The 980,000-nt window shown below is 36.3% G+C and overlaps 2 protein-coding genes and 1 non-coding gene across 6 annotated transcripts in view; 1 reads left to right on the plus strand and 2 right to left on the minus strand.

The window, feature by feature from the left end:
• The first annotated feature begins 261,193 nt into the window (after positions 1-261,193).
• On the plus strand, positions 261,194-817,758 carry Lama2 (laminin subunit alpha 2). The gene is made up of 66 exons (XM_042696100.1): positions 261,194-261,329; positions 262,070-262,267; positions 397,849-398,019; positions 400,935-401,047; positions 434,625-434,867; positions 475,531-475,710; positions 478,873-478,962; positions 480,331-480,448; positions 483,233-483,411; positions 488,069-488,168; positions 490,726-490,886; positions 509,302-509,442; positions 514,305-514,478; positions 571,484-571,585; positions 573,210-573,421; positions 586,958-587,069; positions 591,124-591,237; positions 596,442-596,569; positions 605,554-605,640; positions 617,666-617,877; positions 621,534-621,640; positions 627,746-627,926; positions 630,745-630,881; positions 635,178-635,414; positions 636,947-637,090; positions 638,033-638,212; positions 638,316-638,504; positions 638,587-638,720; positions 643,027-643,144; positions 651,005-651,139; positions 663,325-663,449; positions 667,814-667,900; positions 672,317-672,510; positions 682,659-682,801; positions 686,444-686,542; positions 702,873-702,984; positions 709,755-709,917; positions 710,816-711,026; positions 719,392-719,508; positions 720,202-720,365; positions 722,811-722,949; positions 739,916-740,018; positions 750,731-750,847; positions 753,084-753,266; positions 754,138-754,143; positions 757,524-757,678; positions 764,009-764,152; positions 764,879-765,012; positions 768,020-768,179; positions 771,966-772,090; positions 775,479-775,641; positions 776,326-776,470; positions 779,915-780,053; positions 781,224-781,235; positions 784,592-784,712; positions 786,954-787,130; positions 790,857-791,005; positions 797,221-797,397; positions 797,880-798,027; positions 806,255-806,367; positions 806,604-806,793; positions 808,837-808,992; positions 809,319-809,472; positions 813,275-813,405; positions 815,279-815,501; positions 817,385-817,758. Exons 1-66 carry the CDS (start codon positions 261,194-261,196, stop codon positions 817,540-817,542), a joined length of 9,570 nt encoding a protein of 3,189 aa, XP_042552034.1. The 3' UTR covers positions 817,543-817,758.
• Positions 288,261-288,387, minus strand: LOC122103550. The gene has a single exon (XR_006146779.1). It is a non-coding gene; the product is annotated as a small nucleolar RNA SNORA40 (small nucleolar RNA).
• Positions 817,759-861,290: 43,532 nt separating the features above from the next.
• Positions 861,291-980,000, minus strand: part of Arhgap18 (Rho GTPase activating protein 18) — a 131,919-nt gene continuing 13,209 nt past the window's right edge. Inside the window, exons 1-15 of one of the 4 annotated variants that reach the window (XM_042682916.1) lie at positions 967,472-967,497; positions 921,683-921,885; positions 918,336-918,571; positions 913,987-914,050; positions 908,229-908,407; positions 899,249-899,414; positions 897,119-897,210; positions 891,418-891,495; positions 888,139-888,298; positions 886,170-886,252; positions 882,007-882,210; positions 879,007-879,147; positions 867,810-867,934; positions 863,849-863,913; positions 861,291-862,823 (exon numbers count right to left, since the gene is read on the minus strand). In XM_042682916.1, coding sequence (XP_042538850.1) covers positions 862,732-862,823; positions 863,849-863,913; positions 867,810-867,934; positions 879,007-879,147; positions 882,007-882,210; positions 886,170-886,252; positions 888,139-888,298; positions 891,418-891,495; positions 897,119-897,210; positions 899,249-899,414; positions 908,229-908,407; positions 913,987-914,050; positions 918,336-918,571; positions 921,683-921,885; positions 967,472-967,482 — 1,899 coding nt within the window. In that variant the 5' untranslated portion in view covers positions 967,483-967,497 and the 3' untranslated portion in view covers positions 861,291-862,731. Of the gene's footprint in view, positions 862,824-863,848; positions 863,914-867,809; positions 867,935-879,006; positions 879,148-882,006; positions 882,211-886,169; positions 886,253-888,138; positions 888,299-891,417; positions 891,496-897,118; positions 897,211-899,248; positions 899,415-908,228; positions 908,408-913,986; positions 914,051-918,335; positions 918,572-921,682; positions 921,886-932,273; positions 932,344-967,471; positions 967,498-980,000 lie in introns of those variants that run through there. The other 3 variants (XM_042683065.1, XM_042683001.1, XM_042682835.1) reach the window with 3 other exon arrangements.

A 980,000-nucleotide genomic window follows, 5' to 3' on the forward strand; every position in this document is an offset into this window, starting at 1 on the left:
GAGAGAAAGAGAAAGAGAGAGAGAGAAAGAGAGAGAGGTAAGTGAGTGGGGGAAAAGCAATGCAATAATGCAATTATCACAATTAAAGAAACTCTCCTCTTTTCTGGGCAAGAAAAGTGAATGATTTTATACTTACTAGGTACCACAGAAGGATGATTTCCTATGATGCTCATTAAGAAAGAATTTTATCTGATTTTTAAACGTTGATTTATACCTAATGCATGGTAAATGAAATGTCCATCAACTGCTGCTTTATAGAACTTCATGTTCTTATGGTACTTTTAATTTGAAAAATCTTTAAAAATTTAAACTTTATAGATTATTTTCATTTACCTGAAATCTAATTATTTTTGCTTATCAATACTTGTGAAGATCTGCTATAAAGCAATAAATAATGAGACATTCAGATAAATATTATTTTTAGGCATATCATGTTTTTGTGTATAATTGGGTAACTAAGGGACAGATTTGTAACTATAAACTATAATTGGGTAATTTGTAACTATAAACTATAATTGGGTAACCAAGGGACAGATTTGTAACTATAAAATACAATCTAAAATAAAAGGTTTACACATTTTTTGTTTTTGTTTTAAAAAGTCCAAAATAATACTCTTTCAGAGTATACAGGGAGTGTGGGATTTTTTAATCAGTATTAATATTTTAAAACATTATTGGCCTAATAATATTTGACAGATGCAGCATATTATGAAAACCTGGAAATTTAGAAATACTTACTTTTGCTTATTTTCATATTTTCTAGGCTTTACAAGCAGGATAATAACTTGGCACAATAAACAGAAATCTTCAAAGAGAAAAACAAAAAGGTAAAATAAAATAAATATTCTCTATTAACTCTATCTTTTTTCCCTCTTTTCTCAGTCTCTCATTCTTTTATTTCTCTCTTTCTCTGTATCTCTCTCTCCCTGCCATTTAATTTCCTTTCCTCTTTACAGAATGGTAAACACAGCAAATTTAGTTCACAGCTATTTAAGATTGGATAAGATAGCTTTATTCATCACTTAGGTTAGATTACATATCTGTTCTTTAAAGCCTCAAATTGTTGCAAAAGGGTATAGGAAAAATTAAACTGCCTTTGAGGATAGATAATACATTTTTTGTAGTTTTCTTGAATATAAGTACAAATCAAAATGCAGTACAACCAGCAAAAGTAAAGAGAGTAAGAATGTGAAAAAAAGTTGACAGAGAGAAAACATACGAATTGCTTTTTGTTTACAATTACAAGAGGACAATTATCCAATGTCCAAGTGTTGTAGCCAAAAAATGAAACTGGCATAAGAGAATTTGTTTTTATTTTCCTCAAAAAACTGGAACTCTAAAAAAGGGAAAATGCAACATGAATCTTACCATTCTACTCACTACTTCCCATAGATGATGTTCTCCTCTAAAACATTCTTTGGACAATTACCAGTTAGAGATTCATCAACTACAGTCAAACAGATCATTGAATAATAGGTTCAAATAATTTTAAGAGCTAGAAGTCTTAGAAACAATAAGTTAACTTTTTTACACTTGGGCTGTTTGTCCTGGTCCTTGCTTTTTTCTTTTTTGTCTCTGACTTATTAAAAACCAGCATTGGCTTGAAATATAACTTGTAAATATAAGGAAACCCTAAATACCAAGGGAGCAAAACAGATCAGCCACAGTAGGTCATGTAGTAAAGAGAATTGAGGAAGAAGAATAGAAACTGAACTAGATTGGACACAAATATAAGATTATTACATTAAGAAAAGAAAATAAACATTGGAAAGGAAGCAGGAGAAAGAAAGAATCAGAAGCATATTAGTGCCCTGGAAAACTAGGAGAGATTGAAACAACATTGGAGACAAAATATAAATAAGTAAATAAGTAATAGCTGTAAATGGCAGATAAGAGCAATATTTTTAATGCTACGTAAAATGATCATTTCACAAAGATGTTTGTGGTAATTCCCCATACCCTTCCCCTTCCCCCACCCATCACATCATTTTTCCACTTCTTTGGTCACACAGATTCATGAGTTTTCTGACTGTGTTTGTCTACTGTTCCCTTTTTCATTCATCTGTCACTTCCCACTAGCCCCCCTTATCCAACACATGTTTTGTCTTCCTGTTATTTATTTTGTTAAGCTGTTAATTGTTCGAAGGGTCTGTATCATGGAGTTTCATGTACTATACATTAGCCAGTTTTGTTCTATATAGAGACATATGCCCCTCAGTGAGTTTACATGAGACGTTGTTGTATTTTGAGTTTAGGATCCACATAAAGAGAAAACATTCTGCCGCTTATTTTTGTATTATTGGTTTTTATTAGCTTTGTTAGAACTATGAAGAAAAACAGCTGTTGAAAGGCCACAGTACTGTTATTAAATTAACATTCTACATGCTTGTTGAATCGTATCAGGACTGGTAAGTCTGCTGTTGTTTTCCTTTAGATATTGTTGATAGGTGTTCTGTGACATATAATTAATTAGTGTTTGTAAAATATTCAATCATTTTAACAATAAGTGATAGAAGACAGCATATGCTACTGTCACAATTTGTATACGTTTGTGTGTATATGTGTATGTTTGTACATGTGATAGTATCCACCAATAAGAAATATAATACATTTTTCTTCCAAAGGCCTCATCTTCTCAAATAATGTTCATCGTCAATCATGTTATCAGAACAAATTCATCTGTTTCTATGAACAGATAAGAGGCACAAAGTATGCAAAAAATATAGAGTAGAAGAGACACTTCATAATTTATCAAGATCTACCATCAGCAAGTTATTAAAAATCACAAATATTATTATAAAGCCTTTGGATCCCTGTTTACTTTTCTATTATCTATGTTATTTTCTCTGTTGTTTGAATTATTTTCCATTCTCTACATTTTGTTACCATAGTCCTCAAAATTATTAGATCTCTAAAACAAGCTATTAGCATGGACAAATGTATATATTCACCACACAGATTGACTTATATTATCTCATTCTCTTCTTTTATTCATTGCTTCTTTTCTTCTCCATTGTTTGAACTATTATGTCAAATTTCTCCTTGCTATTATAATTCCGCAATCAATAAATGAGGGATGAGGAATGATGAGGGATGATGAATATTTGGTTTAATTTAATTTTACTCAAATTCTTATAGGCTGTGTGGATGCCAAATATTGCTTTGAGTTGGCAGCTCATGTGTGCACACACATGCACATACACACACATTTTTCTTTACAGAATACACATAAAATTTAAAATGTACATCTATGTGCATAATGGAAGGTGGAGCCTTTGATATTTCTAATTTTTCCCAATTCTTCTGGTATTAGAAGCTTTTGTGTTGTTTCTAAAAGGGATGTTTTTTAAAATTTAAGTATAAAACACAATCTACTCCCAATTCATACTTTAAAAGATATTATCTATGAACACCAACCCAATCATAAACCTTGAGAAGTAGATACAGCCTAGGAATATAAAGAACCTAGAAGGTTAGGCTGATAGGGAAAAAGATGGGGCAGAGGAAATCAATTGTCTTATTTTGATCACCCTGCCAACCAAAAATGTCGCAGGTCCCATCATCTGAATGTGTTTCACAGCTTTTAAATATTCAGCACGTAATTCTCACTACCTGCTGCAATCTGAGTTTCCATACAATAGATCTGAGAACACAGGCAAGAGGCCCTGTTCGATATCATCTTAGGATAGCTTTCTCTGAGACTATGGAGAGCATATTTGCTCAGGTGTATTAAATAATTTTGCTAACTGGAAATGCAATTTGAAAAATTTGTCAAGAAGGTTTGTGGCTTTGTCACTGGGTACTGGATGAGGCGTTCCTTCAGCTTTCTCGTTTCTATGCAAAAAACACAGGTCCTTGAGATCCTCCCATGAAAAGCATTTCAGGGTGTCCCATAACAAGAAGATCTCACAAGAAGCTAGTTTTAGCTAGAATTTATTTTAGTGTAAAGGACAAAATAGAAGGAAATGGGAAACGAGAGAAACCATTCTGCTCCCCCATGCATCTAACAGGAAATATGAGTTGAAGACTCAGAACTAGGGGGTCCCTACCTGTAGCCATTTTCTAAGCTGAGCGAATACAACTCCCAATGCAACGATTTGGGATGGGTAAGATGGATGCAAGTAACCGTCGGGACTTCGTTTAGTCAGAAATGCCTGCCCTCCTTTCTGTTTCAAACCATTCAGGAAGAGTTTGGAGTTTTTTCGCATCTCAAAGGAGAAAGCATGTGAACATAGGCCCTCTTATTTCTCCTATTCTTGTAATTTAAGAAATTTAACATCCAGAAATAAATGTGCTGGGAAAAGAACTCAGTTGCCGGTTCCTTACCTTGCCTTCTGCTTTCAATCCCATAGTCTGGCTTTCTGATACTCTTTTAAAACAATGGACCCATGTCTCCTCATCTATTTGTCCTGTCTCATCCTCCTTTCAGGTTTTATTGGGCATTGCATTCTCGAAAAGATTTGCTTCTTTTTCTGTTTGCCAATTCTGCGGCACAACCATGTATTCTTTCCTGTTAGTGTAACTTGCATACAATGACTTTAATTTCACTAAGCTATTGTTCGATTACTTGTTTCCTCTTCCTGGATAAATCCATATGCTTTCCATCCTTCTGTGGGATGTTCAAAGTTAATGCCAATCAATAACCAAAGCTTTGCTCATTCTGTGTCTCTCTCTTTCAAGCTTCCTATAATCCATTCTGCCTTCCTTTCCTTATTGCACTCAAATCTGTCCTTTGCTCTCCCTTGATTGTTAAGAGCTGCGTCTCTTTTGCACTCTGCCTGCAACTCCTTTAACTTTCTCTTCTTTTTTTCTAATCCATTTACTTCCCACTCTCTAAATGATTTTGTTCTCTCTTAGATGGTTGCATTTTTGAAATTCACTTCTATATGATTTAAAGAAAAAAAGTAGCCTTTTCAAGATCTTTCAAGTTAAACCACCACAAGTTGTATTTTCCTTTAAATGTACATAGTATTGTTTTGGTAATTAATGATGTGTGCAAGTTTTTGCTTTTGAAACATGATCAGTCCAAAAAACAACTGGCAAAATCCACAACTATCAAGTGTTAAATTGGGAACAGAATTCAGAATGGCACCAACATATGTACTGAAAATGTCTGCTCATTCAATAGCAGCTAGGTCTGGAAAAGATGCATTGGTGAAATTGCAAGTGTTGGGAATCTGATTAGCTTTAGTCTCATGTGAATGAGAATAAAAATCTTGTTTATTCATATAAATTCAAGCCTTTATTCAAGTTTTTGCTATATAACTGAATATGTTCCTATGAAGTATGAAAATCAAAAATACACTTGAGAAATAGTGCATACCTTGTAGGAACAAATAAATTAATAAGTACTTGTTATTTGGCAGTGCTTTCTTTGAGTTTGAAATAAATTATTACCTAACCCAGGGCTAAAGAACTACAGTTTGAGGTACAACATTTCATTGTTCCACAGAACCTATGGATTATTTCTTCTAAATATTTTTCATCTGTCCTCTTCTTCTATTTCATTCATAATATTTCAGTTTAGGGCATCTTTAATAATTAAAAAATTATAGTAGCCCCCAAATGTTTTTCTGCCTCCTAGTTTCTGTTTCTTTCTTTCCACCTATCTGTTTACCCATTTGTTTACTGTCTATTATTTATTATAATTTTGACTATTCTCTGGTAATACTATGCTGATACCAGGATATTTATTTCCTTTTTATAAGGGGCTAATGCATTGAACCTTGTATTTCTCTTTTTAAAAACCTTTAACATCTACCAGTGACTTTTAAGATGAAGTTCAAATTTATTTGGGCTCACAAAATTCTTCATATTGTGGCACAATATTGTATTGCTTGAGGGCTGGGGCAAGCGTCGGTGTTTACTGATATCCTAGAGTGTACATAGAAGTTGTATATAACATAGAAGTTTCCCACAACATGTCCAAGGAGATGAAAATTTCAGCGGAACCCAGATCCTGTTCTTACTAATGTGCAAAGATTTCAGTGTATATAGTTTTCCAGAATTATTTTCAATATGTATAGACTTAAACTAAGACACTAAACTAGGCCAACCATTGAATATTGCTTTTAATTTCAAGTTTCCAGAATACAGAATAGGAAAATTAGAACTTGAAGATATTCTATTATTCTCTGGGAAATTTGAGAACTTGAGGACACTCTATTGTCCTCTGAGCCTTTTGGGAGATACTTCGTATTTGACTCTGTGTGTGTGTGTGTATATGTGTGTGTGTGTGTGTGTGTGTGTGTGTGTGTGTGTGTGTGTGTGTCTGTGTGCGTGTGTGTGTGTGTGAGAGAGAGAGAAAGGTTTCAATTGGGATTAGATGCAGTACAATAGGGTATCAGCAAAGTAAGAAAGTACAGTTGGAGTCAACTTTTGCTCTAGCTTTCATGAATACTTGCATTCTTTTATTTCCCTATGCCCATACAAAATGAGTACACATCCCCCTATTTATCACAAATTATACCTTATTCATTTCATGTAGGTACAAGCATCTGCCCATTCCATATATCTTGTGATGTTTTTACATCAAATCTTTACATGTTGAAATGTAAATTACTTTAAGGAATTTTTTCCCTATTAATGGCTCTGTAACTTTATAGTTTAGGCTATTATTTCTCTTTCCCTTTCCTTCTTCCCTTTTTTCCTTTATTCGTTTTTGGCTTTTTGAAAGTACTTATTTGAGAATAATAAAGGGAATATAACAAAATAATTATAACTAAAATAGGAGTATTTGATATATTAAAATTGAGAGCCATTGTATTAGGAGCAGGATGTTGTTTCCTTGGACTATAGCAGAAACCTCTTCAAGACTAAATGAACCACTCTGTCAAAAACAAAACAATCCACCCATCCCCCAGCAGCAAACTTCTGTACAAGCTTCTGTACTTTGAATATTTAGGCAAATCTGGAGTTACTGTCAGTAGAGGTATTGTCCTTAGGATGTAAGTTAATTATTTCAGTTTTGATATAAATCTCTGCTACAGAATGAAATATACCTCATAAAATATATAATATAGTTGTTAAAGTTTCTTCAAAGAAGTAGTGAACTATGAGTGTTATGGGAGAAATATGTCAATGATGATTATTTCCTTCGGAAGGCATGTGTGCCTGGAGAGATATTTGCCTACAAGAAGCTGAAAATCGGGCTGGGAAGGTGGCTCAGTGGTAGAGCGCTTGCCTTGCATGCTTGAGGCCCTGGATTCGATTCCTCAGCACCACATAAGCAGAAAGAAAAAAGCCGGAAGTGGCGCTGTGGCTCAAGTGGTAGCTTGCTAGCCTTGAGCTGAAGAGCTGAGGGACAGCACCCAGGCTCAGAGTTCAGGCCCCACGACCGGACCAAAAAAAAAAAAAAAAAAGAAGCTGAAAATCAACAACTCGATGTCTCTACTTTCCATACACAAGTCAAAATGAGTATCTGGTCGGCATGAAGAACATGAGAAAAGTGTAATTAATGGTCTGTACTTGCACTATTTCATTTAATGCTTTATATCCCTATACACTACCATTATTTTAGAAATAAAGAAAATCACATTGACAGAAGGAAATAACTCTCAATGTTATACAACAAATAAAATGACAAGACTCTCACATGAACTATGTTATGTCTAACTAGTTTGTATTATTCACTCATTTAGTTAAAATACCTCATTTGGAGAAGGGAAGGGGAATCACAGAAATGGTGGGCCAATGGGCCAACCAATTAAAAGTCATACTCACTAGACAGTATGCTGGGAATAAACTTCACAACTTGTAGGGAGAGGAGTTGTGGGAGGTGAGTGGGAGAAAATGAGGGAGAGGTTAATACTGTTCAAAAAGAAATGTACTTGTTACCTTACTTACAGAACTGTAACTCCTCTGCACATTGACTTTACAATGAAATTTAAGTTAACAAATAAAAAGTGAAAAAAATCAGTACTTAATATGTGTCAAAGAGTCAGCTTGGCATTGAGATGCATTGATCAAGAAGACAGGGGGGCACTTTCAGTCTATTGATTATTGTTTACTGAGGGAAAAATGAATGGCAGAAAACAGGGAAAAATGAATGGCAGAAAACAGATCAAATAGTTATAGCTTGCAATATATACATAGTAAATATATACTATAATAAATATTTTAAGTTTATATTTAATATAAATAAATATTTTTTTCTGTAGGAGTCACTTAAAAGGCCCAAGTAGGAAAGAAAGCTAATCCAAAAAGAAAGTTGGGAAGGTCTGTCTTTCTGAGTAGGGACGATTTAACCTAAACTTTTAGACCAAGAATGGCATCTGGAAAGATGGTAGGGACAAGAACATTTCAGGCAAGCAAATAAACCAGTGTGGAGGAGAATGAACTATCTACAGTTTGAATAATACAGGAGGTACTGTAAAGCTGAAACACTTTTTGGACTATGTCTGGCAATATCCACCTACATCTTAACTATATTTTAATTTGCTTGGATGCAGTTCTTACTTTCCTTATAGGATCTAAAAGAATCTTCCATATGTGAGCCAAGCTCTATGAAATCAAGCAAATCCTTCCCTTTCCTAAAGGTCAGAAGAGTATGAGATCCTGGTTTGTAGTTGCTGTTCTTTTCCTACCATTGGGTTATAATGTTCTATTTTAGACATTTTTCCTACTCAGCAGGCTATCACTAATAGAGATCTTTCCTGGAATAGTAATAGGAAAATAATGTTAGCAAAGCTGACACACCACACGCTGGGCTGTATTGAAGGTGCAATCATAACTTTAGATTTTAAAAAAAGTTTTATTTTGGTAAATAATAGCTTTCCAGCTGTCCTAACAGATGCCAATAAGAATTATCCTCTCAGGATAGGCTGGTGGTGGGAAGCCATTCCAGGTTACCCCCACTCTCTGCCACCCTAAATGCCCTGGGCAGGAAATCGCAGTGCACTCCACTTGTTAGCATCAATATTGCAGTGACACCAGTCAAACCTGCTCTGAGCACTGCACCAACTGAGGTTGTTCTATTTGTGCTTTTGTTTTCTTGTAATTCACGTTTGCATTTCTGTTTCTCAAGTCTGGAAGCAGCAGAACTTTTCCTAAGGTGTTTTTAGTTGTTTTCTTGTTTCAGTAATGAGGTGACTTGGTACTATAGGTTAAGACCTGGCAAATTTCCATTTATAGCTGTGGCAGGTCTCAGCATTCTGGCAAAAGGGAGGGTGCAGCCAATTATCCAGGCAGCTCCGGCAAAAAGGTAAAAACAAAGAGAGAGGATGATGTCATGTTTTCCCATATCCTGTTCTGTTATTGAGGTACCAACCACAATGTTCTAGTTAAATCTGGTTAGGTCAACCTGAGCCACTAACTGAGGTGGCTTGTAATGAGAAAGCCAATCCTTTCTCCCTTCCTTTTACTATTTATTACTTATAAATCTCTAGCTATTGCGATACATATTAGAAAGCCAAATACAATTCAAAATAAGCTCATAGTATAGTTATTGAAGAAAACATAAATAATCATAACGTTTTGAGAGGTGTTAAAATGTTTGGAAAGCTGTTGAAAACAATGCAAGGTGACACTAAAACACTCATACACAGAGAAAATACACACAAACCAATAACCAACAACCAAACAACCTCCCCACAAGAAAAAACAGATAACAAAGATTCCTGGAAAGAAACCTCTGAATATTGACAAAGATATTCATCAATACAACTTAATTTTTTTAGGTCTGCAGGGAGTAAACCTGATATATAATTATTAATTGCCTAAAAATACTGACTGATTAAATGAAATACTTTTTTTGTTGTTGTTGGTTGTGGGGCCTGAACTCTGGCCAGGGTGCTTTCCCTCAGCTATCCAGTTCAAGGCTAGTGCTCTACCATTTGAACCACAGCGCTACTTCCGGCTTTTTCTGCTTATGTGCTGCTGAGGAATCGAACCCAGGGCCTCATGCCTGCAAGGCAAGCACTCTACACTGAGCCACCTTCCCAGACCCATGAAATCTGGTTTTAAAATGAGGTTTAATCTCCCTTTCTCAGTGAATCACAAACCTCATTTCAGTATGAGATATGACTAATTTTTTGAATTATCTTTATTTCCTGACACATAATAGATGCTTAATTAAAATATTTGGATACAAAAAGAAGTAAATAGAGATTATTTGTGGGATATCTTAGGCATGGCTCTGTGTTCAGTAAGGACAGTACTGGATATAATTTACTATGTCCTTGAAAACTTAGTCATTATGAGTTAAACTTTAGTATGAATGTGGAAAAGATGTGGGAAATGTATAGAGTCAAAGTGTATCAAAATTGTCTTTGTTAAAAAGATGAACACATTGTGGATTAACAGATTTTTTTCTTTCTCACATATATGGAAGACAGCACACATTGTTTAGCTTTGAGAGAAATATAATTTCCCAATGTAGATTATGGAATAAAAGGACACAATCTTGTCTTCAGTTACTTACTTGTCCTCCAAAATGCCTATCTCTTATCAGTGGGATTGTAGGCTAGACCCAGCACAATCATTTATAGGACTCCATCTCAGTAGAAAAGGCTAGGAGCAGATGGCTCATGCTGCCTGTAATCCTACCTCCTCAGGAGGCTACCATCTGAGGACTGAGTTCAAAGCCAACCTAGGCAGGAAAGTCTATGAGAATCCTATCTCCAGTTAACCACCAGAAACTGGAAGTAGAGCTGTGACTCAAAGTGGTAGAATGCTAGCCTTGAGTGAAAATGTTTAGAAAGAGTGCCCAGGTCCTGAGTTCAAGACACATGGCCGAAAAGGCTAGGGGTAGTGGCAAATGCTTGTCCTCTTTACTACAGCAGGGAACTTTAAATAGGAAGACTGAGGTTCAGACCAACCTGTACAAAAAGTAATACCTTATCTCAACAATAACCAGAACACAAAGAGCTGGAAGTGTGGTTCAAGCGATAAAATATCCACCTAGCCACACACACACACACACACACACACACACACACACACATTTAACTTCCTATTAAGTTAACTTTCCCCATAACTTTATATATTCTGAGTATATACCAAAAGGTAGTTTAAGTAGTATGAGGACAATGGTAGGCAGAAAAATTACAAAACTCTTTCCAATACATTCTGCTTTGAGAATTCTACAATTTTCTTAAGTGAACCTATCACTCAAGAAAGGCTCTTTTAAAAGTACATTGCAGGTGGCAAAATAAGGTTAAAATAACTAGAAAAACAAAACAAAACAGAACTTTAACCACCCACCTATTAACACACACCTTGTAAATATACAGCTAGAAATGAGCATTATTTTTGATGGGTTGAATTTCTAGTGGCGAATGTTTTATTATATAAAAAGACAGCAGGAGGTGTGTATGCAAAGGCTGTAAAGGTACACTTTTTCTTCTTAAACTCAGCACTTTGAGATGATTGCTGTTTGGCAAGCAGGAGTAAATTGGACCATAATTTTGGCAGCTTTGTAGAAGTATTCCAGGAGACAATGTTGATAAGTGAGTTCTAAAATGCCATGTACTTTTCTTCCACCTTCATTGTCTGATGATTTACTTTCCAAGGACAATTAAACCCTTAGGTTTCATGCCCCAAAGCCAGATGTGAATGTTGCTTGTCAGAAATCAACTGGTGGTTCAAGTAGCACAGAGTTTCTTCCATCTGGAGCTGGGGGAAGCTGAGTTAGAGCACTTGTTTAGGCCCTGGTTGAGGCCTTGGTTCAATCCTGTTCAAAGTAAACAAAGATCCCCACAAAACCACAGCCCATCTCACTTTTTGCTAAGAGGAATGTAATCACTTTCTATAAATCGCTATCATCTTTCTGTATATATCTGAACATTGTCTTGGATATTATTGTGTTTTCTTTGGGCAGTAGATTCACCTTGTGAAAGATGTCTTTGTCTTATATTGATTGGGGTTCTCAGAAGAAGATGACCTTTCCAATATAGGATTGCCTGTGAAGTTCATTTGTTTAGTAGCACTGACTGCCCAACTTCATGAGAAACCTAAGCTAGATATAGCTAGCTTGTGCTTTGTTTCATAGGGCTATTGAGGTATTTAGGAAAAGGTAGAGATCCTGTAGTATTGTGCAGCCATTAATGCACCATGAGATGCTTTCTATGTGCTATCTTATTTAATTTTCATATGCATAAAATCTTTTAAAGTAACATATTATACCTAGTTTACAGATAATTAGTTTGATATTCAGGAAAGTTCACTTATGTAAAGTCAGAAAGCAGAGGTGGCATTGCAAACTCAGCTTTTTCTCATTCCCTAGATAATTTTCTTTCTATCTACCACTTCTTTACTGGGCTTCTTTATCTTTATACCATGTGACAGTGAAAGAATTTCTCTTCTCACAAACTGGGAAACCAAGTAGACATTTTCCTTGAGGAGCCTTTACTTTCCATGGCTACATTTTGTGTGTGTTTCTTTCCTTCTGTTAAGCACAAAGCATATCTATTCAAAGGAGTATAGTTGAAATAAGATTTTCCAACTTGGAAGGAAATGAGACTCTTTAAGAGGATTTTGTTTACTCTTTGCCCCAAATCTAACTGAATTCGATTGGGTCTACTCAGCCCAGATAGCTGCATTTGACAATAGATTAGGTAGGCCATTTTATGAAATTAACCAAAAGACTTACTAAGAATGACTAATTGGACTCAGGAATGAGGGTTACAGTCATGCTTTTTTTGTTTTCTCTTTTTTGTCTTAGCATCAATTATTTATACAGGCAATGTTACTTTGACATGCTCAGGTGTATATACAATGTAACTTAGTGAGACTTACCCCTCCCATCACTCTTCCTCATTCCTCCTCCTTCAATAAAGAGTCTTTCAATAAGGTTCCTTGTTCTCTTTTCCTACATCTCCAAAATGTTTTTGACCATATTAATCCTCTTTACCCTCCCAACTACCCTCCTCCCTTCTATTAGTACCAGACAAGATTTGCTTTGCATTGTTGCCATTCATTTATAAAGAGTGTGTTAAATGTTAAAAGGAGTTTCACTGTGATATATCACAAATGCATCCTCTACACTTTAATCATATTGACCCCCTTGCTTGCTCTTATTTCTTCATGCCTATTGGCTCTTATTAGTCAACAGCTTTTGGAAAGTTTTGTTTTGCCATCTTCAGTCATTTTAATATTAATTTTCATATTAGTATTTCCTTTCCCTACCTCCCTTTTAATCGCTTCAAACAGTCTTATAACTACAAATGTGGGTATGTGATCCTCTGAGTACAGCATATACTATTTCTTAGGATTAGCAAATGGGAGAAAACATGACCTTTGTCATTTTGAACCTGGGTTATTTGCTTTACATGATGATTTCCAGATCTACCCATTTCCCTGAAAATGACATACATGTTTTCTTCTTCATGTCTAAACAATACTCCCTTGTATATGTGTGCCACATTTTCTTGATCAGTTCAGCAGTTGTAGAACATCTGGACAGTTTCCGTAGTTTGGCTATTGTGAATAATGTTGCAGTCCACATGGGTGTGTAAGTGCTTCAATTGTATCCTGACTTACATTTCTCTCGATAAATGACTAAGAATGTTATCCTAGGATCATAGAGTAGTTCTTTTTAGTTTTGAGGGAACCTCCATATTGACTTCATAGAGGTTGTACATATTTATGTACCAGCCAATAGCATATGAGGATTTTGTTTACCCTGTATACTTGCCAGTATCTATTGTTGTTAGTGTTTTTGTTTAATGATCATTTTGGATTGAAAAGAAATCGCTACATACATTATTATAGAAAATTAAGGACTAGCTAGGGAAAAGCTTGTAATTGTTCTTGATGCTCTGCATCCTCAGATACTTAAGTCCTTTGGTCCTTTTGGTAGTTTATCCTGGCTCTAACAAATGGAATTTCTTAAAGCGTTTCTTTAACAATGCTTATTTACAAAATTTTGATCCTGGCATTACAAATAGCCTAAATTCACTTCAAAAATTTCATCAATAGACTTCTATGCATCCTTTTAATTTAATTAATATACTTGCTGCTTAATTTCATTATTAACTCTAATTTCTTAGCTTTCTATCTGCTTATGAAAGAGGCCTTTTTCTTTTTAAATTTATCTGCTTATTTTGGTTGAAATAAGAGTGAGCTCAACTCAAGCTGACTTACAACCAAAAGGTGATTGATCAATTTATACAACTGAGTTTTTTTTTGTGGTAATGTGTTCTATAGGTTCTGACTAATGAAGCATCTTGTTGAATTTCTCCACCATTTCCTTGGATATTGTGTCTGAAAATTGATCTTACCACTAAATTTGGCTTGCTTTATGTCTATAAAATGGCTGGAACAACTTAGAGTGACCTATTTATCTACTGTGGTTTTTGGAAGAGAATGAGAACATTGTTTCCCAGTGGTCTGGAGGTGTCAATCAGGTAGAACACTTGCCAACCTGGCTTGAGGTTCAGTTCCGAGTACGGGAAGAAAAATAAGAAAATAAAGAAAGGAGAAGAAGAGAGAGTGTAGAAGTTTAAAATCCATGCTTCCAAAACTATGAAACTAACATTTTTCCTCACATTATCTCTTAGGACTCCTAGTATAAATAAGATTAACCTATTAAGATTAACCTTCAGATATGATTAACCTATTAATCTATTCTAATCAATTGCCCACCAATGCATGGTTTTAATAGAATGCACAATGACAAATACTTGGTACACAATCTAAATTCCAAACACAGTCAGCAATCAAAACATTACATTTGTCATTTTTGTGTCATAGTCTCTTTTGTAACTAGCATTGAAGCAAAGAAGGTTGGAGGTGTGCTACTGGCATCTCCAGAAGCATAGATGAGCTAGTCACATTCCTTTCGTGTAACCTTGTTGAAAAAAGGTTTTCTTCTTTGTGAAATATTGGGGCACGATGTTATAAAAGCTTCCTGCAGTAGTGGGTCTAACAAATGCCCTGTCCTCCGCCCAGAGGCATTGGTATCTCCTGAGGAAATTGGAAAATGCAAATACAGAAAAAGAACCTGGAAGTCAGGCAAATCTGAAATTTAACATACAACAACAATTGGCTCTGCTCATACTAAAATTTGAGAACTAGTAGTCTAAGAAACATGGCAATTGTCACTGTCTTATGGTTTGCCTGTGTACTTAAATGGCTCAATTTCTTTATTTGTACTTGAGGCCCACGCGAATTATTTTCTTGTTATATTTGGTACATACCAGTAATATCTTGGCTTAACCAAATTATGCAGCTAGTTTTGTTGCAATGATTGTTCTTGTAAAATGATGTGAACGTGTTCCCTTACAATTGATAGAGTGGGAAACATGTTCAGCATAAGAGAAAGTGTGCACTTACATGAGCATTATTTTATCTGCTAGCCAAACAAGGTGAATGCAAAAAAACACACACAGGTTTTGCAGGAATTCACAGAGCTTAAACTTATGCTTCACAGGTTGAGTGTTGTCCATAGCCAGTGTTACGTTTTGTTGATTTTAGAAGGTGTTCCTTCTACACTTCACAATAATTTATAATTGGCAACCCTTCTACAGGTCAACTTCAGGTCCTTTCCAACATCAAGGCTATATTTGCTATAAACATTTAACAAATATATATTATCCATAATATAGATATATGCATAATATATACATATATATGAGTGATATCTTTTAAAAATATTTCTGGTGCCATACATTTTTGTGTTGTTTCTGAATATCAATGATTTTTCTATGTTCTTAGCCAGAGGTTGGTGGCTTGTGTCCATAATCCTAGCTACTCAGGAGTCTGAGATCTGAGGTTCTTGGCTTTAAGCCACCCCTGGAAGGAAAATTTGTGAACCTCTTATCTCCAATTAATTATCAAAAAGCCAGAATAAGAGCTGTGGTTCAAGTGACAAGAGTACTGGCTTTGACCAAAAAATGCTCAAAAAGAGTGCACAGGCCTTGAGTTTAAGTCTTAGAACCAGCAAGAAAGAGAGAATTTTTTAGAAACTTACGCTGCATTGAAGCTAAACTAAGGATAATTTGCACAAAATTTAGCAGCTGATAGTCCCTAAACTTTCTTTATATACTTAAAATTATATTTTTCCTCATCAGTAACAGAAAAATAAATTTAAAATGCAAAAGAATTTAAAATAGTTTGCAGCCTTTAAATATTCGTTTTCATATGGCATATTTTGTTTAAATTTACCATTCCAGGCTTTAGCTACAAATATAAGTCTGTTTCCAAAAGCATTTGAAAAAATAGTTGCATTTCTCCTTAGTGTACTTTTTCTTTGATAACCAATTAGCACAGTAAAATACAGGTACCTGAAAATTGCTCTAATTGTCCTCCTTTGCTTAGAATCAAGTTTGTTGATATGTGCCAAGATAATTTTTCAAAATCACAGTAAGTTTGACATCTCCATAGGAAAATTTTAAAGTGAAGGCTGTTTTCTTATCACTATTGCTATTATTGTTTGCCTGTAATATATATTCTTTGTATTGTTTCCATTTTTCACAAAGATTCCACATACAAGTAAATCAATTAATCAATCAATAAATTACTCTAAAGAGTGCCACAGAAGGGATAAAAGCTAAAGAAATATAAATATTCTTATTGCATGACAGAGGAAAAATTCTTCTGTAATTAGCTGTACCATCATTGCCATGACAATAATTGGCTTAGATCAGGAAGGCTAGCTATTATTGGGAGGTGCATGGGACTTTAGGCCCAGAGTATTTCTTGCCACCACAAACATGAGGATTTTGTAAAAAAAAAACATTCTTAGAGAAATATATGATTTTATGATTGAGTCTCCAAGTGTTTGCTTCATGACTAATGAACCTGGGCATCAGAAGTCAGTATGTTTTGGATTACAAAGTAAATAGAAAGCATCTTATATCAGGACCCATTTACATTCAGCTTCCTGTTTGCAGTCTGAGGTCCTCTTTATCACAGGAGCTCTGGGTTTATATTTCTAGACTCAACTTGTACTCTGAATATTTCTAAACTCAATAGATGTCTTTTTAAAAATATTTGTTTGCCTGTGTCCTGTCGAGTTTTTCATGGCTAGAGCATTTATGAGAATGAAGCTATAAGGATTAGAGTGCCTTTTGTGATGAAATCAATGGGAACTGGATTTTCTCTTATTAATGAAATTTAAAAGGCTGTACCAATGCTCTGATATGAAATACAGAAAAGAAGGAAGAGCTGCAGTTAAAGAAGCATCCAATGACAATATAGAAAGTATATTAGAGTTTGAACTACAATTTATTCCTGCCATCAAAGATATAAGTTTATCATAGTATTTTTTTTCATGCTGACTTATACTGTCATACCAATGATGTTCAATGGTATATGTTTTAAAAAATATCTTTAGAAAATGTTGTCTATTTCTACATCTGTAAAGTTGAATGAAGTAACTACTTTTTGGACCCCTCTTCTTTCTGGAATTATGATCCCATAAACTGAGTACTCTGGCAAGTGGGTCTGTTTTACCTGGAATGCTTTGCTTTTAAACAAAGAGTGTGACAGTATGCTATGCATGTACAAGACTTTCCTGACCAAAAAGATTGGTATAAAAAAAGTGTAAGTATTTTTTTGTAATTAAAAGAACAATCTGTTCAAGTGATGTGCAGCAGTGACTGTTGGGAGTTATTTGTTTTTTCACTATATTCCCCCATATCCTTACACCTGTTTGCCTCATGATACACTGGTGGGCAGTTATGAACACTAAAGTAATGAAGGCTTGCTGAGGAAATCATAGCAATGGTGGCCCTTTAAAGCATTTAGCAATCAAAGGTGACTTGTCCAAAATGCATTTATCTTTGAACTAAACTACAGTGAAACTATGAAGTTTTATCACTATAATTATTCACTACTGACTATTTTGTTGTTTGTGTTCCCTCCAAGCTTTCCACATCACTGTTATCTGTCTTAGATTATGATCTGTCTTGCCGTAGACTCTTGTTTTCTAAATTGCTCTGTGCAATTAAATGCTTTGTGATCATGATAAAAAGCATCATTATAACTGTTAGATTACAGGTCCACATACAAAGCTGGATCCCATGGAAAGCAGCTACTGCCATTGAACAATGGCCAAGCCTGCTTTATGGAAGGGAGGAAGAAATGCTTATTCAGTTTAAAATAAATACGTAGGCATATCTTTCCATATAAAAAACAAAGCTAGTGTGTGTACCTGCATGTGTGTTCCTGTGTGTGTGTGTGTGTGTGTGTGTGTGTGTGTGTGTGAGAGAGAGAGAGAGAGAGAGAGAGAGAGAGAGAGAGATTCACTGCTTGATTTAAAATAGAAGACACCAATCAAATGGAATTATACAGGAAGATTAATTAATGTACTTGTTAATTGAGATCCTTTGATGAACTTTGATGACCTTCTATGGCTTGATCTCTTAAATCAGTAAATGGTAAGACATTTGAATAAATATGTTGAAGATAAACTTTATTCTTTGTAGCAATAAAAAAAAGTTTCGGGTCATGATATTAATAAATGAAGTTTCATTAATATTTTCTTCCTGTCTGAATAAAATCAGTGGTCAGAGAGAAGATTTTCCATAGAAGAGTATTTTCTAACCAAATACTCTTTTCCATGATCAACATTTTTGCTAAGACATTGATATTAAACACACACAGGTGCACACACGCATACAGATTCATGCACAGATACAGAAGTACACATACAAATCAAGTCAGTATGCTTGATTCAGCTGATAGAAATATATATTTTGTATTTTTCTCTAAATAGTCTATAATAACATTTATAAACCTATGAATAATTATTAAAGTTTCCTCTTCCAAATTGACTTTTTAGTCTCATTCTTGGTACCAAAAATCAAGTTTGGACTCTAAAAAAGGAAAAGAAAAATAACGCTAGTGATAAATATTCTATTAATCTTTGTAAACTTCAGAGACTGAATAATAAACAATATCCTAAGTATTTGATAAATGAGTATCCTGAATGCTAAATGAATTTTCAGGTGATATATAAACTGACAAGCATGTCTATATTTCTAAACCAAACTCCAAGTTGTTTTTTTTCATGCTGCATAAAACCCTTAAGTTGTCAAAAGAGAGTATTTTATATTGGAAAAATCCTGAATTTGGCAATAAAAGCAAATATTTCAGAGTGCTGGTAAGAAAATAATCTACTAAAGACTGCTTCTGTAAACATAAACTCCTGGAAAAAATAAGAATTTAAAAAGACAATAAAAGCCTTCTTACTTTTCAGTGGCATGTAGTGTTGTGCGTATGTAATAATGAAAGTCTTTGTTTTTTAGTTCTGATAGCTCTATGAACTTCATAACTGACCTGCCCAAGGTCAATTAATGTCTTAGGACCTTTTTCCTCATCTGTCAAAGGGATTTGTTGGTAAAATGTTTGAAAGTCTTTCTGCTGGTAAATATTATTAATTTGTCATTCAGCTACCATAGTAGGATTTTAAAAATCATTTAAACACTTTCAGAAAATAATACTTTGAATATATACTGCATTCTGAACTGCTATGTTGAAATTCCCAGAGGTATCCCTTAAATGGACTAATGCTCCAATAATCAACTTCCACAAGAAAAATGTAAAATTTCTTTCTTAAAATTTGTGCATTTATAGAATCAGAGGGAAACAGGAAAATATACAACAGAGAGGCCCATCAGCTGCACTGGACATTGATGAAAACAAAGTAAGCAACTCAAGGGGAGTGATGGGAGAGAGGGAAAGAGGGAACAGCTGACACTAAGCAAAAGGAAAGAAATGTACATATCACCTGATATGGAAGAAATAGTTGCATTATCAAAGCTTATATAATCCACAGACATTATAGACTATGACAATTTGTCTTGCGAAGGTTAAAATGTGTTTGCGATGAGTATCCCTATTTTACAACACTGTGAAATTTGTGAAATTTGTGTAATCAACTCAATAAAAATATTTTAAAAAATTTGTACTTTTGGCTGGGCACCATTGGCTAAAGCTGGTAATCCTAGCTACCCACAAGGATGAAATCTGAGGATTGTGGTTCGAAACCAGCCTTGCAGAAAAGCTTGTGATACTCATAATTAACCAAATTAACCGCCAAAAATCTGGAAGTAGAACAGTGGCTCAATTGAACAAAATTTCAGGGATAACACAGAGGCCCTAAGTTCAAGCCCCAGGAATGGCACACACACACATACACACACACACATACATATAAATACCTAAAATTAAAATTAAATAAAATAAAAAATAAAATAAAATTGAGGTATCATACTGATGGAAAACTCTATATGAATATATTATAATAAAAACAGAAAATTATATATATATATACTTATAATACATCTGTAGCATTATTATCAACATAAGATTTGTTAAGCTTAATGACCTCTTGTATTCATCTAATTGCCTCATTTGTATATGTATGTTTATCTTGAGTAAAGTTTATTTCACTTATCAGCACCCTGAGTTAGACAGAAAAGGTCAAAGCTCTTACATTAAGTCCAATGTATGTCAGGTAAAATTCTCAGATCTAATGTAATTTCTGGTTAGAATCTTTCAATTGCAGGGTACAAGAGGAGAGAAATATCAGAAGGCAGGTTTTTTTTTTTTTTTCCAGCAGCTCATTTAGAGAGTGTTAGACTAGGAAACCATTAACTCAATATAAACAGTGCAAATGCATAATTTCTTGTTTGTTTTCATGTTGCCTGCACCCTGGCAATGAATGGGAAAATACTATATCTGTAGGAGCAGATCATCCTGTGTCTCTGAATTTCTTAGACCTGAAATAATTGGCAGCGTGAATCTGAAATGCAGACACAGAAAGGCACTCCTGGTTTGATGTCTTTTTAATATTTGGCTATTCACATTTCTATTTGGTACACTCATACACTCCTTCCATATCAAATATTTCTTTAGTTAAAAAAAAAAAAACAAGAGGGGAAAATTACAAGAGGGAAAACAGCTCATTACCACTCTAGTCTGTGAGATTGGGCTCCTGTGATTGGTGCATTTGATGTGTTCTGTCATTTCACAGTAGACATCAATACTAGCAAATGAAAAGGAAAAATCCTCAAGTGTGAGACTAAGCACCAATTATTTAGGTATGTGCATACTTGAAGGCTGAACTTCTAACTATTGATCTTTAGGTAAGTGTCTAGGCTGAAATAGATTTAACTGGGTAGCTAGTGTGCTGTAATTTTACATTTGTTGTAATTAACGTCTAGAAAAGCATGAAGGAAAAGACAAATTGTTCCCCTTATTATTTTCTCCATTTGTCTTTGCAAAAGTAGAAAGAGAATGAAAACTTTCCATCTGAATAAAACAGGCATTTAAACAATAGTGAGTTTTAAAAAATCCTGAGATATATTCCCACAAAGGTCTTCTTTTTTAGTGAAATTGATATGAATCAAAAACTTATATTAAAAAGTGGCAGTGCCATTGTAGAGTTAAACAGAATGATTTCTTAGGTCAAGCAATCTGTTAACTATTTTCTTCTAGACCATAAGAATAAAATATCAGGCCAGATTCTTTTTCTGTGAAGCATTGTTATTTTTGGTATCTTATAGAATACTATGACAGTCATAGACAAACCTTTCTAAGGCTTTGCTTCAACAACAACAACAACAGTAACAAAAACCTGACTGGATATTATAGTAAAACATAATTCCTAAGCAAAATACAGCTGTAAAAATGAAAATGCAGTTTGAATACATTTAAAATGAGTCTTCAGTGCTTTCTCCATTAAATAAAAGGATTCTAAATTAAAAGTACTCAAAAATTGTAGTTGACATTCAAAAACTCATTAGCTTCATTCTTCTTCAAAATCACCACAGCAATTAGTCTAAACTTTAATTGGTCAAAATTGCTTGTCATTAAAACTCTGACTTTTTAAAAGACTATATCTTATTCAATTCCTTAGACTCATATTTTTTTCTGCATCTTAAATCTTTCTACCAGTTCCTGAAGGGAAAAAGCACATTTGTCCCATGTTTACTTGCCCAGAGAAGATATTCCTTCTCTTTATCTGTCCTATTTCTGGCCTACACTACTTGGTCAAATTTCTATGAGGATTATTATAGATTTCCTCTTAGTCTGTATTTCTTTAAAAAGTAGAAATATAGAAAAATTCAGAGGGTCTAATTTACATTTAGAAATTCCAGTACAAATTTTGTTGTTTCTTAATCTATGTTTATGAAATACTGTAATTTTCATCCCAATTCAATTTCTTCACTTTAAAATATTGTTTATGTATCAAAATAGGTATTGTCTTGAAATTAATGACAAGCAATACTAGGTAATTTGCAATGGGTCGTAATATGAAGGAGCCTTAATATTCCTTCCTTCTGTCATGTGTTCAGTAAACCAGTGACTTGTTAATTCAGTGTCTTCCAGTGCAATTACTGCAGTAAAGATACAGGCTAAAGAGAGGAAAGAAATGTGTTCTATGATATAAAATGCTTATGAAAGTCAGGTGAACCAACAAGTACATTTAAATGTTACTGGAACTAAGGCAGTAGAATATACAGGACACGCTAGAGGCCCAAGGGAAGGGATTATTATTACTATATGGATGGGGTATGTGTGTAATGAAACAGAAGGCTTACACTGAGCATTTTAAAAGGTGTTGCTGCCAGATGGTCAATGGATGAAGGTGCTTTCCCTATAGAAGTAAGACCAGAAGAAAAACATAGGGGAGGAAATTGCAAGATAAATTCAGGAAAAATAACATGTAGTGTAGTCTTGTTAATGCAGGATGAGAAGCTACATTACTGAGACAGAGATCAATGACCAGATGATGACAAGGCAGCAGACAATATATACATATATTCACATATATATGTATTTATGTATATGTGTATATTTATATACATATACACATATATGTATAGATATATGTGTATATATGCACATACAGCTATACACATGTGTATGTACATATATACACATATAGTATATATTATTTACATATGATATATACACACATATATGTGTAATGCATATATTTATGTATTTATGTATATATACATGCATATCTATGTGTATATATTATATACTATATATTATTTCAATTAATGTTTCTTTCTCTGAATATATATATATGAAAATATACTGAATACTTGAAAAAAATGGAGATATTTTAAACTCTGATTTTTGCTGATCATTAACAAAATTTTCACTAACATGGAATAAAAGTAGAATTATGTGCCAGAGGGACAGTGATGGCTCTTCTTCATGAAAAGACTTCAGAATCCTGGAAATACAGAAACCTAAGATCAGGTTGTAACCTTCTTGATTTCACCAAATGCTTGGGTGAAATGGTGAAATACAAAAATTTCACTCAATAAAAACACATGCAATGAGAAGGCATGTGACTTGGTAGATTAGAAGCATCCATGTATCTGACTCCATGGAGATGAGTCTGGTAACATAGAAGAGACTACATTCTGGAGTGATGAAGAGAAAAACAGCCAAAGCCACAAAGATATAGAAGCTAAAAACAACAACAACAACAACAAAGCAGTGAGAAGTTCCAAGACTGTTTTTGGCTTCCCAGGACAGATGGAAGCTGAAGACTCCATTGTGAGATTAAACAGATGACCAGCAATTTTAGCTGCAAGGTGAATCCAGGCCTCTGACAAGTCTTCAACCCAGTGTGGGGATTTGTGACACAGTGACAACTCTGGTGTGGGAAGCGATCACTAGTGAAGAAGGCCATTCTCTCACTCTTCTTATCTTGGAAAGGGGGGTGGCAGCAATCTGTCACCTTGAGAGGGAGCTTATTTAGTTCTAAAATACACCAGCAGTTGGCAAAAGAGAAAAGCATGGCCCAGGGAGTTTTGGGTATCTTGCCACAGAGGAGGAGGAGGAGGAAGAGGAAGAGGAGGAGGAAGAAGGGAGGAGGAGGAGGAAGAGGAGGAGGAGGAGGGGTCAGAGGCATCTGGCAGTGGTTGTGAGTGATACAGGGTCTTGCTTTTTGTTTTTGTTTTTTTCTTAAAAGCTTTTACAAAGAAAAGTAATATAACCTAGGATATAGAAGATTGAAAAATCTGGTGAAGAGTAGAAATAACATTTGGGCATTGTAGCTGAGGGAACTAGAAGGAAGACAGAGTAGAATTTCCAGGCAGTATTGAGTGCGGAGATGAACTTGATGTTTTAGAGGCCCTACCCACCAACTCTTTTCCTTCAAGTTCCTTCAGCAAACGAATGATGCACCATGATGTAGGGTACATTCAGAATGAGGACTGATTATTGCAAAGAAGTACTGGTGGCAAACAACTAATCAGGAAGGAGGAAGGAAAGGTTTTCCTGGAAGGGGCATGGGCCCTTTACCAGCTTTTGGTGGGGAGTATGACTGACTTAGAGCTTCTTAGTCTCCCCTTGCATTCTTGGCCATGATGTTTCTTGGATGAATGGAATTAGCACCACCTAAAACTACCCATGGGTGACCAAGTGTCTACTATAAAGTTGGCCTCCTCTGGGTTTTCACTTTGACACCCACTTAATACCTGAGTCCTTTCCAGCAAGCTGTTTTGTGTATTTCTGTTTTGATTTCCTCTGCATTTCCCTGATAGTTGTCTTGGTGCACAGCTTCTGCTGCAGAAGGCTTTTATTTTTAGGCTTCCCTATTCAGAAGGCACAGTCTCTGTATGGGGATTTCACTGTCATCCTAAGCTTTCCACCGAGCTACAACCCTGAAGCTTTTTTTCCCCCTCAAAATCAAGTCACTGGGGAGGCCTTTTGAAATGCATGCTGAAAAGCAAGACAACATATTGTACAAAGGGAAAAAAGCAACCCAGAAAAGTGATTCCAAAACCAAGTAGATACCAGGAAAAAAGAAAGAAAATTCAGAAAAGGGAAGACAGTGACAGGAACCAAAAGGACAAAAGACAATATGTCAAATCCTTAGTAAGCCAGCCAGAAGCACTTACATCAAGGGCAATAACTAACTTGTAGCTAGAAGTCGATACACAGGGAAGGCAGTCTGTCTTCATAATTCTAGCCTGCATACCCCCAAGTCACTACATGTAATTCGAATACTTCCTCTTATAAATATAAGGAAATTATTTTTGGCACACATTATTAGTGATCTGGTTAATTTTTGAAAGCTCAAACTTGAATCTCACTCAGGTATGGATTTTCAAAGGGGTAAGTACATTGTTTGAGAGCAACCACCTTAGGTTAAACCTACATTCTACAAAAGGCATACTATAGTTAAGTAGATTCATGCCTGGAATTGAATAGGTATTTATTTAAGCATTGCCATGTTTTATAAAGGGTGTTAGCTTCCCCTTTCCCAATATTTAGCAATCCCAGCTATGAGGCAATGTAGACTAACAGATAAGCCACAACATAATTGTAATCAAATATAAAGGTACAATTCAGGGCATGTATAACGTGCTTGCCACAGAAAAGCCTGACTCAACCTGCAGTTCATGTGATGCCAGATATGTCACCTTTGGGTCTGTTTGAAAAGAATGAACCTAGCTGTGAGAGGATCCAAGAAGCAGATAGACACAGTGGGGAAAAGGGTAGGGGGGAAATTCTAGAAAGTTCTCAAGCTTATAGCTTATTATAAGACTTTATTTTTCTGGTCTTCAATGTTTTAGAGCTGATTTTTGAGGCATGTATTTTGATGAAAAAATGGTATTTTCATCTAAAATACCCTAGTCACTCAAGGTTAACTTTTACAAACACTGCAAGTTACCTTTATCCCCCAGAACTATTTCGTTGAAGTCAGCAGTAGCATCGCCTGCTGCCACTGGAGATCCAGTCCTAGTTGCTGCTTTGAACTTTAAGGCTGAGTGGTACCCTGCCCAGCCACTTTATCTCAGCAGAGTGGCATGGAACTCAAAAAGCAGGGCAGCAGAGAAACCCCCATCTGTCCTTCTGTAGGTTAGACAACTCCTGCCTCATCTCCTCTCCACTTTCTGAGTTTCTTTGACTCTTCCAACCATTTCTTATGACTTGCCTCCAGCTATGTGCAAGGGCTTTCAAAACTCCTGATTTGCACTTCTTATGTCCAGCCTCTTGACATTTGCACATGTGTTTCTCCCAAGTTTTAGCTGTTCTCCTGACCTCCCCTCTGCCCTGCTGCCACATCTTCTGTTATACTTAAAATTGAATGAAAGAAGCTACGCAGCTGATATTAGAAATTTATCAGATCTTTGAAGCAAGTAAAGAACTTGCATTTCTCCATAATGTTTTCCTGTGGATGACTATGATTCATTACACACAGGAATCGGTGGTGGTGGTATTTTTTGTTCTAGGATTCATATGAAGATCCTGGGTTAAGCTGTGCATTGAGATTGAATGAGTCCTTAGTATTTGCTGTGAACTTATTAACTGCCTTATTAACAGACACAAGCAAGCATTTGGGAGAGAGTCATAGTTACTAGAAGGGCTGGCGTTGAAAAGCTTTGAGGTTGGGATCTCAGCCAAGCTCGGCCTCAGGATAAGTCTGTTGAGATTCCGAAAGCAAAATCTAAAGGTGAGAGAACAAAGTTCTCTCTGACCTCTCCCATCCTATCTCACACTCTTCCTTCTATTATGCGGCAAGGCATTGGCAGTAGAATTCACTTTCTCGAAGGTGGGATCATAGGAACTGGAATCCCGTTTGCCCCTAAAACCTGTCACACAATATCAGAACACTAATTGAACTTTCCCTTCCTTTCTGGCTAAGAAATAGCCATAAGAAAATTTTCTGATCTACTTCATTTTGAAAAAAATAGTTTGTATTAACATGTGTTAACTGCACAGGGGTGTCATTTTGACATTTCAAATATGGAGATGCCAAATGTTGTATACAACAATGAACCTCATGAAAGTGATTCTCCCCACCCCCCTCCATGGCCCCTCTTACCACTTTAAAAAATTAACTCCAACAGATTTCATTGTTCTAGTTTCATGAATGCTTATGAGCAGTATGAAATCTCTATCCCCTCTGTCGACTCTTCCCTTTCCACTGGCTCCTGTCTCCCTGACAGACTGCTTTTACATTCTTGTTATTTTGTAGTGTATACTTATTGTACAAACGAGTCTCTCCTTTCATTGTAGAATGAGTCCTGTCTGTTAGAGTCATAGGCAGAAGCCAGAAAAGAATCTGAACAGCTAAAGGTTGCTGGATTTCCACCCTTTGTCCATTTCAATGAGATCATATCCTTTTAGTCTAATCCTATTTCTGTATAGATTTCCATGTTTCACCAGACATAGCCATAAAAATGGATAGATCACTGGGTTGGGTCTCAGTGACTTCAAGTTGCAAGCTTCCATGTCACACAACACTGTGACCCTATAAATTTGTTATAGCTTTTCTCCTATCAACTGATTGTCAGTCTGTTTTGTTAGCAGGCTCAAATATTAAATCATCAGAAGAAAAGCTTGAACTTCCCTACACAATAAATCACATGACTCTGCCACTCCCATCTTAGCACTGGATTTGGGTACATAGGAATGTCCCTCCTAAGGTTAAGCTGACATGTCTCCTTGGTTCATAATTTCTGTCTAGTCAATGCTAACTTTCTGCCCTTTGACAGATTCCCCCAAAGGTATGCCTTCTAAAGTTCACAGGTCAACCTTAGGAACCACTTGGAAATCTTTCCTTCTTAATATGACTTAATATCTCTTGGCTAAGTCATTCATAGCTCATTACCAAAGACCATTAGGAAACAAGGTCAATAGGAAAATGATACTCACCTCCTCTGTTACCATTGTATTTTCCTGATTATGACAAACCTCCTAATTATTAGGTTAGGATAATTTGCTTGGTGTTATGGTCACCTTCTAGCACTTGCCACTTGTGATTATGGTTGGTTGTTTTAGCTTGTCTCCTCTTCAAACTCCAAGCTGTGTGGTGCACACACCCTTTGAATCTTGTGATCTCTCCCGTTCTAAGCCCTGGGACTGGCATTAGACTTGTGGTCTAGATCTAGGCAGCCTGCTTCAATTTACAATTCCACTCCTTCCTGCCTATAAAAATTTTGGCAAGTATTTAGGTTACTTCTACTTTGGTTTACTTGTCTGAAAATAGGTATTTTAATAATAGTGCTCACCTCTTATAGAAGACTTAATAAATTAATCTTCGTAAGCAATTAGAATGATGGGACAGAACAAATAGCTATTAAAGTGGGTGCTCAAGAAATATTTGATGGATTGAGAAATGTCATCGTAGGTCCAACCATCAGTGCTCTGCTAAAATCATTTAATTAATTTGAATAGTTTAGCTGCTTTGAGAGTTTAATGATTAAAATAAAAAGTTAAATGTACTGTCTCTCAGGCTTTATTGTATTTTTGTCAAGACTACTTATCTAACCAGTTAAAAGAAAAACACCGTTACATTATTTAAAAAATCATTATATTTGGCTGTATGGATTTTTAAATGTCATTTACAAGAACTTAATTGTCCTGTTCACAGTTTTAATCTTGTGCTGAGATATGCTCATTTAATAGATATGTAGCGATGTGGTAAAACAGGGTATTGGGTCAGTAGCTATGTTCTTGCTTGCCTGGTTGTGTATATTTGTGTGTGTGTGTGTGTGTGTGTGTGTGTGTGTGTGTGTGTGTGGTATAACTGGAAGTGACAAAGATGATGAAATTAAGATGAATCTGTCTCATGGAATCTTAAAATTTAATAAAAGAGATGATCACGCAAATAAGTAGCTAACTGGCAAGTCACAAGCCTGCAAGTATGTGTGTCCTGCTCTGGGAAAGTGCAGTAATTTCTCTTTGTGTCAATAATTTTACCCAGACTGGCATCAGAGTCAGATTTCAGGCTCCTAATGTTTCACTTTATCAGTTTGTCCAATGTCCCACATCTCTGTGCATGAAAAATAAAATGCTGCTATTAGCTCAATGTGAAAAAAAATATGTTTTCCCCCTGAAGGGACAAAGTGGTATCATGAAGCTAAAGAACAAGGTAAATCTCATTTTTTTTTAAAAAAGAGTTTTTTTTCCTTAAAAGAATTTCCTAAAGAATATTTTATGGTATGTAACAAACAAACAAACAAAGTGGAGTTTAAGCCTGTGTGCGCATTCCGTATTCTCTTATCCTGGTTGTTTTGACCTTTGCTGAATCGTTCCTTTGGGTTATTTTTTTTCCTAGCCTCACTCTGTCATAACACGAAGAGAATTCCCAGAGGGGAGACTACAGAAGTCTGTCAGCAGCAGGAATGCTATGCTTTAAAAGGAGGAAGAAATGAATTTTGTTTCCCCCGTCACTCTTTCTCTCTCTCTCTAGTTCAATATTTTTTCTCTCAGAATATTGGCTAAATTCCTCCCTATTTCCTCCCAAATGTCAGGGTTAGTTTGCTCCACTCTCAGACAGCTCTCTTCATTATGATTATCAGTGTTAATGCCATGTCATTAATCCTCATGGGCATCCAGAGTCTTCACACTGAATGAATGGAGAAGGTCACCATGGAAACATTTGTCTCCATTGCTGACTCATTGCAACCCCTAACTGATGAACCACATCCTGCCTCCCAAGCACATGAATGAAGCCACAAATTTGGTGTGTCCTAGAGGACTATATTCTTTACTAAAAAGCTATTTTAAAAACACTGATGCCATTGAGAAATGTTGCTCAGATTTATAGGACTAATATGTGTGATCCTTTAATTGGGTGATACTATGAAATTAGTTGTTGACAACGTTCAGTGAAGGACACAGTATACACTATGGGTGGTTTTTAAGCTTCTGTTTTCTGGTGTTGTCTCTGGTGACAGGTAATGTAAGTGGCCATGTAAAAGTAAGCAAAATCTGCACTCATATTTCAAGAGTGATCCTCCTCAGGGGCTAGTGTCATCCATCAACCTGTGTGCAGTGAAGTAAGGAAGAATAAAAAGGCCTTTGCAGTGTTCTTTTTTTTAAAATGGTGGGGAGAAGGCTTCTATTTTATTACTATTTGGGCAATACTGGGGATTGGACTCAAAGCCTCTTGTTTGCTAGGTAGGTATTCTACTACTTGAGCCCTTCTTCCAAGTCAGGGATGAAAATGCATCTTCAATGAAAAACAAGTAAATAAAAAAGCAATGAAGTCAATCCAAGTAGAAGAATTACATTGGAGGACTGCAGTCTTTTTGCTTACCTACATGAGAAGACAGTAAACATTTACATTTCTTAGATAGGAAATGAGGTCTAATTGGAAGATATCGGGGTCACAGAAGAATTACAATGTAAGTTCCAGTCTCCACAGTGCAGCTAAACTGAGTAATCTGTTTAAGTGGCTGTGTTCACAGCCGGCCATGCTGGAGAAGCAAGCATGGGAGTGAAACATGGGTAAACAATTTCCCAAGCTGACTTCCTTCACTGATCTTCACACAGGCAAGACCTCAATGGCTTGTTTACACCTTGGATCCTAAGTGCGCAACTTACACACAAGTGGTAAAAACTGGACACTAATATAGCCCTTGACCAAACATACATGCCACACTGTTTATATATTACTCTAATTGGCTCTGTAAATGGTCATCTAATGAGTGAGCATTCTTTATGTCATTTGAGAGATTAAAAAACTGAGGCAGAGAGAGAGAGAAAGAGAGAAAGAGAGAGAAAGAGAGATTATGCTTATTGCCACAAAGCCTTTACATGGATCAGCTGGAACATAAAGTCAGGTGGCTTTCATCTATTATTTAAACATTCAGCCATGTATTTGCCTTTTTATAGTATCATATTAACCACCCTCTCTCCTGTCCTTTTTTCCAATCTTTATTATCTCTTCCTCTCTGTCCCTCCCTAGTCTCTCTCCTCTTTTGCCTCCTTCCTATTATTCTCCCTATATGCCTTCCCTTCTTCCCCCAGACCCATAGTAGTAAAATCAATGTACTATTAATATACCCATGCCTGTCTTTCAACTTTCTTCTCCCTGCTTCCCTCCTGTCACTGGAGCAACACTGACTAGTCCCAGTAGCAGGAAGTAGGGATTCTCCCAAACTACCTTCTACTTGCAGAACAGGAAAAACTAGTCTTCACTTGTAGATCTCCAGAAGCAACCAGCTCTTCTTTGTTTCCTGTCACCTTTCTTTGTCACAGGCTTCCATTTCTCTTGCATTGTTTCCCCTTAGGAAAGAAGGACTTGTGTTAAAGTCATAATACAAGGAATTCCATCTCTTCACTTATGGCACCCCATTTCCACTTTATAAACATTCACTTTGAATGTGACTGAAGTATACTGTAGGTTATAGGTAGAAGTATCTTATTTCCTACATGCAGTTCATAATGAAACCCTACTCCACAGTAGTTGGAGACAGGGTCTTTAAAGAGGCATAAGTTTAAAGAAGGCTCTGTAACATAGGATCCTACTACAATATAACTGATATCCTAATAAAACAAGTAAAGACACGAAGGAAGAGTCTGCACCTACAGAAAAAATTACCATGCAACCTCATACTAAGAGACCTCAGAAGTCAAACCTTCTTCCACCTTCTAGGATGGAGAAGAAAACAAACCATTGAGGGATAGGGAAGAACGATGAAAGGTGCTATATCAATCAAGATGTATTGTACTTATACTCTGATGTGTTCGATGATAGCTCCTTCGTACAACTATTTTAGCATTTTATGCCTATATTTATGCCTACATGCCGAGATGTTTGCTTGGGTTTCCTTTTGTATGAAAGATGGATCTGCTCCTCTGAGTGCCCTCAGAACCAGTATCACGAAGAGCAGACTCTGGGATGAGGACTAGCAAGACCACAGGGCTAATATTTTGAAGGAATATTTCTCAAGTCTTTATATGTGACAAGAGGACATTACCTTTATCTGAATTCTGGATACATTTCTCAATTGTTTCTGAATGGAATGAAAGAGAAGAGTTCGTCTTAGTCCGTTCTCTGCTACTAGAACAAAATGTTGGTAACTGAATGATTTATAAAAGAGAGAAGTCACTCAGCTCTTGATTCCAGTCAACAGCAGGCTGCTGACCTCTACTTGATGATGTCATCATTCTCTTCAATGTCTGGCAGAGAACCAAAGGGGATGCAGGTGCATGTGAAAGAATGAACACATACAAGCAAAGTGCTCACTGTGGAACAACCTGCTCTCCAGGTAACTAAACCAGGTTCGTGAGAGTGAGAGAGAACTCACTACAAGAACCCAGTTCCGGGCTGGGAAGGTGGCTCAGTGGTAGAGCACTTGCCTTGCATGCATGAGGCCCTGGGTTCGATTCCTCAGCACCACATAAGCAAAAAGAAAAAAGCCGGAAGTGGCGTTGTGGCTCAAGTGGTAGAGCGCTAGCCTTGAGCTGAAGAGCTGAGGGACAGCACCCAGGCCCAGAGTTCAGGCCCCACGACCGGACAGCACCCCCCCCCCCCAAAAAAAAAAAAGAACCCAGTTCTTCCAGCAAGGCATTAATCCAGACAGCAGGGCTGTGTTTCTGTGACCTAAACACTTTCTACTGGGCAACACTTCTTCATGAGGAAAGTGAGGCCCTCAGCTGTGGAAAATACACTTAGATCATCCCAAGTATTAAAGTCTAAATAGATGTGGGTGTTTAGAAAGTAAAAAAAAAAATAGCTGTTTTTGTTATAAATCTTTTCAGAGATTAAAAAATATATACTAGTATAAATAATTTACCACCTTATTTAAATACATCAAGACAATTTACCACATTTGCCTTCATAAATGAAAGTAATAAGTCAGTTTCTCTGATTATTTTTGAAGTCTCAAGGATTTAAGTATGACATGCCTTCTAAAACATACCTTAAAAAAATCAAAGAGGCCAGGTGCTTGTGGTGTCTATTTATAATCATGGCTATTCATGAGGATTCTAGTTTGAGGCCAGCTGGGGCAAAAAATGTGCTAGCCCATCTCAACAGAAACAACCAGGAAATGTGGTTCTCATCTGTCATCTTACTATGCTATGAAGAATAAACCAGACGGTGGCAATTAAGTCTGAGCCTGGAAAAAAGCAAGACCCTATCTCAAAAAATACTCTGTGTGAAAAGGTCTGGAGTGATAGAGTATCTGCCTAATAAATGTGAAGCCCTCAGTTCAAACCCAAAAATCTCCCTCCTGTCTCACCCCCCCCAAAAAAAATCAAGTAAAATTTCATAGTGGTTAAATCCATTTTATCTATGGAATTTCATCAAATAAATTAATACATTGATCTAATATACTTCCCAGCAGGTTGCTTATCTTTTGTTAACCTAACAAAATCCACAAAGGCTCAAACTGGTAAATTAAAAATTTCTCTCCCTATGTAATATGTAATGGAAAAGTCCATCTTAATTTGGGTTGGACCTTTGAAGAAAGCATGGATCCATGGGAAGTTTAGGCAGATTGGGACTGCTCTATTCCACTAATTTTTTTTGTCTGCATTCCTAGCCTACTTGAAAAAATAGAAGTATATTAATTTGCACTTGGAATATATTGAGTTGCCCTCTCCAACAAGCCACACATAAGGAGTGGGTGGTAAGTCACACCTGGAACTCATTGTCTCCATGAGCATATCCCAGGGGTCCAAACAGCACGCTTGATAAACAAATGGCCATGCCTGAGTAAGGAGATATTGGGAGAAATCGAGAGATTAGAGACAAGGAAAATGGCAAGCCGATGAGTTACAGGAAACCAGCAAAAGAGAATCTGTGCTGTAGTAGAGAAAAACATGAGATCAATTCGGTAGGAGGCTAATCTGATAAAGAGTGCACATCTTGCTTGTCTTGTATGACCATCTTTTTAACTTTTTGGATTTGTGATTGTGAATGAGCACCCACAGGCTCTCCAGTTAACAAGAAGCAAAACAAATCAAAACAGGCTGTAACTGCTGAAGGACTCTAGAACTCATCCAGGTGGGAGTGAGATGCCTCTTCGAAGACTTAGCAGTAATGTGGAGGAACTTCCTCTTTATGCCTCTACATGACTGACCACCTTTTCTTGAGAGAAGAAAAGACTCTCCTCACTGGTGAGTTTGGGAGTTGCTAAAATATAAAGCACTATCTTTCTTTTTCTCAAAGGAATTTGGGAGTAGATAAAATAGAATCAGTAAAGCATGACCTTCCTTCTTTTCCTGGGCTCTGGCCTTCAGGAGGAGCAGTGTACTCATGTCTGTTTTTTTCCATTTGCAAAAGACCCTAGCCTAGTGCAGTGGGCCTGCAGCTTCCTGGCCATACCTGTGATGAGCTGTGATTGGGTAAATTCATCCCTCTAGAGGGCTAAAGCTTAACAAGCTCAACCTGCCTCAAATTTCCAATAGCCTTGTTTAGGAAGAATGATTTTTTTTAATTTTAATTTTTTGTGAACATACTGTACAGAGGGGTTACAATTACATGGGCAAGATCATGAGTACATTTCTTATCAAGCATTGCAGCCTCCTCCATTGAGGAAGAATGATTTCTACAGGTTATGCATTCCAGATTTGCATATGGATGAAAGAATGCTATAGAATATTTTCAGCAATATTCTGCATTATTCCACAAATGATAGAATTAAATTTGTAATGATAATATTCTCAACACATCAGTAAAATATATGAATCAGGTTTATCACACCTTGCTTTTTTTTTTTTTTTTTACAAGTTTTATAGCTGAGAAATGGCAATTTGTTTTCTTTTACGTTTATATTATAAGAAAATCTGAGCAATTTCTCTTTTGTTAATTGTTTGCTATTGCTCTTACTGTTTTATGTATTAAATTGGCTGTGTTGGCAGAGCCTGGCATAAAAGTTAGTTGAAGATCCAAAATTGTTCTCCAGTTTTTTTAATATTAATAAGTTTTTTATTGTGAAAATTCAGTACAGAGGGTTACAATTACATGAGCAAGGTAATGAGTGCATTTCTTATCAAGCATTGTTGCCTCCTCCTTGGTTTCCCCTTCCCATCCCTGCCCTCCCCTGCCCCCAAAGTTGTAAAGTTTGTTTTTCAACACAACGTCTTGTTTATCTCATTGTTGCAATGCGTCCACCTTGTTTTTGTTCCTGGGGCTTGAACTCTGGGACTGGGCACTGTCCCTCAGCTCTTCAGCTCAAGGCTAGCATGCTACCACTTAAGCCACAGCGCCACTTCCAGTTTTCTGGTGGTTTATTGGACTTTCCTGCCCAGGCTGGCTTTGAACCATAATCCTCAGATCTCAGCCTCCTGAGTAACTAGGATTACAGGTGTGAGCCACCAGCTTGTTTTCATCAAGAATTATCTGCTACCAGTTCCTCTTCTACTTCGGCCTTCCCCACACAAGATGTTATAAATAGGGCGATGGTCACCTGCTCAATCAGACCTTATAAGCAATATATTTTATAATGGTTTAGGTAGGAGCACTATCAGCAAATTAATTCATTTGTGCAGCAATATAAAATAAATCTGTCTACTTAATGTGCACTGCTTCAGACACCCAGCCTACCAATGTTTACTTAGGAGAACTCTCTTAACTACAAGGAACAGAATTCCACTGTAAACTAGTTTCCAAAACAAGAATGCATGGCCTCCAGAAACCATGTCAAGCATTTTCTAGGTGCCAGGCATGGTTAGTATTGTGAGGCCAAACAATATCAGAAATTTCTCTTTTCTTCACTCCAGCCATCAGGCCTGTTTGTCTCTGCATTAACTTTTACCCTTGGTGAGGCTTTTACCACTTGACTATCAAGAGATCATTACAGTGTATTGGTCAGCTTTAAATTCACATCATTATTATTTTTAGCTGTGTATCTCAGAAAATAGGACATGATCTTCCTTTCCTACATTCAAGCATTTTAATTTTAATTCCCAAATAAAATTGTATACACTTATAAGGTACAATGTGATATTTATATAACATAATGATAAAGCAAGATAATTAACATATATATTATCTCACAGGCTTATGTTTTTTTGGTGGTGGTGTATTTAAAATTGACTCTTGGCAATTTGAAATATATATATTATACTATTAGTGATAGTCACCATGCTGTTCAGTAGATTTCCAGTCTAAGTGAAACATGGCACTCTCAGCTTAAGCTCTCTTCATTTCTCCACATTCACTCTGTAATCATCATTCTACCACTGCACACTAATAACCTATTATTTGTCATTAAGTCCTTCCTGGTGGCTACACTCCTATCTTGTGATGGGATAGGCTGGGCCCTGTGATTGGTTGCCTAAATACAAACTCTGGAATGGAAAACAGGCTGACCTCAAAGGAAAGGAAAGAAAGGAGGAAGTAATGCTGGTCACACCTTCATTGCAGATGTTTCTACCCATGGAAATTAAACGATCTGCCTTGGTCTAAAGCATCATCAGGCATTTATTATCTATGATCAATTTTGTATCGAAGGCATTAATTTCCATATTAAAAGTTGGAATGGCAGCGTCGTTCACATTCATATCTTAATTTGGATTCAAATCCACCCACTTTCTACTAAGTGAGCTTCACAAGTTATTTGTTTCTGTTTCCTCATCTTTAAGTTGAAGATAATGATAGTACTTCTAGTATGAGATTGCTATAAGTTAATTGGTAGAAGATTCTTACAACACCTAATGTAGTATAGAAGAGCTAGATGCTTCTTCTAATGGTTCCATGACATCTACTACTAGTGGGTTTTTTAAAAAAAAATTTGGTTGTTGTTGTTTTTATGTTTGGGTTATCTTACTTTTTAAATGTAAACCATTCTGAAAATCGTCTATCTTTGGACCTTATCTTGACAGGAAAATGAATGTGGTGGATATGGAAATTTCCAAGTATGTCCTTCAGCAGATTACAGAAAACAGAGGCAAAACTAGCCTTGCCAGATTCCAAATACCTCAAGGCAGACTATGTTTATAAACTTTAGGTGCTGGTGTGATAAACAAAATGAAGGTGTTCACTTTGGAATTCTGATTCTTTATCTAAGGGACATAGGTCAGAACAGTAGAAATTAATAGAAGAATCTTGTGTGAGGCAGTTATTAGGGTTTGAAGTGATGGTCTCTTCTTAGACATGGACTTACTATTTGATTCATAGCCCTAGCCCTTGTGTTTTTGTTGTTATTGTTGTTTTTTAAAAAAACTTTTTCCAAATTATATTAAGTGAAGTAAGCCAGGCCCAAAGAAACATAGGTCCCATGGTTTCCCTTATTTGCAATATCTAGTATAGGTATGAGTCAAGCGGAAAAAGTCAGAGAATGTGATGTTAGGAAAACGAACCCTCAAATATGTATTTTAATGTTTTTGTTTCTTTCATGCATGTGTTTCTAACGCATTTATAAAATTATTTCTTTGTTGCTTTGTATGTCCCTCCCCCACAGTGTAACCCCCGCTTTCACTATATTTGATGTCAGTATAACATGTGGAGGAGACGGGGACAAACAAGTCGTTTAAGGATTCAGGTGGACCTGTTGCAACAATGAGAAGTACAAAATGTCATGTCAAAACCAGCTTTACAATGTTGGTGTTGGGGGGGGGGAGGGGGGGTTTGATTGGGTGGGGGGGAGGGGGGAGGGTGGGAAGGGAGGTGAAGGGTAAACAAAGGAGGAGGCTGCAATGCTTGGTAAGAAATGTATGCATTATCCTGCCCATGTAATTGTAACCCCTCTGTACAGTATGTTCTCAAATAAAATAAAATAAAATTAAAAAAAAAAAAAAAAAAAAAAACTTTTTCCAGATAGGCTCTTATGTGCTTCCCTGAACCTAGCATTTTTTCTTGCTATGTTCATGCTTTACTACTTGAATCATGATCCCAGCCTTGCTTTTTGAGGATTAGTTTGGAGATAGAACCTAGTGACCCTTTCAACTATGCTGGCCTTGAACTATGATCCTCAAAATCTCTGCATTGGCTAGGATTACAGACATGGGCAACAGGCGCCTGGATTCTTTCTCCTCCTACTTTAAACTACACTTAATGCTATCGCACGGGTCTCTTAAACTTTCTTTCTGTTGCTCAGATTTGATCATTTTCTTTGTACTATTTTCAATTTCACTATTTCTTTCCTCTGCCATATTTTTTGAATACTTTCAGTGAATTATCCCCTTTATGTTTCTTTTCAACTTCAGAATTTCTTTTTGACTTATTTTTAGTATCTTTAAGTAGATGTACAAAGGAGGTATCATTTAACAAAGCACCTTATGAATACAATGCATCTTTATCAGTGACTTCTTTTTAGGCTCTTTAGACTGATATTTCTGTTGTTCATGCATTACTTTCTTGGCTTTCTCCACATATTTCTTTAGTTCTTTTTTTCAGAATAATTTTTCAGAATATGCTGTTTTTCTCTTTTCAACAAATCAGTCTTTTCTCTTTCTTATCTCTGTTTATCTCTTTCTCTCGTGAACACCTAATGATCCTTTAATGCTAATAATGTTATTACACTGGAAGTCAGATCCTATTTTCCATTTTCTTGGATTTTTGCTTTTGTATTTGCGTATTTATTTTACTATTACAGGCTGTTTGTGATTCAGTCTGATATATAAGCTGGAAGTCATTTAAGTTCTATTTTAGATCCTGTGCCTTTTGTGTTCAATTGCTTTCTTTTTTTATTTATATTTGTGGCTGTTGTTGAACACCCTTATTTTAAAAATCTGGCTTTCAGTAAGGGAATAAAAAAATGGGAGGAGTCACCAACCTTTTACCAGATGTAGGAATCACCCAGGAGATGATGGCTTAAAGAAATGAGGAAGTTAAAAAAAAAGGCTACCTGTACCTTTGAACCTCTGAACCTGAAGCAGACATCACTGATGAGAGCACAGTCTGCTTCCCCCAGCTGCAAGTAAGCTTCTCCAGTAACATCTGCATGGTTGCCAAAGCAGTAGCCCCTGCTTTGGTAGTAGAACCTCCACCCTGTTTAGTATCTGTATAACGTTGGTAGATGTTCTTGTGCTAAAACATGAAACTGATCAAACCGCAGAATTTCGGTGTACAAAACTTCTGGAAATTACCAAAGTTCCATAGAATTCACCAAAATAGTTGGAAATCTAACAGACAGATTCACACAGTGCAGTCATTGTCTAGGAGAAAAATCTTCCTGCTTTTCCTAGTGTTTGTTACTGCCATCTGTCCAGAATTCTCTTCAAATTAAATGTAAGGGAAGGAATTCATACAAGAAATAATCCTCGTAGTTATGGATGACTAGATTTGTTTTGGGTACATGCAGTTCTCATTTTAGAAAACATTAGGTGGACAAAATCACATATTTACAGAGTCATCGCAGGTAGCTTTTTTTCCCCTTTTCACTCCTTTTCTTAAATTGCTACTATAAAGGTGATGTACAGAGGGATCACAGCTACATAAGTCAGATAAAGAATACATTTCTTTTTGGACTATGTCAACCCTTCCCTCCCTCTCTCCCAGTTTTCCCTCACCAACATATAGAGTTCATTTCCAACATAATTTCTAGTGAGTTCCTTTGAGCCTTTGTTTATCCTTTTTCCACCATTTCTGCATCTCCCTTTACCTTCCCAAAGACAAATAAACTGACAAGACAAAAGGAAAAGAAACAAAACAGCAGCAACAACACAAAACCTTCTTGTTTCCATTTCTTGGAGTTCGTTTTGACAAAGATTATTTTAATATGATCAGATGTAAATAATTTCCACATCTATGTGATCTTTTCCTAAGAAGATCCACAGGCAGGTTCTAATATGCAGAGTAAAGAATGGTACTAGATACCCTTTCAAGTACAAATGCAATTGAAAATTTATGCCTTATTATTTGTATTTTTATCTGTGCCAAGTATGATGGTAGTTTGTACAAATTAACACCCACAGTAGGAGTATTTTAGTACTATTGAATAATAACAGTGTGTAATTTGAAAGGTAATTCCATTATGGCAAGCTTCCTAGGAAAATCAAGTGGCCTGACTGTTAGAAAATTTGGACTCATTGTTATAAATTGCAAGTTTATTGACTAGTAAATACAGTTGTCACATGGCATATACAATGAACTTTTCAAGTGGTGATAAAAAAGAGGTAGTTTTATAGAATTTCTTTTATTACTTGTCTCTTTTTTTTCTAAATTTCAAACCTTGATTTGGAAGTTGAAGTGACTTGTGAAGGAAGTGAAAGGGTAATTACTGTTCAAGTCATAGATAATAACTCTTATTTTTTTCTAAGCATTTTCCTTTGTTCCAGAGCAAATAAGGTATTTTCAAGGCATATATTTGATCATAAGGAGTGATGGTTAGAATCACAGAGAAGAGAAAATGACTTTATAATACAGGATTTTTTTCCATAAAGTGGTTAGTAGAAGCGGATCATGGGCAGATAGATTATGAAAATCCAATACAAACCTATGTGGATATTATTGTTATATAGAACCTTATTTTGTCTTCATAGTAAATCCCATTAATTTGGACTGATCATTATTTAGAATATATCCAAGTAAATTTAAATAGTGAAAAGGAAAATTTTTAAATGGTCAAAATTGATTTTAATATTTGGAGGAATTAAAAACAGACATCTCTGTTCATGGAGTTAATACCAATTGTAATGAAATCAGATACTTATTAAATGCAGTGAATTCTTGGTTCATTGATACTATGGTTTTGATACGGAATGCCCTCAAAAAGTCCATCTGTGAAATGTTTGGCCCTCAATATGGTTCTTTTGGGAGGAGTATAGCCCTTTGTAGAGGTAAAAGCATATAGGGTCTAAGGTCCTCAGATCATGGTAGGTTTTTCCTGGTAGGAATTAGAGGTCCTAGCCCTTCCCCTCTCTCTCCATCACTGTCTGTTTCTTGGTTATAAGGCAAGCTCTCTTTTTCATGTACACTTATACTAGGACTTGCATTTAGGGTATTTTGCTCTTGCTTGGCTTGTTAGCAAGGCGGATGTTTTACCAATTGTGTCACATATTCATTTCCAGGATTTTTCTGATCAAATGGAGTTAGAGTCTCCCAGACTTATCTGAGTAAAGGAAAAGGTAGAAGGATCATCTAGTCCCAGACTAGCTCTGGCAAAATGTAAGAGTATGTTTGAACAATAACTAAAACAAAAAGGCTGAAGCCATACCAATTGGGCATCAGAAGAAAGTAAGAGATAGTGTAAATGATGCTAAGTTCAAGCCTCATCACCAGAACAAAGAAAAAAAAATGGATGCATGTATCTTGGATAAAAAAATATTTGTATGATTATGTTAGACATGGGTTATATGCTGCACTTAAAGAAAATAATTTAGAAAACAATGTCTTCAAATCATAACTGTTAGATTTCCTTGTTCTTGTAGAGAAAGTCTGTAAGAGAATATAAGGGTAATAATCTGTATGGGGTCTTTTGGACTTCCTGGACCTACATCTTGGTATCTTGCCCCAAATTTAAAAATGTTTCAGCCTTCTTCAATTAACTTCAGTATCACTGATGGAAATTCTGTGACTTTTTTTATCTGCCCTCAGAGCTTTAGCAACAGGGAAGCTCTGGAAACAGCAATGGTGTTGGAAACCACTAAATGAATCTCCAGCAGCACTAAAAGGAGCCAATTAGCCAGGCTTTGGTGATGACAGTCATGGGCTAAAGATAGAAGTTCCTTGTTGCATATGAGACATATTGGTTCTAATTATTGTTTTATGAGGTCTTAAGCTCATAGGCTCCATCATAGTTTAAGTTTTTCTGTTTCTTTTTATTATTATTGACCTGCACTTGAAATCCTCATAGATACTGATCCTTATTTCTGGAGTCACTTCTATTAGTCCACAATAGAGACACCAATTTCTTTATTTCTTTCAAAGCACTAAGATTCTCCTCAATACTTAATATTTTACTTCTACATCCATACACTGCTTACAAGTTTTGAATCTGGATGTTTAGATATGTTTTTGGAGATTAATTAGTAGAATCCTTCTATAGATGAGTTCATAAATTTGGATAGAAAAGTAGAACAATGTAGGCTAACAGACATTGTGGACCATCTTGGGTATGAGTCTGTGTATTTTTTGTAAAATATGTTCATCTGAATTGGGAAAGGGAAGGGGAACAACAGAATGGTGAGACAAAGGACAAAGGGGGAACCAATGCAGTGGTGATGCTCACAAGACAGTATGTTAGAAATGAACTTTATAACTTGGGGGGAGACAAAGTGGGAGAAAAATGAACAACGTTCGACAAGAAATGCACTTGCTACCATATGTATATAACTGTAACCCCTCTGTACATCACCTTGACAATAAAATTAAACTTAAAAAAAGCAGTTCCTCTTACCTTTGTTTTCTCTTTATGTGGTATTATCTATAATTAAGTATGGTTTGAAAATCTCAAATGGTATCAGAGTTCAAGCCCCACAACCGACCAAAAAAAAAGAGAAATTATCAAATGGAAAATTCCAGAAATAAATAATGAATTGGTCTTAAATTTCATCCTATTCTTAGCATGACAAAAATCTCTTGCCGCCTTCCTCTATACTGTTTGTGACATGGATCATCCTTGTTCCAGCATATCCATGCTGCATCTGCTACCTGCGTATGTTTATACATGTACATATGTACAGATGTGTACATCTGTACATATGTACATGCATATACAGCTTGGTTAACAAGGTTCACTATCCACCTAGGTTGAGAGATAGTTTCTGTCAAAGAATCATGGGGCTTGTGTTCAATTAATTAACTTGATAATGGCCTCAGAATGATATTAATGATGCTGGGAATGTTATCATAGAAGTCATGGTGCCAAAGGACAATTTTCAGCTAGCAAAAGGATCATGCATATGATGGTAGGCTCATGAGATTAGAATGGAGTTGAAATATTCTGCTGCTTTGCAATCTTATCACTACTGAGCATCTTACTCATGTGTTAGGGGCAATGCTGGCATAAACAAGCCTACTGCATTGCCAGCCCATAATAGACTAGCACACACCTTGTTTACATAGAGCTTGAAAATGATAATAAATGACTTTGTGATTGGCTTAGGTGTTTGTTATACTGTGGATCATTTTTCTACTTCTAAACAAAGTTTATTGTAAATAATATGCTATATTTGCTGGCAGCAGCCTCACAAAACTCATGTTTATTGTATCTTTTATCTGTGCCTGATTGTTTTTATTCATCATAGTCCCAGGAGTAATAGGCTACACCATGTATCCCATTTGCAGAAGTGTCATAGGCTATATCATCTTGGGTTATTAGTTACATTTTAGCAAGTTCATACAATAATAAAATCACCTAATGACAAATTTCTCAGAATATAATTCTGTCAGAAGTAACATATATTATGTTATATATGTATATATATGATATGCATCATGTATGTATACATGAATATATTATTATATGATAATATAATATAATTGTTCCATTTTATCATTACTTCTTGTTAATAGCATCTTATTTTACCTAATTTATAAATTAAACTTTTAAAAAAGTGCATATTTATAAAAAATAATGTATATATAGGGTCTGGTACTAATTGAGATTTTAGACATTTCCTGGTGGTCTTTTGTTGTACCTTGAAAAATAAAATAAACAACAGAAAGAAGCTGGGAAAATTGAGACTCAGCTTTGTTCAAGGTCACAAACATTTATAAGCAGTTAGAATGAGTCACAGGATCTGCTTTTTGTCTGGTGCTGTCCACTCTGATTTCAATGGATGTGCTCCTGTTCATGCTTTTCTATATTAATTTTAGAAATCTGCCAGAATGGAAGGAATATAAAGAAAATGGTCCACTGCCTTCTTTGGAATGCACTTGATCTTGTGAGGATTTATGGCAAGCAGGGTTTGAGAACAGTGTCTGCATGCAATTCTTGCAGCATCTCTGCGGCTGTATATCATCCACTTTCTTAGTTACCACACTGTAAATCAGCTTTGCAAATAGCCAACCACACAGGAAGTAGATTACCCTGCAGAGTGGATAGACCAGTACTTTCCTGTCTCCTCTATGGGTTAGTAAGCCGTATTTGCTGCATGTCACATTTTCTTCCCCAATCAGTGTCATTTCCTAACCATAATGAATATTAACTGGCTAGTACCCATGAAGATAGCAGTTCAAAAAGTGTTTTGGCAAAGAAACCTTAGTTGGATGGAATGTATGTGGATAATTAGCAATTTAAGAATATGTGTGTATTGGTTTCTATTCTATGGGGTTAAGGTAGGAGACTATCAGGAGCTGGTAAAAAAAAACAAAAAATACCAGTGATGCCGTAAATAAGAGGTTGCTGAGCAGAGCCAAAAACAGAAGGCAGAAAGTGCATATCTGAAGTTTTGTGGGTATTTTTTTTCACTAAAAGTTTTAGGCAAATCCAACTGAGGGCAAAGTAGAGCTGTCTGCACAGGTAAGATTCTGCAGAAAACATTGATGTGTGTGTGTTTATGGGTTTCAAAACCAGAACTAGCTACTTGTGCCCACGGCTTTCTTCAGGTGGGTGGGAACAAGCATGAATCACTGAGGTAGGCAAGGAGTGTCCAGAGGCATTCCAGTTCTGGCTGAAGAGCTGACCTCACCTCATGCCTGGGGCTGAAAAGCTGCAATCTGCTTAGATCAAGGACATGGGGGAGATAGGGACTAAGCTGGGGGCTTGATCTGGAGCATCTGAATGGATGTCAAGGAAGCCAGACAGATAAGTCAGACACAAGCAAGCATAGCTAGAGCTCCATGAACTTGACTTTGAGAGTAGGTGTCTGGCTTTTTTCTTTTTTTTTTTTCTGGCCAAGGGCTGTTTTGTTCTTTGCCTTTCTTGCTCCCCCATGGTGTAGAATTGGCCATTCTAAAAAGTTTCAAGTTTGTACAAGCCCTATTACCTGGAAATAATATCGTATCATTAGTTCCCTAGGAAAAGTCTTCATGTTCTGAATTAATACTGATCCTTGACCTTCCTGGCAAAATCATTTTCTGCCAACAGGGAAAGGAGATTTTTCTTTTCTTTTCTTGGTTGTTTTGAGACAGGGTCCCTCTTTGTAAGTTAGTGGGACCCCGAATTTGCTGTATAGTTGAGGTTGGCTCCAAACTCCAGATTCCATTGCCTTTGCCTCTGAAGTGCAGGGATTGAGTTCATGCACCAGCAGCACCACATGAAAGAGGCTTCTTAAAGCTAAGTATGCACCTGTCCCAAGTAGTAAAATCCTAACCCAAGAGGATCTATAAAACCTGCAGTTCTCTCTACTTTGCCCTTGCCTCTGCAGTTCCCTTTCTTAAAAAAAAAAAAAAAAAGGATATTAAGATAGGTTCCCCAGAGTATGCACCCTTCTCCAACCTGCCTGTGGGTTGACAGTTTATGTAACATTAACTCTGACTGTGTAGAACTGACAGTTGTCAGATTAATATTTATATAGAATTTGCTTCGTATGCAAACCCAGTCAGGTTCAAGTTTTAAGCAATAGACACTGTTTTCGCAGTTTCTGATGCTTTAAATACCGTTCTGGTATGACCGAATCTCACTTTGCTTGGCATAGGAATGTGGTAATACAAGTGAATGTGAGGCCACTTCTAGTGAATAGTAATTATCTCCTGCAAGATGACTTTATTATTATCCCGCAGAACAACCGTGAGACTTTAAAAATGATTCTTCCTCTTCTTTCCCATCTAGCTGTAATCACACATTCTCACAGAAAGGAGTCTTAACCAAGTTTTCATTATCATATATATATATATATATATATATATATATATATAATTATTAGAGCTTTGGTGTTTGGAATAGGCCCAAAAGTTTCCTTTGGCCACTCAATAACCAAGATATTCTTTCACATTAGAAAAATGGACAATACTATGATTTCATTTCACTTGTTGCACAGCTTAAAATGGAGATGTAGTAAAAAGTAAATATGTATGTAAATACATAGAAAAATATAGATACGTCCGAGAAACATTTCTGCAGATAGTTGGAATATAATTATTCTTTTCACTTTTAAATTTTCTTTAGTTTTGTTATCCTTAAGAAATTGAACACAGAGATTTTAATTCGACTCGTCAGTTTGCGAATGCAATACATATTGATTAGTTTCACCGCTTCATTATTCTCTCTCATCTCTCTGAACTCCACTCACCCCTCAACTTACCTAGTTCCATTTTACACATGTGCTTTGAATATTCTGACAGCATTTGCCCACCTTCCTCTAGAAGATGATTAGTCTCCCAACACAATGCAGTGGCAGTTCCACCATCAGTCACTGTATGATGTTTGGAGAATAAAGCTTTTATTAACGGGCAATTTCTGAGAAAAGAAATAAATGGAACTAAAAAGAGTTAAGAGAGAGGATGTAAAAAACAAAAGAGGAAATCTTTTGCCACTTCTCCATTAGACATCTTTATCATCCTATGCATTTTCCTATATGTGAAGTTCAGAAGTATACGTATTTAAGCAAGTCTCTGAATGATATCCCTCCCTCAGAAATAACCCTCCAACAATCTACACAATCCACAGACTTTTTTGTACTACTCTCAAATCCCTCGCATGTTTACAAGAGGTAGAGAGGTTGCATTACATCATTATTCAGAATAGTTTTTAGGTTGAGATGTGGCTTAGAGGTAGAGTGCTTATGTAGCATGTATGAAGTCCTGGGTTCGATTCCTCAGTACTACATAAACAGGGGAAAAAAAGCTGGAAGTGGTATTGTGGCTCAAGTGGTAGAGTGCTAGCTTTGAGCAAAAAGAAATTCAGGGACAGTGCCCATACCCTGAAGTCAAGCCCCAGGACTGGCCAAAAAAAAGTGATGAACACACAAAGTATTTTTAAAATAATAAATGAAGGAATTTTTTTGGGGGGGATCCGGTCGTGGGGCCTGAACTCTGGGCCTGGGCGCTGTCCCTCAGCTCTTCAGCTCAAGGCTAGCGCACTACCACTTGAGCCACAGCACCGCTTCTGGGTTTTTTCTTTTTGCGTATGTGGTGCTGAGGAATCGAACCCAGGGCCTCATACATGCCAGGCAAGCGCTCTACCACTGAGCTACCTTCCCCGCCCAAAATGAAGGAATTTTTTAAAAATAAATGAAATAAAATATAAGCAACTAGTGAGTATAGCAGATAACCACGGCATTAGATAGTCAAAGTAGAAAGCTGAAGGATGCCGTAAAGAGTCAGAATTGACATTGATGGATAAACTACTGGGAACCAGTGGTCTTACGTGCCCAGGTGTTGACCATGGAGAGGATGCATTGCAAGACCTGAAAGTGACTCATTTCTCTCATTGTGCTGGGAGCAGTGAGTTATTATCTTACCCTGGATTCAGATTGTATTCAGTAATTATGTAGCAAGTTAGGTATGCATTAAGCAAATATTGTTTTCATTTCTTTAGCCACCTGTGTAATTCTTTAGCATAAGAGAGGATAAGTAATACTGACAGACAGTCCAACACTCTAAATATATTTTTAGGGTTGTTATGGATATATCGTGTTGCAATTCCTCAAAGTTCATGGTATCTTTTAATTACATGTTCAGTAAGAACAAATCTAAGTTTACCTGTCTGACTAGTTGGGTAATAATTAATACACATAATAAAAACAATAAAAGGCAATATTAGCTAAAAATAGCAAGTTTATCTTTCTTAATTGTTTTTTGTTTCCAAAATAATTTCAAACTAAATTATTCAGGCTAGTTTACATTTGCCAAATTTTCTTTACAAGCTGTCTACAACAAGTAATTTGTCTCAGTTTCTTAATGGGGTTATAAATTTGAGTTTTAAAGCCAATTAAAGAAAAGATCAGCACATAACTCAGCCTAATTTATTTAACTAACTGCTTTTACAAAATACAAATATATGGAATGTTGTGTCTTGTTTTATTGTTAATGACTTCCATTCTATTACCTAAGACTTGAATACCCATTATATAATCTTTAGACTAAGGTTAGTAATTTCACAGCTATTTTTTTTAATGTGAGAGAGGTGTTACATTTAAACCATGAGTTCCTTTGAGAATATCAAATTATAAAAATATCAGAGCAAGTCTGCATTAAGGAATTTGTTTTTAACTTCTTACTTACTAAAACATTGAAAAATGTCTCAAAGTATTTTGAAAACATTTATTGAACTACCATGCTAGATATTCATGATACAGGGAGGAAAATCTGAATTGTGTCCTCAAGAGGTTCACTGTAAATTGGGAATAAGAATAAAGCAAGCACTCATTACTATTTGATAAAGAATATAATTGAAGAATCCACACAATATATAAAAATGCAAACAGAAAATGTAACACATTATGTAACCTCAAAATTTACTTTACTGTAAATATTTTCAAAAGCAACTACACATGATGAGCTTTTTTTTAGGAAAAGAAGTCTGAGTCAAGCAGAAAAGGTCAGATAAGGCGATGTTAGGGAAATGAACCCTAAGATATGTATTCAAATGTTTTTTTTCTTTCTTGCGATTGTTCCTAACACATTTATAAGATTATTTCTTTGTTGCTTTGTATATCCCTCCCCCACAGTATAACCCCTGCTTTCACTGTATTTGATGTCGGTATAATTTGTGGAGGGGAAGGGGAAAAACAAGTCGTTTAAATAGGGATACAGGTGGACCCATTGCAACAATGAGAAGTACAAGTTGTCATGTCGAAAACGAACTTTACAACTTTGTTGCGGGGACGGGGGGGGGGGGGGGGGGGGGCGGGGGGGGGGGGAGCGGGGAGGATTGGGTGGGGGAGGGGCGGGGGAGGATGGGAAGGGGAAACAAAGGAGGAGGCTACAATACTTGATAAGAAATGTACTCATGATCTTGCCCATGTAATTGTATCCCCTCTGTACAGTATTTTCACAATAAATTAAAAAAAAAGAAGAGACCAGCCAGAAGTAAGTGTGTGAGTGTGTGTGTGTGTGTGTGTGTGTGTGTGTGTGTTGGGGATTTGGTAGACAAGGATGGGAATGTAGTTTGGTATTTCAATTATGTGCAGAGGATAAAAAGACATTAAGGCATCAAATAGCAGTTTTTCTCATGCATTTAATTCTATATATCATTTGTGTTTGGTAACCATTGATGACAGTTGGCAGGGGAGACAAATAGATGCCTTATTATGAAGAAACCATAACTAAGACAAACATTAGAATCTTGCAAGATGATGAAGAAAATAATTTAAGATAGAAGAAATAAGATTAGTTCAACTTGAGAGTATAGAAAGCAATATAAGTGAAATTTGAATCTGGTGACAAGGAAGATAGGAAAAGAAGAGGAGAATTCAAAGACTTCCTTCTATTACTTAGCAGAATCACTGTAAACAATAGTTCAAGTTTTATTTCAAAGTAGATGTTATAAAAGCTCAAAATAGCTGTGGGCAACACAGGAGAACAGAGAAAGCACTGAACAGAATGCCAAAGATAAAAATCCCATGAGAGAAGATGAATGTTAAAAATGGCAGGAAAAACATTTTGGGTTTAGGGAAAGAATGGGATAATTCCTAGGATTTTCCTATGTCTTAAAACAGAATTAAAATAAATTATGTTTCATAGATGTATACCATCAGCAATGCAAATAACTGGAATTATGGAGGTGTTAAGCAGATTACTTTTTCCATTTTAGATTAATGCAAATATTTTTGAATAAATGGATTATCTCTTCAATTAACTAAGGAAAATTCCAGAAAATCCAGGGCTTTCCTAAGTCAAGGTATCCTTGGTGAATAAGTTGCTAGGTTCTTATTTCTTTGATGTTGTTCAGTTAAAGGCCAGAGACAACATTGATGAAACGGGATTCAATTCTCTCATAGAGTTAATTGAAGCCCTTAGCCTTCAGAATGTCAGCAGAGCAATGACGTTCTCTGATCCAGACTGAGAGAGAAGAGAAATCTCTCTCTCTCCAGAATTTCTAAGAGGTCCTCTTGACATTGTAGAAAGTTACATACACAAAATTTCCAGAAGTCTCCCATAGAGCTGCATCTGGTAGTTGTAGTTGCTTTCTAATTGATTTAAAATTTTCTCAGTTGGGAAACCAATTAAAAAATTTAACCTAATATTTCAATAATGTGGCACTCAAGACATCTTTGAAAATTACTGTATGTATCTCTATGAATAGATGGACTTGAGATTTAACGTACAACAAGACTCAAGAAAACTTTTCAAGTCTTCCTACTTAGGTCTTTAGCATAATTCCTGCCTTTCTTGACATGGGTAAATAATTCCTAAAAGACCAGAACAAAAGTGCTTCAGAAAAGAGACGTAATTCACTAGGAAGGAAATAGACTAAACAATAGCCAGAGTTCTGACTTGGAAGAGGTGATTGTTCTAGTTTCTTTGATCTTGACACACGTCATAGGAATGGCTATTTATTCCATTAAACCATTTCCAGTTTGAAATAGATAAGCATTGCTGGGAACAAATTTCTTAGTAAATAAAATGGCTACCAGAGGCCTTGAGGCAGCCTCTTGCTTCTCAAATCTTGAATCTTGGCCACAGTAGAGTGACATCTTTCTGAGGTTCAACCAGAAGGCTAACGCTCCAAGATACTCAATGATTATGTAATTAGCTAGCAAATGAAGACAAAAATCTTACATGTTTTCAGGTTTTTCTGAAATGTCATCTCCTACATAAGCCTTCTCTGAATCTTTTCAACTGAATGTAACCTTTCCTCTTTTTGACCTCACAAAACATTTCACCCTTCACCTTGTGACATTTATTTAATCATTTCATTGGAAATGCTATTTTGTAAATATTCAAGGCACAAGTTTACTTCCTTGGATTTATATTTTCTGTCTCTGAAACCATATTACCTAGATGATAGATGGGTAAATTAGAGATAGATAAGCCAAATTGATACTTGAAATTTAATTGTAATTGAATTAAATGACAGAGGAAAAGCAGGAAGGCATGAGTACTTTTAACAAACAGAGGAGACACACTGGTCAAAACTATTTTGATAAAAACATATTAATGGGCCAGTGATTGGAGGCTCTATGCCAGTTTATGGAGGGCTATTTGTGTGTGTGTGTGTGTGTGTGTGTGTGTGTATGTTTACATGTTTTACTCTTGCATAATGACTTTATTATATTTTTACCTTCACTCACTGTCTCTTTTTGTTGGGTTCTACAATATATATGGTTAGTACAAAGGACATTGATACCCATAGATACTCATTGATATGTATTATGATTTCAAGTTCGTCTATCTCTGCACTTCTCTTCAGCCATTTTTTGCATCTTGATATTTGATTATTATGGAATTCCAACTCTTCAAAATCACTTTTCTTCTCCCTTTGGACTCCATTGTAGAACTTATAGCTCTGTGAGCCTGGGTTTTATATAGGACTTGGCTCTCCAGTCATTCCTCTCACAATCATAGCACTGCCTATTCTAGGATTTCTTTTTAAATTTATTTTGGATTACAGAGAAAGATGAATATGGGAATGAAAAAGTACTACCTCTTTATGTACAAACCTATTTATGAATTATAGCTGTGGCTCTTTAGTTTATTTGTTTGTTATTGTTTATTAGTTTATTTGTTAGAGTCCTTCTGATTCTGAAATGATCTCTATAGATTAAGTGCATTCTAGAAGGTTTGAACCTAGGTTTTAATCTTCTTGATTACTAATTTACTCTTGATTCCAATATCCAAACAGTTAACTGAGGGCCAAATTAAAAGTATTTAATTGATTAAATCTGAAAGACATGCACATTTATTTCCATGAAATTTCAAAGTCAAAGGAGATGTAATTGCAAAAACGTAATATTGTGGTCCTTGAGTTGTCTGATTTTATTTGTTTTTAAAAAGATATTATAAAACTTGTTACTTTCTAGAATGTCTATGTGTTTGTTTTGTGTACAAATAAAAGAGTAAAAGAGTTCCAAAGTATGTACATGGATGAGAGCAAATTAAACATTTAGAAAACAGTGTAGTAAAAATATCTGCTCTCGGGGGCTGGGAAGGAAGCTCAGTGGTAGAGCGCTTGCCTTGCATGCCTGAGGTCCTGGATTCGATTCCTCAGCACCACATAAGCAAAAAGAAAAAAGCTGGAAGTGGCATTGTGGCTCAAGTGGTAGAGTGCTAGCCTTGAGCTGAAGATCTGAGGGAGAGCACCCAGGCCCAGAGTTCAGGCCCCACGACCGGACCAAATAAATAAATAAAAATAAAATAAAATAAAATAAAATAAAAAAGACTTTAAAAAATATCTGCTCTCTAATTCTAGCTCTCAGGATGCTAGTGGTAGGAGAATTGTGGAATTAGGGTCAGCTTGGACTTGTCACAAAAAACCACTGGCGTTTGGAGATTTTACTCAGGAGTAGACTCTTTACCATGTGCAGGTTGTAGGCTCCATTGCCAATACCACAAAGTAAACTACAACTGTAACAACAATGTGTTCAACCTATTAATTTATTTGGAAGTTTGAATAAGTAAAGAAAATAATTTAGAAATAACTCTTTTTTATAATTCTACTTTTATAATTTTAGATTCAATTCTAAAATGAATTATATTCTCTAAAGTTTCATTTATCAGAAATACTCCAATTTTATTTTTCTCTAAATGTATTATAAAATAGTCTCATGGTTTCAGATCCTGATTGATTTCATTTTCTATGCCACTAAAATTTGCTTGTAATTCCTGATAAGAGTACATAACAAGACAACTTCCACTTATTTATCCGAATTCCCAATACTTCTTGGCAGTCTACTCAATATAGTATCCTGCTTTTACTCTTGATAAATTTAGCTTTGGAAGAACAGGAGAGACAAACTGAACTCACAATTTAGAAAAAGGTAATCATTGCTTTGCAGTAATTATAATGTTTCCAATAATTGAGGTTACATAGATATTGATATTGAAAACCACATAAAGAAATATCAATAGACGAAGGATTCTTTAGTGAAAAGAAAATATATTGCTTCAAAGACATATTTAAATATAAAAGTACGTAATTTGAAGAGGACAGGTATAATTTTAAAACATACTGTTTTAAAGTACTCATCTCCTTTACAGCAATTTTATTTTTATCTATGTTTGTCTCTTCTCACCACAAGCCTTTTTTAATGGCTTGAATTATGGCTATTTATCTTTGATCTCTAAGTTTAAAAAAATTGGCACTGAATTTGTACATAAGTACTAAAATGTACTGAGTAAATAAATGAATACCTGCAAAAAAAATACATAAAAAGGCAATCTAATTTTTACTCAGTACTTGAGTTGCAAACACTGTCGGAAAATGTATATAGCTAGCCTTTTAGGTTACTGTTTTTCTTTTTATGCATATATAATTGATTTAAAGCATTGTAGTGCATTCATGTGTTAGAATGTAAAACCAATGCATGACTATTAAGCATATTATAATTTGAAGCATAAAATACCTATTAAAATAAATTTAAAATTTTATAAGTGTATGTATTCATTTTAAAAAGTGAAAATCTTTTTCATTAAATCATTATAAATAGAAGAATTCAGATTTAAAATATAAAGTTTTATTTTATTACTATTATCTCAGATAGACTACCTAAGTGTAAAATAAGATTTCAAATACTTTTGGCATCTGTGTATGTATGTTTGTATGAGAGGCAGAGAGAGAGAGAGAGAGAGAGTATGTTTGTATGAGAGAGAGAGAGGCAGGAGAGAGGGAGCAAGGGAGAGAGGTGGGTATAGTGAGCCTGAGTTCACCCTTTGCCATTCTTAATATTTATAATGTTGTATGTGATTTTTTTGTTTCTTTTGTATGTTCTTCCCCCATGGTATAACCCCTGTTTTCATTGTATTTGATTCTGGTGCCCTGCATCTTGTATATACACTTTTCTAATTTGGAGAGGGGAAGGGAAAAAACAAAATGCTGAAATAAGGATACAGGTTGACCCACTGTAGCAATGAAATGTACAAGACACTACCTTGAACGAACTTTACAACTTCCAGGGCACGGGGGGTGGGGAGGAAGGAGTTCAGGGGGTGGGAAGGGAAGGGATGGTAGGGGAAAAACAAAGGTTGGGGTAACAATGCTCGATAGGAAATGTTCTCATTACCTTGCTCATATAACTGTAACCCCTCTGTACAGTATCTTTACAATAAAAACTATATACTAAAAAAGCTATCTTCCTGCCAATTATTATTTGTACAGCTATGAAAGCCATTTCTAAATTGAACTTAAGAATACTTCTTGGGTTTTACTGGCTGCTATTGAAGGAGTTTATAATTATTTATAGTTGCTTTCAGAACAGTTAGCTATGTAGTGCCTCAGGAAAGCTGAGTATAGATTCTTCTGGAATAGCTGGGCCAGCTCCGGTGATTCTGAGGTTGACATTTAGCACAAAGGCATTTGTTTCTTTCTGTTTAAATGACAACGTTAACCAAGGTCCAGTTGAGAAAATTTCAAACTTAATCTATGGTCCATAAAGAAGACAGTGGGAAAACAAAACAAAACAAAACAGAAATCCATTGGAAGTAATTGGGACTGGAGATCTAGCAATTTGTAAGGTGTATGACAGAGCCAGTATCAACAAGAAAAGAAAATAAAACAAGGGGATGAAGTCAAGGTCTGTATGGCAAAGGTCATGAATCAGCACAATCAGAGTACCAAAGTTTAAGGATAGATTGACCAGAAGCAGGTGAGGGAGGGACCTAAGGAAGATGGTGAGCATGGCTATCCCTATGCCCCTCCCCTTCCAAAGGCTCTGTGTCAATCACACACCATTCATCTGTTGTTGTTGTTGTTGTTTTTTGACTCTTAGGAAGACATTCTCTTACCAGAGCCACCTATTAGTTTCTCCCTTTAATGCAAGCATCTTTCCTCCTTCCTTTCTTAACCTCATCTGTCCGATTTTGCTTCCATCATACTCTTTTATTTTCTAAGTCTTTCCTTTTACTCTTTCTGCTTCCATTTCTCTCTCTCTCTCTCTCTCTTTTTTTGTTTGGTCGGTCATGGGGATTGAACTCTTGGCCTGGACACTATCCTTCAGCTCTTCAGCTCAAGGCGAGTGCTCTACCACTTGAGCCACAGCGCCACTTCCAGCTTTTTGCTGAGGGATCGAACCCAGGGACTCATACATGCGAGGCAAGCAATCTACCACTGAGCCACCTTCCCAGCCCCCATTTTTCTCTTCCCTTAACTTCCTTTGCTTATTTTTACTCTTTTATTAATAATCTCAGCCTGCCCTTTCCATTTTCTGGTGGTTAACTGGAGTTTAGAGTCTCATGGGCTTTCCTGCCCAGGCTGGCTTTGAACCGCGATCCTCAGAGCTCAGCCTCCTGAGAAGCTAGGATTACAGGCGTGAGCCACCAGCTCCCAGTTGTTGTTGTTTTCAATGTACTATGTGATTTTTTGTTTCTTTTGTATGTTCTTCCTTCTATGGCATATCCTCTGTTGACATAGTATTTGATTTTGGTATCCTGGTATTGTATATATGTTTATTTGTGTTAGGGAAGGGAAGGGGAAGAACAGAATGGTGAGACAAAGGGCAAGCAGACAATCAATGCAACAGCGTTATACAAGATAATATGTTGGAAATGATTTGTACAAAGTGGGAGTGGGGTGGGGGGAGGGAAAGTAGAAGAAAAATAAGGGAAGGGGTAATGAGTTTGATAAGAAATGTACTTATTACCTTGCTTATGTAACTGTAACCACTGTGTACATCACCTTGACAATAAAAAAAAAGATGGGGAAAAACAAAGGAGAGGGTAACTGCTCAATAGGAAATGGATTCACTACCTTGCTCATGTAACTGTAAACCCTCTGTACAATATCTTTACAATAAAATATATATTAAAAAGAAAAAAAATAATCTCAGCCTGGTACTGGTGGCTTGTGCCTGTTAACCTAGCTACTTGGGAGGCTGAGATCTGAGGATCATCATTTGACAGGGCAGGGCAGGGCAGGGCAGGAAAATCTATGAGACTTTTATCTCCAATAAACTACTCAGAAAAAGCCAGAAGTGGTGCTGTGCTCCAGATGTTAGAGTACTAGCCTTGAGCAAAAGAAGCACAGGAACAGTGCACAGGCCCTGTATTCAAGCCCCAAGACCAGCACAAAAAAAAATAAATTAAAACTAAAAAAATATCAACCACAGGCACCAGCATTTATTATAATGATGAACAAGAAATTTTTTTTCTACTTAGAGTTCTCAGGCTATGTGTGTTGAGATCATTGGTTAATATTTATCTCTACTAATATATCTTGAGTATTCATCTGCAGCATTTTAGTTGTTCACAATCTAAAATATGAATCTCATGTTGAATACATGGTTCATGCTGTAGACAAGGGCTTGGGGCAGAAATCCCACCTCTGACCTTGAAGCTGAAATGAATGTTCTAATCAGTGTAATGTGTACAGCTAATGATTTTACACAGAAGAGTTCACTTGCAACACCAATGCTCAGAGATTAGGATAATGGCCACATGTAGATTTGCAGTTAAAACATGAGGCATTTATGTTGAAATTTCAAGTATGAGAAATAATTTTTCTTGTAGGACAAATGAATCTTTGCCATGATATCAAAGGCCTAGACGTGGGCAGAATAAAAGCGTAGGCTTAAAATATATTTTATTTCAAGTTGAACTTCATGACAGCTGAATAAGGGATATGATATTGCCTTTTAATGAGCTAATTTCTTCCCAATTTTAATAGTGACCAAAGGTCAGCCCTTTTAGATTGCGTAGCACACATTGCTAAAGAACCCTTATAAATCATCCTCGTGTTCAAGTGCAAGGCAAGTCTAACCTAAATCCATGCATTAAATCAAAAGTGCCTTTCAAAATATGGGAGGGAGAAGTAAATGTTAACACTGTCAGTATGGTGAGTGCTTTATGAAATAGAGAATTAACCTTGATATCTTTTCAGTGGACAATGCTTAGATAAAGTTGAATGTTATTCCTTAGAGTATATCAAACTGTGTGGAATAATTCTCATTTTCATGTCTATGGATGTGCCATCTGTTCATTTCTCTACATTTCAGAAAATGTATTGTTGAAACATTGGAACATTTTGAAGGTTTATTCATAGTAATTGAGACGTAATAAATGCCACACTCCCCCCTGAGGCCAGCAGAGAACCTGAAAGTAGGTAGTCAGTGTAGGTAGATAGTCAAATTTGGGACTCATCCCCTAAACATCAAAAGGGATCCGGAGAAATATTTCAAGTTAAAGGATACTTAAAGGAATATGAAAATGAGAATATTGATTGTATGGTATTTTTGAGGGCAAATTATTATTAAGAATTATCATTAACTTAGTACTGTCTATATGTCAGAAATGATACCATTACTTATATCAAGTATTAAATGTGTTGAGATTCTTAGAAGTGTTAATTTTCTAGGAAATCATAGGAATTATCAATGATTCATATAAAGAATTATGTAATCAATCATTTGTCCCAGAACTAATTCTGTAGCATAAAATTTGAAACAAGTGTCTAACAATAAAGATCACTGAGGTAAAGTTACACAATACTTATGCAAAGTTATACTATGCACTCATTGAAGTCATACGTGCAAAGAATGTCTAAAAAATATAAAATTTAACCTCATGCAAGTTTAAGTGAAAAATAATTAGAGATGACAATAATATATATGACTATATGATTACTTTAAAATTACCATGAATCATAAACAGATAATTTTATCAGAAAAACAGTGACAATACACAAAATGTTTAATATGTCATTTTATCTAGGTCATGAGGATTACAAATTATTTCAGTCTTTTAATGTACACCTTCCAAATTTTCTATGGTAAGCATTAAGTTTATTGTTAAACATATAAAGTTTAATTTTTTTTTCTGGCTCAATGTAATTTCTGGCTTCTCTACAGGATAATTTCCTTCCCATGGTTCCCTGCCCAGCTAGCTTGTCAATGAGAACGTTGCTCATGGGAAGGCTCCTTTCTGCCAGTTTTTGTACCTCCAGGCTAGAGAGGTTTTTTTCGTCTGGACTTTGACGCATTAGGCTCCTCCCTCTTTGAATACCAATCCTTCCTGCCCCTGGCATAGTTACCTATTGATTGTGACCCTTCTCATTGGTGAAGAAATCCTCAGGCATTTCATTTTTACCTTAATTGCTCACAGGTACGCTGGATGGCCTTAGGTTTTACTCCCGTAATACACTGAGGGTCCCCAAAAGTCCGTGAGATTTGGCATAGCAAAGAGGTTTTGTTCAACAGACTTCAGCTTTTAGAGGATTGGATACAACTCATTCCGTGCCCACTTATCTATGTTAGGGACTTAATGGGCAACATAGGATACAAGGATACCTTCATAGAAGTCCATAGACTCCTGGGTATAATAAGAAATTCAGGAATTAAAAGTCAGCTGATTTCAGAGATCCTGAAGAGTTATTGAGATTCAAGGAATAGTTAATGAGGTAAAGAATACTGGATATATAATAGTTACTTTTATTAATCAAAAGAATAGACAGGGGCTGGGAAGGTGGCTCAGTTGTAGAGAACTTGCCTTGCATGCATGAGGCCCTGCATTAGATTCCTCAGAACAACAGAAGCAGAAAAGGCCAGAAGTGGTGCTGTGGCTCAAGAGGTAGAGCACTAGCCTTGACCTGAAGAGCTGAGGGACAGCGCCCAGGCCCAGAGTTCAGGTCCCACAACCAACCAAAAAGAAAAGAATAGAAAAAAGAAAAAAAAAGAATAGACAGTTTTTGCTTTGTTTTGTTTTTTAGGGAGCAGGTAGAAGATGAGGCAGACATAAAAAGGTATTAAGGAATCCTTCTGAAGCAGAGAAATCTCAAGTATAAGTAGCTCACCTTAGGATAAATATTCAGGGTTAATAAATAGAACAGGACAGTTTGGTGGAACATGATAATATATGGACATATAGATACTTGATATCATTCCACAAAAAGAGAAACTTGTAAATTGTTCTTTCTTAGAACTCAAAGAGGCAAAAAATTTAAGGCCTAGTCTAAGTTTGACAGTAACAGGTTGAATAATTACCACATACAAAAAAATATCTCAAGTACCAGTTTCTGGAATTTGTACATATTACTTTAGTTAGAAAAAAAAGAGTCTGAAGACAGGACTAAATTAAAAATTTAAGATTAATTACAATGATTTACACAAGTGTGCTTTAAACATTACTATAAGTATTCTTATAGATTACAGTAGAGGGGAGAGCCCACACAGACAAATTGAGAAGAGAGGCAGTGAGGAGATGGCTATATGAAGACAAGGCCAAAGACTGGAGTGATTTAACCATGAGCCAAGTAGCAGAAGTAGGAGGAAGGAAGGAAGGAAGGAAGGGAGGAAGGAAGGAAGGAAGGAAGGAAGGAAGGAAAGTAGAGCCTTTAGAAGGAGCACAGTTCTTTGATTCAGATTTCTAGCTTCTATAACTGTGAGGAAATCTTACTATTGCTTTAGGTCATTACGTTTTTGGTAATTTGTTATCAGAGCCTTAGAAAGTGAGTATAGTGTGTAAAGTACTATTTGCATTGGAGACGATGCTCTTTCCAATTGGTTGGGAGGATGTAGTTCTAAATTGTGCCTGTAAGATGGTGAGAGGTGAAATAAATTATGAAGAGAAGGATGGCAGTGTTAGTAGATGCTTCAGAGTTGAAGGCAACATTGTCAATGCTTATTGTAAGACCTTTGGGGAGTGATGGGTTTGGAGGGCTCTACTTTTTGATTATTCCATTCTGTCCTTCAGTCATATCGGAACTAGCCACCCAAAGGAGAGGAATTTTTATGGTTACAATACTGGCTATAGGCTGCAGTAAGTTTTATGTAATATTTACTCAAATTCTGAATCATTCTTCAAACATCACACGATTGGACTTGTGTGATAGTTCCTCAACATGGAAACCAATAGAAACAAAATTGTCTGAATTCTCTAGATTTGAAGAATAGTCCATTTTAAATGAACAGCTTAAATTATTGGTTTATAAAAATAACCGAAACCCTGCTGCTTCAAAACTCAAAAGAAACTACCTGGGAAAGCATTCTTTTCTCAGAGTTTAACCTGTGGTTGCCAGATCTAGTAAATTTACATCTAACAGACCAGTAAGAAACTTTTTCACCTTATACAAAAGCAACATTATCATCTAGTCACCAGCTCCACTGATGCACAGAGATGTGGGGCAGATGAAGATAATTTAGGGAATTTAGCAGCAAGGACAATCTCAGGGAGTCCTCTCTCAGTCAGTTGAAATCCCAAACCCTTATCACAAGAGCGAGAGAAACTTGATAATGACCTGGCAATGCTCACCAGCCTCGTTCTTGCTGGAACAAGAAAAAGATTGACATATTCTAAACATGATCAAAGGGGAAATGCAATAGGCCCCTTTTTTTCCCCCAAAAGCTCAAGTTGTGCTGAGTTTGGTCAGATAGTGTGAGAAGCCTAGTGAAGTCCCTTGTTAGAGTACATGAACTAAAGTTGAAAAAGAAAAGATTGTAAAGATGGGGTATTTATTTACTAAAAGGACCAATGAAACTGATCCCCTCTGTGAAAGGGAAAGGATTGTGTGCCAGGTATTTAAAATGGGTAGACAGAAGATTATTTCTAGAAGATGCCTAGTGGATAGTTACTACAATGGGTAACAAAGGTAACAAAATTCAGTTGTGTCAGTTACCACAGGATAATGGGCCAAACAAATGGGTATTAATATTTTTTTGTTTACAGAAGTGATACAGGTTCATCATTAAATAATAATAAAACATGGAAGGTAACAGTTGTCTGGATACCTAGCTTCTTGAATTCAGCCAGAACTAACAGCTTAAATTTGTAGATGTCATCGGCTTCAATTATCTTACTTTAGAGTGGTAGAAAATAAAAAGCACACCAGGCTATTGAGTTGCTGGTTTATACAGCTAATTAGACAATGGTCCTGGTTTTCTTTCCTATCACAGACAGACATAGACACCTTTATTCACCTTTGTTTTTCATTTTGAGTTACCAGGGAAACTCATCCTAGATACTCTGAATCTACTACTAGGATTACTGAAACAGGGCACAGAAGCCATTTTCATCTGCCAAAGGTGAACAGATAAGTTTATGATTGAATTGTTAGCTGGAATGTAATGAACAAGATTCCATTTTTACTTCTGAACTCGAAGTAGAAGCTCAATAACAACAATATTTACCAATTTCTGGAACTTTCTTTGTTGACTACATGAGTATATTTTTAGCTCTTTAACTAGAAAATCAATCTATACTTTACCATTTGACCAGTTTCTATATGCTCTGTTTATTCCTTCAGAGTACACCCAAAGGCTGTTCACTTTATGGCAAATAGTATCAAAGAATTATTGATTTTTCTGAGATAAGCAGAGTTTCCTTACACACGGATGCTTTTCCCTCGAAGAGAATCCTTGCAAAAGTCTTCTTCATGTCTATCTTGTAACAACTGTCTTTAATATTTACCTTGTTAAGGGAGCTTGTTTTAATAGTATAAGAAATCCAGAAAGTGACTAGAAACATTCTACATGGTTTAAACCTATGTTAGGACTTATTTCCCCTTAGACATACCTCTGTTATTCTTATGATTTTGCTGTCTTCAACATTTTAAGTGCATTAGTGAGTAAGTAGGGGAATAGTCAGCATCGTTGCCCCCCCCCCCCCCCCCCCCGGCCCCTTTTAGGGCTGTGTAGTCACTTTTGTATCTTAAGGCTGCCTGTGAATGATACTCATCAATCTGGATAGTCTAGGCTCATGTGGTTTTTTGTATGTATGTATACAGTGTTATCTTTTAGGTTCTCAAGTCTGTGAGAGGTTGGGCTTTAAACCAAGTAGTGTTGGGGTCAAATGTTGACTCTTTTTGCTAGCTCTGGGAATTTGGACAAGTCCTTTAGCTTCTGAATCATAGTTTCTTCATTTATAAAATAAAGTTAATAATAACTCCCTTCAATGGTGGTCAAAAAGATTTAATAAGACGAAGGAGTTCAAAAAGCCCAGGAGAATATCTGGTATAACATAAGTGGCAATACATGGCATGATTATTATTATTTTCCTATAATCATATATTTTCAAAAGACTATGAATAATATTACCAGAGATATTCAGCATTTGTCTCTTTCGTTTCAGTTTCTGTCCTTTATAAAATGATTGTTCTTGAAGATCATTTGCTCATTGTAACTGTTTGTTTTCAGTCTTTTTCCTTGACTCTGTCTCTCAGAGGTATCGCTGCTTTGCTATGATCACTTTCTGGCTTTTCTTCTCCTTCATGCGTTGCTCTGGGCTGGATTATAACATGTTCTAAGGCGGGTTCAGGTATCCTGTCTTTTCTGCAGTTGTAGAGTCAATTCTTCTCACAGTTGGTTGTCGCTGGTTGCGTTTTTATCAGTTGGCTGCCATGCCTCTGTATATCTGTAGTTAAAAACTTTCTACTGGACACTTTCTCTTGTCACTTGCTGTTAAGTAGAACATGTCAACTGTGAAACATATCTGGAAGCTGAGTATTACGCAACTGATAGACTTAGGTGTCATACTATATAGTAGATAGTAGACAATGGTGTTGCTTGATAGAACATTGTCTGACTTGGTGCCAAGAGACACAATGAGTTCACTTAGCTGTGAACTAGCACTTTCCATATCAGTATGTCATTTGCTAACATGCTAAGAATGTAACAACAGGCCAGGATTATTTTTAGTTGAAAAGCTTAGTTTACTTCTTATACGCAAAATAGATCTTTAATAAATAATTTCTTTAATTTAGTCTTGTTTTTAGTACATAGAGGGGGAATGATTTAAATGATGGGTTTTCTTGTAACAATGAGATATTTAAATGCTCTTATGAGGAGCATTAATTGACCATAGCATTTCTTTTTGACACCACAAATGTTTTCTGTTAAGTGAGAGCAATCTTTCCTTTCCCTATTAAGTGAGGGTAATTTTTTAAAAAGCAAAATATAAAATCAGAAACATAGACAATTTTCATTTAGAACTTCTAGTACTCAGAAATGAACCTTTATTCAGATTGTCCTTAATTATGGCATACATAAGAATGTCTTCTAAGAATTAATTTTATGATTAATTTTGAAGAAGAAACCTAAATTACAGTTGCTGGCACAAAATTTTTCTTGGAGCCATAAATGGAATTATTTTCTTTTCCTACTAATCCATTCAGCACTTAGCTGATACAAAATGCCCTAGCTTCTATAAGGTGATAGATGACTCATTAACTATTGTTAGGATATCAAATATAGTAAATTAATGTAGTAATTCAGGACTAAGATCAGCAATATTCATGTATGGAGGTTAACTGTGGGATCCAGGCGAGAGATTTGGGTGTTGAGGATTTTCTTACTTGGTAAGCATTGTGAAGGAGTTTATTCATTTGATTAATGCTTTGAATTCAGGCTCCATGGTCAACTATATTTTCTTCCTTTTCTAGCAGAAAAGTCTAGAGACTAGCAGTTTAAAATACTTTCTTTGAGTAAATTAAGCATTCAACACATGAGCTTCTGGAGAGCATTTCATATTTAAACAATGACAAGAGATCATCTGAACTGGCCTTGCTTCGTCTGTCCTCCCAAATTTGTTGTTCATCGTAGCAAACTTAGAATTCCACTCCTTGTACTTGACTCATCAGAATTTCTAATAATTCTTGTAAAATTTTAAATATGACTTTCTCTCCTTTGCTGAGATACCATTCATGTACATTCCTCTCATTAATTTAAATATATAGTTTCCTGCCCTTTTAAACATGTTTCAACAGCTGATATTATGACAATTTGCTCTAAGTCTAGTATTTGGATTTCCTTAGAAATAGGGAAAAGGTCACAGAGATATAAGAGCCATGTCCTGCTCTTGGTTTTTATTGTAAAGGCAAGGGACAAAATATCCCTGTACAACTAATGTATGCTAATTTTAAAAGATGCTAAAAAAAAGATTTGTGATTTTACAGGCTGTGCTAGGGATGATGAGTATTGGTGGGAGCAGAGAGGTTGAATAAAGAGAATGAATATGGTTAAAATACTTTATATGCAAGTAGAATAATAGAATAATGTAATCTGTAGGTATCATTTTACAAACTGGGGGAGGGAATAAAGGAGAGTAAAAGGGGAGCTTATGGGGTACATTCTATGCATGTATGTAAATGTCACAATGACATACCACTTGTGTGGTATGCTAGTAAAGATTTTAAAAATGGGACAAAAGTCTTTCCATTTTTCATGTGTATAAGACTTGAGAAACGCTCTTCCGCTGCTTTCAGTGCTTCACCAAAACTGACACTGACATAGTTTCAGTTATTATTTTTCTTTTTTATATTGTTAGAAATATGAATCATTCACTCTTTGTCCATTTCAAACTTAAATATTTTCCTGAATTGGTAGATTTCAGGCAAGCCATTCTGGAGCCATTCTGAACACAGACTTAGAAAGAGATTTGATGCAGAAATAGGTGTAGTCAGTTGACCTAGAGAGGATTTCAAGGTCATTTGAATGCTGCTGTAAATCTCCAGAATCATCTGCTGTGTAAGTACACTATAGTACAGACTTGGAAACTCCCTCACGAAGAATCTCATGTCTGCCTGTGGATTTTTTTTGTTGCCAAAAGAGATGTGTTGTTTTTTCTTTGTTCCTTCTGTATTATAATGCTTCTTAGTCATTTTTGGACTAATCTGTAGTCATCCATGGAAAGGGTCTTTGGGTAAAAGAATTTCAGGTTTCTCTCCTTTTAACAAGATGAAAAACTAAAGCAGAGACATTATAATCTTAATAGGAGCAGAAATCTGACAAGCTCAACATCTCTGTACACTATTATGTATTTATTTATGTATTTATTTAGTTTTCTGTTTGGTGCTGCTGCTAAGGTTTGACTTTAGGGCCTTAGATTTGCCAAGTAAGTACTCTCCCACTTGAATGTGCCATCATATCTTTTTTGCTTTAATTATTTTTCAGATAGAGTCTCATGTTTTTGGTCAGGGTAGACTTAGATTGAATGATCTGCCTGCTTATGGTCTCTTTTATATGTAACAGGCATGTGTGATCATACCCAGCTTGTTTAGTTGGGATGAGGCCTTGCTAACTTTTGCCTGGCTGGTCCCAAATGACAATCCTCCCAGTATCTGTATTGAGTAGCTAGGATAATAGACATGTGCCACTGTTCCTAGCCTACCAGTATTCCTCTGTTCCTTTTAGTACTTCACAAATAACAAAACTTAACTTCAGGGTGCCACATAATCTGTATCTTATTCAAATATGGTATACCATCTCCCAGAAGGGTGAATGTAACTTCTCTGAATCATTGTACTTGCCTCTGGGTGATGACTGTGCTTTTGCCAGCTTAATTCCAATCCCTCCTTCCTATCTTCTAACCTAACTCATGAACTAGTAGGCTAATCTCTACTGATACTGTGTTAGACAGAGGAGGAGAAAGGTTGGTAAAAATCATTTTTGATGTATTCAAATATTTATATTATAAAGCAGGAAAAGAAATGTGCTTAGCTTTTACATGCCTAAGGTTTGCAAATGAATAAGAGCTCATAATTGCTGCTTTTAATTTTCTTTTCTCATTACCTCTTCCATTTGTCTTCAGTAAGCACCTTGTCTGGTCATGATTCTTTGCCTGATGAGGTAATGTAAAACTATTTTTAAAAGTGTTGTTAGTCGTCTTGCTTTTACTGCATTGCTCTACTTCTTTCTTAGCCTCCTACATTGAATATATGAGCACCAACAGGCAACTCAAGAATTTGTTCAATCATCTTTGTCTAACTGTGTAGCAGTGACTTTACTTCCATAACAATTAACATCAGCCTTCCCACTTACTACAGTAAATTCTAGGCTGGGTGACTTAACTTGTATGAAGACTCCATAGGGATGTGACAGAGCTTAAATTACAACTTCTATGAAATCATGATTAAGTTTTCTTTTAGAAATATTTGGTTTTAAGAAATTGAATCCTTTAAATTTGCAGAGCTGAAAGATGTGAAATAGGAAGAAAACACTTTTTCAATCAGATCTTTAAGGATAGTACAGAGAGACTCCTTCTAGTCCCACTTCTTGTTTTCTTGATCCATGTATTCTGGCTATGGGAAAAGATAACTTATTGGTTACTGCTTTAGTAAACAACAGACCTCTTTGTACAACTACTTAAGGATAATGAAATAATAAAAATAATAAAATACAAAAAGCAAATATAGTCTTGTAGGTCAGCAGTACATCCCAAACAAGATGCTATTACTTAGCCTGCACAGTAACTAGGTTTTTAATAGGGAATTCCACAGCTCTCTTAGGCAAGCCATCCTAAGGTGATGTGCTACATGATAAGAGCAATAAATTGCAGGGGTGTGACCCTTTCCCTCGTTCCTTCCTGGCAAATATGTTCTTTGTCTGGAAGCAAAGTTGTGTGGGTATCATTATAGAGAGCTGAGCATTCCTTTAGTGCATAGGTAGTTGTTATTACAAAAGTGGGCCACGTACGGAAGACCTGATATATCTGTTGTGCTTATTCTGGTGAAGCATGTTGTTCCTTCTTTGATGATGAAAATAATCAACTTGGGGAGGGAGCCACAAAAAGGAATCATATCAAGCTGATGGCATGTTAGGTATTTAGCAATAGTGATAGCTAGAAGACACTTGTTTAAGAGAAGGCTATGTTTTGGGAAGACATATAAAGCTTCTATAACTGACTTTTTTTCATGACTTCGTTGATCAAAGTAGAGTGACTGGAGAAAAAGAGAAGTTAATATCTAGCAAAAGTGTTATCTCTACTTTATTAATGTACTTCAGATAATGTGTGTCTGTGAGCACTAACTTTGAGAAACAAATAATTTCAATTTTTCATCCAGTTTCAGAAATTTATAACTTCTTTTTTTAAAATTTAGTTTAATTTAATTTTTTTATTGTGAGAATACCATACAGAGGAGTTGCAATTACATGGGCAAGATAAGGAGTACATTTCTTATCAAGCATTGTTGCCTCCTCTTTGTTTCCCCTTCCCATCCCTTCCCATACTCTCCCCCACCTCCTCCCACCCGATCCTCCCCCCACCTCCCACCAAAGTTGTAAAGTTCGTTTTTCGACATAAAGACTTGTACATCTCATTGTTGCAATGGGTCCACCTGTATCCCTAGTTAAATGATTTGTTTTTTCCCTTCCCCTCCACAAATTATACCAACTTCAAATACAGTGAAAGCATGGGTTATACTGTGAGGGAGGGAATAGAAAGCAATATAGAAGTCATCTTATAAATATGTTAAAAACAATTGCATGAAAGAAAAAAAAACATTTGAATACTTATCTTGGGGTTCATTCCCCTAACATCATCTTATTTGACCTTTTCTGCTTGACTCAGACATATACTAGTTATTGAAAATAAGGATAACCATGGGACCTATGTTATTCCAACCTTCTTATCAATTTCTTCCTAAGCTTCTTTCAAAATTTCAAGGAATGGCAAATCTCTTATTTATTGTTCATTATATGGATCTCTTTTAAGAAAAAGAAAAAAAATGAAGCTCTGCCCAGTAGGAAAAGTTTCTTTCTCAGCATCTATAACAGTCATTATTACATCAGGGGATTGAAACATTGCAAGGTAGTACAAGATTACTGCATGGAAATAAATGTATTCCTGGATTGACTTTTTTTTTAACTTAAGTTATTTGATCATGAGCATCTCTTGGCTTATAATACAGTTGTTAACACAAACTTTTATTGTCAAATGTTTGAAATCAGGTGTCAGTTCAAGCTATCAAATGTCCCATTTGCTACTTTGACAAAAAGGGTAATGATTGCCAAGCATGTGAGTTTTCTGAAATTTTCTCTTTAACACAAATTACCTGTGCTTCAGGGGCTAATTGTGCTCAGTTTCATATATGCCAATTGGTGGTTTAGCTAGGAAGTATCCTGCAAATGTCATATGTGTTGAAAGATTGACTTCCAGCCACTAGTATTATTGAGAGGTTGATTTGATCATGAAAGGGTGATGTTTTCAATGGATTAATCCATTGATGACATCATAGCAGAATAGAACATTAGGAAATTGAGCCTCGTAGGGGTAGGCCTTTGAAAAGTAGACCTTTCTTTATAATAATTTTCTGTTTCTTGGCTACCATGAGGTTAGCTGCTCTGTTCTACCTCACTCTTCTGCCATGATGCTCTGCTTTACCAAAGGCCCCCAAATGTGGTCAGGAACCATAGACTGAAATCTGTGAAGCTATAAGATGAAATAAATATTTTCTGCCTTTAAGGTTTTTTTCCTCAGGTATTTTTTTTTGTCACAATGATTTAAAAAATAAATACTAGTTATGTTTCTTAATGAGGAGGTGCTATGTGCTCTCTCAAAAAAACCCTCAGATCAATGTTATTCACAATTTATGCAGAGAAATACATCCAATTCAGGTAAATAACTTGGTTTTGACAAATGTACTCACTAGGTATGACATTTCTCTCCACAAAAAGCAGTAAATCAAGCATTTTCTTCATTTTAAAAGTATTCTGTTCCATTTCAGTTAATACCATCACTTTTTCTTGATTCTGATCTGCTTTATAGTAGAGAATTGTGTGTGTGTGTGTGTGTGTGTGTGTGTATAATAAAGCTTGAACTGAGGGTCTGGTCACTGTCTCTTAGCTTTTTCATTCAAGGCTAGTACCCTACAATTATAGCTTTTTGGTAGTTAATGAGAGATAAGAGTCTCCTGGCTTCAAATTGTGAAACTAAGAGTTCAGTTTCCTGAGTAGCTAGGATTATAGACATGAGCCACTGGCACCTTGCTAGGGATTGTTTCCACCTGTTCTTGAATTTTATATAGATAGAACCATATATTATATGATCTTCTGTCTTGGTTTCATTGCATGTTTCTAAGGTTTACCCATGCTATTGCATTAATCAGTATTTGGTTCTGTTTCATACATGTGTAATATTCCATTGTATGAATATGTTTGTTTACTCAGTGCAGGGTGGATATACTTTACAAATCTTTCTGTGAACATTACTAATTCTCTTGAGTAACTAGGAGTAAAACATAGTAAAAACATTAAATACATATTTTACTTTATAAGGAGTTCCACAGTGTTTTCCAAAGATGGTAGAATTTTCTATTCTCATCAAGAATATTTGAGTTCCCATTGCTTCTCATTGTTGCAAATGTTTTGTGATGTCGAACTTTTTTTTCTTGTGCTTTCATTCAGAGCTTCATTCTCTTAAATTGGAGATGATTAATTGGAGAGGGAGTCTAATAAGATTTTTCTGTGGCTGGTTTCAAAGTATGATCCTCCAGGTCCCAGCCTCCTAACTAGGTAGATTATATGTGTAAGTCACAAGCACCTGGTTTCAAAGTTAATTTTTATGTATGATGTGAAATATGTGCAGAGGCTTATTATTACAGCGTGTTTAGTTTGATTTAGGTATTTTTCCTATCAGCAACATCTCTATTTAATATTTTCTATCTTTTCTCCTGCTTTTTGGACACTTGGATACTGTTGTGTTAATTGTTTTATTGTCCTCATTTATATATTCTATCATCTCTGCAATTTCTGGGTCAGTATTGATTAATTTATTTTTTCTTCCCATTAGGAGTCTTATTTCCTTTTCATATTCACATGACAGAGTTATAAAATTAATATTGGGCACTGGATGTTCCTGTATAATTATAATTGTTTCTGAGATTTCCTCTGAAACATAATTAAGCTATCTGGAAACAGACTGGTTCTTTCAGGTCTCAAATGATATCTTGGTTTTGAGGGATCCATGCACCAAATTATGTTACACTACTGAACAAAAACCATTGTGTGTATTCCACCCAAGGCCTTATTTTCCACAGTAGAACATAAGGTCTTCTGAAACATTGTGAGACTTACCTTCGAATACCCAGAGTGTCCTCACAGAAATGGATGGATCAGTTCTTATTCCAAGACTAGAAGAAGAGGCATCCTGTGCAAATTTCGGATCCTTTCTGTGTCCAGTTCTTTTTACATTGATACTCAGATTAACAAAATCAAGCCTTCTTCCAAAAACAATTGAGCTTTCTTTTTTTTGTCAGTAGTGGGTCTTGAACTCTGAGTCTGGGTGCTTGAGCTCTTCAGCTCAAGGCTAGTGCTCTACCACTTGAGCCAAAGCACCACTTCCTGTTTTCTGTGTGGGTTTTTATTAGAGATAAGAGTCTCACGGACTTTCCTGCCCGGGCTGGCTTTGAACTGGATCCTCAGATTTCAGCTTCCTGAGTAGCTAGGATTACAGGTGTGAGCCACTGGTGCCTAGCCAATTGTGCATTTTATCAGGAAATAGATTAACTGGATCTCAAATGATAATATCCATCTGGGAAATGAAGTGTAGTGGTGATATTAGTCAATTTGGGAGCAGGATTTCCTCCTTGGTAGAAAGATTTCTCATGACATCAAGAAAGCTCTTGCACCTAATTAAGAATATTTATCCTGTCAATGCTGGAGATTCCTTTGCATCTGACCTTCTTCACCTCCTTGTCCTTTGCTACTGTGCTTTTGCTAGTGAAAAATGCTTTTTTTTTTTTTAGTACTGAAACCATTACTATCTTTCTTAATTAGTCATCTGACTTGGGTTTCTAAAGCTATTCACAAACATTGATAGTCACATGATTCATTCTCCTAAGATCTCCAAAGAGTTTCTGGCATTTCCCCTCTTACAAGTAGCCCAATTTGAGGGTAAGAAATGGATGAGGGATTACATTCATGCTTTGGTAAAAGCTAGCACTGGGCAAAGCCTTCTGAGCCCTTACCACTTGATGAATTCCTATAGACTGAGCTGTTGGAAATTCATTAGGCCAATCAGCAACTACCACCCCTCCTTCACCATTGGAGCAGGACTTCAAGTCCTAAAGAGTAGGGCTCAGAGGCAAGCACAAGGCTCTGTGAGATCTAACACTTGATAGAAACTTATATATACAGCTCTATAAAGGTCAGGGCTGACAAACAGAGCCAGTAGACTTCCTGGGTATCAAGCAGAGACCTGCGTGCCCTCAGGACAGACTCATGTTTTGGCCTGCATTGCACCCAGTCTTGGAGATAGCTTGTTCTCTGCTCACAACTGTTCAGTCCCCTGCAGCTAAGAAACTTAGAAATACCCTAGCTTGATAACCTGATAATGGCTTTTGTAGCTAAAGGACTGCTTTTACCCAGACTACCCAGCTACTCGCAGCAGGGGGACCTGTAAGAATACATTTACAAGGGATGGAGCTGCTAGTAAACAAAAGTATTTGCCCCAGAACTTAGGTCTGCTGGTGAAACCTGACACTGAGTAGATCCTTAAGATCTCCACTTTAAGGCCTGTGTATGGATGGAGACCTTCAAGCTCCTGTCCTGGGAAAAGGTCCATGGTCTAGTCTATTATAGCTTTATGGCAGCTAGAATGACGTGTTGCTGGTTTTTGTTGTCTTGAGTCGTAAGTTTACTTTAGCAAAAGTTAATCCAAATTGGTGAAGGTTCTGTTGGTATTGAAAAATTGTACTAGTCTTAGTAGGCTATGGGCTGAGTATGACAGCTCAGTGGCATTGTAGCCACAGGTATAACTCAGGTGGTGATCCATCCATGGTGAATTTGGCCAGAGCTAGGCAGAATCCTTCAATGTTTAGTCATAGGCAGGTATATGGTAACAAAGCAGCTGGAACTACCCTGGCCCTAAGCAAAGACTTGGGATCGATTTAACTTTCTAAGTGTTTTAATAATTCATTCTAAACAACATGCCAATAGTTTATTTAGGACAAACTTAGACTTGTATTTTCCTCTAGAATTAAAACAGTGCTAATGCACCAACAGCAGGCTCCCAGTCAATCTGAATCTGGGTGCTGTTCAGTGTTGAAATGGTATAAATGTCTCCAAGCTCAGAGATAATAAGCAAAAAGTTAAAAAATTTCTTAAAGACAGGCACCAACAAAGCTTGGCTAGGAAGACTGGCATTAAGACTTAATCCTTCAATGCCTAGATGATGTCAATCACCAAAAATGCAGCAGGAACTTTTAGGAAACCAAGAACTCACATTGTGAAGTGCTAGACAGATGAAATAGTACTCAGCCCTGGAGAACTCTCAGAGTTCTCTATTTTAACACAGCTGTTTTAGGACTCAGTCATTTTGAAGAAAACACAGACTGTTTCAGTACTCTTAACCCAGAAGTTTTAACAAAGAGGTGGAAACAATTTAAAAAAAATTAGATTATTCTTGAGCTGAAAATACAAAATCGAGGATTAAAATTAAGAATGTAGTAGCAAGGGAAGATCAAATAGAAGGAATAATTTTTTTCTCTCCTCTTTCCTCCCCAAACACCTCAAGAAGGAATAATTTGTAAGCTTGAAGACAGGATGTTTCAAAATACACAATTGAAAAGTAAAGAAGAAAGAATAAAAAGCAATAAAGAATTAGTATTCAGATTATTGGAGTTGAAGAAAACTTTGAGAATACCAAGGAAATAGAAAGCATATTCAAACACACAGTAACAGAAAGCTTCTACAATATAAACAAAGTTAAAAATATTTAGGTACAGGATAGTCAAAAATCACCATTTACCTTAAGTTCAATTATTTATCCAGATATCTTATAATCAGCCTTTCAAAGACAAAGATTGAGAGGCTGCAAGACAAAGAAATAAATAACACATAAAGATGTTCTAATTTGCCTGACAGCGGACTTTTGCAGAAATTTTACAGGCCAGGTGAGAAGTATGAGAATTTCAGTTTTCAAAGGGGAGAAAAACCTGTCATCTGAGAGAATACTGTGTGTACCCAGCAAAGCTATCCTTTAGAAATAAAGGAAAGATAAAAATATTTCCAGACAAACAAAAGTTCAGAGACTCTATCTTCACCAAACCTGTTCTGCAAGAAATGCTAAAGGAAGTTCTTCAAGTAGAAAGGAACATCCAGTAAGAAGAAAACAGGAAGGCATAAAATTCACTGATAAGAATCATTGAGCAAACAACTTCACAGTACCATAAAACTATAAGCAGGGTGTTTAATGCATTTACATCTTTAAGTCTTTCTACTAAAAGACTAAACATAGCTAAATATAAATAACTAAGTAAAAATAACTACAAATAAAAATATATTAGTGTGTTAAGAAACAGCCACTTAACCCCAAACATGGGTTGTCCATTTCTAGCCCCGTTACTGACCAAAAGAAAGAAGAAGAATAGCAACTTATGATGTCAAATAGGATATAAAAATTGGGGCAGGAAGAGTGCAAATGGAAAATTTTTTATTAGTATATTTTCTGTTTTTCTTTTGTTTTTGTTCTTGTTTTTATGATTCTTAAGTTGCTATCATTATAAAATAGCTGCTTATAAACAATACACGTTTTTCTAAGCCTCATGGTAACCATAAAATTAAATTTTAAATGTATAAATTAAATATAATAAATATATAATATATAAAAAACTGTTATCATAAATCGCCCAGTCACAAAGAAAGATTGTGAGAAATAGTTTAAAAAAAGAAGATAGGAAGCTACAACAAAATGAGATAACAAGTTATTAAATGGTGGAGATAATGCCTCACCTAGCAACAATTATCTTGAGCATAAATGAACTAAACTCTCCAACTGAAAAACATAGAGTAACTGAATTATATGAAACTAAGAGATCCAACTAACCCAACTACATATTGTTTATAAGAAAGTTGAAAAAATTGAAAGGTTCCGTAACATACGCCTGTAATTCCCTGTAATTCCAGATAGGCAGAAGGCAGAGGTAGATGGAATGTAGTCTGATGCAAACCTAGGTCAAAAGCATGAAACCCTCTCTTAAAAGTAAACTAAAGCAAAAGGACTAGAGGCATTGCTTAAGTGGCAGAATGCTCGCCTAGCAAGTACAAAGCTTGGAGTTCAAACTCCTTGTCACATACATATGCACAAAGACATTAGTAACAAGAAAAACTTTGCTAACCATATAAATGCATAGAAATTAAACAATTTGTCTTTTAGAAAAAATAATGAGTCAAGTGAGAAAATTCAAAAAGAAAATTAAAAAATCCTTAAAACAAGTGAAAATGGAGACAAGATACTCAAAGCCATAGAATACAGAAAATGTAGCAGTAAGAGAGATGTTTCCAACACTCAATAAAGAAGAAAGATTATATCAATAAAGGAGATATGAAATAAATGATCTAGCAGTGCATAACATGGAAACAGGAAAGAACAAACCAAATGAAAAGTTATTAGAAAGAAAATGAATATATGAGCAAGAATAAATGAAATGAAGATGAAAGCAATACAAAATCTCAACAAAACAATTTATTTGAAAAGAAAAACATAATGAACAAAACTTAAACCAATAAAAAGCAAAAGAATACAAATAAAATTAGAGATGAAAAGGGAAACCTTTCAACTAACACCGTAGAAATACAAAAAGATCATTATGAAAAAATTATGAAGAAAAATTAGTAACTGACTTGATAACACAGAAGAAATGGATACATTCCTGGAAATATACCTTTGCAATACTGACTCATGATGAAGAAGAAGAAAACTTTGAGGAAACCAGTTTTTAAAAAAAGATTGAATCAGTAATAAAAGAATCCCATCAAAGACAAGTCAAGGACATCTTGGCTTCACATGATTTTTGACTAAAGGCGAATTCATCTCAATTCTCCCCAAGTTATTCCAAAGACCATAAGAGGAGGGAATTCTCTCAAACACATCCTATGAGCAGATTATCTTAGTACAAACCAAATAAAAATGCACTAAAAAAATTACAGGCCAGGGCTAGGAAGGTGGCTCAGTGGAAGAGTGCTTGCCTCACATGCATGAGGCCCTGGGTTTGATTCCTCAGCACCACATAAGCAGAAAAAAAAAGCTGGAAGTGGCACTGTGGCTCAAGTGGTAGAGCACTAGTCTTGAGCTGAAGAGCTGAGGGACAGCGCCCAGGCCCAGAGTTCTGGCCCCACAACTGGACCCTCCCCCCAAAAAAATTACAGGTCAATAAACGATGAATATAGACACAAAAATCCAAAAATAGTAGAATATTGAATCCAATAACACATTAGAAATATTATTCACTAAACGGATTTCATCCTGGGGACACAAAGATAGTTAAAATATGCAAATAAGTGTGATCTACCTTATCAACAGAATAAAGGATAAAAACCATATACTCAGATCAATCGACATGTAAGAAGTGTTTGACCAAATTCTGCATCCTTTGTGATAAAAGTGCTGACAAAATTTTACATAAAAAGAATGTACCTCAACATGATACAGACCTCTTATAATAAATGAACAGAGAAAAATAAGAGTAAATAAGGTAAATGCCAAAAGTTTTTTCCTAAGACCTGCAGCAAGACAAGGATGCTCACTTCACTTCTTACACTCAATACTGTTCTGGGATGCCTGGGCAGAAAAATCAGACAAAAAAAATACAGGGCATCCAAATTGGAGAATGAATCAAATTGTCTTGTTTATAGATGATATTCTATTATAGTAGAAACCACCCTGCATTCCACCTAAAACTATTAGAAGTAATAAATGCATTCAGAAAACTTGAAAGACAAAAAAAAAATATCAAAGTACAAAAATCCATAGCTATACTAAATGCCAGCACTGAATCATCTGAAATAATGAGAAAGAATCCTACACTAAAAATTGCAAACACTTGCTAAAACAAAAAACAACAAAACTAGAGAGGATCCACACAAGTGGAAAAGCATCCACTTCCATCATGGTTTGGAAAAAAGAATCAACATTGACCCTTGTCCATACTAACCAAGTGATTTACAGGTGGAACACATCCCTATCAAAGTATCAGTGACTTTTTTCACAGAACTAGTGAAAACAATTATAAATTGTGTATGAACACACGGAAACATAAAGCCAAAGACATTTGAGTAAAGGAATAGGAGGCATTAGGCATAGGGACCAGTCTATACCATTATCTCTCACCAGTTCCAAAAAACCAACCCAAGATGGATCAAAGGTTTGAAAATATGACTTGAAGATATAAAATTGCTAGGAGAAAACATAAAGGAATTGTATCAGAAAAAAGAATGAGTAAGGGATTTTTAGACCTGACCACAAAAAACACAAGAAGCAAGAATAAAAAGAGACTACATCAAACTAAAGACTTCCACATAGTAAAGGAAACAGTAGAACACAAAGAAAATGCTGGCAAAAGATACATCTGACAAGTCTGTTATTCAGAATTCACAAGACTTCCAAAAACTCAATAACAAAATAAGAAAAACCCTCCACAAATGACCTGACTGAAATTTTTCAATAAGTGTGAATAGACATTTCTCAAAGAAGAAATATAAATGTCCGAAAGGCTCATGGGGAAATTCTCAACATCACTAACTATAAGGAAAATGTCAGCCAAAGCTACAATGAAACATCACCTCATATCAGTAAAATGGCTATGACCCCAAACAAAAGGTAACAAGTTCTACTGAGAATATGGAGAAAAGGAATCCTGTATACTCTTATGGGAATGTAAGTTAATACAGATGTTATAGGAACTGATATGAATGTTCCTTAACAAATTAAATTTGGAACTAGCATAAAACCCAACAATTCCACTACTGAGTATACATATATACATATACACACACGTGTGTATATATCTCATATATATAGAAATATGAAACACGTTAAAAAGACATCTGCACTTCAATGTTCATGCAAAAATAACCACAATAGGCAAGAAATGCAAAAAATGGAAATAATTTAAGTGTACCTCACTGATGAATAGATAATGACACTATTCATAAAAAAGATATACTGTCATTTGTGGCAGCACTATGGAATTATAAATCATCATGATGAGTGGCCAAAGATGGATACAGAAAGAAGAGTCCTCCATGATTTCATTCTCCTGTGGAATTCAAACAATGTGATTTCCTAGAAGATAAAAGTAAAATAGTGCCTGCTAAAGTCTGAGGAGAATGCAGAGAGGGTGGAGTAAAGTTGAGCAATAGATATGAAGTTGCAGTTAGGATCCAGAAATTCTGAGGTGCTATTATTGCACAATAGGTAACTATAGAAACAACCACATGTACTATGTATTTTAAGAAGCCTGAAGATAGGTTTTAAAGTTTGCAACATAAAGAAATGATAAATATTTTCAGAGATGTATATGGCTACCATAATTTAAACACTATGAAATGTATATATATGTATGTATCAACACATTGCATGAGGTCCCACTAATATTTTTAATGTATCTCTTCATCAGTCAATATTAAAAAATAACTAAATTATAAAAAGGGAAGAGAGGAGAGTTGGGAGGTACTGAAATAGTCTAATTCTATGATTTAGAAACAACCAACCAACAAACTATTCCCTTCCTTCCTAACTGCTCCATTGAATAATATAGTTCCTATGTGTGATATTAAGTACCCCTTTATTTATATCTTTAGAAAAATCATTTAGGTTTGAATCCAAGGAAATGACGGCTCTGGGAGATAAGAAATGATCTTTGAGAAAAGAGAATTACAGTATCTTAAAAATATATTTTCTAGAGAAGGTATTTAAGGTATCTGACTTGTTTTGTTTCAGTATTTTATAGATATATTTAAAAGGAAGAAACCAGTTCACAAATACTTGTAACAAAATGTGGCAGAAACATAAAAGAATTTAAATTTCTGAGTTCTTTACTTTCTACACTAATTTTCTTTTTGAAATATGTGTTAGTCTTGTGATTTTTAAAATGCAAAGAACATTATTCACTGTTGAACTTTGTCAGAAAAATGCAAGGAATTATCCTGATGGAGAAATAAATTGTTCTCAGTGGGATTGCTTTAACTACAGTAAATGAAGCAGTGAGATACATTTCCTTACATCATCAGGCTTTCCTTCTCTTTGCTGCTTCACTCCTATAGCTCAGACTTTCCTTCAAACCTTTATGCACAAGGGAGAAATGGAAGTTATGAGAGCTCAGAGGGTTTTAAGCAGGGAATATGCATCTAGTCCTATAAGAAGTGCTCTGTTCCTTTCTTGTTCTTAGTAATCCATGTTTTCTTTCTTTCTGTTTTGCCCCATATCCATTTCTTACATCTTATTCTTAAAATAGGAAAGCTTTTCTTTCTTTCTTTGTTATTTCTTCAAATCAAGGGCATGTAAATCTGGAGTTATTATTGCATGGACTGCTGGGTATGTATGAAGAGACAGAAATCATATGCATAATTAGGTGTGTGATTTCAGGGATGGGACTCAGGAGAAAGTGAGTTTATTATATTTTTCCAGTTTTAAAAGGAAACAGTTATGTCAAGTGTTAGGTAACTCTGTGTGAAATTACTCTTATAAACTCTAGCCCCATATTGATCTCATTCAGGGAGCAGTGCTGAAATGCAGAAGGACTTAAACATTAACAGGTTGGCACTGAAACTTACTATTTTGAGAAATGGTAGTCTTCTCTTACAGATCAAGTTTATTTTAAATGTCCTTAGTCTCCAGTTTTGGACACTAGGGTTCAATCTTAAAAGGTAATCCAATAATTCTAGCTAATGAGGATCATAAATCATTGTTCCTTAAGATCATTGAATCGAGATTTTTTTAGTTGACATATTCATATGCCATTATATAGTTCTCAATTTCTATAATTTATAGCTGGATTTGACTGTTCTACATCGAAAAATTTCAATTTGCCAACACAATAATGCAGAAACATATTTAACGTAACAAACCCTATTCATAGTTCATTGTTCATTTCCTACTTTGTGTTATTAAAATCAGATGGATTTAGTACATTAATACTGTCTACTCAACATGAAATAGACAAAGCAATTGCCTTCCAGGTATCCACTTTCTAAAGCTGAGTTGGTGAATAAGTTTTGTTGGAATAGCTTTATGGCAAGGGGCAGTGTGATTATGGGTGGAAATTATAATAATAATTTGGCTTTAAGGGAAGTAGAGCTGGCTCAAAGTGTTAGAGTGCAAGCCTTAAGCACCAAAGCTCAGGGGCAGCTCTGAGCTCCATGATAAAAAAAACAACAACAGTAAAATGACTTAAAGGAAGATAATCCTGATGACTAGGATGGGTGCATTCACAAAGATCCTGAAATATAGGAAAGAGGTGGAGGTCAGCATCAGTGTTGCAATGGGAGAGACTCTCCCATCTAATTCTATCAATGCCTATGCAGATGTTTGTGGCCTTGAGCATCTGTCAAAGGAAAGAAAACAGATTTTTCCTCCAAAGTCCTATGGTCTCCTGGCTTCTACCTCCATGAGACCATTTTGAATTTACTGTCTTTGAAGTTGTGAGATCATATGCTTATGATGTTTTAAGCCACTGAATTTCTAGCATCTGTTATGATAGTATAAGAAAATTTAATGCATATAAACAGCTAAGATTTACTTTTGATTACTTTTACTGTAATCTATTTACTTTGATTGTACTCTATTGCTTGGGTAATGCCTCCAGCTCATTTTGCTGTTTATTTATTTGTTTGTTTTTGATAGGGTCTCACTTTTTATCCAGGCTGCCTGGACTACATTTCTATTTACATTTCCCACTGTAGCTGAGAAGACAGCTGAGCTGTGTTACACCATACCTGTATTTTTCTATTTTGATGGGGTCTCGTGAACTTTTTTTGCTTAGGCTCTCTTGGGACCACAATATAGCAAGAATTGCAGGCACATACTACCAAACACAGCTATTAGTTGAACAGGGTCTTGTGAACTTTTATACTTGGTCTGGTCTAGAATCATGATTCTCACAATTTTTATCTCTTGAGTATCTGATACTAAAGTCATGAGCCAACCACAGCTGGCTTAAGTTAAATACTTTACATATATTAAAAAATTATATTTGACTCTAGAATACATGGTCGTTGTTAATGTGTACATAACCTGCTCTACCAATCGTTGTATGATTGCTTGAAGTTATAATACCAAGTAAGAACACGTATAGGACACATATAAAATACTCAGCTAGTGCATATAAATAGCTCATTTTATGACTGCAACCTAATTTTGTTAGAAATCAATTCATAATTTTCTGAGGAGCAGCATTTTTGTCAATAGAAATATTCAGGAGGCCAGAGTTATTCTACCTTCCTGGTTAGACATGTCAATGTTTAGAACAACATTGAAGTTAAGTCTTCATATTTTACTGTATATTGCATTCATCATGTTAGAAGTCTTCAAGCCTTTGAGATTTCATTTCTTCTAATTTTGAAAATAAGAAGATAAATGAGCAAAGTAGTACACCCTGGTGAATTACTGAATCAGGGAGTTTCCCTACAGGTTTTCCAAACAGATTATTTTTTGTAGTATGAGAAAGTGGAAGTATATCAAACCCAAAGTCAAGTTATACATTCCCTGAAGGTAAGCATCATATAAAACAAACGATCCATTTTTTCTTCAACTTTCCAAACTTGTTTTCAGCCATTTTTAATGTTTTCTCTCTTGCTCTATAAGTATGCTATGTGTAGTGCCTGATTCTCCCAATGGTATTTGCTTTCCATTAACTTCCTATTGATTTTCAGTTATGTGTGCTCAGTACTGCAGGAATATAAACCATGAACTCTGGGCTTAAAGGAGTTCTGAGCTATAACAGTTTTTATCTTAGTGACAGTGTACTATGATATGCATATTATCTGTAGTCTCTTTAACAAATGCATTTAAAGGTAATTGTGACAAGTAGGGTCAGGTCTGAGTGATGATGCTTATAAATTACAATGAGAAGATATTTGGCATCTGGGATGAAGGATGCTCAAACAGAAAACAACATGGAACGACTAGAAATGAGCTCTCTGTAAATATGGCATTACTGAAGTTAAAACAAAGTGAAAACCGTTTGAAAAAAAAAGAGGCATGAGAAGCCAAAAAAATTAGGAAGACTGGTAAAGGAGTAACACATTAACAGATTGATAATAACACCTAATGGAGATACAGTATTTGAAGCAGGTGGAAAAAATGTTATTGCATCTTACTGTGATTAATATTGCCCCTCACATTGAAAAACATTCATATATTTATTATTTTGCTTTAGAATCTCAAACAGTAGCACTTTGGAATCTGAGTGACTTGTGATATATGCTGGGCAAAAATATTTAACTCACTAGCTTCAGTTTGTTATCTGTAAATAGAGAAAATAAACATGAAAGCACAGAATTATTACATGGCTTAAAAATGCACAAAACTACAGAGTGGCTTAATAAAATGTCTATATAGTTTTCATTTTTTTAACAGGAAGAAATATAACCAATATTCTTATTTAGATTGAAGATTATTGAAATGAATAATAGCTAATTACAGGAAAAAAGGCTAGTGATAAATTGAGTAATAGAATCAAACAAGAGACATAAGTTTTTATATTTTTGAACTTTATAGCTTTTGATAGAAGTCTCTGAAATTGATTGTGTGTACATCTCCATTAATAGACATTAATCATGCAGAAAGAATAAATAAGTTGATTAGTAACAAAAAGGAGATGGTGATGATGATGATGATGATTGTGCATGTGTTTATTAGGTTTTGGTAGTAGGCTGATTTTCACTTGGTGAAAGCCATTTCTTTTTCTTTATTTTATTTTATTGTAAAAATACCATACAGAGGGGTTACAATTACATGGGCAAGGTAATGAGTACATTTCTTATCAAGCCTTGTTGCCTCCTCCTTTGTTTCCCCTTACCATCCCTTCCCATCTCTCCCCCCCAACATTGTAAAGTTTGTTTTTTTGTTTGTTTTTATTGTGAAAGTACCATACAAAGGGGTTACAATTACATGGGCAATGAGTGCATTTCTATTTTATTGAGGAGTGTGAAAGTCATTGATGCTAGTTCTTTTTTAAAAGCTTGATAAAATTCATAAGGGAAGTTTGTGGGTCCTGGGCTTTTCTTTGTGGAGAGCCTTTGATTGGTCTGTTTAGGTTCCCCTAGATCAAATTTCATAGGTCATTTGTAGGTGGTGAACTTATCCATCTCTTCTATATATAAACACTTATTGAAATGAAATGTCTTCAATTTAGGATCAGATATTCAGGAACTTGATTAGCTGGACAGGTACACACCATAGTGTTTGGGAGTTACAGACAAGGATATCATTGTATAATAGGAACACAGCTGCTACAAGAATTGGACACATCTCATGTTTGGCCTGTCACCTTCTTCCTAAACAGATCATGGGTAAATACTTCCAGTACTTATCTTTGAGTAAATTCTTTTTCTTCCAGTATTTATCTTTGAGACAATTATTTTTCTCCTATTACAATTCTGGTTATCCTCATCTCTATGTATTAAAGTTTTGATATATTAATACTCTCAGTAAAATGACTATCAACACTGGACAATTTATTGTTATTCTCTTTTTTGTAATTTCTATTGTTTTGCCTAAATCAGGTACGTATTGGTTTGTGTTTTTTTTCAAGTTGGTTTTAAAAAAAATCTTGATGAAGCATCTTGCTACTATACCATATAACACTCCCAATATTTACACACTAACAATTAAATATGAGTTCCATGCATAAAATATATCATTGTGAATCCATTCTCTGGTAAAATGGCTGCAATCATACTCAGGATCAAAATTAGAATCATTTATTAATTCACCAATCTCCTTAAAATATTTCATATTTTTTAATGGATCCTATCTTATAAGTTATGTCACAGAATACAGACTAAGTAAAGTATTTACCCTTAAAGTATTGACAGGACAGTTGCAAAATCAAGTTTAGAATTAAAATATTGCTGATGACCCATAGAGGAGATAGTAGAGTTTTAGGAGAAGAAGCACGTATATAAGTATATAAGATATCAGACTTTCATAATTACAAGCAATATCATTTCAATTAAAACTACAAATTATTCATAGATAAGTTAGAAAATATTATTTAATTATAAATAATCATATGACCTTTGCTGACCTATGACTTTTTTAACCAAGTCTTTTCAAATGAAAGGACAAAATATAACTTATCTAGAGGTGTTCCCTGCAGACCCAAAGGAAAAAAACTAAATCCAGAATGATCCAAATATAAGAAATAGAAAATCAATCAAGAATAAGGCAAGTTATTATATTGTAACTTTGAAAAGTGAAAGTAGAAACATAGAAATCAATAGAAGTATGGAAGGAATAACAGATATAAAAAATTTAATCCCCCAGGAGAAAAAAGAAAATATAGATCTTCATAATATAGAGCTTTTTAAAAAAAGGTATTGTTGGAAAACCACACAACCCCCCTCAAAGCTTAGAATGTTCAGATCCCTAAAGAAATGAAAATACCATCATACAGATTTTATGGAAGCATTTTCTTTTCCAACAGTTGATACCGTGAACATATTCTTTTTTTCCCAAAGAGAATCTACCATATAACAAATAGTAAAATGGCAAAACAACAGGTAAAATTGGATAAAGGACTCCATCTTCTAGCAATCTAGGAATTTACTCTGTAATTTATCTTTTATTTTATTTTTTTTACTTAACCCATCCTAACTGTCTCACATAACAATTGGCTTGTAGATTATTCCATCATTGAGTGGTTTGACTGTCTGAATCACAGGCCAACAAAGCTTACAGAAAGTCTCCTTCCCTGATTCCAGCCCAAGAGTATTCATCAATTTTTTTTTCTGGTTTCTAAAGACCTTTTGTGAGGATTAGGCCACCATCTTCCCTCTATAAATCTGAATGGAAAGCGTCAAATTGGCAGGATATTCTTAGATATAGTATAAACGATTATGTGTTTTCCAAGTCTCCTAGCAAAGAATTGTCACACAAAGCCAACAGTCCCTATTATTATCATGGTAGTACTTTAGTACTTCTTTGGAAAGAGGAAAATGAACTATTCCTTTGAAATGATACATAGATTTCCATTTGTAATCTCATCTAGGATAGGCTTCTACTCAGATTATGACTTTTACTTCTTTCTTTTGTCCTTAACACTGTCTTGGCATTAGATACAGGGTTTAGAAGAAACAAGTAGGAGGAATGATCATTGAAGAGTAGTAGAATTAAAGTTGAATTTGGAATTTAATGTGGATGAGAGAGAAAGTGCTTCAGAGATAGCTGACAATACAGGAGATTGTCTTTAGAGACAACTTCTTGGAGAAAAGGATTCATGTCTTTGTCAGTCACAGGTCAGGTCACATCAGCTGGGAACATTAATCTTCATTGGTTTAAGACTTTCATCATAGCTGTGAGTGCCTAAGTTATAAATTGGTATATTACTATTTTTTATTGTGCTTTGAAAGTTGACATTGTATCTGAGTATATTCCTGTGGTTATATTTGCTACTGGATATCTGCTACCTTTGCCTAGAAACAATGATCTCTGTTTTTTGTTTTGTTTTGTTTTTTGCCAGTCCTGGTGCTTGAACTTAGGGCCTGGACACTGTCCCTGAGCTTCTTTTTCTCGAGGCTAGCACTCTACTACTTGAGCCACAATGCCACTTCCAACTTTTTCTGCTTATGTGGAACTGAGGAATTGAACCTAGGGCTTCATGCATGCTAGGCAAGCATTCTGCCACTAAGCCACATTCCAAGCCTTTGCTCTGTTTCAATCCTCTTCTCTGCTTTCCTTTCTGGAAAATATCTTCATTCTCAATTTAGAAATTTTATTTTGGAAAGGCACACCAGCGACCTAGATCTAAATGAACCTATGATCCAGACCAACAAATTCACTCAATTCCTACACTTACAAAGCATGGTTTAGAGCAAGGGAATATCGTAAAAAAAAAAAAAAAAAAGTAGAAATCCTAAGGTTGAACTTTTGAACAGAAGAGTTCTTTCTATTTCGGTTACTGACGGCAGAGAAGATGGCCTGGAGCTGTCAGCAGCCATCTTGCCACTCTCTGAGATAAGACAGAATGAGTGATGAGCATCACACAGAGAGAAGCTGCAACTGAGAGAAGGTGTGTTTATGTAGGTACAATTGGATCTACTCCATTTATTGCTGTCTGGGTGCTCAATTTCTTGAGCTTATAGGTTAGTCCACTTACTTTTACTCCCCACAAAGCACTGTGACTTGAGTTTTTTTTGTTATAACCCAAACCAACACTAGGTAACAAAATACATTTATTTTGTTTCCATATTTATCAGGGGTGTGGAAACAGCAATATTTCAAGGCCGAGGATTCTACACAGAATTCCCATCCCTGTTGTATTGCTTTCTGATCTCAGGAGAAGACCAACGCTGGTTATAGAAGGACTGCCAGCCAGGAGACTACAGAAATAATAAGTACTTCCTTTTTTTTGATAAGGAGCAAGGTGTATTTATTTTAGACTATCGTTTGTCCTCAGTGGAGAGCAGGGTAAAATTAGTATTATTTTCAAGGACAGATTGCCATGAACACACATTAGTAGAGTTCCAGACACTGCAAACAACATGGTGCTCCCACTTTCAAAGCTCCTTTGTAGAATCTTGTTGTAGATGTTGCTCCGCTACAACCTTATTATTCCTATCAGGCAATTCGAGCATCAGAGAGGATCCCAGATGCTAATTACTCTTCTTGCTAATCTTGAAGAGGTGGATAAAAGAAATCAACAGTCCCTCAGTGAAAAGATAAGATCTGTGATACGTGAAGTTGAATGCTTTCCCTGGAAGAGAATGTTATTATCAGACATTGGATATTAGAATACGATTCTGGTAGTGTATGGAAAAATAGATACACAAAACCAGGCATTAATTATAGTACAGGACATAATCATTCATAGGAGAGGAAACAAAATCATATTTTCTTGATTGGATCCTACTTAGTGTTCAACATAAAAGTCATTTTAGGTACAGGCAGCAAAGATGCTAAGTTACGTAAGCTCTGTGTCATTGGACACTAGCAAATGTCAGATTTTTCAAATGACAACAGATTTTAATTATTTATCAACAATATTTTTTAAAGATGTAATTTCAAATTAAAAAGTGCTAAACCTATATGGAAAACAATAATTTCTTATTTGAGATGAGTCTATCAGTGTAAGAAACAAACAAATTAAGGAACATAAAATGGCTAGCTCCTGAAAATTCTCCACTCTGTACTGTCTATCCACTTTCCAATAAAGGTTATCTAACTCTAGATAAGTGTTACAGTGATTTTTGAAGAGTGAAGTGCCTATTTAAATGCAAGGGAAATTCCATCTTACTTACTTACTTAATTAATTCATTTATTTATACAACAATAATTTCCTCTAACCCAAACACAAATCCAGTCATACCTCCCACACATTCTGGGTAGTGTTTTGTTTGTATTACTCTATAAAGAACATAGGTAATAAGAGACTGGCCTGGGTGGTCTGGGTCAAGTTGGTACCTCTTACAGTAATTAGGAAAAAGGGCTAAGAGGAAAGCAGCCCAATTGTTCTTTCCTCCCTCCTCCCACCTGCTCCTTAATTACCATGGCTTTTCTTTAAAGAAAGTAAAAGAAATAAAAGTGGTATGTAAAAGGCTTCATTTTAAGTTCTTGTTTCACTTTTAAACCCTCCTTGATCTTCTTGATTTCTCCTTTAAGGAGTACAAATCTCTTCTGGTGTGCTGTGCTTTCCTTCTAAGAAACCAAAATCGAACACAAGCCAACAGGTTAAAAGATAGTCCAAGAGCATCATAGTGCTGTCTGTGCTCTCCATCATCTCATGGCTGTTTGCACAGAGAATACTGAATAATAAACAAAATCTACTAAAAGTGCGGTTGAGTCCTACCGAAGCTAATATGTACTATATCTCCTGCTGGGATATTGGTAGAGATAAGCATTCAAAAATATTTGGTTCACAATTGGATGCCTAGTATTATACAGATACTTGTAACATTAAGCTAATCAGAATTAAGAGAATCTGCTGTAAACGTATTTTGTTCTTTTCATTGAACAATAATCTTAGTAACACCAACAATGAAAAGTTATAGATTTAGCAGTTTCCGGAGGCATCCTTGTAATTGGGTTTGAAATGGATATTACACTGTTAAGAACTCTCTAAATATCTGAATACATTGTGTCATGAATTATATTATTATGTGGAGTACATTTGGAAGAAATACTTGCAACATGTTATATTAGCTCCTTATCATTTTAAGTTTTTTTTAATTGTAAAAATACTGTACAGAGGGTTACAGTTACATGAGCAAGGTAATGAGCACATTTCCTGTCAAGCATTGTTGCCTCTTACTTTGTCTTTCCCCTCCCATTCCTTCCCTCCCATCTCCTTATCATTCTTCATATTGCACAGTTTTTGTTTTTGTTTTATTTTTGCAATAAACAGTTATTGACAACCTTTGAGAGAGTGATTTTTAAAGGTTTAGCAAAGAAGTTCTGTACCCCTACTGGCTTGATATTCTCTTCCATAAAGATATCCTGGGTTTGTATGTTGGTTCCATGTCATCTTTCCCATAAATATGATAAGGAATGGCACATCAGTATGAGAGAGAGCAATGGTTTTAAGAGAGAAATAAGCAGTTTAGACCAACAGCAAATGATGCATATGTATGCATGCATGTGCTTATGCACTAAATATAAAACAAAGTAGAAATGTTGAAATTGGACCAGTGATGGAGAGTTTAAAATAGTAACTATCAGACAAACTTGCATTTCATAAGTATGGAATAAAAAATAAAAACACCTTAAATTCCTAATAGAAGATTAGAGTATAAATTGTGTAGGTAACAAGACATGTTATTTCTTTTGTTGTGACCAGAAACTCCTTTAATAAGCAGTGAAAAGTTTCATATTCTTAGATAGATGTAAACTGAAATAGCTTTCAGGCTTTAAGGAGAAAAATCTTACTCAACATTGTACATATTTAAATTTGCATGAAATTGCCCATGGGCGGTGGAATGAGTCAGTCAAACAAATGTTAAAGAAACTGCAAAACCTCTTGTACTTGTGTATAATGACAGTGGTTCAGTGTCCTATGAACTATGACCAATCCATCTTCCTCAAAGCCTGAGAGTACTGCTACCTTACAGGGCTTTAGATTATACCAGCTATATCTGTGACTGTATCAAAAGTTAGAGTGGAAAATATCAAAGGTTAGAATGATAAAACAAGATTGACAGCTGTATCTATATAATCACATATGTGTGTATTTTATATACCTAACTTTATATATAAATACATATGGATATATACTCTACATTAAATATAAGCTATACACATGTACATGCACATTAACCGGGTTTTAAATATTTTTTATGTCAAGATTTTGAACACTTTATATCAGTTTATTAGATTTTCTGATAGGAATCCAAGTTTTTGTAAATCTCTCCTTGAGTAAGATCTGTTTTTTAATATATAGGTTATGCTGGGTGCTCTGGTGGCTCATGCCTATAATCTTCAAAAGGCTGAGATCTGAGAATCAGGACCCAAAGTCAGCATGGGCAGGAAAGCCTGGGAGACTCTTAGCTCCAATTGACCACCAAGGAATTGAGAGCAGCTTTGAGCACAATTGACCACCAAGGAATTGAGAGCAGCTTTGAGCACAATAGCTCAGGTTCTGAAGCCAGCCCCTAAGTTCAAGCTTCAGGACCATCACACACACACACACACACACACACACACACACACACACACACACACACACACACACACACACACACACACACACACACACACACACACACACACACACACACACACACACACACACACACACACACACACACACACACACACACACACTGTGTATATATATGTATTTATGCTATTATCTTGTTTTCTTTTTTTTTTTTTTTTTTTTTTTTAATTTAATTTTATTTTATTTGTGAACATACTGTACAGAGGAGTTACAGTTACATGGGCAGGATAATGTGTACATTTCTTACCAAGCATTGCAGCCTCCTCCTTTGTTTATCCTTCACATCCCTTCCCAGCCTCCCCCCTCCCCCCCTAATCCCAATCCTTCTCCTTCTATCTTGTTTTCTTTTGATTCTGTTTTTAACAATTATCTCTAACAATATTAATGGTTGGTTGTACTCATGTGCATTGCTGTTAGCATGTTTGCACTCAGATGTAGATGATGTATCTTGATCTCTGGCCATGTCATTATGCTGTCATACTCAGAGTTGTTACTGAGCACAAGATGTGCAATTGTTTTCTGATTCTTAAAGTCTTCCTAGTTTAGTTACCCCTTGGACACAATCTCTATAAATAGTTTTGATTCTGAACACTAGGATGGACAGATAGCATATGAAGAAATATTAACCAATCTCAGACAAGTATATAATAGGTCCACATATAGTACAAAGAGAACTATGTGCTTCTTTGGTCAGCATGACATTTTGCTCACAAATATCTGATGATTCAAAATTAAACATTAAAAAAAGCAAGGGAAGTAAAGCTTTAGAAGTATCTTTATTTTACTGTTTAGGAGCAAATGAGAGTTTGGTGATCATCCCATTTGGCATCTTTGGGTTATTTTAATGGCACATGTCCCAGATGGATATTAGCATATTGGTGGGACATGGAACTAAAAATTAAAAAAAAGCAACAGCAATTGAATTGGCTTAAACATTTTCCTTAAAATGGCAGATTAGTTTTATGAGTAGTGTTTTTAATACAGCTTTGCAGCAAAGCAGATTTATGCAGTTTGGCTACCTACTATAAACATCAATTTCAATCAATCACATATCTTTGCCAATGTAGTTTATCAGCAGTAAGTGTTTGGAGATTTTTGAAATAAATTTAATGATAAAATGAAACAGCCATCTGGAATCATATTATATGTTTTACCTAAATGGTTCTCTAGTCATAAATTTGAAATTAAATAATATGTACACACATATACACAAACAATACACATATACATTACACACATACAAGTATTCATCTACTTTGTGTCTACATGTTCATTTGTAATATCATGAATAATATGGAAAATTTGCCTATCTAAAATGTTCTCTAAACAGGCATGTTAAAAATATGTTTATCCTCCATGGTCTAGACCTCTGTATTCAGATTATGAATCCAGATGGTCTACACTAGGCATCTTAATAATTATGATATAATCTCAGTAGGTTTTTAGTAAGTGTAAAATTATTGCAAAACATCTGTTTCCTGGTATTAATTTTGAATAATATTGTTTAATAATGTGTTTCTTATCCAAAGATAATTCATGGAAAATATACCATGTGTAGGCATATTTTCCCACGACAGACTAAAAATTCCCCAAAATGTTCAGGGATGATATGTACAAAGAATTTAGACAAAGGTTGCATTAAAATCAATCTGTGAAAACAAATATCTTGAAAACCAACATTAGTAGCAATTTCTGCATCTGACCTCTTAATCTATTTATTCCAGGAACATGGCTTATTTTATATTTTATATTTATTGATTTATCCATTACTAGTGGTAGGTAATGTGGGGGTTGATTTTTATCTCCTTTGTTTTATCCTCATTTTTACACCTCTTTTATGGCTCATTTTAACATACCACCTATGAAACCTTCTCTTTGAAATTATTCTTCTAGCTAGGAAGGTATTTTACTAGTTTTATAATTTAGCTCTGTGCCTTTTATTCAAAGTTACAGGTTTTAAAAAGACTTTATTCAAAAATTAAAAAACTAAAATATTAAAATGAACAAAATGTTTATCAAAGGATTAAGATTAAAGACTTATTCTTAGCACTTACATAAAATAAACTATTGTAGGACCATTAAAGATGACACAATATATTTATATTTATATTAAAAATAGAAAATATAATTTTTATTGTGTGTGTGCTGGTTCTGGGACTTGAACTTGGGGCCTGGATGTGTTTCCCAGCTTTTTTTTTGGTTCAAAACAACAGCTTCACATATAGCTTTGTGATAGTTAATTGAGATAAAAGTCTCTTGGACTTTCCAGCCCAGGCTGGCTTTGAATCACAATCCTCAGATCTCAAATCTTTAGCCTCCTGAGTAGCTAGGACCATAGGTGTCAACCATTGGTGCTGGCATGAATACATAAGCTTTATAGAGATTTTTAAGAGATTTTTTTCTGAGCATGGAAATAATTGAGAAATATAACTCACCCATAAATTATTTCCCTTAAAATTAAAATAATATATAAATTTGAAGTATATCTTTAGGTTATCACTTCACATAGTAAGATTCATTCATTAAACAGAACACATATCACAGGCTAGCATTTATATATCCATTACCTAATATAAAAACTCTGTGAGGTACCTAATGGCTGACTCTAGATGTTCAGTTATCATCAATAATTCTTATGTAAATAATACTTGTGAGCCAACTTGATACATGGTATAATAATTATGAATAGTGTCTATTTGGAATACAGAAGAGGAAGTAACAAACTTTCTAGAGGTATATAGGGATTTTACAAAGGAATCAATATTTGTCCTGGATTCATCAAGATTCTCAACTGAAGTAAAACACACACACACACACACACACACACACACACACACACACACACACACATAATTAATGAGGGGATTTATTAGATTAGTTTATTTTAGGTTGGATAGTGTCATACTCCCATCTGTAAGCCCGAAAGACCAAAATGCCAATAGCTGCTCAATCTGAGAACCTGAAATCCTTAGATCAAAAGGCAAAATTATGTAGCCCCAGCCTGAGAAAGTTAGAAGTCACCGGATAATAATTAGAACAAGTCCACATTAAGAGGTTGACAAACTGGACATCCACAGGTTACAGCAGCAGCAGAAACTGCACTAATTCAAGAAGGCACGTATGTGAAGGATTGCTCCCTGCTGGCAGGAGCACAGAGAGAGACTGTGTCATGAGGGTTAGTGGATGATTCCATTGATGGGTGCATAGCTGAACTAGAAGTCTAGCAGGTAAGTCCTAGCAGGAGAAAATGGACTACTGGGGAAGGACTCTGAAGGATTTGTCTCCTTCCTAGCCCTTTCTCACTGTCTTTGCTTCCTGGTTACCACAAAGTAGAAAAACTCCATCCACATGTTCTTGTTTTAACAGTGGCCCAGAGGAAAGGAGCAAGCCAAAGGTGGACTGAAACCTCTGCAACATGTGCCAAAACATTCCTCTTTTACAATGGTTTGCTCAGATACTTGTTGCAATGACAAGAAATGACTAGCACAAGGAGTATGAGAACGAAGGTGTTGAACCAATATGAAGATGATCACACAGGGGACAAATTCTACTCTCCTAGGAATTATGTCTCCCAGTGGCACCTGAGAGTTGGGGGCTTTATTTTAAGAGGAAAAAGAACAAAGGAAGTGATTATGGCAAACCAGTCATAATTGAACTGATTACAAGAAGATCACAAGCTTTTGACTGGTGATCAGGCATTTCTGTTACACATTTCAGATATGACTTGCTATTCTATGAAAGAAGGCCATTCCTGAGGTTATTTATGGCATAGGGGGTCTAAATGGCTGTTGTCATTATGCATATGTTTCTCAGCTAAAGAATTGTGTAGCTTTATTTCAGTTTTCAGTGTGTGTGTATGTGTGTGTGTGATTTGAAGGTCATTTCTTTCTTTTTATTTTTTGCCAGTCCTGGGCCTTGAATTCAGGGCCTGGGTACCATCCCTGAGCTTCTTTTGCTCAAGGCTAATGTTCTACCACTCGAGCCATAGTGCCACTTCCTACTTTTTCTGTTTATGTGGCACTAGGGAATCAAACCCAGCCTTCATGCATGATAGGCAAACATTCTACCACTAAGCCACATTCCCAGCCCCGTTTCAAATATTTCTTAACATTATATACAAACTTTCCAGGCAGAGATGAAAGGTGAAGTGATCCCAGCAGAAGGGAGGCAGAGTACAGTCATTAAAGAAATTAGGCTTGGAAGTTGAAGTCAATAGGATTGGAAAAGTGAAGAAGATGGTGGCAAAAGGACTTATCCTTTGTCCAATGGGAGGCTTAACAGGTTCTATAGACATGGTACCAAGATATTCTGCATATGTGTAGAACAGGTCAATATTTTGAAGCAGATGAAATGATGGGAGTTCAAGAGTAGATTGTACAGTGATACTGAGGAGTTTGTTCCAACTTGAAACAGTTTAGTTTTCAGTAAACAATTAGTTTTTTGGTGAACAATCATTTTAACAAAAATAACTAGCTTTACTTCTAGACTATAGGAAAATGTGTGCAGGGTAAAACACTGCTTATATCTGAAGTTTTAAATTTAAAAATGTTTAACACAAATCTTATCATGCTATGATGATTATGAGTCTTTTTATACTTAATATGATTTTCTTTGGGTGTCCAATTTATTTATGCTACTGAGGTATCCATGAGGTTGACAAAAATAACCCCACTATAGTCTCTAAAAGTTATTGCTAAAAACAAATATATAGGGCCAGGCATGGTTGCATGTGTCAGTAATACCCTCATTGGAGGTTGGGGAAGGTGGATTTTGTGTTATAGGCCAACTTGGACACCTAAGGAGTTCAAGACTTGCCTGGAAAACAAACAACCACAAACAAACAACCAAACACATGAATAAAATTTTATTCAACTAACATTTTATAGCTATTTAAAATTAAATTCATCTGGGTGCTAGTAGCTCATCATGCCTGTAATCCTAACTTTTAGGAAGTTGAGGTCTGAGGATTACACTTCGAAGCCACCCTGAGCAGGAAAGTTTTGACACTCTTATTTCCAATTAACTGCCAAAAAGCCAGAAGTGGAGTTGTGGCTCAAGTGGTAGAGCTCTAGCCCTGTTCAAAGAAGCTCAGGAAGTGTACCCAGGCTTTGAGTTCAAGTGCTGGGACTGGCACCCCCCCAAAAAAATATGTGTGTGTGTGAGTGTGTGTGTGTATAAATGCAGTTTGTTTGTGTCTTACTTTCTTTATATGAAATTTAAAAATAAATAGAAAATATAAATTATTAGGACAATACCTAAAAGATGGCTATCTGGAGAGGAAAATGCAAAGGAAGGATGTGAATAAGGAACATACCAAAAGATAATTGAACTCTTGTAAAATCAAAAGCAGACAAAATGTCATGAGGCTTGGCAAGTGGAGACTCATTATAAAGATTATTATTACTGGCCTTTGCCTATACCGTATGTTTATTTTCTTACTCAATTGTTTCACTAATCCTGTAGAAAATCCCTACTGTAACAAGTTATACAACAGAGTATTCTCATGCAAAGCATTATTTGTCCATGTCAATTATTATTTGATGGTTTTGACTTGATTTGATGGCTCAGGTCAATCAAAACAATCAAACAAGCCTCTATACCAAATTCAGTCTAATTATACTGTCAAAGCTTAGATGTTTATAATGATAAAGCATATTAGTTATTTGCTGCAAGGAGTTTAGACTCCTTACTTGCCCTCCTATGATATAAAATGTTGTTCTCTTTGGTGAATATGTTAAGGTATGGTTGGATTAAATTTTGAGCAAAGCAATTTATTTCTGTAGTTAATGCAAGACTAGTACTAATGATTCTTGTAACAATTGTCATAAAGATGATTCATATTTTTCTGTGTGGCTTTATAAATGCACCATCTAGCATAAGATAGAAGATTCTAGTTTAATTGCTAACATTTATCTTTTTGGGTCTCATTTTCCCCCTGGAGTAACATTTCCAGAAATGATAAAAAATAAATCATTACTTAAAAGATTGGGCTTTAAAAATGAAACTCAAAGTTATTAGATAAAAGTTTTATGGAGAGAGTGCTTGTATTACCTTATATATTATTTTGTCTCTTGGGGGATTGATTCAATTAAAGGGTTAATTGTTCATATTATTTTTTGAGGTAAAAATTTAAATTAAATAAAACAATTGCAATATGCTATATTTTAATGGTAAGAACAGGAGAGGATTAAAGTTATTCTTTAAAACAATATCTTCTAATGAGTAACTTTTTCTTTGTTATTTTCCATCTCTTGCTTTCTGTCTACCGCAACCTTCATTACTTACTCTTTGCTTCCATTCCTTTCACATATATTTTTAGATCAAGGATAAAATGTGACAACATACTGACAACTTGTGCATACAAAATAATGCAAAGATTTTTGGATTAAAGGCTTCTGGTCAGCAAAGGATACAGTAAAAAGACAGCTTATAGAATGTAACAAAATATTTTCTAGCTATACATCTGTTAAGGATCTAATAATTAGATATATAAGTAGTTCAAGCAAATGAAATTACCACAGAAATCAATAACCCAATAAATAGATATGTAAAAGACTTAAACAGACTCTTCTCAGAAGAAGTACAAATGGCCAGTAAATACACAAAGAAATGCTAAATACCTGGTCATAAAGGAAATACCAATGAAAACAACATTGAGATTCCATCTCACTCCAGTCAAAATGGCCATCATCAAGACAACAAAGAAGAAATGTTAACCAAAAACACAGAGAAAAATGAATCTTATTACAACATTGGCATACATATTAATTAGTGCAACAGCTATGAAATACTCAGTTTGAATGCTCATCAAAAAACTAAAAATAAAACTACACTATGACCAAGGGATTACAAGTCAGGATATAATAAAAGCATCTGTACACTCCTGTCTATTTCAGTACTATTCACACTAGCCAAATATGGAAATAGCCGAGATACCTGCGGCGAACGCCTTCTCGGCCAGCGAGGAAGAACGACCACCACACCAGGAGTCTTCCCAGATCACACTTTACTGGAGAGCCTTTTAGTTGAAGGGAGAGCTTGAGCGCAAGAGAGCGAGCAAGGAAATGCAGCCGCTTATATAGGGTTTGGAACACGGGTCGCTTCAGGATTGGCTGTCCGCCTTCTACCGTCACCAGGTGCCACGGGATTGGCTCAGGATTTACAATGATGGCGCATGCGCAAAGCTAGGGACCCGCAGTCCCGCCAAGCACTGCCTAATGTGGAGTTGTTTACCTCTAAGCAGAAAGGACGTGGGCGCCATCTTGTAATGGCGTTTGTCCCGGCTCCCTGCAGTTCCCCCTTTTTGTTTTGGTAACAGGTAAGAGTAGAGGTCGGGCCTCTGTCTCAAAGAGAGGACCTTGCACTGGCCTTCGCCTGGGGGGCGCCTTCCCCAGTGACGACCAGGCCCGTCCGATGCCTTTTTTGCAGAGGTGGGATCTTGGGCATCAACCCACTTGCAGCCCAACGTGCTCTTCTTGAGAGGAAAATTCTTCTCAAGTGCAGTGCATTTGCCTTACACCCTGTTCCAAGTTATCAGTCACATACCCGTCCCGGTGCAATGGGATCCCCAGATCCCTCGGGGTGCTAGGGCTATGCGAAATGATAAGGCTTAATGACCTCTCAGGGCCGACTGCCAAATTTGGGGTGAGGATCCACTCTCCAAGGCGGCTAATGCTTGCGAAATAACAACTTTGTCCCTACTGGCTTGGGCTCGAAGGCGACAGACCAACCATAGGCAGACCACGCATCCGCCCAAGCAGCAGGCTAAAAACATTCCAACTCCCACCCACTCCTTAAACCAGGAAACAGCGGAGGAAATCCAGGACTGGAGCCCCTCCACAAATCCGGGATCCATTCGCGTTGAATTAACAATCACAATGGCAATCCGCAGCTGCTCCAGCATCTCATCAAACTCGCCAGTCCAATTACCTAAAAGATAACTTGACAATTGTTTAGACAAATTTGCAGCTCGGGTAAAATTATCATATTGAATGATTAAGCTTGAGCCTTGTCATGAACAATAGATCGAAAATCAAGAAATTGCCCATGGTTAAGGCAGGTGCGGGCCACCTCGAACCAGTCCGTAGGCGTCATAGCATTAACAGTCAGTCTTCGGAGTAAGGCTATGGTATAATTAGCCGTCACTCCATAAGTCCGGACTGCCTCAACTAAATCCTTAAGCTGGGAGTAGGAAACCGGCTCAAAATTTCTTTCATTAGTAATTGGATTTTCAAAAACTGGAAAGGCGGCCGCCAGCCGCGACCAGGTGCTCCCTTTTATAAAGTGACTCCGCCCCGCCGGCGGGTACGGCGGGGGAGGGGTCGACGGGTGAGGGCCAGGTCCTTTCCTCCTTTCTGGCTGCTGCGGTACTCTTATCGTTTGGGGACGCTGCCCCCCATATCTGTCTGCCTCATACTCAGCCGCAGCCTCTTCTAAGTCTTCATTATCAGCTGGATCGAGCTGCTCTCCCTCCTCCTCTAACATTTCTTCCTCTGAGTCACTCACAGGATCACTGCGTTCTTGGTCCTGCCCTTCCACATGTAGGGCTGAGAACCGGTTTGAAAATTCCTTCAAAGAAGGGTACAGGGGTCTCCTTGAGACCCCCTCTTTGTGGTCATCCCCACAACGCAGACAGGCACAGAGAACCACCAGAAAGACAAACCACAAAGGAAGCAGCAATGCAAACAACCAATAGTCCATAGTAGAAAACAACATACCTAGGGATACTTACCGACGTCTCCTCTCCGTGTGTTGAGTTCTGGCTCCTGTTCGACCTCTTGCGCAGGTCCCGGGTTTCGGCACCACTTGCGGCGAACGCCTTCTCGGCCAGCGAGGAAGAACGACCACCACACCAGGAGTCTTCCCAGATCACACTTTACTGGAGAGTCTTTTAGTTGAAGGGAGAGCTTGAGCGCAAGAGAGCGAGCAAGGAAATGCAGCCGCTTATATAGGGTTTGGAACACGGGTCGCTTCAGGATTGGCTGTCCGCCTTCTACCGTCACCAGGTGCCACGGGATTGGCTCAGGATTTACAATGATGGCGCATGCGCAAAGCTAGGGACCCGCAGTCCCGCCAAGCACTGCCTAATGTGGAGTTGTTTACCTCTAAGCAGAAAGGACGTGGGCGCCATCTTGTAATGGCGTTTGTCCCGGCTCCCTGCAGATACCCAACAACTGATGAATAGATCAAGAATGAGTAATGTTTACAATATATTATAATTTATGTATATATCACATACTGTACACACTCAAGAAATTGAAACCTTTTCATCCATTAGAAGAATAATTTCCCATTTGCAGGGAAATGGATGGACCTGAAAAAAATGATGTTGAATGAAGTAATGCTAGGCTTGGAGAGAGGCAATGGATACAATTTCTTTCAAATGTGTTCGAGCTAAAATATCAACAAATATGAAAATACATACAGGGCTATCTGCATATATACATAATTAAATTGACTGAAGTACGCAACAACTTAGACTGATAGACAGTTATTAAAATGAATTCCAGGAAACTGAAACATGTCTTGACTATAGGGGCTGAAAGTTTGGGGGCAGAGATGAAAGGAAGAGGAATGGAAAAGGAATGGTGGATCAATACAGTCATAATACTCAACTTACATAATGTGACATAGAGCTAGGAAACTTGGGAAATGGGGTATGGGTTAAATGCTAGAGGAACAATGATGGAAGATGTGACCAATTAATAAGTTTTGTACATAAAAATAGACATTCTAGCCTGGTGCTGAAGGACCACCCTTGTAATTCTATCTACTCTGGAGGCTAACAGGATCATAATCCAAAACTAGTCTGAGCAGAAATGTCTGTGAGATTATCTCCAAATAACAACAACCTGGAAATGGAGCTGTGACACAAGTGGTAGACTGTTAATCCTGAGCCAAGAAACTCAGGGAAAATACCCAGGCTCTGAGTTCAAGCCCTAGAACGGGCACACACACACACACACACACACACACACACACACACACACACACACACGTAAACATGTTAAATTGAATTTCCTTTGTACACCTATTTAAGGGAATAAAAAGTAGGTGAAAACAATGTGAAGATTTGTCAAGGGCAATATTTAAAGAAGGAAAAGCTATCATACTACTGGAGGAGATTATGAGTACACAGTGGTTACCCTAGGGCAATCTTTGCCATTTAGCACCAATTGCAAAAGTCTGATCAGGTAGCTCTGATATGGAGGAGGTCCCATTTTAGCTATCAGAGAGGGAATTTCCATTAGACAATGACTCAACTAAGGAAATATTAAATGAATTGACCATTTGTATGAATTTTTATCTTTTTTTTTTGTCGGTCCTGGGGCCTGATCTCTGGGGCTAGGTGCTGTCCTTCAGCTCTTCAGCTCAACCACTTGAGCTGTAGTGCCACTTCCAGCTTTTACTGCTTATGTGGTGCTGAGGAATTGAACCCAGGGCCTCATGCATGCAAGGCAAACATCTACCACTGAGCCACCTTCTCAGCCCCTGTATGAATTTTTAGCAAACCTTATAAGAAAAAAATACATAGTGCAGAAAAGAGGCATGGATAAGGGAGAAGAGCAAAGCACAAGTGACAGCTTCAGGTGCCAAAGAGGATGGATTCATTAGACAAGTAAATATGTCACTTAATTTGCATCCAAGCTGGGCGCCAGTGGCTCACAGCTGTAATCCTAGCTACTCAGGAGGCTGAGATCTGAGGATCACTGTTCAAAGCCAGCCCAGGCAGGAAAGTCCATGAGACTCTTATCTCCAGTAAACTATTCAGAAAAGGCTGTGAGTGCTACTGTGGCTCAACTGGTAGAGTGCTGCTTTGGGTACAAAGAGGCTCAGTGACAGCACCCAGGGAGGCTCAGTGACAGCACCCAGGTGCTGAGTGCTAGCCCTACGAATGCCCAAAACAAAAACAAACCAAAAAACAAAACAAAAGAAAAAAGAAAAACAAAATCCCGAACCAAACAAAAACAAAAAGCCCTCAGATGGGTTGTTGAGCTGTTTTAGCTTTGTTGTTGTTACTCTTTGAATGTGAGAATATAGCTATCAATCATGGAATCAAAATGACTTAAGGAGAATAATTTCAAGGATCAAAGTAATTAAGAACATCTAGGATGTGACTTCATGCAAGTTATTTAACCTCTTTGTTGTGCTTTAGTGTTATTATCTTTAAAATGGGGAAAGTAATCATGTATACATGATAAGACTACCATATAATTAGCTAAGATAATATTTTTAAGGCATTTAGAAAATAACTACTCAAGAGTAAAATTTATTCAATATATAAGGGAAAACATTATAAATATGTATATATGTATATATATATATATGTACATATATATATAGATATATATGTAGCTCATGGTAGAAGTGATAACTACCGTCACACAGGGAAAAAAGGAGCACATATGAAGTAAGTGGGTTTAAACTAATATCAGGTCTTTCTGTTTAAAATGGGAATAGATTTCTTTTCTTTCACTGTTCCTGAGCTCTTCAGCTCAAGGCAAGTGCTGTACCACTTGAGCCACAGCGCCACTTCCCGTTTTCTGGTAGTTTATTGGAGATAAGAGTCTAATGGGACTGTGTGCCTGGGCTGCTGAGTAGCTAGGAGTACAGGCATAAACCACGGGGGCCAGGCTTTAGCCTAGATTTTGTTATGGTGGGCTCCTCAGTAGATGAACGGATCAAGAAAATGTGGTATATAAAAACAATGGAATTTTATGTTTTCATCAGAAAGAATGACATTGACTCATTGGTATGGAAATGGGAAGACCTGGAAAAAATTATATTAAGCAAAGTAAGCCAGGTCCAAAGAAATGTTTTCCCTCATTTGTAATAACTAGATTATGTCTATGATATTCTTAGCAGAGGATCTCAATAGCCCAATCACTAGGTTTACATGATCATACATAATGATGCATATCACAATGAACTCCAAGAATTGGAAGCAAGAGATTCTTTTATTATGTACTGTTTGCAGTTACTTCTATTTGTTTTGTTTTGTTTTAGTTTTCTGTATCCTCTGCCTTGTATATATAAGTTTATCTGATCCATGGAAGGGAAAGGGAATCACAGAAACAGCATGACAAAGGCTGAACTAATGCAACAATGATACTCAGTGGACACTATAGTGGAGATTGAATTTTACAACTTGGGAGGAAGGAGAAAGTAAGGGGAAAATAAGAGAAAATGAAGGAGGGGGTAACAGTGTTCAAAAAGAAATGTACTTATTACCTCACTTATGTAACTGTAAACTTCCTGTCCATCACCTTTACAATAATAATTTAAAAAATTCCCAGTTCCTACTTGAAGAGACAAGGGATATTGAGATGCTTAACAAAAATTCAGACCAAATTTCTCTTTCCAGACCTCTTAAGAATATCCGGAGCCAGAAAAATTCTAAAACGAGTACACCCCTACACAGTTATCTTATGTCCCCCAAACTCTAAACAAGCTGAAACACCACAGCTGAAAGAGTTTGGAAGCCACAAACCATTAAATATGTTTGCCTTATTAATGAATAGCTGGCCCTTGTGATGTGTATAATTTTTACGAGTAGCTCTGGGACTTTGGACATGTGAAAATATCACTGGTCTTTTTTTTTATAACTTTAATTTTCATTTTGTTCCAAATGAAATACAGCTAGAATCAATGTGAAATCCTAAGGCATTCAAAAACTTTACACAAAATTTTAAACAAAGCTTTGTCACTTTGAAGTAATAATTACAATATTTGTAGTTACAGGTTTTCAGATACACAACTTTCTTACTTTTTTAATGCAGCAATGAGGTGTACAAAGAGTTTCATTTTGCCATGTGCACTGATGTATTCAATGCATCTTGATCAGGGCCCCCTCTTCCCTCCCTCTCCCCCAATCCCCCTCTCCACTTCCTAATCATTATGTCTTTAATTCCATGGTATATCCACTTGGAGAGTTGTCAAAATGTGCAGATATTTCATAGAAATTCAAGAAAGCTGCAGGTGAAGAAATGGTTAATTTTCTTTTTGAGGGGTAGATTCATATTCTTGATTTTCTAAAGGGAGAACTCTATAGATGAAAGAAAAATGTGCATTTCTTTCCATGTCACTTTATTCAGTCTTGGGGGAACAACAAAGGATTCTTTTTTTATAGTATGTTTTCCTAAGGATTTGTCCAAACTAATTTTATATTCCAGAGTCACATTTTGCTCTTGGGTATTTCTCTCCACATTCTGCCCCCTCCCTAGTGGATTATTTATTCTTTTAACAAAATGATGAATGGTTCTTTGTATATTCTAAATGTGTTTATGTCCTCTGGAGAGTGAGTGAAACAAGTATGTTCTTGCAGGAAGAATCCTAATTTGGTTACCTATTCCTTGAAAATTGGTTGCAACTTTGAAACTAAAAATTCTCTACAAATTGAATGCTATATATTGAAAAGCTACAATTTTCATATTTTTAATAGGAGAGATAAAATTGTGGAAACAAGTTTAAATAGACAAGGGATCTTAGTTTCTTCTGAAGAGGAATATTTCATAACATAAAAAAATCTATTCAGGGATATTTTTGTGTACATGCTACCATGAAACTTAGATTTATGAAATTACTTCTCTTCCACTGGAGATTACCAGCTCCTTCTCTTCTCTGTCTTCTACCTCTACCATTAGTATACCTTGGTTCTTACACATTTAACTATAGTTTGGGCATATAAGAGGTAGCTGTTCGTTTTATGTAATAATATACAATGTTTGATTTAATATTATGCATAGATTATTTTAGAGAAACAAGAATAAGACCAAGAAAAACTATAAGGGCAGTAAAGTCACAAACTTGTCCAGAGGCAGACTCGCTCACTCCCAATCTTCCTATGTAGAGTATTAGCAAAAATTATATTTAAGTTTGGAGAATTTCTCACATTTGAATAGTAGTAACCACACTTGGAGAATTTTTAAAAACATAGTTGTCAATGTATCAAAAGATATTATGCAGAAAGCTTTATATACAAGCTTAACTAGCAATAATCCTATTGAAAATTGTTTATAAAATGGATTCCAATAAACTATAGATTCATGGAATTATCAAGGAATATATATATATATATATATATATATGTAAGCTCATATTCTTCAGAGATTTGGATACCATAATGATATAAGCCATTTTGAATGACCTAGATTTTCCTGTAGGTCAGGATAATAAGGTATATTTGATTCTGTAGAAATATACTGGAAAGATATGCCTGTGTCTGGAGTGGAGATTCATTATTCTATGAGTTTTTCTACAAACCTTAAAAATTATTGGTTAAAGAGCTCTTTAAACAACCAAAATGGTCTCTTGGGCAAATAAGATAAGCTTTGAACTAAAAGTTTTTTTTAATGATGCCAATGAGTGAAAACGCATACATAGAATAGTAGTATGAATGGATTGTATAAGGTGCAAAAGTATGGCTTAAATTTATTCAGAGATAATTACAAGTTGAATTAGAACTGATTTATGTTTGGTCAAATATAGCTGGCTTTGGATTCTAAGTAAGATAATTATCAGAATAACAGTGTCTAAAAGCTTTTGAAAGCTGAAAATTTTATGTGTAAAATAGATTGGGTGAAGTTAAGATATTAGGTTGATGTTATTTATTATTTTGATTATTATACAGTTTATACAAAGTATATGTGAGCTTTAATAGAGAAAGGAAAAGGAGAAATAATGATAAGAGAAAATGACCAGAAAAAGGAAAAAAAATCTTATCAAATAGATGAGAATTTATAGAAGTTACAAATCCCATAATTCATTCCAACAAAAATAATTGCATATTTGTATTTTGAGCCAGCCGTTAGTGTAGAGGATTGAATTAATTATGTCAATAAAGAAAACAAAGTTACCAGTCCTGTGGTGTTTACATTTTGTGAAGGGTACAATTACTAGTTTTGAAAGAGAAACTGACACAAAATTATAAAGATATTTATATCTTTTCCAGCACAACAATAGGCAAGAAATTTGCTTACCATGCTCTTGAAGAGATTATATAATTTGTCATTGATATTCTGCTTAACTAATCAATGGCTTAATGGAAAAAGAAAAGAAAATGAGAGGGTGAAAAGAAATAGAAGAGAGATCAAATAGTTGGACAACCAGAAAGTAGCATTGTGTTGACTAGGCACTAAACATTATATGAAACACAGCTTTTCATAGATGGCAATTTCCAACTGTATTTCTTTTAAAAATATTTTTATTATCTCTAAGTAGTTCTTCAAAGGGAGTTACGATTCAACAAAAGAGTTGATGAATACAGTGTGTCTTGATTCCTGCTGCCCCTTTCAGCATTCTCTCCTACCCCCTCCCAATCTACCACCTCCCTCAGTTTTCTTAATTTTTAAGTTATGTATTTTTTGCCATTTAACAAAGCAGTTTATGCATACAATACATCTTGATTTTCAACATCTCCACCCCCGTCAACCCACCCTTTTCATTATTTTTTTCAATTCTGTAGTACATACACTAAATTCTTGCCTGCATTTCCCCTCATTCTTAACTTCAACCCACCATCCGTGCTTGCAAGTACCCATTTCCAGGCACTTATTTTGTTGGCATTGACTCCTTTCCTTCCTTCCTTCCTACCTTCCTTCATTCCTTCCTTCCTTCCTTTCTTCCTTCCTTCCACCCTCCCTTCCTCCCTCTCCCTTTCTTTCTTTCTTTCTTTCTTTCTTTCTTTCTTTCTTTCTTTCTTTCTTTCTTTCTTTCTTTCTTTCTTTCTTTCTTTCTTTCTTTCCTTCTTTCTTTCTTTTCTCTCGCTCTCTCTTTCTTTTTTTCTGTTTTTGGTTGTGGGGCTTGAACTCACCTTCAGGGCTGGGGTACTGTCTCTGAGCTCTTTTACTCAAGGCTAGCACTGTACCACTGCCATAGCTCCACTTTTGGTTTTCTGTTGATTATTTGAAAATAAGACTCTCACAGGTTTTCCTGCTGGGGCTGGCTGGCATTGAAAGGTGATCCATCAGATCTTAGCATCCTGAGTAGCTAGGGTTAGAGACATGAGCCACCAACATCAGACTAGACTTGGTTTTTCTAAAGAATTATTCAATTTGACCTCTCCATAGAGCTCAGTTAATTCATTTGCAGCCATTTATATATCACCTAATGTGTTTATCTAAAGATACATAGGCACATTCTAGCTATCACAAATGAGAAAAGCCATGCAACTTGTATGTCTCTGGGTCTGGCTTACTTCCCTTAATATAATTTTCTCTATGTATTTCCATTTCCTTACAAATGGTACAATAGTATTCTTTCTGCTGGATGAATAGAATTCCACATTTTCTCCATCTGTTTGCCAATTGAAGGTCATCTGGGCTGATTCCATACCTTGGTGCTGGTAAATAATGCTGCTGAATGAACATGGTTATGCTGGTGGCTTTAGTGTAGACATGTTTGTGCTCTATTGGATAAATTCCTAGGAGGGGAATTTCTTAGTCATAGGTAATTCTATGCTTAGTTTTTTGAGGACCTTCCATACTGTTTTCCACAGTGGTTGAATAAGCTTACATTGCCACTGACAGTGTAACAGAGTTCTCTTTTGGCCACATCCTCCAGAATTTGTTATTGTTAGTTTTCTTGATAAAGGCCATTCAAAATGGGTTGAGGTACAGTTGTTTTGATTTGTATTTCCTTGATGGCTAGAGATGTAGATGTTGAGCATTTCTTGTGATCAGTATCCAATTTCAACTCTATTACAAAGCCATATAATTAACGCAGCTCAATACTGGCAAAAGAATATACCTGAAGGCAAATGGAACAGAATAGAAGACCCAAAAATGAACCCACAGACCTATAGCCATCTAATATTTGATAAAGGAGTAAAAACCATAGGCTGAAAGACACTATCTTCAATAAATGGTGCTAGCAAGCAAAATTGGCTATCCACATGCAGAAAACTGAAACTAAATCCTTATATATCAGCATTGATTAAAAATGGATCAAAGACCACAATGCAAGATCAGAAACCATGAAACTATTACAGGAAGGGGCTTAGGAAAACTAGAGCTTCTAGGCACATGTCAAAATGTTTTAAGTGAAGATCCAGAAACACAACAAATCAAAGAAAGACTTGATAGATTGTATTGCATCAAACGTAAAAGTTTCTGCATGGGAAATGACATGGCTACCAAATGAAACAGAAAGCCCACAGAATGGAGAGGATTTCTATCAACTTTACATCAGACAAGGATCTAATATCCAAAATATACTTGAAGCTCAAAAAACTAAACCCTCAAAAAACAAACCCTCAAAAAACAACAACCCAATTAATAACTGGATAATGTATTCTTATTATAATGTGATATTATATAATAATATGGTAGCAAATTCCCTCTAGAGTATTACTAGGAAGAAGGCCAAGGAAGTTTAGGAGACACCAAGAGAGAATTGAAAGTAAGATGCTACAGTTGCTACAGTTCACTAAGGACACCAGACCTATAATAAATTAGAAACTTACGCTGCTAGGTGTATGTTTATGTGCAATTTGAATTTTGTTTGATTTGTGTGTGTGTGTGTGTGTGTGTGTGTGTGTGTGTGTGTGTGTGTGTGTGTTTTGATCCTGGGACTTGAACTCAGGGCCTGGGTTCTGTCCCTGACCTTTTTGTGTGCTAAAGGCTAGCATCTACCACTTGAGCCACAGCTCCACATCCAGTTTTCCAGTGATTTTTGTGTCAAGGCTGCCTTTGAACCTTGATCCTCAGATCTTAGCTTCTTGAGTAGGTAGGATTATAGGTATGAGCCACTGGTGCCCAATTACAATTTGAAATTTTAATCAACAAATCTTTATTGAGTACATTCTATATTAAAGGGGATAAAAAAAGTAATGGCAATTACTTTTTTTTAGAAAGAATAAAGAGCAGAATCTATCAAGAAGCTTACCATTCAAGTAAGGAAACAAGTATAATAAAAAAAATTGAAGCTATATTTAAATATGCCCAAAAAGCTTAGACAAGAATGTGACTAATTCTGTTTTGGAGATACCTGCAATATATCTGCAAGAATCTCAGTTAAATTCAGAAGATAGAATAGATAGGACAAAGAAGTAACTGCCTATAATAAAGAAGACAAAGCTAAGAAAAATACAAACAGAATGGAAGAGTTGTGAAAATCATGACCCTGGAGTGTAGCAACGAATCACTCTTAAAAGGTCTTGTAGTTTTGTCCATGTTAAAAAAATCTGCAGTGGAATTTGAGTGCTGAAATATATAAAAAAAATGCTGTCATTATATTCTCTAAACATAGTATATCAAGTAGTAACACAAATCCTTGGAGAGTTGTGAAAAAGGTTGGTGCAGTCTAACATGAAATAGTGGTCATTTTTTTTTCCAGAATGAATCTAGATTTCCTATGGTGAATGAAAGTCAAATCATAAATAGATACAGAGGTTCAGTGAACCTCTGGTAGGCAATCTTTATCTAGTCAGCAGGTGAGGGCAAGTAAGGAAAAGTATAATACAAAGTGATTAATTTATTCAATAAGTAATTATTAACTATCCATAATATGCCATTGTGGGAAATTCAAGTCTTGCTCTTCAGTTTCTAAGTTACCACAAATATCACATTCTTCCAGTCTGAAGAACTAAAGCAATAGACTCAGCTTTTACATGTTGTGACATAATTCTGTCCCCCTAGGTATCTTGAGTGAATTATACTGCTGTTCTTCAAAGAGTAGGAAGGTTAATGGACAATTGCGTTTTTAAATGTGCTTGTAAGTGCTTCTTTTGTGAACTGAATGTTAGCCCTATTTATAAAACATGCCACAAAGTGGTCTAATGGGAACTCTTTAAGCTGGAACTACAATCTTGAGGTTGTGAAAAATAAAGAAATAAGTCAGTATTTTCAGTAGACTATAATGAAATTAGGAGAAAAAAGGGAAAATAGGATGTGCAAAACAGAACTAGTTTAGCGACTAAGTCGGACAGTATTGTTTGGTGGCCTATAAAGTGCATTGATTTTATTCAAGGTTGGACTTTGAACATTAGGAAGATTTCACTTCCTCCTCAACTCCAGGGTAAAGCTTGATTTGTCAAAGCCAATTATGGTTATTGTAGACCATTACCCCTTTATTCATTCTAACATGATATGTGACAGAACTGTAATAAGTGAGATATGATGGAGAACTATTTGGATAACTTCTAGGACAATTTTATCCATTTGTATTTTGGGATTCAGGGAAGAGAGTATGCTCACCATCCATTCTGGCTTTTGGACAGTGTTAGGTGAGGGGACAATATCTGAATTTGCTGCGGACATCTTGCTGTTGTGAATGGATATGCCTGAGGGCATGGACTTACGTTCTCATGGTGGTAAGATGGAAGAGGTGGGAATAACTGAAGTCTTTCATGCAATTAATGGACTAATAATGGTAATCAACCTATTAACCTGCCCTAACTTGCTACAGCTCTGATATGCTATATAACGCAGAAAGTATATTTACTAAAGCTAAATTTGTTTTAATTACTTTTCTATTTCTTGCAGCCAAACAATCCTTTATTATTTTAGATTCAATATCGGGGTTCTTGCAATTAAACTGAAAAGAGACAAATGAATGGGAAAAAGGCACATGTTTCTTTTCTTTCTATAACCATTTTATCAAGGTATAATTGCTATTCTAAAAGTTGTACACATTTAGTGTATACAACGTGATGAGTATTGGGGATAACAATATAGTCATGAAGTCATTGCTATACAATCTTACACAAACTTGTCCATAAGAGGCATACAGTTCTAATCAACTTCTTCTTATATTATTATTGAGGGTGATAAGATCTACTCTCAGTGTATTTTCAAGTATAGATAGTTTAATGCTAGGTACTATATTCAACTGTTGAGTTTTAGAATTTACTTACATTGGGCTCTATGACATCTCCAACTTTCACCTTCTCATACCCTGAAGGTGACCATTTCACTCGCTGCCTCTAAGATTTGACTATTTTAGTTTCATTGTATAAGAGATATCATCATGCATGATAAATCATGTAGTATATATCTTTCTATATGCTGTAATTCACTAGTATGATGTTCTTTAGGTTCATCCTCTTGTCAAAAATAACAGGAAGTTTTCTTTTTTGAAGCTAAATACTATTCTTCTACATATATGTTTGTGTATATATAACATATATATCATAACACATTAAATGCTATCTTGTAATATATAATACAATACATAATATAGTATAATATATTTATACATGTTATCTTAAATATCGACTATACAATATATTAATACATGCACTTACATCTATCTGTCTATTTCTATATCTATCTAGCTATCTCATATTTTCTTTTTCCATTTTAAGTGACACTGTAATTGGTATGTGGTTTTCCTGAAGTTCTTCATTTCATTTCTTGGGATATACATCCAGAAATGGGATTGCTAGATGACGTAGTAGTTCCAGTTTACTTTTATGAGGAATATCTAAATGGTTTTCCGTAGTGCTTGCACTAATCTATCTTCTTACCAACAATGTTACAGTTTCTCCACATCCTTGCAGCTCTTGTTACCCTCTTTTTTGTTGTTGTTTTGAAAATATTCACCCTAACAAATGAGAAGTGAAATGTATTTGATATGCATTTCCCTGATGATTAGTGATATTGGGTGTCTTTCCATATACCTGTTGGGCACTTGTAGATCTTTATTTGAGAATATCTACTCAGATTCTATGGCCATTTTTAATAGAATTAATGGTGAAGGTTACTTTTTGGTTGCTTGCTATTAAATTGTATAGCAAGTTTATAAATATCTAATATTGTTTAATGTTAATTCTTCAAGTGATACTTTACAGATATTTTGGTACAGTTTAGTGTACCTTTGCTATGAAGAAGTATTTTCGTTTTGGATAGTCCTACTTAGTTATTTTTTGCATTTGTTGCCTATGACTTTGATGTCATATCCAGGAAATTATTGTTGAGACATATGTCAGAGAATTTTTCTCAATTTCCCCCCTAGAATGTTACTGTTTCCAGTTTCAGGTTTACATCTTTAATCAGTGTGTTGACTTTTTTGCATGTGATGTAAGATAATGATCCAATTTTCTTGTCTTGCGTATGGATATTGAGTTTTCATGTGGTGGCATGAAAGAAGTTATTCTTTCCCAATTTTATATTCTTGTTATCATTGCTAATCTCTGATGCTGGTTACATTATATCTTACTTATATATTCTTGTTTAATTGACTCATTTAGAATTATCTAATGACATTGTATCTGCCAGTTTTTTAATTTTTCTCTTTTGTTTTATATAAGTCTTGCTCTTCCTTTAGTTACTACTTACATGGAATACGTATTTCTATCCTTTTACCGTCATTGTGTTTGTATTTCATATGTGTTTAATATAAGTGTGGCCTCTATTAGACAGCATACAGTTGAGCATTTTAAAAACTCATTTCTTCTTCCTGTGTCTTTTAAATTTTAAATCATTTATATATAACATAAACGTTAGAATTAAAAATTTACTGATGCCTTCTTGATTTTCCTTCTTTCTGTGTATGTTGAAGTCCTTTGTTCTGCTCTCCCTCTCTTTTCTTTTTCTTTTAAAGATCACTGTAAATTACTGGACTTACCATGAGGCTCAATAAAACTACCCCTGGTTATAAGCCCCTCTTTTGAGCTCATGGCAACTTAACTTCAATGTTTTTTAAGTTCCATGTAAAATAACAGTTTATATAATAACAGTTTATTACTATTACCATAGCATATTGTTCTATATTTATGTATGTATGACATATAAGTTATGTGTAGACATATACATGTCTGGCACAAGAAATCATATAAAAAATTAAATCTCAACAGTAAATACAGACATGTATGTACATATATGTATACATATTTGTATGTATATGTAAGATATGGATATTGAATTTTCATGTGATGGCATGAAAAAAGTTATTCTCCAATTCTATATTCTTGGTAACATTGATAATTTCTGATGCTAGTTATATTGTGTTTTAGTTATATATTCTTGTTGAATTTGTATATTTATACCTTTATATATATTTATATATGCTTGTATTTACTGTTAAGATGTAAAATTTTATATGACTCCTTGTGATTTTTACTAGGTATATGGCTTTAAAAAGTAACTAAAAAACACTTGAAAAGTCTTTACTTTTCAAATAGTAAACCTCCCTTTAACATTTTTTGATATTTTAAATGTAGTGTTGATGAACTTTGCTTGTGTTTATCTCTTTCATTTTGAAAGGAAAACTACCCCATGGGCAGTATTTTGGGCTGAGAGTTTTGTCCCTTATCATTTGAATATAATATTCTTACAGCCTGCGAGGTTTCTGCAACAAAATCTGCAGAGTATCATGTGGGTAGCTTCTATGTAATGATTTTCACTTCTCTTGTTCAAAACTCTTGATTTTACTTTTGATAATTTTATTATAATAAGTCTTGTGTGACCTCTTCAGGTTCTACCTACTTGAAATCTTTAAGATTTCATAAATCTGGATGTTCATTTCTTTCCCCAAGTTGGGAAAATTTTCATCTTTTTTCTTTCCTTCCACCCTTCCTTCCTTCCTTCCTTCTTTCTTTCCTTCCTTTCATTGTCCTCTTGTTCTTGTTCTTCTTCTTCTCCTCCTCCTCCTTTGCTATTTTGTTTGTACAGTATTTGATCTTAGGGCTTCATGTTTGTCATACATGTATTCTATTGCGTGAGGCACATTTTTAGCCTTTTATGTTTTGGTTATTTTTGAGATATTGTCTTGTAGTTGTGTATTTGTATGGATAGTGATTATCCTATTCACAATTCTGCATAGCAGGGTGACAGTACCGTTATGCCTAGTTTTTACTATTGAGATGAAATTTAGTGAAGTTTTTGTCCTTCCTTCCTTCCTTCTTTCCTTTCTTCCTTCCTTCCTTCCTTCCTTCCTTCCTTCCTTCCTTCCTTCCTTCCTTCCTTCCTTCCTTCCTTCCTTCCTTCCTTCCTTCCTTCCTTTCTTTCTTTCTTTCTTTCTTTCTTCCTTCCTTCCTTCCTTCCTTCCTTTCTTTCTTCCTTCTTTCCCTTTCTTTTACTTCCCTTCCCTTTCCTTTTTTTCATGAGGATGGTCCTGAAATTGTAATATTCCTGATATCAGCCCCTTACATATCTGAGGAGGCTTTATTATAATAAAGCTGACGGTGAAGGTTTGAGATGTGATTCATGCTTACCATATGAAAAATCCTTGGGTCAAATTCTAGGGAATTAATAATAATAATAACTGATTGTAGTATATGAACTGATAATTTTTAAATGGTAATATTAAAACATGTAAGTTTAAGATTTACTTTTAAATAAGTTTATACTAAGACACAGTAATTTCCACTATGACACTTTTTAATTTTTATGAATTTTAAGGATAAAATCATAAATACCTATTGCAAGTGCTCATAAAACTAGTAGTGAATTGGCTAGACAGCTATTTTTCAGTGTATAAAAACAAATATGTGCCAAATTTAAAGGGACTAGGTGGTCCTTAGCTTTTCCTTAATATAGCTATATAAGGGAGATTTTTAACCCTTAATAAATTAAGACTGGACATAAGAAAATGCAGAAATATGAGCCATATAACTAATATATCTCTTTTTATATCACTATTGATATCCTTTGTGTAGGGGTTTGAATGACATTTAAGAAACTCTTGGCTATATGAAATTGAATTTCAGTGAAACCAGGCTGTTATTTTGTGAAGTATCTGACTTAGCATTTTTTCTTTAGGAAGATATGGTTTTAATTAGTGCATTTAAAGGTTGAGAGGATAGAGTCATCCTTTCAATAGTGATTTTTTTTTCACAGACTAGTTCTCTGTCATATATTACTGACCTTTAGAGTGTCTCTGAAATACTGCTGTTTTTCCTTCCTAAATTTGGAGAACTTTATTCCTGATTGAGAAGCAAGAAATAAAATGTCACTTTTCCCTTTGAGGTTTGGAGGAAATCTTTTCGAAATGTTCAGTCTTTTAGTTTTGTAATGTGTAACATGCAGAATGTTAGGTCAAAACTTTTACTAAAGGCATTTCTCAGATCCAGTTGTAAGGCCTAGTTGCCATGTAAATACAAGAAACAGACACAGAAAAGTCACCTGCTTCAGTGAATGTGGTATACAGTTTAGGGCAATTGCAGAAAATGCTATTCAATTTTCTAGGGTCAAATCTTGTTTCTTCTGCAGAAGAGAAGCAATAACTGAACTACTGTAGCAAGGAGATAGGACTTTTATTTAGTGACCAAGAAAGGACAGGAAACTCTCCTATCAGACTTGCACTGTTTCACACCATTAAATAAAAGAAATTACATGACATACCTTCTTAGTATGGGTGGATTACCTGGATTAATTAGTGGTCATACTAGTTAATGCCTTTCCAAGGAGGTATCAGGATTATCTCCAAGAATTGTGTGTTCCCCTTCTGCTTGACCATGTTTGACCATCCCCATGGCTTATGGAAGGAACTATCCAGGTCTTGGTTGGTAGAAAATTTACCGTGAGAATTATGACAAGACACTAATGAAACAAGCAGACAAACAGTGGTCAAGATGGTGGTCATGTTGGTTTAAACAAGCCTGACTCTACTGTATCTAATGTTCTGCTTTTCACAGAAATTCACCATTCTGAATTAACAGGCATTTTTTGTACATTTTTTTAAATTGTACAAATGCTGTACAGAGGAGTTACAGTTACATGAGCAAGGTAATGAGTACATTTCCTATTAAGCATTGTTTTCCCCCTGCCCATCCATCCCTTCCCTCCCACCTCCATAACTACCCTTGCCCCCAGCCAAACCCTCACTGAAGCTGTGAAGTTCGTTTTCAACTTAGTGTCTTGTACATCTCATTGTTACAATGGGTCAACCTGTATCCTTATTTCAGCATTTTTTTTCCTGCCCCTCCCTGAATTAGAGAAGTGTATATACAAGATGCAGGGCACTCTTAATGCACTCTTAGATCATGAAGGGGGCTTGGATCATCCTCAGGAAAGGGCAGCAAAGGAGAAAAGAAGATGGAAAAAACGGGGAGGAGGTGAATTGCCTGAAAGGGAACAGGTAACAGAAGAGTTAAAATATTGTCAAGAATGTCAGAGTTCAGGTGGCTCATCTGTGTTTATGTTTTCCTTTGCCTATTCTGTGATTCTGGCTTAAGAAGGTTCTCTTTTATAAAGAAAAGAATTGTGAAAATACTGTACAGAGGGGTTACAATTACATGGGCAAGATAATGAGTACATTTCTTTTCAAGCATTGTAACCTCCTCCTTTGTTTCCCTTTCCCATCCCTTCCCACCCTCCCCCTGCTCCTTCAACCAATCCTCCTCGCTCCCCCTACCTCCCCCCCCAACCCCGCACCAAAGTTGTAAAGTTCGTTTTCCATATAATGACTTGTACATCTCATTGTTGCAGTGGGTCCACCTGTATCCCTATTTCAACGATTTGGGGGAGGAGGATTGGGTAGGGGAGCTGGGGGGCGGGGTGGGAATGGATGGAAAGGGGAAACAAAAGAGGAGGCTAAATGCTTGATAAGAAATGTACTCATTATCTTGCCCACATAATTGTAACCCCTCTGTACACTATTTTCACAATAAAAAACGAAAATGTGGTATATATACACAATGGAATTCTATGCCTCCATCAGAAAGAATGACGTTGCCCCATTTGTTAGGAAATGGGAAGACTTGGAAAAAATTATATTAAGTGAAGTAAGCCAGGCCCAAAGAAACATAGGTCCCATGGTTTCCCTTATTTGCAATAACTAGTATATGTCTGAGACAAGCAGAAAAGGTCAGATAAGTTGATGTTAGGCGAAATGAACCCCAAGATAAGGACTCAAATGCTTTTTCTTTCTTGCGATTGTTTCTAACATATTTGTAAGATGATTTTTTTGTTGCTTTGTATGTCCCTCCCCCATGGTATAACCCCTGCTTTCACTGTATTTGATGTTGGTATAATTTGTGGAGGGGAAGGGAAAAAAACAAATTGTTTAAATAGGGATACAGGTGGACCCATTGTAACAATGAGATGTACAAGACGTTATGTTAAAAAACAAACTTTACAACTTTGGGGGGGGGGTCGGGGGCGGGTTATGGGGGGCACGGGGGAGGGAGATGGGGAAGGAGAAACAAAAGGAGGAGGCTACAATGCTTGAGAAGAAATGTACTCATTACCTTGCTCATGTAATTGTAATCCCTCTGTACAGTATTTTCACAATAAAAAATACTTTTTCAAAAAAAAAAAAAAAAGAAAAGAATGACAGGCTGGGCACCCGTGGCTGTAATCCTAGCTACTCAAGAAACTGATCTGAGGATGTTGGTTCAAAGCCAGCCTGGGCAGAAAGTCCATGAGATTCTTATCTCCAATAAACCACCAGAAAACTGGAAGTGGTGCTGTGGCTCTAGTGGTGGAGCACTTGCTTTGAGCTGAAGACTTGAGGGACAGCGCCCAGGCCCAGAGTTCAAGACCCACAACTGGCAAAAACAAACAAATGAACAAACCAGATGACTTCCCAAAAAAACAGATGACTTCACATGACATGGATTTAAAGATAAGGTGTGGTTTTACTGTTCTTACATCTGTCATCTTCTTATCAAGTAAACATTATTTTACTCATTTATGAAATGTCTTAGATATAGGACTTGATGATCTGAAAACTCATTTAAAGGTTGATTGTGTGGATGAATTGTCCCCAAAAGTGACAGAACTTTAAGAATCATTTTAACTGGGCTAAAGGGAAAATACTAATTTCTCCAGGTATTTATTTAGGGATACCACAGAATATGGGCCTTAGCTTCTTTTGGAAGGAAGAGGCTGCTAGGGATGGAACTCAGATGCTCCAGAATATGCAACAGGTATTCTTCTACTGAACAACACTCCAAACTCCTGTACTGGGTTCTTGACAGTTATATATAGTTAATAATCTAGTCTACTGGGATGAAATAGATATATTAATGTGGAGATAGTGAAGTGTAAAATTAGTTCATAACATAGTGAGGTAAAATTAGCTTCAGGTGATATTGTTGAGGTACAATTACAGTTGAATTACAAGGGACAGAGGTTAAATACCATTTCATGCCCTGCATCTTGTGTATACATTTTTTTTCTAATTTGGGGAGGGGAAGGGAAATATCAAAATACTGAAATAATGATACAGGTTGACCCATTTTAACAATGAGATGTACAAGACACTACATTGATAACCAACTTCACAACTTGGGGGGAGGGAGGAATTGGGGAGGTCGGGAGGGAAGGCATGGTAGGGAAAAAAACAAAGCAGGAAGTAACAATGCTCGATAGGAAATGTACTCATTACCTTACTCATGTAACTGTAACCCCTCTATACAGTATTTTTACAATAAAAACATATAAAACATACCATTTCATGAAAAGAAAACCATCCATCTTTCACGCAACAACTATCCATCTCTAGTACGTGAGGGACTACACTTTGTACAGAATTTATGGTATACAAAATAGATAATATGGTCTTATTCTTATATTTAATTATAAACCACAATAAATAGTGTTGAAGTAAATGGAAGACAGCATATACAAAGAACTTAGGATTCATATTTTCTTAATGTACTGAAAGACTTGAATTCTGTACTTAGTTTTAAGTGTGTGATCTTTCTAGCTTCATTTTCTTCATTTTCAAAACAACAAAAAAAACCATTTATCTCATCTCAGAGAGAAAATGAACATAAATTAGGGAGCCTTGGAAAATAAGAAAACATTATGACTTCTTACAAATGGCTGAGGACTAGTATTACAGGAAAACAGTCAAAAGTATTGAAGCAAGGAATAGCATTGTAAAACAGATTATTTGTTAACCAAATTAATGGTGGAAAGTCCAATATATGTAATGTAATCTTTTTGGTGGGGTCCGGTCGTGGGGCCTGAACTCTGGGCCTGGGCGCTGTCCCTCAGCTCTTCAGCTCAAGGTTAACGCTCTACCACTTGAGCCACAGCACCACTTCTAGCTTTTTTCTTTTTTCTTATGTGGTGCTGAGGAATTGAACCCAGGGCCTCATGTATACAAGGCAAGCACTCTACCACTGAGCCACCTTCCCAGCCCCCAATATATGTAATTTTTGTTGCAGTTATTTTATTTTATTTTTTATTTATTTATTTTTTTTTTGGGATTTTTTTGTGTGTGTATTTTTTTTTTTAATTTTTATTTTATTTTATTTGAGAACATACTGTACAGAGGGGTTACAATTACATGGTCAGGATAATGCATACATTTCTTACCAAGCATTGCAGCCTCCTCCTTTGTTTACCCTTCACCTCCCTTCCCAGCCTCCCCCCTCCCCCCCACCCAATCATACCCCCCCTCCCCCCCCCCCGACATTGTAAAGCTGGTTTTGACATGACATTTTGTACTTCTCATTGTTGTTGCAGTTATTTTATAAAAACATTTCATAGTAGGTCATCAATGACTTTTGAGAATATTCAATTGGATGGAGAATGTATGTGCAGTAGTTTCAGGAAACAATTGGAATGGCCAGATGTGGAAGTTTTAATTCAGGTCCTTTGCAGAGATATAAGCTAACGGAAATAGCTCCTTTTCTTTTTCAGTACTGGCATTTTAACTTGGGAGTAATGTGTCAGTGTGTTTGCTAAGTAGGTGCTCTACTACTTGAATCAGTACTGCCAGGTGCTACTGGCTCATGCCTGTAATCAGGAAGCCGAGATCTGAGAATTGAGGTTCAAAGCCAGCCAGGGCAGAAAAGTCCATGAGACTCATCTCCATTTAACCACCAAAAAACTGGAGGTAGGCCTATGGCTCAAAGTAGTAGAGCGCTAGCCTTGAGCAGCCCCTTCATTTTTGCATCGATTTAGCTTTAGGCCTGAGCTTGCCTGAACTATGATCCTCCTATTTGTACTTCCCAGCATTGCTGTACATCCCAGTGTTTCTGAGAGGCAGGGTTGCATCATTGTCCTTACTTACTGGTCAGGATGGAGTCTTATGAGCTCCCAACTATTTAGGAGGACAGGCTTGGGCAAATGCACCTGTTCTAATGTGTTTCCTAAGGTTAAAATCCTTCTCTCTGCCTCCTTGACTAGTTTTCCATGCACTTCTGGCTAGAAATGTCTTCTTCTAGTAGGTACTTGTGATTTCCCTGCAATCTAAATAGGGAAAAGATCTCCTAAGGACCTCAGCTTGGCAGTCCTTATTGGTTTAGCTCATACCTAAGTCTGATTATTAGTTTTCTTGCAAACAAAATAAACTGGTTACCCTTTCAGTTTTGTCTGAAATTTTTTTTAAAGAATTATATTGTCTGTGTATTGTTCTTCTGAAAGTAATCCTTTAATGATTAAATTCAGTAAAACTTGAGCTTTCTTCAGAATGACAGCAGATTTGATACAGCATATTTGCAACTTCCTCTAGATAATCATCAAAGCACCTAATAGAAAACTCATAACACATCAGTAGAAAAGATAGCCTGTGACTTTTTGCTACTCTCAAACCACTCAAAGGCACAATTTATTTCAGTGAAGAAATAAATAGAGTTTCCTATCTTCCTTAATGTCAATAAATTCCCTCTCTGGCATTGTAGTATTTAAGGAATGTATCATACAGAGTTGCTAAATTCTTTTGGTGGAACTACCAACTCTGATATTTATTTCACAGTTCCATGTTTTTTCTTAGCAGGTGAAAAATCACTATATTGTGAACCTCTAACTTATTTCTTTAATATCTGTATGTTAGCCGCAGTATATCTCCTGAAAAGCAACACTTTAATTTAATAATGTGGCCATAGGGTGATTTGACATTGACATCTGTCAGTCAATTGATCTCTAAGGAACACTGGGCTGGATTAATAGGTTTCCTGGTTATCTCTTTCCTACTGCTCCATTTGTGTCTTTTATTGAGTTGCAATCTTGAACAAATTCAGGATGCCTTTCAAAAGAAGAGTGTTCATCAAAGGCAGGAAAATCTGGTACACAAATGTCAAAGCAGTTAAGTTCTGATTTCAAAATATAAAATACCATTGGTGATAAGTCAAGCTTCACTGATCTTTCTATATTCAGGCATTTGGTGACAATCTACTCTGCGCCAGACATTCTAAGGGTGGAGGTTACATTATGAGGAGGTGTGGGATGAATGTGGGGTGAAAACCTGAACATGAATTTAAGAGCAGAAACACAAAGAAAGTACTTTCAGGCCTGTAGTTTTGTATTACTCCCCCAAATTTCTATAAAAATAAATAATTTTCTAAAATGGAGGAGTGGTCTTCGCCAAATTTAACAAGGTTATTTTCTCCTTTGTACTTGCGACAATTTTTTTCTGTAGTTTATATTATCCTTGCACTCCACGTTTGTTTCCCCTGACTTTTTTTTAAATATTTTCATGACCTTTTTTTCTTTTTTCAGGAAAACAAAATTAAAGAAGGATAAAGCTCATATTATTTTGTGTTCTTTGTGAAATCCCATCATTTTGTCTCTTTTCTCCACTACTCTAAAATAATTGCTTTTCCTTTCTTATGGATACCTTCTTTACTTCTCCATTTTCTTTCTTTAGTTAATATTGCAATGTAGTAAGAGTCTCACTGTATTTGTGTAGCTTCTTTTCATTTTTTTGTCATCTCAAATTCTGCATGTTTTTAATGCGTTTTCTGCCTTGGCTGCTAGAATAAATATCATGACTATTTTTGCACAGATGGTTCAGTTTGAACAGGACTGAATCCTTGAACTTTTCGCCTCCAAACATGTTACATTATTATGATTCACATTTAAGTTTTCCCAAACTGACTTTAGAGCACTATCTATTTACTACAACTTTCTTTGAGTAAGGAATTGTTATTAGTTCTTTCAGAGTAGGAATACCCTAGAAATCTAATTACTCACATTTCAACTGCAAAAAAAAGAAGCAGTAACAAGAATGGATATTTGGATTTCTGGAGAAGAAATCTTATCAAAAGATTATGGTGCCAGATAATGTTTTATATATTGTGCCTCATTTCATACAAAGTTAGAGAGAAGTGTAAAAAATGAGAGTACCTGAGAAAATGACAAGATGATAAATCTCAATACTATGTAAGAAGTGAGACAAGGGGTAGGAAAGTGGCTCAGTAGTAGAGCGCTTGTCTTGCCTGCCTGAGGCCCTGGGTTCGATTCCTCAGCACCACATAAGCAACAAGAAAAAAGCCGGAAGTGGTGCTGTGGCTCAAGTGGTAGAGCGCTAGCCTTGAGCTAAAGAGCTGAGGGACAGCGCCCAGGCCCAGAGTTCAGGCCCCACAACCGGACCCCCCCCCCAAAAAAAAGTGAGACAATCAAATCTTTTGTTAAAAAAAAAGAAAAAGAAAATTGAATTTTGCATTATTAGAAATTTCTACACAAGGTTCCGGGAAGATGACGGAGGAGAAGGTGGAATCTGAACAAGCTCTTGCATAGAAAACAGTTTCAGAGTTCCAGTGAACAGTCCCAAGCCAGAGAATCACACCAAGTGTGCCACCACAGGACAGAGAGTTAGTCAAGAGAGGGGAAGCCAAGCAGACACATCTGAGCGTCTGCCAGCAGCTGCTGCTGCGGCGGCAGGGTCGCAGCGGCGACCTCAGCTGCGGCCATACCTGAGCGCTCACACAGAGAGTCCGGGACGAAGGAGCCAGACGCAGCGGGCGAGCGGATTCTACTCAACACTAGCAAGAACCGACAAGGAGCGGACAACTTCATCCTGCACTTTGCAGACCAGAGATGACCCAGGATCCAAGACTCGGCGTGAGTAGAAGCCCCACTTCCTCACTCCTTCCCAGGGAGCAGAGGAGGGAAGGCCACCCCTCCCCCCACCCAGCACCGGTGATCTCCATCTTGGATACCGACAAAGCTCGGAGGAGCGGCTAGCTCCAGCTCAGGCCTTGGAATAAAACGAGTCATTTAGCAGGTCACAAGAACTTAACGGCGAAGTGACCTCACAGACTCAGTTCCATCCAGGGAAAAGTCACCCAGCTCAGGCGCCAGCCATTGGAGTGGCTCTCCTCACCGGGTAACCAGAGCCAGAGGCTGCCCCTCCCTCTAGCAGCCACCACAATCAATTGAAAAACAGAAACCCTGAGAATGGCTCCAGGCTGGGTGCTGTGAGTTTTTTTCACAAAATAGCCCCAGGGAAAAGCTACTGTTTGTTGAAAGGCCTCAACTCTACCCAGAACCTAGCCTCATCACTGCATCCCCCTCTTTTGTGATTCTCAAAGCAGATCACCCTCCCAGTAAACTAACCTGGGAGGGGGATCTCAAAATCTTGGGTAAAGCAGAGCATTTTTCTGCCTGTTCCAACAAACTGACTTAAGAAACCAATCAAGCCACAGAACCTCAAGCTGACCAGAGACTCCAACCACACTCTGGTTACAGACAAAAGGGAGATACAGGACTCTTCCCACCCCTCCCCCCCCCAAAAAAAAATCAAAGACCTTTTTCTTTTTTCTTCTTTTCTTTTTTTCTTTTTTTTTGTTTTGTTTTTTTTTTCGTTTTTTGTTACCTTATATATATAAAAAAATTTTTTTTGCTTTTCTAAAACTTTTATTAATCTTTAATTTTTGCCTCTTCTGAAAAAATAATTGTTTTCCAGTAACTTTTTTTTTTTTCTTTTCCCCTCTTATAATTTTTATTTTAGGAATACGTGAATGCGTGTTTTCCTTTCTTTTCTTGTCTTCTTTCTCTTTTTCTTTCATTCTTAATTATCTTTTTGTTTTTTGTCTAGCTCTACTGAACTTCTGATCTTTTCTTCTCACTTTCCTATCCTTTCCATCTTTTCCTCTTTGTTCTTCTTTATGTGGCTTAACTCTTGTCCTGCACATGCTCAGATAAACCCGTAGTTAACCAGTAGACCCTACGCCCCATTGTGTACACACTTAATCCACAAACTTATTACTCAATTCAAAACCTCTGAGACTTAAATTCATTAATAGCAGTACTACCTCTTTATACCTATATAATATTTTAAGCATTTTTTTAAAGTTTTTCACATCTCCTCTATGTCCCTCCCTTTCTTTCAACATATTCATATTCCTCTATAAATAGATGGTCTTTTAATCTCTAAAATAACATTAATTTTTACGTTTCTATTTTTTTTCTGGTCTCTTTTCATTCCCCTTTCCCTTTCTTCTTTTTCTCTCTCTCTCTACTTGCATCCTACCCAACCTATTTCCTGCACTGTGATTAGGACATAGTTAACTCTCCCTGTGCCTCCCCACACCAATCTATTCCTATTTTTTACCCACATCTCTCCCTAACCCTAATAATTTCTGGTTTTCCAAATTCTTCTCTGCGGTTCGAAGTCCTTTAACATAAAGTTGTTTGATGTTGAATAGATGTATCTGTTGAACTAGATTGTATCTGTAGACTATTGACTGTACAAATGCAAACTTTGGTTGATGGTTGCCTTAAGATAGTGTTCTAGCACAAAACTGGTGCTATCTTCATCTCAAATGGGCAGAGTAAGCCGGAAAAACACAAGAAAAATGGCAAATTCGGGTATCTCAATTCCCAATCTTGATAATCAGGGGTTAGAACAGATAATGAATAATCCAGAGGAGAGTTCCCAAACAGCTCTACAAACACTGCTGGCAAACATGATAAATGAAAAGTTTGACAATGTACAAAGGACTCTATATGAGCGTGACAGGGAGAGAGAGGAGGCATCCCAGAAGTTTATACAGGAATATCATAAGCGTGAGGAAGCTACTCAAAAACTGATACAGGATTTGCGTGAACAACTTGAGAATACTCAAAGAGAAAGGGAGCAATGGCGTGAGCAGGCTGAGAACACTCAAAGAGATCTGCAGGAATCCCACGAACGGGAGGAAGCTAATCAAAGAGTAATACAGGAATTGAGAGACCAGGTAGAGAACACACAAAGATCACTAAAGGCATTCATGGAATCCATTAACAAAGAGCTGAAGGAAGTCAGGGAGACCACAAAGGGAATGCTGAATGGAACCCAACAGAAGGAATGGGAGCCCAAAGAAACCATAACCAATCAACTAAGTGATTTGAGGACAAACACTGAACACCAAATTAAGGAAGTAAAGAAATTCATACAAGACCTAAAACAGAGCTTCAACAAAGAACTTGAAGCCATCAAAGCTGACCAACTAGAAGGAAAAGAGTTAAAAAACAAAGTAGAGAGTCTTGACAGCAGGTTAGACCATGCAGAAGATCGAATCTCAGGGATTGAAGACAGCCTAGATATTATAGAGAAAGAACATACAACCATCCAAGACAAGTCCAAGAAATATGATAGATCTATCCAACACCTGGAAGACACCATCAGAAGGCCTAATCTAAGGATAATGGGTGTAGAGGAGCACCTAGAAACAGAAGTTAATGGTCTAGGAAATTTGTTTAACAGGATCCTAGCAGAGAACTTCCCAAACATGCAAAAAGATAGGCCTGTCCAGATACAAGAAGCCTTTAGAACCCCAAATAGACCAGACCAGAATAGGACATCCCACCGCCACATTATAATCCACACAGGATCAACTCAGACCAAGGAAAAGATCCTTAAAGCTGTCAGAGAGAAAAGGGTAATCACTTATAAAGGGAAACCAATTAGAATCACCTCAGATTTCTCAGCAGAGACAATCAAAGCAAGAAGAGCCTGGAACGATGTATGCCATGCCCTAAAAACAAACAACTATCAACCAAGAATACTGTACCCAGCTAAACTCTCCTTCATAACCGAAGGCCAAATAAAAACCTTCCATAGCAAAGAAAAATTGAAACAATACATCTCCACCAAACCAGCCCTACAAAAGATTCTTAAAGATGTCCTACACATAGAAAACCAACAAGACCGCAATAAAGGCCAAGAAACTGCACCCAAACTGAGAATCCAAGAACCATAGGAAGAACCCAGTTTTCGCAGCCCCCAAGAAGGTAGATAACATGGCAGGAACTCCCAAATACCTCTCAGTCCTATCTCTTAATGTTAACGGACTGAACTCTCCAATTAAGCGACATAGACTGTCTAGTTGGATTAAAAAACAAGACCCTTGTATCTGCTGCCTGCAGGAGTCACATCTTGCCCGTAAAAACAAACACATTTTCAATGTTAAAGGCTGGAACAAAATCTACCAAGCAAACGGACCGCATAAACAGGCGGGAGTTGCAACCCTAATATCAGATAAAATAGACTTCAAATTAAAATTCGTGAAAAGAGATAAAGAAGGTCACTACATACTAATTAAAGGATCTCTCCTTCAGGAGGATATTACAATTCTAAATATCTATTCGCCAAACAATGGAGCACCCAAATTTATCAAAGAAACACTACTTTCCCTCAAATCCCATATAGATCCAAAGACATTAATTGTTGGGGATTTTAACACACCACTCTCCCCACTAGATAGATCAACTCGGCAAAAACTCAACAGAGAAACCACAGATCTAAACAGCTGCATAGATCAATTAGACTTAACAGACATTTACCGAACATTTCACCCAGCAGCATCAGAATACACGTTTTTTTTAGCAGCACATGGAACGTTTTCTAAAATAGACCACATTTTAGGCCACAAAGCAAACTTGTCTAAATTCAGAAACATTGAAGTTATACCTTGCATTCTCTTTGACCACAAGGGAATAAAATTAGAACTCAACACCAAAAGCCACCAAAGAAAGTCCGGTATCACATGGAGGCTGAACAACACACTGCTGAATCATGAGTGGGTCATGGAAGAGATTAGAAAGGAAATTCAAATGTTCATGCTATTCAACAAAAATGAACACACAAAATACCAGCTCCTCTGGGACACAGCAAAGGCAGTACTCAGAGGCAAGTTTATAGCTCTGAGCTCCTACATCAACAAATTGGAGAGATCTGAAACTAACAATTTAATGACACATCTAAACCTCCTTGAAAAAGAGCAGCAAGATAAACCCCAATCCAGTAGACGGAAAGAAATAATCAAAATTCAATCAGAATTAAATGAATTAGAATCCAAAAAAACTATAGAAAGAATCAACAAAACAAAGAGTTGGTTCTTCAAAAAACTTAACAAAATTGACAGACCCTTAGCAAATCTTATCAGAAAAAGAAGAGAACACACCCAAATTAATAAACTCAGAGATGAGAATGGAAACATCACCAGGGAAACAACCAAGATTCAGAACATTATAAGGGAATACTTCTCAAAACTGTATGCTAATAAGTTTGAGAACTTGACAGAAATGGACCTCTTCCTAGCAAATATTGACATGCCAAAACTAAACCAAGATGAGTTAAACCATCTTAACAGGCCCATATCAAGTATTGAAATAGAAACAGCAATAAGAGACCTCCCAGCTAAGAAAAGTCCAGGACCAGATGGTTTTACAGCGGAATTTTACAAGGCCTTCAAAGCAGAGCTCACACCAATTCTCCTCCAACTCTTCAATGAAATTGAAAGAGAAAGCTCACTACCGAACACATTCTATGAAGCCATCATAACCCTCATCCCAAAACCAGGCAGGGACTCATCAAAGAAAGAGAACTATAGACCCATTTCTTTGATGAACATTGATGTAAAACTTCTCAACAAAATTTTGGCCAACCGACTTCAACAATTCATCCAAAAAATCATACACCACGATCAAACAGGATTCATTTCAGGGATGCAAAGCTGGTTTAATATACGCAAATCAATTAATATTTTTCATCACATCAACAGGAGCAAGAATAAGAACCACATGGTTATCTCAATAGACGCAGAAAAAGCATTCGACAAGATCCAACACCCCTTCCTGATGAAGGTTTTGGAAAAATTAGGAATCCATGGAACATTCCTCAATACAATAAAGGCTGTATATGACAAACCTACAGACAGCATTATACTCAATGGTGAAAAACTAAAGCCATTTCCTCTTAACTCAGGAACAAGACAAGGATGCCCACTCTCTCCACTTCTCTTCAGTCTAGTATTAGAATGCCTAGCTACAGCAATAAGACAAGATGCAGACATAAAGGGGATCCAAAAAGGGAAAGAAGAAATAAAACTCTCCCTCTTTGCAGATGACATGATCTTGTATTTAAAGAACCCCATAGACTCCACTCCCAAATTACTCAAGCTGATTCAAAACTTTGGCAAAGTAGCAGGTTATAAATTTAACCCCCCAAAATCCATGGCTTTTCTGTATGCCAACAATGAGAAAAGTGTGGCTGAAATTAGGAAAGCAACTCCATTTGTAATAGCCTCACAAAAAATAAAATACCTAGGAATTAACTTAACTAAAGAAGTGAAGGACCTCTATGATGAAAACTTTAAAATCTTGAAAAAGGAAATCAACACAGAACTTAATAAATGGCAAAACCTCCCATGCTCCTGGATTGGAAAGATTAACATCGTGAAAATGGCAATACTTCCCAAAGCTATCTACAAATTCAACGCAATACCTATCAAAATTCCACCCTCATTCTTCAAGGAAATAGAAGAGGCAATCCAAAAATTCATATGGAACAATAAAAGACCCCGAATAGCAAAAACGCTCCTGAATGGAAAGAACACTGCTGGAGGAATATCAGTACCAAATTTCAAACTCTACTATAAAGCCATAGTAATCAAAACAGCTTGGTATTGGCATAAGAACAGACCTCAGGACCAATGGAATAGAATTGAAAACCCAGAAATGAACCTACAGACCTATAGCCATCTAATCTTCGATAAGGGAGCTAAAACAATAGAATGGAAGACAGACAGCCTCTTCAGTAAATGGTGCTGGCAAAACTGGTTAACTACATGTAGAAAACTAAAGCTAGATCCTTATATATCACCCTGCACCAGAATCAACTCCAAATGGATCAAAGACCTTGAACTCAAAGCAGACACTCTGAAAACATTACAGGATGGAATAGGAGAAACCCTGGGTCTCCTCGGCTCAGGCCGAAATTTTCTGAATAGAGACCCGGAAACACAACAAATCAAAGAAAGGTTGGACAAATGGGATTGTATAAGGTTGCAGAGCTTCTGCAGGGCAAATGACATAGCTAGCAAGATCAATAGAAAGCCCACGGATTGGGAGAAGATCTTTACTAGCCATACAACGGACAAGGGTCTCATATCTAAAATATACTTGGAACTCAAAAAATTAAACCACCCAACAAAAAATCCTCAAAGAAACAACTGCCCAATAAGTAAGTGGGCGAAAGACCTAAAGAGAAGCTTCTCTGAAGAAGAAAGAAGGATGGCCAATAGACACATGAAGAAATGTTCAACATCCCTAGCCATAAAAGAAATGCAAATCAAAACAACATTGAGATATCACCTCACTCCAGTTAGAACAGCAAAAATCAAGAACTCTAACAATAGATGCTGGAGGGGATGTGGACAGAAAGGAACCTTACTTCATTGTTGGTGGGAATGTAAACTTGTTCAACCACCTTGGAAAGCAGTATGGAGGTTCCTCAAAAGACTCCATATAGAGCTCCCCAATGACCCAGCAATCCCACTTTTGGGCATTTACCCAAATGACCACAAACAAGGCCACACTAAAGCTACCAGCACAACTATGTTTATTGCAGCATTATTTACCATAGCTAAGATATGGAACCAACCCAGATGCCCCTCAGTAGATGAATGGATCAAGAAGATGTGGTATATATACACAATGGAATTCTATGCCTCCATCAGAAAGAATGACATTGCCCCATTTGTTAGGAAATGGAAAGGCTTGGAAAAAATTATATTAAGTGAAGTAAGCCAGGCCCAAAGAAACATAGGTCCCATGGTTTCCCTTATTTGCAATATCTAGTATAGGTATGAGTCAAGTGGAAAAAGTCAGAGAATGTGATGTTAGGAAAACGAACCCTCAAATATGTATTTTAATGTTTTTGTTTCTTTCATGCATGTGTTTCTAACGCATTTATAAGATTATTTCTTTGTTGCTTTGTATGTCCCTCCCCCACAGTGTAACCCCCGCTTTCACTATATTTGATGTCAGTATAACATGTGGAGGAGACGGGGACAAACAAGTCGTTTAAGGATTCAGGTGGACCTGTTGCAACAATGAGAAGTACAAAATGTCATGTCAAAACCAGCTTTACAATGTCGGTGGGGGGGGGGGTATGATTGGGTGGTGGAAGGGGGGAGGCTGGGAAGGGAGGTGAAGGGTAAACAAAGGAGGAGGCTGCAATGCTTGGTAAGAAATGTATGCATTTTCCTGCCCACGTAATTTTAACCCCTCTGTACAGTATGTTCTCAATTAAAATAAAATAAAAAAAAAAGAAAGAAATTTCTACACAAGGGTCTGGGAATGTGGCTTAGTGACAGAGTACTTGCCTTGCATGCAGGAAGCCCTGGATTTGAGTCTTTAGTACCACATACACAGAAAAAGCTGGAAGTGGTACTGTGCTCAAATGGTAGAGTGCTAGCCTTGAGCAAAAGAAGTCCAGGGTCAATGCCCATGCCCAGAGTTCCAGCCCCAGGACTGGCAAAAAAAGGGAGAAATTTCTACACAGGGAATGGGAAAATCTAATGTCAACTTTAAACTCTTTACTTGAAAGAGCTTAATATTGTACATTAATCTTAATGTAATAGTAATAATATGCATTTACCTTAACATCATCACCATCATTCCATAGTACTCATCAACATTATTACTGACCATTCACTCCATATAAAATACCTTTACATGTTTATAGTTTAAACTGATTAAACAATAATAAAGTGCAACAATTCTGTAACTACAGACTGAACACCAATAATCATTTTTTTAAAAAAACCTGCAAAATTTGAAATGTTTCCAACATCTGAAATTTTATGAGCACCGACCTGATGCCATAGGTGGAAATTTTCACGCCATGAAACTTTGCTCTATGCTTAATAAAAATAATGCCCCAAATCACTGTTGAGCTATGTGTGTATAAGGTTTGTGTTAGCGAACTTACCATAGCTATAATATCTGTGATTATGAACTTAAAAAGAAAAGAGTCTCCTTTGGTTTCAGAGGTTTTATTCTATTGACTCCATTGTTTGGGTCAGTTGTGGCACATCATGGCAGGAGCAGGTGGTAGGGAAACACTATTTACTTCATGGCCAGGAACCAAGAAAAGAAGAGGATCTCGAGTCCCATTAACTTCTTTGACAGTATTCCATAGTGAGCCCACAATCTTCCACTAGGTACCACATTTTAAAGGCTCTATAGCCTCTCAAAGAGTTATTCTGGGAAATATGTCTTGAAACTATAGCAATATATGAGTCATAAGCAAATTAGTTAGTTAGACTAGAGTCCTATCCTTCAGTTATCTTGTGCATATGCCAATATTCCAAATCCAGAAAGAGTTCAAAATCTGAAATTCTTCCTCTCAATCATTTCAGATAAAGGGTCTCTAGCATGCAATCATGAAGATAAGTGTACATGGCAATGAAGGATGTTTGGTTGTCCCTACATTAGGTAACCATTAAACTTAGTTGAAAAGTTAACAGAATTTCTTTTCTTGACTATGATTTTTCTCTTTCATGTTATTATATAAAGTAATTCCTCTCAACTTCACAGTTTAATTAACATCAGACTTTAAGCCAGTTTTTTCAAAGAATGGCTACTATTCTAAACATGATTTGTCCTCTTTAAGAAACTGATCTGCTATGAACTATATTTGTCACACTAGAGAATATGATAAATCTTTAAATTATTTATGTCTGTTTTTATTAATCAAGGTCACTAATGCTACTGGAGCATATTTCATAGGCTTCACATAGTGTCTGATATGGTTCGGATGGGGAATTTTTTTGGATGGCATACCTCTAAGCTATGACTACTATGTATTCTCCTTCAATCCTGTGTCTCTGCTCTTGTTCTCTGTCACTTCCTGTCTCAATGGCTGATAGAACTTTAAAGAATATGTCAACTTTGTCTATTATCCATTGACATGAATTTAGGCTTGTAGAATTTAGTTAAGAATTTAGTTTCAGGCTGGGAATGTAGCTTAGTGGTAGAGTGCTTGCTGTCATGCATGAAGCCCTGGATTTGATTCCTCAGTACCACATAATCATAGAAACCTGGAAATGGCATTGTGGCTCAAGTGGTAGAGTGCTGGCCTTGGGCAAAAAAAGCTCAGGGACAGTTCCAGGCCCTGAGTTCCAGCCCCGGGACAGAGAGAGAGAGAGAGAGAGAGAGAGAGATCCAGAGCAGCAACAGTCTCATCGAGAGGCTGGGGGCAAGAGGATCTGGAGTTCCAGGCCAGCCTGGAACTGCGAAGCAAGACACTATCTCAAAAAACAAAACAAAACAAAACAAACAAAACAACCCAAGAAGAAAATGAGGTTGGGGGGCAGGGAGAAATAAAAAGAATTTAGTCTTATAGAGCTGGAAAAAATTATATTAAGTGATGCAAGCCAGGCAGGACCCCCAAAAACGTAGGTTGCATGATTTTCCTCATTTGTGATAACTATGTCTATGATATTCTTAGCAGAGTCATAGTCACCCAATTGCTAGGTGCATATCACAATAAACTCAAGAATTTGAAACAAGAGGTTCTTATTATTTCCTGTATGCAGTCATTTCTTCTTTTTCTTTCCTTCCTTCCTTCCTTCCTTCCTTCCTTCCTTCCTTCCTTCCTTCCTTCCTTCCTTCCTTCCTTCCTTCCTTCCTTTCTTTCTTTCTTTCTTTCTTTCTTTCTTTCTTTCTTTCTTTCTTTCTTTCTTTCTTTCCTTCCTTCCTTCCTTCTTTCTTTCTTTCCTTTTCTTTCTCTTTCTTTCCTTCTTTCTGTTTTCTGTACTCTCTGTCATATATATATATATATATATATATATATATATATATATATATATATATATATGTATATATATGTATGTTTATCTGATTCATGGAAGGGAAAGGGAATCACAGAAACAGAAGGGCAAAGAATGAACTAATGCACTAGACATTATGTTGGAAATGTCCTTTACAACTTGGGAGGGGTGAAGGAAGTGGGGAGGAGAAAGTGGAAGAAAATGAGGGAGAGGGTAACTGTTCAAAAAATGTTCTATTACCTTACTTATGTACTGTAACCCTTCTGTTCATCACCTTTACAATAAGCAATAATTTAGTCTTGTAGCCAGGTGCTGGTGGCTCACACCGGTAGTCATAGCAACTCAGGAGGCTGAAATATGAGGATTGTTATTCAAACCTAGCCAGGACAGGAAAGTCCATGAGACTCTTATCTCCAATTAACCACCAGAAAACTGGAAGTGGTGCTGTGGCTCAAAATGCTAGAGCACTAGCCTTGAGCTGAGGAGCTCAGGGACAGGGCCTAGTCCCAGAGTTCAAGCCCGAGGACCGACAAAACAAAACAAAACAAAACAAAATTTAGTCATATCATTAAGTTAATAACAAGGGTGGTTGGGAAATAAAGTTTTCCTTTCTGTGTGCCTTTACCCTGCCTCTCCCCGCCCCCCCAAAAAACAAAGAGAACAGGTTTAGTTAGTATCTAGCATTTTCTCTAACATACTATTACCATACTATTAAATATCCAAGTAGAGGTGAAAATAGGCATTTGGCAATTAGGACAGAGGACTAAATGGTAATTATTTTCTTGGATGACTAGACAATGATATGGGTTGATATTTTGGATGTGGATAATAGAAAAGCCATCATCAAAAGAAAGAACATGGCAAATGATTTAAAAGAAGACAGAATTGATCTGAACACTAAAGGACAAAGATGGAACTCTGGTGTGGTACAGACATAAATTGCCACCTTAATACCCATTTTTCTTTAATCCTTGTAATGAAACTCTTGATTATTGCCTAATTAAGACAGTTTTCTACACTTCTTAGTAGCTGGTTATAATTTTATCACTAATTTCTTTCCAATTATGTACAAATGGAAATGTGATAGGAGATATCTACGTAATCTTTAAAAATACCAGTTGTGTTCTTTGCCTCCCTTTCTGCTCTGAAACTTGGAGCTGTTCTTAAAATGGAGAACTAGCCCTGGGACAGTTCCATAAGGAGGCAGAAGCCAGACTCTCTGACTCCCTTCCTCCAGAAGTCTTGTCTGTGAAAGAAAATTATACTATAGTTTTGTTCCAGTCACTATTAATTTTTGCTTTCCATTTCATGCAGCTGTTTTACTTCTTAAAGAGTACACCAGGGTAAACCAATATTTAATACACATAACTCTGTGGCACACTGAATCTACATGGGTTAGTTCATATTTCTGGTTCTTTCCTAATGGATATCAGAGTTTCATGACAACAAAAGCATCAAAAATCAATAGCAGAAATAACTTCAGAGTTTATGTTATCTCAAACCACTAAAAAGGAAAAATAAAAATATCCAGTGTTCCCTTTTATCATTCTTTCTGTAAGATTAGCAACTCTGACTTTTTAGGTTTTTAAGAAACTAATACCTTTGCGTTGTGTGTGTGTGCGGGGGGGGGGGGGGGGTTTGAGGACGGGGAGGGAATCACCAATTCAAAACCATAAAAAGGATCTATTTTTAGGATTTTTTTTTGTTAAATGAAATATCTAGATCCTATGGAAAGCAAAATGAAAAGGTTTTATGATCACAGTAATTTTATTTTGGTAAACAATTTCTATCAATAAATTTATATAACATTATCTTGGAAAACTTAGCAATAGAATCAATGAATGGTAACATGGTTCTATAAAGGATAAAGCATGTTGAAACTGACAGCTACATATAGAATGACAAGCTTTAAATATAGATGAAAGACATTATATGTAATATGTAGCTTTTAGGATTTAATAAACTATTAAAAGTAGATGAGGAAACATGTGAAAAATTAATTTGAATTGGCACTGTCACTTTCACTGAGAAATGAGTGGCAATAAATGAATTGAAAACTGTCCAATGAGTGATGAATATACAGCAAGATTAATGACATTGCATTGCATTGAATTTTGCAAAGCTGTCCAAAAGGAAGTCAGGGTAATGATCTTGTCTTTCCTTCCTTCCCTTTAAAGATCCATGAGTATAAATGTGATCCGTTATATAGATTATAAATGAGAAGAAAGTTGATCTATGAGATAGATTTAGTTTTACAATTGGTTATCATTTTAATTGGTGATCAAAGCAGCATAATACTATTCAGCATAAATTATTATTCAATAAATTCAGTATATTGATTTATAGGCATGAAGTAACGAGGAACTGATGAAGCACATGTTTAAAAATAAAGGCTCAAACCTTAAAGAGTAAATTAAATTTTCTTCCTGTGTTCTTTCTTACACTGATATAACCTTCAAGCTCTTCCTCTTTATCCTTCCAAAATGTCAGTTGTGTGGTTTAGTAAAGATGAAAGTATTCTGAAGCAAAAGTAAATTTTTACTAGATTTCTGAAGTATATTTTGTTAAATTCTTATTCCACCTGAGAATTTTAGATCAATCTCTAAAAAAACAAGAAACAAAAAACAAAGAAGCAGCAAAATGTTTTCACTGAGTGTTTTAAGTTGGCAGGTATTTGTTGGACCAAGGAAAAATGTAATATCTCAGAACTACCTGTCTGTTTTACTATTGCTTTCATTCACTTGCTCCATTCTAATCAATTTCCTCATAGGGCCATGCAGTATTATGTCTCATGTTGTAGAAATGATAAAAAAAAAAGGAGATTGTTTGGGGCACCCTCATGCCAGAGTCCATAGCCCCAAATACAGTCCCCAATACTGAACAATTTCCTTCGTGAAGAAATGATAATGTTGAAAAAATTGTCCTTTGTTATGGTACAAAGCGATTGAACTTTCTGCCATGCTATTTCCTCTCCCCCACCTTCCTTTACATTTAGTGAGTAACTTTATTAGGGAACATTTCTCAATACAATAAAGGCTGAATATGACAAACTTACAGCCAGCCTTATACTTAATGGTGAAAAACTAAAGCCATTTCCTCTTAACTCAGGAACAAGACAAGGATGTCCACTCTCTCCACTTCTCTTCAATCTAGTATTAGAATGTTTAGCTACAGCAATAAGACAAGATGCAAGCATAAAGAGGATGCAAATAGGGAAAGATGAACTTTCCCTCTTTGCAGATGACATGATCTTGTATTTAAAGAATTCCATGGACTCCACTCCCAAATTACTTGAGCTGATTCAAAACTTTGGCAAAGTAGCAGGGTATAAAATTAACCCTCAAAAATCAATGGCTCTTTTGTATGCCAACAATGAGAAAAGCATGGGTGAAATTAGGAAAGCAACTCCATGCCCCACAAAAAATAAAATACATAAGAATTAAATTAACCAAAGAAGTGAAGGACCTCTATGATGAAAACGTTAAAAACCTGAAAAAGGAAATCAGAACAGAACTTAGAAAGTGGCAAAACCTCCCATTATCATGAAAATGGCAATACCTCCCAAGGCTATCTACAAATTCAATGCGATACCTACCAATATTCCATCCTCATTCTTCAAGGAAATAGAAGAGGCAATCCAAAAATTCATATGGGAACATAAAAGACCCCAAATAGCAAAAACGATCCTTAACAGAAAGAACAGTGCTGGAGGATTATCAATACCAAACTTCAAACTCTACTACAAAGCCATAATAATCAATGCAGGTTGGTGCTGGCACAAGAACAGACCTCAGGACCAATGGAATAGAATTGAAAACCCAGAAATGAACCTAAATACCTATAGCCATCTAATCTTCGATAAGGGAGCTAAAAAAATAGAATGGAAGAAAGACAGCCTATTTAGTAAATGGTGCTGGCAAAACTTATTAACTACTTGTAGAAAACTAAAGCTAGATCCTTATATATCACCTTGCACCAGAATCAGTTCCAAATGGATCAAAGACCTTGGAGTTAAAATAGACACTCTGAAAACATTACAAGATGGAATAGGAGAAACCCTAGGTCTCCTTGGCTCAGGTGGAAATTTTCTTAATAGAGACCCAGAAACACAACAAATCAAAGAAAGATTGGACAAATGAAATTGCATGAAATTGCAGAGTTTCTGTATGGCAAAGGACATAGCTAGCAAGATCAATAGAAAGTCCATGGATTGGGAGAAGATCTTCACTAGCCATACAACGGACAAGGGTCTCATATCTAAAATATACCTTGAACTCAAAAAATTAAATCCCCCAACAACAAATCTTCAAAGAAACAACTGCCCAATAAATAAATGGGCTAAAGACTTAAAAGAGAAACTTCTCTGAAGAGGAAAGAAGGATAGCCAATAGACACATGAAGAAATGCTCAACCTCTCTAGCCGTAAAAGAAATGCAAATCAAAACAACATTGAGATACCACCTCACCCCAGTTAGAATGGCTATAATCAAGAACTCTAATTACAACAGATGCTGGAGGGGATGTGGACAGAAGGGAACCTTACTGCATTGTTGGTGGGAATGTAAACTTGTTCAACTACTCTGGAAAGCAGTATGGAGGTTTCTCAAAAGAGCTCCCCTATGACCCAGCAACCCCACTTTTGGGCATTTACCCAAATGATCACAAACAAGACCATACTAAAGCTACCAGCACAGCTATGTTTATTGCAGCATTATTTACCATAGCTAAGATACGGAACCAACCCAGATGCCCCTCAGTAGATGAATGGATCAAGAAAATGTGGTATATATACACAATGGAATTCTATGCCTCCATCAGAAAGAATGACATTGCCCCATTTGTTAGGAAATGAAAAACTTGGAAAAAATTATATTAAGTGAAGTAAGCCAGGCTCAAAGAAACATAGATCCCAGGCTTTCCCTTATTTGTAGTATCTAGTATATGTCTGAGTCAAGTAGAAAAGGTCAGCTATGTTGATGTTAGGCGAAATGAACCCCAAGATAAGTTTTCAAATGTTTTCTCCTTTCATGCAATTGTTTCTAACATATTTATAAGATGATTTCTTTGTTGCTTTGTATGTCCCTCCTCTAGGATATAACCCATGCTTTCACTGTATTTGATGTTGGTATAATTTGTGGGATGGGAGGGGAAGGGAAAAAACAAATCGTTTAACTAGGGATACAGTTGGATCCATTGCAACAATGAGATGTACAAGTCGTTATGTTGAAAAATGAACTTTACAACTTTGGCCAGGGCAGGGGTAAGGTGGGGGGGGAGATGGGTGATGGGAGGGCAGGATATGGGAAGGGATAGGAAGGGGAAACAAAGGAGGGAGCAACAATGCTTGATAAGAAATGTACTCATTATCTTGCCCATGTAATTGTAACTCCTCTGTACGGTATTTTTATGATAAAAAAATAAAAAAAAGGCTAACCGAGTTGCTTTCACCATCTGCTAATCTTTGCTTCCTTCCTCTGATGCTTCCTTCCTTAAAAATTCTTAAAATATTCTTAAAATGCTTTCTGCTTTATAATACTTTGCAGAACATGGTGAAATTGTTTGTGTTTTCTTATAGAATAAACCTGTTTTATTGTGGCTTGAGCTATTATTTAGAAATACATAGTCTGTAGAAAGCAAATTGGGATGGTAGAAATTGGGTATTTTGTGGTTATATATATATGTATATATCATAAAGGTGATATACAGAGAGGTTGCAGTTACGTAAATCAGGTAATGAGTCCATTTCATTTTGAGCCGTGTCATCCCTCCCCTCGCTCTCTCCCAGTTTTTCCCTCCTGTCCCCACCCACAGATTGTATAGCTCATTTTCAACATTGTGTATAGTGAGTACCAGAGCTGCATTGTTTTAACCTTTTCCCCAACCATTCTGTGCCATTCCTTACCTTCCCCAAACAGATAAACTTAAAAATAAGAATACAAAGGTGCAGAAAACAAAAACAACAATGAAAGAAAAAAACACTTGTTTCCATTTCTTGGAATTCATTTTGATAAATATAACTTAATATGATTATGTGAACCTAGCTATTGAGCCTTTGTGATCCTATGCTAAGAATAAGTATCTTCCTTTGGTCTTATTCTGTGTGAATGTACAGAGACCTGTACAATTTATCATGTCCATGTGTACTTTTTGTTTTTACCACCCAGTGTGTTTATGTGTAGATTTACAGACACATTCTAGTTACCACAAATGAGGAAAACAATGCAACCTATGTTTACTTGGGTCTGGCCTACTTTGCTTAATATAATTTTTCCAGGTCTTTCCATGTCCTTATGAATGGCATAATATCATTCTTTCTAATGGAGGAATACAGTCCACATATTCTTGATCCATTCATCCACAGAGAGCCATTTGGGCTGATTACATATCTTGGCTATAGTAAACAGTGCTTTAGTGATCACAGTTGTGCTGGTATCATTCGTGTAGCCTTGTTTGTGGTCTATTGGATAAATGCCCAAGAGTGGAATTGTTGGGTCATAGAGAAGCTCTATGTGTAGTCTTTTGAAGAACTTCCCTACTGCTTTCCACAGTAGACAAATGAATTTACATTCCCATCTACATTGTAATGGCATTCCCTTTGTCCACATCCCCATCAGCTGTTATTTTTATTATTATTTGATAATGGTCAATTTCATTGGAATGAGGTGGAATCTCAATATTGTTTTGATTTGCATTTCCTTATGGTCAGAGATGTTGAACATTTTTTCATGTGCCACTCTTACTGTTCTAAGAAGTCTCTCTTTAAGTTTTCAGTACATTTATTAACTGGGCTGTTGTTTCTTTAAGGTTCTTTATTTGGGGAAGGGAAGTGTTAATTTTTTGAGCTCTACATATGAATCTGGATATTTAGTAAAAAGTTTATACTTAAATAACCAATTGAGAAAAAGGCATAAAAGTGTCCGGCACTTCTAAGAATACTCCCATTAAGTGGAGTGTGTTGGACCAGATATTTTGAATATCTATATTTTACATTTTTGTTACAAAAACAAACACAAATACTCATGTAGGAAGAAGGCAGGAAATTTGTTTTCACAAATCTTATATCTATAATTTGTCAGAAACAGCAAATTCACAAACAAAATTGACAAAATATGCAAAACTTAAAATTGACAAAATGTGCAAAACTTTCCCCACATTTCACGTCTGAAAATATTAAAAAATATGTAGCAAATTTCTTGTCATTTTATTTTGAAAGAGAAGTGCTAGATTGTAAATCCTAAAGTATCACCAACTATGTTTTGAAATTATTTTTTAGCTAGAATTTAAGAGTACATATTTTATTTCACAAAACATTCATTCAAAGATTAATAATGATGTTAAAGGAATGGAAATGTGAATCTGGAAATCACTTACTACTTTTTAAAGTTTTATAGTTCATGAACTGGGATACTGAAGATTGAAGTTTGATTTAATATTGGTGGAAATAGGAGAGTTTATTATTTATAGCTCTGATATTAGAAATTATTTGAGGTTTCTGCTACCAGACTTTATAAAATATATTTCATAAAAATGACTCTTAAATCAGATTATACAATGAAAAACAAAAAGAAAGAGCCTGTTTACATTAGATCTTTAATATTGTGGCTGACCTAAATAAATTGGAGAAAGTTCCTAAACAATTTTGTTTCATTTTCCCATCAATAAATGGAGTGATAATAATACTTAATTATTTATTGCTCAGGAGTCTTGCAATAATTAATTAATGTTTTAAAGCACTTTGAAGATGAAAACAACTTTATAGACCTCATTATGAAAGGTAACATCTCATCATAAACATCCACCAGCCAAACTTATGCATTTGGTCTCTTCACTGTATTTTTAAAACTTCAGCTGGATGTCTATATTAACTAGAAAATTTTAAGACAACACTTATGAAAAGGATGTGAAGCCTTACTTTAAATCTTAATGATTTAAACCAGGAAGCCTTGCTCATATCCCAGCAAGCATGCACATATTGCTTTCAGCTCAGTAGTAGAAAAAGAGGCTCCCTATGCTTGAGCTTCTAAGATTTATCTTTTCTCTGCAGCTTTTAACTGCTAAGTGAAAGGTCACTATATGATGGAAATTCTGAGTAGGAAAAACAAAGTTACTCATTTCTGTAAGCAACTATTGAGTGTATGCTATAGCCTGTGGAAAAGGCAGTGCCATGTTCATGCAGGAATGCAAAGATTTTTACATTCTTATATAATTTTCATTCAGAGGAAGAGTTCAAATAATGGAACTCAAGGTGGAAAGTGATAGGTATTATATAAATGCTTAATCATTAATACTTCAAAGGTTCAGCCAAGAAAGACATTACATATAGTTTCCAAAAGATAATATCATGGAGTGCTTTTGTATTTAATAGACAAGAGAGGGACAATCTAGAACTACATTACACCCATCATAACCTTGGGATATTTAACATTATCTTGACACCTTCTATTTGTCACATCTTGGAAAGAGCTACTCATATCCAGAGGGAAGGTGCTAGATATACACAAGAAAGAATCGTATAGTTCCAAGTTACCACACGGACAAGCTTGACTACTTTTGTTTCTGATGGAGAACCTAGACAAGCTAGTGATAGAATCGATCAAAAGTATGTCAAGGATAATTTGGCAGGAGGAGAGAAACAGAGGAGGCAGAACTGAAAATGTTAATGTTATCAGGAGACTATTATTTGAGTATTATACTACAGAACTGAGACATTTTTATTCATTCAATGACTCAATGACACATTTATCCAGTCAATAAATAGTTACAACTCAGCTAATATGGAGTTAGGCTCATGTGACGCCCATGTAATTGTAACCCCTCTGTACGGTATTTTCAGAATTAAAAAAAAAGAGAGCTTACCTAGCATGTGCAAGAACTTGGGTTCAATTTTTAAAAAGAAGCGAATGGGAACAAAGAATGAAAGTTGCAGTGCCTGCTACCAAGTGTACAGTGATTTTGGAGCCAGTCAATTATACTAATGACAATATCTAGAGCATTTTGACCATAGTAGTATTTGTGACTTTTCAGTCTTATATATCTTTTTTAAAAAAGTTCAAACAATGTTCAATACGAAATGTACTCATTACCTTGCTCATGTAACTATAACCCCTCTGTACAGCATTTTTACAATAAAAAACATACAAAAAAGAGTTCAAATAAAAGTAAGTTTTTGAAAATAGTATATACTAACAGTAATAGTGATGGAACTTGAATGTAAACAACAGAATGGAGAATGAGGAAAAGAGAGAAACTGAAAGGTGATTAAGATGGAAGTATATATATATATAAATATATGATTAAGATGGAAATATATACATATTTATACTTCCATCTTAATCACCTTTATATATATATATATATATATATATATATTTGTGTGTGTTCACATGTATATTAAGACAGCATAAAGAACCACATTGAATGCTGTTTAAAACAGTGAGGATCAGAGCAGGGAGAAGAGTGAGAATATAGTGAATGAAATAAAGTTGTTCAAATATACTGTGTGCCTGTATGGAAATAACCACAATAACCCCTCATACCACACGTGTATGATAATTCAAAATTAAAATAATTTAGAATAATATAAACTAATTCCTTCTTCACAGATTAACACTTTATCTCTCTCTCTCTCTCTCTCTCTCTCTCTCTCTCTCTCTCTCTCACACACACACACACACACACACACACACTCCTCCCACCTTAGTTCCTAATTACTCGGAACTGGAAATAAATGTATGCCACCTTCACAGGGCCTTCTGTCTGTCCTGCCCATCTTCCCTTCGACTAGGGATGGTCATGCTCCTCCACTCATGTGAGCCTCCTGCTGCTGCGGTACTCCTCTTTATGAAACTGCCTGCATATTTGTAAAAAAATCATTTATTAAATGTTCTTAAAATACCTATTCAGTACTCTCATATCATATATGAAGCACATCACTAGGGAAATGCTTATATGGAAAACTGCTGATGGAAAATGTTTGCATGGAAAATGTTTGCATAAAAAATTGTAGAAAACTTTAAATTGCATGTTATGACCCATGAAGAACTTTAAAATAACTTACTCGTTAGCTCATGTATTGGGTGTTTGTTTTTAAATGGAGCACACCTCAGAGGTTTTGTTGTTTCACAGGACCATTTTGATAGTCTCTGTATAATTCCTCTTTAGGTGTGCTTGATTGCAGAGAAAATGTAAGGTTTTGGAAAAGCAACGTTGCTTCAGAAAGGTCCTGCTTCATTCTGGCAAATGGATTGCAAGCGGGGGAAGAATGAGCCAAAGACAGCCACAGCAATAAACATTTGATACTTGATAATTGTATCTTTCTGCACATGTCTTCCAATTGTAAAAAATCAAGACAACACTTTAAAATCAAGTAAGGCAGAGAGTTCTGACATGGAAAGCAGTGGGAAAGAGACTGTGTGAGCATCATTGACAGTGCCTGAAAGGTCACTGGATCATGACAGTATGGAACAGTAATACAGTATGAGACAAACGAAAAGATGGAAATGATATTCAAAACACAATGCCACTTCTTCTTCCCTATTTTTAAAGCCATCAATGATGTCTACTGCCAATGAATTTCAGAGTTTATGTTGTGATTAAATAGTGTATATATACATATGTATACATGTGTGTATATATATTTATTACTTTTTAGATAAATGGAGATGTAATGGGAAGGTAGCTCCTGTGTCAATTAACAAAAAAACAGAGGAGATAAACTATAAAGATAGACTTTAAATAGATTGGATCAGGGACTTTTTTTCTTTCATGGGATCTTTGAAGTTTTATATTCAGAGGGATGTACAGTGGTATACTATACATATACTCTATGTCCATATACTATATAGATATACTACACATACTATATATACATATACTATTCATAGATGTGCCAGTGTTCTACATAAGTGAAACTGGCCAATACTGCCTAGAGAAAGAATATATATATATAATATTTAATTTCCTGCCATTTACTTAATTTTTTTGCAGTTTGCACCAAGGATTTTCCCTATGGTATTTCAGATATGCAGAATTATTTTTTGTTAGGATGACCTTCTCGTTTCCTGCCTCCCAACCTCAACATATTTCATTGAAATTTCTCATGTTGTCTTCAAACACATTTACAATACATTTTGAAATTATTCATCTTCCATCTCTTTCCCTCTTCCCTTCCCTTGCGCTCCCTAATGGTACCATAGTTAGTCTTGTTCTATGTAGGTATTTATCTATAATCTATACACACATATCCTATCTGATAGATTATTATAATTATTCTATCTAGATTATTATTATCTATCAGATAGATTATATGTCACAAATCATAAAATTTCTGTGAATGACTTTCCATTTGCAAAGGAGGTGAAGACATCTCAGGGAGACATCTCTTGAAATACAAGGAAATGTCAAGGTCTAGGTCTAGAGAACCGAATACAAATGACAATGCACTTCATCAGAGAAAAATATCACAGCATCAAGGGCAGAATTCTAAGGGGAAGGAAAGCAAATGTACAGGAAAATGGTCATTTATATTGAAGAATGATAAAGTCCTGAAAAAGAAGTATTAACAACAAAAATGGACTAAAGCTGGGTGTCAGTGACTCACACCTGCAATCCTAGTTACTCAGGAAGTTGAGATCTGAGGATTATCATTCAAAGCTAGCCAGGACAGGAAACTTCCTGAGATTCTGAACTGCAATTAATTACCAAAAAATCCAGTAGTGGAGCTATGACTTAAGTGGTAGATGCTAGCCTTGTGAAAAAAGTAAATTATAGGAACAGTACCCAGGCTCTGAGTTCAAGCCTCACAACCAGTGCGAACACACACACACACACAAACACAAATTTGACTAAAGAAATGTAAAGATGATTACTATGAATTGTTTCATTTTTCAGTGGGATAATTATGTAACCTGTAAGTTTATGCAGCAGAGAGTATGTATTCTTCCTGACATAATTTACACAATACTTGCTTTCTTTACTTAATGACAACAGTCGAAGGCAACGAGAATATGTCTCCTACGTAGCCCATGTACCCAACTATGTCCTCTTAAATATTCTGTGAGAAGCTTTATTTATGGTAATACTATTTTATTTTAGTGCAAGATTGACAACAGAGGTAAAATATACATTATGATTTGAAGTCTGTAGTTTTCTATTTATGTTTTTTCATATGACTTGTATGTAATTTGCAGAGAAAAATTATGTGAGAGAAACACCAGCATTAACACATGTTAGACTCAGCTGCCCCCCTTGTACTTGTAGAAACAAGTTTGCTCTTGAACTATTTTCTTTAGGTGTGATCTGTTGTTACAACTGGAGTTGCATTAGTGTCTGAGCCTGTTACATCACTTAGACAAGGAACAGTGAGCACAATTGGTAGGAAGCTAAGATAAAATAAGTTTAACTTCAGGTTTTAATAATTTAAACTTTTACTATGGGTTATTTACGTACCGTATCATATGTTTTCATTTGACATTTCTTACAATGACATTTCTTTTTTTTATTGTGAAGGGCAATATACATCATTCAAAACCAGAGACTGATTGAATGCTGGAAGATTTCACCACTTTCTTTTAGAATTTGGATTTTGATTTTCACTCTCTGTAGCAAGATAACTTTGAGACATGTGTGAGAAATATAAAATAGATGGCGAAATAGAATGCTTGAATGTGAAGTAAAATTTGATTAGAAAAATAACTGATTCAGAGATTTTTGTGGAGCAGATGAAACCAACATTTTTTTTGTCTCCAACATCACAAACTAATTACATTTCTTTTCTGATTTCCTTAGAGACACATGTGGAATGAAATGTAATAAATACTGTACTTGTGTGTTTACTTACCAGAATGTTCTCCTCAGAAAAAGTAATGATACCCTTTCATTGACATCATCCAATGATAGTATGCTTTTGTTTCTGTCATTGAAGTAATAATAACCTTTCAACCACATCACTGTGCTGTGTTCTTCTCTTTTATTGTACATAATGCACAAAAATAAAAAAGGCTATATTCTTTTGTAAGGAAGAAGGTTGTTATTTAAATAAACTCACAGACTTCAGAAAACTGCAGTTGCTTAGTAATATGGACTGAAATTTCTATAGATATTTGTACTTTCGCATAAAAATTTAATTTTAATATTCTTTAAATTGTCACATTATACTTAACTACAGATTTCTGCTACTTCAAACCTCAAAAAACAGAGCAAAAACCAGTTACAGTTGTTCATACCACAATGATATGAGTTGTATTTGTTTTTGCCAGTTCCTACTCAGGCTAGGTTTTAAAGCCCAATTGGTATAAACTAGTATAAGCACAAAAAAAGTTTGCAAATGAAGAACAAATACGTCCAATTTCATATGGATGAGTTTATGTAATAGAATTTAGAAGAAGGTGACATTAGTATGACAACCTTTTTCTCTCAAATACTTCAATACTGTAAGTGAACGTGGAGCTTCAAAGTAAAACATTGATATGTATTTAGTATATTTAATGAATTGCTTTCTGCCATCGTAAATGGGATACAGCACAAAAGAAATTGTGCCTTTGATCTTGTCACTTAATATCTGTTAAGATTAAAGATTGTAAGTCCCTTCTGTTTTGTTGATGGTGATTTAGTTCATCATAAATTATAATATTATGACTTATGCTAGATGATTGAAATAAGTGATGTTCTATGGTCTATAAAGTATATTTAAGATAGTATAAAATTTATCAAATATACTACATGCTTTATAGATGCTATAACTAAATGGTACTCTTTTTATAAAAATGATATTCTATAATATACTGAATATTCCAATAAAGAACTAACTTAATATACTCTTAATATAATCTTAATATAGAGAGGGACTTCTTAGGAAATAGGCCTAAGGGGGGTATATAACAACTCATTACAAAATTCTACAGGCTTTATATCAGTGTTTATTACATTATATGTGCTAGTTTCTGGTCTTGTTTCTTGCCACAAAGGACTTTAATTAGATGAATAATCTTGCTTTGAAGGTACATTTGCAAATTGAGGGCAGAAATGTTACCACCAGTTCCAGATCTGTTATTGCAAATTCCAGATCTAAATCAGAACCTAAATTGCTAAGGGACTTTTATTGGGACAGGGAAGCGCTGTTTTCAAAATATGTATTTAGTCAACAAAAGAAAACTTTATGACTTATGGTTATTCTTTTTTTTTTTTTTTGGTCTGGTCGTGGGGCCTGAACTCTGGGCCTGGGCGCTGTCCCTCAGCTCTTCAGCTCAAGGCTAGCGCTCTACCACTTGAGCCACAGCGTCACTTCCCAACTTTTTTTCTTTTTGCTTATGTGGTGCTGAGGAATCAAACTCAGGGCCTCATGCATGCAAGGCAAGTGCTCTACCACTGAGCCACCTTCCCAGCCCAACTTATGGTTATTCTTAACGCCACCTTTTGGTTTTATTGTTGGAAAGAGGGATCGCTCACCAAATCATTACTAATGCAAGAATGAAATGTCTTGGTTATTTAATTGATTTGTCTTAGCAATGGGCCCATTCCTGTCAGTATTAAATCTGCTGTATTATTCTCAGCTGAGATTGTCCTAATAATTTTTCATGACATTTTTTGAGGTATAATTAATAATTAATATATTACATACTTTTACGCATTTACAAAAGATGACTAAAATTGTTTCACATTCAGAGGTTTATTCAATTAATTTCAGAACATTTTGATCATCTCCCCAAAGAAATTTCATCGCCATTAGCAGTCACAATTTCATATCCTGCTAAATCACACTCAATACCATCTTTGAGCCTTTGGTAACCACTTGTGGATTTTTTGTCTCCACAGTCTTGCCTGTTCTGGACATTTCATATTGTTAGAATAATCCTGAGGTTGGAAGTGGGCTTCTTAGATTTAGCATACTGTTTCCAAGGTTTATCTCTTGTTGAAGCACATATCATATAACATGATTTTTGTTGGCAAATAATATTCTATTGTATCTATATACTGAGTAGTAGTAGATAAATGTGTTGTTTTTAATCTTTTGATGTTATGAATACTGCTGCTGCAAGACATTTATTTGTAAGTTTTTGAGGGAACATATATTATCATCTATTATCATCTTTGTTTACCATGTGAATAGGACTGGAACTGATGAATCAAATTCTGTAAGCATTTAAGGAGGACTGGGGTTGCCTCTTTAGTTACCCAAAAGTATTGAATGGATGAGCCAGCTTCTCCATATCCTTACCAATGTTTGTTATTATTCCTGTTTAGTTATATTCATAACATGTTATTATGCTTTTGATTTACATTTCACAAATGATGTTGACATCCTTAGGGGGTTTCTTTCCCATTTGTGTATCTTCTATGAGAAATGTCTTTTCAATCCTTTAACCTCTCTACTTCAATTATGCTCTTTGTTGTGGTTATGAGAATTCCTTCCATATTTGATTTACTAAATTTTCTTGTTGCAATTTACTGAAATAAAAGCTTTCAATGTATGATAAATGAATCTAATTATTAGCAAAAGTTAGTAAAGCAATCGAACATAGTCTTTGGTTGACCTGACATAGGAAAACAAATTTGACTTAACTTTTTCCCCTCACATTTTTTTAGAGTATAAATTACCTAGTACACACCTTTTAAACTAATATGATTTTATAATTAGATATTGTTATTGGAGAAGTTTTTTGTTGTTTGTCATTAGAAAGATTCCTCCTTTGGGAAAGATAAATCAATCAATAAATTAACTTTTTATAGATATATATGTTTATATATTTAAATTGTGTTTATAACCAACATGTGTTACTTGTATAAATCAATGTGAATCAATGATATAGTAACATATGCATGGAGCAAGAACTGTATAAATACTCCCTGTATTTATCTACCCTGCCCTTCCAAATTGCTAGCAATAATCACGTTACGTTGAAATCAAATTTAAAAATATTTTCACAAATGAAAGAAAGAAAATATTTCATGTTTCACATTGTCTTTCAGTTCTCTCCATTTTTGCTGTGATCTTTGCAAGACTTTCATTCTCCTTTATGGAGAATGTGCATATGTCCCATTTTCATTATCCAGTCATCTTTGATGGACACGGAGGGTGATGTCTTATCTTGGTTATTGTTGTATGTGTGGGCATTCAGGAATCTCTGTGACATGCTGGTTTCATTTGCTTTACACATATACTCAGAAATGAGTGTATAAGGGGATCATATGGTAGAACTATTTTTAGTTTTTTTGAGGTACTTCTATAAATATTCTCTATGATGACTGTATTCACATTTTCACCAACTGTGTATGAAAGTGTTTATTACCCCACAGATTCTCACTTGTATTTGTCTTTTAGTTACTTATTGTTCAAGTAGAATAACTGATAGCTAGTCTAAGTGAATGGAGATGATAGCTCAATTTGGATTTGTACTTCTCTAATGCCTGAGATTGTGAATATAATTGTGTTGGACATTTATACTTCTTCTTTTGAAACATGTTTCTCCAGACAATTTTAAAACTCAATTACTAGATTTTTGTTAATTTTTTGAGTTTCTTATATATAATTCTTTGTTAGATGAATAGTTCACATTTTATCCCATTCTATAGACTGCTCCTTGACTCTGTCGATTTTTTTTTCCCTGAGATACATAGAAGCTTTTTAGTTTGATATATCCTTTTTTTGTCCATTTTTGTTTTGTTTCTTGTGTTTGGGGGGAGTCATATAAAAAAGTCAATATCTTTATGAATGGGCCTATATTTTCTAAAGGGCCTAAAACTTCACAAATAATAGTTATACACATTTATGGAGTCTAGTTGATAGATTGATGCATGAAGGTATAATTTGTAACAATCAAATCAAAGTAACTAGCATTTCTTTTTTTTTGTCAGTCATGGGGCTTGAACTCTGGGCCTGGGCGCTGTCCCTCAGCTCTTCAGCTCAAGGCGAGCGCTCTACCACTTGAGCTACAGCGCCACTTCCAATAACTAGCATTTCTATTTCTTCATACATTTATTGCTTTGTCCAGGCATGGTGCTCGTTCTTGCAATGTCAGCTTGGGAGGCAGAAGCCAGGAGAATCACAGTTCCAGGGAACTTTAAGCTAAAGTTAGTCACTTCCACTCCCCACTGTTACTTTTACTTGAAAAGGAAAAGAAAATGTTAAAAAAAATTCCTGGCACTTGTTCAACCACTTTGGAGAGTAGTATGGAGTTTCCTCAAAAGACTCCACATAGAGCTCCCCTATGACCCAGCAATCCCACTTTTGGGCATTTACCCAAATGATCACAAACAAGACCACACTAAAGCTACCAGCACAACTATGTTTATTGCAGCATTATTTACCATAGCTAAGATATGGAACCAACCCAAATGCCCCTCAGTAGATGAATGGATCAAGAAAATGTGGTATATATATATACACAATGGAATTCTGTGCTTCCATCAGAAAGAATGACATTGCCCTATTTGTTAGGAAATGGAAAGACTTGGAAAAAAGTATATTAAGTGAAGTAAGCCAGGCCCAAAGAACATAGGTCCCATGGTTTCTCTTATTTGCAATAACTAGTATATGTCTGAGACAAGCAGAAAAGGTCAGATAAGTTGATGTTAGGTGAAATGAACCCCAAGATAAGTATTCAAATGTTTTTGCTTTCATGCAATCGTTTCTAACATATTTATAAGATGATTTCTTTGTTGCTTTGTATGTCCTTTCACCCACGGTATAACCCCAGCTTTCACTGTATTTGATGTTGGTATAATTTGTGGGGGGGGGAAGGGAAAAAACAAATTGTTTAAATAAGGATACAGGTGGAACCATTGCAACAATGAGCTGTACAAATCGTTATGTCGAAAAATGAAATTTACAACTTTGGGGGAGGGGAGATGGGAAGGATGGGAAGGGGAAACAAAGAACAAAGGAGGAGGCAACAATGCTTGATAAGAAATGTACTCATTATCTTGCCCATGTAATTGTAACCCCTCTGTATGGTATTTTCACAATAAAAAAAAAGAAAAAGAAAAAAAATCCTGGCTTCCATTGTATTGCTGGTCTGATCCTTTGTACAAGCACAACATGTCAACTTGAAGCTTGACTGGAAGATCACTTTGCGACAATAAATTATCAAATGATAGTATAGTTCTGTTGTGTAACCAGAGGAAACAGATAAGGCAGCGGAGTGTTTATGAGGAGGCATTTGAAAGCCACAGATGGTGATGGTCTTTCTTCTGGTCTGCTTCTAAGTAAGGATGTGATGTGCAAGTTGCCTTAGCTACACTGGCCAGACAGAATGTGTGCAGGTCACACACAAATTCTCTCTTTTCTGAGAAAAGAGAATTCTTGGGATGGGGCTGGGAAGGTGTCTCAGTGGTAGAGCGCTTACCTTGCATGCCTGAGGCCCTGGGTTCGATTCCTCAGCACCACATAAGCAAAAAGAAAAAAGCTGGAAGTGGCGCTGTGGCTTAAGTGGTAGAGTGCTAGCCTTGAGCTGAAGAACTGAGGGACAGCGCCCAGGCCCCGAGTTCAGGCCCCACAACCGGACCCCCCCCCCAAAAAAAAGGCAAAAAAAGAGTTTAAAGAGAATTCTTGGGAGGCATGACTACAAATTGTCATCTCTAGCTGCATGCTATTTGTGTGCACTTGTAATTTTAATTTAGGAGGCTGAGACCTAGAGAATTACAGTTTTAAGCCAGCCCAGGCCAAAAAAAAGTTCATGAGATGCCATATCTGATGAAATAGTCAAAACTTAGGCTACAGATATGGTTCAGGTGGTAGAACACCAGCCATGAGCAAGAAAGCCTAACGAAAGGACAAGGTCCAGAGTTTAAGCCTTGATACTAGTGCGTGAGCATACACACACACACACACACACACACATACACACACACAGTATTATCTCAAGTTAAAAACTCATTGGAAAATGTGAGCTTTGCTTAGGACTCCTCATATATTTTCATCAGACAATAAGTCACCATGAAAACATAAAGCAAATGATCTAGAAAACTGAACAATCTATAAAGTAGAAAGTTTGGTTTCATACAGAAAACTAGCATTTAAAATATTATCTCTAATGACTTTAAAATAAGGCAAAGGATGAATTTGTGGCACATCATTAAAATAAATTCAAAGATATAGACCTGCAATCTTCACATTTCTATATTCGTGTATATACATATGTGTGTGTGTGTGTGTGTGTGTGAGTATAAATGTAGTACTTGATCATAAAGTCAATGGGAAAAATATTCAAAATTTTCTACTAATGAGTTGTATAATGTTGTTCATGATCTCAAATTTGGACACAGAGATAACTGGAGTTTTGATTGAGTCATAGCACTATCATCAGATTTCAGCAGCATCTCCTTCTTTACTATAGCCGTAGATGAGAGATTGGAATATTACATTTAACAACCAAGGCCCAAAGCAAGGGTACAAAGCAGAAAGAGTTTAGTAATATGAATGTAGAAAAAATTTCCACATAGAAGGAAAGCAAAATAGGGAAAGAAAGAATAAGATAAAACCTCCAGGGTGAGATTCTTCTTTCCTTAACTCTAGCACTTGCATGTGGGTGGCTGCATTCTGTGGTTGTAGTAAATCATGGCTGATTGGCTGTATGTTTAAAGCTATGAAATGAAGTTACCAAGAGCCAACCAAAATTTATCTCCATAAAAAATGTAAAAATAACACAAAACAATGAAAATTTAATGCTGTTATGATTAAAAACATATATCAACAGCTTAAAGGCAATCCAACTTCATAATCAAAGAGTAGCCTAGTAATAATAAAAACAGGCTTTATTGTCATTTCTGGTGCAGAGTTAATTTCTTATTTTTTTAAAGCTGAAAATGATAGGTGCTGATTTGTTTATTCATATTGAAAGCTACATCTGATGCAGTGAATAGCCATTTAAATGTAAGGCTTAGGGTTTTGCCTAAAGCTTTTTACTTTTACATCATTTGCTAATAAGCTAGTTATCTGGAAGCTATTAAATTAGAATATTTGATTTTGCTGAGATTAAAAAGAAATATTGGACTTGTACTTAATATTTTGTGCAGAAAGCTTCTATTACATTTGCAAAATTTTATAAATTGAATATAGTAATCATTTTTTTTTGCTTGTACTATTTTGCTTGTACTATTCTGTTATATATGAAAAACATAAAATCCAAAGGAAAAAATGTTATATATTATGGTATACACAGCTTCAAACTAAGACTAGTTTTAAAATTTTCACAGTGAATGTTTGTGCTGTGTGAAATAACTGTTTTCATACATGTGCTAAATTCTGGATACATCTGAAGGATAATTATAACTAACGTAATTTTTCTCTGACTCAAATAGGAAGGTTGGTAAAGTATTGACATATGTAAGAATATTAGTCAACTGTATGGCAATAAACTCAATTTGAGAAAGAAAGAATAACTGAAAATAGGAGAATGTTACCCTACACTGTATTTAGGCTTAAAGGTATAGTTGATGAGTATTAAAAACTTCTTAGATTGCAATATTTTACATTTGGTTTTCCCTCAATTCTTTCTTTTTATCCTTTAATCCTTTTCCATTTCATTTGTTTCCTGTTTCTCATGTTTTCTACCAAAATCATTTTCAGGCACAAATAAAACATGGCTCACTCTGTTGAACTTTTAGTATTAGTATGTAAGTACTGAAAGATCACATTATATTTCCATGTATTATTTGTGTATAATATATGATAAGTTTGCCAGGCACCAGTGGCTCAGGCCTGTAATCCTAGCTACTCAGGAGGCTGAGATCTGAGGATCATGGTTCAAAGTCAGCCTGGGCAGGAAAGTTGATGAGACTCTTATCTTCAATAAACCAGTAGAAAACCGGAAGTGGTGCTGTGGCTGAAGTGGTAGAGCGCTAGCCTTGAGCTGAAGTGCTGAGGAATACTGTCCAAGTGCATAGTTAAAGCCCCATGACCACCACCACCACCAATATATATATATATATGTGTGTATGTATATATATGAGAAATTTTTATTCTCGGGAATTTTAAAATGTAAATTTGCATTTGCTTTATTATTATTATTTTTATTTTTTATTGTGAAAATACAGTATAGAGGGGATACAATTACATGAGCAAGGTAATGAGTACATTTCTTATAAAGCATTGTTGCCTCTGTTTTTTCCCCTTCCCATCCCTTCCCGTCTCCCCCTCCCCCCCCAAGCAAGGTTGTAAAGTTCGTTTTTTGAGATAACGTCTTGTACATTTCATTGCATAGCATAGCATTTAAAAAATTCTGCACAATTTTGGAAACCAATTGTGGTACATAATACATGTAGTACATGGTCCTTGTAATCCACTCTTTTCTTTTTTTTTTTTTTTTCCACTCTTTTCTTAAAATGTCTTAATAGAAAATTGACCTTAGAACTGGTTTATTTCTCGGGTAAACAAAGGAGGAGGCTGCAATGCTTGATAAGAAATGTACGCATTATCCTGCCCATGTAATTGTAACCCCTCTGTACAGTATGTTCACAAAAAAAAATTAAATTTAAAAAAAAGAACTGGTTTATTTCTCTCATAATGAGGCTAAAAGGTGGAAATATAGAATTTAATTTCAACATATTCTTTCCAGAGGGAAGGGGAACCCTCTTAACTTTCTGATTTACTGGATATTTGCCTTTCTGTTATTTTTATCTCTGGCTGTACAACTGCATACAGAACTTATTCACAACAATTTCATGCTTTTAAAAAACAGATAAACAACAACAAAAATGGAAATCTCCTATTTGTATTCCTCTTTCAGTCAGAAAATATCCAACATAGTGGCCACCATGGAAATTCTATTTCCATATTCCCTTCCTCTTCAAGTTCACCCTTAAATTCTCATCAAATAATTATTCTGCTAACTTATTTGAGAAGATTTAAGATACCTTCTCTGTTTCTCAGCTTGTTAAACTGTGATATTTTTTCAATTACAGAGAGTTAATTTTTATTATCAGAATAGCCTGTCTCTTTGTCTTTAACCCAGATATTCCTGTCTCATTTGGACAGTAGTCTTATATTCTTTTTTAATCTTCATTTTTATTTTCATATTCTTCCTTATTTCTCCTTTCCCTTTACAGACAAACATCTCCAATGTCCCTTTCAGCTATATTAGCCTTGTCTTAAATGCATTTATTTTTTTGATCAGTTCTAATAATCATGCATTTAATCATTCTACTTAATTCTTTCCTTAAAGTTACTTTCCCTTTGACTTGTGGGAAAGTAAATTAAATTAATCTGCAATATTAAGATTATTTTCTTCATACCTTCCAAACAATCATTTTCAAAATTCATTTTCACTACTCTGTCATTGTCTTTGCTAACTACTAAAGCTCAGAGGGTTCACCTCAGAATTGTAGCTCTCCTGTCTGTGTAAGCAATCATAAAAAATAATGATTTCCCATCTTCAAAGAGCTTTTGCTTGCATAACCACATTTATGTCCATAGGACTCTGAGAGATAGATATTATTACTATGCTAGCACAAAGCTTCTTAAATGTATACTTCCAGTTTGTGATTCTCTGGCTACTTTCCAGTCAGAGATATATTGCACTTAGACATGCAATATAATGTAGAAATATGTTCATGATTACATTTTGAACATTTCCTACCCATCCACTATTCCTTCTCAACTTTCCTATTAATATTTAATTATACATCTCTAGCTAATTGTGTTCAGATTTTAACTGTTTGATTTAAATGGTAGATGAGCTTCTCAGCAGATTAGTATTAACCATTTCTATTGCCTGTCAATTTATCTGTAAAATCCCATTGAAACAAATATGGAAACTTGAATATTAACTGTTCAAATTAATGAATATGGGATATCTTTCAATTTCCTTTATTTCTTCCTATCTTCCTTCATTCCCTCCTTTCTAACTTCCTTCCTTCTTCCTTCTCCTTTTCTCTCTCCCTCTCCCTTTCTCTCTCTCTTTCTTTCTTTCCTTCCTTCCTTCCTCCCTCCCTCCCCCTCCCTCCCTCCCTTCTTTCTTTCTTTTTTGCTTCCTTCCTTCCTTCCTTCCTTTGTTCCTTCCCTCCCTCTCTCCTCCCTCCCTTTCTCTTTTTTCTCTCTTTCTCTCTCCTTCCTTCCTTCCTCCCCCCTCCCTCCCTCCCTTCTTTCTTTCTTTTTTCCTTCCTTCCTTCCTTCCTTCCTTCCTTCCTTCCTTCCTTCCTCCCTTCTTTCCTTCCTTCCTTCCTTCCTTCCTTCCTTCCTTCCTTTCTCTTTCTTTCTTTCTTTCTTTCTTTCTTTCTTTCTTTCTTTCTTTCTTTCTTTCTTTCTTTCTTTCTTTCTTTCTTTCTTTCTTTCTTTCTTTCTTTCTTTCTTTCTTTCTTTCTTTCTTTCTTTCTTTCTTTCTTTCTTTCTTTCTTGTTGTTCTCACTATGTAGCCCAAGCTAGCCTAATCCTTGTGACCCTCTTGCTTTGCTTGTATAGTATCATGTTTACAAGTGTGCACCATTGTGTCAATCTTCTTCAGTTTCTTTTTCAAACTTCTACTCCAGGAACAGATCTTTCAACTTGTTCATTAAATTTATTCTTAAGTGTTTTAGTTTTGTAACTAACATTGAATTTTTTTCCAGAAAATGCCTTTCTATCAGATGGAAATATATCTTTACTACATGGGTTGATTTTGCATCCTCAAATTTGCCATCTTTGTCAATTCTCATAGATTTTTGTTGCAGTCTGTAAGGCTTATATACATTAGATGTTGTTCATTCTTTCCTTGTGTTGAATAGGCATGGTAAGAGTGAAGATCTTGCCTTGTTCCAGATTTAAAAAGTTAACACTCTCTCACTGGGCTCTCATCTGATTACAGCATTTTTAGAAATGGCCCCCAACTTTGGTTTTTGGCCCCCTTCTGAGACTGCTGTTTGGTATGGACTTCTAAGTTCTAGGGTCAGACAGGCTTGTATACTTACACTTTTGTTGCCACTTAAAGATCATTGTAAATTATCTGTTAATATCTGCATGTTGATATGTTAAGTGCTTAAAAAGATCAAATGAGATAATGATATTTGTAACTGGGACATAACTAGTTCTACCTTTTGAAGCTTAATATTGTAAATATATTGTTTTAAAATCTGGTTCCTTGGTTTAGTCCTCTTAACCTTATAATGCTGTGACCTGGCCATGATCCCTAAACTCAGAGTGCCCTTGTCATCTCTGCTCTATACCAGGATGAGTTTTCATATGAGTATTTATACACAAGATGAAAAATGATTCTGTAAATATCTTCACAGACAAATGTAAACAGTGATATTAGACATTCCAATGGAAGAATCAAGTTTGCTTACCTTGGCATTTTGTATATGCATAAGCCACCACAGCTCAGATTAAATACAAAAAATGAAAAAGATCATTTGCTGGTTGAATTTATTCTGACACTGTGTTAGTCATGTTAGTCATCTTACTACCATTATAACAAAATACTTAATTCTTTACAAAGACAAAAGTATTTATTTTGGCCAATAGTTTTATAGGTGCAAGATTTGGTGAACCTATTTGTCTAGATCTTTGATGACTGAATGGCACAGGAAACTTATCACCTCACTGGTCAGAAGGGGTCAAAGTAGAACATTTCACTTCTAGGGCACATCTCTAACTACCTCCTATGAAGTCCCACATCCCAAAGGTGGGTGGAATCCTTTCTTGTGGGAGTATTGAAGTAGTATATCCTATTCCTATATATAATCACCAAGGTGCTAAGCCAGAGACAATTGGAAATGCTGATGTTGTTGATAAAGCAAATGCCTAATGATTAGGTAACAAATCATCTTACAAATCAGAGGACTTTTACTATTGAATTAAAGAAAATTTAGAGGGTACCTAATCAAATTTTTGTCTATTTTTTGGTTAAAATATTATTTAAAGGCATACCTCTTAGTCACTTTTGTTTTATGTCCAATAATGAGCTTAATTATGTGAGTTGAATGAGTTAAATTACATGGGCTGGGAATTTGGCTTAGTGGTAGAGTGCTTGCCTAGCATGCGTGAAGCCCAGAGTTTGATTCCACATACACAGAAAAACAAAACAAAACAAAACAAAACAGGAAGTGGTACTAAGTGGTAGAATGCAAGCCTTGAGCAAAAGGAGCTCACAGACAGTGCCCAGGTCCTGGCTGGCAAAAAAAAAAAAAAAAAAGTTAAATTGCACTGCTGTATCAAAGCTCTCTCTAAGACTTGTTATTAATTTGCATGGATGAGTTTGCTTAGCGCTTATACTCTGAAAATGAAAATCAGGGTAAGATGGATGTTGAGATCTATCTCAGTGAAGAAGGATATCATTCTTCAGTAAGTATCTGGGTTAACAATGAAATGTGTGAGAAATCAAACAGCTTCAGTCCCATTCATTTTATTAAGAAAAGCATTTCCAATTAAATTTTATATTTTCCAGACAGAAAATTGCCAAAAACTTTAACATTTATCCTGTATATCAAATATATAGCCAAATAAATACTATAATAATTAAATCCAGGAGGAAAACAAAATAATTCAACACTTAGAAATTTATAATTGGGGATGCTTAAACATTAAATTTATATAGAGTTTTCTTATACAAATACATTAAAATGTAATCAATAAAAGACACCCAAATGTAAAGATATATATTCACTCATTATCATAAGTTTTATGAAGGGAACTGAGAGAAAAATAAGGAAAAAATAAAAGAAGCAGAGTGACATATGTACAATAAACAGAAGGTTATCATTTCATATTCACATAAATTCATAATTTACACTGAAATTTTTCATAATGAAAAGATCTTGTTTCTCACCTTAAAAAATCTTTATGGTGACGCATAAGAAAATGAATTCCTCTGCAGTAGAAACATGTACTTGTGAAGCCAAGACTAGAGAGGTCTCACAGAGAATACCCATAGGTTAGGTTTGCAACTAGAACTGTAAAAGAAAGATACCTACGAGTAGCCTATAGATTAAAAACAAAGTCTTTGAATTTGAACACTCTTTAGGCTACTTGCTGCCTGTACGGTATCATCAGCCAAGAAAGACATGGGTTTATGCCTCAATGTCTTCATCTGAACAATGGGGAAAATGGAGGACATGCACCAAAGGTTATTGCAAGAATTAAGTTAACTAGTGCCTGACATGGAGTAGACACCCAAAATACTGGTATTGCTACTATGAAAATCGGTTCTAATTAAGAGTCTGAGAAATAGGGAGGCACTGGAGAATTTTAAACAAGTGTAAAATAAAATAACATAAATGACAATGGTCACTGATTTTAACTTGTATAAGGAAAAAGAAATATCTGATCAGAGTAACAACTAAAGGGTAAACCAATGCAACAGCCATAAGCACAAAACACTATGTTGGAAATGAACTTTACAACTTGGGGAGTGGAGTGGAGGAATGGAAGGTGGGAGAAAAACCAGGGATATATAACAATGTTCAACCAGAAATGTACTCATTACCCAATGGGTGTAACTGTAACTCCTCTGTACATCACCTTTACAATAAAATTAATTACAAAAGGCAAAAAATCACAATTATAGATGAATCCAGTACATAAGAAAGATTCCAGATTTAGATGGCTTTGTGACTAAGGTTATCTAAACTTTCAAGAAGGGGAAATTCTTAGGTGATTGGTGGTGTGTATGTGTGTGTACGTATGTATACGTACACGTACTTATACTGGAGTTTGACCCTTACCATTTTCACTCAGGGGTAGTGCTTGACCACTTGAGGTGAAGCATCATTTCTGGTTTGTTGTTATTGTTGTTCATTGTACATAAGAATTGGACAGACTTTCTTGCTCTGGCTGGGTTTGAATGTGATCCTTGGATCTCAGCCTGCTGAGTACCTCAGATTACAGTCACAAGCCACCAGTACCTGGCTATGAAGAACTGTTGCTGATAACAGGACCAGATGGAGATTTTATAGTCACATTGACTTTAGTTTTGCACTGAAAGTGAAGCCCACCAAATAAAGGAATCTCACACACACACACACACACACAATACAAAGTTTCATTTTTAAAAGTAGGATTAGAAAAATCAAAGCTGACTGCAGGAATACAACTATGCTGAAGTATTAGAGGGAGTATTGCAGTATTGTTAGAGTGGATGACAAACAAGAATTAACAAATGCGTACTAAGTTACATAACATATTAAAAGTTGCTGACCTGAAAAATGCAGATACACAGGATGTTCTTTTCTTGGTGTATGTGTGGGGGAAGGGATTGAGTATGTACAACTATCATCACTCTTGGAATGAATCTTTAAATTGAGCGTTATTCAAATAAAAACTTTAATAGAATATTGATTCTCAGTTTTAATGGAATCACGTTTATCAATCTGAGCAAAGAAGTGACATGCTCTGCCATGCTTCATAGGAAAGGTATTTGCTGCATTATTTCCACAGGTTAGCATGCTATAATATATCTAGGTGAATAAAGTACGTATCATTTGATCTTGCAGTGCAGTGAAGTAAATATTATTGATTAGTGGTCGTATTAACAAGAGAAGACAACAAGTTAAAAAAAAAACCCTCGCTACATGAAAGGCTGAGATAAAGAAGATTAAAGTTCTAGGCCTGCCCAGGCAAAAGTTCATGAGAACTGATTTGAACAGAAAACCTGAGCCCAGCATTCTAGCTGCAATGAGGAGCATGAATATGAGACCAAAAAATGAGACTCTATCTTAAAAGTATCTAGAGAAAATAAAAGGCTAAAAGCATAGTTCAAATGGTAGAGTATCTACCTGAAAAAAATATTTCAAATATGATTTCATTTCACTAAATATCATATATTTAGATGCATTTATTGATGAAGATATCTCAAAGCATACACAACTAAATGCTAAGTTCTGATGCATTAGGGATGTTTTTACTATTTATTATACAGGAATTTGCAATGTGTTCATTTTCTTTAACAACATGAACACAGAATTTCATAATTAACTTACAAATTATGTCATGGGAAAATCATAAAGTTGGAGAAGCATATGTCTCTTAACTTGAGTTATAGTGAAAGAGATCTAGGCTAATGAGAAGAAGTCAGGCTCAGAGAAAGTATGTTCTTAAAAATTCCTCCGTAGTAAGCAGTGGTGTAGTTAGGTTGGATTCTTTCTCATACCAGTTATACCAAACTGTCTCTTTTGACCAGATTAATGACATAGACTTATTTCTCCAAGGTACATTCTAGGCCTCTTCTTTTGCCAAATCCAGATGTTTTAGGGACTTTGAATCCTCCAGATGATAAAATTTCTTCTTCATTTCAAGGCACAATACATATTTATCTAAAATTTGATTAACTATATTCATTGCAGAGAACAAAGATTCCATATATGTAAGTCTTTGCATAATTTGCTTGTTTCAGGGATATAGATGTGAAGTGCAAAGGAGATTTTTCTGAAAAGGTTGTGGCACAGATAGTTATTTATCCCGATTCCAGATAGTTATTTATCCCGATCTCTTGTATTTCAGTCACATCGCCCACCTGGAAACATGGCATGCTCTCTCTCTCTCTTCTCCAGTTCTTCTCCAGACAGCTCTCAAATGAAATTCTCACTATGCACCTATGGCATTTCGAAAATGTTTCCATCTATGTATTTATTTATTTATTTTTCCATCTATGTATTTATTAACCTTTCTTGTTTATTTTTTTCTGTACAGACAACTGTCTTTGATTTTTCACAGGGAGGAAAAATATATGTATAATTATTTTAACAAATTTTTGTATCATTTCTCACCAAAGAATCAAAATCTGAAAAGAGAATTTGACTTCAAACCTTCCCTTAGACTTATGTCAGACAAAAGAATACAATCTCTTTAAACCCAAAGACGTGAGAAAATGGTCGGAAGCTCGTCAGCAAATGTGAAATGTCTCTATTTTATATTCTAAGCACCATTAAAGTACTATGTATTAGCCCTATAATTCAAGCATTGTTGAAGTCTGCTTTACCGTACATTTCTTTTCATATCAAATTGTAGTTTCAAGTATGAAATAACAAGAAACCTTTATTTCATCAAATATTTAATAAAATTATTTCTCCAAGATACATTGTGTCAGCCAGGCTTCCTTGCATACCACTTCCTCCTGGTGAAATACTTGCTAGTTAACTCCCTTGCATTTTTGTCAGTGGTTGTGGTGAATGTGTGTGTGTGTGTGTGTGTGTGTGTGTGTGTGTGTGTGGCGGGGGTGGGAGGGGGCTGGTAGGGTATTATTTTGTGAGGAGAGATTTCTTTGGCAATGTTTCTTAGCTACCTGCTATGCTTACTTGCCTGAGTCTCATAATGTATGCAAAAGCTCTTTTCTGGGATTTCTAGGCACTTTGAAAGCTGAATTTCAAAGAGGCCATTTCAGTGTCTTATGAAATTAGTCACTGGAAAGAACTGCTGCAGGTTTCACAAGAAGCAGAAGTTCCAAGAGAGTACAAATGCCTTCCTCCAATGAGCATCACTGGGCAGGTAAATCAGTCATACAAAATGAAATTATGTATACATCTAGTAAAGATACCCTTCTAAATAAATGAACCCCCTTCTTATGATGAACATATTGATAACAATGAAAGTCTTTGATTGCAGCAGAAACTTCAGGCAACCTGTTTGAATGAATTCTTATAATGAATTGGAAGTATAGATTTAAATGGGTATTTTTGCTTCCTCCCAAATGTTTAAACTCAAAGGAAAAAATGTAAAATAAATCTTTAATGTTAAATAATCTTAAAGTGTAAAATCTATTTTTTGTTCATATAAATATTCATTTGGAGTATCAGTTAAATAATGTGAATGTATGATCTAAATAATGTACACTCACAAATTAGATCACAAACAAACAAACAAAAAAGGATACTGGATAAAGGGGAGAGGAACCTACAGGACAAAATTCATGTTTCAGGAGTAAAATGGCAAGGGAAATGACTTACAGTCAAATCCGGGAAGGCTTTGAAAGATTCAAGCACTTATAGAAATTGGTACAACTGGGACTTAGAAGAGAACTTCAAAGGGCACTGCTGGCAAAACAAAACAAAACAAAAAACAACAACAAAGCACTTTCTTTCCACGAAAACATCAGAGCAAAGCAAGGAAGTTCCTGTAGATTGTAAGAATAAGTCCTATGTGAGTGACAGGTGATGTGTCTGTGTTTGGTGTTAACGGCAGAGGACCCATTGTCCTGGAAGTTCTACTTCCGATGTGGAATCAGCAATTTTATCACCATATACAATTTCCTTCTCGTTCTTAATTTGTCCCACCATTCTGTATGTTTTCTTGTTGTGTCTGGGCGAGTAAAAGGAAGTTACAGAACGTTCCTCAGCACTAACTTTGCCTAATCAACTCTTAATGTCACTTTGGCACCTGAAACTCAAAGAAAAGTTATAAATGTCTAATTATTGTTCTGTTCTGAATTAGTGTCAAGCCAACTTCTGTCAAGATCTTTAGTAATATTGGCAATAAAGCTTACCAGGAAAGAACTTCAGGGCTTTCTTACATTATCTATATCAATATCTAATATAAGATATATACATAAATATAATGCCATATATATATCTATATTCAGGAAGAATTTTCTTCAATTATGAGATTTCCCTCTCCCAGCATGTCTTCTGTCTGTCAGCGTCTCCTCTTGAGTGACAATGAGTTCAAATGATGCAGGAAGTCACTTTTGACCTTCCATTTCATTTTGTCACAAGTGACAGGTGTTTAAGGAGGACTATTTTCCCTTTTCTGCAGAACTCATGACCTTGAGCCTTTGAAGGTGAAAGTTTCAATGAAAAAACTAGCAAGGAAGTAAATGAGTCTCTCAAGAGTTTCTTGCTGAATACATGTAAGTCTACTGCTGGGATTGAAATAAAAACTATCTTCAGTGCCATGTGGGAGTGATTTAAACATTATTTCCCCCCCTTGGCTAGCTTTCTTGTTGCTCATTCAAGCAAATCGTACGCCTTTTCCTTTTGTTTTGTTCTCTTTTGATTCATATACTTGCTGTGAACAAGTCACTGTGTAACTGTTGTAATTTGAACGATTCCCTTAAGTCGTTTAATAACATATTTTCAGTACTATTTTTGCCTTAAGATAATTAAATTAATTTGGAATCCTGACTTGTTTTGTAAGACATCCTCCTGAATTGTGATTTTGGAGCTTCCTATGAATTTGGTTTCTAAAGGCCAACACCAGGGGTCGCCCTTCCTTATTTTAAAGTGTTAGGCAATGCCCAGATCCATGGACAGACAGTCCATTAATCTCAAGAGAGAGTAAGCAAGTTTGTAAAAGAAAGTAAAGGACTTTTGGCTTGAAGCGTGTTAGTAATTTTTCAGGTTGTCCTTGCCCTGTCTGGTAGCCCAAATTTGTAGTAGAATCTTATAAATAAAATTCTGTTGAGTTTCTTGGGCAAAAAATACTTTCAGGATAAAAGTTAACTTGATTTTAAGCAGAGCTCTTAATGCAAAAAATATTTTAGCATATTGAATATAGAATGTGAATTGAGTTAATTAAGTGTAAGTGATTTTGACTTACTAATTATAACTGTAGTTTTATACATAATTATATACATATAACACTTATATCCATAAATCTAGTAAATATAACAATATTTTTATATTTACAAGTTATAAATATAAATACTTATAATAATTATTTTACTTAATAAAATAGTAAAATATAGTCAGAAAATGAAAGGGGTGGAAGTAGATGATGATTGATTTTGCATTTTGTAACTGAATTTCTAAGTTATTTGAGAATATAATCATAAATTATGCTGAACCATACAATATCTGTCTGTGGTTTATTATGGGATATTTATGTGTGTGCATGTTTGAAAAAATATTTATATTTGTGATAGTTGAAAGAATCTGTGGAATATCATTAACTAAACTTAGATTTGCTCCACAGTTCAATCTTGAATGTAAATCTTACTGGATTTATTAGAAAGTATACAGCTCTCTGTTCTTATTGCTTTAAGGTGGATTATTTCAAATGTATGGTAGCTCTGAAAAAGATCTCAAGTCTGTTCAACCATCTTTAACATTTCTCCTTCTTGGAAAAGTCTTGCCTTTTTCCTTCTTCTCTGGTATACAATTTTCCCTTATTCTGAGTATGTTTCCATTAATCTTTTGTTCATATTTATACTTTTATTCATATATCTTTTATTCATATTTATGAAGCATTAACTTCAGTTATTAAATGTGAAACACTAAGTCTCCTCAATGTCTTTATTTTAACAACAAAGAAATTGATGTGCAATTGGTGGACAGTGCTAGTGGCTGGATTGAAACCTGTCCTAGTGCATTTGGGAATTTTCTAAGCTCTAGGCTAGAATAAGATGTTCTGCTGACCACACAATTATATACCAGTTACATAACACACATCCCAAGGGAACACATTCAAACATTAGGTGATAGCTTCCTAATTACTAGGAAGCTTTCTGAAGACAGCAGTGTAATTTCAAGGAAGTCATTTTAATAGTGGCATATTGACATAGTAGTGGAATCAAGTAGGGCAGGAAATCAAGAATAGCAGGAAATAGACAAGCTAATTTTTTTCTGCACACACACACACACACACACACACACACACACACACACACACACACACACACACACATGAGAATCATAGCAAATTTGAAAAGAAGAGCATCATTCAGTGGCCTCTATTGCAAACGCCCCTACTCCTCTTTCAGAATACACATTAATTTGATTTTAAGCAGAACTCTATGGCAATAAATATTTAGCATATTAAATATAGAATGTGAATTGAGATAATTTGTGTTGAAAAGACAGAGAGTGGTCAAATGGGGTCTCATGACATTTAATAGTTTCTTTGATTTTTTTTCCTCCCCTCTGTTTGCAGCTTTTCCTAAATACAGGACAATAAATTCCTCTTTTCTCTGTGTTACTGCAGTAATTTGTTTCTATATTATTACTGTGATCTCATTAGCTCATAATTATATCCCTAGGTTCTTTCACTGAGACAATGATTGTGTGTGTGTGTGTGTGTGTGTGTGTGTGTGTGTGTGTGTGTGATATTGCCAGCAGGAATTGCAATATCAGATATGTGTGAAATGGAAAAGGTGTTTGTGAAGAAATGCGTTCTCCATGTTAAGGGCCTCTTTGCAGTGCTCTGCCATATGAGATTAAAATATTGCTCAACACTAATAAGGTAGGAATTGCGACTGCCACATTTGACAGACACAGCCCGTTAAACTCTTTTTTTTTTTTTAACAGAAAGGAAGTCAGACATAGCTCTAGGTAATCTTGCAGATAAGAAAAGGAAGAGAAGGGGATGGAATGAGGACTATCCTATTTCTGGAACAAGATAGCTTTTCTGTGTGAATTCCCAGGTGGCAGTCTATACACTGTACTACAAAGGTTAAAATAATATTGTGCCCACCCGTGTTGGGTGCAGGTAATTAAATCTTCCTTGGTTCATCTTCAGAGCTCAGTCTGGAGGCTGAGGAACTGTCTCCTTGTAATCTAGACTGCTACTTTCCCGCTGCATCCTCACACACTGCCTCTGTGTATGTTGCATCCGTGTGGGTTTGAACTTGGCCGGTTTCACATGTTGACTGACCATGTTTCTTTCCACCACTCGTACTCAGTGTTTTTGGAGGTTAGAAATGCTGAGATTTATGAAGTTCTGGAGAGCAGTTCATGCCCGTTTTTTCTCATTTATTTAATTTTTGTATTAGAGGTGATATCCAGTGGGGTTACCTTAACATAGGTCAGGCTGCATAGTGTATGTGTTCCCTCATTCTCTCAATTCCATCTTTCCCTTTGCCACCCACCATAGTTCATTTTCATCAATGTCCAGTGCAGTCAGTGAGCTCCACTGATGCCTTTTTCACCCTTTTCCCTCAGATTCTGTGCCCTCCCCCCACCCTCCCACAGATGTGTACGTGAATACACCATATATAAGTTAAAGAATATAGTCATCAGAAAAAAGTTAAGAAAAAGTCCTTTGTTTCCATATCTTTGGAGCTCATTTCAGTATGCGTATTATTTTATATACATATGAAGAGGTGCTTGGGTATTGCATTTTTGTGATTCTCTCCTAAGACTGCCCTCTTTTGGCACACTGTATGTGAGTATCTAGAATTCTGTGTAATTTTTCATATCTACATGTCAGGGGAACATGCACTGTTTAGACAAACAATCTGATCTTGGCTTACCTTATGTAAGATGATTTGTTCTAGTTCCATCCATTTCTCTGCAAATGACACTTCTTCTTTCTAATGGTTGTGTAAAATTCCATTGGATCCAATTATTGTGGGGCATCTGGGCTGTTTCCATAGCTTGGTTATTGTGAATAGTGCAGCAGTGAACATGGACATGCAGGTGTCCTTATCATATCCTGGCTCAGTTCTATATTGGCTTTCCTCTGTATTTTTAACCTATGTCATTCTGCTCTCCTCTTAAAGTCATCTCTCCTTCCCTCATACATCCTTGGCTGTAGGTGATAAGAAAAGACCAGAAATGACCAGGAAAGTTCTGACAGGATGGCTGCTTTCGTGTGCTGGCATAGCGGTTCAAGCTACCTTTTCTCATAAGGAGATTTTTTTTTGGCTCCAATGCAAACCTATCATTTCCCCCTCACGTTGTGGATGGTTTTGTATCTAGAATTCTCTTGAGAGGGAAGTTTCCTTCCCATTCACTGCTGTTGTAATTAGGCTTGTAGCACTCTCTAAATGGTTTCTTTAAAAAGTTCTCTGCTGGAACTAAAAACAAACAAACAAAAATCCCCAATATTCTTTCCCTTAGGTAGGAATGATTTAAAAGTTTCCAAAGGGATATGGTAATTGTCCACTCACATTTTAGAAAAGAAGTTTCAATCATATAGGATTATTAATAATCAAAAGAAATCCAAATAACATTCACAGGAGATACCATTGTTGTCTTTCAAATTGGTTTTTAAAAAGCTAAGGAAAAAAACATAGAGGGGATGAATTTCATTTAAATACATTATACATGAAATCCCTCTCTACAATTAATCCGCGCTAATAAAAAATACAACATGTAGCACCATAGGCAGGAATACATGGGTGTTCTACTACTATCCCCGCTTCTAGAGGACAGTAATTTGTCAAGGTCCGAAATGACTGTTAGGAAGCTTGTGGCTTGAGCCAGTGCTGCTCCCTAGAGCTCACCATCATTCTTTGTGATACAACTGCTCTGACTTCCATGGGAGCTGGAATACTCTCTGTTACAGTTTGGATGCCAGTCCATGACTAGGGCATTGTTTGACATTTCCATAAACCAACAAGTGGTGTATCCCAATCTTGCCTTTGTAATCTAAGACATAGGACAGGACTGTGTCAGGAAGCAATTGTGTCTTTAGGAGTCTTGTTCGTGAGAGAGCAAGGTTTGTGAAGCAAAAAACTTCCTTGTTACCTGTCAAGGGGAAAGAAAGCCCCATCTTTGAGTGGCAGAAGCTTTGTGTGGGAAGCAAAGGGGCTGAAGAAGCCTGCAAGGTCTGAGGACAGTCCAGCAGGAAGCTATGACGCTGTCAAATGTTTCCTGTTCCTCTAGCCCAGGAGGAATTATTCAGAATGAAATTGGACAACAGTAAATTCCCTTCAACTTTGTGTTATCACACTGCATTTCCATTTTTATCCACCAGCAAGGAGGCTAGTGACAATCTATCCGGGACCTCAGAGCTTATCTGTTCCCCCACTTCATCCTAACGAGAAATACTTGGTGTGGTCACAGACTTATGCACATGAATGGTTATTGAAAATAGTAGAAATAGTCTAAGGTCCACTAATAAGGATTTTCTGAAATATATATTTATGATTTTATCATATGATTGGATACCAAGGAGCCTTGAAATACCTTCACGGTGGATTTGAAAGGGATGGGAGAGAATTGCGAAAAGGGTGACATTGATCAAAATTCATTATATATAAATACAACTGCTTTCTTGGATAGCAACTCCTTTGTACAACTACTTAAAGATAAGTTACAAAATAACTCCCCAAGAGTAATTTCTGATGGTAGTTAGAAAATGCTAAAGTATTTTAAGTGTAAAGTAAGTCTCCAACCCATATATGCCTATTTTTAATAAAAATATAAAATGTGTACATATGCATGTATGTCTATATTTGACTGTGTTTAAATAGATGTATGCTTGTATGTATTCTTGATAGGCAAGATTTTTTAAATTGCTTTTTTAAATTATCTTTAAGTAGTTTGACCAAAGACTTGCCCTTTAACAAAGCAATTTATAAATACAAGACATCTTGATCAGTGTCACTCTTTCCACATTCTTACCCATCCCCACCCCGCAACTCCTTCCCTTACTTCTTAATTTTGTAGGATATAAATGGGGCTCTTGACTTCATTCTCCCCTTCTCCTCTTCATTTGTCCATCTCTTTCCTCCTGGTCCTACCCCGCCCCTTTCAACTACCCGCTTCCTGGTGGGCATTTTGTTGAATTTTGACTTAGCTTTTCTAAGAAATTACACTATTTGGGTTCTCCCTGGAATCTACCATGTTTCAGTTGATATATTTATGTACACTTGCATACTACCCAACATATTTACTTTTAAGCAAGATTTTGTAAGTGTATTAGTTTTATCATTGGCAAATATTTAACCTAGAGAAGTGTCTCTTTCCTTGAAGTTATAATTCAAGTTCTTGCTCTAGGTAACTATCCTATAGATGGCTTATTACTTGGTTAAGAATCAATGATGTTTAGATAGCTAAATATTTCCTTCCTTCCTTCCTTCCTTCCTTCCTTATTTCCTTCCATCCTTCCTTTCCTCCTCCTCCTCCTCCTCCTCCTCCTCCTTTTCTTCTTTTTTGATATAGGTACTGGGCTTGAATTTAGTGTCTTTGTGAAAAAGCCTTCAGTTATTTTACTCAAACTAGCATTCTATTACTTTGGCTATGCCTCTACTTCTGGTGGTTAACTGGAGATGAAAGTCTCATGGACTTTCTTATCTGGGTTGGCTTTGAACTATGTTCCTCAAATCTCAGAGCCTACTGAAGAATTGAATTACAGGTATGAGCCACCAGCACCTGCCATTCATCTTATTATTCAATCAAAAAGAGCATGACAATATCATAAAGGTTTTCTCACAAAAAAGATTTCAGTTATTTAAACAAAGGGGGAAGGTGTATATAGTGTGGGAGCTATCTTACTCTATAAAATTCAGCTATATCTTTGCCTAACATAAACTGTCATTGACAACTAAAGGAAATTGGTTCTGGCAAAAAGCCTCACAAAATGCCAGGCACACAGTCCATAGTCTTCATTGCTATTATCAGCAGCAGGCATTATTATGTTGTTGTTTTTCCTTTGATTCCATAGTTGAGCAGTGACCTTATTATGCGTGGAAGAAAACATGTCACTTCTGATGGCTTGGTAGGCGCTGTGAGTAATATATCCACTATTCAACAATGTTTATTTCTTATCTTTCTGAGAAAAAAAATTCTTAAAATTTCAATAACCACATAGATCAAACCTGTTGTCAAAATACATATGAATATGGTATTAACTTAGGATTGGCTCTCTCCTTGTCTTCTTTTAATCAGTAGTGGGAGGAAAGCATTATCTTCTTTGCAAAACATTCTAAGGTCTATTGATTTTTATTCTGAGCTGGCATCTTGACATAATCAAATTCCACTCAAATTCATCTACTAAGTAAATGAGCAGAAAGCAATTCTGCATGACCCTGCATTGTACTCACATTCTTGCTGTGGATAATATCAGACACAGACCAGTTAAGGAACTTAAAGGAAAGATGAGCAAATACAAAAGGCACGAGCAACTGCTTCAGATGTGTAGTTAATATCTCACATTCACACCCCACTCAGAAACTCAGAGGGAGTCTGGGGTTCACAATGGCTTAAGATGTCTGTCCACCTTTCAAAGTAACACCCTGATAGGATCGTTGTCAATTTCTCTGACTTAGAAAAATTATACATATATGCACATATATACATATGTATGCATATAAAAACATATATCACCACTCAACAAATCAATCTACAAGTAGAACACCTCGTGACTGATCTCTCCCATTTCATCATTCTTCCCCATTCCTCCCAATCGAAACCCTCCACTCAATTTTCTTAGTTTCTCAGGATATGCATAGACTATCATGAATGCATCCCCTGCCCCCACCTACCCTTCCTGGAGTTTTAACTTGTTAGGCGGGCACGCTACTTCTTAATTCAAGTCTCCAGCTCATTTTTCTCTATTTATTTTAGAGAGAAGTTTTCATATTTTTACAAAACCCACCTGGTTCACAATTCTTCCATTTGTGTTTCCCACATAGCTGTAATGATAGACATGTGCTATCGTACTCAGATTTTTCTGTTGAGATGGGGTTTCATGAACTTGTTTTGCCTGGGCCCATCTGGAATCATTATCTTTTCAATTTCAGTCTCTCATGTCACTGTGATGACAGGTGTGAGCCACAATGCCCAGCTATGAATGGAGATAGTGTTTCACAAGTTCCAAACCTGATTCTCTCAGTCTCTGCCTTCTGAGCAACTGGAATTGTATGTGAGAGCTAACAAGCTCAGACCCCCATGATAATAAATACAAATGCTTGAAATAAACATTATAATTAGCAAAAAATTCACTACAGTGAAATTAGAGTAACAACCAAACCAACACTCTCTTTATAAAATATACTTTTTATAAAGGTACATTTTTACCAAGACATAAAGTTAAAAGGGTAAGGAAACAGTAGACTATGAAAATATTAAATCAAACACAGCTATATCAGTATCTGACAATACAGGCTTTACAACCAAAAGCATTGTTACATGTAAAAAGTTATCGAATTTGCTGATGAAAGATTTAAAAAAACAATAAATGACCAAATCTGCTTAGGATTCAAAATACGTGTTTCTCAGGAAATTCTTGCTCAGGGAGACAAAATTAACAGTGAACCTACAGAAAGTGGAGGTGTTGACATAATGCGCAGAGTGATGCTGGTGCAGAATCCTCATGAACTCCATTTGGTTGAACTCGAGGTTAGATGGTTCATAATTTCCTTGTGATCTACATTACCTTGTCATGCGTGTTTTCCATATATGTGAAGAACCAACTCTTATCATCACATCTCTGTTTGTGCCTACATTATCATCAGATCAGTGTAGTTGTTGTCGTTTTTAAGTAAATACAATGGTAGGATTGTATCACCATCTTGCTCTTCTCCAAACTTTTTTTTGCCTCTTGATGTTGTTCCATATGAATTGCAGAAACTGAAGGTCAGGTTCCACAAAGATCTGTTAGGATTTCATTTGGAACCACATTAAAACTATACATTATTTTGGCTACAGTTGCAATTAGATTTTACTTTCTTCTTCTTTTTTTTTTTAGATTTCTGGCATATAGGAATACTATTTCTTTACATTGCCTCTTGTTAGTCTAACAATATGACATTAGATTAGCCTTAAGTTTTCTAATAAAACATGTTTTCTGAAAGTGTGATCAATTTTGATCATGTTCATATAACTCATTACATTTTTGTGTCACTAAAATGGTTGACACCTATAGCCTAAGGTACAATAGGCCATCGATAGCAGACATACTTGTTCTTTCTGAATTCAATGTCAATATCTTTAATTTTCCTTTGAGTTTTATAGAATATGTTTTTCATGATATAGTAATTTATTTCTCATTATATTTTTTAGTTTTTCTTTAGTAATGGATTTTCTCTTTAAAAGATAAATAAGTTAATATGAAGAAAAATTAAATGGGTAACTGCTTCTATATAGTTAAGAATTATCCTAACTAGGTCCATGAAACTTCCTCTCATCTTCTTTGTTTTGCACAAAGCTATGTTGGAAGATTTTTAATCTTTCCCTTATAATTTGGGAAGGTTTTGCATTTTTATATTGCATACTTAAGTTGATTACAATTTCATTTTTTTATTCTTAGATGATTGCTTCTTTTGTAATTTCATAGCAACCTTCCTTATTCCACTTTTGTGCATACAATTTTGTTTTCTCTGCTGTCACAATCAGTATTGCTTCCGTATCTTCATTACTATTATGATTTGCATACCTAATACTTTTCAATATCTTTCTGCTTGGTTTTATTTGAGACTCAGTGCTTACAAGTAGAAAACTGGCTGAATACTGCTATTGAATTCACTCTTTCCCTGTAGATTTCAAAAGAAATAGTGTCTGTTTACTCCTAAATTGATATAATTAAGTAAATACAACTGTAAATTCATATTTACATAGCTTTTAGTATTTCTATTTCTGGCCACATAATAAAGATCTCAACATGGTTTACTATTGAATAATTGACAAGACTTCCTTACCTTTTAATTTTTGCCAAGAATTTAGATTTCCCCATTTTTTTGGAACTCAAAGACATTATTTTAAAAATATAACTTATATAGACAGACAGACAGACAGACAGAGAGATAGATAGATAGATAGATAGATAGATAGATAGATAGACAGACAGATAGATAGATAGATAGATAGATAGATAGATAGATAGATAGATAGATAGATAGATAGATAGTTTTGTCTTTAATTCAGGGCTTGGGAACTGGCTCTGTGCTCTTTCATTCAAGGCTAGCACTCTACAACTAAGATCCACAGTGACATTTCTGGTTTTCTGATGGTTAAGTAGAGATAAGAGTCTCACAAACTTTCTTGCTCAGGCTGGCTTTGAACTGCGATTCTCTGATTTCAGCCTCCTGGATAGCTAAGATTGCATGTATGAGCCACAGACACCTGGGTATTACAGTACTTTAACAAATTTAATATTCAACTTAATTTCCCTCATTTCTCTATGTGATGGTTAATTTTATGTGTCAAGTAGACTGGGTTAAGAGATACTGATAGTTGGTAAAATGGTTATGTCTCTAATGGTGTTTGAAGAGATAAGCTTTTTTTTGTTTTGTTTTGTTTTTGTCAGTCATGGGTCTTGAACTTGGGGCCTGGGTGCTGTCGCTGAGCTCTTCAGCTCAAGGTTAGGGCTCTACCACTTAAGCCACAGCACTACTTCTGGTTTTCTGGTGGTCAATTGGAGATAAGAGTCTCATGGACTTTCCTGCCCAGGCTGGCTATGAACTAGGATCCTCAGATCTCAGCCTCCTGCATAGCTAGGATTACAGGTATGAGCCACAGGCACCCAGCAGAGATGAGCTTTGGAACGGAAAGAAAACAAAGTTTTGAATAAGAAAGATCTGATCTATCCAGGGAGGAAAATCATCAAGTCAGCCAAAGGCTGGCATGGCTAGATAAAAAGGCAGAGGGAAGAAGTGCTCTTACATTCCTTCCTGAGCTGGAACTCCCAAGTTCCCTTGGTCATGGGGTTCCTGGTTCCTTTAGGACTTTGCTGGACTTAGCAGTTCTCCTTCAGCCCCTACATTGGTCTCACATTGGAAGTGTTCCATTAGTTACCCTGTCTCACACCTTGAACTAGGACTGTATTATACTATTAACTCTTCCCTTTCTGTAGCCTGAAAATGGCACATCATAGCATTTCTGGGCTTCCATAATCATGAGAGCTCATTTTTGCAGTAAGTCTCCTGTAGTATGTGATCACATACATATTGTATATTTCCTACTGTGTATGTCTCACTGGACAACACTAATATTTGTTGTTTGCTATGCTGGCTATGGAACCCAGGGTTTAGCTAACCAGCATCCTACTAGTGTGCCATAATATCCTTAACTCCTTGGTCCTTTGATAAAATAAGTAGCAAAAGTTTCTTTTGGGGAATGATTATTGGGTAAGTGATCTTATATATTATATATCTGGGACTTTTGTTTTGTTTGTCCTCTTGCATATTTTAGTATGAATTCTGCACGGATAGTTGTTCCACCGCCGCCACCTCTCCTCCTCCTCTTCCTCCCTCCTCCTCCTCCTCCTCCTCCTCCTTCTCCTCCTTTTCCTCCCTCCTCCTCCTCTTCCTCTCTCCCTCCCTCCCCCTCCCCCTCCTCCTCCTCCTCCTCCTCCTCCTCCTCCTCCTCCTTCTTTCTTCTAATTCTTCTTCTTTCTTCTAATTCTTCTTCTTTCTTCTAATTCTTCTTCTAGTACTGGGGGTTGAACTCAAAGTCTGGGTGTTGCTTCTTAGCTTTCTACGCTCAAAGCTAGTGGTTTATCATTTGAGTTACACTCCCATTTCTGGATTTTCACTGGTCAATTTGCAATAAGAATCTCAGATACTTTTATGCCTGGGTTGGTTTTTTAGCTACAATCTCCAGATCTCAGCCTCTTGAGTCGGTAGGATTATAGATGTGAGCCAACAGCACTCATTTTGAACTGATAGTTTTACTTTCCCTACTAATCTGTGCTTTGATGTAAACTTCTTAAACACATTATTGCCAGTGAGAAAGTTCCAGCATTTTCAGGTCCACTATAGCATCAATCAGCCTATTGTATATATTATGGGAATTCGTAAGAAAATTACAGTATACTCTTGACTTAGATGTTCTAGCTGAAGAATTCTGGATGCATCTCAAGCAGTTGTCCCTTCAAATATCATCTAGTAGTCTGTCTTATTAGGTAAGTATTTTAGTCTTTCACTTCATCCTCTGTTTCCTTACTGATTCTAGCTTCTGCCTACTATATTCTAAATTATTTCCTTTCTTATCTGTCATCCTGATCTTTTTGCAATAACTCCTTCTTTTATATTTTTATTATCTATACTTATATGAGGACATTTAAATTATCATTTTATTTTCTCAAATTGTTAAAGAATTTCTAAATATTGTGAGTTGTTAAATTTAAGTGGAACTACACTTCATTGTTCCCTTGAAAATCATCAATGTATTTATTTTAAAACCTTTACTCTAAAAAAATAAGTATGAATTAAGTAGAATGAATTCACATTCTAATTGTTGGTTTCTTTGGGCATATTTTAATATTGCATTTCTTATAGTATTTTATAATTTTTACTACCTTTCCCTCTTCTGTACTTCTCTCGTCTTTTGCTTGGTCTATCATTCTCTACCATCCCTTCCCAATTACCATGTCACATTTGCTTGTAATGGGCCCTTTGATTTTCCAATTCAAAGCTAGATCAAATAAACACAGCCAATACTCACAGGCTGGTAGCAATTTCGGAGATATCAGAAATAGTCACAAAATCAGTGACTGGTTTGCCTCCACTACTTGTCACAATGGTGTATGCATTTTTGTCTGTTTTGTAGTTCTAAAACTTCAATGTCTTACGATGTGTTTCGATGAGATATTTACTTTGAATTTGAATGTGACAAGAAATTTGATCAAAGGGTGCTTTCTGTAATACATAGACATCTGTTTATTCCTGTTTTATAAATTTTGTTTTTGTTTTCAATTTTTAGCCTGGTCTGGTTCCCATGATCTTCTTCTTCTCTCAAGAATGTACCACCTAAATTTGTCTAGTATTTTTCTTTACCTAAATACACCCTCATATTTGAATTTCAAAGCATGGCCTTAGCCACCATACTAGAGAACTATGTCATAAATGATGTGTGCATATTAATATGTTATGAATATACCTATGTTATGAATATGCTCTTGTGGTCTAGCAATTTAGCCTTGTCAGATCACAGGTACTTGTCTGATCAGATCATATTCATATAAGGTAAGTATTAACTACTTCCAATCAGATTGTCACCATGAGCCTTTTTTTTTCTGGCTTGAAACAACCAGCATAAGAGGTGTGGAACACTCTAAACCCAATCATTTTGGTTGGGAAGGCTACCTGATTCTATAAGCTTTTTTCTTTGTTAAGTACATTTTGGGAAATTTGTCTGTTTATCTTTTCATCATGTGTCTGTTTTTTATGTGTGCTGAGTTATTTGTGTGCTCCCAAAGAGATGATCTTTTAATTTTGCAGAAGCTCATACTATTCTAGGGATGCCACTTAAGTTCTCTCGTATCAATACATAGTCTATATTCTTTTAGTTCTTTCTTTCATCTCTTTCAAAATATTAAAGCAAGCAGGACATAAAATAGCCTGGTGTATAATATTATCTATATAAATAAGCATAGCTTGGAGCAGAAATTGGTGAGCCATTAACTATTTTTCCAAATAGGTGCTATACACTGGCTCATTTTACAACAACAAAGGCGCAATTACATAGTCTGTTTTAGGGGATAGAAAGATAGATCTGTTTGCTGGACTTGAGAATTTAAGAATTGTAAATCAGGGCTGGGATGCAGCTCAGTGGCAAAGCGCTTGCCTAGCAAGTGCAACGTCCTGGGTTCGATCCCCAGTAACAAAAAAGAAAAGACAAAAAAAAAAGAATTGTAGATCATATGGTTGAAAGCCTCAGGCTCCATGGATCAGATGAAGTACTATCTCATAGTACAACTCTTTCTTTTGTATAAGTACATAACCATTCTCTTGGTAAAAAGGTAAATCATTGTAAATGTATTCTGGACGTACAAGTATTATAATGGTATATATAGCAAGAATTCCTTATTACGTGTTTGTTTGTCTCTGTTATTTCCACTGTTTTTCATAAGGAAAGCCATATTGATTTCTGTTAGAGAAAGTAGGCTACAATCTGCCACAAATTGTTCTATAGCGCAATTTAATCTCTACAGTAAACTAGATGAATAGATATAATTCAGAAGCAAAGACCCCACCATGCAAATTTAAGAACATTTAAGCCCAATTTATTTTTTAATCTCTCCCCGGTTGACAGCAGGCAAATATTGATATTGTGCAGTAGGATCTGTAAAGTGAAAGGAGAATGATTTTCATGGCTATTAACAAAGCCACTGGAGTCACTTTGCCTGTTGTTGTTTCTTTTTATCTCTTTGAATTGGCTTATTGTTTCAGGCTTTGTCTCTCACTTAAGGCAATTTATACAAAAAAGAGATTTTTATTTGCATATTCCGTAGAATTGAAAGCATGTTTCCTTGGAAACTTTGATTGTCTGAAATAGTCATTTCTATAAACAATGTTTTCATCAAAGCTAATGCTTCCAAAGGAAGAAGGATATTAATAGTATATCTGAAATCAAGACTGAATTAAGATTAAAATATTTTAGCCTGAGAGTCATTGAAATTAGCAATACTCAGTGACTTTCATGAAATAATATTTAAAACTAACTTTGGTAATAACATTAGGCAATGTATTCTCTACATTTATACGACTATTCCTTCTATATAATTCAGAACTAGTACATGGAAAGTTTATTAAGTAGTTGATTAAAGTGGACTATCAGAAGAAGAAAAAAAGGTAGTGTAAGCCAGACAGGAGTGGCTCCAGCCCACTGCCTACTCAGGAAGCTGAAACCTATAGGATCATGGTTCAAAGCTAACTTGGGCAAAAAAAGTCTGTGAGATTTCAACTGCAGTTAACCAGCAAAAATGCTGGATTGGATGCACGGCTCTAGTTGTACAGCACCAGCCTTGAAGGGAAAAGCTGAGTGAGACTGTGTGGCCCTGCGTTCAAGCCTGGGTACCATCACACAACAAAAGAAAAAGAAAGTGTACAGAAAAATATCCATGACCCTTTATCAGACAGAGTACAGTAATAACTGAAGTAGGGTCTTGCGGTAGGAGAAAGAAACTAGACCCAACACTGACTTCAGCAAGAACTAGAAGAGATGTGTAATGAGGAATAGTGTTGGAGGTTATGGTCATTTGATAAGTCACTAACATCAAGGACAAGGCGTTTCTGACTAAGCTCATTTGCTTGGTGAGGTAACTGCTAAAAGTAAAAGATACTGAAGGTAGTCAAATGTCAAGTATTATGGATTTTTACTCAACTGACTTCTTGAGATTCTTGCTCAAGAAGTCATGTCCGTCATGTAGAAGGACTGACAGGAGGCCCAGGGCTCGACCTGGTCAAGGAAACAACTCAGTGGAGTCAAGCTACAGTTTTGGTCAAAGGAAAGAATCTTTGTCAATACACATTTCAACACTTTATTTGAAATTAAAGCAAGTGAATCTGCACTCATTTACCAATCCTTTGTAGAATTCCAAGACTATTACTTCAATATCTGCTGAGAAAAGGTCTCTATTTTCTTTCTTATATAAACATATCCATAAAACACTTTATTATTTTTAGTTTCAGCCTCTCTAAATTTAGTATGAAATTTATGTACTTAGAAGAAAAATTAATGTAACTTTCTCCTAGATTTTTATTCAAGCCCCCTTTGATTTTTTGTTTTGTTTTTTTCTCCCTCCTTACCCCTCAAACAAAAGAGACTCATGTTTGTGAAATCTTTGAAAGCATTTGACTTAGTTTACATGGTAAACCCATCATCAAGCACATTCCATCAGTCTGCATAGCATTTAATTACATAATTGTAGTAAGAAGTACAGCTTCTTTAGCATCAGTGATCAGTGACACCTTGGTGAGCTCACAGCTTCACTGGTAGTAGCACATCCACTGTAAAAACAATGAAATCCCTAGAGTGTTTGGGTATATCTTTTTAAACCAAAACTCAGGAGACAAAGGGATCTCAAAGAAAACCTTTCAGCTTTTCCCTTCCTTCCCCTTCCTCCTTTTTTCTCCCCCTCCCCTCATGTCTCCATCTGTCCCCTTTTCTCTATTTCCTTTTCTCCCTTCTCCTCCTGTAAAGAAAGGACCAAGTTCTGGGACAAGTTCCCACAACAGAAATTTTCTTATATTAACCAAAATCTATGCTTTTAACCTGACTCTTAGGACAGAGGTCCCTCTGGGATGGATTGGGGTTGTGGATTTCAATGTGTCAAGCCCAGCCACTTGCTCCAACATGTAAATGCAAGTTCAGAGTACTAGTGAATATCAGATAAAAGAGCCAGTGGCCTGTGTGCAGGAAAAGGGGATATCAATATGACTAGGTTTAAAGAGGAGAAAAAAAAAATTGGGGTAAGGAGTAAGATGTTCGCACAAGTAAGCAGCCCTGGTTGATCTAAGTTCTGGTTTTGCTAGTAGTTCCAGAGAAGTTGTGCTCATTATAACTATGTAAGGGGAACAATCTGGTTTCCATAAAGGATTGCCTTCACTTGTGGTGTGTATGTGTATGTGTGTGTGTGTGTGTGTGTGTGTGTGTGTGTGTGTGTGTGTGTGTGTGTATTTGTTAGTAGAGAAACATAACCTTGTTTATGACAAATCAGGAATGTAGTCGACCTGAATAGCTTCTCATATTCACAGTATATGTATGATGCCTGGTCTGCTGTGGGTCTCTGAAGTTACAGTTAAAAGCTATCACTGTGGACCTTCTCTCACTAAATAGATGCAAAGAGCTTTTCTTCACGATTTGCTCTCCACGGTTAGAAAGACATTTTTCCTTCATTTTTTCTACTCAACCTTGACTTTTCTGACTCTGAAAAGTTAGAAAATACTTTCTGAATATGAAAATTCAGCAGATTTTTCTCCAGTACGAGCTCTACAACAGAAGTGTAGTTGACAGGTTTGGGGATGCAGAAGTTAGTAGGCAGTGTTTTACTGGTAAGGATGCAGAGAATTGCTTAACATTATTTGGCCAGTGAAGTCAGAAAGATTTTTCTTATATATTTGTGGTGAAGTTTGAGTGAATACGAACACAAATGGCATGTTCTACCATTACTATTTTTTTGCATCCAACACACTGAAAACATTTTGTTTCATACTATAGATGCAACTGTGTTTACCCTAGTTAATATTGTCATATGGGAATTCAATTGTGAGATACAGAGCCGCTACACTTTGAGAGATCGATTGGGGGTTTTTATTAGAAAACCAGCGACTGTCTGTGGTCATGTGTCCCCCCAAAACTTGCAGCCTCAAATATATTTAACACTGTTGGAAAATCCTAGTCATGAGGGTAGTAAAGCAAAGAAACAGAAGGTAAACAATCTCAACATGCTTGGTCAACTCGAATGGAGGACTGAAGAGGACATCATGCTGACTTTAGGGCAGTCAGGAGACACTACACATGGAGCAAAACAGTGGCTGAACCATTCATGGGACGGAAGTAGGCCATGGTTAAGGTTCAGGGTTACAGGGAGCTGGTGAGTCTCATGAGTTTATGGCACAGGACTGGAAGGTCCAGTAATCTAGTTTTCAAGTCCCCACCCCTAACCTCTAGGATATCAGGCATGCCTATTACCTGGGGGGGGGGGGGGGGGCTTTATCGTCATCCACCAAGTAGACAAGATGGTGCCAATTAGGCTCAATTCCCTATTATTCACTATTTTGCCAAGATGATGCCCAATATGGGGCCAGTATTCTTATTTCAATGAAGTATTTTTTTCTCTAAAAAGACTATTTTTTCTCTAAAAGTACATGTTTTCTTTAATTTATTTTTTGTATATATTTTTATTGTAAAGATACCGTGCAGAGGGGTTATAGTTACATGAGTAGGGTAATGAGTACGTTCTTATCAAGCATTGTTGCCTCCTCCTTTGTTTTTCTCCTACCATCCCTCCCTGCCCCACCTTCCCAACTCCTCCCCCACGCAAAGTTGTGAAGTTCCTTTTCAACAGTGTCTTGTACATATCATTGTTATAATGGGACAACCTATGTTTTCCTAACCACCACTTCTGTTAATACTAACCCCAACCTTTATTTTAATACATTTTTTATTGTAAAAATACCATACAGAGGGGTTACAGTTACATGAGCAAGGTAAAGAGTACATTTCCTATCAAGCACTGTTACCTCCTCTTTTGCTTTTCCCCTTCCCTCCCATCCCTCCCACCTCCACAACTACACTCCCCCCTAAATTGTAAAGTTCCTTTTTCAACATAGAGTCTTGTACATTGTTATAATGGGTCTACTTGTATCTCTACTGAAGCATTCTGTTTTTTCCCTTCCCTTCCCCAAGCTAGAGAAGTGTATACAGTGAAAAGAGGGGTTATACCATGGGGGAGGAACATACAAAGAAACAAAAAAAATCACATGCTACATCAGGAACAATAGCAAGAAAGAAAATTAAATCCTCCAAAACAAATCCTCAAAGAAACAAATGGGCTAAAGGCTTAAAGAGAAACTTCTCTGAAGAGGAAAGAAAGATGGCAAATAGACACATGAAGAAATGCTCAACCTCTCTAGCCATAAAAGAAATGCAAATCAAATCAACATTGAGATACCATCTCACTCCAGTTAGAATGATATTATCAAGAACTTTAACAACAGATGCTGGAGGGGATGTGAACAAAAGGGAACCTTACTGCATTGTTGGTGGGAGTGTAAACTTGTTCAACCACTTTGGAAAGTAGTATGGAGGTTCCTCAAAAAACTCCACATAGAGCTCCCCTATGACCCAGCAATCCCACTTTTGGGCATTTACCCAAATGATCACAAACAAGATCATATGAAAGCTACAAGCACAACTATGTTTATTGTAGCATTATTTAACATAGCTAAGATATGAAACCAACCCAGATGCCCATCAATAGATGAATAGATGAAGAAAATGTGATATATATATATACATATATACATATATGTATGAATTCTATGCCTCCATCAAGAATAACATTGCCCTATTTGTTAAGAAATGGAAAGACACGGAAAAAAAATTATATTAAGTGAAGTAAGCCAGGCCTAAAGAAACATAGGTCCTATGGTTTTCCTTATTTGCAATAAGTAGTATATGTCTGGGACAAGCAGAAAAGGTCAAAAGCTACGTACATATGACCAGATAAGATGATATTAAGCAAAATGAACCCCAAGATAAACCAACTTTTTAAAACAAAAAAATCAATAACCCATTAAAAAATATTCTATGAGCTTTTTGTTTATTTTTGAGTGGTTCCTGGGATTTGAACGCAGGACCTAGGCTCTGTCCCTGAGTTTTTACTATTAAGGCTAGCATTCCTCCACAACTCCCATCTTATCTTGGAGATAAGAGTTTCAAGGCCTTTCCTGCCAAAGCTGATTTTGATTCATGATCCACAGATCTCAGCCTCCTGAGTAGCTAGGATTACAGGTCTGAACACTGGTGCCTGATTTTATTCTGTTTTTTTTTTTTAATAAAATTTTACATCATAATATTATGAAAATAAGTCATAAAGAAATTTTGAGAAAATTTCATGTTTGGTTTATTTTGTAAAGAAGAGGACTATGGTTCTTTTAAAATAAACACAAATGCTTGCCATATGCATTGTTATAATACATCCATTAAAGCGCTCATATCACTATTTAATTTTTCCCTTTTGCTTCTTCCTATTTATTTATAAAAACAAAAATTACTGAATTGTCATTTTCCTTTTGTTGCTATTGTGATTTTAAATATGACAATTTTAGGCAATTTAGAGGCATTCTTATGTATGGGAAATAAATGGTGGGTGAGCTTGGAATATAAAAGAAAAAGATCTAATGTACTGTATGATGTCTGTGAAACATCCTGCCTGGACCTGCACATTCTTCAGTTCCCACTCCATATCCACTCCAGTTCTCATGAAGCAGCTAGAACAGAGGCTTTATTCCATGAAGATGCAATGAACGGTTGCTAATGTGAAATGTAATAGTAAAGGCAGATACCATATTTATACTTTGTATGTGAAAGCATAGGACAGTGTCTAGAAGAGCCAATTTATTAAGTTGATTATTTGGGGATGTAAGGTGATAAGCTAGACTGGAGGTTTTTTTGTTTTTGTTTTTCTATTTTAGTCCTCTCCTAATCTTTTCTCAAACATGTGTCCAGTTCTTTCTCTACTCTTTAAGGATCCATCCTTCTCACATGCTATTTTCTATAAACCCTAATTCTTCTCATCATATTCATATGAATTAACTTTCAGAAAAAGTCATTTATCTGGAAAGCAAATGCAGCTACCAGCCCAGGAAGTGAAGATCCTAGTTTTCCTTCAGGAAGAAGGGAGCTGGTAGCTCTGGGGATACCTCCCAGCAGAGAGATTTACTGCCCATTGTTTCACTGTCAACTTTTTGTCCCATAAAAATCCGAAGCTCTCCGAGATGGAGATTTTTAGATGGAAAATTATCCTTGAACTTCCACAGAGCCAACTCTGACTACATGTTTCCTTCCACGAATCTCCGTTTCCTAGATTGTTGGTAGATGTGAATAATAGGAACTTTAGATTTTGGTAACATTTTGACCTTACAAAATGATACTGTCTTTTTGTAAAATCCATCTTGCTTTTCAGAAAATATTTCTGTTAATATATTCATTAAGGATGGCATTGAATGCATTCAGTAAACACTGGTGTCTAGAACAATTCTAAACATTTGAGAATGTATCTGTATGGTATCTCAAACAAAACACCTAAGACAATAGCCCTCTTCCAGCTTGCCTTAGGACTGATAAGACAAATGATAGTGAAGTAAGGATAGTGGGTTTAATTGGCACCATCTTGGCTATGTGGTGATGGATATTGGGTGTAACTGGTGCCATCTTGTCTTCATGGTGGAGGAAGGTGAAGGCCAATCCTCCAGGTGATGGGCATGCCTGAATTCCTAGAGGCAGGAGCAGTAGATTACTGGACCTGCCTGGCTTGGGTCATAAGCACTAAAGCTCCCTGTGATCCTGCCCTTGACTAGGACCCTATTTCACCATAGACCACCTCAGGCACCATTACGCCATACCACATGTCTCCTGGCTTTCCTCGGATCACCATGGCGTCCCACTGCAGCTCTCCATTGGAGGTGGTCTGGTTTGTTGGTATTGTTTTTTCTGCTCTTTCTTTCCTTTCCTATTCTGGTGACTCATTTTTTTTTTTTTTAACGGTGTTGTGTATTCGAGGGGCTGTAGGTCTTTGAGACAGGAGGCCACCTGTAGTCTCTGACTCTTCAATGAAGACTCCCAACTGGACCTCTCAAAATGTGGCTTCTCTGTTTCCTGCGTTCCTGTACAATAGTAATGGACAAGTAAATACTGTAGGTGATGTGCACTATGAGGATGGAAGCTGAAGAGAATAAAGAATTGAGGGTATTCAAGGGAATTGTTGATAAAGAGTGAGTCCAATTTGGAAACAAAGTAGTTTGGGAAAGAAAAAAAGCGTCTTTTTTTTTCTTTTTTGCATTTTCGTTTTCATTTCTTTTTGTCTTGTTTGTTTGTCCATATGTCTTTGAGAATTAAAGGGAAGACATAGAAATGGAGGACGAAGGATAACCAAATATAGCAATGGCAATCCCCGGACACTATGTTGAAAATGAACTATACAAATTCTGGGTGGGATGGGAAAACGAGATGAGAGTGAGAGAAGGGGTGACATTGTCCAGAGGGAAATGTGCTCTGCCTGATTGTTAGAACTGGAACTCCTCAACTTTAGCATTTTTAAACAGAAATACTAATATAGAATGTATTATTGGGTTAGCAACCTCAAATACAGAGTGAGTTAGGTAGGAACACTCAAGACAGAAAATAGCTTTAATTTTTTTTTTCCAGGGCTGAGGACGGAACCAAGGGGGGGGGGGGTGCCCTTCTGCTGGGTTAAACCCCAAGCCCCCACAATACCTTTAATTTTTAAGGGAAGAAAGGTTTTTCCTTAGATTTTTAGAAATTCTCTTACCATCACAGGGCAGAAAAAAATAGTTATGAAAAGCTATAAAAAAGTTATATAGACATGGCAGCATTATTACTTTTTCTTTTTTTTTTGTGGTACCTTGGATTGAACTCATGGCTCTATACCTGCTTTTTGGGCACTCTCCCACTTGAGCCACACCTCCAATCCTACATTCTGCTTTTTTGATAGCATAGAAATTACATACTAAGATCATACCTAGGGAAGATTTTACGATTGCTTTGTCAGGATTTTAAATATAATTTACTTATTTTTATTACTTTCTTAACCATAAAAATGAAAATCTTGTTTTTAGTATGGTGATAAAAATTGAAGATATGTATCACAGATAATAAATGAATTAGTTTTTAAGTTAATGTTGGTTCTCCTATGCTATATGATTTTTCATTTCCTGGACTTTAACTGTGTCTATTAATAGACACAGTTCAATTTTTTCAAGTCCATTTCTTCTTCAAAATTATTTTCAAAATAAATCATATAATTAAGATACAAATATATATGTATCTATAATGTTGTATATATATATATTTGTATATGATATATACAAATGGGGACTCACAGACTAATATACACCCATTTCTCAACTTTTATTACCTTAATATTTGAAATGGAAAGACTGGCACTGTGAAATGTTCTAAGATATATGCCTACAATGCTTCCTCTTTTCTTTAAATGCCAGTTCTGTTCACAAATAAGAAAAAAATCAAGTATCACTAACCTATTTAACATTGTTGTCAAAATGATTGAACTTCTGATATAACAGTTCTTCAGAGATGTGTGTGTGTGTGTGTGTGTGTGTGTGTGAGGTACTAATATTTGGGATCTTTGACTGTTTATGACAACAAATATGTTGATTTCGTTTTTATTCTTTTTTTCTTAATCTGTTTTTGGGTAGCCTATCTATTTTCTAAGAACTGAAAGCTAGGTCCTGACTAACTAATTGTTTTACTAATGAAATGAAGTTATATTGAACAATTTTAACTTATGAGAAGTGAGGTGCTGATCAAACAAACAGACTCAAAAACGATTGTTGTGAGTGTGATGTAGAGAGTGGGTGTACCATGGTGATGGACTCCGTGATCTTACCAGGTAGATATCTGAACCTTCTGAACATCTTTTACACCAGCCTGAAGATATGGTCCAGATATAGTCATTTCTTTTTGCCAAATCAATAGTTATCTCAGCTTTTCATGGACAACCTAGATTTGAAGGAGAAAAACATAATTTGTCAATAAATACATTCTCAATTTGGTTCTAGCACATCAGGATTCTTCATGCTTTGTTTAGATCAATGTCGGTTGTTAAATGCCATTCTCAAATTTCACTCTCTAGCCTGAGATTTCCCCTGAAAGTCAGGATTGCATATTTGCCTACAGATGAGTGAACCCCATGTTAAATGTGCAGCACCTTTTGAATTCTGTAAAAGAATCTCTATCTTAGTTAATAGTGCTTAATTCTTTCAAGTGCTCTGGCCAAAGATATGAGTTCATCCTTAATTCCCACTTTTCTCTCTTATCTCCTATCTCTTATTTCATAGTCATCAGAAAATACTGTTTTCTCTAATGTCAAAGTATTTATAGCACCTAACCTTTTCTATTTGGACTACCAGCTCCAGATAGTATAAACATCTAAGTAGTCTTCCCACCTCTTGTATTATTTTCTTTATAGAATATCCAAGCAGTCCAGTGAACCTGTTAAAACATAATTCATTTTCATCATACTTCAATCATACTTCACTGTTGGAAGCCTCACCTAAGCCCTATCACAGATGGAATAAAACACAAAGTTCTCAAAATGGTCTACAAGCCCATACGACTAGGCCTAATATTTCTCTTACAAAATCTTGGTGAACACATCTGGATGTCAGATGAAAACTGAGAAGTAAACAAAGGAGGAGGCAACAATGCTTTATAAGAAATGTACTCATCTGGTTCCGGGAAGATGGAGGAGGAGAAGCTGGAATCTGAACAAGCTCTTGCATAGAAAGCAGTTTCAGAGTTCCAGTGAACAGTCCCAAGCCAGAGAATCACACCAAGTGTGCCATCACAGGACAGAGAGTTAGTCAAGAGAGGGGAAGCCAAGCAGACACATCTGAGCGATTGCCAGCAGCTGCCGCTGCGGCGGCAGGGTCACGGCGGCGACCACCGCCGCGGGGTCATACCTGAGACACAGTCCGGGACCAAGGAGCCAGACGCAGTGGATTCTACTCAACACCAGCAAGAACCAACAAGGAGCAGACAACTTCCTCCTGCACTTTGCAGACCAGAGACGACCCAGGATCCAAGACTCGGCATGAGTAGAAGCCCGATGTCCTCACTCCTTCTCAGGGAGCAGAGGAGGGAAGGCCACCCCTCCCCCCAGCACCGGTGATCTCCATCTTGGATACCGACAAAGCTCGGAGGAGCGGCTAGCTCCAGCTCAGGCCTTGGAATAAAACGAGTCATTTAGCAGGTCACAAGAACTTAACAGCGAAGTGACCTCACAGACTCAGTTCCATCCAGGGAAAAGTCACCCAGCTCAGGCGCCAGCCATTGGAGTGGCTCTCCTCACCGGGTAACCAGAGCCAGAGGCTGCCCCTCCCTCTAGCAGCCACCACAATCAATTGAAAAACAGAAACCCTGAGAATGGCTCCAGGCTGGGTGCTGTGAGTTTTTTTCACAAAATAGCCCCAGGGAAAAGCTACTGTTTGTTGAAAGGCCTCAGCTCTACCCAGAACCTAGCCTCATCACTGCATCCCCCTCTTTTGTGATTCTCAAAGCAGATCACCCTCCCAGTAAACTAACCTGGGAGGGGGATCTCAAAATCTTGGGTAAAGCAGAGCATTTTTCTGCCTGCTCCAACAAACTGACTTAAGAAACCAATCAAGCCACAGGACTTCAAGCTGACCAGAGACTCCAACAAGACTCTGGTTACAGACAAAAGGGAGATACAGGATTCTTCCCACCCCTCCCCCCCAAAAAAAAATCAAAGAACTTTTTTTTTTCTTCTTCCTCTTTTTTTTTGTTTTTTGTTTTTTGTTACCTTATATATATAAAAAAATATTTTTCCTTTCCTAACCTTTTATTAACCTTTAATTTTTGCCTCTTCTGAAAAAATAATTGTTTTCCAGTAATTTTTTTTTTTCTCCTCTTATAATTTTTATTTTAGGAATACGTGAATGTGTGTTTTCCTTTCTTTTCTTGTCTTCTTTCTCTTTTTCTTTCATTCTTAATTATCTTTTTGTTTTTTGTCTAGCTCTACTGAACTTCTGATCTTTTCTTCTCCCTTTCCTATCCTTTCCACCTTTTCCTCTCTTTTGTTCTTCTTTATGTGACTTAACTCTTGTCCTGCACATCCTCAGATAAACCCGTAGTTAACTAGTAGACCCTATCCCCCATTGTGTACACACTTAATCCACAAACTTATTACTCAATTCAAAACCTCTGAGACTTAAATTCATTAATAGCAGTACTACCTCTTTATACCAATATAATATTTTAAGCATTTTTTAAAAGTTTTTCACATCTCCTCTATGTCCCTCCCTTTCTCTCAACATATTCACATTCCTCTCTAAATAGATGGTCTTTTAATCTATATAATAACATTAATTTTTACGTTTCTATTTTTTTCTGGTCTCTTTTCATTCCCCTTTCCCATTCTTCTTTTTCTCTCTCTCACTACTTGCATCCTACCCAACCTATTTCCTGCATTGTGATTAGGACATAGTTAACTCTCCCTGTGCCTCCCCACACCAATCTATTCCTATTTTTTACCCACATCTCCTCCTAACCCTAATAATTTCTGGTTTTCCAAATTCTTCTCTGTGGTTCGCAGTCCTTTAACATATAGTTGTTTGATGTTGAATAGATGTATCTGTTGAACTAGATTGTATCTGTAGACTATTGACTGTACAAATGCAAACTTTGGTTGATGGTTGCCTTAAGATAGTGTTCTAGCACAAAACTGGTGCTATCTTCATCTCAAATGGGCAGAGTAAGCCGGAAAAACACAAGAAAAATGGCAAATTCGGGTATCTCAATTCCCAATCTTGATAATCAGGGGTTAGAACAGATAATGAATAATCCAGAGGAGAGTTCCCAAATAGCTCTACAAACACTGCTGGCAAACATGATAAATGAGAAGTTTGACAACGTACAAAGGACTCTGTATGAGTGTGATAGGGAGAGAGAGGAGGCATCCCAGAAGTTTATACAGGAATATCATAAGCATGAGGAAGCTACTCAAAAACTGATACAGGATTTGCGTGAACAACTTGAGAATACTCAAAGAGAAAGGGAGGAATGGCGTGAGCAGGCTGAGAACACTCAAAGAGATCTGCAGGAATCCCACGAACGGGAGGAAGCTAATCAAAGAGTAATACAGGAATTGAGAGACCAGGTAGAGAACACACAAAGATCACTAAAGGCATTCATGGAATCCATTAACAAAGAGCTGAAGGAAGTCAGGGAGACCACAAAGGGAATGCTGAATGGAACCCAACAGAAGGAATGGGAGCCCAAAGAAACCATAACCAATCAACTAAGTGATTTGAGGACAAACACTGAACACCAAATTAAGGAAGTAAAGAAATTCATACAAGACCTAAAACAGAGCTTCAACAAAGAACTTAAAGCCATCAAAGCTGACCAATTAGAAGGAAAAGAGTTAAAAAACAAAGTAGAGAGTCTTGACAGCAGGTTAGACCATGCAGAAGATCGAATCTCAGGGATTGAAGACAGCCTAGATATTATAGAGAAAGAACATACAACCATCCAAGACAAGTCCAAGAAATATGATAGATCTATCCAACACCTGGAAGACACCATCAGAAGGCCTAATCTAAGGATAATGGGTGTAGAGGAGCACCTAGAAACAGAAGTTAATGGTCTAGGAAATTTGTTTAACAGGATCCTAGCAGAGAACTTCCCAAACATGCAAAAAGATAGGCCTGTCCAGATACAAGAAGCCTTTAGAACCCCAAATAGACCAGACCAGAATAGGACATCCCACCGCCACATTATAATCCACACAGGATCAACTCAGAACAAGGAAAAGATCCTTAAAGCTGTCAAGGAGAAAAGGGTAATCACCTATAAAGGGAAACCAATTAGAATCACCTCAGATTTCTCAGCAAAGACAATCAAAGCAAGAAGAGCCTGGAATGATGTATGCCATGCCCTAAAAACAAACAACTATCAACCAAGAATACTGTACCCAGCTAAACTCTCCTTCATAACTGAATAAAAACCTTCCATAGCAAAGAAAAATTGAAACAATACATCTCCACCAAACCAGCCCTACAAAAGATTCTTAAAGATGTCCTACACATAGAAAACCAACAAGACCGCAATAAAGGCCAAGAAACTGCACCCAAACTGAGAATCCAAGAACCATAGGAAGAACCCAGTTTTCGCAGCCCCCAAGAAGGTAGATAACATGGCAGGAACTCCCAAATACCTCTCAGTCCTATCTCTTAATGTTAACGGACTGAACTCTCCAATTAAGCGACATAGACTGTCTAGTTGGATTAAAAAACAAGACCCTTCTATCTGCTGCCTGCAGGAGTCACATCTTGCCCGTAAAAACAAACACATTTTCAATGTTAAAGGCTGGAACAAAATCTACCAAGCAAACGGACCCCATAAACAGGCAGGAGTTGCAATACTAATATCAGATAAAATAGACTTCAAATTAAAATTCGTGAGAAGAGATAAAGAAGGTCGCTACATACTAATTAAAGGATCTCTCCTTCAGGAAGATATTACAATTCTAAATATCTATTCAACAAACAATGGAGCACCCAAATTTATCAAAGAAACACTACTTTCCCTCAAATCCCATATAGATCCAAAGACATTAATTGTTGGGGATTTTAACACACCACTCTCCCCACTAGATAGATCAACTCGGCAAAAACTCAACAGAGAAACCGCAGATCTAAACAGCTGCATAGATCAACTAGACTTAACAGACATCTACCGAACATTTCACCCAGCAGCATCAGAATACACATTTTTCTCAGCAGCACATGGAACGTTTTCTAAAATAGACCACATTTTAGGCCACAAAGCAAACTTGTCTAAATTCAGAAACATTGAAGTTATACCTTGCATTCTCTCTGACCACAAGGGAATAAAATTAGAACTCAACACCAAAAGCCACCAAAGAAAGTCCGGTATCACATGGAGGCTGAACAACACACTGCTGAATCAAGAGTGGGTCATGGAAGAGATTAGAAAGGAAATTCAAATGTTCATGCTATTCAACAAAAATGAACACACAAATTACCAGCTCCTCTGGGACACAGCAAAGGCAGTACTCAGAGGCAAGTTTATAGCTCTGAGCTCCTACATCAACAAATTGGAGAGATCTGAAACTAACAATTTAATGACACATCTAAACCTCCTTGAAAAAGAGCAGCAAGATAAACCCCAATCCAGTAGACTGAACGAAATAATCAAAATTAAATCAGAATTAAATGAATTAGAATCCAAAAAAACTATAGAAAGAATCAACAAAACAAAGAGTTGGTTCTTCAAAAAACTTAACAAAATTGACAGACCCTTAGCAAATCTTATCAGAAAAAGAAGAGAACACACCCAAATTAATAAACTCAGAGATGAGAATGGAAACATCACCAGGGAAACAACCAAGATTCAGAACATTATAAGGGAATACTTCTCAAAACTTTATGCTAATAAGTTTGAGAACTTGACAGAAATGGACCTCTTCCTAGCAAATATTGACATGCCAAAACTAAACCAAGATGAGGTAAAATATCTTAACAGGCCCATATCAAGCATTGAAATAGAAACAGCAATAAGAGACCTCCCAGCTAAGAAAAGTCCAGGACCAGATGGTTTTACGGCGGAATTTTACAAGGCCTTCAAAGCAGAGCTCACACCAATTCTCCTCCAACTCTTCAATGAAATTGAAAGAGAAAGCTCACTACTGAACACATTCTATGAAGCCATCATAACCCTCATCCCAAAACCAGGCAGGGATTCATCAAAGAAAGAGAACTATAGACCCATTTCTTTGATGAATATTGATGCAAAACTTCTCAACAAAATTTTGGCCAACCGACTTCAACAATTCATCCAAAAAATCATACACCATGATCAAACAGGATTCATTTCAGGGATGCAAAGCTGGTTCAATATACGCAAATCAAATAATATTATTCATCACATCAACAGGAGCAAGAATAAGAACCACATGGTTATCTCAATAGACGCAGAAAAAGCATTCGACAAGATCCAACACCCCTTTATGATGAAGGTTTTGGAAAAATTAGGAATCCATGGAACATTCCTCAATACAATAAAGGCTGTATATGACAAACCTACAGCCAGCATTATACTCAATGGTGAAAAACTAAAGCCATTTCCTCTTAACTCAGGAACAAGACAAGGATGTCCACTCTCTCCACTTCTCTTCAATCTAGTATTAGAATGCCTAGCTACAGCAATAAGACAAGATACAGACATAAAGGGGATCCAAATAGGGAAAGAAGAAATAAAACTCTCCCTCTTTGCAGATGACATGATCTTGTATTTAAAGAATCCCGTAGACTCCACTCCCAAATTACTCAAGCTGATTCAAAACTTTGGCAAAGTAGCAGGTTATAAAATTAACCCCCCCAAAATCAATGGCTTTTCTTTATGCCAACAATGAGAAAAGTGTGGCTGAAATTAGGAAAGCAACTCCATTTGTAATAGCCCCACAAAAAATAAAATACCTAGGAATTAACTTAACTAAAGAAGTGAAGGACCTCTATGATGAAAACTTTAAAATCTTGAAAAAGGAAATCAACACAGAACTTAAAAAATGGCAAAACCTCCCATGCTCCTGGATTGGAAAGATTAACATTGTGAAAGTGGCAATACTTCCCAAGGCTATCTACAAATTCAACGCAATAACTAACAAAATTCCACCCTCATTCTTCAAGGAAATAAAAGAGGCAATCCAAAAATTCATATGGAACAACAAAAGACCCCGAATAGCAAAAACGCTCCTCAACGGAAAGAACACTGCTGGAGGAATATCAGTACCAAATTTCAAACTCTACTATAAAGCCATAGTAATCAAAACAGCTTGGTATTGGCATAAGAACAGACCTCAGGACCAATGGAATAGAATTGAAAACCCAGAAATGAACCTACAGACCTATAGCCATCTAATCTTCAATAAGGGAGCTAAAACAATAGAATGGAAGACAGACAGCCTCTTCAGTAAATGGTGCTGGCAAAACTGGTTAACTACATGTAGAAAACTAAAGCTAGATCCTTATATATCACCCTGCACCAGAATCAACTCCAAATGGATCAAAGACCTTGAACTCAAAGCAGACACTCTGAAAACATTACAGGATGGAATAGGAGAAACCCTAGGTCTCCTTGGCTCAGGCCGAAATTTTCTGAATAGAGACCCGGAAACACAACAAATCAAAGAAAGGTTGGACAAATATGATTGCATAAGGTTGCAGAGCTTCTGCAGGGCAAATGACATAGCTAGCAAGATCAATAGAAAGCCCACGGATTGGGAGAAGATCTTTACTAGCCATACAACGGACAAGGGTCTCATATCTAAAATATACTTGGAACTCAAAAAATTAAACCACCCAACAACAAATCCTCAAAGAAACAACTGCCCAATAAGTAAGTGGGCGAAAGACTTAAAGAGAAGCTTCTCTGAAGAAGAAAGAAGGATGGCCAATAGACACATGAAGAAATGTTCAACATCCCTAGCCATAAAAGAAATGCAAATCAAAACAACATTGAGATATCACCTCACTCCAGTTAGAACAGCAAAAATCATGAACTCTAACAACAACAGATGCTGGAGGGGATGTGGACAGAAAGGAACCTTACTTCATTGTTGGTGGGAATGTAAACTTGTTCAACCACTTTGGAAAGCAGTATGGAGGTTCCTCAAAAGACTTCACATAGAACTCCCCTATGACCCAGCAATCCCATTTTTGGGCATTTACCCTAATGTTTACAAAAAAGACCACACTAAAGCTACCAGCACAACTATGTTTATTGCAGCATTATTTACTATAGCTAAGATATGGAACCAACCCAGATGCCCCTCAGTAGATGAATGGATCAAGAAAATGTGGTATATATACACAATGGAATTCTATGCCTCCATCAGAAAGAATGGCATTGCCCCATTTGTTAGGAAATGGAAAGGCTTGGAAAAAATTATATTAAGTGAAGTAAGCCAGGCCCAAAGAAACATAGGTCCCATGGTTTCCCTTATTTGCAATATCTAGTATAGGTATGAGTCAAGCGGAAAAAGTCAGAGAATGTGATGTTAGGAAAACGAACCCTCAAATATGTATTTTAATGTTTTTGTTTCTTTCATGTATGTGTTTCTAACGCATTTATAAGATTATTTCTTTGTTGCTTTGTATGTCCCTCCCCCACAGTGTAACCCCTGCTTTCACTATATTTGATGTCAGTATAACATGTGGAGGAGATGGGGACAAACAAGTCGTTTAAGGATTCAGGTGGACCTGTTGCAACAATGAGAAGTACAAAATGTCATGTCAAAACCAGCTTTACAATGTCGGTGGGGGGGGGGGTGCGGGGGGTATGATTGGGTGGCGGGGAGGGGGGAGGCTGGGAAGGGAGGTGAAGGGTAAACAAAGGAGGAGGCTGCAATGCTTGGTAAGAAATGTATGCATTATCCTGCCCATGTAATTGTAACCCCTCTGTACAGTATGTTCTCAAATAAAATAAAATAAAATTAAAAAAAAAATAAGAAATGTACTCATTACCTTGCCCATGTCATTGTAACCCCTCTGTATGGTATTTTCACAATAAAAAATAGAAAAAAAAAAGAAAACTGAGACGTTATTATGGAAATGAATAAAACCTTGGGTGGGGGTGGGGACAAAACTGTAATCCAGACTATTTAGCTTAGTCTCTGATTAAACAAAATGAATATCTACTTTTCTGAATTCTACAGGTCAAGAAAGGGTAGTTGGGAAAGAACTCATCTTGTCTGGAGGAAATCAAGACTTTATACACAGCTCTATATCCCTAGACATGTTATAAGATCATATGCTTAGAAATAAGAGGAAAAAACAGAATATAAGCATATTGACAAGTGACCAGTTACTAGATTAAGCAAATGAGCAGATAAACATAATTCCATAATCAATATGCTTAAGAAAATAGAATATATAGAAAAAATGAAATATAACAAAACACTACCATAAATTTTGCAAAAAAATCACATATATGGCTGAAATTAAGAACCCTATGAAAGTTAGAAGCAGATAACTAAGTTCAATAGAAAATATCATACCTGGGACTGGGAAGGTGACTCAGTGGTAGAGTGCTTGCCTTGCATGCATGAGGCCCTGGGTTTGATTCCTCAGCACCACATAAACAGAAAAAGCCAGAAGTGGTGCTGTGGCTCAAGTGATAGAGTGCTAGCCTCCTTGAGCTGAAGAATTGAGGAACAGTGCCCAGGCCCAGAGTTCAGGCCGCTTGACTGATGCAAAAAACAAAACAAAAAAAAAAAAAACAAAGAAAATATCTTACCTGAATTATCATAAGAGAAAGATTATGAACAACATGTAGCATTTATGATTATGCTCTGGGGTTGTAGAGAAAGAAAATGCAGCAGAGAAAATATTTAAATTGATAATAGCAAAAATTTTCTAAACGGGCAGAAGGTGCAGTAGAACAATTGAAACAAAGACTGTGAGAAAATCTCTAGCAGTAAAAATACAAAGAAATAATACTTGAGTATATCATAGCAAAACTTTGAAAAGTAAAGACAGATAGTAAATCTTTAGAGCATCAAAACTAAAATAGATACTTTATCTTCAATCTCTGACAGTTAATTACTCAGTCGACATGATGGAAGCCAGAAATCAATAGAATGACATCTTAAAAATGCTTGAGAAAAGAAATACCTACCTGAATTCTATATTAAGCAAAATGATCCAAAACTATAGGCAAAATAATTAATAGCATTCTCAAACAAAAGTGAAAAGGCATCATTATCAGATATAATAAAAAAATACTGAAGGAGTTCCTCTGGCAGAAGTCAAATAATTTGAAATAAAAGCATGGAAATTCAAGAGGTAAAGTAAGTATGTGGATAAATCCAAACATAAATTTCCCCAAAACTATCATTCTTGCAAAAATTTTTTTTTAAATTTTATTTTATTTTATTTGAGAACATACTGTACAGAGGGGTTACAATTACATGGGCAGGAAAATGCTTGCAAAGATTTATTGTTTCTAAAATATGTAAAGAATTAAAATATGTGATAGTACAAAATGGGTGAGGCAATATCAATTTTTCCTCTCCATCCTTCCCTCCCTCCCTCCCTCCCTGCCTCCCTCTCTTTCTTTCTTCTTTTCTCTCTCTTTCTTTCTTTCTTTTCTTTCTTTCTTTCTTTCTTTCTTTCTTTCTTTCTTTCTTTCTTTCTTTCTTTCTTTCTTTCTTTCTTTCTTTCTTTCTTTCTTTCTTTCTTTCTTTCTTTCTTCCTTCCTTCCTTCCTTCCTTCCTTGCTTGCTTGCTTGCTTGCTTGCTTGCTTCCTTCCTTCCTTCTTTCCTTCCTTCCTTCCTTCCTGTCTTTCTGGTGTCTGTCTCTCTTCTTCTCTCTCTTCTTTTATGTATTCTCCATTCTAACTGGAGTGAGGTGGAATCCAAATGTTATTTTGATTTGCATTTCATTTATGTCAAAGAATGTTGATCATTCTCTCCTTGGCCCAAGGTTTATTCAAGAGTAAATTGTTCAGTCTCTATGTGTTTGTATAGTCTCTGTTGTTTCTCTTGTTCTATTGTGTCTTCAATTTGACCCAGTCTATTGGACAGACTTAAGTGAGCTTTTACTGAACTTTTAACTTCCAAAATTTTAATTTAATTCTTCCAGAATTTCAATACCTGTATCGAGTTCCTTTTTCATGTCTTCCATTCTCTTCCTTATTCATTCAGCACTTTGCATGCTCTTGGATTTTACTTAGGCATTTATTTCTGTCCCCTTTAATTCTGTTGATCATATTTATCACTGTTTTTTTGAGATCTTTCCTTGGGATTTTTATCACGTGACAATAAGTTTGTCCTTTGGTGTGATGTTGTTGAATGTTTAGGGAATTTTGTTGTTGTTGTTGTTTTCCAATGACATTGGGTGGGAGTACTTGGTAGTACTTCATCGGTAGTACTTCAGATGAATTATTCTCAATGTTCATGAAGGCCTGTGTAATGACAGGGTGGCGCTGATTCTCACTGATTTGGGATAGGCTCAGTAGCCAGAACCTTGCATTATGTCACCATTTCTTTTTTGTTTTAGTTATTTTTCACATAGTGTTGTGATATTTTTGCCCAGGCATTTTTGCATTTCTCATACTTATGATTTCTCCATGGCCCAGATTACAAGCATCAACAACAATGCCCACATTTTTCTGTTGAGATTGGCATCTCATTCAATTTTAATTTCTTCTCCTTTTTATATTTTGGCCTAGACTGGCTTCAAATCACAACTGTCCCAATATCTGGCTCCTTAATATCTGGAACTATAGGTGTTCTCTTTGTTCTTGGTCTTGCTTTAAATCAGTTGACAGAGAACAAAATAGAATCATTGCAATCTTTTGTAACTTATTGAAACTTGTTTTATAGCCCCATTTACAGCTTACGGTATGTGTACATACATACATACATACATACATACATAAGAATATATGATTCTTACGTTCTTATGATCATTGTGTACATGGTATATCCTTTTCTACTTTTAGTAGCAATTTGCCTGGTTCTTTATATTTGTATGTGCCTTTTATAAATGAACATATAGTTTGATATTAAAAAACCGGCCCAATTCTGTGTCTTTTCTTAGGAGTTTTCATACATTTGCATTACTTATAGAGTTAGATGACAAACTAACCTCTTGCTTTTTATTCTGTTTGTTCTTTGTCTCCTTGTCTTACTTTCTTACTCTCTTTTGAATTAATCTCCTTTATTACTTTTAATTGTAGTTCTTGGTCTTTTATTTTTAGTTTTTTTTCTTTAGAGAATACATCATGTGTTCCCTTAATTTACCCAGTTTATATCAACATTTTGCTATGTACCATAGTACAGATTAATTTCAGATGCTTTATTTTCATTGTGCTATTATTCTTATATAATTCACTTCCACCTATATAATAAATAGCACAATATTTCATCAATTTTGTTCTAAATAGTTCATTTCCTCTTAAACAAAATTTAAGAAGTGTTTTATTTTTTACAAGATTCTGACAATCCTTATGATCTTTAATCTTTCCTGTTATACTTATTCCTGTCATTTTTCTTCACAGTTTGACAATAGTCAATTTGTTATCATGATGGCTTTGATAATGAATTACCTTAGTTTTATAATACAAAATTTTATTTCAGTTTTATTTTCAAAGAATATTGTCAGCAGTTATGGAATTCTGAGCAGACAGTTCTTACCACAGCTCTTGGGTGTATAATTTCATTTTCCTTGTTATGAGGAGAGGTCAGCCATTAATTTCCATCAATGTTCTTTTGTTCTCATAGGCTTTTAGGATTTTCCTCATTATCTTTGTTTTTCAGATGTTTGAGTTTAAGTAATTATGTGTGTTTTTTAAAAAAAAATTGTCATGCCATTTGTGATTTGCTGAAAGTTATGCATTTTTGTAAGCTGTATGTTATGTGGCAATTTTCTATGTGTTTTCAACTCTTTCTGCTCATGCTTATACACACGAGGAATTAACCAACTCCCATCATTAACCACAGCAATGGTTCCCTGAAGGGCGGATACTCAATATCATGTTGAAGGATGTGAAATTATAGTGAGGCATTAGTAGTTTAATTAAGTCCTGATTTCAGAAATAATTCTTATATCCTTTTATTTCTTTAGTAATCTAATCTAGACCCCCCATTTTTTGGTGCTAATACTGGCACTTGAACTGAGGGCATCAGTACTGTTCTTTAGCTTTCTTGCTCAAGGTTGTCATTCTGCTTCTTGAGCCACAGTTCTACTTTCAGATTTCTAGTGGTTAATTGGAGATAAGAGTCTCATGAACTTTCCTGGCAGGTTTGGCTTCAAACTGCAGTCCTGAGATCTGAGCCTCCTGAGAAGGTAGGATTACAGGCATAAACCATCAGCATTCCGGATAAGCCATTTGTTTAATGAAGCAATTGGGAATATGTTTTTCCTAACTTTGGATTTGGGTACTATGTTTTTCACTTTCAAATGCAATGCTCTTTCTAATGAACCGCATTTACTGCACAGCACATAAACTTACCTTAGTGACAGCCATGACTTTTTACTTCAGTTGACAAATGTGTCTAGATTCTTTGATCCCTTCACACTTAAAAAAAAGCATATTTTTCTTGGTTGCAAAAGAGAAAGTTTATTGGGGAGAAACATTAAGTATGAATGAACATATTCCTTGTTTGATGCTTTCTGGCAAAAATTAGAAAAATCAATGCAATTTTAGTCATCTTGAAGCAGATCTTGTCTTCTTTTATTATTTAGATTTGGGGACACATTGCTAGAATGTTTTATGAAAACAGTGGATATAAAAAATGTCAGAGCTTTTGTCCTAATGACTAACGCTGATGGACTCATCGAGCTATTATGGTTTGCACATTTCCATACTGTGATCTCACTAATTTCTTAAATTTATACAATAGTATACCTTGGAAGACAATCTTAGCAGACAGCAGATACTAATGTGCATATCCCTCTTTCTCATACTAAAGTGAAGTTTTTCACATGGTGGTGTTACTCAATTGGGATCTGTCAGTGCTGTAGAGACTCATTTATTACAAATGAATTATTTGAGTTCCCTCTATTTGTTTATTGTGAAAATACTGAACAGAGGGGTTACAATTACATGAGCAAGATAATGAGTACATTTCTTATCAAGCATTGTAGCCTCCTCCTTTGTTTCCCCTTCCTATCCCTTCCCATCCTCCCCCCCCCCCCCGCCCCTCCCACCCCATCAAAGTTGTAAAGTTCATTTTCAACATAACGACTTGTACATCTCATTGTTGCAATGGGTCCACCTGTATCCCTATTTAAATGATTTATTTTTACCAAAGATGTCCTAGGACATGGGACATTGCGGTCAGGAAAACAAAGTAAGAATTTATGTTCTAATTAGAAACTGAACTTTTACAGCCTCATTGGTAATGATTTTAGACACACATTTATATCCACATGCATACATAAAAACATGTACTTACATATAATGTAGATGTATATGTGTTGTGGTAAGTTATAACAAAAAAATCAAGTAAAGGGCAGAGAATTTTACAGGGAAGGAAATGAGGAAATGCATTTATATGTCACATATAAATACATGCTTAGACTAAGAAAAGAATGATCCAAGGCGATATTAGAGCAAAGGACATTTGAAAACTACAGAGGAGATAGCCTTGTTTGATTATAGAATGGCAAAAATGACTTGGTTGGAGTGCTGTAAGAGACTAGGGAGAGCAGGTGAGGTCTGAAAGTTATCAGAAACCAGCTCATTCTGGTTTAGAATATTAAATATTTTGCATTTTACTGTCTATAAAATAGGCATACCATGGAAGAATTTCCTCAAGGAAGGGCATGATCTACTTTGTTTAAAAAATATGTATGCAGTTTACCTTTACCAGTGTAAAATTGACATATGGGAGATTCACATTTGTAACCTAGGGGAAGAGTACAAGAAGAAGTGGTTGGGCTAGGTCCAAGAAGTTGTCAGATTCTCAGTAAGTTTCACATAGAACCAGCAGTATTTCTGCATATTTTGGGTATGGAAGTTGAGAATAAGAAGCTAAGATGATCCCATGAGTTTTGTTTTGAGAAATTAGAAAGAATAGGCATTGTCACTTGAGTAAGAAGGTGAAATATTAATAATGAGAACATATAATATTTGTACAAGAATGTCGACATTTCCATATATACATATAATGTACTTTGACCACACCTTTTATCTCTTTTCCTGATTTATCTCTTTTCCTTCCCCCTGTCTTAAAACAATTTCAAGTCAGGCATTGGTGGCCCCTTTCTATAATCTTAGCTACTCAGGAGGTTGAGATCTAAGGATTGTGATTTAAAGTTAGTTTAGGTAGATAAGCCTGTTAACCTCTTTTCACGAGTTAACGACTAAGAAGCCAGAAGCAGAGCTGTGGCTCAAGTGGTAGAGTGCCGGAAGTGATTAAACAAGTTAAGAGACAGCACATCAGGCCCATCTCTCTCTCTCTCTCTCTCCTCTCTCTCTCTTTTCTCTCTCTCTTTCTCTCTCTGTCTCTCTGTCTCTCTGTCTCTCTCTCTCTCACACACACAATTCTGTTTTCATTCATGTATATAAAGAACTTTAACCCTATCCCCTATCACTCCCCCATTCTCCCTGGCACCTCCTGCTGTACCTCGACATAACATAGTACATAGCCCACTTTGCTTTATTGAGATTCATTTCCAGTATCTTCTCTAGCTGTGTAATAGTTCTCATTGGATATAAGTAAAAACTCCTCCAAACGATTGAACTAGTCTAATATCGCTTTATGTTGCTTCTCGAACATTTTTCACACTTGTTAATGAAAGCTCAAGTTGGCAGCAGAGATAAAAATGATTGGTAGAGCTATTAGGGAAATACTCAGAGAGGCTAACAACTCTCTTGCTTGACAGGCAGAAACAATGACTACTTAAATAGATTTAAGGAGTAAGAGGGCCTCCCCTCCTTCAGACAAATTCAGTTTAAAGTAATGCACCTAGATTCCTGACTTCCCTCTCTTCTTGCTACCACCAAAGTCCTAGAAGAGTTTTGCCTTTAGCTGAGAATTAAGTCAATACTAAATGCCGAAATGGCAAACTTTAAATTAAATTTTCCTTTTTAAATCAAAAAGATACTGTTTGTTTATTCAGTACGTTAGGAGTAAAAAGGAGAAATCTAGGAGCACTTATGATACCGATACTTCTCATACTGACAGAAAAATAATTGAACTAAAAGCATGTTTGGAAATGATGCATAAAGAAATTTTAAGGTAACATGTAAGAATAATTTTCAATACATAGAATAAGCTATTTTTCGGAAATGGCACTTTTGGTTTTTATGTGTGGATTTTATATAATCTAGGACATATTGTTGCAAGGGAAAACCGTACTTTAAAAAAAAAAAAAGAACACTTAAGTAGTAATTTAGAAAATACAAATAGTGCAGCAAAATGCAAACATTCTCAGTAATGATACCAAATTTTGTGTACTAAATTCATATTCTATACGCTAGCTCCTACAAGTCTATTTTTTCTAAAGAATGGTGTCATCACCTCAAATATTTCGAAGCAAATCTCCTTCTTAGTCTAAGAAAATAGGCTACAAAATGCAAAACTTTTCAGTTCCAAAGAGAAAGCATTCTATAAAGTTCCAAGATTTTAGACTCATCTCACATGAGCATCAGAACCCAGGGCTGTTTTCTTTCTTTTACATACCATGATTCCCCTAACTGTTTCCCAACCTTTACAGTGACTCCAACTCATCTTCCTCATTTCTTTCATCAACAGGCTTTTCCATTTTTCCTTTCCCTTCAGTAAAGTTTTACCAGGGAATTTGTTTTTCTCCTTCACACCATGTTCCTGGTATTAGTCTTGATGTCTGCAACATACACATGGGTGATTTGTTCAGCTTTCAAAGTGTAGTTCTCAGAAGTTTTGTCTCTACTCATTTTTATTCCCTCAGTTACGTTGTCACGTACTAGAAAATTTTATTTCCCAGGGCTTATCTAGAATATTCAGTTCAAATTATTTCTGTCCACACAGTCTCTTCTCAGGCCAACTTTGCAATTTAGTTCTTTTCGGCATGTATTTTCTCTGCCCTCATGAGAATCGCCAAAATGGAAACCTTTAAATTTCTCCTTCACCTGTCCCTACCTTATTGTGCTTTGTTATACAGTATTGATACGACTCTTTATTACATACCTTCACACTCACATCAAGCTCTTCTTCCCATATTACTTTACTAGAAAGCTTTCTTTTTGGTTATCCTGAAAGAATGCCATTACTAGTTCCACAATAATTTTCTTGGAAACCACCTGTAAAATAGTCTTAGCAATATCTTAGTTTTCCTTACAGTAACAAATTATCTGAGGTAATCACCTTACTAAAAGTTTTATTTTGCTCACAGTTTTGGGTATCTGAGTCCCGTTGCTTTGGGACCACGGCAACACTGTATACCACAGAGGGAATTTGTGGGAATGGGGACTCATGTACCTTCCTATAGCTGAGTTCAAAGGAGAGGGAGAAATAAAGAGAGAGGAGGGGAGGGAGGGGAAGGGAGCAAAAAAAGAAGAGAGAGGAAGGAGAGGGGAGGGGAGGGGAAGTGAGAAGAGGCAAGGGAAGGGAAGAGAAGGGAACCAAGTTCCACTGTGCTATGATTTCATATTCCAATGACCCGAACCCTCAATTAGACCCTTCTTCTTAATGATGGCACTTAATTGAGGACCAAGCCTTTAACAAATATGCCTGTAGGTGATAATCCATATTCAAACTATGGCAATCAGTTTACAATTCTAAAAGCTAGCTGAATATTCTGTTTTGGAAAGGATTAGGGCTCCAAGCCTAGTTTATTTGGATGGACATGAGAGCCTTTCAGACAGTCAGAAACAATTCCTCTTCTTGGTTCTGAAGAGATTATCTTCTGCGTTCTTGAACTGTTTCTGTATTCTGATATAAGGCAGCCCCTTGGTGGTGAGACATTTAATCTCCCCACCCTGTATGGTTCTCTTATTTGCTACCATAAAACATGGTGGTGTAGTAAAGCTCAAATATGTCCAGGTTACAAGTTTGCATTGATATCAATGAGCTAAAATCACTTCACTGCATTTCCATTTGGAAATTCTAGGAAACAATCCATTTTCTTGACCTTACTAGCTTCTAGAGGCTACTAGCATTTCCTGGCTGTGGTTCTCTTCCTATAACTTCAGAAAAAGCTATGGGAGATGGGAAAATCAAGTTCTGTTTATATCCTATTATACTAACAATCCTTTCCCTCCCATCCTCCTCCAAGTTTATTTATTTATGGGATAAGTTCTCCTTAGGTAACCCAGGCTGGCTGCATATTTATAATCCTTCTGCTTTTGCCTCTCTGTGTTTGGATTATAGCCAAAGTCTCTCTACTTTTAGGGACATTGAACGCATAGGAACAATCCAGAGCAGTTATTTGGGGATCCTCATTGTATCTGCAAAATCTGTTTTGTCATGGAGGATAGCATATCAACCAATTCTGTCATTTAGGACATGGTTATCATAGGTTGGGTGTTAATATTTTTCTACTATAAACCTCACACAACTTTGTTTACTGGAATCATTACTCTGATCTTTGATCAGCATTCCCCAGAATAATCAGTACAAAGTCTGAAAAAAAAAAAGACAGAAACAAAGGAGCCAAAATCTTCATATCTGCTGCCGATGGCTGAGGAGTAGATAAAGTATACACTAAAGTTCTTAGGCCAGGGAGGACAGAATATATATTAGACCAAGTTTTTGAAATGACTATAATTACCAGATCTTTTAGAATTTATATGTTAACATATGCGGCTGGAAATAGCTTCAATAATTTGTCAGTGATTGAAACTTTGATTGAAAGAAGTTGATATGCTAAAGCTTCCCGAGGGTAATGTGAATGGAGGAATCCAAAGGCTTAAGGAAATGGGAAGTTGGAAAGTTTACCATGTGTGACCTCCATACTTCCTATTCTATTGTATATACCAAGGACACCTAGAGGATCCTCATGAAACTAAACTTTGCGCTCCTGTTCTTGAAAGTGCTGGACATTACCTTCTCTGGGTCAGAGAGCCTCAAGAGATCCTCCTTCACTTCAGTGGGGATGAAAGGGAATGAAAGAAAAACAGAAGGCTTGTAACCATGTGTGAATATGATCAAAGACAAGATAGATACATTTACCATAACAAGCACAAAAATCTTTGAAGAACATTCTCAAAAGTGGAAATATACCAAAAATGTATTTAACTAATTACAGGTGGATCTAACTGGATGGTAAATCAGATATTTTTGGGGGGTGGGAGAGGGAAGAGGAACTAGTATAAAGATAACTTTATAATAAGGGAGAGAATTTAGGTTCAAATCCCTATAAGGCACACTCATTTCATATCTATGGGACAAAATTAATTTGCACTGCTATCAGTTTTCTAAACTTCTCCTTATGCAGTTGTAATATGCTATAATCAAGAGTATATCTTCCTTCAGGTTAATAATCCTTTTTAGATAAGCTTCTTAGACAAGACCCTGGAATGACTTTGAGGGGACATTCACCATTTGCTTGTCTTAAAATTTTGTCTTTTCTTCCTTTGTCTTAACACTCTGCCCCTTGTAGACACATGCAAATGTTCTTTATTGCTTTCTGTTTTTTATCCATCAGTGGCAGACAACCACTGATACTTTATGTCACCAGAAATTAAGTCAGTCCCTTTATCAGAAACAGAATCATGCAGAATGTATTTTTTGAGGCTGAATCTTATTCCTTGCATAATCTAGTTGAGATGAATGCATTTTTGTTCTATCAGTAGTGAATTTATTGTTGTTGAGTTATATTCTATCACATGGTTATACCAAAGTTTATTTTTTGTACACACCATTTCAAGAAGTTTTTTATCTGTTTTGTATGAAGGATATTGTTAAATCTTTTCAAGTATATATATATATATATATATGTGTATGTATATATATGTAGATGCATATGTATGGATGTATATATTTGCTTATACACATTTACACATCTATGTTATATGTGAACAAATTATATGGACATCTGTTTTCATTTTAATGTGTGAATAACAGGGGAATCAATGTATTGTATGGACATATGTATTTACCTTTGTAACACATTGCAAATGATTTGAGGGGATGGGTGAGATTGGGGTAGACATAGTAGGAGAATTAAAGAAGGGCTGATATTGAGCAAGATACATTGTTCACATAAATTGCCATGTTGGATTATACATCTAGTTAATTATTATTACAAATAAGTATATTAAAGTAGTATATGTTTGTGTGTTAACACCAAGGCTTGTACGAAGGGTTTGTGTGCTGTCCTTGAGCATTTTTGCTTAAAGCTAGTGGTCTTTCTGTCCAGCCATCATTCTACCTCCGACGTTTTAGTGGTGAATTGGAAATAAGAGTCTCATAGGCTTTCCTCTCTGGATAGCTTTGACCTACAACCCTTAGATCTCAGTCTCCTGGGTAGTTAGGATTATAGGCATGAGCTATGGGCACTTGACTTTAAGTAATTCTTTATAATTTTAATAAAGTTTATTAATTTTTCTTCCTGGGATGGGCTAGAATTGGCGATAATCCTAATCTCAGCCTCCCAAGAATTTAGGATGACAGTTGCATGTCATAATTTTTCAATAATGTGTTAAACAGGGTTCTCATAATCTTCTTCACTTGTGTTGGCCTTAAACTATGATCCTATGATTCGTAACTTCCCAAGTAATTAAGACTGTAGACATAAGTAAGCCACTAGTGTCTGGCTTTCCTTTACTCCTTTAAGTATCCATTTATAATATTTTCATATGTCATTTATTCCCTTCCTCCTTTCTTCTTTTTGTCTTTCCCTTTCTTTCTTCTTCTCCAAATATTTCTTCATTTCCTATCATGCTCATTTGTCCAGATACAATTTTGCTTGTTTTTCATAGTGTGTTAATTTGACCACATGAAATCATTTAGGTGGTGTATTACCAGCATTTTATTTTTTAAAAAGTATTTGATAGAATTCAATAGTAAATACTTTTTTATTCTGGAATTTTTTTGTAGCAAAATGAGCTGAATATAAATTAAATGTCCTTAGTTAATGTAGGACTATTTGGGTTTTCTATTTTTTCTTGAATAAACTTTGCTTATTTTTTACCTGGCAAGGTAAATTGTCAAGTTTATACCATAGAGTAAATCCTTCTCCCTTTTAATGGAAATTTCTTGACTTCTCTTTCATTGCTGAGATTTCTATGGCAACATTAAAAGAAATTTGGATCATACTATCAGCCACGACCCTTTGAAGCAAAAACCAACTTTGGAGAGAAATTAGGATGGACAGTAGATAAGGGAGTGATTGAGTGTCATATACATGAGATTATTATTAGATCTATTTTCCCCAATAAATGCTCTTTTCTCTACAGAAATAGAACTTTATTAAGTCTCTTCAGAGACTCCATTAAGTTTTTGTCCCCAACTCTGTGTAGAGATAATGTATAAATGTATGTCATGGTTTAAAATGGACCACTCTGATTCATACCTGTAGGAGTATGGCTGATTCATGATTCTGGATGTTGTTTTCTGAATGATCCCATATGTTCATACAGTCAACTCATTTTGTATGATGTCCTCAGCTAATGAGTGAGAACATCAGGAAACGAATGAAGGACCATTCCGGTAACATCTAGGATGGTTAAGGCAGTTGATTTTGGCTCAAACAAGTGGAATTCTTAAAAAAATAGATTATGACATAAGAATTCAACTTATTTCCTTTTTGAATAAGGATTTAACTTATTTAGTGAATCAAATTATAACTGTACTGTAAAAGCTTTATATATTGATTTGAAATATTAGCTTTATTTTAAGGAAAATTCTTAAGTATTCTTACACCTATTTCCAAAGTTACTGTTTACTTTCATTCATATGTTTGCTTATATTTGAGGAAGTTTCTGATAGTATAATTGCAAGTTAAAGTATTTTTGAAGCTGCTAATGCAATGCTCCTTAATTATGATTTTTTGGTAATTATGTCTATTTCTATTTTCAATGTGACATTCATCTACAAGGTTTCTTTCTCCATTTAAATATATATTCTAGCTATTTAGTTTGGTAAACTATATAGTGTTTTGAGTTTAGTTGTTTAGTAATTTTTCCATGATATTGAAAGACAAAAATGATAGAAATAATTCCATAATAGAAGTTTTATTTCTCTCTATGCTATGTTGTAGAGGAGTGGGAAGACTTGTATTTCAGATCTATTGGAAAGATAATTAGTATAAATTCAAAGTAATAATCAAATCAAACATTTTTCAATTCATAAAATCAGATGTAATACTAATCATTAAAAATAATCTACATAATGTTATTTTTAAATAATACTGGGAAATTTTCTTAGAATCTACAACCTGCTTGTTCTCTTTATGTGGAAGATTTTGTAGTGTTTAAAAACCATTAAAGGTTTGATTGCCCAGTATAAGATCATTAAATGCCTACTTAACACATAAAAAACAAAAAAAAACATAAAAATTAAGAGTTTTATTTGATTCAGCAGTAATAAAAATATATTTTTTGAGATTGAGAAATGTATTGAAGTGATTGAGTTGAACTAAGAAAGTAAGTTCCAATAACAATATAAATTTTTTAAAAAATTATTTATTTTTATTGTGAAAATACCCTACAGAGGGGTTACAATTACATGGGCAAGATAATGAGTACATTTCTTATCAAGCATTGTTGCCTCCACAATATAAATTTTTATAGTCATGTATCACTCAGGAAGATGAAAAGTTAGTATATGGAAGTTATAATTGAAATTGTTTTAGTAAAATAAGAAGAAATTACTCATTTTACTTTGGATTTATTTAACTGTGACTTCATTAATTTATTAATTCTACAAACGTTTATTAATACCTGAAAAATAGCATATTGTTATTCATTAAGGAGAGAAAGTTATGTAAGATGTTCTTTTTTTTTTTTTTTTCTTTTGGTTCCAGTCGTGGGGCCTGAAGTCTGGGCCTAGGCGCTGTCCCTCAGCTCTTCAGCTCAAGACTAGCGCTCTACCACTTGAGCCACCTTCCCAGCCCTGTAAGATGTTCTTTAACTTTAGTGAAATTCTCAAAAGGTCAGAATTTATTTTGATAGAATGTTGAAAATGGAATTATGGATATATACTATATATCAATGAATAAGTTAATTCTCAATTTTATAAATTCATAAATTTATGCTAATAATATCTGTGCTATTATATTGTTTCCCTAAAATCAATATTAATCAGACTTAAAAATAGTATTTTATTACAATTACATATTTTATTTGCACATAAACTAATTTAATTCTCTGTATTGTGAATAGTATCTCTCAAGTTTTCTAGTCTTACAGCTTGGGGAACTGAAGTTTTCATTATCAGAACAATGATCTTCTTCCAAATAGTCTGTAGTCAGGTGTTATAAACATATGGGAGGCTCAAAGGAAAGCAAAGATATGTAAATGAAGCATGATGAATTTGTCTGATGGGTAGTTTCTAGGCACAATCGACCCATGCTTGTATTCTTTCTTCATAAACATCAAAATCCTGGCACATTAATGGAGTGGAGCATATTTCTAATATATAGATAGATAGATAGATAGATAGATAGATAGATAGATAGATAGATAGAAGTAGATGGAAATTAAACATCCCTACAACTTTTGAACCACAGGCTACTCAGGCTTGGTTATACTGAATATTATTAAAATAAATCCCTAGAAACTGAGATATCATCGTGACAATCAAAAATGGGTGTAATATACTCTCTCTCTCTCCTTTTCTTCTGTTTTTATTGGGTTTTAGTATCAGTGTAGTGATACTAGCTTCAGAAACTTGGTTCGGTCCTATTGCTTCTTTCTTTTTTCCTTTTTGTATTTTGTAGAATACTTTAGGGTGTGTTGTTCATTAAGACAGACTCCTGCTATATAGCCTAGACTGGTCTCAAACTAAAACTCCTCCTGCTTCTTGAGGTTCTGTAATGTGTCACAAGTTTTGAGGTTTGCTAGTCTGGCAAACAAGAATCAGTTCTATTTTTGGTCCTAGGTGATTATTACATATTGGATCATCAAATAATTCTTTCTTTGACCTTGCTCACATAAAATAGAGATAAAACATCATTCTTTGAGGATTTTTCCTCTTTGGAGCTTTTTTCTTTCATTTGTAATCATTTCTGTAACTCGGGCCACCTTGGCTTTTCTGCATTTTCTATTGTTTACTTCATCCAGGAAGTCTACCTGTTGCTTTTGTTTTGTTTTGTTTTTCTATACAGACTCTTGGAAACTTTTCAAGGCAGCAAGTTTACGCAGTAGTAGGATTTATATCCTTCATGTCCTGTTGGTCAGCTATTTCTCCTCTCCTCTCTTCTCTTCTCTCTTTTCCTTCCTTCCTTCCTTCCTTCCTTCCTTCCTTCTCTCTCTCTCTCTCTCTCCCTCCCTCCTTCCCTCCCTCCCTCCCTCCCTCCCTCTTTCTTTCTTTCTTTCTCTCTTCCTTTCTCTCTCCCTTTCTCTCCTTTCTTTCTTTCTTTCTTTCTTTCTTTCTTTCTTTCTTTCTTTCTTTCTTTCTTTCTTTCTTTCTTTCTCTTTCTCTCTTTCTCCCTTTCTCCCTCCCTCCCTCCCTCCCTCCCTCCCTCCCTCCCTCCCTTTCTCCCTCCCTACCTTCCTTCCTTTATTTCTTTCCTCTTTCTGTCCGGGGACTTGAACTCAGGGCCTGGGTGCTGTTCCTGAGCTTCATATTCTCAAGGCTAGTGCTCTACCACTGGAGCCACAGCTCCACTTCTAGCTTTTTTGGTAATGTATTGGAAATGAGAATTTCATGGACTTTCCTGTCTGGGTTGGCTTTGAACCATGATCCTCAAATGTCAGACTCCTGAGTAAGTCGGGTTACAGGTGTGAGCCATTGGTGCATGGCTTCTGTCAAGTATTTCTATTTATCTAATGCATTCAAGATTTGTTTCATATGTTTTACATGATATTTTTAGTTATTTTAAGGAAAAAGTTAAAGTGTACCAGCACTTTCCTTATTACCAGTTGAAACGAATCTCATCATTTTGCTTTACATTGACATTTTTTCCCTGGTCCTGGGGCTTGAACTCTGGGCTTTGGACACTGTCTCTGAGCTTCTTTTTTGTGCAAAGCTAGTACTCTACATTGGAGCACCACTTCTGGCATTTTTTCTATGTAGTTTATTGGCAATAAGAGTCTCACTTTCTTGGTCTATCTAGATTTGAACAGTAATCCTCAGATTTCAGCCTCCTGAATAGCTAGGATTACGAGTGTGAGCCACCGGTGCCTGGCTTACTTGGACATTTTAAGTATTTATTTTTCCTCCCAGCTATACTCCTTTGTAGTGAATTCTCTTTGTTTCAATCAGAGTGATTCTATTGTGATACATAGTTGGTCAAAAAGAACACTGTTTAGAAAATTTCATTGTTTTCCATAGAATTTCATTATGTTCCATATAATTTAGCCTTAGAGAGAAAATCTAGTAAATGATTACCATGATTAGAAGGCTCTATCTTAATATGATATTAGCTCCAACCCCAAAATCTTCCAATTCTGCTGTTTGTTTCATTCCCTTCCTACTCCAGCCACATTGAACATAGAATTCTTCAAACATAGCAAGACATTTTTTACAATGATAGGCATTCAGATAGCCTGTCCTTATTTTTTTAGTTACTTCAGATTCAATAATTACCACCTCTTCTTCCTTAAGCAGAGGACATTTTAAACTATAATCCTTCTAGTTTTAACTCAATAGCTCTCAATATACCCTATAGATAACATAGGTTTTATTTCCATTATTATGCTCTGGAATTGGAAGGAAGAGATTGAGCTCAAATTAAGGAGACTAACCCTTCATACTTGGAACATTTTAGAAATGAAATAAATCCTAAATAAGCATGATGTGATACATGCCTTTCTTAAGATCATTTTTCCCCTGCACTAGTTATGTTCGTTTTTAACAACTCAAATTTTCTGTAGAGTTTCTCCACCTGCTCTCTAATTTTCCATCACTTCTACGAAGTCATCTGGCCTTTCTACAGGACTTCCATTTAGTGCCAGATTTTACCCAATTCAAGGTTGGCATAATCATTCAACTGTGTTCCAGGACAGGCCCTTCTACTCCTCACCAGGCCAGCTGGCAACTTGGAAAAATCCTTTCCAATACTCAAGGGCTGTCTCATGTTCCAGGTCCTCTTGCCTTGGCTTTTTCTCTCATAACACCAGATTCTCTAATGAGGCAAAGGCTATTTGTCTTGACTGCTGATGGGCAAAATTCCTAGTTCTATTACAAATCACCAAGCAGAAATTATTTAACTGGGACCTATGTTTCTTTGGGCCTGGCTTACTTCACTTAATATATTTTTTTCCAAGTCTTTCCATTTCCTAACAAATGGGTCAATTTCATTCTTTCTGATGGAGGCATAGAATTCCATTGTGTATATATACCACATTTTCTTGATCCATTCATCTACTGAGGGGCATCTGGGTTGGTTCCATATCTTAGCTGTGGTAAATAATGCTGCAATAAACATAGTCGTGCTGGTAGCTTTAGTGTGGCCTTGTTTGTGATCATTTGGGTAAATGCCCAAAAGTGGGATTGCTGGGTCATAGGGGAGCTCTATGTGGAGTCTTTTGAGTAACCTCCATACTGCTTTCCAAAGTGGTTGAACAAGTTTACATTCCCACCAACAATGAAGTAAGGTTCCCTCTGTCCACATCCCCTCCAGCATCTGTTGTTATTAGAGTTCTTGATTATAGCCATTCTAACTGGGGTGAGGTGTTATCTCAATGTGAGACAAGCAGAAACGGTCAGATAAATTGATGTTAGGTGAAATGAATCCAAGATAAGGACGCAAATGTTTTTTCTTTCCTGCGATTGTTTCTAGCATGTTTATAAGATGATTTCTTTGTTGCTTTGTATGTTCCTCCCCCACAGTATAACCCCTGTTTTCACTGTATGTGATGTTGATATAATTAGTGGAGGGGAAGGGAAAAAAATGTTTAAATAGGGATACAGGTGAACCCATTGCAACAATGAGATGTACAAGACGTTATGTTGAAAAACGAACTTTACAACTTTGGCAGGAGGGGCACGGGGTTGGGAAGGGTAAACAAAGGAGGAGGCTACAATGCTTGATAGGAAATGTACTCATTACCTTGCCCATGTAATTGTAACCCCTCTGTACTGTATTTTCACGATAAAAAAAAGAAATTATTTAACTGGTAAGACACAAAGGCATTTACATTAAAAAAAGAATAAATGCTAAAAATAAATGGCAAAATCTGCATTTAATGTGGTGGTTCCCAATAGTCTCACAGAAAACAATAACATTTTAATTATTAGAATAAAACTACACTTTGAAATATGGTTCAAAGAAATTATATGCATGGAAATACTTTTCAAAATTTCTTTCTTTTTTTTTCTTCTGTTTTTGGTGATGAGAATAGAACCCAAGGCCTCACACATGCAACACACATTCTACTACTGAGCAGAGCAACAACACCTCCCTACAAGAAAGCTGTTTGTTTTTCCGTTACTTCTTTTCATTTTTATGATTAAGTAGTTGTACAAAAGGATTTCAATTCGACATGTCAGTTTATTGAGTACAATGCCTTGGCTTTGTGAAAAAGCTTCTGCATTAGCGTTTTGAATAAGCATTGTATACAAGAAACATTCCTTTGGAAAAAAAATAGTCGTTTTCTTTGTTTTTAATTTTTGGAGGGTTTTTTTTGAACATAGACTTTTGCTATATATCCCCTTGTCATAAAGTATTTATTGAGCATAATGTTTGATTTTGCAGTAGCATAATAGTCAACAATGGGTATTTGGTATTACTTCTATACCTGTATAGGGACTAGGTTCCTAAATGTAATTTATTAGTTATGAGAAAAACTAAAAGAAATATTAGAGTCTTTACATTGTCTACCTATATGATATAATTACTACTTTTTGTAATTTCCATAGTCATATATTGATTAAACTTTTCTTTCTGTTTATAATTTCTTTGTACTCAATGTCATAAAATTGGATGAATATTTGTTTTGACATATAATTACCAGTGGTTAAGGTGGACTTTTTAAATTAATGCTTTTGGTTATAAGGAATTTGACAACTACTAGTTAAAAACTGACCCTTGGTTTAGAAAGTAGGCATAGAGTCACTTGATTTATCTTCTGTGTCTAATTTCTTATCATCTTCCTGTCACACGGATATTACCTTGCTTTTAAAAATAAGACCTAGTCGGACACTGGTGGCTCAAGCCTGTAATCCTAGCTACTCAGGAGGCTGAGATCTGAGGATCGTGGTTCAAAGCCAGCCCAGGCAGGAAAGTCTATGAGGCTTTTACCTCCAATAAACCACCAGAAAACCGGAAGTGGTACTGTGGCTCAAGTGGTAGAGTGCTAGCCTTAAGCTGAAGAGCTTAGAGACAGCATCCAGGCCCAGAGTTCAAGCCCCATGACCGACCTAAAAAAAAAAAAAGACTTGGCCAAGAACCAGTGGTTCACACCTATAATCCTAGCTACTTAGGAGGCTGAGAACTTGAGTATGGTTGTTTGAAGCCAGCCATGGCAGAAAAGTCTATGAGACTCAGTCTCCAAAATAATCAGCAAAAAACTGGTCTGGAAGCATGGCTCATGTGGTAGAGCACGTGGGCAAGAAAGACTGAGGAAGAGTGGGAGTTCCTGAGTTCAAGCCCTGATACCAGTGCACGCATGTGTGCACGCACACACACGTACACCCACACGCACATGAACACATGCATGCACACCAAATCCTAACTTAATGTCATTTACCACTAAAAAGTATGTTTTTCTCTGTCTTATTTTTATGTTTTTCTCTGCTTTATGAAAATATATTTTGCAGTATTGTAAACTTTCTTATGAGTGTTTTTTCAAAGGTCAATGAAATAGTCCTTTTTACAAATAAACAGCCATGCTTCTACCTGAGTGTATCAGTTGGTATGAGAAAAATCTAAATAGATGTTAGAATATTCCTTTATTAATTTTAGTTAAAATAACACAAACAAATCAGAGTTATGAACAGAGACTACACATTGGGAGAGAACAGAAAACATTGTCCAAATACCATTTTCCCATTTAATGGAGCATGGCAGTTTGAACAGGCAATTTGGTGAGAATAAGTTCAGGGGTGTGCCTTTAATATGTTAGTATTCAACATACCTTTCAGTGTTTTTTCAAAACTTATTTTGAGATCACTTTTGTCTTAAAGCCCTCTTATTTATTTGTGTTGCATCATTTTTAAAATTAAAAAACACTATTTTTTTTCTCCAGTCAGACTGGGTAATAGTTGATACTTCCAGAAGATAACAGATGGATATTACTTGCTTCTTGTAGAACTGGCTTTATGCTCATAAATATTTGTCTTGATGTTACATTTGCAGTTTATTATTTTACCACAAGGGTGCACTACAAAGCCCTCATAAAAAGAATCAGCTACTTAATTTACTGTAACTTATTTGACCAGTGCAATATGATCTATTTAATGGATTCAATTGAACATGTTCCTACTCAAACAACTTTTCTAGGTTGTTAGACTGTATATATTGGTAAAAATTTATTCTCCTTACAAATAAAATGTGTTTCTTTTCAATAATTAATTATTATCTTTAAAAAGAGTTGTATAGATTGAGGCATGACAACTAAATAAGACTGAAATTAAAAAATTCTTTGGTATTTAAAATGGCTTTCAATTGAAAAAGGTTTTTAATTATTTGGGAGAATCAGTTATATAATTTTATCATATATTCCAATTATGAATTATAAAACTATGTGTTGTTACCATTATTTCATTTTTGTCTTCATCACATGAATTGTTAAATAAACTTGTATATTGGGCAATGAACTTCATAAATCATAAATGAGCATAAACCAACAGCTGCTCAAAATATGTCATACACCAATCTGGATTATTGGAAGTGGGCAGATTAGTTTTCACAAAGCAAACAACTAAAACCTGCCAACAATAGGCTCCGAACTTAATTACATCTCTGAATTACAATCACATTGACTCTGTCATCTTGTTGATGAGAAATGGCAATCATTGGGCTTTCAGATGTAACTTACGACATGTAGATCTGTCATATTTTTATTGTCTAGTGAGCATTCATTAATAGCCTATTTTATGGTATTTATTTATTTTTATTGTAAAGGTGATACACAGAGCGGTTGCAGTTACGTAAGTCAGGTAACAAGTACATTTCTTTTTGAACAGTGTCACCTCTTCCCTCATTTTCTCCCAGGTCTTTCCCCTCCTGACCTCCCTCCCCTACGAGTTGTTTAATTCATTTTCAACATAGTGTCTAGTGAGTATCACTGCTGCATTTGTTTACCCTTTGCCCCACCATTTCTGTGCTCTGCTTATCTTCCCCAAGCAGATAAACTTGCATACAAGACAAAAGGCACAGAAATCAACAACTGACAAAGGAGAAGACAAAAAACAGAAACAGAGTTAAGTAAAAAAGTTCTTTTTTCCTTTTTTTATTTTGATAAACATCATTTCCTATGATCAACATAGCCATTGAGCCTTTGTGATTCTCTCCTAAATTAATAATCCCTTGTATACCAAGAATTATGATACATCCTCCAGAATCAAAATGAATAAGAAAAATAATCTTTTGGGGGAAGGGGACTATAGTATCTTTTAAAACAGCAGTAGAAATGGAGCTATTAGAAAGGAGTTTGAAGGGTCAAAGTTTTCTACAGTATTCATCAAGGGGTTTGCATTTGGGAACTGGTTTTGTTTGTGAGGAAGGCTCTCTCTGATGTATTTAGCTTGGTAGTGGGAAAAGCATCAGATTGTGAGGCCAAGTTTGGGGTTTTAGTTTAGCTTAGTCAATAATACCTCAGAACTTCAAAAGAGCCTGTTTCCTCACAAATAAAATACAAGAGTTAGAGCAAGTGACCTTTCAGTTTTCTTTGAGCTGTAATATGCTATGATTTCACTTGTGTTACTGTATAATTAAGAGATTTGCTCGACTAAGATGTAAAAGAAATTAGATGCAAATGGAACATTTTTTGTCACAGACAATAAATATATTGTGAGCTTTTAATTTTGAACATAAAGACATTATTCATTTTATAGCCCGTTCAGCAGTGGGCATCTGGCCAATATGATAGGCACAAAATGACCAGTCACATAGAAAAAAATTCTTTGAATGCCACAACATTCCAGACTACTGCTATTCATCACTGTGAAGTGCTCAGTGGGATAAAAGACTTGATGATGACAAAATATAGAATGAAAGTCCAAGAAATTATATTTAGTGTTGAAAATTGAATGCTCTGGGTTTACACGAGAAAGTCCTTGTTTCCCATCTCATTTCTCTTTATTTTGCATTCCAATACTTTTCAAAAATTATAGAAAAGATAGCTGACATGTAAAAATGAGAGAGAATTATGTGATAAATTTGTTTGTATTTGAGAGAGAATTATGTGATAAATTTGTATTTATCATAGTTTTAACAATGCCCATGATATATATCCCTCCTTCATTATTCTATACCACCCATTCCTATAGTGTGACCTGTAAATACAATCGGAAAGCAACTCAACCCACTGGTAAATCCCTTAGTTGTTTATATCTACCTTCCTCCTTCCACAACCAACAGTGTGCCCTGATTGAACGGCCCTGAACAAGCATGCCATGTGATAAGGAATTTTGGAATACCTGATCACATGTCTTTTTAATGTGCTAAAATCATGCTTGGGGATTAATGAAAGTACTATTTTTATTATGGGATGGATTGCTATTGGATCCGCCCAATTTCCTGACCTAATAGACTCACTATAACACAGCATTTGATGTTTTGCTCAGATCCACAGTCAAGTCTTTTATCTTTATTAGAGCTCAATAACCTACCATAGGCAAAGACAATGTAGATCCAACAAGTGGTCCTCAAAAATCTCTGACACCCAAAGTTGTAAAGTTCGTTTTCGACCTAACGACTTGTACATCTTATTATTGCAATGGATCCACCTGTATCCCTATTTAAACGATTTGGTTTTTGGTGCGGGGGAGGGGGGGCGGGGCGGGGGCGGGGGCGGGGAGGATTGGGGGGGCAAGGGGAGGATGGGAAGGGACGGGAAGGGGAAACAAAGGAGGAGCCTACAGTGCTTGATAAGAAATGTGCTCATTATCTTGCCCATATAATTGTAACCCCCTCTGTACAGTATTTTCACAATAAAAAAAATCTCTGACGCCCAGACACTTGAGACCTCAGAAAATGGCCATAAATACTATCCTTGTGGAGATGACTGGGAGAGTTATTTTTACATGACAAGTGCTGCCTTGTCATGGTGTAGCAATATCTTCTTGTGAGATTCATTTGAGCATTCTTATAGATTTAGTATTGGGTCTAGAAATCTAATTGTTTGGTCAAATGATAAATGCATGGCAGGCTCTGTTCTGTTCTGTTCCTTTTCCACTGCACCATGTGAGAACCTGTTTCTCTCTAGTTTCCTTAGAAGTCTGTGAATGAATTTGGATGTTTTGCTAATTTTATACATGAAAATTATCTCAGTGTAACTTCAGTTTACATTTTTCTATATGCTATATCTATGATACTGTTTTGTGAGGGAAATTGGAAATATGTTTCCTATTTGGCTATTTGGTATTTTGCTGTTTAATGTGGTAAAAATCTTTCAAGAAATTTTCTTTTAGGTTTCACAGTCTGATCACAGCAGGAAAGTATTCTTTTTTTTTTTTAACCTGTGGGCAAGTTCAGAGGAGTGGGTTTTTTTAAAATACTTTTTTATTGTAAAAATACTGTGCAGAAGGGTTATAGTTACATGAGCAAGGTAATGACTACATTTCCTATCAAGCATTGTTACCTCTTCCTTTGTTTTTTCCCCTGCCATCCCTTCCCTCCAACGTTCACAACTACACTCCCGACGGCGTCCCCCCCCCCCCCCCCCCCCCCCCCCCCCCCCCCCGCCCGCTCTAGCCTAAATTTTTAACATCCCCCCTCCCCCCCCTCCCCGCCCGCTCTAGCCTAAATTTTAAAGTTAATTTTTCAGCATAGTGTCTTGTACATCTCATGGAAAGTTTTCTTACTCCAAGTTACATGGCAATTTAGCCATGGTCAGTTGCTAGCTTGCTTACTTACTTTCTTTCTCTTTCCTTCTTTTCTTCTTCCTTTTTTCCTTTCTTTCTTTCCTTCTTTGTTTCTTTCCTTCTTTCCTTCTTGCTTGTGCTAAGGTTTGAACTTAGGGCCAAGGCACCATTACTGAAGTTTTGTTTTGTTTTTTGTTTTCTCTCTACCACTTGGGTCACACCTTCACTTCCTTCTTTTGGTAGTTAATTGGAGCTAAGATTTATGACCTCCTGTGAGGGAAGGCAACCTCTTGGTTAGCTAGAATTACAGGTATCAGCCACTGGCACCCAGACTTTAGTTTCATCTATAAATTTCTTTATTGAAGTCATATGCAACCCGTTTCCATTTTCCATAGATTGCTCCTCTAAAATGCTGATCCACTTGGAATTTGTCTTGCATATGGAATGAAACTGTTACATTTATCCTCTATAAGATTATCCCAATAACACTTCTTTAAAAGTTCAATTTCCTTGACTGGAATTCATTGTACACTAAATTTTCATAAGCAAATAAATACATATATATTTTAATTTTGTACCTCTGACCTGTCTGCTTATTTGAGCATTAACATTGCAATTATAGTCTTTGCTATATTGGATCCAATATATTATCCAATATATTAAATTAATCTTTTTCCCTAGGATTTTTCTATCTATTCTCACTAATACTCAAATGAATATTATAATAATAGTCTTATGTATCTCAAAAAATCCTTAATGACATTTCTAAGTTTACATTATGTTTATAAATTAACTGAGTAATGATTTCTTTATGGCATTCACTCTTCTTGTTCAAGTTTACTTTTATATCTTTAGTAATTTCAATGTGTAGATTTGTATATTTCCTAGTAACTTCCTGCTATGTGCAAGGTTTATGTTTATGACTATATATAATTTTTAATCAGTATGTGCATATTTACTACCAAAGATTGTGTTTTAGTTTGCATATTGGCAAAGTATTATTTTATATTAATTTTATAACTGCAACTTCATCAAATTATCTGATATTTGTGGTAGTTTATTAACTTATTGAAATTTCCAGATATGAAATTATTTCATTTGTAGAGAAAATACTTATCTCTCTCTTTCCAAACACTGTTCTTTAATTGCTTCTTTTGGTTTAGTCTCTCTGGCTGACTTCTCCAATAAAAATGTTAAATAGCACTGGATTAAATGGGCATTTTAATGGGTTTTATTCCTGCTAATGGAATTTATTTATTTATCTGTTTTTAATACTGGAGTTTGAACTCAGGGCTTTGTGTTTTTAGGTAGGCACTATATTGTTTGAACCATACTTTTAGTCCTTTTTGCTATTTTCCCCCTAATTTGACTTTTAAAAATAATCTTCAAATAGTAAAAAGGGAATTCAACTCAATGTGTTGATTTATGTGTATAAAGCATCCTGATCAGATTCCTCTTCCATCACTCTCTTCTCCTCCCATTCATCCCAACCTCACACACACCCTCAATTCCCAAGTTCCATTTTCACGTTTCACATTGGATATTATGAGCTTTTGCCCACCATTTTTCTTTCTGCACATCTGTCCCCCCTCTCCTTAATACCCATCATTCCCCTGCTCAGACAAGTAATGGTTCAACTTTCTGGTATTTGTTTTGTTAAACTGCTAATTGTTCAAAGGTTTTGAAGTACGGTCTTGCTTCTTTTACCTGGGTTAGCCTGGGCCTTATTCTTCTGTTTTATGCTTCCCATGTAGTTGAGATAGCAGGTATGAAATTCGGTATTAAGGTTTGAATCGCTGGTACTCAATGAATAATTATTCCTTGAGATGAGGCCTTGCTAACTGTTTGCCCAATTGGCCTCAGTTTGTCATCCTCTCAATCTCTACCTCCTCCTATGCAGATAGGATTTCAGGCATCAACTACCATGCCTGGCTAAAGTGTTGGCTATTTGACTTAGATGGATGTATTTTATTATAAGCAAATATTAACAAGTTGTTTTTACTTATTCATGTTGATAAGCCATTGAGTTGAATGTATAAAATATTTTTTTCCTCGGAGATGGACATGAGTTTGTAACTTACATCCTTAGCATGTGATCTGTAAGTAATGTATAGATTTTCCTATAGTGAAACTTGAACTAAACGTCACACCCTCATTCTGTATTCCTTTTTTATGTGTGGATTATATTTTTAATTAGTATTTTAGTAAATTCTTTTTCAGTATTTGTGGGTGAGATTGAATTGTAGTGCTTTGATTTGTAATTTTTGTCAGTTATGGAAATCAATTTAATTCTTCTTTCTTCAAATGAATTTGTGAAAGTTCTACTTTTCTGTCTTCTGCAGTCCCTACACTGGAGAAGTCTTAAGTTGTAGTGTTGCTGTATTTTTTGCTCCAGAATTACTTTTACTATTCAAAGTCTTTTGTACTTTAATATAACTTTTAGGATTGATTTTCTATTTCTGTGAAGAATAACATTGAGATCATGAAGTGTATTGCATTGGATCTTTGGACTGATTTCATTAGTATGGCCATTTTCATAAGATTAATTCTTCCAATTCACAAACATGAGACAGACAGATTGTAAAAGTAAGTCCTAATTGTCATTATGTGAGGTAAGGATTTGGGCCATAATCATGTGATATACTAAAATGAAATAGCAAAAATATATTGTACCATATACATTTTTTAGTTGGCCAAAAAAATACAAAGTGATATTGGCCATGTTGTCCCAGAAAAATAATGTCCTAAAATCCCTGTCTCTACATTTTTTGGCATAACGGATTTGGCTCCCACCTGTGTAGGAGAAAAGGTCATAAGCAGAAGCTGCTATCATCCCTGTGGAACATTTTAGACTCAGTAGCTGAAAGTAACAACCTAAGTTGGAGAAAATTGATGGAGGTACCATAGGATAAATAAAAGTCATTTTATTTTCAAAGTTAGAGTATATGCACTAAAAGAGGGAAGTTTTATGCACTAAAAGAGGGAAGCTTGCCTAAAAATTCAAACCTACTGGAGAAGTAAGTACAAATTGATGGCTTCAAGTGACAAAGAGGAAGAATGTATAAAGAGATTACTGATGGTCACCTCCTAATTTCCACAATTAAAAGAAATGTATATTATGAAATTGTATCAGCAAATAAAAATCCACTAACACTTCCAAAAATCATTTCTCATATGGGAATATGCTCATGCACTGCAGACATAGGATACATCAGAAATGGTCTCCTATGATTATAATGGAGCTGAAAATTCCCTACCAAGCTGCCAACTGTGTGAAAGCATAGTACATATAGCCAAGTACCATAGAAATGATATTTGATAGTGAGAACAAATGACTTACTGGTTTATAGGTTTATAACAGTTCGATTTTATTGTTATTATAGACTTTACTTCTAGTTACTAAACAAATAATGCCAAGTAGGGCCAAGTGCAGAGTTCTAATACTTGAAATCCTAGCTATTCAGGGGGCTGAGATCTGAAAAATCTCAGTTTGAAACCAGCCTCAGTAGAAAAGACCCTTATGTCCAATTAACCAGCATAAGGCCAGAAGTGGAACTGTAGCTCAAGTAGTAGAGCACCAGCCTTGAACAACAAATGAGACCATGATACCCTGATTGCAAGCCCCAATATGGCACAAAAATACAATAAAATAAAAATATATAAGGCAGAATTCCATGTCATGATGATTCAAGACTTAACACCTATTGAACACACTTTATTGTGTTCAATTGCACCCTTTTCTCTTGTGTTTGATTTTCTCTTATCTTCCCATTTCTCTCTCTCTTTCTCTCTCTCTCTCTCTCCACACATTTATATATGTATATACCCATACGTATATACGTATATGTATGTATGTATGTGTATGTAATAGTTTGGGATCATAGCAGGTGGCTATGCTATCTAGGTGGTTTAACTATGACATTCTTTCAACAATGAAATTGTCTAAAAGTCTAATTTTTGTAGTGTGTCCTATTGTTAAATGTGAGTATATATTATGGAAAAATTAAGATAGGCAGTTTTGAAATAAATTAATAATAATTGATTTAGCTAAAGATTCATGATGTTTATTGAATTTATATAGTATCTTCAGAGGGAAATATCCTTAGAAGTAAAGGAATAAAACCTTCAGGGTTAGGTTTGTTTTGTTTTCTTCCTTCTTTCTTTCCTTCCTTCCTTCCTCCCTTCTTCCTTCCGTCCCTTCCTTCCTTTCTTTCTTTTTTCTTCCTTCCTTTACTTTTTTTACTATTCTTAGAAGATGTATTGTCATTAAAATAATAGTAATAGAAATCATAACATTAAAACATTTAATGGGGAAAGTCTATTTATTTCATATGAGGATATAACATTGTTCTTAGGTGTTGAATAATATCCATGACTTGGGCACTTGGTTAAACTCCAGACCACCCCGTCACCATCACCATATCTGCTATGTAATCACTTATAGGAATGGGTAGAATGTTTCTAATCTGAATATCCCAAATCCAAAATGCTTCAAAGTCTAAAATGTCCTAGTGTCAACATGGCACCACCCATGAAAAATTCTACATATGACCTCCTCAAAACACATGAACAAAAATATTACATAAATTTACCTTCAGACTATGTATATAAGGTGTATGTGAAGCATAAACACATTTCATGTCTGGGCATGTATTCTATTCCCAAGATATCTTGTTATGCAGATACAGACATTCCAAAGTTTGAAAAATAACCGAGTGTGTTACTTCTGGCTCCAAGCATTTCAGATGAAGAATGCTTCACCTGGAGTAAGAAGGGGACATGAAAGAAATATCAGTGTACTGCCTCATACTTTTGGAGAAGTTAGAATTGTACTCATATGAAATATTGATGAAAGAAGTCATGTTTCAAAGTGTCAGAACAGATTGTCAATTAGCAGAGCAAAGAGAGACGTTACATGTTTTGTTCAGTTCTTCCTTTTGGTTATTGCCATAGTGACTGGCGCTTAGAGTATTCAAAAATTTTTGTAAAGCATAAAAAAGTAAGTTAAATCTGCTTTGGGGATTATGCTAAATTTCTCTGTAGAGGTGAAAGTTAGTAAAGCCATGTATCAGCATTCAGTGGTCAACCTGGTTCTCTGGTCAATGGTTAGAGGGCCAGTATGGCTGCCAAACATTTGGAGGAGCTGGAATCTCTAGAGACTTAGGAGCCTCGACAAGTGGGTAAGGATGACCATTTTAGGTGGGTTACAAGGAGGGGAACATTGAAAAATTGATATGAAAGTATCACATAGGCAACTGAGATGATGGAAGTGAAGCACTTAGGTTCAGTTTTCTTCTTGGAGGTAGTGAGTGTAGACACATTGGTTTGACAGCGTTGGAATGAGTATCACAACCAAGACAGGGTAAGCTCAGACATTCAGAAATATTAGAAGTGTTTCTAGAGATGACGTTTGGATTGCTTCTGGACATGAGGGACACAAGCCAGGAGACGTTCCCAGTGATGGACTGTTAGAGTTGGAGTCATTTATTGCTAGAGAACTTTCATCCGTTATCTCATAGTGGGGAGAGTAGTGTCCAAAAGCAGCCAGCCAGCCTGTTCTTAAGTGACTGTGGGATATTAAGATCATCCACAGGAATACTTTTGGATCTGATCTGATACCATTGAAGCCTTATATAGTTGTGGTTTGGACAGATATGTTGCCACATTGCTTAGGCATAGAAGGACTCCTTTGCCCTGTATCCTAAATGTCTCATCATCACAAGGGCTTCTTACTAGTCTGAACCAGAAAACACCTGATTTATTATCTCTTCTTATATTTTCTTTGCAGATGACTTCTTCTCTTTCCTGTACTTAAAATGCTTGCCCAGATTCTCTCCAGCTGCTCATGCCAATGAACACCATTGCAATTTGATGATTATCTTTTTTTTTTTTTGGTCGGTTGTGGGGCTTGAACTCTGGGCCTGGGCGCTGTCCCTCAGCTCTTCAGCTCAAGGCTAGCACTCTACCACTTGAGCTACAGTGCCACTTCCAGTTTTCTGGTGGTTTATTGGAGATAAGAGTTTCACGAACTTTCCTGCGGGCTGGCTTTGAAATGAGATCCTCAGATCTCAGTCTCCTGAATAGCTAGGATTACAGGCATGAGCCGCCGGCCGGGCTGATATTTATCTTTGTCAGAATACCTAACATCAACCTAATCCTATATATTCATTTCCTATGCTGGAAATGATTTTTTCCCATCTTTTCAATTCTTAGCCAATAATGGGATATTTTTAGCCCTATTGTGTTTGTTCAGACTTACATTGTTACTGTGCCTTTAGCATTACTCAATTAAGTTTTAATGATTTTAAGTGTTAAGGTCACAGATTTGTGAGCTGATTTTAAGCCCGTTGACCACAAGGCATTATGTGGATGTGTTTCCCTGACAGTACTAAATCCAAGGTTTAACGTGTCACTGATGCTCACAAACTACCTATTGACTTTAAAGAGAGTAATGCACAGGTAAAGGATTATTACATCTCTATACAACTGTACTAAGTGATGTCTCTTTGTTACCCTTTTCTGCAGACACTATCATACCTTTCTTTTGTCAGCCCACTATTTTTTCTATCGCCCCGCAATAATTTTTCTCAGCTGTGTATCTATTTTGTGATTATGAAATAACATGAGGTAAGCATGGAAAGAATTTGTTGCTTATCACTGAATTAGAGTTGTTACTCATCACGAAGAAATGTGATATGGTAAATCCCTAATCATTGGAATGTTCTGGGCATATTCTTAAATGGAACATATTCAAAAATGGAACAGTTACACCATGCACACATGACTTTACAAATTTATTCTCAGAATTCGTGAAGTAGTAATCATAAATAGCTACTCTTATTTTTATACATGTAAGAACTAAATGTAGATTTATCTCCAGTGTCTGGTTTAGTCAGCACTGTCTGGTTTGGTAGATATCTGGTGGCTAGTTTGTGTCACAGGAATAACATAAAATGATGCTTAGTTGTGCTTTAATGACCCATATAGGTAGAAACAAGTATATTGTAACATTTGTAAACAATCCTTGAACTCAAATATCTATACAGAAAGTTGGACTGTTAATATGATACTTTCATCCCTCTGAATAATTTCATATACTTGTGAAATATATGATTTGGATATATAATTTTTGTATACATAATTCTTATGTTATTTTAAATAACAAATGGAATCATGTGCCCATTAATTAGCAATTTAGCAATTGCACTAGAGTAAAATCTTTCTGAATGTGACAAAATATTAGGGAAGAGAACTGATGTAGTTTCTATGTTTGTTCTGAAAGCAGTGCAGAAACAAAAATTTACTCCCTGAATTGTGACATGCCATGGAAGAAATTCATTTTTCTTCAAGGATATCTGTGGTTGTTAGTCCCAAGAGAAATTGCCTAAAGGACCTCTTCTCTAGTTATAAGCATTTTCAAAGACAAAAAAACAATCTCTCAAAAACTGTGGAGAGCTGTAAGCAAACTAAATCTTTCCCCATGGGCTTTCCCCAAGCATTTTAAATCTAATGGTTCAGCTCTGCTTCCTCAGGGTCTTTCAGCTGGTTCTTGTTTTGAAATTTCATAGCGTTAGGAATTCTTGATGCTAGAATGACTAGAAGTACTCATCACATCAATCGAAGATTGATCGAAGAACATATATATGTTTTTGAAATGCTATTTAAAGTTCATTAAAAATGATAAAGATGAAACCCCAGAGATAAAAGCTAGTACAGTTATGCATTTATAGTCTTGTTTGTGACTGTTGGTTATTTTTCATTTGTTTGTTTTGTTTTTCAGTTTTCACAATGTGTGATGAAGTGGGCTTTGTGTGTAGGTTTTTTGGTGTGCATTTACTTTGTTTTGTTACTATCAAGAGAAGGTAACTTCAGTTAGTTCTGGACTGATTCTTGAAGTACAATAATCATTCTTTCTAAATATTTGTCCTTGTGTTTGATTAAGCCAGAAAAGAGCATTTTGGACTGAGAACTCCGGTGTGTTGGCAAAAATGCTGGTGCTCGAAACTGCTAGGACTTCGTAGTAGCAGTTAGGACTGTCTTTCACAGTGGGTTTTTAATAGTTGGTTTTCACCAGCCTGGAGCACAAATGTTATGTAGCGAGGTACAGAGGGGTCAGATGCTCCACTATTCGGAGCAGCAGTAGAGTAACTCCACAATACTTCAGTGTCTTATAGACTTCAGACTTCCTCTGAAAGGGCAGGCCATTTCCTGTGGGAATTGCTACCCCCCGCTTCTGTTGTGGAGCTGCGGTAGGACCATCAAACTCATTTTTGTCAACAGTGTTCATGTTTTCCCTCTCATCTCTAAACACAACTGCAGAATACTATGACGTCTGCATATTTGGCAGATTTTTTTTTTGGTGCACTTCGTCTGAGTGATCGATAATGTGTATTTCTCATTGATCACTGAAGGATCCCTCACATCCATCCCAGCAGACCACGCAGAGGCAGGCAGGCAGGCACAGGAGAAAGATGATTACAAGGTTTATGAGAGGAGCCAAATTTCCCCCAAGAGGGCGCACGTGGCAGCCTTCACTATCCAGGTAGCAGGAGGGGCCTGGGGGTAGGAAGTGAGTGGATGGGAGCTCAGGTGGGTGTGGGGGGAGAGAGGGAGGGGCCAGCTGTATGTGGGAGCTCCAGGGCTGGGGGGAGCTCAGGTCTGGGTGGAGCTGGGACCTGCATCATCTTCAGCTTTATGGCCCTTTTCACCGAGGTTACAAAGATGAGAAGCAAGAAGATACAAGAATTAAGAAATATATCCTGATACTTTATTTTGGGAGTCATAGATGTTCTCTTCCATCCAAGGATGAACGTGCATTACCTGCAATTAGTGCATCAAGCTGATAACCCACAGCACCAGAAGCCCTCAGTCTCTGTCCCAGCTTTTGATTCATGCTTTGCTGAGACAGTCTCTATGGATCTGCTCTCAAGCAGGACTTTGCCGGTAAACAATCCTTGTGTGAAAATCCTGTTCCAGAAGGTCCCTGTGGGGTTCACTTGGATACCATCTCTGTTACTACTGGATAAACTCTTGGCTCAATCCTTTTTATAGCTCTTTTTGCCAGAGTTCAGATTTCTTTTTTAAAATTAAATATATATTTTTGTTGTAAAGATACTGTACAGAGGGGTTACATTTACCTGAGTAAGGTAATGAGTACATTTCCTATCGAGCATTGTTACCCCCTCCTTTGTTTTTCCCCTACCATCTCTTCCCTCCCCACCTCTAATTCCTCCCCCACTCTCAAGCTGAGATTTCTATAGTGAGATCAAGCTGTCTTTTCAGAGAGTGTAACTTTTAAAAAATCTTTCACTGATATTCCTATTCAATAAACTCTCCACCTCCCATGTTTATCTCAGAATCAGATTCCCAACAACCCCAACTGACTTGGTATGTTCACTGTTTAAAGATTTTACTGCAATTTGTAATCTAATTTACCTTGCAGTCTCTTTATTAAGCTCTCTCTAAGAAGCAAACCTTCAGATGGGTCTTATGTCTAGTCAGTTTATTTTTTATGTCATTCCCAGGAACAGCAGTAGGTACTAGACTGCATGAAACATGGTTTTAATCATTGTGAGATACTGGGGTTCAGTTCTGTTAGAGACCTGGTGAAGAGTTTGTTTAAACCCTTTTCAGAGTTGTTCACTGGAGAAATGGGAATGAGAATCATTTTATTCAGCCACTAGGAGAAAGATGAAACACTGAAACAAGACGCTCTTGTTTCCCTGTATATAACTATTAAAGCTTTTGCTTTAATAGTTTGAATGAAAACCTGGAAGAGGATGTGAGGTGTGTCCTGAGAGTTGGCCTCTGTGCTCTTTTCAGAAGCTTCGTTATCGATTAAGTTAGGGCAAATTTCTCTCAAATTAAGAGTTGCAAGGTTTTTTATTCTTTTTTTTTTTAATGTTAAGCCTCTACTTATTATGAAATTGGGAAATAAATAACAATAAAGAATGGTATGATAGAACTTCATGCACTCATTTTAAACTACTGTTCTTATTTTATCAAATGAATTCTTCTCTTATTTTATCTTATACTCTACTGCTCTTATTTTATCAAATGGATTCTCATTTTTCTCCTGAAACATCTGTAAAGAAAATCTAGTGTAATGTTAATTTTTATCAACAAGAACACTACACTTGTATTAAATAAGAATTTTAAATCTTAATCACAATGCTTTTATTACTTCCAGAAATATAAATTTAATCTATTCCTAAGACCATGTTTCTAACATATACAACTCACACACACACACAGACACACACACAGACACACACAGATTTTTTGTGTTGTGTTGTTCTACATTTTTCTTTTAACTGATTACTTCATAGTATTATATAAAACTTTTCTCCAAACACAGAGTTCTTATTTTCCTTTTCTTTTCTTCCCTGCCCTCTCTCTCTTTCTCTCCTTCCCTCTCTTTCTTTCTGTCTCTGTCTCTGTCTCTCTGTCTCTCTGTCTCTGTCTTTCTCTGTCTCTCTCTCTCTCTCTCCCCCTCTCTCTCTTCTAGCCAAGTGTTCTACTACTTGAGCAAGACAGACTTACACCAGAATTCTTGACTGAAGTTTCCATGAAATGTGGAATTTAGGTAGCTTGTTAACATGGATGGAAAAAATAGAAAATAGTTGGGCCTATTTCTCTGTTTTGAGCTCTAATATAATTTTTGCATTTCATGTTGAAGGCAGCAAATTGCAGAAATTTTAGCTTTACAGAATTTTTTAATGCTTGAATTATGCTAAAGTTGTTGTAGATACTTTGAAATATCATTTACCTTCCTGATTATTTTCCACCAAAAATTTATTTTAGTTTGTAGTTGTTCTAGTAGACTGCAAATAATCACAATCTTGTTATCCACACGTCTGACTGGCCAATCTGGGTCAAATGTTATGGGAGACAAATGATTATTCAACTAAGACACAGTGACTTAGGTGTTCTCAATGGGACTCATGACATTTTCCTGTTCTTGGGTTTGTGTTTCAAAAAGCAATAGTCTTTTGCTAACTTTAATGGTTTCACAGGTTATGAGTATAAATCTCAAAATTTCAAATAAGTTATCACTGGAGTAAATGCAATGTTTACGCTTCTATAAACTTTGCTATTCTCTAACATGAGGGTAGGGATGGAAGAGGGAACCTGGAGGAAGATAAAAAAGGAGCAATATTGACCACGCAGTATTATATCCATAACCTGACTTATAGAATTGTAACCCATTTGTACTACTTAATAATAATAATAATAATATGTATGTACTAAAATGTTAACTGTAAAACCCAACTGCAAAGAACTGTTTACATATTTAAGAATTCTTGAAAGGACATGTGTTGAGGTGCATTCTGGTGTAATTTGTTTGATAACCAAAAATCATTGCTTCCAGTCTGTGGTACTTAGAAACAGAAAAAAATAAAAATGAAGAAAATCTTGTTAGAAGAAAAATATTTTTGCTATTTCATTTGAAGCTTTATACAAGTTCTTAAGTTGTTGAGCCTCATTTATCAAACTACAGGAGGCAAGAAAACATTTGGAATTTATATCATATTTAAAAATTATTCTTATATCTACAAGTCAATTTTTTAAAAATAGAGGTGGAAATCTGTTGCCTATATAAGAAGGCGTAGGCTCAGGTGATCCACTCATGTGACACTTCCAAGCAGCTTGGACTAACTCTAGGTAAATAATTTTAAATGAAGTAGTTCTGTTATTAACATCGACAAATACTGCTAAGAGTACATTGCCTATGTATGACCTGGCATAATTTCTGAAAGACTGCCTTAAATAGTTTAAATGTCAATTTAAAAATTAGATTACTAAGAAATTATAATTTATTAATAGGCTATTAATATTTATGTACTACACTATTAAGGAGTGGTTGTTTATGACATTGCAAGATCTAGAATCAAAATGATAATTAATGAAGCAATTTCCATTTTAATATTAGCTGTTACTAAAATAATGCCTGGAGGAAATAATTCAGTTTACAAGATTAGGAGCACTTTCACGATGCATGCTTTTTCACAGTCACTCACTGAAATGGGTGGGTTGACAGCAATACCCAAGCACTGGAATGCTATTCATTCTGATTGCTAAATCCTAGAGATTTTGATTTAAAAAAATCTGGACTGGGATTTGGAAGGGAACCTTTTCTAAGAAGTTCCCAGAGTCACACTTTGAGATTCCCTGCTGTAAAATATACTATGAATTCATTCATTCACCAATTCAACCATTCTTTAAAAAATTATAATATGGCCGGGCGCTCGTGGCTCACGCCTGTAATCCTAGCTACTCAGGAGGCTGAGATCTGAGGATCGCAGTTCAAAGGCAGCCCGCGCAGGAAAGTCCATGAAACTTTTATCTCCAATAAACCACCAAAAAACCGGAAGTGGTGCTGTAGCTCAAGTGGTAGAGTGCTCGCCTTGAGCTGAAAAGCTGAGGGACGTGCTCAGGCCCAGAGTTCAAGCCCCAAGACCGACAAATAAATAAATAAATAAATAAAATATGAGTGCTTGGAAATACAATTAGGGAGACTACAGTTTCTTACAGGGGTTGATTATTCTGAATAAAGTGATTATTCTGAATAAGATTCAGTTTATAGTATAATAATTGTCAGTGTTTAGATTCTAGCTAATCCTGTGTTTCCACATCATAATTGCATCATGCATTTCGTTCCCATATATTATACATCAATATTTTAATTATTAAGTCAAGAATAGTAGGCTTAAGATTTGATGGAGACAATGAAAAGCCACTTCATTAAATATAAAAAGTGATTTGGTTACTTAATTTTTAACAGTACTTGCTAGGGCTGCCTTGGAGAAATACCAAAGTACTGATTTCCTTACTCATGTAACTATAACCTCTCTGTACAGCATCTTTACAATAAAATAAAATTTAAAAAATACCACACAGGACATCTTAAGCACAGAAATTTGTTTTTCATGATTTTGGGGAATCGAAAATGAAGGCTTGGCAAGACTGGTTTCTGGGAAGCCATTAGTCTTGGTTCACAGATGGCTGTCTCACTATGTCCTCATATGGCTTTTTTTTCCCTATTTAAATGTGTGTGCTGTGTGTTCTCTTGGATCTATTTGTCATCTTTTAACTCCTGTTGGATTAGGACCACTGATTCATGACCACACGGTCTTGTTCAGACATAGTTCAGTCCAGAAGCCAAACAGCATTTGTGACTGTGACTGTAGGGTGGGCAGAGAAAAGAGAACAACATGAAGGCTGTGTTAGTACAAGCACAAGGGAAGAACCAGCAAAGAAAAGGCAGGAGGCTGAACTTACACGCACAGCAGCCGCGTGGACCCATTATTTATAGAAAGAGCATTTGTATGCCAGGCATTGTTTTCATGAAATAAGATTTCTATGCTTCTGCCTCTGAAATCAAATCATGAAGAAATAGTATATGCAGAAAAAATAGTCAAATGAAGGCTGATATGTCATGAAATAATCTACCCAAAGTAGAGACCTAATTAGAGACTGAAACTAGGGCTCCACATTCATGGTAAATTCATGACGAATATAAGATATTTTCCCCAATCTTTCTAGAAAATTGGCACTGCATATCCTAATTCTCGGAGGAGACTTTGCCAGTTAACTCTTGACAGACACCCTTCTTAGGGTGAAAAAGACTTGCTGTCTTTGACAAAAATTGCCCAATTTCAGAAAGTGATAACAATGTAGTTGGTTTGATACTCTATAATTCCATAGATGGTTCTATACAATTGGATAGCATTTGGGGGATATTTTATCATCATGAATTATAATTGGTGAGAAGTTAACTTAATCGTGGTCGAATAATAGGAAGTCACTAAATATATGTGAACAGTAACCAATAAAATTTAGAAATAGCTTTATAATATATCTTTACCTCACTTACTATAATAGTTAGAATAATTCTGGCTAAAAAAAGGTACAATCTGATCAGCTTATCATTATCTCTGCAGTTTCTTGGCTTTCTAAAAATACATCATATATGATCAATAAGGAAAACTAATTTTTACTGGGCACTGGTGGCTCATGCTTGTAATCCTAGCTACTCAGGAGGCTGAGATCTGAGGATCATGGTTCAAAGCCAGCCTGGGCAGGAAAGTCTTTGAGACTCTGATGTCCAATAAATCACTAGAAAACGGGAAGTGGCACTGTGGTTCAAGCAGTAGAGCACTCACCTTGAGCTGAAGAGCATACGGACAGCGCCCAAGCCCAGAGTTCAAGCCCCACGACTACTGCCCCCCCCCCCAAAAAAAAGGAAAAGGAAAACTAATTTTTAAATAGCTTCAAGAATTCCATCTTCTCCAAACAGCAGGGTTTTTTTTGTTTTTTGTTTTGTCAGTTGTGGGACCTGAATTCTGGGCCTGGGTGCTGTCCCTCATCTCTTCAGCCCAAAGCTAGTGCTCTATCACATGAGCCACAGCGCTACTTCCAGCTTTTACTGCTTATGTGGTGCTGAGGAATCGAACCTAAGGCCTCATGTATGCAAGGCAAGCACTCTATCACTGAGCCACCTTCCAAGCCCTCCAAACAGTATTTTAAACCCCAATGTATCTGTACGTCTCCTTAGTGTATCATTGCTCAAAATATACATTTTTAATTAAAATAATTAGCTTATTTAATTGCAAGATTTATTTCTACTCATATGATTGCCTGTTACTTATCTCTTCAAATAATTATCTCATTCCTATTTTGCTAAATTTTAAATTAGAAAGGGATTGAAGGATACAAAAAATATTTATGTTGTTATGGGAAGAGTCAGGAAGTGACTAATTATGTAGACTTGTAATCAGATTCTAAGGAATTGAAAAGGACAAGAATCCCTCACCTTACTACCAATTAACCCGGAGCAAATTCTTGAACGACTATGAACTTTCTTTAGTTCTAAAACAATGAAGAATAACAATATCCCTCTGCAAGAATTATAATGAGGAATGTTGGTAAAGGTATTCTTTTTTTTCTTCTTAAAAAGATTGTACCCCCAAAGAAACATAGGTACCATGGTTTCCCTTATTTGCAATATCTAGTATATGTCTGAATCAAGCAGAAAAGGTCAGAGAAGTTGATGTTAGGGAAATGAACCCTAAGATATGCATTCAAATGTTTTTTTCTTTCATGCGATTGTTTCTAACACATTTATAAGATTATTTCTTTGTTGCTTTTTATGTCCCTCCCCCATGGTATAACCCCTGCTTTCACTGTATTTGATGTCGGTATAATTTGTGGAGGGGAAGGGAAAAAACAAATTGTTTAAATAGGGATACAGGTGGACCCATTGCAACAATGAGATATACAAGTCATTATGTTGAAAACGAACTTTACAACTTTGGTGGGGGAAGGGAGGGAGGAGGCTTGGGTGGGGGGGCGAGGGGTGGATGGGAAGGGATGGGAAGGGGAAACAAAGGAGGAGGCTACAATGCTTGATAAGAAATGTACTCATGATCTTGCCCATGTAACTGTAACCTCTCTGTACAGTATTTTCACAATAAAAAGAAGAGGAGGCTGCAATGCTTGGTAAGAAATGTATGCATTATCCTGCCCATGTAATTGTAACCCCTCTGTACAGTATGTTCTCAAATAAAATAAAATAAAATTAAAAAAAAAAAAAGAAAAAGATTGTACCACTCTTGATACTTGCATTCAGGGCCTGGGTGCTTTCCCTGAGTGTTTTCATTCAAGGCTAGCACTCTGCCACTTGAGTCACAGCTCCACTTCTGACTTTTTGTTGGTTAATTGGAGATAGGAATCTCACAAACTTTTCTACCCAGGCTGGTTTGTATCCCAATCCTTAGATCTCAGCCTACAGAGTAGCAAGGATAACAGGCATGAACCATCAACATCCAGTGAAAGAATTCTTGATTGATCAGTGCTGTGTGTGTGTGTGTGTGTTTGAGTTTGTGTGTATGTGCTGAAATGAGAGCAGTATAGCTTTAATTTAGTACCTTGCACTTTCACTTGAATTGTTTGCTTATGACTGGTGATTAAGCCACTTCTCTAGTCTTGTGCTGACTAATGGGAGCTAGAGGCTCACAGACTTATCTTCCTGGGTTGGTTTTAAATTGTGTTCTTTGAGTTCACTCTCCTGAGTAGCTAGGATTCCAAACATGAGACAATGACACCCGGCTTTGTCAGTGATTTATTATTTTAAATATTAAACTATTGCTATAGCGATTAGTATATCTAGCTCATGTTATAGGGAACAAGTAAACATTGATAAATGGTTGTCACCAGATATCACATAACACAATTCAGTCACATAGCAAACAACACTCTCATGATTCAGGCTGTGAAATAAGTAACTTGAGCATCTGGATTCCTGAAAATAACAAGAAACTTTTAATTTTATTTTATTTTTCTAGTTTATTGTTATTTTGGAGGTGGTATACAATGGCGTTATCTTTACATACGTCAGGTAATAAGTGCATTTCCTTTCTCATGATATCATCTGTTCCCTCATTCTCTCCCATTCCTTCCCTCCTTCTCATCTCTACTATGAGTTTCACTTTCATCAGTGTCCAGTGTGGCCAGGGGGCTCCATTGCTGCACTTTTCACCCTTTTTCCTCGGATTTTGTGCCCTCCCCACCTGTTTTCCTGCAGATGTGCATGTGAATCCACCATAGAGAAGAGAGGATATGATAAGGACATTGCACATCCACGTTCATTGCCGCACAATTCACAATAGCCAAAATATGGAAACAGCCCAGATGCCCCACAATAGATGGGTGGATCAAAAAATATGTGGTACCAATATACAATGGAAATTTACACAGCCTTAGAAAGAATAAAATAATGTCATTTGCAGTGAAATGTATGGAACTAGAATAAATTGAGTTGAGGCAATCCAAAATCAGAGACACAGTAAACGTTTTAATGACTTGTCTTCTGTTTGGAAATCATTCCTTGTTAAGAATAGTTTATTACTAGTGACTTCTGAAAAATAATATTTTGAAATTAAAGAGTTTACCTCCTTATAACCATTTGCACAAATTGGATGATATTTCATACAAAAAATTCATCCTTAAATATTATGGGTTGTTTTCTAGCCAAACTCTAAGGAACTCTAAAATATCTACATGTTAATGTGAGCATTGAGGCAAGTGGTATGTGTAATTGCCAAGGTGAAGTAAAAACCAGGTGCACTTTCTAAAATACTAATAGGAGCCTATAAAAGATGATTTCTAGTTCTATTCAAAATGGAAAATAAGTATAATAATAGATACTTTAATTTTTCAATCCCTTTCCTCCAATGACAGAGAACTTGTACAATTTTTTCAGCAGCAATGTTTTAAAATGTAAAGTCTCTGTGGACAGATTTCTGAGATCAGAAGTTCACATCACTAACATGCATTGGCTCTTCACATTATACAGTGCTCTTTAGGTTGCATATAAAGATAATGTAAGAAAAAAGGGCTTAAACATTAAAAGAGGATTTATGGGTTTTCCTGAGTATATAAATGTGAGCCACATTAAGTTTCTGATTTGGCTTTGATACCCTAATTCATTGTTAGTATTATTATCATATTATTGATATTTTTCCCTCTTCTCTGCATCATCAACTTTATATTAGTGCTTTCCTCATGATAACAAAGTAGCTGCATCATTTCCAGGCTTTGTAGCCACACATCATTCAGATATAGGATTGTTTCTCTCCCAGAATTCCAAGACACAGTCCTACATTCATTCTTCAAAATTAAACTTCTGATGGGATCAGGCAAAACCACTTCCCTATACTTAAATCCATCACTGTGCAAGGAAATGGAAATGTGCTGATCAGTATGTCAATTGGCAGCCTTACTGTTAAATTTAATTTCTCCTAGAATATGGGGATAGTATAGTGGAACAGTAGATATGTATATGAAACAATGCTTTTAGGAAGGAGAAGGAAGCCAATTCATGCGATCTAAGAAAATTTCTGCTACAAGAACTGAGGATCAGAGAAGTCATGGAAAGAAATCTTAAAGATTTTGTAAATATAACTGTGCTTCTTTAAGTATATCTAAAAATAACACCTGAGTGCATATAAAGAACATATCTATATGGACTGCATTAACCAATTTTAATCAATTTTTGCTTGTCTATTTTCCTTTAGCTATTCATTTTTTAGAAGTGAATGGATCTGGAGGTGCAAAAATCTTAAATGACTGATAAAAATTGCATTGATAATGTGTCCAGCAGACTATATTATTGTTAACGGACTTGGGTACTTGTTAAGAATACATCTCAAGAAATAAATGCTTAAATAAACCTGTTAAAATATAGCTTCTCAGCATCTGACTAAGCCTATCTTATGAATCAGTCATGCTCATTTTTGACACCGTTTGGTTGGGAAGTATGTTAATCCTAGAGTTGTAGATCTGGCTAGATGATGGATGGCAGATGGTGCTAAAGTAGAGTGTAGATCAAGACTGTAGACAATGTCATCTCTCCCCTTCCCTGAGATCATCTTTCAAATCAAAATTTAGGACTGACCACTGAATCTAAAGTAGGATGGAAGAGTTAATCTTCATCTTTTGTGTTTTCAGTTTTAACAGAGCCACTCTCAATGAATTGAGGCAAAACTCCAGTTTCAATACACTTGAAAATAAAGCTAATATGCAGTAGGTATTAGTCATAATTCTCAAGAGAGAGCCAGCTGGACCAGGAAAGTCTGTTAGACTTTTATCTCCAATTAACACCAGAAAACAGGAAGTGGTACTATGATTCAAAGTGTTAGAGTGCTAGCCTTGAGTGAAAGAGCACAGTAACCAGGTAACAGTAACCAGACCTTGAATTCAAGCCCCATGACCAACAAAACCAAAAGACAGAAACCATCTGATTCCAATCTTTTAAGGCCTTCAGCTTTTAATACATTTTGTATCGATATATAATGACTGACACTGGATGAATAAACAGATTTGCATGATTATTTTGGAGAAAGGTTTGAAGAGGTGGTCAGTATGGTTTCTGCCCTAGAAAAGAGTTCCAGGATGTTCAACCACTTTGGAAAGTAGCATGGAGGTTCCTCAAAAGACTCCACATAGAACTTCCCTATGATCCAGCAATCCCACTTTTGGGCATTTACCCAAATGTTTACAAACAAGACCACACTAAAGCTACCAGCACAACTATGTTTATTGCAGCATTATTTACTATAGCTAAGATATGGAACCAACCCAGATGCCCCTCAGTAGATGAATGGATCAAGAAAATGTGGTATATATACACAATGGAATTCTATGCCTCCATCAGAAAGAATGACATTGCCCCATTTGTTAGGAAATGGAAAGGCTTGGAAAAAATTATATTAAGTGAAGTAAGCCAAGCCCAAAGAAACATAGGTCCAATGGTTTCCCTTATTTGCAATATCTAGTATATGTCTGAGACAAGCAGAAAAGGTCAGATAAGGTGATGTTAGGAAAATGAACCCTAAGATATGTATTCAAATGTTTTTTTTTCTTTCATGCGATTGTTTCTAACGCATTTATAAGATTATCTCTTTGTTGCTTTGTATGTCCCTCCCCCACAGTATAACCCATGCTTTCACTGCATTTGATGTTAGTATAATTTGTGGAGGGGAAGGGGAAAAACAAGTCGTTTAAATAAGGATATGGGTGGACCTGTTGCAACAATGAGAAGTACAAGTCGTTATGTCGAAAACGAACTTTACAACTTGGGGGGGTCGGGGAGGATTGGGTTGGGGGGGAAGGGGAGGATAGGAAGAGATGGGAAGGGGAAACAAAGGAGGAGGCTACAATGCTTGATAAGAAATTATCTTGCCCATGTAATTGTAACCCCTCTGTACAGGATTGTCACAATAAAAAATAAATAAAAATAAAAAAAAGAGTTCCAGGAAGTATGAGTCGTTGATGTATTTATGTTCAGAAAAACGTATGCTTAGAACTTTACAGAAAGATTGTGATACTTTCATTTTTTTGTTATTAGAATTATTTATTGGGGTTTAAATATATTTTTTAATAAAGATACTGTACAGAGGGGTTACAGTTACACGAGCAAGGTAATGAGTCCATTTCCCATCATGCATTGTTAACCCTTCTTTGTTTTTTCCCTACCATCCCCTTCCTCCCCACCCCCCCCCCACCGCAAAGTTGTAAAGTTCATTTTCAACATAGTATCTTGTACATCTCATTGTTAAACTGGGTCAACCTGTATCCTTATTTTAGCATTTTGTTATTTCCTTCCCCTCCCCAAATTAGAAAAATGTATATATAAAGTTCAGGACACTGGAATCAAATACAGTGACAACAGGGGTTATACCATGAGGAAAGAACATACAAAGAAACAAAAAAAAATCACATAGTACATTATAAGTACATTAACCAGAAGAGCAAGGATAAAATCTCTTGTGTCCCTATCTTGGGGTTCATTTTGCTTAGCATCAGCTTATATGGTCATATTGGTACTAACTTTTCTTAAAATCCTCCAGAAGACTCAGCTCTGACGCTTCAACAAGCTTCAGTACTCAGCAGTGTAGCATATTCGATGTAAAAGAGGTGACTGTGAACTTACAGCCTGTACACATTGATTTTTGTAGGAAGAGGAAGGTTTGAAGGTGCTTTGTGGTTGGTTGTGACAAGGAGGGGTAGGGAGAAAGACCTCAGAATGACACTGTCAAGTGATGGCCTTTAAGTGAAAGGACTCCAAGAAACAAGAGAGGGTCCAGCAATGTTGGTTCAGTGCTCTGCTCTGAAATGTGTCCATGCAGAGTAAGAGGCTCATTCTACATGTTTATTTTTTCTAAGCAACACAGCATGACACAGAAATAGTGAAGATTGAAGGAAATTCAATGTCACTTTGTTCCCTAGTGAGTTGTAGCTTTGTAAGCAAGATGAGAGGTCACCCTTATCTGGAAATAATATTCTGATGGTGATCATAGCAGCATCTTTGTGAATGGCCACCTGCTGAGGGCTTTAGGAGTCAGTAACTTTTACAAGATACTGGAACAAGAAGACAGAACTGTTTGTAAGTTTATGTAAGGCAATAGAACAGTAGATGAAAGACTGCATAGAAGTACTGAGCAATTTTTATAAAGATATGGACTCAAAATCCAGTGATGTTGGAGTAGGTGCTCTTCATGAGATTATTTCATGTTGATAAAGAATGTAACCAATAGCCTAGCCTGTTTCTTAGTTCTGTGACCTTAAAGTACTATACAAACAAGTAAAGAACATCAAGGGTAAGAGGCAATATCTTCAAGTCAGATTCCTATTAATGTTAATTGAGTTTCAAGAAAAAAACCCACTTGTTTCCTTTTTATGGTCTTTTAACATCCGTTCTACTTTGGATTGCTTACTTATTTCAATTTAGAAGCTAGTTTGGTCACCTGGTTCTTGTCGAATTAAATGAATGGGAAAACATGGATAATGCGGTAATTATCCATGTGGTAACGTGGAAATTGTGATAATGATAATGTGGTAAGATAGTATTACATATTGAAACTGTTCAAGGATAATTTCTCAGATTGCTTAAGGTCACTAGATTTCAAAAGAAGCAAAAGAATGACAGCCATGTTCTCTTATTCTAAGTTTTTCTTTTCTTTAAGTAGTAGGGGATTCAATTCAGCATACCAATTTAGGAGTGCAATGTAACTTGCAAGTTTAAAGCTACATTCAAATTCACTTTAGCTTCTGGTTCAAAATGACCAATTTCATCTAGTGACAGTTCTTGGACTGTTCAACCAAGTATGTCATCCTGCTAGTTGAATGAATTCAAGTTACAAAAGAGTTGAGATAAACAGACAAAAACCTGAAATGCTTTCAACTCAACATCCACTTTAGAAGCAGCCTCTAATTCTTCACTGAAATATTAACTCATGGGCTGTTATTGGGGGAGTTCAATATAAATCTGTGTTCACTTTTCTGTAGCACTTTATACAAGTTCTCTCAGGAGATTTGATTAAAGAATTATTATTTGTTCTTAACTACTGGATAAGAACAGATAACAAATGAATCTGGAACTTGAGGTGCTCAATCAAAGGGCCAAAATTCATTCGTTTCTTCATTTCCATGATCTTGGGCCAGACTTGGTCTATGAAAAAGATTTTAATACACTGGTTATAAAAAATGAACCAGAATTTACTGTTGCTTCATTTTAATATCTTAATGATCCTTTTTCCGCTTCATACTCTTCTAGCATTTCAGTGCATTTGTCCTTGCCTTAATATTGATCTTCTCCTGCAGGGACTAGAATTTTGTTCTTGATGTCTAAATTTATTATTTTCCCACTCCTATTTTTCCTTATTTTGATTTTCTGGTTGATCTTCCTAAAAAAAATACAAATGAACAAGAGAACGACAAAATAGTTAATGGACTAAGAAAGAAAGGAAAGATGAAGATGTATAAGATATGTGTGTGTGTGAGAGAGAGAGAAAGAGAGAGAGAGAAAGAGAAAATGACAAGGAAAAAGTAAAATGCAAAGGTGCTGAGAATTATACAGTCTTCAATTTTTCAGTAGTATTGGAGAAGAATGAAAGATACAAATGGCTGGGGAGGATAAAAAAAAGTTTTGGAAGAGTGGATGAAAAATAACCAGCGAATAGCCATAGAACTGAGCTTCAATTAGCAAAAAATTACAATTATAGAGCACCTATTATTCATCATGAGTAATGTTGAAGATGACTGAATCCACTCTATCATGACACATAATCCCAGTATACTACTTCTTATTTTATCAGCCTTCTCATTCTAAATGTGTGGAGAAGTTATTTCATAATATGTATAAATAAATCCATTAACTGAAATACAAAAACACTCATTAAAAACCAAAGACTTTAAGACATTCCCTAAGTCTGGAAAGTAAGCATTTCTTTATAACCTAGAACTTCTATGAATGTCAGAAACTATTATTTGCTATTTTGTTGTTCTATAAAGAGAAAACTACCTCTGGCAAAATCACATTCATTATTATCTTTGTGATCTACCTGGAGAGTCAGATATTGAGTCATTGTCTTAAAGCAGAAAAAAAAGTCCCTTCTGAGATCTGCCCAAAGGTTTACAATATTTTCTAAAGTAAAGTGTAATTTTATGACTAGAGCCTTTTGACCCAGTTTTACAATTCTAAGAACTTGCAGGCCTTTGGCAAAAGTCTTAATCTAATAATTCAGGTTTTAAATTCAATCAGAATCTTACATTTTTCTCTCATATGGCATTTCCTTAGCACTTATCAGTTTTCCCCTAGGAATAAAGCAATATTTTATGTCAAAATTACTATGTACTTTCAACCCTGTGAGAAGTTAATTATGCAATTATAAACAGTATGTGTAATAGGTAAGAGGGCAGATTTGACATGTGACCAATGGAACTAAAGTTATTTTCCTATCTCTTATTATTTGTGATCTCAGAGAGGCTCCATAACTTCAATTATCATTTCTGCTGCAGAAATTAAAGAATGGAGCAATGTAAGAACTAAAGGAGTTAATTGATAATAAATAAATAAATAAATAAATAAATAAATAAATAAACCACCACTACTACCAACAACAAAAACTCATAAAGACCAGCTGGGTGACAGGAAGAACTTAGTAATTGTGAATAATCTGTATTGAATAGTTACAGTTTGATTAGTATGTTTTAAGCTGTTTATTATATGAACTGTTTTTCTATATACAGGGACTTCTTGACCTAAGAACTTTAGACAGGGAGAAATATCTATTTTCCTTAGAAACTTAATTGCACATATTTAAGATACTTCTTGAGAATGAGCTTGAGAGAATGCTCTAAGGAAACCCACAGAGAAGAATCATGGTGTTAAACAAAGACACCTGTAACAATGATGAACAATTTTTCAGGAGAAGCAAGCACTAATGTTCAGCAGTGGCATTGTGAAATTTTTCAGTTGTGTTTCCTTTGCATTTGAACCTATTTCAGCAAGGGCGAGCTGTTTCAGACTAATGAAGAGTAGTAGCTAGCTCATAGAGTTTGATTCTTTTTACTCTTCTGGCACTGAGCCTTCTAAAATTGGATTGCAATCTCATTGGCATTTTTTTCAACACATTCTTTTATTTTAAACCAACCAATGTCAGCCTTTGTCCTTTTGCATGCATAACTCTGATTAGTATAAAATCAAGACCAGAAATGTTTACAAATAGTAAACATAAGGGGAAATTGATAGTGAGTGGCACATGGGGTTTGAGAAGTCTGGGATTGGTTAAATAGTTTGAGGCAGAAAAATCCCAATGAATATTAAAGGACCAAACTTTGGTAGTCAATGACATGTAGTACCCAACCCACTAATTAAATTACTCCGTGTGGTCATCTACTGTGAAATAACCACTCAAAGAAGAGCTCTGACAGACCAGTAGCTGTTACAGAGTTGTATGAAAGACAATCTTCCCCCCCCAAAAATAAATAAATGTACATATTAAGAAAAGAAGACTGTGAGCTCAAATTCCAAAATTCGTGGCTTAAGGCAGACTTTAAATAAGATGATTTCTATGTCCATGTTGAAAAGTCAGAAAAAAATTCCTATCATTTTTTTGCTTGCATAGATCCAAGATACTGAAAAAAGGTATAAGTTTGAATTGGTGTTTCTGAATTATATTGGGTGAATTCATTCAGTACTTTCTGACTTTTTCTTTACCATTCCTTTCTTTTTCTTCTTTACTTATCAGTTTTTTTAAAAAAATAGTTCATACTTTCATTAGTCCATGGACTGCAAATGTAAAACATCATCCAGAAATAAAGGTAAATTAAATAGGTCTTTTTTCAACACAAAGCCTTAAACATAGTTTGTAATCAGGATGAATAACATGTTCATTAGGATTATATTTGCTTTTAAGTAACAAAAATCCAACTAGTGTGCTTTTAATAAGCAAGCACTCATACTGTATTTTTCCTATGAATTCTGGAGGTCCTTAGAGTATATGATGCCATGAGTTTTATTTTTTTTTAATTTTCTGCCATTTTCCCCGCTGTTTTTCTTTTTTATTGTCAAAGTGATGTATAGAGGGGTTACAGTTACATACGTAAGATAATGAGTACATTTCTTGTCAAACTTGTTACCCCTTCCCTCATTTTTCTTCTACTGTACCTCTTCCTCCCACCGCCCCCTGCCAAGTTGTACAGATCTTTTCCAACATATTGTCTTGTGTATATCATGTTGCATTGGTTCCCCTTTGTCCTTTGTTTCATCATTCTGTTGTTCCCCTTCTCTTCCCTAATTCAAATAAATGTATGTACAATACCAAGGTACCAAAATCAAGATATACCATAGGGGGAAGAACATACAAGAGAAACAAAAAAAAATTCACATAGTGTATTAAAAACAACAATAACAAAGAAACACCTTTGGTGTCCATGTCTTGGAGTTCATTTTGCTTAGCATCATCTTGTATGGTCATATGTACATAGCCACTGAGCTATTCTGTTCATCTGCTAGGATTATCCTAGACATATACTAATTATTGCAAATAAGGGAAACCATTGGACCTATGTTTCTTTGGGTCTGGCTTACTTCACTTAATATGATTTTTTTCTCCCAAATCTTTCCATTTCCTAACAAATGGGTCAGTGTCATTCATTTTGATGGAGGCATAGAATTCCATTGTGTATATATACCACATTTTCTTGGTCCATTCATCTACTGAGGGGCATCTGGGTTGGTTCCATATGTTAGCTATGGTGAATAATGCTGTGATAAACATAGTTGTGTTTGTAGCTTTAGTATGACCTTGTGTGTGATCATTTGGATAAATTCCCAGAAGTGGGATTGCTGGGTCATAGAGAAGCTTTATGTGGAGTCCTTTGAGGAACCTCCATACTGCTTTCCAGAGTGGTTGAAGATGCAGAAAAAGCATTTGACAAGATCCAACACCCCTTTATAATGAAAGCTCTGGAGAAACTAGAAATCCATGGAACATTCCTCAATATAATAAAGGCTGTGAATGACAAACCTACAACTAGCATTATACTTAATGGAGGAAAGTTAAAGCCATTTCCTCTAACTCAGGTACAGGACAAGGATGCAGAAGCTCTGCAGTTTCATGCAATCCCATTTGTCCAACCTTTGATTTGTTGTTTCTGGGTGTTTATTAAGAAAATTTTGGCCTGTGCCAAGGAGCCCTAGAGTTTTCCTATTCCTTCCTGTAATACTTTCAGGGTGTCTGCTTTTATTTCGAGATCTGATTCGTTTGGAGTTGATTGTGGTGCAGGGTAATACAGAAGGATCTAACTTTAATTTTCTACAGGTGTTTAACTAATTTTGCCAGCACCATTTACTGAAGAGGCTGTCTTTCTTCCATTCTGTTTTTGGCTCTCTTATCAAGGACTAAGTGGCCATAGGTCTGAGTGTTTATTTCTGGGTCTTCAGTTCTATTCCATTGGTCCTCAGGTCTGTTCTTGTGCCAGTACCAAGCTCTCAGCCCATGGACTGAGAGATCTTCACTAACCATACAACAGTCAAAGGCCTCATCTCTAAAATAAACTTAGAACTAAAAACATTAAATCCTCCAAAAACAAATCCTCAAAGAAACAACTTCCCCATTAATAAATGGGCTTAAAACTTAAAGAGAAACTTTGAAGAGAAAATAAGAATGGCTAATGGACATGCGTAGAAATGCTCAACTTCTCTGGCCATAGAAGAAATGTAAATCAAAACAACATTGAGATTCCACCTCACCCCAGTTAGAATGGCTGTAATCAAGAACTCTAATAACAACAGATGCTGGAGGGGACGTGGACAGAAGGGAAGGAGTGTAAACTTGTTCTTTCTGCCATTCTATCACACCAGAGGGAGGCCATTACAAGTCTTCCTTCTGTATTCAAATTCAAAGCAGGATGAAGTGAAAGGAAAAAGACTAAAATCTGTAGCCAGAAAGTAACACTTAATACCTTAAGTCTGTCAAAATACCTTAAGTCTGTCAAACTTCTACTAAGGTACTATTTCTAGGACTGAGTCATGTAAGTGTTTCCACTGGCAGCAAGAAAGTATGGGGAAACATTAGAGAAAGTTTATCATGAAGGATCTCCCCAGGGCTGGACACATTGCTCTATGAATTAAAATGTGGATGGTAGCAAGGATAAGGTGAAGAATGAATCTTAAATTGTCAAGCTCTTCCACAAAATCCATACTTATGGCTGTATTATGAGTGTATTTATTAACTAGTAGTACCTGAATTCACTCATTGGAACCCTAGGACAGAAGTTTCTATGAGAGAAAGAACCAAAGACAATTTATGGAGTTTTTTTCCCAACAAGATAATGGACTGAAGCCAATATACTATCTCTGGAGAAATTAGTTCCAATAACAAAGACTTGGAAGAAACCAAAGTGGTCCACCAAATTCCCTTTTCCCCAAGCCATCTCATTTCCTTTTTAGGGTTAAGAACAACAATTTGGCTTTTCTCTTGGAAGACATAGACTAGCTCGATCAAGCCCACTCGAAATTTCACTGATAAGGTAAACCCCTGAATTTTCCATAGAGCATATTTCTCCCTTCTCAAATTTATTTATCTTACCAAATCTTCCATACCTTTCAGCATGATGTCATTGATAAATAAGGAGTATTATGCTGTCCATGTGCTTCAGACCTCCTCTAGCTCTATAAGGAAAGAGTTAACAGAAGCAATGGGCAGGGTTTCAAGTGGGTATGCTAAGAGGGAATAGAATCTATGCTTTAGGTTTCAAACCATGGTGAGTCAGTGTGTGTGTGTATGTGTGTGTGTGTGTGTGTGTGTGTGTGTGTGTGTTTGCAAAGACAATGTATATGTTGTAGTTGGTTACTTAAGTTTTGAATATTCATGCCAAAACAAAAATCTATTGCATTCTTATTTTTATTTTTTTTAATATTTTTTTATTGTAAAGATACTACATGGAGGAGTGATAGTTCCATGAGTAAGGTGATGAGTACATTTCCTATCAAGCAGGCTGATGGCTAGGCAACTCACACTGGCTGGCTTTGTTCTATTAGACTTTAGATACAGTTATGTTTACATTAGACTTTAGATACAGTTATGTTTATATTAATAAAGTGCTTTGAGTCTTGTAGAAAGGAAGCCACAGAATATAGTTGAAGGTTTTGTTTTTTTTCTCTATCTTGAGGAAAACTAAAACAAAACCTTTACTATTTGGGGTAGACTTCCCTTTCACATCTACTTCCTTGCCTAGGATTTATGTTTTAATCATGTAATGGGAAGTGTAGCACCAACAACTTCCCAAGCTTGGTTACTAACCACTTCCACCTGCTACCTCAACTCTCTCTGCTTCTAAGCTTGAAATGACTTGCAAGATTTCACATTTCCTTTGGAGGTGATTTATTTTATTTTTTTATTTCATTTTTTGATGACACAGCTTGCCTTCAGAGGATGGAGTGGGTAAAGGGAAATGGTTCCATTGTGAGTGTTATCTGTGCACTGGATTTTAGTGAAATAAGGCTGGTTAATATAATCATTGCCTTCTTGTTAAATAGTACTTTTATCAAAGCCTGGCAGTCATTGACACTAGGAGTAGAGCACTGGGGAGCAGCAAGAGAAAAGCATAGAACATAGGAGAGAGGGCTGTCCAGCGCGTAGCTCGCCATCTTGGTGGTCCTCCCATTGTTCCTTCTCCCCACCCAGTTATATTTAGACACTTCAATCTGAGTAATTTACTGACTCAAATTTTCATCTCATTTTGTTTGAGGAAAGTTTTTTTATATTATTATTGCTTACTAACATTTGAGAGGTATTAAGTAAGAGGATATTTGATAGCCATTCCAAACCTAAACTTTAATGACTTGTTAAAACTCACCACTGGTAAAACTTAATCAATTTATTGAAATGTGATGAATTTGAGAGAAGTAAATTTGTTTCTGTTTGATTACAAATAAAAAATTTAAAGTTTATACAGGTAAGTCCATCCCCCCTCCCATCACACACACACACACACACACACACACACACACACAAATCCCCTCGATACCTCAGGCTCATTTTTTAAAAAATTGGTAATGAATCCCTTTCTGCCATTTCCTGGTAATGTGAACTGGAAAATTATTTTAAGCCTCTTTATTCTTTAATTTTCTCATCTGTAAAATGGAGATGATAATAGCATCCATTTGGCAGGGATGAAAAAAATTGTAAGACATTTAAAAGCCATGGGAAAGTGACTGGAATCTAGTAAGCACTCTATATAAATTGTAATTTTTATATTGCTTACTGTGAAATGATCAAATACATATTGCATGCATAACCTGTCCAACTTTGAGATAGATAATGTATGCAATTGCAAAAAAGGTAGAGAAACAAAAACAAAAGAAAAAAGAAGTAGTAGGGCATGTAGACTAGCTTGAAGTAGAAATGCAAAAAGGAAAACAGATGGATAATATCCAGAAAGAAAATTTTGCTCAGTAGTGTCCATCTGCTTCTCTCTTCCTGCATCCTCTGCAGTAATATAAATTTTCAAACAGCCAAGTAATAGAATCCTCAATCCAGTTTAATTTGTATTTGCACTTCATTGGCTACTGGCAAGGGAATGGTGAAATTCAGATTTGATGATAATGCCACATAGTCCTCATGTTTATCCCCTAAGAGGCAAAGCTGTATAAAAGATTAAAATTAGTAGGAGGCAATTATTCTCCTTATTAATCAATTCTGGACACATTTGGCAGCTTTCTCTTGCAACAGAAGTACTATTCAAATCAAGGTGGTAGAGACTTTTCAAAAATGTTATTTTAATTGAAAGTATTGCGCTCTTCTTACTTAGTAAGCCATGACCTTCTTTGCCTAAGAATGTGTCAAGATTAGTGTTTTTCATTTGAAAATTAAATAGTTTTCTAAATGCATCATCATTTTTCATTCTCTTATTAATTTAAGCCATGCTTATTCAAAGAAATTAAATAGAAATTTCTTTGGTTCAGGAATTAAACACTGCAGTGTTTTACTCCTAATTGAAAGAAGTTACCATTATTTTGATTTATTTTTAATAAATGGGCAGAAAAATCAAAAGGTAATTTTAAAGGCAAGACTAAAATGAAGGATATTTATTTAACAAGTAGTTACCAGTTTTTACAGAAATAAAGACAATTTATGATTAAATCTAGAGATTACTCCACTGGTCATTTTCTTTTCTTAGTCAATATTGGGAACTACATAGGAATGAAAAAAAACCAAAAAACAAAAACGAGTTATTTTCTCTCTGCTTACTTTTAATAGGCCAAAGTCTATTTGTATCTTTTCTTCTGGATGGTTCATAATAGGTGTACTACAGAAGCTCTTCTGCAGTCCGAACTCTTAAGGCGTTGTAGAACAAATGTTTAGATCTTAATGTCACATGATGAGACTAGGGGTGGGGGGCGGTAGAACTGCTGTCCCATCACAGTGGGGGAAACACAGTGGGAAGCGCAAGCACGTGGCAAGTACTACATTCCACATTCATCCCCTAATCTAGTTGCAAAGCAAGTGCAAATTGGAAATAGTGGAAACTGTAATCTCTCCATGGATAGGGCCAGTGAATGTCTTTCAGCACTCATCATAGATGTAGCTGTGATTGGTGACAGTATAGCCCAGGCAGAGGTAGCTGCAAGAATATGCCTCAAAAATAAATACATAGACAAGAATTTTGGTTGTGCTAGTTTGGATATTTCTTCTTCTGTGGGAAGAGGGAGAACAGAATCCTTAAAAAGTAAAAAAGCATCCAAGTGCCTGTGGCTCACACTTGTAATCCTTGCTGTTGAGGATCCTGAGATTTGAGCACCTTGCTTTGAAGCTATCTTAATCAGGAAAGCCTACAAGACTCTTATTTACAATTAACCACTAAAAAGCTAGAAGTGGAGAGCTGTGGCTCAAGTGGTAGAGCACTGGCCTCACTAGCCTTGAGCAAAAAAAATTATATGTGTATATATATATATATATATATATATATATATATATATATATATATATATATCTCCAGGATATCACCCAGGCCCTGAATTCAAGCCCTACAACTGGTACAAAAAAGACAGTTAGAATTCAAAATTGACCTTCTTCAGATTATCAGACATTCAGGTTACTTAATCATATGTGTGTAATTTGTTTGCTGATTTAAAATTGTGTCTGTCAAATTAAATTCTTTCTTTGTATCTCTTTTGAAGTAAGTGGCTTTTTTCTCAGTTGAAGATTGGATCTATAAGTACTTTGTAGTTCTTTCTGTACTCTTTTTTCATAATGTTTACTTTTACACGTGGATATATTTTGATCTTCATTACATTGTGATATGATGTCAGGTAAAATTAAATAAATTCAAATATCTCACCATCTTATATATGATGTCAGGTTAAAATAAGATAGTGAGATATTTGGATCTTTAATTTTTATATAATTTCAATTTTTTATTGTAAAGGTGCTGTACAGAGGGGTTACGGTAACATATTTGCATTTTAAAGAATATTAGTTGACACTTGAAATGCTAACTCAAGGAATCATTTCATTTCTTAGACCCCTAAGTAAAGATTTAATGATGCACTTTGTATTTCTTATACAATTTGTGTGGCTTTGTAAAAAGTAAATATGTGAAAGCAACAAATTTTCTTTGAAATAGTAAGAGCTGTTTTCTGGTATATTTTTTCCAATTATATTAATAATCATTAATTCATTAATCATTGAGATGTTGTTATCATTAGGGTGACTCCCCCAAAGACAAATTTGAATCTCTACTTTCTGCCTGAGTGGTTCCCTTCTTCCCTTTCTGCTCTCCTGACTGTCTGTGCACCACGCGAAGAGGGTTGAATGCTCTCATTAGCAAAATAGGAAGTGAGAATTGGACATGTGAAGGGGTGGCTATTTTTAACATTTGCCTTTTTGCTCAGGTCTTCCATTCCATAAATAAGTTTTATAAGGGTGGGGCTCTGTGGATTGACTGCAAATGGATGAATAAGCATTTAACTCTAGGTTTGGTTCTGAGATGCTCTGCTCACAATACAGCTACCTTCTCCAATCATGTTGATGCTTTTACCTCGACCTCAGTCACTCACTTGAAATCAGGCATGAAGCCTTCAAACTTTCATCTTCTATTCTTCCTCTTACTGGCTCCACCCTTCATTCACCATTACAGGTTAAATGCTGTTCTATCCAGTTACCCTCTTATTTCATGGCAGAATGATGAATTGGAGGTATTGGGTGTAAACTTGGACATTCTGTTTTCATACAAGTCCACATATTTTTCTTTTCTTTTTAAAATATGTTTTTATTGTAAAAATACTGTACAGAGCATTGCAGTTACATGAGCAAGGTAATGAGTACATTTCATATCAAGCATTGTTACCTCCTTCTTTGTTTTTCCCATACCATCCCTTCCCTCCCACCTCCACAACTACACTTCCCCCCCCCCCACCTAAATTGTTCATTTTTCAACATAGTGTCTTGTCCATCTCATTGTTACAATGGGTTAACCTGTATCCCTATTTAAACACTTTGTTTTTTCCCTTTCCTTCCCCAAATTAGGGAAGTGTATATACAAGATGCAGGGCACTGACATTAAATACAGTGAAAACAGGGGTTATACCATGGGGGAAGAACATACAAAGAAACAAAAAATCACATGGTATATTATAAATACATTAGAAACAATAGCAAGCAAGAAAAAAAATCACTTGTGTCCCTATCTTGGGGTTAATTTTGCTTAACATAATCTTTTTTTTAATTTTAATTTTTATTGTGAAAATACTGTACAGAGGGGTTACAATTACATGGGCAAGATAATGAGTATATTTCTTATCAAGCATTGTAGCCTCCTCCTTTGTTTCCCCTTCCCATCCCTTCCCATCCTCCCCCCGGCCCCCCACCTAATCCTCCCCGCTTACCCCCCCACCAAAGTTGTAAAGTTCATTTTTCAACATAACGACTTGTACATTTTATTGTTGCAATGGGTCCACCTGTATCCCTAATTAACGATTTGTTTTTCCCCTTCCCCTCCACTGGTCATATGTACATAGCTTTGACCTTTTCTCCTTGTCCCAGACATATACTAGTTATTGCAAATATGGGAAACCATGGGACCTATGTTTCTTTGGGCCTGGCTTACTTTACTTAACATAATTTTTTTCAACTCTTTCCATTTCCTAACAAATGTGGTGATGTCATTCTTTCTGATAGAGGCATAGAATTCCCTTGTATGTATATACCACATGGACAAATGGGATTGCATGAAGCTGTGGAGCTTCTGAATGGCAAAGGACATAGCTAGCAAGATCAAGAGAAAGCCCACAGATTGGGAGAAGATCTTCACTAGCCATACAACGGACAAGGGTCTCATATCTAAAATATACTTGGAACTCAAATCCCCCAACAACAAATCCTCAAAGAAACAACTGCCCAATAAACAAGTGGGCTAAAGACTTAAAGAGAAACTTCTGTGAAGAGGAAATAAGAATGGCCAATAGACACATGAAGATATGCTCAACTTCTTTAGCCATGAAAGAAATGAAAATCAAAAAGCGTTGTGGTTCTACCTCACCCCAGTTAGAATAGCTATAATCAAGAACTCTAATAATAACAGATGCTGGAGGAGATGTGGCCAGGGAACCCTACTGCATTGTTGGTGGGAGTGTAAACTTGTTCAACCACTCTGGAAAGCAGTATGGAGGTTTCTCAAAGGACTCCACATAGAGCTTTCCTATGACCCAGCAATCTCACTTTTGATCACAAACAAGACCATACTAAACCCAAATGATCACAAACAAGACCATACTAAAGCTACCAGCACAACTATGTTTATTGTAGCATTATTTATCATAGCTAAGATACAGAACCAACCCAGATGCCCCACAGTAGATGAATGGATCAAGTCCACATATTTTTTCAAGTGTTCCCAAGTATCAATTATATAGGGTGGTTTTGTTTTTCAAATTTATGTTTATCTTTTCATTTTATCTTTAATATTTGAAAAACATAAAAGTTTGAAATTTACTGATAAAGAATATTGATCTTATAAATGTGTTATATACCACATTTTCTCGACCCATTCATCTACTGAGGGGCATCTGGGTTGGTTCCATATCTTAGCTATAGTAAATAATGCTGCAATAAACATAGTCATGCTGGTAGCTTTAGTATGGTCTTGTTTGTGAACATTTGGGTAAATGCCCAAAAGTGGGATTGCTGGGTCACGGTATAACCCCTGCTTTCACTGTATTTGATATTGGTATAATTTGTGGAGGGGAAGGGAAAAAACAAATCATTTAAATAGGGATACAGGTGGACCCATTGTAACAATGAGATGTACAAGTCATTATGTTGAAAACGAACTTTACAATTTTGGTGGGGCCGGAGGGGGGAGGAGGATTGGGTGGGGGGAGCCTGGGGAGGATGGGAAGGGGAAACAAAGGAGGAGGCTACAATGCTTGATAAGAAATGTACTCATTATCTTGCCCATGTAATTGTAACCCCTCTGTACAGTATTTTCACAATAAAAAAGGAAAATCACCAAAAAAATTAAAAAAAGAATATTAATCTTTATCCTTCATCATCTCTGTCTTCCTGCTTTTCAGAGTCAATATTTCTTGGTTGTTTTTTTTTACAGTTTGAAATTAAAGCAAATTATTCAAAAATCACTACAGGAATACATTCACATTGTTTTGAGAAGTTTTAAATTGAGCCAGGTGCAGGTGGCTCATACCTGTTATTCTAGTTACCCAGGAAGCTGAGACCTGAATAGTTATGACTTGAAGCAAACCAAAGCTTCACCTCCAAATAACAAATTAAAAGCTGAGGTGGAGGCACAGCTCAATTGGTAGAGTTCCAGCCATGAGCTAACTCACCGAGCAAGAGCTGAGGCCCTGGATTCAGTCCCTGGTACCAATCATCTTAAATTGCGTGGAAGCATATTTGTTATTTCTCGTTAGCAATATTTCCATCTTTCCATATAACCATTAGAATTAATTTAGTAATGCAAATTTAGTATATAGTTCTAATTTTAATGTAAAATGTATATTGTTGGTAGCTTCAAAAAACCAATATATTTTGATGAAAATATCTGCATAGAGATATAACTCCTTTTATAATGTAGACAGGACAGATTATAATTTATTTAGCCATTCCAAAATCTGTGCACTCTGTTCCCAGGTATTTATTATTGCCAACATTTCTGCCATAATCAGCCTTATACTCCTATCCCTTTCTCCCTTTTACAATTATGGGCTTCCTTTTTTTGTACTCTTTATAAAGAGTCATGTTCTTTAAAATAGTGCAATTAGGATAACAGGCATAAAATAGGTTAGAGGAAGCCCATTCACATCTGAGCACCTTTGAAACTACAGCACCAACAAAAATGGAAATTGGTACCTGAGGGGATAATGTGGACAACCTAGGCCATGGATGTTAAAAAAACATATGAAATCACCAAATGGAAATGCTGGTAAGAGTAGGGTTGGTGATGCTGAATGAGGGAATCATTGAAGTGGAGCTGTGAGTTGGGTTGATGTCATTCTTGTGGGTGTAGACAGCAATGAAAATTGCTGTAAGATGAGAGGTAATAAGGCCAAGGGAGAAAAGCCTCTATTGTTTGTGATTTACATATAACATTTGCATATATTTAAGAGGTATGATATGATATTTGATGTATGTATACATTAAATGGGCACTGATTCTTTTTTTTTTTAATTTTATTTGAGAACATACTGTACAGAGGGGTTACAATTACATGGGCAGGATAATGCATACATTTCTTACCAAGCATTGCAGCCTTCTCCTTTGTTTACCCTTCACCTCCCTTCCCAGCCTCCCCCCTCGCCCCCCCCACCGACATTGTAAAGCTGGTTTTGACATGACATTTTGTACTTCTCATTGTTGCAACAGATCCACCTGAATCCTTAAACGACTTGTTTGTCCTCGTCTCCTCCACATGTTATACTGACATCAAATATAGTGAAAGCGGGGGTTACACTGTGGGGGAGGGACATACAAAGCAACAAAGAAATAATCTTATAAATGCGTTAGAAACACATGCATGATAGAAACAAAAACATTAAAATACATATTTGAGGGTTCGTTTTCCTAACATCACATTCTCTGACTTTTTCCGCTTGACTCATACCTATACTAGATATTTCAAATAAGGGAAACCATGGGACCTATGTTTCTTTGGGCCTGGCTTACTTCACTTAATATAATTTTTTCCAAGCCTTTCCATTTCCTAACAAATGGGAAAATGTCATTCTTTCTGATGGAGGCATAGAATTCCATTGTGTATATATACCACATCTTCTTGATCCATTCATCTACTGAGGGGCATCTGGGTTGGTTCCATATCTTAGCTATGGTAAATAATGCTGCAATAAACATAGTTGTGCTGGTAGCTTTAGTGTGGTCTTGTTTGTATACATTAGGGTAAATGCCCAAAAGTGGGATTGCTGGGTCATAGGGGAGCTCTATGTGAAGTCTTTTGAGGAACCTCCATACTGCTTTCCAAAGTGGTTGAACAAGTTTACATTCCCACCAACAATGAAGTAAGGTTCCTTTCTGTCCACATCCCCTCCAGCATCTGTTGTTGTTAGAGTTCTTGATTTTTGCTGTTCTAGCTGGAGTGAGGTGATATCTCAATGTTGTTTTGATTTGCATTTCTTTTATGGCTAGGGATGTTGAACATTTCTTCATGTGTCTATTGGCCATCCTTCTTTCTTCTTCAGAGAAGCTTCTCTTTAAGTCTTTCGCCCACTTACTTATTGGGCAGTTGTTTCTTTGAGGATTTGTTGTTGGGTGGTTTAATTTTTTGAGTTCCAAGTATATTTTAGATATGAGACCCTTGTCCGTTGTATGGTTAGTAAAGATCTTCTCCCAATCCGTGGGCTTTCTATTGATCTTGCTAGCTATGTCATTTGCCCTGCAGAAGCTCTGCAACCTTATGCAATCCCATTTGTCCAACCTTTCTTTGATTTGTTGTGTTTCCGGGTCTCTATTCAGAAAATTTCGGCCTGAGCCAAGGAGACTCAGGGTTTCTCCTATTCCATCCTGTAATGTTTTCAGAGTGTCTGCTTTGAGTTCAAGGTCTTTGATCCATTTGGAGTTGATTCTGGTGCAGGGTGATATATAAGGATCTAGCTTTAGTTTTCTACATGTAGTTAACCAGTTTTTGGGCACTGATTCTTAACAGAATTCTTATTTGATTGCATACACTTGCTTTTCCTTTTTGTGCTAAAGATTGTATTTCTATTCATATTCCCCTATGTTTTTTGTTTGAAAAAAAAGTCCTACACAAACTTACACAACTTCTGTGTGCTATTTGTGTCCATCTCCCAATTTATGAATCAAGTATGCATAATTCATATTAGATAAATATGAACTGAGATTAAAAAGACTGTGTTGGTGGAACAAATGTTAATATGACAGAATAATTGGTTCAGAGGCAATCAATATAGTACAGAAGAGATGAATATCTATGTTGTTGAGTCTGTAACATTTTCTCCAAAATGATGTGGTAATTTATAACTACAGGGTTTGAGATTGTCTATGTTTCTATATTTTCATCAATAATAGGTAGTACTATGTTTTTTCTTGATTAATTTACTCTTGTTTTCATTTATGTGGTTATATCAACATTTGGCCAAGTAAAGGGTCACTCTGTGTTGGGTTTGTAAGGTTATAATGCTTGAAAATATCTCATTGTTTCTTGAGGTTTGAGTGAATTGAGAAAGCTGCCTCAATTTACAGACAGTTTCTAAAAAAGTTTACTAGAAAATTATTTTCCATCTTTGAACATGCAGCCAAATGTTGATCAATTTTGAGAATCATTGATACATTTATTATTTGATCCTTCCTTCAGGTAATATTATCTCTATCTTTACTCCCAAAATTTTGAGGTGTATTGTTGTCTTTTTAAAATTCCTCCCCTTGAAGATTGTTACATTTTAAGATGTGTGTATACAAACATATACATTTGTAATTTGAAACTTTAATACTTTCTGAATATTTTAAAACATGTCATTTAACTATTTGAATTTCTTTACATGTATTTATTTAAAGAATTTGATCAATAAATCTTTAAAAAATTTTTAGTCAGTGTTGGCCTTCTTTAATTAGAAAGAATAAAACAAAATTTAAAATGTATGATTCACAAAAATCAAATATGTATATAGGAAAGTTAAGCATCAACTTTTAATATTTTGAGAGTAGTTTGTAGAATTTAGGAAAAGAAGACTTCTAAGTAGAAAGTGAGGGAAATTTTTAATGGGGTTTTATCCTGAAAATATCATTACAAAAATAAGCATTTCTCTTATTTTATCAAAATAGCACACAACATCTTATATTTTTGGCATATTAAAAGAATGAATTGAGACTATGTCACTGTGGATTCTTCAGACCAAGGCATATTGGAAAATGGTGTGACATTGTTTCATTTATGGTTGTTTTTGACAATAGGGTCCTAAAATATTTTCCTAAAATATACGTGTTATACTTTCTCCGTTTGTCCCCTCTCTTTGTCTCTCACCCCTCCTCTCTCTATTTCTCTCTTCTCTCTCCCCTCTCTCCTCTCCCCACCTCTCTTTTCCTTACGAAGGGGAGGGGGGTTGAATTCAGGCCCTTGACCACGGAGCCATGCCTTCAGCTTTAGTTCTATTCCCTGGTTATATTTAGAATAGGGTCTCACTCCTTGCCTAGGAGGGCACCTGCACCATCATCCACTTACTTTTAGATTTCTTATGTTGGTAGGATCACAGGCATGCACCACCACAGTCAGTTCACTCCATGGAGACAGAGAATTGCAGACTTTTCTTCCCCAGGCTGGCTTTGGAACTGTGATCTTCTCAATGTTAGCCTTTCAAGTAGCTTGTGTTGAAAAGGGCATGTTACTACACCCAGCTCTGGATTGGAAAGGTAAATTGCAAAATTATCTCCCCAGACTAGCCTCAAACTATCATCCTTCCATGCTCAGTCTTTCAAGAAGCTAGGACTATAGGCGTGAGCCACTGGCACTGGGCAGCAAATTTTGTTTTCTAAAACTGCAATCCTACCGAAGTCTTCAACCTGTTACTATGTGTCTTCATATTTTTTCTTCTTTACTTGATAACTAGATTGATTTCTAGTAATCTGTCCCGTGCTTTATCCATTTTCCAAGCTCACTTTCATTGTCTTCTTTTAGTATTATGGGTTTTTTTTCCCATGATTTTCATTTTCATAATGTAATTGACATGCTTTGTATTTTCATTATACCACTAGAAGTGATGCCTGATAATCAATTAGAAACTGATTTAGTGTGACACATAGTTTTTTTTTCCCACATATGTTTGAGAACTCATTTTAAAATTGAGCTCTTAGATTATTTTAAGTAGGGATGTTTCTCTCTATATTTTAACAATTAATAACTCAAGACTCAGAAATGTTTTACTTAGGTAATCATCATATCATTTATTATAAAAATATTACATTGTTCCGTGTCAGGACCTATGGACAGACTTTATTCCTTTTCCCAATACTTTATCAGATTATCTAGACATTTATAGGGAGAAATTTAGGAGAGTAATGAATTTCTTATACTTATAAGGAAAACCATACTTAGGTATTCTTAATGACAGGAGAAAATTTCTCTAGAAAAGAGAAGACTTGATGAATATTTCTCTAGAAGAGCGGACTTGCTGAAGTAAAATGAGAGATATTTCACATAAGAGTATTTGGTCAGTTTGTGCTCCTTGATATACTGCCAAATCATACACCATCACAGATTATAAATGAATACCTATTGGTACTTTGCCCAACTCTTGAGTGCCTCAATATTAATTTTACTTAATGAATAAAAACTGGCATTTAAATTATTTTGAGTTTTTTCATCTAACTGACAAGATTGACTATGCTCTTCGCTTTGCCTCCTAGCTGAATAGTCCTTACCTATTTTCCTGTTGAGTGGCTTGCTTTATTCTTTCTGGTCTATAAGAATCAATTTTTTCACTAAGAGTAATTGATGTATAGAATATACAAAACTTTTATCTCTTAAATACATTGTATACTTTTTCTACCTCAGTGTTGTTTTTCTGTCAATTTCATTTATTGAAATATTGATATTGTTTATGATGTCTGAATTTCAGGTAGTTAACTCAGCTTCCCTATCTTGGATTATATTTACTTCTAATGGATTTAGTATTCTTATTTTTAACAGTTCTACCACATAGCTTCTATGTTCATGAAAAGTTTCATTTTACAAAAAGCATGAAGAAGGAGACCCCCTGGACTCTGACTATGACACACGTGGAGATCTTGCCACTTCCCTCCATCTCTGTAGCTCCTCTAGCCACTCTGGATTTGTATCTGCTATCTGATTGTCTTACTTCTTCCCTTGCTCTCTGTGGGCTGTTTCAACACAGCTGACAGACACAGCTTTTAAAAGTGTAAAGTGGCAACAGTTGCCATTTTTAGAGAGTAAAAAATAATGTGTGACCTTTTCCTTCCATCTCTTACCATTTACTCCTCCCTTTCAACATTACTTACTGTCCTCAAGTCTGCATTAATTTCACCTTACACCTCAGGTTTCTACGTGTACTAGAATGGAAGACAGCTTGCTTTGTCCTAAAGTTTGTTGCTGTGGTGGTAGATGCTGCTTTACATAGGTAGGCTTGGTCTTACTCTGTTCCTAGCACCTCTGTTTTGCCTACAGCTTTGGGCCTCATGCTCCCATTGCATTTCAAGACATGACTTCGCTTTATCATTTTACTTAGTGTCCAGATATGTGCAACTCCAAAGTGTAAAGGGCTGATTTCCTATAGAGTGAACTTTGACAAAAGAAATGCAGGATTTATTTAATAAATTCATTTTCCTTCTCTCTCCTTGTAGTCTCATGTAGCTCCTCTGGAAATGTCTTATATGGACAAATCAGCTTGCTATACATTGTCAGAAATATGGAGTGAAATATGAATTTCAGGCAAATGGATTTCAGCAGAAAATATCACCAAAGATAAAAGAGCATTTTCTTATTGTATTAAGATATCAGAATCTGAAAAAGAATACTAATGTGTAGACACTAATAATACCCTTTCATTCTTACCAGAGATTAAAAATCCTTTTATGTTGATCTATCTCCTTGGATTTTATACCCAAATGAAATGTTGGCACTGATGTGATTTCTTTAGAGTCAGGTTTCAATAGAATCAGACGTAAGACAGGTGTTTGTTCAAATGTCATATTTGACATCACTCCTAGCTCTTACCTCAGAGGTTCTTGATCTAGATAATTTATTTAATTATTGCGATATTTATTTATTTGTTTGCTTTTGTGGGGGTAGTCAGGGTCTTGAGCTTTTGCTTAGCTTTTTCCCACATAACTAGTGCTCTATCACTGGAGCCACACCTCCAACTGTGATTCGTAACTTATGCCTGTCCTGTTTCAGAAGAAGAAAAGCTTAATGTTATAGAGATATTTGTCTATTTTGTTGAAAGCAGTTTTCCAGTACACAAATTTTTGGCACATTGTAGGCTCTTAATAACTCTCAATTGAATGAACGGAAAAAAATAAGTTTCAACATTGAGGCTGTTACATGTTGATACCTTCCTCACCACAACAAACTTGAACCTGTCTTTGCTTCATTAGAGTTCAAGTTGTAAGCTTGAAGGTCTGCTTGGGCAATACTGGTTGGCAATACTGTCCTCTTAGCTTGTGAGAAATTTGTCTTTCTTCCATAGTAGGAAAGCTCTTTCTCTTTATTTGTATTCAAATGAAGGTCTCCAAAGAAGGAAAAACCAGAAAAATAAATGACAACATTGTAGTAGGTACAAAATTATTTCCAAGAAACTCTTTAAAATATTGAATATTCTTGTCTTAGAATATAGAGTTAGCCTCTAGTGAAGTCATCTAATGTGTGTTTGGGGGAAATATTGTTTTACAGATTAGGCATGCATTAGTTATATTTATTTCTGGTTAGTATAAGTACTCTCACATTTTCTAATTATTTTTAGGGTATTCCACAAATATTACTTACTTGTTTGTATGGTATTTATTTTTATATGTTGTTTGTATTGTAACACATATATATGTACTATGCAGTATATCCCTGTTTATATATAGTATATGCATATGTATCCATATAGACACATTTATACACAGTATATTATATGTATAGCATTTATTTTCATATATTTACTTGTATAATAACTTTGTTTTCTGTATTCACTTATTGTTTACAATAAGCTATCATTTTTGCATTTAATTGGAATTTTAAAACTTTAAAACACATTTTTAAATTCATTTTACAATTGTACCTACAATTAACTCAATTTTGTATTTCTAATTGCTGTTAGCTGTGCTTTTACAATCGTACAATTGATACTATTTTTTCCTTATTAAATGCAAAAATGATAGCTTATTGTAAACAATAACATATATTTTTTCTCTAGGCCCGTTGTATTTTCCAATTATTATTCTACCTCTGTTCTTCAACTGCATTGGGAAATCTGTTTCCTTGACTGTATATTCTATTCCTAAATAACTATGAAATGTTTTCATGAGAAGTAAAAATAACTATCTAGCTATCTCCAAGTGTAATTATCTCCACATATCCTGCTCATTCCTGGCAGTCTTCCTGTGTTTCCTACCTCAGTTACTCATACTACCAGACAGCCAGTCCGCTGCAGGCAAAAACTTTCGGATGATCCTTAAATCCTCATATCCGGTTGGTGAATAAATTCTCTCTCCCAAACATGGCTGAGCTATTCACTCCTCTGTGCTGACACCACATTCATGAGAATCCTGTCCTGTCAGATCTCATCTTAAATGTCATCTTCTCCAGGAGAGTTTCCTGACACACTATTTTAAGAAGTCTTCATCTTGTAATTACTACTAAATCCCCTTGTAAAGGTTATAATCGTTTGTGATGATTCATTTAAAATTTTTTCACAAAGAAATGATGCATTTCCATCCTAGCCAGTTTATTGGTTTGCATGTCCACTTCTCTTTTTTCAGACAACTGCATGGTGACTGATTGTTTTTCAAAACCAGAGATCTGAGCTCACAACTTCCCATGTCTTCTTCATAAAATGCAGAGACTTCTAGAAAGCACAAGTGTATATCATCCATTATTTCATATAATGCCCCGATGATACCTGTAAGGAAGTGAAACCATATGATAACTTTCAATGTTACCTGAATAATTAACAGTTAAATGAAAACACCTTAAGCTCCAAATTTATATACTATATTAAAATGTGTTGAAATGAACTTTAAATTTTCCTACAAGGGTAACAGTGATTTCCTTTTACGAAAATCTTATTAAAACCCGAAGAGCTTTAATGATTCCTTGTTAAATAATGATTGAAGTATTTATGAATTTTTGTAATTAAAAAACATTGTTCAAACTGAAGACTGCTTTCTTCAACTTAGGAAAGTGGTAGAACGTTTGGTTAAAATCTACTTTAGGTGACTAAAACTGACAATAGCATTTTAGTGGCTATAAGCCATGTGAGTTCATTTATAGAATATTTATTCTTTATTCAAAAGTGTTTCCAATTTTCTTTTTCAATACACTAAATTCTATTAAATTAAATTCAATTCTTTATTTTTGTCAGGCATGGGGGTTGAACTCTGGGCCTGGGCACTGTACCTCAGCTCTTCAGCTTAAGGCTAGCACCCTACCACTTGAGCCACAGTGCCACTTCTGTCTTTTTTTCTGCTATGTAGTGCTGAGGAATCAAACCCAGGGCCTCATGCATGCAAGGCAAAAACTCTACTACTGAGCCAACTTCGTAGCCCTATTATTTAATTTTATTACACTATTTTTGTTTGCTTTAGTACGTTTTTATGGTGATACTGGAGTTTGAACTCGGAGCATTGTACTTGGGCTTGCTTGCTCATTTAGTCTTCTACCACTTGATCTAAGCCTCCAGCCCTGCTTTTCTTTGTTCGTTATTTTGGGGGAATAAATCTAGTAGACTTTGCTGCTCAAGATGGCCTGGAACCCGCATCCTTTGGATCTTTATACCTAAGGATTACAGGCATGAGTTATTTGCTTGCTTTTTATCTGTATTTTTCGTTTCTATTAATCTTTTCTACAATTTTAAACTTTATCAGGCGAACAGTATTCTTTGGTGGTACATTAATAGAAATTCTGAAGAAAATTATTTTAATTTTAATTTATCATTAACTTTTGAGCTTGATTTCTTTATGCTATTTTGTTCTCATATCATGTATGATAGCTCCTTCAGACACATGAGGAATAGCCTTTTTCACATACTGTCTATATTGTACACATGTGAATCTTTAACAGCTAAACTATGGCTAGAAGATTGAGGCCCTTGATTTTTATTTCTTTTACTTTATTTCAACTTAACCATATGTGGCTAAGAGTTACTGCTATAAGAAGGTGAAAATGATCAATCTGTTTGCACACAGAAGTCTTGACAGGCGAAATCAAAGCATCAACCATTACAGTTGGAGATATCAGCATTCATCTCTTAGACTGTTAAGACCAGTAACAAATAGATGATTATGAATATAACTTTATCCACCAATTTGACTTCACCTTTATTTACCATGCCACCCCCACTGAAAAGTCAATGTTGCTATTTGCAAGTGGCATTCAGAAAATGTAGACCAGATGTTAGAATTAAAACCAACAGCTTTTTAAAATAGTTAATTAACAATAAAAATTTCAGCCTCATCAATAAATGAAAGGTATTTTATGTAATATACAAAAGAACAGAACATTTCAAAGCATTGTATTTTATAATACTGCTGTAAAACTTAGATGACCTAGCTCAGATTTACCATAAAGCTACAGAAGGAGATTGTGATGGGGACATATATGTGTAGGGATCAATGGAGACTCCACAAATGGACTCGCACATTACTATTTTGTTTTTAAGATAAAAACAAATAACATAATCAGATGAAGAAATGATATAGACTTCAACAAATGGTACCAAAAATGAATGAACACCTGCATTCAAAAAATACCTAAGCTTCACAGAGAACATCAAAATAAATCAGTGTTACAAAAGTAGAAGCTGCTGGCACCGGTGTAATCCTAGCTACTACTGAGTTCTGAGGATCACAGTTCAAAACGAGCCTGGGCAAGAAAGTGTGTGAGACTCTTATCTCCAATTAACCACCAGAAAACCAGAAGTGGTGGTGTGGCATAAAGCAGTAGAGTGCTTGCCTTGAGCATAAAAAGCTCAGGGAAATTGCTCAGGGCCTGAGTTTAAGCCTCATGACTGAAAAAAAAAATAAATGTGGAAGCTAAGATTGTACAGTCTCCAGGATGGATAATATTGAAGCACCGATGTTGGCCAGGGATTCTCAACCAGTCCTATTAGGAACAATACCCTCTTATTTTACTGAAAAGATATTCATAGATGGTATTCTAACTTCAACATATTGTCTTTAAAAATAACATATCTTTTAAAAGCAATATAAAACACAAAAGGAAACAAGCCATCTATATAAAACACTAAGCAAGTTTAGCATGCAGAATGAAACATGTCTTCTAATCAGCTTAATTGATGGGATCTTGATATTGCCAGGAAAACCCGAATACCATTGAAATGGTTGCTATGCCGAATAGTTTCCTGAAATGGTATAGGAACCTGAGTGGAATCCAAAAACACAAAATATGGGATTTCCTTAACTTATGTAGTAGATACATTGTAGAACAAAAAACAAAAAAAAAACGTATGCCAACAGACTTCGACTATATATTATTTTAATCGACATGAATAACCAGTGGAGCAATCAGTATGAAGGACAGTTTGTGCAGTACAATCATCCTGTCCACGGAGGGACAACTGTTACCCCTCAGTACAGTAATGCCAGCGGTGTCCACCTAACCCCTGAGCTGAGAACATCCTGTAAAGTCATAAAACACATCAGAGGGGCTGTCTCAAGCTAATGATGTAGATCATAACAAACACCAATAACAAAACTAGTGAAGTATTACCATCCAAGCCAGAGTGACAGGGGAAAATGGAGTTCGGTTGGGTTAAAAGTAGAATGGGAACTTGAGGAGATGGAATCGAGAAAATCACTGCGGGGAAAAAAAAAAATAAAGAAAGTGTTTACCTCTCCTTTAAATAAATGTCCCCTGACTGAACAGACAATCAGAATTCCAACGATTATATTGGTGAGACATTTTCTGTAGAATGGAGGGTAGGCAGTTCTCTGACTTTGCTACCTTGCCAGGAATCTCCCCTGGAGCAAGTCTCCTGGCCTGACGGTGGCCAGGTGAACAGAGTAAATCACACACCAGGACGCACCTGACTGCAGAGTCTCACCAGGACTTCCCCAGGAGCTCAAGTTCCTAGCTGTACAGATTTCCCAGAAATAATGTTTTCCATGTGTAGGGATTTTTACACATCCCGAAGTGTTTTCCTCTCAGCGACTTGCTTAGTTTAGAAGTTTAGACCACGGGCCAAGCAAAGGGATGATCCAGTTTCTGAGGATGGCACGCTGAGCTGTAGCAAAGATCTTTGGACTGAGGACCCTTTAAAGGCCCGGGGCCGGGGAAGGGGAGGGGAGGAGTGTCCTCTTTCTCTCCCCCCACCCTGCTGAGCCCAGACTAAGGCGGGGAGGGCCGTCTCCTCCCCTTTAGCAGCTGCTGCTGCTCACTCTGCTCTCAAGCCAGGCCCTAGGATCCGGAGGCTCAGGAGAAGGGGATCGGCTCCCAGCTCCACCAAGATGCCAGGAGCGGCTGGAGTCCTGCTTCTCCTCCTCCTCCTGGGGGACCACGGAGGCGGCCGGGCACAGGGGACCTCACAGCGGCGGCAGTCGCAGGCACACCCGCAAAGAGGTACAGTCAAGGCACCAGCTGCTGATTGCAGCTTCTCCCCTGAAACCAGGGCTCTGGCTGGTTCCCCTCTAGCTGGGAACTTCGCATTGTCTTTGGGCCTGGGGGACCAAACTTGATGCCAGTTCAGGGTCAACTCCCTTAAAGAATGATGTAGGGTGAACGGGGAGCGCTTTTTAGTCTTCTTGCTTTGCTATAAACTCATTTATGATACCTCCCCCAAAGTTTCCGGGGTAAACTTTTTCCCCCCCCCCCCAATCCCTGCGTTAAAAGTTCTCTCCCCAATTGCAAGTTCGTCTTGGAACTTTATGAAAAGCAACTCATGCGTCTTTTTTTAAAATTTTCTTTTTAATTTTAGGCGACGTTGTTTCTAATTATCTGAATGGATTTGTAAAATAGTTGGATATGTGAGTGTTTTCTTTCGTGGCAAAACGACTTGAGCTTCTATTTTTTTTTTCATACTCACATCCTATCTCTGTCTTCTATCTTATCATAGTGAACTCTGTCCTCTTGTTCTAATTCAGAGAAGACTTCCAAGTCGTGTGTATTATAAGACCACGATGACCAGATACACTTTTCAGGGGCTTTGTAAATCTTGGTATTAGTGTGACTTAAATCATTCTCATCAGAGCATTTTAATATTTATATGCATAGCCTTCCTAAAACTCCTGGGAGTCTTTGAAGAGTTACTTTATCATGCATTTTAAAAGAAGCACATTGCAGCACTTGAATTATAACTCATGACACATTATTTTAGCATTTATGTAAGCTGGAAAACCTGAATTAAGTAGATAAGTAGTTTAGAAATATTAGATTTGTTATCTTACTAAGTAAGAATACAACATCTAGAGATATAGACCATTGGAATGTTTTGACGTACATTTGCCCATTTTCTAACAGTTTTGATGTTTCTCCTATCATCTTTTTCAGTATGTTTCTTTTTTAAATAAATGAAACACTACTTAAGCTCCTTGCTATAATAATAACTCTCTGACTATAATTCCTGGAATAAAAAAATGACCTTGAGTTCTCTATATAACTTTTTCATCTGCCTTTGCAGAGGTAAAGCAGGGTCAACATAGTTTAAATAGCAGAATTCTTGAGAGTATGATTTTGAGAACATCTTTGGCAGTTGAAAAATCAACTCTTAACTATTAAGTTAAAATAGTTCAGTTGTATGGTATGTTTTTTTTGAACTTTTTAAAAATGTTTTTTATTGTAAAAATACTGTATGGAGGGGTTATAGTTACGTGAGTAAGGTAATGAGTACATTTCCTGTCAAGCATTGTTGTCTCCTCCTTTGTTTTAAATGGTATGTTTTAACCATACACGTTACGATTAATATATTTAAGTGGTGGGAATAAAGCAAGGGCTGGGATAGCAATTTTTTCCATCAAACTGGGCAGAAATATGCAGAAATAAGCAAAATAGTTCCTTAATATTTTCCTTGGTGCACACATGTTCCCTCCTTTTCCTTCCCATTGATTCTCTCTCTTAATTGAAGTAAACTTAACTGCATTCTTTATGATTCAGGCATGAGGTGAGTGAATTCAGAAGGAAAGATTTAGAGTCAATCTATTGAGAGAGCACATAGAGACTGTAGAATAAGACATCTTCACCAAACTATAACATAGCTACTCTACACTGTCATAATCTGTATTCTACTACTTTTATTGTCTTTATTCATAGCCACTTGAAATATATTTGAAGGTAGGGGTTGACTCTGATATAGTGGTTGAAATTTGTTAATAATAAAAACACATATCAAATATATTTTATGACACCTTACATTTGTGTAGGGTTTTATAATTTAAAAATGCTTATAAGCAAGATCTCTTCTCATCTTCAGCTATTATTACTCCCACAGAATAATTTTAAAACTGAAGTTTAGAAAATAACAATGATAATAACAATCAAATATACTTCCAGTATTGTTCATGCTGAAATACTCTTTTTTATGGTTTCAAAGTTTCTTTCCTTTTACTTTTGGAGGCTATATTTCCTTTTCAATGTTTCTTGGTTGAAGCAACCTCTTAGTGAGGATCATTGGAGAAAAGTTTGTGAAGAAGTATTTTCTTGGCAATCCTCAAATTTTCTGTTTTTGATTATTATTTTCTTTTTGATTTCCTGGTCAAGTACTTATTATTAAGGAGTTCTGTGTTCTCATATAGTAAGTGCCATTTTATTAAGCATGTTGATATGAAGGAATCATTTTAACTGTTGTAGTTAGAAATTTAACCAATTTTTGTTTATTTTCTCTTTAAAAGCATTCATGATCCTTATAGCATAGAGAATTGTATTATGGGTAACATTGTTTTGGCAAGTTTGATTTCCCAAGGAAAATTAATTGGCTAGATTCAAGGCCAACAAAATAAGAGAATATTGTTAACATCATTCTACATTTCAATAAGGCAGTGGAACAATATGCTTTAAGTTTCTCTATGGAAATGAAAGAATGATGATAAGTATCTTGAAACAGAGTGAAACACAGTTTCCAAAGAACAGTGAATAGTAGATCAAAATGATTCTCAAAGTCTCAAGTGGTATGATAGAAATTTCTATGTGTACCTATCCTGGTAATGGCTTTATGGAAAGCATAAAAATCTAATCTTGTAAAAACTTCAGGTAGCCCCAAATTGATTGAGGTGGCTAAGCTTATGAATAACTGGTTTAGCAATATTAGGTCTATATAGTCTGTAGACTACTAACAGAGCCCATATGTTAAGTGGCTTTACAATTCAAATCCTAATACTAAACATTTCCCTCTGCTGTCTCCTAGAAATGAATGAGCCAAAGATAGGATGAGGCAAGGCAGTCTGAGTTGCAGAAATTCCAATATAAATGTGTAGTGTGGCCTGGTGACAGAAAAGTAATTTAAAGAAGCAAACAGAGCTGGTACTCCATTGACAAACAAGGAAAGGGAAAAGGGAACTGGTAGGAAAGGAAATAGGACAGAAGGGAAAGGAAAGATCAGCATGCTTAGGAGTTTGAAAATATTTTGCCGGGCACTGGTGGGCTCACACCTGTAATCCTAGCTACTCAGGGTGCTGAGATCTGAGTATCACAGTTCGAAGTCAGCCCGGGCAAGAAAGACCTTTAGAAAACCGGAAGTGGCACTGTGTCTCAAGTGGTAGAGCACTAGCCTTGAACTGAAGAGCTGAGGGACAGTGCCCAGGTCCAGAGTTCAAGCCCCACGACCAACCAAAAAAAAAAAAAAGAAAGAAAGAAAGAAAGAAAAAGAAAAGAAAATATTTTCATAGGAGAAATGTTCCAAGTAAAATCTTTGATTTGATATAGAAAGATCTAGGGAGAGAAAATCATAACAGCTATTTGCAAATTTTTACAAAGATTGTTATAAAAATGAGGGGACTAAATGTTCTTTCTAATGGGTGAGTTGGGAACCATGGAAGAATATGAAAGCTAGGAAGATTTGAGTTTGATAAAAGGGAGAAACCTGCTCCTTCTTCTCCATATCAACTCATGACCTTTTTGAGAACTTTGGAAATAACTGGATTGTTTGGGGACTCCTTGTCTCTAGAAACATCCACATGGTGATGAGATGCCCAAGTGGCTGGCACCCCATTAAAAAGGGATACGTCTGCTGAGAAAAAATAAAGGTGCATGAAGTTTCTAGTCATTGTTCAATCCCAAGATGCGGATACTATAATCTATTCTTTTTGTAGTGCATACTTGTCTTTAAAAGTCTGAAAAAAAAAGTCTGAAAAATTTCAGAATGTCAACAAAATGTGAAGTGTATTTTAATGTGTATTTAGATGTCTTTTGGAATTTCAAATAGAAAACATATTTTAGACAATCCTCACACATTTTTGGCAAGAACACTTAAAATGTTCTTTTTTTTTTTTTTTTTTTTTTTTTTTTTTTTTTTTTTTGGTCCGGTTGTGGGGCCTGAACTCTGGGCCTGGGCGCTGTCCCTCAGCTCTTCAGCTCAAGGCTAGCGCTCTACCACTTGAGCCACAGCGTCACTTCCGGCTTTTTTCTTTTTGCTTATGTGGTGCTGAGGAATCGAACCCAGGGCCTCATGCATGCAAGGCAAGCGCTCTACCACTGAGCCACCTTCCCAGCCCCACTTAAAATGTTCTGTAAGGATTTTCCACATCATCACCAATTGCATGACTCTAAAACATCTTACATTATAAAGTACAGAAAAATAATTATAAATAATCTAAGAAAATTTCAGGGTCCTCATTGTGGACACACACCTGCAATTTTTATTTTTACATTTTTGTTCCATATGGAACTTGTTTTATTCACTATCTACTGACTTAATAGTTTAGCAAAATTAATTAATAATAGATAAAATATCTGTCTGAGAATAAGAACATAGTCAACATTTACTATCAGTTACAATAAAATTAATAAAAGAAATTGATGAATAGTTTTTGGGCTTGGGCCTATATAGATTAGAATGTGAATCAAAGCTGTTCAAAATGTTTGCCCTTGTAGAGCTAATGTTTAGTTGGGGGTAGAGATGGGAAGATAAGAGAACACACAATAAGGAAGTAATATGGCAATAAACTACATACAGTATATTAAGTGACAAACCAACAATTACAGCAGGCAACCGGAAGTTCTGAGTGGAGAGTGTACTATTATGAATAAATTGATAAAGGACTCAGTAAGGTGATCATACTTGAAGGAATACTTGCAGATAGTGCAGGAAAGAAGACAGGTAGAAGATTAATCTTCATTCAGGGAACAGACTTGTAAGGGTGTCAGTATAATGAGGAGAGTCAGAGAAATAATGAGATGCTAGACTACATAGCACATTGACTATAGCAATGATTTTGCTCCAGAGTCTCAGTGTAATGTGTAGGTATTAGGAAGTTTTGAGCAGTGTTAAATGAATTAATGAAATCTCATCAGTCTTCATTGTAGAACTGATGTCTTCTGATGCATCTTTTCTTCCCTTGGTCATCTCTCAGTATACTCTATGATTCAAAGTATGTCTTTGCTTCACAAAGAACTTGAGTGAGAGGAATTGCCAGAGCTCCTTTTATTGTTCCCAAGAATGTTTAAAAAAGACATAGGATTTTTAGAGTGATCTTTAACTGTTGTGATTATTTTTTTCCTTATTTTTGTCGGTCGTGGGGCCTGAACTCTGGGTCTGGGCACTGTCCCTCAGCTCTTCAGCTCAAGGCTAATGCTCTACCACTTGAGCCACAGCACCAAGTTCAGCCTTTTCTGCTTATGTGGTGCTGAGGAATGCAGGGCCTCATGCATGCAAGTCAAGCACTCTACCACTGAGCCACCTTCCCAGCCCCCTGTTGTGAATTTTTAACTGAAAGGAAATCACTTACAATCCCATAGGGATGTATATCTTGGAACCCTTCTCCCCCTTACCCACTTTTTTTTTACTGTCCATTTTAACATCAAAGCTAAAGTTTAGACACTATTGTTAAAAATGACACAGTGATGTATTGATCCAGTGACTTCTTTTATGGATTGAGCTTTGAAATTTTACCTATTTTTGCAATCAGAAACTTATTCTGTGCTCTGTTTCGATCTTTATAACTACTTTAAGGATCACTGTAAGTCTTGCAGTAACCTTTGGACTAAAGTAATGCAATTTGGTCTTACTTAATTCTAGCATTTAGATGGAAAGTTACATGAAGAAAATTGCTTAGCTTTTCCTTTTTCTTTTAGTTTCTGCTTCTAAATAAGATATAGCAATACAACTGTAACTTTTAAGAAATATGTACACCAAAGCTTCACATAAATCTTCTAAAAAGTGACTGGTGATTACTATCATAAGAGAGTTTTGAGACAGAGACTAAGTTTACATGATGAATATATTGTTAATGATGCATACAATGGATTGAAATGGTTTCCCTTCAGTCATCTGGTATGTACATTTTACTACGATAGTTACTATTAATGGTTATTTTCCAATCCTAAAATGCTAGGCACTGACAATCAGGGCCACAGAAATGTAAGTCAGAATTCTGTCACTGAGCTATACTCTAGCCCTTGGATTTAATTTTTAATATGAGAATTTTACGTTGTTTTGTTTGGACATGTGGCATGTAGGAAAAGATCATGGAGTTTAGTCTATTTGTGCTCATAATAGCAGCCTTCTTTAATCTATTCAAATAGCCCATTAATCCGTGCAAATTCCTTATGATGATGGACTGAGGAGCTGTGTGGTACCGGGAACTGGGGAAGACATCCTGTGTCTTGTGCAGTGCTATGCCTTTTCCTTCATAAATGCTTCTCCCAGCTGACCAAGCTGTTGAGCCGCCTCCCAAGGTTCTTCCTCCAACTGGTCTTGAGTACCAAATGGTTAAAACTTCCTTACCTAGCAGGGCTATGTAGTAAGTTAATATAACTACCCTCTTTTGTAAAATAAAAATGAAAAGATATCCAGCCACATGACAAGGACTAATGAACATTCCAATGCTCATTTTAGATTTATAAAGTTCAATACAGTGGCCTGCCAAATTTAGCTGAGGCCATTTGTGAAGGAATTCAGTTCTGTGCTGGAAGGCACAAGTGTGTTAATTCAGTTTTAATAAAAATTTCTACTGTAGTGTTCTGAACTTCCTCACGTAAACAACAATAACCACACATATTACCATGTTCCCCTGTACAGACATTCTTCTGCTTTGAAGGTAACTTTAAGTAGCAGAAAAGGCATGGATGTGGGAGATGGATGAATGGAATCTGTAGCCCAATTACTGCTCACGTAGGAGCAAAAGTTTAGTCAATAGAATTTGTGTTTCCTTTTAGCAAAATAGAATTGAATTAGAAAATACTTGGCATCTAATTAATGCATATTATGTCTTTCTCTCCTTTTTCCTTTATTACTTGAATATAAAGCTCAGCAGTGACAAGTTTCAGTGTATATGACATGTCCTGTTTTTGATGTTGGTATAATTTGTGGAGGGGAAGGGAAAAAACAAATTGTTTAAATAGAGATACAGGTAAACCCACTGCAACAATGAGATGTACAAGACGTTGTGTTGAAAAATGAACTTTACAACTTTGGCGGGGTGGGGGGCGGGTAAAGGGAGGGCAGGGATGGTAAGGGAAAACAAAGGAGGAGGTAACAATATTCATTACCTTGCTCATGTAATTTTAACCCCTCTGTATGGTATTTTCACAATTAAAAAAAACTTATTCAAAAAAAAGATCAATATATTCTAAAAGTGGCCTAAAGAATATAGATGGCAAACTATTTATTTCATTGTAGAGAGGCTGAAGAATTCTTTCAGGGTTACACAGGTCAGTAACAGATAAGAAATACTAGTTTCTATAATTAACTGGCAGTTGTGCTAGTAGTTCAGCGTGAGAACTGATTTAAAACAGACACCACTGGAACATTTGGCAATATTTTCTGGCTATTTATGTTTTAAAAAAATGAGGTAACTGGGATGCTTTTCTAAGCATCTCTCATTTTCAGACATCCATTTATTAAGTATCAATAAATGATATTTTATAATCATTGTTTTTGTGCCAGTACAGGGACTTGAACTCTTGCTTAGTTTTCCTTTCTCAAATGGGTGCTCCATCATTGGAGTCACAGCCCCACTTGTTTTTGTTTTTTTTTTTTTTGTTTGTTTGTTTTTGTTTTTTTAACTGACTCATTGGAGTTAAGAGTCTCCTAGTTTGGTCTGTCTGGCCTGGCTTCAAACTGGAATCCTTAGATATCATCCTCTTGACTAGTTAGGATTAGGTGCTTGGCTAAATCAGAACCTTTGGTAAGTTTAGCAAAATATATGGTGCATACATAGTGTCTGATGAGCCATTTTCCCTATTCAGTATGCTATTCTACTCATGTCCTCATCGACACCTACTTTGGTAGAAATGATAGTTTAGCCCACTGAGAACTACTCATAAGTTAATACACAATACAGGGGTTGGGAGTGGCTCAGTGGTAGAGTGCTTGCCTCACATGCATGAGGCTCTGGGTTTGATTCCTCAGCACCACATAAACAGAAAAAGCTGGAAGTGGCACTGTGACTCAAGTGGTAGAGCGCTAGCCTTGAGCTGAAGAGCTGAGGGACAGTGCCCAGGCCCAGAGTTTAAGCCCCATGACCATCTAAAAACAAAACCAACCAAACAAAAAGTTAATACACAATATAGTTGGCAAGTTCAATTGTAGTTTTGAAAATCTCTCAAAATAGGTTTTTTTTTTTTTTATGTTGACACTTCTTAATCACTTTGCTGAAAAAGTAGTCTTGAAATGTATTATTTAATACCAACCAGGATAGGAAAACAAATTAGTGTAACAACCTATTTATAAATCTATGGCCAATGCTAAAACAAAAAAAAACCCCTCAAAACAGAAACTACTTCAGAAAATCATAAACCCCAAAAGATTTCCAGGAAAATTGCTTTCCTAAACTTTAAAACACTGGATTTTCAAACCATTTTAAACAAACCAGTTACTATAGCCCCTGTACTTTCAAAATCTTTAATCCTGCCTCCCATGTAAGCCACAATTATTCAAATTTTTGCTCTGATAAATTAGAAAAATATGCTTCTGGATTTGTAATTAGAACTGTAGAACATAATTTTGCCCTCAGCCATTCCAAAAGGAATCCAATGGATTAGTCATTTTGCTGTTTTGAAACATAATTCCCCATGAAAAAATGACAATAGAAGGCTTGAATCTATCTCATGAGCTTGCTGTAATGGTTAAACGACATGTTCCATACAAATAAGATGATTAATAACATTGTTTGTTATTGTAATAGATGATAGGGTTGGCTTTAGGCATTGCTGGTCCATGAAGCTTTGCTTCACTCCCTTTCTTTGAGTTTGCCCTCATTTATTTTTATTCCTACTTCTGTATTTTCAAGGACAAATAGCACAGTTTTTTTTATTCATCCCACAAATTAGCTATATAGTAAACATATCAAACATGCAGTACTAGTAAGAATGAGAACTGATGTCTGAAAAAGTATAGCAATATCCTGTGGTTAAATAGCAAATCTTAAGTAGTCAGTAAAATTATTAAAAGTAATCATAAAAATGTGCCAGGAATTCTCAAATTTCTGGTGTCGATTTTTTTTTTTATGTTTTTAAAGATAATTGAAATTTTGACATACTGCTTTTTAATGTCTTTTGTATTAGAAATTAAACATGTAAAAAATTTAAATGTTTATTCATTAGTTGCAGCATCAAAATAGGTACATGCTCACTAAAATGGCTTTGTGAAAAAATTTATATTTAAAACTAAGCTGGGCGGTGGTAACTCATGCCTGTAATCCTACCTACTCAGGAGGCTGAGATCTGAGGATCACGGTTCAAAACCAGCCCAGGCAGGGAAGTCCATGAGACTCTTATCTCCAGTTAACCACCAGAAAACCAGAAGTACACTGTGGGCTCAACTGGTAGAGTGTTCACTTACAGCTGAAGAGCTCAGGCCCTGAGTTCAAGCCCCAAGCCCCAAAAATCACACACAGACACACACTGACACACATAGACACACAGACAGACAGACAGAGAAACAGAGACACACACACACACAAAACACCCAAATCTCTAATGTCTACTTAGTAGAAAAGAGGCAAGGTCCCATTTCTGTCTCTGAATTTAAATTATTATTATTATTTTGTCAGTTGTGGGCCTTGAACTCTGGGCTTGGGCGCTATCCCTCAGCTCTTCAGCTCAAGGCGAAAGCTCTACCGCTTGAGCCACAGTGCCACTTCTGTTTTTTTTCTAGTGATTTACTGGAGATAGGAGTCTCATGGACTTTCCTGCCTGGGCTGGTTTTGAACCGTGATCCTCAACTCTCAGCCTCTTGAGTAGCTAGGATTACAGGCATGAGCCACCACCGGCGCCTGGCTTAAAATATATGTTGACTTAGTTAAGTATATAAAATAGTAGAGTAACAGACATATATGTATAATAAATGTATATAATATACATGCCTATGCAGACATAAATGCATGTATATAATAAATACACTGATATACTGAAACTTCATCAGTGATAGTTTTGTACTTTATGAAAACTCACTGTTCTGTCTTACATTTGGAAATTTTTATCCAAATGTGATATTACAACATTATTCATTGATTATTTAGAAATGATTGGTCCATAGAGTTAGGCAAATCAAACAAAAGTTAACTGAATCATTTGAATCACTTTTTCATATAACTATTGAGCTCATCAGAAATATCTTTAAACATAAGAAGAAACATCTCAAAGGTTATTTTCAAGAAACTATCAAATATGTTTTAGACCTCATAATCTTTCAGGTATTTTTTAGACAAAGAAATTTCATGAAAAGCAAAGTCTATTTTTGCTTTTTTCCAAACAACTTAAATAATCTAGTACACCATTCAAACCAAGAAGATACACCAAAGGATGAAATGTCACATATATGATCTTTGTTCTTGTTACAGCAAGAACTTTCTTCTGAGGGTTACTGATGGAAAGTAGCATGACCATGGGTAAGCACTGTGTTGCTCTGCCTTAATTTGTTTAATGGGTCATCAGCATTTAATGATAAATACTTTGCACCAGAGGGGCAAATGTTTGCACAAGAGAAAGATAAAGATTGACTATTGTTATTGAAACTTTTGGACTTTGTGTGTCCCTAGAGAAGGCCTGAGGACTCATGGGAGCATTCTGCACGTTCTGTACCTTGGGATTTCAGTAGAATTTTTCATTGCCTTTAGGGACTATAATCACAGAATGGTAAACTTTGGAATCAGAGCCAAAACCACATTAGATTTCACACCAGGGCTGACATATTATTTCCTCCCAAGCAAACAGAAGTTTAGATAGAGCCCCTTCAGTAAGTAAAGTAGGGTAAGTACAAAGCCAGACAGACACATGTATAGAAGGAAAAGGAAATCTCTTCCATATTGTCAGCCTTGCTTATTTTCCATTTCTTGCATTTGTCCAAACCAGAAATAGCATATTATTCCTAACAGATTTAAAAAGTACACCTGTGAAAAAAATTATATTAAGTAAAGTAAGCCAGAACCAAAGAAACATAGGTCTCGTGGTTTCTCTTATTTGCAATAACTAGTATACATCTAGGATAATCTTACCAGACAAGCAGAAAAGGCAAAAAGCTGTTGTACATATGACGATATAAGATGATGCTAAGTGAAATGAACCCAAAGATAGGGACACGAGAGGATTTTTTTGGTTGGTGCTGTTGTTTTTAATGTGATCTTTTTGTTTCTTTTGTATGATCTTCTCCTATGGTATAACACCTGTTGTCACTATTTGATCCCAGTGCCCAGTATCTTGTATATACATTTTTCTAATTTGGGGAGGGGAAGGGAAATTAAAAAAATGCTGAAACAAGGATATAGGTTGACCCATTGTAACAATGAGATGTATAAGATACTATACTGAAAATGGACTTTACAATTTTGGGGGGATTGGGGAGGAGTTGTGGGGGTGGGGATGGAAGGGATGGCAGGGGAATGGGCAACAATGCTCAATACAAAATGTACTCATTACCTTACTCATGTAACTGTAACCCTTCTGTACAGTATGTTTACAATAAAAAGAGAGAGAGAGAAAAGAAGAAAACAAGTACACCTGTGAAAATTTTTGTGTATTTATTTATTTTTAGTTTCAATTTTGTTTTGTTGTTACAACCTTATCCCCAGTGTAAGGAACTTTTAACCCAAGGAAAGCATGCTGTTATTCCAAATTCTGGGTATTAACAGAGCAAGTATTTGTTGAATTCACATCAGGAAGTGTTCTCCATGTTTTTCATGAAATGAATCCTTATAAAAGAGCTGTGCCTCTTTCTTGGGTTATGGGATTTCCTTCTTTAGTTTCTGACCTTTAAAGATTCTGTAACTCCCAAAGCCTTTGAAAGACTTTCCAGATTTTGACATAAGACATGTCCTTAGTCCATGACCCTCTCATCAGATACCATTATGTGTGTGTCAAGTGATCAATCATGTATTTTTGTTTTCATTTGATCAGAGTTATTGTTCATAGACTCAATGTGCCATCTTTTGATCAAATTTTTCGCTGCTCAAGGACAGTCTTAAACAGATGGGACTGTGTTTCCAGCATATACCTGGAATAACAGTTGTACACCATCATGTCCAGTTTATTGGTTAAAATGATATCTCACTAACTTTTACCTTCAAACGGCTAGCTGATATTATGGGTGAGATCCAGGCCTGAGAATCAATTTAAACTAACTTTTGCTAGGCTTATATATTTCCATACCAGTGTTCTATTTCCAGTTAAAACATGTCTTTGCTAACTATCCTAGTTTCTTAAATGTCAGAGTTTATATCAAACTAATTTTTTAAAAGAAATATACAATATTAAAATGAAAAAATAATTGTGAAATCTCTGTCCTATTGAGTAGAATGGTCTCATTTCCTCCCACTTTATATTTTTTAATTTAATTAAATTTATTAGTCATTTATTTCTATACACATCTAGTAACAGAAAGTTTGATTGGCATGGGAAGAAACTTCATTGTTTTACTCAGACTGGAGTTTGAGCACAAGGCCTCACACTTGATTAGCTGATGCTTTACCACATGAGCCACTCCACCGGTCATGGGGCCTGAACTCTGGGCCTGGGCGCTTTCCCTCAGCTCTTCAGCTCAAGGCTAGCGCTCTACCATTGAGCCACAGCGCCACTTCCAGCTTTTTTCTTTTTGCTTATGTGGTGCTGAGGAATCAAACCCAGGGCCTCAGGCATGCAAGACAAGCGCTCTACCACTGATCCACCTTCTCAGCCCCTGTGTTGGTTATTTTTATGATAGGATTACTTTATGCTTGAGGAAGCCTTGGACTGCAATGTACTAGGATGATAGGAGTATGCCACATATACAGTCCTTGATTGAGATAGGGTCTCAGTTGCTTCCCAATTGCTCTTTCTATTTTCCTTTGCTCATTTTCCAATCCGTTTTCCACATAAGGTCCAGCATGCACTCAGAGAACAGTAAAAGAGTATATATATATATATATATATATATATATATATATATATATATATATTTATACATTTATCATGATACATATCATGGTATATGTATATATACATCATTTTTATATATATATATATATATATATATATGTATGTATGTGATCTGCTTCTTCTTCAAACTCTTAAGTGCATTTTGTTTCAAAAGGAGCCTCAAATACCATAGTTTGCAAGGGTGTTTGTGAATGAGCTCATATTTTTCTATGATGTCAAACTGATCCTTTTTTCTGTTATTTTCTAGCAACAATGAATACTTCTTCCATTCCAACAGTACTACCTTCTCTGAAGTCCAGTTTCTCCTCCTGGAAAGGCTTAGGAGGTAGCTCTTACTTGTCTACTCATTGCCCTGCCCTTAATGTTCATTTAGAATAATTTTATATATTTAATACTTTGTTTTCTTTCTCCTTCCACCATTGCAATATAAACTCGATTTTGAAGGAGCTGTCATCTCCAGAGTATACGATATACTGTATATACATATTTCTCACCTTAAATTAGTCTGTGCTGTGTTCAGGCTGTTGTGAACATAATTCCACGTGTTAGGTCAATATTGAATTTGTGTATGTAATGAATCGGTCTTGTTTATGGTTTTATTTTTAGTGATGTAATGACTTAGATAAACAAACCATTTGTATTTCATGTTAAACTTCCAGAACAATTGCTCTTGCAGAAATCTATAAGTGCCTATAATTAACAAATTCTTCCTCTTGAAGTTTCAGCTCTTTAACAATTATTAATTAACAAAGTTCGTTTTATAGCAATTGTTAATTAACAAGGCATATTTTATAATGAGATATTTTAACCCTTTATTTTACTGCTATGTTTCAGTCAAGTTTATAGTCTCACATACGACGGCACCTAAAAGGGAAAAGAAAGGAAATACCTAAATGAAGAAACCATAGTAAGTTTGGTTTCCTTTTTTTTTTTTTTGGCATATACTTTTTCCCCTAGTGATTTTATAGTTTGGATACTTTTATTTATTTATTTTTTTTTATTTTTTTTTTTAAATTTAATTTAATTTTATTTGTGAACATACTGTACAGAGGAGTTACAGTTACATGGGCAGGATAATGCGTACATTTCTTACCAAGCATTGCAGCCTCCTCCTTTGTTTATCCTTCACATCCCTTCCCAGCCTCCCCCCTCCCCCCCTAATCCCAATCCTTCTCAGCACTCTGGACTCTGGATACTTTTAATAAGATAAAAATTTCTGCAAGTACTGAAACATATTATAGACAGATACAAAAAGATTATTTTCAGTACCACAACCTGATAAATATTCTAGGAAGTGAGGCTACCTTCAATGACTTTGCTTCTTGATATAAGCTCCCTCTTCCCCAGCCCATTTGAGTAAAAGCTGAAAAACTCTTAAGCTTTGTGTAAGAAACTCATTTTTGTTCGCTTATCCAAAACTTTCTGTATGTAAAGCCTTTTTGGATGAGAATTATGTTACATGATATCAAAATGTAAATTCTAGGTACTTACATGGGTTGATTTGATTGGAACCTGTTTCCATTTTCATTTACTTCTTAGTTATCATCAGTGCTTTCTTTTCCTAAATAGAAAAACTACTCCAAGGCCTTCAGAATGAATCAAATAATGTATATACTATACCTTTACACATAGTCTCTTCATGGAGTTATTAAAAACCAAAATGGTGGCACACTTAGAATTAATAAAAGAGAATTGTTGATCAAGAGGTGTGATACCTCTGTTTTTCTCCTTGTTTGGAGAATGGAAATTTCATGCAGAGCAAGACAGGACTGGCCATTCAGCAACTGAGGAATTTTTATTTTTCTTGGAATGAAAGAGTGAATTTGAGAGGAAGGGTATCAGGGTTTGAGCCCTGAGAGAGGGAACCAGGTCTGTTTTGTTACTCTTGGACCCTCACTTGGTGAGAGGCTGGCATGGATGGTCACAAGAAGTACTGAATGATACAGTAGGAAAACAGGAAGTTCTAATTCTTAGGCAGGGGGAAACTGACACCATGGTCTTTGGTATTAAAAGAGACATAAAGAGCCAGGCACTGGGGGGAGGCGGGAAGAGGAGGTAAAGATGAGAAAGAGGGATAAAAAATGACTAAGATTATGATACTCTGAGTGACAATCACTTCCAAAGACATTAGCTAAAATAAATGCTCAGATCACTCTGAGTAGTATAGACTCCATAAGGTAAATGTCTAATGATTTCCATCCTATCTGATGTTACTCTTGTTTTCACTTTAAAACTTTGTTATAAACAAATAATGGAAAATAATAAATTTTTAATGTATTCAACTTAATCCTTAAAAAAAAAATAAGGTCCTTCCATTTCTACCCCTTCTTCAACAGAGTCTATTTTTTTTTTTTTTTTTGTTCTCACAACCATTTACTAAAAAGTAGCTTTCATTGACTTTCTTCTTGGGTTTTTCATATATAGTTGCAATGTATTCCAGAATTACTCATCTTCTAGTTTTTCTCTTTCTGATCCTTTGCTTTTTCATTATATTCTTAATTGTAGTCTCTATGTATTACCAGCATCTTCATGACACTTTTGTAGGTCTATCAAAAAGGGGGCCTTGTTGTTTTTATCCTCACCAAAGCTTTTGAGTTTTTTGGATATAAAAGTAGGATATCTAAAAGTTTGGACTTTTAGAGTAAAAGAAGATTAATGCTAAACATGAATGACTTAGATTGATTAAAAAAAAAAAATAAAAGCATAGTCATACAAGCCAATGCTTCCTAAATCCTGGAGTGTATTTTCTTTAGAAAATTTTCCTTTCCAAAATGGAAAGAAGTACCTTTTTTGGAGAGAAGAAAGTTATATGAAAATTATAGCACGATAACAAAATTTGAAGTGAGAGGGTTGAGATTTTAGAAAAATGACTTCTGTAGTTAAGCTAAAACATGGGATTTAAAAAAATGTAGTCAAAATAAATTGGTTTCTCCTGTTTTCCAGAGGGAAACATCTTTTCATTTTGCCATTTGCTGAAAATAACTGTTGTTTCTTTTTTGTTTTCAGTTGTTTAGTTCATTTTTATATTCTGTCCATAAATACATTAGAAGCAATTTAGAATATAGTCTTTTTATGTAAATATATATATCTGCCCTTTCATGATAGATGTGTATATAATCTTATGTATTAATATGTTGGATTTATTATACTTCACTTTGGAACATATTTATGTGTATATGTTCATGTGAAGGATGTGGGAGATTACAATGAAATCAGCATTTCACCAAGATTTCCAAAATATCCTCTGTTACTGGAATCAGGCTTTGTGCATTACATTCCATTGACGCAATTAAGCTTCCACTCTGTTTCACTATAAATGGAATTTCATTATATCTGCCTTTTACAATAAGTGGGTTCTAGTATCGTTGACATTTAGTAGAATTACCGATCTTAATATCTTTGTATATTCTGCATTAAAATGTATTATATGCACTTTCAATTCTGCTCTAAAGAAACTACCACTGAGTTACATAGTTGTTACACAGAAGAGCTCTGTTTAAACTCCATTGCCAGATTTCATGGTGGCATGTATTTGTTTTGTTTTGTTTTCCCAAAAGCATTTGGAAGTATTTCTTGGTGTACTTGTAATTATTGGATAAAACCATGTAAAATTTATAGATTATAAGTGTGTTTCAAAAGCCTTTGTGGGCACAGTGCTGGTGGCTCATACCTATAATCCTAGCTACTCAGGAGGCTGAGATCTGAGAATCATGGTTCAAAGCCAGCCTGGGAAGGGAAGTCCATGAGATTCTTATCTCCAATTAACCACCAGAAAACCAGAAGTGGAACTGTGGTTCAAGTGGTAGAGTGCTCATCTTGAGCTGAAGAGCTCAAGGACAGTGCCCAGGCCCAGAGTTCAAGCTGCATGGCTGACCAAAACAAAACAAAACAAAAATCTTTGTGGGATCTTAAAAATGAAATTGTAGGGGCTGGGAAGGTGGCTCAGTGGTAGAGCATGCCTTGCATGCCTGAGGCCCTGGGTTCGATTCCTCAGCACCACATAAGCAAAAAGAAAAAAGCTGGAAGTGGCATTGTGGCTCAAGTGGTAGAGTGCTAGCCTTGAGCTGAAGAGCTGAGGGACAGCGCCCAGGCCCAGAGTTCAGGCCCCACGACCGGACCCAAAAAAGAAATTGTAGCTAGTTTTCTTTTACAGCTGTCTTTATTTCTACACTTATTTTTTTTCTAAAAAAAAAAAGTTTTGTAGAAAAGAATTTTTTGTAATGTTTAGAATGTCTGTCTCTTTCACAGAATAAAACTGCAATACATTTTTGTCTCAAGCTTAGTGTGGAATCTTTCCTAGATTGCATGCTTCTGGGAATTGATGGTCAGGTGGAGCTTCTGCTGGGGTGGGGGAGGGAGGGGTGGTGAAGGAGACAAAGAAAAAAAAAGCTGAGGTCTAGGGCTGAGAGCTTATCCATTCTTAGAAGACCACATCAGTATGCATTTGGTCTGGAAATCTGAATGTTTGAGTTCAAAGGTGTCTCTTAGAGTGCTACCCAGAAAAGTAATTTCCTTGGCATCATGTTAATGTTATCAGTTCTGGTACCACCATTTCCTCAATGTCCTGAAACTCAGGGACAAAAGTTCAGGACACAACCGTCTACTCAGTCTTTTGAGTAGAAAGCACTGTAGATTCATTAAGGACAGGATTGCCCACAAGTTTGCACTTAAACTGTACCATACACATGCATACCTCCTCTTCCCCTTTCCTATAGATGGAAAGGGATCACAAATTAGCCACCTCCAAAGATAATCCTGTTTCATCTGTATACCACCTATGTTCTTTGTTCTTCAACTTGGTTTGAGGACTTCTTATTTATAACTTCCAGCAACAGACTTAACATAGGCATGCCCTTAACAGCAGTTGTAATGGGCAGTCTTAATTTCACAATAAAACAAAAGAATCATTTTCTTTAGTTTATAGCTTACTAGATAGGTATGTGTGGAGGATGGATTTCCTGCTGATTTTCTCAGGATTATTGCCAAGTTAGAATTTAGGTATATTAACATGAGCATGTTGTTCTGTATCCAGAAGCTTCAACATAATAAGCACTGCTAATTTAGTTAAAGAAAAAAAACAGCTGTTTACAATTAGTCTTCTTGTCTATGTGTGGGAGTTGACAGAATAATGTCTCCCTAATTGTGTAGTTTCCTTTTGTTTATATGAAAACTTTAATAGCTGGTGGAATTAATAAACTAAATGAAATAATAAACCATTTTGTAGGAAACTAGTTGATCAGTACTCACAGGGGCGATCAAATAAAGTTCTAGAAACAAGGCCACTTCCATACTACGGGTTATATTGTGCATCATGGTAACGGGTAGCGTAACTGCGAAGCCACATGAAGATATTCTACCTTCAAAATGAACTATTTTGGTAATCAATATTTAATATCCTGGCCTAATTAATGACTTATAAGTAAACCACTTTTGTTTTCTGAAATGTATTTTGATAATTATTTCCATTACACATTTTATGCAGATAGGTACAATGAGTCTCCTTTGGACAATACAGTTTTTGCATTTGAGTTTCAACCTCTGATCTGCATTTGGCTTGCATGAGTGTGGATTGTTTTTCTGCTTTATGGAAGAGACAACACCAATTACACGTCAGATACTTTATTCACTTTGTTTTGACTCGAGATTCTCTGGGGATTCTAACTATTGTAGCTGCGATTCTGTGATTGTAAGATAAACATGTCATAAAACACAATCACTGTTCTAAAAAATGGTTTAAAAAACTTTTTGAGGCATAATTTGCGTACAATAAAACTCACACTTAGGTATATAGGTAGATAACTTTTGATAGTCATATAAGTAGCAACCCAATTATGAAATGGAACAATTTTGTTTTTCCAGAAAGTTCTCTGTGGCTCTTTATCTCCTCCATATTCTCTAAGCCCGTATTGGATAAGTTTCATATGTCCTATCAAGGACAGGATTATTTTAGCATCTACCTTCTTTTGCCTAATGTTACATCTTAAAAATCATTCATATTTTTGTGTTCACCAATATTTGGTCTTCTAATTGCCAAAAGTTGCAATGTATGACTGTATCATCTATTTAGTTGATTGGTCTATTGGTAACATTTAGATGGTTTCCAATTTTTATTAATATGAATAAAGTTGATATGCACAAATTATATATAAGTCATTTCAAGGCTATTAGTTTATTTCTCATACTTATCAAGGAATGAAATTCATAAGTTGCATGGATAATATAGTTATTTTTCATAAAAATTAGCTATTTTCCAAAACCAAGGCATGATCTTATTAGTGATGATTACTTGCATCTAACAGCATAACTGTTAATGAATAATGAATGGTAATATAACTGAATAGTAGATAGATTAACTGATTAATGAATGATAGTATCATTGAATTTTTTCAATTTCTTTCTTCCTTTCTCTTTCTCTCTCTCTCTCCCTCTCACTCTCCCTCCCCCTTTCCTTCCTTCCTCCTTCCTTCCTTCCATCTTTCCTTCCTTCCTTCCTTCTTTCTTTCTTTCTTCCTTTCTCTTTCACTCTTTCTCTTTCTTTCTTTCTTTCTTTCTTTCTTTCTTTCTTTCTTTCTTTCTTTCTTTCTTTCTTTCTTTCTTTCTTTCTTTCTTTCTTTCTTTCTTTCTTTCTCTCTCTTTGTTTCTCTCTTTCTTTCTTTCTTTCTCTCTTTCTTTCTTTCTCTCTGTCTCTTTCTTTCTTTCTTTCTTTCGTTCCTTCTTTCTCTCTTTCTCTCCCTCTCTTTCTTTTTTTCTTTCTTTCTTCCTTGTGCCTGTCATGGGGCTTGAACTCAGGGCCTGAGCAGTATTCCTGAGCTTTGTTGCTCAAGGCTAACAGTCCATCACTTAAGGCACGCATCACTTCTGGTTTTTTTTTTTTTTTTTTTTTTTTGCTGCTTAATTGGAGATAAGAGTTCCATGGACTTTCCTGCCTGGGCTGGCTTCAAATTGTGATCCTCAAAGATCTCAGCTTCCTGAGTAGCTATGACTACAGGCATCAGCCACAGGCTCCTGGCTCTTAATTTCCATTTTTATAGAATTTTCAAAAAAGGATAAAAAATGTGTTATATCTGGAAAGGTTATATCTTTAAAAAGCCTACCAATTTGAAGATTTCTGTATCGTTGTAAAAAGATGTATAACAGAATAGATATATTTTGTTCAACTTCTACAACAGATTACTAATTACTTGTTAGCTGTTTTATATGATTATGCTCCTAAGAAATGGTACCAAGGAAGAAAAGAAAAACACCCAAATATGCATAAAAGAAGAATATACTGAGCACATACTATGAACAACAGAATGGCATACTGCCCTGTAGATAAAACATGAGCAAAGTACTGTTTGAGTAGGAGAAAAACTAAAGGTATTTATAAAATGAGATTAATATGGGCTGACTATCAATGAAAATGGTATTATAAAGTTATTAAAATGATTTTAGGTTCCAAAGAATCAGATGAATTGATGTGCCAGGAAGGACAAGATAACAAAGGAGGTAGGTTTGGACTGAGTCTAAGAGAGGAGATTTTTTTTTGATGGGCAGGCCAGGAAGAGATAGGCCAGGAGAGTTCAGGGAAAAGAAATGGAGGGTTGTGGGATATGCTAGGAAGGGGCTGGGAAGGGAAGCTCAAAATTGAGTTATTTTGTTTCTGATTAACAAACTTCAGTGTTTGTACAATGGACACTGACCAAATTCTTTTTTGCCCTTTTGCAGCCCACCTCAAAACCTGTATTATCACCCAATTCTACATTCAAGTCGACCTTTTGGAGGTTTCACTTATTAGGAAAAATATAAGGTGTTTGTGCTTCTATGTCCAGTCTATATGACTTAACAGGTTATGAAAGGCAAAGGAAGGATCTATTTATGAGTTATTGATATGGGACTTGGCAACAGTTACTAACCAAGATGAAGTCTAGAAGATAAGAAAAGCCATTTTAAGATTCTATATTTTCAATAACTTTTCAAATTTGGCAAATTCAGCCCAAGAAACTGTTGCCTCACAATTGATCATTACAATGATATATTTGACTAGTGTATTTTTCCCTAAATTACAATACTTATGAAAAGAGATCAGTTTCATTAATGACCTAGAATTCTTATTACTCTTCATAAATGAAAAATACCACTATGCATTTAAGCTTTTTTATTTCCTGTTTAGATGTCATTCATAATATGGTTTTACTTATTATTAGCTAGAGATTTCTTTTAAGGATGATGTACTTGTAGTTTATTGCAACATAGTAACTAAAGCTGCTAGATTTCTACTTCCCGATTTGATTTGTGGGTATTGTCTCTCTTAAATTCACAACTGTAGCAGTAAAACAACCAGTGTTAAACTCTCAAAGCAAGTTAGATAGTGCTTATTAACAATAAAATATAGTCAGAATATACCAGACATCAACACATTTTTGTGTAATGGAATTACCTTGGCACATAGTTAATCTAAATTAAATGAGTTTATAATTGAGGTTTGTTTGCAAGGGAAAAGAAAACTCATCTGTTATAAAGACTGTATGTGTATATTCAAATTCACAGCCAAAATTTCATCTAGATATCTTTGAGAGTATGTGTGGGTGTCATTAAATGCAGCTGTTTTCCTCTGCTGTATGGACTAGGATAATTCAGAGTAAAATTAGCAGCGGGGAGAATATTATGGGAACGTGGAAGAGGAAAATTTATATCCCCATACCTTTATTGTCCTCAAAGTGGTTAACTGAAATAATTTCCAATGTAAATACTTATTAAATAAAAAGATTGCATTTTCATCTTATAAATAGGTCTATATAGCTCACAGTTTGATTTTGTTGTTTTATGGTCACAGCTTCCAAAAAGCCATGGTCTGGGGGTGTTGTATTAATGTGATATTTCAAACCTTGGCTAAATGCAATTTAAATAGTATTGAGGGGTATTTGATTTTGCATTTTAGCAAATGTGTGGATGCATGCTTATTAGACAAGTGAAAGATAAAATCAGCAAGCAATGAAACACTACTTAGCATGAGGGCTGACCTGTATAATTTAAGAGTATAATCCTCTATAATATATGCATTATATATATATATATATATGTATATATATTCAAGTTCAACATAGCTCCTGGGCTCAGGGCTGCTGAGAGACTAGACTAAGCAGCTTCCCAATCTCAAGCATAGCTAATTTTAAAATAACCATATTCATTTCAAAAGAAGAACTTGCTGCAGTTGCATTTTAATTTTGGGGCTTAAGGTTTGAAGGTGTACGTCCTAGGTAGATAATGAACGCAACTTTCTTGGACATCTATGTTTAGAAGAGTCTTATAAGCAGTGTGTGTGTGTGTAGGTGTGTGTGTGTGTGATACTTGACACATACATGTGCCAATCAGATGATTCTTTGACTTGTGTCTTAAGATGAAGATAGCAAATTCTCTAAAAAGACTGACAAGCAAAACTGAGTGGGTTAATCATAACAGCATTTGCGGTTATGGAACCTATGCATGTCTTCATTTATGGTTATGGAACCTATGCATGTCTTCTTTTTCTTTATTTTTTTTTTTATTGATTGTGAGGCTTGAACTCAGGGCCTAGGTGCTGTTCCTGAGCCTCTTTATACTTAAAGCAAATGCTTTACCACTTGAGCCACAACCCCACTTTCAGTTTTTGAGTGGTTAATTGGAGAGAAGAGTCTCACAAGGACTTTTCTGCCCACTCTGACTTTGAACAATGATCCTTAGTTCTCAGCCTTCTGAGTAGCTAGACACCAGTGCCCAGTTGTATGTTTCCTTTATAGCATCCAATTTTTTAATTTATCACCAATAAAAATTGTTTTCCCCCAAATATTTTTATACTTAGTGCACATTACTAATCTTAAGGACATGCCATAGTACTTAAAACAATTAGGTAGACCTGTTTATAAGTAGCTCTGCATGGAGTAGTTTGTTGTAAGACCTATTAGATGAAAAAGATTAGGTTGAATGGGAGAATAGCTTTTCTAACCTGAAATACTTGAGCTTCACATGGACTTTTGCTTGAGTATAATAGTTATCTATTCAATTTTGGCCAAGTGCTGAAAGCCACATGTATTTGCCTTTGTCAAAACATTTAACCATCATGTATACATACTCCAAAACATTAGGCTTTACAGAATAAATACCTACAATTTTGTCTGTCAGTTAAAAAACATAAAGAAAGCAAGAAAAAGAAACCATGTTGTAAACATTTCACTCAAACACATGAATAAAGACAGAAGGCAAATAGAAAAGCATCATTACTTTCCTTAAAACACACACACATACACACATATTTCCACTTGTTTTAATTGCTAATGTGCTTTGTAGATTGGCCTGTGGTTGTCTTTGAAGTTAGGAGAGTACAAAACAATATTTAAGGATGGAATTCTCCCCAGAGCGCTTCAAATTCTCTTAGTATTTTGTGGACCAGCATGAAAGATGTCTTCCAATTGTGCTGGACTAGCGCAGCCCCTGAATAGTGGTGCTTAACAGCAGTTTACCAGAAGCCAGTTATAATGTCAAAAACATCGGAACCTTTTCTTTTCTGCTAAATTTGAATAATGATAAATGCCATCCCGCTGGGTGAGAACTATTGAAGTGTGTCTCTCGGCAGGTAAACTTGGCAAATGTCTTGTATAACTCCACTCCATGAAGTATTACTTAAACAGTGAGAAATACATTGTCTGACAAGAATTGTATCACAATTTGGCATGTTGTTTATGTAAGTAGATAGTCTACCAGCTATTTTATAGCTTAAAAATGGACCTCTGAGGCCACAATATAAAAACCAAGTCTTTAAGTGGGTATTTGTAGTGAACACTATAATTGTTCCTTGTGGAAAGATCTCAATTAGAGAATGGGATCAAGAATAAACTCAATAATTTGGCCCTAGTCCATCAAGTACGGATGATGAGAGAGTTTGTCTTCTTTTTAATTCCAAAATAAGATGAATGTTATAATTAAATAGTCACTATTGTGAAAAAAATTAAGTATGATTTTCATTGAAATTCGGGTATTTAATTGCACCTGTGCCTGATGCTGTGTTATTGACAGGTTGGCTGGTATTGTGTTATCTAACTGCTGTATCATTCTTCTTTGCAGCTAGTTTGACTCCTGTGGGGATTGTCTTGCTTACCATGTCAAGTTTCCATAGTGCTTTCATGGCCCTCCTTGGGCAGATAATAGCCAAGTGACAAAATTTCCAGTGGCCATGGTGGGTATAAGGATGGAGATCAGAAATTTTGATCCATAGCCATTTTTTTTCTTTTTAAACTTAAATTCTATTGATTTATAGACCCATTCTTTGGCTTTGTATGCACTCTAGAGAAAATGTAATTCATAGAATGTTAACTATAAATTCTAATTTTAGCAACTGAAACAATTGATAGTTGAAATATTATGCTTCTAATATGTGCCTACCTAACCGGGTATTGGCTCTTTGTGAAATGGTAGAAATGCTCTTGTAATTGGTCATGCCAGTTGAATACTACTTTTGTAAAATAATTACTACTTCAAGTTTTTCTTTTGTTACAATTGCATTGTCCTAATCCAGTGACTATGTTTTATGCTAGAATCTGGCTGTGCAGAACCTTGAGGTCTTTTTCTTTAGGGAACTAATTCTTGAATAATGAAGACATGGAGAAATTCAGAGGCATCCCACAGCTCAGACAAGCTTTTAGTGTCATTGCACTGCTGACTATGAAGTAAACCCATGATTCATAGCTAGGAATGAACCAGAATATACCCACATAGCTTCTCTTCCATTTAAGCATTCAACTGAACAGTCATTTAATCTAAAACCAATTGTTTCTCAAGCTGTATCTGTTCTTTGTTTTCGTGAGAATGATTTATGTAAGTTACAATGCAAATGGTAAGATCTTTAAGACTGAATCTGTTGGCATGAGGTATAGAGAATGAAAACATTCAAGCATTAGGTTTAGGATAAGGGAGAAGTATTAACTTTTTTTAAAAGAATGTAATCTTTATATTTGATTTTAGGATTTCCCCCTTATATATAGCTCAGTCCACCTGAATCTTATTTAGTCTTCATAGTCATTTTTATTATATTTATTTTTCTTCTCTTCAATATATCTTACTATCCTTCCTATTTTTAGAACATGAAATTGAAACCTGTGACTGGGAAGGTAGAGAGAACCAGTGTACGTACACGTATGTGTGTGTGAATGTGAAAAAAGGCCAACAAAAATGTCTTAATAATACGTAAATAAAGCATATGTAAACAAGAGATAAAGAAGAATTTTCTATCAGTCCACCCTAGAATTTAATAAAGTTTATTTTATGTAGAATTGATTCTCTTTGATTTTTGCTGTGTAGAAGTTTGTTCTGTATTTTCAGCTTACAACTGAAAGTCATTTACTTTTTCATTTTACTTTCTTTTTTCTGTCCATTATGCCACAAAACCTAAATTAAAGTAATATCTTTATCCATTGCTTCTGAACCTCTGTGGAAAAATGTTCCCCTTGCTTGCTTTGGGGCTCACAGATTGTATATGGAACCATAGGAAGGTGAAATGAGAACACAGACTAACATGTGCACACTTCTTCTCCAGAAAATTTGAGTTTCCTGCAACTCCTTTTCTGTGTGCAAATTTAAGTGTTATTCTAATTTTTACATCTATTTTTCTTTTTCTTTTCTGCTAATTCCCTTTAAATGACTTTTTACAGGACTGATAGGATAATATAGTCACAATACTCAATGTACATATATTAAAATGGAAATAGGGAACTTTAAAGGATAGGTAGGGTTTGGACAGATAGGGAGAGAAGGATAGAATGGGCAATTTAGATCAAGAAACATTGTGCACATAGATCGTCATGTTGAGTTGAAACCCCCTTGTACATCTAAAGATAATAAAATAAAATAAATCTTCCTATTCTCCAGTTTCTCTTGGTTGTCTTTACTTTATACTTATTGTTATAGAGTGGTATTGGTAAGCAGAATGTGATGAGAAAATGTAGCTTTTGTTTTATACTTTTTTTTGACTTTTAAGTCAACTTTATTCTCAAGAGCAACCTGTGTGTTAACAAACCCTAACAATGCCAAATGTTGTAGAAATCATATTTCTTCTTCCATGTACCAAAATTTCATACCAGCAATGAGTTCTGGGTTGCAAAGAGGATTTACTGTTTGTACCTGTCTGTAAGGTTTTGTTACAAATTAAAACACACACACACACACACACACACACACACACACACACACACACACACACACACACATACACACACATACACACAAACACAAGTGCTCCTTGTTTTGTACTTTTTGATTTTAAGAGTATGCTTGTAGATGAAATTTCCAGAAGTAAGGAAAGGTAATTATTTTTAATAATATAATGATGTTTACCCAAACACTACCATTGTTACTGTAAGTTTTCTAAATTTATAATTTAACAGTGAAGTAGGACTTCTGTTCTTGATCAAAAATATTTGAAAAAATTTAGTACAGAGATTAAGGTAAAATTTCCCATAATGAACATATTTTTTTTACACCAGTAAGGGTTGTGTTTAGCTGAAAGTTTTTTTAAAATATATCTGTGGTCAGTAAAAAAGAAACTGAAAAATTGAAATGATAATTTATCACATGTCAAACAACTTATTATCTTCTACTTCAATTCAGTTCTCCTCCAATGTACATTACCTAGAAATCAGTCACCCACATCTTTGTCCAGCCAGAAACCAAAGAATTTTCTTCATCATCATCCCTATTGTACCTAACAAGTCATACTATTCACAGTGTTGTGACAAAGTTGTACTTAAAAATTCTTAGTTTAGAATTTAATCTACAACTCTGAGCCTCAAGTTTCCTTAGGGTATGCAACTTCATCTAGATTCTTTCAGTTAACTTCATCCCAATAAAGTAGCTTTTTTTTTTTGGCAACTTTGCTATTTAAAATCAAATTAGTTCAAAGTGAATCTTCCCGTTCATTCTCCTGAGATGGAATTTGCATGCAAGAGTGAACATGTGTAACACCAGGATATCAGAACAGGGTGGTATGCATTTTGGATCTTGACCAGATTTATTAACATAGGCAGTGTACTCTGAGTGTGTCAAATAGTGGAGATCAGGCGTCTGCTGGCATAGATTCACTTCCTCCAGAATAAACTCAGCATTAACTTTAACCATGCATTCTACTTGATCCATAGTGTCTTCCCTATGTCCATCACTTTGATCTGTTTGGGTGATATCTCACAACTGAACTGACTACTTTGTTTGGTCAGATGGCCAAATGACTTAGTTTTTCTGCATCTTTCTCCTTTGTGAACCCCAAGGAATTCACATAAATTGTTTTCTGGGGGAATGATTCTCTACCTGTGCTATTTATGCATGATCCAGATATGATCGCTTATTCTCTTGATATCTCTAGAGATAGTGATTTTGAGTGCTTCGTGTTTGGAATTCTAATGTACAGCTTTGTTGATCTGGATAATGACAATATGCAGTAATCATCATTATTGTCATTATCACCATATTGCTACCATCTAATATAATATTGTGTTCAATATTTTGATCAATCAGTTTTCTTTAAAAAATCAGTTCTTTGAGGTTGCAAAATTGCCATTTTTGTAGGTTCAAAATGGTGAATTGTAGCAATTTTGTGTGGTTAAATTAATATTACTTCATCAATTTTCTTACAGTTTCCTAGCTGTTACCACGATTCAGATCGTCACGATCTCAATGATTAAAAATCACCACAATGTCTTTTAATGGGCCTTCTTGCTTCTGATTTAGCCTTGTTCACTTGTTTGCAATATGTGGAGTGGGCTGAACCTCTTAAGATAATATTGAGCCTTTCCTCTTTATAAAATATGGTATTGACACCTGATTGACCTTAGTATAAAATCCAAGCTCTATCAATGTGATTAATTTAAGGCTGACAGCACTGGCTTATACCTGTTGCTCAGCTTCATGAATAATAGTGCCTTCTTTTTATTCTTAGAAGGGCTTGTTTGGGAGATGAATTATATAAATACCTTATTTATAAGGTTCATGAACCTTTCTTTCCAGCCTTATAGCTCACCACATTTTTGATAATCTAATCTAAAGCCATTCTGATTTCCTTTGGATTTGAGATGTGTCATAGTCTCTCAGTGCTGAGCCCGAGGCCACTGCATTTCTACTACCTGAAACACCCTTATGTAAACCTGAATAATGCACACAATTGTTACGATTACATGAAACATGTGCTAATCTCCAAACCACTTTGAACTTCTCTATTTTCTGTCCCCAAGTTTACTCTAATTAAATCCTTCTCCCAGCTGTCTGTGTATTCTAACATTGTGTTCCCCTTAAAAATGTAAATTGTGGCAAGAGAAGACAGTCAATTTACTCACCAAGGTATCCTAAGGACTTCATGAGTATTGATTATATAGATATCGTTAACTTGTGTGTATTCAAGTGCATGCTTTGTGAGTTGAGGCAAAAGTCTTCAGAGTGCTTGTACACTGTCTCATCTGCTTTTGATTTTTTATATCAGCAAAGGTGTCAAAGGACTATGAAGCACTGAAATAATAAAGAGGAAAGGAGAGAAAGACCAGAAATGTACCATGTCTTGAATGTCAAGAGAGGAAACTAGTAAGAGAAAAACCCTAAGAGGCCTTGAACTGACAATTTGGATGGAGACCTACATTCCATTTCTGACCATCTGAGCTTGTCTTCATACTGTTGCTTGCACTTATCTTGGCAGGGGCACAGAAATGCCTGAAAACGATTGTATTTTGCCTGCAGTGTGCAAACTTATTAGAACATCTTTTATAGTAACATAATTTTCAGTAAGTGCAGAAAATAATTATCTTTGAATTTGAAGTGTTGGTCTAAAATTATGTTTTTCTTTTTTAAAAAATTGGTAACAGTTACAGTAAATGAAACAAAACCATTTCTAAAAGGGTGACTAAAAGTAAGGGCTGTTTAAATTCAATTTATAACATTTACTTCCAGAAGATAAAGGTGGGAAACTGAAGTGACATTTTATTTGTAAGCTGGTTTTGAGTGTTGAATTGTGTCTCCCCAAAGGACATTTTGAACATCAAGCCCTCAGTACTTCTGAATGTGGCCTTCTTTGCCAAGAAGAACCTTGTAACATAATCAAATTAAGGGCTTACCCCAGTATGCCTGGGATTCTTAGTTATTAGAAGAAAAGCAATACAAAGATACAGGGAGAGAGAGCAGTGATACATCGGTAAGCCAAAGGATGACAGGGATTACTGGTCATCACCAGAAATTTTAAAAAAGGAGCGGGGGGAGGCACTTGAAAGGTTATTTATTACAGTGTCGATATGGAACCTAATCTTACTGAAAGTTTGATTTTGGACTTCTGGCATCTAGAAATGCAAGAGAATTAATTCAAACCACTCAGTTTGTAGTAATTTACTTTGATAACTCATATAGTTGTTATAAAGGAGAAAATATAACCAACATGTTTGTATGGAGAAAATGGAGACTGAAATAGTAGAAGGATTAAAGGAATAAGGATTCAGGATTTGAATTTCATAATGTCTTCTGAACATTCTCAAGGTCACTGATTATTTTTTTACTGCTATTTTTTTTTAATAACACAATCATTCAGCTGCTCATCTATGGTCATTGTCTGATCAATACCAAGCTATGCTGCAGAAACAAATAAGCCCTAAAACCTCAAAAAAAAAGTATTATAGGCCAGTAGTACCCATGGATTTATGATTCTAAGGACACTATTGTTAAGGAAAAACCATGAATGCCTAGAATGTATAGAGTTCAGCATTGTGCTATGTTCGCTTGCTTTATTTTCTCATAAATATGACACCACTTCCACTAAAGATGTGCTACCTTTCAACAAATCTAAACTTTTCACTTTATCACTTAAATGAAGCACATTTTCACCCTTCTTTTGGCCACCATTTACTTTGGAAGAGATTTTGACAGAATTAAGAGCAGGAAAACACTTAGATCTTCCAATGATTTCAACGCAATGGGTGATAACAAGGAACTGGCTGAGAACTTCTGTCTATCAACCAAGCTGCAACATGTGAAATTAAAGGAAAAATATTTAGAAATTTTTATTGATCAATTTAGTTTTGACTTGCTTGGTCAAAAACACATATAATATATCTAGGAATTAGGTGGGCTGACTGCATAGTTGTCCATTTTTCAATCATACAGTGATGAGTGCAGGTCCCAGTTTTCCTTGTTATATTGCTAATTGAACAAATGTCTTTCATGTTTAATGACAGAGAAGAAAGGAGGGGAGCTACACTCCAGGTGTTCAGAGGTCACATAAACACATATCTGTGGAAATAGTTGCAAGGGAAATGAAAAGTGTAGGGACGTGGCATATTTGGTTAGAACTACTATCTTTGCTTATATATCATGCTAAAAGAGACTATAGGGAAACCCAACCATGTATCAATGCTTCTACATGCTTCTTTTATTAGATTTATTTTTTAAATAAATAATACACATAGTTCCCTTCACACATACATAGTCTTCCATTGTACAAGTTAATCCATTAACAAAAATACTTTATTAATGCAAATTTTGTTCCATATGTCCAACAATGTGTAAATCCTGCTACAAAAATAGGTAGAAAGAAACTAAGGATGGAGGAGGGATACTTTCTGGGGCCAAACAAGACTTGGGCTTTTGTGTCTTTCTCTGCCATATTCTTTCTGACTTAATTCTCATTGAGCTGACATTCTCTATCAGTCCTTCCACAATGAGCCATTCTGGTGGAATTTTCTTTTTTTATGACCCACCAAATTTAGGATTTCCACCCAATAGCTTTACTATTTCCTTAATGTTTTACCCAAAAGTTACTGGTTCTACTTGAACGTGTGTGTCTTCCGGTTTTCTAGTGGTTTATTGGAGATAGGAGTCTCACAGTCTTTCCTGCCCGGGCTGGCTTTGAACCACGATCCTCAGATCTCAGTCTCCTGAACAGCTGGGATTACAGGCGTGAGCCACGGGCACCTGGCGTACTTCTTTTCTTTAGAAATGGTCAGTTTACCATTTCAAGGATCAGAATACATTATGGTATGAATTTGTAATCCCAGCGATGGTCATGTATTTGCATTCTTTAGTAACAATCAGATTCATTTTTAGTATTTAGGGTGAACCCAAGATAAAAATTTCTGAGGAAAAGTTTTGACATTTATTTTATAATTAATTTACTTTATTGTTATGGAAGAGGTGATGTACAGAGGGATCACAATTACATGAGTCAGGTAATGAATACATTTCCTTTTGTACAGTGTCTTATTTCCTCTCTTTCTCCCAGTCCCTCCCTCCTGTCTCCACCCATGAGTTGTATAATTCACTCTCATCAGTGTCCAGTGAGCTCCACGGATGCACGTTTTCACCCTTTTCCCTTCAAGTTCCCTCACGTTCTCTACCCTCCCTTCCACCCTCCGGGTGATATACACATGGCTACATCACACATAAAGAAAAGAAGACAACCATCAAGAAATAAAAATAAAAAATATAAAAAGAGGTCTTTTCTTCCTATATTTTGGAGTTAATTTTTATATATATATCTATAATTTTATATAACTATAAGGAGGCATGTCGGCATTGCACCTTTGTGTTCCTCTTCTAAGAGTGTTCTCTTTTGGTCTCACTGTGGGTGAGTAGCTAGAATCCTATATAATTTATCATATCCCAGTGTATTTTAAATCTAATTTCTATAGATCAGAGAGAATAAGTACCATTTGTATCTCTGGTCTTGGCTTACCTCACTTAATGTGATTTTTTTCTAGTTCTATCCATTTCCCTGCAAATGACATTATTTTTCTAATGGCTGTGTAAAATTACATTGTGTATAGGAACCACATATTTTGGATCCACTCATTATTTTGGGGCATCTGGGCTGTTTCTATACCTTGGCTCTGTGGCAATGAACATGAATGTGCAGTTGTCTTTATCATATCCTTGCTCTTAATGTTCAGGACAGATACCCCAAGGTTTTGACCTGCTAATTTCTTATTTCAACCCAGAGAAATCCAAAATAAACGTTACTCAGTTCTTAATCTTATTAAATTATATTTAATATAATGTAAATTATATTTACAGGTATATGTTTATATATTATATATTTATAATTACATTATATACCTATATGCTATATAGGTATATATAGGCATATGTAAAATATATAGATGTATATATATCTATAGTTATATATAGATATACATAATATATTATATAGTATATAGGCATATATAATATATATTTATATGTTAATTATATTAATATGATATAGATTATATCCATATTATCGACCATATGGTGAATATTTTCACTGCTTGTTACTTTTTATAATCTTTTTGATGTTAATTTTTTTCCAGAATTTCTCTATGCTATTGAAAAAAGCCTACTTTTTGAAATATTCAGTGTGGTTCTGAAGCTAAGATTAAAAAATATTTTGGTATTCATCAGATGCAATGTTGTGGTATTATTGCTAAAACTGTAGAACAAATCCCAGTACACTTAAGCATGGTGAGCAAAGACACAATAGAAAATGAAGGAGGTAGATTATGAATCTGATTAAAGTTGACAGGCAGTTTGAAAACATTTGTCCTCTGGTATAGAAATCCTCAAAAGCAAAATGGTGAGTTGGAGAGCAGGTGGACCTAGAATAGTCAGCTTTGAATGATGGTAACAAAACACCTGACACAAACTTTATATAAAGCAAAAGACGTTTATCTAAATTCATAATACCAGAGAGATTGGCACAGATTCAGGCCAAGGCCTTCTCCATTATATCACATCACGTGGAGGACACAGATAGTTTCTTTCCCTCTCCTTATTAGCTGCTAGGAATCAGTTCAGGGGTTTCTATCCAAAAGAAATGATCTAATATAATCACTTCCCAGACGCTCAGCCTCAGAACACCAAAGTCAGGTTAAGTATCTACACTCTTAAAATCATTAACATGAAATTTGGGAGATTAAACTTCTGCATAAGCTCATGGAAATCGTTCATATTCAGATCACAGCAGGATACAAAGACCTGGTGGGCTTTGTTGGATGGAGAATGATGTGTAGCTACTGAAATTGAGCATGGAGAGGAATCCCTAATTGACATTGGTCTTTTATTAAATGGCCAAATCATACCTTGGTCATTATGCCAGTCATCCTTCTCTTGCCATGCTTTTCTAGAACTGTAGCCTTCAGACATATTTCTTGGTGGGAAATAAATTTAAATTGTGACTATGTGTCTCTATTCCAAGCACACAGCCACACAAAGAGATAAAAATAACAATGTCATAAATTATCTTGAATAAATACTTAGAATTATTACATTCAGTCTTCTCTGGTATTTCTATTTTATATTCTTTGCCTTATTACTGATTTTGACCTACTAAATTGATTTCAAGATCCACAAACAGATGGTAATAATGATTTGAAAAATACTCCCCGGATGGTTTCATTTCATATACTTGACTTCATTAGGAGAATAATTGAATGCATGTGGGTTGAGTAATGAATCATTCCGCATTTACCTGCATAGATAGGAAAGATGATTCTGTGAACTGAAATTTTGCTCAGGAAATTTGCCTGTGTATCTTCATGAAAAGAATTTCTCTTGATTGTTTATTAAAAGTTCATGTTTGTATATGCTGAGGCCAAAGGAAAGGAAAGGTCTTTCTTAATTAAAAAAAGAAAAAAAACTGTTATAAACATTTTGAATCAGATCATCATTAAAGTTCATTCTTTTTAATTATCTCAGTGGAGGTCAAATAACTTGCTTGTATTTACATGGTGAACTTCTAGGAGAGTGGCATAAAAACTGTGAAATTACATTAACATGAGACTCCTGAACTGAACGATTCAAAATGCTCTCACTGATTTCAATTCTTAAAAACAGTAGTGTTCCTTCTTCCTGGAAAAAAAATCTTCCAAATTCCTCTCAACATTATTTTTATAATTCATGGTTTATATTTTTTCCAGGAATATGAGACCAGTATGATACAATAACTTTCTATTGGCTCAATAATGCAGTAAGAGCCTGGCGTGGTGGCTCATGCCTGTAACCTTAGAAACTCAAGAGGGTGAGATCTGAGGATGATGGTTTGAAGCCAGCTTGGGCAGGAAACTTGGTGAGACTTTTATCTCCAATTAACTATCAAAAAAAAAAAAAAAAGCTGGAAATGGAGCTGTGGCTCAAATGGTAGGGTGCTAGCCTTGAGCATAAAAAAACCTCAGGGACAGTATCCAGCTTATGTCTAGGACACACACACACACACACACACACACACACACACACACACACACACACACACACACACACACACACACACACACACACACTCTTAGTTCTATGATTATGGGGAAAGAAGTGATCCCATTTGTGAACTCTGTCTCCTAATTTTGAATTATGCTTTGGTTATCCTTACTTATACATCCCTTCTAGGACTTAAAACAATTTACAATTGACTACTGAACGTTTTCTCTCTGAAGCAACTCTGTCTGTCCACAGGCTGCCCCTTTCTTTCTTTCTTTCCTTCCTTCCTTCCTTCCTTCCTTCCTTCCTTCCTTCCTTCCTTCCTTCCTTCCTTCCTTCCTCTGTCCCTCCCTCCACCTCTGCTTCTCTCTTCTCTCTTCTCTCTCTCTTTCTTTCTTTCCTTCCTTTCTCTCTCTCTCTCTCTCTCTCTTTCTTTCTTTCATTGTCTTTCTGTGTCTTCTTTATCACACAGTATTGGTAAGTTGCATCTAGGTATTTATCAATTTTGTTTGTATTAGCCAACTAGTCACAGTATAATTGTTCACCATGGTCCTCTGTGATCTTTTGTGTTTCTTTTAAAATATTTTCTCTTTGGTTTATAAGTTTTCTTTTTGAGGGTTTTTTTCTATGAAATCAAGCTAAGATTTGACCATTTTATTTTTTCACAAAAGAAAAAAGTATGGCTCTTCTCTGTTATCTTTTTGTCTCTGTTTTAGTTATTTGTGCTCTGATTTTGTATTATTTTCTTCCTTTTGCTAACATTGCTTTGTCCTTTATTCCTTGAGGTATAATTGTTGGGTTGTTTATTTGAGATCTTTATTGTTTCATTGATGTAGGATTTCTTCACTATGAGCTTCACTCAGAACTGCTTTTTATGCATCTCAGAAGTTTTGGTATGCTGTGTTTTCATTTTGTTTGTCTCAGGATAATTTTTGATTTCCCCTCTGATTTCTTCTTTGACCCATTGGTCATTTGGGATAACGTTGTTTAATTTCCACATATTTGTGCTGGGGTTAAGATTTCTGCCTGTATATCCAGGCCACCTGTGTTCTAATTACAGCCTTGTCACTTAGCAATATATAAAGAGAAAGCTTACACAAGTCACTTCAATGCTCTCAGCCTGTTTCCTCATCTATATAAATGGGGAAATAAGTGATCATTCTAGTGAGAGTAACCTCATTCATTAACTGGTCTCTAGGGATAAATGAAATAGTATGTAGGAGTTACTATAATTCACAGTATTAGAACTAGTGTTTCATGAGTTCTTTTGAGTCCTAAATACTGATTACATGGATTAATTCATTTAATCTATACCACAGTCTTGTAAAGAATGACTTATTGCTTTAAGTTGCAAATGAAGAACCACTTTCAGTCACTCCTTAGAATGTGGTGATCCAGAGAAAAACAAGATTATTTGTCCCTTATAGCTTAATAACTTGACCATTTTGCCATGTCTGCCATCCTACATAGGTTCCGTGCCTGAATTTCATAGAAGTAGGGAATGGTTTAAGATACTGGGCTTTAGAGTTTTCAACTTAGACTCTTCAGAGGATCATCTTAGAAATAGTCTTTCTCCTTCTTTTCTTTTGATTAGAAATAGTTGACAATTCATTGTTGCCAGCATTTTTTTTTTTTTAAATTTTATTTTATTTTATTTGAGAACATACTGTACAGAGGGGTTACAATTACATGGGCAGGATAATGCATACATTTCTTACCAAGCATTGCATCCTCCTCCTTTGTTTACCCTTCACCTCCCTTCCCAGCCTCCCCCCTCCCTCCCACCCAATCATACCCCCCCTCCCCCCCCCCCCACCGACATTGTAAAGCTGGTTTTGACATGACATTTTGTACTTCTCATTGTTGCAACAGGTCCACCTGAATCCTTAAACGACTTGTTTGTCCCCGTCTCCTCCACATGTTATACTGACATCAAATATAGTGAAAGCAGGGGTTACACTGTGGGGGAGGGACACACAAAGCAACAAAGAAATAATCTTATAAATGCATTAGAAACACATGCATGAAAGAAACAAAAACATTAAAATACATATTTGAGGGTTCGTTTTCCTAACATCACATTATCTGACTTTTTCCGCTTGACTCATACCTATACTAGATATTGCAAATAAGGGAAACCATGGGACCTATGTTTCTTTGGGCCTGGCTTACTTCACTTAATATAATTTTTTCCAAGCCTTTCCATTTCCTAACAAATGGGGCATGTATACCACAAGTGAAGAAGGGGCAGTCCTGGTTCTATCGGCATTTTTAAATTTTATTTTATTATAAAGATGCTGTACAGAGGGGTTGCAGTTACATGAGTAAGATAATGAGTACATTCCTTGTCCAGCATTGTTGCCCCCTCCAGAATCAACAACAAGAGCATTGCTTTCTATGTTGGTGGTCAATCTCCAGTAATCACCTCGGGTGCCTGACCCAACACCCCAGTGAACTCATTCATCTCTCTACCTGAATTGCTTGTTACCTCATCATAGACCAGGTTCCAGTAATTTTTACTTGTGCTTTTTCTGTCTTTAATCCATTTTCTTGCTGCTAACCTCTTCTTTATATAATCTCACCTGTCCTACATCCAGCATTATTTTTACAGAATCAAAGATTCCAAAATTTTTAGTTTTCATCATCTTGCACTTATATTTCTCACATGTTCATCGTCTAGCATAGAAAAGCTTTCCTCCACAATTTTGTTTGGCAAAAGCTTGAGGTGTTTTTCATGCATGAAAAACCTCTTTATATAATTGATATTAATAGTGTTTTGTTCTTGTTCCTGCAATAACCCTTATCACAATGTATTATCTTTGTCTTCCTCCAGCAGAGATAAGCACTGGGAGACCAACAATTTTCTTCTTTATAGTTGTTAATACCTGTGCTTACTACATGATAGTTGTTCAATAAATATACATTGTGTTACAGAATGCCCTGTAATATCATATGATTTATTTAATTTAGAATTCATAAAGAGTGCATCTTTTTTTATATTATCTATTTCCTTTGGACTTACCAGAGTATTAGATACAAAATACTGTATGTACTGTATGAATAAAGCAAAGCATAGGTATTTCAGAAAGAAGCAGAAAAGATTTTAGTATCAAAGAAATCCATTGAAAGTTCACAGACAGATGGGTGGCTTCTGGAAAGGAAGCAGAGTCCAAAATGTAGGGTCATTGCCAAAGGCAGAGAGGAGGGTCAACAAAAAAGAAGTTACCAAGGAGCCTGGGTAGAGAATAGATGAGCAATTCCTACATTATCTTATCTGCCAACTTCTTGTAAAAAAAAATTAGAAAGATGGGCAGAGTGCCTTTCTTAGTTTCTCATGTGTGCTCTGAGCAAGCTCCCTTGTTACCCTCTTGAAAAACTTTTCTTTCCATTCCTCCACACTCTAATCTGTTATCTTCACTCCATTCAGAGATGTTTACCACTCCTCTATGTTGAAGTTAAAAAGCTCCTATCTCTGAGCCTTCTTACTGCTTTAAAAGGTCACCTCTATCCAGCCTATTCATTTCTCAAACTTAAGTTCAAATGCCATTTCCTTTGTGAGTTCACATCAGACTGTCTCCTGCACCTCAAGTATATCACATTCCTTTATGAGGGCTACTAGTATTTTCTAGGCCTTTCCCTTTATCATTCGTCATTGATGAGAATTAATGATCTATTGAACGAGTTGATTAATGTCTCTTCCTTCTCTGTGGCAAGGTCTCTTTAACTGGGCAAAGACTATTTTTGTTTCCTTTACCATCATTCTTTCTTTAACCTTTAGATGTTGTCTGGAACACTGTAGACAACTAATATTTGTTGGAAGGACTGAATATTTGGTGAAGTAATAAATAGATAATTCATTCACAATGAGTAAACAACATATAGCATTCTACAATAACTATTTGGTTACCTCCGCAGGTAAAACAAAAAGAATTCCATAATCTGAAGACATGGAATGAAAGGTTCCATGTGCAGAATATTGTCTTAAAGTCTCAATAAGATATTTATGGTATTTGCATGTGCATAGAACCACACGTGCCATAACGGAAGACATCAAGATCAATAGCATCGAAAAAGCATGGACTTTTAGGATATCTTTCCTGGAAAGAGAATTTTCTCTGGGCAGTAGTGGAGGAAAAAGCTTTTTTGGGTGGAGAAAGGGAACTGAAAGTCATGAGTCAAAAAGAGAAATTTAAGCCAATTGAATTTCCTTCAAACTTTCAACAAGCACTGACTGAAAGTCCAGTAGTTCTGAGTCACATAATCTCCGTAGGTACTAGGAAAACACAGGTAAACAGAATAAAGTAGGACAAAACCATTGTGATGTTTTGAAAATTTAATACATAATCAAAGACTATTGAGGAAGCTAAATCAGAAAACTTATGTTTTTAAAAAGTATCTGGAATAAGGAAGGAAGTTTGAGCTACTCAATTACATCAGGTCCATGCTTTTTGGAAATATTTTGTATATCGTCACTTAGTTTATTTCCCCTAACTATTAAACCTGGATTTGTATTTTATTATATCTTTACCTTTAGTAAAGAGATTTTAAAATGTGATTTTTCAAGTTTCAAAAACAAAACAGAAAATGATGTGCTGTAAATAAAATGAGCTTAGATCTGAAAGCATCACGGAGATGGTAAATGAAGTGAGAAATGTGATAATTGATTCATTAACAAGAGATAGCCTGAATATGAGCATATTCTCATGTAGTATATGGTTGCATTTTTCTCTGTACCCAGTGTGTCTTAGCTGCTTACAGTGATTTTTCAAATGCCTTCTGCAGCTAGTCAGTCCACCACCCCTATACACCTCTGTCACTGAGGAGTTCAGAGGTAAATGATGAAGGAGAATGGTGTTGCCCTCCGTTAATCTTGGCGTGAAAAGAGCATCTCTAGAGAACACTGTCTAAATTTAGTTCTGTTCAAAATGCACTACCACTAAAGAGCAGCAGAAAGCAACGTCATTAAAACAGGCTCAGAAAAAAATGCCAAAGTATATAATTAAGAGTAAACCAAACAAGACCTTCTCATGATTTCTGCTTTTATCACTCTGCTTGTTCTGGAGAACCAGTCCTATCTTAGACATTAAGCTTTATCCACTTTTCTGGTCACTCACTCATCCCATCTATTATTTCTGGGAATTTTTTTATTTCGGAGGGCTTGCCTTGCAGCTTGATCTCAGACCCTGGGCCCTGTCCCTGAGCTTCTGCTCAAGGCTAGCACTCTACCACTTGAGCCACAAAGCATTTTCCAGCATTTTCTGAGTAGTTTATTGGAGATGAAGAGTCTCACCATTGTCCTGCCTGAGGATGACCTTGAACCCCAATCCGCAGATCTCAGCCTCCTGAGTTGCTAGGATTCCAGGCGTGAGCCACCGCCACGTGGCTCTCTGGGATTTTTTTTTTTTAATTGAGTTATTTTTTAGGAGACATTTGAAAAACATCCTTGAAAATCAAAGTGCACTCAAATTCTTTATAATAATATGCTTACAATATCATTTAAAAGAATCTGTTCTTTTGTTATTTAACATATTATTCATTGAAATTTTATTGAGGATTAGAGAAACAGTTTTTCTTGTAGTCATCTTAAAAGGAAAAGCAAATAAGAGGGATAGAGCTAAAAATGCAGAATAAATTAATATTTTTAATTTAATTTTAAAAACTATGAATTGGCTTATTTAGATGAGTTCTAAGAGTTTTTGAATGTGTGTGTCTGATAATGTTGTCATGGAGATTCTTTTTTCATACAGTCACACTGAGATAGCTGCTTTCTTCATTTAATGCTTCTGAACATTAAAAATGTCAAGTTTAGCTAGGAAAGTTAGAATTTAATGGAAATGTTAATATGTTGTATTGCTTTGGATATTTTCAAATCTTGTAATAATTTTCATTTGCGCATTGTGGAACATATTGAACAAGTTTTTATTCCATTGATCACTACCTTGGTTAGAGTTAAGCCTGAGATTTTACCACAGGAAACCTACTGGATTAACAGGATTTGCCGCAAAGAGTGGGAGCAGAGAAATGTTGGCGATATCAGTGGGTGGTTTGTTTCTCTGTCCAGAGAAACACACACAGTGCAAGATATCTACAGTGTGTCCTGTAATTGTGTTCATTGTCATTCAATGACATGTCTACTGCCACTTGTTAAATGCAAACTATATGTGTGTGTATATACACACATTATATGTATGTATATAGTACATATACGTGTACTATATATATATATACGTAGATATATACATATACTATTTACGTATATATACATACTATATATATACTATATAGTATATATATATATATATATATATACTATATACTATATATGTATGTATATCTATCTATATATATATAGTACAAGACCCCCTCCCCACACACATATTTCCAAATGAGTAAGGAGCAATGAGATTTTCACAAGTTTTTTTTCTACACTAATCAGGGAGAAATAGTAAAAATATTGTTAAAAATATCACCAAATGAGTACATATGCATACATAGACTAAGAAGATAAAAAGGAAAATTCCATTGAGTGAGAGTCACTGTAGGTAAAACCAGAGTCTCTGTAAAGAGGAGGCAGTTTGTGGAAGTCTACATTTTCCCAGACTTCTTACATGCACCCTTGAGTTTTCAAACTTCTTTTCTGGAATCTGAAAGCTGACGAGCCTGTGCTATCTTTTTTTAAAAAAATAAGTTTACTAAGCAAAATCTTTACAAACTAATCTCATATAGCAAAGGAAAAGAGGAAAGCGCACTACTTTTGGAGGAAAGAATGGATGTGACAATGAGAATTTGTACCATGACGTCATTTGTGATCATGAGTATTTATCACACAGAAGAGCAGTCTCAGAAAAGATATGTCAGTTGTCTTTAAATATCTGAGAAAATAGGATATATACATATATATATATATATATATGTGTGTGTGTGTGTGTGTGTGCATCACTTGTACAGAAGTGTGGATTAAAAGTGCATTTCATGTATTGAATTATGCCTTTTTCCTCCAGTGACCATCTATTGGAATTTTTGTAAAGCTCCACCTATGGCAAAGAAAACTTGCCAATGAGACACATTTGTTACACACACTTCTCCATTCCGCACTTTTTAATCAGCATCATTGCCATTACACTGACCAAGAAGCTTGCCTGCTCATCCATCGGATCCCTGTCACACTAATACCACAGGGAGCTGGGAGAGCTGCCCTGTTATTTCATTTTCCTCCTGTCTGTCTTGCTATCCAGGTACCAATAACCCAGGACAAGCATTTTACCAGAGCAGTTGTTAGAGTAACTTGAGCTTATATCTCAACTTATTTTCTACACAACAATACACTTTCCTGTAAATGTTAGTAGTGTCTCATAGATTAAATATTTGGGCTTAGTGACTTATTCATTCTTGTTGTTGAAAGACAAGCTGGTACATGCATATTGTACTGATTGGTTATAGAATGTGTCAGGAAGATACTGAAGTCCCCAGTATCCTCATAATTCACCCCAAAGAGGTAGGTATTGTGACTGTCCTAGTTTATAGACAAGAAAAAAGATTATGCTGCTTGATTGAGGTCATACAGCTAACAAGAGGCCCAGGAACTTCCTGAAGCCACATCTGGACAGCTGTTCTTGACATGTCAGTAAGCTGGCAACACTTGGAAACCTAAAAACTTTCCACAAAATGTTCAATACAACAAATTGTAAGTAAAGCAGACTATAGCTTAGATGGAGAAATATTTGATTCCAATAAGCAAGTTTCAGTCACTAGCTCTGCCTGGATCTTTACACATTGTTTCCATCCAAACTGTATGTTCCTGTTTCCTGTGTCCTTAGAGATAAATTGCTTCAGTATGTTTTTTGTTTGTCTGTGTGAAGTTTTCCCGAAGGTCATTTTCAAAGATCCAGTAGAAATCATCCATCTTGAAATTAGATAGATGAACATGAAGTATAGTTTTGCTATCTACTAGGTGTTTGGCCCGGTACAGATGACTTTAACTCTATTTTAATCTAGAAAATGGTCATATATTTTTCTTTTCAAATTATGTCAGGAGGATTAAATATATTAATAGGTATAAGTGATTGGTCAAGAGTTTGGCCTAAGTAAGTGTCAATAGTAGGTGTTATGAGTGAACATTAGAAGAGAGATGATACAGGCTGGGGTCTGGCTCCAGTGGTAGAGCATAGACTGAGAAAGCCTAACGTCTCGAATTAAAACTCTAGTGCTGGAAGAAAAGAAGTGATACCATCCTAAATAAAAGTCCTGTATCAATGTTGAGGATGGGTGGGAGGGCTCATTCTTTAAAAATAAATCTTCTAGTATAATGTTCGAAATTATAATATTTTTAATTTATAATGCAAAATATGGAGCTATTATGAATCATATTATTGAAGAAAATACACTGAGCTATAGATTGGGGCCTGAGATAAATTAATCTCTGCTATAGACAGGGAGTGATATAATCTTTGAAACTGGTCAGTAAGTGAGGCAAGTGCTCTACCACTTGAGTGATGTCCTCAGCCCTGGTCTTTTCCATCTAAGTTAGCTCTCCTTTGCAGAAGGAAACACTGTTTTTGTCCCCAAAGCTGCTGATATTGACTTTACCTTACTTTGTTAAAAACAATGCTAATCTATAAGCCTTTCGACTTGTGAATTTTTCAACATACTTATTTCAAAAAATTCCATATTTCATAAATAATAAAAACTTTTAAAACTAAAAAAAAATTTCAAGTTCTAAACAGTTCATTTTCCGAATTGCAAGAAATGACAGTCTTCATGTATATGGAAAACAATTGTTTTTTCTATAGTGCATTCTATTTTAAGAGCTCTTGAAAATTTAGTTAAATAGCCTTGTGGTAATGTGGATGGGAGTCAACAGGAAAAAGACATTAATTCCATACATTATCAACATGAACACTTTTTGAGTAGTAACTAATACATATAAGGCCAGAGATCTAAATCTGGTAAGATAAAATTTCAGTTTTTAAGAATCTCAGATATTAGATGCTGGAGGGGATGTGGACAGAAGGGAATCTTACTTCATTGTTGGTGGGAATGTAAACTTGTTCAACCACTTTGGAAAGCAGTATGGAGGTTCCTCAAAAGACTTCACATAGAGCTCCCCTATGACCCAGCAATCCCACTTTTGGGCATTTACCCAAATGTTTACAAACAAGACCACACTAAAGCTACCAGCACAACTATGTTTATTGCAGCATTATTTACCATAGCTAAGATATGGAACCAACCCAGATGCCCCTCAGTAGATGAATGGATCAAGAAAATGTGGTATATATACACAATGGAATTCTATGCCTCCATCAGAAAGAATGACATTGCCCCATTTGTTAGGAAATGGAAAAACTTGGAAAAAATTAAGTGAAGTAAGCCAGGCCCAAAGAAACATAGGTCCCATGGTTTCCCTTATTTGCAATATCTAGTATATGTATGAGTCAAGCGGAAAAGGTCAGATAATGTGATGTTAGGAAAATGAACCCTTAGATATGTATTTTAATGTGTTTTTCTTTCATGCATTTGTTTCTAACGCATTTATAAGATTATCTCTTTGTTGTTTTGTATGTCCTTCCCCCACAGTATAACCCCTGCTTTCACTGTATTTGATGTCAGTATAACTTGTGGAGGAGATGGGGAAAAACAAGTCATTTAAGGATACAGGTGGACCTGTTGCAACAATGAGAAGTACAAGTTGTCATGTCGAAAACGAGCTTTACAATGTTGGTGCAGGGGGTGGGGGGGGTGGGCGGGGGAGGCTGGGAAGGGAGGTGAAGGGTAAACAAAGGAGGAGGCTGCAATGCTTGATAAGAAATGTACACATTATCCTGCCCATGTAATTGTAACCCCTCTGTACGATATGTTCACAAAAAAAAATTAAATAAAATAAAAAAAGAATCTCAGATATATAGGCATCATAACAAATAAATACTGTTGAATTTAACAAAATTAAAGTTGGACTGTTCTGAAGGCATCTACGTTTATGGTATTAAATTTTACACTGTAAAACCCGGATACCCTTTCCATAATAAAGTTACAGCCATAATAATAATAATAATAGTTACAGCAATAGTAACTACAAACATGTTAGATACCTGTCCTCAATTAACTTAATTGACTTTATGTGAGTTTCCAGTTGCAGATGATTGAAATGAAAGTTTAGCCTCTGGTGACTGCTCTGCTCATCTGTCCAGTGAAATGCCAAAGAAATCTGATAACTGTCTTTGCTCCAGGGATCAAGTCAAATCATTGGCATCATCCATTGTAGTATCTTCCTGTTTTCCTTTTTATTGTCTTTATTTCATGAGGACTTTCTACGTAAGGCACTGTTAGTTGACAGCAATTTGTTAAGTCACTGAAATCTCAGGAGAAAGGTTTCTTACTCCTGAAATCCTCATTCATCTCTGATGGCCTGGCATGGATCATGTGCTCAGTCATGTGCTTGCACATGGTGTGGTGAAGTTACATTCCTAAGAATTTCAGGGATGTGAATCTGCCTGACATGTATTCCACAACGGGGAAGTGCTAGCTAGGACTAGACTCAGTGCTCCTTCTGAATGACCACCCTATCTCATCTTGAAGCACTTTCCAATTGAGACTACTTGACTTGTTTCTTTAATTTTGTGGGAGAAAACTATTGTTGGTTTTAAACCTAAGCAATAAAAGATGCCCTCTGAAAACTTCTTGCGAAGAAGGAGGCTTTTACATATAAATTCACTGTATTTGGTAATTAATGTCTCATGGATTCTAGCAGAATTGACAGCCTGTGTGATCCACTTGCCTTCTCCAGTCATGCTTATTAAGGAAATCAGAACAAGACCTGTTTGTGTGCAGGCTGTGTTTGTATTGGGACTCTGGGTGTGTATGTGTGACTGTGTGTCTGTGTGCATGGTGTTTGTGTGAGGGAGAGAAAAAAGTTAGCCATTAGCTGGGTACTAGAGCTCATGCCTATAATCCTAGCTATTCAGAAGGCTGAGTTCTGCGGATAGTAGTTCAAACCCAGCCTGACTAGAAAAATCATGAGATTCTTATCTCAAATTAAACACACAAAAGAAGGAAGTGGAGATGTAGCTCAAGTGGTAGAGTGCTAGCTTTGAACAAACAAAATCTCAGGGATAGTGTGTAGGCCCAGAATTCAACCCCTATTGGCACGCACACCGTATGATGTTAGCTTTTCAATATGCTATGGTAATTTTGTTGAATAGGAATAATTATTTTTCCTCTTTCAACTTTGTAAAAAGGACAACTTGAAGTGTACTGTATAAAGTAGATGAGCTTTATTTCTAGAGATAACTAAGAAAGGAACTAATTTCTCAGCTATTTCTAAATATTTCTGGTGTTTAGAATTTTAGATATTAGAACCATTTAAAATATTAAAATACAATATTAGATATTAAAATTCAATATTGCTACTTTTTAGAAATATTTCAAATTATTTCTAAATAAAGTATTTCCGTATGTACATTTGCATATTCCCAGGTATATGTTTATTGGGCTGATTCTTGAAATGATGAAAGTCAAATGTTTTATCTTCTGAGAGTTCAGAGAACAGATTTTATTTTGCAGATGTTTTTGGTTTTTGTTAAATTTCATTGCTGCTCCTTCCTTAGTTCTGTAGGGATTTTGAGTTGAGATTGTTTGAGGTAAGCTTTGAATCTCAGTTTATAACTTCAACCAGTGGATTATTTATCAATTAAAAATGCAGCCATGCATCCTGAAGACAACGTTTATTTTGAATGTTGATGTGTTGTCATTATCAGTATCAGAGACCATGTTTTAAGGAAAATACGAACTTCATAATGATGCCTTGTGATATTACTCTTGAAGATGGCTATCATTTTAGCTGCTATAAAACAGGAAGAAACATCACAAAGCATTAAAATATAATATCTACAGTCACGGTAGCATACCATTAAATAAAATGAAGGCATGAATATTTAAATTAGAATTTGTTTTCATACCCCTATTATGTCAGGAGGAAATTGCAAGCTCTGGAAATCCTTTGTGTCTTATTGAAGAGGGATTCTGATTTTTATGGTTCTTTTAAAGAACTATATGCATCAGCAGAAGATAGCTAACAGTCATCATATTTGATTTTGTTCAACATTTCTTAAACACATTGCTGTTTCCATGCGGGTGTAGAGTGTCGGCATTTTTACATTACTAGCTCTTTGATTTAATTTTTATTCTTGGAGCTGACCTGTCATAAGGGATAAATCTACTACACAGGAAAGCTCTACTGTGCTTAAAATACAGAGACAGATATAATGTATTTGAAGGAAAACCTTACAAAAATCTTAAGAGATCTATTTAGGAGAGTTTGAAAAAATTCCTTTGGTTTAAGGCAGAGATATATTTGATCACCATACTCTAGTTTATGTGAGATGAACCTGCTCAAGTTTCAACTTAATGTCTGCCTTCTCCTCTCCTCCTCTTCATTTTTTCTTCCCTCTTCTCTCTTCCTCTCTCTTCCTCTCTCCCTTCCCCTCTCCCCTGTCTTCTCCTCACTCCTTCCTTGCTTCTCCTCCTCTTGCCAGAGATTGAATTTAGAATTCAAAGTTCACCGGTGTTAATGGATGTTCTTTAGTTTTTCAGAAGATTATAATTTAGGAGTATCATAAACCTACAATACACAAGCATGAGCAATGAAAATATTGAGAATAAAATTCACTCCACAAGAAAACACTGTAACAATGAAATCATTATTGAAAAACCACACATATTTTCCAACAGTAATAGGAGCTATCTTTAGAAAATGTTCAATGCAACAGTTGCTGGAATTATTCTACTAAAATATTGGGATTATTCTTTTAAATGATTCTATTAATTGTCCTAGTAAATGGATTTCTATTGCTTTGTGTGGAATTCATGAAACAAACAAAGGAAAGGATTGTGTAATGTTTATTATATACCAACAAATATTTGGACTTGATCTATAATTTGTTGATTTTCTCAAGGATGTTATAATACAAAATGATGGCTATTCCCAGTTTAGAAAGATACACTGGTAGAGGTTCACTAAGTTTTCTGTAGCTACACAGTGTGCAAGAGACAGAGCCAGGATTTGGGCACATATAAAGCATTAATGTAAGAGGCTGCCAAGAGAGTTATTGAAAGATGAAATTTTGGGTTCTAGCTTCCCCCATCAGGACTTGAAAGTTAAAGGTCAAAATATATGGAAGTATGCAACACTGTGTTAATCTTTTAAATAGAATAAAATGTATTTTAAAAACATGCTTAAGAGGTTTATACTTCCCTGCTACAGCACTTGGATACATAAACTTATAATATTATTATTTGTTTTCCCTCTCTTTATCTCCTCTTCTTTTCTGAAGGCCCCAAATTGGAGCTACCTATATTTGAAAAAAACTGAACATTGAAAAGTTTTACATTAAATAGAGCCATTAGGTATTAAAAAAAACATTTTAAGTGATTTTATTTCTTAAATAGGAACTACCTAGGGTGGTAAGTATGGAGGTTTTTGGTTTCTTTTAGCTTACTTACTGTTATTATAAAGGTAATGTACCGAGGGGTTATGGTAAAGAGTACACTTCTCTTTGAACAATCTCACCCCATCCCTTGTTCTCTCCCAGTTTTTCCCTCCCATCTCTATCCATGAGTTGGATAAACCATTCTTAACTGTCTAATGAGTACCACTGCTGTATTTGTTTTTGTTTTTTGTTTTTATGTCGGTCGTGGGGATTGAACTCTGGGCTTGGGTGCTGTCCCTGCACTCTTCAGCTCAAGGCAAGCGCTCTACCTCTTGAGCCACAGCGCCACTTACGGTTTTCTAGTGGTTTATTGGAGATAAGAGTCTCACGGACTTTTCTGCCTGGGCTGGCTTTGAACCATGATCCTCAAATTTCAGCCTCCTCAGTAGCTAGGATTACAGGCATGAGCCACCGGTGCCTGGCTCCACTGCTGTATTTGTTCACCCTTTGTCCCATTATTTCTGTGCTTCCCTTTACCCTCCCAAAGACAGATAGTGATGGTTGAATACTGGTTTTAAATGGACAACCAAATATCAGGCAATTCAGTAGAAGTATGCTTTGAGCGGAAAGGAAAAAATAAACTGATAAAAAGATGCATTGTTTTGATTCAAAACATATTGAAATTTTCACTACTCTGTGTGTGTGTGTGTGTGTGTGTGTGTGTGTGTGTGTGTGTGTGTGTGTGTGTGTGTGTGTATGTGTTTGTGCCAGTCCTGGGGCTTGAACTCAGGACCTGGGCACTGTCCCTGAACTTTTCTTGTTCAAGTTTAACACTTTACCACTTAAGCAATAGCTTCCTCCTCTCCTTCCTCTTCCCTCTTTCTCTCTCCTCTTCTTCTTCTTCCTCCTCCTCCTCTTCCTCTTCCTCCTCCTCTTCCTCCTCCTCTTCCTCCTCCTCCTCCTCCTCCTCCTCTTCCTCCTCTTCCTCCTCCTCCTCTTCCTCTTCCTCCTCCTCATCCTCTTCCTCCTCTTCCTATCCCTCCAAATCCTTCTCCTCCTTTCTCTTTCCTTCTCCCCCCCTCTCTTTTTCTTCTCTAGTTATTTTGAGGTAAGAGTCTCATGGACTTTCCTGCTCAGGCTTGCTTTGAACTGTGATGCTCAGATCTCAGTTTCTAGGGTAGCTAGGCTTACAGGTGTGATCCACGGCCATCACTCGGCTTCATTGTCACCTTTATAGCAATTACATGAGATATAAATAGTGATAGCCCTAGAATGTGGAAATCCACAGCAGGAACGTGTCAGATTTTTTTCAGACCCTCAGTTTTGCTCAAGGGAAATTTTAAGCAATATTTTAATATTAAAAATAAAACTTATTATGCAGTAGAATAAAATATTTGCATTTTAAAAGTTATCCAGCCTGACTCTTCAAAGAAACTTCAGAGTGATATTTGTTAAGTTGGAAATTGGAACAATGCCACCAGACCCCAGGGTGTATCTATTTTTATTCTTAACTACCTTAGGAAATTTTTTTTTAAGTTTGAAATATTTCTGAGACAATGCAACTTCCCATATATTTTTCTATTTTAGGTGGATAGTACATTTTTGGCACTTAATAGGAGCTCAGGAGTGTAGTTGAAATGGGGAGGGATAGTTTTGGAGAGTCTTACAATGTATTAGTCTGTTGATCAAATAAAATAGATTAATAATATTCTTATAAGTGAAAAAATAAGATATTAATAAATAATATACAGGAAAGTTAATGATTGTTATTACTTTGAGTACTGTTATGGGGCTTGAATTTAGGTCTTCACACTTATCATTATTAATTATTATTATTATTTACTCAAGTTTACCACTCTGCCACTTAAGCTACAGCTCCACTTCCAACTTTTTGCTTTTTAAGTGTAGTCCTAAGATTCTCTTGGTTGTATCGGCCTGTGCTGGCTTTGAACCATAATCCTCAGGTGTCAGGCTCCTGAGTAGCTAGGATCACAGGTGTGAGCTCTTTTTTCCTGAAGAAGTTCAAGATATTTTGCACAGTATAAGACTATTTTTAACTTGTCAATTATTGCTTTCTTCAAATGATTTTTTTTTTACTCCTCTCTGCTTGGTCTAAGCATGATTGTCTACAGCTTCTATTTTATTTGCCATGTCAAAAATTCATGGTTACTTCTCAAATAATACTGCTTTAGATGGCACAAAGAAGTACCAATATAAACCACAGACCCCAGATGGCAGCCTCCCAAGTAGCTAAGATTATAAGTCAATAGCACCTCACTATAATTTATTTTTAAATGTTAGACATGATCTATTTCTTCCATAGATGACAGACAAAAAACAATCTCTCTGATGCAATCTTCATTACATTTCATGCTGTATCATCCAACATACATAAAAATATTTCATGTAATAAAAGTATAAACAGCAGAGCTCTGTGCTGCGCTGTGCACAGCACTACTTTTTGTACACTTTTGACTAGTATTAGAAATCCCCTTGTAATAAACAGATATTCTTAGCTTTCTCTAAATACATTTCTAATTCAGAAATATCCTTGGACAGACATGTCCAATTCTTCACTCCTGGACATTTATCAGGTGAAGTTTTAGTTTGGGGAATTGTTACTTACAAAAAAAAATTCTAGATTTCTTTATCGCCATAATTTGAATAACATAAAAATGAATAGCATAAAAGTGAATAACATGTAAATATTTTTTCATGGGTTATATGGCCAAAAATGTCTTACTATTCCTCTCTTTTAAAGAAGCATAGACAGGTTATAAGATGAAATGTTTCGAGTTGTAATATCCTTACATTTCTGCTTTCTGCCTCTCTCTGCCCTGCATTCAGCCATGCTGGCTGCTTCAGTGCTCCTGAACACATGACACATGTTTCTAGTCCTTTTCACTGGCTTGTCTTCTGCCTGAAATTCTTCTCTGCAAGTTACCTTCAGGCCTCATTATCTTCCCATCTATTAAAATTACTAATCTGGAGCATTCTCAATTATTCTACCCTTATCCATTTATTTATTTTTGCAAATGGACACTGTCATCATCTCTCCTGGTCTCTCGAAACAAATCCATCTATTTCTTTCTTTAGTTTTATTACTTTCCAATATATTACAAAGATGGCTTACGTATGGGCCAGTGTATAATTTCTTCTCTATATACCACCACTTTACAAGATGGTTTGTATTTTGTATGGCATTATTATTTTTGTTTATAATTTATATACCTATATCCACATAACTCCTAACAGCTAACAAAATATCTCACAGATCTGAGCTTACAGCTTAGAGGCAGAATACTTACCTCTCATCTGTGAGGCCTTGAGCTCAGTCTTCATTATCAGCACACATACTTATGATAGGAATTAAAAGAATATAAATAAATACTTTTCTGATTTCACGTCTTATCAGGGTTTTCCTGGCCCATATGGGTCATTTGATTTTTGCTTCTGTACACCTTTAAGTGTCTTCACTTGATCCCTGGTATTCTGGAGTTTCATGATAAAATGCACACACTGTGCCTTGAATTTTTTTACTGATTAGCTTTTATATTTAGTTCATAATTAATATGTTATTTATCTGTAGAGTAATTCTCAGTTTGCTGTTGATTTCATGGATTGACTTTATAGCTCTTCTATTCTTTTAATTTAACTTGCATTGTGAAGGTAATATACAGAGGGGTCACTGTTACATAAATCAGGTAATGAGTACATTCCTTTCTGCACATCGTCACCTCCTCCCCCATTTCCTCTCAGGTTTTCCCCTCTTGATCCCTCTTCCCCACTCCCCCCCTGCCAAGTTGTATAGTTTATTTTCAACATAGTGTCTCCTGGGTTTCACTGCTCAATTGGTTCATCCTTTGTCCCACCCTTTCTATGTTTCCCCTTCCCCTCCCCAAATCAGATAAATTTACATACATGACAAAGGATACAGAAATCAAAAGCAATATTGCTCTTTTACATTTCTCAAAGGTTCTTATTTTCCTTTTTAAGAATTGCACTGATTTCCACTCTTCATCTTTGTCTTATAACATTTTTTGTTGCTGTGATATTTTAAGAACTCTCCTTTGCTTTGATACCTTTCAAAATTAATATATCATCCTGTTATTGTGTCAGCATTCCACTTATTTTGCTAGTTCTATGAGATTATGGAATAGTTTCAATGTTTTTAATCTTACCTTTGTCTTAAGTTTCTAAAAGAGAATTTGATTATATGTTTTATTTTCTGTCTTACATAGTTTTTATAAAATGTTTGAAGAAAATTGTCTGCCTAGTTATTTTAGCAGAGACAATAAAATTGTTAGATCAATGCTTGTCATAAAAGCATATTAATTAGCACATAATCAAGCTGCCCTTTAACGGGAGACTTTCAAATATCTAGGGGTCTATATTAATGGATATATATTTTCCAATCGTTTGTATTCTAGCCTTTGGAGTAATGGCTAATGAACAGAATGAGCCTCACTCTTCTCAATATATGGATTTCCACTCTTTGTGTTCAATCTGGAATTTTGCCCTTCTTCCCATTGTGCACTGCATGAGGTCTAGACACTTTGAGTCAATTTCTCTAGAGAATAAATCCCTGTCTCCTTACAACACGGGATTTAGAAGGTATATTTTATGGGATTGGCAAAGGGACCTAACTCTGATTTTGTAACACCAGCTCTGACTGCTATCTTAATCAATCATTTGGTGCCTCAGATTTCGGAGATTTTTTTTTTTTTAGGACTCAGCAGCAAAAATTGAATTTCTTACCGTGGTTTGCTTCTTTGTTGAGATATATCATCCTGTCCCCCTTTTTTTGCCATGGGCTTATATCACTGACTGCATTCACTCTCTTTCCTTTCTCCATGAATTTGTTGACATTTTTATCTGTTGTCCTCATCTGTCCAGATAACTAGTATCTATATATCATTTTATTAATTAAATATCACTTTAGAAAATTTTATATTAGGGTTTAATGTGTTTGTTCATGGCCATCTTTAGCCAAAGTTATAGGTGTTAGTATTTTAATGTAAAATATAAGTAGAATACATTACTTCTATCCATCTACTTGAGTCTGATCTATGCTATGGTCACATTACAGTTAATAGCAAAAAAACTATTTGATTTTATATATATTTATATATGATGACTTAAGATATATGATAGCTCCATTATTATTGTGATGAAGGTACTTATGAGTTATTTTTTCATTTTTATGGGACTAAGAACAATGAAAATATAGAATGTCTACATGAAAAGCCCTGCTAGACATTGGATCGTGATCTTTAGTTACTAAACAACATTGTAATAATATTTCCATTGAGGCATAAAGAAGAGTTCTAAAATATTTAGTCTGAGGCTATGTAATCCATGTGATATGGCTTTCTGGTTCTTAGAGATTAATAAACCCCAATCATGGATGGAATTAACTGTAAAAATTATATGGGCTTATTTACTTGATAATGGGTTGAATTAATTAAAACTAAGTTCAAGGTCAATGACCTTATGATCCTTAAACTAACAACAGAATATTCTTCAAAGCAAAGTTAACATTTTTAGTCATATCTCTTATTAATGAAAGGACAAAACATACTCACATTTCTCCTCTTCTTGAAAAACCTATTGGGAGACATTAAGCAAATTATTTGTCTTTTTTTTGGAGGTTATGGAGCTTGAACTAGGGTCTGGGCACTCTCTTTGAGCTTTCTCATTCAATGCTAGCCTTTTAACTCTTGATGTACATCTCCACTTCCCATTTTCTGGTCAATTGGAGATAAGAGTTTCATGGGCTGGCTTTCAACTGAGATCTTCAGATCTCAGCCTTTTGAATAGCTAGGATTACAGGCATGAGCCACCAGTGCCTGGCTTTTATCTTTTAAATATTACCTTTTTAGAGCAATTACAATGACAGCAATAACAAAATGGCACTAGGAGAATGTTAACCTTAGAGAACTAAAGGGTCTTGTTCTGGCATATCCTTTTTTTTACAAAATGGTGGAGTCCTTCTACTTTAGGAATCGTAGGTAGGCAAGGAGAATCTTGTCCAGTTGGGTCATACCCTTAGAGGGTTTTGTTGTTGTTGTTGTTTTCTGGTTATTTATTTATTTTTAGTGTTACTGCAAAGGTGATGTACAGAGGGGTAGGTACTCATTGCATTGGGAAACGAGTACATTTCTGTTTGCATAGTGTCATTGTTTCCCTTGCTTTTTCAGTTTTTCCCTCCTCCCCAACCACCCCCAAGTTGTAAAATTCATTTTCAACATTGAGTCTAGTGAGTATCCCTTTACTCTGTGGCTCCTCCGCTAGTACTGGTGGCAGGTGACAGGTGACAGTGAGCAGCAACAGTTGGTGCCCTCTAGTGTTGCAGCTTTGGAGTATGCCCTGCGTGTTGGCAGTCTTAGCCCCAACCCAACAGCCATCAGTTACAACCCTTTGCTGTGGGCATCCATCCTGCTTACGCAGTGACTGTAACTTGGATATCAAAATCCGCGGTGTCTTAACAGCCTGTGGCAAGTGCTACTTGACAACATTGCATGCTGCAAAGGCTCTTATACCTTAAGGTTTGGGCCTGTTTACTTCTTTAATGTTAAGTTGGGACACTGGTTGTCTGTGCCAGTTGTGGTATTCCTCTTATGCAATTAAGGTTTCCCCTCTGAAATCGGAAGAAATGACTGCAGCGTCACCTTGACTTCACTCAGGCTTATGATGTGTACTTCCTTCACAAGCTCAAGCTGTTCAGTCTTGATACTGAGACATGAGATTTGCTTTCAATGGATTTACCTTGTACAAGTGCAAAATGGTGCTAGAAATGGGAGCCAAATGACTAGTAAACACTGTGAAGTTTTATTACTATATGCGGTCTTATTACTACATACATTCTAATTACTATAGATGATCTTATCACTATGTATATTACTGAAAGGAAAAGGGATATAGAAAATGCTGTGGTGATAATTGAGAATTTTCCTAATTATCTAATTATCTTGTTACTTAGACAGCACGCCCAGACATGGAAATGTACTTGAAGTAGTGTCTTTTATGATTGAAAGCTTCCCATCTGGCTATCTTCAGGCTCTGTGTTATGTAAAATTCTCTTGAGTATTTTCCACTCTGTGTTCTGTTTACTGTTTAAAAAAACTTAAAATGTTACATCAAAGAATTGTCATCAAAAGGATCTCAGAAAAACCTCAAAAAATGCAATGATTGTACTCAGCTATTTAAATCATTAGCAAGGATAGCACTGTTACCCCAGCTTCTGAGCTAACTAGACCCATCATGTTGCCCCCTTCATGAATGCTTTCCCATGCCTAAAATGTCTGCAAGTTACTAATAAATACTGGCAAAGAAAGAGGCTACAAACAGGCAAACCACTGCATTCTAGCTGACAAAATTCATTGAAATGCTATATGTGTGAAGCACCTCAAAATTCATCATTTGAATAGTCTAAATTATATTTCACAAAGAATGCAGTGCACTTGGGGTATGCTCTTGCAACATTCTTTTAGGTTAATTTAATGCAACATGCAGATTTTTCATATGTTTCACGGGTGGAATCCCAGAAGATCATGTTTTATCTTGTGAGCTTTGATTGTGTGATTACCTTTCATAAACAGTGGTCTTCCATGCACTGGGGTAAAAAAGTCATGTTTTGCTTTGGAAGTAAGTGGATGGAGAGAGAAATCATTAAATACTGAACTGTAGAATTGCTGTGGGTTGCAAGAGTATTGAGTGAGTTGAATGACTTGTATTTTAAGAATGAGAGTGATCTCTATCATTACTTAAAAAAATATTTTTCTATGATACCTGACACAGAGGAGGAATGCTTGATGAGTAGCCAATGATGTTGAACTTGTATTTTCCAATTGACTTGTTTTTCTCATGAAGGCAGCATTTTAGTGAAATTGTGTTTGTTTTTCTTTCTGATAGGTTCTAATTGAAGTTTGAAGGTTCATTACACAGTGCCTGGGAATATGTTGTCAAACACAATTCACCTCTCTCATAGTGAATGTTGGCATAATGTTGTACCACAGAGGCTTCAGAGCACTCAGCTGTTATGATATTTGGCCCCCTATTTCATTTATCATGAACAAAATTTCTCCACTGCTTTGAGTTTCTATTTTCAAATGTCAATACACTGAAGAAATAATAAAGAATAGGTATGAAGGCAAACAGATAACTGTTAGCATTCAAAATACACGTTGTAGGCTAATCTTCTGACTCCTTCAATTATATTGAAATGATGCAACTTTATGTTTCACAGCTGTATCATCTGAAATGAAAAAAACAGGCCATGCTATTTTGTCAAAGTCATCTTCATTTAAGCTTCATATGAAAAGTGAAAATATAAAATGCTTGCTCTGATTACATACAGTCATTTCACATGGCAGGACATTCCTGACTTTATTTGGAAGATTGAATACATGTCAGAATGGTTTGACGTTGCTCAGTAAATGAGTCTACTTCAGAGTGAGGACTGTTTTTATTAACAGATTTTATAAACTAGGTTGCTCGTTTCCACTTCCACAGTAAGAACAATCTATCATCATAAACCTGTAACATAAACGTACAGGATGCATTCTTGTTTCAAAGTCTGTAAGAGGAGTCCCCTCATGAACAATTTATATGAGAGGGTCGTAAAATGAGGTTTGGTACAGCACAAGCAAACACAGTGAATGTTGTGTTGTTCAGGTACTTTTTATCATGAAAGAAGATACTTTCAATGATTTATTAATCTTACCCTAATATATATATTTGTAAATACAAATATACATATATGCAGATATATATATATATATGTATTTGGTATATAGCAATTGGAAGGAAAGGTTTATATTGTTCTTAAGTTCTGAGCTCACCAATATCTTTGAAAACCCAAGCAGAAAGATGATCTCTGTTCTACTTGGAATGTTTTGCTCTCTTTGATATCTGTGTAATATTTTTCTCTTACATAAATTTGGTAAAATTCTTTAAATATTCATGTATTTTAGAAAACACAAACTGTATTTTATTAGAGGAGGAAGAACATTGGTCTGAGAATACAAATTAGTTTTTATAACATGGTCATCAACTTACTAGTTCTATTTATTTCATTACTCCCAGGGGGTAGCAACATGAAGTATTTGGAATATTTTTTTTCTTTTATTTCCATTGTTTCTTGCTTATTTGAATCATTCTTTTTTATTCTTTCTGTTCAAAATCTCTACACACTCAAAAGAAAATGAGATACAATTTAAAAAGATGAAATTTTGGAGTGAAACTTTTTGTAAACAATTAAAGAGAAAAATAACTATCGATGGCACTATTCCTGTATTTAAACAGTTAAATATTGCTTGGTGAGTTATATCTACTTTATAATGTCAATAAATCATCTTTAATCAATCTCCTAGTGTTACTCACCCTCCCGATAACAAAATTTGAATCTTTCTTTAGACATCTTTTATTCATTTTCTCCTTAAGTGTAGAAGCTATAAATTAAAAATATGTAAGAAAAATTTATTTTGGTCCATAGTTTCTCTTTTTGTTGAATTATAACTTGTTCTTTTGACAATTAGCGTGGAAAGCATGCTAATATAATCTGTTCATCTTTAGAGCCATCTGACTATTCTAAATCACTTCTTCTAATGTTATTAGTTGTCAATAAGGAATATTGGATTCACAGATAAACATAAGAAACAAAGTCTTTTTGAGTTAATATCTAATATGTAAACCTTCACAGATCAGAATTAGATTTAAAATAACACAGATTTAAAAAATAACATTTTATTTTATTATTTCTGGGACTGGACCTTGAGTTTGACCTTGTACCAGAAGGACAAGTTTACTGATTGCCCTTTCTGGTACACAATTCCCTAAAAAAAGGTTCATATATTTTAAAATATTGTGACTGTCCTTATATGCTGTGCACATACAAATGTAATGATTTAGCTCTGGTTTATGAGCTTGACTATTTGAGATGAATTCATTTTAGGGAACACAGATTTCTTTAAATTGTACGTTCAGTGATCAAGTTTCTTGAGGATCCTTCTTTGGCTCTCAGCTCATACACAGATCCTTTAAACAGAAATAAAATAAAACAATACATATAGACAAAGACTAGAAACAAAAGAAAAATAATTTGAACTCCTGGGATTTTCCATTGTTTTCTCAATGCTAAATATTCATAAAAAGTAGCTATTCATTCACATAATCCCTCTGAAAATGAGTTAAGAAAAAGTAGGTCATCGTACTGAGAAATGAGCTTTTGCTTTACCAAATGGTTAATTTTGTGTTCTTTAAAAGAGCAAAGATCAGCTCAGCAAATAAAGTACTGGTAATAATGAAATTCCTACATAGAAGAAAATGGTCTTTTTGATTAATTAAATTTCATTGTATGTGTGTTACATAAAACCGATTTCAAGGGTACAATTCTTTCTCATTATATATTAGTGAAGGTCCAAATTTCGATGAGCGACTCAAATGTAGGTGAGAACGAGTGGCCATATACTTCAAGTAGATTGCTAGAAAATCTGACTTGAATTTGTGACAGGCCAGGCCCTCATCCCTTGGATTTGTCTATGTCTGACAGAATCTCTATGTCATTATAAAATACATGGAATCTAAAACAATTTTAAAAAGAACTATGCATGAGATATATTTTAATATGAAATGAAAGAACAGTTGTTGCTTTGTCTGTCCCTCCCCCACGGTATAACCCCTGTTTTCACTGTATTTGATGTTGGTATAATTTGGACAGGGGAAGGGAAAAAACAAATTGTTTAAACAGGGATACAGGTTGACCCATTCCAACAATAAGATGTACAAGACGCTATGTTGAAAAACAAACTTTACAATTTAGGTGGGGCAGGGGGGTGTAGTTGTGGAGATGGGAGGGAAGCGATGGTAGGGGAAAAACAAGAAATGTACTCATTACCTTGCTCATGTCCAAGGAAGCACAGATTTTAGTATGCAGTGGGTGGTGAAAGTTTGACTTTGAATTGTGCATCTTGGGTTATTTCTAACTTACCCAGTCTCTAAAGATCACAAGATTCCAAGCTACAGGGCTGTGGCTGTTCGAGGATAAGATTCTTGACCCATTCCGTACCTGCATTATTTCCCTCTAGTCTAGACTCTGAGAGCCAGTTTAACTCATTATAGACTTGCATTAAACAAATCAATCACTCTAGTTACTTTCTAAGGTTGTTAATAGGTTCATTCAATCAACCAAAGGAAATCTATAAGATATGACAATTAAGGAAAGCAGTGGCTATGCTGGCTGTATTCAGGGAGGCCTTTATAAAATGTCAGAATATAAAACTGTAGTCAAAGCCAGGCACCTGTAATCCTAGCTACTCAGGAGGCTGAAATCTGAGTTTCATGGTTCAAAACCAGCCTGGGCGAGAAAGTCTGTGAAACTCTTATCTCCAATTAACTATCATAAAACTGGAAGTGGCACTGTGACTCAAGTAGTAGAGTTCTAGCCTTGAGTTGAAGAGCTCAGGGACAGCACCCAGGCCCAGAGTTCAAGCCCCATGACCAACAACAACAACAAAAAATACTGTAACCACTACTAATGAATTTAGTGTAGCTATGTGCTCTGGGGAAAAGGACTTAGTAAACATATTGAGATCTGAAGCAGATTAATTTCATTAATTCACTCTAGCATACTTATATATGCTACTCCTTATTCGAAACAATGGGAAAACAGGAGAGAAAAACACTGTTCACAAGATGTTTGTATTTTGGAAGAACTGGTGACCAGAAGAAAAAACAAACAAGGAGAAAAATGAACAAGATGCTTTCATCTAATGATAAAGGGTAGGAGGAAAATGAAAGAGGAGTTGTGATAGGTCAAATCCTGGGAGTTCATTTGACAGAGTGATCAGAAGACTAAACAAATGATGTGTTAGTTGAAGGGCCAACTGAAGCACAGGCCAGATCACACAGGACTTTGTGTTACTTGAATTTTATTTTAACTGCATGGAAACTATGAGGCGTTTTTGAAAATACTTGCCTAATACTTTGACACTGTGTCATGTATTTGGAAAATACATCACCAACATATAAGAGCTGGAAGCAAGTCAGGCGCCAGTGACTCATGCTTGTAATTCTAGCTACTCAGGAGACTGAGATCTGAGGATTGTGGTTCAAAGCTAGCCTAGGAAGAAAAGTCCCCATGAGACTTTTATCTCCAATAAACTCTCAAAAAAAACAAAACAAAACAAAAAACAGAAGTGACACTGTGGTTCAAGTGTTAAGCACTAGCCTTGAGTACAGAGAGGCCCAGGGACAGCACTCAAGCCCTGAGTTCAAGCCCCAGGATCGGGGAGAAAAAAAAAAAGAGCTGGAAGCAGACAATCCTTCTAATCAGATGCAATAGATACTTTACCAACTTTATTATCTGCAATCTCCATTCTCTGGAAGAAGGCAAAAGTCCTTCTATGAAGAGCAGAGCTGTTCTTATTGGTTGTGGACCCCAAAACCTAAGCAGATACAAGTTGACACCCATTACAGTGTTAGCTCTGGCTGAAGATATAGCTAACGGGAAAGGATTAATGTCAAGGAACAGAAGATGACAGGAAAAAAAAAACATTTTTTCTCTTCTTTTTGTAGTATAAATAATGATAATAGGAAGTTATAATGATCACATTTATGAAATTTTCCAGAAATATCTTGAAATCCTAGTTTATTACTTTATGATTTTTCAGTTTCTTGAAATCTTAGTTTATTCCTTTTTGATTTTTCAGTTTCTAAAGACGTCCCAGGTGCCATTAATTTCCACAACTCTTCTCAGAATTTTTATATTACAACTTTCAGTGTCATTTGTTTTCTTTTTTCCCTTCCTCCCTTTTTCCTTCCTCCCTTTTTCCTTCCTCCCTTCCTCCCTCCTTCCTTCCTTCCTTCCTTGCTTCCTTCCTTCCTTCCTTCCTTTCCTTCTTCCTTCCTTCCTTCCTTTCCTTCTTTCTTTCTTTCTTTCTTCCTTCCTTCCTTCCTTTCTTTCTTCCTTCCTTCCTTCCTTTCTTTCTTTCTTTCTTTCTCTTCTTTCTTTCTTTCTTTCTTTCTTTCTTTCTTTCTTTCTTCCTTTCTTCCTTTCTTTCTTCCTTTCTTTCTTTCTTTCATTTTCTTTCTTTCTTTCTTTTCTTTCTTTCTTTCTTTCTTTCTTTCTTTCTTTCTTTCTTTCTTTCTTTCTTTCTTTCTTTCTTTCTTTCTTTCTTTCTTGCTTTCTTTCTGTCTTCCTTTCTTTCTTTCTTTCATTTTCTTTCTTTCTTTCTTTCTTTCTTTCTTTCTTTCTTTCTTGCTTTCTTTCTTTCTTTCTTTCTTTCATTTTCTTTCTTTCTTTCTTTTTGAGATAGAGCCTCACTATAGAGGCTAGATTGACTTTAAACTCTGAACCTTCTCTCCACTTCTCATGTATTGAGATTACAAATTTGCATCACTGTGCCCAGTTTCTGTTTATATTCCCTTTGACTTTAAAGAACATAAAAAGTTTTCATGGCAAATATATAACAGCAGTACTATTTGTGTAAACAAGTAAAAGTAAAAGTGCTCTCTCCTTAGAAGATATTTATTTGCTTAGAAATCACAGGTGGGTGTGCACGGAACAAGTATTGTGTGAATATCAATACAGTACAAGTACAGCTGCTGTCACAGTTATATTGAGGGATAAAAACAGATAACATATAAACACATACACTAGAAGATGGAGACTTGATTTCCAAATTAAATAGATTCAATAACATGAAAAAAATCTCGCTCTTAGGAGAAAAACCTTCTTAACATTTTTTTGAGGGGCTGGGAAATTGGCTTAGTGGTAGAGTGCTTGCCCCTCATGCATGAGGCCCTGGGTTCAATTCCTCAGTACCGCATAAGAAGAAAAAAGCCGGAAGTGGCGCTGTGGCTCAAGTGGTAGAGCGCTAGCCTTGAGCTGAAGAGCTGAGGGACAGTGCCCAGACCCAGAGTTCAGGCCCCACAACTGACAAAGAAAAAAATCTTTGAAAATGCATTGCTTATAAATTACACATTGTGCCTTTATTATATTTAGTCTAATTTCTATAAAAGTTGGAATGATATTACTTTACATCATATTTTAGCCAGATATCTTTTCCAATTTGTTTAATCGATAAGTTTTGCAAGAAAGTTGTTATGATAACTTTTATTCTATAAACTATTTTAAAGTTTGTTCTTGGATAAAATAGAGTTACAAAAAAAGCAGAAATGCTTTTCACTATTGAAAGCAAACATTCTATTATTTTCAATAGTTTTCTTTGTTCTATAATTAACAGGATTGAGAGTCTGAAAAAGTTTTTTAAGCTATATTAGATTTTCCCAGAACCTCAGAAATACAGTTGAGATGACTTTGGGAGGATCTATGACTGAAATTTAATATGTTGAAAATTTCAAAAGAGGTATGCTTTATCTTTAAATATAATATATATTTATAAAATGTTCAAGCAACTTTTCTTTAAAATTCATTACTGAATAGCAAAAAATTAACTTTCCTAACAATAGAAACTTCAATTGTGAAAAATTATAATACTCCATTCTATTCAGGCAGTGTATTTCTTTTATCTAGTCAGGAAGCTTTTCCTTACAGTGTGTTTGCCTTTTAGTAAAGTGGTCATCACTAAGTTGTTCTTTGGTTCATCTACATTAGCTGTCTTCTAAAGGAAATGAATAAGCTCTGATTTTGAAAGGGAATCGCCAATAGTTACAAACATTGCTAACTGAAGTTGTCTCTAGCAAGAGATTAGTTAGTCTTCCGCTTGCCCCTTGAACCTGGATTTCTTATGGAAGAACTGGTTTTATGGTGGCATGGGGAAGGTAGGACAAGAAGCCCAAGATATTCTTTTCTGTAGCTGCCATGGGGCGTCCTTATCTGCTGCCATTTGCCAGCCTTTCATTTCACACAGGAAAGAGGGTTCATGTTCCAGCAGCTTTGACAAGCAAGGTGAACCCAGCTCTTTCCCTGCAAAGGCACAGTGAGGTGTGAAAGAAAAATATTTAGTCTCTTACACAGTGAGAGCATATCAAAACGTTTTTGTTACCATATTTAAAATTCAACATGGCACATCTATTGATGTTTTTAAATTCCACACCTTATTTCAGCAGTCAGTGATTAACAGTTTTGATGTGCTTGGGGTTGTCACACATAGCAATGAAGTAGGGAAATTGCCCTCAAGAAAATGTATAACATTACATGGACAGAAATAAGACGTGGATATTTTCACAGAAGGACATTCTGAAGTAAGAATACAAAGAACACAGACGGGAGTCGGGGGGGGGGGTAGTGTGATGTGAGAATGTGGAGGATGGGGATCACAGACCGGTGAGTTATCAGAGCATTTTAGAGACAGCAGGACTTGTGCTAGGCTTATGTTGGGATTAAAGGAGAAAGAAAAGAGGAAGTCAGATTGTTTCAGTTGGAGGTATAGAGCCAGAGCCTGCAGCGGGGATTTTAATATAAATGGTTAGAGGGACAGGGGCTCTTGGAAGACACCAGTAAGACAGTAAGGAAAATGAGGAAAGGCAAAGGAAGAATCTGGAAGATGTTTGTCCAGTAGAAGCTGAGTCTATGCCTGCTGCATGCATGGTATGGGCTGCAAAGAGCTCTGCCTCCACAGAGAGGATTTTCCCTGTAAGAAGCAAGATACCAGCACAGGAGTCCTTCTCTGGCTGTAGGCCAAGGGAGTGGGGGAAATACAAGTGATATAATCTGCTAGGTGTATGTGGGGCAGGGGGGGAAGGGGTGGGCACAGGGGAAGGAAGATGGCACTCATCTCCAGAGGCAGGACTCCAGTCATTGCAGCCAAACCTGACTGCAGGTGCAAGATGAATGCTCAGGCCTGGTAAAGGGCTCTGGGTGAGGCACCAGCAGAATTTCCTACACTAGAAAAGAATAAATGAGTAGTGTGGAGCTCAATCTGATGTGACATAGCCATGAATACAGATGTACTAGGACTCCTAACTGGTATTTCTTCATCAATCATTAGATACTCTTCCTCTATGTATATTTCAGTAATGGCAGTATTGATATAATGTTATTTTATAAAAGGTTAATTCCATTTCCATCCTATAGGATAGTTTGTTCATTGAGAGTACTAGATTTTGAGTCAGGCAGATTGAGCCATAAGCTTAGCTTAGTGGCTTTCTGTAGTTGTTTAACCATGTTGATCCAAGTAGATTATAAATCTTGCCCCATGTTGCATGTGAGTGTTAAGGGTACATATTTATATTAAACATTTGACACTGCATGTGGCATACAGAAGATGAAATAATTTGTATTATTTACTCCTAATGAGCTAAACTTTTAGGCCTTGTATCACACACACAAATGTATATTTCAAATATATTTTCCTCAATAGTTCTTAAAGCTCTGCAATTAACACTGACCTACTACACCATTTAAAAGCCCTAAATTTATCACACAGTGCAGAGCCTAATCAAGGTAAGCAGTCAGATGACAGCATGCTGTGCACAGTATGTGAGCTGGCTTCTCATATAGGTCAAGGTACTCTATTTATGCCCAGTTAACCAGGTGATGCTCCCGCTGCTTTATCAAGTATATGCTGGCCTGTCAAAGAGGTCACAATGGGAACCCTGAATCCTACAAAAGAGCTGCTTATTTTCTAATGGTCACTGTCCACCAAAAGACATCGCTCCATGACTTGTGAAACAAATGAGTCCTGAAGCTAAATTCTCAAGCTTAAAGATCCATACATAATATATGATCTACCAACATACCAAGAAAAGGAATATGGATAATATGGTAGCATCTTGTAGACCATAAGTTAAAATGGTATGTAGAATAAATGCACTGTTTTGTACTAAACTGTATTCCATCACTGCACTCATAGGCAGTTTTGAGAACATTTCTACAGTTACTATATTTCCTGGAGTATTTATACTCCCTTGTGTTAGCAAGTATTAATGCCTTCGAAAACAATGAGTAGTGCTGTTCTAGAGTATCAATGATTTTCAAAGAAAATCAAAATAAGCTTTGGATTTACCGATTCTTTCATCATTCATTCTTGTAACATATATTTATTAAATCACTCTTGAAGACTAAAATTTTAGTAACTTTGAAGATTAAAATCAGTCCAAATGGCATTATCTCTCCCTTGGACACAATCTCATGCTTGTATTTGTCATAAATATAAATGATATACAGGAAACTGAGCACAGGAATGAACAACAAAAGATCTAAAGAAGAAGCTGAATTTTAGAAGAATTAGTGAAGCCTAAAGTAATCTGAGATTAGTTTAGAAGGCAGAACTAATCTGAGACTTTAAAGGATAAGCAGGAAAGATTCAGGCAAACAAAATTCAAAGTGAAGTTGGGAATAGAGGAGAGAGTATAAGATTTTAGGCCGTGACAAAAGGGGGAAAACAGAAAAATAACCACAAAAGTAAAACAAAAAACCTCTTGTTTCCATTTCTTGGAGTTCATTTCGATAAGCATCATTTTATATAATCATGTGCACATAGCTATTAAGCTCTTGTGATCCTCTCCTAAGGATACCCTCCTTTGGTCTCACCGTGCGAATGTTTATTTTATCATGTCTAAGTATAATTCATTGTATTTTACTGTCCAATAAGCTTATTTGCAGATTTATAGGTACATTCTAATGATTCCAAATGATTTTTATTTATGTAACTTTCGTCTTGTGTGTAAGATTATCTGATTTGAGGAGGGGAAGGGGAAACACAGAAGTGGTGGGACAAAGGGTGAACTAACTCAGCAGTAATACTAAACACTATGCTATAAATGAGCTATACAACATGAGGGAGAGGTCAGGAGGGAAAAAAATGAAAAAATTGAGGGCGGGTATATCTCTGTTCAAAAAGAAATGTATTCATTACCTGACTTATGTAACTCTAACCCCTCTGTACATCACCTTTACAGTAAAAAAAATTAAAGTCATATTTACAATAGGCAAAAATAAAAGATTTCAAGAAAATTATTGAGCACTTCAGCCAAGAGACAAACCCTCAGTGAGCAAGTATAGGACTTATTTCTAGGAAGTGCAAAGTGTCTGGAATTCTTGGAATATAATGTATGGGGAAATGATGGAAGCAAAGGAGGAATCAGGGATCAAAGGGAAATGGTGAGAGAGGTAATGGCAGATGCTGAACAAGAACCAGATCATGAACCACTCTGAACTTTTATTAAGTATTATCAGGAAGATCACTCCAACTGCAATCTGGAAAGTAATTTGAGAAGTCAGTAAAGGAAAATTCACTAGGATGCTGGTGAGGTAGCCAAAGGGATTATTGTGGCCTGAACTACATGAATGGGTGAACAGTGTCTATTGTTCTAACTCTACAGTACTTAGCAAACTGATTAAATACAGGGTGTAAAAGGAAAAAGGGGTTAGACATGTTTAGATTTCTGACTTGGTTAAAAGAAAAGCACGAAGACAGGTTTTGAGAAGAATTTTGATTCTTTTTCATTTCTGGTACCTGATACACATCTACATGCAGGCATGTAAAAGGAAGTTGAAGGTTTAGAGTCAGAACTCAAGGGAAGATGCTAGCTTGTCATAATCATTGGTGATACTTCAGCATACAAATGCTCATGGATACCCAGGGGAATGGGTATATTGCTCAGAACAGAGAGTAAAGGGATATTATAGCCAGAACACTAGGGAAGCTTTAGGCTTGGAGAGAGAGAAAAGAAACTTTGTCTGAGGATATACTCAAATGCAATTGTTTTCTCTTTAAGAGAAGCATCATGGCAATGAGAAAAGACATATTTCCCATCTTCCAAACTTTTTTCGTTGTAGTAACACATTAGTGAAGAATGCAGAGAAGAATATTGTGGACATTTATGTGGAAGGTGTGTTGGAATCTTCAAATCTGTGACTGTCTTTTCAGTTCAAGTCGATCCAAAGAAGTTTCTGGAGCTGAGCTGCATGTTCTGTTACAAGATATTTTCTATGTGCATACAGGCTCCATACAGGAGCCTCAGCATTCCATGCCAACATATGGAGAATGATTACTACTCTAGTTTTAGGGCACCCTGTCTCATAAAGCAAGCCCACCATGTTTTATCAAATAGAAGTCAAAATCTATATCCGACTATCTTTTGCTCTTTGGATATGCTTATGGGTACATTTTATTCTGTTCCTATGATAAATACCTTTCCCAGCTGTTTCCTCTAGGTGTAGCTTTGGTTAGAAAGAATTTCACTTGGCTGCATAATGAGTTCCCAGCATCTCCTTCTAATGATCTTAAAAAATATATTCTTCACAAACATTCTTTCTTAAAATGTGTATAAGAATTGTAGGATTTATTCCTAAAACTTCCAGTATTTGCTTTTTTTCATTTTTTAAAAATTTATTGTCAAGGTGATGTACACAGAGGTTACAATTTCATAAGTAAGGTAGGGATTGCATTTCTTGTCTAACTTGTTGCCCTTTCCCTCATTTTCCCCCTTTTCCCCTCCCCATGCCTCCCCCAGATCATTTCCAACATATTGTCTTGTGAGTATTGTTGTTGCTTTGTTGCTTTGTCCATAGTTTCACCTTTTGTTGTTCCCTCTCTCTTCTCTAGTTCAGATCAATGTATACACAATACCCAGGACACCAAAATTGAATACAGTGACAACAGGGGATAAACCATATGCAGAAAAAAACACAAAAGCAAAAAGAAATCACTTAGTACATACATTAAGAACAACAACAAAGAAAAGCCCCTTGTATCCATGCTTTGGAGTTCATTTCGCTTAGCATCATCTTACATGGTCATATGTATTTAGCTATTGAGCTATTCTGCTCATCTGCTAAGATTATCCTAGATGTATATTAATTATTGCAAATAAGGGAGACAATGGGATCTGTGTTTCTTTGGGTCTAGCTTACTTCACTTAATATGATTTTTTCCTAAGTCCTTCTGTATCCTTACAAATGGGGTGGTGTCATTCTTTCTGATGGAAGCACAGAATTTCATTGTGTGTGTGTGTGTGTGTGTGTGTGTGTGTGTATCACATTTTCTTGATCCATTCATTTACAGAGGGGCATTTGGTTCCATATCTTAGCTATGGTAAATAATGCTGTAATAAACATAAACATGCTGGTAGCTTTAGTATGGCTTTGTGGTCATTTCGATAAATGCCCAGAAGCAGGATTCCTGGGTCATAGAGGGGCACTATGTGTAGTCTTCTGAGGAATCTCCACAATGCTTTCCAGAATAGTTAAACAACTTTACACTCCCACCAACAGTGCAGTAGGGTTCCTTTTGGCCACATCCCCTCCAGCATCTGTTGTTATTATATTTCTTGATTATAGCCATTCTAACTGGGGTGAGGTGGAATCTCTATGTTGTTTGGATTTTCATTTCTTCATGTGTCTATTGGCCATTCTTATTTCTTCTTCAGAGAAGTCTCTCTTTAAGTCTTTAGTCCCCTTATTAATGGGCTGATTGTTTCTTTGAGGATTTGTTTTGGGGAGATTTAATTTTTTGAGTTCCAAGTATATTTTAGATATGAGACCCTTGTCTGTTGTATGGCTAGTGAAGATCTTCTCCCAATCTGTGGGCTTTCTACTGATCTTGCTTACTATGTCCTTTGCCATGCAGAAGTTCTGCAATCCCAATTGTCCAATCTTTCTTTGATTTGTTGTGTTTCTGGGTGTTTATTAAGGAAATTTTGGCCTGTGCCAAAATCCCTAGAGTTTCTCCTATTCTTTCCTGTAATGTTTTCAGGGTATCTGCTTTGGCTTTGAGGTCTTTGATCCATTTGGAGTTGATTCTGGCACAGGGTGATATATAAGGATCTAAATTTAGTTTTCTACGGGTGTTTAACCAATTTTGCTAGCACCATTTTCTGAAGCGGCTGTCTTCCACCCTATTCTTTTAGAAAAAACAATTCTTAACCATGATAATTAAGTTTTGCTCATGATAAGTACTGATTTATGAGCTTCAATACAGCTTTTAGCCTTTGTGACTTCAGAGTAATGATTTTACACACTTTGCATTCCACCGGAAGTAGGTTTTAGTTGAGGCAACTAATTTTCTTTTTGCACAAAACTAATTGATTTTTAACTTCTATTTTGATAAATATTCTTTTTATTTTGTGATTTTTAAAAATTATCTTTAGCGTACAAAAGAGATGTCATTTAACAAAGCAGTTTCTGAGCACAATGAATCTTGATAAATGTCAGCCCCTTCAACATTCTCATTCCCCTTGACCCCCATCATTTTCTTACTTTTCCTGATTTTGTGGTATATACAATAAATTCTTGACTGCATCCTCTCCCAACCCCCACCCCTGCCCCACCATTCCTCCCTGACGAAAGAAGTATATAGCATTTTCCTCTTGTTGGCCTCAGAAAGTAAAAATTTACTTTATCCTGTAGTGGAGCCTTTGGAAAGCCAATGTGTTACTTGTAAATGAATCTAAAACATACAAATTCTAGCTCAGGAGCCATCATATTCTCACTAAACTTCCTTTAAAGGAAAGTTATTTTTTTAATCCATCATTTAAATAGGTCATTCTATATTCCTTTAAGAAAAGATGAGTAGAAAGTAGAGAATCTGGAAGAAACAAATCTCCTCCAGGTTTAGATTCATCAACTAGTGTAACTGCTTCATTTATATGTGCTACCCAAAGAAGTTTTAGATTCAAAGCTGGGCCTGAGGAGACTCCTCAATGAATGTCAGTGAAATTTGTAGTGAATTATTAGAGCTGCTTGAGAATAATTGAATGGACAAATGTATGTGTGTGTGTGTGTGTGTGTGTGTGTGTGTGTGTGTGTGTGTGTGTGTGTGTAATCCAGTTATTCTTCCAGAGATTGTTTTGCTCTAAGCAAAAAGACATCTGCTGCTTCTCAAAGGTCTTTGCCATCTCTGGAGGAAACAGACTTTGAGCATCCAATGAAGCTAATGTTAAGTACAATTTGATGTGAGAGATGTGGTGCAGGGTTTTAGCTAGCATAGAATCAAATCGTATCATCATGGTTCAGAAATAATCAGGAGGTACTTATGGAAGTGATTCATGAAAGAATTTATAGGTGCTCAATGGGAAAATTGGGGTGGGACAGAAGGATGAGGAGGCTGTTAAAAGAGCAAAACTTCCCAGAAACATAGTCTAGATCCTTCTACATTTGAAAGAGAGGAGAGTATGAAGTCCTCAGAGGACTAAGGTTTTTTTAGATGAAGGTCAGAGTTTGAACTAAAAAAGAAGCCACATCATGCAAGATTGTAAAGGTTATTCTTAAGACTAAATGATTGTACTAATTCAATGATGTTGACAAGCTAAGTCAGAGGTCAATAAAGTTATTCTATAAAGGAGCAGATAATAAGTATTTTACATATTCCCAGTGTTACAGTCTCTGCTGTAGCAATTCAGTTCTGCTCTTGCAATAGAGAAGCAGCTGCTCACAACACATAAGGGAGCGAATGTAGCTGTATTTCAATAATCTTCACACACAAACTAAGTCATGGATAAGACCCTGCATATTCCCTAGTTAAAGAAAATTTAAAATTACTGCATTATTTCCAAATGCTCTCCATTCTGAACTGATGCAGGGATATTTGGAAGACATAGCAGTACATAGCCAAGTATCGATATACTTTATACATTGAAAATTAGGTTAAGAGAAAAAAATGGAATCCTTTGATTTTCCTTTGAAGTTATGTCACTAGAAGAAAATGGTAGCCAGGTTCACCTGCCAAGAGGAAGAGCATAAAAGACAAAATAAAATGCCAGAAACTGGATACTAGAGGGAATGAGTGCTAAGAAAATGTGAGAAAGGTTTCTGGAAAAGCAAGGATCACTTGAGAGGTGAACTTGTTCAAAGCATGCATTAAGTCACTTCTTGCAAGAACAAACTGTATTATAGGCTCTTGTCCAGATTTTCTGATTTCCAGCACTTGTGGTCTCTGTAGACAACAGATTCTCCATTTAAAAAGTACTGAGTTTATTGCTTAAGCTGGAGTGAATGGTGTATTGTCCTGAAATTTGTCCACATGAAATCTGGAGAAGCTAAAAAGACTTCCAGGTGGCTTTGCTCTTTCTTTTCATCACAATACAAACTTTGAGTCATTGCATAAAATATTTTTACACTGAAGTGGTCCACTTGTCGATGTTTCAGTTTGGCGTGAGAATAAAAGCATATTTAAAATATTTTGGATTTATAACACAGAACACAATTGGATGAGGACATTTAGCACTCTAGACGGTGTAGACTATGGCTGTAGAAACAAACTATTCTCATATTTTAGTGGCTGCAAACAATGAACATTTTTGCCACCATCACATAATATGTTATTCTAATTTTTCCATTACAGACAGCCAAGTCAGCAGTGGGTTCCGTTGAATCTTGTCATGGATTTAACTAACCTAATGAAGCAATAACCTTTACAGCATTGCTGGTATCTATAAAAGAAGGAAAAGAGAGCAAAGGAGCTTCAATCTTGATTTGGAAAGGTTTTATACTAACTTTTCTCATAATCCATAAACTGAAACTAGTCATTTGCTCCACTTATCTGTATTAGCCCAGGGTACCATACTAGTCTTACCATCTATGTATCCATATGTAAATATGACTAACAGCCCTGCCCACTAGCATAGGGTCTTATATTTGTGTAGATAATTGCTTCACTAAGGCCTATTTATTCAATTTGGTGAACACACGTATCAAACCAAGGAGCATGGCTCTTTTTTGTTCAAAGAATTCTCAATATGTAACAGAGCACCTGGCTCAATAGAGGGCTTATGTGTTAAGTAGATAAAGCTACCTACCTATCTAGTCTAGCCCTTTGATGCAAGACCATAGAAGATAATGTACCACTTCTTGTCTTCAGTATTTTATGAATGTGAAGCAGACAGTATATTAAAAAAGAGAGATTGGAGTTACAGTCAGGTATGGACCAATAGGTGTAGCTCACAACATGCCAACAAGTTATTGCTGTGATGGTGTAGAAGAGGACAAACACATGAATTCATGTCAACTACTATTTCTGGTTTTAAAAGTGAGAAAAATGCACATACAGTAACATTTGGTATGTGTTTTGAAATATTTGTTTCTACTGGATGTCCTGTAAATGTGACACTTTTTTGCACAATACAGTTCTTGGAATAACAATGTACCACAAATATGAATAGTATGCTTGTACTCATGAGCTCCTAGACTTATGTATTGATTGCTGTTGGCAGAATGGACTAAATGATGTCTGGTGTGTGTGTTAACATTTACAGAAGGCAAGAAGGAGGGCAAGAGGCTGCCTTTGAGTTTAATTCTCTGTGTGAAAAAGAAATTCAATTTTTTTTGTGGGACATTTCTCATGGAATATTGGGTCATGTTAGATTAAGTTTAGGAAACTGATGTTTATTGAATTGTCCACATATCTGCTAAAGGAATTTCAAATCTATAAATAAATGAGTTTATTTTTTTCCTGTGGTGCTAGCGAGAAAATAAGAGTTTTATATAAAAATATTTCTACCAGCTGAAATATCAGTTGTTATTCTAATTTTCCCTCCACAAGGACCTAGCAAACTATATGTTTTTAGAAAGTTGCAGAGGATATTTTAATTTTTCTAGCTTCCTGAGAATTACTTCCAAGAACAACAAAAACAGGCTTATTATTTATTATGTATATCTTAGAAGAATGTTTTTTGATTAAGATTGAGGTGAAAATAAATCTGGATTGCTAATTGTTGCACAAATCTGAGACTTTTTCTTAAATTATTTTTAAATCAATGTGTAACATAATACTTAAGAGAGTCTCATTATTTTCCTGGTTACAACTGTAATTGTCATGTGCCTCCAATCAGGTGAATAGACACTTTCTCATAGCTCCTAACTTGGTGAAGGCCATCCATATCATCCAGATGACTCAGTCAGAAACCTGTGAGGTGAGGTGTTTCCCTTAATTTAGTGTTCACTTCTCAACTAACCTATTAAGACATGAAGATAGCCAGACATTCGTGGCTCACACCTGTAATCTTAGCTACTAAGGAGGCTGAGATCTCAGGATTGCGGTTCAAAGCCAGTGTGGGCAGTCCATGAGACTCCAATAAACCACCAGGAAACTGGAAGTAGCACTGTGGCTTGAGTGGCAGAGGGCTCACCTTGAGCTGAAGAGCTGAGGGGCAGCGCCCAGGACCAGAGTTCAAACCCCACAACTGACAAAAAAATCTAGAGGAAGTAGAGATGAAAAGTCATGGATGGGGCTGGGAAGGTGGCTCAGTGGTAGAGCGCTTGCCTTGCATGCATGAGGCCCTGGGTTCGATTCCTCAGCACCACATAAGCAAAAAGAAAAAAGCCGGAAGTGGCTCTGTGGCTCAAGTGGTAGAGCGCTAGACTTGAGCTGAAGAGCTGAGGGACAGCGGCCAGGCCCAGAGTTCAGGCCCCACGACCGGACCCAAAAAAAAAAAAGAAAAGTCATGGATGAATTTGGATTTTTTTCTTGTCTGTCCTGGGACTTGAACCAAGGGCCTGACCACTGTCCCTGAGCTTTTTTTGCTCTAGGCTAGCACTCTACCACTTGTGCCACAGTGCCACTTCTGGTTTTTCCGTTTATGTGGTACTGAGGAATTGTCTCCAGGACTTCATGCATGCTAGGGAAGCACTCTACCACTAAGCCACATTCCCAGCCCAATGAAACATTTTTTAATACATTGAATTTCAAGTATCTGGGCTGAATCAAGATAAATTATGTACGTATCAAAGCATTAGTGGAGATATTTATTTAACCTTTACTTCTGATGTTTTTCCTTGCTTTACTAAACTTAAAATTAAGGCAATCCGGTCTTATTAAAAATTACTCTGGGTTCTCCATTATATTTCAAGTGATTTTTTTAAATGTGTACAAAAATAAACAACATGAATAGCTGGCCGCTACTACCTGTGTTTTGAAGAGTAGAATTGTTCTTGCCAATCCCATCTTTCCCTTCCTATCTTCCTGTTTTTCCCACTCTTCCATGCACAAACATGATTCACATTCCCATCTGTGATGCTAATACAATTCAAAACTGCAGATTCTCATCAGTAGTTTTTCTTCTCATCAGCTAGTCATCTTCTGGCTGTGCTGTAATAACTGTGCATAGCACATGTGACCACTGTTTCCTCATTCATCACACATATTTAGAAACTTAGGCCTCTCCCAAATGACTTGTGCATGTGCACTTACACAGGGAAGTCTTAATTTTATTTTATTTTGGATCCAGTCGTGGGGCCTGAACTCTGGGCCTGGATGCTGTCCCTCAGCTCTTCAGCTCAAGGCTAGTGCTCTACCACTTGATCCCCAGCACCACTTCCGGCTTTTTTCTTTTTGCTTATGTGGTGCTGAGGAATCGAACCCAGGGCCTCAGGCATGCAAGGCAAGCACTCTACCACTGAGCCGCCTCCCCAGCCCAACAGGGAGGTCTTTAGACATCTGTGTCCAGGTGGAGCTCCTTCAAGTACTCCCCTTTATCTCTAAACTCTTTCTTTTTATTTAAGACACAGTTAGCTTTCTACTTTCTCTGCAGAAAAATAAAACCTGTGTATTAGATTGAAGACAAATTTTACATGCCAAAACAGACAAACATCCATTTTTCTATAGAATAAATGAAGCTTATTTGTCAACATAGGAATTTTAATGATTCCCTCCCCCTCCATTGGAAAGGAAAATCTTTCTCACCAGTTTTCTTCCTTCTGACTTTCTCTACAGTTTAATCTTGATAGCCCCTTGGATGGTAAAAAGCATGGATTACTTACATTTTACTCCAGTCCCTACTTTTCTTAAAGGAGTGCTTGCTGCTGTGTAAACTGCATGCCCTCCTTTATTCCTTGGGAGTTACTCGAATGTATTGAATCTGGCTAGAAAGTAAAATAAAAATCCATACATAGTTCACAGTTTACTAAAATCTATTACCTTCTTTTCCTTCTGTATAGCTTATCTACAAACTAATTTGCTGGTGGATCTAAGATATTTGATTTTTTAAAAAAATATCATGCATTCAAAGGCTATATTACTTTACATTTCTTTGATGTAAATCATAATACAGTGTCTTGTAAGTACAGCTTTTAAAAAGTCTCCTTTCAAAGTCTGCCTCATTCTTTTTAGATTTATGTCCAAGACGTGACTGGTCCGAATGTGGAGTGGGTCTCTGGGAAGAAAAGTAGGTCAGATGGTTTCCCTATGCAGATTGGGAAGAAATGAATAGCTTCCTGGGCTCTTTTGAAGGGCACAGTTTTAAAATACAGATTAGTCAAGGTTAAGAGTCCTATAACTAGACTGAAAACTTCAAACCACTGTGCAATTATAAACTATTCACTGCTCATGGCAAAATTCTTGTCTTTTGATGTTGGGACAGGAGTAGACATTTTATTAGAAAGTAAAGCAAAAAATAGAGATTAAAAACATTGGAAGATTTGAGGAAGGAAAGGACTGACCTTCCTTGAAAAATATATTTTCACATTTGGGATCTAGAAGTATCAATAAAATGGCAAACAAAAACACAACAAACCAAAGAGATACTCCGTTGAGAACCCACTGGAAAACTGGGTATTTACCTTCCAATGTTGAAAAGAAATATTATGGAGAATATTAAACATAAACGCTGCCCATTCCTCACTCTAAAGCTGTCACTCATTATTTACTTTCTGTAATTCTCCTGAATTTTCTCATTTGTTTGCTTATTATAAGATAAGCTCTCACTTTATAGCTAAAGCTACTCTTGAATTTATGTGATAGCCCTGATTAACCTTCAACTCATGATCCCCCACTCTGATACCACCCTGCCTGCCACCCCCATTAAATTCTTTCAAAGATATCGTATCATACAATCTGTAACCAGCAAATATTTAACAATGTACCTCTAAAAATATGAATTATTTTTTAAAACTCTTGATCCATACAATTTTATACTAAAATATAATTAATATTTAGGGAAAAAAACAAATCGTTTAAATAGGGATACAGGTGGACCCATTGCAACAATGAGATGTACAAGTCGCTATGTTGAAAACGAACTTTACAACTTTGGGGGGGGGAGGAGAGCTGGACTGGGTGGGGGTCGGGGAAGGATGGGAAGGGCTGGGAAGGGGAAACAAAGAAAGAGGCCACAATAAAAAATGTACTCATTATCTTGCCCATGTAATTGTAACCCCTCTGTACAGTATTTTCACAATAAAAAAAGAAAACCTAAAAAAAATAAAAAAATATTTTTGTCATCAAAAAAAATCACAGTTATTGATAATCTCTATCTACTCACTGGAATACTTAAATAATAAATGCTTTTGATCATTAGCCATTTGTTTACTCCAGATAGATGTTCATATAATAAAGCTGATCAAATGAATAATTCTTTCTCTTCTCAGTTTTTGTAAAAGCAAAACTCAAACCAAAACTAAAACAAGTTGCTTCAAAATGTTCCTTTGATGCTAACTGATCATTTTGCTTTTAGTGTCCTTGTGGACTCATGAATTTTTAATATATTTTATGCATTTCAAGGTATTGTAGTTATTATTCTCCCTTGTACTTGGGGTATTAAGAATTTAACCTGGAGTCCCACATTCTCTATGCAGGCCTTCTACCACTTGAGACACACCTCCAGTCCCTTTTGGTTTATTTTTTCCAGATAAGGTTTCCCACTTTTGCCCAGGCTAGTCTCACTACAGTCTCCAAACCTCTACCATCTGATTAGTTGGGATTATAGATGTACACAACCATGACTGAGTTGATATTATTGTTTTCAGTGCTCAAAAAAATCCTTTCTTTGACTGGGGCATTGTTGGCAGCCTGGTTTCTTAGTCCTTTCAATCCAGTCTCTCTTGATCACTTCCAAATTTTCTACTATATTAATATCTTGCAAGATATTCTAGTGTCTCCTCTCTCTTTGTCTTAAAAAAGTTATTCCCCTTGGAAACCTTCATTACTTACAGTAGGAATGGATATGAACACTGCAATCTGGGCATGGAGGACCATCAATTATTACTATGCCTTCTACATGGAATAAATACTAAATATACTATAAGTACATTCTGTTATACTTACTTAGGACTATAGGGTTAATGTTTTACTTATTTAATTTTATATTTGTTTCTCTTTTCTTATTCGTTGATAGTTTTGATATAATAACTTATTTGCTTTGTTATTCTTTATCCATATATGATGCTTCAGAATAATGCTAATACTGTCACATGAAACATAGTCACTGAAATAACTTTCCTTATCATAATTTCATAATTCTAATACATTCCACTAGGTATGTATTCTCAACTTACATTGTTCTTATTGTGAAAATACCGTACAGAGGTGTTACATTTACTTGAGCAAGGTAATGAGTACATTTCTTGTCAAGCATTGTTGCCTCCTTCTTTGTTCCTCTTCCCATCCCTTCCATCTCCCCCACCACTCTTCCCCCCACCCCTCCCTACACCTATATTTCATTGTTGGAATGGGTCCACCTGTATCCCTATTTATTTATTTTTTATTATTGTGAAATACATACAGAGGGTTTTACAATTACATGGGCAAGATAGTGAGTACATTTCTTATCTAGCATTGTTGCCTCCTCCTTTGTTTCCCCATACCATCCCTTCCCCTCTCCGCCTCCCCTACCTCTCCCATCCCCTACCTCGCCAAAGTTCTAAAGTTTGGTTTTCAACATAACGTCTTGTACATCTCATTGTTGTAATTGGTCCACCTGTAACCCATTTAAACAGTTTGTTTTTTCCCCTTCCCCTCCACAAATTATATCAACATCAAATACAGAGAAAGCAGGGCTTATGCCTTGGGGGAGGTACATACAAAGCAACAAAGAAATCATCTTATAAATATGTTGGAAACAATCTCAAGAAAGAAAAAAACATTTGAACCCTTATCTTGGGGTTCATTTCACCTAACATCAACTGTATCCCTATTTAAACAATTGTTTTTTTTCCCTTCCCCTCCACAAATTATACCAACATCAAATACAGTGAAAACAGGAGTTATACAGTGGGGGAGGAACATACTAAGCTACAAAGAAATGTTTTATAAATATGTTAAAAACAATAGCAAGAAAGAACAAAACATTTGCGTCCTTATCTTGGGGTTCGTTTCGCCTAACATCACCTTATTTGACCATTTCTGCTTGTCTCAGACATATACTAGTTATTGCAAATAAGGGAAACCATGGGACCTATGTTTTTTTGGGCCTGGCTTACTTCACTTAATATAATTTGTCCAAGTCTTTTCATTTCCTAACAAATGGGGCAATGTCATTCTTTCTGATGGAGGCATAGAATTCCATTGTGCATATATACCACATTTTCTTGATCCATTCATCTACTGAGGGGCATCTGGGTTGGTTCCATATCTTAGCTATAGTAAATAATGCTGCAATAAACATAGTCGTGCTGGTAGCTTTAGTATGGTCTTGTTTGTAAACATTTGGGTAAATGCCCAAAAGTGGGATTGCTGGGTCATAGGGGAGCTCTATGTGGAGTCTTTTGAGGAACCTCCATAGTGCTTTCCAAAGTGGTTGAACAAGTTTACACTCTCACCTACAATGCAGTAAGGTTCCCTTCTGTCCACATCCTCTCTAGCATCTGTTGTTATTAGAGTTCTTGATCTTAGCCATTCTAACTGGAGTGAGGTGGTATCTCAATGTTGTTTTGATTTGCATTTCTTTTATGGCTAGGGAGGTTGAGCATTTCTTCATGTGCCTATTGGCCATCCTTCTGTCCTCTTCAGAGAAGTTTCTCTTTAAGTCTTTAGCCCACTTATTTATTGGGCAGTTGTTTCTTTGAGGATTTGTTGTTGGGGGATTTAATTTTTTGAGTTCCAAATATATTTTAGATATGAGACCCTTAACCGTTGTATGGCTTGTGAAGATTTTCTCCCAATCCGTAGGCTTTCAATATTGATCTTGCTAGCTATGCCCTTTGCCATGTAGAAGCTCTGCAATTTCATGCAATCCCATTTATCCAACCTTGCCTTGATTTGTTGTGTTTCTGGATCTCTATTAAGAAAATTTCGGCCTGTGCCATGGAGACCTAGGGTTTCTCCTATTCTGTTTTGTAATGTTTTCAGAGTGTCTGCTTTGACTTCAAGGTCTTTGATCCATTTGGAGTTGATTCTGGTGCAGGGTGATATATAAGGATCTAGCTTTAGTTTTCTACAAGTGATAACCCAATTTTGCCACATCATTTACTGAAGAGGCTGTCTTTCTTCCATTCTATTTTTTTAGCTCCCTTATCAAAGATTAGATCTGTAGGTCTGTGAGTTCATTTCTGTGTTTTCAATTCTATTCCATTGGTCCTGAGGTCTGTTCTTGTGCCAATACCAAGCTGTTTTGATTACTATGGCTTTGTAGTAGAGTTTGAAATTTGGTATTGATATTCCTCCAGCACTGTTCTTTCTATTAAGGATCGTTTTTGCTATTTGAGGTCTTTTATTGTTCCATGTGAATTTTTGGTTTGCCTCTTCTATTTCCTTGAAGAATGAGGTTGGAATATTGATAGGTATCACATTGAATTTGTAGATAGCCTTGGTAGGTATTGCCATTTTCACAATGATGATCCTTCCAATCCAGGAGCATGGGAGGATTTTCCACTTTCTAAGTTCTATTTTAATTTCCTTTGTCAGGTTTTTAAAGTTTTCATCATAGAGGTCCTTCACTTCTTTGGTTAACTTAATTCCTAGTTATTCTATTTTTTGTGGGGCTATTATGAATGAAGTTGCTTTTCTGATTTCAGCCATGTTTTTCTCATTGTTGACATACAGAAAAGCCATTGGTTTTTGAGGGTTAATTTTATGCCCTGCTACCTTGCCAAAGTTTTGGATCAGCTTGAGTAATTTGGGAGTGGAGTCTGTGGGATTCTTTAAATACATGATCATGTCATCTGCAAAGAGAGAGAGTTTTACTTCATCTTTCCCTATTTGGATCCTGTTTATGTTTGCATCTTGTCTTATTGCTGTAGCCAGGCATTCTAATACTAGATTGAAGAGAGGTGGAGAGAGTGGACATCCTTGTCTCGTTCCTAAGAGGAAATGGCTTTAGTGTTTCACCATTAAATATAATACTGGCTGTAAGTTTGCCATATACAGCCTTTATTGTATTGAAGAATGTTCCATGGATTCCTAGTTTTTCCAGAACCTTCATCATAAAGGGGTGTTGGATCTTGTCAAATGGTTTTTCTGCATCTATTGGGATAACCATGTGGTTCTTATCCTAGCTCTTATTGATGTGATAAATTATATTAATTGATTTGTGTATATTGAACCAGCTTTGCATCCCTGAAATGAATCCTGTTTGATCGTGGTGTATGATTTTTTGGATGAATTGTTGAAGTCGATTGGCCAAAATTTCATTAAGAAGTTTTGCATCAGTGTTCATCAAAGAAATGGGTCTATAGTTCTCTTTCTTTGATGAATCTCTTCCTGGTTTTGGGATAAGGGTTATGATAGCTTCATAGATTGAGTTCAGTAGTGAACTTTCTCTTTCAATTTCATTGAAGAGTTGGAGGAATATTGGTGTGAGTTCTGCTTTAAAAGTCTTGTAAATCCATCTGATCCTGGGCTTTTCTTAGATGGGAGGTCTCTTATTGCTGTTTCTATTTCAGTGCTTGATATGGGCCTGTTAAATGGTTTAACTCATCTTGGTTTAGTTTCGGCATGCTGTTATTTGCTAGGAAAAGGTCCATTTCTGCCAAGTTCTCAAACTTATTAGCATAAAGATTTGAGAAGTTTTCCCTTATAATGTTCTGAATCTTGGTTCTGTAGTAATGTTTCCATTCTCATCTCTGAGTTTTTTTATTTGGGTGTGTTTTCTTCATTGTCTGATAAGATTTGCTAAGGGTCTGTCAATTTTGTTAATTTTTTTGAAGAACTAACTCTTGGTTTTGTTGATTCTTTCTATGTTTTTTTTGGATTCTAATTCATTTAATTCTGAGTTAATTTTAATTATATCTTTCCATCTACTGGATTGGAGTTTAGCTTGCTGCTCCTTTTCACGGAGGTTCAGCTGTCTCATTAAATTGTTGGTTTCAGATCTCTCCAATTTGTTGATGTAGGAACTCAGCTATAAACTTGCCTCTGAGCACTGCCTTTGCTGTGTCCCAGAGGAGCTGGTAATTTGTATATTCATTTTTGTTGAATATCATGAACATTTGTATTTCCTTTCTAATCGCTTCCATGACCCACTGGTGATTCAACAGTGTGTTACAGGACTTTCTTTGGTGGCTTTTGGTGTTGAGTTCTAATTTTATTCCCTTCAAATTATTTTTAGGAAACTTGTCTAAAATAAATTTGATATAAGCCACCAGTTTTCAACATATCACCTCTTTGTTCCATGTAACTTTTTTCTTTAAAGAAATTAAGATATTTGATTTTATAATTGATCTATACCTTTACATATTTTCAAATTCAGATATATAAAATAAAGCACCTAGTGACAGCCCTCCTCCCCCACTCAGTCAGCGACTCTCTTGATTTCTTCTAAATATATGATTGTTCATTCAAAGGATAAACCTGGAAATAAATTTACTAGTGTCAAATCCTTAGGGTTAATGCCATTTTACATGTCTATGATCAGTGTGTATGAGAGTATTTCCCTGTACATTGTTCAACATAACAAAGGATGTGACTAAACTTTGCTTGCATAGCTTTGATGTGGACATGATGGAATGTCTGCATGTGGTGGGCAAAGAGAAGAGGAACACACAGTTTGAGGGAAAGATCTTACCTTTATAGGATCCAGTTCCATTCTGGAGCTGCCAATGATTTTTTGTTAGCTTAGGCAAATTAGGGAACCTTTCCTCTATCTGCTCTATAGACCTACAGAAAAGACTGAATAAGATAGCAACTGTGAAACTTGACAATAATTTGTGTGTGGTAGATCATGCCAATGATGTTAGAACTTGGGAGGCTGAGGCAGGAAGCTCGTGAGGTTAGCTTGAGCTATTTTGTGAGACCTTGTTCAAAAATATTACCAAAAGTTTATATGCAGATATTGCAGAATTCCTTGACACAGTAGGTATAAAATATACAGTTTTTTAAAACTAAAGGAATTATTATAGATTCAGAAATCTCTAAAATTCCTTTGATGAGAATAAACAAATTAATATTGTTTTTAGGAATGAAATTGCCCTACTATGATTTCAATGTATCTCCCAATGCCTAAAGTCTGTGGGTGAACATTAAAATAATAATAATTGAGAATTATATCTACAGCAACACATTTAATACTTTCACTGTGTTAGCAATTACATATTCATATATCACAAGACCTTGTAAGAAAAGAGCTATTATCCTTGTTTGACAAATAAATTTGGTTAAGAAAGGTTTACCCTTGAGATGTACAAGTCGTTATGTCAAAACAGACTTTACAACCTTGGCTGGGGTCTTTGGGGGTGGGGAGAGGGTGGGTGGGAGATGGGAAGGGATGGGAAGGGGAAACAAAGGAGGAGGCAACAATGCTTGATAAGAAATGTACTCATTATCTTGCCCCTGTAATGGTAACCCTCTGTATGGTATTTTCAGAATTAAAAAAAAAGAAAGGTTTCACCAAGTCAAAGGTTTTCAGCTATAGTTGGGTCATTAGTATGCTTTATTACACAATATTACAATACGTTGACATGAGTACAATTTAACTGGCAATCTGTGAGAGTTACACGTGTTTGTGTTTGTATTTGGGTGTTTGAGTTTAAAGGAAGAAAAGGTACAGCCATCCTAATCAAGACCTGTTCCAGTGACTTTTAGGTAGTGTGAGCAAATAAACTCATTTGCCAGAGACAGTACGATTCTACTTTATATTCTCATATGATTGGGATTAGTACCAATTTACATCCTCAAAGGTTACTTGTGGCTACAGCTCTATAAGCAACTTCGGAAGTTCTTTAATGTTATCCTTGCTCAAAATGCTTTGTGGGAGAGCCTGCTTTCTTAAAGAAAAACTATAGAAAACACCACCATCCTGTTGGGTGGTCTACATTCTTTATAGTAGTTCTATTATTTCAAACTACCACTATAGCTAACGGTCCTTAGAGAACTTCAGTCCCTAATGATGCTGAGCCTGGGAGTGTAGCAAAGATGAAAAGCTGGTTTGCCATCCAGGCTGGCTTCCAATCCCCTAGTCTTTGGTCATCCATGTGTTCCCAGCACTTCCATTCCATCCCGCAGAATTGCGTGCTTGGTAATGTTTTAGTAAATAATCCATTCTTCACTGCTCTGCTGCCACTGAATGGACTGAAAGAAATTGATCTGGATATTTACAGAGAATTCTCCAGATTATTCATTCATATCCAGGTTATTTACCCTCTTCTTTCAGAGAAAAATCTGACCAACTTGAGCTAGAAATCACCTTTTCAAACGGTATTACCATATTTGCCTTTTTAAAGAAAAATCAGAGACATGGGGTAAATAGTTCATCAGCTTAACTTAGAACTTTGGTTTTATTTTATTTTATATTTTGGTTTGAGAGTATTCTGTCATCATCAGCACCTAAAGTCAGGCTTTCTTTGGAGAGTGCTCCATGCAAGCACTGGTGAAGCGACTGGTAAGTGTAGATAATAGGCCAGTACAAATTTGATAGAAGAAAAAGTCTCCCAGAAGTTAAAGTAACTTTGCTAATGTGAAACTAATAAACAACCTAAGAATACATGATCATGAGTCAGTAATTTGATTTCTCTGTCTATTGTGTTCAAAAAAGCTTACAGGTGAATGTTTTACTAAGGCAATGAGGGAGTGTTCCTTTTTGTTTTATGTCTCTATTGGGGTTTGAATTTGGGGCCTGGGTGCTTTGTCCACTGAAGGCAATGTTCTACTACTTGAGCCACAGTGATTGCTTCTGCCTTTTTGACGGATAGTTAGAAAAGACTCTCACAGACTTTACTGCATGGGCTGTCTTGATAGTGTGATCCTAAGATGTCAGCCTTCTGAGTAGCAGGATTACAGGCATTCGCTACTGGCCAGGCTAGTTTCTGTTACTTCTGAAACCTAGCTAATCCAACACAAGACTAATCTTTGGGACAATGACAGCATCATTGCTAGCGTTTGCAGAAAAGGAATGAAGGACAGAGAGCATATTTAAGTATCTGGCAATTCTATGGTTAAATGATGGGATTCTCATAAGTTTTAGACTTTAGACTAAAATAGAAATTTTTATTTAACTTGAAGAGTTTGAAATTTTTCAACAGAGAGAAGTTTAGCTTTGTCATTTTGATTTTCTCTGCTGGAAAGAGATTAAATTTCATCAGAGTTAAGCCAAACTAAACCATTTAATTAAAAAAAACCTCAAAATTTCTTCAGGCTAAAATTGTTAATTTAAACAAGTCTATTACATTCTATTCAAATTAATAAGCTATCTAGTGAAATGAAATTATTCTTTCCTGGACAATTAAATGAAAAAACAGGAAAAAAAATCCCTATTTTAATTAGTAATAGATGTTACCTTTTTAGAAGGATTATTGGTCTTCATGAAAACATTTCATAAAGAATCATAATGATGATGTAGGTATAGAATGTTCTTAAAAATAATGATTATCTAAGAGATATTACAATTATTAGGCTGGGCTTCTTTAGTTCTATAAAATTTAATAGGACACAGCAATACTTTAAAACACACTTTTAAAACAATTTAAGTAGGTGGAAATGATCTTTCTTCAAAGTCTCAACAGAATTTTTAGTAGCAACTAATCATGTGAAGCAAAAATCAATATAATATGAAGTCAGAGCAATGCTGAGAAGGTAGGGAGGAGAATCGGGTAAACTATACTATTTTTTAAGTAAATGAAGTCAGGAATACTCAAAGATGACCAATTTATAAAGTATCAACTAATAAAATAGTATTTGAATTAAAGCCATAAGTTTTATAAGTGTAGGCCTTTGTGCTTATTTTCTTTTTCTTTCTTTTTTTTTATTTTGGGAATACCGTACAGAGGAGTTACAATTACATGGGCAAGATAACCAGTACATTTCTTATCAAGCATTGTTGCCTCCTCTGTGTTTCCCCTTCCCATCCCTTCCCATACTCCCCCCTCTTCCCACCCGATCCTCCCTCCCACCCCCACCGAAGTTGTAAAGTTCATTTTTCGAAGTAACGATTTGTACATCTCATTGTTGCAATGGGTCCACCTGTGTCCCTAGTTAAATGATTTGTTTTTTCCCTTCCCCTCCACAAATTATACCAACATAGGTGCTTATTTTCTTGTGAGGATACTGCAAACCAAGACTCCCTCAGTCTCATTTATGTAAAGATGGTATTATGTGCCTCTCCAGCTGTCCTAAGGGTTAGAGATAAAAATTGAAAAAAAAAAAGACTGGTACATGGTAGGCACTCAAAACATTATGACACTATTTTTTATCTCACATCAGGTTTTGTTGATGTTGCTAAATGCCATGTTAGTAGATAATTGACTGAGTAAAGTAGTTACAAATAGGATCTTAGTCTATTTAGGTTACCTTAACAAAGTAGCCTAATCTGGGTGGTTTGTAAACAACAGACTTTTTCTTGGCCCTAGGGACTAGAATGCATGTGATCAGGAGAGTAGAGGAGTTGAGGTCTGGCAAGGGCCCTTGTTTTCTTGTTGATAAATGGCCTGTTTTTGCTGTAACCTCAAATGCTGGAAGTGAGCAAGTCACAATACTAATCTTTGTCAGTAGGGTTCGGTCATCAAGACCTAATTAATCATCACCAATGCCCTCCTGTTCAATGTCCTTTCTTTGAGTTATTCCCTTTCAATATATGCATTTTGAAAGGGGTAATTGGAAATATAGAGAACACAGCATTAAATATGTTATTTAAAAATGTTTTCAAATACTTTACTATGACCATTGCTAAAAGAAAACCAAAACTATAATCCCAGCTAGGAAACCTTAAATAGCTTTGGTTCAAGAGTTATTTCATCATCTTTCCATAGTATAAATATGTCATTTGATTTTTCTGTTCTTTTTTTCTTTTATTATTATTCTATTATTATTTTTCTATTTTTTAAAATTATTTTTGGGTCCTCAGCCTGTGCTATTTCAGAAAGAAAATTATTCTCCTCTATATTTCCTTTAGGTTCCTTGAAAGGACCAATTATTTTAATTATTGGTTATTTATGGTTTAATAGGGAACCATTTACTTCTAACTCATAGGAATAAAACGAGAACAAATGGCATGCATGTGAAGCCTCTCATAAATGTGTATTTAGCAAAGAAAACATGCATCTTTGGGTATGAATATGCATTTGGAGTCTGGCATGCTGCCAAGCTCCTAACAAGTTGTTCTATGTTTCAACATTCTATTATAATAAGTCCTATAAATGGAAGTGCCCGGGCCCCAGCTAGAGGTGATAGCACACTGTCGGGTTTTGTATCTGGGAAGAAGTAGGCTTCTTTGTGATTCCACAATTAAATATTTATCAGTTCGCCTTAAGCCAAGTACATGGTAAAAGACTAGCTTGTATTTTTGTTTTGTTTTCAAGTAGGCTATATCTACTCTTATTTATTTTGCCTTAATCAGTGAGTTTATTGTTTATTTTTTAAAAAAGCTTTCATCTGAAATATTTTCATTGTGGGGATGTGTGCTACCTGAAATGAATGAACTATCATGTTTTTAATTGAGCTGCAAGTGAACAATTTCTCAGAACATAAATCGTATGTATTTCTTCACATGCCTAAAGAAGATAGGTTAGGCCAGGTGCAGATGGTTCACATTTGTAATCCTGGCTACTCAGGACACTGAGATCTAAGGATAGTTTCCTCAAAACCAATACAGAAAGATAATCCAAGATAAATTTATTTCCAATTAACCAGAAAAAGGCAGGAAGTAGAGGCTTAAGTGGTAGAGTTTAAGGCTTAAGTAAAAAAGCAATCAAGAATGCAAAGCCCTGAGTTCAAACTTCAGAACCACCCACTCCCCAAAACGAAGATATGTTAATCAGCTTGTGAACATGTGTACTCATATTTAAGAGTTAGAGAGGAGTTTTTCTCTAGAGCTAAAAAAGTATGAACTTATAATTATTAATTATTTCAAGGGGAATAATTTTATTGTTATTTTTTCAGCATAGAATTGAAGATTGTGATTCATTTAAACAACTATAACCTCAAAGATGACTATTTAAGTTGGATTATGATTTAAAGAGTAAATGCTTGGAATTTGTGTTATTTCAAAATCTATCCCACACAGGGGGAAAATCACCTTCTTGTGATTTTTATTTATTTTTTCTGAGAATAGTTTCCTGCTGGGAAAACTTACTTTATTCTCCTAGGTTTGTTTACTTCCTTCCTTTTCTCCCCCTGAGCATGATGACTGGTTTAGAAATAGAAATTTGTATCAGTACATAGCCCTTCTTCCTTCTACTGCTGATCTCAAAACTGTCCTGTAGTTTTGAAATATGAAACACTATTGCTATGGTTTTGTTCAGGCAGTGCTCTCTACAATGTAAATGGATGAAAATGTTCTAGTCTATTAGAGAAGCAGAAATATCTTAATATTTGCTTTACAAATTTTTCCTACTAAAATGAAGTCAGATTTTTACCATTGCATGCAAATTCATTTTAGAATTCTTCACAATAAATTGAAGGAGATAAAGCAATTCACAGCTCCTAATAAGCAGTGAAGCTGTTTTGAACTCTAACCAGAGTTTCTAACATCTCAAGAAACCTTTAGGCAAAACTTATGACTGACTATGAAATCTATTCTAAGACAAAATAAAATAAGTTTGGTGTTGTATATTTAATTAAATTGATCAGATATTTAGGCAAATTAAATTTTAATTTTCATTACTACTTCTTATGGATTCTTGACATCTGAACCTATGTTTAATTTCAATAAAATCATTCTGCCAGTCATATATGAGAACTATTTTGGGAAATACATACATAAGCTAGCAAGTTATTTTTATGTCTGGATTATTCCTAAATCAGATAATTGATTTGTCACTAAGATTTATGGTAAAACACATTTATTAATATGTAAATTTATTATTTTATGTCTATGTAAATTGCTTAACCCCATTTTATACTTTTTAATATAATATAGGGAGAATTGTTATGTTCCACTGTTGGACATTCTAATATAATTATTAGGGGTGTGGCATTTATAGATTTAGAATTTACAATCCACAGATCTAATAGTTTCAGACAATTATAAAAATATTGAAGAGCTTACTTTGCTTTGAAATTGCGAAGGCAGAAATCTGTACTCTAAATTCTAGACACCTATTTGCCAGTGAGCAAACCCAGTTAATTGCCAATGTCACCATTGTGATATGGGTGCCTATGAATTGAAATATTATAGTAACTGCTACAAAGTAATAAGAGTTTTATTTCACATCAGGAACTGGTAACTACTAAGGAGTTCAACTGTAAGTCCTTAAAGGTTTTTATGTATTTGGAGTATATTTCTCAAATAGCATTGCCTTGTTGCATCTACTGGGTTTTAGAGAAAGCTATCACCAAAGTTGGACCAATTATTCTCAGTTATACAGAGAAGTATCCAGAAGGAAAAAAGCAAATCTCATTTAAGATATCTAAATTTTTAAAATACTTTGGAATATCATATATCAAATGCATCACTTTTTCCCTTTAATTTTCTGTAAATGAAATCACTTAACTACAGCAGTGCCACAGATTATATATTTTTAAGTTATCACATCCATATTTTTATACAACTATATCAATAATTTCCAGATCATTCTAACCGAAAAGGTTTATGAAGAAAATAATAAATCATCTTCTTTCTGTGTGAAGGTGACCAGCAGAAATTAGAAACATACCCACTAAAATGTTGTATATAATGTTTATTCATCCTAAGTAATAAGTGAACAGTTCCGTCTTACAATTTTCAGTACATAGTCTTGACAGTGGTTCACGGTGTCCCTGGGTTGCTAGGCAACCCAAAAGGCACTAGAGAATTTAGACTCAAATTTGCTTATATATGTTAGGGTTTTGTTTTTGTTTGTTTTGCTTTGTCATTCGTGGGCCTTGAACTCAGGGCCCAAGTGTTGTCCCTGAGTTTTTGGCTCAAGGCTAGAGCTCTACCAATTTGAGCCACAGTACCACTTCTGGTTTTTGTAAGTGGAAATAAGAGTCTCCTAATATTTGCTGCCCATGCTGGCTTCAATCCAGGATTCTCAGATCTCAAGCTCCTGGGTAGCTAGGATTGCAGTTGTGAGCTGTATTTTATTCATCTGACAACATGTACATGAATTTGTTGACAATGCACAACTGAAAAGTAAATAAATAAGGTCTTTATCTGTTACATATTGAATGCAAGCAGCTCACAGGAAGAAACTAAATGATAGGATTATGCATGTGGTCAGTGCCTTAAAGGAAGTAAGACCAATGAAGTAAAAAGTAATTGTGTGGAGTTATCATATGTGAAATGCTCAAAGGGGAATGAATATCTATCCAGGTGACGTTGCAGCTGAGAGACAGGAGGATGAACAAGAACCCAGCATGTAAAGTAGAAGAAATATGGACATGAAAAGTGATAAAATATTTGTCCAGTGTGACTGGAATGACTGGTATGAAGTCAAGGCAGGGAGGTCAAACTGGCTATGCTTTTTATGTTCTTCCCCCTAGAGCATCTCCCCCATTGTCACTGTACCTGATTCTGGTTCCCTGCATCTTGTATATAATATGTCTAATCTGGGGAGAGGAAGGGAAATAACAAAATGCTGAAACAAGAACTCAGGGTGACCCATTGCAACAAGGATACCCACAGGACATAATATTGGAAACTAACATTACAACTTCGGGATGGGGTGAGCAGAGGGATGAGGGAAGAGTTGGGGAGGAGGGGAGGGAAGAGATAATGAGACAACAACAAGGAAAGGAAGGGGTAACAGTGATCCACAAGGAATCTACTCGTTGTCTTACTCATGTAACTGTAACCCCTCTGTACAGCATCTCTGCAATAAAATTTAAAAACTATGCTCATGATACTTTAAGATTTGCTGATGTGTTTTCAGTACCTAAATACATCAGCTTTCTTGAAATTACAAAGGAGTTCATAAAATCACTAAACCAAGGAGAAGAAAAGAAGGCAGGGAAAAAGTGATGAAAGGTTCAGAGGGCCAGGGCTTAGAGTGCAGTCTAAGAAGAGCACTACTAGAAGGATGGGTTGGGAGATGAATGCCTAGTCAATGGACACAGCACTGACTGGATATGTGTGATGGAAAGCAGGAATAAGGCTGAGAAAAAGTCAAGGGCCCGAAGACTAAGACACACAGGTCGATTGTTCAGTTGCACAGAGAGGTGGGAAAGGTGAGTCAGAAACTAAGTCTTTGACAAATGACTGGGAAATGGTTTTATGGGTGATTTGCATGTTGGTATAGTCCCCAATAGAAGTTTCAAATATGCTGAGGTTTTTGCAGGAAGACAAAATTTGTTTGGAAGTTGCAGTGAAGGGGACAGACAACGAATAACTAAGCTCTAGGGTTTGAAAGGCTTTTATGTAATTGCTTCAACTCAAAGGCATGTTATATCTTAGTACTCAATGACTTTTATCTATGTGTATTTTTTAGGCAAATTGACAAAGTCACATTTTCATGAGGCAGGGATAAAATTTTTTGTGGATTGTTGAATCATTAAAACCTAATATATCTCCTTTTCATTAAACATATATTGACGTCAATTAGTTGAATATATTATGAACATAATTATTTGGTTTATTTGATCATAATTTACAAATTAAGAAAAACGTCTATTTTTGGATTTGTTTCTAATTCTTTTTGTTATACACAGTTACATAACAATGTATGTTCATTTTTGACACTTTCTAATTATTGAAAAATTAAAATAATATTAATTAAAATCTTATTGACACCTCATACTATTCTATTAACTGGCATTTAACACCTTTCCCACTAAACACATTTCATTATATATTTAGTTATTTCATGTCGATACTATGCCATCTTCATTTTAATTTGTGTCATCTAAAATTTTGCATAAAACTTAATGGAATAATGAGGTTATTAATATTTAAAACATTTGTGGCACAGCTGCTGAGTTTTCAGGCATTTACGTTAGAGATTAAAAAATATATAAGAGAAAAAAATAGTTCGCTAACTTGTTTAATTTTGAATAAAAATTTCTGTAGCTTATGTTTTACTTTATTTTCCTTAAATGCTAAGGTAGCTCAGAGTTTGTTTTTATTTTGTTTTGTTTTTTGGCCAGTTATTATGTTGACCACTGAGGTTAAGTTTCTCTAAGGTAGTGCCTTAAATCACCTTTTCCCATCCTCATTCCTTCCTCCCTTTATTCTTTCCCTTCCTTCTTTCTTTTCTGCTTTAAATATATGTCTTTCCTCTCAAAGGGAAAGAATAGATAATATCACTGCACCCCTATCCTCATGTCTTACTCTTGAACTTTAAAATGTTTAACATGTGCGCTTGCCTTGCATGCTCAAGGCCCTGGGTTCGATTCCTCAGCACCACATAAGCAAAAAGAAAAAAAAAGCCGGAAGTGGTGCTGTGGCTCAAGTGGTAGAGCGCTAGCCTTGAGCTAAAGAGTTGAGGGACAGCGCCCAGGCCCAGAGTTCAGGCCCCACGACCGGACCCCCCCCCAAAAAAAATGTTTAACGTGTTTTTTATTTAAAAAATAATCAAAGAAAACTTACTTTCTTAACATTTTAGTGCTGGTATTATGCCAAATTGATGGGTGGTGGTAAATTCTGACTTCTTATTACTTTCTAATGCCTCCCTTAATTTAATAGCAATTGTAACATTTAAGTCAGAATATAATCCTATGCTGAATATAGAAAGACTAATGAATTGATGGTGACCTATAGGTAAATAAATAATGTATGTATAAATGGATAGAAAAATATATAAAAGAACATGTTTGTATATGTTTATATATAGTCCAAAATTTACATCTTTTGCCTCCTGTGTATGAATTATTGGTCTTTCTCTCTGTATGCTAACTATTTATAAATTCCATTTTTGTTATTTTCTTTGGGGGCAAATATTTTGACATTTTCTTCAACCTAACCTTTTTATTCAGAACTGTTTAGAGATTTTTGTTTGTATTTTCAACAAAAAGATATAATTATAGTGAGGCCTACAAGAATATCTTCTGATTATAAGAAGCTATTTTGAAATGATAGCAACTTAATATTGATCAGAAGTCTGAGAAAAGAAACAAAAACAACAAAGAAAAACAGCAAAGGTACTAAGAAAAATGCAGTTGTACTCTTTCCTCAGGTTGAATTTTGGTGTATCATCTGATTTTATTACTAGTTTCTTAGCATATTAATAGTCATTACTTTGTGATATTTTTTAGTTTTCATACTAAAGTGCAAACTTCTTTCTCATCATGTTTACAACATTTGAGTACTCTGAATTCATGTGCTTTATATCTTCTGATATTTTCCTCTTACTAGTATTACTTACAATGAGAAAGAATTCTTTTTAGCTTTTCTTCTAGGAAAGGTCTGGTAATAATAAATTTTCTCCATTTTTGTTTGTCTCAGAATGGCATTATCTCTCCTTCATTTCTAAAAGGTAACTTTCCTGGTTCTATTATTTGGGCTGGAAATTTTCTTTTTCCTTCTGCACAGCAAATGTTTTATTCTATTTCCTTCTGGCCTATGAGGTTCCTGCTAGAGGTCTGCTGTCAGATGAGTCAGTCTATTCTTACATGCTATTTGTTTCTCTTGCTGCTTTGAGAATCCTGTCTTTGTGTTTAAATTTGACAGCTGGGTTATAATACCATGAGGTAGAATTAGTTGGGTTAAATATGACTAATTTTTTATATTCTTATACTTGAGTACTTGAAATGTCTAATTCTGTTAACTTTTTTAAAATTATTAAGCATTTTCATTCTTGAACCCGAATTTTGCTTTCTTAGTAACACCTCAAAGGTCTTATACCCATTCTTTATTCTTCTTTACCCTTTTCCCCATCCAAGTGTGTATTTTCAGAGCCTGTATTCAAATGACTCATTCTTCTGTTCCCTCTATTCTGTTATTCAAGTTTCTGATCACATTTTTCATTTTGCACAGTGTTCTCTGGAGGTCTAGGATTTCTGCTTGCTTTCTGAAGAATATTTTAATCTCTCTGTTTACTTTCCTGATAAAGAATTGAAGTCATTGAGTGTGCTTGAGAGAGTTATTTTAAACTATGAGTTTGTACAGATTGATTTAGAATTCCTTTTTATTTTTATTTTTTGGTCTATTAGGTGAGGTCATGTTTCTTTGAAAAAGTTTGCTTCTTACAGGTGTAAGCAATGTCTCCACCTTGAAGGAATGAATAGTGGCACATATTGTATTCTTGTCTTGGTTTTAGCTATCCTTCTAGAAATTCTAATTCAGCTTATTTTCACTAAGCTGGTAGTAGCTCCTGCTCTTTTAGCACTAGATGACCCTCTACTCCAGTGTTGCTTCCGCACAAGGGGGTGGCTCAGGCCCAGATTTGACAGCAATTCACAGCTGAGGTACTATCCAGTATGCACTGAAGAAGTGCCTGAAAATGGGATTCCATCCCTGCAAACTTCCACTAGAAGCTGGTCCCCAGTAACTGGCACTTTGAAATTCTATTTAAAACTGGGCCTCATCAAGAAAGGACTGGTCCTCCCTGCTCTTTCCTCAAGTGGACAATGACTCTGTGTTATGCTATCTAGGGTTAGAAGAAAGGGTAACGTAGGCAGTCCAGTAGTTACAAAGAATGCAATGCTGGGTTGAACCTGGAGCCCACAGCTGACTGAGACTGTGCAATATGGAGGCAGGACCAAGGCCCATTCACTATGTCCTCCCTGCTGCTACAATGTACTATGACCCAATACTACCATAGCCAACTGAGCTGGCCAGAACAGAATGATGACCCACCAGAGCTGTGGACTCCTGCTTAGAACAGGGATGTGTTCAGAGGCTTTGCCCACCAGCATTGTCCTAGGGTCAATGGATAATGATATCTACCCAGTGTTACAGTTCACTGGCTCTGTAGAGGTCATCTCCATCTGCTCTGTGTTGCCTGAGATTGGAGAAGGGATAATGGAAGCAGTTCTCTAACTGTGGAGCTAATACAGAATCAGAAGCTCCAGCCACAAGTACTGGCTGGAGACAGAAGTTGTAGGATTCTGCCCCGTTTGGGTTGTGGTAGGCCTGGTATTGGGTTCTAACTCTCAAGCCTGAATTTAATGTCTTCTTCTGCTTTGAAGTGGGAGGTCGCTGTCCAGCTGTTCTTGTTGTTGGGGGAGAGGTGACAAGAGCAGTTTTTCTGCAGACCTTTTCTATTGAACTACTGCAGTGCCTGTGACCACTTCGATGATTCTTTTAGTTCTTGTGTGAACAACTGTTCTACTTGATGTCTCTGTGAGGAGATTATGAGATTACTGGGGCTTAAATTTTCCTTTGCCATCTTGCTCTATATCTTAAAAAAAGAGAGAGAGAGAGAGAGACTTTAGGGCTGGAGCTTAAATGGTAGAAGGCTTGCCTAACACACACACACACACACACACACACACACACACACACACACAGAGAGAGAGAGAAAAAAAACACTCCCTCTTCTTATTCTTTCATATCATCACTGCTTAATGTTCTCATGGGGGTCCCCGTGGTCTTCAAGATCAAACTATATTAAAACCCATATCAGGGCATGTATATTTTGTATAGCTCAGTTCCTCCAAGCTTCCTTTGATACTTCTTGCTCCGACATGCTGCTCTTCTATCAGCTGACACTGGGCTTGCTGGGAAGTGTACAGGCCTGCTCTGGCTCAGGCTGCCCTCTGCCCTCCTCAGCAGCCTCCACCTCTCGTTATTTGTACAGGTTCTATGTCCTTATCATGGAAGAATTTCCGGAAACTCTCTCTGGCTTTCTGATTCCCGGGATAAACATCATTTTGTGCTCCCAGAGGACTTCATACTTAAATCATTTATTATAGCATCTTCCTTTTGACGATTTAAATGTCTGCTCCCCATCAGGCTCCTAGAGCTAGAAAGAAGGACTTAGTGGAAGCCTTCTGGTGGAAGGGGCCAAGGAAACTTGTCTTTTATTAGGTATGTTGTTTGGGTGATGTTTTACTTAGATTGGATTTAATTGAGATGGATTTAAGAAGGCTTAGGGAAATTGTCAGGGAAAAGATGTGAAAGTCTCTATGTTTCTTTTGATATTGCTGGTTCCCCCACTGTGGAATGAGCTCCTAGGAAACAGACCAGGCCTCTCTGTCAGCTGTGTATATTCTCTGAGCATAGTGTTTGCAAAGTTGTTTATATGCCTGGAACTTATTAGACCCTTAGTAGGTATTGAGTGAATTGAGGATTCTAGATGCTATTTTTATTATCAAAGTAAATTGCTTTAAAACAGAAAAAGGTAAATTTTACCTGGGTGGTAGTGGTTTACTCCTACAATACTAGCTAATCAAGAGGCTGAGCCTTGGAGGATCATGGTTCAAAGCCAGATTATGCAGAAAAGTCCACGAGACTCCATATCCACTTAACAAGCAAAATGCCCGATTGGCTGGGTGGCTCAAGTTCTAGAGAGCATGAGGCTCTGAATTCAAGCTCCAGTAATGGGACACATGTGCATGCATACATGTGCATGCTCACACACACACACACACACACACACACACACACACACACACACACACATACACACAAAGTAAATCCTCAGGCTCATCATAATCTATTTGAAATACACCCCTTGCCAAATGAAATATATAGTCTGTACTGTTTGACCAAGATGTGAGCTTCCCCGTGTGTATAAAAACACTGCATGAGGAACCAGTCTAGCATTCACTCATGGAAATTAAACAAAAAGAACTTCATTGTCTAGTGTTTTCTAAATAAGTCAGAAATATAAAAAACCCACTTGCTCCACTGTTGGTTGGCCACTCTTATTTCCTGAGAGCTATTCCATATGAAGCATACCTAAATTGCCTTTCTGCTATATGGGAATATGGTGTACTGTGAGTAAAATGGTCTGTGTTGCTGAGTTTGTCTTTGGGGTATAGTTGAGTCATAGATTGTGGTGATCCTGCTGGCCTTCCATGCAACCTTCTATGGTACGTGGGCTTTACTGGCTTCCTGGCAGTGACACTGACACTAACTGACAAGTTTTATGGGTAGTTTTAAACCTAGTGAAATACATCTTTGAAAAATTCCTCCACTGTTGTCATAGCTGTGCAACTGGAAAATAAAGAAGTAATGTATGCCACACAGCCTAATTTGTGGTTGCAATCATGGAAGACAGTGACAACATTCTTGTTTTACTGTGGAATATGTTATCATTACATGTAACATGGGACACTGATGCTGCCTCAGAGCCTCATATTAATTTTGGGGCCAAAGTTTGTGAAACCCCTGCATGCATTCATGGATGTAGGCGTTGCTGTCTTTTTGATCTTAAGAGTACTCCTTTAGGGTAGAAGGTAATGTAAGGCTGCTGGTTTAAAAAAAAGAATCAAACTTAGTGAAGGGAAAAGATGGTTATTTGGGATTCTGAACGTATTATCATCTCTCTTATTATTGTATTATCATCTCTCCTATTGATGAAAGTCTAAGGGATTTGCAACATTTGATGTCTAGTCGACATAGATCTGAATATCCATAATTAATATTCTAGTGAGCTATTCATCAAAGTGTTTTATTTTGCTAAAATTTTGCCCTTTATTGAACACAGATGCCAAATACTATTACTACCACTACTTATGATTATAATAATAATTCAACAACAAAAGGAATGTTGGACAAAATTATGTTTAAGAATAACTAATCCTTAAATTTTGTTCTACTTTAAGAAAATATCCCCTAACCAAGCACCAGTGGCTTATATATACAATTCTATCTACTCAGGAGGCAGAGAACTAAGGGTTACAGCTTGAAGTTAGCCTGGCAGATAAATTCTGAAGAGTTTTATCTCTAATTAACCAGCAAGATGCTGGAATGAGAGGCTAAAGTAGTTGAGCAAGAGCCAGAGATCCTGGCATGCACACACTCACACACACAGACACACAGATACACACAGACACACACAAACACTCATACACACACACACAGTTACAAATGTAGAAAGATAAACAATCTTGAAATGATGATAGTGTGAGAATCTGTATATTGCCAAGAACTTTGGCAAGAGGAAAAATTACTTTTTGGATGGAATCATTTGCAGGAATTTTCGAAATGATACACACAGTATCAAGTTAATCTTCTGAAAAGCATTTTTGAGACCACAAATATACACTATAGATACAAGAATGCAGTGGTATTCGACAGTATGGCCTGATTTTTGTTTTGGAGTGCGCAGTACGAAAACCTACATAGAACTGGCTTATTTTAGAATTTCTAGACACAAATACTTTTCTACAGATGAATGTCTTCATTCACAATGGACATACCAGTACCTTTAGTCAAATAAGGCTTATTTAGAATAAAAGTCATATGATATGTTTGAGCTACATTGTAGAAATAAATTAACTGCCTTTCTAGACATATCATAATAAGTATTGTTAATTTTCACTTTTCCCCCTAATCATTTTATAATTATGGCTTAAATCCTTAAAACTGAGTGTTGTGATGGATTTTCAAAGAATTCCATGCTTTCTTCTAATCAGAATTATTAACTTAAAAAGTTACATGTTTACTCTAAAATACCAGGCCAAAAAGAAATTAGAATGGACTATTTAAAAGTAAAGAAATCCTTTTCTGAAAATGTGTGGAGTCTCTAATTAAATATTTGACCTTTTATGTCTTTTCAAATGATGTCCATTTTCAGTGAAAGAGGAGTAGTTAAAAGGAAAATACGATAAATATAGACTCGGGATGAGTGTATGAAAATGTAATCTAATTGCCTTGATGAAGATTCATAGATTACAAATAAATATTTTGAATGGTGGGATAAAGGGAGAACTAACTTGGCAGTGATACCCACTAGATACTATTTGGAATGAACTATACAACTTGGGGGGAAGGGGAGTTGAGAGGGAAAAATCTGGGAGAAAATGAGGGAATGGGTGACTGTTCAAAATAAAATGTATTTATTACCTGGCTTATGTAACTGTAACCCCTCTGTACATCATCTTTACAATAAAAATAAGTAAATAAATAATATGTCCTACTTCTAAAAAAATTGAAACTCTTGAATGTAATATTTCAGACCCAGAGTGAGTTCTTTACATATGCATATATATGCATATATATATACATATACATACATACATACATATATATATATATATATATATATATATATATATATATAATGTGATTCTTACTGAACACAGCTGTGTTCTGATTCCAGAAGATGACCTTCCCTGCACATTTTTATATCTAACTCATAAACTGTGCGGCTGTAGAGGACAATTATTGTGATGGGGAGGGCATTTTTTTGATGATACAGTGGAGTCCTGTTTTACATCTCTATTTATGAAGGATATGAAGGGTCAGATTAAAAATGCCCAGTTGTTCTGCTTGCTTGATTTTCACAGGAAGGGAGACAGAATTGATTCTAGCTTAGGGCTCAGGCTTTCCATGTTACCCTGCAGCACCTGCTGGCCAGCAGCTGTTGTGAATTGTTGCAAGTTGCTTTGTCAAGAGTAGTGTAGCAACAATAATAAATCACACTTGAACTGGTAACTGAGGGGATTTGCTGAAAAGATTTAGAAGTGTGTTATAGACAAAGATGTTACTTCTAAGTAATTAGCCAGAATGAACTTACATATAGCTTAGTACTGACTTGGATTTTCTAAATGTAGAGAAATCAGGCACTAAAGCTAGGACCATCTTCTCTCAGAAATATCCAACATCAAAAGCATCTCTACCAAACATGAAAATCCAAAGCTACAATATTTAAAAAAAAATTTTTATTCTCTCTTTGGATCAGTCAGATCAGGGAGGATGCAGTTCTTGTCATCAGAATTCCAAATGGGAAATGCTCACATAAACAGTGGACTTGAGGAACTCAGTTTTCACTGATCTAGAAAATTCTCTCCTCAAGAGAAAGGGATTGAAAAAGAACATTCCTGATGTATTTAAATTCATGGTATCTTTTTCCTACTTTGAATGGGGGAGGGAATGATGGAAAGGTAATAGAACGAAATTGGCTTTTCCATTCCTGATATATAATGATACTATATTGAGCCAGATTAGGTGGAGGCATTTTCAGATGAATGTAAAGGAGAGAAATGCTGTTTATTACCTTATTATCTGTCGTGGCAATACATACTTCATACAATCCATCACTCCCGGTTGTCTAAATGTATGCTTCACTGCAGTAAAAAAAAAAATCTCAAAAAATTCTAATGTTTTTGAGTCTCTGTGGGGAAGGTGAATATTCTAGAGCTTTAGCAAATATTTTTTGACGTCCTTTATTCCCTATACCTTTCCCTGATCATGCATGTACATATATATGCATATATGTTCAAGAGTTCATTTTTCATAGTCAAAATTTATTCATGAGAAGAGCAGACATATTCTTAATCCTATTTTTCTACAGGGAAAAACAACTTGCCTTGCTTACTTACTTTGCAAGCCACTTACTTTTTTCCTTTCTCGCTTCCTCTTTTGATCCTAATAGAGCCTTCAGTAATGGAGCCTTCAGCTACAAAGGCACATAAGACCACTTTCTGAAAAATAACTGAAATTAGCCACACACATCATTTGGATGACACATTTCGGTCACCAGTCATTTTTAGTGCCAAGTTCCAGCTCTCAGGGTAACAGTGGGTGAGAAACACTGCACTAGCTCTTCACACAGAGAAGAGAACTGCTGATTGTTCTATCTAGAAGCCCTGTACCCACACCCATCCCCTTTGCACATTTATGAAATTACTGTGATTTGTCCTTTATGTCTTTTCAAGCATTCGTATAATTAGGTTAGGCTCTACCTAATGGAAGGGAATTGCTCTTATTCTGTGCACAGCTGGCCAGTCCATCACTGAGTCTTTTCCAGCACCGAAGGAGCAGGAGTACACTCAGTTTCCAGTCCGAGCAGGGAAAAGAACTTTCCAGAGATTTCTTTTAAAATCTTCCATTTGGAGAACACCTGTTTCTTCTACTGCTGTTTACACCAGGACTTCAGGGTCAGTAGGAAAGCTCTTCCACAAATTTGGCTCCTTTGTAAAACTGCTTCTGGCAGTTTGGTGCATGTTACATGATACCTAGCAATTGAGTTTAAGTGGTAAAGATATGGGGATCATGGCTAGGGAGAATGCTCAATGCCTTACAGATTTTATTTATCCTATTCCCCCCATATATTTTATCCAGTCACAGAAAAATTGTGAAAATAATAATAAGTCTAATATTGTTGAATACAGAACATTTATTCAAATAGGCTCTTCTACTATTTTTACAGGCTTCATCTTTTTATGCCCTCCTACTCAAAATTCAATTATAAAATTCGGGATTAATGTTTTTGTTATTAAATGCAATGCTATACTGAGCACACCTTGTCTTTCTGCAAGGTAAAGATAATACTGTAGTTCAAAGCTCAGTTATTCATAGCATATGGGGAATATGTTTTCTAAAATTATTTTATCAAAAAAATTTAACATTTCTTCATCTATATTTGTTCCTAGGTGCATTCTTAAAAATAGAATGTAGATAATGAATTTACTTATTTTGAGTTTCAGTCACCATTTTTATAGTTACAGTTCTGATTTGAATAGTCTTACTACTTTGCCCTGTTAACTTATTTTTTTCCAATTTTTTCATTGTGATTAAGTGGTTACATAATTTCCCAAATTTCACAGTATTGTGGGACCCTGTTAACTTATTTCGACATTTCCTTCTTCTTCAAATGACCCCAAACTCCTCTACTCTTGTCACCTTTATTTGTGTGCTTCTTTTAAACACAGGGATTGCATTTTTTTCTCCTAGGATATACATCTTGGAAGCTGTATTTAGATTTAGTGGGACATGCCCTACTTTTATATAATAAATATAGATTGTTTACTTTAAATAGGAAATGTGGTGCTCTTTTTCACAAATCAATGTAATCAAGCAACACTCATCCCTTAAAGACCAGCTGAATCTCTGTCACATCTGGAAGTATTACTTCTGGCTATCAGTTTAAGTATGAAACACACATTTAAAGATAAAGTAAATATGCCCAAATGCCACCATTTAGAGACCCCAAGCATGTGCCCTTTGGACTGGTCTTTCAAGTGTTCTCTATGTTTTATATTTTTATTAAAAGGTTTGAATAAATAGAATAATGTGATAGTTAATCACCAGGTAATGAGGAAAGTGTTCAAGAGAAACTCAAGGGGTAAAAATAACCCAACATAGCCTATTTCCAGAGCCAAGAATCACTGATAGGAGTGAAGCATAAAATGTATGTGTTTGAGAAACAGATGCTGGTGGCTCACACCTATAATCCTAGCTACTTAGGAGGCTGAGAACTGAGGATTGTGGTTCAAAGTCAGCCCATGCAAGAAAGTCTGTGAGAATGTTATCTCTAATTAAGTGCCTAAAAACTGGGAGTGAAGCTGTGCCTCAAAATGGTAGAGCACCTGTGAAAATAATTTAGGAACCATGCCTAGGCCCTGAGATAGAACCCCATGACTGATAAAAACAAAGAAAGAAAAGATATGTTTGAGAAGAGAAATAGAATGTCTCTAGTAAAAAATGGTTGGTGAGTAGGCAGATAATATGTAGAATTTTAAAAGCCAGGAGAAACATTTGCATTTAATTCCGTGTAGGTTTTAAGTATGGATATTACTTTCTACTAGCTTATGTTCTGGAAAAAGTAATTAAGTGCATATAGAGAATTTGTTGCTATGGTATAAAATGAAAAGTTAGATGCTGAGTCATGAATAACTGTGTTGGGAGGATTGAATGAGGTAAAGAAGAGAACAGGAAAGGAGACAGAAGATAATGTCTTCAAAAAAAAAAAACCTTCTTCAAATGGTAAAAGGAAAATGGTAGTGGGGAAGGAAAAGGAGAACTCAGAAATTTGTGTTGATGCATGAGATTATGCATTTTTTGGTGTTTACAGTTGCATCTTATAAATTGATACAAATGGTTGGAGAGGATGATGAGTCAGGACAGAAAAGACATGGTTGTAGAAGCCATGCCCATGAAAAAGATTTTAATATAGACTTTCCAAGACCACGTGTGCAAAGGTTGTTTTTTGAGGAATTTAGATTTCACCTGTTGACATAGGAGAGAAAAGAGAGTATGAAACCAGATTGGCATTTGACAATGTTGCAAGGAAAAAGTATAAATCCCTGTGGTTTCTCAGAGGGTTTTAAAGCAGGCCAACACTGGAAAGTAGGGAAGAAGGAAGAGGCACTGGAACATTGGAAAGGAAGAAGCTACGGATAGATCATCTGTTTAGTACCTTTTATTCAAATCTCAACTCTCTCCCTAGCTAGAAATAGAGCTATGGTAGAATTACCCTCTGATCTTTAAAGTAGGGAAATTAAAGTCTAACTAATAGTGCTGACAACTTGACTATGACCAAGTAGAGATAAATAGACTTGAAATATTAATAGCTCAATATTACCATTAGAATTTAATCAAGCATAACTATATCAAGTGTCACATTTTGGCTGGGAGAATTATCTAGTCTTAGTGTTTTGAAATATAACTCAGAAATCTATTTAAATAAGAAATTAAGTACAATTTACTTCAAAGTAACCAAATTAGTGCTTTTTCAAATTAATTGAGAATGCTTAGTCTAAAATTGAGTTTAATGTTAACCGTTATCAGCTTATTAACTAAAAGATACAAACTCAGAGATTAAGAAATGAGAAAATAAGCCAAGAATGTGTATGTTAAGAAGTCATAATCAATCATATAGAATCCCCAGGATTTTACATGCTCATACCCTTCTCCAGAAAAATGTGCGCGGTACAAGTTTGAAGAGATCAGAATCATCATTTTCTTTGCTCTGATAGCATCAGTCATGTGGATGTTATAAGAAGCACTGAGAACCAATAAGAGTGTGATAGAAGGCCCAGAGAAGGTAATCACACTTAGAAATATAGCATCGCTATGTATTATAGCGCTATTAGAAATATTAACACAATGGTATTCATAAGTATTGCTTCATATAGAACATTAAATACTTCAAATATGCAATAAAAAATTTGCTATCTTTTAGGATTATCTCTGTTGTCCATCTTGACAACTCTAATTTTACCAAAAAATTTAACATACAAACATTCTAGAATCATACACCTAATTTTTTTTTGTTTGGGGTAATATGTCAAAGGAAAATATTACTTGAAGAATTAAAGCATTCCCCAAAACTCCTAATCAAAGAATTTGTGTGTAGTTGACACCAGATATTGACAGTGATGAACCTGTGATATAGCTTGTTAGCCTGAAAAAGTGTTTATGTACCTTGGCTTTGCTTATGCTTGCGAATGTGTGCATTTAAAATGCCATTTGTATTTTGAGCTCTTTTGGCTTTTGACTGCAGTGGAAATTTGAGTTGGAGACAAAGACAGCTGTGATGTATAGTACATAAAGTTGCCTCCAACTGAGAAAATCCACCACTCTTGTCTGCACTTCAGTCAGCAGGAGTTCTCTTTTAGTTTGTTTAGAAGAACTAGAGCCTGTCATCTTCATGGCATGTCATCCTTGATAGAAATTTCTTTTACCCTTTGGGCCTTAAATAGAGAAGGCCATAGAAATTTCTTCCTACATAAAGAACAGTGTACAGTAACATGTACAGCAATGTTAAACATAGAAGCAAAGAATATTTTATATTATTATTTGCAAGAGGCATTGTCTATTATCTGACTATTAAACAGAGTGAAAATATCCTCTACGATTCAGATTTATACATAAAAAATTGTAAAAACATGTGGTGCAGTCTTCTAAATTTAATATATACCTACTCTATAATGTTGCAACCAGTTGGTAAGCACACATCTGAAAGCAATCTATATACTTGTATACCATGACACTTAATAGTTTGCATAGATAGACCATTAAATAGTTAAGGAAAATAAATTAGAAAAGAGTACATACTGGTTGATTCCTCTTATATAACATTCAAAAATAAATACAGGTCAACTTTTTTCATTTTGCTTATGTGGTGCTGAGGAATCGAACCCAGGGCCTCAGGCATGCAAGGCAAGCGCTCTACCACTGAGCCACCATCAACTTTCATGTCAGACAGAAGTTGAAAAAAAGAGAAGTTGAAATGGTATTTATATATGAGAAAGTTGGAATGAGGGATTAAGAGGATGATTTCTTGGAATGGATAATATTCTCTCTTGACCATATGATAACTACATAGGTTTTTACATATGAGAATATTAAAATGTCATTAACTGATTATTTTATGATGTACATTTAGATTATAAATCTATATATTTGGGCATTTTCTGTGAATATATACATTATATATTGCATATATAGCTTTTGTTAGCACCAATTTTTCAAAACAAGATGAAGAAAAAATCTATTATGAAATGCTTCCATTACTTTTCACTAGAAGAAATTATTCATGTGTCACATATGTAGTAATATGTTTATCATGACATATGCTGAATAAGTAATTTTACAACTCTAACTAGACTTTCTTATGAATCATAAAGCACAATGCATTCAAATACCCTTTTAGCCACTTAAAGATAAAAATACAACTTTTCTCTAAAAAAATCTTCAAATTAATTAACCATAAGTAAATTTAATATGAGTGAATTACCTTAAAATATTGTAAGACTCAACTTGTTGGTCATATTTTGGTTTTCTTTAAGTTCAATACATTTACTTCATTTTTAAGATATTCTAATTTTCTTCTGAGCTTTGTAAGGCATTATAATTTTATGTATGAAATATACCAGATACCTCTTCCAAATTAGAAAATTTTGTTGATGCAAGTAGTATTAATTTGAACAAATGAATTCATGTATTGATTGTATAGATGTATTGATTTCTTGCCTATTTCTAACATGGTACATGATGATAGCATAATAAAATAACTCAATAATATAGTAAGAGAGTTTTGGCATCTCATAGCTTACTTTGTAACAAAATGCCTGGCAAACATTGTTACTCAAATGTTCATTACTTAAATAAAAATTGTTTCACAATCCCTTTCAGTGCATTATCAATAGAATGCTGAACATGATTCTAAGAGCTGCCTCTTCCTAGGCACAGGCCACTTGTCACAGAGAGCAGCATGGTTTGTGATATGTTGGGACACATGTAATATATATGTTGTGACACATGTGATAAGTGTTTTCTGGACAGAATTAATTTAAGCAAAGTATTTTTGTGTCTTAAAAATAACTAAGTATTTTTTCCTAAAATCATTGCTTACTAATTAGAAAACTGGTCAATTTAAAAGATGACTATCATCCTAGATAAAACTTTTTTTTCTAAAGCAAGTTAACTTCAAGGGAAATAAAAACAAAAGCAAATATTTCACAGTAGATCTCCTACAGCTGTATGTTTGCACAAGAATATTTAATGTTCTAAGCCCAGCGGCATTTTTTCTGCTGGTATGCCTTTCCAATATGTGATTTGATGTTTTGAAAGGGATTTTTCCTGTTTAGTTTGCATGCAAAATTAGATTAGGAGTATTTTGTCAAATTTAGTTGGCTTGAAATAAGAAAGAAAAAGAAGAAATGTGTTGGGCATTATAAAATGTTTATCTTTTTCCCAAATTAGAATTGGTTGCAAAAAAATAGTTTGAAACTGAATAAAAGATTTTCTGTTAAGAAGTAAAAGTAAAGCTGGGTGCCAGTAGCTCACTCTTGTAATCCTAACTATTTAGCATGCTGAGATCTGAGGATGAATGTTTGAAACCAGCTCAGACAGATAAATTTGAGAGTTGCTTATCTCCAATTAACCAGCAAAAAAAAGACTAGAAGTAGAAGTGTGGTTCAAGTGGTAGAGCAGTAATTGTGAGTGGAAAAGCCAAGTGACAGTGTGAGGCGCTGAGTTAAAGCCCCAATACTGGCTCAGAAAAGAAGAAAGATAAAGGAAGGGAAGAAATAAAAGTAAAGTCTTCTAGACAAAACATTAGTGTGGAGCAAAAGAGGATTCTGTAGGTTGTTTTAAGGAGAAAACACAGTAGCTGAATGAGGGGAAAAAAAGTCAGACGATCAATTTTAATGCAAGTCTGTATAACTGAGAAGAGTCAGAAACCACTACAACCAAGATTTAAGTAAAAGACAGCTGTTTCCAAAGCACTGGTGGCTCACAGTCATAATCCTAAATACTTAGGAGGCTGAGATCTGAGGATTTCCCTTCAAAGCCAACTTGACTGGAAAGTCGGTGAGACTCTTATCTCCAATTAACTGCTAAAAAGCCAGAAATGGAGCTGTAGGTCAAGTGATAGTGTTAACCTTGAGCAAAAAATTCTCAGGGACAGTGCCCAGACCCTAAGCTCAAGCCCCAGGATAAGAACGTGGACACACACACACACACACACACACACACACACACACACACACACACACAGGAGAAGGAATTAATTGGTTGTTAAATATACTATAAATGTCAAAGGAAAAATTTGATGCGATTTACTATGTTTGTATATTTTAATCATAAAAATTTTGAATATTAAGAAACTAGAAATGAAGAAACAAAATTCTTGTGCCTTCTCTCCCTAATTCACTGTCATGTTGCTGTTAGTTGGATAATGTTCACACTTCTTCAATAATCCTTCTAAACGATAGGATTTATTCATATTTCTCAACATGCCACTATTGGATATTATCAATTCACTTTCTCTGTCTTTTTTTACAATTAATTTAGATTTCAGACACCGCATCTTCTGTGCTGATTCTTCTAATGTAAATATAATTTACTGAAATTGTCATCATGCATCTTTGATGATACATATCTATTTGTCTACATACATGTATCTATAGTATCCTTTATTAAAACTATTCTTTATATGTACCATTTTTGAATTTCTAGTCTTTGTACTATTTTCCACTTTCATGTTTTTCCCTATCACAAACAGTACAACATATTAGCTATTCTAAATTGCTCCACTTGCTATTTTCTCAAAGACAGCTGTCATGCTTAAGTTTGGATTCATTTTTTTCCAGGCCTACTACTCTGTTTTCCTACACTGGATCCACTTTGCCTTGGTAGCCAGGCCTTCTTCTCTTGATTACTTTCTCATTTTCCTGAAGCAAATACTCAAACAGAATATTTAAAAAAATGTTGTATAGGTAATAAATTTTCTGGTCATTCTAAATTGTAGGTTTCTTAACTTCATTCTAACAACATGATAGGCTCTATTAATCTACATATTTAATTCTTCAAGTTGGGAATTATTAGTTTTGAGTATAAATTGCTTCTGACTAGTGTGTTCATACTACCTTGTTAAACTTTCTGTAGATTATATATGGCATTTTTATACTGATGATTCTTTTTCCACACACATGGAAAACATTGTATATTGTATAAATATACAAATATACTATATTACATATAATGTATATAATTTTTATTATCTTAAATGGTACAGAGGGATTTCATTAGGGTATAACCATATGTGCATGCAATAGACTTTGATCATATTTCTTTCATTACTCTTATCACTCTTTCTCTTTATATTTTTCTTTTGTTTCTGTTTCTTTTTTTATTGTGAAAATACTGTACAGAGGGGTTACAATTACATGGGCAAGATAATGAGTACATTTCTTATCAAGCACTGTAGCCTCCTCCTTTGTTTCCCCTTCCCATCCCTTCCCATCCTCCCCCGGCCCCCCCCCCCCACCCAATCTTCCCGGCTCTCCCTCTCCTCCTGCCCCTCCCCCCCACCAAAGTTGTAAAGTTCGTTTTTGACATAACGACTTGTACATCTCATTGTTGCAATGGGTCCACCTGTATCCCTATTTAAACGATTTGTTTTTCCCCTTCCCCTCCACAAATTATACCGACATCAAATATAGTGAAAGCAGGGGTTATACTGTGGGGGAGAGACATACAAAGCAACAAAGAAATAATCTTATAAATGTGTTAGAAACAATCGCATGAAAGAAAAAAAACATTTGAATACATCTTAGGCTTCTGTTTCATAAGGAAAGTTTTCAAATTTTTGTTTCAAAAGTTTTGTTGAAACTTCAGAAACATTTACACTTTATATCACTCCATTTTTTTTTCTTTTTACATCTCACTAAGAATACTAGAGTTGTCTTCATTTAAAAAAAACAGGCATTTCTTTAATTCGTTGTATTTCTGGGTCTTTACTAAGAAAGTTTCAACATGTGCCAAGGAGGCCTCATATTTCTCCTATTCCTTCTTGTAATATTTTCAGGGTATTTGCTTTTACCATGAGGTCTTTGATCCATCTGGAGTTGATTCTAAGTGTAGGGTGATATATAAGGATCTAACTTCAGTTTTCTACATGTGTTTGGCCAATTCTGCCAGCACAATTTATTGAAGAGGCTATCTTTCTTCTGTCCTATTTTTTTGGCTCTCTTGTCAAAGATTAGGTGGCTATAGGTCTGCAGGTTCATTTCTGGCTCTTTGGATCTATTCCATTGCCAGCACGATGATGTTCATTGCAGTATTATTCACCATAGTTAAGATATGGAACAACCCAGATGCCCTTCAGTAGATGAATGGATCAAGGAATTGTGGTACCTATACACAATGGAATTCTTTACTTCCATCAGAAAAAAACTACAACATTGTTCCATTTGTAAGGAAATGGAAAGATGTGGAAAAAATTATATTACATGAAATAAACCAGATCCAAAGAAAGGTAGGTTGCATGACCTCTCTCATTTGTAGGAACTACAATATATATAAGAAATTCTTATCAGAGGATCTCAGTAACCCAACTGCTTAGTGTATAGGACCATATATAATGAAGCATATCAACATGAACTATAATATATGGAAATAGGTTCTTATTAGACCGTATATGTAGTTTGTTCTTTTTTTCTGTTGTTTTTTCTTCATTTCTCTTAGTTTTTTGTATCTCATGTTTTGCTTATAAGATTATGCAACATGTGGAAAGGAATGGGAATCACAGAAACGGTAGGACAATGGATGAACCAAAGCATCGTCGCTAATAACTTGACACAATTGGATATGAACATTACAACTTGGCAGGGAGGAGATAGGGAGGTGTAAATGAGAGACAACGAGGGATAGGGTAACTGATTAAAAACAAACATACTAGTTGTCTTACTTATGCAACTATAACACCCCCCACCCATCACCTTTTCAATAAAATAAAAAAGTGTAACCTTTGTTTATCTACTTTTAATCCTCAATTCTATGAGAAACTACTGAAAATATGTATGTTCTTCATTGGATTTACACAGAATTATGAGGTTCTTAAGGCAACCTGACTGAGTAGCTTGTTGATAAACTTGAGAACACTGTACTGTAGGGTAGGAAAAGTGGTAATTAGATGAGTTGTATGGCAAGGAGCGTCAAATACAGAATATGTAGAACTTTTCCTCTGGCAACATGTTATTTCCACATAGATAATCTCCATATAGTTATAGAACAAGTAGTTACCAGTTTTCATAGTTCTTATTTATAGTATGGAAAAAACAATTAATTACTTTTCACAGATTATTCTGTTTATTATAATCACATTTCACAAAAATAAAACTCAAATTAAATTCCCCAATAAGTCATCAAAGTTTCTCCCATATTAGATTTTTTATTTTAATTTATGCTAGTTTTAAATCCTAAGAAAGATTCTGGTCTTAGACATACAGTCAACTTTGATTATAGAAGTGTGTTCTGATAACTAAGTGGCAACGTTGTATCCATTGGTCACTTGTTTAGTACCTTTGATCATTTTTTCATTCTAAAACATTGTTTTTGTGAGTCACTACTCATCCATGTAGAATTCTCTTTATAGAAAACTTAGCATCATTTTTGGGGGTAAAAATCCAAATTATTATGAAGCTAAAATTAGATTGCCATTGATTTCAAGTAGATTGTGGGTAGAATTAAATGGATGTTGTATGTAATAAAGATTATTTCTTCAAATTATATAGGAAGTACACATCATTCTGGAAAGAAAAAGGTTGAAGGAATAAGAATCTCTCCTGTTATTTGTCTTCCCTTGCCTACAAACCATTATAGTGTACTTACTTTTCTACTTACAAGAATTAGCAGTAGCTTTGGAGAGAAAAGGCAGGAGAAAGAATGCCCTGAGCATCCCTTTGAATGGCTCAGGCAAGAACAGGTGCTATTATCCCAGGAGGAAACTGTAAGTGACTTTTGTGTAATTGGAAGTGTGTCCTGGCCTGATAAGAACTTGTGGAGAAAGAAACAAGAGACTAGTAAATAGCCAAAGGGAAAAAACGCCAGGAAAGCCTGCTGTGTTCCTCCACTTAAATGTATGTCATTTCTGTAGGGTCTGCAGGTTTCACAAAGAGATGAGGACTAATTTGGAATGCTACTTACCTCTGTTTCCAAAAGAAAGACTTTTCTAAAATGTGATTTTAAGTAGGCCATGTACCAAAAATAGGCCATAAGGCATGCCAAGCAGCTTTATGAACTTCAAGGTTCTAGGAAATTTCATCCACTTGAGAGTTCCCCAGTGCTCTAAACAACATTAGAAAAGAAACAGCAGTAAAAACCCACCATACTAGGAAAACCTTAACCTGTAAGAAATTATTGACTAGTAGAACCTGAGTATTTCTGTTTTCATCATCGCTGTTGTTTTGGTTGGTTGGGTTTGGATATTTGCTTGCTTCTTTGCTTGTTGAGCTTTAGCATATAAAATGAAACTCCTAAGCTAAGAAAATAAAATAATCTTTCAAGAAGCTATCAGATAGCGTCAGACATTTTTGAGGTTTCTAAGATTGTATTTTGTTTTACTTAAATGGAATGTTGCAATGCTACACATTTTTATTTTTGCTTATTCTATACTTTGTCTCATTCGTGAAGCTCAGAAGAAATTCCATCCATCGACAAACTCTCATTGTGCATTCATTCCAACACGAAACCCTCATTTACCCTAAAATTAAGTGTTCAATGCTATGTAGGTTATAAATTCGTTTTCAGTGACAAAGTCTTCTTGATGCTTCAAAAATTGTAGTACAATTACATTTAGCCAAAAAGTTTAGCGAAAAACATAGTACTTTGACATGCAATGTCAGCCTTTTGCCTAGATTTTGATTAATATGGCCCAAGTCAATAGATAGATGCAAACTAAATCATAATACTTCAAACATGTTTCCTAAACTAACAGCTGTGGATTTTTTTTCCTGTTCAATAGTAAGAGAAAAGTTTTTATAACTACAACTATCTCCTCAACATTTTCAGTTCAAAGACTTCTTTGTAGAAGGCAAAATAGTACTTAGCACAATAACCACAATGTCTATTTTCAACATACTACCGTGAACAAAAGTAACATGAGTTAGGAGTTACATAGTGTTTCCAGATTGGCTTTTGCATCATCTTGTCAATATAAATTAACTTTCCTTTTCGTGTCTTTGAGACCCATTATGAGGGTTGTAGTCAATTTATTTTGTGTTTTCTTAGTTGTTTCCTATGAATTCTTTCCATTGGCATTTCATTGCTTAATTCTTTTTCTCTCTAAAGATAAAACATAAAAGTTGGTATAACATTCTTATTATATTCATCCACATTCCTGCCACCTCACACCCAACAGCTGCTCAATTGGTACTATCTCTATTTTCTCCATCTCTATGTGAAACCAGTCCTGTTAAATTCTTTTGTATAATTCTTACAAACTATCATTTTTCTGGGTTCCACAGCATTCTTTGTTAATTGTTCCATGTAGCCTGTCTTGTATCTGCAAATTCTTCATGCTGTCTTTTTCCAGTATCTATTAGGGATGCTAGACTTTCTACTTGCTCTTTTGTTCTTTCTGTATCGCAGATATAATGTCAACACAAGCCACAGGATGGCTGTGAATTCTCTTCTCTCTTACTTTCACAGTTAGTAGATAACCATTCTCGCTGTTTTTACCCTTCTAATACTTCTGGAATTGTTTCTCCTTCCTCTAATGTCGGTAACCTTCAGCTGGGTTATACCTTGCCTGCACTGATGGTATAGCACTCAATTTGCTCTCTGGTGTCTGGTATTGCTTTACACTACTATGTTCATACCTCTTATCTCTTTCAGATTTATCACATCATTTATCAATTTGTATTGCACCATTGATTTGACTTATACATTTACAGTTTACATTTTTGCTTACATATTTAAGTGCCAATTCTATATCAATGTTTTTTGTCTTTGTCATTCCTTTCATACCCAAGTATTTGTTATATATATATATATATATATATATATATATATATATATATATATATATATATTGTGTGTGTGTGTGTGTGTGTGTGTGTGTGTGTATAAGTGTGTGAAGCAATAGATGAGAAAGCACAAACTGAATGTTTCTAAACTAGATAATAAGCAAATCAGCAAATAAATCTTGAGGCAAACATGAGAGAAAGTTGACGAAATTGGACAGGCATCTCAACCACTAATTTTAAGTACTACTTTGGCCAAGATTTTTTTTTCTTGGAAAAGGGAAGTCACTCTGGTCTTTTAAGCAAGATAATACAAAAATTCTGAACTGTTAGCATAAACACAACTTCAATGTTGGATCTACATGTGATAAATAAATCATAAGAGAAAAAGCAGAAGGTATGATAAAACGATTTCTTGATTTCGTGAGGAAATGAAGTATCAGTTCAGATTTAGTCCATTTGCCACATAGCTGTAAATTTGTCTAAATGAATTCACAGCGTGTCACAATGGTGATGGTACATCCAGATAGCTCTCCATATTTTTTTACTTAAGCAAATGTGTGGTTCAAGCCAGAATAATAAACAAGATGCTTTCAGAAACACTTTCTTTTTTTAAATTTAATTTTATTGTCAAGGTGATGTACAGAGTGGTTACAATTAAATACATAAGGTAGTGAGTACATTTCTTGTCAAACATTGCTACCTCCTCCCTCGTTTTCTCCCCTTTTCTCTCCTCCCTAATCTCCTTTCCAAATTGTAAAGTTTACTTCCAACATATTGTCTTGTGAGTATCACTGCTGCATTGATTAGCCCTTTGTCCTTTGTCTCGCTTATTAAAGTTAAAGTTAAGCTAGCAATGAATAATTGCAGGTACTTAGTATGTAGAAATGAATGTTTTTAAGAGCAGATATTCCCTATCAAACACTGTAAGTGTACAGACCAATGTAATAATATATGCCTGTAGTCCCAGTTTATCAAGAGGTGGAGATCAGGAGAATCCTGGTTTGAGCCCAGACAGGACAGGACATCTCATCTTATTACATTCCATCTCAACCAATAAGGCCTGAAATAGTAGTGCTACATTGGAAATATAGGTTAGAAAATCTCAGTCTTAGGCAACAAAATGTGAGATTCTACTTGAAAATAACTAAATCAATAACAGCTAGAAATATGGCTCCAGTGGTGTAGTCCCTGCCTAGCAAGGGTGAGACCCTAAGCTTATCTCTGTACTTCAAAAAAACAAACCAAAACAAAATGTGGGAAGTATACATATCTGAATGAGTTTGTTAAAAAGTTTAATTTAGCTTGAATCATAGAGAAAAGGGAAAGTCGCCATGTGACAAAATGATACAGAATGAGTACTTCTGCTATTTTCATATAAAGTAGACTTTTTTTCTAACTTGAAAACAATGTCTTTTGTCCCCACTCATGAGTTGCTTGTGATGAGCAATCAGTGAATTTCCAGAAATTGCAAATCTTCATATATATCACATTTATGTTTAAAAGAGAAGAATATTCATCTGTGCATATGTTTCTATTCTAAAAACAAAAGCCCAATCTTGAATTTTGTTTTAAGGATGTAAAATAATAGTAGTCTGAGAATAGTCATACTTCATAAAAGATGGAGATGCTTTAATATAGTGGTTTCATCGATAGATATGTTATTGGGTTAAGGATAAATCATACCTTAATAGGAAGGCCCTTGGAGAAAATAGACCAGCCACATCAGAATTAAAATTAAATTGAAAAAATTTAAATCAGGGAAACCAGTTTTACTTCTTGCAGTGTGATGTGTAGGTCCATGCATTTTAAATGGAATCTGGGAAATGTCCTAGCCACTGAGCAGAAGTGATGTGAGCTTTCTGTCGCAGTCTACCTGCGGATGTCACTCTTCATTTAGGGAAATGACATTTGAAACATTCTGACTGCATTAGGAAGCCTCAAGAACAGTCACAGTGATTTCTTTCTAGTGGAACAAAGTACTGGCATTTTCTCTGCTCAGAATCTTTTTCCAATATGGTTACACTGAACAGGCAGCAAGCACTGGCACAAAACTCACATAAAGTTCTATCTCTCAATCCCTTTCTTGTGTCCAACTCAGGCATCAACTGGAATTTGTTTGGAAATTGTTTGGAATTTGTTTTACTTAGCATATTAATAAAGTTCTTTTCACTTATTCTCTTCACACATAGACTACTATCTTCCACAAAAAAACTGTTAACCATTTGCCATAAAGTGGCAGAATTGTCTGGATTGTCATGAACTTAAGATCATGGTATTTAACTTAAATTCTATATTTTGACCAAATATAAAAATACTCATAATTCACTTCATAATATATTAGCTAAATTTGGAGAATAGTGGTTCCCCTAGTAAATCAGGTACAGCTTTGATTAAAACCAATACATTATCGATTTGCATTCAGTTCAGTGATGAAAACATTTTGCATGAAGATAGGGACATAAATGCACCCTAAAATTGAGTCTAACTGCAAAGATGAATGTAGAAGCTACATATTTAGAAAGAAGCTCTAAGAATAAAATTGTTTACAGGCAATTAGTACGTGTGTGCTTTGTTAGAGGAAAGAGAATTTATTGTAACTCTTTCAGCATTAACTCTTTCAGCCATAGGATGCTAGTTCCCGAATAACTTTCTGCATGTATGCACTTTGCTTCTTCATGTGAGTCAGGTTTCAGGTTCCAGATGTTTCCTAATGTTGGAAAGTGAAATGTGAAGGCTTGAAATGGTTCTGGTGACACAGTCTTTCCTGTCAGAGATTCTAGCAGATGTTGGTATAATTTAATATCCCATAGAAGACGGGGCAAATATAGAATATCATCAAATTGATTTTGCGGTTTTCAAGCCAGATGTCCCTTGGCATTTACATGGAAGAAATCTACTGAGTACCAAGTTGCATATTTTTGTGTGCAAGTTCTCAGCCATGGTATGTAGTCATGGGTGTTTTGACAGCCATCTGCTCAGACTTTACTTTCTCTATTCAGCCATAACTAAAATCAACTTGTTTTTAAATGGAAACTTCCAGGTAGTTTTGATCTTAAGAGAACAGAAAAGTAGCACTAAGTATGAAAACTAGAATGCAATGCCTATCTTTTCTCTGAAAATAACCCCTGAATTGAGAGTGTCTCAAAATGAGTAAATTTAAGAAGAAAGATAGCATCCCGATTTCCATTGAGTTTGCTTCAGTGAACCTCAAGGCTCATAACTAGACACAGAACTGAGCAGCTCTGTTGGGATTGGCTCAATGATGACTTTGTCTTGACAAACACTCTGAGTGAATGAATTCATGAAGAATGGTTTGTTTTTTGTTTGTTGATACCTATATTTACCCAATAGATAGGTCTGAATTTATGGAGATTTGCCAGCAAACATAATAAAAATACTTTATAAGAACTGTAGAGAGTTATGTCTGGCTTTTGGAGATCAAAACCAAGAGACAACATTGCTTCTTGTATCATAAGAATTCCCACAAGAAAAGCACCAGCTAGAGGGTTTTACAAACCTACATAGATGATAAAAATGTGGTGCTGAAAAAAAGAAACAGTATGGTCTTTCTGTTTGTCATGTTTTGTTTTTTACCGAGAGGATGATTTTGAGCTAATTTCAATGGAAGTACTAAATTTTGATTGATGGTAAGTCAGGAAGGGAAGTAAATACTACCTAGAGAAATTGGGAAATGAGGTGGTAAATTCAAAGTAGGGTAGGAATTATCCTACTGGGGCGTGGAATTTCACTTGAGGCTATTAGCTGATAAATATAGAATATGTGTAAAGAGAGAAGGTGCATAGTCATGAGATTATATCATATTGAACTACCAAGATAAAACCCTTATATTAATTCTAGGAGTCAACTGAGAGTTATTTGAGGTGTCCCTGACCTGTAATAAATGGACAGAGATCTAATAAATTATACTAATCTTAGTTTTTAAAATAATGATGATGAATTAAACTGAATTTATACTGGTGAAGAATGATATGAATTTCAAGTGTATTTTGAAAATCAACCTGATCATTGCAAGAGAGAAAGATTTGCTTCAGAGGACTTCAAACTAGTGTTAATATACCTCCCCACAATCATATTTTATATTATTGATATTCTTACTTTCTTCAGTGTATTTATGATTAATATTGGAAAAGAGCTTTATATATTGTAATCATGCATGGACTAATTCGTTAAATAAATATTTCTTGAGTAATTTTTGGGTAAAACATATATTAAACAGGTAAACTATCAAACAAGTTTTCAATTTAATTTAGAGAAATAGATGATATGGAAATATAATTGTGAGTATGTGGAATACTTGTCCATCTGTCAGTTTCACAAACATGATTTTCAGGCCCCACAATGTGGAAGAAATTTGTATTTCTCTAGGCAGGTGTGTTGTGAAACAAATGTGTACAATTTTGAAAACATTGTTCATATCTCTTGTTTGTTTGCTTTTTGCCAGTCATGGGGCCTGAACTCTGGGTCTGGGCGCTGTCCCTCAGCTCTTCAGCTCAAGGCTAGTGCTCTACCACTGGACAGCGCCACTTCCAGCTTTTTTTTTCTGTTTATGTGGTGCTGAGGAATTGAACCCAGGGCCTCATGCTTGCAAGGCATGCACTCTACCGCTGAGCCACCTTCCCAGCCCCCATATCTCTTGTTTGTAACAAGTTAATGTTACAGTCTTGTAAGTGAATATTCACACACTGAATTCAAATACTGAAAACATATTATTCAATAAATTGTTACTGAGTTCTCTATAAGTCTTACAGTCTTAAATGTAATCATTTAGGTATGTCTCAGTTTAAACTAAGTGAAATTTTTAATATTTTTATCAAATTATCTTTTGTATTATTTTACTCTAGACAATAGCTTCTAGACCAATTGTACTGGCAATAATGATAACTGATATTAATAAGGGAAATGGATATCTGGACATGCTCATACCTTCCAATAATTGATTACTTTTCAAAGTAATTTCAGGATACACCTACACCTGATTTTATTTTTAAAAATTTAATTGTAAATATGTTGTGCAGAGAGATTACAGTTACATAAGTAGGGTAATGAGCACATTTCTTGTTGAAATTGTTGTCCCTCTCATTTTTCTGAACTTTCCTCCCTCCCAATTTCCCCTTGTTATAAAGTTCATTTCTAACAGTATCTTGAGTATCGCTGTTGCATTGGTTTACCCTTTGCCCTTTGTCTCACCATTTTGTTATTCCCCTTCCCTTTCCCAAATCAGATTTAAAAAAAAGTAAAAAAAGAAATAACTTCACACTGTACATTAAAAACAACAACAACAGGGCTGGGAAGGTGGCTCAGTGGTAGAGTGCTTGTCTTGCATGCATGAGGAACTGGGTTCAATTCCTCAGCACCACATAAGCAGACAAAGTCAGAAGTGGCGCTGTGGCTCAAGTGGTAGAACGCTAGCCTTGAGCTGAAGAGCTGAGGAACAGTGTCCAGGCCCAGAGTTCAGGCCCATGACTGACAAACAAACAAACAAACAAAAAACCTCCTGTTACCATATCTTGGAGTTAATTTCAATTAGCATCATTTTATATGGTCATATGTACATAGTCATTGAGCTATTATAATCCTCTGCTAGGACTATCCTCAACATATACTAATTATTACAAATGAGGGAAACCATGGAGCCTATGTTTCTTTGGGTCTGGCTTACTTCACATAATGTGGTTTTCCCCAAGTCTTTTCCATTTCCTTGCAAAAGAATGTTATTCTTTCTGATGGAAGCATAGAACTCTATTGTGTATATATACCACATTTTCTTGATCTATTCATCTACTGAGGGGCATCTGGGTTGTTTCCATATTTTAGCTATGGTAAGTAATACTGCAAAGGTCACAGTTATGCTGCTAACTTTAGTAAGGCCTTGTTAATGATGCTTTGGGTAAATGCCCAGGAGTGGGATTGCTGGATCATAAGAGAGTTCTATGTGTAGTCTTTTGAGGAACCTCCAAACTGTTTTCCAGAGTGTATAAAGATCCCCTTATGCCACATCCATGCCAGCATTTGTTATTGGTAGTTTTTTTGATAATGGCCATTCTAACTCAAGTGAGGTAGAATCTCAGTGTGGTTTTGATTTGCATTTCCTTTATGGCCAAAGATGTGGAACATTTATTCATGTGTCTATTGGCCATTCTTATTTCCTCTCCAGAAAAGTCTGTTTAATTCTTTAGCCCACTTATAAATTGGTTGGTTGTTTGAGCATTTTTTATTGGGAGGTTTAATTTTTTGAGCTCTAGATATATTTTTGATATGTGGCCCTTGTCTGTTGTATGGCTAGTGAAGATCTTCAATCTGTGGGCTTTCTATTTATCTTGCTAGCTATCTCCTTTGGCATGCAGAAGCTCTGCAGTTTAATGCAATCCCATTTATCTAGTCTTTCTTTGATTTGTCTACATATGATTTTAAATGATGTATTATATTGCTAAGCTAGCCAGAAGTACAAAAATAGATAAAATGGTATTCAAGAAGTAAGGAGAAATAGGCAGACACCAGCCAGAAGTTTTATATAGAAAAGTGAAGAGCAATTTACTTTAGAAGCAAAAATGACACTAAAACAAGATGATGAAGAAATTAGTCTGTGTGCAAGTGTGGAGAGAAAAAAAATAGCTTGAGATACCACAGTGATCTGAGAGCTCATTATACATCAGCAATGAAGAGCTTTAACTACCGTGCAATTAAAATACCAGAGAATATAAATAAGAGTGTGCCATGTGTGGTAGAATATAAAAACTCAAAAGTGGATGGAATTTTAGTGAAGTGACACTCTTGAAAAAGCAAACAGCTTAAGAATACTTAATTAGACAACAGTTACATGGACACCTTCTGTAGCATTCTTTCCATAAGACTGTTTCTGTTCAGATATCTTACTTATAGTAGGATTGATCCTATAAAGACTCATTATCTCTGGATACAGAGATACTTTTCTTATCTCCAAGTAGAGCATCCAACTTCCCTGTTTCAACTTGGGTGCCAAGGAGAACTGGAAATTAAGAGAATTTCAAGGTGGACAGCAAATCATTGTGGAAGGAGGAAGATTCTTGTCCTCTGTATGTTCAAAGTTATTGATTCTAGTGAAATGAATGCATGCGTTCAAGTTCTCGAAGTGTTTAGCATAGATTTCATTTTGAGAAATTGAAAGGAAATGCAAAGGTGACTGAAGTTAGGAAACAGTATCAGATTGTTGTTGATAATAGATTTCCTTAATGCTTACTAAAAGTTGGTGAAAAGCTGCCTCTGCTCTCAGATCTTACTTGTATCCTTTACTTACTCTTTCCAGTAGGGAAATATGTTTAGTAAAATTTTATTGAAGTTCTATGACATAATTCCCTTGGACTGCTTTTCAGCTCAGTGACAACAAGGGAGCCTTGTCTGCATTGTCATATAATTAGAGCCTGGAGTACTTAGACCATTAGAGAATAAAGTTCACATATGTTACTTATAGTTTAAGAAGAATTTGGGCTATATATGAAAACAAATAGAAAACCAGCTGCCATCATATTATCTGTAAAATTGAATCTTAGTCTATTATTGCTGTCGTTTCTTTATGAGAGTCAAGAGTCAAATGAAAGCTCCTTAACAATGTTCTATGCTGAGAACCTGTTATGTTCAATGACCGACACAATTTATATACCACACCATGGAAAGAAAGACTGGTGTCTTGGAGTGTGTGTTTATTTGTTTTAGAAGATCCAATGAACTAGGATAACAGTGCTCCATATAGACTATTTGAGAAGCTTGAGATGATGTGATCAAACTCAGTCATAGAATCTGAGGTCATTCATTAATTTTATGAATGCTTACTGAGCAACTGTTTAATATCAATGACTCTAGTCTTTGATATCAGTGACTCTAGTCTTTACGAATGTTTACTGAACAACTGTTTGATATCCGTGAGTCTAGTCTTTGAAAAAGAAAACATTATTAAGCCATGGTCTCTGCTTTAAGGAACTTAAGAGTTTAGTGGTAGCAGACTGTTGGTTTAAAAAAAAAAAGCAGAAATCAAGTTCTAATGAAGCACTCATTTTATCTGAGAGTTTATATGTGCTTGGTAAATGAAAATCATTATTAGCAATACTGTGCTAAATGATTTTTAAATGCTGATTCTTTACTTCAAGAATTTACAAGAGGAACCAGAGTGTTTGTGAGCTTTCTTGCATATTTATGTATGTGTTCAAACAGCTGCTGGAGAACAAAGTGTTTTGCTATAAACACTGTCAAATCTCACTTGGGGGAAAAATTGTCTATAAAACACGTATTTCCATAGATGTACTGAAATGGCATAGAATTTGCTTTTAAAGCATAAAACAGAATTAGATGCTTATATCAGCCATAAAATATTTGTTTTCTATACACCCCTCATTCTAATTCTTCACCCTAAGCATTAGGGGGAGGCCTGGCACAGTTGGAATGTAATAATGTCATATAAAAGTCCCCGAAGCAACCTAGTACTTAGCATAATTTGACATTATATTTATTATAGCAGAACATTTATGTCTTCCAATGTTTGCGTGGGAAAGTGGAGGATAGATGCATGTGTTGGAAAATATATCAGGCCTTCTCATGACAGAAGCCAAGTTAATCCCAGGGCAACTTCAAAGAGATCATCAAAACCCCCACGAAATACAAAATAAAATTTAAAAAAAGTTATGTGTCAGGTTTTTTTTTCTTGTTATCTATGGGACAAGTGCTTGGGAAAAACTACTTAACTAGGCCAATTGTTTATTTGACTGCAGCTTTCAGTCCATGGCACCACTGGCCCTTGATTTAGGGCATGTGGTGAGACAGAGTATCAATGGTAGTCTTTTAGCAGAAGCCATTTCCCTCATAGAACTAGAGACAGAGAAACAGGGAAGGAGCCAGGACAAGATTAAGCCCCAAATGAACACACTGCCAGCCACCTACTTCTTCTAGCTAGTTTCTATACCATCATAGAAAAGATCACCAGCAGTGAATATGCACACTTCAGTGTATGAGCCTTTCAGAAAGAGAGAGAGACACTTTATAGCCAACCCATAAGAATTTTGGATCTGCCTTAGAAGTGAGGCAGAAAAATAGAAATCTACCCAGAGGCATGGCTTAGGAAGATCATTAACCCAATAAAAAGTAAGGAAATATTGATTTTTGTTCTTGATACTAATATAATTTCTATGTTGCCAAGTGACTAGAATACTAAAAGAAATGTGTCCTTCTGGTGTATTATTTTTTATGTGTTTTATTTCATTCTTTACTATTTTTATTTTGCGACAAAGGGAAATTTGCCACTTCTTTACAACAGGCATACGATTTATGTGCTGGATTTATTGTGATGGAAATTTCTCATCGGAGAATATTTGTGTTCACCTTGATTTATCCAACCATAAGCAATGACTAACAAAGTAAACACAACATATATAGTTTCTTCCATTATGAAGTTTAAAACAAAGTTTTATCATACTAAAATGAATTTAACTTAAAATTACTTGTTGGGAGTAATGCTCCAAGGAAAACCGTGGCAAAGTGAGGTTTTATAATAGAAGACTCATTTAGAGGTGATAGAAAAAAACCATGCACAACATATGTGAAAGGGAGTGAAAGGAAGTATGAAGAATGTACAAATGTTAAGAAGCAAAGATTTCAAGATAAACTCTTGTAGGAGAAAATGCATTCTCTTCTAGAAATTGACTAAAATAAACATTCTTAGAATGTAATAGGAGGCTGTTATACCTCAATATATTAAATTTTAAAGAAGAATGACCCCATTCAATTTACATCTTGAAAGAAGCATTTCATTAAAAACATAGTAGAAGAAAGGCAAAAGATAATCAAGTATCCATTGAAGAGGCCATTAGCAAACTTCTGATGTTACAAACGTGGCTTGGCCATTATGTGTCAGCAGTAACATGGTTGAGAACAACAGGATCTGGATTTATTTTGGAACTAGGATAGCATTTAGTGATGGAATGGCTGAGTGGTACAAATCAAATGTGTTGAACTAGGAGAAAGAAACTCAAAGGTAGTCAATTCATGGTGGGTGTTGGGGGTGAGAGTTAGAGCTCTGGAAATCATAAACTCTGCTTGGATACATTAATCTTGAGATGCTCATGTATGGGGAGGCTTCAGCTAGGCTTTTGGAAAGATGAATTAGGACCAGAGGGTAGGAAGGGGAAAGGGAAAGATGGTAGAGGGAGAGAAAGAAAGAGATGGAAGAGATGGCCTGGAGATACAACTTGCTAGGTATTGATATAGATAGCAGCTTGGCAGTGATGAAGCTCTCAGAATAGAAGGCTCCAGCATTAGGCCCTGAGGAATTTTAATATTTACTTATATAAACAAATGAAAAAAGAGTAAAGTAAATGCCCATTACTTTTTTTTTATTGTGAACATACTGTACAGAGGGGTTACAATTATATGGGCAAGATAATGAGTACATTTCCTATCAAGCATTGTAGCCTCCTCCTTTGTTTATGACCATGACTTTTGTTTTCAACTCATCTAGGTCTTTGAAACCAAGGTAAACAGAATGCAGAATATTTGCAATATTTGCAATATTTGTGTTTCATCATGAGTGATAAGAAACTGTCAGAATGAGAGCAGCCTCCTTCCCAGGGCTCTTGTCTTCATTGAAGCACAAAGGAGCCCCTTCTGATATTTTGGGTTGAAGGATATAAGCATAAGCTTAGTGTTCCTGGCATTAGATGTAGTTTAGAGACTTGCGTGTTTTTGGACAATTAGTAGCAGATATTTTCACAAATCATCCAATTTGTTTTTCTATATTGCAAACACCTTTGTTGTGAGTTATTTGCCAATGTAAGACTCCACATTTCATTTTTGTCACTTTTAGAATGAATTGCATTTCCTCTCCTTTCCCTTTTTGACTTTGCACTTTGGGTTTGCGACAGCGACTTGCCAAAGAGACATCTAGTTTATAAGTTTGGCTTGGGAAGTCAGGCAGAAGAGAGCAGATACTAAACATATGTTCTGCTGAAAGCGATGAAGCGAGGTTGGAAGGAGCTTGGAAATAGTTACCTTCTCCTCAGCTGCCACCTCCTCCATATATATTCAGACACCTTATGCTGGAGCATTCCAAATATAGGTCCTAGCTAGGATAGTTATTATTTTTATAATCATTTTGTAAACCATTTGGGCAACTTAGCCTGATTCTACAAGTGGAAGACAGTAAAACCAGAGCAAAGCAAATTTTAGTTTTTAATTTGAAATGCATGGTAGGTAAGAATTCCATGAAAGTGGCAAGGACTGAAAATGTGACCAGAGCAGCGAAAGTAGACCAAATAAGTAAGGACTTGTGAAGCGGTACAAGGTGTTTTATGTGCACTCATTTCTTGGGGATTTATTAGAAGTTAATATCTATTCCATCTAATCTTAGAGATGACATGTTGATAAATACGATTCTTATTATACTAAGAAGCATATTGACCACCAGTAGTATCATTAATTCCAATGTTCCAAACACAGAGTGACTTCAGTTGGTTTCAAAAATTATTTATAGGGTTTGGGAATGACTAAAGTAAAAATGGCTTATATGAAGTCACTGTTCTAGAAAAAATACTATTATGACTTTACTATTATGTCGGTGTTCCTACAAGATATCTGGATTATTGTACCAGTGATTTTCTCTTATATGTTTAAATTTTAGGTGATAGAAATTGGTAGGGGAAAATCTGTCTTAATGAGATTAATAGTACCCATTTTTAGGAATTTAATATAATCCTGTATTTTTTTTAATGTGAAAATACTGTACAGAGGGGTTACAATTAATCCTGTATTCTTGACTGGACCAAGTTGCCAGGCCAACATTTGAATTTGGAGTAGCCCCTATCCTAAGCTCTGCTCGTAAAGATCCATTGGAGTCATGGGGTTGTCCCTGGTTTATTTCATTTTTGATGAAAATAAAAGTTCTTAAATTTCCATCCTAGCCTATTTTTATATATATATATATATATATATATATATATATATAAATAAACAAGAGTAACAGCTTTAAAAATCAATTCCACAGAGGAGCATGCACTACATTTTCTGATGAAAAGGGAAGAAAGGAGAACAAGCCAATGCAGAAACCTTTAAAAAATATCCTTTCATTTTGGAAACTGTAACATTTGGAAGAGCAGAATTAAGTCAGTTGGAGACACATTTGAGAGTCGTGGAATCAGGACTAGAATACATCAACGCTCTTCATGGCTTTGTTTGCTTCTGACTAACTGGATTCCAATTTTTTTTTCCCTTTGCTTGTAAGCATTGTTGTGTCTGGACAGCTATTAGTTCAAATTGGTCTGATTTTCCAGTTCTATAAAACCCTTCATCTGCATTGTGGACCCAGTGCATTAAGTGACTTCCTGCAGTGCACAGCTGGAAACCATTCCTTCAACATTTTGTTTTGTTCCATTTCTGTTTTATACCAGTGTGTTCCTAAGCACCCACATAGCTCAGGATTTCAACAGACAAGTGTCTCCTTTACTTCCTTGACGCCTCTGAGAACATTTTAAATTGGCATGTTCTCTTTTGTCTTTTAAATAATGAGTCACTTGCAAACAGCTCTGTTTACTTGCATGAATATTTTTTTAAAATGTGCCACAGGCCTAGAAACTGAAATGGAAAGCTGGGAATGTTGAAACAATTTTCTTTTTACCTTTAGAGAGATGGTAGTATTGGCATGAACTGATAGGAGAAATACTAAGATTAGAATGACAGGAAATAGAGAAATAAAAGAATATCAGATATATAGTACTGTAAATAATGATTATTCGCTATAGTTATTAAAATGAACATATTGAAAAATCATCATTAGCTGGGTGCTGATGGCTCACATCTGTAATCCTAGCTAGTGAGAAGGCTGAGTACTGAGGATCTTGCCTAAGCAAGAAAGTCACTGAGATATTTACCTCTAATTAACTACCAAAAAGCCAGAAGTGGAGCTATCACTCTAATGGTAGGGTGCTAGCCTTGAGCAAAAGAGACTCAGTAACAGTGTCTAGGACCTGAGTTCAGGCCCTAAGGCTGGCAAAAAAAAAATCATTGATTGACCTTTCTTTTTATCGGTCATTCGTGGGGCCTGAACTCTGGGCCTGGGCGCTGTCCCTCAGCTCTTCAGCTGCAGACTAGCCCTTTACCACTTGAGCCTCAGCCCCACTTCTGGCTTTTCCTGCTTATGTGGTGCTGAGGAATCAAACTGAGGGCCTCATGCATGCAAGGCAAGCTCTCTACTACTGAGAAACCTTCCCTGCCCTCATGATTGACCTTTCTATACTTATCTACTCAATTTATATTAATGGTTAGCAACATATTAATGACAGTCTTTACAGATTGAATTATAAGTGTTAACAATAAACATTTTATTTGAGAAATTAAGATATATATATGTATATATATATGTATATATGTATATATATATATATATATGTATATATGTATATATATATATATATATATATGTCTATATAGCAATACATAACTTTATGTCAGCATTTTTGTGTGTTAATCCCAAAGTATAACAATGTACTTGGAACAGACAAAGCAGACAGCTACATTACTACATTAAATTTATTTAGACTCACAAAACAAAGAAAACATGCTTGGAAATATTTATAACACATTAGAAAGATTTCTTTTAAAGACTTACACGAAATACTGTCATTTAAAAGTAGTACAAAAGTAATGAAAATAAATAGCACAATGGGTAAGAAAGAAAACTTAGAAACATTATATGTAGAACAGAACTTATTAAAGTGACTTTATGGTTACATTTTCATCCAGGTCATTCTATTTCTAATGGGTCTTTGTGTAGAGTCTTGATTAGTGTCACTATTATTGTCCCTTGACATTTTATCCTAAAGACATTTTTAAATGAAGCAACTTTGTGATTGTATGGGCACATTTATCTTGTTGCCAGATATTATAGAATTGTTCTTGATCTTCCTATCTTTAGTATATCTGTTTGTATGTACATGTGTGTTTCTATGTGTGTGTGTGTGTGTGTGTGTGTGTGTGTGTGTATGTGTTCACCTGAGTGTCTTTACACATCATATGTGTTCTTTATATCCATCTGGAGTTTTCATTGTAAGCAACACAAATCACCAACATTGTTTAACTCGAGAGGAAATATATCTTAAATATATCAAAGTATGTTCCAGACTCTTGAGTGATTGGCAAGCAGGAGATGAGTTCAGGCAGGAAGGCCACCCTGGGTTGTAATGCAAGGACAGTCCAGCCACTGCTTTGTAGCCATTGTCAGCGCTTCCTTACCACTCCTGCTGTCTCTCTGCTACTACATTAATCAGATTTTTCTGTTGTGCCTGTCTGTAATTTACTTGCTCAAGATTCAGAACTCTGAGCCAAAGTCAAGTGTACCAGCCCTAATTGCTGAAAGACAGGGAGAATACAGGTCTCTGTTTGTCAAAAGGTAGCACGTAGAATATACCTTCAATTTTTTTAAAATTTTTATTTTATTGTAAAGATGTAGTACCGAAGGGTTACAGTTACATGAGTAAGGTAATGAAGTACATTTCTTGCTGAGCATTGTTACCCCTGTGTTGTTTTTCTCCTATTATCCCTTTTCTCCCCCACCCTCCTTTCCCCTCCCCCAAAGTTGTAAAGTTCATTTTCAACATAGTGTCTTGGGAATATCATTGTTGTAATGGATCATCCTGTGTCCTTGTTTCAACATTTTGTTATTCCCCTTCCCCTCCCAAAATTAGATAATGGTATATATAAGGTGCAGGGTACCAGAATCAAGTAGAGTGACAGCAGGGAATATAACCTAAGAGGAAGATCATACAAAGGAAACAAAAAAAAAATCACAGAGTACATTAAAAACAACAACAACAGCAAAGAAAGACCTCTTCTGTCCATATCATGGAGTTCATTTCACTTAGCATCATCTTATATGGTCATGTGTACATAGCTTTTGTACTTTTCTGCTCATCTGAAAAAATTACCCCAGATGTATACTAATTATTGCAAATGAAGGAAGCCATGGGACCTATATTTCTTTAGATCTGGCTTACTTCACTTAATATGATTTTTTTCCAACTCTTTCCATTTCCTAACAAATGGGGTCGTGTCATTCTTTCTGATGGAAGCATAGAATTCCATTGTATATACATATTACATTTTCTTGACATTCATCCACTGAGGAGCATCTGGGTTGGTTCCATATCTTAGCTATGGTAAAGAATGCTGTGATAAACATAATTGTGCTGGTACCTTTAGTATGGCCTTGTCTATGGTCATTGGGGTAAATGCCAAGAAGTGGGATTGCTGGGTCATAGGGGAACTCTATGTGGAGTCTTTTGAGGAACCTCCATACTGCTTTCCAAAGTGGTTGAATGAGACTCCCACCAACAGTGCAGTAGGGTTCCCTTCTGGCCACATCCCCTCCAGCATCTGTTATCAGATTTCTTGATTATAGCCATTCTAACTGGGATGAGGTGGAATTTCAATGTTGCTTTGATTTGCATTTCTTTTATGGTTAGAGAAGTTGAGCATTTCTTCATGTGTCTATTGGCCATTCTTATTTACTCTTCAGAGAAGTTTCTCTTTAATTCTTTAGGCCACTAATTAATGAGGTGGTTGTTTCTTGAAGGATTTGTTTTTGGAGGCTTTAATTTTTTCAGTTCTAAGTATATTTTAGATATGAGGCCCTTGTCTATTTTGTGGCTAGTGAAGATCTTCTCCCAATCTGTGGGCTTTCTATTGATTTTGCTAGTTATGTCCTTTGCCATGCAGAAGTTCTGCAATTTCATGCAATCCCATTTGCCCAACCTTTCTTTGATTTGTTGTGTTTCTGGGTCTCTATTAGGAAAATTTCTCCTGTGCCAAGGAGACCTACGGTTTTTTCTACTTTATCCTGTAATGTTTTCAATGTGTCTGCTTTGACTCTGAGGTATTTGATTCATTTGGAGTTGATTCTGGTGCAGGTGATATATAAGGATCTAGCTTTAGTTTTCTACAGGTGTTTAACCAATTTTGCCAGCACCATTTACTGGAGAGACTGTCTTTTCTTCCATTCTTTTTTTTTTTTTTTGGCTCTCTTATGGAAGATTAGGTGGCCATAGGTCTGAGGGTTCATGTCTAGGTCTTCAGTTCTATTCCATTGGTCCTCAGGTCTGTTCTTGTCCTAGTACCTAGTTGTTTGGATTACTATGGCTTTTTTTTATTACAAAGTTTGAAATTTGGTACTGATATTCCTCCAGCACTGTACTTTCTACTAAGGATTGTTTTTGTTAGTGGGGTCTTTATTGTTCCATATGAATTTTTGGATTGCTTCTTCTATTTCATTGAAGCATGAGATTGGGATATTGATGGGTATTGAATTGAATTTGTCGATAGCCTTTGGCAGTATAGCAATTTTCATGATGTTAATCCTCCCAGTCCAGGAGCATGGGATGTTTTTTCCACTTCCTTAGTTCTGCTTTAATTTCCTTTTTCCTTTTTCAGGTGTTTAAAGTTTTCATCATAGAGGTCCTGCACTTCTTTAGTTAACTCATAGGTATTTTATTTTTTTGTGGGGCTATTACAAAAGAAGTTGCTTTCCTGATTTCAACATACTCTTCTAGTTCTTGGCATACAGAAAAGCCATTGATTTTTGAGGATTAATTTCGAATCAGCTCAAGTAACTTGGGAGTAGAGTCCATCGGGTTCTTTAAATACAAGATCATGTAGTCTGCTAAGAGGGAGAGTTTTATTTCATCTTTCCCTATTTGGATCCCCTTTATGTTTGCAGCTTGTCTTATTGCTCTAGCTAGACATTCTAATAATAAGTTGAAGAGGAGTGGAGAGAGTAGATGTCCTTGTCTTGTTCCTGAGGTTAGAGGAAATGGCTTTAGCTTTTCACCATTAAGTATAATGCTGGCTGTAGGTTTGTCATACACAATCTTTATTATATTGAGGAATGTTCCATGGATTCCTAGTTTCTCTAGAGTTTTCCACATAAAGGGGTGTTGGACCTTGTCAAATGCTTTTTCTGTATTTACTGAGATATTCATGTGGTTCTTATCCTTGCTCTTGTTGATGTGATGTATTACATTAGTAGTTTTGCATATATTGAAACAGCTTTGCATCCCTGAAATGAATCCTGTTTGATCATGGTATATGATTTTTTTTGATGAGTTGTTGAAGTCAATTGGGCAAAATTTTGTTGAGAAGTTTTGCATCTATGTCCATCAAAGAAATGGGTCTATAGTTCTCTTTCTTTGGTTTGTCCCTGTCTGGTTTGGGGATGAAGGTTATGATGGCTTCATAGAAAGAGTTTGGTAGTGAACTTTCACTTTAGATTTCACTGAAGAATTGGAGGAGTATTGGTATGAGTTTTGCTTTGAAGACATTGTAGAATTCACCTGTGAACCCATCTGGTCCTGGGATTTTCTTGGATGGGAGCGCTGTTATTGCTATTTTGGGTTTGATATGGGTCTGTTGACTTGTTTTAACTCATCTTGGTTTAGTTTGGGCATATCAATATTTATAGAAAGTTTTCCATTTCTTCCAGATTCTCAAATTTGTTAGCATAAAGGTTTGAGAAGTATTCCCAATCTTGATTGTTTCTATGGGAATGTTTCCATTCTCATCTCTGATTTTGTTTATTTGAGTGTTTCTCTTCTTTTTCTGGTAAGATTAGCTAAGGGTCTATCAATTTTGTTAATTTTTTTTAAGAACCAACTTTTTGTTTTGTTGATTCTTTCTGTGATTTTTGGACTCTAATCCATTTAATTCTGATTTAATTTTTTATTTATTTCCATCTACTGGATTGGTGTTTGGCTTGTTGCTCTTTTTCAAGGAGCTTCAGGTGCATCATTAAATTGTTAATGTAGACACTCATAGCTATAAATTTTCCTCTGAATACTGCCTTTGCTGTGTCCCAGAGGAGCTGGTTATTTGTACATTCATTTTTGTTAAATAACCTGGACATTTAAATTTCCTTTCCAATCTCTTCCATGCTGTACTGGTGGTTCAACAGTGTATTGTTCCCTGTCCATGTGTTATAGGATTTTCTTTTGTGGATTTTGGTGTGAAATTCTAATTTTATTCCCTTGTGATCTAAGAGAATGCAGGGCATATTTTCAATGTTTCTGAATTTGGACACATTTGCTTTGTGATCTAAAATGTGGTCTATTTTGGAGAATATTCCATGTGCTGCTGAAAAGAATGTGTATTCTGTTCCTGCTAGGTGAAATATTCTGTAGATGTCTGTTAAGTCTAGTTGGTCTATGCAGTTGTTTAGATCCAAGGTTTCTCTGTAATTTTTTGCCAGGTTGATCTATCCAGCAGGGAGAGTGGTGTTTTAAATTCCCCATCAATTAATGTCTTTGGATCTATGTGTGATTTTAGGGAAAATACTGTTTCTTGGATAAATTTAGGTGCTCTGATATTTGGTGAATACATGTTTAGGATTGTTATATCCTCCTGTAGGAGAAATCCCTTTATTAGTATGTAATGTCCTACTTTATCTCTTCTTGCTAATTTTAATTAGAAGTCTATTTTATCTGAGAGTAGAATTGCAACTCCTGACTGTTTATGGGGGCCATTTGCTTGGTAGATTTTGTTCTAGCCATTCACTTTCTGACTATGTTTGTTTTTGTAGGCAAGGTGTGTCTCTGGAAGGCAGCAGATAGAAAGATCTTGTTTTTTGATCTAGCTAGACAATCTATGTTGCTTAATTGGAGAGTTAAGTCCATTAATATTGAGAGTTAGTATTGAGAGGTGTTTGTTACTTCCTGACATGTTATCTACCTTCTTGGGAGCTGTGCCTACTGGGTTCTTACTATGATTATCTGATTCTCTGTTTTGGGGATGTTTGTTAGCCTTTATCGTGCTCATGTTGGTCTTAAATAAGAGCATGATAGGATCCTTAGAGAGATCTTTTCAGTGGCAGGGTACAAAACGGATCAAGACAGTGCCTAGGCCTAGAGAGCGAGGGATGGGAAGAGGGGGGGGGGGCGGGAGAGAGAAACATGGAAAGGGAAGATTATTTGGGTGTTCTGAAAAGAAGTCACTTCTTAGTGAACTGATTTGGAAGTCACCTTCAGGAGACAGAATGAGGCTTCCTGACCACTCCCACTGATTCTACAGCTATACTGGGGAGATGTATAACATGATGGGTTGTCAGAAGTCACAGGTTCTAAATAGAATAAGAAGGATTGCTTTCTTAAAATGGTGATGTTTGGAAATGAATCACAGGACTCATGAAGTGATGATAGAAAAGGCCTGTAAATGTGTGTGTGTCTAAAAAGAAAAGGAAAGCGGATGACATAGGATTCAGAAACCATGTAGGAGGTGCTGAAGATTTTTATTTAAAGAAGAGAAAAGAAACACAACAGATTTGGGTCTTTGTAATAATTTATATTATAGACCAAAATATGTTATTTTGTAAGTTACATTTATTCTATAATTTGTATTACAAACAGGATAGAGGCTGAATAATTAATACTTTGCTTTTGCTCGTACTTTATTCTTCATATAAAACCCAGCTAAATTTAGTTAATCTTGATTCTATTCAGATAAAAATGTCAGTCACAGTTGTATGGATAATGATGACTCACTTTTATGTCATTAACACTACAGGCCCTCAAACTGAATTGAACAACTACAAGTCAATAATCTATAAAGGTTCATCAGCTATTTGTAGTTCATTTGCACTCTCAATGTCTGCATAATCCAAACAAGTGACCCATATTGCATATGGCAGTAAATATTACATTGATGCTTCTGAGTGGGAATAGATAGGTATAGCCTAATAGATTTAGTATATAATGAAAATGAATTGCAATCTATAATACAACATGCTGAAAATTCAATAATAACTAGGGTATTGCCTGACTCTTCAAATTGGTTATTAACAACTAATTGGGGACCTTCTCTGACCAATATTCTTTATTGATTTTTAAAAGTAAACAGCCAAATGATGATAAAATTTCATAAAACAATTATTCGCTGACCAAAAGTAGAATAATTAAACTGATTAAAGGTTAATTTGGAGTATATGATCAATAAGTATAGGGGAAACAATACAACAGAAAGAAAGATGCTAGATGTAAATTTTTATTAATCCCTTTAATTTTATGGGTAGAATACTCTGTAATTCAAAATATGGAGTCATGACTAGATAAGTTATTTATTTTATTAATAATAGAAGTTTATAAGCCTTGTAGAAGACTATATTCTGACTCTGTATTGACAAAAAGTTATTTGACCTTTTTAAAGAATTGTGTTCAATTCACTAAATCAGCCTTAACTGTGTTCACATTGAGAATTTCTTCTCATTGCACTTTTTTTGTTGACATTAGGGCTGTAACTCACACTTTTTTCGTTCTTTCTTTCTTCCTTTCTTTTCTTTTCTTTTTTTTTGGTCAGTTGTGGGGCCTGAAATCTGGGCCTGGGCTCTATCCCTCAGCTCTTCAGCTCAAGGCTAGCACTCTACCACTTGAGCCATGGTGCCACTTCTGGATTTTTCTGCTTTTGTGGTGTTGAGGAATTGAACCCAGGATCTCATGTATGCAAGGCAAGCACTCTACCATTGAGCCACCCTTCCAGCCCCTGAACTCACACTTTCTTATCTGTGAAATTGAATTTACTCAAATTTACACAAAGTAATTTTGACATAATAAATATGGAGAACATAAAACAGCTTCTCCATGTTAATTCTGCATGTTTAATCTTTTCATCAATGTATTTTTTTTGCTCTTGCTTTATTCTTTATTCCTATGTGGAACAGGGATCAAATGTAAGTCTGTATTTTCTGAATATAGATCATGTACTAAAGTATTGTTTGCATGCTACCTTCCTTATCAGTTTCTGCACATAATTATTTAGACCCAGAAAAAAGACAGGTCTGATCATCTCAAATTAGATCCTACAGGCTCACATGACCAAAGAAATCTTTGAAGGGCAGGATTAGTCTGTGGTAAGTAGCAGACAAAAATCACAACGAAGGAGGAGGCTACAATGCTTGATAAGAAATATATTCATTATCTTGCCCATGTAATTGTAACCCCTCTGTACAGTATTTTCACAATAAAAAAATAATAAAAGATCACAGACCAAAATGACAATACCCGGAAAAATTATGAAGTATTGACAAACATCCGGAAGTGTCTTTTGATTAAGTGGCTTATTTCAAAAGGATTTAAATGGTGTCTGGGCATCTAAAATCCCACAGAAAGATTACAAGCAGATTTTATTGTATGAAAACAGAATGTTCAACCTATCTTTTCCATTTTACCACCCGTTTTTCTACTGCTTAAATTCTATTGGGTAGAAGTGGAAAATTGACTAACACACATTGTTAGCAATGACAAATAGGAAGTGGCTTGTTTTGCCACTACTAGATTATGCATAGAATATACATAGATTGTGCATTTAATATACTTGTATCAATATCTATGTGCATGTCTGTGTCATTGGAATAATTGTGGACTCAACTACTCCAATGAGCTTTCATCTTGCTATATTCTTCTTTCTGGTATTTTCCCCTACCTTTTCTTCTTCTCTTTTCTTCTAAATAAGCTTCTGTTTCTTTAAGAATTAGTTTAAGATTACTTCCCACAGCAAGTCTCTTAATAATTCTAAAATCTTTTACTATCTGACACAATGTAAGCTCAAAACATACTTGATCCTAGAATAATTGCTTAATTAAAGGCAAAATGTTGAAGAATGACAGAAGAGAAAGATATATAGACATTGCTTATTTAGTCATATATCACTTACTAATCTGGAGAATAAATGTCTAAGAGAGAAATAATGCCTTGGAGACTATAATAACATTAACATTTATAATCTGATCAACTTCACAAAACTGTTAGAAAAGTTTCTAATAAGCCTCACACAAATAAGAGGAAGATATACTAAAAGAGATAACCTCACTTTGATATGGTTCTTTACCTTTTATGAAACACTGCACATTTTCTAATTAAAAAAAAAAGTTTTAGGGATGGCTATCATTTCTCTGGCCAATGATGAGATAAGCTAAACTCAGGTTATGTTGATAACATGGATATATATACCATATATATATATATATATATATATATATATATATATATATATATATACCATTATGGTCAGGGCTGGACAGCAGAATACAGGCAGTAGAAAAAAATGAAATGAAATAATGGCTGCAATTAAATATAAAGTAAGTAACTTCTGAGCAGTGTGAAAACTCAAGTAACTTTTGGAAAAAAGTCTTAAGACAGGAAGGCTAACGTTGGTTGTGATGATTATGGGTTATTGGAGGAGCAGAATTAAAGATATTTCAAATCTAGTGTGTTTACAAAGGGAGGAGAGAAAGGAGGTTGCTTGGGTTCGGGCATGTAGGTGACTAGTCTTATAAATTTACTTGCCTTTGAAATCTTTTCAAGTGAGATTACAATAAAGACTAGAATTACTTAAAATAAATTGTACACAGTGACTCATGCCTGTAATTGGGAGGTGGAGATTGGGAGGGTTGTAATTTAAGGCCAGCCCATAGAATAAGTTTGAGACCAAATCTCAACTAAATGGTATGGTGCATGCCTCTCATCTTATAACCAAGAACAGCAAACAGAAGTATTGTGAGCATACATGTGAGACCAAATAATAATGATTTAATATTGTTTAGGGACTCCTCTTTGGGCCCTTCTCCAAATGTTACTTTATGTCATAGCTTTCATTTTTAAATAATGTTATTCAGATTACCTTAAAATTATTTAAAAATTTTAAAGTGTCCCTACTATTGCTTAAGTTTAATTATCAGGTACTTATGGTTCTGAGCAAATATTTCACTTTGCTGACTTACTCCGGTTTGTTCCTTCTTTCAGTCCAGTTCTAGTCAGTGAGGGCCACAAGTGAGCATTGGTGTAATATAGGCTTCATGTAACATTGGAGATAGCATCAGTGCAGTAGTGAAGAGGACAGATTGCAGTAAAGATTGTTTGAACTCAAACCAGAGCTCTGTCCCTTACTAGCTATAATCCAGAAAAAGTTACCTCTCCATTCTTTCTTCATGAGCTAGAGGTAAAGTAATTCATAACTCACATGGAGGCAATGGGAGCAGATTAGTCCTTGAAATAAAAAACAAAACAAAACAAAACACATTAGAACAGTGCTAGACAGAATAGTGGCTAGCACGTCGCAGACAAACATCCACACTGGGGATTAACATCATTTTATGCAGGAGAACATGTATGAGGCCAATAATTATGTCATTTATCTCTTCATTTTAAACATCTACTAAGTGCCAAATTTTAAGTCTAATGCAGAAAACATTTATGAACTAGAAATTCTAAGGGTCTCGAGGCAATACTAAAATATAAGATACAATCAGGTAGGACTTCCTGTTAGAAGTTGAAATTGAAATGGTAGAGAACTACTGGATACAGATCTAGATTTGGGATCCAGTTGCATAAATGGAGTCAAGCTGCCTGTAAATTTTACATATAATTTGCTCTAGAAGAACATTTTATGAACAGAATGGCTTTGATGAATGACTTCACTGGAATGTCACTGAAAAGAGATCTACACAAAGCAAACACTGGAGATACACAAAATAACATTGACATTGGTTTCAGGCATTGAAGAACTTCCACTGGGTTCTCAGGTGGAACGAAAGACCTTCTTTGCCCTGCATGGATACGAGTCTCGCTGTTCTACTTAAAAGCTATGATTACTGACTATTATGATGACATATTAAGGTTTTGCTGTAAAATAAGGTTGGGACGTATAGAAAGCTTAAAAATTCCATTTCCAGAATATTTCTTCATTTTCTACTATATAGATCTAAAGGAGGTGTAACAAACAGCTTTTCTTTTCTAATTAAGTATTAAAGGTTAAACATAAACAAGACAGTCTTACACTCCATATTTAAGACACAGAAAATAAAAAAGGATAACATGTAGTCTTTAACATACTGTATTGCTTGATATTCAGTTCTTTCTTTTTAGGTTAGTGGAAGTCCCTGAAAATATAATATCTTAATTGCATTTTGAAGTAGAGCAAATTCGTAAATTTGTTTTCAGTCAATGTGCTTTCATTTAACTATCATTTTTAGGTTTATTCCCTGCTGTCCTGAATCTTGCTTCTAATGCCCTCATCACAACCAATGCAACCTGTGGAGAAAGAGGACCAGAGATGTACTGCAAGTTGGTAGAGCATGTCCCGGGGCAGCCTGTGAGGAACCCACAGTGTCGAATTTGCAATCAAAACAGCAGTAATCCAAACCGTAAGTGTTTTGTGTGCATTTGTAATGGCTTTGGATCCTTTGGATTTACTTCATGTTGTTTGCTTTAATGTTTCTTTATTGATTCATCTATATCACTGGGTTCTAGTACTTGCTTGGCTGGTGTTCTACCACTGGAGCCATGTCTCCAACCTGAATTTTTGATCATTGGTTTAGAAAAGGAATCACTTGGGCTTTTCTGCCAGGCTGACTCTGAGCCATAGTCTTCCAGACCTCAGAGTAACTAGGATTAGAAGTATAATTTTAGGTATAACTTAGGTTCATCCTAACTGCCTCCTGAGTAAATAGGATTATAGGTATAATTTGCCAGCTCATGGTTGCTCTCTCTTTCTCTCATTGCATTTCCAAATCAAGTTTTGATACTGAAAATTTAGAAGAAGAATCAAACTGAATAAGATAAAAATCTTGTCACAAATCATGTCAGTAAGTTTTGGTAAAAGTTGATACAACAGATGAAATTCCACAAATTCACTTTTGGAATCACTCTGGAAGGTGTGTTCTTAATTGTCATAGCAAAACAAATGATATTTGCACTTTCTGGCTTTAATAAATTATGTTTCCCAGTTAAGAACTACCAGTCTGAAAGATTTATCTCAATAATTCTCCAGCCAGTTTTCAGATGAAGATAGCCTTTGAGTTTGCTTGCACAGTTTATTCCTGTTGAGGATATTCTCCATTGCTATGTCCTTTTAAATAAGGAAACTCAGCCAACAATTAATCAGTATTTGCCAATTAATTATGATTCAAGTTATAAAATGAGAATTATGGTTAATTGTTGATTCAGCTCCCCATCCTTTTCATGACTAATTCTCACATTGGTTTGACCTGAGGTGGCAGATAGAATTTCCAATTAGACAGCTTCTTTCACCATTACTTGAGAGCAATGAGTTTTATTTGGAAATCTTCTTGCATGTACTTTTCTTCCATATATTAAACACACGTTTTATAAAAAGATTCAGGAAGGTGTTTTTGGAATGCACATTGTGATATTTATTTTCTTCACAAAGCAATTCCAGTAATATTTCATTTATTGTTGAATCCTAATATGCTGATTTCAGCACACACATCACCGGGGGCATTTGTTTGATATTTATTTATGTCCTGATATTTGCAATCATTAGAAAGACAACACCTTCTGTAGTTCCAACAGAATATAACTAACACTGATTATTAAATATATTCATCAATCTTGCTTTTCACTAAGGAGACAGGATGCGTCATCTCAGTGGACTGTTAATATAATTAGCCGGTGCAAAATATAGGACTATTCAGCTATTCAGTTGAATTCAAATTTGTTCAATGACAATGTAATATTAACATCCTGGCCAATACACTCATATCAACATTTATGGGATATCCACCCATAAATAACTCAATAACATGGCCTGTATTTTTTCAGGTAAAGATTATAGCAAACTGTATAAATACAGTCGCTTCCATAATGTAAATTCCCAAGTCTGAAAATGACAAATATAAATTCACTCTTCGATAAAGCATTGAAAGGTTATTTTTATTTTTGAAACTCATTTCATGGGAAATAACCCTGTGTTTGATTTAAAAAATATTGTTAAATTTAAGTTTAATTTGTCATAATTCTGGATAAATAATTCTTGCTCTTGTCAATGACTTGGAGCTAAACTGCAGGAGATGAAGATTTCTGAATTCTAAGATTAGTAAGAAGGAAGAGAGTTGAATTGTTACAGTACTGGCTGGGTAGGTTCATATTTTCCCTCTCTCTGACCCTCTATTTCTATCTTTTGCTGGTGCTTGGGTTTCAATCAGGGGCTAGTGTTTGCTAGCAAACACTCTAATGCTTTTTAGAAATCTACTACTTGCATCACTCCTCTATCCCATCATCATCATCATCATCATCATCATCATCATCATCATCATCATCATCATCATCATCATCAATGGCACTGGGGTTTGAACTCAGGGCTTTGTACTCTGGGTATGTGCTGTACCCAGGCCCCATTTCTTTCTCCTTCCTTCCTTTCTTCCTTCCTTCCCTTCCTTCCTTCCTTCCTTCCTTCCTTCCTTCCTTCCTTCCTTCCTTCCTCCCTCTCTTTTTTTCTTTCTTTCTTTCTTTCTTTCTTTCTTTCTTTCTTTCTTTCTTTCTTTCTTTCTTTCTTTCTTTCTTTCTTTCTTTCTTTCTTTCTTTCTTTCTTTCTTTCTTTCGATTCTCACAGTAAGTTCTCTTCTCATATATATGGGATAAAGTTAAAGGAAGATCTATGTTTGTCTGGTAGGCTGGAGTTTGTTGCTGGGGGCAGTATATTTGCCTGATAGAGTGCCAGTCAAAGGCTGCATGGAAGGAAGGTTCTGGAGTCTTTCATTTGATTTTTAAGTAGTGGTAGGAAAATGGAAAGTCAAAGGTTACCGTAAAAAGTCTCCTAAGACAAATATGACAGATTCTTACATTAAAGCAAGATACATATTTGATTGGCCAGGTCTTTGTGATAATGAACATGTCTAAAGAACAAATCTTCACGTAGTTTTCAAGCCCCAATTCAGGAATTTATGTTTCTGTGAACAAAGTTAATGTAAACAAGCGCTGCCTCAAAATGTAGAGTGTCTGCTTTCTCAGTGACGGACATATCAATATGTGTGGAATCTTATGGTAACTATCTTTAAAGTTGTCCTTTTTTAGTTGACTATGGTGGGGTAGAGGGGAGGTAACTAGCTTCTTCCGTGTGTTAGTTTCTTTTACTGTCTCATGCTATGAGAAACATTCCATTAATCAAATTCTGCTGAAGATTTGAATTCCTTGCTTTTTAATGTTTGGTGACCACAGTGGATTGTTTTAATTTAATTTTATTTTTCTTTAAAGAAACAGCTCTGGATTCATGATATGGTCTTTTTTCTTTCTCTTCCTTTCACATGTTGCTGCTGGATAGAGAGACACCCCATTACAAATGCTATTGATGGCAAGAACACTTGGTGGCAGAGTCCCAGTATTAAGAATGGAATCGAATACCATTATGTGACGATTACATTGGATTTACAGCAGGTATCCTCTTTGTTAACATTTTATACTTTGGAAATTGTTTCTTGTGTATACAGTTTGTTTAGTTGGTGGTTTGTTTGTTTAGTTTGTTTGTAGGTGAAGGGATTCACTTTCTTATCGCCCTCTACTATTTTGTTGCTACATAGAACAAAGGGTCTTGTCTGTTTGGTGTATATTCCTTGAAAAATATTTGGCACTTATTTCTAAAGCGTACTCTCAGGGATCCCTGTGACTGGTATAGAAATGAATTAGGAATGGGTTCTGTGAACTAGTTTTGAGTTAATGATGGAAATATGGATCAGCAAAATGTTAAATGAAAAAATATAATAGGATCATTCTTTACTTTTAAAAAGAATATAGTGCTGAGAGTGTGCTCCCTTAAAGGTTCTTGGATAATGAGGCTCTTGGGTAAATTGTCTCTCATTACTGAGAGTTCAGCAAGCTGTGACAGTTGACTCTCAAATTAAACTCGGACCACTCTAAAAGGTAGTAAGTCTTAAATGAATTTATGCTGGAACTCATTGGATTTTGTGTTGTATAGGCCTAGGTGCGATTCATTCAGAATGTTTGTATTCACAATATTTAAGTTAAGCTAAAATTATTCATCAAGAATCACCATCACAGAAATTATTTCGTTTTGTAAATAGGTTTATGATGGAACTTGAAAACGTTTCCATATTTTGTGATTGTTCCAAATACAAAGGTTACTTTAATTGGCCAAAGACTGAGGTGGGGAAGTTTGAACTTAATTAACCTCTTTAATTCAGCAGGTTTTCTCTTCCATTTTCTAGTATCAAGACAGAAAAAGTATTCATTCACTTCTCCCTGGATCTGTGTGTACACAGCCCAGCAAAGGAGTTTAGGCTGATGAAGGGGAATGATCGTGATATTAATGATAGGCAGCACACAATGCACAGAGCATGGTTGTCCTATGACCTGCTGTGTGTGGAAGCACCAGCCAGTGGGCTAGGCTGACACCAGGCACACATTCTCTTCTAGAATCCTGGATAGTTTTGGTGAGAACTGCACACATTCAAGAGCCATAAATAGCTGTTTGAATAAACTGTGAGGTCTCATAGCAAGTTCTCCTTCTTCCCTTTGGGGGTTCCTTAGTATTTGAGCAACTGAGTTGCTGTAGGGGTACAGTGCTACAGCTAGGTTGCCATCTAGCATGGATTTATTTCTCCCTATATTATTGTACAGCTGCTGATGTCAATCCTGCCTAAGTGATATTTCCCAAGAAATCTCAGACCATTGTCTGGGAATGACAGGGGCAAACAACCACATTGATTCCTCATGCTTTAGGTCAATTAATCTTGTGCATGAATTCCCTGGGGGACCCTGCCCTCAAAATGGACTTTCTCCTTCTCTGGATTAGGACAGCTTGGCCCTTTATTGATCATAGTTCTGTCCTTCCATGTGCTCATTAGAAGTCTGTCTTCCCAAATCAAGAATGAGCCTGCTGTCCATTGACTCAGACCATCTCCCAGGATAGGAAATCAATACATAGTGATGGTTTATTGCTCTGGTTTCCTATCCACTTACTCTTTTAGATTGCACATAGAGAAAGGCAGTCAATTATTAATATCATTTACACAAATCATCTAAATTACTCTTTGAGCTCTACCACAGTGTTATTTATCTGTTATCAAATATAGAAGCATTTTTTCCTTCTAACTTAGAACTGGATGGTACCATCACAAGTTTTTAATAAATCATTTCTAGACAACTCAACCGTCATTAATTTTGTGAGGGAAAGAGTTCACCGAAATGCTCATATGTTTTGAGAAAGGCAGTTGTGTTTTCCTACATTTGTTTTGCATCCTCCCTAATCAATTCCCAGACTGTATCTTAAGATCTATGTGGATTTGTTTCTCTATTTTCTTGTTCCCAGGATAGATTAATAGCTTTAAGATAAGTGACTATTCCAGGTCATCTACTATAGTTCAGTGATCAAAACAAGTGGTGAAATTCTGTACATAATCAAAGGCTGTCCAACTCCAAAGTCTGGTATTCACTAAGTAGTGTTGGTACAGAGACTATGTGTTCAAATGGTCTTACATTACAGGATGCTGTCTGCCCACATCTTTAACATTCATTTGTTCCACTTCCTGCAAGTCAACTTAACATGTATTTCCAAAATGTGGATTATAGAACATACAATATGAAAGAAAAACTAATTTCCACTTGTCTCGATTTTAATTCAGTCAATTATTTTCTTATGTAAAACATTGACCAGGTTTTATAACTAGGTGATAAAATAGAATTTCCCAGATAAGAAAATATTATGTACTTCTCATTTGAATATGAAACTGTAGGACATCTTATAGAATGTATTCAGAAATGAGGGAAAGGCATAGGAAAGCATATTTTAATGCATTGGCACCATTAAAATATTGGCATATTTTAATGCATTTTACTGGTCCAAATAGAAATATTATTCTTCTTGCACATAGCATGAAGTATTAAGAGTTTAGTAACATAATGTGAATTATTATCCATCTGGGAATCTAAGTTATTTATGGGATAATAGACAAATATCTCTAAATATATGTTTGTCATTGATTAATTAAGAAATTTGACCATTTAATAGCTCCATTTGTTCTGAAATATATGACTTTTGACAGGTACCAATGTCTTTGTTAACGTGTTCTTGACTACTCTGTGAGATGCTTTTAATAAATTACTATTTTAAATATATACAGAAATCATTTGATTGTCTTGATTAATGAAATTGCACATTATATATAGGAAACTTCTGTTCACATTTTAACATTTAAGACAAGCACTACAAAAACACAACAATTTACTTGCAAGAAAATATAGCTCCTTATTTTATAAGCAGATTGTTTTTAGAAATGTATTAAGGGATTTTTTTTATTTTTGCATTTACTCAGTGTGTATCTTGAGCCAATGATTTAATCATGCTGTGCCTCAACAGCTAGATTAGCAGAATAAATATTACAATATTGTGGCAACAAATTTAAAATTATGATAATAGAAATATAACAGTTAAACTCCATCTGGAAATTATGACTATTAGGCTAGAAGCAGCATAAACTTGAATACAAGCTTAAGTATTTTAGAGATGTGTATACATAGATTAAATATTATGGCAAATAGCACACAGCCATTTGAAATACTGTAAGAGTAACTCAAAGGTTCATAGAATATCAAAAATAGTCTGTTTCAATCTATTTCCCTCAGGATACAATGAGAATATGTATTATTTTTTATATCTGTCCATGTTTTCAGTACTGATCTTCGATATAAGGGAAAAAACATATTAAGAGATGAGAAAAAATATACCAAAGAAGTAGCTTTTTAGTATAATCTGTTAATATCTCTTGAAGTCCATTCACTTCTAGATAATCAAAAGATGTAGGAGTCATGTATACCTTCATAAATAATTGACTTAACCTCCTTTCCTATTTCTCAGATCTAAACATGCATTTATCATAAAAAAATTGTCTCAGAGCTACAGATATCATACTCTATATGTTCTTTACCTAGAATTTTTATTTATTGCCTTATAGAGAATATTTAATGAGATACATTGACAAATTTCTTTTGTTTATGTTGGTCTTAGGGCTTGAACTCAGGACCTTAGCTTTTATGCTCAAGGCTGGCACTCTACCATGTGAACCACATTCCTGCTTCTGTTTTGTTTTGTTTTGTTGGTGGTTAATTAGAGATGAGTCTCATTAATTTTTCTGCCTGAGTTGGCTTTGAATTGTGATCCTCAGATCTCAACCTACTGAGTAGCTAGGATTACAGGTGTGAGCCACTGCTGACTGATCATGTTGCCAGTTACTAGTTTTAAATAGGAGTAATGTTTAAAAGTTTAGTACTTCTATGTACATATTGCTATATATTTAGAGTCCATATGTCAGCATAAAGTACATTTTCTGATTACAATTATTAATGTAATGGTTGAATCCTCTCTAATGAAAGGACATAAAATACATCACAATGATTCATTCAAAGTGTTTTTCATTTAAATATAGATTGAGTGATTAAAATATCAATTTTGGAAAAAAGTTTGTCTTTTATATCAAGTTATTGTCACATTCTCCTTATTAATTTCTGTTAAAAGCAGCTTTGTTCAAGGAGGAATTTTGGAAAGTTTAAAGCTATATAGAGCTTAAAGAAAATATTCTTGAACAACAGTAGCCAAAAACAAAGTAACAACATAAAAATAAAATTTTGAGACAAAAAGATAACATACCAAATTATAGAAGATGCAGAAAAAGCTATTCAAAAAGGATATCAATAGCAATAGATACTTGCATCCAAAAAAAAAAGGTATGAAGTAAACAATTTAATATTCTACTTCAAGAAGAAGCCAGTCATGGGGCTTGAATTTAGGGCCTGGGTACTGTCCCTGAGCCTCATTTGCTCAAGGCTAGCACTCTACCACTGAATCACAGTGCCACTTCCAGCTTTTTCTTTTACCTGTTTATTTGGTACTGAGGAACCAAACTCAGGGCTTCATGCATGCTAGGCAAGCACTCTACCACTAATCCATATGCCCAGGAGCTATATTACAATGGAAAGACAATCAAAATCACTGCTGACCTTTCCACACAAACCCTCACTGCAAGGAGAGGAATGATATAATCTAAGCACTGATGATCAATACTGCCTACCCAAACTGATCTATCCAGGGAAACTATCATTTACATTAGACGGTAAAACCAAAACCTTCTATGACAAACACATGACAAACAAACATTAAAGGAATTCATGATCACTAAACCATCAGTTCAAAGAATTCTAAAGGGAGGAATATAATCTGAAGAAAACAATCAAAATAAAATAAAACACATCGGACAAAACTCACTAGAAGATCAATTTAGTAAACACAGGAAAAGGCAAAAAAACAAAATATAGGAAATCAAGAAAATGGCAGGAAATGACATACCTCTCTATAATAACACTAAGTATTTAATGGACTCAATTCTTCAATCAAAGGAAGAATAGCAGATTGGATCAAAAATAAGCTCCATCCATTGTTTGCATTCTGTTTTGGGTTATTTTGGAATTGGTTAAAGCTTCCACTAATTGTCGTATATGTCTTTTAATATATTACCTGTATTTCACATTTATTGAACAAATAAAAGATACTAATCTCTGATCTTAGATAAAAGAATTCAGAAATAGACATTTACTCAAAAATAACATACCTTTAGATATAAATAACAGTCAAAAAATGTCGTAAAGGCTGTCAAGCTAACATAATAGCAAATAGCCCTATTGCCAATAAAATAAAATAAAATAAAATAAAAGGAAGAAGCAGCACAGTCCCAAGCATAGGGCCTTTCTTTTCTCCACCCCCCCCCACACCAAACATAAACAAACACAAAACAAAGAATAAACCAAACAAACCATTGAAGCCTTCAGTGAGAAGTGAGGAAACATTAAAGACCAAAACATAGCAATGAATTTTAAAAAGGAGATCCTTTAGCTGGAGAAACAGAAATATAGAAGACTTGAATAAAGACAAAAAGAAGAGTCATCTGATACCACAGATATATAAAGATCAGAGATGATTATGAACAAAATGTGGCACTAGAAGAAATGGATACATTTTTAGATACATATACTACCAAGACTAAGTCCTGAAGAAATAGAAAACCTGAGTAAGTCATTAAAATAAACATGGAGATTGAATCACAATCTAATGTTTCATATTAAAAGAGTCTAGAACGTGATAGCTTCACTGATGAATGTACCAAACATTTAGAGAATAATTAATAATTGTCCCATTTAAACAACTTCCAAAAAAATCAAACAAGCAGGAATACTTCTAAATACTTTTTATGAGGTAAGCATCAATCTGATAACAAAGCCAAAGAAAAGAAAATTACAAGACAATAATTTTGAGTAATCTCAAAAACTGTACTGGCAAGTCTAATTCAACAACATATTAAAAGAATCATTTATCATTGCAAAGTGGAATTTATTCCTAGGATGTAAGAATGGTTTATCACATATAAATTTATAAATGTGTCATATCATAGTAACAAAGTAAGGATTAAAATTTTGTGATTATCTCAGGAGGCCAAGAATTTGACAAAGTTCATGTCCTTATCTTTTTTTTTTTTTTTTTTTGCGAGTCATGAGTCCTGAACTCGGCCTGGACCGCTGTTCCTCAGCTCTTCAGCTCAAGGCTGGCACTCTACCACTTGAGCCACAGTGCCACTTCCAGCTTTTTCTGCTTATATGGTGCTGAGGAATCAAACCCAGGGCCTCATGCATGCAAGGCAAGCTCTCTACCACTGAGCCACCTTCCTAGCCCTTTCCTTTTCTTTTTATCCTAGAACCTCTCAACAATTTTTGTAAAGTATGAGGTACCTCAGCGTAATGAAGGCCATGCATGATAAATTCATAACTAATCTCTCAGGATGAGAAGTTGAACATTTTTTTTCCCTCTAGGATAAGAAGCAAGAAAAAGATGCCCATGATGATCATTTTCAAGTAAACTTATTTTTGGAAATCTCCACCAGAACAATTATGCAAGAAAAATAAAACATATCTAGGTTGAAGATGAAAAATGTTTTATTTCTTTACATGGGACATGTTGATGTTCTTACAAAACCTTAAAGATGACACTAAACTAATAAACAAATTCAGTAAAAATGCAGGTTACAAATGAAGTTACACTAATCAGTAGAAGGGTTGAATATGTGGCTCAAGTGGTAGCCTAGCAAAAGTTGGATCATAAGTTTAAACTCCTGACACTTGTAGACACTGGTGGCTCCTATATGTAATCCTAGATTCTCATGAGACCAAGATCTGAAATACATGGTTCAAAGCCAGCTGAGCCATGAAATTCCATGAGACTCTTATCTCCAATTAATCATCAAATCTCTGGAAGTGGAGTTGTGTTTTCAGTGGTAGAGTACTAGCCTTGAGCATAAAAGCTCTGGAGTAGTACCTGGGCCCTGGGCATTACACAAAAATAAATAAATAAATAAAACACTTGGGAATACATTTAACCAAGGAAGCAAATGACCTTTACACTAACAATTCCTTCTTAAAATGAGTTAAATAAATTAAGAAGACACAAATGGGAAGATATTCTACTTACACTGATTGCAAAAATTTATATTGTAAAAAAAAATAGCCCAGTCTTGTGCTGATGACACACGCCTATAATCCTAGTTATTGAGAAGCCTGAGATCTGAGGATCTCGGTTCGAAGCCAGCCCAGGCAGAAAAGTCCCCATGAGACTCTTATCTCCAATTAACCACTCAAAATCCAGAAGTGGCACTGTGGATCAAGTGGTAGAACACTAGCACTAGCACAAAGAGGCTCAGGGACAGTGCCCAGGCCCTGAGTTCAAGCCCCACACTGAAAAAAAAAAAAACTTCCCTATTAAAATTCCAATAATATTTTATAGAATTTTTATTTAAAAATCCAAAATTTCATATGAAACAGCCAAAGACCCTGACTAACCAATGCAATTCTGAGGAAAAGAAAGAAGGAGGCAGTACAGTATCTGACTTGGAAATACACTACAAATCTATAAAATTCAAAGCAGTATGTTACTAGCATAAAAACAGATACATCGACCAAAGGAAGAGAATTAGAGTTCCAAAATAAATCCACGTATTTATAATCATTTAATTTTCAATTACAGTGCCAATAAGACCATTTCAACTAAAGTGCCTATAAGACTGTATCTTCAAGAATGAGGGTTGGAAAACTTGATATCTGCACACAGAAAACTGAAAATAGATCCTTATCACAGTATCTATAAACACCAACTGCAAATCTAGAAAAACACAGAATAAAATAACCATGGGGAAAAATGCAATGACAATATTAGCAATGACCTTTCTTTCTTTTTACATAACCTCCAAAACACAGGCAATTAAAATTAAAATTAAAAATTAATTAAAATTAAAGTTGGGAAATGGTATTCTGTCAAAGTCCTGCAGTTGGTACTTTCCATCATTAGAGCCCCTAAATTTTCTATTTCCTTACATTTGGAATTATTTCCCCATTTTTCACTTGAGCTGTTGTCTTATCTTTGTTATTGTTGTTGTTGCTGTTTTGCTTTGCTTTATTTTTAGTATATATTTTTTATTGCAAAGATATTGTACAGAAGGGTTACAGTTCCATGTGTAAGGTAATGAGTATGTTTCTTATCCAGCATTGTTATCCCCTCCTGTGTTTTTCCCTCCCATCTCTTCCCTCCCCACCTCCCCAACTTCTCCCTCCCCACCCCACCCCCGAAGTTGTAAAGTTCATTTTCAATATAGTGTCTTGTATGTCTCATCGTTACAATGGGTCAACTTGTATCCTTATTTAAGCATTTTGTTATTTCCCTTCTCCTCCCCAAATTAGAAAAATGTATATATAAGATGAAGGGCACTGAAATCAGGTGTTATACCATGGGGGAAGAACATACAGAAGAAACAAATAAAAACACAATTTGTTAGGAAATGGAAAGATTTGGGAAAAAAATATTAAGTGAAGTAAGCCAGGCCCAAAGAAACATAGGTCCCATGGTTTCCCTTATTTGTAATAACTCGTCTATGTCTAGGACAAGCAGAAAAGGTCAAAAACTATGCACAGATGAACATAAAAGATGATGTTAAGTGAAATGAGACCCAAGGTAGGGACACAAGAGATTTTATCTTTCTTGCTGTTGTTTTTAATGTTTTATTTTTTAAATATCACCTCAGCAAGGATCTTCTTGACATTGTATTTCACATGGGAGTCCATTTCTGAACCACTTTCTTGCTTTATTTTTCTAACTAGCAAATTGGATGTATGGAGAAGGCCTATTTCCTACCTCACAGACAGCCACCTGCTTGTTTCAATGTCACACAGGAAAGCTGGCAGGGAACATGAGAACTCTCTGGAGTCCCTCTAATAAGGACACCAGTGTCATGAATGAAGGCATTGTCTCCTGCCCTCAGCCTTAATACCATCAAGTGAGAAGTTAGAATTTCAAAGTTTAGAAGCCTGAAATATATAATTTTGAAGAATCATAAGGCCAAATTCTTTCCACCATTCTCTTCTCTAAATGAGCACTGAGCATCATAGCCACTCTTGTCATTCTGTGTGGCTGTCACATGTATGGCTTTACATGGAAGGACCTTTAAGTACATCCATTATTCCCTTGTCATGAGAAGGTCTATCGTGATGAGAGTCCCGTTTCATTTCTGCTTGTTCAATTGTTTCCAAGTGTAAGAATGAGGTAATAAAACACCACGATGCTGTTATGTTGCCGTTTAAACAGGTATCCCCATTGGCCATGCATTTTGATTAAAAATGCCGATATGTTAGAGGGTAGCAACACTGAAAAGTGATCACATGGAGATGCAGGTTCCCTTTCTGTCAAGGTGTCTGCCCTGAACAAGGCTCCTAGAAGCCCTGTATTGAAGGATAGGATGGTTTCTTTAAAAGCAAGAGTAAGATACAGAGAAGAGATCTCTCTGTTTTTCAAAGTCTCTGGAAAAAGATCTGTTAAATCCCTCCATTTTAAATCTATTTCTGTTATGGGAAGCCTGAAGAGGACTTCCCCCCGAAACTAAATGTGAACAGTGTGCACAGCTGCCTGAGGACACCTCCACAAATAGGGCAGTCACACTTCTTCATTTGGGGAAAATAATGTATGCTCTTTTCATTCGATTCTTAATGTTTTTATATGTATGCATATATTATACTTGTATATACACATAGCCCTGTACATATTATACATATATATTATATTTGAATATACTATACTTGTAATAGACACGTTATTATACAAATAGTATATATAATAATAATATGTGAATCTATGTGACTTTTTCCTCCCTCTGCTCTTTCCTTTCCTCCTTCCTTCTTCCCTTCTTTCCTCCCTCCCTCTCTTCTTGGTAGTTCTAGGTTTGTGCTTGCTAGGCAAGCACTCTTATCATGTATGCACACCCTTGTATTTTTTTAACCATTATTCTTTTCAGATAATATCATGTCTAGTCTCAAATAGAGATACTTTTCTGAGTCTCTCCATACTTGAATTACAGGCATGAATCAATCTAACAAACTTATTTGTTGTGACAAACATTTCTTTTCCTAGGCTGACATCAATTATCATTGATCATGTCAAATCACCATTTAGTAGCAGGATTACAAGCATGAGCCACTACACCCAGCCTGAAATGCCGTAATTCCTTCCCATTAAATGTACAATGTTTTCTGCAGCACTTTAAAGATGTCATAATATTTTTGCCTGGCTTTCAGTGTTTGTGATGTAAAGTCAGAAAAAGCTTTCCCTGCTGTTCCTTTGAAAACAAAGTGTTAGTACTTTCATTGTCTTTATCTTAGGCATATGGAGGTTACTACAGGTGCCCCAGGGGATGACTCTATTGGTTCCTGGATTCTGTGGATTGACCTTTTCCACCACTTTGGGGACATTCTCAGTGTATATTTCCTCAAATCCTTTTGCTGTCTGTTCTTTCTCTCCTCTTGTCTGGAGACTCGTTACACATGTTGCCTTGCGCATCATGGACTTTACATCCTGTGTGCTTCATTCACCTCTTCGCTATTGACCCTTCTTCAGTCTGTTCACTTCCTGGTGGCCTGATTTTAGCAGAATAGTTTGGTTCTTGCTTTATTGAACGTATTTATTGAAAGCTTATTTGTATTAATTATATTTTCAGCTCTAGATCTCCATTTGTACTTTAGAAAATGGATGGAAGATGCCATCTTCATGTGGTCATATGTAGCATAACAATAAGTTGTTTTTAACTATGTGTGTCATATCTAGGGCATTACAATCACCTCAGTCTGTGTTGCTTGTCTTTTTTTTCCATTTTTGATATATGGATTCATGACAAGCTCATAGTTTATGATTAATGTACATTGTGTCTAAAAATTTACAAGAATTCTGGATATTGTTATTTTCTTTTAATGGAGTTTCTTATTCTTCCAGGTACCAGAATAGGGTGAAATGGCCTTCATTCTAGCTGTTTAGATTTTTCATGGCCTTGTCAGGGCTCAGATAGCTGTGCTGGTGCTGTTCAATGCTGAGGACAGATTTTCAACACATCAGTGAGAAGCCCTGTTTGTTTATTAGAACCTCCCCTTTCTGGTTGAACTTGGCATTCAAATTTGGTCTTCCTGCTTCTGAGATTTTCCCAAAACCTGCTGATATTTTTCCTACATCATGAGTTCATTTTTGTCAGATACTATTGTCAATACTCAAAATGTATCATATCTCTTAAAGATAAAAGCTCAAAAGATAAGAGATCCCTTAGTCAGGTGCTGGTGGCTTACACCTATAAGCCTGGCTACTCAGGAGGCTGAGATCTGAGGATCACAGTTCAAAGCCAGCCCACACAGGAAAGTCTGTGAGACTCTTACCTCTAATAAACTACTCAGAAAAAGGCAGAAGTGGAGCAGTGGCTCAGTGGTAGAGCACTAGCATTGAACAAAAAGAAGATCAGGGACAGTACCCTTGTCATGAGTTCAATCCCCAAGATCTGCACACACACACACAAAAAAGAAAGAAAACAAAAGACCCATTTCTCTATGTATTGTAGTCTTTTAGATCCTAGCCAATCTAGAGCTTGGCCCTGAATTTCAAGGTTTATTACCTATGAGACTGGTGACCTTCTAGGCTATGGCATATCAGTGACACCCCATCACCTTTTGGCAAATTGATAGAAGAGATTGTTATCTATACAGAGCGGAAAGTGCTGCTGTTTTCTTGATTTATCTTTGCTTAAATCTGCTATCTTGGGTCTTCTGATAACTTAAACAGCTGTTCTTAGTATATTATTTAGTTTTTAAGACTTTTGTCTCTTGGAGAAGTTGAAGGCAAAAAAAAAAACTGTATTTGCCTGATTTATAGCTTGAAAAATCATAGGAGAGATATAATATCCTTCATCTGACAAAATTAATTTTGCTTTGACAGTAAAGACTGATACAGGTGCAGGCTCTAGACACTAGGACTTTAGGTATTTTAGATGCTTTAGGTACTAGTTTGTTAGGTACTTCAGGTCTTCCTTTAACTTGGTATATTTTAAATGCACATTGATCACTTATGTAGAAATATTAAGCTGGCAAATAGATTTAAAAATCTGAAGTTGAGGGAGAATCTTGGAAGAAATTATATGAACTCGGATTTCACTGCCAACAGTCTCATGCCTGTAATCCTAGCTACTCAGGAGGCTGAGATCTGAGGATCACAGTTCAAAGCCAGCCCGGACAGGAAAAATCTGTGAGACTCTTATCTCCAAGAAACCACTTAGAAAACTGGAAATGGCTCTGTGGCTTAAGTGGTAGAGCACTAGCCTTGAGCTGAATTACTGAGGGACAGCACCTAGGCCCAGAGTTCAAGCCCCATGACCAACCAAAAAAAAAAAAAAAGAGGAGGGCCCACACTTTGCTCTGATAGGTCACATTGTAATCCTAGCTACTCAGGAGGCTGAGATGTAGAGGGCTGCAAAGCAGGCCTAGACAGAAAAAAAAAAAAAAAAACAACGATGGGATTCCATTTCCAATTATCCAGCCAAAAAGCCAAGCATGGCTTAAGTAGTAGATGATGAGCTATGAGCAAACAAGCCAAGAAAACTCAAGTCCTACTGCCAGCAAAAAAAAAAAAAAAAAAAAAAAAAACAGACAAATAAAAAAAAGAGAATCTAGAATTTATTGCCAGGCCTTCCAAATTCAGAAGTGGTAGATAAACCACGTCCATCTGAGGGAAGTGTCTACTTCGACAGTGCAGCCACGGATAGGAGTAAGCTCTGATTCTCACAACACCTTTTCAGAAGTAGAAATACCAAATCATCAAAGCAAACCCCGAACAACCTGACATCAATACAAGTCAAATGGCTGTAATCAGAGAGAATTAATTTGGGAGCTTCTATCACCCCACCACCTACCCATGTTTAATTTACTCATTTAAAGACACAAATGTTGGCACTGTACTTTTTTTTTCAATTGAGATAATACTCCATAAAATTATACAAAGAAGTATTAGCTTATAACATCTTTTGCTTATCAGCCAGATCATGAGTTAAGATTAAATGTAATTCTGTTCCTTTGTCAAAATACCTTACTTTTGTATTTCTAGAATCTTCATGTAAATAAATTATTTTAATGCTGCTTTTCTGCCAAGTCGGCTGTAGGAAGCTCATTTTAGATTAATCTCAAATTAGCTGAAATAATGAACACAAATAAAAGAAATATAGTACAAGGAAGGAAATTGGTCCAAAACACTAATGAGCAATTGCCTCTCAGCATTGGGTCATTATGATTTATCAATAAAATAAGTCAGGTGCAAATGAGGAGGCGAAGATGAATAAACTTCAAAATACAGGGTAAGTAGTTAATTAAGCCGTCCGCCTTCATGGCCTTCATTATTTCCATGCTGAAATCTTTCAGTACTAGGTTGGAATGCACAATTAGTAAATAGTAATATTTAAATATAATTATAGCATTGGCATTATCAACTTCCTCATTGGCTCAATCAATTCATTCAAAATGATAAACATTTTCATCCATCAATATAAGCACAATTTATTTACATAATGATTTTGGAAATATAGAAAGGTTTAACAGATGATTTAAGCCGGGCGCTGGTGGCTCATGCCTGTAATCCTAGCTACTCAGGAGGCTGAGATCTGAGGATCGAGGTTCAAAGCCAGCCTGGGAAGGAGAGACCGTGAGACTCCTATCTCCAATAAACCACCAAAAAACCAGAAGTGGCCCTGTAGCTTAAGTGGTAGAGCGCTTGCCTTGAGCTGAAGAGCTGAGGGACAGCACCCAGTCCCAGAATTCAAGCCCCACGACCAGCAAAAAAAAAAAAAAAGGGTTTAACAGATGAATTATAGAAATCTCCTGATTTTAGAATATTCTTGAGAAAATTAAGCTAGTGACAAACTTGATTTACTATAGTTTGTTTACATTTTATTTTAGTTCGCATAATAGACTTTGCAGAAAGTTCTGCTAAGTAGCTCTCATACTGCCTCTATTAGCCATATTAGATTTCAGCTAATCATTCTGCAGCTACTTCATACAAGTACCTAGACAATCTGAGTTTATATTAAGATAAAGAGGAGTTATAGTCTATTTGGGTATGTGGAATAAAAAACTCCACCTGCTATGTGATACCATATTATGTGTGGGTATTATGTATGCATGCATGTATGTATGTATGTATGCATGAATGAATGCATGCAGGTATATTGTACAAGTACCTCATGGGGGCTCTAATTTTGTCACTGTGTTAGTCAAGTAAGTCAGGTAAAAGAAGTAAAAGAATCAGCCAATATGTATTTGGAGGGACAGAGTTTTAGTCAGAAGGATCCTCAAGTGCTAACTTGTCAATGTGATCAAATACCAGATTAATTTTGTCCTATGCTAAAAGCTTAGGGTCATCCAGCTCTAGGGCATTGGGGCTCTGATGGGGCAGAGCATTGTATTGTGGGGATCATATCATGGAGCAAATTGGATCACCTCATGTTAGAGAGGAGTCAGAGCGACAAAGAAAAGCCTAGGAGACAATACAGCCATCAGTGACCACTTCCTTCCATGAGGCTCTATATCCTAAAATTTCCAGAAATTTTCCCAAAGCAACAACAGCATGGAACCAAGTTTGTAGGAATCACATCATATCCAAGCCATGAAAAATCACTGAAACAAGTCATGCTTCCTCTACCGCTGCTTCTGGATATTTCAGATTGTTTTTCTGACGTCCATTACATTCATCCAATCATTTCATAAACTTATGGTAAATGACAAACATTTTCACTATTTTTTTAAAATTAGGAATTGCATGATAAAAAGGTTAGTAAATCCAACACAAGCATTTATAGTGTGGTGAAGAATCTTCTGTCTTTTACTGTAATAAAATATACATGCTATTATGTTATTAAATATTCTGATGCACAGAATGTATACCGAGAAAAAAAACAAAGTCTTTGAGATGAGTATGATGTGTCAGTGTATCTGTCATTGTAACAAATGAATCCCTCAATAGGAGATATTGAATATAGTTTAGATTGCATATTTATGGGGCCAAGAGGACATATTAAAAATCTTTCTACTAATATGTCTTGATCTTAATTTGGCATGTTCTGAGAGGTACATAATAAGTTTTTAACAATGTGCTGTTACATAGATGAGCAACAATGAACACCCATTTGAAATATGCAAACCTTGGAACATGATTGGAGAGACACAACAATGTGTTAATGGACAATAAGTCCTGGGTATTTTTTCCTTATCCTTCTAAAATGTATCATTTATGAGAGGTTAAATGTAAGCCAGAAAGAGACAGGTGTTAAACTGGACTACGTTATTATTTGCCTAAAGTATGGTTTTATCATATAAACATATGAATAGTTCTGCCTAGAATTACAACAGAGACATTTTTGTCCCTAGCCAGTTCCTACAGCCACTTCTAGCATATATTGATTGTACTAAGACTTGCTTTCATTCTCCTGATATTCACTAAAACTTCAAATTCCAAATTTATTAGTGGACTCGATGCTTGTATAAATGAACATTTTATGAAGTATCCTTTTTTCTTTATCACTAGAATAATTATGTATTACTATTTTGAATATGGATTAAAATTCATACTTTAAATTTTTATTCTTAAAACATTAATTTTTTTGTATAGGAACTTTTTTATTTATCATTTCCCCATATGCATGTTGGAAGTTTTACCTCTGTGTGAGAACAAGCACATCAATGTTTACTAGTTTTCCTCATGAACTGTTTTTATAATCTAAGACTTCCTATCAACTTTTGATGGTATTATTATTTGGAACTATTTTCTTTGATTTATCTTGCAAACACACATAATCACACCAACATTTTACTTTAGGAGCACACTATATATAAAGTTATATCTTGTTCTAACTACAAGTTAACAGTTTCCTTTATGTAACCAAATACTCTTTGAAGTGTAGTTATTTAAAAATTAATTTGCAAACATATGATCTCATAGAACATATGTTGGCTATCAGACCTCAGAGTGGTAGATAGTCTAAAATGCAAGGATTAGACAGAATAGGGAACCACAGTGAATTCTGACTTCTAGTGCCTTGCAGTAATATGACTTTTCTAACTGGATGATAGATTTCTGTCTATAATTTAATAAATTTTGACATGTAGTCTGACCATTGCATTTACAATAACTTTTTATATACTCTACATATTGTAATAATAATGATAATACAAAACTAACCATAAGATATATAACCATTGGCAGATAAATTATCAGGATACATAAGAGTAAAGACCTACATAGAGTTTATCTCCAGTTAGGAAATATTTATCCCTTAATGTAATTTTTCTCATTATCCTTTTCACTCAATTAAAAGTTCTAAGACACTGTAGATGTGAATATATTTTTTTCCATTTTAAGGTTACATTAAAGGGAAAATAAGAGCAGTAATAACTTACATCCAGAAAGTAGGTAAAAATATTGTAGCTTATGATAAATAATATTTAGTTATCCTTAAAATGGGCCAGTTATTTCTCTAACCATTTCATGTGAATTCTGTCTTGTAACCATCACCGCTGTACAAGGAAAACATATTATTTATATTCATTGATGAGACTGAGAAAAAAATGAAGAAGGAAAAGTTTAGAAATTGTCCCAAGTGCCATATCCTATTTGGATATGCAAGGTATCTGGATTCTATATGCCAACTAGCAGCTCCACTTGGATGTCTAGTGGAGCATCACCAACCTTACAACTCAGAAGTCTTGATCTTTCTTCTCAAATCATATGCTTCTCTCAGTTATCAACACCATTCTTATCTGTTCAGAAACAAATAAATCCAGGAGACTAATTTTTACTGTGTCCCATATGTGCTGCTTAATAAGGTCCTGTATACTTCAACTACACAATGCAGCTCCAGTTTACCATGTGTCACCTCTACCATTCTTACCCCAGTCGAAGCCACCATCATAGGACTTGCTCATAGAACTGCTAAAGAACCCAGGAACTTCACCTCCATTTCCACTTTCTCTGCCCATATCCCATATCCAAGCAGGAAGTAGGGCAATGAAAAAAACACAAATTAGATCTCACAACCCCATTGCTCAAAAATCTTCCATTGTTATCCCAACTCTACTGAATGAAATTGGTACTCTTATTCCATTCTTTGCAACTCACTGACCTATCTCTTGGGCTTCTCCCATATGCTCATCTACGGATCTGCTGCTCCTATTGGATTCTTATAATACCAATAGTTTTAGGATGAGACAAGAGTGTTTCTTCATCTGACCTTTTAGAGTTGCTGTGTTCTCTGTCTTAATTGATATTCCCAAAGACACTGACGTGGCTTTATCCTTCTACTTTTTTTTTTTTTTTAATTTGGTCAAATTTTAACTTAAGTATCACAATGAAACCTTTGGTACAATTAAGTTGTGCTAATAAAACTTTTTAAGAAAGAAAGAAAGACTGAGGGGGAATTTAGAAATTATGTTGAGTAAAATCACCCATGATTCAGGTTCCGCATCAATGAAGATATAAAACCTCCTTATTCTCTGCTGATATTGACTGTTTTTAGGTGAGAATAATGTCATCATGTCCGTTCCTAAATTTTGAAGATTAAAGAACTAATTTTGAAAATTCTGGTAAAAATGTAACTACATTTATATTCAAAAAGCCAACATTCAGAGATAGAATTGAGAATTTCATATTGTTATTTTATTTTTAAAATATTTGCTTTTCAGAGACTTTATTTTATTACATTTTTTCACATGTCAGCTACTATACTAATGAGTTAGTGAATATGAAATTGAATATATAGGGTTCCTACTTTTTAAAATCATATAATCTATATCCTAAGTTTAAGACATTTTACCAAATAAAAGAAAGGTTTAAATAAATGACAACAACAGCAGGATGTCACAAAAGAAAAGTGCTATAATCAAGATGGACAGAACACTCAGATCATATCATTAGTAATGCTAATATTCACTTAACTTTTCCTACATGCTAGATAGATACTACATATCTAAAAATTAGTATTTCTTTTCTTCAGATATAGTTTTAATTGTAAAAATACTGTACAGAGTGGTTACAGTTACATGAGTAGAATAATGAGTACACTTCCTATCGAGCATTGTTACCTCCTCCTTGGTTTTTCCCAACTCTCCCTTCCCTTCCCACCTCCTTAACTCCTCCCTCCCCACCTCCCCACCCAAAATTGTAAAGTTTGTTTTCAACATAGTGTCTTGTACACCTCACTGTTACAATGGGTCGACCTGTATCCTTATTTAAGCATTATCAACTCCAAATGGATCAAAGACCTCAGAGTCAAAGCAGACACTCTGAAAACATTACAGGATGGAATAGGAGAAACCCTAGTTCTCCTTGGCACAGGTGAAATTTTCTTAATAGAGACCCAGAAACACAACAAATCAAAGAAAGGTTGGACAAATGGGATTGCATGAAATTGCAGCGCTTCTGCATGGCAAAGGCATAGCTAGCAAGATCAATAGAAAGCCCACGGATTGGGAGAAAATCTTCACTAGCCATACAACAGACAAGGGTCTCATATCTAAAATATACTTGAAACTCAAAAAATTAAATTCCCCAACAACAAATTCTCAAAGAAACAACTGTCCAATAAATAAATGGGCTAAAGACTTAAAGAGAAACTTCTCTGAAGAAGAAAGAAGGATGGCCAATAGACACATGAAGAAATGCTCAACCTCCCTAGCCATAAAAGAAATGCAAATCAAAACAACATTGAGATACCACCTCACCCCAGTTAGAATGGCTATAATCAAGAACTCTAATAACAACAGATGCTGGAGGGGATGTGGACAGATGAGAACCTTACTGCATTGTTGGTGGGAGTGTAAACTTGTTCAACCACTTTGGAAAGCAGTATGGAGGCTCCTCAAAAGACTCCACATAGAGCTCCCCTATGACCCAGCAATCCCACTTTTGGGCATTTACTCAAATGATCACAAATAAGACCGTAGTAAAGCTACCAGCACAATTATGTTCATTGCAGCATAATTTGCCATAGCTAAGACATGGAACCAACCAGATGCCTCTCAGTAGATGAATGGATCAAGAAAATGTGGTATATATACACAGTGGAATTCTATGCCTCCATCAGAAAGAATGACATTGTCCCATTTGTTAGGAAATGGAAAGACTTGGAAAAATTATATTAAGTGAAGTAAGCCAGGCCCAAAGAAACATAGATACCATGGTTTTTCTTATTTGCAATTACTGGTATTATGTCTGAGACAATCAGAAAAGGTCAGATAAGTTGATGTTAGGTGAAATGAACCCCAAAATAACGATTCAAATGTCTTTTTTCTTTCTTGAGATTGTTTCTAACATATTTATAAGATGATTTCTTTGTTGCTTTGTATGTCTTTCCCCCATAACCCCTGTTTTCACTATATTTGATGTTGGTATAATTTGTGGAGGGGAAGAGAAAAAAACAAATTGTTTAAATAGGGATACAGGTGGACCCATTGCAACAATGAGATGTACAAGACATTATGTCTAAAAATGAACTTTACAACTTTGGTGGGGAGGGTGTGTGGGAGAGGGGAGGGAGGGATAAAAGTGGGGAGGGAGATGGGAAGGGTTGGGAAGGGGAAACAAAGGAGGAGGCAACAATGGTTGATAAGAAATGTACTCATTACCTTGCTCGTGTAACTGTAACCCCTCTGTACAGTATTTTCACAATAAAAAAACATTTTGTTATATATCTTCCCCTCCCCAAATCATAAAAATGTATATACAAGATGCAGGACACCGGAATCAGATACAGTGAAAACAGAGGTTATAGAATGAGGGAAGAACATACAAAAGAAACAAAAGAATCACATAGTACATTATAAGTACATTAAAAACAATAGCAAGTAAGAAAGAAAAATCCACTTGTGTTCCTATTTTGGGGTTCATTTCACTTAACATCATCTTATATGGTTATATGTACAAAGCTTTTGACCTCTTCTGCTTGAACTAGACATTTACTAGTTATTGCAAATAAAGGACACCATGGGACATATGTTTCTTTGGGGCTGGCTTACTTCACTTAGTATAATTTTTTCCAAGTCTTTCCATTTCCTAACAAATGGGGCGATGCCATTCTTGCTGATGTAGGCATAGAATTCCATGACATATACATATATATAATATTATATAAATATATATATATATATATATATATATCACATTTTCTTGATCCATTCATCTACTGAGAGGCATCTGGGTTGGTTCCATATCTTAGCTATGGTAAATACATATATATAATATTATATATATATATATATATACATATATATATATATATATATATCACATTTTCTTGATCCATTCATCTACTGAGAGGCATCTGGGTTGGTTCCATATCTTAGCTATGGTAAATAATGCTGTGATAAACATGGTTGTGCTGGTAGCTTTGGTATGACCTTCTTTGTGATCATTTGGGTATATTCCCAAAAGAGGGATTGCTGGGTCATAGGGGAGCTCTATGTGGAGTCTTTTGTGGAACCTCCAAACTGTTTCCAAAGTGGTTGAACAAGATCCTTCTACTTGTTTTCTAGAACATTCTTATACTTATTTTCTCAACTATCCAGTGAAAAAATAATGTTAAATACACCACTGTATTATAACACCTGTATTAAAGGCTAGCCAGTTGAATAATCTGTTGCTTAATAGTACATGTAAAATAATTGGATTAGTAAATGATATGAAGTACACTTCATGATGTGGATCTTTAAAATATATGAAGATCCAGGATATTAAAGTCTTCGATAGGACTCTAGGGAAACAAATGTAAGAATAATACTAACCAAGTGCATTTCAGCTCAGGTACAGCTGTCCTTCTCAGGCATCTTAACTGAGATGTGACTGTTCTCTTTTAAGTCTCCTACAGAGATCATTGAGCAGGTAGACACTTAAATGTATTCTGTTCACATTTAAATAATTTCATTTGCGTTTAGGCTGCAGAAATTGATCTGAAGTTTGTCCAGCATATTGTTTCATTTAAGCTTTTGATGCATTTCTAAAATGATTATGTCAAGAATATCTGCAATTTAAATCGTGACCTTCTGTGGTTTGAATTCTTATTTTAAGATTTCTGACCTGAACACTAAAAGGATTATCACAAGAATTTTAATGGTCACACTGCTGTTCTTAGTTTTATCAGTGAAAGACAAATGCTGCCCAGATAATGGAGGCTTGTCTCTGTTCACTACCCTCTGTTTATGATCATGCTGCAATACCATTCTGAAACTTATTGCAGATATGCAGTCTGGGCTCAGGGGAAATTGAGTCATTATAATCCAAAGTATGTGCAAGACTTTGCTAATAGTTGCTGCTAATTCACAACCATTCACTGTATGTCTACGTTTGCCTTAGTGCATGTTATAAAATACATTGCTGAACTTATAATGGTATCTCTATTTATTTCCTCACATATATTTATGGGGAATTGTACATTCTGCCCATCCTTTCTTTGCTGTGCAGATGTAGTCATTTTCTAGGGTCAGGTTTTGGAACTGGTGCTCTTATAGCTTTCCCATGGATATGATAGCGTGGTAGTTACTCACAGTGTACAAGAAGACCCATGTTTTAAGCCTTGAGTTTCACAAATGACAGAGCTTGGTTCCATACTAGTGAAATAATATTTCTGTTCCCTAGAGATAATGTTGTTCTTTAAGATTTGCTTCTAGTCTTTGTGATTAAACATTTTATTGCATATTGCTTTCTGAATCAGAATTCAATAGCAGCATTCTGTCCTATTTGCAAAAGAAATGTGTATGATTTTTCTACAGAAGGCTTACAGATATCCAGAATGTTAGATGTGATTCAATGTTCATAGCTAGATACTGGAACCGCAGAAAGTGTTAAAATTATTGGTATATTTTGGGGCAGCTATAACTGTGACTTATAACATTTATAACCTGTCTGATTGAAAAGCTTTCAAAGTCCTCATATCACTTTTAAGGCTTTTCTTTTTCTCTCCTCTAGTATGAGTTCCCATGTGATTAAACTAAACCCAGTTGAAATTTGAACACTCAAAATAATTTTAAAAGCTTTGATGCAATAAATTAGACCTACCTAGAGAATGTTGAAATCCAACTTTCATCAGTATTGCTTGCATTCAAGGTCCTTTTCTCTCCCCTGGCATCTTTCACAGTTGATACTCGATTTCTTAAGCCATGCCTCAAGTTGGATATTTTGCTAGTTAACTAGAAATGAAATCCTGAGGACTTTTCAGCCTGGGCTGGCTTCAAACCATAATTTTCCAGGTCTCAGCTTCCTAAGGTAGAGGATTGTGGGTATGAATCAGCAGTATCCAACTCATAAATCACTTTTAATTTGACATTACTAAAGTGATATGATTTGCAGGGGTTTCTATTTTTACTCAAAAAGAACCAGGGGAAACCTAGACAGAATGGAGAGTAAGGATTTCCAGAGGGATTACATTTTAATATACCCCCGTAATGTGGTAATATGGAAGATTTCAAAAATCTTATTTAATATTTTTTTAATTATTAGAAATTGGACATTTTCTAAATGGACAAGAATTAGAGGTGTTGGCATATGTCTGTAATCCCAGCACCTTATATTGCTGAGGTAAGAGTTTTATAGTTCAGGACTAGACTGGCCTAGGGGGAGAAGGGAAAAAAGGAAGAAATGAATCAAAAAAGGGATTTTCTATATATTCTGTGGAGACCTACAAGTATTATCTCAGGCAGCTATTCAGTTTTTCATTCCATCTTTGCATCTTCAGCTTTTTCATTTTATCTACACTTATCACACTTCACTGGTCAGTGAGATCAATTCTTTAAGGTTGGAAAAGGTCAACTAGAAAACCATGTTAGAATGCGTTTTTGTTGTTGGTACTGCTTCTGCAAATTCACTTTCTTGACTCGTAGACTATAGGGTGCTCACTATTTTGTGGCTTGTATCCCCATCCTTCCTTCAGCTTCAAAGCCAGGAACAAATTGAATCTTCCACGTTGCCTCGCCATTATTGTTTTTTTTTTTTTTTTGTCTCTTTTTCATGGATCTTGTATACACTGAGCTCACTTAGATAATACAAGATTATCTTCCCATCTCAAGGTTTGTAACCAAACTATCTCCATAGAGTTCCTTTGTCGTAAAAGGTAACATTTTCATATATTCCAAGAGGTAAGATATGGACAAGTTGGAGGGGCCATTATTCTGTTTACCCATACAAGCTTCATTTTACTTGACTTACCAGCAACTTCTTCCTGACCCACCGAGTTCTTGTTGCTATAAACAAAATTCTCTATGATGAAAGTCTAGCTCAAAGGGTGCATTCAATTATCTTAAGGGAAAGATTAGAAAATAGCATATTAGGATACATTTTTGCATAGAAAACGTAGACTGAGTAGAACCACTAGAGAAGTGCCTATCCATGGCTTATAGAAATATTCAGGTAAGTACTGAAAACTCCTAACTTTGTTCTCTCTTCCTTGTCTATGTTCCATTTTAAGTGAAGCTATATTAGAAAAACATATTTTTTACTTTTTAAATCTCTAGATTTGAAATAAATATCACTTTCATAAGCCAAAAGGGAGTTTCCAAAAGGAAGAGAATATATTAACCAAAGCTATAGATACTTCAGAGAAGATGATAATAGCCAAAAAGCAGAAAACATTTCAAATAGGTCACTGGTAACTCTCTGATAGTTACAATAGGGCGGCAGGTGACCAATGAGCTGCAAAAATTTAATTCAGTAAGCGTGGTGAATTAATAAACAAAGAGTACAGATTATCCTCAAGACATTTCTAAGGGAAAGACAAGAAAGTGGAGCAATGTATAAGCATGAAAACAGCTGCTGTGATCTCAATTGTAATAGCTAAAATTGGACGAGTGTTAAGTGACTGTGATCTGCTGCAAGCATTCATGAACCAAGATCAGAAAGTTTCGTGCTGTCTTTGATTTGTCATTCTACACCGTTAACATTACACTTCTAACTCTTCTCATCACTACAAATCTTTGCTATTATTCCCCAATTCCTTTGAACTAGAATGATTCATTCATGTCTGTAATGTCATAAATTGAAGAATGAGTAAGTTCTCCCTACTCTGGCAACTATAGAAGCACAAAAACAAAGGCAATGCCAGGTATTTCTCCAGGGAGAATAATTTTTAGCAGGCAAGCTTTAAACTGTCACATTTTTTGATCATCTGTGATTCACACCAACATTGTTCTCTGTGATGGTTTCATTGAAAGGACTGCCATGTTCTGTGGGGGACTCAGTTCACCTGCTCTTGTAGTAGTAGCTAGAGTGAAAGCCAGGCGGAGCCAATGACTTATTTGCAGAAGGCAGGTCATTCTTTTGAAGCTGTAGATTGTTTCAAATGAGGGAGAAACATGGGAGGGGAGAACAGAAGTCAAGGGCAGTGCTAAAAACAAGCAAAGTGCTTGCCTGGATGTTTCCTGCAGCTAACATTGTTAAAAATGGCAACAACTTAGCCGGGCGCTGGTGGCTCACGCCTGTAATCCTAGCTTCTCAGGAGGCTGAGATCTGAGGATCACGGTTCAAAGCCAGCCCGGGCAGGAAAGACTGTGAGACTCCTATCTCTAATAAACCACCAGAAAACCGGAAGTGGCGCTGTAGCTCAAGTGGTAGAGCACTCGCCTTGAGCTGAAGAGCTGAAGGACAGCGCCCAGGCCTAGAGTTCAAGCCCCACGACCGACAAAAAAAAAAAAAAAAAAAAAAAAATGGCAACAACTTAATGAAGAATAGAGTCATAAATGCATTAATAACCCAAGGGAGGACCTTCTTTATTCAGATTTGGATTCCATTCACTTGGGTTGCTAGAGTTTTTTTTTAAGACTGGACTAAAAGTTTGAGACCTTTTGGGCTAATAATAATACCCTTTAAAGTTGATAATTAATTATTAAAACACATTTTTTTATCTCAGAATATGGTAGAATCAGTAAGACATGGAATTAACCATTTATTAAGAAAATGCATTAAGTGTTTGCACTTTAAGAACAAAAACTAAATTACTGCTAGTGGTAATACTGTTATGTGGAAGAGAACTATTTCTTTATTAAAGTGAAACATAGCCCACTGTTGGTGGCTTATGCCTATATTCCTAGCTGCTCAGAATGCTACCTCTTGAGGATTATGGTTCACAGCTATCCTGGAGAAGACAGATATGAGAGACTTTTATTTCCAACTAATCAAGAAAAGCCAGAATGGAAGGTGTAACTCAACTGTTAAAGCTCCAGCCTTGAGAAAAAAAAAAAAAAGCTAAGCAAGAACACAAAGTTGTGAGCTCAAGTTCTAGTATTGTCACGTGTATGCATGCACATACACAAACACACACACATGCACATACAGACACAGTAATGTGTATTATATTTTTATTTTGGTTGTGAAAAATTTTAAACACATATAAACATACAGAGAACACCAGGGTCCCAGATGTGTCCAATACCTGTCCATATGTCAGAATCAACACATGGCTCATAGGTCATTTAGAAGCAAATTTAATATGTATCATTTTCTCTCTGGATAGAACATTATGTATCTCTGAAGGACAAGACTCTGATAAATAAAATAATGTCACACCTAAAAATGAGTACCATTACTTCATTACTATTAATAATTATGCATAAAGTATTCCAGTATCTCACATTTACTGCTAATTTCCTTTTATTTTTAGTTTAGTTTTTTTGGTGGTCATGGGGCTTGAACTCTAGGCCTGGGCAATGTTCCTGAGCTTTGTTTTGCTCAAGGCAAGCACTCTACCATTTGATCCACAGCACTACTTCTGGCTTTTTTTCTTTTTTTGAGTACTTTGTTGGAGATGTGTTGTATAGATTTTCCTGCCTTGGCTGGCTTTGAACCCAGATCCTCAGATCTCATCCTCCTGAGTACAGGGTGTGAGCCACTGGTGTCTGGCTTGCTAATTTCCCTTAGAAAGGCTTGATGATCAAATCAGGATACACAGGAAGACAAAAACAGACATATTTGTTGAGGGACATGGAATTGTCTCTACTAATCAATAGACTTCATCATTTTTTACTTCTTTACTATTTATTTAAACAAGTAAACCTTGTTGTTCATTCAAAGGAGGTTCTTACATTCTGCATGTACTAACTGTACTCCTAGTTTATTATTTTCATGTTGCTTTCCTGCTTCATTGTCTAATAAATGTTTCAATTTAGACTTGCTTTGGTTTAGTTTTGTTTTGGGGATGATCATTTTTCTAGGTCATGCCATGTGCTTGTAATACACTACAAAAATGTGTGGATGTCTCTTTTTTTTTGTGGGTGTTTGTGGCCACCGATGAGCATTAGTAGCCATTAATTCATTAATTCAGTGCACACTGCCTTCCGGTAGAGAGAAGCATGCTGGGAACTGTAACATGTACTCTATGACTTTATCACTTAACTATGTGTCTCTATTGCAGTTCAAACTGAGGATTCTCTTGATCACTTTTGCTTATTAATTCTTCCAAATTATATTTACAATCAACGAGTCCAGGTCTTAGGAAACAAACCCAATATTTTTCATGAAAAAGTGGACTTGCATTCTGTTTATATATTATTGCAGAGAGAGGTGAACAGAAACTTTTTTTTTTCAGAGCTATAAGTTGAAATTTGCTTTCTTGAAGAGTTGAAGTGCAAAGGTCCTTCGTTATACTCCCTTGAAGAATCAGGCATTGATTTAAAGCCTTTAAAGAGTTCAACAAGTAATCGCAAGTTTTTCAAGGATTACCATTAATTATTATTACCTGAATTAAATTCACATGAGTTTCATAGAGTATAAAAACTCTATTTTAATTGGGAGCAGAGTGCTTCATTCTCTTTTGCAGCCTGGGAGCCACTTACCCTCAGGTAAAGTAGCACAGTTGCTTCTCTGCAGCTTCACTGAGCTTGTTCTCAGCAATTGTAAAACATACTTGGTGGTGAAGAGTTGGACAAGTGGACTGCACATTGTAATTGAGTGACAATTACAGCTCATTTTAGTATATGAAACGACTTTAAATGATGTTGTCTAACCATGAAAGTTATGGTGGGAAAACTCCATATTTCCAGCCATACTATTCTAGGTTTACCAAAATAACTTAATGTATTAAAAAAAAACACAAAATGAACCTAGAAAATCAGGATTGCTTATATTTTCAGGTTAATTTTCTTTTTAAACTCATCGCTTACATATTTACACATTTAGAAGTAGAGTAAACTCAAATCCAGTAAAATGATCATTAGAATTTATGTAATAATCTCTTCAGAGAGCTTTCTTTTTTCCTGCTGGCAGTAGGGTCTTAAAACTCTGGTCCTGAAAGCTAACCCTGAGCTTTTTTGCTTAAGGCTACCACTCTACCACTTGAAATATAGCTCCAATTCTGGCTTTTGTGCTAGTTAATTGGAGAAAAGAGTCTTACTGGCTTTCCTGCCTGAGCTGACTTAGAACCCTGATCCTCAGATCTCAGCCCCTCCTGAGTAGCTAGGATTTGATTACAGATATGAGTCACCAGCACCCAGCTCTTCAGAGACTTTTTAAGGTCATGGTGAGCCACTAATATTTTGAGATTGCTTGAAAATTTAGCTGGAGAAAAAGAGCCTGGGAAGGTTGGCTTAAATGCAGTAAAGCTGTTGTACAAGGGGTCAATGAACTTTTATCTTCAGCTAGGCCTCAGTCAGGCTTACCTCTATAAAGCTGGGGATTTTCACCAAAACAATAGCCACTCTGAATTCTTAGGGCTTTGGTCTCTGTTCTCCATCATAGGAGCTTGGATGAACCTTCAAGAAACATGCCAAATTCTTCTCATCTTTTTCTCTTTATTGTTTTTGATTTTTATTTTACTTCTTCATTTTCTTTTTAGCAAGCTTGGGTGGAAGAGGTGATAATCACATCAACTGTATCCATCAACTCAGACACCATACACACACTGAAAGCCTCACAGAATTGCCAGTGGGTACTACACTTGAAAATTCATGCTATCTATTGTCCCTTCCTAATTATGATATTTGTACTGATAAATGAGATAATTTGCCTGATAGACCATTAGAGTGCAGAATAAAGTTGAGCTTTCAAGATAGTTTGAGATAAGTATTTTGGAGACATATCACTGCAGATAGAAATATTAATACCCATAACAGAATACAGTATAAAAAACACAATTAAATGATTTAATCTGTGAACAATCTTTTATTTTTTTTGCTATCAGAAGTTCACAGATAAAAACATGTGGAGGAAGGAGGAAGACCTCTACACTGGATATCACCTTGATGATCATGATCTGTTCTTTTGAGAGATTAGGAAAGAAGATTTGGAAGAGAACAAATCAGATCAGGTCCTAACTCCTTTAGACAGCAGCCTTAAAGTTTTCTTTATGATTTTTATGAGAAGAAGCCTGAAAGAAAGAGTTTATATTTATCCAATTTCTTTAACTGAGCATCAGTGATACTCTAAAGTCTCTGAAATATCTAAAACGCCAGACTTTTGTAGTATTTTTCCATCTGTGTGATGCTTTAAAAAACAAAGGGACTAAGATCAAGGATTTATTGATGGTCTTAGTAGAGGATTAAAAAAATCCACACCTAGCAACTTATGTGCTAAAAATTGGTTTGAATATCAGACTTAATCAAATGGATTATAAGAGAGTTAGGTTGTTCAGGAGCAGAAAAGAATCAAGACTGTTCACAACTCTTACATCATCACGTTAGGCAATGAAGACTCCTTGTGAACCATTGCTAGACAATTACCACTTTATCTTACTTACCCATAAACTAAAAGGATCACAAAGCATCTTTTTAATATGATGGTCATTGTATGTTGTGAGATTGAGATGGGAAGGGTTCTTCAGTCCCCAATTCCTTTCCATCTCTCCACCTGAAAGCCAGTTCTTAATAATCTACCTTTTTATTGAAGTAATACTTAATGCCACATCCAATGGTGTAATTATATGATAACTTTTAGGTAACGTTCAAATGAGTAACAAATATAAGAGAACATAAAGTTCCCAGAGTTACAGTAAAGTTTCAGATGTTTGGTAAGATATTTAAGAGTTTAAATTGCTTTCTTAGTCTCCCTGTTTGTAAAAACGGCCCACCAACAGGAAAACATTTGCATCTCACATTGAGCCTAGCAGTCTTAGTACTTCATATAATGAAATGTTTACTTTTCTTGTTCTTACCACAATAGACTGAAAGTTTATTCATCAGGAAATGAGGTATTAACACCACTGATTTTGAGGAGTCTTTATACAGAAAACACAAGAGACAGTTAATAAAAGTGGCATCGATAACATTAAATAGCCCTATTCTATTAGGGGCATTGAAAATTTGGAGCACTTAAAAAATGATGGTTAAGATTTTTACAATCATTTTCTGAAGTCTTCAAAGAATACATCTATTCATTGTATTTTTCAATCATGCTATTTACAGCACTTTAAAAAGTTTATTCATAATCCTACATGCCAACAAATTTAATTAATTTTGCATGGGATGTGAAAGAATCCACATAAAAGAAATGAAAAAGACTCCTTTAGTCTTTTAAATGAAATAGGATTCCTTTAATACTTTTGAAGACAGCAACCGCATTTCTGTGTTATTTAGTGCTAGTTGTTACATTGATTTATAGATGGACTTTGTAGAGTTTCTTGTTGAAGATTGTTTTTCACAGATTACTTTTCACCTGTTATTCTAGAGCCTACTCAGAGGCTCCTGAATCATAAATCCATATTGTAGCTCCAAGTGATATTTGGCCTCTTCCTGTTTTAGCTTGCTGAGATGCTTTCTAAACAAAGTTCTTTATCCATAACCTCAATGTAGCCTTGTTTTTCTTACTGAGTACCAGTGATCTCTAATAGACTTCCTTATCTTTTTGATTTTTTATCATTAATAAAACTTCATATTTTGGAAGGAAAACATTGCTAACACAAAATATTTGTATGATTCCCTCTTGCAAAGTATGTCCACCGTTGTGTATCCTTTATTGTTTTTCAGAGATTTTATTTCGTATTTTTTAATCTTTGAATAGTTTACAAAGGAGCTTCAATTCAACTTGTCATTATTGGGAGTACAATGCATCTTGATCAGTCACCTCCTTCATCATTATCCCCTGTGTCTCCCATCCCCTCAATCAGTATCTTTTCTGGAAACTTCCATCGGAAAAGGAATGTTTGGAAATAGAAGATTAGAGATAATCTCAGCTTTTAAGGACATAATAAGATGGATAGTAAAGAAATATGCAACTTCTTTTATACAGTCACCAACTGTGCTAGTGATGACTGCGATTTACTGCAACTGAACTGAGTGGTGCTAAAACTTATAGCAATAATACAGAAAGGTGTTACAGTGATTCTGATTATTCAAGTAAATTGAATAAATAGCATACATATAATGTTATAAAAGAATTATAGTATCACACCTTTGAAGATGGGCTCTGCTCTCGAGGTATTCACAATTTAATTATTCACCTTTTCACTGTTTATTTTAAGACACTACCCAGGATACTTTAGGATTACCAACAGGACCATACTATTTTTGTAATTTTACAGTATTTTTATAATTTTACAGTCTGTGTCTTCTATAAGGTTAATTAGTTGGTATAGTCTTCAGTGATTTACCTTTGAAGGAGATATTGTGTATTGTAAGTAGTTGTATACAAATTATCCGGAAGAAATAATTCCTTATGAAGAACATCTAAAAATTTAGAAATAGAAAATACTTTAGATAGAGTTGTCCCTTCCTTCCTTCCTTCCTTTCTTCCTTTTTTCTTCTTCCATCTCTCTCTCCCTTCCTGCCCCATCCATTCCTTCTTTCCAACCTCATTGCTTTATTTCTTCCTTCTCTCCCTTCCTCCCTCCCTCCCTCTCTCCTCCTCCTCCTCCTTCCTTCCTTCCTCCCTTCCTTCTTTTCTATTTTTTTAATTGTAAAGATACTGTATAGAGGGGTTATAGTTACATGAGTAAGGTAATGAGTACATTTCCTATTGAGCATTGTTACCCTCTCCTTTGTTTTTCCCCTACTATCACTTCTCTCCCCAATTCCTCCCCCCACCAATTGTAAAGTTCATATTCAACATAGATTCCACCTCATCCCAGTTAGAATGGCTCTAATCAAGTAATCTAATAATAGATGCTGGAGGGGATGTGCCAGAAGGGAACACTAATGCACTGTTGGTGGGAATGTAAACTTGTTCAACCACTTTGGAAAGTAGTATGGAGGTTCTTTAAAAGACTCAACATAGAGCTTCCCTATGACTCAGCAATCCTACTTTTGGACATTTACACAAACAATCACAAACAAGGCCATACTAAGGCTACTATCACAACTATGTTTATCACAGCATTATTCACCATAGCTAAGATATGGAACCAAATGCCCCTCAGTAGATGAATGGATCAAGAAAATGTGATACATCTACATATATAGATATAGATATAGATAGATAGATATAGATACATATCTTTTTTTCTTATGCTTCCATTTTAACCAGATCCTTATGTTTGATATTCAGGCAATTTACCAATTAAGGCACACCTCAAGCTCTAAATTTTTCTCCATTTTGAAAGTCATCTTATGGATGTGGATTTGGCTCAATGATAGTACATTTGCTTAGCACATTCAAGGTCCTGAGGTCACACCCAGCGTAGAAAAAATTAATTATAATTAAACTCTGTACCATTCATTTAAAACAATCATTTGCAGAAGGATATTGAGATGAAATAAAGCCATCCTCTCCATCTCCTTGATTCTTCTTTCTAAAACGTCAAAGACAACAGCTTTGAAATGTTATGTATATTCTTGCTCCAAATGCCTATGCATTTCCAAGTACTTACATGCAAATAATATGTATGACTATCTTCAATTGTATGTGTATATATCATCGTAAATATGAATTTTTCAATATATTTTCCCTGCAATGATTTTCAGTAAAACAGAATTGTAAAGTTTATACTAAGCAGAATAGACATTTTGGCTGTTGCTTGCTCTGTAGGGATTAATTAGATGATCTCAGGGAAGAGGAGGCATCTGGGAAGCTGAGCAGCAATTTAGCAACAGAAGGATTTCAGTATTTTAGCCATCAGCAGCATTTCTACTATGGTGTCTAGAAAGTATACGCCAGTTCTAATCTCAGTCTCAGGAGAGCTTGTGGTTTTCATTGAGTTGCACAGTGTGCACACAATCCTGGTAAGGATCTCAAAAGAGCCAGCTGTGTGGTGGCACCTTCCATATCAACTTCTAATATTTGCAAATTCAGTCCCTTAGAGTACATAGAAATGAGCATATGTGAATTCAGGAAGATATTTGTGAAAGCCATGAAACATAAAATTCATTTCTAGAACATTCCTTTTATAATTCCTTCTATGGCATAGCCAGTCTTTTCAATTATATGGTATCCAGGTTATCTTTCTAGCTGTGCTCCAACAATGATCCCAGACCCTGTAACTGTGAAGTTCTCCATATCATTGACCAATCTAGAACATGACACATTGCTTTATTACCATTGTACTTTTCATGTCTTATTACCACACGTATATCTTGGCTTTCTCCTTATGTACACACTGTGCACACATCTAGTAATGATCTGGAAAGGCCAGCTTCAGAGCTGTCTGTGTAACTCAGTTTTTCCTAAATTCCCACCCAAGCTATTGTACATAAATGTCACTTGATAATGCTTGTACATTTTTCTTTTGCATCTGTGCACTGCGTTGGTAAATCACACAAATGTGTAATCACGAAACATCCAAAATGTGTTTTTGTTTTTAATTTTCAAATTCTGTAAATATTGAAAAGTACTGGATGCTCTCAAGTATCTCAGTTATAACTGTTGATGTATGGTTCTTTCTTTATTTCCATACTTTTCCCATGCTTATCTCTTTCAAAGAGAAGGTTCAGAAACACTTCCCTTAATGGACTTCTATTTCAGTGAGTTATCTGTGTATCACTGGAATTTCATCTATGCTTTTTTCTGTTTGTGAATGCAGAGAAACTGCCATTTATGTCCTACTGTCAAGTTCTTTCTAGTTGCTATATATACATTATTTCATTCAATGCAAACATTGTATACTTCTTGACCATAAGTCACAATAAAGAAAGCTAAGACTTGGAAAAGTAACCTTGCTAGGTTCCCATAAACACTTGGCCTACAGTATGAATGCATGACTGTGGTGCCAATAACTTATGTTGTTTTAGTTTTATAACACTGGATCCATCTACCTGGTACTTTTTGAGGATCAAATGATATGAGTAATACTACCAAGTATTACAATTTCTAGCACATGGTTTATTGTCTTTAATGATAAGGTGACCAAAATGGTATCTCATGGATGCTTTCAGTGGTAATGGTTGTAATAGAACCTTGAAAATCAGGTGAAATGATGTCAAGGAGTCGTACAAAAACTAAAGTTGGGTCTTTTCAAATCAGGATGGTCAGAATGGAATACCTTGCCTCAGCAAAAAATTATTAACTATGAACATGCAATAGGAAAATCATGTCAGAGAATATAATAGAATAATAGTGTTAAATCTAGAATAGTCTCAGGCAGCAATTAGTCTTATACTTGACCTAGAATGGAAAAGAAAAGAAATAGCACTTTGGAATTTAAACTGTGTTCTTGGTCATCCCCAGGTGTTTCAGATTGCATATGTGATTGTGAAAGCAGCCAACTCCCCTCGGCCTGGAAACTGGATTTTGGAACGCTCACTGGATGATGTGGAATACAAGCCCTGGCAGTATCATGCCGTCACTGACACAGAGTGCCTGACCCTCTACAATATCTATCCCCGCACAGGACCCCCATCCTATGCCCAAGACGATGAGGTCATCTGTACTTCCTTTTATTCCAAGATACATCCTTTAGAGAATGGAGAGGTAAGATGAAAAGCTCACCATTGAATTACACTGAAAACGGCAAATCGCCCTGTCAGAAAGACTTGGATATGTCAGTAATTAATGTCAGAGAGATTTTTTAATGGAATCTAGCAGAAATACATTTCAATGAATTATTAAATAAAAGAAGGGAAAAAACCCAAAGTGGTTAGAATGTTAACTACCTTCGTGTCTCCTATCTCTAGGAAAGATCAGAAAAGAGGAAATGCATTGAAGTTGGAAAGTCAGTGATTGATTTTATAGAGAGAGGACTTTACTGACAATGACAGTTGCTAATGATTAGAAAGGGACTGCAGATCTTAAAGAAAAGCTTGTAACTGTATATACTGAGTCTGAAGATAGAGACAAAAGAGGAGAATTTGTGAGGAAATATAACCCATACTCAAAGCTCTCGTTAAAAAGAACAGAAATGCTGTCATGTCCATGTGTCTTTTCTGTCACCACAGGGGGCTGTTGTGGGGTGTCTTCCCTTTGGTCCCACTATTCTTAATGGAAATATGCAAAGGCTCCTAAGTTCCATGTGCCAGGACTTCTGTACAGACTGGGCTCTGTGTTTTACAGGACTTAGCTATTCTTTAGTGGATTTTAGCCTTTACATTTACATTTAGCCAAACCATGGATTTCTTGTAATTATTTTTGTGCTCTAGATCTAGTTACTTAAGTAAATAATCATTATCCTACACTATAATAAATATGATCAAATGAACCACTAATAATGACACAATAATATTTATTCATCTCCTCTCAAATATCCAAACCTTGACTTTCTGCCTCTTGAACTCCCTAATACCTTTTTATATCTGTTCCTGACCTGTCTCTTTAGTATAGGTGGCTTACCACCTTTCATTCTACTTGCTTAACCAGATTCTCCTTAACTAGCCATACGATTATATCCTGAAAATGCCACCATAAGTTAAAAAGATCATGTTATAAATGACCTTAATACATCCACTCTGCTAACATGGCTCTGCCTAGCCAACTTTACACCTGCTTTGACTACTTACATTAACCTACCACGGACAAAATTGTCTAACAGACAGCCCATTTCTTAATGAAGTGTTGAATAGCTTATGCAATTTATTGAGTCCTATACCAAAAGTGAAAAGCTGAGTTATGTGGTGACAGGAAAACAGATGAATGCTTCGTGAACATGAAAAAACACAAAATTGTCCAAATTAAAGAAAAAATGGACACACAGTCTACTACAGCACATTCCACATTGATTGTTTCTTCTCAAGGTCATGTCTGGTTGTGAGTTCCAGCTCACTGCCACTGCCGAGCATAGTGAGAGGAGACCACACACTCATCACCAACCTGGGGGAAGACCCACTGCCAAAATTCAAAATACAGTTCTACTGAGTGTGTATTACCTGTTCTCATTGCTAAGGTCAAAAAGGTTCCTAGGCCATACCTGTTAGAAGTTGAGGACTGTCTCTATGAATGTTTGATATTCTTTCCGCCTGGCCCTCTATTTGTGCTAGTGCCATCCTTCATATACTTACACTCATATTCTGTCATGCTCTCCCAAGCCGGTCTAGGGATGTCTCTGAGCACATTGGGAGGAAAGTTAGGTTTCTGACATACATCTATCAGACTCCATTTGTCAATGTTATTCCATGAATGTACACTAGTGTCTCACTCAATTTCAAATTCCATGTTCAAAAATACCAGTCTGGGGGAAAAACATTCCAAATGGAGCTCTTGGCAGAGGTCTCAATCTGCAAAAGGACTAGGAGTCAAATGCAGTGAGCCAAACAACTGTTCAACCTGCTTTGTGCCCAGAAGCAGCCAATTCTTGGGCAGTTCAGCCTAAGAATATGGAAGCAGGGAATACAGAAAGAATATCTGTATCTAGTTTTTCTCCTGGATCCAGTGTCTACTCAGGATGAATAATTCTCTAATATTTCGAAGCTATACTTTATCATTTAAAAAGGTCCATTTCAGAAACTGGGTGAGCAATATAAAATATATTTTAATAAACATGTAATTATAAGTTATATACAAGCCCCTTGTCATATCCTTCCTATGTTAATTGTAGGAAGATCTGGTCTTTAGAATACATCTAGATGACAACATGGAATATCCAGACATGTTTACTTACTTGTCTGTGTCTTTAACAGCTAGATTGCTTTTGCTCCAAAATAGCATTCCCAAAAAACCACCCATGGATGGTGACAATTAAACAACTGATTCAGTTTTTCTTGTGATATGTTTTCTTAAGTCAATCTGTCTCTTGCATAAGAATGAAATTAAAGTAAGAAACAGAAAGTAATTCAACATATTAGTAGCAGAGTGATAGGGTATATGAATAACAATTGAACTCGGGGTCTTCCTGGAGTGTCTGCTCTTTTTACAGTTTGTTTTGTGGAATATTTTACATGTTAGAAGGAACAGACTCAGAGTTCTGCCAGCCCAGTTCTGCCTATTCTAGATTATACCATTTTCTTTCTGGATTCAACTTAATCTCATTTGACATATCTGCAGAGTGATATCTTTCATCAGTCAAAGAAAAGTTCAACTAGTTGTTCTCAAGTTATTACTTCCTCTCCATTTACTTTCCTCCATAAGTCCATTATATTCATAAAATGTTTGTTGAATGGCAGATCCTCTGTAGAAAAAATGTTTAAAAATAAAAAAAAATAATTTTTAATAAAAATAAATTAGAGCCATGTGCTGATAGCTCATGCCTATAATCCTAACTACTCAGGAGTCTGAGATCTGAGGATTGTGATTTGAATCCAGCCTATACAGGAAGTCATGAGACTCATATAAGCACTTAACTATCAAAAAGCTGGAAGTAGGAGGTTAAAGTAGTAAAGTGCTAGCTGTTAGCAAAAAGCTCAGAGATAGCACCCAGATTCTGAGTTCAAGCCCCACAACCAGCACCAGAAAATAAATAAATAAATATAGAACCTCTTACTGCACATACAATATATCTTACACTTTGTATCTTATAGACTTTTCTGTGATTGTATACTTTGTTTTTGTATAGAAATATTCTAGATATTTTCTCCTAGTATGGTTCTAATTCTCGTCATCTATGTAAAATGTATTAAGATACTCATATCATTCTAACTGTAGTTCTCATACTTGTTAGTTTCTAGAATTTCTCTGGTTCATTTTCAGACAGAAACATGGAATTTTCATCTTACATTGAAATTTTGTTCATATTAAAATTTTAATTTAGTAATAATATATTTAACAATAATATATTTAATAATATTTATATAATATATATTTAAACTTTCAATAGCCTAGTTTGTTCCCTTGAGCACAAAGTAACAATGATTTAAAGCTCTTTGTTTAAAAGCCAGAGAATTTGTTGCTAGTTTATCTTGTACTGTTTCATTCGTTGATTCTTTTCATACTATTTTATATCCTATCCTCTTGTACCTAATTACTTCATTTAACAGAAGTTGTATTGAAAGATAAATGTAGAAATGATCAAAGGAATGGCATATTATCTTCACCTTGTGAGGAGCTTTTAGAACTGCTACTACCCCATGGCATTTGGGGCCTCTTAAAATAATTTAGCTTTATGGGACACTTAGATGTGAGATGTCTGCTGCTTTGATTCAAGTTATTCTCATTCTGAGACTACTTGCCTTTGGAGATGCAGCCAACATGCACAGATTTAACAAAGTTCAACCTCTGTAGGTTCCTACATCACATCCAACTTTTGTCCTCTTCTCATAGCCTTGCTGTAGAAAGCACTGTCCATTCTCTCCGCCATAACTTTTGGACAGGAAGATGTCCATAGGACCAAAACTGGCACCAATCACCTCTTCACATCATCACCTCCTTCGTTGAGCAGGAGTTCTTCATCTACTTGGTATCACTCAAGTAGCTTGAAAGAAATATTTGTCTATATTTTATCCAGCTTTTCTAGTTGTTGTCACTGAGCATGTTGGCCCTTTTCTGCTCTATCAAAAGAAGTTAAGTCATACAGGCATATTTAAAAATCTTTTGTGTTTGGAACCGTGTTGATTTTACATAAATATCAGAAGAGAAGAGAAAATTCTCCTCTCAGTTCACTCAGCTAGCCCAAAGGATAATATTTTACACAATGCATTTGACAAAATTGAGAGGTTAGCCTTGGTACATTAATATTAAATTATCCTGGAATCAAATTCAGGGTACTACATATTTTCTCAATTACCTCTGATCCATGAATGACTTTAAAAGATGTTTAAGACATGTTAAAGAGATGTTTTATAGCATTTACTCAATTATGTTTTCTTATAATTATGTTGAATGCCTGTACAGTATCTTCACAATAAAAAACTTATTTTAAAAAAAAAAAGAAGGGTTACAGTTGCACGAGTAAGGTAAGGAGTACATTTCTTGTCAAGCATTGTTACCCTGTCATTTGTTTTTCTCCTACTATCCCTTCCCTCCCCACCCCCACTTCTTCCCCCACCAAGTTGTAAAGTTCATGTCCAACAGTGTCTTGTGTCATTGTTGCAATGAATCATCTTGTGTCCTTGTTTCAGCATTTTTTTCCAGCATTTTTACCTTCCCCTCCCCAGATTAGAAAAAGGTATATACAAGACGCAGGGTACTAAAATCAAATGCAGTGACAACAGAGGATATACCCAGGAGGAAGAGCATACAAAAGAAACAACCAAAAAATCACATAGTACATTAAAAGCAACAAAGAAAGACCTCTTGTGTCTATATCTTGGGGTTCATTTCACTTAGTATCATCTTATATGGTCATATGTACATAGCTTTTGACTTTTTCTGCTCATCTGTAAGATTATCCTAGACATATACTAATTATTGTAAATAAGGGAAAGCATGGGACCTATGTTTTTTTGGGTCTGGTTTACTTTACTTAATATGATTTTTTTCAAGTCTTTCCATTTCCTACCAAATGGGGCATTGTCATTCTTTCTGATGGAAGCATAGAATTCCATTTTATATGTATATATACATAAGAAAATGTGATATATATATATATATATATATATCACATTTTCTTGATCCATTCATCTACTGAGGGCATCTGGGTTGGTTCTGTATCTTAGCTATGGTGAATAATGCTGCAATAAACAGAGTTGTGCTGGTAGCATTAGTATGGCCTTGTTTGTGATCACTTGGATAAATGCCCAGAAGTGGGATTGCTAGAACTCAAAATATTAAATCCTCCAAAAACAAATCCTCAAAGAAACAACCACCCCATTAATAAATGGGCTAAAGACTTAAATAGAGACTTTTTCTGAAGAGGAAATAAGAATGGCCAATAGACACATGAAGAAATGTTCAACTTCTCTGTCCATAAAAGAAATGCAAATCAAAACAACATTGAAATTCAACCTAACACCAGTTAGAATGGCTATAATCAAAAAAAAATCTAATAACTAGAGATGCTGGATGGGGATGTGGCCAAAAGGGAACCCTACTGCACTGTTGTTGGGAATGTAAACTTGTTCAACCATTCTGGAAAACAGAATGGGGGTTCTTCAATAGACTACACATAGAGCTCATAACATTTTTAAATATAAGGTTAAAGTCAGAAATAAAAAAATAGAGTAGTTTAAAGTCTATCCATTAAATTAACATGTATTAATCATAACAACTTATTCAACAACAATGTTTATATTTTTAAGGATGCAATTAAACTATCAACTGTCTGGAAATTTCTGGAAATATATGCCTAAACTTTTAGAATGTTCTATAATATTATTTTTCTAGGGAACTGAAACATACTTTAGGTAAAGTCTTCATTGGTTCAATAAGGAATGTTCTAGCTCTTCACTCCATGGGTTTCATGTTCCATATTGTCTCTGTCTATGCCTTCATTTATAGACACGTAATGTCTATAATGTTTCTTATTGTTTCTTTGTCAGTGTGGTTCTAACACTCTCATTACCTTTCCTAGTTTGGATCAGACCATCCTCTGTTCTCTATCTCACATGGCCTTCACAAAATCAATGAGCTTACTTATCATATGGTTTACTCTCAGGATATTTTAGGGTATACAACCAGTTCCCAAGAAAAAAGATATTTAATTACTATTGAGAGACACAGAGGCAGAGACAGACAGAGACACAGAGAGACAAAGAAACAGAGACAGTGAGAGACAGAGAAAGAGAGACTAAAATTCTTTATTCTACTATCTTGGACTTGTCCCTAAAAGGAGAAAAGAAACTCACTTGATCTGGGAAATAATCCTAGGGGTATGGAGTCTCAGAGCCTGGGAAAGGAGGGATAATGGAGGGCCATGGAGAGATTGCCTATGTTATGTTATCCAGGCTGCAAACAAAAGGATGCTTTCAGCAAAAGCCTTAAGAGTTTCATTTAGAAGGGCAATTTTGTATCATCAGTACCAAGAGTGCTCAGCAGGGACCTGCTTTCCTCTGCTTTGAAAGAATGATCTTAAGCTCACTAATAGTTGTTGCAGGATGTGAACAACAGACCAGAGGAGGTCTCCATTATTCTATGAGGCCAGACATACCAAAAAAAAGCCCTCTGGTGGGTCCCAGCTACACAGACTTGCTTTCCAGCAGAGCTACAGGGAGTCAGCGCCATCATCATTTACCATCATCACCCAAATGCTGCCTCTGCCAAAATCATCTGTGCCAGATGTTACTGGGAACTCGTAGCAAGGACATCCTCTCAGAAGTACCACTGAGAAGGAGGCTTTGCTTGAAAATTGCCTAGGAGCATTTGAAAAAGATATTTCTGAGACCAGAGATTTTTGGTAAGGGTTCAGAAAGTCCTGTGCATATGTTAAGCAAGTATTCCTGGTGATTCTGATGTTTTTATTTCTGACTTACTCTTCAGCTATTTCTTTCAAACCCTAGAAAGGAATAGTATACCAGTTATTTAAGGAAATAAATACTGACAATTCTGACTACTTGTAATCTAAGAATGAGAGTACTATTTTTCCTACCTCGGGACACTGCAGAGCTTTGTGAACCAAATTTCTGAGTGAGTTCAAGCTGGGTAAATAACATTTTTTTTTCGGTCATGGTGCTTGAACTCTGGGCCTGGGCACTGTCAACTCTTCAGCTCAAGCATTCTACCACTTGAGCCACTGCACTACTTCCTGTTTTCTGAATGGTTTATTGGAGATAAAAGTCTCACAGACTTTCCTGCCAGGGCTGGCTTTAAACCACGATCCTCAGATCTCAGCCTTCTGAGTAGCTAGGATTACAGGTATGAGCCACCGGCACCTGGCTGGGTATATAATCTTTGAACTATAACTAAGTTATTGGTAGTTGAAGGGGTGATTGGGAGATGAATTGCTTTAATGATGTTAAGGAGGATGGGCTATGTAGATGACAATGTTCAAGGGACTCCAGGATGTAAATTGTAATCCATATTTGTTTATTTGTTTGTTTGTTTTCTATTAGGTGTGATTTTTCTCAGTCTGTGACTAGGATTATTACTTTTAATTTATTTGGATTGCCACTAGAGCAGTAACTAAATATTCATGGTTACCATGGTGATTTTGCCCCAATTTCCTCCTACAGAGACCGTTAAGTTATTTACATGCATTTTCCTTACCATCCCATTCCACTCTCAGGAGGACAACTCAATGGAACTTAGGTTTCTTTTGAGTTTGCTTTTGAAACATGGTACTCTTGCACTAAAATCCCTGGAGAAACCAGTATTAATCCTTGAAGATCCTTTTTTCTTTCTTTTTTTGTAGACTATATGTAGAGCTTTGATATTATTTTGATTTGCTATGTGACAGAATTTTATATAGAGAGAGACACAATATTTTCCTTATTTTTTTCATCATCTGACATTATGGTGATTCTTAGAATTGCAAATTACAGGGGAAAAAAGAAACAAAATCAAACATGTATAAAAATGAATTGGAGACTCTGCTTTGATATATTCATATAAAGGATATGGTATGATTTTCATGTGTGAGTCTGTGTGGAGATGTGGGAATAGAAGGGAGGAATTAGCCTTTCGAAATTACCCTTGGAATTGCTCCTGTAGGAAAAGGTAGAAGGCTAGTACTAATATATCTCTTATGAACAGAGAGATTTACATAGATAAGTATTTGGAGCTTCCGAGTTTGTATCTCTAAGAATAGTTCTTGTCTTGACCATCATTGAGTCAGATAATACGCCATTTGTGGCAATGTAACGTTGCCCTTTGCAAGTGGAATATACAGCAACCTCCAAGAAATGAAATGGTACGCCTCCTGCTGGAAGGCACAGAGCATTTGGATTGGCTTGTTCACACAGTATTGTGCACACGTAAAATCAACAGTGCATTTAAGGATTTTTATTATGATAGTTTGAATATATACTTTTCTAATGAAGATATAGTGAAATTTGTTAGCCCTCCTTTCTTTATGGTGACTACTTTTGGGATGTCCTACTGGACATTCACACACAAAACATCATGTTTAGAAAATTTGAGGAAATCTTTTTTATATTAATATAATATTGATGAAATACTAAGTTTGTCAGAGAAATCTGCAAGCCACATATTCAACAACTCACTTGCCTGAGCAAACCCCATTGTTAATCCTGGGCAAACCTTTCTGAAAGCCTAATCTAGTGAACTCCCACATCCCAAGAACAGCATCATTGCTTTGTGCCTTCTACTTTACCCTTGACAGGAGCTACCCTTCTCCTCTCTCGGAAATGTCAATTCCACCACATTAAGATCACCTAGTCTCTTAATTTGTGTTTTCTCCCTAAGATTCCATTCTTGTTAGTTTCTCTAACATGGAGGAGAAGGGTAGCTCCTGTCAAGGGTAAAGTAGAAGGAACAGAGCAATGATGCTGTTCTTGGGATGTGGGAGTTCACTAGATTAGGCTTTCAGAAAGGTTTGCAGATTTCACATGGCTAGTGATCAAGCAATGCCCCATGCAACCCATAAAATATAATACACAAATTCTCTTAGCTCTCTATCTGATATTGGCTTAAAGACTCCCCTAATTGGGATGTCTGAGCTGCCTCTGGCTGGATAAAGTGCAGAGCCATATAATTGTTGGAATGATTGTCAAGCAGGCAGAGGCAACTAAGTAGACTGAAGGAAGAAATAAACAAAGCAAATTAAAAAAAACACAAAAAACACACAAAAAAAACCATTTTCTGAAGTATAAACATGCAGGAGTAGGATTGCAAATGATGATATAGGGTTAACACAGTGCTAGGAAGCTCATAATGACAGCTAATAATAATTGCACATTAATTTTATGACAAGTGATGTCCTATAAGTTTTATCAGTATTATTTCATGTATAGTAATCCTTCTTCTCTGTATCAAATGAATCATTCTAAAACATCCAGCAGATATCTAAAATTGTAGTGAGCACTGAACCCTGTTATTCTACTGTTTTTCTTCTACCTGCATGCCTATAATAAAGTTTAATTTAATACATTAGTATACGTATAGTATACTATACGTATAGTGAACGATTAACAATCATTGTGAATAATAAAATTGTGCAGTTACAACATTATTCTACAAAAGAGTTGTCAGGCACAGCTACTCTTGGACTTTGAGTCCATTTTTAGGTACCATGAAAGTTACTTGAACACAAATACTGTGATTGGACGAGACACATTCTCGCTGAGTAACTTGTGGAAAAATATTTATTACAGATAAGCTGCTCAAAAGAATGACTCATATCCCAGGTGGTTTGGAACAGGGTGGAACCAGATGCTGAAGGTTTTGTCATGCTACCCAGAAATCACAAATGTGAACAACTTAAAGTGGAAAACTTTCCAGAATTTTTGTTGTAATATTTTGGGGGCTATTATTTCGGATACCCATGCAAGCAAAAGCTAGGATAAAAAGGAACTTTTAGAATACTTGTCACACTTTGAAGTTGAGGAAAATATCATACAGAAGAGTAAAAATAAACAATCCTTCAGGTTTCCCATAGCTAGTCATTTTGCAGCTGTGATTGGAAGTCAAGATATTGTATCCTTGAACTATCAGAAAGGTATAAAACTAAACATTTTCCTCTGTGTGTCAGTTGTTTTCAGAAAATCTCCTGGGCATGGAAAACTTGGAATTCTCTACGTGATAGATTTCTCTTATTTTCTCTCTGTATATGCACAGGCCTCCATTTCACCTGTTTTTGCTTCTGAGACTTTAGTCATCTTGTAGCATTGAAAATCAAGTCTAAATTCCTGAGCCAATGTGCCTTTGAAAGAAGGGCTGAACATGCAAGATCTGATGAGTCTTGGCAGTTTTATTTCATATTACCAAATTAGATTCAAATCCTTTAGTTCAAATGTAAATCCCCAGGTGCTGGTGGCTGTCACCTGTAGTCTTGCCTACTCAGGAGACTGAGATCTGAGGATCACAGTTGGAAGCTAGCCCTGGCCAAAAAAATAAAAGTCCTGATAAGACTCTTATCTCCAATTAGCTATTCAAAAAACCAGAAGTGGCACTATGGCTCAAAGTGGTAGAGCACTAACCTTGAGCAAAAGAGTTCAGGGACAGTGTCCAGGCACCCCCCCCCCCCACACACACACATACACACAAGGTACACCAAGTAAATTCTAAGCAAAGAAAGTGGATTAATAGATGAGCTTATTTTTGTTTCCAATAATATTGGTAGTAATCCTATTGTTTATGATTCTTAGTTAGATACAAAGTTCCTGTCCACTCTTCAGTTGATTTTCATCAAATCTTTGGAAATACTTGAAGACAAAATCTTGTATTATGCTTACCTTATAGGTGAAGGTTAAGTAATATGTTCAAGGTCACATGGTAGTAAATGTTCAGTATTAATATCTGGTTCATATCTTCTGATAGCAAGCCTCATAATCATTCCATTTCATAAAATGAGCCCATTGGTCCAATCAGCTCTCTTCTAAATGTGTACTTTTCATTGCTCACAAGCCCTTGTGTGACACTGTGTGGATAATTAAGTGCCATTCACTCAATCTACTGGGAAATGAAAAGGTGTGTTGGTGTCAGTTAATCAGCCTCACACAGGAAAGATAACTACTATTATCTTTATTGCCCAAGTATACTTGAAAATACAACAAAGGATGTTGAAGCTATTAAATATGCTCGAATCCTTAGGGAAACTATTTCAACAATTAAGTTATCATCAAAAGTCCTTGAGACAAGTAACCCCAGTGTAGAATAGTGATGATAGCACTTTACAAGCTAACTTCAAAAAAGGCATCAGGAGCTACTTTACCTGGTCCCCTGCTACGGAATGAAAACTGGAGAAAAATCTACAGCAGAGCCCGTTAGCCTGAGGATGTGTACTATTTTGCAACATAGCAGAATGCAACCAAATATTTTCATTGGAAATACATAAATGAAGAACATTGCTGAATTCTGCTACCTGAAAGTATATAAGACATACAATTCAAATTTTAATCATGGGCAACAAAATCCTACAATACTCATTTTGCAAAGGAGAATGCAACCCTGGCAAGATTATAATTTGGAAAATTGTATTTCCCTTGTGTGAGTTTGTTCTCTGGATTCTTTCAGTAAATATATATATATATGCATGTATATTTATTTTCCTATTCAGCTGATGAATACATTCTAAAACCAACCCTCATATTAGGTTGATCCATATGAAATTGCAAATGTTTGGCTTTTTCTGTAAATAAAATGCAGTTTCATAAGGTTTCAACAAATATACACCCTAACTGAAGAAAAATGCTTACAGAAGCTGCCCTAAATATACCCTTTAGCTGAATTAAAATATTTTAGCAAAAACATCAAAGAGATCTCAAACAATTTCACCGAAACACTAATTTGTAAGTATATTAATTCATGCTAGGTATTTTTAATAAAGTTTTTGTTTCTGGATGAAGTAAATAGTGAATATTGAATACTGCACTTGATTTCTTTTCTTTTTTTTTTTTTTTGGGTCCAGTCATGGGGCCTGAACTCTGGGCCTAGGCACTGTCCCTCAGCTCATCATTCAAGGCTAGCGCTCTACCACTTGAGCCACAGCACCACTTCAGGCTTTTTTCTTTTTGCTTATGTGGTACTGAGGAATGGAACCCAGGGCCTCAGGCATGCAAGGCAAGTGCTCTACCACTGAGCCACCTTCCCAGCCCAATTTCTTAATTTTATTGGGAAAAGGAGAGAAGCCCAATAACATATACATATGGGGCTACATTAGGAATCATGGAAAACTATACAGAAATTGAACTTGAGTTAGTAGTAATAAGTTTTGGAGCTACATGGCATGGGTTGATATATTATAACACAACTATCTGTATATCTGTTTTTCCACAGAAATAAAACATTCTAGTTCCCTGGCATGTATAATGTGATCACATATATAAATATTCTCTGTTCCAAGAGTGACAGCTGCCACCTTTTTAGAAGTATCTCACATATTTTTAGACCTCATATATGCTTGGGCACTTATCAACTATTCTCTTCAGGATGAATTACTTTATTGCAAGATTATTCATGAAAACTCTTAAAGATTATGTCAAGGAATAAAAGCTCTATATAGAAATAAAGGTCAGAGTAGTGATTTAATTTTTCTGTCTTTCTTATCTCCACCTTACTTCAATGGAAGAAAAACATTTGCTCTTTCTTCTTACAATTTGTTATGTTACACCCATTTATCTTGTAACGAGATAAACCTTTATGTTGTATTAGATATAGTAGAGGAACTTTCTGTACACTTTTATCACTACAAAGCAAATGCTTTCCTGAAAAGATAGCCTACCAGAAATATGACTGGGATACAGTTTCAGCTCCAGCTACAAATGATTTGATATTACAAATAAATTTCACAAGTATACATAAGCCAAGGAACAGAACTTAATGTTTAGCTGTTTCTTCCTCTAATAAATGTGAGATATCTATGTGGGCAGCACTGTCTTAGGTACAGGGGATAAAGTATATCATATTTGGGGGCATCAAATAAGGGAGAGATGGTAAAGACATTGCTAATACTGAAATGGCTTAGTGAAAGAATGTGGAGTTGTGAAAGAATGTGGAGTTGTGTGTGTGTGTGTGTGAGAGAGAGAGAGAGACAGACAGAGACAGAGAAGAGAAAGAGAGAAAGATAGACAGATGAACAACAGAGAGACAGACAAGACAGACAAGCAGACTGAGACAGATATAAGGCAACAGAGAGAGAGAGAGAGAGAAAGAGAGGGGGGAGGGAGAGAGGGGAAGAGAAAGAGGGAGGGAGAAAGAGAGGGAGAGAGAGAGACAGGGACAGACACCAAAAGAACAAGAGATATCAAGACTAGAGAAACCGAGAGACCAAGAAAGACCAAGAGAGTAATAAAGGGATGGAGAAACACACACACACACACACACACACACATACACACACACACACACACACACACACACACGGAGTCTGGAGATGGCATGAACTACATGGCTGCTACATCAAACATGTCGGGGGTGGGGGGGAGGGAGTGACAGGTGGCAAAGTGAAGGCGGGCATGCTTAGTTTGTAGCAACTGCTTTGACTCACCATGATTACTTCAGCTACTGAATAAATGAATAAATTGGGTTGCAGTTCTGTCTGTACTGAGCTGTAAAACAATGTTAGAATGAGAAAATTCCATTTTAAATGTCTACTTCTGCCTTCAGAAAGGTCAGAGAAACATATTTCAGGGCAGCAGAATTCTTTGCCTATATATTAATTTATGTGTTTGTTAAAATAAAGACCTTCATCACCATAATAAATGAAAATATTGGAGGCTTTGTCTCCGTTCTTTCACTATTTTTCCCCCAGGGTGCTCACTTATTGTGGGGCCCACTCTTTAAAGCAGTGGAGTTGTGTTGTTAGAGAACCAGTGTTTAGACCCCTCTTTTTCCCCAGTGATTTAACAACCTTACATTGTAGATAAGACATTAATAATTCCCCACAAACACCTGATATAATCCTTTACTTCTAAATTACTGTCACAGATAAGCCAATCCAGAAGATAGATGTCTTTTTTTTGGCCAAGATTTCACACTTAGAAAAGCATACACATTTTTCTGGAGGTTATGGTGAGCTAAAAGCATCAGGGAACTGATCAAACCCAAATAGAGAGAAAAAAGCCAAAAACAAAATAACTGGTACTTCAGCATTTAGAGTGTGTTGTCTTGTGCTAGGGCATACAGTCTACTAATGGTGCTTACTAACAAGACTATGCTGCTTATATGAGCCATTTCCAACTCTTCCCCAGTTACAATGACCCTGATCAAGAAAACTAATAATAACAAATGCTGGCATGAATATAGCCAAAAGGGAACACTGCCACAGTATTGGTGGGAATGTAAACTTGTTCAGCCTCTCTGAAAATCAGTATGGAGGTTTCTCAAAGACTAACCGTAGAGCTTCCCTATGACCCAGCAATTCTACTCATGGTTATTTATCCAATAGACCACAAACAAGATGACACTAAAGCTACCAGAACAACCATGTTAATTGCAGAATTATTTACCATAACCAGGATATGGAAGCAACCTAAATGTCCCTCAGTGGATGAATAGAAGAAAATGTGGTATCTATACACAATGGAATGCTACTCCTCTATCAGAAAGAAAAATATTGTACCATTGATAAGGAAATGGAAAGATGTGTGTGTGTATATATATATATATATATATATATATATATATATATATATAAGTGAGGTAATCCAGACACAAAGAAACTTAGATTGCATGGTTTCCCTTATATGTGGTAACAAGATTGTGTCTATAAATCTACACATAAACACAGTGGATGGTAAAAGAAAAAATTTCCATGATAAATTATACAAGTAGGCATTCACACAGAATGGGCCGAAGGAGGATATTCTTAAGAGAGTATCACATAGACACAATAGCTATGTGCATGTGGCCATATAAAACGATATTTATTGAAATGATCTCCAGAAAATAGAAATAAGATTTTATTTTCTTTGCTGCTGTTTTTGTTTTCATTCCTTTTTGTCTTGTTTGTTAATCTGTCTTTGGGAGGGTATGTGGGGCACAGAAATGGTGGCGCAAAGGGTGAAAAAATGCAGCAGTGATACTAACTGGGCAGTATGTTGGAAATGACCTACACAACTTGTGGGTGAGGATGGGAGGGCAAAGTTGAGAAAGAACAGGGTAAGTAGTGACATTTTCCAAAAAGAAATTGTATTCTTTATCTGACTTATGTAACTATAACCCATCTATTTAATAACTATAAATAGATGAAAAAAGACAGTAAAAAAATAATGCATCCTTAGACTAAACCAACTACAATAGCAGGTCTACTGCCACTAACTTGGAAGATTTTCAATATTAGAATAGTTTTTAAATCACTTACCTGACCTGTTTTTTTAATAATAAATGTTATTAATCCTTGAAGTAAAATAAACAAGTACCAACATGCACTGCACTGTAATATTTCATTGAACAGCAGACCACATATATTACAGTAGACCCACAGAATTATAATGCAGCTAAAAAACTCTGACCAGCTCATGACTTGGTCACTGATAGCACAAATTACCAGTGTTTCTGTTGGCATTGGTATATCCCACTTTGCTTTCATATGTACTTTCTATGTCATATGTCATAGCACATGACAATGGTCATCAATGACTATTTCTGGTTTCTGTCTTTCCTATATTATTTCTTTTTATTTATTTTTTTCCAGTCTTGGAACTTGAACTCAGGGCCTGGGTGCTGTCTTGTTGTGCCCAAGTCACAGGACCCCACCAAGAAGACCACCGAGAGTCAGACTTTACAGCTGTTTTAAGGTTTTATTTAGAGGAGCTGCAGCTCGGGCCTTGTCCTACACTCCGACACAGCGGAGCCTAGGAGGAGAGCCCGAAGCTAAGGATTTACAGGGCTTATAAAGGCACACAACCAGGTGTTTTAGCACCACGTGTTTCTCTGCTCTGAAACATGCAACAAATGGTCACTGCCTCAAGTACTTTAACCCTTCAGTCTCTAAGCTTCTTTGTGCTCAAACCTCTTTGAGCCCACAGCACCACTTCCGGAATGTTTAGTAGTTTACTGGAGAAAAGAGTTTCACAGACTTTCCTACCCAGGCTGGCTTTGAACTGTGATTTTCAGATCTCTCAGCCTCCTGAGTAGCTAGGATTACAGATTTGAGCCACTGGCACCCAGATGATACTATTCTTTTTTTAAATTTAATTTTATTGTCAAGTTCATACTCCTATTCTTACATGATTTTAGAATGTACTCTTTATTGAAAGAAAAATAACTGTAACAAAGCATTCTATTCTAACAACAACCTCAAACATCTAAAGCTTGCTTTATCTCCTTGGTTGCTTTGTTTTCTCTCGTGCTTGATTTAGTTCATGTGATTTACCACAGTCCTAGATCTAGGTTCTACTGAATGTATGTACACACCACACCTCCTTCATCACAGAAACAAGATGTGAAGTAGGCCATACCACATAGGTTTGTAGAAATACACCAATGGCATTCATGCCACAATGAAATCACTCAACAACGCATTTTCTAAAACACATCTCCATGTAAAGCTTGACCCTGTATAAGGAAAATAGTAAGCCAACAAACAAAATCCTTCCTGTAACCATAGAAAAAGCATCTAATTATGGATAGAAGACTGCAAATCAGGTTCTCAAGGAAGACAAACCATCAGGAGAGAAGTGAATGATGGAAAACATGGTGTCTGAGGCATCATGGAGTTCTTGGCATGTCTCTTCCCCAACAGAGCCTCTGCTGAAAGTTCCCCGTAGAGGGAGCCAGGAATGTCAGCCATCCTCAGTCCTGTCCTGCAAAAGGCCGCACATTAAGATCAAAAGGAAAGTTGTTGCAGGACATTTTATCCCTCTCATTGGAGAAACAGCACCGTTGGTGACTTTTTTTCCCCCTGAATACAGCACAGGTAACTGTTCAGCCAAATGATATTTTTATCTGCCCAAGGACACAAAGGCCCAATGTAGGAGGAATGGATGCAGGTGCTTCCAATAATACAAAATTTTGTTGCAACATCATAAAAGAAACACCACATCAAGGTTCTTTTTTACTTCAAAATTGGAATCAGATCAAATAAAAACAAATGTGATATATACAATACGTATGTATATACAATATATGTTATTTATATACTTGCAAATGAGAGGACTGACACAGCCTAAGGTACATGCAAACTGGAGCTGAAAAGCTACAAAATAATTAGGTCAGGAGTATTCATACATTGCTGAATATATACTGAACCAAACACTATTTTAATATTCTCCTCTGGAAAAAAGATGTGGGTTATTTTGAAAAGAATACAGCTCCTACAACTCTATCAGACATTCACAGCTGCAGAAACAAAAGTAAACAAGACATCCTCTTACAGGACTCTTAAGTTTGAAGAACAGCTACAGATTCAAAACCCTAATGAAGTTCTTGTTATTCCCATTGATGGAATTATAAGTCATACAAATCCCTAAAGAGGGAAACTACAAAAAGATGTTTGTTGATAGGAATACAAATAGTTTTTGCATGTTTGTTTGCTTTGTTTTGAATCAGATAACAAGAATGGTATTTGTTTTAATTGCTTTGGAAAAAGTATCTCAGCCAGATGTAGTGGCTCATGCCTATAATCTTAGCTACTCCAGAGGTGGAAAAATCATCTAAGGCCAACATGGACAAAACATTCTCAAGACTACCACTGAATAAATAACTTTCTGTGCATAGTAATATGTGCCTGTCAGTCATCCCAGCTAGATAGTATACATATATAGGCAAAAGATTGCGGTCCTGGCAATTCAGGGTATATATTCAAAATCTTCCCCCATTTTGTGTTGTCGTTGTTGATTGTGGGGCTAAACTCAAGGCCTGGGTGCTGTCTCTGAGCTCTATTGTGCTCAAGGCTCACACCCTACTACTTTGGTTTTCTGGTGGTTAATTGGGAAATTAGAGGCTCACAGGGACTTTTCTGCCCTGGTTTGAACCATAATCCTTAGATCTCAGCCTCCTGAGTAGCTACAACTAAAGGAGTGAGCCATAAAGCCCAGCTCCCCAATATTGTGTTTTGTTTTTGTTTTTCCCCACAGTGGTTTAGATGGTTGGAAGTTAGTACTAAAAATGACTTGAAAGCTATTAAATTCCATGTGGGAGAAAATACAACTTATTCTTGAACGTCTGTTTCTCTATTTCAGATTTACATTACATAAGCTCATGTATAAAGTATTCCATTTAAACAGCCAAATCAGATACATTATATCTAGGAATTGAAAGTGGAAAGCAAGTTATTAGACTAGCTATTGTGATTAATGAACCAGATAGCCTTCACATACCTATTGAATTTGTGGCAGGAAGCTAAACTTTCGGAATTTTATAGTGTTTGCCTGATTTGTTCATTCATGCACTAAAGCTACACAAAAAAATTCCCAGGATAATCAATAGTTAAATGGGAAGCTATTATTCTGGATTCAAATGTGACATCTGCATGACAATATCAATTGGCACAATTTTTGTATTTTTGTCTGTTGTCATCTCTGGGATATCTTGGATTTCTATTTAATCAAAAAAACAACACTTAAGCAAAATTTTACAAAGGTCATAGAACGTTTTGTTGAAAATGTGCATTAGTTTTTCCAGCCTAGAAATATTTAATGCTATACTCTTTTTCATTATTTAAAAAAGATCTTTCTACATGCATGTGCTTTAAAAAGCAGAGGGATGATCAAATTATTATCTCCACTTTTGATTTCTCTTTTGAAATATTTTTTCAGTTTGGTTTTCTTCTGCTCCTGGTATTCTAGATGATCATTTGGTAGCATCTGGATAATTTCACATTAGCATCTGGAATTGGATATTTTCTTGTTTATCTGATGCATAAAAATGACTTCTTTAAGAAATATATTTCCCCAGCTGCTGTTTATACATCTCAAAAAGACATGCTTAAGTGAGTGAAACGGTCCTTAAAATTCCTTATGAAACACAAACCATGTTTTCAATCTGAAGTTCTGCCAGTCTATTTCCTCTCCTATGGTCTTTTCTCAAGGAAGAATGGCTGAGAACTGTACAGCAGGAAGAGTTCAGAACGGTAACAGGTGGTGTCATGGACTGAAGCAGCCATTGAAATCAGGCTTGCTTTGGAATCTTAGTAAGTCAATAATTTTATAACCTTGGACAACTCTTTGAGGTTCTGTTACTTTTATTTTCCAAGATGGGCAAGTATTAATGCGTATTTTCCCAATACTAGTCATATTAAACAACATGATTTTACAAACTATTGATTCAGGGTACAAATGGTGTGAATAACCATATTGTTCTCATTTACATATAGTTTCTTCATCTTTTCTTGACCTCCTAGAGATAGTATGCATGTAACTTAGCCGTCTGGTATTTGTACAAGGGTTTCCCAGGGTGCAGGATATTTGAAAGCTGTGATGTAATCTTATCTTTAAGGGATAAGAAGGGGAAACAAAGGAGGAGGCAACAATGCTTGATAAGAAATGTACTTATTACTTTGCCCATGTAATTGTAACCCCTCTGTATGGTATTTTCACAATAAAAAATTTAAACAAACAACAAAAAAACCCTCTTTCTCTGAGTGGAAGAGAAAGAAGGAATTAAGCTGTCTAAAAACACAATCATGAAGCTGATAAGGTATGAATTTAGTGCAAGTGTATTGTACATGGATATAGAAATGTCACTGCAGCACAGTGCTTGTGTTTCTTGCTTGCAGTACTGGCTGTGTGAGAGGCTGAGACTGGCAGGATGTGATTCCAGGCCAGCTGAGGTGGCAAAGCTCATGAGACCCCTTCTTAAAGAAGAACTCCATGCAAGAGCACTTACCTTTTATACTAGCTACTATGGGAAGTCTAATATGATTGCATCACACCCAGGTTCATGTGTGGGCATGGAGGGAGACCCTATCTCAAAAAATGACCATCAAAAGACATGGCTCAGTGCCAAGAGCACCTGCTTAGAAAGGGCACGGCCTGAGTTCAAACCCCAGTATCACCAAGAAAAGCCATCGTAAAAATCTATTAAAGAAGCTACCTGAATAAAAGAGATGAAGGCCATCAACTTTCTATAATATAGTAAAATATGTCATTTTAATAGCTCTAATATTTCCAAGGAAAATGTCTAGGTGGTATATATAACATAAAAAGAAAATGAAACTTAAAAATGTAAGACATTTAATTTGTATTTGTACCATTCTGTGCAACTTTCTAATCTATAAGTTCCCTAGGACTTTAGATGTACATTTCTGAAAGCTAACTTTTCCTCTGTATAAGTTTGTGTAAGATACTTCTCCCTCTGCTCCTCAAGTTGTGATAGCAAATCACATACAGTATGTGCATTTCTATGTAGATTTTAAAGAAATCTGAAAAAATGTGCCATATTCAAACATTTGATGTAATTGAAAATCCATGCACTCAATTAATATAAAAACAGAAACAAGTTATTTAGTTCATTTAAATAGACCAGTCATCCATAAGCCCACTTCCTGGCATTTAACATTGGGATTTTAAGTTATAACTCTATTCCATAATTACTCTGACCCCGGCTTTAAGGAAACTTTACTAGACTGGTATACATGCCAAGAGTACACATAGCCATTAGCTTTAAAAATTAAAGCAAGATGACTAAACTCTAAAAGTTAAATATGCATGATATTGTTTTTTACTCCCCTCAGATACATGTTTTGGTGCAGCTGAAAATAACCCAAATAGATTATTTAAGTATCCAAATCCCACTTAACTATTTTGAGATTTCTGGAAACAGTTACTGAAATTTTATAATGCAGAACATTTGTAAAGATTTTGCAGTTTATCTTTGGGGAAAAAAGGAGGTGGGGTAAAGCAGAAAGGAAATGAGACAAATCAAGTAAGCTTTGCTCTATGGGGGATCTATGCTCTATGAGAGATCATCGTCACTCACAAAAATTCACATCATTTGTTTCCTTTCAGGGCTGTATGTATGAGGATCTGACTGAACGAAAATGCCTGATTGTTGTTTAAATACGTTTTCAGAAAGTTTTGATTCACGAATCAGGCAAAGTGCAATTGTTTTTTGTTTGCTTAAGGATAATGATTAGCAAACTATCAATCATCTGGACTTTAGATGGATTTCTATGGCCTTAGAAGTCAAACCTTTTCCTTTCAATGACTTGACTGGTGCTATTTTGTCTGAAAGCTAATTTATCCTCTATCAAGTGATCTGGGTATGACTTTCCAGTGTATCTTTTCACATTTGGGTTGCGAAATCTTCAAGGAAATTAGTGACCTCGAGCAGGGACAGTCTTTTACTATTGCATTTGCTGTGACTTGAAATAAAGGCCAAATAGAGGAAAATTCAGTGCAATCTTCAGTGCAATCTTCTGTCTTCTTGCACTACTTTCCTTATTGCCTTTAATGAAAATAAATAGCTTGTGAATGCAAAAATGTTTTTAACCCACAATGAATGGCCCTTTAGCTAGACGTTTCAAGGAGAATTGTTGAGTGTTGAAATGATTAATCATATCTGAGGCTAAATTACACTGAACCCTGTGGTGCTGTAATAGTGGGTGGGAACACACAACTAGCCTGCTGAGCAACACAAAAGACCTCCCAGACCATCCGCTCTCACTGATGGTGGGCTGGGGATGGATCTTCAGAAATAATTATTTACAGAGAACTTAACAAAAACAAATGAGTCACCCTCATCATTGTACTTGTTCTGTGTGGAAATGTATGCCTAGGCTTTCTAAATATATTTCTTTTATATATTATTTTATTGCTTTGAGGACCTGAGAATCTTTTGCAAATATACTTTTGAGTTTTACTAGAAACTCTTGTGATGGTGTGGCTTGCTGATGTATTTTTATCTGAGTATTTTTAATTTATCATGAGTCCTTGTTGAGGATTAACAATTTCTTAATTAGTGTATCTAGTAATATTAATCTGTGTTCTCAGTGAGGCAGATGTTTGTTACTTTAAACAGCTTAAATTTTACACACTAGAACTGATACTTGGTGTCATGCTGGAGTCTCTAGAAGGTGGTGGTAACAAAATGTAGGAATTCTTTGCTTTAGAAAAATAAATGTATCTTATTAATAAAGTTCCATAGCTTCCTTCTAATATCATAAGTGAGTTTTAAGAAATTAATTAAATTGGTAGACTTAAAAACCTCTGGGAAAGGATATGACTGAACCAAATTGTCAACAGCATGTTTTGAAATTATAATTAACATTAACCAGACTCAATTTTCTGAGGCATTGAACTATTAAAGATTGATAAATTGCCTAAAAAAATTTCACATCTTTCCTGAGGCAATCACTTCAGCAAAGATAAAGGAAAGGTAGCTTATTTAGTGCTTCAGTGCTTAAATCAGCATGAAAAAATAAAATTTGTGATTATTGCTCACTGTCATGATGCCTACTGCAAATTGTAGCTAACTTTTAAAAATTATATGAGAAGAGATCACAAAATATTGTTTAAATCCTTCCTTAAAATTTATAAGTAAACTTACAAGTTCTCTAAGCGGATTAATTTCTAGTTGGAAGTTACTAAGTGTCCTGTATCCTCTAGCATATGAACTGTTCTTTTATAGATTATTGACAGACTATTGAAAGAAATTGATTTCTTTTTTCCTGTACTTATACAAACAATATTTGTAATGCAGCTTCTGAAAAAGAATTTTAATAAATTAGACTTTCTTCCTTGTATGCCAAAGCCTCCTCTCTGAGATTATACTAGCATGAAACTGCATGCTTCCTTTTGCAAATAGATTTCACACAGGGGAGCATCAGCATGTAAAAGTGTGCTCGCTCTTAGAAATCTTACTCAGACTGTGGGTGAGAGTAAAGTTTATGCTATTAAATTATTCTCGAGTGAAAGAAAAAAATCACTACGTAGACAAAATAGAGGAGAAAGCCAATTGGGATGAGTGGAGGATAACAAGAGTCCAGAAGCAACTTTGAGATTACAGATGGAAATGTTCATGATCTCAGTTGTATTGTTGTTTTCACAGGTATACACTTATATCAAAATTTGTCAAACCATGCACTTTAAAATAAGCAGTTTATTGAATAATATTTCTATCCTTCTGCATTTGGAAATTTTATCAAATCAGAGATGTTTACTTTCAAATATCTATGTTTCCATCCATACCAAATTAACATTTTATATGTCATATATAAGTGACATTGTCATTAACATAATATATATGCTTAATTGCTATGATCCTGTTGTCACTTAAATCAAGTGATAGTATTGATAAAAGTTCATTACGGAAACTAATTTATGTATTATTTACTTGATGGCTTTTGAAGTCTCTGGAAGTCTGTATGGCTAGACAGAATTCCAGGGAGCGAATTACATGTGACATTTGTTGTCTGATTTTCTCTAAGGGTCCTTTGCTAGTGTTGATAACTTGTGCTTTTTGTAGTGAGTAAATAGTTCCTAAGTTTTCTGGACATTGGTTGTGGAAAACTTGTCCACGACCAGTTGAATTCCTACTACTTCAGCAAGCCATAGCTCACTCACATGGCTCTACCTCATGAAACTATTTATTTAACTATCTAACACTTAGAAGGTTCAGCAGCCAAAATCTCTACTTGTTAGATAGTTTTCAAAAAGAAAGCTGGATTACATAAACAGTCATTTCCCAGTCTTGCTTTTCCCTCTAGCTTTGGTTGCTCTGGGAAAAGCATAGCAGGGAAGATATTTTAACCAGGAGAGTAGTTGAGATACTTTGGCAGTGACTCAGAGGTAAATGATAGCGGTTAGAGGGTGAGAGCAGCAGTGAAGGAGGTGTGAGAAGTATCTGAGCAGATGATGTACCTTAAAAGTAGAGCCAATAGGATGTCCTGGCCAGTTGAATCTGCCAAGAAGATGTGCTGATGGGTTTCCTGCGAGAAAATAGATGACTAAAGGATCAGTCTACAGAGCTGGCTAGAGAGATGGGATGATTGAGTTACCATTAAGTGAACTAGGGAAGACCAGTAAGATTTAACAGGGAAGCACAAGATTGGTATTATGGATTTATTATACTGGAAGATTCACTAAGTTATGTGGGGAGGTTGAGTTAGACATGCCTAATATTCTGGAGATCAAATAAAAGGGTGTGGCTTTGTGAGACAGTTTTGCAGTTTAGAAGCATGAGACTGCACGATACTACCAGAAAGTTCATAATAATATGTTCTAGAACTGAGTCCCAAGGGAGTCCACTGTAGAGGTCAAAGATATGAGGCAGAAGTTGTAGAATCAAATAGCAGAAATACTCAGCTGGAGGGCCGAGAGATTTCTCATAAAAACTTTGCAGGTGTTAGATATTCTCTTCACTGCAAAAAATGAATGTAATTTTTTAGAAATATGTGCTTGAATCTGGTTTGATTTGTGTAATAGACAATGGACATTTTATTCTCAAGACAAAGTACTATTAAATCCAAATAAGAGGTTTCTGAGTCCTAAAAGAAATGTGACTCCTGTATCTAAATTCTGTATTTATAATTAAATTCTATACTTAATCTATGGTTAAACCAGCTTGTAAATATTGTATATTTATGATTATAGTATAATGGTAAATTCTTTCAATAATATTTGTTGGACAAACTTGGAATATAGACATGTTTTAGACAATTTATAGTACCAACTACACTATCTGATATACCCATTTTAACAGTGGGTATACAAAATTAGGATTTGAGTTGGCCTTTGGGTTCATTTGCTGAATGTTGAAAAATTTATTTTTGTTTTGCAACAGGGTGTCCACACATAGCTCTGGCTGACTTTGAACTTTTGATCTGCTTACCTAACTACTTTCCCGAATGCTTGGGCCACTAGGCCCATCTTATATTTGTTTTTAAGTATAATTTTGTTGGTGATAGTTTAGACACCTTGCAGTAGATTTGCATATATTGAGTAAAAGAAAGCATTTATTATGTTAATCAAGTTAGTGTTTTCTCTGTAATGATGAGCCAGACTCAAGAAGCATTTTTTTAATGAAAAACTAAGGTGGTGTCTTATGTGATGCCAAACATCTGGGTAAAACAAAAAAGTATAGTTAGTCATCAACGTTTATTACTGTCTGGATGTTGGATGTCATGGAAATGATAAATCATAACGAGCATTTCAATTTGTCAAACAGATGTTCATTGAAAAACAAACACAACCTATTCACAAGCTGAAAGGGCATGTCGGATGACCCACCTAAACATAATTGCTCATCTGTTCTCACAGTTCAAGAAAAATCACTCCAAAAATTGCTAACCAGTCAGGCGCTGGTCGCTCAAGCCTATAATCCTAGCTACTCAAAAGGCTGAGGACTGAGGATAATGGTTACAAGCCAGTCTGGGCTGAAAAGTCCCCATAAGGGTATTATCTCCAATTAACCACTGAAAACTGAAAGTGGTGCTGTGGCTCAAAGTGGTAGAGCACTAGCCTTGAGCAAAAGAGGTCAGATGCAGTGTCCAGGCCCTAATTCAAGCCCCACAACCAGCAAACATATATATATATATATACATATATATATATATGCAAATATCTGCAAATATGTGCATATATAAAAATATATACATTAATTAGTATTTCTTTTTTGTTGTGTTTTTTGTTTTTGTTTTTTTATTGTAAAAAAAACTGTACAGAGGGGTTACAATTTCATGGGCAAGATAATGAGTACATTTCTTATCAAGCATTGTAGCCTCCTCCTTTGTTTCCCCTTCCCATCCCTTCCAAGCCTCCCCCCCACCCCATCCTCCCCCCACCCCCCCCACCAAAGTTGTAAAGTTCGTTTTTGACATGACAACTTGTACTTCTCATTGTTGCAATGGGTCCACCTGTATGCTTATTTAAATGACTTGTTTTTCCCCTTCCCCTCCACAAATTATACCGACATCAAATACAGTGAAAGCAGGGGTTATACTGTGGGGGAGGGACATACAAAGCAACAAAGAAATAATCATATAAATGCGTTAGAAACAAATGCATGAAAGAAAAAAACCATTTAAATACATATCTTAGGGTTCATTTTCCTAACATCACCTTATCTGACCTTTTCTGCTTGACTCATACATATATTAACTATTGCAAATGAGGGAAACCATGGGACCTATGTTTCTTTGGGCTTGGCTTGGGGGGGTCTGGTCGTGGGGCCTGAACTATGGTCCTGGGCACTGTCCCCGAGCTCTTCAGCTCAAGGCTAGCGCTCTACCACTTGAGCAACAACACCACTTCCGGCTTTTTTTCCTTTTTTCTTATGTGGTGCTAGGGAATCGAACCCAGGGCCTCATGCATGCAAGGCAAGTGCTTTACCACTGAGCCACCTTCCCAGTCCCATTATAAATATATACATTGTCAACATAATCTAATGATGTATAAAATAAGGTTTGTGACTCTGTATATACGGGAGTTTATAGTAAAACAGTAATGGGTTAGCTGTGTAGTTAACCTATTGTCTTTTAAAGTTATTAATGTTTGACACATTGGCATTCTGTCTTTGGTGGTGCTGAGATGTGAACGCAGAGCTTCTCATTTACCAGGGGAATACTCTTCCACAGGGCCACACCTCCTTCCCATGTTATTAATGACTGAACACAGAAGTGGACAAAGTTGCTATTTAAACATAATTTATGCCATAATGTATATAATTTAAACATAATTAATAATGTAAGTTGAAGTACAGGATTAAACATGCTATATTTTTTAAATGAAAAATCTTGTAGGTAATGAATGATTTTTGTTTAAAATAGACTGCAAGGATTTGCTTTTATAATGCTGTAGTCAGTCTCCTCTACCTTCAGAGGAAACATCCTAGCCACCCAGTGCATGCTTAAACCAAGGAAATCATACTGTTTTTCTCCACGTGCATATCATGATAAAGTTTAATTTGTAAGTTCAACATGATAAGAAATTAACAACAAATGATATTAACATAGAATGATTGCAGCAATATACTCTAACATTATGTGAACCTTGTCTCTCCAAAAAGTCAAGACAAATATTGAAATATTAATATTTTCAAGACTTAGTTAATTTCTAGTAACTGAGTCCAAGAAGGGAAAAACCAAAGATAATGGAAGATTGCTATAAGAGAAAATATTTTGTTTTTGAGTAAACTATGTTTGGCTTCTAGTTATTTCCTTGAAATTTTAGTATTTCCCAGTACTTTCCGATGATGATTCTTAAGAAACCTGAACTGAAATTTATCCTGGAATTCTGGGTAGTGAAGTATACAAGTGGATCGTTTTTGCTATCTGGCATTTCCTCCATTTTCACTTCGAGTTTACTATTTCTATTCTGACCTTTAAATGTCTATCTCAGGACTATAGAAGAACATAGGAGTGTTACAATGATTGGAGACAGGGCAATATTTTCACCGAGTGTACCCCAATATAATTATTCTGAGCAGCATTCATTTGGATGTACATACTGTGGGATAGTTAATTTGTTGAGTGTGTGCCTTTGTGTGTGTGTGTTGGGGATTCTCTGGTGCAAGTACGGGGGCTTGAACTCAGCCTTGTACTCTTTTTCGACTTTTCCCCTCAAGGCTGGCAGTTTACCATTTAAGCTTCCACTCATAGCTCTTGCTGGTTTATTGGAGAAAAGAGTAGCAGAACTCTTTCTGGCTTGGAACTTCAGTCCTCAGATCTTAGCCCCTTGAGTAGCTATGATCACAGGCATGAGCCACCAGCACCTGGCCACTTTGATATGCTTCTAACATGAGGAAGCAATAAGGTTTTTGGTGTATGCACACTTCTCTGCAAATTGCATAAACTGATGATGGTTTTTGTGTCCTACAAGAAAGCTTTTCTAGAAAAGGCTAAGGAGGGGCGAGTAATAGAGAGTATTATATATACTATTTCTTAACTTTCTCTCATCCTTCTTCTTATTATATAATATATTGCATATATAACTATTACAATGTAACTATCACAATCAGATAACTTTAGACAATTAATGTGTGCTATACATCATGAATGGTATCAAAAATGTAATCAACAGTAAAATTCCTACAACCTAGGAGGTGATAAAAGTTTTAAAAAAAAAGCTTTCCTTTTCTGTTATTAGGGCCAACATGTTGTTTCAAATATACTAGTACAAAGAATAGGGATGTTAAATGTGGAGGAAGGTATTCATCTCAAAACAGATGGCATGTGCTCTTGGAACTGAAAAGGTAATGCCTTATATGCTTTATAGATATAATGAGGAATTCTACCAAAGGAGACATACAAATCCAACAGCTAGATGAAGGGCTATTTGGACTAACATATATAATTAAAGCATGGGAGGATCATGACATATTCCAATTGAAGGGCTTAATTTTGAGAGTGAACAAATGATTAGACACAGAAATGACAATGGGAGGAACAGAGAAAAAGAAATGAAATATCAGGAATGGAGTCAAAGAGAAAAATGAATATTGTTCTACCTTTTAGAAAATCTACATACAAACCCCAATCAATTCCCACAGGACTCCCAGGACTGATATTTTTCCGAACATCTCTCTCATGGTGTTATTGCTTGGGCTCACTGTGAACAGAGACAGGCAATGAGTAGGACCATTGTGTCTCTGGCCCTGTGCTATAAGTGAGATTGACAGGAGGCAATAACAACATTGTTTCATAGAAACAGTAAGTGGCGTTGGGCTGTGTGTATATAGTATTGCAGAGATTCTTCCTTCTGTTTCTCAAATGACTGCTATGGGATAAGGATGGCTAGGTATGAGCACCATTCTTCTAGCAATGAGATTGGGTCTTCTCAGCAGGGTGAGAAATTTTGAGGATAGCAATGGTGCTCTTAGTGGAGGAACCTGAGTGTCCTTGAGAAAAACAATAGGGAAGCCAGGGATAGTAGAGAAAAGGGAAGTTTCTAGAAACAGAAAGGTTAGAAGCATTGCATTCGGGGAAGTAAATATTCACAAGATTTATAGTGTATCATTTCTTTATGTATTTTTTTATTAGCACACATTAGCTATACTACAAGGGGGGATTTCATAGTGATATTTCTACTTGTTTATACATGTATTTCAATCAAGCCCTCCTCCCCTGTATCACTCCTTTTTTTAGTACCTTTTTTAAAAATTCTCTTTAGACAGCAAGTCAGAATTTTTAGAACTTCAAGAGCAATATTAGATAGCCATGACACATGCTTATTTTTATTTTTTCATAGATATTATTGTTATAACCTATTTCAATAAAAATAATAAAAATTCTTATTTTGGAAGGAAGACAGTGGAACAAATAAAACAATGTAATACTTTTGTTTACATTTCTCACTGGAGCTAGTCTTCATTTTGGTAAGGCAAGACGTTTGGATTTTGGTCATTAATAGAAAAAGGGACACTGCCTAAGCAACCTATTATGAATTCTTCTGGGAAAGCATATTACAAATAATTGAAACAAACCTGATTCTGTGAACTTGGCAGCAAATGTATATTAGAAAGCAATCCAGTCCTGGCCCCAGGATGATTGATTAAATGTTTTATTCTCTTTACCTTTCATTCACACTGTGTTTATCAAGAGGAAAGAGGAAAAAAACCTGCCATGCAATGAAGTCCACTTTAGACAAATAATTTACAATAATGATCAATGACTTCTAATCAGCTGTTCATTTTTCCTAAGCTTCAGTATTCCTAAACATCAGCTGTTCTACATGGGCTTGGATTCTCGCATGTTCCCAGCTAGGCTAGCTAACCAACAAGAGCTATTTCTCAGCTTGAGGGCATGCCCCGCAGCTTCCTGTGGTCAGTTATTAGCTGGAATCCAGCAAAAGAGCAAGAACACTGTGTACTTGGTAAATCTGCAGAAAGCTTCATCTTTCAGTTGTGTGGGAGGAGAGGTCCTTTTGTACACTCCTGAAAAGACTAGCCACCTGCAGCTACAGATGTCAAGTCCACATAGCGGACATCTTACAAACTTTTGGATCCAACTCTATACCAAAGAATAACAGGAGCCTTAGCTTAGGATAGTGTTGATGTGCATTACAATTATTGATGCTGTTGTATAAAATACATGGAATGAAGATCAAATTCCTTAATGAAGTGCCTTCTTCAAACCTTATTCATTTAAAATGATTTCTAGCCATCCACACACATCATAGTGATGAGCTGAAAATCTGATGGCTTCAAAAATTTTTAAGAATGAAGTCAGATTGATAGGGAGTTCCTTCTTACATCACATACTTTTTGTCCTTCGTATCGCTGTCCTCTTATAGAATTCTACCCAGGTTTGCGTCATTCTACAGACTAATCTTCCTGTAGCCGTTGTCTTGGTAGTTGGTCACCTCCTTTGATATCAACTCCAAAAGTTTTCATATCAGAGGATGAGGTTATAGGCCATCCCCAGGGTGGTGATCTCAGCACAGACCAAGAGGGGTATGAGCTAAGAAATCCTCTAACCCTTCTCCTAACTGTGAGTGTGTGAAAATTAGATATAAATAAGAATTCAATGTAAAGAATATATTCTGCTCCTTGATGCATGTTTGACCACCAATGTTCAAACTTAACACTTGAGAATCACATTTCTAATGTAAGAATTTGTTACTGCTGCTTATGATTGAGGTTGTCCAAGTTGACATTGGAAAACTAACAGAGATATAGGCCATCATTTCCTCATAACAGCTAACACATCGTGGTTTTTTTTGGTATAATAGTCATCATGCTGATCAATTCACATGAATTTCAGTTAATCCACCTAACATCAAAGTCTGGCAAATATTGTTGCATGCCTTTTCAGAGGAAACTGAGGCACAGAATGATTAAAAACTGGCTAATATATACACACAAAGCAAAGCAGAGCTCCCATACTTTGAACACAAGCAGTAAGTTGCCATTGTGTTTGTTCACACACTACGGTTAAGTCTTTGAACATACATGCATACAATCACAGTTAGACAAAATACCAGGCACACAGGACTGTCAGTGGCAGTAACACATGTGACCACCCATACAGTCTTACATACATACTCAGGTTCACAAAACCATTGAAATGAAAAGTCACTAGATATTTTTGACAATGACAATATTTAGTTTTGTTTAGTTTTAAACTCTTTTATGCAATGAAAAGTTTATGATATTGGACAAGACCTACCTGTGATTTCAGTGTCAAAGTTAGGCTAAATCCATACAGATTTCCTAGAACAGAGGCATATACTTGAAAGCATAGAAACTTGATTTTTTTTTCCTGATAAGCAATATCAGGGAATATGAGAGTAAAGAAATGGGAGATAGATGGAGACTTGGTAAAGATGCGAAAGTAGCTATCAAGAAACAGAAATAATAGCAGAGGGAAGTATTTGGAGATACAATGAAGTATTTGGAGAATAACACTGCCCCTTCCTTAGAGAGAACAAGGCACAGTCAGGCAAGTAGAGAGTAGAGAGGTTCCAAGCTGCCGCTGGCACTTTAGTTTGCACACATCAAGTTAGGGACATCAGGAGTACACAAAGCTTGTGGATGTGCTCTTGTGTCTATGTTCAAAACTTCTCCAAATATGAGTGCAGCTATACAATTTCAAGTTTATTACTTCTTGCTGTTTGAGATAGAACCTTCTGCAACGTTGAGATTCCCAATAGCTCTCTTAAAATGATGTAACAATATAAATGGGTAAAAGTGAAATTAATATATTTGTACAGCTTTGCCTTTCCATTTACATACTTATAAGAAACATACACCACATAATTTTTCTCTGAGGAAACTTTGAGTCAGGGAAGGAGAATGGAAGAGACTGAATTTCTCTTTCCAGTATGTGTCTAGGTCCTGCTCCAGTCAAAGGAAACAGGATCTGGCACAGTATTTAGACCTGCTGTTCCAAGATTTTAATTTTAAACAAGTGTTCCCACTTGGGAACTGAAAACAAAACAGGAAAATATTACTTAAGTTTTCCTTTGTGCGTTATAATATGCCTTCCAAGTGTACTAATGGTTCTGTTCTACTAATGTAGGTCATCGATGCTCTCTTGCTTCATTTTTCCATTAAGAACTTTCTTTAATGGGTCTTCCCACTAACAATATTAGACTCATAGATACCTATTTGTGTGTTAGCAAATTTGTTTCTTCTTCATGTAATTGCAGTGTCTAGCTTTCTGTGTCTCATAGATTTTATCACAATTGGTTTCCACCTAATAAAATGCTAAAGTACAAAACCTATAGCAATCACTTTTACTTACTATATCATTAATAAGTTTTTCAGAGTTGTTAGTTAATTTTTTAAATAAGTTTTTTATTGTGAAAATACTCTAAGAGGGGTTACAGTTATCTGAGCAAGGTAATGAATATATTTCTTGGCAAGCATTGTTGTCTCCTCCTTTGTTTCCCCCCACCATCCCTTCCCTATCTCCACCACTACACTCCCCACCTCCCCCGCCTAAATTGTAAAGTTTGTTTTTCGACATAGGGTCTCGTACATCTCATTGTTGCAATGGGTTAACCTGTATCCCTATTTAAACAACAATTTGTTTTTTCCCTTCCCCTCCCCAAATTATACCAATATCAAATACAGTGAAAACAGGGGTTATACCGTGGGGGAGGGACATACAAAGCAACAAAAAAAATTATGTGGTACCTTATAAATATGTTAGAAACAATAGTAAGAAAGAAAAGACCACTTGTGTCCTTATCTTGGGGTTCATTTTGCCTAACATCATGTTATCTGACCTTTTCTGCTTGTCTCAGACCTATACTAGTTATTGTAAATAAGGGAAAACATGGGACCTATGTTTCTTTGGGCCTGGCTTATTTTAAATAATAATACTTTGGCCCTCAGCCCTGAGATGGACTCAATTTTGGTTTTGATCTGTTTGGCACTCTTACCAGGAGAGCCTGCTCTGCTATGGATCATTGTAAAAAGGTATTATCCAGTGTAGGAGCATCCCTGACTTCGTGCTTTGTTCTCTAAGCTGCCTCACACTACCATCTGGCCTAGAGGCAAGTACTGAGTAGCAACTGGGGAAATGGTAACCAACCTACCCCAGGATGTCTGGAATGGTGGAACTAAGGAGACAAATCCTATAGAAATTCATGAAGAAAAGCCAATTGCTAGAGAAAACAAACAATAATGATCATGTCAGAGGAGCAAGAGAAGGCAGGGAAGTGGAAATGAAGATAAAATAGAAGGTCTGTCACAGAACTAGAATGGAATCATATCAGCATGTCAGATGATAGAACTTGGGGAGGAGACATGGAAAAGACTAGCTCTTCTGTGGTGAATTTGGTGTTAATAAAAGTCTTGGAAGAACTAGGTGCCAGCGACTCATGTCTATAATTCTAGCTATTCAGGAAACTAAGATCTGAGGACTGCAGTTCAAAGCCAGTCTGCTCAGGAAAGTTTGTGAGACTCTTATTTCCCAGTATCCACTTAAAAGCCAGAAGTAAAACTGTAGCTCAAGGGGAAGAGTGCTATCCTTGAGGACAAAAACTTCAGGGACAGCACCCAGGCCCCAAGATCAAGCCCCAGAGCATACACAAAAGTCTTCAAATGGTGTCTACACAACCATTGTACCAATTTTTATTGAATCCCTTCTCTACAAGGTAGTATAGTAATGAACTGAGGTGTCTAATGATGTCTAACTATGATCAGCCAATCATAGCTATACTTGACTATGATGATTAAAATTTCAACATCTGCTTTAAAAAAATATATAACTCCCATTTCATGAGATTGTTAGAAACACTGAGTTAATATTTTGTGAGTTAGTAGTCTTTGATATTTAGTAAGTACACATTAATCATCACTGTTATTTCTGTACACAAGGGCCTGTTTGTGGTAAGAAGGTTCTGAAATAGCTATGGGGTTGGAATCCACATAGGAAATGGTGCTATTCTCTTAAACCCTCTCTATTTAAGGCCCATCCAAAGCAAAACTTAGAGCAATGTAAATATTTAAGGAGGGTAAGAGCGCTTCCTTCTGGAATTATCCCACATTAAGCTTCTTTGGACCTACTCTTTCTAAAACCTCTCCTGGGTGTGAAGTTCAGCTAGTGGCTGAACCCTTGTATAGGCATCATATGACAACAGGAAGATTTAGCAAGAAGTTCCCAAAAGAGACAATTATGACAACTCCTACTTTTTTTAAACTCCTACTTTTATCCATGCAATTATTATATAATTGGAAGAAAGAAGAACACAGTTGTAAATAAAACTTGAAATACAATTTTATTATTTTTTTAATTTTAATTTTATTGTCAAGGTCATGTACAGAGAGGTTACAATTGCATCAATAACGTAATTAGTGTGCAATTTTATTATTTTTAAATGCATCTAAATATGTAAAATGAACTCTAATCTTTTCAATGAAATTTAACCAAAAATGCCAGGAACCCGTGGCTAATGCTTATAATTATAGCTATTCAGCAGGCTGAGACCTGAGGATTGAGGTTTGAAGTCAGCTCAGACAAACCAAGAGATTCTTATCAGAAATTAACTAACAAAAGCTAGAAGTGGAGTTATGGCTCAAATGTTAGAGTGCCAGACTTGGGAAAAAATCCAAGTGAGAGCCTGAGGCACTGAGTTTAAGTGCCAGTACTAGTCCCTTGCAAAAAAAGAAGAAGAACCAGGGGTGATATTTGCATTTGGTAATGAATTCCTCCTGTGAAAAATTTCAAGCACGTTGTGGTCAATGTTCTTTTTATACATCATGCCCAGTGAAAAATCATCTGAAGAGCTTCCATTTAATCATGATGTATTATAGGTCACCCATCTGGACGTGTTTCACATGAAGCTAATTTCAGCTCATCTTGAGCAAGAAATTTAAAAATAAATGGTGGCTGGATTGCTTTGAATTGTAGAAAGGAAGACCACCAGAAGCTTTTTGAAAAGCAGGACCATACCAACTGCGAGACTTTGAGAAAATTGGAACTCCTAAAGCAGCTGAGACTTTACTTCTATTTTTGAACTTTCCTAAAAATTTAGACCTTCTGTGTGTTCAGCAGTTCCATAGGAGTTAGAAATCACTGTCACATGAAATCTGCTGTTAGTATGGGATTTAAAAAAATGTTGTAACTAACTTTTGGAAAATGAAGGGATGAGGAGGTTCTCTGGCCAGAAAAGAAGCAACACAAACCAATGGAACAGAGTATTTTAAATTGTTCCACTAGGAATGATGAAAGAAAAGAAAGAAAATCCTAAAATGACAAGTACACTTTGAAGAGAACTGATTTTCTTATTATGTTGCAATTTATTAATGACTGGAGCTTTGACAGTGAAGAATCTGTTTAAATATTTCATGGAAGGCAAAGCTTTCATCTAGGAATGACAAATGAAAGAATTATAATTTCAAAGAACAGGAGAAAAACAATTTAAGTTTCTGGGAAATGGAACCAAGTACTTGTCTAAAACAAAATACCACTGTAAATGTTTGAGGAGAGTAAGAGCTATTAATTTTCATATTCTTTCTTGAGCTCTCTGTCTCTTTGATTCTTTTTTGTTTTTATAGTACTGTAGTTTGAGCTCAAGACTCCACACTTGCTAGACAGTTGCCCTACCACTTGAGCCAGGCCCATAGAGTATTTTTGCTTCAGTTATTTTGCAGATAAGTTCTCTTGTTTTTGCCTGGGACTGGCCTTAGATTATTATTCTCTTGTCTACCACCTATGTACTGCCTCCCATGAACCAGGGATCAGAATCATAAACCACCACACTTGGCTCATTACTTGAGATGGGGGTCTACCTGAAGTTTGGCCTTTAATGGCTTTAAACTATGGAACCTCTGATGTCTGCCTCCAGAGTAGTTGGGATTGGAGGCATAAACAACAATGCCCAGCCCCTAATTTCCCTTACATCAACTTAATTCAAAGTATTTGAGTAGAAACTGATACAAAAGATTATTAACTTTACTTTTGGGAAAATAACACATATAAATATTTACTCTCATTAGAAACAGAAAGATATGACTGATCTATGCTTTGGGGTCACAGTTATATTTACTAAATATTTAGGAAACCACCAAGAGCAGTGGCTCGGTCTATGATGATGAAAGTGTGTTCCACCATGGTAAGGGTGGAGGTGCTGAGTCAGTGATAGGATGCCAGATAAATTCTGAGTCTAGTAAACAAGATTTGCCAATAAATTTGACATAAAATAAAACTAAAAAGAGCCAAACATCCTAAACTGTTAGTGGGCGTAACTAAAAGGATAGAAAGATTTAGTGAAATTGAAAAAAACTAAGAAAAAAAAGGAGAAATGTAGTGTTAGATGCCTATTGGAGAACTGTGTAAGCTAACAAATAACAAATAGGTGGTTTCTGATCTTCAGAAAAGAAGTCAAACCTAGAGACTTAAGTGTGGGAGCCACAATGAAGATGATGGGTGTTGATGGGGTGATTAAGTGTGGGTGGGTACAAGAGAGAAAGGGCCAAGCATTGAGCACAGTATTAGAGAGATTCCACATTGTGCCTTAGGGAGCAACAACATTATAAGTTGAGCATCCCTAATCTCAACACCTAAAATCTGAAATGATCTAAAATGTGAGCCTACATGGCATCACATGACACTACTTGTGGAATAATCCACACATGATCTCACATGATAGATCACAGTCAAAACATGCAATTGTTTCAAACATATTTATAAGATGATTTCCATGTTGCTTTGTATGTCCCTCCCCCACAGTATAACCCCTGCTTTCACTGTATTTGATGTTGGTATAATTTGTGGAGGGGAAGGACAAAAACAAATCGTTTAACTAGGGATACAGGTGGACCCTGATTTTCTTTTAGCATTTCCCCATCCATCCATTCCCTCATCACCTTTGCATCCATGGGAAGGAGAATTTTCCACTCGGAAAAATCTCTTCAAGTTTAAAGTAAACATCCTATCCAGTCACGAAAGTCATTTCCATGTGTAAGGGAAACACAATGTGTAGGATGATTTACCTAGTGACAGCAGAATGATCTGGGTAAGCAGAGCTTAATATGCATACAGTTGTTGGGTAATAAAAATATTCTGATACGTTTTCCATGTGTTTGTCTGTAAAAAGTCTTTGCTGACAACAGTAAGGTTCAAATCTGAAAAGCCACTTGGTAATCACAGTCACACATTTTCAGTTGGAAGGCATTCCTGTGACAGCGTGAATGTACACTCACCAACAGATCTATAATGGGAAGCATTTCAGATGACACTAGATTGTCACAGATTTCCCAGGGGCTCACAGCAAGGCAGTGGCGATCCTGGGGACAGATCCTTTCATCTTCTTTGAAGACAGACACACTCCAGTTGTCACCCCATAGGAAATCAGGAAGTATGTTAAACCATCCCTCTCTGTACACTTGAAATTACACAACATTGTGCCAGATATAACATCCTATCCAATATTATGATTTATTTGGAGGGAGAGTGTGAAAAAAAAGGAAAGAAGAGGGTGGGGAGAGCAGTTTAAGGAAGTTGCACACATCATGGCCAAACAGCTGGCTGGCTTTATATCCCAGAAACAGCTTGGGACTAAGTATATTCCCAAGATCTCTTGGCAGAGACGCTTGATAAAAATACCAAAGCTGTGAGGAGAAGTGTTCCTTTGCGAAATGTTTCATGGAACAGTCATATGGTTTTCTAACTTGTATAAGAATGTGCATCCCCTGCTTTTCAATGTCTTTTTATGTTTAAGTGAGGAATTGGCTGATTGCTTATACAGCACCAGTGTGGATCAGTAGAGTGTGAACATCAAAGAAGCATTAGTAATACTCATTCTAGCCATGTTGTAATTTTGTTTCCTTTCAAATTGTTTTGTGGAGTACTCAGGGAAGAATTGAAAGAAATTTAAGCATGAATTCAAGGGCACTGGTAACATCTTTCTTTGGATGCCAAAATTAATTTCTAAGTATCATATATATGTTGACATTCTTGGAACATTTAATTGGGGTGTCCTTAAGCAACAGAGACAAGTTAATTTCAAACATATTTTTGGTTCTCCTATTAGGTATTGGATTTGTGGAACATGCAAGATCTCCTTTCTCCTTAGTGTTTCTGCATTAGAGGTTATTTAGCATTTTAGGAGACTTAATATGGTAGAAAACCCTGCATTCTATCAACCTCCAACTTGTTTACTCAGTGAATTTATTCTCCAGTAAGTATCCAAGATAGATTCAATTAGCTCAAACAGCTCATATTTTATCATGGGGTATTTTGAGTCTATTTTTTGTGACATCAAAATTAGTTTCTCTTCACAGAGTGTGCTATATTTCTCTTGTGATTCAAGTCACTTATTGGCAGCAAGTTTCTAAAATGATCTTTGGGATTATCTAAATGCAAAGGATACTAGGATGGAAATACATATTATCGACTCCCCTGTCAAAAGTATAATTAACATGCATGACATATTGTCTTGCAAAAGAGTATCCAAATTCCAGGGATGACCTTGAATCCTGTACTTGAGTATTTCCCCTTCTTGCACAGAACTCGCAGTTTATTTTTCCTGTCATTTTAACCCAGTGTGTATGTATACATGCTTGTGTGTATATTTTTAATTGGAAAACATACCAGTCAGCTTCAGTTTCTTTAACATTTTTATCTCATTAAATTAATCATATAGGTAGTATCCATTTCCATAATGCAAAAATGAAAGTGCTTCTTCCTATCAAGTACAATAGGGATTTTTATTCTTTTTTATGGCTATATGTAATTAAATTTAGTTAACCAGTCTTACAATGATGGATATTAAACTGCAGGGTTTTACTAGGATCCAAAAAAAAAAAAAAAGCTAAAAAAATAATGTTGATTTTGTCTACTCAAAGTGTTATAAGAAAGTTTCATAGATTGGGTGGGTTGGAAACAAGACATATTTTTCATAGTTCCAGAAGTTCAAGATCATAGTGCCAGCATGGCCTGGATCATGGTGAGGTCTCTCTTCCGGACTTCTTACTCTATTTTCACATGGCGAGAAGAAAACTAGTGCTCAGGCTTCCCTTGTTAAAGCTTTAATTCCATTCACAAGGCAATTACTAATCTTAGGACCTAATTATTTCCCAAAGACCTAACCTCCAAATACTATCACATGGAGATTAAAGTCCCGACATATACATGTGAGATGAGAGAATGGGAATATTCAGAACATTGAACAACCTGTCTCTATAGAGCCCAATATGATTACTATCTGTAGTCTTCTAGCATCAATCTTAGAAACTTAAGTGCTACTTCAGTAATTATGTACATTTCCAATGTAGTATTTATTGTTCAAATGACTTATTGAGTTATATTTCATTTCTTTTATCTTCATTCCCTTGAATGTAAGAACTACTCCTATACTCCTTTAGTCCAGTCATTGGATTCCTGAAGAGTTTTGGCCATCTTGAAAATTTAGAAAAATGCTTACCTGTGTGCTTGTTTTGAACATTTATCTTATTTGGGTGAAGTTTGATTTCTCATCAATAATTTAATAAGCATTTATCTTTGTTTCTTTCAATAATGCCCTCATGTTTCCTTTCATCTAGTTTTCATGCTACCTTGTTGATTTATAAGAGCACTTTAGGAACACAGGACCATTCCCTTATTTGTGATAAAAGTTCACTTCCTATTATCTAATGTTCATCCTTCACTAGAATTTTGGTTCTAGGACAACCCTGGGGTATGACAACTTCATGTGCCTTTGGAGAAAGTTTTTTGACAATGTCTTTATTTTGACACGAAAATTGGTCTGATTATATTGTATTTCTTCTGGAGTCAATTGTGCTAAATTACTTTCCTAAAACATTATCGTTCCTTTTCAGTTTCAATGTCTTTTTCATATAATATATTTTTCTTAGAACATATTATATCCTTGCTAAAATGTTATTGTGTGGCTCTATCAATTACTAAAAAAATGAATGAAAACAAAAAACCAATTTATTAAAATGTCTTGCTGTGAACAGAGCTTTGTCCTTTCTCCTCATTTATAAATTCTGTTTTCTATACTTTATAGACATGTATTTTTATATGTAATGAGATGGTTTCAACTTCAGGAATTTTAAAGATATGGGCTCCTAATCTAGTCAGATAATTCGAAATACTTTTTTACCAAGTTTTCTTGAGTCCAGCTATATACTAGATTCTTTTTGTATGTTTTTGTTCTGGTTCTGAGGCTTGAACTCAGGGCCTGGGTGCTGTCCCTGAGCTTTTTGCTCAAGGCTAACATTCTAACACTTGAGCCATAGCTCCACTTCTCCAGATTCTTTATATTATTATGATGATGATTATTATTATCCTTAGGTAGTTATATAAATGAGTTTTGATTGAACATGACAGTTTGTGAGTACAATGCATTAACCAGATTTTTACATAATGCAGCATATAATAATTTTCAGAATCATGTGTTAGTGACTACCTGTATTCCTAGCTACTAAGGAAGCTGAGATGTGAGGATTGCAGTTGGAAGCCATCCAGAGCAGGGAAGTTCATGAGAAGTCCATGAGACTATTATCTCCAATTAACTAGCAAAAAGCTAGGAATGGAGCTATGGTTCAAATGATAGAGTACCAGAATTGAGGGAAAAAGCTCAGGGACAGAGGTCAGGCCCTGATTTCAAGTCCCATTACACACACACACACGCACGCACACGCACGCACTCATGCACATACACGCACATGATATTTTTTACTTGAAATAGAGGAATATATATATATATATGTATATATATATATATAAATTGGAGACAACCTAAGTAGATGACCTTATGCACTTGTTCTAATAAGAAAGTCCATGAAGCACCCCAGTTATTTCAATTATCTGATGAATAAACATGAACTTGCATCTGCTCCTTGTGAAACAAGAACTCTTCATTTTCTTAAGGAAAAAGAAACTAGCAAAACAAGATGTTTAGTTTTGATAAATAATTGTCCAAATATTTTCCATGTTGTATAGATTCACATTTCTTTGATCAATGGGAGACCAAGTGCTGATGACCCTTCCCCAGAACTTCTGGAATTCACCTCTGCTCGCTACATTCGCCTGAGATTTCAGAGGATCCGCACCTTGAATGCCGACCTGATGATGTTTGCTCACAAAGACCCCAGAGAAATCGACCCCATTGTCACCAGAAGAGTAAGTGAAAGCGATTCCTGGCAACCTGTGAATGAGATCACACTCTTCCTTTCCATTTTCTGTCAAGGAATTTAGAAAGAAATTTCTCAGAGATGCTAGGAGTAGTTATCTAAGATTTTAAAATTCAATAGACCATCCTTTGTCCAAATCCAAGCTCTGCCACTCATTAGGTAGAGGACATTTATCAAGCCTTTTTATATGCTTGAAATTTAATTTCCTATTTTGTAAAATGAGGATCATAATAATCTTGCTCATAATCTTTTTGTAAAGACTAAATAATTGGATTTTGTCACTTCAGGTGATCTGCACTATCATTATAATGGGCTTTGAACACTTGCTACTAAAAATACAGGGACTTGGGGACATTTTTGACCACAGCCCACTCTAAGACATGAATATTAAATCATGATCCAACACACAGACAAGATACAGACACAGACAGAAATATGTACACACACACACACACACACACACACACAGAGGGAGAAAGAGAGAAAAATATAATATTTCTTAAACTTTAAAGTTTAAAGAACCAACTAGAATCCTGTAGCTCCTATAGTAAGACAGGCCTGTGATTGTGCAGTTCTAGAAAATTTCCCAGTGTTGTTAATGTTGCGGGTCTCTGGATCATTTTGTCTTATCAGATATTCTGGTTTTAAAATTCTTTATGTAACTATAGTTTTTTTAAAAATAAAAACATTGCTATAGGTGAAAGCCGATTCCATATATTACTTTATTTTCTGTAATTGAAATAACAGAAAAAAAATCTAAAAGTTGAACACATCTCTGACCCTTAGAGTTAAAAGAAATGCTGCTTTCTAGAACTAAATTTATTAGCCCTTCACATATGAATAGTTGGTCTATCCAGACTGATGACTGTACATCGGCCTGTTTACTCTGTACGCTGTTCATAGGCTATTGACCCCTACTGAACCAAGACAAAATTCAGTCATAAATCCATAAAGCAAATCCACGTTAACAATTGTCTATTATTACTATATCTGTAGGTAAGAAAGAGGAAGTAACTTATATTGTGAGACAAAGCACTTAATTCTAGAATGATGTTAATAATCAGACCATTGGTACCACTTGCATTATTGCGGAGCTGGTGAACTGAATACCACTGGAGTTGAACACTATTCACATGCTTGCTGTCTTAATCACTTAACCACTTCAACAGCAAAAAAAGACGTGGTTTTAATCATCACCAAACAATACATGTTAGATGTTTTAGTGCCCTGTATTTTCCAAATCTGATACAATTTTATCTATCATTCTGTTTCACCAGATTGTCAATTACCTTACACAAAAGTAATAGTTTTCCAATAGCAATGTTTAGATTCTTCACATATTTGAGAAAAATTGAGTCTAATTTTAATTTTGACATGGCTTAAACATATACACCAAGGAATACTGAATAATATTGAGGTGAAATTTGTTCTTTCTTAGCAGTATAGTAGGATATCTCAATGAAAATAAATTAGTACTCCTTTCATTATCTCTTCCAAAAGGCAGAGTAGAGGTGGGGGTACATATCTATTATTTAGAACTGAATAAGACTTTAAAATAGTGCATACAAGCCAATATATAAATAATTTTTAAAGTGCTCAAGTTCAATAAACACTACATGCAAATTTAAATATATCAAAGTAGAATATTGAATTTCAGCCCTCGGTGATTCACAAGCAAAGCATTATACATTTATATTTAAAATCTGTTGCTCAGTTTTAAATGCATTTACAAATAATGCTATACCAGGTTTTTAAAGGAAATATCTCCACTTGTATTTGTATTATTGAGCAATGTAGTTAAATGTAAATGAGATACTTACATTATCCAAATTCCTAGAAACTACCATTAGTTTAAATTCGAGGTATGTAAATAAGGTGATAAAATAAAAAAAGTTAAAAGACTGTATGTGTGTGTGTGTGAGAGAGAGACAGAGAGACAGTCACAGAGAGAGAGAGAGAGACAGAGAAAGAGAGAGAGAGACAGAGAGAGAGAGAGAGAGAGAAAGAGAGAGAGAGAGAAACAAAAGTGGTAGGAAAAACTGAAGTAAAAAGAAAAAGCCACAAACTGAAGATTTGTGTCCACATAATTACTCTTGTTCGGTATAGTATTTTTTCACATACATAATTGGAAAATTGGAACTCTCTATTGAGAGAGTTGTTTGGACTGTATATGATAGTGTAAAGGTCTCTGGCAATTATAAAATGTTATAAATACAGTTATTCTTATTTCAATATTCATTTAGCTATAAAATTATGAATTGCTTTACCAAAAAGTAGGTTAAAATAAGCAGTATAACCTTATTAACTTCAGATACAAAAGTTTTGTCTGGCATTCTACTATAATAATAAAAGCTCAAATGTTCTGCACATCAAACTTATACTTACTTTTTTCCCCCTCTTCTAAATTTGGGCATACCACAATTTCCTATAAATTTATTATTTCTTTTCAAATCTGTCAAGTAACGTAGGAGATTTTGTGAATATCATCTTTAATGGTCACAATTAAAGTGTTTTTCTTTGAGGAAACTACATTAAAAAACAACAACAACAACAACAAAAAACCCTTAGCTGCTAGGTGCTTGTGGCTCACGCCTGTAATCTTAGCTACTCAGGAAGCTAAGATTTGAGGATTGCTATTTGAAGCCAGTCCATGCAGGAAAGTCTGTGACATTCTTATCTCCAATAAACTGCTCAGAAAAAGCTGGAAGTGGCACTGTGGCTCAAAGGGTACAGTGCTAGCCTTGAATACAAAGAGGCCCAGGGACATTGTCCCAAGGCCTGAGTTCAAGCCCCAGGACCTGCAAAAACAAAAACAAACAGAAAAGAATGCTTTAGGTGAAGAATCATTATCCATAGTTCAAATTAAAAGCTACTGTTGACAGTGGATCCCCCAGCCTGGATTTTGAAGAGACCAGGGAAAATAAATTTCTTACGGGGCCCCATCATTGAAATTAGAGGCCTTGTTTTGGGGGTTCTGTGCTTCCAAAACTAGCTTGAAGCCTCATCCATTTTGCAAGTCCTCAGGAAGCAAACAAGTACAACTCGAATGAAGAATAAAAGCAAAAGCTCATTTCTTGAACAAAAAGTTCCCTTTTGTTCCTTGCACGTTACAGCCGGCTAACAGTACCCCTCTCTGCATTGCTTTTTGCAGTATTACTACTCAGTCAAGGATATTTCCGTCGGAGGCATGTGCATCTGCTACGGTCATGCCCGAGCTTGTCCGCTTGATCCAGCAACAAATGTATGTATATTTATAGGCCGCTTAGGAAAAATGAAATGCTGAACTGGAAAATGTTTCCTGAGAGTCTTCACCGACAGAGAATGCTGTGAATGGGTGTCAGGTCCCCACTTAGACAGTGTAACAGAAAGCTATGCCAGGGTGAAATAGAGCTAGCAGTTAAGATGATAGACTTTGAAGTAACTAAAAACAGATTCAGTTCTTTCCCTCCCCCCCACAAAAAGAAAAAAGTTTCTAAAGTGGTATCTATTTTGAAATGTCTCCAGCTATGACAGTCAGTGGCATGATTTTAGCTGTCACAATCATTTCTTTAAAATTTTTCCATACAAAAAGTTAATGCAAGCACATTCAAAAGCAAAGCATTATACATTAATATTTAAAATCTGTGGCTCAGTTTTAAATGCTTGGTTATAAACTGGGCATGGAGGGAAAGATAGGAATGGCTGAGGCACAGGAGGCTGAAATGAGATGAGGACATTTTCTCTTCTTGGGTACAAGAAACACTTCAAGAGCATTGTGGCTGTCAAGCTGGAGTGCTTTTGTGGAACATTTTTCATTAATGACAATGAATATATTAGGTGAACGTAACCTAGAGAGGAAGATGAATGAGAACCTGTTTTATTCTTGTCATAAACAAACTGGTGAAATTAAAAATCATCAACTGTGCTGTATATGGAATAAATATATGGAATAGTAAAAATCAGTGAATGTCAGGAGGGCTATGTTTTCCTCTCTCTTCTTTTGCTTCTACTGTACCTGGTACAAATTCCATTACTCTCCACACTAGTGTTTTAAGTGCCAGATTGTAGAATGTTATCTCCTAGGTGGAGAGTGCTGCATGTCAATGGTCGAGTGCTCTCTCTAAATGTCAATGGTGGGTAGTGCTCTCTAGGCTCTGAGATCTAAGGTAGCCATGGAAGGGCAGTTGTATGGGATGAATCCATACATCAGTCAGAGAGCTCAGCAGATTTAGTTTTGGAAAACCTGAGATTGGTGATTTTCCCCTAACCGTAGTTGAGTATCTGGGGAAAAATCAACTCCTCTATTTTTCAACACACCCACAAACCTTAGTAGTTCTTTGAGCAAAGTCTTGAAATGCACGACACGTGCAGAAAAACCTATAGATCCCAGATATCAGAGAGGGAGAATTCATACCTCCTTTGGGCCTCCCCGCTCTCTTCTAGAATAAAATTCAGTGATTCCAGAATCAACTGGGACCACGTCGTGCTGATATGGATTTATTTGTGCCCATTCTCAGGTTGGCACAAATTCCTGTCAAGATTGACAGTCTTACATATTAGTCTAGATGTCTGCTTCTTTCTCTACACTACCTGTGGTTCTAAATAACAGTCAATGTGTGCTTCCCCCTAGAAATCTCGCTGTGAATGTGAGCATAACACATGTGGCGACAGCTGTGACCAGTGCTGTCCAGGATTCCACCAGAAACCCTGGAGAGCTGGTACTTTCCTGACAAAGACTGAATGTGAAGGTATGCTGTTGAGAAGTGGACAGCATGCCCTTTGTAGTGAGGATAAGGAAGCTCATCTTTCCATTCTTTGATGGCACTAAGTGTTTGAACTCAGGAACTCTTGCTTCCTTGGCATGCATTCCACCTGAACCATATTTCTCAACTGTTTATTTTTTTATTTATTCAGACAGGATATTATATTTTTGTATGATCAGCTTCAAACTGGCTTTTTTTTCTGTCTATACTTCCCCAGTAGATAAGATTATACATGTGCCCACCATACTAAGATCATTTTGTATATTTTACCTAAGGCCAAAGCTGCTATCTTAGTCATTCAGTTTTCTAAGTCCCCCTTCTCCTCTCCCTGTGGTTGTGGAAATCAAAACTAGGCTTTCTTATATTCTTATATGTGAATCAATCACTCTGTCACTGAGCTAAATCCCCAACCCTGCTCCAGGGCATCCTTATGACATTCCTCAGCCTCTCCCTCAGGGAGTAGACATTTATTCCTAAGAGAGATTACCACCCAGAGATTCTTGCTTTCAGATTTAATTGGAATTAAGCTTCAGTTTGTAGAATATCAGTAATCATGGAGAAAGTTGGGAGGGTAGGAATTCTGGTATCTAACATCTTATCATGGTTCATCATACACAGTTGTGGAATGTTAAGTGGATCTGTAAATCCTTTACCACTCTGTGCTTGAGCACCTGTGTTTAAACAGAGACCAAAATGGTTTTAAGCAGCAGAGACAGAAGACTGCTGAATACAGGATTTTCACTTACTATTATATGCCTTTCAAGAATATTGGGATGATGAACAATATCTTTTCAATGGGGAAGGGAAGTGATTATATTTCTAAAGAAACCTTTTTAAAGCCCCTGAATTGAATATGGGCATATTAATCATAAAATATTACATAAATCTCATGCCTTTGGATCCATTACTTAAAGTTTGTATAAAACCTTCCAAGTTCAGTTGTATTCCAATTGCCCTAATATTTAGGAAAATCATTTTGATATGATAAATCCCTGTATAAAATGTTTAATTGCCTTCTAATTCCTTTGAGTCTAATTTGGATTTTCATTAATCTAGCTTATTTAAGGCAAGATATATCTCTAAAGAGCAATGAATAATCATTCCATTCCTAAGTCTTATTACAAAACAGTTAGATATCACATGTCTTAGACATTCTGTGAAACAGCTGCTTCTGATGACAGAATGGAAATGGCTCTTTGATACCAGATGCTAGGGTGCTAGCCCTGTCCCCTGGGGCTGTCCACCTAGAGCTGGGCTGCGTGCAGTTGATAAGACAGATGAAGGGTCCTAGCTTCAGAGAGTGAGAAGGACCTTGAGCATCATCAGTGCTTTGCCTGCACTACCTCATCTTTGGAAAGCAAATTCTAAGTACTGTGAAAATAAAATTTCATTGCACTGTATTTCCCTCCATACTGCCAGCAGAAATCATTCTTGATTACTTAATTATTCTTGTGCAATATCTAAACAGATAAGATTGCTTATAATGCCTAGAAATTTATGTTTATTACCATGTGCTCCTTAGACACCTTACCCAGTTCTTCAAGTGAAAGTGATGTTTCATTTTCCCCAATTACTGTAAAGTAACATGAAAAAGACAAGAAGGCTGAAGAGCAGACAAGTCAATTGAGAACTTTTCTATAAGCAATTATGTTAATGATCTCACGTGAACTATCTCACTTGATGCTTTTAAATATTCCAGTTTGGTAATTATTATTGACTACCCCATGGTATATAGTGAAATGAAGTTTCTACATCACATGATTTCTAAATAGTGGAACAGACTCTCAAACCCAGGTTTGCCTGGTGTTCTCATTTGTCCTAATTACTTGACATCTACCATATATGTTACCTCTCTCCCTTTCTCTCACACACTCTCTCTTTCTCCCTCTCTCTCTCTCTTGTTTACTGGGTAGAATGTGAAGGGCTGTCAGTGGTAAGAAGTGCAGACTTAGGAATTGAACCTCAGCATGTGATTTCAAATATTGATTGGGTTAATTTGTGTTACTACAGCTCTCAATGACTCAGTTTGCCAATATACAAAAGATATATATATTTTTTTAAATTAAAATTAGTAGCAATAGCAAAAAAAATTTAAAGCATTAAAACAAAGTTCTGCTTCATTGTTATTTGTACTAATAGAATGGAAATGTACCCTTTAGGTATCATTTTATGATTAGATTTAGCCAGAGATTAACACATGATAATTATTCATTACTGATTACCTGATTGTGTACCATTTAATGCTATTGTTCAATCATTTTTATTCATCTCTTATTCATCTTCTTATAGAAATTACAGGTTGAATTATGTGGATTTGTAAGGCATGAATCAGTAAGATATTGGTAATTTCATAGGATTCAGTTTAATTCATGTTTCATTACTTCAGATTTTATTAAAAGTATATTTGTATATATAATATATATCCAATAAATCCAAGTGCTTTCTGAATCCATTTGTGTATAGGAGAAAATACATTAAAAAAAAATGGTCATATGGTTTGAACTCTCAGCCTGGACTCTGTCCCTGAGCTCTTCACCTCAAGGCTAGAGCTCTACTACTTGAGCCACTGCACCACTTCCGGTTTTCTGAGATAGGAGTCTCACAGACTTTCCTGCCTGGGATGGCTTTGAACTGTGATCCTCAGATCTTAGCCTCCTGCGTAGCTAGTATTACAGGCGTGAGCCACCAGCGCCTGGCATAGAAAACATCTTTTAAATCTGTCTGAAGCATGAAATTCATGGTCACGAATTTCTTTTTCTCTTCACACAGCATGCAATTGTCATGGAAAAGCTGACGAGTGCTACTATGATGAAAATGTTGCTAGAAGAAACCTGAGTTTGAACATTCATGGGAAGTATATTGGAGGTGGCGTGTGCATTAACTGCACACAAAACACAGCCGGCATCAACTGTGAGACGTGCCTGGATGGCTTCTTCAGACCCAAAGGGGTAAATTATGCTCTTCTATCCCATGTTCTTTTTACTATCTTATACAATGGTATGTTGAACAGAAAAATAATGTTGATAGGTTCTCCAAAAAGGTAGGTGTCAAAATAAAGAGTCCGCTTCTGGCTTGTGGTATTTTATTGGAGATAAGAGTTTCCTGGATTATCCTGCCCACATTGGCCTTGAACAAACTCTGTCAGACCTCAGCTTCCTGAATAGACAAGAATACAAGATGAACCAGCCACCAGAGCCTAGCAGCTTTTCCTCTCCAAGCTTTTACCCTACCTCTTGAGTTATACCTCCACTTCTGGCTTTCTGCTGGATAATTAGTGATAAGAGTCTGACAGACTTTTCTGCCTTGGCTGGCTTCAAATCACAATTCTAGCTCTCAGCCTCTTGAGTATCTAGGATAACGGGTGGGAGCCTTTAATGCCTGACAAAATATTATTAGTTTTATATTCAGAAGCTTTTCTTTTTAATGCTAGTACAGATCTAAGCAAATCTTTGTAACTTGTATAAAATAATGATTTATGGTCAACAAGTCATTTTAAAATTAGATGTGTGATAAGCAATGTGGTTCAAAATCTAGAGTGTTAGTGGATATCTCCTTCATTGTTTTTGCCATCCAGTGCCACAATACCTTGATTAACTTCAATAAACTTAGTTTCAGGTAATGTAGTACCCCAACTTTATCTTCATTTTGAACATTTGTAGTTTCTTTGTAGTTGTGTCCAATTTTACTACTGACTTGGTTGTTACAGAAAATATTACTTGGGGATTTTTTGGGGGGGAAAGATATTTACAAAAAGATGGAGAGAACTAAAATTGCAATAGAGCGAGATCATTTAATCAATGGATATATCTATATATGTGTCTCTTTTAAAATGATTCATAACAATAATTATGGTATAGGGATTTTAAATATCTTTAATTAAATTTAATCTTTAGTGTTGTATTTTAAAAGATTATCCATAAAAACTGGTTTTAAAAGACTTTTCCTTTTTATTTCTATGCTGTTATTGCAAAGTTGTTTCCATATTGACTTTATGTTCTGAAGCCATCCAACATTCATTTATAGCTTCTAGTAGTTTTACATTAGATTTTCATTAGAAGTACACACATAAAGTGTTGCCAGAAGATAAATTCAGGCTTACTCTGCCTTGCAATATTCATGCCAATGTTAAGTAAAAATGGTGAGAAATGACATTTTTATTTCTTTCCTCATCTCAAATGGAAACATAATAATTCACTGTGAGTATGACATGAGTTGTAGGGTTTTATGGATGCATTTTTATCATATTCAGCAATTTCCCTGCTATTTCTAGGTAGCTGAGACTGTGTGTGAAAAAAAGAGGGATTGAATTTTACCAAATGCCTTTCTGTGTCTACTTAAATCTATATATGTTTTCGCCCTATTCATTAGTGTAACCAATTTACATTAACTGAATTGTAAAATATTAAAGTAAGTTTGTATTTGTGGTTAAATCTAACTGACTCATGAAATACTATATTACTTGACTCTCGCATGGTTGTATTTAATTAAAGAGTTTTACATCTTTGCATAAGAAATACTTATCTGTAATTGAGTATTTTTTGTAATATAGTTCACAAATATTTGTATTGGGTACACTGACCTCAAAACAGGAGTTGGGAAATGGGTTGCATAATCAAAATTCTTTCTTTTATAAATAATTTACATTTGTAGAATAGGATTACCTAGGAAAACTATTTAAGTCCCTTTTTGTGGAAATTAGATAATGAATTAAGTTTTTCAGTTATTAGGAACTAAATAAGCTTCATGGTCTTGTTTCTTGTCTTTGTTTCTGTAGTTCAGGTTAGTCCTAGATGGAACATTTTTTCATCCTACCAGAGTTTCCCAAGCACTGGTAGTATAAGCTTGTACCATGATACTTGATCCTTGTAAATCAATTTGATACATTATACTTTACAAAGCATTGGTTTATTTTATCCACATAGTCACACATTTTTTCCTTAAAGTTCTAAAATTTAATATCTCCATATTATTCTCAAAGTTTAGAGTTTCTATACTGATATTATATTCTTAATTTTTAACACTTTAAAATTATTTTGTTTTTCTTCTTTGCTTTTCTTCTTATTTAGCATTTCAAAATTATTTTTGCCTAATCTTTTCTTTATTAACTTCTGCTTCTTGTGCTTGTCATATTATTCTTCTAACCTGCCTTAGTTTATCTTTTTTCTTTTACTACCTATCAGTTTGGAAACTTAAATTATTGATATTTAAATTGGTTTCATCTTGGCTTACCTTTTGGATTGTTCTTTCCATATTTCACAAGTAATCTCCTTAAATAATATTATAACTTGTTTCAACTTAATTTTCTTTTAAAGAAAGTAAAAAGATAGTTCTCATTAACTATAAAGATATGTACACCATTTCTAGTTACCTGTTTTCCCATGTTATTTATTTCCCTAAAGAACTTCATTTAGCATTTTTTTCTGATCAAGTTGCAATGTGCTATAAAATGGTTTTCATTTGTTTTTAATGGTTAGGTGCTTCCTTTGGGTACAAAAAACTCTCCCAATTTCATTCTGCTACTGTTATTTCAAGCTTCAAGTTTAAGTGAGATTTTCTTTCTTTCTTTTTTTCAGAAATCATTCCTTGACTTCATTGTATTGTGTTATTATACTTCTTTTTCTGATAACACTTTGTTTATGTGTCTATTTTATCATTTACCATTTTCTCTTTAATCAATGTCTTTTAAATCTGACATTCCTATAAGCTTGAAGACCCAGACTCTGCCTTCAGTCTGTTTTGTTCAATCTTTTCTTCGTGATGAGAGACAAATGTGTCTTGAACAAATGATTTTGAAACTGCTGTGTGGATGTGGCTGATTCATATTCTATCAGCTGTGCAAACAACTGCAGTTTTGACATTCTGATTTATATTAGCGAATGAGTTTCTACTTATAAACTAAGCCTAAATGTATGAATGTATATATGAAAAATGTTTTTTTTTACTGGTGGAAACCGCATGCACACACATATTCAATAGTATTTCAATATTTCTTTGGCAGCTAATTTAGTTTTTTGCTCTATGCCATCTGAGAAACAAATGTATTTAAAATATCTGGACATTGACTAGGTTTGCTTAATTAAAACAGTCAACAGTAAGCTACTAGTTATATTAAGCATTTAGGATAGGTAAGAAATCTTCTGAGATGGCTCACCTGCCATTTCTTTTCATTTTAATTTATATAACCACACTGTAGTTGTTTTGTTATCCTTGTATTACAAGGAAGTAAACAAATTACACAAGTCCACACAGCCAGTAAGTGGTCACATTGGGATATGAGCTCAAGATTTCCTAATTACAGAGCAGGCATTGTTTTCTCCCAGGTTATAGAGATCCCTAAATAACTATACAGCTTAATTTAAATATTTAGTAGTATATTTTTGAGCAACAAAATAAATTTCTATTATTTTGTTTATGCCACAATCAATCAAAGTAAAGCTCTTGAATGGCAAAATGGGAGGAAACTGTACTTATTTGAACAGCGTTGTAATAAGGAAACAAAACAATTAGGAAGGTGTTATGATGAGATTATACTAGTGCTTACCACAGATATAATATAGTTCTTTGTTATAATAATGATACTTTGATTATAAGGCACATGTTTTATGGCCTGAAGGTTCTTTAGCTAAGATTTCCTTTAAAAAATAGTGAAGGATGAAAAATGAAACTGATTTGGCAAAATTTTGATAATTGTTGAATCTACATAACAAAAATATGAGGTTTTAAAATTGTATTTTCCTTTTTGTTTTGTTTTGGTCCAGTCATGGGGCTGGGCTCTGTCCCTCAGCTCTTCAGCTCAAGGCTAGCGCTCTACCACTTGGGCCACAGCACCACTTCTGGCTTTTTTCTTTTTGCTTATGTGGTGCTGAGGAATCGAACCCAGGGCCTCATGCACGCAAGGCAAGCACTCTACTACTGAGCCACCTTCCCAGCCCTAAAACTGTATTTTCAAGGCAAGAAAATTTCTTCTATATAGTTTGTCTACTAGGAATATTCTCTAAGGTATGCTATGTGGAAATCACTCAAAGCTCTCAAGTGATTTTTCTCTTACTGTTGAGAATATGTAAACAAGTAGGTATGCTTCTGTGTATATTAACACATTTTATTAGGATGCAAACAATTTTATGTGCTCTAAAGGAAAAAAAATACAAATTATGGGCTTTGGATTTAGAAAAAAATATGAGAAAAAATATGATTCCATTTAAAATTTAATCTTAGAAATTTCCCATGTATGTTATAGATAATTTATAATGTTTTTAAAATTAGTATTCATTTTTAATCTACTTTATTTTGAAAGTTTGTTGCACTGTTGGTGGCTCAGACCTGTAATCCTAACTATTCACATGGCTGAGACCTAATGATCATGATTTGAGGCCAGCCTGGGAAGATAAAGCTGAGAGACTCTTATTCCCAACTAACCAGCAAAACAACATCAACAACAAAAACAGAAGTGGAGACATGGCTCAAGTGGTAGACTACCAGCCCGAAAAAGTTAAGAGAGAGTTTAGAAGCCCTAAGTTCAAGCCCCACTACTGGCACAAAATTAATTAATTAATATTAGTGTTTCATTACTCTTAATATTTACTTACTCTTGTAAATACTTTTTAGGTATCACCAAGTTATCCAATGCCCTGTCAGCCATGTCACTGTGATCCAACTGGCTCTTTAAGTGAGATCTGTGTCAAGGATGAGAAATATGCCCTGCGAGGTAAGCATTGCATATAGTCATGTCCCGATGACTGGAAGAGAAACAAACAAACCAATGTCAATTATTTTTAGATCACTTTCCAGTAAATTCCTTCCCTACAGCGAACAGTCTTACATCTATCAGTGCATCAGCGTTTCCCCAAGGAGCCAATTTCTTGCTCATCTCAATAATTAAGTTTTTTCTTTGATTGTAATGTCATAAAGTGAGTTAGTTATGCAAATGTCATCGAGAAATCAAACTATATAATCTTACAGGACCACTGTCATTAACAAAAGTGATTTTCGAAGGTGCATGTTATGTATGTGTGTGTGTGTTTGTTTGTGTGTGTGTGCATGTGTGTACCTGAAGAAAGAAGAGAAGACAGTCATCTGACATTTTAAGCTACTCAGGAGGCTGAAATCACAGCATCATCCTTAGTTCAAAGCCAGCTCAGGCAGAAAAGTCTGGGACACTATTTGCAATTAACCAGCAAAAATTTGGACTGGAGGTATAGCTCAAGTGGTATAGTACCAGTTGTGAGCAAGCAAACTGAACAAGAGAATGAGGCCTTGAGTTCAGGACAGACTATACCACAGAAAAAGAAGAGTGTATATGTATGTGTATAAATCGCAAACCTGTGACAGATGTAGCTTTTATATCTTCTTACATTGTTTTGTAGACTGCATGGGTACTAGTACATTCACTGAGGGATGAATGTATGGGAATGGAAAGCAAAACAGAGGAGATCACACAGCAAGATTAGAGAAGGCAAGAAGCTCACATAAAGGATTGAAAATGGGCACAGTCATGAATTAAAGAACAGAGCCTGCCACTGCCAAGTACTTTGAGCAATGAAATTCACAATAAACTCCAAATATTAAGGAATCAAATGCCAATGGAACTACTTGGTAGAAAATGCTTGAAACTACTTCCAGAGCAATTTCTTGCCAAGTAGAAAATTCATAAAATATATCTGGAACAGTTTCTTTATAGCATATAGAGTAAGTCCTGTCTTCTTTGAAAAGACAAGTAAATTATGCCTACACTGTGAAGGATGTTTCCTTCTGCAATGAGATTAAATTTAAAATATTGGCTATGTTTCCAAGGCATACCTGATTTTTATATACAATTTATTTTTTATCAATATAGAAATTTACATGCAATCTTAAATCTGGAAAGATTAAAAGAGCATTATGTTTTGATATTCAAGGGATGAATTGCTGGAGTCTTTGTTCAGTTTAAAGCCATCTTTTTGCTACCAATTAAATCATAATGTAATTGTCACTGCTGTTATTTTATCCCCCGCCTACTACTGTGTGTGTGTGTGTGTGTGTGTGTGTGTGTGTGTGTGTGTGTGTGTGTGTGTGTGTGTGCTGCTTGAATTCAGAGCCTGGCTCCACACTGCTTGGTTTTTATTGTTGTTAATTAGAGATGTAACTGTCAAGAACTCTCCTGCCTGCACTAGCCTTCAAGCTATCATCCTCAGATTTCAACCTTCTGAACCTTTCTTGTTTTAAAATAAGTAGATTATCATTAAAAAATATTAAAGAAAATAGACATGTAGAATCACAAATATAAGGGGTGTAGAATATTTTTGCTATTGTTTCTTTTAAATTTTCACAATGCATTTTCTGCCAATGATTAAGATTTCTGAAACTTGATTTGCACCTAAATATGTACTACAGTATGGCAGTATCATCATTATTCACCCATTCAAATTTATAAAAACAGTTACAGGTTTTTTCCAGTTTTATTGTAACTAATGCTTTAATGAAGAATTTTGCTTATAAAGACTTTGAAATTATGATAAAGATTCCTAGTAAGATAATTTTAAAACAAAGAAGGGAAGAAAATAACTAGCAATACTGCCCTCTACAACCTGTATACCCACAGACCCCAAATTTTTCTCCTGTGAAGTTCTTGATAACTTGTGTCAAATATCTAGATAACATTATAATCAGTGATGTAAGTGACATAATTGCATGTTGACTACATCTTAAAAAGCAAAGAAATGATTCGTTTCTACCACCTCTGCCTTCTCGCCAACAACCCATACATTTTTATTATATATATTTTTTATTATGGTATATCTGTATGATGGTACCTTTATGACATTAGAAAAAGCTTAAATTATAACTTTTTCTAAATATTTTATTTTATTTTAAATTGTACTGTAAAAGTGATGTACAGAGAGGTTGCAATTACATGATTCAGGTAATAAGTACATTTCCTTTTGAACAGTGTCACAGCTTCCCTCATTCTCTACCAGTTTTTCCCCTCCCTATTTTCCTCCCTTCAGAGTTATATAGTTAATTTCCATTATGCTCTTGCAACGTGAAATGAGAAAAATAATCATTCCTACATTTCTCACTAACTGATGCTGTCAGGGACATATTTGTCCTTTCACAGTTTTAACAATGGTATTTGATTTTAAACAATCATTCTGCAATTTTCAAATTAAAATATAATTGAGATCCATTCTAATAGGTGGTCCAAATGATAACTATAACTCGAGCCTTAAGTATTAAATCCTTTGTGTACTTGAAAGAGGTTGACATGTCATACATTCTTCCCTGAGGTCGAGCTCCTGGCTCCTGTCACTGCAAAACTGGCTTTGGAGGAGTGGGCTGTGATCGCTGTGCCCGCGGTTACACTGGCTATCCAGAATGCAAGCCCTGCAACTGCAGTGGTTTAGGGAGCACAAACGAAGACCCTTGTTGGGGCCCATGTAGCTGCAAGGTATGCTGTTTGTCTTTCACAATGCCCTGCTCTCAAGACCCAAGGCCTTTTCCTTGTGTTCTCTCTTACGTCTTCTTGGCACGAAGCAATTACAGCCATGTCTACAAATACCTACTATCTATTCACTATGTCTATAAATGCTCATAACATTCATTGCTGAACAGATGTATCCGTGACTTGCACTTATCTACAAATTACAATATACACTTGCAAAGTCTTTCATGTAAGCTGGAAACGGTGGTCCATGCTTTTAATCCCAGCTACTTGGAGAGTGGAGGCACAACAATTGCAAATTTGAGGTCAAGATCTTGTCTACAAAAAATATAAAAATAGGGGCTGGGAAGGTGGCTTAGTGGTAGAACGCTTGCTTTGCATGCCTGAGACCCTGGGTTCGATTCCTCAGCACCACATAAGCAAAAAGAAAAAAGCCGGAAGTGGCGCTGTGGCTCAAATAGTAGAGCACTAGCCTTGAGCTGAAGAGCTGAGGGACAGCGCCCAGGCCCAGAGTTCAGGCCCCATGACTGGACCCCAAAATATTTGTGTATATATATATATACATATATATGTATATATATACATATATATGTATATATACATATATAAATAACAACAAAAGGGACTGAATAAATACCTCATATATACTTGTCTGGCAAGTGCAAGGCCCTGGGTTCAGTACCTATTACTTCAAAAAGAAAAGACTGCCTCTCATTGTTCATTTCTCATCTAGCCTATTCATTTAAAAATGCTATTCATAGCACTCAAAAATGCAAACCCTTTGAAATTTTAATTTGCTCAAATCTATATGTTAGCATCTAGTTCTAGAAAGAATTCTGTTTAAATGATACTCTGAAGTCTGAAGATATCTTAAAATTCTCACCATAGCTAATTCTTCTGTTTAATTACAGAAGAGTAAGAAGATCTAGTAGAACTGATTTGAGACTCAATATTTTCTCCTCAGAGTGCTTTTAGAAATGCAATTTTATTTGTTGTACATTCTCCAGTAATAGCTCATCCTCTTAGCGTCAAGGGATGCATTACACCCACAATTTTCACAGAGAGGAAGCAGAGAGACGTGCACTAGTCTAAAATGATAAGATTGGTTTATTTGTAGTAATCAGATGGCTACATTAACTGAGAGAATAAATAATTCCATGGAAATAGTATTATGCTGTACTGTTTTAAAAATGAAAGTCCTCTTTCACCCTTTACATTTTAATTCTAAACAGAACCTTACTAAAAGTTTTTCTTTTATTAATTTTTTAATCTTCGCAAGAAAGTTATCAAATGTTGTATGGTTAGAGTTGATATATTTGAATTTAGATAGGTACATATACAAACAGTAAGTAGTAATGTTATAGAAATATTAATTGTAACATTAAATGTATTTGTATTGGGACAAGACTATTGAACTAAATATAATAACAGTTATATAGTAGATGTGTATTATTATACTAAGGACCCATCTTTTGTAGGGCCTTATATTAGGTATATTCGGATGTTAATATACCTAACATTAATCTGTATATTAAGTCTGCATGTTAGGCACCTATCTTGGACTACTGCAATTATTTTACCTACACTACTTATTAGCTGCCCAAGTGAGCAGAATGTCACTAAGTTCTGTGTAAATAATTATCATATAGTAGAATATAGTAGATTTTCTAAATTTAGTACATCTCACTCCAATAGTATCTGAAATGAAAAATTGCTCTTGCACCCCAAGATTGAATAGCAGTCTGTGAGTGCAGACTTGGTCAGGATACTCTTTTTTCTGTGCTGAACTCCTCTGAACAGTCCTGCAGTGTTTTAGTACCCCTTCTCTAGTAATGTTTACCAAAACATATTGAGGGTGTTTCATTCAGTCTGCAAACTTGTAGAAATTTCAAACCTTAGCTACTTAATAAACAACAACAACAACAATAAAGACAGGCAATAAGAAGCTTATGATGGAAGAGGAACTTCCTTCTTCTGTAAAGTGGAGAAAATTAGGCCAGATAAAAAAGGAAGCATTACTCTAGCTATCATTTATAGACTAGTGATGTTGAATATGCTTCAGAAAAAGAGGAGCAAACAAATACAGGAAACAAGCCTCATTTCATTCACTTTGGGAAATGCAGCAGGAAGGCTAAAACAGGAGAGCAGTTTGATTAGTGGAGCTCCCAGGGAAAGCTGCTAATGCCTGTGCTCTGCCTGACTCAACATTGTACTGAGAGTCATTATAATCCTAATAAGAAAAATGCCTCCCATGAAGACACTTGAGACTCTACACACACAATTAAAATGCTACAATAAACAGCAATTAAGAAATAATAAAAGAGATTGAAAAATTAAGTAAATAGCATCATTCAAAATAATGTCTTTGAATGATGTGATATTTTAAATACAAAAATATCAGCTCTTAATTTTTTTAGGATTAAAAGCTTGTAGCAAGAAGGTTTAGTAAAAAATCTACATAATTACAAAATTCAAAAATTACATGCCTGTAGCAAAGGAATTATATCGTGTATTTTTCATAATTATAGCATAGTACACTTTATCTCAATGTGCAAGGAATGTACTGTGAGCAAAGGCCTGTTGCCTCTATTCACAAGAGTACTAAATAGCAGAGTAGTTCAATAAACTATGCATAGATTTCAAGAACTGAAAAGAACACTTATCAATGTAGAGAGGAGTGTGATAATTCCTTGGCTTCATAAAAATATGATTTGACATGGGTTTATCAACAAATAATTAACACAGCATGTATCAAAACGATATTAAAAATTGTTGAAGGCTTAATTTCAAGTAAAGTGGTAGAATTTTGACTGAATTGGAAGAATACATATGTATATAGATGAACATATATGTACATTCATGTGCACAGAGAATTACTATCGAAGCTATTCACAACCAGAATATAAACTATATATATAATTAGTATATATACACTACATGTAAAACTATATGCATGTATACATGTGCATATTCCTCTCCAACATACATAATGATCAATAGACATATGCAATGCATTCCTTTAGACTATAAGATTTTTATGGTAATTTTTATTAGAAAGGAATATCTCACTGAAGTATGAAGAAGCTTTAAGGAAATACTTTATTATGACACCTTGGGCTTAATATTTTTCCAGTTTTTTACATGACTGATCTCTAAATGCCATGTTGAATTGATGTGGGCACTGCATTTAAATTCCTGCTATTACAAAAATGTGCATAATATAGTACAAGTGCTACAACACATTTCAATTCAAGAAAAAACATTTCAGAATTTCAGGCCAAGGAAGGAAATATGTCAAGCATAAGATCAAAGATAGCTAAGTAATAAAGTGGTGGGCTATCGAAGGAGGACAGCCTTAGTTTGAAGATCAGAGACAAAGTTTGGTGTTTAAATGCTCTAACCAGAGTTTGGAAGTAGGGCTCTTGACTCAGAGGGAAGCTAGAACTGAACTGACTCAGTGGATACTCTGGAAATGCTTTCAAAAGGGAAACTAGAAAAATTCTCCTGTAAACTTGGAAAAGCAAGCAAAGTTTCCCCTTTCTTTAGGGCTTTGGATAGAGGAAAGTTAATGCATTGTGAGGAGTACAGTCCTCACATCTGTGTTACACATCAAAATGAGATCAAGCTAATAACTCCAATTAGCCAAGCTAATGTGTGTACCACAGGCAAATAGCAAAAAAAAAAAAGAATGGAGAGAGAGAGTAAGAGAGAGAAAGAGAGAGAGAAAGGTAAAGAAAAGAGCAATAACCTCAACTGAAAATGACCTCACCATAAAAAACAGAGTACACAAGAGGTAATAACTACAGAAGGAAATTAATGTCCAAACAAAGAAAAGGAAAAAGTGAATTTCTCTTCTGAACTTAATGCTTTTCTATCTACCGAATAGTTTATAAACTGAAAGCATAGTCTAAAATGATATAATCATAAAGATATATAATTCTATTTTCCATAGAGCTCATTAAAATATGTTTAAATGTAAAGTCACAAAACTATCATTAAAGATTAAACAAATAATGAATATAATAATATAATATAAAATAGGTTACTATATTAAAGTAATACATGGTACAGTATCATCTTTCTGATAGATGAGTAAAATTCCATTGTGTATAATATATATCATGTTTTCTTGATCCATTCATCCACTGGTAGGCATCTGGGTTGATTCCATATCTTGGTTATGGTAAATAATGCTGCAATGAATATGATTATTTTGGTATCTTTAGTGTGCCCTTGTTTGTGTTCTATTGGATAGATGGTTAAGAGTGGTATTGTTGGGTCATAGGGTAGTTCTATATTTAGGCTTTTGAGGAACCTCCATACTGCTTTCCAGTGTGGTTGAACAAATTTCCATTCCCACAAAAAGTGTACTAGAGTTCCTTTAGGCCACATCTCTACCAGCATTTGTTATTGTTAGTTTTCTTGATAATGGCCATTCTAACTGGGGTGAGGTAGAATCTTGGAAAAATTATATTAAATGAAGTAATCAGACCCAGAGAAATATAGGTTGGATAGTTTTCCTAATTTGTGGTGGCTAGAATGTGCCTACAAATCTAAAAGTGAACACACTGGATGATAAAATAAAATACATTGGCATATGATAAATTATACAGGTCTCTAGGAGTATAGTCTTAGGAGAAGAATACAAAGGTGCAATACCTATGTACTTCTGATCATAGAAAATAATAGTTATCAAAATGAACTCTCAGGAATGGAAACAAGTGTTGTCTTTGTTGCTTTTTTTGTTTTCATTTTCTTTTGTATTTTTCTTTTGTGTGTTTATCTGTCTTCGGGAGGGTAAGAAGGGGCACAGAAATGAGAGGACCACAACAATGCTTGATAAGAAATGCACTCATTGCGTTGCTCATGTAATTGTAACCCCTCTGTATGGTATTTTCACAATAAAAAAACTTATTCAAAAAAGAAATGAAAGGACAAAGAGTAAATAAATGTAGCAGTGGTACTCACTGGGTACTTTGTTGAAAATGAACTATGCAAATTGTGTGTGAGGATACCAAGGGAAAACTGGGAGAGAAAGTGTGGGAAATTATGTCATTGTCCCCAAAGAAATGTACTCTTTATCTGATGTATGGAACTGTAACCCTATGTACATCACCTTTATAATAACAATCAAAATAGAATAAAGTAATACATGGATGAGGATGGAGGGCACAAGTTGGTGGTAAAGTTGTACCTAGCCTATATGAAGCCTTAGATTTGAGCCACAACACTGCAAAGAAACTCAGATACCTGGTTTTGAAAAACACAATGTATCATCTCTATAAGTAAAAAACATATGTAATTGTTGAAGTTAGAAAGAAATATGATTCTTTACTTGACAGGAGTTAACCATAGAGCTTCACACTCAGCTGGCTTGCCTAGCTGGTACTCTCCTACTTGAGCCACACCTCCAGCATGCTTTTAGCTGGTTATTTTGGAGAGGAATCTGATGATTTTTTTTAAACCTGAGTTAGAACAATAATGTTCCAGATCTCAGCCTCTTGAGTAGCTAGGCTTACAGGCATGAGTCCATCAGTGCCTAATTGGAAATACAATTCTTTGAAAATTATGTGTCGAATTCCATAGGAGTAGCGATAAAAAAAAAAATATGGTACAAACTTAATGACGGAATGAAGAAAATCAATGTAAATGTAGAAGTTACCAAAGTAAATATAATTGAGAAGAAGCAATATTCAAGAAATATTTAAAAAGAAAAGAATAATGAAGAATTAAAAATACATACACAGGAGCTGGGAAGATGGCTCAGTGGTAGAGTGCTTGCCTTGTATGCATGAGGCCCTGGGTTTGATTCCTAAGCACCACATAAGCAAAAAGAAAAAAAGCTGGAAGTGGCGCTGTGGCTCAAGTGGTAGAGTGCTAGCCTTGAGCTGAAGAGCTGAGGGACAGTGCCCAGGCCCAGAGTTCAGGCCCCATGACTGGACCCCCCCCCCCCCCGCAAAAAAAATACATACACATTCTTCCTCAACAGGAAGAAAGTAAGACAGTCAACAGTATGTTGAATGTATGACCAATATTAAGATTAAACAGAAAAATTCTAAAATTAGTTTGGAGCATCTTAATTGTATTAAGCTATATTGCTATATGTAAGAAATGTTAAGTGATACATGTATTTAGATAGAAGAGCATTAAACCCAAAAAAGGAAGTCTACTCTCCTTCACAAAATGTAAAAATCTATACATAAAAAGCAGTAGTTTCTCCACAAGTGTGTCATCCACACAGAAGTCTACCAACTATTTAGACCAGTTAATGTCAAGTTTATGATATGTAGAAATACATGGTTTTTTCAATTTTATTTTATTGTAAAGATGCTGTACAGAGGGTTACAGTTACATGAGTAAGGTATGGAGGACATTTCTTGTGGAGCATATGTACCCCCTCCTTTGTTGTTCTCCCACTATCCCTTCCCTCCCTTCCCTCCCTCACTCCTCCCCACTCCTGAAGTTGTAAAGTTCATTTCCAATATAGTGTCTTGTGAGTATCATTGTTGTAATGGGTCATCCTGTGCCCTTGTTTCAGTGTGTTGTTATTCCCCTCCCCCTCCCAAATTAGACAAACGTATATACAAGATGCAGGGTTCCAAAATCAAGTACAGTGACAATAGGGGATATACCATGGGGGAAGAACATAAAAAGGAAACAAAAAATCACATAATACATTAAAAACAACAATGACAAAAACCTCTTATGCCCATATCTTGGGGTTCATTTCACTTATCATCATCTTATATGGTCATATTTACATAGCTTTTGACTTTTTCTGCTCATCTGATAAAATTATCTTAGATGTATACTAATTATTGCAAAAAGGGAAACCATGGGACCTATATTTCTTTAAGTCTGGCTTACTTCACTTATTATGATTTTTTCCAAGTCTTTTCATTTCCTAACAAATGGGGCAGTGTCATTCTTTCTGATGGAGGCATAGAATTCCATTACATATATATATATATATATATATATCACATTTTATATATACATATATATCACATTATACATATGTATATATACATATATATCACATTTTATATATACATATATCACATTATATATATATATATATATATATATATACACACACATATATATTTATACCACATAATCTCTCTCTCTCACACCACATTTTCTTGATCCATTCATCTACTGAGGGGCATCTGGGTTGGTTCCATATCTTAGCTATGGTAAACATAGTCGTGCTGGTAGCTTTAGTATGGCCTTGTTTGTGATCATTTGGGTAAATGCCCAGAAGTGAGATTGCTGGTTCATAGGGGAGCTCAATGGGTAGTCTTTTGAGGAACCGCCATACTTGTTTCCAGAGTGGTTGAACAAGTTTACACTAGGGCTCCTTGACACGGGCTGAAATTTTTAATAAAGACCGAGAAACACAACAAGTCAAAGAAAAATTAAACAAATAGAATTTCATGATGGAGGCATTTGTTAGGAAATTGAAAGACTTGGAGAAAATTATATTAAGTGATGTAAGCCAGGCCCAAAGAAACTATAGGTCCCATGGCTTCCCTTATTACAATAACTAGTATATGTCTGAGACAAGCAGAAATGGTCAAATAAATTGATGTTAGGCGAAATGAACCCCAAGATACAGACTCACATGTTTTTTCTTTTTTGCTATTGTTTCTAACATATTTATAAGATGATTTCTTTGTTGCTTTGTATGTCCCTCCCCCACAGTGTAAAACCTGTATTTGATGATGGTATAATTTGTGGAGGGGAAGGGAAAAAACAAATTGTTTAAATAGGGATACAGGTGGACCCATTGCAACAATGAGATGTACAAGACATTATGTCGAAAAATGAACTTTACAACTTTGGCATGGGGGTGGGGGTGGGAGGGTGAGGGTTGGGGGGGTGGAAAGGAGGGGAGGGGAGATGGGAAGGGTTGGGAAGGGGAAACAAAGGAGGAGGCCACAATGTTTGATAAGAAATGTACTCATTACCTTGCTCATGCAATTGTAACCCCTCTGTATGGTATTTTCACAATTAAAAAAAATAGAATTTCATGAAACTGCAGAGCTTCTGCATGGCACAAGACATAGCTAGCAAAATCAATAGAAAGCCCACAGACTGGGAGGAGATCTTCACTAGCCACACAATAGACAAGGCTCATATCTAAAATATACTTAGAACTCAAAAAATTAAATCCTCCAAAAAAAAACCTCAAAGAAAGAACCTCCCCATTAATAAATGGACTAAATGAAAGAGAGCCTTCGTCTCTGAAGAGGAAGTAACAATGGCCAATAGGCAGATGAAGAAATGCTCAACTTCTCTGGCCATAAAAGAAATGCAAATCAAGGCAACATTGAGATTCCACCTCACCCCAGTTAGAATGGCTATAATCAAGAAATCTAATAACCAAAGAAGTACATACTTTATAGCTTTTAGACATTTTTAAAGAATGTAAAATACAATTTAAAATTCAAAGACAGCTGATAATACACAAACATCTGTGGAAATCTAGGGAAATGGAAATTGATGATTCAGTGCGCCTTATTTTTTCTATTGTGAATTTAGATCCCAAATGCAATGTGAAGTCATCGTGATTTAGTCACAAAACATAGGAAAGCAATATGGCACTACATAATATCATTCAGATGACAAAATCTGGTTATCAACTTTGTATCTAAACATTTTGTTCCAAAGAAACTTTTAACAATACACACATAGAAGTTCATAAAAGAAGCTTAATGTAAGCCTTCCTATAATAAAAATGCAAATATAACTAAATATCCCCCAAATATCAAAATGAATTGTAGCATATTAACATTTCATAATCAAGAATTACATTAATCACACACTAAAAATATTTGATAAACTATTACCTGTACTGAACATGTACAGTCTTTTCTTGTCATCATTCCCTAAATAATACAATATTACAGCTAGTTGTAAAGTATTTGCAATGTATTATGACTTATTAGTAACCTAGTGATCACTTAAAATTTGTAGCAATCCTCTGTTATTTGTAAAGGCTATAAGATTGTGAAAAAAATGGAACTCATTTATATATATATATATATATATATATATATATCATTGTAAAATTACTGTACAGAGGGGTTACAGTTACATGAGAAGGGTAATGAGTACATTTCCTATCAAGCATTTTACCTCCTTTATTTTTCCCCTACCATCCCTTTCCTCCCAACCTCCCCAACTCCTCCCTCCCCGCTCCACCTGAAACTGTAAAGTTCATTTTCAACAGAGTGTCTTGTACATCTCCCTGTTACAATGTGTCAACCTGTATCCTTATTTAAGCATTTTGTTATATGCCTTCCCCTCCCCAAATTAGAAAAATGTATATACAAGATGCAGGACAACAGAATCAGATACAGTGAAAACAAGGGTTATACTTGGGGGAAGAACATACAAAAGAATCACACAATACATTATAAGTACCTTAAAAACAATAGCAAGAAAGAAAAAATCACTTGTGTCCTTGTCTTAGGGTTCATTTCACTTAACATCATCTTGTATGGTCATGTGTACATAGCTTTTGACCTTTTTAGCTTGTCCTAGACATGTTCTAGTTATTGCAAATAAGGGAAACCATGGGACCTATGTTTCTTTGAGACTGGCTTACTTCACTTATTATCATTTTTTCCAAATCTTTTCATTTCCTAACAAATGGGGCAATGTTATTCTTTCTGATGGAGGCATCAGAATTCCATTGTGTATATATACCACATTTTCTTGATCCATTCATCTACTGAGGGCATCTGGGTCAGTTCCATGTCTTAGCTATGGTGAATAATGCTGCGATAAACATGGATGTGCTGGTAGCTTTGGTATGACCTTGTTTGTGATAGTTGGGTAAATGCCCCAAAGAGGGATTGCTGGGTCATAGGGGAGCTCTATGTGCAGTCTTTTGAGGAACCTCCATACTACTTTCCAAAGTGGTTGAACAAGTTTACACTCCCACCAACAGTGCGGTAGTGTTCCCTTTTGGCCACATCCCTCCACCATCAATAAGAATGACCATTAGACCCATGAAGAAATGCTCATCTTCTCTAACCATAAAAGAAATCCACCTTAAGCCAACATTGATATTCCACCACACTCCAGTTAGAATGGCTATAATCAAGAAATCCTTAGCTTCTTATCATTTTTTATTGTATAGATACCGTACAGAGGGGTTGTAGTTACATGAGTAAGATAAAACATTTCCTATTGAACATTGTTACCCCTCCTCTGCCTTTCCCCTATTATCCCTCCCTCCCCAGCTCCCCAGCTCCTCACTTCTCCTCCCCCTCCCCAAAGTTGTAAAGTTGGTTTTCAACATAGTGTCTTGTAGGTCTCATTGTTACAAAGCATCAACCTGTATCCTTGTTTCAGTGTTTGTTATTTCCCTTCCCCTCCTCAAATAAGAAAAATGTATATACAAAGATGAAGGGCACCGGAAGCAAATACAGTGACAAAGCAGTATGGAGGTTCCTCAAAAGACTATATACATAGAGCCCCCGCTATGATCCAGCATTCCCACTTCTGGACATTTACCCAAATGATCACAAACAAGGCTATACTAAAGCTACCAGCACAACTATGTTTATGTACTTATGACCTTATAAGATGATGCTAAGTGAGATGAACCTTCCTAAGATATGGACACAAGGTGTTTTTTCTTTGTTGTATTGTTTTTAATGTACTATGTGATTTTTTTTGTTTCTTTTATGTGTTCTGTCCCTTAGCTTTTACGCTGAAAGTTAGCACTCCACCATTTGAATCACAGATCCATTTCTGGCTTTGTTTATACTGGTTATGTAGAGATCATAGTCTGACAGGCTTTCCTTTCTGGGCAAGCATTGAACCATAATCCTCGATCTCAGCTTCCTGATTAACTAGAATCACAGGTATGAGCCACCAGTACCCCGAAGCATCACTGAATTGCAATACCCACAAGTTGACTAATCCCCCAGAAATACTGAAAGACAGTGGAACAGTCATTTAATCTAATAAAAGGAACAGCTAAAATGATTAAGATAAATGTAGATGTACTATATAAGCCTTGTTAGATTTTGGAACCTACACATGAAAAATTGCCATAAAGTTATCATTCCATGTTTTTGTAGCACATATGTTTAATAAAAAAGCTTATGTTCACTAAAAGGTATATATTAATTTTAGAATAGTAGTTAACTCTACAGGAACAAAGGATGACATAAATAGAAATTAAATTAGAGACAATTCTGTTTAAGTATCTTTAAGCAAACATACAAAATACTATTGTTTCCTCTAGGTTGTAAGTAATTGCTGTCATATAACCTGTGCTTTCTCATTCTTTAAAATAATTGCCAATTTAAATTTTTTAGATTTGAACGTATAAAGGGATTGCAGATTGAAACAGATCCAAAAGAAAAGGTTTACTTAGTACTATACTAATCACACTATTATTTATACACCTGTTTTTCCTTATAGTCCTTGTTAGACAATAATATTAATGAACATTGTCCTCGTTATTTTCCCAAACATGAAAAGAATAATTCAAGACAAAGTATTTATGAACCTTGTGCATTATACATTTTAAAATTTGTTCCTTCTTACATATTACAAGAGATAAGCCAATGTCCAAAATATACTGAATCTACCAAATACAAATGCTGTCTGACTCTTGGATTGTAAGTTGTAAGTACCTTATGCTAGAAATTGGTTCTTTTGTAGTTTTGTTCAGTCATTTGGATGGCAGAATTTGATAAATAATACAAATTGACCTTGATCTCAGTGGGAACATTTGCTTTTATTTTTATCAAAGCCTCAGTAAAAGAGTAAAAATCAAAGTCTGAATTTCCACCTTGTTTTCCTTTGTTTTTTAATGCATTTTCCATTAAGTCCCTGCTAACCCAAAAAATCGTGTGATCTGGACTTGGCTTGCCTTTCTAGAAGGTAAGCCAATAACTACATTCAATCTATCCTCAAGCCTTGCCCACTGTAACAAGAATCCTGCTAAATAAGAATATGTATGTATGTGTGTATGTGTATATGTATGTATGTATATGTATATTTAACATCACACTCTTAATATTCAATATTTTAGCACTCAAGCTTGCCTTAAGCAAAAATCGTGTTAGCTACCCTTAATTCTTTCTCTTAATTTTCTATTCACTAAACTTCACCTACTTCTTGCCTCTAAATCTCCATTTATCCTGGCTGCATATGGAATAAAACCCTAATCTATAATGACCATCTTTTCTCATCGCTCAATAGTTTATGAATGAAATCTGTTTTACTGCCTTCGCATTTTTTTTGCATATTGACAACATTAAAAGCTCAGCTTATGAAAAGTAAAAACTAATTTTCATTTGTTCTCTTTTTTCCCCTCTAATTCACCAACTATCTATTATCCAGCTTTGGCACAGTGTGTTAAAAAAATAAACACTCATCAGATACTGCTAATCAGTTCATTATCTTCCATTTGTTAATTTCCTTTAATACTGGAATGCGTTAAATTGAATACCATAATGGAAGGAAACTTGAAATTGAATACGCACACACATAGTCAAAGCAAACATGACTATAAAATTCCTAAAGCAATTAGCATGGAAACCAACATAAATATCACAGCAGATATTCTTGGGTACCTTTGTCAACAGAATTCCCAGTTGACGAACCATCACTGTTGAGCATGTCTTGCTGAAGTTGTTCCTAATTTATAAGAAGGCAACTGCATGATAGAGAAAATGGGAAAACTATTGTGACTATTTCTCCAGAGACAACCTGTACTGAGAAAACTATAGCAAAAAGAAAATTGATGTCAGCCCAACAGAGTCTGACTCCAAGAACTCCAAAATAAAGGAATCTAGTAAGGTTTACAGTGGGAAAAAAGAGTAAAAAAAAAAAATGAAGGGCGGCCATCATAAAAGTGGAGCAAGACAGACCCCAACATATTTAATTACACATTCTGTTAAATGCATTCAATGGAAATAATGTCTAAAATAAACATTTTCCCTTAGGGGATGAAACTTAGTTTTTAATGGACAAAAATATATTCATTTTATATAGAGGACAAATGTATTCATGCAACATATCTGCATATATAGCATATTTGCAGTCTTGAAATGTCATGGTGGAGACTATTATGAAAAAAGTGACTGAGCAGGCTCCTTAAGGACATCATGACGATAAGTACATTGAATAGATTGAAAACACAGTTCTAAAGCAGAATGCAACATTAAAAAATTCTTCTGTTCTTGTGCAAAGGAGTTCTACTACAAAATATCAGTGATCAGTGTCACTCCTTTTCTGCCATCTCTCTCAACCTAACCATCCTCTCAAGTTACCTGGTAGAGTGATAGTTTAATATTACAGTATGTAAGGATATAAACAAGTTACCTGGTAGAATGATACTTTAATATTACAGTATGTAAGAATATAAACATCTACTATATGGTACATTTATCATGAAAAATAACTGTGTTATATTTAATGTTGATATGATTCATCAGAATAATGGTCTAGAAACAATGAGAGGCTTAGAAATATAAATATCTAGAGCAGCAGAGCATTCTGGAAGTTATACTTTTCCATAGGCTTCAGTGTGAAAACTGTCATTATATATGCAAATTACTAAGAATCATTAAATGGACCCTAAACAAATAAAATACTAAAACTGAATTGATGAGTTTCCTATTGGAAATGCCAAGAGATTGAATGAAGCAGATACTAGTTTGGCTAGATAAACTGTTAAAATACTTTTGTGAAACTTATCAACTTATGCTGGTAACATTTTCAAAGTTGAACAATACAAATAATGACCCAAAATAGAAATAAATAGTAATTAAAATAACATCTAGACCAGAAGTTGTAAACTCTCATTGTTACTACTAGCAATCTAGTAGTCCAACCTGTGATTTAGAGACTGGGCTAGATGATGTCAAAATATAAGCTATGAGCTCTGCTAACCATAGAATGGAGCAATTTCCTTCTACCTTGTCATGTCATCTTTGTACATTTTCTCCCTGCTCTGCTATGATCCTTGGGAGGCCAATTTCCTTTTCCTACTACTGTTTCCCAATGTAGCCTGTATAGACTTGTTCATCTATTATTTCATATGTAAATGAGTAAAGTAAAAAATAAAGATAGAATGAAAAATAATGTACAGGAAACTTGCTTATAATTTTTATTAATAGCAAAGAAAATGAAATTGTTTGGAGCTTATCCAAAAAGCAGATGGTTCACTCCAAAGCTATAAGCCAATCATTAGAGTCCTAGAGGATCTTCAAAAACGATTCAGGAAAGCAAACAGAGGCAGAATTACAAGTGACAGTGTTGTGAGTCACAGAGAAATTTTGAAAAAGCAATGATACCCCAGGAGCCCACAGATCGAATTAGAACCCAGAAACATAGCATTAAGATACTAATCATATAGATAATTATGTATCATATTACAAAAAGGTGAGCAACCTTTGCTGCTGTGAAGATATACCTAAAAATCTTGAAACATTATATGTCTGCATTACATTGTGTTAGTCTCAATTATATAAAATCAATAATAATCACTGTTTTTTTTTTGTTTTTTTGTCGATTGTGGGTCCTGAACTCTGGGCCTAGGCACCGTCCCTGAGCTTTTCAGCTCAAGGCTAGCGCTGTACTACTTGAGCCACAGCACTACTTCTGGATGTTTCTGCGTATGTGGTGCTGAGGAATCAAACTCAGGGCCTTGTGCATGCCAGGCAAACATTCTACCACTGAGCCACCTTCCCAGACCTAGTAATCACTGTTTTTTTTTTATTTTTTTTATTTTTTATTTTTTTGGGTCCAGTTTTTTGGGCCTGAACTTTGGGCCTGGGCGCTGTCCCTCAGCTCTTCAGCTCAAGGCTAGCGCTCTACCACTTGAGCCACAGCGCCACTTCCGGCTTTTTTCTTTTTGCTTATGTGGTGCTGAGGAATCGAACCCAGGGCCTCAGGCATGCAAGGCAAGCGCTCTACCACCGAGCCACCTTCCCAGCCCCTAGTAATCACTGTTTTAAAAGTATGTTTTTACAAAAAAAAATTCCAATCAATTCTTCAAGTGATAATAACTTAGATATATAGTTAGATGTGTACTCTCTCTTCAGTGACCTTGGTAAAGGGAAAAAGGAAATAGACGTTCCTAGTTTTCTACGCGCACACACACACACACACACACACACACACACACACACACACATCTAGAAAGAAGAGTTATAAATATAGTTGGCGAAACAGATTTTCTCTCTGATTCTCTATTTCCTACTAATCTCCAGAGGTCCTTTAAGTCAGCCTCAAAGAGTGATAAATGGGTCCTTACCCACCATATTTAGTACTTTCCTGTGTTTTTAATATTTGTACTAATCTAAGAAAACCCCAAACCTAGCAGTTTTGAATGAAATAAATCTCCTGCAATCTGATTAAGAACATTAAGTTTTTTGATCGATTTAACTTACTTTATTTGAGCAATCATTAGGTAAATACTTTCCTAGGTATCTTCATTAATGATCCATGAATCAAGCAATACTTCAAGCCAGAAGGGATTCAGAGAGCTTTGCTCCTTAATAGGGTCAATATGTATCCATGAAAAACAAAAGTAAAGTAGTAATACATGATGGGTTGAATGGAGGCATGTGCTTTGTTTGGGCATGATCTCATTAGTTGGCTCACTGTGACCAGTTCAATCTCAGCTGCTTGAGACTGGCTGAGATATGACCATCTGTTTTAACAATATACCTCTAATAGGCTTGCAGCTAGGGATAAGGATTCGAGATTGTAAAAACTGAGTGCAATTTACAGAATTTAAGGAGTATTCCAGGTATTTATTTAAGATAATAAATAATTCTTATTCCCAGTGACGTATACAGAGATATAATTATCTCTGCCAACAAATTAAAATTTCAAGCCAAGCTTCAAGGTTTAGGTGAAATTCTACTCTTGCCAGAAAGTCTCTTGAGACCTTCACACAGGATTCAGTGCCTTCTTTATGTTCATATAATTTATTTAGTTTAAGTCTGGCATACAGTTCCATCTACCTTGCATGCAGGTTGATTGTGAGTGTATCTTTTTAACCCAAAGAAAAACTGGCTTTTTAAGACAGAGACTTTGACTTACTCCCTCTTTGCAGTACCTAGATCTTCTAGCCTACTGAGTTGCTTCAGGTTATTAGATTAAACTGAATATACAATTACTTAATCATAATTTTTCAAGGTCAGATTACCAGGCTAAAATGGAGCTAAGGAAAATGTAACTAATGTCTAAAATGTTGCAATTATTGAACTCAGTCTGAATCACAGGGAAGTGCTTTTATTTGCTTTTAAATAAAAGTGACTGCAAAGAGTAGATTAGACCAAGCAGCAAAGAACACAGTGTACGGAACAGCTGTCCTGTGTCCTCAACTGGAAAAGCTAAATTATAAACATGTTTCATCTTCCCTGCCTGGGTACTCTTTTGAAGATGCTCTTCAACTTCAGCACTTTGGGGATTTATTTGTCCCTATTGGTTTGAGATCAGCTTCATTAGTTTTTCTGTCATCTATCATCTCAAAATAGCTGGAATTTTTCCTAAAACACTAAAACTGGTGAGACTGATAGTGACAATACTTCAGTTTGTGTACACCAGACTAGTACTAGAGCCAACCCCTTGCTCAGGGTCCCTCATTAACTAGTTGAAGTAGTAGAAATTATAGGTGGGTCATAGAAATTAAGATCCAAACGGTATATTTTTTTAAACAAGTTCTCTTGGATTTAGGAAAAACTCTTAGTTTATTCTTACAAATTTTCTATTCATGTCTTAAAATCTCTTATATTTTCTCATATTTTATTAACCTTATCTTCTCTCTAGTCTTATTTTTAACTATTTTTATTAAGCATCTACTGTGTGCATATCACTTTAGTATGCATGAAAAACACTACAATAAGAGACTAATTTAAAACTGATAAAGTTTTATAAAGCTATTTCCAATGCTGTACCAAGAACCTTGTTACTTTCTGGAGACAATAAATATAAACAAGGTAGGATTCCTACCTTGGAAATGGCATTGTGAGTATCTGGAAAGAACAGTCTTTGAAAATCTAGCTATGCTTCTTGTGGTTCTATAAAACAATGTTTAAAAGACAACAGAATAGAACTGAGAGAAAAGTTTGTTCTCTAAGGAAAAAGAAAACTTCAGAATTGAGATGAAAGGGAAAACCAAAGAAAAGAGGAAATGTGGAGTAATACACATGCAAGGAATACTAAAAATCTGTTTCTCAGAAAACAGGAAGCCTTCATGAAGAAGCATTATTTAATATTAAATATTTATTAAATTGAGAAATTATACCCCTCTCTGTTTTTCATTAGTTTTTTAAATTTAATTTTATTATCAAGGTGATGTACACAGGCGTTACAGTTACATACAGAAGGTAATGAGTACACCTTTTGAACATTGTTATCCCCTCCCTTTGTTTTTCATAGTCCATTTATATTGGTCTGAATCCATATGATTGTTTTACGTAGAAGCATTTAATTTTCTAGTATACTGGAACTAGAATTAATGGAGGGAATCTAAGAAGCAATCACTAAACAAAACAATTTTTTTCCTGTGATTTAACTAAATAATTCACTGGCTAATGTGTGAGAGGAAACATATTAATAAAAAATGGGGAAGAAACTTCCCCTTTTCTACTTATTCTGATCAAGGAACTATTACCACTATATACTCAGTTCCTGCACATGCCAAATACATATACTTGGCTTGTATGTATGTATGTATTTTTAGTGTATAGTATGGAAAGTATTTTGTTAGTAGTATAAAATAAATATTCTATTATATATCCAGTATAGTTCAGTGTTTTTAGTTTCATTGTATTTGACGATGAAGTTGATCAGTAACAGAAGGGTGAAACTAAGTGGCACCATTTTCCTCAGACTAACTCTTATCTATCATGCGATTGCCTCCACATTCTTAAGATACATGATGATCAAAGACAAAAGGAAATAGAGAGTAATAGATGTTTAATGATGAAAGGGATAACATTGATCAAGAGTCATTGTAGTCATATACTACTTTAGTTGAATGTCAATTCTTTGTACAACTACTTAAAGATAAAATAAAGTTGAAAATAATAAAACCCAGTGGAGTATTGAAAATCTTTTTATTTAAAACAGGAAGCCTTCATTTGGAAGAACTGGTCAAGAGAAACTATTTCATAAACTGAGAGATTATACTTTTTGCTACTCCTTACAGTTGCTCTATTTAAAAAAAAATAGAGTTCATTAGCCTTCATCACTTTAAACACAGGAGATCTCCAGTAGTCTTTTCCTCTAGAGTGGTTAGAATGGTGCAGATGAGAAGGTAAAATGAAGATTATATGGTCAGTATTCCTCCTACCCAGACATATGCATTGTATGACTGTTAATTTTGAGGGATGTGTCTTCTGGTTGTGAATATACTCTCTCTTCACAGGAGAACGTTGAAGGAGAAGATTGCAGTCGTTGCAAATCTGGCTTCTTCAATTTGCAAGAGGATAATCAGAAAGGCTGTGATGAATGCTTCTGTTCAGGGGTTTCAAACAGATGTCAGAGCTCCTACTGGACCTATGGCAATGTAAGAACCACCTTGCATTTTCCATGCTGTTCTATAGGCCCCATCTTTGTTACTGTATCTGTTCTTTGGGAAGAAATGTTGAAGACTGTACAGTGTGCAAGATTAGCATATGAACAAATGGAAACTAAGCCTTTTCAGCTCGAAGCCTACAATGCTGCAGTGCAGAAAACATGAGATAGTGGCATTAAGAGTTGCAGTTTCTATCAAGATGTTATTTATATAAATTAAGAGAAAGTTGTTCTGTTTCATTTTTGTCTGTTGTGACACGAACTCAGGGGCTGGGCACTGTCCCTCAACTTTTTTACTCAAGGTTAGTGCTCTACTACTTTGAGCCACAGTGCCATTTCCAGTCTTTTGGTAATTAATCAGAGAGCCCCTCCACACTGGTGAGGACACTGTGTTTTTCTTGGTCAGTCCACTGATGTCTCTTGCCCAGAAACACTCATCAGACACGTCCAGAAACAATGTTTAACCAAATACTGACGTCGTACTCTGTGTCCCAATCAACACCAAATCAACCAAAACTCAAGGTGATATTTTCCTTTTCTTTCTCTTTGCTTTATTTTGACAGGCAAGAATAAAGACTTGTGATGAAATTACAGCAACTAAATGCTTAGAATTTTATTTTTTTGTCATTCTTGGAGCTTTTCTAAATAGTATGTGACTGCCTTAAGCCTGAACTGTCTGCCTAGAAACAGAAGAATGCATGCAATGGTCTGTTCTTTGCCCTTAAAGTTTTGATTAGTAGAGTGTAGCTCTTTCTTTGAGAGAAAGAGAGAGAGAAAAAAATTAATAACATGCTATTTTATTTTTGAAAAATAGTTTAAAAAGATTGGGTTTCAAAATAACAGAAGCATATTGGGTGTAATTCCCCAGCACATCTCTGAAGAGTCAGCCACAGTGGGCCATACCTGAGGGAGAAGACTTAGACTGTGGGAGGCTTATGGGTGGGCCTTGTGGTCGTTAAAGCATTATTGTATCCGACCTTTTTCCTCAAAGAGAAATGCCAAAGAAAGGAGGAACTGTTTTCTTTTTTATGAAGCAGAATTCCTTTCTAATTTTCTGAGCCTTTCACTTTAACTGCTGTGGCATGTGTTTTAAATTATACTGTATGCATGTGTTCCCTATAAAATTAGCCATCATGACCCATTGTTCCACAGTTCTTCCTTTCATCACATTTTAGAGGCCTGTGTTCCATATTAGCAAATAGCTTTTAGGGAGAATTATGCATTTTCTAAACACCAGCTTTGTTACATATTTGATAACACTTATTGTATATTTAAGGCTATAGGTCAATATAAAAAAATTCTTGGGCTAACAAAACAAGTGGCCAATTGTTTCCTATGACATACATGTCACATGTGCATGATACACATCCCAAAGACACTCTTTTTGAAATCAATATACATGTCACGATGGTCATATTTGACATACATGTCATAGATGACATACATGTCCCGGATGATGCACATGCCACCTGTGATGCCCATGCCATGACTGACATGCACATCACATATGGCACACATGCCATAATGACACGTGCAACACAATCAACATGCATGTAAAAATGACATGTATGCCACATGTGACAGGAATATCATAATTCACAAACATTTCAAAACTGACACAAATGGCAAAATTGACATGCATGTTACAGTTGACATGTCAAAATCAATACACATTCACAAGTGATACACATGCCCAAACCAACATACATGTCACAATCAGCACACATGTCACAAACATCTCACCTCTCAAAATTAATATTCATGTCACAAATGACATGCACGTCACCCACAGCATGGATGGTCTAAGTGACAAACAATATACACATCACAATAGCCACATTTGGCAAAATTGACATATATGTCAGACAACACAAGTTAAAATCCACATGCATATCACAAATGGCATGCATGTCACAATTGACACACATGTCAAAATCAATGTGTGTTACAATATGCACACATCTTAAATGACACACATAACAGTCAACATACATGCCAGTATTGACATGCATACCACAGTTGGAACACATGTCAAATTTTGGACATGTGTCAAAATTGACATATGTAACAAATGAGTCCTTTATCACAACTGACCGACATTCCACAATTGACATGTATATCACAACTGGCATGTATGCATGCCACACAAAACATGCATGTCACAAAGTAAATGACACTCATGTCAGAACGGACAATTGTGTCTGACATGTGTCCCAACACACATGTGTCGGGGGACTGACACACATGCCAGAGACAGACACACATGTCAGAATTGACATGGCACACATGTCAGAAATAACACGTGTTGGGGCTGGCACGCATGTCAGAATTGACACGAGTGTCAGGCATGACACACATGTCAGAATTACCATGTCTCCCAACTTATTGGGGTGGGCACACATGTCAGAATTGACGTGGTGCACATGTCAGAAATAGCACGTGTGTTGGGACTGATATGCATGTCAGAATTGACGTGTGTCCCAACACGCGTGTCAGAATTGACATGGCGTGCATGTCAGAAATGACACGTGTGTGCCACAAATAGCATAGAGATAGGAGTCTCATGGGCTTTCCTGCCTGGGCTGGCTTTGAATGACGATTCTTAGATCTCAGCCTCCTGAGTGGTTAGGATTATAGACATGAGCCATTGGTGCCCAGCTGAAAAATTCCTTATACTTTACATGCATAATACCTATTACCCATTAATCTTTTGCTATTACTGGATGCTTCCTGGGCCTTTCAATATTAAAAAGGACACTAAATTTGGACATCTTCATTATTAGTTGAGCTGAAAATATTTGAAGTATTACTCATTGTATAGTAACATAGCATAAAAATATCTTTCTAGCTGTACTGGTCACTGTACTCTCTACCCCTCTGTGCAGAGAGTACTTCAAGCTGCTATTTAAAAAAAAAAAAAAAAAAAAAAAAACATGGTGGGAGGAAAATGGAGGCTGAGAAGAATTTCAGAGAGCCACTTGACTAGACTTCACAGCACAGGGTATAGGAAACAAGCCTGAGAAAGAGAAGTACATCCAAAACCAGACTTTCTGAGCCATAGAATGTTTTACTTGGAGAGTTACTGATGGATTAGGAACAGCAGAGGAACACGATCAGAGTTGTGTTTTACAAAAACGGCTATTAAAATGAAACCATCTCCCAAATACTTCTTTTTCAGCTTTGATCAGCTAACTGATCAAAAATACAAGTATCATTTTTTGCCTCTGTTGCTTTTAAGTCAAGTTTGAAACATTATGAATCATTGCTGATAGTACTCTTATGTCTAGATATAAATAGATGTATACATTATCCAAGGTATCACTCTAAACGCAGACTGTGAAAAATCAACAAGGCAGGGGCAAGTAGTCTAACTTTTTCATTTTGTTTATAGAGGCCTACTCCACCATCCTGACAGCTCTTTTGACATATTAAAGTTTTATAGCTTAGCCAGAGGCAGAGGGTAGTGGCATCCAAGCTTTGATTGCTAGCATGTAGGTCCACTGAAACCCACTCAATTCTTTTAGATGCCTAATGGGTCATGTTGGAAAGGGAAAAAGAAGAGTCATTGTACCTATACTCTAGCTAGCCAATGAGGTTTTTCTGTTTGCTTGATTGTTGTTGTTGTTTTTAATATGCTCTCTTTTTTTTCTCTCAAAAAAGCAGCCTTAACTATTCCACAAATTTGGGATATGCAGAATCAAATAATCTCTACATGAAGAAAAATGTTAAATATTTCAGGCACACATTGTTACCATTCCCATTTTGCTCCTCTTCACCTACAACACTGAGCTGGGCACACATGTCTAGTACTGATAGCAGCAGCTTGCAGCCTCAGTAAAAACCATGTTGTCCTGACCCGATAGTGGCTTCAGTTCCAAGTATAATAGTGTGCCAGGCCCTGTTTGGAGTATAAAAATGGCAAAGTGACTCTTTATTCTTCTTTTAAAGCATCCTCCTTGTGAATATTACTGTTGGAAATGACTTTACAACTTGTGGGAGAGCGAAGTGCGGGGGGGCAGAGAAAGCAGGAGAAAACAAGGGAGGAAGAAACAATCTTCGATAAGAATTGCACTCATTTCCTTACTTATGTAACTGTAACTGTTCTGTACATCACCTTTACAATAAAAGAAAGAAATAAAAAATAACTACAAAATAAATACCAGAACTGTTAGGACAGATCTATATAGATTAAAAAAAAAAATAAAACGACTTCTTTTCCTAGTCTAGTGGTCTATGTTATGTATTGCTATAGCACTGTTGACCCTATGGGAAAAAATACAGTGTTGTTGGTTGTTATTGCTACAGACTGGTGGGCTCCAATGCCCTTAAGCATTAAAGCAGAATTGTTCTATAATTAAGAGGAGAGGAAATACTGAATGAAAAGCTACCTTTCAAGTAATTGTATATTTTTTTCCTCAGTTTTACAAATACATATGAAATTCTTTGGGGATATTTTGTTTCCTTTATAAATAACAAATTACTAATGAAATGAAAAAGAAAAATGAAATGCGAAGTACATTTATTTGATAAACTGGTATAGTCCATGTATAACTTTGAATGACTTTCTTCTTTTTTTTAAGTACTTAAAACTGTTTTTTAAAATGCAGAATCAATACATGCTGATTGTTCTGTAGTGTCATCAAAACCCTTAGAAACATCACAGAAAGGTTGAGGATTGGCTGTCTATATGAATACATACGATGAGTTAATGACACCCATGGCACTTATTTATTGATTTATTGGAGTGTTTATGCTATTTTTATTTTACAGTAATAGGTACTACAAAGAATATGAGGAAGAAAGTAAGCCAATGGAATATTTTTTTGTAATTAAAGACAATGTGTTTTCTCTAAGGTGCAAGGCATGCGTGGCTGGTCTCTGACTGACATCTCTGGCCATACACAAGTGGCTCCTCATGAGGATGACCCAGAACTACCTCAGCAAATTAGCATCAGTAATATGGAGGCCAGGCGGGCCCTGCCTGATGACTACTATTGGAGTGCACCTGCTGTGTATCTGGGAAACAAAGTAAGTCTTCATAGTGCTTGAATCTTGCTGCTCTTCTTTAACTGATCAATCACAAGAGTGGGCTTCATTTAGAATTTCTTTACAGAAACATGAAGTCAGATGCAAACCATGTTGGATTGCCAAAACCAGTTAAATCAGACCAGTTGAACATTTCTCCCATGCCAATTGGGTGAAATTTGTATAAAAGGTATTAATGGGTCAATTCTTTGTATAGTTAGAGTCATATGTAAGAATCTTAAATGAATGAGTAAGTTAATGAAACTCTAGGCTATTGAAGCATAGTATAGATATTGGGGGGAAAATGTACTATATTTGTTTGAAAATCCCTGGTTTTCAAGTAGTTGATGATAGGACAGGGAATTTTCCTTGTTTTTATCCTATTCCATTTCAAAGCTGACTTGGAAGGCAGCTACTTATCTCCCACCTGGTATGAATGTTAATTGGAAAATAAATTTATTACATAACTAATTAAATGCTTGCTATGAAGCTTATGTAAACACCATATTTCCTCAAGAATGGATAGAGAACTATCTCGAATATGCCAGATTGAAAGCAATGTTGTTAAAAACCTACTCGTGTGTCTATAAAAACATATAGGGATAAACAAATATAGGCGCCTCAGAGATACAGGCTTTTCCATTTATGGCTGTTTTTCTGCTTGTACTTTGTTTTTATCATCTAAATACTCAGAGGGTATGCCATATCACAAAGCAGTTTATGGATATAATGCGTCTTGGTCAGCGTCACCCCTTCAATATTCTCACCCTTCTTTGACCCACTCCTTCTCCTTCTTTTCTTAATTTTGTGTAAATTCTTGACTGCATCCTCCATATCTTTGCCCCTTCATTCCTCTACTGAATCTTGGCCCAAATCTTGTCCCCAACCCCCTTTTAGATGTACCCACTTCCTTGTATTGATTTTGCTGGGCTTTCAGCTAGTCTTTCTAAAAGATTATACTATTTGAACTCTCCACTTGCATATTGTTCAAAGTGTTTACCGGTGGATGTTTTTCTTTGTTGTTGATTAACTCTTTCTGGACAGGAACCTTAGTATTTAGAATTTTATTTTATTTCACTAAAAAATTGGTTGGAATCTAAGTTTGGTGTCTTAATCTTGTGAATGCTTACATGTGCTATAAAAATTAGTGCTTTGCCAAGCATTAAATTGTCTTATTACTTCAGTAATGCATTTAATTTTATAATAATTATTATTAATACTAGGGTTTGAACACAAGGGGCCACTGATTTCCCAGGTGAATGCTCAACCACTTGAGTACTCAGCCTTTTAGCTTTAATTTGTTTTTGATGTAGTTTCCTACTTTTGCCTAACTGGCCTTGAACCATAATCTTCCTATCTCTGCCTTCAGAGGTTTTTGATGTAGTTTCCTACTTTTGCCTAACTGGCCTCGAACCATAATCTTCCTACCTCTGCCTTCAGAGTAACTCAGATTATGGGGATGTTCCTTGACACCTGACTTGTTTTGGATAGTGTACTGTAATTTTGCCCAGCATGCCTTGGACCACAATCCTGATCCTTGTATTTCTACCACTTAATTAACTGGAATTATAGGCATGAGCCATCCTCCCCATCCTCATGCTTTTGCCCCCAGGATGGCCTCAAATTTTGATGCTCTTGTTTCCACCTTCCTAAATTTCCTAATTATACCAGAAAGTGTGATGAAAAAAGTCTCTTGGTGAACTTGTGAATTTAAATCTAGATGTAACCTAATATAGTGTTGCTTTTGATGAAATCTTCATTTGTTAAATAAGGTATATTTATACTTATTAATTCTCTTGCATGTCATTTAAGTATTGAAATAGAAAAACAGTCTCAGATGCTACTCAGTGAATGGGAAGTGGTGACTTTAACTGATTGAAAAGTTTTAACTCATGGCTAGGTTCTCATTTCTAACAGGTTTCTAAATGCTATTATGAAAAATGAGTAAATGAATAAAACAGGTTTTCAATGAACATGTATTTTAAAAGAGACAGCATATGTTGCATAAAATTCAATAGCTGTAATAAAAATCCAATTAAACTTTTATTTGCAAAGCCCTTTACAACAAGAAGTCATTTCATTCTATTCTATTTAAAAACCTCCTATATCCTCAACAAGAATAAAACAGCACATAAGTTTCAAATTTCTACTGCTTAACATTGCCAAAAAATAAAAATAAGCTATCACTTTTTTTCATTTTACTGCTCAGTATTGCTCCAAGAAGGGATTTGGCTCAAAACTAAATGATTTTTAGAGGTCTAACTTTTGAAAACCAAGGTAAAATTTATTTAAAGGTAGATGATAATAAAAACTGCTGTATTTTCCATCATTTCTTCTTTGGTCATATGCTTTTTCTTTCTGTTGGCTGAAAATCAATCTGACAGAAGGAAAGCTAGCAAATGGGGTATTAAATAGCATCAGAGCAAAGAATTTGGACATCCTGCTTGTCATAGTCATTGGTTTCCAAAGATAACTTCCCTTATCCTGGCTGAACTGTTCCTTACCACCACCCACAAAGAAGCACTTCGTATTCCATTACAGATTACTTTCACATGAAAGAGCTGTGCTTGCCTGTGCTCCAGTTCCCATGAACAAAATGGTGGTAACAGAGTGTGCAAATTGTTTGAATATGGAAGACATTTTTTAGTATAATGTGGAAGCCCTCAGTGGTTCACTGTCAGACGTCGCAGTATGAATGAAACAATTTGCCTTAATAACTGAGCCATATAAATTTTTGATACTACAATAATACTGCAAGCTCTCAGAAATTACCACACTACATCTTAACTGTCATGTCACATCACGTAAATTATAGTCATGATGACATGCTTAGCTTGCTTGATTTAATATCTCGCTAAGGAAATGGAAAAATTGTAGGGCCTTGTTTGCAAATTCAATAAAGCCCCTTTCTAAACAGTTGAAGTTCAATTCTTTACCAGCAATTGCTGTTTGACTCCAAGCCATTGCCAGAACCCAACAGTAATAGTATAACAAGAGACCAGTCAGCATCTGCTTAAATAACAAATTTTATTGACATCCATGAGTAGTAAGCTGTGGCGCACCAAAACTCCTCCACTTCTTTTTGCTGTTAATTTCTAAGTTGAAAAAGATATTTATGATAGGCCATTAGCAGTTTCTAAATATTTAGGGAACTAATTTTCAAACATTTTCAAAGTCAATTGGTTGGTTCAAAGGCTACTTGTATCAGAAAGGAGAGAGGCTGTGTGAACTCCTAATGGGGAAGCTACTTTTCCTTCTTCCATTCTTACAAACCTGACCCCATATTATAAAATTATTGCCACATGGGATGCATTTTGCTAATATGCAAATCTGTCTGTGTGTAAATATAACTCGTGAATGCAAGCCAAGTTAGTAAAGCATGTTTTTTATCCTGTGGAATATTTTCACAATTTTGCTCTATGGAATAAGGAAGTATATGTAAATGATTGTAAGAGTATATGTGGCTAGCAGATGAGACCCAGAAAATCTTAGCATATTTATGTACTACCTATAAAAATATCTCACAATCCCAACTATGAATTAATTCTTCCATAGTAATCACAATTTTTTAAAAAAGAAACATCTCTGAGTGAGTGACTATTTGGCACAATTAGTGATTTATTTTTATGTAAAATTTTCACTGCATTCTTGATAGTCAAAGTAAGTGAGCCACCCACAGGTCTGAACAGAGGCAGTATTTTATTTTAAAAATGTTTGGTCATGGTGATGCTTGGTGTTAAAGCATTTGTGTAAACAGGCAACCAGACAAGGAGGAAAGAGCTAGAGGACAAAGAATTCTACCAGTTATTCAAGGCACAATTTGGGAATTTCAGAGTTGGGGTAATTTACTGCTATAGTAAACTAAATGCTACAGTAGGAACACTAAAATAGTTATTTACTTAAGGTTACCCTAGCGGTTAAAAAATAGTACAGCTTCCAAAAGCAATTCTGCAGCTGTAAAGTTTTCAGAAAATCTGACTTGGCCTATTTGCTTTCCTTTCAACATTCCCCTGAAGGTTTGAAATTCTGTCCCTGAACATTATTAAATTAATCTTAAGTGATTTGTTCTTTACAAAATGATTCTTATTTTACAGAACATTATATTATCTTTCTTTTGTTAGCTTAGAGAAAACTTTTTAAATTGTTTCCTGTAGCTGCCAATAATATCTCTATAGCCTGGCTTAAGATGGGCGTTCTGAAAGCCTGCTGACATAATAGCATTGGCTTCTGAAAGTAATCTCCGGTAAACTCCTTTGTTGTACTTGCTTGACTTTCAGTTCTACTTCGAAGAGCACAAATTACAGCTGAGGATTTGAAGGCGATTGAGGCCTGAGATTTACAGAATAGGCTAGTTTTTGTCACATGAAGGGAGCTCACCAAATACATTGTGATGGATGCTAAATGCTTACCACCACAAACAAACAAACATTAAATGTTTTGGTTGTTTCTCAGAAATGGCCTGTGAGTTCAGTTTTGTGTGTGTGTTTGAAGATGATTTCACTTTTTTGTTTTTGAATTCCCAAAAAGTATGATCTACCCTCTTCTCAGTGACATCATTTGTACTCATGTTTTGTTTTGTTTTTATATCCCCCCAAGTTATCCAGAAGTGGAGCTTAACAACCACTCCACCAATGTACAACTCAATGTAATTTAAATCTTGGGTTGGTTAAAATCATTATGTGTACAGAGACAGCCATGTTCACAAAAGGAAAAAGGGTAAATCAACTGTTTTTTTTAAATTTATTTCATAAATCAAATCCTATCAAGAATTATTTGGAAATTCAGGAAGACTAATGAAAAAATGTACCTAGAATAAGCCAAATAAATTGCTAGAGGTAAATGAGAAAATAAATATTAAAACACATCACCAGAAAAGTTAAAAAAAACACTTATCAGTTAAAGTTATTAGGGCTCACCATGCTAAATTTCTCTTACATATCTTTATTTCCCTTAATTAAATTTATTAAGCATTAGTTCTCAAATTACAAATTATGACATGAAATTATATTTTAATATTTATATGTATTCCCCCCAATTCCACTGTACAGAATGAAAGGTAATAGACACAAATACCAGCTTTACAACTGAAGAAATACTAGGTAGGGACCATTTAGGTTAATAATGTGGTGGTAAAAAAATGAAGACATTTACTTAGAGATTTCAGTGTGGTTCTGTTACGTGGTTTGCAGCAAAGTAGTTTATAGCTGCATACATAGGAATTTACTGTTGAGAACAAAGAAGACAATGGTCATCCTAATTCTGCACAGAACACATGTTACATATTATATCCAGCTTATATGTGGATTTCTTTCTTCATCTCTGTCAAGATACACAACCAAAGACATTAGTTCCTAAACAAAGAAATAGAGCCAAGGTTAGAATCCAGATGTGTTAACCCTTTTCAATTAAGATTTTTTTCAAACAATTATGTTTATTGGTTTTTATGAATTATTTAGCTTTCAAGCCACTGGTCCAAAAAAGTATAAAAAAGAAGCAATAAAACAGGAGTTTATTTAAAAATAAATAGAAGAGTAGAAAGCAAACATCAACAGAAGGAATAGAAACCACAAGATTTTATAAAACTCTGGAAAGATTAATCAAGTAAAAAGAAATGTTATGTCAGAAAATAAATAAAGAAGTATATAAGAGGTGACACAAAATAAAGAAGTATCATAAACCTGCATATCATAACTTAATTTGAAAAATTTAGAAAAATGAATAAAATTCAAGGAAAATGCAACTTCATAAATTGATTCAACAAAGGAAAAAATCTGTAGTATTTTTAGTCTTACACGTTTTACTAATTATAAAAAAATGGAACAAAAGAAAATTCCCATGCAAAATCACTCATGAAAATAAATGCAAATACATTAAGCAAATATTAACAGGTACCATTGGTATGAAAATAAATAAACTAACATATTTGAGTTCAAATAATGACCCGTGAATATGTGCCAATGTCTCAGTTTCAAACCTCCATACTCTAGGAATGTTAGGTGATATATATTTGATGTTTAAACTTCTCAGCCTTTGATATTTTGTTATGGCAGTCCAAGCAAACCAATATATATATATCACAAGATACTAATTCTTTAAAATTTTCATAGTCTTCATTCTTGGTATAATACATAGCAAGCAAATGTCAATCCTCTTTAATCTGTAAGAAGTCAAAGAGGTTGTAAACAAGTCTAGCAACAGTCCAACAGAAAAATGAGCAATAAATATGAATGTGTAATTTTCTAAAAAGAAAGTAAAAATGGCTCTGAACTATATGAAACATTGTTCAAACTGTTTCATAATATACTAACTAACCCTGAAAAATCACTTGCTATCTACCATACAGGAAAGATCAATCAATCAATCAATAAAAGGTAGTGTGTTCTATTATTAAAAGTTTGAGGAAAATCACCTCAGAAATTGATAGTTGGATATCTACCAACTTATAAAACAAATTTAGAAATCACCATCAAAGTTACAAAAGCACATATTGTTACATATATCTCTTCTGGTAACTTAGCCTACAAGTATATATAAATTAAATGATGCATATGTGAAGTTATTCCAGAAAGGTGACTGTGATGAAAATGTCCATCCGTGATAGCATGGTTAAATAAATTTTGATATAACCATGTAATCAGACTCTGAAAGAAAAACAACTAATTAGAAAAGAAGCATATATATATATATATATATATATATATATGAATAACCAGAGTTATATATATATATATATGAATAACCAGAGTTCTATATCTATCTATCTATATCTATATTTACATCTCTCTACATATATTTTTTTGTGTTGGTTGTGGGGCCTGAAGTCTTGGCCCAGGTGATGTCCCTCAGCTCTTCAGCTCAAGGCTAGCGCTCTACCACTTGAGCCACAGCACTACTTCCAGCTTTTTTCTGCTTATGTGGTGCTAAGGAATCAAATCCAGGGCCTCATGCATGCAAGGCAAACACTCTACCGATGAGCCACTTTCCTAGCCCACAGAGTTATATTTTAAATGGTTAATCCTAGATGTAGAATAATGTGTGGGTATGTACACACACACACACACACACACACGCACACACACACATATATATATATATATATATATATATGACTATCATATGTTTTAAAATGGAGAAAAAGTGATATATATATATATATATAAAATTATAAAGTGACCTAGCTAACATTTTAATATAAGTTGAAATTAATTTTCCAACACTGTTCTACTGTACTCACTCAAAAAATAGCATTCTCCAATTTTCCACATAGGATATTTTAATTTAAAATACTTTATTTTTATTTATACATGTAGTTTGTTATGAATTTCTACTATTAAATTGTTGTTTCAGTGTGATCGCTGAAGTATTAAGTGTTAGGTTCTATCTGCAGAAAATGGTTGTCATGCTTAATTAACCACAAGATTACACAACAGTCTTATCTTTCCATATTTCTTCAGGAAGTTCAGTTATTTGCAGAGAAGCCTCTGGGAAAAAGGATAAATATGACATCTGTATTCTTGAAGTGTCTTATCACTTCCAATAGTAGCAGCTAACTCTTACTTTGTTTTTCTAAGACTCTTCTTCTATTTGCCTGGGTATGAGATTACAACCAGCTAATATCTAACACTTGCCACACTGAAAAGGGAGCTATATGATCGGACCCCAATCTGAAATGTGATGAATTATTAAACAGGTAGTTTGTGGGTGATTGAAAATTACCTGCAAAAGAGTGCTTATCTCCTTGAGGCACATCGAAAGCTAACGGAATTGAGCCAATTAGACTGACTGTCTCTTCAATGAGTTGTGACCTATCAATGGTAATAGCTTATTATGATGATAAATGAACCCATCTCTCAAACTGAAGCCTAAGTACACACTTCAGCAGTTTCCTTGAATCATGAGGCCATTACCTCTCAGCTTCAGATCGACAGCAGTGACAGCACGGAGCAGAGAGCATGCATGACTAGACACGGATGATTGTTTTACTCAGATGAATATATTTACAGTGATTTAAAAAAAATGGGCCCTTCTTGTGCTTTCTGGTTGATGCCTGAAATATTTACGGTGTACTGCTTCACTTCCTTCATTAGAAAGAAACCCCTTCCTGCCTGTAATATTCAGAGATAACTGGATTTAGGGATTTTTTTTTGTTTTGGTTTGTTGCTTGAATCTCACTCTTGTAGGCTCCTAATTAAGGAATATTTCAGGATAAAAAATATCTTCTTATAATGAAGAACCATTTAGTAAGTGAATAAGTATTTTGGAAAAAATATAATTTCACTCATTAAATTCAGTTTCATTTTCATGTATATTAGAGCAACTACTCAAAAGATTCCTTTTTATTTGTAGAGAGGGTTTATAAAGATCAATAGTTTACAAATCATTCAATTGTAAGTGCTCTATCTTATGGAGATGTCAAGAATTCTTGAAGAATTACTGGTTTGATCATTTCTAAATTCTCCTGTAGCTGTCTCTATGGTGTTATAAAAAGAGAGTGAGAAAAATGTCTATTTTAATAACTGAGCAGTCTTTTGATTCTTGATAAGTCTGAGGTAGATTTAGCTTTCCAAAATATATTCCTGAAAATACCTATCGGTCAAGCAAGACTAAGTTTATGAAATTATTGACATGAGGGGGAATAGCACTTTTACAGGCCTGTAGTAGCAACTTGGAGATGAAGTAGTGGGGTCAATGGATAAAGTTTGTGAGCTTAGAGGAAACATTGAGTGGTTTCAAGATTGATTTTACATGGCTGGAAAATGTTTGTGACTGGACAGAATTTATTGTATAGCAGCTTTGCATTTGTCAGCAGAGTGAGGCACAGGTCTTGAATCATGTTGTAAAGAGCCTGCTTGCTATTAGTCTTTAAATAATCTATCTGGGTTTGATCATGTTCCAGGAACAAAGCTGTCTTGGATGTACTCACAGAATTGTTTTAATAATAGGGATTGCAAATTATGCTTACTCTCAGCATTGTCAAACATAAGTATGATGAAATTTATTAGCATTGATAGTTGCAGATAATAGCAATACTTAATTGGACTTTCTGGGTACTGTTTCAGTGTAAATAATATTAAAACCTACTTTACAGAGTTGCTGTGAGGATTAACTGAATTAACAAATATTCAGAATTCAAGATGCTATAAAAATAATAAAAACATGGTATTCACTATTATCAACTCCATGCATGCCTTAGTTCAGGTCATATTTTATTTCATTGAGAATTTAGAAAAGAGTTCCCCAACCATATTTATAAAGAAAAAAAGAAGGGAAAAGGAAGAAGAGAAATAAAGAAAAAAGAAAAGAAAAAGGAAAAATGTTGGAGGGGGAAAAAAGAAGGATGCTAAGCAGATGATAAGGAAAGGGGAAAGTCTAGAAATAATGAAGAAATGGAGCAGGAAAGGGAAATGGATAGAAATCTACTGAACATAGTTTTTCAGGCATTCAGGCAACTGTCTAGCAGAATCTCATGATCAAATTCAATAAGAGATGGTTTGGTTTTAAAAGTGTTGTTTAAAGACTTCATTTAAAAGTGAAAGTACTTTATTTTGTGCTTCCCTTCAAAACAAGTTTAGAGGTTAAAATTTGATGCTAGTAGCATGTAATCTTATTTTTCTTCTTGATAAGAAATTCTTTTGAAACTACACAGAACACAAAAGAGCAATTATTGGCTAAAATGGTCTAGCAGACACATGGAAGCTGATGGATAGAATTGGTGTTTGAAACAAGAATTTACTCCTATTGGGACCAACTACAAACTGTGTGTCTGGCTATGGAAAATGTTAACTATGCTAGGAATGAAACCCACGACAGCTTGAATCCTTATATCTAGCCAAAACAAAGTTTAACCCCACATCCTTGACCCAAACCAAGCAATAGTTTTCAGCTAAAATAGATAAGTTGACTTCAAAGGTTAAGTAAATACACTGAAAGTAACACCTTTTAAAATCTAGTTGTAGGTTTATGGCTGGTGGCTTGTGCTTATAAACTCTAGCTGCTTGGCAGGCAGAGATGAAGTGATCATGGTTTCAGGACAGCGCTAGGAAATACTGAAACCCTATCTGAAAGAACAGGATGGGCATAATAGCTGACATCCCAGATATGGAGGTAACAGAAACAGGGGGATCATGGTCAAATAGTTTGCTCTGAAGGTTGATGTATCATCCCTTCTACATTAAGTAATCTAGAGTCTTTGTGAGAAATGGAGACCCTTTCTGGATTCATGCAAAGGACCTCCAGAGTCACCTGGAAATCAACAGTTTTTAACAGCTTTCCCAATTGGTTGTTCACTCATAATTTATTAGAGATATTCCTTATAATTACTTTTAAAATTATTGATACCTAATTATCTGTAGATACTTCTAGATATCTAGGCTTTCCAATTTAAAAACAAATACTAGCACATGCTGTTGGCCAAATTCAGAAGCTGACTTTCTTATCTAATAGCTTATCATGTTCAGGGGAACCCTAAAATAACACCACAAAAGGCTATAAATATCCAAATTACAATTTCATTACAAACAGAAGTGTATGCATATACAATCATATATGATGCAAATTATCTTTAGTAAATAGCTATTTTCTTTTAGAATAGGAAGTCTGAAGTGCAATGCCATTCATATTTGGAATCAGGAAGAAGGGACAGGAATAGTTTTCCACCATAAGAATGCCTCCTTCTTCCTAAATATGGCTTTTTTTTTGTCAGTTGTAGGGCTTGAACTTGGAGCCTGAACACTGTCCCTGAGCTCTTTGTTTCAAGGCTAGAGCTTTACCACTTGAGCCACAGTACCCCTTCCAGTTTTCTGATGGTTAATTGGAGATAAGAGTCTCATGTACTTTCCTTCCTGGGCTGGCTTTGAACTGCAATCCTCAGATCTCAGCCTCCTGAGTAGCTAAGCTTACAGGCGCCTGGCTTTGACATGCTACTTTTGCTTTTTGAGATCTTCTATCTGCAATATCAATACAGGTGTCAATCTTAACTCCACAGAGCCTCAAATCCTCATACTGAGGAGGATAAAATTTCTTAGCCACATAACCTGTTTGTTGTTGGTTTTTTCTTTTTCTTCAAATAAAATCTTCATGAGAATATCCAAAACAAGAAACTGATTCAAGTGGTGGGAAGAGACACTTGTGATTACAGCAGGACATGAGAATGGCTCTGGTTTCAGATGGAAATGGCAGGTTACAGTGGACCACGAGACAGATGCTGGATATGGTGTCTAGATGGGTCACATTGGGTCAAATGGAATTGTGCTGCAGGACTGAAATCCTGGACTTAGAGGTTTTACTTACATTTATGTCTTCACTATCTGGATTGCCCAAAGAACTCTGGCTTTTGAAGCAACATGTTATAAAAACAGAGATAAATTAAATAGAAAGATCTACTGAACACTTAAAAGTTTGAAATTCTAACAGCAAATATAATCATACACTCAGTTGACCACTAGCTAGGAAATAATCTACTGAACACTTAAAAGTTTGAAATTCTAACAGCAAATATAATCATGCACTTAGTTGACCACTAGCTAGGAAATAATAACCTCACCAAGTATGGTAAAGGGACTATAGAACAATAGTTTAAAAGAGAAAAGAATTTACTCAGCTCAGCTCTTGTCTCCATCCAGATGCTCAGAAAAGACATCTATCTACCCAGCCATTGTTAATGGAGATGTGCCAAGCAAAGCAACTGAAATTATTCAAGATAGGGAACAGTAGGTGTTCAGGCTGTATTGTTTCTTACCTAGATTACAGAAAAAGCCATTGAACCTTCATTCTACTTCTAGACTCCCCTCAACTATTATTCACCTGCTTAATTAAAAGGATCCTCACAAAACCCAAATTTTCTTATCCTTGGCCCTTTTGAAAATTGCACTGTTGTTAAGAATACAATGAAATATATTCCAGATTTGGACTTTCCTGAGCTCCAGAAGAAAGCCTGTGGTCCAGCCATTAAAAAGCCCACAAATATTCAGTACTCTCTTAAGCTTTTCTATGTCAGCATTCTTGTCTGGAATTCCCATTGATTGGTTTCTACTTAGCTTACAACATGCTGTTCAAGTGTCGACTTTACAGAAGAAAGTCCACTGATCTCATCCCCTAACTCCAGCTGAGCCCTATAGGCCTTGTGCTGAGATCCACACATGAAAATAGCCCTTTAAAAGTCTTTCACTAAATGTAAGTTCTTAAAACTCTACTCCATTCACCTCTGTACTTTAGAAGCCAGAAGATTGCTTCAGAAAGCGTAAGAACTCAATAATACCTGTTGAGTAAATACACAGATGTTGTGTGAACAATCTTTATTTCTGATTCTAAAGAAGAACAAGAAAAAAATATAGATAGAATCATCTTCATTTAAAACAAATGTTGCTTTTTTAAAAAAATGCCGTACTAGATTTTCTAAATATGTAAAACCATTATTTCTGGGATCATTCAAGGCCACATCTGTTTGGAACCAGTAGGAGGACCTATGGAGTCTGCCAAGTTCTTTCTAGCCCTCAAATTTTATCAGCCCATGTAGCATTGTGTGGAAAAAAGTCTTTTTCTGGTTGCATCAGGAAGAAGTTAAGATACTTTTTTATATTTACACAGGGACAAAGAAGTCCAAGACTGGAAAGAACTTGATCAGTACTGGTTTTTATGCTATGTTCTATACAATGTGGTTTTCTCAGTGTTCTGGGTGGTTCTCCCATTGGAGGGCAAAATAGAGGATGGAACAGATAGGAATATCCTTTCCCTCTTAAGCCAGGGTATTTGGTCTCTTTTACATGTTGACAGTATGAGGACTGGAATGTGGAAAATGAGATTAACTCACTTTGACAAAGATATACAGAGGCTCTAGAGGCCACCCAGACATTAGATTTATTGTTTCTGGGTCTCTCCACTCATATCTACTTTCATTATTCTATGCAAGATATTTAACAAAACAGATGAGGCTATTTACTTTATGGTCAAGGTAGGTTAAAATCAAGCCACTTATTGTCAAACATTAAACTTAGAATTTTTGTCAACAGATTCTAGAAGTTGGTTAACTGAGATTGATTTTGTTTTCTGTTAAGAAGCAGCTGCCTTTTAAGATAATAAAATAAACAAATACAATAATGTTTGGTCAGCTGTGGCTTTTAATTTAGATGTTTGACTTGATGCTATTTATTCTGCTGGATTTCAAGCAAGAAAAGTACATGTATTTTAAATCATTTCAAATAATCATTATGATATCTTAAATCGAGCTATGTTTCTATCTCTTTGTGTCCCTTACGTGGACACAGGGTTTTTAACACCCTAAATTTTCACACACACACACACACACACAGCCATATAAATATATGCTTATATTTTAGAAATGACAATATTTGATTCACCATTTTCTTCTTTACCTCACCATAGTTGATCCTGTTCTAGGCTGTCATATGCTTAGAATCAATATATCCCATTTCAGATTGACTTCTTCTACTTGGTGGTATGTACTTAGGTTTTTTCCATATTCTTTCCTATCTCCATAGTTCTAAATAAACTATAAATTCTCTGTAAGCTGTAAATAACTTGCTTAGTTTTGGGGGTTTACATTACATTTATACTTTAATTCAGAAAAAAAAACCTGATATACCCTAACAATATTTTAAGTTCTTATCTGAAAGGAAGGTAGTAGGATCCAGGGAAAAGCTATAGTAGATAAATAAAGAGGAGAAATAGTAGGAAAATGAGGTCAAGAATTCAATCTATATCCTTCAAAATTAAGAAAAGCGAAGGTGTAAGAGGTGGGTGAGAATGTTGAAAGGGGTAACATTGATCAAGATGCTTTGTATTCAGAAACTGATTTGTGAATTGGCAACTCCTTTGTACAATGACTTAAAGATAAGAAAGAAGGAAAGAAAATAAGAAAAATGAAATCTTGAATCAACATTCAAACTTGTTCGATAGATCCCAATAAGCCAGGTGACTGAAGGAGGAGATATTTATCCCTTTTTTTCTCCTTTGGTTTCTGCAAGTGTAGTCTATGGCACAGGAGGATGGTAACCAGGGGGGCTTAGCCGCCATCTTGCTCTGCCTCCTTTCTCTTTGGCTTTGCTGAAATAGAAAACAGAATCAGTACTCTAACCAAATTTCTGCATATGTCCAAATGCCATGAGAACAGGAGCAATAACAGCTGAATAAGCTTCACTGTGCAAGACAAAAATTAACTCAGTATATGATAGAAATCATGAAGCAGGAAAGCAATGTTTGCAAATGATAGATAACCATAAACTCCACGTGTATAACCACAGTAACAGTCAGCTACATTCTGAAGAACAAAAACCATTGTAGATATAGAAACTTCATCATTTATCATTTATAAAAATGATTCTTCTTTGTTTTCATGTCAGTCTGAGAGCAGAAGAATATCCTTGAGGGCAAAACACGCCTTTCATGCATTAAGCCTGCCTGCAGCATATCATAGCACATTATATAAATATTAAATAATCTCTATAATTAAAATGATGTTCTTTGGAATGAAGATAGAGACACATGGTTATCTGATATAATAGCCTTGAGCTAGTTTTGCAATCAGTAGATTTTTACTTTACTAGAAAGTGTAATGATTCATGCTATGTTACATGTATTAATTAATGTCTAAAATACAAAGGACATTTTCTTAGGGATATGCGATCATCTATTTTACAACTAAAGGTATTTATCATGATAAAAGCTAGCCAAAGCTGAGTTGTGAGTATATGTAAGTTCCATTTTTATTCTTTAAGACAATTATTGCATATTTGCACACATTGAATAAAATAAATTAAAAAATTAAGCAGAAAAAAGTTAAATTGACAGAAGGTAAAATTCTTAATATTATATGATATGTAATTTTTATTTCAGAATTAGAAAATACCTTAAAATTTCAAATATTTCTTTGAATATTTCAAAGAAGTTGAAATTATCTGATATACATACCATATCTCAGCATATATTAAGATCTTTCATTTTAACTTTTTTATTATTTAATTCCTAATGTCAAAATTTACATATTTGTACAAATATACAAATACATATTTATACAATGCCAAATTTTAATACATGTATATTGTATAATATTTAAAGTTGGCTATTACCTATCTCCTTTTTATTTATTTATTATTATCAAATAATTATACGAAGAGGTTTCAAATGGGCATGCTGTCGTGCATCTATCCCATCCATGTCTCTCTCCTAAAGTTTCTAGTTCCATTTTCACTCACATATAGAGAGGTATGACTGTCTTCCTCCCTTCTTTTGTTTATCTGTTCACCCTTCTGCCCACATTCCCCTTAGACAAGACATGTTTCAGCTTCCTGATACTTATTTTGTAAGGCTTTTCTTTTGCAAATTAGATTTACAGTAAGAAAGCTGCATTTTTGTTGTTGTGTTCAGACAAGTAAATACTCTGTCTGCTTTAAATACAAAATATGTGCTTTCAGACTCTCAAGCCCTTGTTACTGCTTTTCATATGCAGCACCAAACATATGGCTTCTATAATCTGTATCAATAACATTCATAATCATATTAACTGTGTAAATACACATGGATGATAAATTGTTTTTAGCAACAGCTTTCTTTTTTGGCATTAAATTGAGCATCCCCTTTAAATCAGAGAAACGCATCAACAGCCTGCCTTCAGCAAGAGGACCAGTAGAGAGCTGTGGGTTCTTCTGTCAATGCTGCCATTTCAGTGGAGAGCCTCTGTGACCAAGTTGCAAGCAAAACCAGACCTTTGCACCTTTGAAATACAGATTTTCTAATAAAACAAGCAATGCTTTTTCCTTCGAAACAATCATTAGAAGATCTGGTCTAGGCCCTTTGGAATAATTTTTTGCACAAAATATAACTATTCCAAACTGTCATCCAAGGACAGAGCTCCTTAACAGGCTCAGAGCAAGGTTGCTCTGTGACTTAGAGACAGGAACTGAAGCTCAGATACAAATGGATCTTGTCAAAATATCTCTCGCAGGCTCTTGAGAAAAGCAAGTTTTGACCAATAGCTAATAATTGGTATGCCTGTAGATTCCTAAGAACCTAGCACAGTCACAAGTTCAAGAAGTATCTCATTCCCATTTGCCTTACAGATTTACAAAGTGGAGCACAGTGGCCACTGCGCTGTCCTAACATTGAAAGCTTTTGTTTCATAGCACTTAACTTCAGCAGAATTAAGATTTAAAAAAAAAATCATTGGCCAGGCACTAGTGGCTCATGCCTATAAACCTAACTACTCAGGAGGCTGAGATCTGAGGATGCAGTTCAAAGCCAGCCCAGGCAGGAACATCCGTGAGACTTTATCTCTAATTAACCACCAGAAAACTAGAAGTGGCACTGTGGCTCAAGTGGTAGAGGGCTTCTCTTAGCTGAATAGCTCAGGGACAGCGCCCAGGCCCAGAGTTTAAGCCCTATGACCGAAATAAAATAAAATAAATAAAAATAAAAAGCAAAAAACAAACAACAACGAAAAAACAACAAAATCCCACATTGTCATAGCAGTCATGATACATTTTAATGCAAGAGCAGAAGCTCTGAATAATGAAACTCAGAAATAAAAGTTGAAAATTTATTATTTCAGATGATGTGAAAACTAGCTTTTCTGTTACCACAGAAAGCATCCCAACTAACTCTAAATATATCAGTAATAAAGCCATACTTATATGTTAAGTAATATAAGAATTCTGTCCCAATTAAACTTCCTTATTTTATTTTGGAAAAATATCCATTCATTCAGTTCCTGTTCCTTTAAATTTTAAACTGCTTGATGGAAGAAATAAGATTTACTCATTTTTTTTATATCTGACCCTCCCCTTACATGCCACCTTACACACAAAAGCTATTCTGTGCTTTAGTATATTCAATAGAATTTTATAAATTTGTGTTTTAAAAGTTTGATGTGCATTAATGATACTCATGAAATCCTAGAACAGGCTAAAGTATATGAAGTTGTTAAAATACTGGGAAAAATTTTAAATTATTTGTGAACTACTTCTGGAACATAATGTAGTGTGAGCTTTAGGTTAAAGTAATGCTTTTTTTTTTCTTACTCTTCACTAACTTTCATTAAATACCTAGTAGAATTCTATACTTACTAAAAATTGATTATAATGAAGAGACCATCTAGTCCTAGGTAAAATAAATGAGAGAATTATAGTGACCCAAATATAGAAAGTATTTCAACTAGAAAAAAAGATGATATTATCTCAAAAACATTTCAATGTCATTTTCTATATTTCATCTTTATTGAAATAATATGAATAAAATAATATTTTTATATACAGGTGTTTAAAGTTTGATATATGTCCAATACTCAGGTCTTTTTAATCAAATATCAACTGCCAATTATTAAATTTAATGTTAAATGATAAATTAATATTACTGAATATACTTGAGACTTCAAACTTGTGTATTCATACTTTAGAGCAGTATAATGAGAATTGTGGCAACGTATAGTCAAAATTTCCCATTTATCTATTATCTCCAAAATTCTCCCAACAATGTACTAGTTCCCATGAGTTTGAATTAAGGCCCTGAGTTCAAACCCCATGAGTTCAAACCCCATAGTATTTTCAAAATACATTTAATAAGTAATTGTAAAGTAAACATTTTAAGTCATATTCTAAGTCTCAGAAAGTATATACATCATAAGACTATGGGTAGTGTAATATTAGGATTTCAAAGGACATATTTTAGTCTAAAAAGTGGATAAAAATAAGTTTGAGGCATAGATCAATTGTTATAATGCTTGCCCAGTAAGTGCAGACCTTTTGTCAAAGCCTAGAATTGGGAAGGAAGGAAGGAAGGAAGAAAGAAAGGAAGGAAGGGAGGGAGGGAGGGAGGGAGGGTGAGGGAGGGAGGGAGGGACAGAGGGAGGGATAGAGAGAGGAGATAGAAAGATTAAAAAAATCAATCAAAGTAAAAAAACAGAAAAGAAAGAAAGGCATCTTGAATGGTTAATGTACAGAGGAATTGCAGCCTACTCTCTTGGTGGGCTCCCATACTCCATACTCTTTTCTGAAAGAAAAATTATCATTTAAAAAGTGCCATGTTTAAAGTGTTGCCTTTGCTTTTCATTAACTTTGACATGAACTATTGTACTTTATTTTTGTTCAACTAAGTTGATTTATGAATGATACCTTCTAATTTTTAACAAATGAGGTTCTGCCAACAATCCACAAAAGTTAACATATGCTTCAAAAATATTATGGAGAAGGCTGTATTAACAATGTAAGTGCAGCAAGCCACAAGGAAATACTAGCAATTACTACTGTACTTAGCAAGAGCTTAGCCCCAGCCACAAAGTACACTGAGAAAAAGTGACAACATGGAACCTGACCAAGACTTGGTCACCAAAGGGGAAATAATATGATTTTCCATAGCAATTGTTATGACACAGAGGCCATTTTGCAAAGAGCTATTTAAGAGGTTTCTAGTACTTCTAGTACTATGTGATTTGGAGACTCAAATTAATATTTGGTCTATCAATCACAAGTACTTTTTTCTTTATATTGTAACTAAAGGTACAATTAACTAGCTTATTTTTAACCTTCCATACACAAAGTTTCAGTGGGTTTCAATGCCTTTTGTTAAATATTCTAAAATGTCAAATTTTTGAAATAATTTTCAAGATAGTACTACCAATTAATATTAGTAGCCAAATTTTATCCATAACCTAAAACAGTTGTTGGAGAGAATTGAGAATTGGATATCATCATTGAGTACGCACAGTCATTGATGGAATTCTTAGAACCTATGTACTTTTTATCTGAGTCATACCTTTTGTCATCTGTGAAAAAAACTAATTATATTTAAACCAACAACATGGAAACAAAAATAAAATTCTCAATCCTTAGTAGTATCTATAAGCATTAAGCTAACATTTTCTAAAACAGAAACATGTATTTGATTTTACTGCTCTTTCTAAAACTCATAGAACAAAAATAAAATTCTCAATCCTTAGTAGTATCTATAAGCATTAAGCTAACATTTTCTAAAACAGAAACATGTATTTGATTTTACTGCTCTTTCTAAAACTCATAGTGATATATTGAGTAAAAAAGAGATGTTTATATCAACAATTAAATTAGAATTTAAAATTGTATTTATTTCAGTGTTCACAAATTAAATATTTATGTTTGTTTCTGTTTAGGAAGTATATATTAACATTATAGAACAGTTGCAGGACATAAAGGGTATATATGTATGCGTACCATCTATTTGCTCAGAATTTTGAACACTGAAAGTATTTGTACTGATGGCATTATAAAATGAAAGTCTAGAGACCCTGATTCTAGAAATAATTAAATAATGCAGTAAATCTAGTCACACGGAAAATAAATCTATGAAACAATCATCTTTCGTGCATACTACAGTCTTTCTCCATTTGTGGTTATCCAAGATTCGCTTTTGTTCTCAGGTAATCCATTATACAGTTTTAAGTGTTCAAGATAGACATGAAAGATATCGCTATTGAAAAATAAAATTTAAGAGGAATATTTTGTCAACTGATTGATATGTCCATCCATCCATCCCATGTATATTTGATAAGTAGACTGGTAATCTGATTCTGGGTATGCTAATTTTTTAGGAACTTTGTAGTTTCTAAGCAGCAAATAAAATGGACAAAAGTTCTGAGTTCATGGAACTTCCATGCTAGTAGGAAGAGAGAAAATTAACTAGATGAGTATGTAAGATGTAAAATATTTTAAGGGCTGATAAAAGAAACAGCACAAATAGTACAGAAAGAAATGTGATGGGTTAATAGTACTATAATTTTCAATAAGAATTTTGGTCAAAGAATAGTAGGTGACACATGAACAAACTATATGGCCGGCTTGGGGGAAAGGATCTTAGGGCAAGAGGAAAATGTGTGCAGGAGCCCTCACACATGAATGTGCTTGGTAGATGTGAAGACTATCAAAGATAGAGTTCATGAGGGATGGAATAGAAGGAAATGAGGAGGGGATTGGTGTGTGTGTTTGAGCTGCTGTGATGAACCTCTTCACACTTTTGTTGCAGAGAGATGGGGAAACATCAGAAGCCTCTGAGAATAGAAGCATATGTTTTGACTTATTTTCTCCGTCAAATGAATAATATGCTGGGGATAGTCAGGTAAAGGACAAGGGAGTCATGGGAACCCAGTTAAGAAACTTTACAATTATCCATTCAGTGGATAGGATGGCATAACTAGCATTGGGGTTGTGGAGGTGATGAACTGGGGTTGCACTCCAGGTATATTTGGAAGATAAAACTAGAAAAGATGTGCTGTGAATCAGGCAAAAAAGAGAAAGCTGACTTGGAGGTTATGAAGCCTGAACCATTGAATGAATGAATGAATGAATAGAGCAGCCATGGACGTAAGGAAGACTATGAGAAGAGCATTTCCTGCAAAGAACATCCAGAGTGCAGTGTAGCGAGTTCTATGGAGTTAGAGATGTCTATTCCACATGTAAGTCGAGATGCTAAAATGATGCTAATCTGAATCCCAGATGGGGATCTGAATTGAGGATAAAAAAAAAATACGAGGCATCAATATAGATGTCAACTAAGTCAGGAGGATAGAGGAGATCACACAAAAGAGTCAAGAAAGAACAAAACGGGAGCTAAGGACTGAGCCATTCCCATTATAACATTAGACACAAGAAAATAAGATGGAGCCAGAAATAAGACTTGGCATGCATGGCTGGAAAAGCAAGACAATGGTGTGTTGAAAGTCAGTGGATTAATCAACAGTGCTTATGCCTTTGAGTGATGAAATAAGCTAAGGAATGGGAAGAAACCAATGGCTAGAGCAGTGTGTGCTACTGATGACCTTGAGAAGATCACTTCTAGTGGAGTGATGAGGGTATAAGCTAGCTGGAATAGACTGGTAAGAGAAGGAGAAGCACGCTACGGAAACAGCACGTGTAGAACCCTCTCTCACGAAGGAAAATAAGAGTACCACTGATAGTGAAATGAATGATAAGTCCCTAGAAAAATAGGAAGTAATTGAACCCGATGATATGGGAGGAAGATTTGTTGCTGTGAAAAGCAAAGAGGATGTATACCCAGAACACATGGGAAAGAAGATACACCTACTAACATAAGAGATCTACACAAATATAATAATCTTGAATCAGCAAAAGATCAGAAAACAAAATGTGATGGGTTTCTTCCGATGCAGCCAGCTCAATAGAAAAAGTAGACTGCTGAATTTAAAGAAGGTTATGGTTTATTGGAGAGTACAGGAAACTTAAGGAGGGACAGGGAGCTGAAATTGTGTGCAATGGAGAGATTAAAATCACTGACCATGGAATTTAAGATAGTGATAAAACAGCTTCAGGTCACAACAAATTCCCATTTTCCTCTTCGTTCAAAATGCTATTGGCACTTGAGGCATTTTGTTTTATGGGATAATACATGGCATTATAGGATATTATTTGGCTCAGTCCACCATAAATTAAAGGAACAGCATGAAATCTGTGCCAGGTTTTAAGCCCATTATCTTTTCTTCTGCAATGGAATGGATTTTTTATTCTACCTCCCTCCCAAAGCAAGGTTGGATAAACTAACATGAGAATGCTTGCAAACACAAACCTCAATTGAATCGTGTTTGTTATGTGACATATAAAATATCCCAGCAAGACAAGGCTAGGTTACCATTTTTAAATTATACTTCACTAAACACTTCCAAATTTTTTCCAGATACTTTTTATTGTAAAACTACTGTACAGAGGGGTTACAGTTACATGAGTAGGGAAATGAGTACCAAGCATTGTTACCTTCTCCTTTGTTTTTCCCCTACTCTTCCTTCCCTCCTCACTTCCCCAACTCCTTGCCCTCCCCCCCAAAAAAAATTGTAAAGTTCATTTTCAACATAGTGTCTTGTACATCTCACTGTTACAATAGGTCAACCTGTAGCCTTATTTAAGCATTTTGTTATATCCCTTCCCCTCCCCATATTAGAAAAATGTATATACAAGATGCAGGACACCAGAAATCAGATACAATGAAAACAGGGGTTATACCGTGGGGGAAAATCATACAAAAGGAACAAGAGAATCACATAGTGTGTTATAAGCACGTCAAAAAACTAGCAAGCAAGAAAAAGCCACTTGTATCCCTGTCTTGGGGTTCATTTCACTTAACATCATCTTATATGGTCATATGTACATGGCTTTTGAACTTTTTTGCTTGTCCTAGACATGTATTGCAAATCAGGAGACCTACGTTTCTTTGGGCCTGGTTTCCTTCACTTAGTAAAATTTTTTCCATGTCTTTCCATTTCTTAACAAATGGGGCAATGCCATTCTTTCTGATGGAGACATAGAATTCCATTGTGTATATATACCACCTTTTCTTGATCCATTCATCTACTGAGGGGCATCTGGTTGGTTCCATATCTTAAGTATGGTGAATAATTTTGCGATAAGCTTGGTTGTGCTGGTAGCTTTGGTATGACCTTTTGTGATTGTTTGAGTAAATGCCCAAAAGAGGGCTTGCTGGGTCACAGGGGAACTCTATGTGGAATCTTTTGAAGAACCTCCATATTGCTTTCCAAAGTGGTTGAACAAGTTTACACTCCCACCAACAATGCAGTAAGGTTCACTTCTGGCCACATCCCCTCCAGCATCTGTCGTTACTAGATTTCTTGATTATAGCCATTCTAACTGGGGTGAGGTGGAATTTCAATGTTGTCTTGATTTCATTTCTTTTTTGGCTAGAGAAGATAAGCATTTCTTCATGTGTCTAATGGCCATTCTATTTCCTCTTCAGAGAAGTCTCTAAGTCTTTAGCCCACTTATTTATTGGGCAGTTGTTTCTTTGGGGATTTGTTGTTGGGGGATTTAATTTTTTGAGTTCTAAGTATATTTTAGATATGAGACCCTTGTCCATTTTATGGCTAGTGAAGATCTTCTAATCTGGGGGCTTTCTATTGATCTTGCTAGCTATGTCCTTTGCCATGGAAAAGCTCTGCAGTTTCATGCAATCCCATTTGTCCAACATTTCTTTGATTTGTTGTGTTTCTGCGTATCTATGATGAAAATTTCAGCTAAAAAATTTCAGCTTGTGCTAAGGATTCCTAGAGTTTCTCCTATTCCTTCCTGTAATATTTTCAGGGTATCTGCTTTTATTTTGAGGTCTTTGATCCATTTGGAGTTGATTCTGGTGCAGGGTGATAAAGACGGATCTAGCTTTAGTTTTCTACAGGTGTTTAACCAATTTTGCCAGCACCATTTACTGAAAAGACTGTCTTTTTTCCCATTCTATTTTTTTAGCTCCCTTGTCAAAGATTAGATGGCTATTGGCCTGTGGGTTAATTTCTGGGTCTTCAGTCCTATTCTATTGGTCCTCAGGTCTGTTCTTGTGCCAGTACCAAGCTGTTTTGATTACTATGGCTTTGTAGTAGAATTTGAAATTTGGAATTGATATTCCTCCAATGCTGTTCTTTCTGCTAAGAATTGTTTTTGCTATTCGGGGCCTTTTATTGTTCCATATGAATTTTTAGATTGCTTTCTCTATTTCATTGAAGAATGAGGTTGAGATATTGGTAGGTATTGCATTAAATTTGTATGTAGCCTTTGGCAGTATTGCCATTTTCATGATGTTAATCCTCCCAATGCAGGAGCATGGAAGGTTTTTCCACTTCCTTAGTTCTGCTTTAATTTCTTTTTTCAGGTGTTTAAAATTTTCGTCATAGAGGTCTTTCACCTCTTAATTAAGTTAATTCCTAGGTATTTTATTTTTTTGTGTGGCTATACAAAAAGGGTTGTTTTCCTAATTTTACCCGTGCTCTTCTTGTTAATTGGCATACAGGAAAGCCATTGGTTTCTGAGGGTTAATTTTATACCCTGCTACTTTGCCAACATTTCCTTCAGCTCAAGTAACTTGGGAGTGGAGTCCCTGGGAACACCCAAAAATTCTTACCAGTCATTTAAACATTTTATTTTATTTCATAGATGCATTAATATTCACAGTAACTATAACACACCTAGCTTTCAAGTATGTGCCTGGAACATTTTAAGTTGCCATACATATAGCTGATGAAAGACTCATTGCTTTATCTGTATTGTCTAGTTTATCCATCCCATAGTATTCTTCGGTATCCCCTTTATATGGCAGTCGGTATAAAATCTGTCTCTTAATTGGAGGATGGGTAAACAGCTTGCAGCATTGCAGGATGGTTGCCTGCTCTCAGTCTACATGTGTTGACCTTGCTCAGGCAGGGCTGTAAGGATCTACTTCTTTTCTAGGGATAAAAAATATTCCTTTGCTCTTTCATTTCTCAACCTCTTTATGTTGCTTTCTTTTTCCTCTATATTTGTGACATTGATGACTAAAATTAAAAGTAGAATACGAACGAGTGCAACATATACCCTCTAAATCATAATTTAGACTATATTAACTATCACATGGTTTAATAGCTTTGAAGAAAAATTTCAGCTTCTAAAATGGCATGTCATTATGTATTAGTGCCTTTAAAAATGGAGAGATGATTTTTGATTCTGTGTGGCTATCATCACTACATCTACAGAGTATATGGAGTTGTAAATACATTGCAATAATGACATAAATACACTAATGGTCACTTATGGGTCCTTGACTGAAACTGCATTATACAGTGTTCTTTCCTTTCAGCTCAATAACTTTAAAAATACAGCTGTCTATTTAAAGAAGACATTTTCTTATTTGGCAGTGTATTATCCTAAGGCACGTGTACAATGTGGTCCTAATTTGTGTCTGTATGTGCTAGGTTTAGCAAAGTCACTTTCAGTTTTTCTGAATTTATTTTGGAGTTTAACTCTTACTTTTGACATGATTTATATTCTAAGTAGATCTCAGCTTCCTGCTTGAAATTCAGCAAAATGACATTAGATAGGGAAAGGTATATGCTCTTATTATAGCAATATCTGCTAGGGCTGCAGGCCTGTTGCTAGAAGGCTGTCAGAATTTTCAATGTGAGTCTTCCTTTCCTTAGCTGCTCCTATTACTCTCCAAACCTGTGGAGTCATCCCATATCTTAGAACAAAATCTCTCTCTCTCTCTCTTTCTCTCTCTCTCTCTCTCTCTCTCTCTCTCTCACACACACACACACACACACACACACAGACACACACACACATTCTAGTTTCTTTCTCTATGTCAAACATCCTCCAAAGTTACCATTTTATTTCAAAATTATAATCACAGTAACTGATTCCAAGTTAGAATTCTGATTCTGTTTGAAGAACTGGTAGCTAGTAGACCCTCATGTGAACTTATTTATATCCTTTGATATTAAGATTAATTTATTGATATTGATTGATATGTGTGATAGGGTAAATGATGCCACACTTTATTTTTAAAAAGATAATTGAGAGATTAATGGGGTTGTGAGAGATGGAAGAGAATAGCAACAAGGGAGACTGATCAAGATATATTGTGCTTCTAATCTGACATGTTGAACTGAAAACTCTTTGTACATATAGACAATTTTTAAGAATTAAAAATTTGTTAAGAATGGCTCTCTATCTCCCCAAACCCATAAATATGCTTGTTATTGTATGTGGCAAAGAGAAGTGTGATGAAACTGAAGGACTTGAGATAGAGGCTCTTTGATTATCCAAGTAGACCCAGTACTTAATGAGGCCTTGGGAGTGGAAGATGAGGGCAGAAAATGGGGCTCCACATTGTGTGACAATGAGAAAAGAAGGAAAGATTCAAAGCACGTTGGTCTGCCAGTGCTGGCTTTGAAGATAGTGTGGACTACAAACTATGGGATTTGTACCAACTCTAGCATCTGGGAATGGGCATTACTGTAGTGATGTGCCCCACTAAGGGCACAGGGATCCCAGTTTTACAATAATCAGAAATGAATTCTGCCTATAATTGGCATGAGCCAAGAAATAGATTTCTCAGTCCCCAGAGACTGTAGACATGAGTGTATTCATTCCTAGTGATACCATCTATGGTTTGAGCATTTTAGTCAGAGAAACATGTTAAAATTCTCACCTAATTGTGAGATGGTATATTTATGTTGCTTTTAGTTATTAAGTTTGTTACTCAACAGTAGAAAATTAATATTTTGTAGATGCTTTATCAACTACGGCTTCTAACTCTACAGGCTGCCTTTTTCCTTGGATAGAAAGCGATATGGAAAGGGAATATTTTCTGCATAGGCTAAAAGGAAATAATGGAATGAAAAATTGGAGATATATTTACTTCATTAAAGCCTATGAAAAATTGGTTTGGACAAACAAGAGAAAACGACATAAAGGACATACTTTTGTGATAAATATTATGAGACAAATTATAATCACTGGGAAGTGGAACCCGAAAGAAGAAAATTGAGGAAAAGCATTCTTCTCCCACATCTGACCAAAAGGAGATGTGATGCTCTACAACTTAAGGTTAGCTTCTCCTGATACTGGATTTTCACTATCGACAATCTTGCTATGTTATCCAGGAGATTCGACTATCTCAGATTCCCAAATAGTTAGGATTACACATGCATATACTATGGTAGCTTTAGTATGATCTTGTTTGTGATCATTTGGGTAAATGCCCAAAAGAGGGCTTGCTGGGTCATAGGGGAGCTCTATGTGGAGGAGGAACCTCCATACTGCTTTCCAAAGTAGTTGAACAAGTTTACACTCCCACCAACAATGCAGTAGGATTCCCTCTTGGCCACATCCCCTCAATATCTGTTGTTCTTAGAGTTCTTGATTTTTGCCATTCTAACTGAGGTGAGGTGGAATCTCAATGTTGTTTTGATTTGCATTTCTTTTACGGCTAGAGAGGTTGAGCATTTCTTCATATGTCTGTTGCCCATTCTTATTTTCTCTTCAGAGAAGTTTCTCTGTAAGTCTTTAGTCCACTTATTTATTGGGCAGTTGTTGCTTTGAGGATTTGCAGTTGGGGGATTTAATTTTTTGAGTTCCAAGTATATTTTAGATATGAGACCCTTACCCATTCATTGTCTGGCTAGTGAAGATCTTCTCCCAATCTGCAGGCTTGCTATTGATCTTGCTAGCTATGTCCTTTTCCATGCAGAGGCTCTGCAGCTTATTGAAATCCCACTTGCCCAACCTTTCTTTGATTTGTTTTGTTTCTGGGTCTCTCTTAAGAAAATTTCAGCCTGTGCCAAGGAGACCTAGGGTTTCTCCTATTCCTTCCTGTAATGTTTTCAGGGTGTCTGCTTTGACTTTGAGGTCTTTGATGCATTTGGAGTTGATTCTGGTGCAGAGTGATATATAAGGATCTGGCTTTAGTTTTCTACAGGTGTGTCCCTATCTTGTGTCCCAAGATAGGGACACAAGTGGTTTCTTACTTCTTGCTATTATTTCTAACATATTTATAATGTACCATGTGTTTTTTTGTTTCTTTGTATGTTCCTCCCCCACGGTATAACCTCTGTTTTACTGTATTTGATGTTGGTGCCCTGCATCTTGTATATACACTTCTCTAATTTGAAGAGGGGAAGGGAGAAAACAAAATGCTTAAATAGGGATACAGGTTGACCTATTGTAACAATGAGATGTACAAGACACTATGATGAAAAATGAACTTTAGCAGTTCCAGGAAGATGGCGGAGGAGAAGCTGGAATCTGAACAAGCTCTTGCATAGAAAACAGTTTCAGAGTTCCAGTGAACAGTCCCAAGCCAGAGAATCACACCAAGTGTGCCATCACAGGACAGAGAGTTAGTCAAGAGAGGGGAAGCCAAGCAGACACATCTGAGCGCCTGCCAGCAGCTGCTGCTGCGGCGACAGGGTCGCAGCGGCGACCACAGCCGCGGCCATACCTGAGCGCTCACACAGAGAGTCTGGGACGAAGGAGCCAGACGCAGCGGGCGAGCGGATTCTACTCAACACCAGCAAGAACTGACAAGGAGCGGACAATTTCATCCTGCACTTTGCAGACCAGAGACGACCCAGGATCCAAGACTCGGCGTGAGTAGAAGCCCGACTTCCTCACTCCTTCCCAGGGAGCAGAGGAGGGAAGGCCACCCTTCCCCCCACCCAGCACCGGTGATCTCCATCTTGGATACTGACAAAGCTCGGAGGAGCGGCTAGCTCCAGCTCAGGCCTTGGAATAAAACGAGTCATTTAGCAGGTCACAAGAACTTAACGGCGAAGTGACCTCACAGACTCAGTTCCATCCAGGGAAAAGTCACCCAGCTCAGGCGCCAGCCATTGGAGTGGCTCTCCTCACCGGGTAACCAGAGCCAGAGGCTGCCCCTCCCTCTAGCAGCCTCCACAATCAATTGAAAAACAGAAACCCTGAGAATGGCTCCAGGCTGGGTGCTGTGAGTTTTTTTCACAAAATAGCCCCAGGGAAAAGCTACTGTTTGTTGAAAGGCCTCAACTCTACCCAGAACCTAGCCTCATCACTGCATCCCCCTCTTTTGTGATTCTCAAAGCAGATCACCCTCCCAGTAAACTAATCTGGGAGGGGGATCTCAAAATCTTGGGTAAAGCGGGGCATTTTTCTGCCTGTTCCAACAAACTGACTTAAGAAACCAATCAAGCCACAGGACCTCAAGCTGACCAGAGACTCCAACCAGACTCTGGTTACAGACAAAAGGGAGATACAGGACTCTTCCCACCCCTCCCCCCCCCCCAAAAAAAATCAAAGAATTTTTTTTTTCTTCTTCTTCTTTTCTTTTTTCTTTTTTTTTGTTTTGTTTTTTTTTTTTCGTTTTTTGTTACCTTATATATATAAAAAAATTTTTTTTGCTTTTCTAAAACTTTTATTAATCTTTAATTTTTGCCTCTTCTGAAAAAATAATTGTTTTCCATTAACTTTTTTTTTTTTCTTTTCTCCTCTTATAATTTTTATTTTAGGAATACATGAATGTGGGTTTTCCTTTCTTTTCTTGTCTTCTTTCTCTTTTTCTTTCATTCTTAATTATCTTTTTGTTTTTTGTCTAGCTCTACTGAACTTCTGATCTTTTCTTCTCACTTTCCTATCCTTTCCATCTTTTCCTCTTTGTTCTTCTTTATGTGACTTAACTCATGTCCTGCACATCCTCAGATAAACCCGTAGTTAACCAGTAGACCCTACCCCCCATTGTGTACACACTTAATCCACAAACTTATTACTCAATTCAAAACCTCTGAGACTTAAATTCATTAATAGCAGTACTACCTCTTTATACCTATATAATATTTTAAGCATTTTTTTAAAGTTTTTCACATATCCTCTATGTCCCTCCCTTTCTCTCAACATATTCATATTCCTCTATAAATAGATGGTCTTTTAATCTCTAAAATAACATTAATTTTTACGTTTCTATTTTTTTTTCTGGTCTCTTTTCATTCCCCTTTCCCTTTCTACTTTTTTTCTCTCTCTCTACTTGCATCCTACCCAACCTATTTCCTGCATTGTAATTAGTACATAGTTAACTCTCCCTGTGCCTCCCCACACCAATCTATTCCTATTTTTTACCCACATCTCTCCCTAACCCTAATAATTTCTGGTTTTCCAAATTCTTCTCTGCGGTTCGAAGCCCTTTAACATATAGTTGTTTGATGTCGAATAGATGTATCTGTTGAACTAGATTGTATCTGTAAACTATTGACTGTACAAATGCAAACTTTGGTTGATGGTTGCCTTAAGATAGTGTTCTAGCACAAAACTGGTGCTATCTTCATCTCAAATGGGCAGAGTAAGCCGGAAAAACACAAGAAAAATGGCAAATTCGGGTATCTCAATTCCCAATCTTGATAATCAGGGGTTAGAACAGATAATGAATAATCCAGAGGAGAGTTCCCAAACAGCTCTACAAACACTGCTGGCAAACATGATAAATGAAAAGTTTGACAATGTACAAAGGACTCTGTATGAGCGTGACAGGGAGAGAGAGGAGGCATCCCAGAAGTTTATACAGGAATATCATAAGCGTGAGGAAGCTACTCAAAAACTGATACAGGATTTGCGTGAACAACTTGAGAATACTCAAAGAGAAAGGGAGCAATGGCGTGAGCAGGCTGAGAACACTCAAAGAGATCTGCAGGAATCCCACGAACGGGAGGAAGCTAATCAAAGAGTAATACAGGAATTGAGAGACCAGGTAGAGAACACACAAAGATCATTAAAGGCATTCATGGAATCCATTAACAAAGAGCTGAAGGAAGTCAGGGAGACCACAAAGGGAATGCTGAATGGAACCCAACAGAAGGAATGGGAGCCCAAAGAAACCATAACCAATCAACTAAGCGATTTGAGGACAAATACTGAACACCAAATTAAGGAAGTAAAGAAATTCATACAAGACCTAAAACAGAGCTTCAACAAAGAACTTGAAGCCATCAAAGCTGACCAACTAGAAGGAAAAGAGATAAAAAACAAAGTAGAGAGTCTTGACAGCAGGTTAGACCATGCAGAAGATCGAATCTCAGGGATTGAAGACAGCCTAGATATTATAGAGAAAGAACATACAACCATCCAAGACAAGTCCAAGAAATATGATAGATCTATCCAACACCTGGAAGACACCATCAGAAGGCCTAATCTAAGGATAATGGGTATAGAGGAGCACCTAGAAACAGAAGTTAATGGTCTAGGAAATTTGTTTAACAGGATCCTAGCAGAGAACTTCCCAAACATGCAAAAAGATAGGCCTGTCCAGATACAAGAAGCCTTTAGAACCCCAAATAGACCAGACCAGAATAGGACATCCCACCGCCACATTATAATCCACACAGGATCAACTCAGAACAAGGAAAAGATCCTTAAAGCTGTCAAGGAGAAAAGGGTAATCACCTATAAAGGGAAACCAATTAGAATCACCTCAGATTTCTCAGCAGAGACAAGCAAAGCAAGAAGAGCCTGGAATGATGTATGCCATGCCCTAAAAACAAACAACTATCAACCAAGAATACTGTACCCAGCTAAACTCTCCTTCATAACTGAAGGCCAAATAAAAACCTTCCATAGCAAAGAAAAATTGAAACAATACATCTCCACCAAACCAGCCCTACAAAAGATTCTTAAAGATGTCCTACACATAGAAAACAAACAAGACCGCAATAAAGGCCAAGAAACTGCACCCAAACTGAGAATCCAAGAACCATAGGAAGAACCCAGTTTTCGCAGCCCCCAAGAAGGTAGATAACATGGCAGGAACTCCCAAATACCTCTCAGTCCTATCTCTTAATGTTAATGGACTGAACTCTCCAATTAAGCGACATAGACTGTCTAGTTGCATTAAAAAACAAGACCCTTCTATCTGCTGCCTGCAGGAGTCACATCTTGCCCATAAAAACAAACACATTTTCAATGTTAAAGGCTGGAACAAAATCTACCAAGCAAACGGACCACATAAACAGGCGGGAGTTGCAATCCTAATATCAGATACAATAGACTTCAAATTAAAATTCGTGAAAAGAGATAAAGAAGGTCACTACATACTAATTAAAGGATCTCTCCTTCAGGAGGATATTACAATTCTAAATATCTATTCACCAAACAATGGAGCACCCAAATTTATCAAAGAAACACTACTTTCCCTCAAATCCCATATAGATCCAAAGACATTAATTGTTGGGGATTTTAACACACCACTCTCCCCACTAGATAGATCAACTCGGCAAAAACTCAACAGAGAAACCACAGATCTAAACAGCTGCATAGATCAACTAGACTTAACAGACATTTACCGAACATTTCACCCAGCAGCATCAGAATACACATTTTTCTCAGCAGCACATGGAACGTTTTCTAAAATAGACCACATTTTAGGCCACAAAGCAAACTTGTCTAAATTCAGAAACATTGAAGTTATACCTTGCATTCTCTCTGACCACAAGGGAATAAAATTAGAACTCAACACCAAAAGCCACCAAAGAAAGTCCGGTATCACATGGAGGCTGAACAACACACTGCTGAATCATGAGTGGGTCATGGAAGAGATTAGAAAGGAAATTCAAATGTTCATGCTATTCAACAAAAATGAACACACAAAATACCAGCTCCTCTGGGACACAGCAAAGGCAGTACTCAGAGGCAAGTTTATAGCTCTGAGGTCCTACATCAACAAATTGGAGAGATCTGAAACTAGCAATTTAATGACGCATCTAAACCTCCTTGAAAAAGAGCAGCAAGATAAACCCCAATCAAGTAGACGGAAAGAAATAATCAAAATTAAATCAGAATTAAATGAATTAGAATCCAAAAAAACTATAGAAAGAATCAACAAAACAAAGAGTTGGTTCTTCGAAAAACTTAACAAAATTGACAGACCCTTAGCAAATCTTATCAGAAAAAGAAGAGAACACACCCAAATTAATAAACTCAGAGATGAGAATGGAAACATCACCACGGAAACAACCAAGATTCAGAACATTATAAGGGAATACTTCTCAAAACTTTATGCTAATAAGTTTGAGAACTTGACAGAAATGGACCTCTTCCTAGCAAATATTGACATGCCAAAACTAAACCAAGATGAGTTAAACTATCTTAACAGGCCCATATCAAGCATTGAAATAGAAACAGCAATAAGAGACCTCCCAGCTAAGAAAAGTCCAGGACCAGATGGTTTTACAGCGGAATTTTACAAGGCCTTCAAAGCAGAGCTCACACCAATACTCCTCCAACTCTTCAATGAAATTGAAAGAGAAAGCTCACTACCGAACACATTCTATGAAGCCATCATAACCCTCATCCCAAAACCAGGCAGGGACTCATCAAAGAAAGAGAACTATAGACCCATTTCTTTGATGAACATTGATGCAAAACTTCTCAACAAAATTTTGGCCAACCGACTTCAACAATTCATCCAAAAAATCATACACCACGATCAAACAGGATTCATTTCAGGGATGCAAAGCTGGTTCAATATACGCAAATCAATTAATATTATTCATCACATCAACAGGAGCAAAAATAAGAACCACAAGGTTATCTCAATAGACGCAGAAAAAGCATTCGACAAGATCCAACACCCCTTTATGATGAAGGTTTTGGAAAAATTAGGAATCCATGGAACATTCCTCAATACAATAAAGGCTGTATATGACAAACCTACACCCAGCATTATACTCAACGGTGAAAAACTAAAGCCATTTCCTCTTAATTCAGGAACAAGACAAGGATGCCCACTCTCTCCACTTCTCTTCAATCTAGTATTAGAATGCCTAGCTACAGCAATAAGACAAGATGCAGACATAAAGGGGATCCAAATAGGGAAAGAAGAAATAAAACTCTCCCTCTTTGCAGATGACATGATCTTGTATTTAAAGAATCCCATAGACTCCACTCCCAAATTACTCAAGCTGATTCAAAACTTTGGCAAAGTAGCAGGTTATAAAATTAACCCCCCAAAATCAATGGCTTTTCTGTATGCCAACAATGAGAAAAGTGTGGCTGAAATTAGGAAAGCAACTCCATTTGTAATAGCCCCACAAAAAATAAAATACCTAGGAATTAACTTAACTAAAGAAGTGAAGGACCTCTATGATGAAAACTTTAAAATCTTGAAAAAGGAAATCAACACAGAACTTAAAAAATGGCAAAACCTCCCATGCTCCTGGATTGGAAAGATTAACAAGGTGAAAATAGCAATACTTCCCAAGGCTATCTACAAATTCAACGCAATACCTATCAAAATTCCACCCTCATTCTTCAAGGAAATAGAAGAGGCAATCCAAAAATTCATATGGAACAATAAAAGACCCCGAATAGCAAAAACGCTCCTCAACGGAAAGAACACTGGTGGAGGAATAGCAATACCAAATTTCAAACTCTACTATAAAGCCATAGTAATCAAAACAGCTTGGTATTGGCATAAGAACAGACCTCAGGACCAATGGAATAGAATTGAAAACCCAGAAATGAACCTACAGACCTATAGCCATCTAATCTTTGATAAGGGAGCTAAAACAATAGAATGGAAGACAGACTGCCTCTTCAGTAAATGGTGCTGGCAAAACTGGTTAACTACATGTAGAAAACTAAAGCTAGATCCTTATATATCACCCTGCACCAGAATCAACTCCAAATGGATCAAAGACCTTGAACTCAAAGCAGACACTCTGAAAACATTACAGGATGGAATAGGAGAAACCCTGGGTCTCCTCGGCTCAGGCCGAAATTTTCTGAATAGAGACCCGGAAACACAACAAATCAAAGAAAGGTTGGACAAATGGGATTGTATAAGGTTGCAGAGCTTCTGCAGGGCAAATGACATAGCTAGCAAGATCAATAGAAAGCCCACGGATTGGGAGAAGATCTTTACTAGCCATACAACGGACAAGGGTCTCATATCTAAAATATACTTGGAACTCAAAAAATTAAACCACCCAACAACAAATCCTCAAAGAAACAACTGCCCAATAAGTAAGTGGGCGAAAGACTTAAAGAGAAGCATCTCTGAAGAAGAAAGAAGGATGGCCAATAGACACATGAAGAAATGTTCAACATCCCTAGCCATAAAAGAAATGCAAATCAAAACAACATTGAGATATCACCTCACTCCAGTTAGAACAGCAAAAATCAAGAACTCTAACAACAACAGATGCTGGAGGGGATGTGGACAGAAAGGAACCTTACTTCATTGTTGGTGGGAATGTAAACTTGTTCAACCACTTTGGAAAGCAGTATGGAGGTTCCTCAAAAGACTCCACATAGAGCTCCCCAATGACCCAGCAATCCCACTTTTGGGCATTTACCCAAATGATCACAAACAAGGCCACACTAAAGCTACCAGCACAACTATGTTTATTGCAGCATTATTTACCATAGCTAAGATATGGAACCAACCCAGATGCCCCTCAGTAGATGAATAGATCAAGAAGATGTGGTATATATACACAATGGAATTCTATGCCTCCATCAGAAAGAATGACATTGCCCCATTTGTTAGGAAATGGAAAGGCTTGGAAAAAATTATATTAAGTGAAGTAAGCCAGGCCCAAAGAAACATAGGTCCCATGGTTTCCCTTATTTGAAATATCTAGTATAGGTATGAGTCAAGTGGAAAAAGTCAGAGAATGTGATGTTAGGAAAACGAACCCTCAAATATGTATTTTAATGTTTTTGTTTCTTTCATGCATGTGTTTCTAACGCATTTATAAGATTATTTCTTTGTTGCTTTGTATGTCCCTCCCCCACAGTGTAACCCCTGCTTTCACTATATTTGATGTCAGTATAACATGTGGAGGAGACGGGGACAAACAAGTCGTTTAAGGATTCAGGTGGACCTGTTGCAACAATGAGAAGTACAAAATGTCATGTCAAAACCAGCTTTACAATGTCGGTGGGGGGGGGGAGGGGGGTTATGATCGGGTGGGGGGGAGGGGGGAGGCTGGGAAGGGAGGTGAAGGGTAAACAAAGGAGGAGGCTGCAATGCTTGGTAAGAAATGTATGCATTTTCCTGCCCATGTAATTGTAACCCATCTGTACAGTAAGTTCTCAAATAAAATAAAATAAAATTTAAAAAAAAAAAAAAGAAAAATGTACTTTACAATTTATGTGGGGCGGCTGGGGGGTGGGGAGGGGGGAGTGTAGTTGTGGACATGGGAGGGAAGGGATGATAAGGGAAAAACAAAGGAGGAGGTAATAATGCTTCATAGGAAATGTACTCCTTACCTCCTGCTTATGTAACTGTAACCCCTCTGTACAGTAGTTTTACAATAAAAAGGCATATTAAAAAAAATCCTATCTTTAGAATGACCAAAACAAAAAAGCTTAGAGGCACAGTTCTAGGGTCAGGGTGCCTGCATAACCTGAGTTTAAACTGCTTCATTGCTTGAAATAAAAGAGGGGGGGGGAAGAAAGGAAGGTAGGAAGAAAGGAAGGGGAAAGAAGGAAGGAAAGAAAGCAAGCAAAGAAAGAAAGAAGGAAAGAAAGAAAGAAAGAGAAAGAGATAGAGAGAGAAAGAGAGAGAGAGAGAGAGAGAGAAAGAAAGAACTTCCAGAGATGAAGAAACCTAGAAATAATTTCATAATTTCACTGGAAGAAAATGAACATTTGGTCTTTCAAAGCATAGAATTTGTGTACAGAGATAAACGTTCTTACCAGTTATGATGCTAGTAAGGTGTTCACACATCTACTTTGTCTTGTTTCCCTTTATCAAACCTTAGTGAGGAGCAAATGAGTTCTAAGAGGATAGCTGGGTGCTTTGCTCTTTCCTCTCTCTTCTTATATATGTTCCATCCATCTCCAGAGGAACAGAACTTCTCACCTTCCCTTGAAAGAGCTACCAGGCTTTTCTATCCTTCAACCATGATATTTAAAAAAAAGATTTATGTTTTTGTTAATTGCACTGAAGTAGAATGATTATCAATTCTCTTCTCTGTTTCCCCTGATTTATATGTGCTTTCCCATACTTAACCCTATGCCATATATTAAAAAATATGCTTATTGAATTACCCAATTATAACTAAAATTATAACAATTGTATATGGTTCAGAAAAATGATTGAATATCCTTGAATGTCAGAAATATGAACTTAGAAATGAAAAAAGTTAATAATATGATGTATGTCCTTGCCTAATGATTATGATACATATTAACATTTTTCCAGTTCTCATTACCTAAATGTAATATAACTCTTAAAATGTCTATTATGGAATTAATTTGCTGAAAATTTATTGTGCAACTTACCTTCAATTGAGAATATTTTTCCTGGATGTTCTTTTCTCTTGAGTTTGAATTTCTAAAAATGAACTTAAAGGATATTGCCGTATTTGACAACTTTTTGAAACTGAAATTCCTTATCTATTTTATGATGTTCAATTATTTCATTCTTTTTTCATTATTTTAAATAAATTCATCACACAATTCTACAGAGAGGACACTTGAAAAACAAAGAAGAAATTTGACTCCCCAAAAAGCAATAATGCAGAACTGCTCTCTACTCATAAAAATAATAAAACCCTCTGCACAACTATTTAAAAAAAAGAAAAAGTAACTTAACTGCAAATATATAAAAAGATAGACTAGGCAGCTCTTAGACCCACTCCTCAATACATAAGAAGCTGGGATCCAAGCTGGGGGCTGTAATCATAGCTACTCAGGAGGCTAAGATCTGAGGATTGCAGTTCAAAGCCAGCTCAGGCAGGAAAGTCCATGAGACTGTTATTTCTAATTAATGACCAAGAAAGCCAGAAGTAGAGCTGCAGCTGAAGTGGTAGAGGACTAAGTGCCTTAAGTAAAAATGCTCAGGGACAGCAGCCAGGCCCTAAATTCAAGCTTTTTGGGACCCTAAATTCAGGCCCCAAGACTGAAACAAAGAGAAAAAGAAGAGAAAGAGGAGGAAAAAGAGGAGGAGGAGGAGGAGGAGGAGGGGAAGGAGGGAGGGAGGGAGGGAGGAAAAGAAGGAAGGAAGGAAGGAAGGAAGGAAGGACGGAAGGAAGGAAGGAAGGAAGGAAGGAAGGAAGGAAGGAAGGAAGGAAGGAAGGGAAGAAAGAAGAAGAGGAGGAAGAAGCAGAGATCACACAGAAAAGCCCACAAGGCTTCATCTTTAAAATAACCAGAAAAATCAGGGCTCGGGGTATATCTCAAGTGGTAGCATACCAGCAGAGTAAACAAGCAAGCCTACCAAGTGCAAGACTGAGTTGAAGCCCCAATGTTGCCAAAAACTACAGAATAGCTTTAAACATTTTATTAAGTAGTTGTACAAAGAAGGTACAATTTTGTAAGTCAGCTTATGAATACAAAATATCTTGGTCCATAAACACTAAGACATGAAAAACTGTAGCATGACACAGTCTATAACCAATGGAAGCTGAATTTGTCAAACAAGCCAGTGCACTCCAAATTATGTGAAAAAACAAACCAAACAAAACAAAAAATTCCTGAAATCATTCTACTATTGCCAATGAAAATAGCAAACTACCTTAAAATCCAGAGTACATAACAACTATTTGATTATAGTCACAAATTTTGTCAGTAAGGAATTTGAGCAAGATATTGCTGCGATGACTTATCTTTGTTTCATGATATCTTGGGACTCCAATAGCCAAAATTAGACATTTGCAGGAAGATTGTATGCTAAGATCTCTTCGGTTACATTGTTGGGGCTGAGACTACAATAGCAAATGTTGGTCTCAACTGTGGTAGTCAGTCAGACAATAAATATATCCTTATCTATGAGGCTTGGACTTCCTTAGAACATGATTGGGCTTTGAGGAGCTGTATGGCTTTAAGGAATGCTCTGAACTTCAAAAGGTAATGTAGTGAGAAAATGAAACAAGATCCAAGATCCTTTCTCATCTTATCTCAGAAAGTGCCAAGAATCACTTCCACAGGGCCCTTCTGCTCAAAGCAGTCACCTACCCATCTAAACTCAAGGCAGAAGCTGAACCCCAATGGCTCTGAATGCAATGTGTGTCAAAGAATCTGTGACCATATATTAACAACCATCATAACAAAATAAGATGAAGCAGAAAATGTCTTGGTCTAAACAACTAGTGTATATAGATGCACACAGAAAAATAAGAAACCTATCAGCCCAATTCACTGTCATTATTTGCAATTTAATCTGAGCAAATGAGGTATAATCCCTGGGATCATTTTTTATTTAATGTTTAAGGAAAATAAGTAGTTTATAGGAAAATAAGTAGTTAAAAAATCTAAAATTCTTTGACAGCTAAGAACAGGAGTATAATTTTAAGTCATTTTGATTACCTTCTGAAAGAAAGCTGTAGATTCTAAAGTGATGGCACTCACATAATAACAATACTGAGCATCCATCCCTGAATACATCCAACAATGTTACATGTAGGTTTGTTTTGCTTTGGGTGAATTTCTAAGAATTTTAAAAATTTATTATCTTTAGTTGTACCAACGAAGTGCTGTATAACAAAAGCTATTTATGAGGACAGTGCATCTAGATCATTATCAGCCCTTTGACGCCCCCCCCTTAGCTTAGTTTTCTTAATTTTATGGTATATGCAATGAATTCTTGACCGCATTCTCCCACACTTGCCCCCTTCATTCATCTAACCCTCTCCCCTTGGCTCTAACCCCCCCACTTGGATGTGCCTATTTCCTGGTACTTATTCTGTTGGATATTAACCTAGCCTTTTTAAAAGAGTATATTATTTGAGCTCTCCATAGAGTTTATTATACTTCAGTTAACTCATTTGTAACTACTTGTACACTGCCAGAAGTGTCTATTTATAAACTTATAGGTACATTCCAGGTCCCACAAATGAAGGAAAACATGTAACCTTTGTTTCTCGGAGTCTGGCTTATTTTACTTGATTCCAGATCCTTCCATATCTTTACAAATTACACAATATCATCCTTTCTAATGAGTGAGTAAAATTCCATTGTGATCTATCTATCTATCTATCTATCTATCTATCTATCTATCTATCTATCTATCTATCTATACCATATTTTCTTGATCCATTTGTCCATTGAGGTGGCCTCTGGGATGATTCCACATCTTGGCTTCTGTGAATAGTGCGGCAATGTACATGGTTGTGCTGATAGCTTTATTGTAAGCTTGTTTATATTCTATTGAATAAATTCTAGGAGTGGAATTGATGGGTCATAGGGTAGTTCTATGTTTATTTTTTTGAGGAACCTCCATACTGCTTTCTAAAGTGGTTGAACAACCTTACATTCCCAACAGTGTATTAGAGTTCCCTTTTGACTGCATCCCCACAGGCATTTGTTATTGTTTGTTTTCTTGAGAATGCCATTTTAACTTGGATAACATGGAATTTCAGAGTTGTTTTAATTTGCATTTCTTTTATGTCCAGAGATGTTGAACCTTTCTTCATGTGTCTATTGGCCATTTATACTTCTTCTGAGAAATCTGTAAGACATTTTTAATATTTGAAATTATGTCACTTCCAAGAATCACTTGAGTTGCAATATTTAGTTCTTAGGGAGAAAAATAAAGATCAAAATTTTTATATATGAACAATTAAGGTATGGATTAACTCAGAGAAGTACTTTCTTTCTTCTCCCTTAGTAGGAAAAGTGTCTGTCCAGTGGACCAGAAAACTCATACAGCTTTGATTTAGGAAAAACTTGGCTGGTGTTATTTCTAAACAAGTATACAAAAAAAGACTATACCTATAATTGGAACCCTTTACACATATCATTGAAACCATTTTAACATTTGCCATTAGTGGTCAAAGAGAGCTTTCTGTTTGAACTGATAACACAAGTCCCATGTGTTTACACCTACCAAGATCTAAATGGGATTTCAATGAGATAAATGGATGAGGAGCCTGGAATTTAATGAGACATAAAAGCTTTGGAGTATGACCTTGAGATGTGATTTGGTATTTATTATGTTAAATTACTTGCCTTCTTTTAAGCAGAGAAACATCTGTTCTGTGTGGGAGGAATGTTTAGTAATGGCTGTGAAGAATGAAAGAAACAGGAGAAATTTTAAGATCATCTAAGATTGAATAGGACAATCGAGTATACTTTTTCCTAGAAAATCTAATGCAGTATGTTCAGGTTCACAGAAGGCATAAAGGTTGTTCCCCCACTGAGAAGTCTGCCATTGCTAGACAAAATATAGAAAGCACGTGAAGAAAATCAGTATACAATGCTGCATAAATACTCGCCCCATGAGAGTGTGAGAAAGTGTGCCTTTCATGTGGTGATTGATAAGTTGCTTTCATGGCCCACTTTGAACTCTTGGGAGGAACTTTGGAGTGTCCTGAGGGTCTGTCTGCCTTTGTGAGGCAGGAATTCTGTTTTCTTAGAAAAGAGTAAAGAACACTGTTTGTACTTCCTTTGTTCTATAAGGGTATCTACAGTTTGTGGGAATTAAAGAACTTACAGGGGGGTGGGGGGTAGGGAAGCAAAAACTTCCTTATATATCTTATATGAAATGCTCCACTTTACTTTGAAACTTTGAATATTGTTTGCCTTTACTTCTTTTTTCTCTTCTTGTTCCTCTCTTCTATTAAATATTTCTTTCTTTTCCCTCCTTCTTTTCCTCCATTCTTAAGCTAAGGAGGCTGTTTTCTAACCTACTTATAATACGTGTGTGACTACAGCCACCATTTCTGACAAGGCTCTTTTATTCTAATAAGCTATTTACTGAAAAATATGAAAGAATGAACTAAAAGCAAGTTAAAAGTTCCTGTATAATATATTTATCCAAAAGCAACGCATTCTACACGCTAGAGAATTTCCCTAATACAGAAAGTTTTGAACATTTCATTGATGTGATATGATCTGAGGAGCATGAGATTTTCTAATGAAGAAGTTTTAAATTCCATGTCACTTAGGTCAGGGAAATTTTAAATTAGGTGTCAGACAATTAAAGCATACATATGTGTAGTCTCCAGAGCCTGTTAAACGTTATGAGTCTTAAAATAACACAGGAAAATAAGCAAGAAAATGGTTGAAATTTTTCACAGTCGAGCTGATTTTGGAGCTCACTAATGTATATAATGTGTTCAGAGTCATAGTTCTATGAAATACCCAGACTATTGCATCCTACTAGCTCTCTGCACTTTCATATTTCTATTTTGGTTTTGTTTTTAAGCAACAAGTGTTTTGGGGGCTGGGAGTATGGCTTAGTGGTAGAGAGCTTACCTAGTATCCATGAAGCCCTGGGTTCAGTTCTTCAGTAAACCATAAACAGAAAAAGCTGGAAGTGGTGCTGTGGCTCCAGTGGTAGAGGACTAGCTCTGAGCACAGAGAGCGCAGCAACAGAGCCCAGGCCTTGAGTTCAAACCCCAGGACCGGCAAAAAAGAAAAGAAAGAAAAAGAAACAAGTGTTTTTTAAATGACACACCTAACCAGGCAGGATTAATAGCCACGAACCCTTTTGTGTATGTTTTCCAGGGTCATCCTTCCTATTTGAATTTATGAAAATATATGACCACCCCTCATAATATATATATATATATATATATATATATATTGATTAGATATCAGTGACATTTTTCAGTTGCTAACATCACAAATATTTTACTTCAATCAGACATTACAGATAGAAATTCAGGGCCTTGTGCTCTTGCTTGGCTTTTTCACTCAAGCTACTGCTCTGTCACTAGCGGTACAGTTCCACATCTGGATTTTTGCTGGTTATTTGGGGATAACAATCTTAGGGGTTTGCCTGCACAGGATGTTTTTAAATTGAGATTCTCAGATCTCAGCCTCTTCACTAGCTAGGATTATAAGCATGAGTCACCAATGCCCAGCTTTATATTTATTTATTTATTCTTTATTTTTATTTATATTTTGTCAGCTGTGGGGCTTGAACTCTAGGCTTGGGCACTGTCCCTCTGCTCTTTAGCTCAAGGCTAGTGCTCCACCACTTGAGCCACAGCGCCACTTCCAACTTTTTCTATTTATGTGGTGCTGAGGAATCAAACCCAGGGCCTCATGGAGGTGAGGCAAGCACTCTACCACTGAGCCACATTCCCAGCCCTTATATTCATTTTTAATAGAGAGCCATTTCATCTGATAAAATTAATTAAAGAACAAAGAATGTTGAAATGGTAATGACTACTTTATTTGAAGCCATTTCTTGTTTTTCCTATTCATATTCCTCTATGTGTTAACAGAAAGTATAACTTCACAAACGTTTATATATATATATAATTTTCTTATTTTATATTATAACATGGCTTATATATTATATAACCACTTTATATTTTATTTATATGTGATATAATTTAAACTAGTTCCATGATAATGGATGCCTTTTTTCAAAATTATATATGTATCATTTTGGAAAAACAAGTTCTTTCAATTGAGCGGATGAACAAGAGTTAAGCTTTGACTCTAGTGTCAGAATGTGACAGCTTCCTGTTTATTGTCTTTGTAACTTTGAGCAATGTAATCATTTAACACTTCAGTTTTCCAATGCTAAAATGAATGTGACAATAGTAATAAGGAGATATGTGTTATTCTAACATTAAGAAACTTCCCCCCCAAAAAAGGAACTTCCTATATACAAAGGCAAGTTCAGAAAGTGTCACTTTGTAATAAGAGTTAGTTAATACATCTATCAACATCATTATTAACATATCTATTATTAATTTCTATCGATGTCCATGAGGCTATTTTCAGTGTTTTATTACAGTAAAGGTTTTCAGTGAAAATATATGTGAAATTATAACAGCTGAAATTTCTAAAGCTGGAGTTGCTATGTCCATGCAAATATATATATTTTAAACAGGAATTGCCAAACTCCCCCAACTAGCAAAGTACATTACCCAACAGGGTACCTTTGGCAGCCCCATATGTGAACGATGGTCTTTGAACAACATTTTACTTTTCCTCTTATTATTCACAAAAATGGTATATTATATTGTTATGAAACAATATTTTGTTCTTTGCTACCCAATGCTTAAAATCAAATTCACAAAACTTATTTTCAACTTACTGAATTCCCAGGATACAAAAGATGAAAAGAGGCAATGTTTAAATAAATTTTATATGCCTCCTATAAAACATGAATAGGTTTGACATATGTTCCTCTCAAAAATTCTTTATTTAAGAAACCCCTTCAAGGAAAGTTTTTTCACTCCCCTTTAGACATAAAACACTTTGCACTTCAGCATTAAATTAATTTTTCCAAAGACACCTATAAACAGGTGAACTAAAATAGAGTGGGTAGGTTTTATTCTTAAGCATAGCTGTTTATATTACTGATGAATCATGGGCACAGTGAGTTTGTGTGTGTGTGTTCTCTGTGTGTGTGTATGAGAGAGACACAGACAGACAGATGACAGACCCACAGACAACAAAGAAAATACAGAAAGGGATCTTGTACTTTTTCCTAGAGTTTACCTGGATGACGTTCCTATTACTTGTAGGCACCAATATAATGGGAGTACAGACATGTACCACCAATCCCAACTTGCTGGTTAAGATGAGGTCTTCCTAACTAACTTTTGGCTAGGTTAGACTCAAAATGTAATTCTCCCAATCTCTCCCTCCAGAGCAGCTCGGATGACTCACTGTGGTTAACTGAAAATTTCACCATCTATACAATGGTGTAGTATAATGGCAACATCAAACATTTGTTAAACATTTCTAAAATGGCAAACACGATTCTAGGTTGTTCATCTGACTCCTCATAGCAGGTCTATGTGGTAGTTGCCTTTGTTTCCCTTCCATTTTTTAGACTGGAGACACAGAAAAACTAATGTACTCTGTGTATTCCACTCATAGTGAGTGAGGAAGCTCGCTGTCTATGTTCTTTTCTCTGTACTGTAACTGTCACCTAGACAAGAAAACTTGTCTTCAAGTTTTGCTTCATGCAATGTGATGGCCTGTCCTCCATATGGTTTCATTCTAAAAATCACAGAACAGGCACACATAATTACTCATTCCAATACTGGTGCAAAGGTTAACGCAAGTACCTAAGTAGCCTACTAAATATAATTTAGCTGTGAGATTATCAGGAAAACACCCACCAGATTTTATCAGATATAGTACAACTGCTCAGCTGATACAGAAATCCATTTTTCAGTGCCCCTGATAGATGGATCTCTATTTAAGTATCTTCACAGTTATAGATACCCTACATGGTAGATCACTGTCAGCAGTTTCACGTATAAGAATTTAATTCTTATATAGCATTCAAAAACAATCCTCTTGCAAGGTGGCTCATGCCCGTAATTCTAGATATGCAGGAGGCTGAGATCTGAGGATCATAGTTTAATGCCAGTACAGGCAGGAAAGTCTGTGACACTCTTATCTTCAATTAACTACCAGAAAACTGCAAGTGGTCCTGTGACTCCAAGTGGTAGAGTGCTAGCCTTGAGCTCAGGGACAGTGCCTATGCCCTGAGTTCAAACCCCATGACTGACCTCCCCCAATATTAAAAATCCCTTTCCCCTGATATTTTCTTATATAGGATCCATTCATATACTGTAAATAGCAGGTTTCTGCTCTGATAAACCTTCCCATTTTTCAAGGAGACAATTAAGTTTTCTTTAACTCTTCTCTTGTTAAAGGTTAAATGCTCATGTTACCTTTCTAACCCTCTTGTTCAGTTGATGGAGCTATCAACATCCTGGTCACATCTCTTTGGATAAACTCTAATTTGTCAATTCCTCTCTTAAATGAGAGTGTCAGCAACTGAACATAGTTCTCAGGCTGTGCTCTGACTAGCTATGAGTGCATGTGGATCACTGATTTCTTGTCCGTGCATTAGGTGTCTTAAGACAGAGAAAATGTCATTGGCCTGTACATCACAACCTATTGAGCATATATTTATGACTTATAAAATATGCATTGGGTGCTGGGATTTATATTATCATGCTAGCATCTAGAAGCTGGCAAAAAGAAATGCCATAATAGTTGATTTATGTGTGTAAATGCCTAAATCACTTAAATATTGATTTTCCCCCTCAGCTGCAGATCAAACTTTCCAAATGCTAAAGGTTCTATATTTTTTAAACAAATAAATCTGTAGTTTGCCAGTCAGAAATAAAGTAAGCATCTGTAAGTAAGCTCAAATCATCCAAAACCTGAAACACACGTAGGTCTATTTTTAAGATCAATAAAGATAAGAATAGAGAAACCAGTAGAAACAAATTTTAATAACAACTGCAAGGTATCTCCTGGGGTAATGAAATTGTATCCTAGATTTTTTTTCAATGTTTTTTTCCACTATGGTACATTGAAATGATATGTGGTGATGAACTTGATTAAAATTCAGCAGATATTTATGCAGATGGACTATCTGCTTATGCAAAGTACCACAGGGAAACATTAAGACATGAATAAGCTCTGATTCCAGCCATCATCAGAATTTCTCCCAGAAATCCCAGGATTTTAAAGGTACATTTATAATCATAAAATAAGTATCATGATCATTAGTGTAAGGTGTATGTGATATTTTAGTTTGGAAATCTATCCTTATTAAAACTGTATGGCCCAGAATATATATGTATATATATATATATATATATATGTATATATGTATATGTATTTATGTATATATATATACATAGAGAGAGAGGATGGATAGATAGATTACATAGATATCTACATCTATACATCTATATATACACATATAGATATATATCATGTGGTCAATATCATGTGAGGAGGCTTATGTGTATTTTCCAATTTCATCCTCCAAACTTCTGAGATAGGTACAATTTGGTTCACTTTAGTGAAAATTAATTGAATCCCTGAAGTGATAAGTTTCCCAGGGCTACATCACACTTGAAGGCAAATCAGAGTCCAAAACTAGTTTAAAGCTCCAAAAATAAGCTGCTTCACTTGTGTGATTTATATGACTCTTGTATGCATAGAGCTGTCAGATAACCAACACAACTCCACTTGTTTTTTATTAGCCTGTTTATTCTTCTTGGAGCATGACGTAGTATCCACTGCTCTTTGGTATTTTTATTTCCTCAAGTCTACAACCAGCCTCTACTGCTATAATAATACTGTAATACTACATAATTCCTGAGTAAGAGAGGAGAGAAAAGGAAATGGTGGTAGATCAATAACATTTAGCATCAAATCAAAATACCAATATTGCCAAGACTGATGTTCTAGCTTCTGCTTCTGCGGGAAATAAATGAACTGTTACTTCAAAATGCCTACCATCTGAATGATGTAAACTGAAATTAAAGCAACATGTGGCATTTTGGCTATAGTTAGGAGGTAGCAGGAATAACTGTTTCCCAGACTTTCCTTCTTTCCTTTTTACTGCAGTATAAAAGGACTGTACAATAACCACATAATGCCCAAAGTAATAAATAGCCACAAAAAAACCAATTTCTTTAATCAGTGAGAGTAAGGTTAACTAATGTTCTCATTCAGAAAGTAAATAGCAGTGGTCTTGTCTAATTTTGTCTAATGTCTAATTTTTGGTGTTGTCTAATTTTTGAAACACATAAACAGTGTTTCTATAACAGTTTCATGAGCATTATATTTTTTTTTACCCATTTGTCATTTTTGTTATGATAAGTCTGCTTCTCTCTAACTTCATGGAACTTGGGTTGTAATGTATCCTGTTATTTTACTTAGGACTAATCTTACATATTAGGACCCTATAATTTTCCATGTTGTGGGCAGAGATCTTGAAAAGTAAATTAAACTCTAGTCAATAAGAAACCTATATGTATCTAAAAGCATAATTTATAGCTTACATGATTAGGTCAATTTAAATTATGTATTACATGTATTTGATATGGGATGTTTGCGTATTAATTAATCTAGTCCACAGCAAGAGTCCCATTGGAATGTTCCATCCAAACATGAGTAGAAGGAAAACAAACAGCTGTTGCAAAAACCCAACTTGCAATCAGAGCCTGAGAACACAAAGCAGTTTCCAGAACTTGGCCGCTATCCTTACGCACATCTGCTGAGATTGTACTATTTCAAGTCAAGATTTTATCAGTGTATATCAGAGAGAAGCAAATCATTTCCTAAATTAGAAAACATAAGGAGAATATTAAATATTCACTTATTGTGTAGGATGTTGTCTTTTTAAATATTGCATGTATGTAGTGTTTAAAAAATCTGGGTGCTAGTGGCTTGTGCCTTAAATTAGCTTTCAATTCAAAGCCAGCCTGGGCATAAAAGTCTATGAGATTCTTATCTCCAATTAATTACTAAAACTAATTTATTTATTAAATGTTGAATATACTTCAAATTGAAAAAGTTCTGGAAATTAATAAAATAATTTAGTAAATAAATTCACTACTTCCTAGAGTAAAAAACTCAAAGACAGGCTCTGAGTTCAAGCCATAGTACTGGTACCAGAAACAAAAATCAGCTGGGCGCTGGTGGCTCATGCCTGTAATCCTAGCTACTCAGGATGCTGAGATCTGAAGATTACAGTTCAAAGCCAGCCCTGGCAGGAAAGTCTGTGAGACTTTTATCTCCAGTAAATCACTTAGAAAACCAGTAGTGGCACTGTGGCTTAAGCAGTAGAGCACTCGACTTGAGCTGAAGAGCTAAGGGATAGTGCCCAAGCCCAGAGTTCAAGCCCCACGACCAACCAAAAAAATAAAACCAGAAACAAAATGCAAACAACAACAATAAATAAACACCTATCTATTTACAGAGAACACATTTTGAGAGTCCCTAAATGAATCTAAGTTTTTTGGGGGAAAATTTAATCTATTTGCTATATTATAAAGTTTGGTCTTCTTACCAAGCTTTGCTGGATTTCTTGTTTCTTACATGAGACCCACTAATGATTAATCTTTCCTTCCTTCCTTCCTTCCTTCCTTCCTTCCTTCCTTCCTTCCTTGCTTCCTTGCTTCCCTCCTCCCTTCCTCCCTTCCTCGCTTTCTCCCTCCCTCCTTCTCTCTTCCTTCTTGGTGGTATTGGGATTTGAACACAATCCCTCAATCTTATGAAGAAGACACTACTATTTGAACCACATGTGCACTCTCCATTTTTTGCTTTAGTTAATTCTCAAGTATATTTCTTACATTTTTTACCTTTGTTGGCCAAATCTCCCAGCTTATTAATGAAGTGAGTGTTACTGGCCTTGAACTATATTTCTTTCCATTGCTGTCTTCTTTCAATAGTTGCTGTGACTATGGACATGACCTATTGCCTCTAACCAATTGCAACCAAAGTATTCTGACCTGACCAAACTCTCACTGTAATATTTCTTTTAAATTATAAAGAACCGCTGGGTGCCGGTGGCTCATGCCTGTAATCCTACTCAGGAGGATCGTGGTTCAAAGCCAGCCTGGACAAGAAAATCTGTGAAACTTATGTCCAATAAACCACCAGAAAAACCAAAAGTGGTGCTGTAGCTCAAGTGATAGAGCATTAGCCTTGAGCTGAAGAGCTGAGGGACAGCGCCCAGGCCCAGAGTTCAAGTCCATGACTGACAAAAAAAAAAAAAAAGAACCACATAGAAAGTATAATTTGCCCCAGTTTTGTTATACATGAAAAAAACTTATACTAAATCAAGATTGGTGTTACTCAAATGAATTAACAATTTCACAAACATTTACATGGGGAACTCTTATGGACCTGTCGTTTTTCTGTGGTCATCTCTCACAACTACTTCCCTGCCTCCACCCCTCTAAGCATCATGACTGTCTCTTTTCACCATCAATGAAAAACATTGTATATAAATATTGACTAAGAGATGCAGTGAATTGTGGAAAGAATACATGTTAAGGGGTAATGTCACAGGCAGCTGATAGAGTTGAGTGCAAAGATACTGATTGGTCATTGTTAGCCGCACTGGACAGTAATTCTGCTCATCTGCCCCAGAACTCAGTCTTAGTATTTTAACATTCATAATTTTCATCACTACTTTGTACTCATCAAATTTGCTGATGTCAAATTCAGATAAATACAGAGGACACAATACTATCAACTTGGACTGGCTGGAATCTTCAAATCTAAAATAAAAAAAAAATTAAAGATCCCAATCTCTGTCTGTTTTCCCCACCATCTGAAATGAATGGTAACAGCTGTGAAAATAAACACTATTTGCACTGTAGGATGGTTAACACATTACAACTGAGAAAAGGAAAAAAATAGAATAAAGGAAAGGAAAGATAGCATAAAAAGCACAGCAGGAAGAAACACAAAGAGGAAAGGAGAATGAGCAAGAAAAGGAAGGTTTATTTCCTTAAGGTTTGCTTCTTTGCATCCTCCAGCACTTGCCTGCTCTACTGTCATCTTAGGAGTACTGTCTTTTTCTAATAACCACAACCCGTAACTGATTCTCTATGATGAAAGGTCATGTAAACTTAAGACCTTTTGCGTTTACTCTGCCTCTTCTTTCATTTTACATCCTCTTACCTGTGCTGTGTTCTAATGATTATTGTGCTTTGAAAAGAAGTCCTCTTATTTAAATGTGATCAGCATATGAGAGAACAAATAAAACTTTGAAGTAAAATACTGTAATACTGCTTCTACTTTAAAAAGAGCTCTGTGAATCAATGTATTAATAAACACTGGTTGGAAAGATATCCTTTCTGAATTTCAAGCTGGGAGGCTTCCAAATCTAAAAAGATGAATCAATTGCCCTGGTTGGGATACTAAATGGAAATTGACAGATAGGTTTAATTTATCTTGCTCAGTATTACGAAGCCTTTCCTCCAGTTGATTTTACTATAGCCCTCCAGAAATATTTGCTCTGCTAAGCAAAATCAAATATTAGGTTTTCATACTCCATTTAGTAGGATAACAGTGATGATAATCTGGCATCAGACAACCAAATGTTCCAGGCTTATTTCATGAAAAGAGTTTCCTCTCTATCCAGTTGTCCTCAATAGCTTATACCACCCATTATCCATCTCTTCTTATTTCTTAAAGTTAGAGAGAGGAGATAGAATACAAGCAATCTAATATTAAATACATTAATAAAACTTAGTTTTATGAGTTACCTTTAGCCTTTTCCAACCCATTAAGTATTTAATGCCATGTGTTCCATGTAATTGTGTGACATGAAGTTATATATTGCATAGTAGCTATAGTGATACTTGCAAACAAGCTGTTTCTTTTCCCTGAAGGAAGAATTTTAACAGGTACTCATGCGAAATAGCTATTCATGTTGCTCTTTCCTTAATGGGTTGGAGCTGAGTCTCAGCAGGATAAAGAGCATAGCTCTGAACTATCTCAGGGAATAGATGGGTGCTGCTCCGCTCCTGAATCCACTCCGCAATCCAATACCTGAATCTCCCCAAAGAGAATTATTCCTTTTATAAATATAGAGAAAGGGGTGAAAAATTATGTTTATGGGGACCCTTATGAAATTAACTATTCTTCTTAAATTCACTCTCTCTGTGCTTAGAAGGAGTACATCTCTCATCTCTTCTTACTGTAATCTAATCCAGTAAAGGTAATAATTGCATTAAAGTAAATTGCAATTACATTTCTAGCTGTAGAAATAAAATTTCTCCAACTAACAGAATGGTAACCGCCGGTTAGTTCCTAAATTATAAAAGAAAATGTTCTATTGGTTTCATATATGATATTCTATAAAAATTAAAGAAATTAATAATGTTCACAAGAAACTAATTTCAGAGACTAAGAGATAAAATTTATAAATTGATTCTTCAAAGCCCCAAACTGTAGAATATTAAAGTTATGCACCATCCACATACCTCACCAATTTATCAATCAATGCTAATGGATGCAGAGATCTACTTGTGCTAGAGTCTTTTATGCTACTAGTTGCGGTGTTTGTGGTGATTTTTCATCATACTCTGGCAATATTCCTGAACAGCTTTTTTGCTCAGTCTTTTCTGAATGGTTACACATTAGTCAAACCAACAAAAAGACAGCATTTGAGTAGGCAGAGAGCTGCTGAATTCCTAGCAGTAATCTTACCTGGAAGAAAATTAGAATAAACCTAAGTAGCAAAATGGCTAGATATACTGAAATTTTCAGAACTTTTTCAATTTGAAGTAGATTCGGCATTTAACAACTACTAGCCAATAGAACCTGTCACCTTTGCACTTACTAAGGATCTGGGGACATTTATCATTTAATCATTTACCTATTAACAACTTATCAATTGTTTAAAGAGATAATGCATGTAAATGCAAAGACAATATTATAGCTGATGTGTGATCCAGTCCACCTTCTGTCCACAGCAGATTGGTACCACTAAGACTCTTAATACTAAAATCTACAAATACTCAAGTCTCATATAAAATGGCATAATATTTGCATATAACATCAAATCTGTTCATGTGCTTTAAATCACTCTTAGATGAGTTATGTTTCCAAATAAAAATGTCTATTAATAATTATTATGCAAAATTGTTTAGGGAACAGACAAAGAAACTTTTTGAATACTCAGTACAGATCCAATGTTTCTTTAAACATTTTCCACTTAAATTTTTGATTCCACTCCTTGAAACCTGTGTTTGCAGGGGGCCAACTGTTTCAACATGTCAAAGCTGAATAACAGATCATACACTGCCATCTCTAGTTCCTGCTCTACATTCATTTTTACAGTACTTGCTTATCACAATGCCCACTAAAAAACACTTGCTTGTTGAGCATGTGCATTTAGGACAAATATAACTCAACCTTCTAAGAAGATCCTAAAAAGGAAGATAGTATTATTTAGTGATAAAGTTATGAACTACCTTGGGCTAATGGCTGTGTGTTTGTCCAATCAATATTTAGTAGTATTGTGTTTTCATCAGAAATGGGCAATATCCCACAGTACCTTTGTGAGTTCATTGAAGTGCCCTTAGGTGCATCTCCACATAATTTGTGATCAGAGCTGGATACATCCTAGAGAATACCGGAAATACATGGAATCTCGAAAGATATTATTGATTCAAAACACTGGAGATGCATTAGCAAAGTACAACTACAGAAATCATAGTGGATAAAACTTTCCCCAACAAGAAGACTTAAAACAGAATTTCAGCTACAAACGATATGCAATGGGCAGGGATGTTAGGTAGGAAATATTTCAAGACATTGACCTGAACAGATAATAAGTGAAAACAATGTTATATTGCACATAAGATTTCTACTTTAAATTAATGAAAGGAACCATCTGGCTAGACCCAATCCTGGAAGTTGGGAAAATAATCACGTTTATGTAAGGTATATTAAATAGGTAGGTTTCATTAGGTAGCCACCACACGCTATTCCAGCAGGAAAAGTGTATTTACCAAACTGCTGCCCTCAGCCTGCCTGGTGGAGAGGCATTGCTGAAAAAGGAAGAGGCAGCCCACCCCTGGGCCAGGACGTATCTAGGCCAGGGACAGGGAGAGGTGTGGCCAGGTAGGGGAAAAGAGTGGCCACACTGGATCTGGATGTGACCTCAAGATCTGGGAACTGCCTGTGGTCAGATGGGAGGCATGTGACCAGAGACAGCCCAGGATGTGACCCAGCAGGAGGGGAAGGTGACTGCTTCCAGGTCTGCCAGTTACCTAGGTAACAGATACTGGATGGAAACTTAGCCAAGAGGTAGGGATGTGTCCCTGTGCAGACCTTACAATTTATATCCTCGAAAAATTTAGATAGTGAAGTTACCTTAGGGTGTGTTGAGTTTGGAGACACAGTTGGACAATCATTTAGTATATGACATTTATAGATTAAATTGTACCTCACTCAGTTCAATCATCCTGATCTTCCCCATTACCTGAATAAAGTATAGGTCTATAATCATATATAGAATATTTACACAAGTAAGTAAGCTAAAGAGAAGTCATTAGGTCAAGTTCTAATTTAATATGACTAATAGAAGAAAAGAAAATCAGTACATAGACACGCACTGAGGGAAGGCCACATTGGAAAAAATAGGAAGACAGACAGGAAGGAAGGAAAGAGGGAAGAAAAAAAGGAAGGAAGGAAGGAAGGAAGAAAAAAAGGAAGGAAGGAAGGAAGGAAGGAAGGAAGGAAGGAGGGAATGAAGGAAGGAAAGAAAAAGAGAGAGAGAAAAAGAAAAAGGACTGTAAAGCCCTCAGAGAAAACCAACACTGCTGTCTTCGGACCTCAGATGCTGTACAACCTCCAGCACTGTGAGAAAATACACTCCTCTCATTAAAGTTACTCGGTGATGGGGAGGATCATAGTACAGACATCGAATAGGTAAAGAAACTTATATGGTATTTTAAATGTTTTTTTAAAATATTGAAATCAGTACTTGAATAAATAGATTTTATTATTATCTATATACATTTTAGGGTAACTGAAAAGCAATGATTCTAATTTTGTGTACATGGATATTTGTGCTTGGGGGAAATCTATGTGCTTAGCAAAATGATGAACCTGTTTACATGGTTGCTTTTTCACCAAACTTAGAAGTAAAATGGATTCATAGATGCAAAAAATTTAGGTGATGCAAAAACTATTCTAATAAGGCCAAAGTGTGAGGATAAAAAGAGGCACAGAAGATCTTAAGAAAAAATACTTAAAAACTATGTGTGAAAACCTATTTTCTTCTTGGTACTACTTCATGTAGTCCTCATTAGCATAAGGTAAATTAATTCTCTCTAAATTATCACTGATCTGTACATGGAATTTCTGATCTATATATTTATATGTTCCTTTCCTCCATTTCTGCCTCTCATTCCTTCTTTGTACTATGTATTATTTGACTTTATAAATATTATAAATACTGAAATAAATATAGAAACTATCTTAAAATCAGGGTAAGCAAATATTTTCTACTTTATCATTAATCTTAAAATCTTGAATGTTAAAGTTGATCACACTTTTTAGCTATACAAAATTTTAAAATGTCTTTTTTCTGTCTTTATACATACAAACCATATATATCTATACATTAGAGTAGAATATGAACAATAGACATAAATGAATTATGGATATTTAAAACTTGTATTTTACAAAATAGTTTCATATGTCATGACTTGATGGCATTAGACAATCAGTTACTTGTGAAGTAAAGAGATGGAGGACGGCAGCTGAGGCCAGCATGAAAAGAAAGGTAGCAAGATGTCATGTCAACAAATAAGCAAAATGTCATCATTTATATAGATAGATATAGATAGATATGTATTACCGTTTCATACCATTCTTTTTAACACTTGTTATTATCTCACTTTGATTATAATCATTCTAGCACACATAAAGTGGTTTTGGCTTATAATGTGCTAATGAGTATTGCTCATGTGATTATTGACTATGCTAGATCTTATTCCACTTTTCAATGCAGTGGTCTTCTATCCTTAAATTGTAAGAAATATTTGTATTTTCAGATACAAGTCTTTTTTAATTAATTTTATTTTAAAAGTAATGTACAGAGGAGTTACAGTTACAAAAGTAAGGTAATGAGTACATTTCTGTTGACCATTGTTACCCATCCCTCCTTTCTCTCCCACTTTTCCTCCTTCCCACTCCCCCCTCTTGTAAAGTTCATTTCCAACATAGTGTCTTGGGAGAATCTTTGCTGCATTGGTTCACCCTTTGTCCTTTGTCTCACCATTTTGTTGTTCCTCTTTCCCTCCCCAAATCAGATAAACGTATATACAAGACACAGGGTACCAGAATAAAAAACAATGACAAAAGGGGATAAACCGAAGGGGGAAAAAAATGAAAGAAAAAAGAAATAACTTCACACAGTACATTAACAACAACAAAACCAAAAACAAAACCCCTCTTGTTTCCATATCTTGGAGTTCATTTCGATCAACATTATTTTACATAGTCTTAGGTATGTATCTTTTGAGCTATTGTGATCCTTTGGGAGGACTATCCTAGATATACACTAATTATTACAAATGAGGGAAAACATGGAGCCTATGTTTTTGGGGTCTGGCTTATTTCACTTAATAGGATTTTTTTCAAGTCTTTCCATTTCCTTATAAATGTCACCTTTCTGATGGAAGCATAGAACTCCATTGTGTATATATACTATATTCTCTTGATCCATTCATCAACTGAGAGTCATCCAGGTTGGTTCCATATCATAGCTAGGGTAAATAATGCTGTAATGAAAATAGTTGTGCTGGTAGCTTTAGTGTGGCCTTGTTTGTGTTCATTTGGGTAAATGCCCAGGAGTGGGACTGCTGGATCATATAAAAATTTCTTAAAATCTGGGTACTTATAGTACTATAATAAATATTACATTTTACTATGATAGTAATATCACAGACATGAAGTTCTTCTGTTTTAGATAAACATATTCAAGAAAAACAATGTGGTACAAATTTTTAAGTATTTGAAATATATTTGGAAGCCCTAAACATGGGTTGTTATATTAGATACTTATGTTCTACTGTTCTCCCCAAATTTTCTGTCCACTTCCTACTGAATATTTTAGTAATTGAGAAAATCCCTAAAAGTAGTTCAGTATTCTTTGTAATACATAAAATATTTTTTCTGCTGCCTATTTGGACTCTCCTAATAGAAGAAAATGTCTAGCTGATTGGAACAAGTATGCTATGTGAAATTTTGGATGCTTATTTTAATAGACCCTAACCCTTTTATATGAATTCACTCCTCATTACTCACAACAGCACAAGTGCTATAGTCTAGGCAGATATTTATTATTTTCTATATGAAAAGACGTTAGAGTAGGGCCATTTCTCAATGGAGCAGGGGAATAAAAGTTTTCTGAATTTCAGTTCCTTCTGGAGCACCAAGTAATGAGCTCTTAAAGGACATTGCCGAGCTGAAATTTAAAATCCTGTTTAATCAGCCATAGCAAGCTATTGTGCAGTCCCCCATGGAACAAGTCTGAGAGGAATCAGGGTTCCTTCTCCTCTATCCCAGCATAGCTTGGCAATGCTTTCCTGGTCAGAGTCTGCCGTGAAAGGCCATAGAGCGCCAATGGCTGCAGAGCTGGGGCTCTGCGTGTCAACACAAACCAAACAGAAGAATACAAATCATCAGCTTCACTTTCTGAATGTCTTTATTTACCATGTTGGAGTGGGATTTCAAAAAACTTTAAAAAAAACTAAAAGGACTGCAGCATTTGCATTGAACCTGTCACTCACTGCTTCAGTTTTGATTCCTGCCCTATAAATGATCTTTATTTGTATGACTCCAAGGTCACTGTCAATCTCAGAAAAAAGAAACCTCAAGCATACATTGGATGGGACTTGTCAGGCATGTTAGAAGAAAAGAAGGATACTTAAAAAAAAAGATGGATGATCACATTCATACAAACAAGCTTATTTGATTATGCAGGGGAAAGTATACTTTCAGAGACAGTTTTGACTGAATTTTAATGTAAATTTTGCTGCTAACCTTTTATTTTTCTGTGACTAACAATGTTTCCCAGCTTAATTTGTGCTGAATGCAAAATGCCTTACAAATAGATAGATATCATTGGCAATTACAATAAGACTCACAAAACAAATGATCTTGGGGCTGTATAGAAATCTCCCACTTTTGACAAAGATCTTTTACTCTTTGGAAATTCTAAAGCTCAAATTACAGACTAAGAAGATGACAGGAGGGGCTATCTTTGATCTCATGGAACTTAACCTATTTCAACATACTGAAATACTGGGAAAATAATATGTGACTATATGTTAGGCTTCTAACGAGTGATGAATAAGGTTGGTATAAAGGTTAATACTAAAAAAAAAAACCTTTGTCTCAACTCTATACTGCAGTGATTTCTGCCTCTCTCAAATGTTACCCTCTAGAAAATAAAATGATTTTAAAATAATAAGGAAAATGTGACTTAATAGCCCAACTTCTAGCAATAATGGTTATGCATTGTCTCTCTTATAGCTCCTAGCAGTTGGAGGACAGTTGACGTTTACTGTCTCATATGACCTTGAAGAAGAGGAAGAGGATACAGAAAATGCTCTCCAGCTGGTTGTTCTTTTAGAGGTAGAGTACTGCGTATATTGATTTAAACCATATTATGTTCTTGTATTATTTAAGGGTACCCATACTGTGTTTAAGCTGATGGTTTGTCAATGATTTACCTAATACTAAAGAAAAAAAATATCCCCTGGGAATCTTTTATGCCATGTACACATTTTACTGTGAAGCATATGTAAAAATAGAGGTATATTCATTGTGCCCTAAGGATAAAAGAGGTTTGTAGATTAGACCTGAAAGTTACATTTAAAACAAATGATCATATTTCTTAAATTGTATGATGGAAGTGCTTAGGTGAAGGTTGACTCTTATAGTTGTATTTTTCCTTTCCTCTTGCTTCCATATTAACTCTGTGGTTCACCTTCTTTCTTGATATTAGGCAGAAGTAAATGGAAAAAGAAATAATCATAGAATTGTAGTCAAATCTTGACTTCAAAATTTAGTAGCCATAGGAAAGATGTAGGGGAAACTTTTCAAGATAAGCAGTTCTATAGCGCTAGGGGCCTAAATTTATCTAAGAGCATCTCTTCCAACCTTTTCACTCTCCTTCTTTCCATGGATCTAAACACTTCCCCAAATGGTCACACTGAGACACACAAGTTCATAGTTCCAACTGGTCTGGGGTTAGCTTAACACCAAGCTCTGTTCTTTGTCTTAAATGTTTGAGGCACACAAATCAGTGACAAGATGGTAAACTTCTTTCCTCAAAACAGATTTTTTTCAGAATTGGAGCAAGTAGTATAGATAGCACATGCACACACATACACATATGTAGATATGTGTGTGTGTGTGTGTATATACATATATATATGTATATATATATACATATATATATGTATATATATACATATATATATATATATATATATATATAAAACTACAGGCACACCTTGTGTTTCCTTGAAAATGAAAGCAATTCTGTTAATGTAAAACATTCCAAAATTTCATCTCATCAATAACCATAAACTAAGGGCTACCAAAGTGTCACAGGTTAGCCTGTGATGACCCATTACATGACTGTGATATCATTGTTCCATTTGGAACGCAAGCACATACATCCTTTTCTTGATTATTCCATCTCCATACATAGATATCCTTAAAAATAATAGCTTAGGAAGTAGAGCTGTGGCTCAAAGTGGTAGAAGGCTAGGCTTGAGTAAAACCAAAACAAAACAAAACTCAGGAACAGTGCCCAGGCCCTGAATTCAAGTCTTGGAACTGAAAAATAAACTTGATGAAACTTTCCCTCCTTACTATCTTCTTGAATCTACTTCCAACATAAAATATTTGACAGTTATTTTTATATATTTGTGGACAAAAGAGTCAAGTTGGTTTTAGTCATGTGTATGTCTATGAACTGCCAAATAGCTACTATTTAAGTTATATAAAGGCACTTGAAATTGAGGAACTTGAGCTATGTAGTAGATTTGGCACAGACTGAGATGATTACATTGCATTGCCTTCCCCTCAGGCATCCTAGAAATACAGTGAATGACAAGAAATCCAACTGGAAACGCAAAACCCGCTGAGGATACTCCACAGTGTGGAGAATCCAAACCCAGATAACTTGTCACCTCTGTGCCCTTCTCTCAGTTTCACTCATATATTTTTTTTTCTGTTTTCCCTTTAGGGAAATGACTTGAGAATCAGCACAGCCCAAGAAGAAGTATATTTGCAACCATCTGAAGAACACATTAACGTAATAACACTTAAAGAAGAATCATTTATCATACATGGCACAAATTTCCCTGTCTCTAGAAGAGATTTTATGACAGTGCTTGCGAATCTGAAGAGAGTCCTCATACAAATCACATACAGCTTTGGGATGGATGCCATCTTCAGGTAAAATCAGGAACTGCATTTCTTCCCCTGGTTCACACATTTACTTTGGGGCAGAGGTTGCATATACTAGCTAGAAAAGTGAATTTTACAAGCTCTGGGTTTGATGCTTCAAATAGAAGATAAGGATAAGCAATGATTTTTTAAAATTATTTTTATTGTGAAAATACTGTACAGAGGGGTTACAATTACATGAGCAAGGTATTGAGTACATGTCTTACCAAGCATTGTTGCCTCCTCCCCTGTTTCCCCTCACTAACCCTTCCCATCTCCTCCCCCACCCCCTCCCACCCCGGTATTCCCACACACACACACACCCCACCAAAGTTGCAAAGTTCGTTTTTCGACATAACATCTTGTACATCTCATTGTTGCAATGGGTCCACTTGTATCTCTATTTAAACAATTTGTTTATGAAGGATATTCCTACTAAGCTTTAAAAGTTTACATATCCCAAATAAATTTGTCTTAAGCTTTATGATCATTATAATTGCAAAGCATTTTCTCCAGACCATGTCATACATAATGATGATCATATTGAGAATATAGAATATTGGAAAATAAAAATTTCTTTTAGGATGACCTAGATAATGAGAAACTAGAGAGATAGTATTCCAGGGTACTCATTTAGGAAATACTTCGTAAATTGTATTCATGCATTAGTTAACTGACTATTTTCTGACTTCATAGTAGTGGTTTGTAATAAGAAGTGTAAGCCTCTTTCTTTAAGGATCCACAGATCTCACATCTGTCTTTAAAACATGGTAAAACCTATGGCCACATGGTAAAGAGAAAGAGGCTTGGACTGAAGCCAACACAAATGTGAGAGCAGTAAGCACTGGTGCCCACTGAACAGGTGACCCTGTGAAAGTAATGTGTAATTAACAGTGCCCACCTCTTCAGGTCTGTTGTGAGAATGACATGTGGTCACTGGGTCAAGTTCCCTTAACTTGCACAATTTCAAACATTGGTTTCTTCCTTCTTCTCTATAATTACTTTTTACTTTAAAGAGGGTATCCTCACTTGGCCAAGAGTGTCCCTAGCTGACTGACAATCATTATGCTTTCCCCTTTCAAAACTAGTCGATTACTATTGAGATGACTTATAGTACTAGAGATTGAACACATGGCCTTGCACATGCTAGGAAATAGAATTGCCAATAGAATTATGCCCCCAGCTTTTTTGCTCTTATTTTTTATCTTCCCTCCCTTGAGACGAAGTCTTACTGCAGTTTGCCTGAGCTGTTCTCAAATCCAGGATCATCTTGCTTCTTCCTATCCAGGATATGCAGTTATAGGCATGAGCCACTATTCCTAACCTAAAACAATGAGATTTGGGGTGACAAAATTTTAACTTCAATTGAACCTGAATGAACTTTACCCTTTATCTTTTTTTTCTACTTCATACTGAATACCATAAGCTATCTTTTTAACTACCTTCTAGTCAGATTGTTCAATAATTGAGTTTAACCACACACTGACAACTATTGTCCCTTGATGCAAAGCACCATGTCTAATACCAATAATTCTGAATTTTCCTTTGCATAGAAGCCCTCATCATTTGCTTGTTCTATCTAGTTTGTCTTTCACTTGTAATACTTCAACAATGTATATTATCATTACCATTTCCCAAAGGAGCAAACTGCAGATTCATAAACAAAACCATTGCCAAATAATACTCCTCTTTTGCATAGACAATTCTGCTGGAAGCTGGATTAAAGTGCCATAAAGATGAGGAGCAGCACTTAGGAATTAATTATGGGTTTTTTTTTCCATTTAGTAAATAGAGATTGTCATGATGTTTAAGTAGCACAATGAAATGAGTCCTCTAGCTTTCAAAATGAATGACAACCAAACTGACAAAAAGTTGCTAGGGGGCTTATTGTTTCCCAGGCTGGTTAATCCAAAGACACTTCCCCCTGATTTATGCCTGACAATTTCAGTATCTCCTCATTTTAAAACCATTGGTTTCATGTGAGGTTTTTGTTGTTTGCTGGTATGTGAGGGATGCTGTCACAGCATGTGGCTATGGGAGGTAGAACAGGAGCTAGTCAAGGTTGGTGGCTGCATTTTTTTGCCTATAGTATTAAAACACACTGATTCAAGAGGTAAAAGCCAGTGTCAGATTTGAGACTCCTACTTGTTTCAGGAGACCTGAAAGTCAGCTTGAATCCTGTGTTCATAAAACTTGTTATATTTTACTTATCTCTGATCTCCTAGTAGACTGCTCATATTTGTAATACATCACTTGAATTGATTTAAACTTGTCTTGCACAGCAAGCGTGGACTTTAGATACTGTTTGTGTGCAAGTACCAGTAAATTAAAACACAACAGAACAGCATGTTGATACTTGAGGGAGTACTTGCTTAGTAGGTCTGTCAGTGAATGGGCTTCCGATTGCACAGTAACTGTGCGAATGGCATTGTAAAGGAAGAGGAGCTGCAGGTCAAGAGTTTTTGACTTTCCTGTTCAATGGAGCTGTTTAGTAGTTGTAAACCTAAGGATGGCTTTAACCTTTTTGTGCTTCAGTCCCCACTCTAAAATAAGGAGGACGATTGGCCTGCCAACTTCAAAAGGTCACTTGGAGAATGGAGCTGCTGGAGCACTTTGCAAATCAGCACACATATGTGAAGTATTCCCATCTCACCTCCGTCATTGTTTCAGGAGATACCAGTTTCCCAAGTACCATTAAGACTCAGAGGCACCTAGAGCACACCACTGGTCACTTGTGCTGTTTACACACTTGCGTTGCTTACAAACTTGTGGTAGCTCTTACTGTCCCTGATTCAGAATGCTGAAAGAGCAATTCAAACGTGAATACATTTCCTTCTAAGTCTTCCCCCAAAGTGATGAAGACTGAGAAAGTGTGTCATAATGAAAGTCGGATAAACGTAGTTCTGCTGTGAAAAAAAAATCATTCTTTTTTTAAGAATATAGGAGAACCAATTATTTATTTATTTGTTTGTTTGTTTGTTTATTTATTTATTGTGGTCTTGGGCTTGAACTCTGGGCCTGGGCACCGTCCTTGAGCTCTTCAGCTCTATGCTAGCATTCTACCACTTGAGCAACGGGACCAGTTCCAGTTTTCTGGTGGTAAATTGGAGATAAAAGTCTCACAGACTTTCCTACCAGGGCTGGCTTTGAACCGCGATCCTCAGATTTCAGCATCCTTAGTAGCTAGGATTACAGACGTGAGCCACTGGCATCTGGCAAAAGAACTAATTCTAACTGCACATCTTTCCCTTTAAATTCTGTAAAACTTTGATTTAAGTAGCATCCTTGATGTTCACCTCAAGAAAAACTCTCATTAAGTACCCATTGGAAGCCAGGTATAGTAGCACACACATGTAATTCCAGCACTCCAGAAGAAGAGGCAGGAGAATTAAGAGTTTAAAGCCAGCCTGGGATATAGAATGAGAATTACTGCAGTTGTTGGTTTTTTTTTAAACTATTATGGGATTGGAAGTGTGGCTTATTTGGTAGAGCACTAGTCAATGTGTAAAAGCATCAAGGACCAAGTTTGAGTCCCAGTCTCAGACAAGGAAGGAAGGAAGGGAAGGAGAGAAAGAAAGAACTTATCCTAATTAGACCTAGAATTCTACAGAAATATTTTTTTCTTTTGCGCTATATTAATTAACCAAATTTCCAATCTCTTCCAATTGCATTCCTATGACTTTTGAAGGTAGTTGTGATTATAGGACTTGGTGTGGCCCACAGACTATGAGCAACACTGATAATGTATTTTTCCGGAAGACAGTTGTATTTCCAGTGTGAAATGCTCTAGAGCTTATTCAGCAGCCGGAAGATCAAACAACTTGGAATATAGACTGTGTATGGAGGTCAGATACCCTGGTTGTTTTGATCTTCTGGTTACTGAACAAAGGTTTTGTCTTGTAATCCTTATGGGCCCGGATTATCTCTGAGAATTTGGATTTTTAAAATACAATCTAAGTAAGTCTACCCTAATATCATCATAACATACTTTGTGAGTCTTTATACATGAAAATACAAAATCCTTTAAAGACAAGACAATTTCATGTGACTTTTAGCATAAATTTTGTTTTGGTTTCTAATTGAAAATGATTAGATAGAATTTATATAATAAAATAATCTAGGAAAGCTTTGTTAACCAATGAATCCTTTAGGATTATAGTAATAGTGTGAATTGGGGTGTTATATCCTTGTACATTGGAAATTGATCATGTATTTTAAATGCATTTTAAATAAATTCTAATGAACCCTATTGCCTTAAAAGATTTATGCAGCTCACTGGTCATGAGAAGTGAGGTTAGGATTGCAATCCGAATGCTTTATTCCCATTGTCTTCAAGGACTTCACAAGGCTGTTCTGTAAATATTGACTTCATTCAATCTGCCAGCATCTCAGTTTCCTCTCATAAAAGGTAAAAATTGGCGAGGCGCCTATGGTGCCGATGGCTCACGCCTATAATCTTAGCTACTCAGGAGGCTGAGATCTGAGGATCAGAGTTCAAAGCCAATCCAGGCAGGAAAGTCTGTGAGACTCTTGTCTACAATAAACCACTAGAAAACCGGAAGTGGTGCTGTGGCTCAATGTGTAGAGCACTTGCCTTGAGCTGAAGAGCCTAGGGACAGCACCAAGCCCAGAGTTCAAGCCCCACGACCAACCAAAAAATAAAGTAGAAATCATACCTAACTTTCAAGATTGAAGAAGTGAGAAAATACTGTCTATGAAACATCTGATATACTATTTAACACATGTTGTTCGAAGATCATGTTAGACAATGTGAGATCATATTAAACAAAGAAATTGGCTTGTTTGAGCTCCATGGTCTTCATTCATAAAGTTGCCTACAGTGTGAGTTTTACATTGAACTGGTTGGTATTTAATTTCTTTCAAATCCCTACTATACTATACAAGAGAGACTAGGTAGTAGTACTTATTAATATTTGATAATTTTAGGTTAAATGTAATGAACAGAACGTAAAGATTTATAAATTATCATTGAATTAAGATAGCAATACAGAGCATTCTATAAACTAGGGATAAAGAGATGAATTATTATGCTACCTTTTAGTTGAGCTTCAATAAATGGCTCAGGTAATATGATATTCAGTCATTTGTGCACACTATTTGATGAGGGATCAAAAATGTTTGGAGAAGAATTTCATTTCCCCACAGGGAACTTCATTCCTAACAGTCAGTGTCTAAACAGGCTTAGACACTGACTGTTTAGGAATGAAGTTAAAATTTATCAGGCTTCTTTAAATAATGGAGCAGTATGTCATGGAATTTCCATAACACAAATGTTACAGGACTTTCTGAATTACCATTTTAAATTTTGACAAAAGCAAACTAGAACAAAATTCTTTAATACCAGTAAAATTTTTCCCTACAGTGGTTAACTCAACGTGACATTCTTTTAAGTAGAATAAAATAGACATCTTCAATGAGAAAAAGAAAGTAGGAAGAAAAGAAGCGGTTATTAAAAGTTTTAGAATCCAAGGTCTTTTATTATCATTTCAAGGTACAATGTTCTGTGGTGATTGTTTTAATGTAGTACAGCATATCTAACTATGATGGGGGTAGGTAACAAAAGGAAAATATATGAAGACAATAATCAGAAAGGCGTTTCTCTTATGGCTCTGTGTTTTTCATAGGAGCACATATAATTACTGTCTTTTTTTCATTCATCCTCTTTATTGCAGTGTGAAATCACAAGAATAAGGAAAGAGTGTCAGCTATGTCATTTAACTTAGTTGACAAATCTTTGAGAGTTCATGCATCTCTAAATTTAGTGCTTTTATTATGGCCAATGTTTTATATGCAGCCTGATATTAAGAAAAGAAAATGACCACCTTGAAGGTAAAAAACTAGAGCCTTCTTCATGAGTAACACTAGAAACAATTAAAAGCATTAAAATCCCATTTCAAATAGCAGGACTGTACAGTGAATGTGAATGTGGAATGTTACTGGGAAAGATGTTTTGAGCATTCAAATTTCTCATAGCTCAACATGGTTGCACAGATTAAGGAAGAGAACATCTGTTGTTCGAGAGACAAATGAAAAGCAGTTCACTGACAATATTTTTGTTTTTGTATCTCTATTTGCTAACTTGTTTTTTTTTTCACGTAGTCCCTTACTCCTTGTTCTTTCTTGAAAGTCCTGATATTCTTCCTTTAAGTTTTGCCTAACAATCTTATATTGGAAATCCTGGTAAATTAGTAAATTGTAATACTCTATTGTATGAAATTGACTATTATCTCAATAGTGAAACTATATAATTCTTATATTAATGATTCGAATTATAGATTAACTATGTGGAAGTCTATTAATTCCAGGTAGTTACATGCCATTATACAGTCAGGCAAGCTCTAGCCTCTGGCTTTGAGGTCTAATTCTAATATTTTCCCATTTATTTTGTAGGTCAACACAAGTAATTCATTCTTCACTTCCTGGTTTTTGTTCATCTATCTAAAATGTAGATAGCCGGATTTATTCTATCATTTGTCATGGATTATGTTAGTCATTGTTTGTAATATGACTACATTTCATCTATTCATTTATTTATGTAGTTAATCAATCTTGAACGTATCTACTTGTCTAACTATCCATTCTCCTGCTGAAAATGAATTGAAACAGTCACAATTCACTCATAGATGATACAACAGGGTCTCATTTCTCAAGGTGTAGCTAAAAAGCTGAGTTCTCAGACATAAATATTGTCTTTAGTTTTATAATTCTTCCAAAACCTTTCCAGACCTAGTTATTTTCCCAAACTGAACATGTATTGAAGAAATAGATGTTATGGATATTCATAGAAACCAAAAAGTGGAAATGACCTAAATGTCCACCAATATAAGAAAGAATAAGCAAAATACAAATAAACATTACTCATAAAATAAAATTTCAATGCTTGCTTTAATAAGCATGAACTTTGACAACATTATGTGAGGTAAGAGAAATAAGACATTGTGGTCCCAAATCGCATTATTTCATTACTAGGAAATAGTCAGAATAGGTAAGTAGTCCACGGTGGCAGTGCAGTTGATAGTTGACAGGGATTTGAGGAAGCGGAGACAAGGCAGTGACTGCTTGCTTACGGAATTACAGGTTTTCTTTGGGGCTGACGACAATTTCTTGGATCAAGATAGAATAGGTAACTGTACAACATTGTGAATGTACTGAATGAACAGAACTGTACACTAGAAAATGGTTCGTTTTACCAGAATTACATCTTATAAAGGAAAAGCAAATGCCATGGTACTGCATCTTCTTGTGGACAAAGTTACTTGATGAGAGGGAAAAAAAATCATTTCTGGATTGTTCAAATAAGTAATACCACACTAATGCTGTAAAGCAGTGATTTTTTAAAATACAGTAACAAATATATATTTATAATATATACTACATATTATAAATATTTTGCTCTAAGCAAAATGGAGACAGAATTTATCTCTCTCTTTCCTCCAGTTTTTATTCAACTTGAATCAATTCATTTTCCATCTAGATTATGTGTGCTTTATATTTTTTTTCATGAGGGAAAATGTTCAGATAGAGAAGCCAGGTCTTGGGGCTAGGACCGGTAGCACAATAAATCAGTACTATTCATTTAGACTTTGTATTTGCTTGGTTGGTCTTCTGCTTATAGACACAAGAAATGTATTTCTTAATCTTCTGTAGGCTGGAATGTTATGTAACAGCATGGTTCAGGGCCCTCTAGGTTGTAAACTGCCCTCTCCTTTTGTCTTTACATGGTAGAGAGAAAGAAAGCCCTTTTGGGTCATGTCTCTAAGGGCATGGTTCCATAAATGATGGGTCTGACCTCCTGAGCGACTTGACTTCCCAATGGCTTTACATCTAGTATCATTTTATTGGGAGTTAGGATTTCTCTTTGTGCTCATTTAAATGCTTTTTATTATCATATATTAATTACACTTGTTAATGAAGATAGTGTAACATTTTCAATGCATTCCTACAGTGTACATTATTCAAATCAAGCCCCAACCCCCAATCCTACCATCTCCATCCCTCCTGACCTCAGGTAAACCTTTTCCTACAATCATATCAACCTTTCTTCTGTAATATATGTGCAAGAGAATATAGAGAATTTGTTGGTCTATGTCTGACATTTCACTTAACAGAATGTTCTTCAGTTCTATCAAGTTTGTTACAAATGATAGGATTTTATTCTGCCTTATGGTTGAATAATAGTCCACTTTCTACAGATACTACATTTTCTTTATCCATTCCTAGATGGATGGGTACACCCTAGCTAGCTTCTAAATCTTAGCTAAGTGAATATTGCCACAATAAAAGTAGGTGTATGAGTATCAATTCCATATGCTGATTTTACTATCTTTGGTTATAGAAACAAAGACATAGGATAGTCGAATCACATGATAGACCTATTTTCAAATTCTGAATGAAACTCCAAACTGTTTTCATAATAGCTTTTGCAAATTTACATTCCAACCAACACTATACGAAGGCTCCTTTTTTTCTAACACATTTCCTAGTATTTTCTATTTGTTTTGTTTTTTTGTTAATAACTAACTGAAGTGACATAATAACTCTGTAGATTTTAAGTACAAAGAAGTTATTTATCTGGAGGGAAGTTGTATAGTACAGAAGTTTTTATATTCAAAATCTCCAGAGAAGGAAACTACTATGCTTCATTGTAGTTTGACTTGTAGTTCCCTAATGACTAATAATACTGAGCATTTTAATGTATTTTTTAGACATTTATATTTCTTTTTTAAGAAGGGTAGCTCAGACATCTGCCCATTATGAAATCATATGTCTTTTCTTTTTATGTTTATGTTTTGTTCTTTTAGGTAGAGTTATATTGTGTAGCCTGGGCTGTACAGAAATTCATACCTCTCCTACCTTATCTCACGAATGCTAGTATTACAGGCATGAATTACCATACTATGTTAGATTGTTCATTTCTTGGTTGAGAAATTTTTGATTTTTTTAAGTATCATTACTATATATCATATTGTTTATCATTATATAATCATTTTATATATCCTTATATATTAATTATTTGTAAGACAAATAGTTGGCAACTATTTTCTCCCATTCTGTAGGTTGTCTTTTCTCTTGTTTCCTTTGCTCTACAGTAGCTTTTTATTTGATGTAATGCCATTTGTTCATTTTTTCCTTCAGCTTTTGTGATTACATAAAAATTAATTGCCTATACCAATGTCTCAAAGAGTTTCCCCTAAGTTTGCTTCTATTAATTTAATAGTTTCAGGTCTTACATTTAGTACTTTGATCCATTTGGAGTTGATTTTATGTAGGGTGAGACATAAACTTTAATCTTCCACATGTAGAGATGTAGTTTTCCCTGAATTAGTTATTGAAGCAACTATCTCTTCTACAATGTATTCCTTCTTCAGGGATCACTTGGCTATTGATATGTTTGTTTGTTTTGGAGATCTCTATTTTAATCTATTGATTTCACATCTATTTTTATGCCGGTATGTTACTGGTGTTGTCCACTGTGGCCCCAAAAAATGCCCAGTAAAATATAGGTATTGTGATGTCTCTAGATTTGTCCCGTTGGTTACTTGGTGTTTTATATAAATTTTACCATTATTTTATTAAGTTCTGTGCTGAAGGTCATTAGAATTTTTATGAACATTTTATTTAATATGCAGGTGTTTGTAAAAATTAGGGAAATAATATCGATATTGATTCTTCTACTTCATGAGAACTGGATACCATTTTGTACATTATAAACAATTTCTAAGAGTTGGAAATAAAGAAATAAAAAGCACATAAATAAGATGAGAGCAAGTCAAATGATCAGTTAACAGATTATGGGATACTATATGTAAGAAAATTTAAAGAAAAGTTTAAAAAATTTAAAATCTAAAGAAAATAAAATGGAAAGATGACTATAATTGATCAGTGAATTTTAGTAATGCTGCAAAATATAAGACCAACACACAAAAATCAGTAGTTTTAGATATCCTAATAAAATTTTGAGAAAGAAATTATAGAAAATCAATTTATGATAGTTATAATATTTTATATTCATAAACTTCTTCCTTAAATGGCAACCCCTTTGTACAACTACTTAAATATAATAATAATAATTTGAAAATTAAATACAGAAAAATCATGTTAAAGTTTAAACAAGGAAGAGCTATATGATGATCACAATATTGACAAAATAAATTGAAGAGAACACACAAAAGTGAAATGGTCTTGCAAAAGAGGGAGATAGCTGTTTCCTCTAGCTTGGAGTTGCTGTGATGTGGCTAGGTTCTGGGTAGGGTTGAGGCCTATCAGCAATCAGAAGCTTTTCCCTTAGGAGCTAGCTCCTGAGACACTCACAGCTCCCAGCCTGGAGCTATTCTCAGGATTTATGTTTATTGAGTTTTAGATGTTTGTCTTTACCCCTCCTGCTTTCTGGGCTGCAGTGGGGAGGGGCCGCCTCTGGCTGGGTTTACCCAGTGAAGAAAGTCTCTCCTCTGGGGGCAGAGCATCCCCTGACTGGGAAGGGTGACTTTCCTGTGGGTGGAGCTGAGCCCAGCAGGTTAGTTCAGGTTCCTGTGACCAAGGCCTGAGTTGGAGCTAGGGCCAGGCCTTTGTCAGTATCAAAGATGGAGTTCTTCTCCTGTGGTGGGGGAGGGGCTACCTTCCCACCACCGTTCCATGAGAAGGAGTGAGGATGTCTTGGGGTGTACTCCAGCCTCTTGGTTTCCAGGCCGTCCCTGGTCTGTGATCAGCAGGATGAAGATTTCTGCTTCTTGTCAGTTCTTGCTGGCTGTGAGGAGATTCCACTTTCACACGGCATTTGGCACCTTTGCCCCGGGCTCTTTCTGTTGATATGGCGGCTGAGGCAGCAGTCGCTGCTGCTGCTATGGACACCAGCAAGTGCTCCGATCTGTCTCCTTGACCAAGCTGCCTGGATTTTCCCTCTCTGGCCAAACTCTGTGTACTGTGATGGCACACTTGGTGTGATTCTCTAGCCTAGGACTGTTCACTGGAACACCAAAATGGCTTTCTATGAGAGAGCTTGTTTAGCCTCCTGCTTCTCCTCCACCATCTTCTCTCTTTAAGTCTTTAGCCCACTTATTAATCAGGTGGTTGTTTCTTTAAGGATTTGTTGTTGGGGGATTTAAATTTTTTACTTCTTAGTATATTTTATTTGAGGCCCTTGTCTGTTGTATGTCTAGTGAAGATCTCCCAGTCTGTGTGTTTGCTATTGATCTTGCTAGCTATGTCCTTTGCCATGCAGAAGCTCTGCAGTTTCACTCAATCCCAGTTGTCCAACCTTTCTTCGATTTGTTGTGTTTCTGGCTCTTTATCCAGAACATTTTGATCAGTGTCAAAGAGCCCTAGAGTTTCTCCTATTCTTTCCTGTTAATGTTTTCAGTGTGTCTGCTTTGACTTTGGGGTCTTTGATCCATTTGGAATTGAGAGCACCCCTATGACCCAGCAATACCACTTTTGGGCATTTGCCCAAACGATCACAAACAAGGTCACACACAGTACAACTATGTTTATCACAGCATTATTCACCATAGCTAAGATATGGAACCAACCGAGATGCCCCTCAGTAGATGAATTGATCAAGAAAATGTGGTATATATACACAATGGAATTCTATGCCTCCATCAGAAAGAATGACCACCTCCTCCCCCCGCATTTGTTAGGAAATGGAAAGACTTGGAAAAAATATGTTGTGAAGTAAGCCAGGCCCAAAGAAACATAGGTCCCATGGTTTCCCTATTTGCAATAACTAGTATACATCTAGGACAAACAGAAAAGGTCAAAAGTAATGTACATATGAGCATATAAGATGATGCTAAGTGAAATGAATCCCAAGATAGGGACACAAAAGGTTTTATCTTTGTTGCTGTTGTTTTTAATATATTTACAATGTACTGTGTGATTTTTTTTGTTTCTTTTATATGTTCTTCCTTCTTGGTAGAATCCCTATTTTCCCTGTATTTGATTCTGATGCCCTGCATCTTGTATATACATTATTCTAATTTGGGGAGGGGAAGGGAAATAAAATGCTGAAGCAAGGATACAAGTTGACCCATTGTAACAATAACATGTACAAGACACTTTGTTGAAAACGAATTCTACAACTTGGGGTGGGGGGGAGGAGGTGGGCAAGTGAATAGGAAAGGGATAGTAGGGAAAAACAAAGGAGGGGGTAACAATGCTCGATAGAAAATATACCCATGGGCTGGGAAGGTGGCTTAGTGGTAGAGCGCTTGCCTTGCATGCATGAGGTCCTGGGTTCGATTCCTCAGCACCACATAAGCAAAAAGAAAAAAGTCAGAAGTGATGCTGTGGCTCAAGTGGTAGAGCACTAACCTTGATCTGAAGAGCTGAGGGACAGTGGCCAGGCCCAGAGTTCAGGCCCCACAACTGGACCCCCCCCAAAAAAGAAAATATACTTATTACTTTACTAAGTATCTGTTACCTCTTTATATAATATCTTTACAATAAAAAACATATTATAAATATATTAGAAACAATAGCAAGAAAGAAAAAAACCACTTGTGTCCCTATTTTGGGGTTCATTTTGCTTAACATCATCTTATCTGACCTTTTCTGCTTGTCTCAGATATATACTAGTTATTGCAGATAAGGGAAACCATGGGAACTAGGTTTCTTTGTGCCTCGCTTACTTCACTTAATATAATTTTCCCAAGTCTTTCTATTTCCTAAGAAATGGTGCAATGTCATTCTTTCTGATGGAAGCTTAGAATTCCATTGTGTACGTGATTTTTTTTTTTTTTGTGGCTTTTTATGTCCTCCTCCACAGTATAACCCCTGTTTTCACTGTATTAATGTTGGTATAATTTGGGGACTAGAAGGGAAAAAACAAATTGTTTAAATTGGGATACAGGTTGACCCATTGCAACAATGAAATGTACAAGACACTATGTCGAAAATGAACTTTACAACTTAGGTGGGGGTGGGTGTGGGGGGGATGTAGTTGTGGAGATGGGAGGGAAGGGATGGTAGGGGAAAAACAAAGGAGGAGGCAGCAATGCTTGATAAGAAATGTACTCATTACCTTGCTCATGTGATTGTAACCCCTCTGTACAGTATTTTCATAATAAAAAAACTTTTTTAAAAAATAAAATGACTATGCCAAAAAATATATATATTAAAAATAAAAAAGAATAAAAAATAAATGCACTCATTACCTGATTTATATAATTGTAACCCTCTGTATATCAGTATAGGTTTTGTATTTTAACATCTATACATCTAGACAATACATTGTACAGTATAGGGAACAAGAAGGAAATAATCAGTATGTGTTCAGCAAAAATACAGATTCTTTTTTTCCCAAATACTTTCAATCTACAATTGGCTGCATTGATGGATTCAAGGTAGTGCGGGCTCACTATATAATGAATGACCAGAGAGTTATAAAGTTACAGAAAATCACCTAGCATTCTTTCTCAGCATTCTTAAATTGCTGTATTTATGTCACTGTTGCTGTACCAGTCATCCAGCTGTATAGGATGTAGGAGCTTGTTTTATTTACTTATCATAGTTTTCCTCCCTTCCCAGGTTGAGCTCTGTTAACCTTGAGTCTGCCGTCCTTTATCCTACGGATGGGAGTGTCGCATCCTCTGTGGAAGTCTGCCAGTGTCCGCCAGGGTACAGTGGCTCCTCTTGTGAAGTAAGTCTATAAGAATGTGTCTTCAGCATGTTCTGAGTCCGTTGAAATGATGTTGTCAATGAACTGTTCTAAAAGTAGGTATCCTGAAATTTTCCATTGGTACTTCTTCAAACGTGTGATAATGTATTACTTAAAGAAACTTGAGGCTGGGTATCCATGACAGACACCCATAATCATAGCTACCCAGGAGGCTGAGATGTGAGGATTCTGGTTCAAAGCCAGCCTGGTAAGAAAAGTCCTCATGAGACTCTTATCTCTAATTAACCACTCAGAAAAACAGAAGTGGAGCAGTGGCTCAAAGCATTGAGTGCTAATCTTGAGCAAAAAGAGCTCCCAGGCTCAGACTTCAAGCTCCATGACTGATGAAAAACAAACAAAAAAAAACAGAAGAAGAAGAAGAAGAAGAAGAAGAAGAAGAAGAAGAAGAAGAAGAAGAAGAAGAAGAAGAAGAAGAAGAGGAGCAGAAGGAGGAAGAGGAGGAGGAGGAGGAGGGGGAGGAGGGGGAGGAGGAGGGGGAGGGGGAAGGGTGGGGAGGGGGAGGAGGAGCAGGAAGAGGAAAAGGATGAGGAGGAGGCGGGGGAGGAGGGGAAAGAGGGAGAAGAAGAAGAAGAAGGAACTTGAAAAACTCTAATATCTATCAAAAAGTTATGGCTTCAAATAGACAGCTAACCATACAGTGTTATCCACAAATTATACTTGCTTTTCAGGTCTTCAGCTTTACTATCACTGAAAAATACATCTTATATTTGTTTGTATACTATTTAATTTATTGTACAATGGATAATCACAGAATACCATTTTAAACATTTGTTGTTGCTGTTGTTTTGGCTATTCTTCAACTATTTAATTCCAGCATGCTTTCTTCCACTTCATTCCTAACAGTTTAAGCACATCGTGGCCATGTGAAGCCCATAATCTTAGAACAACACCAGCACAAGATATGAGAGAAATAGCAAGCTCTAGAAAAGTCTTTACCTTTCTTTGACTTGTTCATTATCTAAAAAAAAAATTGAGATATTTTGTCTCATTACTCCAGATTTATAAGAATTAATGTTTCTCAGTGTCTTAGTGTATCACTTTAAGGAAGTTTTTTATTTGATTTTAAGTCATTTCTCATAGACTGAACACTGATTCTATTTGAAACCTGGTTAAAAACAATGAACATCATTTTTCTGATATGGTATAAGGAATGGCTTGCAGAAAAATAAGAGTTTAAGTTCTCTACAGTAGTTCCTTGAGGGAATTACATGAGTGTGTTAAGATGTTCTGCTTCATAGCACTACCCCATTATACCATTTATAGAAATACTCCAGGCCTTGATCTGTCAGTTTTCTTGTACTTTAAAATAATGCATGTTTACAGAGGATACCAAAAGCTAGGAAGCATATTCATGGTGAATGCATTTTCCTTCACATATCAGCTCCCATTTGCCTAGCTAGAAATACAACTAAATATAATTCCTTGAAGTACTTGCTTTTCCAAAACATATAGATAAGAGAAAAAATGATTATAGACACAAGTAAGCTATATCAACCCAAATTTGGCTTTATGTATAAAATATACTGTCTATTTGATTAAAGAATTCTTTTTATTTTTTGCCATGGGGCTTGAACTCTGGGACTGGGCACTGTCCCTCAACAATTTAGCTCAAGGCAAGCACTTGAGCCACAGTACTACTTCCAGCTTTCTGCTGATTTATTGGAGCTTAGAGTCTCATGGACTTTCCTGCCTGGGCTGGCTTTGAACTGCGATGCTCAGATCTCAGCCTCCTGAGTAGTAAGGATTACAGGCATGAGCCACTGGTGCTGGGCTAAGAATTCTTTTTTTTTTTTTTTGTTGGTCGTGGGGCTTGAACTCTGGACTTGAGCGCTGTCCCTCAACTCAAGGCAAGTGCTCTACCACTTGAGCTACAGCGACACTTCCTAAGAATTCTTTTACTTACAAGGCCTTCCAGTCTTGGTCTCAAACCAGAAAGTTTACATTCCCATTTCAATTGCAATCAGAACTACTTTAATTCCATTCTTCCTTTACTATTCTATTTTTGATGAATTCTGTATATATTTGATAGCTCTTATAAGTTCATCCATATAAATTGTCTCTAAGCAAACAAGAATGAATTCTGTTTCTAAAGATCTGATCATCTGCTTAGGCAAACAGAACGAATACCTATGAAAAATAGGATCAAGACACTTGATAAATAGGGGAGTGATAAATGGCACTAAGCAAAATGTGATGATCACTGAGGTGAGCGCTGTTGGTGGAGACAGATGTCTGGGAAGGTCCTGCAGATGCTGCATAATGATAAATGTAGATGAAAAAGAGAACCAAGCAAGGCTGGAAAAATGGACAAAGAAATAGAAAAGGGAGGGAATAAAACCTCCTGCACCTCTCACACAATAATATTAAACAAAGTTACTTTTAAAAAAAAGAGCTTAGCTGAATCCTGCATTGAAGAATTTGGGAACTCTGAAGTTCCTTTCTTCTAATAATCTATTGTTTATCAAAACTTTCTATACCAACCCTGGATATTTTCAACTATCCTTTCCTGATTTTTTAAAATTAAGCTTAGATTATATAGCCATTCTCTTATAGTTCTGTTATTAATATCCTGCATCCCTTTAAAGGCTGAGTAAAGTACAGAAACTGTATTTAACTACTTAGTTCTAGCTTGTTCAAAACCTGTAGCCAAAATGAGTTCAGATGTCCCTCATTATTATTGTTTCATTTGGGGTGTGATATTCATCCAGATTGATTAGATAGTCAATTGACACTTTCTGGTTGTTTTTGTTGTTGTTGCTGTTGTTATACTGTGAAAATTAAGAGGAAAGTCGTTTTTCTTTGCTTTCCATATATGAACCATGTGAAATATGAAACATCTATTCTTTTTTCCACATGTGTTATTGGTGCTCAGATTGAAGAGTCCTCATCATATCCTAAGGCAGAAAGAGCTTTTCAACAATACACAGAACAATTCTATATGCTTTCTAACTGCAGTGGTTTCTCTCATTTCCATTTTCAACTGAACAAAAGCCTCTTTATGATATATGATGCTGTAGTTAACCATCTAAAAATATAGTAAATAGCCTGCAAAATGCAATTATAACCTGAAGGGGGTCATAAAGTTCCCAAAGGGCAACAGTATTTGCCTTGCAATTATTTTATATCTCACTCAGTCTATAGAAATCCCCACAGAAATGAAACTTAATTAAGAGTGATGGCAGACTCAGAGAAGGCTCATAGAACAAGTAACCTAAGACCCACATCCTCAGTGGTAATAGGAATTGTGCTTTTATATTGTAACACGGATCTCAATTTTATAAAGCAATGATGATTAGAATCAAAGCAAGAATAGAATAATACCAGAAATAGATCTTTGGTAGGTATATATGACAAATAAATCATAGATTACTTCATGTGAAATTGAGAAAGCACAATAGAATGGAAGGAATTTAGGAAGAAATTAAGAAATTATGCAGGGATGGGAGTCAGCTCTGTGTGCTGTAAAAAGTAAGGGAGGGGCTGTAAGGAAGAGCAGGGAAAGGTAGCATGGCTTACAAATGACTTCAAAGATGTACTAAAAGTGAAAGAGTTAAGGGAAGTTGGCATGAGGGCAAAGAGAGGCTCTACAGAGCTGAATGGTTTGGGATGACCCCGTGTGCCCTCTTCGACAGGATTCTGTGAGAGTGCTTTTATGCCAGCTGCTTTATTTTCAATGCTTTTCCTTCAATTTTCCTGTCTGTGCTTTTACTTTCAGCCTGTCACATTTCAATTCTTTATATCTGTTCTTTATTTTACCATTTCAGAAGAGACACCAAGCTAATGCTTCCTCTAATCTCATACCTGCCAATAACGCTAAGGTCAGTACGAAGCCCCTGTGTCAGGGGAATAGTGCTCTGGTAGTACTTCCACACTAGTTATGCTTTGGTTAAGCATTTCCTGAGTGTGCTACTCAAGTTACTTTCTATTATCAGGGGGAAAAAATGAAACTTACATTTGCTTCTCTTTCCCCCCCCCCTCCCCAATAGCGAGAACTGACTGAAATCTTATCTTTTAGTCCTGTTGGCCTAGGCACAGAAGAGTGAACGGCACTATCTTTGGTGGCCTCTGTGAACCCTGTCAGTGCTTTGGCCATGCGGAATCCTGTGATGACGTCACTGGGGAATGCTTGGTAAGTGCTTTCTCCATGGTGCTGAGTGACAGACTTACAGCAACTCACAAAAACTCATGATCCAACTGCTTCCTTTCAAACCTGGAATTTCCAAGTCAAGAAGTGATTTGACAGCTAAGCACTGGTGGCCCTTGCCTGTAATCCCAGCTACTCAGGAGGCTGAGATCTGAGGACGGGAATTCAAAGCTAGCACAGATAGTTAGACCATGAGTCTCTTATCTCCAATTAATGGCCAAACATCCAGAAGTAGATCTGTGACTCAAGTGATAGAGCACTAGCCTTGAGCAAAAATGCTATGGAACAGCATCCAGAATCTTAGTTCAGGTCCCGATAACCTCTCTCCACCCCTCCCCCACAAAAAAAAGAGAATTATTTCACATCTTCTTAATGAACTGAGTTGGCAGCTTAGAAAATTTTCATATGTGATCTTACAGCAAGTATTAAGTAATATTTATTCCTATTAGTCTAAAAACTAAAGTAAGATCAGATACATTATTATCAAGCATAACTAATAACTGGGATGAATATCAAGCTCCCTAAATCTACCAAAAATAGACTGTTCTCCTGAAAGAGAAAAATGACTTAGAGCCCCATAATATATGTAAAACAGTCTATACAACAGTTATGATTTAGTACTTATAATAGTTTTTTTCCACATTGAAAATGAGGATACACTGCATGTTTTAATTTCAATTTTTCATCATTTAACTGTAAAATGTCATGTATAGATTTAAAAAATAATAAATGTATGTAGTATATATTCACCAGGGTTGTCTCTCACTTTACAATAAAGTTCATACTTATATCCAGAAAACAAGCTCTACAAAGTGCCAAGCACTTTCCATCCTGCTAAGAAGCCTTAGGAAGGGAGAATTACTGTGAATAGACAATTCTGATTAACTCAAGGGTATGAGTGTTTTATATTGTCTGACATGGCATGAAGCTTGAAACAACACTTCTCATTTCATTAGTCTTGCAGAAACACAATTTGAAACAGTGCCAATTTAGGAGGATATCATACTCTCATTTCCCTGCTGAGTTTGAGGCAGACGCTGTTATCTGTAATTCTTAATGTTTCCTTTCTCCTGCTCATTTCTCCCTCCTCTCTCTTCTCCTTAAATGCTTCTGGGAAAAATCCAAAGTGGAAAAAAAAACAACACAGGGCTTTTGTTTCAATGTAATTTGGCATTTAGGTTTATTGATGCACTTTCTGCTTTCTCTATTTCTCTATATAAGATTTTGTTTAATTGCATTGCAGTATAAAACATGATAACCATAATTTGTGGATGAGTAGATTTTTTCAAATGGCATTTTTATGAACAGAAAGACTAAGTGATTTTCATTTTAATGATTCCACAGCCTTTTAAAACATACCTTGGGAAAACTATCGAATTCCTTTTAAACACTTTATTAACATGCAGTAGGAAATGCACAGCTGAAAGCTAATATGGATTTGTCTTACTTACCGTAAAAAAAAGACAAAAATAAATATGTCACAGTACCAAATTCATAATATTCCTTAAGGTAATATGTCAGATTGAATTAATTGAGATAAAATCAAATGTTACTGCTGGGCCATTTTGTGATATGATATTTTTTGGAGGGGAGGCCATTTGCTTGAGAGGAAAAATAGTTTGTTTGTAAAAGAGAGAAAGAAGGGGACAGTGATATCTGCAGCCAATGAAGCTGGTTTATTGACTGTTTATTGGATAGAGAAAAAAGGACCCATCTTTCAGCAGAGGGAATTTAGGGAAACATAGATGGTCTGGATCATGAAGACTAGCGTTTTCTTGAACTGTTGTTGATAGAGGTTCCTGATGGATACTTTCTGGAGATGTTCATGTGTTTTTCTTTCCTGAAATTCTATTGATAATTGATGTACATATTGATTCTGATATGACCTGTAAGGAGAAAAATATTTAAGATTGCCTACCAAGGTCATTCTTCTGGAACTTCCAGTTGTTTAGTTTAGAATTTCCACTTCAACTTCTTTTTAATTATCTGTGGGCATATTTTTCTACAGATAATCACCTGACAAACCTCTGCAGTTATATGGACCTATAAAAACCAAGATTATTTAGGGCTGAGTGTGACACTATGCCTGGAACCCCAGATATTTGGGAAATGGTTATCAGGAGGACTGGGTTTGAGGGCAGGTTGGGTAAAGCAAAATGAAAGTTGGTAAGAGGTTCCCATCTCAATAAAACAAGCTAGACATGGTGGTGTAGGGTCATGTTATAAATCTGGCCTCAGCAAAATCTAAAAAAGTAACTAAAGCAACATAGGCCTAGGAGCATGGCTCAGGTTGTAGAACCTTCCTAGCATATATGAGACCCTGAGTTCTAACCCCAAAACTGCCAAAACAAATAAGTAAAATACAGGGAAGGAAAAGGTCATTTTAACCCAAAGAAATTTGAAGTGACCTTGGAAAACATTCAAAACCACATAGGATGGTTGCACACTTTTCATTCTTGTGATACTTGATGGCAAACAATACTTGGAAGATCCTTTACAACATACTTAACAAAGATACTTGTAAAAGTAGCATGCTTATCAGTGAAACTCTTCCATTTTTAATTTCTGCTTTATGGGTATGTAATGCTGTTTTATAGTTTCAACTACTAGAATACTTGAGTTTTATGATTATTAATGAAGCATAAAATTAGGATGTGTAAGAAACTTAATACCTCTATGTCTCCTTTAAGTCAGTAGTAATAGACAGCAGGTTCTCCTGGTTATACATAATTTGCAGTTGAATTTTAGAAATTCTGGTTTTAAACTAGATAAGCTATAATCAATATTACAATGCCATCTAAAATATTATCAGCCTAACTTAATTGTACAATGAGTTTTCATTGTGATATTTACAATTGGCATATATGATTCTACTTTTGGAAATCCATAGAATGAAAATTTCATTCTGTCAACATGGCCAAAAGCAAAGAATTTAAAAAATATTAAACGAATTACAAGGCTCAACTCGTTTATCCACAAACTGACTGAAGGAGGAAATACTATGGGGAGGAATCAAAACAAGTAACTACTCTGAGCAACTAAAGTACTGTTTAGCTAGATGAATAGCAGGAAATAGAAATATATTTTGAGTAGTGGGCAAAGAGAGACATAGCAGGAGGGATGGTGAGCAAATGCAATCATTACATTCAAGGTGCATTATGTAAAAAATGAACTAGGTAATTGAGGGGAGGGGTAGGAGGGGGAGAATGAAGGAGAACAAAGGAAAGGTGACATTGACCAAGAAGCATTGTACTTATAACTTGGCTTATGGAGTTGTAACTCCTTTGTACAAACAATTATTTGGTAATGATACAGCCTAGCTAAACTTGGAAAAATAAAGAAGTGATATGAAGATCCAGTCAAAAGGAAAAAAGTATCCTTTAAATTGGCTCATATTTTGGGATCCTATATAGGCTCTATTATTAAGATAGTTTTTTGTGGTTATCCAAGAGCTTGAACATAGGACATTGTGCTCAAAGCTGGGCTTCTACCCTCTGAGCCACACTTTTACCTCTGGCTTTCTGCTGATCCATTGGGGATGAAAGTCTCACAGACTTGCCTGTCCTGGATGGCTTCACTCATGATCCTCTTATCTAAGTCTTCTGACTAGCTGGGATTACAGGCATCAGCTGCCAGGGCCTGGCCTCAGATAACATATAATAGTGAAGTTAACTGTTATATTATGTTAAAAAAGTAAAAAAGAAACTTGTACTAAATAATTCTAAAAGAAACTTGTACTAAATAATTCTGAGAATGAGTTTTAAGTATTTTAAAGACAAACCTGCTTTCAAGTATCAACAGTTATTATGGAAATACGACTTGGTTTAATTTGCTGAAGGTGGCATAGTGTTTCAGTGCTTGAAAACTTTATAAATTACCAACTTGACTTCATTTCACAGAATGCAAATGGGAAGGCCAGAGTTACCTGTTTGGATTATATTTTAGATTTAAAAAATCTGAACTCTCAAGGACTCTAAATAAATTCAAAACTGTCAGCTCATTTTAAAACATATTGAAGTAAATGATAGTTCAGAACTTTTATTAACTTAATATGACTATCTGAATGGTCACCCAGGTTAATAGATTTTTACTCTGTTTAATTTATATTTTAGCTGTTTTATTCATACATTAGGTTATACATCATAAAAAGTAAAAGCTACATACCCCTGAAGTCTGATGAAGTCTTTTCAGCATGGAAGAAAATTTGTAATTGGCATATGCTTATTAAACTAACATTTCAGTAATAACATATACATACCGTATGATTTTAATAGGAATTATATATCACTTATTGTATCATTGGCAACTGAAATTATGTCTCTGTGATGTCTGAACATGATAAAAATTTATAAATTTTACTTTTGGAAGTTTTAGAGACAGTTCTAGTGTTTGGTTGACTGGATTGCTTATCTTTACACCTGTCTTGATGAGTTCTATCAACAGAGCCTTAGCTGAGGAAGGTATTTTAATTAGCATGAAAAAACAATATAAATTATTTGATTTTGTTATAAACATGTGGTTTTTTACTTGAAAAAGAAATGGTATCAAAAGGTAAAATTGGTGGGAAAACATAGTCTTGTTTTTCTTTTCAAGATGTTGAAAGAAAATCGTTGTGTCATGTGGTTTCATTACATATTGCTATATGCTTAAATTCTTTCAATTTTCTCAATATTTAATTATGAGTAAAACAAGTTACTCACTGACAGAACACAGGAACTCTTTGTCCCAATCATCTGAGTCCACTAAGTTCTGAATCAATGGCTGAGTAAGGGAGCTCAGTCCAAGGGGGTTTGTATGATTAGCCCACAGTTCTCATTAAATCAGCAGTTTCAAAGTCACACAATTGATTTTTACCTAGTATCAGCTACAATTCCCATTAAACATATGTCATTAGGTCTTTATAACTCTACACACACACACACACACACACACACACACACACAATGTGAAACTTTTATATTAAAAATTCCTAACAAATTTCAGTCATTTATTTTGCATGTATTGAAACATGTAATTTATACGGTAGATGGTAACTTTCAATGCTGTTTCTTTGCTGTCATCAATAATTTAGTGTGGAAAATTTACATTTCCTGATGAGAAGCAGAATAATGATTTTGTAGATCTATTGGGGGCCACATGTTGCAACTTGAGAGGAAAATAATAAACTCTAATGTACATTTCCTCTTCAGAACTGCAAGGATCACACAGGTGGCCCTTACTGCAATCAGTGTCTTCCTGGTTTTTATGGTGATCCTACTCAGGGATCCTCTGAAGACTGTCAGCCCTGTGCCTGTCCACTGATCATTTCATCCAATAAGTGAGTAACACATTTGCAGTTCTACAAGTACACTGTTGATATCAGATGTACCCTGTCACTTTGCATGTATAAATATATGCAGGAATTTTTCAGGAAGGAACTAAGAGTTTTTTTAATGTAAAATTCTGTATTTAATGACTATTTGTTTTGAAGGACTTAAAAAAACTTTAGCTCAAGATTTGGCTGTTTTCATATTTAAGAGACATACTATTGTAGAATTTCTAAATTAATTCTAAGGAACACACATTCTATGCACACCTACATATACTACTCCTGAACTATCAGAGTTCAACCATTTATTTGATATTCCATGTTATATATGTCTGCCTTATTAAATTAATTTAATAGCAAATACTATATCTTAACTGTATGAGTAGATTAACCATATATTTTGAAGAGGTTTAATATACAAATTCTACAATTTCTACTTATTTTTTCCCCTGGTTATTCATCAAGTACAATAATCTGTGGGAACAGGTTTTTAAAAAAAAAAGAAAAAGGAAAAAATATACTTTTTAAGAGAATACTCTATTTAAGCCACTTAATATTCCCAAAGGCAGGCTATTCTAAAAATTTATTATTATTCATTTTATCTTAATTATATTCTGATTCTATTGTTTCATTTATTATTTTATTCTGTGGTATTGGAGTTTAGACTTAGAGCTCTACATTTGAAAGGGATGCTCTCTACCACTTGATCCATGCTCAGCTAGAGCTTTATTTTTTTCAGATACGTTTTTATTCTTTTTGCCTGGAATAGCCTCAATCTGCAATTTTCTTTTCTGTGCTTCATGTGTGAATGGGATTATAGGTGCAAATTACCACATTGACCTTGTTATTTGCCACATCTTTTTAGATGACTGGTCAAGCTTCGTAAACTCTATCTTGGTCCATTCATCATTCAGAATGTAAGTTGGCTCCTTTCGTAGAGCTCTTGTGAAAATCATGCAAATAAAATTCTATACTTCCATCAGAAAGAATGGCACTGTCTCACTTGTTAGGAAATTGAAAGCCTGAGAAAAAAATCATACTAAGTGAAATAAGCCAGACCCAAGGAAATATAGGTCCCATGGTTTTTCTCATTTGCAATAATTAGTATACATCTAAGATAATTTTATCAGATGAGCAGAAAAGCTCAAAAGCTACATACATATGACCATATAGGATGATGCGAGGCGAAATCAACTCCAAGATATGGACATGAGATCTTTCTTTGTTGTTGTTGTTTTTAATGTACTATGTGATTTTTTTTGTTTCCTTTGTTCTTCCCCCGTGGTATATCCCCTGTTGTCACTGTACTTGATTTTGGAACCCTGCATCTTGTATATACATTTGTCTAATTTGGGGAGAGTGGGAATTACAAAATGCTGAAACAAGGACACAGTTGACCCTTTGCAACAATGATACGCACAAGAAAGTATATTAGAAATGAACTTTACAACTTGCAGAGGCGTGGGGAGTAAGGGAGGTAGAGGAGGTAAGGGATAACGGGAGAACAACAAGGGAAGGGGTAACAATGCTCGACAAGAAATGTACTCATTGCCTTACTCGTGTAACTGTAACATCTCAGTACAACATCTTTACAACAAAATAAACTTAAAAATATGTAAAGCACCCAAAATAGTTGTCAGACATGATCAGCCATAAATTGTCAACTTAATTAGAGCTAGAGACATTAGTGAAAAATAGGAATTCAATTTCTTTCTATTTCTTATTTAATAAAAAACAATATTCATTTTGTTATTTCCCTTCCCCTCCCCAAACTAGAAAATTGTATATACAAGATGCAGGGCACCAAAATCAAATACAGTGACGACAAGGGTTATACTATAGGGGGAAGAACATACAAAAGAAACAAAAAATTATATAGTACATTAAAAACAACAGCAACAAAGAAAAACACCTCTTGTATCCATATCTTGGAGTTCATTTCACTTAGCATCATCTTATATGGTCATATAGGTTGACCCATTGTAACAATGAGACATACAAGACACTATGTTGAAAATGAACTTTACAACTTTACCTTACTCATGTAACTGTAGCCCCTCTGTACACTATCTTTATAATAAAAAAAGAAATGAACCCTAAGAAATGGAAACAAGAAAAAAAATACAAATAGCCAGGTATGGGTGGCTCATGCCTGTAATCCTAGCTACTCAGGAGGCTGAGATCTGAGGATCATGGTTCAAAGCCAGTCCAGGCCAGGAAAGTCTGTGAGACTTTTATCTCCAATTAATCACCAGAAAAACAGAAGTGGTACTGTAGCTCAAGTGGTAGAGCACTCACCTTGAGCTGAAGAGCTCAGGACAGCACCAAGGCCCAGAGTTCAAGCCCCAGGAACAAAAAAAAAAGAGAGAATTTTAAGTGATAAGACTAACATAAGTTAATTTACCTACTTACCAAATTATTAGCAAGGATCTTAAAAGATGGGAAAATAGTTTTGTGTATATCAGTAACTAGAGTATTTCCAGAGCTTAGATTAACACAAAACTAAATATCCTTTGGCCACGATAAGGATCCAAAAAGAGGAAGAAAGCATGCAAGAAAGTACTGGGAATAGTGACTAAAAGGAACACATCAAATACATTCCTCGGCAGGAATGGCTCTTCATCCCTATTTTGGACACAACATGACACAAAATTTGCTTGGTTTATGTATGAAGTGTTAAGTCACATATTGCAAGACGCTCACTGTGACCCAATGACATTCTCTTAACCATTTACCTATACACGAAGCTTGTGATGCTGTGCTAACATTTGCCTAGGAAAGCAGAGATGGCATCTGGAAATTCAGTTGTCATGCATCTCCTTCCCAAACACTGTGCTGTCAGTGTTCAGTCATCCACTGAACCATGGCAGTGCTGGCCCAATACATGTATAATTGACTTTATAGACATTGTAGATTTTCCTTCAAGTCTGGCCAACATTACTACAAATGAAGAAGAGCCACGAGGAAGAGAGGTTTGCCTGGATTATAATGGCATCCATGAAGCATCCTTGCCTCTGTATTTGCAGTTGTGCTATTCTGAAAAGAGATTCTAATTATGCTGTTACCAAGCAGAAAAGAAATGCAGCAAATACAAAATCTCATCCACCTGTGACAAAGGAATCGGTGCCCATGTCCAATAAGGGTGTTTCCTAAAATAAATGCATTCCAATTTTATTTAATTATCTTGATCTTGATTCTTAAAGGAATAAAAGAGGAGCAACATGTTTTATTCTCTGTGTTACCAGTGCCATAAAGTAGAAATTATCTAATTTTAAGGTGCTATTAATTACAGTAAATAATTATTAAATTACTAAATCATAGTTTTATATCTCGTAATAGAATTAAGATGAGATTTTTAAATGTCAGATGTACATTTTTATCATAGCATTTTATGAGCAGGAAAAAGAATCAGTGATAATCTAATTTGTTTATAAACCTTATAGCTAAAATTATGCAGTCATTTAAATTTAAAACAATCTAGAGAATTTTCATAGTTTATTTATACAATTATGATGGGGGAAATACATCTGATAGCCTTAAAGGTGTTCTTTAAAAAAAAATCAAAAACCAATGAGACTTTTACAGATCCAGGGAAACTAAGGGAACTATCCTTTAAAAGAAACATTTTTGAGAGTGATACTATAATCTGAGTTCGGAACTCTGAAGTATAAATTGAACATAAAATTCAGGTACAACTCAGAAGATGGGATTTGAATTTTCACAGGTTATTCTGGGGTGGGGGAAGGAGGAAAGAGCTAAAGGTTGCTGAAACCTTTGTCTGAAGTGTAAGACTTCAGCTAGTTTTATCTTGGTGATTTATCTGTTGATTACTGGCCATAAATCTTATATATCACAAGTATTTGGCTCTAAATTTCTTAGATAATATTGCTAAATAAATCAAATGTGTAGAGAGATAGAGATAGATTGGTATAATTACTATGATATATGAACACAGACAAGCATATAATATTTAAATCATACATATATATCAACTTCATCAACTATTTGCAGTGTCTACTGTTGGCTTGGCCTTTTCATCTTGGTGATGTATCTATTCTAGCTATAGATGATAACTAGGTAGTGAAATATAACTCTAGACAAACAAATAAAAGTAAAAATAATTCAAATGCTTTATAGTCACTGATTTCCAGAATCACATAGTTTAAATAAGATACAAATGACATAAATTACAAAAAGCCTGGAACACTTAAAGTGTGCTTGAATAGATAATATGTGCTTGACTAGAATAGTGTTGTTGAACTCATTATAGATTTTTATCCTTTTTAAATAAAATTGAAAATGTTCTTGGCACAAGCCTGGACAGAATGTAGGTCCTTCCTTCAAAGTTGTATCTACTACTATCATTGTAAATACTTTTTCCTTATATGTATCAGAAATGCTAAAATTAACCTGTGTGAAAGATTTGAACACTTACAGAACTGACTTTAGGATTTACTTTAAAAATTAGTGCTTATAGTTGGAAAATAGAAAATTCTAAGTCAAAACAAAGCTAATAATAACTGAGTATTTAGGAGGGGTTATTCTGATTAAAATATGCATATAACATGCACATATGAAATATACAGGCACATGAAAATCCTCAGTATAATTTCTACACTAAAAAATTAAATATACTGAAAAATGAATGTCAGGAGAATAAAACAGGCCCCATGGTGGTGGAGTGAGAGTGGGGAGAGTGAGGTGAAGAAAAGTCAGAGGACTTAGATGCATATATGAAACTAGAATAATGAAGCCTATTGAAATGAAGAATTATGTTAACTAATGAGATTGATGGGTTACATTGTGTTCTTGTATGGAAATGTCATAAAGAACTTCCCCCAGCCAGAGCAATTAATGTATACTAATTATTAAAAATCTTTAAAAGCTAATGTATTTGCATGCATAAACATATACACATAGGTTCACATGTAAAGCTAACTATGTTCATGAACATATACACAGTTATATTCATATGTAAATATATACATATATTTACATATATTCATATGTAAATCCTTATAATTAATTGCAAGAGTAGCATCCCTTCCTTCTCATCTTTGTGGTGAGCTCTTGGTGTTCTTTGTGCTTTTGTGTCCTAAGTGTAATGGGCTGGAAAATCTAGGAATCACAATGTTCTCTCTGTTGGTGTTTCAACCAACTAGAGTTAAGTGACATAATCTTGGAATCACTTGAAGACAGTGATGATATTACAGTTCCAATTTGTGTCACAGGACAATTAGCTTCATCTCTTGGCCAAAATCAGAGTCAAGTTATTACCTTTGCCAAGGCAAATTCTGTAGATATTTTTTGCTGCACACATTTATTGCTCCTTGAGAGTTTAATTTTGTTGTTGAATGCCATCTTCTGCCTTTTAAAGAAAACCAATGCACAAATAGAGATATATTTTCTGAGGAGGTTTGACTTGAATATGTCATTTCAATTAATTGTATTACCGAAGGTTAAACTCAACCTCACCCTCAACAGAAGATTTGAAGGACAGTGATTTTATGAAGCAGAGAACATCAAGTTAAGACTCTTAAGTTTTTAAGATCTCATGGCAAACTCTCTTGGAAATCAGGGTATGACCTTGTGAAAGAAAAGTTATACCTACTCCCCCCAAACTCAAAGCATTTTGTGAAAAGGTGATAAAATTTACTTGCACAAATATTTTGAACTGTAGAGTGTGTCAGATATAATATGTTTTTATTGTTTGCTTTATTTTTTCTGGAAAGTGTTACTTCTCATCAGTGAGCCGATTTTACTTTATTTTTGGTGGTTTAAACTGACATATAAGTATTTATAAGAATTTGAAACCTATTTTATCAATAGTTTGTAAAGTATCAGAAAACGTCAAGCATGTTTGACATGACTTACAGTAAACTGATCTAGGAGTTAATAAAGCAATTTGTATGGTCTTTCTTTCAATCACTGTAGTGCCCTAGGGGTAGAAAACTCCAGGATTCTTACTGAGGGTCCCTTGTCCACAGATAAGGGAGTTATAGAATGTCATTTTTTTCCCTTCAGTCATGGGGCTTGAACTCAGTGCCTGGGCACTGTCCCTGAGCTCTTTTGCTCAAGTCCAGTGCACTACCAGGTTGAGCTACAACACCACTTCTGGTCTTGTGATAGTTAATTATAGATAAGAGTCTCAAGGACTTTCCTGCCAAGGCTGACATTGAGTAGCAATTCTCAGATCTCAGCCTCCTGCATAGCTAGGATTACAGGTATGAGCCACCTGCACATGACTAGATGCCTTTTATTTGTTTGTTTGGTTTTTTTTTTTTTTTTTGGTTGGTCATGGGGCCTGAACTCTGGGCCTGGGTGCTGTCCTTCAGCTCTTTAGCTCAAGGCTAGTGCTCTACCAGGTGAGCCACAGTGCCACTTCCGGCTTTTTCTGTTATGTGGTGCTGAGGAATCAAACCCAGGGCTTCATGAATGTGAGGCAAGCAATCTAATACTGAGCCACATCCCCAGCCCTACAATGCCAATTTTTAAAGAAGACATACCCACACAGTAGAAATTAGTCAAAATCCTGCTCTCTCCTTAGTATTTGTAAACAATAAGAAATCACAGGTAGGGATGGGAGAAAACCCTGTTTCTTTCTGTTTTCACATGAGCCTCTTGCTAGTGTAAACCCATTCCTCCCCCCAAAACCCATGCTTTGTGAACCCCTTTGTCTACAAGTTTCCTCCTAAAGGAATTTCTCTTCTCTCAGAGCACAGGCTGGATGCTTCTGACAGAACTAGAATTTGCAAGATGGGCTGTTTTGTATGTATTATAAATTCAAGTTATCACAAATCAGGTTTTTCCCCTGGGACTTATCTGGACTTTCCAGATAGGAAATGATATGTACTGCGATTTTAATGTCCCACTACCATAAAAACAGTAATTATTAAATGCTTATATGACTACCATGTGTTAAGCTTAGTATTTAAAAATAGTACCCATGATCTGAAGTGTACCAAAGTCAAATATTCTTTTTTGTTTGTTTGTTTAATATAAAGCAACTTTATTGAGAGAGTTCCTACACTGACCAGTCAGGGCCACAGCACAGGCTCAGGAGTTGGTACTACAACCCTGAATGGCCCACAAGCTAGGGGTTTTAAAGGAAAAATCCATTATCAAGTCTGGTCACACTCAGGTGGCCAATGGGATTGTAACACACACAAAGGATTGTACAGTCATACCACACCACATGCAGGTGGCCAATTGTTAGGTTTTTAAAAAGAGGAAGCTGAGTAAGAACAACACCACACACGTGGTATTCAGGTAAGGGGTAGGTTTGTTCATCATTCTGGCTGGCACCAGGCCATGTTGGCCCTCCACATGGCTGGGAAAGAGAGCTGGGTAAGAGAGAGAGCTGGGAAAGAGAGAGAGCTGGGAAAGAGAGAGAAAAGAGATAGAAAAGAACTAGAAAAGAGAAGAGAGAGGTGGGAAAGAGAGAGCTAGGACAGAGTGTGTCTGGGCCTGGGCTAGGCCTTATCTAGGGTATGGGTGGAGTAAGGTGTGGCCACATCAAATTCAGATGTGACCTCAGTGGATGCAGAAGTGACCTCTTCCAGGTGTGCCAGTTGCCAAAATATTCTAAAGCCAGACAAGTATCAGGAGCAGGAGGAGGTCAGGAATTGAAGTGTTTAATTTGTTGTTCTCTTTTTAATTCATTTAGCCATCAAGCTAGCCTCTACAGAATTGTCCTGTCATGCATAATATAAAATAAGTCTGTTTAGGGAAAACATACTGGGAGAAAGATTAATTGAGGGCATATACCTCTGAAATGACAGAACAACATAGCACCTGAAATCATTGATTTTGTAGAAGTTGAGAGTACAGTGATGTTTGGCAGAGGCTGTAAGAGTAGACTGGGGGAGCTGTGGGTGCTAAGTTAAAGTTAGGAAAGAAAAGTTCTCCTGACTACTCTGACATACAATGACTAGAGGTAAAAATGTCCTGTGCATCACAGAACTTCAGAAAAAATGATTTTGAAAGCTTTCACTATAAAGAATTAGTAAGTTTGAGGAGATAAATACAACTATGTATACATACAATGTGCACTGTGAAGCATGCAATGTATACTATAAAACATTACGTACTGGCCATTTATTTGTACAACTTGCATTTTTATGTATCAGTAAAAATTTTTTTAATGATCAAGCAACAGAACCCACACACTTCAAGATGATCAAGGGCTCTCTTGAGAGCCAACAGCTAGCTATATTATAGGGTATCAAGCATGGGGTTAAGTGTTGCATGAGAGATGTCTCTACTAGGCAAAGGTAGAGCAGGTAGTTGAAAGCTAATACTGGCACATGGCTACTGTCTTGGTTTTTTCTTTGGTGTCTGCCTGTTACTTCAGACCCTAATTAGAGTCATGTTAAGAGCAAGGTAAGTTTTTGAAACATTCCAGGAAGTATACAATGGTGAGGTTGTTTATAAGTTTAGGTAGACTATGCACACTTGATCTGTTCTAAGAACTTTCCTCTTGGAATCATCCATGTTAATGACATGTTTGCTATTACACATATGTAACATTACACACACTCATACACACACACACATACCACAGTGGCATGTTGTGGGAATCATGCTATCATCATCTCTATATAATGAGTTTTCTACAATCTCTAAGATTCCTCTCGGCTGCTTCAAACTTCAGGGTAAAACACCAGAGAGAAAGAATGTATCTGGTTTTGCTAGGCCTAGAGACTCCCCAGAAAACAGCTTCCTCTTGTTACAGATAATCACAAACACAGAACAGTCAAAAGTCAGTTAATAACTTGTCAGAAGGGGCCTGCTTTCCATGCATCTATAGAAGCAACCATTTCATCTCATTCTCCACTAGCCAGACCCTACTCTCTATGTAGGAAGTGAGCATGACCAGCCTGTACCCTTTGGTCACAGCAGTAGGAGAAAAAGAGAAATGAAAATAAACTGTTAATGACTTTGTCTGTGTGCTGATTTCTTGTCCCTTTTTATCCCCAACAAAATCCACACAGCTTTAGCCCAACGTGCCATTTGGACCGGAATCTTGGATTGATGTGTGATCAATGCCCTGTGGGGTACGCAGGATCACGCTGTGAAAGGTAAGCACGTTCTACACAACCTTGCCCAGATGAGTTGTACCTTGGGAGTTATAAAACCACAACCAGTATCTCACCTTTGCTGTGTTCCCTCCCCGCCGCCCCTACCCCCCACAAAAGCTGCCACATTCATGAGGTGAAGTAAAGTTTCTTATCACACTTGTCAAATGAATGCATTTTATTTTTATAGTTTATTTATCTTATAGAAATTGCTTCATAAATCTTCATTCATGTAGAGAATGTCTGATTAATGTTTTAATCTTAAAGGTTAAGAATTAACCTACAGTCGTTCTAAAAAGTATTGCTGGAGTAGAAAGACATCCCTTTAAGATTTATATTCCTGTCTACCAACGGCACCATCTATTTCTCATAATTAGCTTTTTGTCCTGAAAATGTGTCTTAAATTCATAGTTCACAGTTCAGCAAGTAGTCTATAATTTACTTTAAATATATTTGAAAAGAGAAACAAAATGTGATTTGTTACCATGATTTATATTCTCTTCTAATTACTCCTCTATCCATATTTCAATTTCCTTTGAATGTTTTGGACAGCTTCACAGTGGAGCTATGGATATTATTTTATATAATTTGCATAATTACATTTCCTTCCAACTCTTTTTGAAGAAATGCTTCTTCTATATATTCATATAAATATGGTACAAACTTTCTTACTGATATTGTTGACCAAAGGAAGAACTGTCATCTGGTTGAGCCCTGAAATGCTCCTCTCAGCTACCCTTCTGGGGGAAGAGGAGGGAAAGGGCAAGAGAAATGACCTGCTTTCACCCCCCACACACACACCACATCTCACCTAGGGCAGGGCCATTTCAGCCTATCTTTCTTACCTTTTTAGAAGCCATTGTCCATTTCAACCAAAGTGCTTAATGCCAATGAAGCACTAGCCAATCATCCAGAGACAGTTTGGCTACCAGGAGCATTTCAGGGACAAAGCACCAGTGCCAGATTCTAATAGTAGTGAGTACTATTTCTAAATATGGGGTTTCTGTAAATGAAGAACTGAAATACGGAGAATTTATTTACCAGCCAGAAAGTCAGAAACTTTAATTGTGTATTTTTTTATATAAAGGAAGACATGAGCATATTACTAAATAGGAGCACATATCATTGCCAAGACAGATTTACATCCAATGCTTTATATTTCCCAGATCATGACAGGCAACACTTTTTAGTAACTGGAACATGACAGTTGCTCTGTCATAAAGGCCATTATATCTGCTTCTGTAGGTGAGCATTATCTCTGATGTATTTATATTGCTTTGCTCAATGTGTGATCCTTTCTGTACATTTTAGACAATAGTTGCTGAACCCTATATGATTGAAAACGCTACATTCTATTTAATAAATATCTGTTTAGCAAGTGCAATGTGCTAGCTACAGGGTGAGTTATTGGAGACAAACAAATGCATTATACATCCTTGCCCTCAACCAGCTCACAGCTTTCTTTATTGCAGGTGAGAATGGTTGGATGTACTCTTGAGAGATTTCTAATTGAATAGTAAAATCACCAAGGGAAAACAAACCAGACAGAAAGCATGATCTCCTGTCTTAAGTCTATCTGTATTCATCACACACACACACACACACACACACACACACACAATATGACATGAGGCACACACACAGTATAGCAAATGGCAGATCTCATCTCAACCAAAATTAGTCTTCAATATTATATACTTAATGGGATGTTATCTTTGTCTAGCCAGAATTTGGATTAGGGTTTTCCAGGAATGCTTAGGATGTATGATTTTAGTGTACGTCTATGAACCCAAACAATTATATGGATCAGAAATATTAAGAGCAACACTTTTGAGATGTGCCTATTCAAGCAGAGAAGGGGTGGGAATGAAGGCCAGGGTTAAGAATGAGCTACTAGATGCCGTGAAAACCTAGTCATTGAAACTGTCATGTAAAAAATTTATGTGAAGCTGGGCTCACGCCTGTAATCCTAGCTACTCAGGAGGCTGAGATCTGAGGATCATGGTTCAAAGCCAATCCAGGCAGGAAAGTCCGTGAGACTCTTATCTCCAATAAACCACTAGAAAACCAGAAAGTGGCACTATGGCTCAAGTGGTAGAGTGCTCGCCTTGAGCTGAAGAGCGCAGGGACAGCATCCAAGCCCAGAGTTCAAGCCCCACGACCGACCAAAAAAAACAAAATGTGTGTGATTGCTCTATGAACATCATCTGCATAAAATCAACATTTAAAAACCATGGGGCTGGGAAGGTGGCTCAGTGGTAGAGCGCTTGCCTTGCATGCATGAGGCCCTGGGTTCGATTCCTCAGCACCACATAAGCAAAACAAAGAAAAAAGCCGGAAGTGGCGCTGTGGCTCAAGTGGTAGAGCGCTAGCCTTGAGCTAAAGAGCTGAAGGACAGCGCCCAGGCCCAGAGTTCAGGCTCCACGACCAAACCCCAAAACAAAACAAAACAAACAAACAAAAAAACCATAATGGTGTTTTCCTAACTGATGCTGCTCCTGGAGCACAGACTTCTGTGTTGAAGTAAGTTAGGGAGGTATCTATTAGTGTGTTAGAAGTTCTCTGTCCTACCGTGCATAGTCAAGAAAGCTGATCAATTTGCTCAGCTCCTCATTTCTTATAAATGTGGTCTTAGATCTTCTGCTCTCATTATCAAGCACGAACATATCTCAGACTACAGCTTAGATGGACAAGAATTATAACTTTATATTATTTATCTTAGTATCATCTCTATTTTGAGGTTCCATTTTCCATCTGTGGAGCTGTATGAACACACACACACACACACACACACACACTTACACACAAGCGTGCACCATAGTTTCTTTACTCACTCAAACTGGGAATCTAGACTGATTCTATATCTTGGCTGTTATATGCTATATACATGGGTAAACAGGTGTCTCTCAAATGTGTTGATTTTTCCTTTCATTGACATATACTTAAATGGTAAAATAATTTTTATTTATTAGCAATTTGTAATTTATCTTCTGAAACTTTCCAATCCTATTATACATTTGTCTATCGGAATTATTTGTTCTGTTTTTGTTTAACTTTTTTTAGCTCATTTCTGCATAGTAATCCATTGTCATATGAGTAGGTTACAAAGACTTTCTTTCAATCTGTGTTTCTTGATTCTAGCAATTGTTTCTTTTGATGGAGAGAAGATTTTTATTTGATGTTATCCTGTTTGTTCAATCTTGTTCTTATTTTCTGGGCTTTGGTTTTGGAGTCCTATTTCAGCAAGTTGCTGCACATATACAGATATTTCCTAATGTTTTGGGTCTTACATTTAGGAGTTTGATCTACTTTTAATGGATTATTAGTAAAGAGAAAGGGAAATGGATCTAACTTCATCCCACATGCAGATATCCAGTTTTTCAAACATACTGTAAGAGGCTGTCTTTTCTTCATTGAATGTTTGGTTCCTTTTTCAAAAATAAGATAGCTGTAGTTGTGTGGATTTATTTATGGGACTTTTAATCCACTAATCTATTTGTCAATGTTTTTGTTAGTACCTTGCTGTTTTTGTTACATGCCTTATAGGATAGTTTAAAGTGATGCATTGTGATACCTTCAGAACTGCTCTTTTTGCTCAGAATTTCTTTGTTTATTCAGGATCATATATGTCTCCATATGTATATTTGGATTTGCTTTCCTATTAAAGACAGTAATTGGGATTTTTGAGGAATGCTATGTTGAGGCTATTGATAATATAGGTTAGCTACTGATATCTTCTTCACTTCATTTAATTTTTTTTTGTCAGTCCTGGGGCCTGAACTCTGGGCCTGGGCACTGTCCCTCAGCTCTTCAGCTCAAGGCTAGCGCACTACCACTTGAGTCACAGCATCACTTCCAGCTTTTTCTGCCTATGTGGTACTGAGGAATCAAACCCAGGGCCTCATGCATGCAAGGCAAGCGCTCTACCATTGAGCCACCTTCCCAGCCCCTTTCTTTAATATTTTATAGTTGACATTGTAAGTTTTTTTATGTCCTTCATTAAGTTTATTCCTCAAAATCCTTTTTAGATTATTGTGAATGAAATATTTTCTCCATTTCTTTTTGTGCCTGCATTTTGTTATTTAAAAAAGCTGCTGATTATTATATGGTAACTTTGTATCTTTCTTACTGCTTTTTCAAAAGTGTTGATTAGGTCCAAGAATTGTGGAATCTTTATGATCTGATATGTATAGGATTTTATCTCTCTATATATTATGTTCCTTTAATTTTTCTTTGTTTTGTTTTGCTAGCTAAGAATTCCAGCACTATATAGAATAAGAGTGAAAGAATGGACACATTGTATTGTTCCTGACTTTATAGGAATGATTTCTGTTTTTCCCCATCTAGTGCTGTAATATATTTATTTATTTGTGTTTTTTGAGCCATCCTTGCATTCCAGAATGAAACCACTTTGATCATGTGTATGACTTTTTAAGTGCATTATTGAATTCAGTTTACTATTATTTTATTGAGTTTTTTGCTCTATTTTCATTTAAAATGGTGTATTATTTTCTTTTGTTGTTGTTGTTGTTGTTGTATCTTTATTCAGTTTGGGTATCAGGATAATTCTGGGTTATAGAATGAATGTGTTGTTTTGGGTTTTTTTTTTTTTTTGCTTTTCTATTTTATGAATTAGTTTGAGAAGTATCTTTTTTGTTCTTTTGAGAAGTATCTTTGTTGTTCTTTAAAGGTCTAGTAGAATTTATTAGTGGGTTCATCTAGTCATGGAATCTTCTTTGTAGGGAGACTTCATTACTACTTAAATCTTGTTGCACATTTTTTTTTTAACCAAAGAGTAGCATGTTTATTTCACGTTCTGGTTGCACATTTTAAGTCTGTGTAAGTGATAAATATACTCTTGGGTCAATTTAGACCTGTCAAATAAATCTGGAAATTTGTCCATTCCTTCTAGATTTTTTAGTGTATTTGAATGCAAGTTTTCAAATATTCCCTCATAATATCTGAATTTTATTAATATTAGTTGTTATACCATTTCTTATTTCTAATTTAAATTTGCCTTCTTTTCTTTAGTGTGGTGAAAGGTTTGTCATTTTTGTTTATTTTTTCAAAGAATAATCTTTCTTTGCATTGATTCTATAAAATATTTTTTAAATCTCAATTTCACTAAGTTTTATTGGCTCTTTCTTTTTCAATCTATGATTTGAGATTTTTGTTCTTTTTTTAAAGAATTTTAAATTATTAGGTGAGATATCTATTTATGTACATGATTATAAATGTAAACTTTGCTCTTAGCATTGCCTTGACTGTGTCCTAATGTTTCTAAATAGTCTTGATTTATGCTCATTTGATTCTAGGAATTTTGTTCTACTTCCTGACTTATTTCTTTGATGTCTCATTTGTTGTTCAACAGTCATTAGTCACCATTCATCATTCTATCCCTATGTTTTCAAATACTTTCTATTTGTTTATTTATTTTTCTGTTGACTTCTAGTTTTATTCAATTATCCAATAAATACAGGTGGCTCTTTCTTACTTCATAAGACATTTTCTATATTCTAAAATTGATTAATTTTGGAGAAAGTCCCATGGGCTCCCAAGAAAAGTGTATATCCTATTGTGGTTAGGGAGACCATTTGGTAGATATCTGTTAATTCTATTTTATCTATAAAATCATTGCTTCAGAACTTCAACAGTTTCTTTTTGTTGTTTGATGACCTATTTATAACAGTTAGACATTAACCTGCTACTCTTATGTTGTGGTTTATTTGTACTTTTATGTCCAGCAGTGATTTTTTTAAGTGAAATTTGGTTTGCCATTATTCACTGCAGACATATTTGCAATTTATTATGTCTTCTTGATGGGTCAATCCTTTCCTTTGACTTTTCTGACTACTTTTGTTGTAAATATTACTTTGTAAAATATGATTATAGCTACTTCAGCTTACTTTTAGCCTCTGTTTGCTTGGAAATATTTTATATTCTTTCATTTCAAGCCTGTATTTGTCTTTGTCACTGAGATATATTTCCTTTAAGCCACAAATGGTGGGTCCTGTTCGTTAATCCAATATGGCAGTCTGTGTCTTTTGAATGGAGACTGTAGACCATTAATATTTAGTTACTATGGAAAAATGTGTAGTAATAACTGTAATTTTGTGTTTTTTATGGTTTGATTCTTTTGTAGTTTTTGTTTCCTTTTCATTTTATCTGTTTTTACCGATATTTTCCTAGTAATATTTATCTTCCTCTACTATGTGTATCTCATACAGTGAGAGAGATGAGTGGTTGTGAAGTCCTATAGTTTTTTTGCTTATCATGGATGGATTTTATTTCTCCTTCAATTTAAAAGAATAGATTTTCTGGATGCAGTAATCTAGGTTGGCAGTTAAATTCTTTCAGGTCTTGAAGTATATCTTTCCAAACTGTCCAGTTTAGACTTTCTGCTGAGAAGTCTGCTGTTATTCTGGTAGTTTGTCATTATGTGACTTCATGCTCCTCTCTTTTAGCTTTCAATATTCTTCCCTTTTTCTTTAGATTTAGTATTTTAGATATAATATGTCTTGGAGTAGTTCTTTTTGTTTTCTCTGCTGGATGTCTTTAAAGTATCCTGTCACTGAATAGCTGACTCTTTCTCCAAAGATTTGGGAAAAAGTTCTCCTATCTCATTAAATATATGTTGTATCCATTTGCTTGTACCTCTTCTTTCTCTTCTAAACCCATGATTCATAAATTTGCTTTTTTAATAGTCTCCTGGAGGTCTTGCATGTTTCATTCACATTTCTTTGTTTTCTTTTTCTTTACCTTATCGTTCTAATACAGCTACTGTCTCTTTGAGCCCTGATATTATGTCTCCAATTAGGTCTAGTCTACTAGACAAACTTTATGCATACTTTTTATTTGATTTATTAAGTCTTTTATTTCCAGAATTTTACTTTGATATTTTCAGACTTTGTGAATCTTTATTGAATGTCTCTTTCATATTTTACATGGTCTCCCTTACTTCATTCAGGTATTTGCGTCTTCTTTGACTTCATTCAGCTTTTTAATATATGACCTCTTTCATTTCATTGATCATTTTTATAATCACGCTTCTGAGTCCTTTGTCTTGGCTTTCTTCCTCTTCACTATCCATCTTTGAAAGTGTCATGTGCCTCGCTCTTTCATATTTCTTGTGTTTCTGCATTTAGATCTGAGGGCAGACCATTGGCTGGAGATTTTATTCCTCTATAGCCTTGTAGTCAAAGTGTTCAGCCAAGCATGGATGGTGGAGACTTGCGTGTACTTTGACACTGCTGGAATGGGGGTCATAACCTATTGCATTCATACTCAGGTCAGCAATCTGATCTACATCACTACTCATATAGAGGAAAACTAGCTTAAATCATTTGTGTTTTGGTTTGACATCATCTGTAGGTTGGGGTTGAGGCTGATCAAGACTCTTGTCTATTTCTGTGCTATTTCCAGTTTAGATCTTCCTCTCTTTGTTTCCTAAAATTCACTGCTGACCTCACAGTGCTTGTTTTTTTTTTTTCCAGCCAAGCAGGTTCCCATTTGCTTCACAGGCTTTCTTGTCAGTGTTCTCTGTGGAAACACACTTGCATCCTTTAAATATGCCTGAGAGTAGGGAAAAATTAAAATCAAACCTCTAAGTCTTACACCACTGGTAGTTGAGAGGGTCAGGTATTCTGCCTGCTGGTTTCATATATTTCAGAACCTTCCTCATAATTTGTTAACCCTGTGAGGAGAGAAGGCTAGGGAATATTATATAAGCCCCAGGTCTTGGGTTCCAAAATTTCAGCCCTGCCTGACAACAAATCCCATAACCGGTGTAGATAGCTCTTGAATTCTGAACACTCTTCCAGCCACAAGTTTGGTGGTGGTAGTTCTGTTAGGATTCTCAGGCACTGTGAGTTTCTCTAGCCTGGGAGGGCAGAGCGATCTACCAACATGCTCCCCGCATTGCTTTAATTTCTGAGCTTCCTCATGCTAGTATTCTTTCCTCTGCACAAACCCTCTCTTGATTGTCTTACCCCTAAACACTGTGTCCAAAGATTTCCTCAGCTATGATTTCTCCTTTTGTTTCACATCTTCAGGGTAATATAATCTCAAATTCTGCCTTCTTGCTGACCAGTGAAACCAGCCAGAATCTCATGGAACCTGAGTACACAGGCAGCTGAGGACTTGTAACTTTGTTATTGAAATAGTCCTTAGGCAATTATAGTTCTCGCTGCTTATAGGCAGAGCTAGGCACCACTGCACCTCTCATTTCCTAAATTTCTATTCATTCAGTTCACGCACATCAATGCCAGCCCCTCTCCAAGAGCATCTAATTTTCTCTCACCTAGTCCCTGCATCCTAGGACACGATGGCTGTGATTATTCCTTGCTTTTCAAGTTCCCATGGTAGTTCTCGCTCAAACTTTGCCTGTAACATATGCTAGTTCACAATAAAATAAAATACTCTTAGAAATGAAAACCATAAAACCTTGCCAGGCTTTCAACCGCACAGCTACTCAGTAGCTCCTAAAACCTGAGCACTCTGCCAGCCCAGGGCTCAGTACTTCATTGATGAAATGATTTTCAGACAATGAAACTGAACTGTTCTTCCTAGGATGAGGCATGACTAGAAACCATTGTGCATCTGACTTCCTGAGCTTCTATTCACTTCTCAGCTTACCCATGTCAAAGCCTGTCCCTGTGTACCAGCATTTTGCCATCCCCCTCACAGATTCTTTGTCCAGATGTCCCTGAACTGTCATAGCTCTTTGTTTTCAGGACACCAAAGTACCTCAGTTGCAAACAGAGCTCCCCAAGATACAGGGAGTGAAAGTCTGCCAGTCCAATGCTGGTCTGTCACTAGGGAAGTCTCTCTCACAGAAAATCCCACACGGGATTTAAAAATTAAAGGAGGCATCATTGATCTCACAGCTCATGCTGCTGTCTGCTGTCTGGCTTCCTGCACCAAGGGAGTCAGGGCTGGAGCTACAAACTCCTTCTTACTTTTGGTTATTGTTGTTGTTGTGTTGACTTTCTGTTTCCAGACTTTTCTGATATACTGTCCTCTTCTGAATACGGTTTCTCCTTTGTTATCTAGAGTCTTCTCATTCATGGAGTGCCCTGATTAAATAATTTTATTTTTTATTTTTATTTTAGCAACAATTTACAAGAAACATTTTATTACTGTGCTGACACTGGAGCTTGAACACAGGGGCTGGGCAGTGTCTCTTGGCTTTTTTTCTGATGCTCTACCACTTGAGTCACACCTCCAGTTCTGGATTTTTGCTGGTTAATGAGAATCTCACAGACTTCTTTCCTGTGATCACTTTGAACCACAATTTTCACATCTTAGCTTTCTGAGTATGTAGGATTACAGGCATGATTCACCTGCCCCCAACTCCAAGGTAACTTTTTTACAGGGCTTTCTGAATGCTGTTCTATGTATAAGCTCTCTGTTTCTCTTTCTCGCTCTCTCTCTCTTGCTCTCTTGCTCTCGCTCTCTCCCCCTCTCTCTTTCTCTCACACACATTTGTACAGCAGAAATAAACTGTAAATATGTTGTAGAAATATCCTCCTTACAATAAAGTGATAGGAATTTTCTATCATGCATATTCACAAGATATCCTTACCTATTCTGCAATAAAAATAAAAGACAGATGCTTCTTTAGTTAGTCTGTGTAATTATAGTTATTTTCTTTGTGGATCAAGGTGTTTTTTTTTTAATTGTAAAAGAATTTTGGACTTATTAATTGTCATCTGTGTTAAGAAAAATTCCCAGACCTTGTTTTATAATGCCACCTCTCCTGAGAGTACAAATCATTTTGAGGAAAGTGAGCTGAAAATAATAGGTTTTGTTGGCTGCGATAATGATCATTATACATTCTTGTTCTAAGTGGAGAAAAGTCACTCTCTTAGTGGTAAAAAAAAAAATGAAATGTGATGTGGATGTCTTCATAAGTTCTGAATATTCAATACAGCAAAAAGAATTGGGTTAAACTTCAGAAAGTTCCTCTTACTTTGGCTGTAGTGTGGTTTGAACTCAGGGTCGCACTCTTCCTGGCAAGTGTTACACCACCTGAGCCATATTCCCAGTCCTTAAACTTCTAGTTTGTTTTTCATAAAGGCACTCACTTTGCCCAAGCTGGCTTCACACTTCCTTGATTTTCCTAGCTTGTCTACCAGGTAGCTTGGTATTACAGGTGTGTACCACAATGCCTGGCCCTAAAATCATACTTTTATGATGTAAAATAACACTCCTAAAAGGGTTGTGTGGGGATATATTTCATAATCATGGATGAATAAGTAATTATATTTGTGAGTGGAAGTATTCTTTTAAGCGATGTTTATATAACTTTTATCATTTTATAAACCAGTTTGTGGATTAAATAGGATATGCTGATACATTAAACCTATAAGATTATTATGATGCCTATTAAAATTCCCTAAAGTGACTATACCAAGTTAGTGACTTTGTCCTGCAATTATATTATTAATGTATCTTCAGTATGACATTCTGGCATTTCTGTCTCAAATGGAGCTTCACCCTAAAAAATGAACTCCATATGTGTCAGTGGGTATAATAGTAGTGTGCAATGAAGGTAATTTTATTTTCCTGTATTATTTTTTTAAGTAGTGTGCAAAGGGGTTTCAATTTAACAAGTCAGATCATGAATAGTATGCATCTTGATCAGTGCCATCCTTCCATAATTCTTCTCTATTTCTTCTAGTCCCATACACACCCTCAAATTACATGGTGCCATTTTTCCAATTGAAGATTGACTGTAATGACTGTACTTGTTCCTTCTTCCCCTTCCCCAACTAAATAGTTTTAGCTTCCCTGTACTTATTTGTTAAGCTATTAATTAGCTGTTCAGAGGATTTATACCATTAGAATTCTCCCCTGAGTATACCATGCTTTAGTCTGTTTCTGTAAATATATGTATAGGTAGGTAGGTAGGTAGATAGATAAGTAGATATAGATGAATCCCTACATATCTTTCATATATATTTATAACTTAGATCTAGCTTCTACTATGAGAGGAAACATCTTCTGCACAGTTTTTGTTTCAACTCAGTGTTAATCCTTGCTGCAAAGACTTTTGATGCGATGGCATAGATGAAGATGACAGACCTAGCCTGATCATTGACATCATGTGTCTTTTCTCATGCCTGCTTTGGCAAGAGTGGCTTAATGTGAAGTACGAGAAAATACAGATGAAAGAGATGACAGAACAGAATTCAAATAGGTGCCACCTATTAGGATTTGAGTGATTAAGCAGCATTTAGAAACATTTAAATCATGATAATTTCAAAATTTTACAAGTGTTCTTCTCTGCCATGCCTTATAAAAAATGAAAATGTTTTGCCGTATCATCTGAGAGAATAGATTATTTTTAAGACCTGAATCTGCTAGTACAATTCACCATCTTTTATGTCATGTGACTATAGTAGGCAGGCATATTCATGTAAATTCCTCCAGTAAAGAGTCTTTATTGGAAACCTGTGTCTGCATCTACATGCAAATATAGGCAAACGTATTATTAATTCAGAGACACCCAGAGCCCTCACCCAAATAACAATATAACACTCTAAGTCACAGTTTCTATTAAATAGATTCTGAACACTCTCTACTGAAATTCTTTGTGAGCCTGTTTTTTTTATAATATGCGCCTGCTGTAAGAACAACAAAGAAATGTGAATCTTACATATTTGCACAGAAAACAGCCAATTGGAATGAAGTCATAAAATGTGTTGTACTACAAAGCCTTTGCGACTTGACTCGGCTTCCTCCAGAGTGCCAGCAGCAGATTTCTTATTATGCTTTGGTCTCATCTTCAGTGCCAGTGACATGATCTTTTTTCTTTTTTTGGTCTGACTGAAATCTAATTACCAGTAGGGCTGGCAAGATTTCATCTTGTATCTACACTGTAGTAATAGCAAAACAGTTATTTTAAATCACTTTGTGTTTAAGACAAGGAATACTTAAAAGGAAAAGTCATCTCCTAAGATGACTGGAATATAGAAACATTGCCTAGGAATACTGAAGTACTGACTGATGGAATTTTTCACTGTAGATGTGCGGAAGGCTATTTTGGACAACCTTCTGTACCTGGAGGATCATGTCAACCATGCCAATGCAATGACAACCTTGACTTCTCGGTCCCTGGCAGCTGTGACAGCTTGTCTGGCTCCTGTCTGATATGTAAGCCAGGTACAACAGGCCGGTACTGTGAGCTCTGTGCTGATGGATATTTTGGAGACGCAGTTGATGCAAGGAACTGTCAGCGTAAGTCTTGAACTATTGATGCTACTGACAGAATTGATGTATTATACCTCAGAGTAGTTGATGAGTTCTTGAGTGGGGATTGGACACAAGGAAATTATCTCTAATGCACGGATGACAGATGTACAGCCTAGACACAGGGTCTGCATATTCCAAAGTATTCCTTTGTACAAACAGAGTAAATCCTTTGCAAATGGCTGCATTGCGGATGTGTTTCTCGATGGCAAACATATGTCTGTTTGCATGTAATATGGAGATTTGAAATGAATATGTGTTCATAGCAGGAAAAGAGAATGTGGAAATTAATTCTTGAAAATTGCCTGAAATTCTCTTTTGGCACTTCAATTCTAATCACTTGCTTGAAATACGTTTATCTGTCTATTTTATTTCAATAGTGCCCATCGGTAAGCATTAAATGGTTATGTTTTAGAGAGTCTGATATTTCATATTTAAGTCTATTAACATAAAACTCTGCCAATATTTTCACACATAGGTATTATAATTGTTAAGTAAACAGCTTCATCTTAAAACTATACAATGTTAGCTTTGTATTTTCTTCCCAGAATTCAGCTACTCTATAGAGGTTCCTCCATTTAGGACAGGACATTCCTGCCCTTATCTTTGTTTCCTTTGCTATTATTCAGTGTTGCAGAGCATTTATAAATGCTTTCTAATAGTGTTAATACTATTATGCAAAGATGACTCCATAATAGAAAATGGAATGGAATACAAGCCCAAGTTAGCACTCCAGTGCATCATGTGACATTAATAGCTTCATTGGTTGTTATAACCTTAGGGAAGAGCAAGTTATGGGACCAGCAATTCACTACTGCTAAATTTGAGTTGTAAGAAGAAAAGCTGAAAACCTATGGGTCAGCCTATAATCTTAGCTATTCAAGAGGCTAAAATCTTGAGTATCTCAGTTCAAACACAGCCTGAGCAGAAAAGACTATGAGACTCCATTCCAAAATAGTCATCAAAAAGCAGAGCTGGACCAGGTGCTGGTGACTCACCAGCTGAGACCTGAGGATCACAGCTCAAAGTTAGCCTAGGCAGGAAAGTCTGTAAGAATCTTATCTCTAGCTAACCACTAAAAAAAGTCAGAAACGAAGCTGTTGCTCAAGTAGTAATGCTCTAGCTTTGAGCACAAAATCCTAGCACCCAGGACCTTACTTCAAGACTGGCACAAAAAAGCCAGGCTGGAGGTATTCAACTGGAAGAGGACCAGTAGGGCTGGCTTACTGATTGAGAGGGGAATCCCACTGACATTTTTCCCAGGCTTTCCTTAAAACCACAGTTCTCCCAAGTAGCTGGGTTACAAGTGAAATCATAGCTCCTAGCTTGAAAGCAAAATTTCCATCAGGCTTAGAATGAGTTTAAATGCTGTGGAATTCCACTTTTGTGAAGAACCATAGGAAACTTAGTATGTTTTTATAAGCAGACAAATTATGTGGGATCTATGCTTTCTAAATTTGTGACTTCACTGAACAAGATATCTGACCTTGCTGAGACTGTTTTCCCATGGATAATGGTGGGCATGAGGGTTTTTTTGGTTGTGTGTTTGTGTGTGTGTGTGAGTGAGTGTGTGTGTAGACTAGAGAATTTAATACATAACGAGGATCCAGTGTGTCTTGAAGCATAGTGATACATACATGTGGTTGGTCATTTGATAGTATTACCTTTTAGAGTTGTGAGAAGCAATGAGTCACCAGTTCTAAGGCCAGTTCATCATTTAATGTTCTTCCTCTGTCTTCCATAAAGATGACGATACTATTCTACTAGTTTACTTCAGTAAACTACAGATGCCCCAAGAACACAGTTTTAATGTTTAAACTTACAAATATTAAGTTATCATACTTTTCCACATGTTTATTTTTTAAATTCTATTATTGTTTTCCTTATTTGTGATAATGAAGTGTGAATTCAGAGTCTTCTCAGTTTTCTTGTGGCATACCTGAGCACCACTTGACCCATGCTTCCAGCCCAACTTTTTGCCAGTTATTTTGTTAGAAGCATAACTACTAACAGCGATCCTCCAGCATCTGGCCACCGAAGTCTAGTAAGATGGCAGCATGAGGCTCTGGTGCCCAGCTCCTTTGGTTACTTTTAAGGGGACGTTTATGGACTGCTACTAAATTCATAGTAAACTTAATTTTGTAGTTGCTACTTACAGGAAAAAAATGAATTTAAAGATTCTAAACTACAGAACATTTTTATACTCATGTATAATACACACAAGAAAAATTTATAAACAGAGTAATATACCATACATTTCTCCGTCCAGATAAAAATAGATATTTAAAGAAAGTATATTTTTCATTTTTTCCTCCTCATTCCAGCCATGGATGTTCTTAGGCTGTTACCTGAGAATATAACAGGATGCTGCCCAGACAATGTCTCAGTGGCCACCATACTAGTCTTGAGTTAGTAGAGACTGAAGGCAAAACTTTGCTGGAAGAAAATCAAGCAGATTTTAGAAGAGCGTTGAGGGGAAAGGTAATCCAGAAGCAAGAGAACACAATAATAGCATAGCTGATAGAGTAGCTATTTATAATACATTCCTAGGTTGTCCTCAAAGTATAAAGAGATATTGTTCAACATTAACCATCTATGATTAGTTTAAATCCTGATGTCATCTCCCCCTCACAATTTTATGTTCGTGTCAATGCAATTATCTGTACTATTAGCATGTACTTGTAGAGTATAATATAAGTCATTAATTACCATCCTATTTGTGACAAAAAAAAAGAATACCAGCATTTAGTCTAATTGATTATAAGGTTTGGAATAACATCTGGCAACTTTATAACAGAAAAATAATGGAAGAGTCCCTAAACCATACATATGTTCTATCTATGGAAATGGTATGTGAAATACAAAAAAAAATGATTTGAAAAAATATAATGCTTTAATCCTAGTAAACTTGAAGCAATGTTGGCAATCTTGCATATTTTTAAGTATAAAAGGATGTATATTTTTTCAGTTCATTTTTGTAATACAAAAACTGGTGCATGGTAAACAATTGTTATAGTGAAAGGATAACTGTCATTTTATTAATAATGATATGAATACTATGACATGACAATGTGATACCTTCTCAAAATTAGTCTGGCTTTTGAAATCAGTCAGTATCATTTGAAATTAAAATATAATCCTTTAATATTATCTCCAATAACCTTGTACCTAATCTTAAGTTTCATTAGGAATCTTGGCCAGTTATACTATCTGATAAACATGAAACCTTATATTTGTTCTGGTTACTTCTAAATTCAGTGCCTTCCAGTCTATAATAACATTAACAGTACATGAGGTGCCAACCATTGAGCCTTTATATGAATTCCCTCTACAGTTTGTAGAGTTGCTAGAAAGGATAACATGCTTACAATAGTGCATAGGAAACTTTTGTTACTGAATTTAGGTGTCAGTGTTACAGGTGGGGTATACCTTTATTTAACAAACTACATCAAGAGTAGGAGCATTGAAGATCTTCGATTTTATGAGCAGGAGCAGTGCTCAATCCTTAAAGTCTATGCATTATATTCCAAATTCCAAGCATACTTCAAAATCAGATACACTGCTGACCCCAAACATTTCCGGGAAGGTAACTCAATCTGTATTGAAGGTACTTTTCCAGCCATAGTTGTCTTTTCTTTTTACAGCTTGTCGTTGTAATGTCAATGGCTCCTTCTCAGAGATTTGCCACAGGCAAACTGGACAGTGTGAATGCATGCCCAACGTGCAAGGGCAGCGCTGTGAGGAGTGTAAGGTAAGGAGGCACTGACCACGGAGTTACTGCTTCCCTCATCATTTTCAGTGGCCTGAGGGGGAATGTTTTATGCATGTTTGAATGTTTAAATCAAGACTCAGGATCATCTAATGCTACAGATAGGATTCCATGATGTATTTTCTCAACTAGAACAAAACTTGTTGTCCTTTTCAATTGACCTGCATCCTTCGTTTATTTAGTAGTCAATTTATATAGCCTTTGATATATAGCCTTTTTGAAGCCAAAAATCTATGAACATATTCTGGTCTTTGGAGAGAAAAAATATTCTTTCCTTTAGTTTTACATTTTTTTCTTTTTAATTTTAATTTTTATTTTTTGTGAACATACTGTACAGAGGGGTTACAATTACATGGGTAAGATAATGCGTACATTTCTTATCAAGCATTGCAGCCTCCTCCTTTGTTAACCCTTCATATCCCTTCCCAGCCTCCCCTCCTACCCCCACCCACACCCAATCCCCCTCTCTCCTCCCCCCCACCAACGTTGTAAAGTTCGTTTTTGACATGACAACTTATACTGCTCATTGTTGCAACAGGTCCACCTGTGTTTTTAGAAATAAAGTGTCTAACTCCCTTTGTTCTTAGCACATGCTGTCTTCCCAGTTCTATCATTTGAAAGTTGGTTCCAATGACTAACTTGACAAGTTTTCAGTAGGGAAACAAATCAATATATTTTTAGATGTATTTTGGTAAAAATGAAATATTCAATTAAAGTGTGTTATCCTCAGCCCCTGAACGTATCGATTGCTCTGCATTCAGGAGGACATGTCCCTTGAGAATCTTCCCTGAGAACTGGTGGATTTCCACAAAGTCTATCACATCAATACATTTTATTGGTAATAAAAGACTATTAAGCCAAAGCAAATAATTCTCAGATGTCAAACCTTTCAGTGGAAGTTTGAAAATATCATCTGCTTCTATCTCTTGAATAATACCATATGCTCTTTGTTTTCTTTTCATTTTGTTTTTCTGTGTTTTTTTTTTCCCTTTTCTGTTGGATCTTTGAAGCCCAATCTGTGGTGGGATCCAGCGAAGCGATTCTGCGAGCTCTGTCACTGCGATCCCCTGGGCTCTGTGTCACCGCAATGTGACATGACAGGAAGATGTGTCTGTAAAGCAGGCTTCCTAGGGAGACGGTGCAGCCTCCGCAGGCAGGTGCACCAGCAGGAGAAGCAGCCCCAGAGGGCACAGCGGGTGCTGGGGTCCCCCCGGAGGTGGGGTTCCAGCAGCTCCAGCGGGTGTCCTCGGGGAGCATATCGGACCCCAGCTCCGGTAATGGCAGAGGCATTGCATGGCATGTGTGATCTGTTTGCTGCAGCTGGAAAGTCCCTAGTGCCATTTAACCAAATTGCTACGTGTGCAGATTGCCAGTGCCAAATTAGACATCTTCCCACTGACACCTTTTGAAAAGTAACTCTCCTTATGCTTTGAAACATATATTGGAGTTTAAACGAGGTAGAAATTAAATGAGAATTTTTGGAAGGAACTTAGGTTTCATTTGGAGGAACCTCACTTTTATGACTAAACAAAATTTTTTTAAATAAACAAAGGAATTTGCCCAGGAAATGTAGAGCATCAATATAGCTCTTATCTGGTATTCATTATAATTAGGGGTTTTGTTCCTTTCCACATCCTAATTTTGCTCATGTGTATATCAAACACAAGAAACAGATTATCCCCTGCCACAAATGCAATATCATACTAAAAATAAGGAAAGTTGTTTCTAGTTACCAAATTTGGTTCTAACCTTACTAAGCAAATGCAAATAATGATAAGGAAGTGGAAGAGAAGTAAAAAGAGAAGAGAGGAGACACCCTTTCAGGGCTGAGTTGCAGAGTAAAAAGAGACAAGATTTGCTGCTGTAGATTTGAGATCCTTAAAGAGTTGAGGGTAGGGATTCTAAGGAAGGAGTAAAATGGAAAATAAGAGGAAAAACCATGATTTCATCTCAGAGCTTATTATCGTACCTTAGAGAAACAAGAAATTTGGGTAACACCTTGCCTCACACCAAATCCCAAATTCCTCATTCCTGGCTATATATTCCTTCTTTCTATAATTTGCCTTCTTCATATACAGTAGATGCAACCTCATAAGGTTTGTGTCTGCTTAAATATTCCAGGAAACAAGTCAGAAAAATTTTTGGCTGGGAATTGAAGTTCATGCCTAATAATTCCAACACTCAGAAAATGGAATTACACAGTGAGATCTTATCTTTCATATATATATATATATATATATATATATATATATATATATATATTCAAGGAAAAAGCACATCTATGAAGCTTGAATCAGAGAGAACGTGGCAAAATGGAAAGCTTTTGAGTTCTTCTATAGTGAAGTTCTGACTCTAGGGATAAAAAGATAGGCAGAAGGATTTCATACAAAAAGCCTATTTGGGCACAGATTACCAGAATCTTTTTTTTTTTTTTTTGTCCAGATCCATAGGAAGGACTCAAGCAAAATTTTCCCATTAGCAGATTCCTGTTAATAGGAACTTTGTAATACCTTTCTGGGACTAGAAGTGACATGAAGAAGCACAGGAGAAGCCTGGGCCTGGGTGTAGCTCATTCACTGTGCTGTATCAGAGGAACATTAAACGGAGTAGCTTAGAAAGAGCAGAAATGTGTTCTTCACCAATGGAGTTGAAAAGTAAAGTACTGTCAGGTCCCTCGTTACTGATGGCCTTGCGTCCTCTTGACAAGCATCTCTTCACAGCTACCTCATGTGGTGGAGAAATCCTTTTTATTAGGACACTGATATCATTCCTGAGGAGCTTCATTGTCATGACTGAATCCTCAATCCCAGCCTCCTAATACCATCCCAACAGAGGTTAGAATTTCAGCACAGGAAGTTGGAAGAGAATGAATTTCTTCTGTGTAGACAGAAGAATGGAAGCTGGTGGTTGTTGGGAACTAGAATTCTGTACTGCACACTTCCTTGCAGGGAGTGAGCATAGGGCATGAGGCACTAACATGGGATGGTTAAAGGGAATGTTAAGTATTATTACTACTAATATTGTTCCTAAATGGAGATGTCTTTAAAATAAATGCTATTCTCAAAAACAAGTGAATCAATTTAAAATAAAAGACAACACTAGTAACTCAACAAAATGCCTTTATAACAGAAATTGAACAGAAACTCAACTCTACTTCACACCCTACATATCTCAGTACTGCTTTGTCCTAAGACACAATCAATCAATCAATCAGTCAATCAATAACAAAGTGAAGGACTGAGGCAGTATTGTGTGTGTAAGAGTGTAAAGAACACTGATTTTGAATCTAGAATGGTTGCATCACAATCCTGACTCAATAGTTTACCAGCTTGTAACTTTATGCAACTTTCCATGCCACAATTACCCCCAATATTTTAAAATGTAATAACAATTACATCTTCAGGAGTTTTCCTGAGAATTCACACTGATGAAAGGTTTTAGAGCAGTACTTGGCACAAAAGAATCAATACTTGAGTGTTGGATTTTATTACTTCTCCTAGCAAGAATTATTTATGGGAACCCAGCCAAGTTTCTGCTACACGTGGACCAGCACTCTTCCCTGTGTTCGTGTTACAGTATTAATCTTGATTGTTAGCTAGGAGTGTTTGGCCCTTAGATTTCATCATTAGGGGAATTTTCTTTTTTTTTTAGGGGAATTTTTTTTAGCTTTTGAAATAAGGCTTTTTGAAGCTCAAATGGAATAAAAATTGTATTAGTGAAGCTTGGTAGTCTTACTTTGGAGTCACTTAGCCTTTTATGCTACATTATTTAACTATTTGAGAAGTATGAAGATGACATTTCATCTTATGCATTTTCTGGCAACATCAGTATTGGAATTTATTTATAATGGCTATGATTTAGAAAATCATTTAATATGAAAATTATGAGCCCATAAAATATGCATATAGATCTATATACACATGTATACCTGTACACAAACATATACGTGCATATATACATGTGTGTGTATGTGTGTGTTTACATATGGCAAATAAAGAAAATTAGGAAATAAAAATGAATGTAAAGTACTACCTTAATGTAAACTACTACCTGAATTTAAAGTAATATCTATAATTTACCTTATCTATTGAAATTTTTAGAAATATTAGCAATGGAAAGTATTTCTTCTACTAATTTAGCATATATTCTAGTTTTGTTCTATATAGTTACATTTGTATTTATGTGTTTCTGAGTGGTGTTTGTGCCCTAAGTATGTAATAGAATCTGTAGAATTCTTTTTGCTGCTTCTTAGAAACATTTTACATCGCTTTGAAATGTATTTTGACGATCGCTCCTCATCTGATAGCATGAATGCATCATCATTTGATTTGTTCAGCTATTTCCCTAACACTATGTAATGCCCCCCACAGTTATACACTGTGCTAAGTAATACTGAAATGGATATGCCTCTATTTTAATTACTTTTCTAATGATTGATCTTTTTTTTTTTTCCTGTCCAGGGCTTGAACTCAGGGCCTAGGCAATGTCCCTAAGCCTTTTTGTGCTCAAGGCCAGCACTCTATCATAGCACCACTACTGGCTTTTTCAGAGTAGTTATTTGGAGATAAGAGTCTTACGGACTTTTCTGCCCAGGCTACCTTCAAACCATGATTCTCAGATCTCAGCCTCCTGAGTAGCTGGGATTACAGGTGTGAGCCACCGGTACCTGAGATCACTTCTTTGTACCTAGGATTTTCCACTGAATTTCTCTAGTGTGAATAAAAATATTTTCCTTGTGTAGGTAAATTTGATTTCAACATCATAGCATTTTCTGGCACTATTGGATATTTTTTTCAATATAGTGAACGAGAAAGAAAACTAAAGTCAGCAGTCAATGTAAATATTAAAATTATCAAGTTCAGATAGCCCATTTTATTTTAACAATCAAATTCTTCATAGTCAGATTAAAAGCCTATTTTTTTCAGTGTGATTTTAACTTCTGAAACATTTTTTAAATAATTTCAACAACAATTTCAAATATGCATAATGAGGCCTATTCACTTCTCTTTGGGTGATTAACATAAAATGGTAATGTTTATTTTTACCAAGAAGTAATTACTCAATCTAATTTTCCAAAATAGAAATTATTTTTTACAAAGAAGTAATTACTGAGACCAATTTTCCAGATGAAATATCTTAATGATGTGACATTCTATACTGAAAAGGCTGGTGTGACATGCTTTTTAAAAAAAAATGTATTATCTTTAAGTAGTTAAAAAGTTACACATTAAGCAAGATACATGCTTTTAATTTTTCCTAATAGTGACTCCTATATCTATTGGTGTCTTCTAACATAGTCACCCAAGTCTGATAGCATGCATTTCAAGAAAGGCAGCCAAAGTAGTAATACAAACTTAACTGCAGAAAATGATGTGTTATGAATACGTATATGATATATACGTGAACAATTTATCAATTGACAACTTTTTTTTACTTTTCTAATTTAGTGCTTTCCTATGTTTGTTTTCTCATTAAGTCAGTTTCCATGATTAAAACCCAAGAAAACTAGATGTTTGTTGAATCAATTATTTGGTCAGAGTAGGTATTACCTATAATTTGTAATGAAAATTACATACTATAGCCAAGACTAGAAGTATTTATGGGTCTATGATAAAAAAAAAAACAGATCAAATTTTAGGATAAATTTTTTGAAATTTATTTTAGCTTTAGACTGCTGGTCAATACTGTCGAAAGGATTACCAAGTAAAAGCAACTCATAAGTTCTGAAAGTAATAAATTTAGATGATTAGAAATAAAGTGAACTAAATTTTAAAGTTAGAAATACAAAGTATAATTCATTTCTCATGGCAACCTTAGAAAGCACAGGAGGTGGCTGACTAAAACAAAAGTGGAAAAAAAGAATAATGTCTACTTCTGCTATTAGTATTGATGGTATTTTAAAACAATTTCTCTCTGGATATCAGAACATATCCACTCTACCAAATAACAACTTAATTGCTCTAACATTAGGAAGGAATCCTGATAATCCCACTTCCTCTTCTTCAGCCTGATCTCTTCTCTTTTGTGCATCTTACCTCATTGTGGGTTAATTACTACAATTTCAATGTACTTCCTCTTCCATGCCAGCCTCAAACTTTTGGCCTACAATCCACAAGAGGGTGTGTTCCATGCAATTGCAATTCTTTTGGGTCGAAGTCGTTTGACTGTGAAGAGAATGGACAGTGCTGGTGCCAGCCTGGGGTCACAGGAAAGAAATGTGACCGCTGTGCCCATGGCTATTTCAACTTCCAGGAAGGAGGTTGCTCAGGTACGTAACTAAGACTGGTGCTAGTGTCTTGGCTTCTGTAATAGTCTCTTCTATTAAAGAAAATTCTCAATGACAACAAATATATGATACAGAATATTTAACTTAATAAGTAATCATAATTCTTTTCAGTTAAATGGCAAGTACAGTGCACTGCCATATAAAACATCTGCCCTATAAATTCATTTGCAAATCCTCAAGGAAAAAAAGTCCATCAGCAGATCCCAATTCTAACCTGTTGCTTCCAGTCTGTGACCTACATGCTGCCAGTTACTGCAGCTGGAAATTCAAATGGTCAGTGTTTCTTGTATCAGTGTTATCATCGACCTACTCCAAAGGAAAGACATATTGCAACTTATTGTAAACTTGATACAAGTATCAAATAATTTAATATAGTTTTCCTAGATCAAACCATATTTTAGCTACTTTCTTAAGTACCTTAAAAACTGTGATAATTAAGGAGATAAACAAGTCAGGCTGTACATAGTTAGTACATGAGAAAAGAAAGGAAGGGTCTGCTAACATGATTCCTTTCAATAGTGTTCTGTGTTCATCCAGAGCCTTCACACAAATCATAGACTATATTGTTACTATTATTAACCATCATAGAAAATTTATGTGTCAGTATGAATATTTAAATTTGAAAAAATAATTTTTATATATTCACCAGCATTTTAGATACATGGTTTTATCATAGCCCAAACCATTTTAAGTTACTGTGAAGGTGATCATTGTAAGCTTTCTAGGAATTGGTGTATGATCTACAAGCGTGCATTTAAAGTCATGATCTGTCTTTGGGAGAGTAAGGGGGAATAGAAATGGTGGGACAAAGAGTGAAGAAATGCAGTAATGATACTATGTTGAAAATGAATGATATAAATGTGGGTGGGGATAGGAGGGAACAACTGGAAGAGAGCAAGGGAAAAGGTGAAACTGTACAAAAAGAAATATATTCTGCATCTGACTTACATAACTATAATCCTCTGTACATCACCTTTACAATAACAATAAAATGCATTAAAATGGGAGGATGGGAGGATGTTCCAAGAAAATTACATGATGTAGCCCATATGTAAAAATTAATTTACACCAATAAAAACTATTGACCATTAAAAAAATAAAAATAAAATTATGAGGTGGCAATTTACAATACTTTAAATCCAGTCCTTCCTAATATTTCTGCTTATTATAAATTAATGTGAGGATATTGTACATTCAGACATGCCACCTAGCAAGTTACAGATAGAATAAAAATAGTAGGTAAAATTAGGAAGTGGTGATTCTATTTCAAAAATGCAGACCTGGTAGCATGCTAAGCCAGAGAAGCAGAATGGGAAATGAAGCACCATCTAGGAAGGATAACATTTAAGATTGCCAGCATGACTTTCACTGAGCAGCCTGGATTTAACCTGTGGATATATCGGTAACTAGCTTTGTGACCTTGCTAGGTGATTCAGCCTTGCTTTTTCTCTACAAAATTCAACTATTATATTAGGACAATAATAGTATCTATATCATACTGTTTTGAATTAGTTAATTCCAATAAAATATTGAGAGAAATTCCTATAATGTTAAGTGCTATGTGTTCATCATCAGTTACATTTATTCATATTTTTAATTGTGGAAAACATTGTGCTTTGGCAAGAGAAAACTAGCTAATTGCTTAGATCTTTGTGTTCATTGTTAGTATTCCACTGAAGACATAGAGAATTTCTATTTACAAATAATGATTCAAACTGTCCCAAGATATTTGTTAGTGCATAAATTCAAACATCACGCTTAGTATTTTTCTTCTTAATGAATGGTGCATATGAAATAAATCCTTTGATGTAAAATAAACAGCCATAGTCATAATAACAAAAAAACACTAATTACTGACATTTATTTACTGTTTATTCTTTGTCTAGTATTGTGCTAAACCTTTTTAGCAACTGATACAAAATAGTATAAACAGTAATAATTGTGATTCCTTAAAAAGTGAACTTAATTAAATATCCAAGTTGTGTTTAATAAAATGGTTTACTCATCATTTAACCAGTCAGAAGGTTTCTCAAATATTAGTCTTCCACTTGAGGCCAAGTACTTGATGTTTCTACTCTCACTTTTTAGTTGTTGGAAATTAAAAACTGCACTAAAACATATTCTTTGTAGTTGGCGCAACTACTGATAATAAGAGGTAAGAATGCCTTGTTTTGCATGGCTTGGAAGAGCTTCCTAAACTTAGTTTTGTTAATGTTTCATGACATGAATAGATAAGAAATTCACTCTTCTATCTAACATTCTGAGGAAATAGAATGAAAATTTATTGAAAGAAATACCAGAAGGTGATAAGCAAAAATTAAAATGACTTTAAAGAGTTTCTATAATTATGTTTTAAATATTCATAAAAATGAAATTTTGTGTCATTTATGCATGATGTGCTGGACTTGATTCACAAAACTTACTTATTATTATTTTGAAACTCAGTCATCATCAAAGAGGAAAATCAAAAACAATAACTTTAAATAGCTACACAACCAAAATTTTAAACTCCATTTTGCCTAGCTGTGCGATATTTCAGTTAAGAGGAAATTTAGGAAATCTAGAATTGCCTAACTTGGGAAAACACTCATTTAAACACAGTATATATTAGATAATCATCTCCTTTGTGAAATGTAGCTATTTATGATATAGAATATGAAAGAGTTAAGCTTTTATGTCTGAGGACGCTTAAACACAATATGGAAAACGAAAAGCCATATTAACTAACAATAAAATCTCAATATTTAAGTGAACATTAAGTCATTTAACCTTTCTTTATTTCCCCTCTTTCTCTGTGAAGCTTGTGATTGTTCCCATCTGGGTAATAACTGCGACCCAAAAACAGGTCAATGCATTTGCCCTCCCAACACCATTGGGGAGAGATGCTCCACCTGTGCACCCTATACCTGGGGCCACAGCATTGTCACTGGTTGTAAGGTGAGTGACTTACTTTATCATCTCACAGCTTCTGTCAGGTTTGTTATTGTTGTTGATTCAGTAGAGTTCGACAACTAGGAATTTCAAATCCCACTCTTACATCACAAAAATACAGAATTGTCAGACAGTGCATTACAGATAACTTTCATGATCATTTGTTTTATTGTTGGATAAGACAATTTAGCACACATTTATTCAGCTGAATCCACAATACCTACCAAAAGAGGGGGAAACAGAACAAAAAATTCTGTAGTAAGAGCAGAAAGCCAATATTACATCTTTAGGTGAAATATATCAGCATAGTACAAGTCAATGGGAAGTTCATGGAAGAAGTTCACTAAAAGTCTCTAGACACTATCTTCACATTGACTTGTCAGGAAGAAGTTGAAAGAATTCTAAGGATCCTATTAATGACCTTTAGCTTGGGGCCAAAGAAGTCCTCATTCTCCTTTTCCCCACCTTGGGCAGATGGTGGAAATTGGCATGCCAAGACTCATGTTCACAGAAATGTAGCATCAGCAGGGAAGAACTGATAAGACTGCTGAAGAAGAGTCACCATTAACATGTCATTACACCTTAAGGTGTAATAACAACAATACTAAGGAGCTTCCATGCAGAGGTGGTCTAGCTATGATGAGGGGCTCAAGCTGGTAGGAGCTCATTACTCTTAGCAGAAAGAGAAGGCTTACAGATAACTCCCAAGGTTATATAATCAGAGTAGCAGGCGTGAGTTCAGGAAGGTGAGGAGTTTAATGTTCTATCATTTTTATATTTTTTTGTGAGATACTTTGTGCTGAGTCTTGTTTAACAATTAAAGTCATGGAAAAATCCATTGTTTTGCTTTGCTGTCAATCCCCAGTGGAATCCTATACCACTGCTGTTTTGCTGTCATGGTAGTTTGGTTTGGCTTCCTTCACTTAATGTGATGATTTTCCAATTCATTCATTTTCTTACATGTATCTTCATTTTGATCTTCTTAATTGTTTAATGAATTTCAGTTACATGTCATATTATTACTTGTTTATTTACATTCGATTAGTACTTGAGTCATTTCCAGTTTGGGGCTATTATGTATAATTACACTGTCAACATTGGTATGAAGTCAAAGGCTTATTTATAAGCATGTTTTTATTTCTCTTCATAAGAACATTAACATCTTCTAAATTAACACTTGAAATTCTGACCATTTTTAATTTGAAGCATTCTGCTGGGTGTGTATTCATATCTTTTATAGGTTTTAAGTATTTAATGGATGTTGGCAATTGTTTTACGACCTTGTTTCTCATTTGTGTATCTCTTTTTATGAGGTACTTAAAGTTTTTTGCATATCTCTTTTGCATATCTCTATTAAGTATTTTCTTAATAATGAATTGTAAATGTAGTTTTTGTATATATTCCAGAAACAAGTCCTTTAACTTGGGTGTTATATAAGTATATACTATATTATAATAGAGCTTGATTTTTATTTAGTAACTTTATGTGATTTTTAGAAACATTACTTTTATTGCCTATTTTTGTGGCTCATGCTTATGTACTATTTTAAAAAGTATCGATTTTCCCAAGTCAGATTTAAGTTGGCTGGCTCTCTTATGTTTTCTTTGGTGGTACAAAGATGTAAACTCATTGCCTTGCATTAGCTAAGCTCTTGCTCTATCACTTGAGCCACAGCTCTAGCTCTTCCCGTTTTATTTTTTCAACAAATTCTACATTTTTAGTTATTAAATTTGGGATTATTTTTTCCTTTAAAAATTATTTTGTCTGGTATGGCATAAAACTTTGACATAAAGTCCACTTGATACTCAGTTTTTCCAATATCATTTGTAGAAAAGATTATTTTATTTAATATGAAATACTGTGTCCCCTTTTCAAATCCAGTGTATTCCCTGTGTATTTATATATGTTTATCATTATGTATATAATACAGTGTTTTGATTTCTGTAGCTTTCTTGCACAAAATGAAACAAAGTTATTAAAGTTCTCCAACTCTAGTCTTTATTTCCATTACCATTTGCATATTTATATAGTTTGAATTTCCATATAAATTTTCAATTCAGCTTCCCAACTTCTTGAAAATCTTCTAAGATTTGATTGGGAATCAAATATATATATATATATATATATAAAATATTGAGTCTTCAATTATATGAACATGTTATGACTTAACATTTATTTAGGTCTGTATAATTTTTCTTACTAATATTTTATTTTTTTATTTTCAAATCTTGCATATATGATAAAGTTATTATAGATTTATATTTTTGAGCAAACTTAAAGAATATTAAAATGTGATAACCAAGAGTATCTTAGTTGGCCCAAGGCAGTACACAAGAAAAACATAGATTCTCTTTTCCCAATGATTTAGCCCATATGCAACTCTAATAATAGAGTTAGACATCTGAACAGTTAGACATTTGAATATTCAGGATGTGAATCACTATAATTCAGTTTAAATATTTGCATAAACAATTAATGTTGGTATTATTAATTTTGAACTTTGGATAATATATTGATTAAAGATGATTTAAAAAGTTTCATTACTTTGAGCCAAAATGTCTGAAAAGCTATGCATTTTACCATTATGAAGTCACTTAAAAAATTGTGTAGAATTCATCTAAGGTTTTAAATATTAGAGTTTATATTCACAAATAAATTCTTTGTAAATTCTAGTTTAAACAGTGATTTGAGGTTTATAGCTCTTCTTTCTTTGTGTCATGGATAATTTCTCCATGCTGACGTGTGAGCACACACATCATTTGCGCTGTTATTGAAATAGACTATAAAGCCTGACATTTTTCACTAGCAGGGGAATAGTGAATAAATCCTCTGTTGCTAAATAAACATTGCATCTAATTATGATTTAGGTTTGATATTGGTATAGTGCTATCTAAACATATGGCTAATGGGCTCATTTATTCTCCACTATAACTTCCTGAATTAACTCTCTGACTTGGAGAGGTCACAATGTCTATTTGTACCGTCAACTATTCCTCAAAACTTAGTGCTTTTGTTTTAAACAACAAGTGTATTAACAGATATCTCATTTGTTTTTTGCTACTTAAAGATAAGGAGCTATAAACAGGCAACAAATTTGAGACTTAAATACCTTGAAAAGGTAAAAAAAAAAAAACAAGGTTAGGAACATTCTGATATTGTAGATTGGGCAGGCAGAAAATATTAACCTACTGTGAAGGTTAAAATAGATCCTAAAGAATAAAATTGATAAGACAGTTTTATATATATATGCATATATATATATATGTATATATCAAAGATGAATTTGGGAAAAAAAGAAGATTCAGATCTGGTCAAAAAAATTATGTTCTCTACCTAAAAGAACTCAACATGTCAGGGCTGGGAAGGTTGCTCAGTGGTAGAGTGCTTGCCTTGCATACATGAGGCCCTGGGTTCAATTCCTCAGCACCACATAAGCAGAAAAAGCCAGAAGTGGTGTTGTGGCTCGAGTGGTAGAGCGCTAGCCTTCAGCTGAAGAGCTCAGGGACAGTGACCAGGCCCAGAGTTCAGGCCCCACAACTGACAAAAAAGAAAAAAAAAGAAAAAAAGAATGCAACCTGTTCTAGTAAAATAAATAAATAAATAAATGAAGAAAGCCCCTCAAATTGTTAAAGTTCTAGCAAAAAACAAAAAACCTATCCCATGAGTTTTAAAAATTGTATGCATGTAAGATAAAGGAAAAGAAAGGTAGCAGTAAAATATTTCAAATCAGGGTCATCTGTAAAACTGAAATCAAAAGCCAATACACTACATATCATTTCTCTGCTAAGCTTTCGTTGGCTTCTGTATGTCTGATTTGTTTCTACTTGTTGGGTTTTCAGAGTATTTCCTACCTCCCTATTACCCGGGGCATAGTGAGGATTCTGTGTCCTTACAGCTCCCTTCTCGATAAAGGAGGTCTCTGTACATTTTTTTTGAGCTACAAGTAATGAGATGACGAGGTGAAACGAGCTTGTCTAAGGGTTCATCTTAGAAACAAAAAGTGTTCGAAGAAAAGCCATGCCTAACCTTTCCCCATAATGAAAAGACAAAGGAAATATGTTTTCGTTCTTATCTACATGACATTGTGGTTCCTAGACCGTAATTTATTTCCCTAAATGCAGGAAGCAATTGTAATGTCTATGTTCACTAATGTTTCCCAAGAGACCAGCTAAAATAGTACCAAGCACATAAGAGCTACATGATGAATATGTGTTTAATGAAGCATGCACACATTAGGATTAAAATTTTAAGATGTTTCCTATCAAGGGATGTTAATGGTTGCTGTTTTTCTTTCTTCCCCAGGCTTGTAACTGCAGCACAGTGGGATCCTTGGATTTCCAATGCAATGTAAATACAGGCCAATGCAACTGCCATCCAAAATTCTCTGGTACAAAATGTACAGAGTGCAATCGAGGGCACTGGAACTACCCTCACTGCAGTCTCTGTGACTGCTTCCTGCCGGGGACAGATGCCACAACCTGTGATTCAGAGACTAAAAAATGTTTCTGTAGTGATCAAACTGGGCAGTGTACTTGTAAGGTATGTACCCCTGAAAGCCAGCAAGGACAAACGTTACTCACTTGTGTATGCATAGCTCTGCTGTAGCTTCACTCTACTACACAAAAACCAGTTGTCAGACACTAAATAAATATATATATAGTGGATATATATATGTATGTCAACGAATATATATATGAATTAATGAATATATATATTTGTTGACATACAGATAAACTTGCAAGCTCAACTTTTCTTTTTGATGGTAGATATAATGTATTTAAATAAGTAAAATTGTTTTTTTTCTTTATATATTCCCTACTCAAGAATAATATCCGGTCTAGATCGAGGAGGATTGTTCTCCTAAGTATCACGGGGTAAAACAATCACAGCTCAACAATAAAGCTTATGAAAATCACTTTCTCATAATGTTAACCTGCAGCCCCTGTATCCTGAAAGATACATTTACTGCTGTGGAAGTTCAGGAAAATTTCATCGCATAGAAACACTGACAGTAAAAACAGGGACTCTGTGTACAATTTCAGCCCTCATTAATATTGCTAAATGATGTAGAAAAACAGCCAATTAAAAAAGAAAAGAGGGATTGATTTTTCCCTTTACATATGTCTGAAAAATCAGTCCCAAGATAAAGGCAGTGAAAGCTGTATCAGAGGCAACTTTTTGAGTTAAAGTGGTGTAGGCAGAGCGGAAGAAAAGGAAAGGAGGAAACCTTGATGGTGACTCTTAATTCAGCCCTGAGGATTTAGGCAAAAAGCCACCTCTTTCAGGAAGGACATCAATCAGTACAGTCTGCAATGCTATATTATTACTTAGTACAGTTATGCTTATCACATGCTTACTGAATGTGATGGATATATCATTCCATATATATATATTATATCAGTAACAGAAATGGGACAAAATTTTAATCTCTTGACTATGTTTTAAAAACATTTCATAGAACACTAAGAAATGGTGTTTTTACTTTGCTTTTGAAGTTATCGTATTTAATATTGCTCATAGCAGAATGGTTAGAAATGTACTACTTAGGTTTAAAACACAATTAGGCATATCCTTAGCCATAGATTATCTATTTTAAAAAATTCACTTAAAAAAAAAAACAAAACATGATATCCTAGGTGGGTGCTGATAGCTCATGCCTGTCCTAGCTACTTAGGAGGCTGAGATCTGAGGATCACGGTTGAAAGCCAGTCCAGGCAGGAAAGTCTGTGAGACTCTCATCTCCAATAAACCACTCAAAAAAACTGGAAGCAGACCTGTGGCTCAATTGGTAGAGCACTAGCCTTGAGCACAAAGAGGCTCAGGAACAGTGCCTAGGTCCTAAATTCAAGCCCTACAACTGACCAAAAGAAAAGAAAAGAAAAGAAAAAAAGCATCCTAACAATTAGGTTAATAGTATGTACCATTTGAGATCTAAGATGAGTGTTCTATTTTGGTTTGTTTTATGATTGTAAAGAAATATGTTCCTAATATCCATTCTACAGTTGCTTCCTCATCCTTTCCTCCTACAATCTTGCTTATCTGAGCTTTGAGGGACTCCTTTCTCTCCTCAGGTGAACGTGGAAGGCATCCACTGCGACAGGTGTCGGCCTGGCAAATTCGGGCTTGATGCCAAGGACCCACTTGGCTGCAGCAGCTGCTATTGCTTCGGTGTTACCAGCCAGTGCTCAGAAGCCAAAGGGCTGATCCTCACGTGGGTGAGTACGGAGCCAGTGAGCCATGTAATGGTGTAATGGTGTAATGTTGGTCCCTGCTGGCATCTTTTAGCTAGGCAGTGAGGAGTAGTAGGAAATGCCAAAAACATTTAAGTCACCTTCTCCCCTGTGCACATTCAAAAATGGTAGAAGCACTGGTGTGTCATTAGGCAATTGGAATAAATGCCTTCTGTAGATTCTTCCTTCAAGATAGTTCTTTTAGCCAGGCACCCGAGGGTCACACCTGTAATCCTAGGGCTAAGATCTGAGGATCATGGTTTGAAAACAGCCTGGGCAGGAAAGTCAGTAAGACTCTGATCTTTAATTAACTACCAAAAAAGCCAGAAATAGAGCTATGGTGCTAGTAGTAGAATGCTAGCCTTGAGCAAAAAAGCTCAGAATCAGTGCTCAAGTTCTGAGTTCAAGCCTCAGGGATGGTACCAAAAAAATTGAAAAAGATAGTTCTCTTACTATTGATGCAGAAGAAATGCCAAAGAGAAGCAGTCTCAGAACATTATTGTGCTGTGGCATAGGAAGAAGCTTTGTTCTGAGGGGTGAGCGTGAACATTGGTATGACCGAACATAGTAATGGAAACCAGGATTCATTGCATTTATTCCAACTAGCCTTAGGGACCTGTCTAGTTTCTGCCAAGGAACACATTTGCCTTGACAATATTAATTTTCCCATAACTCTTTCTATTTATGAATTCTACTGTATTATTGTGAAAGAATGCAATTTTTGGATACTATGATTTGTACCATCACTAAAAGGATTTATCTTCTACCATATATGGCCTCACCCACAATGATACTCCTTTTTCCTGTGAGAAAACCTCAGCCAAGAGGGAAAAGGCACCCCAGATGGATGAGCAAACCATAACTTCGTTTTAAAGGGAAAGCCAAAGACTTCACCTGAGCTCTCCATTGTCCTTTGACCCCATGCAGGTGATGCTGCAGGCTGAGCAGATTATCCTGCCTCTGGTGGATGAAGCCCTCCAACATACAACGACCAAAGGCATCACTTTTCTGCAACCAGAGATTGTAGCAGACATGGATCGGGTGCGAGAAGATCTACATCTGGAGCCTTTCTATTGGAAACTCCCTGAACAATTTGAAGGAAAGAAGGTAAGAAGTTCTCTAAAATCCCCGAACACAGTAAAAAGGAATTTTTGGAATGAAGCCATTCAGAGATGTACCTACATCATCACTTTTCATTTTGTGTTGTCAGTTGATGGCATATGGCGGAAAACTCAAGTACACAATCTATTTTGAAGCTCGGGATGAGATAGGTGTGTCTACGTATAAACCTCAAGTTATCATTCGAGGCGGGACTCCGAATCGTGCTAGAATTATCATCAGGCACATGGCTGCCCCTCTCATTGGCCAGTTGACAAGACATGAAATTGAAATGACAGAGGTAAAGTCACTCACTGGCTACTGCAAAGATTCTGATGGTTTCATTTCCAGCTTTGTCAATGTTTCCTTGCTTACGTTGACAGAGAGAATGGAAATACTACGGTGATGATCCTCGAGTCAGTAGGAGTGTGACCCGGGAAGACTTTTTGGATGTACTATATGATATTCATTATATTCTTATCAAGGCTACTTATGGAAATGTCGTGAGGCAAAGCAGGTAAGTGAGGACAGCGAATAGTCAAATGAAGATCTTCTTCTCAGGTCTCAGACATGCTTCAGAAATGGTTGATTTTTAGTGTGTGATTTTAGTAATTATAGAAGAGCAAACCAAGGGTGAGTTCAAGTGACTTCCTGATCAAAGTTATTGTCATTCCCCACAAAAAGTAAGAAGTACAAGAAGTATAAGGAGCAAGGTAAAGGGGAAAAAAATGACATGGTAAGTTTAAGAAGCAAGTTAAATTTTCAGGAAGATTAAGCAGGTATTAGAAACTCGTGCCTGTAATCCTATAGACTCAGGAGGGTGAGATCTGAGGATCAAACCCATCCTGAGCAGGAAAAATTCATGAGACTCTTGTCTCCAGTTATAACCACCAGAGAACCAGAAGTAGAGTTGTGGTTCAAAGTGGTAGAGCACCAGCCTTGAGTGAAATCGGTGCCCAGACTCTGAGTTCAAGCCCCACAATTAACAAAAAAAAAAAAAGAAAGAAAGAAAAGAAAAGAAAGAGAGAGAGGGAAAAGAAAGAAAGAAAGAAAGAAAGGAAGGAAGGAAGGAAGGAAGGAAGGAAGGAAGGAAGGAAGGAAGGAAGGAAGGAAGCTGAGAAAATTATTAGGATATAATTAACTCTTCTCTGAGTATTATAAGATTACAAAGAAAGTGGCCTCCTTTATATAGCAGGTAAGCCAAACACAGCCAATTTAGTCCAGTCTCTTGTAACCATGATTATTCTCCTCTATGTACCACAGGGGACCATATCATATTGTCATTTACCCTATTTAACATGTCCTACAACAACTGGGAAACCTAGTGAAAAGAAATAGAAAATCACAGAAGAACAGCAGGAGGGCATGACGTATCATGGAAACCAAAAAGCTGGCTGCCTCCTTCAGTGTTCTCACAAGGCAAACAGCCCATTTGTTTTTTTACTTTTTTTAAAATTTAATTTTATTGTCAAAGTGATGTACAAAGGGGTTGCAGTTACCTATGTAAGGTAGTGAGTACATTTCTTGTCAAATATTGTTACCCTCTCCCTCGTTTTTCTCCCACTTTCCCTCCCGCTCAATGCCCCCCAACTTGTAAAGTTCATTTCCAACATACTGTCTTGTGAGTATTGCTTTTACATTGGTTTGCACTTTGTCCTTTGTCTCACAATTTTGTTGTTCTCCTTCCCTGTAGATGCAATACACAGGGTACCCAAATCTAATACAGTGACAACAAAGGATAAACCACAGGGGGAAAATTTTTAAAATGCAAGAAAAAAAGAAATAACTTCACATAATACATAAAAACAACAACAAGAAGGAAAAAACCTCTTGTTTCTCCCATATCTTGGAGTTTATTTTGCCTAGCATCTTCTTATATATTGAGCTATTGTGATCCTCTTCTAGGACTTTCTAGACAAATACTGATTATTACAAATGAAGGAAAACATGGAGCCAATGTTTCTTTGCTCCAGTAGGGCTGGAGGGTAGAGACAATTTCAAAATTTTAAAGAACGCTTTGATTTTAAAGAGTAAGTGTGCACTGTTGTTTTCCATGAACTTGATTATAAAAGGAAGGAATGTTATGGTACCAAAGTTGAGGGATAATGTTTAATTTGAAAGAGAAGTAAGCACATTTATAGATATGGAAAAGTATGAATAACCATGAAAATATTACAGAATTAAAATAAAAGAACAAAATAGATGTCAGCAGCATGTATACATGCAATCTGTCTCTTTAGAAGGAATAAATTACCAAATTCAAGTGGATAAATTGAGGCAGAAAGTTGTTTATTTCATACAGTGTCTCAATTGCTCTTTTTTGTGTTTTTCTATTATGTTCTGTAAGCATATTGAATCAATATATGTTGCAAAATAGTCATTCATGATAAATCAGTAGACCACGCCCGAAAAACCAGATGAAAAAGTATGACACTTACTGTTGAGCTAATGAATCCAAAAACTTGATATTTTAATCTTTATGCTATACCAAGTACATCATAGAACAGCAAACCATTCATTTCATGCAAAGATCCATACTGCTTTCCTGATTAACACAGAGACTTTTGGTAAGAGGGTAAACCAAGGACCAAATTTACTTTTTAGTCTTTAATCCTATGATTCCCTTGTTATACTCTTCATTGCAGTAAGCAACAAGAGTTTATTTTTGTGCAAATAATAAAAACCATATACTAAGAATTACTATCAACTGTATTGTTGTTTTAAAATATCAAACATATATAAATGGTAAAAGACAAAATATTTTTGCATAGCATGGACATGCAAATTCTCCCAAACAGCAGTAAGTTTGGTAGTTTACAGAACATATTGCCAGTGGCACTGATAAAAAGAATGTTGTCACTCATTGTTCACTGTATTTTTTTTGACTCAGCAATTTCACCTGTAACATTGCCATTTTTACTCTATATGTCCCCTTCTCTTACTGCATTTTCCCAAATCTCGTGAAATGAAATTCTTTGGCTTTAGTGACAACTTTGTGAAACTTAAATTAAAAAAAAAAAAGATTTCCTTTTACTACGCTCCATAAAACCTAGAGTTATAATCTAGCAATAATAGGAACAAATAAGACAGATCAATAGCAGTAGCAGTTATAAAACAGATGAGCCATGCAAAGGTTTTGAAAAGGGCTGAATATTCTTCCCAAAAATATCACATAATCCCACACCTTATTATTACATAAATTTTTAACAGTTTCACAAGCAAAAGAGTTGAAGAGAAACATTAGATGTTCAGCTTGAGATTCAGACTTTTTCCATCTTTGTCAGGGCAGTTTATATATATATGAACATATATATATTCATTTGAAGACATATTTGTATACATACATCTGAAGACACTAAATCTGTGGTTCCGTTTATAGAATCGCTTCCTTCCACCCATCATTCTAGTTGTTTAATCAAAGTCATATCTCTGTTGCAAACAGGATCATTACTTTTCTGACTATCTCAGTCCTCCAACCTTCTCTCCTTTGGGATCCCATAGAGCTTCCTGAGAAAAGTGGTGTATTGCAGAAATATCTATCGTTGCCATAATTCACATTTCTTCTAATTTTTTTAATCACTTGCTGATCAGTTTTGTGCATGTATGTGTAAGGGAGAGAAGGTGAGATGATGCTCTTGGCTTCGATGGTTATAAAACACCATTTGACTATGTCAGCAAATTCTATTTGACTTTCTTGTTTCTATCAGGTCTTGGTGGAGCTGAAGGTGGAGGCTTTCGTATTGGAGGAGTGTGGCTTGTTCACAGTGCACAACACTATGTGTACTCTATAAAGGGGAGATTAAAACCTGAATTTTACCTTATCTTGTGTTCATAGAGGCTGACTAATTTTCCCAGTACAGATTATTACAGGTGTAGTCAAACCAGAATGTGCATTCATAATTCAATAAAACTTACTTCTGCTTGTTATGAAGTTTATGATTAAACTATCGGAGGTATCTTTTACTGAAGCAAAACAATTCATTATCTCATTTAAAAGTTTGTTTGCAGAACATTTTCATGTTTCCAGTTAGTTGGTCATGAAATGGTCTGAGTTTATGGACTGCGTATACTTTAATGTATAATTTCATATTAATGAAATAGGAATCACTATTTTCTCTGTGAATATTTTTTGAATTACAAAGACTTTTTATCAATGGGAAGAGTGATGTAAGTCATTTAAAATATTCATTCAATAATGTTAAAAATATTAATTTGAAAGGCTCTTTATCCTCAGAAAGATCAATGCCGTTAGATCATGTTTGATCGTTGATTCTAGATAGCTTTCTAAAGTTTTAAAAGGACATCCAGACACTTGAGAGCCAGAAGTAGAGGTAGCAGTAAATTAAAAGCAGTTGCACTAAGGACTACAGGAGATATTCTATTGGAGATGACCTTAGGTTGTCTGTTTGGAAGGATATAAATGTTTAATTAATTGACTGTGTCTACCTCAAGCCACTTACATTTTACAAAGTGGAAAAAAATCTTTATAATAACATCTCAACAGGAGAGCAGACCTTCAATTTACTAAGCTCCTTATGATTTCTGGATATCTTTTGCTAATATGTAACCTCAGTCTAGAAGGAAGCAAAAATACACTAGTAAGGTGAATGACACATGAATCCATGAAATTTAGGCAGGTTAAAAACAATGTGGTTAATAGCTTGATTTAATCATCCCGTATTATGTACCTATAGAAAAATGTCATATGAACAGATTTAACTATTATTTGTCCATTGAAATAGTATCTATTATTTTCTAAGTAATAGGTCTGAGGGGACCTGAACTGACTGTGCTTTTATCTAATATGTGCTTGCTGTTTCCAGAATTTCTGAAATTTCCATGGAAGTGGCTGAACCGGGACAAATCACAGCAGTGACTCCTCCAGCTCGACTGATAGAAAAATGTGATTGTCCTCCAGGCTACTCTGGCTTGTCCTGTGAGGTAAGCCAGCTCTTACTCACCTGCTTAACCCATCCCCACAAGGAGCCAAATGGAAGCATTCCCAACACTACCTTGGTCCAGTTGCTTTGACATTAATCCATATCCTTAGCCCCGTTGGATTTCATCTCACGCTCACACCTTTAGGAATGCACAGTATCAAGGAGATGATGCTGCTCTTTCTGGGCATCACAGATCCTCGCAGAACAGACATACTTGAACATCAGTAGAGTTTGGAAAACATGAGCAGTCAAGGAAATCATGTTTTCCAAGGTCCCATTTCTGATAACTGATCTATTTTCTTGGTGCCATTTCTGAACAGTTAAATAGTTAGAAGCATTTAAACTGCAGTGGTTATGAGATAGTACGATTATATTGAATTTTGAAAATGTTTTATTTAGAACAGAAAAAAATTAAAAAGAAACTTATGCAGTAAGGAGTAGACCTTTCCCATCAACACAAACTTCTCAGAAGGACATAAATTTATTCCAACAATGCTACTGTTATTCAGCCATTATTTTTTAAGAATTGCTTTTATTTTTAAAATATTTTGGGGGAAAGATTTGGAGTGCTTTCAAAACTTGCGAATTTCCAGATCTTCATCTTCAGGCAAGTAATTTAATTTCTACAAATACTAGCCATTAAAAGGAACAAGACAGGGCTGGGAAGGTGGCTCAGTGGTAGAGTGCTTGCCTTGTATGCCTGAGGCCCTGGGTTCGATTCCTCAGCACCACATAAGCAAAAACAAAAAGCCGGAAGTGGTGCTGTGGCTGGAGTGGTAGAGTGCTAGCCTTGAGCTGAAGAGCTGAGGGACAGCGCCCAGGCCCAGAGATCAGGCCCCACAACCGGACCCAAAAAAAAAAAAAAAAAGGAACAAGACATGTGGTATTCATAAACTTGCTTTGTTAAATTTCAACTACTTTGTACAAGTCCCTAAAGATAATAATAAGCAAAACAAGGAACAAGGTAACATCAGAAGGTAGAATGGATGACTAACTGCCCTGGGTCTGAAACTCAGTTTCACCATACACGAGAGATGAGACTTGCTTGGTACAGGTGTAAACTGTAGATAGTAAACACTCAAATCCCTAAGTAGCTGTTGCCATATTTGAACTGCTGCAACCTGGACTCTGACTCCTGATATAAGGGATTCTGGGACATGTTATATACTGAGACTCCCAGATTAGTTCTCATGAGATACAGTGGTTGATACCCATGGCAGATCAGTGACCCCTCTAGCCTAAGCATCTTACAGACTCAATGTCCTGTGACTTTGAGCACTCACCATGGTGCCTGGCAGATAGTTGATGTGAGTAGTCTGGTTAATATGATTACCAATTTTAACTTGCTACCTGTGCATGGATTAACTTATTTATAAATAAGATTATGCATTTTCTCTTATAAATAAACTTTGGGAGGTTTTTGTTAAGCTTGGGCCTGTAAGGTCAATAATGGCACTAGTTCAAACTCAGAGTACAACTTAAAAACATTGTACACAATGCTTCTGTCCTAAGAGGGGCAGGTAGCACAATAAAAAGAATGTGGCCTCAGTAAATTCTACCTAACTCCACTGCTCGGACAGAACCCTTGCTTTTACTTGTTGCTGAACCTCAGGTCTTTGACCTACAAACACATCATAGTGTTTAATTTGAGTGTAAACTTGAAGTGCATGAAGCTTGGTTACCATCACATGGATTTCTCAATGTTCAGCGGACAGTTTCAGAGGGTAATGCCAGTAACTTGTGAAGCACCCTTGAAAGGATTGTAAAGCATTTTTGTTAGTGTTCTGAGGTCAATGCTCATTTGAATATGTCCACTTTGATTTAATAAATTATTCACCTCATTATTAAATGCATTGGTATACATACCACTAATCTATCTCTGTGTGTATGCGTGTGTGTGGCTATCTGGCTGTCTGATTGTCTATCACCTTTCTGACATGTTATATACAACCCTTCCATATATGCATATTTACACAGATTGGAGATCAAACATGAGATGGTGAATATATGCAAATGCACTGTTTCCAGTAAGCGTGGAAAATGAAAAGCTACAGGACAGAGAGAATTTGAAATTTATCTAGTCAAGTCTACGGCCATACCACCCTGAATGCTCCTGATCTTGTCTGAAATTTATTTAGTCAAGAGATAAAGTTGCATTTATTCAAAGGAGACTGTGACTTTATGTTGGTCAGTGGTGTAGTCTTGGTCACTTCTCATGTTTGCTATAGTTTTGGTTATTATATAGGTATTCAGACTATACAATGACAGGCTGGCTTTTGAAGTTCTGAAATTCTCTGACTCTGCAATTTTATTTTCATGTAAAATACTCAGCTATGAGTCAAGGTGGACCTTTAGCTATGTAGAAAATTATTACAGCTCTGTTTTTTTTCTGAATTTACTTAAAATAATATTGTTCTCTTATCAACCAAAAATTTTGGTAGAGTGTAAAATAATTTTAATGCAATACATCTTCTACTGCAGATTTTAAATATTACAAATACTTTTCAAATAGTACACTCTAAATCATGCTTCTTCATTAATTTCAGTAATTTTCCATCACATAAGAATATAAATTAGCACAAATAATGCAAATGATAAATGATGGAAATTGAGAAAAATGAGTAATATGTACAAATATCCACATATATTTTGTGCCTTTGCCTAGTCCTGTGAATTTCAATTATGTTCTTATATACAGATAACAATTACAGGAATACTTAGCAGAGAAATTAAGGAGATAAAGGCTTATCTCTCATAATGAGGTACCTGATGTATTCCCCACTACCTGTTGCCTCTAAGCTGTTATACATTTTTTTTTTTGGGGGGGGGGTCAGTCATGGGGCTTAAACTCTGGATCTGGTCGCTATCCCTAAGCTCTTCAGCTCAAGGCGTGCTCTACCACTTGAGCCACAGTGCCACTTCCAGTTTTCTGGTGGTTTATTGAAGGTAAGAGTCCCAAGTACTTTCCTGCTGGGGCTGGCTTTGAACCGAAATTCTCAGATCTGAGCCTCCTGAGTAGCTTGGATTATAGGCGTGAGCTACAGGCACCCAGCTTGTTAAATATTTTATTTAAAATTCATCTTGATTCTAAAGTGTAATTACCCAGGCATAAAATCTAATCATCAAAGTGAAAGTTAAGGGCAGTTTTGAAATAAAACATCCTATATCAGTTACATATGTTTTGGGTCCTGAATATACAAAGCAATTTCTTTAGAATGTTTTGGATAAATCTATGATATTCTAGAGACATCTGCCTTCATAGTTATTCATTTTATGGGTTTTTCCCAAAATATAGTTCTGGAGAGAAAAAAAGAATTGATTGCCACTAATAATACTACCAACTAAAAAGATAATTAGCCTTTACCTGTGTCCTTTAATATTACTATACTGGAATTTTCTTCATTAAAAATGCTAGGTTCTCAAAATATTTAAATTATTGTGATTTATTATCTGAAGTAGAGACATCGTTACTTTTAGAAGTAAAAAAAAAACTGGACACAATTTCTGCAAGAGATTTGTTGTTCTCAGAGCCACTGAGTAGATAGTATATCATCTTTCCATCATCACCTTTGGTTTGAGCATTGCCTAAACTAACACAAACACTGTTTTTTGTCTGCAGATGCCCTTTGTATTTATAGAATAGAAAATAACAACTGCGGGGCTGGGAAGGTGGCTCAGTGGTAGAGTGCTTGTCTTGCATGCATGAGGCCCTGGGTTCAATTCCTCAGCACCACATAAGCAGAAAAGGCTGGATGTGGCGCTGTGGCTCAAGGGGTAGAGTGCTAGCCTTGACCTGAAGAGCTGAAGGACAGCACCCAGGCCCAGAGTTCAGGCACCACGACTGACAAAAAAAAAAGCCATTAAGCTTTCCAAATACAAATAAAAAGATAACAAACAATGTTCAAAAAAAAATAACAACTGCTATTTCTGTGCAACAATAAAATGGAAATCAAAAATGTGCCAATTATCTCTAGGTTATGCTTTAATAATTTCAAACAAATAACCCTACTTCCCATATTTAATGGAGCGCCTAACTCACAGTTGAACAGCTGGTATTTTGGTGGTCACCAGTCAGATTCTTAAATAGCAAACTAATTTTAAGTCCCCAATTTATCCATAGTATCAAGTATAAAATCTAAAACAAATTTCTCTTCTTACTTGTAGATTTAAGACTCTGTTTCCATGTGCAGTCATGTGGTCCATAAGGATGAAAACACATTTTGAGAGTTGTCACTGAACAATTTATCATGTGCAAACACAGATTATACATAGCAAGGCAGCTATGATACTACTAGGCACTATAATCTTATAAGACCACCCTTGTATAGGTCCTCTAGTGCTGACCAAAACTACCTTCATCATATGGCTATGCACACAAATATAAGAAATGTGCTATGAAGGGCTGGGAAGGTGGCTCAGTGGTAGAGCACTTGCCTTGCATGCATGAGGCCCTGGGTTCCATTCCTCAGCAAAAAAGAAAAAAGCCACAAGTGGTGCTATGGCTCAAGTGGTAGAGCACTAGCCTTTTGCTGAAGAGCTGAGGGACAGCGCCCAGGCCCAGAGTTCAGGCCCCATGACCAGACCCCACCCCCCAAAAAGAAGAAAAGAAATGTGCTATGATGAGGCATGTATTGTAATTTTCCCAATAGACTGGAACAACAATCACAATTGCTTTCATTTTTACTCTACCCCTCAGCAACTATACACAAACTTTATCTGGGAAGGAAGCAAATATATTGACCTATTTTATATCCAACATTAAGTATATCATTAAAGCATCACAATAATCCTATATCAAAACATAACTTGCTTATTGAGTGCTTACTGCTTCCTCTACAAGCTCACATTTTCTACTATCATCACTTATGATTTATGATCTTCAGTCTTTGAAGGCCAGATGGCTAAGGGATTTGCCATGATCACTAGGCAGCATTAAAACTGCAACTTAAATCCAAGTAAGTCTGTTTCCAAACTGTAGATAAGCTTACACTCACGCATTGTGGTATACAAAACCTTTCTGTTCCAGGTGAAGAAACTGAGGCAGTCTCCAAAACCTACACACATCATAAATAGTAAATTGAACAGGACTAAAGTCAACTTTGACTGATTGCAAAATCCAGACAAGGATACAAGACAGTGTTTTTACTGGCTCTTGCACAACGGGCTGTTTTTGTTGTTGACTCTGAGAGAAGAAAGGAATGTTGTGAAACTTTGGGACTTGCTGGATCTCTAACTCTTTTGTTTGATTCTCATCATGCTTCCACAATTTTGTACAAATTTGATTTCACTATTTTGAAGAGACATCATGCTGTGAAAGAAAAGATGGAAGTGGAACAGGAGAAAATTGAGTTATGCATAATTTAGGACATGGGATGAGAACTTTGGAAAAGTCTGAAATTGAAAACAAAGCAGTTAAAATGAACTGAAAAAATAAGTTCCTTTGTTTTTCTTTAATTTTCTTTGTGTTCCAAAACAAACTTTAGATGAGACTCTTTGAAGTAGCTCTTTATAACTCCAATTAAACATAATTATTTTGAATTTTGCACTGGTTCATAGAGAAAGGAAATATCTCCAGCTGAAAAATACCTGGACAAGAATAAAAGGCATAAATATAACCGTTATTGGGGCAGTAAATGATGAAAAGGAGTAAACATCCACCTGTATTTTAAAATATTTCGAAAGACTATTTCACAATACAGAAAAATCTAATTATTAGACATGTAATCCTTCAGAAAAAATATTAATCTAAAACATTAGAAACTTCAGAAAATATGTAAGCTAGTCTATCTGCCTATTAGGTTACAATGCCAGAGTCAGAATGCCTATTTATTTACTATTTTTTTCATAGTACTGAGATTTGAACTCACAGCCTCATGCCTGCTAAGTAGGCACTTTACTACTTGAGCCATGCCCCTATTCTTTGTTTGTTATTTTTCATATAAGGACACATTCTTTTGCTCAAGGATGGTCTATGACCATAATCTGACTACCTCTGCACCCTGTACATTAGACATTCACTATCATGCCTAGCTTGAACTTTGGCATAGGTTCTCTGTACCTTTTTGTTCTTGCTAACCTTCAAAGGAAATTCTCCTCTCTTCCAGCTCTGTGTAAGTCCTTTTAAAAAGCATGCATTCGTGGCAGATGAGCAATATTCTCGTGTGGCTTGGTCCTGACTGCTTTAGAGCCCTCTGGTAATCTTAAAACAAACCCTACACACACAGTCTCTACCAATTCAATTTGATTCTCTAGGGGTGGAGCCAATCATTGGTATGTTTAAGATCCAAAGATACAAAAGACCTATGAGATTCCATACAGAGCTCAGTACAGTAGAACTCATAGTCCAGGGAGTGGACATCAATACAAGTGACTATGTAGTGCTTTCAGGATGCCTATTCAGGAAAGAGGCACAGCAATAAGAAAAAGTTGTTCATGTCAGTGGGGATCATCTTGGTATTCCGCTGCACATTTCCATTGATGACATTTAACTGAATACAGTTTCTCAATGGAGAATATCTGTTCATGTTATTCTTCTAAAGCTTGGTTTAAACTTTCTATCAAAATTTGTTTAATGTTTACCAACCCCATCCTTTCCTCCCCTGACACAAGACACACACACAGAAAGAAACAATGTGGTAAAGGTGATAAAAGTGGTAAAAAGTGATTTTAAATAATATGAATATTTTAAAATATATGATTTATGTCCAGCATGAGACAAATGAGATGAAAAAGTATTATGAATATTATTCCATTTTTGCTTGAAGCTGGGACATTATTAAAGCTCATTAAAATTTCTTACAGGCTGATAAAAGCAGAGAGTCTTAATTAAGTGCTTAATTGAAGTACACATTAAACAAATCAAAGTAAGCAGGGGAGAATACTAGTATTGATGATTTCCTCTTTCCAGGGAACTTTTATAGATTCCAATCTGGATAACTTAGAGCAGAACCAAAGAATGTAGGGGCACAAGGAAGTTGCTATCACAAAGAGATTATCCCTACTAAGTGGTCATCATTTTTTCTTTCACCGATAGGATAAATATTTCTAAGTCAAAAAAATTCTACTTAGACAGATTGTGAAATAGTCTTTGAAAATCTTCAGTGGATATTCTGATTCTACCCCCTGATCAGAAACCAACCAAAGTCTGATAGATATGAAGGAATCAACATGAAACCCTAGACAGTCCTCTCCAGAGATGTGGCCTTCTTTCCAGAGAGCAGTAGAAAATTTAAAAAAAAAACTGAATAAAGATGAAAGTCTTGATTTCACATGTCAGCTTCACTAGCAATTTTCTGTGGGTTATCAGATTTTTATTGCAAAATTAAAAAAATAAGATATCAGGGAAATGTAAATTTTATTGTGGCCCAGTAAGTTCAAAGATACACTTTTGAATTTCTTCCATTTATAGTCATTAAATTGCATGGATATAAATAATGTATCCATGACATTTTTATTTACTTAATTTTGTCTTGCTGAATTTCATTGGACATTTGTTATTTCTCCATCAAATACAGTAGAAGCAGATTTTAGGCTGTCAAGCACATTGGAATTCAGACTTTGGTCCATATGACAATGTTAGTTAAAAATAAACCTTCCTCAATGGGGAAAAAAGTCTATATAAGGCTTTTTTTTTCAGGATAAAAGCTGTAGATGCAAATGAAAGCTTTGCTTTACTGAAATATGATTACACAGATGTTCTTTGCATGCATGACTAAGTTCCTGGCACACACACATACATGCATATATACATACATATACACATATACATGCATACAAACATCATACATTGTATCAGAACCTCAGTGTTACTGAAATAAGATCTACAGTTTGGCTGTTCTCATTGACTTCCTTTTTCTTCCAGACATGCCTGCCAGGATTCTATCGACTGCGTTCTGGACCAGGTGGCCGTACCCCTGGTCCAACTCTGGGTACCTGTGTTCCATGTCAGTGTCATGGGCACAGCAGCCTGTGTGACCCTGAAACATCCATCTGCCAGGTAGGCACCTGAGGCTTTCTTGGGCAAGGTCTATGCAGATAATGCAACTCTGTGTTTAATGTCAACCAGGCAAGGAAAGAAATGCCAGCGTCTTCACTTTGAAAGTAATGAGAAACTTGTAACTGGAAAAATCTATTGTTCATGTCAAGAAATGGAGATACAATAACATATTTCAATAGCATGGGATGATATAACTGTTTAAATATTACATAAGGTTTTCTTTCCTAACCATAAACAATATATAGCTCTTTATAAAAAGAAAGTAGAAGCTATTAAAAATTAAAATATACTGAGAGAGATGGGTGTATAACTCTGTGGCAGAGGGCCAGCCTATCTTGCATGAGGCCTTGGGTTTGATCTCTAGCACGAGAGGGGGAAGGAATTAAGTAAAAAAAAAATCACCCCAAATTCAAGCTAATATAAAACGTAATATTGTAGGTATTTTCTAATTTTATACATACATTTAAAAATAAGATATCTAATAGCCTGGCAGCAGTTATTTGTTCTGCCTTTTGTATTTCCTATCATGATCATACCTTATTGTTATTTTCAAAAATTTTCGATTGGGTGTCCTGTAATTTACCTGTTTCCCAAGGAATTAAGGTAGCCTTTAATTTTTAAAACATATTTCTGCTAACACCCAGAACTTCACCACCACGATATTGCTTGAGAACATTCAGGATTCTCTTTCGTTCTGCCTTTTGGAGTTAGTTACCATAAGAACAGGTTTCCTCCCTGTGTCCCCGGCACCTTCATTCCCACAGCTCTGGAAGTCTTTGCTAACTCCATCGCCTGCCTCTCATCATCTGATCCTTGTTCTTCACCTTTGTCCAGTAGAAACCTAGCTTTCCTTTTGCAGTCCCCTGTCCCTCAACAATGGAAACAATGTCCATCATTGTTCCCGCTCCTCAGTTATGGTGAGCCCATACCTCCCTGCCTGCCTCTGATCACACTTCTCCACCTATCTGCCCGTTCTACCTGCTTTCTCCCCTGCATTCATCATTATGTAGTTTACTCCTGGTTGAAGTTTACACTGGTTAAATCTCACTCTTCCATTTCCTTCCTACATGTTCCTTCTGAACCCCAATATAGTTATAGAAAAATAGATGAAGCCATCTATCCTCACCTTAAACACATGATCACTTCTTCAAGTGGACATTGTGTGGTGCTCTGCCATTCTGGCACTAGCCTCTGATCCATTCTTGGATGACCATTTCATACCTTCTCCTTCTGCAGGCCTAAACTCTCCTCCCACCTCTTCCCACCCTCACTCCCAGATGTTGATTCTTTCATAAGAAGCAACATGCCACACATGCCCTCTTTCTACATCTGTGCCCTATTTTTACTACATTTTTATCAAAGTTATTAAATCTACTTGAAAAGAGTTTTTATATATACATATATATACATACATATATATTATACCATACCATACAGTTATCTTCCCTCAGCTTGGTAATGTGATACCCTTCTCCATTTCGACATTTGGCAGCTTGCAGAAAAGATGGCTTAACATCAGCTCTATAGAAAATATATAGCATATATTAAAATTACATGTCATATTCTTATTTTAATAGTTAACATGTCTTTTTGTCCAAACACTGCAATTATTAACTGACCATCACTTAAGTCAGCTATTCTGAATGTGTGTTTGAAATGCAGCCAATTTTGTTTTTGTTCTATAAGTTTTTTATTGATTGTTTCAGTTCTTTTTTTATTTCTTATGGAATTTGAACTCAGGGCTGCTGCTTGATAGTGCCACGCCTCTAGTCCTGTTTTTATGGTACTGGTACTGGGTATGCACTCAGGGTCTGGGCACTGGCTTTTTTGCTCAACGCTAGCACTCTACCACTTGGAGTCACAGCACCATTTCTGACTTTTTGGTGCTTAATTGGCGATAAGACTCTCACAACTCATAGACTTTCCTGTCCAGGCTGGCTTTGAACTGCAATCCTAGGATCCCAGACTTCTGAAGAATTAGGATACAGGCATGAACCAATGACTCCTGGCTGTTTTTGTTTGTTTGTTTGTTTTGTCAGTCATAGAGCCTGAACTCTGGGCCTGGGCGCTGTCCCTCAGCTCTTCAGCTCAAGTTAGCGTTCTACCACTTGAGCCACAGTGCCACTTCTGACTTTTTCTGCTTATGTGGTGCTGAAGAATCAAGCCCAGGGCCTCATACATGCCAGGCAATCACTCTACCACTGAGCCACCTTCCTAGACCCTTATGGCTATGCTTTGTTTGTTATTTTGAAGATGGAGTTTAGCAAATCTTTTTACCAAGACTGATCTCAAATTGTAATCCTCCAACTCTCAGCATCCTGAACAGCTAGGAGCCACTATTATTTTGATAGTTACAGTAGTAATGCTTTCAAAAATCACAATTGTGTTGCTTCTTGGCAGTTGTAATAACTTCATATTTTTCATTGATTCAGTCTTTTAGGAACTGTTAAATAAAAGCATAATCAGTTCTGATTTAATTTCTGATTTAAATATTAATGTCTCAAGTTTTCTACCATAAAAGTATAATTGGAGGTGTTTTAAGAAAAATATTTCTTGTTATATGAAGGAAGCATCTTTCTATTTCTGGCTTCTTAGACATATATGCAGTTGGGATAAGGTCTTGAAATATATCATATTCTCACCTGTACAGGAGGCATGGGATAGAAGGTACAATTAGTCAATAATCATCTATAGTTTTTAACTATCCTTGAATTCCTGAAGTAATTAATCTTTAGTTTTAGCATCATATTCTTTTACTATATGTTGTCTATAAGACTAGATAATTTGGGGAAGGGTAAACTTATACATTCTTAAGTTATAATTAATATATTATGGAGTTTCACTGGCATGATGCTTGCTTTATGCACTTAATTTAGATGAATTCAGTAAAAGATGCAGTTTAATTGCATTATTAGGATAAATGTCATTGCCTTCTATCCTGGCTAGTAAGGTTATTTTTGTTCTGTAGGAATCTTCAATTTAGGTCTATTTTTTGAAGAATCCCTGGATGAATTAAAAAATACATAAATGCTTCCATCAAACATACACAGCTAGTCTAAATTGTTATGCTCTGAATTTTTATATTTTCCTTCAGGGAACATACAACTTTTGAATTTAGACAACTTTATTTATCTTTGAAACAGACTCATGAGGCAAATAGAAAATAGCTATTTTAACTCCCAATACTGTATGCAAGAAGACAGAAGCATACTTATTCCTCTTTTATGTGGAATCTGGACTCCAAGTAAATGTCATACCCATTAAATACTTTGATGTCCTCTATCATGGTACATTGGAAAGCAGGGACTCTCCATTCAAGTTGCCTTGACTCAAATCCTGGCTTTATTTTCAATGGCATCCGAGGTTCCTTATTATCAAATCATAAAAATATTAGTATTTATTTATAGAGTGAATAGGCTTAATATAAAAAGCAAGGTGACTGGCACTGGTGTCTCATACCTATGATCCTAGCTACTCAGAAGGCTGAGATCTAAGGACCATGGTTCAAAGCCAGCCCAGGAACGAAAGTCCATGAGTCTCTTACCACCAATTAACTACCAAAAATCCAGATACTATTGCCCCTTGAAAACTTTTAATCAAAAGTGGAAGATTAAACCTATGGCTCAACAAAGAGATTAGGGAAAGATAACTGGATCAACACTGGTTAGTACAAATATGTACATAAGGAATGACACAACTTGAGCTGGATTAATAGTTGGATGGGTAGAAGGATGGAGAGATGGATCATTTAATGATCATTAAATCCTTGGTTTGATATTATTTCCTCTATTTTTCATTGATATTGAACCATCAGCTGGCTCAAATAACTTTTAAAAATCATATTATAAGGAGAGGTTCCAGTGGCTTACGTCTCTAGTCCTAGCTTCTCAAGAGGCTAAGACCTAAAGATTACAGTTAAAGCCAGCAGGGACAAAAAAAAAGTCCATGAGACTCTTATCTTCAATTAACTACCAAAAAGCTGGAAATAGAGCTGTGGCGCAAAGTGTTACAGTGCTAGCCTTAAGGAAAACAGCTCAAGGACACTACCTACACCCTCAGTTCAAACCCCTGCACTGGCTGGCATAGAGAAAAAATTCATATCAAAAGTATTATTTCAATTAGCTGGGTTGTGGTGGCTCATGCCTGTAATCATAGATATTCTGAAGGCTCAAGGATCTCACTTCATAGCCATCTGGAACACAAAAGTCATCAAGACTTGATCTTCAATTAATCAGAAAAAAAAAAAAACTGGGCCAAGGTATGGCTCAAGTGTTAAAATGCCAGTTTGGCTGAGTAAGTATGAGGCCCCAGGTTAAAGCCCTGGTGCTATGCACACCACCCCAAAAGTGTTATTTCACTCTGTCAGAATTCTTAAAGAAAAAGATCCCGCCATAGCTCACTTATTCCATTGTTTAAACATTATTATAACATCAGTATTAAACTATTAGCTTTCTCTTCAGTACATATATTTTTACCTGGAATCTAATGTGTTTAAAGTACATTATAAACCTTCTTTAATGTGTTTTAACACTTGGCCTAAATAGGAGCTATTTAATCTTCATTGCAATTTTACATGTTGTAACATCCTTGAAAATTTAACACTGAGAAAATTTAAGTCACCAAGATCCTTGACCAGAATGTATTAGATCTTACATCTACTACAGAACACCCCCACCATAGTGACAAGAAGAAGCCAGTGCTCACTTAGTTGATTAAATGTGTTCGATTTTGAAGGCCCAGGTATCCTAGAGTGTGAATAGAATCTGCAAAGCAAATCAAGGGCCACATATGAAAAACATTTGCAAAGTCTTGAAAATATGAAATTTATTGTAGGATAAACAACCAAAATGTCTTTCCAGATTTTTTAAAAGTAAAAATCAATGTGGGAAATGGATTGATTTTGATCGCCAATGAATCTTAAGGTGGTTTATTGATATGATGTCTATCAATTGCAGAAAAAGAAAAATGTGCTATTAGGAATAAGACTAGATTCTTTCAAAATACCTATCAAAACAATTGCCAGGTTTACTACACACACACACACACACACACACACACACACACACACACACACACATATACACACACACACACATCTGAGATCTGTTTTCTGACTTTCAATAAGTATCAAGTTCCTCATAGAATATAATATATCTCAAATTCACCCAGAATAAAAACATCTACATGTATTGAACCCTATGTATATACAATAACCAGGGAAGGTTGTTACATATAGATTTTCTCATCAATTTTATAATGCATTTAAGATGTAGATAAAATTAAATTATTTAAGATGTAGATAAAATTAAATTATTTTCTTAAGAACAATAAGATCATATTCATAATTCAAACTATGATCTGTTTAGACAGGCAGGTGATTAAATGTTTAATGTTTTCCTAAGAAGGCTGAAAAGATAGGCCAGATATTAACCAACTGATAGATTAAGGGGCATAAAAAATTGCTTTAAAAAGTGGCCTGAAAAAGAGCACAATAGATAGCACTAATCTTGCTAAATTATAATATATATTCATGAATTACTATGGTGAAACCACTTTTTTGTTACAAACTTGAAAAAATGAATCATAGGAAAGTAAAGCCTTGAATCCAGGGACAGTCACAGGGGGAGTGGGAAGGCCACTGGAGAGGATCAGTGAGGATGATTACAAGATGTTATATGCTTATATGAAAATAGAACAATGCAACCTGTTGGAAATTGTTTTAAGAAAGGTCCAGAGGGGATGGGAAAGACATGGAAGGGTAAGTTTGATTATGTTACATTAGGTGTATGTAAGGTCAAAATGAACTTCCCCCTGTACAACTAAATATATTCTAATAACAAATCTTTAAAATGTGGCCCAGAAAAAGCCCTACAGATGTCTCGAACAATTAGAGACAACTGATTGTTTGATAATGTTGTAAAGATTCAAAGTATTTATCAGTGATTTGGATAAGATCTATCAAATGTTCAAATTATGTAAAGCAGGAAATGTAACCTAATGCATTGGATAGTGCAAAAAGATCCTGACAAGAAGAAATATGGCCCATAGTTAATGCTATGAAATTAATAGAAAATGTTTGAAATTAGCCTATTTGTCCATTTATTCTTAAGGCTTTGTTAATAAGTATTTCCAATATTCCAGTTTTGTTACAGATGCTGAGATATTAAGGTGTGGTCTTCCTGGGCCTTGCTCTCTAGCAGCTCATTCTCTAGAGGTTAAAGCAAAGAGCGAAGGAAGTGGCACGCAATAATTCATGTGGTATTTAAGTGTTCTTCCTGGATTGTAGATTCACAAGGCATAAGAATCTGTACAAGCTCCAAATAGAGGGAGGATATATGTTCAATATGTTTGCATCATCTTCTATATTTTAAAGGAAGTTGTAAGTCACTTGGATTGTTAGACTTTTAGCTCGAAAAGAGAGATTTAAGAAATAATACTATTCTAAGCTATTTGAGAATTTTCCAGGGAAATTGGAATTAGTCTTAATCTGTGTAGCTTCAGAAAGCAGAGCTTGGATCACTAACTTCAAATTAGCCTGAAACAAAAATTTTCTGATGGTGTAAGGAAAAGTTTTATAATTTACAGTAATGGAAGGTCTGCCTCATAAAAATTCATGCATTTAATAATATCTGTGAGAAAATGTAGAAGAAATCCCTATAAAGTAAGACTAGGCTAAGTGACTTCTCACCTTAGGTGTAAGATAGCATAATATTAGATCCTTAGATGTCTCAAATGTTCTATATTGAAAAGATACTAATACATATCACTTGGGATAATAAACTTCTTATTAGGCATCCACGATAGAAAAAATTGTTCTAAAGGCTAATTTCTATACAACTGAAAATATCATGAATATAATCCTTTAATAGAGCTATGTAAAAAGTTTCCATAGTGGCTGGCTTGTGGCTCATACTTGTAATCCTAGATATTCAGAAGATTGATGTGTCAAGATTGTGGTTCAAATCTAGCCTAAGCAGGAACGTCCATGAGACTCTTATTTCCATTTGACCACCAAAAAGTCAGAAGTGGAACTGTGACACAAGTGGTAGAGCATTAGCCCTCAGGACAAAAGTTTAAGGATATCATTCAAGCTCTGAGTTCAAGCCCCAGTACAGACACCAAAAGAACAAAACACAGTTTTCAAAGTATATTCATGATTTACATTTTGTATCAGGTCCTTACCCAGGATTCATTTAACCCATTATAGTATTTCAGCAATAACCTGCGAAAGAATAGCTGTACAGAGAAGGTAAGAATATTTGCTTCTTCTATGAAGAAATAACATAAAGTTACAAGTATAAGAAAATTGAGAGCGTGGCACCGGTGGCTTACTCCTGTAATCGCAGCTACTCAGGAGGCTGAGATCTGAGGATCACCGTTGAAAGCCAGCCCAGGCAGGAAAGTCCATGAAACTCTTATCTCCAGTTAACTACCAGAAAACCAAATGTGGCACTGTGGCTCAAGTAGTAGAGTGCTAGCCTTGAGCTGAAGAGCTCAGGGACAATGCCCAGGCCCAGAGTTCAGGCCCCGCAACTGACACATGCAAAAAATAAAAAAATTGAAACTATACCTTTGAATCTCTACATTTTTAGTAATTATCATTATATTGTAGTATTTTAGTTATTAATGTTTCATTATGTATCGAAAATAATTTATTAAATATAGAAAATAATTTATTATATAATAATTTTTATTACAAAAGCAGATTTCTGACAGTTGTTATTGAAGTTCTTGTCTTGTTCTTTTTTCCATTTTGTTTTGTTTTGTTTATGGCACTTGCTAATCCCTATACCTATAAATCTGTTGTTTAAACAGTCCCTAGTTAACACTTATTGTTTAACTGCTTGCTGAATGATTTGAGACTGAATTCATAGATAATTATTTTATCTTAGAGCCATTTTCTCTCACAATGTTACTGATAAATACAAATGGGCTATTTTATTCCCTAAGTGTCTATTTTATTTAGTTAGCTGAACAAGAGAGGATTATAAGTTTTTAATCAGTATGAAAATGTAACAAATCACAGTGGTCTTGGAATATGTAAAGTGATTCTGATGTCTGCTTTTCTGTAGTTCCCAGACTTGAAACTTGGCCTTTGTTTTTGGTTTTAAAAAAAAACCCTGCACAGTATTATCTTTATTGCCCAGAACATGGGCTAGTTCATTCATTCAAAATAGTCATTGGATGACGATCCTGTTTCATTCACCATGATGCTAGATGGAGCAGTTAAACTAGACTTTAGAACAGAGGGAATATTTGTGTCAAGGGAAAAATGACATTTAAAACAAAATCTGAAATGAACCAGCCAGGGAAGAATAGGAGAAAAAGCATTATAGAATATGAGATTTTATAAAGTGTGCAAGGGCTAGAAAAGTTAAGGAAGGAGGAGAAGTAGGAGCCAGATGTTAAGGAGTTCTTGCCATGCTAAAAAGTTTTTAAATCATTCTAAGGACAATAGGAACCCAGAGTAGGCTTTCAACAAGAGAAGAGAGTAGTTTGGTGTATTCTACATATGATCACTCTGGCACTACAGTGGAGAAATCGCTGGATAGGAACACTTGGGGAAAGGATCTTTGGCAAAAAGAAAAAGAAAACATGCAACAAAAAAGATATCAAGAAACAAGCAGCAATATAATTGTAGGAGAGTAGAATAGATATATGAAGTAAAAACCTCTAAGTTGCAAACCTGGGAAACTGAGTACATGACATTGACTCCCAGATTAAGAGACAAGCTTAATGGATGTTTGTATTGCACAATGAAAACTATCTCGGAAGGAGTTGCAGAGAAAGTCTGGAGAACTGGGGTATAAATAGCTTGGTGCTAGAACTTGGTAATGAATAGATTTAGCCAGTTGGATATATATGGAGGGAAAAAGAAAGGCAAGAGATAAGTTAGAATCTAGGAAACTAATCTTCCTAAAGAGAAAGTGGAAAATAAGGATGAGTAGTCATAGAAGAAATATTGACAACCTAGGCTATTAAGGAAACCATATCGCAGGAGAAGATTTCAAAGAAAGCATAGAAATATCAGCCATTGTAGATTCTCATAGGATCTTCATAGGATAGGATCTCTTATGGACAGTGAAGTTCAGTTTGGCAAGAAAAGCATTAGAATGAACCTGGGATTATGTTTTTATGGTGAGATCACCAGCCTATTTAAGGAGTTCAGAGGGGAGATGGTATGGTGTAAACAGCGCTATATATGTAAACAGTGCTTATACTAAGGCATATCAAAGTTAGTAAGGAAGTTAAGGAAACTCTTGGGAGCCCATAGATTTTTTTAAGGTAAGAAAGGACTGACCAAATGCAAATACAGGTAGGAATATGCTAGCAAATGGAAAAAACAAAGATGCTGGAAGAAAATGGAGAGTCATAGGAAGGGAACCAGTTTAGCCAGAGGAGAATAACGCTAGAGTAAGGACAAAACACAACTTCCACATACAGAAATCACGTCAAAGGGTGAAAGGTTGCAGATAAAATAGTGAATTGTTTGGAAAGAAACTGAGCTCAGGAGAAAATGTGGGTTTTCTTTTCTCTGAAAATAGAAGGCTATCATCTGCTGAGGGCAAAATAGTCATTTAGAAGAATCAAGATTCATATTTGTCACATTGGAAAAATCGATCCATTTTTACATTACGTTGTAATATATGTCTACAAGTAAACAATACATCTTCAAACCCAGCACCAGAAACATAAAAGTCTACTGGTCTAAAATTGATAGAGATAATGTCAAGATTACACTGCAGGATTGACCCTCAAAATAATGACTAAACAGACTAAAGAAAAATAAAATTCCAAGGCAGTATCTATGGTGGAACTGACATCAGTTACTGTTCGTTGTAAGAAACTACACCTCCCATACAAAACATATTTTACCATTAGGAGACAGATCAAAATGAAATACTTTCTTCATCATAGATTGACTGGGTCAAAGGGCCCAGCAATGGGATTTTATCGAAATTTAACACAAAACCAGCAGTCAGCTCTGTTGCTCCAGACAAGTTAGTCAGATCTCCCCATATTCATGTATTTGGTTGCTGACATTTTTGCTTCTCAGCTTTTTTTTTTTTTAGTTGTGTGGCTTGAACTCAGGGCCTGGGTGCTGTCCCTCAGCTCTTTAGCTCAAGGCTAGCACTCTACCACTTAAGCCACAGCGCCACTTCCAGGTTTCTGGTGGTTTATTGGAGATAAGAGACTCACAGCCTTACCTGCCTGGGCTGGCTTTGAACTGTGATCCTCTGATCTCAGCCTCCTGAGTAGATAGGATTACAGGCATGAGCCACCAACACCTGGCTTATTTTTAAATTGTGCTTATGTATAGTTAGTCACTGTCAGGTTAAATCTTGTCATATAAAAATTAAGCTGGGATGCCGTGCAGAATTCTATTCCTTTATTTCTCAACCTTCCAAATCAGCACAGCACCTCCCCTTAACCCAGGATTTTGCACATGCCAGGCAAGCACTCTATCCCAAGCCCTTTTGTTTACTTGGTTTTGCTGCAATGTCTCTCCAGCTGCTTCCATGGCTGACCTCAAACTCTTGATCCCCCATTAAATCCTTTGGAGTAGGTAAGGTTATAGACATATACTGGTTCTTGACATATACCACCACAGAGTATCTGTTCACATTTTCACTAAACACCGCTCAATATTGAAGTTTCATTGCAGTTTTTATTCGTTTTCAGGGTTTTTTTTTTAAGTGGAAGCATATTCCTACAGGGCAAGATATCATTTTGCCTTTATTCCCCTGACTTGTTTCAATACCTTATAGGTTGCTCTTTCTAAGACCTAAAGGATTACTTAAATGATTGGTCTATATTAAATATAATTCTATCATAAAAGAATCTTAATTGCAAACAATTTATACATTCCTCTAAGAATTTTTGCTTTCCTTAGGAAAATGTCTTAACGCCTATCATCTCTAATATCTTTTATTATATACACATGAAAAATATATTCAACTGATATAACTAATTTTAGATTAGACCTTCAGTAGAAACCACTAATTTTGGGCAAGAAATATATAAATGATATTCTTTTTTGTTTTCATTTTGTTGTGGAGCTTGACCTCAGAGCCTACTTACTATTTCTGAGCTTTTTTGCTCAAGGTTAGCAGTCAGTTGAGTCATAGCACCAATTCTGGTTTTCTGGTGGTTAATTGAAGATACGAGTCTCAAGGCCTTTCCTGCTTCACTGTCATAGAACTGCAGCCCTCAGATCTCAGCCTCCGGAGCAGCTAGGATTACAGGCACAAGCCACCAGTGACCACCTAGATAAATAATATTCTTGATGCTCTTGTTGTTTCTTAAAATATTTGTATTGTGCAGATTGATTTGGGTTAGAATCCCATTGATGGTCATGGACCAAGGTCCTAGTATTTCTGCAGGTTTTGGTAACAGATAGCACAGTTAAACTTTTGGGAGAAAAGAAACATAAATAGCCAGATAACAGACTACGTTTTAGAGAAGTCTTCAAATTCGATGCCCAATTTAGAGTAAAAGATATATGTACATTGGAATTGATAAAAGGAAAAGAACACAGACCCTCTAGTGGTCACTAGAGGAACACCAACACAGTATTTGTTTTTTTGTTTTGTTTTGTTTGTTTTATTTTGTTTTTTTTTTTTTTAATGAAAAGCTTCTTTGGAAACTTTTAGGGAAATGAACCCTAAGATATGTATTCAAATATTTTTTTTTCTTTCATGCGATTGTTTCTAACACATTTATAAGATTATTTCTTTGTTGCTTTGAATGACTCTCACCCACAGTTTAACCCCTGCTTTCACTGTATTTCATGTCGGTATAATTTGTGGAGGGGAAGGTGAAAAACAAATCATTTAAATAGGGATACAGGTGGATCCGTTGCAACAATGAGATGTACAAGTCGTTATGTCAAAAACGAAACTTTACAACTTTGGTGGGGGAGGGGGAGGAGAATGGGATGGGAAGGGGAAACAAAGGATGAGGCTACAATGCTTGATAAGAAATGTACTCATTATCTTGCCCATGTAATTGTAACCCATCTGTACAGTATTTTCACAATTTAAAAAAAAAAAAAAAGAAGAAAAAAAGCTGACAAAGTGCATGTGCATGTTGGTAGACACACTCACAGATAAGAAGCCTCCTGATTCATTGCATGCTGACTCTGACGAACTTAAAAGAATCTTTGTCTCCCTTCTCCTTTGCAGAATTGTCAACATCACACGACTGGAGATTTCTGTGAGCAATGTGCTCTTGGCTACTATGGGATTGTCAAGGGATTGCCAAGCGACTGTCAGCAATGTGCCTGCCCTCTGATTTCTTCCAGCAACAAGTAAGATTGAGAAGTGTAACCATATTTCCCTATCAGTAATGCCATCTGTCTAGCACATGGCCTATCTGCAATCTATTTCTTTGTCAATGCAAGCAAAAATATTCTCAACTTAAGACAGAATTTTTAACAATATATGAACATGACAAAAGTCAAAATATATACTCTGTTGTGTTTTTAAATCACTGTCCAAATATATAATACTTATTAATTAAAATGTATCAATATTAAGGTAGGAGATCTATTTATAAAACAAATTATATGACAAGTACGCATGGTTTTATAAATGTACAGGTCTAGTGTTTGTATATAGTTCTGCCATAGATTCAACTATGAAGGATTGTTTGCATTCATACTATATCATTTTGTGGCTGTGTCATTTTCTATGTTAAATGTAAGATTGGGAAACAATTAACAAGGAAACAATTAAACAAATAGCACAACGAAAGCAGAGTGACTCATTGTGAGGCTCCAAATTAAAAAAGAAAAAGTATCTGCCAGAATTACAACCACTTGCTATTAAGATGGTCTGAGCTTGGTACCATGGAAACACAGCCAGAAGGGAAAGTGAATGCTCGAATATCTTATTTCCATGCTGCTGTCTGCATTGGTTTATATATTGATGAAAACCCTAGGTGTATTCATTTACCTTTTTGCAAAGAAGTCTATACTTTCTGTGAAGTGATTTATAGACTTCAATCTCTACATGGTAAAGTCATTTTTCCCTCTAAGAATTTGCTTATAAAATGAAGGTATGACAGTTAGTATAGAATCAGAATTCTAGACACCTTATCTGAAATAATAAAAAAATCCACAAAGCATTTCCGAGGCAGTGATCTCCTCCTCTGTGCCTATTCTCTTTGTGTCTTCAGCTTCAGCTTTGTAAACATTCTGAAAACATTTGTGTATAAATTGTCTCCTCTGAAAAATCCTTTTTCCATTGAGCAGAATCACAAATCTCTTGTGGGGGAGTCAGAATATCAGTGAGGATATTTTACATGATGTTTTTGGTTACCCAAGTACCAAATTGTAGACATGGAAAATGTAATAATATTTTTATATTCCTTCCACTAATCTCTCTGTTGCCCATATTTAAACAGGAGAACTGTGTGCTTCATTGCTTATTAAAATGTAAAGCAACTTAGTGAAAAAAACTCCATAGCTAATTAATAATTCACTGTTGGGTAGAGTATAACAAAATTTACAGGGATACAAGAGAAAATTTTGCCATTTGTCAGAGAAACACCCAAGGAAATGTTAAGACAGTTGAAAGGCAAACTTTAAATTTTGCAAATTTCAAGCACATTTTAAAAGCAATAGTAGCATATATATTAGATCATCAATAATGGGTTAAGGATTTTTAAAATGAAGACAGTAAGAAATTATATGACTAAAAGTTTAGAAGTTCAGAGATGTTTAAGAGCTAGTAAGTAATAGAGTTTGGAGAATGGAATTTAGATAGAATTTCATAATTACTGATGAAAATGAATGGAAGAATGAAGGCCATATTGCTAAAAATCCTTGAGTACCAGTCTAAGAAATTGCTATTTAATTTTCCATATAATAAGAAGCTTCAAGTTTTTAACTGTTTGAAAAAGAGGTTAATATGGTCAGAGCCACATTTTGGGAAGACTATTATGATAGAATTGGGTGTGATGAATTGAACCAGACAAAGACGAAATGCAATGAGACCAATTTAAAAAACTATTGAACTATACAAGGAAAGAGATAATTAGAACCTAAAGACAGGTAATAGTAACACAAGTGGAGCAAGGGGCTGAATGTTGTTAAATACAACTCTACACAAATGATCACTAATTAGATGAGAGAGGTGAAAGCAAAGGCAGCAGTTGAAAGCTGAGGTTTGTAGCCAGGTTGCTTCTCTAAATGATGGAGCAATGATCCGAACTAGGGAAATCAGGAGGGAACTGCTGCAAAAGAAAAGTCATTTATGGTTTAAATAGCTTCAAATTGATATGAGGGGTATATCTGGATGGAAATATGCAAATGGTCATAGGAAATGGAAATCTCAAAATTGAAGAAGCAGATGAAGGAAAAATATATGTTAACAAATGAATTAAAGTCAGGTGAGATTTCCCAGGCTAGAGTTACTCAAAGGGAGCACATGGAAAGAAGGCAAATCAGCACCTCCTCTGTTGGATCACCAGACTAAAATGAAGAGCTAAGACAGAGAGCAAACAAGAGACCAAAACCCCGCAGTACTGTCAGTGACACCCAGGCAAAGTAGAACAAGAGTCAACAAGCATCCAATGGCTGCTGTCTCCATGGAGACTCAATGAAGACAATTAACAATTAACCAGGAGACTCACTGACAAAGTTTTACAATCAACAGTAGAAGCAGACATTAGACTAATGGAGTTTTGAGCTGACAGTTTAAAAAGTATAAAGAATATTGACTAGGTTAGCAGAATCAATAAAAACAAATGTACTCTCATTTGTGTTTCATATTTGAATTGTCTAACTCACATATAATTTTATGCAAACAATCTTGAAAGTAAGTATCAAATTATAGTAACTAGTTCAGTTCTAATCAGACTTTATTGATTATAACCACTATAAGCCATGTTTCTTACTGTTAACCAAAACTAAAAAAAAATCTAACAGATAGATAAATAAATATGAGTGTGTTATATGTATGTGTTTATGTGTGTGAGTGTGTATATGCGTATATATACGTGTGTATACATACCCTACTATTTATGCAGTTTCATTATCTCATGTTTTTTTTAAAACTAGTTAAAAGCCACTTACTGATTTCATCATCTACTAAACTTACCTAAAGAATGACACATATGAACCCATCTAACAAAGTTCCTTATATGGTAGAATGTATTAAAAGGTGAAAGATAGGACAACCAGGGAAAAGTACAAGGGCATTTCCCTGTAGTGTATAAAAGTAGATTCTAAGATGAAGGAGGCCAAGGAATCTGTTTAATGACATCACTTTGTGTAATCTATGAGACATAAAGGATGGGAAAGCTATGGGATTACTGACCAACTTCCAGAAGATTGGTTGAATTCCCCGTCATCTAGTCTCAAAACAATTGTGGTAAACTTGGAACTGGTTGAACTGGCTACGTGCACACAGAAAAATCAGACTTTTTTGTAACAGAACATCAGAAACCTAACATAATCTGACTACCCTTTGGGTTCAATGCCTTCTACCCCTTGCTCTACAATATCAAGTTTGGAGTTTCTTTTTTATAATAAATACGTTAAAAAGAAAATCTTGTAAAATTCTCTGAGAGTGGTGAAATAAATCCACTTATAATGGCCCATTTTAAAGATCAGTAATGAGCTAGGCATAGGCTTGCCACGAGTTTTTTATAGTTGTAACATATCTTTTGTTCTTTTTGTATACTAGTGATCTTTATTTCAATCAAATATTCTTTCAGAAATTGAACACTTTTTACTAATAGAAACTATTCTATCTCAGCACCCTGAATAAAAGATAAAGCATCTGTGTTCTGTCCTGTGTTTGTATCTCTCTATCTGATTCTTTTATACAGAATTGTAAATTCCTTAAAGGTAGAGAAAGTATTTTATGTTATTTTTTTATTCAACAAATATTTAATATGGGTCCAACTCAGCCTGGTTCTTCACACTGAGAATAAGCTAACAGAACAGTCTAAATTTCTGGCTTCTCATAGCTTACATAGCTTTTTAAAAATAAGTATGACACTAGCAGGTATGTAATGTAACTGTGCCATTTTTTATAAAGCAGGCAATGGTCTCTCCAGAAAAATGAGGCTTGAGCAGACAGAAACTAGGGCAAGCCAGTTGGATATGTGCAGGAAAACAGTCTAGCTTAGGGATAGCATGTGCTCCCATCCAGAGCCAAGCTCATACTTGGCAGACAGCAAAGTTCAGGACGTGCAGTGTACCACAAATGAAGAAGCAGGAGACAGATAGTCAGTGAACTCTGATAACTAAATATGGTGAAACCAAAGAACCTTCCAAGAGCCAGAAGTGGCGTTGAATAGAATAAAGCAAGATGTCATTGATTGTGGCACCAAAGGCATTTACAGAAAAAAATGTGTGTCTAGTATTTTTATGGCTCTTGTCTAATTATTAAAATTCTGAAAGGTATTAACATATTTAACCTGATGTGTGTTAATTCTCCAATAACTAACCAGTATTTGTGGACAACATATTCTTAGTATTTTATCATGATATCTTACCCTTATAAGAACTTCACCAATAGCTATAGATAGAACACTTGTTACCCCTCTAAAGTTAAGTCCTGGATGATTGACAGGAATACTGAAGTTAATAAATAAATAAAGGTAAAAGACTTTTTTTTTTTTACTATTTTTTTCTTTTCTTTCTTTTTTGTCTGATTCAAGCTTTAGCCCTTCATGCATCATGGAAGGCCTTGATGACTACCGGTGCACAGCCTGTCCCCGGGGATATGAAGGCCAGTACTGTGAAAGGTAACAGCCATTGTCACACATAGACACTGAATAGAAAGAACACAATAGAAAAATATTCAGTATTTTACTAATTTCATTGTTTCCATTCTCTAGGAGCTTAAATTTGACACTTTCAAAAGTATTCTTACAGATGTATTCTTGCTCTCAAAGAAATTTGTTGACTTTCATATTATGTTCAGACTTTCTTACAAATTCCAAATTATAATTATCACATTTATGTTGGGACATATATATCAGTATATGGAAGTAAGTTTGTAACATATATACATATATATATAAACTTTCTAAGAAGAAATATTCCACCAGCTTCAAAGATTTATCCATCGTTAGCAATGATAAAACATTGGCCCTTGAGGGGAGGGGAGGAGTATGGGAAGGGATGGGAAGGGGAAACAACGAGGAGGCAACAATGCTTGATAAGAAATGTACTCATTATCTTGCCCATGTAATTGTAACTCCTCTGTAGGTATTCTCACAATTAAAAAAAAAAACATTGGCCCTATATTTTCATGTTAGCTCAGTGTAAAATGCAATGTAGCACTAACTGGCCACCTGTCACCTTTGTTAGTACTATGGTCCTACCCAACAGGCACAAAATACAACTCAGAAAAGGTGTCAGGAATTGTTCGTTAGTTACTGCCCAAACAATAAAGTGCTTGCTATTTAGATCTCATCTTTGACAGACAAGCCATGCTATTCCAAGGCTTCCTTGGTAGTCACAAATAAAAAAATGTGATAAGGTATGTGTATACTTATTCAGTTGAATCTTATGTGTAATATAAATGGTAATCGGAGGAATCTGATTCTGGACTGACTATTCAGTAAGGTTATATTCTCATCTTCCAAATATATATTTCTAAGACCCATGTCCTAGATATCCAAACTTGTCACCACCACTTTCAATGTCTTGGCATCGCATAGAACAACATTCAATGTGAACATGATATATATAGGATAGTATTGTCATGATCAATAGCTATATAAAAATTTTCTAGAGTTACATGGACTTAACTTAGTTCTACCAACTAAGTTGAATGCCATATTTCTCATCTATAATATAAAGAACAGCTAGTGCTTCAACTACATAACACTGGTATTGATATAATGACAGCAGGGTATAAACAGGACACTGATGGTGCCTTCCTTATGTACTTACATAGAAGTCCTTTTGCCACCAAGCAGAACAAAAGGGATTTAACCGTACCTTCCTCTGGTGCCCCATAGGCAATCACTAATGAATGTGGTGGTACCAAAGTCCCTCTCCTATGCCTCAAAGCAGAACAAACATTGAGATTTTATTTATTGTCCAGAAGTTTTTATATTCTTTTTTTAATTTTTATTTATTTTTTATTGTGAAAATACTGTACAGAGGTGTTACAATTAGATGGGCAAGATAATGAGTACATTTCTTATCAAGCATTGTAGCCTCCTCCTTATATTCTTTCTTTTCCATGTCCTGCTTTACCTCCTCCTTTGCTGGGGTGTTCTAAGATTTCTGAATTATAAATCTGTTTTGAAGAAGTTAACTAGCATAATTTTTATTATCACCAAGTTCAGGATTTTCTGGAATATAACCAGCACTGATTATATGGGCAATGATAACATGAAATTAAGAGTTAATTAAATCGTTTAAATAGGGATACAGGTGGAACCACTGCAACAATGAGAAGTACAAGTCGTTATGTCGAAAACGAACTTTACAACTTTGGTGGGGGGGGCGGCGGGGAGGATTGGGTGGGGGGGGTGGGGGGAGGATGGGAAAGGATGGGAAGGGGAAATAAAGGAGGAGGCTACAATGCTTGATAAGAAATGTACTCATTATCTTGCCCATCTAATTGTAACCCCTCTGTACAGTATTTTCACAATAAAAAAAAAGAAATGTTAAAAAAAAGTTAATTAGATTTTAAGTTTTGAAAATTGCAAAGAAATTTCTGTAAGTTTGTATCATCTATTTTCAGACAGAAATCTTTATGTAGTTACTTTGAAACAAAATATCAAGCCCTTGCATATATTGGTAACAGTGCCTTGATTTTCCATGCCAGGAAAAATTATTGCATTTAATTGCTCACAATACAAAAATCACAAAGTACAATAGAAAACCACAATATATGCATACAGTATAGAATCTAAAATCTATATTATGAAATAAAAAATCTTCAATATAAAATCCAAAAATGTTTTCATTTGTTTTGCAGATGCATATGTCATTTATAACTAGATTATAGATTATAAAAATATGTTTTATGTTTACCAGCATGTTTGGACGTTCATGCTTAGACTAATATTTATTTTATACTCTTACAAACAATATAATAACCATTGAAAACATCTCATATACCAAGTGGATTATCTATATAATTTGAAAAATGATTTATAACGTAACTACATTTATAAATTGGAAATACCACTATCTACAAAAGCATGTGTATAGAATAGACTAGAAAGCCACACCAAGATGATGATTATTGTCTTAAAGCAGAATGTTTGCAGAAATCTATTTTTAAGTATCCATTAATGTTTAATCAATAAGAGTTGACAGTTCATAAAGCCTATAGATGAGAGGATCACACACTACCAAAGTGAAATGGTTTGAACTGCTCTTGTGGTTTTCACGTGTTGTTATGGCTTTGCATTCATCATCTCTATAACACTTAAATGATCAGGTTATATTTCCTTGAACAATTGCTTTTATTCAGCTAAATTGAACCAAAGGTCTTAGTTAAAATTTTATTGTAACCTTCCAGATAAATTTGTTCTACATGTGAGAGCTTCTTAAATCATTTACATCACCTTATGACCTACCTAAACTCAGCTCAGGTCTAAAACTGCTTAAATCTTTTTATTGTCCCTGTAAAGTGGAAATCCCTCCCCATCCTTTATCTTCATTACTCCTGTAATAAGCTCGTTGAAGATTTAATCAATCAGAACCTGCTTTGAATATAATTATTTCACCTGCAAAGGTTAAGAAACAATTCAAGAAGATTTATTTAATACTTCCATTGAACATTTGTAATTATATATTAGAAAGAAAATAACAATCAAATATGGAGATGTATAAGGACTTAATGTCACAGATAGTTTCATTGTGTGCTGTGTTTTCTAACTAGTACAGGATAAATTAACTTTCATAAACAGATATGCAAATTTGTATGATCCTAGACTGCTAAAGATGTTCTTGTGTTATCCAAGTAGTTTTTAAACATTTGTGTCCAACCTCCTATTAACTCTCTACTTCTATGCATCCTCATTACTTGTAAAATAAATGTTGTATATATTGACTGTCTTTATGTTGATATTTATTATCTAATTTATTATCTAATCAGGGACACTCTAACTATGGAGAGGAAATGTTTTTAATAAGTATACCAGAACAGTATGTAATGGAGGATCTCCTAGGCAAAGCAAAAAGTTATGGCCTTGCTACAGTCTTGTAGTTAGCAATTGTCCAGTATTACAGTCCAGTATTATGGCACCTACATTCATGAATGGATGCATGGGAGAGCTAGGGGATAGATTGAATGTGGGGTTAATCCAATCTGATTTCCTTCTGAACTTTTCACATTTCCTTTCTAGTTTCTCAATATCCTGCTTAGTCACATGGACCTGTTTTCCAGACAAATAATGAAAAATACAACCTAAGGAAGATGTAGTAGAAAATAAAATTATACTGCAATTACATAGAATAGCTGAGCAACTTCTTGCATTCAACTTGCCTCTTGTTCCTAATTAGTAAAATTAATAAATTATTTTGTTAGGTCATTTTGATCTCTAAAATGCACTGGTATAAGAAGGCTCAGGAACTAAAGTGTAATTTTATTCATCTCTAATTTTAAGAAGAGAATAGTAAGACAAGTTTATGAACTGGACTTCTGGGGACTTGCTGTGGACCACAAAGCAGATATTACAACCCACTTGGGATGAAGCAGTGCATCCCGGCCAAGTTGAAAAGAATTCCATCCGTAATCCTGTTCTCGTTAGTAGAGTAGTGTTTCAAAATAATTGCTACTCAGGTACTGTAGTATGAAATTTTGAATTCCATCAACTACAACCAAACCTTATAAATTTCCTTTTTCACATCATCAGTTTCATTTTGCTTCTTGACAAAGTATGATATTTACTATGTGGCTTATGATGGGGCAGGTTTAATGATCACTGATTGATTGATCAATGGATTGAGGATGGAATTCAGGATGTGGGACATGTTGGCCAAGTATTCTACCACTCAACTATACCCCCAGCCTCTACAGACTCTCAATATCAGTTTTACTTCATTTAGAATGACTCTCTCTCTCTCTCTCTCTCTCTCTCTCTCTCACACACACACACACACACACACACACACACACGCACACACACATTGTTCTAGAAATCTGACTTGCCACTGACTGCCTATATTTTGTCCCTGTTCCCCTCCAGGTGTGCCCCTGGCTACACGGGCAGTCCAAGCAGCCCTGGAGGCTCTTGCCAAGAATGTGAGTGTGACCCCTATGGCTCACTGCCTGTACCCTGTGACCTGGTCACAGGCCTCTGCACGTGCCGTCCTGGATCCACAGGAAGGAAGTGTGATGGCTGTGAGCACTGGCATGCACGCGAGGGCCCGGAGTGTGTTTGTACGTATACTAACTTCCTCATTAGTTCTCCAACTCGGTCTTCCACTTCTGTCTTCTTCCAGTCAGGAAGACCGACTTCCTCCTATGTTCAGTAGCTACCTTTCCCCTTCACCCTTTCTCACACTGTCTGCCCATCTCCTGCTCTGGCCTGCTGGTTTTGTCTCCATCCTGCTGAGCTGAGGAAATCCTCAGCAGGCTTTAGACACTTCATTGCAAACCCACTACAAAGCGCTCAGAGGCAAGTTTTATTTTAGATTTTTGTCCATCTCGGGGTTTACAGTTTTACCTAAACTTGGCACTGCCTTTGTGACAGATTAAAGATCCAAGTGTATTAAAATTTTCAGAATTCTTCTCAATTCATAATCAGCTAGACAGGCACATTAAATCTTGAATAACAGACCCCCCCCCCCCAGTTTTACAGAAATCCCAGGGCATGTTGCTTCCTAACTTTAAAGTTAAGAAGTGTTTGTTCAAGTGTTTATAAGTAGTTTAACACAAAAATCAACAAACAGAGAGTGGTTTGCTTGCTTTTTTTCTGCTCTTTTTATTTTTTTCTCTCTTTTTGAAGCTCATTTGGCCTCAGGGATGCCACAGTGAAAGCACATTGAAATCAAGAGTTGAATATAATTCTTAGATCTTATTCCAAGCTAAAATATGTAATTTGTAAAGTTGAAGAAAAATTGAACTATGGTATTGCTTTCTATAGAGAAATTTATTTCAGTGCCCTTTATTTCACTACTCAACCTATTTAATCACATTTATGCATGCCAGTATGTTTGGACTTAACATTTTGTATGTGTTCAAATCTTAACAGCATTTTACTTAGAATACTTTTTGCTTCTGCTCTGTCTTTGTGAGTGAACTTAGAAGATAAGAATAAATTTTAAAATGTATCAGTACTCTAAAACTGGGTATATTTGGGAAAAGAAGATTTTTAAATTTTTCTTTATGTTTCAACTGTTTTTAATGAAAATTGATGAACATGTAAGTAGATGGAGAAATTAAATGTAACTCATCATATGCATCAATAGATATGGTTCACCATTTTCAAGATAAATAACAATAATTGACAGTAGGGCCACACCTTCACTCTGGCTTTTTAATGCTAAATAGTCACAAGTGTGTCACCTATTTTTCTTCCTTGCTGGCTTCAAACCAAATTCTGGGAGCTCAGCCTCCTGAGTAGCTAACCAGCACCCAGATGAAGATTTACTTTAAAGGGAAATTGAATTCTATTTATCAACAATAACTTCAAATTCTTTTTCTGTTGATAATCTTTCCTTTGTTCACCCTTTCAATAGAATTTATCATTAAAAAACAACTCATTCCTGTCACAAATGTGGGTTTTTTTCAAAGGACCTCTGTGATTTTAATAAATATATTGATTCTCCTCTTACAGTTACAACAATTTTTCAGTGTTCATTTGCATTTGCTATCTATGTGTTCACTTTAGGTGCTGTGTCCTAGGGTAATACAGAGATTTTCTTTTCTTTTATAGGATTTTTTTGCCCAAACCTTTCTTCTAAAGAGTTTGTAATTCTACTTCTAGATGCTTCTTAGGCTACCCTCTTTCAGTTTTAGTGACTTTCACTTAATTCTACAAATGTTTTCTCTTACCCTCTTCAAATTAAGAAATATTGCACAGAATACTTTGAGTGTTCTTCCTTTCTCATCTTGATAATTTCTGCATTTTGGGAAAATGCTATTCTTTCCAAGCACTCAGTTTTTACTACTAGATTTGAAACGACTCTAGCAGAGTAATGCACAAATGAAGACTAAACTCTGACCCTTCTCAGTTCTCTATGCACAATGCTGCTATATCCTCAAGGTAAATTAGATCAGGGACTGAAGAATACATTCACTGGGCATGTTGCATATCTATAGGCCTGTTTTATTATCTGTGATCACAGAGGGATTTTATAAGGCCTAACAGTGTTAGTTTGGAAGGGACTGGATGAAGGGAAAAGAAAATATACACAGTAAGAGAAATACTTGTCATGTTGCAATTGAATATGGTGCCGACTATAGAAAGCAAGATTTTGATTGTATTGTTAAAAACAAAGTCATTTAAATTATGAGCATGGATTACACAAGAGTTAGTTTTTCTCTCTTGTTAATTTTCCACGATACACAGCTTAATCTGACTCAGCAGGAATTTGTTGTTGTTTTGTTTGTTTGTTTTAATTTTCAATGAAGAGCTTCCTAGTGCTCTCAGCCAAGAAGGTATTCAAATTATGGCATTATGCAACTTTCTTGTTTCTGTTAAAGCAGCTTCCTTATAGTTTCTGTTCATTTGGTTCTTTAGTAAAAGATACTTGGTTTTCCTGTCATTAATTTGGTTAGTATTGATCCATGCTACCCATGCACAAAGCAACTGTCACTGTGATTGTGGATAATTTTTCTAGCTACTCAGGATCAGTCTCAGTGGTCTCTATGCCATATTGGAAAAGCTGTTCTCATAAATTAAGGAGTTGCAAAACTAAAATGTCATAAACAATACAAGTTGGTAACTATTGCCTTTATTTTCACTCAAGCTTTATTTGAAGTGCATCTAAATCCTACATTGGTTTTTTAATTCAGGCTAGGCCATAATAAGGTTTTTTCCTCTTAAAAAATCACATGGTGGGACTGAGAAGGGGGTTCCGTGGTAGAGTGCTTGATTTGCATACATGAGGCCCTGGGTTCCATTCCTCAGCATCACATAAGCAGAAAAAGTCAGAAGTGGCGCTGTATCTCAAGTGGTAGAGTGCTAGCCTTGAGCTGAAGAGCTGAGAGACAGTATCCAGGCCCAAAGTTCAGGCCCTACAACTGACAATAAATAAATAAATAAATAAGAATCACATGGTAAAGGTCCAAGTTTTATAATTTAACATTCTCTTCTTCTGTGGCTTCCTCAAATCATGCAGTAACCTGGACCTATGAGAGAGTTACAGAAAGTATAATGTGTCGTTAGATTAACTAAGTTTTCTAAATCAGATTTCATTGTAGAAAGGAAGTAAGACACCACATGCATATATGTGAGAAATCTAAGTGTATTAGATGCTCAATAAATCTCAACCATATACATTACCATGGATGTTTTCAAAGGCATTCATTGAGCATCTCTTTAGTTTCTCATGAAAGATTTTCTTACCTTAGGCTGAATTCCAGTTTTCTCTAATCACCACTAAGGCTAGATTCTTTAAGTCAGTGATGACCACTTTTATAACTGCCTTACATTCTAGTTTTCTTTAAATCCTTATGTCTTATTTGTAGATGTGTGACTTTTGTGACTTTTTTTCCTCACTTGGAGATATTGCTAGTACCAGGCTCAGGCCTGTTAATCCTACCTACTCAGGAGTCTGAAAACTGAAAATCATGTTTCAAAGCCAACACCAGCAGCAGTATCCATGAGACTCTTATCTCTAATTCACCACCAAAAAGCTAGAAGTAAAGCTCTGGCTCAAGTGGTGAAATGCCAGCTTTAAATGAAAATAAATTCTAAGGCCCAGGCCCTGAGTTCAAGCCCCAATATGGCACAATAAAGAAGTGGGGCAAATATTACTAATTCTTGCCTCACAGAGTTGTGAACCTTAGAGAAGATCCTGAAAATTAAACAGAATCCATGTAGGGAATATTAGATAGGTAAAAACTATTTCTTATTTCACTATTATTAGTTATAGTGCTTTCAAAATTTCAAACTTTTCTATTTGGTATTTGAAAAGCTATATTCTCCTGAAGCCATAGAAAATTTGTTTTCACATTTTTTGATAATTTGGTTTAATTTAAATAGTGTGCATATTTACATTTCATGACTTGGTACATGGACAAGTTGATCAGTTTCAGTTAAAACCTACAGAATACCCTTTTACCCAGTCAACAATATAATAGAGGCTACGTATGTGGTGTACACCTGTAATCCAGAAGCAAGTGAGAATGGAATAAGATTGTAGTTCAAAATCAGCCAAGCAAAAGGGAGAACCCTAAATAAGCCAGATATCCAGGCATATGTTTGTCATTCCAGTTACTAGAAAGGTTAAGGTAGAAAGATTGTAATCAGATGTGGTCCCAGGAAAAATATAAGACCTGATCTGAAAACTCACTAAAGCAAAAATGGATGGACGTATGGTTCAAGTGGTAGTGTGCTTGCCTAGCAGATGTAAGGCCTTGAGTCCAAACCTTAGTACTACTACTACTACTACTACTACTCCTACTGCTGCTGCTATTACTCTTCCTCCTAATGATAATAATAATAATAGTAATAATAGCAAATAACAGGTATAAGCAAACCTTGATGAATCAGAATCAAACTTTTACATATATATTTACCAATCATCTACAATAAATTAGTTCATTTTAATAAACACAACATGTACAGTAATCTAAAAGCTTTTTCTTTAAAGGATCAAGAGAGATATAAAATCCAAAAACAGTGATCTATCATTGTCATTCATCTTGAATAATCACGTCAAAATATGCCCATTAAGATGTAAATATGTAAAAGATATACTTTCACCCCTAGCTGACCAGAGTAGATAATTTATTTATCTTTACCTACAGCTGGTTAAAGGTTTGGCCTTTTCAAAAATGCTCCCTATCCTCAATTCAGCCTCAGCTTCTTTGGTTTGAATGCAGCTTTGAATTTTTTGTGACATTAAGCTAGTAATTATTATGCATGGGGGACTCTGGTGGAAATATAATATCTTGTACTAATTGCTAACAGAAAGATCTGTAATATTGGCTGCATGATTTGCCCCTTGCACATGCCTAGCTCTAACGATCTGAATTTAGTACTGCATTTGTTAATATTAGACACAAACTTATCCTGACACTTTTATAGGCAAAACCTCAGAAACACTTAGTCATGTAAAATATAATCATAGTCTTGAAATATTTGCTTTTGCACTCCTGTATTTTAGGCAGAATCTCACTTTATAACCTTATCTGTATTGCTGAGTTAGGAGAGTGGTTTGAAGAGGCCATTTGGAACCTTGATTAGGAGATGGCTGTTAGTTTGAATGGCACCTTTATCAAAGAACTATTCTTTATACAATGTGACTATCCCATGTCACAATATACTCTTCTGATGAACAAAATCTACTTTCATTTGCATACCATGTCCAGTGTCTGGTCAGATACTTCAGACTTTTTGAGGGCAAATAAAAGTAACTTGTCGTGAAAGTAAAATATTTTGTGTCAGAATAAAATAGCAAACCATTACATAAAGGACACAATTCCTCCACATATTTAGCCTGATAACTGCTCAAGCTAGACTTGTACTGAACCTTTGGCAAAATCCCTGTGGCTCTGTATTCATATATCTTCCTGACCGGGTGAAAGAGATGTTAGGATTTTACTTGGAGCATACTATAAAATTTACCTTGCACTTACAGAAATTTGCTTGTACTAAAAGCAAATCCAGGAACCATGAAACATAGGATAATAATCTTTTGGACACAGAGGCAAAAAGATGGAACAAATTAGCTCTTGAAAGAGCAATTAAGTACATTTTAATTTCAACAACTGAAGATGAGAAACAAAACAAACAAACCAAAAAGGATAAGCATGGGTAGAAGAAATGAGAAAAACAAACCAGTATTCACCATGCCTCTTGGCACTGTAGCTTAGCAACTTTCTCTGCAGAGTGCTGCAGTTAGTCAGACTTAGTTCTTCTTTCTAGACTCTGGTTTATTATGCTTGCATAAAGTGAAAACTCAGAAAATGTTAGATATGGTCTCTGGAAATTTCTAGGACCTTCTAGCAAAGAGTTAAACTGTATATTATCAATAATCGGATCTAACTCCTTCTTGGAAATAGGTAAGTTGTACATTAGAAATACATTAGACAAAATAATAGCAATGGATTTTTATTTTATTTTCTTGTCAGTCGTGAGTCTTGAACTCTGGGACTGGGAACTGTCCCTGAGCATTTCAGCTCAAGTCTAGTGCTCTACCACTTAAGCCACAGCACCAGTTTAGTTTAGATAAGAGTCTCATGGATGTTCCTGCCCAGGCTGGCTTTGAACTGCGATCCTCAGATCTCAGCCTCCTGAGTCACAAGGATTACAGGCGTGAGCCACTGGCACCCAGCAATGGATTCTTGAAGAACAAACTACCCTAAAAAGCATATTATGGTAGATTTAAAGGAGCACTCAAATAGTATAATTCCTTAGAAAGGCAAAGTCAAAGATCAACAAAATAACATAAGGTAACAGATATTTGAAATGAGTAGGGTAGGGTCAAAGGGAAAGGTGCAGATGAATGAAGAGGGGGAGAATACAGCCAAGAATTCAGTGGACTGTATGTCATATAAATTTAAGAAGAATGAGGGGAAAGAGTGGGGAGAGGAGAGGCGGATGAGAGCAAAGAAAGGGGTGACATTGATCAAGGTACACTTTATTCATAAACTGCTTTGTTAAGTGGCAAATCTTTTGTACAACTACTTAGAGATAACACAAAGGCATCAAGCACTATTCAGTATCTTGAAACAACAATAAAAAAACAAATTACTAATTGTTATCTGGATATATCTTCCCAAAACAGAACTCCAACCCAGAAGTGATCATCACCTTGATGTGGCCCATAACCTAAATATGTTGTTTCTTTCTTGGTGATGCTTGTACATATTTTCTTATCCTCCTCCCCTCCATTCCAGTTTTTTCCTAGACAAACTCACCAATGAAATCTTGATGTAGATATCAGAACAGCCTTCCCTTCCCCTCCCTTGCTCCCTCCCTCCCTCCCTTCTATCCTTCCTTCCTTTCCTTTCTCTTCTTCCTACTGGTTTTCTACCTACTTCTCTCCTCTCTTCCTCTTCCTCTTTTTCTTCTTCCTCTTCCTCTTTGTATTCTTTCCTCCTCCCCCTTCTTCTTATACCTTCTTCCTTCTTTCTTCTTCCTTTTCTATTTTTCCTCTAGTTCCTTTCTCTAGCCCTCTTCTCTCTTCTTTCTCTTTCTTCCTTTCTCTTTTTCTTCCTTTCTCCTCTGTCTTTCTTTCTTCATTTCTCTTTCTTTTTCTTCATTTCTCTCTTCCCTTCTCACTTTTTTCTCTTTCTCTTTCTCTCCCTCTCTCTCTTGCCTCTCTATCTTTCTTCCTTTCTTTCATTCTTTCCTTCTTTCTTCCTTTCATAGTACTAGGATTTGAACCCAGGGCCCCAGGCTTCAAACTAATGTAATTAATGTATGCTAATCAAGAAAGGAAAAAAGAAAGATAATAAAGCAAAAGTGTGCAAGAGAGCTTGATAAGGAGCTAGGTAACAGTAACTTTGAGTCATCCGGGTCTTCTCCTCTGAGGAAGTCTCATTTGAACATTTAACCTTCATACAGGCAGCTAACAGGGCAAAGCTAAAGTGCCCTAGGTAGACAGGAAAAAAAGCAGAAGGGCCTCCTCCAAGTTCTTACCTCTTTTAGCTTTGTGAATCCCTGCTTGTTGTCTGTTCCAAAGGTTCTAATCCCTTGATACAAGATAGGATCATCCGGAATTTTTTTTTTTCAGTCACAGGGCTTGAACTCAGGACCTAGGTGCTATCTCTGAGGGTTTTTTGTTTTGTTTTTTTCTCAAGGCTAGTTCTCTAGTATTATGAGCCACAGCACCATTTCTGATTTTCTAATGGTTAGTTGGAGATAAGAGTCACACAGACTTTCCTGCTTGGGTTGTCTTCAAACTGATCCTCAGATCTCAGCCTCCTCAGCAGCTAGGACTACAGGCATGAGCCACCAGCACCAAGCCATCTAGAATCTTGAAGGAGTACTGATTTTACCACAGACTCATTAAATCAGTTTCAGGAGGGGTGGAGGCTGGGTATCTGTGTTTTATAGTGTTCTTGTGATTCTAATGTGCAGCCAGAGCTGAGAACAACCGATCTCTAGCAGAACTTTCCCAACGTTCCTTGGCTTAGAGCACCCAGAATCTTTCTAAAACACAGACTGAGGTAACACCAGGTTTATGCATTTCGGTAAGCACCCAGGCATTGTCCAGAGTACTGGTCTAGTTGCTGTTCCAAGCATGACACACAGAATAGCAGTTATCTCTGTTGCCTATGAGCTTGTCAGCAAAGAATCAGAAGCCAGAGACTTCAGTCATCTCCCATAATAAGAAACCTGGGTATGCTGGAGTCTTCTGAGTACAGCAAGTTCTCACTCAGAGGCCTACATGCTGGACTAAATCCATGTTGAAACAGTCAGTTTGGCTTTTAACTGTGTCCTGTGTTGGGTTTCTCTTTAGAGTTGCACGTATAAATGTACACAGGTCTGCTGGAACTTGCTCTCTTCCTTTTACTTAGATTCCATAATGTCTAATTTCTCTTTCCTTCTGAATGAAAGGATAATGAACACAGCTCTAGCTCCAGACTTCTCCTATGTCCACAGCCTGTTGTTCACTCACTGCTGAAGTGCCAGGAGCTTGCAAAGCCCAGCAGATGATGCTCTTCTCTTAAAGGCATCACCTGCAAGGAGCTGATTTATTAACAGCCCTGCTGGGGCAGTTTAGTCCCTGTGAAGGGAGAAGATAACTCACCTCTAACTGCTGTCCTATCAAAAAATCACCCTCCGTACAGCTTCTCTTTGTTTACAAGCTATGCTAATGGTTTTCTCTCCATTAAGCCACTCAAGGGAGTGCTATTTAGAGAACTAATTGAATTCTTGCCAGTTTGGGGCATGATCCAATGCTGCTCCCAATCTTAGTATTTTCCATAAGATATATTTTCTTCTTATAGGTATAGTTTTGATACCTCTATTCATAGGATAGAAAATAGAAATTGTAACTGTGTTTAAAAAAAAGCTAACAAGTAAAGAAATAAAAGGTAATTGTGTACATAGATGTATGTATACCATAAATATAGTAGTATACCTCCTTTGGTATAAAGATAGACCACATTTCTCTGCCATGTAAAACTAATACGTGTGAAGTGAAATATATATATATTTAATCTTTCTCAAAAGGAATATGTACATAACTAAGCTGGGTGTTTACATCTGTAATCCTAGCCACTCAGGAGGCTAAGATCTAAGGATCATGGTTCGAAGTCAACCCATGACTTTTATCTTCAATCAGTTATCAAAACAACCCAAAGCAGAACTGTGACTCAGACGATGGAACACTGGAACACCAGCCTTGAGCTAAAAAAACTAAGGACAGTGACAAGGTCCTGAGTTTAAGTCCCAGTACCAGCCCAGACACAAACATACCCGCGCGCGCGCACACACACACACACACACACACACACACACACACACACACACATACACACAAATATGAAAAATACATTACTGGTTATGAGATTAATTTAGTAATGAAGAAACAAAACCCACATTTTTCTTTATATCGCCTCAAGGACCAGTCCTGCCCACTACTGTCCAAGGTGATTGGTTCTCCTTTCTAATCATTGAAAAGACTGTAGATACAATATTATCATTCTCAGCTACATAAAAGCAAACCTCTTCTGACTGGTAGCAGTTATTTATCTATAAAATTGGATACAGTTCCTCTCCAAGGATGCTTGAGGATTTGGGAAGCTCCATGTAATTATGAGTGACCATATGCAGAAGGCTAAGGAAACTAAATAAATATCAAGACAAGAAAAAAAAATAATTTGTAAAAGGAAAAAAAATACTTCCCTTTTGACTGAAGAAATTCTGTTGAAAATATGTCAGCCTCATAATCTCTATAACTTTGATATGTAATTCATGATTCATCTGCAGACCAAATTCCCACAGGTTCTGGGCAGGGGAGTAAAATATGGCATTGCATAGTTCATATCTTGAATGTGTTTGCTTCTTTAGCTATGAGGCTCCTCTAGATTGCCCATGTGGGCACTTCAAATTATTTGCAATTTTATTTTTAGCATCCAATTTCTTCTTTACTGCTTTATAATATACTTCCTTCCCCAACCCCAAAAGAAATTGTTTGGGTTTTTTCCCCCTCCTCTTGAGTCCTCCTGTTTCTGTCATGTTCCATACGACTAAGTTATAGGTAACAGGTATTCCTGCTCTTTCATTATCATCTATTTTCTTTCAACCATCATCTTTCAGATAGAATTAATAATCTGAGATGAGAAATACTACCTTTCTCAGAATTCAGCCTGGACCATCAACTCTTTCGTAGCTGAAATCCTTGAACATCTGGCTAGGATCTCTGCAGAAGTAAATATTCTCTGTCATTTCCCTTTCGCAGTTTGTGGAGATGAATGCACGGGTGTTCTTCTCGGTGACCTGGCTCGTCTGGAGCAGATGGCCATGAACATCAACCTCACCGGCCCACTGCCTGCTCCATATAAAATCCTGTACGGTATTGAAAATACAACTCAGGAATTAAAGGTAGGTTGGAGCAGTAGCAGCCAGGGCTACGCCAAGATGGCAGATGCATCCCAAGAGATATTGGCCATAATTGGTACAAGCTTTTTCTACTGCCCCGAATCAAGGGAAGCAGCTGTTAGGAAAGTTCAGAGACTTTACAAACTATAATATGCAGAATGCTATTAAAGGCAAAGAATCTCACATACCTAGCCCCCACACATGCCCATTGTGTGGCCTAAATCAGTTTTATTATGTGACTTAAAGATGTGCAAACATAAAACCAGATATGTACTACTTATACTTATAGTTCCATAAAATCAAATTAATACTTATGAAAGCCGACAAAAACTAATAAAATTCAAATTAAAAACATAAATCTAAAATTATGTGATTTTTGGCTTCTTGCAACAAGACTATGATATTGACTACTTCCCCTACAGGTTCTTGCCACTGCATGGGATGGGGGGGGGGGGTGAGTCACTTCCTTCCCCTCCCACAGTGTACGTGGAGCCCTCCTTGTAAGGAGTCTTGGACGTCATTTGACAAATGTATGTGACTTCTGTGCTCAGTTGGCCTAGGTTCAGACACATATACACATGTAATTCCTGAGATTGGGTGGCAGAATCATCTCTCAGCTGCCTAGCTGGAATCCTAAAAAGCTTATATTACTACTGAAGGTTGTTGTCAAATTGAAAACCTAAGGTTAAAAATCTCATGTGATTTTCCACGTACTTCTACAAGCACTGATTTGAGACACAGTGTTCTAAAATATTATTAAAACTTTTTAGCCTTTATCAGATAGAAAGAAACGTTTAGGGAATTGGGGTTGTTTTTAAATGATGCAAAGTGGTTACTTTTGCCCTCTCAGTCAGTTATTTTAAGTATTTATTGAGAAATTATAGAATGACATAGGGTTGTTCATTTGTTCCCTGGACTTCTGGCCTCCTACAGTATTGTTTCTACCCTCAGAAACCTTAGCTTTCATCTAGCTAAACAAATAGTAAGCAAAAATTAAGCTATTAGCAATAACACATAAGATTTGAAGCTCAATAAAGTACAAATATTGGAAAAAATCAGTAACATTCAGGGTGACTAGAAATATACCACTAATGATAACATAATTTTGTTGGAGTTTGAAGGATAAACATATTTTTTGTTTTATTCCTTTGAAGCAAGATCATACTAGGCAGCCCAGACTGGCCTCAAACTCAGAATACTCCTACCTCAGCCTTCTAAATTCTAGGATTATAAGAGTATACTACTTTGTCCCACTTTTAAGTCTGTTTTAACAGGAAGATAAGGATTCATGAGGACTAGAGAAAGAAATCACTTTTATTCACTAGATGCTGGCAGATACTTGTCTGAGGAATATATTCTTTAACTATGATCAGAGCCCTATTGTTATTCCTACTTCCCAGAGAAAACTAATACGATAGCAAGACTAAAACTTATTGGAAAACTAGGCAATGAAACTCTTGTAAGGATTAGCATGCATAACTCTTATGGAAACCTCAAGAAGTACGAGTGTTCATAGACTGAACATGTCTTTCCCCCTCCTCTGTTTGGGCTACAATGATGAGATGTCATAAGTAATTAGCTTCTTAACAATAGAAAGTTAACTTTTCAAAGTTCAGGCAGCTTGAAAGCCCAAGGGAAAACCAGACTCTGCAACTGGGGTGCAGAGGTATCCTTCTCCACACATGATACCTTCTGTGTCCTCATGAGGTAGAAGAAAAGAAGAAGTAACTCTGAATTCTCTTTTATCAGGCTAGGATTCTAAACATGAGGCCTCCACCCTCATTACCAAATCAGTTTCCCAAGGCCCTTCATTCTGACTGTTGCCGTAGGAACTAGCATTTCAACATAGTCAGACACTTGTAGAGACAAACCCAAAACAAGTCCTAACACTCAATAAGATGGTATTTTAACAGGGATATTTAGGAAGTATCAGGGTCACATTTGGGTATGAGGATGAGGCCCTCATGGTGGTATTAATGTCCTTTAAACAGCTACCAAGCCAAAGAGAGAGAGAGAGAGAGAGAGAGAGAGAGAAAGAGAGAGAGAGAGAATTTATTGGCCCTCATGAGGCATCAAATTTGTGAACACTTTGATCTTAGATTTCTAACTTCCAGAACTTAGTAATTCATTCCAGACACCTCTGCTAGGCCACTTTCTTTTTTTATAACAGTTTGATTTAACTAAATCGGAAATAGTATTTATATTTACATGGAGGGAAATTACGCCACATGAAAGTTTGTATGGGCTACCAGGTTAAATGATTGCAATACGTAGAGCCTGGTTTGAGTAGAATCAGTACAACTTCAGGGCCTGCGAAAATGAACTCATCTTTGCAAACTTCACAGAGATAAAAGTACTTACTTGAGAGGACTCAACCAGCTAGTGGTGAAGCCCCCTGCTGGCCCCTAGCCCATATAAACTCTTGCCACTGAATTGTGCTTGAGAAAGTCATAGGCAAAGGGGTTTCCTATCTGGCAAGTATTAGAAGTCAGGCCTGCTAGTGAAAGATAAGGCAGGAGACCTGAGTAGTGCAGAGAAACATGAAGGACTATCTTGAACGGCAGGCAGAGGACTCTGAGTTTACCCAGTGGTCCCAGTCCTTAGGGATATAAAGAGTTTTCACAAAAAGAATGCTGACCAGTTATTCTCCATTTATGTAGAAAAAACTTACAGAGAAAAGCCATCACATCAGAAAAGGAAACTTTTAAATTGGATATCATTTTTTAGTAATACTAAAAGAATGGGTGATAACGTTTAGAAACTGCTGTGGAAGAGATTCTAATCTGTGACCTCATCCTAGCCAAAAGTTTTCCGGGTTAATCAACATGACCTTGAGATTCTTTAAATTCCAATATATCCTGATCCTGTGTTTATGTTCTTCCCCTGTGTACCTATTATTTGGTGTCTCTGGTTCTCAATTTAACATGTTAACACCTTCAGCAAGTTATGGTACCTCTTTGCTATGTTGTTTTCATCATGTCAGCCAGTATTCATCAGAACCCAGACAAAAGATCACCAAGAGCCCACACGTGATAGGAAAATGTTGAGCTTGTCAAGTCATGGTAACCATAGACACATCAGCATGAGGTGCTCTGAAGTGTCTTAATATGAGGTTCTTCGGAATAGCAGAGCATTTAGACTTGTGTTAGTCAACTGAGTCAGGATCCAAGAAGAAGTATATACTCCATTGTGCTGTCAGAAGGGCTACTGTTTTGTTTCTTAGCTACTGACTAAGGCGTAGGAGTTTTCAAGAAGCAAATGGTTTAATGAATGCTACCCATCACTGGCTGTGGGATCTTGTTCAAAATTTTAATATTCCTTAAGCCACAGTTTGCCCATTTCCTAAATGGAGTAATAGTTATCTCATAGAGTTTGCGTAAGCATGAAGTGAAAAAAGTAAACAAAACAGCAAAGCCTCGTACGTAGTAATTTCTCAATAAATGACTGCAATTTGTGCTATTTGCCTGAGTAATTGGCATGGCAGTCTGTAGATAAGTGCCTACTTCAAGTAGTTTCTCTATTTTCTTTCCCTGAAGGTGAAAAAGCTATGTTCTTTGTGTATATAAGAAAAATGTATTCTGTTCAACCCTGTGATTACTGAGAAACCATTTGCTAAAATATATATGGTCTGAAATCTCTTTCCAGTACCTTCTCTCACCTCAGCGGGCCCCGGAGAAGCTCATTCAGTTGGCAGAGGGCAATCTGAATACACTTGTGATGGAAATGAATGAGCTTCTGAACAGAGTAAGTTGGAAAAATCATGAATCTACCTGAAGCAGATAATCTTAGGAAATTAATTTTCTGTCCAAGCATGGTGGTGCATGGTTGTGATGCCAGTTACTCAAGAGGTGAAGTTAGAAAGATTACAGCCTTGTCTGAGGATAAACCCAGGGCAGAAGCACTAGATTCTCTCTGAAAAATAAACTATAAATGCACAGAGATGATATGGAATTGTTCAAGTGAGAGAGCATTTGTCTAACAAACACAAGCCCCTATGTTCAAGCCCAATACTACTGCCACACACATGTATATTGTGTGTATACACATACACATATGTATATGGGTATGTGTGAGCATGTGTGTATTTTTTTCCTTAGAAATTCAGGAATTCTGAAATCTTGTTTTATTCTGAATCAGCGTATGAAGTAGATAAATTGTGATTTGCAACTTCTGCTTCGAATCAAATCTTAAAATCCAGTAACTTCTCCCCCTACCACACATTCACACACACACACACACACACTAAAAATTAAGGTTGAGATGCCTAAGAAGTATGAAAGATGAAAACAAAAATTACCCAAATGATAGTGTATTTTGATGACTATCTAGTAGCCTACATGGTAAAAGTTTATATCAATTGAAAATTTCAAAATTCCTATCTTTGATTATGTAAAAAGAAAATAAAAAGACAAACAAATGAAAGTACTGTATTGTCTTTAATCTCCTCATGGAATTTTTGCATTTACCTAAAATGCAGTCTAAATCAGTATTCCTATACAAAAAAAAAAAAAGAAAAGAAAAGAAATGTCCTTTATTGTAAAACTCCAGAACAGTTGGACACCTTGTAGAATCAGACTTTAAAATCCACACTGCATTCATCAGACTTCTTCTTCCGCAATTGTTCATTTGAAATTTCAGAACTGCATAAGGGATCCCTACAGTTCTTTTTGCTGTTAGATAATGAGAAAAACAGCACAAAGCCCGCCATCTTGTGGTCAGAAAGATTCATGAGCAAGGCAACTGGCTCCCAATGAAGGGACCCACTGGATTATTAAATTTAAACGGAACAGGACAAAGAATACTGGAGCAAGAGATTCTTAGAGATTGTTAAGCCTGTTCTGTATTTTTTAAGACTTGCTTCAGACCATAGCTATGAAATGAACTGTGTCCATCCAGGCTCTAAAACTCAGGGACCCACAGGATAAAGGACACAGCTGCCTTCCCATGGCCTAGGACATTATCGATAGAAACCGCTATCGGACAGGAAAACTTTCACAGGAAAATGGCTTCCGTTCACAGAAGTGGGTGCTGAATAATAGTCTTGATGTTACAAATCAGACATATATGCATTCAGAAACGCAGGCCAGCAATAAAGAAGGTACAGACATAAAATGGTCCCTTGCCAAATGTACTTAGACACTGAATTAAATGGACAAAGCTATTCAATCATTTGTGATTTGTTACATCAGTATTCCAACATTAGAGATTTAAAATGGGTCAAATGTCAGAGGAAACTCTTCTTTGCTTCAATTTAATTCGGTGTTAATACTGCATTCAAAGCACAAGTATCAGCAGATGAAAAATAGTAATGAGGCTCAATCTATCTTTGGGCGCTTCCAGTTGTATGTGTATGGGTGTGCATGTATGTGCATATTTGTCTATGTGTTATGTCCATGTGTATGTGAGTGTGTACTTGTGTGTCTAAGCGCTCAGGTATGTGGATAACATTAGTCAAACACATGTAAATATACACTAAAACACTAAATTAATTAGGAACAAAAACTGTGCAGGAGAAATATATGAAAATGAGACCATTTATATTGTTAGAATATTTTTTAAGTTCATGAGCAGGTGGCACTTATTTATTTAATACTGGAGGTCTCCGTGTTCCACACACTGTGACAGACTGTGCAGAAAGAAATGAAATAAAACAGGTTCCACCCCTGCTCCCACTGAGCTTCTAACAGCTAATGACTCAGTCCACAGCCACAAGAAGGATTTCATCAGATCAATCAGATCTTTATTGTGTCTTAACCCACATGCTTTCATCTTTTCAGCAGACTCTTCTGAATTTTTTAAAAATAAAATGTTGCTTTTTAGAGAAGCTTAAGGTTCAAAGCAAAATTGAGCCCAAAGTACAAACTTGAATACCTCCTCCTCTTCCACCTCCAGACTGGTATATTTAATCAGTGAAGTGACAGCACCTAGAAATCCCTAGTTGACTATCCCAGTAGTTCATTCTCCATGTTTGAATCTTCTGTACAAGTTGATGATGACATGAATCCACCATTATAGACTCCTACAGAATAGATTCACTGCCCTGGAAATCTTCTTATTCATTCCTCTTCCCTAAGCCCTTGAAACTGCTCATCTTTTCACTGTGTCTACAGTCCAGTCTTTGGCAGGATTCCAAGCCGTTGAAATCATATAATTTGCAGGGTTTTTTTCATATTGGCTTCTTTTGCTTCATAATGTGCATATAAGCTTTCTCTATTTATTTATTTATTCATTCATTCATTCATTGCCAGTCCTGGGGCTTGAACTCAGGCACTGTCCCTTAGCCTCTTGGTGCTCAAGTACTGAACCACTTGAGCCACAGTGCCACTTCTAGCTTTTTCTGAGTAGTTTATTGGAAATAAGAGTCTCACAGACTTTGCTGCCCAGGCTGGCTTTGAACCACAATCCTCATATCTCAGCCTCCTGAGTTGCTAGGATTACAGGTGTAGCCACCAGCACCAAGCTCTTCTGTTTGAGCTGGATTTGAACCACGATCCTCAGATCTCAGCCTCTTATACAAGAGTGTACACAGTAAAAGTATAGGCGTGTACCACCAGTGTCCAGCTATTCATTTTTAATTCATTTAGTTTGCTGTCGTTTTTGATAAATTGTAGGTTAGAAACTACCAGGATGTCTTTTTAATTGGCCTACTATCTTGTATTTCTACAGCCATAAATAAGAGCAGCTCATTCACTTTTTCCCTAGCTTTTGCTGCCCATAGTTTGCAGTTAGTGTTTCTGGTATCTCATCCTGTTTTAATGTGCAGTCCTTTAATGACATGGTGCTGAGCATCTTTTCAGACCATGCATTTGCCATCTGGGCTTTGTCTTTGGGAAAGCTTTCTCTATTTTTTAATTGGATTGTTTGTTTTCTTACTGTTCAGTTCTAAAGTTTTTGTACATTTTGTTTAAGTTTTTGTCAGAAATGTCTCTGCAAACACTTTCTTTTACTTCTTTGCCAATTCTTTCAGTCTCTTAAGAACTTTCTACTCTAATGAAGTCTAGATTATCACTTATTTCTCTGAAGGTCATAGTACTTTTGATACTATGATTCAAGGCATTAACCCATGATCATTTAGATTTTTCTCCTTTGTTTTCTTCTAGGAGATCTGCTATTTCCATTTTATATTTGGGTCTATAATTCATTAGTAATTAATTCTAACATTTGTTAAACCTTTTAGTTTTTTAGTAATTTTAGATTTGCAGAAAAGTTCTTCCTACACTCCCTATTTACTCCAGGTGCAATTTCCTCTATTTTTAACATCTCACATTAGTGTGCTATGTCTGACACATGATTATTAAGTAACGACTTGATTCATGTTTCCTCAGTTTCAATGAAAGTTCCTATTCTATTTCAACCAAGGTACCAGGCTTTTTTCAGTCATCATGGCTTCTTAGATTCCTCTGAATGATGACAGTTTCTCAGACCCATTCTTGATGACTTTGACAATTGTGACAAGTTGATATGTTTTGTAAGCTGTCCCTCCATTGGAGTTTGGCTCATGTTTTTCTCTTGATTAGAATAGAGTCACAAGGTTTTGTGAGAATGACCTCCATTTTTACTATACCGTGTCAAGAACCCATGTGGCCAGTATATCTTATTGCTGCTGCTGTTAACCTTGACTGCCTACCTGCCAGATTTTTCTCACTTTAAAATTTCTCTTTTACTCTCTCTTTATTCTATCTACCCATTCTTTGGAGTCTATAATCTTAAAGCCTAGAAATGACAATACTGAAAGCAAAAATCTTAATCCTTCAAGGTGAGAGGGAAATGAAAATACTAATTAACTTTGCCTCTAGTACATTTATAGCTAAAAATATAGCTGACTTGAAGATCATAAATATTCAATATAACAAGTTGTCTCTTTCCTTGTGATCAAAGTATGTGGTAATCAAAAGACAAGTTGATCACAACCAAAGGACTAGATGTCTTAATAGCCAAACCAATTAGGTTAACATGCCAAATGCCATTATGGACAATCTTATAACTGGGATGTAGGGCAAGTTCAAGGATCACAAATTCCTATTGTTCATGATATGAGAGTACACACCCTTACAATAGGACTGCATACTGGAATTATCTGGTACTAGATTGTGGGCCCACAGGTTGCCATGCAATTTGGCCTAGGTACAAGATGAGGACCAAGGTTTTTTTGTTGTTGTTTGTTTTTTAACTTATTTGTTTTGGTTGTGGGGCCCTGGGAGCTGTCACTGAACTCTTGTATATATATATATTTTTAATAGTAAAAATACTGTACAGAGGGGTTACAGTTACACAAATAGGATAATGAGTACATTTCCTCTCAAGCATTGTAGTCTCCTCCTTTGTTTTTCCCCTACCATCCCTTCCCTCCCTACCTGCCCAACTCCTCCCCTCCCCTGAAATTGTAACGTTCATTTTCAACAGAGTGTCTTGTGCATCTCATTGTTACAATGGGTCAACCTGTATCCTTATTTAAGCATTTTGTTATATCCCTTCCCCGCCTCAAATTATAAAAATGTATATACAAGACGCAGGACATTGGAATCAAATACAATGAAAACAGGGGTTATTCTGTGGGGGAAGAACATACAAAAGAAACAAAAGAATCATATAGTGCATTATAAGTACATTAAAAACAATACCAAAAAAAAAAACACTGTGTCCCTGTCTTGGGATTCATTTTGCTTAACATCATCTTATATGGTCATATGTACATAGCTTTTGACCATTTCTGCTTGTCCCAGACATGCACTAGTTATTGCAAATAAGGGAAACTGTGGGACCCATATTTCTTTGGGTCTGGCTTACTTCACTTAATATAATTTTTTCCAAGTCTTTCCATTTCCTAACAAATGGGCGATGTCATTCTTTCTAATGTAGGCATAGAATTCCACTATAGGTGTGTGTGTGTGTTTGTGTGTGTGTGTGTGTGTGTGTGTGTGTGTGTGTAACATTTTCTTGATCAATTCATCTACTGAGGGGCATCTGGTTCCATATCTTAGCTATGCTAAATAATGCTGTGATAAACATGGTTGTGTTAGTAGCTTTGGTATGATCTTGTTTGTGATCATTTGGGTAAATGCCCAAAAGAGGGCTTTCTGGGTCATAGGGGAGCTCTATGTGGAGTCTTTTGAGGAAACTTCATATTGCTTTCCAAGAATTGAACAGGTTTACACTCTCACCAACAATGCAGTAGGGTTCCCTTTTGGCCACATCCCCTCCAGCATCTGTTGTTATTAGTGCTTGATTATAGCCATTCTAACTGGGGTGAGGTGGAATCTCAATGTTGTTTTGATTTGCATTTCTTTTGTGGCTAGAGAAGTTGAATATTTCTTCATGTGTCACTGAACTCTTTTGCTCAAGGCTAGCACCCTATCACTTTGAGCCACAGCTCCACTTCTGGTTTTCTGGTGGTTGATTGGAGATAAGAATTTCAGGGATTTACCTGCCTGGGATGACAGTGAACTAAGATCCTCAGATCTTATCCTCCTGAGTAACTAGGAATGCAGGCCTGAGCCACCAGCACTTGGTCAACAGCACAAGGAGTTTTAAGAACTGCCTAGATGATTCTGATGCCAGCCAAAGCACCAGAACATCAATATACTGTAATCACCCCACCCCGTGACCTCACTGCTAAGAGCTCCTTTCTAAAGTAAAGCCATTTTCCCACGAATTGTTAGGATGATCCTTCTTTTTTCTAGTTTGTATTCTCTCACCAATCACTTCAAGACATTCAGTTTGTTAAAGTGGCAAGTTTCATTCTGCATAGTTGGCATAGGGGCGAGCTGTGCCTTCCCTTCATATACGTTAAGATTTTGTGCTTTTGGTTCTTCACAGAGAAATCCACTTCCCAAATGTTTCTGGGTAAAAAAAAAATAATAACATTCCTGAAGAGATATTTAGTATTCTTTTTATTCTGCAAATATTTAAAAAGAAATATTATATAATCGTGGTATCTTTTTCAATGTATTTATTTATTGCTATTTTATCTTCCCATCTGGAATATAGGCTCCTTGAGAATGAAAATCATATTTTACACATTTAGAGTACCCAGCTGTAAGGAAATATTGAGATTTTTATGAAAAGTCTACATGCCTCTAAAGCTACTATTCTTAGCTATTCGGTAGCCTTCTACCAAAACTATATTTACAAGCTAACCAATGATCAAGTAGTTGCTGAATCCAGTGAATACCACATTATTTTATTTGACTTCTCTACAACAATTGCCTATTTTGATACTTCCTGACATACTCTTCCCACTGTTTTATTCTTAAATCTCTGGTCCTTCATTCACAGAATCTGCCTCTGCCTATTCTTTCAATGGTGTTCCTTGTAATCTACTATTGTCTACATCTCCTCATTCCACATATAAACTAATTTTTCACTAATTTATATTTTGAAGGTAAACTTCATTCTTCTGCTTCAGTTCCTTATACCTAATTACCAAATGGCTATCCAAACCCAACTCATAATTTCATTTGAAATTATATCATGTCTTTCCACTGGGTTCAAAATGTCGCATAAGGCTTTCTTATCATAGTCTGAACTTCCCTCCTTCATCTCTTACCTCTACTCATGGTGTGGGCATCTACATCCCTGGGTATTGAGCGTGTAGATCAGAAAATTCTCCTCAATTCCTCTTTCTTCCTCATGGTCCTCCTACTTATCCCTTGTTACCAATGTCACCAAACCTTGACTTTGGCATATAATTTTCATCTCACTAGCCTACCTCATCCAATATCATAATCCTTAGTTTGATATTTCTAGGTTATTAGTCTCTGCTTTCACTCTTGCTCTTTCCATCTGTTCTACTGGACATCAGGAATGATGCTATTTGAGATATGACTAAGTCACCACAGTGCTTAAACTCTCCCTGATTTACAAGGTCCAGAACCCTACCCTGACCCCACATCCCTCACTATTCTTGTCTCTTACCATCTGCCCTGCAGCCAAATATCCACCCCTACCATGGAGACTTGAAGGTTAATATCCTTTCCTCTACATCTTAAATTCTCTTAACTCCAGTTTACTTTCAAATGTCAATGCTAAAAGCAGTGTGACAATAAAGTTGGCTGAGATTCTTCCTGAGATAATCTTACACCATGGTGTTTTTTCTCAGGCTTGTAATTATAAATTAATTCACATGATCATTTTACAATTAACTCTCTACCTCCACCAGACTATACACTCCAAAAGGCAGGAAACTGTTTTTGTTCATTGTTGTCAGGTTTTGCTCTTGTTTTCTTTCTTCTTTTTTTGCTTTTCTTTTTGCTTGCCATGGTACTACCAAAACCATATATCTAGTAAGTGTTTAGTCAGTATTTGTTTAATGAGTTAATATTAATTAATTGAATAAATAGCGTTGGAACAACCAAGTGAAAAGCAACCAAGTCCAAAATAAGCATTTTTAAATATCTTTAAATGCATCAAATAAAGCCTATATTTATAGTTAATTAATTTGGATAACATCCTTTTGTGTGAAAAATGTAACTCAAATATATATTTTATAAGAGAATGATATATAACTGGTGGAATATCTAAATTTAGTTTTGTTTATCTTTTGTCTAGTGAAAACTCACATTTAATGATGATAAAGGATATTAAAATAGCAAAACTCCTTAAACAATCTAAGTGAGGCAGTGTTATATTTTTACAATGTTTTGTTTATAACGTTTAAAGGTGTAAGTACCTAACATTGTTGTTTATTTCTACTCTTAAATTTTGAGAGAGAAAACAACGATATGCATATTACTTATATACATTATCTATAGTAAATCATATGTATTTGATTTGGAACTCTTAAAAGTGAAATACCTGAAATCCTAAGGAAGATATTCCACTTGAAAGTGGCTCCTCTCCTTCTCCCACAAGATCCAGTGGTTGCTTCCTGCCTCTTCCTGTGTTGTTGCTCCAATAGTTTGTTAGAGGAATGCCACATTGCCACTTATATACAAGATATTCAGTGTTTCAAGCTGACCCTTGAGAGTATCATATAAATGATTAGATCTGAAATTTAACTTTAGTAAGAAGCCATATGAGGCTGCATATGTGAAAGTAGATAGCATTTAAGCAATGTTGTCTATTCAAGTTAGATTTGCTCCATTAGATTATAGTTTACCATAAAGAAGGCAGAAAATGAAAAATATTAGTCATACGCAGCCAAGAAAGAGATGTGCCAGTTTTAAGATGCACAGTGAGAACTATTTGAGCTAAAGGAGGAAGTCACAGTTGCATTGTTCAGAGGTAAGTTAATGTGTGCCTAATGGTAATACTCAAAATAAATACTCAAAAATAAGAATGAGGAAAAAATAAATGAAAGACCTAGGTGAGTAAATTTAAATCAAAGGCAGGAGAGATACATATGTACAAGGAACAGTGTAAAGAATCATTTCTAAAGAACCACTGAGATTACAGTATCGGAAGGGGGATATAAAACAAAGAAAACCAAAACTCAAGAATGAAAGGAGGATTATATAATGTGCTAGGATAAACAAGAAGATATTTGTCAGATTCTCAGAGGACAAGATAATAGTGAAAATGAAGGAGTATGACTAAGAAATAGAGAGAGTAATTTAATAAAACACAGGAAGAACAAAACTGGATGTCACAGATATCTCCTATCAGGTAGTATTTAGCATTCACCTGTAATATTGTCAACAACCTGTCCTGTTGAACCTGAGTTTTTTGGTTAATTTCACTTTTATGATTACTCCACAATCACTCATGATTGCCCACAGCATTTCCTTTATGACTTCTTTCCTGGTCTTTTTATAACTAAGAGGACTTTAACATACAATCTTTAAAAAAAAAAAAAAGGTGATATTCAGACATCAACTTTGTGTTACCTTATTTCAGAAGACATTATTGAACTTCTTCAACAATATCAGTAGCATGACAGAGTATGAAGCATGGGCTACTTTTGAACCACAATCCATTTAACTGCAAGACAAACAACAACCACCGTTTAACTCCAATAATTTCCCATCCCAGATGCTCATCTTTTTCATGTGTTTTTCTATCTTTCTGGGTGTCAGCCAATTAAAAATAGGGCTTGACAGATAATATGTTTTGCTCCCACCCCCCTAAGTGGGAACTCAGGTAAGTCATTTAACCTCTTCTACTTTCCACTTCCACCAGTATAAAAAGCAGGGCTCGTGCTCTCCACATCTCTTTAAAGATGGGAAGAGCAATGAGGACCCAAGAGAGTATACCCTTCAGAATATGCACATAAATCCAGGGGATGGCTGAGATGAACTGGGCAGCCTGTCATTCAGAGTGCTAATCCACATAAGTGAATGCTTTCCGTGCCAGGAAAATGTCTCCTTTTCGTTCTTCCTCTGTAATCCCTCTGCTGGCTTTGAAGACTCTGCCACCCACTACCTCTACCTCTGCCCTAGTCAGCCTGAAGCTTTGTGTAATCAGAGCCGGTGCTTTGAATTACCATGAGGCCGTTGGTAGAACTCGCTGCGGTGATGATTGGAGGTCTTCAGGCTTGGCTCTCCTCCCAAACACTCAGCTGCAGCTCTTGAGCAGCGGTTTTGTGTGAAGCTCTGAGAAATGCCTAGGAAAATGCTAAAACCACATTTGCTGGCAAGCAGAGCACTGGGCATATGGTCAGTTTGAGTACCATTGGGAATCCTCCGACAGTCTTCAGAACATCGATAGGATGGAAGTTGGTCTGATGCTCATTATGCCAGCCAATCACCCACCATCTTTCACCCCTTACAAGTTGGCAGGCACTCTGCCTGTTATATTTTTGGAATACAAAGAGTTAGGACCCAATTCTAGTTTACAAGGATAGAGATTAGAAAGCTATGGTAAAACACCTAACAAAGTACTCATTTTAGTCATAAATGATAGTTTAAAAAAATTAAGAAGGAAGAGCATATGCCTATCTTAGTAGGCAGGTTTGGCTGTAGAAAAGATAGGGTTGAGATGGAAAGCTTGGTTTAGTTTTGAATAAGAGAAGTCAAAAATCCATAATATAAACAAAAAAGATAGACAAAAGATGGTAATGAGATTGGTAAGATTCATTAGGAAAATTGTTTCTTTAGCAGCTGTTTACCTACATTCTGAGAATAGTAATTTAGGCATCATACTAGCATACAGATATAAAGAGATAAGCAAAACAAACAAACACTTGCTTTCTAAGAGCTTCTCTTTTATTCAGAAAGGTAGTCCAAAAATAAATAAGTCAAATACTTATTCATCAAAATTAAATAAGAACTTTGAAATGCATAATGCTAAGGAGGATTATGGTTTGAAGCCATTCTGGGCAGGATAGTCAGTAGACCCTTACCTTTAATTAATTATGAAAAAGCTGGAAATGAAGTGTGAGGCAAGAGATAGACTGATAGCCTTGAGCAAAAAAGCTCAAGGACAGCACCTAGGCTACACAAATACAAGCCCCAGGACAGACCCTGGTGCGCTTCTCTCTCTCTCTCCCTCTCCCTCTCTCTCTCCCTCTCTCTCCCTCCCTCTCTCTCTCTCTCCCTCTCTCTCCCTCTCTCTCCCTCCCTCCCTGCCTCCCTCTCTCTTTCTCACACACACACATACACTCAAAAAAAGCAGAAACTGTCAAACAAGTTGATGTTAGGCGAAATGAACCCCAAGATAAGGGTTCAAATGTTTTTTTTTTCTTTCTTGCAATTGTTTCCAATATATTTATAAGATGATTTCTTTGTTGCTTTGTATGTCCCTCCCCCGGAGTATAACCCCTGCTTTCACTGCATTTGATGTTGATATAATTTGTGAAGGAGAAGGGAAAAAACAAACTGTTTAAATAGGGTTACAGATGGACCCATTACAACAATGAAATGTACAAGATGTTATGTTGAAAAACAACTTTACAACTTTGGTGGGTAGGGGGTGAGGGGTGGGGGAGTAGTAGGGAGGTGTGAGGGTGGACCTGGAGAGGGGAAGGGATGGTATGGGGAAACAAAGGAGGAGGCAACAATGCTTGATAAGAAATGTACTCACTATCTTGCCCATGTAATTGTAACCCCTCTGAATGGTATTTTCACACATATGCAAAAAAAACTTCATTCTTACCACACAGTATGTAAGATTCCTGACATCTTATAAATTTCATAATTGAATAGAATGTTAATGACAGCATTTATATATTACTGTATAAATACAGTAGGTTAGTAGAAGAAAAAATTAATATGCTCTTGATCATGCAAAATATCAAAGACAACATATTGATATACATTTATATTTTTAAATAGATATTCTGAAATGTTAATAAGAATTTGCAAAGTTGGTGGTCTGAATATTTTTGTAAGTTATGATGATTTGGTAATATATAAAAGATATTGAAAAAGCAAACATATAAACATCCAGTTGCATAAAGAAAAAATGTGCCTTTTGTGTATTGTGAGAAAGAATAGTGTTGTAAGCTATTGATTCTTTTTTTTTAATTTTAATTTTTATTTTTTGTGAACATACTGTACAGAGGGGTTACAATTACATGGGCAAGATAATGAGTACATTTCTTATCAAGCATTGCAGCCTCCTCCTTTGTTTACCCTTCACATCCCTTCCCAGCCTCCCCCCCCCAGCCCCCCCACCCAACCCTCTCCCCACCCCCCCACCCCCACCCCCCTGCACCAAAGTTGTAAAGTTCATTTTGGACATGATAACTTGTACTTCTCATTGTTGCAACAGGTCCACCTGTATCCCTAAACGATTTGTTTTTTCCCCATCTCCTCCACAAATTATACCGACATCAAATATAGTGAAAACAGGGGTTATAATGTGGGGGGAGGGACATACAAAGCAACAAAGAAATAATCTTATAAATGTGTTAGAAACAAATGCATGAAAGAAAAAAACATTAAAATACATATCTAAGGGTTCATTTTCCTAACATCACATTATCTGACCTTTTCTGCTTGACTCATACATATACTAGATATTGCAAATAAGGGAAACTATGGGACCTATGTTTCTTTGGGCTTGGCTTACTTCACTTAATATAATTTTTTCCAAGTCTTTCCAATTTCCTAACAAATGGGACAATGTCATTCTTTCTGATGGAGGCATAGAATTCCATTGTGCATATATACCACATTTTCTTGATGCATTCATCTACGGAGGGGCATCTGGGTTGGTTCCATATCTTAGCTATGGTAAATAATGCTGCAATAAACATAGTTGTGCTGGTAGCTTTAGTGTGGTCTTGTTTGTAAATATTTGGGTAAATGCCCAAAAGTGGGATTGCTGGGTCATAGGGGAGCTCTGTGTGAAGTCTTTTGAGGAACCTCCATACTACTTTCCAAAGTGGTTGAACAAGTTTACACTCCCACCAACAATGAAGTAAGGTTCCCTTCTGTCTACATCCCCTCCAGCATCTGTTGTTGTTAGAGCTCTTGATTATAGCCATTCTAACTGGGGTGAGGTGGTATCTCAATGTTGTTTTGATTTGCATTTCTTTTATGGCTAGGGAGGTTGAGCATTTCTTCATGTGTCTATTGGCCATCCTTCTTTCTTCTTCAGAGAAGTTTCTCTTTAAGTCTTTAGCCCACTTATTTATTGGGAAGTTGTTTCTTTGAGGATTTGTTGTTGGAGGATTTAATTTTTTGAGTTCCAAGTATATTTTAGATATGAGACCCTTGTCTGTTGTATAGCTAGTGAAGATCTTCTTCCATTCCGTGGGCTCTCTATTGATCTTGCTAGCTATGTCCTTTGCCATGCAGAAGCTCTGCAACTTCATGCAATCCCATTTGTCCAACCTTTCTTTGATTTGTTGTCTTTCTGAGTCTCGATTAAGAAAATTTCGGCCTACGCCAAGGAGATCTAAGGTTTCTCCTATTCCATCCTGTAATGTTTTCAGAGTGTCTGCTTTGACTCCAAGGTCTTTGATCCATTTGGAGTTGATTCTGGTCCAGGGTGATATATAAGGATCTAGCTTTAGTTTTCTACAAGTAGTTAACCAATTTTGCCAGCACCATTTACTGAAGAGGCTGTCTTTCTTCCATTCTATTGTTTTAGCTCCCTTATCGAAGATTAGATGGCTATAGGTCTGTAGGTTCATTTCTGGGTTTTCAATTCTATTCCATTGGTCCTGAGGTCTGTTCTTGTGCCAGTACCAAGCTGTATTGATTATTATGGCTTTATAGTAGAGTTTGAAATTTGGTATTGATATTCCTCCAGCACTGTTCTTTCTATTAAGGATCGTTTTTGCTATTTGAGGTCTTTTATTGTTCCATATGAATTTTTGGATTGCCTCTTCTATGTCCTTGAAGAATGAGGTTGGAATTTTGATAGGTATTGCGTTGAATTTGTAGATAGCCTTGGGAAGTATTGCCATTTTCACGATGTTACTCTGTCCAATCCAGGAGCATGGGAGGTTTTGCCATTTTCTAAGTTCTGTTTTGATTTCCTTTTTCAAGATTTTAAAGTTTTCATCATAGAGTTCCTTCACTTCTTTGGTTAAGTTAATTCCTAGGTATTTTATTTTTTGTGGGGCTATTACAAATGGAGTTGCTTTCCTAATTTCAGCCACACTTTTCTCATTGTTGGCATACAGAAAAGCCACTGATTTTGGGGGGTTAATTTTATACCCTGCTACTTTGCCAAAGTTTTGAATCAGCTTGAGTAATTTGGGAGTGGAGTCTATGGGATTCTTTAAATACAAGATCATGTCATCTGCAAAGAGGGAGAGTTTTATTTCTTCTTTCCCTATTTGGATCCCCTTTATGTTTGCATCTTGTCTTATTGCTGTAGCTAGGCATTCTAATACTAAATTGAAGAGAAGTGGAGAGAGTGGACATCCTTGTCTTGTTCCTGAGTTAAGAGGGAATGGCTTTAGTTTTTCACCATTAAGTATAATGCTGGCTGTAGGTTTGTCATATACAGCCTTTATTGTATTGAGGAATGTTCCATGGATTCCTAATTTTTCCAAAACCTTCATCATAAAGGGGTGTTGGACCTTGTCAAATGCTTTTTCTGCATCTATTGAGATAACCATGTGGTTCTTATTCTTGCTCCTGTTGATGTGATGAATAATATTAATTGATTTGCGTGTATTGAACCAGCTTTGCATCCCTGAAATGAATCCTGTTTGATCATGGTGTATGATTTTTTGGATGAATTGTTGAAGTCGATTGGCCAAAATTTTGTTGAGAAGTTTTGCATCAATGTTCATCAAAGAAATGGGTCTATAGTTCTCTTTCTTTGATGAGTCCCTGCCTGGTTTTGGGATGAGGGTTATGATGACTTCATAGAATGTGTTCAGTAGTGAACTTTCTCTTTCAATTTCATTGAAGAGTTGGAGGAGTATTGGTGTGAGCTCTGCTTTGAAGGCCTTGTAAAATTCTGCTGTAAAACCATCTGGTCTAGACTTTTCTTAGCTGGGAGGTCTCTTATTGCTGTTTCTATTTCAATTAAGCTATTGATTCTTAAGAAAAGGTGTTTGAGGGTTACCATATTGCAACTCTGTATGATTTTCCATGGTATGTAAAACTAAGAATGATTGAAAAATAGTGTATGTACATAAGTGTGAGAGAGACAGACAGACAGAAAGACAGATCCAGCTGAGCCTCGAATGAAAACATGTTCAGGGAACTAAGTTTAAGAAAAAACTGGACATAGTTGTTACATCTCTGTAACAAAAACAGAGACTTGAGAAACCCACTAATTGCACACACAATTACTTTCAAGTTTACTCTAAAAATGGAAATAATTCCATGGCTAGAAATTAGAAGAATAAGTCCAGAACATTAAATACACTGAGTAATAGTCTCTAAACAACTGTTTGTATTGCTGAAGCTATAAACAGGAGTTAAATTTTTAATGGATTCTTCTTGTTCATTCTTGTGATGTTAACATTAGCTTTTTGAAGATAACAAATGGAAATTATGTTCTGCATTTTATACAAAACCTTGAAATCATCCATGGTAAACATCTTGCTGTCTTTCAGAAATAATAAAATGTAGTGCGTTCTCTACAGCATCTCCAGTCCTGTTCTGTGCTGCCCAGACATTTAGTTCTACTTCATATCCATCTCTATGTACAAAAATGTAAATGTTTCTGTTCATACCTACAATGTAAGCACTGTAGCACAAGAATATTAATATTCTGCCAATGTGAACTTCAGTCTACATTATATTGATGCAGTTTTTGATTCTCTGATTTATTATCTACAGGTATAGTACTTGTACATTTTTAGTAAAAGAGAAGTCATATTACCCTAACATATACACATGGAAAAATGAAGTTAACCTTACATCAATACATTCCAACTTGTCTTTTAAAGAAATATTGAACATCTCACACACACACACACACACACACACACACACACACACACACACACACACACACCATCTATATTTGACTATGCTATACCTTAACTATGAACACCTTCAGGGCATACTGCTGTATCAGATGGCATTTTCATGGTGATCAACAGTGAGTAGATGCCTTTTGGGAGGTGAAACTATTTGAAGAAATCTGTTTTATTGTACTCACAATGTTATGGTTCTGTGATTAATGACCATATTTCTGGTTATTTAATATGAGAAATTCAGCACTTATTCTCCCTTAATGTCTTATTGGTATGTTTGAAGTGTTATAAAACAAGCATTTACTCCAGAGTAGCTAAGTACTTCCTCATCTTTGTTTCTTTAATTAATGTATTGATCTATACCGAATCTGTAGGATCAAGCTTATTGAGACAGACTGCTTGTTTCTCCCTCAAGAGATCATTACTGCACTCCACATGTTTTCAGTAAATAAAATATAGACAAAACTGTGGAGGCTGAAGATTCTATTAAAGACTTTTGGCAATTGTACCTTGACAGTATTTCAAAAATAATTGTGCTTGATAACTTTTTCTGTGCCATTGCCTATAACCAAGGTTTTTAAAAGACCCAAATACAGCTCCCTGATTTCCATTTAATGGAAGAAGTAATAAAGTTTAATTGTATACTTGAGCACAGGGCATTATTTCCAGCATATCTGATCAATAATTCATCGATTTCCTTTGGCTCAAAGTAAAATTTGAAAGAAAATGTAGCTAGTGGGAGTTTATCTAGCCATAGCCTCATCATCTCTATTAATTATGCTTTTCTTGAATTTGGATCATTAGGCTACCAAAGTGACAGCAGATGGTGAGCAAACAGGGCAGGATGCTGAGCGGACCAACTCCAGAGCAAAGTCCTTGGAAGAATTCATTAAGGAGCTTGTGCAAGATGCAGAAGGTATTAGTGAAATCACCCCGTAATCATTATTTCTCCCAACAGAGAAATAGAGAAAGGGGATACATAAGACTGCAGTTCTTCTCCTAAGAGATGACATTTTCTAAAGTCAAGTGCTGAGTTTTGGAAAGTATTTTGGTTAAGATAGTGAAGAGCTTTATCTACTGAGGATTGTCAACCTGAAATGTTAAATGAGTGATTATGAACGCGACATAGGGTCAGTCTTTGAAGAGTGGTTAACATATTTCAGTAACTCATGAGAAACCTATTTTTGTATTCAGAACTATCAATGTATTTCCTTCTTTTGAAAAAGTTAACTTTTATCATTCTACTTGGTATAACAAAGCAGTTCTTTCATTTCTTAAAATGTCCTTCCAAATTCTGGTTATAGGTTTTCCATACACACCTGTTTCTTGGGCTTTAGATGTGCTACTTTACCAGCAGCTCCCCAGCCAGGCCTTAGGTATCATGTTGGTTTGGTTTGGGAGGGAGTTGTTTTGTTTGTTGGTTTGTTTTTTGCCAGTCATGGGGCTTGAACTCAGGGCCTGGACTCTGTCCCCCAGCCTCTCTATGCTCAAGGCTAGCTCTCTACCACTTGAGCCACAACACCACTTCGACTTTTTCTGAGTATATGTTTTTTTGGAGAGAAAAGTCTCTCAGACTTTCCTGCCCAGGCTGGCTTTGAACCACAATCTTCAGATTTCAGCCTTCTGAGTCTCTGGGATTACAAGTGTGAGCCACAGGTGCCTGGAAGGAATCAGTGCTTATCATACCACAATTGATTATTAAAGTGAAATCTTTTGGGGGCAAAAGCTTAGACTAAGAAACTCCTAATGAAAAAAGATCATACTCACCATTCTAAAAATAAGAACAGCTCTTAAATACATAAAAGTATATATTAAATATACCTATATTTTAAAAAAGCTTTAAAAGTGTTTTTAATGTTGGTTTTTGTTAAAAAATAAAGCACTGTAGTTTTCTACAAGATTGTACATTCTTTATATTTTGCTTTGTGATCTGGTCAAATAAATCAGGATGTGAACAAAGCTTGAGGGCAGATTCTGAGTGTTTCCTTAGGCATTGATGGCTGAGAAGACACAGAAACATATTCCCCATTGCAAGAAGCAGAGGACTTTTAATCTAAGGCCTGTTCTGAAGCAGAACATATCAGGATCTGACAAAGAAATTACTTGTGCTGGAAAAAAAATCTGTTAACTCACTGTGGTTTATTCTCTGTTAGATGAAATTGTTTTCATTCTCTGGTCTTATTTTCAATGAACACTCACTACCCTCCCTTCCCCCGCCCCCCCCCCCAACACCCCCCTGCATTGCAAGCAAACAACAAATTCCACTGCAGGTAGAGCATTTTCTCTCCCTGCTGATCTCTGATGCTGCCTGTTAGCACTCAGGAACTTTCCTTCTTATTTTTTTCTATTTGAAATCTCAAACACTATAACACTCCATGGTTCATCCTGGCAGCTCATTTTAAAATCTTTTCAATTAAGTATCCATATAGAAAAAAATAAATTCTGATGCATACTTTAGTGGACTCCAGTAGCAGAAATGCTTACTTTCTTCCTTATACTGAGCTTTCCACCTTGCAACCCACAGAGACACAAGATGCATGGCTGTTGTTTTGTTGAATGTAATTTTTATTTTCCAAATGCCTAAGGTCTTTGGTTATTATCACATAGTTTGTGCATCACACAAAGCACCAATAGGGGAAATTGTAGAGAGAGCTTTTCTGCCAAGTTCTCTAAAGTCTACTTGCTAGACTGAAAGAGGTATCTGTTATCTCCCAAATGGTATGCTGATTGTGTGATTTGATTATGTCTGTGTAGGAGAAGCACCTTTATCTATTTTGTGTGAAGTGCTATGTGGGTAGCTGTACCTGAAGAAAACAAAAACATTTTTCACTTTTGCAAGCAGACACTATTTAGCAGAATTAATATAAATACTAAAGTTGAATGGTAGCTTAAATTTGAATAGATCAGAGTGCACTGAATTTTCACTGAGGTATAAGACAAGTGACAAGTCTGGGAAGTTAAGAGGTGATGATAGAAAAGGGGGAAAGAAAGAAACAAAGATTAGGAAGGAACAGATAGGAAGAGTAAGAGAGGTCACCGGAACTGTAAGTAGGTTACACGACACACCCACACTTTTTATCCCCCTCCTCTTTTTCAGAATGACAATAATGGGGATAATCATGAATATTTTTACACTTTTTTATCGACTGTAAATTACTGCAGAACAAGTGGATGCTTCAGCCTGACATTTGTCCATTTCAGCTTCATGTTTCGATAGATAAAATTTGCATCCCATCTTCCATTATAAGTCGTGGCCTCTTTATAGATAATCAACTTCTATTCATCCAAAGTATTCTCACCTCCTTGTAATTTTATAATAGCTATTGTGCTGAGAGTCTTGCTTACATAATGAATGAGATGTACTCTATTCCATGCATTATTAGAGCTAATAGGGATCAGAGATAAAATCCCATTAATGTTTATGTCCTGACATATAATAGAACATAACTAACACTAGATGCCCATCTTACAATATCTCAGGTCAGAATCCTACTTTTCATTCTTGGTAGATTTACCTATCAGAGGAAAAATTTTCAGATTTAATATGACAAAAACCTTTGCTTTTCCTGAGGAATGGATTCAGTCTGATTTTTATTATATAGATACTATAATTTTCTCAAGAACTCCTTACTTATTTTCTGCCAAGAATTGCCCATAACATGACTTTGAACTAGATTTGGGACCCATAACATTGAACATTATGGCCTGCCTTTCTGCCTGGTTTTATTTTCTCTGACTCACAGTCACTTTTCTCTTCACCCCTATTTTTTTTTCATGTTAATTTTACCTTGTTTTAAAGATTTGTAATGATCTTAGATATTTCTTTCAAGCAAAGTGGGAATATATAAGCTCAACAGATAAGTTACAATTATTTTCAGTACTTCATATTGAAGGTATGTATGCCTTTGAACAAGAGGCTAAATGACATGTCCATCTTTAGAGTTTAAAATATTATGAAACTTTCTAATCCAACATATATAAGCAGGAAAGCAAGAAACTGCCATAATCATCTCTCTGAGATCATTTTTATTTATCTCAATTAACTTCTCTATGTATTGTCTTAATTTTTGTAGTGGTGTTTGTTTTCTGAAAGATGAAGCTATTTTTCCTATCCTTTTTCTCTCTACTGCCATTCATTTGTCCTCTCTACAGTTTATGTTTGATAATCAGTTGCAAGAAAGAAAATTATCTTACCACCCATAATCCTTCCTTTCTCAATATGACCTGGGCCTGGGCCTACATTTGGCCAAATTTTGAAAAATATATTTCCTTTTGACATTTATTCAAACATGAAATCAAACAAAAATAAAAATGTGGTTTTGGCCGGTTGAAAAGTAGGATTTTTCACTGTTATTTTATTTGTACTTTTGAACTTAGGGCCTCTCCTTCATTAAGCAAGTACCATTACTGCTGAGCCATGCTTGTTTTTTGCTTGTTCTTTTTGAGACTATAGTATCACTTTCTGCCCTAGCCTGAACTTATCTAAGGCTTCTTGCTAGCGAGGATAGCAGGCACACACCACTGCATCCAGCTCTTGTTAGAGAAGAAGTCTCAAGAATGTTTTTCTGCCAATCTCGCCTCAAACTGTGACCCTAACAATCTCATTCAGCTCTCTAAGGAGCATGAAACTACACATCCCTACTCACTTTTCTTACAGTGAATACAAATAATGCCTTAATTACCTTTATGTTGAAACTGGTTAAAATTAATTGTACCGGTAGTTCAGCCTAGAATCCTAGCTGTTCAGGAATTTGGGATCTGAAGATCACTGTTAAACACCAGGCAGGAAAGTCCATGAGAACCTTATTTCCAATTAACCAACAGAATACTAGAAACAGAACCATTGTTCAAGAGGTAGAGCATAGCCTTGAACAATAATGCTCAGGGACAGTGCCCAGACCCTAAGTTCAAGTCCCAGGACCAACACATACACACACACACACACACACACACACACACACACACACACACACACACACACACCTATTGTATTTACAGTAACAAACTCAGAGTGAAAGATGAAGCTTATCTATGTCTGTAGCCATGTAGTAAGCTATAGATACCATTTTTCTTGAAACTTTAGAAGCAGAAATCTTCTATTTAACCCTTAGCATTGTTTTCACATAGCCTACTATACCAAGTAGCTTTCAGATTAATCAGTCGTCATCATTCTAGTTCTATATCTTACTAATACTAGGACTAGAATTGTGGGAAGGTCCTTCTGCATAGGTGAGGGTATGACTTGAGGCAGTGGGTCAAGAAAATACCACCTTGGGCTGGGAAGGTGGCTCAGTGGTAGAGTGCTTGCCTTGCATGCATGAGGCTCTGGGTTCAATTCCTCAGCACCACATAAGCAGAAAAAGCCAGAAGTGGTGCTGTGGCTCAAGTGGTAAAGCACTAGCCTTGAGCTGAAGAGCTGAGAGACAGTGCCCAGGCCCAGAGTTTAGGCCTCACAACTAACAAAAGAAAAAAAAAGGAAGGAAGGAAGGAAGGAAGGGGAAAGAAGGAAGGAAGGAAGAAAGAAAGAAAGAAAGAAAGAAAGAAAGAAAGAAAGAAAGAAAGAAAGAAAGAAAGAAAGAAAGAAAGAAAGAAAGAAAGAAAGGAAGGAAGGAAGGAAGGAAGGAAGGAAGGAAGGAAGAAAGAAAGAAAGAAAGAAAGAGAAAGCAAGCAAGCAAGCAAGCACTCACGCACCTGGGGACAGTTTCTTTTAAAGCGCTAAGGATGACCATATTTGTTCATTAAAATGTGATTCTAGGGCTGGGAAGGTAGCTCAGTGGTAGAAGGCTTGCCTTGCATACATGAGGCCCTGGGTTTGATTCCTCAGCACCACAAAATAAGCAGAAAAGCCAGAAGTAGCACTAAGGTTCAAGTGGCAGAGCACTAGCCTTGAGCTGAAAAGCTGAGGGACAGTGCCCAGGCTCAGAGTTCAGGCCCCACAACCTACAAAAAAAAAAGTGATTCTAAAATGTCTAAAATTTCATCTTTGGCTAACTCCTTTTGGATCTACAAAAATCCCACAGGCTTGGAAGTACATAAACAATAGAAATTTCTTTCTTATCCTTCAAGAACTTGAGAGGTCTAAAATCATGCATTGGCATAGCGGGTGTCCAATAAGAATTCACCTTCTGACTCACAGATGGCCATGATTTTGCTATAACCTCAGATTGTAGAAGGGTCGGGGAGGTCACTGGATTCCCTGTATAAATACTGTCTCCCTCCTGTCTTCATAATCGAATCACCTCCCAAAGCCCCACGTCTATATCCCATCATATGAGAGTTAAGTTTCACCATAAGAGTTTGAGTTTACATAAAACACCATATACAGCAATGGCTACCAGAAATAGCAGAGTCATTTATGATGCAGATGTATTTTAGAAAGGGTAAGTTAGACTTCGAAAATCAATTCTTCTACCAGGTCAGTGTTCCTCATTCTCTAGTGTGAATTGGAAGCACCTACAGAGCATTTTAAAAATTGCTGTTCCCCAGCCCTGGAATTTTTGATTTAGTAAGTCTATGGTGGGGCCTGAGAATCTGCATTTATTTAACAAGCCCCTGGCGGTGCTGCTATCCATGGGTGGAAGAGCACATCTCACACTCCTGGCTGTACTACTTGTACTGAATATGTGTGCCTGTTTCTGACCAGTGAAAATCTGAGAAAGCTCTCTAGCAATGAATACTCAGGATCTATGATGTTTAAAGAGTACTTCAGATATGCTTTTAAGTGGCAGAAAATGTCTCTTAGGTAGTCCAGACTTCTCATTCTAGGGGTATTCATAGATCATATTATAGAAATAAGTATTCAGCAGATAAGAGTTGGAGAAACTATCTCTCTTCAGCTCACCAAATTAATGTCCCACAGAGTATACTTCAGGAAACTTTAGTCTAAACCTAAAATGGTATAACTGTGTAAACGTTTCAATTCACCAATTTTTTTAAGTTTACACTTGACACAGAATTCTTTTTCCAAATGAAATCTTGCCCAGAACACCAACCTATAAAACAGTTTCTCGGCAGAGCACACATCATTTGTAGACTACCTGAAACACCAGGACAATGCAAAGAGCGGTGCTCGAAAGCCCACTCAATGCATAATAAATCCGGACTCCTGGATGGATGATGCCGCTGGAAGGCAGCGTTGAGACCTCATCTATAACCCGTGTCTCCAGATCCCTTGCTCCTTCCCTCATTCCTTTTAAAAATGAATGTGAGAAGACTGTGTGGAGAGGCCAGGCCAAGTCCATACGCCAGCATCTCACTGCTAATAGTATTTCCATGCCCAGTATTTTCTTTTATAATTCACTGAATCTGACTGTCTTGTCAGTAAGGCAGTAAGATCTTGTGTTTTCAGCTTCTGGTGTTTTCTACACATCTCATTATTTCCTTCTGACCTGAAAAAGTATTGACCCATTTCACTTGTGTCCCTTCCTTTTGCGGTTAGGAACGCAATATTTTAATGACTGTGCCTTCAAACAAATCTAATACAGAGAAAGATGTCACATTTCCCTTTTGTGGTTAGTTGCTGTAGTGACTGTCTCTGTTTCCAGCAGGAAACAGTCCTGACAAATTTTGTGTCATTTGGAGCCGGTGCTGAGGAGCAGATATAGAATGATAGTTTCGCCTGTGATGTTTTTGTGTACCAATATACAAAATTTGTTTTTATTTCCCCCCCACCCCCACTCCCTGAAGCTGTAAATGAAAAAGCTATACAAGTAAATGAAACACTAGGAAGTCAAGACAAAGCCTGGGAGAGAAATTTGCAAGAACTTCAGAAAGAGATTGATCAGATGATGAAAGAACTCAGGAAGAAAAATCTTGATTCAAAAAAGGAAGTTGCTGAAGAAGAGTTGGTGTGAGTAGCTCTCTCTTTTCTCCTCATTTCCTAAACTGATCACTGGAGAGTATGAATAGTTGTGAAAGCATCCTTCCAACTTGTGAGCAGATGATTACTTTGTTTCTGACCTAGACATAGTTGCTATTTATTTGTAATTTACTTATTTAGTTATATCTCAATCTTGTTCTTTAATGAATTAAGAGCATATTTTGTCTATAGATTTTTTAAAATATCAATTAAACTGTCCTTTCTCATGCTATCCTTCCTAGAGTTAAGTCAATTAACTTTCATTACAGGGATTACTCATGTATCAATAAAATTTTGTTTTAATAAGAATCCCTTTAAATAAATAAAATTTGACTTTATTTAACCATTGTACCATATCACTTTAGGAGGTACAGCTTAGTTAAACCCAAGGAACTACCACATCACTCAGAATGAAGAAGAATAGACCAAAACTATCGCACTATAATAGCAGGGCAAAAATATAGCCTTCAATGTCTACTTTCTAGCAAGCATGTCAATATTTATTTTTTCACATTTGAAGTGATAGAGAAGATGTCTAATGGTGAAGCTGGTTTTTTATTATGTGAAGAGAACCATTAAACTGTCATTCAGGATATGATAAGAATGACCTGAGACCCCTGACAATTAAAAATTAATCTTAATAATAAATGTTAGAGGTAAGAGGGTTTTGTTTTAATTGAAAGACTTGACCACTTTTAGACATCTGTTTCCATCTGAATTGGAAGATACTGAGTCTGCTTTTCGTGTTTGTGTGTGTGTGTGTGTGTGTGTGTGTGTGTGTAACCATTTTTTTCTGTTAGCATCTGTTCAATATCTGCTTAACACCATTTAATATCAGTAAACACTGAGGTAGTGATATGCCATTTATGCTTTGGGTTGGTTATTCCAGAGCTGCAGAAAGCCTTCTGAAGAAAATGAACAAGCTGTTTGGGGAGCCCAGGAGAAAAAATGAAGAAATGGAGAAGGATCTTAAAGAGAAACTAGATGACTACAAGAACAAACTTGATGATGCTTGGGACCTGTTAAGAGAGGCCACAGATAAAATCAGAGAAGCTAATTACTTATCTGCGGCCAACCAAAGAAATATGAGTGCATTGGAGGTGAGTATAGAAGCCCACCCCGCACAGTTCTGGGCATCAGAAGTGGACTAGAAATGGCTGAATTGCCATTTTTTTACTTTTTACAAAAGTAAAAAATGATAGTCGTACCCATGCATTGGAGGCCTGTGCCAGCAATCCTAGTTACCTAGTGGCTGATATCTGAGAATCAGTCAGTTCAAAGCCAGTCTAGACAGAAAAGCTCATGAGTCTCTTAACTCCAATTAGCCAGCATAAAGCTGGAATTGGGGTTCAAGTGATAGAGCTACACCTTTGAGTGAAAAAAAAACAAGCAAGTATGTGAGACCCTGAGTAGCAGCATGCAGTTCTGGCCCCAGTGCTGGCACACAAACAGATGAAGATGATCATCCCCTGTGTGCAGATCACTAATGATCATTTTCCACTTAGTCAAATAAAATTTAGAACATTTCAATTATTAAAGAATTTTTAGGGTAATGTATCATAGGACATAGGAGTCAGGGAACCTTGCTTTCAATAACAACTGCATTATCAACTAGAAGTCTAAATTAAGCCAGTTAATTAACATCTGTAAACATTAATTCTCAACTCTACAATGTGTGTATTTTATCAGTATTTCTAGGCTATTTTCAATTTACAACTTGATATACAAACCTGGTTCAGGGATCTGGCTGCCAAAAATATCATACATGTTTTCTGTATATGTTCTATGGACCCTCAATGTAGGAGAAATAAGTAAGAGAGATCAAGGCTTGGGAAAAATCTTCACTCCTATTTATCTATGCAATGAATGTATTCTATGAAAATGACATTTTTTAAAGGATTAACATGAACATATCAAATGTGGGTTATTTTGTCTTCCTTCTTCCTTTCTGTCATTAAGAAGAAGTTACAGGTAGTTTCATTTCAGAGTGCAGCTGGGCCCAGAACTAAAACAGATTCTACTATTAAATCTTTCTTTGCTTTTGTCAGTTTCTTCTTGGATCTTAATATGGTGAATGATTACTTTCTTAGGACTAAATTTAGTACATAGGAATCTGCAAACCTATATTTGGCATTTAAACAAAATTTTCTCCAGTCATAAGACCATCTTTGTTTTTAAAGTACTCAACCTCAATAGGTTTGGAAGCAGTAGCTTCTAAGATTGCATCTGTAATCTTAGCTACTTGGTAGGCAGTAATCAAGGGATTATGGTGTAAAACCAGCCTGGGCAAAAACTTCTCAATCCGGGCACCAGTGGCTCACGCCTGTAATCCTAGATACTCTTGAGGCTGAGATCTGAGGATCGCCATCCAAAGCCAGCCCAGGCAGAAAAGTCTGTGAGACTCTTATCTCCAATAAACCACTAGAAAACTGGAAGTAGCACTGTGGCTCAAGTGGTAAAGCGCCTTAGCTGAAGAGTGCAAGGACAGAGCCCAACCCCAGACCAACCAAACCAAACCAAAGCAAACCAAACAAAACAACAACACAAAAAGTTCTGAAGAGCCATCTCAACCATAAAATCGGAGCTTTGTGGCAAGCACTCCTCATCCCAGCTATGTGAGCAATGTAAATAGGCGGATCATGGTCTAGGTCAGCTGAGGAATGAACTAGACACCCTATTTAACAAAATAAGTAAAACAAAATGGACTGAGGGTATGGTTTAAGTGATACTGTGCTTACCTACATAGGCCCAGTAAAATTAGCCATAAAAAGTATCTAATAGCTAACCACAACAAAAACTAGCATCAGCAACAGATATGTATTTCATCTGCCACATAATTCCACATTCAACAATAACTCATCATTCTAGCATAGTGTATACTCAACTTTGAGATATTTTCTGGTCCCTCTTTAGGGATTTAGTCTTGTCATAGTGGTAGAGGATTGAGAAGACTCACTTTCTTCATAACTGAGTAATGTAATCTTAATCAATTTGGGCTCCACTGACACACTAGCAATATTCAAAAGAAAGCTCTCCTGGGGAGGCGGGCACTGGACAGTTGTCTCATCATGGCTTTGGCATGACCCATCCAGCTCAGTGATGCACCAGTGGTGTAACTAACCTGGAGAGCAATTGCTCCACTTCTTGGCAACAGTTTAAAGAAATTAAAATTACCTGTGTGGAAAGCATCATAAGCATTAGAGAAGTATTTCAAGAAGAATTATTGTAGCATAGCAAATGGTGCTTTCAACTGCTTTTCCTTTAGTGATATTTAAAACTAACAGCTATCATTCTTATATTCCTACCCACCCCCATACCCAAGAGAGGCCTGGATCATATGTAGACATTATTGAGGCTCTAAGCCGTTATTTTTGTAATCATTTTATAGCCCATGCTTAGTGAGTGATATATTTACTAATATATTGAATAAAATAGAAAAACTAAAGTAATATAGATAAAGTATAAAGTGAGTGCTGAGTTAGCTCCAAAAAGAAACAACAAAGAATGACCCAGAGAGTTTGTTAAGCACACAAGACCTGTAAGCACACAGACTCCGAATGGACTGGACTGCAGTATAGCCCAGTGTACATTCTCTCAGATTCTTGGGGTATATTTGCTGTCCAGGAAGACTGAAAAACACAGGTACATGGGACTCGCTGGATTGAATCATAGTTTCTTTAAAGATAAACCACCTTACTATCCATGCCTACAATGAATAGGATATAATTGAGTCCCAATTTAAATGTTGTGTTTATGTTAATATGCTGAGCATGATTTTTTTATATTATGAAAAAGCATTCATTAAGCCCTCATTGCATTCAGAAAGTGTGCTGAACACAAAGTTGATTAGACCGGACACTGGCCCTCATGATATCCTTGGAATCACCGCATCAACATCTTCTAGAAACTGATGAAAAATGAAGCTTCTCAGGCCCTACTTCAAACATTCCGACTCAGAAACTGTGACTGAGGGCCCACCAACCTATGTTTTTGAAAATCTCTCCAAATTCAAGATTAGTAGTACACCCCATCCCCAGCACTCAGAAGGAACAAATATTTTTTAAAAAATTCCCTGAGTGAGTTACATAAAGCCTCAACTCTGCAAACCATTGATATCAAGAATATGATATCATCTCTTATGAGATATGTTCACCTCTGCCTCATAGAAGTACCAACAAAGCAAATGTCTCTGTGTACTCCAGTAATCATAATGGCGGCGAGCAGAGAAGGGCTTTGCAGCAGCCCTGACATTTCTGATGTAACCTAAATGGCCTAATCAGTAGAAACAGAAGGGAAAGAATGCTCTAGAAAAGAGTTTGCAAATACATAAAGGGCAAAATATAAGGCATTGAGAGGAAATTAGTGGTTAATAGAACTGGACACATAACTGCATAGGAATAAGTGGAAGAATGTTTGTTTGCTAGACAGCCATCAAAGAAAGACAAAGCCAGCCTTGAGTATAAGTGAACTGCATTGAGAGACTCAGCTCAGGACTTTCCCCAAAGCCAAGAAACAATTCAAGTTACATTTGGGCAAATTTACGATGACCTCATAAATACTAAGAAGTTGGCTTTGTATTAGAAAATAGTGAGGTTTTACGCTAACAAAGTAGGTTGGATAATATTTAAATGTTTACTATGTTGAGGTGCTGATGGTAACCAACATATGTACAGAAAATGATTCTTGATCTTCTAGAACTTGCAGTCTCCTAAACAATGGACATTTTAATCATTTATAATATATAATATTATCATTACTATTGACTGGGAGACTGAGTGAAAGATTTACCAAGATGATGGCTTCATACTAGAAACTGAGAGCTCTTGAAAGAAAAGAGTACCTGCATGAGTACAAACAGAGCTCTGAAGTACTAAGGGATCTTAAGAAAACTTGAAAAGAACAGTCTGGCACATTCCTAAGTGACACAAAAGTCTGCTTCTTGAAGATGTCCCTGGAAACTGTATTTGGATCCTAGAAAGCTTTGAATGTCGTCTACCAAGGGTTAGAAGGGCAGTTCCAGTCACAGAGAAAACTGGAGCTCTAATGAACTGAAATCAATGAGAGGGGTGATTCAAAGAAGCAAAAGAATATTTATATGGAACCATCCGTCTCAAAGTCCTCCTTTATAACCTTACGTAAGAAGAGATTGAAAAGGAAGGAATAATTTGCTATATTAAAGCAAAAATAGGAAATTAGCTTTTACAGGTTCCTAGAGAAACCACCCCACAGCAACAGCAACAACAACTAACAGTGATGTTTAACTTGCAGAGCTCTGGAATGAATACGATCTAATTTATAAAAGTTAAAAGTAGAAATACAAACGGAATGGTTAATAAATATATATTTATGGCATATGTTAAAGAAAAATTATCACTGTGCTTCGGCTTCTTTTTTTTTCTTTTTCTTTTTTTTCTTTTTTGTCAGTTGTGGGGCCTGAACTCTGGGTCCTGTCCCTCAGCTCTTCAGCTCAAGGCCAACACTCTACCACCTGAGCCACAGCGCCATTTCCAGCTTTTTCTGCTTTTGTGGTGCTGAGGAAGCATGAAGCAGGGCCTCATGCATGGAAGGCAAACACTCTACCACTGAGTCACCTTCCCTGCCCCTTGGCTTCTTTTTTTTTTTTTTTTTTTTTGGTCGGTCGTGGGGCTTGAACTCTGGGCCTGGGCGCTGTCCCTCAGCTCTTCAGCTCAAGGCAAGCACTCTACCACTTGAGCTACAGCGCCACTTCCAGTTTTCTGGTGGTTTATTGGAGATAGGAGTCTCACGGTCTCTCCCGCCCGGGCTGGCTTTGAACCGCGATCCTCAGATCTCAGCCTCCTGAGTAGCTAGGATTACAGGCGTGAGCCACCAGCTCCCGGCTCCTTGGCTTCTTTTTTGTTCCTTAGATAGTACAGGCTTTCTCTCTTAAGGTATTCCATATCTGACATTCCTTCATTTCATTTACTCATCATTATTATTAGCGCTAATTGTATCATTATTTAAAAAGCTGCATCCACAGTTGATTGATTCTCCTCCTTTTTATGGTAGTCACCTTTCTGTTACTCTAACAAAATACAAAAAGTTTACTCCATGGTTTCAGAGGTCCCCGTCCATAGTCAATTGGCTGCATTGCGTTTTGGAGCTGTGGCGAGCAGAACAACATGACAAGGAGAGATAGACAGAGAAAAGCTACTCAACTCATGGTGAAGGCAAAAAGAGGATTGCATGTCAGGGTCACAATACACCTTCAAGGGCTTGCCTGTTGACCATGGGTCCTACCACCTTCCATTAGCACCACAGATAACCCACCAAACCTCCAATACATGGCTTTTGTGACCACGTTGAGATCCAAACCTTAATACTCCTCCACAGAAGCCATGAGGAGCATGACTTTTTTCTGCACATATTCTTGGAATTAAAAACAATGTCAGCACAAAGGAAAAACAGATTTTTTTTCAGTGAATAAATAAAATGTCTTAAGGGAAACTAACTTCAAATCTCCATCTCTTCAGAGAGAATCTGTAAATATCTCACATGAAAATTAGCCATCTCTAAACTCACTTTAAACCATCACTTTTTCTTTAGCACAAGGAACGCATTTCAGTTTTGCACGTCAATTGGCTCCTGAAAATAGAGTATCACAGCAAATACAATTTCACTAGTTTATTGAAAACAAAGGGAATGTAGCTCTTTACATACACACATGGAAACTCTCCTTCCTTCCATTGGTATAGCAGTTTTAAGTTACCGTGATTTCACTAGTACAAATGACTTCTGTTGGGAAAATATATCCTTGAATTCCTGTATTAATACTACTTTAAATTAGCTCATTTAAAGGCCGAGGGCTAACCTGACAGTTATGTAAAAATCTTTGAATAAAGAGATAAGACTGAAGATCAGGGATATTGACACTGCCCCCACATTTGTTGTCTGTGAAGAGGGTCTGACAAGTAAAAAGTTCCTCTGAATTAACAAGAGATAAGTGTAGCTGAGTAAGTCCAGTGTGGCCAGTATAATTCTCTAGCTTCATTTTCTCTTTTCATTTGAAACCACTTATTGAAGAAGTCCTTCTGAGTACTAGAGAGATAGTGACCTAAGACTGTTTCTTATGGAATTTATGTTGTAGTGTGAGTGATCTTCACTGCACCCATAAAAAGTATGTAATATACCTATAAAATCAGGAAGCATAACATAACTTCCATGGCAAAGGTTTATTGTTTTGTAAGACATGATCATCTGTTTCTGGCATTGCATAATACATTCAACGTGTTGTACATCATCAGCCATGACAAGGGCAGAAGGCTGAGACTTCCTCTGGTCTCTGCACATGCATCTGTGGTGCTCTGATGTTTCTAATATTAACTAAGTGACCTGTGCTTTTAGAACTCTCAGAAAAAGTAATGGAGATGCTTCAATTTGTATACCGCATAAAATTTATCTGTGCTTCTATAGTTCTTGGATACTAATAGAATATAATTCGGTTAAGTTAGTGCTAAGAAGTAGAACAAAATGATTACCATCAATGATACAGCCTTACTGTGTGTCAGACAGTTTTCCAAGACAAATCTTCTCAACTTCTGCTATGCATGTCAATTGCTTAGGATTCTGACCACAATGCAGGTTCAGAGTCACTAGTTTCCCAGAAGTAACTGAGACTGCACATTTCTAAGAAGCTCCCAGGCAATGACCACTGTGGAATACACATCAAGGACTGGGGACTGAGGCAGGTTTCATAGCCTTGGAAGCTGAGCTCTTACCCTAAGTAGAATGTTACCCAAATGTGGCCTTCAAGCACTACTCCTAGGAGGCATAGAATGATTGAATGAGGATGTTAGGTGGTCAAGGAACTGACCACAAACAGAAAATAGAGAGAAGTGAATCAGTTCTCTACATGGGAGAGCAAACTACAAATGCAGTTTCAGAAATAGCAAGGTATATGTAATAAGCAATACATTGAAGTGATTGGTGAACAGATTGGGAAAGAAGACTATGAAATTAACACTAACTCAGTGAAAATAAAAAAGTTGATAAATACAAGATATATATACAAGAAGAGACAATTCCTTTCACGGTCTAGGACCCAGAATCTGTCAATAGACAAACTATACTGCAAACTATGTTTATTACCTTAAATAAATCTTTTAATGTCTAAGTTCATTTGAGTTGCTATAAGAAAATATCCAGAAGCCAGTGACTTACATAGAAAATAGATGCATTAGATTAATAAATATAAATCTAAAGGTTAAGCAATCAAACATCAAAGCACTGGAAGATTGGTATCAGATGAAGTCTGACTTTCTTGCTCTTCTCTCTGTCCTCACATTATAGAATGGCAAATGAGCTCCCTCGAGTCTCCTTTATAAGAACATTGGGCCCATTTATAAGATTTCTACCTTATGACCTAATCATCACTTAAAATCTCCATTTCCCAATCTTAACACTCCAGAGGTTAAGAGTTCAACCTCTAAGTTAAAACGTTCACATTTTAGGGAGATGCATACATTCATAATATAGCACTTAATGTATTCAATTTGTTGCTCATTTGAAAATGGATAAACACAAGACCCACGGAGCTAGAATTGAGTGAAAGGGAAACATAAACTGCTTGGCATATACTGATATCTGAATGAACATAAACTATTTTAATGTTCATATGAAAAATATGAGGACAAAGATTAACATTTTAATTGTCTCTATTAAATCCATAAGTGAGTTGATGATTGGAAGGCTATAAATGAGTTGGAAGTAAAAAGAGAATAATAGCCAAAGGTATGTTCCAAATGGAGGAATGGTAACATTTCTTTCTCATTGATTTCCTCGTCAAGGCCAGGAATGACTTTCTTGTAGTTCTGTGACAAGCTATAAGTTCCAACAAAAAGTTAGAGTCTCCTCTCTTATCAAACAGTCCATTAAGTTTATCCTTCAAGGTGATAAATTTCTTTTTCTATTTCTTAAGAAATGTTTCCTCTACATTACCTTAAAGAAAAAAATCTCACTTCCTTGATTTTTTTTTTTTACTGAATTCCAATAGAATGAATTTCCTTATGTTTATGCTTACAAAGTTCTCATTTGTATATGGATTTTTGAAATTTGATACATAGTTCCAATGCAAGTTAGTATGCTTCCACACATTCAGTCGTGCATTTCTGCACTTACATTGTAGTTAAGACTGCAGACATCACATTGCTTTAACAGTAGCTTTAGTCTGCCAGCTACTATCACATTACTTTCCTGCACTTGGATGAATTTGTGAAATAGGAAAGAGATATTACTTGGTCACAGTCTTGGAGGATGTGCTGGGTAGTTTATATAATTTCCATCAGCCACATTGTCAATATGATGTACCTTGTTTGTGAAGCTATTGTTTTAGACAACTAAAGAGAAGTAGCAAGATAGATGTGGAGAGGGTTTTATCCAATAGCATATAAAACTAGATAAGAGTTTTATGCAAACAGCATTTTGATATATATTTCTCCTGCATCACAGAAAAAGAAGGAGGCTGTTGAAAGTGGCAAACGAGAAATCGAGAACACTTTAAAAGAGGGTAGAGACATACTGGATGAAGCCACCCGACTTGCAGATGAAATCACCTCCGTCATAGATGTGAGTATTGGATGTAACCCAAAATTAAAAGAGATGATGATGATGGCTTGGGCTTTCATAAGTGAGAGACAGGAAGACATCTCAGTAACAGAAGCAGCTACTAATATTTTTGTATGAGCAGTGGTAAAATGATTTTTGTATTATTGCAATGTAATTGTGATCATCTATTGTAGGAACTGTACTTTATTGTGCCAGTAACATGGGTGTTGTGTGAAGATCTCATTCCTGCATCTGCCTGTGCTCTTGTTCCTTCATGATAATAAGGGACATTCTTGCTCCTAAGCCGGCACTTACAGTCTGCTTCTATATCATATAACATTAGTTAAAAGAGCAACGTAAATCTACAGACTTCTAGTATACTATCTAATGCATTTCACAGTGCTATGAAGTAATAGAAATGCAAATGGTGTAAAAGATCCTAAATGACTGTCATTTATACATATATAGCTAGGAAGTAACCTTTTAAAAAAAAAGATAGATTCTCTGCTATAAATTGGCTCCATAAAGTCGCTAATTCTTTTTATTAAAGAACAGCTTTTATTCACTATTTGCTTTTTTGCTATGCAAGTAAATTCTAAGTTTCATAAAAAATAGTGTGTGTAATTAGGTCTCCCAGAGAGAAATTAATAAATTTAAGAAGGCTTGGATTTATTTGCTTTTAAAAAATGCCCTCTCCTTCTCTCTACTTATCAGTATGTTGAAGACATTCAAACTAAATTGCCACCAATGTCTGAAGAGCTTAAAGATAAAATAGATGACCTCTCCCAAGAAATAAAGGACAGAAATCTTGCTGAGAACGTATCCCGGGCTGAGAGCCACGCTGCTCAGTTGAATGACTCATCTGCTATACTTGACGGGTATGTCATTTGTAATTGGAAATGTCTGTGTTTCTTCATGTTTGACCAACAGTTTTGACAAGCAGAAATGGTAGAGCAATCACTTTCAAGTCTCAATTCCTGTAATTATGAACAAAAGAGCTATGTTATCTTTCTATGGAAGATACTAATGAGAAGAGCGTAGGCAAAGCTCTACTGGAAAGTCCAAGTTAAAAGTGGATTCAAAGGCAGCTAAGTGCAAGTTAAAAGTAGATTCAAACAGGGCTTGTTAGGAAGTGAACATGACCCTAGGCTATATTTAGAAAAGTATTTTTTGTTCTTTATTAGAAAGCACAGTGGTTGCCCGCTTATTAGCATTTAAATAATAACCTATAAACACGTTCTGCTTCAAATTTCAGTTTTATAACTTTATTGGAATCAAAACAATTTACAATTAAAAGGTGCCCTTTGAACATAAGAATCTAGACATGAAATTTCAGTGTTTTGTTTTTTTTTTTGAACTCCAGGAAGATATTACATATTTTCCTTTGAATAGAAACTCATAATTCTGGGATTCTTGCATAGGTTAGAGGAGAAAAAGGTGCGAGGAAATGGAGTGTTCGATTGGCAAACAGCCAATTCTATGTAGAAGTGACATATTTTCCCTATACTTTTGTGGTGGACACAATAAAAACAGGAAATTGGCTTGAGTATAAGTTCTCCAAATAAGTCTATATTAGAAATCATGTGCAAGGCTATATTCTCATACTTGATACTCACTGAAGCAAAAGAAATTTTATTGTTTAAAAATATGGATTTACATTGCACAATTCCTCTGTGTGTGTGTGTGTGTGTGTGTGTGTGTGTGCGTGCTAGCACTGAGCCTTGAACTCAGGGCCTCTCTTTCTTGCTTTGCTTTATCCAAGTCTGACACTCTAGCACTCTAGCCACATACCTAATTCCAGCTTACTGCTGGTCAATGGGGGACAGAAATCTCATAAATGTGACTGCTTGATCTGACTTCAAGATCTTAGAACTCAGCCTTCCGAGTAGCTATGATTACAAGTATGAGATACCAGTGCCTGGCCACAGTTTTGCCATTTAAGTTTGGTAGGTGGAACAGCAAGGAATTCTTTTTTTTATTTTACTTTTTTTTTTTAAACTGTGAGAATATCGTACAGAAGGGTTACAATTACATGGGCAAGATAACAAGTACATTTCCTATCAAGCATTGTTGCCTCCTCTTTGTTTCCCCTTCCCATCCCTTCCCATACTCTCCCATCTCTCCCCACCCGATCCTCCCTCCACCCCCACCAAAGTTGTAAAGTTTGTTTTTTGACATAACAACTTGTACATCTCATTGTTGCAATGAGTCCACCTGTATCCTTAGTTAAACAATTTGTTTTTACTCTTCCCCTCCACAAATTATACCAACATTAAGTACAGTGAAAGCAAGGGTTATACGGTGGAGGAGGGACATACAAAGCAACATAGAAATCATCTTATAAATATGTTAGAAACAATTGCATGAAAGAAAAAAAAGCATTTGAATACTTATCTTGGGGTTCATTCCCCTAACATCAACTTATTCAACCACTTTGGAAAGCAGTATGGAGGTTCCTCAAAAGACTCCACATAGAGCTCCCCTATGACCCAGCAATCCCACTTTTGGGCATTTATCCAAATGATCACAAACAAGACCACACTAAAGCTACCAGCACAACTATGGTTATTGCAGCATTATTTACCATAGCTAAGATAAGGAACCAACCCAGATACCCCTCAGTAGATGAATGGATCAGGAAAATGTGGTATATATGCACAATGGAATTCTATGCCTCCATCAGAAAGAATGCCATTGCCCCATTTGTTAGGAAATGGAAAGACTTGGAAAACTTATATTAAGTGAAGTAAGCCAGGCCCAAAGAAACTTAGGTCCCATGGCTTCCCTTATTTGCAATAACTAGTATATGTCTGAGTCAAGCAGAAAAGGTCAGATAAGTTGATGTTACAACAAAGAATTCTTAGCCCTCCACTAGGGATATGTGAAGCCTGTGAACTATAGTGTATGATTTAACCTCCTGAGGTTTCTTCATCTTCTGTGATGGTGCACTTATTGCTGCGAGATTTTGTGAAATATATTCTATTAATGTGTCACAAGTGCTCTGAAACTTACTGTGTGCTTCCCAAATAATGTTCAGGATTATCTCACCGCAAACACTTACCTGATGTACATACTTGCAAGAGGATTTGGGGGATATAATAAGTTTTCATGACTTACTGGCCATTTTTATAGCAGACTTGTTAAAGAGTGGTAATTTAGATATACAACACAGTAAAATAAGTAGGTATTTCATTATGATTTGTAATTATTCTAATTGGATTAGCCATAACCATGTGGAAACCATATTTAGCATAACTAGATTGTACTTCATTTGAGTTCTAGCTGCTATGAAGTTCTATTTTTTTTTTCATTCAATCTACCAGAATCCTTGATGAGGCTAAAAACATCTCCTTCAATGCCACCGCAGCTTTCAAAGCTTATAGCAACATTAAGGATTACATTGATGAAGCTGAGAAAATTGCCAACGGAGCCAAAGCTTTGGCCCAGGAAGCTACAACACTGGTAAGAAACTGGTAGTATGGTAAGACACTAGTAGAGAAGCCAATCTTAAAAAAATTTCCTAAGCTAAAATTTCAAATTTAAGTGATCTCTAAAAATGCTAGTCAATGAGAATACTCGTCTTGACATATATTTGAAGGTCTCTTTTAAATTTTATCCCAAAATAAATCCTCAATATGCTGTAAGCATAGCAAAACTCTCTTCTCAGTCAGCCACTACTTATCATTGTCAGGGGCCTGAAATCATTACAGATGTCAAGCAGATTTGTGGCATAGCTCACAAAACAAAAACAGGCAAATAAAATACTCCAGGAAGAAATTTATCACCAGGAGTTCACATGTCATCAGTAATAATAAGTGCCTTGAAAATGAACACTACTGTTAATAATCACACTTAGGTTTTGGTGTATATAAAATTTGACCACCCAGTGTACTTTCTACAAAACAGATTATGTATTTCTAAACTATATATTGTAATTTGGTGGACTGAAAATCTCTTTACCTTAGGCTATGGTCATTATTAAAAGTGCGTGTGGAACTAACATTTTAGAGTTTTTGATCCTAAGTTATATCCTATTACTTAATTATCTTCAGGAGTGACAAATCATCACTTTTATGTTAAGCGACATTTTACAAATAAGATGTCCAGTAGTTTCTGGTAACACTATTTTAGGATAAAAGCTATCTCACAAGAGGTAAACTGGGAGGTAAAATGTTCAGAACTATCTTTTTGACATTCTTCATACAGACTCTCCAAATGTGTACTAAAACTTTGGGGTAAGTCCAGTTTGGATATTTGATTTAGATTATAATGTAAATATATGATGGCATTCAAGACACAGATCAATATTATCTTTGCTACAATATTGAAGAAAATATTTGTTAGCTCTTAGTGAGTTAAATGAAAAAAATGTATCCTTATATTGTAACCATGATGACAATATCATATTTTATCTGGAAATACTACCATTTTCCCCTCATAATGAATTCAACTCACACTTTATATTTTGTTTATTTTTTTAATTCAAGATAGTGACAAAAATCATTGCAAAATTTCCCTAGGCACAGTTTTCCTTCCATAGGAGTAGTTTTCAAATCTCACCTAAGTTTTCATCTATTTTCTTATAGACAATATTATATTGTTACAGACCCTAATTTTCAGGTTCACCATTGTCATCTAATCTAATGCTTTTTGCATGATCATCTTCAGCATTTACCTCAATGTCTGGCATAATTTGTTTACTCCTGAGTGAGTGAAGAAATGGGATTCCTTCTGCATTTAGGTACTTGGAGCCTACTTTCAGTCTTCTGTGTCAATGCAAATCTTGAGTCTCATTGCTTCAACTTCATAAATTTCCTCCAAAATGTCATGCTAAAGAGATCTAATTTCAAAGAGATCTAATTTCACTCACATTTAGTAATTTTATAAAATATTACTACATTTTACTCATAGGAAACCTCATTTTCATGATGACTAATAAGTACACAAAGATACTAACAGTAAGAAGTAGCTCCTTACCATTAATGACCTCACCTCATAGTCTAGCCTCAATGATGAGTTCTCAGCCATTCATCTTTATTGTTATTCCTTTCTTTCTTTCCATAAGCTGTGTAAAAATAATCAAATGCCTGAAAAAGTACAATCTAAAGAGAATCACAGTTTTATTCAATGACTAAATATATATTTCTCTCCAATAGTGTATTGGAATATGTTTTGTGGCTTTAATTTTAAGAGGATATTACACTATAGTTATTTATTTTTCTGGAAAAGGAATATATTTGTCTAACATTCAGTTGGGCAATTACCTGGTAACTTGTAAATGTAAGAGCTGGTATTATTGTTAGCATTATAGATAAAGAGAAAAGAGTCAGATTAAGTTTATAACTTATCTATAAAAGTACTCAATGGAAGCAGTAGAAGAGAGTTCTGTAGTCATTTGTGTTTAGCTTTGGAAAGAATGTTTATAATGAATTAGAAAGAAAAAAATAAAAGGAACAAAGGGAGTATGTGCAGCACAGAAAAAAAGACCTAATAGATAAGCAATAAAACAACCAATTACCACTAAGAAAACAAAAAGCATTGAAATAACAGAGGCAAAGACACAATATAAGGTAGAAGTCACCTCTAAGCAAAATGGAGACCATATTTTGGAAACAACTTCATCGTTGGGAGAAAAATGAAGGAGTGGGTAACAAGAAATGTACTCATTACTTTACTTATGTAACTGCAACCCCTCTGTACAATGCCTTTACACCAAAATAAAATTCAAAAAATGTACTTAAGTATACTTATCTCATACAGATAATTAAGAATAAAATTGAAAGAAAACCTGTAATTAGTTCATCCATTATAAGTTAGGAGAGGTTATATTCAATTGCAGCTTATTGTATAGTATTCTTATATAAAGAATAGTAGCTACTAGTCTTTTAATGATAATTTCTTTAACTGTAAGGATGAAATGCTGTTTAAAAACTAAGAAATAATTCAAGAATTAATACTATTTTTCTATAAATGTAAGATAATAAAAGTCCTACATAGTGTTTGTTTCCCTACATTCAATCTCTGTATTTAATATTTCTTTTTGATGAAAGAAGGGGAGAAAAAAGGTGACACATTTTAAATAATGGAATATGGAGATTCATTAACTATAATGTATAAACTTATTTTTGAACCTTCTATTTTGCCTATTGTCTGCCTGTTTTCTGCCAGTACCAGACTGGTTTTCTTCCTATGTTATTTTTCCTTTAGTATCTCCTTTAGCATTATTCTTATTCCTAATAATTTACCCTTGTATTTATTTTTTGTCCCTTTTCTTCATCTTGGAGTTACTCTCATTGACTTAAACTTTCTCTGTCTCCATTTCTGTCTTGTTTATATACCTATCCACAATGTCCCTTAAAACTCTCAGTTGTGTCAACTTTTAGCTAACTCTTCACTAGACATTCATATATATGTAAGCCAGACTAACAAAAGGTTATCCATACAAACAGAACAAATTGAAACTAAAGATGATTAGATAGGTGCTAGATAGATAATAGATGGCATATAGATGCTAGCACATAGATCATAGATTGCATAGATGATTGATTAGGTAGATCCCATCTATATAGGTAATAATTATATATAGATGGTAGACTACATAATTCTAAGGTAGAGATAGATAGATAGATAGATACATAGATAGATAGATAGATAGATTGATTGGTTGATTGATTTTTGAGGCATTAGTTCACATGATTATGGAGGCTGAGTTATTCCACAACTTGCCAGCTAGAAACCCAGGATCGTCAGTAATCTGGTTCAGTTCTAGTTCAAAAGCCTGACAAGGCATCTGTAGTATAAATTCCAGTCACAAAGGCAGAAAAGATGAGATGAGGTTTTCTAGCTCACGTCCTTCAGTCTTTGATTCTGGCTGTTCCCTTGTGGATGAAAAGATGCTCAGACATACCTGGAACCCAGAAACTCCCTCACAGACCCTTCAGTAAGAATGCGTGGTCTGGGCACCCACTGACAAATTGACACAAACTAACCATTACAGTGGCCTTCAATATTTCCCGTATGTTTCCAACTTCAAGTTATTTGCCACAACAAACCCTATTTCTTGGAAGTTGTGATTCCAGAAATTTTTGGTAGGGTATTTTTCATTTGCTTTTAGGAAAACAATATAAAATACAGAGAAATAAAAGGCAATTTGAAATTAATGCATTTTCTCAGTGAAACAATAGTAAGCATAAGTAAAACATAGTCTTCTAAATAACCTGAAGCATGATGAGGATACAGAAAAAGAAATTAATGTTCAAAGTACCGACTCTTGTATTCTAATAACTATGTGAATTGCCCTTGAACACAACTTCTCAGTATTCATTATCAGTATGAAGAGAAGCGAAATCCACAGAAGCCTCAAAAAGATCTCTCTCTTTCTTGGGGTCAAATGTGAAAAGAATAAACTAGATATTTGAAAATTTACTCTTCTGTGGCAGGTCAGGAAATAAATAACGCAATAGGAAGCTCTGAACTACTAAAAAATCTACCCCATTCACTGAACTACCATCACATTTATTTAAAGGAATGTCAGCAAAAATCAAAGAACATGGAGAATAAAGAGACAAGAAGCATCCAAAAAAGGAACTATGAAAGAACTTAAAGATGCATTGTACGGATAATAATTATTAATGCATAGAGTTACAAACCAAAGGACTAAAAAGTTAGAGAGTAGAAACATGAAAAGGAGGCAGTTAAAAGGTTTTTTTTTTTTCAGATTAAACATCAAGTTCAGTTTTAGAAGAATAAAAATAATGGTATTAGAGTTCTCCAGGGAACAAAAACAATAGGACACACACAGTCCTGCATCACCTACTGCTCTGAGAATTGTGGCATTAGGCAATTTACTTATATGAATGTCACAGAACACACTTAAACACACTTGACTATGAGGTTACCATCCACTGTGCAGTCCTCTTTGACAAAAATGGGATATGGCTCATACCTAGATGATACACAGAGACACACAATGGTTGAGAATTAGCCTGGGTGCCAGTGACTTATGCCTGTAACCCTAGCTACTCAAGAAGCTGAGATCTGATCATGGTTCGAGGCCACTCTGGGCAAGAAAGTCTGGGTCCCGAAGTGTTGCTATAGGTCAAGTGGTAGAACACTATCCTTGAGCAAAAAGAAATTCAGCAACAGAGCCCAGAGTCTAAGTTCAAGCTCCAGGAATGACACCAATAACAACAACAATAAACAAACAAACAAACAAAACAAGAAGAAAGGTTGACTCTTGCTGTATAGAATCTGGCAGGTCTAAATTGGGGCAGCCAGCTCTAGCAGACTAGAGACCTAGGAAATGCTTAATGACTATCTGGAACTAAAGACAATTTGGAGGCTCTTAAAAACTGACAGGCCACACTGTGCATTAGTGTCTCCTGCATGTAATCCTAGTAACTTTGGAGGCTGAGCACTGGAGGCTCACAATTTCAGGACAACGTGGGCCAAAATGTTCACTAGTTCCCTTCTCAACTCTCATGTGGCCCAGTGGTATGGACCTGCTATCTCAAACTACATGGGAGGCTGTCATTGGGAGCATTGTGGTTCCAGGCTAGCTGGGAAAGAAAAATCCATGAGACTATGTCACCATAGGAGGGGATTTGGATTTAGGGTGCAAGCTTGTGAACTCAGTAGTAACAATAAGCCTCCAATTAAACAGGTCACAACTCAGGTATGCACATGAGCAGGAAGCAATCGTCTATCATAAAAATAAACATTGAAAAACAATACTATGTATTGTGACTCAGTGGTGTCATGCCAGACTAGTAAGCATAGTGAGTGAGGCCAACCTTAATAGGTTAAAGAAATGGAAGCATGACAGAAAGACAAAGTCAAAGCAAGCCCAACAAAATCATCACCAGGAAATGCAAATTTGCAAGGGGGTGGACCAAGGGGAAAGGGGTAGACAAATGAGGAGAGCTACCTAGGAGAGAATGAAGTCATGAATCCAGTGTATAGACTACAAAATTAAAAGCAGTAAATGGAAAGGGTGGCTTGAAAGGGAGTGAGAATATTGAAAGAGGTGACACTGATCAAGAAGCATTGTATTTATAAACCAAATAGAAAAGAAAGAAAGTGAGAGAGAGAGAGAGAGAGAGAGAGAGAGAGGGAGGGAGGGAGGGAGGAAAGGAGTGAGGGGGGGAGAGAGAAGGAAGGGAAAGAAAGAAAAGAAAGAAAGAAAGAGAGAGAGAGAGAGAAGGAAGGAAGGAAGGAAGGAAAGAAGGAAGGAAGGAAGGAAGGAAGGAAGGAAGGAAGGAAGGAAGGAAGGAAGGAAGGAAGGAAGGAAGGAAGGAAGGATAAAGATTTGGTAAGTACCATAAGTTGAGATGACTTAATAGCCTCCTAGAACTTTATAACAATTAGGTAATTTTTCTATATATCCCATTAGGTAAAATACTCATGAAATAACAGCAATAAATCTATGAATATAAGCAAGTATCAGCAAATTTCAAAGATCCCAAAGGACCCTAGACAACATTGATCATAATGAAGCTAAATCCGAGGTTAATTCCAAAGGACTGATGCACTATTGATGCCCAAAACCAGTTTTAAAAGGACAAAAAACAAACAAAAAAAACCACTTCACCATAATTCAGGAGTCAAAGGAAAAATGGGATTTGAAGTTGCTGAATACTTAATAACAGAATGCACATAAAATTTCACAAATGTTCAGGTGCAAATAAAGTGACGCCTATAGGAAAATTTATCGTTTTAAATAGGGACATTAGGAAAAGCTAAGAGCGAAAACTAATTATCTCGTGTTTCTGTTCAAGAAGTTTGAAAAAGCACAATGAAAGAAATAAATGCAGATGCTGAAATTAATGATGTAGAAAAAAACATTAGACAGGGTTGAGAAAAGCAGAAAGCTGATTCTTAGAGTAAACAGGCAAATAAACAGAAATGACAAAAATAATCAAGCAAACAAAGAGAGATACACACATATGAACTGGTTAAGAGTAGAAGGGATACCATAATTCTGCATATTCTATAGGCTGAAAAATCAATAGAAATGTACTAGAGAACTTGAGCAGATTCATTTAAAATGAATTTAATTACTGAGATGAAATGACCATTAAGTCTATATCAAAATTTATTCAAAACAAAATAGTAAACCTGAGTAGATTCATAACCATTAAATGAATCAAACAGTATGTAATAACACAGTCCAATAAAAACCAAGGATCTATTAAGTAAAACATTTACCCCCACCAAATTTAGAAGAAGAAAAAAAGAGCAGAAAAAGCTGCTCTAATCCTTACAGAAATACCTGTAAAAAGCAACATTACCAAGAAAAACTACAGGTCCATCCTTTAAATAGAAATGTGGAACTTTAAATAAAATCTTATCAAATTATATCCAAATAGCACAGTTTAAAGAGCAATACAACACAAAGTTGATTAATTCTGGATATTGATAAGAGAGTTCAAGTGTTTAAATTTGCTTCTATTCTCATCTGAGGCTTGCATTATTTCTTTATTAAATCGGTATTTTAACTAAAATGCAGGTACTAAGGCATTTTTTAAAGCAGTCCTAATAAAAAGAGAGTAGTTTAAAATGGACCAGGGGAGGAAATCTTTTGCACCAATAAGAGTTTCTACATTTCCTTATTTCATTTTTAGAGTCATCATAGATACACATTTCTTTTCATTGCAAAGAAGCCCTCATAATTTTAAGCAACAAGCCCCTGACCTAACTGGGCTCACTTCTGAAGGCACACCCCAAGGGCATTGACCTTCAAAAAGCTCTCAATTAGTACTTCTCCCAGTCTGTCTTCAGTAATAATATGCCATCATGGATGTCACTAGTGTCAGCATTGTCTTTTAAATTTCTGCCATGATGAATGAGATGTATTTCACTTAGAGCAGTTCCCATCACAATTCCTCCCTAGGAATTTCCAGGACAGTTGCTTCACCACATTTACACTCTTTACTGGTTTTGTGTTTACTTTATTGTGGTAGTACTGAAGTTTGAACTCAAGACTTGGTGCTTACCAGGTAGGCACTCTACCACTTGAGCCACATTCCCAGCCTTCTTTACTGTTTCTTTTTAACTTGACACAAATGTTCTTAGAGCTTTGCTTGCCATTCCATGAATGATGGGTTCTACACATACAAGATGAAGTGATTTGTGCCCTCATTTTTCTTACTTCTTGTACTTGTGAAAGTCTGATGCTCTCTCTGTCAGTTAATAAATGACAGAACAGAGCCCTGTGAATCTTCCTATGGTCTGAGTAAACATTATGGCATTTGTAATTACTATATGTTGAGGAATAAAGCCATGTATTCTCTTCAGTATGCCCTATTTAAATTTGCTTTTCTGTAATTGGATGAACCAAAATACCTTAAGAACACTAAAAGGTGATTTTACAGCCTTTATTTTCTACAGAAGTGGCTTTGCTATTAGACTATCTATTGTTTGCAAAGCTTATAATAAAGTGCAGTGTCAGCCAAGTTGCAAACTTTATTCACTTATATTCTGTATTTTATGTCAGCCATTTCTTGCTAGAAATTCAGATAGTAATTTAGCTCCTTGTTAATATCTGTAATTTTGTAATTTACATTTTATACAGTGTAGTGTTAGTGGGAATGTGATATGAAATCATACTTGATATCACAGTTGAGTGTGTCACAAAATGGTGAGCATTTTTCCTCTTCATTAGCAACTCAGCAATTTATATAAGTACTAAATGATTCCCACAATAGCAAAAACAAAAATGTCAGTAGAACATCAGCTTCATAGAAAAATATTGTCTGTGTATAAAAAGGATCTGCATTAACCCACTCAACGCGGTATCACACTCACTTGCGTCAATAATTAAATAATAGTCTCTTGGAAGCAGAGAAGCAAGTTCTAGTTTATGACACAGCATTAGATGTATTTAAAATTTCAGGGCTTGAAACATGTAGTCACAGGGTTTGTATCACGGTCACAAATGCTCCTTGGGATGGTTCTGTGACACAATGTAAGTTTGAACTAATATCCTTCAAGGCATCAATGATGGTGGTACCATTCTGGCTATTACTTAAGACTTCACCTGGCAATAGAATAACAGGGAAGTGAGACCATCCTATCACGTTGGCCTTGATTCTGGACATTATCTAGATAGAAAACTAAGATTGTCTCCATGACTTTTACGCAAAATCAAGACATGGCATAGTGATCACTTATACAACTTCTCATGTGCAGCTGCAGGCCGCAATCCAGCCTCATTGTGAAAGGTCGGTGCTTTCCGTGGGGGCTGGAAAAGTTATAGATCACATACTTTACTGGGAGAAATCTAAGGATTACTTGGTGTTTCCATCAAACTAAAGCTTCACAGTCACAGTCTCAGTCACAAGTTCCAGTTCTCATAAGCAATTTGGCTGGTTTTGTACTTCATCCTTGAGTCTCCTTTGTGTGCTCAGTTGGATCCAGTCGTCCACAGACTCACCAATCCCTCAGGATCCTAGGATACCCTGAGCAATGTCAGGAAGCTGCAGTTTTTCGACAGACTTCTGACCATGGACATCTTTTTTGAGTTGTTTCTTGGCTCATATCTGCTTCACTCTTCCATTTTAGTAACCTGAGGTACTTTAAACATGGAGTTTATATGACACCATATACTTAAATGGATACAAAGTAATTTCTTTTTTTTAAAACTGTATATAATCTTTATAATAGTTGCAAAAGCTGCTCGCGTCCACTATATGCAATGGGAAATACAGACAACAGGGAGGACATGATATAGACAGTCTTTAATGCTCATTTCCTATATAGAGAACAGGAGCTGTTTATCACATCTCCATATTCCCCTACTTTACCTTGTTATACTAAAATAAATCACTGCTAAAACGTTTTAAAATGTGTATAATCCCACTAATCACAAGTAATTATAATATTTTGGTATGTTTGCCCATACCCTTTCTTCTACAAGTACTTTTTGCACAAAGGGGGGTGATTTTTCATAATTACCTTTTAATTTAATATGTTAATTAGCATCATGCACACATTTTTAAGGTTTTTTATTAGCTTTTAGTAGTTATACAAAGGAATTACCCTTCCACATGTCAATTCATAAGGTGGTCCATATTACCTGTCTCTTCAGTCTCTCCCATCTCTCCCAACCCAACCCTACCCATCAACTTTCCTAGTTTCATAAGAGGTGCATTGAATATTTTAGAAAAATAGTTTCAAAAATTGTATTTTCAAATGTAAACTGGGCTAGATTCCACCATTTTGTCTGAGAATTTGCTTTACTATAATGAGAACATTACCTCTGAACTTTGATAGTAGTCTAACACAGCAAAATATAGGCTCTTCTGATTTGTATATTACATAAACACAATGAAATTAATCGCTAACTTTACATATATCCTGTACATTTAAAACACTGAAAATATTTTAAATTTGAAGTCATGCAAGCTAACATATGACCTTGGCAAATGAATCCCTCTGAAAGTATGTAAAATTTGTCTTCTAAAATAAGTTATTTTGTAAAGAGGAAATGTTGGATAATTAAACCATACTGATAAATTGTCAGTTACCATTCCCCTTAAAGAAAAACAAAAACAAACATTCTGCGTGTCTTCTTAGAGGCAACTCTCTCAATTAATTCAAAAAATGTGTCTCTAAGATTACTTGAGGACCATTATAGAAGTAGCTGGAAAAAATAATATGAAGTCGCTTGTTTAGAAGAATATCTGGGAGGGGGAGGGGCAGCTCAGTGTTACCAACCTGATAAGCTGTGACTTACCTTAGATTCCTCCTTTACATCTGGCTTTCCCAACAGAACCTCCTCTGACAACGATGCTCTCCTCACAGCAGTGGTCATTTTTCTTTATAAGTGACTTTTCATTTGTTTCTCCACTCCATCCCAATACCATCAGGAAAGTATAGAAGTCAGAGCTGACTTGAAACATCTAAAATATTTTGTTGTGTAAATTAATATATTCTTCATCTCCTAATTTTACACTTCCATAACAGTCACTGTATTTACCAAATAATAGGAAGAAGAAAACTAATACAAATTAGAATGCAATTGAGTACCAAGCCCTCTGATAAACTTTCAATCTTTATAGCTTTATTTTTTCCTGTACGCTTTCAACTCTGTCTTAAACTATTTCTCTAAATTAGTATCAGCTAATAATGCATACTGAAACTTACATATAATAATGAATTCTATGTTGTATATCATTTTTATCATTTATGTGTGCACATAAATATATTGCATGTATTGCACAGAAAATATTCACACATTTATTTTTTAAAGCTTCAAAAAAGCAGGAAACAAAATATCTTGCGATACTTTGTTACAGACCTTGTTTGTATTTCACATACATTGTAGACAAAGTGCCAAACATGAGATGCAGTGCTTATGAATATTTATGAAGTATAATTAGCTTGGAAAATGCTGCTTCATCGCCTCTCCTGATTCTGATGCTGTGCTCCAGTAACCACTAAGGCTTGTTGGAAGAAGGTCCCTCCAAATCCCAATGAGTCGAAACAGTTCTGTTCATCCATGAGATGCTAGTATTTTCCATTCCCTTGTCAGATGCAAAGCTTTGTTCCAAGCCTGGATTCTTGGCAGATTGTTTATAACTGACAATTGTATGCCATTCGATCTTCACTTTAATATTTGGGAGTGCATCTGGAGACACTGCAGCCTGATTTCTTTCAAATCTCGTACATCCAGACCTCTCAGTTCTACAGACCTTGTCTGAGGTTGACATTCTCTTCTTCCTACCTATTTTCCCAACAACCAACTATAGATTCTTTGTGCCCATACAGTTGCCTTAACTATCCTTATTAATGTCACCTCTAAATGTGTAATATTCTTCTATTCTGAAACCATCAGTGGCTGGAAAGCCCATTGTCTTGTTTCCTTAGTCTGATATTCAGCCCTTCTAGAAACTGAGGCTATCCACCTACTACATTCAAAATCCAATGCATCCACTACCTACTGTGAACTCTGCAGTCCTATGGAGCTTAAATACTTGTTTTCCTTTCTTCACATCAAAATCCCACTATCTCTCTGCCCAGTCTTAAATGGTTTCCACTCTCATTCCTATGTACCCATATATTCCTCCAATCCTCTGATATCTGAGCACACAATGGGTGACTAAGAATCCAGGGAGAAATCTTTGCCTTCCGAAAGAGCAGGGTATACAAAGTGTGTGGAAACAAAAAATCAACAATATGCAGAAGTGGAAAAAAAGATAGAAAATAGCAGTGGGAGGTGTCAGTGAATAGAGCTCACTCTTGTTGGGTGAAGACTGAAGGGTGAAATGAAGGATCAAAAAGAGACTCAGAAAAACTTAGAAAGGAACAGAAAAGGTAAAAGCATTTACAGGAAGTGAAGGATATTAAGAAAACACTATATGCCAACCAACATTGAATTGCTTTGACACTGTCAACTATTTGCTTCTGTATGTTCACTCTTAGAGGGAAAAAAAGCATAAGCACCTGCAGAGTTGCACAGAAAGAGCCATAGAAACTACGAAAATAGCCAAAACTAGGGAAAGTGAGGGGAGGAGTTGGGTTTTGAGTGATGGGGGAGAATAATGAAAAGGGAGATATCGATCAAGGTACATTGTACTTGAATGGTAAACCCTGTGTATAACCCCTTAAAGATAATAGAAATATAAAATTGTCCAAAAAGTATAACAGCCAAAACTCAAAACTACCCTGAATGTCCATCAAGTGACAAATGTGTAAATGTCATTGTGGCATAGCCTTATAAGGAAATATTACTAATAAAAAGAGATACACACACATATGCATATACACAGCCAACATGGATAAATGTCAGAATATATTGAGTTAAAGAAGACATACGAAAAAATACATTTTGATTTCATTTATATAAAATTGTATAAAGTGAAAACTTGTGAAAATAAGATGTTTCCATCTGGAGATGGAGAGATGATAAGGGAGCAAAACAGTGAATGATTAAAAGGAAATGGTGTGTACGCTCTACTTTGTTGTGGTGCTTTTATGGCTAGACATATGTTCAAACTTCAAATTAAGAATGCTAAGGATGTGCAGTTGGTGCCAATTATCTCAATAACTTCTGACAGGTATTTAGAAGTAAAAGTAAATAAGTAGTGGTCATGACTGATCAAAATCCATCAACAATATCCATGGCTCACACTTTAACCTCTTTCCATGTTAGCTGATCTTTCTCCTTCCCTCTCCCTCCCATCCATTTTCTTTAATTTTCTATTGCACAGCAAGTCAACACTCTCCCACCTTTAATACTCTGCTTGCATTTTTATATGCACAATTAGCTTTAACATTATGGATTTTTTTAATTGTGACCCAGGTTGTGCTGTTATAAAAACACTCTGAAGCTATAGATAAAACTGTTATTTTTTTAAGTTTTATCTAAGTGACCCATATCATCTTGATGATTCAGGGTTGCCATTTTGAATTATCAATTCTAATTATTTTCCTACACCAGTATCAGCATCTAGGAAGAACTACACTCTCCAAACTGTCTCACATTTGTAAGCCTTGAAATTTCTCCTTTCTACTTTTACTTTTTTCTGCTGTCCAAACAGATTGTTCACGTTCACTCTACGTCACTCTGTGCATATCTAATCTTTACCCCTTCTTTCCAATTTCCTATCAAATTCATTTCATTCATAAAATGTGTAAGCAAGGGAACAAATGTGTATGAATTGAACCAAGTACAGAATGTAACTTGGAAACTTGGACTTATTTTTCAGTAAAATGTCTTAACTTTATGCCATTCTTAAATACGTTTATTATTTTTAAGTAGTTGTACAAAGGAGTTGCCATTCACCAAAGTAGTTTATGAATACAGTGAGCCTTGATCAGTGTCACCTCTTTCAACATTCACACCCCCGCCTCCCATCCCACCCCTTCCTCCATTTTTTCTTAATTTTTAGGTTATATATTGGTTTTTTGCCATTTAAGAAAGCAGCTCATATATGCACTACATCTTGAGCCGTGCCATCCCTTCACTATCTTCCACCCCCTTCAACCCTCTCCTTCCCTTATTTTTCTCCAGTCTGTAGTATATGCAATGAATTCTTGCCTGCATTCTCTCCTCTTCCCCTTTCATTCTTCTACCCCTCCCCTCTCAGCCCCCCCTCCCCTCTTGCAATTACTCATTTCCTGATACTTATTTTGTTAGCCTTTGAGTTGGTCTTTCTAAAGAATTATACTATTTGAGCTTTCCATAGGGTCTGTTACATTTTAGTTAATTCATTTGTAATCACTTGCTTACCTCCCAGTACCATAGCCAAGATACAAAATCAGCACAGATTTCCCTCTGGACAAATGGATCCAGAAAATGTGGTATTTATACACAATGGAATTCTACTCTTCGTTCAGAAAGAATATTATACTGTTCTTAAGGAAATGGAAAGACTCAGAAAAAATTATATTAAGTGAAGTAAGCCAGACTCAGAGAAACGCAGGTTGCATGGTTTCCCTCATTCGTGGTAGCTAGAATGTGCCTATGCATCTACATGTAAACACACTGGGTGGTATGCCATTCAGTTTTTTAAAGTTTTTTTTGTGTGTGTGAAAATACTGTACAGAGGGGTTACAATTACATGGGCAAAATAATGAGTACATTTCTTATCAAGCATTGTTGCCTCCTCCTTTGTTTCCCCTTCCCATCTTATCCTCCCCCTTGCCCTCCCACCCAATCCTCCCCGCCCCCCCACCCCGCACCAATATGTATTCAAATTTTTTTTTCTTTTATGTGATTGTTTCTAACACATTTATAAGATTATTTCTTTGTTCCTTTGTATGCCATTCATTTTTTTTTATTTTGGGTCTGGCCATAGGCCTGAACTCTGGGCCTGGCTCTTCAGCTCAAGGCTAGCGCTCTACCACTTGAGCCACAGCATCACTTCCGGCTTTTTTTTTCTGCTTATGTGGTGATGAGGAATCGAACCCAGGGCCTCATGCATGCAAGGCAAGTGCTCTACCCCTGAGCTACCTTCCCAGCCCCTGTAGGCCATTCATTTTTATACTAACCTTTTTTTCCAAAATAAATGACACTAACTAGGATAAATGAGGACTAACTGTACTCATTCTCAGATAAAACGTGAGTCCAAGAATTCTTGTTTTCCTCATAAAACACTGTCAATTTTTCATAGAATGATTTTCCAAGGTAGTCTTTTGTAAAAAACTATGCTCCATATCTTTCTACTTACGCAGATATCTTTCTTTCTTTTCCTTCCTCCCTTCCTTCCTCCCTTCCTTCCTTCCTTCTTTCCTTCCTTCCTCCCCTCCCTCTCTCTCTCTCTCGCTCACTCACTCTCTCTCTCTCTCTTTGATTGTCGGCATTCCTGGAGCTGAACTCAGGTTCTTACTTGTTAAAAAAGAGCTCTACCATTTGAGCCATGCCTCCATCTCTGCTTTTTTGCTGATTTTGGAAATGCAATAGATTGAAACTACAATCCTGAACTACAGTCCTCTAGATCAGGTGTAAGATACCATATATATGGGTATATGACCTTGTGCCAATGTTTCTAATAAGTCTTTTTGTTGATATCATAAAGTTATCTAAAGTCAATTCCTCTTATGAGAAATAGAATATAAAAAAAGAAGCTTGGATATACATCAATGGTATGGTAGAGTACTTGCCTAGCATGTCAGAGAATCTGTGCCCAGTACCACATACACATACATACAAAGTTGGAGTAATACATTAAAATAAATTGCATCATGGAAGCACCAGGTTCTGTAATCTTTTCTAGCTTAATGCTCAGATGACATGACTGATTAGCACAATGTTAGTAGGCACAGCAGATGTCTTTGAAGAATGTCATGTCTGGGATTAAACCAAGCTCAGATTTATAACTTCAGCAATATGCATTACCATTCACCAGCTCACTTGCACCCTGAAATGCTTTTCCAATTTAAAATTTACACATAAGACTCTATTTGATTTATCTGTTGGTATATATGCATTATGTAATGATTGCTAGGGAGCAAACACTATTAAAATGGATAACTAGACAGCCAAGTTAAATGATCCTTTTCCCCTTCTATTATCTCTGTGTCACCTCTATTAATCTAAGCCTCGCAAATGCATCTTTGCTGGAGATGATTGTGGCTATGAGACTGTCATTTAGAAGTCTGTGTGTTGGGGCTTTGAGATTCATTTCAAAAGAGCAGTTCTGGGCACTAGTGGTGTACATTTGTAATCCTAGCTATTCAGGAGGCTATCCGAAGGTGATGGTTCAAAGCTAGCCCAGGCAGGAATATCTGTAAAATTCTTAACTCTATTTAACTACCAATAAGCTAGAAATGGAGCTGTGGCTCAAAGTGGTAGAGCACTATCCTTGAGCACAAAAGTTGAGGAACAATATTCAGGCACATGTGCATGTATGCGCGCACACACACACACATACACACACACACACACACACACACACACACACACACACACACACACACCAAGAGAGTAATATTTTTCTGTTTTAATACCAAGGGAATATATCAAGTTGGATGAGATGTACATTGCTATAAAAATTAGTGATTGCCAGGCCCAAAGAAACATAGGTCCCATGGTTTCCCTTATTTGCAATAACTAGTATAAATCTAGGATAATCTTACCAGATATGCAGAAAAGGTAAAAAGCTATGTACATATGACCACATAAGATGATGTTAAGCGAAATGAATCCCAAGATATGGAGACAGAGGGTTTTTCTTCGTTGCTGTTGTTTTTAATGTACTATGTGATTTTTTTTTGTTTCTTTTCTATGTTCTTTCCCCTATTGTATAACCCCTGTGTATTAGATTCCGGTGCCCTGCATTTTGTATGTATATTTTTCTAATTTAGAGAGGGGAAGGAAAATAACAAAATGCTGAAACAAGAAAACAGATTGCCCCATTATAACAATGAGATGTAGAATACATCATGTTGAAAACCAACTTTACAACTTCGGGGTTGGGGAGGGAAGAGTTGGGGAAGTGGGGAGGGAAGGGATGATAGGGGAAAAACAAAGGAGGGGGTAACAATGCTCGATAGGAAATGTACTCCATACCTTACTCATGTAACTGTAACCCCTCTGTACAGTATTTTTACAATAAAAAATTAGTGATGCTTTGAGTTCTTAATCTGCTTGACTTCTGAGCACGTTCCCCACCATCATGTTTTGAGGCACGTTATCTCTTCATTTCAGTATCATGTTCTAATTTCTCCTTTTCATTGCTAAAATACCAATGACCTAGCCATCCCCACTCTCTGTAACTGTCGCTTTCACATTATAATTCTATCATTCTGGTCTCAACCTTCCCATCTCCTGATAAGCAGACTATGAGTACTAAATTTGTACTGATAATTTACAATTTTAAATCTATAATGAGGCAGTTAACTCTGAGTTCCAACAGCCTTCCAGATGTCTCTATTCCATTAGGATATGGTTGTAGAGACCTGACTCCTCCTTTTCTGTCCACAGGCAACGAGTCCTCAGGGCTTACTAAAGGAAGATGCCAAAGGCTCTCTTCAAAAAAGCTTCAAGATTCTTAATGAGGCCAAGAAGTTAGCAAATGACCTAAAAGGTTAGTAGGCAAAACTTTTGAATCTATTCAAGTCAATTGCATTGTAATGGGGGAAGGAGATTATTCTAACATACCATTAAAAATCAGATTGTTTTGGCATATCTTTCATAATCATTCTGTAATCTGGGATAAGCTAAGGAAACTTCCTGGTGAGTTCTGTAATGCTTTATATTCCCATTTTGTTTTCTCACTTAATAAATTTAACCTAATATTCACATTTCAAAAATTTAATCTCATCTCTACAACATTCTTTCCCTTATGTCTAAAGATTAGCAATCTTTGGTAGTATAAATTTGTAAGGTACGAAATTCTACTTGCTTGTGGTTTCAAAAATGACTCTAGCTAAATTAGGCAAATGTGGCATTATCATCCCTGTGAAGCTTTTACTTTTGGTCATGGATTCTATATTTTCCACATTTTAAACGCACCTTTTCATGGATTTCCATTCCTGATTTTAAAATATCAAAGTGAATAAAGCATCTACCCTGGCATATTATGTTTTGTGCTAACACTATGTTCATCAACATTGCTGTTCTCAATATCAGCAATGATATTATTACTTCATTGAAGGATTACCTGTCTCTCACTTGAGTTGTGTCTTGTTTTTCTGTATAGTCCAATCCCTTGTGAGTGGGTTTGCATTCACTTCCCTAATCTACTTAAAATAGCCGTCAGTCCTCCAAATATGCTCCCTTTCCAAGAGTCACTGTGTTCACAGTGTTGTTTCTTCTCCTTAGAATGCCTCATCCACCATATCTTGTCTACCTGCCTTCCACCAGATCTTCAAGATATAGCCTGCCAGCACTTGGAAGACTGAGACAGGAGGACTGTGGCTTGAAATTCAAGGCTGGTCAGAGCTTTGTAGCAAGACTCTATTGAGAGAGAGAGAGAGAGAGAGAGAGAGAGAGAGAGAGAGAGAGAGAGAGAGAGAGAGAGAGAAAGAGGGAAAGGAAGATTTAGCTGAGATGATACCTTCTCTAGGAAACTAACAACCTTGCCTCCCTCCTACACTAGACTTTCCCATAGATTTATCAAAGTACTACAGCTATACATTTCAAGAAAGACGGTATTTTCTTTTTTAACTTTGAACTTGTTGTGTACACCATATTGACTAATTCAAATTGGGAAATTATTATATGTTTAAAGAAAAGGATTGGCATTGGCTTTACTCTAAAAGAGAAAACAAGATTTAAAACAAATTTATATTTTATTTACTTTAACTGTCATAACTTGGTCTCTGATAGTGGATAAAATGGAATGCCGAAAACCGTCTGTAGAGTAGATAGCACTTGGATAGTAAGATGCTTTGGGTTTTGTACCACAAGTGAAAGAAAACTCCCTACCTGCATAATTCTGTGTGGGTGATAGCTCCTACTTCAGCCTTCTGTGTAGTTGATGCGTAGAGGTATATACCTTCACAGACCACTTATTTTTCTTTTTATTGGAAGGGGGCATTTTTGGGGCAGCAGTGTAGTTAGAATTCAGGGCCTTACCCTTGGAAGCAAGCACTCTATCATTTCAGCCAAGCCCTAGCCCTTTATGCCCCAGTGACTTTGCAGGTAGTGTCTCAGATCTTTTGTCCAATCCAGGCTTAGATCATGATCTTCTACATAGGCTTCTCACATTCCTAGCATTAGAGGTCACATAGTACAATACAACACTTGTTCTTTGATGTAAGATCTCTAGCTTTTTTCACCCAGTCCTGTCACTATGATCCTCCTCTTTCTGTCTCTCTCTCTGTCTCTCTGTCTCTCTCTCTCATTTAAAACAATGTGTTAAAATATTTCTTTTGTGCTGGGGGGTGGGGTGTCGTGACTCAAAAGGCAGCATGCTTGCCTAGCATGTTCAAAGCCCTGGGTTCAATCTCTAGTACAACAAACAATTGCATTTTGACTGGTAAGTTTCTGTGTGTTTGCCTTTAAATTTCACACCTGCACTGAATGCCTTCCACACCTCATCGTACTTCCAAACTTTTCTTGGCCTCTCTTCCCTCCAGAATGTCTGATATAAAAATTCCATTTTTAGCATTTGCCAAAAAAAAAATCTGAGGAATCCAGGAACAAGGGTGGAAGAAAAGGTTAGCAGGCAGAGATGTTCATTAGTTTAAATATCTTTTCTTTGCACTGCAGGTAGTACATTATTTAAAGTAATGAAAACCCACAAACTACTCAAGCAATAACTCTTCCAGAAAACCAAGCCATGGCCATGACGGAGATGGGAATGTTTTCTTGCTACATTATGACATCTCCCTGATTTGTGGCCAATTACACAGGTTATAAAATGGCTGTTAATCAGGAAAATGCCATATATTACCACCGAGAACTGCTGAAATAAACCCTACAGAGCAAAACTCTTGACAGCAGCTATTAAAATAGAGATTTAGTCATTTCTCTCTCTGTGGTGCCTGGAGTTAGAAGGAATAAAAATGGCGAGGCCAGCGTCCTTCCATATTTCTAATTTGTTGCCTGGTTTAGTTCTACAACTCAGTCAGTTCCTGAGCTGCAGTCATGAATGACTTACTGCTGCTCTCTGCCATTTTTATGCTGTCCTTGCCTGGCAAGAGACTGAACTTGCCAGGAGCCATTTGTTTGGCTTTTTAATTTTTGAATATACATCTGTTAAGAGTAAATGTGCCCTAGTGCATGTTTGAGTTTTGAAGGCAGTCTACCTTGTGCTGACTGAATAGTCTATGAAGAGAAATATTATCTCATTGATAGATCTGAGGCCTGGGACAAAACTGATGATTGAAAGAGTTGGAGAGTGAATTAATGCCACCAGGTGAATTAGTACTGCTTTACAGAGGAAAAAGAAGTTTTGTCAATAAAATAGTCAGCTGAGGTTGTTGTGAAATACATGCAGGCAAGGGACAAAGTCATGAATGGTGTATAAGATGTCTGGGAATACTGGCCCTGAAGTTGTAGATCTTAACTGGTAGGGAGTATCTGCAATTTTCTTTACTTCCCTAATTTTAGTCCTAGTGTTTGTCTTAGACCAAGACAAATGACAATATTTATAACTAAGGAAAAATATATAAGATTTTATATGAAATATAAGGATCTATTTCCAAACCTGAGGATAATGCAGCAGTATATTTCTTTTTTTTTTTTTGGGGGGGGGGTCCAGTCGTGGGGCCTGAACTCTGGGCTTGAGCGCTGTCCCTCAGCTCTTCAGCTCAAGGCTAGCGCTCTACCACTTGAGCCACAGCGCCACTTCCGGCTTTTTTCTTTTTGCTTATGTGGTGCTGAGGAATCGAACCCAGGGCCTCAGGCATGCAAGGCAAGCGCTCTACCACTGAGCCAACTTCCCAGCCCTGCAGCAGTATATTTCTGACCAAAACTAAAAACAAAAAAATATTCATCCCTAATGCAAAATTGACTGCTCGTTTGGAATAAACAGTGAAAGCATAAAAAATTAATAGAGAATTTGCTCATGTTAGGAGGTCAAAAACAAAGTGGCAATATAATGGCTAAGATGCAGGGAACATTCCCTAAAAGTGAAGACCTACCCTCTCACATCCCAACCCAGCATGAGAATCGCACCTTCAAAGTTCCTCCATGTCCTCTTAGTGAAAGGTTGGCAGAGGAAATGAGATCTGAGCTCAACACTCATCTGGGCTTCTTTCTTTAGAATCAGAAATTGGGATTCTATGACACCTTTTTTTTATAGTTATCAGAGTTAAACATTTCACCAGATATTCATAATGTAAGAGCAGTTCTGTGAACTCACCCTGGTGGCGGGAGAATTCTGTCAAGGTACTTATTTATGACCTGTTTATAGGAATAAAAAAATAAAAACTATATTCAATGAACTTAACTAGATGGAGTTAGCCATTAAGCTGAACATTTCCACTAAAGTTCATGAAAATTGCCTTGATATTTAACCACATAAGTGATCTATTACATAAACCTGGTAAATATAAAAAGGAAGCAAAATAAGCATCTTGAGCAAGCTGCTTAAATAAAGTCATAGATTTATTTATATTACTAAGAACTGGTCAAATAACTTAGAGCAATAATCAAACAATATAAATGAATCACCTTTTATTCAGTGCCTAGGGTAAATCCAGTACTTACTCATACACCCTCTAATTTATTTCTTTTGGCAGTTATATGAAGGACAGACACATAGGGACAGAGATGACATTTAAGCCCAAGACCTTCCAACTCTAAGTCCAATAATGATTCTATTGAAGCATACATATTACTTTTTAATAAATAGTACTTTTCAGAAGGAATTTTTAATGATCAAAGCAATTGTGTGGAGCAGTTAATTGAGATCGTCCATAACATAGTTCAGTGTCAGTTTTATTTTAACTGCATTGAACTGTAATATATGTTTTCAGTACAAAAGAACATGCTAATTCCTGCCTTTATTTGTTTTTGTTTGTTTTATCTATTTTGCTGTACTGGGAATGATACCTAGAGCCCTGTCACCTGAGCCACAACTCCCATCCCCTTACTTTTTGATCCCTGTCTTTTCAAAACTCATATACCTTACTAATAAGTGAGGATAAAAATGAAATGGAGAGAAAGAGGATCAGAGCCAAAACACATGTGTGGTACCTTTGAGGTTTGGTGGATGCTACGTGCAGAGAGAAGATAGATGTGGCTATTGCTATTGGGTGTTTTATTTTTAAATCAAAAAGTAAGTGGTAGAAACCCTAAAGGATATAGCTAAGGATTACACATTGGACCTTTTCCTTGATCTCCCAAAAATTATAGGTAAAGAATCAGGTTCGATTTCCTTTGAAATAGCAATAAATAACAATGTAGTCAACATACAACTTTCTGTACATCTTACCTTCAGTTACAAAAGATGTCATCTTCTTTTCATCTCTAGCCATTGTTAGAATAGTTACTTTTCTAGATTTTATACCTAGCTACAGTTTTTTATTCTTTTTGTTTGTTTTTGATCATAAGCCTTGAACTCAGGGTCTGGGTGCTGTCCCTGAGCTCCTTTTGCTCAAAGCTAGTGCAATACCACTGGCAGCCACAGCGCCACTTTCAGTTTTCTGGTGGTTAATTGGAGATAAGAGTCTCACAGACTTTCAGGCTGGCTTTGAATTGCGATCCTCAGATCTCAGCCTCCTGAGCAATTAGGATTACAGGCATGAGTAGTTTTTTATTCTTTTATTTATTTAGGTTTTTTTAAATTATCTTTAATAGTTAAAAAACAAGGCATTCCCATTTGGCCAAACAGTTTATGAATGCAAGTCATCTTGATTGTTGTCACTCTTTCCAACAATCTCACCCATCCCTCCTCTACCCAAAGGAATTTCACTATGTGAATTCTCCCTTAAATCTACCATATTTCATTTAGTACATTTGTGTATACTTGCATACGACTCCACACATTATAAAAATTATAAGCTAGGGGCTGGGAAGGTGGCTCAGTGGTAGAGTGCTTGCCTTGCATTCATGAGGCTCTCGGTTCTATACCTCAGCACCACATAAGCAGAAAAAGCTGGAAGTGGGGCTGAGGCTCAAGTGGTAGAGCGCTAGCCTTGAGCTGAAGAGCTGAGGGACAGTGCCCAGGCCCAGAATTCAGGCCTCACGACTGACAAAAATTTTTTAAAAAATTAAAAATTATAAGCTAAATTTAGCTTCTATATAAGATGGGAAACGTGTCCTTTGTTTCTCTGGGCCTGAGTTACTTTCTTGGCAAAATTTTTTCCAGGTCTCTTCATTTCTTTACAAGTGGTACAATATCATTGTTTCTAGTGGATGAGTAAAATTCATTGTGTATTTGTGCCACAGTTTCTAGATCCATGTGTCCCTTGAGAGACATCTAGTCTGCTTCCATACTTAGGCTATGGTGACTAGTGCTACAATGAACTTGCTATAGTTTTGTGAGATTTCCCTTCCCCAAGCATCAGTTCTTGTATGCATTGCTACTCACCTACATCTGCCCATGGTACAAATGATGTAGACTAGACATAAAATATTCAAGAAACTATTCAAAGAATAAATATCCAATGAAAAGGAAGAAAAATTAAAAAATAAATTAGTGTAAAATAAATTAGTGTAAAATAGTTGAAAAACAAAAATTAGAAAAGCCAGTGTGTGCATATCTTACTTTTGTGTATTCACATTTAAAGTTTCTAGTACAGAAGAGAGTAACAAAATTATTCCTGTAGCCAGGTGCCAATGCCTCATGCTTGTAATCCTGGCTGCTCAGGAGACTGAGATCTGAGGACCACAGTTTGAAGACAACCCTGACAGGAAAGTCTATGAGACTCTGACCTCCAACTAGCCACGAAAAAAGTGGAAGTATAGCTGTGGTTCAACTGGTAGAGCACTAGCCATGACCACTGAAGCTCAGGGAAAATGCCTAGGATATGAGTACAAGCCTCAGGACTGCCACAAAATAATATTGCTGTAAAATTGGAAAGACAACAGTCAAAATATTCTTCAGCTCACCCTCTCTTCTGATAATTGGCCTGATATTTAAGTCAGTATTTGCTGTTAGAATGCATAAGATGGTATAATCCAGATGATGTTCTTTAAATTAATGATTCTTTCATTGTATATGAATATCTTGCTTGCCAGAATACTTCATTGTTTAAAAAAATAAAATCCAATCTAGAGCTAATAAGGGAAATATCTAGAGTTTTATTGCACTAATTTTTGAAGATCATTCTTAAGCAACACATACATCTCACCACCATTGCCACATAGCTGTATTTCACAAAGTCTACATGGGGTAACCTCTTCAATGATTTCAATTTTAACACACATAGGGAAAATAGAAGAAGTATTAAAATAAAGATGAGTTATGCTTAACAGGCAAAAGAACTCAGTTACTTAGAAGGATTGTTTTGATGGACTAGAATAGAAAGTATATTAGTGAATGAAATGAACATATTGATAGTTTAGATTTATATTTTGCTGGACTCCTTTGTGTCTCATTTTTTTCAGTAATATTGTTTCTTCGATTTGCTTAAAAGCAGACACCTTTAACAAGATTAGGTGCTTTACTTTGGTTTAATCTGTGGTATAACCATGATTATACATAGCATAGCCCTAGTTTAATAGGGCCGCCTATAAATACTTTTACATGAAATGAATTGGTCTTTAATTAATATGTCCATTACACATTCTCACTGTGAACAAATATAGTGCAAGAATCCTCTGTCTTTCTTTGCCTATGTGCCTCTTTTCAGATGAAGGTCAATAAAGACAAGGATTATTTTTCACTGCTCCTTTAATGAACCTGATATACAGCCTCCAATCAAAACAGTTCTCGCTCTGTTCACAGGAATATATTCTAGCCTGACCTGTTTGCTCTGGGTACCAAGAAAGTAATAAAAATCATGGTCCTAGTGCGGACAAACAACACAACATGGCAAATGTCACTCTTCCCCCAGTGCCTCAATACTTTATTTCTAGACAAAAGAAGTACAAGTGTAGAGAAAACAATTTGACTAGTAAAAGCAGGTATAAAATGAGAGATCTTAGAATACCATTTGTAATTCCACTTTCTTGGTTCCTACCCATTGTTGAGTGCAGTCAAGGATTTTAGATATGTTCTTCCAACCTGGTTTCCAAACACCACCCTGTCAAATATTTGTACATATGTCATTACATATGATGTGCCTTGCTTATTTTCATGGGAAGGTCTTGAGGCTTATTTTAAACCCATACCTACACATCTACTTCTTGCTAAAGGATATATCACATATACCATTACATGGACATTCCATATATATTTTAATAGAGTTTGCATTTATTAAATTTTGTTCTTGTAGAGGGTTAAATTTTTAGTAAAGTAATTGCTTGAACAATCAAAATGTACGTTTACATTTGGAATTCCTAGGGCTTCTTTCACTTAGAGGAAGAACAAGATATGTTAGCTTAAGCAATTGGTTCTGAGTCCCCAGTAGTATTAAACAATGAGTGTCACCTAGGCTTTTTCTCAGAGAAAAGGCACAAGCTTGAGATGACTTGAAATCTTGATTTAAACAGCGTATTTCCTATGAACAGTGTTTTTCAGGTTATTCTCCAGCCCTCTAGCACAATGGTAAGTAATAGTGACTGAGTAGATGTGCAGTGTGAAGAGATACCACAATGTGTTGAACTGAGAGAAAGATGAGTGTTCAGGTGATCTGTTCTATCACTACCACTACATAATAAACCATCCCAAAATTTATGGGCTCAAGATAACAATTGTATTACTTCTCATCGATCTTGATCTCCTGAATATTGATCAAAGTATTCTAATATTGATTATGTATTACGTTAATTTTCTATGACAAATAAGGAACTAATGTATATCCTAAATTATATATTATATGTATAATATATAAACATTTTAATATATTCTTGAGATAAGATTTTACTATGTAGCCCAGGCTGGCCTACAGGTTGTTGTGAGCTTCTTTCCTCTACCTATTGAGTGCTGGGATTACAAGTGGGTACCAGGACACTGGCAATGTCCTTTTACAAGTATATAATAAGAATTCTAGCAGTAGAATTGTCAGGCCAAGTACCTATCTGCTTAAAATTGTAATATATTTATTAAACTGCTCTTGAAAAATAGCATCAATTTTCCCATCCACCATCACTTTTGTGGACATCTAGTATTCTCAGATATTTGACCTTTCCCAGCTTCATAGATGAGAAATCATTTGCTATTTCTTTGCTTTGCAGCTGTATAATTATGATAATGTCTAATGTTTTACATAAACTTGTTATTGATTGTTCTTATTTACCTTATTGAATGCTGCCTATCCCTATGTCTTACCCATTATCCTCAAAAAATAGAGCATTTTGCATGGACAATGCTTACATGCTCTCCCTTAAGGTCTTTAACTGTGACCAAGTTTATAAACAAAAAAGGGAGAAAAAATAAGAGAGAAAACAATTGATGGTGCAAGTAGAGATGAGGGAAGCTTGACTGCACCAATTGCCTGCTAACTTCATCCATGGTTTTGACATCATGGTTATTGTAATATCCCTGTAATATGTAGCAAACACAATATGATGGCTGGCCATCATATTGCTCAATGCTAGCCAATCCTGTCCAGGAGCAGCTAGGACATGATCTCTTTCTTCATTCTTTTCAGTGTACCTTTTCACTTGAAGACTTTTATTTATACTTTTTGTTCCCTAGAATTAATTTAAGCCATTAGCATGCATCTTCTAAGGAAATCAATATTATGTCATTATAAGCAATTAAGAATGTAGTTACAAAAAAGGAAAAAAAGAATATATTAATGCAGCTGAATGTGGTGGTTTATGCCTTTAATATCAGATACATGAAAAGTAGAGATAGAATTTCAAGGACAGCTAGCCAAAACAGTTTACAAGACCCTTTCTCCAAGGCCATATCTTAGGAAGTATAGAGCTGTAATCCTCACTATGCAAGAGGTGTGGGTAGGAGGATTATAGTTCACAGTCAGTCTGCTGCAATTTTGTAAAACCATAATTTCACAGATGTTTTGCTCTGTCCTTGCTAACCACGTTTGCTTATTTTTGGAAATTTCAGTTGCTAAGAACCAAAACACAGTCCTCAAATCAAGATTTAACTTTTGAATATCAACTCCTAGAAAAAACACACACATGTATAATAAAACAGCTAAAAAGCACAAATGGCTGGAGATGTGGTTCAAATGATAAGAGCGCTTGCCTATAAAGGACAAGTCTCTGAGTTCAACCCTAACAACCATCAAAAAAGAAAAGGAAAAGAAAAAGAAAAGGAAGCATATATTCAAAATATACTCTGCTTTATTCACTCTTCAGAAGAAGATGATATTGTGGGAAGCATAGTTTTTTGTGAATTATGTCTTTTGTTTCCACTGTTTGCTACTAAATTATGTGTAAAAAAGAAGACAGGTAATTAACTGCATACAATCTTAAGATACATAGTGGTTTGAGACATTGCTAAATAACCTTTTTAAACTTACACTTTTTATTAGTGAGTTGAATCTTTTTTCTTTCCCAAATGATTTCATAGATTTTATATTGTTAAACTCAAAATCCATACTTGCTAGTTATCCCTATACTATATACTTGCCTAGCTTGTAGTTTACAGAATTTTGAAAATCAACTTGGAGTTTCATACTTTTAATATTAAGTGATCACTTTTAAATAATATTTTTGAATGTTAAATAAGGCACATTCAAGTAAAAAGAAAAATCTTCATAAAGTCTATTTGAGGCAATTTATAAAAATACTGTGTTCTCTATGAAAATTGACAATTTATCATAGATGTTTTGTTCTTTTCCTTGGATTTTCATTTTTGCTTCAAATGAATATTAATAAAATGTTATTTACTGAGAAAAGAGATGTTGCTAAACCACCACAAATAAGACTTTGGAAAGCAATCCAGTTATCCATTTTATTACTACAAATATTTTAATGTAAATAAAATTGATAGCCATGATGTAAAGAAGATATCATTATACACACAGTAAAAGGCTGATTCTTTGAAGGCTTCTAATCTATAGGAAGCATTCAGATTAGTCAAAGATCAGATATGAGGAAGAAAATATAATGGACTGAATGTTGAACATGTCACATGTTCATAAACAATGAATGTGTTCTGTATTGTGATTAGAAACATTTATAAGTAGATGACAATAAATGAATGATGTTGACTCTTTAATTCTGTTAATTCTATATTCAAATAACCTGCAACTACATAGCCAAATATAATGTCATAGATGATTAAATTTGATTTGTCTTTTTTTTTTTTTTGGTTTCTGTTCACAGAAAATGACAACCGTCTAAATGATTTGACAACCCGGTTAGATAATGCTGACGTTAGAAATGATGGTCTCCTGAGAGCTGTGAATGACACCATGGGAAAATTATCAGCCATTCCAAATGGTAAACATTCAGGTCACAGCACAGGGCATCAGATGATCTGAACTTTTGAAGAATATTGTTAACTTCTAACATTTTTTTAACAATACACTTGTTTTAAGAAATTTACTTTTGTTCAAGACTGGAACTTGAACTCAGTACTTGATGCTTTGGGTCAGTGGCCAACACTATCATCTGGTCCATGCTTCTAACCCCTTATCAAGAAATTTGATAATGGCCCTCTTATAAATTTCCTTTTGGAGAATTAGAAACTATACCACATTCAGCATCATGCCATTATCTGGCATTAACAGGAGAATATTACAGAATAGAGTATATAAACATTTTGTGTTATTATCCCTAAGTCTCAGTTCAAGAAATCATGTATTAGAGGTGAAGAATAAAATCATACAGAATTGTTCTCAAAAAGAAAATCTCAAGGCACTTTCACACATCAGTTTATAGTTTCCATAATAAGATGAGAGCCAGTTGATATTTCCATATATTAATCTTGGTAAAAATTAATTCCTGCTGGTCACTGTTGGCTCACAACTATAATCCTAGCTATTCAAGAGTCCCAGATCTGAGGACTGTAGTTCAAAGCCAGCCTGCTCAAGAAAGTCCATGGGACTCTTACCTTCAATCAACCAGCAAAATGCCAGAAGTAGAGCCGCAGCTCACATGGTGGAGTGCTAGCCTTGAGCACAAAAACTCAGGAACAGAGCCTAGGCCCTGAGTTCAAGCCCCAGGACTGTTGCATACATACACAAAAAATAATTCCTTAGCTGTTCCAGCTTTCAAAAATACTAGTGATCAAACCATATGATTTGGTTATGCTATATGTTATATAACTTAATATATATAGTACCTTTCTACCTACTAGCACTATTTGAGATTATTGATTAGTATTGCCTGCTGAAAGTACATATTTTAGGGTTATTACTTTGAATTTTATTAGCATGTTACAATATTAGCAACCACATACATCATATGCTTATGTAGTATATGTTTTCTCATACTAATACCACAAAGTAGATAGCATTCTTATCTTCATTTTCCAAATGGGAAACAGACATGATATGATAGACCTTGTCTAACTAAGCATTTATGAGATTTGAACCTGAAAGTTTGCCTTTAGCATCTATGATCTGCCCCACTAACCTCCATGCACTAGGATGCAGCTGTACGTATCAATGTATCATTGTACCAGTCACTTTGCCTTACTCTGATAAAACATTTGACATAAACAACTTAAAAAAGAAAAGATTTATTTAGTCATCCAGTTTCAGACATTTCAGTCCATGGGCCCCAGTCAATGCTATGGGCCCCATAGTGAGCCAGAGCACCATGGTGACCGGAGGATGTGGCAGAGGAGCCTGCTCATCTTGTGGTAGCAGGAAACAGAGAGAGAGGGAGATGAATAGGTGGGCATAAGTAATACCCTTCAAAGGCACAACCCCAATAACATACTTCTAACAATACTTCACCTCCTAATTTCACCACCTCCCCAATAACGACATCAAATTATGGATCTGCTAATGACTAATCCAGGAATGAAATCAGAGACCTTGTGATCCAATTATCTCCCCAAAGCCCTCGCTTCAGAGACCGGGCATTCTCCTAAAGGAGAAATCTCATAGGCAAAGCACAGAAGGATATATGTTTTATGTAAAAATTGTAATCGGGGAATACTTACACACAGTTATTCAACATACGAAATCTTAAAAATTAAATGTTTTTTCTTTAACACTAAAAAGCTATTTTGTAACTTTTTATATTTTTGTGTCCACTCTTGAATGTTAAGAACAGAAAAAAATTTAGTGCTAAAATCAAATAAAAATATATGAACACCTAGGCTAACAGTCCTAAAAAGGTCTCTGTATCCTAAAATTGAAACATTCATTCTTCTCTTCTAGAAATGCAGATTTAATCTTAAACCTAATTTTGATGAAGTTCTATGACTGCTATGGATTCCTCTTTTTAATATGTTCAGCAGCAAATCACAACCCACCTTTAGACAGTGCATATTTAGAATAATTGCTTTGCTGTTTTAAAAGCTAATCAGGTATTCATAGCAAAGGTCCCTGAGAAAATTTAATTTAGCTAAAAAACTTGCTTCATTTGCTACAACTGAATGAGCCTTTCCCTTTACAAATATGTCTCTGCGGTCAGCCAGCCACAGAGTCACTTTGACAAGTATGAATTAAAATACCAACTTCAGACCCTTTGTTTTGTTTCGTGTACCTTCTTCTGCTGACAGACACAGCCTCAAAACTGCAAGCTATTAAGGACAAAGCCAGACAAGCCAACGACACAGCAAAAGATGTACTGGCCCAGATTAAACAGCTCCACCAGAACCTTGATGGCCTGAAGCAAAATTACAATAAACTAGCAGACAGCGTGGCTAAAACGAATGCGGTTGTAAAAGATCCTTCCAGAAACAGTAAGATCTCCTTTTTCACTGTGATGATGTCATTTATTTCTTTACACTATAAAAGTATCCTAGGCGAACAAATGGTAGGAGAGCTGGAAAAAAATCTCCTCCTTAGTCTGGGTACAAGAATGAAAGTCTGTCTCTTCCAGAGTGACCATCCAAGTCTGCCAGCTCTGCTCAGGTCCTTTTATCTATGCAGGGATATCCAATCAAGAGGAAATCAAGAATTCCCAAACTGCAAGATTTTTAAGAAGAGATTTTTAATCTCTTCTTGTAATTGAAAATGCAGTTGTACTTCGAAAATGACACATTTATAATCACAGTGTTGTGTGACACAAAGTGTAAGGATCCCACTCACTGGAAAGCTTGTTAGGTAGAACAAGATGTGAAAACTCTATCAGCTTGAAATATATTAGCATTGATAGCTTATTTATTTAGATTTCAATGATTTGATGTTTCCAGTAAACGAATAAAGCCTTTATCTAGTTTTGTAAAGACCATGTCTTGACATACTTTATATATTGCATCAAGTTTTACTGACTTTTTGTGGATTTATTGGTATATGAGAGCAAAGAGTAATAGAGGGGGTAATATTGGTTAGAATATGTTGTAAATGTGTGGATATTATCTGTGGCCAATAGTTAAATTTATCTATTTTATGCCTTAATAGAACATAACAAAGAATACTTCTTTAGTGAGAATGACCTCTAAATGATGTATTTTATTGGATAGTAATTATTTACATAGAGTACATTATAAAAAGAACCTCTATGAAAAGTAACATTTTTATCCATGTCACTACTTTATTAGCTGTAAAAAATATTTCCTCATGAACTTTCTAATCTCTTTTTATTTTATCTCCATATGAACTTGCCTGCAGAAATCAGTATGTATATGTTTACTTGCATGCCTTTTAGTAATTTTTATGCTTCACTGGCTATTGTCAAGGGCATTAGCTTTGCATGCTACTGTGGTTTGCTACTGCTTTAAACCTTACATAGCTGTTCTTGACACTGTCACCTTATTGATGCTGGTTTATATAAGTACTCTTCTTATACAAGGGTAGCACATGGATGATGTACTTAATATAAACTATTTTAATAATGTTATGAAATATGGTGAGATATCTGCCTATAAGTCACATAAAAGTATAAAGTGAAATCCTTCACAGGTTGAGCTGTACTTTAATGCAACGTATATATATATATATATATATATATATATATATATATACATATATATATATATATATAACACATTCCCTGATATTCCATGTTAAATATAGAATATATATTACACATTCCCCCACCAAAGTTCAAATGACTTCTCTGCACTTAGGAATAAAATAAACTAAGACTAGATTGTTAGTGTTCTTTTTCTCTAAAGACCATCTTCTGCTCCTTTTAAGGAGTTATTTCAAATTCCATATCAGGGGAAATGCATGGGAAAATTAGGTATTAACAAATGAACAACTTATTGAAATATATAAATATTTTTTCTGGAATGTGTCACAGTTTACATTGAAAGCCTAAAGCAAAACTACAAGCAACTAGAAAATAATAATAATAAAATCCAAACTGTCAAAATCTAAGTCCTAATGTTAAATCCAAGGCTTTCCTTGGTGAAAAATGGATTGTTGCAGGACTATACAAGCACTGATATAAACACTTCTAAACAAGAAACAACACTGAACAGGGTGCCAGTGGCTCACATCTGCAATCCTAGCTACTCAGGAGGCTGAGATCTGAGGATCGCAGTTTGAAGCCAGCCCAGACAGGAAAGTATGTAAGGCTCTTTTTTTAATGTATATTTTTACTGTAAAGATATTGTACAGAGGGGATACAGTTACATGAGTAAGGTAATGAGTACATTTCCTATGGAGCATTGTTACCCCTTCCTTTGTTTTTCCCTACCATCCCTAATCCCTGATACTGAGATCTGAGGATTGTTGTTTGAAACCAGCCCAAGAAGGTAAGTGCATGAGACTCTTATCTCCAATTAACCACCAGGTAACCAGAAGTGGAGCTCTGGCTCAAAGTGGTAAAAGCTCAGGTATACTCAGGCCCTGAGTTCAAGCCCCATGACTGCAAAAAATTTAAAAAAATAAAAAAATAACAAAGAAAAAAACTAGAACACTAATTACTGAATTATAAGGTAGAAGTAAATAAAAAAGACCTGGTAATACCAAGAGGCAAATATTTAGGAATTTAAAGATTGAAAATTAAATGATTGGCAAGTATAATTTTAAAAACTATAGCACAGCTGGGCAAAATTCTAAAGAATATATAACTAGGTGAGGGAGAAAAGTGAGCATGTAAGGTAGAACTTGGTAAATCTCTATGCTAATATAATTTAGAGCCTTAAAATACAGATAATTTTCTCAAAAAGCATTAACTTATCAAAAATCTATCTTCAGATGTTATTTTAAAATCTACAGAGTCAAATAATTAGGGAAGAAAATGAGAACATTTTCACAAACTACTGTACAAAAAGCATCAGAATGAATATCACCAGTGATTTTTTTAAACCTTCAAGCAGATAATTTCCATATGACTTACAGTACTTCAGATAATAGAGGGGTATGGGGTAAGAAAACTCCAGATTCAGTTTTGAAGCATTTGGTGAAAACATTTGGGAACTAGAAAAAAAAAGAGAAGACTTGTTACTTACCTAAGCTTGAATAGTCTTTGCATAATTAGCCTTTCTGTTTCTGATGAACCTAAATCTAAATCAGCTTTTTTCTCAATTTTGGAGTAATTTGTAGAATACAAAATTTAACATTGGAGAATATAAGGAAGGGTAAAGTGCACAAATAGTTCATTCAAATGCAGGACAAAGGGGTAACTGATATATTATCTGTATCATTATGTAATGAGAGCTTTGACCCACATAATCTATACTTCAGGAAGGAAATACTCAGTACTCGATATAACAACACTTTTTTAAAAAATTTATTTTTGGTGCTGGCACTGTCCTTAGCTTCTTTTTCCCTAGGGATAGCATCCTACCACTTGAGTCACAGCTCCACTTCTGTCTTTTTTGATTATTTGGAGATAAGAGTCTCAGTATCAGGGATATAGAAGTGAGCCACTGGGGCCAGGCTAACAACACCTCTGAAGTTAACCAAAGACCCTTGTTCTTTACAGACACCATTATCAACATATATGCGAGTATGCGTTCAAAACACCTACTTCAAAACCAACAGGAAGAGTTGGGGATTATTTCAGTGGTAGGGACTTGCCTGGCAAGTACAAGGCCCTGAGACTGGCTGACAGCTCTTAAAAAAAAAACAAAAACAAAAAAAGACCAAAACCTAGATGAAAAAGAAAAGATTACCTCCATTTGACCACATTTAATATAGTCCTGAGGATTCATTCAGTGGCCCAATGCCACTCAGAAAGCAGACCATTCTGTCTAATACAGGCAAGGATCTTGTTCATCAGGGTCACAGTGACAAAAAGTTAATAATGCACACCCACCTGGATTCTAACTGGAGTAGTTTGGATAAGTCTTGTCAGATCCCAGAGGATGAATAATTGGATTTCCATGTGCTGTATGTCCTCACATAGCCCTGGCTGAAAACTACGGAGCAGTCATAACCTCAAATAATTTTATGGTTGAGTCTTTTGAAACTACCAATATTCAAGCTTTTCTTAGCCTACAAAAATGGCAGTTTAATATAGTACCTATTATATAGTGCAAGATAATCAACTATTCTTCAAAATGAAATTGAACTACAGTTTGAAAGATTTAATTAAAGGTTACAGAGGCCTGCGGTCTACGTGTTGCTTGACATCAGAATGTTAAAGCCACATTTTTATAGCTCCTCTGTTAAAGATGTACAAAGACAGACAGTGGGGGGAAAAGAATGGAAACCAATTTTGTGTGCCACCTCTATTTTAATACAGTTTAGGCACACACAGACTCGGTGACATTTTAAAGATGCTTTTCATTTTCTTACTACTATGACTAAAGTTCTGTTCCATAAAGGTTAGCTTTGGTGCTGAAACTAAAAATTAAGCACTAAATTAAGTTCATTCTATTTGCTAACTTCAATGCTAATTTTCATCTTCCTCACAAAGCCAAAAGTTTTCTTTAATATCTCCTGTGTTGGCCTGCTTGACTAAAATATTCACATTTGCTATCACACAAGGTATGAGCAGTCACAGGCTTGCTTTGTCACAGGAGAGCAACGGAAAAGCTCAGTTGCATCGGGCTGCTCTTTCTGATTTCCCAGTGTGCACTGGTAGGTTTTGTTCTGTGCAGTTGCAGATGCAGATACCACTGTGAAAAATCTAGAACAAGAAGCTGATCGGCTGATAGATAAACTCAAACCTATTAAGGAACTTGAAGATAACTTAAAGAAAAATATCTCTGAGATAAAAGAACTGATCAATCAAGCCCGAAAGCAAGCCAATTCTGTAAGTGTTTGGTTGTCTTTGTTTTTGTTTTGTTTTCAGAATCTATATTCCTCCCAAATTTCCCCATTGAATGACCTTTGACTCTTCCTTGAACTGGAAGCATTTTGGGGTAGGATGGAAGGAGGGAATTATAAATATTTTGAACATTTAAAGATGTTTCATAGGTATGAAATCACCATTTACTATTTAGAGTTAGAAATTCTGATATTTGCTGGGAAGGTAGCTCAGTGGTAGAGCGCTTGTCTTGCATGCATGAGGCCTTGGGTTCGATTCCTCAGCACCACATAAGCAGAAAAAGCTGGAAGTGGGGCTGAGGCTCAAGTGGTAGAACACTAGTCTACAGATGAAGAGCTGAAAGACAGTGCCCAGGCCCAGAGTTCAGGCCGCATGACCGACCAAAAAAAAAAAAAAAAAAAAAGAAATTCTGATATTTTACAATTGTTTGAATAGGCTAATATAAGTGAAAGACTTGTTATTATATGCTAAGTAGGCATGCATAAAAATCTTGCTCAGTATTAAAGCAAAAAAGCCAACAAATAGAGTTGTAGCATAAATAAATGAAAAAGGTATATATGAAAAATAGCAAAGAACAGTTATTATTTTATATGCTATATATGCAAAAGAATACATGGAATACAAACTACAATAAAAATTACTTTTTGTTGCAATAGCTACATTCCTTTTACTTTGAAGTAAGAACAAGACATATCTGATTCACCAGTTTTCTCTATATTTGCCCAATTAGATAGGAACTTTCCAGAAAGCAGCATGCTAATGCGGCAAGCAAATTAAAAGTCAATGTGAAGTCATCCCAGCATTGTTTTAGATATAGTAAGTTTTAAAAAGACAATCTTTATGTTGTAATTCTTAACAAAAATATTTAGGTACCTGAGTCTTCCAACTCAAAGACTCTATTTTCTAAAATAACTTCTGAATTAAGATAATAAGAAAAGTTTGACATAATAGACTAGTATTGATTCATGATCCTCCCGCCTCAGCCTTCCAAATGCTGGGATTTCAAGTGTGTGCCACTATATCAAACTACAAAAGCCCTTTTCTTACTATGTGTTTTTAGTAGTGGCCAAGAATATCATTTCTGAGTGATATTATGTGCTTTTATTCTTCCTATACATATCTAAGACTTCTAAACAAAGCCAAAATTTAAGTTCAAGATGAATCTTGCAAAAGAACTCAGCAGCCAGGTGCCAGTGGTTCACACCTGTAATCCTAGCTAATCAGGAGGCTGAGATCTGAGGATCTTGGCTCAAAGCCAGTCCAGGCAGGACAGTCTATGAGACTCTTATCTCCAATAAACCTCCAGAAAACCAGAAGTGGCGCTGTGGCTCAAGTGGTAGAGCGCTAGTCTTGAGCTGCAGAGCCGAGGGTTCAAGCCAGAGTTCAAGCCCTACAACTGATAAAATAAAAAAAAAAAAAAAGAACTCAGCAAATTTCATTATGATGAGTGAAGATGGTGTTATCCACGATGCTAGTATAGGAAGCAAAAACAGGATCTGAGACATATTCACCTATAATATGTAAACTGCGTAGTGTAACTGACAGGTGATGGTTGTATATATACACCACAAGCTAAGAAGTCAGATGTTACGATGTTTGGAATTTTATCTTAGAGTTAGTGTAGAAAAAACATCTTTTCTGCTCAACACTGTTTGTTTTGAGTTTCAAAAAGCAGAATGAAGCAGTTCTTGTGCTCACAAAGTTTATAACATGGTAGAAGGAAGAAGACAGTGTACAAACAAATTTAAAATCATGAAGAAGAGTATGCTTCTTTACATGATCTCCAAGGCATGCTATCCAAGTTCTAAAGGATAAGATAGCTTCTAGTAGAGTCAGAATATTTTCCAAAGGATAGGATTTGGTCCAGGCCACATAATGGATTAGTTCTTGGTAGCAGACACGGTGGACAAGAAAGGCCATTCTGACACAAGAGAGCGACTAGAGCCAAGGAAGAGAGAGGGAAGGAAGTTATAAGATCAGCTCATCAATTCTGTTGAGAGTAGTTGGGCAATTGATAAATACTTAGAAAGGTCAGTAAAAAACAGATTTGTTTTTACTTATAAGATAGTAAATTAGTCAGTGATTGTCATTTGTCAAAAATTGTACTTGGGAAGAACCTCATTGGTAAGATAAACTGGAAGTTTCTGAGCATGAAATACAGTAGAGTCTGAGCTGCAGTTTTCTGGATATGAATCTGGAAGGGGTTGAGGAGACAGGAAACAAATGAGAAAGAGGAGGAGACTGGTCTGTATTCTGTGTGAATTTTGTGATTCTAGCTCTCTAGGAGAGTAATAGTCTTTTATAAATCAATTAGCCACAATTTCTGGCTTAGTTATCAATTGGGGAAATCTTGATATTTTTATTCCTTCATTGCATAAAATCTAAAAATCTTCCCATATATTCAATAATTTGTGAGAGCATCCCACTCATTTATGAAAAGACAAAATTCTTATATGTCTCAAAAGGAAAACTACAAGGAGAAAAGTAGGTAGAAAGTAATGCTAGGAAAAATGACTACTCATTTTAAGGAAGTTTTGTTCACCTTTACAAGTGGAAATTAAATCAAGTTTTTTTTTAATTTTTTTGTGTGACAGTAGAAATTTAAAACAGTGAATTTTAGATTGAGTTTTGTACTAACTAAATATTACACTTTCGGATTTGAATATACAGTTGTTGTAATATGCTAGATATAAGCATGACACATATGTGATATTAAAATTAAGAAAGACATTTCTTAATTAAGAAATTAGAAGGGGGAGTGTAGTTGAGGAGGTGGGAGGGAAGGGATGGTAGGGGAAAAACAAAGGAGGAGGCAACAATGCTTGATAAGAAATGTACTCATTACCTTGCTCATGTAACTGTAACCCCCTATACAGTATTTTCACAATAAAAAAAAATTTTTTAAAAGAAATTAGAGACATTTTTATTAAAGTAGTTTTCTTTTAGTTTGTCCATTTTGAACTTGAGTTACATATACTTCTTCTAAATGAATGGTTTGTTTGCTAGATGAAAATTTCAGAGAAAAGCCAGTAATACAATAACAGGATACTCAATAACATTTTAGTTCATGATGATTAACTAGTAAGTTATGTTATATCATGACTGCATCAGCAATACCTAATTCTTGGTGAAGCGAAGAATAGCATTAACAATGCAGTAATTGATAGGGCAAGACATCCTAACAGGATGGAATTTTCAGAAATATCTCCCTTCTTACAAGAAGAATATATCCTAGCATTCATTTTAAGGAATTGTATAGATACTGTATTTTTATTTGTCTATTTTAAGTTGGGTAACAGTGACAATTAGAAACTTAAAATTTTACCATGTATTTACAAGGAGAAATTAGTAATTATGAGCTGGTTGGTCATGGTTGGAGCTGCCTGAATATTTTAGGTTCAGAAGGTATATTCAAAGCCATAAATCAGAAAACAGAAAAGTCAGATAATTTCTGTATGAGTAGATAAGGATTGAATGATAGGTCACTTTACTTAGTTGTTGGTATATTGAGTATTGGAATATCATTTGCTCAGAGAATTGTATTTTTAGGTATGCAAAGTTCCACAGTATAGCCAGGCATGGTAACACATGACTATAATCTTAGCACTCAGGAGGCTAAGACAGGAGTTTCTTGGGCTAGAGACCAGCCTGGGCTCTGTATTGAGACCCTGTCTTAAACAAAATACAAACAAGCAAACCAAATTTATCATAAAGTAGATCAATGTAAGTTATAGTAGTATTGTGTCCTTAGTTTTAAAATGACTATTCTCCTTGGCTGTTTTCTCGCTTTGAACCTCATCAGTTCACTTCGAACTCAGTACTGGAGCTCTGCCATCTAAGGAAGCCCCTTTTGTTTCTCCCAGATGTGTGAAACCCAGAATTGAAAATTGTCCTGCAATGAAATAGTCCTGTATACCATATGCATTTGTTCATTTTATCTTGCAACCCAAAACTGAGGAGTATTCTTTGTGTTCTTTAAACAAACACAAATGATTTCCCCTTAAATTAGGCACAATATGGCCAACAATCAAGCCTATCAAGCATGTATGAGCTAAAGATGAAACAGTACAGACGCTTACTTTTGACTACAGCCCAAGCCCTGTTATGATTTCCTACCAGTGATAGCTGAGTCTGTTTTTTCTATCTCCTTCTGAACTGCAGTCAGATCTTGATTTCTTGTTCTCTTTGAGTCTCTTAAGATATCAGTGGCACTTGTAGCCTCTTTGGACATTAAATTTTCTCAGTGGCAAGATCTCTCATGACAGTTTTGGTTCACTGGCTGCCAAGTCCTAAAAACTCACTGATTCTTACACCTTTTCCTGAACATGAAAATATATAAGGACTATATTTTTCTATTTGCCCTCTGGTATATGGTCTTTCTTGTGATGCTTTATCCTTTTCATCTTTGAGTGCTTGGCCTCACTGCTTTTCTATCGTATACCGTACCTTGCCAACGCCCATTATACATCTGTTTTATCCTCTTAACATATAGAGGAAAAGTGGTTTGGGTCACTTTGACTCACCAGTTCTCAGCATTGCCCACAGGAGGAGGCCATCTTTCTGACTGAAAATCACCACCAAGGGAACTTCTTTAGGACAAAGAGCAAATACTCTGAGAGCCAGACTTGACATCTAGTTCTGAACCTCCAGTTGGCCATGCCTTGAGAGGTCAGCCGGGATAAAAAAGAAAACAGTCTAAGAAATAAGCTTGTAGAATATCTTTCCACATCCAGCCCAGCATACACAGTGCTCCAGAACTTACCTTCTTCCTATTGGGTAGAAAAATCGGCCCTATTTCTTTCCAGAACAGTCTCTTGATTACAGAGATGCATTTTGATTAGCAAATCAAGTGAGGCAAAAACAACATACAAATCCATGACTATGGAACATCTTTAGGTACAGAAAGTGTACTATATCCCCAGAAGTTCCCAAATGTACATGGATTTACCTGTTGGTCAGTAATAAACCCCCTCATCCCCTTAGCTTACCCTTTAGAATAGAAAGCATGTTGCATCCGGCCTCTCTTTACTGTAGCTTCCAGCACCCTTGGAGGAGGTGTTCCCTACATTCAGACTTGAATGCGACAGTTGGAGATACCTCCATGTGTGACCATAATTTGGAGATGAGTTTGGAAAATGAAGTTATCTTGTTTGAGGTCTGCAAAGGCCTTGCCAAAGAGCAACAGAAATACTGTTTGGTTTCCTCCAGGAGTGCAAACTGTAGGAATGGCACAAAATCCCAGAAGAAATGAGAAAATGGAAATTCAGGTCAAGTAAGGGTCAACGGGCTTGCTGAAACTGTGTTTGAGCCCATAGCAAAAGAAGTTTTACTTATTCCTCTCTCTCTCTCTCTCTCTCTCTCTCTCTCTCTCCCTCTCTCTCTCTCTCTCCCTCCTACCTGAACACCATCAATCAGCAAACTAATAACTTCTGAGTCTAGCTAGTTACATTGCTGTCCTGAAAACGCCCCTTCAATGGTGATTTTCTACCTGATCCAAAGGAAATTAAATCAAATAATCAAATCGTGTTACTTGCAGTTGAAAGAAGGCTCCCTGAATGCAAGTAAAAATTAGTATAAAAGGAATCCTTCTAGTCTTAGGAATTCCTTCCTTAGCCATTTTTAGTTATTCTTAAAGTATAATTCAAAAGAATAAAGCACTGTCAACTATATTAGTAGTGATGATAGCCATTGGAAATTACTACTATTTCATTTCCTGGTGACAATATAAAAGTATAATTTTGTTCTGAGATATATATCCTGAAAGAAATGATTAATACTCCTCTTATTGTTATAACATCTAGAACAAAATCTGTTCAGTCTCTTTTAACTATAAGAATGCATAAGGATCAGTAATTTCCTCTAGAAAACTAAAATTAAAAAATGGCTTCTTACTCTAATTTATACCAAAATCACTGAAATTTCAATTCTAAATTTTCATTAAATAATTCCAAATGTTCATTCATTAAATGAAGAACACTTTCAATCAGTTTCTTATTTTTAAAAAAAATCCCCTTTTGAAAAATCCCTACTAAGGAGAAAGATGTGAAGATAACAATTTCTTAGTTACATGCTTCAAAAATAGTAGCCTGATAACAAAACCTGGAACTGTGAGCAGAGCATTGTCAAAATACATGGAAAATTGGGTCTTTATTCATGTGTATAATGGTATCAAGATATAGAAATTTAATGACACTAGTTGATGATGGAAAAATAACTTCAAAGAAAGAATGATGATGTCATTGTGGTTGTTTGTGAACTACTTCAAACTTTGTGAGAGAGATAATCTAAGGTCTTTTGACCATGTTGTTTTTGAAGATCAAAGTATCTGTGTCTTCGGGAGGTGACTGCATTCGAACATACAAGCCAGAAATCAAGAAAGGAAGCTACAATAATATTATTGTCAATGTCAAGACCGCTGTTGCTGACAATCTCCTTTTTTATCTTGGCAGTGCCAAATTTGTAAGTCTAAAGTTTCACTTTTCTTTAGGCTACAGGGGTGCACAGTCAGAGGCTCATCTTGACACTGGGCAAAATGTATAGACTCCTGTCACATGCCCTCTTCCCAATGTGTCTAATGTAGTCTTTCAGGTTTGAATTTTTCCCCTTCACAGAGTTTGGTCTAGTTGTTATTACTTTCATTTTTCAGTATACAACTTTTTATTTTGAATTATATTTTCAGATGTAGCTATTTAAGAAGAAAGCTAATGGAGTTTTTTCCCCACAAACTGAGAATGATAATAAACTTCAGTGTTATTGAAATGGAAAAAAGTGAATTGTGCACTAAATTTTTTAACCAATAACAACTCTTCTAACTTGTTGAATTTATGACTCACACAAAGTTATAATCCTTTCTATCTGAATGACTTCATTTTATGTGTGTATATCTTCTAAAATGAATACGATTTTTAATAGACTATTTATGACATAATATTTGCTATTCATCCAGGACACTCTAGATCACTCAGGTTAGAAATCATAGTTGTCCTTCCAAAATGTTTGTGTCTTTGGTGTAAACAATATAGAAGTCTTAACCTGATTGTTTTACTTATCTACAAATAACACCTATTGAAAAGTACTTTGCTGGCCTCCCCTTTCACAGTGCTTTATATCTATATCTATATCTATATCTATATCTATACACATATATGTATATCTACATATTGCTTTTATATTTCTCTGTATCAGATCGACTTTCTGGCTATAGAAATGCGTAAAGGCAAAGTGAGTTTCCTCTGGGATGTTGGATCTGGAGTTGGGCGTGTGGAATATCCAGATTTGACTATTGATGACTCATACTGGTACCGTATTGAAGCTTCAAGGTAACTGTTCAATGAACACAATTAAATGACAGGATCTTGAGTTCAGTTCCCAGCCTGAGAAAGTTTCAGTTTCCATTTCAATACAGCAGCTATGTATAAATGTATGCATGTGTGTGAGTTTTATGTTATCTCTACTTATATAAATGTGTAGGAAGGAGTGTATCTGTCATATCTGTTAGCAATCGACATACTTCAAATTACTGACCAGCGTTGACTAGTCTATTTCTGACCCATTGGGACAAGAGAGTAAAAATGACAGTAGCAGTGATTATTTTCAGTCATCTTACCTCAGGAGAAAAAAATAGTACTGACACTTGTTCTTACTGAATGAGGTCAAAACATCAGAGCTGCTTATCTTTGGTGTACACAGCTCCTTTTCTAATTTACATAGCAACCATGCTTTCAGATACGTGTAATGTCAAACACCAATATCCATATATAATAAGTTAGGTCCACACTACTTAAAATAGGATTAATAGAGAATTGAACCAGCAATTCTATCCCTGAAGCCTTAATTTAATTTTCTTAAAGCATCCAGATCACATATAGATGCATTTCTTTTTTTTTAATAAGTTTTTTATTGTGAAAATACCGTACAGAGGAGTTACAATTACATGAGCAAGGTAAGGAGTACATTTCTTATCAAGCATTGTTGGCCTCCTCCTTTGTTTTTCCCTTATCATCCCTGCCCTCCCATCTTCACAACTATACTCCCCGCTTCCACCACCAAAGTTGTAAAGTTCATTTTTCAACATAGTATTTTGTACATCTCATTGTTGTGATGGGTCTACCTGTATCCCTGTATTCTCCCTTCCCCTCCCCAAATTATACCAACAACAAATTCAGTGAAAACAGGAATTAACTTAACCAAAGAAGTGAAGGACCTCTATGATGAAAGCTGTAAAACCTGAAAAAGGAAATCAAAACAGAACTTAGAAAGTGGAAAAACCTCCCATGCTCCTGGATTGGAAGGATCAACATTGTGAAAATGGCAATTCTTCCCAAGGCTATCTACAAATTCAATGTGATACCCATCAATATTCCAACCTCATTCTTCAAGGAAATAGAAGAGGCAATCCAAAAATTCATATTGAACAATAAAAGACCCCAAATAGCAAAAACGATCCTTAATAGAAAGAACACTGCAGGAGGAATATCAATACCAAATTTCAAACTCTACTACAAAGCCATAGTAATCAAAACAGCTTGGGATTGGCACAAGAAGAGATCTCAGGACCAATGGAATAGAATTGAAAACCCGAAATGAACTCACAGACCTCTAGCCGCCTAATCTTCAATAAGGGAACTAAAAAAAAAAAATAGAATGGAAGAAAGACAGCCTCTTCAGTAAATGGTGCTGGCAAAAGTGGTTAATCACTTGTAGAAAACTAAAGCTAGATCCTTATATATCACCCTATACCAGAATCAACTCCAGATGTATCAAAGACCTTGGAGTCAAAGCAGACACCCTGAAAATATTACAGGACGGAATAGGAGAAAGCCTAGGTCTCTTTGGCACAGGCCAAACTTTTCTTAATAAAGACCTAGAAGCATTTCTATACTCAGCATTTTCTCTCATTCTCTCCTCTTTTTCCAATGCTCCACTCCCTACTAAACCCAAGCACCTAAGAGTTGAATGTTCACATTAAGAATCTAGGTCTACAGGAGAACAAAACAAGTAGGGCAAAAGATCAGTCATTGTCCAATCTACGTGAGAGGAACATAGAGATCCATTTTGGCTGTCTCTGCCTAAATTTTTCCATGACAAAAAGTTTGTAACAAAATTTAATGAAAAGCAATAGTTTCAGTTCCTTTTTAAGATATTCAGCAAACGTGTATCTTGTTTATATGTATGAATGTGGGGGGGGGAGTGGGTGTGGGTGTGGGTATGGGTTTTGAGAGGGAGAGAAAAGAGAGGGAAGCTCATGCTTGTGATGGTGGGAGGACCGCTGAGTTTAAGGACGTTAATTCTTACAAAGTATAATTCTATCCAAAGAGTTAAAGAATATTTTTGGGGGGGGTCCAGTCATGGGGCCTGAACTCTGAGCCTGGGCACTGTCCCTCAGCTCTTCAGCTCAAGGCTAGTGCTCTACCACTGTGAGCGCCACTTCTGGCTTTTTTCTTTTTGCTTATGTGGTGCTGAGGAATCGAACCTAGGGACTCAGGCATGCAAGGCAAGCGCTCTACCACTGAGCCACCTTCCAAGCCCCTAAAGAGTTAAAGAATATTAATTGATAAATTCATTCTTTTGTTTCCATGCATTTCACTTTACCCTGCCCCCTAAAATAATAAAACATTTACCCAAATGAGACCACAGGAGAGAAATGTGAAACAAAAGTTTTTTTGTGACTACTTGTCTCAGAAGGCCAGATTCTCATGTTTAACAATTCATGGAAATCAATCGCTCAAAGGAGAAAGTGAAGCAAACTAAAATAATAATTATAATAATGTTTTCCACATTCTGTTCATTTAATTTAAAAGTAAACTTCAACTTGTATATAAAGCTCTGAAGAATATATATGTATATACATACATATATATGATATAACAAACTGTAAAAGTCATAGAACAGCCAGGAAAATGACTTCAGCAAATATGGATCTAAGATATTATACATAATTTTAGGAAAAATTAAACAATTTATACTTTAAAAATGTGCCTGATTTGGAGTCCACTTGTAACAAATTTGATAAAATGCTAAATAAAATTCTAAAAACTTTTTTGGAGTTGTGTATGTTGGAAAACAGTTTATCATTGTCTTTCACTAATTATCATTGGCTTTCACTAATCCGTGTCATTCCTGTCAATGTCTTAATTGAAAGAGACTCTAAATACCCAGGAAAGATTAGAATAAGTTGGGCAAGTTTGAAGCTTAAATACCTAGTTATCTCTTAAATTTTCCAAAGCAACTCTTTTGTTTTTTGTATCTTTTAAATCTGAAGTGGACAGAAAGAAATATGTGTTTTCTATATTTTTCTCCCCCTTTATTTCGACATACACCTTGAAGAACGGGGAGAAATGGTTCTATTTCTGTAAGAGCTCTTGATGGACCCAAAGCCAGCATGGTGCCCAGTACCTACCATTCCGCCTCTCCTCCAGGGTATACCATTTTAGATGTGGATGCAAATGCAATGCTGTTTGTTGGTGGTTTGACTGGGAAAATTAAGGTAATATGCTTTTTCCTATTGTATTTCATCATTATAAACAACCACAAAAAGATATAATAAAGCTCTCCAAAACTTGGGCCCTGTTTATTTATCTTGTGCATAAGAAAATATGAATATGTTTTGAGTAAGATCTTCCTCTGAGTCATGAAGATTCAATTATGGAAGTACCCTGCTTGTAACCCTGAGTGTATTTACTTTTAAGCAGTTTCCCCCATCTAGGGCAATGAGTTTTTGTCTTTCTTGTTTTAGTTGCATCAAGAGCAAAGTGTTTTTTTTAATATAACTCATTTTTGAGTTAGTTTATGACTAATAAATATGAAGCACTATGGAGTTCATACTCATATGTAATTAAACAATCTATGAATAGTTTGGGAAATATCACTGGGGCCATAAGCTTTCAAATCATGATCTGGTTTCTAAAAGTTCTGGAGTTGCTCTTCTCATTCTTAGAGAATAAAGCACTTAATATTCATAATTGCTTTATGACAGGTACTTGTGCATTTCAAATCATAAAGTGCCTGCATTTTAAAGAAGCTTATGTTGATTAAATGGATTTAGGTATTAAAAAACAAACTGTGGGTGAGATGCAAGAACATAATCAAATATAATGGATAATCCTGGACTTGTCAGAATCACTCTGGATGAGATTAGTCAGAAAATATGAGAAGTGAGGGTGACCCCACATTTATGAAAACATACCTTCATAAGGGATAAGGTAGTTTCATTCATTTTGGGTACTAGATGTGGGAACTGATTTCACGCTTGTATACAGAAATCATCTTCATTTCCTACAACTACATATAAATGTATATGGCACATAATAATATGAGCCATATTGACAACTCTCTCTGCCTCCCAGAAAGATAAATATATAGGAGGTGCACTGTAGCACAAAAACCATGAATTTTGAAATCAAATACAGGATGGATTTCCTTCTGTATCACTTTCTGAACTGTAAGCCAAGGCAAATTGCTTGACCCCTTGAGCCTCAATTTTCTTTACTAGAAAAGAGTGATTAAAAAATATGTTTGAACTGGGTACTGATGGCTTGTACCTCTAAACATAGCTACTCAGGAGAACCAAGGCTCAAAGCCATCCAGGGCAGGAAAGTCCAAGAGACTCTCATCTCCAATTAATTGCCAAAAGCCTGGAAGTGGAGCTGTTGCTCAAGGGGTAGAACACTAGCCTTGAGCAAAGAAACTCAGGGACAGTATCTGGACCCTGAGTTCAAGTCTCAAGAAACACATATATATGTATGTGTATGTGTGTGTGTGTGTGTGTGTGTGTGTGTGTGTGTGTGTGTGTGTGTACTGTAAACTATTCAAATATATATATATGAATAGTTTGAATAGTTTAGGATAGAATAATAAATTTCAGAAACCCTTAATATGTGCTAAGCAAGTTGCTAAATAGTTTTATGAACTGACTCATTTAATCTTCACAACAACCCCAAAAGATATGACTCAATCTATTGGGTAAATTATCTTTAACTTGCCCTAAATTTGGGTAGCTGGTAAGCAACAGTGGAGATTGACAAGTCCAAGACCAAGTTGTCTGAAGAAGGCAGAAAGGCACAATGAAGACATTGTCCCTTTTGTCCTCACATGCTAGAAAACATGACTAGTTCCTTGAGACCTCTCTTATAAGAACATGAATCCCATTTCCAGAGGTCCCACCTTCATGATCTAATCATCTCTTGAAGGCCTTGTAATCCCGTTCTGTTCCATTGTCTTGGAGGTTTAGAATTTCTGTATAAGAACGTGGGGAAGACACAAGATACTCAGACTCTAGCATTGTACATATTAATACCCTCTTCATCCTTAGTTAACAAATGTGAGGAAGAGAGAAATTGTGTTGACCAATGTTACACAGTACTTTATGACACTGCTGAGACTTGAACACAGGTTAACAATGCAAGAGTCTCTATTCCTAGTGATGCTGCATGATGGCTACAATGAGGAGGGAGATGACATGTATAAAATGTACAACAGATGTAAAGGCATGATAGGCATGCCTGAAATTTTACCTTAAGTAATTCTTCTTATGCCCATTATGGATGGAACTGGCACAAAGCAGGTGACTTTGATAAATGGACTTTTTAGGCAACCTTAAGAAATCAGTTTGGCTAAGAGTTTTGATGTTCCTACTATACCAGAATATGAACCAAAAGTTGAAAATAGGCACCCAAATGAGTCTGCTGCTAAAGATTCAAATGAACCAACAAATTTCTAAATTGTAGCATTTTAGTATGCAACGAGGCACCAAAAACAAGTGAAATCCACAAGTAGGATAATCAACCTTTGGAAAAGTAAGAGACGTCAGCTGAGGAGGGAGAGTTGCAAGGACAGCGCTGGCCCTCTGGTCAACGTTCTTTGTAGCCCCAGAAATAGGAATGCAAACATTTTGATATGCTTAAACCAAACTTAACTACAAATTGGGAGCTGTTCATTGGCCATCTTCTTCAATTTCTTTTTCTAAACTCCAAACACCAGTCTATTTTGTATACCACTTAATTCAGGTAAATGTAAATTTGCTTTGGCAAAGAATTTCTTGTTACAGCTACAAGAATATGGAATTTAGCTAAAACAAATGTTGTTGAAATATTTTCTAGTTTCTCTAGAATGAAATGAGTCACTTTCTTCCTTTCTGGTTGTGGTATATACCAAGCTTAGGGCCTTTTCCTGTGAGGATAGGAACAGATTGGCATGAAACACATGTGTATAGAGCCTGGTTCTGGAGAGATATACCAGATACACAGCCTGCCTATGGTCCTCTTCTTACAAAGTTTCTGTCTTTTTCTTCATGTTCTTAAACTGTAGGCTGCTTGGGTGTGAATGGAAATGGAAAGGCTTAGGGATGCACTATCAGAAGGTAATTTCTAAGTCTATTTCCCTTTCTGTTTTGTGTCTTCAGTGAGTACCCTTTCTCATGATCTCAAAAGAAAAACATCCCATGCCATATGGCCCAGTGTTGACAAAAAAATGTTATACTTGTACTAATGCTTAATTCTTACTGTTCATGTCATCATTAAAGTCTTAGAAGAATTCTGTGTCATAGACAGAAGAAAGGGAAAAAATGTCATGGAGTTTTACACCTAACCTAGGCTCAGAAAGTGGAAATGTTTATAATTGGCTTTCTATTTCCATGGGTTTCCCATGACCAGATCCATCCAATCAAGAAAAAAAAATATTCAAGAATAAAATTGCACATGGACTGAATATGTGGCTGTTTTTTTGCCACTGTTTATTCTGAACTATTACATAGTCACTATTTACATAGCCTTTACATTATATTATCCCTTATAAGTGATTCAGAGATGCGTTAAACTATATGGAAGTATGTGCAGATTACATACAATTATGACCTCATTTAATAGATGGGACTTACACACCTAAGAATTGTGGCATTTGTAGGGGTCCTGGAGCTAACCGTGAACACCTCAGACAGACCGTATTTGCTATTGCAGATGATACATACTATGGTAATTGCAATCCCTTTTGAGCAGTATATTTTAAAAACCATAATGAAAGTGAGTCTATTAATGAAAAATTGAGCTTTCCTCCTTTTGTTGAGCCATAGTAGAATAACTGTGAAAATAGAATATAAAAAGAAAAGTATGGGGAAAACCCAAGAACATCGGAAAGAATGAATAATAACTATTCTAGCTTCTGATGGTTACAACTCTCACAGATACTGCAAGGCTTTTAAAAGCTGCTAATAAATACCACCTCTCTCTCTCTCTCTCTCTCTCTCTCTCTCTCTCTCTCTCTCTCTCTCTCTCTGCAGAAGGCTGATGCTGTCCGTGTGATTACATTCACTGGCTGTATGGGAGAGACATACTTTGACAGTAAACCTATTGGTTTGTGGAATTTTCGAGAAAAAGAAGGTGACTGTAAAGGATGTACTGTCAGGTTAGTTGAGATGAGAATTTTATATTACCTAACATTCTGTTCTGATAAGGAGCTGCTTGAAATGATTAGGCTTGGAAGTAAGCTACCAGAAACAGAGGATGCCTCAAGTCCTGTTATTTTACTGGCATTTCTCAAAGACCTTGGAAGTGCCCCTCAGAGTACTAATTTCTATAGTTTGTTATTTTTAATGTAATTTCATTGTTATTATTAAGGTGTTGTACAGAGGGGTTTACCATTTCATAAGTCAGGTAATGAGTATATTTCTTTATTGGACAATGTCATGTCTTTCTTTTCTTTCCTCCAGGTCATATTTGTATAAATTTTCCAAGGCAAGAAATTGTAATGACAGATAATATTACCACCTCTTTCTATGCCAGTGCCCCTGCATATATCCACGGGGTTTTGCTTACCTGTGAATGTCTTGGGGTCGTAATTATTATTTCATAAAGAGAATACTCCCTAAGCTGATTAGGCATAAATTTACAGGCCTTCCTCAGGTTTTAGCTCCTACAGGACATTTCAGATTGACATAGCAAGTCCAAAAAGTGCTTCCAGGGAAAATCATGGGTCCCTGGAATTCTTCCTAAGTGGGGAAGGAGGACAAGGACCCTCGACAGGCTAGGAGGAAGTACCCTAATACTCATCATCAATTATAAGACAACCTCTAGCACAAGCAGGATTTGAAAATATTTAAGTCATACAAGTCATATAAAGATAATATGCATTTTCTTGAATCGAAGATGTAAAATCGTTAAAAGTAAGTGATTTCTCAGTATGAAAATATAGAACCACTAAAATAATTTCATTGTAATAAATAGCCATAATACTAAGAAATGGAAACATGTTTTGGGGAGAGGGCATTGCAGGAGGGGCATGAATGAAGGACAACAGAGCAAGCAAATGCAGTCATTCTATTCCATGTGCATTATGTAAAAATTGAACTTGAAGGTAGGGATGGGAGGGAGAAAAATGGGGGAGAAAAATGTAAGGAATGATATTTATCAAGATGCTTTATACTCATAGCCAGATTTATGGAACTGTATAACTACTTAATAATTAAAAAATTTAAACAACAAAAATAACTAAATAGCTATAACACACACACACACACACACACACACACACACACACACACACACACACACACACACACACACACATATATATATCGAATACCTGGAAGATTAATGAGATATACATATACTTGAAGGTGATAAATAATTTATATAGTTTTACTTTCAATTTACAGGGCATACATATATTTCTAATACTCAAATCCCTCACTGATGGAGCAGAGTAAACTTTGCACTTAATTCTCAAGAATTAAAGAACTCTTTTTCATAGAAAAATAACAGCCCACTATTTCTCTAAAAGCTTTTTCTTCCAACTGTTTTTTTATCATAAACTTATAAACAAGAATTGGAAGTCTGACACATTTAAGATGATTTTTGTCAATAATTAGGAATGAAATCTAATATGGAAGATTGTTTGTCAAATTTACAATAACAACCAAACTGTCATGTCCATAGCTGGATATTCTGACACAGTCCCAGAATGTCAGCACCCAGAAGGAGGCAGAGGCAAGAGAATAAAAGTTGGGGGCCAGCCTCTACTACATGAAATCCCAGCTTTCCCTAAATATTCCTTTGGTTAATTTTTAAGCTAAGCTTTTTTTTTTTTTTTTTGTCAATAGTGGAACTTGAACTCTGGGCCTAGGCACTATTCCTTGGCTCTTCAGCTCAAAGCTAGCGCTCTACCACTTGAGCCACAGCACCACTTCTGGTTTTCTGGTGGTTTATTGGAGATAAGAATCTCATGGACTTTTCTGCCTGGGCTAGCTTTGAACCGCGATCCTCAGATCTTAGGGTCCTCAGTAGCTAGGATTAAGCTAAGATTTTTTTAAAGCCTCTTACCAACAAAACACCTAAAACATCCCAGGTTCCATCAACAATACAATCATGTCAGACTGTAATTTCACTAATAAGTAATTCTTCAAGGTCTCCCACTTCTAATATAACATGCTATTTGAATTAATATAAGAACATTAATATATAGTCATAAGTCACAAAGTCTCACATTTACAACTTTCTAATACTAGGAGCATCCTATCCCATTCAGGCATCAAAAAGTTTGTCACCAGTGGCTCACACCTGTAATCCTAACTACTCAGGCTGAGTTCTGAGGATAGCAGTTCAAAGCCAGCCTGGGCAGGAAAGTCCCCATGAAACTCCTATCTCCAATTCACAAACATAAAACCTGATGTGGAGCTGTGGCTCAAAGTGGTAGAGTGCTAGACTTGAGCACAAAAGCTCAAGGACAGCACTCTGGCCCTGAGTTCAAGTCCTACAACTGAACAGATTAATAAATAAGTTAATTTAAAAAGTAATTCAAAACTTTTAGGGATTTTTGTTTATTTTTTGATGGTGGTAGTGAATTGAACTCAGGGCTGCCACTGAAACATACCACTTGAACCATACCTCCAGATCCTTTTTCCATTGATTATTTTTGAGGAACAATCTTCTACTTATGTTGGAACTGGCTATTGTGCCCAGTCATTTGTTGAAATAGAGTCTCATGTACCTTTTTGCAGGAGCTGGACCTCAAATCTATCTACTATGTAGTTGAGATTACATTCTTAATCCACCGTGCCTCACTCTAGATGATTTTTAATGTCTTTTTTGAGCTGTGAAAATATTTTCATTAGGATTGTTATTGTTTTGTGAAAGCTCTAATTATTTAATTGTATAAATTTGGAGTGATCTGTCCAAACATAAGTGCTGGTACTTGAAAAATAATAATAATTTTGTAGAACTTGTATTATTTGGCTTTTGTTTTCTTTCCAGAAAAACATTTGTCACATTTTAAGAAAATAGCCAATCATTCCAGCTAAGGGCAAAAATTATTTTTAAAAATATGGATGAAAGAAGTAGCCTGGGAATATTTTGTAAAAGACATTTGTAGGGCATTTATTATAGAAGACCTTAAATTTGTATTTATTCCACAGTAAATAGAAAGAGTGTAATTACTAGTATGCTTTAGACTAATCTGTCAGAAAGATACAAAAAAGTACCCCATTTGTCTTAATTGTCTAAAAAATTGCATTAAATGCGATGTGATTTGATTAAAATACAAAAAACTGGCATTTAAAAGATTGTGGAGGTTTAAAAAAAAAAAACTAAGACCCAATATTTAGAGAGTTCTCATGGTAAAAGGTACATATAGAAGAACCTGGAAGTGGTAGTGAAGAGAAGCAGAAGGATAGAAGAAGATATATTTGAGATGTTTTCTGCCCTGGAAGAGCTTGCAATCCAGCTATAGAAGGTTGCTCAATATACTGAAAATGACAATGCCAAGGGAGTGTAGTTCACGTGCAATGTCTCTGTTTCAGTCCTCAGGTGGAAGATAGTGAGGGGACTATTCAGTTCGATGGAGAAGGTTATGCATTAGTTAGCCGTCCCATTCGCTGGTACCCCAACATTTCCACCGTCATGTTCAAGTTCCGGACATTTTCATCAAGTTCTCTCCTGATGTATCTTGCTACACGAGATCTGGTAAGATTCATATACACACATTTCCCAGAACTGCATGTGCATTTGCTTCTTTTTGTTGAATTCTAATATAATTCTAAATCATGGATGTAAAGAGTCTAGAATAGCTGTGTACTATCTGAGAATGAGGAATACAGACGGTGCTTATATATTTCCATTGGTATCTTTAATCACGAATATAATTAAGTACTATTGATTTTCAATACAGCTCCTCCTAATAATCCTTCATGAACAGTACCCAGTAAAGATTTTTTTCCCAAATATGAATCTGTAGCAACAAATCTCTTTGCCTGTTTTCTAAGTTGAAAGATGATTCTAGGTGTTCTTTGGCCTCATTTTCTGTTGTTGTGGTGGTTATTGTTTCTATTTTAGCTCAGGGTTTGTTAACAAATTCTTTCAGGGAACAAAGCTTGTTGTTTAGTATATTGTGAGAGAAATCTATTTAGTACTACCATAATGATTGAATATGTCCTAGAAAATTAGTTGCAACCATTTTCACCATAACATCAGACCTACTAAGAGTCACAAAATATTAACACAGGTTCTGTTTCTGAAATGAATTTGTGTCCCAGAGCAGCCTAAACCATGATTTAGCTGTAAGGTCCTATTATAGACCCCATAAAGAAGTGAATGTTCTTATGTTTCTGTGTGTATATAATCACTGGTGTATTTTTACTTTATTAACAGAAAGATTTCATGAGTGTCGAGCTCAGTGATGGCCACATAAAAGTCAGCTATGATCTAGGTTCAGGTATTGCTTCCGTTGTCAGCAATCAAAACCATAATGATGGGAAATGGAAATCATTCACCCTGTCAAGAATTCAAAAACAAGGTGAGTTTTTATAGTAATAATGCAGTATGGGCCTTAATCATGCTATCCAAAGTACCCATGAGCCTAATCAGGAAAACGACCTTGTCTGTAATTTTAGCTTCTCTCAAGCTCGATGAAAAATGTATGCAGTCATTTCTTTGGCTTAGATTATAGATGGTTTGGATTAGACAAGACTGATTGAAGAGCCAAATGGTTCTCTGTCATTTTCTTCTGAAACCGGGAGCTTAATTTGAAAGCATAAAACTGTCTTACAACTTGTAAAATTACATCATGTAATAGCTTTGAAAAATGTCTTTTCTTCCTATTTGTCAAGGTGTTTTCCTTGAAGCATCCCACGGTGGAATTTACAGGGTGGTTGAGTAATTCCTTTCTCTTTAAAAATACAAAAATTAATTGTATGTGTTCAAGTAAATAATTAACAATAACATGACATTTTTATGCTATTGAGACTTTAAAAGAAAACTCTTCCATAGACATTATTTCATACGATTGTATAGGTAGGTATTCTGTTCTGTTGTTAAAGGGAATGTGAACTCAAATTTGTATATACTGTGGATATATACACGTATGTATGTACATATGATCTCATAATATAAAGTTGATCTATTAGTTCTTAGCATGATGCTTGCAATTTAGATATAAAGAAACCTTGATATACCTTGTAACACAAATAGACCTAATTAATGTTAAAGATGCCATTGTTCATGAAAATTTGTATTTACCTTTGTACCAGCTTTCATTCCTTCACTTAACAAATGTCTGGTATGCAGCTGCTTTATATTGTATAAGAACTAAGGGAAGCCTACCACAAGCCTTGTCTTCAAGGAGCTACTCGGGGAGTGAGAGAAGTATTGAGGACAGAGTTGATTGCTGATAGAGATGTGCCTTCTGCTAGCAGTCTCAGAAGAGAGGGATATTTAAGTGGAAAGGAGAGATCTGCTCCCAGAGGAACGCCTCTGAGAAACAGGCAGGAGTTGAAGAGTTAGCTCGATGAAATCACCTGGGACCATTTCAGAGAATGGAAAATTATGCAAAAGCTTGAAACCATCAGACAAGAGAATGCATCATTTTCCCACTGTATCTTTTTTTTTTTTTTGAAAAGGAACTTAGGGGAATTCTTCAGCTGAAACAAAAACTAATTTTTCGCCTCTATAAATTGGAATGCTGCCACATACTTAGTTTCCACATGACAGGCAAGATGCACATGTGGAATTGTTTGGTAAGAAGTGAGTGGTTAAACTCACTTGAGGCATTTCCTAAACCTCCCCAATCACAGAAATCTTTCCAATCCTGCAGTAGTACATTTCTGCTAAGCATACTTTGGGAGACATATTAGTAACTGAAAAGGAATCCATAGGCTAAAATTATTGCAAGAGGCATAGATAGCAGAGTGTGCAAAACAGGCAGAGATAACAGGGTGACTATGAACAGTCTTGTGAGCTAAGCAAATGATTTAAGCTACAGGGAATTATGAGTGTTGATCAGAAGGTGTGATACCATCAGATGTGTGCTTTTGTAAAGTGTTACCACAGCTAGGAGGGTAAGTTTGTGATGATTTAGGATGTTCCTTCTGTCTGCAGAAAACTGCATATCATAAGAAGGTAAAATAATGTTAATAACCATGAGAGGGAAGAGGGATGAGTGAAGTAGAGATACTTCAAGGAATTTAAAATGGCAGAGTTTTCTGGAGTTCTAGTTCTGGAATAATTACTTTTCTGTTTTTTAAAAAAACCATATGCCAAAAAGCTATTGAAAATAAGCAAGATAAAAGGTTTTCTGGGAAAGATGCTGAGTTGTATGTGGGGCATGTTATATTCAAGGTACTTTTAATACCCTTAGAAACTTAGGGAGTCAGTGTAATTGGTTGGCATTCATCATGTGAATCTAAGCATCACATATTTCAAAGAGAGATGTGGATCATGATCATCATCTTCTGAGTAGCTGCTTCTAAATAGGAATGAGAAAATCCAAGCATTTTATAGTTGTAATAGTAGAATCTAAAACCCTGGGGAATATAAATATTGAAATAGTAGGTTAAAAAGATCTTTTTTTAAAAAAAACAAGACTATATAAAGAACTAACTAGAGAAAGCAGAAGTTAGTGATTGAGAAATTCTGGTGATATGGAAAGAGAGTTTCTGAAAGATGGAAGAGTAATTTGACACAGAAAGCTCAGAAAAAAACCAAAAGCAAAGGAATCCTTGGAAATATGGAGGTCTTTGTATGTTTGGGGGGAAATGGTGGAGAGGTCAGTGTGAGAGCTTAGACTTGAATATTATAGCATAAAAGATTATAGAAAACAGTCTCCTTTCTGGTCCGATTCTAACTTCTATTGCAATACGCATGTGCAGTACACAGTCATTCTCACTTTTACTTTAGGTCTTTTTGTACTTAAAAGCATTGAAACTATATGTAAAAAGAAGTAGGGCTGGGAAGGTGGTTCAGTGGTAGAGTGCTTGCCTTGCATGCATGAGGCCCTGGGTTCGATTCCTCTGTATCAGATAGGCAGAAAAAGCCAGAAGTGGGGCTATGGCTCAAGTGGTAGAGTGCTAGCTTTGAGCTGAAGAGCTGAGGGGCAGCACCCAGGCCCAGAGTCCAGGTCCCATGACTGACAAAAAAAAAAGTAAAGATTATAAGCAGCAAAAGTAAAACACATGGATGTCTAATACATAGCAGATAAATGCAATCACAATAAAATGTGAGAGTATAGTATTTACCTGCAGCAACAGTATTCAAAGATCACTCTTAAAACAGTGAAATAAGAGTTGCAGTGGGATTTGACATTAGGAAAAGGCAAAATAAATCCTAAATGTGGTGACTTTATGCCACTATTAGAATGTCTAAAATTTTAAAGCCTGGTCATCCCCATTTTTGGCAAAGATATGAAATAATTGAAACTGTATACACTGCTGATGAAGATATAAAATGACATACTGACATTGACGCATACATTGGCAAGCTCATCCACCACATGAATCAACCAGCCACATCCCCTCCCAGATGTGTCCCAAGCACATGAAAACACATACCTGTACAAGACACTACCAGAATATTCATTTTTACCTTCATTTGAAACTCTCAAAAAATGACAACTCAAACACCTAACAAAAGGTAAATAAGAGAACAGAAACTGCTGTATAGCTATACATTGAAACATTGAAACACAGCTTGGCCATTAAAAAATGTAATAATAACCTGTTAATATACTAAAGAAGTGAACATTGGTTTGTTATCACTGGGTTCAACATATTACTTTTATGCTCTATCTTGTGAATAGTTCAATAATGATTTTATTGTTATTTCTGCAACTATTAAATGGTTAAATATAATTCAAGTGCTTGAAAAAGTTAGTGTTAATTTGAAAACTGAAGGTGACTTTAATTATCAATATAGGTGTGGTTGTCACTACTCAAGTTAAATGATTAATTTTCTATATTCTTTACAGCTAACATATCAATTGTAGATATAGACACTAACCAGGAAGAGAACATAGTAACTTCATCTTCTGGAAATAACTTTGGCCTTGACTTGAAAGCAGATGACAAAATATACTTTGGTGGCCTGCCAACTCTGAGAAACTTGAGGTAATTTAGTATATATTTAAAGCTAACACTTAAGTTTTAATTAAATGGCCATTGTGCTCACTAAAGAGATTAAGTTTAATTATAATAGGAATGTCATGTAACCTTTAGCTGAAGAAAGGCCTAATCAAAAAAAAAATTATGTTACACATTAGAACAACATCAGGATTTAGAAACTAAAGGATTGATTTGACATCTTTGTTGAATAAATCAATTTGAATCACTATTTCCCTTATAATCCTTCTGAAAAGAATTCCGAAAACAATTAGAGGTAGAACCCAGAGTTGAACGTGGATCTTATAATTGCTGTTCAATGGAGATAATGGCAATCTGACAGTTCTTAGTGTTCTGAAAATTAGTCAGTGTTCCAGGATACTATGAGTATAACCTATTTTATTGATAAGCATTAGCATTATAATGGCATATTGGAGCTCTGGGGTATGCCAAATACTATAATTACATTCATTATTCTTACGCCTGTGCTGACATTTTAAAATAATTTTATATATGAGAAGACATCATTTGCACATGGTTAAGTCAATTCACAAAAAAATCTCTATAAAAGTCATAAAATATTTTATGATGCACTATTTAATTTATGTTGTGTTTATGGAAACATAAAATAATATACATTTATTGCTTATGATAACACATAATCAATAAAACCTATAATACCTATTAGGTACTTGATAAATGTTAATTGAATTCAATTAGAATAGAAGTTGAGCCAGGTGCTGGTGGCTCATGCCTGTAATCCTAGACACTCAGGAGGCTGAGATCTGAGAATCATGGTTCAAAGCCAGCCTGGGCAGGAAATTCTGTGAGACTCTTATCTCTAATAAACCACTAGAAAACTGGAAGTGGCACTGAGGCTTAAGTGGTAGAGCACTTGCTTTGAGCTACAGAGCTGAGTGATAGAGCCCAGGCCCAGACAGAGTTCAGGCCCCACGACCAGCAAAAAAAAAAAATCAGGATTACAAAGTAAAAATTTCCCAAGAAAAAAAATATGACTAATAGACATTTTTGAATTCTAATTTCACTTCTATTTTCTGTTTTGTCACCTTGTTTTCAATGACTTTTAATACATTTATTGTTAAAGTTAATTGATTTATGATATGAAAAGGCAATTTTAAGTAAATCATGTCTTTTTTTTTTCTCTTCCCTTTGACTTAGTATGAAAGCCAGGTAAAATTTAAATTTATGCATGCCTTGTTTGAGCGCATGGGTTGGGCAAATGTGGCTTCTTAGATAAAGCAGCAGTGCAGAAGCAAAGCGACACCTATGCAGCTTTTCTTCATAGCACATTTCACAAGCAAATACACTGTAAAAGAGTTCTGCTGCTCTGTGCTGACAATGATACTGCTGCTTACACACCAACTGGGTTGCTACTTGAGGTGTTTCACCAGCGGTGATAGCGCTCCACAGCTTACACTTTCAGCCCTGCGTGCCTTGCCCGCCGGAGACCAGCATCATGGGCGGCTGGTCAAGCTCATGGGTGTCCACTGGCTCTGGGTAAAAGAATAAAGATGGTCTCTGGGGTTAGACCCCAGATAATGGCCTCCTTGGTACCATGCTGTGTGTTCAACACTCCATCTGGGCTCTCTAAATGCTTACCACTGCCTTGTTGCTTTTCGCAGGCTTGCAAATATGCATTTATATGACCTTTGGCCATCTTGTCAAAATTGCTTATTGATTGCCGTCTTTATTTAGAATTAACTACAGAGCCAGATGAAAAGATTCTTTGAAACTATAACATTTCAAACAAATGTTTTAATTAGCAGTGAAGAAGTTTATGGTCCATCCCCCCCCAGCTTCTCAGAAATATTTTAGTTCTTGCATACAAACAGGCATTAACAAGAATTAGCAGCCTCTGTTAAGTGGCTGATCAAACCAAGATATGCAGAACTGGCATACTCTGGCCAGAACTAAAGTTTGGATTGGGGCATTTCCCGACCTAATTGTGCCAGATTTCTGCACCAGAGATAATGAAGCTGAACTGATCCCAAAAATGGTTAAGGCAAAGGCCAAACTTCTAATACCAAAAACTAGAAAATATAGAAAATGGTGAAAAGGGAGAATGAGGTGTTTTATAATATTATTATAAAACCAGCAAAGTCATGTTTGTGGAGATGATTAAAAGGCAAGATTGCCCCCTTAGTAGAAATATATGTTGATACAACTCAAAAATGGCACCATGTAGTTCCGTAATTATGTCTGTGAGTGGAAACCTTCAGGAAAAAGAGATCCATAGTCACCTTTAAATCCATCACCACTTCATTACTCGCCTTTTGTGATCTTCATTGCGTTGTACCTGTGAAATCATTATATTTTTTAAGTGATTCCTTTTATTTTTATGAAACAATGAGCTTGTAGCAGTGATTTACTTCAGTGATAAAACTTTCGAAATAAAAATGATGAATCTGGTTTCCCCTGAAGGGAAATATGGAAGCCAAGGGAACATGGCAACTGAAATGCACCCCTTCTCTTTCCTTTGTACAAGAAGGGATTTATGCAATCTCCCTGCCCTCCAGATCCACTTGTTCTTCATAATGATTCACTAAAGGAACAGAGGAAACAAGGGAAAATGGTCACAGAAAATATAGATGTTCCAGAGAGAGGGGTGGCAAAGGAAGAGAAAAGTATTTGACATAAATCCAGTCACCTGATACACACTACCAAGGTCTAATTTTCCTACCTATTTTTTCTCTTGCCATGTATTTCTAATTAAGATGTAAAAGAGAAATTTGGCATCCACGGCCAGTGAGGACAGAATCATTACCCTTTCAAGTACAATACTGGTGCCTGTTTGATACTTTCTCCAGATATTAATTAATACCATACAAGGAAAAATACATTATGTGTCCCTACATTGCGCCACTGTTCAGTATAATCACTAGTCACAGAGACTATTTAACTTTAAACAAATAAACAGCAGTAATTATTCAGTTCCTCATTAGTGCAAGTTATATTGTACATCCCATTTGGCCACAGAATTCAAGTAACACTAAATTGGACAGCGCATTACAGATTTTATCCATCATCATAGAAATCTCTGCTGAATATCACAGTTACAAATTCATCACCATGTAAATCCTGCTACTTCCTATGGCGTGAGCTTTTCCATGTTCTATGCTCTTCATTAATGTGTCTCAACTTTGCAAATTGATATCATCATCATCACCATCATCATCATCATCATTATGCCTATTTCATAAACACAACGTTATAGAGAAGTCAAGTCACTTGTATAATGTAACACAGTAAATCAGAACAAGAGCTAAGAATTCATTTTCTTCTAGCCTATCATCTCTTCTGTCTTCTTTCCTCTCTTCTTTCCTCCTCGTATCTTCTCACTTCCTGTACCTTCCTTCAACTTCCTTTCCTTCTCTTTTCCTACTCCATCTTTTCTATCTGCTGTCCTCTCTCTGTCTCTCTTTATGTCTTCTCTCTCTTTCCCTCACTCTTTTACTCTCTTTGGTTTTTGTTTGCTTAAGATAGGGTCTTATAACCCAGGCTGACCTAGAAATTACTACATAGTTCAGGCTGGCTCCAAACTTGTAATCCTCCTGTCTTTACCTTTAGAGAGCTAGGTGGCACCTGCCATCATATCTGGTACAAATAATTCCTTTTTTTTCTAATCTGCTGACACATTTGTTCCATTTTAAGAAATAGTAAGTAGAAAGCAAACATTCAAATATAGTTTTGTTTTGAAGCTACTTTTCAACATTTTTGCAAAAACTAAATGTGTATGTTTCACATTCTGATGCGTAATTTTTCTATTGTTCCAAATATAATACAAACATTAGGGTCAATCTGAAAGCTAACTTGAAAAATATCTATATTACAAACAGTCTAGTAAAGAAGAGTGCTTCTTGGACATTTCTTAAAAATGTATAGTATTATCATATTTATCAGCCACTGCTTCCAAAAAAAGTGTCAATAAAAATAATTTTTGAAGTTAGAATGTGCTTGCTTATTTTACCCTAAAACTTATTTTTTTATCTTATAAAGAAACCTATGATTGTAATAGGAAGTATGTAATATGTAAAATAAGTATATATAAGCCACTCTTCCTCTTTGACAAATTCAGAAGTAATTTTAAATAAACATTTCCAGATATTTTTTCCTAAAGTTGTCTGAAGATGTTTATGTATGTAAGAAGGGACTTTTTGTCTATAATTTGATTATGCTGCCTGCATAATTACCTTCTCTACAATGGAAAACTAAGCACTCATTTCATTATGCACATGAAGTATTAATAAATCAATTAATTCATGTAGCTTGTGTTGAAATATTCAGGTTATTTTTTTAAGAGGAGGAGAACTCCATCAAGACCTCTCTGCACAATGGCATTAACACCCCCTCACTGGCAGAGGATGGAAAGCAGATTGCTGGGTACATGTGAACGCGTGTGCAGTTTGCTAGACATGGACCAGCCTGTGTATTTGCTCCAATGCTTCCTGCCAGTGGTCAAAGGCTACTCTGCTATCATTGCTGTAATGATAATGCTTTTGTTTGTTTTCTATTTGACCATTCATTAGGCCAGAAGTGAACGTGAAGAAATACTCTGGCTGCCTCAAAGATATTGAAATTTCAAGAACTCCATACAATATCCTCAGCAGCCCAGATTATGTTGGTGTTACCAAAGGATGCTCACTGGAGGTGGGACTGTTCAAAGTTTTTCCTAAACACATTCCCATCATATATGACCTAGTTTCTTTTTCTAATGATAGATCCTCTGTTCATATAGTTTAAACTTCTACTGATCCTGGTTGTGACACAGTACAAATGATAAAATAAGACTTGAATAATGATTAAAGACCTGAAGTTGTAACCTATTTCCAAAATGGTTAGCTCTTCAGTGTGTAGCATGTGTCTTCAATAGTCATATCCCCTCTGGTTCCATCATGTTTTCTCTATTTTACATTCATTTTATCTTTCAGTATTATATATGGCTTTATTATTAATATGACTCCTTTTTTCTAGACTGTTTAAGCAAACAGCAATAGTAACATCTACCATAGTCATTGGTGTTCAATTTCTTGTCCACAGCTGTAAAGTCTAGCCCCTCTGTCTTGGAGATTACATAGATGAGGACCTGTGACATCAATTCTGCAGATGTGTGTGATAGGAGTGGAAAGTTCTTGGGCCTCTTGTCACTAGCATATCCTAGAGGCCCTCTGATTCCTCTCAACTGTTCTGCATTTTTCTTTAGTTGAGGCTGAGCCATAGGTGAGAAAGACTCAGGGCATACCTCTGTTCTTTTAAAATAGCTATAAGCCAAAGCCACTGGGCAACAACAGACATTTGCATGACTTTCATGAGAACTCAGCAGTGATGAGCTTCGCGAAAACAAGAGAAGGTTAAATATATCGCTCTTATCCATTTTAATTACCCACACGATATGACTCTCACTTTTGGCTGCTTCTTCTAATCCAATTATTTTTATAGAGCTCAAGGAAATGAAGAGAGGACAGGAAGGGAAAAAAAGGTGAATCTGTCTTCTGAGCACTGAGTTTAGAGACTAGAAGAGAACTTTCATGGTCTTCACTGCTCATAGCTGCAGGCTCCAATTTAAAATCGGGAATAGATACCCACTCTGAATTTAGGAGTAACTCAGAAAAAGAAAATACAAAAGGAGTCAAAACTCTAAGGATTCATTCTGGCTTCTTAAATAAAATTTTACTGTGAGTTTTAATCTTCAAAACTAACTCACATACACATTCACAAGATATCTACACACAGATGGAAATGAATAGCCTGTGTGCATAGAAATGATACTTCTTTCTTAAGGCATATTTTAGTAACCAGGAATTATTTTATAAGCAAACCATGAGGCAGAAAGTTGACGTGGATAAATATTGAAAAATCCACACAAGAGTTTTATCTTAACAATCTAAAACTCCCTAATTTAAAAATTAGAATAGAAGGTAGATTATACATTTTACCAACTCTGGTGTCATTTCAACTGAGCTTGAAACACTATACAGAGAAAATAGCCCACATGAAAGCAGCCCTTGATTTTACTCCAGCAAGATCCAGGACTTTACAAATGAATAGTTCAAACACTGTAAATGCCTGACAACAGGAACATGCTTAAATAATTCCAGTACATCCGTAGCTTTTAGTGACCTCCAGCCATGGAAAGTGATGGTGACCTATATGTTTGCTGTCAGATATCCCCCGCATATTTATATGACTATGTCTATTGTGATTCACTTTAAAGATAAGGAGGAGAGAGAGAAAGAGGCCAGGCTTGTGAAATGCAAAACAAGTTGAATGGCTAAATTAGAGAATGCATGGCTTTGGGATAGAGGATGTCACTCTGAAGTACAACTGCATTCACTGTATAATCTTCAGAAACAATGGTATTATTTTCTAGACTCTATAGTGTTTAGGTTGATTTAGGTTGCATTTGATTTTTAGAAATTATTCTAGGAACTGCTCATTTAACAGTAATGAACATCTCTTCTGTGGGCTTGTCAAGAGGAAAAATACAGACATGAACCATGGTTATATTCCTCTTTAAGACACACAAAAAATAATTGCTAGCGTATATTCCAGGAATGCACGAGAGTATTTTCAAGGGATACCAGAAAGACAGGTTTAAACTGAAAGAATAACATTATCTGATCAATGAGGCCCTTCTAGTTTAAACCAAACGTCCTGAACTAAAAGCAGAGGTCAAAACTTTGGTTTTAAACTATATTTCTCAGAAGATTCAAAGATATAACTGGAAATATATTTCTTCAGCTGCTCTCCACCTTTCCATGTCACTGTGTGTTTAAGTGCTTTCTAGACCTACAGTGTATTTCGTGACATTGCATGTATTAAGGGCAAATGAGATAAGAGATTAACCTGAATATTCACTTATAATCATTGCTTCTCTTTGTTTACTCATAGAATGTTTACACAGTTAGCTTCCCCAAGCCTGGCTTTGTGGAGCTTCCCCCTGTGCCAATCAACATAGGGACAGAAATCAATCTGTCCTTCAGCACCAAGAATGAGTCTGGAATCATTCTCTTGGGAAGTGGAGGAACCGTGGTGGCACCCAGGAGGAAACGAAGGCAGACTGGACAGGTACTCACAGCTAGGCAGTAAACCACTTCCTGTAAAGTCCAAAGAATTCAGCTTAATTGCTTTTACATTTGAGATTTGTATTATTTATTTCAACTATCGTCTTTTGGCTAACTGAAAGAGTCCCTTTGTCCATGCTGGCTTCTATTTCTCTCGCGTCATCTTCTAAGGGCAATTGGACTCTAGATTTTCCTGTTGGTCACTTTCAAGGGCTGAGACACACTTGTAATTGCCCCATGCTTCACTTACATGCATAAAAAGGGAAGTTTCAAATACATCCAAATTACCTTAATCTTTTTATTTTTCTCTTTAGCTTCTTGCCATATAGATGTTCTTCCAAGATCTATTAAGTTTAAATGTCAGTTTCTTCTAGGATCAGTTTCCTAGTGATCATAGCTGAGGTGATGTAGTCTATTAGAGACTGACCATTCTCACCCTCTCTGGACAGAAAAGAGTAGAAAATGTACCTGGGGTGGGAAAAGGCATACAAAGCCCTCAGGCATGCAAAGTTGTAGCCCAAGCTCACTCAAGGATGCTAAAACCCAACCTGAAGACCATCTATTGTATAAGGATGTGAATGTGAAGATGTACATCACTTGCTTCTGCTAAAATCCCTCACCCTAGCAGACTTAGGCATCAGAACTCTTCCTTCTGGTGGACTTTCTTCAATATCTTCTGCATTGTGTTTTAAATGTTAGTCATTCCACTTCATCTAGTGAGATGGTTCATAGAAATTACCTAATCTGCCATTATCAGAAGATGGAATCTTAAAAAAAATTCCCTTAAATATGCAGACATCTTTGTGAATCTCATCATGCATTTAGTTGTATGGTTTTTAATTAACATTAGAATTTAATATTTAGTAATCATAATACTAGATGACAAAATTTTATCCCTTTCCTTACAAAGAAAAAAAAAATCCTTTACAAAATATGTGAGGATAGAATCAAATAGTCTATAACCATATGCGTCTTGAATTATCTCAGGAATGCAGACGCAAGTTAAGATTTTTTAATTAAAAAATCATATAATTATCTCAATGTAATAAAAAACACTGAGTAAAACAACTTTATGATTTTAAAACAATACATAGTATATAGCCAAGCATAGTGGATCACATCTATAATTCTAGCTATTTGGGATTCTGATAGCAAGTGGATTGTGGTTCCAGGCCAGCCCACACTAAAAATGTTCACAAAACTATACCTCAACAGAAGAATATATGATATAATATACCTGGTATCTAATCCATGGCTGCAAGTATGAAATAGAAAGAACACAGCATTCTAGTGGCAGTTAGAGGGTGGAGGATGGTTTAGCAATAGAACATTTGTGTAGCTAGGAAAAAGCCCTGAATTACATATAAAAACATAAATGAACAAATAAAGAAATATATTAAGTTAAACTAAGAAGGAACTTTCACAGCCATCTATACAAACACTAAATTCACGTACTATTGGTAGTGAAAACATTAAAAGACATGCTAGAAAATGAAGCCCAAGAAAATTGATGGCTGATTTTTTGCACTTATTTTCTTGAGTACAATAAGAAAAGAGCAAATAAATATGGTACAAAATGAAGATAATGTATAATTTTTGAATAAATATAAAAATTAGACATCAGCCCTATATGGAAAAATTGTAAAGGTTTTTGGGGTTTTTTGTTTTTGTTTTTGTTTTGTCCAGTCTGAGTTCAAATTGCAATCTTCCAAATCCCTTCCCTAGTATCTGGGATTACAGGTTTGAACAAAGAGGACTTTTAATCATTGCAGCTCAAAAAAATAAATAGCTGCCATCACTTGGTAAATGACTTAGCACTGTCTTTAAAGTTAAACATATGTGTGTGCTACAAATGTAGACCCAAATTCTTACCTACATGTACAATGAGGCATTGCAAGAATACTCATAGAAGCATTTCTGATAGAAGAAAAGCTAGAGATAACATGAAAATTTATCAACTGGAGTAGTAGTAACAAGTGAAAATTAAGACAACAGGGATGAAATAAGCTAAATAAAAATGAAATGCAATGTGCTGTATCATGTCCTTTCTGTTAGATTTCTAATACAAGAAGCAATAAACAACATATTGTTACATGCACATAGTAGTACATATTGCTTTTTTCAAAAATTTTTTAATTTGGATATAGTAACCATAAATTCCATATTACCTCTGAGATAGATAAGTAGAAAGATGGAATCTGCAAGAAACTTCTAGAGAACAAAACACTTTTCTGACTACATGGTTGATGTACAAGCAGATTTTACTTTGCAGTGTGAATTCAGCTTCTTCATGAACTTGCATGCTCTTAGGATGTGAGGAATGTATCCGATAGTCATAATGCAAATTTTTTTGTAAAAAGAGAAAAAAATGTTCCCATTTCTCAATGCACATAATAATCACTGAATAAATATGAAATATGAATGTCCCCTTAAGACCTTTATCCTTTAATCCAAAAAAAGTAAAATTCTTTTCTCAGTCTTACAATTGATAAGCTGGTTGTAATAATACCAGATGAAACATTCCGAAATAGATTTACAGTAAAAGATATTTGTTCCTTTGGACATTGCCAAATATCTTCAGCCTTAGATTTCAGAATAGTTCTGAAACCAGAATTTGTTCCTCTTAAAACTATTAAAATAAGAAAACCATTCAGCACTAAATTCCTAATTCAGTTTGGTGAATTAGAAATTAATGTCCCAGAATTTTAATACTAATGTGTTTAAAAATCACTTGTTAGTTGCTCCTGAAAGAGGAAACGATGTTAAATAGTTGGAGTCTGTAGTAGCATCAGTGCTTATGAAGTTGACATCTTTTATACTTGCAAACTAAGTAAGTTTTGACACCCAGAGGGTCTTTGGTTGTTGTGGTCTTCCTAATGAGTTTAAGAAATCAAACAACCCTTGAGAACTTTGTAGGCAAGAGGTTGCTGGTGGCTTCTTAGAGATATGGTGACTGTTGATCCAGGCGCTCAGTATGTTTTGTGCCAGACTTAGGGCTAGGAAATGACTTAGTTTAATTATTGAAGGCATGATGATGGTGACACATACCATTGCTGCCACCACGGATCCCTTGCAGAAGACTGAGTGATCAGGCCTAGTACCGTTCAAGAGAGGGAGCACACAAGGCATCAGCTTTGGGGATGAGGATGGCATACAGGCCTCCTGGGGCTCATAAGCAGATATCAAAACCATACTGGTTGCTATGGTAACCGCAGCACAAAGAAAGCAAGCCGACATGTTTGTGGATGAAAATTGTCTCCCTTCTTTCTAAATGTAGACGACAAGTTACATGTTTGTAATAGCAATCTATCCCCTAGTCATGAGAACAAATTAACGTCTAAACACTCAAGATGTCATGAGGTAGAGAATCAAAAAGCTGACTGCCAGAAACTAGCTATACTATACCTGCAACTATACTTGCACGTTTAAAGGAGAAGAATTTTATTGACCTCCTTTGTTTTCTGATGGTTTTGTAAGTTAAAGGACCAGTGCAAGCGCCGCTGTCATGCTCAGATTCACAAACTTGGTTGGCCTCGAACTGCTACTCAACACCTCTGCCAACAAGCAGAAGTGGTTGATGACCAAAACTATCTTTCCAGCTGTTTCACCAACTCTGTCGTAGAAAATATCAAGTGTTAATGTCTTGTCTAAGCTGTTGGAGCTTTGGTTCTGTCTGAACATCTCAGGCTAAGTCATAGGTTTAATCTTCCCTATGTATTGCTTGTTGCAGGCCTATTATGCCATATTCCTCAACAAGGGTCGCCTAGAGGTGCATCTCTCCACTGGGACACGAACAATGAGGAAAATTGTGGTCAGACCAGAGCCAAGTCTGTTTCATGATGGGCGAGAGCATTCTGTTCACATGGAGAGAACCAGGGGGTAACTGCACCACTAGAGTACTTACCTTTGGAACTGTTATTAACTTCTTTTGCCAGCAGGAGTCAACGCCTAAACCTCTGTGTTTGTGGAAACACTATGCATTACAAACGTGAGACAGTAGCTTAATTTCCTTTTCTTTGCTCTTCATGTTTCAGGAACCTAATTTACCTGGTTGGGCCCTTAGGAATTCTGCTCTTGACATTTTCATTCTGTGCAGTTCTCCTCTCTGCCTGTGGAGCAACTAAATGTATGTTCCCAAGCTATAGAAAGGAAAAAAATCCTTCCCTCCTGAAGCATTCTCTTCTGCAGTCAGGTTTTCACCTAGTGAAACACACAGCAGGGCTTGAGGCCAGCCAACAGCCATTGGCAGCTGTGATTTCATTCAGGTTCCAAAGCAGTTATGGCAGCTGCTTCAAAACCTGTCACAAAGATCCAGCCCGCAGCAGTGGCCGCTGCAGGACCTCCTGAGCCTCCTACAGGTGTCTCATCTCTGCTTTCCCACTCTCCAGGTGCACAGGGTCCCTACAGTAGCTTTGGAAGGAAACAGGTAAAGGACAGAAGGAACATGGAGGTGGCCCTGAGATTCATTCATGCAGGAATGCTCTCTACACATTCCCCAGGGCACTCCCCTTCCTCAATCCCATCTGCCCGGAGCCTAGGAATTGACCTTTATATGGGGGAAAAACTGATTTCTCATTCTGTACCATGTTGCCATGCTTTCTATTACTTTACTGAGAAAATCATCTGCATTTTTTTCATCAAAATATTGTACAACTCAGAGAAATAATTCATTTAGAAAGAGAATTAGAGAAAAACAACGATAACAGAAACCTAGAGGCTTTAGGGGCCTCAGACCTCCAAACTAGCAATCCATCTATTAAACTGAAGGCAAACAAAAGAAAACAAATCTAATGATACCTCAAAATGCAAAGAATTCTTTTAAACTCAACAAGAGGAAAAATGTGTAGCAGTAATTCAAATAACAATTGCTATTTTATAGTTCAACACCTATATTTTCTAATTATCCTCTCGTGTGGATAGCAGTTTAGATAAGTAATAAGCATTTCTTATTGTCTAAGTAAATAAAAGAAATATTCTTTGGCTCATTTCATTATTATTATGTCGAGCATTCTGTTGTGAGCTGAACTGACAGCAAGCATTCATGCCAAGTGTCTAACTAACTGAGCTGTTTAGAAACCATGATTAAGACAAATGAGGCATCAATATGTGGACAAACAGAACTTTTACTAACCTAATGGATAGACGTGGAGCCATGATTTCTGAGGAGAAAGGCAGGCTAAATTTTCTCATTTATATTTTAGGAAATGCTTTAGAATACGGATTTTGTACATCTTCCAGGCTAGAGCTTAGGCTATGTGCCAAACTGTAGTTCTTATTGCTCTCTGAAAGTCTTCCAGTTCAAAGAACTTCAACTAGAAAAATGCAGATTTGAGAAACATGATTGACTACAAAGCACCTGTAATACGTCATTTTTGCAGGAAAACAATTATGAAATTCCCAAATGCATTCAATGTTGTACAAAGCTGTCCTTCTAACAGGTGTCTCTCCAAGTAGGGTGTTTTGTTATGCCAACTTCACAGCTGTTGACCATCAATCTAACCTTCATTTGATTACGCTCAGTGTATAGTACATGCCTGAAAAACCGGTCACTCGGTTAATTGGCCATATAAACAAACAATTTTGCCATTCACTGTTAATTACAGAATAATATATTGGACATATTAGTGTGTAGTCACTGAACTCTGTGCCAAAACAGGAACATATTTGGTACCATAATGGCTTCCTTTGTACTTTAAGGTCAAAACATAGTGACCATCTACTTCAGAAGCATATACCACACAACACTACATTAACCAGAGATCACTAATGCCAGATGAACTTCTGAGGCATTCTAATTAACATACATCAATTGGCTGGTGGATGATCTGGCTCAAATACTAAACCAATATGGTCTTTAATCATTCTAAATGATGGAGCCAGGTTTTAAACAGAGATATTTGACTTTAATGTCTCCATATATGCTTGGACATGTATTTATTCTTCATTCTTATCCTTCCATTTTTTTGTATGTCTGTCCTGGGGCTTGAACTCAGGGCCTAGGCACTGTCCATTAGATTTTTTTGCTCAAGGCTTGCATTCCACTACTTGAGACACAGCTCCACTTACAGCTTTTTGATTGTTAATTGAAGAAAAAAGCCTGACAGGCATTCTAGCCCAGGCTGGCTTCAAACTTTGATTCTCAGAGCTCAACCTCCTGAGTGGCTAGATGATAAGCTTGAGCTGCCAGTGCACAGAGTCTTAGCTTTTCTAATAATGATAAAAAAAAAAAGTTATATCTCTTCATGCTGATTATGATGTACTATTACTGTTTTAGTAATAGTACTCTTCTCAGACTATAAATGCCAATCAATCATCATTTATTTTCTTAAAACCCTAGATAATTCTATAATACCATCTTGTAAAATTAGTAGGTTTTTTTAACCCAATTGTGAGAAAAGCTTCTCAAGACGAACCTTCTCTCCCTTTCTGCCTCTTTTTACCACTCCTTTCTACTTGGCTTTCCATTTGTATCTCTTCCTCTTGAAAAGTCCTATTAATCACTTTGTATTCTAAATTCTTTTTTACTTCATTGATCCCTGCCTTTCAGAACAACTTGGCCCTCTTGTCCTTCTCCTGAGAGCCACCATTCTAACTCCATGAAACATTAGGTTCTGATGGTCTGACTTAGCTCCTTAGGTTACATAAACAATTGAGTTGTTTCTCTTTTGTCAAGGCATTCCACACATGGGTACTGAACATGGGTACTAAAAAGCCCTGAAATCACAGTATATATTTTGGAAGTAATTTAGGGTTTTCAGAATGATATAATCTGGACATTTAAATGCAAGTATTTTCTCTTTTATCCTTTAAAATGTCTTCATTCAGAACAATTGGATTTTACCTTTATCTTATTTTTAATATGAACTACATACAGAAAGACGCATCTTTTAAAATCCAATTGGTGATGACTTTGAGCAAAAATATTGGACCAAAATTCCTAACAATAAGGAACAGACTGTAGGGAATAAAATATTTGATTATGAAATCCTAAGAACCAACCACTGAAATTTTACAAGAAAATAATAATACACTTGGCCAGTAACATTATTATTGGGTAATGAAATGTTTATTTGATGTTTTCCTCAGAGTAGTCTTTCAATAAAATTATTATTAAGACTAAAAGAGAAAATAAAAAATAAATCATGAGAATTATAATGGATATGTTGTGAATGTCTTCCTCTAAAAAAAGAACCAAACTATTTAGATTTGGTGCTCCTAGAATGTAAACTGCAAGCAGGATTCAGCAATAGTCTTCACCAGGCACTGATGGCTCATGCTGTAATCCTAGCTACTCAGGAGGCTGAATAGGGATTCCAGTTTGAAGCCAGCCCAGACAGATTCTTCGCACTATGGCTCAAGTGGTAGAGCAATAGCCTTGGGCACAGTCTCAGGGACAGTGCTCAGGTCCCATGGTCAAGCTCTACCACTAACCAAAAATAAATGCCCGCATTAAAGTAACCGCAAACCAAACCCTAAAAATTCACATTTTCCAAATTTGAAGTAGGCATTTTTATCTCCATTTTATAAGTGAGTGATAAAACTGAATGAAAACTGAGCATAATTAAATATATACCTTGACAAGGTTACACTGCTAGTGAGCTTCGTGCTAGTACTTAATTCCAGTCTGTTCTTTCTATCCCCCCCCCCCCAAAAAAAAGAATAGTAGACACTACGGAGTCTACTCTAGAAATAGGAGCAAACCTGCTTCTTTAAAAGTAGAGTAGAGACTTACTCTCCTTGGGCCATCTTTAATAGAGACTTAAAACTTGTTAAAAGATTCAAGAACAGTGTTAGTAGAAAGACTACATTCAGCCCAAAAGGAGAAAGAAGAAAGGAGATGTTTCTCACAGTCACACTTTCCCCAGAAGTGACTAGTTTTCTGAATGTGCCATAAACAACTGGTCGTCCTGACAATGATATTGAATCGCCTGATTTTTTCCAACACATCTTTCCAAAGTCTAAAAAAAGCTCATTTTCCCTAAATTCCCTTTGAAACTCAATCTGATCTGTCTGCTCAATATCCATGAACAATGACCCTTTGAATTATGGCAGAATCCATTTTTTCTAGCCCTCTTTTTTTAGGGGGAGGGAGTAATTACTGGGCCTTGACTTGGGATCTAAACATTCTCGCTCTGCTCAAGGCTGGAGCTCAACCGTTTGAGTCACAGCTGCACTTCTGGCCCTTTTTTTGTTTTGGGGTTTTTGTTGTTGTTGTTGTTTGTTTTTGGGAATCTATTAGAGATAAGAGTCTCATGGACTTTCCTGCTTATGCTGACTTTGAACTGCAGTCCTCAGATCTCAGCCTGCTGAGTAACTGGGATTACAGGTATAGGTCACTTGTTGCATAACCATTGTACTTACTATTTCATTTTTTAATATATTTTATTATTATTTGTGTTTGTGCACACGCATGTGTATAGGTATATGTGCGTGTACGCGCATGCATATGCCATGAAGTCCTGGGGCTTCAGGCCCAGGAAGACCCCTGAAGTCCTGGGGCTTCAGGGCCTGGGCATTGTCCCTGAGCTTTTTGTTCAAGGCTAGTGCTTTATCATGTGAGCCACAGCTCCACTTCCAGCTTATTTGCTTATTTGTTTGTTTGTTTTGGTGGTTAACTTGGAAATAAGAGTTTCATGGACTTTCTTGTTCCAGGTTGGCTTTGAACTGCATTCTTCAGATCTCAGCTTCCTGAGCACCTAGGTGCTAGCCACCAGTACCCGATTTTCTTGTTTTTTTGTTAAATGATGTATATTATTGAACAAAAGATTCTTGTTGTGATATTTCCATACATACATATGGTCAAATTTACCCCCTCAATTACTTTTCTTAGCTCTTCCTCCCCCTCTCTTTTTATTGCAACTTATAGTAGGTTTCATTGTTCTATTCTCACTTATTATTCTCATACATATATATATATACATATATATATATATGTATATATATATATCTCAAGGTAAATTCACTCCTGGGTGTCAACTCAGAGCACTACTGGCCTATTTATTATGTCCAGGTATTTTCATTATTATTATTAATAATAATTGTACAATGGGGGTTAACAATTCCGTAAGTCAGGTTGTGAGTACAATGCTTCTTGGTCAATATCACCCTTCCTTTGTACTCCCCCCCACAAAGAAAGGTATTCATTCTCACTTATAAAATCAAGTATTTTGTCATATTAGTACCGAATTTTTTTGCCCAGAAACTTCAGCTTTCTCTTCCGATAGAAACTAAGTTCTCTGTAATCCATTTATGATCCTGGGGCTAGTGATTAACACCGATGACTAACAGAAGCAGGATGAGTTCTGGGACTAAACTCAAAACCTGCTTCTACCTGCAAAGAGGAAATGCCTTTGGCCATTGTCATCCACAGTGGAACACTGTCTCCCGATTCTTTGCCCAGGGAAACAAGAATTGTTGTGAATTAGTGGCATGAGGGTCTCAATTAGTAGTGTGTGAATTATCTCTCCTAAGCAAATTAGGGAAATTAATGAAACAGCCACTGAAGAAAAAGTATTGCAAGGAATAATTAGCTTAGTATTCTTGCCTGCCTCCTCTTCTATTAAAAAGCCAGCAGCTATATTCTTTCTAAAGTCAACATAAGTGTTTGCTGTAGAATCCTGCAGTCTAAGCTCTCAGGAGTACAGTTTGTCCACTAGCAAGAAGATAATAGCACTAACCCAGAAATCAAGAACCAAACAAAATGTGACCCCATGCTGCGCCAAACCCACTTATCCTTAGGCCATTAGACATTGCTGCATAGACGAAGCCATGGCTGTCACAGGCTCGTGTGTGGGTCAGCAGACTGTGATGGTCACCTCCACCTTAGAAGCTCGTGCTGCAAACTGCACAATTGCCTGGCTTCAGTACATTTTCAGCAGAGTCAATGAGGGGCTTGTGGGACAAATCCTGTAAAGCAACAATGGCTTGGTATAGCCAGTACTTGAGGGACTGAGAAAGGAGGATCACAGGTTCACAAATTTGTCACTGCAGTATGAGCCTCTGTCTCAAAAAAAAAGAAAAAACCTGAAGAAAGTAATTTCCAACTGTGATAATATGATATGAGTTATAGTCACTTATTTTCACTGCCTTATTAGGCTCTTCACTGTCCAAGTCGATGAGGACAAGAGGCATATGCAAAACCTGACGGTGGAACAACCTATTGAAGTCAAAAAGCTTTTCATTGGAGGCGCCCCACCTGAATTTCAGCCTTCTCCTCTTCAGAATATCCCTCCTTTTGAAGGTTGTGTGTGGAATCTTGTCATCAACTCTGTGTAAGTGACTCTCCTCGTGACTATCGTGTTTTAATCAAAAGATGGTCGTTGTACCTGCATGATCCAAAAGTGTGGGTGGGAGCCCTTGAAGATGTATTTAGAATCAGAATGCTGAACTAAGGGTCATAAAAGTGGATTGGTAGAGAATCATTTTCAGTTATATAGGGAAGGGAGACAGCTCACACCTGTAGTCCTAGCCACTTAAGGAAGCTGAGCTCTGAGGATCACCATTGGAAACCAGCCTGAGCAGGAAAATCCATGAGATTCTTATCTCCAATTCACCACCCCAAAGCCAGAAGTGGAGCTGTGGCTCAAGTGGTAGAGCACTAGCCTTGAGCATAAAAAGTTCAGGCACAGCACCCAGGCCCTGAGATCAAGCTCAAAGATTGTCACAAAAGAAAAAGGGAAAGGGAAAAAAAGGAAAGGAGACAATGAAAATGAGCAGGAAATGAAAATCGTTTCCTTTGGCTCTATTCCCTTAGCCCTATGGACTTTGCTCGGCCTGTATCCTTCACAAACGCAGACATTGGTCGCTGTGCTGATCAGAAGCCCCTGGAAGAGGAGAATGGAGTGGTTCCAGCGGAAGTAGTGATCCAGCCTCAACCAGTTCCCACTCCAGCCCTGGCCCATGTGAGTGCTTTATGTGTCATTGCTGCCCTTCTTCAGCATTTGAGTTCTTTTAAGAAAGGAAGTTAGGGGGCTGGGAAGGTGGCTCAGTGGTAGAGTGCTTGGCTTGCATGCATGAGGTCCTGGGTTCGATTCCTCAGTACCACATAAGGAAGAAGGAAGGAAAAAAAAAGAAAAGGAGTTGGTTGTTCAAGGTAGCTGGGTTCTCTACTGCCAGAGTTGGAGGAAGGGCAACCCCTAGAAAAGCCTGCTCTTCTCAAGTCTTCTTTGAATTGCCTTTCTTTATAGCTCTGTTTGTCTTTAATGTTTGTTTTCTTAAAAAAGAAAAAAATACATTTTCATTTGACATGTTGGACAGAAAGATCAAAAAAAAAAAGTGATACACAAAGACTCTCCTAGCAATGTTCAGTGCCTTTTCTTTGCCTTTTACATACAGATTTTTATCAGTAGCCATACAGTTTGCTATTCTGCGTCTAAAGAAAGTGGTATATAATTAAAACTGTTTGAAAATACCAGGCAAATAGAGGTTGTAATGTGTTTTTTATTGTGGATACAGACATGCACACATACAGAGACTCACAGTTCAGCATCCTGCCTCCAGTCCCCTTGTTCAAATCCCTGTCTCAAAACATCCCTTTGAATGAATCTCAAAAAGCTACTTAGCCCATCTAGTCTGCACTTTCCTGGTTGCAAATTGAAGGTATTAGCAACACATATATCAAAGTTATGAATCTTAAAAGATAGTTTTCTGAATTTTTTGGCATATACTGAGCATTTCATACATGGCATAATTATCATATACTAATGATAATAATTACACTATGTGCCTGCCACAGACAATTTCCAGTGTTTTAATGCAACTCTCATAACAGTTCTGTAAAAGATAAATTATCATTCTACATGCAGTTGACTTGATAAGAATTATCTATCTTTTATGTGTGTGTGTCAGTCATGGGGCTTGGACTCAGGTCCTGGCCATTGTCCCTGAGCACTTTTGCTCAAGGCTAGACTCTTCCACGTTGAGCCACAGTGCCACTCCCAGTTTTCTGATGGTCAATTAGAGATAAGAGTCTCACCGGCTTTCCTGCCTAGGCTGGATCCTCAGATCTCAGCCTCCTGAGTAGATAGGATTAGAGGCAGGAGCCACTGGCACCCTGCAAGAATTATCTATCTTAAGTAACTTATCTGTCTTAATTTATTTATCTTAAGTAACTAACCCACTCATACAGCTAGTAGATGCCAGTCTAGGAAGTTTAATGCAGTAGGTTTGATTCCAAAATCTGTCTTGTTATCAATGCAACACTCTGACTTTATATGCTTGGAATAGATGTTTCGACTTTTTGCTGTTAGAAATGATATTGTGATAAGCATTTCGGTGACCGAAATGTTTCCATTATCTCTGATTATTTTCCTGGAATAGACCTATAGGCAGGAAAAAATTCTGTGGCTCAAAGATGAGTTAAGTCTACAGTCCCCAATGAATGTCTTAGTTGCCTTTCGGGTAAGGAGGGTCCTACTAGTTTATATGCACCACAGTGGTATGCAAGATATCTCACAATCCTCTTAACAATACATGCATCGTGTTTATAATGCATTGCTGATCATAAGTGGAGTGTGTTTTCTTGAGTACAGATTCTGAAAACTCTCGAACATCTTCATTCTCTTTCGTAGCTTCCACAAGGGAACTTCTTGTTCTGCAAAACAATGTGCCCCTGGCTCCCAGAAATATTTATTAAATGACAGGCCAAATAGGCTCTACTCAGTATGACTGGTTATTTAGTCCCTGTAGCATTTCAGTCTCTGTAAAAAAGATGGGCCAAGATGGATTCTAATATCAGTGGTCACAATGTGTGTGGAAGTCATTTGGAAATGAGAAGTCCTACCACATAGACAAGGAACCCATGCTTTTATTAAGCAATCCATGTGTCCAGTTCTCTGTGGGCATTTGATGCCTACAAGCTATTTATTGCTTTATGTGTTACAATTTTATAATGAGTATTTTAGTAAGAGATAAACTTAAAGGTGAATCATGTATCATAACTGCTAACAGAGAAAAAGAGAGAGCAAGCCCTCCAACAGGTAAATTTCCTCTTGAAATATAGGACCATATCCTAAAGGGCGAAGATAATACTATCAGTCTTTGAGGATTATTGAGAGGGAATAAGTTACACATTGTGTGCAAAGCTCCTAGCATAATCCTAGGTATGGCAGTACCCTATAGTTCTGTTCATCCTTCTGTGATTAGTATTCATTTAAGCTTTTGCATATTTAGGGTAGAGGCAAATGCTAGAGGGAAAAGGAAAGGACTGTTGGTGAGTATTCTATTTTTAAATACTTTCAAGCCCCAACATGGTATGGTAATTAGTATTTCAAGTTTTTCATCACTCTCAATTGTCACCATTTTTTGTGCATCAGAATTTACTTCTTGTGGTTTTTTTTGTAAGAATTAAAAGTTCAAGTTTGAAGTGGGAACTTGTCTGAGTCTTATGTTGGTTCTCACACAGTTGACAAGCAAGATCTCCTAGTCTAGGTCACTTTCTTTATCCATTTTATATCTATCACCCACCATCCTGACAACAGTTTATGCACAAGAATGGCATTCACTGTATTTCAGGGCAAGTTAAGAATATCCTGAGAGCTGGGCACACAACAGTGCCCTGTACAATCTTAGCTATTCTGGAGGTGGAAATCAAGAATTGTGGTTTGTAGACAGCTAGGAAGACAAATCTGAGAGATACTTATCTCCAATTAACCAGCAAAAGAAAAACAACAACAACAAAAAAAACAGAAATGAAAATATGACTCAAGTGGTAGAGTGCAGCCTTGAATGAAAAAAGCTTAGCCAAAGTTTGAAGTATTGAGTTCAAGCCCAAGTACCAGCACAAAAGAAAAAGAAAAAAGAGTATCTTGAGAAAGCACTGCACTGTCAATCCTGTGTTTATTACCTATTAGCTCATAATATGTTAGGCAATATTTATGCCTGTTATCTGACAGTAAAGGAACTTATCCCTTCATGCATCTCTTTTATTCTGTAGCCCATTTAGATCTGGAGAAAACATTTCTATAGATTATATGTGTGGACGTTTCTCATCTAGGATGATAATAGTTGGTAGGCTATAGTCTGGACATCTCAATATTAAAGCAATTTTTAATGCATTCAAATGAGCAATTCCTCTGCAAGTATATGCACTGTTGATACCGAGGCTTCATAGCAAACATGGCCTGTGTAGAACTGTACACAGTGAGTTGGCTGTAGTTCTTCCTTAAATCTTATTACAAAATTGAACTGTGAACCCCAGTTTAAAATGTGAAAGTTCAAATGAGCAGCAATAGGAGCCATGAAGAGTGTGCTATGCTGATGGTACTTCTGTAGGACTAGGGAAAAGGAAGTGGGTAGACGGGAGGAATACAACAAAGCAAGTGATTTGTCTATCAGAAAGCTATAACTCTAGAAGCTACACATAGACAAGGCCATTGGGATACACGGAATCCTGGTACGTATTGGAAAGAAAAACACATGTTCTCCACACTCTAAGGAATATCAGGCTGTTGTGCATGCATACATACGCACTGAAAATGCCGAGTTGCCAGCAGTAGAGCTCATATGTGACAAATTAGCAAAATTGTTGATTTTTTCTGAACAGTTTGAGTAAGATTTTATATTTCAACACATTAGTCAGTGCTGTAAAAGTATCTGCATCCATGAGGAAGACCATCCCACATAACCGTCAATCAGGTGTGAATTTTAGCCCCTAAATTTTACAATTTCTATGGTGATTTGTTATTTGTTGCTTTCAAGAACAAAGAAGCCTAGCCAGGTACCAGTGCCTCATTCCTGTAATCCTAGCCACTCCAGAGGCTGAGATCTAAGGATTATGGTTCAAAGCTAGCCCAGGCAGGAAAGTCTGTGAGACTCATCTCCAATAAACCACTAGAAAACCAGAAGTGGCCCTGTGGCTCAAGCTGTAGAGCACTGGCCTTGAGCTGAAGAGATGAGGGATAGTGCCCAAGCCCAGAGAACAAGCCCCATGAATGACCAAAAAAAAAAAAAAAAAAGAAGAAGAAGAAGAAAAAGAAGAAGCCAGGGCTGAGAAGGTGGCTCAGTGGTAGAGCGCTTGCCTTGCATGCCAGAGGCCCTGGGTTCGATTCCTCAACACCACATAAGCAAAAAGAAAAAAGCCGGAGGTCGCGCTGTGGCTCAAGTGGTAGAGAGCTAGCCTTGAGCTGAAGAGCTGAGGGACAGCAACCAGGCCCAGAGTTCAGGCCCCACAACCGGACCAAAAAAAAAAAAAATTTTTTTTTTAAATTTAAAAAAATAAATAAAATAAAATAAAAAAAAGAAGAAGCCAGTTTGGATAAGTGTAATTGAAATTTGTGCTCTGCACCTATCAAAACTGAAGGGATGCTTATAATAAATTACATGCTATCTTGAATCCAACAACATATTTCCAAGTATCAGCCCACAACTAGCAGCTGGAAATGATCACTTCTCTCTTCTGACCTGAAATTCCACCAGGTTACTGATCCACTTCCCTAAACATGGCTCCCAGACGTCTAACTTCCTTCAGAGTCTTCCCAGCCACACCATTGCTGTTCTTCCTCTACTGCTACGTTGGCCTCTTCACCCATACCTTATCTGTCCACCTGCTTCTTGTCACCCACCAAGGAGAGGCAAATTTCTCATGCATTTTCTGTATTACTTGTACCATTTTAAAGAGTGCCCACAAGGTGGCAGAATTGTAACATGTTGAGATTGATGATCCTCTACTGAGACTGATTTTTTTGTTTGTTTGCTTTTCACACATTTCAAAGATCAGTGTTTCCCAAACAACACAGGAAAAGGAATCAGGTCCATAAAAAAACCCCTCAAGCTCACATCAGCTGAGAAAAGGAAGTATCTTACCCCAAACCATTTTGCAAATCCTTTGAATGTCCCTCATTCCACCTTTTCTCCCCATATTGTAGCTTTGCTTAGACATTTTTTTCCTTTAAAAAATGTATTTATTATTTAGAATTAGCTTTAAGTAGTTGTGCAAAGAGATTTCAACTCAATGTGTCAATTTACAAGTACAGTGCTTCTTGACCATTGTCACTTCTTCCATCATTCCTCAGATTTCTATGGGAAACAGGGTGAAAATGTTCTTCCTTTCAAAATCCTTTTATTCTAGTGCAAAGCCTGGGTGCTCTCTGATCTACCTGGCAAGTTCCCCTTTTAAATGTTAGAAGGGGAAAAACAGAAGCTGGAGCTGCAGAGGAAGCAGCTCCACCCTCTGCAGGAAGAAAGGCGGAAGGGAAGCCTCTGCACCAGCAGGCAGACCTCAAGAACTGCATGGCCCAGCACACATTCTAGAAAGAGACTGATTCCATTTACTCACCACAATCCAGCCCACGATCTCTCCCTTTCACCAAGCAAGAGAGAGATCTAAATTTGTACCAAAACATTTATTCCTAAATGAGACTGGAGGAAATTTCTTCCCATTGAAATGCTAAGATGCATATGAAAGCCCTGTTAGATCAGCCCTTCTCAGCCTTTTTCCAACTGCCAGTCTTAATCAAGGAAGCCATTTAATTCAAAGCAACACCTACCCTGTTTGAAAATGAATGATTTTTTTTAAAGCATCTATTTAAATTTCCTTGACGAAAAATGAATCTACCATTAAGGCTTTATGCTTTGAGGTTGCCTGTAGCAGACATTAGTTTGGTCTACTCCTTTCTACAATACTGGCTAGTTTGACTATAGTGGTGTACTAACCACCAGTCTATGCAGACAGGAAGTAAAGGTTCATCTTACCATTGTAGTGAGTTTGCTATGTAATGACGTTCTCCGTAGGATCTTCCCAAAGTCCCTATCCTTTGTCAGTGTTTTCCCAAAATGACTTAAGCAGGGCCTTCTCCGTCCAGAAAACATGACAAAGAACTACTTCTGCACTCAGGGCCACTTTTGGAGCTATCTGTCCAGTCTACAGATATACAGAAGATGAAGTTATCATGTGTGTGGGCCTCCAGGAGACATTTGAAGACAAAAGCTTTACATAACATACAGCTAACACCAGTAAAACGTTTGTTCTTTTTTTAACCTGCCGCCTTAGTGATTTTTTAAATCACAGTAGAATATGAATTTTACTGATATGAGAACATTGTTTTATGCTAGCATTTACATATAGAAATGGAACAAGTGGCTACAGTAGTAGCAATTATCAGAACAAAACCCATATGGTGGTTTTCATTTAGGCTATGCATTCTAGTTCGCTAACTCCCAAGTACCATTGACCTTCTCCATTTCTCAGTGTTCAGAGCTAAGTGTTTAAACATATTTGAGTGGAGTCAGGCACTGGTGTCTCATGCCTGTAAATTCTAGCTACTTGGGAGATAGAGAGCTGAGGACCATGATTTGAAACCAACCTGGGGCAGAAATGTCTATGAGACTCTTATCTCCAATTAACTGACAATAGGCCAGAAGAAGGGACCGTGCCAGGCCCTGAGTTCAAGCCCAGTACTGGCAGGCATACACAGACACACAGATACAGACACAGACACACAGGCACAGACACACAAACACACACACACACACACACACACACACACACACACACACACACACACACACGACATTTGACAATTGGGTGGAATTCTGCCCCCATGGACTCAACACAGATGAGATTCTCTTAGAGTTTTCACAGGATGACAACAGGCTGTGTGTATTTATTGTGAAGTTCCTCTGTATGGGAAATATGGCGAGAGATGGATGGATGATTCCAATTCTATTAATAGCATTATTGAAGACTGAGACCTTGAGACGCCAAAGGCTTTCCATCTGGCTCCTGCTGCAGGCTGTGTAATGCGATAGGTGCTGTGTATTGTGCATAGCACACACACTGTCCTGCCCGCTGGGCTTTTGCATAGATGAATGAATGTCAACTGCAGACTAAGTTTCATAACTGACCATCTCCTAGAAGGCCAGAATGAGCTACTTCCATGAAGATCGATTTTTATAGTATTTGGAAATGTTCCAGTCCCTTTACCTGCTGTGGCCATGTTGCATTTGACTAAGCTCAAAAGAAAAGAGAACAAGACATTTTGTTTTTTCCCTCAAGTAATTATTTCCTATGTGCTAATGTGTCATCTCCCCAAAAAACTGGAAGGAACCCACCACACCAAAAGCCTGTCTTGAGCTGTTTGGAAAGTGCTGCTGAGTCAGCATTCACTGAGTGATGACCCATCCCAAGCTATTAAGTGCAGATCTGAAAAACAGGTGCATTGGTGAAGAGTGTGTAGCTTATTGATTTTCTCACGTACTGCATGTTCTAAAAGACTTCTTAAGTTACCTGTATATCAAACTGTCTTGTGAAAATAGAGAACGAGGAAAGTGGTTGTGGTTTTGTCTGCTTGAGGAGCCTTGATTATTGAGCTGTACATTATACAGTCCACATAGCCAGGGGTGGTTATATAATTGGCAAAACAAGACGATAAGAGAAAATGCAAAATGGTAACACGAAGTCTTCTGAGCAGAAATCATTAAGATTTTCAAGATGGTGATAGCAGAGCATCAAACAAGTGAATGCACAATGCTACACCTAGCTGGTCCCTCTTCGGCATTCCAGGAAGCTGTTCTTTGAACAGTAACAGTGGAAATGTGTGTGGTGGGTTCCGTTTTTAAAATGTGCTTGGTTGCCTAGCAACTGGCTAAGGACTTCAATGGGCTGACTTGCTGGTTTAGATACACCATCTTGAAAGTCTAAAATCATGGCAATGTTCTAGCGGACCAATAGTTTTCAAGGGAAAGTAACGTAAGGAGAGAACGAAATGGGGAGGGCAAGAAGAAACACATTTTTCTACTGCTGCAATCCAAATGATCAGTTCGCCATTTTCCCTGTTCACAATCTTCTAGGAAGAAAACTCTTCAGGAATAAATGAAATTGTGATGTTTTTCTCTCAGAAATCTAAGTTCTGAGAAAATTTATTTCTCAGAAATGTTGTTTTCCTAGAAGAAAATAGGAATTCATTGATACATTTTGACATACTCATCTCATTTAAGAGTGGGATCCAGGCAAACTGATTTTACATTCACTGAACATTCAGTAAATTCCTGCTATGTTGCAGATGAGTAAGAGATGTTTTATTTTTAAGAAATTTAAAATTATACAAGGGCAATATGAGGAAGCAGGGCATCGGTGTTACCTATTTAAAGAACAGCATCCATAATCTTCTCGCTTTCTTTGGTATGGCATAGGGTCCTTGTGCTGTTGAATCCGAACCAGCTCTTTTGATGAGAAGCAAGCAGTTTGGGCTTTCGAGAAACAGTCACATTGCAATTGCATTCAATGAGACCAAAGTTAAAAACCGGTAAGCTTTATCCTGAGATATTAGCTAAGAAGTAATAAATGAAGCATTGAATATTTCTACTTAACCAAGTTTAAACAACTGCATATATTAATTAATGAGGTTTTGTTTTACATTTCAAATTCACTAAAAAATAGGATTCTTTCTGCATGAGAATGCACCTTGATTTGACACCCCCTGAATCTCAGCATAAACACTTCTTATTTTTCTGTCTTCCTGCGTACACTTGTGTTCTGCAGCCTGACCATCGAGCTGGAAGTGCGAACTGAAGCTGATTCAGGCTTGCTTTTTTACATGGCTCGCATCAATCATGCTGATTTTGCTACAGTTCAGCTGAGGGATGGATTCCCCTACTTCAGTTATGACTTGGGCAGCGGTGACACCAATACCATGATCCCCACCAGGATCAATGATGGCCAGTGGCACAAGGTAAGCATCCCTGGGCCAGTGGCAGGACTCTAAGGCGTAGAAGTAGGGGCATCCAAGCTGGCAGCAGCAGGCTTGCCCTTGAGGCCAGCACTGTTTTGCAGACAGACACTAACTCTGGTGCTGCTGGAATGGCACTAGAGAATTGTCATTGCTGTACAGCTGTGGTCCCCAAACAAGGGCCAGCCAGCTTTCCATTGCTCTGTGAGAGAAATGTAGGACCCTGGAATGTGTTCATTATGAAGTTCCAAGTATTGAGTGTAGAGAATTCAGACTCATTGTGGGATCACGACATCTTTATTTTTAATGTGCTACAAGGCTGTCTCTTTGAAGAAATAATATTTGCCAAAAGTACAAGCTGGGATCACAGACGTGGCCTGCATGCTTTGCCTCTCCCTTTACCACATACTGCTCTGAAAGCCAGGAGTCTGAGAAGCTCAGCCGTGTGGTACTTAAAGGGCCCCATGGTACCATTTCCACCAATAGTCATTTGGAACAACTTTAAATGTTGGCCTTACACCCAGAAACCGGTGCAATTAATGGCACAGAAGGCTCATTTGCCATCTTACTATCCTCTTTGGCAGGACTGCAAATAGAAAATATACTGCCTGATTAAAGCAGAAACTCAACATTTGTTTCTGCACCTGTGATAACCTATTAAGTAAAGTTTCCCTAGGTAGAGAAATAAAATGTTTAATTTTCCAAATATATTACTAGTTGTTGGATCGAATGCATTAACCTACTTTGACTAGTGATATCATACAGAAAGAAAAAAAAAACCTTGAAGAAGAAAATAAAATGTAAACTCCAAGTCAACAAATGGGTTATTTTGGAATTAAGTGGAATCTTTGTATTTTCTTGGGACTTTATGACTAGCAAATACCACCTAATGAAGGAATTCTCATTAATGGTTATTTTTAATCTCTGGCTAATGGGATACTAAACACAACTGTGGAGAAAATTATATACTGTGTGGCAACATGAGACAAGATTTGAAAAAGTAACTTATCAAGTCCATTAGCTTCAAAATGAAGGATAGATTTTCTTTTGGAAGGTTTTTCAAATGGGACTTCTCAAAACTAAAATGGAGGGCTTGGAAGGCAGCTTACTGGTAGAGTGCTTACCTGGCATGCACAAGGCCCTGGGTTCGATTCCTCAGCACCACATAAGCAGAAAAAGCTGGAAGTGGTGCTGTGGCTCAAGTGGTAGAGTGCTAGCCTTGAGCTAAAGAGCTGAGGGACAGCACCCAGGCCCAGAGTACAGACCCCACGACTGATAAAATAAATAACTAAATAAATAAAATGGATATGTGTAAAATGAGCTGCTACACTTGTCACTCCCAATCCAGGCTCTTGTTAAAGCCATCATTGGCTCCAACATTTCTTTTCTCACACTTATACTCTCTTTCTCTCCTCTCTCTCTGTCTCTCTGTCTCTCTGTCTCTCTGTCTCTCTGTCTCTCTCTCTCTCCCCTAAATTCAAACTCAAGGATTTTGTACACCCTCTGCAGTCCTCTCATTCATGTTAGAGATTCTTCTCTGCACTGTCATCGTTTCTCTATCAGTCAGGTCTCCATCTTCATGCCTGGCTTCTGATTAATGAGGTGCCTCAAAGGAGGCGTTCCTCCCACTATACTGCTCTTCCCCGATCCTGCACCAGGAGGGCTGGGCAGCAGGATATGATATATCTCAAACTGTGTGCAGAGCTCAGACTTAGCTCAAATGAATGCATTCCTAAACTAGACATGAATTTTGCATCCCACTTAATTCATGGCAGTTCCTTCCACCTGCAACTTTCCTGTCTCTTGAGATACTTGGCACCCTCTAGAAGAAACTGCAATCTAAGACTTACCCAGGAAAATGCTGTGTTCAGAAAACAGAATTTGAAATGTCCTATAAAGTAGGTTTAGTTTCACTGATTTCATAAGCTTAAACACAAAAGTGGTTTTATATGTCCTTGAGAATACAGTACAAGTTCCTATGTCATGCATGCCACGTATCTGAAATTTGCTCGAGATTGGCATTGATGGCTCCCTTGATTTTTGTAGATTAAGATTGTACGGGTTAAACAAGAAGGGATTCTTTATGTCGACAATGCAGCTAACAGAACCATCAGTCCAAAGAAAGCAGACATCCTAGATGTTGTGGGGATGCTGTATGTTGGTGGATTACCCGTCAACTACACTACTCGAAGAATTGGTCCCGTGAGTATAGATTTCTTCTTTGTTATCTTACTACCTGGCTGAATCATTCATTTGTTCATGTGCATTTGAATACCAGTTTATACAATCTTGGCTTCTTGCATGTGAATAGGAAATCATCTTGATTCTGATCAAGATTCTTGACTAGATATCACTTAGAAGCACACCACAGAAGTTTGTAGTACTCTGTGCTAGGAGTTCTGGGGTACTAGTACAGACCTAGGCAGCTGATAACTTAGTACGTAAAGCACTCACAAATGACTGTGTTGCATACCAAAGCAAACTTCTGCTAAAGCTTGGCATTTCTTTCTTCTGACCTGGTTATTTAGGTAACCTATAGTATTGACGGCTGCATTAGGAATCTTCACATGGAAGAGGCCCCTGCTGATCTTGAACAACCAACCTCTAGCTACCACGTAGGAACGTGCTTTGCACATGCTCAAAAAGGCACCTATTTTGATGGAACAGGTTTTGCCAAAGCAGGTGAGACTCCTCCACTTTCTTTCTATCATCTATATTTTAATGCAGACTTCTTACATGGACCATAATATAAAACTCCCCAGGGTCCTAAATCATTGCTCTATTTAAATTAAATGACCTTCTAGGAACAATTAAAAAAATATACGGATCTGATTCATATGAGGATTATTGCTCTATTTAAACTAAATGACCGTCTAGGAACAATTAAAAAAATACATGGATCTGATTCTTATAAGGATTAATAAGAAAAATAAAATATATTGTTTCCTTTAACAGGAAGATAATATACTTCTGTAAGAAGTCTTATATAATTATACTATATAAGTATTTTTTAGCTTGTATCAGTCTTTGGGCTCAAACTCAAAGCCTGGGTGTTGTCCCTTGGGCTTTTGTGCTCAAAGATAGCATTCTACTACAGCTCCACTTCCACTCTCCTAGTAGTCAACCGGAGATAAGAGTCTCACAAACTTTCCTCCCTAGATGAGTTTCAAACTGTGATCCTCAGATCTCAGTCTCCTGCGTAGCTAAGATTACATGTGTGAGCCACCAGCACCTGGCACCACCTAATTTTTCTACTTCCAAGTTTTGCCTGTCTATATTGCCAGAGATGTGATACTATTTTTGTTGCTTTCTCTTTCATTCATTGCAAGGCTCCATTTCATAACACATAGCACAACACACACACACACACACACACACACACACACACACACAGCAGTCTTCATTTCTTGTTGATAGTGACAAAGAATGGCAATTTCTCCTGGCTTTCTTTATTTCCTCTTACTTGATTTCCAGGGTAGGTCTGAATTACTGATCATCAGCATATAGTTTGGAAAGAAAAATGTGTACTAACCTCTACTTAATAACAACAACAACAAAAATTGACCTTAACATACTTTATGAGAATATTCGGTACTATGGTTTTCAAAGTCTATGTTTATTATTTGTTTATGAGAAAAATTAATGAGCACATTATATGTGAAATTATGAGGAGCAGAGAAGTATATAAATAAATATAGCCTAAGAATACATTATCAATAGATAAGATCTCCAGTTTGCTGAGGAATCACAAAAAGGCAAATAAAAGCAAAGGAAAAAATTTTTAAAAACTCCCAAAAAAGCTAGGTGCCAGTAGCTTACACTTGTAATCCTAACTATTCAGAAGGCTGAGATATAAGAATTGTGGTGCAAAGCTAGCCAGAGAAAGAAAGTCCATGAGACTCATTTCGAGTCCCAATTCTGCCAATCTCCAATTCCACCAAAAAAAAAAAAAAAAAAACAACAGAAGTAAGCCAGGCTCCTATCTATTCAGGAGGCTGAGATCTGAGGATCATGGTTCAATGTCAGCCTGGACAGAAAAGTCCATGAAACTCTTATCTCCAATAAACAACTCAGAAAAAGCCAGAAGTTGCACTGTGTCTCAAGTGGTAGACCACTAGCCTTGAGCACAAAGAGGCTCAGGAACAGTACCCAGCCCTTGAGTTCAAGCCCCAGGACTGGCAAAATTAATGAATTAATTAATGTATTAATTAATTTTTAAATAATTTTTTTAATTTTATTTTATTTTATTTGAGAGCATACTGTACAGAGGGGTTACAATTACATGGGCAGGATAATGCATACATTTCTTACCGAGCATTGCAGCCTCCTCCTTTGTTTACCCTTCACCTCCCTTCCCAGCCTCCCCCCTCCCCCCCATCCAAGCCTTCCCCCCCCCCCCACACCGACATTGTAAAGCTCATTTTTGACATGACATTTTGTACTTCTCATTGTTGCAACAGGTCCACCTGAATCCTTAAACGACTTGTTTGTCCCCATCTCCTCCACAAGTTATACTGACATCAAATATAGTGAAAGCGGGGGTTTAAATAATTTTAATGAATTAATTAAATAGCCAAGCTGGGTGCCTGTGGCTCACACCTGTAATACTAGCTACTCAGGAGGCTGAGATCTGAGGATCACAGTTCAAAGCCAGCCTGGGCAGGAAAGTCCATGAGACTCTTATCTCCAATAAGCCTCTTAGTCTCCACTAGAAAACTCTCCAATAGAGACTTATTCTCCACTAGAAAATCGGAAGTGGTGCTGTGGCTCAAGCAGTAGAGCACTCGCCTTGAGCTGAAGAGTGCAAGGACAGCATCCAAGCCCAGAGTTCAAGAACCCATGACTGACAAAAAAATAAATAAATAAATAAAGCCAGAAGTAGAGCTGTGGCTTAAGTGCTAGAGCACTAGCATTGAGCACAGCTCAGGGACTACACCCAGGCCTTGAGTTCAAGCCCTGGAACTGGCACTAAATAAATAAATAAATAAACCTCCAAAAGTTATTCAAAGAAAGAATAATTTGGGTTGAAGACATTGGACCAGGTTTTGTGGAGGAATTGACATTTGAGCAGAGTTAAAAGAGGAGTTGCACAATCCGGCACAAACATTGGAGGAGGTGTAACTTCTACCAACAAACTCTAGCTAGGAAACCTTACTAGGCAGAAACAGCAATCAGAAAAACATGGAGGCTACTTTATGCCCCCATACTCAATTGTGGTCACAGTCCAAAGACTGCCCCCAGATTTGCACAAATTCACAAAAGGCTGGCAGAATTGTTGTCCAGCTTCAGATTCTGTGCTCTTGGATTCCTTTGCCATCTTGCCTGGTTCTTTTCATTGTGGGTCGTATTGGACCAGAAATTTTATTGCTTCCTCCATCTCCAATAACTGTTGTCATCTCCTCAAACCACACATAATACAATTTACATAAGACTCGGGTGGTCAGTTTTCCAGTGGAAAACACACTGCTTCAATGTAGCTTTTCACATTTTGTTTTTTCTTAAAAGCTTTCCAATCACTGGAGCTTTTTATTGGGTTCCTCATTCTCTCTGTCCTCAGCTAAACTAGTACATGCCATTCCTCTCTGATTTTTTTTGTTGTTGTTTTTAATTTTTTCTTTCTGTTTTGTTTTACACAACAATTCAGCTTCTTCTATCCTTTGCTTTTAAAAATGGCTGTAAAGCCAACTTTGCCTATCCAAACCCATCAAAGGTCCCAGTAAAACAAAATTCCCTCACTCAATACAGTTGTGGTGATACTTGGAATTTATTGCTTGCCTAATAAATAAACGACAGAAAAAAAGCTTCTTAGTTTCTTTGCTAAGAGTCTATACAGTTGATGTGGTCTAGACTGAACTTAACAAATCATTTTATTCCAAAGGAAAAGTATCTTCAATACTTACTAAAAAGATTAAATCACTGAATCAAATATAGAAAATTAGAGAAAAAAGAATTAACTGGATGAACTAGAAAAGCCCATTTATCTTGCAAAATCTTTCCACCCAAGTTCTATTTGCAATTTTTCCTGTGAATAAAATACTTAGAACTTTTAAACGTTTCCAGATTATCGTAGTGCCACTTAAAATGTCTCAACAAAATTTTCTCAGTTTTATTCACATTGAAATGCTTTACTTTATCCAACAGACTTCTAAAATAATCGCACTTGGTTTTGAGGCTCTTTGATTCGATCTCAGTATATTTATTTATTCACTTATTCAATAACTATCTGGGACCTTTGTACACCTAGTAATAAAAATATAAGTTATACAAAGTTTCACTAAATGTACATTCTAGAAGGAAAGAAAACAAAAAAAGCAACAGCCACAAAGTATATGATTGACACAGTGGTAGAAGTACAGGCTATATGGGTAACTGGAAATGAGGCTCCATTATGATTGATGAACATGAACTAGAAACCATTTCATTGTATATTTATGGTAATGATCCACACACCTTCCACACCTTAAAATTTGTCTTCGTTTTACAGTTGGTGGATTCAAAGTGGGACTGGATCTCCTTGTAGAATTTGAATTCCGCACCACCAGGACAACTGGAGTTCTCCTGGGAGTCAGCAGTCAAAAAATGGATGGAATGGGCATTGAAATGATTGATGAGAAGGTGAGCATTAGCAACCCCAACATTTCTGATTTCTTCATGACGTTATTGCTCAAGTACCGAGATCTCTGTTTGGAAGGCTTACTGTTTTCTCTGTTGGATGGAGGCTAGATTGTGTCTTTTATTTTTCCTGAATTACCTCAATTTAGGTGTGTTCTCAGCATAAAGGCTTGCATGTACTTCAAATGTGTTAATCCTCTAGCAAGGCAATTTGGTTGGCCAGCGTTGAACAAAGCCTCTTAGACCTCCATCTCTTAATGGGTTTCTGTACAAGTGCTTAGTTGTTCTCTTTATGAACACATGGTCTGTGAAACTATTGATTCGGGGAAGAACAGGAAAAGGTTTGGATCCTTTGAAATCAGTGTTCCTCTTGTAACAGAGTAGGCATCTCTCAGAAGTTCTTGTGGCCAGCTAACCCACCAGTTCTCAATTCTCACTGAAAAGCATCCAGATACTGTTTCCAAAAAGAGCAAATTTATAAAAGTATTTTGTCAGTTTGCTCAGAAGGACTAATCTAATTCTAAATAGCTCTTTATTCCTTGTCTGCTTATGAACAGCCACCTATAGTGAGATGACCTGTTTATATATGCTGCCTACTGTCAAGAGCAGGTAAAAAGAGGTGGAAAAGCAAGAAATTTCACAGGTTTCTTATTTGGCTATTAAATTGGAATTACCTTTGACTCTGCTCCTCTCCCCATCCTATGGGCATTGTCACTCCAGAAGAAAACTACATAGAAACCTAAAATACACTTCCCTTGCCTCCTTCCTCCTTTGTCTCAGTCTTCAAACTATCCCAAAGGCAATAGAGGAAACACAAGAAAAAAGGTTTATAGGCAACAAGATTGAACAAATATATAAGCAGCACTTAATAATTTTGTCAAATTTTCAAATCATACCTTTACTACACCTTTTCAGGTAATTTTTTATTTTATCACCTCCTTATAAAACATTGGTATTTTCCACTTACTCTATCCTGTGATTTTTCACCCAGCAACTTGTCCATGTAAAATCATTGCTGTAATCACCAGTCAGTACACTAAATTCTTTGTTAATGTTTACACCACTTATTTTACAATCTTTTAACCTATTTACTTGCACTTTTCATCTTTCAAAAATAAGAACCTCTTGTTTCTTTTTTTTAACTTGTCAAATGAGTTGCCAAATTGACTAATGTTTTCAATATTTTGGTATGTTTCTTTTTCCCCCATCAGCTTCAAAGGAATTCTGACATCTCAAATTTCAGCCATATTACTAAAAAACAGATTTTTCTCATTTAAGCAAGAACTTCTAATCTAAGTTTGTCGTTGTTAGGAATTTAACTGGCCTTCTGGCTCAGGTCTCTGGCACCTGTGACATGAAATGTGACCAAAAAAGTAATTTGTGTAACTCTCAGTTCTATATATATAAAATGGAAACCATGAAGGGGAAAAATACAATTAAGACATCAAACGTTTAAATTTGAAAACAATCCTTTAAAGTAAATTCATAAACCAAATTAATGAATCACATTAAGCAACATTCTTTAAGAAAGTTTTATAAGGTTCATTGAGAACTTTCACACAGTAAAAGATGTGAGTCCTAGATTCTTTTTAGATTGCCTGACCTCAAATTTTTCTTAGTGAAAAGCCAGCTTCATACTCTGCCCCATTAGTATTAACAAGGCCCAAAAGCAACCAACAGAGTTTGTGACTCCATGGTTAAGTTCATATTTTCAGTCAAGTTATTAAAATTTTTAAAAATATGCTCCAGTGTTGTATACTCCGGACAATTTTCAGCTAAAGTAGCTCCTGGAGGCCAGATCTATTTTACTTTATAAGCTATCACGATAGCCTTCTATTGAAACTTGTTGGTGATTACTCCATCTTTGATTTTCTAGATTATGTTTCATGTGGACAATGGTGCTGGCAGGTTTACTGCCGTTTTTGATGCTGGGATTCCAGGATCTTTGTGTGATGGACAATGGCATAGAGTCACTGCCAAGAAGATCAAGCACCGCATTGAACTCACGGTAGATGGAAACCAGGTGGATGCCCAAAGTCCAAACCCCACCTCCACGTCAGCTGATACGAATGACCCCATTTTTGTTGGAGGTTTCCCAGGTAAGCACCAGTGACTCTAGCAAGAATTTCTTTGCTCTTTATCTTTGTGGTTTTGAAACTTTATATAAGAATGTCTAAGAAGATATATGCCTACAGACACTTTCTTCTAAGCTTCTGAATCATCTCCCATTAATAACACTTTGTCTAAATTTCCAGTCTGTAAAATAAGCATTATTACTTATAGAAGCCACATGAAAGTAAACTTTTCATGATAGCCCCAAAGTTTCATTCATGGGAAGGTAAAAGCTACAGGAAATGAATTTGATGTATAAAAGATATGAGTCATTTAATAGCAATTGAGACCAAAGCTGGTTTTTTTCTTTCCTGATGTTTTTAATATCTACTTAAAAATAATTAATATACCAGGAGAACCATAAAATGTTGGGGAATTTATTTTCTTAAGTTCTGGAGATCATTGGGTTAAATGCAGCTAATTTCCCCTGTAGGTCATTATAGAATTCATATTTTTATTTAAAAGAAACCCAAGCAATAATTCTGCATTCAGACTCCTTCCCAGTACATTAAATATAACATATTTAACCACAGGGAGTTATATAGCATATACATAAATGAGAGTGGCCAATTTGCTGAGAAATAAGCCCAATGCATATTAATAAGTTCTGCAAAAACAGATTCCTGGGATGGTCTTTCTTCACTTTGACAATAGTTTTGTCTACATTTTTATAAGGCTCCTCTGTGTATTAAACAAAGCATAATGTAGTATTTAACATTGTCCCTGAGCTTCTTCTACTCAGGGCTAGCACTCTACCATTTGAGCCAAGCACCATTTCAGCCTTTTTCTTTTTATGTGGTACTGAGGAATTGAACCCAGGGTTTGATGCATATTAGGCAAGCACTCTACCACTAAACCACATTCCCAGCCCTCTTCTAGATTTTAAGAAGTCTTCTTTCAGTCACTATAAGCTCCATGGTATTAAGAAGGACTCTGTTTGCAGTCTAGTAAATAGACTAGTTACTACCAAGTAGGCCTATTGCAAATGTTCTGTGACCTTCCAACCAACTTAATGCTCAGGATTTTTTAATTATTTTTGCAATGTCGGAAAAAGATAAAATTGCACTTTAAAAGCCAGATCCTAATTCCATATTTGAAATGTTCGCTCAGTTGGCCTATTTAATTAAATATTTTATAGATTTAAGTTACAACTATCCATTTATTCATTCTACATCAAATTATTTCTTGGGTGTCTTAATTCTTGGGTATCATAATTCAAGATACTTTAATATTCCATAATCCATAATGAAAGTTGATATTTCTCTGAAAATCTGTTAGTAAAGCTATAAAGAAAATCAGTAGCTTTATATTTGACAGGGTTTCAATTTAATCTCAAGATTACACTTGACTTTGACATATGCTTTTAGCATTTTATAATAAAGCAGAATTTCAAAACTGAATCCTACAGGATAAGAAATATCAATTTGTGATAGAGCACTAACCTAACATGGGCAAGACCCTGGTGTTAAATTCCCAATACTGAAAAAGAAGAAAGGAAAAAAGGAAGGAAGAGAGGGAGGGAGGGAGGGAAGGAGGAAAGGAGAGAGAGGGAGAAAAAGAAAAAAGGAAAGAAGGAAGGAAGGAAAGAAGGCAGGCAGGCAGGCAGGAAGGCAGGCAGGCAGGCAGGAAGGAAGGAAGGAAGAGGGAGGGAGGGAGAGAGGGAAGAAGGAAAGAAGAGAGAGATGGAGAAAAATAAAGGAAAGAAGGAAGGAAGGAAGAAAGAAAGGAAGGGAGGGAGGGAGGAATAGAGAGAGGGAGGGAGGGAGAGAGAGGAAGAGAAGGAAGGGAAGGGAAGAAAGGAAGAATGAGTGAAAGGAAGGATGGAGGAAAGAAGGGAGGGAAGGACTAACCTCTTGTTTTGTCTTTTCAGATGGCCTCAACCAGTTTGGCCTGACCACCAACGTTAGGTTCCGAGGTTGCATCCGATCCTTGAGGCTCACCAAAGGCACCGGCAAGCCACTGGAGGTTAATTTTGCCAAGGCTCTGGAACTGAGCGGTGTCCAACCTGTATCCTGCCCCACCAATTAATCAAAATAAGTTTAATCCCCAGGTGGGTTCATCAAAACTATTATCAAGTACAAGTAAGCGTATTTTACCTGTGTATGTTAACAAAACTAATTTGTACACATAAATAGAAATAGAAATCTCTCTGTATTCGGATGGTGCTAATTCAGACTGCAGACTGAATTGTAGTTCAAGTTCTCTGTCAAGCTTATGAAATTAAACCAATTACAGCATTCTAAATAATGTTTGTTTTGTGTGGTTTTTAAGGATAAAACTCAACTGACTGCAGGTTGTAGAATTTTCAACATGCTTTGGAGCCATTGCGAGAGGAGCTCAGATGGAATTTGTGAAGGCAACATTTTTTTTGAAATGTACTTCTATTAACACTCTGACATTCTTTTCCTATGTTGATTTTGGCTTTCTGTCCACGCCACAGAAAACAAGTTGATTTTGAATGTGTGGTAGGTTGGAAATTAGCTGCCTTAGTCCCTATATTTGTGAAAGCATTAGCAAATCATTTCCCTGATCCAAGTTCATTATTAAAGAGTTTAACCAGCCATATGAGTGAATACCTTTTCATGCTGTAGGTTGACAGTAAAAATCAGATTCAGGCCAGAGAGCTTAATTACTTGATTTTCTTGTTTGATAATGATTCGTAGACTTTGGGGATAGGAACCAACCTGCAGAATGATAATTGAGCCCCCATTTCATGCTACAGTGTTGAGACTCTGAGTACCTTAGAATAACACTGAGTGTAACCATCTATCTACACTGGGATCATGCTAAAATGCACTTTTATACACACCAGAAGAAAGTTTTCCAGAAACATCAAAGGTATGCTTCATTGAGTCTTTCTGAATTGCAATATGGCCATCAAATTCAGCTTCCTAAAATGTAAAATAAAAACTATGTTTTATTCTCCTTTTACTGTTCAATCATCTTCAAAGGAGGGGAAGGGGTCCATGAAAAGACTATTCTAGAATTTACTCGTCATATTGCCACCTTCAGAAAACACACACACACACACACACACACACACACACACACACATTTCCCGCACATTCAAAGAACAAGGCACTTCCCTCACTATGGGAATTCTATTAAAAAAAAGAAGAAGAAGAATTCTGCTTTTACAATATTATCTGCTGGGAGGGAAGATATGGTTTCTAATCATGGTGATGACGAACATGCTCTCAGCATTTCACCATTAACCAGTTTCTCAATATATCCTTTTTTTTTGGGGGGGGGGGAGTCCAGTCATGGGGCCTGAACTCTGGGCCTGGGCACTGTCCCTCAGCTCTTCAGCTCAAGGCTAGTCCTCTACCACTTGAGCCACAGCGCCACTTCCGGCTTTTTTCTTTTTTGCTTATGTGGTGCTGAGGAAGCGAACCCAGGGCCTCATGCATGCAAGGCAAGCGCTCTACCACTGAGTCACCTTCCCAGCCCTCTCAATATATCTTGTCCATACAATTTTCTTTTACAGCAAGCCATTCTCAACATTTGCTCAGATTTGTTAGAATATTTCTTGGGAAGTTAGTAAGCAAAGAAAGAGGAGGGATGGAAAGGGAAGGGGAGATAGGAGGGGAGGGGAAGGGAGAGAAGGGAAGATTTGGAAGTGTTTCCAAGCAATTCTAATGTGTGGTCAAGCATAAGATTCCACTATTCTATGGGGCTGGGAAGGTGACTCAGTAGTAGAGTGCTTGCCTTGCATGCATGAGGCCCTGGGTTTGATTCCTTAGCACCACATAAGCAGAAAAAGCGGGAAGTGGTGCTATGGCTCACGTGGTAGAATGCTAGCCTTGAGCTGAAGAGCTGAGGGACATCACCCAGGCCCAGAGTTCAGGCCACACAAAAAAAAGAAAGAAAAGATTCCACTATTCTAGAGAGAAAACTTTCCTACCATACCAACACAATTGAATAGTCAGCCGAGAGACCATGAGTTTTATCGTGACCCTTTCCACACACATTAAAAATAATTATTGAGGCTAGCAAGTCCTTTAATCAACCTTTTAATCAGTAACATGGTTTGAAAGCCAATGTGTTTTGAAAATAAAAATTATACCTTCTCCACAGAACCAAGATACCATTTTGGGGAATGGTGATTCAGGATACTTGGGACTAAAGACACATTAAGTTCCTTTAATGGAAAGCTAATGCCTTTCTTTCTTGGGTCCTGCACAGAAAGATACATACATTTTGAAGCAAAGGGACTGAAATTAACACTCCTATCAGAGCCAGGTCCTGCTGAAGTCAATTTGTAGATAAGTGCCTTAAAGAGACAAAACTTGAAGCAGTCTTTGAGATCAATGAATGTGGTGATTTGGAACTCTGCCTAGATATTAAAAATAAATTTTGAATTCTTAAAAAAAATTCTACATTTAGTCTAGGTGTCACTCAATCCAGCTATTAAATTATAATCTCTGGATAGGGTCATGGCACTGGTATTTTTTTAAATGTGTATATATATATATATATATATATATGTATATATATATATATAAATGTATATATTGATATATATGTATATATTTATAATACATTGTATATTTATGTTATGTTTATATATAAATATATGGTACATATTTATAATATTATACCTACTATATACTTATATATTATATTTATATATAAATATATAGGATGTTATAATAGATTATATTTAATTTATATGTAAATATAGATATCTAGATATATTTCTTTTTATTACAGTGTGTGTGTGTGTGAGGCTGCTCTGAACTGTCCACTCTTGATAAGGAGAAAGTAAAGGAGGTCCCGAGAGATTGGCTGATGAGCTCAAAGTTCCACATTAGTACATTTCCAACATAGTCCCCAGAAATGTGTGTCTCTACCCAAATAGAATTCACTGAATCAGTTCTGACTAGGTTCATACCATGAATCTCTACCCCAGAGTCGTCCATGACATTGAATGGATAAAAAGCTGATATAAATTTCAGATCCAAGACAATGAGGTTTTATAAGAAGAAAACATTTCCCCAGCATATTTTATAGTAATATCTTAGTTTGAAAATCAAATTAATTTTTACCCCTAAACTTCACTCACTACTTATCTTCTCAATAATTTATTCATCTCCTGCCACGCACAACAATTATGAAGAAAGCAAAATACTTTTCATTCATTTTCCCAGCACCCACTCCTAACCAAGTTGTCAACCTTCCTTTAAAAGGTACTCAGGCACTTACATGAAAATATTTGTGAGGGGACATTTGTTTAAGTTGCCATGGTGAACATCATTGACAAAGGAAAATAAAAAAGAGAGCAGATTTCAGCCCCAAACCACCAGAAAACTAACAAACACTTAAAGCTTCAATTAGCAGCTTAAAAATCTCAACTATTTTCTTCTACATTGATTTAGCCTATTGTCCCCAGCTACAAAAGCCTTCTAGATTTTCTACTTAACAAAGAAAACGACTACTTTCACAAACTGAAATTGATTTTATGTGGGTCATTTCCTGAGTTAGTGTTTCAAATGGACAAACATAACCAAGACAAAAACAAAATAGTAAACTTTTGCAGAAAATGAATTACTGCCAATACAACTTTCTTATTTTGTTTTTTTTTAATGTCTTTTCATTGCTTTCCAGTCAAGAGAGAGATGAAAATGTATGTACTTACCTCATTTGCTTAACCGAGGTGAAAACACATCTCAATCCTAAAAGACACCTTGAAGGGAAAGGCTTCCCTAGTCTTGGCACTGTATTCCAAAATTATTTCAAAACCTTGACATGCAAGATGGTAGCATAAACTCACTCTTCTACAGACATATTCTGAGGCCATTGTTGTACTAAAGACATGATATTCAAAGAGGTAATTAAGATACAGTGAAGACAGAAGAGTAGCCCCTTCTTCAATCAGATCAGTGTCATTTTAGCATAGAGAGAATAAAACATATGAAGACATGGAGAGACTATGTCCCCTTATAAACCTCCACAACAAAGCAGACCTGTTGACACATTGGTCTTGAGACTCCAGAATTATGTGAAAATAATTTCCTGTTGTTTGTATCACTCTGTCGATGGTACATTGCTGTAATTCTCACAAGTTAGCACAGAGGACTTCCTCGCTAGAAATATAAATAATATTGCTTAAAAAAATTAAGCCTTAGCCTGCCACCTGTGGCTCATGCCTGTATTCTAGCTACTTAGGAGGCTGAGATCTGAGGATCATGATTCAAAGCCAGCCCTGGCAGGAAAAGTCTGTGAGACTCTCATCTCCAATAAACCACCAGAAAACCGGAAGTGGTGCTGTAACTCAAGCAGTAGAGCACTTGCCTTGAGCTGAAGAGCTGAAGGACAGTGCCCAGGCCCAGAGTTCAAGCCCCATGACTGACAAAAAAAAAAAATTAAGCCTTGTCAAGTATATTACATACCTGTAATCTCAGCTTTCATAATCTGAGGCAAAAAAAAAGGTCACAAGTTCTAGACCAGCCTGAGATACTCAACAAAAAATGACAACAAAAATTGAGCCAAAAGCAACAGCACATTTCAGATTCTCTGAAGTGTGACATGTACATTAGGGAAATCAACTCTGCAGAAAGTGAGTTATTACTATTTATATAATGGAAATTTTTGAGAATTAAAAGTATAAAAGAACATCCATAACACATTTAAATTAAAGCAGTTCTTTTCTATTTTCTTGGGGGCATTAGAAATAACTATATAGAATTATAAAGCAAAGAAATATTGTTCTACTCAAATCAAGAAAATTCTTTTATATGTCCTTAGGGATAGTAGAAATAACCAGATTAATCAGGAAAAAGAAATTCGATTCAATTCCATTCCTTGAACTTGTCAGTAGGATGGATTCTCTTTGAGCTGGTTTGTATAGTCAGGTTTGAAGAACTACTCATTCATTCTTGGGCAAATCAAGGCTGTTCTTTATTTTAAAGCCACCTTCTTGGAGCTCAGCACTTCAGTAGCACACTTACTGATGCAGATGGCAGCACTGGAGGTGGAGGGAGGCTAAGTATGGATATATTTTTGAAAGGGTTTACTGAGGCTAACAAGAGGGAAAATACACAAACCACAGACTTTCCTTCCAGCTCTGGGACTTGAGAAGTGGAAAAGCAGCTGCTGTTAGAAACTGGATGGCAGAAACTAAGACATTCTGTGTTCCCTAGCATCCCAGAAAGAGATAGAAAAGTTGCCACCTTGAGAAGGAAATCCAAGCTCCATCACAAATCAGGCCTGAAGACCAACAGCAGAGTGTACAAGAGCCAGGAATAATATTGCACACCTACATCCAGACAACTTTTGACAACGTTCAGTAAAGCCTCAACAAAAGATGCTGGGAAAATTAAATACCCATCTGTATACACACACACACACATTTATGACAATACATAGAATGTGAGTCTCAATAAGGGATTACATAGGAAGGGGAAGGGGAAAAGGAATGGAAAGAGAAATATTGAAAGAGAATAATGTTGAAATACATGGCAAGTATATATAACAGCATCAAAAACCACAAAGAGGAGTTGGAGGCATTGCTCAACAAGTAGAACACCAGCCAATGAGGAAAAGCATCAGATACGAAGTTTGAGTCCCAGTTTTGGACAAAAAAAAAGAAAGAAATGAAATAGAAAAAAGAACCACAAAGAAAGCTGTTGATCAGTAGAAAGAGCAATCAGTGAAAGAGAAATTGACTGTCAGAGACTTGGTACTAGATGGATGAGGTTGGCTAAAAAAGGTGAGTGAAGGAAATTAAATATAGTTGGAATCGATTGTTTGCAACTATGAAATATGAAAACAATAATGAAGCCTCCTGAGATTTGTTTAGGAAGGGGGGAAAAGTAGTAAGAGAGGAGGTAAAATTCATTGGAATACAGTGCAAACATAGGTGGAAATATGTCAATGAAATTTCCCCTTAAAACCAATGAAAGCTAATTTTTTTTGCCAGTCCTGGGGCTTGAACTCAAGGCCTGGTCACTGTCCCTGAGCTTCTTTTCCTCAAGACTAGCACTCTACCATTTGAGCTAAAGCACCAACTTCTGGCTTTTTCTGTTTATGTGGTACTGAAGAATCCAACCCAGGGCTTCATGCATACTAGGCAAGCACTCTACCACATTTCCAGCCCTGAAAGCTAATTTTTTAAACAATTTGTTATGGATTAAAAAGAATACAAAAACCCAAAAGTTGTTCAGAATTTGAAAATAAGGGCAATAAATTTCTGAATGTTATTTTAGTGTAGTATTTGACTCCTGTTGACTTACCATTATACAAGTCCTTAAGGGTAAAGGTTAAGTTCTGTCTGAACAGATAACCCTGAAGGTAAAGTCTGTACTAATTGAGAAATCAGATCCAAATATTTCTTTATGAAATTAAAAGTGTGTATACAAAACTTCTCAAATTCTCAGACCTCCTTTGATAACTTTCTCCTATAATTAGTGAATGAGTTCAGTAAAATATTTGACATGTGTTCACATTGTATTAACCTGGGAGACATACATTGTTAACCTTTAAAAGCTATTTTTTTAAAAAGGAAGAAAGTGCCAGGTGCCAGTGGCTCATGCCTATAATCCTAGCTACTCAGGAGGCTGAAATGTGAGGATCATATTGAAACCAACCCAGGCAGGAAAGTCTGAGAGACTCTTGACCCCAATTAATCCCAAGAAAACCCAAAGTGGAAAGTGGTGCTGTGGCTGAAAGTAATAGAGCCTTGAGCAATAAAGCTTAGGGACAGTACCCAGTTCAAGCCCCATAACTGACAAAAACAAAAAGGAAGAAAGAAAAAATAGAATAACCAGCTAAATTTGCCCAGGTTAATTAAAAAATGAACACTAGTTCATGCAAAGATTTATTTATTTATTTATTTATAGTTAGAATTGAGTTTTCCCAATCTCCCAACCCTGTTTCCATGTCCAAATGTTTCCATGAATGAATTTTTGTGAAGTAAATATTACTTTAGGAATTACTTCAATGGAATTTTTAAGTGAAGGAAAAGCATTATGAGTTTTTATTTATTCTGTTTTCTTTTTGGCTTCAGCTTTTGTACACACATTCCTTTACTCCTACCCCTCCACACACCATTACTTGTCTGGTAATGTTGGGAGGAAAACCAATGTATTTGTTGTGAAATACTGACTTTTACATTTCTTTACAAAAATGTAGTCCAAACTTTGATGTTCAACTCATGCAACATGCAATCACAAAAGCATAGAGTTTTTAATCATTTTTTAAACTTTTTAAATTCATAAGACAAACATTGATTTCTAAGTAAAAAATAAATAAATAGATAAGACAGACATGGTCGTGTATTACTATAAACCTAGCACTTCGGAGTTGGAGACAGGAGGATTTCAAGTTCAAGGCCAGCCTATGCTACCTACAGAGTTCAAACCAGCTTGGACTATACAATCAGACCTTTGTCTCAAAATATATAACAAAACAAACAAATCAGTTAAGCATATTAAGATTATTTAATATAATTCATTTATATAGTATTTTCTAAGGAAGTCCGTGATCTTTTGTATAACTGATATAAGATTTTTGACTGTTAAAAATCACAAAAGTAATAAATAACGTATTTTCACTGAATTTGGAAGGCAGATTTTCAATCCGGTGGTTTTAAATGCAGCATTCTGTGCAACATTCACAGAATTTATCTGTGGACCCTGGTGGGCACTTCAGGGAGATGGATGGGCAATCATCCTTGAAAGTGAAGTATTAGCATTAGAGGCAATAGCTATACAGTCTAAACTATAGACACTATCGAGTCTAAACTCCAAATCAAACTCACTAGCAGAGGCTGCAAATTGTAAACAGCAATGTGTCCTTGCATTAGATTATGTACTGACTCTTCTATAGAATGTGTTCCAAGGACAGTACCATCAACAAATTATTTAAATAGGTAGATAATGGCTCATAGATCTTTCTAAAGGTATGGTCCAGTCCAGTACCAATGGCTTACAACTGTAATTCTACCTACTCTAGAGGCTGAGATCTGAGGATTATGGATCAGAGCTAGCCCAGGCAGAAACTTTATGCGATTCTGATCTCTAATTAACCAGTAAAAAGCCTTTTGTGAAATGGTGGCTTACGTGGTAGAGAACCAGCCTTGAGCAGTAAAGCTAAGGGACAGCCCCGAGTTTAAGCCCCAGTATTGGTACAACAAACCAAACCTCTAATGATGTAAACAGCTGGAGATGGAGAGAAAGGAGGAAGAAAAGAAGGGAACTAGAAGCACAAATAAATACATTTAGACTTTTCTCATTTTAGAGTTGTTGTGAACTTTAAATTTGTAAACAAAAGCAAATTTATTGACATATTTCTATTGGTTTTGCTTAAGAGATAAAAAGTGTGTTAATAGTTGGATTTAAATGTTATCAATTTCTTATGAGAGCAAAACAATATTTACAAAAACATAATATTTTCAATTCTTTTAAAAATATTTTTAGTATCTTTAAGTAGTTGTGGAAAGGAGTCCCCATTTAGCAAAGCTGTTTATGGATACAATGCGTCTTGATCTGTGTCACTCCCTTCAACCAACCCCTTCTCTTATTTTTCTTAATTCTGTGATATATTCAATCAATTCTTGAGTTCATACTCCCTGCCACTTTCCCCTTCATTCACCTACCCCTCCCCCCTTAGCCCTAAATTCTCATACCTTAAAATACAACTTGATCTATTTTGTTGCCTTTTGTTTTATTTCTTTATGACAACTGAAAGAACTTTTACATTACGACAGATAGGCAGGTCTCAAAAATAACATATTGTGGCCAATGGCTGATGCCTCACACCTATAATCTTGGCTATTCAGGAGGTTGAGGTCTAAAAAATTGTGTTTCTAAGCTGGCCTGGGCAGAAAAGCCCCTGAGACATAACCAGCAAAAAACCAGGATGAAAGTGTGGCTTAAGTGGTGGAGCACCAAACAAACAAGTACAACACAGACATGTTGTAAATGGTTTGGTACCGATAAATTAAAAATGTGCATAATTTAAGTTTTATTTCCTCTTAGTCATTGGACATAATACATTAGAGATACCATGTTCATCATATATAATTTCAATAGATATATGTAAACTATGGACCTTATTTGGCAAATGTGGAAAAACAATTCATCACAGTCAAAACAGGGACCTGGCATATCAGGTGGGTGTAAAACAGACTAAATAACTAAATCACAATATTTTGCATGTTTTTCATTAGTTAGACTGCTTGCTCGCTTGGCATGTAACTGGATTCTCAACTATAAGTAATTAAGGGGAACTTTTTCATGTTATTTTATTTTCTATAATGCCTTTTGAAGAGAAATAGGAATATGAGTTAATTTTGCCTCACAACAAGACAAAAAATCTTGGGAACACAGTCCTGAAACCATTGAGTACTTTATCACTAGTGAGAAAGTATCATGCTAACAATTATTTTCAAATTGTGCATCCACAATTCATAACACATCCACTGTTCATAACATTATTTATAGGAGTCTCAACATGCAACCTATATAATGAAGCAGAATGGAAGGGAAATGAACAGAGTACCTAAACAAGGCACAGATTGTCTTGTGGAGTTTGTTTCATGTGTGTGTGTGTCTTTGTGAAGTATAAGACATATTGCCACAGTATAAGATATATTGCTGTGGATCGCAACTTTAAAAGTTAAAATCAAGATTATCTTAAATAATACTATGAGAAAATAAAGTGGAAAAAATAAGAAAGAAATCAATGAGGCAATTATTGCACTTTTACTAGAAATAGCAAAAGAATAATAAGAAAGTGTCACTATTAGAACATTATTTTAATTTGTATACTAACACTAACTAGATTGGTACTTTATACCATTAAGCTAAATACCTAAACTACACAAGAAATCTTACTTTTCAAAATGTGGTCTGACTATTACTAGATATCAAGGGCTTTCATTATGTCCAGAAGCTCATCTCTGTAAAGAATAAAAAAGATAAAATAAAAATGAAGACAAATCCTGGGAGAACAAAGTTCTTGAAGAAATAATTGAGCTGAAGGAATAATAAAAAGAATCTAAAGACATCCAGCTAAATGCAATACTATGCAGAGTTCTCCTTTTTTAATTCAAACATCTCCAAAATGTCATTTCCTTAGCATACTCTAAAGATCCATAAAAGAAAAAAGAAAAGAAGAGACCAAGAACATTTTGTTCAAGTCAAATTTGAAATGAGAATAAAATATTGCTCAGGATCCATTTTTCAAAATTACATCAAGACCTAGACTAATGAAAGCTTATGAAATAATTGTAATGGCTCATACATAATAACAATTTGGAGAAACCTTCTAGCTCCATTTTGACTGGGGTATTCTTTAACAGTTCGTTCTAAGGTAAGAAAAAATTACATGAACTATGGGGCTCATGTGTCCACTAGCTTTTTCATCTGACTTCTAGGACAAAGCCTTCAGCTTTCTTTTGGAGATTTGCCCCTTTCACTACCTCTGCTGCAGGAAGTGTTTATAACTCAGCAGGTGAACATCACCCCCAGCTTCCTGCCTCAAAGGTCTGGGATGAGAAGGAATCCAGCTAGAAGCAAGGCGTTTCCAGTGAGGACTACTTGACCCAGGCCAGTCCTCCTCAGTGCGCACAAAACCTGACACCAGGATTCATTGCTCCTCAGTAGAAGAGAACAGCCTACCAAGAAGCAAGGGGTGAAAGATGTAAAAGGTAGAGTGGAGAAACCATAACTCAGGGTGAAACCTTGCCTGAAGCCTGCTTTCTTGGCGTTTGCATCCACGGACATCAAGGCCACCAGTAGAGTATCAGTTGCAACATCTGATTCTGATGGGAACTGCATGAGAGGCACTAGACGATCTCTAGCCAATTTTTACAAGTCTTTGGCAGCAACATCTACCTTTAGATAGGAGAAAAAGAAAAAGCTTTAAGTCAGTTTAGTGTTTTGCCCAAAGTCACCAAGACAAAAAAAAAAAAAATGGAACTATAAAAAACTTTAAAATTTTTTTTTTTTGGTCATGGGATTTGAAATCTGGGCCTGGACTCTGTCCCTGAGCTCTTCAGCTCAAGACAAGCACTCTACCACTTTAGCCACTTCTGGTTTTCTGGTGGTTAATTGGAAATAAAAGTCTCATGGACTTTTCTGCCTGGGCTGGCTTTGAACCATGATCCTCAGATCTCAGCCTCCTGGGTAGCTAGGATTATGGGTGTGAACCATCAATATCGGGCTTTAAAATAGTTTTATTAGATTCAGTATCCCAAAATAAAATTCTAGATTGTGTTAGACATCAAGTATTTTGTGGTTTGTTTTGGTTTTCTTTATTTTTTTGACAATTCTGAAAAACATTTTTTAAAAATTTTATTGTAAAGGTGATGTACACAGGGATTACAGTTACATAATTCAGGTCATGAGTACATTTCCTTTTGAACAGTGTCACCCCACCCCCCATTCTCTCCAGGTTTTCCCATCCCGAATTCCATCCCCACAAAGTTATATCATTTCCAACCTAATATCTAGTGGGTTTCACCTTTTGTCCCACTGTTTCTGTGCTCTCCCTCCCCTCCCCAAATCGAACAAAATTATACACAAGTCAAAGGGTACAAAAATCAAAAACAACAACAAAAGGAAATAGATTGTTTTTGTCAGACCTCAAGCATTTTCTTTTGTTTGGGTTTTTTTCTGTTTTTTTTTTTTTCTTTCCTTTTGTCTTTAGTTTATTCTCTAATGTTTTGTTGTTGTTTGTGAATCCAGTGCTGTTCTCATTGAGAAGAGAGGTAATAGCTGTCATTCAGGACTCTTTCTTCAATATATGTATATCTCTAGATATATAGATATCTGTAGATTACATATATATTTAGATTTTAAAATATACAGGCACTTATTGAGATGAGCTGCATGTAATCCTATCCACAATTCTTTTGCTTAGAAGTAAAATATCTTTCCAACTGGCCAAAGCAACACAAGCATGTTTGTTATCATAATATCAGAGTTTCTCATGGAACCCAAAGAAGGAATCGAAGCCTGGCTCAAAGGATGTACAATGGAAGACGAAAGCTATCAGGTCCCACAGCAGCTATTGTGCCTCTGTTGTACGGACTCGGGACCCCCGAAAGACCACCAGGGACCACGACCAATGCATACAGCATAAGAGTCGTGTATTTGCAAGCTCGAGCTTGGGCCTCCGCACACTCGGTAACCGGTGATGCTAAGAGGCCCCGAGCACAAAATCAGCACAGCTTTTAACAAACACGTTTAGGGGATTTCCAGACAAGCAGCTACATGATTGGTTAACATTCATAAAGATTGCATAGTCATTTTTTATTGGCCCATGTACCGAGGTTTGAGTCCACCCTAACCTCACTGCCCTTTTTCTGAACCATTGGTCCACATTTGACGGTTTGTTATGTTCTGTTCCTGGAACAGTTGGGCAATTGTTCTGTTTGTTAAGGGTGGGCAAGGTGGAAGGCAACCGAGAACTGTTTTTTTTTTTTCCTTTCTCTTGGGGTTATTCTGAGGGCAGCCCAGCACAAGATGGTGGGGTTAATCTCAAAATGGAGTTACTTTAGCTCTTCACCTCCATCTCTGCTTCCCACTGTGCTACTGCTGCTGCTTTTCCCTCTCCAGACGGGCCTCCCTGCTTTGGCTGATATAAATAGAAAACCCCTAATAATACCGGTTATTTTTTAAGGGACCCATGGAGAAGTACCAACTGTGCTCAATCCAAATTTTAAATTCTCTAAAAACAAAACATGATTGGCTTGACATGAACCAGGTATATGTAGCCCAACCAGTATTCACCACTGGAAAGTCCAGGTGGTACAAAGCGTGGCCAAGATGTGGAAATGATCCAAGAGAGGAGGGAGTTTAACCATGCCAAAAACTCCAAAAGCTATTCAACCATACTGCAACTGAAAGATATATAATAAATTCAGGGGGCTGGGAAGGTGGCTCAGTGGTAGAGCACTTGCCTTGCATGCATGAGGCCCTGGGTTCGATTCCTCAGCACCACATAAGCAGAAAAAAAAAAGCTGGAAGTGGCATTGTGGCTCAAGTGGTAGAGCACTAGCCTTGAGCTGAAGAGCTGAGGGACAGTGCCCAGGCCCAGAGTTCAGGCCTACAACCAGACCCCGCCCCCCCCCCCAAAAAAAACAAATTCAGAGTATATGTACAAATATGGGGGAGGTTCTGAATTCCTAGTAAGACTTGGTCATGAGGATTTGGGAAATAAAATAGAAGATAATCCAAGCAGAGGAATATGAAAACTGAACTCCCACAGAGAGTGATGAATGAAAATAGCATTCTTAAACAAAACATGCAGCAGTGGTAACAGATATTTTTAAATAATGAGCTGACATCTTGAGAGCAGAGGTTTTTGATATCCCCAAAGAGGTTGTAAGAATTATGTAGTGTCTCTCTGAATCCTTTCAAAAGATGGATGATAAATGAATTTCTCCACTAAGTGCTGGTGTTGAAATGAAAGCTTTTTCACCACAAGTAAAAGAAATATTTACCTATTGATTAAATCATAATGAGTTTTTAAAGTCTTTCTTCTTTTTTTCCCTATTGTTTCTAAACAACTTCATCTGTCTGATAAATCAATCTAAATGGCTCCAAATTTAAAGGCCTAGTGGCTTACTCAAAAGAAAAGGAGAGGCTGGGCACAGGTGGCTCACATCTGTAATCCTAGCTACCCAGAAGGCTGAGATCTGAGGGTCTTGATTCTAGGTTAGCCCAGGCAGGAAAGTCCAGGAGACTCTTATCTCTAATGAACCACCAGAAAACTGGAAGTAGCTTTGTGGCTCAAAGTGATCTAGTGCAAGCCTTGAGCAAAAAAGCTCAAGGACAGTGTCCAGTCCTTGAATTCAAGCCCCAAGAACAACAAAAGAGAAACAGAGACAGAGACAGAAAGACAGTGACAGAGACACAGAGAGAGAGACAGAGAGAGACAGAGTCACACAGAGAGAAAATAAACAGTTATGAGGTTGAGTAATAGTGGTCTATGCTGCGTGGGGAGAATGGGCTAATATTTATTTTCAAGCATGTTGAATTTAAGATATGAAGCATCATGTGAATTTGTCAAGCAGGTAGTTAGATATCAGAGTCTGACACTAAAAGAACTATGGAAAAGATGGGAACTCAAAACTCAATGGATTAATAATATCCTAGAGAAAGTGTGGGAAAAAAATTTCTTGGGCTGGGCTTGAAGAACTGCCATATTTAGATATTGGAGTGTGTGTGTGTGTATGTGTGTGTGTGTGTGTGTGTTTCTGTGTGATGGTACTGGGGCTTGAATTCAGGGCTTCAACCCTGTCTCTGAGCTTTTGTGCTCAAGGTTAGCAATCTACCACAGCGAACTACAGCTCCACTTCAGGCTTTCTAGTGGTTAATTGTACATAGGAGTCTCATGGGCTTTCATTCCCTGGGCTGGATTTGAACTGAGATCCTCAGCATTAAGCCTCCTGAGTAATTGTGATTACAGGTACCAGTCACCAATTGCTGGCTAGATATTAGATTTTTAAAGACACTGTTAATAAAGGAGAAGACAGAAAGAACAGATGGCAAGAGTTTAGAAAAATGTGATATCAAGATAGGAAAAGGTGTCTTAATGTTTTCTCCTCCAAAATAATAAATTGATCAAGTGAAATGTAAATTAGCTTGCTCAAATAGTTCTCTAATGCATATATTGATCAAAACATAATACTGTCCCCACAAGCACACCCAATTAAAGTCTACTACATAAACACAAAAGTCAAAAATAATAATACATGTAGAAGGTTTTTCTAAAGGAAGATAAATATGTCAAGATATCTTTCATGATTCAAGGACTGTTGGAGATAAGTTTTAAAGACAAAAGCAGAAGATTGTCCTTTGGTATGTAACATGATGACTGAAAGGAGCTGTAAAGAAGAGTTGTGGGGGAAAGAAATGACTTGAGCTGTGAATAAGAAACAATGAATTAAAGAGAGCATTTATAGCTGGGCACCAGAGGGCCACGCCTATAATCCTAATTACTCAGGAGGCTGAGATCTAAGGAACATGGTTAGAAGCCAGCCAGGGCAGAAAAGTCCGTGAGACTCTTATCTCTAGTAAACCACCAAAAAAAGGCAGAAGTGGAACTGTGGAGTACCCAGGCCCTGAGTTCAAACCTCAGAACCAGAGAGAGAGAGAGAGAGAGAGAGAGAGAGAGAGAGAGTATGTGTGTGTGTGTGTGTGTGTGTGTGTGTGTGTGTGTGTGAGAGAGTGAGAGAGAGAGAGAGAGAGAGAGAGAACATTTATACATAACAAAACATTTCCTATTTTCCTGTAAAGGAGTATTTTGTGTGCCTTGCACATAAATGTCTTCATCTACAAATGAACAAAATGAAAGCGCATTAATTTACTCAAACATATGATTCTGATAAAGTATGCCCTATGAAGGGCACTGCTTCTCAGAAATGAGCAGCTCCAGTAATGGCTAGGTCATGAATTAAACAGATCACCTATCTTACCCAGGCCCTTGCTACCCGATCTCAACTAAGAACTGAGGAAAGGCAGAACACTTCCAGATTTCTACAGTTTAAATCATTTGGTTAAGATCAATCTCTCAGCCCATCAATAAGTAATAAAGCTTTATCTGCTTAACAGAGCAGAATTAAATCAAGACAAAAACATCAAAGTAAAAGACAAATATAGATAATGTAATAAATTTATATAAAGTTGGATGAAAGGCTGCAGTGGTACTAATTTCAATTGCTCTTAACCGATCCCAGTAGGCACACACAAAGCTCAGAAGAACTCTTGGAGATTTAGTCCTCAGACTGTGGGCCGAACAATGGATACTATCCTGCTTTTACTACAAAGTGAGATCCTCTAGAAAATGCACCTGAAATTGGACAGGCCCCATTTTCAAAGCATGTGCCAACAAATCCAACAACATCTCTGTAACTTCCAAAAAAAGAAAAAGGCAGCATATAAAATTGAGTTTAATAAACAAAGTCTTGGCATAATTTAAATTCAGGCCAGGCTATGGGAATGGTTTTATCTATTTGAGACAAGTTTGAAGACAGTTTTAACAATGTTTGCAATTCATGTTCAACATTCAGAAGACTCCCAACCATGATCAACAAGGCTGTGTTTAGATGATTGGGTAGAAAAATTAATATTTGGATGAAAACACTGGCTATGAGAGCTATTTAGACACATATAGACTGATAAGAAAAAATAATTTACCTTGAAGGCTGAAATCCAGCATTTGATTATGCTACTTAGATATCTGACTGTAGGTATTTACTTAAGTTTCTGAACATGATTTGTAGTATTTAAAACAACAACAATACCACCTTCCCTACCTGACTTAGAACCTCAGTTGTACATCCTTTCCTGAACTTTTCAATGACTATGGTGAATAAGTGCTGTCATTTTTCTTGCCTTGAAGTTTAGTTTCTCCCTTTACTTTCTTTAAAGTAAATTATTTAACCTTAAAGATACTCTACTTAAAATCTAAACTTGATTTGAGGATGTAGAAGTTCTGAAAGAACCTTAGATGCTTCATCCTATTATCCAACTTGTTACTTCTGTCTAGCGTTTTAGTCAAACACCCCAAACTTGTTTTTGCTTGATGCTTGCATTGTTTCAGTTATATTTTTTTGTGTACCATTACTTCTTGTACTCCAACTCTGCCTTTTGGGTTTTTTATATTTTACTTGCTGTGGAAAATTGAGTAGCTCCTCTTGGTTTTGAAATGATTGCACATTTGTTTGGTATTTATTTTGTCGGGCTTGGACTTAGTCTTTCTAAAGAATTATATATGATTTGAGCTCTCCATAGAGACTATTATACTTCAGTTAATTCATTTGTAACCACTTCCTTGTGTTTACCTATAGATTTACAGTCACATTCTAGCTACCACAAGTGAGGGAAAACATGCAATCTTTGTTTCTATGGATCTTCACTTAATACAATTTTTCCATGCCTTTCCATTTCTTTACAAATGGTGATTTTTAAAAAAGAATATCTTCTTTGTATTCAATTCCCTCTGTATCCCTAAACATCTCAAAATACCTATATTTTGGAATATCACCATGAAACCCTTTATGATATTTGGGATTATTTTGCTAATATAACATTTTAAAATATGCTGTTTTAACTCATTCTAAGGAACCCTGTTACCTGTAATTCCTTGTGTGGGAATATTCCCAATTGCTGACCATCTCACTACCATAGAGTACTTGGTGGTCTTTCTCCAGACCTTGGCACCTGTTTTGTTTTTCCTGGTACTTTTGGAGATGGGGTCTAGAAAATTTTTCTGCCCTGGCTGGCCTTGAATCAAAATCCTCCAAATTTCTGCCTCTGGAGTAGTTAGGATTACAGGTATGAGCCACCAGCACCTGGCTTGTTTGGTAATTTTTTTATTCTGCACATATGATGAGATTCTCACATGTGCTCTGGTTCATGGAAGCAATCAATGCAGCCCTTTGCTTGTTAACCTCATAAATAGGATGCAGACCTAGCATTCTTCCACATATGTGCTTGGAGTGCTGCTACCAGTAGTGGTGGAACCACATCACCACCCAAGCATTGGTGGCTTCACCAATCATCTCAGCTACCAAAGAGGCAGAGAGTTGGAGGATCACAGTTCAAAGCCAGTAGAGACAGAAAAGTTCATGAGCCTCCATCTCCAATTAACTGGCAAATATCAGCCAAGAGAAAGCATCAAGTCCCTGAATTCAAGCTCTCCTATGACTTCCCTCCCTTCCTTCTTCCTACCTACCCAACTACACACACACACACACACACACACACACACACACACACAACAAAAGAAAAATGCCTTTTGCAAACAGATGTAGAGTAATTTGGCCATTCAACAGCTAGCAGATTGATGGGTAAATATTGTGACGATGCTCACAAACACAAATGTGCACATCCCACACATATACAACTTCATAACAGATGGTATATCACAAAAAGAGCAAGACATGAGTCAAATTCTGCTTTCATCCCTCAAAAAGAGCCAGATATCAACAATAAGAAACAAAAGCTTGTCTTTGTCTTGCAGCACTGTGCACGGAGACATGCTCTAACATGGAAACAACATGGCAGCACTCCCTAGTCTTGTCATCAGAGTAAGCAATCTGGAGGGCCAGGGCTAGGGGTACTGTGGCTTCTGAGCAGTGCTGCAACTGTGGAGACTTCTGAACTCCCTGAGTTTCTTGACTTTATTCCTATACAATTCCTAGCCAAGTATCTACCTTACATATGACTTATTTCACCAACAAAAAAAAAGTTTGTCTAATATTGTCTACTCTAATTAGCAAAAGGCTCTGCTGAATAATGCCAGCATGTTTGAAGTGAAGCCTTTGCCTATTAAACATCTACCCTCCTGGAGAATGAGCAGGCCAAAGGGATGGGGCATTCTGAGCAAAATATAATATATGAATATCTGCAATACCATGCTAAAGCCCCTTGGTGTCATTGATTTTACAAATTAATTTAAAAAATGAATGACAGGGCCAGGTGCTGGTAGGTAGCTCATTCCTGAAATCTGAACTAATCACGAGGCTGGGATCTGGAGGATTGTGTTTTGAAGGACAGTTCATTTGACTCCATCTCCAAAATAACTAGCTTTTAAAAAGCAGGGCTAGAATCACAGTTAGAGTGGTTGAGTTCCAATGTAGCAAGTGTCTAGGATCTGAGTTTAAATCTCAGTACTGCCAATAAATAAAAGAATATCTGGAAAGTAAAACAGGCTCCATCGGCAGGAGATGTGGGGGGGACAAACAGTGGGGGGGAGGAACCAGCAGGAGTAGGGAAAGGTAACACAATGGGCATGTAAAGGTTAACATGGTTCAAGTAGTTTATTCACATGTGTAAAAATACAATAATAAAACCTATTGAAATAAACTACTTGCATGTATACTTACATGTATAATAATGAAACCTATTGACATTGTGTTAAGAAGTGGGTAGGGAGTAAGGGAAAAATAATAAAAGATGAGATTGATAAGGATATATTGTATACGTGTGTGAAAATGTCACAATGATGGCTTCTTCATACAACCAATATTTACTAATAAAAAACAGTATAGAACTAGGTGCCAGTGGCTTACACCTGTAACTCTAGCTACCCAGGAGGCTGAGATCTGAGGATAGACGTTCAAAGCCAGCAGTGAAGAAAAGTCCCTGTGAGATTCTTTTTTTTTAATTTTTATTTTTTATTGTGAACATACTGTACAGAGGGGTTACAATTACATGGGCAAGATAATGAGTACATTTCTTATCAAGCATTGCAGCCTCCTCCTTTGTTTACCCTTCACATCCCTTCCCAGCCTCCCCCCACCTCTCTACCCAATCCTTCCCCCAGCCCCCCACCAAAGTTGTAAAGTTCGTTTTCGACATGACAACTTGTATACTTCTCATTGTTGCAACGGGTCCACCTGTATCCTTATTTAAACGACTTGTTTTTCCCCTTCCCCTCCACAAATTATACCGACATCAAGTACAGTGAAAGCAGGGGTTATACTGTGGGGGAGATTCTTATCTCCAATTAAGCACTCCAAAACCAAAGTGACACTGTGGCTCAAGATGATAGCCTTTAGTAAAAGGGCACAGGAACCATGTTAAGGCACTGAGTTCAATACTCCCAGCTGACAAAAAAAAGACATCCTGATAAGAATGTTTCAAGAAGTATCAGCTTTAGTAGTCTTTAGGTTTTAGTAACATTGAGTTTTCTCCACATAACTGAAAAGTTGGTCAGCCTCCTCCCCCAGAATCGCATGCCAACCACTTCCATACAGTCTCATGTAAATTCTCTTTTTAGGGGTAAGAGAAAACTGGGATTGGAATTTGGGTTCACTACTTAAGACACATTCCCAGCTATTTTATTTTATTTTCGTACTTTTCATTTTTGCAAAGGGCCAGAACAATACCCTCCTACTGATAACCGCTATGCCCTATGCTCCAGCACTCACATTATATGCACGTGGCCCTCCATGCCCAGTCCATAATTCTCCTCTTAAGTGTAGTATTTCGAGTAAAAATGGCCTGGTATGAATCAAACTCGATCACGGGGAAACGTTCCTCTTATACCTCTGAGCTGGATATTCTGACTGCTCATACATTCACACAAAATTTATCACAGCTATTGGCTGACATTGAGTTTTTACTCTCTTGTTACATATTTCACACAGGCATGAAAATACTCAGTGTAGGTATCCACCATTCTGCACTTGTTGGAGGGACTTTTTCATCTAAATTGAGGGATTCTTACAATTTTCCTCCATAATACTCGATGTTTTGTTTTGTTTTAAGAATATTTTTTTCTGCCATCTGGGTGAACAGATGGATGAATGGACAGATAAAACATGTCCAACACTGCACTCAGAGGACCATGTTTCACAGTCAGCAGTGCTGTCCTAAAATTATTTCAAGCTTTGTATCCTGCTTCTATTATTTCCCTACCATTGCCCCACTTTCCTACTTCTTTGACTATTTCACGCCGTTACCACTAGCAGGCAAGAAAGTTGCAGCCGAAGAACAAAGCTTCCCCTGAAGAAATTGTAATTAATAGACTGATACCCTATGGCATGGATTATAGAGCTATCCAATGATCCCAACTCCCCTCTGGGGGAGCAATTGATGCAGTAGAAGCTGATTCGATGCATTTCTGATTCTGTGTCCTCTCCTGGTACTGAGTACGCTAAAACCAGCTCTGCCAGGAGATTAGGTTTCATGACACATGTAATCACAACACAGCAGGACTTCAGTAAACAGCAAATTTAGAGGTAGCTAGGGAAAACAAACAATTATGGAAGAGAAAAGTTAAGAATTGGAGAGGGGAGGCTCCAAAGGCAGGAAATTCTTTCCCCTCCAGCCTTGAGTTAAAGAAACATAAATACAGTAGTATATTGTACAAATATCCAACAGAAATAGGCTCTGGGCACTGCCAGGCTGGGACTATTTGTCGCAGACAATCTTCTAGGTCAGTTGACTGATTATTAATCCCAAAAGCCATGTTGTCATGTTAAATAATAATTGTAATACTAATGATAATTGCAAAAGTCTTACAAATGATGAGCCTCTAAAACCTAAACCTAATATAATTCTCAGGAAATTGAGATGTGCTAAGGACTATGACAAACCATTGGTGAAGTAGTATTACTTGGTCTTTTTAAATGAATTATCTCCCTAGAAGATGAATGCAATAGACCCAGAAGACTTTATTATTTTATTCAATGATTTTTGTTTCTCAAAACTGTATGTTTTTATATATGTATTAAACTCTACCATTGGTTATGTTCTTCTTTTATGATTTCCCTAAAGGAAAAACATGCCTATAAAACTTAACCCAAATTCACTTTCTCTCTTTCTCTCATGGTCTACTCCTGTCAATGTCTCTTCAAGTCTACAAAGCCTCAATTCCCCTATTCCAAACTTTCATTGTATTACCTTTCTTTTCTATTTTTCCTTTTTAAATTGAATATTTGATACAAGGCCACACTGGCCTCATGATATGTAGTAGGATCCTGAGTGCTGGGATTACAGGTATGCAACACCACACAGCCTTTCTTTCTTTCTTTCTTTCTTTCTTTCTTTCTTTCTTTCTTTCTTTCTTTCTTTCTTTCTTTCTTTCTTTCTTTCTTCTTTCTTTCTTTCTTTCTTTCTTCCTTCCTTCCTTCCTTCCTTCCTTTCTTTCTTTCTTTCTTTCTTTCTTTCTTTCTTTCTTTCTTTCTTTCTTTCTTTCTTTCTTTCTTTCTTTCTTTCTTTCTTTCTTTCTTTCTTTTGTCGGCCATGAGGCTTGAACTCTGGGTCTGGGTACTGTCCCTGAGCTCTTCAGCTCAAGATGACTACTCTACCGCTTGAGCAACAGTGCCACTTCTGGTTTTCTTTTTTTTATGTCAGTCATGGGGCTTGAACTCTGGGCTTAGGTGCTGTCCCTCAGCAATTCAGCTCAAAGTGAGCACTCTACCACTTGAGCCATAGCACCACTTCTGGTTTCTAGTGGTTTACTGGAGATAAGAGTCTCACGGACTTTCCTGCCCAGGCTGGCTTTGAACCGTGATCCTAGATCTCAGCCTCCTGAGTAGCTAGGATTACAGGTGTGAGCAACTGGAGACTGGCTAACACCCACCTTCTTTATATCTATATATTCACATACACACAAAGAAAAATATTTTTCTAAATTTTTGGTGGTACATAAATTATATTTGTGTGTGTGTGTGTGTGTGTGTGTGTGTGTCCTAAGGCTTGAACTCAGGGCCTACAAACTATCCCTGAGCTTTTTTCTTTTTAATTTAAGTCTACCACTCTGTCATTTGAACCACAGTTCCACCTCTGGTTTTTGGTGATTAATTGGAGATAGGAGGTCTCTTGGACGTTGCTGCCTGAGCTAGCTTCAAACCACAATCATCAGTTCTTAGCCTTCTAAGTAGCTAGAATTATAGGCATGAGCCACTGATGCCTAGCTTTAAAATATATTTTAATAAGAATATTTAGAAAGATAAAAGGAATCATTACACATTTTTAAATATGACATTGCTATGAAACCCAGAAAAATAGCATTATTAATTGCTTGTCCAGCACTAATGTTTGTTTGGGGGAAATCTATACCGTTATCTATATCTATCTATATATCTACACCTGCATCTATATAGTAAACTTTACCTAGTTCTGCATGTTAAAGACATCACCATAGTTTGCTCAGTAGTGATTATTTTGAATGGCTTTCCTGGGTTTTACTTCATGTTTGAAAGATACTAACTAAAATCCTTTTTAGATAGGAGGAAAATGTCACTTCTGACTTGATTATACTCTTCATCCTCTTTAGGAAAAGAAAAAGGAGGTTATATGAATCAATCACAGAGCATAAGCCAGATAATCTTTTTATTTTATCTTATTTTATTGTAAAGATGCTGTACAGAGGGGTTACAGTAACCTGAATACAAGCAATGTACTCATTACACATAATATTAATTTGAGTTGTCTAGCTACTCGTTCCAACTCTGATATGAGCCCTCTATGTCTTTTGGAGTCTTGGCAGAGCTGTGGGTTTCCCGCAGTAACACACGTCAATATATATGACGGAATCTCAAATCAGAGTAGGGATTCCTATAGTATAAGAAGTCTTGGAGCCAGTCACAGGCAGAATGGACCTTTACCTCAGAAAATGACAAATCAGCAAATCTACAAAGAATTTGTTTCTCCCAAGGTAGTGGAGGTTCTGGCTTGATTTCAAGTGAATAGAATCCTAGGAAAGATTTCTGTTTCTCCTAAGTGCCTTTTCTTTCATGTTGTTTGTTAGGAAATACACACAGAAAATAAATAACATGGGAAAACTATGTTGACCTAAATAACTACTTGCCTTGTCTTCTGCAGATGTAATTTGAAAGAGCCGATAAACAAACTAGGGTTCCTTAGAGGCCTCTATGTAATTACAAAGGAAACGCTGCAGAAAACTAAAATGGCAAATATATTTAAGGTAATTCCCTGTGAATAGACTTTGGCCGCCACCATCCATTTTATTATTGCTTTTCTAAATTGCTTTCTTGCTGTTCTGTACCAGGAGCCTCAGATCAATTTCTCAGTATTGTTGGGAAGGCTTTTGCAGTGCAATGACACCTGACAGGGAGCTTTAATTGTTTTATGCACAGGGCGTGTTTGCTGGGCGTTAGGTCTTTTTCTTCATTGGGAGACTGAATCTCATCGTAGGTTTTAAGCACAGAAAGGGCACCTTGCGGCAAGCATTTCCGTTTTAATAGAATGTTCCCCCAAAGCAGGGAGCACATGGTAACTTACGATCATAGAGGGTGCTGAGGTGATATCTAGAGCACGGTGGAGTGTGCAGTCTACTGTGTCTCCTGTCCCCATACATGGCCTTTGCATGCTGAATTCTCTACAGCTCTCTCCATGGCTAGCTGGCCCATGGGCCCCCGCTGAGAGTAGAGAGATTCAGTGTTTTCCTCTTCCTCAGTCCACTGGGATCGCCTTGCTGGACATCTATGGCAAGGACAGGTCCTTCTTCACCACCTAAGGTCAGCACAGCTTCCCCAGGGCAGCCCTGTCATGGACTCACAGAGCAGTGTGGATGCGGGAATGGCTCAGTGCCCAGCTTCCCAGTGCCCACTCTCTCTCTCTCCCTGCACCTGGCATCCACTGCTCCAAGAATCTTGTTGGCTTTCAGCAGCTTCCCCAGCTTCCCAGCCTTGTAGGGTTCTGAGGCTCAGCACGTCCTGAAGACAGCCTCTTCCTGAACTCCAAAGGAAAGATTTCCTGTGAGTCCTGCCAGAGGCCCACCATGCCAACTTCCCACACCCAGTGCTCCAGGACATGGGAGTCCACAGTAATCTTGTCCCTGATGCTTCAGCCCCCGAGGTCCCTACAGGCCCCTCTCTGTATCTGTGTTTATTGGCACCTTTTTTGATCTTGTATTATCAGCAAGTTCCTTGCTACTTTGTGTTATTTTTTTTCCCCGATTGAATTTCCTTTCTTTCTCTTGTGGGGACCTAGCTGCAGAATTGCTCAGGGGACAGGGGAGAGGAGTTTTCAGAGCTGTACATCGACTTAGGGTCTGGCCTGTCTATCTCTTAAACACCTTTCCCTTTTCACCAAACGTGGTCATCTGTGGCTGCTCCAACTGGAGACTGATCTCATACAAGCTGCTACTTTTTTTACTCCCCTGGCATGGTCCATCTTTGTGAGGGAAGAGTAAATAAGTAAAATTATTTGGATTTCATCATGGACTATTGTAAGATATAACCTGTACCTTGGCCTTTAGCAATCTCATTCTCTACTTGGTATTTTGTAACAGAGACTTGGACAGAACTCTGACTTGATCAGTCTTGCAAACTACCAAGTTAGTAAAAGCCCTTGAAAATCATGCTGAGAAACAGCAGAAATTTGTTCTTCATGTGAAGGTCAGTCGGGAGTTTCTGAATTGCACTGGACAGTCTCCGAGCCACGACAGCCTGATTTTGACACTATAATCCATCTCAACAGTGGCACACAGAAAATTGGTGCTCATTATGTAATTGTCCAGTCCATGACCAGAGCAGTTGACAAATTGACTTCCTGTGATGATTGTGAAGGAAACGCATTGTAAGACTTGCTTTTCTGTGTGCCAGAAGCTCAGAGTTAAAGAACTTTAAACATACATTAATCATTATGCTGACCTGATCAAAGCTCTTGGTCTAAATAGAAATATCTACAATTATCCCTCTATTATGTGGGAATTATAATCTCAGTTTGAGCGACTTACTTGGTAAATTGAGATCTAAGCATAAAATATAAGATGCACAATGAACATTTTGTCCATAGCAGAAATCCATGGCCATGTCCTGTATCCACTAGGCTATAGAAGGCATTCATTTGTTTGCTTTACATTTGAAAATCACTCAATAAAGATGCCATAACATCCTGAAGTCTACACAAATACAGTGCTGAAAATCAGTCCAGGCAGTTGGAAATACAAACCACATTTTAGTACTCAGTGTATGCCTGTTGACTCTCTTCCTTAGCCTTGAAGGTTGAAGACAGGTATTTTTACTCTTAAGATTCTATGTAACCCACAAGAGAATCTGAGAGTAGGAAAGTGAGAAATCCCTGAGGCCAGATTAGGGACCAAGTGCTGGAGGTGAGATGACCTTGGATACTTGGCCTCTTGAGTCAATCCACATCCACAGAGATAAAGGATATCAGGAGATTAATTCTAGCATATAGTGGGAACAAGGTTTTGGATTTGGAAGAATAGAAAAATAGAAATGTGGAAAATACTAGAAAGATGAATGCAGAGTGTGGGATTGTTGGAACAAGGTATAGCTATTTATTTTTAAATAAGCCCTTTATAGTTTTAAAAGTAAAAGTGATTTGAAGAGTACTTGAATAATTGTGTTATGTGGGAAGGAGGGCAGTAAAAGGGCTTGATCACCAGGCCTGGGCCCTGTCCCTTAGTTTTTCTGCTTTAGGATAGCACTCTACCACTTGAACCACAGCTCTACTTCTGGTTTTTTGCTGGTTAATTGGAATGAATTTCATGAGCTTTTCTGCTCTAGCTGGCTTTAAACTTTGATCCTCAAATCTGAGTCTCCTGAATAACTAGGATTACAGACACAAGCTACTGGTTCCCAGCTGGATAATTGCATTTTACCTTTATATTATACATAATAATTATTACTAAGTGATTAATGATGTTATAAATGTACTCTACAACAAGTTTCAACAATGGGTTCATACGCCTATACAGCATGCAGTGATCAAACCTCCTTAGCAATCACTATTCCACTTTCACATCAAATAGTTTTAGCTTCTACATATGAGAAAGTACTTGAGAAACTAAAGACCTCCAGTTCTGATCTACTTTACTGGAAATGTCAGCCTTCCCTTCTTCTTTATGGAAAGTAATAGTCTATTGTGCATACACATCACACATTTTGTTGCTGGGCACCTAAGTTGATTTCATATCTCAGCTGTTATGAATAGCTCTACAATAAACGTGGGAAAGCAAGTAGTTCATTGACAGGCTGATACAGCCAAATCCATTGTGTTTTGTGAAATCCATACTAGTCTTTAAAATAATGCTGTGCTAATTTACATTTCCACCGATAATGTATAAGAGTTCATTTTTCTCCACATCTTTTGCTATCAATTTTTAGGTGTTTTTTAGTCCTAATTTTTTTCATAGTAGCCATTCTACCTGGAGTGAGAAGGTATTTTATTATACTTTGGATCTTTTGATTTGCATTTCTCTGATGGCTACTGATAATTGAGAAATTATTCATAAGATTTTAGCTAATTGCTGAGAAATTTCTATTGGGATCAGTTGCTCAGTTTAAACTAGATTATATAATATTTTAAAGATTTTAGTTTCTTATACTGAATATCAATTCTCTGTAAGGTGTCAAGTATCTTCTACCATTCTGTAGGTTATCTTTATACTCGCAGATAATTCATAACTACTCAGAAGCATTCTAGTTAGACATGACCTCATTGTCACATTTCACCTTTGTTCCATGCACTTTTTGAAGGTCCTAAACCCCATAACATTACCTGTAATAATACCTTGAAGTGTTGTCTTTCTATTCTTCTAGTAGTTCAGAGTGTCAAGTCTTAAATTTAGGTCTTTGGTCTATCTTGACAATTTTGTTCAGGGTGATAGTTGGGGATCAAGTTTCAGTCTTCTGAGCATAGACAAAACAATTTCCACAGCACCATTTATCAAAGAAGCCATCTGTTCTCAATGTATGTTTTGGCACCTTTATTGAGAATCAATTGGCTATAGATATATATTTACTTATGCAATTTCTATTCTGTTCCATTGGTATATGCTTCTGTTTTTATGCCAGTAATCTTGTTTTATCTGCTTGTATGCCATCAACATACTATATCTCTGTAGTATATCTCTAGCTCTTTGTTGTTCAGAAATGCTTTGGCTATTTGGAGTCATTTGTATTTCTATGTGTGTTAAAGCAGTTGATTTTTCTAATTCTGTAAAGAATGTCCTAGTGTTTTGATAAGGATCACATTGAATCTGTACATCACTTGAATAATGTGGACATTTGAGCAAACTTAATTCTTCTAATCCATGAACAATGAAAAATTTTTTCTGTTTTCCAGTTTCTTCTTCAATTTATTTTTCACTGTTCTCTAGTTTTATTGTACAAGTTACTTTGCCTCTTTTGTTAAGTTTATTTTTACTTATTTTGGTTCTTTTGTAGCCATCATGAGATTGCTTTCATTATTGTTTTCGCAGCTAATTCATTATATATACTTAGAAAAGTTAATGAATTTTGCATGTTAATTTTGTAGGGGTTCTGTTCATGGATATGTAGTTGCCAATATCTTATCCAAGGTTAGAGAATTTGTGTTGTGTGTGTGTGTGTGTGTGTGTGTGTGTGTGTGTGTGTGTGTGTGTGTGTGTGTGTGTGTGTACTAAGGTCTGAATTCAGGGCTTGAGCTTGTTAGGAAGGTATTCTACCACCTAAAACATACTCCAGCCCTTTTGTTTGTTTTTCCTTTGTTTCTTATAGTCTTGTTGTTTTGCCTAGGTTGGCCTTGGGCTATGATCCTCCTACTTATTCTTCTCACATACCCAGAATTACAGGCATTTGCTACCATGTCCAGCTTGCTAACTTTTTGCTTTGACTGGCCTCACACATCAGTCCTTCCAATCTTCACTTCCCAAGCAGTTGCAATTACAAGTATATACCACCATATCTGAGTGCCTCCTATTAGAGAAATTTTAAGGAATTATTTCTATTTCCCAAGTGCTTTTATTCTTCAAAAATTGGAAGTGAAGTTATGACTCAGGTGATAAAGCACTAACCTCAAACCAAAACAAACAAAAAAACAACCAAGTGAGAGCTTAAAGCCATGAGTTCAGGTCCCAGTACCCACCATGTGTGTGCACGCACGCACGCACATGCACACACACACACACACACACACACACACACACACACACACACACATACACATAGGCAGAAGTATTCTAAAAATGCAGATTTTTTTTTCATTCCTTGATGTTTTAGAAGTCTGTAAAACTCTGTTTTATCTTTGTTTTTTGTCTGACTAGAATATTTTTAAAAGACCATTTCAAGTGCAGATAGTCACTCTTCTTGATCTAGTCTATTGTTGATGCTTTCAAATAAGATTTTTTTTTTTATTGCATATACTGAATTTTTCATTTTCAAGATTTTATGTCTGGTTTTTTTAAAAAAATCTGTTTTGCTGAATTTCACATTTATATACTACATTACCTTACAAATTTGATTTAACTATCTATATTCTCTTGTATCTACCTGCGTATATTTTTGTTCTACAACCATTCTTTTAAATTATCTATCTGGCATTTTGTTCATACAGATTTCTTCAGGATCCATGCCCAGAATTACTGTGTTCTATTAGGGAGGTCATATTAATCTGGGTTGAATTTTTTTTTCCGTTTTTTTTTTTTTTTTTAAATTCCAGAAGTGTCAACACTCAGAGGAAAGGATCATCTGCATTTGTGAGACACAGAGACACACAGAACATCTGAACACATAGCCTTGCTAAGTTCCCTCTGATTTACAATTAGGTCATACTTTTGAGCAAACATACTTCTCCAAAACTAGCCATTTGGTGAAAGTTAGCCTAAAAATATGCTTTTCCTTGTTTCTCTGGGTTTTCAGATTTTCCTTGTTTTATTACAATATAGTTTATAAATATGTGCACAGTTATAGTGAACAGCTTGATAACAGTACATTATACAATATAATAAGCTAGCATGATTAAACTTCTAATCTCCTCAACCATTAATCATCAATCAGTTTCATATATTGGGAACTTTTATATTCTAGCTATTATGAATAACAATCTATGGCATATTTCAAAAAATTTACCCACTGTGCTACAGGAAAACAGAACAATATACTTTAACTGTGTTTTCCAGATCCTTGCCCAGTTTTTCAGTCCTCTAACACACAGAATAGTCTTCCAATTTCCCATTCTATTTCTTTATGAGATTGACTTCTTATTTTCCACAAATGAGTAAGAACATGTGGTATTCCTTTCCCTGTGTCTGGTTTATTTCACTTAGAACCAGGACTGACATAAGGACTAGCCAAGCCACAGCTGTAACAAGGAGTTTCTTACCCCTGATTCTTCCTCTTCTTAAACCTAATTCTTTTATCTGTACCTTGAAGATGGCTGAAAGTGAACTGAAGTGCCATCTTCCCATGTCATCATGCCATCTCTTTTCTCTGCCATATTTCTTTGCTAGTAACCTTCCCTTTCACTTTTATTATGCTGTCTTGCCAGAATTTTTCTCTTGCTGAACTTAAGGATCTAAATTGATAAGCTGTACTGACTTTCCAGTTAGTTATCTCCCCTCTCTGAAAGCTTTTCTAAGATAGTTTACTCAATTCTGAAATTTTTCATTGTTAGAAAATGCAAAGAAAACTTAAAAATGGAGGATAACATTATAAGACCTCTGAGAGAACTTATGGTAACTAAACTTTTCAACATGTCTAAGTGATCCACCAAAGTCATGAAATGTCACAGATGTGTTTTTTGAGCCCCCCCATCTGCCTATGGATTAACAAAAGACTTTATTTCAGCCTAATAGTTCCTAAAACAACAGATCTTTAATATACCTATCCAAGCTAATAAACCATGGTCTAAATGTCAAATATAGTTAAGTGAACCTCCTCCAGCCTTGACACAGTGCCCCAGTCCCATGTTCAGGTTCTGGGGAGGGACTTAGTGCTCCAAGTTTCTTATACTTCAATAAAAATGTGTGCCAGAGTAAAATTTCATTCTCACCCTAGAGATGACCTCATTTTACTCTATTGGAAGTATATCCCTTTCCTACTAAACTTCCCTAACACTTTCACTATATTCAAGTCATGCATGAATTCCCCTCATGTTGAATATTAAGATTAAGATTGTTAGCTGAGTTGAATTTCATAATGTTAGAATTAAAGTCAGTGGTGATCTATTTTCAAGATGAGACATTTGACTCTGTGAAAAATTATAGGTAGCCCGGCTTGCAGAGTGACTTGCAAATATCACAAAATTCATGCAAACATTTTTTGTAAAGTTCATAAATAAACATCATAGACAAATGGGACATTAAAAGGGAGCTGACCAGTGGAGGAAAAAGATGAACTGGAATAAAACAATAAAGTTCACAAAAACCATGGGTCAGAGAGAACACAACTAGAAATGCCTTCCCACCACAAGAGAACAAAGTGGAGTGGAGACATCCAAAACCAAAAATTCAACCAATCTCAAGTTGCTCATGTATTTGAATTATTCAGTGGGAAGTAATGGAACATAGGTGACTACTAGGAAAAAAAAAGATGTACAGTAGTGACAAAGTGGGGGAGAAATTTTGTGCACTGGAGATAAATTGTGTGTTGCAACTGCCCAGGGGATGTGTGTATCAGACATCTGACCTTGCCAGACCATTAATCTTCAAAATCTCACTTTCACAGTACTGCCTTTTTCTACTTCTTTCTTTGAGCTTGGCTTGGTGAATATGTTTCTCACACTGGTAACACTTTTGATTTGCTATAACAAATCTACTGAGTTCTATTCTACTTGCTATCTTTGGGAATTTTCTGTTTGGTGGTCTAATCTTTGGAAAAAAATCTAAGAATATGTCAAACTTTTGTTTGTCCCCCTCCTATATGTCATTAAACATTTAGAAACTATTATCATGCCTACTCTAAAAAGCCTTATTTTTTCAAAGGTTTTTTATAAAGGTTTTTGTAATTTATAAATTGCAATCTATTAATTGGGTTTCATTGTGATATTTCTAGACATCATATAACATATTTTGGTCAAATTTCCCTCTTCTATTACTCTTTCTTATCCTTTCCTTTTAAAAAACAATGTTGACAAAGTTTATTATTCTTTTTTCATACATGTGTATGAGATATTTCAGTCATCTTCAGGAGCCATTAATCTTCTCCTTTCATCTGCTCACTGATTTCTATATCCAGTGTCTCTTCATATTCCCAATTTATACTGTGTCCTTCTTTTATTTGAGGCCTGATTCTACATATGAGAGAAGATATGTGGTATTTGTCTTTTTCAGTCTAAAGAAGTCTCATTTTTTCTGATTCATTTTCAACATGTCATGTGAGAATATGGCCTCATTTCTCATCACCCTGCTTCTCAACCTCTGAAAACAAATACGATTTTCACAAGTCCTCCTGAAACTTAATTCCTTGGTTTTATTGAGAAACCCAGGATTTGGAGGCAATGTCTCCCTTCACTTGACTCTCTCTCACTTTAGTTGACATCATTTAAGATCTTGCCCCCTTACATTATGTAAAGAATATTGAGTGCTGAGCTAAAGAATAATTTTTACCTTACAGAAACTTTTGCTTAGAGAATATTAATTGAGTGCTGAGCTAAAGAATAATTTTTACCTTACAGAAACTTTTGCTTAGAGAGCTGCAGAAATCTTGTATTGTTATAGGTAGACTTTTTAAATTCTAGCAATCACAAAATGACACAGTCTTGATCAAATGTAGTCTGGGGTCCTTGGTCTTAGAGAATTCCTAGAATGAAATTCAGAGACAATGGAGGGTCCATGCAAAATACTGCAGTTGATTTAGAAAGGAAAGAAACACTTCCAACTAAGGGAGAGGGCCTAAAGGAGGTTCCTGACATGCGAACCTTTGTCCATGGTTTTTACCAATTTTGGGGCTCCAATAGAGAAGTTTGTCCTACACTTCATGCACTTTCCACACTGCTTTTGAGCCCATGCTAGCTCATCAACATGACTTCAGCCAAAGCTGTTTGTTCATGCCTTGAAGTTCTGCTGGTTGGTTCTGGATTTTTATCACCTTATGAATGAGACATTACATTACCACAGGGAACTCTAACCAAACTACCTGAACACAAATTTTTCCTGACTTTGTAATTTTCTTTACATACATTTCCATTGTTTTGGTACAAAATGTGAACCTGGTATCTCTATATGCATTTCATTTCCCCAAACACAAAATTATCATCTTGGTTTCAAGTTATCACACTAATCTCTCACTTCTTATGGAATGGAAGCCGTCAAATGACAGTGTGTAGAGATTTAGGACATGACCTCTAGAAGCATAAGAGAATAAATACAAACACTGATCCCAAACTGGCTCATAGTACTTGGTTAGTGTTGACTTAAGAAATAAGAAGTAAAAGATTTGATGTACATCTATCTTAGTATCTCACGAGATATTGCTATCTACAAATACAAGTGATTCTTAAGGTATAATTTTTATACATACTTTTGTAATATTTCTACTAATCTCATCATCCCTCAGCCTCTTTACTGTAATCCTCAAGGGATATCTGAGTGTTCCATGTCTTGACTCCATCCTCTATGCTTTTCATCCATCTCATTGGGTAGAATGCCATCTAAATGCAGTCAAGTCCTATATATCTGTCTGTAGCCCAGATTTCTTTCTTAATGGGCAGTATTTAATTCCATCTGCCACTCCAAAGTTCTCCTTGGATGGCTAACATGTCTCAAATTTAGCATGTGCCAGTCTAAACATCTGAGCTTTGTCCTCAAGTTTGTTATTCTCTGTTTTCCCTATTTCAGTTACTGAGTCCTCCATTTTCTGGTTGTTTACAACAAAGCCCTTGGAGACAACTGTTCCCTTCTGTTCTATTGAGAAACCTCATTGGCCCTGCCTTTTGACATAAATCCATACCTGATCTCAGCTCACCAAACCTATAACTGTGGTTAGCTTGAATCCTGGCTCAGCTACTTATCTGTGTGACCTCTGAGTGAAGATTCCACATGAGGAAAATAGCAAAGCAAACCTTATCCATTTAGGTATGCTATGAAGATTAACAGAAAGTGTATATAAAATACATTAGAAAATGTGGCATACACACACACACACGCGCGCACACACACACACACATGCACACACACGCACACGCACACACCATGGACTTGGACTCGTCCATCAGAAAAAAAAAATAACATTGAACCATTCGTAAGGAAATGGAAAGACTTGGAGAGAATTATGTTGTGAAGTAAGACAGATGCAGAGAAACACAGATCCCATGCTTTTCCTCATTGGTGGGCACTAGAATGTATCTATAAATCTAGAAGCAAACACACTGGGTAGCACCCATGGGGTTATAAATGAATTACCTAAAGTATAATAGAATCTATAGAGAATGCAAATAATATAATTTGTTAGAAAGACTAAGTCAACACCTAATAAAATAAGTACTAGGAAATGGGTACTTACAAGGGTGGGGAGGTGTCAAGAGGAGCTGGGTAAAAGAATGAATGTGGCAGGAATGCATTGTGCATGCCACAGAACTGAGAAAAATAAGGGAAGGGATAGGTGGAAAGGGGTGGGGGTGAAGATGTCAAAGTGATGGCACAGACCAAGATGCAGTGCATACATATATTGCTTTGTCAAATGAAAACAAAATCAGTATGTAATCTAAAAATTAAGAAAAGTGAGGGAATCCATGGTACAACCCCCACCCCCTGTATTTTATGCCAGTATTTTATTCCTGCATCTTGTATATACATTTTTCTAATTTGGGGAGGGGAAGGGAAATAACATAATGCTGAGATAAGGATATGGGATGACCCATTATAACAATGAGATGAACAAGACACTATGTTGAAAAGAAACTTTACAACTTTGTGGGGGAGGGAAGAGGAGGTGGGGAGGTGGGGAGGGAATGGATAATAGGGGAAAAACAAAGGAGGAAGTAACAATGCTCTATAGGAAATGGACTCATTACCTTACTCATATAACTGAAACCCCTCTGTACAGTATCTTTATCATAAAAAATATATATTTAAAATGTTTTTTTAAGTGAGGGAAGGTGTGGGGTGAGAGGATTGGGTGAGACTATTTAAAAACCCCACACATTGTCCAGCACAAATTAACTGCTCGATGCTGGGCTACTTTTTGAGACAAAGTCTTGCCATGCAGCTCAGGTTAACTTCACGGTTGTAATCCTTCTACCTCAGCCTCCCAAGTGTTGAGATCACAGACATGCTCCCTCGTACCCACAAGAAAAAGTCAGTATCATACTGCTACTTAAATACAATGCTTATAGCTAAGTACATATAAAAAGGAATTATATAGAAAGATGACCTCCCAAGAACAATATTTCTGGCTAGATATCGAATGCAATGCCATGATTCTGAGCAAGATTAGGGACAATCGTTACTACTGCTTTACAAATGACAGAAATACCAGCTTCTTTTAGCTTAAGTATGTCAGGGTTGTGGTTCAACTTGTCTGTTATCTTTGAATCCTCTTATCATTCTAAAAGAATCTACAACACGTAGAAAAGTCCTACACATCTGTTAGTCACAGATATTCACTGAGCACTACGTGTCAAACACCAGAATAACCCTGCTCCCTGGCTGACAACAATTACAATTCTGTACACCTTATCAACACCAACACTTGGTGATTACCTCACATTCACCAACCCACAATTTTACACCACTTAGTGGGGTTGCAATGAAAGTATCTTTTTTCACATTCTTGACCTAAAGCAGGTGACCCAAACCCTTCTGTCATCACTCACAGCCCAATTCTTGTTTCGTTACAACTGCACCACCACCACTGAGTTCCAGATGCAGAAGCTAACAGCATGCTCACCATCTCAACTTCACACAGAGACAGATTGCCACAGCTCTGCATGTCATGCCTTGCGCTGGTGCTCACTGTGTGCTTCTATCAGCCTGAGTGTTCAGGATGTTTTTAGATTATAGCTAGTCATCAAGTTCCTCTCTCCACAGAACAACCTACATGATATCTTCAAGATTCCACTCTAGGAAATATATTCTACTCAAGGAAATGTATTTTAAATACAAATTAGTGATTTTTCTCTCAAAACCATGGTTTTGTACTTTCCATCCTTTAAGGTCATTTGCTAACTTTGGACTCATTCAGACATCCAGCCATCTAATAGTCTGATGGTACACTGCAGGCCTAGTATGTATGAGACAATGTGTTTGATCCCTAGGACCACAAGAAAGACAAAAAACAAACAAAAACCCTTCTTGTCTGATTCCCTCTTCCCTGTTTTGATGGTACTAGAGCTTGAACTGAGGACTTCACGTTTGTCAGGCAGGTGCTTTACCACTTGAGCCACACTCCCAGCCCTTTTATAACTCAGTAGAATTCACTTCCACAGGTAATACCTTAATCAAATGACTGACAGTTCCATAAAAATTGCATTTGTATCTAGGTAGATGTCAGCATAAAGTTTCAGGAATCATATTTAACTTTCAAACACATATACTGCATGCTAATTTCTTACTTTCTTCTATGTAAATGTCTCTTCAACATCAGGATACAAGCTCTCTAGTAATTACTCTGACCCATAGATAGATAGATAGATAGATAGATAGATAGATAGATAGATAGATAGATAGATAGATAGATAGATAGATAGATAGATAGATAGATAGATAGATAGATGGATGGGTAGATAGATAGATAGATGGATGGATAGATAGATAGATAGAGATATGTAGATCTATATAGAGATAAATCTATTATGTATATATAGAGAAATCTCTCTATATAGAGAGAAATATATATGTATATATATGTGTGTGTGTGTGTGTGTGTGTGTGTGTGTGTATGTGTGTATGTTTTAAACATATAACTTCCTAGAAACTGATTTAAAGAAATCTAATGCTGAAAGGAAAACAGCTGAAAGAAAATTTTATTTCTCTAGCAATTCTCACTCTAATCAAGTTGTAGGAATATGGGAGGGTCAAGATTACTTTAAATACAACTTTTCAAGGACAGTTAGGAGATAATTTCTGGGAATCTGGAAAGCCACCTGATGCTTAGTCAGCTTGTGATGCCCTAACATAATGGTGAATATCCTTCCAACAACATTTCTCAGTTTTGGAGATGAAGAAGTCAAGCTCAAGGGGCTAATTCAGTTCTGGGTGAAGTCTTTGTCTTTTGTCTCCACTGTGGCTATTCCTTGGTACATGCATATATATATATATATATATATATATATATATATATATGAAAGGATTGCTCTACCTTTGTGGTAATGCCCCTACTTCCATAATAAGCTAGTATCTGCTTTCATGTCTTCATGGAATTTCAATTCTCCTCTAAAGGTCTCACTTCAAATACCATCACCTTGAGAGTTAACTCTACAACAAATGAATTTGGGGGGAACAAACATTCAGTCTATAACATCCTTAGTGAACAATGACCTCAATTCAAAACGTCTCTGGAATATAAAGATGAAAACAGAAGGGATGGGAAGGGGAAACAAAGGAGGAGGCTACAATGCTTGATAAGAAATGTACTCATTATCTTGCCCATGTAATTGTAAACCCTCTGTACAGTATTTTCACAATAAGAAAAATAAAGATGAAAACAATATGGAATTTTATAGAAAAATACTAATTACATAACTGATACTGGCTTGTACTCCTACTATGGGTCAGGTGTTCTATGATATTTATATTCATGATCCTGTGTTTACACTCATTTAATGACAAGTAGATTAAATCTAGTTTCTATCCATATAGTTTATATGTTGGTAATGGAGAATCAAAGATATAAAGAGATACCTCTCCTGGCTATATATAACTCAATGTTAGCATGCTTGCCTACCAAATTCAAGGCTTCGAGCTAGATTCTTTCATAAATTTATTAATAAACATATAAGATTATATTGATTAGCTTCATTAGTTACTCATGAAATGCAAATTTAAATAGCAATTTCTTCACCCATGAATTTAATAAAGAAAACTATAGTGAGATTATCACTCAACTACCAGTAATAAAGTATGAATTAAGGCCTTTAAATATTTTTCTACTCTTTGAGACAGTAATCATTTTCTGGTATATTTGCCAGAAATTGAAAAGTATATGAACATAACAACTGGGTAACAAATCCTTTTTAAAATCAGACTGTATAAAACTGTTCACTTTCCAAAAATATGAAATACCTATTAGCTGGTAAATCATTACAAATAATAATCTACCAATGACAGATATCTGTGACATCTGACATACAAAACAAAATTCTGAAAATTCTATCATTGCCACAATTAAAACCTTTCATCCCAATTTACATTCATATGTGAAAAAGCTTGGTTTTAGCACATATATAAATGGAAAAGAGTGGAATCAAGGATATTGGTTGTATGTATTAAGAATATTATCTACTCAATGGTGGTAAAATTCAGGGAAAATGCTGAACCCTTATTCACATTAAGAACCTCATTTTCTGACATATCCCACTGCTCTGTTTTGAATGTATCCCTCTGAAATACCAAAGAAAGATTTTTTTTAAGGAAAGCCTTTATCCTTTGTGCTCTCCCTCCAAACAAATTGCTTCTCATTCCAATTTGCTTCTTGACAATGCAGTGAGACCAACAGAGGCCATTCTTAGGAAAGGATCACAAAGGTGCAATGCCTATGTGCATCTGATCATGGAAAATAATATTTTTCTAAATCAACTCCAGGAAATGGGAAGAAGAGGGATTTCTTTTATTTTTTTGGTCCAGTTGTGGGGCCTGAACTCTGAGCCTGGGCGCTGTCCCTCAGCTCTTCAGCTCAAGGCTAGCACTCTACCACTTGAGCCACAGCGCCACTTCCAGCTTTTTTTTTTCTTTTTGCTTATGTGGTGCTGAGGAATCGAACCCAGGGCCTCATGCATTGCAAGGCAAGCACTCTGCCGCTGAGCCACCTTCCCAGCCCATGAAGAGGGATTTTTTCTTTGTTGCTGTTTTTCTTTTCTTTTCTTTCTGATTGTTCATTTACCTGTGTTTGGGAACATAAGAGAGCGTGCAACAATGGAGCGACACAGGGTGAACAAAAGTAGCATTGGTACTCACTAGACACTATGTTGACAATGAACTATACAGCTTGTAGGTAGGGACAGGAAGAAAAAGTGGGAGAAAATGAGGGAAGGAGTGACATTTTTCATTGTCACTACCTGATTTATGTAACTGTAACCCCTTTGTACATCACCTTCATAGTAACAATAAAACAATTTTTAAGAATAAAAGATAATACACATGGAAGGCTAAGGAAGGAAGGTCATGAGTTTGAGACCACCTGAGTTACATAGTAAATTCTATGCCAGACTGAGCTGCATAGTTAGACTCCAAAAACCTGAAGAGCTGGGAAGTAGCTCACTTGCCAACCATGCAAAGTTCAATCTTCAATATGTACCCTACAATCCTTGAAACCTATCCTAGAAATCTAGACTGTGTATAAAGATTCTAGGACAAAAGGTGATATATATACTCTCTCCATATTTTGTGGGCTGTGTTCTCAGAATTCTTTTTTGTCAAATACAAACTGGGAGATAGAAGCAACCAAAACTAAGATGCTACGCTAACGCTTCCTCCACTGCACTTTGCGTTGTCATGCACAAGTGATGGATTATATCATTCTGGGTTTGTTGTTGTTGTTGTTTGCTTGCTTTTTGTATTTGTAATAAAAGTACAGTTGGGTGAAAGAAAGAAAATTGTAACTGATGGTTTACTCAGAATTGGGGCTAGGTGATTCTGTGAACCTTCCCCTAGGAAAATGCCATGTTTCCTGTGGTCCTCACTGGGGGGTGGGGGAGGGGACCTAAAGCAGAGATTAGTTGAAAGCTGTCACTTGGCAAAGGTTACAGAAAACACAATAAGGGGTGAACATCAAACAGAAAGGTGAGGGCACTGGAGAGCCAGGCCCTTTGTCTGAAGCTGATCCGAGCTCCTTCTGTTGAGAATCAAGCCTAAAAACCTCAAGAAGGAAAGCTTGCTGTGACAAAGCCAGTGTGTCTTTACTTTGCGTGCAAAGGCCAAAGATGTGTCTTTTCTTGGAGCCAGGCTGCTTATCTTGTAGTGTAACAAGCTACATGTGAAAGAAAAACGAAAAACACGCACACACACACACAACTCACAAAAATCTTTTTAAAAAATCAACCTGAAAAATGGTCATATGGAGACTGGTGGTCTTGTGTTTCCTAAGGTTTTCAAAAGCAAGTCATGTGATCTAAGGCTTTTAAATCAGAAGTAAAAAGAGAAACTGATGTGAAGTCCAGATGCCAAGCTGGGAGGCAAATAGGAGAAGGAAAATCATGACTGCTGTTTAATATTATAGATGAGATTTAAAAGGTGCCAGGTCCAGAAAAGGCAAACAATGACCTCTCTCAAAGGGAAGAGCTGACATTCCTACTCCTCCCAGGAGTGACTAGTAGAGAAAATTAGGTAAAGATTTGTTTTCTTCATGAGCCTCCTGGCTTAAAGTACCTGAAATACAAGGAGAGAACTCTGCCCACTCAACAAATTATCTTGTAACATTTAAGGTCAGTTCACCTGAAGACAAAAGATGCTTTGGAAGTCTGTCCTTGTTTCATGCCCCAGAATCTCCAACTTAAAGAGCAAGTCAGAGATATCCAGGTACAGTAGTGCTGACTTGGAACTAGACACCCCATATAAAACAGAAGACAGATCTTGCTGTGTGCTGTGGGTAGAAAGTCTATGAGACTCTTTAATTAACAATTCAAAAACTGTTATAAGTAGAATTGTAGCCCAAATGGTAGAGCAGTGTGAGTCTGAGCCCCAGGACCAACACACACACACACACACACACACACACACACACACACACACACACGCACGCACACACGCACACACGCACACAGCACACACACGCGCGCACACACACACACACACACCACATATCATTAAGTTATCTAAGCAATTCCTAACTTGGAGAAAGGAATGCCCACAGTCACATTAGCTAACTCAGACATTCTGGCTTCAATGTCGATGACAACTCTTCTAAGAATACTAAGTGTCTTCATTCCATCCAACAATTCATTTAGCCAGAAGGACACCTCATAGGATTTCTGCTAGCATCTGATTTAATAGGCTTCCTTACATATCAACAACTAAGAACTGCCCAGTGTTCAAATCATCCCATTCTTCCTTCAAAATTTACTATCCTTAAGTAGTTAGACAGAGGAGGTTCACATTGTTACCCCCCATCAGCCCACTTCTTCCCTTACTTTTCTTAATTTGGTGGTATATACAATGAACATTGACTGTGTTCTCCCTCCTCCCCCATTCATCCATCTACCCCACTACCCTACCCTTGCCCTCTTGCAAGTACCCATTTCCTGGTGCTTATTTTGTTGGGCTTTGACCTAGATACTTAAAAAGTATATGATTTGAACTCCCCATAGAGTCTAGTATACTTTAGTTAGTATACTTCAGTATACTTCATCTGGAACCACTACCATACTACCCAATGTGTTTACTTGTGGACTTAAATCAAGGTTTCACTATGTGATTCAAGACTGGCCTGCAGCTTACGATCATCCTGCATCAATCTCCCAGATGCTGAGATTGCAGGTATATACCACCACACTCCGTTTATTCTCCCATTCTCTTAACTTCACTAAAACCATCCTTGTTGTACTTAAACTGCTCAGCAATGAGTTCTACATAGATAAATCCAAAGATCAATACCTAGCTTTGACCTCATTGGACCTGCAAGTGTTATCTATCCTTTTTATATTTTTATTATTTTTGTTACTATTTCTTTTCTTGGCTTCTGGCATGTCATAGTCTCTTTGTTTTCCAGTTTTTCTAATCTTTTTGGTTGTTTGGTTCCTTACTTAGATTCTAACATTGGGCAGTTCCTGAGCTCAGATCCCTCTTTTTTTTTTTTTTTGTCAGTTGTAAGGCTTGAACTCAGGGACTAGGCACTGTCCCAGAGCATTTTTCCTCAGAGCTAACACTCTTCCACTTTGAGCCACAGCTCTACTTCTGGTTTTGGACTTTGCCACCTGGGATGGCCTTGAATGATGAGCCTCAGATCTCAGCCTCCTGAGTAGCTATGTTTTTACAGACATGAGCTACCACCTTCTGGCTTTGATGATTTTCTCCACTGTTTCACACCCATCTATTGATCTCACGGAAGGTCATGGCTTACATTAAAAATTCCAGAGAATGGGTTGGGATCATCAGTACAACTAGGACTTTTTAATCCACAACTGAGATTTTTTTTGTTGCTATAAACCAATCTTCTGCTATCACTCATATACTATACTGCCACCTGGGTGTCTAATAAGTCAAATTTCACATACCCACAACAAAATTCCCACATCCCTTCCTGTTTCATAAGACCTGGTTAACCAGTCTTTCTCCAATTGCTGAAGTCAGAAGTCTTAGGGTTATCCTTGAGAAACAATATACTTTGTCTCATACCAGAAACCTGCTAGGCCCTACCTTCCCTATATGCCCAGTTATCACAATTGTTAATGATGGTACTGATTTGAATTAATTGTTGTCAATCTAATTCAAGGTCCCTATGATCTCAGCCCTTACTCTGACATTTCTCTCGGACCTAGTGCTTTCTCTGACCCTGCATCCACTTCAACCACATTCTTGCCAACTTCTGAAAAGTGAGGCACATTCCTACTTCATACTTTCATCCTAAGTTTTTGTTTAGAATATTCCTCTTCCAAATATCCCCATGGCGGGGCTGGGAAGGTGGCTCAGTGGTAGAGTGCTTGCTTTGCATACATGAGGCCCTGGGTTCGATTCCTCAGCACCACATAAGCAAAAAGAAAAAAAGCCGGAAGTGGCACTGTGGCTCAAGTGGTAGAGTGCTAGCCTTGAGCTGAAGAGCTGAGGGACAGCGCCCAGGCCCAGAGTTCAAGCCCCACGACCGGACCCAAAAACAAAACAAAAAAACAAAAACAAATATCCCCATGGCAGTTTCCTTACTTCCTCCAAATCTTTAGTAGCAATTCAGTGAGACCTCTCAGTTAACACTGAAATGTGCCTATCCCTCCTCCCTTTTCCTATGCATCCTGCTTACCTCTTCTCCATCTCCATTGTATTGATTTTATTACTCACTATTTCATTTAATTATTTGTCTTCCTCCACTAAAATGTAAACTCAGTAGAATAAAGTCTTTTATTTTGTCTATTAATCCATACTCAAACAGAAGTCATTACAGAAGTCGTCAAAACTATCTTATTTTAGACATCACTCTTACTTTCCTGATTCTTCACTCTGCCCTTAGTCAGAATCCTTCTGCTTGAATGGAACTGCACCAAAAATGTAATTCTGGATCCAGTAAGTAATTCTTCCCTTCTTCCTCATTCAATGGATTAGGGTTCAAGCAAGAAATATATGTGTGTGTGTATATATATACACACATACACACACACACACACACACACACACACACACACACACACACACACACGTATGTGACAGAAACTCAAACATTGTGATTGGCACTTTTAAAGACTGAGTAATCACAATAAGTCCACAATGCCTTTACATAACTGATTTGCAGATGCTTGGTGCCAAGTTACAGCCACTAGGAATCCTTATCTATGAAGTCAGGCTCATTTTTAAGACTTCTAGTGTAGTACATTCAAAGGAATCCCTGACCAATACTGCCACCTACTGACCAGTAGGTGAGAAGTCAAGAACACTCATCTCACAAAGGAGTTTGACAAAAACTAAAAAACAACAATGAAAAGAATCCCATGATGTCAGTAAAATAAAACTGCTTTTCCAAAAAGACGCTCATCAAGAAATTTCTATTGGAGTCTGCAACAGCATTATGAAAATAAATAAGAGTACAAAGAACATATTGAATTGACCTCCTTCAGAAAAGTGGAAGCATCACCTATTTATTTATTTATTTATTTGGCAGTTGTGGGGCCTAAACTCTGGGCCTGGGCGCTGTCCCTCAGCTCTTCAGCTCAAGGCTAGAGCTCTACCACTTGAGCACCACTTCAGCTTTTTCTGCTTATGTAGTACTGAAGAATCAAACCTAGGGCCTCATGGATGCAAGGCAAGCATTCTACCACTGAGCCACCTTCCCAGCCCCCATCATCATCAAAATATTAACAGGCAACCAGTCTTCCACGAGTACCAACAACAAAACTCCCATTAGAGAACATGTGGTGCACATTAGTCAAAACTTACTTTAGAAAAGCATTCATTTAAATCAGTATATTGACTTTAATCTTGTTTTAGGAGTTGTGTTCCCTCAATAGTGTTTTTTTTAAAATACCAGTTTCCCTCAAATCATTAATAAACATCCTTTTGCTAGAAGGGAAAGCATCAGAAATAGACTAAAGTGTGCTTTGCAAGTCAAAAGAATAGAAATTTACATGAAGAAAAAGTCTAAGGATGGTAATAAGTTTTTCTCTCATGTCTTCCAAATGTGAAAAAAAATCACTTAGGACCATAGGAGCAGTGAGAGTCCATATGTCACTGAGTAATAAAAATAGAGCACTTGTCAATTAAAAATATCCTTAAAAGACCAAAGTAGACTCATGAACATACAGAAGTGTAATAAGTCCAAGAGAAGATTATGTTGAAAAAGACATTTAATTATGAAATTCTTTAAATAAAAAAAGCAATGGCACAAATCACCACAAAGTTATTTTAAGTGATCATTTCCACAGGCTGCTCTTGTAATTATATGCTAAAAATTTATGACTCCCATTAAGGGCCTTTTCTTTCCTAATTAGCAATGACATCAAGAGTTTCTGAGAATGTGTAATTTTCCTTCCCGTATGACTAAAAGTATCAAACACAGTTGGCACAACATTCATTAACATTACCTTTTTATTTACTACACTCTAACTTTGTAAAATATTTAACATTTCTCTCTTCATCTCTTCTATGTACAGTAGAGAGGCTCATCTCTGGTCACAATGTGGCCTGTGTGTTAAAATCCCTGGGAAGAGTACTTTCCACAACATTTTAGTAAGTTTATTGATTTAAAATAAGTACAAAAACAAAAACTTGTTCACATGACTGTGTCATACCGAAAAGTATAACTTGTCCAGTAGTCTTAGTCTGGAAAGAAAAGAAAAAGAAAAGAAAGATATCCTGCCTTAACAATACATTCTCCAACTGTTTACTAGATCATATTATTATGTATATTTATAAAGCTAATAGGAAACAGGTCAAGCCAGCTTTGACTCTGTAAATTTCTTTTGGAAAGAGTATAGTTCTTTGGCTTTCATTCTCTGTTTATCGTTAGTTCTTATTACAGATGCACATATTTGAATTTATTCTTCATATATAAGTATTTAATGGCAGGGTAATAATTGGCGGTTTCCGACAGGCCAATTTACTTGATCAAGGATAGAGTTCCATGCACACAGATCAAATAAATGGGAAAAGAAATCACAGCCTGAGATTACTTTTTATTTAACTATTTAACTATTCGATCTTAGGGTGGAATCATTGGAATAAATGATTCACAGACATGGAATAGCACTATTCAATAGTCCCAAGAATTACATTGCATTAAGTCTGTTTTAATGTATGCTGTCTTCATGCCTTAAAATACCTAGTATTTGTTATTGTTTTTGGTTAAAGATCAAACCTGACTGAGGAAAGGCAGAGACAGATAAGTAAGAAGGTAAAAGGAGACATATATACATATATATACATACATATATATGCCTCAGAACATATGCTTTTCACAAGGAAAAGTGAGTGGTAAAAAACATTTTCATCAAGAAAAAAACACCTCACATCTGGATGAATTTCACAGAGTAGATAAAAACAGCCCACAAGCTAATTAAGCCCCTGTCTCTAGAAGTATTTGTTTTCTAATGATAATCAGCATAATTCTGGCAGCAGCATGTCTATCTTTTTTGTAAAGGCTTGAGGGCGTCACTTCTTAATAATTGAATACAGCTGAAAAATAAGATTCCCACCATTTCTTTTATGTACACTCTTGACCCAGCAAGAATGACCACAGAAGTCCTCAGGGCTAGCGTTGGCTTCCAGCTTCTATAATGGCTTCGACTTTATGACCCATTCGGCATTGGGGTTGAGTTGATATAAGTCCTTCATGTAGGTATTGTCATCCAGGCAGCGTTCCCCTAGAGAAGAAAGGGGGATCAGATTAACACAGAAGGTAAACTAGGATACAATGTTAAACTTAAGTCCAGTGTTTTCAACTCTAAAGCCTTATATTTCAAAATACTTGTCATTAAAACCATTGAAGAGCAATATCTAGTATATGTCTGAGTCAAGCAGAAAAGGTCAGATAAGGTGATGTTAGGGAAATGAACCCTAAGAATGTATTCAAATGTTTTTTTCTTTCTTTCATGTGATTGTTTCTAACACATTTATAAGATTATTTCTTTGTTGCTTTGTATGTCCCTCCCCCACAGTATAACCCCTGCTTTCACTGTATTTGATTTCGGTATAATTTGTGGAGGGGAAGGGGAAAAACAAATCGTTTAAATAGGGATAAAGGTGGACCCATTGCAAGAATGAGATGTACAAGTTGTTATGTCGAAAATGAACTTTACAACTTTCGTGGGGGGGCGGGGAGCGGGGAAGACTGGGTGGGGGGCAGGGGGAGGATGGGAAGGGATGGGAAGGGGAAACAAAGGAGGAGGCTACAATGCTTGATAAGAAATGTACTCATTATCTTGTCCATGTAATTGTAACTCCTCTGTACAGTATTTTCACAATAAAAAAAAACCATTGAAGAGTTGGTTAAACTATTGAAAAAGTCCTTCTCTAAATAAGTAGATTTCAAATTAAGTTAGGAAGCTGAAAGTATTTCATTGTGTGTTTTTTTTAATGGTCCCTTAAAATCTTATTCACTTTCATTAAGCATGACAAGAGTTTTAAATGCACTAAGAAACCAGACAATTCCCAAGACCTAGGAGTTAAATAGTTAAGTTAAAAGTAAAATGTGTTAATATTTAAACAGTCTTTTTACTAATAAGTTTAAAAACTCCAGGCTTCAAGTGGGAGAGAGAATACTCAAATTTCTTGTACTTAACTTCTTATTTCCAGCTTTCTTGTGTTTCTCCAAAGATATAAATAACAACATTCACAACAACAAATCAGCATCTAGAATGTCAAGAAATTTTTTTTTTAATGACCTTACCAATGTTTCCTCCAATCTCATATAAAGAAACTTCTCCTTTCTTCAGAGTCTGAGCCACACCAGTACTGGGGACAAAACAAGCTCATTAGTTGCATCATCAAATAGCTTGCAAGTAAATCACTTTCACATGCTTAGGGAGTTCTAGCTGGTGTAGAGAATTCATAACTTAGACACTGTAATTATCCGTGCATTTATATTGTCCCATCTGCTAAATGTGCTGAATGGGTAATCAAAATGTCACACCTGTAAATTAAAATAAACAAATGCAGTCATACATCTGAAGGCAAAATAATAAATCAGTCTCTAAATTTGTAAAATGAAATATTAAATTTTATCAGCCAATGAAATTATTAACATGCTTATCTACTTTGCATAAGGGCTAAGTTTCTATGTCAGTTTTCACATTGCACTTTTTCAGTGCTAGTCATGGGGCAGCTGGGCTGACAACCGTAACCATGTTCAAGAGGAAGGCAGAGAATTAAGAATGATTCACAGTCCTATGTTGGTGTTTCTTACGTGGGAGGTACATACACACGGACAAGGGAGAAGCAAAGCATCATTGTGAAGACTTTGCCAAGTAGGTTATATCACATATTTATACTCTTCAAAGGACTAACTTACACTACGAAGCAGCAGTGACTATTTGCAGAGATACATTGCCCTTGATTTCAACATTACCTGGTATACACATGTACTGATGTATCTCGTGCAACCCCGTAAGTATAGACAATTTCATACATGATCTAAATTTTTTCAATACAACAAATCAGGGGCAAGAATAAAGGTGTTTGGTTTTGTTTATTTTTAAAGAATATTAGGTTCAAACACAAAACAAATAGCAAAATTCAGCTCATGTTCAAAGCTTTCTGTCAAACTATTACTTTAGAAATGCATTAACAAATAGATCCAGTGTTACACAAACCATTCTGGGAGGAAGTTCAAAAGTCTGGTTTTAAAATGTCCTATGTCGATTGTGGTGCATGGAAAGGTTTGCATTCTATTGCGATAAGGACCTGAAGACACAGACTTTAGAATTGAGAAAAACAGGGTTGACTTATATTCACACCATTAGAAGAAGATGGCACAGGGGAAGCATTCCTCATCAGTCATATAATGGCTCACCTGGCCATCCAACATTTTCCTCCCACCCTGCATCCATCACACAACCAGATACACAGGCTTTAGATGCCTTCACACGTAAGTTCCACCTGCTGCCAAATCTTAAACAATAGTCCTATTTGGTACCTAACCAAAGCTATACTTTATTTTAAGTTGAACATTTAAAAAATTCTTTTTGCTTCTACTACATAACCCATGCATTAGGAGTATAAAAAATTCATTTGTTGCTATAAAAAAAAACCCAAATTGAATGTTTCAAAATATATTTATCTATATTCCTGTTTCACTTTATAGAAACCTGAACTGAATTTTCTGATATAGGTAAGCACACATGTAATATCAGCAAATCCACGATGAAAAAGGTATTAACACTTTATCAAAGCCTGGTGGGTGAATGTATAGTTGGTTGAGCTTTTTGGCTATTCCAGTGTTCGTTCATTGGCTTCGGTAGTGAAGGTGGGAGAAAGTAAGGATGAAAGGAAGTAGGATTTCCATTCTCCCCCAATAGGCAGGATATAAATGAGAGGAGCATAGGACTGTGATAGAAGAGAAATACTCATGCAAACATGTATTGAGGACTTCAGCTCCTGTGTTGGTCCAAACTGACATCGCCAGGAGCTTTGTGGTCACTTTTTTAGTTAATTATCACAAGATCAACAGGGAATTCCTATCATAATCCACTCTTACAAATGAAGGATTGAGACTTAAGGAGTTTATAAAAAAAAATGAGTGTGTGTCCTTAGTATCTCCAAGCAAGAAGAAATGGCCTGTGTAGGGTAAAGCAAATTCTTATTTAATAAATGTACTACAAGGGGCTGGGAAGTTGGCTCAGTGGTAGAGCGCTTGTCTTGCATGCCTGAGGCCCTGGGTTCGATTCCTCAGCATCACCTAAGCAAAAAGAAAAAAGCAGGAAGTGGCGCTGTGGCTCAAGTGGTAGGGCACTAGCCTTGAGCTGAAGAGCTGAGGGACAGCGCTCAGGCCCAGAGTTCAGGCCCCATGACCAGACCAAAAACAAAAACAAAACATAAATGTACTACAAGCAGAAAATAGGCAAAGGGTAATGATCACAAAACTAGAGATTTCCATAAGAAGATGCCAACTAGTACTTCATCCTATATCTCTAAATATTAAAGTTGATATGCACTGTGTAACTTCATAGTCATATCTTTATACTGTCACTAAATAGAGGGAGGGAATAAAAGAAGTTGATCTTCACTTGAGACCTAGACATAGATATTGTGTAAATTGATGGTGCCTAGTCTGGAAGAGCCATTCATGTCTGAAGTCAGTCAAATCGCCAAAAAAATAATGTTCTAAGAGGCAATGGACTAAGGAGAGGCTGATATCTACAAGTCAAGCCAGGGAGCCCCAGGGGACACCAGTTAATGAATAAAGCCCTGAGAAATTCCACTTCACCCAGGCCTCAATCCTGAAAGATTCTACTGCCGTAGGGCTTAATAGGCCACATACTGCATCTTCCTCTCAGGATGCGGGGACTCCCAGATGTGGAGAATGGTTACAGACTGGCCTCAGGGGACAGATGCCCCAGCCTCAGAATTCTAGTTCTACTACATATAAGTAGTATGTTTCCTTGCAAACATCACTTTTCTTACCGGTAAAACAGAAGGAGTAATGGTCCTTCGGTAAAGACCTAAAGACCTCTAAGTGTTACTACAAAGACATGTATGTTGATATGCCAAAAGCCAAGCTATTACAATAGCTTCTTTCCTATTTCACCACTATCTGTTATCAATAGAGAATCATCTCTTCCCTCCATTGATCACCCCCTTTGTCCGAGCTGGGGGGGAAAGGGGAAGAGGGAGAAGACACTTTGACTTTCAAATAAGGTCTATATCCCTTCCAACACCTAGCAGAGGATATTCAATAAATAGAAGCCTACTGAATACTTCAAGTACTATATTAAAAACTGAAGATGCTTTGCCAGACAACTTCATTGAAGACCCTGCCCCCTGCCTGCTCCTACCACGGAGGTTAAATGAGGAGATTCAATCCAGGGAAAGATCGTAATAGAGTATTTATACACTGAGATGCCAGTGCCCTAGATCTCTTTTCCCTTTTTAAAAATTTAGCTTATTTCAGTGAGTAGAGATGGAGGGAGGAGGTGTGCATTAAAACATGACCTTAAACCCAATGCACTCATTTAAGATCTGTAAATTTCAAGAAATGACACATCAGAAAGCACATATACTATAGAGACAGTCATGTCAGTGGCTTCTGAAGGACCAGTCCGCAATCTAGAAGGTCTTGGTTGTCCTTAAGAAGGACAATTTGTTCTCTTTCTGTGATCTCAGAGCTTGAAGGACAGCTTGTTGTTGCTCATTATCTATTTCATAGGAAAAAAATGTATCTTGTCCTGGTTTTAATCTCTCTGTAGCCTAATCAGTAATTTTTCTACAAATAGTAATTAACCTCCAATCAACATATTGTGGAAAGACTATGGACTGATCTCATTTACCAAATCTATTATAGACACAATGAAGGAATAATTGGACTTCCTGCTAGAAATAGGCTTGGCTCCAGTGAGAGAGTGCCTACCTGGCAAGCACAAGACCCTGAGATCAAACCCCAGTGCTGCCAAAAAAAAAAAGAAAAGAAAGAAGGAAAAAGGAAGAAACAGGCTCAACTTGAACACTAACTAACTCCAACAGACTAAACTCATTCATTCCAACAGTCTCATTGTCAGGTTTGATCTTCTGTCTAGCTGGAAAGAAATTTTATGCATTTCATACCACCCGGTAGGTTTTGTTATCCCTCCCCATACACAAAAAAGGACAGCAAGTGAGTTATCCCCCAGAATAATTAAGACAAAACAGGCCTCTACCTTTCTTGGCTGAGAAACCTGGCAAGTACATCACTGGCTTTTAGTTCTTCAGTTAGCTGTATTGCCATGGAAACTTTCGAAAGATGGGGAGCTTGCACACGAATCACTCCCTGAGGAACGTCAGCCTGCAAAGCAATAATGACACTGGAACAAAGCTGGCAGCAGCTGGAACATGTAACTCTGTACAATGCATTATATGGTAAGTGTGCTTAACTACGACACATTTTACTTCACTGCATAAAAACCTTAACTACTGTATAATGTAATTTGCTAAATTACATCAAACCTCAAATATCCTCTTAATGGTGAGAGGGGAACTTTATAATGCCTGTGCTGTAATGCTTAATTATTTTTAAAGATGTAAAGAATGACAGCAATAACCATTACTGCCATATTAAGTGCTGATTTCTGAGTATTATCTACTGGAGGGTGCTTCTTCATGTTCCAATTTATGAAACTGAATCAGAAAGGAGTCACTCTGTGTGCAATTGCTATGTCTGCATTTGAAAAATTCTGTACATTCACAAAATTCCTCCAAATTTCAGTCCCTGTGTGTAAAAATAATTTTTAAAAAACCAACTTTATTTTTCTATATATTTGTCTTGTTTTACTCCCCATTTTGTTAAGGAGTTCATACTTTTGACTATTTACGCTGAACCCAAGATGACCAATTCTAAGTCCTCTAGCCTCTGGCTATGAAGAACATTTTATGACTTTGAAGAGATCAATGAAACAAGTTTAAGGTTTGTAATATCAAAATGTCAGCTATAGCATTCGAAATAATAAGCTTAATTAATTCCTAAATGATTCTGCTAAGATAAATACTAATTTATTATTTATAACCAGATGTCTTAAACAGACTTTAGAACAGCATGCAGAAATTATGTTTAAAGATAATTCTTTAAGTATTACAAACATCCCATTTAATTCAATCAAAATTTACAAGCATCTTATGAGTACTAGACACAAGTGTTTTATTTTACAATATTATTTTCCTTTTTATTTACTGAATATAACCTTGACTTGCTTTCATTCTCAAATCACAGATAGGACACAGTTGTCATGAATTTAATTTTTAAATTCAGAAAATAGTAGTATGTTTTAAGACTCAGGCAGCAGGGCTAGAGGAGTCACTTAAATGGTAGAGTGCTCGCTTAGCAAGCAAAAGCCCTGAGTCCAATCCCCAGTAGCACCAAATAACAATAAATTGAATATTACCACAGGCAGCATAAAACCATGGGTGTACCTGAAAGATTTATCAGGAGAGATTTCATGTGGGAAGAACAAAGTAAACAAGTAACACTGAAGAAGAATGTTGAGGGAGCAGGAAATTCAGCCCTTCAAATCCAATCCAGGCTCAGACCATTGGTTCTCACATTATCACTTCATCTAGCCTGGACCAATAATTTGGTCTTTCCAGACTTCTACCAGGCCATACAAGTTGACCTGGTTTCCTTAGCCTTATTTACTGACCTTGACCCTGGAATGCAAGCTTAATTTACCTTTCTCCTTGATGCTTACATATTCCATTTGTAATGTACTGGCAAAGGAGCTCTTTATTGCATGAGACTGGGGCATTTCCTGTGGGAATGCTATTCTTTTTCCTCTCTGAGCAGTTATTAGTGGTGTAATACAACTCAGGGAGATGACATGAACCTCTCCTGTGGGGATGACTTCTAGCTTACTTCCTTACTGTGGTCAATCTACCTGCTGGCTGGGCCTCAGCTAGCTGTTTCCTTCATAGGAAGTGGAAAAGAATAACGTAGTACTGATAACTCTAATCTCACAGTGGAATGTAATAGCAATACTTGAAGCCCTAAGACGGGTCACAAGCTCTCACTCGCCTTGTGTACTCAGTAGTGACAACAAGTGTAGTCATTTTGAATTAGCCTAATCTATTACTAGAATAATGTTTCACCTTATAAACTGAATGGCAGGTTAGGATTTGCAGATTGCCTACACATTTTCTGCTATGTTAAAGTAAGAAATACCAGTTGATTTATAGTGGCAAATACTCTTACATGTAGAGTTGTTTAATGACAGTATAAAAAAAACATTCCTATCGACATCTCTAAGTCTGCTCTAGAACATCAGGAAAACAGCCAAGTCTGTAATTTCTTTTACTATAAAATCAACCATAAATGTGTATAAAACTGAAATAGAGAGCTAGCAAGGATATGATGGCCTTAGGCTCTCATCCTTTTCCTCTACTATTCCTTTGGGGAAATTTGGACTATGTAGATATGAAACAGTCAAAATTTTCTATGAATACCCTTGCTCTCCTATCTTATCCCTTCTAGAGTACTCTTGGTCCATATCTCAAAGTTTGACTCAAATATCACAAAACTTCCATGAAACACTCTACTCCATCTCCTTTTGAACAAAGATGCTGGAATAAGCCACCTGTTACCTAGTGGTGTGCCACAAAATGAGTTATATCTGTAACTACCCATCAATGTTAATTGATTACATGAAATCACCCAACCATATTTTGCACTGAAACTGGATCTCTTATGGTAAACTTTCTATAGAGCCAAAGAAAGTATACCAATATGAATCTTTATTGATTTAACAACTACAAAAAAAAATCTTAGGCACAATGTGTTAAACAAGTAACTTGTTTCTATCACTGGGCATTTCTTCCTCCTCCAGCCCCCTGGATAAAAAAAGTAAGGAAAGATTCTACAAGAGGTAATCCAGCCACTCACTCCCACAGGGAACAAGAAGAAAAGCCAAGGTTTCTAATGCTAGCAGGTACATATGTAAAGCTGTAGCTTTCTCTTTGCCACTGAGGCATTTCAGGAAGAGCTGGTGGTCTCTAGTAACATAACTACAGGACTCTACAGGGATCAAGGCTTTGGAGAGATCATCCAGGCTTCCTCACAAAACCCAGCACTGATTGTAGCATGGTATGAGGACTTTGGGTATTGTCCATGGGTTCATAATGTCTGCGGAATGAAACATCCCCGCATCCATTTCTCTCCACCAGCCAGGGACCAGCTTAGATTCCGTTTAACTCTTCCCAAACTACAAACTATAAAAGTGTTGAGTGGGTATACTGATGCTTTTAAAGGCTTTTTATTAAGCAGCCAATGGTACATGACATCCTCCCAGGCTAACTATTGACATTCTCTGACAACTAGAGGAATTTGTAGTTAAATGGTATGTGAGTGTGTGTGGTTTATATCTAAATTAGAAACAAGCCTCGGCCTGTTTAATGCATCCCACCCAAATTCTCCCAACAAACAATACGGGGATTGGGTGTGTGACTCAATCTGGATCTATCATGCCTTTTAAACCTTCAGAGGACTAATGAGTTTCTCTGGTAGACATGGAGATCTTAAAAGTTGTTTTTGGAAAGTTTTTGCTGAGTATATTGACAAAGGATGCCAAGTGATATTTACATGAAAATGATAAACACTAAGTGATGCCAACGTGCTTATTGAAATGGTATATGACAACCCCTATTGAGCTCCAGAATTGGACTGTGTCAAATCGGAACACTATTAGTATACTAATTACGCTGAGCTGCCAAGCTTGGAAAAGACACAACATGCCTGATCATTAAGCCAAAGAGTCTGTGCTTAACGTGAGCCACAATAATAGCTGAGTCTATGCACCATTTAACCTTTCTAACCTTCATCTTTCTTGTTTCTTGGTCGACAACTGTGTGTGACACTGTCCTATTTTTTTTGGTGGGGGGGAGTCATGAAAAGATGGGGATGTGCTTATGGACTAAAATTACGTGATATACACTAGAATTGGAGAAGAGAATTTGACTAGCATGCTGTTAAAGTTCAGTGAACAAATTTCCACAATTTAAAATGTTTTCCAAGCTGGATGTCTAGGACCCACATCTGTAATCTTAGGTACTGAGGAGACAGACATGATCTAAGGATCTGGGTTCAAAGTCGGCTGAAGCAAAAAAGTCTGTGAGATTCTGGTGTCTAATTAACCCACAAAAGCCAGAACTAAAGGCTTGGGTTCAAGTGGTAAGAGTGCCAGTTTGTGAGCAAATAAAGTTGGGTGAGAGCTCTAGGCCCTGAGTTCAAGCCCAGGACAGGAAGCAAAGACTATGGGAATATAGAAAATAATGTGCTCCTCATGTGGTTGACATATTAAACTAAGGTACACTTTTCTTTAAAATCCAGTTTTATTTTTTACTTGATTAAATACAGTGATTTCTGTATTTTTCATGAGGGATAACTACTGAATTCCTTGTGCTTTTGCACTCTAATAATTTAGTGTAAGACCTTTAGAAGAGACATTAATTTCTTTTTTTCACTAAAAGCTCATTTAAATGTAAAGCTGACATTTTTTTTTATTCCTATTACAAACCCTTACCTTTAAAAGGGCAAATTGGAAATATAGCTCTCTGACAAAGACGCTAAGATAGAATATATACTTTAGAAAATTAAGGACATTTTAGCAAGGTATCTTAAGCTAAAATGACATCATTGTCCTAATCTGAACTGACAATAAAGGGAGATGTGATATAGCGGGAATTCTGCTATAGCAAGCTATACAGATGTTCTGGTTATAATTGGCTTTTGTGATCCAAATGCTTAAAACTTTTACCCAACTTACAGGTTCAGAGTCAAGTGTCTTAAATAGCTTCCATCGTTAATAAACATTTTATTTGCAGTGAAATAAGTTCTGAAAACTTTTCCTTTTTTAATATATTTTATGCACTATTAAAAAATCACAGTGTCATAAAAACAAGATTTTGTGCTTGATATTATTATTTGATTTCCACTGGTGACTTCAAGTCAATCTAGGGAATGTTCCCAGACCTAAAGCGGACATCTGAAATAATATCTGAGACAATACTCTGTAGTGAAAGCTGCTAAACAAAACCAGACATGGAATTCCAAGAGGAATGGTGATTATAAGCTCACAAAAGCCCAGGGTCTGCTGCACTCAGCCTGGTCCAAGATCCTCTGGTGCAGCAACAGACATTTTTGTAACTTTTAGTCCATTGCAGAAACTCTAAACTCTAGGTTTAGCAACTGCATGTTTTTGTTGTTTTGGTTTGTGGTATGTGTGTGTTCGGTAGCAGGGGGTATGCTCACATACGCATGCACTCACATACCAGTCCAGAGTCTTGAACTCAGAGCCAAGCACTAACCCGTAGCTTTTTTGCTCAAGGCTCCAGCCTACTACTTGAGCCACAGTTCCGCTTCCAGCATTTTGGTGTTTAATTGGAGATGAATATCATGGACTTTTCTGACCAGACTACCTTTGAATTGTCATACACAGATCTCAGTCTCCTGAGGAGCTAGGATTACAGTCATGGGCCACAAGTGCCCAGCAAGTCTCTAAATGGTTTGTGTTTGTTGCTTCAACCAATGACCTCAAGAGTAGTGAGCCACATGGCTCATTTCACACTCACACACATTCCCCTCTACCCCTCAGTTTCCTCAGGTAGATAAGTGCTTCTGAGAAAGGAAAGATCATGCAAATCAAAATCTCCATTAGATTTCTGAGCCTTCAAGATTCAGCAACTGATAACTAAAGGGTCATCAAAGCAGCCCATGCACCCTGATTAAACTAATGCAATCTGAGATAATTATGGGTAAATTATCTGATTTTCTTACAAACACTAAAGGGAGAAAAAGAATTGTGTGAGAATCAGGGTGAATGAAACTAGACCAGGAAAATGTATGTGATTGTTAGTGATATATAGCTTCATATGCTGTTGCTTCTGCTTCATCGTTCCATAAAAGAAACAGATGCCTAGAGTGATAAAGTAACTTGTCACACTCACTCAGGGCAATGCTCCTGCTGGATCCTCAAGCTACATGATGGCCAGTCATTTGGAAGATGAGGGTCTATGTGAGAGACCAACCCAAAATGTCAAAGCTACCAGAAAATTGTTATTCTTAACAGTCCCCAATTGTTTCCTCTTACTATAATTAATAGACAAGACTTATTAGTAGTTAAGAATATTCTCATTTGTACCAAATAATTAATATGCTGTAGTTATTCAAAAACATTTTGTCTTATTAGGTAAATTGAGTGTGCTTTACAACCTGGTTCAAGTTATTAATTTATCCAGTCAAGCGTATCTTAATAACATGACCATCCGATTATGTATAGCAAGCATACTAAGCATTTTTTAAAAATATTATCCTGCATGATCTACAATCTCTTGTCATTCACTCTGTAATCCCTGGCAGGGAGTGTCTCCAACAGCAGTCATCAACAATGCTTCAGAAACAATCACAACTTAAGACCTGTTGACCTTTATCCAATGTAAAGCTTTGCCTCTCTGCAGTGTTTTTGGAACTAATTCAACTCTTGATCCAAGATAATACAGATTCTTCAACTTTCACTTCCTTCCTTATAATAGCACTTTTTTAAAAAATCCTCTTCAGTGGCCACCTTCTTAAATATTTGCATTTCTCCCAAAGATCTATCTTTGCCTTTTTACTTTCTTACTGCACATATCCACCTTAAGTAATTTTTGTTTTTTTAAATCTTTCTGGTCTCAATGACAATCTCTAGGCTAATCCTAAAGGCTCACCTCCAGACCTGCTGTGCTTTCTGAACTTTATGCCCATGAGACAATGTCAAGAACTGACCTATTCCAAGTCTGTTTCTTTGGTTTGGTGCTCTATCTTGATGATAAAGTTATCCATGCTAAATTCAGTGAGTCCTTTTATATTCTATCTTCTACTCTTTTCATATCAAATCCACATCAACATCTTTATATCCTAAACTTCTACCCATCTCAACTGGGTATTATCTATAGTTTAGGATTATTTTAAAAGTCCTATCTAAATATTTTGAAAATAGCAGTAATCCAAGTTTACTGGTATTACCAACACAAGTAGTTCATCACTTTGCTATAGATCCTTCTCAGTTTTTCTATATTCCATGGAGAAATAGGGGATAATGGTCAATAATTTATGGACTTAAAGACCATGTAGCTAGTCTGAATTCCAGCCCCATTTCCTTTCTAGAGAACTCTGATTGCTGATCCCCATGTTACTCATCTGAAAAATCAAGACTATATACTCCAACTAGACTCCCACAAATATAATCCACAATGTTTAATATCATGCCTGACCTCTGGTAGGCATTCAAAAAATCCCTCACACATATCACGTTTCACTGATAGCTTGTTTATCTCACAGAGAAACATATAAATATCTTTAAAGGTCCATCAAGGTACATTTTTTTGTCCAGTTGTGAGACTTGAACTCAAGTGGGTAGGGTTAGCACCCTACCACTTGAGCCAAGGTACCACTTCCAGGTTTTCTGCTTATGTGGTGCTGAGGAATCAAAGCCAGGGCCTCACGCATGCAAGTCAAGCACTCTACCACTGAGTCACCTTCCCAGCCCCTACATTTCACTATATAAACATGCCCTAACATATTTACTCAGCTACCTCTATTCTTCTGGACTATTTCTAACTTAAGCCAGTGTAAAAGAGAATGGCAATTGAAGAATAAGAAACAGTCCAATAAGAAACAGTTTTCAGGCCTTTGCCATATGCCATAGAGTGTTTTCTGAATGAAATCTACCAGTTTATATGTTCTCATCAAAATACTCCAGAATCACCTTCCAAACCTCCTACCCCTCCAATTTTCCTTTCACCTACCATGACAGTGGTTACCTTAGAGTGTGAATACTATCTTGTAATGCCTGAGACCACAATCTTTCAGTTCCCTGTGGTATGCGGAATCAAAAGCTCCCTCTCCACTGAGTCCCAATCACACTTCCCATTGGCCTTAATTATGTGCCCTCTCTGGACAGTCAGTATGACCTGATTTTCCCTCCAAACATCTAAAAACATCCTCATGTAGACCTACAATAGACATCACAATGGGGTCCAAAATAGAAATCATGATCTCTCCTATCAGTTGCATCTTTCCAATTTTTTTAGACACTGCAAATAAATATTCAGAATGCAACAACCTCCACTTTCGATGATGGTACCTTTGTCAGAGCCATCATTATTTTTCACCTTGGTTATAAAAACCTCCTAAATCGATTCTCTATTCCTATCTTGACTGCCCTATGGTTGCTTGGAATTACAAGAGTTTGAGGGATTATTTTTTAACTTGTTATAAATCCTTCTTGCTTTGCTCAAAACCCTGCAATGACTTCACTCTGGGTAAATCCAAATTCCTAATGATGTTCTCCAAGGCCCTGTGTGACCTGGTCCACTTGCCTTCTGACTACACTTCCTACTGCAGCCCCTACTGCCTCCAGTCCACTCACCCTACTGCCAGCCCTTTACTACCTCTAGTCCACTCACATACACTGCTGAGCTCTGCTCCTGTCCAACTACACCAATCAAGTTCTGCCTTAGGCTTTTGTAAAACTCTTCCCACTGAAGTGTTGCTGTGGCTCAAGCTCGCCATGAACTGAAGAGCTCAAGTACAGTGTCCAGGCCCAGAGTTCAAACCCCGCAACCACCACCACCAACACTAACAACAACAACACTAACAACAACAACAAAGCCAGGCCCCTGTGGCTCACGCCTATAATCCCAGCTACTCAGGAGGCTGAGATCTGAAGATCGTGGTTCAAAGCCAGACTGGACAGGAAAGTCCATGAGACATTTTTTTTTTTGCTTGAGCCACAGTGCCACTTCCGGTTTTCTAGTGGTTTATTGGACATGAGTCTCATGGAGTTTCCTGCCCGGGCTGACGTTGAACTGTAATCCTCAGATCTCAGCCTCCTGAGCAGCTAGGATTATAAATGTGAGCTACCAGACCCGGCTCCATGAGACTCTTCTTATCTCCAATTAACCACAAGAAAACCGGAAGTGGCACTGTGGCTCAAGTGGTAGAGTGCTAGCTTTGAGCTTAAGAGCTGAGGGACAGCACTCAGGCCCAGAGTTCAGGCCCCATGACTGACAAAAAAAAAAAGTAATCACAATAATAAAAATAATAAAAACTCTTCCCACTGCCTGGAAAAAGCTTCCAAGAGATACATACTCGACCGCTGTAGAGTACTCAACAGTTTGCTTCTCAAACTACTGCAAGAGGATTCATCCTTTTCTGTTTTTTTCACATTTTTAAAGTATCCATCACATACTAACATACCATATAATATATATATAGTATATTATAATATATACTGTGCGTGTGTGTGTGTGTGTGTGTGTGTGTGTGATGGGACTTGAACTCAGGGTATTGTCCCAGGCTTTTTTGCTCAAGTTTAGTACTCTACCACTTTGAGCCACAACTCCACTTCTGGTTTTCTGGTAGTTAATTGGAGATAAGAATCTCATGGACTTTCCTACCAGAGGTTGACTTTGAACCAAGATCCTTAGATCTTAGCCTCCTGAGTAGCTAGGATTGCAAGTGTGAATACCTAGCCTGTAATATATTTTCAATAATAGAGTTTACGCTCCATGGCAGTGGTAGTCTTTACCTATTTTGTTCAATAGTGTTAAGAACAGTATCTAATACACAGGAGGTACACATCAAGTAATTTTTACAATTAATCAAATTTCACAAAAAAGAAAACCAAAAGTCAGGAAGGTGACATTACAGCTAATCTGTGAAAAAAGCAAACCTGTGTTTTAAATTAGAGGCTTTAAAATGGTAATGTAAATAAATGATATAGAGATAATTCTCAGTTCAACGCATATGTAATTTGCTCAAAGTTCAAGCTAAAAACAAAACACAACAAAACAATCCACTTCAACTTAATGCTCCTTTTCTGTAAATAGTAAAATTTTTAAACATCCCATTTCCAGAAACTAATCTTTCAATTTGTGAGGGATTTATTAGTACAAAGGTAGAACCCAAATATTTTCTTAAATAGATATGACACCTATATCTTAGCATCTCAGAGACTTACAACATGGCAAGAGTATGATTTGAGGTCAAGTCAATATAAATAAGCAGGGTTGGAAAATGGAAGGTATCATCATCTTTATAATGGTGTTAGATAACAAAGTATTATAAACAATAATGATATTTTGAAAATTCTTTCTGTCCTTATAACATCAAATATGTTTTCTCAAATAAAGACATAATTTACCTATGCTATATTTTATATGTTTTTGTTTTATTTTGGGCAATGGTAGGGTTTAAACCAAGGAATCTGAGGCTTGACTTTCTTGCTGTGGCCGATGCTCTATCACTTAAGCCGTACTTCCAGCCTAAGTTTTTGCTAGTTATTTGGAGATAGAGTTTCATGGACTTTTCTACCCAGGATGGCTTTTAACTGGGATCCATCAGATCACAGTCTCCTCAATGGATAGCATTACAGGTGTGAGCCACCAGCATCCAACTTCATATACTTCTTTTATTTAAGGAAACTGAAAATTGATTTAAAAACTTCACAATACCAATAAAGTATTCCTTTTCAAAGAGAGCTATACATTTCAGAGGGGGGGGGAAAGTACAGCATTAACTGGCTCTCCATGTCTGTGAAAAGCAGAAAAATCAGACAAAGGCTGACAACTGCTTTCTCCCATTATTCCACAAGATGTCAGCCTGTAACCGAGCAACTTCAGCAGTGTGGCGAGGGTGCATTCACTTAAGTAGAACAATAGAAACCCTTTCATTTCTTCATCTTATGTGAGAACTTTGATAGCGTGATTCACAATTATATCTCTGTGCACATTTCAATCGGGCCAAATCAGTTCTTACTATAATCTTCAGATATTCTATAAATGCTGATGAATAGATATTTCTTCATGACAGGTTTAAATTTTCTTCTTTTACAACATCACTCTAAAAATTCTTCTGGTTAAACTGAGAATGTTCTAGTACTTATTGAGATCTAGGAATGACCCTCAGCTAATAAAACCATTAGCTGGGCTAGATCTCCCCAAGAGGACAGGTGGGTGGTTCATGTGAGGATTTTTCACTCAGTGTAAGATTAGACAGTAAGCACAGACTGTGTGCATTTGCACACACGTGCATAGATATATGCATGTGTGTATGCGCAAATGTGTTTGTGCATATATACGCGTGTGTGAGAATGTGCACTGTGTGTAGTTCAGTAGGTCATTCTTGTCTTATTACAACCTTTTGGTTCCCATTAACAAACTACATGCTAAGTTACCAACACCTGATCTAGCATTAACCTGTCCATTAGTGGTAGAGGCGCAGTTATTGTTATTGATGTCTTTAACTTACAGGTCGTAAGAACCACACGATATGATAGAAAGCTGCATTATAGACACAAGACTAAAGGACAATAGATACATATCTGCAAGACTTACATCATTTGTACTCTTATCTGGTTTTTCATGTTTTTCTCGGTCATAAGCCATTTTCTTTAGCAATTTCTTCATGGCTTTCCTTTCCTTTCTCTGGTTTTCAGTGTTTTGCTTCCTTACTTGGTTTACAATAAACTTGGGAATCTATGAAGAAAAGAAATTAAGTTTAAGGATTCATAAAAGGACATGGTATCGTTTTAATCTACCTAAATCATTCTCTTTATTTCAAGAAGAATAAAGGTTCTATGATAAGACTATGTCATTTTAACACATACCTTTCATTGTTAAAAAATAAAATTTTAAGAAAGCATCATGGTACTACTCATGTAGAAGATGTAAACTCATTTAGAAGATGTAATTGAGTGCCTATTGTGTAAGGTTTCAAAAGGGGTTTTGTGAAATTCAAGGATATAGTGGCCTCTTCCAATATCTTATATATAAAGATTGGAGACTCTCTGAAAGACCAACCACAAAGGCCATTATCTCATAGTCTGTCTCCTTAGCAGACACTTTCCCACAGTCCAACAGCTAACAAACAGTCCTCTGATCACCAGCTCAACTCAGCTGTCAGAAGATAAAGAAAAACTCACCAACCAACAAGAGCTAAAGGTTATCCACAATTCTCCAGGAAAGATGTATCCTTGGAAATCACAATAACAAGAAGATATTTAAGTCGAGAACTGGCAGCTACTCAAGAGGCTGAAATGACAATTTGAAACCAGCCCTAGACACTAAAGGCTATGAGACTCCTATTTACAATTAATTAGCAAAATGACAGAAATGGAGCTAAGTCTCAAGTGGTAGAGGACCAGCCATTAGCAAAAAAAAAAAAAAAATAGCAAAAATATCACAATAGCAAAAAGTTAATCAGCTGTGACTCTGTGACTCATGCTTGTAATCCTAGCTACTCAGGAAGCTGAGATCTTTGGATCTTGATTCAAAGGTAGCCCAGAAAAGATTCTTTGAGACTCCTATCTCCAATTAACCACTTAAAAACTGGAAGTGGAACTGTGGCTCAAAGTGGTAGAGTACTAGCCTTGAGCAAAAGAGCTCAGAGACAGCACCCAGTCCCTAAATTCAAGCCCCATGAGCAACAAAAAACAAGTTATTAATTATAACCAGGAAATAATTGTCATGAAGAAGACTAATTAAAAGCTTTAGTAATTATTATATGTATTTTTAGTATTGGCAATTACCTATTTCAGTTGCCTTTACAAAGAACCTAAAAAAAAAGACTTCAGATTCTAGGTATCATAACTTTATCTTTTTTAAGAAATTAGTAACTGGAGGAGGGTTCCCTAAGAGATATATGTATTTGCTATTATACTTTTGCTTGGTTGGAGATGTAGCTTCGTACTGGAGCACATACATTCGGTCCTAGGTTTAATCCCCACCATTGGGGGAAAAAAATCCTCTGCATAATTCTACATGGAATTTTTTTGTTCACTTTTTGTAAATGCCTATGCTTGTCTCTATAAATCTTACAAATTTCACTGGAAGATGAGACGTTAATCAAAGAAGCCTCTCATTCATTACTATTTTCTGATTATTTGTCAAAACTTAAGCTCAAAAATAAGGGTAAAGTAGAAAACTATGTTCAAGAGAGAATGGTGTATATATTTCTGTAGATAAGAAGATCTTTGGCCAGGCATAGGTGGTTTATGCTGATGGTCCTAGCTACTCAGGAGTCTAAGATCTAAGAATCTTGGTTCTAGCCAGACAGGGAGAAAAATCTGTGAGACTCTTAATCTTCAATTAACTACAAAAAAGCCAGAAGTGGGGCTGAAGGTAAAGAGGTAGGGTTCTAGCTTTGAGCAAAAAAAAAAAAATGAGTCAAGCAGAAAAGGTAAGATAAGGTGATGTTAGGGAAATGAACCTTAAGATATGTATTCAAATTTTTTTTCTTTCATGCAATTGTTTCTAACACATTTATAAGATTATTTCTTTGTTGCTTTGTATGTCGCTCACCCACAGTATAACCCCTGCTTTCACTGTATTTGATATCAGTATAATTTGTGGAGGGGAAGGGGAAAAATAAGTCGTTTAAATAAGGATACAGGTGGACCCATTGCAACAATGAGAAGTTCAAGTCGTTATGTCGAAAACGAACTTTACGGGGAGGCTGGGATGGGAGGTGAAGGGTAAACAAAGGAGGGCTGCAATGCTTGGTAAGAAATGTACGCATTATCTTGCCCATGTAATTGTAACCCCTCTGTACAGTATGTTCACAAATTAAATTAAATTAAATTAAAAAAAAAAAAAAAGAAAACGAACTTTACAACTTTGGTGGGGGGGGGGTGGGAGAATTGGGGGGGGAGGGGCAGCGGGGAGGATTGAAAGGGATGGGAAGGGGAAACGAAGGAGGAGGCTATAATGCTTGATAAGAAATGTACTCATTATCTTGCCCATGTAATTGTAACCCCTGTGTACAGTATTTTCACAATAAAAAATAAATAAAAATTAAATTAAATTTTAAAAAAAGCTCAGGGACATCACGGAGGCCCTGTGTTTAAGCTCTAGGACCAGCATGCAGGCAAGTACGCATACGCATACATACACACACACATACACACACACACACACACACACACAGATATACACAAAGTCTATAAACAACAACTGTAAATGATCTAAAGCAAAGACAGCATAACTTTGATAACGACATTAGGCTTGAATACTGAGAAAGAGAAAAATGGGCAGAAGGAACTAAATAAGGAATACTTCTTATACTTTTCTTTTACATTATTTCACGATGTTAAAATAGGAATCCACAAGGCCCCGTCCTTACCTATGTGCTAAAATACCTTTAATATTTCCAATGTAATTTTACAGATAACAAAAATGTGATGTTTTTAACAGCATGAAAAGAAAAAGCTCATTACTTTTTATACCAGCTTAATAAAATGATGTTTAAACCCACTAAATATAATTATGCTGGAAATTATACGGTCTCTAATTCAAGTATACACACACACACACACACACACACACACAAATACTTACTGTCCACAGAAGTTTCTGATACTTAATAAGTAAGAGCATGATGTTTGCTGTCCCAGCTGCCTTCGCTAATTCTTGCTGCTCACTGGTCTTCAAACCCAGCTGACACATGAAGAGATTCGGAGCCATGACCATTGCAACATTCAGGACAGTCATTTTATTTTCCCCTTTATTATCTATGACTCTTTGGAGAAATTCAAGCAGGGCCTAAAACAGAAATGACACCATATATGGAGATGAGAGGTTAATAAAAATAATTATCAAAGGTAAGATTTTTATTGATTGAAAAAGGAAGCATGCAGAACCACAGTTAGCTAGCCATGTCCAACAAACCTTATCATCGAAGCTTCTGCATTTGGTCCAACACTCTAGATGCTATTCGGGACCATGGCCCTGGGCAATGTGGCAGAGAGGGTACCCTCTGAATGAGAGGGAAAAAGGATGAATGGAGATGTAAATTTCCTAACCCCACGAAGCCAGGAACAGTGACAAGTGGTTTTATGTACCATCCATGTGTTTCTGGAAGTGCTGAAATGTCTACAAGTTTTTCTTTTTTTGTATTTCTAAGGCAATATCTCTGAATAGGCTCACTCATCTTTCACAGTAGGACAGTCAATTGCTGGTAATGTGGAACCTAAACAGAATGAAGATAGTAATAGGAAGGGAAACACTGACACACAACAAAGAATTGTGAGGTTTTCTTTGTTGTTTTGTTAATTTGTTTGTTTTTGTCAGTCCTGCAAGGCTTAAACTCAGCATCTCAAAAGTTGTGCTCAAGGCTAGCCACAGCTACTCTTTTTTGAAGGTTAATTGACTATAAGGATCTCCTGGACTTTGCTACCCAGGTTGGCTTTAAACCATGATCCTCAGATCTCAGCCTCCTGAGATCTCACAGGCATGAGGCCCAAGGAGGGTTCCCCCCACCCTGGACCCCAACAAACAATGGAAGGAATGAAAACAAGGGAGCTTTCCACCAGAACAGGCTGGGCTATGCGTATCTTGATGTTCCCCACTTCCTCCTGCCATGTAGACACTGTCCTCTGAGTTAAGTCTGCAAAGCCACTGGAAGCTGGGTCTCCCTAGTCTGACTTCTGATGAGGCTTAAAGCTTCAAGTTCCTTTGCTATTTCACTTCATTTTGACTAGGTGTTTAATGTTCTGTATGGGTAAGGCAGTGTCAGTGTGTAAGGTACATTTTAAGTATCATCTAACTTAACCCTTTCTGGGGTCAGATGTTGTAATCACTCCCATTTTGTAGCTAAGGAAACTATATTTTAGGGAATATGAAGTAATTTATTGGCAGTCCCTCAACTAAACACTAATGGTAGCAAAGGAATTTAATCACAGAGAAGGATTGTTGGATGCGGTTTGGATTCTGAACTCACTACAAAATGAATCAAAGGATCAGGCTTTCTTATTTGCCACAGACTCCGCATCTGAAAAATCCAAATGTGCTACACTAAAGATGGAAAACAAAATTAAGTTAATTAATTAAATTTTTTAAAAATTTTCACAAGATTTCAGGGGGTAAAGATCCTCTAAGTGCTAGCACTTGCCTCAAATGTAGTTGCCTTGCAGAAATTAGAAACAGACTAGACCTAATCTAGATACCTAACAATAAGATTTATGTATCTAACTTGTGGTACAGTGCTTAGAAAGTAAAATTGTAATCCAAGGATAATGTTGTATTGAAACAATACAGTTCTTCAACAAAGACCAAAGACTAATTGAAGTTTGTGAAAACATATTTAATTTTTGTTCCACAGAGACTAGAATAGTTGTTCAGGGACCAGCGTCTCTCTTTCTTCATGAGCATAAATTATAGTGCATATGCTGCAAGATATTCCAAATGTTACTATAAGAATACTAGAGAAAGAAGGGAGGAGAGAGACGAAGGGAAAAAAAGAGGTGAATGAGAAAGATGTGAGATTAATAAAATGTTGCCCTAGACCATGCTAGGAAAACAATAGTATTTTCATCTAAACAGTAAGAACTTCACATTTTCAATAAGTTACATATATATGCATATATATATATATATATATATATATAATGATAAACCTACTTTTACAGGAAGCATTCCCTAACCTCTGTGTGCTTGTTCAGCTACTCATTACTTTACTCTTAATCTTAAGTAAGTCTTATATCTCTACTTTTTAGGAGTTATTTGTTTGTTTGCTTATAAAACAAGAATATTTGAGGAACAATTGTGCATGATCCAGGGAAGCTGAATATCAACAATCATTCCTTTTGCTTAACTCTTCAAGAAATTTTCATGAGATATAAGGAAAAAAAAAAATTGAGATATAACAACTAGTGTTTTTTTTTTTTCCCTTGACATGAAATTTCTTTCCATGAGACTTAATTTTAAATAAAAGAAACACAGAGGGTTAAAGAGGCAAGGTGTCCAGCCTACATTTATCTAAAAGTAAATTTAAAGTAGCGACAAAATTTAAGGCCAATATTCTTTCTACATCATATATTGAATGTTCCCTTTTTTTCTTTTTCATTAAGATTTTTTTAATTAGCACACATCAGTGATATAACTGGAGTTTCACTGTGACATTGCCCACCATACCATATCTCTCTCTCCTACTCTCAGAATTTCACTAGTTTCATGTTCTATTTTCATATATGCATATAAAGTACTTCAAATATTCATTTACCCTCTCCATTCACCCTCCTCAAGAATAAAACACTGGTATCATATTTTTTATGTATATTAATTACACCAAGGAGTTTTACCATGGAATTTTGTGTGTATATATGTTATATCTTAATCAGAATAATTCCCTCTATTGATACTCTCCCCATCCCCTATTGAATAGCTTTCAGTGACATTCATAGGCCTTGTTCATACACAGACATAATAGATTTCAACATTATCCATCATCTATCATTCTCCCCCTGACCCCTGTAGGTACAATGATATGTGTATGTATGTTTGTGTACATATATACATGATTGCATGTGTTTAAAATCTATACCTTACAAATGAGTGAAAGCATGCCATAGTTGGCTGGTTGAACTTGGCTGACCTTAACATGATGATCTTTTATAAAAATTTATTATTGAGCCCTTTACCATCTCTCTATAAATGTTTCTGTTTTATATCTTGCATTTATGAGACCAGGTCTCATCTCCTCATGTTTCACAAATGAGCTTCTAACTTACCACCCTCCTGCCTCCATTTTTGAATGTTGTGGTTTTGCATGTACACTTTGATGCCTGGCTTAAACTATTGCTAATAAGAAAAAGACATGTAAAACAATGTATGTTAGTTATCAGAGCCTCTGATAGTACGTACAAAAAAATGGTACTAACTTATTTGAATATTGGAGTAAATCATTTCAAAATAATGCTGCAAATCAGAAGCTCAAGCCTTTAGAGAAAGAACTAGAATTTAATTGATCTGTCTTTAGGTGAATAAACATTTCAAACTACCATGATAATTTATTTTAAATCCATCACTTAGTGTTATAATGTACTGTAACAATGTTAGGTAAGAGAGAGCTACATTTTACAATTTTATTTATCACCTTCTTAATAACATGTTTTTTTTTAACATCATTTAGAAAATATGGGGGAAAAAAGAAAGTAGAAAACACTAAAGAGTAACCCACATGTCCATGAACCAAGAACCATAATGAACAACCTTGTTAGAAGAAATATTATAATGAAGATTTTAAAACAGCCTAGTAATATTAACAACACAGTCAGCCTAATAAATAAATGAACAAAGAGTACAAGAGTATCCCTCACCAGCTATACTTTATTATTTTATTTTATTTTTTTTGTCAGACGTGAGGCTTAAACTCTGGGCCTGGGCACTGTCCCTCAGCTCTTCAGCTCAAGGCTAGTGCTCTACTGCTTGAGCCACAGCACCTCTTCCAGTTTTCTGGTAGTTAATTGGTGATAAGAGTCTCAAGGACTTTCCTGCCTGGACTGGCTTTGAACCATGACCCTCAGATCTCAGCCTCCTTAGTAGATAGGATTACAGGCATGAGCCACCAGCAACCAGCTACCAGCTGCGCTTTAAAATAGGCTTTTCCATTTTAGACTTCTTTTAATGTTTGCAAACTAAACATCACATTGCTTTTGCCATAAATAGTGAAAACATTAGTGTGCTTTGTTCTAAGGATAGTTAAGGTGAATGAACTCTCTGACCTTCAGAGTGTCTCTGTTCACGTCGGGCAGGAGGATGATAAGGAGGTTCAGAGCCTGGAGTTGCTGCTTCTTGGAGGAAAGATCTGCAGATAGATTGGAAAATCTGAACTCTTTACAGAACATTTTACTTTTATTTTCCATTTTTCATGAAAAGTGACTTAGTGTAAACATGACAGTGAAATGTTAAGACACAAGGACTGAGCAGCAAGGCTTGTTGAGACTGTTAGTCGGAGATTGGTAGAAGCAGCTGCTAGGAGCTTCCTCTCTCTCAGAATGCTCACTTCCAACTGAGATCATATGACGAGCAGCCTTATGTTTGCCGAAACACAACAGTGCTCCGGAAAGCATTTCAACTTCTGTGTGATGATTCCCCCATGAAAAGTACCAGAAGATTGGACCTTTGATGACATGGTCTGAGGGTACAGCTTTAACTGTGAAGTTTGTTTCTTTTCATGGAGAGTGAACAAAATTACAAAGAAAGAGTCCATTGATGCCAACAGGAATGTGAACACTATGTGAACACAGGCCTGGAACACAATCCATGTTCAGTAAATGTTGGTGGAATGAATTAGAAACCAAATAGCAATGAAAAGGTCTAAAAGGTCCATTATTATCAGTTGCAGGCTCATTTTCAGAGTTTCTTATCCTCTTTAAGTAATACTAATGGACATTTAAAATCATGTCTGCATTTCTTTGTAATGATACACTTGGCTCAGAAGTGGGAAGTGTATGTAAAATAATGCACTTTATCCATTAAATGTATGGTGTATGTGCATACACACATATGTGCGTGTGTGTGTGTACGTGTGTGTGTGTACGTGTGTGTGTGCGTGTGCGCGCGCGCACGGGCACGTGTGCATGCATGCTAGTACTGGGGCTTGAACTCAGGTCCTGTGTGCTGTCCCTTAACATTTTCATTCAGGGCTAGCACTCTGCCACTTGAGCCATAGATCCATTTCTGGCTTCTCGGTGATTCATTAGATAAAGGAGTCTTACAAACTCTCCTGCCCAGGCTGCACTTTGAAACATGATCCTCTTATTTCAGCTTCCTGCGTAGCTAACATTATAAACTTGAACCATAGGTGACTGACCTATCAAGAACATTTTAAACAGAAAATATTTTCTTCTATTTAAGAAAAAAATATGTTTAAAAACTACGCAGTATTTTTCGTGTCTCTCGTGAATTTTGAGCAAAAGAGTTACAATATGAGATAAAACAGGAAATCATCTCAATATTTCAGTCCTTAGAACAGCCTGGAGTACAGTGACGAGCACGGGAGATCAGTGTGATTACTGATAGTAATCTCAAGGGTCCTAGTTTGGAAGCAAAAGATATATCTTTACAGACATGGCATCAGTTCTTTCATGATAGCTTCTAGAAATAAATGGGATATTGTGCTAGGATATAAACCTTTTAAGAGCTCTATTTCTTGGAAAAGAAATCAAGATCTATTATATAGACCTGAATTAGTGGTACTCCCTTGATGTGGCAGCAAAATGCCTTGCCCCAATTCCAACAACACACTTGCACACAACTATTTCAGGATCTTGTTTTTCAGTACATGCTCATAGCCTCTACTACATCTCCTTGTGCCTTTTTGATAACTGTTAATCCACAGCATCTCCGGTAAGTGTTGCTTTTTAACACTTGGCAAGAAAAACATGATCAGAGATGTGATGTGACTCATCCTATTATGAGAAAAATACAAAGTTCTAACTCCAAAATACATTGAACTGCTTAAATGCCATGCAATTAATCTCTACCTGAAGAGAACATTCAGTGATTGATTCCAACAGTGTATACTTATGAAAGCAAGGGAAACAACACTTGGGGAGGAAACAACCCTTAGTATCCATGAGTCAACATGTCTATCCAAATGCATCTCCCCTGCCCTGTAATGTCACATGTCATTGAGACAATTATGGATGGCACCAGCATAGGGAATGCTGCAAGACGGATGGCACTTACTCTGCACAGCCTGAAAGGCCTTGAGGTATTCTACGCTGAGCAGGGGCTGGGGTAGCTCCCGGATGAAGAGCTTCAACAGACTGGCTGCATCGTGCTGCTTGACATTCTCCCAATTAAAAGTCCCTTCATAGAACTTTGCTTCTAGTTCTTGGCAAAGATTCTAAACAACACAAAGAAGGAGGAGGGGGAGGGGAAAAAAAAAACAACGGTTATCAGTACGTACGTTTTTGGCTTTGCTGAGTGTGATATGGTTTCCACTTTACAAGAATTTTACTGTGTAAAGATAACAAAAAAAAAAACCCAAAGTCAATTCTTCTGTGACGTGGAAAACTGGCAGTCCCTCAATCCCAGTGGTACTAAACCAAGGAGAAATTGTCCTGAAGGGCGAATTCTTTTCAATTCATTCAACAAATTTTAATTAGTTGAGATTTAATTAAAAGATTGCTCAAAATAGTTTTCCAGCATGGCCGTGGTACCTCACACCTGTAATTTTAGCTACTCTGGAGGCTGAGATCTGAGGGCAGGAAAGCTAGGCTGGGCAGGAAAGTCCAAGAGACTCATGTTCATAATTAACCAGCAGAATGCCAGGTGTGGAGTGAAGGCTTGAGTAGTAAAGCACCAGCCTTAAGCTATTAAAAAACAACAACCAAAACAACAACTTAGGGACAATGCCCAGACCCTGACACACACGAAAAGTTTTTCCAATTGGGGGAGCTTATCTAGATAAATGCAGTTCCTCGTTCTATCAAAATACGTCACACACAAAAGGAAAACTACCATTTTGGCCAGAGTTATGGCTCTACTCATATAGTAGTCCCTTTCTAGCTAGCTTAATATCGAGGGTTTAAAGCCCATGTCTTCCCACAAAAAAAAATACACCAAATCAACAAATGATATGTAAAAGTATACTACAAAACAAAATGCACAAGCAATCTTTGGATCTAAAACAGAAATGATCTCTAAGTAGGGACCGCTAAGAAATGGAAATCAACTCCTATAGCAAATGAGAGATATTTAATGCATGGTCATGGTACTGCCAGCTCAAGACAAGAGTACCTTGCTCAGTTACCTCGATAGTTTGACAAAATATGCCAACTAAACTATTACAAATAAATAAATTTGCTATCATAATTACTATTTCCTGTATACTTTTTGTTTACTGTGTCATAAATCCTAGCAAGTAAGAAATCCTCACGTTTCCATTACTTCTTTTTACTCTTTGGAACCATTTTCACAAAAGGTGTGTGTGTGTGTGTGTGTGTGTGTGTGTGTGTGTGTGTGTGTGTGTGTGTGTGTGTGTGTGTGTGTGTGTGATTTTTCCCAACCGAAGTCCAACTCTAATTATTTCTTATAATTGGTGAGATTCATGCAGGCATCACTAGAAATGGGATGTGGTAGAAAGAGATGGGAGCAGAGAGGGAGACTGAGAGCAAAGAAAAGATGGGCTAAGGGAAAAAGAAATATAGGAGAAAAGTGAAGAGAGAAAGAATGAGGGAGGAAAGGAAAGGCAGCATAGGGAGATGGATGTGCAGAAAAGGGAGGGAAGAGAAGAGTACAGAAAAAATTGAAGGGATAAGCAAGAAAACAGCCAAAATTTTGCTCATTTAACTTATTTACGATGGACCAGCTGGTGCATTCGCTGGTCTATGACAACAGGACGTGTTGAACAGTTGACCTGCTGAATCCATTAATTGGCCTTCTTAGAAATTACGTTTATTTGTCCTTCTGCCAACACTCCTAGCTTATAGTTAAATCCTCATTATATTGGCCATTTTGTACTACAGAAACATATTTTGACTCCTGTGAGTTGGTCATCCCACTCCACTAAGGATGGCCTGATTGCTTTAAACAGTCAGTTGAAAAACACTATTCCTGCTGACATTAATGACAGGAGCCAAGTTCACTGCTCCTGAAGAATTATGCTTTTGGAAGAGAACCACCTTCTGGACAGGAATGATCTCAGAATAAAATACAATGTCTAGGACTGGTGGTGAGCCTGCCTTAGTTCCTGGTCATGAAATTATCAAAATCACAAACACCCCTTACCAAACACACAAATACCCCCAGACAGCTTTGGAGACGTCAATGCCTCAGCCACCAAACCCAGGGAATACCAAGCTTGAATCTGACAGTGGGGTATATCAGGCTACAGAAACTACGAAAATGAGGTCATTGTATGTAGCATAAAGTAGGCTGATGCTAGTGGTTCTAAAATACCAGCAGTGGGATGCATGCATGCTAATTCCAGTCCTGGGGTGCCCACAGCACTAGTAGTCACAGCCAAGGGGGAGGTGCAACCGCTGAAACCCATTTCATCCTGATCAACTCCCAAGTTTTTCCTATCAAAGAGGTTCAAAGAAAATCAACAGACAAGATGTTTCCCTATTTTCTGCCTGAGTTTTCAAAGTCAGGGAGACAATGAGGAGCATTTTTCTTAGGCTATCTCTTCAGAGCTAAAGATGAGTTTTGAAGATAAAGTAACAAGAAAAAAGACTATTCTCAAAAAAAAAAAAAAAAGCTATGTTAATTTTCTAGATATAATTGTCCTTTCAAATAAGACTCTTCTATAAATGTAAACTTCTTATAAAGCATATGTAGTGTGCATCACCTAGAGGCTCATTCATCTGTATTGTGCCTGCACTGGACGATTCATTCCCCAGACAGGACATGAGGCACACAGATTAAACAGAAGGTACCTTGGGATAATTGGAAAGAAATGCCATTGAGCAAAAACAAAAAGCCAGGGGACAAGAAGGCATCTAATTGGGAAGTCCAGGGACCAAGTCACCTCTGTCACCTGACAGAGGCTATGCTGACTCCAGTGAAATAAGGAACCATGACCATCAGCCTCATTTCTCCAGCTGATCATAACCAACAATATATGGGGACTATTTTCAGGGCTCCTAATCTGTTCACCTGCTGGAGTCTTAACAATCTTGACCTTTTTAAGATAAAAACACAGCTGCTATGACTCAAGACTAAATCATCACCAAAGCCTCCTATTAATATTTTGAGACCTCAGGTTCTCTTCCTCACAAGGAATTATAGGTAAGAGGGTGATTTAGAAAAATTTTAAAAAATAAATAAAAACTTACACAAAACCAGAAGAGGTTGTAGAAAAACTGAATCTAAGCTGAATGTGAGGTGGTTTTATTGCTTTACTTTAAACCACTTTGTTGTATACAGGAATGAAGGCGTGTAGAGCAAACTGGCTTTTAACCTGCGGATGCATGATTAAACGATAAAATGCCACATAAGCAGAATAAAAGGTCATCTTACCTTGATTCTCATGGCGGCTCCAGGTATTCGTAGGAGGCCTTCTGTTTCCAAACCTCCCTCTTCAATTCGAGAAATCAGCTGCGGAAAAACAAAAACATTCTGATGTTGGCATTTATGAGGAGTACAATTTAACATCTGTTTCACATATAAATAAATGAAAGCTGATTACAATGACACGTCAATTGGATTTTATGGAGGTTTGAATGTGATTTCAGAGCCATCCTTCAAAATACAAAGTCCAACAACTTTGGCTATAATTTGGAAAAGAGCTAAGTCTTATTCTACTTCGTCACAGAAGTGTATTATTTCACATAATAGCTGTGGTGACTCCACACCCCAAAAATGAAGATATACTCTGTTTAAAAGCAACAAGAACATTTATTTCTTCTTCTGATTGTACTGTGTACAATCAAAGATACCTCATGGAATTCTAATATTTACGCATTTGGTTTGTTTCAAGAAAAAACTGTTTATAATATGAAGATTAAAAAAAAATTGGGGACAGGTGTCAGTGGTTCATGCCTGTAATCCAAGCTTCTCAAGAGGGTCAGATCGGTGGATTGAAGTTCAAAGTCAGCCCAAAAAGGAAAGTCCACAAGACTCTTATCTGCAATTTACAACCCAAAAGCCAGAGGTGGAAGTGTGAATCAAGTGGTGGAGCATCAACCTTGAGAAGAAAAATACTAATGGACAGTTCCTAGGCCTTGAGTTAAAGTCCCAGTATCTATATGCACATGTGTACACATGCACATACACACACACACACACACACACACTGGTTGCTAGTATTAATTTTAAATCATTAGTGGTAAAGTTAAAGCAATATGCTTTTGTTTTGTTTTTTGTGCTAGTACTGGGCCATTCTTACCTGGTTTTTGGGGTGTGTGTGTGTGTGTGTGTGTGTGTGTGTGTGTGTGTGTGTGTGTGTGTGTGTGTGTGTGTGTGTGTGTGTGTGTGTGTGTGTGTGTGTGTGTGTGTACTAAAATTAAATAAAACATAAGGCAAATGGGGAGATTACAGTGAGAAACTCTAAAAGCTACGAAGAAGGCAAAGGGGCTGTTAGCTTCCTGGTGGAGTTAACTATGCATTTAGAAAGCAGGAATATACTTTCCCTAGCAAGGCACAAGACTATTGGGGTATTCTGCTGTTTTTAAGGAAATCAATTTCCCTGCTCCCAGTTTAAATACAAGGCAGTTACTAGCATCCTTCCTAAAGCCACTCCATTTCATAAAAGCCTTCTTCTTGATGAAAAACAGATCTAGTCCTACCCTTTTGCAATCTTAGTAAAATGTTTAGTCTCTAAACAGCCTGAGGCATAAAATCTTCCAGCGCACAAAACAAGGTTAAAAATTTGAAACTTTTTTTTAAGGAATCCTCTGCTAATGGTTAACCAGGATACTATAAACACACAGCCCTCTCTGGGTTGACCTTGCTTATAAAATGTCTATGACATGTGAAACATGGACTCATAAAGAAAGTCTTGTGCCATTTGTCTAGATATTCTGAAGTTTGCTGTATCATAATATGTGCACCAGGGATGTCTGGTGGATTTTCCCTGGTAATCTGACTTTTCCTGTCCTTGAATGAGATTATGGCCTAACAATGAGTTTAAACTGATCTAGCCAGTTGAAAGTGAAGCAAAGAACAGCCTTGTGGTTCTCCTAAGGGTATGGCTCAAATGGTCAAGTACTAGCCTTGAGAAGAGAAAGCTAAGGGGCAATTGGGGCCCCATCTCCAGCACCAAAATAAAGAATTAAATAAATAACAAAAATAAAAATAAAATTATCCTCCTAAAGATTTGTTACTATTTGAAGCATGTCTGATCAATGAATGACATGATTTGTTACAATTCAGAGTTTCCAAGATCACATTTTTCAAGTTACATTGGATAGAAATCCAAAGCAGAAACTTAATAATGATTTTAGAATAGACAGTATTGTTCAATATAAATATTCAATGTACAACCGATTTTCATTTTATTTCACCTTAGTCTGGAAAGCAGTATGGAAGCTCCTCAAAAGATTAAACATAGAACTCCCCTATGATCCAGCAATCCCACTCCTGGGCATTTATCCAAATGATCACAAGCAAGGTCACACTAAAGCTACAAGAACAACTATGTTCACTGAAGCATTATTTACCATAGCTAAGATATGGAACCAACGCAGATACCCCTCAATAGATGAATGGATCAAGGAAATGTGGTATATATACACAATTTTATGCTTCTATCAGAAAGAATGACATTGTCCTTTTTATATGGAAAGACTTGGAAAAAATCATATTAAGTGAAGCCAGACCCAAAGAAACTTAGGCTGTATGGTTTCCCTCATTTGTAATAATTAGTATATACCTAGTATAGTCCTGGCAGAGAATCATAATAGCTCAATAGCTATGTACATATGACCATACTAAATGATGCTAACTGAAATGAACTCCAAGACACAGAAACAAAAGATCTTTTTTTTTTCTTCTGGTTGTTGACCTTGTTGTGGTCAATGTACTATATCTAGTTCTTCTTATTTTATTTCATTTTTTCTTTTTCCATTGGTTTATCTCTATCAATCACTGTCTTTGATTCTGGTACCCTGTATCTTGTATATGCATTTATCTGATTTGGGAAAGGGATGGGAAATAATAAAATGTTGAAACAAGGACAAAGGATGACCTATGATGCTCACAAGACACTGTTAGAGCCTGGGGGAAGGAGGGAGAGGGAAGGGAAGGGAAGGGATAGTGGGAGAAAAATAAAGGCGTAGGAACATTGTTCAACAAGAAATGTACTATTACCTTACTCATGTAACTGTACCCCCTCTGTACTGCATCTTTACAATAAAAAAGATATTATCTCAAAAAATAAAATGCTCAAGTGTTTCTATATCCTATTAATATTAAACTACACACAATCTACTGAAGCAAATTAGTTTTTAGTTGTGTATACCTCTTAGTTCTGTTAAATACACAAGAAAATTGTGACTTTAAAATAATTTCTGAATTTTCACTGGTCTATTTTTGTACTCTCTAATGCTAAATAACAGCATACAACTGCCATTTGGATATTTTTTTCTGAAAGAAGGTCATGTGTTTTCTCATATTTCTTACTTTGACAGTAACATTTTTGTTACATTCTTAAAATATAAGTAATAATTACAACTTCATTTTACTCTTAGGACTGAAAATAAAAGACAGACAATAACCATATTTATAAAAAAAATTTATCTATATATTTAATTATGTTGTTTTTAGAAACTTATATGTTTTGTAGTTTATCATTAGTTTATATACATATATGAACTGCAAAGTTCATAAATGGCAAAGAAGTTAGACTTGCTTTAACTCGCTTGGCTGCCTCACTACAACTTGAGCTAGACCTCCAGCCCAGCATTTTGCTGGTTGATTGAAGATGAAGTTTTACCTTCTTCCCTGTGTAACATTAAAACTCAAGATCCTCTAAACCTCAGCCTCTTGAGTTGCTAGGATTCCAGGCATGAGTCCCTGGCATCCAGCAGTCAGAATTTCTTTTGACACCAAGAGTGCCTGATGTGGCTGCATAGTTGAACAATCAAAACATGATTTGAACAACCAAAATAGGTTATAGAATGGACTTTTTTCATAAAATAAAATCAACATGTCTATTTATCCAACCCTGTCTGGGAGCATGACTTTAACAATGTGTCTCTGAGAAAAAAAAAGAAAAGCATAAAAGATATAATTAATATTTAATCAATATTAGATAAATTTTGTCAGTGCCTTTCTTGGGTACATGTTCTCAAAAAGTAGAATCCTCTGAAGACTGGTAATAACTCTTTTGGTAAATCAATAATTTCCTTTTTCTTCTTTACAAAATCGAGGGAAGACCTAGTGGTACTGTCAGCTGATGAATCAAAATATACTCTTCACAATAGATCTCTGTGATTTATTGTTCACAGTGGAGGGAAGATGCAAATAGATGAGCGTCACTATCAGTAAGCTCTTTACACTCCCTTTGTTTTCTATGTGAAAAAATTCACTTAGGGTTGTTATCCAATACTTCAAACAGAGTAGGCTGCCAGGATGTCAACCAGATCAAAAGTATAGAATAACTAACTAAATAAACAATGAAAAAGCAAGAAATAACAAAGGGAGATATTTCCTGAGGGGGACTCAGCTTGTCAGGAAGCACCACTGGACCTTAGAGCTTAGTGAACTTGGTGCAGTGGGGAATGGTTATCCTGGCTAGGCTACAGAACCTAACTAATTCTTCAATCAAACACAAATCTAAAATGTTTCACTGATAGTACTTCTTTTTTAAAAGGAGATTGCCATGTGAATCATCAATTTCAATATGGCAGATCACTCTCTGATAAAGTAGTGGTCCCCATCTCATCAACTGAAGTCAATAAAAGCAAAGACTAAAGCTTTCACTGCCACAGCAATTTTGTCCTAAGTCTGCAACACTAACTTTTGCCCGTTTATAGGCTGTAGATGGATACATACATATGTGTATGTATACGAATACATACACATAATAATGTTGAGGCTTCCCAGTCCCTTTAAGAATCTGAGAAAATTCTTTAAAATAAATCTTTCCATCTCTCCCTTGCATAAATCCTATTAGTTCTGTTTCTCTGGCTACTCTGACTAACATATATGAGGAGGTAGTTGCTGAGATTTTTGCTTTGTAAAGCCATCTGTCTATAGTAAAGCGTGCCTTTTATTGACATTAGAAGAATTTGATTGTATAGACTACAGTCTTTTGTTCACAGGAACAATTGACAAGTATTCATACGGATAGAGGCTTTACAGGCTGTGGCTGGCAAAGCCTGATGAGTAGGATAAACTGTGCAGAAGAGAACTAAACTGGAGACACAGGTATGAATGCAATGGCAGACAGAATAATAAAGGCACCAATGACTAGGAGGTAAGACAGGAAATTGCCTGATCCTAGAACAGAAGAAGTGCCACATAGATAGAGCATTGGGATTACTTAAAATTGTTGAGTCAATCAACTGCAAGTCAATTTCTGCTGTCCCAGAATTTTCGGAAACTGCGAAATACCTGGGCTATCACAAAGAATCTATAGCTTTGGTTGTCGTCAGCTGATCTGCCTTCATTTTCTCATTGCATTCTCTAGTTTTTATCATATGTAATCTGTGCATGTGAACAATGATAGCTGAGAGGTTAGATTCACATGTATTTTTTTTATTGCTACAGATAAGCTCCTTATGAATAATTGAGTGTTGACTACACAAGCAACTTGATAGTTTAGCAATCATTTTCTAATTCTACTTTATGGTGCCTTTACCTACTTTGGACATAGGCACTGGTAAATTAAATTGGACATCCTCACTGTAAATAGGAAAGCTTGGGAAATACATACAGGCATGAAATATTCATGAAGATTGAATTCCCTAGAAATTTAGAAGCAGTTCTCAGCCCTATGTATTATAGAATTGAAATCTCAATTATACAAAGCCAGCTAATAGAAGACAGGAAAACGATGCCAGGTAATCACAGTTACAGTAATAACACAAGAAACATCATTGTGAAAGAAAAATTATGAACCCTTGAAACAAATTTCCTTCCTGAATAGAAAAGCAAAGTAAAAAATAAAACAGCATATCAACTAAAAAAAAAAAACTATGTTATGGTAGTATAAATGAACAATTCCACTTTTAGCTTACATTAGCTTTCTCTACACTGACCAGTCAGACTGACTTACTTTTTGAAAGATCAAGGGTATTCGGGTTCCTGGCACTTTCCTCTGATCTTGTTCTAATAATGTGGTCAATGGGACACCAAAAAGACCAGAATCTGTAACAAGAAAACAAAGGTATTCACTTTCATTGATCTATACAATACTATGCAAAAGTTTAAGAGCAAAAGGTTTCTGATATTGTCATATAATCAAAGTTTTTATTGAGTTCCTGCTAAGGAAATGACATACAGCCCAATACCAGAATCTCAGCCCCACCTTAAGAGAGTCAACCATCAGGGAAAGACAGCTGGAATGATTACAAATAATCACTGAATTCTAAAGGACAGACTGCCACATAACGAAGAAGACTGCTGTAAGAAGATGCAAAATATTCAAACAATTCACTAAGTACAATCAAATTAAAAACTCTGGCTTCAAATAAAATGCCCCTGGTCTCTTCCATATGAAAATGACATTTAACATTCCACAATAGAGCTAAATATAAATCCTTACTTTCTTAGAAATCAATCAACATCATGATGCTCTTCTATGAATGTTTTTCTTTAGAAAATACAGTGGATACTTAGAATTCTTAAATGTGAATGGCTAGCTTTATATACTTGGGAATTACTGACTTTTCTAAATCAGTACCATGTGTCTTGAGTCTGATATGAGTACAGCCTCTACCCAGAAAGTCCAGCTCACTCCCATCTGAGTAGTTACCCTAGAAGTTGAGAGCTCTGACCTTACTACACATAAGAAATTGAAGGAGATGACCTTGTAGTGTGAAACAGACATCAGACACTACAATGCCATTCAACAAATGCCAATAACCTGGTAAATAGCTTTATAGTTAGAGAAAGGGGAAAAAAAACAGAAAATAAGGGAAAATCAAGAAAAAAATGATCTCAAGAATTCCAGGCATCCAATGTATAATCTAAACATATTGGATGAGAGATACAGATGTATTTTAAAAAGTGGAAAGAATGGCCACTGGTATTTAAACAAGGATAGCTTTAATACAAACAATATTTTTCTGTTAGCCTGCAATTCTAAAATACAGCATAAAAACAAAAATAATTTGAAAAATATCTCTGTAAGCCACGTTAAAAAAAACTTAACTATGGAGTCACAGTTGTTCAATTATATGAGTATTTTATTATTGGAGATGAGCTTCTAAAAAGACACCTAAGGTCTTCATTCTCTACAATAAATTATGAGAAACAACAGACACATTTACTTAGAAATTTACCATCTTGTCCTTGAGCTAAAATACTCTAAGAGCACAAAATGAGGTATTCAGGGTACAACATGAGGGGGATCTGAAGGAAATGCAGAAAAGAGACCCTTCAGTCCTAGAGAGAAAACTTGCCTCTAAAACCTAAATCACTTATCTTGGCTAACGTTACCATAGCAACTCACTAATCCTCCTCCTTGGTGCCTTCTTAGAAGACACCTTTTAGGTTAAACAAGAGGACAGTGATTCCTGAACAGCAAAGCTTTGTCAATAGAGAATTAGCTGGTTTTCCAGACCAATAAAACATCGAGAAACAAAACCCTGAAGGTATTTGTTCTTTATCATCTCATCCAAAATAAATTTTATTAATGCAATGGATAAAACAAGCAGCTTATAAAAGAAAGATGACAAAAATGGAAACTGAATACAACCTAGGGGTGTTATATATCACACTACATGATTTTTTTAAATATAAGGAGAATGTCTCTGTAAAATAGCTAAAAACTCCATGTACTTGAACAAAGGGACAGGGTCTTGACTACTACATGTTTCTCATGTAATGAATAAGCAAAAGTAATCTTTAAAGATCAACCAGAGTCATTTGTCAAGATCTGATTTTAGAAATAAATAGCTGTACCAAAATGTATTTTTCATATGCAGTATTCAAAGGAGAAAACACAGAAATTATATTTCCTTGAATTACAATTTCTTTCTGTGGGAATGATTTGATTGTGTCTTTTTTTCTATAATTTACCGCACAGTATATTTTTAGCAATTTTGAAGGCAATATTTTATAACCTGAACTCTAGATATAGTCAAATCTTGGTTAACTTTGTAGATGTTTTCTCTAGGAATACTCTAAAAAGTGCATTCTACCAACTTAGAAGTAAATATACCTTTTTCATTTTCAAGATTACCTTTTGTTTTGATTTTCACAGCTTTCTGTTGCTTCAGTTCAATGCCCAATACATCATAGAGGGCAGTCAACTCAATCAGGGCTAAACGGCAAACTTTCTTCATGTCCTGAGATGCCAGGTCCCCGATCTTTGTGGTGCCTGTCTTATCTTTTGGCAATCTGAAACTCTGAAATAAATGTAATTAATACAATACTTAATTTCTTTCATAGACAAAAGCAGAGAATTGCAATCGTAGAAAGAAGTCACACTTATATTGTGTCAAAGAAATGTATCAAAATGCTAACTGCCAGGCTGAGTTTGGTCCTCAGTGCAACCAAAGGCCGTAGAGTGATTATTCTGAGGATCTTGAAACCGTGGAGAGTTCAAGAGTTTATATCTGAATTCTGACTAATGGAATCTGACCATGGACAGCGTGGACTAATATCAATGTTACTATGGACAACAGCGGCAATGAGCCCGAAGAAGACAGGACTTCAAGATTATACTCATAACTGCTGAACTGAAACCCTTTTATGTAACTACTTAATGATCATAAAAATAAATAAATTTTTAATAAAGAACCAAAGATTAGAAGTCAGGCATGAATCATGGGAGGGAAAGAGGCGGAAAAGTTAGAAAACATGAGAAAGATAATCAGGAGGAAGAACAAAGTAAATGGTAGTCATGAGTTTGTGCATAGAATATAAAGGCATATACTTTGTATACATGATATCTCTTCTGTCATTAAAGACATAACATTAGTATGAAAGGTTATAGAACAAAGGAGAGTTGGGCACAGAAGTTTAGAGACAGAGGCTTACCAGTCTTCCAACTATTTACTAGCTAGCTATATGATTTGGCAATTCACTGAAGGAGGTCACCTAATTCTAAACTCTGAGATCAGGCTTAAATGTTCAGACTTCCAAACTACTTTGAGGTGCTTATTTCTTTCATCAGTAGGAATGCAGACAAGTGGTATGTCTGCTGTTTTGTACTTTTCTTAAATCATCTACTATCTTTAACATTAAACACATGAAATATAAGAAAGCAAGACACAAAACAACTTTCTCTGGCATGTTTAATGAAAATGACAGTCCTGCTGTGTTTGCTACATAAAACAATAGTCATTCTCTATAGATGGATAAAAATTTTGTCGTTAGATATGGCACTGTGGCTCAAGTGGTAGAGTGCTAGTCTTGAGCTGAAGAGCTGAGGGACAGCGCCCAGGCCCAGAGTTCAAGCCCTCCGACTGACAAAAAAAAAAATTGTCATCAATATTACAAGTGGGGAGTTTACCCCAGCCTTCCTTATTTAATTACAAAGGTTATCCATCTGATTCCCTTTTCTTCTTTCTGGTTTGCTGATTTTTGAATGCTGCCATCAACACGTTTTGATCTAACATCAGGATGAGACATCCGAAAGCAGAGGCCCTCAATGCATAGTCCAGGATTAGCACCAGGCTCCTCCTCATTAGGTATGATGTGATAAAAATCAAATGGAACATAGTAAACACTCAAAAAGCTGCTGTTACTACTCCTGTAATCCTAGCTACTCAGGAGGGTAAATGACACTTGTCCATTGTGGTTCGAAGCCAGCCTGAGCAGGAAAGTTTGTGATTCTTTTTTTTTTTTGGGGGGGGGGGGTTGGGGGTCCAGTTGTGGGGCCTGAACTCTGGGCCTGGGCGCTGTCCCTCAGCTCTTCAGCTCAAGGCTAGAGCTCTACCACTTGAGCCACAGCGCCACTTCAGGCTTTTTTGCTTATGTGGTGCTGAGGAATCGAACCCAGAGCCTCATGCATGCAAGGCAAGCACTCTACCACTGAACCACCTTCCCACCCTCGTAAGATTCTTATGTCTAAGTAACTGCCCAACATGGAACCTGAACAAAATGAGTGCTCAGGGACAGCATTCAGGTCCCAAGTTCCAGTCTCAGAACCAACACACATACACACACACACACACACACACCAAAAAAAAAAAGAAAAAAGGAAGAAAGAAAAGAAGAAAGGAAGATTACTACATTATATTTTCATTTAACTTTTAAAATTATTTAATATTCATAAATTCCATTTCTACTAAATATTATGACAAAGAAAAATTATTATAGCTAAAGATAACACTCATATTTAGTAAATGGTTTCTCATTATATTTGATAAAAGTCATTACAGGGTAAAAATGGTGGGGAAACTGAGGCTCAGTATTAAAAGCTTAAGCACAGACACATAACCAGTGACGTAGGGTACAAATTCAGATCTCTGAATCCTTTGCTCAGTAATCAATCTGTTCTACCTGATTTTCCCAACCACCAGGCTGGCGGTATAAATTTGGGTTGATAGCTGTTGATCCAGGACTGTTCTTCCTTCAAGGACAAGAGCTACATCTTCACCACCCTTAAACCTCTTAACCACAGGGCTGGCATGCTTCAACTACTCTGCTATGGTCGACTGAATGAATAAAGACATAACCCTGAAGGAGAAAAGCACAGAATCACCCTTGGTGAGGCTAAAAAAAAACTCTCACTAATATTCTTCAGAGTCTTCTGATTTTCTCTGAGGTTTAATGTTTTCTTTTTCTAGTTCCTGGCTTTGTCATGAAGGCAAGTATGCTACCAACGAACTATATCCCAAGCCTAAGCTTTACATAAAACTTGAGCTTCCTGTAAACCTTATCACATTGTTCCCATGCCAGGCCCCATATTTCTGTTAATGGCTTTATTTTCTGGAACAATCATATTTACCCATTAACACTTTAAAAAATAAAATCCTAAATGTTTTGCTGAAATCAGTTGCTTTTGGTCTAATCAAACACATGCAATGTAATTATTTAAAGCATTACTCATGGTAAATATTTAGAGAAACCTGAAATATTATTAATTCAAATGTTTGATTTACCTAGCAATATGTCATAAACTTATTTATTTTTTTATTTATTTTAACACAGTGCTTAATGAAGGAGTTAGTCCTTTATCCCAATGTTTAATTCATAGTGGCTGCTTTAAATATGTATGAAGCTTCCTGTTTCATTTTTTTATTTCATTTTTGTCTTTGTTGAACTAATAGACTGGATGGTTCAGTTCCTTGGGTTAAGAGAAGACAGCAAATTTTCTGTAGGAGAAAAGCTCTTTTTGTCTTTTCAAACACATTTAAAGCAAAGGATAAAATTCAATAATTCAAAAGTTAAAAGATCAGGGGCTCTTATATGTTACATAAAATAGCTAGTTAGTTCTCCATGACTATACCCCCTCTTTAGTGTACTTTATGATGTAAGAGAAGGACTCGGCATTTAATCAGTAATCATCATTACTGATGATTTCTTCACTTTTCTATTTATCAAATCACTCTAGCTTCAACTTGGAAAGAAAGAGAAAAGCTTCAAAAGCTTAGTCACTGAGGTCAAGCCCTGGTATACTTCTATGTAACCTGTTTGCTCATTTGAAAAACAGGGATAATAATATCTATTCCCCAGAGATCATCTGACTAATGAATGAAATAATTCCAGAGCATAATTTCTGGGTCTTACTGTGTACACTTTATGGAGTACAACATTCAGAGTTATAAAAAACAGATCTTCATATTTCAGAAATATAAATCCACTCCAAGAGATCATAAACAACCAACAAAGACTGCTCTATGCTCTATGAAAAATGAAATGAAGGTAAAATGAGGTTAAGGAGAGCCGTGTATTTCATAAAGCCTCTTGCTCACTTACAGAGCAGAAGAGCATGGAATACAAAGGGAACTTAAAAGTTTTATCTGCTTAGACATCCACTTCTATGTAGTGACTAAGTAATTAGTTCATTAACCACTTTAAGGTCCTGAAGAGACTTTACACCATGTTCCTGTCTTCTAGAAGACAAATTTCAAGAAAATGAATGTAGAAATGAATAGATGCATATATACAAAACTGAAAGTATGTGAGCTGGGCACTGGTGGCTCACACCTATAATCCTAGTTATTCAGGAGGCTAAGATCTGAGGATCGCAGTTCAAAGCCAGCCTGGGCAGGAAAGTCTGTGAGACTCTTATCTCCAATAAACCACCAGAAAACCAGTAGTAGTGCTGTGGCTCAAGTGGTAGAGTGCTCGTCTTGAGCTGAAGAGCTTAGAGACAGTGCCCAGACCCAGAGTTCAAGCCCAATGACCAACAAAAACAAAACAAAACAAACAAAAACTAAAAGCATGTTACTAATAAGAAATTATTTCAAGTATTTTATTAACATTAAGTTCACCATGGGGCAAGACGATGTGGGAAAGAGAAATACTGAGCTCACCTCAGAGGGTGAATGAAGGATTTGTTGGCAAACTGAGAGGAAGAAGAAACATCATTCTTCAATGTAGACACAACATGAACCAAACCAAGCGGGTAGCTAAATGCAAATCTGTTATTAAATAGGACTAATTCTATTCAATTGTTTGAATCAATAATCAGTTAGAAAATTTCCATTTTGTTAAGAAGATTCTGGGAGTATAGGTTATCCTTATGCCAAAATTTTGCCAACTCCATTAATTTTTCCCACTGGGGATTAAAAAATGATTCTTTCAGGTTTATGAGTAATTTTGAAACAATCAGATGCCAGTCATGGGACAGGTTTAATAAATCATGGTATAGCCTCACTGGAGAGGACCACATTCTATAAAAAGAAATGAGAAGTATTTCCTTATACTACTATGGTGTGGTCTGGAGAATACACTACAAAGTCAAGCGTAAATCAATGAAATAAAATAAAATACGTAGCATGGTTAAGCGAAGTAAGCCAGGCCCAAAGAAACATAGGCCCCATGGTTTCCCTTATTTGCAATATCTAGTATATGTATGAGTCAAGCGGAAAAGGTCAGATAATGTGATGTTAGGAAAATGAACCCTTAGATATGTATTTTAATGTTTTTTCTTTCATGCACGTGTTTCTAATGCATTTATAAGATTATTTCTTTGTTGCTTTGTATGTCCCTCCCCCACAGTATAACCCCTGCTTTCACTATATTTGATGTCAGTATAACTTGTGGAGGAGATGGGGAAAAACAAGTCGTTTAAGGATACAGGTGGACCTGTTGCAACAATGAGAAGTACAAGTTGTCATGTCCAAAATGAGCGTTACAACGTCGGTGCCGGGGGGGGGGGGTGGTGGAGGGGTTTGGGGGGTTTGGGGGGGGTGGGGGGGGTGGGAGGGGGGAAGGATTGGGACTGGGGGGGGGAGGGGGGAGGCTGGGAAGGGATGTGAAGGGTAAACAAAGGAGGAGGCTGCAATACTTGGTAAGAAATGTACGCATTATCCTGCCCATGTAATTGTAACCCCTCTGTACAGTATGTTCACAAATAAAATATTAAAAAAAAAATACGTAGCGTGGACCAATGATCCAACACTGATGGATAAGCCATAATTTTAAAATTAAAATTTGCATCTAAGAGGTGAAACTAAAAGCTGATTGACTCAAGGGGGAAAAAATCCTAGACTTGTAATTTTGGTTCCTCACAATTGCTATGCAGGTGCTCTGCCACTGACTTAGGCCTCCAACCCTGTATTTTTGCTTGCTATTTTTAGGTCTTGCTTTCTGCATAGGTGAGTACTTTAGCTGCAATCCAACTACTTACTATAAGCTCCCCGTCACTGCTGGGTTCACAGGGACACACCATTTCCAGCTTCCCTCTATGGAGACAACATTTTTCAGACTTTGCTATTCACTCTCGCCTGAACTTCAATTCTTGCAATCTCAACCTTCCTTAACTTGTTAGGATTACAGGCATGAACTATGGGTACCCTGCTCCAAGCTAGACTTTTCAGATATTTTTGTTATTGGCTATGACCTCTGTACTACATAAATATTTTATACTATTATGAAATAAAATTACCTTTCATAAGAGCAATCTCGAAGTTGTGAATAAAATGAAGCAAATGCATTTGGGCAGGTATGCAGCTAATAGCATGACCATCAAGAGAATTAACAATGAAAAGCAACCTGAAGCCTAATAATCTATTCCAGGGACACAAACAGCTGAAGAAAACCAAGTCTAAAGCATTTCTAGTGTTCAGATTGAAGGTGGTGAGCATTGTTATTCTGAGAAAGCAGTGCATTACTACAACATAGACTAAACAAGTGCTCATGTGTTATTCTAAATATATAACCTGACATTTCCAAGAATTACAGTTCGCTACATGGAAGAGAGAAGATACATGTCTGTCTTTTGAGAAGGCTTGAAAGTCATGATCACCTCTGAGAACTAAACACTCCCAGTGTTCAAAACTGTATTTCTACTAAATAGAACCAGGGATTTTCACAGAAGTAGACAATTTTAGGTCTACAGCAGAAACTATTCTAGATAGCCTGGGCATTTATCAAGAGTTGTGTCAAATATGTATGAATCCATGAACTAAGACGCTGCTTTTATAAAATAAACACCAAACAACATGAACTGGTCACTAGTGAAATGGATTCTAAGTGACTACATTGAGGGAACTTTTCCTAAAAGACACATCCAAGTGAGGGCTGAGAAGGTGGCTCAGTGGTAGAGTGCTTGCCTCATATGCATGAGGCCCTGGGTTCGATTTCTCAGCACCACAAAGGCAGAAAAAAGCTGTAAGTGGCACTGTGGCTCAAGTGGTAGGGCACTAGCCTTGAGCTGAAGAGCTGAGGGACAGCACCCAGGCCCAGAGTTCTGCCCCCATGGCCAACAAAAAAAAAAAGAAAAAGAAATATCCAAATGAAATGACAAACAAAATACTACAATATCATTTTGCAAACATCAGTAAACTAATAAATCTACGTATGGGTCCATTATAGCAATTAATTTCAACAAAAACAGAAAAATGTTGTCTCTCCTGGAAAAAAAAAATATACTGTCACATATTTAAAGATGTCTTGACAAAAGCACTAGACCTAAATCTAATATATTATAGTCAGCTAATTTATAAAGAAAAAGATGTCAAACTACACTATGGGTATAGAATTAACCAAAGGAAAAAATTGTTTACAGATCAATAACAAATCTTCTTTAACCACTGAATTTTGGGGAAGAGAGAGGGAGAGACAGACAGATGGACCAACAGGGGGCGGCGAGGAAGAGGCATGAAGGGAAAGAGACAAAAGAAAAGTAAGGAGGAAGGAAAAAATACAAGGAAGAAAGAAAAAAATAGGAAAAAGGATAGATGTAGAGTCTAAAAGACCTATCAGCCAATTGCAATATATAGACTATCAAAATGTACAAAAAGGATATGAAATTTAGTATACAATTTCGTATTTGAACACTGAATATTTGCTTTAAAGAGCTTGTTAGCCTATCTTAAGCTATAACAACAACATATGTTGTAAAAATCTGTTTATTAGTAACATAAATATTTATAGATGATAAGTATAATTCAGGGCTGTTTCAAAATAAAAGAGAATAAGAAATTGGAAAGGGATACAGACTGAACGTCATTATTGAGCTTGGAGGTTGGATAAGAGTATTTGAAAGCTTACGCTATCATTTATTGTAGCACTTGCATGAGTGCTATTCTCAGTAAATTAATATATTTTCAAGGTATTCAGGAATAATGAGAACCATGTACATAGATCTTGGATCATAAATGTCATTTGCTTCTGAAAGGAATCAGTTTCTTGAAGGCTTGGCTGCTTTCAAGTCTGAGGGGAGAAAATTACAAGGTGAACTCAGAACATCTTGTGCTAGGAAGGAAAAAAAAGCACAAGAATGATGAGAGCATGATAAAATAGGAGAGAAACCAGCTGGAAGGGGCTCTCACTGGCAAAGGTGGTGTAAATTTGAACATCAAAAAGAAATTACACTGGTTTATAAAACACTGAATAAAAAAAAAGAAGTCACCAGTCAAACATGTCATTTAAAACCGAAAAGAGAAAAGAAAAGGAAAGCCAATTATAGAAGATTGCCAAACAAATAATATAGAAGGTATAATGGAATCAGAAAATCAACGTTTCTCCAACAAGAGTTAATGGTTTCAGACAAGTTTACCTGGGGATGACGAAATCACTGGGCAAAAAGTTCCTATCATTGCCAAGTGCTGGTGACTCCTGCCTGTAATCCTAGCTACTTAGGAGTGTGAGATCTGAGGATACAGTTCAAAGTCAGCCCTACCTAGCAGGAAAGCATATGATATTCCCCAATTAACTACAAAAGAAATGGCAAACAGATCTGTGACTTAAGTGGTAGATCACTGGTCTTGAGCACAAAAGCTCAAGGACAGTGCCCAGATCCTGAGTGCAAACCCCAGGTCCTGCGTGCATGCACACGTGCGCGCACACACACACACACACACACACACACACACACAAAGTTGCTATCACCTAGATCCACCTTGTTTCAAAGACTGCAGCTTAGTGTAAATTGCACAGTAGAAAAAGTTATTCTAAGGAGAACAAGTGAACATTTCCTTAGTCAAGTTTGTGACCAAACTTCCATCATCAGTAGTGACCACCTGACAGCATGCACCTGTTGTGATAATGCAATCAGAGGCAGAAACAATCTGTGCAGTTCATATTTAATGCCTAACTTGAATCCAGTCACGAGGAAGAAACTAGACAAATCCAGAAAATTATTCTGCACTCTTCAAAAATATTAAAGAAAAAGAATATCAGAGAGAGGTCTCAATTCAAAAACACCTAAACAAATAAGACAGGCAATGCAACATATATCCCCTCAAATCCCACATGGAGAAGAGAAGTGACAAGCCCTAAACAAACATCTTGTAATGACTGCAACTATTTTCATGAGTCTATTAAATTTAGCTAACATGTTAGTGTCCAGTTTCATCTATATTTTATAATTGTTTTGTTTGTATGTACTTGGAAATCTCTAAAGAAATTATATGCCAGCACCATACATATACAACAGATATAGATAGGTTATGAAATATTAATAATTGCTGATTCTCTATGAAAGCTATAGTGTGTTTGCTGTTATGCTTTCAAATCTTCTGTGATAGTCTCAACCTTCAAAATATAAAAAGCTCATGAGCAGGAACACTATTAGTGATATCTGAATATGTTGTACGTACAGGTAATGAGGCATCACAGCCTTTGTTCTTCCAAGTCTTATCCTTGGAGTTCTCTTCCTCATCCACAGCTTGTTCTGCAAATGACACCTCCAGGTTGATGTCTGCTTCAGAGGCAGGTGTATCTTCAGGCACCAGTACCACCAGATCCTTATTAGCAACAATGAGGCTAGATGACTGGTCTGGAGAGGGGGGAAAACAAAAATCAATTCATATGATTGCCTCTTTCCTTCCTTCCTTCCTTCCTTCCTCTTCCTTCCTTCCTTCCTTCCTTCCTACCTCTTCCTTCCTTCCTTCCTTCCTTCCTTCTTTCCTTCCTTCCTCCCTCCCTCCCTCCCTTCCTCTCTCTCTCTCTTTCTTTTTCTTTCTTCCTTTCTTTCTTTCTCTCCCTCCCTCCCTCCCTTCCTCTCTCTCTCTCTTTCTTTTTCTTTCTTCCTTTCTTTCTTTCTCTCCCTCCCTCCCTCCCTCCCTCCCTTCCTTCCTTCCTTCTCTCCTTCCTTCCTTCCTTCCTTCTCCCTGACCTCTAATGTAGTAACTACATAAAAACCATTGTGAAGAGCACTATTTCCTCCAGGCAGTAGTTAACTGTGTTTTAACAATAAAAAAGTAGACTCAGGCATCTTCATAATGGTTTGTGGGGAGGAGACAGGGAGACAGTAGTGACTAGAAACCCATGATTCACTTGTGGAATCTTTCTTCAAGATCACTGTTTTGATACAAGGTCTAAATTCAAAACCTTAATGAACAATATAAAACTCTTGATGGAAGAAAACCTCCTAAATCCAGTTCATGTACCTGTTGTTTTATTCTACATTGAAGAATTAAAGAGAAAAACAAAAAACAAAAACAAAAAGAGAGGAGAGACTGCTGTGATCCCCGTGAGATAGAGCGGCATACCACTTCATTGCCTCAACTCAACAGATTCCTGGGAACAACTTCTTCCACACCCTGAGCTGCTTGAATGGAATGTTACCTACCTGTCAGGGTACAAATTCCAAAACAGAAGTTAATGCCAAAACCTTATCACTACGGGATTTGAGTTTAAAGGTACCTGGCACAGGCACCTCCTACAGCCACTAGTACCAGTAAATTGAGGATATTCACACCAATATTTCAAGTGTGCGCAATATAATCACTTTGTTTTGACTTATTTTGTTGGTTTGTTTTAAATCCTCTAGGAAAGAATGAACATGTAAAAAAAAATCCCTGAAGAAAACACAAGCTTTAATCTTTAAAGAAAATAATTGTAAGACTATTTGGTAAAACTTTTATTTTAATGCAACTCTCTTTAGAAAAACTCAAGTACAAAGACTGTGATCACACCTTTCATTGCAGACTTTGGATTCAGGGTAAAAAGCTTACAATTAAAGAATGAATGTATGTAATTCATGTCCATGTTTCTATACTAACAAGCTCACAGGAGATACAAAGTGATGGAATGTAAAGTCACTTTAAAAATATAATAAATACATCAGACAGACAGATAGATCATAGATATGCCTGCTGTTCAGAGAAATGATTCTAGTCATTTAATTTAAAAGTAAAACTGTTTCATCAAAATGAAATTAAGAAGTCAATGTGAATCTAATCTTTTTCACTCCATTTTTTTTTTTTTGTGAGAGGGACAAGGATGATCAGCCTTTGAACTCAGTGCATCATTGAGCTTACTTACTCAGCTGGCAATCTACCACTTGAGCCAAGCACTCAGCCAGGCTTTCTGCTAATTATTTTGGAGACAGAGTCTACAGTCATTCTCTACCAAGTACGGCTTTAAAGAACAATCCTCCAGGGCTCAACCTTCTGAGTAGCTAGGATTACAAGTGTCAGCTAAGAGTGCCTGGATTAAAATTTTTTAGTGTATCAACTAGTACTTTCTAAGAGATTTTATCATGATATTCCTATATGTGCATCTAATAAACTTCCTTTAAGTAAGCAAAGAGGTTTTTGTGGGTACTCAGCCTATGTGGTTATTCAAGGATTTCAGAAGGGCTAACTGTGGATTAAGACTTCACTGTTGCTATCTTGGAATCCAAACAAAAACCTCACGGGTATTGGTGCCATCCCTCAGAATAAATAAGAATCAATTTCAGCTTCGTTGATACTAGTATTGTAGGCTACCATTTATGTCAAAGCCTGTGACAGCTTTTGGAATACCTATAATTTTTATTATTAGATTTTAAGGTATTAAGATACGTGTTAAAGCACAGTTTAATTTTATTTTCCCATTGGTTTACACTACTTTATGCTTTGCTGTGAATACATATATTGGTTTCCTAGGAAACCACTCTGAGAGGGAAAAAAATGATTAGACCTTTTCTTAAATTAGAAGCTACCTTTCAGCAGCTGAGTGTTTATGGACAAGAACTTAAAAACTATTTTCCATGAAACCTACATATCAGGGTTACAATAATCACCCCTGAATACATGTACCAAGATAAATGCAGCAGGCTGAATTAAAAATTGAGTAGTTATAGTTAAGTTAGAGCACATTTAGAACACATGGATTTCCTCCAGAAACACAGCAAAAATTAAACCTCAGTCCCAATGGAAGAAGTAGTAGGAGAAATAATAACAGGGATGGTTGGGGTCACTACAATAAAAAAAAAAATGGATGGTTCAATGTTTTAAAACATTCACAAATTAATCTCAGGGTGCTGGTGGCACTCCTGTAATCCTAGCTACTCAGGAGACTGAGATCTGAGGATCCTTCATAGCTGAGACGGAAATACCTATGAGACTCTGATCTCCAATTAACCAGCAAAAAGACTGAAGTGGGTGTTGTAGTTCAAGTGACAGGATATTAGCCTCCAGCGAAAAAGCTAAACAATAGCTCCAAGACCCTAAATTAAGTCCTAGAAATACAAACCAAAAAAGAATTGGAAGAAAAACAAACAGAAAAAAGCAAACAAGAAAAACAAAAACAGGGCTGGGAAGGTGGCTCAGTGGCAGAGTGCTTGCCTTACACGCATGAGGCCCTGGGTTTGATTCCTCTGCACCACATAAGCAGAATAAGCCGGAAGTGGTGCTGTGGCCCAAGTGGTAGAGTGCTAGCCTTGAGCTGAAGAGCTGAGGGACAACACTCAGGCCCAGAGTTCAAGCCCCACAACTGACAAAAAAATGAATAGGAAGAAAGGAAGGAAAGAAAAAGAAAATTGATGATGAATCAATGCTCTATCCTCAAATAGAAAACCTAAAAGACAATACAAGATATACATTTGGCTCTTAAAGTCTTCAAGTATAAATATCTTAATTTTCTTAATCTATCTGCTTTGTTTCAAGTGGACAATAGTATAGGTTGCAAATTTTACAAATCTTTTAAAACTTTTTCAGTTAGTCAAACTATTCAGAAATGTCGTTTTTAAAAAGTACACTGTTTCGTCTTCATGGAAATCCAAAAGAAAATAATATAGTACACATTTAAATATGCAAGTTCAGCCAGGCACTGGTGACTCAATGCCTGTAATTGTAACCACTCAGAGGCTGAGATCTGAGGATCGTGGTTCAAAGACAGCCTTGGACAGGAAAGTCTGTGAAACTCTCTTCTCAAATAAACTACTCAGAAAAAAGCCAGAAGTGGCACTGTGGCTCAAGTGGTAGAGTGCTAGCCTTGAGAAAAAGAATCTCAAGGATGACACCTAGGCCCTGAGTTCAAGCCCCACAACTGGCATCAAAGAAGAGAAGAGAAGGAAGAAGAAAGAAGGAAGAAGAAAGAAGGACTAGAAGAAGAAATGAGGAGGAGGAGAAGAAAGAAAAAGAAGAAGAGGAGGAGGAGGAAGAAGAGGAGGAGGAGAAGGAAGAAGAGGAGGAGGAAGAAGAGAAGGAAGAAGGGGGAGGAGGAGGAGAGGGAGGAGGAGGAGGAGGGGAGAGGAGGAGAAGGAAGAGAGGAAGTAGAAATGGAGGAGGGAGAAGAGGGAGAGGAGGGAGAGGAGGAAGAGGAAGAAGAGGATTCAAAAACACATTTGGACATGCCTAGTATTTCTCAATGTGTATATGAAACACTAGGTTCTTACAGGGTGGCATGATTAGGCAAAATTGAAGATGGACACTTAGTGGTGGATTAATGTGAAGACCCACAGGTAATATCCAAAGTAAAACTATTAATTTGGGAATATTATCAATTGACTATGTCTGAAAAACCCTGTATGGAAAAAGTGGTTAAAATAGACTCTATCATCTATGCCTTTCAGCCTTGCTCTGAAACCAGAGACAACATTTCCAAAGGTTTCATCCTGAAGCTTCCAATGTTTGCAAAACACGGTTAGTTAACTGGAGAGAGAAAGTGCATGCCATTGCCCAGAACCGGTGCGGCAGTGCCCACCCAGTGACTTGGATGGTGATACACCTTGTTATTCAAATGGAGGCTTGATGCCACCGCCTAGCATTCCAGCAGATGTAAATCAGGCGGTAGGTTTGTCATATTTCCCTTGTTGGCTACAATCTTGGTAGGAAAGTGCTCACATAATAAACTTGTCTTCCAGAACTTTTGTTGATGTAGTCTAGCCTACGTTACAATCGCTGACAAAGAATGAAAGCATGAAGAAAACAAAACAAAACACTCTTTGCCTCAATATCTGTTAGACAACTGCTTGTCAGTTGTCCCCAAAACCCAAAGCACATTGACACTGGTTAAAAAGCGTTCACTCTGTCTCTGAGGACCCAGTTCTTAGCAGGCCAAGGAGAGCTATGCCAACTTGCTTGCTCTAATACAATAGGTGTAACTACAGAAAGCATCACAGAATAGGAAAGAAAAGCAAGTGTTTTGTAAATAGAAATATATGCATATGTGTGGGCAGATTCATTAGCACACATAGATGCACGTTTTATATTCCAAAAAATAATAACACCAAAAACTAAGAGTACAGAATAATTCTAATAACAATATGGACTAAACATAGAAATACTGGATGCTTCAAGACTAAAACCTTCCATATAACCTTGGCCCAGTGGATGATTTTTGACAGGAAGGTTAGGAACATTTCCTATTCTGACTTTCACCAGTCTGCCCCAGGCTGCAACACTATGAATGGCACAAATGCCCCAGGCACTAAGATCTAAGCTCAAGTTTGTTATAGTTTGTTGAATAACAATGAGCAACCACATTTTTAAGCTGAAGTTTATTTAGGACATGTCCTTTATTTAGGACATGTGTTCTATCTATACACAAAAGAGCTCTACCATTTCCCTTGGGAAGCACCACTATAACCTTAATACTTTCTTCTATGCCTTGAAGTTTTACTTCCTATCTGAGATAGTTTTAGAAAGAACTCAGCACTCTTCTTCTTCTTCTTCTTCTTTTTTTTTGCCAGTCCTGGGGCTTGAACTCAGAGGAGCCTGGGCACTGTCCGTGAGGTTCATTTGCTCAAGGCTAGTACTCTACCATTTGAGCCACAGTACCACTTTGGGCTGTTTCTGTTTATGTAGAACTGGGCTTCATGCATGCAAGGCAAGCACTCTACCACTAAGCCATATTCTCAGCCTGCACTCGGCACTGGTAAGTGGATTAAATGAGGTACTCGTATCTGTATAGTTCCTAGCACATCGTAAGTATTTGGGAAAATATATATATGGATGTCAGATCAGATAAGAATATACGAAACAACTATACGTTCTGTTTTCTGTCATTAACCACTTAGGAATTTACATTTGAATTTTAATAGAATTTGCTTAGTGGAATTGAAGGAGAATATTTTACAAGGTTGTAAGTGTTTATTGAACTAATTAAAGGGGGAGGGGGGAAAACAAGAGAACAGGACCAACATACCATCTTTTCCTTCGTATTTGTTTTCATTTGTTCTTACTGACTGCAATTCAGTGCCATCTGGAGTCTAAACATAGAAAATGAGCCATTTAGTCATCACCACTTACAACCAGAGAAAATGGTATGGTAAATAATTCCATCATAACCTTTACAGTAACAGAAATGTGATCAGACTGATAAAGAGTACCATGGTTATAATCAACAAGCGATCATCCAACAAATATATGATTGCCCACAGTGTAAAACACAAAATATAAGAAACAATACTACACTCTACAGGGAAGGTATAAAATATTTTTTCACCATCAGCAATATTATTATCTGAAAGCTTGGCACAATGGCTCAAGCCTGTATAGGTACTTAAGCGGCTAAGATCTGAGATCTGATTGTGGTCCCAAACTAGCTCAGGCAGGTATGGCTGTGAGACTATTATCTCCAAATAACCACTCAAAAGCTAGAAGTGGAGGTGTGGCTCAAGTGGCAGAGTGACAGTCCTGAACAAAAAAGCTACACAAGAGCACAAATCCATGAGTTCAAGCCCTAGTACTGGCATGTGTGTGTGTGTATATATGTGTATATGTGTGTGTATATGTGTATATATGTATGTATATGTATTTATATATGTATATAAATACTGTTTGGGCAAGAAAAATAAGCTTGTTCAAAAACTTGTGATAGCCATTAAGTGATGAGTGGATGAACAAAAGGAGGTCTGCTCCACACAATGGAGTATTATTCAGCAAAACAAAGAAGTGAAAAACCAATGCATGCTTCAACGTGTAGATTAACTTTGAAAGCATTATGCTAAAAGAAAGGAATCAGTCACAAAGTGTCTTATGTTTTACAAGTCCATTTACATGAAATGTTTGGAATAGGCAACTTAAGAAAGACAAACTAGATCGGTGGTCCCTAGACGCAGTAAGGGGGCTACTGGTGAGATCGGGCGTGCTCAGGGTGGTATGGCCGTAGACAAGGGAGCTACTGAGAGTAACTATTAATGAGTAAGGGCTTTCCCTTGGGCCAAGGATGAGGAAAATGAACTAAAATGAACTGGAGTGGTGGTAAAAACTCTTGTGAACATAGTAAAATTTACCAAATCATGCGCTATATTGTTTGGTGGTTGGTTTTGTGTTTTAAGTATGATCTCACTATGTAGTACATATTAGCCTTAAACTCTCAATCCTTCTGTTTCAGCTTCCTGAGGACTGGGGTTATGGGCATAGACTGCAACGGGCCTTCATACATTAACCAGGTGAATTGTATGGTTTGTGAATTATATCTCAATAATGCTATTATAAGCCAAATTGCAAGGTGACTTGTCAGAAGAAATTCTTTGGGGAGAAAAAATAAAAAAAACAAATCATAAAAATGATAGAACTCGTAAGAGTTATCCAGACAACAATAATGGATGCCTGAGGAATTCAACCCCCATTGGTTAATGTATGTGTTGAGCCATGGGTAGCTCCTTTCACCAGTAAGTAGGGTCAGACAGTGTGCCTTCTTTCTAGAAAAGGCTTTGGAAGGATTGAGGGGATCAGGGAGGTCCCCTTCAGACTGAAAAAAGTTTAATCATCAGAATCCATCACTATCAACAGAAGCCTTTGTCAACCCCTTATCGTACATTTCACCTCCATCTATTAGCCATAAAGGAGTGTGCTTCCACCAAAAGTGTAAAAATTACACTAGGGCAAGTGTGTGTGTGTATGTATTCATATATGTGTGTATATGATGAATGTACTATTTAAATGTTCATTGTACCTCCTATCTCACACCGGTGGCAGATGAATACATGGCACCACACTAATGGGCCCCAGGACAAAGCAATTATCATTCTCTTTCCTCTGTCCACAAATGCACAGCGGGCTAGTCTTTTCATAGCACAATGCAAACCCTAAGTGATTCTTCCCTTTCTTGTGAACAGATATTTTGAGGTTTGTGGTCAGCTGTTTATAAAGCAAGTGAACACGGCACTGCACTGCAGATGATATCCATTTCTGTATCATATTTCCTAGTGTCAGCGAGGGCTTCATGAGAAAGTATGTAAAAGGAAGAGCTCAATTCATTCTTACTAGAGAACAGAGTTATGGGTGTTCTATCTGCTTGTGGGATGGAAAATGTCAAGAAAACTCCTAATAGGAGAGTAGAGATGTTTTAAATAAAGGCATGCAGTATAAACAAGTAGACACTATTTTACTTGTTTGATTATTTGTTTGTTAATTGTGCCAGTAGTGATCCTAGAACTCTGGACCTGGGTTATGTCCCTTTATAGCATTTTCACTCAAGGGTGGCACACCTACATTTGAGTCCCAGCTCTACTTCTGGGTCGTCATTGTTTTATTGGATATAAGAGTCTCATGAACTTTCCTTCCAGGCTGGCTTCACACACAATCCTCAGAGCTTAGCTTCCTGAGTAGCTAAGATTACAGGTGTGAGCCACCAGCACCTGGCTAGACAGTATTTGAATATGCTGGTGTTTGTTCTCTCTTAATGATTCCATCAGGTGATACAATCAATCAATAAACTTGAACTCCAAACTATGTGTTCAGAAATTTCCTAATTGTACTAAAAAATTATTCCTAGCACTGGGTAGCAATCCCTCTTGGAGACTTGCTGGGGCTCAGCTTTGCTAACTCAACCTTTTTTTTTACTTCCTCTTAGCCTCTTCAGGATTAATTCTTTAACTGTAAAGGAAATGTCCTAAGACTCTATTCCCTTTTTATTTTTCTACAGCTGGAAATGGAGTTCAGTCTTTCAGGAGTTCTTTGAATGTCCCACAGGATGATAAACCATTTATCCAGGGGCCTCAAACAATCAAGTAACCTCAGAATTCTTGGAAAAGGAGTAGGTTTGAGCCACAGTTGGCCGGGCAAGCAGAGAAGCAATCTGCAGCTAGAGAGGATTTCTTGGAAGAATAAAATGCCAAAGCGGGGGGGTGGGGGGGGTGAAGCTCTATGGAACAGAATAATACCTTCAATAAATTCCCTTCAATTCCATTGTTTTATGAAGAATAATGAAATCTTTATCACCTTCCATTTATAGTGTAAAGAGACTGTAATATTCACATTGCTTATTCTCAGAATAGTGTTTGGAAATGAAAATATAGCAGGAAAGAGAATGGTTAAATGCATGTACTTTAGAGCCAGAGAAATTTGGGTTTAGTATGTACGGGACATTGAGCTTAAGAGTCTATGAGCCTCAGCCATAGAATGGAAATGATAATAGCTTGTTTGTAAGGCAGCTGTGGGACTAAATGAGATAAAGCAGGTACTGCATTAGCATGGGGTGTAATAGTGGGGAGCAACTGTTTCTGCTACTCGTTATCACCACAACCACTGTTCAAGACTCTTCTCTGCTCTCAGTTCAACCATCACACTAGGTCTTCCCAGGGCAGAATGCAAATGGCTCTGTTTGCTTCATCTCATTTTCTTGGTAGCAAGATTTTCTTGAAGAAAGCATGGTCACTTGCATGGATGAATAATAAGTAATTTACTAGCTGGCTATTTTGAGTAGCACTGCTTGTTCTGGGTCACACAGCTCCAGTGCTTCTACTGTACCTTCTCTGATAGCAGTTCATTCATTAGTCATTACAGATTCCAGATTCTAGAAGATTCCAGATTGTTCCATTAGTTATTTAACCAACCATCCAGGCTGGGCAATGTGGGTCACATCTGTGATCGTATTTATTCAGGAAGCAGAGGTGGGAAATCTAGGCAAGGAAGTCCATAAAAACCCCATCTCAACCAATAGACAAATGCTCATTCCAGCTACATGGGAAGCAAAATCCAGCCTGCCCTAGACAAAATCATGACACCCTATCTCAGAAATAATTAAAACAAAAAAGGGTAGAAGCATGGCTGAATGGGTACAGCACCTACCTAGCAAGTACAAGGCCCTGAGTTCACATGTTAGAACCACAAAATAAGAAGAATGATCTTCAATGCATTATAATAATAAACAATCCAGACAAGTGTTCACTCAAATCTCCCATGTACTAGAGATGGTTCCAAGCACTTAACACAAAGAGGACAGTATTCTACATCTCAAGGTTTCTGTTTTGTACTTCATTTGCAATCAGCTCCCTCCCGCTCTACTATTTAATGAATCTTCCTACAAGAATCACAGAAAACATTCCAAGGGCACCATGTTGGATTTGATTATGCTTAACTTGCCCCTGAAGGGTCACTTCTAGAAGCCAGGGACCAAGACCTTCTTGTGAACTGCAAGTACAGAGCTCTGGTCTATGTATATCGCGGAAGATCATTATGTTTGAATGATTTCATTTCAAATAGACTGGTACAGCATAAGCTAAGCCATGAACCCTTGGCCTCATTCATATGAGAAAGAAAACTCACTTTTTCTTTCGATTCTTTCTGCTGAGCAAATATGTCTCTGACATCAGGAATGTGATGTTGTTTGTTTTTCTTCCTCAGGGTCTGGGAGACTGTCTCTATGCGTTTCTGAACAGCTGCTGCCTGGGTCCGGGTCAATGTAGATAAAAATACCATGCTTTCTTGTGGATCATCCACTGACTCACCAAAGAGATTAGACAAACCGGCCTCTTTAAGCCACTCTTCTTCCAGTTCTCCTTCTAGAACAATATGGAGAAAATGGTTTTTAACTCACAAAGCATTTTCACATATTTTAAGCTGTAAAAATATTCTTACTCAGGGACTGAGATGTAGCTTCATGGCAAAGGGCTTGATAAGCCAGTATATAATACCCTGGGTTCGATCTTTAGTACCAAAAAAGAAAAGACAAGAAAAAAAAAAGTTTTATTTCTTACTGAAACTCTTCAGTGCTGAGAATCATTATCTGAAATTTGGAGAGCTGCCATCCACTCTGGCCAGAGAAATAGCAAATTTTAGGTCAATTTCATATATACTCAATTAAAAATTTTTAAATTACTCCACATGTAATTAACCTCCACAATTTCCCTGCAGATTAAGTAGGGAGGATAATACTGCTCCCCTCTCAGATAAAAAGCAAACAGGTAAGAAGATAACTTGCTCTCATCCATCAAATTACTGAAGGAGGCATACCTGGGTAATATATTCAAGTCCAAGCTCTTGGCTTAAATACAGCAGTATCTCAGAGCCCAACATTAATTTATGGGAAGGCTTGTTTTTTCTCTTTGTAGTATCTGAGAGAATACGTGGAAAAGAAGTAAAGAGCACTGACAGGCATGTGGATGCATGCCTGCAATCCCAGCACTTAGGAGAGTGAAACAGGAAGAATGCACTTTTGAAGCCAGCCTGAGCTATACAACAAGACCTTACCTCAAAGAAAAAATAGGAGAGATGGGGTAACAGGTGTGGTGGCTCAAGCCTACAATCCAGCTACTTGGAAATCAGAGATCAGGAAGATAGAGGTTTTGAGGCCAGCGTGGAAAAGAAGTTAGTGGGTCTTAATCTGAACCAGAAAGCCAGGCACAATGAATGATGTGCATCAGTAATCCTGGTTACAAGGGAGGTATAAGTAGGAAGATCATTCCCTGAGGCAAGATTATCTGAAAAGCAACCAAAAGCAAAGATTTAACAAGTATGAGGTTCTGAGTCCACACTCCAGTACTCCCCCCTCCCACATGCCCCAGAAAGAAGAAAGAAAGAGAGAGAGAGACGAAAGAAAGAAAAGAAAGAAAGAAAGAAGAAAGAAAGAAGAAAGAAAGAAAGAAAGAAAGAAAAAAAGAAAAAAAGAAGAAAGAAAGAAAGAAGAAGAAGAGCATGTGAACACTGGAACTAATGCAAATTAAATTTTCTTTCTCAAATCCTACAAGTCAACACATCAAACTATATTTTTTACAAATTAAACATGTCCCTCAACTTTCAACAACAACAAAGAAAGCATATAGAGCTCTTATAAGAAACTAGCTAAAATAGCCACATGAATTCAAAACATTGCAAATAGAAAATAAATAAATCCAGTGGGCCCTCCACTTGTGTGGTCTAATGCATCTGAGGGACCCAAAGATTCCAAAAATTGTTCACTGTTGTAAAAATCAACCGTTACTATTAAGGCAGTTAAGGTAAAACATAGTATAGGTACACGAAATCAAATGGCAGGGAAAAAAAAGTTGTTGCCATGGCAATAAAAGTAAGATGACTAAAGTTTTTTTAAGTTGAGAAAAGGTAAGCACATAGGTCTATTTCCGTTCTTTTTGAATACTACGGATTCTATGCGACAATCAGTGAATGGAGTTCAACTTTGGAGAGTTTCTTGGATATACTTTTCTTCAATAGATCTAAGAAATGTTAAGTTAAGAAAAAAAATCTATCCAGCAATCAGAAGACTGAGACAAGAGGTTTACAAGTGGAAGGTTAGACTGGGCTACATTGTAAGATGTATCCTAAGCAAACAAAACTTGTCTAACTTTTCCTTTGGCATTATTATTAAGAAAATTTCCAAGCAATTTTGTAGTAGAGGAGAAAACACTAAACATATATATATACACATATATGTACACTTGTCTCAGTCTCAAAGTCATTTAGTTAAGTCTGTTGAGAAGAAGTTTCTATTAGTGAATGACAAAGCACTGACTTGTGGCTTTACCTTTTTGGCATTTTGTATCTCCACTGATAGACCACAATAGATTTACAAATTTATGGGTGGCATAGAAAAAAGCTAATATATGTCAAAACTGATGGTGAGAGCTCTTACTTTTGTGAAAATATGCCTTCCATAAAAGCAACCAGTACCTAAAACACAAACGTAAAAGTTATGGTAATCCTGCCAGGCCAAAAAAGAGTATATATGTTGTGCTTAACCGAAGTGGTTAAGTGAAAATTTTAGATTTGTTTAAAGGCACAGGTCATTAGTGAGAGTTGGGTGGCATTACAGAAAAGATGAAAGTATTTGTAGTATTCAAGATAAAAGCATGAAAAAGATCTAGTTTTTGGTTAACAGTGTTAATGTGTTCAAGAGTAAGTCTTATGACAGTAATGTTCTCCTCTATGTAGTTTAACGTTCTGGATCTATGTATGGGATAAGTATATTTAATGATTTTAAAATACTGAACTCTAAGCCTAAGTATTTATGTTTTTTCCTGAATGGTATTGTCCTTGGAACCATAGACCTGTGGATACCAAAGGTTAAGTAGCATTTCATCAAATCTGGAGTACAATACATTGACTAATATGACAGACTGCCACTCACAAGTTTTGATAACAATTTTCCTGTAGAAAAGATCTGGCTAAAAACAAGGTAGATATTCCTGAATATTTGTAAGTCTGCCATGAAAGAAACAGTAGAATGAACTTGTTTGGTTCTTCTCAGAGGCAGAAAAAAAACTACACCAAGTGAAGTCAAAGTTAGAAGATAGCCAGACATCAATCGATAAAATAAAGATCAAAACAAATCAAGGAGACGGACTCCTAGGAAACCAGTATCACTGCCAAGTTATGTGCTTTTCAAAACACTTCCTGGAGACCAATTGACTATGTGTAGAGAAACTTATGGAAGGAATGAAAGGCAATAGTCAATTTCAAAGAAAAGCTTAACTTGGCTAAGAGGCTACCAAGTTAGGCTGAGCTTCAACTAAATGAATTTGCTCATTACATTGTATCTGGAGCTACATCTATAAATCTGACAGGCAAGTAATATTCAAGTGGAAAAGCAACTGCCAATGTAATATTTGGATGTTCTCTTCTTCCTCTCTCTGTATTCCTTTATCTAAATACATATACAGACAAGTTTTATTTATTACCATCAGGCTCCTTGACAACTACCACTTCTTGATCTTGTTGTCTGCTTTCACTGGATTTCTTGATATTTTCTAGCTCTGTCCAATAATCCTCCATAGATAATTCGTCCAAGGAATCCTGGGAACTGGATCTGTCAAATGGAGGCCTCTCTGCAACTCTGGGAGCGGTGCTTTCTTGGTTCATGTTATAATGGCCATGTCTTCGGCTAAACGATTCAAAAGAAAAAGATGGCTCATTTTAGTACATAGAGATGCAGTACACTTTCTAAAACATTATAGCACTGAACTATACAGAATTTGGAAAAACCTTTAATTGTACTAAGTAAAGAAGATAAAAATTTTGAAACTGTTTATTGTGGAGGTGCTGCTGATTATAAGATGCTTGTTAAGAGTTTCATGCTTTCTATAAACAAGTATGGTGAAGAACAAATATCAATGTGGTAATGAACTTTCCATTTATGTGACACTCAAATTATTTTGGAATCACGTTGATCTGAATCTCTCTTTTAAGAAAATGGCAGGATGAATCTTCATTACCGGCTCTTAATGAATAGAATTGGAAAGAAGCTTGAAATAACATATTTATCATTTGTGCTTATAATCAAATTCAGTCAACTCTTATATAACAAATATTTGCAACTGATGAAGAGAGTGTTTGAGTTTCCATTTTATTTTAAAAACTGAAATAAAAATTGAAAGGTGAAGTTTGTTGTTACATTCTGCTGTTGGAATTTTAAGCCTTTAGTTATAATTGTACTCATGACATCCATGTATTAATTACTTTGCAATATGGATAAAACTTTATCAAACTTTTGCATTGCCTGGAATTACCTCAGCTATTTATCACAGGTATTACTTATAAAGAGGATAAATTGATGAGATTATCTTTATAATTCAAGTAAACTATATTTTTTTACTGATTTTAACATTTTATCTGTGAATTAAAGCCCATAATAAAAATCCATACATCACAGAAATGTTAAATTTTTATGTGAATTATTTACAGATAGAAAATAGCACCTAATTAAAGATGAAAATTTTCAGCTATGGTATATTTACATATACATATATGTAAATATATATATGTGTGTATGTATGTATATATATATATATATATATACTTTTTAAAGTACAATTTGTATGGGAACATTTTTTGTGAAAAACTGTTTTAATATTCTAAGTTCAAATTGTTCTTTTATCTCCCAAGAAAGACATCTATGAAGTAGTAATTTCCTACATTGGTTTTACTTCTTGTACATACTGAAAATAAAATGAAGCATAATAAAATAGAAATCTTAATAATGTCTGAACATTCTCACACGTTAAACCTGCCCTTTCTCATTATTATTTAGAACAGTAGTGTTGTACTACTGCATGAGGGACAGGGTCACAAAACTCTGGGCAAATCTACTGCAGCTTTTTTCCAACTGGTCTGTTAGCAAGTTAGTGAACTTAATTGCCTACTGCCATAAATAAACACTTTTGACTGAGAGTTAACTATACTATTCTAATACAACAGTTTTATTCCCTTAAAGACAGTTGTATACGTTTAATATTGCTTGCATGAGTGGATAAACAACCACTAAAACGACTCCTTGGCACCAGGTATGGTGGTACCTTTATGTAATCCCAACATGCAGCATAAAGGTTGAGACAGAAAGAACACAAGTTCAAGGCCAACTGAGCTTTGTAATAATCTCTGGTCAGTAGCTCCCAAGGTGGTGATGGGTAGATATTCAGGACTAGAGGAAATCTAGACATGTTTGTACCTCTTTTTCCTCTCCTCTCCATTGTTCATTGTTTGCCCCATCCCTTTCTTAAGCCAAGGGGTACTTTCTTTCTCTAGCCCCAGTCATCCTGTTTATAACCCTGTGTAACACCTTGGTCCCTTGGTCTGGCACTAGTGGCCACTATATGACCAAAACATTTCTATGGCAGAATTTTCACTCTCATTTTAAATTGTTAATGAGAAAATTACTCCTCTCAATGGTTCAGTTCACAGAGTTTAACCAATTCTGTCCTTACCAGGACAGTTAAAAGGTAATGGATACAATGCCTGTCAGATTAAATTTTTGTTTATTTCATATCAAATTATATATATATATGTATAGATATACACACATGTATATGCATGTATATACACATGTATATATGTTCATATGCATGTGTATATACATAAATACATATAGATGTGTGTGTATTCTATTTTGCTTTTGTTTCATCTCTCATTGCAGGGAAAGACTGGCTACCTTATTCTTTCTTATCCTTATCTCCTGTAGCCATGGGAAACCACAATAAGTATTGCAACCTGTGTGAAGTACAATAACTAATGCCAAATAATTTGGTTTATCTGCTCCCAGGAAAGAGGTACAGTTGAGCTAGAAGTACATTAAGCCTTTCATTCCTGAAGGAATGCAGTTTATTCTGGCAAGAATTTTCCAGTAAATTTCCATTAAGATAGCATGTGCAGAAAAATGCAAGGACATTGAGTAACAGCATTGTTACGTAAATGGACCTTCTCCATCAAGGCCTGCTTTTAAAGCCGGCATAAAGCAAGAATCTTATAGCTTAGTGCTGATGAATTGACTCAATATTTTGACTTTAATAAGATTCACAAGCTGAATAGGTTTGTGATAATCTGAAAATACTGAGTCATGCATTTTTTTCTTTCCTTTCTTTTTTTTTCTTTTTCTTTTGGATCTCTGTTAAATATTGCAAGAACAAGCTTTCCATTTTAGACGTAAGGAGATGAAGGAGAACAGGCACTCAGTAATATACGGCCCTTCCTGGTGAGTTTACTGCATATTGTCTAAGTTCCTCTCAGAGTGTAAGTGAACATCTTATTTCACTTCCCATCTATTAGCAGGCTGTATTATTTTTCTTCTTAGACTATACTTTTGTAGGGCAGAAATGCAACAGCAAGATGGCTGGAACTTTCTTAAAACTCCTGTGTAAGTGGCCAGTTAGCCAGTTTCCTTTTTTCTGTGTTTAGGATCAAGTACTGTAATTGGATACTCTGCTCATTCTGAAAATTGGGTTGAAAACATAAAGCAACATCTGTTCCATGTAATGAAGTAGAGAGCAGAAAAATTTTCTGTTTCCAAAAGATCCAAGGCAACACATGGCACTGAAATCAAAGAAACACAGCTTATATGACAGGCATCTAGCAATTACTCCACCCGACTTGTCAGTAACTGTGCCCTGATCTCCCTCACTCCCTCTCCCCTTCCCTCTCCCTCTCCCTCTGAAAACCTGTGTGCTGATCAACATAGGGCCACACTTCAAACCCTCCAGCATTTGCCACTTTCTACAAGCTAAGGACAGAACTGGCCATGGTCTTTTAAAAGGAGTTGCCTGTGATGCTCTGAAGAGAAATGTTCCCAGGCATGCCACAGGGATGGCTGTCATTTGCCTTGGGTGGGTCCTCAGCGCTATCACCATCAAGCATATACTTTACAGACTCTTGTGGGCCTTCCTAGAATATTGTTCTTTTTTCAATTTGATAGCATGTATTAAAAAAAAAAGTGAGGCATTGTTTTATTGTTTTATCTCTCTTAGCCATATGTTATGCATTTTTATGAGACTTTCGTTTGTTTTTTAGCTAGTCATTGGCTTGTGACAGTACTGAGATATGGATCAAGGTGGTGGTGATGCCTGTTGTCAGAAAGAATAGAAGCAACCTATGTGTGTTCAAGGAGTTGGAATTCCATTCGCTGGACTGGTCTACCGGAAGATCTCAAACTAGCTGATGGCTCAGCCCAGTATAGACACAATCAGCAGAACAATGGGCACAGTGTCCAGCTAAGAATTATTAACTATTAATTATTAATTTTATAGGACAATTGTCAAATATTTTTGGTCACAGAATTTTTTTAATCAATTAATTTGGTGCGTGTGTATACTGGTATTGGGGCTTGAACTCAGGGCTTGATGCTGTCTCTTAGCTTTTGCAATCAAGGTTGGTTCTTTACCACTCGAGCCACAGCTCCACTTCTAGATTTTGGGTGATTAATTGAAGGTAAGGGTCTCACAAACTTTTTGCCTGGGCTGACATTAAATCATGGCTTTCAGATCTTAGTCTCAGTGGCACTGTAGCTCAAGTGGTAGAGCGCTCGCCTTGAGTTGAAGAGCTGAGGGACAACACCCAGGCCCAGAGTTCAAGCCCCACGACCGACAAAAAAAAAACTATACAGATCTTAGTCTCTTGAGTATTATAGGCATTAGCCTTAGTCTCCTGAGATTGTTTTATAGGCATGAGCCACTTGTGTCTGGCTATATACTAAGTTTTTAAAGCATTCTGTAAAAGCTTTATATCACTATAGATATAGTGATAGCATTAGCCATTAAAACAAGAAATAAATATTTTCATTTCAGAAGAATATACATCTGAAATATCATTTACATTGTCTGAAAAGAAATAACTTCCAAACTTAAAAAAAAAACTGAGATGAGAGCTGGGAATGTGGCTTGCCTAGTAGGCATAAAACCCTGGGTTCCATTCCCCAGTACTACATACACAGAAAAGGGCAGAAGTGGTGCTGTGCTAGTGGTAGAGTGCTAGCCTTGAACAAAAGAAGCTCAAGGACAGGGCCCAGACCCTGAGTTCAAGCCCCAGGACTGGCAAAAAAAAATAAAATAAAATAAATGAGCAGCCCTGTTTTCTCTCCCCTCCCCCCCCTCTCTCCCTTTCCCTCTCTCCTTCTCCCACCCTCTCCCCCCCACCCCCTCTCTCTCTCTGTATGTTGATCCTGGGATTTGAATTCAGGGTCTGGGCTCTGCTCCTGAGCTTTATTTTTGCTCAAAGCTAGAGCTTTACAATTTGACCCACAGCTTCACTTCTGGCTTTTTAGTGGCTAACTAGAGATAAGAGTCTCCTGGACTTTTCTGCCCAAGCTGGCTTCTGAGTAGCTAGGATTATACATAGGAATGAGCCACAGAGGCCTCGCTTGTTTTCCGTTTTAGAGACTTCCTTTGGTGTCCAGTGTGACAGAAGGCCATCTGCAGTCATGCAATCATTTGTGATGTCGCACAGCATGTAGTCCAAGATACTTCAGGGTATTCTCATGAGAGAATGAGAATGAAAGACATAAGTAATCCCATGGGTATTACGAACATTGTTGATTCCTTGGACTCCTGAAAGTGTTTTGAGATCACCCAGATGTCCCACAGTTTGAAAACCCATGGTCCACAATTTTTAACAACTATTACCTAATGGATGGGGAGGGGGGAGAGCCTTCCATTCTGTGGGCAGGGATCCAGAAATCCCTACTGAGAGAAGTGGACATGCTTTCCTTGTGACTCTTGACCTACTTCTTTGTTTATTTTAGCTTAGTTTTACAGGCTTTCATAAAAACTGGGACTTACTCCAATGACCTAGCCATATTTAACCTATACTGTAATGATACAGAATAAAAACACCATCTAGGTAGGTCTAGCTGGTCCATATCTTTAATCATTTGCTTGCATCCATCCACATATAAAGGAGTGCAGTCCTCCCATTTGGCTAGTGTATTTGAACATGTACACTCATTTTCCTATAGTCCCACTGGCATCCACGGCTCCTAACCACAACCACGGCAGGCAGATTTATTTGTCTGTGTCTCTGAATTCACATTTAGCTCTCTGTTCCAATTTCTACTTTTTGTACCTTACTGTGGGCCTAGAAAATAGTCCAAATGAGGGTTTATTCAATAGCTAAGTACTTTTAAATTAAGGAAATTAGGAGGCCTCAGAAGTTGCCTCTGAAATGAGGACTTCCTGACCTTTTTGTTTGTTTGTTTCTTCTACGGCAAAGCAAGATGGAACCCACTGAAGTTCTCTTATCTGCCTGAAGAAAGCTCTTCCTGAGGAAATGTAACTGTCTTAACCCCCATTCCTAGGAATCTTATCAAATAACCAGGGAATCTTAACCAAGGGAGAAAATGAGAGACTAAAATTGTCCACCACATCCCATCAGATTATCCTTAGGACACTGTAGAGATGACATGGGAGACTTTCTCTGTATCACAAAAACCCTTTCTAATCACAATGAAGTTCCACTCCTCTCCTTAACCCATGGCTACCTCCCTCAGAGCCGGGAGGAGCTATGTCTCTAATGGCCTGTTCTTTGGGGCTCTTTCATTTATCCTCAAATTCATTTACTATTCTCTTTAAAGGCATCTACAGCTCTCCCCTCCTCCTACACACTCCCCTCTTACCTACGAAGAGGGAACTGAAGCTTCAATCATCTGCCCCTTTCTTAATGGAGCACATTTTGTATGACTCTGCTATAAATGCATGTGCACAGCCAAAGTACACGTGTTCATTTTCTGCTAATCTGTCCATTGTCTGTTCCAATAGACTTCAGAAGGTGAACTGGAACTTTCCCTTATACCTACAAGTCCTATACTGACACTTGTTTCTTTTGAGTTGTTTTTGTTGTTGCTTCTTTGAGACAGGGTCTCCCTTATATAGCCTTGAACTCATGATCATCCTGCTTTCGCTTCCCAAGTGCTGGAATTACAGTCAAGCCCCATCGCTGCTTGGCTTTCAATGTCTACTTGTATAAAATCTTCTGATATTGGACTACACCTTCTAGCCTGTTCTTTATCCTAACTTTATTTCCATGCAAGACAAAAAAGGACTAGATTAGGAAATACATGACAAAGGAATAGGAATTTTGAGGACATTTTAAATTAAATAGGAATTTTCATTTTTGTCTGGTTGAAAAATTTTTTTATCAGCTCAGGATTTTAATCACCAAGCATTCATGTATAAGTATATTTTATATATAAAGTCCTATTTATTGAAAATAAACCTCAGGATAGTATGCATTCTTGGAACTTTAGACCTTTCCTGTCATTTGCTAGATGAGATATTGAGGTGTCATGATGAAACCTCTTCTAAAGTCACATGGCAAAGGATAGGACCAGGGTTCCCAGTATCATTTCTTTACCAGTGGTTACTTTATTACACCAAACAGGCTCAGAGATAAGAGTTTACTTTTGTTCTTTATCAGATGTGTGCACAGAGCCAGGCCCAAAGCGAGCTTGTTAAATGACAAGTACATTTACCAAGAGAAAATTACATTAAAAAGTAAGAGTAAGTCAGGCACTGATGGCTCATGTCTGTAATCCTAGCTACTCAGGAAGCTGAGATCTGCCAGCCCAGGTAGGAAAGTCCAAGAGACTCTTTTCTCAAATTAACCACTAAAAAACTGTTAGTGGTACTGTAGCTCAAAGTTGTATAACACTAGCCTTGAGCATAAGAGCTCAGAGACAGCGCCCAGGGCCTGAGTTCAAGCTCCAGAACTGGCAAAAAAAAAAAAAAAAAAAAGTAAAATAAACAAGCTAGAAATCCTGTCATAGGCAAGATGGACAATATTGGAGGGTATTATATAAACAAACACACAGGACACATAGTGTAGGAAACAGGATGCACTAACATGGGATAGATAAAAGAGTGAACTTCATAAAAACCTGGGAAGTGTGGTTGCCAGGGAGAAGAAGAAAAACAGGAATTGCTATTCAACAAATATAAAGTTCATCTATACAAGATGAATACATTTTAGAGATGTGCTATACAACATTGTGCCTGGAGTAAACAATGATGAATTGTGCACTTCAAATATGAAGAAGGTAGATCTCACATTATTATTGTATTCTTACAACAATAAAAAAAATACCTTTCGACCGTTAAAACAAAATTAAATAAATAAATAAACAATACCTTTTGAAAAAGCACGAGAAATCTTTCCTAGTGCATTTTCTAAAATAGGGCTGGAGTCCTGCTGAGATTTGACTTTAAATACAACCCATTCAAAAAAAAAAAATAGCATTGCTTTGTAAAAATTCTAAAATGTGCTAGAAATTCACTCTGCTTCTTTATCTACATCATCTGAATATGGGGGGGGGGGAGGAAGTATGCTTCTGTTGTCTAGTTTTCCTTTCATTACAGTAGTGACATTAAAGAAGTAATTGCTACTATAGTGGACAGTAAAGCTATTAATATTGTGTAATGGCCTGCCCATCAGAACAGCTCAGCTTGAATGACTGAAGACCTGTAGTCTATGAATGACCCAAGTCATTTTCTTTCCTTGAAAATGAATGCCCACTATTGTTTTGCTGAAAGCAGTAATTATTAGATGTAGCTCTGACATCCAGGAAGAAAGAACACTGACAATACGGAAGAGAGAGGAGTTGATTAGAAAGTACCACATTAGCCCCTCCCCACTGCCCTGGTCCCCCAGAACCCATGAAAAAGATCGTCTCCCATCTCCTGCTAATTCCTTGTTAATTGCTCTAATTTTAAGAATATATTAGTTTATTTTCATCTTTCATATAAACTATTGGTCTCTATGTTTGCATATTGCTCCTGGTCTCTATGTTTGCATATTGTTCCCTGGTCATTTGGAGGAAAAGTTAAATGGACCCATTTCTTTTTAGCTTTTTCATGATAAATACAAGTCAGTTCACATCTTGTACAAAGCTTTGTAGATTTTGACACACAGCAAAACAAGATCTAAATGAAAGGATTAGCCTGTATTTGCAAAACATTACCTAAGCAAAACTGAGGAGAAAAGCCCTATTGGGGATCTTGCTGAGCCTTAGCTTTGAAATGCTTTATTTCTTAGACACAGAAAGATGGCAAAACCTGTTTATTTTTTTATTGTTTCTTACAAATGCTTTCACCATTCCTCTCCAGCGTCAGTAAAAGAATAGGAATATAGGCATCAACCACCATGAGGTCTGGTAGGAAGAGGGGAAGGAAAGACTTAGAAAGGCTGAGGGAAAGGCACTTCCTTTTTAATTATAGACATAGTGTACACAAAAGCGTGGGGTATTGCTACCAGAGAGAGGCCTCTCTTGTAGAGCATTGGTTCTGGGTTGAAATTTACCTTTGTTCCTGAGCCCAGAAAACCCTCAGTGGCTCATCATTTCTCCTCAGTTGGAGGCACAAATCAATGAGAATAATGGGATATAATGGCAACATCACCCTTTAAGACAAGACCTGGTGACTCACGCCTATAATCCAAAAGACTAATATCTGAGGATTATGGCTCGAAGCCAGCCTAGGCAGATGAATCTGGGCAGAGAAACTCTTATCTCCAATTAGCTAGCAAAAGGCTAGAAGTAGAGATGTGGTTCACATGATAGAGCGCCAGCCTTAAGCTACAAGAGAGAACCCAATTCAAATGCATACCAGCACATGTGTGCATATGCGCACGCGCACGCGCACACACACACACACACACACACACACACACACACACACACGGCATCTGTAATGGGACTTTGCTATGAGTCTGTCAGGATCATGAATAGTCAGTTTAAAGCACATCAAATGGATGAGTTCACATGTCCACTTCTCCTCTGCCTAAATGACTTGTATCTACCTGACATGCTAGATCTGCTGTCCTTCTCTCCAGGACTCTGGTTGTTCTGGCCAGCTGTACAATCACCTGGAAATTAAACCCTACTGTGGCTTCTCTGCATTTTAAGCATAAGCTCCACAGCTGTTACTAGCCAATTTCACATCTTAGTATTTTTGTGTGGAGCTGGAATAACCTTTCTTCTTCAGTCCACCCATAGCCCTTACCACATGAATCGGCTCATGTATCGGGAGAGCCCGATATACCTCTTGTTCCCATTTTGGTATCCCGGGTTCATACAAATGGCTTGCCATAACAGATGCTTGTGAACTGCTTAATTGTTAATTTTCCAACTACTCTTTTTCTGAAATAACTTTCACTTAATTTCCAAGCACTTTAAACAATTTAATTGCACAAAACTACAAAGAAATTAGAAATACAGAAAGTAGCCACCACAGATGTCAGTGATCCAGAAAGGCTATTGTTAGTGTGAGGCTCTGAGTTCAAACACCAAGCACTAAGAGACAGAGAAAAAAGGCCAGGGAGGGGAGGAGATTAAAAAAAATAAAAACACTAGCATTAACATTACTAAATTAATTGTGATATGTCTCTGTGACCCTACTCTTAGATGTTTAGTTAAAAAATAGACTTCCGTGGGCTGGGAACGTGGCTCAGTGGTAGAGTGCTTGCCTTGCATGCATGAGGCCCTGAGTTCGATTCCTCAGCACCACATAAGCAGAAAAAGCTGGAAGTGGCGCTTTGGCTCAAGTGGTAGAGCGCTCGCCTTGAGCTGAAGAGCTGAGGGACAGCGCCCAAGCCCAGAGTTCAGGCTCCACCACCCACAAAAAAAAAAATAGACTTCCTAGGGCTGGGAAGGTGGCTCAGAGGTAGAGCGCTTGCCTTGCATGCATGAGGCCCTGGGTTCCATTCCTCAGCACCACATAAGAAAAAAGAAAAAAGCTGGAAGTGGTGCTGTGGCTCAAGTGGTAGAGTGCTAGCCTTGAGCTGAAGAGCTGAGGGACAGCACCCGGCCCAGAGTTCAGGCCCCATGACCGTACCCAAAAAAAAAAAAAAAATAGACTTCCTAAAGAGAATAGCAACTCACAAAAGAAAATTTATTTCATGTCAGACAGTAATATTAAATCACAAACAAGCTTCAGTCTACACTTTGTGAAACACATATCACAATGCCATATCCTGGCAATCCATTCTCTGAAATCAACAAATGTTTATTAAATGACTTACTCCATGAATATCTTACCAGAGATGTCTATTCCACCAAGATCTCCAAATCTTCTGTGTGGAGTAAATGATGAATGACAACAATACAGGTATTAGTGGAAATTTCCACTTCCCTTTTGAAGTTGTGGCCAGCCTCTAGTAGCCTGGGATTCCAGGTCATGACCTCTGCTTTAGCATAGTCCTAACAGCCCTGCCAGGGCTCACCATTGCTTCCCCAATTGCATTTCACTTCTCTATGCTCTCACTGTACCCACCCATCCTCAACTTGGTCCTGCTCAATCACTTCCCAAACATAAACCAAAAACATTAAGATTGCCTCCAATATCTCCTTAGTGTGAATATGTGTGCTCCTAAGTTTCAAGAGGAACTAAGCGTTATGGGACAGAGCTTAATAAACTCCTTTAAAAGACACCCTTAAAGGGCTGGGAAGGTGGCTCAGTGGTAGAGTGCTTGCCTTGCATACATGAGGTTCTGGGTTCTGTTCCTAAGCACCACATAAGCAAAAAGAAAAAGCCAAGGGGCTGGGAAGGTGGCTCAGTGGTAGAGTGCTTGCCTTGCATGCATGAGGCTCTGGGTTCGATTCCTCAGCACCACATAAGCAGAAAAAAGCCAGAAGTGGTGCTGTGGCTCAAGTGGCAGAGTGCTAGCCTTGAGCTAAAGAGCTGAGAGACAGCACCCAGGTCCAGAGTTCAAGGCCCATGACTGGCAAAAAAAAAAAAAAAGAAAAAAGCCAGAAGTGGTGCTATGGCTCAAGTGGTAGAGTACTAGCCTTGAACTGAAGAGTTGAGGGACAGTGCCCAGGCCCAGAGTTCAGGGCCCACGACTGACAAAAAAGGAAAAAGACACCCTAAAGAGTTGCCTTGCCTTCTACCACATCACAATGAGAAAGCAGGCCCTCAACAGACACTCACAGCACCCTTTGGTTGCTTTTCTGCAAGGTTTCCCAGGTTTCTCTGGAACTGATGATCCTCCTGCCTTAGTCCTCCAGATTCTCAAATGCTAGGATTACAGATGAGCACCACAAGACCTGACACTACCCATATATCTTGATCATGAAGTCCCCATTTTCCAGAATACTGAGAAACAAAAAGTGTTATTTAGAAGGCTTCCCATTTATGGTGTTTAGTTTTGGCAGTACAGATATACTAAGATATCCTTGCTGCAATCCCTCCTTCTCACTGGGTCTGTTCTTCATAGGCCTCCTGGGTTTACCTGCAGCTCACTCACTGCTCCACTACTAAAGCTTCCTCAAAACTGTCTAGTATGTAGTTCTCATTTCAGAACAGTCACATGTCCCCTAAGGGAGTCATTAGCATCCAAAATTACGGTCAACATTTTACCCATGTATTTTTATTATGCTTGGAAAATCTTTATTGTTGCTTTTTTGCCTTTTCCATTTCAAGGTTACAGTTCTCTTTTCTTTCTGAGGAATGTTTCAGGATGCTCAGTATATTTTCAGAGGTAAAATGAAGAGAAGATTCATTAATAACTCCCATGATATTCTCAAATTCATTCCTGCAAAGTCCTCATTAGTTCTGAACTTTAACATTTCAATTTGCCAAAACTCCTTGGGTTAATACAAAACAGATAAATTTATGCCAAGGTGTGCATTCTTTCAAGACTTAGCAATATACTTCCAAATCAGATCTGGCAAATGTATTTAGATGTTGGGTGTGAATTTCATTCTGGGTACTGACTAACAATTTTTTAAAATTTTTTCCAGTGCTGGGGAATAAATCTAGAAACTGTGCATGATAGGCAAGCACTCAACCACTGCGCTACAACTCAGCTGTAAATTATAACTTTCTGAAAACTTGTCTCTCCAGTACACAAAGAAGGTTGCAACAAACTCATATGCCTGCTGTCAATGGAAATGCTAACAAAGCATTTGTTGATATTATACAAAATTGTGAACAATAGCATTGAAATTTTAATGTTAGAGTCATACCAAGTGTAATATTTGTTTTAGTTATGTCTTATGGCCAAATCTGGTCCTTTGTAGGACTTAACATTAACATTCTTCTTTAAGAATTATTTATTTTTGAAATGGGATTCTTATTTGTTTTTTTGTAGGTCGTGGGGCTTGAACTCTTGACCTGAGCACTGTCCCTCAGCTCTTCAGCTCAAGGAGGCACTATCACTTGAGCCACAGAGCCACTTCTGGTTTTCTGAGTGGTTTATTGGAGATAAGAGTCTCAGCCTGGGCTGGCTTTGAACCGTGATCCTCAGATCTCAGCCTCCTGAGTAGCTAGGATTACAGGCATGAGCCACCAATGCCTGGCTTGAAAAGGAGTTCTTGATATGTATCCCAGGCTGTCATTGAACTCTCAATCTTCCCAACTTTGCTAATCAAAACATGGATAGAAGGCAATGCTGAATTTTGAGGGGGAAAAAAACACAAAATCTTTTCGTAATGACTAAAGCTCAATATATATAGACATAATGAGAATATCATTATTCACCTCTTCTTAGTTCTTTGTAACTCCTTATTATAATTAAGTAGGGAAACCACATCACAGCTCACTGAAGCTACAGAGGTAGTAAAATACTGAGAGAAAGTGTTAAAAGTAAAAGGATGACTGTGTTTGTGATAAAAAATTAAAAGGAGAAAATATATTCAAAGTAATAATGAATAGTATTAGAACAATTAAGATTAGAACAATTAAGAATAGTGGCAAGTAGCAAATACCTAGATAAAAAGGAGAGAGGAAGAGTGAAAGAGAGAGGGAGAGAGATAGAGAGAGGGAGAGAGTGCTTTCCATAAGGTGCAGTTTCATTTATTTTATGAGAAATGGCAAATGACCCCTCAAATGCAAAAATGTTCCACCAATAAGTATACAAGGCTTGGACATATTTCATTAAATCATATGCTCAAAGTAATCTCTAAAAAGAAGATAAAAAGGGGTAGGTAGAGAAATAGCTTCCAGCCAATCAAAACATGGAGTCAACTTTAGAAGCAATTCTTCCATGTTTCACACTAAATAAATGTCTTCAGCAGTAGCAGTCACAAAGTAGATTATATGAATATTACAAGACAATTTTTCCTTTTTAAATGAGATTGATGAGAGAAAAAAAAACCTGAGATGTCCTACAATTAATTAAAAAGAGCTAGAGGATAGAGCAGAGAGACGAGTCAAGATAATCAATTAGCAGCTGTAACTGACAAGGGACAATTTCATATTCCTGATTCTAAGCGAAAACCTTATCTCAAGTCTATCAGGACACCTTCTGTGCTGCTTACATCCTGCTTACAACCCAGCCAATCCAGAACCAGCAAACATTTCTTACGAACTGCTTTCCTGGCTCAACGCTTTTGCTCTTCACATCATCCTACCTGGGTTGTCCTGAGCCAGCAAAGGTTCAGTACCGGGCCAGTGGATGCTTCAACTCTTCCCTAGCCTTGCTGCTCCAAGTTGTAAGATCTTGTACTAGATCAGGTCCTTTTGTGGCCAGTATCTCTAATAGCACAATAAATAAAATCGTTTTTATTTTCCCAGATCCCATCATCTCAAGAATTTTGGCTTAACAGTGTCATCAAAGGCCACTTTTTTCTCCATTTGTTTCCTACTGAGCTAGCTCAACACTAAACCGATGTGAATACAATAGTCAAAAGACATAAAAAAAAAAAAAAAAAAAAACTTCCAATTGTAAAATACAAGGCTGGAGGTGAGGGAGGGATTTTAACATTTATAAAATGAAAGTTTAAAATTCCCGGATGAAACCAAACCAAAGCCACTTGGCTTTGTTTAGCAGGCAGGGACTTAAAACTTAAACCTACAAGAAGAGAAAATAAAGATGACAAAAGAAAGAATTTAAATATCAGTTATGCTTGTCCTAAGCATTATTGCGACATCAGCTCACACTGTTCTTACTTAGTACATTAAGCCAATCCATCACTACATTGGAAGTTGATGGACATGTCCTAACTTAATTCCCATCCAAGTCCTCTTAAGAAGCTCCTACTCTACTGTGACTCACCTCTCTGCCTGCCTGTTCTGTTTACGTGAGACTGGAAAACCAGGAGCACTTAATAAGGAACAATACAACATCGGTTTCCACACTAGCATCCCATGGGGGAAATCCAAAAGCAGCTAGTGTGCCTAACAATTCTTTCTCTAGCCATACCCAAGACTGTGTTGCCATTCTCCAAAGTGTCACACTAAGTGTCCAGCTCAAAGGTGTCCATTTCTACCTGTCTTGTTCTATGCTCAGCTTTCCTCATTGTTCCAAGCTGCATTCTCTTCTCTGTTCAGTCCCTAGAAAGAATCTAGGTTGACTAATCTCTATTTCTTCCCCAAACCCCCTACCTGCTAGATCAACCTGACAGTGCCCCAGTTTCTGCCCATATCTCAGGACCTCATATCTCAGCCGGGTGAGGTAGCCATGGTCCCTGCTCACCTAGAAAGAGAGGTAGAAGAAAGCATTGTTGTCTCAGAAAGCCATGACTTCAGAAGAGATTAATCAATACGCTATTGAACAGAGAACAGAACCTCCAGAGACCAGAACAGTCTGAGTAAGTTCTGAAAGGAGGAGATGAAAGAATGAGGAGCATGCAGTGCCCTCCAGGGCACAAGTCAACATCTGTGCAGTGCGTACCACAGGCACGGGAGCCGGCACAGAAGATGGCATCAAAGTTTGAACTTCCTTTACTAGCCTGCCAGGATATGTCTACAAAAAGATCAAAGTTGTCATATACTCTAAGGTAAAGATCCAAGACTTAGAACTTTGCCTATTGCCTTTAAAAAAAAACAAAAACTCAGGAGTTTGAAACTGTTAAGGGTTCCCATCCATAAATGACTCTATTTATTTGATGAAGCAGGGTCTATCAAATAAATATTGTGAAAACCTAAGTATTCTTTCATATGCAAACCAGTCTAATAAGGGCAACAATAAATATTTAATCTAATTCTTTTCTGGATACAAAGTTTCACCAAAGTGATCTTTATACATGATAATAGGAAGTTTGCATTTAAGTCTCATTTTATATTTTTTTAACTGTATTTTTTTTTCTTTTCCTTTTTTGGTACTGGGAATCAAACCCAGCATGTCATCATACTTGCTGGGTACGCACTTTGCCACTGAGCTACATCCCAAACCCAGTTTTATTTTTTGAATTCTAGTTACAGTCTAAAATAAAATTTGTAAAAAGAAATAAACTTTGTACCCAAACATGATGTGTTAAATTACGTTCAAGTCATTGGACAGAGGGTTTTTAATTCCACATCTCAGTTTACCAGGACAATGCCTCTTAATCGATGTCATCTCTTTCATGGGAGTTGGGAGAAATGAGGGAGAATTAGTTTCTTATTTATCTATTTATTTAGTGCTGGGAATGGAAGTCAGCATCTTCTGCGTGCTAAATAAATGCTAGCCACTGAACCACACATCCTAGTCCTTACATCTTCCATTTTAAATGGCGAAGGGAATACTTTGCAAGTGTAGTCAAATTAGGATGAAGTCTAATACTTCCATATTTCAGTAGAGCTATACTTCAGAACCTGGACTCTTGCCTGTTAATGATAAACAGACCACTAAGGCATGATTCAGACATTCATTCAACAAATAATGACTCTCCACTAATTACAGGATGATACCTATGTTGTTGGGAAAGTCCAAAGCAGCCCTGGGGCTCTCCCCTGGTCTAACTCTGTGTTCTCATACAGAAGATAAGGCTTGGAGAAAAAGAACAATGGTGGGCAGTGCAGGCTTTGTTCTTGGATGAGTTGGAAGGCACCAGGTGTTACAAGGCTCATTTCCAGCCAACCATAGACATGACAAGATGCCAGGGCATAGATAAAATGCAGCACTAAGTAAGAGGGAGTAAGAAGGGAAATTCCAGTCTCTTACTATACCTTATTTATAAGGTTATCTTCACTTCCCTTTAATTTAAGCCTGTTTCCTCTGAGCAAATAAAGACATAATGAGGGTCCTCTTTTTATTAACCTCTTTGCTAGATTTACTTGAACTCCTTGAGTTGGCCAATGAAGATTACTTATTTTACTTTTTGCTCCTTTATATAAAAAGTGCTTAAAAAGTGTTTCATAAATACTTCCTTTCTTTCTCTCATTCCCTCCCTTCCCTTGTTCTCCCCTCCCCTCTCCTCTCCATTCTCCCTCTCTCCGTCTACTTCCTTTCTTCTCTATTTTTTTCTATCTTTTTTTTTTAAGACAATGTTGTACTACTTAGCCTAGGCTGGCTTCAAACTCACAATCTTCCTGCCTCAGCTTCCTAAGTGAGCATCAGAATGTAGTACACATTCTTATAGCCATCTGAATCATAACTATCTATACACAACAGCAGATTATCTTGCTTTTGAAATGTTTCCTTTGAGCATTTTGCAGACTGGCTCTTGCTCTGCAAGGGAAAGTTCTAAGCTGACACTGATTTTTGAACCAGGTACCTGTGGAGACTCAGGCAGGAGGTCCTTGGCACAGATAACAAAGTGAGAGATCTAATCATACATATTTTTCTTCCTTATTGAGGAAATGAGCACAGTTATTAATTGCTTTCCATGGCTCTGCTTTTTCAAAAAAGCCTTTTGCTGATCATTTGCATTAATATTATGCTAATAAAAGTAAGAGGATGCTAACTAATTCCATCTCTTCAGCAGTAACTAAGGATCAGAGAGAGAGGTAATTTGCATATTTTCTTGATTGGAGTGAATTGGCATTTAAAAAACACTCGTCACCATTTTTGAAAATAATAATAATAATAATAATACATTTGGGGCCAGGCTGGCAGAAATAATCCCTCCAATGAAATCATCTAAAACTCAAGTATTCCAAGAGACATTTTGCTTCTAACTATGAATCTCAAATGACAAGGATGCATTCAAACACAGAGCGACCATCTGCATCACAAATACATTTCAGTTCCTCTCTGCAGAAGGAATTCATTTACTGTTGAAGGCCATTCACTTCCACTTCTGAGTGCTTATTCCTCAAAAAAGCGTCCAAGTATTGTGAGAACAATGATTAAAAGAGGATCTTTCCATCTGTGCCGCATTAGGCTGCAAGACAGCCCCTCCTGCAGAAACAGATTTTGCATAATTCATCGGGCCATTTTAAACCCTAATCAGCACATTGCAATAAGGATGGAGTGTGCAGGAGAGAGGAGAAATTTATTAGCTACCTCCTAAGCATCCACCTAATCCTCACTCGGGGCGATTGCTCTATGCATTATAATATACATACCCACATCTTATCTCTCATAGATTCTTACACCGGAAATATGGCCATCCTTCTTAGCCCACAATAATGGTGCAAGCTAGACTATTTCCTTACGGTATTATCATAGGGTGGTCTTGGAAAGAAGATTCTACTGGGAGACAAAAGAAGTTGGCCTATCTCCAACTCTCCTGTTCTTTGTGTGAACATGACAGATACATTCATCCTTTAGAGAAAGGACAGTACCTTGTCTCCCACTATTCTAAAAACCATAGAACTCTAATCTGTTAACACTGACTTCCCCCATAAAGCCTTAATTTAGCCTGCCCATTTGCCTTAGTGCTCCATTTTTCAAAGGAGAAACTAAGATGTCAGGGAAGGTCCCCCACCTGCCTCTCAACCATAGCAGGGTTGTTTTTGATCTATTAGTTATTTCGAGATCAGTTCAAGGATATACTAGAAAAGGAATCGTTGATTATAGAATTTTTTTTAAAAGAAGTGCTTTAGGCAACTCTAGTTTAAATTTTGAAGCAAAACAATTTACGGATAGAATTCTTGGGTTTTAAACCTTGAAAAATGGACTAAACAGAAGGTATTAATAACAGTACACAATGTACTCAAATTTTGTGCCAAAAAAAGTGAGAATGTGGATAGCAAGGTTGAGGATGTGGGTTGAAAATCTTACAATAAAATTTCTCACTTTCTTTCTTCCTTTTTTTTTTAAGACGAGATCTGTCTATATAGCTATATAGCCCAAGCAGGCTTCAAACTCAATGATCCTCCTGCCTCAGCCTCCTTGGTACTAGGATTTAGAGGTGTGCTTTATTAATTTCCCAAATCCCTCTCACATACACACATACACACAATATAATATATATGTAAAACATACGTATGTTATATATAACACTATATATAATATATAGTGTATATGTATATGCATATATATGAGTTTTACATTTTCTTGTAGTATCTGTATATGAAATATGGTAATAGAGAAAATTATCTTAAAAACTCAACTTAAAGAACTGAATTCCCTGGCAGTACTGTCACATCAGAAAATTTATTTTTCAATCAATAGCTCCAGAGGATGAATACATAGCTAAGTGGTAATGCTTAATAGAATCTTAGCACCACTAAGGGTGAAGTAAACCTATCAGAGTTGTTTTGAATGTGAGTAAAAAACAGTCAGTTTAGAACAGTACTAGCCAGGAGAACTAAAATGCGAGTAAAAAAATGTCATTTAAAATTTTCATCATTGCATTAAAAAATTAAAGAAAAACATGTAAAATTGAATGCCAATATACTTTAATTCAGTATACCCACGTTATTATCATTATAGCAAGTAATCAATATAAAAACTTAATAAGGCCCTAAAATTCTATGTACAAGTTACATTTTCATCACAACTCAGTCTGGAACAACACATTTGAAGTACTCAATTGTTGAGACTGGAGATGTAGCTCAGGTGGTAGAGTGCCAGCCTGTGAATGAAAGCATCAGACCCTAAGTTTAAGCAAGACAGAACTTCAAGTACTCAATTGCAATAGGTGACAAGTGACTTCCATAGTGACAAGGTGGCTGAGGAATGAATGAAGGGGAAGGCTGCTTCTTCTCCTCAAATAGTCCAAGGATATATATATACAACTGACACTACTCTCTCCTATTGCTAACATGGAAAAGTTAATGCTGTTTGTCTACAGAATATTTGGTTTCCAACTGAGTCAACAAATATTAAATGAAAACCTGCTTCACTCTGTCTATGCTAAATAATGCAATTGCAGATACATTTCAGGTGGAATAGGTGTGGACTTCCAAAGACAACAAACTCATTGTTCGGAACAGTCAAGCTCTGGGAGCCCAGATGATGAAAATCACAAGGTTTCACAAGATTAACAGGAGCTGGATTCTGGAAGCTGAATCCTGTAAGACAGGAAAACCAGGCAGGTCAACCAACCAGTAGGTTTGGAAAATGGGGTCAGGGGGGCAGCTAGGACGTGGCAGGTGGGAAGCTTTAGACACACTGACATCACCAGTAGGGGCCAGTAGGTGGGAAAAGGCTAGAACCAAGTTTGCTAGACCTTGTTATTCTATTGAAGAACTAGAAAGCAAGCAACTCAACAGTGCCAGACTTCTGGAATGGCAAATGTTACCATCCACGTAGAATTTTGGAGGACAATTCCAAGAAGCACACATACTGCGGCCCTCTGGGGCAAAGAGTTCTGGAATTAAGAGGTCCCTGGTGAATGGTAAGGACTTGAATCCCTTGGTAGGCAGACATAAAGGTGGAAGGACCAAATTCAAGTAGCTTTTCCCAAGTAGACTCAGAATGCTTAGTGACCAATAAAGTGCAAAATGGAAAAAGGAAGACTCAAGAGTTTGTTCTTAAACAGGGGAGCGGATGGCAAGGTCATTGACTAGGAAGGAAAAAAAAGACTGGAAGACAGGTTTGACAGAGATGAGAACATCACTTTAGGCTTGCTACTTAGTATGGAACCTCTGAGGCTCAGAAGAGCAAGGTGCTTGGAATCCTGAATGCTTGGAAATAAGGAAGAGGCAAATTGTCTCCGACTTTCCCCCATATTCATTATGTCCTTCCCCTTTTCCCTCCAGTAGAGCAAGAAGGATATTTCTTTGGTACTCTCCTATCTGGAGCTTCCAGAAGATTTCAAAGGCTAAGTCACAGGAAACACAAGTGCCACAATGCTAGGAGCAGTGGCACATGCCTGTCATCTAATACATGCAAATCCCAAGGTACTATCTGTTCTTTGTGCCCATTTGCTTCCTCTCAAAATCATTTTTTTTCCAGCTAACTAGCCTGCAGCCTCTACTCCTCCTGGCCCACGAAGAGAGCATGTTAGCCTCTGTATCTTTCTGGGCTTTGGCAAGATTACTTTCCCATGATGCTCCTGTATGTACAAATATATTCTCAGATTTGCCTTTTCTTCCATTCATCAGTCTCTTGGTATAAGTTATTTCTGATGCTTCAATGCCTGAACCTTCAGAGGACCAAGAGAAGTTTGTTTCCCTCCTACAGACCAGAAGACAGGCTGACAGGAAGGTACAATTTCAGACCCTACATCAAACTTGCTGATTCCAAATCTAGCAATCTTTCCTAGAGATCTGTAGCTCACAAGTTAGAGAAGAACTAACTGCTCTGGGCGCTTGAAAATGATGGAGACCAGGACCTTGAGAGTTACTGGCTGGAAGTTAATTTTGGTTAATTTAATATGCTAATGAGCATATAATGAGAGTTAGGACTACATACAGAAAAGAGTTTACCAATAGAAAACAAATGTAGATAGGGTAAGTGGTATGAAGGCAGTTGTCTGTATAGAATTGAATTAATCATCAAAAAGGTAAACACAGTAAAGGCATGCAAACAAAGATAAACAAAAACTGAACCAATGAGAAAAAGATGAGAAGATCAGTGAATCTACAGTAATACTTGTACTAGCTGTGCATGGTAGCTCAAGCCATAATCCCAACTATTCAGGAGGCACAGGGAGGGGAGCGGGGCGGACTAAGGCCCAAGATCAGCATTATTATGCCCATCAACTATAATAAATGCAACTGTGATCCCAGTTATGAGGGAGACATAAACAGGAGGATCACACTTTAGGTTGGCCTGTGCAAAAAATGCAAGACCCTTCCTGAAAAATAACTAGAGCCAAAAAAAAAATTTTTTTTTAAAGGCTGGGGTTGTAACACAAGTGGTATAACACTTATCTGGCAAGTTCAAGGCCCAGGTTACAAACCCCAGTACTATGACAAAAAAAAAATAGAATACTTTTAAGATTAGTTAATCATTAATATTTAATAACCAGCAATGGTAGAGAGATAACTTGACAAGTGAACACAAGAAAATAAAAGCATTATTTAAAAAAGAAATACAAATGGTTTTGCCTAGGAACTGTCCCTCTGTCCCTCTGCTTTTCACTTAAGGCTAGCACTCTACCACTTGAGTCACATCTTCACTTCTGACTCTTGTTGATAAATTAGAGATAAGAGTCTCATAGAGTTTCCTGACTGGGCTAGCTTTGAACCACAATCCCCAAATCTCACCCTCCTGAGTTGCTAGGATTACAAGCATAAACCGGCAGCCCCCAATTGCTTGATATTTTTTTTTTAAAAAAAACCTTAACAAATGTAATGATGAATATAAAAATAATACCATTTTGCTTATTCTTCCTAGTTTGCCTTTTTCCCCTCTGGCTTGATTAACAAATATGCACCATTTTTTTCTTTAAGTGAGAAGTCTTTAGAGGACCACTCCATTGCTTGCTGAGCTAGAGGAGATCAAAGCAGGAAGGGGTAAAGGTTGAAGATTTTTAGTTGGGGCCACCAGGGCCTCCAGGGAAGTCGCTCACCCCCCCCCCACCCACCCACCCACACACACACACACACACACACACACACACACACACACACACATGTCTCATCTCTTCAGCTGGATAGTGAAGACCTCAGTAACAAGATTCTCTTCCAAAAAGATTCCCAGTTTGGTGATCTATGATCCAAGTTGGCAGCAAGGCAAGATTCATTTCTACTCCACTCGGCCCCACTCCATGATAACAGGAAGAATGTTCCATTCCATTTTGCCCCCTGCCCTGAGCTCACCCAGTCTCCTTGGCCCACCAACTCACCAGAATGCACAACTTTCTTGAGGTTCTGTTCAGAATTCAGCAGCTAGCTGTTCAGAGCTCAAGTCCACTGTGTCCTGTTTCCCAGGTGACTCTGTCCTAGTTGCTTGGTGTTGCCACCACACACACACACACACACACACACACACACACACACACACACACACACACACACACACACAAGGCCCTTGCAGCAGTGTAGAGCCCCTCCCAAGGCCTAAGCAGGCCGCTGCTCCCTGAGGCATAAGAACCTCTGAATGTTGCTTGCTAAGTGCCAAATGATTAGAAACCACTGTGCCTAATTACTATTCCTTGTAAAAGCCTTAAAATATATTTTCAAATGGTTTGACTGCAGGTCACAGAAGCAAAGGCAGAAATACCAAGCTGTGCTCTTTTATGTGGGGGCTGATGCACATGAATACAGATATGGCAGAAGATGAAAGCCGGCGGACAGGGACAGGCTGCTCTTTCAGCAGCGATGGCAGCTCAGTGTGCGTGCCCATCAGGGCACAGTGCCTACTTCTGAGCTCCCAGGAACAAGCACACAGTGTCCATTCGCCATCTCCTTCTGAAGTGGGTGCAATTTGTCTATTGCAGCCTCTTGCTTTAAATTATGCGCCATTGTAGATGTGGAGAGGTGCTTTTGTTCTGCCCAGGCAGAGGCCCTTCACATCAGCCTGGGGAAACTACTACAGCATCTTCTCTGGTAGCAAATAATTCCGTCTACAGCAAAGTTGCCATCAGATGGTCTACTATGTGTGACACTGAAGCCCCACGTGCTACCCTTCTTTCTGCATCCTGGCAAAGGATTCACGGACAAGTCTATCTAGCCACATATACAAAGTCAGCTGCTTCATTATCCTCTGGACACCTACAAGATTCATTTGTCTCTGTAACTGGCATTATTATTCAAATACACAGCAGGTGTGGTAGAACACATCTGTAATCCCAGCCCTTTGGAGGCTGAAGCAAAAGAGTAGAGAGTTTGAGGCCTGCCTAGACTACATCATGAAAACCTGCCTCAAAAAAATAAAAAAAAAAACCCACAGGTAAAACCACCAAAACAAAACCAGAAAGGCACGCTGGGCTAGACTGAATGTATGAATGAGGAACCACACTAATGAATTCTGCCAGCTTTTAATTCCAACACATCTCAATTCCTAATAAGAAATTTAAAGGTCTAAACTCTGCTGGGAAAGGAGATTTCTCGTGCCACATTTCAAATGTAAATGTTAATTAAATTCAGTTTTTATTCTTTATACTGCCCAGGTGTTCCATTATAAAAAAAGAAGGACATTTGCCAAGAACAATGATCACAACAAGATTATTTTCATTTTGCAGATGAGGAAACCAAGGCTTCAAGAAATAAATCATCATGGCCAGTTCAGCCAAGATGCAATACCAGCCACAGTGGTAAAACCAGGATCTTAGCCTCTACAAAATTATTTAATGAGCACCAGTGGTTACTCTTGCCTATAGTCCTACCTAATCAGGAGACTGAGATCTGAGGCTCACAGTTCAAAACCAGCCCCAGGTGGGAAAGTCATCTCCAATAAACAACTCAGAAAATGCTGGAAGTGGTGCTGTAGCTCCACTAGTGGTAGAACACTAGCCTTGAGCACAAAGAGATTTGGGCAGAGCCCAGGCCTGGAGTTCAAGCCCCAGGACGGGCAAAATAAAATAAAATAAAAAATAGCTTTAAACTTGTCCTCACTATGACTATGAATGGGTTCAAAACTTGCCTAAGGGACAAACACAAGTGATATAACCCCTGTCTTGCTCAGACAACAGGCTTTGTTTTTAAGAGATGAAGAGAAATAGTATTGGTTCAAGTCCTGCACGAAGTCCTCTCTGTCTTTTGTCACCTGTCTCAAAGTCCAGGCCTTAATTATCCAAACACAAAAATGGCCATGCAGAAAAACTGGGCAATTTGCCCAGCAATACCCAGGTGCGTACCAGCCCAGCCAACCCTGCACAGAGGCCTCCTGATTCCCAGTGAGAAGCTGGCAATGGCATCAGCAACTACCCCATTAGGACAGATGGGACTAGGGCAGAGAAAACACATTACTCTTCAGCTTTATCTCCAGAGTCCTAAACACCAGCAATAAATACCCTTTGAATGATCATTATTTTCTCTTTGTGAACTTTGACAGCCCAACCCACTGATCCCTGGACTAGTCCAAAGAACAATTAACCACAATGATACAACCCTTCACATTTCCCTAACATATCCCCACTTATTGAAATGACTGGGGTGAAATAACAAAAGGATTTTAAATGAATGCATTCTTTGACTTCAGCAGTCACCAAACTAGGAACTCACAGGAAAGACCTGGCAAGCAGAAGTGTTTTGTTTGGCCTGAAGACTGTTTTAAGTATTTTACAATTAGCTTGCCATCTTTTTCTCTGGTAACATGTTTAAGGGGTAGCAAGTGTTAGGGGGATGTCCTCTCAGAACATGAGAAATACTTCCCTTTTTGCTCCAGTTCCACCAGTGCTACCTGCTAGTCCCTGTGTATGGCTGAGCTGCAGCCTCTACTCTAGTGTATTTGTATTAAGGCATTAAAATCACTGATCACTATTTCAAACTCATCACCAATGGGTTAAGGCGGTTCTGCTCAAAACAGAGCTGGTTTGGTCAAGAAGCAAATGGACAAAGCAAAGCATAAGAGGACAGGCTGAGAACCTGTCCCAGCAGGTGGATTTTGTTCCTTCCTCCATCAGTAAATGGTGACATTAGTTAGAGTCACCTGTGGTCAATAGATCGTGCTTTTTTCCATGTTTGTAAAAGACTGAAGTTGGACAGGCCAATTGGGATTTTTTTTCCAACTCAAAAACCACAAGAGATGTCTCTTACCTATATTGTGCATAGTATACCAATTTTTCTCAGGCAGGAGAATGGTCGTGAAGAAAAGAGCACACAGAGTGTGGGTTCCATGGTTGTTATACAGAGAACTTGAATCATGGTTTCACTGTTTTCCATGAAATCTTAGGCAAGTTATTTGGAATTCTCAGAGCATTGGTTTTCTCACATTCCTCTATTTACCCAAGATGATTTTTTGAGCATCTACTACTAAGCATACCAAATATATTCCAAATGCTAGGAGAGCCTACTGTGGACAAAACAAAGTCACTGCTCTCACATAGCTTACAGTGGCAAGGACACAGAAAGTAAACAAAAGATTTATAGCTTGTCAGGTGGAGAGAAGTGCTACGGAAATAAATTACATGAGTAAGAGAATGAGGTGGAGCTACTACAGAAGAGGACACACCTCTGACAAGGCAACCTTGGAGCAGTCTTGAATAAAGGTCAGAAGTAGGGGTTGGGAGGGTGGGGGGGGGAGGGAGCTAGGTTTGGTCATGTAGATATTCCAGGCAAATACTGGTCATTGTATAAATGTAGTGATGTGACAAGCAAACTCCACCGGGCCACTTGCTCTGATAAGTTCCTTTCCTCTCACCTTTTCTTCTTTCTGTTTGCCTTTGGGATCCATTTTCAGCCTTTAAGTCAGCATCAAGCATGCCAAAGCGAAGTTGACCAAGGGTCAGAAAATCCTACCTTGAATTCCAAATTCTAACTGATGACAATCTACTCATCAAATTTGAATTTGCTAAGGACCAAGCTATTTTTTTAATCAACTATGTTTCCAGAAAAATCCTTCCTAATTAAGTACCACATAAGACATACAGTTAATATTCTGGCATTTCTTCTTGGAGGGGACAGCAGAGCATGAGAAGTCTTGACAGAAAAGCCTGACTCACATCCTGACTTGTTTGTGGCCTATGGGATCTGACTGCATTGTGATCCACTCTGAAATCTTAACATTTTTATCTGGGAACCGGACACCAGTCATGCCACCTCCTTTCGGTGTTTTGGTAAAATGTGAGTTCAGATTATGTACATAAAATGCATGTAACTTCTCAGCTCAAAGAAAAGTACCCTGGGGTATATACTCATTTCTAACAGAATTTGTAACTTCAAATAACAGAGGTTAACTATAACCAAACAGAAGAATATTTTATTGAAAGTGTACTGAATAAGCTTTAAGGTCCATCACTTTGGAAGCTTCTTCTAGGACATCCAAGAGCTTTTGTCTACAGAAAAGGACAGAAGCTGCTTCTACCGCCAATGCTTGAAATACCTAGTCTCTGTGTTAGTTCTAAGTGGGATGAGAGTTCTGCCTCCTGAAACAGAAAAAGTAGAGTCCTCATCTCAAAATTGGTGTGCAAAATAATGACAAGTGCCCAAAACTACAACAATATAAACAATTCTTATCAGATGCCTTGTATTCTTGTGCGTTCCTCTCAGCAAAAGTACCAGTGCCTCCTTCCTTCCTTCTACAGCTAATTCTCTAGTAAGTCTTTTTTTTTTTTTTTTTTTGGTCTGTTGTGGGTCTTGAACTCTGGGCCTGGGCGCTGTCCCTCAGCTCTTCAGCTCAAGGTGAGCATTCTACCACTTGAGCCACAGTGCCACTTCTGGTTTCTCGTAGTTTATTGGAAATAAGAGTCTCACGGACTTTCCTGCCCAGGCTGGCTTTGAACCATGATCTCAGATCTCAGCCTCCTGAGTAGCTAGGATTACAGGTGTGAGCCACTGGTGCCTGGCTCTAGTAAGTCATCTTATTACAATGAATTTACACTCTAACCGTAAAGACCCTTTTACAGATAGATTAAATACAAATGTTACAGTTATAAATAGCATTGCCTAGTAACTAATCAAACGATAAGTGTCTAGCTCACCCACAAGTAAGGCTATCTATCTTCCCTGGACAGGGAACACTATTCCCTTCTCTTGTACCTCTTACAAGCCTATTTCCTGTTCTTTGTCAAAGTTGAATACTTCCTCTTTTAAATCCAAGAGGAAGGCTAAGTACTCCCCTTGACAAGAATGGAAGCAGCCTTTGAACCTTCTTTCCCTCCATTCAACCCTGAATTTATTTTTCTCCTCCAAAAAATATTTGTAAGTGAATGAGATATTTGACTCCTAATACTTAAAAACTGTACTTCATCTTGGATTTCAAGGAGGAGGTCTTCAGCAATGTTTGAAAGGCTCACTAGTGGGGAAGGAAAAGAGAGAGAATACGAGCAATACCAAAACGCAGATGCAATGGAGAAGTGAAACTTACTGACTACTGTTAAATAACAGGGAGTTAGTGGGCCTAGGGAAAGCAAGAGAAGGAAAGGGGACTTCTGATTGAAGTGTGGCATATGCATGTGAGAAATAACAGGGTAAAGTGTCTCGGAGCAGTTAACATAAACTTCAACAAAAACAAATGTTACGCAGGTAAAACATCTTATCTGAAAGGAATATACCATCCGAAAAGAAGGACAGTAGATGGAGGAGAACACCGTCCACGTACTTTCTGCACATGTGAAAATAGAGCTGTGAAGGTAATTGAGCTAGGTGGAGGTATGGGGGAGAGGTTGAGATATCAGAGAGGGTTAGTGTGATCAAGGCACACTGTATGCATATACAGACATCAGAATGACACACTCTCTTGTACAACTAATTGATGGCAATAAAAATGTAGGAATAAAAAAGGAAAAAAATCAGTTTGAACTCTCACATGTAAGAGTTCTAATAAACTTTTGAAGTACTTGCAAATCATGTTAGTTTCAAAACTCATTTTTTTACTCCTTGTGTTCAGATTTTTAAAAAAAAAAAAAAATCAAAAACACTTTTCCCAATGTGGAAAGGGAAGCACGTTTACAATCTCCTTCCAAATGGGGGGACACGTCCCCAAAGAATAGCAACTCCATCTTTGCACATTGTTGCCTAATGCTGTCAAAATGGTGGCATTTTCAGAACAACGACATCTCTTGATACTGTGCCAGGAAGTATAACCCATATTTGAACCTAAAAACAAAAAGTTCCCTCTGGCTTAAACAAATAATTACTGCACAAAACATTCAGGTATTTAAGTAATTTAAAATGTCTAATACTGAATCAGGCATAAATCTTATACACAAACACAGACACACATACACACAGACACACATATATGCACTCTCTCTCTTTTTCTCTCTCTATATGCATATATACATATACATATATACATATATACATGTATACATATATACATATTTTATCCCTTCTGGTAAAAGGTACTCAAGGAGGAGTCTTCACATGAAAAGGGTTCCCTACCTCATGAGCAATGAACTCATTGAGGAAACATTTATTGAAATCCAGAGTGTCTACTGAAACACTGGCTTATTCTCAGGACAGGCCCTGCCAAGCAGAAGGCAATAGATACATGGAGAGTAAAGAGAAACTGACAAGAACCTCTGCAGTTCCCAGCAGGCTCCTGGCCAAGGGCAGGAGGCTGATAATGCTGCCTGGGCTCTAGGCCAACCAAAGAGGCAGGTTACTAGGCATTCGGAAATACACTCAAACAAAAGAAGTGAAAAACAAAGGGAAAGAAGGATTTGGGAACAATGGAAAAGCACTGAGAGGAAACATCAGTGGTGCCTTTTTCATCAGGGGAAAGGAATGACATGTGCATCTATAAAAAGGAACTAAAAATGGCCACAGCTGGCTGGTGGCTGGTGCGTAGTATCAGTTCTCAGTAGGCTGAGGCAGGAGAATGCTCAGTTCAAAGCCAGCCTGGGTTAACTAATGATTTTGAGGCTAGTCTGGGCTATATGAAACGTTGTTTTTAAATAATAATAATAAAAAAACAAAAAGTAAAAGCTAAGGAAGAGTGGCTAGCTGACAAGAGTGTTCCTACTCTGCCCCCTCCTTCTAAACCCTTGGAGATGCAAGTCATTCTGAATGTAGAGATACCACAGATACTTAAAATTCCCCAAGTCACTCCCTGACCTCTTTTGAAATTATCACACAAGAAGTTTATCTGGTGTTGTTTATATTCATTTCCCTCATCCAAAAAGTCCTTTTTCTAGAGATACAGGGAATCCTGCCTCCCAAGCCATAATGTAAAAATCCATCATCTCTAAGCCTGGCCCTTTTTATGGACAGTTATCTCAGTATAATAGGCAATGTACAATAGAAAGGCGATGTCTTCAACTGTTGGTCTCTAAACCATCAATTTATTCAAATATTCACCAGAAATATGTAAAGTTGTGCCATGAACACAGCATCTCATTTTAAAATTCCTTTCTAAATCTGATTGTAAACCATTAGGAGTACTGAGTTCAGAAAAGTTTGGGTTTTCCAGTCACCAGATTCAAGACCACCAGCTTTGTCTCAGGATCATTGTCCAGTCTCTTAAGCCGCTCACTCTAGTCCAAAAGTACTGTGACTAGACATTTTTCCTGCCTCAAAAGCATGTCTGCACAAAATCCTCAACCCTTACACCACTCTCCGGCTTCTCCTAACCCCACACCAAAACCACATCATCCAGTTTGGTGTTACAGGGAGAAATACAGGATTTGGAGCCCACCAAACCTGCAGTTCACTGGATAGAGACCACTGGGAAAAACAACCTAACCTCTTTGAAGATCTACTTCCTTATTTGTGAAATGAAATGATAGTGCCTATGTGGCATGGTCAAGAGAATTAGAAACAATTACATATAGAGCCAAATAAGAGGTTGAATACCTGTGATTTGAATACAGAAAGCTGAGATACCTAAGTGCTCATAAAGCTCATGTTTGGGAATATTTCAGGCTTTAGAGTTGTAGATTAAGCATGTTCAACCTGTAACACCTGTGCAATAAAATTCAAAAATATAAGATGAAATCAAGCAAAATTCATTTCTGGATACTCAACCTGAACTACCAGTAAATAGTCAATACATAAGGATCACAATTCAAAAATGAAACAAGTGTGATCGTCACAGGTTCAGAGGGGGAGGAATTACTCCTATGTCTGTACTGTGTCCTCAGGATTTGTGGGAAGATCTCCTCCTACACTCCACAGAACCCCTGGCTCTCTGGCCACTGTGCTGGAACTTCGAACGAGCACTTTCTAAAGAGCAATAGGAAAAAAAAAAAAAAACTAACATGCTCCAAAATGATAACAAAATTGGCTTTGTAGGTAACTCATATTTGGACTTTTCAATATTAATTTTCTAAGGAAGACAACTACCATAAAAATTAGGCTAAATTATTCACCATGATACCTAATTTCACCCACACAGTTGTGGCTATACATTGCAAGTAGAAAATACACCATTTTTTTTTTCCTTTCCACTTGACTTTGTATTTATTTGTTCTTTCATGCTGTCTTATTTTTCTTTGCAAACCTGTGCTTTACTCAAGCAACCTTCTCTAGTCTGAAACCAGTTTTTATTGCAATTCCCCATAAATTCGAGTCCAAAATACCCACAAAGAACTTTACTTGTGATTATTGTAAGCAATAAGTTAGATATGAAGTTCAAATATTTTCTAAAGTCAACCTTAAAAGAGAAAACATGAAATTGTCCAATAAAATTTTATACTATACATTCTTGGCAGTCTCATTATTTTGACACTCCTGATTTCTAAGTGCAAGTGGCTATATCATGTGCATTCTTAAAATTTTTGTATTTTTGTTAAATAATAAAATTTTTGTATCATTGTTAAATAATAAAATTTTGTATTATTGTTATTGTTAAGGAGTTATACAAAGGGATTATATTCCATAAGTCAGGTAATGAATATAATGTTTCTTAGACAATGTCACACCTTCCTTTTCTCCATTTCCTCCCTCCTATCCTCAACCATAAGTGCATTTGTTATTATTTTAAATATTCTTTAACATACATGCAAGCTGACAGGCTCTATTACACACTTGTTATCCTACCTACTTAGGAGGCTGAGATTTGAGGATTATAGTTTGAAGCCATCCTGTGCAAGAAAGGCTATGAGACTCTTATTGCCAATTAATCACCAATAATCCAAAGGTTTTTGAGCTGTGGGTCAAATGGTAGAGCACTAGTGTGAGTGAAACAGTTCAGGAACAGTACCCAGGCCCTGAGTTTCAAGCCCCAGGATGAGCATACACTGCAATAGTATGCCTGTGAAAAGATCATATATACATCATGATCTCTTGCAGTCCAATAGAAAATATTCATACTTACTGACCTACAAAGCCTAACCTTTCAGATCTCAGCATTTTGAGAGCTGTAGTATTTGTCAGGAGTTAAATCTTTAGAAAGCACCTAATGAGAGGATTTTCAACGTTGACCAGTCTTACTTCTCTTACATCATTTTGCCTTCTTATGTAGAATTTATCAGCACAGAGTTCTGTGAGAGCATGCATATGCCCTTCTCATGAGGTTAAGGAGAAATAAAAACAATTCAAACCATTACTTCCTTATTCTTATGAATGCTTGGACACTAATCCACATACAATGAAGTGGACAATTATTTAGAATAAACTCAGATTTGGAGAAATAAAACTCGGAAAACACTCCTTTAAGAAGTTCAAGCCGGGCGCTGGTAACTTATGCCTGTAATCCTAGCTACTCAGGGGGCTGAGATCTGAGGATCGCCGTTCAAAGCCAGCCCGGGCAGGAAAGACTCTTACCTCCAATAAACGACCAGAAAACTGGAAGTGGTACTGTGGCTCAAGTTGTAGAGCACTAGCCTTGAGCTGAAGAGCTGATATTAAGAGAAGCAAAGATGAGCTTTGTATACGACATCCTTCACGGCTGCTAGGTGAGTTATTTACCAATACTGCCCTGAAACTTTAGGCAAACCCAACTGGAGCCTGTCCTGCCAACAGTGCACAGGGTAAATCACCTCCACACATTTCCAAATGCCTTTCAGAAGGCCATACTGCCCCCACTGAGAAGTGCTGATCAAGTTCAACTCTTACTCACCCCATTTTGCCTTTGAAAACACAGAAATCCCAAGAGCTGAAGTTATTATACTCACAGCAGGTTACTGCTATGACCCCGTTGGTTCCTGAAAATCTCATAGTCTAACCCCCACATGCTCTCTCACACCTGCTCAGCTATCTTCCCTTGCCTCTGCAATCATCACCTTTCAAATCGAAGCATCTATGTCCCTCTGTCCCCACCCACACATTCTTCCCTGGTAACCCAGGCCAAATTGACTCTATTCTGCGTATCAGTCTCACTCCAATACTCACAGAGTGAGCCTTATTAACTCTAATGACAAAGATCTCTAATTCAGCATTCCCTTTCTTGAACCACAAATGACCTCCTTCCTGTCCTTGAGATCATCTAGTTTATAACCAGCCCATTCTGTCAGTTCCTTCCTTCTCACAGCACCCAGGATAACTACTTCAACCTTGTTCCCTTAACATGGCCCAGAAGCAGTACATCCTAAGTCTCATCCATCACATTCAGCATTTCTTCTGTTCTCCTTGCACAGAAGTGTCAATTACATATGTTGAATTCTGTATCCATGCAGACCTATGATACTTCATATCATTAGCTATGGCATATTTCTATTCTGTGAAGTTCAAGCTGCTTGAAAAGTTCTTTCAATGGCCATATCAGACCTGCCAAGTAAATCCCTAATTTGATCCATTTATCACAAACATTTTTGTTCTCCTAATAACAAGGCAGAAAGTATGTGGATGTTTCTTTCAGTGATCTCTTTGTTCACGCCTTGTATCCAAGTAGAATTCCCTTTTTCTAAAAACCTGTTTCATAGGTTCTCCAAAATTCGATTTCAGTTAATATCCTCCATAAAGCTCTCAATTCTTGATTCACATCAATGAAGAATTTCTCAAATTGTTAACCGTGACAGATTTGCAAAGATGTCAGAATCTTTAGATCACCCATTCAAGTCATTTTCTTTTACACATCAGGGAAAACGTTTGATGCTCAGGCTCACACAGCCTCTGGTAAGGTTTACTATTTGTACTCAAGGCCATGCCTCAAGTGTCTCCTCTTCCTGTCCAGATTCTTTCAAATACACAGGTGAGTCATTTTTTCATAACAGAACTTCCAAAATATCAGCATTTCTCCTTAAAAACATGCTTTTGTATACATTTTAGAAAGATCAACTATTATGTTCTGCACTACCATTCATTTAGCACTTAAAAATAGAAATGAAAACATTGTGCGTGCTTAATTCTACTTAGAAATGTAATGCCATTCCTATTTTTCTTGTTAACTCTGATTTTTCCCCTAAGTCAAAAATTATCTCCAGCTTACTTCCCAAAACAAACCACTTATGTCCATCCTTCACTCCTCCCCACCAAACCCAAATCAACTATTTTATTAATTCTTTTAGGGTTTCATTATGTTTTCCAAGTTGGTCTCAAACTCATAAATGATCTTACATGATCCTCCTCAGTCTCCCAAATGCCGGAACTGCAGGCATGTGCCACCACACCCAACTCTAAAAATCTTAAACGGAGCAGCCAAAATTTATGTCCAAATGAAAGCTTTTAATATTTTTTTTTGTCGGTTGTGGGGGCTGAACTCTGGGTCTGGGTCCTGTCCCTTAGCTCTTCAGCTCAACGCTAGTGCTTTACACTTGAGCCACAGCACCATTTCTGGCTTTTTTCTGCTTATGTGATGCTAAGGAATCGAACCCAGAGCCTCATGCATACAAGGCAAGCACTCTACCAATGAGCCAACTTCCCAGCCCTGGCTTTTAACTTTTGAAGCATCTTTGTTTCAAATCAGATGCATTTTACAGGGCCCTTTCCCTTTGTGTCTAAGTAAGGAGAATAAAGAAAATCATACTATTTAACTTGAAATCATTTCTTACATTTCTAAAGTATATCTTCTAACCCTTTACAATTGTTACTCAACAATGCCATATATTATTTAAACTTACATTTTAAGTGTATATATGACATTTAATTTTATATATGACATTTAAATAATATATGCCATATATTATTTAAACTTACATATTATTTAAACTTCCAACTTCATGCCCCTTGACTATTAGATGGTGAAAAATCTTGGTGTTCAAGGGGTAGGGTACCATGTTTTTTAATTAATTTTTTTTGTCGGTTGTGGGGCCTGAACTCTGAGCCTGGGCACTGTCCCTCAGCTCTGCAGCTCAAGGCTAGTGCTCACCACTTGAGCCATAGCACCACCAGCTTTTTCTGCTCATGTGGTGCTGTGGAATCGAACCTAGGGCCTCATACATGGGAGGCAAGCACTCTATGACTGAGCCACCTTCCCAGCCCAGTACCAAGTTTTGGTATCATGTTTTTACCTCAGGTCCTCAGATTCACTCATGCCTGACTGCTCAGCTGGTGCTACTTGACTCCAGCTCCAGCATTGCTTTTTGCTGGTTAAAGATAGAGTCTTGAGGACTTCTCTTCCCTACTGGCACTGGACCACCATCCTCTGGATCTCAGCCTTCTGAAGTTGCTAGGATTACAAGGAAGAGCCACAAACACCCTACTAGGTGGTAACAGTCTTGAATAGATATTGAAATGAGGATTCTGGATCTAACTGGTGCCATCTTGGCCATATGGTGGATAACAGAGTATTGGGTTTAACTGGCACCATCTTGTCTTCATGATAGAGGCTAGGAAGTTCCACCCCCAGGTAATGGGTGCTCCTGAATTCCTAGAGACAGGAGCCAGGACTTACATGATAGGTTACTGAACCTGTCAGTCCTGTGCCGCTATAGTTTCCTGTGACCCTGCACCCTGAGACTGACCCTATTTAGGCCAAACCAGCTTAGACAGGACTACGACATGCCTTGTCTGCTAACTCTCTGGTCACCATGGTGTCCCACTTCTGCTCTCCATTGGAGTTGATTTGGTTGGTTGGTATTTATTTGTTGCTCTTTCTTTCCTCTCCTGTTCTCATGGCTCAGTTTTCTAACAGTGTTAATTAAGTGTATTCCAGGGGCCACAGGTCTCTGTGACAAGAGTCTACCTACAGTTGCCGGCTCTCTCACAAAGACTCCCAATTCTACCCCTCAAAATGTGGTTTCTCTGTCATGACTGAGTTCTCTTACAATAATATTTTATATTATTTCCCTCCTTCCATGCTTTTATTCTTACATTTTCCCTCTTTTAATTAATGTTCCATCAGTTAACTCTTTTTAATGAAGGCCTTAGAGAAGACCATAGTCAAATCACAGAATATCAACCCATTTTTGCTCCTGTAAGGTACATTGAACAGTAGAGAATGGACGTCGCCAGCATTTTTTTTTCTTTTTTGGCCAGTCCTGGGGCTTGAACTCAGGGCCTGGGCACTGTCCCTGTGCTTCTTTTGCTCAAGGCTAGCACTCTAACACTTGAGCCACAGTGCCATTTCTGGCTTTTTCTGTTTATGTGGTACTGAGGAATTGAACCCAGGGCTTCATGCGTGCTAGGCAAACACTCTACCACCAAGCCATATTCTCAGCCCCTTACCTGCTTTTAATGTTTGATTTTACACTTTATTTTAAACAGAACCACAATGTAAAAAAAAAAAAAAAAAAAGTGTGTGGTGTATGATCTAACGTCTGTTCAATAAAGGACAAAATAGAAAACTAAGGTTCAAAGATGTCACAAATTTCAATTTCCTAATCTCTAGACCCAGAGTTCCACACCTCCTCTCTTCCCACTGAGAAAGGTGATAATGTCACTGAACTATTTGAGCTTCTTACAAACTGCCTCGAGTTTTTAATCTCTTTCATCATTAAAGAAATATATTTGATCGAAGTGCTTTATAACCTGTCTAAAAGCTCATTTAAGAATTTTTATCCACATGAAGAATGTTCAGAGAAATTCTCATTACAATAATAATTATAGTAATTCTCATTCTCCACAACCTAGGTTGAAGCAAACTAGGGTAAGATGTTGGTTTGGCAGGAGCAAACACAGGAAGACTTCTAACACAGATCTGCGACTGGAAACAGAGAACTTGGGCTGCTTGGCCAGTTGTATCATTAACTACTTTGTCTTGGTAAGGTGCCTGGATGTCTCTGGCTTCTTTCCTTCCTTGTAAGTCAAGGCAGGAGAGAATGGGAACAGAAATATCTGGTTAAGCTTCAAAATCACATAGTTCTAGGAAATGAAAAGAAATGCACTGAATTACTTCTCTGTAACACAACTAAATGAAGTCTCTTGACAGGAATTTTCCTCAGTTAAATTATGAATCCCTGATGTTTGTAACATCAGCTCATATTGACATTAAACGTAGCCAATTGAATCCGTAACTAATTCAACTCATTTTATTTTCATCAGGGGCTATCACTACACTTTATTTTAAAAGTTTTGACAAAATTGCTCATTAAGAGCACGAAATAGCCTAGAGAGAACAGACTAACCATAAAATAAGACCAGTAACTCATACTTACCAAGTTCTTGCCATCTGCCAGGGACTCTTTTTAAACATTTGCAAAGGTAGTTTTCACATTGACTCCTTACAGTAACCTCACCATCTCAATCTGTCCACTGAGAAACAGAGAAGTGCTGGAGCTCCTGGCCCAAGGTCACATTAGGGTAGAGCACTAGACTCCCATTCCAGACCATGCCCCTACTGCTCATTTGGGCAAATCTTTCACTGTACAGATTTCAATGAAGAGGCTGAGTGGTGCTAGCAAAACAGGAAGGTTAGTCCAGTCTGTCACTACCCACAGAAAATACAACACTGGAACTTATTTTCCACATCTAACTTAGAGGTATGGGAGTAGGGCTTGACTTGTTGTTTGGGATTTATGTAAGGGGTAGTATTGAGGTTTGAACTCAGAGCCTCAGGCCATACTCCAGACCTCTTTTGCTTTTCCAGATAGGGTCTAGAGCTTTTGTCAAGATGTCACTCCTCAGACCTCAATCATCCTATCTTGGCCTCCCACACCTCAATCCCTGGAATTACAGGTATGCACCACCACACCCAACAAGGTACACACCTTTAACAGTCCCATTCTGGTGTTATAATGTGGAAGAGACATGAAAGTGTATACCACAGACATCTGGGAAAAGACTGGCATTCTCTCAGGAGTATGTTCTAGAGCTAGCCACCTATCTCCCCCTCCAGTATTTGCCATAAATGGATCTACACCAAAGCAAGCAGCCCGGGTTCCCAGCCCAAAGAGATTATCAAAGCATCTGTGGAAGTAAAAAGCAGACCTAGATACTTTCCATCAACCTCCCTTGGATTCATGCAATCCACTCCCCTCCCTTTGACTCTGTGCTGACCTGTGCTGCCTGTCAAATAACTACCAATTCCAGACCAACTCCCACTCAGAGGTTAGCCAACAGCCATCTCACTACACCCTCCCTGCTCCACAATGAAGACAATAACTAAATCGCATGTAAGAACCAGCCAGCAAGGGGACAGGAGTCATTTTAAGTGGCAGTGTTATTTCTGAGATCCCTCCCAAAAGCTATGGCTAATGTCACTGCAGGCAGGCACTTAATCCATCATTATGAATGCCAGACTCTGAATTTTTGCTGGCTAAGTACTTCCAAGAGAAGGCTGCTAATGGGAAGTAACATGGGAGGGCCCATGACTTGGCCTAGTTTGCTTATCTCTTTACACAGTTGGTCAGGGTTCTTGGGGTTGAGGGAAAGCAGTGAATCTGTGACAAGAGTAACCATTGTCTTTGAGGAGTAAAAGCAATGGCTACTGTTTCTTCAGCTTTCTGCCCACTATAAACGCGATGCCCTTTTGTTTCAGAGGAGGTGAGCAGATCAAACACTACCACCCAAACCTACATCACAGATTGGTCCTTCAAGCAGGATTTAAGAACATCTAGTAGTAAAATATCCTAGATAGTTTGGATAACCTGCAACCTATCCCACTCAACCACTGATGAGCTAAAGAGCATGGGCCTGCCATGCTCATTGTGAGTCCTGACGCCGGAGGGGCTTTATTGAGCCTTCACACTCTTGCTTCGCCATCAACAGAGCTCATGACAGACGCTTTCTTTACCATCCACGATAGAAATGGAATGAAAAGGCTCAGCTTGTTCATGAAGCTTAATATAAACATTATGCTTTGTAGAGCTTTAACCTCAGATTATTCCAACAATACCTTTTTAAAGTCTGGAAAATACCTTGCAATACAACAGTCACATCACTGAATAAACATTTGTTGGGCATTCTAGTCTCTGCTTCATCCATGGCCAGCTACATAAAAGTTACTTAGACAAGTCATTTTTATATCCTTTGGCCTCTTTTGTTGTCATGAATAAAAGGAAGGAGAACAGAGATGGAGATGTGGCTCAGTTGGTAAAGTGCTGGTCAAGAAGCAAAAGTGTCAAGTACTGAGTTGGAGTCCAAGTCTAAAAATAACAAGAGCAGCCCTGTCCTATGATGGTAGCTCACATCTGTAATCCTAACTACTCGGGAGGCTGAGATTGGGAGAATGGCAATTTAAGGCTCAAAGGCCAAGGGCAGAAAAGTCCGATAGAAGCCATCTTCAAAATAACCAGCACAAATAAGAGCTGGAGGCATGGGCCAAGTGGTAAGCATATCAACTGTGAGCAAAAAAAGACAAGCAAGACAGTGAATCCCTGAACTCAAGACCATGTAGGGCATAAGAAAAAAATCATAAATGCTTATGCTTGTAATTAATTTTAACTAGTGTGCTGAAATCTAATTTTACTCAGCATATCAACTTTAAAAAACCCTGTCTCAGCTGACCACAGGTGGCTCATACCAGTAATCAGGAGGTTGAGATCTGAGGACCATGGTTTGAAACCAGCCCAGACTGGAAAATCTGTGAGACTCATCTCCAATTAACTGCCAAAAGTAGCCAGAAGTGGAACTATGGCTCAAGTCATAGAGTACTAGCCTTGAACAAAAAAGCTCAAAGACAGCACCCAGGCCCTGAGTTCAAGCCTAAGTACAGTCTCACACACAGACATATTGACACAGACACAGACACACACACACACACACACACACACACACACACACACACACACAATACTATGTCTCTGAAAGAAATAAGGCACTGCTTTAGAACATTAAAATTCTATCTCTTGGTTGGATTTGTGTGTGCCATTGGGCAAACTCCTAGATAACACCCTAAAATGAAATGTTGATGCTTCCAGAATATTCAATGTCAGACACACAATCACAGTGGAGCAACTATTTTTCAGAATTTTGTCACCACTGAGTACATTAAAAGGCTCACTGGCTCACTCCCCAAACATCTGTGCCAATCCTCTGGTCTTTCAGTGATGCCATTCCATTCACAAGTCACATCTTCATATCATCATCAGCTCTCCTAGTCCTTTCAGAGACATTTGCTCTAAACTTCAACATCCCCATCAGCAGGCAGCATTTAAGCATTTAAGCTTCAGAAAATCCTAGGATACCCAATCTGTGAGGTACCTTAACAGAGAGACAGGAGGGGGGGGGGGGGAGAGAGAACGCAAGTAGCATAAAAAATAAACAATAGCATGTGAAACGATCATCCATTTTCTAAAATACCAATGAGGCATCACATTTGCACCAAGGTAGAATTAAACCTATCACTGCAAGATGAAAGATGTCTATGTGACGACAAGTGTACTAATTCATACCAGGGGCACAGGACAACCTTCAAGCAGGCATTCCTTTAAATTGTGGCCCACTGAGCCCCAGGGGTCCTTGGGCTCGGGCCCTTTTGAATCTTTGAGCAATGTTTACACAACACATGAAATAAATTCCACCTTACATCTCTTGAGTATATATTTGAACCTAAATGCATTATTGATTACAGAGCTGCAGTTTCTCCATTGATCTTTTCTCTAAATGCAGTTATACAACAGTAACCTCAAGAAGAGCCTGGGCAGCTTTTCTTGCTCACATTGGTCAATGGAAGGCATCGCTCAGACATAAGACAAAGCGCAACAGAGGCTCTGCAAAATCCTGAAGCCACTGGTTCAGTTCATGCCATTACAAACAGTGATCCTTCGCTTGGTACCATCTCTTATCTGGGTTCAGAGGCTGCAGCAGTGAATATAAGACACAAATCCCTCCTCCTTCTGAAGTGGTTAAAACCAGATACATGGGAGCCGGGAACTGAGTCAGCTATGAAAAGCATCCAGAGTTAAACTAATGAAGCTTTTATATGGATTGTATAATAGATCACAATCTTCAATGTGGTCATGACAGTCCAGGAGCCATGGTTCTCAAACATGTTGGCAGAAGAACTGCGAGGAGCTTCACCAAAGTAAGCAAACAAACTGATATGTGTGACTCCTCAGGAGATGGGGAGTCATTTGTCTGGAATCTGGCCTGAATTTTGGGACTTTTAATTCCTCTAAATTGAAAACCTTGAATCTTGAGGTAGGATTGATATGTATTAAATAATCCACCGACAAACATTCCTTAGTGCTTGACTTTTTCACAAAAAATGTTGCACAACACTACCATCTTGTTCACTTGACTACATTAGACAGATAATGTCCTGAGTCCAAAATGCAGAAGGCTTTCACAATGATGAGAAATGTTTAAGAATTTATTATGGCTGGATCCTAGTGGCTCATGCCTGTCATCCTAGCTACTCAGGAGGCTGAGAACTGAGGATCTCAGTGCCGAGTCCTTGGGTTCAAGCCCTACAATGGGCACACAAAGAGTGAGAAAAAAGAATTCATTTCTGTTTACTAATATAGTTTTGTTTCTGCTTATTTAAGATATTTTTTATGTTGTGGTCCAGGGACTTGTTGAAATTATTTCGGGTATCAAAATAATGCAGAATATAGCAGACACAGGACACATTTCAGAAATACCTATGCCAAGTAGAAAGACACCCTTGAAAGTACATTTTCCTTAATATACATTTCATTTGTCCTAATTTGCCTCTTTCTCCTAAGAGAGATTTTTTTAAGTTCCAATTAATATTTATTACACAATCGGTCTATTCTAGTGCCATCTGTCATCTGAATAGTTATTATTCATAAGGGAAATTGTAGCTACTATTCATTATTTATATCTCACCAACTTGATTTCCCCCCCTGGCTAGAATATAAAATAAATATAAAAATAAAATAGTGAGAAAAAATTGCTGGAACAGCAGACTGAATCCCTTTACTAAGAAACCACGCAGACTCACACAGGCACTCATTGGCAAATATTTACTAAGAACCTACTGTGTGCCAACTAAGGTGGAGGCAATTATGAACAGCCCAAACAGGACTGCAAATTTACACAAATAAGTCTGCATGACACAACTAGGGGGCACTTGGAAAATTTAACCTGATAATCAAAATTAAATTAAACCTAGCTTGCCTTGGGTATACATAATATACAAGTAAATAAATCTTTCACAAAAATTAAATTTGATGGTAGAATCCTCCTGTTCAAGTTGCTTTTATTTCTTTCTTTTATTTATTATTTATTGCTTTCATGTAGATGCTGAAACAAATCATCACAAACTTGGTAGCTAAAATGAATGTGAATTATCCTCACAGTTTGAAAGCTAGAGGTCTAAAAATCAAGATCATTGGGCTGAAGCTCAGTGGTATATGGTGGTATATGCCTATAATTTTAGCACTTGAGAAGCTGAGACAGAGGGATCATAAATTCAAGGCCAAGCCAGGCACCAGTGGCTTATGCCTATAATCCTAGCTGTGATCTGAGGATCATGGTTCAAAGCCAACCCTAGCAGGAAAGTGCCTGAGAATCTTAACTCCCAAAAAGCCAGAAGCAGAGCTGCAGTTCAAGTTGTAGAGCCTTACCCTTGAGTATAAAAGCTCAGGGACAGTGCCTAAGATCTGAGTTCAAGCCCTAGGACTGGTACCAAAAAATAAAATAAAAATAAACTCAAGGTCATCCTGGGCTTCATAAACAAAACCACAGTAAGCTGAAATCCAGGTGTCAAAAGGACTGATAGATCCCAGAAGAGCTGTATCTTACTATTCTAGTCCTGGAACAATCCTTTTGTGACCACGTGGACTCCAGTCTTTGCCTGGGCCTTCAAGGCTTTCTCCTCTGTATGTGTCAGATCTCTCTCTACCTCCCATAAGGACACTTATAATTGCATTTAGGGCCCAGATGGATAAGCCCAGATAATCTTCCATCTTAAAATCCTTAACTTAATCATATCTGCAAAGAATCCCTTTTCCAAATAACTTACCAGTCACAGGTTCTGGGGATTAAAACTTTTTGTTAAGCCATTATCTAACCGCCACACTAACACAGAAAAATCTAAGAGTGAAAAAGGATCCTAAGAAAAGAAATCCCACTTTATTAAGCCAAAGTACTTATAGTCATGCCTCTTTTTTTGGAGAGTTTGCTGGCAAAAAAAAAAAATCAGGTGCCCAGGCTGGGTGCTGGTGGCTCACACCTGTAATCCTAGCTATTCAAGAGGTTGAGATCTGAAGATGGAAGGAAGCTCAAAGCCAGACTGGGCAGGAAAGTCCGGGAGACTCTTAACTTCAAGAAAGTCGGAAGTGGCTCAAGTGGTAAAGCACTTGCATTGAGCTGAAGAGATGGGGGAAAGTGTCCAGGCCCAGAGTTCAAGCCCCATGACCAACGAAACAAAACAGCAACAACAAAAAAAAAATGAGGTGCCCAAATACAAGGCTCTTCAACTCCTCTGTTACTTGACAGATTTATGGGGAGAATTTAATTAAATGAGACTTGGAAAGCACTATAAAAATTATCTGATCTTTATTTTACTCCCTTCCACTTCAGTCATTACATCAAATTTCCCCATGAAGCAGCCTCCATAACTTTCAATGACCCATTTAGGAACTGTGGCTTGCTATCTCACAGGATGAAGTGGCAGGGGAAAGAGTCCAATAACTGACCATAGCAGCCCAACCCACAGTCAGTTCTCAGCATCAGAGAACGTAGGCAAAACCATGGCCTGGACTGCTAGAATCCAGGTGCTAGATTCTCTTTAGCCTCTGGAAATAGAAGAGTGACACAGTATACATGTTGAGGAAATTCTACTTAGACTAATTGCCAAACTAAGTTTTTGGTTATACATGGTGAGAAATGTAAGGCCAAAATTCCAGGCCAAACCTGAGGAACCATCATGGCTTTTACACTTCGGGAATTAGGATGGTGGAGGCTCAGCTAAATCCCTTTCCAAACCATCTGATAGAACCGTGTAGGCCCTTATGACCCTGACCTGCCATCTTCTCATCACCTAGATAGAAAGAACCCTTAACCATTCTGGAATCTATAAAGCGAGTGACCCTTTTTTACCTTCTTACTCACAAGTAGCCCTTAATCCTATTAATACTTAGGGGTGTCCTCCAAAAACTTAAAACATCCAGATGGAGAAAATCTAATATAAATTAAGAATAATTACTTGCATATCTGTCCCATGTACTTTCTTCTCATTCCAGATTGCCACAAGTATATAAATTCAATCCTTAGCAGCTCAAGCAAAAATAAAAACAACCACCTCATACAGTACGATGCCAACGTAATTATATTTCCACCTCATCTGAGCTATTGACATTTTTTCCCACTTTAACAAACAAAATGGATAAAGCCATTCATTTCATTTTTGTATTGGCTTAAAATATACCAACATGAAGGCAAATGCAAAACAAAGAACAAAACAAAATCCACAGGACATTCATTAAAGGTGTCTGATGTAGGTAGGGCAAGCACCGTGAGGCAGTCCAAAAACATAAAACATTGAATTTCCCTGTGTTCCCCAAGAGCATGGTGAGCAAGCTCACAGGCTGGGGAGTCCATTATCTCCTCTTCCCCATTCACTGCCTTGCTTTCATGAAGCAGAAGGGCCAGGCAGCTACATAAAAAGTCTATTGTTCCCTCCCACTATAGCTCATCATGCAATACCCTTCCATCCCAGTGAAAAGCCTGTGTTCTCTTACCCAGTTCATTTTAGCTTATTAAATTGACAATTTAACAACTAGGCCAACACAACAGACCTTTCTGTAATTAGAAAGTCCTAGATTTTTTTAAAAAGGAAGGGTCACTGGAGATCCAGTGTAGCAAAATAGGTATTACATCAATCCCATCATACTTTGTGAACAAAAGATGCCCCACCCCCACACCCCCAGCCTCTACTGGGTTGAACAATGAGAGGATAACACTGATTTCTGTGGGCATGAGGCCATACCAGGGTTACAAAAGATATAATGCAACCCATGCCATTTCTATATGCCAAGCCAGAATCATGAGGTGACCACCAGAGTACATTTGCCTTATTTCCATATGGCCACAGACTAGCTTCTCTTTTGGTCAGATCCCAGAGCTGAAGATAAGGCCCAAGGAGAGTCACAGATTAAGAGCAAGAAAAACAACTGGGTGCTAAGGTCTATGGTAAGGTCTGTTGAGACAGGTGTTTCTAACTGTTGGGTTAGTTAGTAAAATAATTAATGTCTACTTAGCAAAATAAACTAAAATTCTAGAAATAAAAAAAAAAAAGATTATCCCAAAGTATTACAGAATCAGCAAACATTTACTGACTGCACAGAGCATGGGTAATATTAATTTAATGTTAAGATTCAGAAATAAAGAAAACAACCTGCTATTGGTTTCATGAGTTTATATTCTATAAGATATAGAATAACTGAAAACATGTGGCTGAGAAGAAACAAAAGACTGGGGGAAAACATTTTACTATGTCTATTTGAAAAAAATTAGATATATACTGTCTTTTTTTAATCAAAGAAAGCCTTATCCCTAAAAATGCATTGTTTTTACCCAAAGGACATAGCTTGATAACACTATCTTTTACTGACTGTTCAAATGGTGTCTCCTTCCGCTTCTCCTGCCATTTTTAGGCCATACTTTCAAATAGCCATTCTCAGACTCCAGAAAAAAAAAAAAAACCATTGTTTTTACTTTGTCATTGTCGATATTATTATTATTGTTGTTGTTGTTGTTATCATAATCATTATTTACCAGAGACAAACACTTTTAAATGTACAAGCCTTTTTTTAGAAATAAAAAAAAATTGAACAACTTGAATTAGCCTCATTTCATTAAAATCATACCAAAGAAAAGAATTTGTGCCAAATACAACAGCACTTGTCTCTTGTGATCCCGGCCCTAGGACCTGTTCAAGGCCAGTTTGGGTAATCTTGGGAAACTTTATCTCACCAAAGGGAAAAAAAAAGTAGTCAAATTCAGTCAAGGATAAGTAAACAATATGAAGTCCTTTATAGTTTGATTAGAAGTGTGGATTGTAGAGCAAGAATGACACCAAGTAAAAAGGAGAAGAGAAAAGCTGGGATGGGTCAATAGGTCAAGGAAGGTAGAGGTTAGAAATAGCAAGGTTTCCTTATTTCAGTTTCTGTAGAAGCAGCCCAATTTCCTTCTAACTGTGCTCACAAAGAGCCAAAGTGTGCCTTTGCCTTGTACAGAGTAGATGAAGTGAGTGAGAAAGCCATTAAGAATCATAAAGGGATACAGGAATGACAGGGAAGAATCGAGGAGGGGTTATCATGGGAGACTCTTGCTAAGAAAGGAATGCTGAGAAAACATGTGGGAGAAAATTACTTTTTTGTTGGTCTTGGTACTAGAGATTGAACCTAAGGCCTTATGCATGCGACGCACATGCTCTACCACGGAGCTATACCCCAGCCCCAGAAAATTACTTTTTAAAATGTGGATTGAAAAAAGAGAGGGAACAGAGGCCAGGAAACAGACCTTGACAGCATGCGAGGGCTGAAGTACAGATGAGGGTTGAGTTACAGCAGATGAAAAATCCACATCTGTGAAATGTGAGGGAGAGAGAAACAAACAAAGCAGGCCTGAGCTGGGACGTTAGTGATGACTCAGATGTCATGAGCAGAGAGCTGGCAGCAGGTCCGCCTGAGACAGAGAGGAAGTAGAAGAGGAAATGATGCAGGCGGTGGCTATGCAGCTCTATAAATGGTGACAACTCTGTGGTTTCCCCGGGGCGGAGGGGGGTGGGGGGCACGCATGGGTGCAAAAATTCTGTGTTCTGCATCTCCATTAAAACTTAACTGTGAGGACAGCAACCGTGGAGGTCTACAGACGGAGTATCTAGGAATGTGTGTGCATGAAAAAGAAAAAAACAAAAACAAAATAGTGCTGAGGGAAGGCAAAATTCAACAGCAGCTAATTCTTTGTGCTCATTTATTTTTCTGCATTTCCTTTCCTGAGAATACTGCCTTGTTGGTAGAATTTTTGACGTTTCAACGGTCATGGTGTCAGAATATTGTATGTTTGTTGACCAGTTTCTAGGACACAGATACTCACACACAGAACAAGTCTTCCAAGTTCAAGTATTACAGAGCTTCGAGCACACTGGGCGGACTCCAAGACACCACCAATGTAGATCCACTACTTGCAATCCATTCCAGTACTGGGGCTTGAATTTAGGGCCTCCCATTTGATAGGCCAGTGCTCTACTGCTGAGCCACACCTCTACTTGGTGGCTCTACTTGGTGTATCCTCAGAAAGTAGTTTGCATTGTCATGGTCTGTCACCTGGTGACTTGAATATATTTAATGTTCCACAGTTATACATGTGGACTGTAAGTCAGCTTAATTATATAGCCCAAGGAAATTCAGCCCAATAAAGTTATTTATACTAAACCCTGACACAATTACATGAAATCTTCTCGAAGATCTAAAAAAAATTTTTAATGCCCTCCAGAATTATGAAGGATATGAAGGCTATCAACACTGCAATTTTCTACTATTAAATACAACACTTCAAGTAGTGAAATTGAGTACTTTCAAATAAAGGGGGAGCAGGGAATGGTGGCACACACCTGTATTCCTAGCACTCAGGAGAATGAGACAGAAGGATTTCAAATTCAAGGCCAAGCCCAGGCAAAGCAGTGAGGCTCTGTTTCACAAATAAAAAATATATATATACAAAAGTAAACTGAGCATATCCAATATGCAAGCTCATTTAGGTATGGAACAGAATTCCACTTCTCTTAGATTCAGGCTGTGTACACTAGACACACTGTGGTATTCAAGAGATCTCATAGACTCTGGAACTTGACTACTCTGTTCTAACAGGTTACCTTTAGCAAATTTTTTAAAATATATGTATATAATTTTTCTTTTTTGTATTTTATTGTAAAAATACTGTACAGAGGGGTTACAGTTATATGTGTAAGGTAATGAGAACATTTCCTATCGAGCATTGTTACCTCCTCCTTTGTTTTTCCCCTACCATCCCTTCCCTCCCCACATCCCCAACTCCTCCCCACCCACCAAAGTTGTAAAATTCATTTTCAACAGTGTCTTGTACATCTCATTGTTACAATGGGTCAACCTATATCCTTATTTTCAGCATTTTTTTATTTCCCTTCCCCTCCCCAAATTAGAAAAATGTATATGCAAGATGCAGGGCACCAGAATCAAATATAGTGAAAACAGGGGTTATACCATGGGGGAAGAACATACAAAAGAAACAAAAAAATCACATAGTACATTATAAATATATTAAAAACAACAGCAAGAAAGATAAAACCACTTGAGTCTCTATCTTAGGTTTCACTTTGCTTAGCATCATCTTATATGGTCATATGTGCAAAGCTTTTGATCTTTTCTGCTTGTCCTAGACATATACTAGTTATACCTTTAGCAAATTTCTATGCCTTACTAACCCCAGCTGTGAAATAAAGATAAGTAGTTCTACCCACCCTCATAGTATCATGAAGTACATAAAAATCACAAAACAAATGCAGGATATTTCTAAAGCATATGATGGCACTGGTCAAACAGACCTGCTATATAAAGGCTAGTTGTTATTTGATAGTAATTTTTGAAAAGTGAAATGCTGAAGAAGCCTATTCTTTCTTAGGAATACTGCAATATCATTCCTTAGGAATAATGTGATATCATTCCTTAGGAATAGTGCAATAGCATTCCTTCTGATGGAAGCATAGAATTCTACTTGGAAAAAATTATTTTAAGCAAAGTAAGACAGACCCAAAAGAAACACAGGTCATAGTTTCCCTCATTTGTTTTAACTAGATTGTATTCATATATCTACAAGTAAACACACTGTATGGTCAAGGCAAAAAAAATTACACTTGGACATTATAAATAATACGGAACCCTATAAACATTCACACAGCGAGGAGGATATTCTTAGGAGAGGATCACAAAGGCTCAATGGCTATGAGCATATGATCATTTAAAATGATGTTTATTGAAATGAACACCAAGAAATGGAAATAAGTTTTTATTTTCTCTTTTTTGTCCCTGTTTTTTATTTCTACACCTTTTGTCTTGTATGTAAGTGTATCTGTTTTATGGAAGGTAAGGGGGAACACAGAAATGGAGGGACAAAGGGTGAACAATGCAGCAATGATACTCACTAGACACTATGTTGAAAATAAACTATATAACCTGTTGGGGTGGGGAGTCAGGAGGTAAAAGCTGGGAGAAAATGAGGGAAGAGGTGACACTGTTCAAAAAGAAATGTACTCATTACCTGACTTATGTAACTGTAACTCCTCTGTACATCACCTTTACAATAAAAAACTAGTAAATAATTACCTGTGTAAGGAATTATGAGCAAGCTGATAAATACTACCAACTGTGCCTAAACCACATTTTCTACTGAAATATACAATGATTAACAAAATAAAAAAATCTACCTAATGTAACCATTAACTTCATTAATCATAGAAGAGATAATTTGATAATTTTTCTATATTCAAAAACACAGGTTGTTTTTCTCCTCTTCTACTCCTTTAATTTTACCCTTTGACTTACATATAAAGATTAATGCAGTTATTACTAGGATTCTCCAAAGTTAACTTCATGCCAAGACTGAGCTGCCTAGCTGTTTTATCCTCCACTGTATCATATTCTTCCCCCTTACTCCTCCCCCAGAAAACTGAGGAAACTTCTCTATCCACATCCCAAGCTATTATCAACAAATCTGCAAAGCCAAAAGCAAACTAACTCCATGGCAGCAGAAATAGAATAGCTACATGGAAGAAATTTGATTCAATTTCTATTTTACAAAATCCTGTAATAACTAGATTTCCCACAATGCCATACAACCTCTATAAATCCAATTCTGAGGATGTCTGCAGGACATATCTCTGGATAAAGAAAGAATATCTCCCTCCCCCACCAAGAGTCACCCACTGTATGCTGAGTGCCATCAATACTCAAATGATATACTGACACAGGTACTAAATGCACCTGTCATGTCATCTTTCTCAGCCACATTCTCCTTTGTACTGTCCTCTGCATGATTGGCAAGGAATGTAAAAAAAAAAAACCCAGCCCCACCCCCAAGCTGGGCCAATGAGAGCAGTTTCTAGAAGAGCATAACACCAATAAGATATCAGACAAAAGGCTATCTATGTAGCTAAGCTAGAACTTACCCAGAATTCCCTTGTCTCTTCACAGATTGCTAGCTTCTTCTCAGAGGGCACTAGATACCCCAAAGCTCATCTTTCTACCTGGGATACTCAGAAAGTCAACCACTGAGATTTTCCAGAAAATAATGGGCTACAACCTTCCAGAATACTCTGATTTGCAAAGGCAGAAGTGTTTGTACAGAAGTCTAGTTCTCCCTGGACTTGCATGTCTTTAAGTAGTTAATGAAGTCACTCATCAGCTTTCACTAAAACATCATTCTTAACGAGAACACAGTTTAATTACTTTAAGACAACAATGAGCTGCAGATACTGAGCAGGTTTTTAGCTTACCAGCTAGGAATCAGCTTCTACATACTATACCCTCAGGACTTACAACTCTGGGTTCATAGGTCTCAGAAAAACTATAGATTGCCACTGTGTCCAACCTCCCAAGATACTTCAGATGTTAAATTTGGACATGCTAAAGTTCTCAGAGTCTACTGACAGCAAGTGGCTGTAACCTAACCCCCAGGAAATTCAATCTTTTCCCTCCTGCCTGAGGTTGTCAAGCCATAGCCCCTTTTCTTTCCTTGGGAACAAACTAGGACCAGCAATGATACCAAAGCTCAGGCTCAAAGCCTACCACCAAAGCAAGTCTGGTATAAAGATACTTCTTGCCTTCTCTTCTCAAAGCAAGAGAATAAAGTGGATAAACATCCTCGCTTTAGAAAGACAGGTTCCATTACAGAAAGTGAACTATAGCTCATCAGACAACCCTGTGTTGACCTTCTTCCTAGCTGCTTATCACCACATCTATCTCTGCATTTATCTCTTATTTAGAACTATGTCAACCTAAAGATTGTGGAGGAGACATCTGGGATAGCATAAGAACTTCAGTGAGGACCAACTGTGTTTTTAGTTATCTGCAATGGGCCTGTGGACTTTTGCATGGTTTATCTCTTTCAGTATTCACAACACTCTTGAGGCACAGAGAGAAGATGCTTTACTAAAGGACAGATAACATGGCAGCATGCGCCACATATGAGAAACCATTCCATAACACAGTCCATAAGTTCCTCTTTCGTGACAATGCAATTCCATTACAACAGTCCCAGTATAGCATGGATTCATTTATCCATGATAAAGTACCTGGGTATTCTGGTAAGTGAGCAAGTCACAAACCAACTCCAATGAAAAAAAAAAAAAAATCCCAGTTCTTGAGTCAAGCTCAAATTATTCATTACTTTTCTAGTATTAGGGCTTCAACTCAGGGCCTTGAGCTCTTGCTCAGCTTGCTCATGAATGGAACACTACCTTTTTGGTCATTAACTAGAGCTGGACACTTTTCTGTTCAGACTGGCTTCCAGTTGTAATCCTCTAGTTCTCAGTTTCCTGAGTAGCTAGCATGAGTTACCAGTCCCCCGCTTGAATTTTAAGGCTTACAATAAATTGGCCTCAACCTCCCCATTATTTCAAGTGTCCTGTCCTCTAGCCAAATTAGCACCCTACAGCATTAACCCTGCCCAAACTTCTCTCCCCTCAGAATGCACTTTATCTTCTTCACCCCAACTTCAATTCTATCACCAAGGAACACAAAATCTTCTTTGATCCTTGGATCTAAGACATAAAACCTAATCTCCATCATAGACTTGTATTAAATCTATTTCAATGACTAACTTGTTAGCCTGTAAACACATGTATGTAACAAAGGTCATCATCCCTGGTTATAAATTTTAATTTCCCTATAGGACTCTACCTCTATATAGAACAGTGGAACCACATGATAAGACACAAAGCAGCTACTTCATGAACCCCAAGCAAGGAGTTGCCACAGTACTGTTTTTGTTGCTGTTATTTTTCTAAACATGACTTATGAATTTTGGATGTGCCTCAAGTGGTTGAGAGCTAAGCTCAGGCCTTTAGCTCAATCTCCAGTAGTAAAATAAAAATAGTCTCATCATTGACAGATGCTAGACTAGTTGGTGAAAGAAAATTAAAGCTGCTACCAGTGGTAATTTCAACTCCTAGAAATTTGGTAGATAGAAAGTAAGGACATTGAACAAGGCACTGGTGTCTCATACCTGTAATCCTAGCTACTCAAGAGGCTGAGATCTGAGGATCATGGTTGGAAGCCACCTCAGGAAGAAAAGTCCATGAAACTTATCTCCAATTAACCATCAGAAAACCAGAAGTGGCTCCATAGGTGAAACTGATGGTGTGCTAGCCTTGAGCAAATGAGTTCAGGGGCAGCTCCCAGGCCCAGTTCAGGCCCCATGATCCCCTCCCAACACACACACACACACACACACACACACACACACAGAAAGAGCATTGCATCTAACTACTGTCTAATAGAAAAATATGTATTTTCTCTCTACTCTCGAGAATCTCAATTTCCATGGGGTTAAGAAGAGGTAGATTCCAAGTAATTATTTAGTATGCAAAGCTACATATGCCCTTACTCTTCTTTTTTGATATTTATTGAACTACCAGAAAACCAATGGAGTAAATCTTAAATTTTTAGAACAAGTGGGCATACCATTCATTAATAATCATCTTTGAATCCTTATCAAGAATTTATTTTAATTATTTGATTTTATTATAATTTTACTTAATTGTCCAAAAAGCTATCAATTCAACATGTCAATCCACCTTGACCAATGTTGCTCCTTAGCCTGACAGTTGAGAAACAATGTTTTCCCTCTCCAAGAAATACATGATTTTCCCATAATAGCGAGGTCCTTTCACAAGGAGCTTAGAGAACAACATCCCTAGAAAACAATTTTCCCTGTACCATCCCTATTTTCCACATCCTAGCGTTCCATTTCCATGTTGCATTTTAAAAGCACAAAGAAGTTTCCCCACTTAAGCCAACATGTTCCCTAATTGTGAAAGGAGGCTAGTTCATTCCTGTCTTAACTACATGAGTATAATGTCAATAACAAGTAGCCATAAAAAATGCTTTGGCTAAGTAGTCCACTTGTATTTCAACCATTTCAATATCAACATAAATACCTTACCCAAGTAATCATGTCTGCATATAAGGTGATTTGTATGGAAATTATAAAGACAAAATGCACCAATGACTTATTCAGAATACTAATATTTTCATATGCATGCAGTGCCTAATATGGTATAATCCATACCATAAAAAATAAATAACACCATAGCTAAACTAAATATATGCTCATCAGATACAGTCTTACAAATGAAGGCCCTTAAATACCTGATATTGCTCAAACAAGAGTGGTACATTTTTATCTTCAGCTCAAGGCATCTATCTCTATGTACAACATATAATTTTTCCAAATGTAATAGGGTTCACACTCTGAGTATAATAAAACATGACAACTCAGACAAGCTTCACTAAAGAAGCTTTTTCTTAAGGAAACACAGTTTCAATCATTTCTTCAAGATTATAATAATTTCAGTTGAAACCTGAAAAAGAGCTTTCTTCAAACCATTTTACATTACGTTCAATTTCAAATAATTAATATTTTCCTCATTAACTTTTCCCAAGATGTAATACAAGCAAAATATTCAATGATGTTATCACTTTGAAACTATTCATACAGAGGATACATATTGAAAATACAATATTATGAAGATATCCAGAATTTCACATTCCTTTTATCAAGAAGAAAACTATTTCATACTTCAGCTTCATAAGCTTTACAGCACATGTCACTTTTGAGAAGATTCACAAGGGACCAAATAGATTTCCTAGGTTTGTACAATAGTAGGAAATTGTCTTTAAATTTCTAAAATTGCAAGTTCACTTCAATGCTATCAACATTTATTGAATACAAATTACTTTCATGATATGTTTAAATTATACCTGTTGCATGCAATAATGTCCTGCACAACTATACTACATGTTAATCATTTACATGTTGGGCTAAATATAAGGTAATCCTTTGATGCTCTGAGAATATAATGTGTGGAGCACATGGGCAGCAAAGATGGCGCTGGGAGGGGGTTGAGTGGGCAGAGCCTAATTTACTGTAGAGCACATGGCCAGCCAAGATGGCTCTGGGAGGGGGTTGAGTGGGCAGAGCCCAATTGATCTTCTGATCAGTGCCTAACCAGCCCATGAAGGCTCAGGTGAATGATAGGGTGTGACCTTGACAGTGATTGGTTCCTCTTCCTCCCTTACCATACCACCCACCCTTGTTGTCTTTAAAAGGGGCTGCTCTCTGTTAATAAACGAGTTTTTCTACCTGCTGGATTTGGCTCCCCGCTGTGTCTGATTGTCTCCTGGGCTGAGGGAGGCTAGGGAACGGGCGAGCGCCACACTTACCTTTCCTCGGACCCCGTCCATCTTTTGTGGAACGGACGAAGACCCAACAACAATGCACATTATATTATTGCACAGAATCCTCACAACTTAAATGGTTGTTCAATCACAAACTTAGTCCATGAAAAATACTGCAGTTATTATGTACAAGGTGGAGGAAGTGAATGAAGTAGAAATAGTCTTCCATGAATGTATACTAACTCTTGTTGTTTGTTTGTTTGTTTGGGTCCAGTCGTGGGCCTGAACTCCAGGCCTGGGCACTGTCCCTCAGCTGTCCGGCTCAAGGCTAGCGCTCTACCACTTGAGCCACAGTGCCACTTCTGGCTTTTTTTTTTCTGCTTATGTGGTGCTGAGGGTCGAACCCAGGGCCTCATGCATGCAAGGCAAGCACTCTACCACTGAGCCACCTTCCCAGCCCTATACTAACTCTTACACTAAGCTCAGTTGACAATTTGACCTGGGCCCAGCTCTTATCAGCATACTGATTAACAGTGATTAGGAAATAGGAAGTAGAGGCAAGGAGACCTGAAGTATAGGGAATCTCACTATCCCCATAGATATATCCATCTTGACTTCAAAAGAATTCTGTTCACTGTAATAGCTTTCTAAGTAAGCTGGTTGTTCTTAATGAAATACAATCTTTCAACCATTTTTCACATCTGCAAATTCCAGGTAAAAACCTGAAAAGCAGCTCTCTTCATGCATTAAAACTGGCCAAATGTTCACCACACAAAATGTGATATCTTTAATTCCATCAAATAAAAAAAATAGAAGAATGTATGGCCAGATAGGGGCTTTGCAGTCTACTCACCCAGGAAGCGTAATGGAAAGGACACAGCTTGCCTCCTGATGGCAACAAACAAAAGGCTTTCAGCTGATAGGTCACCAACATAATGTCAGTTCTCTTCTACCCAGTTTTCAGGTCCCCAATAGGCTGCTGAGAGGTGGGTGACACAAAGTCCACTATGAACTGTATGTATTGCTCCCACACCAGTAGCCTTCACTTTTGGTTAGCTTGTGATAGATTCCCTTAACCTTACCTGTGCCTACTATGTTATCACCTCCGTCACTGAGAGCCTCAGTTGCCTTTCTAGTCATGGCCACCAGGGCCAGGCCTGGGATCTCCTCAGTGCTGAGGAGGCCTAGAACCTCTGCATAGTTGATGGAACCAGCTGCCTCTTCCTTCCGCCATGTTTTCTCCTTCTAAATCCCTGCCTATTGTTCTGTTCATGATGGTTTCCTTAGATTGAGACTGCTGAGATCACTGGGCCAAGATATGGGCTCAGTAGCCTGAGCATGTTTGTCAATTTTGTTTTGAAATGGTGAAATATATCGCTCTTCACAAACATTCGCTGCCCAGAAGCATGAAGCTTACCTGAACCAGACTCTGTTTCTCAGGATAATGCAATCAAGCCTGGGTTTCCCCAGTAACACCCACGTCTTCGTTGCCTTCACCCTCCTCTTCTCCCTGCACTGGGTCTATGTGCCCAACGTTAAAAACAAACCTCTTCATGCAAACCATTGGTCTTACGTATGGAGAAAATTATATAATGTCAAGGAGCATAAGGTGGCATATAATTTATCAAGACAAACTTAAAAGCAGGGAGACATGGCTTAGAGAACTTGTTTTCATGTAGGCAACAACAGATGATGTCCTAAGATAGCTGGAACAGTTTGAGTGGACACAAAACTCTATTTTGCTAAGGTTTGCTGACGACATTCATGTCATCCAGGGACATCTTGGCCAGCAAATCATCTATTTACTGACAGGTCTAGGTTTAGGACCAAGAATAAGGCAGTCCCCTTGTCTTTGACTTGCTGACAAATTTCAAATTACACTGTCTAAAAGTAGAGCTGTTTCTGGTTAATATTTATAAAGTACTAAAAGAATCTAAGTGCTCAGAATTGTCTAGAGCTAAAAGACCATCATGAGCACACAAACAGTAGCCTACAGCCCTGCCTTACCACACTCTTGGTTATTTAATCAAAAGTGCTTTTGAACACCAAACAGAGTATTTTATTTTGGGACTTTCTGGTCTAAGATAAGCCAGGACTCTAATGTCATTACCTTCACCCCTCCTGGAAGAACTTACATGACCACGTGAAAAGGAGTTGCTCATTAGCCACTGTGAGAATTCAATGGCTTCTCAACTAAAAAGAATGACCCATTCGATGTGAGTAGGAAATCCCATGCAACAGAAAGGATACTAAAGCTACCTGGATTGTGGACAAACACCCTGTGATAGAACCACAACTGACTTACTGTCCTATTTCAGTGGGCTGACCAACATCTGATTATTTAGTCTTTCCACAAAAATACAGCCATCAATGACAGGGATGATGGTGGTCTTGACTGTAGTATTTGAAAGTCTTGTTTTGTTACTGTGCCAAGCTGGTTGCAGGAGGTTTTCAATTCATATGAAGAGTTTCCAGATGGCAAGTGCTCACTGGTGGAGAAAGTAGGCCCCAAGCCAGGGCTGTCTCCTATGCTTCATCTACAGGAAGCCCAACTTCCCCCATCAGCTCCTGCAGTGCCTGCCACAGCTATGGCTCACCCAGAATACTAGAAGACCCAGATCACATCTGCCACAAATGTCCTCAGAGCACACAGTAGCTACTGCCTTTTACACATAAAGGCAGCCACCACATTTACTCAACTCTAACGACAAAAATGACCAAGGTTCAACTCAAGACTTGGTCTAAAAGCAAGTGGTATGGTCTAGGACCAGTTGGCCCATGTGTCTTCAAATGAAGGAAATAATTCCCTCCTATGAGGATTAAACAAATTCCATTTTAAAGTACCCTGGAACATAGTGAGTATTCAATAAATATTTGATTTGCTTTTCCTCTGTGATACAATTTGCCCCAGTTACATGAATAGCTGACCACAAAATGCCAGGAGACACCTCAAGGCTACAGAAAATTATTTATTAAATGGCAGGATTTTGTTAAACGACTTTTTCTGTGCAGTAAATAGCATCTTGGTGTCTGAGAGGAGCTGGACTCCCCAAAGGGCCTATTTTACTAGCAGTGAATGGCTTATGATCTGGATCAGAATAACCTTCTCTAAATACTAAAAGGAACAGAGTTTTTATTTTGAAAACAAGCACAAGCTAGTAGACATTCAAGCATTGTGTCGTCTAGAAGCTTGCTCTGTACATACTTCCACAAGCCACTTTCAATTTTTAAAAATTGGAAATTAAATTATTTCTGAGAATAACATAGTGGCATTATATTGCCCAGGTCCAAATACCAAATTTCAACCCTGTCATTTATTAGCAGGATGACCTCTGACAACTTCCATCACCTCTCTGCACTTCTGTTTTTTCTCCTATATAATGAGGCTAATACCACCTAACTGACAGGATTAGATGAATTAAGGCTACTAACTAAGGCTTATTACTAGCCAAGGCTAGAGTGATCCTCACCCAAAAACCAATGTTCTGCAAGAGAGCACCAAGATTGTCCAAGTCTTTTTGATGAAAAAGCCCAGAACACATCTACCGAAGCACAAACCAGTTTTGCAAAAAATACACAACAAAATGACATAATGATACTTCTATAACTATCACCATTAAATGGAAAACAACTTCAAACTATGCTGAAGAACCATTAGAAAGATTATCAGTTGTCCCTAGGCAGTGGCATGGTACCTACATCATCGTTGACACTGTATACTTTCAACATGTCCACATCATACTAAAAAAAAGTCACTGTCATCATCCCTCCCAAGTTTATATTGAAAATGTCATATTGAGTTTGGGAACTATACAGTATACTTTCTCTATAAAAAATATTAGATAACAAATGGGTTCCTGAAAGAACAGTGGGTTATGAAACTTGGAGCTTGGTTGTTGTTATTATTGCTATTGTTTTGTAGTTTGTTTGTGTTGCTGTTGTTGTTTTTGAGTCAGCTTCTTGCAAATAGCCTGTGCTGAGATTACAGTGTTTACAACTGTGCCTGCCTAGCTACCACCTAGGTGTTTAAAAGCATAAACAGGCACTGGTGACTATTAGTCCTCCTGAAATAGTGTAAGTAACTATTTCAATAAAAGTCTGGCCTTTGTCTTCAAGCTTCAGGGGACAGAAAAATGGATAATTAAAAAAAAAAAATCATCCGGGGCTGGGAAAGTGGCTCAGTGGTAGAGTGCTTGCCTTGCATGCATGAGGCCCTGGGTTTGATTCCTCAGCAACACATAAGCAAAGAAGAAAAAAGCCAGAAGTGGTGCTGTGACTCAAGTGGTAGAGCACTAGCCTTGAGCTGAAGAGCTGAGAGACAGTGCCCAGGCCCAGAGTTCAGGCCCCACGACCGGACCCAAAAAAAAAAAAAAAAATTATCTGTGTAAATGTTACTAAAATCTTAGGAATCAAGTCACTGACAGTGTATGAGCATTTCTGTAGATAAATAATTTAAATTTGTATATTTTATAAAAGGCAGTTTCAAGTTAAAGGTACAAAGAAATGTAAACATCCTAATACAAAAAAATGTAAACATATTCCCTTCTCAAAGTACTGTTTCAAAAAGAAGGTCCTTTTTTTTAGAGAAAAACTTTTTTTCCCTGCAGAGTTCAGAG

This window comes from Dipodomys spectabilis, unplaced genomic scaffold (genome assembly GCF_019054845.1).
Source record: "Dipodomys spectabilis isolate Male_0828 unplaced genomic scaffold, ASM1905484v1 ptg000001l, whole genome shotgun sequence".
Taxonomy (NCBI): Eukaryota; Metazoa; Chordata; class Mammalia; order Rodentia; family Heteromyidae; genus Dipodomys; species Dipodomys spectabilis.

Excerpts from the sequence above, each read along its gene's own strand:
- Lama2 (XM_042696100.1), top strand. The coding sequence starts at position 261,194 with ATGAATAACCAGTGGAGCAATCAGTATGAAGGACAGTTTGTGCAGTAC. Across the intron at positions 765,013-768,019 it reads TACCGTATTGAAGCTTCAAG|AACGGGGAGAAATGGTTCTA; the intron begins GTAACTGTTCAA and ends TACACCTTGAAG. Across the intron at positions 809,473-813,274 it reads AACAGGTTTTGCCAAAGCAG|TTGGTGGATTCAAAGTGGGA; the intron begins GTGAGACTCCTC and ends TTCGTTTTACAG.